Source organism: Ambystoma mexicanum, chromosome 1p (genome assembly GCF_040938575.1).
Source record: "Ambystoma mexicanum isolate Mex_15411 chromosome 1p, UKY_AmexF1_1, whole genome shotgun sequence".
In the NCBI taxonomy this organism is placed as follows: Eukaryota; Metazoa; Chordata; class Amphibia; order Caudata; family Ambystomatidae; genus Ambystoma; species Ambystoma mexicanum.
The window spans coordinates 839,636,287-840,789,719 of NC_090921.1; the positions used below are offsets into that span (position 1 = coordinate 839,636,287).

The 1,153,433-nt window shown below is 48.1% G+C and overlaps 2 protein-coding genes across 2 annotated transcripts; one reads left to right on the forward strand and one right to left on the reverse strand.

Moving 5' to 3' along the window:
• The first annotated feature begins 19,371 nt into the window (after window positions 1-19,371).
• CCT3 (chaperonin containing TCP1 subunit 3) lies at window positions 19,372-557,996 on the forward strand. The gene is made up of 14 exons (XM_069652818.1): window positions 19,372-19,692; window positions 68,698-68,759; window positions 109,851-109,901; window positions 143,814-143,876; window positions 144,742-144,838; window positions 198,312-198,429; window positions 208,023-208,209; window positions 275,187-275,336; window positions 294,536-294,668; window positions 329,537-329,618; window positions 349,499-349,679; window positions 429,787-430,032; window positions 458,795-458,926; window positions 557,651-557,996. The coding sequence occupies exons 1-14, from the start codon at window positions 19,665-19,667 to the stop codon at window positions 557,747-557,749; spliced, it is 1,629 nt and encodes a 542-aa protein (XP_069508919.1). The 5' UTR covers window positions 19,372-19,664; the 3' UTR covers window positions 557,750-557,996.
• Window positions 557,997-1,059,418: 501,422 nt separating this feature from the next.
• Window positions 1,059,419-1,064,919, reverse strand: LOC138581809 (protein phosphatase 1 regulatory subunit 3E-like). Its single transcript, XM_069652820.1, has one exon. The coding sequence runs from the start codon at window positions 1,063,306-1,063,308 to the stop codon at window positions 1,062,346-1,062,348; it is 963 nt and encodes a 320-aa protein (XP_069508921.1). The 5' UTR covers window positions 1,063,309-1,064,919; the 3' UTR covers window positions 1,059,419-1,062,345.
• Between the last annotated feature and the right edge of the window lie 88,514 nt (window positions 1,064,920-1,153,433).

Consider the following 1,153,433-nt stretch of genomic DNA (forward strand, 5'->3'; position numbering starts at 1 on the left):
AAGGTCTTCATGTTGTGTGGCCGGTTGGGTTGACCGCCCTACTCCATCATGGCAGTTGTCTTTTTCACTAGGTGCATGTACTTCAGCTGTGATGCTCTGAGGCCTTGAGACTCTGATTTCATCGCTTGGTCCAGCCTCCGTGAGCTCTTTGCTCGATGCACATGACACAGAAGTCTGCGGTGCCTCTGGGTGTCCATGCCCATGACTGCTTTCCTGGTCCGCCACCCTCCATGAGTTTACTGTAATCCTGTCGGGCTGCCGTGATGTGGTATGACGCTCGCTCGCAGCATGTCCGGGGCACACAGCCACCTCATGAGTGCCTCCCACTTCACGTGGCTCAAGGTCGCAGCCACTGCCCTGCCCGGTCTCCCCTCTGGGGGACGGCGGCATGACAGGAACGGCTGCGCCGAGCCGCGCTGCCCTGCAGGTCCCTGGCTCTCCACTCACAGTGCTTTCCGGTGACGGCAGTCCATCCGCCCATGAGCTCATCTCGTCTGATACCGGTAAACTTTTCAAGGCATTTGGGGATGTATCAATGTTGCAGTTTCTTTCCAGGAGGGTCTTGGTTACCGCTCGTTTCGCTAGTGTATTGAGCGTGATGGAGATGTGAGGGAGGGTTACAGGCTTTGTAGCATTCCCTGTGCTGCTATTAAATGCACCACCCCCCTTTTTCGAGCTGCGTAAGCAGCGCACACCTTCTTTCTTCATACAGTGGCGATATAAGGGGCGGAGTTAGCTACTTTATACCTGTGCGCTAATGCAGAATTTAGTTTGAGTATGTTAGGCGCAAATTGGTGGGCTAACCAAGTGTTTGTAGTTGGTGTGCCTGTTGAGCGTGTTTGTTCCCCACTTCCACACAGCTCCAAACAGACTCAAAACAGATTTTGCCACCGCCCTTTTCTCTGCACCGGGCTTAACGCCGCAAGGGCGATTGATCCTGCTCTTTATGGATGTGTAGAGTCACGTGATTGGTCACGTGACCGCAAGCAAGATCCACCTCCTCCAAGAGGCGAGCACAACTCAGCAAGAGCCCTTGGAAGCTCGCAATGCTGAGATAAATGCTGCTAAATGCAGCTGACAGGCAAACGTTCCTATTCAAAGCAGTTCTTCACAGTTCTGAAAGACTCGCTGCTCGTCCGGTTGATCCTGCTCTTTATGGATGTGTAGAGTCACGTGATTGGTCATGTGACCGCAAGCAAGCTCTGCCTCCTCCAAGAGGCGAGCACAATTCAGCAAGAACCCTTGGAAGCTCGCAATGCTGAGATAAATGCTGCTAAATGCAGCTGACTGGCAAACGTTCCTATTCAAAGCAGTTCTTCACAGTTCTGAAAGTCTCGCCCTAAGGTATCTATAAGCACACTAAAATGTATACTCAATACAAATCCCACCGCTGTACACCAGTGTTAGGCAGAAACCTGTACAGTTCCCTTAGGGACCACTGCAAAAGGCTTAAGACTACAGGTGTTGGCAGTAAACCCAATTGGTAGCAGTCTGTACCACCCAGATTTACCTGGTAGCTGTGGCTGAGCAGCCAGACTTGTCTCAAGAAGAGTTAGACAGTATATAGAGTATACAAGATAGGTACCAAAATACAGTAGCACAAGCAAACACTGACCAGAGCTTTGGTATCAAAGTATATAATTATTTATTTAAAGACACACTTAGAAACACTCCAGCACTATTATTGTAAGCAAGTTCAAAACACAGTCACTATTAATATATATACATCCCTTATTCCTTATTAGACAAGTCTTAGTTAACACCACTTATTTTCAGACAGAGGTGAGCGCTTAACTAAAGATGGCACTCCAATAAGTTATGAAAAAAGGGAGGGAAATGGCTGAAATTAGAAAAGCACACAACACAATGCTTTAGAAGCACTCAGCAAGGCAGGAAAGTCAAAGTCTACTTGTGAGCAAAAAGTTCATAGGCCTCTTAGAGAGAGTAGAACACCAATGCGCCCAAGATCACACAGTTTAGAAGGCTTGAAAATTCTTGCAGAGAATTTAAAAATGAATTAGTTCTGCTCAGAAAAGTTCAGTTAGCCATCCTAGGGCCAACCCAAGTGTAAGATGAGGATTTATGAGACACCCCACAATGACTGTTGCGAGGGAGGCCAGGTGGACACAGTACCTTGAAAGTGGAGAGAATCCTCCAGCAGGGGCAGTTGTTCCTGGCAGTGGGTGCAAGTCACGGCGTCGTCCAGAGGAAGAGCAGATGTCGACGTGGAGGAAAGCTGAAGATCGTTGCACTGCCAGGGATGAAACCAGCTGCGGAGTTCTCCGGTTAAAAGGTACTACCCTTTTATTTGCGATAGTGGTGAAACGTGGTATCCCGGTTGCCGGGGTGCTTGGCACAGGCAAGGCGGCCACGAGATGATCCGGGAAGGCGAAAAGGCGGGCAAACTGGTTATCCCCACCAGTCAAAGGAAGGAGACTCTTCGGGATGAAGATCTCCTCTGTCGTTGGAAGAAGTGGTGAGTCGGTTCAGCAGGGCTCCACCGGTGGTGTCGTCGTTGCAGGTCGGCTCAGCTTCTCCCTCTTCGGATACTTTGGTCCTGTGGCGACGTCTGAAGTCCCAGTCCCCAAAGCCCTCCTTTTATGCAGAAAACCCCCATTCATCAGTCCTAGCTGTCATTCAAACCTGCTAAGTGGTGAGCCGGGCGGCTCACCACTGGGCCAATCACACAAGAGTGCGACTTGAGTTGCCGAGGCAACTCAGTCCAGGTGCCTGAACCCACCTCCCACACATCCTGTATACCCAGAGAGAGTGGCACCACTTTTGGAGGCTTCTGTGTAGAAGCCCGCCAAAAAGTGGAACAAAGGGCTCGACTTGGGTTGGAGTTACAGAGTCGAACACAAATGCAATTTTAAAACCGAGTCCTGGTGAAAAGACCCAACCGGGGAATAAATATTAAATAAATAACCCAGCGGTATCTTTAACATTGCACCAAAAAGTGGTGCGTTTAAAATGAATGGGAAAATCCCATAGTAAATATTCTTAAGGAATATTTCTCATGGTAACCACTGCCACCAGCCAGCAACTCGACGAGGGGGGACTGCACAGTGCCCCCTCGAAAAACAGACCCAGGGGCAATCTAATTACCCCTACCAGTACTTCCACAATATGATGGTTTGTACTGGTTCTGTTCCCAATTTAACACTAGTAAAGTCAATGGTGACTTTACATGCCCTGGGAGACAGTAGTCAGTCCCAGGGTGTGGAGTCTATGTTTGGGGGTCACTATGACACCCCTGTGTTACTGCACTGAGGGTGCTGTGTAACACACTTACCAAAAACCATATGAAACCCTATGGAGTAAAAGACCCCATAGCCCATAAAACACATTACAAAGTCAAAGGATATCTCAAATCATGTCTAAGAGTGGGAGAAAAAGAGTCTCACTCTTAGCAGGAGAAACAATAAACCCCAAAAATCCAGCAAAGCTGCTGGGGGACTCACTAGGTTTGGGAAATTAGCCTTAACAGAGAATTCTCCCTAACACTATTTTTCAAAAAAAGGTCCACCAAACACACAAAAGCATGCTTTCTGACCGTAGCCCCCGCTCCTGCTGCAAATTTGGTGAAAATCCGTCCAGCCATTTGGGCTGTAGACATGCGCAAAGTTTTTCCCCATTCAGTCTATGGAAAAAAAAGAATCTGGGACCCCCCATATAACTTTTCCCTACCTGCACGAAACCTCACCCAACTTGGCGGGAATATTCAGAGCCGGCCATATACTTTTTTTTGCAAAGTTTGGTTAGGATTCGTCCAGGGGGAGCAAAGTATAAGCCGCTGAAAAAGTGCTCTTCCTATGAGTTTAGCAACTGAACCATAACTACACTGCCGCTACCGCAGGCCGTGTAATATATATATATATATGACTTGTTTATAAATATATATAATATATTAACTATCCGGTATTACCTGGCACTGTGCCCATCCATAGATGAGAGCTGTGATGGCTCTCTGTGGCCTACAGGGGTGCTGTTTTCCAGTGATCGCAGATTTCCCAATCGTGTTTCCGAGATCAGGGTGATCTTTATACAGTGAGCAATCAGCTTGATCTTTATACAATGAACGTTCCTTCGCTCTAACAATAATTAATCACAGCAAGACAGATTGCGCCTACCGACTTCTCTCTGTCTTCGCTACGGTCTTCAGAACGAAGGAAGTGCCAGAACTACGCGGTCCCGTAAGACTCCTTCTTCCGTGGCCATGCTGCCCTCTGTGGGGCTCACAGTATTGTTGCGGTCGTCCGAGCACTAGCTCCGTCGCGGTCGCAATGTCCTCTGCCCCACTAATGCGGCTATGATCTGCCAAGTATTGATGCTGCGCGCACATGCTAATCTCTATCAACACACTACCATTTAACTCATTAACACTTAAGTAGTAACGAAAATGTACTTAAAGGAATAGTCCGCTCAAAAATGTTATTGTCCCGAGCAATCGGGCATGTAGTTTAAAGCAATCTATGGTCGATCGTAAAAACATTTCCTATGCACCTTACCTTAGTTTGCCTCACTTTTACACATGCAAAATCAGGCAGCGGGGCGCTGCCATCTTGTGCTAATCTTATCCGTTGCCGCCTCGCCTTAATTTGAACTGCCCTTGTGGCACTAAATCATATCCCCCGCCCCTGAAGCTGACATCAGCAATATTCTCCAACTATTTTCATGACGTTAATGTGCAGCGTAGCCAAACGCGCCCAGTCATCACCTACGTCTTAACGTTAGTTGACACAGAACCCGGAATATCAACACACACATCCTCTCACAGCAGAGCGCGTCCCAAATCTAAAAAACAATATTTTTAAAGGAAACACCTATACTCTGCAATTTATAATGTGCTTTTATTTCACAATAAACGCTCCGAAAACATCAGCCAATTTTCATATTCAGCCACATTTTTCATTTCGTTGTTTTCGAACATCAAATCTTTATCATGAGGCACACAGTGTTCCTTTCGTTAGAAGAAGCACATTGGACGCACATTGAATCGCAAGGCTTCGGCATCAGCTTCTTGCTAGACCACCGTGTGCTCCTTGTAGCTGGTCCCGCGAAAGGGCATATCGGTCCAGGGCGGTCGTCCCACATCAGCGTAATTGTAAGCCAGCCATTTAAGTGTATTTGCCACTGCCTGCTGAAGAGCCTGTCACTTGGTATCTGGAAACGATCACATTCCCAGAAAGGAACGATGTAGCTGTGTAGAAAACATAACAGAAATATATCTCAGTAGCTGTTCTTTATTCTAATTTATCCATTTACCCATTAATTCTGCACCGGGTGAAACCTAATAATGAGCACAAACCAGAAACCATGGAAAAACAGAGAAAACATTGTGGAAAGTTGGAGTCTACTATGTTCTTAATAGGTAAGTGCTGTGGTGTATGTTTAGCTCACAATGGGATGTGGTGTCATGCGCCTCGTTCTGTGGCGCCTGTGGCATAGGTTCAGGCTGGGCAGCCATTGAACACTCTACCACGTGGCACTTTTACGGTAGCAGTGGCCTAGTCTTCTGCAGCTTCCGATGTTATGGCTCATAAGCCACGCCCCCGCCAGACTCTGACGCGTTGCAACCTCCACGGTAAATTTGCTTGTCGTTGCTTCTGGTTCCAAACGCTAGTTGCTCTATTTTTCTGTGCCGCGCTCAGCCTCTCTTTCTTCCCCTTTTCATCCGCTCCTGCATGGGTTTTCTTTTTCTTTCTTGGCCTCTCGCTTCTGCATTTCTGCCTCGTATGCGGTCTCTGCCCGCGGTACTGCTAGCCTGTCCTGTTGCTGTCCTTCTTCCTCTGCTTCTTCCTTCGCTTCAGGACGTTTTCTCCTCTGGGTCCGTTACACTGTTCTGCTGCTACTTGCTAGTGGGTATCCGGTCTGGGCCCCGGTCCAACCCTGTTCTTACCTGGTCCTGCTTATCAGTACTCTTGGACATACTCTCCTGCATTACCATCGGAGCCCACCTTCCAGCGGTCCTTGTGGAGGAGCAATTCTGCAGCACCTTACCTTTGTTGGGGTTTTTTTGCACCTACAAAAGGCTTTTTCCCCACTCGGTCTTTCCCAGGAAAAGGGCCCCAGTGAGGTCCTGCTTGTCAGGTCTCACTGTGGCTTCTTCTCGGGTTCGACAACGACTCCACAAAAATAAGAAGAAGGCAGACTACAGAGCTTGCAGACCTCAGATACCATCCAGCTCCGGATCCAGTCTCTCAGGTGAGGAGAAGGAGGAGGAGAGTCAATAAACGGGGGTTGGGCAGCCCTAGGTGGCTGACATGCGGATGCAGAAGCTGACGGAAGAATTCGAACAACACATAGACGGCATATTATAACGGAATATTAGCAACAAACTTGGCATTGGTGGAACCTGGGGGAACCCAGACGTGGACTCCATGCATTTTGGTGCTGGGCTGCCCATGTGTCCGGGACAAAGACATACATACAGGTTGTGTTTGCATGTCATCACAATATGCCACAACCAACAATTCATTACAATGTAAACCAGCAATACCGGTCAAAAAATGAAACCTTGACTCGTTCGTCTAAAAACTCGTCTACATTAAAACGTACATTATATTTGGTATTTCCATTCTCTTGGCGTAACTCAGTGTGTCCGCTCAGATCAACGGTTTTCATAAAATGAAATTACATGTTCCTTTGTCCAGTTTTGAAATGGTGAACCTTATCATTTTTGCAGGTACTACACACCTCCTGTCATTCAATCCATAGCGACTCCTCCCTTTCTTCCAAGGACGAACAACAATTGAAGCTTCTTAGGAGTGTGTATGCTAAGTTTCCTTTTGGTGAAGGAGAGCCACAAATCAAAAACATACTGTACAGGATGTGTCGATGTGAACAGCCCACAAGCAACATCAAACGCAGTGACTTTCACTCCCATGGGAGCAATTAGCCCGGCCGACCGACGTGGCATTTGAAATATGTTAAAAAAACAAACAAATTGTTTGCTGGCATCCACCAATGCTGCACTATTGTGAATACCTTTTTACTCTTCTATAGTGATTTAGTTATTTTATGACAACAGTTCCAGTTAGTGTCCTCCCCATTGTCACATCTGCGTGTGCCCTGTTTTCACGGAGGAATGTGCTCAGTGGATAACGTGAGACACTGACAAGTCATAAATCCAAGTGCCCTTCCATCTCCACTGAACTTCCCATGCACTAACAAATGTTGGAGGAGAGGCGGTAAATCCCGCCCACCTGCACCATTCTCGTACCGGGCAAGTGATGTATAAGCTAAGGTGGGAGACATCCCCACCCTTCCTGTACCTATTTGCATCACCCATGTTTCATGCTAATGTGTATACTTTGAGCTCCATTTTCCAAGCGCCTTCTTTTTCGAGGCCCTCTGCCCGCTGCTGAACTGTTCACTCTCCCACTCCCAACGCTGTGCACAGTCAGCCCCCCTACGTCTGTCCTTGTCAGCTCAGCGTGTCTCACAGAAATGCAGCTATTCATTTTTGCAAGTAGGGAGCATCGAGCCCTGACAAAATGTGCTCATCCAAGAATGTGAGACCAAGGCCTGCTCCAATCTTAGTGCCCCATCCATCTCTGCTGACTAACTTATGCCATCTCTACCCCCTCCCTGCCAGGCCACGGTCCCCTGAAGCCATGACCCCTATTCCCTTTGAACGCATCTGGTCACTAGACCGTACCCCCGCACCACCTCAAATTCACCTACCACATACCTAATCTGGAGTGGTCATATATTTTGGTAACACTAACACCTATCCCTTCTGTGTTTGAAATCATAAGACTCCAAAGGCCGTAAATCAAAGATCAGCCCTTCTGATAAGGCATCCGAAAGAAACGACCCCTAACCTATGCCCCAATAAAAATATAAGTCAGAATGCACCTATTTCACACCAACAGCCCCCTTTCATGCTGTGTTTTGCTTACAGTCATTAGTTCTTGCATGCCAAGTTTGTTATTTAGATTAGGTCTCATTCCTTAGTCCGACGCGTATTTATTCTGTCTATTTGGACACGTGCATGCTACGGCAACTGCAGACCCCGCAGTTGCTTTCCTGCTGATATCTATCTGAGCCTCCCGTGCCCTGATCAGTGAAGGACCCACAAGTGCTGGCCGAAAGCGGGAACGGGGAAATCACAGAGTTTCACTGTATGTCATCCTCCAACAAGCACTTCCTGCAAAGAAAATTGACAAAGAGGATACATTTGAAAAGACAATTTAGACGCTAATACATTTTAATAGCTTTGAAATTCAAGTTACATAGATTTACATTGGTCATGTAAAATGTACAAACATTGTAGAACATAAACTCTGCTGCTAATAATTTATACCGGGAAGTCAACTGTTCAACGAGGTCCGCTTTTGGTTGACAGGACATGTTTGCAATGTTTTGTGGCAATATATGTGTCCTAGGAACAAAATCATGGTCGATTCCATGAGTATGCATGTCCAATACAGTCAAAGTGAGTTGTTTCACAAAATCGCATTCCATTTCCTGGTATATTGGCTTGACCACCCATTTTTTGCTTCTTTTTGCAAAGGCCATTGTGTAACGAAGCATCCCAAAGTTTCCAGCAGTTCTCGATTGTTCTCTCCCTATGTGCTTGTTATGCGCTAATTTGCATACCGTCTATGCCGAAATGCAACCTCTTGGGCCTGTCCTTTAGGCACATATTGTGGAACACCTCCAAATCGCCGGTGTGACAGAATTCTGTGAGTCTCTTCAGGTCTCTTGAAAGAGTTTTATCAAACACAATCTTCTCAAGAGCTTTGGTGGAGGTGAAGATGGAACCAACCACTTCTTCGTGCGTTCCTGTTTTTACAATAAAGGTCCATGTGCACATTGGTGAAAATGTTGGTTTTCATGTCATGAGTGAACGTTGGAACATTGGTGCATCAATGAGCGCCATTTTTCAAGTAGAATTTCCACAGACCTATCACAAGTTTTGGAGCTCCACCAAAGATGGTTGCTGAAAGACTAGGACACACTAATCTCAAAATGGCTAAAACCACACTAGGGGATTCACGAACTTCTTACTGCATGGAGAAAGACTTGCATTCTACAAAAAGAAGTTATGTAACACAGATGCCCATATAAATGGATATCCAATCAAGCAATTCAATAATTCCATGTACAAAAAATACACATTTTATTAATCACACTGAAGAAAATCACACTTTTAAGAACAATCATAAAATGATCATGTCATATAAAACATTTATATACCTAAAAAAGCAACAACACAAGTAAACCAATATAAGTGGGTGTGGTAAACAGTATTGTTAGAAACGTGAATAACCACAATGAGACTGAAAGTAAGTGTCAACTTTGCTCCCGAAGCAACTTTTATTAACAAACTATCTTTTCTTTTAGATCAAATGATACGTTGTTACTCCTGAAGAAAGCTCTGGTAGTAAGGGTAATCTTCCAGTTAGACTGATATGTTCCCTTCAGGTAAGTTCTCATTCAACTTGTTTGCAACATTGCTTTATAACTTCTATTTGGGTTTTGTTTTTATAGTTTGTTATTCCTTGAAACTGTTCAAGAAAAAGTCTTTAAGTCTATAGTTCTATATATATAACGTGGCTTCTTTTATATGAGTCTCTTTCTTTATTTTGTGTTTCAGTATAATTTTTCCTTATATCCCATCAGAAGGAGTCTTCTCAGATTTATCTCTCCTTCTTATTCACACAAGCATTCAACAGATCAAACCTGCTTTCTTTTCGTGTCATTATTCCTCATACGGTGTTCGGCTTTGTTCCGTACCTCAGATCCGCTGTCGGGCCCAGTGCGGCTCCTCTGTTTTCTCCCTCCTCCGTCAGTCGATGTTGTCGCAGCTCGAATCAGCTGTTTGGCCGAGCGCGGCACCTCGGCTTCTCCCTTTCACTTCAATCCGCATACTCCCGGCTCCACGGCTTCTACCTCTTGCTTCTGACAACGCACTCGCAACTTGTATCAGCTGTTCAGCCGAGCGTGGCAGCTCAGCTTCTCCCTCTCACTTCAGTCCGCGTACTCACAGTTCGTATCAGCTGTTTAGTCGAGCGCGGCTCTTCGGTTTCTACCTCTTGCTTCCGACAACGCCCTGTCAGCTTAGATCAGCTGTTCAGCCGAGCATGGCAGCTCGGCTTCTCCCTCTCACTTCAATCGGCTCTGTTACAGCTCGGATCAGCTGTTAACATCTGATGAGTTACGCATCCTGCCTCGGAGCGTTGTAGTCTCAAACCTCTGTGCGTAACACGAGCCGTTTTCTTCAGCCTTCTCACGATCCGCTAGAAACTACGTAGCGATTTATAACGATCGCTTAAAACAACCACTTATCTATTAATGTTCATCTTAGTGCAACGGCACAACGCTAGTATCTCAAAGTCAGGAATGTCTTTCTTTTATCCCTCGTATCTCTTCAGTAGGCCCACTCATAACTGTCAGCCTTCAAATCCTCCTCCTCTGTCTCCTGGCAACACAGTAAAACAAAACAAGACCATTATTTCCCCAGAAGCTCTTTCCTGATTGGATCATTGTCTTATCCATTACTCTAGTCTTTCTGACAGAATAATTAACCCTTCATATGCTGGCCTTTCAGCCTGGTATTGACAGAGCCTGAGCCAGCTGTTATCCGATTTGTACAATTTATTCTAGTTTTATCACAGTGGGTCCTAATCATATAGTATAATTTAGGTCAGACGTGTGACTTATTCACACTGTGATCCTTTTGCCATGACAATTCTGGCTACTGCATATTATCTTTTATACTTTATTATTTTCCAACTTGTACAAGTTTCCATTGAACACAAAGATGAAGGACATTCTTCAGGGGTATATGTTGTCTTGTGTCAGTTCTATTCGTGAAAGAGCTGTATTCGGTTTTTTAAAAATCTTCTTTCAAAACCCAATATAAGGTACCCTGTAGATCAAAAAAGGGCACTACATTTAGCTCTCAGTATAACACTGGAGGTCTCTCACTTCAACCTTTATTTTATCAACCCCCATCCCATAGCGGTATGAAGCATGCTTTAAATAACATACCTCTTCGACTCATCAGATGAATATCCCTGAGTTTTTTTATCAATCTTGACTGGTTATGATAGGCAGGTTCCAATTGCTTTGGAGGTTCTTGCCTTTTTACTCTTCTTCCATTCTAGTAAACAACATACAGTCCCAAATTAGACTATTAAAAAAACATAGATTGTCCACTAGCACTGCCTTGTTGGAGCCACAATCGTACCCAAAATCAAATAATCTTGGGCAATTTCATCCACGTCAATGCAATCACTGGTAAAATGATGTTCCATCATCATGTTTGATAATGGTACAATTGTCTGCAAATAGGCAAAAAACAAAGCCCAAATGAGTGTCAACTGTGCCCTACTTCAAAATGTATACTACCACTCATCTTATAGAGTACACATCACCACTTTGACTTACTTGTGGGTCTGTGTCTCTAGGTCGTCTTGGGCACTGAATTTGTATAATCTGTACTCCAGATTTCAGGGAAGTACAGTCTCTGAGTCTCAGCCTCAAAAATTCTTTTAGTTTGCCAAGATATGGAGACAAGATAAGGTCCAGTGAGTAACATCATAGGGTTGTCCATGAATAGATCTCAGTATGTGGATCATTATCCTCTAAGTTTACTCACCTAATTCTTTCTTTTGTTATATCCCCCAGAAATCCACTGTTGGGCACCAAAAAAACAAGTGCCCTGTTTGCAAAATGGCTGTAATTGTATCTGCGTCCGCCGGCGTCATGATGTCATCACGGAAGCACGCGATGATGTCATCACACGGTCGCAGATGCGTTCAAAAACCCACAAATGCTGGGTATGCTGGGTAATGTAGTATCTATTCTGAATTATTATTATTTTTCTCAGTCTTATCCACTGTGTAAATTAGTATTTCCCAACCAGTATACATATATAAAATCTGTATACTGTACTCTGTATCTGGAAAGATATTTTTATATTTATATATGCAGTCGAAACATCGTTTTCCTTATTTAGATGTGACCCTAGGCCCCAATCAAAGTACTCTATAGGTGAGGAGACCTCTGCAAACCATGCATGGCCGCCACAGGGCTGTACACAAATAGAAGGAAAAAGCTAAACCATGTCAAGTGAAAGATTAAACATAGAATGAATCATCTAGATTGCACAATACTAGGGTCACATCTAAATAAGGCAAACAATGTTTCAACTGCATATAAAAATATCTTTACAGATAGAGAGTACAGTATACATATTTTCTGCAAAAATGGATGCAGAATCTTGCTCCTTCATTTTCAGTGCTTTGTGATGAAGTGATAAAAGGGAAAATTAGATTTGCATTAGATATGTGGGAAGATCCAACTCTTGATAATATGAACTTCTGCAAGTCTATAGGGCTCACCATCGGTATACTGGATGTGTCGGCGGTGGCGAGGGTCTGTGCTCCAGTCAGTATGCTCTCCTAGAAAAATGGACATGCCAAGCATGTGATTACGAAAAGATTATGCTTCTTTTGAAGGGCGTTAGGGCATTGTTTTCTATGGTCAAAATGACTTTCTATGATGCTCCATAAACTAGGGAAAGATGTGTGGTAAAATGTGGTATAGTTAAAAAGTAATACAATCTTGGACTCACCTGAGGCAGCGTGTGCACGAATAGAATTGTAATTGCATTAGGAAGCAATTTACGAGACGTTCTGAATCAATGCTTTTTTGTGTACTGCGATTGGTCGTACATATCCGGGGTAAAGTGCAGGCTGCAGATGCGGAATCGATTCGCCCTCGAGTCTCCCAAGACAGTCTCTACTCTACTTTCAAGCTCGTCCACTGGAAATCCACAACGTCGAACCCATTCTCTTTTTAAATCAATATTCGTCGGGAATTTATGCATGATAGTGCCCATAATTTTGACATGGCTCCTAGAACGGCAACCGGAAACCATACAAGCAGGCATTGAAAAATCTGTATGAAAAAATTACATATAATTACTAAAATATTCTACTGAATGCATGAGATTGATGGGATTATATCAAAGGGATAATTTTCATACAGAATTGATTGATGTGACGTGAATCGTAACGTGTTACTCGTCTGTTGAATGTACTTTCATGCATCAAAAGAAAACATGCTTAAAGACATGGTTCGAGAAAGTTGCAATTCTATCACAATTGACACTGATTAAATTTGCTATATATTGAGATCGGAACACTTTAAACAGTAGACAATGGTAAAGCCATTGAGACGAACAAACATTAAGCTACTAGGTACATTCGTTCGAAATAGACATTTTGAGATCAGAAAGAGATTATTAGGTGACTTGCCCTTACCTTGACTAACAAACAATTGGATTCAGCAAGCAGGGTAGTTAGAAACAGGAGAACAGGTAGCACGATCACAAGTTGACTTCCAGTGTTCACAGATATTTTCAGGATAACTATCAAGGGGTTTATAAAGAATTAGAAAAGTGGGTGTGTATGTGATGCAGAAAAGGGCCGGAACACTGTGTAAAGACCGGAGGGGGGTGTCTGTACTCCTGCTCTCTATATGGCAGAGGAGAGGCACAGAGGACCCCAGCTAAGATTCTCTATTATTGGTACGCGGTCGAGCAATCAAGGCCTAGCTTCTCAGGAGGTGATGCGGCTGGTTCTTAAGTACAGTGTAGTCCCCAAGCACCCACAAAGGAATGTCCGCAAACTGTATTAGTTAAAACACAGTTTTTATATAATTAATATTCAAGGTTATGTACAATATCATGATAACTCACTTTGTACTCGGTTATCTATAATGTCAAATATACAGTTCTACGTGGTACCACAATTACTATTAGATCTCTTTAAAGTGCATCAACGGTACGGTTAAATGTCACACAAATCAGTTCTTAAAGGAAACCAACAATAGATATAATAGGAAAGCAGTTGGTTAGAACAATTGGCAGAATACTGGCCCTACTACCTAGACACAATTCTGTGTGGCGATCCCCCCACCTGGGCAACCTGTAGAATAAAGATATATCACAAGCCCAGTCCATATATATTGTTCACAAGAGTCTTTCCAATAGTTCAGCAACCCAAAAGTACCTGGTGTTGTAGCGTTCCTCGTCGGGGAATTGACGGCCCTTCTTGAGTGCCCTCCCTTTAAGGCAGGAGTCACGGGTCGTCGAACGTCTGGCGAAAAACATGCTCATCGACAGGGAAGCGTAAACGTCCTGCAAGGAAGAGGCGTGCGGGGCACCTCAATGTCGATAGTTCTGGACCGCAAAGAGTTTGAAGAACTGTGGCCCAGCAAGGGCGTCGAGTCGTCAGCGTCTCTGTGGTCTTTGGGTGGCGGAAAAACCCACCGGCGGATACTCCTAGGCACGTCACCGGCCTGGCCTTCTCCGGCGGGATAAGGCAGGCGGCGGTGCGGACGAGCGTGGCCATGAATCGAAAGTTCTTAAGCAATGGGAGCACGGCGGCTGCAGTCGGCAACGGCGGTCGTCGACGGTGGCGGACAATAGCCTGGGCACTTCTCTTTGGGATTCCGCGGCAGTCCCCGTCTCGGTCGGCAGCCTTTCGTAGGTCTGTCTACCAGGGAGCTTTGGCAAAGATCAGCTGGTGCACAATGGTCCCTCGTAGCTCGGGAAGAGGGCGCCTTACCAGGTCCGCTCTGGGTCAGTCCTTGGAGACACAGCGACTTTCCGATTGATGAAGAAGAGCAACAGCAATTCTTCTCTTCCAGCAGGGCTTCAAGGTCAAGCTTCAGTTTCACTCCAGTTACTCTTGGTAGTTTGGACTTCAGCTTCTGAACACGATTCCTAGCAGTGAGAGGTCCCCAGATATACTGTTGATCTCCCATTCATTCTGCTGGGTCAGAATCAGGCATCCAATCACTGCGGAGGGCATTCAGCAGTCGGTCAGCCAAACAGGCACAAGGTGCATTCAGGCCATTCTTCTCCATCCAGACACTCACAACACAGAATGTGGATTCGGACAAGTACCATGCCATTCAACACTACACACTGCATTCATAACAGTTTCGGGCAGGGCTGTCTCAGTCATTGTGTCAAACACCAGATACCAGACTTCCACAACAAGAAGTGTAGATTTGTCACACACTCCATTCACCCAGGTCCCACCCACAGGTGTATCCACAACATACGGTCGTTGGGAAGGCTCCAGCCAGTCTGGTCGCCACTTCCCCACACTACCATATATGGAACTTCCACCCAACAGCCAGTCAGGGGGAAGGGACAGAGTCAGGGCTTCCCGGGACTTCAGGAAGATCCAAGGTAACAGGCGATGGAAGGCAAGAGGCCACAGGGGCCATCTTGTCTCCATCATGAATCTACTGATTCCAATGACAGGTCCTGGGCAAAACGGAGGATGCTCAGGGCACCAGTCAATTCAGCACGGAGCTGCCACAAGCCCGTACCCTGCTCTGTGGGCCACACACAGGTGCCCAAAAACACACACTAGGGGCACAGGGTTGTACCCCCACCCATGGGTGCCATAAGGGTATCCCATGGGTCTGTACACCCAACCAAAAGAGAGAGCTGCACCGCCAGGAGTCCCACGTGAACTCCTGTGCGGAAACCACGACAGAACACACGATAAAAAGGAGTAAAGGACAAGGATACGGAGGCCCTGTTCCTCCAATCCATTTCCAGCATCACACACTGCTGAATGGAGACACACTTATGTGGATTGCAGGGCGCGGCCTGCTTCAGGGGAGCGTGCCTGGAGACACTGGGTCTGGCTAGGCCATGTGAGCAATGGCCCCTGCGCGGAAGATACCTTTGAAGTGTACATGGTGTTTGGCACCTTGGCCGTTCCCACCATGCCAGCCCCTTTGGGAGGGCACGGCCACAGGTGCGAACTGCCATTGATACTGGAGGGGGGATGGAGGGGCATGAGGCATGCAGAAAAGGGCCAGAACACTGCTGAATGGAGACACACTTATCTGGATTGCAGGGGCGTGGCCTGCTTCAGGGGAGCCAGCATGGAGACAATGGGTCTGGCTAGGCCATGTGAGCAATGGCCCCTGCGCTGAAGATACCTTTGAAGTGTACATGGTGTTTGGCACCTTGGCCGTTCCCACCCTGCCAGGACAAGTGAGCGTGTGCTTGATTCAAAGAAAAATTTAAATAACTATTCATAAAAGATGATTTTTATTTTATTTTGTTGCTGATGTCACAAATGTACTACAAATTGTATACTTCGGGCTGCAGCACAGTGTGGGAAAATCCCCTGTATTGACCTTTGTCACTGGGGAATTTGGCTCGAATGGCACCAATGACAAAGGCAGCTATTACTTGTTGAACGCTGTATCCAAGCCTCCCATGAAGCCACCACGTAAACGAACGATAGGCCACCAGCCTGTACCACCTGTGGAAGAGAAACATACAAACTGTACTTAAATGAACATGATAAATGTACAAACCTTAGTTGAAAATGCAATATTGTATCCTATGGCATAGTTTGGAGTACAAATCAATCAACTTGGGCCTTATAGTGTAGACACATTACAAAAGTGAACACCCATGCAATCTATAACGTTTGCGGGACAGAGACATATTGTTTCTTGGTTGTACGTGAAAGACACATAAGATGACCACTATGATTTCCCCAAATCGCGAGAGATGTATTGAATTGCCAGACTACATTCATTTGGCAGTGATAGATCAAAGTTACGACAATATAGGAGACAAACATGAAATGCTAGTGGCTTAATTTACATCACAACTGGAGTACACTTACTCGTTACTTTGATTGCGAGGGCGAACTGTAGCGCGAAGTTCGTGCATACGCACTATCATAATCCTCAACACAACCTTGTGAGGCAGGCTGCCCTGAAGTCATGCAGCTCAGTAACACATTGCGGCCGTGTCTCGTCATCCGATATGTAGGCCAAGCATTCGAGTTTTCTCTGCCGCAGCAGTTCTCCACCTCCTCGGTTGGCATGACCTTGCACCGATTGCAGGTACACCAGGTGGTGACGTCTTCCATGCGACTAGGCTCTAGCTCAGGATCCGGTGATACGTCCTCAAAACTGTCGTCCGATGACCCATCGATTCTGCATCTTTCTCTTTCAACTAATTCCGCCTCAGAATACACTGGCTCGTACTGGTAGGGCTGTATTGTTGCCATTATACGACAAAATTAAAATCGATAGTAATGCCAGTATTAGTATCTGTTTGCACAGGCTACGAACAACGAAGATAGCTGAACAAAGCAGGAACAAGTCACAGTATATACAAAAAAGACAGCAAACTGATTTAAAAAGCAACTCTGGTGTTGTCTGATGAGAAGCAGTTGTTTATACTTATTGAGGAAAGGGGCGTCCTGCCATTTCCATGGAGACACGTCATTAGCTGGCTAACAGAGAACGTTGACACGAGACGTGCATTTGCATTATGAAATGGGCCTTACGCGTCTAGTGATGTCAGCTTCAGGGGCGGAGATATGATTTAGTGCCGCAAGGGCAGTTCAATTTAGGACGATGCGGCAACAGATAAGATTAGCACAAGATGGCCACGCCTGATGCTTGATTTCGCATGTGTAAAAGTGAGGAAAACTATGGCTAGGAAATGTTTTTACGATCTATCACAGATTGCTTTAAACCACATGCCCGAACGCTCAGGACAATAACATTTTTGAGCGCACTATTCCTTTAACTCGCTGCCGAGCAACAAAGAAAGAGAAAGGGGAGGAGGATGTTCAGTATGGTCATGTTTATGTACTGGACTGATTGGTATTTTGCTCATGTGTTCAGTTATGACACCAATAATATTGGGACTACCAAAGACTCTATCTCCAATGGAAGATGATATTATTGGTTTGTCATTTGCTGCTTGAGTAGTACATTTGAAAGAGAAGCATAATCCGAGCCTCCGGTCTTGACATAGAATCCCATATTTGCCACCTATGTCTAAGAATGGATAAGATTGAGACTGCACAACCACTTCTTGTGAGTCTTTGAAACATCTATATCCCAAATTGCTTGCTCGGTTTGTTCATAACAACGAGGGGGCATTTTGGATGTAATGCCTCAATTCCAGTAATGTGTCATTAACCTTTTAACTGCCATTGGTTCCCGCCCCCAGTGCCAAGGCCTTTTTTGGTGATTTTGGTATGTCACCATTCAATTCCTTCTAAGGTTTTCTGTTTCATTAATGATTGCATTGTACAATGTATGGAAGGTGGGGTTAGTTAAAACGGGCGAAACTATTAAATGAAATTATGAAATCAGCCACATTGTAATGAACGGTTTTAATGTATGAGCAGTCTATTGTGAGAAATAAGCATAACGAATGAATGAAGTGATTTGTTTTGTCGTTATTAATAGTTTTATCGATTGAAAAACCTGATTTGAATTGAATGTATATATGCGTTTGATTAACTGTTATTACATTTTATACAATTTATGTAATATGTGATATAGTTCTGTGGAACTAAAACATTAATTTAAATTAAAAATATGTATTTTATTCAGGGTACAGCATGAAATCAACGGATGCAAGTAGGTACGATACTCTCAGGAGTCCCCACACCTAGCCCCTCCACGCTCAGCAGCAGTGAGGTTGAAGGTCCCTGTTGGGAGACAGGAAGAATATATTTTAACTAATGTTTATGGGTGAGAGGAGGTGATGTACGGTGTACCTCCTGGAGGAAGAGGGGAGGGGACACTAAATATTGCAAAAAAACGGTTCCTGGCATGGAGGTGCCACACAATTAAGTACTGGGACGAGGAAGAGGGAGGTGTGGGTAATATAGGTACACGGTATAACAAACACAAATTCATAGAAATCTTGGTTATAACCATGATACAGAAACGAAGCTATAGTACCTTGAACGTGGTCAAAAGGCAAAACATGACGCCCGAAATCTTTCTACAATGTCAGCATGGGGAACGCCCATCTAATCCATGCGGCTTGTATGAGTATTGCTAGGGTTTCTAGGACCAAACATTGCCTTATATAGACAGGAAGTAGCAAAACGAGCTATTGAAACGCGACCCAGCAGCTAGGGGCACCACTGTTACCAGCGTCATGGAAGTTTACCACCTAATTAGTTAATCAAACACTTTCGCCACATTATCAAATCCTACACATGCCCTATGATGTGCAAGTGCAAACTATACGTTCAGAAAACTACACTTCCCGTCACTATTTGATAACAGACCTCAACTCCCAGAACTGCGCTGCAACGGTGAACCACTACAGGACCTTTTCCAAACCTCCGCAGCAAAACGAATTAGTTTTCAGCAGTAGCAGCAAAGTAGTTTCTATTAACAATGTTTTCTTTCGTTATCGCGTTGCTAGTCTGTCGTGTGGAATTGTAATGGTGCAAAATGTATAAAACCCTTTAAAAAAGAAATGTCTCCTTTAAGGGTGGGGCGTTGGCGTATAGAACTACAAGACCCGTCATCCCCTTGGCTTCCTCTTTCCTACTAGCACCATCTGGATGCACGAGGAGGCTGCAGGAACTAACGGCATTTTACGTCAAACTAGCTTGATGAGAGAGCCGGTTTAGGGAGGCGGGCTTGGGCGCCAATATAGTGTTTGATTGGTTTCTTTTGACGGCCAACGGGGACTCGCCTTTTCTGATTGGCTCATATTCTTCTGTCGCTCATTTCCCCCTCTGTCTGCAGTTGAAGTGTTGCACAGTGAAGCAGCTTTTCTTTCTCTCAAATTTCTCGTCTCCAGAAGGTTCTCTGTTCGTTCTGCTGCCAGGATGATGGGCCGCCCGGTTGTGGTGCTTAGTAAGTAAACGAGGATCTGGTGGGTAGGGATGCTTTTGAGCTACAAGCCAGTTGGTACCTTTTAATGTCAGTGATAAAACCCAAAGTACCTTTTGTCACCGCAGGCAGATTTGCCAAACCAGGCCCTCCTCCACACCAAGAATGGAAAGATGCGCATCTGTTATGTCCAGGCCCTTCTCGGAACTGATTTTTATCACTGCTATTCTCCTGTCTTGCCTAGCAAGGAGAAGGGGTAGTGGAAAACGTGGTGGGGTCGGTATTCCGTGTGCAGTGACTTGCAATGATCTATATACCTTGCTGGACCTGCATTTTACAGTTGGGCGTAGAACGGCATAGTTTTACACAATTTTCCTTTTGAGAACAGAAAGTACACTTTGCTATATTACTAATTTTATTTAACGCTTTTATGTTGAACGGGCCGCAAATGACGTTGTAGTGTTAGCCCAAGACTACGGACTGCATTGAATGTTTATATTGGAAACTTTACACCTACATGTGTCGATTGTTTTGCTTTTCGTTTATTGAGGGAAAGGAACGAAATCTACCGTTGACATGGTGCTTCTAATAAAGTTGGCGAGCAACTGACTGGTGGGTGTTGTGACTACCTTCTGCCAAAAAACGGTGGCCATGGCAACGTTGGAGAGCTGCGTGGTTTCAGGACATCACACCCATCTCCTTTCTGAGCTCATATCTTAATCCATGGGGGTCCCACACATACAAAATAGTAGCAGGGATGGACCTCGTCGTTAGATCCCCCTGCCATCTCTGGTAATATCATGTATCTGTGAAGCAATGTGGTGATATAACGGAATGTAATGTGTCCTAGTGGAACATTCATTTTGTATATGTATTGTGTGGTCCAAATGAGTGCGTTAGACCTGATGTTGGAAACTGCGTGAATGGCCAGCGGCTCATGTTTTGTCTTCTATCCCAAATGTATCGCAGCGGATTAGTTTGTTTGTATTATTCATTTATAATGCGCACCAAACCCGAAGGTAACTGGGCATAACCATACATAATATGTGAAGCTTATATGGTTACGGATAGTCATATACAGGCAATAGCAGTTACATAATTACATATGTATGTATGTGTGAGGTAAGTATGCAGAAAGAGCAGGTATGGCCAGGTGAGCAGTTAGTTGTTAGCAGACTTCAGAAAATTAATATAGCTGGATCTAAATTTGAGGTGAGATTGCTCAACATGTAAAGGGTATGGCAGAGTTCCATATTTGTGCTGCTTGGACGGGGAAGCTGGCGCCCTGTCCTTGGCTAGTTTGAATCTCGGAAGGATAAGGCTATTGACATTGGGGATTCTTGAGGGTCTAGAGGAACTTCTCTTTAGGAATCTATCCGTGAGATGGGAGGGTGCTGCATTATTCAAAGCTTTATAGGCAAGTGATGTGACTTTTAAAAGGACTTTATTTTGGGTAGACAGCCTGTTTTTGCACCTTATCTTAGATATGTGATCTTTTGGGTATGCCGAGAGCTGCTCGCGGGGCATTATTCTGCAGGATTTGAATTCTGTGTGGGATAGATTTGTTGGCACCTATGTATAAGGCATTGCAATAATCGAGCCTGGACTAAATAAGGGCTCTAGCTAAGATAATGCAATTGTCCTCTGAAATGAGTGTTTATCTGCTCTGATGAGCTTACAAGTGTAAGCTGTGGTTGATGCTAATGACTTATCCTGTTTATCAAAGGAGAGGGTGTCATCCAGATAAAAAACCAAATGTCTTCACCTCCTTGGCTAACTTGATAGTATTGCCATTGATTTCGAAAGAGGAGTAATCTTGGCCTAATTTCTTGAGGTTGGGATGTGTACCCAGGATGATTTGTTCTACTTTATCATCATTCAGGCATAGGCTGTGGGTTGCCATCCATGCTTGGATGATGAGATACACCCTAGTTACCAAGGCCAATTCCTTGTTGTAATCCCCTGAAAGTGGGAGGAGAATCTGGGTATCATCTGCATAATTAGTGTAGGTGATACCAAGAAGGTCCAGATCATCAAAAAGGGGCTTAGTAAATATGTTGTACACAGTAGGGGATACACAGGAGCCCTGGGGAACACCGCACATGATGGGGATCGGGTCTGCCGCTGCAGACGGGGAGACCACCCTCATGGTCTTATCACTGAGGAAAGATTCTATCCAAGTTATAGCTTCTTTGGAGAAGTGAGCAGCAGAATCCAGGTGGTTGCACAGGACCTTGTGGTCAACAAGGTTGAATGCCACAGAGAGATTCTGTAATAAGAGGAGGGCTGTTTTACCTTATCTCATAGATCATCTATTTGAGCCTTCAAATCGATGAGGGCAGTTTCGGTGCCATGTTGGGGACGGAAACCTAATTGACGTGCTCCTAAGAATTTATGTTCAGGAATATTTGAATTTGGTTATAGGCAATCTTGTCTAAAATATTTAGCAAGAATGGGACTGTCATGATAGGGCGATAGTTAGTAGGGCTGAGAGGGTCTAGTTTGCTTTTTGAGCAGAGACGATACCCAAGATTGTTTAAAGTTGGTTGGCACAGTGCCTGACACGAATGATGCATTAATGAGTTTGGATACAAAAGGGGAAAGCTCTATCGCAGCATGTTTTATTGGACTGGGCAAAGGTCGCCTTGAGGGAGAGGATGACTTTCTCTACCTCCAGAGTGGAGGTTTTGGTGAACCTAAATTGAGCAGCTGAGTTGTTTCTTAGGATGAAGGTTAGTATTGGTCTGAGATGCTTGATTGCGTGAGGCTTTCTTTATAGCTATTTTCTTTTGTAGCATGGCTACTTTATTTGATAGTGCTGAATCTCTGTGCACCACGTTTTATCTTTAGAACATGTATCTGGAATGGGAGTGGGTGACTAATTCCTTGAGGATGGTGAACAATTCCCTCATGCTAGAGTTGGCGTTGGAGATGCGCTTGTTATATAAATTCCGCTTGGCCAAGGTTGATTTCCTTTTTGTAATGGGAAGAGATTTCTAATAGTTTGTTTTTTTATGATCATCTGAAGGGATTAGCCTCCAAGTAGATTCACAGCTTTTTAGTTGTCGCAAGTCCTTTTAGTTCAGGAGTGAACCATTTATTAAGATGGGATTTAGGTTTACTTGGCCTGAGTTTTAACCCTTTAAGTGCCATGGGTATTTCTCCCCAGTGCCAGAGCCTTTTTTGGTGATTTTGGTATGTGGCCATTCAATGGCTTGTAACTTTTTCGTTACATGAGATATCTCGGCCAAATTTGGCTCCTTTTTTTCCCCACATGTAGGCGGTCGTAACGCCACCCAGGAATCCCAGGTTGCTGTAGGGGGGTGAGAGAAAATAAGGAAAATGTGCGAAAATTTTGGGTTTTTTCAAAAAATGCCAATAAAATGATGTACAAAGAAGCCTGTGGTTTTTTCCTTGTAAGAGTTAGGAACAAATGGTTTGCTGTGCTGAGTTCCCCAATGTGTTGGCTTTCAGGAACAGGTTGAGTGGAAATGGAAAAAAATTATTATGATGGGGTTATCAACCGTTTGGTGAGAAGTAGGCGATTTTTGCCATTTTTGCCAATTGGACATGCATGGACGGAATGGAAGAAAAGGGCAGGAAAGCCAAATTGGAGGACAGAAAGGCATATATTTCTGAAAAGTAGACAAAATTCCAAGTTTAGGAAGGGGTGATTTGCATAGGTCAGCCAACAACTAGGTAGGGGAAACTGCCATTGAATGGGGGAAAAGCGGGAAAATGACTGAAAAAAAAGGTATGTGTTGGACATGATTGGCTTGGTACGGCAATGGCTTCTATGAATTTTGAGAAAAGCAATGCTCCGCTACGTTCCCCCGACTCTTGCAGTTAGGAGAGCATACCATTTTTGTAGTGTTTGTACAAAACAAGCAATACCACAAGCCAAACACTGAGCCATGGTACACAGGAGTTTTACGCTCACGGCCTGACCAGACGCACTTAGCATGTGTAAATTGGGAAAACCAATGTGGTGAGGAACGGCAGCCATACATTTTTTGAAAGAGCACAGGCAGACCTTTTCAAGGGTAGGTGACTTGTGCAGGTTACAAAAGTGTATGGTGGCTAAAGCAGCGACTAAATGTAGGTCACATTTGGGAAAAGAAAGGGTTGTGAGACAAAGGGCTCCAGCAAATGGGTCAAAACGTTATGAAAACCACACAATCACAACACATGGCCTACCGTCCCGCGTTCCCACAGGTGTCCCGATGAAAACGGTACCTCACATGTGTGGGTGCACCTACCTGGCCGCCAAGGGGAAAGCCTAAAACACAAGTAACCCCAAGTCTGTTTTCACACCGGAAATGTCACACTCTCACATCATACAGATATGGGCCTCGGGTGTCCAAGCCACCGAGGAAAACAGGGAACCCCATGCATGTCCGAAAAGAGGACACCCGTGGGAATCCGCAAAGGTATGATATGCCCAAATTGCCCCAGATTTTATTACCTAGACACCCCCGCAAAGTCCGAAATGTGGGCAAAAATACGCAATTTTCGCACATTTCGCTCGGCTCACCCATCGAAACACGCCCCCAACAACACATGGCCTACCGTCCCGCGTTCCCACAGGTGTCCCGATGAAAACGGTACCTCACATGTGTGGGTGCACCTACCTGGCCGCCAAGGGGAAAGCCTAAAACACAAGTAACCCCAAGTCTGTTTTCAGCGGGAAATCTCAGACATTCTGCCGACCGGCACAATGTACAGATATGGGCCTCGGGTGTCCAAGCCACCGAAGAAAAAAGGGAACCCCATGCATGTCCGAAAAGAGGACACCCGTGGGAATCCGCAAAGGTATATGCCCAAATTGCCCCAGATTTTTTTACCCAGACACCCCTGCAAAGTCCGAAAACTTTGCAGGGGTGTCTGGGTAATAAATTCTGGGGCGATGTGTGCAAATCATACCTCTGCGGATTCCCACGGGTGTCCTCTTTTCGGAAATGCATGGGGCTCCCTGTTTTCCTTGGTGGTTTGGACACCCGAGGCCCATATCTGTATGTTGTGCCGGTCGGCAGAATGGCTGAGATTCCCCTCTGCAAACAGACTGGGGGTTGCTTGCGTTTTCGGCTTGCCCCTTGCCGGCCAGGTAGGTGCACCCACGCATGTGAGGTACCTTTTTCATCGGGACACCTGTGGGAACTAGGGACGGTAGGCCATGTGGTGTTGGGGGCGTGTTTCGATGGGTGCGTCGAGCGAAATGTGCGGGAAAAAGCGTTTTTTCCCCCACATTTCGGACTTTGCAGGGGTGTCTGGGTAAAATAAAATCTGGGGCGATGTGCGCAAATCACACCTCTGCGGATTCCCACGGGTGTCCTCTTTTCGGAAATGCATGGGGGTTCCTGTTTTTCTTGGTGGCTGAAGCACCCTAGGCCTAAATCTGTCGGTTGCCTCCCCAAACCCTTTGGGGGGGGGGATAGCAGTGTTTTAGGCTTTCCCCTTGGCGGCCAGGTAGGTGCACCCACACATGTGAGGTACCGTTTTCATCGGGACGCCTGTGGGAAAGCGGGACGGTAGGCCATGTGTTGTTGGGGGCGTGTTTCAATGGGTGCGTTGAGCGAAATGTGTGGAAAAAGCGTTTTTTTTCCCCACATTTCGGACTTTGCAGGGGTGTCTGGGTAATAAATTCTGGCCCGCTTCGCGCAAATCAGACCTCTGTGCTTTCCCACGGGTGTCCTCTTTTGGGAAATGCATGGGGTTCCCTGTTTCCCTTGCTGGCTTCGACACCCTAGGCCCAAATCTGTAGGTTGCCCACATGAACAAATTGTGCTGTGGCGAAAGGCTTGGGGTTACCAGCGGGTTACCCTTTTCCTTTTGCGACCCCGGTAGGTGCACCCACACATGCGAGGTACCTTTTTCGTCGGAACACCTGTGGGAACACAAGAAGGTATGACATCTGCTGTTGGCGACGTGTTTCAGTGAGTGGACACAGGGAAATGTCTCTGAAATTGGCCGGAAATGAAGACAAATCTCAGATATTTCCCTCTGGCCACTCACCGAAACACACCGCCAACAACACGTGGCCTACCTTCCCGCATCGCCACACGTGTCCCAATGAGAGGCTGACCTCTTGTGTGCAGGTGTGGTACCTGAGTGACAATGGGTACATCTTTAGTATAATAACTTCGCTGTAGTGCGCTTAGGAAACAGTAAAGTACTGGCAGTAAGCCATTTCTCATGCACCTTTCCTCACGCTTCCCATACATACCAGACGCAATGCAGTTAGACACGCAAGGTGGGATTTAGCACAAGGACAAACCTCCTTGTGTTGCACAAGCAGGTTTGTCCTTGTGAGCAGTGATGCCACTACAAGGCACCCACCGTATTACTGGCCATTCGTATCCCTTTCGTGTCTGCAGTCAGTTGGCATCCATTTCAGCAGTTGCACTTCTACCAAATCACTAGCACCAGAGCAAGTGTATCTACACATGAGCATATCTACACACTTATACCACATGGACATGTGTGTACAATGCAACTGTGTCTCTAGCAATATCTTAACTATCATTTGGCATCAATTTCGTAGCAACTGTGTCTGCATGCAAACTTTATGTGCCGGCAATCACATGTGGACAGTGATAGAAAGTGCATACTGGCTGACTTCGCTACCCTGCCCTACAGGCGCTATCTTCCACACCAGCTTTCAGTATGCCCATAGCAACTATGGGCAAACATTCTTATGTTCCACCGTACCCACACAAAACAGCCATCCTGCAACATGACAATCATTTCGGCAGTGCTGGAAAAGTCCATTCACAGAAATTGCATCTGCATGTTCTTTGTATCTTTACCTAATTCACACACCAAACATATCCAATTCATTCCTACAGAAGACGTGTCACTTACACCACACATAACATTACTCGCAGTAAAACAATAAACAAGGCAGGATCTTACGAGGTACGCAAGACACCGCTGCCATATAGTTGGTGTCCAAGTACCACTTTCATGACACTTAGACCTCACGGGTGGGAGCCAAAGTGGCGTGTATTATTTTGAAAAGACACCCCTTGAGTGGATGGAACCTGAATGGTGTTCTGGTCTTCCACAACGCACGGCTTGAGTAGAGGGAGCGGGACTGGCCTTTCTTTGCTTGCCAAACCTTAGGTGGAAGGAGCCAGATTTGGGTTCCTGTCCAAAGTACGCCGGCCGGAAGCGGATGGGGTTTTCCAGACTTTTTTTTTTTTTTTTTTGTGAGGCAATCCCGAACAGGAGCAAGCTGCACTCCCATAGGGGAGTGACCCAGAGTGCTCCACCCTTCTTCTCCATGGGCCACCTCAACTAGAGGCGGTGGAGTGGCATTCCTTTCCAAGATGCGCCTTCTTTGGAAGAAACAAGCATTGCGTTACTTTGCAAGGCACACCACGCGCAGAGGGAGCTAGACTGCCTTTTCCTTATGAGGCAGACCTGAAGGGAAAGGTACCGGGGGTGATGTCTCTTTCCCAGGCAGGCCTCAAGTGGAGGGGCCAGGACTAGCATTGCTTGCCAAAGCACGCCAAAGGGGAAAGACCCGCATGGCACAACTCAAGTACAGGGACTCATAATGATTACTATTTCGTAGGCACGCCTCCAATGGAAGGAGCCTGATTAGCGTTCCTTTGCAAGTCACGCTTTGAGCTGAGGGATCTAGACTGATGTACATTTTCTTGGCAGGCCTCAAGGGAAAGCTACGGCTGTGGTTGCCTTTCCAAGGCAGGCCTCAAGTGGAGGAAGCAGGATAGCGATGCTCGTGAATGCACGCTAAATCAAGTGAAGTGAGTTGACATCCTGTTGCATTTTCATTGAAGGTACTCCTCCAGGGCAGGGTGCAAGAGTGCCATTCCTTTACAAGACATGCACGATTTCAGGGGCTAAGGGTCCCTTTCAAGGAATGATGGGCATTTTCAGAAATCAGTCGATCTCCCAATAATTTTCCTTTGTATGATACAAAAGGAAACAAGGCTGAAAGCAGAGGGCAGGCTGGGAAGGGCATTGGGGCAGTACACCCGAGTATCCTTCCTCTTTCCTTGTTTTGTACACACCTTACATTTTCGGTACGGTTGTGCCTTCGTGGCAGTGGGAGGAACATAATCACCAAAGTGTCGCTCTTGCAATCTGGCCACATCTTCGACCTCTGGACAGGAGGGAATTTGTACATGAACATTAGCCAGAGATTGAACAATTTCTAATTCAAAATCCAAAAAGGAGAGCTTGTTTTGTGGAGTAGCTGCACGGTACACCACATAAGCATTGTACGTTGCCATATGCACAATGTGTGTGGCTAACTTTTTGTACCAGAAACGCGACTTGCTTTCAGCGTGGTATGACTCAAGCACTTGGTCATTTTTGTCTACTCCACCCATGTACTTGTTGTAATCCAGAATGCAATTGGGCTTCAACACTTGCTGAGTCTGCCTGCGCAGAGGGACAGCTGAAGTACTTTCATCATGAATAGTACTTAGCATGTACACATCCCTTTTGTCGCAGAATTTCACTGCTAACAATTCATCCTGCCGCAATGCCATACATTGTCCCTTGGCCAACTTCTTACACAAGTTGTCTGGGGAAGCCTTTGCGGTTACTGCGGATTGTACCGCATGCCAGTGTGCCCACATTGAACAATTCCTTGAACAGTGGAATTCCGGTGTAGAAATTGTCTACATACAAATGATGTCCCTTGTGGAGCCATGGTGTGAGAAGATCCCAAACAATCTTCTCACTTGTCCCTAAATGGGCTGGGCAGCCCGGAGGGTTTAGGGTAGAGTCTTTACCGGTGTAGACTCTCATGCTGCTGACATACCCAGTGGTACTTTCACACAACATGTACGTTTTAATCCCATATCGTGATCTCTTGCTAGGAATGTATTGCCTGAATACAAGGCGACCTTTGAACAACACCAACGATTCATCAATTGATATGTTATGGCTAGGAACATACACCTCTGCAAATCGGTGAGTGAAGTGGTCCAGAAATGGCTTAAGTTTGAACAGCCTATCAAAGTTTGGGTCCGTTTTGGGTAATGCTGCCGAGTTGTCATTGAAGTGCAACATACGGTGCAGTGCTTGAAAGCGATTTCTGCTCCTTGTAGCTGGAAAAAACGGGCAATAAAGTGGTGCTACAGTAGTCCAGTATATTGCGACAGACGGCTTGTGTCCAATTCCCATGAGCAAAATGAGACCCCAAAACTGTCATTTCAACATCGTTTGTGGGTACCCATGCTTGTGCTCTGGAGTGGGGTTTTAGAGTGGGACCCCTAGACCTCATGAACTGTGCAGCGTATAAATTGGTTTGCTCAACCACATCTGCAATGAACCCATCATCAACAAAAAGGTTGAAATAATCAATAGGCTGAAACCCTTCTGTATTCACTGTGCACCCTGATATACCAGTGAAAGGGGGCACAACAGGCTGAGCCATTGCAGGAGGCACCCAGAGCGACTCTTGAGTCATGTCAGGAACTGCCACATTGCGTGGCCGTCTTCCACGTCCCCTCCCCTTTACAGGTCCCCTGCGTGTGGGAAGTGTGCGAAAAGGTGGACGCACTCTTCCTTCCTCTTCATCATCATCAGATGACGATGATGAGTGGGAGGAGGGACTTTCGTCAATGGCCATCTCACTTCCCCAATCACTTCCCTCGTGCCCCTCAGAAGCACTATCTGTTTCAGAATGCATGTACACATCTGTGCCTTGCTCTGAGCCAGACTCCATCACTGCAGCTAATGCCTCCGCACCAGACATTGATCGCCGAGAAGCCATGAGTACCTTCGCTATGGAACCCTTCACTGCCCAAAGACCAGATGAAGACTGAAACAAGAAGTATGTGTGCTTCTGAAAGTATGGAACGTAGCACAGTAAGTGGTATTCAGTGCCACAAACCTACTTCACACAAGAACACCAAAAGGTCCAGACTTTGCTCACAAACTGTAGCAGCCCTCTGCAATATGAAGTACTCCCTGCACGCTACAATAAACGGAGTAGTACTTTGCAAACACTCACGTGAAATGCTAAGGACCAGCTGACTGCTTTCCTACAAGTGGGTAGACAGCTACAACACACCTGCACCTAAAAGAAAGAGAACAAAAAAAATCTATGGACAATGTACTATTCCGCTAAACTGTACAGAAATACAAGCGTGGGGACGAGGATTTCAGCCACAATACCTATTCACAATACCTATTCAGAAACGGCCAACATGCTTTGCACCATGCCCTCCTCCATGGGATGCTTGTGGATGGTAATTCGAGGTGAGAAGGAACCATGCAACGTATTAGTAATTGGGTGAGTTGAAAAGCCATAGGCAATGAAGAAGCAGAAAGGGAAGATAAATAAAGTACACGGCTGGCCCTTCCGGGCAACTGCTGGCACACTTTTGACAAGAACACCTGCTCATTCATATAGGGGTGTCTATTGTAAGGGGAAAGCTCACAAGGACAAAATTATTGCAAGGCCAAGCAAATTGATGTAGGCTGAAGCAAGTAGTGATGGGTACCTAAGAATTAAGTAGCAGACACATACTGAGTGCTTTGACATGCCATGAATGCAAACAATTGCTAGAAAGTGGAAGTCTCACTGCCAACATACTTACTACCATTTGTATTCACTTTTCACATCTTCCAGTGTGTCCATCAGTCACTGGGCAAACTCCCCCTAAAATAGCGTCTGGGCAAAATCCATTATGTTTCCAATGAACAGCTCCATGCCTGTTTTGGAAAGGTGCACCCCATCTCTGTGAAACATCACAGCACCTTTGATATTGCCATGGTGAATGGTCCGTATTCTGGTGTTGCCCTCTGTCAGTCTAGTGAACTCGCCATTCATTTTCCACACCGAGCGGTTGATGGCCCTTCTATTCCCTTGAGTTCTCCAATCCATCCTGGGAATCATCTGGGACCAGGCCACCACAGTGTTTGGAAACCTCTGTGCAATCCATTCAAGGTCTGCCATGAGCTGCTCCCGTACCCCCTTCCGTCCCACAGACGCAAAATCATTTCCTCCCAGGTGAACCACTATAAGGTCGGGGAGCTGGTGAAGGCGCATCCCCCCCACCCCAAACCAATGCACTGCAAGGCCATCCCTTCCAGACCCAGATGTAGGTGGCCCTCGGAAATGTCGTGCAGCCCTTTGGATATAAGAGTGGCCGAAAATCCACACAACCCTCATCCTCACTAGGAAATGGAAACAGGAAAACCCCCATGATTATGGCTACACATACATTTTACCACATTACACAACAATTGCACCAATACATGACTCTTGTAACAATCCCAGACACACACTTCACCCATTCGGAAACCACCTCTCATTTGAGATAACAGTAGGTCGACACATAATTGCCACATTATTTTCAGGGGAAGGAGGTGAAGAAGATAGTATGTCACCTTGTGCCAATAACACAGTTGTGCTGGCGCAATTGTAATCAGTAAAAGTTGTCTGCTCCTGTGGCCCACCGCCTGCCCAGCACGGTGCTAAGGTGACTTGCACATGCTACATCGTTACAATTTGGCAGGGTGACTAGTCTCACAGAGGATATGAAGTCCACAGGAAGTGTGCTTTGTACGCTCTCTGAATATAGGTACCCTGAAAGAATGTGCCACATTTACCACAAATGGGTGCACCTTCAGACACTTTCAATGTGAGTGTTTCGGCCATAGCTCCAGGACCACTAGTGACCTTGGGGGCACTTCACTACCAAGGAAGGGAGGTGGCCAAGGTCACACCCATCACCCACCACTACCCTACATAGCTTCCTGGTCAGCACTACAGCTTTTCCTCTCTTGGAAGGGATTGGACCCTGCCAGGGCACCCTGCACCCACTGCTGAATTTGGAGGACAAAATATCCACCTGGGGGACGGACGCCCAAGGCCAATGACACCCCCCTCTCTAGCTACCCTATGTTACAGTTTTTCCCCCTGCAAAAGGATGGGGACCCTGACAGGGCACACTGGGACCACTGCTGAAATTGGACCACAGAAATGGTGAACTTTGCAGTGAAAGGAATGAGCTCTGTAATAAGTGTGCATGGCATGCTCAGAAAAAATGACCATCTATATAACTACTGGAATTTTTTTTAAAAAATTTGCTGCTACTTGTCGGCCAAACCTTTCCTTCTGCAAAGCAGCTGCCTTACTCAATGCAAGGCACACCCATCACTGGCCCCCGACCCTCCCCACTACCCTTTCCCACCGTTATCACTGACAATGCAGCCACAATTCCTTCCACCACAGTAACCCTCCACCCCCACATTACCGAGTAATTAATGTTGTACTTACATAAGTCAGCGATAGCTTTTCAGTAGCCGCAACTGCAAAGGAAACATAAAAGAATTAAAATCAATGCTTTGCCTACCAATTACACATCCAAACTGTCTGGCTACTATCTGTACATTTTTCACTTCCTTCCACCAGTTCCATGACACTTCTCAGTCATCTACCACTACGGAAGGCTAGACTGCACACGGATTGGAAATGGAAATAAGACAAGTGGGCATATGGCATCCTGCAGAAAAAACATAAAAATAAATAAATCCCGGAAATCTGGCACCAAACCATCACTGTTTGGAAACCTCTGTGCTATCCATTCCAGTTCATCCATTAGCAGCTCATGTATCCCTTCCACTCCCACAGACGTTAAATCTTTTCCTCCCAGGTGCACCACTGTAGGGTGTTGGGGTTGCATCTCCTTTTGCATGGACATCGCTGATGGCTCCTCTGAGCTGGTGAAAGCACTTCCCCCTAACCCCAAACCAATGCACCAGGAGGGCATCCCTTTGAGAGCCAGATGTGGTTGGCCCTCGGAAAATCGTGCAGCCCTTTTGGGTGAAAGAGTAGGCAATTATCTACACAACCCTCATCGTCACTATGATATGGAAACAAGTGAACCCCCATGAATATGCCTATACATACAGTTTACCAACTAGCTGAATGATTGTGTGAACACATGGCTCTTGTAACAATCCCAGACACACACTTCACCCATTCGGACATGCACCTCTCATGTGAATTTACAGTAGGTCATTACGTAATTGGCACTTGTGTTTTAGGGGAAGGAGGTGGCAAAGAGGTGAGGAAGACAGTATGTCACCTTGTGCCAATAACACAGTTCTGCTGGGGCAATTGTAATCAGTAAAGGTTGTCTGCTCCTGTGGCCCACCGCCTGCACTGCACGGTGGTAAGGTGACTTCCACATGCTACACCATTACACTTTGGCAGGGTGACTAGTATGACAGAGGATATGACCTGTGCAGCAAGGGTGTTTTGTAACCTCTCCGAATATAGTTCCTCTGACAGAATGTGCGCCATTCATTACACATGCATGCAAATTTGGACACTTTGATTGTGAGAAATTGGGACGCAGCTCCTAAAGTACTGGTGAACTTGGGGCCATTCAACTACCAAGGCAGAGAGGCAGCCAAGGTCACACACATCAATCACCACCACACTACATCTCTGCCTGGCCAGCACTGCAGCTTTCCCCTCTAGGACGGGATGGGGACCGTGCCGGGGCACCCTGCACCCACTGCTGCTTTTGAGGGACTAAATATCCATCTGGGAGATGGACGCCCAAGGGCAATGACTTCATCCCCCACCCCTCCTGCCCCTCTAGCTACCCTGCGTTACAGCTTTTCCCCCTGCAAAAGGATGGGGAGCCTGGCGGGGCTCACTGGGACGACTGCTGGAAAAGGACCACAGAAATGGTGATCGTTGCAGTAAAAGTAGTGTTCTCTGTATCAAGTACGCGTACCATGCTCAGAACAAAATGACCATCTGCATTACTACCGGCAACATTTTTGAAAAGGAGCTGCTACTTATGTCGGCCAATTTTTGCTTCTGCAAAGCAGCCACCTTCCTCAATGCAAGGCACTCCCATCACTGGCCCCCGAACCGCCCTACTACCCTTTCTCACCCATACCACTGACACTGCAGCCACAGTTTCTCCCACCACAGTAACCCTCCACCCGCACATTACCAAGTAATATATGTGGTACGTACATAAGTCAGCATAAGCTTTTCAGTAGCCGCAACTGCAACAAACATAAAAGATTTACATTCAGTGCTTTGCCTACCAATAACACATCCAAACTGTCTGACATATATCTGTAAAGTTTTCAGCTCCTTCCACCACATACATGAAACTTCTCAGTCATCTACCTCCACAGAAGGCTGGACTGCACAGTGATAGCAAACTGGCCTAAGACCAATGGGTGTATGGCAACCCCCAGCACACAAAAAAAACATTGCACAGATGGCTAAGTGGCAAACTTCCCTCCCAGGCACTGTTCAGCTGCACTGGGGGGGGCGTTTTGTCCGCAACCCGGGCAAGTGTGTTCCTGGCCACCCCAATCCCTCCCCAGAGCACCCACCTCCTTCACAACAGAACACTACAGGCCCTGTTCACCCCCAACCCAATAGCAATGTGCCCTCAACCCCCCCCCCCCAAATGGAGGGCCCCACCTCATGCAACCCTCCCTGGGGGCAGATATCTGCTCCTAGGAAGGGGCATCTGACCCCAGGGAGGGATGCATGAGGTGAGGCCCCCCCTATCTGCGCCCAGGGAGGGTTGCATGAGGTGGGGCCCTCCATTTGGGGTGGGGGGGGTAGTTGGGGGCCACCCCCCGTTGCGGTACATCATGCGCTGCCAATTTAGGGTGGCCCTCAGCCCCCCCTAAAAAGCAGCCTGTGGTTTTGTATATTTTTTTTTTTGTTTACCCAACTTGTCTTGGTGCAGATGGGCCCATTAGGGTGGCTATCTGCCCCCAGGGTGCCCAAACCCTACTGCCCCATCTATTGGGGGTCCTGCCCCACCTTTTGGGGTGCCCCCCACCCCCAATGGCTGGGGGACACACCTCATGCAGGCCTCCCTGGGCCTCCTCCAAACGGCTGCGTGAGGTACACCCCACCTCCATTTGGGGTGAGGGGGGAGAGGGCCACCCCAAAAGGTGGGGCAGGAAAGGGGAGAAAGTCCCCTTTCCAGGGACACCACTTTCTGCTCAATCCCTGGTGGCCTAGTGGGCCCCAGGACCCCAAACCCCCTCCCACCTCCCCCCATCCCTCGGATTATTATTTTTTTTTCTTTTATATATTTCCCTGGGGGCAGATGGTCAGCCATCTGCCCCCAGGGTTCATTTTCATGTGTCCCCATGCTTTGGGGGCCGGGGGGGGGGGGAGAGGGCTGCTTACCTGAAGCAGCCCCCTCCCCCCCAACTCACAAACAGATCCATGGTGGTTCAGTGGGTTGCTGGTCACTGCGCTGATCCGTGACCAGCAATGCGGCATATGAGTGGTGTCCCTGGAAAGGGGAGAAAGTCCCCTTTCCAGGGACACCACTTTTAGGTCAATCCCTGGTGGCCCAGTGGGCCCCAGGGCCCAAAACCCCCTCCCACCTCCCTCCTTCACTCTACATTTTTTTATTTTTCTTTTTTTTCCCCCACCCCTGGGGGCAGTGATCATCTGCCCCCAGGGGTCCCTGGCACTGTGGCCCCATGCTTTGGGGCCACGGGGGAAGGGGGCCGCTTACCTAGTAAGCAGCCCCCCCTCCCCCACGCGTCACAAAAGGATCTTCGTTTGATCCGTGACGTTGCTGCCCGCGGATCGAGGCGCCCTGCGCCCGATCCGCGGGCAGCAAAGCCACACAATGGGTATCGTTGGAAAGGGGAAGATCTCCCCTTTCCAACGATACCCGCCTCGATCTCTGGCTTCAAATACAGCCGGAGATCGAGGCGGAACAAGAAGGGCACTCGCCTTCTCTCTCCAACGCAGCAGCCGAAAATGGTGCTGCGGTGGAATTACTTTCCGTTTCACGCCGACGTGCGTCACGCACGTCGGCGTGAAACTGAAGGAAATCCAACCCCCAGGCAGTGAGGGGGCACCTCCCCCTCACATAGCCCAGGGGTTGGATTACAGTTTTGAGCGATCCCTGCTTTGCAGGGATCGCTCAAAACAAGGTGCCGAAAAGGACGAGCTATCTCGTCCTTGGCACTGCGTGTGCACTTCCAAGGACGAGATACCTCGTCCTTGGCACTTAAAGGGTTAAAGGGGAAATAATGTCAAGTGTAATTAGCATGATTTTATTGTACTCTTCGACAAGCATTTCCGGGTCTAGGTGTTCTGCTAGTTGGTTAAGAGTGGGTTGGATGACCGGAATCACTTTATCCTTAGTAATACACTTTTTGTTCCTGGTTGGAGATGGTGGGGCCAGGATAGGAGCTAGAGGGAGTGGTCTGGCCGTAGAGAGTTCAAAGGACACGAGGAAATGGTCAGCCCACAGTTGTGGGGATATGGATGTGATGTTGGCGGTGCAATTATAAACTGCTAACCAATCAATAATTCTCCCTTTTGATGTGGGTAGGTTCTAGGATTTTTTTGAGTTAGACCTAGTTCAGTGAGGGTGTTGAATAATGAAGCTACTTACCAGAGCTGGATTTAGCCTTTTGTTACCCGTAGGAACCCACTACATGGCGACTAGGTGGTCATCATTTAAACGGTGGAAGGACCAACGCAGCGAACCAGGAAGTGCTGTGGAGGGGGATCACTCGAAGGGACAGCCTCTGCCCCTCTGGAATCATCTAAATCCTTAAATTCCTGGGGCCAGCAAGAGAGGAGATGGCAGCTGTGCCAAGGTCAGTGGTGCATGGTCCGGTGCAGTTGCTGAGGAAGGACCCCTATGAAGTGCAGAAGTTGTGAGCTGCTGCTGGCGAGCCAGAAGGTGGTGGGAGCCAGCATTGCAGTCTTCACCGCAAGTCCATTCTGGAAGACTAATTGGGGCCGAGTCCAATGGAGATTGGCGCCGGGAACCCTGGCAGGAGACAAGAGTTTCTGTTCTGGCGAAGATCGGGAGTAAGCCAGCAAGAGTAGCACAGACCTTATAACGTGCGGAGAGCTCCGCTTTGGTCCTTGGTTTCAGTGGAGTAATGATTGAACCAAGGGGTGGTGTATGCACGTCGCCATGCGAGGAATGCAGACGGTGCCACAGCATTATCTGTTGCATGGGAGAGCGTGTCCTCGAAGAATCTGGAGATTTCTGTATGATGGCCTGGGGCACAGGTAAAGAAGTAGTGTGGAGGATTGTGATTGGCGGCATCGCGGTGTAGAGCAGCACCAGAGATGGTTGGTCTATTAGGGCAAACTTTGAGGTGCCCCACTGAAGAAGGTAAATAAGGCACCAGATGGGGTAATAAAGTACTTAATTTGAGTACAAGTGGATGGGAGTGAGTGAGTGAGGCGGCCGCGAGGCAAACCGACCGTAGCACTGCCTGCATAAGTCGTCTACCGAACATTCTGTGCCTCGCGCAGGTCTTGAGGAAGTGGAAACCTGCGCGAGCTGAGGATGCAGCACATCTTCCTCTCTTACATGAACTGTAACAGAACTTCAGTACATTAACAAATTCTTAAATTTCACAGGCAGACCCCTTCAATATGGATCTTGATCTTCCTCTGGATTGCAATGCATGTTCATTACTCCCTTCATCTTTCCCACTTCCACTGCTGTTCCCTTGTGCTTGATTGTTCTTGACAATTCTCACTATGATCTTCCACCAACTCCTGCCATGAACCACCATTCCTTCTTCCCAAGCCCTTCTTCTGGGTCTAAGATTGTCTACTGTAGTAGCCAATTGGTGGGTATCAAGAAGGCAGAGTGTGCCAGACTCAAGGCAATACAATACAAAACAGTTCTGTGAGAGTGATTGCTGGACTTGAACAGAGAGATCATATAACCAAAACAAAAACATAATTACCCTGGTTGCCATTTGAGGTTGGCATTGAGTTCTGTCTCCTTATAATCTTGCATACATGCCTAATGGCACAAGTGCTGTCTGTTTGCGTGAGGTATTGTTAACTAAAGCTAATGCCAGAGCTCTTAGATCTAATGAAGCATGTCAGTTGAAGGAGCCTAGATGTGCGCTCTCGCAAGTCAATGTGTCCCTTATTTGCTGCAGCTTGAAATGCTACCCCACCAAATCTTGGAGAAGCAGGTCGCTGAAATCTTTCAGAAGAAATTGAAGAGTTTGCTCTTCAGATAGTTAAGAGCCTTTCAGGCTTTGTAGTCGTGACTTACTGCCCTCTTGTTTTTGTCTTGCGCCCATATGCCCCTGGGTCCATACTTGCGCAGGATACAATTTTTATACAGCAAAGTAAAGCTCCACCATGACTTCATGTTCATCATGGCTTCTTGTTCATCCTCTGACAAACTGGCCTGTCGCCTGCTTCAGAGGCAATACAGACTCTGTCCGCACCAAGAAGAGAGTCCACATTCAAGCCTGTGTCTCTGTGGCATCTTAGAACTTGGCTGAACTCTTTAAAATCTGCAAGGAACTGGCCAACCCTGCTGCAGTCTCTACCCCTCCTCTTTCCTCCCAAGCTCTCTGCAATGCCCTTGCCTCTCACTTTATCTCAAAAACCCAGGACATCCTGTCCACCCGCTCCTCCCCTGACCCTCCTATCCCCTTGCAGTCTGCACCTGCTGACCCTCCTTCAACCACCCCCACTCTTTCTTTCCCTTTCCTCTTCTTTTTTTTTTTTTTTTCCCCTGAAGAGGTTGCTAGACAAGTCCGATCTATGAAAGCCTCATCAAAGCAGGTTCATCCGTTCTGCTAAAACAATCACAAACCAGATTGATTGCCTCGCTTAGGCCCTTGCCGATTTTTGCAACCTTTCCTTTGCCTCAGGATCCTTCCCCCCCCCCCCCCCCCTCTGAAGCACTCCCTTGTGCATCCTCTTCTCAAGAAACTCACAGCTGACCCTTCTTGCCCGGCTAACTATTGTCCAATTTCCATTACTACCTTTCTTGGCAACCTCTTTGAAAAATTGGCCATCCTCAGATTAACGTTCACTCAAATTCTGTTGGCTCTCTCAATGACCACCAGTCTGGTTTCAGTCGTGCCAGAAGCACGAAACTGCTCTCCTAAACATCTGTGAAGATCTGCTCTCCAACCTTGACTCTAACATTCCCTCTGTCAGCATCCCACTCGATCTCTTTTCTGCCTTCGACGCGGTCAACCATATTAACCTGGTTATCACTGATCAGGCTCTGGTCTGGCTGACCTCTTTCCTCTCTGACCAACCCTCCCAGGTACAACTTGAGTCATTCCTTTCATCTCTTTCATCTATCTCCCTCTCCACCTGTGGTGTTCCCCAGGGGCCTAACTTCTCACCCTGGCTTTTCAACCAATACCTGGCAACTCTTGCCCACTGCACTGCCATTTTCTGCTCTCATTTCCAGTGCTATGCAAATGACACCTAACTCATTTTCAGGCTACCCTCTGCCAACTCCTCTCCTTCCCTCATCTCTGATTGCTTAACTGCCATTGAAGATTGGTGTGTCACCAATCATCTTTGTCTTAATGTCAACAAGACTGAGATCTTCCTCATTGGTACGCCTTCGCCTTCCTTTCCCCTCACTCTCTGGCCTGCCTCCATTGGCCCTCCTCCTACCCCTACCTGTGAGGCTAAGAACCTCGGGGTAATCTTTGACTCCACACTTTCTTCTCTGCCCACATCTCTGATGTCTCTAAAAAGTCAAACTTCCTACTTCACCTCCCCTGAGGTACTTTGCCTTTCCTCTCCTTCCCGTCTCCCAAGCTCTGGTTCTCCAGGTTGGACTAGTAACAGCCTCTTTCTAAATCTACCTGCCTCTACTCTCCATCCTCTACAACTAATCCAGAACAGGACTGCAAGACTTGTCCTTGGCCTCAAGCCCTGGGATCGTATCTCTCCAGCTCTGAAATCTCTTCATTGGCTCACAGTGTATGCAAGGATTACATTACATTTAAAACCCGCTGCATTGTCCACAAGGCTTTCTGGTGCCTGGGTCCAAAATATCTTCAACTATCCCTCTGCAAATACCTCCCCTCTAGAGCTCATCGCTCCTTTACTTCTACTGCTAATTCCCTCAGGGTCAGTTTTTCTAAAAACAAAAACGAGCTGGGGGTAGATCTCTCTTTGGCTGGGGCCTCCCTTTGGAACAGCCTCCCTGCCACTCTGAAACTTGAGGAAAATCATCTCCAGTTCCAGACCCTTCTCTCTGCTTATGCCTTTACCCCCCCTGCCCTCTCCCCGGCTGATCTGTTTCTCTTGGCACCATGCACCTGGCCACCCTCTATCCCCAGGTACCTGCTCACCCTCCTGCACTGCCTCCGGGCCACCCCTTGCACTGGGGGCTGTATCTGTACCCATATAGTCCCCCACTCTTCGTATTCTTTTGGCACTTAGATTCAGTCTGCCACCTAACCTGTCAGCTATCACTGTCCACTCCATCACTGGCCACTTGCTGGCTGCACTACCACTATTTAATTGCCTTTACTATCTATTTGTTCTCTGCTCTGCTCTTCACACTTGTCTCCCTTCCATGCACTTTTCCCTTTCTCTTTCACATGCACTTGCGCTTTGTGAATGTCACTGGGCCTAGTAAGATCGTTGTTTTTGTTCTCCCCTGTTCCCCTCCCTGGCCGTGCTCTGAAACACGTGTACGAGCACAGTATAAATAAAATATTGTATATCCTATTGGTAATCCTATTCATGTTCCATCTTTCCCCATTTTCCAGATGCACACATAATGCCCTAGACTCACTCGGTCTTTTGGAGCGCTACAATTTTGACCATCCCTTAACCGTTTTTCTTACTTTACTCTGACACAATCTCCCTTTTTTTTTTTTTTTTTTTTGTCCCCCTCCACCCCCCCAGCTTTTTGACACCTAGTTTGTCATCTGTATATCTCTTCTGCTCCATTTGTTCATCTTCTACTCTCTCGTAATTCTTTGCTTTCATTTATCCAATTTGAATTGTCTTTGTTGATCTCTCATCCATACTGGACATATTCCATAGCAATGCTATCTTCCTTGCATACATTGGAAAGGAGATACATCCGTTCCAGTGTGGGGAGTAGTTCTGTAAGAAACAGTGAACTTAACCAGCTCTTGAAATTCTGGACCAATTCCTTCACCTTCCTGTTGAATCTTTTGATTATGCATCTTACACCATCTCCCTCATGTACACTGTTCGTTATCTGACACAATTGTCTCTGGTGCACCTTCAATAGCAAATGGGTTTTCTAAAATAATCCCCATTCATTGTATTCCCCCTCCCTCATGGGTTCAACAGGCCACTATGAACAGGCCACTATGAATAGTAATCCACCACACACACACCAAATAATTGTAATCATCTGGCAATGCTTGGAAAGGACCTGCTATGTCTATTGCCATTTTCTTCCATGGCCCTGTAGGAAAATCCATGGGCATCATTGGACGCAACTCTTGTGGTAGGAACCATATCACTATTTTGACATAGCCTCACAACCTTTTCTATCTCTGAATCCCTACTCGTCCACCAAGTCCTTTCTAATTCTTCTTTGTATCTGATATACCCAAATGTTTTTCATGGGCAACTCTGATTTATTCTTGCCCTCAACAGCCTCTGAGGAGTGAACACCTCACCTCGAACAACACTTTCTCCTTGAACACACATTTCATCAGCAATTTTCCTCATTGAATTCCATCCTCTCTCAGATGGCCAACCCTTGACACAATACTACTTGGCTTGAATTGACACCTCATCTTCCTTCTTCACGCCATATATTTATTTTTCACTATCAATGCCACTTCATTCATCTTCCAACAATATCATCTTTTGGTAATCTTGAACAATATCATCACTATTATCCATTGGTAATCTTGACAATCGGTCTGTATGAAAATCGGTCTGTACATTATCCTTACCAGATATGTGTTCTGTTTTGAATTTATATCATTGAAGTTTGAACACTAATCTCTGCAGCCTGGCTGATAGGTTTATGCCTTCTCCTGGTGCCATGTGAGGAATTCTACCATCCGCACGGTGGGTGCGCGCTCGCATGAGCTTTTTTAAATGAAATTGAATGATGGTAGATCAACCTCAGGAAAATGTGTGGGGCTAATCTGCACACTTTTTCCTATGGTCACCGCACGACATGCGCATAAACCAGTGTACTCTGGGTGGAAACAGCCTACAGGCGAAGTCCCCCCTGTCTTGTTTAGTTGGGATATGATGGGAGTGCCGCCTGATGCATCTCCAGAAGGGAGAGGACCAAACCTTGCCCCTGCTATTGGCAGCTTGATGGATAATCCCCGTCCTCTTCTTGGGCCCTGCAGCTGATGGCAGCGGTTAACATACAAATTAAATGTATTTCAAACAGGCCCACATAGGGCCTGGCTGCAGAGGTTAACAAAGGAGACGGGGAAACCTTGACAACCTTTCATTTGCACCTGTGTCAACCTGAAGCTAGCCCCCGCACTCCATTTCAGTTGACGGTGAGCTGTCATGTCTGCGTGTTTACAGAATTGTCCCCCTGCTGGGTGAACTCCATTCATAAGGTATGAGGATGTGGTTTGCAGGAGCCAGAGAGTCTGGTCTTGCTGTAGCTTCAAGGAGGACTTGCTGCTTTAATCGGGAACCACCAAGAGATCCAATAACCACAGAGACACTCTGATCCACAACAGACAGGAAAATGGGTGGGGCATAGTATCACATGTTCTAACCCTTTACCTTTCCTGTTGCAAAGCACTGTGGTTATGACCTCATGTATACGGGAGATTGTTGGTAGGGTCCCCAGGATTGGTTCATTAAGGTAGATTTCGCCTACACCAATCACTGTGGTCTTTTTGGCTTTAAGAGGGGCTGAGCCCCTCTTTTGGGAGATCATCTTAAGAATTTGCAAGGAGTTGCAAGAAGAACTCCTCATTGGACCCTGGCTGAAGGTACAGTTTGCCTTACATCTTCAGTCAGTGAAGGAAGGCCAGGGCCTCCAAAGAGGGGAAGCAAGATCCCTCCACATAACATCTACCAGGGAACAGAGGGAGATAACGAATCCAGAGGACGCTCCAGAACCAGTACCAAGACAGCACAAAGTGTGTCCTGGTTGGCTCTGCAGAAAGCATCCTAGGTGGCAAGTGCCAGAGAGTGTCTTAACCTGAAACCAAGGACCAGGCAGCTGCCTGCAACTCACTCCCCAGCTTTATTCCACCTTTAAAGGATGACGCAAGCCCAGAAGCTAGGAGTGCATCGACTAGCACCTACTGACGTCCGCCTTAAAGGACGTATTCAAATCAATCGGATTCGTCAAGCTGAAACGCTGACCGTTGTCAAGCCACAGCGGCCTAAAGACATCCGTGACGTTTCGACCAGTGCTTCAGAACCGCAGACCAGCACTGAAAACGATTCCTGAACCGCCATGTTGTAGGCCAGCCTGCAGCCATTCTTCCAGCCTCGCTCGCCGAACTGTCTTTCCGCCTGATACCCGCAGCAGACTCTTGTATTGTACTCTTGTCACCCAGGCCTGCAGAGTACCCTGAAGCCAACGCTACGCTGTTGAGCAACAAAAACACCTACAGCACATTTTGGTTTGTCTCCCTCCCCCCCTAACCCCCCACCCCCCCCCCCCCCTGGTCTTTTTCCAAAGCCCCCTAGAGACATGTTAAGACCCATTGCTTCCTTTGTGCTGCCAAATATCCTTGAACTGTTGTGATTATTTACCATTCCAACTACCTTCCTGTCAGTATCGGAGTACATCCCTTTTCCTTCTTGGAAACTGTCCTGTCAGTGTTTGTATTTCGTAGTGTTGCTAGAACTGTCTGTTGTGATGATGATAATAAAGTAGATGTTTTGTGTACAACTTTGTCTTCTGGACAGTCCCTTTTTATCATTGGGTAATTGTATTTTCACTGTGTTGCAACTAATCAATGATCCACAACCTTTCATAGATTAGCCTGCCGTCCCGTCCACATTAAAAGAATTCGACAAGGTTTATAATTGCTTGTTCAGATCCCTTAGGTGTTGGGCTGATTGATGCTTTAGAAACAGACATTCACCCCAGGACCACTGGTGCCCCAGAAGTTGATTCATCACAGCCAATACATGCAACAATAGCTTATGATCTGTTTGTGAATTCAGTCCCCCACAACATTCAAAAATGCTCCACTGCCCATGTACAGACAAGAGCCTCTTTTTAAAATAACTGAAAACTTCTGTTCACCTTCATTTAATGTTCTCGTAACTGTCCATTATCCTTTTTTTTGCGATAGGGTTTCACCCACACGTAACTATTTGCAGCCACACCCAACACACATCTTTTCCACCCTTAGCGTTTTAGTGGTTAAGCCACTTTAATTTCCTCCTTAATGTCTTAAACTTTTCTTCTACTTCAGTTCACTCACTTTACCTCCTATTTTTTTCGAAGGTTCTGCTTTGTTTGGAAAAAGTTCCACACATCTAGAGAAATTTTCGCCCAAATATGACCTTAACTGTTCTACATTCACCGGAGCTGGTGCTCCTTGGATAAGGTCACTGTTTTGCTATCTAGTCCCAAAAAACGGGGTCCTAAATACTCTACCTTTTTACACCAAACTTTTCATCTTGAAGGGTCATGCAACTTCTTCCCAAGTTGCTAAGACGTTGTTTAGAGTACAGTCTTGTTCCTCCTCATTCTTACCCTAAATCAATACATCCTCTTGAAATGCCACCACTCCATGTAAGTCTTTGAAAAGATTATAAATAATTCTCTGAAAAACAGAAGATGCACCCACCAAACCAAATGACATCCTCTTAAATTGATAGACCCATAGGTGTTATAAAAGCTGTTAATGGTTTTGAGTTATTATGGAACTTCTTCTGATATGCTCTCGCCATATCCAAGGTGCTAAACATTCTTGCCTCCCCCAATAACGTTGGCATTTCCTGCAAATTAGGTAGACAATCAGCCACCACAAATTCGTTCACATTCCTAAGTCTACACATAACCTGACCCTTCCATCTGTATTTCTTGCCAAAACACGGGAAACCCCATTCTGCACACTCAATAGGTACAATTATTTCATCTTTTACCATTTCCTCTAATAGTAAATCCAAATCTTTTCTCACTGTAATTGGTACCCTACGCACCTTGTTTCTTAGAGGCACTGCAGGCTCCTTCAGTTTCATCTTGTGCTCAAATTTACTGAAAATGCCCTCCTCTTTCTTTAATAACGTTGGAGAAGCATCCAGTGTTGTATTAGTTTATCCTGCTCCTATGCACAACACTTGTTCATCTTCCCCAGGATGCAACTTCATCTGTAACTTTCCTTGCTGAATCCTTCCCAGAATGGCTGCTCCTAAGCACGCTGTATGCACTTTAGCTTGAGTTTTCCTGTCATTGTATTCCATGTCACTTGAGTAATTACCCTGATGTCAATCTTGCCAAAGTCGTCCTGGATTAATATCCGGTTTAAATACTTGCAGGACTTCATGGACGTTTTTGAAGAGTCTAACCCCAATATGGTGTACTTTGAATATGAATCTGCCATTAATTACCCTCTTCTTGGGTCCATCAAATGAAACCGAACACTAAAGTCTTTCACAATCATCCTGCACTTGACCTCCATTCACCATTAAAACGTAATGTGCAGCGCTGTCCTCGCTTCAACTTCCATTGCCTTTGATATACTGTACCTTGTTGGGGGGGTCGGGGGTGAAATGACTCCGTGACAAAACCAGGGAGACAAATCAAGTTATGTATTCCAAATCCATAGCATGCTATCTGAAAATATTAGGTTGGAACACGCGGGGTTCCGGATCCTTTAAAGTGACAGCTATGAAGGATTAAGTATTTTATTCCAGGAAACATGGCTGCTAGATCGTATGACATTTGTTGGCTTTTTAACCATAGAACAATTGACATGATGTCGTCAATTGGGGCCTCTATAGGCTTTTTCTGGCAGCGAGACTTTGATTAAACCTGTTGGGTCTCCTAATTGAATATATTATTTTCAATGCTTACTGTAACCCTACTAGCTACAACCTAATTGATTTTCTGGAATCTTTCTTGGATTTTTTTCATTGGTAAAAGGTGAGTACAGTGGCGCAGAGATTATCATTCTGGGTGATATTAACTTGGTGTATTTTTTTGCACAGAGAGGGTACATTGAGTGTACGGAAAAACACATTACCATGGCTTGACATGGAGAAAGCTGCAACTTGTTTACATAGATATATTATTGGGTTTTTAAACATGGTAAACAGACAACAGCATTTGCGAGTCATAATACGGCACAACTCCTTGGAGGGTGGGGGGGGGCCATGTATTTCTGAAAAGGTTTGTTATCCAGACGGAGTGCTGTAACCTTTTCCGCTGTAACAATGTTCCACCACTTAGACCTAGGCGGGCCATGTTGCCCGACAAAGGCAAATCCCTGTCCCCCAGCAGAACAATCCCGGGGTCCCAAGGGATGGAGAGTCCGGTGATGGTTCAGCACACCCCTCCAGTAGTTTGTTGTTTTCGGGCATTCCCAGAGTAGGTGGAAGAGTGATCCCTCTAGGGGGCATACTCTCCAGCAGTTCGGGGAGGGAACAGAGCCAGATTTATGCAGCTGCACCGGTGTGATGCAATACCTGTAGCACACCTTGCACACTCCCTGCCTGTTGGTGATGCATTGGGTGCTTTTGTGAAGCCTTGTCCATATTCTGTTCCACACAGATGGGTCCAGAGGGCGCCCCAGGTCTTTTTCCCCTGTTGGTCATGTATCTATCCTCCTCTTCCGGGTTCGACTTTTCCAGGAGTTTATACAAAGTGGTGATTTTATTTTTTTCTCCCTGGGGGGTGCTGTTGTTGTTGTGAGCTCTAGGGGCATTAGATTTCTGGAGCCCTGTTCTTTGATAACTTGTTGGGAGCTCCAGTGGCGGATCTGTGAATAATGGAACCTTTCCTCTTTGGGGATCTTGAGGGGACGGCCTCCCTCGAGGAAGTCGGAAATCCTCCGAAGGCCTCCGGTCTTCCAGATAGTGAAGCTACGATTGCAGAGACCTAGGAGAATCCTGGGTTGTCCTCATACTGGTGTTAGTGGGCCCAGCAAGCTCGTGACTCCCCATTTCCTGGCGGCTGCTTTCCACTGTTGCCAGTAGTGAGTTTAGGTGGGGGCTTTCCAGCTTTGTATGTGCGTTAGGTCGGATAGGGGTGGCTTACACCATGCCTCCTCTATCTGCAGCCAGCACGGGCGATCTGTTGTTCGGAACCACGATGGTTGGGCCGCTCGCCTGCATCGGGATATGTACGGAGCTCCCAGGCCACCCAAGCAATGGCTGCGGGTCATGATTTTCTTTGCAATGCGGGGCCTTTTCCCTCTCCATATAAATGTTCATGATCTCCTGCTGCAGGGATTTGCGGTCCCCCTCTGGAATATGATTTGGGAGCGCTAGGCACTGATAGATTAGCCTGGGGAGCAGATTTATCTTTACCGCCGCAACTCGGCCCAGCCAGGAGATCTCTTGGTTGTTCCAGGGATTCAAGTCCGCCCGGTGGTCCTTGAAGAGCTGTGGAAAGTTGTTTGTGGATCTGGTCACTGGATTTGGGAATGCGGACCCCGTATTAAATCATGGACCCAGCCCACGGGATGGGGAGTTCCGGGCTGAGGGTGTCCCTTTGACACTTCGTTAGGTTGATTGGTAAGTCTGAGGACTTATCGTAGTTCACCCTAAAGCCGGATACCGCCCCAAAGGCTTCGAGCTCCTCCAGCAGGGATTGCAGGGAGATGTCCGGGCTGGTGATGGTTAAGAGCACATTGTCCGCATTTAGTGCAGCTTTATATTCTGTCCCTCCCATGGTGAGCCCTGTGATATTTGGGTTTTGCTGGATCCTTTCGGCAAACTGCTCCATGGACAGGGCAAACACTAGGGGAGGAGACGTGGGCAGCCCTGACGTGTGCCTCTAGATATTGGAATGGCTGCCGATCTTGTGCCATTGACTTGGAGCTGTGTGGATGGGGTCTCAATAATTTGCCTGGTCCATTTTATAAAATTGTGGCCTAGCCCCATGCGTGCGAGGGTGTTTCAGATGTAGTCCCAGTTCATCAGATTGAATGCTTTATGTGAGTCTAGCGAGAGAGTAGTTCTGCCCCCATTCTATTGGTAGATTCGATGAGATTTAATGTTCTTCTAATGTTGTCGTGTGTGCCTCTGCCCGGTATGAAACCTGTGTGGTCTTTTGCTATTAGTTCGGGGAGTGTTATAGGTCTGTATGAGATTGCTTGCTCGGGGTCTTTCCTGGCTTTTGAACTAAGATGGTAATTGATTCAGCCATGGATTTTGTCACCCTCAGTGTTCAGGAAAGAGTTAAATAGGAGTGTTAGCTGGGGGGGCCAGGGTGTGTGAATGTTTTGTAGAATTTAGTCGTCGGGGCCTGGGGCGGTGCTCTTCAAGGACTTTATAGCCTCTGAGCCTCCAGGGATTCAAGGGGGCTGGTGATGGAATGGGAGCGGCAGGGCTGGAGGTAGTGGCGCTGCTGGGCTAACTCTTCTGGCGATGAGGGCACACCTGCTATAATAGACATGTTGTGGTCCACTAGGATCTGTTATGGTCCACTAGGATCTGTTATGTCTGGGGTAGTGTATTTAACTTTACCGTCCAGCCCCTTGAGGCGAGCGATATTATTCAGACTATGCGTCTTCTGCAATTTATATGCAAGTATATGGTTTGCCTTTATTACTTTTATGGTAATAAAACTGTTTTGTGTAGGCCAGCGCCTTAGCGGTGCGATCGGCCCAGTGCATCTCCAGGGCCCTGCTGGCCTTTTACAGCTCCCTCTCCGCCTTCCAGGATTAATGGGCCTTTTAGCTCCTTCTCTAGGGTAGTAACTCTGGATTCTTGGGCCGATATATGGAGCTTGTAGATCCGAAATTGTTCGGCGGCCGAGTTGATGAGCACACTTCCTTTATCACCGGCTTCGTAGTCTCCCATACTGTCCTTACTGGAGTGTCGGGGGTGGTGTTTTCCTAAAAGTAGTTGGCCAGAGATTCTCCCACCTCTCCCCTAATCAGCTCTAGTAGGAAGGAGTCGTTAAGCTTCCAATATCTAGGGGACGGGCTGTGGGCACCTAAGATCGAGAGGTCGGCAGAGACTGGGGTGTGTCAGATACCATGCATGTGTGAATTTCAACTTTGCTTAGGCAGGGGAATAATGCACTCGTGGTTAGGAGATCGATACAGGAGTGTCCCCATGTTCTTTGTAGTAAGTATAATCGCGGCTCTCTGTGTTAGCCACTCCCCTAGCATCAACTGTGCCTGATTCCCTCAGTAATCTTGCTAAGGCCAGAACCCGGGTGAAGTCCGGATTGGACAGGGCAGGGTCTTATCCCTCACGGGTTCAGGGACTGTGTTAAAGTCCCCCCACCCCCCTGCTCTTCCCCCCCCCCCCCCCACCTCCTCCCTGATGAGGTATCCCATAGTGAAAATTGGTAGCGTCGGGAGTAGCTCCAATAGGAACGTGTCCTGACCTGTATTTGGGATGTAAATCCCTGCTATGGTGATATGGTGACTGGTTGATCAGCGATTTGCCATCGTAGGAGGAGGTATCTGCCGGTCAGGTCCTTATTTTTTAATTTTTTTTTTATATTTAATGAAGGATTGGTCAGGGGGAATTTATCGCTTAAGAGGATCACTTCTTCTCGCCCGAGGAGGAGAAATAAGCCTTTCTGAAGCGTTTAAATCTGATTTGGTGCCAATCAGTTGCCAATAGGTAGATTTCCTGAAGGATTACTATGTCTCCAGCTAGCCTGTTCTCCACCGATTTGCGCTTCCTTGGAGAATTTAGACCTTGGACATTCCAGGTCATGATGCGGACATCCCTAGCGTCGTCCGAACCCATGAGCTATAAGGGTGAATTCAGCTTGGAGCGCCAACACGGTGCAGTTAGTAAAGGGTCTCCGTAGAGACCCCATATGTAGGTGTCAGTGTGCCGTGTCTGAAGATGTCTTTGTGAAGGACTGGGTTACTAACGGTGATCCGAGATTCAGAACTGTTCTCGGTCCCCCTAACTGTGCCCCCCCCCCCCCAAACATATTAAGGATGAAGGAAAACTCATCAATGGGGTTGCTGACCAACCCCGCTGTCTGCTAATTGCGGCTTGAAAGCAAAAGAAGCTACCACTGGAACCCCGATGGGGAGGAAGGCCAGTTGGACCCACGCCCCAGGTAGCGGGGAGCGTTACGGGTGAGGTTAGTGTATTTTATTGTATCCTGGTGTACGAACGGGGGGGTGGTGGTCCCGCCAGTGGTTAGATAGTTTCTGCCGAACTGGCTTAAGGTTCTGAAAGCTATTGGGAGAGCACTCGGGCGCTGGGGGTGGATGTGCAGAGGGATATGGCATCCACATACTAGACCTAAAGGGTGGTCTAGCACCCAAATCTTCCCATAGTTATAATTGTTCCACATTCCAATTTTGTTGCACAGATAGTGTATACGGGCTCATCTCTACATTGTATCTGTGCGACAAAATTGGACTAAAACATCCACACCAGACCACAGTTTGGGAACTTTGTTTGCGTTTGCAGTTCAAAGGACAAAAAAAAACCACACTTCACGCATGAGGATAGAAAAGAATCTTCACTAGAACTCTGGTCCACAAATTATTACCTACACTCGGAGGGATATGGCACCAACCTTCCATAAGGCTGAAGATGTGATCGGCAGGTCCAGCAGTGTCAACTCTGGTCAGGGCGCTTCTGGGGGCTGCGGAGCTTGCAGCATCTGCTGGCCCGCGACCAAGGGCCGGATGAGGAGGATCCGGTTGTGTTTGAGGTTGCGTGTCTGGCTCAGAGCCCTCGTCAGCTGATTTCGCCCCCCCCCCCCTTTCCCAGGAAACAGTCCGCCTCTTTTGGGGTGCGGATCTGTCTACGAGTTCCTTCCCATGTGAAGTTCAAGGCGGTAGAGAAGCTCTGGATTTTATATTCCTAATGCATTCAAACAGCAGGCCTTATGTGTGAGTTACTGCTTTGCCCTTCGGCTCCTGGTTCATTGTGTATGGTGTGAAATCGCAGGTTCTTTTATTAATACGGCATTTAAGTGGCCTTGTCTGTGTCCCTCGATCTCTTGAAAGCCTGTGCTGTAAATAATGGTTTCTGCATAACAATTTGTTAAAGAGCTCTTGCACATGCTTAAGTCAAAAGATGGCGGTGTGGTACTGTGCTCATTCTATCCCTATGAACGTGTCTGGCTGTTCGGTTTGTCAGCCAGACCACGGCCTTCAGGTTTCTAGCCTGAACACCATTTGTTATAGGTCCTCTAAAATGTGGCTGTGTGACTTGATAAGCTTACGTCATCTCGGCTAATCGGTGCACCGTGTCCTGTCCTTGCCTCCATTGTGACTATCTATCTATTTTTTTTTTTTTTTTTTTTAAACTTGCATTTATTGTTCGCTGGTGGGAGCTAAACTCCTGTGGGAAAGGGCTGTTTTAATTCTCAATTGTTGCGCTGCCAATTCCTGTGCGACATTAGGCCTAAGTGCAATGAAGTTCTGGAATTGTCTAGTTTCCTTGCTCTGATGATTGCGTGCTTGATGAAAAACTGGCAACTCCTCTGGCGTGTGTTGCATTTAGCTAAAAAGAAATAATTAATGCTCTTCCTACAGACTTTTCTAACTATATGCAACTAGCATAAGTGCCTGGCTTGGCCCGTGATGTCCATTCTCAGATTTTATTTTCATATTCCACCAAAAAAAGATGAACAAATATTGTTGTTTGCACAAAGGAAAACCGTGATGCATGTTGATTTCAATAATTAATTGAACACCACATTTTCATCTGTTTAAATTCTCACATGAATATTATATTTGTATGGTTTGCAGTGGTGGCCATTTTTGCTGCTAAACACACACTGACAATTATTAGAGTAAGCATACAAATATATTCATGTGAGAATTTAAATCATAAGTAAATAAAACATTTGGTCTTGAATTAATCAGTGAAATTAACATGTATTGAGTCTATTGCAAAACTAATCCATGATTAGAGACTCTGCTTGAAAACAGGAAATACGGAAGACCAGTTTAGCACAGACAGCGCAATGAGCACTTAACAAATGACCTGTAGATGGCACGCGGAACACTACAAAATGTAATGCCGAAAAATGGGTTGACCTATCGAGCTAGAAATAGTTGCATTAATTCGGCAGTTAAATAAATAATCCATGCTTAATTCATGATGCCAGAACTCTGTTCATGAGGAGTTACATCCACACGTTCAATGCCACATACAAATCCACAAACTAACACGACTTGTATATGTTTCCATAAAAGCCTGCCTGCTATTTTATGCTCTGAATGAGGGAGAGGAAAGCTGTCTAAATTTGGAACTCTCACGCATTGTTTAGCCAAAGTAAACTGGCAGCACTCCACCTTTTCTATATTTATTAAGCTGATGCAAACTGCTACTATGCTGGGTTAAAGCACATGTATGCTTACCTTTTAAAAGACTTTTTTAGCTAAATGAATATGTAGCTATCATTTTCTGTTGGGCCTACGTGTAATGGCATTAAATGGGCTTGTTCGTTATTCTCTTCTGTTTGTTTTAGAGGTGTTTTCGCAGCTTGTATTTTCATGAAGGTTTGATGTGCTAAATAGGTGTTCCTATATTTACATATTCCCCTACAATACCAATGGCTACTCTTGACACGCGTTTCGGCATTGTTGGTGTTCCTCATTGAGGTGAAGCGGTGCCTCCCTCAGCACAGTGGGCAAGAGGTCCATGTCTGGATCAACCTGGAAAATGTATGGTTAAACCCCAAGCATGACAACATTTAGCAAAGTTGTGTGAGCCCCTCTACTGAGAACTAACACGGCCAAAGAAGCTTTTCCATCTGTAGGTTCCCACTTGGAAGCATCTATATGTCAGGTTCTCACAAGGAGGATGAAATACAGTCTATCAAAAGATTCAACACTGGATGGTGGGAAATGGTTTGGCTCAAAAACTGAGCTTCTATTGGTCGAGTCGGAGGCCAAAATGAGAAACTGGGACCAACATATAACAACTTTAGACAATTGCAACATTCAGGTCATGAGTAAGGTGAAGACCCTGGGCATCTATTTAGATAAAAATCTGAATATGAAAGCCCAGGTTAACAATTTGATAAAATAAGATGATGAGGAAATCAAACTGTTTCGCCATCTACGACCCTTTATCTCTGAAAACAATTCAGAGACACGAGCCAAGGCCATAATAGGATCCAAATTAGAATATTGATGTAGCCATCTGGAGGGCATTCCCTTATCTAACTTCCACCATCTCCAGGTTGTCCAAAATGGAGCATTGAGGGTTGTTAAATGTCTTAACAAAAGAGATCATGTATCAGAAGCTAGAAGAAGTCTCCACAGGCTACCAATTCAGGCCAGTGTTTCCTTTCGGGTTGCTTCTTGTCACTCACCAATGCGTGCAGGGCCAAATGCCTGCCTATCTGAAGGAAGCCATTATAACAAAGCATAGCTTCAGATCCCTCAGATCAGATGATTCTAATGCATTGAACGCCTTAATGCTTTCACTAAGAACTATATCCTCAACAGAGGTTTTTAAGAAATAGCTGAAGAATGCCGCACGCCAACGGACACCGGGGCCAACACACCCCAGCCGAAATCGCCGCCCCTGGAGTTGAACGCAAACCTGCCTCTGACATCTCTTCCGCCCCACGAACCAGCACTATGTCCAAACAAACGAAAGCCGGCAAAAACTCAGACGTCGCCACCATGCTTACAGCCCCGGGCAGAGGAGGAAAACCCGACCCTTGCCAGGCCTACCCCACAGGACCCCCAGGAGGAGGGTGATCTACGAACCCTCTCCGCCCCCCAGCCACCAGGGGTGATTTATTAGCTTTCATGGCAGATATTAAGGCCGAATTTAGATGACAGAACTTGCCACCAAACTAACGATCGCTGGGGGTAGATTGAGGACCGCTCCCAGGACCAGGCAACTACGCTGGGAGACATTCAACAATCAGTTGGAGCTCTTCAAGACAAGTGCAATATCCTGGAGTTCAAGCAAGAAGACTTCGAAAATAGGGCCTGCCGCAACATCCTTCGGATCTGGGGAATCCCATCCTCGGTCCCGGACAAAAATCTGCAGGAATATGTGGGGGACTTCTTCCAAACCCTTCTCCCGCAACTGGACAAACCACAATTATTACTAGATCACACCCACAGATTGTGCCCGCGTCGGGGGGGGGGGGGGGGTAGATTCCGACCTCCCTCCAGATGTCATCACCAGGGTCCATTTCTTTTCCACAAGAGAGGCCATTTCTGCCATCAGCCGCTCACGAGATGAGCTCACCTTTCAGGGCTCGCCTCTCCAGATTTACCAAGATCTCTCGCTTCTAACTCTCTAGAGGAGAAAGGCACTCCGACCCCTAGCCCTCTTCCTTCAGGAACGTCCGGTCCGGTACAGATGGCTTTGCCCAACGCATTGCAATTTTCATACAATGGTACAGTGCAGAGAATTGGCCACTTGGAAGATGCCAGCAAGATCATGCACCCGTCTTCCCCCAAAGAGGCCACCTCAGCGAACTCTTGAGGCGACAGGGAACCTAGAGGCCGCCCAGACCCAGATGGTCCTCCTGGTCGAGGGCATCCCGAAACAGGAGTAGGTAAACAGAAATCGGGCCACACTACATGAACCATTGCTGCACTTTCGGACTAGGCGCCCAGCCCTCTTCTACAGCGATTCGCCATTTCTGACCCAGCTGAAGATTACTACCTACTGCGGCAGGCTTCACCCACGGCCCATGCCCAATCCAAGGTACTTTCCATCTCTGTGTCCTTGGAAATTCACGGTCTTCTATTGACTCCGTTGGCCAGGGGTTCGGCCTCACTCACAATGCCTATCACCCCGCCAGTTAAAGAATTGGCCTCCCATTGGGGGCCTGTGTTAAAACCCTAAGCGCAGGACAACGCGCATTTAACCCTCACCCATGATGGCAACTAATTGGCTCTCTTCTAACACCCCTCCCTTGGACCGTGGGATGGCTGGGGCTCCGGCCCGTGAGCACCTGACATTACAGTGCCTCTCGCTAAATGTTAATGGGCTGAATTCCACCTCTAAGTGCAAGTCGATCCTTCAGAAACTACAAGACGAAGAAGCTGGGGTGCCGATGCTCCAAGAAATTCATCTCCTTCCAGCAGACTTTCGGTGCCTACGATCACGCCTATATCCATGTCAGTTTTTTGCCCTAGGAGGATCTAAGAAGGGGGGCACGACGATCCTTTTCAGGAAAGACTTAAATCCACAGACCCTGGACTCAACATCTTGCCCAGAGGGCCGCTTCGTGGCAGTTAAATGCCTTTTACTGGGAGATCTCTATACTTTCGTCTCAGTGTATGCCCCCAATTCAGGGCAAGCAAGCTTCTATGACTCACTGGGCGCCTCCCTCTCTGGCTTCATAGAAGGCCAGACAATAATAGGGGGGACTTCAACGGAGTGCCAGACCCCACCCGGCCAGGGTGCTCTGAAAATCAAAGAACTTACCGGAATCCCACCCCGGGAGATTTCGCGCAAGCCATTAGCCTTTTGCGCCTATTCAGAACCCTGGAAGTAGTGGACTCATGGCCGGTGCTCCACCCCACCGAGAAAGATTACTCCTTCTCCTATGTTCATCGAACTTTCTTGAGAATTGATCTCATCCTAACTTCGCCCCAGACCCTCGGCTATGCCAATGAGGTATCCATCTGCCCAAGGATCCTATCTGACCATGCACCAATAATCATGGAACTCCGAATCCAGGACCCCAGAGCCAACTCCCCACGCAGATGGTCGCTCTATGACCTGCCTGATCCTCAATGACATGCTGATTAGAGACCAGATCGCAACCACAATTAAGAACTTCCTCGAGGAGAACCCGGTTATAGACACTTCCCCCCGCACAACAACTCGGACGAGATGAAAGCAGTGATCAGGGGAGCCTTGATAGCACAAGGGGTGATATTCCACCGGAATCGGTGACAAACCTGGCTAGCCCTGGAGGAGGAACTGCAAATAGCAGAGGAAGCTCAAAAGAAGAAAGGGTGGTCCCCCAGGACTAAACGAGCCATCCGCACAGCCAGAAAAAAACTAGAGGCCCACTACGCTGAGCATACCGCGCAACTAATGGCCAAGACCAGGCAATTCTATTATGCTAAGAACAACAAAGCTAACAAGGCCAATTGCATTGTTGAACATAGACGCTAACCTTTATTCCAAGATCCTGGCCAATCGGCTGTCGCACATGCTTCCGGCCATAATTCACCCCGATCAAACGGGCTTCATTCTGAATAGAGCAGCAGGAGACAATATCCGGAGAACCCTGAACCTGGTAGGCATCGGCCACCGACTCCCAGGGCCCTGCACTGATGGCCCTAGATGCCACCAAAGCATTCAACAGGGTAGACTGGTCATTCATGAAGCTCACCCTAGAGTCCTTCGGCTTTGGTCCAACATTTCAGTCTATGGTACTGACAAACTACAAATCCCCAAAAACCCTCCTGAGGATCAATGGCTCCCTGTCGACCCCAATCCCCATGACCTGTGGGACGAGACGGGGCTGCCCGTTGTCACCCTTTCTCTTTGCGCTAACAATGGAACCTTTTGCCCAGAGAATCACGCTGAACAAGCTCTTCAAAGGTCCCCATCTTGGTCCATCCCAACACAATTGCGTTGTACGTCGACGACGTCTAACTGACTCTCTCAGAGGCCAGCACTTCAGCAAAGCACGCTCTGGTGGAAATAACGAACTATGGGAAGGTCACCGGCTTCACCGTCAACTTCTCCAAATCAGTAGCCTTGGGCATCGGTCTCCACCGGGAGGCGCTAACCAGGCTGTGCCCGATCACATGGAAGAGACAGTCCATCCCCTACCTGGGAGTTCACATTACACCAAACCCAAAAGACACATACCGGGCAAACTTCCCCAGACTATTTCGAGAACCGGAAGGGGATCTGAAGCCCTGGTCCACACAGGAAATCTCATTAATGGGCCGGATCACGGCCACTAAAATGAACTTGCTTCCGAGATTCCTATATGCCTGCTCCTCTCTCGCAGTAGCCATCTCAACACCAGCTCTTAGGACCTGCAGAGGAAAATGCTAAAGTTCATATGGAGGGGCAAGAAGGCCAGAATCCCCCATAAAACAGTGGTTGGCAGCTCTAGATTGTGGGTCTGGGGGTCCCCGATCTTCGGGCTTATAGGTGGGCAGCACAGCTAGCACACATCCACACTTGGCATATAATCACAGACCGACCCAGATGAGTGGAACTGGAGCAAGCTCAACTACCACTCCCCTTGCGATTCCTCCCACATACCCAGCCCTCCCTTAGAGAGCGCTGGAAGAGACTCTTGCTGACAACCAAACGCACGCGAACATCCTGTGACTGGGCTATGAAACAAAAGGGAATCCCAAGAGAACAAAGCCCTCTCTCACCAATCTTTCATAACCCAAACATCTCGCCTGGGACAAACCCCCGTAACTTCCAGAACTGGATAGACGGAGGCCTCGAGACCCTGGAACAGCTTTATACCGGGAACAAACCCTGCACCTTCCAACAATGTAAGGAGGTGTTCCAACTTCAGGAAAGGGACAGATTTACATATTGCCAGCTCCCATCCCCAAACCCTCCAGGCGGCCACTCCCAACCCCCCACTCCCCTTGAACTAACGCTTAAGGACCTACCATCTCGGGGCAGGATCTCGACCCTATACAGACGCTTCCTGGGGGACTTCTTAATTGCAAGAACTCGATGCATGGCCCAGTGGAGGCCGACCTGGGTCAACCTATTGACGACCAGACCTGGGTGGACACATTCCTACTCCTCATCAACCTGTGTCACCAACAAAGAATGCACGTACAAGCTCATGCTGCGATGATACTACCCCTTCCCCTCCTCTCTTAGGCTACACCACATGAACCCACGATTGGACTATTCCTGCTGGAGAGGATGCCCCCAACCTGGCTCCTACTTTCATATGTGATGGGCCTGCCCAAAGATCTGGCAGTTCTGGGAAAGGTGCCCGTCAACCATCGAACAGATTACTGGGATTGCACTCCCGCTGGAACCCAAAACCGTCCTACTGGGGGTCCCGACCCCCGGGGTCTACCCCCGCTCCGGAAACGGAACAAAATTATTAACGCAATGCCTCCTGGCAGGCAAAAGTGTGCTAGCCCGCTTCTGGTAGTCCCCGGACGGCCCCTGTATGGCCCACTGGTGGGGAAAACTATGGGACATACTGATCGTGGAAAAGGTGACTGCGGCGAGAGCAGGAGTCCTGCACCGCTTCCAGAATATCTGGGCCCCAGTACTAGACTATGACCAGTGATTTCCCCGCCTTAACATTTTAACCGCATAACACCCGATGGGCCCTGAAGGATCAAGAGACCACCTGAATGGCGAGGGGAGCGGGCGGAGCCACAGAACAGAAGAACTGGGGGGGGGGGGCAGGTAGAGGGGGGGAGAGAGTATGAGCTAAAGGGAACTGTCAAAAAATGAGTAAAGTTGTTGTGCAATGCTATTTGTAAATTGTCCTGCCTTGGTTTAAAATAAACCTATTTTTAAAAAAAAGAAAAAGCTGAACTCCTTCCCAACTTCTTTCTGCCCCCTACTGAGATTATGATCTTGCCCCCATGATCCCCGAATCTCCTAGACGTTTGTGTTCTGTTCAGTTGTATGTATGTTTAGCGCCTGTAAACCTTTGGGTAGCAGGTGCGCTCTATAAGTTCATAAACCATTTGTGTGGTTTTAAAAAAATTATAATAAATTGTTAAGCTCAAAGTGCCTTTTTACAGATGAGAAAATGTGTTCCTATCCACATGGCCTTTCCATCACCAAAATGCTAGGCAATCATTTTGTGTTTGAGAAGCTATAACTAAATTTATTCTGGCATCTGAAGAGACCGATTGCTGATAAATGATAATTGTGTGAAGACCAATTTTTTGATGGTACCGTCCAAGGGCAAGTCTTATGTTACTTGCCATTTATATAGCGCTCTATATTTCATTGGTAAGACCTCAAAGCGCTGGTAGGTTGAAAGCACTCGGGAATCGTAGTTCAGGTCAGTAGAGTGTTGTAGGGTGTGTGGGTGCACCAGATGTGTGCAGCTGATGTAACTGCCGGGTGGTAGCTGCATCCAAGCATTAAGTGTGGTGCAGAAGATGATCAGTTGGATGTGTGCAGTCTGCTAGGTGGACACTCAGACTGGGCTCTGGCTGTGTTAGTCCTGAAGGACACATGTGTGAGCAACCTGGCCGGAATGTGCTTGGCTAGCTGCTTTTTATAGGGTGATGAGGTGTTCATGGGGTTGTGTTGGTATGTGAACAGCCAGGCCGAATTAATCCGCGGTATAGCTGTGTTCTAATTGGAATGATGGTGTGTATAGTGGAGAGTAAGCGTAGTGATATGATATGACCGATATGGAGAATTTGCATTAAGAACTATAGATGGTTTTAATTTGGGCTAATAATGGAATTATCTCAAACTCCAGGTCCTGTTCCAGTAACTTTTTGGTGGTGTCTGAGTGAAGTTTTATGCCTACATGCAGTACTTTTTGGCCGGTGGAGTGGACAGGGCAGGTGATAGCCTAACCTATTTAGTGCCCCCCCTCCACCCATCAAGAACTGCATATATTTACTGCAATGGTTGAGCTTGTGTACAGGAACATTAGACACATCATTTTACACCTATTTTACCACTCTTTTAGATTTGAAAATGGCCTGCATATTGTTAAAATATAATGAACATAACGTGTGTAAAGAAGCTTTTGAATAGCAGGTAGGTGACTGTCCATACTTGATGGGATGCAATGGATGAATTTAATTTGCAGATATGTAGAGCTAGTGCGGTAGTAGGGTTTGTGCATGGTGTGAAAAGGGCCTCTCATGAGTTGGGAGCCAATGAGTATCTAGGATTGCACCTTAGCGGGAAAAAAATATTTACAACTTTGCATAATCTGATGTTCTAGCATCTGTGCAGCTTGCACAGGGACTAATCGGGCAGTCCCAGTCTTCAACAGGCATGCTCCAGTGAGGACATCACCAAAGTGAGTACTGGTTGGCTCTTGACAGGAGAGGGACCAAAAAAGAAAAAAGGCCTACGAATGACGAGTGGATCAAAGTAGGCAGGTTGTATTACCTCCTGGATTTGAGGGTTTAAGGTAAACTTGGCATCTACGAGAACTCCTTGGTTTTAAACCCAAGTGACTGGGCTGGCGCCTGGACCCAAGGAGGGTGGCTAGACACCCATGGGACAGGCTGCTCACATCCCTTTGGCTGCATCATAGCAGAATAGAAAGGGTGGGAACTGAGACTGCAAATGAAAACAGATAATTTCCAAAAGCTTTAAAACGAATGGAGACTGAACAGGTAACTGTTGGTATTTGCACTTCTCACCCTTCTTTTTTCACCCTAACATATGACTTAAATGCGCTTATATACCCCTGGGTTGTAGTACCTACAAACTCCATCGGATGGAGGACCAATACAAAAGCCCAATAAAAGGGGGACAAAGTAAATTAAAAAAAAAATCACTATGACAGAGTACATCGTTTAGCAGCAACAATGGTGACAAGAGTTGGATATAGTAAGAAATAATGCACACGCTGGAAAGATATTTGTCTGTACCATCAGAGCTCCAGCAAGTGGGTTGACTCTACTTTCAAAGGTTGATGTATAGAGTCGTACTTAAGTCAAAAGTGAAAAAAGGTAGGTTCATCAAAAGAATCTGAATTAATTGGGAGTATATAGGATAAAATAGGGGTAAGGTTGATAAGGCCATACTACGGAAACTGTTCAAGCCGGTCGTTGGGAGTACTTCCAACCTGCCACAGAGCTGCATTTTGTAACTCTGGTTCACCAACTATGATCAGTTAGCCCTCGGGCAGAACGAGCTACTGGGCAGGACAGAAAATGCCATGTGTACTAATGTGATGAATCGGCATAAATGCGTGAGCCAAAAATGCCTGAAGGGGTCATACAGACCTATGGCGTTAATCTTGATGCAACAAAATATACCAAAATCTTGGCAAAGAGATTGGGCCTATTCATTCCATTAGCAGAGAGGCCAGAGTATTGTCGGTTCATCCCAGAGAGACAAACATTTGATACTATACGACTGGTCTGTTGCCCGATTGGCAAGTCCTCATTTACAAGGTACCCAGCATTATTGGTCTCGCTGGATGCTGAAAAAGCGTTTCACCGAGTTGAGCGGTCATTCCTCTTTAACACACTAGAACAAATGGGTTTTGGGTCAAAATTTCTCCAAATGATTAGGCCAACCTACTGCTTCCCCTCCATAAAGCTGTCCATCAATATCGATCTCTCCATGCAAATCTGCCTAACGCAGGGTACAAAACAGGGGTGGCCATTGTCACCATTACTATTCGTCCTTTACTTAGAAACTCTCCTAGCAAGGATCCGCAGCACAAACAGTCGGGGGGGGGGGGGGGGGGGTGGAGGGGGAGATGAGCCTAGGTGGGGGGGGGGGGGGGAGAACATAAAATACTGACTTTTGCAAATGACATGCTGCTGACGTTGGCGGTTCCACAAAGTTCATTCAACGCTCCAATAAGGGAAATGGGGGAATTTCGTGGATGTGGCTCGTCTTAAAATTAACATGTAGAAGTCTGAAATCCTAAATGTATCTGTTCACCAATATCAGCTGGAGCAGATTCTATCAAGCTACTAATTTAAATGGGCACAAGGAGGAATCCCCTTCCTAGGAGTAACCGTTACTAAGACTTGAGAGCAACTATATGGTGTAAACTAAGCAACTGCAAAAGGTTACAGCCGATTTGATTAGGGCGGATCACATCGATTAAAAATGGAGGCACTCCCGAGGGTACTCTACGATTTCCAATCTCTTCCCACCCACCACGCCCCATGGCATTCATTCAGTCCCAAAAAAAAAAATTTCATATGTTTGGCAGAATAAATAACCCCGGATTGCGATGAAACCCCCAACGTCGCCAAGGAACAAGGGAGGACTGGGACCCCAGCTCAACTGAGTGTTATCCAGGAATGGTTCTCAGGCGATCACTCTAAGATGAGGACAAAATGGAGAGGGCGGTAGTGGGAACTCTATACCGGGTCCTTTGGTTAGAAAAAACTCAAATCACTTAATGTACATACCAGCCTCATTGTGGGAATAGTGGTGGACACACAGGATTCCTTACTAGCACTTGAGCCCGATCTACCAACCCAGCACCATTTACATCTCTATTCCACAATTCGAGCAGGACTGGGGACCAGTTCAGTCCTATTTCCAGAGCGACTTCAAAGTGCAGTGGTGTCTGCACAAACTGGGAATATTAGACATTATGTAAACTGCAAAGGAAGTGATGGACGTAACAGATTAGACATATGGCGATCTAGGAACTGGGGAGGGGGGGACAATGGGTTAGTTTCAGTAAAGGGGCTGGTGAGGACGGGGAGTTTGTATATTTTGCAGAAGTGATGCAAATAATTTTTCAAAAAAGGAAGTGCCTGAAGAAATATAGGTATGCTGAGCCTCTTTGAAGCAATTCATCTGCGGGTCACATTCCCATTTTATCAAATCCTATATGGACTACTACGACCAACGCCCTTAAGCACTCCCTACCAAATTTTCGCCTGGCTGCTTCAACATGACATCCTGTCGGTATGTAATCTCATCGGAATTCCACAAGATGTGCATTGCATTTGGATAGGTCACACTGTCGTTGAAATTAGGTACCTTTTGGAATGAAGACCCCAATTTGCAAAGGTACACAAGTGGTCCACACTTCTGAACCGAATTTTCTGTCTGAATACTATGGATTGACTCAACACTGTTTGATATGATTAGCAACAACCAAACCTTATACTCTATTCACTGCCCTCTCTTTACCAGAAAGACTGCCCTGGTGAGCCTGTCGTGGCACAGGTACCTAGCCACAATCACTTACTAATAACACCGTTCTCTCAAATGTGAATGACACACAATGATGGACTTTAATTTGCCTTTCCTTCTATGGTTTTGTGTTATGAAAAAAATCAAAACATCCCTATTTTGTCAAACACTGTAAATAAATCTTTATTACTCCTACGTCCCTTCCCCTTTCCTCCATACTTATGGGGACATCCTGTGGGACGGGACCGGAGCACTTAGTAAAAAGCATCAAAAATGTGTCCCTCCTCTTTCCTGCACGGGTCCCGGCACGCGGCCATAACCCTGCCCACCTTGGCTCCGCATCGCCCATCAGTCCTTCTCTCCGCACGATCTGGGCCGGACGCACTTGCATCCTCGGAAGATTTTCTTCCCGTTTTTCCCCTCTCTGGATCTCGCTAGCGTTCGTTTACTAGTCTGTCTTTTAAACTAGATTTTCCAGACTGTTCATCGTGTCGCCATCGCTTCCCGAGGGCGGATCCCCATCCTCTTTGTTTAGAGTGTTTGGGTCCTGAACACCGTTGGGACTCCTGTTTTTACTGTGATTTCCTTTCGGTCCGGGCACTTCAACGTCGGTTGGAGAGGTGGGAGGTGGTGTTCGGACGGATGACTCCTTCTCATTTTCAGGCGTTCATCGACGAGAAGAAAAAACGCCCGGTAAGTTCTTTGATTTTCAGAGCACCCTGGCCGGGAGATGCCTTCCCGGGTTCCTCTCGAGCCGGGAGGGGCGTTGATCGCTCTGTTACCTGGGTTCGCCCTGAGGTGCCTGTCGGGCCTAATAATTCTACTGAGTTTTCTTCAAGGGTCTCCGTAAGGGGCCTGTGATCACCAGAGTGCACTCCGAGGCCCCTCCTGTGGGGGCTGTGTGTAGACCCAGTTCTACTGAGTCGTGGGGTACCGGAGCTTGTCCTGAGGCCGCTCTTTCGGCTTCCCTCAAAAACAAAACCGGGGTATGCCCCGAGGTCTTGGCTGGGCTTGAGGTTACCGAACAGATGTTCGAGGCCTGTGCCGATAAGGCTTCTACCGGGCCTAGGTCCGAGGTCCCTCGTACAGAGGCTAAGGCTACCAACAGTTCTGAGGGGCCGGGCAAGGCCCTGTCGGTGACAGTGCACCGTTCCCGCTCTTGTGGTGACACCAGATCTGTTGAGGGGGCAAATAAGAAAGTTTCTTCTTTTACCGGCAGTGCCGAGGCTCTTCCTTCGAAGGCTCAGTTGGCGGTTGGTATGTCGCAGAAACATTCCAGGGCTCCTAGTACCGGCTCTGGCGAGGTTCCTTACGTTAAGGCTAAAATTAAGACCCCTGATCCATCGACGGGGACCCCTGCCTCACTTCCTCACGTGCCGCAGTTCCCCCCTCAGATGAGGACAAAATGGCGCCCATTCCCGCCACGACCATGGCGGCCATTTTAGGTACTACCCCCTACAACTACGCCATCGGCCCCTGGTGTAGGGCTCGGTCCTTCGGGTGAACCTAGGGTCCCTTGTGCGCATCCTTACCGGCCAGTTTATGATTGGAACTGCCGGATTCCTCTTCCGCACAATGTTTCATTGCCCGCGGGGGGCGGCTCCCTTGATTTATGTGGATACTTCGGCGGAGGGGCCGGTGTGGCACCCTTCCCCGTTGCGTTCCTGGATTTGTCCACCTCATGAGAGGCCTCCTCAGGTTCCGAAACAATCTCCTGAGGACGCCTTTTTCGGTAAATTTCAAGCGCTTATGTGCACCGACCCCCATGAGGGAATATTTCAAGGGGCTTTTCAATGAGATGTCCACCCGCGCCTCTGGCTCCACCCATCCCTTCGGTGGTTCCGCCGGCGCCTCCCTTGCCCGTGGTGCCTCCCCCTGCGCTTCCGCCTGTGCCACCATTGTCCCCAGTGGACAAGGCAGTGTCTGACTCGGCTTAACAGGAGCCGGAACTGTCAGATGACCCTCAAGGTGATCAGGACGACGAGGACCTGCCCCGCTCTTCCAGAGCTTTCCATGACCGGGTACTGGACATGATGAGCTTCTTGGATGTTCCGGTGCCCGAGGCACCTGCTCCGCAGGAGGGTGTGCTTTCTGGGGCGTTCACCTTGTCCCCTTTGGAGCGTTCCGGCCTGTTCTTACAGAAGGACGTTCTGGCCGAGGTCCGAAGAGTTTGGGAAAAGCCACACTCGGGACTTTTTGTAAATAAAAAGATTGACGCGAGGTACAGGCTACATTCCTCTGAAGAAGTGGCCTTGTCTTGTCCGCCTCCCTCCTCCACATTGGTGGCTGCGACTACGTCGCAATCCAGACCTGCAGCTTCCTCCTCCGCGACGGCGACTCAGGACAAGCTCCTGGACTCCATAGGGAGGAAAATCTTTGCCAATTCGGCCTTGCAGCTCAGGCAGGCCAATGCAGAATTGATTTTGGCGGGAGCTAACATGCAGATGTGGAGAGGTCTGTCGAGTTTGAGGAGTACATTCCGGTCGAGAAGCTAGAGGATTTCAGAGGAGGCCTTTCCAATGCCAGAGTCTTGGCCCAGGATCTCCTGGAGGCTGCGGCTCATCGCGTAGACACCTCGGCTCGGGGTCTGATGCTAGGGGTTGATGCCTCGCGGCAATCATGGCTGCATGCCACTAAATTCTTGGAGGTGCAAGACAAGGTTCTGGACCTTCCATTTGATGGTAAGGAGCTTTTTCACTCTTCTACTGATGTAGAGCTCACCAAAACCAAAGACAGCACTCAGACGGCCAAATCATTGTCTGTTCTGGTTAAACCTCCCTTCAGGACTCAAAGGCCGTTGTCGCAAGGTCGACCTTCCTCTGGTTTTAGGGGCTTCCTCGACCACAAAAATTGCAGAGTGGATACTCCTGCAGGGAATAACCGCCATAGACAACAGCGTACGCGGTATTTCTCCCGCTCCTCAGCCGCCTCATCAGGTTCAGGTGGCACCGCCACGATAAACCTGCCAAATGAGGGTTTTCCATGCTCTCACGAGACCCCGGTAGGAGGACGCATTGCGTCTCATTTGGAGGCGTGACAGACCATCACAGAAGACAGATGGGTCTTGTCAGTCGCTCGAGCGGGCTTCCGCTTACCTTTACCCCCACCCCACCCCTCCACCCTCCTTATCAGCTGTCGGGCTCACCCTCCCTCAAGGACGAGGTTCAGAAACTTCTGCTCCTCAGAGCTGTGGAACCCGTTCCCCTTGGGGAGCGAGGGGAGGGCTTCTACTCCCGGCTGTTTACGGTACCCAAATCCAACCAGGCTGTCCTGCGCACCATCCTAGACCTTTCCCAGTTCAATCATTCCCTACCCCAAGAGAAATTCAAGATGATCACGCCTGGCCAGATTCGCTCCTCGTTGCAGCCGGGTGATTGGCTCAGCGTGGTGGATCTTCAGGACGCGTAAATGCATATCCTAAGTTGGAACCCACACATGAGATACCTCCGCTTCTCTTTGGGAGAGGAGCACTTCCAGTTTAGAGTGCTTCCTTTTGGCCTCATCTCAGCGCCGCGTGTCTTTACGAAGATGTCAGTGATTGCGGCCTAACTTCGTCTCCAGGGTATCCATGAGTATACGCATTTGGACGACTGTCTCTTATGCCGGGGTGCGCCCAGAGGCCTTGGTTGGGCTTGGTGCTACCGAACGGATGTTCGAGGCTCGTGCAAGTAAGGCTGTTACCGGACCTGGGTCCGAGGTTCCTCGTACAGAGGTTAAAGCTACCAACATTTCTGAGGGTCTGGCAAGGCCTTATCGGTGAAGGTTGTTACTCACCGTTCCTGCTCTTGCGGCGACACCAGATCTGTTGAGGGGGCAAAGCAGGGAAATTCTTCTTTTACCGGCAGCGCCGAGGTCCTTCCTGAGCAGGCTAATTTGGCGGTTGGTATGTTGCAGAAACATTCTAGGCCTCATAGTACCGGCTCTGCCGAGATTCCTTATGTTAAGGGTAAAGTGATCCGTCGACGGGGACCCCTGCCTCACTTCCTCACGTGCTGCAGTTCCCCTCAGGTGATGACAAAATGGCGCTCGTTCCCACCACGACCACGGCGGCCATTTTGAACGCTACCCCACAGCTTCGCCATTGGCCTCAGGTGTAGGGCTGGTTTCTCGGCCTTGTGCGCATCCTTATCGGTTAGTTTATGACCGGAATGCTCGGATACCCCTTCCGCACAATGTTTTTGTTGCCTGCAGGGTGGGCACCTTTGTTTGAGCTGTCCATCCAGATATAGGAGTGGGCCATGCTTCATGGCATCTGGCTGCTTGCGGTGCACATCCCGGGCTAGCTGAATGTCACAGCGGGTGCCCTCAGCCGGCAGACAGTGGTCCGCTATGAGTGGGTGTTGAAGGCGGAGGTCCTCTCATGGACTTTCTTGTGTTGGGGCACACCGGAGGTGGATCTCTTCGCTACGGTGGTAAACAAGAAGCTTCCTCGAGATTCCATGGCACAACATGAGAGCTTACGCCTTCCCGCCTCTTCTAGTTCATCGAGCAATTGGGAAGCGGAACAACTCTGTGAACTGTTCCCTTCTGCTCATGGCCCCGTGGTGGCCGCCCAGTTGTTTTCACTGATCAGGTTACCAGTAACCACAGATGATCTTCATCAAGGGGAACAGCAGATGTGGCACCCCTCCCCACAATCGCTCAGCTTGGCGGCATGGTGCCTGAGTTCAAGTCTTAGAGTATTTTAACCTGACTACGGGTAACGTGTATTATCCAGGCAGCCAGGGAACCCTCGACCACATCCCAATACAGGAGTAAATGGCTCAGGTTCTGTCGTTGGTGTTTGGAAAAGCAGTTGGATCCAAGGGTGGCTACAATTGACACGGGGCTGTCCTTCGTTTCCTCCCTAGCAGAGTCGGGTGTTTACGTTCTGTCATGCACAACTTACCTTTCAGCGGTTTCCGCTTATCTTGCTATAGACCAATGCTCTTATTCTCCGAGTAACCCAGTGAGGCATTTTGCAGGCTTGACGCGCCTCTACCCTCTCGTTTGTAGTCCGCACCCGCCTGGGGATTTAAATGTAGTCCTGACAGCGCTGTGCCATAAACCCTTTGAGCCAATGGCTACGGTTGACCTCAAGCACGGGTCCTGGAAAGTGTCCTTTCTGGTAGCCGTTACGTCAGCTAGGAGAGTGAGTGAGCCCCAGGCATTGTTGGTGGAGCATCCTTTCTTGGTCTTTCACAAGGACAAGTTAGTCCTTCGGACGAACCCAGCTTTCCTACCAAAGGTAGTGACCGAATTCCATCTGAATCAGTTGATTTCTCTTCTGGTCTTTTTTCCGAACCCTGCCTCGGAGGCGAAAAGGGTTCTACACTGCCTGGATGTCCGAAGAGCTCTTAGGTTTTACCTGGACAGGACTTCCAAGCTTCAGAGCTCTTCCCAACTGTTTGTGACCTTCGGTAAGCCTCAGGGCAGGCCGGCGTCTAAGGCATCTATTTCCAGATGGATTACCGCCTGTATCACGGAATCTTTCACCGTCCAAAAGCTGAAACCTACTAAAGGTATCCATGCACACCAGGTGAGAGGCAAGGCAGCCGCGGTTGCTTTTCAGAAGTATGTTCCCTGGGAGTCCATCGCTAAAGCGGCTACTTGGGCCTCCCCATCTGTTTTCTGTATGCATTACTGCCTCGATATGAGCTGACTCTCAGTTCGGCCAGGCTGTGCTGAAGAACCGGTTTCAGTAAGGAGTATTTCCATCCACCCATAGTTCCTGTAAGGAGTGCTTGGGAATCTCCCATAAGTATGGAATGAAAGGGGACGGGACGTAGGAGTATTACCAGGTTACTCACCGTAGTGACCACCTTACTCCTAGTCCCCTTTCCTCCATACGCCCGCCCACCATCACCTCTAATAAGGTTCCTCTGTTATTGCTAATGGGTCTTTGACCCTGCAATAGAAAAGGACTGATGGGCGATGCGCGGGGCGGAGCCAAGGTGTGTGGGGCTACGGCCACGTGCCGGGCCCCGCGCAGGAAAGAGAGGAGGGACACATTTTTGAAAAAAATGTGGATGCTTTTTACAAAGTGCTCCGGTCCCGTCCCGATAAGTATGGAGGAAAGGGGACTATGGACTAGGAGTAAGGTGGTCACTATGGTGAGTAACCTGGTAATTCTTTAATGACTATCAGTATTTGTACATTGCTAACCACTTCCTTTGCAGCATACATTTTTTAACAGTTCTGCAGATGTCCATCTCTAGTCTCTAATGAGCTACTCAACAGGCATTGCTATTTATGCTACTTATACGAAGTCTTAAGAATAGTTTCTTGTGGAATTATTTAAAATGTCCTATGTTTATTTCTAGAGGTGCCTGGGGTCTACACATGTATCTTTGGTGAAACAATCTGACATGAATTGTCTAACTTTTTTATTTTTATTTTTTCTTTTCTTTGTTTTTAAGGCCAGAATATGAAACGAGAGTCCGGAAGGAAGGTACAAACTGGCAACATCAATGCAGCTAAGGTAAAATGACTCAAATCCAGTATGCTAGATATTTACGCACAGTTGTATGCATTTTTTAATGTATGATTTTAGTAGAACTATGCAAGTTATGTTGCGTTAGTAAGACTTCACTGCGTCTTCCGTCTACTTCTAAAGATGGTGAAACTAGTCGGAAATTGCAAGGGCTGCCGGACCAGAAATGGCCCATTCGCTAAGAATATTGCCATGTACTGGAAGAACCAGATTTCTAAGTAAGCCATTTCGACAATCCCTGTTGGGAATATGCCATCTGAACTAATTATTCATAAGGGGGAGTGGGAAGCTGTACTGGAAAGAGAATAGTGAACTAGGCAATGATTGCAACTTCCTTTTGGCAGACAATGAAATCTGTTCAGGAATGGGGTAACCTGTTCTTTAAGTGGGGTATTCATCATAGCCCTTGAAACTGCATTTTGAAGCAACTGCAGGTGTTTGTTGGTCTGGAAGATCAGAGCAATAAACTATATTTAAAGGAGTCCAGCCTAGACTTCACCAAACCAGTTCTTTTGAAGATGGTAAGATATGGGGGAAAGATGCTTTACACATGATAAAAGCTTGTCCTCACTCTGTGGTTCCAGGACCAACCTGGATTCGAGGGTGAACATCCCGGTTTCTTAGCCTGGGCAGAAGAATGGGACAAAGGCCAAAACGGGGGCTAAAGCAGAGAAATGTCTAGAGTGCCAACTTTTCATATTTCAGTTTTGAATGTGCTCAATTTAAGAATATTGTATTGATACAGTTGTTCAGTATTGGAGGACACTCAAAACAGTTTTTCCAGTAGATGTAGATGCTGCTTTTAGCTCAGCAACATTTGTCGGCATAATTATAAAGCTCAAAGCTGAAGGAGCAGATAAGGTGGGTCATAGGGCAAAGATGTGTATTAAAAAATAACCGGGGTATGATTGAGAACTGTGAAACCCCACAGATAACATATTGTTTGGAGGGGGGGAAAAAGTGGTAGTGTCTGAATGAGGTTATTGACGTCATTACTTGGCCGTCAACTCCAATATCATTGATCCTTACTAATCTGGATGTTGTGGTAGATGAATCGAAGGCTGAACAGACATCCACTAAAAAGCTGTCTGACCCACGTGCAAACTAATGTCAAATAGTCTCCATACTTCTGCCTTGTCAAAAAACCACCTCGATGGTAGTCATCCAGAAGGTCATTCAAATCAACATAGGAAGATGACTGCTTCGCTAGAACCCCCCACCAGGACTTTGCAGGGCATGGCAAATTAGAAAGCTCCTGTAGTAAGACATATCAGTGAGCTAAATGTAGGTTTTTGAGGAGATGGATTAGAGCTCAGCGTCTATTTGACTCGGACCACAAGACAATTGTTTGAAAATCCTTGTTATTTCTACATGTATTGTTAATAAAGAAACCCTTAGATGTTTTGCGTGCAGAGGGTTTGTAAGAGAACCGGAACCTAGCTAGTAGGAGTCAAGTGAGGCATTTGTATCAAAGATAGAGGCCTAAAGTAAACCACATTCTGTAAGGGGTGTTCTCCCAGAGACTTGTCTTGCCATTAATTGGATCAGGGAAAAGGGTTTTCCTTAACCACAAGTTTGCCCAACATTTTTATTTTTTTTTTATTTTTACATTTGTAAAGCGCACTGCAGCCCTGAGGCATAGAGGCGCTGATAAGTGGTGCTTAAGAAGGCTTGATTAAGGGTTACAAAAAAGCCACCCCAGAGGAGATCTTAGAGTATACAAACAGAGTTACAGATACATAGGTCCAAGGTAGCGAAACAGAGAACAGGCACATTAATTGAAGAGACTAGTCTTGATGGCCTTGCGAAAGGCCGTGTGAGAGTCGAGTCGTCTGATGTGCGGTGGAAGGGAATTCCAGAGGGTGGATGCCATGGTGGGAAAGCTTGTGCCACCAGCACGTACTCGGCGGGTTTTTGGCACAGTTAGTAAATTGGAGTAGGCCACTCTGGAGGGCCTGGAAGCACAAGGTTTAGAAAATCTCTGGGCGAGATATATGGGGGCCAGATCGTGAAGACATTTGTGCGTGAGGGCAAGGGTTTTGAACAGGATTCTTTCCTTGACTGGGAGCCAATGGACCTGACGCCTGAGGTCAGAGATGTGGTCCCTGCGTGATAGTCCAGTGGCGGCCCTTAGGGCATTGTTTTGGACTAGTTGGAGTTTCGCTAGGTTTTTTCCAGACGTACCTATTAGAAGGGCGTTGCAGTAGTCCACTCTTGAGCCAATGATTGCCCTGGCGATAGTTAGGCAATTCTGTTGGGAGAGGTACGGTCTGATTGCGTTGAGCAGTTTGGAGTAGTAGGCTGAGGAGGATGCAATGGCATTGACCTGCCTGTTCATGTTCAGGTTCGAGTCCAGGTAGACACCCAAGGTCTTGACTGTTTGGGATACAGGGATATGAATGTTATCTATGGTGAAGGAGTTGTATTGCTTGTCCAGCTTGCCCAGGGTGGACGGGGAGCCAATCAGCAGAAGCTCGGTTTTCTCGCTGTTGAGGCATAACCAATTTTCTGCCATCCAGGATTGGATGGTGGTGTAAATGGAGTTGAGCGTGTTCAGGTCAGACAGGTAGTCCCCAGAGAGGGGATAAGCACCTGAGTGTCATCAGCATAGTTAGTGTATGAGATGCCCAGGGCGTCTAGGATCTTGAACAGCGGCCTCGTGAAGAGGTTGTAGAGGGTAGGGGCGATGCATGATCCCTGAGGGACGCCACATTGGATGATGCTCGGGTCAGCGCAGGAGGAGTCGGGGAAGACCTTCATTGCTCTGTCCTGCAGGAAGGAGGTTATCCAGTTGCAGGCAGTCGGGGAGAAGTTGGCTGCGGTGGCAAGATGGTGGCATAGGGTCTTGTGATCCACCAAGTCGAATGCAGCTGATAGGTCCAAAAGGAGGAGTAGAGCAGGTTTGCCTGCATCTCTGAGGTCGTCCATCTGGTTTTTGAGGTCAAGAAGTGCCGTTTCGGTGCCATGTCTTGGCCTGAAGCCTGACTGCCGAAGACCAAGAAGATGGTTATCTTCGAGGAATTTTTGAACTTGCAGGTAAGCTGCTTTGTCCAAGATTTTTAGTAAAAATGGGACAGTGGTAATGGGTCTATAATTCCCTGGGACCGAAGGGTCTAAGGAGGGTTTTTTGATAAGCGGACGAACCCATGCTTCCTTGAGCTCAGCTGGAACATGGCCAGACTTGAATGAAGCATTAATGAAGGCAGTGATGAGGGGGACAAGGGCAGGGGCACAATCCTTGATCACCTGGGCTGGGCAGACATCCCCTTTACAATTGGAGGGCTTGATGGATCTAAGGAGGGCAGCGACTTCGGATTCAGTCATGTCCTTGAACTCAAACAGAGGGGCTTGGCAGGTGTCAGCTGGTGGAGCAGGGGAGCCAGTGTGTTTGGCTAGAAGGTTGTTGAGGGCTTTTTGGTGTGCAAGGATCTTGGAGTGTAGCGTGTCCAATTTATCCAGCATGGCGGATTGAATTTTGTTGCACCAGGCTTCATCTTTTAGGAGAGTAGAAGGGGGGGACGCAGGGGTCTCGAGCTCTCTAAAGATGGAGAAGATTTCTTTGGTCCCTGATTTGGCTTCTGAAATCCTAGTGTTGAAGGAAGACGCCTTGGCCTTGATTATGGAGATTTTGTATTCAGTGGATAGGGCCTTAAAAGCGGCTTTGGTGGTGTCATTGGGGTTATTCTTCCAGGCCGAGAGTGCAGCTCTTTTTTTTTTGACGTAGCTGTGAGAGCTCCTGGGTGAACCAGGCATTGGTATGTTTGACCTTTTTTGCTTTTTTGAGGGTAAGAGGGGCTGCAGTGTCCACGGCCTTGGTGGTGATCCTTTTGAAGTCTTTAGCAAGTATTGATGGATCATTAGAGAAGGGCGGAGAAAGTGCAGGTACGAGGAGATGTTTAGTAAGGTTCTCCTTTGTGAGCTGCCGAGAGCTTCTGGTGAGTGCGGCAGGGAGGGAAGTCGCTGGTCTAAGCGGCCCTTTTGAAGTGGAGATGTCAAATTTGATGCAGTGGTGGTCAGACCAAGGGATAGGGGAGATGTCTTTGACCTCAAGGGTGCAGTTGTGGTGGGCAACCCAATCTAGCGTCCGCCCTTTAGAGTGGGTAGGCCTGGAGATAGATTGGGAGAACCCAAGGTTGGAGAGCGCTTTATTGAGGGCAGTGGCGTGGGAGTCCTTAGTCATAGAGACCGAGGTTAAAGTCACCTAGGAGGATAACTTTAGATGAGCTTTTTAGATTGTCTGAGAGCGAGTGAATTAGAGCTTCATGGAAGTCAGTGCTCGGCCCAGGCGGACGGTAGACCGCATGGAAAGCAATGGTACAGGTGGCTGAGAGCTGGAGTTTGAGCAGAAGGTAATCAGAGCTCTGACCCAAGTCTGCTTGAATCCTTCTGAGTTGTAGATTCTCCTTGGCAATAACAGCCACCCCCCCACCTCTATGAGTGGAGCGATCTTGTCTATGGATGGAATACCCTTCCGGGATGGCAAGTGAGAGGGCAGGGCCAGATGTATCGTTAAGCCAGGTTTCACTAATGAAGAGTAGGTCAAGTTTATTAGAAGTGATAAGGTCGTGAATATCGAGAGGGTGCGCCGGCAGGGACCGTGCGTTAACTAGGGCACAGTATAGTGTGGTGTCCTTAGGTTGCAGGGTGTGGTCGGTGGTGGCTGGAGTTGTCACAGTGCAAGTTGGTGGTACAGGGCCGGGGGCAGCATTAATACCAGGGGCAGCAGTCATGGAGACCGGCAACAGAGTACAAGGCGCAACAGTATTAGCAGGGGCAGCAGTCATATAAGCAGGCACCAAGGTACAGGGCGCAACACTTTTACCTGGGGCAGCAATCATAGAGACAGGCAACAGAGTACAAGGCGCAACAGTATTAGCAGGGGCAGCAGTCATATAAGCAGGCACCACGGTACATTGCGCAACACTTTTACCTGGGGCAGCAGCCCTAGAGACAGGCGCAGCAGTGTTGGCAGGGGCAGCAGGCCTCAATACTGGCAGAATATTGCATGACACTTTATTAGGAGCGGGGTCAAAGAATTGCTGGACGTGGTCAGGAGTGGTGCCACGGTTGTATGTGACACGAGAAGGGTCCAATAGGGTCCGCTTGGCTGACAGGGATGGGTGGTTCCAGGTGAGGAGCTGAGTCGGCACATATCTTGGTGTGAGCCGATGGCCAAGAGGCACCACACCGGAGTGCCGTTGGGAGCGTAGACGCAGGTTATGCTGCTGGATGGATGGAGGCAGGCGAGTAGCGTGGTTGGCCTTCCATAGAGATGAAGTGCGGGAGCAAGCCCCTGCATCAGTGGCTGTAAAGGAGGGAGGGGCCTTGCAGGGTGCAGGAGCATGGCAATGGGGGATGACGCCACCGCGGTCCCTGTAAAAGCGGGACATCCTGGCCCCAAGGCGGGCTAATCTGGAGGCAACCCCAGGGGTGGAAGTGAGCGGGGGGTAGGCAGAAGTGCGTGACCTGAGCCGCAGGTTCCTGGTAGCGAGCGTGCAGGGTAGCATGGCATGCGGGTGGTGAGCCGGGTCATGACCCTTACCTTGATGGAAGGATCTGGAGGCTGCGGTCTGCGCGGTCGAGCAGCGGAGAGCCGCTGAGAGCGAGCTAGGCCTTTGCTCCTGGCCTTCGCTCTGCTGCGGCTTCGCCTGTCGGTGTCCCTCCAGCCCATATAACGCAGGGGTGGAGGGGCGGGCCTGGTAGGTGGATCGGAGGCCATTGGCTGGCACATGTTGCCGGATGGTCGTCATGGCAACGGCCGTGGCGGCCATTTTCGAATTCTGTAGTCTTGGCTCCTCGTGGTTGGCGGTGGGGGCCAAAGGCAGCTTCAGGAGTCCTGGGGTACCAGATGGCTTCAGTGAGGCGCGGGTGGGAAGAGAGCGGTGGGTGGCTTTGTCGGCGGCTGTTCTCGCGCGCTCCAGCGCTACGAGATGCAGGGCGGGGGATGCACGGCGTGTCAGCTGGTGCAAGTCCCCTCGCAGCGGAGCCGCTGAGAGCGAGCTAGGCCTTTGCTCCTGGCCTTCGCTCTGCTGCGGCTTCGCCTGTCGGTGTCCCTCCAGCCCATATAACGCAGGGGTGGAGGGGCGGGCCTGGTAGGTGGATCGGAGGCCATTGGCTGGCACATGTTGCCGGATGGTCGTCATGGCAACGGCCGTGGCGGCCATTTTCGAATTCTGTAGTCTTGGCTCCTCGTGGTTGGCGGTGGGGGCCAAAGGCAGCTTCAGGAGTCCTGGGGTACCAGATGGCTTCAGTGAGGCGCGGGTGGGAAGAGAGCGGTGGGTGGCTTTGTCGGCGGCTGTTCTCGCGCGCTCCAGCGCTACGAGATGCAGGGCGGGGGATGCACGGCGTGTCAGCTGGTGCAAGTCCCCTCGCAGCGGAGCCGCTGAGAGCGAGCTAGGCCTTTGCTCCTGGCCTTCGCTCTGCTGCGGCTTCGCCGGTCGGTGTCCCTCCAGCCCATATAACGCAGGGGTGGAGGGGCGGGCCTGGTAGGTGGATCGGAGGCCATTGGCTGGCACATGTTGCCGGATGGTCGTCATGGCAACGGCCGTGGCGGCCATTTTCGAATTCTGTAGTCTTGGCTCCTCGTGGTTGGCGGTGGGGGCCAAAGGCAGCTTCAGGAGTCCTGGGGTACCAGATGGCTTCAGTGAGGCGCGGGTGGGAAGAGAGCGGTGGGTGGCTTTGTCGGCGGCTGTTCTCGCGCGCTCCAGCGCTACGAGATGCAGGGCGGGGGATGCACGGCGTGTCACATGAAGGACTAATTGGAGAAATATGTGGAACATTACATCTTATTAATCCAACAGAACTGTTAGCAACTCTTTGTACACTATTCGAGGGATGATTGTCAGTTAAAATCAGTATTAATAACACATTAGTAAAGTAATCATCAGAGTAAGGTTGTTTTTAAAATCAAATGAATCCATTGACTCATTTAACACCAATGTATTAACTTATTAATGTAGCATTGCACTTGGTACGATTCTTGGATTCAACTTATGTAGAAGTCCACAAATACGTTTCACTATTTCGGAATGAAAAGTACGTTTTGTCAGCTACTTAATGCTCCGTTAATTGCCCCAAATATATTTCGTAATAAGTTTCTGTAATATTTCTTTTCAATAAATAAAACCTGGGCTTGTTTTGAACAACGCTTAATGTTGTTCATGCTTCCCGCATTATCTTTTTCTTGCAAACCAAGTCTTTCCAAATAAATGTACTAACCTTAGTCTCCACGCATAAGAGACATGACTACTGACAACTTTGAAATATTGCAAATCTGTAATTGAATTATGTATTCGTCAATCCTTTTATCTAGAATTGATTCTTCTATCCTGGTATAATTCCCCCAAAAAATGTCCTTGCCTAAGGAGCTCCTAAAGGTGGTGGTTACAATATTGTTGCCCATTGTAAACCTGTGTGTGTGTGTGTGTGTGTGTGTGTGTGTGTGTGTGTGTGTGTATATTTTATGCACTGTAATATATCTGAAATGAAGTTCTCAACTTCATGTCTTTGATGCCTAAAAAATGTTACCTTGATATTATGCCAAGACACATAGACCTACATCTTGAACGAAAAGGGTCCCCTTCCTACATGTTGCTTCAAGAAATGGTCCTATTGTAAATTTTTAAGTTTAATACCCTATTTTCTGAATATTGTCATTTACTATATGAATTTGTATCGATAATGAGATGAATAATATATATTTCTGAGGCTTGTGGAATCTGCTTAGATCACATGCTGTGCATAGGCCGACATCTAGTGGAAGCTGCAAAGTCTTAGTTTGTTTTTCGAAAATGGACATCGACACAGGGCGTGCCAGTAATACTATCCCTTGTAAGACGTCCACGGTACCCATGCTCCCTCACGCGTGTAGGACCCTCAGATTGTTTTATTTCCGCCATACTTGTCGGAAGCATTCCGCGGAGTTCCCTGGCTTTTAGCCATTTTGCAAAAAATCAATATTAATTCCCCGTTCTTTCACTCCCTCGTCGAGACATTGAAGTTTGATGCCGGTCTGAAGAACAACCGTCGAGAGCTGCACGACTGATTTGGGCCTCGGAAGGCCTCTGGCCTTGGCCCGGGCCTCAGAAGGCCTCTCGCCTCAGCCCTACAAGTAGGGAGAGTGGGGGGTGGAAACATACTCTTCACTATATATTACTTATATATAATTTCCTACATACACTAGCCCGCTGCCTTAAGGTGACATATGGAGAGTACTCTATTTAAAATTTGCCCCAAGTGCAACCGCAAGTACCCTTGGATTGACAAACACGCCACCTGTAACCTTTGCTTGCCGAGGGACCACCCCTGAGGCGAACTGCAAAGCGTGTAAGCTTTTTAAAGCAAAAACACTCAAGGACCGCTCCACTAAGCGTTGGGGCCCACCACGCCAGGCAGCTCGAGGCAATGAAAGTGGTGGGTGCCTTTAGTGACAGCAGCGACGCCGCCTTTTCAGACGGCGAGGGCACAGGGGCATTGAAAGACACCCAAGCGCTAGTCCCCGACCCCGGAGGATTGTCCGGCAGGGCAGTTATTGGGGACCACACCCGGCGACGCGAGTGCTAACATCACTACCACACCTAAACACACTAATCCCAACCGGGACTCTACACGCTTGTCGCGTTCTAGAGAGCGGTCTACGGAATCGGTGTCCTCTGGGCGTTCCAGGTCGAGTTCGCCTCACGACAAAAGGCAACAGTCTACAGTTGCCAAGAGTGCCTCGCTTCCCCAAGTTAGAGGTTCGGTCGTCGGAAGACTAATCCATCCACCCCCAGGCCGCACACCAGAAGTCGGCTCCGGCAGCCAATTCGGCGTCTGCTTCCCAGTCCCGACGTGCACACTCGAACGAGAGAGAGCCCTCCCCCCGAATCTCGACACCAGGCGTCGAAGCTTAGAAAGGGTGAAAACTTCAGGAAAACACACTACCCCCTTCCTCTTGAGTAGAAAACAGCAGGAGTCAGTACTCACTACTTCTGCTCCACAGACACATACAGACACACAGTCTGTAGATAAGGGTAGTTCCAGAACCCATGTCTCTGTCCCCAAGTCCAAACCTATTCCTCCCACTCCTCATGGTCGGGGAAATAGAAAGTGAACCTTAAGAGGTTGTCATCCCCTGCTCCAAAAAAAGGAGCAGTGAAGATATAGATAGTAACGAGCAGGATGTCTTCCCTGACTGATTTCTACTCTAAAAACCCAGAATATTTCTTCTCTTACACTCCAGACAGTGCTACTCGTTCAGGATCCAAGGACCCTCAGCCCCATAGTAAGAAACCTCGATTTGAGACTCAACTCGGGGCCTAATTTCAGACCCTTATTGTATACAGCCTTATTATAGTGAGGATCCACAACAATATACTGAGGATCCAGACTTACAATTGTTGGACGACCAAACGGGGGTAGATTATTATGGAGATGACGAGGGCCAGGATGGGGGAGGAGGAAGATGTCACGGAAGTCTACCATATAGACTCTCCCGTTGAGAAAGAACCTCAGGTTACCAACTCTCCAGTAGATAAGCAACCTCTGCTAAATGAGGTCTTGGCTAGAGCGGCAGAGCACTTCCGCATTGACACTCGGGGGGGGGGGGGGGGGGGGGCACACGAGGAAAGGGACTTCGCTGAGGAGCTAGTGGGAGACAGGAAACCCATTGCTCAAGCCATTCCTATTCTTCAATCGATCCAACAAAGGATTGATCCTTGTCTTGTTAATCCTAACCTCACAAGGGCTTTGAACCCCAGAATCGAGAAGATGTTCAGGGCTGCCCAGTCTGACCCTCATTACATAAAGGGGCAACTGAAGCCCGACTCCTTAGTCATTACTAACACCAGAAAGAGAGCGGGGACTCCGGTTATCCGAAGCTCCCCCTGACAAGGAGAGCAAGAGGATTTGTGGGTTGGGAAGAAAGGTAGCCTCCACCTCCGCTTACCAAGCGAGAATCGCCAACACCACCATTCTGCTGGCAAGCTATAATTGCCACCAGTGGGAACGGGTAGCTGCTCTCATTGACTCCGCACCGGAAACACTGAAGGGTCAGTTGGCCAAGATCACGTCGGAGGGTAGAGCCGTGTCAGGTTGCATCCTCAAAACAACCTTTGACGCCGCAGATAATGCAGTCGGGCTCATAGCAGAGAGCACTGTCATTAAGAGGCACTCCTGGTTAAGACAGTCGGGGTTTAAACCCGAAACACAGGCATCCCTTATTGAGATGCTGGTTGAGGCGAATGTCCTGTTTGGCAAAGCGGTAGAAGACGCATTAAAAACTGCCAAAGACGAGAATGATACTCTGAAGTCCCTGGGACAATTGACAAATAAGCCCACCAATCAAAGAGGGAATGGTAATTTTCGTCGCTGTCGCGGCCAAAATTCACAACGGGGCTCCAATTATACACTGGGACAGGGTACGTCATGGGGTGGCAACCAGCAGACTACCCAGAGTTACGGCAGAGGTAACAAAAGGGCCCATGGTAGAGGTAGAGGCAGCCCCAGTAGAGGGTACACCCTCCCGCAAAGCAGTGACGGTCCGCTCAGGGTCCCTTCCCATGCATCCCCATTAGGGGGACGCATTTCCAACTTCACCCAAGCATGGGAAGGGATAACATCAGACAGATGGGTGCTGTCCGCAGGATACTGCATCGAACTGCTAGAGCGCCCCTGCAACCACCCTCCATGCCAAAAAATACACTCCCTGGACCACCAGAAGATCCTCCTCGAGGAAATCGTCAATCTTCTCACAAAGGACGCGATAGAACTCGTCCCGGGCAACCAGGTAAACAAGGGTATCTGTTCAACTTACTTCCTTGTGCCAAAAAAAGATTTGACAATGTGCCCAGTATTAGACTTGCGCCCTGCAAACAAGTATGTGAAGCCCCAAAACGTTTGCATGACTACTCTCCAAGAGGTAATCCCACTCCTAAAAAGAGGGGATTACTTGGCAACATTGGACATGAAAGATGCCTATTTTCGTATTTCCATGTTCCCAGCGCACAGAAGATTCTTGCGCTTCAAGGTGGACAGTCGGCACTACCAGTTCAAGGGGCTGCCCTTCGGTATAGCCTCGGCTCCAAGGGTATTCACCAAGGTACTGGCAGTGGTGGCGGCGCACATACGCAGGGAGGCAATCCCAGTGTACCCTTACCTGGACGACTGGCTCATCACGGGGGAATCCCCAGTAATTTGCAGATCCAACATCCAAAGGACGATCGACCTCCTCTTCCAATTGGGTTTCTCTATAAACGAGAAAAAAATCAAGCCTTGTGCCAAGCACCTCCAAACAGTTCCTAGAAGCTATTTTAAACACTCAAGAAGGGTTGGGCTTTCCATCAGAGGAACGAATTCGGAATATACTGCTGCAAATTCCTCTATCAGTCCGGTCGCCAGATAAGGGTGCGCAAAGCTATGCGTTTGCTAGGCATGATGGCGTCATGTATTTACCTGGTCCCCCACGCGTGCCTGCGACCCATGCAAGAATGGTTGGCGAAACAGTGGTTTCGGGCAAGTGGTCAGTGGGACGATCTAGTGGTCGTTTCGCCAACACTTGTACAAAGTCTTCACTGGTGGACAAGAGGCAACCTGTCCAAGGGGAAACCCTTTTACGATCCGGAGATACAAGCTGTAGTCACTACAGACGCGTCCCTATCTGGGTGGGGAGCACACCTACTCCACCACACAGCTCAGGGTCTCTGGTCTCACACAGTGGCCAAGAATCCTATCAACCTGATAGAGCTTCTGGCAGTCTTCAGAGCGCTTCGAAACCCACCTGTTGAACCTGTCAGTTCAGATCTTAACAGACAGTACAGCAGCAATGTTTTACATAAACAGGGAGGGACTCGTTCGCAAAATCTGTCCAAGCTTGCCCAGAAGATTTGGACATGGGCACTCAGACAGAACATTTACCTGTCATCTCAACATGTTCCAGGGGAATCTCAATTCACTGGCGGACGCTCTGAGCAGGGATCCCCCTCCCAGAAGAACACGAATAGTGTCTGAACAGAGAAGTCGTAGAAAACCTCTTCTCAGAGTGGAGTTTCCCCACTATAGACCTATTCGCCACAAGCGATAACAGACAATGCCCAGACTTTGCATCCAGGTTTCCCCAGCCAGGCTCCAAGGGGAACGCCCTGTGGATAAACTGGTCAGGGATGTTTGCTTACGCTTTTAAACCAACTCCTCTCATGAGGAAGGTGGTCAACGAGATGCACAGAGAATCGATGACGCTCATCCTAGTTGCTCCCATGTCTGGGAGACAACCGTGGTTCCCACACCTGTGCAGGCTAGCAGCGTGCAAACCCATCAGACTCTCGTGCTGGCACAACCTACTATCCTAGCACCAAGGTCATACCCAGCTGAATGAACTTGGCAGCATGGCTGCTGAAGTCGTAGAGTTTGGACACCTCAATTTACCACAGAGGTGCATGGACATCCTAAAGGAATCTAGGAAGCCAAACACTAGGCACTGTTATTTTGATAAATGGAAAAGCACCTCCCATAGCAAAGTTTCATGGTGGAAAGTACCAGTGGTTAAAGCCTTCATGGAAGGGATAAAGAGACTCCCCTCCAATTTCAAACCCACCATCAGGATGGGACTAAGATGTGGTGCTTGCTAAGCGCATGGGTCCACCTTTTGAACCCATGCACAAAGCCAGTCTCAAACACCTGACCTATAAAACTGCCTTCTTAGTAGCCATTACATCCATAAGAAGGGTCAGTGAAATTCAGGCTCTGTTGGTGCAGGATCCTTTCTTTACTATTCACAAGGATAAACTGGTTCTACGAACACACCCTAGGTTTTCACCTAAGTTTATTTCTAAATTCCACATTTACCAGTCCATTGAGCTTTCGGCCTTCCAAGAACCCAAAAGCTCTGCTGAGGTGAAACGACACACTTTAGATGTGCGAAGAGCGGTCCTTTACTATGTAGACAAGACCAGGCCGCTAAGAAAAACAGACCAACTGTTTGTCTCCATAGCTACAGGCAGATGGGGAGATTGCGTCTCTAAAGGTGCCATCTCAAAGTGGATCGTCAACTGTATCCAGCTATGTTACTCCCTTTCTGAAAACAGTCTGGCTTTTACGCCAAGAGCCCACTCTACTAGAGGCACTGGGGCCACTCTGGCTTTCATTGCAAATGTACCCCTTGACGCCATCTGCAAAGCAGCTACATGGAGCTCCATTCACACTTTTACTCAGCACTACTGTATTGACACTCATTGCAAGACAGATACTCAAGTGGTTCTAAGACACCTGTTTGCTCATGACCCTGCTCACAGCCCACCTCCTTCTTCGAACAATGCTCGCTAATCTATGCACAGCATGTGATCTAAGCAGATTCCACAAGCCTCAGAAGGGATACATTACTCACCGTAATTGTATTTCTGATGCTTGTATCTGCTTAGATTCACATGCGCCCGCCCTTCCTCCCCTCTGAGAGAAGGTGCATGGACACGGGTAGTCTTAGTATCTATCTGCTTGTATTTTTTTTTAAAACTTATTTTATTGGCATTTGTATTGGATGCATATAAATACAAGAAAGTTAACTAAAACAATAAACATAAACAACAGTCTTCATGGGAAACAGTTTCTCTTACTTAGGTGGGCATGTGTGCAAATGGGGGGTTCCGACATCTCGGGAAGTGGGAGGGATCTCGGCCAAGAAGATCACCATATCCAGGCTAGTGCGAGGGATCAGTTATGGCAAAGTAGTGGGGTTTATCAGGGGGGTTTATGGTCTGCACTGAAGTGTATATCTCTCAGGAGGGCCTTCCAAGAGTCCAGAGTGCCACTCGCAATGTCTCCGTTAGAGGTTATTCCATCTTGCCAGGCTCTGGTTTCGGCTGCAGTCCATCCCTCTAGTTCTTTCATCCAGCGTTCATGCCTAGGGCCCCCTGGTGTCTTCCATGCCATGGCTATAGTTCTTTTTGCAAGGAAACATGAAATGTCCATCAACTTAACAACATGTTTGTATTTGCTTGGTCTGGGGTAGACCCCTAATAAGCATTCCCCGGGTGTCCATTCATATCTGCTTATCCCGTCGTCAGTGCAGGTTTGTTTGACTTTGGACCACAGCGCCATTGTCCTGGTGCAAGTCCAGAACATGTAGATCAGATCAGCTTTGTCCTTCCACACCATGGGCAAGCCGGGGAGGCCTGTTTGTTGAAGGCCACCCACCCTGTGTGGGATCATATACGTCCGATACAGGACGTTTAGTTGTATCTGACCGAATCTGGAGTTTCCCGACACCTTCTTGGGGTATAGTAGCGTTCTTTCCCATTCCTTGTCTGTAAGCGTAGTTTCATGATCCGTTTCCCATTTCGCCTTCCGTGTCACACTTTTGGGGTTGGGTTTGTCGATGAGCCTCTTGGAGTCGAGAGACCGGTTTCCAGCCATCCGTGAGGTCGTGCATCTCTTGCAACAGTGGGTCTGGGGTGGGTTCCTCCGGCCAGCTGCACCAGATCTTCTTGGCAGTTTGTTTGAGCCGATGATACCAGAGGAACTGGCCACATGATAGCCCTTCATTAGCCTGCAGCGATTGAAAATCCCTTAATTCGCCCTCCTCAAACATATCCCCCCATGTGTAAATGCCGGAGTCCTCCCACCTCATAGCTGTGGAGAGATCCGATTCTGTTTTGCACACGTCAACCAGAATGGGGTTGTCTGGAGAGTAAGGGTGTTTCACCTGCATGATGTAGCAGGTTCTGGTCCAAATCTGCCTGCCAAGTTCGACGATCAGGGGGGCATCTGGGGATTGTCGTAGAGGGTTCGAAAGAGTTTCCTTGGGGAATATTCTGGAGGGAGATTGTCTCAATAGTCCCAGCTCGGCTGATGGTTCGTCCGAGAGCCACTTCGTCACATGGCTAAGCTGTGCCGCAAGATAATACAACTGGAGGTCTGGGAGTTGTATTCCCCCTTCCTTGTATGGGAGGGATAGGGTAGCCAAAGTCAATTTATGCCTGGTAGGTCCCCATGGGAAGTCCTTGATAAGTGCCTCTAATTTCTTAAAGAAGGGCGGTCTGACGTAGTGGCATATGTTGACGAAGAAATACAGAAATCGGGGGAGGACTATCATCTTAACGATTGCTGCTCTGCCCACCATTGCAAGTGGGAGTCTAGAACAAAATTTCATGGATCTGCGAAGGCTGGTTAGTGCTACTTCCGTGTTGTGCTTGTGTGTGTGTGTGTGAGCATCGGGGTGTGATTCACATTAATTCCTAGGTACCGGAACGTGTCCAGTTGCCACTTTATCCCAATGGCCGGGAGGTCAGTGTCTTCTAAGCCTCTCAGGCTAGCCAAGGGAAAGGCAGAGGATTTCAGTCTACTGAATTTGATCCCAGAGTATTTTGCATAGTTGTCTAGTACATCCAATGCGATTGGTGCGTTGACCTGGGGATCTTTCAAGTATAAAAGGACATTGTCCGCGTATAGGGATATTATATTATGTTCGTTGCCCACTTTGATGCCAGCGTCAAAGAACTGATTCCTAAAATATATGGCAATCGGCTCCAGGCCCAATATGTATAGCATGGGCGACAGTGGGCACCCTTGTCTGGTGCCCCTTTGTTTTTTCCAGGATTTAGACACTGTTCTGCCGGTTTTTTACTCTTGCCATAGGAGAATTATAGAGTACTGTGATCCATCTGACAAAGTCCTCGCCAATCCCGAACCCCCTCAGCACCTCGACGAGCCACTCCCAGAAGATAGAATCAAAGGCCTTGATGGCATCGAGTGATAGTACTGCTAGGTCTTCTTCATTCTCATAGGTTTCGGCCATAATGTGTTGAAGCCTTCTCAGGTTGGCTGTGGTGTTGCGTCCTGGGACAAAGCCATTCTGGTCTTCGTGGATTAGGGACCCTACCACCCTAGCGAGTCTGCTGGCCAGTATAGTGGTGAGAATCTTACTGTCATAATTTAACATGGCCAGAGGGCGATAAGTCAGTCAGTGGGTGGTTTGTTTGGTTTGAGCATGGGAATAATTGTCTCTTTCATAGTGTTAGGTAAGACCCCGTTTTCGTAGGCCTCTAGGTAGACCTTGTGGAGGATTGGGGTGAGGATGAATTTGTATGTTTTGTAAAATTCAGGCGGGAGGCCGTCACTTCTGGGAGCCTTACAGGTGGCCAGCGATCTGATTGTACCTGTCACGTCTTCTGCTGTGATTTCCATCTCCAGTGCCTCTCTGTTCGCTGGATATTTTGGGGAGGCCTATCATCTAGTGTTCCTTTGATTTCGTCTGTCTATTTGAGTTTCGTGGGAGTACAATCTGGAGTAGAATTTGGCAAACGCTTCATTAATTCCTAGTTCTGTCTTGTGACGTGTCCCGTTTTAGGCCAGTATCTCCGTTGGGAGGTGCCTGGGGCGTTCACGCTTACACAGCCAGGCCAGCAGTCTGCCGGGTTTGTCGGATTCCTTATGAGACCTGGTAGTGTGTCGCGAAGTCAAACTTCTCCAATCTGTCACAGGAAGATTGGCATTTCTCGCGAGCTTCCTTCAACTTAGTTTCAACCTCTGGAGTAATATTTGAGGTGGATTCTAGATGGGAGATCTCTTTTTCTTGTGCTTCGAGTTCAGACCTCAATTGCCTCCAGCTTTTGATATTATTTCTCCTCTAGCCACCACCTTCATGGCTTCCCACAATGTGCTCCAGGTAGATACTGAGCCTTTATTAATGTCAATGTATTCTTCTAGTTTTTCAGCGAGGTCCTCCCTGAACTCCGGGTCGGCGAGGGCCGCAGTGGGCATCCTCCACATGTGGATTGGTGGTCTAGGCCCCGTTAATTGCCATTGCATAATCAGTGGGGAGTGGTCTGAGATTGATCTTCCTAAATATGCCGTGGTTTCTGCCGATGGTATTTGTTCTGTCGAACAGGTAGTCGATTCTCGTGTGGATCTTATGCGGGGCTGAATAATAGGAATAGATCTTTTCAACAGGATGTTGTTCCCTCCAAATATCCACCCTCCAAATATCCACCAAGTCGAGTTGTTGCAGTGTTTGTCAGAGCACATGTTGCGGGGTTACTTGTTTGGGGGGGGTGGTGCTGACCTGTCCATAAAGCCATCAATGACGCAGTTCAAGTCGCCCCCCCATATAAAGGTCCTATTTCGGTGGTATGCTATCCTTTAGCATATTGCTCTGAGGTGTGATGGTATCCCGTGTTGCGGGAAGTACGAATTGACTAGGCAAATTGGAGTCTGTTCGATAGTGCCCCACATTATCACATACCTTCCTTCTTTATCAGACTCTAATCCTTGCAATTGGAAGGGCACATTCGGGTTCACCCATGTGAACACCCCCTTGAGTATTTGGAGTAGGGGGATCCTCTCCCGGTCCCAGCCCATCGATCTGTTAATTTGGACATGGTGTCTTCCGTGAGATGCGTCTCTTGCAACATTGCAATCGAGACCTTTTTCCTGCGGAGATAGGATTGTATTCGATTTCGTCTCCGGTATGAGCTCATCCCTCTCACATTCCACATCATGACCTTGAGTTGTGACGCCATCGGTTCAGTGTTTTGAGGTGGGCTGGCAGACCTCTTCTGGAGCCTGTAGTAATGCCAATCTGAGGTTATGAGACCGTTGACGGGAGTAATCAGGTTCTTCGCCCCCAAAGTTGTGGCATGCACCCATCCTGTGCTTCATCAGCGATAGTGGCATGAAGACTGTATAACTAACAAAACTCAAACTGGTACGCCCAGCGACTACCTCTTCGTTGTGGTGCTCGGGCGCTCTCGAGCCGTCCAGACCCATCCGGGTATCGGGCGCGAGCTGGGTCGGGCAGGTGGCTGTCCCGACCCGGATTGTCTGCGGGGGATAGGGCTGGTGTCTGGCGGAGAGGCCGAACGAGGGCCGTTTCTATGTAGCTAACTTAGTTGGATTGCCTTCTGAGGTCCGGTTGTTTGTGCTTGTTGTGGCCATTTATGGCGTCGTGTGCCGACGGTCTGAGAGACTCCATCTTCCATCTGGGGAGCATCTTTGCCATCTGCAAGGTTGTTATCTTCCAGCCACATGTTGGCGGCCGTTGGGTTTTCTAGGAATATGGCTCGCCCGTTGAAGATGACTTTCAAGCGTGATGGGTAGAGTAGCCTGTATTTCAGGTTTAGTTGTCGAAGTCTTGCTTTTACCGGGACAAAAGAGTTACTCTCCCTTTGCACTTTCTGAGTGTAATCGGGGTAAATGGTTATTTTAGAGTCGCCACGTTCGTTGGGGCCTTCTTCCCTGGAGTGCCGTAGGATAATTTCCCTATCCTGAAAGTAGCAATTATTGGTTGTGGAAATGATCCAGGTGGTGGCCGCTTCTGGAGTGACCTGTGGGCCCTTTCGACCGCAAATCCTTGCAACAGTTTCCTGGCCCCAATCTCCTGTTGTAGGAAGGATTCTACGTAGGCTGTGGGGCCTTCGTTTCCTTCTGGTACTCCTAGGATCCTAATCTTGCCCCGTCTAACCCGACCTTCGGCTTCCTCGGACCTCTCCTCCAGGATAGCCACTTTCTTCTCTAGGTCTGCAACCTTGGACTTCAAGGCTGCTGTTGCCCCAGCCGTTACTTCCATTGAAGTCTCGGTGTTTGCCACCCTCTCGGTTAATTTGCAGGCATCCTGACGCATGAGTTGAATGTCCATTTTAAATTCGTCGATCTTAGAGTCTGTGTGTCCCCAAAGAAGCAATAGCCTCCAATATTTGGGAGTGGTTATCTGTGGTCCCCTCCACACCCCCTTCTCGTGTGGGTAATCTCTGGGGCACAAGAGCGAGCCTGTATGGGGGTTTTTGGCTTGGCGGATACAAATGAGTCCATGGTGGCTGCTTTCGCTTTGTTCCTGGCGGCCATTTTGGAGTCTCGGTGATGCTGCCCCTGGGACACTTTAGATGAGTTACCGGTGGGGGTATCAACCGTCTCTCCGTGTATAGAGTGATGTTCCCAAGGTGTCAAAAGTCCATGAATCCGAATCTGCAGGGGGGGGGGTAGGGGTGCCCTTACCCTCTGAGCGTCTGACTCGCCGGGGCAGGGAGATCTGGGGCTGCCATTCGCGCTCTTGCAGCTGGTTCCCGCTGTCCTGTGCCTCGGGGCGACGCTGGGGAGGAACCTCCGGTGGTAGTGTGCGCCCTCAGCGACGGCTGAGCCCGCGTAGTGTGCCACGGGTGTACAGGTGCCGCTGTGGCGGGCCTTGCCCAGCGGTGAGAAGCAGGATGAGGGCTCTCCCTTCCGATGTTCTGCATGCGATTGTGCTCCGTCGTGTTGTCTCTGCTCGATCTGGCCACCTTAATCCCCGGATGTCGTTTGATGGCGGCTTCCTTCTCGGAGTTTCCGCTAAATGGCGCGGGGCGCCATCTTGGATGCGTATGGAAGCGGGGGAGGGAGTATGATTCGAGGACAATTTCGCCGACCAGAGGGTCCGATTTCCCAGTTGGTCAAGCAGGTTGTGTCGGGGTCAGCTTCTCCCACCTCTGCATCAGCTTTTCGTGGTCGTAGGCACTTCTTATACCGACAAAAAGGATCGAGAAACGGTGTCTCGGCTATTCAGCCTATGTACGCCATCGGCTCCAGGCCACGCCCCCTATCTGCTTGTATAATCTACTCCCGCTACCTCATATCAGAAAAATACAATCTGAGGGCCCTACACACGTGAGGGATCATGGGTACAGTGGACGTCGCACTAGGGATAGTATTACTGGCACGCCCTGTGTCGAGTTTCAAAAAACAAACTGTAATAGTCCACAGCTTCCACTAGATGTCTGCATATGCACAGCATGTGAATCTAAGCAGATAGAAGCATCAGAAATACAATTACGGTGAGTAATGTATCCTATATTGAATTTTACAATTCTTGGAGATACTTTGATGTATTTTACACTGATGGACCTTTGTGTGTTTCGAAATATGATCAGTCATGTGATATACTGATATATTGATCTGCCTGTAATGTGCTTTTAGACTGCAGATGTATGAATTTACAAAATATATTTCATTTTGTACTGCTGTTTGTGTGACTAGAACATACATGTATCCACCGTTTCGCTTTCCTAATTCAAAAACCATTGAGCATAGCTTTAATGACATTTTGTTTTTATAAGTGATATGAAGGTCCTCCATTTTTATTGAATGCTAAATATTTTCAAATGTAGTTCGGATAGATTTCTCGTGTTGCAACTTTCCCTCCCATAGTTCCTATGGACCCCCATTCTCTTTGCCCTGTTTCTAAATTTGTTTTGCTTCTTTGAACGGAAGTAAAGCCTTCAGCACCACTTCCCTTGCATTTTGCTCAATGTTATGGGGAAACTGATCAGGCCTTCAAACTATCAGCAGTGGGGGCACAGTTTCCAACTTTTGTATTTTTTAAGTTTACACACAGAACCTTGCATCTCTGGGTGGTAGGCGATTTTAACCTGCCTGCTAATTCCAGTACTGATAGTCGGGTCGATAATTTCATTGCTCTAATGATGGACCTTGACCTCCTGCAACTAATTCACGACTCTACTCATACACTTGATTTTATTTGTGCCCCATAATCATTGTTTGTCATTGTACCGATCTCTCCTATATTATAGTCTGGTCATTTCTTGATCGCCTTTAATATTTCGCTCCTAGGGCCTGCCAGGTGCCCCCCCTAAAGCTACCAGTGTGAGAAGTAACTGGCACAGGGTGGAATCTCATGTTCTGTCTGCTTCTCTTCTTGACCAATGTGCTCTTTATAGCCCTTGTACTCTTGAGACACTGGGTACGTCCTTCTTGACCATGGCTGATCAGCTCGCACCTGCCAAACTCTGTAAGGAGCTGGCTCGTGTATCAAAATCTTGGTTCTCGGAGGAACTTGGATCCCTAAAGCTCGGGCGCCGGCAGACCGAAAGAAAGTGGCGTTCTGGTTACACTACTGCAAATGGAACTGCCTTTTGGCTGGCTCTGGCAATTTATCAAAAGGCTATTCTGGTGGCAATTTTTTTTTTTTCTTCAGTGAAAAGAGCATGCGGTTAATTGGCCTAAAAGCATTTTTTGAGTTGGTGCAATCCCTCTCTACTCCGACTAAGACCAGCACCTCTATTGAGCCTTCACAAGTACTGTGTGACTCTCTTCAATTCTTCTGCTCTAAGAAGCTGTCCGCAAGGACATTAGAGACAACTCTATTTGGCCTGCAGCCATACCGACTACTCCCTAGTTGCCCACCTCTAATGCCTCATGGCTTTCTTCCCTGTCTTTTCTGAGCAAGACCTCTCCAAAGCCATTCAAGGCTTCAAATCAGCCTCTCCTACTGATGCCATCCCATTGGACATGCTTAAAGACATTTCCACGGATTTGATTACTCAAATTACAATGGTAGTGAATTTGTCCTTTCAAGAAGGGTTTATTCCTAGAACTTTGAAGCATGCATGTGTGCTTCCTCTATTGAAGAAGCCCTTGCTGGATCCAGCCGTGTTGGCAAACTTTCGTCCTATTTCTCTTAGCACTTTGTTGAAAGTGCTTGAGGCTTTGGTCTCTCCCCTCTTGCCATCCTTTATGGAAACCTCTGGGAACTTTGATACCTTTCAGTCTGGTTTCCGACCTAGGAGTGGAACAGAGTCTGAGTCTGTTTTTAATTCCGTGCTTGACAATCTTACCCACCTTGTTGATCAGGGCGCTGTGGGAGCTCTTCTTTTGCTTGAACTGTCGGCCGCTTTCGGCACAGTTGACCATTCCATCTTCATCTCCCATTTGTCGGACGTGGGCCTTGGCGGTCAGGTATTAAATTGGTTCACAGCTTTTTTTGGCCGATCGGTACCCAGTTGGTCTTTTTGCCACCTTTTTGCTCTGAAGCTATCTCACTGTTCTGCGGAGTTCCACAGGGATCTGCACTGTCACCTATTCTCTTTAATAACTATAGTTGCCCCCTTCTTATTCTATCTCATGGTTTCTGCTTTTACTCTGCGGACGACACGTAAATTCTGGTACGCCTGGATCTCTCCCGCCCGCAAACTGCGGTCTGCCCGAGAAACTGCCTTTAGGATTTGGGTTCCTGGATGGCCAAGAACTCAAACTTAATGGCTGTAAAAATCTGAGGCCCTTGTGATGGGAACGGTCCTCTTACTTACTGGACTCCTGACTTCTGGCCAACTTCCTTTGGGCTGTTCCCCTCTCCGTCCCCTGTAGTGAGAAATCTGGGGGTAAAGTTTTCATCCTCCCTTGCTATGACGGAGCAGGTTGGTGCTGTCTGCAAATCTGGGCATTTTAAATTGCGTACCTTTGCGGAAGGGTCTTCCTTTTTTATCCCTCACCACTTCTGTGCCCCTGTGGTATCAGAGCTGGTTCTTAATACAGCTGACTAATGTAAGTCACTTTACTACAGCCAACCTCGCTATCGGATAAACCGCATTCAAATGCTCCAGAATGCAGCAGCCAGAGTAGTCATGCGCCCTTCGGCACGCTCTAAAGTCACCACTCTTGAAACCACTGCACTGGCTTCCAATTGAAAAACTGATTTTGTTGAAATCCATGTGCCTGGTGCATTGAACATTTTATTAACTAGGAGCTGAATATCTCCAGGAAAAATGTGTGCATTATGTTCCTGCTCGCCTGCTTCTGTCCCAGGCTGCCCTACTTTTACCAATCCCCCTCCGGGTCAGACAGACTAGGACCTGGGGCAGGGCTTTTTCTGTGGCAGCTGCAGTAACATGGAACCAACTGCCATGGTCACTGCGTGCAACTTCTAACCATCTGCCCTTTCGGCAGGCCCTGAAGACCCTTCTTTTCTGAGGACCTTCCTTTTCGGTTATGCTGTGGACTTGCCTCTCTGCAGCGCGAAGATGCCTTCGGGTTTACGTTTGCTTTATAAGACTATTTAACATATAACCTACTTTTGTATCACCCTAGCTTTTTACACTTGACATTTTTGGTTATTTTTATGTGTGCCTAAAGACAAGCTGGTTGCAGCAATTGCATTTCTACAATGTTCGTGTTATTTCTAGTGTGCACATACGCAACTACTACGTAGGGCTACTTGGCTAGTGCCCTAAAATGGCTGTCACAAGATTTTCGCTTGTTTTTGGTCTTCTTCCTTCCTTGGCAGGTCAGGGAGTCTTTTGTAAGGTCATGCACTTGCCGGGGACAGCTGCTGCTTGTGTGTGTGTGTGTGTGTGTGTGTGTGAGATATCGATCTAGTCCCATTCCACATCTGTGGTGCCAGAAAGCCTAGGTGTGGGGCAATGTAAAACCGGTAGTTGCCCCTCTCGTGGCTACCTCCGTGTTAAAGTATAGAACTTCAATGGTTGTCGCTCGTTCCACAAGTCGCATCCTCCCTGAACGTCAGTGTCCCAGCATCAAGGGATCTTGTCCTAGAGCAATATTTGCGACTGGAAGGACATGTCGCCTGCATGTGGAGAAGGTCTCTGGAACTGTCACCTGAGGAGGTCTGCATTAGTGTTTGCTGTGTTTCTTCATCTCCAGAGGTTGCATCTTGCAGCTGCACCCCACCGGAAGAATCCTTGAACCCGCAACTCCTGGTTATCGCTTGCTGGAACCAACAGCGGCAGATTGAGCCCCAAGACCAACCCACAAGGACATCTGGGAAAAATCTGTGGCTGGGTTAGCAAACGCAGTGCATCTAGCCCACCTGCCCTTCGCAGGATAACATTGGGAACAAGTTCCTTTTTTTCCTTCCACTCGCCTTTTTGATTGTCGAATCTGGTTGGAGTAACCGGAAATATAAGAGAACATTTACTTAACTTTTAGTAAAATTGATGAACTATCACCAACACAAGTGAACTGTAACGTACCTGCAGAGATTCCCTCATTTGTCTTAGGGTTTGGCCAGTTTATGTTGGGGGAATTAACTTGTGACCTGGTTCCATCATTTATTGCATTTAATCTATTTACCAGCTTTCTGAAAAAGCTACTTTGAACCTATGGTGAATGTATAGACTTGTATCATAAGAGTATTGTGCAATAATACTCCTTTAGATACATTTTATCAATGTGTCCAGATGAACGACTATTTTTTACTTTATCTAAATTTAATTATTTTGTGCCATATTATTGAGGGCCCTTGCCCCACTCTTGAAAATAAGCCTTGGCTGCTCATCTATGATTCTTGATTCGGTTTCGGCAAACTTAGGAGTACCCTGTTCACTATAATTAGTGGGGGCCTTCTAAAATCTGTCTACCAGGCCAGATTCTAGAAATCCCTCTTAACGCCTTTCAGTGTGGAGTTCATTTACTCTGGTAGTACACCTGCCTTTTTCTCTCAAATGTTATTATTTGACTGCCTTTAAACCCGAAACTTGTACTGTATAATGTGCATCTGTTGGCTCTATTCTGCATTTAAAGCTCCAAGTAACATTTAAGGAACTTGTAAATAGTGTCATGTAATGGCGCAGACTATGTTCTATCTTAGTTTGTTATACCTGAGCTGGGAGGATAGTTATGGTATGTGGCGATCTCATCGGGATGCAAAGGCAGAATCTGGATTTTTTTTTTTCCTTAAAGAATCGGATCAAATCCGTTCCTTTGAGTTGGGTAATTGTTACTTCCTTTTACCACCGTGCTCCACTGAATAATTCAGGATATCAACAGAAAGAACATGGTTGACTGCAAGCTAACCCAGAATTTATATTAATATTTCTGAGGCTTGTGGAATCTGCTTAGATCACATGCTATGCATAAGCCGACATCTAGTGGAAGCTGTGGAGTATTACACTTGTTGTTTTTGGTGTTTTTGAAACTCGAAGGGACATCAATAGGGCATGCCAGTAATACTCTCCGTAGTGCAACGTCCACTGTACCCATGGCCCTTCACACGTCGGTCCCTCAGATTGGTTTTTTTCTGAAATCGTGAGCAGATGCTTATAGTGAACTTCATTTCAGCTAACACCATTTGCTTATGTCAAATTAAAATTAGTATACTCGTTCTGTATTTTTCCACCCGACTTGGATGACCAATTAATCGCCGCAATGGAAAAGATGACCGTTGTACGAATTCCAGCGTCAACAGACCCTTTCGGCCTCCGAAGACCGCACCGGCCCTAGGCCCTTACAGTAGGGAGAGTGGGGGGCAGTCATTGTAGAATGCATTTTCCCTTCACTTCACATTTTCACCTGGCTGCCATTCCCCTTAAACATGGAGAATACCCCATTTAAATTGTGCCCACGTGCAATAAAATACCTGTGGATAGACCAGCACCGGGTGTGCAACTTGTATCTAGTGCGCAATCACTAGGGGCATTGTCGAGCCTGCAAGCTCTTCAAACCAAAAACTCTTTGAGACCGGAGAATTATACGCTGGGCCCATCACGCCATGGAGGCCGAGGCTGCCATGGACGTGGAGGGAGGGTCCAGTGATAGCAGTTTCGCTGTCTTTACAGACAGCGAGGGTGACGGGGAACCGTTGGGTTCCCAAGTGCAGGCCCGACCCAGAGACAGGCCGGTGGCTCTGTTATGGGGACGACACCTGGCGGGGAAAGCGCTACCGACTACCCCCCCGTCACTAAACGCACATCCCTGGGCAAGGTTACGACATCGTCGACTCTGTGCCCACACACAGCGTCGGCAAGGGGGGCGATCCAGATAATCCCTGTCCTCTGGGCACTCGAGGTCCTGATCGCCCCATGACCGGCCCCACAAGTCTAAAGGCCAACAATACGCTGTCCCCAAAACATCGACCAAACGCCGACGTCTGGAGACAAAGGCTACGGTCCGCCCCACAGTCGAAATTCGACATCACATGCCAAATGGCTGTAAGTTACAGAAACGCTAATTTCACCTAGTGAAAAAACATGTCCCTGAGAGCCTGCTAAAAGCCAAAAAACTCCAGGAAACACTCTTCCGAACCACCCCCCCCCCCCCCCCCCCCACCCAAGAGCCCCAATCATAAGTATAAGCCTAAGGATGGGCCTAGTAAGGACAAGTGTATCCCTACTCATAGGGAGAAACACTCTGTCCCATAGGCGGCAGGTTCCTTGGCAGAAGACCTAAAGAACAAAGGCCAGGCTCGACTCCGTCCAGTCTACACCCCAGACCCATCCTACACCCTTCAGACAGGGATCTACCCCTCAGTACCCTGGTGTCATTCCCAGTTCAGCCACATGGACTGCGGAAGGCAGACAGGGTCATGACTCAGATGACCTTTATAGTCAATTTCTTCAAGAAAACCCCACAGGCTTTCCAGAACTTGCAAACCACACCGCCTACAGTTGAGGCTTCCAGCCCCCAACTAAGAAGGCTCGACCTGATGCTCTCCTTATTCCAAGTCCAGTCCAATCTATACAAGTTGATCAGTATGAGGTTCACACAGACATAAGGCCGATCAAGAAACTGATCATTATGATGAAGAGGAGGGCTATTATCTTGCCTCACCAATTCAGCAAGATTCGCTGGTGGCTGATTCGCCAGCCGACAATCAACCTCTCCATAATGACATGCTAATTGGGGCAGCTGAGCACTTTGGTGTACAAACGCAAGCAACTCGGCTAGACAAGGACTTCGTAGAGGATATCTTGGGAGGGGGGGGGATAAGAAGGCCGTCGCCCAATTAATTCTGATTCTACCTTCTGTCCAAAGGATTCAACCTTCCCTTGAGACACCAAACCAGACGCAGGCAGTCAACTCGCGGGTTGAAAAACCTTTCTGCCCAGCGACATCTGACCTGCTCTACATCAGGGGCTAGCTCAAGCGAGATTTGCTTGTGGTTACCACATCCCGTAAAAGGACAGGGACACAGTTGGCCTGTTGGCGAGTTATAATTGCCACAAATGGGATGAGATCACTACCCTGATGAGTCTCAACTAGCGCTGGTAGCAGCGGAAGGAAAGGCAATTTACAGCTGCATTCTTATAATATTGATGCCGCAGACAATACGGGTAGGATTATTGCTGAAGGGACAATAATTGAGCTCCACGCGTGGGTACGCCAATCCGGCTTTAAACTTGAGACCCAGGCTACACCACTTAATATGCTGGTGGAACCTAGTCTTATTTGGCAACGCCATACAGGACTCATTAAAGTCCGCCAAGGGAGAATACAATGCACTAAAATCTCTGGGCCAGCTGATGAACAAACCACCAGGCCAAAGAGGCAGAACAAATTTTCATCGGTTTCGTGGCCAAAAGCTCCGGTTACGGACAGGGTCAGGGCGCTTCCTGGTATAACCACCAGGGGCAAGCCTCGCAGGGATTTCGTTTTTTGTCTGAAAATAGCTAAATAGCGCAGGAACAGTGCTCTGTGTTTAAAACCATTTAAAAAGGCTGACTTTCCCTCTTTTCAATGGGCATGTGCTTTGCCCTAATCTGCTAACCTGATCCTCGTGGCAACAATAAGATTGCCGCCGCCTTATTGCATTGACTTTGCATGCCTGCTGTTTTCAAGCTAATTCCATTGTGTGCTGTGATAGGTTGGCTTGTTGATTTTTGGGCCAATTGGGGACCGGCAGGCTTCAGCCGGCCCCCTTCACCAAAGGTCCACTTCTAAGGCCCTTGTCAGCTTACTTGGTCGCTACATGAAGCGACAACAAATGCCAGACCCTCCCTGGGGCTGTCGGCTCATTCAGCCATGTAACTGGACTACCTTGACTTTCTTCTCAATCCATGTGATTAGCTCCCTCCTTCTTGCCCCTTCTCTTCCCTTCCTGAACCTTCAGCCTTACCTGTGCATAGCATTTGCCACCATAAGTCAATTTTTGGGTGTGTTATGTAAACAAATTTGGGTGTGTTAGTCAAATTGGGGTTGTTTTCCATTTTTACTTTGATCCTCTTTTGTAACCTGCTTGCGATTGTTCCACACTGCTGCACTTGGATATTTTCTCCCTCTGCCTCCTCTCTCTACCTGCACATGGCGTTTTTCTTTTTCTCCTATCTATGCAAACTGCTTCACTATCAACTATCCTTCCCTTTCTGGTCAGTCTGGTAAGAAAAAATGTAAAGGATATGCTGGCCTCCAACCCAGGCTCCCCATAGCTAATACCTATTCCAGCCCTTCTGCCAGACAAACCCTCCCTGACATTCTTTGTCATTCCTTCGCCAGATCTCTGGACCCTTCATAGGACCAGTGCTCTGTCCTGTCTCCTCCTCTCCCATTAATGGTGGCACCCGCTGATAAGTTCTCTTGGATTCCTTTGACTCCTCCAGAGTCATCATTAATGTCTACCTAAATGGCACTGTCATAGCCAATCTCCTTCTCTTTGATAGGCGGTTCCCTCACATCAACTTACTCATCTCCAGCTGTCCCCTACTCTCCTCCCTTTTGCTACCTTGCCCTGCTTTCCCTCCTTCTGCCCCATCTCAAGCTCCGTCCACTCCTCTGCAGGGCGTACCTCTGATTTGTACCCCTCCCGGAAGGTCTTTAAGGCTGGCAACCTTCTACACACACTCAACTCTCGTTCTGCTGTCACACTCCTGACATCTGCCACCTCCTAGAAGAACGTGACCTTGATGTCCTCGGTCTTACCGCAACATGGTTCTCGGCCAGCTCTGTCACAAGCTTTGACACACTCCTCCCTGATGGCTACAAGATGCTCTCCGTCTCCAGATCCACCCTGCCTGGGGGGGGTGTAGCACTGATCTTCCCTGAGTGGATTCCTACTTGGATCATCCCCACTCACTTACTCCGCATTCGGATCCCTTGTCTGCAGTCCCTCTCTGTGCCCCCCCCCTCTCTCTACCACGCAACTCCTCCTCCTTGGTGACCTCAACATACATCTTGATTCACCCTGTTCCTTATCTGCTCACTTTCACGACCTCTGCGATTCACTATCCCTCTCTATCCTCCGTTCCGGCCAGACTCACTCGTCTGGTCACACACTTGATGTCTTGATCTCCTCTGGCCTTCCCCTCTCTACTCCCCACTCCTCTCTCCTGGAGCGATCACTGCTTCCTCTCTTCTAATCTCTCATCATGCCTACTCCAAGATTGCCACCCACCTTCTCGGAAATCCGGCCCATGAAGCGTGTCTGCTAGAACCCCTCCACCCCCCCAGGCTGAATCATACCCTGTCCCTTCTCTACTCGTCTATTTCTGCTACTCTTGATGCTCTTGCCCCTGTCATGAGGATCCGCTTGAAGTCCAAAGCCAAGTGCAACTCTTGGTACGACTCTGACCTAACTACACTTAAACGTAAGTGTAGGGCGGCTGAGAGGCAATGGAGGCCTGCCATCTGCTCCAAAGACAATACTGAGTCGCTGTCCGCAACAAGAAGAGTCCACATTCAAGCCTCCGTCTCTGCAGCATCTAACAACTTGGCCGAACTCTTTAAAATCTGCAAGGAGCTTGCCAACCCTGCTGCTGTCTCCACACCACCTCTCGCCTCCCAGCAATGCCCTTGCCTCTCACTTTATTTCCAAAACTCAGGACATCCTGTCCACACCACCCTCCTCTTCCCCTCCTCCCTCTCCTTCTCGGCGGGCTGACCCTCCCTCAGCTATCCCCCCCACCCCCCTCTTTCTCCTCCTTTCCTCCCCTGATGAGGTCGCTAGACAAGTCCATTCTATCAAAGCATCAAAATGGGTCATCCCCATTTCTCTAAAACCATTAAGGACCACATTGATACCCTTGCTCCGGCCCTCGCTGTTTCTGCAACCACTCCTTTGCCTCTGGATCTTTCCCCTCCCCTCTGAACTCCCTTATGCATCCTCTCCTCAAGAAACCCACATCTGATCCGTCTTGTCCGGCTAACTATTGCCCAATTTCCATTACTCCCTTTTTGAGTTAAGCGCCTGGAAAAGCTGGCCATCTCTCAGCTTAACCTTCATTCCGACTGTCGATTCTCTCCATGAAAACTAATCTGGTTTCAGAGCTGCCAGAAGCACAAATTGCTCTCCTGAACATCAGTGAAGACTTGCTGTCCAACCTTGATTCTAATATTGCCTCTGTTCTCATCCTACTTTATCTTGCCTCTGCCTTCGACACGGTCAACCACACGACCCTGCTCAATCGGTGATATCCAGTTTGTCACGGAGACGATCAGGCTCTGGCCTGGCTGACCCCTTTCCTTTCTGACCGACCCTCCCAGGTACAATTTGGGTCCTTCTTCTCTTCTATCTTCCTCTAGCTGTGTTGTACCCCAGGGGTCTAACCTCTCGCCCTGCATTTTCAACCAATACCTGGCAACTCTTACTGCAGTTCCATTTTCTGCTCAAACTTCCAGTGCTATGCTGATGACACCCAACTCATTTTCAGGCTTCCTTCAGCCACCTCCTCTCCGTCCCTCATCTCGGATTGCCTTCAGAATTGGTGTGCTGCCAACGATCTTTGTCTAATTGCCAATAAGACTGAGATCCTCCTCATTGGTACACCTTCTCCTGTGTTTCCCCTCACTCTGGCCTGCCTCCAATGTCCCTCCTCCTACCCCTACCTGTGAGGCTAAGAACCTCTGGGTCATCTTTGACTCCACACTTTCCTTCTCTGCACACATCTCTGATGTCTCTAACTTCTTACTGCAGCTCCTTCGAGGTACTCTGCCTTTCCTGCGAAGCTCACTGTCTCCCAAGCTCTGGTTCGGTCTAGGCTGGACTACTGTAACAGCCTCTTTCTAAATCTACCTGCCTCCAATCTCCGCCCTTTACAGCTAATCCAGAACAGGACTACAAGACTTGTCCTCGGCCTCAAGCCTGGGGGGGGGGGGGGGGGTGTTTGTATCTCTCGAGCTCTGAAATCCCTGCATTGGCTGCCTGTGGATGCAAGGATTGCATTTAAAACCCTCTGCATTGTCCACAAGGCATTCTGGGACCTGGGTCCAAAATACCTTCAACTATCCCTCTGTAAATACCTCCCCTCTCGATCCCTGCACTCCTCTACTCCTAACTCCCTCAGGGTCAGTCGTTTTCAAAGAAACTAGCTGGGGGTAGATCTGTCTTCGGGTGGGGCCTCCCTTTGGAACAGCCTCCCGGCCCCCTTGAATCTTGAGAACCATCTCCCGTTCCATAAGCATCTCAAGACTGTCCTCTTCGCTTCCGCCTTTAATCCCCCCCCCTCCAAACACCCCTCCCCTGCTGATCTGTCGTCTCTCTCGGTACTGTGCACATGGCCACCTTCTGGCCCAGTTACCTGTTCACCCTGCCTCCTTCCTGCACTGCCTCCAGGCCACCCCTGCACTGGGGTCTGTATTTGTACCCATACAGTCCCCCTCCCACCCTTCTTCTGCACTTATCAGACACACCCTATCTGACTAATCCCTATAGACTAATCTAGCACTTGCCACTTGCTGGCTGCACTTCCACTGCTCATTGCCTATATTTTATTTATTCTGTTTCTCTCCTCTGTACCGCACTTTCTACTCTTCCCCCTCTCCCGTCCCTTTTCCATGCAATTGCGTGTTGTCAATATTACTGGGCCTAGTAAGATCAGTGTTTTTGTTTCTCCCTTGTTCACTTCCCTTTGCCTGGTCGCGCTCTGAAACACTTGTGTACAAGCGTGATAAAGGGGCCAGCGCCGATCTCGTGACCGGGGGAGGTCCTTCACATTTAGAGGTGGAGGTAAACCTCCTAAGCAATGACAGCCTGCTACAGGTCCCCTCCCTCTCCAAATGGGGGTGGGGGGGGGCGCAGCAGGGGGCGCATCTCACACTTCACCCACTCATGGGATGGAATCCCCGAAGATAAGTGGGTGTCATCGACGCTAGCGGGAGTGGAGCTCATCCAAAAACCATCAAACCATCCCACGCGTCAAGGAAGATCAACGAGAGAAAAACTCGTCCTTCTCGAAGAAGTTGGCGCTCTGCTACGCAAGGACGCCATAGAGAATTAGAGATCGTACCAGTGAACGAGGTAAACGAGGGTATATATTCAACCTACTTCCTTGTGCCAAAAAAAATGATCTATGCGCCCAGTGCTACACTTACGCCCTGCAAACAGTTATGTAAAGCCACCAAAATTCTGTATGACAACGCTACAAGAGGTAATCCCCCTGCTAAAGCGGGCAGACTACATGGCAACACTGGATATGAAAGATGCCTATTTTCAGATTTCAGTGTTCCCGGTGCACAGAAAACTCTTGCATTTCAAGATGGCAATCCAGCACTACCAATTCAAGGTGCTACCCTTTGCAATAGCATCTGCTCCCAGGGTATTCACCAAGGTACTGGCGGTGGTGGCAGCGCACCTGTGCAGGGAGGCAATCCCAGTGTACCCCTACCTGGACGACTGGCTGATCACAGGGGAATCACACCATCTTTGCAGGTATAACGCGCAAAGAACCATAAACCTTCTCTTCCAATTGGTCTTCTCAATAAACGAGAAAGCCAAGCCTTGTGCCAAACGCAACAAAACAGTTCCTAGGGGCTGTATTGAACACGGAAGCATGGTTAGTCTTTCCATCTATGGAAAGGGTTCAAAACATGCTACAGCAAATACCTCTATATTAAGCCGGTCGCCAGATAAGCATATGCAAAGCAATGCGATTTACTAGGCATGATGGCGGCGTGCTTTTACATGGTCCCACACACCCATCTGCACATGCGCCACGTGCAGGTTTGGTTGTCGAAACAATGGTCTCAGGCAAGCAGTCAGTGGGACGATCTAGTGGTTGTTTCGCCAACACTAGTACACAATCTACTGTGGTGGACAAAGGAGAACCTGTTAAAGGGGAAAACCCTTCCACAACCCGAAAGCGCAAGCAGTTGTTATAACAGACCATCCCTCTCCGGGGGGGGGGGGTGGGCACTACCTTCAGCACACGGTCTGTGGACTTGCGTCACTGCACAGAACCACATCAACCTGCTGGAACTACTAGCAGTATTCAAAGCGCTTCAAGCATTCGAAGCACAGCTGACGAACCAGTTGGTTCAAATCCTAACAGACAGCACCACTGCAATGTTCTATGTCCTCACGCAGCGGGGGGCACACTCGCTCCAAATCTGTCCAAGCTGGCAGGGATATGGGCACTCAGACGGGGGATGTTTTTATCCACCCAACATGTTCCAGGGGTTCTCAACACTTTGGCAGACTGATCAGAGATCTCCTACCAGAGGAGCACGAGTGGCAACTAAACCCAAGTGTCGCAGACCACATCTTCAGTCCGGTTACCCCACACTAGACTTTTTTGCTACAAGAGAAAACGAGCAATGCCCAGACTTCACTCCCATGTTCCCCCAACCAGACTTCAAGGGGATCGCCCTATGGATGAACTGGTAAGGGAAATTTGCTTATGCTATAACCCCCCCCCCCCCCCCCAAGCCCCGACTCCTTTTTAATGAGCAGAGTAGTGAACACGATTCACAGAGAACAGATGACGCTCATCCTAGTTGCTCCCATGTGGTTAAGGCAGCCATGGTATCCAAATCTGTGCAAACTGGCGATGTGCAATCCCCCCACCAATCAAACTCCTGTGTCAGACCAATCCATTGACCCAACATGGAGGTAATAACAGTGCACCCTCAACCACACTCCACGAACTTGGCACCATGGCTCCTGTGGTCCGAGTGGGGACATCTTAATCTACCACAGTGGTGTATGGAAATCCTCAAGGAGGCACGAAAACCAAACACACAGTTATTTCGACAAGTGGAGGAGATTTGTAATTTGGTGCCAGTCTAAACAAATAAACCCCATAGAATGTACTCCTTCCCACATTCTAAGTTATATGCTCCACTTGCTAGACTCAGGGTTAGTATTCAACTCTATAAAGGTACACCTGGCGGCTTTATCGGCTTACACTGCTTCCTCGAATAAAGTATTGTGGTGGAAAGTGACGGTCATCAAGGCATTCGTCGAGGGAGTAAAGACTCCACCCTCCAATTTCAAACCCACCGCCAGGCTGAGACCTCAATGAAGTACTTGCAAAGCTCATGGGTCCCCCATTCGAGCCTATGCATAAGTCAAGTCTTAAACACCCGACATACAAGGCTGCCTTCTTTGGTGGCTATTCCTTCCATAAGAAGAGTTGGTGAATTGCAAGCTTTGTCAGTGCAGGAGCCTTTCTTTGTCATACACAAAGACAGACTGGTTTTACGTACACATCTATGTTCTCTCTGAAGTTCATTTCCAAATTCCACGTGAACCAGTCCACTGAGCTACCGGCTTTCTTCCAGAATCCAACTAGCTCAGTTGAGGTAAAACTCCACACTATTAAGGAGGGTTGTCCTTTACTAAGTAAACAAGACAAGATCGCTTAGGAAAACAGACCAATTGTTTGTCTCCATAGCACCAGGCGGAGAAGGAGACTGTATTTCCAAAAATGTCATCTCCAGATGGATAGTCAGATGCATACAACTGTGCTATTCATTATCAAACAAAACACTGCCTTTCTCACACCAAGCGCTCGCTCCACAAGGAGCACAGGAGCTACTCTGGCATTTATCGCAAAAATGTCCCCTTATACAGCATTTGCAAAGCATCTACATGGAGCTCAGTACACACTTGCACTCAGCACTACTGCATTGACACTCATTCCAAAGCAGATGCATAGGTGGGAAAAGCGGTTCTATAACATCTATTTGCTGCTGAACCTTCTCACAACCCACCACTTTCTCCTAACACTGCTTGCTAATTATGCAAAGCATATGATCTAAGCAAATTCCACAATCCTCAGAAGGGATACATTACTCACTGTAATAATATTTCTGATGCTTGTATGTGCTTAGATTCACATGTGCCGTTAACCACGCCCCCCCCCCCCCCGAGAAGGTGCATAGATGTTATGAGCTTCTGATATTTATCTGCTTGGATACACCTGTACTCGCGCTACACTTCATGCACCTCATGTCAGAAACAAAACAATCTGAGGCACCTCGACGCGTGAAGGACCGTGGGTACAGTGGACGTCCCACTCTGGATAGTATTACTGGCATACCCTGTTGACGTCCCTTTTCGAGTTTCGAAAACTGTAGTACTCTGCAGCTTCCGCTAGATGTCGGCCTATGCATACAGTGATTAATGTATCCCATATCCATAGATAACATGCATGTGTCAATAATTTGTACCTCATGGTGTAGCCAGCCCCTAATGAGCTGTGTCTTATTGCAGAGCATAGGTCTCAGTTGTTCCAAAGAGGCTACTTGCCACGGCTGTGCAGGGCTATTCATAAACATACATGAGCTGGGAATCTGCACCTTCAAGCAAACCATACTTGAAAGGCAACACTTCACAGATCTATCTTGAGGCTGAACATTGAGTAACTAATCTTCACCCTCCCAAGGACGGGCGGGGCTGGGGGCCCATTGGCTGCAACAGCCAGGTATACCACAGGCACTGTTCTCTAGTGCAGCTGCCCTTCATGTCAGTGCTCTCCTATCGGGAATGTACAAAAAATGGCCCAAATGTCCGAAGTCGACATTGCTTTATCCTCAACACTTCTTCAGATTTCTTATGTTCTCTGTACTTCAAATGGAAGCAAAGCATGCCTCCAGTTTGGGTCCTCTCTCCTCAAAATGAACCTGTACTGGTAGTTCCTGTGCTTCTGCTGAAGTCATTGAGCTTGGAGCTGAGGTTGTCACCTTCTGCCTGATTCAGGGTCTGGTAGGTGCTGCCAGTGGCTGTCCAGCAAGTTTATGCCCTCCATGTACACATCTTGCTTCACTGCCCAGGCCCTATCGTGAGCTTAGCCCAGCTCCAAAGCCCACCATCAGAAAGCAATCAATTCTGTTGCAGACCCTAATTTTTCAAACCCTCACAATGCTCTGTTTAATTTACCGATCTTGGGCTTCCAAGTCTGGCACACTATTGGTTTCAAGCTTATAAATTCCAAATATACATAAGCGGATGGCGTATTTGACTATATTTTTTTTAATACTAAAACTAGACACACTTGTGCAGGTCCGACATACAATCAAAAATCTTCATCCGGCAAGTTCCAGTGTTGGGGGAGGGCTGGCAGTGGCAGTTGTATTCTGGGTCTACTTTTTGTGTCCCTTTTTGGGGCATTGTTTTGAATTAAGCCCCTTCACTTCCTCTAGGTACTACATTGTATTGTGATGAATCAAGGGAATTCGTCCCCAAGGGGGAGCCACCCCCTTTTAGTACCAGGCCGGTGAGCCCGCTACATGCAACACCCTCTAGGGGACGGAAAGTGGGATCCCATGTGGGGGTCCTTCCACCTTAGCGAATAGGCCGTCACTTAGCAGGGAAGCTGTCTCCCTCCCTACCTTGTTGAAGAAATGTGTTTCCTGAAATGGATATTTGGGAGTTGCGCCAAATCACTGTCGGAAAGTTTTGCCTGCTTTTGGTTTCTGACCCTATACTGTTGACAACACAACACAAAACCAATGGAGTGTGCCATCTCCTTTCAGAGATGTATATAAATACCCTTTGACATTGAATGAAGGAGAGTGAGCTGAAGTGCAGCACGCAAGCCTGTGGTGCCAAGATTCAGAGGACGGCCCATACCCATTTGAGACGGATTCAGACAGCCAGCCCACGCAGATGGATTTGAGCGCAAAGGAGCAAGGAAGCCCCTGGAATGCTGCTCCCTACAGTCTGGTCCGGAGCTGGAAAAGCTTGTCGCCGCCATACCGAGAAGATACTTGACGTCCTTAACCATGGTCGACTGGCACCTGTTGGAACTGACGGTGCAGAACCCATGGTAAGCAACTAAAACAGGTGCACCAACGCGGAAGACCAATGAGAAGTGGGAGCTGTGCTGCAGCATCCCCTGAAGAACTTCAGACCTGCGAGATCGGGACGCGGTACTCAGTGAACTGGAAGGAAGGCCTTGGAAAGACCCCAAGTCGGGCTACTGGAACAAAAGACCCAGGAGGGACTGACATCATCTTGGTCCCATCAGGTTCCATATATATCCCTGTAGTCCCATAGGTTTTTTTTTTTGCATTCAGCTTCTGCAAGCTTGTTCAGGATCTCTTGTGCCTTGCTGTTTCAACGTTAGTGGATTCTGCTAATGAAAAAATAAAAGCAATGACTGCACGTATATGTATCTGTCCTCTAGCTATAGAACTGTGCACTTATGTTCTTCATGTATACGGGTGTGTTTATGTGATGCAGTGTGGATTACGAATGTGCTTCGTGTTGCCACGTTGTGGTGTCACTAGTGACGTCAACTTCATTGCTTCTTGGTGCTTAGTCAAGGCTGTCCATATAGACTTCGGTCCACGATCACAGGCTCTTTTCCCACACATGGAAGATTTGCATTGTATTCCATCTGTATGGCTGGCTGAGAGGATACCTTTTCAGTGTACTTGTCAGTCATTGGTGCACTTGGGACTCATCCGAAATAAAATGGGTGGCTGCGAGCATTTCTGGCTTTTCTTCTTGACATGAACTTAGGAAGGCGGAGGGGAGGTCTCGGGACCCCGCCCCCCTCCTGAGTCCCCCCTCTGCTCGACCACATCCTGATATGTTGAGCCTTTAGCTCTCAGCTGCCATATCTTCGTTATTCCTCTGAGGTGTCCATAGTAATACATTATCGTCAAACGTCCATTCCGTATAACTGCACACTCCTTCCAGGTTGAACCACACATACTTTCCTTTGTAGTATTTGGCATCAAATGGGTTTTCCAATTTCATTGCTTTAGGTGGGAACATTTCATTGTTTGCTATTCTCTCAGCGTGTCTTTCCTCCACTATTTTGTCTTTTGTTCCTTCTATATTTGCACCCATTAAGATCTTCATTCCGATAGTTTCCTCTGCAGTTTCCTCTGCTGACTTTTTGCACTAAACGATAGATCTTCAGCACGCATAGTGTTAGTCCTGCCAGTACGAGTGCTCCCAATATCACCTTCAGCCCATCTGATGGCCATGACAGCATCCATGACCATATGTATGCCGTCCAGCTTTGGTCCTTTCCAGTACCCTTTGCTTCCTCTTCCATTTTAGCATGCATCTGTGATAGCTGAGTTAGTGTCCTGTTCTCAGTCATTGGCAGGTATAAATGTGCAACGGGAACTCCCATTGTTTGCGCAAACTCCTCCTTCCATTCTTGTGAGCAGGTCCAGAACATATCTATTCTGGAGCGCCAACAACCTCACTACTTGGAGCTATTCCTTTATTGCGTTGAACCCTTTCACTGTGGAGTTTAGTCATTCCCAGCTGCAGCCATTTCTAATTTGTGTACGTCTGTACAGATGGAATGAATGATGCAAATAACATTCTGCTAAACAGTCTGTCTTCTCCTGGCAATTCATCCAGTGTTTCTTCTGATTTCCGTGAGAAATAGTTCCTTCTTTTCACTCTACTAATTTTCGCCGGCCTTTGCCTGTTTGTTATCCTTCCACAGACCTTTTCTTCCTTTTTGTTAGTCTCCATCTTCAGGAAGTCCTCAATACATCCTTCCATGGCACAACCAACAATGGCATATTTGTGTACAACCGAGCAAACTGCACCCCAGTTGGGAGGCAGCTCCTCATATGCCTTGGATCCGCACGCCCAGTAGTGATCCATCGGTACTGCAGTGCCTGTCCTCCTCGCCGTATGTTTTTCTATGTTTCGGCATCTTACATTTACCAAAATGATGGAGGTGGAAGTTGGGGAAAGAGGGCTGGCGTCTTCATTCTGCACCCACGTGAGCAATCTTGCACTTGCGTTCCACTCGTTCAGGCATTTATTATTTTCTTCTTGCACCTTATTCACTGGAGATTGCGCTAGAGTGAGCGCCTTGCTCCCTACCACTCCATCCTTCCATCCTCCATGTATACTTGACCATACACCAGTATCTGCGGTCTCTCTCCGCACCCAGGCTCTCCTCCTATCTTTCACCCTTGTCAATGGTTTCAGAGTTATAGTCTGTGTCCCCCTGCTTGTCGTCCCTCAGTTATATATTGTATTGCTTCATCTAACTGCAAATTATTGTTCATATGGAGTGTCTTCATGTAATTGTCCTCATATGGGAGCGTTGCTTGAGACACCCACCTCAGTTTTGCTGTCTTCCCTTGATATCTCCCTCGAGTTACCATTGCCAGGTACATCAGGCACTGTGCTCTTGCCGCTGGTATTTCAGTTGCTATAAACGTTCTGGAGGCACTCATGGCATAGGGGAATCAATGAGCAGACATAATGGCTCTCCCCAGTGGTTCCCTTGCCTACTTTTGTTATCTGCTTGTACCAAACACTTGAGCAGTGTCAGTGTGATATTTACCCCTTTCATGGCTGTCTCCACACTGCACTTACCTCTCCTTACCGTGCTCTTCTGTCCGCCTGACGTGCTTGTTCCACCTGCTGTGGTTGGGGTAATGTAGCGGTAGCGCTGGCAAGTAGTGATATTCTCCTAAATATAAATGCAAATACTCCATTTGGAATAAAGAGACACAGAAATGTTTTTTTTATTTCACCCATCTTTACCTGTCCTGCATGTTTCTTGTGCAGTTTGAAGATGTAGTTGCCCGCCTGACATGCGCAAAAAGGTGTGTTATTGGGTTAGTATTTAGTTAATTCTTTAAGCTCCGTAGACCAGGTAGTCATTAATCGCAAACACCTGCTCCCACACTAACTCCTAGGCCCCTCAATATGGCGAGAATAAAGGGTTGTCTTGTCAAGTTGTGGGTAAGCTTGGGCCAAATATTCTACGAAGTGAGATGGTACACTCTGGGTGGCCATGCTTGGAATCTGCTGGCCTTCTCAAGTTGTGGATTAATTGGTCCGTGAAAGTATTGGGGTGCTAGTCAGCCGGTAACTTAGACAATCATCAATTATTACAGTCGGCTTGCTCTACAAATGTATGTAGAGAATAAGATAACAAGCTATATCCTCACCTAAATGTATGTGTAGTTTGAACGAGTAACCATTGGGAGTCCTCCACTCGGCAGTGTAAGTTAAAGATTATCGTTTTGCTGCTGATCGTTGGCCCTGTTGAATTTGTTGCCAGGCGAGGCCGCTACTTGGTAGGGCTTGAAGTCCGAGCGGTGGTACCACACAGTCTTCCCCTCAAATGTTTTTTTGTCCCAGAGTCCTAAAGTTCATTGTCACTGTTGCCTTCTCTGCTGCCTTCTGGGCCTCCCCGGTGTTGTATTGGCGAGTGATAAAGGGGCACTAGCAACCAATTAAGTAATGTAATCGTACATCTCCTGACCCAGCACATTTGCACTATTCTCTGCGTCCGTCAATGCCCTTGTGGGAGGAGCCAGTGGGATTTGCATGCGTTGGTCTGTCAATCTCATGGGCGTTAAATGGTGGTCGGAGCCAGGCTTATTGCGCAATGCAGAGAGTGCCAGTGACAAATGGTGGAGCCAGTGGAGCCAGTTCTTCTTTGTGCTCTGCTTCGTTTTAGCTATTGCCTCCTTTACCTCCTTAGTGGTCTGGTTTTAACTTTGCCTACCCAGAAATAAAGTTCAGACACTAAATTAGCCAGGAAAAATACTTTAGATCTTGCAAGTAGTCAAATGGGGAACTCTTCCCTGGGGAGGATCGAACCTTGCAATTGCAAAATTCCATGGGGGGTGGGGGGAGGTGTCTGTTCCTCCTAAGTCACTGTATGCAAATTCCGGGAGCACACTTTTCCCACCCATAACCTCTTAAGACTGGCACTGGTGTGTGCCCAATGATTAAAAGGGCAACACTAGTTGTTGGGTAGAATAGCCTTTTTTAAAAAAAAATATTTATTTATTTTTGGGTCCTCATTTAGATGGATATTGCCACCAAACTGTAAATATATGTGCACCTTTGCTTATTTCAGACTTGCCATTACTTATGCTATGGTCCTTTTATGTAAGGAAAACAAACTGACCTCTTGCCTTGCGAATATCTTTTGTATACCCTGCAGGCAAGAGTGCTATACTACCCTCCATCTTCTGGGCCACACTTTTACATTCACAATTGCATACTGTCGTCTTCATGCCATACCCTTCAGATTTGCATGCCTGACAACTAAGTTAGTCAATCGGATCACCTCAGTGTTCTGTAGTTTCCTGGACACCATTTCTTAAGTGCCGTCCAGCTGTGTTTTGTTTTTTTTTTTTTTGTTTTTATTTTCGTTCTACTTAATGGTTCGCATTGTGGGGCTCTTGTAATGGCTATGATAACATTGATGTGCACACTTTCTTCATCCAGCTATGTACAGGAGCACATTGGGGAGCATTTGCATATTTGCATGCTTGAAATTTCTTTTTCAATGTTTTCAAAATGTAATTATCTGTAATGAATACATAGTTTGGATAACGATTTCCCTGTTGCAGGTTTTCCATTTTCGTTGTGTGCTTGATCCCAAATAATGTACACTGAAGTGTAAATGTTGCTTTGTCATTAGTTTTGACTTTGTTATTTTTCATTTTCAGACTATTGCTGATGTCATTCGAACATGTTTAGGACCAAGGGCTATGATGAAGGTAATTTTGTTTGGAAAGAACTGTATGCTCTTAAGTCAAGGAAATGCGCCACTGCACTAATCTTATTTCTCCCATCACTACTTCTGGCTGGTTGTTGCTTGAAACGAGTGAGGGTGTACGAAACGCACAATGGTTTGATCAGTGATTCCTTTTAATTTCAAAACATAATATAAATATACTACATTAATCTATTCATAAAGACTCGCATATTAGCAAACCCTTCAATCAATTCAAGACCAGCAACGACGATATTCACAATTTAATGTTCAGCATGAATTTGAAAGTATAGCTCAAGATTCGGCAACTATAATGACCTAGGCCGTATTACATGTTACAAAATTCTATCAAAGAAAATGCATATGCGAGTTATGGCTGAAAGAAACAGTAAGGCCATAGGAGGCCACACGAAATACCTGTTATGATTGAAACATAAGCACAATCTGAAGAGAAGCTGAAATATACTGTAAAGATCGAGCAAAATCATACAAATAAATGCCTTAAATAGAGAATCAACTGCTAGAACTGTAAAAGATTAACAGATGGCCAAACTTTTTTTAATGATTCCTCATTCTCTGCATGACTGTTTTAATTCATCAAGTTTCCATATTAACAGTGGACAGCCATCGTCCCACATACAAATTAATAGTATAAGACGGTATGGCATTGGCCTCATTTTCAACAATATTCAATACCTGCACACGCCTATATGAATAATAAAGACCACTTCTCTTCACAGATTATGGGGTGCCAGAGGTATTTCCTGCCACTGGTCCTATCCATGCACATGACCCCCCCCCTAAATCTTGCTCTTGGCGTGTCCATGCCCTTACTATAATTATCTAATGCATTCTTTCAAAATTGTTTTAATTGGTGTTTGCCATTTTTATTTAGGTACTAGTTTGTAAGTTACATTATTGCACATAAAATGGCTTCAAAAAATAAAGATGGATACTGCAGATTGATAGAGTTGGGAGCACAAAACCTGTCATGCAGTGGAAGGCATGGGTGGTATGCAGGGGGGGGTCCAGCATGCAATTGTTGTACAAAGATAGTATATTCATGCTATGCAGAACATGGCATATGTTAATAGTGCAACATGATGAACAAAGGGTTTGTATAAGGCTGGTTCTGGGTGTTGTGGGGAGAAGGGTGGCCAGGCGAGAGTGCCAGGTGACCTAATGCTTTAGGCATTGCTGGAGCACTATTGTGCCGGCATCTGCTGGGGAGGTTTAAGTTTGGTTTAGAGGATAGTGAGGTGTACTGTGCTGATGGTTAAGATGTTTTTTTTAAAGATCCTGCTGTGGCCAGCTGCTCTAAGGAGCCAACTTGGTACAACCGGATTCCACCGAGGTATTTGAACAAACTCTGAAAGGTAGTGATTGAGCAGTCAGGCTTACCTTTTGGAGGAAGAGTATTGTGAAGGAAAGTCAACAAATTCAGAATATGTTGAGGAACAGAGGCCACACATTACACACAAAGCCTCTCCCTCAACACTCTTGCTAGGTATGTACAATCTTACATAAGCCTATTTACATATACAGTTGGGGGACCCCAGGATGGGGTTACCTTCCCAGCTCTTCAAAAAGTGGGCCGGCTAGCACCTTCCGGCGGGGCCCTTCCACGGAAGGCACTTGCCTGTCTGTACCTGTCCGTAGCCGATCATACCGTCTGCCAGTTACTCTGCCTCTCCTACAACCGTCCAGCTCAGTGAGTACTACTACAGTAGTAATCTACTGTAGTAACAACCTCAGTGTTTTACACACTTGCACGCCTCCACCCCCCACCCCCCTCCCCAACCCTGACGCTCACTCAGAGGCTACAATTCCTAATTTCAAGCCTATGCTCACAATGCCTGCTGTGTTCACGCCTTGCCACGGTCAGTCTACCGCCGCCTCAATTGGTAAAACTGTATTTCATGTCCACCCCCTTACCTAGGCCAGTCTGCCGGCTTCTCAATTGTCAAAATTGTATTGTGTTCACCCCCTGCCACTGCCAGTCTACCTGACAACTGTACCGTTTCCCCATTGTGGCAATTGCATATCGTACTCGCCCATTGCGCGTCCAGAAAGCCAGCCTAGCTGCTCTTTTGCCATCTCATTGCTCACCACCGGTAACTAACACTATACCCGCCTAACTGCATTCGCCCCACCTTTGCATACCAATGTATCCCACTACGCAACCTCTGCCCTCATATACTCGCACATCAAAACACTCCATGCACCACTCTAACGCGACAACTCTTCTTTGCAGTAAAACTCACACTAGCTACAAACACGCACACTGATCCATCCATGATGCCCACTTGAACATATCCCTCTCCCCCACACTCCCGTCCACTTCACACTCCCTCTATGAGCAACCTTACGGCCCCTCCAGACTTTCAAACCCACCTAGTATCTAGGATTGCCAGGCTCAGGTCATGCACTGAACCCTCACTATACCCCAGCCTCCGGAACCCCACGGCTAGGAGAAATCTTAAACTGGTCTCTCTCTCATCACATCCACATCCTCACAAAATCCCATGGCCAAGTTCTAACGCCCTGCCCGCCACATCACGCTTGGCACCACCCCAAATGGCCCTCTGCCTCCCTGCACAGTCTACCTGCACGCTCTTACCTCAAACCACCAAACGTATCCATTCCACCTCCTCCTCGGTAATCCCTCTCCTTCACTCATCTACTTCTCTGCACCCTTCTTCCCTCACTAAACAAACACCCCTTCACACGCTCTCGTGTGCTCTTATTAATGCTCACTCTCTCCGCCCATGCTCCCGAAATGAACAGCCTCCTCACCACTCGTGATCTAGATCTACTTGCCATCACGGAAACATGGCTCCATGCAGTCTCTCTCGCTCTACTTCAGGGATACTCCATCCTCCGACAAGATAGACCGCTCTTGAAAGGTGGAGGTGTATCGCTCATGTCCAAGGATGCACTATCCATCAGGCTGTGCAACTACCCCTGGGAAGCTAACGCCGACCTTTCATCCAAATTGTCCTTGTCCCCTAACTGTACTATACATTTACATATCATATATGGGCCCCCAGGCACAGCCCCCGACTTCCAAGGGCACCTTCTCCATATTCGTAACACCTTAAGATCCACAAAAACCATCTTACTGCGAGACTTCTATCTAGGTCTCAAGAACAAAGCAGCCTCAGCCCTTGCCAATGAACTTAAGGACCTTGGGTTCCAACAAAATGTTACATGCCCAACTCATTGTAAAGGCTGCACCCTCGACTGGGTGGCAGACCTCAATTGCTCATCCACTGTCACTTCCAACTCGGCCTACCAGTGGACGGATCACAACTGTATCCAATTCACTGTGCCCACTGAACCCTCCACTAAGGTACTCTCATATGCCCCCCCAGCTAAGGTTAGAAGCTTAAAAAAACTAAAGGATAACCTTCCTTTCCTAGATGTCCCGGATCTCAAAACCCCCAGCTCACTCGCCGACATCTACTCCAACACCCTCACCAGAGCCATTGACGCCATGGCCCCAATTAAGCCAAAAAAGAGAAATTCCATGCACTCTAATTCCTGGTTCACGGTATACCTACTAGCACTATGTACCAGTAAAAAAAGCTCTAGCCAATTGGCTGTCAAAGCCTAGTGATTCCACCAAGGAAGAATTCAAAAGTCGATCAACGAAATATAAAGAAGAGATATTCAAAGCCAAGTCTAACTCCTTCAACCTACGGATCTCCAAGGCCAACTTTAAATCAAAGGAAATGTTCTCAATTTTTAAAGACCTCGTCACCCCATCCACCAGCCGCGATGAGATCATTAAAGACGAAGCCTGGTGCTCTAGCATATCGGCAGCCCTGCCCAACAAAATACAACTTCTCAGGATAAAATAGAAGCGCAATTCAAAGCATTCCCAAGCTCGACCTTCATCCCATGCCCATCGTCCCTCCTAATAATCCATCCTCCCCTCTCTTCTCCTTCAGAGATGTCTCAGAATCGGAAGTCATTGATCTCTTAAAGCATCATAAACCATCCATGTGTAAAGGAGACACCTGTCCACCCAACATTATTAAAGATTGCGCTGACTTCCTGGCTCATCTCATTACGGCATTCATCAATGCCTCCTCCACAGGCACTGTCCTGTCCAGCCTCAAAGAAGCCTGGGTTCGCCCCCCCCCCTCTAAAAAAAAGAACCTCCCTAGATCCAACATCCCCCAATAACTACGTCATATCACCACCGTTGCATTTCTCTTCAAAATCCTGGATAAAGCAGCCCACAGCCAGATCTAACATTTCCTAGAATCCAACGATATCCTCGGTAAAAGGCAATCGGGGTTCTGGAAAGGCCATGGCACTGAAACTGCCCTCTGGGACCTTAACGACCAAATAACGGAAATCATGGACAAGGGCAAAGTAGCTCTCCTCCTGCTGCTGGACCTCTCGGCCGCGTTTGATCTTGTTCATCATAGGATTCTTACCTCCCATCACACCCACGCTGCCCACTTCATCACACAGGCTTCCGCCTGGATAACCTTCTTAGAAGGCAGAGCCACAAAGGTATTTTCTGATCAGAAAAGCGCAACTCCTTCCACCATCCACTGGAGTTCCAAGGGCTTGCACAGCGCCTACTCTTTACAGCCTGCTTTACAACCTGTTCACAAAACCACTCTTCGACAAACTGGACTCCTTCGGCATAGCCTACACCAACTATGCCGACAATAGGCAAGTACTCCTCCCGCTCTCTGGATTGTACAACCAAGACGCAGCAGCCCTCCTCCAAATATACACTACCATCCAAGCATGGATGGCGGCCAATGGACTGTGTCTCGATGGAGACAAAACGGAGATCATCCTCATAGGCCCCAAAGAGATACTGTTCAAACTGAAAACAAAAATACTAACTTCACTACCATTATCTCTTTCTCCTCTTCAGTGAAGACCCTCTGGGTTTCCTAGATTCCACTCTGTCTGACACGACAGTGCCATAACCTCTGCCCACACCACCAAACTAATAAACGCTATAAAACCATTCTTATGCAACCAGAAATGCCTCCATCTCTCAAGCTACTATTGGACCTAAACTAGATTATTGCAATGCCCTCTTAGCAGGCACTTTGGTCAAAAATCTAAATGGGCTTCAAATGGTCCGAAATAACGCACTTCGAGCAGCTCTCCATATCCACAAATGTGACCATATCACACAGGCCAGATGGGCTGCCCACTGGCTCCCGGTATGAGAATCCCCTTCAAGACCCTTACTTTAACACATAAAAGCTTAAGTCTCTATGCCCTGCCCTACCTATTGAAAATGATGGTCCGAGAAAACCTCTTCTCGTCCCAAGAGAACCTGCTATGCCAACCAACTACTTATTCCTCCGATCAAAAGGGCTAAAGCAGTCTGGATCGGCAAGGACTAAAGCAGTCGGGATTGGCTTCCCACATTTAGCTCCCAAACTATTGAACGCCTTACCCTACGCACTCAGAGCTGAGACCTCTTCACAGCATTCCGGAAAGGGCTCAAAACCACACTCTTCAACTAACCCCCACCCCCTTCCACGCAGTCACGTTTCCGAACGAACTCTGTATGTATTATGTACTACCATGTAACCAAGTATGTATTCTCCAACCTACACTGCCCTGTAACGAAGTATGCTCTTTTGCAACCAATAACGATTGTGTGCCACGATGCTTAAGGGCTGCTGCGCACTTTATAAATGTTATTAATAAAAGGCAGACTCTTTCTGATCCTGACCATGTTGGTGGTAGTCTGCGGGAAGATCACCTGGGTGGAGAAAGGATCCAGGGGAATCGGAGGAATCCATGGGGTGAGACACAGTATTTATCTTCCTCCTAAGGAAGAGCAGGCCCATATACCAAGGTCAGTAATGGCTTCTTATAACAATGTTTGTGTTCCACAAGTTAAACATCTAAATTTAGGTTAAAACAATCACAAAGCCTCAGACTTTGGGAGAAATAAAAACTCTGGCGATGTTTAAAGCTAAAAACCTCCCAACAGCACAGTTGAAAGGAAGTCTGTTAATAACGATTGAAACTCAAATATATTCCTCTTTGGTGACTGATCCTTGTGATAACGCTTTACAGAATATTATGAGGAACAGAAATGAGCTTAAAGAAAATCAAGATAGAAAATAACTTTTCCATTAAGGACTTTGAGTCCCATAATTCCCGGTATTGGGACAAAGAAGGGCGCTAAAGAGTAACAATGCTGCAGGAGTGGTCAGATTGGTAATGGATATGATCCACCCCTGAGAGAGGCTTAAAAGGCCCCCTCAGATGCAGGCCATTGCAGGGGCAGCGGGATGATCGTGTATGCAGCCAACACAGAAACTGGAGGAGGGAGAAGACTCTGGGACCACTGTTGAGCAGAGCCGGTCCTTTTTTTGGAGATTTATCAGTTTTATGCTTAATCCCCTCTTCTAGTGAGCACCCCAACACCTTTTGCTGGACTTCTGGAACTTTTCTTGTTCTCCTCAATGAGAGGACCCCCCACCCCCCCTCAGTCATTCTTACTGCTCTTCCATCTATGGGATCATTGTCCTTTTTGCTTTCCTTTTTTTTTTTAATGAAGTCTGCTTTCCTCCATCTCTTACATGCATCTGTTCAATTTTGCAGCACACAGCACCATCTGTGCAGTATTGTGGGGGACGCTTTGGGTTCTCCTTTTTATATTCTTCAATTTTCCCTAAGAACTACTGTCCTTAAGGCAAGATTAGTACACACCACCTTTTGAATGGATTGTCCTCCCACGTATTCCTTACCTTTGATATCTCAAATATCCAGCTTCAGCTGTTTTTTTTTTTTTTTTTGTAGAGGGCGCTGTCGATGCAGTCGACTCAAAGTCTCTTGAGGATGTCTTTGAAGCCATATATAGCATGTGCAGCGCCCCTTGGCTTCAGTTCTGTTTTTCTGAGTAAGCTTGCGCTTCGAGAACTACAGTGCACTTCAGATATTTCAAGGAAATATCTGAAAATATCTTAGTCTTTGACACAGACTACCCCGAAGACCAGGTTTAAAAAGTGTCAAGACTACGATGCCAAGATGTCACGGATGGACCCACATGGAGTATGCTTGTGGTGTCTCAGTGTGGAGTACAAGACCTCGGCCTTTTGAAAGTGTCAATAGATGACTGTAAAATCTCTGAAGGAGCGAAACGGGAAATTGGTAGTAGGTAGATTCCCTAAGAAATCCCTGTCGAAAAAGCCTTCTTATGATGACGCGACGTTCCTCAACGAAAGAAGTCCAGGTCCAGGTCAGAGTGTCTCCCACCAGTCCTCATCGTTGTCGAAGAGGCCTCATAAATTGCCTACGACTCCTCTCCTACCAAGGCCTCTGCTCCAGTCGAATGGTAAGCATTCAGGCAAGAAATGCTTAGGATATTCGAGAGCCAGAAACCCTTGAAGCAGGCAGGCCATGCTCCTACTGCACCTTCTGAAGCCGGTAAGGAAAGTGCTCGAGCCAAATACAGCGCGCCAATGAGCCCTGGACAAAGGCCAGATTCCCATTGAGAGTCCCCCGACACAATGAGAAATCGAGGGATCCTTTGAATCCTAGTCGAAAGACAAGGTTGACGCCAGCGGCTCCATAGATGCCAATGGTGCCATCGACGTCTAATGTCATCAAAGCCATTGACTGCTCCAGGGGCATCCGGCTTGAAAATTTTCAAAGCCTTGGGCGCCTTTACCTGAGCTACAGAAAAGGTTTACTCTTTAAATCTCCGACCTCTGAGGACAACAAGCTGTCTGATGATGATGCACACTTTGGTTTGCAGTCTGGCACACCAAATATCCCTGATGTTTTCAAATCCAAAGAATCCAGACTGAAAGACCTGCATGAACATTTGCAGACATCTAGTGGGATGGACTCTTCACCGGAATTGGAATTAGGAAAGCCGGAGTCAGATGAGCATGTAGATACCTCATACAGGCAGTTGATGACCAGGGTAGTGGAGGGTAAAGCAGACCTGACCTGCCTTTTGTAACCAGATGACTTTACAGATATCCTGATTAAAGGTCCTCCAAGGGATCCTAGCTTACCCTTTCATATTGCTCTTCGGAATTGAGTAAGTGCCAATTGGGAAGCACCAGAGTGAAGTCCGGCAGTGAATAAGAACCTGACCAGGAAATGCCGTCCAAGGAGAGACCCCAGCTACTTGTCGAAACACCCTACCCCAGAAAGTCTGGTGGTGCAGGCAGCAACTGCTACTTTGAAAGCAGCTTATCCGACCATCCCACCGGTGAGGGATGATCAAAGGGTAGCTGCCTGGTCAAGAAGTGTTTTCTGCTGGTAGCATTGCTCTTAAATCGGCCAACTCCACATGTGCCTTGGCAAAGTTTACATACTCTGTGATTGCATTTCTATGGCGGCTGGCCATATTTCCATAGACTGTTTCTTGGCCATTGTTGAGGATGGCAAGGAAGCCATGTGCGAGTCTCTTCAGTCAGGTTTGGATTCTGCTAGCCATGGCGGCAAGCACTGTTATTCGCAGATTTGCAGGGTTAAGGAAATCTGGATTTGCACCGGATGTGCAGACTACACTCCTTAACATGCCTTTTGACAGTGTTTAATCTTTTTGACAGAAAGGACGAAAGCCTTGAACCTGCAGACCCCAAAGGCGGCAGCCAAGTCTTTGTGTGCCGCTATTAGACAGCCTCAGCTTTTTCACTCAAGTTGAACATCTTGGAGGGGTATATACTGTCTCTACTACTCAGTTGGAAGAGTGAGAGGAATGGCTGGTCAAAGAGGCCAAAGAAGATTCCCTCGTGGTGGACGAGGGAGAGGTGCAAAGCCTGCTTAAGCAGTGGCATCTTTACCAACAGCCATTGCTTCAGCCGCATCAAAACCTCTTGAGGTCTTGCGTCACAACACCCCAGTGGGAGGCAGACTGTCTCAGCATATGAAGGAATGGCAAGACTTGATTTTGGATGCTCGGGCATTACAAACCATTGCCTCCCCTCCATTCAGAGACCTCAGAACCATCCACCGGGGAGCCATTCTTTAAGAGTTCCACATCCGTTCCTTGTGCAGGAAATGTTGACCCTGCTAGAGAAAGGTGCTACAGAGCCAGTACTTGTAACAGAGAAACAAAGGATGGTTTTCTCTACGTTTCCTAATCCCCAAGAAGAACGGAGGAGAGAGACCCATTTGGACTTTAGATACTTAAACAAGTTCCTCGGGAAGGACCAGTTCAAGATGGTCACACTTTCTCAGATCCTTCAGGCCCTCCAGCTCGAGGATTGGATTGTCATTAGACCTTCAGGATGCTTATTTTAATGTGCCGATCCATCTCAAGCACAGAAAGTACCTGAGTTTCGCCGTTGGTGGTTCTCATTACCAGTTCTGCCGTGCAGGCTGACCTCCACCCAAGGGTATGCACCAAACTGATGATGGTGGTGGCAGCGACTCTCGGGAGAGGGAGCATTCACCTAATCCTACCTGGACGATGGGCTATTCAGGGCACGTTCTCACAAAGAGATCCCGGATCATCTCAGCATGACTGCCACTCTCTCCACAGACTGATCTTCTCCCACAATTACAAGAAGTCCCAAATGACACCAGCTCAAGAGCTCCAGTTCATCAGGGCTGTACTGGATACTTCCTTGCAAAAGCGCTCGCCACCCGAGGTGAGTACTCCAGACGTTATACAGATGGTCTCCAAGTTTCAGAGTGCCCAGTGTCTCCCGCCCTTTGGCTTTTTGAGGTTCCTCGGCCTCATGGCATCCTACATTTTTCTAGTGCCAGAGGGGCTCTCGGGACACAATGGTCTCAGTTCTCGGGCAACATGTCCGACCTACTTCAGGTTCCAAGCAAAGTCACACAGGATCTCCTGTGGTGGGCCTGCGAGGACAACATTTTAAAGGGAGAACCTTTTTGGCAAACATGGGCAGAGATAACAGTAGTGACGGATGCCTCACTCATGGGGTGGGGAACCCACGCCAACGATTTGACCGTCAGCGGTTGTTGGTCTCTATCAGAGTCAAAGCTACACATCAATCTTTTGGAGCTGAGAGCAATCAGACTAGCACTGAAGGCTTTTCTACCCTCGCTACGGGGAAAGAATGTCCTGATAATGATGGACAACACAGTGGCCATGTGTACTACCTCAACAAGCAAGATCTAAAGGGTCTTCACTGTGCGGCGAGGCAATGCCGCTCTGGTTTTGGGCAATTCAAGAAGTTCACCTAGTTTGAGAGAAGAACACAGTGGCAGAAGCTCTGAGCAGGCAGCACAGTCTCCCACGAGTGAGGAGAACTAGCTCAGTAAGTCCTTCAAGAGGTCTTCACCCTTTGGGGAAACCCTGAAGTGGATCTGTTTGCGACCAGCGTCAACAGGAATTGCAAACTGTACTGCTCCAGGGACTCCCCCCCCCCCCCCCCCCCCCCCCCCAGAGGAGCTCTAGGAGATGTGTTCGTAGTGGTCCGGGAGCTCTATGCGTTTCCTCCGGTCCCAGTCATTCCTCATGTGATCAGGATGTTGAGAAAGATCGAGAAATCCATGATCCTATTTTCCCTGGAGGACGTGGTACCCGGACCTTCTGGACATGTCCATCTGCCCTCCGATACATCTTCCACAAAGAGAGGACCTTCTCTCACAAGAGGAGGGTCTGGTTCTCCATCCAGAGGTCAAGACACTCTGCCTTCACGCATGGTTTCTGAGAGGCTGAGGTACAAGGATTGGGACCTCCTGGATGACTTAATGGAGATTTTGCTTTCAGGCATAAGGCCAGCAACAAAGTCTTTGTACCTCTGCCGTTGGAACAAATTTTGCAGCTGGTGCAGGGAACAAGAATGTGGACCCTTTGCAAAACACCAGAGGGGTTATCCTTTCGAAGGGATTGTGTCCTCCGACGTATTCCTCATCTTAGATATATCCTTCCAGCTCTGCTGGCCTCGGAAAAATTTTTCTCTCTAGAGGGCGCTGCGCGTCGATGTCCTCCGAGTCGATGTCCCTCGACAGCCGCCGTATCGACGTCGTCATCCTGCCTATAAAGGCCGCGCGCAGCGTCCGTTGCTCAGTTCCGTTTTTCCGCGCTTACTCAGTGCCTCGGAATACCGTTGCTCAGTTCTTAGTACAGATTAATCCTATCTACCTCGAGTCATTCGATCCGTACTCGATGGCTTCCTCGTCGGAACCGACAACTCCTCGATCCGGCTTCAAAAAATGCCGAGATTGTGGGAAAAAGATGTCGTTGACTGACCCTCACAGCGTTTGTCTGTGGTGTTTGGGAGCTGAACACCATTGTTCGGAATGCGAGGACTGTATGTCCATGCCAGCTAAGGCCCTGAAGGAGCGTAGGGGGAAGCTGGAGAAAGGTAAGACTTTTAAAGCTTCTTCTCCGTCGACGAAGTCGAGACACTCGCCTCCTCGTCACCATTCGCGCTCCAGGTCTCGGAGTGGGTCTCATCACTCCTCGAGATCGAAGCACTCGAAGAGGAGACGTCGAAGATCCCCTTCTCCGTCTTCCTCTTCCTCTGTTTCGCCAAAAAGAATCCCTTGCCCCACGAAACATAGTTCCCGGGCTGAATGGGAGGAATTCGGCAAAAATATGATGAGCGTCTTCGAGAAAGCGGCCTCGACCCCCTCGAAGACTGCCGAGAGCGATGCTCTGGTCGAAAGACCCGAAGGTCAAAAACGCCGCGAGTCGCAGTACCCGGCGAAGGAAACCTCTCGAGCGCGTCTCGAACCCTCGAGTAGGACTATGACCTCAACCTTCATCCAAGGTTCCGTCGACGAGGGTTCCGCCGAGGTCGATGTCTTCGACGCCGTTGTCGAAGGGACCTTCGACACACGGGTCTGTCGACTCGACGCCAGCTTCGACACCGGCGTCGACGCCAAGAAAAGTCACGGTTACGACACACCCAGTAACTATCCCCAGGTCCTCGACGTCGAGATTGTCGAGCAGAATTCCAATTCTGTCGAGGTCATCGAGGCCTCCGCCTTTGTTTTCGACGCCACGCTCGAAGCCTTCGGCGTTGACGACATCGACGTTTTCGAGACCGATAATGACAAGTTCGGCACCCTCTGCCTTGGAAATGGGATTTACTCCTTTTATGAGTTCAGAACAATTGAGAACTATGTCCTCAATTTTGGAAGAGGGTGAATTGTCTGAACAGGAAGACACATTTGAGTTGCAGGGACCTGTAACCCCAATTAGAGAGGAATTTTCCTCTGAAGAACGCAGGTTAAAGGATCTTCATGATTCCTTACATGAGGCAAGTGGGTTAGACACTTCCCCCTGAGGTGGAGTTTGCTATGCCAGACCCGGGGAGCATGCTGAAACCCCCTATAGAGCCTTAATGGCCAGAATCACAGAGTTCATGGGGTGGTCTGCACCTTCACAATCTTTCCAACAAGATGACCTCACTGATATTCTTGACAAAGGCCCACAGGAGGATCCTGTGGTGCCTTTTCATAAAGCTCTTCAGAGGAAGATCATGACAAACTGGGAAACCCCAGATGTAGTACCAGCAGTAAATAAAAAACTGTCTACAAAGTACAGGGTATCTTCTACAGACCCGGAGTTTTTGTCTAAACACCCATCCCCAGAAAGTTTGGTGGTACAGGCAGCATCCTCTACCGATGTCAAGACTGCTTATCCTACCGTCCCACAGGACAGGGACGATAAAAAATATGATGCTATGGCAAAGAAAGTCTTTTCAGCATGTAGCATGGCGTTAAAATCTGTTAATGCTACTTGCACCCTTGCTAGGTTCAGCCATACACTTTGGGAGTGTGCTTCTACAGCGGCTGACTGCCTCCCGGAGGGAGAAGAAAGGGATGCGTTCCTGAATATTATACAGGACGGTAAAGACGCTATGTGCGAATCCCTCCAGACGGGCATTGATTCGGCTGACAGTATCAGCAGAGCAATGGCGGCAAGTACATCAACCAGGAGATTCGCTTGGTTGAGAGTCTGGTTTTGCCCCAGATGTGCAAGCCAGGCTCTTGAACATGCCATTCGATGGCTCTTCTTTGTTCGGGAAAAAGGCGGATGACAGTTTAGAGAAACTGCAAACATCAAAAGCAGCAGCAAAATCCCTAGGAGCTGCAATCCGTCAGACTCCTTTTCGTCCCACAGGAACCTCTGCGAGAGGCAAGTCCTTTCGCTTCTACTCCGCATTCGGAAGAGGTAGAGGACGACCGGCTCAAAGGGGACAAAGAAGAACTACCCGAGGTGGACGGGGTAGATATTCAAAAGCCGCAGCAACAGCAGGTGCCTCTTTACCATCGGCATCTGCATCAGCCGCCCCAAAACCACTCTGGGGACTTCCCTCACAGGACACCTGTAGGAGGCAGGTTGACTCAACATCTGGCGGTATGGCAGGCTATCACGTCAGATGCTTGGGCATTGGAAACAGTTGCCCAAGGTTACTGCCTGCCTTTCCTACGTATACCTCAGTCATCCACCGGGGATCAGCTCCCAGAAAGCTCCAGATCCGCTCCTCTTGCAGGAAATTTTGGACCTGCTAGAGAAAGGTGCCATAAAACCGGTACCTGTAGCGGAGAGGAACAAGGGCTGGTACTCCCCTTACTTTTTCATTCCAAAGAAAGACGGAGGACTGAGACCCATCTTGGACTTGCGAGAATTGAACAAATTCCTCAGAAAAGACAAATTCAAGATGGTCACTCTTTCTCAGATCCTCCAGGCCCTTCAGTTCCAGGACTGGTTGGTATCTCTGGACCTTCAGGACGCTTATTTCCATGTGCCTATCCATCTCAAACACAGGAAATACCTGAGGTTCGCAATTGGCAACTCTCACTATCAATTTCGAGTGCTGCCATTTGGGCTGACCTCCGCCCCGAGGGTCTTCACCAAGTTAATGTCGGTAGTGGCTGCAAGTCTAAGGAGGGAAGGGATTCACGTCTACCCCTACCTGGACGATTGGTGGATCAGGGCTGTTTCTCCGGAACAAGCTCAGATCCAGCTAAATCACGTGTGCCACTTCCTTCACAGTCTGGGCTTCTCCCTCAATTTAAAGAAGTCACAAATGATACCATCGCAGAGACTCCAGTTCATAGGAGCGATCCTGGACACTTCCCTGGGAAAAGCCTCGCCACCAGAGGTGAGGGCTCAAGATATTCTACAGATGGTTACCAAGTTCCAACATGCCCAACGTCTCCCAGCCTTTGACTTTTTGAGGTTGCTAGGCCTCATGGCATCCTGCATTTTCCTAGTGCCAGAGGCTCGCCTGAGAATGAGATCCCTCCAGTGGGCACTGAGGACTCAGTGGTCACAATTCTCAGGGAGAATGACAGATCTTCTTCAGGTTCCCGGCAGGGTGGCTCGAGACCTTCAGTGGTGGGCCTGTCAGGAGAACATTCTGAAAGGAGAACAGTTTTGGCAACCGTGGCCGGAGATAACAGTAGTCACGGATGCCTCACTCACGGGGTGGGGAGCCCACGCCAACGACTTGACCATCAGCGGTCGTTGGTCTCCATCGGAGTCCAGACTACACATCAACCTGTTAGAGCTGAGAGCCATCAGACTTGCGCTGAAGGCGTTCCTGCCAGCTGTACAAGGGAAGAACGTCCTGATAATGACGGACAATACGGTGGCCATGCACTACCTCAACAAAAGAGGAGGCGTAGGATCACTACCCCTGTGCAGAGAGGCGATGCAGCTCTGGTTTTGGGCAATCCAAGAAGGAATCTCTCTATCGGCAGTTCACCTAGCCGGAGAGAAGAACTTGACAGCGGACGCTCTGAGCAGGCAGAACAGTCTCCCACGAGTGGGAGCTAGCTCAAGAAGTCCTTCAAGAGATCTTCGCCCTTTGGGGAACCCCTCAGGTAGATCTGTTCGCCACCAGCCTAAACGGGAAATGCGACCTGTTCTGCTCAAGGGTATTTCCCCCGAGAGGAGCTCTGGGAGAAGCGTTCATAGTGGACTGAGAGTTTCCACTTCTGTACGAGTTCCCACCGGTCCCTGTCATTCCTCAAATGATCAGGAGGTTGAGAAGATTCCGGCGAACCATGATCCTAATTGCCCCGGATTGGGCCAGGAGAACGTGGTACCCGGACCTTCTAGACTTGTCCATCTGCCCTCCAAGTCGACTTCCACTCAGAGAGAACCTACTCTCGCAGAAGGGAGGTCAGGTTCTCCATCCAGACATCAAAACCCTCAACCTTCATGCTTGGCTTCTGAAAGGCTGAGGTACAAGGATTGGGACCTCCCTGATGATGTTATGGAGGTGTTGCTTTCGGCAAGGAAGCCAGCAACAAAGTCTTTATACCGCTGCCGTTGGAACAGATTTTGCAGCTGGTGTAGAGAACAGAATATCGACCCTTTTTCATGTGGTACACCAATGGTTTTGTCCTTCCTACTATATTTGGCAAATTCAGGCCTTCAAGTTGGCACCATTAAGGGCTATCTCGCAGCGCTATCCATCTTTAAGCGTACTGCGGAAGAACCATCCTATTTCAAATTACCCTTGGTAATACAGTTTCTAAAGGGGTTAACCAATGTTTATCCCCCAAGACCATTCCAAGTTCCCCTATGGGATTTAAACTTAGTACTAACTATCCTGATGGGTACACCTTTCGAACCTCTCCATTCTTGTTCGTTAAGATTCCTTACCCTTAAAACTGTTTTATTAATAGCACTTACATCTGCTAGAAGGGTGAGCGAATTACAAGCTCTTTCTTGTAAACCCCCTCACACAATATTTCACAAAGACAAAGTTGTCCTGCAAGTGAAGCCTAATTTCCTCCCAAAGGTGGTTTCTGAATTCCATATCACTCAGAAGATTACCCTACCATCTTTCTATCCTCCTCTTCACCCGGGGAAAGAGGAAGAGAGGTTACACAGGCTAGACCCTAGGAGGGCTTTAAGTTTTTACATCAGTAGACTAGCCAGGATAAGACAGGCAGACCAGCTGTTTGTAGGTTACGCAGGTCACAAGCTGGGGTTACCAATAACTAAGCAGACCATTTCCAGATGGATCATTCTAGCCATTCTGGAATGTTATAAACTGGCAGGGAAAGAGCCCCCTCAAAACCTTAGGGCTCATTCGACCAGAGGTATTGCAGCTTCATCGGCCCTCAAAAGAGGAGTGCCGGTAAAAGACATATGTGCGGCCGCTACATGGTCGTCTGTACAATTTGGATTCCTCCTCCAGTCAAGAGACTAGGTTTGGAAGGGCTGTACTGCATTCTATTCATCAATAGAAGACCGCGTGAAGTCAGTATTCCCTCCTCCAATAATAGAATACTGCTATGGGAGCCTATCTAAGATGAGGAATACGTCGGAGGACACAATCCCTTCGAAGAACAAGTTACTTCTTACCTTGTAACGTTCTTTCGACGGGATGTTCCTCCGACGTATTCCTCATCGACCCTCCCATCCATCCCCGCAGTTCTACTTCCCTTGTTGTTGCATCTTACGCTCCTTCAGGGTGATTAGTTTACTCCAGAAAGTATTATTGTGGGCTACAAAACGGAACTGAGTAACGGACGCTGCGCGCAGCCTTTATAGGCAGGATGACGTCGACACGGCGGCTGTCGAGGGACCTCGACTCGGAGGACGTCGACGCGCAGCGCCCTGTAGAGAGAGAAAATTTTCCGAGGCCAGCAGAGCTGGAAGGATATATCTAAGATGAGGAATACGTCGGAGGAACATCCCGTCGAAAGAACGTTACAAGGTAAGAAGTAACTTGTTCTTCTGCTGTATTTGGCCAATCGGCTCCAGTTTGGGACAAAGGTTATTTGGCAGTGCTTTCCATCTTCAAGTGCTCATCTGAGGAAACGTCATCTTTTAAGATAACTTTTGGTGATACAATTTCTGAAGGGACTCAATGTGTTCCCTCCATCTCCTGTTCATGACCTTTAATCTGGTGTCAGTATTTGTTATGCATGCACCCTTTGAACCACTCCATTCATGTTGCTTAAGGTGACTAACGTTCACGACCATCTTGTTGGTAGCACTAACATCAGCCTGTAGAGTGTGTGAGTGAGTGAGTGAGTTGCAAAAACCACCATTTACAGTATTTCGTATGGATACGGTCATCCTGAAGGTCAAGCCTTCATTTCAGACTCGTGTAGGACAAATAATTGTTATTCACTTTCTACCCTCCACCTCATCCTGGCAAGTAGGAGGTGAGGTTGCACAGGCTCGATCCTCAAAGGGCTCTGAGCTTTTCAAGGCTGTCAAAACTTCATCTGGATGACCAACTATTCATAGGTTATACAGGTCAGACTGGGGCAGACTGCAACAAAGCAGACCTTATCCAGTTGGATTATTCTAGCTATTTCAGATTTTCACAGGCTATAGTGGTCAAGTATCTTCCAGAAGGCTTGAGGGCTCATTCCACTAGGGGCATTGCTACGTCTTCTGCTCTGCAAAGAGGTGTTCCTATTAAAAACATTTGTGAGGCTGCTACTACAATGCACACTTTTACTAGGTATTACTGCCTTGATTCTACTTTTAGTCTGGATGGAAGCTTTGGAAAAGGTGTCCCCTCCCACCCCAATCATTCTGTTTATGGAAACCATTGATGGCAAAATTCTTACTCCCTCTAAACCAAACGCTGCCTTGGGAGGCGTATCGAAGATGAGGAATACGTGGGAAGAACATCCAGTCGAAAGAACATTACCAGAGGTAAGTTAATAGTTCTTCTGTGGAATGCAAAGGGGATACCTACTATCCCTCTTCTGGCTGCTCCTGTGACTTTTTATTCATTGACAACCCTATAGTTATGGCTGGTGGCAGTGGACGTGTTGTACCTACTTGGGTCCTATATTTTATTTATTTTATTTTTTTTTTTATTACTGCAAACTGTATTCACCGCTTTGGTTATGCACCAAGGGTCACTGAGGTTCTAACATGGTGGTTCCTTTTCTTTTTTTGCCGTTTCTTGTGTGGTTGTCCTTTGTTAGACAATCTACCATTCTGAGAGGTGGAAGTCTGAATTAGTTTCGCCTTTCGGGGGGAACCCTTTGGATGACCCAGGACAGAACTCCAGGACAGCCTTTCTGGCATTGAAAGCTTTCCAGCCGTCTATCGTCAACAGTGGTGCGATTTTGCACTTACAATTCTGTAGCCATGTTCTAAATCAACACACTGGGCACCAGGGCTCCTCCTCTGGTGGATCTAGCTATCCAGATTTGGAACTGGCCAGTCGAGCACAATGTCTGGCTACAGGCCATGCACGTTCCCGGTCTGATCATTGTTGAAGCAGATTCCCTGAGCCACCAGTCTGTGGCGAATTACGAGTGGGAAATGAACAGCAATGTTCTTTCCAAACGATTCCAGCAATGGGTTTCTCTAATGGTTGACCTCATTGCGACGGCAACGAACAGGAAACTACCACTATGATTTCAGGAACTGTCTCGAGCATCTTCCTTGGGACAACATGAAGGCTTAGGCCTTCCCGCCTTTGCCGTTGGTTCATCAGTCGCTTTGGGAACTCAGGAGTGCCTCCAACTGCACTCTCCTTCATAGCTCCTTGGTGGCCACCCAGGTTCTGGTTTTCGGAGCTGCAGCACCTATCGATATGCAACCCGAACCGGTTGCTGCAGATTCCCGACCTCCTATACCAGAGCAATCACCAGGTGTGGCACCCCTCCTCACAATCCTTCATTTTGGCATCTTGGTACATGAGTTTAGGTCCTTGGCACAGTTGAACCTTTCAGAGGATAATATGCGCATAATTGAGGCAGCACATAAGCCTTCTACGAGGGCTCAGTACAAAAGTAAATTTCTAGACCAGTGGGTCTACTCTTTTTCTAGTGATGTAACCGAACCCTCTAGTTTGGTTCCCAAGATTTTTTAGACTCTCCGCTGTTCAGCCCTTGCACTGATGAGTGTCCCCCCCTAACTACTGTTTTCATGGCATCCCAAATTACATGTATGGCAGTGTCGGCTACTGTGTTTTCTGAGAAATAGTTAGTGTTTCCTCAGTTTCCCTTTTAATAGCCTCATTTAATAGCAAAGCATCGTATAATTTCCAGTATCTCATTGGAGCACAAGGGGAGCCTTTTATGCTTATAACTGCAGATACAGGGGCGGGGGTCCGAGATTGCCCGGGTTTGTATCTTAATTTGGTCCAGGCAGGGGTATACTATGTTGGTGACTAACAGTAGATCTATTCTTGAGAATACCTTGTGCACGTGGGAGTAGTGTGTGTATTCTCTAGAGCCCGTGTTTGCCAGCGTCCACTGTATTTTTCCCTGAAAAATGTGGCTAATGACAGTGCTTGTGTGTAATCTAGTCTGGATGGGGGAAGGGTTTTATCTAATAGTGGGTGAGGAACCATATTAAAATCTCTGCCTATAAGCAGGTGTCCCTCTGTGAATGTCAGAATGGTTGGGGTCAGGTTTGTTAAGAATTTGTCTTGAGCGCTGTTTGGGCAATAAACCACTGCCAGAGTGATAGGCTGCTCCTCCACCAGTAGACCCTTCACTAAGCGATAACTAACACCTGCGTCCCGTCTAACTGTGATTCCCGTTAAGTGGACATTATCGCTGAGTAGGATAGCTGCCCCTCTTTTTCTTGCCGGATGTGGCAAAGAATGATTTCTTAAACCTTTTGAATCAAGCGTTGTTCGTCGCCCTGCAACAAGTGGGTCTCCTGGGGCAGTACTATATCTCCAGCTAGTAAGTTGAGTTTATGCTCCACCGACCTACGTTTCCCCGGGAAGTTAAGGCCCTGGACGTTCCATGTAATGACATTGAGTTCCCTCTCACTGTCCGACCCCATGAGGTTCCTTAGTGGGTTCAGTATTGCGTCTCTTCTTGCCTGTCCCAGCACGCATAATCTGTCTGGTGTTGCTCTGGTTGTATGGTGTTATGATGTCAGTTTATTGTTGTTTTCCTTTTCCTGCGGGGGAGTGACCCAGAGTGTTCTCTTCCGCTCCCCTTGTTGATGCCTTCCCCTCCCCCTGAAAAAATTAGATCATTCTACCCAACGGGGCAACTGATGGCGCTCCAACCTCGAGCGATATGGCCAACTGGGCCCAACTTGTCAAAGGCAGGACATAATGTCCACTTGTGTTTTATAACATGTTCTGGAATGGGATGACAGCTTCCCTTGGTCAGTTCCAAATCTGATATTGGGAGATTCCATGGATTCCCCTACAGCCTCTTGCCCGCCCCTCAACATCCCTTCCATCCCTCCCGTATTGTCACGCTTGCTTGTGCTATGCCCCCGGCAGATAAGTGTGTTCAATCGCCCATGTTGTTGGTCATTAGAGGGCTCCAGGAGGTGTGGGGGGTGGGACACTGACCTTAGACATTCATTTAGTTTTGTGGTAGTTCAATCTGATTTGGGCTTTTGTCATGGGGGTGCTCTGATTCCACGCCGTCCACTGACTCTGGTCCATGATGCTGGACCTTGTTTATTGGGGGGGGGGGCGGGGGTCCTCGACCAGCCGCTTCCGACTCAGATTCCTTATTTCCTCCTCCGATGCTCATTAATTTTTCTGCTTCCTTTAGGGAATTGATCTGTTGTCATGATCCTTCACAGGAGAGATTCACTGATGTTGGAAAACCCCAGTCGTATGGGAGCTTTCTTTCCCTAAGCCAGTCCGTCAGTGGCTTGAGGTTTTTCCTTTTTTGGAGGGTGGCGTTCGCCAGATCTTGGTATAGGAGGATGTTAGTCTGTAAAGGAGATTTGCTGCATTGCTCTGGCCTCTTTCATGATTTCCTTTTACCCTGAAGAAGTGAACCCTGGCGAGGATGTCCGGGGGCGATGTAGTAGACTGCCTCAGGATTGTTCTATGCACCCGGTCCAGCTCCAATAGTTATTCGCCTGGGGGTGTTGTTATGAATCTGAATAGGTCTCCTACGTATCCTCTAAGGTCTGCATCAGGAACCGTGATGGGTGTTGTGCGGATTCGGATATTGTTCTGCTTTGCCTCTAGTGCCTCACAACAGGCTTCCAGGGCTGCCATTCTGTCAGTTTTCTCCAGTTCAAATGTGCGCTCACATAGGGTGTTCTCGATGTCTGTCGTCCGGTTCTCGGCTGATTCCACCCTCGTGTCTAGGGATTACATTTTCTGAGTTACCTCTTCTGTTCCTTTTTGGATTTCTTTTGTTATGGCTGTGAGTAAGTCTCTCAGGTCCGATTTAGTGACTGATTGGGCTGGGTTGGGGGGGGGGGGACTCCGAGCCAGAACCAGGGATGGAGTTTTGCTCCACTGCTGGGTCGCCTTTCTTCAGTTTCTCAGCGACCGTGCTGCACATTAAGGTCGCTATGTCATTTGCTTAGTTGCTTTACCGCTCTTCAACATAGTTTCTTGTGTTTGTGTTCCCCTTTCTGGGTGAGTTTTTTTTTTTTTATTTTTTTTTTTAAATATTTCTCCTGGGTTGAGCGGGTCGTTGTGGGCGAGCTGTAGCTTGACTCTTCCTTGTTCAAGACCCTAAAGGCAGTCTCCAGGCCCTCCTGGGCTACCAGGTTCCGCTTCCCCAGATGAGTGTGGGGGCGGCATATAGCACTGCAGGGAATCCTTGTGATTCAGAGTTAACCCTCGGGTTGCTGTGTCGCTATTATTCCAGACTGCTGTGTGCCGTGACAGTGTTAGGGTCCAGTGGTTGAATCGATACATAGGTGCTGCCCTCTCATTGGCGTTTCAGAACTCCAACTCGGGGTGGCCGCCAATTTCTACAAGGCTCTTCATCCGTCTCGGATCTTCCAACGGAAAATCTATCTTCCCTACAGAGCTGGTGAATTCTCATGCAACGAAAGCTACTTCCCTTCCTCATTCCGATTCTCCAGCTCTTACTGTTTAACGGGCCAGCACTCCGACGTTAAGATGCTAGTTGTTTGGAGCGCACCAGGAGCTTCTAGGGAGCCATGCCACTCGCAGCAGCTCCACAGGACCGAACATTTTCACTTTATTAGCCTGGCAACTTCCCAGCTGCACAGTTACCAAGGATTATGCACCACTCCCGCCAGTCCTCAACAGTGTTTGCTTTCAGTGATGTTGCAGAGTTCTCCGGTTTCCCCTTCAGTGTTGTGCCTGTTTAGCAGAGGAGTGTCTACATATAATGGCTTGGTTACCTCCCTCGCGTCGCAGCATTACGCTTGCAGTTGTTGATCATCGATACAAGGCGGTTACTGATATAGGAGTGGGTTCGTAGGAGCTCCGATTTCGCTCCGCACGTAAATGCCAACCTGGTTGAGCAGCACCCAGCTGGTGGTGAGTTCCCGTTAGTATGGCAAGTTAGAGGCTAGGTATGTTAAGCAGGCTACAAGGGGAGTGCACATAGCTTGCAAAGAAACGTTTGAGGGCCTTTTCTTTTTTTTTTTTTTTGTTTCTCCCCCCAGACTCACCAGGCTTTCCGTTACACCGCCGGTACAGTTCCTGGGCTCGGCTGATCAAGGCTCGCGGCCACATGTCCCTGAAGGCCTTTTCTCCTGATGTGCCGGAGTTGTAACGGGACGGCAGCGCCGCGAGGCCTCGCTGCTTAGCTCTGTCAGCAGCTGTCTCTTTGCAGGGGGGGGCAGTCTGGTCGCCGCTGTGATAACAGCTTTGTTCTTCACCCCTTCGGGGGTAGAGGGGGCCCAAACATGAGGGCGCCAAGCTGGGGGAGAGATACGTTAACTCCTTTTGCAGTGTGTGTGTGTCTGTCTCTCTGGGGCTCAGGGGAGTGAACAGTGACACAGCACTGCCCCTCCTGGGTGGGGTCACGGCCCCGCTGGTTGCTGCTACAGATGTCCCTCCAGGGCACCTACTGGTGCGAAGGCTGTCCCAGGGCTGCACCCAGCTCACCAAGGTCCCGATCGGTGGTGCACTGTCAACGCTGCTATGGGCCTCTGCGGCCCCTGGGGAAGGAGCGCAACTGCTGGCTCTGCACGGTTGCTCCTCTGGTTTGCTCACAGGGTTTTCAGAAGTCGCTGGCCTCCTGGTCTCACTTGTGACGAGACTGGTGCAGCGCCCTGCGTCTGTTTTCAGCACTTCCCTGGGTTGATTGATACCCCAGTCGCCAGGGAATACAGTACTCGCTGCGTGGCTCTCCTACTTCCAAAGCAGTCACGCCATGTGGCCCTGCAGCTCCATACTCCAGATGAGGCAGCCAATGTTGTCTACTATCTCGCCAGCCAGGGAATCTCGTGAGCCCCCTCACCGCTCTGCGCACCTCGAGCTTGCGACACAGCCTTCCCCTGGAACTTTCGTTCCTCCTGCCTCGTGGGCCCAATGGTAGTCACTGGTCCTGCCGATGGGGTCTGGGTTTTTCTCGCCCTTAAACCACCGTGGGGCCTACGTTTCTCCCCAGCGGTGCAAGGCGCTGCTCCGAGACTCCAAGCTCCCTCCGGCGGCTCGCCGAACAGCTTCCTCCTATGACCGCAGTGTAGGACCAGTGCAGGCCAGGTCAGGTGCAGCACCGATGCCGCCCCGCAGTGGTCCTTGTGCACCTGCTATTCTCACGGTTTGGGGGTTCATGCTCATTTCAGTGTAATTCCCGTTGCGGTCCCCCCTTGCTCCACTTCAGTCCTCTCTTGTTACGATTGCGTACCGCCGCGGGTGCCAGTTGTTGCTCTATGTGCGCCGCAGTTCCTCCTCGTCTGCCCACAGGACCATCTTCTGTCATTTCGTCCCCCAGAGATGAGACTGCTCTCCAAATGCGGCTTGTCTTCATCCTACCGCTCTGCTCGCCCGCAATTGAGATCCAGCTATCAGCCGCAGCTTGCTTCTCTGTTTCGGGCAGTCCACACCATTGGGCTCAGCCATTGTGTGTAGTCCCCAAATGTTGGCGAGGTCAGGCGCAGCGCTGACTGTTGGCAGCCACTCTCCTGTATTCACGGCGTTGTTCGATTGCCCGCCCCCCCACCCCCTTCTCACTGCCCATCTACTGTGGCGTCTGACATCTTGTCCCCGGAGGGGCGTCTCTTTGAGGACTCCAATCGTGGGTATACAAGCACCAGTTTCTGACTATTGCGATCCCTTGCAGAATCGCTTCTTCATTCAGCAGATGTCGATGGTTTCTTTTGGTTTTTGCAGCAATGCACAATTAAAGGATCATAAGGATCTGGACGAGAGCTACACTAAGACACCACCTCACACCATGAGCTCAGGCCATGCCCCCCCCCCTGTTGTTGTGCTTCATTAAATGCACAGTTAAAACTAACTCTCTACCAACTTGTTCATTTGACTATGGCTAACGTTCAATAAATACTACTTACTTGGCACTCCATGTTCTTGAGCATTATGGAAAGGTCCATCCACCATTCTAAAACTCTGCAAATGTTGGCCTATTGTTGGATGCGTCCGAGTTAATATTCTGTATTTGGACTTGAGTAGAAGGTATAAAGGTGTCGGAGCAAATACACCACAACTTCCAGGATTTCCTGAGCACACTTGAGCCCCTCATGCAGCCAACGTTACATTGCATACTAACTTAAAATCTGCCTTGGAAACGCAGAGGTTCGTAACACGGTAGTTAACAGATGCACTGACCCACTTGTAGTTTATATACAAATAACATTTATTACACACTCAAGGTTAAGTACTATTCACAGTCAAATCACAGGCAAATAACTGTGGAATAAAAGGTTGTATACTTTAAATCCAAATGCAATGAAAGGACACACTTTAAATCAAAGTAGGATAAAAGCGATGATAACTCTTGCAACATGTAAGCAAACTTTTAGAACACTCTGGAAACTTACATTAACCCCTGCTTAACCAGGTTTCAGAAGTCTAGCCTTATACTAGATGCTACACATGGTGGCACTGGTGGTCCAATGAGTAGTTGATAGAGCAAGGTTCTATGAAGTGGTCTTGTTTGCGGGTAAGCTCAACAGTTAGAAACCTAGGCCCAATGGGTTGTTCACCCCCAGGGGACTTGAGATGCCCTAGTGAGGGGGTGCAAGTAACTGCCTAACTGCTGCCCTCCCGGTGCACTAAATAACACTGGGTCTTCCTAGTCGTTTTTCAAAGAAACTAGCTGGGGGTAGATGTGTCTTCGGCTGGGGCCTCCCTCTGGAACAGCCTCCCTGCCACTCTAAAACTTGAGGAGAACCATCTCCAGTTCCGGAAGCACCTCAAGGCCTTCCTCCTTTCTTCTGCCTTGGCTCCCCCTCTCCCCTGCTGATCTGTTCTCTCTTGGCACTGTGCACCTGGCCACCCTCTGTCCTTCGTGCCCAGGTACCTGCTCACCCTGCCACCCTCCTGCACTCCCGCACTGTCTCCAGGCCACCCCTTGCACTGGGGTCTGTATCTGAACCCATACAGCCCCCCCTTTTTCTTCCTGCACTTATCAGACCTACCCTGTCTGCTGCCTTAAACCGAGCACTTGCAAATTGCTGGCTGCATTACCACTGTTTGTTGCCTTTATTATTTATTGTTCTTTATCTGTTTCTCCTCTGCTTCGCACTTTCCACTTCTCCCTCCTTCCATGCACCCCCCCCCCCCCCCCCCCCCCCCATGCACTTGCGCGTTCTCAATGTCACTGGGCCTAGTAAGATTGCTGTTTTGTTCTCCCCTGTTCCCCTCCCTTGCCGCGCTCTGAAACACTTGTGTACGAGCGCGATGGAAATAAAATATCAATGAAGCAAGACCAAGGTAAGTACCGAGGCTTGAGACAGTAACTTATCAGTGGATAATTTGCTGCAGTAGGTAGGGCCACCAAGTGAGGGGACAGATGTGTCTGGTTCGCTTATCTTGGCCTGGAAGGCTGAAGAAGGCCCTGCAGCCAGATGCACTCTAGCAGTGGGACACCCTGCAGTGGATTTTTACGGCACAGGTGCGTTGGAGCCTTCACAGGCTTTGGATGCAGATTAGTTATTGTGGAGTGCATGCCCTTTCTGTGTCCTCGTCTTGGTTGAGGAGACTTTCAGCAGTGGGATCCAGTTACTGGCAGTGCAGAAGATTGCCTACCACGTTAGACAAAATGGACCTTCTGCAGACATTGCACCACAAAATGGCACAGGACCTTGGGTCTTCGTGAAAGCATTGGAGGTTGCAGCTCTTCCAGGGATGGCTCAAATTGAAGATCGTCCCAGGACTGGTTGATCCCACTAGTCCAGGGGCAGATGTCCTTTTTGGGTCTTCCCTGTCGTCCAGAAGTTCGTCAGGTTACAGTGGTTACTCTGTTGGCACTGGCAGTCTATGGAAGTGGCTGCAGGTGTCCTTCTGCTTTGGAAATGCAGTCCAATTGTCGACTCTGGGGTTTAGTTCCAAGACATCCTTTGCTATTGAATAACGTGCTAAGCATACCAATCGTACCACAAGCCTTTCATGCAAATCTGGGAGGTGGGCTGTCCAGTAAAACAGCCAGCCTCCCAGTTGGAACTAGTTCCAAGCAAACACACTGTAGAACGACCAGTGGAATTTCCGGCTCCTCCCCCGCTTACTGTCCTTCCAGGCACTCCAAGTCTTGGCAGGCTTTCCAAGGCAATCCACCGTAGACCAGACTCCAAACCACCACCACTGAGTAAGGTAGAATGCGGCCTCAGAAAAGACGGCCACCATTTTATGGGAATGTTTCCTGTGTTCCCTGTTAAAGCTGCGAAAAAGTTGGTAGAAAAATATCCACTCCCACCAGCCACTCTAACTTGCCACTGTAACTAGAAAGTGGAAAAACTGATATATTGTGTCCCCTCGGCCCTCAACATAAGGTGGGGTGTGCTGATTCCACAAAATGGAGATCAGGGATGTATGAAAAGCATCCCCCTACTCTGATAGGTTATCACAGAAAAGTAAAAGAACTAGCAACACTGCACAAAGTGCTTTGTTCTGCAATACAAAATTAAAGCTACTGTAAAGTTGAAGAAAAGCAGAACTCCAAAGGAGAGCATGCATCCAAAAGAGATACAAAAGGATCCCGAATGGAGTAAAAGCCGAAGTGATTGTGGAAAAAGGGCCCCACTCACTTGGCAGAGTGGAAAAAAAACGGTCCAGAATTCTACTCTCAACTCTGTTCTTCCCCCTCACTTTATCTCCTCCACCAGACTAAGGTCTGGAAACCACTGGTGGGGGCACTGTGTCACCCCATGGACAAGATTTCACTGAAACCGCTGTGATTTGGGGTGGTATGAAAGCAGATTAAAATAAAATTCTCCAGCATGGGGTCTGGCATGGATTCACATGCTCAAGAATATTCCTCATCAGGCCGGGAATACTGAGTAAATGAAAAATGTTTCACATTCACTTTGTATTTATCCTTTACACCAATCACTGTACTCTGTGTCATACTGCCCCAAGCCAATGACTGCCCTCTCCCTAAGCCCTCCTCTGTCAGCAATCTTCAGACTTTTACTACACTTTAAAGTGTAAAGAGTCCTCGTGTTTTTCTCTGTGAGCTATTCTAATTATTTCGCTCTTTTTCAAATGAAAATGTTCTGTTTTGTCAAGGGCCTGTGTGCTCTTCTCTCCATGTGAATTGCACTGCCCCTCAAGGCTGAGTTTTCATCGAAGTTTCCAGAAAAGCCATCTGGCCGCTCCGCACCTCCGACCATGGCGGCAGAGAAGGAATTTCCCTTTTCAAGATGCGGAACTTGTCTCTGGAGGACCAACATCTTCAATGCCTCCTACTGCCTTCGCCCGGACCACAAAGGAGATTGTGAGATCTGCCTCGGCTTTGCCAAGAGAATGATAAAGGATCGACACAGTAGACTGGTGACGTGGCTAAGCACCAAGGCCTCTGCCCCGTACCCCAAGCAAGGTCATGCCTCACCCACGACCGGCCGGTCCGAAGGGCAGGCTTCTAAGTCCTTTAGAGGGTGCTCCATCTGTAGGGGCCCAAAACGAGTCCACTTCAGTCGGGGTCGCCGCGCAAGTGCGTCCCTCGATGGGCAGGGTGCGATCAACGTCACCATCTGCCTCCATCATTGGCCATAGAGCTCCTCCTCAAAAAGGAAGTCGCCCAAACCCGGCTAAGCTGCGGTAGAAGCCCGAAAAGATGGCCGACATACCCAAGAAGGCCCATTTGGCGTTGGGTAAATGGACGATTGAGCTGGTGGCGGCCGCTCTCGTAAGCCAAAGGGCTGAACCTGTGAAGGTATCCCCTACTGTGCCCCGGGTGTCCCGGGAGGCTTTGGTCTGGGCAGTGAAGTCTGCTGGCACACCAGAGAAGAAGATGCCGTCGCTAAACCCGGCTGAGACCGCTCGGGATGCAAAAAGGGGAGCAGGATGTGATGAAGTCCAAGTCCAGCCACAGGTCGTACCCCAAAACATGGATGTTTTCTCTTGGGACGCTGAGGACCGGGAGTTCCTGCACACGGTCCACAAGGACGGGGAGGATGCCAACGCCAGCGCTGGGCCTAGTGTGCCAAGCACGCCTGCTCAGCCGAGCGATGTATGCCAGGACATCCTTTCGACCCTGCACCCGCTGGTGTCAGAAATCCTGAAGAGGCTGCTGCAGGCCCTTGCCCCAATGGCTCCAGATTAGCCTCTGGCTAAAAAGAAGCGCAATCCGATGCCCCTGCATCAACCTCCGAACTTGCGTGAGGTGCCCTGTACCCTGATGGACACAGGGACGGCCACGTCGGACAACAATGACATGGTCATGGGCGGATCGCCGCAACATAGGGCCTCCCCACTGAATGAGGTGGGGTTGTTTCATAGAGATAAATTGAGTGAGCACAATCTTTTATTTCTTCTGGGTAAACAATTATTTCTGACCAATTGTCAATTTTAAGGGTGCAAACCCACTTGAAAAATGTCTCTGTGAAGTAGCACTCAAATGAGAAAGTTTACCAAGACCGTGGCTGTGAAGCTAGCAGTGTGGGCTGCACTCCTGTGACCACTAAGGCATGGTGTATCTTCACTTGTGTTCACTGTTAAATATTCCAAACTGTACAGTTGCAGATTTCTTCAAAAAAAAAGTTTTTATTCTTTCATTTCAAGAATTTTTTTTTTTTGCATTATTGTATCACTGCTTGTGCGGGTGCCATTGAATGGGCCAATGCATTTCGGAATTCTCCTTCATCAGGGCCTATTATATTAGGTTGTTACAATCACAACATGAATTATTGTATCACCAAATCAAAATATAACAAGTCATATCAATAAACATTCCCACCGTGTTCCATATATCATTCAACATTGCATGTTGCGTGTATTGCACAGCGTTAAGCATCAAATTGCATATATCATATTTAACACGTAGTCAATATACAAATGATACATACGTGTCTGTTAGTAGTGTTGCCCGTGTTGGGGAGAAATGTATTTCCATTAGCGCCTATGTTGTATACATAATCCCAAGCTGCAACTAATGTAGGTAAAGAGCAGAACTAACCTTTTAATATTTGGCATCGGTTATACGTTCGTGCATGCAGCACGAGAATGGAGACTGATTGCAGTGTCTGTGGACACGTCAAATATGCTTTTGCCACTCTACAAAAATATGAAATGGGGTCGTTTCATGAAAAGAGCTGGGTTGGGAGGCACTCCAAAGAATCAAAAGTATTCAAGAAAAGTATTTAGGTAGCCCACAGGGGTTCTTTAACGGTATCTATTACTATGGTACATATATTTCAGGTGCAGGAGGGAGAAACTTGAGGCCACTCGAGGTTCAGCACAAATGAAACCAAGAACACACACCGACTTTTGCAAGTTGGTAACCCTCTGCTGCACTCCTAGTGGGAACTAGTCCCAAGTGGTGTATATTCCCAGTATAGTCAAAAGACCCCGGTAGGGAGATGTGGGGTATAGAGGGATTAAGGTTCAAACAATTATTGCAAAATAAATAGTAGGTTTTATAAATAGTTCAAGAAGAGCTAATACTATGTCAGGAGCTCTAAACATCTGTAAATCTACAGACAAGACTAAGTCAGGCTGTGATAAAGGCAGACATAGAGTAAGTCTGACAGGCAAAATAGCCAAACAAAGGCAGTTTATTGTATAAAAATATATTCTTTAGCATACTACTCCTTTGGAGTGCGTTAGTACCATTTGTATTCACAGTTCAGTTTATACAGATCAGTAATTCAAACACAAGGGACAAACTTAAATTTGAGCTGAGTAAATCACTCAAACAAAACCTGTTGGGTAAAGAAAAGCGCATATATATGTAGTATATATTCACATAAAATCATTGGTAGGGGGATTCATATGGGGGGGCAATCACCACCTTGGTGTAGCCCCACTACTGAGTAGTTTCTTTCACTCTACTCAGGGTTCCTAAAGACACTCCTAGTATGTACTCAGTGCCTACGCGTTTCGGATTAATACAAATCCATCTTCAGGGCAGGACGTGTTTTATAGTTTCATCAAAATCCAGTTGCAATTCCTACAAAGTATAAGGATACACTCATTAGGTCTGGGGGACGTTTGAAAGACTCTAACATTAAATACACATGCATGAGAGTACACTGACCTGCTCTTCGTAAGAGACAAACGGATCATAATCACCTGTGTGGTTGAAATGATATATAAAAAAACATTTTGTAAGAATTTGACCCTACCAGGATACTCGTGTTATAAGATTGTTGTTACTCACCCAGTCACAAGACAGCGAGGTCTCGCCGGGTCCACGGACAGTGTCGAACTGCGTAACCGGGAATGGATCACTGAAAGTACAGAAAAAGGGTATAGGTAACTAACAACTCGAGATAAATAGCTGGATATTAACTATGACAATGGTGTACATCAAGTCACCATAAGTTCCCAAAGTAATATCTATGTCCGTGAAATCTGAATAAACCTAAATTAAAAAGGCTCAAAGAGTCTGTGTTCCCAGTGGAGAGCGTCAGCTGAGATTCCAAAAGCAAGTACTCCAAAAGGGAGAAAGGGGTTCTCAGTGGTCATCCACCTCTTGTGGTTGTCATAAAGTAAGCAACATGTGCATTGGTACTTACAAAGAGCAGCTCGTTTGCTGGACGCTACACTGGAATGGCAGCAGCTCGCACGGGCGCGCTGTTCGTTTCTCTCAAGCTAGTACAGTTGCCATGGCAGCGGCGCGCAGACGCATAGCCGTGCGAGGGCGCCATTTTGGTGTGGGACAATAAGTCCCGTGTATAATCCTTGTGGGTAAAAGCCTAGAATATTGTGTAAAAAGTACCGCTCAACCTCGGAGCAGTGCTACGGTCAAAAACACAGCACAGTGGGACAAGATAATAAAGGAAATGTGGAATTAACTTAAAGTCATATCGAAAGAACACGTTGTGACGCGCATGCGCGTACTGTGTTCCGTTGCTAGGGACGCCTAAGCGCTACCATTTCTCTGTATATTTCGGCCCAAAATAGATGAAAAAATGACTCGACCGCTATGTCCGGATGGGTAAGCAGGTCGCTAAAAGGAATCTTACGATCAGGATCATTCGCTAGATGTTACAAATAAGAATCGTCTGTGCCGACAGGCGGATACGGGGTAAAAAAAGGGAAGGGAGAAAAACCCTCAGATGTTGGGGGTGCGGGAGGAGGGGCGCGACAGCAGTGTGAAGCTGGGGTCGTTTCATGCCATGGTCGCAAGTGCTTCTGATCTCTTACGACCGAAGAGACCAAGAAGGACTTCCTAAACGCGAGGCCAAGTGAAAGACCATTATGGCAGTGCCACTCCTGGACAAGGTGTTAGGTGGAAGGCCCATCCCTCCTGAAGTATCCTTATTCGGCCCGGCCAAGCGGGATAGGCTGCAGAAAAAGTACTGGGTGCTGGAGTCCGCACCCAAGTGCCTACGGTCGCAGGCGTCGCCGCACTCTGGTCTCGTCAGCTGCGAGAATGAGGTTGTCTTAACTCCATGTCGTTGTCTCCCCGGACAGCGATGGGAAGAAGGTGGATGCCATAAGGAGGAAGGTCATCTACACCGGGGTCGACCATCAAAGCAGCCAACAGGCAAAGTTTGTATGCAGTACTCTCTGGGAACACCACACACATCTATGACTACAGGTGTAAGCAAACCAATCTTTGGTATAAGTCTATATTACAGTTTTGGTAGCGTGTTGAGGAGCCAGGCGTATCACAAGAGGGCAATGTGAGCAGTAAGGATGTTACACAGACGTCTACAATCGAAGGTGTTCAAATAAACTTACTCGTTTTCTTTGATAAATACTTATTTTATTTATCTGTCAGTTATAACACATTCATTAGAAGGAGGCAATTATATAATGACACACAAATATACTTCAATACGATTTCAGAATACTTTTCAAGTGGAGTAAAAGGCAAAGTTTATTAGAACATGAAAGGTTACAATTATTCTTAGACCGTGCAGATACTTTGCATTCACCAGAAGAGTCGATTCAATAGGCTAGGCCAAAGTCAATGGGCTAAAGCCTTGGATAGGATAAAGCAGTTCTGGTAGTTAAACGGAAAAGTCTCTGCACAAGTTCTTGGAAATAGTTTGTAAAAAAGGAGAATTGTATGTTGGCTCACAAGCTGATTAGGCCTGCGAGTTGCAAAAGTTTCAAGCACTTTCACCGCAAGAGTTAAGTACTCTCACCAACGCATTGGCGGTTCTGGCCAGGTACGACGGGGAACTGTGGTACAAGATGGCCCAGATTCTGCAGTTACTACCCGACAAGTGGGTGGAGGCGATCGCACCCCTCCAGGAAGGTGAAGTGTTGTCGGTTGTGCCATCACGGTAGCCCTGGACATCGCTGACACAGGTTTCCGGCAGATGAGGAACTGTCTGCCTTGGTGGACGAGGCTGGAGGCCACCAATTTCCGCCACAAGGTCCAGACAAGGGTATTGGACATGCCCTTCGGGGGTAAGTCAGGCAGATCAACTAAAGGTTTTGGCGGAGGTTCATTGTCGTACCGTCATCCCTCTTGGTCCATTTCGTTTGAAAGGGCCTTGCACTCGCAGGACTTTGCTCGTGCTCTCAAGTTCTATGTGGCACGCAGGAAGAATTTTTGGAAGACGTCTCAACTGTTCGTGAACTTTGGTCCTGTGAACCATGGGAAGGCCTTGTCCAAGGCTTCCATCAGCAGGTGTTTCTCCAGCTGTATCACACTGTCATTGGTTGGTCAACCAACCGCTGCCCGGTCGTCCGAGAGCCCATTCCACCAGAGCGATCACTGCGACTACGACATTCCTGTCTGGTGTGCCCCTGCTGGACATCTGCACGGCTGCTACATGGAGGTCTAAGCACACCTTCACGAGGGTCTACTGCGTCAACAGGGATTCCAGGGTTGAGTCCATGGTCGGCCAAGCAGTGTTATGAAACCTATTCGCTTTAGTTCTGTCTGTTCCAGAGGTAAGAGTAATTGCTTCTGTTGAGCCTTGCCACCTCCCGTGGTTTTGCATATGTGTACTGTTATGTAGTCTTTAATTATGAGCATGTGAATGCATGCCAGACCTCCTGCTGGAGAAGGAACAAGTTACTTGGTTGTAACTATTCTCCAGCATGGGTCTGGCATGGATTCACATACAAACCCTCCCTCCTACCGCTCTGCGGCTCTTCTTGGTCATACTGCCACTGTACGTGCTTATCAAAAATGAAGATGGCTGCCAGACTGGCTTAGGGAGAGGGCAGTCATTGGTTAGGGGCATTAGGACCCAGAGTACAGGGATTGGTCTAGAGGAGAAATACAGTTTGTAAGTGAAACTGGTTTTACTTTTACCAAGGATTCCCGCCTGATGACCGGGAATATTCACGAGCATATGAACCCATGCCAGGCCCATGCTGTAGAACAATAGTTACAGGTAAGTAACTTGTTCCTTAGCTCACATTCCCTTTGTCAGATGTGTAAATTACATGTTAGTTGACCAGTTATGAAATGAGAAATGCTTACAGTTTAAACTGTTTCACATCGCCAGCACTCTGAATGGTTTCAGTAGATGAGCAACCAGTGTCCACTGTAAAAGTTGGCTGGGGTTGGTACCAGTTCATATTTAGATAGGACTAGTACGTCTATCTGGAATCTTGGTGTGCCACTTAAAATAACTGAGAACCTGTACGGTTTTCTCTAATAGGTTTCCTCCCAGCAAGGCATCTAAAGCACTAAGCATCACACTGTGTTCAATGCACTGTAAAAAAACAAACTGATTTAATCCAAATGGTATTACCAGTCATCAGTTGATCACATTATTTGTCTCAATTTTTAGATGCTGCTGGATCCAATGGGTGGCATTGTTATGACCAATGATGGCAATGCTATTCTTAGAGAGGTAAGCGTTTTCTGTGGATTTTGAGACCAACATCCCACCATCTTCTGTGTTGCATTCCCATTGGTATGAGCGGTATGATTGCTCTCAATGTTTCTTGAATGATTCCCATAAGGGGATTGCATTACTGACATATGTGGCAATGGACAGAGGCTTTGTATTACAGGCACAACAAATCCGAAATGGGCTATACTCTATGTAGATCTTTCATTGCAGCCAGCTTTGATGAGGGGACCTACTCGGATTAAGTTTGATGGAAGAAATTAAGACCCGTTTACTTACGGTAGAGACAGTGAGCTATGGGGTTTTGAAGGCATGGTCTGTGCAGCAAAATGTATCGGAGTTAAAACTTGTAGAAGCATTCTGCCCAAATCGCTTGTGTACTTGGATGAAACACAGAAGCAGCAGTTCTCCATTGTGAAATGTTAGCAAAACTGGAGCCAAACTATCTTTAAGGATTCACAGGCATTTACAAAGGTAGTATTGCTCTTTGTAGCATCCAAGATCAAGTTTCCACTGTCCTTTTGAAATGAGGTGGACATTCAGTCAGCAAAGCGAAGGGTAATGTTGGCTTTTACTTGGAAGTTTTTCTATTGACTGAAATAACTGGTAGCCTGTTAATAACCAATCTCCCCTTGCTAGCCATCGGAGTAATTTGCTACAATAGTATCTCATGAAATTACTTTAAACTATACACTACAAGACTTCAAACGGATCTGTGATATAGTTTTGTGTTCATGTTTGAGCTTTTTCTACACTATAGTTGGAATTTGGTGCAATCATACACTAGGTTCCTTTCATCTGAGCAGTCAGAATAATTGATATTGCAATTTGAAATGCAGTAAAGACATCTTAACATTTCTCACAGATTCAGGTCCAACACCCGGCTGCAAAGTCTATGATCGAAATTAGCCGTACACAAGATGAAGAGGTTGGTGATGGGACCACATCAGTCATCATTCTAGGTGAGAGGGGCCTTTTGTTGTCATTTGCCTGTCTTTTGAAGCTACCGCTGCTGCTTTGGCATTGCTTTTCACAAATGTCCTTATTAACCCCAAATAACAGTAGCATGTTCAGCAAGGGATCCACTCTAAAGCCGTTTAGAAGAAGTCACATTAAAAAAAGTGAGTGTGGGAATTCTGTGAAGAAAAGGGCTCTGTTTATTTTTGTAGTCACTTTAACAGAGGGCTTCCAGAATTCTTGGACCCAAGTAGGCATACTTAATCTTATTTTTCTTGCTCACGTGTTGCACAATCGTGTCCTTGCCTAATGTGTTTTATTTATTTATTTACACACCTTTTTCTTTCCTTGCTGCCTATGACCGGAGGATGACTTTTTTTCGGCATGGAGAAAGGTTTTTCTATTTATTTTCTTGTGGCCCCTGGCTTTGCATTGTGTATTTATAAATGTCTGTTTTGTTTGACTTAGTTTACATACGTGGGTGTCATGATCCACTGTGCCAAGAAGCTGTTTCTCTACAGAAGACTTTTTGCAAAAGATCACGAATGCAGGATGGCGTTCACTGCAGTTCTCAGATGGCATGTTGTTTTTTTCCCACCCAAATTGTGTCAGTGTGTGCCCTTTACATCCAGCATGGCTATTGGGCTGTGGTGCTCATGTTTTCTACAGTGAAAGCACTGTCTGTGCTAAGGTACCATTATATCCTTTGTGTCCTGTGCGGAGCTAAGAGAAGACCTTAATTTGTTGCATATTGGAGACCTGGCACCAGGAGACTTTCTGATCAAGCCTTTCTTTACATTAGCAAACTATTTTTGCATTAGAAAATAATCTGTTGCAGAAGCACATGCTTTGCACATCATGTCGCACTTGGTTTAAGATATGTCCTCCTTTTGTGTGTCTTGTCTATTTTAATGTATTACTCGTGTATACCATGCCAGCTTCCACTGTAGTGCTCTCCCAGGGCAAAGGTTTATCCTGGTGAACCTACTGTGCTCTGGCTTTCCAGATCAGTCTGCAAAAGGAGCAGAAAGTGTTGAGGTGCAGTGTATGTGTAGAGTTCGGACAGGCTGGGATTGTGGCGTGGGGGCTTGTTGGGGAGATTGATCAGCCCTCTGGTGAGGGCTGTGTTCTAATCTAACCTAATGATAGAACAGTATGTCACCCAAAAAGAAAGCACCAACTCGAGTTGTAAGCTTTAGCAGAGCAGTCCGGCTTAACTTTGACGAGGAAGGTTGACGGGGGAGGTACAATTGGTGCCAACAGAACAACCACACTGGTATACTGCAACAATATACACTTTATTACAAGTTAAAACATATTATATTATTTGAGAAATAAAAGTACTACAATTAAACAGAACAAATGGAACATAGTGAAGATAAATAAACAATAAAAAGGCCAATAAGGGACTAGCTCAATCCTTAAAATGTAGGTTCCATATCTAGTGGTTGGACACTATAAATATAAGATTTTAGATATGTTAAGAAAAAGGACCCCCACACAATATTCATCATTCAAAAGATGTATCTTTCAGCAACTTTCCCTCCTATAGATTTTTTTGTACCCCCAATTTTTTGCTTTGTTCATGAACCAGAGCTCACTTTTTGAGGGGAAGTAAAGCCTTCAGCTTCACTTCCCCTGCCTTTTGCTAATTTGGTATGGGGAAATTGATCAGTCTTTCGGACCTACCGCTACTGGGAAACGGTTTCCCTTTTGACTACAGTTTTGTAACTTTAACATTACACAGCATTTTACAATGCAGTGCAAATCCTCTTGTCTTTTACACTTGGGATTTTTGGTTACTTTAATATGTGTCTAAAAACAAGCTGGTGGCAGCAATTATATTTTTCAAATGTTTTAGTTTTATTTCTGGTGTGCACATTCAGTATGGCTATTAAACGTGGCTAGTGCCCTAAAATGGCCATACCACTAGGTTTTCTTTGCCTGTCCTGTGGCCATATTGTTTGGCTGCCTCCTTCCTGCCTTGCCAGGTCAGGAAATACCATATAAGGTCATGCACTTGCCCGGGAAAGCTGCTGTTTTCACCGGCTAGTGATACCTTTGTGTGGCTCAGGAAGGGTTGGGGGACAGGGGGAGGGGCTGTCTGGTCCATTCCATATTCTTGGAGCCTGACAGCCTGGGTGTGGGGCATGAGTGAAACCAACTGCTGTCCTTGTTTGGACCACTGCTGGCTGTTTGAATAGTGCTGATTCTTACCCCTGGTGAGTTTGGATTTGTTTCCAGGCTGGATTTTGGATAAGAGGACTCCTGCAGCCATTTCTTCAGATCCGTGTTGGAGCTAAGAAACCTGTGTAGAAGAACAGCTGACTGAAAATCCAAAAACTCCTGAAGAGGCCTAGCATCCCTTGTATCTGGCCTGGTGAATCCCTTTTTGGACTACCTGACGGCAAGGCCTTGTGCAGTGGATCCTGAAGTCTTGAGCCTTTGAAAGTGTCCCTGGACCACCCGATGGACTGACCAACACTCATTGGGTTATTTTGCTAGAATCTGGCTAGGTGTGTGTAAGTAAACTGCAAAATATTGGTCTTCCCCCTGTGAGCCCTTGGGGTTGGGTGTCCTAGATCACTGCAACGCGTTCTAGGGCTCTGTGGACATTCGCTTCCTGTTACCTCACTTTGTGCCCTCCCGCCCTCTGCAGAAGATTGGCCGCCGAGGTCCTCCAAAAGAAACACACCTACAACAGCCTCCCTGCCTGGTGCCACCCTTCCGGCTAAGGGCCCAGATGCAAAGGGCAGCTCCAGAAGAAGCGGCTCCAGACCGTGTTTGCCTGGGAAGCTTGCCGGCTGACATCAACCAGCAGCGACTGATAAGCTATGTGGGGTTCTGGGCAGGGAGTACAGTAGTTTCGAGGGGATTGGGTCGTCCGACGTATTCCATATCTATGACATGTAATCACCACAGCTGTGCTGCTTCGGAAACTTTTTTTTCGGTGTCCTGCGTCGATGCGCCGTCGTCGAGGACCTCCTCCGACCTCCTCTGACGTCATCCGATGTGATAAGTAGGACGCACGACACCCGTAGCCTCAGTTCCGTTTTTTCCGTGAACGTGTTGCTTCGTGAATCTCGGTTAACGCCTCGACTCTTTGGAATTCTGTTCTTCTCGGTTCTTTTTTGTGAGAAAATCCTTCGTGTGAAGATGTCTTCTACTTTGTCTTCGACCCTGCGTCCGGACTTCAAGAAGTGCAGGGAGTGTGGGGCCAAGATGTCGGTGACGGACTCGCACGACGCCTGCCTCTGGTGCCTCGGGGAGGCCCACGACACGGATGACTGTATCGACTGCCAGTCGCTCACGTCCAAAGCCTTATGTGAATGTAAGAAGTTGTCGGTAGGTCGGGTGTCCAAGCCCCGGAAGTCAAAGTCTGCGGGGCTTTCGACGGATGATTCGAGAGGACACTCTCCGCGTCATCGTCGGAAGTCTCGTGGGTCTCCTTCTAGGAGTCGGTCTCGCCACTCCTCGGCCTCTTAGAGGCATTCTCGGAAGCGCCGACACCGGTAGTCTTCCAGGTCCTCTTCGGAGGACCCTGCCCGGCACGTTGCTTACCCCACGAGCCGTGCGACACCGGAGGAATGGGCTTCCTTCGGGAAGAAAATGCTGGCGATTCTCGAGTCGCAGGGTACTAAGCCGTCCGCGCCCCCGAGTGGGGTCGGTCGTGAGAGGTCGAGAGACACCGCTCGCAAGAGTGGTCGGCACGAGTCACGGGAGAGTTCCCATTCGGACAAGGACTCGTTCTCGACGTACCCGTTCCAGGTCCCGGTCCTCGACGCGTTCGAGACCGTGTGCACCTGTGATGTCTTAGAGGAAGACTCGACGTCTGAGGCGTCGACAGGGTTGACAGGCTTTCTCGAGGCTCCGGCTCTGAGGAAGTCGTCGACGCTCAGGTCGTCGAAGGACATGCTCGGAGCTCCGGCTTCGAGGAGTGTGTCGATGCTGGCGGCGCAGCATCTGACGCCGATGCCTGTTCTCTCGACGCCGGCGCCGATTCACTCGACGCCTTTCGAGGCCGGGGTGTCGGAGGTACCCCGTGGCACGGGGGAACCCCCTAGGAAAGCTCTGGTTAAGAGCAAGCACTCTCAGGTGCCTTCTTTTCGCCACCTGGAATGTACTTCGGAGGTGGATGAGGATTCTGATGGCCTGGTTCCTAGTCAGGTTCCAGATGAAATTGTCTCAGGCCATAGTCAGTTTGACGATTTGAGGCAGTCACTGCATGATGCCAGTGGACTGGACACCTCTCCGGAGGTGGAGTTTTGTAGGCCTGACCCTGGCTCTCATGCCGATTCCTCGTACCGGCGCCTTATGGCTAGGGTTTCCGAGTACTTGGGATGGTCTGCTCCCCCAGGGGAGTTTGTGCAGGATGATCTCACGGACATCCTTGATGTTGTTCCCCCAACTGACCCGGTACTGCCGTTCCATATGGCTTTACAGAGAAGGGTGGCGGCGGCTTGGACTGCTCCGGAGACTCTCCCGACGGTGGGCAGGTCCTTGTCACGAAAATACCGTCCAGCTAGTAGCGACCCCTGCTACTTGACCAGGCACCCCACTCCGGAGTGTTTGGTGGTGCAGGCGGCCACGGCCCCGGCAAAGCAGGCGTCGTACCCTACCATCCCTCCTGATAGGGACGACAAACGTTTTGATGGATGGGCGAAGAAAGTGTTTTCTTCTGGTGGTATGGCGCTTCAGGCGGCCAACTCCATTTGTGCCTCGTCTTGTTTCACACACACTCTGGAACTGTGTTGCGTTAGCGGCTGAACATATTCCCGAAGGGGACGAACGGGATGATTTTCTTGCTATGGTCCAGGATGGTAAGGATGCCATGTGTGAGTCCGTTCAGTCGGGTTTGGACATGGCTGAATGCGTCAGCAGGTCCATGGCGGGGAGCACCGTGATACGCAGGTTTGCGTGGTTGCGGAAGTCGGGGTTTGCTCCTGATGTGCAGTCCCGGCTCCTCAACATGCCCTTTGACGGTGAACACCTTTTTGGCAGCAAGGCTGACGAGAGCCTTGAGAGGTTGCAGATCTCAAAAGCTGCAGCGAAGTCGTTGGGCGCTGCAGTTCGCCAACCTCTGCCTTTTCGTCCTAGGGGACAGCAATGGAGGGGTGGTTCCTTTCGATATTACTCGTCCTTCAGTAAAGCGAGAGGAGCTGGCAGTCAAAGAGGCCAACTCAGGGGTACCAGAGGTGGACGAGAGGGTACCCGTGGTGCCAAGGCCGCTCGGGCAGTTGCCTCATTGCCCTCAGGTAACGCAGCAGCCGCTACCACTCAGTCATGAGGCCATGTCCCATGGTTCGCCGGTTGGGGGAAGGCTGGCGCAGCATCTTGTAGAGTGGCGTGCCATTACTTCAGATGTGTGGGTTCTGGAGATCGTAACCCACGGCTACTGTCTTCCCTTTCGGCACAGGCCTCGCGACAATCCACCGGGGAACCTCTTTGCAGAGTCCGGATCCGCTCCTTGCGCAGGAAATTCTAGCCCTGCTGGAGAAAGGCGCCATAGTACTGGTGCCTGTAGCGGAGAGGAACAAGGGATGGTATTCCCCTTATTTTTTGATTTCGAAGAAAGACGCGGGATTGAGACCCATCATGGACTTGCGCGGTTTGAACAAACTCCTCAGGAAGGACAGGTTTAAGATGGTTACTCTCTCAAGTCCTCCAGGCCCTTAAGCTTCAGGACTGGTTGGTGTCTCTCGCCCTCAAGGATGCTTACTTTCATGTGCCGATCCATCCCAAGCACAAGAAGTACCTGAGGTTCGCGGTTCGCGACTCGCACTTTCAGTTTTGGGTCCTGCTGTTCGGATTGACCTCCGCCCGAGGGTTTTCACCAAGCTCATGGTGGTGGTGGCAGCGCATCTCAGGCAAGGGGGATTCACGTCTACCCCTACCTGGACGATTGGTTGATCAGGGGGAGCTCTCCCGAGCAAGTCCTGGATCATCTGTCCGTCACCGGCCACTCCCTTCACAGGCTGGGCTTCTTCCTCAATTTAAAGAAGTCCCATTTGACGCCAACACAGCGGCTCCAGTACATCGGAGCAGTGTTCGACACTTCCCTGGGCAGTGTTTTCCTCCCCAGGTGAGGGCTCTTCACATTCAGTAGATGTGCATAAGTTTCAGCATGCCCAGACGCTCCCAGCGTTCGAGTTCTTGAGGTTGCTCGGCCTCATGGCATCCTGCATTCTTCTGGTGCCAGAGGCTCGCCTGCGGATGAGATTTTTGCAGTGGGCACTCTAGATGCAATGGTCGCAGTCCTCCGGCAGGATGTCGGACCCGGTTCAGGTGCCGCCCTCAGTCGCCCGGGACCTTCTGTGGTGGGCCGTCGAAGGCAACTTGATGAAGGGGGCTCCATTTTGGCTTCCCTGGCCGGAGGTGGCGATCGTGACGGACGCATCCCTCGCGGGATGGGGAGCTCATGCCAACGGGCTGACAGTCAGTGGTCGTTGGTTTCCGTCGGAGTCCAGACTCCATATCAATCTGTTGGAGCTGAGGGCCGTCAGGCTAGCCCTGAAGGCTTTTCTGCCGACTGTGCGAGGAAAGAATGCCCTGATCCTGACGGACAACACAGTGGCCATGCACAACCTCAACAAAAAGGGGGGGGGGGCAGGGTCACTTCTTCTGTGCAGGGAGGCGATGCAGCTCGAGTTCTGGGCCATCCAGCAGGAAGTTTCGATCTCGGCTGTTCATCTGGCCGGAGACGAAAACGTGACGGCGGACGCTCTGAGCAGGCAGAGCACGATCTCTCACGAGTGGGAGTTGGCTCAGGAGATTCTCCTGGAGATCTTCGCCCTTTGGGGGACCCCTCAAGTGGATCTCGTCGCCTCCAGTGTCAACCGGAAGTGCGAGAGGTTCTGCTCGCGGGAATTTCCTCCAAAAGGAGCCTTAGGAGACGCGTTTGTGGTCATTCCCGCTGCTGTACGCGTTTCCTCCAGTCCCCGTTATCCCACAAGTGCTGCGGAGGTTACGGAAGTTCGGTTCCCGGATGATCATTGCTCCGGCGTGGGCTCGTAGGACGTGGTACATCTGCCCTCCACGTCGTCTTCCCTACCGAGACGATCTGCTCTCATGGGAGGGGGGGGGTCAGGTTCTCCATCCAGAGGTCAGATCCCTCAACCTTCACACTTGGCTTCTGAAAGGTTGAGGTATAAGGATTGGGACCTCCCTGAAGACGTGATGGAGGTGTTGCTCTCGGCCCGAAGGCCAGCAACTAAGTCTCTGTACCGTTGGCGTAAGCTCTGCGACTGGTGCAGAGTTCAGAATGTGGATCCTTTTGCATAGGACATACCCATGGTTCTGTCCTTTTTACTTTCTTTGGCCCACAGGGGCTTGCAAGTGGGTACCATTAAAGGTTACCTGGCGGCGCTGTCCATCTTTAAGCGCTCGTCTGAAGAGTGTTCCTACTTTAAAATCCCTTTAATTTCAGTTTCTGAAAGGGCTCACTAATTTGTTCCCTCCGTCACCTTTCCTGGTGCCCGGTTGGGATTTAAACCTTAAGTTTCTTATGGGTGCTCCGTTTGAGCCTTTACATTCTTGCCCTTTGAGGCTGTTAACTCTGAAAACTGTTTTTGGTTGCGGTTACTTTTGCTTGCAGAGTGAGTGAGTTACAGGCACTTTCAGTTAAGCCACCCTTCACTGTATTTCACAAGGACAGGATTGTCCTTGGAGTTCGTCCTTCTTTTCTTCCGAAGGTAGTGACGGAATTTCATTTGGCCCAGAAGGTTGTTCTTCCGGCATTCTAGCCTCCTCTGCATCCTGGTAAGGAAGAGGAGAGGCTCCATAGGCTTGATCCTAGGAGAGCTTTAAGCTTTTATGTTTCACGCATGTCCCGGGTCAGAGTGGACAATCAACTCTTCATTGGTTACGCTGGAAAGCCTTTGGGACAAGCTGTGACGAAACAGACTTTGTCTCGCTGGATTATTTTGGCCATCTTGGAGTGTTACCGCTTGGCGGGTAAGGACCCACCGGCTGGCTTGCGGGCCCATTCTACCAGGGGTATGGCTGCATCTACTGCCCTGCAGAGGGGTGTTCCTATTCGCAACATCTGTGATGGAGCCACCTGGGCTTCAGTACATACATTTGTACGTCACTATTCCCTCGATTCAATCCGAGGACAGGATCTGGCCTTTGGCAAGGCGGTCCTTTGCTCTGCTATTTGATTGGCAATTCTAAATTTTGATTCTAAATTCTTTCCCTCCTCCTTGCTCTGGTACTGCTTTGGGAGTCTGTCATAGATATGGAATACGTCGGAGGACCCAATCCCCTCGAAGAAAAAGTCCCTTTCTTACCTGGTAACGTTCTTTCGATGGGATGGTCCGACGACGTATTCCATATCGCTCCCTCCCTGCCTTCCCCGCTGCACAATTTCTTTTGCGATTGCAGCTTACGTTCTGCAAGGCTTGGTGTCTGGCTGGCAGTTGACTAATGTCACACGTTCTGGGGGAAAAAACTACAACTGAGGCTACGGGTGTCGTGCGTCCTACTTATCACATCGGATGACGTTGGACGAGGTCCTCGACGACGACGCATCGACGTCATCGACGCAGACGCCGAAAAAAGTTTCCGAAGCAGCACAGCTGTGGTGATTACATGTCATAGATATGGAATACGTCGTCGGACCATCCCATCGAAAGAACGTTACCAGGTAAGAAAGTAACTTGTTCATTTTTGCGAGAAGCCCTGCCACTCTTCCTAAATACATGACACAAGTATACCACGGTTAGCCAAGCAGTAAGTAGTTTTCCAATCACTGCTGCATACCAATTGTTAGTTTGGCTTTCATTTTACTGTGGTATCCCCAATTTAAGGGTTTACCTCCCTGCCTACGATCCCACATCTAGGCATTTCACATTTATTCTGTCCCCAATTTATGCTTTTCTCTAACTTCCCAGGCTATCACAAATCAAGGTGTCTGCATTTACTGTTCTCATTTTAGGCCTTTCTCCCACTTCCCAGTGTTAGGACAGTTTTTCTGAAGTCCAACTTGGGGCTTAGCAAAACCATACAACTGAGACAGTACAAAACTCCACTCTTAGTATAAGGCTGTACCACCTGAGTATATGGTAGCATACACCGAGCAGCCAGGCTTGCCTTAGGAGGCAGAGAGGGCTCAATAGAAACGGATACAACCAGAAGTATTATAAAAATAAATTCAAGGTTTATTTTAAATCCAGTTAGGCCAAGTTAAGTTTTGGTTCAAGTACTTTATCATAGTCATAAACACATTATAAAAATAGAACAACATGCTTTAAAATACAGACCAAAGCATAGACTCTGTTTAGAAAACTAACTGTATTTCCAGGGAAGTCAGACCTTACAAAACACATTTATTATAGAACACACCTATTCATGGGGAGTAAAACCATCAATTACTTTTACTTTATCGGAGTTACCGTCAGTTATGCAGTGATACTCCGTAATGAATCACTTAGTAAACCAGTTCACAAAAGGTAGCAGGCGCTCCTCTCCAGAGAGAACATGGCATGATAACCTGTTCTGAGGTGAGAGTTTGCAGCACACACTTTTTGCTCACTGTACCTTTCACAGATTGGGAAATAACCATTTGCATATCAGTCTTTGTCCCGCCCACATGGGCAGTCCGGCACCGAAATGCTATGGCAATTCCTCTCTGAACAGACAGCAGCCCCATACGCGTGTTTCAGCCTTGTTGGGCCTCATCAGTGAGGTGAAGCTGTGCCTCTCTGAGCACAGTGAGCAGGGAGACCACGTCTGGTTGCCCCCAGGTAACGTAGGGTGACCAACCCCCAGTTCCTTAAAAATATTTCACAAAAGGTAGCAGTTTTTTGAAATATTCACTTAGTAAACCAAACCGGTTACCAGGATACCTTTGAGTACAGGAACACACGTTCATGGAACAGTATAAAACTAGAACTAAATTCTGGATAATTATTATTATTCTTTTAGCAATAATTGCTCTGGTATCAGTTATACCAGGTGAGTAAGACCTTTTGGTGTAATATACAATTACAGTTGATTTTTCAGATCTGTGGAACATGACTAAGGTAAGCAAGAACTGTTTACACTAATTTAGGATTGCACCAGACCAACCAAGGTCGCCTACACCTACAGAACACTTTATAAGTAGTCAACACAGCTATTCTAGGCAGGTTAAACCTAAGTATGTAACATACTATTGCAGTTGATTTCAGCTCAGTGGAACAGACTAAGGTAAGCAAGAACTTTCTAACTTATTTTAGGAAGGCACTGGGCAGACCAAGGTTAGTAACCCCTACAATAAATTTATGAGCATTCGCACACAGCTATTCAATGTAAGTAAAACCTAAGGCAGATTTAGTATATAGATAGGCTATTCAGCAGGTCTGGGGAAGCAAGAACCCGTTGGGGAACTTGCACGCTAATTTTCTGAAAGAAATAAGTGAAATAGACAGCATTTCCTTTAGGAAGAGGCACAACCAATTCACAGGTGAGTAAAATAACCTTGCATATACTTTTCAGAATGGCAGAACACCTTCAAGGTAAATTGGAACTATTGTAAATGGTAACTCTGAGTTAGTTACCAACCAACTTTTACAAGTAAATACACTTTTAAACGCTTGTTTCTTTTGTAGGCAAAAGGCCCAATCTGTAGTCTTTACCTTTTTTTTTTTTTGGAGCGGGGGTGCTCTCAGAGGCAGAAGGGGGTAGATCACTAGGTCTCTAGTGTCCAACAGGCAGGTCCGGATAGGCACAGAAGTAGCAAAAGTCAGAGGGCATCAGGTAATATTTCTGCTGCGATTTTAAGACATGGAACCAGTCAGTTCTTCAGGAAGACTTTCAAACAAGTAGGTATTTCACTCTAGAGAGTTTGAAAGGGACCAGTGACTTCTGAAAAGGTTCCACAGGAGGATTCCTGCAGTGGGCCTGGGTTAACTGGATGAGAGGACTCCAATCACAAATGCCCAAAAAGCTTTACAGGAATCGCACAAGCTTGAGGTAAGTAAATACCCCAGCCAACACAGTACCTCAGCTCAGAAGAGTTTGCAGCGGGGGGGGGGAGACTTCAGGATTGTCAGCCAAAAACTCGGTCAATGAATTCCTTGTGAAGAGTGGAAGAGATTTTGCAGTCAGGATCAACGGGGAGGCTCCAGGCAAGAGTTACTTCACTGCTGGATGCAGCTCTTTTTTTGGCACCCTTTTGAGGAGTCGGGAGAAGACCGAGTATTGCTGTTCAGATTCCGGTCCCAGGGTATTTGGGTTTTGCAGCCCTGTAAAGTCTCACCACAACGTGTGATGGCTCAAAATACAAGTATTCTGCAATCTAGTGGATCTCACCAGGCTTTTGAGTCAGGGTGGTCGTTGTCGGAGTCCCCAGGTCGCTTTGAAGGAAGGGCTACAGCAGACTCTGGTTACGCAGGTTCTCTGGTCGCTGGAAATCATCTCAGCCACCTTTTCTCAATCTTCGGATTCAGGTCCAGTGGTCGACTACCTCTTCAGGTTAGAGACCTTTATGCAGGACCCAGCCAATCAAACGGCCGTGCAACACTCAAGTCAAACCTGGGTTGGCTGTCCTAAAGGACAGCCAACCTAGTTGCAACTGGATTCTCGCTGTCGGGCTGGAAGACCAAGGGCTGCAGAGTTTTGGACTCCTCCCTCGCTTCCTGCCTTCAAAGACACTCTGGAGCCTCGGCGGGCTTGACCTAGGTCTCCCGCCGAAGATAAAACGATCACAAAGGACTTTTCCACCCTGGAGGGCAGGGGAAGAACCGAGAAAAGATAAGAAGCACAAAAAGCCAAGAAAAGAATGGGCACCCTTGGGTACCTTTTTTACCGCAGCTGTGGAACCAGCCCGCAGTAAAGGTTCACCGTGTTAGTAAAAAAGGTTCACTGCCACCAGCCATTAAAGGTAAGCTTTTCCCTGTAACTTAATTGTTAGCGCTAGTTGTATCTCCCCAGCACTCGACACAAGTTAGGGGCTGCTGGTTTTCACATAACCAGTAGAAGGATCCAAATATTCTACTCATGGGAACTGTAGGTCTCCCAAGGTTAGCTAGAGACAGAAAAGGGGAGCCCAAAGAGCAACCCTGCAACAATAAAGTATATATCAAAGGTGTCAAAAGGAATACAATTAAAAGGACACTATGGAGTCTCTTAAAAATGACACCCATATTTCTTTATTCACATTTGTAGAGCGCGCAACAGCCCAAAGGCATTGTGGCGCTTGTTGCAGACATTATGCTTAGTTACAGAGTATAATGCATTTTACATTTCAGGAAGATGAGAGCTGTAGGTAGTGTGTTCCAAAGTTTACCAGCTATGTATGGGAATCCAAACCCTCCTACTTTGGCCCTGTTGATGTGGGTAATGTACATTTGGTTTAGAATAGCAGGTTCTTGTGGGGCAAGTAGAGGTGGTTCTTGCGATGGTCTCTTATAGGAATGTGGGAGCTGTGAGATTTAAGCATTTGTAAGTGAGGGTGAGAATTTTGAAGGTAATGCGGTCCCTTAGGGGAAGCCAATGTGCTGCCTTCCTGGCTTGGGTAATGTGGTCCCCTTTAGGAATACTCAGTGCTGCTCTTAGAGCATTATTTTGTGTGACTTGGAGTCTACTTAAGTTTTTCTCAGATGTTCCGGCTAGAAGGGTGTTGAAATAGTCAAGTTTGGCCCCAGTAGTGGCTCTGGCTATTGACAGTTTGGCTTGGAAAGGTAGGGTTTGACAGCGTTGATGAGCTTAGTGGTATGGGCGGAGGCTGAAGCAATGGCGGTAACCTTCCTAGTCATGGAATGTGTAGTCTATATACCCCTAAGGTCTTTACTGAGGAAGATACGGGAATGATGGAGTTGTCAATGTTGAAATTCGAGTATTGGTTATCCAGTCTGGCTAGCGTAGCTTTTTGACAGAGTACAAATCTCTTATCTCCATTAAGACAGGGGCTGTTTGCTGTCATCCAAGCTTGGATAGTGGTGTAGATTAGGTGTAGGGCTGTGGCATCTTGGTCATAAGAGCCGGTGAGTGGTAAGAGAACTTGTGTATTGTTAGCATAATTAGTATATGCTATACCAAGTGCATCAAGCTTGTTGAAGAGGGGCTTCGTGAACAAGTTGTATAGAGTGGGAGCTATGCAAGAGCCCTGTGGGACTCCGCATTGGAGGGTGGTAGGGGCTGCGCTGGCTTGATTAGAGAGAACCTTCAGAGCTCTGCCTTCAAGCAGCGAGTTAATCCAGGAGGCTGCTTCTTTGGAGAATTTAGCTAAATGGTCAAGCTACCAGTGATTGTGGCGCCATTCTTCACCACGATCCAGGGTCTCTGAACCTGAAGGCCTGGCTGCTGCAGCGCTAGAATTCGGTGGCTACGATCTTCCTGCGGACTGCAATGAAGTTCTCGCCAAGGCTAGAGTAACGTCCACTTTGGAAGGCTAAGGAATAAAGTGAAGAGATGTGTTATTTGGTGGTGTTCCCAGAAGATCGACCCGCTGAGGATCAAAGCTCCTCAAGTACTTCATATTTTCTGTGGTTGGCAAAGTCGGGGCTGGCCCACGCCTTGGTCAAGGTTCATCTGGCGGCTATCTCCCGCTACACGAGATCCCCAGGATGACCATCCTTGTGATTGCACCGATTGGTCAAGGGACTATTCCGCTTGGTCATGCCGGTGAAGGCTCCGGCCCCAGCATGGAAGCTAAATGTCGTACTTACTAGGCTCATGGGACCTCCTTTCGAGCCTCTGCATTCCGCACCACTCTGTGGAAAACCGCTTTTCTCATGGCCATCTTCTCTGCACGACGAGTGGGGGAGAACCAGGCCCTCTCTTGTAACCCACCTTACTTGACTTTCCACGAGACAAGGGTGGTGCAGCGGAAACACCCCTCCTTCATGCCTAAGGTGCCGTCTGACTTTCATCTAAAGGAGCCCTTGGTGTTACCTGTATTTTTTGCGACTCCTTCGTCGCTGGCTGAAAGGACTTTGCACTCGCTGGATGTGGCTAGCGCGCTGAGGTTTTGTGTGGCCCGCAGAAGAGTTTCCGGTAAACCCCTTCGCGAACTTCGGTCCTGTGAACCATGGGAAGGCCCTGCCCAAGGCTTCCATTTCCAGGTGGCTCTCCGGCTGCATCACCCACTGTCACCGTTTGGCAAACCGACTGCTGCCTGGCCATCTGAGAGCCCACTCTACCAGAGCGATCGCTGCTACAACAGGGTTCCTGTCTGGTGTGCCTCTGCTGGACATCTGCAGGACTGCGACATGGAGGTAGACGCACACCTTCACAAAAGTCTACTGCATCGACGGGGATTCCAGGGAGGAGTCCAGAGTCGGCCAAGCAGTGCTGCGCAACCTGTTCGCTTGAAGGTGAGCCTGGTGAGGAGGTAAGAGATGCTTATGTTGAGCCTTGCCACCGCCCGTGACTGTGTACTGCTATGCATTATTTATGCATGTGAATCCAATCTAGACCCCATGCTGGAGAAGGAACACGTTACTTACCATTAACTTTTCTCCAGCATGGTCTGGATTCACATGCAAACCCTCCCACCTACCCCTCTGCGGCTCTCCTCTTGGTCCTACTGCCACTTTTTGTGCTACCAAATCTGAAGATGGCTGCCAGAGGAGGTGCTTAGGTGGAGGGCAGTCATTGGCTGGGTGGGGCAGTATGACCCAGAGCTCAGTGATTGGTTGGTAGGAGTTCAGAAATGAAACTGATTTTTTTTCTTTACCGAGGATTTCCAGCCTGACTGGGAATATTCATGAGCATGTGAATCCATGACAGACCCGTGCTGGAGTACAGTTACAGGTAAGTAACTTGTTCCTTCTCTCCACCCGGACCCCACGTGGTGGTCCAGGGACTGCAACCTGCGGATGGGCAAGCCCTTCCGGCAGGCAGCCCCTAAGGTCACCATCACCAGACTCCTCTTTTGAGGTCTGGGGGGGCACACTGGACAACCAGTATCCATTGATTTTGGTCTGTTCAGGAGCAAGAGTCTTAAATCAACTGGCTGGAGCTGATAGCCATTGGCTAGCTCTCAAAGCTTTCCTCCCGCTCATTGGGGGAAAGGTAGTCCTCATCCAGACGGACAACTCCACCAGCATGTACTATGTCAACAAGCAGGGTGGCACCAGGTCCCACTCTGCTGTGCAGCCTAGCGGTCAACGTGTGGGAATGGGCCCTGGAGAACATCTACCGGACTGCAATCCACCTCCCGGGGGAGTCAAACCTGGAAGCGGACAGGCTCAGCAGACTGGGAGCAGACAGTTACGAATGGCAATTGAACAATCCGGTCCTGCTCGGGATCTTCAGCAGATGGGGGCATCCTCATGTGGATCGGTCTCCTGGGCCAACAGGAAGTGCCAGCAGTTCGCGTCCTGGCAGGGCCCCATCTCGATGGGCGACACATTCCAGATACAATGGAATGGCATGACGGCATATGCATTCCTTCCCACACCCCTGGTCCACAGGGTGAACTGCAAGATGTCGCCTCTGCATCATTCTAATAGCTCTATGGTGGCCTTCAAGACCCTGGTTCTCGGAGCTCCTCGGACAGGTCACCCATTCACCTGCCGCTGGGCCCAGTTCACTGTATCTCGCAGCAGGGGGGGCAGGGTCATTCACCCCACTCCACAAAAATTGGCCCTCGCAGTGTGCTTCCGGAGCAAGTCACACTGAAGCATCTGAGCCTATTACAGGCTAACCTAGACTTTCAGTGCGCTAGGAGCAAGGCTACTAGGAGCTAGTACAAGAGTAAATGGACTGGGATCTGTCATTGGGCGACTCTTAAGGCGATCAACCCCCTGCCCCCTTCTTATTTGCACATTGGGCAATGTGCACTCCTTCTCTGCACACCTCGCTTACATGCCGCACCCACTTGGCAGCCATAGGTGCCTACAGGAATTCGGAAGAGGTCTCCTCCAACCCTGTGGTTAAATGACATCTGGTGGGAATCGCCAGGTTTTACCCGCCCATCAAGAAACCACACCCCGTGTGGAATCTCAATGTATTGTTTGGTGCCCTGGCGCACAAACCTTTTTGAACCAATGGCATCCACAGACATCAGACTGGTCACCATTAAAACCGCTCTGTTGGTGGGTTCTGAAGCCACCAGTGCCTGGATCTCGCTACTTTTCACAAGGTTCAGGTGGTCCTGAGAACGCACCCTGCGTTCCTAACTAAAATAGTCTCTTTCCATCTAAATGAGCAGATGGTGGTACCCAAGTTCTTTTCGCTGATCCTAAGGACGATTCTCAAAGGGTCTTTCACTGTCTGGATGTCGGGTGTGCTCTGAAATTTGATCTGGACAGGATCAAGAGCTTCCGCAAGTTGGACGCTCTATTTGTCAGCTTCGGGCAGGTGGGTCAAGGCCTCTATATAGCAAGGTGGATGGTTTCGGCAATCAAGGAGGCCTATGAGGTGCAGCACAAACCTCTTCCAGCCAACATGCACGCCCACGCTGTCGGAGCCAAGGCCACGGCTGTTGCATTCCAGAGACGGGTCCAGTGGCAGGTCAGCAGTAGGGCAGCCACCTGGGCCACCCATCGGCTTTCTGCAAACACTACTGTTTTGACGCCAGCTTTAAGTCGGATGCGGCTTTCGGACATGCGGTTCTAAGGAACTGGTTTTCTTAAAGGGGGTCACCTCTCCACCCTGTGGCTACATTCAGTTGTAATCGCCCATGCAGTATGGAGGAAAGGGGACGGGATGTAGGAGTAATTAAGTTACTCACCGTAGTGACTAACGTACTCCTAGTCCATAGTCCCCCTTTCCTCCATATGTGAACCCCCTGCCCCACCCCTAAAAATACTGTTGTGATTAGGCAATGGTAATATTGTTAACACATCTGTGGGGACTGAGTGGCGCTGTTGGGCGGAGTCAGGGGTGGGCATGCTCCCAGGGCTGTGCCCCCGAGCGCATCTAAATTTAATGGTGAAGGTTTTTTCTGGTGAAAAAAGGTTGTCTCCCGTCCCTAGCTAGGGATGCCCATGCAGTATGGAGGAAAGTGGGCTATGGGCTAGGAGTAACTTAATCATTACATTGAGTTACTTAATTTTTTGGAGTCTGACAAACTCCTGAGGCATCTACTTTTTGTATGGTGACACACTGCACCTTCAGTGCTGTATCCGAGAAATCCTTCAGATTTCGCATAAGGTTTAAATACCTTTTCTTGTGTGAACTTCTGTTCTCAAGAACAGTAAAGTTAAATTAACTTAACTTACCTTTTTCTCTTTGTAGGTCCGTCAACACACAATCTTATGTGGAGTGCTGGGGGTTTACTTAGTAGCCCCTTATCCTACGTACTCATGTAACATTTTTGATGTTGCCCTCACTACTTTAAATGGCTGGCGGTTTAATTTTCTTACCATTATGCTTTTCTACCGCAGGTTGAATCCTCTGTGTTAGGCACGGTTGTGTGCAGTATCCTTTGGAAGACTACAGCACCTTTGACCTCCTGGCATTAGGAACCCAACCTGTGATAAGTCTACTACACAGGTTGGTAGTGTGGCTGAGCAGCCATGCTTCTGATGTTTGTTAATCTGCTTATAATCACATGCTGTGCGTATAGTCCGACATCCAGTGGTCACCGCAGAGTATTTCATCTTGTTTTTCGAAAGTCGAAAGGGGACGTCGACATAGGCGTGTCTGTAACACTATCTCTATAGTGACGTGTAGTGTACCCAAAATCCATCACGCGTCGAGGTCCCTCAGATTCTTTTTTTCACCCAGAATGCTGGCCGCCTGAAGCAGAGCTCGTAAAGAGACCTTGCCATTGCTCGACCCTTGGTCGATTTTGTTTAATTATTGTTAACCAACATCACCTCCAGCCCTCTTTCGACGGCCTGCCACATCTCCGCCGAGACCAGATCTTCGACGGACAGTGGTTTTTGACAGACAGTGATAGTATCCGCACTGCCGACCACGTGGCCCGGCCTCGCTGGCATACACAGTAGGGAGGGGCGGGTTGGGTGGACATTTCTGTCTTATACTAGAATGCCTTTCCCTTTCTCCCCCTTTCCTTTCGGGTCGTCATCACTGGTTATGTCCTCAGCTATGGAGAGGACTCCTTTTTAGATTTTGCCCAATCTGTAAAAGCAAATTCCTGTGGAAGGACAACCACAAGCGGTGTAACAGCTGCTTGCCCATCAAGCATGATGAGGCTGGTTGCGCGTCCTGGAAGCTCCTTCGGCCGCAAACTCTGAAGGAACGCAGGGTTAAGAGATAGGCAGCCCACGGGATGTCGAAGGCTGATTCCTCGCCCACTGCCGCTGAGTGCGACTAGGGTGAGGGTGATGACTCAAACTCTGTAACGTAGGTGGTTGACCACCACCACCCCCTCCTCATCAGAGCGCTCTCGCTCCGTGGCATTAGTCTTTGCTTTGGGGGAGGATGTACACCCCGGTGATGCTGACGGACAAAAACACATCACAACACAATAACACACAACCCATGGCCATTCTTCGAGTAAGTTGAAGGCCTCTGCGGCAATGGGGATGCCGACACAGCCGGCCGTCCCCGCCGACCATGTGGGCTGGCAGCCCTCCCCGCAGCCGCATTCGCGCCTAGCGACCGGGCAGTCTAAGACAAAGGGCACTACCCCTAAAGTATCATCCGTTGAGACGAATCACAAGAAGGCATCCGTCGACGGCCAGGTTCCGGTTCCTCCGAAAACTACTCAAGATCATCCCCTGGATGGGAGGATGGTCGCTGAAAGCATCGCAAGGATCGTCTCCAAAGAGACTCAAACGGCGGCCGAAGGAGTCACCCAAGCCTGCTGAGGTCAGGGAGACGCTGAGAACTAGCGAAGGTGTGACGGGAACGCCGGAACCCTCCACTTGGTCAAAGGAGAGACCCAGAGGTACTACTACACCGTCTGGCCAGTGGGAAGGTTACTCGGAGGGCGACAGGATGTTGGGAGTGGGGGGTGGGTGGGGGGGGGGATTTCCTCCACTTAATGGGAGAGATCTCGATGCCTAGAGGCAGAGGAGCAAGCCTTTCCACCATTAGATCGTTCTGGGTCCTCCCACTAGACCAGGGAGAGATTTGAGACCTGTATGGACAGGATGGATAGGTTTGTGTCCATTTCTGAGCACACAACACCTAAAAGACCAAAGGATGTAATCCCTCAAGACCCTATAGCCAAAGTTCCAAGACTTTTTGACCCCCAGGAGGAAGAACCATACAAATCACCTCACTGAAGAGGACCCACATGTTCACACTCTGGAAGATGACGAATTCATAGATACTGAATATTTTAAAGATCCTGTAGGGGGATTTGAAGAAGACCCCAACATGTGAGCTACAGCCATGGCAGTCCCCTGGGGCGTCAACTGACCCTGATGCTTTAGATCTGGCCTCTCCAGACTACTCCTGTCAGAGCCTTCACCTGTGGACGATCAGCCCACGTTTAATGCCCTGCTATGCAATGCGGCTGCACATTGTCAAATCGATACGGGGAGACTACCCCAGAGGTTGATTTTGTTGAAAAAAATCAAAGAAAAGCCACCTGCTAGCCAGACAATACCTCTCCTCGCCTCCATCAAGAGGCGACTCGGTCCCTCTTTGTCTACACCAGCCTTAGTCAGGGGTGTTAACCCACAGATTGAGAAGCTTTTTAGCCCCTCACCCTCAATCACGTATACATTAGGGGTCATTCCATCCCAGATTCTCTGGTGGTGACCACCACGAGGAAATGGGCAGGGGTTCCTCTGTCCACCAGTGAAGCACCCCCTGATAAAGAGGGGGAAAAAGCTCAATGCTCTCTGTAAGAGGATTACAGCCTCGGCGGCATGCGCTACGCGTATTGCCAACAATACCACCCTGTTGGCTAGTTGCGCGGATTCCCAGTGGAGCCTGTTGCGCTAAGGCCTACAGAAAGTCCCTGAAGCTCTTTGCACCCGTCTTTGTGCCATTGTTACAGAAGAAACTCAAGTGAACCAGAGCATCATTTTTTTAAACTTTATTTTTAGTATTTTCAAAAACCAAATTGTAACATGCATAGAATTAACTTGTGCTTCTCGTGCCCGTCTCCCTTTCATTGTCCTCTGCCCCCTCTGCATTCTAACCAAGCCTGGGTCAGTAGTGGTCTGTGGTTAATTGTATTGTTCGTGGCGGGATTTGCGTCTGTCGAATTCCGATGAGGTTCTGGTGATGTATCTCGGGAGGCTTCACTGTTTCTGGTGGTCATTGGATAAGCTATTTATGGGCCCCAGATGTCAGGCGGCGGGGCTTGTAAGGGTAACAGTTTGATGAAGTTTGTTTCCGTGTCTTGGCAGTACTATAGATCATTCAGCCATTGCTGTGTAGTTGGTGTGGGACCCTTCCCCAGGACATCGCAATTCTTCTGCATGCTAACAATAAGAGCAACCCTCCTAGTTTGCGTGTTGTTGTTTGTGTTTGGTGAGTCCCAAAAGGGTGATTTTAGGGTTGGGTTCTACGGGTATGTCCACTATTGCAGCTGTCTATTCCAGTATCGATTCCTAGTAGTGTTGTAACGTTGGACAGGCCCAAGCGAGGTATCGGGCTTGGAGCTGTGTCTGCTAGTAAGGATCTGTAGAGCATCGAGACCAGCTTGCCCGAACCTTGCGACTGGATAACCCTGTGGAGCAATTGCCATGTCTCGGGCTGTTGCGGGAACGAGGGCAGTGTGTAGGGTGCCACTAGATAAACGTGTCTAGGGCAGTAGAGGCTCCGCGGGATCTGGCCTGTTCGGGTGTGAGGAAGTGTCCATCGATAAAGAGGTCACCCATGGTTTTAAGTTTTAGCTTGTCGACCAAGTTTAGGAAGACTTTTTCTGTGGTTAGTGGGACTCCGGGAATGAATTTTACCGGGAGGAAGGGGGAGAACCTGGTCTGGATCTTACACTTCAGTGCTATTTTCTTCCATATTGCTATGGTGGAAAGAACCGTATTTAGGGTTTTATGCGGGGTGCGAGTCAGGCCAAGAATAGTTGCTCTGAGCAGGTTGGAGGATGTCAAGGCGCGTTCTAGTTGGACATGGGTATGAATGAATTGCATAGCATACCAGTGCCCAAGGAATTGGGCTTGTGATGCCCAATAGTAGCGTTCTACGTCGGGGAGAGCCATTCCACCTTTTTTTTTTTTTACAGGTTGGATTAGTGATTGGTAGGCTATTCTGGCTGGCTTGCCCTCCCAAAGAAGTTCCAGGATTATGCTCTTTAAATGTTGAAGCTGTTTTTGGGGCACTAGCAGGGGGAGATTTACGAACAGGTAGAGGAGTTTGGGGAGTATCACCATTTTTACTAATGACACACAGCCCCATAGGGTGAGCGGAAGTGATTTCCATTTGTCAACTTTCCCCTGTAGAGTTTGGATTTCTTTACTGTAGTTGTCTTGGAACAGTGTTTGGGAGTCTCTGACCACTTGAATACCTAGGTAGCGTACATTTGCGTTCTCCCATTTAAATCCATAATCGTCTTGGAAGCCATGGCTCTCAGGGGTGAGTGGAAATATGACTGACTTACTGTGGTTAATCTTTAAGACGGAGAAGCTGCCGAATCTTCTTATATCGCGGATTACTGGGTTTAGGTTTGTCGGGTCGCGTATATAGAGGCCAATATCATCCGCGTACAGGGAGATTATTAATTTATGGGGACCGAAGGATAGGCCTCTTTGTATGTGTTTAGGCATTAGGGGAATGAGTCTGGAGGCCAGGATATTGGCCAATATCTTGTTATCTAAGTTGATCAGTGATATTGGCCTGTATGATCCGCATTCCTCTGGGGGTTTGTCAGTTTTGTGGAGTAGTATCATGTTTGCCTCTCGGAGGGTTGGGGGGAGCGATCCGCTTTAGAGTGCCTCCTCATAGACCTGTAGTAATAATGGGGCAAGAATGGGTGCAAATGTTTTATAGAACTCGCCTATCACCCCGTCCGGGTCTCGGGCTTTGGTACCTGGTAGGTCTTTAATGGCCTGAAGGATTTCTTCTATAGTGATAGGTGTGTTTATGGGTTCCCTTAGCATGGTGTCTACCCAGTATAATTCTATGTCTAAGTATTGGGATAGTTCCCTTTGGGTGACGTTAACGTTAGTTGTGTATAGGGTTTGATAAAATATGCAAAAAGTTTCTGCTATTTCTTTGTCGGTGTACACCAGGGTTCCCTGGAGGTTTCGGATTTGTTTAATTTGTGTTGGTTTTCGGTCCGCTGCTATCAGTCTCGCAAGAAGGGTGCCCGGTTTCTGCCCCTCTCCGTATTGGCGAATGCGGTGGCCGTGAGAGAGGAATTTCAGTTCTCGGTCTGCAGCTGCTCTGAACTTATCGAGCTCTATCTTCAGTGACGCCAGCACCTGTGGGTCAGGCGTGATTGATTGTAATTGTTCGAGCTCTTTCAGGCGGATCTCGCTCAGTGACAACTCTCGTCTAATGAGCTTCAGAATTCCTTGCTCTTTAGATAGACGGACTCCTCTGATGTAGCATTTTAAGGATTCCCACAGGGTCCCGGTGGACGTCACAGATCCTTCATTGATTTCGAGAAACGTTGTGATTTCTGTGCGGAGTTCGGCAGCGAATACCTGATCCTACAGGGACCCAGGTTTGAATCTCTAGTGGCTCCTTCTGATGGGTCTGGCGGGGTGTATTCCACTGTTACCGCCGGGTGATCGGGCATGGTTCTGGGCAGTATTTGGCTATTCGTCCATTGAGCTTGGCTGTGTGCAGATACAAGGATGTAATCCAGGCGGGAGCTGGTTTGGTGGACCCAGGAGTGGAACGAGTATTCTCGGGACTTGCCGTGTTGGCGTCTCCAGATGTCCACTAGGTCATATGCTCTACAGATCTCTAGAACCTGGCGAGCGGCTTTGGAAGTATTTGTAGAGGTCGGTGGGATTTATCCTTCTGTGGGTCTAGAGTGGTGTTCAAGTCACCTGCCCATATGATAGTTGCTGATCTTGTTTCTCCCAGGTGCGTCATGACCCAGTCAAAGTTGTTACAACCGTCTGTGTTCGGACCGTAAGAGTTTATTATGAGTTCAGAGTTTTCCAGAATTCCATGTAGTAGAAGTGACCTTACGTCCTCATCACTTTTGGTTGCGAGTAGTTTGAATTTCAGTGTTCTGTTTATTAGGATTGCCACTCCTCTGGCATATGTGGAAAAAGACGCAAAGTACATGTGGCACCCCCAGTCTCTGGCCCACCGATTCTCTGTTCCTGGGAGGAGGTGAGTTTCCTGGACCAGGGCGATGTCCACCTTGTGCCTTCGGAGGTATTGTCATTGTCCTGGTTTTAATCGGGTTATTGCCTTCTTTAATATTCCATGTGGCTAGCTTAAATGTTGTGAGTAGTTGAAGTTTGGGTCGAGTTTTGGCCAGCGTGACGCACCACTTTGTCGTGAGGTGTCCCTAATGTGGTGTTTCTGAGTTTACGCATTTTTAGATGTAGGCAGGCTTTGGTACAGCCGTTGGACGTTTCCGGGTGGCGGCGGGGGGGGAGGGGGCGGGCAACGGACCCCTGACGAGCACAATACCATAACATTAAACCATTTCCCTCCCAATCATGGGCAACCCCCAACTTGCCCATAAGCTTTCCCCTCCGAAGGTCCAGAAACATAACTGAGCTGCGCTTGGGGCGCCAGGGAGCTTCCAAGGACCAGCACACCTTAGAGTTTAACATGGAAATGTGAATCCGGGGGGGTCATTTTTAAGCGGCGCAGATCAGCCTATTAATGGGTGCAGATGGATCTCAGGGTGGGTCTCCATTTGCTCGTTCTCTTCTTCGGGGTCTAGGGTTATCTGTTTTGTCTGCACCCCAACTTATCGAGAAACAAATTCGCCTCGGGCGTATTGAAAAATTGTGACTTGCCGTTGTGTTGGATACGCGGCTTGGCTGGGTAGAACATGGCATACATCAGCTTGTCTGGTAGCCGGTGTGTCACGCCAGTGAATGTTCTGCGCAATGCCTGGACCGAGGGGGAGAAGCCGGGGGGGGGGGGTAATAGGATGTTATCTCCGTCGTTTTGCAGGTGTCCTTTCTCTCTTGTAAGCCGGTGGATTGTATCTCGGTCTTTGAAGTTGAGCAGTTTTGCTATTATTGGGTGGGGGGACCACTCCGGGATGGGGTGGGTGATTGGGACCCTGTGAGCCCGCTCCACCACGAAAATGTTGGACAGTGCAGGGTTTCCAAATATCTCCTTGGTTTTAGATGAAGTCCTCCATTTTCCCCGTGGTTTGCTGCTCTTACCCCGAGGATCCTAATGTTCCGACGTGATCGCCCTTCTAGGTCCTCGTTCTTGGCCATAACAGCTTTCAGTTGTGTTTCTAGTGTTGTTACCCTGGCAGACATAGAGGTCACATTATCCTCCACGTCAGAAATGTGTTGTTCAGCTGTGTCCAGCCTGTCCCCGTGTTTGTCTAGACGGTGTTGAAGCTGGTCGACTTTGGTGGACAGGGAGTCTAGCTTGCTATCTATGTTGCTGATCCCTGCTTTTAAGTCGAGGTGGATTTCTCCGATGTCTGTGTCTGGAATGGGCTCAACTTCTAGGGGTGTGGCCCCTTCAGAGTTTTCTTGTCCCGCATTTGTTCTGGGGGTTTTCACTATGGCTCCAGCCTCGAATGTCAGCTTCCGCTGAGATTTGTCTGCTTTCCCCATCGTGATGGTTTTCTGTGTTTGTGTTAATAGAGTGGGGGTGTTCACCTGTGTACTCTAAGCCTTTGTTGTCCTCCTGGGGAGGAGGGGGTCAGTTTGGTGGTGCCTGCGGCCCACGGACGCCACGAGGGTTCCTCGGGGGTTATCTCGTGTGGCAGTGTTTCAGATGGTTCTTGGGTTACGGTCAGCAGACCTTTACTGTCCTGCCCTCATCCGGGTTACTGGGCGCCCCAGGGCGTTTCCTCTCAACCTGTTTCGCCTGAATCCCTCTAAGGTGAGTGCAGGGGTTGGTTTAGGTGCCCGGCTCCAGCCCAGTTGTTGTGCTCTGCGTGGGCTGGTAGGATTACCTGCCGTTTAAACTGCTGGGGCGTGAGAGAGAGGGGGGGGGCACTGGGGCGTTGGCTGTGGCTGCCGTCAGTTTGTATCTCGCCTGGTGAGGTGGGGGCCCTTTGAGCGCTGTGGGACCGTCAGAGGCGGGCCTGCAGTCCGGCCGGCCTCGGACCTGCTGTTGTGCCGGGGTGTCTACGCGGATCCAGACCTGCCGGCGCTTGGCGGTAGCTGCCGGGCCCACGCGGCCTTACGATGGATGGATGGATGGATGGATGGATGGATGGATGGAGGAGGAGGAGGAGGAGGAGGAGGAGGAGGAGGAGGAGGAGGGTCCACTGCTTGGTTTGGGGAATTGTCTTCCACCTGTGGGGAGGGCACGGTATGGCTATGGAGCGGGCTCTCCTTTCTCTGCTCCCCTGACGCACCAGGCCCCCCGCTAGCGCTTCTGGCTCCGCCCGCCTCCGTGTCCCACCTCGAGTCAGCCGCCTCACCTTTGGGGGGTTGGATGGCCCCTGGGCCATATGTAGCGAGGGGGGGTTGGTGGTACTCCTCCTTGTCCCGTTGCCTGCTGTCAGCGGGGCCGCTCGGGTGGATTTCTCCCGCAGGTTACTGTGCCTTCCAGGAGCCGCCGGATCCGCTCTCCCAATGCGGTTCGTCCAGGCAGCCGCTTGCTGACTGGTCTTCCTGCCGGGAAGGCTGTTGATCTTATGGCCGCGCTCTCGAATGCGTCTGCCCAGATCGTGTGTTGACGGTTCGTTCGCCAGCCGCGCCGCACTTTAAATGCTGCCGAGGGGCCGCAGCTGCTCAGGGCCTCCTCACACTTCGCATCCGCGCTGTGGAGAAGGGGTCAGGCCCTACACCTAGAGGCTCCCTGGCCACCACCTCTAAATGACCCGAAAATTCGGGTCCCCTCCCATGCATCCCCGGTTGGAGGCCGATTAACATCTTTTCTCCAGGCATGGGATGGGATTACCACAGACGGTTGGGTACTGTGAACAATAGCCCACGGTTACTGTATCGAGTTCCGCCTGTCCCCGACATTCAGACCTCCAAAGGGAAGACTTCTAACATCAGAACACCTTCTCATCCTTCTTCAGGAAGTGGAATCGCTGCTGCAAAAAGGAGCCATAGAGGTTCTGCTTCTGTCACAGGTAAAGGAGGGTATTTATTCAGTGTACTTCCTTGTACCCAAAAAGGATCTAACATGCGCCCTGTATTAGATCTGCGCCCAGTAAACAAATTTGTAAAACCTGAAAAATTTCGTATGGTGACTCTGCAGGAAGTAATCCCCCTGCTCACACAGGAGGGATTACATGGCAATACTGGACATGAAAGATGCATACTTTATATTTCAATGTTGCCAGCGCACAGGAAATACCTCAGGGTCATGATAGAAGGCAAACACTATCAGTTCAAAGTGCTACCCTTCGGCATAGCCTCAGCGCCAAGGGTATTCACAAAGGTAGTGGCAGCAGCCCATCTGCCCAGGTTGTCCATTCCGGTTTTCCTTACCTGGACGACTGGCTCATAACCGGGGATTCTTACGAAACGTGCTTCTCAAATACCTTTTAGACTATAGACCTCTTGTTCCACCTGTGCTTCATCAACGAGAAGAAGTCCGGTCTAGACCCCAGCCAGGTCAAGCAATTCCTAGGGGTTCTAATTCAAACAAGGGACGGCCTTGCCCCCCCTCCCGGCCCCCCCTCCAATGAGAGGGTCCAAAACATACCGTTTCAGATTCCTCAATATGTAGCCGGTAAAGAGGTGACGGTACGCAAAGCAAAGCAGTTGCTAGGAATGATCGCGTCATGTATTTACTTGGTGCCTCACGCGCACCTGCACATGCGCCCAATGCAAGAGTGGCTCAACAGCCAGTGGTGTCAGGCCAGCGGACAATGGGACGATCTAGTGGCTGTCTCGAGAGCCCTGGTCTCTTGCTGCGGTGGTGGTTGAGGAGTATGGGGAAATCCTTCACCACGCCAGCAGTGGAAGCCACTCTAACCACAGACTCATCCCCCACAGGATGGGGAGCTCACCTGTCTCATCAGACTGTGCACAGAGTTTGGACTTCGTGTGCTTCCAAACACATGCTGGAATTGTTGATGGTCTTCAAAGCATTGAAGTCCTTCCAAACGCACCTACAAGGAAAGACAGTGCTGATCCTCACGGACAGCACCATGGCCATGTACTACCTGAACAAGCAGGGGGGCACTCGCTCTCGGACTGTCCAAGCTGTCCCAGAACATCTGGAAGTGGGCTCTCAAACACATGTGCCTGTTATCACAATATGTACCAGGGGAATTCAATCTTCTGGCAGACGGACTCAGCAAAGACTTCGCTCTACCCGCAGAGTACAAATGGCGATTACACAAAGACATCGTCTCCAACGTTTTTGCAGAATGGGGCTTCGCAGAAATCGACCTGTTCAACTCAGGAGAACACCCAATGCCAACACTACGCCTCCAGGTACCCCCAGAACCGCTCCAAGGGAAACAGTCTCTGGATAACATGGTCAGGGAAATTTGTCTATGCTTGCCCCCTCTCCCCCCCCCCCCCCCCCCCACTCGCCTTCTCATCAAGATAGTGCACAAGATGCACCAGGAAGTAATAACCCTGATACTGGTAGCCCCCATGTGGGCTTGCCAACCCTGGTTATCTCATCTGATGGAGATGCCTGTCTCCTCCAGTGAAACTAACCTGCCCGTACAACAAGTCAAAGGACAGTGGCTGATCGCTTCATCCATGCCCGCAGACACTGAATTTGGCAGCCTGGCTCCTGTGGTCATAGAATTTGGACATTCACAGCTCCCTCGGAGATGCATGGACATTCTCAGGGAGGCTAGGAAACCGAATACTCGTTATTGCTACTCTAGTAAGTGGAAACGGTTTGTCATCATACTCAATGAGCATCAACCCTGTTGACTGTTCTCCCACACATTGTTTTATACCTGACTCACTTGCTGGACTCAGGTTTAGTCTTTAATTCTATCAAAGTTCACCTAGCTGCACTCTCCGCCTACACTACGTCACAACAGAACGTGTCATTGTGGAAGGTCCCAGTTATTAAAGCCTTCATGGAGGGAGTGAAAAGAATTCACCCTCCTATATCTAACCAAGCTCCCGTCTGGTACCTGAACGTCGTGTTAACCAGGCTAATGGGCTCCCCCTTCGAGCCCATGCATAAAATAAAGCGAGCCTTAAGGATCTCACTCTTAAGACTGCTTTCTTAATAGCTATCACCACCATTAGGAGAGTGAGTGAACTACAAACGCTCTCTTATCTTGGATCCCTTCGTAACAGTTCACAAAGATAAGGTGGTTCTACGCACACACCCTATGTTTGCACCGAAATTCATTTCAAAGTTTCATGTCAACCAGTCTATAGAACTGACAACATTCTTTCAAAACCCTTAAAACTTGGGGGAGAAGAGCCTGTACTCACTTGATGTGTGTATGGCGGTCATGTTTTATATGGAAAGAACTCGTACACTAAGAAAGACTAACCAGTTCTTTGTCTCAGTGGTGGCAGGAAGAGAATGAGATGCAGTTTCCAAATCCACTATCTCTAGATGGATTGTCCAGTGCATCACTTTCTGTTTCTCTTGCTAAGGGAGAACTACCCTTCAAGCCTAGAGCACACTACTCGAGGCACTGGGGCATTCATTGCAAATGTTCCCCTTGAGTCCATTTGCAAAGCATCAATCTGGAGTTCTGTACACACCTTTACAAAACACTATTGTCTAGATGCTCCTCCTAGATCTGATTCCCAGGTGGGACAAGCAGTACTAAGACATCTTTTTTCTACTGTTCCTTTTCACAGCCCACCTCCAACTCCGAGTACTGCTCGCTAGTCTATGCACAGCATGTGATTCTAAGCAGATTAACAAACATCAGAAGACCTGCATTACTTACAACCATCAAATGCTTTTACGGTATCTGCTTAGATTCACATGCGCCCACCCTTCCTCCCCGCTCGGATGGAAGGAACATAGACTTCTTATTACTTTCTCTTTTCTGTACTCTCGCGTTAGTCATAGGCTCCCTCATGGCAGAAAAAAATACAATCCGAGGGACTGCGACGAGTGCGGGATCTTGGGTACACTACACATCACTATAGGGATAGTGTTACACGCCTATCTCAATGTCCCCTTTCGACTTTCGCAAAACAAGATGCAATACTCTGCGGTGACCACTGGATGTCGGACTATATTCAGAGCATGTGAATCTAAGCAGATACAACCATCAGAAATGCTTTTACGGTAAGTAATGCATGTCTTCTCGCAAGAGGGGTCAATGTGAGCAGTAGGATTGTAACACAGTTTCACAGTGACAGTTATTCGAATAAACACTTAAGGTTTCTTCATTTAGATTTCAAATGTTTTTAATTGAACAGTCAGTTCAGTAAGCCTTCAGAAGGGAGCAAAACATGTAGTATTTTTTTTATTTGCATTTTTAGCAAAGACAAACCACATAAAAGGACTGTCATAAATGTTATGGGCTTCAAAGGTCCTGTAAAGTCCTAACAAACGGAGAATTTCGATTAATTTTGAATGTCAGCTATTAGACTAAAAACCAGGGTTCTAGGAATTTTGTCAATTGCAATCACGTAAACTGGCTTGATCCTGGGAATCAATATAGACCAGCAGCCTTCCATTTCTTGTTTTTGGAAGTCCGAAAATAGATGGTAGAACATTGTGGTGCATCTTTCTTTTAAGACTGGACAGGCAATAACCCCGTTCTCAATGTTTCTATCTCATTAGGGGTTTTGCAAAAACGACAGGTAGTGCTTGCACTCAAGCCTCGGATGGAATTAACTTCATTCGTTGGTTGGATATTGAGTCTGATGCGAAGAAATTGGTTTCTTGGGTTGTTGTGTGGAGTCTGGAAGCTGTTTCATGTATTCACAAATAGTGTCCAGTTTACGAGAAATATGAGCCACTGACTTGTATTTATTTGCGTCTGAGTGTTGATCCAGTCACTTTTAAATTTGGCCGTAATCCTAATTGGCTTGTGAATCCGGGTTTGAATGGAACATCCAATCTCCTTTAGGGCGAGGCACATTTTTTCTTTTCATTTTTGTATCCTGAGACTTTGTGATGCAATGATTTCCTTTCGTAACATTTCCATGATCTCAGATTGATCTGAGAAGACATTTTCTGAAAAGACGCAGGCTTTTTCACACAACCATTGATGCCAATGAAGATATACCAATCTCCCGTCGTACTAGTTTGATTGGTACAGATTTGGGCAGCCCTAGACCTTCTAAATGGGACCACGTCTTTTTGGGAATTTGTGGTACTACCTCGGATCCATAGGTGATTGTAGTTACGACTTTTGCGCGATAAAATTCAAGCACTGGTACAACGGAAAAACGACCGTCCGACTGCTGAAGAACACCAGATAACGTGTACTCTTGAACCACGCAATTATAGAACTCCAGTAAAACCAACACCCACAATTGAGAAACGAGTGTCAATCACAGATGTGTATTTAAATAGCAACTTAGGTTCAACTCTTAACTCGGCTGCGAGGAGTTAAGCATGCAACAGACTAGCCAGGTGGAGGGAGCTCTTCCAGAAGTCACCTCCATAGGATCTCAAGAACTTCGTGAAGCATCGTCCCAGGTAGGGCCGATATTAGCCAGCGCAACCCGCAAGGGAGACTCCTTCCCATGGACTCTTCTGCAGGAGGAACTGGCCAGGTCCTTCCACCGGTACATGCACCGAGGCTGCTACAGCTACCGACCTTTGGGTCGAGGGGTTCTTGGATCCTCCCGGACGCAGTATTGAGGGACCGGAAGGTTCTTGTATCGGGGCTACGCCCTTTTACCGGCAATACGTCTGAGGGGCTACGCCCTTTTACCGGCAATACGTCTGAGGGGCTATGGCCTGACACTGGCAATACGTCCGAGGGGGCGCTTTAACGCAGATCTATAGACCCCCCCCCCCCCCTGCCCCGCCATCCCCACGCCCGGGTCGAGGGTGTCGCACCTACGGGGCTGAGACCCGAGGAGCAAGGTAGGTCTCGTGAGCCACACGCGAGAGTCTTGGACGAGGCAGGGCTGAGCAACACGTCGCAGGCACAAATTCAGCGAAGAACGAGTGTCCAGGTGGGGACTGGTCGCAACCAGGTACGTGGCCTACAGTCTACCCTTCATATGCGTTGGGCAACTTTCCCATGCGTCCATACAGACTGGGTATGCAGCGGCTCCAGCAGTCCCCCGCTACCCTGTAGGTACCCCTGCCACCTCTTAGTGAGGAAGTGCTCTTCAATAAATTCCTCGGTCTCACGGGACACGGACGAGGAGGAGGATCTAGACATGCCATCCTCAGCCAGGGCCTTCCATGAATGTCTTGCTGGCCTGGCGGAGTACCTAGGCCTCACTCAGCCTGAGGTCGAACAGCCGGCAGAGGGGGTTCCACTGCCAACCGATGTAGTCTTCCTGGCCAAGAAGGGTTGGCTCAAGCCCCACTCAGTCTAGCCGGTCAACCGACGCCTGGACGCCAAGTACAGGCAGTTGGAGGGGGACACACTCTTGCCCTCGACCAATCCTCAGCCACACTCCTCGGTGATTGCTGCAGCATCACTTTACTCCAAGTCTCAATCGTCCTCCGCCTCCTCTGCGGCGCTGATAGGCAAGGAGAAGATCTTGGAGGCTTACGGCAAGATCTACTCCGCCTCTTTGCACCTGCGTCAGGCCAACGCAGATGCCATGCTGGCTGCCGCCAACCAACGGTTATGGTGGGAAATTGCAGACTTCCTCCCCGAACTCCCCCTCACAATGCCAATCACGCTTTAAGACGGGGCTAGAAGAGGTCAAGCTTGTGGCGCATGACCTCATGGAATCCACGGTGGCGCATATCGATATCTTGGGCCGGGCCATCTGCATTGCCACAGACATGTGGCACACAGCCTGGCTCCGGGCGACTAAATTCAACCCGGACGTCCAGTAGCGCATTCTAGATCTTCCGTTCAGGGGGGAGGAGGGGGGGGGACTCTTCCACTCCTATACGGATGTATAGCTGGACAAGAACAGCTGACAAACGGCAAAGTCTTTGTTCATTCTTACAAAGACCACGCCCAAATCTTACACCCAATCTCAGCAGCGCTCAGAGAAGGGTCGTAAATATGGACGGTTCTGCAGCTTCCAGGAACGCAGATCCAGGCAGCCGGACCACTCGCTGTCTCAGATCTGGTACAAACAACAAAAAGGGTGGGGGAGCAAGTCCCCCTCCGAGGGAAAGAAGGCATAACACTCCCCTTCATGTCCACGTGTCTCCGGTGGGGGGCAGGCTTGCTCTCCATGCACATTTCTGGCGCCAGAATTCTGCGGACCCCTGGTCATCTCCGTAGTATCCACGGGGTACCGCCTACCCATCCCAGACTCTCCTCCCTCCTCCACTCCCACAGGTTGGGACAGCAACTCTTTTGGTGGAGATCCGGTCTACCCGTAGAGAGTCAGGCAGTGGAGGAAGTTCCAGCCTCCCAGCGAGGCTTTGGCTTCTACTCCAAGATTTTTGCCATTCAGAAGAACCAGGCGGGCCCGAGAGTTGTGCTGGACCTCTCCACCCTCAACCTCTCCTTACCCCTGCAAAAGTTCAAGATGGTTTCTCCAGCTTTTATAGCGGAGACATTGGACAAGAGAGACTGGATGCGCTCCCTAGACCTAAAGGACGTGTACCTACACGTCCCGATTTGGCAGCCCCATCGTTCTCCAGCATGGGGTCTGGCATGGATTCACATGCTCATGAATATTCCCCGTCGTCAGGCTGGGAATCCTCGGTAAAGAAAAAACCAGTATCAGTTTCGTTTCTGATCTGTCTTTCGTAGTAATAACCAATCACTGGTCTCTGCGTCATACTGACCACAGCCAATGACTGCCCTCTACCTAAGCACCGCCTCTGGCAGCCATCTTCAGATTTTTACCGCACGTTCATGTGTTGGGATCCTCGTGCTATTGCTCTCGAGCGTTAGTGCTATTTTTCGCGCTTTTTTCACAAAAACTTCGATTCTTTCGGTCAAAAGAGCCTCACGCTCCACCGATCCTACATCCGATCAACGGGGACCCGTGTCGGATTCGTCTGCGCCCCTCAAGGGTGAAGATTTCGTCGAGCTACACTTCGGAGGACTCCAGAAGCTTCTCAGGCCCGGTCTCGGAGATGGCCCAGGAGAAGGGAAGCTCGACGCCCGGAAAGCTGTTCAGGGTCTGCCCTGGATGCCAGCTGCAGAACGTCTTTAAGGAGGACAAACACTCTTTCTGCCTTTACTGCCTTCATGAGGACAAGACGCACGTGGAGAAGGACTGTGCGTTTTGCGGCAACATGTCGGAACGGACCATGAAGGACCGCCATCAACGTCTCGCCAACTGGCTGGAGGGTAAGAGCCCGTCTGGCGAGAAGAAGAAATCCGAGCGGTCTTCTAAGACCTTTGAGGGCGCCCCGGCGACGGGGGCCCAACATAAGGCCAAGCACCGCGAGTCCGCTGGCACCGGGAGCGCCGAACGGTCGGGCTCTACGGGCGCCAGGCAGGGCGCACCCTCCCCGGCACCATCAACCACGAGCCAACGCTCTGGGTCGGGTAAGAGGAAGGCCGAGCACCCGGCGAAGCTCCTGGAGAGGCCCCGGTCGAGCTCTAAGGCAGAGGAGGAGCGTGGCAGTGCCCCCTCCCTCAAGGATAAGGCGGTGAGCGCACCTAAGGTGGTGAAGGCCTTGATCCATCCGACCAAGCCCTCTATCGAAACGGTCGCGGCGGCCCTGGCTCAGCCTGTGGAGGCTGCACCAGTGGTGGCGACCTCAGGGCCCAGAATCTCCCTGCCTCCTCGGAGGGAGTCTTCTTTTGTGCCCATCGATAGGACCCCCGTGAAACCCTCCGTGGGGAAGAAGGGGGGGCAGGGCGTCGTCGTAGATTCGGCCTCAACCTCGGAAGAGGAGCTGATCGAGGTCTTAAGCCACGGCCTAGGCGTGGAAGAAGGCCAGCCCGTCGGAATGGACCCCGACGCAGGTGACGACGACATCGTCGAGGATACCGACGGGGCCCCTGCTCGCCCGTCGGATTCCCCTCTGCCAGCGCCGCAAGACAACTCGGCGGCCATTTTGTTGGCCATACAGTCCTTATGCTCCGAGATAAGGATGAGGCTACCGTTACCGACGGAGGAACCTCTCCCGTCGGGGGATCCAGAACCGGGACCTTCTGGTGTTCCCCCTACCAAGAAAAGAAGGATCCATCCTCCACCTCCTTTTCAACCGTCGCGCCCCGTCCAGCCCTCCTCCCCGTCCACCCGAGGGGATGATACGGGGACTGACACGGCAGCGACGGGTACGGACGACGAGGCATACGACGAGGATATTCCGTCGTCGCCTCCCACCAGGGCTTCTCCGCCCGACGAGATCGGATCTTTCCACTCCATGATCTCCAGGGCTTCCGAGCTTTTCCAACTCTGCCCTGAGGAGAAGAAAAAGGAAGGCTTCCTTTATCAGCGGCGCGAGGCCAAGAGGAAGACGGTCCTCGCAGTGCCTCTGTTGGACGACATTTGGGATGAGGGCCTTTCCCTCCTCAAGAACCCTTCCACGACGCCAGCTAGAAGAGACCGGTACGAGAAAAAGTACCGGGTCCCGGACACGGCCCCCCTATGCCTCCGGGCGCAGCCTACCCCGGATTCCGTCGTCTCCGCGGCAGCCAGGAAGAAAGCGGGGGGGGGTGCGGCCTCCACATCGACTTCCCCGCCGGACGGCGAGGGAAAGAAATTGGATGCTATGGGACGTAGAGTCATCTCGTCGGCAGCGACGACGATTAAAGCGGCCAACGCCTTGGCTATCGTGGCTCGCTACGACAGGGAGCTGTGCAAGATAGCTCCCCTGCTGGATTTTCTGCCGGACGACAAGAGGGCGGAGGCCCTGGAGATCCTGCAGGAAGGTGAGGTGGCCTCGGACCACGCCATCACCGTGGCGACGGACATCGCCGACACTGGGTTCCGCCAGCTGGGCAACGGCGTTTGCCTTCGACGTCGTGGATGGCTCAAAGCTACGGACTTCCGGCAGGACGTCCAGACCAGAGTCCTGGACATGCCCTTCGACGGGAACAACCTGTTTGGGAAGACAGTGGACGATTCCCTTCAGGCCATCAAGGCGGATACTGAGACGGCCCGGGCCCTTGGAGTTCTGCAGCAACGACGGACGCCCTTTCGGAGCGGCGGAGGCAAGGGCGCCTCCAAAGGTTCCGGCGGCGGTTTCGCTTCCTACCGTCAAGCGGCCCGCTCGTCGTCGCAAGAGGCCTACAGAGGACGAGGCAAGTCTAGCGGACCCCGCCGTCGTCGCCAAGGAGGTCAAGGCGGCAAGGCCGCGTCCAAGCAGGATTGAACCGGCCGTGGGGTCGGGCCCCCACCGAAGCACCCCGGTGGGAGGCCGGCTGGCGGGCTTCGTCAGCGTGTGGGAGTCCATCTCCACCGACCGTTGGGTGCTGGACGCCCTGGCCCGGGGCCACGCGCTCGAGTTTCAAAGAAGGTGCCCGCGCGTCCCCCCCGTGGCCATGAAAGAACTTCACGTCCCTCAACTTCTCCTGGAGGTAAAGGCGATGCTCAGAAAGGGCGCCATCGAACTCGTCCCAAAGAGGCTTCGGGGCTCCGGAGTCTACTCGAGATACTTCCTCGTGAAGAAGACGGGAGGATGGCGCCCCATCCTAGACCTGCGACGTCTGAACAAGTTCATCAAGGCGCAGAAGTTCCGGATGGTCACCCTCCAGCACGTCCTGGGTCAGCTGGAGGAAGGAGACTTCCTATCGTCGTTGGATTTGGAGGATGCCTACTTCCACATTCCCATCCTAAAGGGGCACCGAAAATTCCTCAGGTTCGTGGTCCAGGGGCGTCATTACCAGTTCAAAGCCCTTCCCTTCGGACTACGGTCGGCACCCAGGGTATTCACCAAGTGCCTCGCACCGGTGGCGGCGCAGCTGCGCCGCGAGGGGATTCACGTCTACCCCTACCTGGACGACTGGCTCATCCGCGCCAAGACGAGGGAGCTCGCCGTGGTCCACACGGCAAGGACCGTCCAACTCCTCACGGACCTGGGATTCTCCGTGAACTACGCCAAATCCCACCTGGTGCCCGCGCAAGTCGCACTGTTTCTGGGAGCGAGGCTCGACCGTGTCCCTTCTGGCCTCCCCGTCGGAGGAGAGGACCAGGACCATCTTGGGCAAGGTGCAACGGATGTTGGTGGCCGACGCGGCCAAAGTGAGGTCCATCAAGTCCCTCCTCGGGATGATGTCTTCCTGCATCTACCTCATTCCCATGTGCAGGCTCCGGATGCGCCCGTTGCAAGAATTCCTGGATGCGCGCTGGATCCAGACGACGGGCAGCTTCGAGGAAAGGATCAAGCTCGACGAGAGTTTCCGACGAGCGATACGGTGGTGGGGCACCCGCGCGCATCTGACGGCGGGCATGGACTTCCAGACCCCAGCCCACCAGGAGACTGTGACCACGGATGCCTCCCTGGAAGGGTGGGGAGCGCACACCGAAAATCTGCACGCAAGGGGACTCTGGCTCCCGACGGAGAAGTCCCTGCATATCAACGTCCTGGAGCTCCGTGCAGTGTTTTGGGCCCTCAGGTCCTTCCTTCCGTCCCTCAAGGGCAAGGTGGTGAGGATCTTCACCGACAACACCACCACCATGTTTTACATCAGGAAACAGGGCGGAACCAGGTCCCCAGCGCTGTCCAAGGAGGCGCAGGACCTGTGGCATTGGGCCGTCGCCCAAGGGATTTTTCTGGTGCCGTTTCATCTGGCAGGGATAAAAAACACCATCGCCGACTCACTCAGCAGGGAGCTGCGCTCGTGCCACGAGTGGGAACTACGGCAGGATCTGGTGGATCGCCTCTTCCGACGGTGGGGCACACCCCAGATCGACCTGTTTGCGACGGCGACGAACACCAAGTGCCGGAGGTTCGCCAGCAGGTTTCCCCAGACGAGGAGCATGGGCGATGCTTTCTCGTTCCCCTGGGAGGGCCTGTTCCTCTACGCGTTCCCTCCCTTGCCTCTGCTAATCCGGCTCGTCAACCAGCTCAAGAGGTCACGGTGCAGGATGATCCTCGTCGCACCTGCGTGGCCGAGGCAGATATGGTTCCCGGACTTGCTGGACTTGTCAGCGTCCCCGCCGATCAAGCTGCCGGCGGACGCGGATCTACTCTCCAGGGAAGGAGGCGCCATCCTCCACCACGACCCGAAGTCGCTGAACTTGCAGGCCTGGCTCCTGCAGCGCTAGAGTTTGGAGGATACGACATACCGGCCGATTGCAGAGAGGTTCTTGCAAAGGCCAGGGCGTCCTCGACTCTTAAATGCTACGGACACAAATGGAAGAGGTTCTCTGTCTGGTGCCACGCACAGAAGATTAACCCTCTACGGATTACGGCTCCCCAAGTACTGCCGTACCTGCTGACGCTGGCCAAAGCTGGTCTGGCACACGCGTCCATCAAGATTCATCTTGCTGCGATCTCCCGATACACCAGAACCATGGGGCGGACGTCCTTGTGGTCTCATCGTCTGGTGAAAGAGTTCATGAAGGGACTGTTCAGATCGTTCCCGCCGGTGAAGGCTCCGGCCCCGGCGTGGGAGCTCAACGTGGTGTTGACCAAGCTCATGGGACCTCCGTTCGAGCCTCTGCACTCGGCCCCGTTGAAGTTTCTATCGTGGAAAACAGCTTTTCTTGTGGCCATCACCTCCGCACGACGAGTGGGAGAGATCCAGGCCCTTTCCTGCAAGGCCCCGTACTTGACTTTCCACGACACGAGGGTAGTGCTCAGGACGCACCCCTCCTTCATGCCCAAGGTACCGTCGGACTTCCATCTCAACGAACCCTTGGTGTTGCCTGTGTTCTTCCCGTCGCCTTCGTCGCCGGCTGAGAGGACTTTGCACTCGCTGGATGTGGCTAGAGCGCTGAAGTTCTACGTGGACCGCACGAAGTGTTTTCGGAAGACGTCACAACTCTTTGTGAACTTTGGACCTGTCAATCAGGGGAAGGCTCTCTCGAAGGCTTCCATTTCCAGATGGCTCTCCGGCTGTATCATGTACTGTCATCGGTTGGCAAACCGACCGCTGCCTGGCCGTCCGAGAGCCCATTCCACCAGAGCGATCGCAGCTACCACGGCGTTCCTTTCTGGTGTGCCCCTGCTGGACATATGCAGGGCTGCTACGTGGAGGTCGACGCACACCTTCACGAAATTCTACTGCGTCGACCGGGATTCCAGGGAGGAGTCCAGGGTCGGCCAAGCAGTGCTGCGCAACCTGTTCGCCTGAGGTGAGCCTGGTGAGGAGGTAAGATGCTTAATGTTGAGTTTGATGTAATGCTTAATGTTGAGCCTTTGCCACCTCCCGTGGTTGTGCATGTGTGTACTGCTATGTATTCTTTATTCATGAGCATGTGAATCCATGCCAGACCTCATGCTGGAGAAGGAACAAGTTACTTACCTGTAACTGTTGTTCTCCAGCATGGGTCTGGCATGGATTCACATGCGAACCCTCCCGCCTACCCCTCTGCGGCTCTTCACTTGGTCATACTGCCACTTTACGTGCTTCCAAATCTGAAGATGGCTGCCAGAGGCGGTGCTTAGGTAGAGGGCAGTCATTGGCTGTGGTCAGTATGACACAGAGACCAGTGATTGGTTATTACTACGAAAGACAGATCAGAAACGAAACTGATACTGGTTTTTTCTTTACCGAGGATTCCCAGCCTGACGACGGGGAATATTCATGAGCATGTGAATCCATGCCAGACCCATGCTGGAGAACAACAGTTACAGGTAATTAACTTGTTCCTTCTTTCCTACGGTTCAGGATCATGGGCTACCACGTTTGGCCTCAACTCTGCCCCCAGGGTCTTTACCAGACTCATGAACGCAGTAGCAGCCTTCCTCAGAGAGCATGGCCTCCACATCTATCTATACCTCGACAACTGGCTCGTCAGGGCGACATCTCCGGAGGCGGTTGACCACTCCTCTCATGCTCTTATGAACACTGCACGGCCTGGGCTTCTCGCTCTTCCTCAAGAAGTCACAGCTGGTCCCTACGCAGACTCTGACGTTCCTGAGACTCATTTGGGACACGTGCTCTGAGAAGGTCTTCCCGTCGGAAGACCAGATCTTGGCCATCAAGTGGGCCACCGTCCACTTCCTCAGGAGAGAGGTGACCTCGGCTTGGTGGTATCAACATCTCCTGGGTCTACTAGCGGCGGTCCTGTTAGCCGTGCCGCACACGAGACTAAGGATGAGAAGGATTCAGCTGCACTTCGCAGTCTCATGGAGTCAGGAGTGGGGCTCTCAATCCGGAATGATCAATGTTCCTCCATCTCTCCACTTGGACCTACCTTGGTGGTCCAAGGACTGCAACCTACGAACGGGCAAGTCCTTCTGGCCGCCTTCTCTGCAGGCCACCATTACCATAGACTCCTCGCTCGAGGGCTGGGGAGCTACCCTGGCCAATCTCTCGGTCCACGGCACCTGGACTCGACAGGAGCATGAATACCACATCAATTGGTTGGAGCTGCATGCCAGCTGGCTAGCGCTCAGAGCATTCCTACCACTTCTCAAGGGCAAGGTCGTCCTCATTCAGACAGACAACTCGACCAGCATGTACTACGTCAACAAGCAGGGAGGCTCCAGATCCCCCTCCTCTGTGCAGAGAGTGTTGATCTCTTTGCCACCTGGTGCAACAAGAAGTGCTCCCAGTTCGCATCCTGGCATGGTCAGGGCCCCAGCTCTGGGCGATGCCTTTCACTTCCAGTGGACTGGCATGAAGGCCTATGCCTTTCCGTCCACTCCCCTGATCCACAGGGTACTTTGCAAGATCAAGGAGTCGCACCGGCTCAGCATCATTCCGATTGCTTCATGGTGGCCGGCCAGACCATGGTTTTCGGAGCTCCTCAGCCTCTCAGAGGTTCCCCGATACACCTCCCGACAGGTCCAGCACATCTCCTGGCACAGCAGGGGGCGGGGGGGGGGGGGGTAGGATCATCCACCCCGCGCCAGGGAAACTCTTCCTCAGGCCAATCTGGAGATCATACAGGGCGCCAGGAGCAAAGCCACCAGGGCCCAGTACAAGAGAGAGCAAATGGACCATGTTCTGCCTCTGGGCATACTCCAAGAGAATTGACCCTTTGGCCTGCAATCTGGACGACATGCTCTCTTTTTCGGCGCACCTCGCTCATTCGGGCGTACAGGTCGACACCTGCCATACATACCTTGCAGCCATTGGGGCTTACAGGAACTCTGAGGAAGGCATTTTTTTTCTCCAGCATGGGGTCTGGCATGGATTCACATGCTCATGAATATTCCCCGTCAGGCTGGGAATCCTCGGTAAAGAAAAATCAGTATCAGTTTTGTTTCTGATCTGTCTTTCTTAGTAGTAACCAATCACTGATCTCTGCGTCATACTGACCACAGCCAATGACTGCCATCTCCCTAAGCCCCGCCTCTGGCAGCCATCTTCAGATTTTTACCGCACGTTCAAGTGTTGGGATCCTCGTGCTATTGCTGACGAGCTTTAGTGCTTTTTTTCGCGCTTTTTCTTACGAAAAATGTCTGTTTCGGTCAAAAGATCCTCAAGCTCCACCATTTCTTTATCCGATCAACGGAGACCCGTGTCGGATTCTTCTACGCCCCTCAAGGGTGAAGATTTCGTCGAGCCACGCTTTTGGAGGACTCCAGAAGTTTCTTAGGCCCATCTCGATCATGGCCCAGGAGAAGGGAGGCTCGACGGCTGGAAAGCTGTTCAGGTCTGCCCTGGATGCCAGCTTCAGAATGCCTTTAAGGAGGACGAACACTCCCTGTGCCTCTACTGTCTGCATGAGGACAAGACGCACGTGGAGAAGAACTGTGTGTTTTGCGGCAGTATGTCGGAGCGGACCATGAAGGACTGCCATCTGCATCTCGCCGACTGGCTGGAAGGGAAGAGCCTGTCAGGCGAGAAGAAGAAGTCTGAGCGGTCTTCTAAGACCTTTGAGGGCGCCCCGGCGACAGGGGTCCAACAGAAGGCCAAGCACCGTGAGTCTGCTGGCACCGGGAGCGCAGAACGGTCGGGCTCTACGGGCGCCAGGCAGGGCGCCATCCTCCCCGGCGCCATCAACCACGAGCCAATGCTCTGGCTCGGGTAAGAGGAAGGCCGAGCATCCGGCGAAGCTCCTGGAGAGACCCTGGTCGAGCTCGAAGGCCCCATCGGAGGGGGAGCGAGGTGGTGACCCTCCCATCCAAGGAGAAGGCGGTGAGCGCATCTAAGGTGGTGAAAGCCTTGATCCACCCTGCCAAGGCCTCTATCGAGACAGTCGCGGCGGCCCTGGCTCAGCCTGTGGAGGCTACACCACTGGTGGCGACCTCGGGGCCCAGAGTCTCCCTGCCACCGGAGAGGTCCTTCAATATTACCTCATTCAGTCGCCAGGGTTTGCGAGACTGCTGTTGTGAGCAAGCCAATTCTACATTCAGGAGCACCGGGGCATGGTCCGAGGCAACGCACCCCAATTTCTAAGCCTGTGACTTGTGGGACAACTGTTTCGGAGATGAGTATCATATCGATTCGGGAGTAACCCCTGTGCACCGCTGGGTAGTGGGTATATGCCCTCTTCTGTGGGTTAAAGAAATGCCAGGATTCTAAAAGGTGCAGTTCTCTCAAAAATTTCACCAGGGCTTGTCTAAATGTGTGATCATTAGGATTAGCCGGTAGAGTCTTATCCATTGTTGCATCCATCACCCCATTAAAGTCACCTCCGATCATAATCTTTCCTATTCCCCATTGTGCTATTTTGGGCACAAGTCAAGTATAAAGTGGTCTTGTTTTATATTGGGGGCATAGATCGAGATCAAAGTCACTAGCTGGCCCATCAGTTACCCCCAACATCAGGAAACGCCCATCTGGGTCTTTTTTAACAAATCTTTTCTCAAATTTTACATTTTTTGCTATTAAAATGCCCACTCCCCGCTTTAGTTCCACTAGAAGCTAGATATTGTAAAGGGAAGACTGTCTCTCAGCCTCGGCTCATCTTCAGGAAGCAGATGTGTCTCCTGCAGCCATACCACCGAGGCGTGCATATCAACCAACCTGATCTGCATGGACTTCCACTTAATTGGGGAGTTGAGCCCCTGAACATTCAGCGATACAAGTGTTAATTCAACCATTATCGTATATTAGCCCTTAGACCCTTTCTTTATGATCCAACTGAACATTGTTGTAGATATAGCATGTATGTCATTCACTTCTTCACCAAAGAATAGAAAGAATGAGTACCCATTTCCTTCCCCATCCCCCCTCCCCACCTTTTAAACTAAAATTTTCAAATAACTGTCTCAACATATGTTCACACTAAATCACCGGGTTCTACTCTACTCACCCGGGAAATTTGGGTGCCGGTTCTCCCCCTGCCCCCCCTTTTCTTCTCTACCTCATTGTATTCATTCCTTTTTGCGTAAAGTGAGCTTGCTTCAGGCAATAAAGTAAATTCATAGGCACTTTCAATTGCAGAGCCCATCCTTCTCTTTAGGGACTCCCGTATTTCAGATTTTAAGTGGATGGTCCCACATCGCGAATGTTCAGCCCTTGTTCAGGTGGGCTCAGAAGGTTTCTGTTCTTTGTTACGTCCCCGTGGGCGGGAGTGTCTCAGATTCCTTTGGCCTATCCGCTCCGGGATGGGGACTCCTCATTGTCGGTGAAGTTGCCTCCTTCGTCCTCTTGCATGAGGTCCGCCATCTCTGCCTCTTTAGAAATAGAATGCTGCTTGCCCTTCAATTCAAACCGGAGGCAAGTTGGGTGCACCCATTGGTATCGCACGCCCTTAGTTCTCAACCAGTCTGACTACCCTCAGTTTTTTTTCTCTTGGCAAGCGTCACTTGGGCCAGATCCTGAAACAGCTGAATCGGAATTGAACGGAACCTGATGGGTTCTTTTTTCCGGGCTGCCCGCATAATATCCTCCTTCAGTGTGTACAGATGTATCCGGGTTAGAACATCAGGAGTCAGGTTCCTATTAAGTTGAAATGTGGAGTATATTCTGTGCGTCTGATCGAGCACTATTTCTTTATTTTCTTCTTCTGTGTCCAAGATGTGACGTAAAGTCACATTGCTTTAGGTCAGAGTCTGGTATCGATTTCGGAATTCCACGAATTCGTATGTTTCGCCTAGATCTATTTTCGGCGTCTTCTTGCTTGCTCTGCATTTGTTCCATCTGCTGTTCTAATTCCGTGACTCTACTTGCCAAAACATCGTCCTCATGACCCTACTCAGTTATCACCGTTTCTATTTTGTCAACTCTTTTCCACGGCCAGGACTCCTTTATTGAGGTCTGCGATGGACTTAGCTAGGCTGGTTGTGCTTTCTTTTATATTTTTTTTTGAGTTCCAACAACACCTCTAGTAGATCCGCTTTCCGGATAGGTGGAACTTCAGAGTCTTTTTGCCCCCTCCGGAGGGGGATTGTGCACTTGGGCCGTCGCTTGTAGTTGATTGCGTTTCTGGGAGACCGCTGCCTGCAGCATGCCTTTTGATATCACCAGAGCCTTGACCTTTACCTTTTGTCATTTGTTTGGTCATCCTGGGCTACGTGCAGTATTTTGTTGCCCCTTAAGCTGTGGCCCGGAAAATCGCGTATGATAAGCCTTCAGGGGGCAATCAACTTCTTGCTTCCGAGAGTTATGAAGACCCCAGTGTACTTCTATGTTCTATAGAGCATTCACGATGTGGGTGTAGGTTTAACCAGATCCACTCAGGTATGGCAATTATTGATGTTCATATAAAACCGCATACAGTCCAGACCCCAGCTAGCTCAAGAATTCAAGTTGCAGACTAATGTCCACTTTTGCCCACTTTTATTGTGATGCAGCTGTTCATATATTCGGACTGTGTTGTACGCCTTGTGGTTCCCCACACCGTTCGCAGCAGATTCTGCTTATTACGGTCCTCGACTTCCCTACAGCCATGCCATTTTGCCCACTCCCATGCCATATTTGGTGCTGTCCGGGTCTCCTCATGTGTTCCCCCTCTCCGCGGTCAGACCAAGCTTTCATATTCGGGTATGGTGGCGTGACACAGGGACCCCAAAAGTATTATTCAAATTGGTTATTCAGAGCTCTCCAGTGGCCTCTTACGGGAATCGCCACACGCCTGCCTGCATAGCCCGGGATGTTGTCGGGGACCCCCAGGTAGGGTGAGTGCCCCGCACCGTAGCCAATTCCACCCTCAGTTGGTCTGCTCACCTCCAGTCTCAGCAGCTCAACATGGAGCTGCTGCTTCGATCTAGTCCTGCCAGGCTCCAAAGTGTGTGCGCTCTCGTCGCTGTGGCGGGCCGAGGGAGGGAGGGAGGGAGGGAGGAGAGGAGACCACCAGTGGTCCAACTTGCCTTCGGACGCCGAGTTGTTGGGTCGTCCGCAGTTCCAAGAGGCGATCACCGACACTCTAGATTCCGCTGTGCGGCGCTGTACTCCTGGACTCCCGCGGTGGTTTTCACCAGGCGAGGACCTCGGGAGCCGCCATCTTGGGCAGCCACTGCTGCAAGCGAATCGGGTCTCCGTATAGTGCTCAGCTGCTTTAGTCGTTACCTTTCTTGCCAGCGCCCGTTCGCGCCTCTCCGCTTCAGTCTCAAGAGAGCCGGCCTCTCAATGCGTCCAGAGCACTGCATCCTTTCCCCGACTGGGAGATCTTCTCTGGGTCCGGCGGCACGAAACTGCTTCACAGGGGCATAGAGGCGGGGTGGCGAGCGCACCGCAGCGGCAGCAGTCCTCGGTCCAGTTTCAAAGTCGCATGCCCCCGATCCGAGCGACCTAAAGGCTAGGGTTCCGGCGCTTCCAGGGACCTGCCCGGCTGAATTAATTCCGTACCAATGTCCCTCAGCTGAGTCACAGGCATCGCTGGGAAGACACCCAGTCCCGTCCGCCATCTTGTTTTCATGTTTCCAAATTAAAAACTTCATTTTTCTCCGTCGTACAGGCTTCAATGCTCTCCCAAATCGCAGCCTCTGCTCACCAAGGCTTCCGACACCCGTTGGGGTGTTTTTAAGGGGTTGGGTACATATTTTTAGGGGGGTTTAGAGGTCTCTGGAAGGAAGCACAGAGCTCACCGAGGAGGCGTCCGATGGCGCCCTCGGCTGGCCAAGCCACCTTAAGCTGTGCCTTTTTTATGCAGGTTTCTCCCATTTCATTCCAGCCTAGCTGTCAATCGTACAGCGGGGTGGCTGTCCTCCAGGACAGCCAGGCAATCACCTTTGGATGCATTCCTGTAACAAAGGGGATTAAGCACAGGGAGTTTGAGGCATCTCCCTCACTTCCTGCCCCTGCCAGACATACTGGAGCCAGAGGCGGGCGTCATCCGTGAACACCTCCAAAGACAAAACAAACAAAGGGACCAAACCTGGTTTGGCACGCAGAGTAAATCTCAAGAAGGATCTTTCCAACAAGAAATGGCGAAAAAAGGCCAGGGCCATTTTGACAAAGGACACCCATGGGTGCTTTACTGCAGCTGCGAACAGTCAGTGGTAAAAACACACAATGGTAGGAAAAATAAACCACTGCCACCAGCCATTAATTGTAGAAAAGGTAACATCAAATTGTTACATGAGAATGTAGAGAAAGGGGATACTAGGTAACCCCTCCAGTACCCTATTGTAAGATATTGTGTGCTGGGTCTACAAAAAGAAAAAGGTAAGTAAAGTAAATTTCACTTTACTACTCTTGGAAACAGTATATCCAAGAGAACGTATTTAAACCTAGCAGAAATCCAAAGGTTTGCTCTGTGACACTGCACTGAGGGTGCTGTTTGTTGCAATGTAAAAAGATGATGCCTATGGAGTTTCAGACTCCAAAACCAAAAGAAACACTGTTCAAATCAAAGAAAAATGCATAGTGGGGGGGTAAAAGGTCCCCCTCTCTCCACGATAATTCCTAAAGAGCTAGGGGGTGGGGAGGTCTCTAAGGGAGAAGGGAATTAACACAGAATTGAGAATTCTCCCTAAAATACCTCCGCTCCATTGACTTTGGCTGCCCTGGCTCCCCCCAGACTCTTCTAGTCCATTTGACTGAGATTTACTGTCCCTCAGAAGTGGTAACTTGGTTTTTTAGCTGTTATTGTTGGGAAAGTTCTTGGGAAAGTTTTTTTTTTATCTAGACTTCATTGGAACATTTAAGTGCTCAAGAACCTGTTTAACCTTTCCCCTTCCCTTATCCCCTTCCCTTATCCCCTTCCCTTATCCCCTTCCCTTCTGCAAACCTCAATCTAGAAAGTGGACTAGTGATATCTAAATGCCATTTCTGTCCTAGTTAGTGAAGTCACCTCAGGGTGTCGGAAAGAGCATCTACTACCTTTGTGTTCATGCTGGAAAAACGGATGTTAAATATTCCTAACTAAAACCTTGGCTACTTGTATTGGTGGATTTAATTGCTACAGCTCTCCAGCTTCATTTACCCCTCAAGCCTGGGTGCTCAGTCACACTGCCAACTTGAGTAGTACATGCCTATACCAAAAGGTCGGTTACCTGATACGAAGAGGACAAGTGTTGTGTAGTCTCCCCCACGGTTACATCAATTCTTGCCTCACCCAGGACAAGTCGGGGTCGCTTCGCAAGCGGGACCCTTGATGGGCAGTGTTGGGGAGAATTCTCAGAAATGTGCTAATTCCTCTCTACCCTAGAGACCCCCAGCACTTTTGCTGGACTCTAGGACTTTTTAATTTTTAACCTGGAGAGAGTGACCTTTTTCCCACTCATATTTTTCTGTGATTTAACACTGTTTCTTTTTGGTTTTTGAGTCTGACAAACTCCATAGGCATCATCTTTGCATTGTGACACGCAGCAACTTCTGTGCAGTGGCACAGGGGAGTCTTATGGATTTCCCAAAGGTTTAAATACCTGCTCTTGGATAAACTGTTTTCAAGAGCAGTAAGTGAAATTGACTTTAATTTGTAACTTTCTAGACCCAGCACACTCTAAATTTTACCGTAGGATGCTTGAGGGGTTAATTAGTATCCCCTTTGCCTAGTTTCTCATGTAACATGGTTACTGTTTGTGCAATTAATGGCTGGTGGCAGTGGTTTCCTTTTTACTACCATTGTGTTTTTGCTTCGTTTGCAGCTGCAGTAAGACACCCATGGGTGCCCATTTTGTCAAAAGGCCCTGGTCTTATTTTTTCGCCATTTCTTGTTGGGAAGGTCCTTCTTGAGATTTATTTTGCGTGCCAAACGAGGGTTTGTCCCTTTGTCTTTGGCGGTATTGACAAGTGAAGCTCGCCTCTGGCTCTAGTATGTCTGGCTGGGCAGGAAGTGAGGGAGGTGCCTGAAATTCCCTGTGCTTAATCCCCTTGGTTACATGAATGCACCCAAAGGTGATTGGCCGGCTGGCTGTCCAGCAAGGACAGCAACCCTGCTGTGTGATTGACAGCTAGGCTGGAATGGACGGGAGAAACCTGCATGAAAGGCGAGGCTGGCTTTGAAGGCAGTCGACCACTGGACAAAGGAATCCAAAGAAGAACTTGGAAGAGATGCCTGCTGCAACTCCTGGACCGTTGGTTTGCCTGGTGAAGCCCTGCTGCTGTGCTGAAGCTCCGAATTCACCTCGACTAGAGCAGCCCTGCAAGGACCACTTCTCCCCTTGATTTGGTGTGAGGAATCGACCCCAAAGTGTACTAGTTTGGACATCCTCTCGAAGCTGCCTGTACTTCCTATCCCTGGCACTTCGGTTCTAGCAGCAGTGGAACACCAAACGGAGTGCACCACTTTTAAAACTGACCCAAGCTTCTGGAAAATACTCCGGATTCGCAGTAAGCAGGACTGACCAAGCCTGAGCCACCTCAAGAGTGCTCGACCCCCAGATGCAAGGAAAGTCCAGAGTGGTGCTATTTGCTGAGACGCGAGGAGCTGAAACCGCATAGTGCCGCTGAATAGAAAGTTGGTCCTTTTCTGTCACCGACTGTGTTGCATGAGTCCCCAGAAGTCCTCCCTTTTGTCCCCAAGACTGATTCACAGGAACAGGATCTACAGAGCCTCACAGGAACAGAAGCCAGTTGGAACCATGTATTCTAACCAAAGGTACTTCAAAGCTTGAGAGGACTTACCTATTCTTACTTGATCTCAGTTGAGACTTGTCTTGGTTGCTTCTGTAGAGTTGCTTGCATCTTGCGCCTCTAACAAGCCTCCCAGCTTGTGACCCTACTTTGAATCTTCTTTTTCTTCAAAGACTTCTAAAACATTAGGCAAGACTTTTACTTACTTGCAAGAAGTGCTTCTGCTCACCTAGACCTTTGCCAATTTACTTTGGTGGGCCTATCTCCCTGAATGACTCTTCTCTCTTCTGCTTGTGTCTTACCTTGCCTCCAGGAAAGGGTTAATTTACTTTGCATTGGGGGTTCAAAAGTACTTACCTGCTTCAGAATATTTGTGTGCGCTCGTTTTATTCTGAAATCTCTTTACTTAACACCCATCTCATTATTGCTCTAAATGTACCGCTGATATCCAGTGTCCTAGCTGTTTAAGTCACCTGAGGGTGTAGGAAGTGTCTTGTGTGCCATCCCAAACGGTATTTGGTGATTGAGAGAAAGTAAGAGTGTGTATTTTGGAGTGCATTTGTGTGTTACTATTATATTGCCCCTTCTGAAGAAGGCTTATTCAAACTGACTGTTAAATTAATAACTGTTTAATCAAGAAACCTGAAGTATGTGTTTATTTGGATACTTGACACTGTGAATCTGTATAACTCCCCTACTGCTCACATTGACCCCTCTTGAGATGGGCCTTGCTGCTCAGCCATACTACCAACCTGTGCACTTCAGACTTCTACCAAAGGTTGGGTCCCTATTGACAGGAGGGTCAAGTTTGTTGTAGTGCACCCAAAGGTTACTGCTCCTAATCTTGCCTAACAGGCAGGGCGCGATCAACGTCGCCATCTGCCTCCATAAAGCGCCTCAAAAATTAAGTCTCCCAACCTGGCTAAGCTGCGGGAGAAGCCCGAAAAGCCTAGTGTGGAGGAAAAGCCGGCCGACCTGCCCAAGAAGGCCCAGTCGGCTCAGGAGATATAGTCAACATTTCTCTGGTGGCTGCCGAGCTCTTGAAAGCCAAACGTTCTAACTCCGTGAAGGTAGCACCTACAGGCTCCAGGGTATCCCTACCCCCGAGATGGGAGGCCTTGGTCGGGGCAGTGGAGGAGTCTGCTGGCACACCGAGAAGAGGATGCTGTTGCTAAGCCTGGCTGAGACCCCTCGGCATGCAAAAAAGGGGGCGATTAAGTCCCAGTCCAGCCACAGGGCGTACCCCAAGACATGGATGTTTCGTCTTTGGATGAGGACCGGGAGTCCCTGCACACGGTCCATGAGGATGGCAGTAATGCTGGTGCGATGATGGCGCAGGGCCTAGTGTGCCCACCACGCCTGCTCAGCTGAGATGTATTCCTGGACATCCTTTCTACCCTATTCAGGCTGGTGTCGGAAATCCAGAAGAGGATGCTGCATGCCCCGGATCTGCCGCCGGCTAAAGAGTAAGCGCTATAGGACGCCCCCACATCAACCTCCACACCCGCGCCAGGTGCCCTCCACCCCAGTGAACCCAGACATTTTGGACGGACACAGCAACGACTGACATCGTCTCGGTGGGTGGATCGCCGCAACCAAGGGTGCCCCTCCTGGATGATGTGATGGAGGAAGGCCTAACCTGCCTGAAAAAACCTTGCTCGGCCCGCGGGATAGGCTGGAAATAAGGTGCCGCGGTCGCAGCCGTTGGTGGTCTCGGCATCTGCGAGGAAGAGGTTGTCTACCCCCCCCATCATCACCAGGGTAATAATTCTCCTCCTCCATCTCTCTGGACAACGAGGGGAAGAAGGTGGATGCCATAGGGAGGGAGGTCATTTACTTCAGCATCGACCATCACAGCAGCACGCATTGGCGATCCTCACCTGGTACGACAGGGAACTGTGGTATAAGCTGCCTCCAATTCTGGAGTTCCTACTGAACAAGCGGATGGAGGCGATGGCACTCGTCTAGGAAGGTGAGGTGGCATCGGGCCATGCCATGACAGTGGCCCTGGACATCACCGACACAGGTTTCCGGCAGATTGGGAACAGTGTCTGCCTCTGTCATCGAGGCTGGCTGAATGCCACCAACTTCCACCAGGAGGTCCAGATGAGGGTACTGGACATGCCCTTCGACGATAACCTCTTCGGGAAGGCAATAAACTAGTTCTTGTAGGCCTTCAAGACAGATACAGACATGTCTTGCACCCTGGGTGTACTACGACAGCACTGCTATTTCTTTCTTGCCTCTGGTGGAAAGTGTGGCAGATCACTGGAATCTGATGCATGCCCTCCACTTTGTTCCAAGCGCTCCACTTTGTTCCAAGCGCTCCACCTGTTTCATGCACTGCTCCTTTCTTTCGTTCTGGTCACATTATCCTTTCTCCGTGCATTATTCATCCAGATACGTCACCTTCACACGTTCCATCCGCTTAACTGGCTCCACCCAATTCATACGTTCTATCCACTTCACCCGTTTCACCCTCTTCACTGGTTCCACCCACTTCACCGGTTCTCAAACACATCTACTTCATCCGGTTATGCAGGTTGCGGATGCAGCCTCTTGAGGAGTTCCTGGACGCTTGCTGGATACAAGTGCCCGGAAGCTTTGCAGACAAGATCCCTCTCGACGACGCGTTCCGTCGGGTGGTGAGGTGGTGGGGTGTACACTGTCGCCTGGGGCACAGGGTTTTAAACCCCCCCCCTCCCCCATACCAGGTGACGGTCACCACAGACACTTCCCTGAAGGGCTTGGGAGCCACACTGGACATCTACGCCAGAGGCCTGTGGCTGCTGGAGGAGAAGGATCTCCACATCAGTATCACGGAGCTGTGCGCAGTTCTGGGCCCTCCAGTCATTCCTTCCGTCTCTCAAGGGGAAGATGGTGAGGATCTTCACAGACAACACCGTCCTGATGTTTTACATCAGGAAGCAGAGGGGCACCCGATCCACAGCACACTCCAAAGATTCTCAGAACTTGTGGCACTGGGCTGTCAGAAAAGAGATGTTCTCATCCACTTTCACCTGGCGGGAGTCAAGAAAACCATTGTTGACTCCCTCAGCAGGGAGTTGCGCTCCTGCCACAGGTGGAAACTTCGGCAGGACTAGGTGGACTGCATCTTCATCAAGTGTCAGGCCCAGATCGATCTGTTGGAAATGACAGAAATTTGGCAGCACTTTGCACCAGCCGAGGAGCATGGGGGACGCGTTCTCCTTTCCTTGGGAAGGCCTGTTTCTGTATATGTTTGCCACCCTCTATCCCCCCACACTGCACCTGTTGCTTCTCCTGCTGCAAGTCATCAGTCAACTTCAACGGTGCTGATGCAGGGGAATACTCGTTGCCCCAGCGTGGACGAGACTGCTTTGGTACCCGGACCTTCTCAAGCCTGTCAGCGTTGCCTCCAGTCAAGCTGCCAGTAGTCGCAGATCTGCTCACCAGAGAAGGTGCAATCCTGCATCACGACCCAGGATCGCTGAATCTGAGGGTTTGGCTGCTGCAGCCCTAGAGGTTGGAGGATACAGGTTGTCGGCGGACTGCAGGGAGGTCCTTGTTAAGGCCTGAGCGTCATCCATGCTTACGGTAACAAGTAAAACCGTTTTTGCTAGGTGTTGCCGGTCGCAGAAGATCACCACTCTGAGGGTCACAGCCCTGCAGATTCTACCATACTTGTTGTCCTTGGCCAAGGCGGGACTGGCGCACGCCTCTATCAAAGTGCATCTGGTGGCTATCTCCTGCTACACCAGGTCCCCAACAAGATCGAAGGAGTTCCTCAAAGGACTGTTTCGATCTTTTCTGCTGGTGAAGGCTCTTGCCCCGGCGTGGTAACAAAGTGGTGCTGACAAGGCTCAAGGGAGCCCCTTTCGAGCCTATGCTTCAGGCCCCTCTCAAGTTCCTCTCGTGGTAAACCTCTTCCCTCATGGCCATCACCACTGCCATGAGAGTGGCTGAGCTCCAGGCCTTATCCTGCCAACAGCCAAATCTGACTTTACACGAATTGAGGGTGGTGCTACAGACGCACTCCACCTTTCTGCCAAAGGTTCTGTTGGAATTCCACCTCAACAAGCCTTTGTTACCGAATCCTTTGTCACCGGCTGAAAGGGCCTTGCACTCGCTGGACGTTGCTCGTTCTCTGAAGTTCTACGTGGCACGCGCAAAGTTTTCGGAAGAAGTCTCAAATGTTTGTGACTTTTGGTCCTGTGAACCATGGAAGCGCCATGTCCAAGGCTTCCATCTCCAGGTGGCTCTCTGGCCTTATCACACACTGCCATCGGTTGACGAACCGACCGCTGCCCGGCTGTCTGAGAGCCCGTTCCACCAGAGCGATAGCTGCGACCATGGCGTTCCCGTTTGGTGTGCCCCTGCTGTACATATGCCGGGCTTCTATGTGGATGTTCACGCACACCTTAACGAGATGCTACTGCGTCGACAGGGATTTCTGAGAGGAGCCCAGGGTCGGCAAAGCAGTGCTCCACAATCAGTTTGCTTGAAGGTGAGCCTATTCAGGAAGTAAGAGTAATTGCTTCTGTTGATCCTTGCCACCTACCTTGGTTGTGTAATGTTGTACTGATATGTTTTGTTTATTCATGAGCATATGATTCCATGCTGGAGAAGGAACAAGTTACTTTACTGTAACTGTTGTTCTCCAGCATGGGTCTGGCATGGATTCACATGCGAACCCTCCTTCCTACCCCTCTGCCGCTCTTCTTGGTCATACTGCCACTGTACATGCTTACCAAATCTGAAGATGGCTGCCAGAGGGGCTTAGGGAGCTGGCAGTCTTTTTCTTTTTACAGAGGATTCCCAGCCTGACAACTGGGAATATTCATGAGCATGTGAAACCATGCCAGCCCCTTGCTGGAGAACACTTGTTCCTTTTGGTAACATCACTGGATACCGTCCACTGTGTTTAATGACGCAATTCAGTCTAGCAGTATGTATAGTGCGGCTTCTGTTATGTCTAGAATGCACAGTGAATCATCTATGCTTGGTTACAGCCATGAAGCCACACACCCTAAAGTGAAGCAGGTTTACCCTTTGGAGGTTGTTTTGAATTCTTCAGCCAAAACATGTTCCGAGGTCAGTCCTGGGTTGTAATGTCCCAATGCCAGAGGGCCCTGGGACGTTACCATCCAGTACTGTCCTTGTGAGCGATTATGTACATTAGCACTCTGGTACTGTCTGGGAATACTTATAAAAATATACTTTGCCATGACCCATTGTTTGTAAGAAATACTCACCCAACATGGCAGGCTTTGCAAATGGAAGAGAGGGTTAGAGCAGAGCCCCTCTTCCATTTTCTATGGCAGCCCGGCAGACATGAGGAGCGGTACCGCAGCCCCTACAGGTAAGTGGGAGGCTGGGAGGGCAGAAATAAGTGGGGAGGCAGGGCAGAGGCAAGCAAGATGGCGGGCCGGCAGCGTGAGGTGTTGTGAGCGTGCTCAGATCGCAAGCTTATACAGTAATGTTCAGCCTACACTTCGATTGGCTGCTGTGCCAGCCGGGGTGCTAATATCTTAAAGCCGGATTTCCAAATTGACCTCACTATTCTGTTTGCATGCTGTAATGTTATGTAAGTTTTCACGGATGCTTTACTTGGATTTTTTAATTTCTTTTTGTAGCTGGAGAAATTTTGGCTGTTTCAGAACAGTTCCTGGAACAACAGATGCACCCAACTGTGATCATTAGTGCTTATCGTAAAGCATTGGATGACATGGTCACTGCTCTGAAAGAAATTAGGTAAGCCGAACTCTTGCATCATTTTACCAAAAATGTATGTTTATTACTAAATGCACTGCTCTGTATGCTTTTGGGGTTTATACACATCTGCACAGTTGGTGAACTTCACATCTTGAAATGTAGTTCTGACCTTTCCGTGATTTTACTTTACGTGATCTGCACACTGTCCCTTGACGCTCCTGTAGCCCATCTTGTTTCCTTCATACTATAGAGGTCATCCCATAATAGGGGGCACTGTGGGGAAATGGGCTCCTTTTTAAAATATGCTACCTGAATGCATGCAACATGGCCAAGTAACCTCAGTTTTTCACCCTGTTAGCTTGAAACTCCTAGACGAAGACCTGTGTCAGGATGGTTTTAGCTTGCAATACTTATTCACCACAACTCCCAAGGCAGAGTACCCATAAAGGTTGTATTTGTATTCATTGAATTTTTAAAGCACTTTTACCAAAGCACTGTACATTAACAAGCGAGAAAGGGTTTGGCTTTCCGTATATTGAAGAGCTGTTTACCGGAATGAGTAGTGTTGGTGATGTGGGTGGAAGACTCGATAGTGACACCAAGGTTGAAAGCAGTGCTCCAGATAAGATTTTGGCGTGAGAGTACTTTACTCCCAGTTTTTAGAATTGGAGAGTAAATCCAATTTCATGAATGAAAATTCGTTTCCGCCTTGCAAAAGAGTAAAAAAAGTGACAACTATCCAATTTGTGCGTAAAATTAAGTGTTAGAAAACAGTGACAAAGAACTTGATGCATATTATTCATCTTCATTATACTTGGACACTAAAACTAAGAACTACTAGAGATGCCAGCTAGTTACATTAGCCATAAATTGTAGAAAGGGGTAACATAAATGTTACATGAGAAACTAGACAAAGGGGATAAGTAACCCCTCCAGCACCCTATTGTAAGATGGTGTGTGCTGGGTCTAGAAAGTTACAAAATAAGTCAATTTCACTTCCCTGTTCTCGGAAACTGTAGTTTCACCAATAGAAGGTATTTCCTTTGGGAAATCTAAGACTTCAAAGTGCCACTGCACTGAAAGTGCTGTGTCACAATGCAAACATGATACCTATGGAGTTTGTCAGACTCCAAATTCAAAAGAAGCATAGTCCAAATCACAGAAAAATACATGAGCCAGTGGGGGAAAAGGGCCTCTCTCTCCAGGTTAGAAATTAAAAGTCCTGAAGTCCAGCAAAAGAGCTGGGGGTCCCTAAGGTAGAAGGGAATTGGCACATTTCTGAGAATTCTCCTCAACATCCACTTTATTAAATACCCAAGTCTCACCCCCGGCCCCAATCCATTTTTGGGGGGGAAGGGTGTCATTGTTTTCCATGCAAGGTTACGGCCAACACATGTTCGTGCTTTGTCATTACAGGAACTATTTTAAGTAATTCAGGTATACTCTCCCAAAACACAACACTCCTAAGAAATGTGACCATGTGTTTGGTAAGAATTGGTGCAGTCTCATTGTGTGAGACTACACAACACTTATCTGCTTGGTATTAGAACCCCCTTCCCCCTCATTTTTGGTACTACACAAGTTGGTAGTGTGACTTAGCATCTCAAGAGGAGTAAATGTGGGCTGTAGAGCTGTACAAATGAAATCCGTAAATACAAGTAGCCAAGTAACACTTACACTCAAGGTATGAGTTATAAATAATTTAATTGGCATCAATTTTTAAATACGCATTCTTTAAAAAGGCAATTTGTTGTAACAATGTAAATGTACTTAAAAATTACTTTTCAGAATCAAAACAAGTTGGTGGATAATCTTTGGATATGCTTCTTAACAATGCCTACACCCTGAGGTGACTTCAATCACAAGGACAGTAATGGCATTTATAAATCGCACTAGTTCTACTTACAAGGTTGCAGAAAGGAAAGCTTAGGGAAGCAAAGTGTTGGGGAGAATTCTCATTTCTGTGCTAAGTCCCTTCAACCTTGGAGACTCCCAGCTCTTTTGCTGGACTTTAGGACTTTCATTTTAACCCTGAAGAGAGCCCTTTTTCTCAATCTTGTGTGTTTTGATCGGATTTGGATTATCTGTTGGTTTTGCTTATGGAGTCTGACAAATTCCATAGGCATCCACATTTTGTATGGTGACCCACCTCCCCCTCAGTGCAGGGTCCAGCACACCCCATCTTGTGGAGTGCTGGGGGGGTGTTACTTAGTAGCCACATTTCCTACTTACTAATGTAGAAAATGTTTGTGTTAGCCTCACTACTTTAAATGGCTGGTGGCAGTGGTTTAATTTCCCTATCATTGTGCTTTTCTACCGCATGCTGAATCCTCAGCTGCAGTATAGCACCCATGTGTGACCATTTTGTCAAAATGGCCCCGGTCTTTTTTTGCCCTTTCTTGTCTGTGAGGTCTTTCTTGGGTTTTACTCTGTGCGCCAAACCAGGTTTGCGCCCTTTGTTTTACCTTTGGCGGGCTTCAGTCCTGAAATCTGCCTCTGGCTCTACTGTGTCTGGAAAGGCAGGATGTCAGGGAGGTTTCCAAAACTCCCTTGTCCTTTGTGTCTCGGAATGCCTGAATGCAACCAGTCCTAATTGTCTGGCTGCCCTTGCCACCCTGGTGTGATTTACCGCCTAGGCTCTGCATGAATGGGAGAACCCTGCTTAAAAGGCAAGGGTTTTGGGACTACAGGCAGTCGACCACTGGAAGAAACACCCGATGAAGAAACCATGAACAAAGCTTGCTGCATCCTCCTGAACCTTTGAATTGCCCTGTGAAGCCCTGCTGCTGTGCTGAACTTCTTGTTCTTATAAACAAGAGACGCTCCGAAAGGGACAACTTCTTCCCTTAGGTTACTGGGTCCAACTCACCCCGAGACTAACACCACTGGACCATCTTCCCTGATTTGCTGTACTTCTTGGCTGCTGCAAGAACTGAGTGCCAGGGGTCGAGAAATTCGTAGTCTAGTGCAACGTCTGCAATCTGGCCAGAAGCTCCTGGAGTCGCCCAAGGACCCTCCAGAAGCAGGATGACCAGAGTGCAGGACTCTGAGTGAAGGACGCCCAACCAGTATCCTAAATCCTTGGTGGTGCTGTTTACTGCACGCTGAAACCGCAAAGTGCTGCTGATCTGAAAAGAGCCTGTAGCTGCTGACTCTGTCCAAATGCTGCTGCAGGAGTGCTCCAGACGTCCTCCCTCTTGTCCCCACGACTGAAACTCAGGAACACAGGATCTGCATTGCTGCAACAGTACAGAATCCATCTGGATCACTGTTCTTCAAACCAGATGTATTGTTTAGACTTGGGGTACTTGCCCCTGGCACTCGGTCCTTGCAGCAGCCAAGAAGTACAGCCAATTGAGGAAGATGGTCCAGTGGTGTCTTTAGCTGTGCTTTTCACAGTTCAGACTTGCATTGGCTACTTTAGTTGGAGTTGATCCCAACTCTGCTTTTCACAAGTGTAACAGCTTGTGACCCTACAAGTGATTTCCACAAAACTCTCTAACTTTGCAAGACATTAACTATGAAGTGACTCTGCTCCATAGACTGTGCTCCAATTGACTTTGGCCGTCCTGGCTCCATGCATACCTTCTAGTCCATTGACTCTTATATTTCTGTCTCATAGGTCGTAACTTGTTTTTAGACGTATTGCTGGGAAAGGCTTGTTTAGACTTCATTGGAAGATTTAAGTATACTGTCATACCCTGAGAAACCGTTTAACCTTTTTCCTTCCTTTTTAACCTTTCATTTGTGCAACCCAGAATGTGCAAAGTATAACTAGTGATATATAAATGCCATTACTGTCCTTGTGAATGAAGTCCCCTCTGTGTGTAGGAAGTGTGTAAAAAGCAGCTCTAAAGAGTATCCACTAAACTTATGCTGATTCTGGAAAAGTGCTTTAAAGTATATTTAATGGTTGTATCTTGCCCTTTTTAAAGAACGCTTATTTAAAAATTGATGTTAAATAACTATAACTGAAACCTTGTTACTTGGCTACTTGTATTTGCGAATTTCATTGCTAGAGCTCACATTTACCCCTCTTTGAGATGGGCCTGGCTGCTCACACTACCAACTTGTGTAGTACAGACCTATACCAAAAGGTGGGTTACCTAATACCAAGCAGAAAAGTGTTTTGTATTCTCAGTGTTACTACAGATTCTTACCTAACAAGAACCCCAATACCCGGGGTACCTGGACCCTTTTGGAGTGCATCGTTTTGCAATGAACTAATCTTGCTGGAACTTTGCAGGCATCCTCGTGGACCTCCAGAAGCAGGAATTAAGTCCCCTCAGCAGAGGTTAGAACCGAGAAATCGAGGTGATTCTGACCAGCGATATCCGTTCCTTGTTGTTGCTAGGAGAAAAAGCGCCAAAACCACAAACCGCTGTGTGAGTGAGCTGAATCCTTTGCTGGCGAGCCCTTCTCTCTGCTGCAGCAGCTCATCCACGGTCCCCCTTTCATCCCCACGACTAAGGGGCAGACTGCATTGGGAACTTCACCCTCCACTGTGGGGTTTGGATTACACTTGCCTTGGGCCATTTTCGGTGCTGCTTCGCTCTTTAATGCTGTTTTTCCACATTTGGAGATGACCCCTACTACATTGCCCAGGCCTTGCAGCCTGTGATACTACAGGAAGGCTCCTCTTTATCACCTTTACATTTTAAAAGTTCTGGCTGGTTAAATGTGATGAAGATTATCAGAACTCGGGTCCTTTCCATTTGATTCTGGCATTGCTGGTTCCTCAAAAGACCATTTGCAACCTACTGGTTTGGGCATTGCTTGTTGCTCCAGTGTTACATTGTTACTTGCCAATTGCAAGCTTGGTTCTTTCTAACCTTTACTTCCCCCTAAACTGAATATTGCAGACTTGATACAAATAAGTGTTTAGTGACCTTAACTGATGTCACTGTGTCTGAATATGAAAAATACATGAAAAGTTTACTCACCTGCTATATTTTACCATTTCCAATTCTCCAATTTAATATTGAATGTTATTAGCAGTTACCATATTTTTGGAATTGCTTTTTGTTAGGCGGGAGAGTTCAAATTTCTGTGTTAATTCCCTTCTACCTTGGAGACCCCCCAGCTCTTTTGCTGGACTTAAGGGCTTTTAATTTTTATTCTGAAGAGAGCTTTCTCCCACACTCCTATTTTTATCTGGTTTGGACTGTTTCTTTTGGTTTTGGAGTCTGACAAACTTCCATAGGCATCACCTTTTGTATTGTGACGCAGAGCACCCTCAGTGCAGTGTCACAGAGCAGTCCTTTGGATTTATCTTAAGGTTTAAATAACTTCCCTTGGATAAACTATTTCCAAGAATAAGTGAAATTTACTTTCATTACCATTTTCTCTTAGTAAACTCAGTACACATCATCTTATGTGGAGTGCTGTGGGGTTACTTAGTATCCACTTTATCTACCCTCTCATGTGACATTTTTTTATATTACCCTTGCTGTGATTTAACACTGTTTCTTTTTGGTTTTGGAGTCTGACAAACTTCAGAGGCATCATCTTTAAATTGTGACATACAGCACCTTCAGTACAGTGGCACAGGGATGTCTTAGATTTCCCAAAGGTTTAAATACCTTCTCTTGGATAAACTGTTCCCAAGAGCAGTAAAGTGAAATTGACTTTACTTGCAATTGTAAATTTCTGGACCCAGCACACACAATCTTACAATAGGGTGCTGGAGGGGTTACTTAATATCCCCTTTGTCTAGTTTCTCATGTAACATTTTTTGTTACCCTTTTTACAATTAATGGCTGGTGGCAGTGGTTTACCCTTCACAACCATTGTGCATGTTTACTGTGGTCTGCGTTCACAGCTGCAGTAACACACCCATAGGTGACCATTTTGTCAAAATGGGCCCGGTGTTCTTTTGCCGTTTCTTGTTGGAAAGGTCCTTCTTGATATTTACTCTGCGCGTCAAACCAGGTTTGGTCCCTTTGTTCATTTTTGTCTTTGACGGGATTCACGCGTGAAGCCTGCCTCTAGCTCCAGTATGTCTGGCAGAGGGAGGAAGTGAGGGAGGTGCCCGACACTTCCTGTGCTTAATCCCCTTGGTTACAGGAATGCACCCAAAGGTAATTGGCTGGCTGTCCAGCAAGGACAGCCACTCTGCGGTGTGATCGACAGCTAGGCTTGAATGAATGGGAGAAACCTGCATAAAAGGCAAGACTGTTTGGCTTGAAAGGAACCAAGGAATCCGAAGAAGAACTTGGACGAGATGCCTGCTGCAACTCCTGGACCGTTGGTTTGCTCTGTGAAGCCCTGCTCCTGTGCTGAAGCTCCGAATTCGCCCTGCAAGGATGACTTCTCCCCTTGAGTTGGTGGGACCCATCAACTCCAAAGTGAATTTGATAGGACATCCTCTCAGAACTGGCTGTACTTCTGCTGCTGGAACCAAAGTGCGAGGGAGAGGAACACCAAACTCGGTGCATCACTTTTAAGATGGACCTGAGCTGCTTGAAGCCCCCCCCCCCAAGCTCCCTGTAAGCAGGACTGACCAAGCCTGAGGCACCTCAGAGTGCTGGACCCCAGATGCGAGGAAATCCAGTGTGTTATCCCGTGAGACCGTAGTGGTGCTATTTGCCGAGACACTAGAAGCTGAAACCGCGAAGTGCAGCTGAATAGAAGTTGGTCCTATTCTGCCGCTGACCGTCCCGTTGTAGGGGTCCCCAGAGGTCAGTAACAGGATGTACAGAGCCGCACAGGAACAGAAGCCAGCTGGAACAATTTCTTCTAACCAAAGGTACTGTACAGTCTTGGAGAACTTACCTCTTGTAGCCTTACTTGATCTCAGATGAGACTGGTCTTGGTTGCTTCTGTAGAGTTGCTTGCATCTTCTACCTCTCACAAGCCACCCAGCTTGTGACCCTTCTTTGATTCTACTTTTTCTATAAAGACCTCTAAAACATCGTGCAAGACTTAATTGCAATAAGTGCTTCAGCTCACCTATACTTTTGCCCAATTGACGTTGGCTGGCCTACCTCACTGAATGACTCTTCTCTCCTCTGCTTGTCTCCTACCTTCCTCCCAGGAAAGGGTTAACTAACTTTGCATTGGGGGGGGTTCAAAAGTACTTACCTGCTTCAGAATATTTGTGAGCTCTTGTTTTATTCTGAAACCTCTTTACTTTAGCACTCCTCAGTATTGCTCTAAATATATTAGTGATATATTAATGTCCAGTGTCCTAGCTACTAGCTATTTAAGTCACCTGAGGGTGTAGGAAGTGTCTGTGCCATCTCAAATGGGGATTTGCTGATTTAGAGAAACTAAGAGTGTGTATGTTTTGGAGTGTATTTGTGTTACTTTTATATTGCCCCTTCCAAAGAAGGCTTATTTAAACTGACTGTTTAAATAAATAATTGTTTAATCAAACCTTGAGTGTAAGTGTTTATTTGGATACTTGTCACTGTCAATCTCTGTGTAACTGCTCACATTGGCCCCTCTTGAGATAAGCCTGGCTGCTCAGCCACACTACCAACCTGTGTAGTTTAGACTTAAGGTTGGGTCCCTATTGCCATGAGGTCAAGGTTGTTTTAGTGCACCCCAAGGGTACTGCTCCAAATCTTGCCTAACACTCGTTGTGCTTGGTCTCCTTGGTTACAGGAATGCACCCAAAGGTGATTGGCTGTCTGGCTTTCCTTCTAGGACCGCCATCCTGCTGTGAGTGACAGCTAGGCTGCAAATGAATGGTAAAAACTTGCATAAACGGCAAGGTCTTTTGCAACAAAGGCAGAGTCAACGACTGGATGAAGGAACCGAAGAGGAATCTGGAAGAGAAGCTTGCTTCACCCTCTCGGACCGTTGGTTTGCCCGGTGAAGCCCTGCTGCAGTACTGAAGCTCCAAATTTCGAATCTACTAGAGCAGCCCGGAACAGATGACTTCTTGCCTTGGGTTGGTGGGACCAAATGACCCTAAAACAAACTAGACTGGAACACTGCTCCCTGCTCGCTGTACTTCTGAACCGAGGGACAGGCACACCATGAACAAGTGAATCGCCTTAAAGACAGACCTGAGCTCCTGCAAGATCCTAAGGCCTCTCTTGAAGCAGAACGACCCAAGCCTGAGCCACCTCAACAGAGTGCTGGGCCCAAGAAGCAAGGGGAGCCCACAAGGTGCACAAGAACTGCGGTGGTGCTATTTGCTGGTAGCTGAAATCGCGAAGTGCTGCTGACCAGGAGTAAATGCATTTGCTGCCGCCAACCTTCAAACAGTAGTGCAGGAGTCCCCAGACCTCCTCCCTCTTGTCCCCACAACTGAGGCCCAGAACAGGATCTGCAGGACTGCAACCGGAACAGAAGCCAGCTGGATCTCTCTATTCAGACTCGATGTATTGAGGCTCAAGGGGTACTTACCTCTGGTTGTGTGTAGCTAGTTTGCCCTCACTGGAGACTTCCATTTGCTGCCCTTTGCAGAGTTACTTGCATCTTTGCTTTTCACAAACCTCCCAGCTTGTGACCAACAGCGATTCTTTTACCACAAACTCTCTTTAATATTGTACAAGCCTTTTGTGCTATCTTCAAGAAGGGCCTCGGCTTACCTGGACTTTGCACAATTGACATTGGCTGTCCTGGCTCCCTGTAGACCCTTCTTACCCTCCGAGTTTGTGTTGATCTGTCCCTCAAAAAGTCATACATATGTTACTTGTATAGCTGGGAAAGGGTTAACCTGTATTTCAATAGGGGATAGTAAAGTACCTACCCGTTTCGAGAAACTTGTTAACCATGGTTTCCTTCCCTAACCTTTTCCTTTTTCCAAAACTCCAGTATTACATTTAAGTGTGAAGTGATCCATCAATGTCCAGTGTCCTAATTATTGAAGCTGCCTCTGGGTGTAGGAAGTGTGTGTGACATCCCAAAGGGGTCTCTACTTAACTGAAGGAGTGTATTTTTGAAGTGTGTTTTATTGTTGCCATTTGCCCTTTCTAAAGCATGCTTATTTTAAAACTGACTGTTAAATTAATAAATAATTATTTAAATAAACCTTGAGTGTAAGTGTTGTTTGAATACCTGTTACAACCCTACAGCTTACATTGACTCCTCTTGAGATGAGCCTGGCTGTTCAGCCATTCTACCAACTCGTGTAGTACAGGACTATACCAAAGGTTGGGTTACCTATTGCCAAGCGGGCAAGGCTGGTATAGTCTCCCACAGGGTTACTACATACAATCTTGCCTAACACTTGTGTGACATGTATATATCTATATATAAAATCATTATTTTTGATCTAACTTTGAGTTAATGTGTACTTGGGTCAATGTATGTACTGATCTTTCTGTACTGATCTACAGCTCACATTCCTACTCCTAAGATAAGCCTGGCTGTTCTGCCACTGTACCAACTTGGGCAGTGCAGGCCTATATTGGATGTTGGGAGCCCCAAATCCAAGGGAAGTCTAATAAAGTCTAACCCCCAGAAAAACGTACAGAACACGTAACCTGAACCTATTTTATCTCAACAAAAACCAATGAAATGTGGTGGTTGTGAATTGATGATTTTAACTGAGCCCCCCTCCAGATGTCACCCATGTCCAGTTGTAGTGCTCTCGTGTGCATACACTTTTCAGGGTTCGGCTAAGGAATGTTTCTCATTTGCCACATTCTAACAAGCGATACATTTTTTTGCCTCAGCATTCCTGTGGATGTGAACAACCGGGAAATGATGCTTAAGATTATAAACAGCGCAATCAACACCAAAGTGATTAACCTGTGGGCTGACCTGGCTTGCAACATTGCTCTTGATGCTGTGAAAACCGTGGAATTTGAGGAGAATGGCAGAAAAGAAATTGACATTAAGAAGTATGCAAAAGTTGAAAAGGTAAATCTTTTTCGAAGTTGTAGTTACTCCTAGAGTACTAGTCATCAGCATTTATATTGGCCAACACAGGATGCACCATTTTCAGCAATAATATACCCTGCATCTTACCATGCTACCGCCTTCATATTCATTTTTCCCCCCCATTGCCAAGAAATCTGCACACTCCACTGGCAGGCACTGTACATGACCGTATTGCCCATGCTCGAAATTGTAAATGTACTCTGTTACATTATCCAACTATCTCAAAACTGTGCTTGATGCATTGTAGTGTGACATGCTGTGCTGTGTTTAAGCCTAATGTTTTTTTTGTGCTGAATCCTTCCCACTTGTGAGTCCCCCAGCACTTTTTGCTGGACTCTTGGATTTCTATCAGTTCTCCTGAGTGAGTGGGAACCCTTTTCCTCACTCAGTCTCTAACGCTACCTCTGGGAACCCTATTCCACACTTTTTGTTGTATCTTTTTGGAGTTGATATAAAAAATGGTCAGTTTTCTTTTTTCACCAACTCTTTATAACTTGTCCTTTCTTGAGCTGCCTTCTACCGACTTGGTGGGGGAGGTCCTGCTTATGGTCTTTGGTGCACTTCTTTGCGAAAGCCCATCAATGCTCTCTCTATGCCTGAAAGGATAGGAAGTGGGGGAGCTGACTGAAACTGCTCTGGCCTTTGTCATGCAGTGTGTCTGCCAGAGTCCAGTTTGAACTGGGAGGATGGCTGTCCTTTTGGAAAAGCCAGCCCCCTTAGTTGCACAAAGGCTTAAAAGGCGATTGGTGAATACTGACTGTTTTCCTGCATAAAAGACGAGGTTCCTGGAGTAGAAGGTAGTCGTCCTATGGAACGAAGAATCCGAGGAAGGATGTCTGGCCACCTCAAGTGACTGCTGAGTAACCGCTGCTGCTCCAACGTCCTTCTGCACAACAAATTTTCAGATAGGACGACTTCCTCCGTTGGACTATTGAGCCTAACCAGTCTTGAGACAAACTGTAGTTTGAGCAGTCCTTCGAAGAACTATGACCATCCTGGGCTGCAATTTCCCAATACCCTGGGACCTGGATCAATCTGCTGTGCGTAGTCTCCTGAAGTGCGGTTTCGGCTGCAAACGTTTGGGCATCCTTCCGGGCCTAGAAAGCCACAAGACCCTGCCAAAAAGAGAACCTCAGACTCATAGGCAACTGTGAACTACAACGGCACATCCAACTAGGGAACAGAGAACCCAAAGAGCCCTATGGAGAACCTCACATCAAACTATTACTACTTCTCCAACGTGGGTTCTGGCATGAATTCACATGCCCATGAATATTCCCAGTCGGGCTGGGAATCCTCGGAAAAGAGAAAATCAGTTGGTTTCATTTCTGAACTGTCTTTCTCACAACAACCAATCACTGAGCTCTGGGTCATACTGCCGGCAGCCAATGACTACCCTCCACCCAAGTGCCTCCTCTGACAGCCATCTTCAGATTTTTACTGCACGTTCAAGTGTTGGCAGTCCTTGTGCTTAGCTCTCGAGCTTTTACTGCGTTTTTTGCTTTTTCGAGAGGAGCCCGGGAAAGTTAGGAAGAAAACAGTATTTCCAAGGGATTGTGTCCTCCGACGTATTCCTCATCTTAGATCTCTCCTTCCAGCTCTGCTGGCCTCGGAAAAATTTTTCTCTAGAGGGCGCTGCGCGTCGACGTCCTCCGAGTCGATGTCCCTCGACAGCCGCCGTATCAACGTCATCCTGCCTATAAAGGCCGCGCGCAGCGTCCGTTGCTCAGTTCCGTTTTTCCGCGCTTACTCAGTGCCTCGGAATACCGTTGCTCAGTTCTTGTCAGATTAATCCTATTTACCTCGAGTTATTCGATCCGTACTCGATGGCTTCCTCGTCGGAACTGACAACTCCTCGATCCGGCTTCAAAAAATGCCGAGATTGTGGAAAAAAGATGTCACTGACTGACCCTCAGAGTTTGTCTGTGGTGTTTGGGAGCTGAACATCATTGTTCGGAGTGCGAGGACTGTATGTCCATGACAGCTAAAACCCTGAAGGAGCGTAGGGGGAAGCTGGAGAAAGGTAAGACTTTTGAAGCTTCTTCTTCGTCGACGAAGTCGAGACACTCGTCTCCTCGTCACCATTCGCGCTCCAGGTCTCGGAGTGGGTCCCATCACTCCTCGAGATCGAAGCACTTGAAGAGGAGACGTCGAAGATCCCCTTCTCCGTCTTCCTCTTCCTCTGTTTCACCAAAAAGAATCCCTTGCCCCACGAAACATAGTTCCCAGGCTGATTGGGAGGAATTCCGCAAAAATATGATGAGCGTCTTCGAGAAAGCGGCCTCAACCCCCTCGAAGACTGCCGAGAGCGATGCTCTGGTCGAAAGACCCGAAGGTCAAAAACGCCGCGAGTCGCAGTACCCGGCGAAGGAAACCTCTCGAGCGTGTCTCGAACCCTCGAGTAGGACTATGACCTCCAAACCTTCCTCGAAGGTTTCGACGACGCCGTCGACGAGGGTTCCGTTGAGGTCGATGTCTTTGACGCCGTTGTGGAAGGGACCTTCGACACACGAGTCTGTCGACTCGACGCCAGCATCGACACCGGTGTCGACGCCAAGAAAAGTCACGGTTACGACACCCAGTGTCTATCCCCAGGTCCTCGACGTCGATGGCTTCGAGATTGTCGAGTAGAATCCCAATTCTGTCGAGGTCTTCGCCTTTGTTTTCGACGCCGCGCTCGAAGCCTTCGACGTTTTCGGGGCCGATTATGACAAGTTCGGCACCCTCAGCCTTGGAAATGGGGTTTACACCCTTTATGAGTTCAGAACAATTGAGGACTATGTCCTCAATATTGGAAGAGGGTGAATTGTCTGAACAGGAAGACACATTTGAGCTGCAGGGACCTGTAACCCCAATTAGAGAGGAATTTTCCTCTGAAGAACGCAGGTTAAAGGATCTTCATGATTCCTTACATGAGGCAAGTGGGTTAGACACCTCCCCTGAGGTGGAGTTTGCTAGACAAGACCCGGGGCAACATGCTGAAACCCCCTATAGAGCCTTAATGGCCCTGATCAGAGTTTATGGGGTGGTCTGCACCTTCACAATCTTTCCAACAAGATGACCTCACGGATATTCTTGACAAAGGCCCACAGGAGGATCCTGTGGTGCCTTTTCATAAAGCTCTTCAGAGGAAGATCATGACAAACTGGGAAACCCCAGATGTCGTACCAGCAGTAAAAAAAAACTGTCTACAAAGTACAGGGTATCCTGTACAGACCCATAGTTTTTGCGCGCACCCGAGGAAGTCCCGTAGAAGTCCCGCTTTGCCTTTGCCTGGAGACGCTGTTTTTATTGCTGCTGGACTCCTTCTCTCACTTCACGGCGTGTTTTTGGTTACTTTACTGCACGGACTCATACTACCAGGAGGCTTTGCTGATTTGTGTGGAGGCGGGCCTATATTAACTGGAACGCGCGCGCACCGCGCGCGCGCACCCGAGGAAGTCCCGTAGAAGTCCCGCTTTGCCTTTGCCTGGAGACGCTGTTTTTATTGCTGCTGGACTCCTTCTCTCACTTCACGGCGTGTTTTTGGTTACTTTACTGCACGGACTCATACTACCAGGAGGCTTTGCTGATTTGTGTGGAGGCGGGCCTATATTAACTGGAACGCGCGCGCACCGCGCGCGCGCACCCGAGGAAGTCCCGTAGAAGTCCCGCTTTGCCGCTTCGCCGAGTTCGCGAGCGGAGCGGAACGGGTACCTCTTTAAAGGTGTGTCTTTAAGCGTAAAGGCGCTTTTACAACTAAAAAGGCGCTTACTCACATTGCATACTAGGCGGCGCATAATAATACAAGACTCAGTTTTTATTTGGTTTGGGCGACATGAGTCGCAATTTGTATACCTTGCGCACGGGCATGCCGCAGATAGAATGCCAAACTGCTTGTCCCAAAAAACCAACTCAAAACTTGGCGCGTGCCTCCACCCCGATGCATCCTTTACCTAAAACAAGAATGCTTTCCTCACAACAGTCACCAATCTCCAATTTGCGAGCTAAGGTTATAAAACCAATTGAAGGTGGGGGTGACATTAGACGCTTTTTCCCAGACTCTCGTGGGAAACAATGGGGAAATTGCAAGATTGTTAAGGAACGAAACTCGACTATCGAGAACACTAATAGTGTTGATGCTGTTTGCATGAATGCGTCACCCACCGCGAAAGTGTCCCCAGAAACTGATGTTGTGTCACTTCCAGTGCCCCCATGCTTAGAGCGTGTGGTTGACACTGGTGAGATTGTGCTTGACACAATCTCAGATATAAATTTGGATGATGTAGCCATTATAGACCTATCGGTAGCGGAATCCAATTTTACTATACAGGAAAATTTTGAAAATTTATCTTACTCTCCTCAGATGTTATCGAGTATTGAACCATCACAACCGAATCAATCATCCTCATTTCTAGCCCCTACCCCTCGTAGAAGTTTAGGCATTCAAAAACTCCCAATGTCACAAAAATCACAACAATCACCCAAATTCATTGAACTGACTTTAGAAGCTATGAATTTAACTTTGCAGACGCTGATGCAATTATTTAACTCACTCAGCGCTAAAATGGACTCGCAAAATGTGCAACTATCTGCAGTGTTGAATTGGCAGGCTAACCAGACTCCCTCCACTTGCCGTCATAAACGGCCACCGCAAGAAAGTTTTCCTGTGATGGTGGACCAGAAGCTCTCTCCAATGTTTGACTCAGCAGATAGAGTTACACATAACGACATCCCTAACCTGGTTTCCGATCCGAAAGACAAAATACATTTGAGGAGCTTAACTCAGGTGGTCGAGAACTCTTTCACTCCGCAGCCATTACCTTTTTTTTCCGACTATAATAACAGAGAACACTCCAATTAACAAACATAGTGGTGAAGACACGGCACAGGTCATACATGAACCAGTAGATGGACACACTCGATCTGATTCCAAACTGTATACCATCTTCGATAAAAAAGGAAATATATCTCGTTCAAAAGTACAATCCCTAGGCGAGAAAAAAAAAACCAAAAATATGCCCTTATCTAAAGTAATGGCGACAGCGGCCTCGAAGCGATTCATCCAAAACATCAACTTACCCGCGAAAAACGCACTAATAACCTCTAATTCGGTTACTAAAAAATATGCGTTATTGGACCAACAACGCAATGTGAAAGCTGGCAAAAAACGAAAAGTCGCCACTTCGCAAACGGCCTACGAACCGCTAGATGAGTTGGTTGCGGCAGTGAAAGAACATGAAGGTGAGAGAAATTCGGCGGCTGTCTTTACACCAAAAATTGTCCAGACCCCTAAAAAATCCCAGAGTGCCTCAGCAGAGCAGAAGATGTTAGAGTCTAACAGCACAAAAGCGCGACCAGGGCTGATAAACAATATAAATTCTAGCCCAGATAAGCAACATTCCGAGCTTATATTGAGAAGACTCGAGATTAGAAAAGCTGTTGATGCATATATGGATAGTTTTATGCCTCTGCCAAACCTTCAGGCTCCGTCATTATGCCCCACCACGCCTGATTTAGCACCCACAATGGTAGATAGAAAAGCTCCCGAGAGTCTAGATGAGAGCATAAGAGCGAGTAGCCTGCCTGCACAGCTGCCCCTAAAATCGTGTCTTGCTCCAAAGACAAAAGTGAGGTTTGTGGATAACAAAAACATAATAACTGAAACGGAAACACATGAATTTGCTATACATCAAGCGGATTTAACAAAAGTGCTGCAAACTATCTATGCCCCCTCGCACACAGTCATACGATCAGTTGCGAAGGAGACTATCAAAAATAAGAAAAAGAACCAAATTAACAGCCCAATAAGAACAGATAAACAAACCTTTGCTCTTGTGTTGAGCTGCCGTCCTCCCCCCTACCAACAATTTTTGTTGAATCGGCAGAGCATCCTAGAATTATTCTCAGACATCACAGCCCTGGAAGAAGTTGAATCCTCTGACATTGAACAAGTAGAATTCTTCAATAAGGACTCATTGAGCATGGTCTGTCTATGGTTGCGATCAAGAATCGTAAGAAATCTAATTTGGGAGGCCAAAGAACAACTAGCGTCTATGGGATTCATATTAATAGCGGGGCCTGCAAGTACTAATACAAAAGTGGAGGTATCCCCTAAAACTCCTGCCAATGGGTTTAGCAATCCCAGACACTATGAACCAGACACAAAATCTAAATGCTGCTGCTCTTGTGATTCTAATAGTTAACTACCTAGTAAGATAAAGACAACAAGCGTATTCTCCATGGTATCGTGGAATACGCGCGGTTTTAGGCACTTAATAAATAACAAAGCTAATACTTTGAACAATTTTGACCTTGTTTTGCTGCAAGAAACATGGATGTCTAATGAACCTTCTTGGGACAACCATGAGATACACTTTACAGCAGCATTGAAAAAATCCAAGGGACGACCGATGGCTGGCCTTTTAACGGCCACAAAACTCAATGCGAAAGTCCACATTGTGCATGCTTTGGCGTTAAATCCATATGTGCAACTAACAGTCTTATCGATTCAGTCGATTCTTTATGCGGTAGTTAACATATACTGGAATCATAAGAGCTATGAAGAAGAAAAATTCTTTTCTGAAATCTCAACGGCTTTGGATTACATCGCCCAGGTCCCTGAAATTAGCTACACCATTGTAGCGGGGGATCTGAACTTACATTGTGGACCACAAGCCCTTAACGTAGAAAACACTTGTACAACTTTATGGGGGCAACTCATGGCCTCAAGAAGTTTAAATATGCTAAATGGGAGTCAGTTTGACCACAGTTGTATACAATACACGTGGCGACAAGGACAACATACGGCTACAATTGACTATATTTATGTAGATGACAATTTGTGGTCCAAAATACAAACATTTGTCATTTGCCCGCATCCTGACAGTGATCACTGTATGTTAATTCTTGAATGGTCTGAAGCAAGTAATGTAGAGGCGCCAGCCATATATCCTGTGAACGGGCCCTTAGTCGTGAACAATAGCTTGAATCGAATAAAATGGACAGAGGCAAAGGTGCACCAATTTGATCAAATGTTACAATTAGCCTATTTGCCTTCAAAAAATCATAACCAAATCAGTAGTATTCCTTACTGTGAGCTCATGCAATATTTTGCTCCTTGTAGCACAAATAATCATCGAGCTGTGCAAAATCGTCACATATTTAATGAAGCTGCCAGAACAAGGAAAACGTTGTTTCGCACTGAGAAACGTGCAGCTATGAAATTGTCAATAGATAAGCAACCTTTTGCTCTAAAAAAGGCTAAAACGACTTATAGGAATTGGTGTCGCTGGCATAGAATTCAATTGTTACAAACAGATGGGGAACATATGCTCAAAGCTGTGCATGGACATAACACGGCCCGTGTTTGGAAATTATTAAACACAACACTCGTGCCATCACAAATAGCTCTCCAAATTCACACTGTGCCTGAAGTTGAATGGGTAAAACATTATTCGAAGTTATATGCAAACCCTATTGAAACAAGGCCCATGGAGCTTGAGGAAAATAATGATCCCTTTTATATAAACATCGAGAAACCAGACATATTATATTTTATAAATAAAATCAGTAAGTCAAGAGCCCCGGGCCCTGATGGGTTGTCCAATTATTTATTCAAGCAACAGCCCGAGGTCTGGGCTGATATCCTATACCGAATCTTTGAACAAATTAATGTGACACAACTCATTCCTGATTCATGGAAAAGATCCATAATAGTGCCCATATTTAAGAGCGGAGATCGGCAAATACCAGACAACTATAGACCGATTGCTCTGTTGGACGCCCCTGGAAAGTTGTACAGTCGAATAATTCTACAAGGACTAAATACCTGGGCCATCCAACAGGGCAAAAGAGATCCATTTCAATCGGGCTTTGTTGCAGGAATGGGAACAGGCGTAAATCTAACCACATTAAACTTGCTAAAGTCAAAATATCACAAGCTTGGGCAGCCACTGTATATGGCTTTTGTTGACTTTCAAAACGCTTTTGATTCAATAGACCGTAGCCTACTGTTTCAGAAATTGCACAAATATGGATGTCCCTCTTCTTTGCTTGCTGTGATTAAAAAACTTCACACAAACACGAGCATACAAATTAAATTGTCACTTAACGGGTTACTATCATCTGCGATTAGAACGTTCAGAGGTCTAAAACAGGGTTGCATTTTGGCATCAACTCTATTTAATTTGTTCTTACTAGACCTGGGTATAAGCCTGCAGGACTGCAGGGCAGATGCACCGAAATTAGGCACACAAAAGATTATGTGGCTTTTGTATGCGGATGATTTAGTATTGGTATCTCTTACCCCAAATGGGTTACAAGAGCTGTTGAACCAATTAGCGAATTATACAACCAAGAACAATTTAATAATCAACACAAACAAAACGCAAATTGTGTCCTGTCTTAGAAAAGCCAATCCAAAAATGATGAATTATCAATGGAAGGTATCCACTTTATCTTTGAAGAAAGTACTGCATTATAAATATTTGGGCCTTCCATTTTCAGGGTCAAGAACAAACTCAATCCGTGAGGACACTATTAAAGCCAAAAGTATGGCCTTGACATCACAGGGCAAAATCATCCTATCTAAGTATGGACAATTTACCACAAGTCATGTCAAAACCTTCTACATGCAGAAAGTCGTCCCAATTCTGTCTTATGGGGCTGAAACGTTTCCGCCCAGGGAAAGAGGATACTGGGATTACTTTGAAGGAAAGTTTTGGAAAACAGTTCTTCGCTTGCCATCTTGCACCCCAATATGGTTAATAAGATACGAATTGGGCTTGATCTCAATGCATGCACAGGTGGTGTGGAAATTTTGCAATTTTTACCGTAAACTTTTATTGGGATTGCAATCAGATAACATCCTAGGAATTGTTGGCCATCATTTGTGTTCCTCATCGGATATATTTTCCAAGAGTTGGAGATTGTTTGTGCTAAATGCGCTTGTGGATGCAGATATATCTATACAGACGCTGCTATCAAACCCGAGTAAAGCCAAAGCAAGTTTATATCGTCATGATTGGATTATAACCCAACAGGTTTGCTCCGGCTATGTCGACTTTGATTCCAACGTTTTTCCCCACAAAAAAATCAGACAGATGAGTGACTATTTGGTTAAATGCCCGTCCATGGTGGTTCGTGCCACCATGTTAAGAATACGACTGAATCTGTGTTTAACCAACCAAATACTAGCTAGACGGGGACTTATTCCCAAAAGCGAAGCCTTTTGTCGGTTCTGTACTAATGTGAATCAAATTGAGACGTTAAACCATATAATTGTTGAATGTTTGGCCTTGTCTGGATTGAGAGAACAATATTTCAAAAATGTACTGCAATTTTCTTGTCTGCGCTCACATTATGAAATATGGATAGCCTTGATCACGAGCAACAGAACAGTCATACACATTGCCTTAACTCAATTCGTCCAAACAGTGTTACCATATACTGCTAAGGACGATGTCAATTGATGTCGAAGTGTCCCTATCTTGTTTAGTAACTTTAAAGTTGTGTGTTCCACAGTTAACTTTTAAAAAAAAAAGGGACCCCTTAGCTTTTGAAGGAACGCTGTGAAATCCCATTATGCAAATGTAACTGAATGTAATGAAATTATTGTCTTTTTATGTTTTTAGAGGCCACATATTTATTTTTAAATTGATAGATACAAAGTATAATAGGCAATTCTGTAATATAGGGTTGTTCTATATAAGCTACTGCTAAAAATATGGTAAAGGTGTGATATTTTAAATTTGAAAGATTGAAATTTTTAACCATATCAAATAAAAAAAAAAATAAAAAAAAAAAAAAAAAAAAAAAAAAATAGTTTTTGTCTAAACACCCATCCCCAGAAAGTCTGGTGGTACAGGCAGCATCCTCTACCGATGTCGAGACGGCTTATCCTACCGTCCCACAGGACAGGGATGATAAAAAATATGATGCTATGGCAAAGAAAGTCTTTTCAGCATGTAGCATGGCGTTAAAATCTGTGAATGCTACTTGCACCCTTGCTAGGTTCAGCCATACACTTTGGGAGTGTGCTTCTACAGCGGCTGACTGCATCCCGGAGGAAGAAGAAAGGGATGCGTTCCTGAATATTATACAGGACGGTAAAGACGCTATGTGCGAATCCCTCCAGACGGGCATTGATTCGGCTGACGGTATCAGCAGAGCAATGGCGGCAAGTACATCAACCAGGAGATTCGCTTGGCTGAGAAAGTCTGGTTTTGCCCCAGATGTGCAAGCCAGGCTCTTGAACATGCCATTCAATGGCTCTTCTTTGTTCGGGGAAAAAGGCGGATGACAGTTTAGAGAAACTGCAAACTTCAAAAGCAGCAGCAAAATCCCTAGGAGCTGCAATCCGTCAGACTCCTTTTCGTCCCACAGGAACCTCTGCGAGGGGCAAGTCCTTTCGCTTCTACTCCGCATTCGGAAGAGGTAGAGGACGACCGGCTCAAAGGGGACAAAGAAGAACTACCCGAGGTGGACGGGGTAGATATTCAAAAGCCGCAGCAACAGCAGGTGCCTCTTTACCATCTGCATCAGCCGCCCCAAAACCACTCTGGGGACTTCCCTCACAGGAACCTGTAGGAGGCAGGTTGACTCAACATCTGGCGGTATGGCAGGCTATCACGTCAGATGCTTGGGCATTGGAAACAGTTGCCCAAGGTTACTGCCTGCCTTTCCTACGTATACCTCAGTCATCCACCGGGGATCAGCTCTCAGAAAGCTCCAGATCCGCTCCTCTTGCAGGATATTTTGGACCTGCTAGAGAAAGGTGCCATAGAACCGGTACCTGTAGCGGAGAGGAACAAGGGCTGGTACTCCCCTTACTTTCTCATTCCGAAGAAAGACTGAGGACTGAGACCCATCTTGGACTTGCGAGAATTAAACAAATTCCTCAGGAAAGACAAATTCAAGGTGGGCACTCTTTCTCAGATCCTCCGGGTCCTTCAGTTCCAAGACTGGTTGGTATCTCTGGACCTTCAGGACGCTTATTTCCATGTGCCTATCCATCTCAAACACAGGAAATACCTGAGGTTCGCAATTGGAAACTCTCACTATCAATTTCGAGTGCTGCCGTTTGGGCTGACCTCTGCCCCGAGGGTCTTCACCAAGTTAATGTCGGTAGTGGCGGCAAGTCTAAGGAGGGAAGGGATTCACGTCTACCCCTACCTGGACGATTGGTTGATCAGGACTGTTTCTTCGGAACAAGCTCAGATCCAGCTAAATCACGTGTGCCACTTCCTTCACAGACTGGGCTTCTCCCTCAATTTAAAGAAGTCACAAATGATACCATCGCAGAGACTCCAGTTCATAGGAGCGATCCTGGACACTTCCCTGGGAAAAGCCTCGCCACCAGAGGTGAGGGCTCAAGATATTCTACAGATGGTTACCAAGTTCCAACATGCCCAACGTCTCGCAGCCTTCGACTTTTTGAGGTTGCTAGGCCTCATGGCATCCTGCATTTTCCTAGTGCCAGAGGCTTGCCTGAGAATGAGATCCCTCCAGTGGGCACTGAGGACTCAGTGGTCACAATTCTCAGGGAGAATGACAGATCTTTTTCAGGTTCCCGACAGAGTAGCTCGAGAACTTCAGTGGTGGGCCTGTCAGGAGAACATTCTGAAAGGAGAACCGTTTTGGCAACCCTGGCCGGAGATAACAGTAGTCACGGATGCCTCACTCATGGGGTGGGGAGCCCACGCCAACGACTTGACCATCAGCGGTCGTTGGTCTCCATCGGAGTCCAGACTACATATCAACCTGTTAGAGCTGAGAGCCATCAGACTTGCGCTGAAGGCGTTCCTGCCAGCTGTACAAGGGAATAACGTCCTGATAATGACGGACAACACGGTGGCCATGCATTACCTCAACAAAAGAGGAGGCGTAGGATCACTCCCCCTGTGCAGAGAGGCGATGCAGCTCTGGTTTTGGGCAATCCAAGAAGGAATCTCTCTATCGGCAGTTCACCTAGCCGGAGAGAAGAACTTGACAGCGGATGCTCTGAGCAGGCAGAGCAGTCTCCCACGAGTGGGAGCTAGCTCAGGAAGTCCTTCAAGAGATATTTGCCCTTTGGGGAACCCCTCAGGTAGATCTGTTCGCCACCAGCCTAAACAGGAAATGCGACCTGTTCTGCTCAAGGGAGTTTCCCCCGAGAGGAGCTCTGGGAGACGCGTTCATAGTGGACTGGGAGTTTCCGCTTCTGTACGCGTTCCCACCGGTCCCTGTCATTCCTCAAATGATCAGGAGGTTGAGAAGATTCCGGAGAACCATGATCCTAATTGCCCCGGATTGGGCCAGGAGAACGTGGTACCCGGACCTTCTAGACTTGTCCATCTGCCCTCCAATTCGACTTCCACTCAGAGAGAACCTACTCTCACAGAAGGGAGGTCAGGTTCTCCATCCAGACATCAAAACCCTCAACCTTCACGCTTGGCTTCTGAAAGGCTGAGGTACAAGGATTGGGACCTCCCTGATGATGTTATGGAGGTGTTGATTTCGGCAAGGAGGCCAGCAACAAAGTCTTTATACCGCTGCCGTTGGAACAGATTTTGCAGCTGGTGTAGAGAACAGAATATCGACCCTTTTTCATGTGGTACACCAATGGTTTTGTCCTTCCTACTATATTTGGCAAATTCAGGCCTTCAAGTTGGCACCATTAAGGGCTATCTCGCAGCGCTATCCATCTTTAAGCGCACTGCGGAAGAACCATCCTATTTCAAATTACCCTTGGTAATACAGTTTCTAAAGGGGTTAACCAATGTTTATCCCCCAAGACCATTCCAAGTTCCCCAATGGGATTTAAACTTAGTACTGACTTTCCTGATGGTCACACCTTTCGAACCACTCCATTCTTGTTCGTTAAGATTCCTTACCCTTAAAACTGTTTTATTAATAGCACTTACATCTGCTAGAAGGGTGAGCGAATTACAAGCTCTTTCTTGTAAACCCCCTCACACAATATTTCACAAAGACAAAGTTGTCCTGCAAGTGAAGCCTAATTTCCTCCCAAAGGTGGTTTCTGAATTCCATATCACTCAGAAGATTACCCTACCATCTTTCTATCCTCCTCCTCACCCGGGGAAAGAGGAAGAGAGGTTACACAGGCTAGACCCTAGAAGGGCTTTAAGTTTTTACATCATTAGACTAGCCAGGATAAGACAGCAGACCAGCTGTTTGTAGGTTACGTAGGTCATAAGCTGGGGTTACCAATAACTAAGCAGACCATTTCCAGATGGATCATTCTAGCCATTCTGGAATGTTATAAACTGGCAGGGAAAGAGCCCCCTCAAAACCTTAGGGCTCATTCGACCAGAGGTATTGCAGCTTCATCGGCCCTTAAGAGGCGTGCCGGTTAAAGACATCTGTGCGGCCGCTACATGGTCGTCTGTCCATACCTTTACACGTTTTTACAATTTGGATTCCTCCTCCAGTCAAGAGACTAGGTTTGGAAGGGCTGTACTGCATTCTATTCATCAATAGAAGACAGCGTGAAGTCAGTATTCCCTCCTCCAATAATAGAATACTGCTATGGGAGCCTATCTAAGATGAGGAATACGTCGGAGGACACAATCCCTTCGAAGAACAAGTTACTTCTTACCTTGTAACGTTCTTTCGACGGGATGTTCCTCTGACGTATTCCTCATCGACCCTCCCATCCATCCCCGCAGTTCTACTTCCCTTGTTGTTGCAGCTTACCCTCCTTCAGGGTGATTAGTTTAGTCCAGAAAGTATTATTGTGGGCTACAAAACGGAACTGAGCAACGGACGCTGCGCGCGGCCTTTATAGGCAGGATGACGTCGAAGCGATACGGCGGCTGTCGAGGGACATCGACTCGGAGGACGTCGACGCGCAGCGCCCTCTAGAGAAAAAAATTTCCGAGGCCAGCAGAGCTGGAAGGAGATATCCAAGATGAGGAATACGTCGGAGGAACATCCCGTCGAAAAAAAGTTACAAGGTAAGAAGTAACTTGTTTTTTTATGACTACAGCGTCTTGCTTGGAGTCTCCTGCGCTCCCCCAACCCGAGGGAGCCCAGGAGGCCACTGCAATCGTAATACAACAGGTCGGGGGAGCCCAGGAGACTCAAAGTGACAGCTGCCGCAGTCATAATTTCAGCGTTGTATTTATGATCTCCGTAGTTTTCTAACCACGGCAATCATAAGTACAACAACGTATTTGTAATTGGTGTGCCTTTGCTTGTAGTCAAGTCCAGGCAATTATGTTAACTTCGCAGGCATCCGGCAGAGTTTTCATAATTGCTGCAATTTTTCTTTTCTAGTTCCCGGGGAAACTAGAAAAAGTGCCAGCAATTATAAATACTCAGCCAGCAGGCGAAGTATTTATAATTTCTCTGCCTTTCATGTTGCATTTTCTGTGCTTCCCTGGGCTTGGGGAGCACCAAAAAAACATAAAATGAAAGTGAAGGCAACCTCATCCATGTTCAGCTCTGCTCTGACTGCAGTAAGCAAAAGCTGCCAGTAGGGGACTTTTGCTGCTTGATTAGTGCCGCCAGGGCAGAGCGTTACATGAACAGAGGAGGCTGCTTGAAATGACAAAATGGATGCTCCCATGTAAACACTTTGAGCTTCGTTTGCGCAAGGGTTTACATGGGAACTTTCTTTAAAAAGATATGTTTTTGATTATTGCCCTTCTTTTGGGACAATAACATTTTAGAGTGAACTATTCCTTTAAGAATATTTAACCATTGTTTTCTCCCTCTAAAACTTTTCCTTTGAGTTCCCACTCAGCATTGCTCTAAATGTGCCAGTGATAAATCGCTGTCCATAGTGTCCTAGTTATTTAAGTCACCTGAGGGTGTAGGACGTCTGTGTGCCATCCCCAATGGGTATCGACTGATTTAGTGAAACTGCGTGTGTATTTATTGAAGTATATTTTGTCTTAGGATTGCTCCCTTCTAAAGAAACTGACTGTTAAATTAATGATGGTCTAATCAAGAAACCCTCTGTGTAAGTGTTTCTTTGAATAACTGTCAAACAACCTTACAGCTCACATAGACCCCCTCTTGATATAAACCTGGCTTCTTAGTCACTCTAACAACTTGTGTAGTACATGCTTATACCAAAGGTTGGGTTAACTATTGTCAAGAGGACAAGGCTGGGGCAATCTCCCACAGGGTACTGCATAAAATCTTGCCTAGCGCCCTCCTCCAGGAAGGAGTGGTTGCTTTGGTCCATGCAATCACAGTGGCCCTGGACATTGCTGACACAGGTTTCCTTCAGATGGGGAACTGTCTGCCTTCGTCGTGGATGGCTGAAAGCCACCAATTTCCGCCAGGAGGTCCAAACAAGGGTGCTGGACATGCCCTTCAACTGGGACAACCTGTTTGGAAGGCCGTTAAGTCTTTGCAGGCCATTTAAGACTGACACAGAGATGGCTCATGCCCTGGGCACTCTTCAGCAACACTGCTCTTTCTTTCGCGCCTCCGCAGATCATCAAAGGGTTTTGGCGGATGGTCCTCGGCGTACCGTCAACCCTTCCGTTCCATGACTGAGGAAGCCGGGACAGGCCGTTCCAAGGCTTTCGGTGGATGTGGCCAGCACTGTTGCCCCCTTCGCGAGAAGTAGCCGCTGACCACAGAAAGGACTGTTCAGCTGCTGACGGATCTGGGGTTCTCTGTCAATTATCCAAAGTTCTGCTTGACACCATCGCAGAATGCTCTGTTCCTGGGTGCCAGGCTCAACAGTCTCCTGCTTAGCGTCGCCCTCGGAGGAGAGGATAGTGGCTGTGCTGGGGAAGGTGCAACAGCTTTTGTCACTGAAGACCACCACGGTGCGGACCATCAAGTCTAAGCTCTTGTCTACGTGATCCGACTCTTCAGGTTAAGGATGCAACCTCTTCAGGAGTTCCTGGACGCACGCTGGATCCAAGTATCTGGAAGCTTCGCAGACAAGATCCCTCTCGATAAGGATTTCCAAAGGGTAATAAGGTGATGGGGCGTACACTCCACATCGCTTGGGGCACAATGTTCCAAAACCCCCGTACCAGGAGACTGTCACAACGGACGCTTCCCTGGAGAGCTGGGGAGCCCACACCGGATGTCTTCACGCCAGAGGCCTGTGGCTGCTGGATAAGTATCTAGACATCAATATCTTGGAGCTCTGGGCAGTGTTCTGGACCCTGAAGTCATTCCTTCTGTCACTGAACGGCAAAGTGGCGAGGATCTTCAGACAATACCACCACAATGTTCTAATTCAGGAAGCTGGGGGCACCCAATCTCTGGCGCTCTCCAGAGAGGTACAGGTATTGTGGCACTGGGCCGTTGGCCAAGAGATGTTCCTTTTTAACATGGCAGAGTCGAACACCATCACCGACTCCCTCAGCAGCGAGTTGCACTTCTGCCACGAGTGGGAACTTCAGCAGGACCAGATGGACCGAATGATCGGTTTGCAACAAACTCCAAATGCCGGAAATTCGTTAGCAGGTTCCACCTGCCGAGGAGCATGTTGGGGGGAGGGGGTGCGTTCTCCTTCCCATGGGAAGGCCTGTTCTGTGCGCGTTCCCTCTGTTGTCTCTCCTGCTGAGTCATCCACTCAAGCAGTGCCGATGCAGGATGATGCGCTTTGCCCTGGCGTGGCCGTGGCTGATTTGGTACCCGGACCTTCTCAGCCTGTCCACGTCTCCTCCGGTTGAGCTGCCAGTGGTCATGAATCCGCTCACCAGAGAAGGTGCAAGCCTGCATCACAAACCAGGATTGCAGAACCTGAGGGCTTGGCTCCTGTAGCCTTAGAGTTCGGAGGGTAAGAGTTGCCGGCGGACTGCAGGGAGGTCCTTGTCATAGCTTTGTCGTCTCAAGTGCTTCAGGCACAAGTGAAAGCGTTTCGCTACATGGTGCCAGTCGCAGAAGATCAACCCTTCTAGGGTCACAGACCCCCAGATTCTTCCGTACCTGTCCTTGGCTGAGGCGGGGCTGATGCACGCCCTGTCAAGGTGCATCTGGCGGCTATCTCGCGCTAGATCAGATCTCCAGGATGATCTTCTCTTTGGTCCCACCGTCTCACCAAGGAGTTCCTCAAAGGACTCTTTCCCGCCGGTGAAGGCTCCTGCCCCGGTGTGGGTACTCAACGTGGTGCTGACAAGGCTCATAGGGGCCCTTTCTAGCCTATGCATCACGCCCCTCTCGTTCTTCTCATGGAAAACTGCTTTCCTCGTGGCCATCACCTCTGCCAGGAGGGTGGGTGAAATCCAGCCATATCTAACTTTTCACGAATCGAGGGTGCTGCTGCAGACACATCCCTCATTCATGCCAAAGGTTCTGTCGGAATTCCACCTCAACGAGCCTTTGTGTAGCCTGTCTTTCTGAAACCTTTGTCACTGGCCGAAAGGACTTTGCACTTGCTGTATGTACGCTGCTCGTGCTCTGAAGTTCTACATGGCACCCACAAGTTTTCGGAAGACTCCAACTGTTCGTGAACTTTGGTCCTGTGAACCATGGGAAGGCCTTGTCCAAGGCTTCCATATCCAGGTGGCTCTCCGGCTGGATCACACACTGCCATCGGTTTGGCGAACAACCACTGTCTGAGAGCCCATTCCATCAGAGCAATTGCTGCAACGACAGCGTTCTTGTCTGGTGTGCCCCTGCTGGCCATCCGCAGGGCTAAAATGTGGAGGTCCACGCACACCGTCCCAAGATTCTACTGCGTCGATAGGGATTCCAGGGAGGAGTCTAGGGTCGGTCACGCAGTGCTACGCAACCTGTTCGCTTGAAGGTGAGCCTGTCCCTGAGATGAGAATAATTGCTTTTGTTGAGCCTCGCCACCTCCTGTGGTTGTGTAATGTTGTACTGCTATGTATTTATTCATGAGCATGTGAATCCATGCTAGACCCCAAGCTGGAGAAGGAACAAGCTACTTATCTGAAACTATTGATTCTCCATCATGGGTCTGGGATGGATTCACATGCAAGCCCTCTCTCCTACCCCTCTGCAGATCTTTTTGCTCATACTGCCACTGTAGGTGCTTAACAAATCTGAAGATGGCTGCCAGTTGGTGCGTAGGAAGAGGGCAGTCATTGGCTGGGGGCATCATGACCCGGAGTACAGCGATTGGTTTAGAGGAGAAATAGTTTGTATGTGAAACTGACGACTTGGAATATTCATGAGCATGTGAACCCATGCTGGAGAACAATAGTTAAGAGTAAGTAACTATTTCCTTCTGGCACAAAGCCACAAGAATACAGTACAATAAAATGGCAAACCTCAGGTTCACAGGAAAGCATTCACAACTGTGATATACACCAACCCATCGACTTTTTTCATGCAAAACCACTAGAAGACACAGAACCACAGAATATGCCATGCCACAGGAGAGTGCGATGTGTGGGATATCGCAGAAAAAGAACCTGCTAAATGAAATTGCACCAGGCTACGATGCCAGTAAACACAAGCACAGCAATCCAACGCACGTCCGCGCACCCAACAAACGGCCACCATGAAAACCTGACAATCCCTCTGCTTGATGCCTTACTTGTCAAAAGACCACCTGCCAGAGCAGCCACCTGTTGGGGAAGTTTTCCTAAAGTCCACCTGGAGTTTAGACTCTTAACTATCCCTTGGTATACAGGTCCCAAACTCGCAGTACAAGTGTGTACTACCGAAAGGATTGGTATAAGGGCAAAGCAGCCAGGCTTATCTTATGAGGAGAATGTGAGCTGTGGTTAAGTACAATGAAATTAGTCAATACAATAGCCAAACGAAACTCTTACACAGAGTTATAATAACATTTCTGATGCTTGTGAATGTGCTTAGTCACATGCTTTGCATATAGTCCGACATCTAGTTGTAATAGCGGAGTATTGCATCTTGTCTTTTCAAGGACCGAAAGGGGATGTCGACATGGGTGAGCTTGTAACACTATCCCTAACTTCATGTGTAGTGTACCCAAGATCCCTCACGCATCGAGGTCCCTCAAGATCGTTTTTTTCCGTCCAGCTAGCTGGTCGCCTTATGCAGAGCTCTAAACAATTGCGAATACTTTGTCCATGACGTTCTGTTTTTATATTCTTTCCCCTCACCAACAACTACTTCACAACCAACACCAAATACTGCGGAAGACCACTCCAGACTTCGGTGGCTGATGCTCTGGTCGGCGTTGTCGACAGCGTTGCCTCGGCCCTCTGGCCAGGCCTACACAGTAGGGAGAGTGGGGTCCGCAGATCCATGCATTTCCTTCTCCCCTCTTTTCCCTTCTGGTTTTGTTGTTGCTATTAACCTGAGGTATGGACAGATGCCTTTTTGAAATTTTTGCTCTTCTTGCAACGGCAAGTACCCTTGGAAAGACACGCACCAGAGGTGTTATACGTGTTTACCTCTGCTATGGGGAGTGTACACTCCGGCGACAAGGACACACACCACATAAAGGAAAGCACACAACTCCCCCGAGCCAACTACAGATTTGTCTGGATGGCCAAAGACTCCAACGGGTACGTCTATTCTTTCGATGGAACCCACCGATCCTATGGGTTGGCCGCCCTCCCCGCAACAGTCTAGGCGGCATTCGTCCGGGCACTCTAGTCACAAGGGCGTCAACGCCAAACTTCATTACACCGCCGAGACGTCTCATAAGAGCGCATCAATGCCTAAGATTTCGGCGGTACCGAAAACCGCGACTAAGCAGCTAGGCCGTCAATCTCTCCCAGACACGCCAGAGATCTGCGAGAGTCTCGCGAACATCATCTCGGCAGCGAACAGAACTAAAGACCTAGAAAGCCAAGTCAAGACGTTGAGAGGGTCGGAAAGAATATTCTTAAGGTTCCCAACCACTGTCTAAGACTGTCCGACAGGTCTCGACAACTTAAGGGCGCAAGGCTTCAAGAAGAGCCCTTTCCACCTCCAGACCGCTCTGGGGCATCTTTTTGTGACAGGTTTTAGAGGTACATGAATAAACTTCTATTTGTGGACTTCTCAAATTATCAGCCATAAAAGGCCAAGAGAGGAAGACTACTATGGCTAAACTTCAGGGGACCTCCAGCCACTCTCCTCATGAGGTGTTTGATCGAACAGAACCAGAAGAGACCCCTCAGGACCCTTATGATCAGGGTGAGGATCCCTTTGATGAACCTATATAACTCGCCAGATTGGGGTGAGGAACAACCTGTGGTGAGGCACCATGGCTGTCACAGTCCACTACCCCAGATCCAGACACACTTTGCATAGATCCTCCCACTTCACCGCCTTTAAGACAAGCATCTCCCTTTAATGACCAGATGGCATTCAATGCTATCCTTTAAAAAAAAAAAGCAGCTGAACACTTTCAGATTGCCACTCAAGAGGCAGTGCAAAACACTGACTTCGTAGAGGATGTGTTGAAAGAGAAACCGCCTGCAAGTAGGCGATACTCTGTTAACCTTCATCAAACGGCATATTGCCCACTCTTGGCTGACTCCATCAAAAACGAGGGCAGTAAACCCACGGGTCGAAACTCTTCACCTCTCGCCTACAAACCCACTTTACATCCAAGGACATGCCACTCACGATTCCCTAGTGGTAACGATGACTAAGAAGAGAAGGTGTACCGTTGTCCACGGCCGAGGCACCGCCGGACAAGGACTGCTCGAAGTTGTATGCCAAGGGGAAGCACATTAAAAAAGCAGCAGCCTATTCCACCAGGATAGCTAACAATACCACATTGTTGGCTAGTTACAGCGACATCCAGTGGCATCTACTCCAGTAAGGCCTGCAGGAAGTCCCAGAGCCAACACAATCACGCCTGCTGGTGGTTGTGTCGGAGGAGAGGCAGGTTAATCAAAACCTTTTTTTTTTTTTTTATTTACACCCTGGATGCTGCAGAGAAAGCAGGTCAAACACTGGCCCAAGGTACCTTGTTAACAAGGCATGCATGGTTGAAGAATTCGGGATTCAAACCGAAAACACACATCCCCCATTAACAAGCCGATACTGTAATCTGTTTGGAAAGGCGATGGGTGAGGCTTTAGAGACATGAGACCTTGATCACTAAGCCAGATAACAGAGACCCTATCAGCAGCGAGCGGGGTTGGCGGGGGGGGGGCAGGGTAGTGCTTGCTGCTCCTTTCGTCTACAGTCTTTTCCACCTTCCACCACAGTCAGTACGGAACGGGAAATACATCATGGTCCTCAGGACAGGGGGCAGCTGCCTCAAACCATTATCGCCCAAGAGGACAGCGCCGTGGCAAAGGGGTAGAAGCACCACCCCAAGAGCATCCCCCGGCCTCATTTACATTTCTTACTGATGCCTCCCTGGACGGGGGACGGATAACCTTCTTCCATGCATGGTAGGGAATTACCACAGACCAGTGTGTGCTCAAGACTGTCACCTACGGATACTGTATCGAGTTCAGCCGACCACCTCGATACCAGCCACAAAAGTCCAGATGATTGTCACCAGAACATCTGAAGATCCTACTACAAGAGTCGAGATCCTGCAAGAAAAGGGTACGATGTACAGGTAAACAAGGGTTTTTATTCAGTGTACGTACTTGTACCCAAAAAGGATCTCACCATGCGCCCTGTGCTAGACTTACACCCAGTGAACAAATTTGGCAAGCCACAAAAGTTTCGTATGAAACTGCAAGAGGTAATCCCTCTACTAAAACTGGGATTACATGGCAACATTGGACAGGAAAGATGCATACATATTTCAATGCTGCCAGCGCACAGAGAATACCGAAGGTTCATGAAAGAGGACAAACACTATCAGTTCAAGGTCCTTCCCTTTGCCACTGCCTCAGCCCCAAGGGTATTTACAAAGGTATTGGTGGTAGTAGCTGCTCACCTGCGCAGGTAGTCCCTTCCAATCTATCCTTTATTATCCTATAATAAACGGGATTTGCACGGAACATGCCTATCAAACACCCAAAAGACAGTAGATCTAGTCTGGGATTCTCAATAAACAAGAAGAAGTCCAGTCTAGACCCCAGCCAAGTCAAACAATTTATGGGAGTGCTAATCCGGCCAGAAGATGGCATGGTATTACCCTCCAACTAGAGGGTTCAAAACATGCTGTTCCAGATCCCTCACTATGTAGCCAGTATCGAGATGACTGTACGCAAAGCCATGCAACTGTTAGGGATGATGGCTTCCTGCATTTACTTTGTCACACATGCACGTTTGCACCACATTCAAGAGTGGCTCAACAGCCAATGGTGTCGGGCCAGCTGACAATGGGACGATATAGTGGTTGTCTCGGCAGCCCTCGTTTTCTCTCTGCAGTGGTGGTCAGATGAAAACCTCTTGAAGGGGAAATCCTTCACCACTCCTGCAGTAGAAGCCACTCTCACTACGGAGCAGACGCATCTGACGGGGTGAGCTCCCCTCCTTCGTAATGGGCATGGCGTTTGGTCCCCAACAGTGGCGTCCAACCACATAAACCTGTTGAGTTGTTGGCATTGTTCAAGTCCCTAACAGCTTTTCAGGCACAACTTCATGGGAAGACTGTACTGGGCCTCACACAGCACCACAACCATGTATTATCTGAACAAACGGCGCGGGGGTGGGGGGCACACACTGCAGGTCTGTCCCAAATGTTCTGGGACAGTTTGAAGTGGGCTCTCAAACATGGGATGATGTTCCTACCTCAACACGTTCAGGGGGAACTCCATCTTCTGGCAGACGTGCTCAGCAGACTTCCTTCTACCCACAGAGTACGAATGGCAATTACACTAAGACATCGTCGCCAACATCTTCGCGGAATGGGGTTTCCCAGAGATGGATTTGATCGCAACTCTGGAGAACACACAATGCCAAGATTACGCCTCCAGGTACCCCCAGAACCGCTCCAAGGGGGAACAGTCTCTGGATAACATGGCCAGGGAAATATTGTCTAAGCTTCCCCCCACCCCCCCTCCACCCCCCCCTCCCCCCAAACTACCCAACTCAGCAAGATAGTGCACAAAATGCACCAGGAACCAGACACTGATTCTGCCAACCTTGGTTCTCCCATCTGAAGGCAGTGTAAATCTTTCCTCCTCCTTGCCCCTACAACATGCTCTCACAAGACAAGGGGGAGACGCGCCATCCTTGCCCGCAAACTCTACTTAGCGGATTGGCTCCTGAGGTCATAGTGTTCGGGCACCTCCAACTTCCTCAGATGTATGGATATTCTTAAAGGCAAGAAAGCCTAACACCAGACATTGCTATTCCAATAAATGAAACGCTTTATCTGATGCCTTTCTAAGAGCATCAATCCCATTGACGGCTCACATACCCACATTATTTTATACCCGACTCATCTACTGGACTCCGGTCTGGTTTTTAATTCTCTGAAAGTCCACCTGCCTGCACTTTCAGCCTACAATACGTCCCAAAAGAAGGTGTTGTGGTGGAAGATCCCAGTGATGGCATTTATGGAGGGGGTTAAAAGAATTCACCACCCCCTCCCATTTCAAACCCAGCTCCCGGATGGGACCTAAATGTGATATTAACTAGGCGAATGGGATCTACCTTTGAACCTATGCATAAGGCCTAGCCTTAAGGCTCTCACTTGGAAGACTGCCTGCTTAGTGGCATTCACTTCAATTAGAAGAGTCGGTGAATAACTGGCCCTTTCAGTTGAAAACACATTCGTCAAAATTCATAATGATAAGGTGGTTTTGTGCACTCACCCTAGGTTTGCGCCTACATTCCTTTCAAAGTTCTATGTGAAACAATCAATTGAACTACCCACCTTCTTCCAGAACCCCACTAATGTGGAGAAGCCTACACACACTTGATGTGCGTAGGTAGAGCAGTCCTATATTATCTGGAATAAACAAAACCACTAAAAGACAAGTTTTTCGTTTCAGTGGCGGCTGGTAGAGAATGGCACCCATTCTCTAAATCAGCCATTTCAAAGTGGCTTGTAAACTGCATTGCATTCTGCTACACTCTTGCTAAGAGAGAACTGCCCTTCAAGCCTAGAGCACATTGTTCCTCTCAAATCAATTTACAAAGATGTGACCTGGAGTATCGTTTGTTAAGGATTTCAATTGGGCTACACCCACCTTGGTCTCAGCCTAGGATGTAGCGCTTAATTGATATGCCTTTCTCTTTATTTTATGTGAATTCAATTTGAGATGGTACACAACTCGTATCACAACCCCTTTTTTCAAATACCCTGGGTCACAATTGGACCATGAACCAGGCCGGTTGGTGAAAATACAATATTTATTTTTAAAATTCAAAAGAAATCATACAATTTTTAATATAGGGCAGCGATCACCAATGGGGTGATATTTACAATGAAAATGGAAGCAATGCACTTGGTTAACCTTCTCCTAAAACATATACAAAGCACACTGAATGGGGCACTTTTTGGAGGAGGATAGATGGCACCCAAGTTAAGGTTTCCCCCTGCAATGTTCCCTTAACCCACAAATAATGGAATTCTGAGTGGATAGAAAGAAGCAGCAGGTAGTCGGGGGGGATACGAGGGAGAAGACCGAATCAAAATCCGACCTTCCCTCACAGAATAAGAGGCAAAAGACATTAAACCCATAGCAAAGGCCTAAAACACTTGAATTTTACAAATAATTAATTAATGTGTGGTTAAATAATATACTTCTCCAGCCTGGGGTCTGGCATGGATTCACATGCTCATGAATATTCCCCGTCAGGCTGGGAATCCTCGGTAAAGAAAAATCAGTATCAGTTTCGTTTCTGATCTGTCTTTCGTAGTAGTAACCAATCACTGATCTCTGCGTCATGCTGACCACAGCCAATGACTGCCATCTCCCTAAGCCCCGCCTCTGGCAGCCATCTTCAGATTTTTACCGCACGTTCAAGTGTTGGGATCCTTGTGCTATTGCTCTCGAGCTTTAGTTCGTTTTCGCGCTTTTTCATAGGAAAATTCTCTTTTTTCGGCCAAAAGAGCCTCAAGCTCCCCTGGTTTCTTTATCCGATCAATGGGGACCCGTGTCGGATTCTTCTACACCCCTCAAGGGTGAAGATTTCGTCGAGCCACGCTTTTGGAGGACTCCAGAAGTTTCTCAGGCCCATCTCGGACATGGCCCAGGAGAAGGGAAGCTCGACGCCCGGAAAGCTGTTCAGGGTCTGCCCTGGATGCCAGCTTCAGAATGTCTTTAAGGAGGACGAACACTCTCTTTGCCTCTACTGCCTGCATGAGGACAAGACGCACGTGGAGAAGGACTGTGCGTTTTGCGGCAATAGGTCGGAGCGGACCATGAAGGACCGCCATCTGCGTCTCGCTAACTGGCTGGAAGGGAAGAGCCCGTCAGGCGAGAAAAAGAAGTCCGAGCGGTCTTCTAAGACCTTTGAGGGCGCCCCGGCGACGGGGGCCTAACAGAAGGCCAAGCACTGCGAGTCCGCTGGCACCGGGAGCGCCGAACGGTCTGGCTCTACGGTTGCCAGGCAGGGCGCATCCTCCCCGGCGCCATCAACCACGAGCCAATGCTCGGGTAAGAGGAAGGCCGAGCACCCGGCGAAGCTCCTGGAGAGACCCTGGTCGAGCTCGAAGGCCCCATCGGAGGGGGAGCGAGGCAGTGACCCTCCCCCCAAGGAGAAGACGGTGAACGCACCTAAGGTGGTGAAAGCCTTGATCCACCCTGTCAAGGCCTCTATCGAGACAGTCGTGGCGACCCTGGCTCAGCCTGTGGAGGCTACACCAGTGGAGGCGACCTCGGGGCCCAGAGTCTCCCTGCCACCGCGGAGGGAGTCCTCTTTCAATCCCATCGACAGGACCCCCGTGAAACCTCTGATGGAGAAGAAAAGGGGGGCAGGAGTTCGTCGTGGATTCGGCCTCAACCTCTGAAAAGGAGCTGATCGAAGTCTTAAGCCACGGCATTGGCGTGGAAGAAGACCAGCCCGTCAGGAGGGACCCTGACGTAAGACGACGAGAACGTCGAGGGTGCAGACGAGGCTCCTGACCGCCCGTCGGAATCCCCTCAACCAGTGCGGCAAGACAACTCGGCGGCCATTTTGTTGGCTATACAGTCCTTATGCTTGGAGATAAGGACGAGATTGCCGTTACCACCAACGGAGGAACCGCTCCCGACGGGGGACCCGGAGCCAGGCCCTTCTGGGAGCCCTCCTCCTAAGAGAAGGATTCATACTCCACCTCCTTTTCAACCATCACGCCCTGCTCAGCCCTCCTCCCCGTCCACAACCCGTGGGGATGATACGGGGACGGACACAGCTGCGACGGGTACAGACTAGGTTTACGACGAGGATCTTCCGTCGTCACCTCCTCCCCGGGCTTCCCCGCCCGATGAGATTGGATCGTTTCATGCCATGATCGCCAGGGCATCCGAGCTTTTCCAGCTCTGCCCGGAAGAAAAGGAGGAAGGTTTCCTTTATCAACGGCGCGAGACCAAGAGGAAGACTGTCCTCGCTGTACCTCTACTGGACGATATCTGGGATGAGGGTCTCGCCCTCCTTAAGAACCAATCCACAACGCCTGCGAGAAGGGATCGGTACGAGAAGTACCGGGTCCTGGACGCGGCCCCCTTGTGCCTTCGGGCACAGCTGACCCCGGACTCGGTCGTCACCGCGGCGGCCAGGAAGAAAGCGGGGGGGGGGGGGGGGCTTCGGCCTCTACGTCAACCTTACCCCCCCCCCCCAGACGGCGAGGGAAAGAAATTGGACACGATGGGACGCAGTCATATCCTCTGCAGCGACGACGATTAAGGCTGCCAACACCTTGGCTATCATAGCCCGCTACGTCAGGGAGTTGTGGTACAAGATCGCCCCCCTACTGGACTTCCTGCCGGACGACAAGAGGGCTGAGGCCCTAGAGATCTTGCAGGAAGAAGTGGCGTCGGACCACGCCATTACGATGGCGACGGACATCGCTGACACTGGATTTCGCCAGTTGGGCAACAGCGTGCGCCTTAGATGGCGTGGATGGCTCAAGGCAACGGACTTCCGGCAGGACGTGCAGACTAGAGTTTTGGACATGCCGTTCGACGGGAGCAACCTGTTTGGGAAAACAGTGGACGATTCCCTACAAGCCATCAAGACGGACACAGAGACGGCCCGGGCTCTTGGTGTTCTCCAGCAACGACAGCCGCCCTTTCGGAGCACCGGAGGCAAGCAGGGTGCCTCCAAAGGTTCCGGCGGCGGATATTCCACCTACCGTCAAGCGGCCAGTTCGTCGTCACAGGAAGCCTACAGGGGATGAGGCAAGTCGGGCGGACCCCGCCTCCGTCATCAGGGAGGACAAGGCGGCAAAGCCTCGTCGAAGCAGGACTGAACCGGCCGTGGGGTCAGGCCCCCACTGAAGCATCCCGGTGGGAGGCAGGCTGGCGAACTTCGTCAGCGTGTGGGAGTCCATCTCCACTGACCGTTGGGTGTTGGACGCCCAGGGTCACGCGCTCGAGTTTTTAGAGTGCCCGCGCATCCCCCCGTGGCCAGGAAGGAACATCACGTCCCTCAACTTCTCCTGGAGGTAAAGGCGATGCTCAAAGGCGCCATCGAGCTCGTCCCAAAGAGGCTTCGGGGCTCCGGAGTTTACTCAAGATACTTCCTTGTGAAGAAGACAGGAGGATGGCGTCCCATCCTGGACCTACGACGATAGAACAAATTCATCAAGGCACAGAGGTCACGGATGGTCACCCTCCAGCACGTCCTGGGTCAGCTGGAGGAGGGCGATTTCCTGTCGTCGCTGGATTTGGAGGATGCTTACTTCCATATCCCCATCCTAAAGGGACACCGAAAGTTTCTCAGATTCGTGGTCCAAGGGCGTCACTACCAGTTCGGAGCCCTTCCCTTCGGATTGAGGTCGGCACCCAGGGTGTTCACCAAGTGCCTCGCACCGGTGGCGGCGCAGCTGCGCCTGGAGGGGATCCATGTCTACCCCTACCTGGACGACTGGCTCATCCGAGCAAAGACAAGGGAGCTCGCTGTGAACACACGGCGAGGCCCGTCCACCTACTCACGGACCTGAGGTTCTCCATAAACTACGCCAAGTCCCACCTGGTGCCCGCGCAAGACGCACTGTTTCTGGGAGCGAAACTCGACACAGTGGCGCTTCTGGCCTCTCCGTCGGAGGAAAGGACCAGGGCCATCTTGGGCAAGGTGCAGCGGATGCTGGTTGCGGACGCGGCCAGGGTGAGGTCCATCAAATTCCTCCTCGGAATGATGTCTTCTTGCATTTATCTCATCCGCCTGTGCAGGCTTCGGATGCGCCCGTTACAGGAGTTCCTGGGCGCTTGCTGGATCCAGACGGGCAGCTTCGAGGACAGGATCACTCGACGAGAGCTTCCGACGAGCGATCCGGTGGTGGGGCATCCACGCGCATCTGACGGCGGGCATGTACTTCCAGACCCCGGGCCACCAGAAGACAGTGACCACAGATGCCTCCCTGGAAGGGTGGGGAGCGCACACCGAAAATCTGCACGCGAGAGGCCTTTGGCTTCTGATGGAGAAGTCCCTCCATATCAACGTCCTGGAGCTCCGTGCAGTGTTTTGGGCCCTCAGGTCCTTTCTCCCGTCCCTCAAGGGCAAGGTGGTGAGGATCTTCACCGACAACACCACCACCATGTTCTACATCAGGAAGCAGGGCGGTACCAGATGCCCAGCCCTGTCCAAGGAGGCGCAGGATCTGTGGCATTGGGCCGTCGCCCAAGGGATGTTTCTGGTGCCGTTTCATCTGGCAGGAATAAAAAACACCATCGCCGACTCCCTCAGCAGAGAGCTGCGCTCGTGCCATGAGTGGGAACTACGACAGGATCTAGTGGACCGCCTCTTCCGACGGTGGGGCACACCCCAGATCGATCTGTTCGCGACGGCGACGAACTCCAAGTGCCGGAGGTTCGCCAGCAGGTTTCCCTAGCCGAGGAGCATGGGCGATGCTTTCTCGTTCCCCTGGGAGGGCCTGTTCCTATACGCGTTCCCTCCATTGCCATTGCTGATCCGGCTCATCAACCAGCTCAAGAGGTCACGGTGCAGGATGATCCTCATCGCACCTGCGTGGCCGAGGTCGATATGGTTCCCAGACCTTCTGGACTTGTCAGCGTCCCCGTCAATCAAGCTGCCAGTGGACGCGGATCTTCTCTCCAGGGAAGGAGGCGCCATCCTCCATCACGACCCGAAGTCGCTGACCTTGCAGGCCTGGCTCCTGCAGCGTTAGAGTTTGGAGGTTACGACATACCGGCCGACTGCAGAGAGGTTCTTGCAAAGGCCAGGGTGTCCTCAACTCTTAAATGCTACGGACACAAATGGAAGGGGTTCTCTGTCTGCTGCCACGCACAGATTAACCCTCTACGGATTACGGCTCCTCGTACTGCCGTACCTACTGTCGCTGGCCAAGGCTGGACTGGCGCACGCTTCCATCAAGATTCATCTTGCTGCGATCTCCCGATACACCAGAACCACGGGACGGACGTCTTTGTGGTCTCATCGTCTGGTGAAAGAATTCATGAAGGGACTGTTCCGATTGTTCCCGCCGGTGAAGGCTCCGGCCCCGGAGTGGGAGCTCAACGTGGTGCTGACCAAGCTCATGGGGCCTCCGTTCGAGCCTCTGCACTCGGCTCCGTTGAAGTTCTTGTCGTGGAAAACAGCTTTTCTTGTGGCCATCACCTCTGCACGACAGGTGGGAGAGATCCAGGCCCTTTCCTGCAAGCCCCCGTACTTAACTTTTCACGACACGAGGGTAGCGCTCAGGACGCACCCCTCCTTCATGCCCAAGGTGCTGTCGGACTTCCACCTCAACGAACCCTTGGTGTTGCCTGTTTTCTTCCCGCCGCCTTCTTCGCCGGCTGAAAGGACTCTGCACTCGCTGGATGTGGCTAGAGCGCTGAAGTTCTATGTGGACCGCACGAAGAGTTTCCGGAAGACGTCACATTTCTTTGTGAACTTTGGACCTGTCAATCAGGGGAAGGCTCTCTCAAAGGCTTCCATTTCCAGATGGCTCTCCGGCTGTATCATGTACCGTCATCGGTTGGCAAACCAGCCTCTGCCCGGCCGTCCGAGAGCCTATTCCACTAGAGCGATCACCGCTACCACGGCGTTCCTATCTGGTGTGCCCCTGCTGGACATCTGCAGGGCTGCTACGTGGAGGTCAACGCACACCTTCACGAAATTCTACTGCGTCGACCGGGATTCCAGGGAGGAGTCCAAGGTCGGCCAAGCAGTGCTGCGCAACCTGTTCGCCGAAAGGTGAGCCTGGTGAGAAGGTAAGAGATCCTTAATGTTGAGTTGTTGTATTGCTTAATGTTGAGCCTGTTGCCACCTTTCCGTGGTTGTGCATGTGTGTACTGCTATGTATTCTTTTATTCATGAGCATGTGAATCCATGCCAGACCCCATGCTGGAGAAGGAACAAGTTACTTACCTTTAACTATTGTTCTCCAGCATGGGTCTGGCATGGATTCACATGCGAACCCTCCCGCCTACCCCTCTGCGGCTTGGTCATACTGCCACTTCACGTGCTACCAAATCTGAAGATGGCTGCCAGAGGCGGTGCTTAGGGAGATGGCAGTCATTGGCTGTGGTCAATATGACGCAGAGATCAGGGAATGGTTACTACTATGAAAGACAGATCAGAAACGAAACTGATACTGATTTTTCTTTACCGAGGATTCCCAGTCTGACGATGGGGAATTTTCATGAGCATGTGAATCCATGCCAGACCCATGCTGGAGAACAACAGTTACAGGTAAGTAACTTGTTCCAAATGTTTTCACAATAGCAGGTATATTATATAACTGGCAATCACAGGGCAATAGATCAGCGAAAGGCATACAATTCGAAAAATGAATGGAAAGTTTAGAGCATGCTGCAGCCAAATGACAAGTTGGAAAACGTGCAATTTTCTGAATTCCTGATTTTAATTACCCAAACTGTTTTTAATAAAAACTGGTCAAATACTCTGATTTGGAGTGCGGTTTTTGGGCTGCAGCTGGGAAATAGATTAATATCGCAATAGGTCTCTAGCTGTTGAATTGAGAAAGATTTGGAAGGTAAAGTGAGGTTCATTTTTAGGAAAATAGAGCAGTTAAAATGAAACTTTGGTTTTGAAAGAGGAAAATGTTACTTGCACTAAATTATCTAGGCTATATTGTTAAAGAGAAACGCAGCAAGCTCCAAGGTTGATTCGCGAGGTCAACCTTGTCACCACAGTGCTCGACCCCCCCAACAATAAAATATATGGAAATTAGTTTGATTACTCCAAATATAACTAATGGCTTTATAATTTCCACCATACAAAATTGAAAAGAGATGGCACTAGCACTTAAACATTAAGGACAGGATACGAGGATTATTCTAACAATTTGAACAAGTTACCAGGGTATAAATATTACTACTCAGAGTGGGATAAGGACCAAGGCAAGGCAAGGCAAGGCAAGACAAGATAGGCTATGTGTTTCTATGGGGTGGGGATTATGCTCAGTCCACTTCTTGGTTTTGGGATTTTTGGACAGTCCACAGGGTCTGGTCACCACACAGCGGAGCGCCTGGCAAGTCAGCTGGGTGAGGTCTGGTCACCGGGTAGGTAACAGCTGGGCAATAAGGGTCACTGGATGACACTGGTACCGCTGGATGCAGTTAGTGGGCAGCAAGCGGGTCTCATTTCAGGATGCAAAAGGTACCACAGATTTCTCCTTTTTAATGGGAGATTAGTGGGTTGATTCTGGATCACTGGCCTTGCTGGTATAGGAATCGGCTATTCGTGGGTTTTGCAGTGGGCTCTAGAGCAGGGTCAGCAATGCTTTGGCGTTGTAGTTGGAATCTGCAAGATGATTGGAGCAGATCAGGAATGCAGCGCAGGAACTTCAGAGAGAGAGAGAGTGTGTGTGTGTGGTGTGTAGGTAGTTCTGTCAGCTACTATTTATATAGAGCATGGTGACATCACAGAATTTTTGGTTGGCAGAACTGAGCTAGGCCTGCCTCCAAGAAACAGATAGGACAATCAATGTTGGTTGCCTCCTTGGGGAGGAGTCCTAGTTTATGAGGTTGCATTTTGAGGTAAAAAGCCATCCCACAGTCCTTTTTGTCCAAAATCAGTCATAACCCAATTTACACATTTGTGGCATTTTAACAAATCACATGGGCAGATTACATATTGTCTGTAGAGCATAGCTGTCCAATCCTCACGATTGTGGGTCCTTGTTTTGCCCTTCCACCAGTTTTTCACGCTTTTCAGGGAAAATTATATTAAAATTCTATAACTTTACGCATGTGTATATATTAGGCATATCTGTGTTCAAATTTGCAATGGCATCATGGATAATTTCCTTTAATACCCAATTCTCTGCCATTTCTATTCCCAAGGGCAGTGAATGCTACAATGTCTTTAAATTCTAAAGCACAAAATCACATTTAAACTGTGACATTTTCACATTTTTGCTAGAGATGTCTAACATTTTTATTAATAGTCTTTGGAAACAAATGTCAGTATTGTTCTCACTGTATGGGCATGCCTTTCCAAGGCTACCCCTTCACCCCAGGTTGTCGGAGATTTCCTTTGAAGCTTCTGGTGGAAATCACGAGGTGTGAATTTTCACTTCACACTTTAGTGTCCTAGAAATCTATTGTACGAGGCTGGAGCACAGACAACATTCTGTCCAACCTAGCAATTATCACTTGTGTTCAAGGAGTTTACTGTGGGGCTACTTATGTTTCTAGCATCCTCCCAGCAGGCCTGTTTGGCTGGTCCTCCCCCCATGTAGTCACTGCAGAAACCTATTTTTGTGCTGACTTCCCCCGCAGGCAGCCATTGCAGTTTGATTCAATTGCATTTATTTTTGCTCTGAATTGGAAGAAAACCTGCTGAATAGAACCATCTTATCCATGTATTGTCAAAGCACAATCCCTTTTGACATTGTTAGATAAGGGCAGGGCCTTATCCAACATGCCCTTTCAAAACAGATATTTATTTTGCAAAAGTACATTTAACATGTGGTGACAAAGTTGCATTTTTCTTGCAAATCCGTTTTCTCTATCTAGGTTCCCACATTGTTTTGTAGCCATAGTTGGTTTCTTGTACCCAACAGTCTGTACAGGGTGTCCTGGAATTGACAAGTGCACAGAAAGCTCCGATTTTCTTTTCAAGTAGTGATTTTTGACATTTTGTAGCACAATTTAAGCTTTTCCCGTGTAGCTGAAGGAAAGCTTTTATTGAGTTTCTCAGGTTTGGCTGCCACAGTCTGTCATTCAGGATTAAGGCTCTTTTCTGATGGAGCACAATGTGAATATGTCTGGGCGTGACAGGGTCTTTTTGATGAAAGCAGTTTGGTGAAAACGGAAAAATAGCATCAGAGCAGCATCATTTTAGAGGTGACCTATTCCCTTTTTCAATGGGAATTTTTGGGCTTGCAGCAAAGCAGCGCTGCTTTTCACTCCATTTCTTTAAGACCAAGAACAACCCTAGTAGCCTTTCTCGGGGTGCTTCCTGTTCCATCTTGCCCACTGGCGCTTGGCAAAACAGTGCAGCCATCTTTTTGTTGCTGCAAAACGCAGTTTTGGTGCAATGGTGCTCGCTGGAGCCAGCGCAGCCGTTTTGCGGTTTCTGCTGAAGCGCAGCTTGGTTATGGAGAAATTCTGTTGAGTGGGACAATGTAGCCCACACATACACCTTTACAAAAGACTACTGCCTAGATATTCACTATAGGTCAGATTCTCAAGTGGGACAAGTGGTACTAAGATTTCTTTACTACTGTTCCTTCTCACACCCTACCTCTGGGTACTGCTCGCTAGTATATGCACAGCATGCAACTCTAAGCAGCTTCACAAGCATCATAAGACGTGCATTGCTTACCGTAATAGCATTTTTGATGATTGTATCTGCTTAGATTTACATGCGCCCACCTTTCCTCCGCGCTCTGAGTAGAAGGAACATAGACGTCTTAATACTTCCTCTGTATCTGTACTCATTCACAATAGTCACAAAGCTCCCTCACGGCAGAAAAAAACTCAACCAGAGGGGCCTCAACGCGTGGGGGATCTTGGGTACACTACACGTCAGGGATAGTTTTACACAAGCACACCCACGTCAACGTCCCCATTCGTTCCTCGAAAGACAAGATGCAATACTCTGCGATTACCACTAGATGTTGGACTATATGCACAGCATGTGACTCTAAGCAGATGCAATCATCAGAAATGCTATTACGGTAAGTAATGCATGTCATACATTTTATTTTAAATACACAAGGCAGCTAAGTAAATATTATTTTTGATTAACCAATACTCATAGGAAATATGGTGGCTGCTTCAGTGGTAGTTACTCGCACTTAAAATTGTTAAAGAAAATGACAGTTCTTTAGTAGTGCCACCCACCCGCATTTGTTAAGTTTCATTAATTTACAGAGTCACACAGACCGTCTTTAGGAAGTGTTGGGTCTGATTTTCTATACTCTGCCATGGTCGCCTGATGTATAGAATGCCCTCCTATATTGTGATGGGGACAACTCTGGGAGCTATAGCCAAACCAGTTCAAGGTAGCAAAGCGAGTGGTGTAGGTTAAGTATCAAATGGTGGTGAGCTTGTAAGGGGTCCACAATGAGCCCACATAACAAAGCAGTCGAGGAACACACTTAGACAAACGGGTATACAAATACTTTGAATTTATTGTGTCCTCCCACGTATTCCTCATCTCATGATGTATCTTCCAGCTTCAGCTGCTTTGGCATTTTCTTTCATCAGAGGGCACTGCATTGATGCGGTCGGCTCAATGTCCCTTGAAGGCTTCCATGCTAGAGTCCACATCATCGTCGGTATATATGGCCCGTCGGCACCTGTTGGCTTTAATTTTGTTTTTCTGCGGTAGCTAACGCTTTGAAGAATTGTGACACGCTTCCATTTTTTTCTGTGAGAAAACTTAGTTTGCGTACTATGGCCTCATCTTCAGCACCTTCAACCCAGAAGACTGGGTTCAAAAAGTGCTACAACTGTAGCACCAGGATGTCGAGCCAGGATGTAAGCTGGAGATCGCCTTCAAGCGTGCCCTCGAGCAAGGACGTAAGCTTGAGAACCCTCCATCTCGACACAATGAGACATCGTGGAAGACTCCTCGAGTCGAGGGTCAAGCACTTCAAGGGCTCAGTCGAAGAGAAGATTGAAAAGTCGAGTCCTCGACATGGTTGGCATCTAGGTCATCGATGCCTTTGTCAAAGTAGGCATCCTCAATTTGAGTATGAACCATCAGATGAAGAACTCCGCCATTTGGTTTGGAGCTAAGCACACCTAACGTCCCAGAAATCCTTGTTTCACATGCATCCAGGCTAAAGGATTGTTGGGGAGAATTCTCAAATGTGTTAATTCTCGTTTACCTTCGAGACCCCCAGCTCTTTTTTGCTGGACTTTAGCACTTTTAATTTCTTTCTTAGAGGGTGACCTTTTCCCCACTCTCTTGTGCATTTTATTTTGATTTGAGCTTTGTTTCTTTTGGTTTTGGAGTCTGACAAATTCCACCTGCTAAGGTTTAAATACCTTCTCTAACTACTGTTTCCAAGAGTAGTAAAGTGAAATTGACTTTACTTATCTTAGAATAGTGTGCTAGAGGGCACCAGGTTTGGTCCCTTCGTTCGTTTTGTCTTTGAATCCCTTCACCAGTGAATCCCGCCTCTGGCTCAAGCGTGTCGGTCAGGGCAGGAAGCAAAGGAGGTGCCCGAAACTCCCTGTGCTTAGTCTCCTTGGTTACAGGAATGCACCCAAAGGTGATTGTTGGCTGTCCTTGGAGGACAGCCACCCTGCTGTGTGGTTAACAGCTAGCCTATGAATGAATGAATGAATGAATGAATGAATGAATGAATGAAACTTGCATATAAGGCAAGGTCTTTTGCAAGGAAGGCAGTCGACCACTGGACGAAGAACTTGGATGAGACGCCTGCTGCAACTCACGGACCGTTGGTTTGCCCGGTGAAGTCCTGCTGCCGTGCTGAAGCGCCGAATTCGTATCGATAGAGAAGCCCTGCAAGGACAACTTCTCCCCTTGAGTTGGTGGGACCCATCAACTTCAAAGTAAGACACCTGGACATCCTCTCGAAGATGGTTGAATTTCCACTGCAGTTGCTGCTGGATCCGAATAACCAGGGAGAGGAACACCAGTTTGTGCGTTGCTTTTAAGCTGGCCAAGAGCTCAAGGAAGATCCTCCGGACTCCCAGGAAGCAGGACTGCCTGAGCCACCTGAACTGAGTGCTGGACCCCAGATGCAAGGAAAAAGCCCAGCTCGACAGCCAGGAACTGCGGTGTTGCTATTTGTGGTAGACTCGAGGAGCTGAAACACTGAAGTGCCCCTTTTTTGCTGGTTGCGGTTTGTGACCGTCCCATTGCAGTGCTGGTGTCCACAGTGGTCCTCCCTCTTGTCCCCACGACTGAGGGCCAGGAAATCCAGGATCTGCAGTGCTGCACGGAACAGTCATCTGCTGCACTTTTCTTCAACTTAAGTTACTGTACAGTCTAAGAACTTGCCCCTTGTTGTGTAACCTCACTTGTCCTCGTTGAAGACTTGTCTTGGTTACTTCTGTAGAGTTGCTAACAGCTTCTGTACCTCACAAGCCTAATCAGCTTGTGGCACTACTTTGATTTCTTCTTAGTCTACAAAGACTTATAAAACATTATGCAAAAACATTATGCAAAGACTTTTTCTTACCTGCAAGAAGTGCTTCAGTTCACCTTGACTTTTGCCAATTTAACATTGGCTGGCCTCTCTCCTCTGCTTAGGTGTTTTTGCCTTCCTTCTAGGAAAGAGTTAACTGATTTAGCATTTTTTCTTTTTTAATGAAGTACTTACCCGATTTAAGAATAATTGTGTGAACACTTGTCTTATTCTGAAACCTCTTCTTTGATACTCCTCTCAATAATAATCTAAATGCAACGGAAATATAATAATGTCCCCAGCACCCTAACTATTGAAGTCACCTGTGGGTGTAGGTAGTGTCTGTGGGTTAATTCCAAATGGGTATTTGCTGATTTAGAAAACTAAGTGTATTTTTGTGTTTGCTTTATTTTGCTCCCTTCTGAAGAAGGCTTATTCAAACTGACTGTTTAAATTACTAATTGTTTAATCAAGAAACCCTGTGTGGAAGAGTTTATTTTAATACTTATCACTGTGTAACTCCCCACAGCTCGCATTGACCCTCTTGAGACGAGGCTGGCTACTCGACCACGGTGTCCAGTCAGTATGTCGAACGCATTTTTCCAAATGCAAAAATGTCAAACATTGTCAATTTTATTTTTTTCGAATGTTTTTTATTTAATACGTTTTTTGGGGTTTTGGTAAGTAAAATAAAGTGTTTAAAATTAAAAAAAATAAATGAAACATTCCACATTTTTTTTCTACTTCATGTTTTTGACATTTTTGCATTCGAAATAATTGAACTTCAAAATATTAACTATAAACCCTCAGCCACACTACCATCCTGTGCAGTACAGTCTTCTACCAAAGGTTGGGTTCCTATTGCCAGGAGGTCAGGGTTGTTTTAGTGCACCCAAAGGGTACAGCATGCAATCTTGCCTAACGGTGTCCCTGTTGGCTACCCATAACTCGGCAGCTTCTGCTAGTTTCATAGGATCAATTTCCTTAGTCAGCCAAGTGTTGTCCGAGCTCAGAAGAGCAGTCATCAAAAATGGTCTCAAGTAAAAAAGATTTCTCACTCCTTCAAAGGACTTCACTCTGTAACCCTTATCCCAACCATCTAAGTTCTTCAAACATTCACATACCCAGGTAGTCCAAGGGGTACCATCAGCCTTTTTGAGGGTCCTAAACCACTTAAGGTAATGGGAAGAAGTCTTCCCAAATCAGTCTATTAATGCCAGATTAACTGAGTCTTTTCTGTCACTGGCACTCAAATCTAACAGCATCACAACCATTCTGGGGGAGCCTAGACATGAGCCAGGCAATCAAATCATTCCCCCTTATCTCGTCTAAACTATCGGTGTATTCCTTGTTCTAAGGTACTCTGCGAATCCATCACATCAAGTTTAGAATCACACATACTTGGAGCTTCTTTAGGCAGGCGAGGCCTCTTGGGACTAGTAGACCTTGAAGACCCTGAAAGGGAAGCAGAATCAAGGCACATCTTTTTCATTTCCATTTCATGCTGCATTTCTCTTTTTCAGTTTCACCTCCTGGTGTTTGATTTCTGAATGTAATTCAAGTTTTTTTAGTTCAAGCTCTAATCTTAGTCTTTCAAGTGCAAGATATTCTGGGCTTAGATTTGGACCGATGATTGCTTCCTTTTGGAGATTCTCCTCCCTCCTCTAACTCTTCTTGCAGATTGGAGTTTGACTGCATCCTCATCATTCTCTTCCATATCCTTTTGGTTAGGTGTTACAGGCCTACTTCCCATACTTTGGTGATATAACAACACTGTAATAAATTCACTTTCTTCCTTTCAGAGGCATATCCTTTGCTTTACATCTTTCAATTGATCTACACTGAAGTTAGTAAGGACTGACTCATAGTTATCCATACTAGACATGTGTTACAAGTTGCTTATCTTTTTGTGGAGCTTATCCTTGTGGCTGGTTTAGTTGGGCACAAGAACAACCAATAGTCACTGTAACCCCTCTACGCCAATCCCAGCGCTTGCCACCAGTGTTGGGTAAGAATTGCTGCAGTCACAATGTGAGACTACACTAAACTCATCTGCTTGTTATTGGATAACCCACCTTTCGGTATAGGTCTGTACTACACAAGGTTGGTAGTGTGACTGAGCAGCCAGGCCTATCTCAAGAATGTTAAATGTGAGCTGTTGATCCGTAGCAATGAAATTCATGAATACAAGTAGCCAAGTAACACTTACACTCGAGGTTTCAGTTGCAATTAGTTATTTAACATTTGTTTTTAATAAGCGTTCTTTAAAAAGGGCAAGATATGGAACGATCAAATATGCTGATTCTGGAAAAGTATTTTAAAGTATAAGTTTAGTGGATGCTCTGTAGAGCTGCTTTTTACAAACTTCCTACACCCAGAGTTGACTTCATTCACAAGGACAGTAATGGCAGTTCTCCAGCATTGGATCTTTCATGGATTCACATGCTTAGAATATTCCCCGTCGTCAGACTGGGAACCCTCGGTACACTTATAAAGCCGTTTTTCCATAGGAAAACTTCGACACTTTTGTGTCCTATCCACGTCGTTTATGGCCTGCTCACGCAGGCCCCAATAGGACGTGGCGGTATAAATGCCCCGTGGCTCCCTTCAGGTTTCAACCGTCTTCCAAAGTAGTGGGATCACCTCTCGTCATCTATTTTGTCAAGGTTGTTCATTGTGGTTTTTTCCTGATGTCTGGAAAAGCTCTGTTCCGCCCGTGCGCTTCATGCGGGCTGAAAAGTGTATGAGTGGGATGGACCTATGGACTGCATATATTGTCTACACCCTTACCACTCGGCAGACAAGTGCGACATATGTAAGGGCTTCTCCCAAAAGACTCTTAAAGGCTGGAGTCGGCGGTTGTTGGCCTGGTTGAGCGATGGAGTGGGTACGTACCAGACTTCAGAGGTAAGCTCAACGCGCAGCGTGGCCTCGGCATCAAAATCCTCGGGTGCCCCCCGCCGTTTGGCATCGGCTGAAATCCGGTGAAGAAACCACGCCCTGCAGAGAAGGGATCTTCAGGAAATCATTCCGCAAGGGAATCTTCACTGAAGAGAACCTCATCGTCGAAAAAGGAGCACTCGAGATCCTCCTCAGGTGATCACCATAGATCATCCGCGAGTCGAGAGTCTGAGAAGCACAGGTCAAGCTCAAAAAAGGCGGGAACACCTCAGGGAGCTGCGCAGATAACACCGTCGTCGACGGCAGAGCGATCGTTGACTCCCTCACTACCAATGACGCAGTTGGCTTCGTCTATTCTTATGCCGCAGGTGGTGGCTATGACGAGGGCTAGCCCAACTTTAGCCTTGTCGACAGAGATCCCGCAGGAGGCCTGGCGACCGGGGGTATTCGACCCGGTTTTACCGTAATCCTTGTTGCAACAGGAGGCGGCCTTGTCTGTGTCCTCTGTGGACGAAGAGTGTGAGAGGATAGCTGGGCCTGCAGAGCTGGTGTTACAAGGGGTTAGCAAGCGGACTCTTTTCAGCGGGCCTAATATTGCAGTTACAACCCCTCTTCTTAACCTGCAGTCGGTTCTATCACTGGAAGTTTTATCCACGTTGCAGACCTTGTTAAAGAAATTGGACGAGAAATTGCCTCAAGTGGCAGCTCCGATCATCTCGACCGTCGACGAACCTGGCCCTTCCCGTCGGCCAACTCGACGATGCCGACGGCTGTACTGGCATGTGAGGACCTCACAGGTGCACGCCCGGAGGAAGGAGAGCTGCTAGACTCAGACAGAAGGTCTTTATCGAATGTCGTTATCCCCCTCCAGGGATCCAACTTGGGAGTCGGAGCCAGAATTCGAAGCCCCAAGGAGCCCAGCTTAGCCGTCTCCCCCGGACGACATTGCGTCGTTCCATGCTATGATGAGCAAAGCGTGTACCGAAAGCGTATTGGCCCAAGAGGAAGAGAAAAGACTGTTTTCTATTCGATCACATGGGAAAGAAGAGGTCGGTGTTCGCAGTACCTATCCTGGAACATGTGTGGAAGGAGGGTTTACAGACGATGCAGCGTCCTTTCTTGGAGCCCGCAATAACAGATAGGCTAGAGAAGAAATGTAAGGCTCCAGAATCCACCCCCAAATGTCTGTCCTCCCAACCAGCCCCAGAGTCGGTGGTGTCAGCGGCTGCGGCGAGGAAAGAAAGGTCCCAGCACAAATGCACGACTCCTCCGGAGAACAAGGCCAGCAGACAAGATGCCTTTTGTAAAGGTGTTGTCGGTGGGTGCAACAACGGTGAAGGCGGCCAACTCTCTGGCTATAATGGCCAGGTATGATAGAGATGTGGCACCGGTTGGCACCCATACTAGAACATCTTCCAGAAGAACACAGGAAAGCGGCGATGTTACTCGTCCGAGAGGGTGAAGACGCCTCAAATCCTTCTATAAAGGGCATGAAGGAGGACTCTGACACGGCGCGTTCTTTGGGTGCCCTCCAGTGTGGAAGGAATTTTCCTTCTTTTCGCCCCTTTAGGGGAGCATCCGGGAACTCCCGATTCTCAACATCAAGGGACAGGTCTTTCAGTAGGCCGGTGTACTCCTCGCAGGGCTACAGACTGGATTCTCAAGCCGTGAAACGACGCAGACTCTACCAGACCTCCAGGAAGAGGACGGGCTACTCGTCGAGAGATGAGCAGGCCAAAGACCAGCAATGACGGGTGTCAGAACTTCCTGGGAGGCAGGGTATCGCATTGTGTCGACGAATGGGAGCAAATAACCACGGATCAGTGGGTGCTGGACACTGTAAGGTTTGGGCATTCCCTGCAATTCAAAAGCAACTCTCTGCATGTTCCACCAGCGTTTTTGGCTCAACCCCACCTGAGCGTGTTGCAACAGGAGGTGGTGCTTATGCTACAAAAAGGGGCTATAGAATTGGTTCCTGCATCGCACAGGGGGGGGCCAAGGGGTTTATTCACGATACTTCGTAGTGAAAATGCCAAACTGAAAATGGTGTCCCAGTCTTGACCTTCGCGACCTCAACAAAACGTTGAAAAGCCTAAAATTCAAGATGCTCACACTCCAGGAAGTGATCCGGTCTGTCCAAGAAGGGGATTTTCTAGCGTTGCTGGACCTTAAAGACGCATACTTCCACATACCAACGCGTCGACGACACAAAGTTCCTAAGGTTTTTGGTAGGACGGACTCATACCAGTTCAGTGCTTCCTTTTGGACTAACATCCTCTCCCAGGACGTTCACGAAATGTTTAGCTCCAGTTGCAGCATGGTTGAGAAAGCAAGGCCATCATGTGTACCCATATCTCGACGACTGATTGGGAAGGGGATCCTCCCCTATGGCAACTCAAACAAGTTTGCAAGCCACCATTCAACTTTTACGACGGCTGGGATTTGCAGTAAACTTCGAAGTCTTTGACTGTCGAAGCTTTGGGTTTCGAACTGCGCGCCCAAGAACACTGTCAAGGTTGGTGACGCCATCCTTTGACAGAATCCAGACTCAATCAGCTAGCAAGTCAGTGGAGGATCAATAACCGTATCAGTGAGGAAATATATGTTGATACTGGGCGCTATGGCATCGTGCATTCCTCTGGTGAACTGCCGCCTTTTCATGAGGCCAATTCAGGAGTTCCTGGTGTACCTACACCCAAGGACTCTGGTCGGACAAACTGGTCGTCGATGACGACGAGCTCCTAAGAGCTCTTCGATGGTGGCAGAGCTTTCAGAACCTATCCAAGGCGGTACCCCTGCAGGAACCAGAATTTCACGTGACCCTAGTGACGGACGTGTCACTGACGGGCTGGGGAGCACATATGGGCACTCTCCAGATGCAAGGTCGATGGTCTCTGAGGGAGTCGCTCCTGCACATCGTTCTGTAGTTGAGGGCAGTGCGCTGGGCCCTGAAATCTTTCCTACCACACATAAAGGACTCCGTAGTGAGAATATTGACAGACCACACGACAGCAATGTTACAAGGAGACACGCGGTCCAGAACCCTTTCCACCAAGGCTCAGAGTATGGCGATGGGCTCTGAAGCACAATATAGCCATCGTAGCTCACCATCTCCCTGGAGTAAGGAACGAGCAAGCGGACTTCCTCAGCAGGAAAATGGACCAAATACACGAATGGTAGATCGTCTTCAGTTCTCGAAGATCTTCAAGAAGTGGGGGCAACCTCCTCTGGATCTCTTTGCAACAATGGAAAACAAGAACTGCGAACTGTACGCCAGCAGGTTGCCAGAGGGCTCGCTGGGGGAGGCGTTCTCCTTCCTGTGGACGGACAAGTTTCTCTACGCCTTTCCCCCGTTAACTCTCATACGGTGAACCCAGCAATAGATTCGCAGATACAGGTTTAGAGTCGTCCTAGTGGCTCTGTATTGGCCGAGGCAGGCGTGGTTTTCCGACCTGCTTCAACTGTCAATAGAGCAGCCGATAACATTTCGGAAAGCACCAAACCTCCTGTCCCGGGACAAAGGTACAGTGTGGCATCATGACATGACGGTGTCGATCTCACAGCTTGGCTCCTGACTTTTCGGAGTTTGGTGCCCTGAGTATTTCATCAGATTGTCGGAGAATCCTGAAGGCCGCACGGGCCACCTCCACGAACACGTATGCATGCAAGTGGAGGAGATTCTGTGGGTGGTGTCAAAGTCAGCAGGGATTGCACCCCTTGAATATAACTCTAACCACTTCTCCCATATCTGCTGCATTTGGCGGAGAGCGGATTCTTTTTCGTCGATAAAGGTACATCTGGCGGCCATCTCAAGGTTCACGAGGAAAAGGCAGTCGTCTCCCTTGTTTAGTGATAGGCTGATAAAGCACTTCATGAGGGGTCTATTCCGTACATTCCCGCCGATTAAGAGCTTTCCACCGACATGGAGTCTTAACTTGGTGTTAGCGGGGCTAATGAAAGCTCCCTTTTGAACCGATGGCTTCCTCGTCTATGAAGTTCTTATCATGGAAGTTGGCTTTTCTAATAGCTATTACGTCAGCTTGACGGCTCCCGGAGATGCAAGCATTGGTCAAAGATCCGCCGTACTTGAGGGTCTTTAAGGACAAAGTGGTGCTGTCGACTAACCCTCATTTTATTTCAAAAGTTCCTACTGTTTATCATAAACATTCGTCAATTGTTCTACCTACCTTTTTCGCAACTCCTTCATTGGCTGCGGAAAAGGCCCTCCATACTTTGGACGTGAAGAGAGCTCTGAAATTCTACCTTCATCGGTCTCAGCAAATCAGGACTACGCAACAACCTTTTGTGGCTTATGGCCCGTCAACGAGAGGAAAGGCAATCTCAAAACAAGGACTGTCTAGATGGGTCTCGTTGACTAGTGCTTTTTGTCACTCCAAGGTGGGAAAACCGCTAGAAGGTCGTCCGAGAGCTCATTCCACGGGATCAACTTCGTCCTCGGCGGCGCTGTGGGCAGGGAATCCGTTGAGACATTTGCCAAGCGGCGTCCTGGTTGGTGCCACACAAGTTTACCCGCCATTACTGCCTTGAATGGCAACATGCGGACGACGTGCAGCTGGGAAGAGCAGTCTTGCGCCATCTGTTTCATTAAGGTAAGCCCTGTCCAGGGGAAATGTGTCCACACCGCCATATCAGTTACTGCTGTGAAATCTATTCTAAGCATGTGAATCCATGAAAGATCCAATGCTGGAGAAGGGAATAGTTTCTTACCTGTAACTCCATTTCTCCAGCATTGGTATCTTTCATGGATTCACATGCGCCCGCCGGCCTCCCCTGAATGCAATGTACATGCTGTATCCCCCGTTGCTACTTTGAAGGGGTTCAAATCGGAAGGGAGCCGCGGGGGCGGGGCATTTATACCGCCACGTCCTATTGGGGCATGCTTGAGCAGCCCAAAAAAATTACATGGATAGGACACAAGTGTCGCAGTTTTCCTATGGAAAAACTGCTTTATAAATGTAGCGAGGGTTCCCAGTCTGACGGAATATTCTAAGCATGTGAATCCATGAAAGATGCCAATGCTGGAGAAATGGAGTTACAGGTAAAAAACTATTCCCTTATATATCACTAGTTATACTTTGCAGATTCTGAGGTTGCACAAAGGAAATGTTAGAGGCTGGAAATATTAAACCGGTTCTCATGGCATGTGAGTATACTTATATCTTCCAAGGAAATCTAGACAAGCCTTTCCCAGCAACAGTCTAAAAACCACCTACGGGGGACAGAAATCAGTCAATGGACTAGAGTCTGCAGGGAGCCAGGACAGCCAAAGTCAATTGGAGCAGTGTCTGTGGAGCTGAGGCACTTCTTAGATAATCAAAATCTTGCCCAAAGTGAGCGAGTTCTGTAGAAATCACTTGTAGGGCCACAAGCTGTGAAAAGCAGAGGTTGGCTCAACTCCAGCAAAAGTAGCCAATGCAAGTCTCAACTGTGAAGAGCACAGCTAAAGACACTGTATTTACCCAAAGTACCACTGCATTAGCCTTGCCTCATGCTAGCCGCTGTGCCCTATTGCATTTGCCTATTGTATTAGTGTGCCTTCACTCCATGATGTGCCTTGTTTTATCAGCCTAGCCTTATGCTAGTTGATGCACCTTGCTGTACTAGCCTAGACTAAAGTAACCTGCCCAACTGCGCCCTATGGCGACTAACGGATCTGCCAATTGGGTACACCTGTATTAGCTTGCTTACTCTGCACTCCATCGCACCTTACCCTGGAATTGGCCCATTAGCCTTTCAGGAGTAATAAGGACTGCTTACAACCTACTGTCATTCTCCAGCATGGGGTCTGGCATGGATTCACATGCTCATGAATATTCCCCGTCGTCAGGCCGGGAATCCTCGGTATAGAAAAATCCGTATCGGTTTCGTTTCTGATCCGTCTTTCTCAGTAGTAACCAATCACTGCTCTCTGGGTCATACTGCCCCCAGCCAATGACTGTCCTCTCCCTAAACCCCTCCCCTGGCAGCCATCCTCAGATTTGGTAGCACGTGAAGTGGCAGTATGTCCAAGTGAAGAGCCGCAGAGGGGTAGGCGGGAGAGTTTGCATGTGAATCCATGCCAGACCCATGCTGGAGAACAACAGGTAGAGGTAAGTAACTTGTTCCTTCTCCAGCATGGGGTCTGGCATGGATTCACATGCTCATGAATATAAGAATACATAGCAGTATACACATGCACAACCACGGGAGGTGGCACAAGGCTCAATATCAAGCAATACAACAACTCAATATTAAGCAACTCTTACCTCCTCAGGCTCACCTTAGGCGAAAAGGTTGCGCAGCACTGCCTGGCCGACTCTGGACTCCTCCCTGGAATCCCGGTCGACGCAGTAGAATCTCGTGAAGGTGTGCGTCGACCTCCACGTAGCAGCCCTGCAGATGTCGAGCAGGGGCACACCAGACAGGAACGCCGTAGTAGCAGCGATCGCTCTGGTCGAATGGGCTCTCGGACGGCCGGGCAGCGGTCGGTTGGCCAACCGGTGACAGTGCATGATGCAGCCAGAGAGCCATCTGGAAATGGAAGTCTTCGAGAGAGCCTTCCCTTGATTCACAGGTCCAAAGTTTACAAACAGCTGTGATGTCTTCCGGAAACTCTTCGTGCGGTCCACGTAGAACTTCAGCGCTCTAGCTACATCTAGCTCTCAGCCCGCGACGGGAAGAAAACTGGCAACACCAAGGGCTTGTTGAGGTGGAAGTCCGACAGCACCTTGGGCATGAAGGAGGGGTGCGTCCTGAGCACCACCCTCGTGTCGTGAATAGTCAAGTATGGAGGCTTGCAAGACAAGGCCTGGATCTCTCCCACTCGTCGTGCAGAGGTGATGGCCACGAGGAATGCTGTCTTCCACAACAGAAACTTCAACGGCACTGAATGCATAGGCTTGAATGGGGCCCCCCCCCAATGAGCCTAGTTAGTACCACGTTGAGCTCCCATGCCGGGACAGGGGCCTTCACCGGCAGGAATGATCGGAACAGTCCTTTCATAAATTCCTTCACCAGACAATGAGACCACAAGGACGCCCGTCCTGTAGTTCTGGTGTAACGTGAGACGGCAGCCAGATGTACCTTGATGGAAGCGTGAGAGAGGCCAGCCTTGGCCAAAGAAAGTAGGTACGGAAATACTTCAGGGGCCGAAATACGCAGAGGGTTAATCTTCTGTGCCCGGCACCAGACAGAGAACCTCTTCCATTTGTGTCCGTAGCATGAGAGTTGAGGATGCCCTGGCCTTTGCAAGAACCTCTCTGCAGTCGGCCGGGATCTCGTATCCTCCAAATTCTAGTGCTGCAGGAGCCAGGCCTGCAAGTTCAGAGACTCTGGATCGTGATGAAGAATGGCGCCTCCTTCTCTGGAGAGAAGATCCGTGTCCGTCGGTAGCTTGACTGGTGTGGACGCTGACAAGTCCAGAAGGTCCGGGAACCAGATCTGCCTCGGCCACGCCGGTGCGACGAGGATCATCCTGCACCGGGACCTCTAGAGCTGGTTGACGAGCCGGAGTAGCAACGGCGGGAATGCATAAAGGAACAGGCCGTCCCAGGGGAACGAGAAAGCATTGCCCATGCTCCTCGGTTGGGGAAACCTGCTGGCGAACCTCCAGCCCTTGGAGTTCGCCGCCGTCGCGAAGAGATCGAACTGGGGTTCGCCCCATCGTCGGAAGTGTCGGTCCACTTGATCCTGGTGCAGTTCCCACTCGTGGCACGAGCGCAGCTCCCTGCTGAGTGAGTCGGCGATGGTTTGTATCCCTGCCAGATGAAATGGTACCTTGTGCGATGGCCCAATGCCACAGATCCTGGGCTTCCTTGGACAGGGCAGGGGATCTGGTTCCGCCCTGCTTCCGAATGTAAAGCATCGTGGTGGTGTTGTCTGTGAAGATCCTCACCACCTTGCCCTTGAGGGACGGAAGGAAGGACCCGAGGGCCCAGAACACTGCAGGGAGCTCCAAGATGTTGATGTGGAGAGTCTTCTCCTCCGAGCACCAAAGGCCTCTCGCGTGGAGGTCCCCTGTGTGCGCTCCCCAACCTTCCAAGGAGGCATCCGTCGTCAGTCACCTGGTGGGCCGGGGCTAGGAAGGCTGTTCCCGCTGTCAGATGAGCGCGGACACCCCACCACCGTATCGCCTGACGGAATGTTTCGTCGAGTGAGATCCTGTCCTCGAAGCTGCCCGTTGTCTGGATCCAGTGGGCGTCGAGGAATTCTTGCAAGGGCCGCATCCGAAGTCTGCAATGGGGCACCAGATAAATGCAGGAGGACATCATTCCGAGGAGGGACTTGATAGACCTCACCCTGGCCACGTCCGTGGCCAGTAGACGTTGCACCTTTCCTAGGATGGTCCTTATCCTTTCCTCCGACGGTGAGGCCCGGCGCGCCACTGTGTCGAGCTGTGCTCCCAGAAACAGGGCGACTTGCGACGGGACCAGGTGGGATTTTGGAAAGATGGAGAACCCCAGGTCTGTGAGCAGCTGGACGGACTTCGCAGTGTGTTCCACGGCGAGCTCCCTTGTCCTTGCCCGTATGAGTCAGTCGTCCAGGTAGGGGTAGACTTGGATCCCCTGCAGGCACAGCCGCGCCGCCACCGGTGCTAGGAACTTGGTGAACACCCTGGGCGCCGATTTTAATCCGAACGGGAGGGCCTTGAATTGGTAGTGCCGCCCTTTGACCATGAACCTGAGGAACATTCGGTGTCTCTTTAGACTAGGGATGTGGAAGTAAGCATCCTCCAAGTCCAACAACGACAGGAAATCGCCCTCCTCCAGCTGTCCCAGCACGTGCTGGAGGGTGACCATCCGGAACTTCTGTGCCTTGATGTATTTGTTTAGTCGTCGCAGGTCCAGGATGGGACGCCATCCTCCTGTCTTCTTCCTCACGAGGAAGTATCTTGAGTAAACTCCGGAGCCCCGAAGCCTCTTCATGACGAGCTCGATGGCACCTTTCCTGAGCATCGCCCGTACTTCTAACAGCAGTTGAGGGATGTGATTTTCCTTCCTGGCCTCGGGAGGAATGCAGGGGCACCTGTTCTGGAACTCGAGGGCGTGCCCCAGGGCCAGGGCATCCAGCACCCAACGGTCGGTGGAGATGGACTCTCACACGCCGACGAACTTCGTCAGCCGGCCTCCCACCAGGGTGCTTTGGCGGTGCCCGACCCAACGGACGGTTCAATCTTGCTTGGAGGCCGCTTTGCCTCCTTGACCACCTTGGTGACGACGGCGGGATCCACCTGACTTGCCGCGGCCCCTGTAGGCCTCCTGCGACGAAGACCTTGCCGCTTGACAGTAAGTAGAGGAGCTGCTGCCGGCTTCCTTGGAGGCACCTTGTCTGCCTCCGGAACTCCGAACGGGCGGCCGTCGTCATTGGAGCACACCCAGTGTACGGGCCGTCTCAGTGTACGTCTGAAGCGATTCATCAACCGCCTTGCCAAAAAGGTTGTTCCCATCAAAGGGCATGTCCAAAACCCTGGTCTGAACGTCCTAGCGGAAATCCGTCGCCCTGAGCCATCCTCGTCGTCTCAGGCAAACACTGTTGCCCAACTGACGGAAACTGGTGTCGGCGATGTCCGTAGCCACCGTAATGGCGTGGTCTGAGGTAATCTCACCTTCCTGCAAGATTTCCAGGGCCTCAGCCCTCTTGGCATCCGTAAGGAAGTCCAACAGAGGGGCGATCTTGAACCACAACTCCCTGTCGTAGCGGGCTACGATGGCCAGGGCGTTGGCCGCGATGGCCGTCGCTGCAGATGAGATGACCCATCCCATCGCATCCAGTTTCCTACCCTCACCGTCCGGAGGGCAGGTTGAAGTCGAGGCCGATTGCCCCCCCCCCCCGCTTTCTTCTTGGCCGCCGCCGAAACGACCGAGTCCAGCCCGCGGTAAAAACACACTATGGTAGTGATCCACTGCCACTAGCCATTCATTGTAGAAAGGGTAACATAATTAGAACAACTGGATACTAAGTAACACATCCAGCACCTCTTGTGTGATAGTGTGTGCTGGGCCTAGAAAGTAACAAGTGTAAGTAAAGTCAATTTCACTTTACTGCTCTTGGAAACAGTAGTTTATCCAAGAGAAGGTATTTGACTTCCCTGTGCCACTGCACTGAAGATTTTATTCGTCACAATGTAAAAAGATGAGTTTGTCAGACTTCAAAACCAAAAGAGAAACACTTTAAATCACAGTAAAATACATGAGTGGGGGGAAAAAAGGGCTCTCTCCAGATTAAAAAGTCCTAGAGTCAAGCAAAAGTGCTGGGGGTCTCTAAGGTAGGGAGAATTTTCAGAAATGTGCAAATTCCTCTCTAACGGGAAGGAACCAGGTCAAGCTCCCTATCTTGGGAAGCTCAAACAATCTGGCACTGGGCCATTCACATCATTTGGCAAGCATTCCACCTGACAGGGATACACAACCAGCGTGCAGACAGCTTCAGCCGGGATGCAACACAACCCTACAAATTGCAGCCTGACAGCAGCCAAATCAACAATCTTTACAGCATGGGGGCTAGCCTCCCCGTTCCCTCCCATTCCATTGATCAGGAAGATGATCCAAATTATCTGGAGATACCCTTGCAAAATAATCCTAGTGGCACCATACTGGTCCAGACAATCTTGGCTCTCGGACCTCCTCCAGCTATCAGCAGACAACACAATCCATCTGGGAGCCCAGGCTGATCTCCTGTTGAGGAACAACGGTGCAATCCTGCGTCACGACCCAAGCTCCCTCCAAATTGACAGTTTCGCTCATGATCACCCTTGAATTCGGCCACCTAGACTTCTTGCAGGAATGCCAACGCATACTGGCGGCAGCTAGGCCCCCTTCCACTAACGGCTCGTGCAACCAAAGGTGGAAAAAAGGTTTTGCACATGGTGTAAGTTTCTTCCGTACCTGCTGAAGCTAGCGAAAGGTGTTGCTATCTCTGCTATCTCCTCCATAAAAGTACACCAGGAAAAGAGGGAGACATCCCTCTACACCGACAGACTACTCAAACTTTTTCTATCTGGATGTTTTTGCCTCCCTTACCTCCCCCTAAAGAAAAGGATACCACCAGTATGGCGCCTAAACCTGGTCCTAGCTGGCCACATGAATCCTCCCTTTGAGCTTCTCTCTTCAGCGCACATCAAGTTTGTGACTTGGACGTTGGCTTTCCTGGTCGCTATTACATCCCACAGGCGGGTCTCCGAGCTACAAGCATTGGTGGTGGACCTTCCATGCCTCAGGTTTGCAAGGGACAAAATTATCCTCTCCACCAAACCCCACTTTATCACAAAAGTGCTGTCTTAGTTCCACAAAAACGCAACTTCTGAATGGATTGTCCTCCCACGTATTCCTCATCTTGTGATAATTTATCTCCTGCTTCGGAAAACATTTTTCTCGCAGAGGGCGCTGTGCTCCAGGTCATGACGTCGATTGTCCCTCGACGGACTGTGTACTCTGTCGACGTCACCAATGGTATAAATAGCTCGAGCCGCACCCGTTGCTTCAGTTCCGTTTTTCCGATCACTTCGCTATCGAGCAGCACACTTCTATTTTCTGTGTAGAAAATGTCGTCCTCTTCAACTCCTTCGACACCCAAGACAGGGTTCAAGAAGTGTGTAGATTGCAGATCTAAAATGTCGATCACCGATTTGTCTCTGGTGTCTTGGTTCCAGCCACCGAACCGACGACTGCGGGTCCTGTCAATCCATGACCGAGAAAGCTCTTCGTGAGAGGAGAGGTAAATTGTCGGTGGGGAGGGAAGCCTCTAAGAAGGCTATGTCAAAAAGACATAAAGCGACTGATTTGAAGGAATCGGATCGCCATAGGCACTCAGAGATCTCGATCTAGGAGTAGATCGAGACACTCTTCGTCATCTAAAAAAAATGAAGAGGAGACCTAGATCTCCATCATCATCATCATCATCATCTTCAGAGTCGACCGAAGAAATTCGATGTCCGACTAAATTGGATTCTCCCAGTAAGTGGGAAGAATTCCGCAAAAAGAGGATGAAGGTTTTCGAGAACGCGGCCCGACCCCCTCGAAAGACCCTTGAAAAAGCCATACCCCTAAAGTCGCTCCATTGGACGACAAAGGGAAGTCCAAGACTACCATGAAAGACCGTCAGCGTCGAGGAATCTAAAAACTCGAGTCGACGTAAATCCGTCGACTCTTCGAGAGTCGAGCACTTTTCCAGTGCATGCCAAAAACACAAACCGTCGAAGGCTTCGACTTCGTTGACGCCCTCGGCGTCGATAATTTCGATGTCGCGATGCCTACCCCCGGGGACCCAGACAACGTCCAGCAACCCCGGAAGCAGGCATCAAGTTATTCTAAGCAAACGCAACAACCCCTGCTAGGGGCTATTTGGGTCCAGTCATGGTGCCAGGCTCATATGTAGAGTCAGTCCTGGCACCACAGGCGCCAGGCTCATAGATTAAAACTTACCTGATGCAGACCATGCTTCAAACTTACCTGATGCAGACCATGCTGCAAGAGCTCCAAGCCAAAAGAGGCTTGGAAGGGACTACTTTACTCGGACTATTATTTTTACTCGGGCGGGGCTGGGGAGGAATACTTACCTGGGACTACTTTGGGGGCTATTTAAACCACACCCGAAGAGCAGCACACGCTTCGCGTTAGTCTGCATCCAGACCGTACCTGCAAGTCTGCTCACCGTACCTGCAAGTCTGCATCCAGCCTTCTGCCACGCCTGCCTCGAGTTTGGAGCTCCTAGAAAAAAGAGGGAGAAAGGAGAAAAGGTTAGAACAAGAGCAATACCTTTAATCCTTACCTGAATTCCCGATCCATCGCGCCTTCGAGCTGGAAGAAGTTATTTTAATGCGCGTCGCCTCGCCTGCTGCAGCGCTGAACTCACCGGCTTTCGCAGCATCTTCACATTTCACCGCATCCTCCTGCATGTTCCCGCCGCACTCCGGCACCTAAGGAGAAGACAAGAACAGCAAGGTGAGCTAAGGGAATACACAGAGGAATATTAGTTACCCCCCCATAGACTTACCTGATTTTACCACCGGGAGGTACTATTCCTCTTCACGGGTTGGCACAGCTTCGTCGAACCCCGGCCCCTAAGGGGAAACAAAAGGACAGCAAGGTGAAACAAAGGGACTAACCAGGGGAACCCTCCTCACCACAATAGACTTACCTGAGTTTACCGCCGGAGGTATTATTCCCCAAGACTTCATACTTTCTCTCAGCGCCTGAATAAGGGAAAAAGCAACAGGTTACATATTGACTTTATTTTATCGAACTGTGTTGGAAAATACGAATCCTTACCAGAATACTACCGGTTGCCACGAGGAACTCTTCATTAGGGTCAAGCTGCAACCTGCAAGGAATCGGACAAGAGTGAAAGTCAGGCATTTGAACTCTTACGAACTTTATGCTTACGGCGTCTTGCCGGGAATCTCGGAGTCAATATTGTTCTGGAACTCACCAATTCTTTCGAGCCAGTGAAGCAACTGGTTATCAACGCGCCCCTGCGCTCAATGCAGGATGGAGAGCTTATCTTTTCAAACCATCAGGTGAGACTATGGGGGAACATCAAAGACGATCTGTGGGGAGAACAGCAGGGGTGTGGGGATTTAAGCTCAACTCCACGGGCGGTTAATTCCCTTTCTCCATTTGCAGACGAATATTCCTACGGGCCAAGCAAACGAAGCTAGGTGGGCCAGTCCAGTCCGTCATCTCAGCTCTACGTGTCACATTGGTGGAGACTTCAGCTGTCCAGTTCCGATCGATGCCTCTGTGGGAGCCAGGTGAGCGTAACATTCGACTCCAAAACCAAAAACATCCTCAACGCCAAAAGTCCTCTTCGAAGTCTTCGAAGACCCCTTCGACAATTTCGAGGGATTTATCAATTCCTTTGACGCGGATAGTAGAGGAAGAAAGGAGATTCACTCCATTGCCCAGATCAGACTTTTTCAAGTCTGTCAGCAATTTATGAAGAATCTGCTTCTGAAGAGGGCGAAGTTACTCCTCTTGGAGTTTCTTAGGGTACAAGACAAGTTCCTGAGGAACTTATTGATCAAGAACCTAGAATGAGAGACCTGAGTGATACTCTACATTCTGCCAGTGGAATTGACACATCCCCAGAATTGGAGCTCGCCAGACCTGATCCTGCAGAGCATGCAGATGCTGGGTACAGGGGTCTTATGACCAGTGTAATTGAGTATATGGGTTGGGGTAATACTTCTCCCATTTTTGAACAAGATGACATGACGGATATAATCGTCAAGGGACCTCAGAAAGATCCTGTTCTCCCTTTCCACAAGGCCCTTCAAAGGACTGTGGAGAAAAACTGGGAGAAACCAGAGAGTATTGCTACTGCACATCCTGCAGAACGGATCCTGAATATTTGAATAAAAATCCAACTCGAGTTTAGTCATTCAGGCAGCATCCACTTCAAAACAAACTGCTTATCCAACTATCCCTCCAGATAGAGAGGATAAAAAAGTTGATGCCTGGGCACGTAAAGTTTTCACGTCAGGCAGTATGGCACTTAAGTCAGCAAATGTTACCTGTACCCTAGCCAGGTTTACCCATACCCTGTGGGACTGTATTTCGGCGACGGCTGATCATATTCCGGAAGGCGAGGAAAGGGAAGGCTTCCTGAATAGTTAAAGATGGAAAGGAGGCAATGGGGGAAATGTCTCCAGTCTGGACTGGATACTGCTGATAATATCAGCAGATCCTTGGCTGCAAGCGTTGTGCTACGCAGATTTGCGTGGTTGAGGAAGTCGGGGTTTGCACCAGACGTGCAAGCTAGACTCCTCAACATGCCCTTCGCTGGCTCGAGGCTCTTTGGCAGAAAGGCTGATTAAAGCCTAGAAAAACTTCAGACCTCGAAAGCGGCAGCTAAATCACTTAGCGCCTCTTTGCGCCAGCCTCTAAAACCCTATTCCGGCTCATCTTGCTGGAGGGGTCGTTCTTTTCGATACTACTCTTTTGGTAGAGGAAGAGGACAGGCTTCTCAAAGGGGCAAAAGAAACTTCACTCGTGGAGCACGAGGAAGAGGTGCAAAATCAGCCTCAGGAGCGGCATCTGTACCCTCAGCCACTCCTGCAGCCGTCTCCAAATCCCTCTGAGACCTTGTTGCACAAACACCAGTGGGAGGCAGAATCTCTCAGCATGTGTAGGAATGGCGGGGCATCACCTCAGATGCTTGGGCACTGGAAACAGTAGCCCAAGGTTACTGCCTCCCCTTCCAAAAAAGGCCTCAGAATCATCCACCGGGAGCCAACTCTGCCAAAATTCCAGATCCACTCCTGTTGCAGGAAATTTTAACCCTGCTAGAGAAAGGTGCCATAGAACTGGTACCTGTAGCGGAGAGGAACAGGGGTTGGTACTCCCCATATTTTCTCATCCAAAAAAGGACGGAGGACTGAGACCCATCTTGGACTTGAGAAACTTGAGCAAGTTTCTCAGGAAGGACAAGTTCAAGATGGTGACTTTCTCAGATCCTTCAGGCTCTCCAACTCCAAGATTGGTTGGTATCATTGGACCTTTAGGATGCTTACTTTCATGTGCCAATTCATCCAAAACACAGAGTACCTGAGGTTCGCGATTGGCAATTCTCATTATCAATTTCGAGTTCTGCCATTCGGGTTGACCTCCGCCCTGAGGGTTTTCACCAAACTGTTGGCGGTAGTGGCAGCAAGTCTCAGGAGAGGGCCTTCACTTCTACCCCTACCTGGACGATTGGTTGATCAGAGCAAGTTCTCCAGAACAAGCTCAGGAACATCTTTCGATCACCTGCCACTTCCTCCGCAAATTGGGCTTCTGCCTCAATTTCAAGAAGTCCCCCATGATACCATCCCAGAAGCTCCAGTTTACTGGAGCAGTCTTGGACACTTCCTCGGGAAAAGCCTCGCCTCCCGAGGTGAGAGCTCTCCACATCCAGCAGATGGTAACAAAATTCCAGAATGCCCAACGTCTGCCGGCATTCGATTTTCTCAGGTTGCTTGGCCTCATGGCATCCTGCATTTTCCTAGTACCAGAGGCCAAGTTGAGAATGAGATCCCTTCAATGGGCACCCAGAACTCAGTGGTCCCAGTTCTCGGGGAATATCTTCTGCAAGTCCCGAGCTCAGTTGCTCAGGATCTTCTATGGTGGGCTTGCAACGACAACATTCTCAAGGGAGAGTCTTTTTGGCAACCATGGCCGGAGATAACAGTAGTGACGGACGACTCACTCACGGGGTGGGGAGCACACACCAACGATCTGACAATCGGTGGTCGTTGGTCTCCATCAGAGTCCAAACTACACATCAACCTTTTGGAGCTGAGAGCAATCAGACTAGCTCTGAAGGCCTTTCTGCCTCTGTACAGGGAAAGAATGTGCTAATGACGGACAACACGGTGGCCATGTACTACCTCAACAAAAGAGGTATAGGATCACTACCACTGTGCAGAGAAGCAATGCAGCTATGGTTCTGGGCAATACGAGAAGGAATCTCTCTATCGGCAATTCACCTAGCCGGAGAGAAGAACACAGCGGCAGACGCTCTGAGCAGGCAGAGCACTGTCTCTCACGAGTGAGAGAGAGCTCAGGAAGTCCTTCTGGAGACCTTAGTCCCTCTGGGGAACCCCTCAAGTGGATCTGTTCGCCACCGCGTTCAACCGGAAGTGCGATCAGTACTGATCAAGGGAAGTTCCTGAGAGGAGCTCTGGGAGACGCATTCGTAGTGGAGTGGAATTTTCCACTGCTGTACGCGTTTCCCCCAGTCTCGTGATTCCTCAGGTAATCAGGAGGTTGAGAAAGTTCAGGAAAACCATCATCCTAATTGCCCCGGATTGGGCCAGGAGGACGTGGTACCCGGACCTTCTGGACATGTCCATCTGCCCTCCAATACATCTTCCGCAAAGAGAGGATCTTCTCTCGCAAGAGGGTCGGGTTATCCATCCAGAGGTCAAGACACTCAACCTTCACGCATGGTTTCTGAGAGGTTGAGATACAAGGATGGGGATCTTCCGGATGACGTAATGGAAATCTTGCTTTCGGCCAGAAGACCAGCAACAAAATCTTTGTACCGATGTCGCTGGAACAGGTTTAGTAACTGTTGCAAAGACAAGGATGTGGACCCTTTTCAGTGTGGCACCCCAATGGTTCTTTCTTTTCTATTACAGCTAGCTAATCTGGGGCTCAAGATAGGAACAGGATACCTTGCTGCGCTGTCCATTTTCAAGCGCTCCTCGGAAGAGGTTTCATATTTCAAAATACCATTTAATCATTCAATTCTTAAAAGGGCTTACTAATGTATACCCTCCAGTACCTTTTCATGTACCAACTTGGGATTTAAATTTAGTACTAAAATTCTTGACTTGCATACCTTTTGAGCCTCTGCATTCATGTCCATTGAGGCTTTTAACTCTAAAAACTGTCCTTTTCGTGGCCCTATCATCAGCCCGCAGGGTTAGTGAACTTCATGCTCTCTCATGCAAACCACCATATACTATTTTTATGTAAGGATAAGGTAGTCCTTAAGGTTAAACCTTCGTTCTTACCAAAAGTAGTCTCGGACTTCCATTTGTCACAAAAAATAGAACTACCAACTTTTTATCCTCCTCATCTGGGCAAGGAAGAGGAGAGGTTATATAGACTAGATCCCAAGAGGGCTCTTAGTTTTTACATCTCAAGGATTGCTAAATTGAGACAAGATGACCAACTATTCGTAGGTTATACTGGTCCTAAATTAGACTTATCTGTAACAAAACTGACCATTTCCCGCTGGATCATATTAGCCATAGTTAAATGCTACAGATTAGCGGGAAAAGAACCACCAGATGGGCTTCGTGACCATTCTACAAGGGGAATGGCTACTTCTGCTGCTCTAAAGAGGGGAGTCCCGGCAGCAGATATTTGTGCAGCTGCAACCTGGAAAACAATACATGCTTTTCTTAAACATTGTTTGGATACTGCCTCCTCTAATGAGGCTTTATTTGCCAAGGCAGTTCTGCATTCTGTCCACGAAAACTGAAATTGGTACTCCCGCCTCCAAAATTGCTACTGCTATGGGAGCCTGTCACAAGATGAGGAATATGTGGGAGGACACAATCCATTCGAAGAACAAGTTACTTACCAACTGTAACGTTATTTCGACTGGATGTTCCTCCCACGTATTCCTCATCGATCCTCCCATCCTACCCCACAGTATAGTTTACATTTTCTTACACTTTCCTCTCACGAAGAATGTATCGGTTATGGGGCACGCCTGGGTGTTTGTCTTATGTTTCATCGAAAAAACAGAACTGAAGCAACGGGCACGGCTCGAGCTATTTATACCATTGGTGACGTCGACTTTGTACGGAGTCCGTCGAGGGACAATCAACGTCACGACCTCGAGCACAGCGCCCCCTGCCGAGAATTTTTTTCTGAAGCAGCAAAGCTGGAGATAACGAATTATCACAAGATGAGGAATACGTGGGAGGAACATCCAGTCGAAAGAACGTTACAGTTGGTAAGTAACTTGTTCATCACTTTGCCTACCTCTTCCAAAACGCCAGCACACCTGCAGAGAGAGCACTGCACTCCCTGAATGTCAAAACGACATTTAAATATTATCTGCACCGGACAGAATCCCTTACAGCAGCAAGGCAGCTTATTATCGCTTTTGGACCCTGCAAGGGAAAGCTATCACTGTTGGGTAAGAATTGATGCAGTCACACTGTGTGAGACTACACAACACTTAACAGCTTGGTATTAGGTAACCCACCTTTTGCTATAGGTCTGTACTACACAAGTTGGTAGTGTGACTGAGTAGCCAGGCCGATCTCAAGAGGGGTAAATGAGCTGTACAAATGAAACACGTAAATGCAATTAGCCAAATAATACTTAAACTGAAGGTTTCAGTTCTAAATAGTTATTTAACACCCAAGTTTTAAATACACAAATTGCATTTTAAAAGAATGTTTAACGATGTAAATGTACTTTAAAATTACTTTTCAGAATCCAAACAAGTTGGTGGATAATCTTTGGATATGCTTCTTACACAATTCCTACACCCTGAGGTGACTTCAATCACAAGGACGGTAATGGCATTTATATATGATATGGCATTTATAACCGCCTTCAAGGCACAAGGAGAGGAAACGGGGGGAAGACCGAGACCGCGATCTTACTAGTCCAGTTGACATTGAGATCGCGTAAGTGCAGGGGAGGGGGAAAGGGAAGGGACGGGGAGCAGTGCAGTAAATAAGATAACTTTGAAACAATAAAGATAAATAAAATAAATAACGTCAATAAATAAGTGCGGCCAGCTGGTGGCAAGTGCAAGGGCAGACATCAGGTGTGAAGTGCTGGCAGGGGGCTTGCAGGTGTTCAACTGGCGGGGGAAGGAACCTTGGCCAGAGATCAGAGGGTAGCCAGGTAAACAAGTGTAGATTCAGTTTCAACCTGGAGATCAGCAGAGGAGAGAAAGCATAAGCAAAGAGGGAAGATGTTGAGGTGCTTCTGTAACCGAGGTGGTTCTCCTTGTTTCAGAGAGGCAGGGAGGCTGTTATAGAGGGAGGCCCCAGCAGAAGAAAGATCTACCACCAACGCGTTGCTTGGAGAAGTGACCGACCCTGAGGGAGTTGGAGGCGGATGAGCGAAGAGCTCGCAAAGGAAGATCTTTAGGAAGAAAGAGTTGAAGGTATTGAGGCCCCAGGCCCCAGAAGGCCTTATGGGCAATGCACAGGGTTTTGAACATAATCCTCCCCGACACTGGGAGCCAGTGCAGAGATTTCAGACCTGGAGAGATATTATCCTTGGGCTTGAGGCCAAGGACCAGTCTTGTAGTCCTGTTTTGGATGTGTTGCAGAGAGTAGAGGCAGGCAGATTTAGAAAGGCTGTTGCAGTAGTCCAGCCTAGAGAGAACCAGAGCTCTGGAGACAGTGAGCTTCTGGGGGAAGGAGAAGATGGGAAGAATACTTCTGAGGAGGTGCAGCTGGTAGTGTGACTTCTTAGAGACGTCGGAGATGTGTGGAGTTGAAGATGACCCAGAGGTTCTTACTGGCATTAAGATTGAGATCTTTGGCGGCACCACTCCTGGGTAGCAGACTAACAGTCAGAATGAGAGAAGAGGTGATGGAAGAGAGCCTGAAAATGAGTTGTCATCCGCATAGCACTGAAAGTTGGGGCAGAGAGTGGCAATGCAGTGGGCAAGAAGTACCAGGTATTGGTTGAACATCCAGAGAAAGAAGTTAGACCCCTGTGGAACACCACAGGTAGAGATGGAGGAAAGGAAGGACCCAAGTTGGCCCTAGGAGGGTAAATCGAGAGAGGAAATAAGTCGGCCAAGCCAGGGCCTGATCAGTGATGGAATGGTTGACCATGTCCAAGACCAGGTCTTCAGATGTTCAGGTGATGGTCTTGAAGACACCTAACCAATTCAGTGTGGAGATTAAGCTGGGAGATGGCCAGCTTTTCCAGGAGTTTGCCCAGGAAAGCAGTGATGGACATTGGGCGATAGTTAGCTGGGCAGGAAGGGTCGGCAGAGGGTTTAAGAGGGTGCACAAGGGAGTGCTTCGGGGGGGGGGTGGGTGGAGGTGAGACTCCAGTGGCGAGGGAGTGATTGCAGCAGTCAGCCAGAGCAGGAGCCAGGGTGTCATTGTGGTCCTTGATGGTTTTGGAGGAACAAGGATGAACCTGTTTTGATGAGACTTTCATAGATGGGACTTGTCTGGCAACCTCATCTGGGGAGAACAGGGGAAAGGAGGAGGGAGGAGGGGTGGCCAAGGAAGGGCTAGAGGAGGGGGAGGGGGAGGGGGAGTGGGAGGGGAAGTGGGAGAGGGAGGGGACAGGATGTCCACAAATTTAGAGATTAAATGATAAGCCAGGCTGTGCTGAGGGCCTGGGAGGGGATAGGAAAGGTAGATACTGCAGCAGGATTGGCCAGCTCGTTGCAGATTTTAGAGTTTGGCTGAGTTGTTAGACGCCGCAGACACAGGCTTGGATGTGGGCTCTCTTCTTGGTGCGGACAGAGAGCTGGTATTGTCTTTGGAGCAGGCGGCAGGCTAGTTTTTCAGATGATGTACCGGAAGTCTGCCATTTCCTCTCAGCCACCCTGCACTTGCGTTTAAGGGTGACTAGGTCATTCATACCAAGAGTTGCACTTGGCTTTGGGCTTAAAGCGGATCCTCATGACGGGGGCAAGAACGTTGAGAGTATCAGATCTAGCAGAGTGGAGCATGGAGAGGGGATGTCGGGGGGGTGTGTCAGCCAAGAGGGGAGGAGAGAGTGGCGGTGAAAGCCTCACTCACGCACACTTCATGGGTCGGATAACCGAGCAGGTAGGTGGCAGTGCTGGAGTTTGCTTGGCCTGAGGGGTGGAGAGGGTGATCTGGGAGGAAATGGGAAAGTGATCACTCCAGGAGAGAGTGGTGTGAGTGGTGAAAGGTCTGAAGAGATCAGAATATCCAGGGCGTGCCCTGCAGAGTGAGTTCGGCCAGAGGGCAGAATAGAGTGAGAGAATCGCAGAGGTCGCAGAAGAGTCCAGAGGAAGGACGGGAAGCATCCAGGTGGATGTTGAAGTCGCCGAGAAGGAGGAGTTGAGTGTTTGATGACGGGAGGGAACAGGCCACTTAGAGGAAGATCTAACCAGGTGGCCGATAGATGGTAGCCACAGTAAGGGAATGGCTCGGAGAGGGAGAGCCTGCAGACGAGGCATTGGAAAGATGAGTAGGCCTGCGTAGGAATGAGAGGCTGGAATGCACTCGTAAGATCAGGGCTACACCCCCTCCGGACCGGATGGATTTGGGTGCGCAAAGGATCTTATAGCCAACAGGGAGGAGAGTGTCAAAGCTCATGACAGCTGGCAGTGAACCATGTCTTGGTGAGACCGAGGACATCGGGGTCAAGTTCCTCAAGGAGGCGGCAGATGTCAGAGAAGTCTTTGACAGCTCAGCAAGAGTTAAGAGGGGTAATATGGAGAAAGTTGCCGCCCATGAGACTTCCGGGGAGGGGTACAAATCGGAGGTATGCCTTGCAGAGATGTAAAGGAAGCCCTGGGAGGTGGGGGGGAGGCGGGGGGGCAGATGAGGGAGGAGAGGGCAAGGTAGCCAAGGAGGAGACCGCAGGGGGAGGCAAGGATGTCGAGAAAGGGAGAGAAGGGACAGCAGGAGAAGGCAGGAAATTGATGAGGCGCAGGAAGCATCTGTCAAAGAGAAGGTTGACCTGAGGGCCCTGGACCAAGACAGTGCAGTTCAGATAAACATTAATGATGACCTTGGAAGAGTGGAAGGATGCCAGGAGGGCCTCCCACCGGGTGCCACCTTTAATTGGAGAAGAGGAGAAAGGAAGCGCAGAGACCATATGTAGAGTCCATAGGTCTGGCGAGGGATCGACAGAGGATGGTGTAGGTATCGGTGATATGGAGGCCTGGGTTGGAGGCCAGGATGTCCTTTTTATTAACCTTCTTCCTACCAGATTTAGTGATGAGCGCAGGATCATCAATAGTGAAGCAGTTAGTAAAGATGGGAGAGACAGAGGGCACCATAGGGTTTAGGTAGGGAGGATAGATGAAAGGTGAGGGGCTGGGGAGTGGTGAACACCGGGGAAGGACACGGAAAGGGGTGCATGTAGACGAGACTGAGGGAGAAGAAACAAGTAGACACTTGAAAAAGACAACGCAGCTTAGATAATGGTAGAAAAGTTGACTAGATGAATGCTGTGCTAGGAGGCAACCACCGAACAGTACACCTTTCACAATTCTATTTTTATATTGAGTTTATGGCTGGCCACTGACTTCCCCTGTAGACACCTGCAGACACGATAGGGAGCCGCCCTTTGCCTTGGGCCCTTTGCTGCAGGGGCTGCAGGGCAGAGGGTTGCCCTGGGTTGGTCAGATAACCAGGGGTCTGGTCAATCAGAGGAGGTAGGCTGGCTGAGAGGCGGGGGAGGGAGTGGGAAAGGAGAAAACAAAATGGAAAGGCAAGCAGGACGTGGGGGCCTCGGGTAATTACAAAATGCTCCAATCTAGGCCCAGGAGGGACTAAGCCCAAGAGGGCCAGACACGCGCCACTCTCCTGCAACACACCTGGTGTAAACGGCGTGTGCACGTGGTGCTGTATAGCACACTAGTTATTCTTTGCAGATTCTGAGGTTGCAGAAAAGAAAGGTTAGAGAAGGAAAGGGTTAACAGTTTCTCTCAATGTGTGAGAATAACTTAAATCTTCCAATGAAATGTAGATAAGGCTTTCCCAGCAGTAACTGTCTGCAACACGCCACCTATGAGGGACAAACAGTATCAAAGTCAATGGACTAGAAGAGTTTTCAGGGAGCCAGGATAGCCACAGTCAAGTTGGAACCAGTCTATGGATCTGTTGCACTTCTTAAATCAAAATATTGAACTAAGTTAGAGAGTCAATTGTAGGGTCGCAAGCTGTTAAGCCTGTGAAAAGGAGACTTGGAATCAACTCTGAAAGGTAAGCCACTGCAGTTCCCAACAGAGAAAAGCACAGCTAAAAGGCAATAAGTTAAGTACCCCACACCTAAACAGTACCTCTGGTTTGAAGAAGAGTGGTCCAGCTGAATTCTGTCTTGCTACAGCGGAGCAGACCTTTGTTCCGAAGCCTCGGTCATGGGGACAAGAGGGAGGACGTCTGGAGGGCTCCTGCGGCAGTACTTGGGAGGTCGTCGGCAGATACAGGCTTTTTCGGCTCAGCGGCACTTTGCTTTCAGCGCTTAGCAAACAGCACTGTCGCGGATCTCTGCTACCGGTTGGGCTTCCTTCACTCCTTGGGTCCTGCACTCTGGTGATGGGATTCGGGATCTGGTCATCCTGCTTCTGGAGGGTCCTTTTGAGACTCGTGGCTCTTTTAGCCGGATTTGTGACTGCTTCAGACGTTTCACTCTACTATGGATACTCAACCCCTGGCATTGGGCTTCCGAAGCAACGGAGAGACACAGCAAGTCGGGGGTGATGGTCCAGTGGAGTTCATCTCAGGGTTAGTTGGTCCCACTAACCCAAGGGGAGAAGTTGTTCCATCAGTAGCTTCTCTGTCGAGTTGAAAAAGGAGTTTAGCACAGCAGCAGGACTTCACAGGGCATGTCAAAGGCCCAGGAGGATGCAGCAAGCTTTGTTCACTGTTTCTTTGTCGGGTGTTTCTTCCAGTGGTCGACTGCTTCTAGTCCAAAAACCCTTGCCTTTTAAGCAGGTTTTTCCCATTCATGCAAAGTCTAGGCTGTCAGTCACACAGCAGGGTGGCTGTCGGCCAGCCAATCGGGACTAGTTGCATTCAGCATTCCTAGAGACGAAGGACGGGGGCGTTGGGACCTTCCCTCAGATCCTGTCCTACCAGACACTCGAGCCAAAGGTGGGCTTAAGGGCAGAAGCCCGCCTAAGGCAAGACAAAGGGCTCAAATCTCAACGCACAGAGAAACACAAAGACCACACAAACAGAAAATGGTGAAAAAAAGACTGGGCCATTTTGACTAAATTTTCACCCATGGGTGCTGTACTGCAGCTGAGGGTTCGGCCTTTGGTAGAAAAGCACAGTGGTAGGAAAAAGTAAACCACTGCCACCAGCCATTTTAAAGTAGTGAAGGGAACATAAAAATGTTACATGAGAATGTAAGATAAGCCGCTACTAGGTAACCCCCCAGCACTCCACATTGGATGGTGTGCTGGACCTAGAAAGAGGAAAGGTAAGTAAAGTCAATTTAATTTTTACTGTTCTTGGGAACTGTAGTTCACACGAGAAGGTAGTTAAACCTTATGAGAAATCTAAAGGCATTTCTTTGTGACACTGCACTGAAGGTGCTGTGTGTCGCCATACAAAAGCAAATGCTTATGGAGTTTGTCAGTCTCCAAAAACAGTGAAAACACAAAATCCAAATCTGGTCAAAACACATGAGGGTGAGAAAAAGGTCTCAATCGCTGCAGGGTTAAAATTAAAAAGTCCCAAGTCTAGAATCGGTGTTGGGCGTCTCTAAGGTTGAATGGAATTGGCACGGATGCGAATTCTCCCTTACAATCAAGAAGCAGGGTATTGTAGGATGGATATCCTCTACCGTCTTCTGCCACACAAGGCCCAACAGGCCACTGCAGACTACAGCCAGGGCTCATTCCACAAGAGCCGCAGCGGCTTCGACAGCTGTCTTGTCTGGAGTGCCCATGAAAGACATTTGACCGTCAGCAACGTGAGCAGTAACCCACACCTTCACAAGGCACTACTACCTGCAGCATCAGCATGCGAGGATGCCCAAATCGGACGAGCGGTCCTTCAACAGCTGTTAAGGTAAGCCCTGCAGCGTCCGGGGTTGTTGTTAGGGAGAATGTTCAGTTTAGTGCTAAAATCCTCCCACCTTAGAGACCCCCTGCTTTTTTGCTGGACTTCAGGACTTTTCATTTATAATCTGGCGAGAGTGAGCCCTTTTTCTCACTCGCTCATGTATTTCTTTTGTGATTTATTTTTTTGTTTTTTTGACTTTGGAGTCTGACAAACTCCATAGGCATCATCTTTTACATCGTTACACACAGCACCTTCAGCGCAGTGGCACAAGGAAGTCTTAGATTTCCCGAAGGTTTAAATACCTTCTCTTGGATAAACTGTTTCCAAGAGCAGTGAAGTGAAATTGACTTTACTTACATTTTGTAATTTTCTAGACCTGGTGAAGCCCTGCTTCTGTGCTGAAGCGCCAAATTCGCCTAGACTAGAGAAGCCCTGCCAGGACGACTTCTCCCCTTGAGTTGTTGGGACCAATCAACTCCAAAGTAAGCCTGTCTGGACATCTTCTCAGAGCTGGCTGTACTTCAGCTGCTGCTGGAACTGTAGTTGCAGGGAGAGGAACACCAGATTGTGTGCATTGTTTTAAAGCTTGGCAAGAGCTCCAGGAAGATCCTCCGGACTCCCAGGAAGCAGGACTGACCGAGCCAGAGCCCCCTCAACAGAGTGCGGGACCCCAGAAGCAAGGAAAGCCCATCTTGACAGCCAGGAGCCGCAGTGTTGCTATTTGCGGTAGACGTGAGGAGCTGAAACACTGAAGTGCCACTTGTTTGAAGATTGCCGGTTGCGAGCAGTGACTGTCGCAGTGCAGGAGTCCCCAGAAGTCCTACCTCTTGTCCCCACGAATGAGGCCCAAGAACAGTGAGATCTGCAGAGCTGCACAAGAACAGAAGTTATCTGCTGCACTTTTCAACCTAAAGGTACTGTAAAGTCTAAGAAATTGTTGTGTAACAATTTGTCCTCATGGGAGACTTGCTTGGTTGAATGTGTAGAGTTGCTTGCAGCTTCTTTTTTGCTCAAGTCTAATCAGCTCGTGCCCCTACTTTGATTTTCTTCTATTCTACCAATTCTTTTTAAACATTGGAAAAGACTTTCTACTTACCTGCAAGTAGTGCTTCAGTTCACCTTTGATTTTTGCCATTTTAATCTTGGCTGGCTTGACTTACTGAATGACTTCTCCCTTCTGCTTATGTGTTTGCCTTCCTTCCAGGATAGGGTTAACTGACACTCACCCACTTAAGAATAGATGCGTGAATGCTTGTTTTATTCTGAACTCTGTTCTCTTTAACACTACTCCCAAGAATATTCTAAATGCAACAGTGATACATTAATGCCTAGCTATTGAAGTCACCTGAAGGTGTAGGTAGTGCCTGTGTGACATCCCAAATTGGTTTTTGCTGATTCAGATAACTAAGAGTGTATATTTGGAGTGGATTTGTGTGCTATTGTATATTGCCCTTTCTGAAGAAGGCTTATTCTAACTGACTGGTAAATTGTTTACTCAAGAAACCTTGTGTGTAAGAGTTTATTTGAATACTTGTCACTATGAATCTCTGTGTAACCCCTACAACTCACGTTGACCCCTCTTGAGATAAGCCTGGCTGCTCCACACGCTACCAACCTATGTAGTGTAGACTTGTACCAAAGGTTAGGTTCTTATTGCCAGGAGATCAGGGTTGTTGTAGTTCACCCAAAGGGTACTGCGTACAATCTTGCCTAACACTCCCTGATATTGATTGTTGGGGTAGGAAATGCATGGCACTTAGACTGTTGGGAGCAGGAAATGTCGCACCTGGTTGTATTTTTAGGGGTGGGAGGTGTCACGACTGGATGCATTTCTGGGGGTGGGGGATTCGTCACACGTGGATTGCCTGCTGCGCATGGGAAGTGGATCACACTTGGATGGACAGTCGGTGGTGAGAAATGCGTTGCTCTTAGATGGATTGTTCGGATGGAATGTTGGACAGGGAATGTGTCTTGCTTGAAAGGATTGATGGGGTGGGAAATAAATCGCATCTAGACTGAATGTTGGGGGTAGGAAATGTATTGCCCTGCTCTGTACTTAAACTCACCACTTTGCATACACACTCTCCAACTCTGAGCTAAACACAACCATACCTCTATGGCACCACAAACTGCACGCATTTCACAACACCCAACATGGAAGCAAACCTACACAATCCTACCTCAACACCACATGATGGCCACCAACTGAAATTGCACCAATGCTCACGGACTGATTTCTCTCAGCTGAAACTGCCAACAGCACATCAAAGCTCTCTTCTCTTCTTCCTCCCAATCCCACTCACAAACCCCTTCCAACCCTCCTTCCATTCCAGAGCACCAAGAGGCTATGCAAATGGCAACAGTGCGTGGTACAAGACTCATTAACATGAAGTTGCTTATTTACAGATTCCTGGTGGTATCGTTGAAGAGTCATGTGTGCTCCGTGGTGTAATGGTAAACAAAGATGTCACTCATCCTAAAATGCGTAGGCACATCAAAAATCCTCGTATTCTTCTGCTGGACTGCTCGTTGGAGTACAAGAAAGGTGAAAGCCAGGTAAGGTTTGTGTACAGAATGCAAGCGGCGCAGTGGCTTCAGATTGGCAAATGCATTGCATCCTGCTCGATGTGTCCCAATATGAAATGTTAAGGTGAATAGTTGTAACCTTTAACTTCTTTCACAACCTTGCTTTTCTTTTTCATTTTATTGTGCATAAGGTGATGCAGAACGTATTTCACTTGGCTATAGAACAGTAGAAGTTTTCCAGCATGGGGTCTGGCATGGATTTACATGCTCATGAATATTCCCAGTCAGGCTGGGAATCCTCTGTAAAAGAAAAAAATCAGTTTCACTTACAAACCGTCTTTCTCCTATAAACCAATCGCTGAGCTCTGGATCACACTGCCCCCCAGCCAATGACTGCCCTCTCCCTAAGCCCCTCCTCTGGCAGCCATCTTCAGATTTGTACTGCACGTTCAAGTGTTGGGGAGTCCGTGTTTTGCTCAGAGCGTTTCTAGGTTTTCGCACTTCTTTTCGCTCAGCTACTGTTTTTGTCAAATGGAGCCTGTGCTTTTTCGCTCCTTTGACCGGCAAGCGGGGATCCGTTGGTCAGCGTCTTTCAAGGCCCCCCCCAAGGGCAAGAATCGTTGAGTTTCATCGAAGATTCCAGAAGGCCATCGGGCCTACACTGCACGCCGGGCCATGTCGGAGGAGGACTATTAGGCAGAGTTTGTATGCAGTACCCTTTGGGACCACTACACACAATGACTACAGGTGTAAGCAAAACCAGCCTTTGGTATAAGCCTGTACTACAGTTTTTGGTAGTGGAGCTGAGCAGCCAGGCTCATCTCAAGAGGGAATGTGAGCTGTAATGATGTTACACAGAGGTCTACAATCACAGGTGTTCAAATTAACGTTTACACTCAAGATTTCTTGGTTAAACACATTAATTTATTCAACAGTCAGTTATAAAACATTCACTAGAAGGAGGCAGTTAAATATCATACACCAATATACTTCAGTACTGTACTCTTTAAGCTTCTGAGGCATTCAGAACATAAAAGGATTAAAATTCTTCTTACAGTGCAGATACTTGGAGTTCACCAGAAGAGTCGAGTCAATTCAATAGGCTAGGCCAAAGTCAATGGGCTAAAGTCTTGGATAGAATAAAACTGTTCTGGTAAGTAAACAGTAAAGTCTCTGTAGAAGTTCTCAGAAGTAGTTTGTAAAACGAAGAATTGTATGATGGGTCACAAGCTGATTAGGGCTGCTAGTTGAAAAGTTTCAAGCACTTTCACAGCGAGAGGCAAGTACTCTGTCTCGTTTCACAGTACCTTACAATTGAAGAAAAAGATGCACCTGAAGACTTCTGTTCCTGGCAGATCCTGCACATCTTGCTGTTCCTGAGCCTGTCGTGGGGACAAGAGGGAGGACGTCGGGGGGGGGGGGGGGGGGGGAGGGGGGCGTATACTCCTGCACTGGGACTGGTCAAAGCTGGCACTTGGCAAATCCGATAGCTGTAGTCAAGCACACAAACTGGTGTCCCTCTCCCTGGTTATTCGGTTTTCTGCAGCACTCTGAGGAAAATACAACCAGCTCTGAAAATGGTATCCAGGTGGCTTAGTGTCGAATTGATTGATCCCACCAACTCAAAGGGAGAAGTCATCCTTGCAGGGCTTCTCTGTCGAGATGAATTTAGTGATTCAGACCTGCAGCAGTGCTTCACCGGGCAAACCAATGGTCCAGGAGTTGCAGCAGCCGTGCTCTTCAAGCTAGTCTTTGTTTCTTTCGTTACAGTGGTCGACTCTGCCTTCCAAGCCAAGAGACTTGCCTTTTATTCAGTTCTCTCCTATTCATTCTGTCACTCACCCAGCAAGGTCGCTTTCCTTGCCAGAGAGTTAGCCAGCCAATCATACCAGAGTGCATTTGGGTCTCCTAGGAGACTAAGCACAGAGCGTTTCGGGCACCTCACTTGCTTCCTGCCCACCCCAGATACTTGGGTGCCAGAGGCGGTCTTCAGTCCTTGAAGCCTGCCAAAGGCGTAGGAACGAAGTGACCAATCCTGGTTTGGCGCTCGGAGACACACTCTAGAAGTAAATTTCCAAAAAGAAGAGGTGAAAAAAGGCCATGACCTGTTTAAACAAAGGGGGCTCAGACGCCATCTTGAAAAACATGGCTCCCGTGAGTTTTAGCTACTGGTGTTTGCGGTCGGGAAAAATTATTGTAAAACCACTGCCACCAGCCATTTCGATAGGAAAGGGTAGCATTTTACTGCTACGTGAGTTTCTACACCTAAGGGATACTAGGTAACCCCTCCAGCACTCTATTGGAATATAGTGTGTGCTGGGTCTAGGAATTTAAGGACTAGTAAAGTCAATTTACTTTCTCTGGGAAACAGTAGTTTATCCCAGAGAAGGTGTTTAAACCTTGGGACAGCCTAAAAGGCTTCCCCTGTGCCACTGCACTGAGGGTGATGTGTGACGCAAATAAAAAGATGATGCCTATGGAGTTGTCTAAAACTCCATAACCAAAAGAAATAAACTAAGAAAACAATTAAAGAACAAAGTCCCAAAGTCAAGCAAAAGAGCTGGGGGTGTCTAAGGTAGAGAGGAATTAGCACATTTTGAGAATTCTCCCTAACAGGCACGCACACAGGGTTTCCAGAAGACGTCTGAACTATTAGGGACCGTGAACCGTGGGAAGGCCTTTTCCAAGGCTTCCATCTCCAGGTGGCTCTCCGGCTGTATCATACACACTCACCAGTTGGCAAACAGACCTCTGCCTGCCCGTCTGAGAGCCCATTCCACCAGAGCGATCGCTGCGACGATTGCGTTCCTGTCTAGTGTGCCCCTGCTGGACATCTGCAGGGCTGCTATGTAGAGGTCCACGCACAGTCATGAGATTCTGTGTAGACAGGGATTCCAGGGAGGAGTCCAGGGTCAGCGAAGCAGTGCTATGCAACCTGTTCGCTTGACGTTGAGCCTGTTCCTGAGGTAAGCGTACTTCTCCAGCATTGGATCTTTCAAAGATTCACATGCTGTGAATATTTCCCCGTCGTCGGGCTGGGAAACCTCAGTAACTTTAACTTGCCATTTTCCTATGGAAAACTTGGACACTGTCCTTACGTCCTTTTTGGTTGCTTTAGGCCCCACCAATTGGATGCCTGGTATAAATGGCCCCGCTCGCGGCTTTCCTTCAAATTTCAACCGTCTCCAAACCGTTGGGATCACCTAGTGTGTGTTTGTGATTTTGCACGTGTTTGGTTTGTGGGCTAGGATGTCATCGGTAGCCCAGAAGTCTTTTTCAGCCTTGTGCTACCTGCGCATGAAGGTGTACGAAGGAGATGGTCGTGTGGACTGTCTATACCCCCATCACTCGGCGGATGCCTGTGAGATGGTGGGGGGCGGGAGGTTCGCAGAACACCTTAAAAGACCGAAATCGAGGGCTCATATGTTGGCTTAACAAGGGCATGTACCTGGCCTGTGAGGTGGGTTTAGCCCAGGGGAGCCAGTCTTCAGGAAGGGCAGAGAAGTTCGTGGAGCATCACTGGGTGGCGGCGGCGGAACCCCCTGTTAAGACGCACCGCGCACCGTTGCCTGCGTCAGAGGTGGGGAAAGGCAGCAAGTCATCTAGGCTGCATTATTCGAAGGGGGAGAGTGGCTATTCGTTGTCCAAGCATGGTCTGCCGGAAAAGTCCAAGGGGTCTGGTGGTAGGCCTGAGAAGACTCCAGGGGTCAGAGAAAGACCTGGCGAAGCCGTCGTTCAGGCACCATCACAAGTCTTTGTCCAGCCGGGAGTCTTTGAAGCATGGTTCTGGATTTTTTGGAAGAACCGGGTCTCCAGTGAAATCAAAGCCATTGGACTAGTGACCAACGGGCAGTGTCCGAATAGGTTCTTTAGTAGCAAAAGTCAGAGTTCCTTCGGAAAACTGGGCAAACAGGGGAGTACTTCTGAGTTGGTGTCCAGGGGCTTCTCAGAAGTCACCCTGGCAGGATTCTAGCAGTGAGACTGGGTGCACTGGATGAGAGGCTTCCCCATCACAGAAAACAATCCACAGCTACACAGAAATCCTAACAGGCTTAAGGTAAGTACATACCCAGAATTTAAGATTTGGCAGCAGGAGAACTTCAGGGTCTGCAGCCAAATACCCAGTCAGTGGATCCCTTGTCGTGGAGACTGAAAACAAGACCTCAGAAGGGACTTTTCAGCAGGGATCGATGAAGAAGGCTCTAGGCATGGTTTCCATCGCGGCTGAATGCGGTTCTGCGGATTTGGTGCCTTTTCAAGGAGCACAGAAGACAGAAAATCACGGTTGAATTCTCTTAGTTTTAAATGTCCAGCACTCTGGTGAGGGGACTTTTCGAACTCTATATTCGTGTCTCTGGAGATCCACCAGGATGCCTATGAAGTATCAGCGAGATTCAGAATTCAGAAGACTGTGCACCGCACAATGGCTTTTGGTCCCAGGGTATTGGGGTATTGCAACAACGCAAGGCCACAGCAACACGTGGGATGGCTCAAAATGCAAGTCTTCCTGAGTCTAGTGGGTCTCGCCAGGCTTTGGGTCGGGGTCGTCGTTTTCGGAGTCCCCAGGTCGATTGGAAGGAAGGGCTGCAGCAGGCTCCAGTTACAAAGCAGGCTCTCCGGTCGCTGGAAGTCATCTCAGCCGATTTTCCTTCATCTTCCTCTTTGGTTTCGGTTCAAGTGATCGACTTTTTTTCCAGGTTCGCTGTAATTATCAGGAATTGCAACACCTCTGCATTCTCTCCCCGCGTTTTACAAGGGGCGGTCTGGTTGTCCAATCGGTTCAGCCAGCACCCCCCACTGGAATTTGTCCCCATTCAAGCACGGCGTAAGACAAAGCTGGGGAGTTTTGGATTCCTCCCTGACTTCCTGGTCTCAGACTGGAGCCTGGGCGGGTGGACTCCCACCCTGGATGTCGGGGGAAGGAACAAGAAACGACAAACACTAAAATGGTGAAAAAAGACAGGGGGGGGCAATTGTGGTAAAATGAGAACCCTTAGGTGCCTTTACTGTAGCTGTGAACACAGCCCGTGGTAAAGATGCACCAAATTAATACAAGGTGTCACTGCCACCAACCATTGAAGGTAAGCTTGTCACTGTAGCTTACAGTTTTAATGTGAAAGGGGATACATTGTATCTCCCCAGCACTCCACATAAGGTGGGTGTGTGCTGGTTTCACTTAACAAAATGTAAAAGGGATCCAAAGATCCTTTCTACCCTTGGGAACTGTAGATCACTCAAGGTTAGCACAAGAAAGTTAAAAGTGGAGGCCCTAGGGAAACCCAGCAACAACAGGCACTTATTGCCTATAAGTTGTTAAAGATAACTTTAAAAAAACACTATAGAGAGTCTTAAAAATGGCACCTATGAAAAGAGTTAAAGATGAGGTATTGAGGAAAAACATCCCACTAATAAAGCAAAAAGTTCTGGGGTTGACCCACGTCAGGAAGATTTACCAATTATGGGCAAATCTTAACTAACAGTGGCAGTCCGCCGCCTTTGAGTGCATCCTTCCTGAGAACATTTTGCAGCAAGATCCAGCTACGTTTTCTGTTTCTTCGGGAATGAAGGAGGAACAGGAGCTGGTGTTTGACTTGTCGGCTCTAGGTCTGCAGAGTGTGAGGCCTTAGACGTAGAGTGGGGTGGGGGCTGGGCTACGCCTTTACATGTTGGTTAACCAGAATCTGCTGCCGTTGCAAGTGCTTTCTATGCTTCAGTCTTTATTAGGGCAACTGGATGCAAGGTTGCCGCCTCCTCATTCTGGTGGTGCCGGTGATCGAGGGGTTGCCTGGTGACGTGCCTAGGAAGTCTCCTCCGGCACAGTTGCCATTGCTGGTGGGGTTGGGCCGTCCGTAGTCTCATCCCGAAGGCGGCGAGCTACCTGAATCGCACCCTGAGTGTTCCGCAGGATACCCTATCTACTGTGTCGTCGCCGATGAGGAATGACGCGTGGGACACAGACCCTGAGGTGGAGCAGCCCCCTAGTCCGGCACAACCATCGACTCCAGAGGATATTGGGTCGATCCACGCCATGATGTTGAAAGTGTCTGGTGTTTGGGCCGGTGCCTGAAGAGGAACTTAAGGACTGCTTCCTCTTCGACCATATGGGAAAGCGGAGGAAGGCGGTCTTCTTAGTACCGATTCTCGACCAAGTGTGGCAGGAGGGCCTGTGCACGATGCACCACCCGTTTTCGGAGCCGACGATGAAAGGCCGCCTTGAAAATAAATTCAGAGATCCTGAGTCTACCCCCTTGATGCCTGGTGTCGCAACCCACGCCTGAGTCCGCTTTGTCGGCGGCTGCCAGCCGTAAGGCCAGGACCCAACATAAATGTTACACCTCCGGACAGTGAGGCCAAGAAGCAGAACGCCTTTGGAAAGAAGGTCTTGACGGTAGGGGCTACGACTGCGACGGCTGCAAATTCCTTGGCAATTATGGCCAGATATGATAGTGAAATGTGGTTTCTGATGTTTGTCAATCTGCTTAGAATCGCATGCTGTGCATATGTTCTAACATCCAGTGGTATCAGCGGAGTATTGCATCTTGTCTTTCGAGAATCGAAAGGGGACGTCGACATGGGCGTGCCTGCAACACTATCCCTATGTGACGTAGTGTACCCAAGACCCCTCACGCGTCGAGGTCCCTCGGATGGGTTTTTTCCACCCAGCATACTGGTCGCCTTGATGCGGACCTCGTAAAAGACATTGCTTATTGTCTCCTCGACTTTTGGTCAAATAGTTATATAAAATAATCAGATCACCCTACCCGTCCCTAATTTCGACGGCTGTTCCAGACCTCCGCCGAAGACCTTCAGAATTCGACGGGACTGTGATACAGTCGGCACTGCCGACCACGTGGCCAGGCCTTCTTCCGTCCTAGACAGTAGGGAGAGTGGGGTTGGGTAGACATTTCTATACAAACTTGAGAATGCCTTTCCCTTTCCTTCCTTTCTCTTTTGGTCTTTGTCACTCTATCCATCCTTAGCTATGGAGAGGACTCCACTTAGGGCAAAACCCATCTGTAAGAGCAAATTCCCTTGGAAAGATAAGCACAGACAGTGTAACTGGTGCTTGCCACACGATCACAAAGGATGCGCAGCTAGTAAGCTCCTCTGTCCTAAGACATTAAAGGAGTGTAGTCAAACGGTGGGTGGCCTACGGTATGTCGAAGGCCGAATTTTCTCCCGCTGCCACAGCCACCGAATGTGACGGCGAGAGTAACGATCAGACCTCCGAACCGGAGGTTGTTGACCTTTGGACAGAACACTCGCGTTCCGCATAGTCTGTCCCTGGCCCCGCTAGGCACGACTTAGGCACTGCTATGGGGAATGCACACCCTGGAGACAGACGAGCATGTACACAGCACAAAACACACAACCCCAAGTCAATCTTCGGCCAGTTCGAAGAAGACTTAAGCGCCAACGGGTACAACGGAACATCCGGCGGCACCTGCCGACCGTCTGGATCGGCAGCCCTCCCCACAGCCGCATATGCGCCTAGCGACTAGGCCATCTCAAACAAAGGGCGCTACCCCTAATGTACCAGGTTCCGTCGAGATGCATCGCAAGAAGGCTTCCGGCTACGATAGGATTCCGTTCCGCCGAAAACGGCACAGCCAAAAAAGGCTGCTGTTGAAGACAAGGCCCCGGCTCTGCCAAAAAAGGCTCCCTCGCAATCGCAGGCTGAAGCTTCGCGACTCCCCACTACGGAGGACGCCGCAGACAGCTTTGAGAGGATTTTCTGCCCATTCTCAAATGGCAGTCGAGGGATACTCCGAGGCCTACGCAAAAGGCCAAGGATCCACCGAGGTCCAAAGATGGCCTAAGGGAGGCATTGGAACCCACCCATAGGTCGAAAGAGACGTTACACCTCTGTCGGTCTCTCAGGAGGAGTTCTCTGAGGGTGAAGGGTTGTCTTCGACGTTGAGACTAAAATCTCAACGTTTTTCGACGGATGAACGTATTCAGGACCCTTTTCCATCTCTAGACCATTCTAGGTCTTCGGTTTGGACTAGAGAAATTTGAGAACTGCATGGAAAGGCTGCACAGGTTTGTTTCACGTTAAGAACAAACCACACCATGAGAGGCCAAGGGATGAGAGCAATGTGGACCCAAAAGCAAAATTTCCAAGGCTTTCTGACCCCTCTTTAGTAGAGGATATATACAACTATGACTTAACTGAAAAGGACATTCCTGCAGACACTGAAGATGAGGATTTCATCAACTCTGAAGACATGCAGGATCCCATAGAGGGCTGGGAGGAGAACCCAAATGTGGGTGACCCTCAACCATGGCAGTCCCCGGATCCTCAAGATCCTGATGCCTTGTCTCTGGATTCTCCCCAGTCCACCCCCACTAGGCAACAACCCTCGCCAGTGGATGATCAATAGACTTTCAACCGGATGTTGCATAAAACAGCTGATCACTTAAAGTTTGTTACAGAAGAAGCTCTTCCCCAAAGCAGACTTTGTTTAGGACATTCTCAAGGAGAAGCCACCGGCTAGCCAGGCCAGTCCCCTCCTTAATTCAGTTAAGAAACATCTGGCACCCTCCTTATCAACACCTGCTCTCACCTCAGACCCTCTTTATATCGGGTCACTCCACCCCAGACTCTTTGGTGGGGACTACTACACGAAAGCAGGCAGGGGTTCCTTTGTCAACTGGCGAGGCACCCCCTGATAAGGAAGGTAAATGACTCTACGCCCTTGGGAAGAGGATCACTGTCGCAGCAGCGTTTTCAACAGTTATTGTCAACAACACAACCTTTTTGGCCAGCTACGCCGATGCCCAGTGGGCCTTACTACAGGAAGGCATACAGGAGGTTCCCGAACCTCTACCTACTAGTCTCCTCACCACTGTCACTGAGGGCAGACGAGTGAACCAAAGCATACTTAAGAAAACTTTGGATTGTGTCGTTACTGCTGGTTGATCCCTGGCTCAGGGCACACTCTTGAAGACATGCAAGGCTACGGAACTCTGGATTCAAGCCAGAGACCTAAGAGTCACTGATAAACCCGTGAAAGATTACAACCTGTTTGGGAAGGCGGTCGATGAGGCATTCGAGACAGCAAAAAAGGAACATGACACCCTGAAAACACAGGATCACATTAAACAAAGACCCTCTACAAGATGAGGATCTGGGTCCAAACGGCTTTTTTGTGGCCAACACTTGCCTCAACAACCATATTCCTCAAGGAAACAATTGGAACTCTCCACAGGGAAATAGCGGATACACCACCCCGTATCCCCAAAGGGTTCAGCGTTGTGGGAAAGGAAGGGGCCGGAACTCTACCCCCAGAGGCTCCCTGGCCTCAGGTTCAAAATGACCCAAAGATTCGGGTCCCCTCCCATGCCTACCTCATCGGGGGCCGGCTAACCTCGTTCTTTCAGGCATGGGAGGGGATAACTACAGACCAGTGGGTGCAAAAAAGACTGTGGCCCACAGGAACCGGTCCCCAACATTGACCTCCACAAGCAAGATGACTGACACCAGACCATCTTCGCATACTCCTTCAAGAAGTCCAGACACTACAAGAGAAAAGAGCCATAGAAATCGTACCTCTGTCGCAGGTAAAAGAAGGTATTTATTCAGTGTACTTCCTTGTACCCAAAAAGGATCTAACCATGTGCCCTCTTTTAGATCTGCGCCCAGCGAACACATTTGTAAAGCCACAAAAGTTCTGCAGGAAGTAATTCCACTGCTATCACAGGGGGATTACATGGCAACACTGGACATGAAAGATGCATACTTTCATATTTCAATGTTGCCAGCGCACAGAAAATACCTCAGATTTATGATACAAGACGAGCATTATCAGTTCAAGGTACTACACTTCGGCATAGCATCTGCACCAAGGGTATTTACAAAGGTACTAGCGGTGGCAGCAGCACATCTGTGCAGGAAATCCATCCCAGTCTCTCCTTACCTCGACGACTGGCTCATAACAGGGGACTCTTACGTAACGTGTGTCAAATTCCCAAAAGACGATAGAGAATCCCAGCCTGAATAAAAGATCTATCAACGAGAAGAAATACAGCCTAGACCCCAAGTCAGGTCAAACAGTTCCTAGGGGCTCTAATTCGAATAAAGGACAGCCTTGTCTTCCCCTCCAACGAGAGGGTTCAAAACAGGTTTCAAATCCCTCAGTATGTAGCCAGTCGAGAGGGATTTGAAACCTGATGGTATGCAAAGCTATGCGACTGCTAGAATGATGGCGTCCTGTATCTGCTTTGTTCCTCAAGCGCGCCTGCGCCCAATGCAAGAGTGGCTCAACAGCCAGTGATGTCAGGCCAGCGGACAGTGCGACTATCTAGTGGTTGTCTCGCCGGCACTCGTTCTCTCACTGCAGTGGTGGTCGAGGGAGAACCTCTTGAAGGGAAAATCCTTCACAACCCCTGCAGTGGAAGCCACTCTAGCTACAGACGTGTCTCTTACAGAGTGGGGAGCTCACCTGCTTCAACAAACAGCACTCGAGTTTGGTCGTCAGACATGGCATTCAACCACATAAACCTGTTGGAACTGTTGGCGGTTTTCAAAGAACTAAAAGCTTTCCAGACACAACTACAGGGGAAGACGATCCTGATCCTCAGACAGCACGGCCATGTAGTATCTGAACAAACAAGGGGGCACTCATTCTCCAGGGCTGGCCAAACTGTCCCAGAACATTTGGAAGTGGGCTCTCAAACGCAACATGTTCCTGTTATCACATGTTCCAGGGGAACTCGGTCTTCTGGCAGACGTACTCAGCAGAGACTTTCCGTTGCCCATGGATTACGAATGGCGTTTACACAGACATCGTCTGACGTTTTCGCAGAAAAGGGCTTCCCAGAGATCGATTTTGTTTGCAACTCTGGAGAACACTCCATGCCAAGATTACACCTCCTGTTACCCCCAGAACCGCTCCAAGGGGAACGGGCTATGGATAACATGGTCAGGAAATTTGTCTATGCTTTCCCCCGTGACTCCCCTTCTCAACAAGATTGTGCACAAGATGCACCCAGGAACCAGTCACAATGATACTGGTGGCCCCCATGTGGGCACGCCAACCCTGGTTCGCTTATCTGATGGAGATGTCCCTATCCCCTCCAGTCAAACTGCCTTGCCCGTACAACATGTCGCAAGACAGAGGGGCGACGCTTCACCCATGCCCGCAGACATTGAACTTAGCAGCCTGGCTCCTGAGGTCATGGAGTTTGGGCACTTGCAACTCCCTCAGATGTATGGGCATTCTCAGGGAGGCAAGAAAACCGAACACTAGTTACTGCTATTCCAGTAAGTGGAAACGGTTTGTCATCATGGTGCAACTCCAAGAGCATTAACCAGATTAACAGCTCTCCCACACACATTGTTTTATACCCAACTCATTTACTTGACTCAGGCCTGGTCTTTAACTCCATAAAGGTGCATTTAGCTGCGCTTTCAGGCTACACTACATCACAACAAAGTGTCATGGTGGAAGATGTCAGTTATTAAATCTTTCATAGAGGGAGTGAAGAGAATTCACCCTCCCATTTCTAACCCGGCTCCCGGATGGGACCTTATCATGGTGTTGACTAGGCTTATGGGGGTTCCTTTCGAGCCCATGCACAAGGCAAGTCTTAAAGACCTCACCTATAAGACTTTTTTTTTTTTTAATAGCTATTACCTCCATTAGGAAAGTAAGTGAACTACAAGCGCTCTCAATCTTAGATCCCCTTGTAACAGTTCACAAAGATAAGGTGGCTCTGCGCACCCACCCTAGGTTTGCGCCTAACTTAATTTCCAAGTGAACCAGTCGATAGAACTACCAACGTTCTTTCAAAATCCTTCAGGCCTGGGAGAAAGAACCCTGCACACACTGTACGCAGAGCTGTCATGTTCTACATGGAAAGAACTCGACCACTAAGAAAGACTAATCAGTTTTTCGTTTCGGTGGCGGCCGGAAGAGAAGGAGACAGTCTCCAAATCCACTATCTCTAGATGGATTGTCAAATGCATCTCACGCTGCTACAGTCTTGCTAAGAGAGAGCTGCCCTTCAAGCCTAGAGCACATTCTACTCGAGGCACTGGGGCGTCCATGGCATTCATTCAAATGTTCCCCTTAAGTCCATTTGTAAAGCTGCAACCTGGAGTTCTGTACACACCTTTACAAAACATTATTGCCTAGACACTCATTCTAGGTCTGATTCTCAGGTGGGACAGGCAGTACTAAGACATCTTTTCACTACTGTTCCTTCTCACAACCCACCTCCAACTCCGGGTACTGTAGTCTATGCACAACATGTGATTCTAAGCAGATTAACTAACATCAGAAGATATGCATTACTTACAACCATCAGAAATGCTTTTATGGTATCTGCTTGGATTCACATGCACCCACCCGTCCTCTCCGCTTGGATGGAAGGAACATAGACTTCTTACAACTTTCTCTCTTCTCTGGTCTCACTCAAGATAGTCATACGGTTGCCTCTAGGCCAGGGGTGCACAACTGATTTTGACAGAGGGCCGAAAGTACCCTACATGATGGCTATAGTGGGCCCAAAAGTAAATGTGGGTGGGGTGGTAGGCGTGGCGTGGCAGGAAGCTTTTTCAACCCCTAATTTTTATTAAACAGTATGCCCCATAGCCCCCACCCCTCAAGCAAACACTATGCCCCATGGCTCCCACCCCTCATGCAAACACTATGCCCAAGGCCCCCACCCCTCAAGCAAACACTATGCCCCATGGCTCCCACCCCTCATGCAAACACTATGCCCCAAGGCCCCCACCCCTCAAGCAAACACTATGCCCCATGGCCCCCACTCCCGAACCAAACACTATGCCCCATGGCCCCCACCCCTCATGCACTATGCCCCATGGCCCCCACCCCTCATGCACTATGCCCCATGACATCCCCCCTCATGCAAACACTATGCCCCATGACATCCCCCACCCCTCAAGCAAACACTATGCCCCATGGCCCCCACCCCTCAAGCAAATACTATGCCCCATGGCCCCCACCCCTCAAGCAAACACTATGCCCCATGGCCCCCACCCCCCAAGCAAACACTATGCCCCATGGCCCCCACCCCCCGACCAAACACTATGCCCCAAGACACCCACCCCTCATGCAAACACTATGCCCCAAGACGCCCACCCCTCATGCAAACACTATGCCCCAAGACACCCACCCCTCAAGCAAACACTATGCCCCATGCCACTAAGCATGCACCATGCATACATACTCATGCAGACCCCAACCCTCCCACCCCTGCATACAAACTAACGAGCATAAACCATGCACCCATACAGACCCGAACCCCCCCACCCCAACTCGCCATACAAACTCACAAGCATACACCATGCACCCATACAGACCCAAACCCCCCACCCCCAACTCAGCCCACAAGCATACACCATGCACCCATACAGACCCGAACCACCCCCCCACCCCCAACTTGGCTCACAAACTCACAAGCATACACCCATACAGACCCCACCATACAAACTCACAAGTATACACCATGCACCCATACAGACCCAAACCCCCCCACCCCCAACTCAGCCCACAAGCATACACCATGCACCCATACAGACCCGAACCCTCCACCCCAACTCAGCACACAAACCCACAAGCATACACCATACACCCATACAGACCCGAATCCCCCCCCATCCCCAACTCGGCACACAAACTCACAAGCATACACCCATACAGACCCCACCCCCAACTCACCATACAAACTCGCAAGTATACACCATGCACCCATAGACCCGAACCCCCAACTCGGCACACAAGCATACACCATGCACCCATACAGACCCAACCCCCCCCCCCCACCCCAACTCGGCACACAAACCCACAAGCATACACCATGCACCCATACAGACCTGAACCCCCCCCCCCCCCCCCACCCCCAACTCGGCACACAAACCCACAAGCATACACCATGCACCCATACAGACCCAAACCCCCCCCACCCCCAACTCGGCACACAAACCCACAAGCATACACCATGGACCCAAACCCCCCACCCCCAACTCGGCACACAAACTCACAAGCATGCACGCATACAGACCCGGACCCCCACTCCCCCACATCTCAACATACACTTCACCTGCACACAAACACATTCAGGCAGACCCGGCCCCACCCCCCCCTCCCCCTCCCCCCTCCGCATCTGAACATACAATCCACTTGCACACAAACACATTCAGGCAGACCCGAGGACCCCCCCCCCCCCTTCCGCATCTCAACATACACTGCAGACATACAAATACAAACACACCCGAGACACCCCCCTACCTCCGCATCGCAACATGCATACAAAAACAAAAAACAGTCAGGACGAACCAGAGACTGACACAAACATACAGCCCCCCCCTTGCCCCCCCCATGTACTTACCCAGATGTGCTGGAACGCTGGCGAGGCTGCTAGCACTACGGCTGGCGTGGCAAGCAAGGCTGAAATGCCTTTCGGCATCAAGCCTTTCTGGCCACGCCAGCCGTAGTGCTGGCACTCCATTGGTGCAGCACACACGCACTACGTGGCTCGTAGGAGCTGCTTGGTTCGTGTGCACTGAACCAATGAGGGCCAGTGTTTTGTCCGGCCCGAAAGACAACAAAGACTTTCCTAATAGAGGGCGGCTGATTCTGCTTGCGAGCCGCCCTCCATTAGGAAAGTCTTTGTTCCTCGCGGGCCGGACAAAACGGTATGGCGGGCCGCAACTGGCCAGTGGGCCGTATGTTGTGCACCCATGCTCTAGGCAGACAATCTAATCGGAGGGACCTCGACGCGTCAGGGATCTTGATTACACTACACGTCACGTAGGGATAGTTTTACAAGCACGCCCACGCCCTTGTCGACGCCCCCTTTCGATTCTCGAAAGACCAGATGCAATACTCCGCGGTTACCACTGGATGCCGGACACTATGCACAGCATGTGAATATAAGCATATACAACCATCGGAAATGCTTTTACGGGAGGTAATGCATATCGGCTTGCTCAGATTCTTGAACATCTGCCGCAGCAACACCAAAAGGAAGCAATGCTGTTAGTTCGAGAGGGGAAGGGGGCCTCCAACCACAACATCAATATTGCTGTGTACCTGGTGGAGTCGGGTTTGAAACAAATTAAATAAAGGCATGGTGCTCTGACAGCAGGCCTGGTTGAAGTGCACAAACGTTCGCCTAGAGGTCCAATATAAGGCCATCGACATGCCCTGTGTGTGCAAACACTTGTTTGGTGAGAATATTGATTAGGACATGAAAGAGGATACAGAAACCACTAAATCCTTGGGTTCCTTGCAAAGTGGTCGCTCTTTTTGAGCTTTTCATGGATCCTCTGGGAATGCCTGGTTTGCTTCCGCCGGAGATCGAGGATACGGGCGCTCCAGCTACTAGTCTCAAGGTTATCGGCAATTGGTCCAGTCGGCTCAGAAGCTCAGCACGAAATTTTGCAGTCCTCGCGGCTAAAGGATGGCAAACAAAAGCTCAATGACTGCCATATGGACAATCTGCTGGTGGGCAGGGTCGCCATCCATATCGACGAGTGGTGAAAGATATTAGATCGCTGGGTGCTAGACACGGTGTGTCTTGGCCACTCGTTGGGAGTTCCGGCGCCCTCCAGTGCACGGCCTGCAGCCGCATCTTCCGATCCTGTGGCAGGAGGTGGTTCTCATGCTAGAAAAAGGGGCGATTGAACCAATTCCGGTTGCAGAGCGAGGCCAGAGGGTCTACTCCCGGTACTTTGTGGTGAAAAATGCCAACAGCAAGTGGAGGCCTATTCTAGCTAGATCTTTGGGCGTTGAAAAAAAGTCTGCAACACCTGAAGTTAAAGATGCTCACCCTTCAAGATGTCCATTCGGTGTAGCCAGGCAAGTTCCTGGCGTCGTTGGATCTGCAGGATGCCTATTTTCACATCCCTATGAGGCGAGAGCACCGCAAGTTCCTGCATTTTGTGGTCAGGAAGGAACATTCTCAGTTTCGGATCCTCCTGTTTGCCCTGAAGTCGTCCCCCTGGACGTTCACGAAGTGTCTGGCCCCAGTGGTGGCCTTCCTCCGGAGGGAGGGTCATCATGTGTACCCCTACCTGGACGATTGGTTGGTGAAGGGTTTTTTGCAGGAAATGGCACGAGAGTCTTTCATGGCAACCATGCGGCTTTTGCAACGGCTGGGATTCGCCGTCGACAAATCGTATTTGACGCAGTCCAGAGAGTTGGTGTTTCTTGGGGCGCAGTTTCTTACCTTGAAAAATCTGGTAAATCCTTGGAGAGGGGGCGCAGTGGTCTCGAGCCGAGGTTACATTCTGCTGTTGGGGTCCATGGCGTAGTGTATCCCTCTTCTTCCCAATTGTTGCCTGTTCATGAGGCCGGTGCAAGAGTTCCTTGCAGACAGATGGTCGCAAAGTCTAGGATTATGGTCTGACAAGTTGCTGCTCGACAAGGGCTTGGTGGAGGCCCTTAGCTGGTGGACATGCACGACCAATCCTGTGAAGGGCATGCCCTTGCTGGAGCTCGAGTTCCAGTTTACGATCGTGGCAGACGCTTCCCAGGTAGGGTTGGGGGGGGCACACCTCGACAAGTCAGAGGCACGGGGCCTATGGTCTCGGGTTGAGGCTATATTAGACATCAATGTGCTAGTCCAGGGCCCAGTGCACCGCCCTCAAGTCGTTTCTTCTGGGCATCCGTGGTGAGGGTGTTAACAGACAATACCACCACAGTGTTCTATTTAAGAAAACAGGGGGGCACACATTCCAGAGTCCTGTCAAATAGGTGCAGGACGTTTGGCATTGGTCTCTAGCTCAAGGGATCAGCATTGTCGCTTTCCATCTTCCCGGAGTTCTGAATGTTCAAGTGGACGTGCTCAGCAGGGACACCAGTCAGCTGCACGAGTGGAGGCTGCAGAAGCAGCAGATGACAATCTTCCAGCAATGGGGGCATCCTCAGTTGGATCTGTTTGCGGCGACAGAAAACAACCAGTGTCTGGAGTTTGACAGCAGAGGCGAATCATCCCGAGTCATTGGATGTGTGTTCGTTAAGGTGGACGGGCCTCTTTCCGTATGGGTTTCCCCCGTTCCCGCTCATTCTGAGGACCATCAGTGGATTCAGATGTGCCCGTGCCAGTTGATTCTGGTGGCCCCGTTCTGGCCGAGGCAGACGTGGTTTTCAGATCACCTTCATCTGGCGGTGGAAGAGTCGGTTCGGTTGGGAACTGATCCGGATCTCCTGTATCAGGACAACGGCGGAGTGTGGTATCACGATCCGGCATCTCTCAGCCTGGCAGCGTGGCTCCTGACCACTCAGAGTTCGGTCATCTAGGAATATCCAGAGTGTCGCTGGATCTTGGCGGCAGCGAGGGCGCCTTCGACGAATGTCTCATATGGTCATAAATGGACGAGATTCTGTGAATGGTGCAAGGTTCATCCGGAGTTTGAGCCTTTGGACGTTTCCCTGGCTCGGGTTCTCCCGTACTTGTTACACATAGTGGAAGGGGTCCTGCGTTGTCATAAATTAAGGTGCACTTGTCAGCGATTTCTAGGTTCACGAGAAAGCGCCGTACTGCTCCTCTGTTTAGTGATCGCTTAGAGAAACATTTTCTGCAGGGGTTGTTTTTTTCAGATATTTCCTCCGGTGAAAAAGTTTGCACCGCTGTGGAGCCTTAATGTAGTTCTTTCAGCTTTGATGAAGCCTCCCTTTGAACCCATGTCGACTGCTCCCTTGAAGCTCCTCTCATGGAAAGTGGCTTTTCTAGTGGCGATTACCTCGGCCAGGCGGTGTCAATTTCAAGAACTGGTCATTGACCCGCCTTACCTAAGGTTTATGGAAGGACAAGGTTCTCCTGGCCACTAACCCGCACTTTATTCCGAAAGTGCTGTTGGCATTTCACAAACTTGCCTCTATTGCATTACCCTCATTCTTTGCTAATGCATCCACGTCAGTGGAAAATACTATGCATTCTCTGGACATTACGAGGACCCTAAAGTTTTATCTGAATCGCACACAGTACTTCAGGAAGTCAAAGCAGCTGTTTGTGGCGTTATGGTCCATCCAACAAGGGGTAGGCCATCTCCAAGCAAGGGCTTTACCGCTGGGTTTCCTCTACAATTTCGTTTTGTCACACAAAAGCTGGCAAGCCTTTGAGGGGTGCTCTGAAGGCTCATTCTACGCGGTCCACACAGTCAACTGCTTTGTGGTCTGGGATACCGCTGGTGGACATTTGCCAGGCAGCCTCCTGGGCTGTGCCGCATACCTTCACCAGGCATTACTGTCTGGGGCAGCAACATGTGCAGGTGGGGCGTGCAGTTCTCCAACACCTGTTTCAATAAGGTAGGCCCCGCAGCTTCGGAGTTATTTATTTACTATATCACTTGCTGGGTTTGTTGTCTCATGTATACTGTTGGTTTGCCTGTGACACCTCCACACATTAGTTGTATTGCTATGTAATCTATTTACTTGCGCCTGCCGTCCCTGCAGGCAAATCGGAGTTCGAGTTACCTCTACTTTGGAGGTTGAAATCTGAAGGGAAGTCACGGGGGCGGGACTATTTATACCAGGCGTCCTATTGGTGGGGCCAAAACCACTCAAAAAGGACATTAATGGGACACTAAAGTGTCAAAGTTTTCCATAGGAAAAAGCCAAGTTAAAGTTACTGAGGTTTCCCAGCCTGATGGGGCGGGGGGGGGAATATTCACAGCATGTGAATCCATGAAAGATACCAAAGCCGGAGAAATGTAGTTATAGGTAAGAAACTACTCCCTTGCTTCTGTTGAGCCTTGCCACCGCCCGTGGTTTTGTAATGTTGTACTGCTATGTATTGATTATTCATGAGCATGTGAATCCATGCCATACCCCATGCTGGAGAAGGACCAAGTTACTGACCTGTAACTATTGTTCTCCTGTATGGGTCTGCCATTGTTTCACATGCCACCGCTTTCGCCGTCCCCGCTGAGGCTCTTCTTGGTCATACTGCCACTTTACACGCTTACCAAATCTGAAGATGGCTGCCAGAGGAGGGGCTTACGGAGAGGGCAGTCATTGGCTGGGGGCAGTATGAGCCAGAGCTCAGTGATTGGTTGTGAGGAAAAATATAGTTTGTAAGTATAAGTGAAACTGTTTTTTCTTTTACCGAGGATTCCCTGGCCTGATGGGGGAATATTCATGAGAATGTGAATCCATGCCAGGCACTTGCCATAGAACAATAGTTAAAGATAATTAACTTGTTAAATCGACAATTTGAAACATTTTCGTTTTTCTGACATTCCTGTTTCTCTTCAGACTGAAATTGAAATTACCAGAGAGGAAGATTTTGCTCGCATTCTGCAAATGGAGGAAGAATACATTCAACAGATTTGCGAAGATATAATTAGACTAAAACCAGATGTCATTTTTACAGAGAAAGGCATCTCAGGTATTGCTGCTGTTTTATTTTGGAATTTGTTTTTATTTTTTTACAAATTAATGTTAAAACTCGTTATTACTGCCAAAAAGGGTATATTCTACTCGAGCTTAGTATGAGGTGTCATTCTGTATGAAAGATTTGTTCTCTTAATAGAGTTTGACAATGAAATGATGGATTTAAATAAACAAAACAGTTTCCCAAGGGCTAGCATTAGGATTTATAATGGATGCCATTGTCCCACTGTGATTCCAGTTAATTGAAATATCTTGTACATAGCAGACTGCATCAGAACAGTTTAATCAGCCGCCATGGTGCCATTTAGCTCTACTGTTGGAACAGCTTTTCTGAAGTGCAACTAAGGGCTTAATGAAACCATTCAACTGAGGCAGTACAAGACTCCACTCTTAATATAAGGCTGTACCATATGAGTTCAGGGTAGTGTAGACAGAGCAGCCAGGCTTATCTTAGAAGGGAGAGAGGGCTATAGAATCGGTACAAAGATTGGAATACAAATGGTCCAAAGAAATAAATGACTTATTTAAATACAAGTAGGCCCAGATAAATCTTTGGGGGAGCGTAGTACTATCGGAGATCTGTTGGTGAGAAGTCTCAGAAATGTGCTAATTCCCTTCTACCTTAGAGACCCGCAGCTTTTTTACTGGACTTTCAACTTCTAATCTGGAGCGGGAGACCTTTCTCCCCACACTCGTATTTTTTTTGTGATTTGGACTTTTTTTTTTTTTGTTTGTTTTGACTTTGGAGTCAGACACATTCCATGGGCATCATCTTTACATTGACACACACCACCTTCAGTGCGTTGGCAGAGGGAAGTCTTTAAGGTTTAAACACCTTCTCTTGGTGAAATTACTGTTTCCAAGAGCAGTGAAGTGAAATTGACTTTGCTTGCATTTGTAACTTTCTAGACACGGCACTATTTTACGATAGGGTGCTGGATGGGTTACTTGGTATCTCCTTTGTCTAGTTTCTCATGCAACATTTTTGTTACCCTTTTCTACAAGATATGATATGGCATTTGTAACACGCCTATTCACAAGAGTTTCAAGGCGCGAAAATGGCTGGTGGCAGTGGTTTACTTTTTCATACTATTGTGTGTTTTTACTGCGGGTTGCGTTCGCAGCTGCAGTAAAGTACACATGGGTGCCCATTTTGTCAAAATGGCCCCGCTCTTCTTTGTTTGCCATTTCCTGTTGGGAAGGTCCTTGAGATTTACTCTATGTGCCAAACCGGGTTTGGACACTTCGTTCATTTTGTCTTTGGCAGGATTCACTGGTGAAGCCCGCCTCTGGCTCCATCGTGTCTGGCAGGGGCAGGAAGTGAGGGAGGTGCCCAAAACTCCCTGTGCTCGATTCCCTTGGTTACAGGAATGCACCACTGTGTGATTGACAGCTAGGCTGGAATGAATGGGAGAAACCTGCATAAAAGGCACAGTTTTTTGGCTTGGAAGGCAGTCGACCACTGCGCGTAGGAATCCGAAGAACTGATGCCTGCTGCAACTCCGGGACCGTTGGTTTGCCCGGTTAAGCCCTGCTGCAGTGCTGAAGCTATGAATTTGCCTCGACTAGAGAAGCCCTGCAAGGACTACTTCTCCGCTTGGGTTGGTGGGTCCAATCGACCCCCAAGACTAACTCATCTGGAAATACTCTCGGCGCTGGCTTTACTTCCATTGCTGCTGCAAGAACTGATTGCCAGGGAGAGGAACACCAGATTGAGTGCATCGCTTTTAAGTCGGACCTGAGCTCCAGGAAGATCCTCCAGACTCCCATGAAGCGGGACTGACCCAGCCTGAGCCACCTCAACAGAGTGCTGGACCCCAGATGCGAGGAAAGTCCAGAAGTTATCCGAGAACCCCCGTGGTGCTGTTTGCGAGGGCTGTGAGCAGCTGGCACCGCGAAGTGCCGCTGATCTGAAGTTTGCCCATTGCTGCCGCTAACATTAAATTCGTAATACAGGATTCCCCAGAGGTCATCCCTCATGTCTACACGACTGAGGCCCAGGAACAGAAGCCAGCTGGAACCAATTTCTTTTAACCAAAGGTACTTTGAAACTAAGGGGGCTTACCTCTTGTGTAGCCTTGCTAGTTCTCACTTGAGACTTGTCTTGGTTGCTTTTGCAGAGTCGCTTGGAGCTTTGCCCCACAAAAGCCTCCCGGCTTGTGTGTCTACAGTGATTTTCATTTTCTACAAAGACTTCTAAAACTTTGTGCACAACTTTTACTTAGCTGCAAGAAGTGCTTCAGCTCACCTAGACGTTTGCTTAACATTGGCTGTCCTGGCTCCCTGAAAGACTCTTCTATCCTCTGACTTCTTGCTTTAAATATCCCTCAACAAAAGTCACACATTCTATAACTTGTGTAGCTGGGAAAGGGTTAATTTACTTATTGGAATGTTAAAGTACTTACCCGCTTAAATATTGGTTAACCATTGTTTTATTCCCAAAACCTTTTCTTTGACACCAAACTCAGTATTGCTCTAAATGTACCAGTGATATATCCGTGTCCAGTGTCCTAGTTATTTGTCACCTCAGGGTGCAGGAAGTGCCTGTGCCATCCCAAATGAGTATCTGCTGATTTACAGAAACTGTGTATTTTGAAGTATATTTTTGTTATATATATTTGCTCCCTTCTAAAGGCTTATTCGACTGACCATTTAATAAATATTTGTTTAATCGAGAAACCTTGAGTGTAAGTGTTTGGATACTTGTCACTGTGAATCTGTTACAACACTAGAACTCACCTTGGCCCCTCTGGAGATGAGCCTGGCTGCTCATTCACTCTACTAACCTGTGTAGTACATGCTTATACCAAAGGTTGGGATTAACTATTGCCAAGAAGTCCAGGCTGGTGCAGTCTCCCACAGGGTACTATATACAATCTTGCCTAATACAATCATATAAACACATCATTAAAAAAAAACACACTATGCTTTAAAGTACACGGACCAAAGAATAGACCTTATTTAGAAAACTAACATTACTACATTAGGTAAGTCGGCTCTTATACGCTTTCAGCATGGGCTACACCTATTCATGGGGAATAAATCCAGAAGTCACTTTCAGATTACTGTACGGTAATAGTTAGGCAAGATTTTGTGTAGTATCCTTTGGAATACTGCACAACCTTGACCTCCTGGCAATCGCAACCCAACCTTTGGTATAAGTCTACTTCACAGGTTGGTAGCGTGTTGAGAAGCCAGGCTTATCTCAAGAGGGGTCAATGTGAGCAGTAGGGGAGTTGGACAGATTCACTGTGACTAGTATTCAAATAAACTTACACACAAGGTTTCTTGATTAAACAATGATTAATTTAAGTCGGAGTAAGCCTTCTTCAGAAGGGGGCAATATAAAGCAACACACAACATATATTTCAAAATACACACTGTTTTCTAAATCAGCAAATACCCTTTTGGGATGGCCCACAGACGATACCTACATCCTCGGGTGACTTCAATAGTTAGGGTGCTGGGGACAATAATGTATCACTGTTGCATTTAGAATATCCTTGAGAGGAGTGTCGGAGAAGAGGTTTCAGAAATACGCAAGTATTCACACAATTATTCTTAAGCAGGTAAGTACTTTCAAAATAACCCCCCAAAGCAAAGGCAGTGCTCCAGCATGGGGTCTGGCATGGATTCACATGCTCATGAATATTCCCCGTCAGGCTGGGAATCCTCGGTACAGAAAAAATCGGTATCGGTTTCGTTTCTGATCTCTCTTTCCTAGTAGTAACCAATCACTGATCTCCGGGTCGTACTGCCCACAGCCAATGACTGCCCTCTCCCTAAGCCCTGCCTCTGGCAGCCATCCTCAGATTTTCAAGTGTTAGGAGTCCTCGTGCTATAGCTCTCGAGCTTTTGCTGTGTTTTCACGCTTTTTCAAAGAGAATTTCAAATTCTTTTGGTTAAATTGAGCCTCATGCTCCGTCTTTAAATCCGATCAACGGGGACCCGTTTCGGAAGTTTCAATGCCCCTCAAGGGTGACTATTTCATCGAACGGTGCTTTTGGAGGATTCCATAAGTTTCTGAGGCCTACCCCGGACATGGCCCAGGAGAAAGGGAGCTTGACGCCCGGGAAGCTGTTCAGGGCCTCTCTGGATGCCAGCTGCAGAACGTGTTCAAGGAAGACGAGCATTCCTTATGCCTCTACTGTCTTCACGAGGACCAAACGCACGTGGAGGACACTGCGTTTTGCGGGAACATGTCTGAGCTGGCTGGAGGGAAAGAGCCCGTCGGGTGAGAAGAAAAAGAAGAAATCCAGAAGGTCTTCTAAGTCCTGTGAGGGCGCCCTGGCGACGGGGGCCCAACAGAAGGCTAAGCACCGCGAGTCCGCGGGCACCAGGAGCGCTGAACGGTCTGGCTCCTCGGCTGCCTGGCAGGGCGCATCCTCCCCGGCACCATCGACCACAAGCCAACTCTCTGGCTCGGTTAAGAGGAAATCTGAGAACCCGGCCAATCTTCTGGAGAGGCCCTGGTCGATCTGGAAGATTTCGGCTTATGGGGAGCGAGGCGGGGAGCCCTCCCCCAAGGTGAAGGCCACAAGCACGCAGTCAGTTACTAAGGCCTTGATTCACCCAGCCAAGGCCTCTATCGAGAAAGTCGCGGCAACCCTGGCGCAGCCTGCAGAGGTTACACCTGTGGTAGCGGCCTCAGGGCCCAGAGTCTCCCTGCCACCTCAGAGGGAGGCATCTTTCAAGCCCATCGAAAGAACACCCAGGAAGCCCCCGGCGGAGAAAGGGGCGGGGCCAGTGGCTGTCGTGGATTCAGACACAGCCTCCGAGGAGGAACTTGTCGAAGTCCCTGAGAGCCACGACGCGGGAATGGAGGAGGTCCAGCCCGTTGAGAGGCATCCCGACGAGGGGGACAACTAAAGCGCCGACGGGACCGGCACGCCCGTCGCAGCCAGTGCCGCAGGACAACTCGGCTGCCATTGTGATGGCAATTCAATCCTTATGCTCTGAAATAAGGACTAGATTGCCTTTACCGCTGACGCAGGAGTCAGGGGCAGGCCCGTCGGGAAGTCCACCACCCAAGAGAACACATCCTACTACACTCTTCCAGCCCTCGAGGCCTGCTCATCCCTCCTCCCCATCCACGGTCCGATGGGACGGGCACGTCCAAGATGGGCATGGACGATGAGGGCGGCGACGACGGGGTGGACCTCCCGTCGTTCCCACCTCCCTGGGCTTCCCCGCCCGATGAGATGGGATACTTCCATACGATCTCCAGGGCCAGCTCTGCCCCGAAGAAAAGGAGGAGGGGTTCCTCTATCAACCTCGAGAGACCAAGAGGAAGACGGTCCTCGCGGTACCGCTACTGGATGACATCTGGGACGAGGGGCTCTCCCTCCTCAAGAACCCGTCCACGACGCTGGCAAAAAGGGACAGATACGAAAAGAAGTACCGGGTCCCCGACGTGGCCCCTCTATGCCTTGGAGCACAGCCGACCCAGGATTCAGTCCTCTCGGCGGCGGCCAGGAAGAAGGCAGGGGCCATCGGCATCGATTTCACTGCCGGACGGCGAGGGAAAGAAGCTCGACGCGATGGGACGAGTCATCACGTCGGCGACGACGATTAAGGCGGCCAATGCCCTGGCTATCGTTGCCTGTTACGACAGGGAACTAAAGTATAAAATCGCTCCCTTGTTGGACTCCTGCTGGACGACAAGAGGGCAGAATCCCTGGAAATCTTACAAGAAGGCGAGGTGGCGTTGGACCATGCCATAACGGTGGCGACGGACATCGCTGACACCGGTTTCCGCCAGTTGGGCAACAGTGTTTGCCTCAGACGGCGTAGATGGTTTAAGGCGACAGATTTCCGCCAGGATGTAAAAGCCAAGTGTTGGACATGCCCTTCGACGGGAACAACCTGTTTGGGAAGACAGTCGATGAGTCCCTGCAAGCCATCAAAACGGACACTGAGACAGCCCGGGCACTGGGAGTTCTCCAGCAACGACGGCCGTCCTTTCGGAACACCGGAGGCAAGCAAGGGGCCTCCAAAGGTTCCGGCAGCGGCTCCTCTACCTACCGTCAAGCAGCCCGTTCCTCGTCGCAGGAGGCCTATAGAGGACGGGGCAAGTCTGGAGGTTCCCGCCGTCGTCGCCAGGGAGGTCAAGGCCGCCTCGAAACAGGACTGAACCGACCATGGCGTTGGACCCCCTACTGAAGCACCCCGGTGGGAGGCCGGCTGGCAAAGTTCGTCAGCATGTGGGAGTCCATCTCCACCGACCGTTGGGTGCTGGAAACCCTGGCCCAGGTGCACGCCCTCGAGTTGCTAAAGAAGTGCCCTCGCGTGCCACCCGTGGCCAGGAAGGAAAACCACGTACCCCAGCTGCTGCTGGAGGTATGGGCGTTGCTCAAAAAAGGTGCCATCGAGCTCGTCCCAAAGAGGCTCCGGGGTCTACTCAAGATACTTTCTCGTGAAACTTGAGGAGAACCATCTCCGGTTCCGGAAGCACCTTAAAACCTTCCTCTTCGCTTCTGCCTTCTCTCTCCCTCTCCCTTGCTAAACCTGCTAAACTCCCCACTGAAGTCTGCACTAAACCTGCATCTGGGCCACTCTGTGACCTCGGTCCAGGGCCCAGCCACTCTCCACTTGCACTGCCTCCCTGGCTCCTCCTGCACTGTGGGACTGTCACTGCATCCCTACAGCCCCCTTCCCAGCACTTGCTCTGCACTTACCTCGCACTTGCCACCAGCTGGCCCTTTTATTTATTATTTATTTATTATTTTATTACGCTACTTACCTTGTACTGCACTTTCCCCCCCACCTCCTCCCCCTGCACTTTCTCCTTTTCCCCTTACCTCTGCACTTGCGCGATCTGAATGACACCTGGCCTAGTAGGATCGTTTGTCTGTCTTCCCCTTGTTTCCCTCCCTCCCTGCCTCGTCGCGCCTTGAAACACTTGTGTATAGGCGCGTTACAAATACCATATCATATCATATCATGTAAAGGAGAAGACAGGAGGTTGGCGTCCCATCCTGGAACTGCGGCGACTAAATAAGTACATCAAGGCTCAGAAGTTCCGGATGGTCACCCTCCAGCACGTGCTGAGACAGCTGGAGGAGGACGATTTCCTGTCGTTGTTGGACTTCGAGGATGCCTACTTCCACATCCCCATTTTAAAAGGACACCGGAAGTTCCTCAGGTTCGTGGTCTAAGGACGGCACTACCAGTTCAAGGCCCTCCTGTTCAGATTAAAGTCGGCACCCAGGGTATTCACCAAGTGCCTGGCACCGGTGGCGGCTATCCCTACCTGGACGACTGGCTCATCCGAGCAAGGACAAGGGAGCTCGCTGTAGAACACACAGTGAAGACCGTCCAGCTACTCATGGACCTGGGGTTCTCCCACCTGGTCCCTATGCAGGTCTCCCTGTTTCTGGGAGCCAAGCTCAACAGTGGCATGGTTGGCCTCGCCGTCCGACGAAAGCCATCCTGGGCAAGGTGCAGCGCCTGCTAGCCACGGACGTAGCCAGGGTAAGATCCATCAAATCCCTTCTCAGGATGATGTCCTCCTGCATCTATCTGGTATACCTGTGCAGACTTCGAATGCGTCCACTGCAAGAGTTCCTCGACGCACGCTGGATCCAGGTGACGGGCAGCTTAGAGGACAGGATACCGCTCTCATCTGACGGCGGGCACAGACTTTCAGATCCCAGCTCACCAGGTAACGGTGACGACGGATGCCTCCCTGGAGGGGTGGGGGATGTCATGATGCCTACCCACGGAGCACCAGGCCAGGCCCAGCACCCCCGGAAGCAGGCATCATGCCCTCAGGTAAAAGCCCAGCGGCCCCTTATAGGGGCTCTTTGGACTCAGTCCTGGCGCCTTTGGCGCCAATCTGTCCTGGCGCCATAGGCGCCAGGCTCATAAAGGGAGGTGTTTTGTGCACTTACCTAATGCAGACCATGCTGCATGCTTCAGGCCTCCCGGAGACCTGAAAGGGACTATTTTTTCATAGGGACTATTTTTTTCACTCTGGCGTGGCCAGGGAAGGATACATACCTAGTTGGGGAAGGATACATACCTGGGACTTCTTTGGAGGCTATTTAAGCCACGCCCAGACAGCAGCTCATGCTTCGCGTTGTTCTGCTTCCTGCAGCTTAACGCTCACCGTGTCTGCTCCTGCTCCTGGACTCCAGCCACGCCCGCCTCGAACCTGGAAGACCTGGAAGGAAGAGAAGAGAAGAGAAGAGAAAGGTGAAAACCAAGGACTATTTCAAACTTCTTACCTGCATCCGGAATCTTCTCGCCAGCATCCCCGAAGAAAGACTTCCATTTAAAAGCATTGCGTTGCTCGCTGCAGCGCCACGCTTCACTCACCTGTCCTCGAGACATCTCCCGGCTCCATCGCGGCTGTCAGCATCGGACGCCACATCTCTGCACCTAGGGGAGAGAGGAAGAAACAAAAGGTGAGCAGAAGGAACACAGAAGGAAAGCCTGATTAACAGCCATAATACTTACCGGCTTTTCTTCCACATTTCGGCTCGGCGCCGCCCCGTTGGCAGGTACCATACCCCGGCCCCTATGGGGAAAGGACAAGAGACATTTCTGGGGAATGGAAAGGACATTTAGAGGGATCGCCCTCATCACTACTCACCTCGGCAGTTTAACCCCTCGACGCATCGCCTTCATTCTGCACCTGAAATAAAGGACAGATCACAGGTTAGAAAGACAACATAAAGGGGGCCTCACTTGAACTTTGAACTTTCATACGGCGCATCGCTCAGGAAAGTCAAGTGGATTTTGCCAGCGCCATTCTGAAAACCAGTGAAGTAACTGGACGAACGCGCGCCCCTGCACCAGAAGCAGGATGGAGAGTTCATCCTCCCAAACCATAAGGTGAGCTTATACCGAGGTTTGGAGAAAGTTAGAGAGGAACAAAGGGGGGAAGAAGGGAGCTAGCACACTATTCTGCAGACTGTTAATCCTCTTTCTCATCTGCAGAAGGATATTCCTACGGGCCAGGCAAGCACGATTTGGAGGTCCTGTCCAATCGGTGTCCCGGGTCCTGCGCATCACGCTAGAAGAGGCCACAGCAATCCAGACTAGACCAGCGCCCCCGTGGGAACCAGGTGAGCGTTACAGGGGAGCGCATACCGCAGGTCTCCACACGAGAGGCCTTTGGCTCCCGGAGGAAAAAACTGTTTCATATCAACATTCTGGAGCTCCGCGCAGTGTTTTGGGCCCTCGGGTCCTTTCTTCCGTCCCTCAAGGGCAAGGTGGTGAGGATCTTCACCGACAACACCACCACAATGTTCTACATCAGGAAGCAGGGTGGAACCAGATCCCCAGCCCTGTCCAAGGAAGCCCAGGATCTGTGGCACTGGGCCGTCGACCAGGGGATGTTTCTGGTACCTTCATCTGGCAGGGATAAAGAACACCGTGCCGAATCACTTAGCAGGAAGCTACGCTCGTGCACAAGTGGGAGCTACGCCAGGATCAAGTGGATCGACTCTTAGGCTGTGGGGCAGACCCCAGGTCGATCTCTTCGTGACGAACTCCAAGTGACAGTTTCGCCAGCAGGTTCCCCCAACCGAGGAGCATGAGTGATGCTTTCTCGTTCCCCTGGGACAACCTGTTCCTCTATGCTTTCACGCCGTTGCCACTGCTACTCCGGCTCGTCAACCAGCTCAAGAGGTCCCGGTGCAGGATGATCCTTGTTGCACCGGCGTGGCCGAGACAGATCTGGTTCCCGGACCTTCTGGACTTAACGGTGTCCCCACCAGTCAAACTGCCAGTAGACGCGGATCTTCTCTCCAGAGAAGGAGGCGCCATTCTTCATTACGACCCGAAGTCGCTCAACTTGCAGGCCTGGCTCCTGCAGCACTAGAGTTTGGAGGATACGATATACCGGCCGACTGCAGAGAGGTTCTTGCAAAGGCCAGGGCGTCCTCAAGTGTTACGGACACAAATGGAAGAGGTTCTCTGTCTGGTGCCGGGCACAGAAGATTAACCCTCTACGGATTACGGCCCCTCAAGTACTGCTGTACGTACTGTCGTTGGCCAAGGCTGGACTAGCTCACCCCTCCATCAAGATGCATATGGCTGCCATCTCCAGATACACCAGGACAACAGGACGGGTGTCCTTGTGGTCTCATCGCCCTGTGAAGGAATTTATGAAGGGACTATTCTGCTCGTTCCCACCGGTGAAGGCCCCGGCGTGGGAGTGCAACGTTGTGCTGACTAGGCTCATGGGGCGGGGGGTCTTTTCGAGCCTATGCATACAGCACCGTTGAAGTTCCTATCGTGGAAAACAGCTTTTCTTGTGGCCATCACCTCGCGGCGCGTGGGTGAGATTCAGGCCCTGTCTTGCAAGCCTCCATACTTGACTTTTCACGACACGAGGGTGGTGCTCAGGACGCATCCCTCCTTCATGCCCAAGGTGCCGTCGGACTTCCACCTCAACAAGCCCTTGGTGTTACCAGTTTTCTTCCCGTCGACTTTTGTCGCCGGCCAAGAGCACTTTGCACTCGCTGGATGTAGCTAGAGCGCTTAAGTTCTATGTGGAACGCACAAAGTTTTCAGAAGACGTCAGCTTTTTGTGAACTTTGGACCTGTGAATCAAGCAAAGGCTCTCTCGAAGGCTTCCATTTCCAGATGGCTCTCCGGCTATATCATGCACTGTCACCGGTTGGCAAACAGACCGCTGCCCGGCCGTCCGAGAGCCCATTCGACCAGAGCGATCGCTGCTACCACAGCATTCTTGTCTGCTGTGCCCCTGCTGGACATCTGCAGGGCTGCTACGTGGAGGTCGACGCACACCTTCACGAAATTCTACTGCGTCGATCGGGATACCAGGGAGAAGTCCAGGGTCGGCCAAGCAGTGCTGCGCAGCCTGTTCGCCTGAAAGGCCTGATGAGGAGGTAAGGGTTGCTTAATGTTGAGCCTTTTGCCACCTCCCGTGGTTGTGCATGTGTGTACTGCTATGTAATCTTATTTCTGATGCTTGTTAATCTGCTTAGAATCACATGCTGTGCATAGGTTCGACATCCGGTGGTCACTGCGGAGTATCTGAAATACTATCCCTATAGTGACGTGTGTTGTACCCACAATCCCTCACGCGTCGAGGTCCCTCAGATTGTTTTTTTCCGCCCAGCTACTGGTCGCCTTTACGCGGAGCTCCTCGAGAGACATTGCAGATTCCATCTCCTCGACCTTTGGTCGTTTTTTCCTGTTTAAAGATTTAATATATCGATCCCTCCCTCAACGCAGTTGTGAAGCTGTCTCCGCCGAGCAAGATCTTCGACGGAGGGGACGAGCAGAGGAGATCCTTCTGCGTTGCCGAACACGTGGCCTGGCCTCGCAGGCCAAATACAGTAGGGAGAGTGGGGTCGTGGGACATCTGATTCTTTTTCTGAGAATGCCTTTCCTTTTCCCCTTCCTTTCCCTTGGGGTAGTTATCATGGTTTATTGCCTCGGCTATGGAGAGGACACCCTTTAGGTTTTGCCCACTTTGTAAGGGCAAGTTTACTTGGAAGGACAAGCATTCACGGTGTAACCGCTGCTTGCCCCTCAATCACGTAGAGGAGGGTTGCTCGGCTTGTCGGCTTCTAAAGCCAAAGACTCTAAAAGACCGTAGGGTCAAGAGGTGGGCGGCCTACGCTATGTCGAAGGCCGGGTCTTCACCCGCCGCTGCTACCACCGACAGTGACGAGGAACGTGATAACACGACCTCCGCTACGGAAGTCGTACACCCCTCTAAGGAGCGCTCGCGCTCTTCGTCGTCTGTCCCCGGCCCCGACGGGCTCGGCTCACGCCCTGCTTATGGGGATGAACACCCCGGCGACACTGACGCACACGATACAACACATAAACACACAACCCAAAACTCTTCTTCGTCAAAGACGAAGAAAGCATCAGCGCCCAAGGAGACGCAGGTTACACCGGCGGCCTCCTCGGACCGTTCGGGTTCGAAGCCCCTCTCGCAACCGCAGCCGCGACCAGCGACTAGGCTTTCGGCAAATAAGGGCGCCGCCCCAAACCATCGGCCGGCGCGCACCAGCAGAGAGCGCACGCCGCCGTAGAACGTTCGACACCCGTAACGTCGAAACCACAGCCCTCCGCTGACAAACGAGTCACAGAGAGCTTGGCGAGGATCGTTGTAGCCGACGCCCAGAAGCGTACGCCGAAAGACATGTCGAGCGCTACGCAAAGGTCGAAAGACACGCCGAAAAAGCCCGAAGAAAAACAGGGACTACCCCCTTCAGTCGGGGGGACCCCCAGCACACCGGAAGGCTTTTCGGAGGGCGACGGGACACTTTCCTCGACACTTTCCTCGACACTTTCCTCGACACTTTCCTCGACACTTTCCTCGACACTTTCCTCGACACTTTCCTCGACACTTTCCTCGACACTTTCCTCGACACTTTCCTCGACACTTTCCTCGACACTTTCCTCGACACTTTCCTCGACACTTTCCTCGACACTTTCCTCGACACTTTCCTCGACACTTTCCTCGACACTTTCCTCGACACTTTCCTCGACACTGTGGGAGAGGTCGAGCCGTTTTCAGCAAGATAACACTAATTTTCCCCCGCTAGACCGCTCAGGGGTACCCCATGAAACCATGGAAAGGCTCCATCTCTGCATGGAGAGGTTTATGAACACCCAAAACCCTCCCACTCCCAAGAGAACAAGAGAAGGGCCTCAGGAGGACCCCAGGGCCAAATACCCGAGGCAGGACACAGCCTTAGACTTCCATAAAGTGTATGACCTCACTGGTGAGGAACAATACTTAAAAGAGGAGGATGATTTTGTGGACAATAAAGGACAGAACCAAGAGGAAGGTCTGGAAGACAGCCCAGACATGGTAGGAGAAGGCTTCGGAGAAAATCCAGAAGAAGGACCTTCTCATCCTTGGCAATCCCCATCAGGATATTCGGACACTGATGTCCTGAACCTAAATCCTCCTGACAATTCACCTGTTAGAAACACGTCTCCCATTGACGATCAGCCCACATTCAATGCCCTGTTGCGCAGAGCAGCAGCACATTTCGAACTGGACACTGGGGAGATCTCTCCGGAAATAGACTTTGTGGAAAGAGTAATTAAGGAGAAACCCCCAGTCAGCCAGACCATTCCCCTCCTCGCTTCAGTGAAGAGAAGTATCATCCCTTCGCTATCCACACCCGCACTAATCAGAGGAGTTAATCCACGGATTGAAAAACTTTTCACTCCTTCACCCTCAGACCCGCTGTACATCAGGGGACATTCCATTCCGGATTCCCTTGTAGTGGCTAATACAAGGAAGAGGGCAGGGGTGCCGCTGTCCACCAGTGAGGCACCACCTGACAAGGAGGGCAAGAGGTTATATGCCCTTGCTAAAAGAGTCCCATCCTCGGCTGCCTTTTCGGCAAGAATTGCCAACAATTCTTTGCTAGCTAGCTAAGCGGACGCGCAGTGAGCCAAACTGCGCAAGGACGCCGAAGAAGCGCCGGAACCACTACGTACATGCCTGCTTTCAACTATTGGCGAAGGAACCCAGGTCAACCAGAGTATTGTAAAGAACTCTCTGGATGCTGCTGAGACAGCGGGACGTTCCCTGGTTCAGGGAATACTCCTAAAACGCCATGTATGGCTGCGCAACTCAGGGTTCAAACCGGAGACACAGGCGTCTTTAATAAATAAACCTGTTGAAGACTCAAACCTCTTCGGGAAGGCGGTGGATGAGGCTCTGGAAATGGCTAAAAAAGAGTTTGTTACTATCAAAACTCTTGACCAGATCTCTAAGCCCACTACCAGACGCGGCTATGGCAACAGACGCTTTTTTCGTGGCGAACGCCAAAAGCAGAATCAGCAGCAACAGTACCCTGCCACCAGTAACCAGACCAATAGTGGGCAGTACAGCCAAAGAGGACAGCGCAGGGGAAAAGGGAGAGGGCGGGGGTCCACCCCCAGAGGCTCCCCATCCCCAACAACACCAAGTGACGCGAAGATTCGCGTCCCCTCCCATGCAACACCGGTCGGGGGCCGGATAACATCCTTTCTTCCAGCATGATAGGGAATAACGTCAGACCGCTGGGTACTTTCCACCGTAGCCCACGGATACTGCATCGAATTCAACAGTTCCCCAACATACAGACCACCGAGGGGACGACGCATGACACCGGAACACCTTGCCATCCTTCTCCAAGAAGTACAACTACTGCTGGAAAAAGGAGCCATAGAGGTCGTGCCTCTATCTCAGGTAACGGAAGGTATTTATTCAGTGTACTTCCTTGTACCCAAAAAGGATCTAACCATGCGCCCTGTATTAGATCTGCGCCCAGCGAACAGGTTTATCAAACCCAAGAAGTTTCGTAGGGTGACCTTACAGGAAGTGATCCCACTGCTATCACAGGGAGATTACATGACAACATTGGACATGAAAGATGCATACTTTCATATTTTAATGTTGCCAGCGCACAGAAGATACCTCAGGTTTATGATAGAGGGCAAACACTATCAGTTCAGAGTGCTACCCTTCGGCATAGCATCAGCACCAAGGGTATTCACGAAGGTACTGGCAGTGGCAGCGCCCACCTGCGCAGGTTGTCCATCCCAGTTTACCCTTACCTCGACGACTGCCTCATAACAGGGGATTCTTACGAAACATGCTTCTCCAATACCCAAAAGACTGTAGACCTTTTGTTCCAGTTGGGCTTCTCCATCTACGAAAAGAAGTCCAGCCTAGACCCCAGCCAAATCAAACAATTCCTAGGGGCTCTAATTCAAACAAATGACGGCCTCGTCTTCCCCTCCAACGAGAGGGTCCAAAACCTGCTGTTTCAGATCCCTCAATATGTGGCCGGTCGAGAGGTGACTGTACGCAAAGCAATGCGCTTGCTAGGCATGATGGCGTCGTGTATTTATTTGGTACCGCGCGTGCGCCCTATGCAAGAGTGGCTCAACAGCCAGTGGTGTCAGGCCAGCGGATTATGGGACGATCCAGTGGTGGTCTCGCAGGCCTTGGTTCTCTCGCTACGATGGTGGACAAAGGAAAACCTGGAAAAAGGGAAACCCTTTGCCACACCCGCGGCGGAAGCCACTCTAACCACAGGCGCATCCCTAACAGGATGGGGGGCTCACCTATCCCATCAGACTGCTCACGGAGTGTGGACTCCGAACGTAGCATCCAAACACATAAATCTACTGGAGCTACTAGCTGTGTTCAAGGCGCTAAAAGCCTTCCAGGAACACCTAGAAGGCAAAACTGTGTTGGTCCTTACAGACAGCACCACAGCCATGTTACTACATCACCAAGCAGTGGGGCACCCACTCTCCAGGACTGTCCAAACTGGCCCAAAATATATGGTAGTGGGCTCTCAAACAAAACATGTTCCTACTGTCAGAACATGTACCAGGGGAACTCCATCTGCTGGCAGACAAACTCAGCAGAGATTTCCCCCTGCCCGAAGAGTACGAATGGCGACTGCATGAAGACATCGTCTTCGACGTCTTCACACAATGGGGATTCCCAGAAATAGACTTATTCGCAACCCTGGAGAACTCACAATGCCCAAGTTACGCCTCCAGGTACCCCCAGAACCAATCCAAGGGGAACGGTCTGTCGATGCAATGGTCAGGGAAATTTGTTTACGCTTTCCCCCGACTCCCCTTCTCAACAAGGTGGTGCACAAGATGCACCAGGAACAAGTAACCATAATACTGGTGGCCCCAATGTGGGCCCGACAACCATGGTTCGCTCACTTGATGGAGATGTCTCTATCTCCCCCAGTGAAACTCCCCTGCCCGTAAAACATGCTGTCACAAAACAAGGGCAGGACTCTGCATTCATGCCCCCAGAACATGAACTTAGCAGCTTGGCTCCTGAGATCATAGAATTCGGACATCTACTGCTCCCGCAGAGATGTATGGACATTCTCAGGGAAGCCAGAAAACCTAACACTCGCCACTGCTACTCTAGCAAGTGGAGGAGATTTGTCCTCTGGTGCAGAGGGGAAGGCATCAACCCAATTGACTGCTCTCCCACACATATTGTTCTATACCTGACCCACTTGTTGGATTCAGGTCTAGTGTTCAATTCCATTAAAGTCCACCTGGCGGCACTTTCTGCATACACCACTTCCCAACTCAAGGTGTCGTGGTGGAAGATCCCTGTTATAAAGGCCTTCATGGAGGGAGTAAAGGGAATACACCCTCCGATAGCTGACCCAGCTCCCGGATGGGACCTTAACGTGGTACTTGCCAGACTCATGGGCTCACCTTTCGAACCCATGCACAAAGCATCTCTTAAAGACCTCACTCTTAAGACTGCTTTTTTAATAGCTATCACCTCCATCAGCAGGGTAAGTGAACTAGAGGCTCTTTCTGTTCTAGACCCCTTTGTTACAGTTCACAGAGATAAGGTGGTTCTACGCACGCACCCAAGGTTTGCTCCGAAGTTCATATCGAAATTCCACGTAAACCAGTCTATAGAACTGCCAACATTCTTTCAAAATCCTTCCAACACACTAGATGTGCGCAGAGCGGTCATGTTCTACATGGAAAGAACCAGACCACTGAGGAAGACTAATCAGTTCTTCGTCTCGGTGGCAGCAGGAAGAGAAGGGGGATGCAGTTTCAAAGTCCACTATTTCTAGATGGATTGTTCAATGCATCACTCTCTGCTATACTCTTGCTAAGAGAACTGCCCTTTAAGCCTAGAGCACACTCTACGCGAGGCACGGGGGCGTCCATAGCATTCATTGCAAATGTTCCCCTTGAGTCCATCTGCAAAGCGGCTACCTGGAGTTCTGTGCACACCTTTACAAAACACTACTGTCTAGATGCACACTCGAGATCTAACTCCCAGGTGGGTCAGGCAGTACTAAGACATATTTTCTCTACTGTTCCTTCTCATAACCCACCGCCAACTCCGGGTACTGCTCGCTAGTCTATGCACAGCATGTGATTCTAAGCAGATTAACAAGCATCAGAAGACAATGCATTACTTACCGTAAAAGCATTTCTGATGATTGTATCTGCTTAGATTCACATGCGCCCACCCTTCCTCCCCGCTCGGATGGAAGGAACATAGACTTCCTTTTATATCTCTTTTCTGTACTCTCTCACGTCTAGAAGGCTCCCTCAGGGCAGAAAAATACAAACAGAGGGACCTCGACGCGTTAGGGATTGTGGGTACAACACAAGTCAGTATAGGGATTTCAGACACGCCCGGTCGACGTCCCTTTTCGACTACGAAAAACAAAATGCAATACTCCGCAGTGACCACTGGATGTCGGACCTATGCACAGCATATGAATCTAAGCAGATACAATCATCAGAAATGCTTTTACGGTAAGTAATGCATTGTCATTCATGAGCATGTGATTCCATGCCAGACCCCATGCTGGAGAAAGAACAAGTTACTTACCTGTAACTGTGGTTCTCCAGCATGGGTCTGGCATGGATTCACATGCGAACCCTCCCACCTACCCCTCTGCGGCTCTTCACTTGGTCATACTGCCACTTTACGTGCTACCAAATCTGATAATGGCTGCCGGAGGCGGGACTTGGGGAGAGGGCAGTCATTGGCTGTGGGCGGTATGACCCGGAGATCAGTGATTGGTTACTACTAGGAAAGACGGATCAGAAACTAAACTGATACTGATTTTTTTCTGTACCGAGGATTCCCAGCCTGACGGGGAATATTCATGAGCATGTGAATCCATGCCAGACCCATGCTGAAGAACAGTAGTTACAGGTAAGTAACTTGTTCCTTAACCCCTTCCTGGAAGGAAGACAGAACACTCAAGCAGAGGAGAGAGTCATTCAGGGAGCCAGGCAAGCCAATGTTAAGTTAGCAAAAGGCAAGGTGAACTGAAGCACTTCTTGCAGGTAAGTAGGAAGTCTTGCACAAGGTTTTAAGTCTTTGTAGAATAGAAGAAATCAAAGTAGGGCCACAAGCTGATTAGGCTTGTGAGGTAAAGAAGCTTTTTAGCAACTCTACAGATGCAACCAAGACCAGTGTCCAATGAGGACAAGTGAGGTTACACAAGAGGTAAGTTCTCTTAGACTTTATAGTTCTTTAAGGTATGCAGCTCGGCAGATCCTGGTGTGCCTTGGTCTTAGTAGTGGGGACAAGAGGGAAGACTTCTGGGGACTCCTGCACTGCAAAGTGGCACTTGGGTGTTTCAGCTCCTCGCCTCTTCCGCAATAACACTTCTTGCTGTCGAGATGGGCTTTCCTTGCATCTGGGGTCCAGCACTCTGGACTCCCAGGAAGCAGGACTGACGGAGCCTGAGTCTCTTCAAAGTATCTTCCTGGAGCTCTTGGCCAGCTTAAAAGCAACGCACACGATCTGATGTTCCTCTCCCTGGTGTTCCTCTCCCTGGCTATTCGGTTCCTGCAGCACCTGCAGTGGAATTTCAACCATCTCTGAGAGGATGTCCAGATGGCTTACTTTGGAGTTGATTGGTCCCACCAACTCGAAGGGAGAAGAAGTCCTTGCAGGGGCTTCTGTTGATACAAATTTGGAGTTTCAGCACAGCAGCAGGGCTTCACCGGGCAAACCAACGGTCCAGGAGTTGCAGCAGGTGTCCTTCAAGTTCTTCTTTGGATTCCTTCATCCAGTGGTCGACTCTGCCTCCCAAGCCGAAAAGCCTCGCCTTTTTATGCAGGATGCATGTTTCTCCCATTTATTCCAGCCTAGCTATCGGTCACCCAGCAGGGTGGCTGTCCTTACCGTACAGCCAGCCGGCCAATCACCTAAGAGTGCATTCCTGTCTCCTAGGGGACTAAGCACAGGGAGTTTCGGGCACCTCCCTCGCTTCCTGCCCCCACCACCCTGGAGCCAGAGACGGACTTCAATTGTGAATCCTGCCAAAGGATAAATGAACGAAGGGACCAAACCTGGTTTGGCGCGCAGAGTAAATCTCAAGAAGGACCTTTCCACAAAGAAATGGCAACAAAAAGAAAACCGGGGCCATTTGGACAAAATGGCACCCTCGGGTGCTTTACTGAAGCTGCAATGCAGCCCGCGGTAAATGCACACCATGGTAGTTAAAAGTAAAACACTGCCACCAGCCAATCATCGAGGAAAGGATAATAAGTTACATGATAAACTGGACAAAGGGGATACTAAGTAACCCCTCCAGCACCCATTTGTAAGATGGTGTGCGCTGGTTCTAGAAAGTTACAAGTGTAAGTGTTAGTGAGAATTCTCTGAAATGTGCTAATTCCCTCTACCTTGGAGACCCCAGCAACTTTGCTGGATTTTGAGGGCTTGATTTCTTTCTGGGGAGATTGAGACCTTTTTTCCCCACTCTCGTATTTTGATTTCTGAGCCGTTTCTTTTGGTTATGGAGCCTGACAAACTCCATAGGCATCATCTTTCACATTGTGTCACATGTTAGGCAAGGTTTGTATGCAGTACCCTTTGGGACCACTACACACAACTAGGACTACAGGTGTAAGCAAAACAAGTCTGTACTACAGTTTTGGTAGCGCTCAAGAGGGGAATGTCAGCAGTAATGAGGTTACACAGAGGTCTACAATCACAAGTGTTTAAATAAACACTTATACTCAAGGTCTCTTTGATTAATACTTATTAATTTGTCAGTTATAAAACATTCATAAGGAGGGACAATTCAATCACACACAAATCTACTTAAATACTAATGCAGACTACTTTTCAAGAGGAGTAAAAAGTCAAAGATTATTAGAACATGAAAGGTTACAACTATTCTTAGACAGTGAAAATACTTTCTCTTCCCCAGAAGAGTCCATTCAATAGGCTAGGCCAAAGTCAATTGACTAAAGTCTTGGATAGGATGAAGCGGTTCTTGTAAGTAAACAATAGTCACTGCAAAAGTTCTCAGTAGTTTGTAAAAAGAATCGTCATATGTTGTCACAAGCTGATTAGGCCTGCGAGTTGCAAAAGTTTCAAGCACTTTCATCGTGAGAGGTAAGTACTCCGTCTGATTTCACAGTACCTTACAAATGAAGAAAAAGATGCAGCTGAAGACTTCGGTTCCTGGCAGATCTCGTTGTTCCTGTGCCTCAGCCGTGGGGACAAGAGGGAGGACGCCGGGGGACTCCTGATTGGTCCAAGAGCTGGCACTTGGCAAATCTTCAATTCCGGTAGCTGTATACAAACTGGTGTCCCTAATCCTGGTTATTCGGATTCCTCCAGCACTCTGAGGAAAAGGCAACCAGCTCCGAGATTGGTATCCAGGTGACTTACTGTCGAGTTGATCGGTCCCACCAACTCAAAGGGAGAAGTCCTTGTAGGGGCTTCTGTTGAATTTAACTTGGCGATTCGGACCTGCAGCAGGGCTTCACCGGGCAAACCAACGGTCCAGGAGTTGCAGCAGCTGTCCTCTTCAAGCATGTCTTCGGTTCTTTCGTTCCAGTGGTCGACTCTGCCTTGCAAGCCAAAAGACTGCTTTTATTCAGTTCTCTCCCAGCCTGTCACTCACCCAACATGTGCCGGTCTTCTTTTTTCGCCATTTCTTTTTGGAAATGTCCTTTTAGAGTTTGCCTCTGCGCGCCAAACCAGGTTTGGTCCCTTTGTTCCTATGCCTCTGGTGGGCTTCAGGACTGAAGACTGCCTCTCACCTGTCTGGGATGGGCAGGAAGTGAGGGAGGTGCCCGAAACTCCCCGTGCTTAGTCTCCTAGGAGACCGATGTGCACTCTGGCATGATTGGCTGGCTGACTGTCTGGCAAGGACAGCCACCTTGCTTGGTGAGTGACAGCTAGGCCGGAATGAATGGGAGGAAACTGGATAAAAGGCGAGTCTCTTGGCTTGGAAGGCAGTCGACCACTGGAACGAAAGAACTGAATACGAGCCTGAAGAGGACGGCTGCTGCATCTCCTGGACGTTGGTTTGCTCGGTGAAGCCCTGCTGCAGGTCCGAATCGCCAAGTTCATCTCGACAGAAAAGCCCTTTAAGGACTCGACCCGTAAGCCACCTGGATACCATTCCCAGAGCTGGTTGTAGTTTCCTCCGAGTGCTGCAGGAAACCGAATAACCAGGGAGAGGGACACCAGTTTGTGTGCTTGTCTACAGCTACCGGAATTGAAGATTTGCCTTAGCCAGCTTTTTGACCAGTCCCAGTGCAGGAGTCCCCCGACGTCCTCCCTCTTGTTCCCACGACTGAGGCTCACGAACAGCGAGATCTGCAGGAACAGTAGTCTTCAGCTGCATGTTTTTCTTCGTAAGGTACTGTGAACACTTGCAGTGAGAGGCAAGTTCTCTTGGTCGGAAGTGCTTGAAACTTTGGCAACTTGCAGGCCTAGTCAGCTTGTTACCCAACATATTCTTTCTTTTACGAACTACTTCTGAGAACCATGGCAAAGACTTTTCCGTTAACTACCAGAACTGCCTTTCTATACAAAACTTTAGCCATTGACTTTGGCCTAACCTATTGCATTGACTCCTCTGGTGAACTCAAACTATTTGCGCTGTCTAAGAATAACTGTACTATTTTCTTTTTATTAACCTATGTCTTTTTGCTCCTACTTCAAATACTGTGAACGCCATTTTGCTTTTCCTTCAAAGTAGTTTAAATACCTCATAAACTGATAGTGTGAAGTACTGAAGTTTCTGATGCTTGTTAATCTGCTTGGAATCACATGCTGTGTGTATATAGTCCGACATCCAGTGGTAACCGCAGGGTATTTCATCTTGTCTTTCGGTGACCGAAAGGGGACGTCGGCATAGGCGTGTCTGTAACACTATCCCTATCATGACGTGTAGTGTACCCAAAATCCCTCACGTGCCGAGGTACCTCAGATTGTTTTTTTCCGCCCAGATAACTGGTCGCCTTATTGCGGAGCTCTTACAGAAGAGACATTGTTTATCTTATACCGACTTGTCGGTTATTCCCCGTTAAGTCACTTCAGTCACAAGAACATCTTCGACGAAGCCTGCAGGGGACTCTTCTACAGCAGTGGATTTCGGCGCCTAAGATCGGGCCGATGGACTTTCCACGTGGTCAGGCCCTCTAGTCGACCTTTACAGTCGGGAGAGTGGGGTCGGGTGGCCATATTTTCGGTATATCTTTCCTCCTTTCCCCCCGTTACCCTTTTGGCCTGGTCATCTTCCCCTCTGGCTATGGAAAGGTCTTCTTTTAGATTCCGCCCTAAGTATAGGGTCAGATATCCTTGGATTGACTAACACAGGACGTGCAACACCCGTCGCCCCTTAGATCACGACAAAAAGCGGTTTGGCCCTTAAGGAGCGCTGTGTAAAGCAGTGGGCCGCGTACTGTATGTCGCGGGTGGAACCCCCACCGCCACACCCGCTGAGTGACGGGGGCACCTCAGTTGACCAAACATCCGTTGTGGATGTGATGGACCTTGAGGTGGACGCTTGTAGGTCCTCCACGACCCTTTAAGGCCTTACTCTGGTCCCGCTTCAGGGACAACACCCGGCGACAGGGGCGTACAAACAGATTTCACTAAGCATACAACCTCTACACCGGTTTCGACGTCCTCGTCGAAAAAAAAGGCGAGGGCGCCAAAAGGGAAGTTGAAAATTTCAACGGTTTGCTCAGACCGCATAGATCCAAAGCCTTCCCTGCATCCGCAGCAGCGTCTTGCGACTGGGCAATCAGTAAGGGCGCTACTCCAAAAACTTCACACGTCGAAGCGTGGAAATCCGACGCTGCGACGGTCCCGAAAGCTACGACTAGGCCTCTAGTCGACAAACCGACCACTAAGCCCTCGAACGCCGCAGAAGGTAATACACCTACCGATAGACTATCGGAGCAATTATCTCATGCCGATTCAGTGATTATCGAAGACCGCATTGAGATGATTACAGCGGCGGTGGGACTTCGCTTAGTTCTGCCTAAAATTATGGGGCAAGTCGCAGAAAAATCTTCAGAGGCGGTTTAGGGCCCCGATTCTCACGACACTATAGCCAAGAGCCTCTTTCCGACGCCCAAAGACTCTTCGGCGCCGTAGGGCGGAAGATGTTATTCCACCTGTAGGCCCGCCTGGGTCCTCCAAATGGACTAGAGAGAAATTCGAAGGGTGTGTGGATCGGCTAGAGAGAATTCAGTTTTTCTGATCATCCCCGAAATGGTCTTGTGGAGAGCCTAAACCTCAATTTTCTTATTTTCAAGATCAGCCTTCTGTCCCCGTCCAGCAGGAAGACATTGTCCACATGGACACCTATACGGACATTTATAATGAAAAGGAAGAAGCTTCATTTCTACAGAATTATGAAGAGCAACAGCAGGGTGCCACAGATAATTGGGAAGAAACCCAGCAGGGGGGAAACTGACCCATGGAGACTGCCACATCAAGATCAGGACACTGATGTTTTGTCTGGATTCCCCTCCGTCCACCCCGGCTCGCCAGGCCTCACCGGTAGATGACCAGATGGCCTTCAACTCTGTTGGAAAAAGGCAGCTGAACACTTTCAGATCTCTGCTTAAGATGCTGTGCCTGAGCAGGATTTTGCAGAGGATATCCTTAAGGAGAAGCCTCCATCTAGCCAAGCCATTCCCCTCTTTAATTCTATCAAGAGAAGGCTCCCTCCTTGGTATCACCAGCTCAAACCCGGGCAGTGAACCCAAGAGGGGAAAATATTGTTTTGGCCGTCGCCTTCCGACTCTCTATACATTAGAGGGAACGCCATCCCAGACTTTCTGGTAGTGACTACCACCTGAAAAAGGGCAGGGGGCACCCCTTACCCCTGGCGAGGCACCTCCGGACAAGGAATCCAAGAGGCTGTATGCTCTAGGCAAACGAGTCACCTCGGCTGCCGCATACACTACGCGGATAGCCAATACCACGATATTGGCAAGTTATGCTGACGCTCAGTTGAACCTGCTCCAGGAAGGCCTCCAAGAGGTTCCAGAACCCGTCAAATCCAAGCTTCTCTCTATTGTAGTCGAGGGAAGGCAAGTGAACCAGAATGTGATTAAAAACACCCTGGACCCGGCTGAAACAGCAGACGGGTCTCTGGCCCAAGGGACCCTATTCAAAAGACAAGCTTGGTTGCATACTTCAGGGTTTAAACTCGAAATGCAGGCCTCTCTCATCAATAAGCATATTGAGGAAGCTAATCTCTTCGGGAAAGTGGTTGATGAGGCCTTAAAAACGGCCAAGAAAAGAGCATGAGACTCTGAAGTCCCTGCAACAGATCACACAAAAACCTTCCCCCAGAGAGGTAATAACTTTCGGTGGTCCTTTCGAGGGCAGTCCTGTGCAAGTCAAAACGACTATGGCACGGGGAATTTCAACACAGGACAAACTTCAGGAAGACCTGCACACCACCCTTCAAGGGGTCTGTGACGCATCAAAGGCAGAGGTAGAGGCCCCAATCATAGAGGAGCCGCAGCCTTCGGTTAGAAAGGACCACCAGATCCAGGTCCCCTCCCATACCCCCCCCCCCCGTTCGGGGGGGCGCTTAACAACTTTCCTCACGGCATGGGAGGGGATAACTTCGGACCAGTCGTCCACAGGTACTGCATGGAATTCGCCCGACCTCCCCAATTCAGACTGCCGCTCTCACGCCTTTCACTGGACAATCTGGAGATCCTGAATCAAGAGGTGTAAGCGCTGCTGGGAAAGGATGCCTTCTCCAGCATGGGGTCTGGCATGGATTCACATGCTCATGAATATTCCCCGTCAGGCTGGGAATCCTCGGTAAAGAAAAATCGGTATCTGTTTAGTTTCTGATCTGTCTTTCGTAGTAGTAACCAATCACTGATCTCTGCGTCATACTGACCACAGCCAATGACTGCCATCTCCCTAAGCCCCGCCTCGGGCAGCAATCTTCAGATTTTTACCGCACGTTCAAGTGTTGGGATCCTCGTGCTATTGCTCTCGAGCTTTAGTGCGTTTTTTCGCGCTTTTTCATAGGATCATTTTCTCTTTTTCGGTCAAGTCTCAAGCTCCACCGTTTCTTTATCCGATCAACGGGGACCCGTGTCAGATTCTTCTACGCCCCTCAAGGGTGAAGATTTCGTCGAGCCACGCTTTTGGAGGACTCCAGAAGTTTCTCAGGCCCATCTCGGACATGGCCCAGGAGAAGGGAAGCTCGACGCCTGGAAAGCTGTTCAGGGTCTGCCCTGGATGCCAGCTTCCGAATGTCTTTAAGGAGGACGAACACTCCCTTTGCCTCTACTGCCTGCATGAGGACAAGGACTGTGTGTTTTGCGGCAATATGTCGGAGTGGACCATGAAGGACCGCCATCTGCGTCTCGCCAACTGGCTGGAAGGGAATAGCCCGTCAGGCGAGAAAAAGAAGTCCGAGCGGTGTTCTAAGACCTTTGAGGCCGCCCCGGCGACGGGGTGGCCCAACAGAAGGCCAAGCACCGCTAGTCCGCTGGCACCGGCGAAGCTCCTGGAGAGACCCCCATCGAGCTCGAAGGCCCCATCGGAGGGGGAGCGAGGCGGTGACCCCCTCCCCCCCAAGGAGAAGGCGGTGAGCGCACCTAAGGTGGTGAAAGCCTTGATCCACCCTGCCAAGGCCTCTATCGAGACAGTCGCGGCGGCCCTGGCTAAGCCTGTGGAGGCTACACCAGTGGAGGCGACCTCGCGGTGGCAGGGAGACTCTGGGCCCCGGAGGGAGTCCTCTTTCATGCCAATCGACAGGACCCCTGTGAAACCTTCGACGAAGAAAAAGGGGGGACAGGAGGTCGTCGTGGATTCGGCCTCAACCTCTGAAGAGGAGCTGATCGAAATCTTAAGCCACGGCATTGGCGTGGAAGAAGACCAGCCCTTCGGGAGGGACCCCGAGGTTGGAGACGACAACGTCGAGGGTGCCGACGAGGCTCTAGACCACCCGTCGGAATCCCCTCAACCAGTGCCGCAAGGCAACTCGGCGGTCATTTTGTTGGCTATACAGTCCTTATGCTCGGAGATAAGGACGAGATTGCCGTTGCCACCAACGGAGGAACCGCTCCCGACGGGGGACCCGGAGCCATGCCCTTCTGGGAGCCCTCCTCCTAAGAGAAGGACTCATCCTCCACCTCCTTTTCAACCATCGCGCCCATCTCAGCCCTCCTCCCCATCCACGACCCGGGGGATGACACGGGGACAGATACGGCCGCGACGGGTACAGACGACTAGGTTTACGACGAGGATCTTCCGTCGTCCCCTCCTCCCCGGGCTTCCCCGCCCGACGAGATTGGATCGTTTCATACCATGATCGCCAGGGCATCCAAGCTTTTCCAGGTCTGCCCGGAAGAGAAGAAGGAAGGTTTCCTTTATCAACGGCGCAAGACCAAGAGGAAGACGGTCTTTGCTGTACCTCTACTGGATGATATCTGGGATGAGGGTCTCGCCCTCCTCAAGAACCCATCCACAACGCCTGCGAGAAGGGATTGGTACAAGAAGTACCGGGTACCGGACGCAGCCCCCTTGTGCCTTCGGGCACAGCCGACCCCGGACTCTGTCGTCTCCGCGGCGGCCAGGAAGAAAGCGGGGGGGGGGGGGCTTCGGCCTCTGTCAAACACCCCCCACCCCCCCCACCCGACTGCGAGGGAAAGAAATTGGACACGATGGGACACAGTCATCTCATCTGCAGCAACGACGATTAAGGCTGCCAACGCCTTAGCTATACTAGCCCGCTACGACAGGGAGTTGTGGCACAAAATCGCCCCCCTGCTGGACTTCCTACCGGACGACAAGAGGGCGGAGGCCCTAGAGATCTTGCAGGAAGGAGAAGTGGCGTCGGACCACGCCATTACGATAGCGATGGACATCGCTGACACTGGGTTTCGCCAGATGGGCAACTGCGTGTGCCTTAGACGGCGTGGATGGCTCAAGGCAACGGACTCCCGGCAGGATGTGCAGACCAGAGTTTTGGACATGCCGTTCGACGGGAGCAACCTGTTTGGGAAAACAGTGGTCGACTCCCTACAAGCCATCAAGACGGACACAGAGACGGCCCGGGCTCTTGGTGTTCTCCAGCAACGACGGCCACCCTTTCGGAGCACCGGAGGCAAGCAGGGTGCCTCCAAAGGTTCCGGCGGCGGATATTCCACATATCGTCAAGCGGCCCGTTCGTCGTCACAGGAAGCCTACAGGGGACGAGGCAAGTCGGGCGGACCCCGCCGTCGTCGCCAGGGAGGAAAAGGCAGCAAAGCCTCATCCAAGCAGGACTGAACCGGCCGCAGGGTCAGGCCCCCACCGAAGCATCCCGGTGGGAGGCCGGCTGGCGAACTTCGTCAGCGTCTGTGGAGTCCATCTCCACCGACCGTTGGGTGCTGGACGCCCTGGCCCAGGGTCACGCGCTCGAGTTTCTAAAGAAGTGCCCGCACCCCCCCGCCCCCGGTGGCCAGGAAGGAACATCACGTCCCTCAACTTCTCTTGGAGGTAAAGGCGATGCTCAAGAAAGGTGCCATCGAGCTCGTCCCAAATTGGCTTCGGGGCTCCGGAGTTTACTCAAGATACTTCCTCATGAAGAAGACCAGGACGATGGCGTCCCATCCTGGACCTACGACGACTGAACAAATTCATCAAGGCACAGAAGTTCCGGATGGTCACCCTCCAGCACGTCCTGGGTCAGCTGGAGGAGGACGATTTCCTGCCGTCGTTGGATTTGGAGGATGCTTACTTCCATATCCCCATCCTAAAGGGACACCGAAAGTTTCTCAGATTTGTGGTCCAAGGGCGTCACTGCCAGTTCAGAGCCCTTCCCTTCGGATTGAGGTCGGCACCCAGGGTGTTCACCAAGTGCCTCGCACCGGTGGCGGCGCGGCTGCGCCTGGAGGAGATCCATGTCTACCCCTACCTGTACGACTGGCTCATCCGAGCAAATACAAGGGAACTCGCCGCGGAGCACACAGCGAGGACCGTCCAACTACTCACAGACCTGGGATTCTACATAAACTACGCCAAGTCCCACCTGGTGCCCGCGCAAGACACACTGTTTCTGGGAGCGAAACTCAACACAGTGGCGCTTCTGGCCTCTCCGTCGGAAAGGACGAGGGCCATCTTGGGCAAGGTGCAGCAGATGCTGGTTGCGGACGCGGCCAGGGTGAGGTCCATCAAGTCCCTCCTCGGAATGATGTCTTCTTGCATTTATCTCATCCGCCTGTGCAGGCTTCGGATGCGCCCGTGACAGGAGTTCCTGGACGCTCGCTGGATCAAGACGGGCAGCTTCGAGGACAGGATCACACTCGACGAGAGCTTCCGACGAGCGATCCGGTGGTGGGGCACCCGCGCACATCTGATGGCGGGCATGGACTTCCAGACCCCGGGCCACCAGAAGACAGTGACCACGGATGCCTCCCTGGAAGGGTGGGGGTCGCACACCGAAAATCTGCACGCGAGAGGCCTTGGCTTCCGACAGAGAAGTCTCTCCATATCAACGTCCTGGAGCTACGGGCAGTGTTTTGGGCCCTCGGGTCCTTTCTTCCGTCCCTCAAGGGCAAGGTGGTGAGGATCTTCACCGACAACACCAAACCAATGTTCTACATCAGGAAGCAGGGCGGTACCAGATCCCCAGCCCTGTCCAAGGAGGCGCAGGATCTGTGGCATTGGGCCGTCGCCCAAGGGATGTTTCTGGTGCCGTTTCATCTGGCTGGAATAAAACACCATCGCCGACTCGCTCAGCAGAGAGCTGCGCTCGTGCCACGAGTGGGACTACGACAGGATCTAGTGGACCGCCTCTTCCGATGGTGGGACACACCCCAGATCGATCTGTTCGCGACGGCGACAAACTCCAAGTGCCGGAGGTTTGCCAGCAGGTTTCCCGAGCCGAGGAGCATGGGCGATGCTTTCTCATTCCCCTGGGAGGTCCTGTTTCTATACGCGTTCCCTCCATTGCCGTTGCTGATCCGGCTCATCAACCAGCTCAAGAGGTCACGGTACAGGATGATCCTCGTCGCACCTGCGTGGCCGAGGCAGATATGGTTCCCAGACCTTCTGGACTTGTCAGCGTCCCCGTCAATCAAGCTGCCAGTGGACGCGGATCTTCTCTCCAGGGAAGGAGGCGCCATCCTCCATCACGACCCGAAATCGCTGAACTTGCAGGCCTGGCTCCTGCAGCGTTAGTTTGGAGGTTACGACATACCGGCCGACTGCAGAGAGTTTCTTGCAAAGGCCAGGGCGTCCTCAACTCTTAAAAGCTACGGACACAAATGGAAGAGGTTCTGTCTGGTGCCACGCACAGAAGATGAACCCTCTACGGATTACGGCTCCTCAAGTACTGCCGTACCTACTGTCGCTGGCCAAGGCTGGACTGGCGCACGCTTCCATCAAGATTCATCTTGCTGCGATCTCCTGATGCACCAGAACCACGGGACGGACGTCTTTGTGGTCTCATCGTCTGGTGAAAGAATTCATGAAGGGACTGTTCAGATCGTTCCCGCCGGTGAAGGCTCCGGCCCCGGCGTGGGAGCTCAACGTGGTGCTGACCAAGCTCATGGGACCTCAGTTCGAGCCTCTGCACTCGGCTCCGTTGAAGTTCTTGTTGTGGAAAACAGCGTTTCTTGTGGCCATCACCTCTGCACAACGGGTGGGAGAGATCCAGGCCCTTTCCTGCAAGCCCCCGTACTTGACTTTTCACGACACGAGGGTAGTGCTCAGGACGCACCCCTCCTTCATGCCCAAGGTGCCGTCGGACTTCCACCTCAACAAACCCTTGGTGTTGCCTGTTTTCTTCCCGTCGCCTTCGTCGCCGGCTGAAAGGACTCGCTGGATGTGGCTAGAGCGCTGAAGTTCTACGTGACCGCACAGAGTTTTCGGAAGACTTCACATTTCTTTGTGAACTTTGGACCTGTCCATCAGGGGAAGGCTCTCTCAAAGGCTTCCATTTCCAGATGGCTCTCCGGCTGTATCATGTACTGTCATCGGTTGGCAAACCGACCGCTGCCCGGCCGTCCGAGAGCCCATTCCACCAGAGCGATCGCAGCTACCACGGCGTTCCTGTCTGGTGTGCCCCTACTGGACATCTGCAGGGCTGCTACGTGGAGGTCGACGCACACCTTCACGAAATTCTACTGCGTCGACCGGGATTCCAGGGAGGAGTCTAGGGTCGGCCAAGCAGTGCTGCGCAACCTGTTCGCCTAAGGTGAGCCTGGTGAGAAGGTAAGAGATGCTTAATGTTGAGTTGTTGTATTGCTTAATGTTGAGCCTGTTGCCACCTCCCGTGGTTTCATGTGTGTACTGCTATGTATTCTTATATTCATGAGCATGTGAATCCATGCCAGACCCCATGCTGGAGAAGGAACAAGTTACTTCTCCAGCATGGGTCTGGCATGGATTCACATGCAAACCCTCCCGCCTACCCCTCTGCGGCTCTTCACTTGGTCATACTGCCACTTCACGTGCTACCAAATCTGAAGATGGCTGCCAGAGGCGGCGCTTAGGGAGATGGCAGTCATTGGCTGTGGTCAGTATGACGCAGAGATCAGTGATTGGTTACTATTACGAAAGACCAATCAGAAACGAAACTGATACTGATTTTTCTTTACCGAGGATACCCAGCCTGACGACTGGGAATATTCATGAGCATGTGAATCCATGCCAGACCCATGCTGGAGAACAACAGTTACAGGTAAGTAACTTGTTCCATAGAAGCCGTCCCTATTCTTCAGGTAAACAAGGGTATTTATTCAGTGTACTTCCTTGTACCCATAAAGGACCTCACCGTGCGCCCTGTTCTAGACTTGTGCCCAGCGAACCAGTTCATAAAACCCCAGAAGTTTCGCATGTTAACACTACATGAGGTGATCCCACTGCTGAAACGGGGGGGGGACTACATGGCAACATTGGACATGAAAGATGCATACTTTCATATTTCAATGTTGCCAGCGCACAGGAAATATCTAAGGTTCATGATGGAGAGGCATTGCCAATTCAAGGTACTCCCCTTCGGCATCGCCTCGCCACCAAGGGTATTTACCAAGGTCCTGGCAGTGGCTCCAGTACACCTGTGCAGACTATCTGTCCCAGTTTACCCTTACCTCGACGACTGGCTCATCACAGGGGACTCGTACAACACATGTTTTTCGAACACCCAAAAAACAGTAGATCTTCTCTTCAGTCTGGTTTCGCAACGAGAAGAAATCCAGTCTAGTCCCCAGTCAAAACTATTTCTGGGAGCTCTAATTCGGATGGTAGACTGTCTCGTCTTCCCCTCAGAGAGGGTTCAGAACATGCTTTTTCAGATTCCTCAATATGTAGCCAGTCGGGAGGTGCGCAAGGCCATGCGCTTGCTAGGAATGACGTTGTGCATATACTTGGTTGCATACGCACGGCTGCGTAAGCGTCCCATGCAAGAGTGGCTCAACAGCCAGTGGTGTCAGGCCAGCGGACAATGGGAAGATCTGGTAGTTGTCTTGTCAGCTCTCGTTCTCTCTGCAGTGGTGGTCAAGAGAAAACCTCTTGAAGGGGAAAACCTTCACCGCCCCTGCAGTGGAAGCCACTCTCACGACAGACGCAGTTCTCACGGGGTGGGGGTGGGGGCTCACCTGCTTCAGCAGACAGCACATGGAATGTGGTCCTCAAGTACCATCCAACCATATAAATTTCCTGGAGCTATTAGCGGTGTTAAAAGCACTAAAGGCCTTGCAGCTGCAAGGGAAGACAGCGCTGATTCTAAGGGACAGCACTACAGCCATGTATTACCTGAAGAAACAGGGGGGAACTCAAATCTCCAGGGCTATCCAAGCTGTCCCAAAACATTTGGATATGGGCTCTCAGACACAAGATGTTTCCGTTGTCCCAACATGTTCCAGGGGAACTCAATCTTCTGGCAGGTGCTCAGCATAGATTTTCCTTTTCCCGAAGAATGCAAATGGCGTCTGCACGAAGACATTGTGTCCAACGTCTTCGCAGAATGGGGCTTCCCATAGATCGACTTGTTCGCAACTCAGGAGAACACCCAATGCCAAGACTATGCCTCCAGGTACTCCCAGAACCGCTCCAAGGGCAACAGTCTCTGGATTCCATGGTCAGGGAAATTTGTCTACGCTTCCGCCCCACCCACACCCCCGGCCCCCAGACTCCCCTTCTCAACAAGATAGTGCACCAGGAACCAGTTACCATGATACTGGTGGGCCCGCCGACCCTGGTTCGCTCACCTGATGGAAATGTCCCTCTCCCCACCAGTGAAACTACCCTGCCCGTACAACATGTGTCAGGACAGGGGGGAGACCCTACACCTATGCCCACAAACTCTGAACTTAGCAGCTTGACTCCTGAGGTCATTGAGTTTGGACACCTACAGCTCCCTCAGAGGTGCATGGACATACTCGGGGAATCTAGGAAACCGAACACACGCTATTGCTTTGCCAGCAAATGGAAATGTTTTGTCATTTGGTGTAATTCCAAGGGTGTCAATCACATTGATTGCTCACCCACACACATTGTGCTGTATCTCACCCATCTGTTGGACACTGGGTTAGTCTTCAATTCCAGTTCATCTGGCTGCACTGTCAGCCTACACCACATCACAACAAAGTGTTGTGGTGGAAGATAACAGTGATTAAGGCCTTTATGGATGGAGTTAAGAGGATTTATCCTCCCATTTCTCACCCAGCTCCTGGGTGGAACCTAAATGTGGTTTTGACCAGGCTCATGGGCGCTCCCTTTGAGCCTATGCATAAAGCAAGTCTAAAAGACCTGACTTATAAAACGGCCTTCCTAGTGGCTATCACTTCTATCAGAAGGGTTAGCGAACTACAGGCACTTTCTGTTCCAGACTCCCTTGTTACAGTCCACAGAGATAAGGTAGTTCTGCGCACACACCCCAGCTTTGTGCCTAAATTCATTTCGAAGTTCCATGTGAACCAGTCAATTGAACTACCTACCTTTTTCCAGAATCCCACTAGCACGGCCGAAAGAAGTATACACACACTAGATGTGCAAAGGGCAGTCATGTTCTATACCTGGAAAGAAATAAACCACTAAGGGAAAAACAAACCAATTTTTCATTTCAGTGGCAGCTGGTAGAGAAAGGGGATCCTGTCTCTAAATCTGCTATCTCAAGGTGGATTGTCAAATGCATCACACTGTTTCTCTCTTGCTAAGAGAACTGCCCTTCAAGCATAGAGCACACTCTACTCTGGGCACTGTGGCTTCCGGAGCATTCATTGCAAATGTTCCATTAGTCCATTTGCAAAGCGGCAACCTGGAGTTTGTTACCTAACTTTACAAAACACTATTGCCTAGACACTCCTTCATCTGATTCTCAGGTGGGACAAGCAGTACTAGGACAGCTTTTCTCTAATGTTCATTCTCACAACCCACCTCCAACTCCGGGTACTGCTTGCTAGTCTATGCACAGCATGTGATTCTAAGCAGATTAACAAGCATCAGAAGACCTGCATTACTTATCGTAATAGCATTTCTGATGGTTGTATCTGCTTAGATTCACATGCGCCCTCCCTACCTCCCCGCTTGAGGTGGAAGGAACATAGACGTCTTACTACTTTCTCTTTATGTATTCACTATAGCCTTGGGCTCCCTCATGGCGGAAAAAAAATACAATCCGAGGGACCTCTGCCCATGAGGGATTTTGGGTCCACTACATGTCACGATAGGGATAGTGTTAACGACACGCCTATGCCGACGTCCCCTTTCGGTCCCCGAAAGACAAGATGCAATACTCTGAGGTTACCACTGGATGTCGGACTACATGCACAGCATGTGAATCTAAGCAGATACAATCATCAGAAATGCTATTACGGTAAGTAATGCATGTCATATTTTTGTGTGATATAGATTGCATCCTTCTAGTGAATGTTTTATAACAGACTGTGAAATAAATTAATAAGTGTTTTACCAAGAAACCTTGCATATACAAGTTTATTTGAATAATTGTGATTGTAGACCTCTGTGCAACATCCTTAAAGCTCACATTCCCCTCTTGAGGTAAGCCTGGCTACTCAGCAACGCTACCAAAACTGTAGTACAGATGTATACCAAAGGTCGATTTTGCTTACACCTGTCCTAGTTGTGTGTAGTGGTCCCAAAGGGTACTGCATCCAAACTTTGCCTAACACACAAATGAGAAGATGCCTATGGTGTTGGTTAGACTCCATAACCAAAGAAATAAACACAGAAAATTATTAGAATTAAAAGTACAAAGTCCTAAAGTTCAGCAAAAGACCTGGGAGTCTCTAAGGTAGAAAGGAATTAGCCCATTTATGAGAATTCTTTGTAACATCACACAGCACCTTTAGTGCAGTGACACAAGGAAGTCTCTTAGATTGCCCCAAGCTTTAAATACCTTCTCTGGAATAAACTGTTTTCCAGAGCAGTAAAGTGAAATTGACTTGACTTAAATTTGTAACTTTCTAGACCCAGCACACACTCTTACCATAGGGTGCTGGAGGGGTTACTTGGTAACACCTTTGTCTAGCTTCTCATGTAACATTTTTTTATGGTACCCTTTCCTCACTGAATGGCTGGTGGCAGTGGTTTTGTTTTTGGTACCGTGGTTTGAATCTACCGCGGGCTGCGTTCGCAGCTGCAGTAAAGCACCCAAGAGTGCCATTTTTGTCAAAATGGCCACGGTCTTCTTTTTTCGCCACTTATTTATGGGAAAGGTCCTTCTTGTGATTGACTCTGCGTGCCAAAACAGGGTTTTCCCTTTGTTCGTTTTTGTCTTTGGGGGAATTCACGAGTGAAGGCCGCCTCTGTCTCCAGGGTGTCTGGGGTATGCAGGAAGTGAGGGAGGTGCCTGAAACTCCCTGTGCTTAGTCTCCTAGGAGACGCAAATGCTCTGTGATGATTGGCCGGCTGACTGTCCGACAAGGACAGCCATCCTCCTGGGTGAGTGACAGCTAGGCTGGAATGAATAGGAGAGAACTGAATAAAAGGCGAGTATTTCAGTAACAAGTATCAAGTAGACAGGGTCATCACCTTCACTGTGCTTTTTCTCTTATCAAAAACTAAGATATGCCATTTGTGGAGTGCCCTGGGGTAATTATCACCATGCATTTAATGATATCGTTTTTTGTTTCCAGACTTGGCCCAACATTACTTGGTGAAGGCTAACATCACTGCTATCCGCAGAGTCAGAAAAACTGACAACAACCGAATTGCTAGGTAAGTTTGCCTAGAGATATCTCTGCTTTGCCTCAATTTACGAAAAACTGTTTAGCCTGTTGTAAACATGTTTTTGTCAGTTACTCTTCCCTTTTGCTCAAGGCAAGCAGTAGGACAATTACTTTACTACGGGTTTACTTTAGACACTTGAGTTAGCTTGCGTCACATCTAGACGGGATTATATTAGCATGTACCACACTTAGATGGAATTCTTAACTTTAGCTTGCGTCGCATCTAGATAGAAATGTGAATGTTAGCATGTGCCACACTTGGATGAAACTGTGAAGGATGAAACTGTGAATGATGGTAAGTGCAAAACTTGATTGGAATCGCGATCACTAGCCTGCCTCACATCTAGACAGAATATTGAAAATTAGCAACGATGGAATAGTGAATGATGGCAAACATCAGACCTAGACATAACTGCAAGGACAGCAATGCCAACTAACCAATCCACTAACAGTTTCATCCCTCTGCATACACTTCTCAAACTCTAACCAAACACAACCACAAGCCTAAAACGCAGCAATCCACACTAACTTCACTACACTGCAACAACAAAACAAACCCCACAACCTTGCACAACAGCACACGACTACTGCCAACTGTAAAACGCCCCAAGCTCAGCTGACTGACCCACCGGGCTGAGGCTGCCATCAGCACATCACTGCTCTCTTGCTCTTTTCCAGTTTATTCCCACTCCCCCCGCCCCCTGTTCAGAGCTGCCTGGGGACCACTCCGGTGGTGATAGTGTGCGGTACAAATATCCTTTTAACATTTCCATCTTCATAAAATCAAGATATGTTTTAGGATAGGCTAAAATTCTATGGATGTCTTTACTTTCCCTCACTTTCAGGACTAAGTTGGTGCAGCCAGTATTTGCAGCTATGTACCAAGTTTAAAAATACAAAGCCGTCTATTTTTCCACTTTTGATTGCAAGTACTGAATGTTAATTTTGTGTCCTGTTCTTTCCTTTCCCGTACCTCCTTTGTGGATCTAGTTCTCGAATGTTTTCGGGTCATGAGGAGTGGACAAATTTGCACCACACCCACCCAAACCAAGAAAATGCAGTGATCCAAGAATCTCTTAAACGCCCTCACCTGTCCTGGTCACAACCTATAGCTTCAAATGCTGGCCTAGTGGTGATCAAAATAAAACTGGCAATGCCATCTACTGCTTTCATCCGTGCAGGAATTTGAATAATTAGTAACATTTCATGGGCAACATTCGAAACCATTTTTAACAGTAGCTAGAGGGGAAGGGATAAGAGCTGTAGTAGAGTAGTTGTAGTATATATGTAGGATACAGATCGATAGCTGTATAACGGTATAAGGTGTATTTATTGAGCACGACTACAGAACTCCAATTAACCATTGTAAAGAAGGTCACATTGCAAAGCAAATGTTTTGAGTTATGTTATGACAATAGGATTTGTACCGCACTGCTCCCATCTGAATGATGTCCAGTTGCTCTGGCTGTACTGAAAAATGGGGTTTGGTAAATAGGGTAGTGAGGAGAGGAGTAAAAATCACAAAAGCCTTGCTGTTGTGTTGATGCCTGCAGACCAATTGCAAGCAAAGCTATGTGTGGGGATCTATTTCTAGGTGTTCTGTGTTGTGAGCATGGAGGGGTTTGTGTTGAGAGGGCGAGCCTTGTGTACCCGTGGCGCTAGGATGCGTTGGTCAGGACTTTCAAAAAAATAAGTTTAGAGGTGTAGCATACAGTTTGCCTGTTGGGAATTTTATGCGGTTGCCCTTTGTGAGTGGCTTAGGTTCTAGGAGTATAGCGCTTATGAGCTTAGAGGTTGAAAAGAATTGGTGTTCATTTGGAGTATCCATCGAGAGTGGCAATGGTTACGCTCCATAGTGGAGGTGGTGGTGGAGGGAGCTGGTATGGCCCTCCATTGAGGTTGGGAAGTGTTAGGAATGATTTGCTATACTCTGGCCTGTTGGACAGATGTATAGAAGACTAACCTAGTATAGTGAAGGGGACAACTCTGGGAGCTGTTTTCAAACCAGTTCAAGGTATTTGCGATCGGTCTAGGCTACTTCTCAAGATGTGGTGCACTTGAAACAGGTCCCCCAATGAGCACACAGTGAAAGGTCAGGGAACACACTTGTTAGGCAGAATTGCATGCAGTACCCTCTGGGAGCACCTCATACAATTGGGCCCAGAGGTATAAGCAAAAACCAACCTTTGGTGTAAGTCTGTACTACACAGTTTGTGGTAGCGAGCGGAGCAGCCAGGCTTACCTCAAGAGGGAATGTGAGCAGTACAAGATGGAACAGAGGTTTTACAATCGCAGTGGTTCAAGTAGACACTTACACTCAAGGTTTCTTGGTAAAACACGTATTAATTTATTACACAATCATTTAGAAAACATTCACTAGAAGGAGCTAACTTAATATTATACTCGGACACACTTCAGTACTGAACCAATACACTTCTGAACAATTTAGGCTCCCTTGAAATAAGAGCAAAATGGCATTTCAGTTACTTTCAATGGGACCAGAAAGGCACAAGTTAGCCGAAATAGATGACAAATATTTTCTTAGGCAGTGCAAATTTTTATAGTTCACTAGAGGACTCGTTTCAGTTCAATAGGCATAGGCCAAAGTCAATGGACTAGCGTCTGAGATAGGAAAGGGCAGTTCTCGAAGTAAATGGTAAAGTCTTTGCCAAAGTTCTCAGAAGTGTACGAAAAAGAATCTTATGTTGGGTCACAAGCTGATTATGCCTGTAAATTGGGAAAGTTCTGGGAACTTTTCACCGCGAGAGTGGCGTGCACTCATTTGGGTTGGCACAGTACCTGAATATGAAGCAAAAGATGCAGCTGAAGACGTGGTTTCCTGCCAGTTCCTGCAGATCTCACTGTTCCTGATCCTCGGTTTTGGGGACAAGAGGGAGGACAATGGGGGACTCCTGCTCTGCACGGTATCGTAGGAGAACACTGACAAAATGGAGTCACTTCAGTTCGGGTAGCTGTTCATCAAGCACACAAGCTGGTGTCCTTCCCCTTGGTTAATCCTAGCCAGCTTCAAGAATGGTATCCAGGTGGCTTATGAGTTGATTGGTCCCACCAACTCAAAGGAAGAAGTCTTCCTTGAAGAGGCTTCTCTGTTGAGGTGAACTTGTCATTTCAGACCTGCAGCAGGGTTTCAGCGGGCAAACCAACGGTCCCAGGAGTTGCAGCAGCGTCCTCTTCCAGCTCGTCTTCGGTTCTTTCGTTCCAGTGGTCGACTCTACATTGCCGTCCAAGAGACTCCCCTTTTAAACAGTTTCCTCCCTTTTATTCCAGCCTAGCTGCCACTCACCCAGCAGGGTGGCTGTCCTTGCCGGACAGTCGGCCAATCACACCAGAGTGCATTTGGGGCTCTTAAGAGACTAGGCACAGGGAGTTTCGGTCATCTCCCTCTCTTCCTGTCCACCCCAGACACTGATGCCAGCGGCGGTCTTCTGTCCTGAAGCCTGCCAAAGGCATGGAAACAAAGGTACCCAACCTGGTTTGTCGCGCAGAGACAAACACTAGAAGGACCTTTCAAAAAGAAACGGCGAAAAAAGAAGACCGGACATGTTTAAACAAAGGGGCTTAAGGCACCATCTTGAAAAACATGGCTCCTGCGATTTATAGCTACCGGTGTTCGCAGCCGGGAAAAATCATGGTAGTTCGTTCTAAAACCACTGCCACCAGCCATTTTGATAAAAAAGGGTAGCACTTGACTGCTACAAGAGTTTCTAGACACGGGTTACTAGGTAACCTAGTGTGTGCTGGGTCTAGGAATTAAAAAAGACTAGTAAACTCAATGTAACCTTACATTCTCTGGGAAACAGTAGTTTATCCCAGAAAAGGTATTTAAACCTTTGGGAAGTCTAAAGACATCACTTTGTCTCTGCACTGAGGGTGCTGTGTAACACACATGAATAGATGCCTATGGAGTTATCCTAGCTCCATAATCAAAGAACATAAGAGTAAAAAACACCTCAAAACACGAGAGTGGGGGAAAAAAGGTTCACCCTCTTTCCAGATAAAAAAAAAAAAAATCAAGTCCTCAATCCAGCAAACTTGCTGGGGGTCTAAGGTGATGGGAATTGGTTATAAAAATACTTATTTATGGCCATGTAACATTAGGAAAAATGACTACTAACATGTAATATTCTCTCAAAACACTAAATAAAGATACCTATATACTATCACTGGACTACGGCTAAAATACATAACAAACCCATGAAAAGGAATGTATTGGTATCCAGCACGACGGGTCCCCAGAATTACCACACTAACTTTAGAATTACATCACTAAGATGTATGGGGCCGTTGGGCAAAGTTTGTTTGTAGTATCCTTTGGCACCACTACACACAACTAGGACTACAGGTGTAAGCAATACCAACCTTTGGTATAAGTCAGTAATCAACAGTTTTGGTAGCGTTGCTGAGCAGCCAGGCTTACCTCAAGAGGGGAATGTGAGCTGTAATGATGTTACACAGAGGTCTACAATCGCAAGTATTGAAATAGACTTTTCTGATGTTTGTTAATCCGCTTAGAATCACATGCTGTGCATAGGTCCGACATCCAGTGGTCACTGCAGAGTATTGCATTTTGTTTTTCGTAGTCGAAAAGGGGACGTCGACAAGGCATGTCTGTAACACTATCCCTATAGTGACGTGTGTTGTACCCACAATCCCTCACGCGTCGAGGTCCCTCAGATTGTTTTTTTCCGCCCAGATACTGGTCGCCTTTACGCGGAGCTCCTCGAGAGACATTGCAGATTTCATCTCCTCAACCTTTGGTCGTTTTCCTATATTAATATAGAACATATCGATCCTCCCCTCAACGCTGTTGTGAAGCTTCTCCGCCGAGCAAGATCTTCGACGGAGGGGACGAGCGGAGGAGATCCTTCGGCATTGCCGAACACGTGGCCTGGCCTCGCAGGCCAAATACAGTAGGGAGAGTGGGGGTCGTGGGACATCTCTAATTCTTTTCTGAGAATGCCTTTCCTTTTCCCCTTCCTTTCCCTTGGGGTGGTTATCACGTTTTATTGCCTCAGCTATGGAGAGGACACCCTTTAGGTTTTGCCCGCTTTGCAAGGGCAAGTTTACTTGGAAGGACAAGCATTCACGGTGTAACCGCTGCTTGCCCCTCGATCACAAGGAGGAGGGTTGCACGGCTTGTCGGCTTCTTAAGCCGAAGACTCTAAAAGACCGTAGGGTCAAAAGGTGGGCGGCCTGCGCTATGTCGAAGGCCGACGCTCCACCCACCGTCGCTACCTCCGACAGTGACGAGGAACGTGATACCACGACCTCCGCTACGGAAGTCGTAAACCCCCCTAGAGAGCGCACACGCGCTTCGTCGTCTGTCCCCGGACCCGACGGGCTCGGCTCACGCCCTGCTTATGGGGATGAACACCCGGCGACACTGACGCACACAAGACCACACATAAGCACACAACCCATGGCTCTTCTTTGCCGAAGGCAAAGAGAGCATCAGCGCCCAAGGAGACGCAGGTTTCACCGGCGGCCTCTTCGGACCGTTCGGGTTCGAAGCCCCTCTCGCAGCCGCGACCAGCGACTGGGCTTTCGGCAAATAAGGGCGCCGCCCCCAAATCATTGGCCGGAGCGCATCAGCAGAAAGCGCATGCCGCCGTAGAGCGTTCGACACCCATAACGTCGAAACCACAGCTCCCCGCTGACAAACGAGTCGCTGAGAGCTTGGCGAGGATCGTGGTAGCCGACGCCCAAAAGCGTACGCCGAAAGACACGTCAAGCGCTACGCAAAGGTCGAAAGACACACCTGAAGGCTTTTCGGAAGGCGACCGGACACTTTCCTCGACGTTATGGGAGAGGTCGAGCCGTGTTCAGCTACAAGACACCAATTTTCCCCCGCTAGACCGCTCAGGGGTACCCCATGAAACCATGGAAAGGCTCCATCTCTGCATGGAAAGGATGGAGAGGTTTATGAATGCCCAAAACCCTCCCACTCCAAAGAGAATAAGAGAAGGGCCTCAGGAGGACCCCAGGGCCAAAATTCCAAGATTAGTCAATCCCCACCAGGACACAGCCTCAGACTTCCACAGTGTGTATGACCTCACTGGGGAAGAACTTTATTTTGAGGAAGAGGATGATTTTATGGACGAGGAAGACGGACGGAACCAGGAGGAAGGTCTGGAGGACAGCCCAGACTCTGTAGGAGAAGGCTTCGGAGAAAATCCAGAAGAAGGACCTTCTCACCCCTGGCAATCACCATCAATATATTCCGACACTGATGTCCTGAATCTAAATCCTCCTGACATTTCACCGGTTAGAAACACGTCTCCCATTGACGATCAACCCACATTTAATGCCCTGTTGCGCAGAGCAGCAGCACACTTCGAACTAGACACTGGGGAGCTCTCTCCTGAATTAGACTTTGTAGAAAGGGTAATTAATGTTAATGTTAATGTTAAAGGTCATTTGTACCGCGCACTATCACCACCGGAGTGGTCCCCTGGCGCTCTGGCGGCTCTGAAAGAGGGGGGGGATGGTGGGTTAGTGGGTGGAGGCTGGAAAAGTGCAAGATTGCAGTGATGTGCTGTTGGCAGCCTCAGCCCGGTGGTTCCGTCGGCTGGGCCTGGGGTGTATGCGGCCGGTAGTCGTCGTGTGCTGATGTGCGAGTCTGTTTTTTTTTTGTTTTGTTGTTGCAGTGTAGTGAAGTTCGTGCGGTTTGCTGCGCTAGAGGTTTGTGGTTGTGTTTGGTTTGGAGTTTGAGAGGTGTATGCAGAGAAGGAAATTGTTAATGGTATTCGTTAGTCATCTCTATCCTGGACTGAACCGTGTAATCTTACCCGACGGGATGCTTGTACACCCTGAGCCTCAGGAGGTATGTGCCCGATTTTCCATTCGAGGCCGTTTGAGGATCTAGCTGCCCCCTCCGCCCGCTCCCTTAATAACCTTGCATGCTCCTCCCCCCCTCCACATGACTAGCGCCGCTGCTAGTGTCCATACACCCGGTTGTGTGGTGATTGGTGGTATATTGTCTGTTCCACAGCCTCGTGGGACCTAGTTGTGGCTGTAAGGGCGGTGGGGGATGGTAAGGGTTGGCTGGAGTAGTTGTATCCGTTTCTCTGTGTCTCGCGGGTGGACCCCTGTGTCCAGCGTCAGCCCTGTTGGTGCCCCGGGTACTTCTGTCGGTTCTAGCGGTTTGTCACTGTCCTTTTTTGATGATTCGTTTGTCTTATTGTTGTTTTGGTTTTATTCTCCGGTGTTGAAGAGGTAGGTTTTTAGTAATTTTCTGAATTTAAGGTGGTCTTTGGTGTTCCTTATTAATTTTGGGATGTTGTTCCAGGTTTTCGCGGCTAGGTGGTAGAAAGCGGTGCCTCCGAGTTTCTTCTTGATGTAAGGTTTTTGTTCCAGTCGGATTTCGTTGGTTGACCTGAGTGGTCTCGTTGGCTTGTAGATTGTTATTTTTTTTTGTAGGAATTCAGCTCCTTGTCCGCTGATTGCCCTGTGCGTTATGCACATTGTTTTGAAGATGATACGCTGTTTTACTGGGAGCCAGTGTAGTGTTTTTAGGGCCGGGGTGATGTGGTCTCTTCTGGATAGTTTGAGGAGTAGTCTGGCTGCAGTGTTTTGGATCCGTTGTAGCTTCTTCAGTAGGTATTCCGGTATACCGAGGTAGAGGCTGTTTGCATAGTCGATACTTGACATGATGAGGCCGACGATGGTGAGTGTTTTGTGTGTGAAGGAGAGGAAAGGTAGTATTTTTCTTGCCGTGTGGAGGAAGAAGCATTTCTTGACTGTTGCGTTTATTTGCGGTTCTAAGGTTAGGGTGTTGTCCATCAGGACTCCCAGATTTTTTACTACCTTAGATGGTGATGGTATAGATCCCATTTCCGTTGGCCACGGGATGGCGGTTTCCTTCTCTTGGTCTTTGGATATGATCATGATTTCTGTTTTTCCTGGGTTGATTTTCAGGTTGTTGGCATTCATCCAGTTGAAGACTTCTTTTAGACAGTCGGTTAGGTTCGAATGATCGGCTTGGGTGTCTTCGATCTTGTAGATGATTTGAGTGTCGTCTGCATAGTTGTAGCATTTGATGTTGCGTTTCTTGAAGATTCTGATTACAGGGGTTTGGTAGATGTTGAAGTACAATGGAGATAGTGAGGATCCTTGTGGTACTCCACAGTCGTTGACTCGTGGGGTGGATTTGAAGGGTTTGATCCAGACGGTTTCAGTTCTGTCTGCTAGGAATGATTTATTCCAGCGTAGCGCTGTGTCTGTTATGCCTATGTCTTCTAGTCTTTTGGTTAGGGTGTCATGGCTAACTGTGTCGAAGGCTGCTGAGAGATCGAGCAGGATAAGGGCAGATGTTGTGTTGGAGTCTGCGTTTGTTTTTAGGTCATCCCAGATGGATAGTAGTGCTGTTTCTGTACCTCTTGTGGGTCTGAAGCCGACTTGAGCTTGGTCTAGCAGGTGGTGTTCTTCAACGTATTCTTGGGTTAGTTTGTATACGTAGGTTTCGAGGAGTTTGGCTGGGTAGGGGATGTTGGAGATTGGTCTGTAGTTGGAGAGGTCATCTACGTCCCCGCTTGTGTTTTTCAGAAGTGGTTTGATGTAAGCCGATTTGAAGATCCTTGGTACTGTCCCTGTTGCCAGTGATAGATTTAGAAGGTTTCTGAAGTATTCTGCTGGTGTTCCTTGTCCGAGGATGGATTTGTAGATGTCCGGGGGGCAGGGATCCATCGGTGAGCCTGCTTTCTTGCTGTGTTTTATTAGCATTGCGAATGCCTCTGCTGATATTTGAGGGTAGTTATTGAGTTTGTGCTGCGGTTCTGATTTGGGTTCGTTTGGTTGTAAGTCGCTGCTGGTTGGTCTCTGTTGGATGGTTTGTCGGATGTCATTGATCTTCTTTTTGAAGTGGTCTGCAAGGTTGTTGCATAGTTTCTCCGAGGGGGTTGGGGTGTTGTCACAGCCTGGTGGGTTTCTCATTTCTTTAATGATACGGAACATTTCTTTTTGTGTGTTGGTGGCATTTGTGATTCTGTCATCATAATGCTTTCTCTTTGCCTTTTGAATTTCCTTCTTGTATGCGCGAATGTGCTTCTGGAACATTGTTTTTTTGTCTGGATTGTAATCTTTCCTCCATTTCGTTTCCATCTTTTTGTTTTCCTTTTTCATGGTGCTTAGTAGTGGGGTAAACCATTTTGCCATTGCTCTTTTTTTTGATGGTGTGAATGGTTTTTCTGGGGCCATCTTGTCGATTGTGTCTGCAATCCATTTGTGTAGTATCTCCGCTTTCCCGTCTAGGTCAGCTAGGTCTAGTTCTGTTGTTGAGGGCTTGGTTAACTCCAGTTGTTTGAATAGGTTGCCTTTTTTGACGTCTTTCCAGTTTCTTTTTGTGGTGGCTGTGAGTTTGGGAGGTTGGATGTAGACTTGAGTAGGCAAAGTGATTACGAATGGGATGATGAGATGGTCACTCCACAGTATTTGTATCGGCGGTGCCATGGTGATGAGTTTTTCCTCTGCGAATATTGCGTCCAAGGTGTGTCCTGCCGAGTGAGTTGCCCCTTTTACTAGTTGTCGTAGTTTCATGGTGGCGAGTTGTTCAGTCAGTGAGTTTTGGGAGTTGGCATGACTGTCTTCGAACCAGATGTTGAAATCCCCCAGTATGATTAGGTGTTCGTGGTTGATGGCTATGTTGGTTATGGCTTCTATGAAGTTGTCGACGAAGGATGCATCATAAGTTGGGGGTCTATACACCAGGATGAATGTTATGTTGGTTTTTGGGCTAGTTGTTAGGTGTATGATCATGGACTCGCAGTTGGGGATGTTGAGTGGTTCGTCTGTTCTTATTGTTAGCTGCTCTTTAAATGCTATTGCGATGCCTCCTCCTTTTCTGTTTTTCCTGTTTATTTGAAGGCATTTAAAGTTTGCTGGGAGGCAGCTTTGGAGTGTGATTTTGTAGTTGTCGTCCAGCCAAGTTTCTGTGATGAAGAGGATGTCGATGCCGTTGTCGTCGAGTAGGTCGAAGATCTCTGTAGAGTGTTTTGACATGGATCTTGCATTTATTAGATTGCAGTGGAGTTTAGAGGTGTAGCTTGGTTTGCCTTTTTTTGTTAGGGTCGTTTTCTGATCTTGTTCAGGAGCAGGTTTCGGGTTGTCAGCGTTCTCAAGTAGTACTTCTAGGTTTAGCCTGGGGTTTTTGTTTTCACCTGGTTCGTCTTCCAGGGGACATGGTTGTGGGTTGGGAGTTCTTCTTGCTTTGGTGATGTATGGTGTTATCGCTTCAGTTGTGCGCATGTTGTATCTGGTGGAGTTTGTCATTCTTCGTGATGTTGGTAGGTTGTTCAGTGTAGATGGTTTTGGCGTCGCGTTGTTTCGATCTGGTGAGTAGGTCTCAGTGAGGTATGGAGTTAGGTAAAGGGATTTGTCTCTTCTTTCAGTGTTGGTCCGATCTTTGAACCTGTCTGTGGGGGTGTGTTCTGTTGTTGCGGTTCTTAGTTGAAGTTTCGGGGTGTTTGTTCTTTCTTCTCTTCTTTCCCTCTGGGTGGGTCGTTTGCGCGGCATTGTACGATTCTGAGTTGTTTTAGTTTAGTTGTTGTCTTGGTCGGGGTTTAAGGGTGGAGTTAAGGGTTGTATAGTTATGTAGTTGGGTTCTAACAGTGGCTCTCTTTAGTCTCCGTCTCCCTTAGCGACAATGCAGATTTGGGCACGGCGGCCCTGCTAGGTTTGAGACATCTGTATAGTGTGGGAGTGGCCTATCAGTGCAGTTTGGAGAACAGACAATGCACTTTGGGCACGGCGGCCCAGCTAAATTTGAGGCAACTGTATAGAGGGGGAGGGGCCTATCAATGCAGTTTGGGGGACAGACAATGTAATTTGGGCGCGGTGGCACTGCTAAGTTTGAGACACCTGTATAGTGGGAGAAAAGCCTATCCGTGTAGTCTGGAGAACAGGCAATGCAATTTGGGCACGGCGGCCCTGCTAGGTTTGAGACACCTGTATAGTGTGGGGTGGCCTATCAATGCAGTTTGGAGAACAGAAAAATACACTTTGGGCACGGCTGCCCTGCTAAGTTTGAGACATCTGTACGGTGTGGGAGAGGCCTATCTGTGCAGTTTGGAGAACAGACAATACACTTTGGGCACGGCGGCCCAGCTAAATTTGAGACACCTGTATAGTGGGAGAAAAGCCTATCAATGCAGTTTGGAGAACAGACAATACACTTTGGGCACGGCGGCCATGCTAAGTTTGAGACACCTGTGTAGTGGGAGAAAAAGCCTATCAATGCAGTTTGGAGAACAGACAATACACTTTGGGCACGGCGGCCCTTCTATCAAATGCAGTTTGGGGCAACGGGGTTAGGTATCTGGTGTAAAGCTGTACCTCTCCCAACCCTGGCCCTCCTACCTTACTGGTCCTTGTAGTCGCTGGTTGACGGCTGGTCACTGGGGTGCTGACATTTCCTGGAGTTGCCTCTGTTGGAGTCGCCCTTGGCCTCGGGGCCTTTAGCCGCTGGGGGCTGCCGGGCAGAGGGCTGCCCGGGGGGACCGGTGATAAAGGCTGGAGGGACCACTGAGAACGGTGCTGGGAGAGGAGGAGAGGGGGGCTTTGGTTGGTGAAAGGCAGTGGGCGCCTGCCGACCCGGAAGCCCAGTAACCAATCACGGGCGGTGGGCGGGTTGGGAGGAGAAACCCCCGGTCAGTCAGACAATTCCCCTCCTCGCTTCGGTGAGGAGAAGAATCATCCCTTCGCTGTCCACACCCGCACTAATCAGAGGGGTCAATCCTAGAATTGAAAAACTTTTCACTCCTTCACCCTCAGACCCGCTGTACATCAGGGGACATTCCATTCCGGATTCCCTGGTAGTAACCAACGCAAGAAAGAGGGCAGGGGTACCACTTTCCACCAGTGAGGCACCACCTGACAAGGAGGGCAAGCGGTTATATGCCCTTGCTAAAAGAATTACATCCTCGGCCGCCTTTTCGGCAAGAATTGCCCACAACAATTCTTTGCTCGCGAGCTATGCGGACGCGCAGTAGGCTAAACTGCGCAAAGACGCAGAAGAAGCGCCGGAACCATTACGTACACGCCTGCTTTCAACTATTGGCGAAGGAACCCAGGTCAACCAGAGTATTGTGAAGAGCTCTCTGGATGCGGCAGAAACTGCGGGACGTTCCCTAGTTCAGGGAATAGTCCTTAAACGACACGTATGGCTGCGCAACTCAGGGTTCAAACCGGAGACACAGGCGTCTTTAATAAATAAACCTGTTGAAGACTCCAACCTCTTCGGGAAGGCGGTGGATGAGGCTCTGGAGATGGCTAAAAAAGAGTTCGATACAATCAAAACTCTTGACCAAATCTCTAAGCCCGCTACCAGGCGCGGATATGGCAATAAACGCTTTTTTCGTGGCCAACGCCAACAACAAAACCAGCAGCAACAGTACCCTGCCACCAACTTCCAGACCAGTAGTGGCCAGTACAGTCAAAGAGGACAGCGTCGGGGCAAAGGAAGAGGGCGAGGGTCCACCCCCAGAGGTTCCCAAGCCCCTAACAACACCAAGTGACGCGAAGATTCGCGTCCCCTCCCATGCAACGCCGGTCGGGGGCCGGATAACATCCTTTCTTCCAGCATGGGAGGGTATAACGTCAGACTGCTGGGTACTTTCCACCGTAGCCCACGGATACTGCATCGAATTCAACAGTTCCCCAACATACAGACCCCCGAGGGGACGACGCATGTCACCGGAACATCTAGCCATCCTTCTACAAGAAGTACAGCAACTGCTGGAAAAGGGAGCCATAGAGGTCGTGCCTCTATCTCAGGTAACGGAAGGTATTTATTCAGTGTACTTCCTTGTACCCAAAAAGGATCTAACCATGCGCCCTGTATTAGATCTGCGCCCAGCGAACAAGTTTATCAAACCCCAAAAGTTTCGTATGGTGACCCTACAGGAAGTGATCCCACTGCTATCACAGGGAGATTACATGACAACATTGGACATGAAAGATGCATACTTTCATATTTTAATGTTGCCAGCGCACAGAAAATACCTCTGGTTCATGATAGAGGGCAAACACTACCAGTTCAGAGTGCTACCCTTCGGCATAGCATCAGCACCGAGGGTATTCACGAAGGTACTGGCAGTGGCAGCGGCCCACCTGCGCAGGTTGTCCATCCCAGTTTACCCTTACCTCGACGACTGGCTCATAACAGGGGATTCTTACGAAACATGCTTCTCCAATACCCAAAAGACCGTAGACCTTTTGTTCCAGTTGGGCTTCTCCATCAACGAAAAGAAGTCCAGCCTAGACCCCAGCCAAATCAAACAATTCCTAGGGGCTCTAATTCAATCAAAGGACGGCCTCGTCTTCCCCTCCAAAGAGAGGGTTCAAAACATGTTGTTTCAGATCCCTCAATATGTGTCCGGTCGAGAGGTGACGGTACGCAAAGCAATGCGCTTGCTAGGCATGATGGCGTCGTGTATTTATTTGGTACCTCACGCGCGCCTGCGCATGCGCCCCATGCAAGAGTGGCTCAACAGCCAGTGGTGTCAGGCCAGCGGACTATGGGACGATCTAGTAGTGGTCTCGCAGGCCTTAGTTCTCTCGCTACGGTGGTGGACAAAAGAAAACCTAGAAAAAGGGAAACCCTTTGCCACACCCGCGGCGGAAGCCACTCTAACCACAGACGCATCCCTCACAGGATGGGGGGCTCACCTATCCCATCAGACTGCTCACGGAGAGTTGACTCCGAGCGTAGCATCCAAACACATCAATCTTCTGGAGCTACTAGCGGTGTTCAAGGCGCTAAAAGCCTTCTAGGAACACCTACAAGGCAAGACAGTGATGGTCCTTACAGACAGCACCACAGCCATGTATTACATCAACAAGCAGGGGGGAACCCACTCTCCAGGCCTGTCAAAACTGGCCCAGAACATATGGAAGTGGGCTCTCAAACAGAATATGTTCCTCCTGTCACAACATGTACCAGGGGAACTCAATCTGCTGGCAGACAAACTCAGCAGAGATTTCTCCCTGCCCGAAGAGTACGAATGGCGACTGCACAAAGACATCGTCTTCGACGTCTTCACGCAATGGGGATTCCCAGAAATAGACCTGTTCGCAACCCTGGAGAACTCACAATGCCAAAGCTACGCCTCCAGGTACCCCCAAAACCAATCCAAGGGGAACGGTCTGTCGATTCGATGGTCAGGGAAATTTGTTTACGCTTTTCCCCCGACTCCCCTTCTCAACAAGGTGGTGCACAAGATGCACCAGGAACAAGTAACCATGATACTGGTGGCCCCAATGTGGGCCCGACAGCCATGGTTCGCTCACTTGATGGAGATGTCTCTATCTCCCCCAGTGAAACTCCCCTGCCCGTACAACATGCTGTCACAAGACGGGCAGAACGCTGCATCCATGCCCCCAGAACATGAACTTAGCAGCCTGGCTCCTGAGGTCGTAGAATTTGGACACCTACAGCTCCTGCAGAGATGTATGGACATTCTCAGGGAAGCCAGAAAACCTAACACTCGCCACTGCTACTCTAGCAAGTGGAGGAGATTTGTCATCTGGTGCAGAGGGGAAGGCATCAACCCAATTGACTGCTCTCCCACACATATTGTTCTATACCTGACCCACTTGTTGGATTCAGGTCTAGTGTTCAATTCCATTAAAGTCCACCTAGCGGCACTTTCTGCATACACCACTTCCCAACTCAAGGTGTCGTGGTGGAAGATCCCTGTTATAAAGGCCTTCATGGAGGGAGTAAAAAGAATACACCCCCCGATAGCTGACCCAGCTCCCGGATGGGACCTTAACGTGGTACTTACAAAACTCATGGGATCACCTTTTGAACCCATGCACAAAGCAACTCTTAAAGACCTCACTCTCAAGACTGCTTTCCTAATAGCTATCACCTCCATCAGGAGAGTAAGTGAACTACAGGCTCTTTCTGTTCTAGACCCCTTTGTTACAGTTCACAAAGATAAAGTGGTTCTACGCACTCACCCAAGGTGTGCTCCAAAATTCATCTCAAAATTCCATGTAAACCAGTCTATTGAACTACCAGCGTTCTTTCAAAATCCTTCCAACTTGGGAGAAAGGACTCTGCACACACTAGATGTGCGCAGAGCGGTCATGTTCTACATGGAAAGAACCAGATCACTGAGGAAGACTAATCAGTTCTTCGTCTCGGTGGCAGCAGGAAGAGAAGGGGATGCAGTTTCAAAGTCCACTATTTCTAGATGGATTGTCCAATGCATCACTCTCTGCTATACTCTTGCTAAGAGAGAACTGCCCTTTAGGCCAAGAGCACATTCTACTCGAGGCACGGGGGCGTCCATAGCATTCATTGCAAATGTTCCCCTTGAGTCCATCTGCAAAGCGGCTACCTGGAGTTCTGTGCACACCTTTACAAAACACTACTGTCTAGATGCACACTCTAGATCTGACTCCCAGGTGGGACAGGCAGTATTAAGACATCTTTTCTCTACTGTTCCTTCTCATAACCCACCGCCAACTCCGGGTACTGCTCGCTAGTCTATGCACAGCATGTGATTCTAAGCGGATTAACAAACATCAGAAGACAATGCATTACTTACCGTAAAAGCATTTCTGATGGTTGTATCCGCTTAGATTCACATGCGCCCACCCTTCCTCCCCGCTCGGATGGAAGGAACATAGACATCTTTCTATATTGCTCTCTTTTCTGTACTCACTCACGTCTAGAAGGCTCCCTCAGGGCAGAAAAATACAAACAGAGGGACCTCGACGCGTGAGGGATTGTGGGTACAACACACGTCACTATAGGGATAGTGTTACAGACACGCCTTGTCGACGTCCCCTTTTCGACTACGAAAAACAAAATGCAATACTCCGCAGTGACCACTGGATGTCGGACCTAATCACAGCATGTGAATCTAAGCGGATACAACCATCAGAAATGCTTTTACGGTAAGTAATGCATTGTCATACTCAGGGTTTCTTGGTAAAACACTTATTAATTTATTTTGCATTCAGTTATAAAACATTCACTAGTAGAAGGCAATTTATATCACACAAAAATATACTTCAATACTTTACATGTTATGGGTCTGAGGCATTTAAACTACTTTGGAGGAGCCAAGTGGCATTCAGAGGACTTAGAAGAAGGAGCAAAAAGGCATGGGTTAATAACAAGAATATTGGTTACTCTTAGACAGTGCAAATAGTTGGAGTTCACCAGAGGAGCTAATTCAATGCAATAGGTTAGGCCAAAGTCGATGGGCTTAAGTCTTGTATAGGATAAAGCAGTTCTGGTAGTTAAACGGAACAGTCTTTGCCAAAGTTCTCAGAAGTAGTTCGTAAAAGAAAGCTTCATATGTTGGATCACAAGCTGACTAGACCTGCAAGTTGCAAAAGTTCCAAGCACTTTCGCAGTGAGAGGCAATCGCTCTTGGTCGGGTTTTCGCAGTACCTTACAATGAAGAATAAGATGCAGCTGAAGACAGTTGCTGCAGATCTCGCTGTTCTTGAGCCTCAGTTGTGGGGACAAGAGGCAGGATGTCAGGACTCCTGCACTGGGACTGGTCGCAAAGCTGGCAACTGGCAAATCTTCAATTCCGGTAGCTGTAGTCAACCACACAGACTGGTGTTCCTCTCCCTGGTTATTAGGTTTCCTGCAGCACTCTGAGGAAAAGACAACCAGCTCTGAGAATGGTATCGAGGTGGCTTACGGTTAGTTGATTGGTCGCTCCAACTGAAAGGGAGAAGTCGTCCTTACAGGGCTCATCTTTCGAGATGAACTTGGCGATTCGGATCTGCAGCCGGGCTTCACCGGGCAAACCAACGGTCCAGGAGTTGCAACAGCCGTCCTCTTCAAGCTCGTCTTCGATTCTTTCCTTCCAGTGGTCAACTATGCCTTCCAAGCCAAAATACTCGCCTTTTATTCAGTTCTCTCCCATTCATTCCAGCCTTGCTGCCATTCACCCAGCAGGATGGCTGTCCTTGCCGGACAGTCAGCCAGCCAATCACGCCAGAGTGCATTTGGGTCTCCTAGGAGACTAAGCGCAGAGTTTCGGGCACCTCCTTCACTTCCTGCCCATCCCAGACACTCTGGCGCCAGAGGCGGTTTTCAGTCCTGAAGCCTGCCAAAGGCGATGGAACAAAAGGAGCAAACCTGGTTTGGCACGCATAGACCAACTCTAGAAGGACCTTTCCAAAAAGAAATGGCGTAAAAAGACCGGCCTTGTTTAAACAAAGGGGCTTAAGGCGCCATCTTGAAAAACATGGCTCATGTGATTTTTAGCTACTAGTGTTCGCGGTCGGGGGAAAATCATGGTAGTTCGTTGTAAAACCTCTGCCACCAGTATTTTCAATAGGAAAGGGTAGCATTTGACTGTTAGATGAGAATTTAGACACAGTGGATACTATGTAACCCCTCCAGCACTCCATTGGAAGATGGTGTGTGCTGGGTCTAGGAATTTGGAAAGATTAGTAAAGCCAATTTCACTGTACATTATCTGGGAAACTGTTTATCCCAGAGAAGGTATCTAAACCTGAGCGTGCTGTGTAACACACATGAAAAGATGATGCGTATGGAGTTATCTAGAACTCCATAATCCAAGAACACAAGTGAAAAACACACATCAAAATACATGAAAGATTGGGGGGGAGGCTCACTCTTTCCAGGTAAAAAAATCAAGTCCTCAAAATCCAGCAAAGTTGCTGGGGGTCTCTAAGGTGAAGGGAATTAGTACATTTAATTCCCCCTTCCTAAGAAGGTGGCTCCGGCGCGATCCGTCCTGCTTCCTGGGAGTCGGGAGGATCTTCCTGGAGCTCTTGGCCAACTTAAAAGCAACGCACAATCTGGTGTTCCTCTGCCTGGCTCTACGTTTTCCAGCAGCAACGGCAGTGGAAATTCAACCAGATCCGAGAGGATGTCCAGGTGACTGACTTTGGAGTTGATTGGTCCTACCAGCTCAAGGGGAGAAGTCGTCCTTGGATGGCTTCTCTAGTCGAGGCCAATACAAAGCTTCAGCACATCCAGCAGGGCTTCACCAGGCAAACCAACAGTCCAGGAGTTGCAGCAGGCATCCCTTCCAAGTTCTTCTTCGGATTCCTTCGTCCAGTGGTCGACTGCCGTCCAAGCCAAAAAGCCTTCCCTTTTATGCAGGTTTCTCCCATTCATTCTAGCCTAGCTGTCAATCACCCAGAAGGATTGACTGTTCTTGCCGGACAGCCAGCCAATCACCTAGGAGTGCATTCCTGTTTCCTAAGAGACTAAGCACAGGAGTTTCGGCACCTCCCTTTCTTCCTCCCCCCGCCAGACACCCTGGAGGCAGAGGCGGGCTTCACGTGTGAATCCCGCCGAAGACTAAACAAGCAAAGGGACCAAATCTCAAGGACCTTTCCACAAAGAAATGGCGAAAAGACGACCGGGGGCATTTTCACGAATGGAGGCTGCAAACGCAGCCTGCGGTAAAAGCACACTGTGATAGTTAACAGTAAACCACTCCCACCAGCCATTAATTGTAGACCGGGGGTAACATAAAAATGTTACATGAGAAACTAGACAAAAAGCAATACTAAGTAACCCCTCAAACACCCTATTCTAAGATGTTGTGTGCTTGGTCTAGAAAGTTATAAAATGTAAGTAAAGTCAATTTCACTTTACTGCTCTTGGAAACGGTAGTTTCACCAAGAGAAGGTATTTAAACCTTTGGGAAATCTGAAAGACTTCCCTGTGCCACTGCACTGAAGGTGCTGTGTCACAATATAAAGATGTTAACGTTATTTATTGAGCGTCCGTTCACCAAAGGGTATCTTAGCGCTGAGGAGGAAGACTACAGGCAAGGAGGCACCCAGCCAAAAACAAATATACCTAGAAGAGATAGGTCTTCAGAGCCTTCTGAAAGGCTAGGTGATTGGATAGTGACTTCAGAGTCAATTTAAGACTGTGATAGTTGAGACGCAGTAATAGAAAAAGCCAGACCACCTAGACGCGAACGGCGATAGGGAGGCACCGATAGCAGACCTGCTGAAACTGAGCGCAATGGACGGTTGGGGATGTACTGCTCAAATTTAGCACAGATACTCTGCCCCCCTGGCCAAGGAGAGCCCGGTGAACGATGCACAGCGACTTAAATTTAACATGCTGTGCCACCGGAAGCCAATGAAGAGGACGGAGTACCAGGGTTATGAGACCCATATGGAGTGCCCATTGCCAGCCTGGCAGCCAGGTTCTGCAGGCGCTGCAATCTACCCATCAGCCCCTTGGACTGAGCGAGGTACAGAGTTGTAGTAATCCAACCTGCTAAGAACCATTGCTGCAACTACAGGCGGACGCAGCAGGGGGAGGAATCGGGTGATGCCTATGGAGTTTGTCGGACTCCAAAGTCACAAGAAAGATTCCCAATCACAGAAAAATACATGAGTGGGGGAAACGGGTCTCACTCGCTCCAGGTTAGAACTGAAGTCCTAAGGTCCAGCAAAAAGAGCTGGGGTCTCTAAGGTAGAAGGGAATGAACACATTTCTGAATATCTAAATGTTTTTGTTTTTAAGTAATAATAACTGTAGTCATTTTTCAGTTTGGCCATAAAGAAGTTTATTTATACTGAGTTGTCTAAGTGCGTTGCTTGACCATTTCATTGTGGACCCCCTTACAAGCTCACCAACTCTTGAGACTTTAGACGACTCACTTGGCTACCTTAAACTGGTTTGGCTACATCCCCCAGAGTTGTCCCCGTCATAATACAAGGTTGGCCTTCTATACATCTGTCCACATTATAGAAAATCAGTCCCAACAGTAAGTAACTGTTACTGCTGTACAAGTGCCAGATCTGTTAATATGAAGGTGTTTGTGAATACTGTGTGGGTTTGGCTGGGACCTAAATTGATTATCTTTTTGTTTCTTTTAGGGCATGTGGAGCTCGTATTGCCAGTCGTACTGATGAGTTGCGCGATGACGATATTGGCACTGGAGCGGGGCTGTTTGAAGTTAAAAAAATTGGCGATGAATATTTTACCTACATCACAGAATGCAAAGACCCAAAAGCTTGTACTATTCTTCTTCGGGGAGCTAGCAAGGAAATTCTAGCTGTAAGTTGGTATCTGTCTTGTTTCTGATGTACATATTTACTTTCTCCTTAACTGATAGTTGTTGGGGCGAATACTCATAAATGTTTTAATTCCCTTCACCTTGGAGACCCCCAGCAACTTTCCTGGATTTTTGAGGACTTGATTTTTTTACCTGGAAAAGATTGTGAGTCTTTTTTCACACATGTATTTTGATGTGTTTTACCCTTGTGTTCTTTGATTATGGAGTTTTCTCCAGCATGGGGTCTGGCATGGATTCACATGCTCATGAATATTCCCCGTCGTCAGGCTGGGAATCCTCGGTAAAGAAAAAACCAGTATCAGTTTCGTTTCTGATCTGTCTTTCGTAGTAATAACCAATCACTGGTCTCTGCGGCATACTGACCACAGCCAATGACTGCCCTCTACCTAAGCACTGCCTCTGGCAGCCATCTTCAGATTTTTACCGCACGTTCATGTGTTGGGATCCTCGTGCTATTGCTCTCGAGCGTTAGTGCTATTTTTTTCACGTTTTTTCTCAAAAACTTCGTTTTTTCGGTCAAAAGAGCCTCAAGCTCCACCGACTCTCCATCCGATCAACAGGGACCCGTGTCGGATTCGTCTGCCCCCCTCAAGGGTGAAGTTTTTGTCGAGCTACGCTTTTGGAGGACTCTAGAAGTTTCTCAGGCCCGGCATGGCCCAGGAGAAGGGAAGCTCGACGCCCGGAAAGCTGTTCAGGGTCTGCCCTGGATGCCAGCTGCAGAAAGTCTTCAAGGAGGACGAACACTCTTTTTGTCTTTACTGCCTACATGAGGACAAGACGCACGTGGAGAAGGACTGTACGTTTTGCGGCAACATGTCGGAGTGGACCATGAAGGACCGCCATCAACGTCTCGCCAACTGGCTAGAAGGGAAGAGCCCGTCCGGCGAGAAGAAGAGGAAGAAATCCGAGCGGTTTTCTAAGACCTTAGAGGACGCCCCGGCGACGGGGGTCCAACATAAGGCCAAGCACCGCGAGTCCGCTGGCACCGGGAGCGCCGAACGGTCGGGCTCTACGGGCGCCAGGCAGGGCGCACCTTCCTCGGCACCATCAACCACGAGCCAACGCTCTGGGTCGGGTAAGAGGAAGGCCGAGCACCCGGCGAAGCTCCTGGAGAGGCCCCGGTCGAGCTCGAAGGCGGAGGGGGAGCGAGGCAGTGTTCCCCCCCCCCCCCTCAAGGATAAGGCGGTGAGCGCACCTAAGGTGGTGAAGGCCTTAATCCATCCGGCCAAGCCCTCTATCGAAACTGTCGCGGCGGCCCTGGCTCAGCCTGTGGAGGCTACACCAGTGGTGGCGACCTCTGGGCTCAGTCTCCCTGCCACCTCGGAGAGAGTCCTCTTTTGTGCCCATTGATAGGACCCCCGTGAAATCCCCCGTGGGGAAGAAAAAGGGTGGGCAGGGCGTCGTCGTAGATTCGGCCTCAACCTCGGAGGAGGAGCTGGTCGAGGTCTTAAGCCACGGCCTTGGCGTGGAAGAAGACCGGCCCGTCGGGATGGATCCCGACGCAGGTGACGACGACATCGTCGAGGGTACCGACGGGGCCCCTGATCGCCCGTCGGATTCCCCTCTGCCAGCGCCGCGAGACAACTCGGCGGCCATTTTGTTGGCTATACAGTCCTTATGCTCAGAGATAAGGACGTGTCTACCGTTGCCGACGGAACCTCTCCCGTCGGAGGACCCAGAACCGGGACCTTCTGGTGTTCCCCCTACCAAGAAATGAAGGACCCACCCTCCACCTCCTTTTCAGCCGTCGCGCCCCTTCCAGCCCTCCTCCCCGTCCACCCGAGGGGATGATACGGGGACTGACACGGCAGCGACGGGTACGGACGACGAGGTATACGACGAGGATGTACCGTCGTCGCCTCCCACCAGGGCTTCTCCGCCCGACGAGATTGGATCGTTCCACTCAATGATCGCCAGGGCATCCGAGCTTTTCCAACTCTGCCCTGAGGAGAAGGAAGGTTTCCTTTAACAGCGGCGCGAGGCCAAGAGGAAGACGGTCCTCGCGGTGCCTCTATTGGACGACATTTGGGATGAGGGCCTCACCCTCCTCAAGAACCCTTCCACGACGCCAGCTAGAAGAGACCGGTACGAGAAAAAGTACCGGGTCCCGGACACGGCCCCCCTGTGCCTCCGGGCGCAGCCTACCCTGGACTCCGTCGTCTCCGCGGCGGCCAGGAAAAAAGCGGGGGGGGGGGGGGTGCGGCCTCCACATCGACTTCCCCACCGGACGGCGAGGGAAAGAAATTGGACGCTATGGGACGCAGAGTCATCTCGTCTGCAGCGACGACCATTAAAGCTGCCAACGCCTTGGCTATCGTGGCCCGATACGACAGGGAGTTCTGGTACAAACTGGCTCCCCTGCTGGACTTCTTGCCGGACGACAAGAGGGCAGAGGCCCTGGAGATCCTGCAGGAAGGTGAGGTGGCTTCAGACCACGCCATTACCGTTGCGACGGACATCGCCGACACTGGGTTCCGCCAGTTGGGCAACGGCGTTTGCCTTAGGCGGCGTGGATGGCTCAAGGCTACGGACTTCCGTCAAGACGTTCAGACCAGAGTCCTGGACATGCCCTTCGATGGGAACAACCTGTTTGGGAAAACAGTGGACGATTCCCTTCAGGCCATTAAAGCGGACACCGAGACGGCCCGGGCCCTTGGAGTTCTGCAACAACGACGGACGCCCTTTCGGAGCAGCGGAGGCAAGGGCACCTCCAAAGGTTCCGGTGGCGGTTTCTCCTCCTACCGTCAAGCGGCCCGCTCGTCGTCTCAGGAGGCCTACAGAGGACGAGGCAAGTCTGGCGGACCCCGCCGTCGTCGCCAAGGACAAGGCGGTAAAGCCTCGTCGAAGCAGGATTGAACCGGCCGGGGGGTCGGGCCCCCACCGAAGCACCACGGTGGGAGGCCGGCTGGCGAGCTTCGTCAGTGTGTGGGAGTCCATCTCCACTGACCGTTGGGTGCTGGACGCCTTGGCCCGGGGCCACGCGCTCATGTTTCAAAGAAAGTGTCCGCGCGTCCCCCCCGTGGCCAGGAAAGAACTTCATGTCCCTCAACTTCTCCTGGAGGTGAAGGCGATGCTCAAGAAGGGCGCCATCGAACTCGTCCCAAAGAGGCTTCGGGGCTCCGGAGTCTACTCGAGATAATTCCTCGTGAAGAAGAAGACGGGGGGGGGGGGGGGGGGATGGCGCCCCATCCTGGACCTGCGACGTCTGAACAAGTTCATCAAGGCGCAAAAGTTCCGGATGGTCACCCTCCAGCACGTCCTGGGTCAGCTGGAGGAAGGAGACTTCCTGTCGTCGTTGGATTTGGAGGATGCCTACTTCCATATTCCCATCCTGAAGGGGCACCGAAAATGCCTCAGGTTTGTGGTCCAAGGGCGTCATTACCAGTTCAAAGCCCTCCCCTTGGAACTACGGTCGGCACCCAGGGTGTTCACCAAGTGCCTCGCACCGGTGGCGGCTCAGCTGCGCCGCAAAGGGATCCACGTCTACCCCTACCTGGACGACTGGCTCATCCGAGCCAAGACAAGGGAGCTCGCCGTGGTTCACACGGCAAGGACCGTCCAACTTCTCACGGACCTGGGATTCTCCGTGAACTACGCCAAATCCCACCTGGTACCTGCGCAAGACGCTCTGTTTCTGGGAGCGAGGCTCAGCACAGTGTCCCTTCTGGCCTCCCCGTCGGAGGAGAGGACCAGGACGATCCTGGGCAAGGTGCAGCGGATGTTGGTGGCCGACGCGGCCAAGGTGAGGTCCATCAAGTCCCTCCTCGGAATGATGTCTTCCTGCATCTACCTCATTCCCATGTGCAGGCTCCGGATGCGCCCGTTGCAGGAGTTCCTGGACGCACGCTGGATCCAAACGACGGGCAGCTTCGAGGAAAGGATCACACTCGACGAGAGTTTCCGACGAGCGATCCGGTGGTGGGGCACCTGCGCGCATCTGACGGCGGGCATGGACTTCCAGACCCCAGCCCACCAGGAGACAGTGACCACGGATGCCTCCCTGGAAGGGTGGGGAGCGCACACCGAAAATCTGCACGCAAGCGGCCTTTGGCTCCCGACGGAGAAATCCTTACATATCAACGTCCTGGAGCTCCGTGCAGTGTTTTGGGCCCTCGGGTCCTTCTTCCCGTCCCTCAAGGGCAAGGTGGTGAGGATCTTCACCGACAACACCACCACCATGTTTTACATCAGAAAACGGGGCGCAATTAGGTCCCCAGCACTGTCCAAGGAGGCGCAGGACCTGTGGCATTGGGCAGTCGCCCAAGGGATGTTTCTGGTGCCGTTTCATCTGGCAGGGATAAAAAACACCATCGCCGACTCACTCAGCAGGGAGCTGCGCTCGTGCCACGAGTGGGAACTAAGGCAGGATCTAGTGGATCGCCTCTTCCGACGGTGGGGCACACCCCAGATCGACCTGTTCGCGACGGCGACGAACTCCAAGTGCCGGAGGTTCGCCAGCAGGTTTCCCCAGGCGAGGAGCATGGGCGATGCTTTCTCGTTCCCCTGGGAGGGCCTGTTCCTCTACGCGTTCCCTCCTTTGCCACTGCTAATCCGGCTCGTCAACCAGCTCAAGAGGTCACGGTGCAGGATGATCCTCGTCGCACCTGCGTGGCCGAGGCAGATATGGTTCCCGGACCTTCTGGACTTGTCAGCGTCCCCGCCAATCAAGCTGCCGGTGGATGCGGATCTGCTCTCCAGGGAAGGAGGCGCCATCCTCCACCACGACCCGAAATCGCTGAACTTGCAGGCCTGGCTCCTGCAGCGCTAGAGTTTGGAGGATACGACATACCGGCCGACTGCAGAGAAGTTCTTGCAAAGGCCAGGGCGTCCTCGACTCTTAAATGCTACGGACACAAATGGAAGAGGTTCTCTGTCTGGTGCCACGCACAGAAGATTAACCCTCTACGGATTACGGCTCCCCAAGTACTGCCGTACCTGCTGACGCTGGCCAAAGCTGGACTGGCACACGCGTCCATCAAGATTCATCTTGCTGCGATCTCCCGATACACCAGAACCACGGGGCGGACGTCCTTGTGGTCTCATCGTCTGGTGAAAGAGTTCATGAACGGACTGTTCAGATCGTTCCCGCCGGTGAAGGCTCCGGCCCCAGCGTGGGAGCTCAACGTGGTGCTGACCAAGCTCATGGGACCTCCGTTCGAGGCTCTGCACTCGGCCCCGTTGAAGTTTCTGTCGTGGAAAACAGCGTTTCTTGTGGCCATCACCTCCGCACGACGGGTGGGAGAGATCCAGGCCCTTTCCTGCAAGGCCCCGTACTTGACTTTCCACGACACGAGGGTAGTGCTCAGGACGCACCCCTCCTTCATGCCCAAGGTTTCGTCAGACTTCCACCTCAACGAACCCTTGGTGTTGCCTGTATTCTTCCCGTCGCCTTCGTCGCCGGCTGAGAGAACTTTGCACTCGCTGGATGTGGCTAGAGCGCTGAAGTTCTACGTGGACCGCACGAAGTGTTTTCGGAAGACGTCACAACTCTTTGTGAACTTTGGACCTGTCAATCGGGGGAAGGCTCTCTCGAAGGCTTCCATTTCTAGATGGCTCTCCGGCTGTATCATGTACTGTCATCGGTTGGCAAACCGACCGCTGCCTGGCCATCCGAGAGCCCATTCCACCAGAGCGATCGCAGCTACCACGGAGTTCCTTTCTGGTGTGCCCCTGCTGGACATGCAGGGCTGCTACGTGGAGGTCGACGCACACCTTCACGAAGTTCTACTGCATCGATCGGGATTCCAGGGAGGAGTCCAGGGTCGGCCAAGCAGTGCTGCGCAACCTGTTCGCCTGAGGTGAGCCTGGTGAGGAGGTAAGATGCTTAATGTTGAGTTTGATGCAATGCTTAATGTTGAGCCTTTGCCACCTCCCGTGGTTGTGCATGTGTGTACTGCTTTGTATTCTTTATTCATGAGCATGTGAATCCATGCCAGACCCCATGCTGGAGAAGGAACAAGTTACTTACCTGTAACTGTTGTTCTCCAGCATGGGTCTGGCATGGATTCACATGCGAACCCTCCCGCCTACCCCTCTGCGGCTCTTCACTTGGTCATACTGCCACTTCACGTGCTTCCAAATCTGAAGATGGCTGCCAGAGGCGGTGCTTAGGTAGAGGGCAGTCATTGGCTGTGGTCAGTATGACGCAGAGACCAGTGATTGGTTATTACTAAGAAAGACAGATCAGAAATGAAACTGATACTGGTTTTTTCTTTACCGAGGATTCCCAGCCTGACGACGGGGAATATTCATGAGCATGTGAATCCATGCCAGACCCATGCTGGAGAACAACAGTTACAGGTAAGTAACTTGTTCCTTAGATAACTCCATAGGCACCATCTTTTTGTGTGTTGCAGTGACAAAGGGATGTCTTTTAGACTTCCAAAATGTTTAAATACCTTTTCTGGGATAAACTACCATTTCCCAGAGAATGTAAGGTTAAATTGACTAGTAAAATCTTTTTAAATTCCTAGACCCAGCACACACTATCTTCCTATAGAGTGCTGGGGGGTTACCTAGTATCCCCTGTGTCTAGAAACTCGCATAGCAGTCAAATGCTACCCTTTCCTATTGGAAAATGGCTGGTGGCAGTGGTTTTACAACTTACTACCATGATTTTTCCAGACCACAAGCACCGGTAGCTAAAAATCGCGGGAGCCATGTCTTTCAAGATGGCGCCTTGAACCCCTTTCTTTAAACAGGTCCCGGTTGTCTTTTTCGCTGTGTTTTTGTTTTTGGAAAGGGCCTTCTAGAGTTGGTCTCTGCGTGCCAAACCAGGGTTGGTCCCTTTTGTTAGGCCTTTGGCGGGCTTCAGGACTGAAGACTGCCTCTGGTGCCGGAGTGTCTGGGGTGGGCAGGAAGTGAGGAATGTGCCCGAAACTCCCTGTGCTTAGTCTCGTAGGAGACCCAAATGCACTTTGGCGTGATTGGTTGGCTGACTGTCCGGCAAGGACTGCCACCATGTGAAAGGGAGAAAACTGTTTAAAAGGCGAGTCTCTAGGCTTGGAAGAACCAAAGACGAGCTTGAAGAGGGCGGCTGCTGCAATTCCTGGACCATTGGTTTGCCCGGTGAAGCCCTGCTGCAGTTCCGAATTGCCAAGTTCATCTAGACAGAGAAGCCCCTTCAATGTTTGAGTTGGTAGGACCAATCAACTCGTAAGCCACCTGGATACCATTCTCGGAGCTGGGTAGGTTTAACCAGGGGGAACGACACCAGCTTGTGTGCTTGACTACAGCTACACGAAGCGAAGATCTTCCATTTGCCAGCTTGTTTGACCAGTCCCAGTGCAGGAGTCCCCCAATGTCCTTCCTCTTGTCCCCACGACTGAGGCTCCGGAACAGTGAGATCTGCAGGAACTGCCAGTAACCAACGTCTTCAGCTGCGTCTTTTCTTCATGTTAAGGTAGTGTGCCAACCCTATTGAGAGAACTTGCCTCTCGCGGTGGTTCGTGAAACTTTCCCAACTTGCAGGCCTAATCAGTTTGTGACCCAACCTATGATTCTTTTTCTTACAAACTACTTCTGAGAACTTTGGCAAAGACTTTACCGTTTACTACAAGAATTCCTCTTCCCTATCCAAGACACTAGCCCATTGACTTTGGCCTTTGGCCTAGGCTGATTCAACTGATTCGAGTCCTCTAGCGAACTGAAACTATTTGCACTGCCTAAAAGTATTTGATCTATTTTATTAACTTGTGCCTTTGTACTCCTATCTAAAGTGACGGAAATGCCATTTTGTTCCTATTTCAGGGGTGCCTAATTTACTCAGAAATGTATTGGTTTGGTACTGAAGTGGGTTTGTGTATGATATTATTAAGTTGTCTCCTTCTAGTGAATGTTTTCTAAATGATTGTGTAATAAATTAATAGTGTTTTACCAAGAAACCTCAAGTGTCTACTTGAACCACTGTGATTGTAAGACCTCTGTGTAACATCTTTTACTGCTCATATTCCCTCTTGAGGTAAGCCTGGCTGCTCAGCTTGCTAACAAAAACTGTGTAGTACAGACTTATACCAAAGCTTGGTTTGGCTTACACCTGTAGTACTAATTGTATGTGGTGGTCCCAGAGGGTACTGCATGCAATTCTGCCGAACACTAGTCGCGAGTGGCTAAATGGTGATGTTCCCTAATCTTGGATTGGGGGAAAATGAGGGATGATTGTTGAAGAGATTAAAGGCTCTATCTCAAATGAGATTCATAACCCATACTTCCACAGAACACTGAGTCTCCTTAATCGGCTTACAAAGGTTTGGGAGAATGGGACATGGTCTCTTATGTAATGATGTATTTAAGTTTGCATGTCCTATTGGTATTTGGTCCACTTGACTTCCTAGCCCATTGCTGATTAGCAAGCAAGTTTGAGGCCTAAAGGCTTGCATTATTTAACATGTAGAAAATGCAAATATACTTTTGAGGGGATTGGGTCCTCCGACTTATTCCAAATCTATGACATTGATCACCACAGCTGTGCTGCTTCAGAAAATCTTCCTACGTCGATACGCCGCCTTCGAGGACCTCCTCCGACGGCTGACGTCACGATGTTATAAGTAGGACGCACGACGCCCGTAGCCTCAGTTCCGTTTTTTTCCGCGAACGTGTTCGCTTCGGAGATCTCGGCACGCCTCGACTCTCTGGAGTTTGTTCTTCATCGGTTCTTAGAACCTTTTAGTTTGTGAAGTTTTCCTTTGTAAGATGTCTACCTTGTCTTCCACCCCGCGTCCGGGCTTTAAGAAGTGCAGAGACTGCGGGTCCAAGATGTCGCTGACGGACCCGCACGACGCCTGCCTCTGCTGCCTCGGGGAGGCCCATGACACGGATGATTGTCGACTGCCAGTCACTTACGTCCAAAGCGTTGGGGGAGCGCAAGAAGAAACTGTCGGTAGGTAAGGTGTCCCAGCCACGGAAGTAGAGGTCTGCAGGGCTTTCGAAGGACGATTCGAGGGGTGACTCTCTGCATCGTCGTCGGAAGGTCCCGGAGTAGGTCCCGCCACTCCTCTGCCTCTTCGAGGCACTCCCGGAAGGGCGGTCATCGGTCGCCTTCCCCAACCCTGCCCGTCGGCAGGTCGCTTATCCCACCAAGCATGCTGCGCTGGAGGAATGGGCTTCCTTTGGGAAGAAAATGTTAGCGATTCTCGAATCGCAGGGCACTGGTCCGTCCGCGCCTCCGATTGGGATCGGTTGAGACACTGCTCGTATGCCTTCGGGCTCGGGTGGTCGGCACGATTCGCGGGAAAGGGGAATCGTTCTCGTCATGCCCGTTCCAGGTCCCGGTCCTCGACGTGCTCGAGGCCGTGTGGTGTCTTCGAGGAAGACATCGACTGTGGCGCCGAGGTCGTCGACTGACTCTTTCGAGGCTCTGCCTCCGAAGAAGTCGTTGACGCCATCGGCGCCAAGGCAGTCGAGGGACACGCTCGGGGCTCCGCCCTCGAGGCCTGTGTCGATGCTGTTGACGCCAATTCACTCGATGCCTTTAGAGGCTGTTTCGACGGGGGTGCCCTGGGGCACGGTGGAGCCCCCTAGAAAGGCTCTGGCCAAGGTCAAGCATGGCTTTGTTCCACATTCTGCGCCTTATTACCGCCATCTTGAGTTTATTTCGGAGGTGGATGAGGGCTCTGATGATGGCATGGTTCCTGATACGGTGCCAGATGAGATTCTCTTGGGCCATAGTTAAATTGAGGACCTGTGTCAGTCCCTGCACGACGTCAGTGGTCTGGACACCTCTCCGGAGGTGGAGTTTTGTAGGCCTCAGCCTGGCACTCATGCAGACTCCTCGTACCGGCGTCTTATGTCTAGGGTCACCGAGTACTTGGGGTGGTCTGCTCCCCCAGGGGATTTTCTTCAGAATGACCTTGCGGATATCCTCGACCACGGTCCACCAACTGACCCGGTACTGCCGTTCCATATGGCTCTACAGAGGAGGTTGGCGGCAGCTTGGACTGCTCCGGAGAGTCTCCCGGCAGTGGGCAAGTCTTTGCTGCGAAAATACCGCCCAGCCAGTAGCGACCCCTGCTACTTGACCAAGCACCCCACTCCGGAGAGTTTGGTGGTGCAGGTGGCTACAGCCCCAGCAAAGCAGGCGTCGTATCCTACCATCCCTCCTGATGGGGGACAACCAATGTTTTGATGGTTGGGTGAAGAAAGTGTTTTCTTCAGTGGGTATGGCGCTTCAGGCGGCCAACTCCGTATGTGCCTTGTCTCAGAACACGCACACTCTGTGGAACTGTTTCCTTAGCGGCTGAACATATTCCCGAAGGGGTCGAACGGGATGGTTTCCTTGCTATGGTCCAGGATGGCAAGGATGCCATGTGTGAGGCCGTTCAGTCGGGTTTGGACATGGCAGATTGCGTCAACGGTCCATGGCGGCGAGCACCGTGATACGCAGGTTTGCGTGGTTGCAGAAGTCGGGGGTTTGCTCCTGATGTGGAGGCCCGGGTCCTCGACATGTCCTTTGACGGGGAACATCTTTTTGGCAGTAAGGCTGACGAAAGCCTTGAGAGGTTGCAGACCTCCAAAGCTGCAGCAAAGTCGTTGGGCGCTGCAGTTCGACAACCTCTGCCTTTTCGTCCTAGGGGACAGCAATGGAGGCGAGGTTCCTTTCGTTATTACTTCTCCTTTGGTAAACAGAAAGGAGCTGCCAGTCAAAGGGGCCACTGTAGGAGTGCCAGAGGTGGAAAACAAGGTACTCAAGGTGCCAAGGCCACTCGGGCAGTTGCCTCTTTGCCAACGCCGCTTCAGCTCAGTCATGAGGCCATGTCCCATGGTTCGCCGGTTGGGGGGAAGGCTGGCGCAGTATCTTGTAGAGTGGCGTGCCATTACTTCAGATGTGTGGGTTCTGGAGATCATAGCCCACGGCTACTGTCGTCTTTTCCGGCAGAAGCCTCAACAATCCACCGGGGAATTTCTCTTTGAAGAGTCCGGGTCCGCTCCTTGCGCAGGAAATTCAATCCCTGCTGGAGAAAGGCGCCATAACTGGTGCCTGTAGCCGAAGAGGAACAAGGGATGGTATTCCCCCTTATTTTTTGATTTCCAAGAAAGACGGGGGATTGAGACTGCGCGGTTTGAACACACTCCTCAGGAAGGACAAGTTCAAGATGGTTACACTCTCTCGTCCTCCAGGACCTTCAACTTCATGACTGGTTGGTGTCTCTCGTCCTCAAGGACACTTATTTTCATGTGCCGATCCATCCAAAGCACAAGAAGTACCTGAGGTTCGCGGTTGGCGACTCACACTTTCAGTTTTGGGTCCTGCCGTTCGGATTGACCTCCGCCCCGAGGATCTTTACCAAGCTCATGGTAGTGGTGGCAGCGCATCTCAGGAAAGGGGGGGGATTCACGTCTACCCCTGCCTGGACGATTGATCAGGGCGCGCTCTCCCAAGCAAGTCCTTGATCATCTGTCAGTCACCTCCCACTCCCTCCACAAGCTAGGCTTCTCCCTCAACTTAAAGGAGTCCCATTTGACACCATCTTAGATGCTCCAGTACATCGGAGCAGTGCTCGACACATCCCTGGGGCAGTGTTTTCCTCCCCATGTGAGGGCTCATCACATTCAGAAGATGGTGCACAAGTTTCAACATGCCCAGAGTCTCCCTGCGTTCGAGTTCTTGAGATTGCTCGGCCTCATGGCATCCTGCATTCTTCTGGTGCCAGAGGCCAGGTTGCGGATGAGATCTTTGCAATGGGCACTCAAGCTCCAGTGGTCGCAGTCCTCCGGCAGGATGTTGGACCCTGTTCAGGTGCCGTCCTCGGTCACCGAGGACCTTCTGTGGTGGACCGTCGAATACAATCAGCTGAAGGGGTTCCATTTTGGCTCCCCTTGCCGGAGGTGACGATCCTGACGGACGCATTCCTCACCGGATGGGGAGCTCATGCCAACGAGTTGACAGTCAGCGGTCGTTAGTCTCCGTCGGAGTCTAGAGTCCATATCAATCTGTTGGAGCTGAGGGCAGTCAGGCTTGCCCTGAAGGCTTTTCTGCCGACTGTGCGAAAAAAAAAGGGGGGGGGGGGTTACTTCCTCTGTGCAGGAAGCGATGCAGCTCTGGTTCTAGGCAATCCAGCAGGAAGTTTCGATCTCGGCAGTTCATCTGGCCAGACACGAAAACGAGACTGGGGATGCTCTAAGCAGGCAGGGCACGATCTCTCAAGAGTGGGAGTTGGCTCAGGAGATTCTCTTGGAGTTCTTTGCCCTTTGGGGCATCCCTGAAGTGGATCTCTTAGCCTCCAGTGTCAACCGGAAGTGCAAGGTTCTGCTTGCGGGAATTTCCTCCAAAAGGAGCCTTAGACGCGTTCATGGTGGAGTAGTCTTTCCCACTGCTGTACGCGTTTCCTCCAGTCCCCGTCCCGCAAGTGCTGCGGAGGTTATGAAGGTTCGGTTCCTGGATGATCCTCATTGCTCCGGCGTGGGCCCGGAGGACGTGGTACCCGGACCTTCTCGACTTGTCCATCTGCCCTCCACGTCGTCTTCCCTACCGAGGTGATCTGCTCTCACGGGAGATGGGGGGGGGGGGGGGGTCAGGTTCTCCATCCAGAGGTCGGATCCCTCAACCTTCACGTTTGGTTTCTGAAAGGTTGAGGTATAAGGATTGGGACCTCCCTGAAGACATGATGGAGGTGTTGCTTTCGGCCAGAAGGCCCGCAACAAAGTCCCTGTACCGTTGCCGTTGGCGAAAGCTCTGCGACTGGTGCAAGGTTAAGAATGTGGATCCTTTTGCATGTGACATTCCTGTGGTTCTTTCTTTTTTGATTTCTTTAGCCCACAGGGGCTTGCAAGTGGGTACTGTTAAAGGTTACCTGGCGGCGCTGTCCATATTGAAGCGCTCGTCTGAAGAGTGTTCTTATTTTAAAATTCCTTTACTTTCTCAGTTTCTAAAAGGGCTCACTAAAGTGTTCCCTCCGTCACCTTTCCAGGTGCCCTGTTGGGATTTGAACCTTGTCATCAAGTTGCTGATGGATGCTCCGTTTGAGCCTTTGCATTCATGCCCTTTGAGACTGTTAACTCTTAAAACTGTATTTTTGGTTGCGGTCACTTCCGCTCGCAGAGTGAGTGAGTTACAGGCACTTTCAGTTAAGCCACCCTTCACTGTATTCCAGAAGGGCAGGGTTGTCCTTGGAGTTCGTCCTTCCTTTCTTCCGAAGGTATTGTCGGAATTTCATTTAGGTCAGAAGGTTGTTCTTCTGGCATTTCATCCTCCTCCACATCCTGGTAAGGAAGAGGCGAGGCTCCATAGGCTCGATCCTAGGGGAGCTTTAAGCTTTTATATTTCACGCATGTCCCGGGTCAGAGAGGACGATCAACTCTTCATTGGTTACGCTGGAAAGCGTTTGGGACAAGCTGTGACTAAGCAGACTTTGTCTCGCTGGATTATTCTGACTATTTGAGTGTTACCGCTTGGCGGGTAAGGACCCACCGGTAGACTTGCGGGGGTCCATTCTACCAGGGGTATGGCTGCCTCTACTGCCCTACAGAGGGGTGTTCCTATTCGTAACATCTGTGACACAGCCACCTGGACTTCGATCCATACTTTTGTACGTCACTACTCCCTCGATTCTATCCGTGGGCAGGCTCCGGCCTTTGGCAAGGCGGTCCTTTGCTCTGCAATTTGATTGGGCATTCTAAATTTCTTTTTTTAAATTATTTTCCCACCTCCTTGCATTGTTACTGCTTTGGGAGTCTGTCATAGATATGGAATACGTCGGAGGACCCAATACCCTCGAAGACCAAGTTACTCTCTTACCTGGTAATGTTCTTTCGATGGGATGGTCCGACGACTTATTCCATATCGCTCCCTGCCTTCCCCGCTACAGAATTTCTTATGCGATTGCATCTTACGTTTCCGCAAGTCTGTGTGGTCAGACTGGCAGAAGACTGGTGCCACACGTTCTGGGGAAAAAAAATACAACTGAGGCTACGGGCGTCGTGCGTCCTATTTATAACATCCAGTGACGTCGGCCGTCGGAGGAGATCCTCGAGGGTGGCGTATCGACGTCATCGACGGAGGACGCAGGCGCCGAAAGATTTTCCGAAGCAGCGCAGCTGTGGTCATTAGTCATAGATATGGAATACGTTGTCGGACAGTTAACGATCGAAAGTTACCAGGTAAGAGTAACTTGTTCTTCTAATTTTCATAGGTAGTGCTATCAATTGGCACCAATGAAAATGTTAATTACATTTTATAGCTTATTTGTTCAGTTTTTCTGAAGTCCAACTAAGGGCGTCATAAAACCATACTTTGAATGGATTGTGTCCTACAGCGTATTCCTCATCTTGTGATATTCGTTATCGCCAGCTTCGCTGCTTCGGAATTTCTTTTTTTCGGCAGAGGGCGCTGTGGTGGTGGCGTCGATTGTCCCTCGACAGGCTCAGTTCCGTGTCGACGTCACTGCTGGTATAAATGGCTCGAGCCGCGCCCGTTGGCTTCAGTTCAGTTTTTCCGATTGCTTCGCTCTCGTGAACGGCGCACTTCGAGATTTTCTGTCAAAATGTCTTCATCATCAACCGCTTCTACACCCAAGACTGGGTTTAAGAAGTGTATCGACTGGGGGTTGAAGATGTCTATCACCGATCCTCACCGTATCTTTCTTAGGTGTCTGGGTTCAGGTCATCGAACCAGCGACTGTGGCTCCTGTCAGTCAATGATGGAGAAGGCGCTCCGTGAGAGGAGAAATAAGTTAGCGGTGGGACGGGAGGCATCAAAGGCCACTTCGGAGGCCTTGTCGAAAAGGCATAAAAAATCGTCCGATTTAAAGGAATCGGAACATCATTAAAAAAAACTCAGACCTCGTAGTAGATCGAGACTATCTTCTTCGTCATCTTCAAGAAAACTAAAAAGGAGACATAGATCTCCATCGTCATCATCCGATACATCAACTGAATTTGTTCAATGTCCTACAAAATCGGATTCCCCAACAAAATGGGAAGATTTTAGGAAAAAATGATGCAGGTCTTTGAGAATGCGGCCTCGACCCCCTCAAAGAAACCTCAGAAGAGCCAGACCCCAGGTCGCTCCATTGGACGACGCAGGGAAGTAGGGAACTACTGCGGTAAAACCCAGTAGTATGGGTGAAGCCTGTAAAACTCGAGTCGACAAGTCTTCGAGAGATCGAGAATAGTGCTTCCCTGATCCCTCATAAAAAGCAGTTGTCGAAATCAAGCGCAACTTCAACGGCTTCGATATCGAAGCCTAAACTATATTTCAGGCCTTTATCGAAGACTTTGAGTGTATCGAAGGTTCCTTCGAAGAAAATACCTATTCCTTCGACAAAAAATCAGGGGGAAGAGCGGTTTACACCCTTACCGACGTCAGAATTTTTTTTTTGGTCCATGTCTTCAATTTTTGAATAATCTGACTCTGAGGATGAAGATGTCGCTCCTTCTGGAGTAAAATATGGCACTAGACAGGTTCCAGAGGAACTTATAAACCCTGAATCTAAAATGAGACCTGCGCGAGACTCTACATTCTGCTAGTGGCATTGACACGTCACCTGAATTAGTGTTTGCTGCACCTGATCCTGCAGAGCATGCAGATTCAGGCTACAGGAGTTTGATGAACAGGGTGATAGAATATATGGGTTGGGGAAGAGCCTCACCTACTTTTGAACAGGATGATATGACGGACATAATAGTTCGAGGCCCCCAGAAAGATCCAGTTCTCCCTTTCCATAGGGCGTTTCAGAGGACGGTGGAATAGAACTGGGAAAAACCTGATAACATTGCTGCAGTAGACAGATGTATAGAACTTCTACTTCAGATCCAGAATATCTGAATAGACACCCTACTCCAGAAAGTCTGGTTATTCAGGCTGCTACTACTTCGAGACAGACGGCATAGTCATCCATCCCTCGGATAGGGAGGAAAGAAAGTTGATGCTTGGGCGCGTAAAGTTTTTACTTCAGGTAGCATGGCCTTTAAATTAACCTATGTCACCTGTACCCTGGCCAGGTTCACACATACCCAATGGGAATGCATTTTGGCGGCGGCTGAACATATTCCGGAAGCCGAGGAAAGGGAAGGCTTCCTGAATATAGTCAGACGGGAAGAAGGCAATGGGGGAATGTCTCCAGTCTGGACTGGATACTGCTGATAGTATTAGCAGATCTATGGCATCAGCCACAGTGCTACGCAGATTTGTGTGGTTGAGGAAGTTGGGGTTTGCACCAGATGTGCAGGCCAGACTTCTCAACATGCCCTTTGCACAAGGCTGTTTGGTAGTAAGGCTGATAGCCTAGAAAAGCTACAGACCTCAAAAGCGGCAGCTAAATCCCTTTCCATGCGACAACCTCAAAAACCCTATTTGGGCTCATTTTCCTGGAGGGGTCGTCCTTCTCGATACTACTTCTGTTGGTAGAGGAAGAGGACAGGCTTTTCAAAGGGGCAAAAGAAATGTCACTCGTGGTGGACGAGGAAAGACTACAAAGCCATCTTCAGGAACGTCATCTATGCACTCATCCGCACCTGCAGCCGCCTCCAAATCACTCTGAGGTCTTATACAAAACACCAGTGTGAGGCAGAATCTCTCAGCATCTGAAAGAATGGCAGGGCATTACTTCAGTTGCTTGGGCACTGGAAACAGTAGCTCAAGGTTACTGCCTTCCTTTCCTAAAAAGGCCTCACGATCATCCACCGGGAGCCAGCTCTACCAAAATTCCAGACCTCCTTTTGCAGGAAATTTTAACCCTGCTAGAGAAAGGTGCAATAGAACATGTACCTGTAGTGGAGAGGAACAAGGGTTGGTACTACCCTTATTTTCTCATCCCAAAGGACGGAGGATTGAGACCCATCTTCGACTTAAGAAACTTGAACAATTTCCTCAGGAAGGACAAGTTTAAGATGGTAACCCTTTCTCAAATCCTTTAGGCTCTCCAACTCCAAGACTGGTTGGTATCATTGGACCTTCAGGATGCTTATTCACATGCGCAATCCATCCGAAACACAGAAAATACCTGAGGTTGGCAGTTCTCACTATCAGTTTCGAGTTCTGCCATTGGGGCTGACCTCCGCTCCGAGGGTTTTCACCATTTCACCAAGCTGATGTCGGTTGTGCCAGCGAGTCTCAGGAGAGGGGGGGGGGATTCACATCTACGTTCTCCTGAACATCTGTCGATCACCTGCCACTTCCACCACAACCTGGGCTTCTCCCTCAATGTCAAGAAGTCCCACATGATACCATCCCAAGCACTCCAGTTTATCGGAGCAGTCTTGGACACTTACTCCAGCAAAGCCGCGCCGCCTGAGTTAAGAGCTCTCCACTACCAGCAGATGGTAACAAAATTCCAGAAAGCCCAGCATCTGCCAGCCTTCGATTTTTCTGAGGTTGCTCGGCCTTATGGCACCCTGCATTTTTCTGGTGCCAGAGGCCAGACTGAGAATGAGATCCCTCCAATGGGCCCTCAGAACTCAGTGGTCCCAATTCTTGGCGAGTATGTCAGATCTTCTGCAAGTCCCGGGTGCAGTTGCTCAGGATCTACTATGGTGGCCTTGCAACAACAACATCCTCAAGGGAGAATCTTTTCGGCAACCATGGCCAGAGATAACCGTTGTAACGGACGCCTCACTCACAGGGTGGGGAGCTCACACCAGCTATCTGACACTCAGCGGACGTTGGTCTCCATCGGAGTCCAAACTACACATCAACCTATTGGAGCTGAGAGCGATCAGACTAGCGCTGAAGGCCTTCCTGCCCTCTGTACAGGGAAAGAATGTCCTGATAATGACGGACAACACAGTGGCCATGTACTACCTCAACAAAAGAGGCGTAGGATCACTACCACTGTTCAGAGTGGCAATGCAGCTCTGGTTCTGGGCAATAAGAGAAGGAATCTGTCGGCAGTTCACCTAGCCGGAGAGCAGAACACGGCGGCAGACACTCTGAGCAGGCAGAGCACAGTCTCCCAAGAGTGGGAGTTGGCTCAGGAAGTCCTTCTAGAGATCTTCGTCCTTTGGGGAACCTCTCAAGTGGATCTGTTCGCCACCAGGGTAAACCGGAAGTGCGTTCAGTATTGCTCAAGGGAATTTCCCATGAGAGGAGCTCTAGGAGATGTGTTCTTGGTGGGCTGGGATTTCCCCCTACTGTATGCGTTTTCTCCAGTCCCCGTGATTTGTCAAGTAATCGGGAGGTTGAGAAAGTTCAGGAAAGCCATGATCCTAATTGCCCCAGACTGGGCCAGGAGGACGTGGTGTCCGAACCTTCTAGACATGTCCATCTGCCCTTCAGTACGTCTTCCGCGTAGAGAGGATCTTCTCTCGCAAGAGGAAGGTTGGGTTCTCCATCGAGAGGTCAGGACACTCAATCTATAGTTTCTGAGAGGTTGAGATACAAGGATTTGGATCTTCCGGATGACGTAATGGAGATTTTGCTTTCGGCCAGATGGCCAGCAACAAAATCCTTGTATCGGTGTCGTTGGAACAAGTTCAGTAACTGGTGCAAAGATAGGGATGTGGACCCTTTTCAATGTGGCACCCCAATGGTGCTTTCTTTCCTGTTACATCTAGCTAATCTGGGGCTCCAGATCGGAACAATTAAAGGATCCCTTGCTGCGCTTTCCATTTTTAAGCGCTCCTCGGAAGAAGTTTCGTACTTTAAAATTCCATTAATCATACAGTTCCTGAAAGGACTTACCAATGTATATCCTCCAATACAGTTTCATGTTCCAACTTGGGATTTAAACTTAGTTCTTAAATTCCTAACTTCTATACCATTTGAGCCTCGGCACTCCTGTCCATTGAGGCTTTTAACACTAAAGACTGTCCTTCTTATGGCATTAACATCAGCCTGCAGGGTTAGTGAACTACAGGCTCTCTCGTAAACCTCCATATACCATCTTTTACAAGGACAAGGTAGTTCTTCAGATTAAACCATCTTTCTTACCGAAAGTAGTTTCCCACTTCCAGTTGTCACAAAAAAATATTTTACAAACATTCTATCTTCCTCCTCATCTGGGTAAAGAGGAGAGATTGCATAGACTAGACCCCAAGAGGGCCTTCTGTGTTTACATTTCAAGAATAGCAAAATTACGTCAAGATGACTAACTCTTTGTGGGTTACACAGGTCGTAAATTGGGGTTAGCGGTGACCAAGCAAACTATATCCTGCTGGATCATTCTGGCTATATTGGAATGCTACAGATTAGCAGGAAAAGACCCACCGGATGGGCTACGTGCTCACTCCACTAGGGGAATGGCTACTTCTGCGGCTTTGAAGAGGGGAGTCACTGCAAAAGACATTTGCTCGGCTGCAACATGGGCATCAATGCATACCTTTATCAAGCATTACTGCTTAGATGCCTCCTCCAGTGAGGGTTTATTTGCCAGGCCGGTACTTCATTCCGTACATGAAAACAAGAACTAGCACTCCCACCACCAACTTGATCACTGCTATGGGAATCTATCAGATGATGAGGAATACGTGGGAGGACGCAAACCATTCTAAGAACAAGTTACTTACCAACTGTAACGTTCTTTCGACTGGATGTTCATCCCACGTATTCCTCATTGACCTTCCCAGCCTACCCCGCAGTAGTGTTTACGTTTTCTTACACTTTCCTCTCAAGATGGGCCTATCAGTCACATCATACGCCTGGATGTTGCACGAGTATTTCCTCGAAAAAACAGAATTGAAGCCAATGGGTGCGGCTCGAGCTATTTATACCAGCAGTGACGTCGACACGGAACGGAGCCCGTCGAGGGATAGTCGACTCCTCGAGCACAGCACCCTCTGCCGAAAAAAATAAAGTTCTGAAGCAGCGAAGGTGGCGATAACTAATATCGCAAGATGAGGAATACGTGGGCGGGACATCCATTCAAAAGAACATTACAGTTGGTAAGTAACTCGTACAAGTAGACAAAGATAATTCTTGGGTATGTATCATGTAAACACAATCGTAAAAACCAACTCAATACCTATGGTATGCAAACCAAGGTATAAACTTATTTAGAGGAGCAAGAAGCAAGTCAAGGTAAATCAAACCCAAGGTTGTACATTTGGGATAGTAATATACTATTCTTGGGGGGAGTAAAACCAATTTAAATATACTTTTAGAATACAATCAATAAGTCAAGGGTAGTAGACCCACTCAGTCATGCAGTGACACTCCGTTATGACCTCACATAATAAACCAACCCAGTTAAATGTATACTCCTTGCAACTGTACTTTTTAGATTTGTTCAGAGCTAGTCAATCAACTGAAATACTTTCGGGAGGGACCTTAAGCTACTCTATGATAAGTATGAACACTCCATTACTATTTTAGAATGCACTAAGCAATTAGAGTAAAGCCAAAAGCAATTGCACTTGTAGAAAGATGAAATGTATTTCATAGTAATTGACCAATTGGTACATAACTATCTGCTACCTAATAGCTAGTTCTCCAGCATAGGGACTGGCATGGATTCACATGCCCATGAATATTCCCCGTTGTCAGGCTGGGAATCCTCTGTAAAGAAATGTTTCATATCTGAGCTGTCTTTCTCCTAACCACTCACTGAGCTCTGGGTCATATTGCCCCCAGCCTGCCAGCCTGCCATCTACCCAAGCCCCTCCTCTGGCAGCCATCTTCAGATTTTGACCACACGTTCAAGTGTCGGGAGTCCTCGTGTTTAGCTCTCGAGCTTTTACTGCGTTTTTGCTTTTTGTAAGAGTTTTACTCTATTTTGTGGTCATTCGAGCCTTGTGCTCCATCCATCAACCTTCCGATTTAACGGGGGCCTGTTTCTAATGCTTCAGTGCCCCTCAAGGGCGAATTTCGTCTAGTTTCTTCGTGGTGGCATCCAGAAGATTCTTGAGGCCTAAGCTGCGTGGACCATGTCGGAGGATTTTTCAGCACCCCTGTTCAGGATTTGCTCCGACTGCAGCTTGCGGAATGTCTTTTCAGACAAGCATTCCCAGTGTCTTTACTGCCTGTAGCCAACGCACGTGGAGGAAGACTGCGTTTTGCCAGGAGATGCTTTCTCGCACACTGAAGGATAGGCTGCAGGCCAAGGCCCATGCTCTGGGTGGGTCCCAGCAGTATGCCTCTCCCAGTTTCAAGAAAGCTGAGCTGGTTTCTAAGACCTTGGAGGGCACCCCTCCCGCGGGGGTCCAACAAAAGGCTAAGCACCCGGAGTCCACTGCCACCTGGAGCGCCGTTGCGATGGGCTCTTTGGCGGCCAGGGCGCGTACGTCTCCAGCTCCAGTCAACGCTCAGGATCTTCGGCCAAGAGGAAGTCTGATCATCCGGGCAAGCTCAAGGAGAGGCCCAACTCTGCTCTACCGGAGAAGACCAAGAGGATTGGGGTTCAGACCCTGCCCCTAAGGAGAAGGCCAAGCAGGACAAGACTGCAGCCCTTAATGTGAAGGCCCCGGTGCACCCGATGAAGGCCCAGCCTTCCATCGAGGGGGTGTCAGCGTCCCTGCTGAAGATCTCCGAGGCGGCTCCGCAGGGCGCGACCCGGAAGTTGAGGGTGCCCCTCCTAGGAGGGAGGTTGTGTTCCAGCCCATAGAGAAGACCCAGGAGAAGATGCCAGTCATCTCCTCGAGACCTTCCCCTCTGGAAGTGAAGAAAGGAGGGGGGGGCTGCGGTGGCCCTCCAGGATACAGATATCTCCTCTGAGGCAGAGCTCACCTGCCTGCAAACCATCCAGGAGGAGGAAAACGTAGGGAACAGAGCCTACGACAATTGTGCTGGCGAAGGTGATGACAAAGGTGACAGTCGACGAGTAGCAAGGTGACGAGGGCCTGGGCTCATAGCCAGTGCCCCAGCTGCCTATTTTGCCTCAGCTGCCACCCCATCTCGGCTACCTCTTAGAGACCTCTCGGTGGACATCCTCTCGGCACGGCATACTCTGGTCTGAGATTAGGGCTAGGATGCCCATCGTGCCGACAGCGCTACCCGCGGTGCTGGGTTCGTATGACCCTCCCCTCCCCACCAATATCTCCACCTCCTAGATCTTCCCTGCCGGACGAGCTTGGCTCGTTCGACTCCATATACGGAGCTCACCCCTGAGGAGTAGTAGTGGTGCTTAAATCGATGAGGCGAAGAGAAAGACCATCCTCTGTCCCGCTCCTGGATGACATTTGGGACGAAGGTTTGTCTCTCATGAAAAACCCTTCTACGGCCCCGGCGAAGAGGGATCGTCTGGAGAAGTACAGGGTGCCAGACTCTGCGCCCAAGTGCTTGTGGGTCCAACTATCAGCGGCTGCCAAGAAGTCATTGGGCGCTTCTTCGGCAGCAGCCACTCCGCCATGGGGCGACTGGTCCGCTATTCTGCAGCGACTACCATCATGGCCGCCAAAGCCCTCGCCATCGTAGCGCACTATGACTGGGAACTGTGGTTCAAGATTGGTCCTATCCTGGACTTCCTCCCCAACGACAAAAGGTTGGAAGCGCTGGAAATTCTGCAGGAAGGTGAAGGTGCGTCGGACCATGCCATCACGGTGGCCACGGACATCGCAGACGCCGGGTTCTGCCAAATGGGCAACAGTGTTTCTGATGCTTGTTAATCTGCTTAGAATCACATGCTGTGCATAGGTCCGACATCCAGTGGTCACTGCGGAGTATTGCATCTTGTTTTTCGTAGTCGAAAAGGGACGTCGACCGGGCGTGTCTGAAATACTATCCCTATAGTGACGTGTGTTGTACCCACAATCCCTCACGCGTTGAGGTCCCTCAGATTGTTTTTTTCCGCCCAGCTACTGGTCGCCTTTACGCGGAGCTCCTCGAGAGACATTGCAAATTCCATCTCCTCGACCCTTGGTCGTTTTTTCCTGTTTAAAGATTTAATATATCGATCCCTCCCTCGACGCAGTGGTGAAGCTGGCTCCGCCGAGCAAGATCTTCGACGGAGGGGACGAGCGGAGGAGATCCGTCGGCGTTGCCGAACACGTGGCCTGGCCTCGCAGGCCAAATACAGTAGGGAGAGTGGGGTCGTGGGACATCTGATTCTTTTTCTGAGAATGCCTTTCCTTTTCCCCTTCCTTTCCCTTGGGGTAGTTATCACGCTTAATTGCCTCGGCTATGGAGAGGACACCCTTTAGGTTTTGCCCACTTTGTAAGGGCAAGTTTACTTGGAAGGACGAGCATTCACGGTGTAACCGCTGCTTGCCCCTCGATCACGTAGAGGAAGGTTGCTCGGCTTGTCGGCTTCTAAAGCCAAAGACTCTAAAAGACCGTAGGGTCCAAGAGGTGGGCGGCCTACGCTATGTCGAAGGCCGGGTCTTCACCCGCCGCTGCTACCACCGACAGTGACGAGGAACGTGATAACACGACCTCCGCTACGGAAGTCGTACACCCCTCTAAAGAGCGCTCGCGCTCTTTGTCGTCTGTCCCCGGCCCCGACGGGCTCGGCTCACGCCCTGCTTATGGGAATGAACACCCCGGCGACACGGACGCACACGATACATCACATAAGCACACAACCCATAGCTCTTCTTCGTCAAAGACGAAGAAAGCATCAGCGCCCAAGGAGACGCAGGTTACACCGGCGGCCTCCTCGGACCGTTCGGGTTCGAAGCCCCTCTCGCAACCGCAGCCGCGACCATCGACTGGGCTTTCGGCAAATAAGGGCGCCGCCCCCAAACCATCGGCCGGCGCGCACCAGCAGAGAGCGCACGCCACCGTAGAACGTTTGACACCCGTAACGTCCAAACCACAGCCCTCCGCTGACAAACGAGTCAGAGAGAGCTTGGCGAGGATCGTTGTAGCCGACGCCCAGAAGCGTACGCCGAAAGACACGTCGAGCGCTACGCAAAGGTCGAAAGACACGCCGAAAAAGCCCAAAGAAAAACAGGGACTACCCCCTTCAGTCGGGGGGACCCCCAGCACACCGGAAGGCTTTTCGCAGGGCGACGGGACACTTTCCTCGACGTTGTGGGAGAGGTCGAGCCGTTTTCAGCAAGAAAACACTAATTTTCCCCCGCTAGACCGCTCAGGGGTACCCCATGAAACCATGGAAAGGCTCCATCTCTGCATGGAGAGAATGGAGAGGTTTATAAACACCCAGAACCCTCCCACTCCCAAGAGAACAAGAGAAGGGCCTCAGGCGGACCCCAGGGCCAAATACCCGAGGCAGGATACAGCCTTAGACATCCATAATGTGTATGACCTCACTGGTGAGGAACTATACTTAGAAGAGGAGGATGATTTTGTGGACAATGAAGGACAGAACCAAGAGGAAGGTCTGGAAGACAGCCCAGACATGGTAGTAGAAGGCTTCAGAGAAAATCCAGGAGAAGGACCTTCTCATCCCTGGCAATCCCCATCAGGATATTCGGACACTGATGTCCTGAACCTAAATCCTCCAGACAATTCACCTGTCAGAAACACGTCTCCCATTGACGATCAGCCCACATTCAATGCCCTGTTGCGCAGAGCAGCAGCACATTTCGAACTGGACACAGGGGAGATCTCTCCGGAAATGGACTTTGTGGAAAGAGTAATTAAGGAGAAACCCCCAGTCAGCCAGACCATTCCACTCCTCGCTTCAGTGAAGAGAAGAATCATCCCTTCGCTATCCACACCCGCACTAATCAGAGGAGTTAATCCAAGGATTGAAAAACTTTTCACTCCTTCACCCTCAGACCCGCTGTACATAAGGGGACATTCCATTCCGGATTCCCTTGTAGTATCTAATGCAAGGAAAAGAGGGCAGGGGTGCCGCTGTCCACCAGTGAGGCACCACCTGACAAGGAGGGCAAGAGGTTATATGCCCTTGCTAAAAGTCACATCCTCGGCTGCCTTTTCGGCAAGAATTGCGAACAACAATTCTTTGCTAGCTAGCTACGCGGACGTGCAGTGGGCCAAACTGCGCAAGGACGCCGAAGAAGCGCCGGAACCATTACGTACACGCCTGCTTTCAACTATTGGCGAAGGAACCCAGGTCAACCAGAGTATTGTAAAGAACTCTCTGCATGCTGCTGAGACAGCGGGACGTTCCCTGGTTCAGGGAATTCTCCTAAAACGCCATGTATGGATGCGCAACTCAGAGTTCAAACCGGAGACACAGACGTCTTTAATAAATAAACCTGTTGAAGACTCAAACCTCTTCGGGAAGGCGGTGGATGAGGCTCTGGAAATGGCTAAAAAAGAGTTTGATACTATCAAAACTCTGGACCAGATCTCTAAACCCACTACCAGACGCGGCTATGGCAACACACGCTTTTTTCGTGGCCAAAGCCAAAAGCAGAATCAGCAGCAACAGTACCCTGCCACCAGTTACCAGACCAATAGTGGGCAGTACAGCCAAAGAGGACAGCGCAGGGGCAAGGGGAGAGGGCGGGGGTCCACCCCCAGGGGCTCCCAAGCCCCCAACAACACCAAGTGACGCGAAGATTTTCGTCCCCTCCCATGCAACACCGGTCAGGGGCCGGATAACATCCTTTCTTCCAGCATGGGAGGGAATAACGTCAGACCGCTGGGTACTTTCCACCGTAGCCCACGGATACTGCATCGAATTCAACAGTTCCCCAACATACAGACCCCCGAGGGGACGACGCATGACACCGGAACACCTTGCCATACTTCTCCAAGAAGTACAACTGCTGGAAAAAGGAGCCATAGAGGTCGTGCCTCTATCTCAGGTAACGGAAGGTATTTATTCAGTGTACTTCCTTGTACCCAAAAAGGATCTAACCATGCGCCCTGTATTAGATCTGCGCCCAGCGAACAAGTTTATCAAACCCCAGAAGTTTCGTATGGTAACCTTACAGGAAGTGATCCCACTGCTATCACAGGGAGATTACGTGACAACATTGGACATGAAAGATGCATACTTTCATGTTTTAATGTTGCCAGCGCACAGAAGATACCTCAGGTTTATGATAGAGGGCAAACACTACCAGTTCAGAGTGCTACCCTTCGGCATAGCATCAGCACCAAGGGTATTCACGAAGGTACTGGCAGTAGCAGCGGCCCACCTGCGCAGGTTGTCCATCCCAGTTTACCCTTACCTCGACGACTGGCTCATAACAGGGGATTCTTACGAAACATGCTTCTCCAATACCCAAAAGACTGTAGACCTTTTGTTCCAGTTGGGCTTCTCCATCAACGAAAAGAAGTCCAGCCTAGACCCCAGCCAAATCAAACAATTCCTAGGGGCTCTAATTCAAACAAAGGACGGCCTCGTCTTCCCCTCCAACGAGAGGGTCCAAAACATGCTGCTTCAGATCCCTCAATATGTGCCCGGTCGAGAGGTGACGGTACGCAAAGCAATGCGCTTGCTAGGCATGATGGCGTTGTGTATTTATTTGGTACCTCACGCGCGCCTGCGCATGCGCCCTATGCAAGAGTGGCTCAACAGCCAGTGGTGTCAGGCCAGCGGATTATGGGACGATCCAGTGGTGGTTTTGCAGGCCTTAGTTCTCTCGCTACGATGGTGGACAAAGGAAAACCTGGGAAAAGGGAAACCTTTTGCCACACCCGCGGCGGAAGCCACTCTAACCACAGACGCATCCCTAACGGGATGGGGGGCTCACCTATCCCATCAGACTGCTCACGGAGTGTGGACTCCGAACGTAGCATCCAAACACATAAATCTGCTGGAGCTACTAGCTGTGTTCAAGGCGCTAAAAGCCTTCCAGGAACACCGACAGGGCAAAACGGTGTTGATCCTTACAGACAGCACCACAGCCATGTACTACATCAACAAGCAGTGGGGCACCCACTCTCCAGGACTGTCCAAACTGGCCCAGAATATATGGAAGTGGGCTCTCAAACAAAACATGTTCCTACTGTCAGAACATGTACCAGGGGAACTCAATCTGCTGGCAGACAAACTCAGCAGAGATTTTCCCCTGCCCGAAGAGTACGAATGGCGACTACACGAAGACATCGTCTTTGACGTCTTCACACAATGGGGATTCCCAGAAATAGACCTATTTGCAACCCTGGTAACTCACAATGCCCAAGTTACGCCTCCAGGTACCCCCAGAACCAATCCAAGGGGAACGGTCTGTCGATGCAATGGTCAGGGAAATTTGTTTACGCTTTTCCCCCGACTCCCCTTCTGAACAAGGTGGTGCACAAGATGCACCAGGAACAAGTTACCATGATACTGGTGGCCCCAATGTGGGCCCGACAGCCATGGTTCGCTCACTTGATGGAGATGTCTCTATCTCCCCCAGTGAAACTCCCCTGCCCGTACAACATGCTGTCACAAGACAAGGGCAGGACTCTGCATCCATGCCCCCAGAACATGAACTTAGCAGCTTGGCTCCTGAGATCATAGAATTCAGACATCTACTGCTCCCGCAGAGATGTATGGACATTCTCAGGGAAACCAGAAAACCTAACACTCGCCACTGCTACTCTAGCAAGTGGAGGAGATTTGTCATCTGGTGCAGAGGGGAAGGCATCAACCCAATTGACTGCTCTCCCACACATATTGTTCTATACCTGACCCACTTGTTGGATTCAGGTCTAGTGTTCAATTCCATTAAAGTCCACCTAGCGGCACTTTCTGCATACACCACTTCCCAACTCAAGGTGTCGTGGTGGAAGATCCCTGTTATAAAGGCCTTCATGGAGGGAATAAAGAGAATACACCCCCGATAGCTGACCCAGCTCCCGGATGGGACCTTAACGTGGTACTTACCAGACTCATGGGCTCACCTTTCGAACCCATGCACAAAGCATCTCTTAAAGACCTCACTCTTAAGACTGCTTTTTTAATAGCTATCACCTCCATCAGCAGGGTAAGTGAACAACTACAGGCTCTTTCTGTTCTAGACCCCTTCGTTACAGTTCACAGAGATAAGGTGGTTCTACGCACGCACCCAAGGTTTGCTCCGAAGTTCATATCGAAATTCCACGTAAACCAGTCTATAGAACTGCCAACGTTCTTTCAAAATCCTTCCAACTTGGGAGAAAAAACTCTGCATACACTAGATGTGCGCAGAGCGGTCATGTTCTACATGGAAAGAACCAGACCACTGAGGAAGACTAATCAGTTCTTCGTCTCGGTGGCAGCAGGTAGAGAAGGGGATGCAGTTTCAAAGTCCACTATTTCTAGATGGATTGTTCAATGCATCACTCTCTGCTATACTCTTGCTAAGAGAGAACTGCCCTTTAAGCCTAGAGCACAATCTACTCGGGGCACGGGGGCGTCCATAGCATTCATTGCAAATGTTCCCCTTGAGTCCATCTGCAAAGCGGCTACCTGGAGTTCTGTGCACACCTTTACAAAACACTACTGTCTAGATGCACACTCGAGATCTGACTCCCTGGTGGGTCAGGCAGTACTAAGACTTCTCCAGCATGGGGTCTGGCATGGATTCACATGCTCATGAATATTCCCCGTCGTCAGGCTGGGAATCCTCGGTAAAGAAAAAACCAGTATCAGTTTCGTTTCTGATCTGTCTTTTGTAGTAATAACCAATCACTGGTCTCTGCGTCATACTGACCACAGCCAATGACTGCCTTCTACCTAAGCACCACCTCTGGCAGCCATCTTCAGATTTTTACCGCACGTTCATGTGTTGGGATCCTCATGCTATTGCTCTCGAGCGTTAGTGCTAATTTTTTCACGTTTTTTCGGTCAAAAGAGCCTCAAGCTCCACCGACTCTCCATCCGATCAACGGGGACCCGTGTCGGATTCGTCTGCGCCCCTCAAGGGTGAAGATTTCGTCGAGCTACGCTTTTGGAGGACTCTAGAAGTTTCTCAGGCCCGGTCATGGCCCAGGAGAAGGGAAGCTCGACGCCCGGAAAGCTGTTCAGGGTCTACCCTGGATGCCAGCTGCAGAACGTATTCAAGGAGGACGAACACTCTTTTTGTCTTTACTGCCTACATGAGGACAAGACGCACGTGGAGAAGGACTGTGCGTTTTGCGGCAACATGTCGGAGCGGACCATGAAGGACCGCCATCAACGTCTCGCCAACTGGCTGGAAGGGAAGAGCCCGTCCGGCGAGAAGAAGAGGAAGAAATCCGAGCGGTCCAACATAAGGCCAAGCACCGCGAGTCCGCTGGCACCGGGAGCGCCGAACGGTCGGGCTCTACGGGCGCCAGGCTGGGCGCACCCTCCCCGGCACCATCAACCACGAGCCAACGCTCTGGGTCGGGTAAGAGGAAGGCCGAGCACCCGGCGAGGCTCCTGGAGAGGCCCCGGTCGAGCTTGAAGGCGGAGAGGGAGCGAGGCAGTGTTCCCCCCCCCCCCCCTCCCTCAAGGATAAGGCGGTGAGCGCACCTAAGGTGGTGAAGGCCTTAATCCATCCGGCCAAGCCCTCTATCGAAACTGTTGCGGCGGCCCTGGCTCAGCCTGTGGAGGCTACACCAGTGGTGGCGACCTCGGGGCTCAGTCTCCCTGCCACCTCGGAGGGAGTCCTCTTTTGTGCCCATCGATAGGACCCCCGTGAAATCCCCCGTGGGGAAGAAAAAGGGGGGGGCAGGGCGTCGTCGTAGATTCGGCCTCAACCTCGGAGGAGGAGCTGGTCGAGGTCTTAAGCCACGGCCTCGGCGTGGAAGAAGACCGGCCCGTCGGGATGGATCCCGACGCAGGTGACGACGACATCGTCGAGGGTACCGACGGGGCCCCTGATCGCCCGTCGGATTCCCCTCTGCCAGCGCCGCGAGACAACTCGGCGGCCATTTTGTTGGCTATACAGTCCTTATGCTCAGAGATAAGGACGAGACTACCGTTGCCGACGGAACCTCTCCCGTCGGGGGACCCAGAACCGGGACCTTCTGGGGTTCCCCCTACCAAGAAAAGAAGGATCCACCCTCCGCCTCCTTTTCAGCCGTCGCGCCCCTTCCAGCCCTCCTCCCCGTCCACCCGAGGGGATGATACGGGGACTGACACGGCAGCGACGGGTACGGACGACGAGGTTTACGACGAGGATGTACCGTCGTCGCCTCCCACCAGGGCTTCTCCGCCCGACGAGATTGGATCGTTCCACTCAATGATCACAAGGGCATCCGAGCTTTTCCAACTCTGCCCTGAGGAGAAGGAAGGTTTCCTTTATCAGCGGCACGAGGCCAAGAGGAAGACGGTCCTTGCAGTGCCTCTATTGGACGACATTTGGGATGAGGGCCTCACCCTCCTCAAGAACCCTTCCAGGACGCCAGCTAGAAGAGACCGGTACGAGAAAAAGTACCGGGTCCCGGACACGGCCCCCCTGTGCCTCCGGGCGCAGCCTACACCGGACTCCGTCGTCTCTGCAGCGGCCAGGAAAAAAGCGGGGGGGGGGTGCGGCCTCCACATCGACTTCCCCACCGGACGGCGAGGGAAAGAAATTGGACGCTATGGGACGCAGAGTCATCTCGTCTGCAGCGACGACGATTAAAGCGGCCAACGCCTTGGCTATCGTGGCCCGCTACGACAGGGAGCTCTGGTACAAACTGGCTCCCCTGCTGGACTTTTTGCCGGACGACAAGAGGGCAGAGGCCCTGGAGATCCTGCAGGAAGGTGAGGTGGCTTCGGACCACGCCATTACCGTTGCGACGGACATCGCCGACACTGGGTTCCGCCAGTTGGGCAACGGCGTTTGCCTTAGGCGGCGTGGATGGCTCAAGGCTACGGACTTCCGTCAAGACGTTCAGACCAGAGTCCTGGACATGCCCTTCGATGGGAACAACCTGTTTGGGAAAACAGTGGACGATTCCCTTCAGGCCATTAAAGCGGACACCGAGACGGCCCGGGCCCTTGGAGTTCTGCAACAACGACGGACGCCCTTTCGGAGCAGCAGAGGCAAGGGCACCTTCAAAGGTTCCGGCGGCGGTTTCTCCACCTACCGTCAAGCGGCCCGCTCGTCGTCTCAGGAGGCCTACAGAGGACGAGGCAAGTCTGGCGGACCCCGCCGTCGTCGCCAAGGAGGTCAAGGCGGCAAAGCCTCGTCGAAGCAGGATTGAACCGGCCGTGGGGTCGGGCCCCCACCGAAGCACCCCGGTGGGAGGCCGGCTGGCGAGCTTTGTCAGCGTGTGGGAGACCATCTCCACCGACCGTTGGGTGCTGGACGCCTTGGCCCGGGGCCACGCGCTCGAGTTTCAAAGAAGGTGTCCGCGCGTCCCCCCCGTGGCCAGGAAAGAACTTCACGTCCCTCAAATTCTCCTGGAGGTAAAGGCGATGCTCAGGAAGGGCGCCATCGAACTCGTCCCAAAGAGGCTTCGGGGCTCCGGAGTTTACTCGAGATACTTCCTCGTGAAGAAGAAGACTGGGGGATGGCGCCCCATCCTGGACCTGCGACGTCTGAACAAGTTCATCAAGGCGCAAAAGTTCCGGATGGTCACCCTCCAGCACGTCCTGGGTCAGCTGGAGGAAGGAGACTTCCTGCCGTCGTTGGATTTGGAGGATGCCTACTTCCATATTCCCATCCTAAAGGGGCACCGAAAATTCCTCAGGTTTGTGGTCCAAGGGCGTCATTACCAGTTCAAAGCCCTCCCCTTCGGACTACGGTCGGCACCCAGGGTGTTCACCAAGTGCCTCGCACCGGTGGCAGCGCAGCTGCGCCGCGAAGGGATCCACGTCTACCCCTACCTGGACGACTGGCTCATCCGAGCCAAGACGAGGGAGCTCGCCGTGGTTCACACGGCAAGGACCGTCCAACTTCTCACGGACTTGGGATTCTCCGTGAACTACCCCAAATCCCACCTGGTACCCACGCAAGACGCTCTGTTTCTGGGAGCGAGGCTCAACACAGTGTCCCTTCTGGCCTCCCCGTCGGAGGAGAGGACCAGGACGATCCTGGGCAAGGTGCAGCGGATGTTGGTGGCCGATGCGGCCAAGGTGAGGTCCATCAAGTCCCTCCTCGGAATGATGTCTTCCTGCATCTACCTCATTCCCATGTGCAGGCTCCGGATGCGCCCGTTGCAGGAGTTCCTGGACGCGCGCTGGATCCAAACGACGGGCAGCTTCGAGGAAAGGATCACACTCGACGAGAGTTTCCGACGAGCGATCCGGTGGTGGGGCACCCGCGCGCATCTGACGGCGGGCATGGACTTCCAGACCCCAGCCCACCAGGAGACAGTGACAACGGATGCCTCCCTGGAAGGGTGGGGAGCGCACACCGAAAATCTGCACGCAAGAGGCCTTTGGCTCCCGACGGAGAAATCCCTACATATCAACGTCCTGGAGCTCCGTGCAGTGTTTTGGGCCCTCAGGTCCTTCCTTCCGTCCCTCAAGGGCAAGGTGGTGAGGATCTTCACCGACAACACCACCACCATGTTTTACATCAGGAAACGGGGCGGAACCAGGTCCCCAGCACTGTCCAAGGAGGTGCAGGACCTGTGGCATTGGGCAGTTGCCCAAGGGAGGTTTCTGGTGCCGTTTCATCTGGCAGGGATAAAAAACACCATCGCCGACTCACTCAGCAGGGAGCTGCGCTCGTGCCACGAGTGGGAACTACGGCAGGATCTAGTGGATCGCCTCTTCCGACGGTGGGGCACACCCCAGATCGACCTGTTCGCGACGGCGACGAACTCCAAGTGCCGGAGGTTCGCCAGCAGGTTTCCCCAGGCGAGGAGCATGGGCGATGCTTTCTCGTTCCCCTGGGAGGGCCTGTTCCTCTACGCGTTCCCTCCTTTGCCACTGCTAATCCGGCTTGTCAACCAGCTCAAGAGGTCACGGTGCAGGATGATCCTCGTCGCACCTGCGTGGCCGAGGCAGATATGGTTCCCGGACCTTCTGGACTTGTCAGCGTCCCCGCCAATCAAGCTGCCGGTGGACGTGGATCTGCTCTCCAGGGAAGGAGGCGCCATCCTCCACCACGACCCGAAATCGCTGAACTTGCAGGCCTGGCTCCTGCAGCGCTAGAGTTTGGAGGATACGACATACCGGCCGACTGCAGAGAGGTTCTTGCAAAGGCCAGGGCGTCCTCGACTCTTAAATGCTAGGGACACAAATGGAAGAGGTTTTCTGTCTGGTGCCACGCACAGAAGATTAACCCTCTACGGATTACGGCTCCCCAGGTACTGCCGTACCTGCTGACGCTGGCCAAAGCTGGACTGGCACACGCGTCCATCAAGATTCATCTTGCTGCGATCTCCCGATACACCAGAACCACGGGCCGGTCGTCCCTGTGGTCTCATCGTCTGGTGAAAGAGTTCATGAAGGGACTGTTCAGATCGTTCCCGCCGGTGAAGGCGCCGGCCCCGGCGTGGGAGCTCAACGTGGTGCTGACCAAGCTCATGGGACCTCCGTTCGAGGCTCTGCACTCGGCCCCGTTGAAGTTTGTCGTGGAAAACAGCGTTTCTTGTGGCCATCACCTCCGCACGACGGGTGGGAGAGATCCAGGCCCTTTCCTGCAAGGCCCCGTACTTGACTTTTCACGACACGAGGGTAGTGCTCAGGACGCAGCCCTCCTTCATGCCCAAGGTACCGTCGGACTTCCATCTCAACGAACCCTTGGTGTTGCCTGTGTTCTTCCCGTTGCCGGCTGAGAGGACTTTTCACTCGCTGGATGTGGCTAGAGCGCTGAAGTTCTACGTGGACCGCACAAAGTGTTTTCGGAAGACGTCACAACTCTTTGTGAACTTTGGACCTGTCAATCAGGGGAAGGCTCTCTCGAAGGCTTCCATTTCCAGATGGCTCTCCGGCTGTATCATGTACTGTTATCGGTTGGCAAACCGACCGCTGCCTGGCCGTCCGAGAGCCCATTCCACCAGAGCGATCGCAGCTACCACGGCGTTCCTTTCTGGTGTGCCCCTGCTGGACATATGCAGGGCTGCTACGTGGAGGTCGACGCACACCTTCACGAAATTCTACTGCGTCCATCGGGATTCCAGGGAGGAGTCCAGGGTCGGCCAAGCAGTGCTGCGCAACCTGTTCGCCTGAGGTGAGCCTGGTGAGGAGATAAGATGCTTAATGTTGAGTTGATGTAATGTTGAGCCTTTGCCACCTCCCGTGGTTGTGCATGTGTGTACTGCTATGTATTCTTTATTCATGAGCATGTGAATCCATGCCAGACCCCATGCTGGAGAAGGAACAAGTTACTTACCTGTAACTGTTGTTCTCCAGCATGGGTCTGGCATGGATTCACATGCGAACCCTCCCGCCTACCCCTCTGCGGCTCTTCACTTGGTCATACTGCCACTTCACGTGCTTCCAAATCTGAAGATGGCTGCCAGAGGCGGTGCTTAGGTAGAGGGCAGTCATTGGCTGTGGTCAGTATGACGCAGAGACCAGTGATTGGTTATTACTACGAAAGACAGATCAGAAACGAAACTGATACTGGTTTTTTCTTTACCGAGGATTCCCAGCCTGACGACGGGGAATATTCATGAGCATGTGAATCCATGCCAGACCCATGCTGGAGAACAACAGTTACAGGTAAGTAACTTGTTCCTTCACTTTACTGCTCTGGGAAACAGTTTTCCCAAGGCTTAAATACCTTCTGTGGGATAATCTGAAAGACTTCCCTGGGCCCCGGCACTGAAGGTGCTGTGTGACACAATGTAAAATATTATACCTATGGAGTTTGTCAGGCTCCATAACCCAATGAAACCCAAATCTCAGAAACCACATTAAAGTACATGAGTGGGGAAATGGGTCTCACTATCCAGGCTTAAAAAAAAAAAAAGTCCTCAAAATCCAGCAATGTTGCTAGGGATCTCTAAGGTGGAGGGAATTGGCACATTTCTGAGAATTGGGGAAATTAAACCACTTCCACCAGCCATTTTAAGTAGTGAGGGTAACATATATTTTTTTTACATGAAAATGTATAAGGGGCTAGTAGGTAACCCCCAGCACTCCACATAAGGTGTGTGTTTGCTGGACCCGCAAAGAGAAAAGGTAAAAGTCCATTTCACTTTACTATTCTTGGGAACAGTAGTTCACACAAGAAAAGGTGTTTAAACCGTATTGTATGTGTCATCCAAAGGATTTATCTGGGACACTGCACTAAAGGTGCTGGGTCTTGCCATACAACAAGTAGATGCATATGGACTTTGTCAGACTCCAAAAACAGTGGAAACAAATAATCCAAATCAGGTCAAAACACATGGAGTGAGAAACCGATCTCACTCCAGGGTTAAAATTAATCAGCCCTACAGTCCAGCAGAAGAGCTGGGTGTCTCTAAGGTAGAAGGGAATTTGCACAGAAATGAGAATTCGCTCTACCTCTTCCATACTACTTTAGTCAGTCCAAAGTTATTGGAAACTATAGATAACGCTGATCATACACTATGGGCGTAAAAATGTCACACGTAAATAGTAAGACTAGATGAGGTGGGAAAATGATTCCCACTCACATGGGGACAAGGAAAAATGACAAGTCCAAGCAAAAAGTTCTGGGGTTGACGCAGGTCTGGAAGATTTGTCATAAAGATGATTTTATCCAACAATATTCGCTTCATTCTCCATCATTGGGTTCTGGCATGTTTTCACACGCTCATGAATATTCCCCGTCGTCAGGCCGGGATTCCTTGGTAAAGGAAAAGTTTCATTTTAGTTTATACACTTTCTCCCATAAACCAATCACTGATCTGCCCTCTCCCTCAACCCCTCCACTGGCAGCCATCTTCAGATTTTTACTGTGCGTTCAAGTGTTGGGTGTCCACTCGTTTTGCATTTTTTATTTATTTATTCACGTTTTTTTCAGTAGAAAAACTTTCAGTCAATCGAGCCTGTGTGCTCCATCTGATTAACTGGGACCCATTTTCCGGCAACGTTCATCACCCTTCAAGGGCAGAAATCATCGAGTGGTGTTCTTGCAAGGTTCCATAAGCCCTTTAGGCCTACATCACACTAGATCATATCAAAGGAGGGAGAGCTTCCCTCTTCAAGCTGTCCACCAGCTGTGGTTTGCAGAATGTTTTCACGGTCGACCTGCATTCCCAGTGCCTATATTGTCTACACCCGACGCCAGGGGAGTTGCTAGGTCTGGAAAAGACCCGGGGCTAAGCTGATGTCGGAACTGTTGGGTCTGGGGGCTAGCTAGTCTTTTGGCTGTAGCTCCTGAGCTTCTATCCGGGGCTACAACCAAAAGATCAGGGGCTAAAGCCCCCTTAGCCCCCCCCTAGCAACGCCCCTGCCCGACGCGCAAGTAAGATTGTGAGATCTGCTGTGGCTTTTCCAAGCGCACAATGAAGGATCGACACATTGGACTGGTGACCTGGCTCGAGGCCAGGACCTCTACTCAGTGTGGTTCACAGGGGCATGCCTCATCAGAATCCAGCCAAGCGGAGCGTGCTCCTAAATCCTTTGAGCGTGCTTCATCTGTGGGTGCCCAAGACCAGGCTAAGCACCGTGAGTGTGCATCGATGTTCCAGCGGGTCCTGTGGCGGTCCAGGCGCTTTAATCCGCTCCAGCTCTGGGTCCAAGAGGAAGTCAGCTACCCCAGGGAAGCTGCAGGAGAAGCTCAAGCAGGACAAGGTGTCTGACCTGCCCGTGAAGGCCTAGGTCCAGGCCAAAACGTCTGCTTCCATAGAGATTGTCGCTGCCACCCTCTCGAAGGCAAAAGGGTCTGACCTGGGCCAGGGTACCAAGGTGGCGGCCAGAGCGGCCCTTCCTCCCTGGAGGGAGTCTTCGGCCAAGCCAGAAGAGAAGACTCTGGAGAAGAGGATGCTGGACCTTAGCTCGAGACCAACCCCTCAGGGCCCAAAGAAGGTGGCTGGGTGGGGTCAGAACTCCAGGGCATGGACATTTTTATTCGTCCGAGGAGGATGAGATAGTTTGTCCACGCCGTTGAAAGTTCACTCCCCATAGTACAAAGAAAACTCAGAATAAAGGATACATCCCAGTAGGGAATGAGACCACGAGAAATGATTGCGAGTTGTCTAAGATTTATATAGAATTCAGCATCCAGAGAACTCAGCTGCCTCGAGAGCGCTCTGGCAAACATTACTTACAATGGATTATAAGGCAAAAAAGCATCATCAGTGATGTCATCTAGAAGATTTACAAAGTACAATGTTATTGATTGTTAGGCGACGATGCATAGGTGCCTGTAGGTGCTGCTTCGTCAGGAATGGCTGCTCCTTTGGCGGGAGGGTGAGCATCACGTGGTTCTGCTGGTCTTGTCCAGGCGGTGTGAGAGTTGGGTCAAGCTGGAGATGCAGTTGAAACTAGCTAAACTGGCATGAGCATTTTGTTCTGGACATATAATAAACAATGAACATCAATATACCTTTGAGTAAATCTTGGATGCTTATAAGGTGTTCATACATAACTACATCATTTCATATTGGGTCAGTCATAGGGTGAAGGGTGCAGGGGTTTTACTTTCTGCGATGACCTGGGCTGGTCTGGCACATATGAGTGAAACGGGGGATGGGGAGGGGGGTGTGGAGTGACGCATGTTAGTTTAAAACAGGATATTCTATGACGGGGGTCTGGGTTTATTGGGGGCACTCTGTGGTGGTCGGCACAGTGGGGGCACACTTCTGTTACATCAAAAGAATACCTTAGGACGGCACAGGGTTGCACAAGCAGTCATTTTCCAACAGAGAATGAGGGGTGCAAGAGCAGGTTTGTGGATATGGATGAGCTACAAGTCATGGCTCGGGCCAGTTCACACACAGGACCGTGATCTCAGAAGAAGAATAATATGCTACATAGTTTAATTGTATCAGTTAGCTTCAGCGTATCTTTGAGAAAGGGACTTGGGCCGTGCAGAAAAGGTGGTCCTCCACGCAGGACTGAACCAGGATTGAACCAGCCAGGATGTCAGGTACCGACCCCTTACCCCGGTGGGTGGCCGGCTGGCGAACTCTTCAGCTCGTGGGAAATCCTCTCCGCCGACCGTTGGGTGCTGGAGGCTCTTGCCCACAAACACTTTAGAGTTTCAGCGAAAGTGTCCGAATACCACCGGTGGCCTGGCTGGAACAACACATCCCCCAGCTGCTGCTGGAAGTTCGGGCCATGTTAAGCGAAAAGGGACGACTAGAGCTGGTTCCATATTGACTACGCGACTCCAGAGTTTACTCAATACTTTCTGGTAAGAAAGAAGACTGGGGCTGGAGGCCCATTCTCGATTTACGATGACTTAAGTTCATCAAGTCCCAAAAGTTCAGGATTGTCATGTTGCAGCACATGCTCGGCCAACTGGAGGAGGGAGACTTTGTCATTGGATCTGGAGAACGCGTACTTCCACCTCCCCATTCACGTGAAACACTGCAAGTTCCTGTGCTTCGTCGTACAAGGGAAGCACTACCAGTTCAAGACTCTTCCCTTCAGACTGAAGTTTGCAACCATAGTCTTTACGAAGTGCCCGGTGGCGGCCCATCTACGACTACCGGGAATTAATGTGTCCCTTACCTTGATGACTGGCTCATCCGGACCAGTTCAAAGGACATGGCTTTTGATCGCATGGAGAGGACAGTCCGGCTGCTGATGCACCCTGTGGTTCTCGGTGAACTATGCAAAATCCTACTAGACTCCGCAGAACACTGTTCCTGGGGTCCAGACTCAAGTGTCCTGTCTGGCGGCTCCGTTGGAGGAGAGGATAGTGGCCATCTTGGGCAAAGTGCAACGGCTGTTGACACTACAGAACACCAAGGCGAGAACCATCAAGTTGATGCTTGGCATGTCATGAATCTACCTGGGCCAGCTCTACAGGTTGCATCCACTCCAGGAGTTCTTGGATGTCCGTTGGATCCAAGTGCCCTGAAGCTTCCACGACCGGATCGTACTGGACGAAGAGTTCCATCAAGTGATAAGGTGGTGGGACATGCACTCCAAAGTCGGGGGAGGCCTGGGGGAGGTGGAACAGACTACCTGGGCCCTCCATACCAGGAGACGGTCACTAAAGACTCCTCCCTGGAAGAATGGGGAGCTTATTAGGGACATCTCCATGCCAGAGGACTGTGGCTGCTGGAGGAGAAGGCACTACACATCATTGTGCTGGTACTACAGGCTGTGTTTTGGGCCCTCAAGTCGTTACTTCCGCCCCGCAAGGGCAAAGTGGTGAGGGTCTTCATGGACAATACCACCACATTCTCCATCATGGTGTACGGCATGGATTCACATGCTCATGAATATTCCCCATCAGGCTTGGAATCCTCAGTAATTTTACTTCTGAACTGTCTTACTCTTACGACCCGTCCCCTTTCTGCCATACTTGTGGGACATTCCATCCTGTGGGACGGTACCGGAGCACTGTTGTAAAAAAACTCAAATTGACCTTAGGTCCGCCCCGCGCATCGCCCTTCAGTCCTTTTCTCCGTGCGGTCGGGCTGGATGCACTTGCATCACCGGGGAGACCTTTTTTTTCTTTCCCGTTGTACTCTCCCGCTCTGGTTCTGCGGTCGCGTAGTCCTCCATCTATGCCGGAATGTTTGGGATTTGCTACTTGTTCCTCTTGCAAACGTCGCTTCGCTAGGGTGGATCGCCATGCTGTCTGCTTGGAGTGTCTGGGACCGGATCACCGTTGGGACTTGTGTTTCTTCTGTGACTTGCTTTTAGATCTGGGCACTTCAGCGCTGTTTTAGTCAGTGGGAGATCTTCCAGAAGGTTCCTCCATCGCATTTCCAACTCTTCATCGACAAATAGACTCGCGGTGAGGTCCTTACTTTTCAGGGCACCCCTGCCCGGGGACTCCTTCCCGGGGCCCTCCAGGTCCAGGAGGGGCTTCAAAAGCTCTGCTACCAGGGTTATCCCTGAGATGATTCGCAGGCCTAAAAAGGCGTACCAGGGTTTTCTCTGAGGGCTTCCTCGAGGGACCTGCCGATACCGGATCACAATCCGAGGTTCCCCGATCAGGTGGTAATAGCCAGCATAGTCTTGCTGAGGCGTTGGGTACTGGAGTTCGCTCCGAGGTCTCCTTGTCTGGAGCTCCCACACAGACACCGGGGTGCGCCCTGAGGCTTTCTGTACTGAACGACGGTTTGCGGCCCTTCTCGAGGGAGCTATTAAGACCAGTCTCTGTCTCGAGGTTCCTCTTAATGAGGCTAAGGTGTGTACCAACAGAACTGAGAGGCCTGTAAGGGTCTTGTCTGTGAGGTGGATACCGCAACTTTCCCATGCTTGTGGAGGTACCGGTTCTGTTGAGGGGGCACAGGGAGAGGTCGACTGCAACTCCTGTTACCGGCATTGCCGAGGGTCCCTTTGGAGGGTAATTCAAGGGACAGGATGTCCAGTAAACATCCAAGGCCCCATAGTACCGGCTCTGCTGAGGATCCTTGGGTCAAGGCTAAAATTTCAGTCAAGTCCCCCGACCAGTCTGTGGAGTCAACTGCCTCATCTACTCATGTGAGGCAGTTCTCAGATGTTCACAAAATGGCGGGCCTTCCCGCGTGGAGTACGGCGGCCATTGAGGATTCTTCCCTCACACCCACGCTATCAATGGCGGGTGCTGGGAACCTTCTATACGGTGCACAACCTTTTCCACGCGACAGTGTGAATCGGTTCTGCCCTTCTTATGACTGGCATGCTCGGATGCCACTACCACATTCGGTTTCCCTTCCCTTAGGGAGATGGCAGCCATTGGCTGTGGTCAGTATGACGCAGAGATCAGTGATTGGTTACTACTACGAAAGACAGATCAGAAAATAAACTGATACTGATTTTTCTTTACCGAGGATTCCCAGCCTGACGACGGGGAATATTCATGAGCATGTGAATCCATGGCAGACCCATGCTGGAGAACAACAGTTACAGGTAAGCAACTTGTTCCGATTGACACCCGTTACAGGCTTTACACCTCTGAGGAAGTAGCCTTGGCGTCATGTCCGCTCCCATACTCGACAGTGGTAGCAGCCACCACTCTGCAATCCAAGCCAGCCTCTGCGTCTTCAGTAGCTGTGGCTCAATTTCTGTCCAAGGAGGACAAATTGCTCGATTACTTGGGCAAGAAGATTTTTGCCAATTCGCGCTGCAATTGCGCCAGGCCAACGCAGAGCTGATCCTAGCCGCGGCGAATATGAAACTGTGGAGAGATTTGGCTGACTATGCACCATGTTGACACCTCCGCTCATGGCCTCCTGATGGAGGTGGACACCTCGTTGTGCTTGGCTTCATGCAAGAAAGTTTTCGAAGGAGGTCCAAGGTAAAGTTCTGGACCAGTCTTTTGATTGCAAAGAGTCATTTCATTTTATAACGGATGATGAGTTCACCAAGACTTGAGGTGAGCACGCAAACTGCCAAGTCTGTCGCTGCTCGTGAAGGCCCCAGTAAAGTTCAGATCTGGGTCCCTATCTCGATCCTCTTCAGGCTTTAGAGGGTTCCCACGATTGCAGGTCGTGCACGACTGATTCTCCGTTGGGTAACTCCTGCCAGAGGCAGCAACGTGGCCAGTTTTTCTCTCGGCCATCAGCCTCCATTTCAGGGACAAGTCTCTGCCGAAAAGTCTGCAAAATCATATTTTTTGGCGCTCGCACAAGACTCCGGTGGTAGGACGAATGTCATCTCATCTGGAGGCATGGCAAACCATCACTGAGGACCTGTGGGTTTTGTCCATCGCTCGGGGGGGCTTCTGCTTGCCCCTCCCCCCACCCACCCTTCAATCCTCTCTTTCAGCAGTCGGGGATGTCCTCCTTCAGAGCCGAGGTCGAGAAACTTCTAGATCTCAGGGCTGTAGAACCTGTTCCCCTAGTGGAAGGAGGGGAGGGATTCTACTGTTTACAGTGCCAAACCCCAACCAGGCTGGCCTGTGCACCATTCTAGACCTTTCCAAGTTCAACCTTTCTCTGCCCCAAGAGAAATTCAAGATTACGCCCTGCCAAATAAAGTCCTCTTTTTGACCTGGGATGTGTTCAGATCAGATTGGTGAGGACCATGAGGTTGTGGTAAAGATGTCTGTCCTAATGTCAAATTAGGACAGGGACAGATTAGGATTAAGACTACCTTACTCTTGTCCCCTTTCCTCCATACTGTATATGCGTCCCTTTCAAGGGACGGGAGACGAAACCTTTTTCACCAGATAAACCTTTTTCCTTTTTAAATTTAGAGGCGCGTTTGGGTGCGGCCCAGCGAGCATGCGCCGCCCTGACTCTGCCCTCCGGCACCACACCCCAGTCCCCTTTTCCACTTAGACGGGAACGGGCTGAATTCCCCAGCGCTCATGGGTTTGTATTCGGCCATGTAATTCCACGCGCGGATACTTCTGTCTTTTTTGTCTTATCTTTCATTCAGGTACTCTGTCCTCAGGCATCACGCTCATCCCCGTTCCATGTGAACTTCTACAGGTGTCCATCCTGCAACAGGATCTTCCCAACTTCAGACCCCCACGCCCTCTGCCTACGTTGCCTTGGCCCAGACCACGATTGGCAGTAATGTTCGGCATGTGACACGCTGTCCTCGAAGGCTCTGAAGAACCGACTAGTCGCGTGGAGGGAGCTTTTCCAGAAGTCTCCTCCAGAGGATCTCAAGAACTTCGTGAAGCTTCGTCCCAGGTAGGGCCGATATTTCCAGCGCACCCCGCATTCATTCTTTTTCTTTCTCTCTCTCGTCTGACACCATTCCACAAATTCGGCGAAGAACGGGTGTCAAGGTGGGACTGGTCGCAACCAAGTACGTGGCCTACAGTCTACCCTTCATATGCACAGGGCAGCTTTCTGATGCGTCCATACGGGCTGTGTACGCTGCGGCTCCAGCAGTCCCCGCTACCCTGTTGGTACGCTCTACCACCTCTTCGGCCAGTGACGAGGTGCTCTTCGACAAATTCCTCAGCCTCCCATCTACGGAGACCTCATGAGGCAATCATTAAAGACGCAGTCAGGGAAGTCCTTCCCGCCATGCTAGAGGCACCACAGACTCCTTCATCGGGGCCCCGGTGCAGCCGCCTCCGCTGCCTCCACAGCCAAGTCTGCAACCTCTGCCGCCTCCTCAGCCTCCGGCTGCGGTCTCGCACCCCAGCCTCCGGCTCAATCTACCCATCCTCCGCAAGATCCTCCGGATCCGCAGGACATGGACGAGGAGGAAAATCTGGACACGCCATCCTCAGCTAGGGCCTTTCATGAATGTCTTGCTGGCCTGGCGCAGTACCTGGGTCTCCCTCAGCCCGAGGTCGAACTGGCAGAGGGGGTTCTGGCTGAAGTCCTTGCAAGACGCCCCTCTGCCAACACGGGGATTCCACTGCAAGCCTATGTAGTCTCACTGGCCAAGAAGGGTTCTCAAGCCCCACTCAGTCCAGCCGGTCAACCAACGCCTGGATGCCAAGCACAGGCAAATGGAGGGGGATATACTCTTGCTCTCGACCCATCCTCAGCCACACTCCTCGGTGATCGCTACGGCATCACTATACTCCAAGCCTCAGTCGTCCTCAGCCACCGCCTCCTGCCGCGCTGCTAGGCAAGGAGATTATTTTGGAGGCTTACGGCAAGAAGATCTACTCCGCCTCCTTGCACCTGCGTCGGGCCAACGCAGATGCCATGCTGGCTGCTGCCAAACGGTTATGGTGGGAAGTTGCGGTCTTCCTCCCGGAACTCCCATCCCAATCTCTCTTTAAGGCGGGGTTAGCAGAGGCCAAGCTTGTGGTGCATGACCTCATGGAATCCACAGTAGCGCATATCGATACCTCGGGCAGTCTGCATTGCCACGGACATGAGGCGCACGGCATGGCTCCGGGTGACGCAATTCAATCTGAACGTCCAGGAGCGCATCCTAGACCTGCCATTCGAAGGGCGGGGGTGACCTCTTCCACGCCTCTACGGACGAAGAGCTGGACAAGAACAGCAGCTCACAAACGGCAGTCTTTATCCATTCTTACAAAGATCATGCCCAAATCTTGCACCCAATCTCAGCAGCACTCAGAAGGGCCGTTCATATGGAGGGTTCCGCGGCTTCCAGGAACGCAGATCCAGGCAGCTGGACCGCTCGCTGTCCCAGAGGCGGCGCAAACAAAAAAAAGTGGGGAGGGGAGGAGTAAGGGCTTTTTCCAGTTCCCCCTCCTCGGCCTCAGCCTCGGAGGGAAAGAAGGCATGACACGCCCTTTCGGGTCCACATGTCTCTGGTGGGTGGCAGGCTTGCTCTCCACGCACTTTTCTGGTGCCAGAATTTCATGGACCCCTAGATCATCTCTGTAGTATCCATGGGGTACCGCTTACCCATCCCAGCTTCTCCTCCTTCCTCCCCTCCACTTCCACAGCTTGGGACAGCAACTCTTTTGGTGGAGATCTGGTTGCTCGTAGAGAGCCAGGCAGTAGAGGTAGCTCCAGCCTCCCAGCAAGGCTTTGGCTTCTACTCCAGGATTTTCTCCATTCAGAATAAGAACCACCAGTCAGGCCTGAGATTTGTGCTGGACCTTTCCACCCTCAACATCTCCTTACCCCTGCAAAAATTCAAGATGGTTACGCCAGCTTTTATAGCGGAGACATTAGACAAAGGAGACTGGATGTAGGACGCGTACTTGCACGTCCCAATTTGGCAGCCCCATCATTCTTTCCTCCGGTTCAGAATCATATTTCCAATACACGGTCCTTCCGTTTGACCTCAACTTGAACGCTGTAGTGGCCCTCCTCAGAGCGCAAGGCCTCCACATCTACCCATACCTTAACGACTGGCTTGTCAGGGCTACGTCTCTGGAGGCGGTTCACCACTCAACCCATGCCCTTATGAACCCACTACACGACCTGGGCTTCTCGCTCAACCTCAAGCACAGCTGCTCCCCACGCAGACTGACATTCCTAGGACTTATTTGGGACACGTGCTCCGAGGCTTTTCCCGGCTGAAGACAAGATCTCGGCCATCAAGAGGGCCACCGCCCTCTTCCTCAGCAGGGAGGTGACCTCAGCATGATGGTACCAACATCTCCTGGGTCTACTAGCGGCGGTCCTGTTAGCCATGCCCCACACGAGACGAAGTATGAGAAGGATTCAGCTGCATTTCGCGGCCTGATGGAATCAGGAGCGGGCTCACAATCTGAGATCAACGTTCCTCCATCTCTCCACCCGGACCTAACTTGGTGGTCCATGGACTGCAACCTACGGACAGGCAAGCCCTTTCGACTGCCCCCTCCGCAGGCCACCATCACCAGACTCCTCGCTCGAAGGCTAGGGAGCCACCCTGGGCGATCTCTCGGTCCAGGGCACCTGGACTCGACGGGAGCAGGAATACCACATCAATTGGTTGGAGCTGAACGCCATCTGGCTAGCACTCAGCATTCCTCCCACGCCTCGGGGACGGTTGTCCTCATCCAGACGGACAACTCGACCAGCATGTACTACGTCAACAAGCAGGGAGGCACCAGATCCCCCTCTATGCAGACTGGCAATCAGCATGTGGGAATGAGCCTTGGAAAACGAAATTTACCTCTCGGCAGTCCACCTCCCGGGGGAATCCAACCTGGAGGCGGACACTCTGCAGACTGGGAGCAGACAATTACGAGTGGCAGCTAAACAACCTCATTACTCAGATCTTCAGCAGGTGGGGTCACCCCCACGTGGATCTCTTTGCCACCCGGTACAACAAAAAGTGCCCCCAGTTCGCATTCTGGCAAGGGCAGGGCCCCGGCTCGCTGGGCGACTCATTTCACCTATAGTGGACTTGCATGAAATCCTACGCCTTTCCGGGCACTCCTCTCGTACACAGTAATTTGCAAGATCAAGGAGTCTCTGTCTCCGCATCATTTTGATAGCTCCATGGTGGCCGGCCAGGCCATGGTTTTCGGAGCTCCTCAGCCTCTCGGAGGTGCCACCGATACACCTTCTGATGGGCCCAGCACATCTTCTGGCTCTGCGGGGAGGCAGAATCATCCACCCCGCGCCAGGGAAAGTAGCCCTTAGAGTGGTACCTGAGCAGGTAATGCTTCGGCACCTTAGCCTCTCACAGGCCAATCTGGAGATCATACAGGGTGCCAGGAGCAAAGCCACCAGGGCCCAGTACAAGAGCAAATGGATTAGGTTCTGCCACTGTGCAGAATCTAAGGGAATTGACCCCTTGGCCTGCAATTTGGACGACGTGCTCTCCTTTTCTGCGCACATCACTCATTCGGGAGTACAGGTCGACACCTGCCGTACATACCTTGCAGACATTGGGGCGTACAGGAACGCAGAGGAATGCATTTTTCCTGCTCCAACCCTATCGTCAAACATCTGACGGGTCTCGATGGGCTCTACCCACCTGTCAAGAGACCGCACCCGGTGTGGGACCTTAATTTAGTCTTGGGCGCCCTGGCGCACAAACCATTCGAGCCAATGGTGTCCACGGAAATTAGGCTGGTCACCATCAAGACAGCCTTAATAGTCTCTTACCTCAGCTCGCAGGGTCAGCAAGATTCAGGCGCTGGTCGCCTCTGAACCATATACCACCTTTCACAAGGACAAAGTAGTCCTGCAGCGCAACCGACATTTCTGCCCAAGGTTCCATCTGCATTTCACCTGAACGAGGAAATAATCCTCCCTATGTTCTTTCCCGATCCCAAGGATGATGCACAGTGCGCCGCACTGCCTGTATGTCAGGCGTACCCTAAAATTCTACTTGGACAGGACCAAGGGCTTCTGCAAGTTGGACGCCCTTTTGTCACGTTCGGCGGCTCAAGGCCAGGCCTCCAAGGCTTCCATACCCTGCTGGGTGGTCGCTGCCATCAAGGAAGCATATGAGGGTCAGCACAGGCCCCTCCCGGCCAACATGCATGCCCACGCAGTCTGGGCCAAGGCAACGGCCATTGCATTCCAACGCCATGTCCCGTGGCAAGTCATAAGCAGGGTGGCCACCTGGGCCTCGCCCTCGGCTTTCTGCAAGCATTACTGTTTGGATGCCGGCTCTAGATCTGATGCTGCTTTCGTACAGGGGGTTCTCAGGAACCTATTTGCTTAAGGAGGGTCTCCTCTCCAACCTGGGGCTACAATCAGTTGTAATTGCCCATACATTATGGGGGAAAGGGGACAGAATGTAAGAGTAATTATAAGTTACTCACCGTAGTGACTAACATACTTAGTCCATAGCCCCCTTTCCTCCATACGTTCCACCAACCTGCCCCCTAATAATACTGGTGTCTTTAGGCAGTGTTAAATCTATTGTCGACGCGTCCATGGGGGACTGAGGTGTGGCGCGGGGGGAGGAGTCAGGGCAGCGCATGCTCCATGGGCCGCACCCCAGCGCGCCTCTAAAATTAAAAGGGGAAGAAGGTTTTTCTGTTGAAAAAGGTTCAGTCTCCCGTCCCTTGGAAGGATGCCCATATAGTATGGAGGAAAGGAGACTATGGACTAAGAGTACGTTAGTCACTACGGTGAGTAACTTATAATTTCCCTGTGACTGGTCCACAGACACAAGAATTTGTATTTATTTCCACTTATGCTTGGTATTTTCTCAAGTTTTAACTCGTCTCTTTTAGCAAATTATGTCGGGACTTTTCAACACTGAATTATGAGTGTTTTTAGCACCTAATTTGTTGTTTATCAGGTAATGCGTAACCTGTTCTTTGTCTCAATCTTTTGAAATGACATATTTGTAATGTTTGTTATTATATAAAGTTATGAGATCTTATTGTAATCAAATTATGGGATGTCCTACATTTCAATCACAGCTGAATTTATTCAAAATGCACAATGTATGTTTTTTATGTGAAGTGACTATTGAGCCTTCACTTCAAATCAGATTTAATAAAATTGAAATTATTTTATTCAAGTTCTAGATGTGTGTTGACTTAGATTCGATCAGAAATGGAAGTAGTGGCCGGGCCAGAATAGAGGCTGGCCATTGTTTAAAGTTTAAAATATGAATGGTTAATTCTGGGGACTACCGCTTTTTGTATACAGTTTTGCTCATTTGTCCCTAGGATGCCTAGTGAGTACTTTGCCCTTGTGTAAAAAATAAAGTTCTCTCTTCAGAAGGGCGACCGGCTCAGCGTTGTGGACCTTCAGGATGCTTATATGCATATCCTGATGTGGAGCCTGCATCAGAAATATCTGCGGTTCTCCCTGGGAGAGGAGCACTATCAATTTCGAGTGCTCCCTTTTGGTCTCAGCTCTGCGCCACGTGTCTTCGCAAAGATGTCGGTCATTGCGGCTTTAAGGCTACAGGGTATTCATTTGTATCCATATTTGAACGACTGGCTTCTGCGCAGCCCCTGCCGGTGAAAGCCTCAGCAACCTTCAGTCTCTCCTTCAGCTCCTGTTCAGTCTTGGACTGTCGGTGAACTGGCGGAAATCCTCCATGACTATCTGTTAGGACCCGATATTATTGGGCTTCCGTTGGAAAACAATCGACTGCACGGTGTACTTGACGGTGGACAGGATGGCCCATCTGTCAAGTGTCAAGTTTTTATTCTCCAGCATGGGGTCTGGCATGGATTCACATGCTCATGAATATTCCCCGTCGTCAGGCTGGGAATCCTCGGTACAGAAAAAAATCAGTATCTGTTTAGTTTCTGATCTGTCTTTCCTAGTAGTAACCAATCGCTGATCTCTTGGTCATACTGCCCACAGCAAATGACTGCCCTCTCCCTAAGCCCCGCCTCCTGCAGCCATCCTCATATTTTTACCGCATGTTCAAGTGTTGGGAGTCCTCGTGCTATAGCTCGAGCTTTTGCTGCGTTTTTGCGCTTTTTCAAAGAATTTCTCATTTTTCAGTTAAATTGAGCCTCCAACTCCACCGTCTTTACATCAACGGGGACCCGTTTGGGAAGTTTCTACGCCCCTCAAGGGTGAAGATTTCGAGCGACGCTTTTGGAGGATTCCAGAAGTTTGAGGCCTACCCCGGACATGGCCCAGGAGAAAGGGAGCTTGACGCCCGGGAGGCTGTTCAGGGCCTGCCCTGGATGCCAGTTGCAGAAAGTGTTCAAGGAAGACGAGCATTCCTTATGCCTCTGTCTTCACGAGGACAAAACTCACGTGGAGGAGGACTGTGCGTTTTGCGGGAACATGTCGGAGCGGATCATGAGGGACCGCCATCTTCGTCTCGCCAGCTGGCTGGAGGGAAAGAGCCAGTCAGGTGAGAAGAAAAAGAAGAAATCCGAGCGGTCTTCTAAGTCCCGTGAGGGCACCCCGGCGACGGGGGCACAACAGAAGGCTAAGCACTGCGAATCCGCGGGCACCGGGAGTGCTGAACTGTCGGGCTCCTCGGCTGCCGGGCAGGGCGCATCATCCCCGGCACCATCGACCACGAGCCAATGCTCTGGAGAAGCCCCGGTTGATCTCTAAGATTTCGGCTGATGGGGAGCAAGGGGGGGAGCCCTCCCCCAAGGTGAAGGCCACAAGCACACAGTCGGTGACTAAGGCGTTGATTCACCCAGCCAAGGCCTCTATCGAGAAGGTTGCGGCAACCCTGGCGCAGCCTGCGAAAGTTACATCTATGGTAGCGGCCTCGGGGCCCAGAGTCTCCCTGCCACCTCTAAGGGAGGCATCTTATGAGCCCATCGGAAAAAAAATACGAAGCCCCCAGCGGAGAAAGAAGGGTGGGGGGGCAGTGGCCGTCGTGGATTCAGACACAGCCTCCGAGGAGGAACTTGTCAAAGTCCCCGAGAGCCACGACGTGGGCATGGAGGACCAGCCTGTCGAGGCATCTCGACGAGGGGTATGACGAAAGCGCCGACGGGACCCCCAGACCAACCGTCACACTCGTCGCAGCCAGTGCCGCAGGACAACTCGGCAGCCATTTTGATGGCAATTCAATCCTTATGCTCTGAAATGAGGACTAGATTGCCTTTACCCCCCCCCCCCCCCCCGACGGAGGAGCCGGAGCCAGGCCCGACGGGAAGTCCACCACCCAAGAGGAAAAGAACACATCCTCCTACATCCTTCCAGCCCTTGAGGCCTTCTCAACCCTCCTCCCTGTCCGCGGGGATGGCACGGATGACGAGGGCGGCGACGACGGGGTGGACTTCCCGTCGTCCCGCCTCCCTGGGCTTCCCCGCCCAATGAGATTGGATCCTTCCATGCGATGATCTCCAGGGCATCCGACCTTTTCCAGCTCTGCCCCGAAGAAAAGGAGGGGTTCCTCTATCAACGTCGAGAGACCAAGAGGAAGACTGTCCTTGCGGTACCTCTACTGGATGACCTCTTGGACCAGGGGCTCTCCCTCCTCAAGAACCCGTCCACGACACCGGCAAAAAGGGACCGATACGAAAAGAAGTACCGGGGTCCCCGACGCGGCCCCTCTATGCCCTAGAGCACAGCTGACCCCAGATTCGTCTCGGCGGCGGCCAGGAAGAAGGCGGGGGGGGGAGGGGCAGCATCGGCATCGACTTCACCGCCGGACGGCGAGGGAAAGAAGCTCGGCGCGATGTGATGACGAGTCATCACGTCTGCGGCGACGACTACGATTAAGGCGGCCAACACCCTGGCTATCGTTGCCCGTTAAGACAGGTAACTTTGGTATAAAATCGCTCCCTTGTTGGACTTCCTGCCGGATGACAAGAGGGCAAAAGCACTGGAAATCTTGCTAGAAGGCGAGGTGGCGTCGGACCACGCCATAATGGTGGCAACAGACATTGCTGACACCGGTTTCCGCCAGTTGGGCAACGGTGTTTGCCTCAGACGGCGCGGATGGCTTAATGCGACAGATTTCCGCCAGGACGTACAAGCCAAAGTGTTGGACATGCCCTTCGACAGGAACAACCTGTTTGGGAAGACAATCGATGAGTCCCTGAAAGCTATCAAAACTGACACGGCGACAGCCCGTGCCCTGCGAGTTCTCCAGCAACGACGGCCGTCCTTTCGGAAACACCTGAGGCAAGCAAGGGGCCTCCAAAGGTTCCGGCAGCGGCTCCTCTACCTACCGTCAATCGGCCTGTTCCTCGTCGCAGGAGGCCTATAGAGGACGGGGCAAGTCTGGAGGTTCCTGTCGTCGTCTCCAGGGAGGGCAAGGCGCCCTCAAAACAGGACTGAACCGACCATGGCTTCGGGCCCCCACCGAAGCACCCCGGTGGGAGGACGGCTGGGGAAGTTTGTCAGCGTGAGGGAGTCAATCTCCACTGACCGTTGGGTGCTGGAGACCCTGGCCCAGGGGCACGCCCTCGAGTTTCTAAAGAAGTGCCCTCACTTGCCACCCGTGGCCAGGAAGGAAAACCACGTACCCTAGCTGCTGCTGGAGGTAAGGGCGATGCTCAAGAGTGCCATCAAGCTCGTCCCATAGAGACTTCGGGGCTCTGGGGTCTACTCAAGATACTTTCTCATAAAGAAAACAGGAGGTTGGCGTCCCATCCTGGACCTGCGGCGACTGAACAAGTACATCAAGGCTCAGACGTTGCGGTTGGTCACCCTCCAGCACGTGCTGGGACAGCTGGAGGAGGACGATTTCCTGTTTTTGGACTTCGAGGATGCCTACTTCCACATCCCCATTCTAAAAGGACACCGGAAGTTCCATCTGGAAATGGAAGCCTTCGAGAGCGCCTTCCCTTGATTCACAGGCCCAAAGTTCACAAAAAGCTGTGACGTCTTCCGAAAACTTTGTGCGGTCCACGTAGAACTTCTGCGCTCTAGCTACATCCAGCGAGTGCCAAGTCCTCTCAGCCGGCGACAAAGGCGACGGGAAGAAAACTGGTAACACCAAAGGCTCGTTGAGGTGGAAGTCCGACAACACCTTGGGCATGAAGGAGGGATGCGTCCTGAGCACCACTCTTGTGTCATGAAAAGTATGGAGGCTTGCAAGATATGGCCTGAATCACTCCCACGCGCCGTGCGGCGGTGATGGCCACAAGAAAAGCAGGGAGGGACTTGTTCGCCAAATCTGTCCAAGCTTGCCCAAAACATTTGGATATGGGCACTCAGACGGAACATTTACCTCTCATCTCAACATGTTCCAGGGGATCTCAATTCTCTAGCAGACGCTTTGAACAGAGACCCTCTCCCAAGAGAACACGAGTGGTCTCTACATAGAGAAGTCGCAGAAGACATCTTCTCACAGTGGGGTTTCCCCACTATAGACCTATTCGCCACAAGCTAAAACAGACAATGCCCAGACTTCGCATCCAGGTTTCCCCAGCCAGGCTCCAAGGGGAACGCCCTGTGGACGAATTGGTCAGGGATGTTTGCTTACGCTTTTCCACCAACTCCTCTGAGGAAGGTGGTCAACAAGATGCACAGGGAATCGATGATGCTCATCCTAGTTGCTCCCATGTGGGTGAGACAACCGTGGTTCCCACACCTGCGCAGGCTAGCAACGTGCAAACCAATCAGACTCCTGTGCTGGTACAACCTATCCCAGCACCAAGGTCAAACAGTGCATCCTCAACCCAGCTCAATGAACTTGGCAGCATGGCTCCTGAAGTCAGAGTATGGACACCTCAATTTACCACAGAGGTGCATGGACATCCTAAAGGAATCTAGGACGCGCAACACTAGGCACGGTTGTTTTGACAAATGGAAAAGATTTGTTATCTGGTGCCAGATTAAGCAAATTAACCCAGTTGATTGCACTCCTTCCACTATTGTGACCTACATGCTCCACCTGCTGGACGCAGGGTTGGTATTTAATTAAAGGTACACCTGGCAGCTCTGTCAGCATACACCACCTCCCATAACAAGGTATCGTGGTGGAAATTACCAGTGGTTAAAGCCTTCATGGAAGGGGTAAAGAAACTCCACCCTCCAATTTCTAACCCACCACCAGGATGGGACCTTAATTTGGTGCTGGCTAAACTCCATTCGAGCCCATGCATAAAAGCAGTCTCAAACACCTGATATATAAAATTGCCTTCTTAGTAGCCATTACATCGATAAGAAGGGTCACTGAAATTCAGGCTCTGTCAGTGCAGAGCCTACATCCTTTCTTTACTGTTCATACAGATAAACTGGTTTTACGAACACACCCTAGGTTTTCACCTAGGTTTATTTCTAAATTTCACGTTAACCAGTCCATTGAGCTTCCGGCTTTCTTCCAAGAACCCCAAAGCTCTGCTGAGGTGAAACTACACACCTTAGATGTGCATAGGGCTGTCCTATACTATGCAGACAAGACCAGGCCGCTGAGGAAAACAGACCAACTGTTTGTCTCCGTAGCTACAGGCAGAGAGGGAGAGGTGCCATCTCTAAGTGAATTATAACTTGTATCCAGCTGTGTTACTCCCTTTCTGAAAAAACTCTTCCTTTCACGCCAAGAGCCCACTCTACAAGAGGCATTGGGGCCTCTATGGCTTTTATTGCAAATGTACCCCTTGACACCATTTGCAAAGCAGCTACTTGGAGCTCTATTCACACTTTTACTCAGCACTACTGCATTGACACTCGTTCCAAGACAGATACTCCAGTGGGACAAGCGGTTCTTGGACATTTATTTGCTCATGACCCTTCTCGCATCCTACCTCCTAACACTGCTCGCTTATCTATGCACAGCATGTGATCTAAGCAGATTCCACAAGCCTCAGAAGGGATACATTATTTACCGTAATCGTATTTCTGATGCTTGTATCTGCTTAGATTCACATGCGACCCACCCTTCCCTCTGAGAGAAGGTGCATGGATGCTTGTAGTCTTATCTTTCTTTCTACCTGCTTGGATAATCTGTACTCGCGCCACTCCTCATGCTACCTCGTGTCAAAAAAAATTACAATCTGGGGGGGGCCCTACACGCGTGAGGGATCATGGGTCCAGTGGACGTCACACTAGGGATAGTATTACTGGCACGCCCTGTGTCGACGCCCATTTTCGAGTTTCGAAAAACAAACTGTAATGCTCTGCAGCTTCCACTAGATGTCTGCCTATGCACAGCATGTGAATCTAAGCAGATACACACATCAGAAATACGATTACTGTGAGTGATGTATCCCATATTCTTTTTACTACAAAACCTTGGTCAGTGTTTCCTTGTTCCATGGTACTGAAGGCCTATTGTGTAAACTCTGAATACTGCTCATCTCCCTCTTGAGATAAGTCTGACTGCTCTGCAATCCTGTGCAGTTCTCTTAGGGAGCACTACAGAAGATTAGGACTAAAGGTGAGAGCAATAAATCCCCTTTGGTATCAGTCTGTGCCACAAAGATTTAGTTGGTAGCTGTGGCTGAGCAGTCAGACTTATCTGAAGAGGCTGATGAGCAGTAGGAAACACTGACCAAAGTTTTGTATTAAAAAGTAGTTATATATTTTATACACTTCTAATAACACATGCATCACAGTCATCAAGCAAGTTAAATTAAGTCAAAGGAAAAATATACACACTCCCAAGTTAAATTGTAGACCAAATGAACTAGAGTGAAAACTGAGCAAAACGGTACAATGACAACTACACACAAGGGATCCTCTAACAATTCCTCACGGGAGGGAAAGCACAAGTAATTTAGAAATAGTTTCCAGAACACCCTAGCAACACTTTCCATCAGTTTGTGAACCAGTTTAAGCAAGGCAGTGCATCAGTATAAGCAACACTTGAGCAAAATGGCATTTCACAAGGTTTAAAAATGGGAAGGAAAGGGTAGTTAAAAGAAATAGGTGCACCAACACAGTTCTCAGTGAGAATCAATCTAAAGAAGGCAGATCTAACAACTGTAGCCAGAGTCAGTAGGCCTGTGCCAGAGTCAGTGGTACAGGGCAAGGGACTAGGAGCAAATTGTTCTTGTAGCTGCAGTCAAGTCTTTGGTTAACAAATTTGAAAAGGTGGATGCAGAAGTTGAAAAGGCAATGTTAAGAGAAGGGGGCGGCCAACCCAACAGGTAGATAAAGTATTTAAAACACCTTTAGTGCTATCGCGAAGAAAGGGCGGCCTGGCGGAACAATGTACCCTTAAATGAAGTGGTTCCTGCGGTGGCGGTTGTTCCTGCAGTTTGGTTGATCAGCAGAGGAAGAGAGGCTCTCGTCGTGGAGGATGGTTTGAGTTACTGCACTACCCAGGGATGAAACCAGCCGCGGTGCTGCCCGACTAATAAAAGGTATGCACCTTTAAATCGCGGTCTGGGTGGACTGGTGCCTGGCTATCCGTCCTCAGAGTACAGGGTACTGGTGATTCGAGCAAGGCAGGTCTGGGAAGGCGATTGGCAAACTGGTTGGCCCCACCAGCTCAAGGGAAGAAGACTCTTGCAGGTGAAGATCTTCTCTCGTTGTGTGGAGAAGTGGTGAGACGCTGCAGCAGGGCTTCACCGGTGGTTGTCGTTGTAGATCTCTTTTTGCTTCTCTCCTCTTCGGCTTCTTGGTTCCAGTGGCGACGTCTTGCTCTTCCAGTCCTCAGGACCCCGCTTTTATGCAAAAAGATCCCCATTCATACAGCGTAGCTGTCGCTCACACAGTAGAGTGGTCATCTTGGCGGGAGACCCTCCAGCCTATCGGGATAGAGTGCGATATGGGTTGCTGAGGCAACCCTGTCCAGGGGTCCTACTCCCCCCCCCCCCTCCCCACCCCACACAGTGGACCCACACCAGACTCAGTGGCGCCGACAGGAGAGCTTCTCAGTAGAAGCCCGCCAAAAGGACGAACAAACGATCCCCGAGCTGGGTTAAGAGTTTAAAGAAAGACACGAGAAAGAAGTTATATTAAAGTTCTGGCAAATAAAACCTACCTGAGTCAAGGTAATATTAAATAGCACTGGCGGTATGTTAGAGGCTGTCAGAAAATGTCATAGCCTCGAACAATGGGAAAATCCCATAGGGAAATATTTGCGGTCGAATATTTATAGTAGTAACTGTGAAGCTACTGGTGGGAGGGTGCCTGTACTTCCGCTCTCTATATGGTAGAGGAGAGGCACAGAGGACCCCAGCCAAGATTCTCAATTGGTAGCAATGGACGAGCAATCAAGGCCTAGCTTCCCAGGAGGTGATGCGGGCTGGTTCTTAAGTGCAGTGTAGTCCCCGAGCCCCCCCCCTCAAAGGAATGTCCACACACTGTTACTGAAAACAGTCTTTATATAATTAATATTCTAAGGTATGTACAGGATCACAATAACGCACTTTGTACTCGGAAATCAACAATGATAAATATATACAATTCTTAAGTGGTACCACCAATGTTATCAAATCTCATTAAAGTGCATCAACTGTACGGTTAAAATGTCACACAGATCAATAACGAGGAAACCAGCGATGGAGGTAGGAAGGAACGTAAGATGGTTGGAACAATAGGCAGAATTCTGACCCCTACCCATAGGCACAGTGCCCTGTGGAGATTCCCCCCCCCCCACAACCTGGGCAACCTGTAAATTAGCACATGCCCAGTCCATTTATTGTTCAATAGTCTTATTTCCTCCGATTTAAGGTTTTACAAGCCCCCCCCCCCAACCCCAATGTACCGGGGGGAGTAGAATTCTCCAAAGATGCGTCGACCGATCCTTCTGGAGTGACTCCCTTTAAAGCAGGAGCCACGGATCGTCGAGAGGCGTCGAGGAACTCGCCGTTCAGTGTCGGGGAATTGACGGCCCTTCTTGAGTGCCCTCCCTTTAAGGCAGGAGTCACGGGTCATCGAACGTCTGATGGAGAACAGGTTGAACTACGGCGGTGAAGTGGCAGCTTCGTTCCTAGCTGTGCTCTTCGACGGAGCCTTGGCGTCCTGCAAGGAAGAGGCGTGCGGAGCACCTCAGTGACAATAGTTCTGGACTGCAAAGAGAGGAAGAACTGTGGCCCAGCAAGAGCTTCGAGTTGTCAGCGTCTCTGTGGTCGTTAGGTGGCGGGAAACCCAACGGAAGATGCTCCTCGGCGTGTCGACGGTTGGGCCTTCTCCAGCGGGATAAAGCGGGCGACGATGCAGACGAGGGCGTCCGATGATCAAATGAAGTTCTTAGGCAAACTGGAGCACGGCGGCTCTGGTCGGCGACGGCGGTTGTCGACAGTGGCGGTCAACAGTCCGGGTGCTTCTCTTTGAGGTTCCGCGGCAGTCCCTGTCTCGGGTCAGCAGCCTGTCGTAGGTCTGTCTACCATGGAGCTTGGGCAAAGATCAGCTGGTGCACGATGGTCCCTTGTAGCTCGGGAAGAGGGCGCCTTACCAGGTCCTCTCTGGATCAGTCCTTGAAGACACAGCAGCTTTCAGATTGTGAAGGAGAGCAACAGCAATTCTTCTCGTCCAGCAGGGCTTCAAGGTCAAGCTTCAGTCATTCCAGTTATTCGTCGTAGTGGACTTCAGCTTTTGAACACGATTCCTAGCAGTGAGAGGTCCCCAGATATACTGTTCTCCCATTCTTTCCGCTGGGTCACACTCAAGCATTCAATCATGACTAAGGGCATTCAGGCAGGCAGCCAATCAGGCACACGAGGTATTCAGGTCATTCACTTCTCTCCAGACACTCACAACAAGTTATGTGTATTGGGACAAGTACCGAGCCATTCAACACTCCAAACTGCATTCATACCGGTTTCGGGCAGGGCTGTCTCAGTCATTGTGTCAACCACCAGATACTAGACATCCATAACACAGAATGTATATTAGTCACACTCTATTCACCAGTGTCCCACCCACAGGAGGTTCCCACAACATACATCACTGGGAAGGCTCCAGCTAGTCTGGCCGGGCCTTCACAACACCACCATACATGGCACTTCCATCCAACAGCCAGTCAGGGGGAAGGGACAGAGTCTGGGCTTCCCAGGACTTTGGGAAAACTAGGTAATAGAAAGCAAGAGGCCACAGGGGCCATTTTGTTTTCCATCAGGAATCCACCGATTCCAATGGCCGGGCCGGGGTATCCCAAAATGGAGGATACTCTGCGCACCTGTCAAATTCAGCATGGAGCTGCCACCAGCCCATACCCTACTCTGCGGGCCCACCCACAGGTGCCCAAAAACATACACTAGGGGCAGAGGGTTGTACCCCCACCCATGGGTGCCATAAGGGTATCCCACAGGTCCGTTCACCAAACCAAAAGAGCTGCACTGCCAGGAGTCCCACATGAACTCCTGCGCGGAAAACACGACAGAACACACGATAAAAAGCAGTAAAGGACAAGGATACGGAGGCCCTGTCCCTCCGATGCATTTCCAGCATCACAGTAACCACTGCCACCAGCCAGAAACTTTTGAGAGGGACTGTACGGTACCCTCTCGAAAATTAACATAAGGGTAAAACTATTAACCCTTTTCAGTACCTCCATAGTAAGATGTGCTGTACTGCTTTAGTTCATAGGATTTGATTAGTAAAGTCAATTGGGACTTTACATGCCCTGGGAGACAGTCAGTTCCAGGGTGTGGAGTCGGTTTGGGGGTCGCTACGACACCCCTTTGTCACTGCGCTGAGGGTGCTGTGTAACACCTGTGAATAATGATGGTTCGTATGGGGTTGAGAAAATCCCATAGCATTAAACACAAAAATAGCCTAGAACACGCGTAGCAAAAATGCCTAAGAGTGGGGAGAAAGAAACGACCCCTTCAAATCCAGCAAAGCTGCTGGGGGACTCTATAGGTAAGGGAAATTAGCCATAGGATGAGAATTCTCCCTAACACATGCGGTAGCCATGTTTTACGTCCAGCATGGGCGTACCAGGTCACCTCCCCTTGTAGACCTAGGCATTCATATTTGGGAATGGGCCATTCAGCAGTGTTTGGCGGTACACATTCCGGGCCAGCTGAATGTGACGGCACACACTCAGCCGGCGAGCGGTGGTCAGCTACGAGTGGGAACTGAACAGTGTGGCGCTCACCTGGTCTCTGCAGGACGTTGGGACATGGTTGCAGCCCTCCCTGGAAGTGGATCACCCGTGTCTGACGTCCCCTGCACATATGCTGCGATAATTGGTGACACTGCTCCTGCGAGGATATGAGATTGTGAGAATGCGGCTACGTGACTGCTGGCTCTCTCGAACCCTTCTTTCCAAAGTGTGGTGAGCATGCGCTGACCCATATAGTCTCACCTGCTATTTAATGAGCTCTCTGTCCTGCTTCTCACTGCAGGGGCGCTTCTTGATGGGCCGAGTTCCTTAACTGGCCAATTGTACGTGGCAGCCCAGACCAGCTGTGGATTAACCCCTTCTGATGCTAAGTGTCTTATGGCTTTTAATATTGTGATGTTGATTCCTGATTATTGTTCGTATCGTTTGATGTCTTTCCTCTGCTTTCTCCCAACAGATGAAATTCGGCCCTGCGGTAGCTGCGGTGGACAAAGCGAGACCAAATTGGAAGAGAATGGAGTCCGGGAGGCTCCGACAGAAGGGGTGTTTATTTGAGGTTGAGCGCGAAGATTTGTTAAAACCGCGACCTTAAACGTTATGTCTTTGCGAACTCTAACCTTGTCTGTCTTTTTCCCTTGCAGGCACTGTTTTCAGATGAATGGCCCGCCGTACCACTATGTCGAGTTGGAGCGCTGCTTTCCGGAGGTCTGGAGATAATGAAGAATGCCAGAGCCAAGGATGATCCGTGCTGAAGAAAGCAGATTCCAAGGTAAGATGCTGAGGCTGGTAGCTGGAAACGAGGTAAGATGTGCTTAGGCGGCGGTGAGCGTTACGCTGCCATCGGTGCAGAATAACGCAAAGCGCTTGCCTGAAGATTGGGCGGGCTTAAATATAACTCAGGCCACACCCATAGGCCTTGGCTCACCGGCCCCACCCAGCCACTCCTAAGGGATGCTGCACGTGTAATCCAGCTTTCCCCACTGGCCACACTCAAATAGACTCACGTGGAGGTTCTCGTAAGGAAAATAAAGTACTTTGCACAAAATAAAGTGTTTGAGTTTTATATTTGTTCATGAGCCTGGCGCCAAAGGCGTTAAGACGGAGTCCAGCTGGGCTTCCTATGCTGAATTGTCCCAAAGGGACAATTAAAAGTTCCTTGCCCCCGATGGTGCAGGGTGTGTGTTTCCGGGCCAGTGGCCTTGACGCACGGAGATCCTCTCAGACCTTTTTTGCCATTGGGGAACTCCAAAAGTGGACCTCTTTGCGACGTCATCAAACAGGAAACTTCCTCTTTATACTTCGAGGAACGGACTCCGATTCTTCCCTGGGGGATGCTCTCGAGATTCTGTGGCACAACATGAGAGCCTACGCCTTCCCGCCTCTTCCTGTTTCACCGGGCGTTCTGCAAGCTCAGGAACACGTCGTATTGCACTCTCCTGTTCATAGCCCCGTGGTGGCCAGCCAGATTCTGGTTTTCGGAGCTTCAGAATCTGTCGGTCTGCTCACCGATAAGGCTTCCGCTGATTCCCGACCTGCTTCAACATAGCGATCAGCAGATGTGGCACCCCACCCCACAATCGTTCAGCTTGGCGGCCTGAAGTCAAATCTTTAGAAAGCTTCCATTTGTCTGGATATAATGCATATCATCCAGGCGACAAAGCCTTCGACGTCTCAGTACAGGAGCAAATGGCTCAGTTTCTGTCCCTGGTGTTTAGCGAAAAAGCTGGATCCCAGAGAAGCTGTCATTGTTACGGTCCCGGCTTTCATTTCTCATCTGGCAGCTTCGGGCTTGCATGTCTTTTCTTGTAGGACTTGTTTGTCGGCTATTGCCGCTTACCTGTCCACGGACTCTTGCTCTTTTTCTTTGACAAACCCTGTCATTAAAAGGCACTTTGAAGGTCTATTGCATCTATATCCACCTGTAAGCAACTCACATCCCAAGTGGGATCTTAATGTGGTCCTTAATTCTTTATGCCATAAACCCTTTGAGCCCATGGCTACGACAGACTTAAAATTAATTTCATGGAAAATGCCCTTTCTGATCGTGTAAACGAGCTTCAGGACTTGTCGGCAGAGCATTCATTTCTCACCTTTCACAAGGATAAGGTTGTCTTCCAGACCAATCCTTCTTTCCTTCCTAAGGTGGTATCCGATTTCTTTTTTTTTTTTTGTTGAACTTTTATTTATTGGCAAGAAACAGTAGCAGGCACGTTATACAGCAGATAAACAAAGTGACACATGTTTAGGATTAGCAAACCATGAAACGTACAAGGGTATAAAAGGTAACTGGGTTTGCAGCCCATTAGTCTTTTCCTAGTTCGCAGTTATGCTTCAGACTGCATCTGTCGGGGAAGAAGAGAGCGGTTCAATGTCATGTTTACTATTCAAGTAGCTACAGAACTCTGTCCACACATTTCTCGGGCGGGACTTAATGGGGAGGGAATTGATGTATTCTGCCTCGCACGTTTGAGTCCAGGTAAGGTCCTTCCGCCACATCTCGAAGGGGGAGGGGGGACTGTCGCTTCCAGCATTGTATTATGCATTTTTTGGCTACCATGGCAGTGATGTTCAAAAACCTGGACACTTTCCTCGCCCCAGCTTCATCCCACAACCCAAACAGTATAGCAAGGGGATCTCTACTGATCTGGGTCCCCACCATCTCTGATGGGGCTTCATTGACTGCTATCCAGAATGGGACAAGCACACAGCAGGACCAGAACATGTGGGTATGGTCGGCCTCGCAAGACCTGCACCTCGGGCAAGCGAGGGACTGGTTCTGGGCAAATTTTCCAACCCTGTGGGGCATGTAGTATAGCCGGTTGAGCAGCTTGTATTGCATGCATCTGAATCTGGAATTGAGTGAGACCCTCCGTGTATGTATGCACATTTTGCCCCACATGGCGTCTGTGATTGACAAGCCCAGTTCAGTGTTCCATGTATCCTGTGGTGTCTGGGGTGCATCTGGCGCCTTTGCCATCAGCATTTTGTCGAGCAAGGATATTATGCCCCATCTTGTGTGATTCAGGGGGCTAGTCAGGGTAAGAGGGCCACATGGCACGAACTGCCGCCCTTAGTCTAAAGTGTTGTAGCAGTTCAAGAGCTGAGCCCGAGTGGCCAGATCACCATGTCTGCAGGGTGATGAATTTCCCTTCTGGATATAAATCCGATAGTGCTCGAAACCCTAGTTCACGCATGAGTTTGTCATGTGTGGGGGCGAGACCCGGAAAATGCCAGATGGGTAGCCATTTATACTATGGATGGTGTTCTGGGTGAAGTTGCATCAGTCGTCTCCATGCCCTGATTGTGGTGGCCACGGGGTCAGCCGGAGCATCGGTGTGGTATGAGCGATAGAGAATTAGGGACATGATATTTACCTCCTCGCTTGCAAGTTTCTCGAGGTTCACGTGGGGTGTGGATCCTGGTGAATATACCAATGTGTGGCATGTTGGGCTTGTGCGGCAATCCAATACCAGGCAAGGTCGGGGGCATTGGAGCCCCCTCTTTCGTAGGGCAAGATCATATGTTGCCACTTCTAAACTGTGCCAGAGTACCACAGGAATGGGGCGCATGCAGAGTGTAGGTTCGCGAAGTATTGTTTCCCGGGCCATAGCGGGACGTTCGCAGAAATATAGAGAAGCTTGGGGACGATTATCATTTTGATTAGTGACAACCTGCCCGATAAGGAGAGCGGGAGATTACGCCACCTAGACAGCTTGGACTCCACTAGTTGCGCAGTAGCGGCGTAGTTGTTGGCCAGTAAAGAGTTCTAAGTAGGGATACCTAGACCCCAAGGTATCTGATGCCTCCAGGGGACCAACAGAGGGGAAACTTGCAGGCTGGTTGGGGAGTTGCAATGGTTAGCAGGAATATTTCAGACTTGGAGTAATTTATGGTAAATCCCGAGAACGTGCCAATTCTCGTTATCTCGGATGATCAGGTCTAGGTGTACGGAGGGGTCTCTGACGTTCAAGAGTACGTCGTCAGCATATGATATAATTTCCAGTGTATCATGCAGCCGTATACCCTTACGGGTGTGCTTATCTCTGATATTGTCGGCAATAGGCTCGATGGCTAGTGCAAATAAAATAGGGGAGAACTGGCAGCCCTGGCGGGTACCCCTATGGAGAGTGAAGGGCGACGATGTCCGGGAGTTGACTAAGACACTGGTCACATGATTTGTATATAACCGTTTTTAATGTAGGATAGCATGCGTGGGCCGATTCCCGTTTTCTGCAGTACTGCCCACATATTTTGCCAGGATACCATATTAATTGCCTTTTGGGCATACAGGGTGACCGCATTAGCATTTTGATCGATTCTGGACATGACATTGAACAGTCGACAGATATTGAGAGCTCTAGAGCGGCCAGGGACGAAGCCGCTTTGGTCAGGGTGGACCAGATGTGACATTATATGGAGGAATCTGTTAGCTATTGCCTTAGTGAATATTTTAGTATCTGTGTTTGAGTGAGAGGGGTCTAGAGGAGCCACACTTATTAGGGGGCTTATCCGGCTTGGGGAGCACGGTTATAAGGGCTTCGCGCAGGGATTGGGGGAGGGTACCTAGGCGGAGTGATTCAATCCACACTTCGTGTAATCTCGGGGCCAGAATGGCAATATGTTCCTGATAGAATTCGGAGGCGAGTCAGTCCGCGCCAGGAGCCTTGCCCTTCGGGAGGGTAGAAATAACCTCTGTGATCTCTTCGAGGGTGATCGGGCGTCCAGCTGCTCTCGGGTGGCTTGGGAAATGTAGGTCATTCGGATTTGGTCAAGTAGTAGGTTTACATCCTGGAGGTTATGCTCTGGCTGGGGGGGGGGCGTACAAGGCTGCATAGAAGTCTGCAAAGGTCTCCAAGATATTCTGGTCAGACCAATGCTGGGCCCCACTCACATCCCTAATGTTGTCGATGCAGGTTTTACCCCCTTCGATGCGGGTCAGCCTGGGCAAGGTACGTCCCGGTCTGTCACCCTCACCGTACTTCCGCGCAGCCAGGGGGCGAGCATAGAAGTGTACCTCCCTGAGGGCGTGAGATTCAAAAGTTTCCAGCTCCAATCTTATCTGTGCTAGTTTGACTGGGGAAGGCGCAGAGGTGTATTCCCGCTCTACTTCTTTAAGCTTGGTTTCAGAGCGTTACAGGATGTTTTTTATGTCCTTATGTACCGAGAGATGCACATGCCTCTGATAAAGACTTTAAACACCTCCTACCGGGTCCCATCTGGTGTATTGTCGCTTGTTGCAGTCAGTGTTGATGTCTGCAAGGATCTCAGCCTTGAAGACTGTCTCGCAGTGCCTCTGATTTAAAGCGCCAGGCGGAATGAATGAGTGGGTGGGCCAGACTCTAGCTGGATCTGCAGCGTCACTGGGGAGTGGTCTGAGAGTGTGCGTGCCAGTATCTGTATATCTGTGGTCTTACCCATTAATTCAGCCGATATGAGGAACAAATCGATTCTAGATAGACTGTCGTGTACAGACGAGTAAAAGGTTTACTCTCTCGCTTGTGGGTTGAGTGCTCTACAGGCATCGCGTAGATTGAGTCTGTCCATGTGTATGTATAATCGCTTGGCAGCCCGGGACATGGCTCATTTGGCGGTACCCGAGCAGTCTTGAACATTAAGGATTCGCTTCATCCCACCCCCCATATGATTGGGATTCCGATATATTTCATGAGTAGGGTAGTTACTTCGTCAAAATCAGGGTCATCCCCCCGGGTTTGTGGACCAGGGTCAGCACCCCTCTGGACTGCATGGAGTATTTGGTGTCGACCCTGTTGGGACCCCAAGTTGGTGCGAGGGATGCTACAAGGTGCCCAAGTGTGTATTTCCTGATGGAGAAGTATTTTGATACCGTGTCTGAGTATATGCAGTTAACCTACAGGCTTTAGTGAAGTTGTTTAACCCTCGAACATTCCATGTCATTAATTTAATGGTCATAATATGGCACTATGGAACATCCCAACAATGAGATCCGCCACCTTCTGGTGGTACATTTACTGCTACCGCATCTTCGTGCCTCTCCGTAGCCACAGCCACTGCCTTCTTGCCATTTTTAATGTAACAACTCCCAACTTTGCCATCCCCATCCTCACTGCCCTCCCAAACTAGCAGTGTCATGAGACCTGTTGGGGAGAATTGTCATTCTATGGCTAATTTCCCTTACCTATAGAGTCCCCCAGCAGCTTTGCTGGATTTGAAGGTTTTTTTTTTCTTCTCCTGCTAAGAGTGAGACTCTTTTTCCCACTCTCAGGCATTTTTGCTATGTTTGTTCTGGGCTATTTTTGTGGTTAATGTCTATGGGTTTTTTTTCACATCCATAGGAACCATCTTTATTCACATGTTACACAGCACCCTCCGTGCAGTAACTCGGGGGTGTCATAGCGAACCCCATCATAGACTCCATTCCCTGGGACTGACTGTCTCCCAGGGCATGTGAAGTCCCCATTGACTTTACTAGTCCATTTTTATGAACTAAAGCAGTACAACCCATCTTACTATGGAACTACTGGGAAGGGTTAATAGTTTTTCCCTTATGTTCATTTTCGAGAGGGTACCATACAGTCCCTCTCAAGTTTCTGGCTGGTGGCAGTGGTTACTACTGCAAATATTTCCCTATGGGATTTTCCCATTGTTCGAGGCTACCACATTTCTGACAGCCTCTAACATACCGCTGGTTTATTTTTATATTAACTTTATATTAAGTTTACTCTGGTAGGTTTTATTTGCCGGAACTTTGATATAAATTATTTCTCGTGTTTTTCTCTAAACTCCTAACCCAGGTCGGGGATCCTTTGTTCGTCCTTTTGGCGGGCTTCTGCCAAGAAGCCCTCCTTTCGGCGCCACGGAGTCTGGGGTGGGTCCATTGTTTGGGAGGGAAGTAGGACCCCTGGACAGGAATGCCTCAGCAACCCATGTCGCACTCTATCCTGATAGGCTGGAGGGTCTCTCGCCAAGATGACCACTCCACTGTGTGAGTGACAACTAGGCTGTATGAATGGGGATCTTTTTGCATAAAAGCAGGGTCCTGAGGACTGGAGGAGCAAGACGTCGCCACTGGAACTAAGAAGCCGAAGAAGAGAGAAGCCAAAAACCCTGCAACGACTAAACCACCGGTGAAGCCCTGCTGCAGCGTCTCGCCACTTTTCTCCACACACCGAGAAAAGATCTTCATCTGCAAGACCCTTCTTCCCTTGAGCTGGTGGGGCCAACCAGTTTGCCAATCGCCTTCCTGGAGCTGTCCTGTTCGAATCTCGCCAGTTCCCTGTACTTGGACACCGGATAGCCAGGCACCAGTCCACCCGGACCGCGATTTTAAAGGAGCGTACCTTTTATTCGTCGGGCAGCACCGCGGCTGGTTTCATCCTTAGGTAGTGCAGTCACTCGAACCTTCCTCCACAACAAGAGCCTCTCTGCCTCTGCTGGATCCCCCGAACTGCAGGAACTACCAGGAACAACCGCCACCGCAGGAGCCACTTCTTCATTTTAAAGGTATATTGTTCCGCCAGGCCGCCCTTTCTGCGTGGTTGTGCTAAAGGTGTTTTAAATCCTTTACCTACCTGTTGGGTTGGCCGCCCCTCTCTTTTAACATTGTCTTTTTCACCTTCTGCATCCGCCTTTTCAAATCGTTAACCAAAGACTTGACTGCAGCCACAAGAACATTTTGCTCCTGGGCCCTTGCCCTGTACCACTGACTATGGCGCAGGCCTTTTGACGCTGGCTAAATTTGTTAGAACTGCCTTCTTAACTAGAACTGAGTTGGTGCACCTACTTCTTATAACCACCTTTTCCTCCCCACTTTTAAAACTTGTGCAGTGCCCTTTTGCTCGGTTTTCATTTAAGTATTCTTTATGCTAAAGTACTGCCTTGCCTAAACTGGGTCACAATCTTATGGGAAGTGTTGCTAGGGTGTGTAAGAAGATATTTCCGTATAACTTGTGCTTTCTCTCCCTTGTGAGAAATTGCTAGAGTGCCATTTGTGTTTGGTTTTCACGGTGCCATTTTGCTCAGTTTTCACTCTTGCTCAAACTGGTCTACAATTTAGCCAGGGAGTTGTGTATACTTTTCTTGACTGAATTTAAATTGCTTAATAACTGTGATAAATGTGTTTAACTAGACGTGTGTAAAATAAATATATTTCTGATGTTTGTTAATCTGCTTAGAATCACATGCTGTGCATAGGTCCGACATCCAGTGGTCACTGCGGAGTATTGCATTTTGTTTTTCGTAGTCGAAAAGGGGACGTCGACAAGGCGTGTCTGTAACACTATCCCTATAGTGACGTGCGTTGTACCCACAATCCCTCACGCGTCGAGGTCCCTCTGTTTGTATTTTTCTGCCCTGAGGGAGCCTTTTAGCCGTGAGTGAGTACAGAAAAGAGAGAGAAATATATATAAAAGGATGTCTATGTTCCTTCCATCCGAGCGGGGAGGAAGGGTGGGCGCATGTGAATCTAAGCAGATACAACCATCAGAAATGCTTTTACGGTAAGTAATGCATTGTCTTCTGATGTTTGTTAATCTGCTTAGAATCACATGCTGTGCATAGACTAGCGAGCAGTACCCGGAGTTGGCGGTGGGTTATGAGAAGGAACAGTAGAAAAAAGATGTCTTAATACTGCCTGCCCAACCTGGGAATCAGATCTAGAGTGTGCATCTAGACAGTAGTGTTTTGGAAATGTGTGCACAGAACTCCAGGTTGCCGCTTTGCAGATGGACTCAAGGGGAACATTTGCAATGAATGCTATGGAAGCCCCCGTGCCTCGAGTGGAATGTGCTCTTGGCTTGAAGGGTAGTTCTCTCTTAGCAAGAGTGTAACAGAGAGTGATGCATTGAACAATCCATCTAGATATAGTGGATTTTGAGACCGCATCTCCTTCTCTTCCTGCTGCCACCGAGACAAAGAACTGATTAGTCTTTCTCAGTGGTCTGGTTCTTTCCATGTAGAACATGACAGCTCTGCGTACATCTAGTGTATGCAGACTTTTTTCTCCCGAGCTGGAAGGGTTTTGAAAGAACGTTGGTAGTTCTATAGTTTGGTTTACATGAAATTTCGAGATGAATTTAGGTGCAAACCTTGGGTGTGTGCGTAGAACCACCTTATCTTTGTGAACTGTTACGAAGGGGTCTAGTACAGAAAGAGCCTGTAGTTCACTTACTCTCCTAATGGAGGTGATAGCTATTAGGAAAGCAGTCTTAAGGGTGATATCTTTAAGAGTTGCCTTGTGCATGGGTTCGAAGGGAGGGCCCATGAGTCTGGAAAGTACCACATTTAAGTCCCATCCGGGAGCTGGGTTAGCTATCGGAGGGTGTATCCTCTTTACCCCCTCCATGAAGGCTTTGATAACTGGTATCTTCCACCACGACACTTTAAGTTGGGAAGTGGTGTATGCAGAAAGTGCCGCTATGTGGACTTTAATGGAATTGAACACTAAACCTGAATCCAGTAAATGGGTCAAGTATAGAATAATTTCAGTAGGAGAGCAGTCAACTGGGTTGATGCTAGTACCTCTACACCAGATAACGAATATTTTCCATTTGCTAGAATAGCAGTGTCGAGTACTAGGTTTTCTGGCTTCCCTGAGGATGTCCATACATCTCTGTGGGAGTTGTAAATGTCCAAATTCTATGATCTCAGGAGCCAGGCTGCTAAGTTCATGGTCTGAGGGCATGGATGCAGTGTTCTGCCCTTGTCTTGTGACAGCATGTTGTACGGGCAGGGAAGTTTCACTGGGGGAGATAGGGACATCTCCATCAAGTGAGCGAACCATGGCTGCCGGGCCCACATTGGGGCCACTAGTATCATTGTAACCTGCTCCTGATGCATCTTGTGCACCACTTTGTTGAGAAGGGGAGTCGGTGGAAAGGCGTAAACAAATTTCCCTGACCATAGAATCGACAGACCGTTCCCCTTGGACTGGTTCTGGGGGTACCTGGAGGCGTAACTTTGGCATTGTGAGTTTTCCAGAGTTGCAAACAGGTCTATTTCCGGGAATCCCCATTGAGTGAAGACGTCTAAGACGATGTCTTTGTGTAATTGCCATTCGTACTCTCTGACAAAGCTTTGGTCAGTGTTTCCTTGTGCCATAGTACTGTAGCCCAATTGTGTAAATCCTGAATACTGCTCCTCTCCCTCTTGGGCTAAGTCTGACTGCTCAGCCACAGCTACCAACTAAATCTTTGTGGTACAGACTGATGCCAAAGGGGATTTATTGCTCTCACCTGTAGTCCTAATCTTCTGTAGTGCTCCCTAAGGGAACTGCACATGATTCTGCCTAACAAGACCCGCCCAAACATGGTGTGCGGGAGTGCCGAAACCAACTAGGCACCACCCGCCCATCTGCCCAACAGGGGCACAATTGAAAGCAAACTGCCAGAATAGGCATTGCAACTGCAGTGGGGGTCGCTGCTGCCGTGAACCCAACTTTAGCAAAACGTGTGGTGTCGGAGCACCTCGGTGGATTCAACGGTGATTTATATCAAGATTGCAAGATAATTGTGAAGTATTGTGACTGACAAGGGGTGAACTCATGGTAGCTGCAACATGGATAGCAGTGGGGGCCTAGAGGCGAGACAGGAGGCGGAGGCAGCCCCTATCCGAGTATAGTTGTGGCAGCAGGGAGTGGGGTTCCGGCGTCCTCCAGGCAGGGTACTCGCGGACCGCAGGATGTCGAGTAGAGTTGGTGTACCATGTCAGATGGGGAGGAAGGAGGGTCTAATAACCGTGATCATGGTTTCGACCTATAGGCCCCACCGCCGGAAGGTGTCGGCTGCCTTAGTCATTGATCATTGGTTCGCCAGCAGCTTCTCCGAGCGGGATCTGACATTCGATGAACTTTACCGCTTCATGGGGGACTGTGAAAAAGAGTTTGTTGCGGTGCGTACATTTCAAGCGAGCAGGGAAGAGCATTGCGTATTTGATTTTCTTTCCTTAAGCATCTTCTTCACTCAAACAGCCTATGTTACTTCTGGACTCCCACAGAGAACTCGGGGAAGATTCTGATGACTTGTGAGTCCAGCCTTAATTCTCCTTTCTCATGGGCTAGCCATAGTATGTGGTCCCTATCTACGTAGCTAGGGATCTTAGCAATTATCGCTCTGGGGAAGTCGCCTGGTTTAGGGTGGGGGGGCCAGGGCCCGGTGCACCCGCTCACCTGTGAAGAACAGGGGGAAAGTTGGGAGTCATCGAGGTTTTTGACCGCTAGTTCCATCTTGCCTGTGATAGCGGACTCGAACATTCACAATGCAGATGTTGTTCCTTCGTGATTGGCCTTAACTTTTTTGATATCACGCACCATTTCCGTGACTGTAGTCTGTAGGGCATGCACCCGATCTTCATTGGCCCATATCCTCGTCTCTGCCTCAGTTATTCGTGTCCTCCCCTCTGCTGGGAACCTGGGTGTGCAGCGGGTAGAAGGTGCGAGGCTCAGCACAGGTCCCTTCAGGGATCGGCCGCAGTGTTGTAAATCAGCTCCGGGTTAAGCTCATGAACTGTAGGTATAGTGCACAAACTTGATGGCTCAGAGGTCCAGGGCCCAGAAGGCCTCACATAGGCAAGACAGCAATGTAGGCGCGTGTGTCGGTCCTGCAAGGAGGAAAGTCAATGTTTGTAACTCACAATGAGGACTGTGATCGAGGCTCCAGGCGCAAGTTCGCAGTTGGAGGAAGCGTGGAGTTGGCCTGGGAGGGAGGGGGAATCAGTATAGCGCAGTTCCCTGGGGGGGGGGGCACAGAAGTTGGCGATCCGGCTTCTGTTGATGGGTGGGGAGGAGATGCTGCGGGGAGGGGGGGGGTGAAGGGGGCGTGCAGTGTGTCGCTAGGGCCTGCAGGGCCAGCAGTCAGGCACACAACCCCGGGGAGACTGCAGCGCTGTATGCGTGGATTCCAGAGGGCCCCTCAGGGGGACCAGGTAAGATAACTGGCTTCGGTCGAGGCGACTGAGACAGGCGGCCCAATGACAGATGGCCGTTTCACGCAGACCGCCACAGGCCCCAGGGGGCAAAGTGTTCACACTGTAGTGGCAGGGGGGGGGGAGCGCAGCAAGCGGCCCCCCAGCTCCTCACCTGCCTTGGTGATGTTGTTGCTCCTGCCGTGATATGGGGAAGTGCCACGGAGATGCCGGGGAGTCCCGCCCAGATGCACAGGGCCAGCGGGTGGCCCGAACCTCCAGGCACTCGGGAAGGATGGGGCATGGGCCACAATCCCTGTCAGCGCCTCACCTCCTCCGGCGCTGAGGTTCAGATGTTCTGGCAAAGGCAGGCACTCCGCTGGCAGCCACGCAGGGCCTGGAAGGAGGCCGCTCAGCAGCAGGTGGCTCTGGCCCATCGCGGCCGCCTCAGCAGGAGGGCGGGCAGAGCGGCCAACGCAGCACAGGCGGCCCCCACCACAGAGCACCCTGCCAGGTGGAGGACGACGGGGGCAGGGCGAGGAGATTGCTCGGGCGGCCAGACCCGGGAGAGCCAGCCACAGTCCCGGTGGATGTATGGGTGCAGCTGGTGTAACGCCCCAGCCGCGCGGGCTTCACGCGAGGCCCAGCACCGGCCGGGTACGCTCCAGGTCGCCCACGGAGGAACGTAAAAAAGTATTTGTGATGTGGCTCTGGGGTGCCGATCCTCTTCGGGAATGGATATACGAGCAGCGCTGGGAGTCCACTACCCAGGATGAGGAGTATAGGCTCAGGATAGTGATGAGAACCGCTGATGGTGGCGGATACAACAAAGGCTGGGCACCCCAACAAACCCCCCCCCCAATAATCTATTGCCTTACTAGTCTTCTTTCCAGAACCGGCTTTAGATGCTGAGGGTTCTGCATAATCTGTATGTAAGGCGAGCTCTTAAGTTTTATTTGGACAGAACATTTAATCTTCGGAGCTCTTCCCAACTCTTGGTATCTTTCGGAGACCCAAAAGGAAAGCCGGTTTTCGAAAGAAACTATCTCCCGATGGATTGCTTCCTGTATCTCTGAAGGTTATGCTGTTCAGGGCCTTCAGTCTCTGAAGGGAATTCATGCCCATCTTGTGCGGGCAGCAAGGCACCCGCCATTGCCTTACAAAAATATGTTCCTCGGGAAACCATTGCCAAAGCAGCTACATGGGCTACCCCATCAGCTTTTGTGTAACATTACTGCTTAGATCTGAGCTCCAAGGCTGCTCAGTTCGGGCAAGATGTTATTACAAACACCTTTCAATAAAGGAGTTCCATCCACCCGTTATTCTGTAAGGATTGCTTGGTGATCTCCCACAAGTATGGAGGAAAGGGTTCGGGACGTAGGAGTATAATTGTTACTCACCGTAGTGACTACCTTACTCCTAGTCCATAGTCTCCTTTCCTCCATACACCCGCCCACCTAATACATTTCCTCTATTCTTGCTTAAATGGTCTCAGACCTGGCGATAGAGAAGGACTGAAGGGCGTTGCGTTGGGTGGAGCTGAGGAGGGCAGGCGTTACGCTGCATGCAGTACCCCGCCTAAATAGAGGCCATATTTTCAATTTAATGCTTTTTTACAAAAGTGCTCCGGTCCCGTCCCAAAGGACGAAATGTCCCACAAGTATGGAGGAAAGGGGACTATGGACTAGGAGTAAGGTAGTCACTACGGTGAGTAACTTTATTATTCTCTTAACAACCAATCACTGGTCTCTGGGTCATACTGCCCCCAGCCATTGCCTGCCCTCTAAGACCCTCCTCTGGCAGCCATCTTCAGATTTTTACTGTACGTTCAAGGGTTGGGAGTCCTCGTGCTGTAGCTCTCGAGCTTTTGCTGTTTTGCGATTTTTCTAAGAGTTCTACTCCTATTATTTCCAGTCAATGAGCCCCAAGCTCCATCGATCCATCTTCCGATTTAACGGGGACCAGTTTTTAATTCATCGTCCCTCAAGGGTGACTTTTCGTTCATTTTTTTTCTTTGAGGATGCCAGAAGCTTCTTCAAGGCCTACCCCACGTGGAGATAGCAGAGAAGGAAGACTGGACGCCTCTGTTCAGGATTTGTCCAGGATGCGGCCTACGGAACATCTACTTGGACGACGGGCATTCAGTGTGCCTCTGCCTGCATTCAGACCAAATACATGTGGAGGATGACTGCTTTTTGCAAGGAGATGGTCCCCGCACCATGAAGGACCGGAACAGGCGCCTCAGTGGCTCCAGGCCAAGACCCTTGCTATGGGCGAGTCCCGGCAGCATGCCTCCCCCAGCCACAAGAAGAGATCTGAGCGGTCTTCTAAGACCTTTTGAAGGCGCCCCACCGACAGGGGCCCAACATAAGGCCAAGCATCGCAAGTAAGGGGGCACCGGGAGCGCCGGACGGGCCAGGGAGAGCACATCGTCTCCGACACCTTCAACCGCGAGCCAACGGTTTGGCCAAGAAGAGGAAGTCCGGACCACCCGTTTAAGCTTCTGGAGAAGCCCCGGACAGAGGACAAGGGGGAGTGGGGTGTTGACCTTCTGCCCCCCCTCCCCAAGGTGAAGGCCCCTAGCACGACCAAGATTGTGCAGGCCCAGATTTACCTGTTGAAGCCTTCCATTGAATGCGTGGTGGCATCCCTAGCGGATGCCGGTTCGCAGGGTACAGTCCCCAAGGCTAGCATTTCCCTGCCTGCCAGGAGGGGAATGTCGTTTCAACCCATAGAGAAGACACCGGAGAAGGCGATGCCCACCATCTCCCTGAAACTGTCTCCCCTGGTCGAAAGGAGGGGGGGGGGGGCACGTTAGTCCTGCATGGCACGGACATCTCCTCTGAGGAGGAGCTCTCTACTCTCCAGACCATTTTGGAGAAGAAATGTGTGGAGGCCAAGGCCTACGGGAGTGACCCCGACGGAGATGTCGAGAGTGGTTATGAGACCGACTAGGAGAAGCAGAGCGTTGAGGACTTGAAGAACCCTACACCACTGCCTCCTTCGCTTCCACCTCCGCCACCACCTCGATCCCCAGCAGACATCTCGGTGGACATTCTCCAGGCACTCCACACCTTGTGCTCGGAGATTCAGACGAGGATGCCTCTCCTGCTGACAGAAGCCCCCCCCCCCCCAGCACCAGAGGATCCCACGGCAACGGGGCCATCTGGTGTGCCCCCTACCAAGAAGAGAGCTCACCCCCCCACCGCCTTGTCACCCTTCACCCCCCTTCACTGAGGGAAGATACGGACCTGGACACGACGGGCTCGGACGACAAAGGTGGGTTAGACCTCCCGTCTCTGCCGCCCAGAGCCTCACCGCCCAATGAGATGGGCTTGTTCCATGCCATGATCTTCTGGGCCTCGTATCTTTCAACTGACTCAGAAGGAAAAGAAGAGAGGGTTTCCTGTACCAACGCCACAAGGCGTAGAGGAAGACCGTACTATCAATCCCTCTGTGTTGGTGGACATCTGGGGCGAGGGATTGTCCCTTATGAAGAACCCGTCCTCGGCCAAGAGGGACCGGTATGAAAAAAAGTACGGGGTGCCCGACTCTGCACTGAAGTGCTTGCGGTCCCAGCCTTCCCTGTATTCGTGGTCTCAGCGGCGGCAAAGAAGAAATCTTCTGGCTCTTACGTGTCAACAACCTCCTTCCACCGGACAGCGAGGGGGAAGAAGCTAGACGCCATGGGACGGGTCATCACGTCGCCAGCGACTACCATCAAGGCGGCCAACGCCCTCACCATCGTGGCCCGCTACGACAGGAAGCTCTGGTCTAAGATAGATTCCCCTCCTGGACTTCCTTCCTGATCACGAGAGCGGAAGCGTTGGAGATCCTGGAGGAGGGCTGGTGGCATTGGACCATGCCATACAGTGGCCAGACATTGCTGACACATGCTTCTGCCAAATGGGCAACAGCGTTTGCCTTAGTCGGCGAGTTCGGTTGAAGGCCACCAACTCTCGCCAGGAGGTGCAGTCGAGGGTATTGGACATGCCCTTTGTTCGGAAAGACCGTGGACGAGTCCCTTCAGGCCTTCTGGGGCCAGGGACCTAAATACCTTCAACTCTCTCTTCCTAAATATCTTCCTTCACGAGCCCTTCGCTCATCCGTCTCCAACTCCCTCATGGTCAGCCGCTTCTCGAAGCAACGAGCTGGGGGTAGATCTCTCTCCGCAGCAGGGGCCTCCCTCTGGAATAGCCTTCCTGCCTCCCTGAAACTTGAGGAGAACCATCTCCGGTTCCGGAAGCACCTCAAAACCTTCCTCTTCGCTTCTGCCTTCTCTCTCCCTCTCCCCTGCTAAACCTGCTTAACCCCCCACTGAATTCAGCACTAAACCTGCATCTGGGCCACTCTCAGCAACCTCGGTCCAGGGCCCAGCCACTCTCCACTTGCACTGCCTCCCTGGCTCCCCGTGCACTGTGGGACTGTCACTGTACCCTACAGCCCCCTTCCCAGCACTTGCTCTGCACTTACCTCGCACTTGCCACCAGCTGGCCCTTTTTATTTATAATTTATTAATTATTATTTCTTACGCTACTTACCTTGTACTGCACTTCCCCCCCACCTCCTCCCCCTGCACTTCCTCCTTTTCCCCTTACCTCTGCACTTGCGCGATCTGAATGACACCTGGCCTAGTAGGATCGTTTGTCTGTCTTCCCCTTGTTTCCCTCCCTCCCTGCCTCGTCGCGCCTTGAAACACTTGTGTATAGGCGCGTTACAAATACCATATCATATCATATCATCAAGGCGGATACTGAGACGGCTTGTGCCTTGGGCATGCTTAAACAGCGACGGCCGTCCTTTCAGACTTCCGGAGGCAAATCCCAAGGTTCCTTCAAGGGCTTTGGCGGAAGCACATCGTCCTACCGTCCCGCTATTTGGCCCAGGAGGCCTACAGGGGCCGCAGCAAGTCCGGAGGAGGTCGCTGTCGTCGCGAAGTTCCCCAAGGCGGCGCCTCCGTGGCGAAGCAAGATTGAACCGGCCATATCATGCCCCCACCAATGCACCCTGGTGGGAGGCTGGCTGGCAAACTTAGTCAGCGTGTGGAAATCCATCTCCACCGACAGTTGGGTGCTGGACGCTCTGGCCCACGGACACTCTGGAATTGTGTCCTCACCCACCACCCGTGGCCAGGCAGGAAAACCACATCCCTCAGCTGCTGCTGGAGGTATGGGCCATGCTGAAGAAGGGCGCAATCGAACTCGTTTCAAAGAGGGTCTGGAATTTACTCTTGGTACTTCCTCGTCAAGAAGACGGGCGGTTGGAGGCCCATCCTAGACCTCTGCCATCTGAACAAGTACATCAAATCCCAGAAGTTTCAAATGGTCACCCTTCAGCACGTGCTAGGACAGCTGGAAGAAGGATTTACTATCGTCGCTGGACTTGGAGGATGCCTATTTTCACATCCTCATTCACAAGGGACACCGCAAGTTTCTGTGCTTCGTGGCTCAAGGGCAGCATTACCAACTCAAGGCCCTCCTCTTCGGATTGAAGTCAGCACCAAAGGTTTTCACCAAGTGCTTGGTTCTGGTGGCGTCTACGAGGAATCCACGTATACCCCTACCTGGACTACGGGCTCACCTGAGCGAAATCGAGGGAGGTCGCGTTGAACAAACAGTGAAGACTGTCCACCTGCTCACGGAGCTGGGGTTCTCGGTGACCTATGCGAAGTCCTGCTTGGTGCCATCGCAAGACGCACTGTTTCTGGGGTTGCGGCGCAATAGTGTCCTGCCTGGCTTCTCCGTCGGAGGAGAGGATAGCAGCCATCCTGGGCAAGGTACAACGGCTGTTGACCCTGAAGATCGCAAGGATGAGGTCCATCAAGTCCCTTCTCGGTATGATGTCTTCATGCATATACCTCATTGGGCTGTGCAGGCTGCAGATGCGGCCGCTCTAAGTGTTCCTCGACGCCCGTTGGATTCAGGTATCGGGAAGCTTAGAGGACAAGATCTCTGAGGATTTCCATCGATCACTACAGTGGTGGGGAGTCTGCGTGCATCTGTCGGCAGGCGCAGACTTCCAGACCCTGCCTCATCAGGAGACGGTCACGACGGATGCCTCCCTGGAAGGATGGGGCGCACTCCGGAAGTCTCCACGCAAGAGGCCTGTGGCTACCGGAGAAGTCGTTGCACATCAACGTACTGAAGCTACAGGCAGTCTTTTGGGCCCTCAAGTCCTTCCTTCCGTCCCTCAAGGACAAGGTGATACGGGTCTTCACGGACAACACCACCACAATGTTCTACATCCAGAAGCATGGGGGCATCAGATCGCCAGCGCTCTCCAGTTAGGCGCAGGACCTATGGCACTGGGCCGTTGCCCAGGGGATGTTTCTTGTCCTGTTTTATCTAGCAGGAGTGAAGAACACCATCGCTGATTCCCTCAGCAGGGAGCTGCGTGCTTGGCACGAGTGGGAGCTTCGGCAGGACCAAGTAGATCTGTTCCGACAATGGGGCAATCCCCACATCGATCTGTTTGTGACGGCGACCAACACCAAATGCCGGAGGTTCGCCAGCAGGGTTCTCCATTGCCGTTGCTTTTTCGACTAGTCAATCGACTGACGGTCCCGGTGCAGGATGATCCTCGTGGCACTGGCGTAGCTAAGACAGATATGGTACCTGGACCTTCTGGACTTGTCAGCGTCCCCTCCGGTCAAGCTTCCGGCGGTCACTGATCTCGCCAGAGAAGGCAGTGCAATCCTGCATCACGACCCAGGGACGCTGAACTTGCAGGCCTGGCTCCTGGAGCGCTAGAGTTTGGAGGATACGATATCCCGGCGGACTGCAAGAAGGTGCTTGCCAAGGTCAGGGCTTCTTCGTGAAATGCTATGGACATAAGTGGAAGAATTTTGCAGTCTGGTGCTCTCTATGAATTACGGCTCCACAGGTGCTGTCGCTGGCCAAAGCATGGCTGGCGCATGCTTCCATCAAGGTTCATCTGGCGGCTATCTCCCGCTAAACCAGAACTCCGGGACAGTAGTCGTTGTCACACTGCCTGGTCAAGGAGTTGATCAAAGGACTTTTCCGTTTGTTTCCACCAGTGAAGGCTCTGGCCCCGGCTTGTGAGCTCAATGTGGTGCTGACTAGGCTCATGAGTCCACCGTTCGAGCTTATGCATTCTGGACCACTGAAATTCTTGTCGTGGAAAACTTCGTTTCTTGTGGCCATCACGTCCGCACGACGAGTGGGAGCGATCCAGGCCCTCTCTTGTAAACCACCGTACTTAACATTCCACGAGACGAGGGTAGTGCTACGGACGCACCCCTCCTTCATGCCCAAGTTGCCGTCGGACTGGCTTCTAAACAAGCCCTCGGTGTTACCTGTATTCTTCCCAATGCCTTTGTCGCCGGCTGAGAGGACTTTGCACTCGCTGTATGTGGCTAGAGCTCTGAAGTTCTACGTGGACTGCACAAAGTTTTCGGAAGGCGTAAACTGTTTGTGAACTTTGGCCCTGTGAACCAAGGGAAGGCCCTCTCCAAGGCTTCCATTTCCAGGTGGCTCTCCGACCGCATCACCCATTGCCACTGGTTGGCAAACCGACCGTGCCTTGCCGTCCTAGAGCCCATTCAACCAGAGCGATCGCTGCAACTACGGCGTTCCTGTCTGGTGTGCCCCTGCTGGATATCTGCAGGGCTGCTAAGTGTAGAGGTCGACGCACAGTCCACAGTTGGCCAAGCAGTGCTGCGCAACCGGTTCGCTTGAAAGTGAGCCTGGTGAGGAGTTAAGAGTAATTGCTTCTGTTGAGCCTGCCACCTCCCGTGGTTGTGTATGTATTAGGGGTGTACCGAACTTCGACTTCGAGCAGGTTTTCACCTGAATTCCGTCCGAAAAGTGTCTTGCTATTCGGCTCTTGCTGAATTCTTTGTCGTTCTCATTTGAATACAATGCAACAAGAACTCAAAGGCAAATATAGACTTCAGTTTGCAAAACTGAATAGAATTAGACCAAGACACTTAGCCACCAAACCACACTAATTGCTATCACACCGCTGTAAAATATCTTCGATTGTAATTTGCTCTTCAGGGCATGTTTTGTTACATATTCTTAGACCTGAAAGGGGCGCACCTTTTTATACTTAACCAGCAACAATACAAGAAAATCTTTTCTTTTGGTTGCTGTTTACGTGTAATGTGCACTTTCTTCGGTTGGAAAAGACAAACAAATTTGCATATTTCACTTTTTGATATATTCAGTTCCTGTCACCTCACTTCCCATTGCGTATGTCATAGCCTCCCCCACCCCCTTTTTACGGACTTCAGTCCTGAGTTTAACATTATCTGATAATTTATCAGGAATCATCAGGTGCATATGTATGTGTATTGAAGAGAAGGAGTGGTGAGGATAAGTGAAAAATGAGCAGCATTTGTTCGTATGGGCCACGCCCATGGAGAAGCATTAATTCACAATAGTTAGTGGAGACTAGCACGTCTGAGTTATGTCAGGCAGAGTAATATGCCCCCTTCTTACAGGCCTCTCAGAGGAATGCGTGTTTGGTAATCTTTCCAGTTCCAAAGTGGGCCAGTGTGACAGCAGATGAAGATCGGTGTGAGGATTCTGTATGAGACAATCAGAGAGCTATGCTTTGTTGCTGGAATTTGTAGGATGTAGAGTTGGGAGAGCCATAGAATTTCTGGGATGGCCAAGTCTGGGCCGAGCCTTGGAGTCCGGCTTGGCTCCAAGTTGCAAACGTGGTCTGAGCCGGCAAAATTGGCATCCAAGTCTTGGAACCAAAGACACCATTGCTGACACTCTGCCGGCATACAGTGCAAGCCTCCATTACTGGCTTCCTGCCGCCCCAACACCTCCACAAAGTTCCTACTTGGGGGCCTGCAAACCCCTTACACAAATACCATACATGGCATTCCACCTCCCACCCCAACACATCACCTACCTGAAATTCTGCTTGCCTATCCCTACTAAACATAAATGCCTGCATGGCCTCCCACCTCCCCAGACCACGCAAAGAGAACACCCTACACCTACTCAGTGCAATCGGACAATGAAGGTTAAATCTGCTTTTTTTCTGGCTTTTATATTTTAAATAAAGATGCTGCATTTATTAGAATGCATTTAAAATGGTGCTTTATTTTTTTTTAAATGAGTTTTTTTTTCTCCAAGTTTGGAACATGATTTATTAAAGAAACTATTCGGCTTCGGCCGAATAGTTCACAAACTATTCAGCCTAATACTAAATATGTTATTCGGCACATCCCTAATATGCATGTACTGCTATGTATTCTGTATTCATGCGCGTGTGAATCCATGCCAGACCCCATGCTGGAGAAGGATCAAGTTACTTACCTGTAACTATTCTCCAGCATGGGTCTGGCATGGATTCACATGCGAACCCTGCCCCTCTGCGGCAGCTCTTGGCCATGCTGCCACTTTACGTGTTACCAAATCTGAAGATGGCTGCTAAAGGAGGGGCTTAGTGAGAGGGCTGTCATTGGCTGGGGGCAGTATGACCCAGAGAAGACAGTTTATAAACGAAAGTGAAACTATTTTTTTCTTTTACCAAGGATTCCCAGCCTGATGACTGGGAATATTCATGAGCGTGTGAATCCATGTCAGACCCATGCTGGAGAAAAGTTAAGGTAAGTAAACTGTTTCTGTTCCACTGATCACTAGCAGAGAAATGTTGCCAGTTTCTCGTCAGGCGGATGCATTAGTCCAAGTACTTATTTTTGTCAATAGGTGGAGATCTGTCAAGTGAATCTGAAGGTCGTAGGTAAAATGCAATACATCCATCAGCAACATTACCATTTGCAGAAATTCATTTTTATGTTCTCCGATAACTCCTCAATTGAAAAAGTAGACTGGTGTGAGAGACAGCTAAACCAGTGTTAAGGTTCATCCTCCTAAACTCATAAAGAAACACACTTAATTGTTGGGTTTTAGTGTAACTGTCTAGTTCTCTGAGCCTAAACGTTTTGTGACTGTACAAAGGTGTTTTTTTACATTTGATTTGAGATCTGTACTTTCGATTTCTGCAGGAGGTGGAGCGCAATCTTCAGGATGCAATGCAGGTGTGCCGTAATGTCATCATCAACCCTCATCTTTTGCCTGGAGGAGGTGCTACAGAAATGGCTGTGGCCCATATCTTAACAGAGAAGTCCAAAGTCATGACTGGAGTGGAGCAGTGGCCATACCGTGCTGTGTCTCAGGCACTGGAAGTTATTCCAAGGACACTCATTCAAAACTGTGGTGCTAGTACCATCCGGGTGCTGACTTCTCTAAGAGTAAGGCTATTCTGCTCAGTCTAGCAAGGTTTTCTGCTTTTATGTACTGTGGCTTGAAACAATGTATGCTTGTTATGAGAAGTCATTTAATCTCTGCAAAGGGTCTGATATTTCTGATAATTACTAATTATGTTAATGAGTAATTAAACCCAAGGGTATTGGAGTGCTGTGATGGTTACCTGCCCACAACAAAGCTATGGTCTTTGGACAAAACTGATGGCAAATAACAAGGCTAAGGGACCTTTACAGCCCTCCACCCCAGGGCAATGATGCCATTGTAGCACCTTTTGCAGAACATTAAGCAAACAGCTAAACAAGATGAATGAATTCCGGGCACTAATCTCTGGCCCGACTCAACACATTTTGCCTCACCCCCACCACTCAGTTGCACTATTGCCTAGTTGAGTTTGGCATCCCACAGCCTCTGTGCCCCACTGTTGCCGTTTTAGGGATGTTCTGGTTACCCCTGCTTCTGTGCTGACAGATTCCTTATGCAGCTTTCACTTTGTGGTACTTAGTTCATCATGCTTTCATTTCCCTAGTAACAAGATGCTGGGGGAAGTTGTGACACTCTTATTACCCCCCCCCCCGCCAGCCAAGAGATGCACACACGTGCGCGCTCTCACGCCTCATGCACATCACTCTTGCACACGCCTCTCGCACGCGCCTCTTCTCCAGCATGGGGTCTGGCATGGATTCACATGCTCATGAATATTCCCCGTCGTCAGGCTGGGAATCCTCGGTAAAGAAAAAACCAGTATCAGTTTTGTTTCTGATCTGTCTTTCGTAGTAATAACCAATCACTGGTCTCTGCGTCATACTGACCACAGCCAATGACTGCCCTCTACCTAAGCACCGCCTCTGGCAGCCATCTTCAGATTTTTACCGCACGTTCATGTGTTGGGATCCTCGTGCTATTGCTCTCGAGCGTTAGTGCTAATTTTTCGCGCTTTTTACAAAAAACTTCGATTCTTTCGGTTAAAAGAGCCTCAAGCTCCACCGATCCTACATCCGATCAACGGGGACCCGTGTCGGATTCATCTGTGCCCCTCAAGGGTGAAGATTTCGTCGAGCTACACTTCGGAGGACTCCAGAAGCTTCTCAGGCCCTGTCTCGGAGATGGCCCAGGAGAAGGGAAGCTCGACGCCCGGAAAGCTGTTCAGGGTCTGCCCTGGATGCCAGCTGCAGAACGTCTTCAAGGAGGACGAACACTCTTTCTGCCTTTACTGCCTTCATGAGGACAAGACGCACGTGGAGAAGGACTGTGCGTTTTGCGGCAACATGTCGGAACGGACCATGAAGGACCGCCATCAACGTCTCGCCAACTGGCTGGAGGGTAAGAGCCCGTCTGGCGAGAAGAAGAAGAAATCCGAGCGGTCTTCTAAGACCTTTGAGGGCGCCCCGGCGACGGGGGCCCAACATAAGGCCAAGCACCGCGAGTCCGCTGGCACCGGGAGCGCCGAACGGTCGGGCTCTGCGGGCGCCAGGCAGGGCGCACCCTCCCCGGCACCATCAACCACGAGCCAACGCTCTGGGTCGGGTAAGAGGAAGGCCGAGCACCCGGCGAAGCTCCTGGAGAGGCCCCGGTCGAGCTCTAAGGCAGAGGAGGAGCGTGGCAGTGCCCCCTCCCTCAAGGATAAGGCGGTGAGCGCACCTAAGGTGGTGAAGGCCTTGATCCATCCGGCCAAGCCCTCTATCGAAACGGTCGCGGCGGCCCTGGCTCAGCCTGTGGTGGCTGCACCAGTGGTGGCGACCTCAGGGCCCAGAATCTCCCTGCCTCCTCGGAGGGAGTCTTCCTTTGTGCCCATCGATAGGACCCCCGTGAAACCCTCCGTAGGGAAGAAGAAGGGGGGGCAGGGCGTCGTCGTAGAGTCGGCCTCAACCTCAGAAGAGGAACTGATCGAGGTCTTAAGCCACGGCCTAGGCGTGGAAGAAGGCCAGCCCGTCGGAATGGACCCCGACGCAGGTGACGACGACATCGTCGAGGAGACCGACGGGGCCCCTGCTCGCCCGTCGGATTCCCCTCTGCCAGCGCCGCAAGACAACTCGGCGGCCATTTTGTTGGCCATACAGTCCTTATGCTCCGAGATAAGGACGAGGCTACCGTTACCGACGGAGGAACCTCTCCCGTCGGGGGATCCAGAACCGGGACCTTCTGGTGTTCCCCCTACCAAGAAAAGAAGGATCCATCCACCACCTCCTTTTCAACCGTCGCGCCCCTTCCAGCCCTCCTCCCCGTCCACCCGAGGGGATGATACGGGGACTGACACGGCAGCGACGGGTACGGACGACGAGGATTTTCTGTCGTCGCCTCCCACCAGGGCCTCTCCGCCCGACGAGATCGGATCTTTCCACTCCATGATCTCCAGGGCTTCCGAGCTTTTCCAACTCTGCCCTGAGGAGAAGAAAAAGGAAGGCTTCCTTTATCAGCGGCGCGAGGCCAAGAGGAAGACGGTCCTCGCAGTGCCTCTGTTGGACGACATTTGGGATGAGGGCCTTTCCCTCCTCAAGAACCCTTCCACGACGCCAGCTAGAAGAGACCGGTACGAGAAAAAGTACCGGGTCCCGGACACGGCCCCCCTATGCCTCCGGGCGCAGCCTACCCCGGACTCCGTCGTCTCCGCGGCAGCCAGGAAGAAAGCGGGGGGGGTGCGGCCTCCACATCGACTTCCCCGCCGGACGGCGAGGGAAAGAAATTGGATACTATGGGGCGTAGAGTCATCTCGTCGGCAGCGACGACGATTAAAGCGGCCAACGCCTTGGCTATCGTGGCCCGCTACGACAGGGAGCTCTGGTACAAGATGGCTCCTCTGCTGGATTTTCTGCCGGACGACAAGAGGGCGGAGGCCCTTGAGATCCTGCAGGAAGGTGAGGTGGCCTCGGACCACGCCATCACCGTGGCGACGGACATCGCCGACACTGGATTCCGCCAGCTGGGCAACGGCATTTGCCTTCGACGTCGTGGATGGCTCAAAGCTACGGACTTCCGGCAGGACGTCCAGACCAGAGTCCTGGACATGCCCTTCGACGGGAACAACCTGTTTGGGAAGACAGTGGACGATTCCCTTCAGGCCATCAAGGCGGATACTGAGACGGCCCGGGCCCTTGGAGTCCTGCAACGACGGACGCCCTTTCGGAGCGGCGGAGGCAAGGGCGCCTCCAAAGGTTCCGGCGGCGGTTTCGCTTCCTACCGTCAAGCGGCCCGCTCGTCGTCGCAAGAGGCCTACAGAGGACGAGGCAAGTCTAGCGGACCCCGCCGTCGTCGCCAAGGAGGTCAAGGCGGCAAGGCCGCGTCCAAGCAGGATTGAACCGGCCTTGGGGTCGGGTCCCCACCGAAGCACCCCGGTGGGAGGCCGGCTGGCGGGCTTCGTCAGCGTGTGGGAGTCCATCTCCGCCGACCGTTGGGTGCTGGACGCCCTGGCCCGGGGCCACGCGCTCGAGTTTCAAAGAAGGTGCCCGCGCGTCCCCCCCGTGGCCAGGAAAGAACTTCACGTCCCTCAACTTCTCCTGGAGGTAAAGGCGATGCCAAATTCCTCAGATTCGTGGTCCAAGGGCGTCATTACCAGTTCAAAGCCCTTCCCTTCGGACTACGGTCGGCACCCAGGGTATTCACCAAGTGCCTTGCACCGGTGGCGGCGCAGCTGCGCCGCGAGGGGATCCACGTCTACCCCTACCTGGACGACTGGCTCATCCGCGCCAAGACGAGGGAGCTCGCCGTGGTCCACACGGCAAGGACCGTCCAACTCCTCACGGACCTGGGATTCTCCGTGAACTACGCCAAATCCCACCTGGTGCCCGCGCAAGTCGCACTGTTTCTGGGAGCGAGGCTCGACACAGTGTCCCTTCTGGCCTCCCCGTCGGAGGAGAGGACCAGGACCATCTTGGGCAAGGTGCAACGGATGTTGGTGGCCGACGCGGCCAAAGTGAGGTCCATCAAGTCCCTCCTCGGGATGATGTCTTCCTGCATCTACCTCATTCCCATGTGCAGGCTCCGGATGCGCCCGTTGCAAGAATTCCTGGATGCGCGCTGGATCCAGACGACGGGCAGCTTCGAGGAAAGGATCAAGCTCGACGAGAGTTTCCGACGAGCGATACGGTGGTGGGGCACCCGCGCGCATCTGACGGCGGGCATGGACTTTCAGACCCCAGCCCACCAGGAGACTGTGACCACGGATGCCTCCCTGGAAGGGTGGGGAGCGCACACCGAAAATCTGCACGCAAGGGGACTCTGGCTCCCGACGGAGAAGTCCCTACATATCAACGTCCTGGAGCTCCGTGCAGTGTTTTGGGCCCTCAGGTCCTTCCTTCCGTCCCTCAAGGGCAAGGTGGTGAGGATCTTCACCGACAACACCACCACCATGTTTTACATCAGGAAACAGGGCGGAACCAGGTCCCCAGCGCTGTCCAAGGAGGCGCAGGACCTGTGGCATTGGGCCGTCGCCCAAGGGATTTTTCTGGTGCCGTTTCATCTGGTGCCTCTGCTAATCCGGCTCGTCAACCAGCTCAAGAGGTCACGGTGCAGGATGATCCTCGTCGCACCTGCGTGGCCGAGGCAGATATGGTTCCCGGACCTTCTGGACTTGTCAGCGTCCCCGCCGATCAAGCTGCCGGCGGACGCGGATCTACTCTCCAGGGAAGGAGGCGCCATCCTCCACCACGACCCGAAGTCGCTGAACTTGCAGGGCTGGCTCCTGCAGCACTAGAGTTTGGAGGATACGACATACCGGCCGATTGCAGAGAGGTTCTTGCAAAGGCCAGGGCGTCCTCGACTCTTAAATGCTATGGACACAAATGGAAGAGGTTCTCTGTCTGGTGCCACGCACAGAAGATTAACCCTCTACGGATTACGGCTCCCCAAGTACTGCCGTACCTGCTGACGCTGGCCAAAGCTGGTCTGGCACATGCGTCCATCAAGGTTCATCTTGCTGCGATCTCCCGATACACCAGAACCACGGGCCGGACGTCCTTGTGGTCTCATCGTCTGGTGAAAGAGTTCATGAAGGGACTGTTCAGATCGTTCCCGCCGGTGAAGGCTCCGGCCCCGGCGTGGGAGCTCAACGTGGTGCTGACCAAGCTCATGGGACCTCCGTTCGAGCCTCTGCACTCAGCCCCGTTGAAGTTTCTATCGTGGAAAACAGCTTTTCTTGTGGCCATCACCTCCGCACGACGAGTGGGAGAGATCCAGGCCCTTTCCTGCAAGGCCCCGTACTTGACTTTCCACGACACGAGGGTAGTGCTCAGGACGCACCCCTCCTTCATGCCCAAGGTACCGTCGGACTTCCATCTCAACGAACCCTTGGTGTTGCCTGTGTTCTTCCCGTCGCCTTCGTCGCCGGCTGAGAGGACTTTGCACTCGCTGGATGTAGCTAGAGCGCTGAAGTTCTACGTGGACCGCACGAAGGGTTTTCGGAAGACGTCACAACTCTTTGTGAACTTTGGACCTGTCAATCAGGGGAAGGCTCTCTCGAAGGCTTCCATCTCCAGATGGCTCTCCGGCTGTATCATGTGCTGTCACCGGTTGGCAAACCGACCGCTGCCTGGCCGTCCGAGAGCCCATTCCACCAGAGCGATCGCAGCTACCACGGCGTTCCTATCTGGTGTGCCCCTGCTGGACATATGCAGGGCTGCTACGTGGAGGTCGACGCACACCTTCACGAAATTCTACTGCGTCGACTGGGATTCCAGGGAGGAGTCCAGGGTCGGCCAAGCAGTGCTGCGCAACCTGTTCGCCTGAGGTGAGCCTGGTGAGGAGGTAAGATGCTTAATGTTGAGTTGATGTGATGCTTAATGTTGAGCCTTTGCCACCTCCCGTGGTTGTGCATGTGTGTACTGCTATGTATTCTTTATTCATGAGCATGTGAATCCATGCCAGACCCCATGCTGGAGAAGGAACAAGTTACTTACCTGTAACTGTTGTTCTCCAGCATGGGTCTGGCATGGATTCACATGCGAACCCTCCCGCCTACCCCTCTGCGGCTCTTCACTTGGTCATACTGCCACTTCACGTGCTTCCAAATCTGAAGATGGCTGCCAGAGGCGGTGCTTAGGTAGAGGGCAGTCATTGGCTGTGGTCAGTATGACGCAGAGACCAGTGATTGGTTATTACTACGAAAGACAGATCAGAAACGAAACTGATACTGGTTTTTTCTTTACCGAGGATTCCCAGCCTGACGACGGGGAATATTCATGAGCATGTGAATCCATGCCAGACCCATGCTGGAGAACAACAGTTACAGGTAAGTAACTTGTTCCTTGCACACCGCTCTCTTGCACGCGCCTCTCGCCCACTCTCGTCCGCGCCTCTCTCTCTCGCTCTCTCTCGCTCTCTCTCGCTCTCTCTCGCTCTCTCTCGCTCTCTCTCGCTCTCTCTCGCTCTCTCTCGCTCTCTCTCGCTCTCTCTCGCTCTCGCCCGCGCCGCATTCTAATTTCTGTGTAATTCCCTTCAACCTTAGAGTCCCCCCTGCTCTTTTGCTGGACTTGAGGATGTGTAACTGTCTAGTTCTCTGACCCTAAACGCTTTGTGACTGTATAAAGTTTGTTTTCTTAATTTGAGATCTGTATTTTCGATTTCTCCGGTTCCAATGTGTCTGGCAGGGCAGGAAGCGAGGGAGGTGCCTGACTCCCTGTCATTAGTTTACTCAATGCACCCAAAGGTGATTGGCTGGCTCTCCAGACACCCTGCTGTGTGAGTGACAGCTAGGCTGTGCCTGAATGGGAGAAACCTGCATCTCATACAGCTCTCTCTGGGGCTCCAAGGAAGGGCTGCATGAGGTGCCCCCATCCATTTGTGATAGGGGTGGGAGAGGGCCACCACAAAACGTGATAGGCCCCCCAATGGATGGGGCAGTAGGTTTTGGGCACCCTGGGGGCAGATTGGCACACTAATTTGCCCATCTGCCCCAAGGGAAGTTGGGTAAACAGAACATTTGAAAATGGTAGGATGCATTTTAGGGGGGCTGAGGGGCACCCTAGCAACCAGGGAATTATGTAATGTAAAAAGGGGTGGACCTACTCCCCCACCCCCTCCCAAATGGAGGGGGAGTATCTTATGCTCGAAGCGCAGGACCTATGGAACTGGGCCGTAGCCCAGGGATGTTCCTCATCCCGTTTCATCTGGCAGGAGTGAGGAACACCGTTGCGACCTCTCCCAACAGGGAGCTTCGCTCTTGCTACGAGTGGGAACTTTGGCAGGACCAAGTGGATTACCTGTTCCGCAGATTGGGGCGATCCCCGGATTGATCTGTTTGCAACAGCGACAAACTCCAAGTGCCGGAGGTTTACCAGCAGGTTTCCCTAGCTGGGGAGCATGGGGAACGCATTCTCATTCCCCTGGGACGGCCTGTCCCTATATGCGTTCTCTCCGCTGCTGTTGCTTCTTCGACTCATCAATCAACTCAAACGGTCCTGGTGCAGGATGATCCTCGTCGCACTGGCGTGGCCGAGGCAGATATGGTACCCAGACCTTCTCAGCATGTCAGCGTCCCCTCCAATCAAGCTTCCAGTGGTCGCAGATCTTCTTGCCAGAAGACCTGCATTACTTACCGTGATAGCATTTCTGATTGTATCTGCTTAGATTCACATGCGCCCACCCTTGCTCCCCACTCGGATGAAAGGAACATAGACATCTTACTGCTTCTTCTCTTTCTGTATTCACTCAAGATACTCATAAGGCTCCCTCACGGCAGAAAAAATACAATCGGATGGGGGGGGGGGAGAACCTTGTTGCGTGAGGGTTTTTGGGTACACTACATGTCACGTATAGTATAGTGTTACAGGCACACCCATGTCGACATCCCCTTTCGATCCTCGAAAGACCAGATGCAATACTCTGCAGTTACCACTAGATGTCAGACTATATGCATAGCATGTGAATCTAAGCAGATACACTAATAAGGCTATTACGGTAAGTAATGCATGTCATATTAATGTCCACAGTGTCCTTATTGAAGTCACCTCAGGGTGTAGGAAAATCTGTGTGCCATCCCAAAAGGGTATCCACTTACTGTCTTGATATGAAGGAGTCTATTTTGAAGTGTATTTTTATGGTTGCCAATTGCTCACTTCAAAAGAAGGCTTATTTTAAAACTGACGAATAAATAATTATTTAATAAAGAAACCTTGAGTATAAGTGTTATTTGGATACTTGTCACTGTGAAACTCTGTTGCAACCCTACAGCTCACAATGACCCCTCTTAGATAAGCCTAGCTGCTCAGGTACTCTACCAACATGTGTAGTACATGGTTGGGTTAAGTGTTGCCAAGAAGACGAGGCTGGTGTAGTCTCCCACAGGGCTATTGCATACAATCTTGCCTAAGATAAGGGTAAACCTTCAGGGGTCCTCACTGCCTCCTTAGCCTTCATCCCAGAGGGAGGTTCATATGGCAAGTGTTAACTTTCAATTATTGGCTGAAGACCCCATTGGAGTCTCAGCTAGTGTTTTAGTGTCCCTAGGGCTGTGAGAACATAATGTGGATGTGTACAACTCCATAGAAGATAACACAAGAATATTACAAGGACAGTGTACTTGTAAATGGTCAGGAGACCCCTGCCATTAGAAACACTCTGCAAGCATTACAGTAGTCGATTAAAGTTTTTTTCAAACCTGAGGATGTGGTTAAGGCACCCAAAGGTCCCACTAAATTTGCAGGAGGCCCAATCTAAATGATTCTAATACTGCCAGCTGCAATAATATGACTGTTAGAATACCAGTCAGTATACAAAATTAGGTGCCTGGTGTAGAGTCCTTTTGGGTAGTGACTTAAACTCTGAGTTGTAGCAAGCGCCCACAGGCCTCCAGGTAAAAGGAAGCAGGATCAAACAAAATTGGCTAGAGAGGCAACTTTGGATGACTCTCAGTGGGAGGTTAGAGATTCCTCTAACCCCTGGTCCACAGGAAAGACACCCTGCTAATTCCAGGCCAAAGAAAGACAAACGGGGAACCCAAGGTCTTGGGAAGAAAGAAATGTATAATGCCTTTCTCCAGCATGGGGTCTGGCATGGATTCACATGCTCATGAATATTCCCCGTCGTCAGGCTGGGAATCCTCGGTAAAGAAAAAACCAGTATCAGTTTCGTTTCTGATCTGTCTTTCGTAGTAATAACCAATTGCTGGTCTCTGCGTCATACTGACCACAGCCAATGACTGCCCTCTACCTAAGCACCGCCTCTGGCAGCCATCTTCAGATTTTTACCGCACGTTCATGTGTTGGGATCCTCGTGCTATTGCTCTCGAGCGTTAGTGCTATTTTTTTCACGTTTTTTCTCAAAAACTTCGTTTTTTCGGTCAAAAGAGCCTCAAGCTCCACCGACTCTCCATCCGATCAACGGGGACCCGTGTCGGATTCGTCTGCGCCCCTCAAGGGTGAAGATTTCGTCGAGCTACGCTTTTGGAAGACTCTAGAAGTTTCTCAGGCCCGGTCATGGCCCAGGAGAAGGGAAGCTCGACGCCCGGAAAGCTGTTCAGGGTCTGCCCTGGATGCCAGCTGCAGAACGTCTTCAAGGAGGACGAACACTCTTTTTGTCTTTACTGCCTACATGAGGACAAGACGCACGTGGAGAAGGACTGTGCGTTTTGCGGCAACATGTCGGAGCGGACCATGAAGGACCGCCATCAACGTCTCGCCAACTGGCTGGAAGGGAAGAGCCCGTCCAGCGAGAAGAAGAGGAAGAAATCCGAGCAGTCTTCTAAGACCTTTGAGGACGCCCCGGCGACGGGGGTCCAACATAAGGCCAAGCACCGCGAGTCCGCTGGCACCGGGAGCGCCGAACGGTCGGTCTCTACGGGCACACCCTCCCCGGCACCATCAACCACGAGCCAACGCTCTGGGTCGGGTAAGAGGAAGGCCGAGCACCCGGCGAGGCTCCTGGAGAGGCCCCGGTCGAGCTCGAAGGCAGAGGGGGAGCGAGGCAGTGTCCCCCCCTCAAGGATAAGGCGGTGAGCGCACCTAAGGTGGTGAAGGCCTTAATCCATCCGGCCAAGCTCTCTATCGAAACTGTCGCGGCGGCCCTGGCTCAGCCTGTGGAGGCTACACCAGTGGTGGCGACCTCGGGGCTCAGAGTCTCCCTGCCACCTCGGAGGGAGTCCTCTTTTGTGCCCATCGATAGGACCCCCGTGAAATCCCCCGTGGGGAAGAAAAAGGGGGGGGCAGGGCGTTGTCGTAGATTCGGCCTCAACCTCGGAGGAGGAGCTGGTCGAGGTCTTAAGCCACGGCCTCGGCGTGGAAGACCACCGGCCCGTCGGGATGGATCCCGACGCAGGTGACGACGACATAGTCGAGGGTACCGACGGGGCCCCTGATCGCCCGTCGGATTCCCCTCTGCCAGCGCCGCGAGACAACTCGGCGGCCATTTTGTTGGCTATACAGTCCTTATGCTCAGAGATAAGGACGAGACTACCGTTGCCGACGGAACCTCTCCCGTCGGGGGACCCAGAACCGGGACCTTCTGGGGTTCCCCCTACCAAGAAAAGAAGGATCCACCCTCCGGCCTCCTTTTCAGCCGTCGCGCCCCTTCCAGCCCTCCTCCCCGTCCACCCGAGGGGATGATACGGGGACTGACACGGCAGCGACGGGTACGGACGACGAGGTATACGACGAGGATGTACCGTCGTCGCCTCCCACCAGGGCTTCTCCGCCCGACGAGATTGGATCGTTCCACTCCATGATCACCAGGGCATCCGAGCTCTTCCAACTCTGCCCTGAGGAGAAGAAGGAAGGTTTCCTTTATCAGCGGCGCGAGGCCAAGAGGAAGACGGTCCTCGCAGTGCCTCTATTGGACGACATTTGGGATGAGGGCCTCACCCTCCTCAAGAACCCTTCCACGACGCCAGCTAGAAGAGACCGGTACGAGAAAAAGTACCGGGTCCCGGACACGGCCCCCCTGTGCCTCCGGGCGCAGCCTACCCCGGACTCCGTCGTCTCCGCGGCGGCCAGGAAAAAAGCGGGGGGGGGGGGGTGCGGCCTCCACATCGACTTCCCCACCGGACGGCGAGGGAAAGAAATTGGACGCTATGGGACGCAGAGTCATCTCGTCTGCAGCGACGACGATTAAAGCGGCCAACGCCTTGGCTATCGTGGCCCGCTACGACAGGGAGCTCCGTTACAAACTGGCTCCCCTGCTGGACTTCTTGCCGGACGACAAGAGGGCAGAGGCCCTGGAGATCCTGCAGGAAGGTGAGGTGGCTTCGGACCACGCCATTACCGTTGCGACGGACATCGCCGACACTGGGTTTCGCCAGTTGGGCAACGGCGTTTGCCTTAGGCGGCGTGGATGGCTCAAGGCTACGGACTTCCGTCAAGACGTTCAGACCAGAGTCCTGGACATGCCCTTCGATGGGAACAACCTGTTTGGGAAAACAGTGGACGATTCCCTTCAGGCCATTAAAGCGGACACCGAGACGGCCCAGGCCCTTGGAGTTCTGCAACAACGACGGACGCCCTTTCGGAGCAGCGGAGGCAAGGGCGCCTCCAAAGGTTCCGGCGGCGGTTTCTCCACCTACCGTCAAGCGGCCCGCTCGTCGTCTCAGGAGGCCTACAGAGGACGAGGCAAGTCTGGCGGACCCCGCCGTCGTCGCCAAGGAGGTCAAGGCGGCAAAGCCTCGTCGAAACAGGATTGAACCGGCCGTGGGGTCGGGCCCCCACCGAAGCACCCCGGTGGGAGGCCGGCTGGCGAGCTTTGTCAGCGTGTGGGAGACCATCTCCACCGACCGTTGGGTGCTGGACGCCTTGGCCCGGGGCCACGCGCTCGAGTTTCAAAGAAGGTGTCTGCGTGTCCCCCCCGTGGCCAGGAAAGAACTTCACGTCCCTCAACTTCTCCTGGAGGTAAAGGCGATGCTCAGGAAGGGCGCCATAGAACTCTTCCCAAAGAGGCTTCGGGGCTCCGGAGTTTACTCGAGATACTTCCTCGTGAAGAAGAAGACTGGGGGATGGCGCCCAATCCTGGACCTGCGACGTCTGAACAAGTTCATCAAGGCGCAAAAGTTCCGGATGGTCACCCTCCAGCACGTCCTGGGTCAGCTGGAGGAAGGAGACTTCCTGTCGTCGTTGGATTTGGAGGATGCCTACTTCCATATTCCAATCCTAAAGGGGCACCGAAAATTCCTCAGGTTTGTGGTCCAAGGGCGTCATTACCAGTTCAAAGCCCTCCCCTTCGGACTACGGTTGGCACCCAGGGTGTTCAAGTGCCTCGCACCGGTGGCGGCGCAGCTGAGCCGCGAAGGGATCCACGTCTACCCCTACCTGGACGACTGGCTCATCCGAGCCAATACGAGGGAGCTCGCCGTGGCTCACACGGCAAGGACCGTCCAACTTCTCACGGACTTGGGATTCTCCGTGAACTACGCCAAATCCCACCTGGTACCCGCGCAAGACGCTCTGTTTCTGGGAGCGAGGCTCAGCACAGTGTCCCTTCTGGCCTCCCCGTCGGAGGAGAGGACCAGGACCATCCTGGGCAAGGTGCAGCGGATGTTGGTGGCCGACGCGGCCAAGGTGAGGTCCATCAAGTCCCTCCTCGGAATGATGTCTTCCTGCATCTACCTTATTCCCATGTGCAGGCTCCGGATGCGCCCGTTGCAGGAGTTCCTGGACGCACGCTGGATCCAAACGACGGGCAGCTTCGAGGAAAGGATCACACTCGACGAGAGTTTCTGACGAGCGATCCGGTGGTGGGGCACCCGCGCGCATCTGACGGCGGGCATGGACTTCCAGACCCCAGCCCACCAGGAGACAGTGACCACGGATGCCTCCCTGGAAGGGTGGGGAGCGCACACCGAAAATCTGCACGCAAGAGGCCTTTGGCTCCCGACGGAGAAATCCCTACATATCAACGTCCTGGAGCTCCGTGCAGTGTTTTGGGCCCTCCGGTCCTTCCTTCCGTCCCTCAAGGGCAAGGTGGTGAGGATCTTCACCGACAACACCACCACCATGTTTTACATCCGGAAACGGGGCGGAACCAGGTCCCCAGCACTGTCCAAGGAGGCGCAGGACCTGTGGCATTGGGCAGTCGCCCAAGGGATGTTTCTGGTGCCGTTTCATCTGGCAGGGATAAAAAACACCATCGCCGACTCACTCAGCAGGGAGCTGCGCTCGTGCCACGAGTGTGAACTACGGCAGGATCTAGTGGATCGCCTCTTCCGACGGTGGGGCACACCCCAGATCGACCTGTTCGCGACGGCGACGAACTCCAAGTGCCGGAGGTTCGCCAGCAGGTTTCCCCAGGCGAGGAGCATGGGCGATGCTTTCTCGTTCCCCTGGGAGGGCCTGTTCCTTTACGCGTTCCCTCCTTTGCCACTGCTAATCCGCCTCGTCAACCAGCTCAAGAGGTCACGGTGCAGGATGATCCTCGTCGCACCCACGTGGCCGAGGCAGATACGGTTCCCGGACCTTCTGGACTTGTCAGCGTCCCCGCCAATCAAGCTGCCGGTGGACGCGGATCTGCTCTCCAGGGAAGGAGGCGCCATCCTCCACCACGACCCGAAATCGCTGAACTTGCAGGCCTGGCTCCTGCAGCGCTAGAGTTTGGAGGATACGACATACCGGCCGACTGCAGAGAGGTTCTTGCTAAGGCCAGGGCGTCCTCGACTCTTAAATGCTACGGACACAAGTGGAAGAGGTTTTCTGTCTGGTGCCACGCACAGAAGATTAACCCTCTACGGATTACGGCTCCCCAGGTACTGCCGTAACTGCTGACGCTGGCCAAAGCTGGACTGGCACACGCGTCCATCAAGATTCATCTTGCTGCGATCTCCCGATACACCAGAACCACGGGCCGGTCGTCCCTGTGGTCTCATCGTCTGGTGAAAGAGTTCATGAAGGGACTGTTCAGATCGTTCCCGCCGGTGAAGGCGCCGGCCCCGGCGTGGGAGCTCAACGTGGTGCTGACCAAGCTCATGGGACCTCCGTTCGAGCCTCTGCACTCGGCCCCGTTGAAGTTTCTGTCGTGGAAAACAGCGTTTCTTGTGGCCATCACCTCCGCACGACGGGTGGGAGAGATCCAGGCCCTTTCCTGCAAGGCCCCGTACTTGACTTTTCACGACACGAGGGTAGTGCTCAGGACGCACCCCTCCTTCATGCCCAAGGTACCGTCGGACTTCCATCTCAACGAACCCTTGGTGTTGCCTGTGTTCTTCCCGTCGCCTTCGTCGCCGGCTGAGAGGACTTTGCACTCGCTGGATGTGGCTAGAGCGCTGAAGTTCTACGTGGACCGCACGAAGTGTTTTCGGAAGACGTCACAACTCTTTGTGAACTTTGGACCTGTCAATCAGGGGAAGGCTCTCTCGAAGGCTTCCATTTCCAGATGGCTCTCCGGCTGTATCATGTACTGTCATCGGTTGGCAAACCGACCGCTGCCTGGCCGTCCGAGAGCCCATTCCACCAGAGCGATCGCAGCTACCACGGCGTTCCTTTATGGTGTGCCCCTGCTGAACATATGCAGGGCTGCTACGTGGAGGTCGACACACACCTTCACGAAATTCTACTGCGTCAATCGGGATTCCAGGGAGGAGTCCAGGGACGGCCAAGCAGTGCTGCGCAACCTGTTCGCCTGAGGTGTGCCTGGTGAGGAGGTAAGATGCTTAATGTTGAGTTTGATGTAATGCTTAATGTTGAGCCTTTGCCACCTCCCGTGGTTGTGCATGTGTGTACTGCTATGTATTCTTTATTCATGAGCATGTGAATCCATGCCAGACCCCATGCTGGAGAAGGAACAAGTTACTTACCTGTAACTGTTGTTCTCCAGCATGGGTCTGGCATGGATTCACATGCGAACCCTCCCGCCTACCCCTCTGCGGCTCTTCACTTGGTCATACTGCCACTTCACGTGCTTCCAAATCTGAAGATGGCTGCCAGAGGCGGTGCTTAGGTAGAGGGCAGTCATTGGCTGTGGTCAGTATGACGCAGAGACCAGTGATTGGTTATTACTACGAAAGACAGATCAGAAACGAAACTGATACTGGTTTTTTCTTTACCGAGGATTCCCAGCCTGACGGGGAATATTCATGAGCATGTGAATCCATGCCAGACCCATGCTGGAGAACAACAGTTACAGGTAAGTAACTTGTTCCTAACCTGTTTCAAGGACCTCCTGAGAGGACAGTCTAAGGTCACCCCAGTGACCCCCCCTCCCCCAGCTGAGGCTGAGTGGGAGGATGAACCAAACTCAGAAGAGTCAGCTACTGGTGAAACACAGCTGGAGAACCAATCCCTATGTTGGAGATCTGAATCCTAAAGACCATCCTGAACTTCAATCTTTACTAGCAGAAAGTGGACCTTCCCAGATGGAATGGCATGAGCCAGGGAAGCCTAGGCTTTACTGGGAGGATGGCATCCTCTACAGCGAACCTACTGATTCTACCCCAGGAGACTACAGAAGACTTGTAGTTCCCCCAGGAGGTGACACCAGTTCCTGCAGTTAGCCCATGAGATTCTTCTGGCTGGTCACTTAAGTTTTAAGAAGACCAAAGAGGCTTTCTGTATTTCTACTGGCCCAAGATGGGGTCTGAAGTAGGCAAATTCTGTAAGAGCTGTCACACTTGTCAGACTTCTGGCAAAAGTGAAGCCAAGAACATGGCACCTTTAGTGCCCCTCCCAGTGGTGGGAGCTCCTTTTGAGAGGGTGGGGATTGAAATTGTTGGTCCCCTAGACCCTCCTAATTCTTCAGGTAACCGATTTATATTGTTTTCGGTAGACCATGCTACCAGGTATCCTGAAGCCATACCTATGAGGACCATTACTGCTCAGGCAGTGGCTAAGGTCCTCCTTGGTATCTTTACCGGGGTTGGTTTTCCTAAGGAGGTCATCTCAGAGGGGGGGGGGGTCAAATTGTATGTCCCACTACATGCCGACCATGTGGAAAAACTGTGGTGACCTACAGGTTCTCAACAGCCTACCATGCCCAAACCAATGGCTCGGTGGAGAGTTTTAATAGTACTTTGAAGAGCATGCTAGGTGCTTTAGAGGAACCCCTTAGAAGAAAGTGGGACCTTCTACTGCCATGCCGTCTCTTTGCTTATAGCGAAGTCCCTCAAGAAGGTGTTAGATCAGCTAAAAGGGGCTGAAACCATGGTTAGAGGCCCTTTGGCCCTAATCAAGGAAGGGTTGGAGAGTGCTCCTTCCCTCAAGCCAGTGAGAGTCACTGACTATGGGTTAGGTTTCCAGAGGAGAATGGCACTCGTGATGACAGAAGCTTCTGATAACTTGAAAGCAGTTCAGGCTCTGGTCAAACATTGGCTTGACCAGAAGGCCTACATGGTGGAGTTTACGCCAGGCAGAGGGCCTTGCAGGACAAATGGATTGGACCCTTCAAGGTTGTGGGCCAACTTGGAGAGGTCAATTATTTAGTGGAGTTGGGCAATCCCCAGGAGGCCCCTAGGGTTTATCACACTAACAGTCTGAAAGCATGTTTCCAGACAAGAACTAGGAGCTTTGCTTCTAGTCTCTGATGAGGAGGAGAGTGAACCTCTCCCTGATCTCCTCGGGGGACAACCTTCAGACGAGAGAATTGAAGGGGTAAAATTCTCTTCAGATCGGCCTCTGCAACAGGAGTGCAAAGCTCTGTTAAATCAGTTTACCTCCCTGTTTTCATTGACACCAGGTTTGATCCCTTGGGGCCAGCATGATTTTCGCACTGGTGAGTCTCCCTGTCAAAAGCAGGGGTTACAGGATGTCAAACCATGCAAGATCCCACAATAAAGCAAGAGGTCAAGAAGATGCTAGATTGGGCTAACGGAGTCCATGGGCTAGTCCAGTTGTAAGCAGGAACCAAGGAATTGAGATTCTGTGTGGGCTATAGCGCTCTAAATGCAGTCGCCACAACTGATGCCCATCCTTTCCCTGCACAGATGAGCTGGTGGACAAACTTGGTTCATCCAAGTTTCTCAGTACATTTGACCTGACCTCCGGCTTAATGGCAAATGGCTCTGACAGTCCATGCCAAGGAGAAAACTGCATTTTCTACCCCAGGAGGACCCTAGCAGCAAGGTTGTACCTTTTGGACTAAGAAATGCACCTGCTACATTCCAGAGGATGTTGATAAAGTTCTGATGGGATGGAGGACTTCTGCGTGGCATATTTGCATGACATTGCAGTGTTCAGTCCCACATGGGAAGGAACATCTTGACCTCCTTGGATATGTTTTGCAGGCCCATCTGACCATAAAGTCTAGTAAATGTTAAATTGGTCATAGCAAAGTGGTCTACCTTGGGCATGAGGTAGGGGGTGGTGAAATAAGTCCATTGCCTAATAAGGTACAAGCTGTTCAAGACTGGGCCACCATGGGAATATAGTTTCTCTTGATGTGATCTCCTCACCCAAATTCCTCAAGAAGGTGTGGTGGAATGAGGAGTGCACTAAGGCCTTTGAACGACTTAAGAAAGCCCTTTGTCAAGATTTAGTCTTGAGAGCTCCTGACTACAACCAACCCTTTATTGCACAGGCAGATGCTTCTAATACAGGGATAGGTGCAGCTCTGAGTCAGCCCGACAAGAGGAAGGGAACACCCCATCTGCTTCATCAGTAGGAAACTGAAGACCATGAGACAAGGTGGGAAACTATTTAATGCAAGTGTTTTGCCATTGTGTGGTCTCTGAAGAAGTTTAGACCTTACTTGCATGGATCTACTTTTGTAATTCAGACAGACCAGCAACCCTTGAAATGGTCAATACAGATAAAGGGGGAGAATCCTAAATTGTTAAGGTGGTCAAACCGCCTCCAAGAACACAGGTCGGGGTGTAATTGCCAAAATGCTGATGGTCTCACCAGGAAGTATGACCGACTGGATTAGGAGATTCATATAGGACTGTATTAAATACTCCTGTCCCTTACTCTAGGAGGGTGACGAGTGTTAAGGAGAATTCTAATTTCTGTGCTAATTCCCTTCTACTTTAGAGACCCCCAGCTTTTTAGCTGGACTGTAAAACTTTTAATTTTTATCCTGGAGTGGGCAAAACCTTTTTCTCTCTCTCATATTTCTAATCTGATTTGTACTGTTGCTTTTGGTTTTGGAGTCCGACAAACACCATAGGAATCACCATTTGTATTGTGACACACAGCACCTTCAGTGCAGTGTCAGAGAAGTCCTTTGGATTTCTCTTAAGGTTTAAATACCTTCTCTTGGGTAAACTACTGTTCCCAAGAGTAGTAAAGTGAAATTGTTTTTCCTATGCATGCCTCTGTAACCAGCAAGCCTCTTGTAACAGTGCCACAATGCCTCAGGGCTGTGGTGCGCTTTATAAATACTAATTAATAAATAAATGCATGTCCAGTACAGCCCATTTTATGCAGAAGTACTGGGGGCTTACTTAGTAGCCCCTTTTCCTACTTGTGTAAACATTTTTGTTACCCTCACTACTTTTAATGGCTGGTGGCAGTGGTTTAATTTTCCCACAATAGTGTGTTTTACCTCAGGTTGAATCCTCAGCTGCAGTATTGCATCCATGGGTGCTCCTTTTGTCAAAATGGCCTTAGTCGTCTTTTCACCATTTCTTGCTTGTGAGGTCTTTCTTGGGTTTTACTCTGTGCTCCAAACCTGGCATAACCCCTTAGTCTGTTTTGCCTTTGGCGGGCTTCACTGCTGAAGCCTGCCTCTGACTCCAGTGTGTCTGGCAGGGCTGGAAGCGGGGGAGGTGCCTGAAACTCCCTGTCCTTGGTCTCCCTAGTTACCTGAATGCACCCAAAGGTGATTGGCTGGGTGTACTTGGAGGACAGCCACCCTGCTGTGAGTGACAGCTATGCTGTGACTGAATGGAAGAAACCTGCATAAAGGGTGAGGTCTCTTACAGAAGGCAGAGTCGACCACTGGATGAAGAATCGGAGCAAAGAAACGAAGAGAAGCTTGCTGCACCCTCCTGCACCGTTGGTTTGCCCGGTGAAGCCCTGCTGCAGTGCTGAAGCTCAGAATTTCGGATCGACTAGAGAAGCCCGGAATGGATGACTTCTTCCCTTGGGTTGGTGGGACCACCTAACCCAGATACGAACGCCACTGGAACACCATCCCCGACTGGCTGTGCTTCTTCGTTGCTGTAAGAGCCCAATGCCAGGGGTCGAGTGTCAGTAGTCAATTGCAACGTCTGCCGTGAAACTAATCCAGCTAGAAGCTCCTGGAGACTCCTAAGGACCACCCCCAAGCCAGGACCTCAAGATCCAGGGTCCCCTCACCAGAGTGCAGGACAGAGTGAGGAAAGAGTCCAACCGGTATCCCAAGATCCGCAATAGAGCTGTTTGCTAAGCGCTGAAACCTCAAAGTGCTGCTGAACTGAAAAGAACCTGTAGCTGTCGATGACCTCCTCAGGAGCCCTCCAGGCGTCGTCCTTCTCGTCCCCATGACGGAGTCTCAGAAACATGAGTCTGCACCGCTGTAGCAAGACAGAATCCAGGTGGACTACTTGATTAAACCACAAGTACTGTTTAGGCTTGGGGGTACTTACCACATTGTCTTTTAGCAGTGCTCTTCTCAGTTGGGATTTGCATTGGCCCAAAAGTTGATTCCAACTCTTTTCACAGGCTTAACAGTTTGTGACCCTACAAGTGATTTTTCGAACAAACTTTGTGCAAGACTTGGACTGTGTCCCAATGGACTTTGGCTGTCCTGGCTCCCTGAAGGCTCTTCTAGTCCATTGACTTTGATACCGGTTGTCCCTCATAGGTGGTAGCTTGCTGTAGACTGTGTTAGGCAAAGTTTGAATGCAGTACCCTCTGGGAACACTACACGCAACTAGGACTACAGGGACAGGCATCCCAACCTTTGGTATAAGCTCAGTTTTGGTAGCATGTTGAGCAGCCAGGCTCATCTCAAGAGGGGAAATGTGACCATTAGTGGAGTTGCACAAAGATTCACAGTTACAGGTATTCAAATAATCTTACACTCAAGGTTTCTTGCATAAACAATTTATCAGTCGGTTATAAAGCCGCCTTCAGAAGGGAGCAATAGAATAGTAACACATATACTTCAATACTGTACACTCTGAGTTTCTGAATCAGACGAGACCCTTTTGGGATGGCCCACAGGTGACTTCAGTAACAAGGGTGCTGGGGACATTAATATCTTAATGTTGACATTCAGAATAATCTTAAAGTTGATAAAAGCCAAAGGTGGTTAGAACACAAGAAATTACAATTACTCATAAGCGGGGCAAATACTTTCAGATAGCACTTAGAAGAGTCATTCAATTCAAATAGCCTAAGCCAAAGTCAATGGGCAAAAGTCTTTGTATAGGATGCAGCACTTTAGGTAAGTAAATGGAAAGGTCTTTGCACAGGTTCTTATGAGTCTTTGCTAAAAACAAGAATCAAATGTAGGACCACACGCTGATTAGACTTGCGAGTTGTAGAAGTTACAAGCACTTCCACAGTAAGACGCAAGTTCTCTTAGACTTGTTTTACCGTACCTTGGTAAAGAAGAAAAGATGCAGCTGACTTTACTTCCTGTGCAGCTCTGCAGATCTCACCGTTCCTGGGCCTCAGTGGGGACAAGAGGGAGGACGTCTGGATACTCCTGCACTACACCAGTACTGGCAAAACTGGCAACCAGCAAACTTTACTTTCAGTGGCTGTTTAGCATTTCAGCTCCTTGCTGTACAGCAAATGGCAATAAACGCGGTTCCTAGCTGTCAAGGTGGACTTTCCTCACATCTGGGATCCCTCGCTCGACTGAGGGGGTGGGGGGGCTCAGGCTTGGTCAGTCCTGCTTCGTGGGAGTCCGAAGGATCTTCCAAAAGCTTTAGGCCAGCTTACAAGCAACGCACACAATCTGGTGTCCCTCTCGCTGGCTCTAAGGTTTCCTGCAGCAACTCTGAGGAAATTCAACCAGCTCCGAGATGGGTGTCCCAGGTGGCTTACTTGGGAGTTGACTGGTCCCACCAACTCAAAGGGAGAAGTCGTCCTTGCAGGGTTTCTGTCGATGCGAACTTGGCTAGTAGTCACTGCAGCAGGGCTTCACCGGGCAAATCAACGGTCCAAGAGTTGCAGCAGGCGTCCTCTACAAGCTCTTATTCTGTTCCTTTGTCCAGTGGTCGACTCTGCTTTCCAAGCCAAAAGACTTGCCTTTTATTCAGTTCTCTCCCATTAATTCCAGCCTAGCTGTCACTCACCAAGCAGGGTGGCTGTCCTTGCCAGTCAGTCAGCCAATCACCAGTGTGCATTTGGGTCTCCTAGGACCTCCCTCTGGCTCCAGAGGCGGGTTTCACTCCTGAAGCCCGCCAAAGGCGAATGAACAAAGAGACCAAACCTAGTTTGGTGCGCAGAGAAACTCTCCAGAAGGACCTTTCCACAAAGAACTGGCGAAAAAAGACCAGGCACCCTTTTAGCAAAGATGGCTGAACGCCATTGATATTATCACATGGATGGCTGAATGCCAAGAGATGGCTCCCGCGGTTTGTTACCGGGTCGGTGTACAGTCACGGTAAATGTAAACCTAGGTAGTTCAAAACGAAACCACTGCCACCAGCCAGTCAATTGAGTAAAGGGTAACAAACATTTTTACATGAGCATTTAGACACAAGGGATTCTAGGTAACCCTCCAGCACTCTATTGTAAGATAGGGTGTGATGGGTCTTGCAAGTACAATGCTAAGTAAACACAATTTCACTTTTCTGCCATGGGAAACAGTAGTTGGTCCCAGAGAAGGTATTTTAAATCTTGTGAAATCTGGAAGATTTACCTGTGTCACTGCACTGAAGGTGCTTTTTGACACAATTTGAAAAGATGCCTGTCGAGTTGGTTAGACTCCATAACCAAAAGAAACAAACACGCAAAAAAACGCATTGGATTGAAAAGTCCCAAGTTTAGCAAAAGAGTTGGAGGGTTCTAAGGTGAGAGGAATTTGCACACTTTTGAGAATTCTCCCTAACGGACTGTTACTGCTGTGAAAGGCTTCTCCAGCATGGGTTCTGGTATGGATTCACATGCTCATGAATATTCTCCGTCGTCAGGCTGGGAATCCTCGGTAAAGAAAAAGAAATCGGTTTGTTTTGTTTCTGAATTGTCTTTCTACTAGTAACCAATCGCTGGTCTCTGGGTCATACTGCTCCCAGCCAATGACTTCCCTCTACCGAAGCCCCTCCTCTGGCAGCCATCTTCAGATTTTTACTGCACGTTCAAGTGTTGGGAGTCCTCGTGCTATAGCTCTCGAGCTTTTACTGCGTTTCGCAATTTTTTTCAAAGTTTAATCTCATTTTTTCTGTCATAGCCTCAAGCTCCACCGTTTCTACTTCCGATCAACGGGGACCCGTTTTGGAATTTTCTACGCCCCTCAAGGGTGAAGTTTTTGTCGAGTTCCGAGGCCTACCCCTCGTGGACATGGCCCAGGACAAAGGGAGCATGACGCCCAGATCCAGACTGTTCAGGAGCTTCCGTGGATGCGGATTGCAGAATATCTTCGAGGACAAGCTTTCTAGATGCCTCTACTGCCTTCACGAAGAAAAAACGCATGTGGAGAAGGGCTGCGTTTTGCAAGAACATGTCGGAGCGGATCCGCCTCACCAACTGGCTGGGTTCCATGTGATAATATCGCTGCAAAAATATCGGCATACAAAAATTTTGCCATTTTTACGGCGATATTACCCCATGGAACCTGCAGGGGACACCCCCGCAAACCCTCATATATTTTGAAAGGGAGCAGGGGACACCCCCGACCCCCATCCATTTACCCCATAAATTATCCCCACCAAAAATATCGCCTATGGCCGTTCCCGACGACCATATGTACGGCAATATTTTTGGTGGCGATATTACCTGATACTACTGGCTGGAGGGTAAGAGTCCAGCAACAGGTCTAAGTCCTTTGAGGGCGCTCCGGCACCGGGAGCGCCGAACGGTCGGGCTCCTCTGCTGCCAGGCAGGGCGCAATTTACCGATGCCATCCACCACGAGCCAACTCTCTGGCTCGGGGAAGAGAAAATCGTAGAACCCGGGTAAGCTTTGGGAGAAGTCCCGGGCGATCCCGACGGAGACAGCCGAGGGGGAGCCAGGCGGCGACTCTTCTGTACACCACCCCCCCTCAAGGTGAAGGCCTCAAGCGCGTCCAAATGTGAAGGCCTTGATTCACCCGGCTAAGGCCTCTATCGAGGGAGTCTTGGCGGCCCTGGTGAAGCCTGTGGAGGCGACCTTGGGGCCCAGAGTTTCCCTGTCACCACAGAGGGAATCCTCCTTTTAAACCCATCGATAAGACCCCTGTGAGAACCCCGGTGGAAAAAGAAGGGGGGGGGGGCATCATGGACACGGATACAGCCTCTGAAGAGGAGCTGGCTGAGTCCTGAAGATCCTTGACAAGAGGTTCGCAGAGGTCCGGTCTCACGGGAGGGATCCCGACGCAGCATACGAAGAATGCAACAGTGGTGCCGACGAGGTTCCCGTGGAGGCGGACGATTCCAATCCCCAACAGTAGCGCCCGTCGCAGCCAGTACCTGGGCCACAGGACAATTCGGGAGCAATCTTGATGGCGATCCAGGCCTTGTGTACGGAGATGAGGACAAGGTTGTCCTTGCCCCCAACGGACGATCCAGTGGAGCTTGGACCATCGGGAAGCCCTCCAAGCAAGCGGAGGAGAATTCATCCCCCCCCTGCCCCTCACAGCCTTCATCTCCTTCCCCGGATCCGAGGGATGACACGGGAACAGACAGCCACGACGGGGACGGATGACTGTGGTGACGACGGGATGGGCCTTCCATCACCACCTCCTCATGCCTCCCCGCCCGACGAAATTGGCTCCAGAAGAAGGGTTTCCTCTATCAAAGGCGTGAGGCCAAGAGGAAGACTGTCCTCTCGGTCCCGTTACTTGGCGACATCTGGGACGAGGGGCTGGCGCTCCTGAAGAACCTGTCCACGACCCCTGCCAAGAGACCGGTACGAGAAGAAGTACCGGGTCCCGGATTCCGCCCCGATGTGCCTTAGGGCGCAACCGACCCCGGATTCGGTCGTCTCGGCGGTGGCCAAGAAGAAAGCGGCGGAGGCGGCAGCTTCAACTTCGACTTCCCCGTCGTACGGCGAAGGGAAGAAACTGGACGCCATGGGATGACGGGTCATCTCGTCGGCGGCGACTACAATTAAAGCTGCCAATGCCCTTGCGATTGTGGCCCGCTACGTTCGGGAGCTGTGGTTTAAGATCGCTTCCCTGTTGGACTTTCTCCTGGACGACAAGAGGGCTGAGGCCGTAGAGATCCTACAGGAGGGCGAAGTGGCGTCGGACCACGCCATCACGGTGGCCACGGACATCCCAGACACCGATTTTCGCCAGATGGGCAACAGCTTTTGCCTTCGTCGACGAGGCTGGCTCAAGGCAACCGATTTCCGCCAGGACGTCCAAACCAGGGTTCTGGACATGCCCTTCGACGGGAACAACCTGTTTGGCTAGATGGTGGACGAGTCGCTGCAAGCAATCAAGGCGGACACGGAGACGGGTGCGGGCCTTGGGTGTTCAACAGCGACGGCCGACCTGTCGAACGCCGGAGGCAAGCAAGGTGCTTCCAAAGGATTCGGCGGCGGCTCCTCGTCATACCACCAAGCGGCCCGTTCTTCGTCGCAGGAGGCCTATAGAGGACGTGGCAAGACGGGGACCCCGTCGCCGCCAAGGCAGCAGGGCCACGAGCAAGCAGGACTGAACTGGCCGTAGCATCTGGCCCCCACTGAAGCACCCCGGTGGGAGGCCGGCTGGCTAACTTCGTCAGCGTGTGGGAGTCCATCACCACCAACCGTTGGGTGCTGGATGCCCTGGCCCGTGGGCACACACTGGAATTTCTAAGCAAGTGTCCCCATATTCCACCTGTGGCCAGGAAGGAAAACCACACCCTGCAACTGGAGGTACGAGCCATGCTTAAAAAAAGGGAGCCATCAAACTCGTCCCAAAGAGGCTCCAGAGTATACTTGCGCTACGTCCTCGTAAGGAAAAAGACCTATCCTAAACCTTCGTCGTCTAGGTACATCAGGTCCCATAAATTCTGGATGGTCACCCTCCAACATGTGTTGGGACAGCTGGAAGAAGGCGATTTCCTTTTGTCGGACTTGGAGGATGCCTACTTTCACATCCCCATCCTGAAAGGACATTGAAAGTTCCTTCGATTCGTGGTCCAAAGGCGGCACTTTCAGTTCAAGGCCCTTCCCTTCGGACTGAAGTAGACGCCCAGGCTGTTTACCAAATGCCTAGCACCAGTGGCGGCGCGGATGCGCCTGCAGGGGATCCACGTCTACCCATACTTGGACGACTAGCTCATCCGGGAAGAGCCAAGAGAACTTGCCGTCGACCACACAGAGACCACCGTCCGGCTGCTCACGGAGCTCGGATTCTCAATCAACTTCGCAAAATCCCACCTGTCACCGTCGCAAGTCACCCTGTTCCTGGGAGCCAAGCTCGACACAGTGGCGTGATTGGCCTTGCCGTCGTAGGAAAGGACAAAGGCCATCCTGGGCAAGGTGCAGCGGCTGTCGGCCAAGGTGAGGTCAGTCAAGTCCCTGCTTGGCGTGATGTCCTCCTGCATCTACCTCGTGCACCTGTGCAGACTGCGGATGCGACCACTGCAGGAGTTCCTCGACGCCTGTTGGATGCAAGCGACTGGCAACTTCAAGGACAGGATCCCGCTCAACGAGACCTTCCGCCAAGCGATCCGGTGGTGGGGCACCCGCGCGCATCTCGCGCCGGGTATGGACTTCCAGACCCGGGCCTATTAGGAAATGGTGACGACAGACGCCTCCCTGGAGGGATGGGGGCTCACTCCAGAGATATCCACGCAAGAGGCCTTTGGCTCCCCGAGGAGAGGTTGCTACACATCAATGTCCTGGATCTCCGAGCCGTGTTCTGGGCCATCAGGTTGTTCCTTCCGTCCCTCCAGGGCAAGGTGGTGAGGATTTTCACCGACAACACCACCACGATGTTCTACATCCGGAAGCAGGGAGTCGCCAGATCCCCAGCCCTGTCCAAGGAAGCCCTGGATCTATAGAATTGGGCTTTCGCCCAAGGAATGTTCCTGGTACCCTTCCACCTGGCAGGAATAAAAAACACCATTGCCGATGCACTCAGCAGGGAGCTGCGCTCGTGTCACGAGTGGGAACTGCGGCAAGATCAAGTGGATCTCCTCTTCCGACGATGGGGCAATCCCCAGATAGACCTATTTGCGGCAAACACCAAGTGCCAGAGGTTCCTCAGCAGGTTTCCCCAGCCGGGGAGCATGGGCGATGCCTTCTCATTCCCCTGGGATGGACTCTTCCTGTATGCGTTCCCACCGCTGCCGTTGCTGCTGCCACTCAACCAACTCAAATGGTCCCGTTGCAGAATGATCCTCGTCGCACCGGCGTGGCCGAGGCAGATCTGGTTCCCGGACCTTCTGGACATGTCCGCGTCCCCCCCCCCCAGCCAAACGGCAGACAGATGCAGATTTCCTCGTCTGAGAAGGAGGCGCCATCCTCCACCACGATCCGGCGTCGCTGAACTTGCAGGCTTGGCTCCTGCAGCGCTAGAGTTTGGGGGGGGGGGGGTACGATATCCCGGCGGACTGCAAGGAGGTGCTTGCAAAGGCCAGGTCTTCCTCCACCCTCAAGTGCTATGGACTGAAATGGAAGAGGTTCTTTGTCTGGTGCCGTGCGCAGAAGATTAACCCTCTGCGGATTACGGCCCCTCAAGTGCTGCCGTACCTACTGTCGCTGGCTAAGGCAGGGCTGGCTCACGCCTACATCAAGATCCACCTGGTGGCGATCGTTCGCTACACCAGGACTCCGGGACGATCATTGCTGTGGTCCCATCGCCTGGTGAAGGAATTTATGAAGGGACTGTTCCGATCATTCCCGCCGGTGAAGGCTCCCGCCCCGGCGTGGGAGCTCAACGTGGTGCTGTCCAGGCTCATGGGGCTGCCATTCGAGCCTCTGCCTTCTATACCATTTGAAGTTCCTGTTGTGGAAGACAGCATTTCTTGTGGCCATCACCTCCGCACTACGAGTGGGAGAGATCCAGGCCCTCTCCTGTAAACCTCCAGACCTGACGTTCCACGAGACGAGGGTGGTGCTGAGGACGCACCCCTCCTTCATGCCCAAGGTGCCGTCAGACTTCACCTCAACGAGCCCTTGGTGTTGCCTGTTTTCTTCCCGTCACCTTTGTCGCCGGCTGAGAGGACTTTGCACTCGCTAGATGTGGCTAGAGCGTTAAAGTTCTACGTGGACCGCACGAAGAGTTTTTGCATGACATCACAGCTGTTTGTGAACTTTAAACCTGTGAACCAAGGGAAGGCCCTCTCGAAGGCTTCCATTTCCAGATGGCTCTCCGGCTGCATCATGCACTGTCACCGGTTGGCAAACGGACCGTTGCCCAGCTGTCCGAGAACCCATTCTACCAGAGCGATCGCTGCTACCACGGCGCTCCTGTCTGGTGTGCCCCTACTCGACATCTGCAGGGCTACTACGTGAAGGTCGACGCACACCTTCACGAAATGTTATTGCGTCAACAGGGATTCCAGAGAGGAGTCCAGAGTCGGCCAGGCAGTGCTGCGCAACCTGTTAGCTTAAAGGTGAGCCTAGTGAGGAGGTAAGAGATGCTTAATGTTGAGCCTTGCCACCTCCCGTGGTTGTGCATGTGTGTACTGCTATGTATTCTTATATTCATGAGCATGTGAATCCATGCCAGACCCCATGCTGGAGAAGGAACTAGTTACTCACCTGTAACTGTTGTTCTCCAGCATGGGTCTGGCATGGATTCACATGCGAACCCTCCCGCCTACCCCTCTGTGGCTCTTCTCTTGGTCCTACTGCCACTTTACCTGCTACCAAATCTGAAGATGGATGCCAGAGGAGGGGCTTAGGTAGAGGGCCGTCATTGGCTGGGGGCAGTATGACCCAAAGACCAGTGATTGGTTACTAGTAGCAAGACAGTTCAGAAACGAAACTGAAACATATTTTTTTTCTTTACTGAGGATTGATTCCCAGCCTGACGGGGAATATTCGTGAGCATCAGATCCATGCTGGAGAACAACAGTTACAGGTAAGTAACTTGTTCCTTATCTACATTTCATTGAAGGATTTAGTTGGCCTTGCCATACTGAGAAATGGTCTAACCTTTTTCCTTCCCTAACCTTTCCTTTCTGCAACCTCAGTCTGCAAAGTATAACTGGTGTGATATATAAATGTGATTACTGTCCTTTTGATTGAAGTCACCTCAGGGTGTAAGTATTGTGTATGAAGCATATCCAAAGATTATCCACTATCTTGTCTTGATTCTGAAAAGTATTTTAAAGTAGGTTTACATTGCTACACAAATTGACTTTTTAAAGAATGCTTATTTAAAAATTGATGTTAAATAATTATTTATAACTGGAACCTTGAGTGTAAGTGTTACTTGGATGGTTGTATTTATGGATTTCATTTGTACAGCTCTACAGCTCACATGTACCCACCCCTCTTGAGATAGGCCTGGCTGCTCAGTCACATTACCAGCTTGTGTAGTACTGACATATACCAAAAGGTAGGTTACCTATTACTAAGCAGATAAGTGTTGTGTAGTCTCACACAGTGTGACTGCATCAATTTTTAGCTAACATATGCCTCAATAAATACTGACCATGCTTCTAGCGCACACAACTACCATTAAGTAAAACGCATCGCCGTTCTGGAGGGCCAACAAGTTTTAGGTTCAAAGATGTTTAGAACTATGTAAATCTACATTTTCTAAATGGATTTACTGCCGGTGTAGGTTTTATATTAATTACAATTATTGATATTAAATACTAATGTGGTGGTTTGTGTATGCTTTTTTGCTTGTAGTGAGCTTGTTTTCTTAAGACTACTTTTATGTACATAGGCAAAGCACACCCAAGAGGGCAGTCAGTCGTGGGGTGTCAACGGTGAAACTGGAACCCTGACGGACATGAAAGAATTGGGAATTTGGGAGCCACTAGCTGTGAAATTACAGATCTACAAAACTGCAGTGGAGGTAACTGTAGAATTAGTATCCTCTTGTTATGTAGTTGTAATGCTGGTCACTAAATGTCCTAATTACAAATGTGACATTCTGAAATGATTGTAATGCAGACCTTAAGAAGAAAAATCACTTAAGTAGAGACACAATATGGGGGATGTTAGGAAAGATTTCTATTTTGGCGACTTTCCCTCCATAGTTTCTATGCAATCCCCAGTTTTTTAAACAATTGTTTTTAATCTGTTATGACTTTTTGAAGGGAAGTACATGTTGCTCATTTGAAGTACATTTTGCTCATTTGTTATGGTTAAACTGATCAGTCCTTCATCAGTCCCATAAGCAATGGGAAATTGTTTCCCTTTTTTTTGTGGACATTTTTGTTACTTTTAACCTTGCATACAGCATCTTGCAATGCAGTGGAATGGGGATACCTTTGTATTGCCCTAGCATTTTACACTTGGGATTTTTGGATATTTTTGTATGTTCCTAAAGATAAGCTGGTGACAGATACATTTTTACAGTTCATGGGTTTTTTCTCGTGTGCACATTTGCGTTTTTCGTGTGGCTACTAAGTGCGGCCAGTGCTCCAAAATGGTGGTGCCACACGATTTGTCGCTTGGTCTTTGGCCATATTGTAGTTTTGGCCTTCTTTCCGCCTTGCCTGGTCAGGAAATCCCATATAAGGTCATTCACTTGCCGGGAAAGCTGCTGCTTCTGCGGGCTAGTGCTCCCTTTTTCGTGTGTGGCCCAGGAAGATGTGTGGGACTGTCTAGTACCATGAAACATCTGTGGTGCCAGAAAATCTAGTTGTGGGGCATAAGTGAAACCAGTATTTGTTCCTGATTGGACAACTACTGGCTGTTTGAATGGTGCAGATCATTGCCATTAGTGGGCTTGGACTTGTTTCCAGGCTGGATTTAAGATACAAAGAGGACTCTTGCATCCCTTTCTTCAGTTCAGTGTTTGAGCCAAGAATCCCTTGTAGACTAACAACCTACTGAAGATTCCTCCTGAAGAGGCCTGTCATCCCTTCCTGAGTCAGTTCTGATGAAGCCCTTTTGGACTCCCTGATCTCCAAAGACCCAGAGCAGTGCTTTAGCCCTTGTACTAGTGGGGATCAACTAGCCTCAGCGCCTTCTCGAGGATGCAGCTGTCCTGCATGCAAGCATTTGAACCCCCCCTCCTCCCAACTCAAACCTCCATAGGTTAGCATTGGGAACCAGTCCCTTTGTATCCCAATCTTCCCTTCCACTGCCTTTTGGTCATCGAACCTAGGTTTCTGAAAGATAAGAACACAATTACATACCTTAGTAACTTTGTTGAATATCTCCTTTAACCTGTCCCTGTATTGTGGCTCCTGTGCATTTTGTGCTCAATGCCCCATTCTTAGCGATGGGACTGCTGAAGTTCAGGAAAATCACTTGTGACTTGGCTCCATCCTTACTGCATTATTTTACTTACCTCTTGGGTTGATTGTCATTTGAATCCATTTCATGAGCATATGTGTATTTTGAGTATTGTGCTATAATGGCACCAGCTAGTTTCACTTTTAATGTGTGTAGAAGTCCTTCAATAAATACTTTCAATAGATTCTTTCCTCACACGGATTGCTCAGCTGAACTCCCTATCCCAGTGCAGCTGTTCCCCCAGAAACGTTTACACTGCCAGAAGAAGGCCTAGAATAAATCTTGTATTTTGTATACATACCTGTGTAAATTGAATTATTGTGTATTCTCATGCATGGGGTCTGGCATGGATTCACATGCTCATGAATATTCCCTTTAGTTAGGCTGGGAATCCTCGGTAAAAGAAAAATCGGTTTCCTTTCTGAACGGTCTTTCTCCTAACAACCAATCACTGAGCTCTGGGTCATACTGCCCCCAGCCAATGACTGCCCTCTACCTAAGCCCCTCCTGTGGCAGCCATCTTCAGATTTTTAACGCATCTTCTAGTGTTGGGAGTCCTCATGCTTAGCTCTCAAGCTTTTAATGCGATTTTTGCTTTTTGGAAGAGTTTGGTCTGTTTTTCAGTCAATCGAGCCAGTGTGCTCCATTGATCATCCTTCTGATTAACGGGTATCCGTTTTTCGGATTTTTCAGCGCCCCTCAAGTACGGATTTCGTTGAGTTTCTTAGTGGAGGCTTCCAGAAGATTCTTTAGGCCTACACCGTGTGGATCATGTCAGACGAGAAGGATTACCCTTCTCTTCAAGCTTTGCTCCGTGTATATGGGTTTAACATTCCCAGTGCCTGTAACCAATGCATAAGGAGGAGGATTGTGCGTTTTGCTGTGATCTCTCGAAACGCACGTTGAAGGATCGATGTAAACGGCTGGGCGAGTGGCTGCAGGTCAGGGCCTCTGCACCAGGTGTTTCCCAGGGGCATGCCTCTCCCGGATCCGTTACAGCTGAGCAGGCTTCTAGGTCTTTTGAGGGTGCCCCTCGTGTGGGGGTCCAACAAAAGGCCAAGCACTGCAAGTCCGCTACTGTCGGGAGGACCACCACCACTGCGGCGGGCTCTGCAACGGACAGGGCACGGTCGACATCCCCAGCTGCATCGGTGTCCCGTGAATGCTCTGGATCATCAAAGAGGAAGTCAGATCACCCGAGTAAGGTAAAGGTGGCCCAAGGAGAAGGCCAAACAGGGTATGGCGTACAGCCTTCCCTCGGCAGAGAAGGCCAAAGGGGATTGAGTCTGTTATGACTCCCAAGGAGAAACCCAAGCAAGACAAGGTGTCCGAGGCGACCATGAAGGCCAAGCAGGACAAGGGGCCCAGTCTGCCCTTGAAGGCCTAGGTGCACCAGACTAAGTCGGCGCCTTCCATCGAGGGGGTGGTAGCGTCCCTTTCGAAGGCCGCAGGGTGCCCCGCAGATGGGAGGCTTCGTTCAAGCCTGTTGAGAAGACCCCGGAGAAGAGGTTGCTGATAATCTCCCCAAGACATCCCCTCTGGACACGAAGAAAGGGGGGGGAGGCCTCCAGGGCCCCCAGTACACGGATATTTCCACTGCTAAAGATGAACTAGTTTACCTCCAGACCATCCAGGTGGGTGATGTCGAGTTGCGCCCTACAGCGAGGGTGACGACGCAGTCGAGGAAGGCGACGGAGGCCCTCAGGATGTTGAGGACCCTGGCCCTGCCCCTACGCCCCAGCTGCCTACTTGTAAGCCTCAGCTGCCGCCTAGAGACCTTTCAATCAACATTCTTTCGACCCTTCATATTCTGGTATCTGAGATAGAGGAGGGTGCTGGCGACCCCGCAGCCCGCTCCTCCTCCTGCTGCGCCTGAGCCGGCCGCCCCACGGACAGCAGAGGAACCGCCTGCCAAGAGAAAGAGGCACCCAATGTCTCCTTGCCACCCTTCACCTCTGTCTCCTCCACCCCGCTCAGGGGAGACAGTCGGACACGGCGACGACGGGTAAGGATGACTACACTGGGGTGGGGGACCTTGAGTCGCCTTCGCCCATAGCCTCTGCTCTAGACGAGGATAGGATTGTTCCACACAATATTCTCCAGGGTTTCAGAGCTTTTCCAGCTCACACAGGAGGGCCTCTTATACCAGCGACGCAAGGCAAAAAGAAGACAATCCTTTCATTCCCGCTCCTGGAAGACATTTGGGATAAAGGACTGACTCTCATTAAGAACCCTTTTACAACCCCAGCAACGAGCCCGGCTCGAGAAGTGCTTGTGTGCCCAACCGTCTCCGGACTACGTGGTCTCCGCAGCGGCCAAAAAGAAATTGTCGGGCTCGACGTCTTCTGCAGCGTCCACCCCTCCTGACAATGAGGGGAAGAAGTTGGATGCCATGGAGTGGAAGGTTAACTACTCTGCAGCGACTACTGTCGAGGCCGCCAAACGCCCTCGCTATCGTGGCAAGATATGATCGGAAGCTGTTGTTTAAGCTCCCCCCTCTACTAGACTTCCTCCCCGACAATAAGAGGGTAGAGAGTTTGGAGATTCTATAGGAGGGCGAAGTGGCGTTGGACTACGCCATCACAGTGGCCATGGACATCGCAGATGCAGGTTTCTGCCAGATGGGCAATAGCATTTGCTTTCGCCTTCGTGGCTGGCTCAAGGCCACCAACTTTCGACAGGAGGTCCAGACAAGGGTTTTGGACATGCCCTTTGATGGGGGACAATCATATCGGGGAAAGCTGTGGATGAGTGCCTACAGTCCATCAGCCGGACACAGGCAGCATGTGCCCTGGGCACGCTATGACGGCCATCCTTTCAGCCCTCGGGAGGTAAGTCTAGCCGATCTTTGAGGGGTTTCAGCAGGGGCTCCTCCTCTTACCGCCAACCCTCTCTCTCCTCGGCCCAACAAACGGGGGCTGCTCCAAGGCCTTCGGAGGAGGACGTCATCGGGCTCCGTAAGGCAGCCCGTCTACTTCCAAGCAGGAATGAACCGGCCAGGACGTCTGGCCCCCACCTGTGCACCCCGGTGGGAGGCCTGTTGGCAAACTTAATCAGCGTGTGGCAGACCATCTCCACCGACCGTTGGGTCCTGGATGCTCTCGCCCAGGGACACGCTAGAGTTCCAACAAGTGTTCCCAAAGGCCACCAGTGGCCCGGCAGGAAACCCACATCCCTCAGCTGCTGCTGGAGGTTCGGGCCATGTTGAAGAAAGGGGCGATTGAGATAGTTCCAAAGCGGCTCCGGAGTGTACTCGAGGTACTTCCTCGTATGAAAGACCAGGGTCTGGAGGCCCATTCTCGACCTGTGGCGACTGAACAAATACATAGTTCCAGAAGTTCTGCATGGTCACTCAAACACGTGCTCGGACAGACTTTCTGTAGTAGTTTGGACCTGGAGGATGCATACTGTCACATCCCCATTCACAAAGGCCACCACAAGTTTCTGCACTTGATCGTTCAGGGGAGGCATTACCAATTCAAAGCCCTCCCATTCGGACTGAAGTCGGCGCCCAGAGTCTTCACCAAGTGCCTGGTGCCGGCTCATCTACGACTGGCTTATCTGGGCCAGATCAAGAGAGGTCGCTGTTGACAACATGGCGAAGACCGTCCGCCTACTGATGGGATCCCGGCTCAACACTGTCCTGCCTGGCGTCCCCTTCGGAAGAGAGGATAGCGGCCATCCTGGGCACTGTGCAGCGGCTGTTGGCACTGAAGATCGCCGCGGTGAGGGCCTAAAGTCGCTGCTTGCATGCTGTCATACATTTACCTCCTCCGGCTCTGTAGGTTACGGATGTGCCCGCTGCAGGAATTCCTCAATGCCCGTTGGATCCAGCTATCGGGGAGTTTCCAAGACAGGATCGCGCTCAACAAGGGTTTCCGTCGAGCTGTAAGGTGGTGGAGCGTGCGCTCTCATCTGCCCGGAGGCGCAGATTTTCAGACCCCACTGCACTAGGAGACGGTCATGACAGACGCTTGCCTGGAAGGAAGGGGATCACACACTGGAGGTCTTCACGCCAGATGCTTGTGGCTTGTGGTGGAGACATTGCACATCAATGTTTTGGAGCTGCGGCCAGTGTTTTGGGCCCTCAAGTCGTTCCTGCCATCTCTCAAGGGCAATGGGGTGCGGGTGTTCAGACAACACCACCACAATGTTTTACATTCAGAAACAGGGGGGCACCAGATCCCCAGCGCTCTCCAAAGAGGCGCAGGATTTATGGCACTGGCTGTTGCCCAGGGAAAGTTCCTCTTACCGTTTCACCTGGCAGGAGTAAAGAACACTGTCTCCGACTCTCAGCAGGGAGCTGCGTTCTTGCCACCAGTGGGAGCTTCGGCAGTACCAGGTGCACATCTTTTTCCTCAAATGAGGCATTCCTGAGATCGATCTGTTTGCAGTGAAAGCAAACCCTAATTTAGCGGGGCACCCTTAAATACAGGGACCCATAATCACTATAAACCAGAGTAAATGCACCCCTCTAGGGAATTAAAAGCCATGAGTCTATCTTGTAAGCGATAGCAAAACTTTAATCTTTACAGATCATGTGGATTGGGGGAAATGGCAGAGGACTCTGCCATGTCCAACCAGCATTCTGTCGTCTGTGGCTGGTTCCCAGGTCCTGAAGACTGGTGCTGTGCCTGGGACTTAAATACTCTTGACTTGGTCACTGGATAACAGCAGAGCTCCTTCAAACTTGTCGTCCTTGCCATACAAGGGAGTCGCCAATGTTGCATGGCCAGGTTCCGTTTGGGACAAGCTACATAACATAATGCAGCATATGCAGGAATACTTTGTCGCTTTTGTTTAACACAATTTACTATGTTATAAGCATTCATACATAAACACATCTTCCCGCCATTACCTCAACACTTACTCAATAACATTATTTCTGATGTTTTGTTAATCTGCTTAGAATCGCATGCTGAGCATATGGTCCAACATCCAGTGGTAACTGCAGAGTATTGCATCTTGTCGTTCGTGAATCAAAAGGGGGCGTCGACATGGGCATGCCTGTAACACTATCCCTACGTGACGTGTAGTGTACCTAAAATCCTGCACGTGTTGAGGTCCCTCATTGTTTTTTTCCACCCAGCATACTGGTCTCCTTGATGTGGAGCTCGGCAAAGACTTTGCTTATTGTCCAATCGAACTTTGGTCGAATAATTTTATAAGATAATCAAATCACCGTATCCAACCCTTATTTCGGCAGCTGTTACAGACTTCCGCCGAAGACCTTCAGAACTCGACGGACGGTGATCTAATCAGCGCTTCCGACCACGTGGCCGGGCCTTCCGCCGGCCGATACATTAGGGAGAGTTGGGTCGGGGTGGACCTTTCTATACAAACTGAGAATGCCTTTCCTTCCGCTTTCCCTTTTGGTTTTAAACACTACCCATCCTCAGTTATGGAGAGGACACCATTTAGGTTTTGCCCTCTGTGTAAGAGCATATTCCCTTGGAAAGATGAGCAAAGACGGTGTAACCAGTGCTTGCCCCTCAATCAAAAGGAAGGGTGCACGGCTTGTAAGATCCTCCGTCCTAAGACATTAAAGAAGCGTAAAGTCAAGCGGTGGGCGGCCTACGGTATGTCAAAGACCGAATGTTCTCCTGCTGCCGCAGCCACCAGATAGAACGACGGTGAGAGTGACGATCACACCTCCGAACCGGAGGTTGACCTTTCGACGGAACGCTCGCGTTCCACATAGTTGGTCCCCGGCCCCGCTAGGCATGGCTTACGCACTGTTATGGGGAAGTCGCACCCCGGCGACAAAGATGAACATGTACACAGCACAAAGCACAAAACCCCAAGTCAATCTTTGGCCATGTTGAAGACTTCAGCGCCAACGGGTACACCAGAAGCTCCGGCGGCACCCGCCGACCCTCCGGATCGGCAGCCCTCCCCGCAGCCGCATATGCGCCTAGCGACCGTGCCATCGAAAACAAAGGGTGCTACCCCTAATATACCAGTTTCTGTCGAGACTCGCCGCAAGAAGGTGTCCGGCGACAATAGGGTTCCGGTTCCACCGAAGATGGCCGGCCGCTGAAGACCAGGCCCTGGCACCACCGAAGAATGCCGTCGCTGAGGACAAAACCCCAGCACCGCCGAAGAGGACCCCCTCGCAATCACAGGCTGAAGCTACGCGCCTCCTGACCGCGGAGGACGTCACTAACAGCTTAGCTAGGATTGTTGCTGCTGATTCTCAGAAGCAGCAGCCCAGGGATGCTCCAAGGCCTATGGAAAAGGCCAAGGATCCGCTGAGGTCCAAGGATGGCCTAAGGGGGGGGGTACCGGAACCCACCCATAAGTCGACAGAGAATCAGAGACATCTCACCTCTGTCGGTAACTCAAGAGGAGTTCCCTGAGGGCGGTGAAGGGCTGTTCTCGACGATGAGACAAAAATCAACTTTTCGGCAGATGAACGCGTTAAAGACCCTTTTCCACCTCTAGACCATTCTAGGTCTTCGGTTTGGACTAGAGAAAAGTTTGAGAACTGCATGGAAAGGCTGGACAGGTTTGTTTCCTGTTCATAACAACCCACACCAAGGAGGCCAAGGGATGAGAGCCCTGTGGACCCCAAGGCTAAATTTCCAAGGATTTTAGACCCCTCTTTAGAAGAGGCTATACACAACAACGACCTAACTGAGGATGACATTCCTGTTAACACTTCGGATGAGGAATTCATCAACCCTGAGGACATGCAGGATCCCATAGAGAGCTGGGAGGAGAAACCAGATGTGGGTGACCCTCAACCATGGCAGTCCCCGGATCCTCAAGATCCTGATGACTTGTCTCTGGATTCTCCCCAGTCCACCCCCACTAGGCAACAACTTTCACCAGTGGATGATCAATTGACTTTTAACATAGTGTTGCGTAAAGCAGCTGATCACTTCAAGTTTGTTACAGATGAAGCCGTCCCCAAAGCAGACTTCGTGGAGGACATCTTCAAGAAGAAACCGCCGGCCAGCCAGGCTAATAATCTCCTCAATTCAATTAAACAGCTGGCACCCTCCTTATCAACACCTGCTCTCACAAGAGGTGTCAACCCACGAATAGGAAAACTTTCATCCTTCATCAGACCCTCTGTGTATCGGGTCATTCCACCCCAGACTCCCTGGTGGTGACTACTACACGAAAGAGGGCTGGGGTTCCTTTGTCAACCGGCGAAGCACCCCCTAATAAGGAAGGTAAACCGCTCTACGGCCTTGGGGGGGGGAAAAGGATCCCAGTCGCAGCAGCGTTCTCAACGCTCATGTCCAACACAACCTTGTTGGCCAGCTACTCCGAAGCCCAGTTGGCCTTACTACAGGAAGGCATACAGGTGGTTCACGAACCCCCTACTTACTCGTCTCCTCACCACTGTCACTGAGGGCAGACAGGTGAACCAAAGCATTCTTGAGAATACTTTGGATTCTGCAGAAACGGTTGGTCGATCCCTGGCTCAGGGCACACTCCTGAAGAGACATGCATGGCTACGGAACTCTGGATTCAAGCCAGAGACGCAAGCGTCACTTATAAACAGGTGGAAGAATCCAACCTGGTTAGGAAGGCAGTCGATGAGGCCCTTGAGACTGCAAAAAAGGATCATGACACCCTAAAAACACATGACCAAATTACACAAAGACCCTCTGCAAGACGAGGATCTGGGTCCAAACAGTTTATTCATGGCCAACGCTTCCCTCAACAATATTCCTCTGGAAACAATTGGAATTCTACACAGGTAAGTAGTGGATACACCACCCCGTATCCCCTAAAGGGTCAGCGTCGTGGCAAAGGAAGAGGCTGGTACTCTACCCCAAGAGGCTCCCCGGCCTCAGGTTCGAAATGACCCGAAGATTTCGGTCACCTCCCATGCCTCCCCAGTCGGGGGCCGTCCAACATAGTTTCTTCAGGCATGGGAGGGAATAACTACAGACCACTGGGTGCTAAAGACCGTGGCCCACGGGTACTGTATAGAGGTCAACTGGTCCCCAACATTCAGACCCATGAGCAAGATTACTGACACCAGGAATTCGAGGCACTACAGGAGAAAGGAGCCATAGAAATCATACCTCTGTCACAGGTAAAAGAAGGTATTTATTCAGTGTACTTCCTTGTACCCAAAAAGGATCACCATGCTCCCTGTTTTAGATCTGCGCCCAGCGAACACATTTGTAAACCCACAAGTTCTGCATGGTTGCTCTGCAGGAAGTAATTCCACTGCCATCACAGGGAGATAACATGGCAACACTGGACATGAAAGATGCATACTTTCATATTTTAATGTTGCCAGCGCACAGAAAATACCTCAGATTTATGATGCAAGACTAGCATTATCAGTTCAAAGTACTACCCGTCGGCATAGCATCTGCACCAAGGGTATTTACAAAAGTACTAGCGGTGGCAGCAGCACATCTGCGCAGGCAATCCATCCCGGTCTATCCTAACCTCAACGACCTGGCTCATAACAAGGAACTCTTACGAAACATGTCTGTCAAATACCCAAAAAACAATGGGTCTTTTATTCAGTCTGGGATTCTCTTATCAATGAGAAAAAAACAGCCTAGACCCCAGTCAGGTCAAACAGTTCCTAGGGTCTCTAATTCGAACAAAGAACGGCCTCGTCTTCCTCTCCAATGAGGGTCCAAAACATGTTTCAGACCTTCAGTATGTAGCCATTCGAGAGGTGACTACGCAAGGCTATGCGATTGCTACGAATGATGGTGTCCTGTATCTACTTGGTTCCTCACGCACGTCTGCGCCCAATGCAAGAGTGGCTCAACAGCCAGTGGTGTCAGGCCAGCGGACAGTGGGATGATCTAGTGGTCGTCTCGCTGGTCCTCGTTCTTTTGGGGGAAATCCTCCACCACCCCCGCAGTGGAAGCCACTCTAATCTCACAGGGTGGGGAGCTCACCTGCTTCAACAAACAGCGCACAGCGTTTGGTCGTCAAAGGTAGCATCCAATCACATTAACCTGTTGAAACTGTTGGCAGTGTTCAAAGCACTGAAAGCTTTCCAGACACAACTGCAGGGGTTGACGATCCTGATCTTCAGACGGGCCCATGGCCATGTACTATCTGAACAAACAAGGGGGCACTCATTCTCCAGGGCTGTCCTAACTGTCCCTGAACATTTAGAAGTGGGCTCTCAAACGTAACTTGTTCCTGTTATCACAACATGTTCCAGGGGATCTTCATCTTCTGGCAGACGTACTCAGCAGAGACTTTCCGTTGCCCGGGGAGTACGAATGGCAATTACACGGAGACATCGTCTCCAATGTTTTCGCAGAATGGGGCTTCCCAGAGATGGATCTGTTCGCAACTCTGGAGAACGCTCCATACCAAGATTACGTCTCTAGGTACCCCCAGAACCGGACTCTGGAGAACATGGTCAGGGAAATTTGTCTACCCTAGGTTTGTGCCTAAATTAATTTCCAAGTTCCACTTGAACCAGTCGCTAGAACTACCAACTTTCTTTCAGAATCCTTCAAGCCTGGGAGAAAGAACCCTGCACACAATGGATGTACGCAGAGCTGTCATGTTCTACATGGAAAGAACATGACTACTTAGAAACACTAATCAGTTTTTCGTTTCGGTGGCGGCAGGAAGAAGAGACGACAGTCTCCAAATCCACTATCTCTAGGTGGATTGTCAAATGCATTACTCTGCTACACCCTTGCTAAGAGAGCTGCCCTTCAAGCCTAGAGCACATTTCTACTCGAGGCACTGGGGCGTCCATAGCATTCATTGCAAATGTTGCCCTTGAGTCCATTTGCAAAGCAGCAACCTGGAGTTCTGTACACACCTTTACAAAAACACTATTGCCTAGACTCATTCTAGGTCTGATGGTCTGATTCTCAGGTGGGACAGGCAGTACTAAGACATCTTTTCACTACTGTTCCTTCTCACAACCCACCTCCAACTCCGGGTACTGCTTGCTAGTCTATGCACAGCATATGATTCTAAGCAGGTTAACAAACATCAGAACACCGTAAAAGCATTTCTGATGGTTGTATCTGCTTAGATTCACATGCGCCCATCCTTCCTCCCCGCTCGGATGGAAGGAACATAGACGTCTTGCCACTTTCTCTCTCTTTTCTGTATTCACTCACGATAGTCATAAAGCTCCCTCTCGGCAGAAAAATACAATCGGAGGGACAACTACGCGTGCAGGATCTTGGGTACACTACACGTCACGTAGGGATAGTGTTACAGGCACGCCCATGTCGACGTCCCCTTTTGATTCTCGAAAGACCAGATGCAATACTCTGCGGTTACCATTGGATGTCAGACCATATGCGCACAGCATGTGAATCTAAGCAGATACAACCATCAAATGCTTTTACAGTAAGTAATGCATGTCATATTATCTGGTCCAGTAGTTCCTACAAAAAACCCTTACTTTCCAAGTACTGTTTGTTGTACTTCATCTTTTTTAGTCTCCATTGGCTTGTGATTCACTAACAGCTGCTGAGTTACATCGTGCTCTCTAACGGCCTGCCTGTAGTCTATATTAAGCACAGCCTTAATTTACTGTGTGCTTTGAGCAAAGCTAACTTACAAATATATATCCATCTAAATAATTGTTTGCACATTATATTTCAATCCTAACTATCTTTATTTAGTGACTGGCCAGATCTGAATATTATTGAATGAAAACCGCTTTCTCAGTGCTATAGTGTTTAGAAGTCTTGCCTCATTTGTAAAGCGCTTGAGGGGTGCAGGAAGGCACTAGCTAAAGGCGCTAGCTCCTCCCAACAGCGGCGACGAACACCCAAGTGCCGGAGGTTTGTCAACTGGTTCCCCCAGCCGGGGAGCATGGGGGACGCATTCTCATTCCCTTGGGAAGGTATGTTTTCCCTCCGTTGCTTCTTCGAGTCATCAATCAACTCAGACGGTACCAGTGCAGGATGAACCTAGTCGCACCAGCGTGGCTGACACAGATCTGGTACCCGGACCTTCTCAGCATGTCGGCGGCACCTCCAGTCAAGCTGTGAGTGGTCGCAGATCTTCTCACCAGGGAAGGGCGGTTCCATTCTTAACCACGAGCCAGGGTCTGACCCTGAAGGTCTGGCTCCTGCAGCGCTAGAATTTTGGTGACTATGATCTTCTGGCGGACTGCAAGGAAGTCCTCGCCAAGGCTAGAGCGTAGTCTACTCTTAAATGTTAAGAAGCGTTTTACAATTTGGTGCCGGTCACAGAAGATGGACCCATTGCGGGTCACTGCTGCTCAAGTGCTTCCATATTTTCTGTCACTGGCCAAATCTGGACTGGCCCATGCTTCCAAAGTACATCTAGCAGCTATTTCCTGCTACATCAGGTGTCCTGGACGGTCTTCTGTGGTCGCACCGTCAGGTGAAGGAGTTTATCAAGGGACTGTTCTGCGCGTTCCCGTCGGTGAAGGCTCTGAGCCCGGCGTGGGAACTCAATGTGGTGCTGACTAGACTCATGTGGGCCCCATTCGCACCTATGCATTCAGCTCCGCTTAAGCTTGTCGTGGAAGACGGCTTTTCTATGGCCATCACCTCTGCATGACGTGTGGGGAAATCCAGGCCCTGTCATGCAAGAGGCCTTACTTGACTTTTCACGAGACGAGGGTGGTGCTGAGGACGCACCCCTCCTTCATGCCCAAGGTTGCATCGGATTTTCACCTCAACGAGCCCTTGGTGTTACCTGTGTTTTTTTTCTGATGCCTTTGTCGCCAGCTGAAAGGACTTTGCACTCACTGGATGTGGCTAGAGCGCTGAAGTTTTACGTGGCCCGCACAAAGAGTTTCCAGAACACTTCTCAACTTTTTGTGAACTTTGGTCCTGTGAACCATGGGAAGGCCATGTGCAAGACTTCCATTTCCAGGTGGCTCTCCGGCTGTATCACCTATTGTTACCCATTGGCAAACTGACTGTTGCCTGGCTGTTGGAGAGCCAATTCCAGTAATCGCTGCTACAACGGCGTTCCTGTCTGGTGTGCCCCTGCTGGACATCTGCATGGCTGCTACGTGGAGGTTGATGCACACCTTCACGAAACTCTACTACGTCGACAGGGATTCCAGGGAGGAGTCCAGAGTCTGCCAAGCAGTGCTGCGCAACCTGTTCGATTGAAGGTGTGCCTGGTGAGGAGGTAAGAGATCGCTTCTGTTGAACTTTGCCACCTCCCGTGGTTGTACATGCGTGTACTGCTATGTATTCTTCATTCATGAGCATGTGAATCCATGTCAGACCGCATGCTGGAGAAGGAAGAAGTTACTTAGCTGTAACTTCCCCGCATAACCCTCTGCGGCTCTTCTGTTCGTCCTACTGCCACTTTACGTGCCACCAAATCTGAAGATGGCTGCCAGAGGAGGGGCTTAGGTAGAGTGCAGTCATTCTCTGTGGGTAGTATGACCCAGAGCTCAGTGATTGGTTGTTAGGAGAAAGACAGTTCAGAAATTAAACAGATTTTTCTTTTACTGAGGAGTCCCAGCGCGACCATGGGGAATATTCATGAGCATGTGAATCCGTGCCAGGCCCATGCTGGAGAACAACCGTTACAGGTAAGTAACTTGTTCCTTCTATTGTGAACCCCGACCCCACACTCTCCCGAGAGTAGTCCTGACTGCTCCAAGTTTACCTTGATTGGGTTGTGTTGGAGAGAATTCACATTTCGAGGGGATTGGGTCCTCCGACGTATTCCATATCTATGACAGGTAATCACCACAGCTGTGCTGCTTCGGAAACTTTTCCGGCGTCTGCGTCCTGCGTCGATGACGTCGATACGCCGACGTCGAGGACCTCCTCCGACGTCATCCGATGTGATAAGTAGGACGCACGACGCCTGTAGCCTCAGTTCCGTTTTTTCCGCGAACGTGTTGCTTCGTGTTTCTCGGTTCTGAGCCTCGACTCTTTGGAGTTCTGTTCTTTCTGGTTCTTCGAACCTGTTCGTTTGTGTATTTCGGCGATGTCTTCCACTTCGTCTTCAACCCCGCGTCCGGGCTTTAAGAAGTGCGGGGAGTGTGGGTCCAAGATGTCGGTGACTGACTCGCACGACGCCTGCCTCTGGTGCCTCGGGGAGGCCCACGACACGGATGACTGTGTTGACTGCCTGTCGCTCACGTCCAAAGCCTTACGCGAACGTAAGAAGAAGTTGTCGGTAGGTCGGGTGTCCAAGCCCCGGAAGTCGAAGTCGGCGGGGCTTTCGACGGATGATTCGAGGGGTGACTCTCCGCGTCATCGTCGGAAGTCTCGTCGGTCTTCTTCTAGGAGTGGGTCTCGCCACTCCTCAGCCTCTTCGAGGCATTCTCGGAAGCGCCGTCACCGGTCGCCTTCCAGGTCCTCTTCCGAGGATTCTGCCCGGCACGTCGGTTACCCCACCAGCCGTGCGACGCCGGAGGAATGGGCTTCCTTCGGGAAGAAAATGTTGGCGATTCTTGAGTCGCAGGGTACTCAGCCGTCCGCGCCCCCGAGTGGGGTCGGCCGTGTGAGGTCGAGAGACGCCGCTCGCAAGAGTGGTCGGCACGAGTCACGGGAGCGGTCCCGTTCGGACAAGGAGGCTCGTTCTTGCCGTACCCGTTCCAGGTCCCGGATGCGTTCGAGACCGTGTGCTCCTGTGAAGTCTTCGAGGAAGACGTCGACGTCTGAGGCGTCGAGGGCGTCGACAGGCTTTCTCGAGGCTCCGGCTTCGAGGACATCGTCGAGGCCGTCGACGTTCAGGTCGTCGAGGGACACGCTCGGGGCTCCGGCCTCAGGGGCTGTGTCGACGCCGCCGATACTGGAGGCGCTGCATCTGACGTCGACGCCGATTTCCTCGACGTCGACACCGATTTCCTCGACGTCGACGCCGATCCTCTCGGCGCCGTTGCCGGTTTTCTCGGCGCCGATTCGCTCGACGCCTTTCGTGTCGGAGGTGCCCCGTGTCACGGGTGTACCCCCTAGGAAGGCTCTGGTTAAGAGCAAGCACTCTCGGGTGCCTTTTCGCCACCTGGAATTTATTTCGGAGGCGGATGAGGATTCTGATGGCCTGGTTCCTAGTCTGGTGCCTGATGACTTTGGCTCGGGCCGTAGTCAGTTTGACGATTTGAGGCAGTCACTGCATGATGCCAGTGGACTGGACACCTCCCCGGAGGTGGACTTTTGTAGGCCTGAGCCTGGCTCCCATGCCGATTCCTCGTACCGGCGCCTTATGGCTAGGGTGTCTGAGTATTTGGGTTGGTCTGCTCCCCCAGGGGAGTTTGTGCAGGATGATCTGACGGACATCCTTGATGTTGGTCCCCCAACTGACCCGGTACTGCCGTTCCATATGGCTTTACAGAGAAGGGTGGCGGCGGCTTGGACTGCTCCGGAGAGTCTCCCGGCGGTGGGCAGATCCTTGTCGCGTAAATACCGTCCAGCCAGTAGCGACCCCTGCTACTTGACCAGGCACCCCACTCCGGAGAGTTTGGTGGTGCAGGCGGCCACGGCCCCGGCAAAGCAGGCGTCGTACCCTACCATCCCTCCTGATAGGAACGACAAACGTTTTGATGGCTGGGCGAAGAAAGTGTTTTCTTCTGGTGGTATGGCGCTTCAGGCGGCCAACTCCGTTTGTGCCTTGTCACGTTTCACGCACACTCTGTGGAACTGTGTTGCGTTAGCGGCTGAACATATTCCCGAAGGGGTTGAACGGGAGGGTTTCCTTGCTATGGTCCAGGATGGTAAGGATGCCATGTGTGAGTCCGTTCAGTCGGGTCTGGACTTGGCTGAATGCGTCAGTAGGTCCATGGCGGCGAGCACCGTGATACGCAGGTTTGCGTGGTTGCGGAAGTCGGGGTTTGCTCCTGATGTGCAGTCCCGGCTCCTCAACATGCCCTTTGATGGTGAACACCTTTTTGGCAGCAAGGCTGACGAGAGCCTTGAGAGGTTGCAGACCTCAAAAGCTGCAGCGAAGTCGTTGGGCGCTGCAGTTCGCCAACCTCCGCCTTTTCGTCCTAGGGGACAGCAGTGGAGGGGTGGTTCCTTTCGCTATTACTCATCCTTCAGTAGAGCGAGAGGAGCTGGCAGTCAAAGAGGCCAACGCAGGGGTACCAGAGGTGGACGACAGGGTACCCGTGGTGCCAAGGCCGCTCGGGCAGTTGCCTCTTTGCCCTCGGGTAACGCCGCAGCCGCTCCTACTCAGTCATGAGGCCATGTCCCATGGTTCGCCGGTTGGGGGAAGGCTGGCGCAGCATCTTGTGGAGTGGCAAGCCATTACTTCAGATGTGTGGGTTCTGGAGATCATAGCCCACGGCTACTGTCTTCCCTTTCGGCACAGGCCTCGCGACAATCCACCGGGGAACCTCTCTTTGAAGTGTCCGGATCCGCTCCTTGCGCAGGTAATTCTAGCCCTGCTGGAGAAAGGCGCTATAGAACTGGTGCCTGTAGCGGAGAGGAACAAGGGATGGTATTCCCCTTATTTTTTGATTTCCAAGAAAGACGGGGGATTGAGACCCATCATGGACTTGCGCGGTTTGAACAAACTCCTCAGGAAGGACAAGTTCAAGATGGTTACTCTCTCTCTCAAGTCCTCCAGGCCCTTCAGCTTCAGGACTGGTTGGTGTCACTCGACCTCAAGGATGCTTACTTCCATGTGCCGATCCATCCCAAGCACAAGAAGTACCTGAGGTTCGCGGTTGGCGACTCGCACTTTCAGTTTCGGGTCCTGCCGTTCGGTTTGACCTCCGCCCCGAGGGTTTTCACCAAGCTCATGGTGGTGGTTTCAGCGCATCTCAGGCAAGGGGGGATCACGTCTACCCCTACCTGGACGATTGGTTGATCAGGGGGAGCTCTCCCGAGCAAGTCCTGGATCATCTGTCCATCACCTGCCACTCCCTCCACAGGCTGGGCTTCTCCCTCAATTTAAAGAAGTCCCATTTGACGCCAACGCAGAGGCTCCAGTACATCGGAGCTGTGCTCGACTCTTCCCTGGGGCAGTGTTTTCCTCCCCAGGTGAGGGCTCTTCACATTCAGCAGATGGTGCACAAGTTTCAGCATGCCCAGACGCTCCCAGCGTTCGAGTTCTTGAGGTTGCTCGGCCTCATGGCATCCTGCATTCTTCTGGTGCCAGAGGCTCGCCTGCGCATGAGATCTTTGCAGTGGGCACTCAAGATGCAATGGTCGCAGTCCTCCGGCAGGATGTCGGACCCGATTCAGGTGCCGCCCTCGGTCGCCCAGGACCTTCTGTGGTGGGCCGTCGAAGGCAACTTGATGAAGGGGGCTCCATTTTGGCTTCCCTGGCCGGAGGTGACGATCGTGGCGGATGCATCCCTCACGGGATGGGGAGCTCATGCCAACGAGCTGACAGTCAGCGGTCGTTGGTCTCCGTCGGAGTCCAGACTCCATATCAATCTGTTGGAGCTGAGGGCCGTCAGGCTAGCCCTGAAGGCTTTTCTGCCGACTGTGCGAGGAAGGAATGTCCTGATCCTGACGGACAACACGGTGGCCATGCACTACCTCAACAAAAAAGGGGGGGGCTGGGTCACTTCCTCTGTGTAGGGAGGCGATGCAGCTCGAGTTCTGGGCCATCCAGCAGGAAGTTTCGGTCTCGGCAGTTCATCTGGCTGGAGCCGAAAACGTGACGGCCGCTCTGAGCAGGCAGAGCGCGATCTCTCACGAGTGGGAGTTGGCTCAGGAGATTCTCCTGGAGATCTTCGCCCTTTGGGGGACCCCTCAAGTGGATCTCTTCGCCTCCAGTGTCAACCGGAAGTGCGGGAGGTTCTGCTCGCGGGAATTTCCTCCAAGAGGGGCCTTAGGAGACGCGTTCGTGGTGGATTGGTCGTTCCCGCTGCTGTACGCGTTTCCTCCAGTCCCCGTCATCCCGCAAGTGCTGCGGAGGTTGCGGAAGTTCGGTTCCCGGATGATCCTCATTGCTCCGGCGTGGGCTCGGAGGACGTGGTACCCGGACCTTCTCGACTTGTCCATCTGCCCTCCACGTCGTCTTCCCTACCGAGACGATCTGCTCTCACGGGAGGGGGGTCTGGTTCTCCATCCAGAGGTCAGATCCCTCAACCTTCACGCTTGGCTTCTGAAAGGTTGAGGTATAGGGATTGGGACCTCCCTGAAGACGTGATGGAGGTGTTGCTTTCGGCCCGAAGGCCAGCAACAAAGTCTCTGTACCGTTGCCGTTGGCGTAAGTTCTGCGACTGGTGCAGAGTTCGGAATGTGGATCCTTTTGCTTGTGACATCCCCATGGTTCTGTCCTTTTTGCTTTCTTTGGCCCACAGGGGCTTGCAAGTGGGTACCATTAAAGGTTACCTGGCAGCGCTGTCCATCTTTAAGCGCTCGTCTGATGAGTGTTCTTACTTTAAGATCCCTTTGATTTCACAGTTTCTGAAAGGGCTCACTAATGTGTTCCCTCCGTCACCTTTCCTGGTGCCCGGTTGGGATTTAAACCTTGTTCTTAGGTTTCTTATGGGTGCTCCGTTTGAGCCTTTACATTCTTGCCCTTTGAGGCTGTTAACTCTGAAAACTGTGTTTTTAGTTGCGGTTACTTCCGCTCGCAGAGTGAGTGAGTTACAGGCACTTTCAGTTAAGCCACCCTTCACTGTTTTCTACAAGGACAGGGTTGTCCTTCGTGTTCGTCCTTCTTTTCTTCCGAAGGTAGTGACGGAATTTCATTTAGCCCAGAAGGTTGTTCTTCCGGCATTCTATCCTCCTCCGCATCCTGGTAAGGAAGAGGAGAGGCTCCATAGGCTTGATCCTAGGAGAGCTTTAAGCTTTTATGTTTCACGCATGTCCCGGGTCAGAGTGGACGATCAACTCTTTATTGGTTACGCTGGTAAGCGTTTGGGGCAGGCTGTGACGAAACAGACTTTGTCCCGCTGGATTATTTTGGCCATCTCTGAGTGTTACCGCTTGGCGGGTAAGGACCCACCAGCTGGCTTGCGGGCCCATTCTACCAGGGGCATGGCTGCATCTACTGCCCTGCAGAGGGGTGTTCCTATTCGCAACATCTGTGATGCAGCCACCTGGGCTTCAGTACATACATTTGTACGGCATTATTCCCTCGATTCCATCAGAGGGCAGGATCTGGCCTTTGGCAAGGCGGTCCTTTGCTCTGCTATTTGATTGGCTATTCTATGTTTGTTTATAAATTCTTTCCCTCCTCCTTGCTCTGGTACTGCTTTGGGAGTCTGTCATAGATATGGAATACGTCGGAGGACCCAATCCCCTCGAAGAACAAGTTACTTTCTTACCTGGTAACGTTCTTTCGATGGGATGGTCCGACGACGTATTCCATATCGCTCCCGCCCTGCCTTCCCCGCTGCAGAATTTCTTCTGCGATTGCAGCTTACGTTCCGCAAGGCTTTGTGTCTGACTGGCAGTTGACTTCTGTCACACGTTCTGGGGGAAAAAACTACAACTGAGGCTACAGGCGTCGTGCGTCCTACTTATCACATCGGATGACGTCGGAGGAGGTCCTCGACGTCGGCGTATCGACGTCATCGACGCAGGACGCAGACGCCGGAAAAGTTTCCGAAGCAGCACAGCTGTGGTGATTACCTGTCATAGATATGGAATACGTCGTCGGACCATCCCATCGAAAGAACGTTACCAGGTAAGAAAGTAACTTGTTCTTCTGTGCTAATGCTCTTCAACCTTAGAGACCTCAGCTCTTTTTATGGACTTTAGGACTCTTTCATTTTAACACTTTACTGAGTTACCTTTTTCTCACTCATGTTTTTTTACCTGATTTGGATTAGGTCTTTCCTCTATTTTTGGAGTCTGACAAACTCCATAGCCATCTTCTTTTTGTATTTGTGTGGTGACACAAAGCACCTTCAGTGCAGTGTCACAGAGGTCCTTTAGATTTCTCAGAAGGTTTACATACCTTTTCTTGTGTGAACTATTGTTCCCAAGAATAGTAAAGTGAAATTGACTTTACTTACTGTTATGCAAGATTTGGTACAGTACCCTTTGGGTGCACTACGCCAACCTTGACCTCCTGGCAATCGGAACCCAACCTTTGGTATAAGTCTGTACTACACTGGTTGGTAGCGTGGCTGAGCAGCCAGGCTTATATCAAGAGGGGTCAATGTGAGCCGTAGGGTGGTTACACAGATTCAGTGACAATTATTCAAATAAACACTTACACTCAAAGTTTCTTGATTATACAAGTATTAGTTTAAGTCAGTTTGAGTAAGCCTTCAGAAGGGGCAATATAATAGTACATAAATACACTCCAAAATACACTTAGTTTCTCTAAATCAGCAAGTACCCATTTGCGATGGCGCACAGACACTTACACCCTCAGGTGACTTAAATAGCTAGGACACTGTGGACATTAATATATCACTGGTACATTTAGAGCAATACTGAGATGGGTGTCAAAGTAAAGAGGTTTTAGAATAAGACGAGATCACACAAATATTCTTAAGCAGGGAAGTACTTTTGAACCCCCTAATGGAAAGTAAGTTAACCCTTTCCTGGAAGGAAGGTACAAACATACAATCAGAGGGGAGTCATTCAGGGAGCCAGGCCAGCCAATGTCAATTGGGCAAAAGTCTAGGTGAGCTCAAGCACTTCTTGCAGGTAAGTCTTGCACAATGTTTTAGAAGTCGTTGTAGAAAAAGTAGAATCAATGTTGGGCCACAAGCTGAGAGGCTTGTGAGGGGTAGAAGATGCAAGCAACTCTACAGGAGCAACCAAGGCAAGTGTAAACTGAGAACAAGTAAGGCTACACAAGAGGTAAGTTCTTAGACTTTACAATACTTTTGGTTAGAAGAAATGGTTCCAGATGGCTTCTGTTCCTGTGTGGCTCTGCAGATCCTTTTGTTCCTGTGCCTCACTTGTGGGGTGTTAGGCAGACTCACATGCAGTACCCTTTGGCAACACTACACCCAATTAAGACTACAAGTGTAAGTACAATTTCTCCAGCATGGGGTCTGGCATGGATTCACATGCTCATGAATATTCCCCGTCGTCAGGCTGGGAATCCTCGGTAAAGAAAAAACCAGTATCAGTTTCGTTTCTGATCTGTCTTTCGTAGTAATAACCAATCACTGGTCTCTGCGTCATACTGACCACAGCCAATGACTGCCCTCTACCTAAGCACCGCCTCTGGCAGCCATCTTCAGATTTTTACCGCACGTTCATGTGTTGGGATCCTCGTGCTATTGCTCTCGAGCGTTAGTGCTATTTTTCGCGCTTTTTCACAAAAAACTTCAATTCTTTCGGTCAAAAGAGCCTCAAGCTCCACCGATCCTACATCCGATCAACGGGGGCCCGTGTCGGATTCGTCTGTGCCCCTCAAGGGTGAAGATTTCGTCGAGCTACACTTCGGAGGACTCCAGAAGCTTCTCAGGCCCGGTCTCGGAGAAGGGAAGCTCGACGCCCGGAAAGCTGTTCAGGGTCTGCCCTGGATGCCAGCTGCAGAACGTCTTTAAGGAAGACGAACACTCTTTCTGCCTTTACTGCCTTCATGAGGACAAAACGCACGTGGAGAAGGACTGTGCGTTTTGCGGCAACATGTCGGAACGGACCATGAAGGACCGTCATCAACGTCTCGCCAACTGGCTGGAGGGTAAGAGCCCGTCTGGCGAGAAGAAGAAGAAATCCGAGCGGTCTTCTAAGACCTTTGAGGGCGCCCCGGCGACGGGGGCCCAACATAAGGCCAAGCACCGCGAGTCCGCTGGCACCGGGAGCGCCGAACGGTCGGGCTCTACGGGCGCCAGGCAGGGCGCACCCTCCCCGGCACCATCAACCACGAGCCAACGCTCTGGGTCGGGTAAGAGGAAGGCCGAGCACCCGGCGAAGCTCCTGGAGAGGCCCCGGTCGAGCTCTAAGGCAGAGGAGGAGCGTGGCAGTGCCCCCTCCCTCAAGGATAAGGCGGTGAGCGCACCTAAGGTGGTGAAGGCCTTGATCCATCCGACCAAGCCCTCTATCGAAACGGTCGCGGCGGCCCTGGCTCAGCCTGTGGAGGCTGCGCCAGTGGTGGCGACCTCAGGGCCCAGAATCTCCCTGCCTCCTCGGAGGGAGTCTTCTTTTGTGCCCATCGATAGGACCCCCGTGAAACCCTCCGTGGGGAAGAAGAAGGGGGGGGCAGGGCGTCGTCGTAGATTCGGCCTCTACCTCAGAAGAGGAGCTGATCGAGGTCTTAAGCCACGGCCTAGGCGTGGAACAAGGCCAGCCCGTCGGAATGGACCCCGACGCGGGTGACGACGACGACATCGTCGAGGATACCGACGGGGCCCCTGCTCGCCCGTCGGATTCCCCTCTGCCAGCGCCGCGAGACAACTCGGCGGCCATTTTGTTGGCCATACAGTCCTTATGCACTGAGATAAGGACGAGGCTACCGTTACCGACGGAGGAACCTCTCCCGTCGGGGGATCCAGAACCGGGACCTTCTGGTGTTCCCCCTACCAAGAAAAGAAGGATCCATCCTCCACCTCCTTTTCAACCGTCGCGCCCCGTCCAGCCCTCCTCCCCGTCCACCCGAGGGGATGATACGGGGACTGACACGGCAGCGACGGGTACGGACGACGAGGCATACGACGAGGATTTTCCGTCGTCGCCCCCCACCAGGGCTTCTCCGCCCGACGAGATCGGATCTTTCCACTCCATGATCTCCAGGGCTTCCGAGCTTTTCCAACTCTGCCCTGAGGAGAAGAAAAAGGAAGGCTTCCTTTATCAGCGGCGCGAGGCCAAGAGGAAGACGGTCCTCGCAGTGCCTCTGTTGGACGACATTTGGGATGAGGGCCTTTCCCTCCTCAAGAACCCTTCCACTACGCCAGCTAGAAGAGACCGGTACGAGAAAAAGTACCGGGTCCCGGACACGGCCCCCCTATGCCTCCGGGCGCAGCCTACCCCGGACTCCGTCGTCTCCGCGGCAGCCAGGAAGAAAGCGGGGGGGGGGGTGCGGCCTCCACATCGACTTCCCCGCCGGACGGCGAGGGAAAGAAATTGGACGCTATGGGACGTAGAGTCATCTCGTCGGCAGCGACGACGATTAAAGCGGCCAACGCCTTGGCTATCGTGGCCCGCTACGACAGGGAGCTCTGGTACAAGATAGCTCCCCTGCTGGATTTTCTGCCGGACGACAAGAGGGCGGAGGCCCTTGAGATCCTCCAGGAAGGTGAAGTGGCTTCGGACCACGCCATCACCGTGGCGACGGACATCGCCGACACTGGGTTCCGCCAGCTGGGCAACGGCGTTTGCCTTCGACGTCGTGGATGGCTCAAAGCTACGGACTTTCGGCAGGACGTCCAGACCAGAGTCCTGGACATGCCCTTCGACGGGAACAACCTGTTTGGGAAGACAGTGGACGATTCCCTTCAGGCCATCAAGGCGGATACTGAGACGGCCCGGGCCCTTGGAGTCCTGCAGCAACGACTGACGCCCTTTCGGAGCGGCGGAGGCAAAGGCGCCTCCAAAGGTTCCGGCGGCGGTTTCGCTTCCTACCGTCAAGCGGCCCGCTCGTCGTCGCAAGAGGCCTACAGAGGACGAGGCAAGTCTAGCGGACCCCGCCGTCGTCGCCAAGGAGGTCAAGGCGGCAAGGCCGCGTCCAAGCAGGATTTAACCGGCCGTGGGGTCGGGCCCCCACCGAAGCACCCCGGTGGGAGGCCGGCTGGCGGGCTTCGTCAGCGTGTGGGAGTCCATCTCCACCGACCGTTGGGTGCTGGACGCCCTGGCCCGGGGCCACGCGCTCGAGTTTCAAAGAAGGTGCCCGCGCGTCCCCCCCGTGGCCAGGAAGGAACTTCACGTCCCTCAACTTCTCCTGGAGGTAAAGGCGATGCTCAGAAAGGGCGCCATCGAACTCGTCCCAAAGAGGCTTCGGGGCTCCGGAGTCTACTCGCGATACTTCCTCGTGAAGAAGAAGACGGGAGGATGGCGCCCCATCCTGGACCTGCGACGGCTGAACAAGTTCATCAAGGCGCAGAAGTTCCGGATGGTCACCCTCCAGCACGTCCTGGGTCAACTGGAGGAAGGAGACTTCCTATCGTCGCTGGATTTGGAGGATGCCTACTTCCACATTCCCATCCTAAAGGGGCACTGGAAATTCCTCAGGTTCGTGGTCCAAGGACGTCATTACCAGTTCAAAGCCCTTCCCTTCGGACTATGGTCGGCACCCAGGGTATTCACCAAGTGCCTCGCACCGGTGGCGGCGCAGCTGCGCCGCGAGGGGATTCACGTCTACCCCTACCTGGACGACTGGCTCATCCGCGCCAAGACGAAGGAGCTCGCCGTGGTCCACACGGCAAGGACCGTCCAACTCCTCACGGACCTGGGATTCTCCGTGAACTACGCCAAATCCCACCTGGTGCCCGCGCAAGTCGCACTGTTTCTGGGAGCGAGGCTCGACAGTGTCCCTTCTGGCCTCCCCGTCGGAGGAGAGGACCAGGACCATCTTGGGCAAGGTGCAACGGATGTTGGTGGCCGACGCGGCCAAAGTGAGATCCATCAAGTCCCTCCTCGGGATGATGTCTTCCTGCATCTACCTCATTCCCATGTGCAGGCTCCGGATGCGCCCGTTGCAAGAATTCCTGGATGCGCGCTGGATCCAGACGACGGGCAGCTTCGAGGAAAGGATCAAGCTCGACGAGAGTTTCCGACGAGCGATACGGTGGTGGGGCACCCGCGCGCATCTGACGGCGGGCATGGACTTCCAGACCCCAGCCCACCAGGAGACTGTGACCACGGATGCCTCCCTGGAAGGGTGGGGAGCGCACACCGAAAATCTGCACGCGAGGGGACTCTGGCTCCCGACGGAGAAGTCCCTGCATATCAACGTCCTGGAGCTCCGTGCAGTGTTTTGGGCCCTCAGGTCCTTCCTTCCGTCCCTCAAGGGCAAGGTGGTGAGGATCTTCACCGACAACACCACCACCATGTTTTACATCAGGAAACAGGGCGGAACCAGGTCCCCAGCGCTGTCCAAGGAGGCGCAGGACCTGTGGCATTGGGCCGTCGCCCAAGGGATTTTTCTGGTGCCGTTTCATCTGGCAGGGATAAAAAACACCATCGCCGACTCACTCAGCAGGGAGCTGCGCTCGTGCCACGAGTGGGAACTACGGCAGGATCTGGTGGATCGCCTCTTCCGACGGTGGGGCACACCCCAGATCGACCTGTTCGCGACGGCGACGAACGCCAAGTGCCGGAGGTTCGCCAGCAGGTTTCCCCAGACGAGGAGCATGGGCGATGCTTTCTCGTTCCCCTGGGAGGGCCTGTTCCTCTACGCGTTCCCTCCCTTGCCTCTGCTAATCCGGCTCGTCAACCAGCTCAAGAGGTCACGGTGCAGGATGATCCTCGTCGCACCTGCGTGGCCGAGGCAGATATGGTTCCCGGACCTTCTGGACTTGTCAGCGTCCCCGCCGATCAAGCTGCCGGCGGACGCGGATCTACTCTCCAGGGAAGGAGGCGCCATCCTCCACCACGACCCGAAGTCGCTGAACTTGCAGGCCTGGCTCCTGCAGCGCTAGAGTTTGGAGGATACGACATACCGGCCGATTGCAGAGAGGTTCTTGCAAAGGCCAGGGCGTCCTCGACTCTTAAATGCTACGGACACAAATGGAAGAGGTTCTCTGTCTGGTGCCACGCACAGAAGATTAACCCTCTACGGATTACGGCTCCCCAAGTACTGCCGTACCTGCTGACGCTGGCCAAAGCTGGTTTGGCACACGCGTCCATCAAGATTCATCTTGCTGCGATCTCCCGATACACCAGAACCACGGGGCGGACGTCCTTGTGGTCTCATCGTCTGGTGAAAGAGTTCATGAAGGGACTGTTCAGATCGTTCCCGCCGGTGAAGGCTCCGTCCCCGGCGTGGGAGCTCAACGTGGTGCTGACCAAGCTCATGGGACCTCCGTTCGAGCCTCTGCACTCGGCCCCGTTGAAGTTTCTATCGTGGAAAACAGCTTTTCTTGTGGCCATCACCTTCACACGACGAGTGGGAGAGATCCAGGCCCTTTCCTGCAAGGCCCCGTACTTGACTTTCCACGACACGAGGGTAGTGCTCAGGACGCACCCCTCCTTCATGCCCAAGGTACCGTCGGACTTCCATCTCAACGAACCCTTGGTGTTACCTGTGTTCTTCCCGTCGCCTTCGTCGCCGGCTGAAAGGACTTTGCACTCGCTGGATGTAGCTAGAGCGCTGAAGTTCTACGTGGACCGCACGAAGGGGTTTCGGAAGACGTCACAACTCTTTGTGAACTTTGGACCTGTCAATCAGGGGAAGGCTCTCTCGAAGGCTTCCATCTCCAGATGGCTCTCCGGCTGTATCATGTACTGTCACCGGTTGGCAAACCGACCGCTGCCTGGCCGTCCGAGAGCCCATTCCACCAGAGCGATCGCAGCTACCACGGCGTTCCTATCTGGTGTGCCCCTGCTGGACATATGCAGGGCTGCTACGTGGAGGTCGACGCACACCTTCACGAAATTCTACTGCGTCGACCGGGATTCCAGGGAGGAGTCCAGGGTCGGCCAAGCAGTGCTGCGCAACCTGTTCGCCTGAGGTGAGCCTGGTGAGGAGGTAAGATGCTTAATGTTGAGTTTGATGTAATGCTTAATGTTGAGCCTTTGCCACCTCCCGTGGTTGTGCATGTGTGTACTGCTATGTATTCTTTATTCATGAGCATGTGAATCCATGCCAGACCCCATGCTGGAGAAGGAACAAGTTACTTACCTGTAACTGTTGTTCTCCAGCATGGGTCTGGCATGGATTCACATGCGAACCCTCCCGCCTACCCCTCTGCGGCTCTTCACTTGGTCATACTGCCACTTCACGTGCTTCCAAATCTGAAGATGGCTGCCAGAGGCGGTGCTTAGGTAGAGGGCAGTCATTGGCTGTGGTCAGTATGACGCAGAGACCAGTGATTGGTTATTACTACGAAAGACAGATCAGAAACGAAACTGATACTGGTTTTTTCTTTACCGAGGATTCCCAGCCTGACGACGGGGAATATTCATGAGCATGTGAATCCATGCCAGACCCATGCTGGAGAACAACAGTTACAGGTAAGTAACTTGTTCCTTCACCTTTGGTACAAGCCTGTACTACACAGTAATGTGGCAGCAGTGGCTGAGCAGCCAGACTTGCCTCTAGTAAATTGAGCAGTATAAGAGGTTACACAAAACTAGCAATCAGCTGTTCAAACAAACATTTAAGGTTTCTTGGTAAAAGAATATACATTTATATACACCTTCAGTTGGAAAACATTCCACAAGTAAGGGCAACTCAATATCACAATCTAATATACTACAATACACAACCAATCGGTTTCTGAACAAGTTCAGCTCCCCTGAAGTGGGAGCAAAATGGCACTTCAGTTAAAGGGGTAAAAAGACGAGGTTTAAAAGAATGAGCACAAATACTTGGCAGAGTTAGGGCCAATACTTTCAGTTCACTACAACCACCAATTCAATAGACCTGGGCCAAAGTCAATGGTTCAGAGTCTTGTATAGGATAGCATAGTTCCGGTAGTAAACGGTTAAGTCTTTGCCACGGTTCTTAGAAGAATTTGGTCAGACGAAAAGTTATGTTGGTTTAGGGAAGGACAAGCCTACAAAGTCGGGAAAATCTCACAACTTTCACTGCGGCCGAACGGAGTTCTACACTGCTGTTGGGCAGAATTATATGCAGTACCCTTTGGTAACACCACACAGAATTAGGACTACAAGTGACAGTACAAATTCACCTTTGGTACAAGCCTGTACTACACAGTAATGTGGTAGCGATGGCTGAGCAGCCAGACTTATCTATTAAACCTTGGATTGGCGAAAGGTTTCACACTTTCACCGCGGCTGAACGAAACGTACAACTGTATTTGAACAGTACCTTAAATGGAGGAGAAGGCTGTAGCTGAGGCGGACGTTCCTGGCAGGACCTGCAGGCTCACAGCTCCTGAAGCCACTGTCAGACTGACACGAAGTAGGAAGGGTCCTGCACTGCCCAGGGAAGAAACCAGCAGCAGAGCCAAGCAACAAAAAAAAGGTGCGCACATTAAAACGCAAGCAGGGTCCGTTCCTCCTGGCTATCCGGATCACTGTAGCTCTGTACAGCAAATTCGACCAGAGATGGGAGACCTGGCACGCAGTTTGCTAAACTGGTTGTTCCCACCAGCTCAAGGGGAGAAGATTCCTTGCAGATCTTCCCTGTCGTTGGAGTCTGAAGATTCGGACCTGCAGCAGGGCTTCATCGGGAGGTTCAGTCTTGGTAGGGGCCCTCTTCTGTCAGCTCCTCTTCGGTTCTCTCGTTCCAGTGGCAACTCTGCCTTTCCAGCCCCCGAGACCTGCTTTTTATGCAGTTTTCCCCCATTCACACAGCCTGGCTGTCAATCACACAGCAGGGTGGCTGTTCCGCCGGGACAGTCACCACAGCCAATCAGATCAGAGTGCGACATGGGTCTCCAAGGAGACCCTGTGCAGGGAGTCCTAAACCCCTCCCTCACAACCTGTGTCCCGTTACCCCCCCCCCCCCCCCCCCCCACCCCCCTCAGTCATACAGGCACCTAAGGAGGGCTTCTGTGCAGCCCGTGAAAGGACGGCGAGCAAAGGAACCAAACCTGGTTTGGCATGCAGAGGAAAACACGAGCGACTTTTACAAAAAGAAATGGCGAATAAACCCAGCTGGAACTGTATAAAAACGTTTATGGTCCAGCGGGTTTAAGTTCGAGGCTATCAACATAGCCTAAAACAATACCAGGGCTATTTAAGATAGCCGCGGTAGGAAAAATAGGGTAGTTACCACTGCCACCAGCCAAGTCTTAATGAAAAGAGAGCGAAACAATGCTCCAAGAGAAACAGGCTAAAAGGGTTAAGTATTAATTAAGATAGTTTGTATTGGGTCTGTGAGTTTAAAAAGAGACTAATAAAGTCAATGGCAACTTTACATGTTCTGGCAGACAGTAGTCAGTCCCAGAAAATGGAGTTGGAGTTGGGAAGTCTGAAAAAGACAACCCTGTGTCACTGCACTGAAGGTGCAGTGTAACACACAGTAAAAAGATGCCTATGGAGTAGGTGAGGCTCCAGTCTATGAACACAAGAAAATGTTAAACACACACGGCAAAACGCATGTAAGAGTGGGGAAAAAAGCTCACTCTTACCGGGTGAAAATAATCCAGCAAAGCTGCTGAGGGACTCCATAGGTAACGGAAATTAGCCATTCTGGAGAATTTTCCCTAACAACTGCACTTGCACTGTACCTTGTAAGTGAAGAAAATCTGTAGCTGAGGCAGTTGTTCTGCAGATCTCGCTGTCCCTGAGCTTCAGTCGTGGGGACAAGGACGACGTCTGGAGGTTCCTGCACTGCCCAGGGAAGAGGCCATGAGCTTGGCAAAACATTGTGTTTAAGGTGCCAGTGCCTTAAAGTCCGCAAACTGGTGTCCTTCCCACTGGCGATCCGGTTTTCAACAGCACTCTGAAGAAATTTCAACCAGAGCAGGGACGGTGTCCGGTGGCTTTCGAGTTGGTTGTTCCCACCAAACTCAAGGGAAGAAGTTGACCTTGAAGGGCTTCTGTCGATGGCGTTTCAGGCAATTCGGACCTGCAGCAGGACTTCACCGGTGGACCAGGAGTTGCAGCAGTCGTCTTCCTTCAGCTCGTCTTCGGTTCTTTCGTTCCAGTGGTCGACTCTGCTTTCCAGGTCCCAGAGACCTGCTTTTAAACAGTTTCCCCCATTCATTCCAGCCTGGCTGTCACTCACATAGCAGGGTGTCTGTCTTTGCCGGACAGCCAGCCGGCCAATCACGCCAGAGTGCATTTGGGACTCCTAGGAGACTAAGCACAGGGATTTTCGGGCACCTCCCTCAGATCCTGTCCACCCCAGATACTCGGGCACCAGAGGAGGGCTTCAGCACTGAAGCCTTCCAAAGGCCAACGAACAAAGGGACCAAACCTGGTTTGGCGCTCAGACAAACACAAGGACCTTTCCAAAAAGAAATGGTGAAAAAAGTTGACCAGAGTCTGTTTTTACAGATGGGTCTTGGAAGCCATATTGAAAAACATGGCTGCCCCGATTTTTAGCTACTGATGTTTGCGTTCAGGAAAAATCGTGGTAGCTTGTTCTAAACCACTGCCACCAGCCATTTCAAGTGGAAAAGCGTAACATTTGACTGTTAAATTACATTAGAGTGGAAAAAAGGCACTATTTCCAGATTAAAATCCTAGAAATCCAGCAAAGTTGCTGGGGGTCTCAAAAGGTAAGGGAAACTGGCACATTCTTGAGAATTCTCCCTATCCTGGGGACAAGAGGGAGGACTTCTGACCAAGCCTGAGGTGGCTCAGGCTTGGTCAGTCCTGCTTCAGGGAAGTCCGGAGGATCTTCCTGGTGCTCGTGTCCGACTTAAAAGCAATCCACTCGATTTGGTGTTGCTCTCACTGGCACTTTGGTTCCAGCAGCAGTGGAAGTACAGCCAGCTTCGAGAGGATGTCCAAATGAGTTCACTTTGGAGTTGATTGGTCCCACCAACTTGATGGGAGAAGTCGTCCTTGCAGGGCTTCTCTAGTAGAGGTGAATTTGGAGCTTCAGCACAGCAGCAGGGCTTCACCAGGCAAACCAACGGGCCAGGAGTTGCAGCAGGAGTGTCTTCCAAGTTCTTCTTTGGATTCCTTCGTCCTGTGGTCGACTCTGCCTTCCAAGCCAAAAAGCCTCACCTTTTATGCAGGTTTCTCCCATTCATGCCAGCCTAGCTGTCAATCGCACAGCGGGGTGGCTGTCCTTGCCGGACAGCCAGCCTGCCAATCGCTCACCTTTGGGAGTATTCCTGTAACCAAGAGGATTAAACAGAGTTTTGGGCACCTCTCACTTCCTGCCCCCGCCAGACATACTAGAGCCAGAGGCGGGCTTCACTAGAGTAAATCTCAAGAAGGACCTTTCCAGCAAGAAATGGCAAAGAGAAGACTGGGCCATTTTGACAAAATGGGCACAGTGCTTTAGTGCAGCTGCGAACGCAGCCTGTGGTAAAAACTCCCAAGGGTAGTTAAAAGTAAACCACTGCCACCAGCCATTAATTGTAGAAAAATAACCTTAAAATTGTTGCATGAGAAACTAGACCAAGGGGATACGAAGTAACCCCTCCAGCACCCAATTGTAAGATAGTGTGTGCTGGGTCTAGAAAGTTACAAATGTAAGTAAAGTCAATTTCACTTTACTGCTCTTGGAAACAGTTTATCCAAGAGAAGGTATTTAAACCTTTGGGAAATCTGAAAGACTTCCCTGTGCCACACTGAAGTTGCTATGTGTCAAAATGTAAAAAAGATGATGCCTATGCAGTTTGACTCCAAAAACCAAAAGAAAACAGGGTTTAAATCAGTAAAATACATGAGTGGGGAAAAGTCTCGCTCTCCAGGTTTAAAAATTAAAAAGTCCCAGAGTCCAGCAAAAGTGCTGGGGTTCTCAAAGGTAGAGGGGAATTAGCACATTTCTGAGAATTCTCCCCAACACTTACTTTACTCTTTGTAGTTCAAGCACACCCCAGCATATCGTGGCCAAATTTGGCTCCTTTTTTTTCCCACATGTAGGCGGTTGTAACGCCAACCAGGAATCCTAGGTTGCTTTAGGGGGGGGTTAGAGAAAATGACCAAAAAGGGGGAACATTTTGGGGTTTTTCAAAAAATTCCAGTAAACTAAGTAGCCTGTGTTTTTTTTCTTTGTAAAAGCTAGGAACGAATGGTTTGCTGTGCTGAATCCCCCAATTTCCTGGCTTTCAAGAACAGGTTGAGTGGAAACGGAAAAAAATTATTTTGATGTAGTTATCAACCGTTTTGTGAGGTAGGCGATTTTTGGCCATTTTTGCCAATTTGACATGCATGGACGGAATGGAAAAAAGGGTAGGAAAGCTGATTTGGTGGACGGAAAGGCATATATTTCTGAAAAGTAGACAAAATTCCAAGTTTAGGAAGGGGTGATTTGCGCAGGTCAGGCAACAACTAGGTAGGGGAAACTGCCATAGATTGGGGGAAAAGCGGGAACATGACCGAAAAAAAGGGATGTGTTGGACATGGTTGGCTTGGTATGGCAATGGTTTCTAGGAATTTTGAGAAAAGCTATGCTCCGCTACATTCCCTCGACTCATGCAGTTAGGAGAGCACACATTTTTTGTAGTGTTTAACAAAACAAGCAATACCACAAGCCAAATACTGAGCCATGGTACACAGGAGTTTTACGCTCACAGCCTGAACAGACGCACTTGGCATGTGTAAATCGGGAAAACCAATGTGGTGAGGAACGTCAGGCAGACCTTTTCAAGGGCAGATGACTTGTGCAGGTTACAAAAGTGTATGGTGCCTAAAGCAGTGACTAAATGTAGGTCACATTTGGGAAATGAAAGGGTTGTGTGACAAAGGACACCAGCAAATGGGTCAAAACATTATGAAAACCACACAAACGCAACACATGGCCTACCGTCCCGCAGGTGTCCCGATGAACGGTACCTCGCATGTGTGGGTGCACCTACCTGGGCGCCAAGAGGAAAGCCTAAAACACAAGTAACCTCAAGTCTGTTTTCAGACCGGAATTTCAGACTCTCTGCCGACCGTCACACCATACAGATATGGGCCTCGGGTGTCCAAGCCACCAAGGAAAACTGGGAACCCCATGCATTTCCAAAAAAGACACCCTTGGGAATCTGCAGAGGTATGATTTGGGCAAATCGCCCCAGAATTTATTACCCAGAAGCCCCGGCAAAGTCCGAAATGTGCTGAAAAACCCACATTTTTCACTGTCGGGGGTTCTGGGTAATAAGTTCTGGCCCGCCTCGCGCAAGTCAGACCTCTGCTCATTCCCACGGGTGTCCTCTTTTGGGAAATGCATGGGGTTCTCATTTTCCCTTGCTGGCTTCGACACCCCAGGCCCAAATCTGTAGGTTGCCCACATGAACAAATTGAGCTTTGGCGAAAGGTTTGGGGTTACCAGCGGGGTTACCCTTTTCCTTTTGCACCCCCGGTAGGTGCACCCACACATGTGAGGTACCTTTTTCGTCGGGACACCACTGGGAACGCGAGAAGGTACGACATCTGTTGTTGGCAACGTGTTTCGGTGAGTGGACACAGGAAATGTCTCTGAAATTTGCTGGAAATGAAGACAATTCTCAGACATTTCGCTCTGGCCACCCACCGAAACACACAGCCAACAACACGTGGCCTACCTTCCTGCGTCCCCACACGTGTCCAGACGAAAAAGTTACCTCACATGTGTGGGTGCACTTACCGGGGGCGCAAAAGGAAAAGAGTAACCCACAGTCTTTCGCCACTGCCCATTTTGTTCATGTGGGCAACCTACAGATTTGGACCTAGGGTGTCGAAGCCAGCAAGAGAAACAGGTAACCCCATGCATTTTCCAAAAGAGGACACCCGTGGGAACCCACACATGGACAAATTGGAGGGGCGGCCCATCTCATGTAGCCCTCCCCAGGGGCAGATAATGGGGGGGGGGGGAAGGGAGGGGCTGTCCTGCACTCCTCCCTGGGCTGAGGCGTCTGTTCCTAGGAGCAGATATCTGGTCCCAGGGAGGGCTGCATGGCACCCACTCCATTGCGGCCGCGGGGCGAGGGGGTCAATGCCCCATCCCATTAGAAAATTCCCAGACCCTTAGGAGTGCCCCACAGCCCCCCAAAAAAGCGTTTCACCATTTTCCATTTTTTTCTTTTTTTTTTTTTACGAAACTTGCCTTGGCGCAGAGGGGCACATTGGTGTGCCAATCTGGCCCCAGGGTGCCCAAACCTTACTGCCCCACCCACTGGGGGGGGGCCTGTCCCACAATTTTTGGGGGCCCTCTCCCCCGCACCCCAAATGGGTGGCGGGGGCACCTCATGCAGGCCTCCCTGGGCCTCCTACAAATGGCTGCGTGAGGTACACCCCCCTGCCTTCCATTTGGGGTGGTGGGAGAGGGCCCCCAAAAATGGTGGGACAGGGCCCCCCCAATGCATGGGGCAGTAGTGTTTGGGCACCCTGGGGGCAGATTGACACACTGTTTACCCAACTTCGCTTGGTGTAGATTGGCACATTAAAGAAAATAATACAAAATCGTATGCTGCTTTTTAGGGGGGGGGCTGAGGGCCACCCTAAATTGGCAGCGAATGTTATACTGCAACGGGGGTGGCACTCATCTCCCCCCTCTCCCCCCACCCTAAATGGAGGGCCCCACCTCATGCAACCCTCCCTGGGGGCAGATATCTGCTCCTAGGAAGGGGCATCTGACCCCCAGGGAGGGAAGCATGAGGTGGGGGTCCCCCTATCTGACATGAGGGAGGGATGCATGAGGTGGGTCCCTCCATTTGGAGTGGGGGGGGAGAGGGCCACCCCCGTTACAGTAGAACATTTGCTGGCAATGTAGGGTGCCCCTTAGCCCCCCTAAAAGGCAGCCTACAATTTTGTATTTTCAAATGCCATATCATATAAGGCGGCCAACGCCCTTGCAATCGTGGCGCGCTATGATGGGGAGCTCTGGTTTAAGATCACTCACCTCCCAGACTTCACGAAAACGAGAGGGGAAGCTTTGGAGATCCTAGAGGAGGGCGAGGTGGCATCAGACCATGCCATCAGTGGCCACGGACACTGCCGATACAGGATTCTGCCAAATGGGCAACAGCGTTTGCCTTCGGCGGGGATGGTTGAAGGCCACAAACTTTTTCCAGGAGGTGCAGTCGAGGGTATTGGACATGCCTTTCGACTGGGATAATTTGTCCGGAAAGACCATGAACAAGTCCCTCCAGGTGGATACCGAGACGGCGCGTGACTTGGGCACCCTGCAACAGCGACGGCCGTCCTTTCAGACCTCCAGAGGAAAGTCCCAAGATTCCTTCAAGGGCTTCGGCAGAAGCTCATCGACATACCGTCCCGCTCTTCGGCCCAGGAGGCCTACAAGGGCCTCAGCAAGTCTGGAGGAGGTTGCTGTCATTGTCAAGGTCCCCAAGGCGACGCCTCCACGCCAAAGCAAGATTGAACCAGCCATGACATTGGGCCCCCACCCGCGCACCCTGGTGGGAGACCGGCTGGCGAACTTCGTCAGCGTCAATCTCCACCGACCGTTGGATGTTGGATGCTCTGGCCCACGGACAAACTCTGGAATTCCAACTAGTGTCCTTGCATACCACCCGTGGCCAGGCAGGAAAACCATGTCCCTCAGCTTTTGCTGGGGGTGAGGGCCATGCTGAAGAAGGGCTTGATAGAGCTCGTCCCAAAGAGGATCCTGAGTGTAATCTCGGTACACCGCCCCCCCGAAACAAACCCTCCCCCCCCCGCCATCAAGAAGACTGCCGGTTGGAGGCCCATCCTGGACCGCCACCGTCTGAACAAGTACATCATATCCCAGAACTTTCGGATGCCCCCCCTTCAGCACGTGCTGGGACAGCTGTCCCCATTCACAAGGGACACCGCAAGTTTCTGCGCTTCGTGGTTCAAGGGCAACCTTATCAGTTAAAGGCCCTTCCCTTTGGATTGAAGTCTGCGCCAAGGGTTTTCGCCAAGTGCCTGATGCCAGTGGCGACGCAGCTGCGTCTACGAGGGATCCACGTTTACCCCTACCTGGACGACTGGCTCATTCAAGCGAAATCGACGGAGATTGCCGTTGCGCACACGGCGGAAACCGTCCAGCTGCTGTCGGAGCTGGGGTTCTCGGTGCACTATGCAAAGTCTTGCTTGGTGCCATCGCAAAACTCGCTGTTTCTGGGGTCTAGGCTCCACAGTGTCATGCCTTGCGACCCTGTCGGAGGAGAGGATAGCGGCCATCCTGGGCAAGGTGCAACGGCTGTTGACCCTGAAGATCGCAAGGGTGAGGTCCATTAAGTCCCTTATCACATGATGTCATGCATATTTTGAATGGATTGTGCCCTCCAACGTATTCCTCATCTTATATGTATTCTCCCAGCTTGAGCTGCTTCGGAAATGTTTTCTCGACAGGGGCCGTGCTTCGATGTCGAAGTCCCTCAAAGGCCTCCGTCGAGGGTGATGTCATTGGGTATACAAGTAGCACGCGAGGTGCCGGTTGGCCTCAGTTCAGTTTTTCCGCAGTACGTTTTGCTTCAGAGACTCGGCACGCCTTGATAGTTCTGTGACAGTTATTGTGAAAGAAGATACTCGAGGTGTCCTCATCGTCGACCCAGACTACCCCACGGGGTTCAAAATGTCGATCACGGATCTGTACTGAGAATGTCTGTCGTACCTTGGTGAAAACCACAACATGGAGGCCTGTACGAAGTGTCTGGCAATGACGGGCAAGGCCTTGCGAGAGAGGAAGGGAAAACTACAGGTAGGTCGAAAACCCGACCGAAAAGCCTCAAGCATCAAATTGAGATCCCATGAGGAGAAATCTCCTTGACGTGAAAGGCGAAAACACAGGTCTAGGTCCTGAAGTGGTTCACACCACTCTTTGTCTTCAAAAAGTCCAAAAAGAGATGCCACCGGTCCCCTTCCACCTCGTCTTCGGATGAATCCCCCAAGAAAATGTAATGCCCCACAAAGCATTCTTCCTCCGAAGAATGGGAAGCATTGGAGGTTTTTGAAAAGGCTAAGCCTTGGCCCGCGCCTTCCTCAGAAGCCGGCCGAGAGCGTTACCGTTCCGACACTCGCGTGCCCTCGAGCCCGGGTGATCGAAGGAGGAAGGATCAGGAACCTTCCAGGACCCCCGAGTGATAAAGATCGCTCGAGTCGAGTCAACCGCTCGAGGTTATCACCGTCCGTAACCTGACACCTCGAAGGACGAGCCTTCGAAGAGCGTCTCGAAGCCAGCTCCGCTGACGACTGCTAATTTGCTGGTGCCATGGACGTCTTTGTCGACCCCGAAGCCTTCGGTGCCAAATGTTTCAAAGCCCCCAGTTCAGTCAGAAACTGACAAAACAGCAAAAGAAAAAGCTGTAAAGACTATAAAACCTTCAACCTCCACTGTAGCCGCTCCTCCAGAAAAAATGTATAAACCTCTAACAAGGCAGGAATATTTTAAACGTCTACTTCAATTTTTGAAGAACAAGAATGGTCGGAGGAGGAGGATGTTCCTTTTGACCTAGAGTATGGCACCCCTAATGTCCCAGAATGTTTTATTTCTGAGGAAAGCAGAATGAGGGATTTGGTGGAAACCTTGCATAACACAAGTGGAATTGGCACATCACCTGAAACAGATTTTGGCAGGCCAGAACCAGGGGAACATGCCAGTCCCTCATACAGACAACTGATTACAAAGGTGGTGGATTATTTAGGATGGGCTAGACCACCAACTCAGTTCATCCAGGATGACCTGACTGATATATTGGATCATGGGCCCACCGAAGATCTGATTTTACCCTTCCATTTAGCCTTACAAAATAGGGTGGGCAAAAATTGGGAGACCCTGGACTCAATTCCTCCTGTGAATTAAGTCCCTCCCTTCAAAATACCACCCTTCCACTAGCGACCCCGGCTATCTCTCCAAGCACCCTACTCCTGAGAGTCTGGTGGTCCAGGCAGCAACAGCTTCTAATAAGGTGACACACCCTTCCATCCCTCTGGATAGGGACGACAAACTTGTGGATGGTTGGGCACGCAAGGTATTTTCAGCCGGGAGTATGGCATTAAAATCGTCCAACTCCACATGTACCTGGGCAAAATATTCGTAAGCTCTGGAAGTGCAGTGCAATGGCGGCGGAGCACATACCAGAAGGGGAAGAAAGGGAAGGAGTCCTAGCCATAGTTCGAGATGGAAAGGAAGCTATGCAGGAATTCCTTCAGCCTGGATTGGACACTGCAGATAGCGTGAGCAGGTCCATGGCTACTAGCACAGTGATACGCAGATTTGCGTGGTTGCAAAACCACCTTTTTAAACATGCCTTTTGACTGGTCTCACCTTTTCGGCAACCAGGCTGATGAGAGCCTTGAGAGGTTGCAGACCTCAAAAGCAGCAGCCAAATCTTTAGGAGCTGCTATTGGGCAACCTCAGCCTTTTCGTACATCGGGACAATCTTGGAGGGGACGATCCTATCGTTATTACTCCTCATGGAAAGGCGAGAGGAATGGCCAGTGAAAAACCACTATTGGTGGATGAGGTAAACTTGCTAAGCCATCCCCAGCTGCAGCCTCTTTGTCGTCAGCAGGCACCAAAAAACCACTTTTTTTTTTTTTTTAAGCACAACCTCAAAGCAATCCACCGGGGAGACTCTCTTTGAAGCTTCCAGGCCCACTCCTACAGCAGGAAGTTTTAACCCTGCTAGAGAAAGGTGCTATAGTATAGATCAGTACCTGTAGCGGAAAGGAACAAGGGATGGTACTCCACATATTTTTTGATCCCCCAAAAAGGACGGGGAACTGAGATCCATCTTGGACTTAAGAGGCTTGAACAAGCTCCTCAGGAAGGACAAGTTCAAGATGGTTACTCTTTCTCAGATCCTTCAGGCCCTTCAACTTCAGGATTGGTTGGTGTCATGGACCTTCAGGATGTGTATTTTCATGTGCCAATCCATCTCAAGCACAGAAAATACCTGAGGTTCGTGGTTGGCGACGCGCATTATCAGTTTCGAGTCCTACCATTCGGGTTGACCTCCGCCCGAGTGTCTTCACCAAGTTAATGGCAGTGGTGGCAGCGCACCTCAGGAGAGGGGGATTCACATCTACCCCTACCTGGACGATTGGTTGATCATGGCGCGTTCTGCTGAGCAAGCACTGAATCATCTAAGTCACCTGCCTCTTCCTCCACAGACTGGGCTTCTCCCTTAATTTCAACAAGTCACAAATGACACCTTCCCAACACCTCCAGTACATAGGGGCTGTACTAGACACATCCTTGGGAAAGAGCCTGCCTCCCAAGTCGAGGGTTCAAGACATTCTTCAGATGGTTTCCAAAATGCCAAAATCTCCAGGCCTACGACTTCTTGAGATTGCTTGGCCTCATGGCATCCTGCATTTTCCTAGTGCCAGAAGCACGCTTGAGGATGGCGATCCCTTGAATGGGCTCTAAAGACTCAATGGTCCCAGTTCTCAGGACAAATGACGTATCTCTTTCAGACTACGAACAAGGTTCAGCAGGATCTTCTGTGGTAGACTTACACAGAGAACATACTAAAAGGAGAACATTTTTGGCAACCATGGCTGGAGATTACAGTAGTGACGGACGCCTCACTCATGCGATGGGGAGCTCATGCCAATGATCTGACAATCAGCGGTCGTTGGTCTCCATCAGAGTCCAAACTGCACATCAACCTTTTAGAGCTGAGAGCAATCGGACTAGCGCTGAAGGCTTTTCTGCCATCTGTCAGAGGAAAACATTTCCTGGTAATGACGGACAACACAGTGGCCATGCATTACCTAAACAAAAGAGGTGTAGGGTCACTACCTTTGTGCAGAGAGGCAATGCGGCTCTGGTATTGGGCAATTCAAGAAGGAATCTCCTTATCAGCAGTTCATCTAGCCGGGGAGAAGAATATGACGGCGGTCGCTCTGAGCAGGCAGAGTACTGTGTCCCACGAGTGGGAACTGGCTCAGGAAGTCCTTCAGGAGATCTTCATACTTTGAGGAACCCCTCGAGTAGACCTGTTTGCGACCACTCAACCGGAAGTACGAAAGTTTTTGCTCAAGGGAATTTCCCCCGAGAGGAGCCGTGTGGGACGCGTTCGTGGTGGAGTGGAACGTCCCACTGCTTTATGCGTTCCCTCCGATACCCGTCATTCCTCAAGTCATCAGGAGGTTAAGACGGTTCAAAAACCACATGATCCTAATTGCCCTGGATTGGGCCAGGAGGATGTGGTACCCGGAAGTTCTAGATATATCCATCTGCCCTCCGTTACGTCTTCCTCAAAGAGAAGACCTTCTCTCACAAAAGGAGGCCCAGGTTCTCTAAACCTTCATGCTTGGTATCTGAAAGGCTGAGATACAAGGATTGGGACCTTCCGGATGACAACATGGAGGTGTTGCTTTCGGCGAGAAGGCCAGCAACAAAATCTTTGTACCGTTGCCGGTGGAAGAATTTTTGCAACTGGTGCAGGGAAAAGAATGTTGATCCTTTTCTGTGTCTTATTCCAGAAGTATTATCTTTCCTCTTCTCTTTGGCACATAGAGGTCTCAATGTTGGGACCATTAAAGGTTATCTTGCAGCGCTTTCCATCTTCAAGCGCTCTTCGGAAGAATGTTCCGATTTTAAAATTCCTTTAATAGTGTTATTCTTAAAGGGACTCGTGTGTTTCCTCCCTCTTCTTTTCAAGTCCCAGTTTGGGACCTTTAATCTGGTTCTAAGGTTTTTGATGTGTGCCCCTTTTCAACCTTTGCACACATGCCATTTAAGACTACTATCGTTGAAAACCGTTTTCTTGGTTGCTTTAACATCGGCACGAAGAGTGAGCGAGTTGCAGGCACTGTCTTCTGGGCCAACTTATACTGTGTTCCACAAGGACAGGGTTGTATTGAGGGTTAAACCCTTATTCTTACCTAAAGTTGTCTGATTTCCATTTAAATCAGAAGATCATTCTGCCCGTGTTCTATCCTCCACCTAATCCCAGTAAGGAGGAGGAAAGATTACACCGGCTAGACCTGAGAAGAGCTCTAAGCTTTTACATTTCTAGGCTCTCCAACCTTAGAGTGGATAATCAACTTTTCATTGGCTACACCGGAAGGATGCTGGGTGAATCACTGTCAAAACATACCCTATCACTTCTGATTGTGCTTTGCATTTCAGAATGCTACAGATTCGTGGGAAAAGGTCCACCAGAAGGCTTGAGGGTCCATTCAACCAGAGGCATTGCCTCTTCGTCGGCCCTTCAAAGAGGTGTTGCCTTAAAGTCTATTTTTGAAGCAGCAACTTGGTCTTCACTGCACACTTTTACTAAATTCTATAATCTGGATTCTTCCCACTCTAAAGACTTTGCTTTTGGTAAAGCAGTGCTGTATTCAGCTATATAATTTTAGAAATCTACTCCCTCCTAAGATCTTTTTACACTGCTTTGGGAGTCTATCTAAAATGAGGAATACGTTGGAGACAATCCATTCGAAGAACAAGTTACTTAACCCTGGTAACTTTCTTTAGACTGGATGGTCCTCCAATGTATTCCTCATCGCCCTCCCATCCTACCCCTCTGTAGAATTTCCCATGTTATTGCAGCTTCTGCTCCACCAAGGTTGAGTAATTTCATGCCTGGATTTATGGGCATCACTGCTGTATGAGGAAAAACGGAACTAGGGCCAACAGGCACTCCGCGTGCTATATATGTTCTCCGATGTCACCCTCGACGGAGGCCATCGAGGGACGACTCGACGCCATCGACGCAGGGCACCCTCTGCCAAAAAACGTTTTCCGAAGCAGCTGAAGCTGGACAGTAACATGTCAAAGATGAGGAATACCAGTCGAAAGAACTTTACATGGGGTAAGTAACTTGCTCTTCTGTCAAAATGGCCCCAGTTTTCTTTTTTTACCATTTCCTGTTTGGGAGGTCTTTCTTGTGTTTTACTGTGTGCGTTGAGCCAGGTTTGAGCCCTTTGTTCAGCCCTGAAGCCCCCCGCTGGCTACAGTATGTCTGGAAAGGCAGGATGTGAGGGAGGTTCCCGAAACTCCCCTGACCTTTGTCTCTAGGAGTGCCTGGATGCAACCAGTCCTGATTAGCTGGCTTGGGTGTCCTTGCAGGACAAGCCACCCTGCTGTGTGATTGACTGCCTAGGCTGTGCATGAATGGGGAAAACCTGCTTAAAAGGCGAGGGGTTTGGGACTAGAGGCAGTCTAAGAAACCCTGTACAATGCTTGCTGCATCCTCCTGTACCTTTGAATTGCCAGGTGAAGCCCTGCTGCTGTGCTGAAAATCCTATTTCTGATTGACAAGAGAAGCTCCGTTAGGGACGACTTCTTCCCTTGGGTTAGTGGGATCAACTAACCATGAGAGAAACTCCACTGGACCATGTTCCCTGGTTGGCTGTACATCTTTGCTGCTGCAAGAACTGAGTGCCAGGGGGCGAGAAATCCGTAGTCTGAAATCTGTCCAGAAGCTCCAGGAGTCTCCTAAGGATCCTCCAGAAGCAAGACGACCTGAGCTCAAGTCCCCTCACCAGTTTGTAGGAAGCCCAACTGGTATCGGAGATCCGCGACGGTGCTGTTTTTTTAGGCAAGAATTGATGTAGTAACCCTGTGGGAGACTACACAACACTTGTCCTCTTGGTATTGGTTAACCCACCTTTTTGCTATAGGCCTTTACTACTCAAGTTGGTAGTGTGACTGAGCAGCCAGGCTCATCTCAAGAGGGGTAAATCTGAGCTGTAGCTATGAAAACAACAAATACAAGTAGCCAAGTAACTCTTAAACTGAAGGTTTTTTTTATAAATAAACAGTAGTTTTTAAATAAGCTTTCTTTAAAAAGGGCAATATATGTAACAATCAAATATACTTTTCCAGAATCAACACAAAGCTAGTAGATACTCTTTGGAGATGCTTCTTAAACACTTCCTACACCCTGAGGTGACTTCACTAAGTAGAACAGTAATGGCATTTATATGTCACTAATACACTTTGTAGATTCTGAGGTTTGTGAAAGGAAAGGTTATGAGGAGAAAAAAAGGTTAAACGGGTTCGCGGAGCATGTGAGCACTTAAATCTTGAAATTAAATCTAGATAAAAACCTGTCCCAGCAATAATAGTTAAAAACCAAGTTATCAGATATGAGGGACAGTAAGTATCAAAGCCAAGTGGACTTGAGTCTGTAGGGAGTCAAGACAGCCAGAGTCAGTTGGAGCACAGTCTATGGAACGGAGGCACTTCTTAGATAACAGTCTTGCACAAAGTTAGAGGGTTTGTTGAAAAATCACTGTAGGGTCACAGGCTGTTACACTGGTGAAGGGTAGAGTTGAAATCAACTCTAGCAAAGTAGCTACTGCAAGTCTCTACTGAGAAGAGAAAAGCTAAAGACAGGTAAGCACCCCAAGTCAGAACAGTACCATTGGTTAGAAGAGTGGTCGAGCTGGCTTCCGTCTCGTTGCAGGGATGCATATCCTGGGTTCCTAGGCCTCAGTCATGGGGACAAGAGTATGTCTGGAGGACTCCTGTGGCAGCAATTCGGAGGTCGGCGGCAGCTACGGCCTCTTTTCAGGTCAGCAGCACTAGGCGGTTTCATCGCTCGGTAAACAGCACCACTGTGGATCTTGGATACCAGTTGGGCTTCCTTCACTCCTCGAGTCCTGCACTCTGCTGAGGGGATACAAGCTCTGCTTGTCCTGCTTCTGGAGGGTCCTGGGGAGACTCCTGGAACTTGCCGGATCAGACGTTGCACTCGACTACAGGTTTCTCGACCTGTTACTCCAGCAGCAAAGGAAAAAAGTACAGCCAGTTGGGGAAGATGGTCCAGTGGAGTTTGTCTCGGGGTTCGTTGGCCTCACTAACCCAAGGGAAGAAGACGTCCCTTCCGAAGCTTCTCTTGTCGATCGGAAAAAGGAGTTTCAGCACAGCAGCAGGGCTTTACCGAGCAATTCAAAGGTCCAGGAGGATGCAGCAATCTTTGTTCACGGTTTCTTCGTTGGGTTGTTCTTCCCAGTGGTAAACTGTCTTCAGTCCCAAAACCTTTGCCCTTTACGCAGGTTTCTCCCATTCTTGCATAGCCTAGCTGTCACTCAAACAGCAGTGTGGCTGTCCTGTCCTGAAAGGACAGCCAGCCAACCAATTCAGGCTGGGTGCACTTCCTGCCCTCCCAGACACACTGGAGCCAGAGGCAGGTTTCAGTACTGTAGCCCGCCAAAGGCAAAATGAACAAAGGGCTCAATCCTGAGTAAATCCCAAGAAAGACCTCACAAACAGAAAATGGCGAAAAAGGAAGACCGGGGCCATTTTGACTAAATGGTCACCCATGGGTTCTATACTGCAGCTGAGGATTCAGCCTGCAGTAGAAAAGCACAATGGTGGGAACATTAAACCACTGCCACCAGTCATTTAAAGTAGCAAGGCCAACATAAATGTTGGGAGAATGCAGGATCTGGGGTGTTAGGGAGAATGCTCAGAAATGTGCTAATTCCCCTCTACCTTAGAGACCCCGAGCACTTTTGCTGTACTATAGGACTTTTTAAGACATTTTTCCCACTCTTGTGTATTTTTCTGTGATTTAACTGTTTCCTTTGTTTTTGGAGTCTGACAAACTCCATAGGCATCATCTATACATTGTCACAGCACCTTCAGTGCAGTGGGACAGAGAAGTCTCTTAGATTTCCCAAAGGTTTAAATACCTTCTCTTTGTGAAACTGTTTCCAAGAGCAGTGAAGTGAAATTGACTTTACTTACATTTTGTAACTTTCTAGACCCAGCGCACATTATCTTACAATAGGTTGCTGGAGGCGTTACTTAGTATCCCCTTTGTCTAGTTTCTCATGTAACATTTTTGTTACCCTTTCTACAATTAATGGCTGGTGGCAGTGGTTACTTTTTACTATTGTGTGCTTTTACCGTGGGCTGCGTTCGCAGCTGCAGTAAAGCCCCCATGTGTGCCCATTTTGTCAAAATGGCCTGGTCGTCTTTTTTCGCCATTTCGTGTTGGAAAGGTCCTTATTGAGATTTACTCTGTGCGCCAAACCAGGTTTGGTCCCTTTGTTCGTTTTGTCTTTGGCGGGATTCACAAGTGAAGCCTGCTTCTGGCTCCAGTATGTCTGGCAGGGGCAGGAAGTTAGGAGGTGCCCGAAATTCCCTGTGCTTAAACACCTTGGTTACAGGAATGCACCCAAAGGTGATTGGCCGGCTCGCTGTCCGGCAAGGACAGCCACCCTGCGGTGTGATTGTCAGCTAGGCTGGAATGAATGGGAGAGACCTGCATAAAAGGCGAGGCGTTTTGGCTTGGAAGGCAGGCGACCACTGGATGAACGAATCCAAAGAAAAACTTGCAAGAGACGTCTGCTGCAAATCCTGGACCGTTGGTTTTGCCGGTGAAGTCCTGCTGCTGTGCTAAAGCTCTGAATTCGCCTCAACTAGAGAAGCCCTGCATGGACGATTTCTCCCCTTGAGTTGGTGGGACCAATCAACTCCAAAGTGAACTCGTTTGTACATCCTCACGGAGCTCGCTGTACTTCCGCTGCTGCTGCTGGAACCGAAGTGCCAGGGAAAGGAACACCAAACGGAGTGCATCACTTTTGTCGGACCCGAGCTTGTGGAAGATCCTCCGACTCCCAGTAAGCAGGACTGACAAAGCCTGAGCCACCTCAACATAGTGGTGTACTCCAGATGCGAGGAAAGTCCAGAGTGGAATCTGAGAGTCTGTGGTGGGGCTATTTGCAGAGATGCAAGGAGTTGAAACCACAAAGTGCTGCTAAATAGAAGTTTGTCCTTTTCTGCTGCTGGCAGTCCCATTGCAGTATAGGAGTCCCCAGATGTCCTCCCTCTTGTCCCCACGACTGAGGCCCAGGAACCGGATCTACAGAGCTGCACAGGAACAGAAGCCAGCTGGAACTATTTCTTCTAACCAAATGTACTGTAAAGTTTGAGAGGACTTGCCCTTCGTCGTTGTAGCCTTACTTGATCTCAGTTGAGACTTGTCTTGGTTGCTTCTGTACAGATGCTTGCAACCTCTACCCCTCACAAGCCTCCCAGCTTGTGAACCTACATTGAGTCTACTTTTTCTACACCGACTTCTAAAACATTGTGCAAGACTTTTACTTAACTACAAGAAGTGCTTCAACTCGCCTAGACTTTTGCTCAATTGACATTGGCTGGCCTGGCTCCCTGAATGACTCTCCTCTGTGTCTTACCTCCCTCCCTTGCCCTCCAAGAAAGGGCTAATTTACTTTGCATTGGGGGGTGCAAAAGTACTTACCTGCTTCAGAATATTTGTGATATCTCATTTTTTATTCTCTTTATATCTCTTTACTGTAACACTCATTTCAGTATTGCTCTAAATGTACCAGTGATATATTAATATCCAGTGTCCTAGCTGTTTAAGTCACCTGAGGGTGTAGAGTGTGTGTGTGCCATCCCAAATGGTATTTCCGAGTGTATTTGGGTTAATATTATATTGCCCCTTCTGAAGAAGGCTTATTCAAAACTGTTAAATTAATAATTGTTTAATCAAGAAAACTTGAGTGTGTTTGTTTGGATACTTGTCACTGTGAATCTTTGTAACTCCACTACTGCTCAAATTGACCCCTCTTGATACAAGCCTGGCTGCTCAGCCACACTACCAACCTGTGTACTACAGACTTATACCAAAGGTTGGGTTCCTATTGTCAGGAGGTGAAGGTTGTTGTAGTGCACCCAAAGGGTACTGCTCCATATCTTGCCTAACAAAGGTGCTACTAGGTAACCCCCCAGTACTCCTCATAAGATGAGGTGTGTTGGACCTACAAAGAGTAAATTCGATTACTTTTTGTTTTGTTGCAATTTCACTTTACTATTCGTGGGAACAGTTCACCCGAGAAAATGTATTTAAATTAATGAGAAATCTAAAGGATTGCTCTGACACTACACTGAAGGTGCTGTATGTCACCATACATGAAGTAGATGCTTATGGAGTTTGTCAGACTCCAAACAAAGGAAACACGTAATCCAAATCTGGTCAAAACATAAGTGGGGAAAAGTGGGAAAAATGGCCCACCCACTCGAGGGTTCAAATTAAAAAGTCCCAAAGTCAAGCAAAAAAGCTGGCGTTCTAAGGTTGAAGGGAATTTGCACAGAAATGAGACAATCAGCCTTTTGGCGATTACACCCTGATCTGTGTTCTATGGTGAAATCAAACCCTTGGAGGCTGATTGACCGACCACCTTAACAATTTTGGATGTTCCCCCTTTCATCTGCATTAACCATCTCAAGGTTTGTTGGTCTATCTCAATAATGAAAGTAGAACCATACAAGTATGGCCTAAACTTCTTCAGAGACCACACTATGGCAAAACATTCACGTTCAATAGTTGCCCACCTTGTCTCATGGTCCTGCAGTCTCCTACTGATGAAGCAGATGGGGTGTTCCCGGCCTTCCTCATCCAGTTGACTCACAACTGCACCTATGTACAATGAAGGATTGGTTGTAGTCTGGAGCTCTCAAGACTGGGGCTTAACAAGGGGCTTTCTTCAGTCCTTTAAAAGCCTTAGTGTACTCCTCATTCCACCTGACCTTCTTGGGGACTCTAGGTGAGATGTAGCTATTGTCCCATAGTTCTCAATGAAGTTCCTATAGTAACCTGTGAGACCTAGAAAGAATCTCACTTGGGTCCGAGTAGTAGGGGTGGGCCAGTCTTGTACAGCTTGTACTTTGCTAGGCAAGGGCCTTATTTCACCTCCTCGTACCTCATGTGCAAGGTAGAAAACTTTACTCTGACCAATTTGACATTTACTAGCCTTTATGGTCAGATGGGCCTGTTCCAGGGCTTGCAAAACATCCTAGGTGGTGAAGATGCTCTTCCCAAATGGGACTGAACACTGCAATGCCATCTAAGCATACAATGCAGAAGTCCTCTAATCCATTCAGAACTTGATTCACCATCCTCTGAAATGTTGCAGGTGCATTTTTGAGTCCAAAAAGCATAACCTAAAACTAGTAGAGGCCTCCTGGGATGGAAAATACATTTTTCTCCTTGGCGCGGTCTGTCGGCGCTATTTGCCAATAGCCACAGGTCAGGTCAAATGTATTGAGGAATCTGGCTGAACCAAGTTCGTCCACTAGCTAATCTGTCCTGGGTAAAGGATGGTCTTCAGTCGTGGTGACTGCATCAAGAACTCTATAGTCCACACAGCATCTCAACCTTTTGGTTCCTGCTTTTGGTACTAGTACAACTGGACTAGCCCATGGACTTGTAGATGGCTCAATAACCCCAAGATCAAGTATCTTCTTAACCACTTCCTTTATGTGGGATTTTACATGATCTGACATTGTCACACCTGCTTTTGAGAGGGAGACAGTCACCAGTGAGACTATCATGCTGGCCCGCAAGGTGTCGAGCCTGGTGGCAGTGAGACCAGAGGTTCAACAGTGCCTTGTACTCCTGTTGTTGCAGAGTGAAATCTGAAGAGTTTTCCCCCTTCAATTGTCTCATCTGAGGGTTGTCCCCGCTGGAGATCGGTGAGAGGCTCAATTTCCTCTTGATCAGAGGCTAGAAGCAAAGTTCCTAGTTCTGGTCTGGAAAAATAAGACTGGAAACATCAGCTTTCAAACGGTTGGTGTGATGGACCCTAGGTGCCTTGTTGGGATTGCCCAAGTCCACTAAATAATTGACATCTTCAACTTTACGCACAATCTTGAAGGGTCCAATCCATTCGTCCTGTAAGGGCCTCTGCCTTGTAGGTACCATAACCAAAACAAGCTGGTGTGGAGTAAACTCCACCTTGTTGGACTTCTGGCCATGCCAATTTTACATGTTTGACCAGAGCCTGACCTGCTTTCAGGTTATTTGAAGCTTCTGTGATCATGAGTGCCTTCCTCTTCCTGATGCCTAGCACATAGTCTGTGACTCTCACTGGCTGTAGGAAAGGAACACTCTCCTACCCTTGCTTGATCAGGGCCAAAGGGCCTCTGACTGGATGGCCATAGAGAAGTTCAAAGGAGCTGAAACAGCCCCTGCTTGAGGGACTTCTCTGTAAGCAAATAGAAGGCATGGCAGTAGAAGGTCCCACTTTCTTCTAAGGGATTCCTCTAAAGCACCTATTGTGCGCTGCATAGTTTGGTTAGACCTCTCCACCAACCCATTGGTTTGGGGATGGTAGGCTGTTGAGAACTTGGAAGTCACTCCACAGTTGTTCAACATGGTCTGCATGTAGTAGGACATCAAATATGGATTTGCTGTCAGAGATGACTCCCTTAGGAAAACCTACCTCGGTAAAGATACCAAGGAGGGCCTTGGCCACTGCCTGAGCAGTAAGAGTTCTTGTAGGTATGGCTTCAGGATGCCTGGAAGCATGCTCTACCACAACCAATGTAAATCGGTTGCCTGAAGAGGTTGGAGGTTTTAGGTCGCCCCCACCCTCTCAAAAAGGGACTCCCACTACCGAGAGTGGCACTAAAGGTGCCACATTTGTGGACCCTCTCTTGCCAGAAGCCTGACAAGTGTGGCAGTTCTTAAAGAATTTCTCTACGTCAGCCCCCATCTTGGGTCAGTAGAAGTACAGACATAACCTCTCTTAGCTACTCTTGAAACTCAAGTGGCCAGCCGGATGAATCTCATGTGCCGTCTCCAAGAACTTCTCTCTCCTCCTGGGGCACTAACAGTCTCTTGTAGGCCCCTGTTGTAGATTCAGTAGGTTCACTGTAGAGGAAGCCATCCTCCCAGTAAAACCTATGCTTCCTTGGCTCTCGCCCTTCCAGCTGGGAGGCGGTCTGCTGGTCCAGACCTTATAGAGAGGGACACTTTGTCCTCTGCTGAAGTCTGTTGTGGAGGGTCCACCTTCTGCAAGTAAAGTCTGCAGCTCAGGATGGTCTCTAGGATCCAGTAGCTGTCTCTACAGAGTTTGGTTGGTCTTCCCACTCAGCCTCAGCTGGGGAAGGGATCAATGGGGTGATCTGGGACACTCCTCTCGGGGATGTCCTTGTCCTATGTACAGGTTTAGGTTTGAGACTTTCCTGTCTCCCAGAGACCTTAGATGTCTCTTTTGTCTTTGTTTTTCTTGGAAATGGAAGGTTGGCCTTCCTGTGGACTGGAGGTATTGGAAATCTCCTCAAACGGAGTCTCTCAAGGTTGCCCCTCTGGCCAATCTTGTTTGCTCCTGCTTCTTTTTGCTGGGAGGCCTGAGGGTACGTGATACAACTCCCAAGAGTTCTCAAGATCATTTCCCAACAGGATTCTCCCTGGCACTTCATTCTGTTCATGAACAGGGATTCTAACTGTCATATTATTGCACTGGATGAGAGCTGGCAGAATAGGCATCATTTGCAGAAGACCTCCTGCAAGGTTAGTTGGACCTTTAGTGCCTTAGCTACATCCTCAAGTTTGAAAATACTCTCTACCACTGCAATGCTTGCCCCAGTGTCTCTAAGGGCAGGGGTTTCCTGACCATTTACAAGAACAGTCTTTATAATAATCTTTTATCTGGTATGAAGTTGTACACATCCACATTATTTTGTTCCCAAAGACCTAGCGACACTAAAACACTGGCTTAAATTCCAGTGTGGTCTTCAGTCAGTAATTGAAAGTTAACACTTGATATTTGAGATTCTCCCTCAGTGATAAAGGATAAGGAGGCAGTGTGGACCCTTGAAGGTTTACCTTTTAAATGTGTGATCCCCTTTCACATGATCTACAGACTCACTTCTCCAGCATGGGGTTTGGCTTGGATTGACATGCTCATGAATATTCCGTCAGGCTAGGATTTCTCGTTAAAAGAAAGTGTCATTTCTGAACTGTCTTTCTCCTAACAACCAATCACTGAGCTCTGGGTCCTACTGCCCCTAGCCAATGACTGCACTCTACCTAAGCCCCTCCTCTGGCAGCCATCTTCAGATATTTACCGCATGTTCAAGTGTTGGGAGTCCTCGGGCTTAGCTCATGAGCTTTTACTGTTTTTGGAAGCACGTTACTCTATTTTTCGGTCAATCGAGCCCCTGTGCTCCATCAATCAATCAACCTTCCGATTAACAGGGACCCTTTTTTTGGATTGTTCAGCACCCCTCAAGGGTGAAGTTTGTCGAGTTTCTTCGTGGAGGATTCCAGAAGATTCTTCAAGGCCTGCACCGGGTGGATGTGGACAAAGATTCCCCCTCTTTTCAAGCTTTGTACCGACTGCGTTCTGTAGAATGTTTTTATGGACAATGAGCATTCAGTGTGTCTACAGCCTGTAACCGACGCACAAGGAGGAAGATTGTTCCTTTCACTGTGAACGCTCGACGTGCACGTGAAATGATTGGCGTAAGCCGCTGAATGAGTGGCTGCAGACCAAGGCCGCCTCACTTGGTGGGTCTAAGGAGCACGCCTCTCCGGATCCGGGAAAGCTAAGCAGGCTTTTAAGTCCTTTGACGGCGCTCCTCCCGCGGGGGCCCAACAAAAGGCCAAGCACCGCAAGTCCACTGCCACCAGGAGCGCCGTTGCGGCAGGCTGCTCAGCAGCCACGGCAAGTCCGACGTCTCCAGCTACTTCACTCACCAGTCAACGCTCAGAATCTTTGTCCAAGAGGAAGTTGGACCATCCGGGCAAACTCAAGGTGGCCCCGGAGATGGCCAAGGAGAAGCCCAAGGTGACTGAGAAGGCCAAAGGGGATCGAAGCTTCAACCCACCCCCTAAGGAGAAGGCCAAGCAGGACAAGAAGTCCAGGACAACCACGAAGGACAAGGGACCGTTCCTGACTGTGAAGGCCCAGGTACACCCGACTAAGGCTAAGGCTCCCCCTTCCATCGAGTTGGTGGTGGCATCCCTTTTGAAGGCCGTAGAGGTGGACCCGCAGGGCGCCCTGCCGAAGTCAAGAGTGTCCCTCCCTGCCAGGAGGGAGTCTTCATTCCAGCCCATTGAGAAGACCCCAGAGAAGATGCCGGTCCTCTCCCCGAGACTGTCCCCTCTGGACGTGAAGGGGGGGGGGGCGCGGTGGTCCTCCAGGGCACAGATCTCTTGAGAGGAGGAGTTTGTTTACCTTCAGATCATCCAGGAGGGCTATGACGACTAGGGAAATGTCGGGGTTGCGCCCTACACAAGGGCTCCGACGAGGGCGACTGAAGGAGACGACGACCAAGATACCGTTGAGGAAGGCGATGGAGACCCTCGGGACGACGAGGCCTTGGCTCTCTTCCTGCGCCCAGCTTCCGATTTGCCCTCCGCCTCAGCTGCCCCCTAGAGAACTCTTAGTGGAAATTCTCTGTGCTCTGCATACACTGGTATCTGAGATACGGAAGAGGATGCTGGCTACGTCGACAGTCCTGCCCGCGGCTCCAGTAACGGCCGACGCTCTGACAGGAGAACCACTGGCCAAGAAGAGGAAGAGGCACCCATTGCCTCCTTGGCACCCTTCACAAACCCCCCCAAAACCCCATTAGTGGATGAGACAGATCCTGACGCGGCAACGACAGCGATGGGGGACCTCCCATCGCCTCCGCCGAGATCCTCTTCGCTGGAGATCGGCTCGTTCCATGCAATGTTCTCCAGAGCTTCGGAAGTTTTCCAGCTCGCGCCATAGTAGGTGGGCTGCTTATACTAGCATCGCTAGGCGCAGAAAGACCATCCTTTCATTCCCACTCTTGGAATGAAGAACCCTTCTACGGCCCCAGCGTAGAGGGACCGCCTAGAGAAGAAATGCCGAGTGCTGGACTCTGGGCCCCAAGTGCTTGTGACGTCGGGCCCTCACCTGTGCACCCCGGTGGGAGGCCGGCTGGCGAACTTCATCAGCGTATGGAAGACCATCTCTACCAACCATTGGGAGCTGGACACTCTCACCCACACACAACCTAGTGTCCCAACAGAAGTGTCCCCAGATACCACCGGTGGCCCGGCAGGAACACCATGTCCCTCAACTGCTGTTGGAGGTTCGGGCCATGCTAGCGAAAGGGGCGATAGAGCTAGTTCCAATGCGACTCCTGGACTCCAGAGTGTATTCAACGTACTTCCTAGTGCAAGCGAAGACTAGGGGCTGGAAGCCCATCATCGAGCTACCGCGACTAAACAAGTCTCAAAAGCTTTGGATGGTCACCTTTCAACATGTGCTCAGACAACTGGCAGAGGGAAGCTTTGTCGTCCTTGGACCTGGAGGATGCATACTTCCACATCCCCATTCACAAGGGACACCAAGTTTCTGCGCTTTGTCGTTCAGGGTAAGCATTACCAATTCAAGGCCCTACCCTTCCGATTGAAGTCGGCGCCCAGAGTCTTCAAGTGCCTTGCGCCGGTGGTGGCCCATCTGCTTCTGCAAGGGATCCACGTCTACCATTACTTGGATGACTGGCTCATCCGGGCCAGCTCAATGAGCATCGCCGTCGACCACAAAGGGAGGACCGTCTGCCTACTGACAGATCTGGGGTTCTCTGGGAATTATGCAAAGTCCTGGGATCCCGGCTAAGCATGGTGTCCTGCCTGGTGTCACTGTTTGAGGAGAGAGTGGCGACCATCCTGGGCAAGGTGCAATGGCTGCTCGCTCTGAAGATCGCCACAGTGAGGGCCATCAAGTCTCTGCTCGGCATGATGTTGTCATGCATTTATCTCATCCGACTCTGCAGGCTACGGATGCGGCCAATGCAGGAGTTTCTTGACGCCATTTGGATTCAGGTGTCCGGAAGCTTCCAGGACAAGATCGCTCTCGACGAGGGGTTCCGTCAGGCGATAAGGTGGTGGGGAATGCGAGACGCTAACGACTGACGCCTACCTGGAAGGATGGGGAGCCCACCCGTAAGTCTTCACGCCAGAGGCCTGTGGCTACCGGAGAAAGGGACATTGCATGTCAATCGTTCCTGCCGTCCCTTGAGGGCAAGGTGGTGCGGGTCTTCAGACAATACCACCACTAAGTTTTAAATCTGAAAGCAGGGGGGCACCAGGTCCCCAGCACTTTCCAAAGAAACGCAGGACTTATGGCATTGTGCCGTCGCTCAGATTTTCCTCATCCCGTTTCACCTGGAAGGAGTAAAGAACACCGTAGCCGACTCTCAGCAGTGTGAGCTTTGGCAGGAAATTGTGGACCTCTTTTTCCTCCAATGGGGCAGTCCCAAGATCGATCTGTTTGCGACTGCGACGAACACCCAAGTGCGAGAAGTTTGCCAGCAGGCTTCCCCAGCAGTGGAGCATGGGGGATTCATTCTCATTCCCTTAGGGAGGCCTTTTCCTTTATGCAAATGCTACGTACTCAAGTGGAAGATTTGCTATTTAGTGCCATTCCCAGAAGATCAACCCACTGTGGGTCAAGGCCCCTTAGGTACTTCCTGATTTGCTGTCGTTTGCCAAATCGGGCCTGGCCCACGCCTTCAAGGTTCATCTGGCGTCCATCTCCCGCTACACCAGATCCCCAGGACGACCATGCTTGTGGTTGCACCGATTGGTCAAGGAATTCGTCAAGGGACTGGACTATTCTGCTCGTACCCGCCAGTGAAGGCTCCGGCCCCGGCATGGGAACTCAATGTGGTGCTTACTAGGCTCATGGGACCTCCGTCCGAGCTTCTGCATTCTGCACCACTCAGGTATTTGTCGTGGAAAACAGCTTTTTCTCATGGCCATCACTTCTGCACGACGAGTGGGGGAGATTCAGGCCCTCTCCTGTAAACCGCCTTACTTGACTTTCCACGAGACGAGGGTGGTGCTTCGGGTGCCCAAGGTACCGTCGGAATTTCATTCAAACAAGCCCTTGGTGTTACCTGTGTGTTTTCCGACACCTTCATCGCTGTCTGAAAGGACTTGGCACTCGCTGGATGTGGCTAGAGCGCTGAAGTTTTATGTGGCCCGCACAAAGTTTCTGGAAAACCTCTTGGCTCTTTGTGAACTTTGGCCCTGTAAACCATGGGAAGGCCCTGTCCAAGGCTTCCATTTCCAGGTGGTTCTCCGGCTGTATTACCCACTGTCACTAGTTGGCAAACCAACCACTGCCTTGCCGTCCGAAAGCCCCTTCTACCAGAGCGGTTGCTGCTACAACGGCTTTCCTGTCTGGTGTGCCCCTGCTGAACATCTGCAGGTCTGCTACGTGGAGCTCGACGCACACCTTCCCGATATTTTACTGCGTCGACAGGGATTCCAGAGTTGTCCAAGCAGTGCTGCGCAACCTGTTCGCTTGAAGGTGAGCTTTGTGAGGAGGTAAGAGATGCTTATGTTGAGCCTTGCCACCTCACGTGGTTGTGCCTGTGTGTACTGCTATGTATTCCCTATTCATGAGCATGTGAATCCATGCCAGACCCCATGCTCGAGAGGGAACAAGTTACTTAGCTGTAACTTTTGTTCTCCAGCATGGGTCTGGCATGGATTCACATGCGAACCCTCCCGCCTACCTCTCTGCGGCTCTTCTCTTGGTCCTACTGCCTCTTAACTGCTACCAAATCTGAAGATGGCTGCCAGGTAGAGGGCAGTCATTGGCTAGGGGCAGTGTGACCCAGAGCTTGGTGCTTGGTTGTTAGGAGAAAGACGGTTCAGAAATTAAACAAATTGATTTTTCTTTTATTCAAGATTCCTAGCCTGACGGGGAATATTCATGAGCATGTGAATCCATGCCAGACCCATGCTCGAGAACAGTTCCAGGTAAGTAACTTGTTCCATTCAAAAAATGCCCCAAATGTTCTCTGCAATGGGGAGGTGGGTGGGGGGATTGTTGATCACCCTCTGGTGTGGCACCAGAGGTTTCACTAGACCTACCAGGTTTCCATGGAATTTACCCTTGCTATGTTTGTGGTCCTCATTTGGGTGGTTGGTATTAGAATTAATTGCCCTCTTTCTTGTGCTGCGTCGCCTCTTCCCTCTTGTGAATTGCCCCATGATCCTTGAGTGGCCCTGTTGGCTACCCACAAGTCGGCAGCCTGTGCTAGCTTTTTGGGGATCAATCTCTTTTGAGTCAGTCAAGTGCTCACTCGGCGCAGAAGAGCAGGCATCAAAAATAGATTATAACAAAAAAGATTCCTCATTCCTTCAAAGGAGTTCACTCTGTAGCCCTCAGCCCACCCATCTAAGTTCTTTAAACACTCGCATACCCAGGTATCCCAAGGTGTACCACCAGTCTTTTGAGGGTCCTAAACTTCTTAAGGTACTGGGAAGGAATCTTTCCAAATCGGGCTATTCATGCCAGCTTTATGGATTCATAATCTTTTCTCTCAGTGGCACCCAACTCCATCACAGCCATTAAGGGGGAGCCTAGACATGAGCCATGGAATTAAATCATTCCCATTGAGTTCTTGAAGGCATAGGTGTATTCAAACGTACCCAGCCAATCCAACACACCAAGTTTAGGTTCATACATAATCGCTGCTTCTTTGGGCAGGCGAGGCCTCTTGGGACTAGCAGACCTAGAGGACCCTGAAAGGGAAGCAGAATCAAGGGACATCCTTCTCATACCCATTTCATGTTGCATCTCTTTCTCTTAGTTTCATCTCATGATGTTTGGCTTCAGCTTGGGTAATTCGTTTCTTGAACTCCTCCCACTCTAATCTTAGTCTTTCAAGAGAAACATATTCTGGGCTTAAATGTGGACCTTTCTTTGGTCCCAATGGAAAATGGATGAGGCATAAGGGCAGGCTGTGGCAGAGAGGGTCTCTTCCTGAGGAGACTCTACCTCCCCTTGCAGATTAGTATTTTTAAACTTTATTTTTAGAATTTATTTTGCACAATAGCGCACAACGTTGCACAGGCTGCAACTAAAGATCCATCCTGCCTTACCCACTAGACTCCCTCAAAACCCGACGGTAACCAAGTCTATAAGTAGTGCATTCAGTTTATGTTCAGCAGATGGCGTTAACATAATGTCTGTATCCTCGGGGGACTGGACCAGGGGATATGTTCTGCGATGAAGTTGAGTCCGCAATGGACAGGAAAGTATGCTATGTAGGGGCACCAAATGTCAGGGGGCCAGGCGTGGAGCAGTAGCAGTTTTATGAAGCATATCTTGAGTGTAGGTCACGTCTTTTAGCCAGCTTTGCAGATTAGGGGTGGGGGGGGGGGGTCCACTTCCCATGTCAATGCTACCCTCCTTCGTGCTAGGACCAGCAGTAACCCTGCCAGTTTGCGTCCAAAGGACCCTCCTTCGTGCTAGGACCAACAGTAACCCTGCCAGTTTGCGTCCGAAGGATGGTAAGTGTCTGGTTAACCCCAAAAGTGCCAGGGTGAGGTCCTGGTCTAGATGATTTTCCGGTTATTGCTGCAATTTTTTCCAGTACAGCGTTCCAAAATTGAGCTATGCTTGAGCATGCCCACGCTAGGTGTAGGAAGTCTGCATCTGGGGCTCTGCAATGTTCACATGTTGCTGGGTTCATCCCTCGTTACGCGTGGAGTTTTACTGGTGTATAGTACACTTGATGTACGTAATTGAAGTGTATTTGTTTATAGCATGTGTTAATAACACATTTTATTGGTTTTTCAATATTACAATACAAAGACATACATTACACAAACATGTAACTTTGCATACAGATGGTGAGGTAGCACGATCGGACATAGTATATGTATATTGGACGCTTCCATGCTAGATTTGTTCAAAGAATGTCAGGTCAGGATGCTTCTCCCTAAGTTGATGGCAGATTTATGCACCATTGTCTGTTGGTTCAGTCTATACGCACATTACGCAGTTTGCTCCCACTTTCCCCATATCTTGTCTGCCTTGCCCGGGCAGCCTCTTGCTTGGTAGACACGGCGCTCCATTAGGATGCAAGCGTCTACATCCGATGTCCATTGATCATATTGGGGAGTGGATTCTGAACCCCATAGCTGCGCAATGTTTCTTTTGGCAATGCCTGCGGACGTTGAGAGCAGAAGCATTTCAAAGCGAGACATTTCCCCTTCCTCTGCGATTCCCAGGAGGAGTTTAGGATCATTTGGGATTGGACGGCACATGACTCTCGAGTCTCTCGCTACATGCTCGCCAAAAATGTTGTATCTTTGTGCATTGCCAAAGGATGTGGTAGAAGGTTCCTTCTTCGTGCTTGCAGCGTAGACATCTGGAGTCAGTTGTTTTACCCCAGTTGTATATTGCTACTCTGGGATAGTATATTCTATGAAGTATTTTCAGCTGTATAAGCCTTATTCTAGCAGAGATTGCAGTGTCTCTAGGATACATCAGGGTCGAGAGCCAGTCCTCGGGTAGTATCGGGTCCACATCCCTTTCCCATTTCAGCTTCAGGCTCGACAATTCCATCGTAGCAAAAGAGGAGATAACATTGTACATGGTGGATGTAACCTTGGTTTTCACGCTATCTATGACTATTACTTTCTATGGGCGTACATTCCGGCATGTCTAACAGTTGGACCCTTTGTTTGGTGAGTGCATGATATAGTTGGCTGTAGTGATAGTTCTCAGTGATGGGAAGATTGTATGTGGCCGAGATATCGGCAAACGGAATGATTTGGTTATCTGCATATATTTGCTGAATGGTGTGTATTCCAACTGCTTCCCAGTTTGGCCATTTGGGGAGTTAACTGAGCTCTACAAGGCATTATTCCAGATGGGTTGGACTGGGGTTATTTTATTGTCCCATCCAATAGGTTTGTGTGCTTCTCTCCAGATTTGGGCTGTGTGCTGTTATTGTGCCTTCGGGGGAGTGGCTCTTCATGTTGTAAAGGCTTTCTATCGGGGACATGTCGTGTCTTCTATTTCGGCCCGTATGTGTGGGAATTCTGGGTTACCATGCAGAATGTCGTTTTCCGTCACCATTTGGGTCGCCCAGTAATAATTTTGGATGTTCGGGAGTCCTATTCCCCCTTCCCATACTGAGCGCTGAAGGGTCTTGAGAACTATCCTTGGATGTTTCCCAGCCCATAGTAGTTTGCGTGTGATCCTGTCTATTTTACGGAATTCTGCTGCTGGGATGTGGAGGGGGGTGTTTTGTAGAGTATATACAATAATCGGAAAGAGCACTGATTTGGACCAGTTCACTCTGAGGCCGCTAAAGGCCCCATAGTCTCAGTATTTGCGTGACTATGGGACAGAAGATTGCCGAGTCGCCTAGGTACACTAGGAGATCTGCGTAGATACCTTATCTTCCCAATCTGAGTTCCTGCGGAAACCAATCCAAGTCATTGTGTTCCTCAGGATGACTAACGGTTCAATAATCAATGCGAACAGCATTGGTGAGAGTGGGCACCCCTCCCTTGTTTCCTTCCCTAATTGGATGTTACGAGAGGACCACCCGTTCACCTCACTTCTGCCAATGGGGTGTTTAGAAGCTGGACCCACTTTATGAATGTCTCACCAAATTTCATTTTCCTCATGATTGCCCACAGAGCCTCCCAATAGACCGAGTCGAAGGCTTTTTCGAAGTCTATGGCCAGTGGCGCCAGTGATTGTTGTATGGTGGGAACACTTTCGAGTGCTAGATGCAACCTGAGGATGTTAATCCTCGTGGATCTTTGAGGCATAAAGCCGCATTGATCCGGATGGATCAGTGTAGTGATAACCGTTTGGAGTCTATTAGCTAGTACCTTCGCTAGTATTAATTGGGTTTGATGTTAATTAAGGATTTGGGCCTGTTGGAGCTACATTCATTCGGGGGCTTGCCTTTTTTTTTGGAATCGCTATGATTGTGGCCTTTCGTAGGTCTGGTGGGAGCCTACCTATTTCTAGGGAATGTTCAAACATATTGAGCAGGTGGGTAGATAAATCTAGGTGTTTTATCTTTTTCCATATGTCTAGTGGGAAACCGTTAGGCCCTGGGGTCTTACCCACTTGGAGTTGGGTGATGGCTGCGGATATTTCCTCCTCGGTTATTTTAATATCTAACGTGTTGGCTTGTTCTGTGGTGAGTCGGGAAGATCAGCTCTATCTATTATGGTACTGGCCGCTGTGACATTGGGGGGTTTATAAAGCTCTTCATAGAAGTCGGCAAACCATTTTATCTCTGCATCAGAGGAGACTATTTCTGCATTTGTGTTAACGCTTTTCACCTGTTGGTGGCCTTCATCACGTCTTTCCAACCATGCAAGCAGTTTGCCAGCTTTTTCACCAGTTTCATATAGTCGTGCCCTCATAGCTCCATGTGCTTTTTTGGCACAGTCCATAGATTGTGCAGCTTCTTCTGCGCTAGTATTGGGGCTCTGTTTGTCACAGGAGTGTCTCCAGCAATATGTTCTGATTCTCTGGCCACAACTTCTTTCTCAGCCTCTATAATCAGTTCACGCTGAGCCTTTTTTTTCGCTGTTGTCCATGAGAGGATTTTGCCCCTTAAAACTGGCTTGTATGCCTCCCATAATGTTCCAGGGTCATTGACCGATCCTGTATTAAGTTCGAAGTAGTTGGAGGTGACTTGTCTCCAGCTTCTCCTGTAGGTCCGGGAACCCGAGGTAATAGGAGTTAAACCGTCATGTGGGAGGAGGACGCAGTCTTTCTGTTTCAAGCTCAAGTAACAGTTGGGAGTGGTCAGAGATTCCCTGTGGGAGGGAGGACGCGCCACATGCTTTGTGAATATTCTGGCTTGGTAGGAAAAAAGTCTGTTTTGGACATCGAGGCATGCACTCCTGAATGGAAGGAATATTCACGCTTGTCGTTGTGCAGATCCCTCCATGTATCTCGCAACCCCACACACAAAGGCTGCTAGTTTAGTGGTGGTTGGGTTTCTTGCTCTCATGTGTGTGGGATCTAGGGTGTTGTCCATTACTTCATTGAAGTCGCCGCCTAACACCCATGTATCAGCCGTCTTTGCGGCCAGGATTGGGGGTAATGTCAGTTAGCAGAGCGTTTAGGAGAGATGGTGGGGAGTATATTGCCATGATCGCGAGGGTTTGGTTCCAGAGCTTTGCCTTTATTTCTATGTAGCGTCCAGCTCTGTCCTGCATCATGTGCGAGATCTCCAGTGGAAGTCTTTTGTGAACCAATATTAGCACGCTTCTTGGCCCCATGGAGAAGCCCGCATGTATCCCTGTGCGATAGTTGGATCTTTTGAAGAGATTACAGATCGTTCCTGCAAGATGCGTTTCAGTTAGAAGTACTATGTCTGCTGAGTTCTGGTTTATATACTGTAATACCAGTCTTCTTTTAATGCTAGACCCTAGCCCATTCACATTCCAGGTCTTGAGCTTTAGGCGTCTATTAGTTGAACCGGCGGGAAGTATCATCGGTTGTCTGGATATTTCATTTACTGATGTGCTTCATAGAGCGTGAGTGTTTAAAGGTCATTAGGATGTGAGATGGCTTATTTCCCATCTTGTCCGTCGTGCTCAGAGCGCCATTGTATGCTGAATACTGAATAAGAACTTTTCCCTCAACTCCTCCCTTCCTATACTCCAACCATCTGTCGTCCATCGTGAACTTGACAGTTAACCTTCTGTTCGCATATGCCCACTCTGTGCTAACTGGGTTTGCAGTTTACGTATAGAGTCTGGAGCTAGGCAGTGTAACACCCTCGTTTGATGCTATGAATTAGTATCCTTGTCGGCGGGGGGGGGGGAGGAGGGGGCGGCTGCTAAGTTGGCCGCCAGCCGTAGTGTTCTTTGTAATTTGTTTTGGTTTGGAGCAAGGACTCTTTTATGCTTTGCGCACTGTGGTTCCATTAGTTTAGGTGTTATACATTGTTCATTTCCTTGTTGCGGCAATCTTTCTTGCTGCTGTTGTTGGAGCTCTGTCTGGTGGCCTCTCAGGATGTGGTCTATTACGTTCTCCTCTTCTTCTTCCCCTCAGTGCTCCAATCGCCTTTTGTCTTTCGGCCCATCTCCACGCTTCCTTGAGGTCTGTGAAGTGCACCTTCGTGCCTTTATGGAAAATTTTGGGTTGGGCTGGGAATATCAGTCCGTATTTAGCTCCCATTGATTGCAGGTGCTTTTTGAGAGGGTCAGAAGATTGGCGCGCTTTCTGAACTTCTCTGGTGAAGTCAGGGAAGAAGGCGATTTTAGATTCGTTGTACCTGACAGCTCCCTTCGATCTTGCCAGCTGTAGTACAGTATCTCTGTCCCTATAGTTTAGAAATCTAGCTATGACTGCGCGGTGGTGCACCCGGGGTGACTTTACCAGTCCGGATGCAGTGAGCCCGCTCAATGGAGAAGAACCTGGAAAAGGATTCCGTATTGTATATGGTCGCAAGCCATTCTTCAAGAAATAGTTCCATACATGCCCCTTCTGCCTTCTCAGGGCGACAGCGTATACGGATATTATTACGTCTGGATCTGCCTTCACTGTCGTCCACTCTTGCTTCCAGGATTTTAATACGTTCTAGCATGCCAGACATATGGCGATTGACCCCTCTAAGTTTATCTTCAGTCTCCGAGATGCATGCTTCGGTGCAGGAGGTTAGTGTCATGATCTCTGCTTCCAAAAGGTCAGGGTTTTCCCAACTCCCTTGGAAGCAGATCCATAACCCAGGTTCCGAGGGCCAACCAGTCCCAATTGGGACCTTTTGGACCCAGTCCTGGCGCCAGTGGCACCAGGCTCATAAATGTGCCCAGTCCAGCGCTGGAAGCGCCGGGCTCATAATGCTTGGGTGGACTTACCTGCAGCAGACCATGCTGCTTACTTGCCTGCCAGCTGAGCCTCTGATCCTCTTCTGTTTGGAACTACATTTCCTGTTGGGTGGGGCAGGAGCCACTCCCTAGATTCAGAACACTGGAACTCTTCTGGAAAGCAGGAACTCTTTTCTTACCTAGGCGTGGCTGTGGAAGGAGACACCTAAGCACTACAGGAGGCTATTTAAACCACACCCGGTGGATGAATCTTGCTTTGCGTTATTCTCCAGCATGGGGTCTGGCATGGATTCACATGCTCATGAATATTCCCCGTCGTCAGGCTGGGAATCCTCGGTAAAGAAAAAACCAGTATCAGTTTCGTTTCTGATCTGTCTTTCGTAGTAATAACCAATCACTGGTCTCTGCGTCATACGGACCACAGCCAATGACTGCCCTCTACCTAAGCACCGCCTCTGGCAGCCATCTTCAGATTTTTACCGCACGTTCATGTGTTGGGATCCTCGTGCTATTGCTCTCGAGCGTTAGTGCTATTTTACGCGCTTTTTTCACAAAAACTTCGATTCTTTCGGTCAAAAGAGCCTCAAGCTCCACCGATCCTACATCCGATCAACGGGGACCCGTGTCGGATTCGTCTGCGCCCCTCAAGGGTGAAGATTTCATCGAGCTACACTTCGGAGGACTCCAGAAGCTTCTCAGGCCCGGTCTCGGAAATGGCCCAGGAGAAGGGAAGCTCGACGCCCGGAAAGCTGTCCAGGGTCTGCCCTGGATGCCAGCTGCAGAACGTCTTTAAGGAGGACGAACACTCTTTCTGCCTTTACTGCCTTCATGAGGACAAGACGCACGTGGAGAAGGACTGTGCGTTTTGCGGCAACATGTCGGAACGGACCATGAAGGACCGCCATCAACGTCTCGCCAACTGGCTGGAGGGTAAGAGCCCGTCTGGCGAGAAGAAGAAGAAATCCGAGCGGTCTTCTAAGACCTTTGAGGGCGCCCCGGCGACGGGGGCCCAACATAAGGCCAAGCACCGCGAGTCCGCTGGCACCGGGAGCGCCGAACGGTCGGGCTCTACGGGCGCCAGGCAGGGCGCACCCTCCCCGGCACCATCAACCACGAGCCAACGCTCTGGGTCGGGTAAGAGGAAGGCCGAGCACCCGGCGAAGCTCCTGGAGAGGCCCCGGTCGAGCTCTAAGGCAGAGGAGGAGCGTGGCAGTGCCCCCTCCCTCAAGGATAAGGCGGTGAGCGCACCTAAGGTGGTGAAGGCCTTGATCCATCCGACCAAGCCCTCTATCGAAACGGTCGCGGCGGCCCTGGCTCAGCCTGTGGAGGCTGCACCAGTGGTGGCGACCTCAGGGCCCAGAATCTCCCTGCCTCCTCGGAGGGAGTCTTCTTTTGTGCCCATCGATAGGACCCCCGTGAAACCCTCCGTGGGGAAGAAGAAGGGGGGGCAGGGCGTCGTCGTAGATTCGGCCTCAACCTCAGAAGAGGAGCTGATCGAGGTCTTAAGCCACGGCCTAGGCGTGGAAGAAGGCCAGCCCGTCGGAATGGACCCCGACGCAGGTGACGACGACGACATCGTCGAGGATACCGACGGGGCCCCTGCTCGCCCGTCGGATTCCCCTCTGCCAGCGCCGCAAGACAACTCGGCGGCCATTTTGTTGGCCATACAGTCCTTATGCTCCGAGATAAGGACGAGGCTACCGTTACCGACGGAGGAACCTCTCCCGTCGGGGGATCCAGAACCGGGACCTTCTGGTGTTCCCCCTACCAAGAAAAGAAGGATCCATCCACCACCTCCTTTTCAACCGTCGCGCCCCGTCCAGCCCTCCTCCCCGTCCACCCGAGGGGATGATACGGGGACTGACACGGCAGCGACGGGTACGGACGACGAGGATTTTCCGTCGCCGCCTCCCACCAGGGCTTCTCCGCCCGACGAGATCGGATCTTTCCACTCCATGATCTCCAGGGCTTCCGAGCTTTTCCAACTCTGCCCTGAGGAGAAGAAAAAGGAAGGCTTCCTTTATCAGCGGCGCGAGGCCAAGAGGAAGACGGTCCTCGCAGTGCCTCTGTTGGACGACATTTGGGATGAGGGCCTTTCCCTCCTCAAGAACCCTTCCACGACGCCAGCTAGAAGAGACCGGTACGAGAAAAAGTACCGGGTCCCGGACACGGCCCCCCTATGCCTCCGGGCGCAGCCTACCCCGGATTCCGTCGTCTCCGCGGCAGCCAGGAAGAAAGCGGGGGGGGGTGCGGCCTCCACATCGACTTCCCCGCCGGACGGCGAGGGAAAGAAATTGGATGCTATGGGACGTAGAGTCATCTCGTCGGCAGCGACGACGATTAAAGCGGCCAACGCCTTGGCTATCGTGGCTCGCTACGACAGGGAGCTGTGGTACAAGATAGCTCCCCTGCTGGATTTTCTGCCGGACGACAAGAGGGCGGAGGCCCTGGAGATCCTGCAGGAAGGTGAGGTGGCCTCGGACCACGCCATCACCGTGGCGACGGACATCGCAGACACTGGGTTCCGCCAGCTGGGCAACGGCGTTTGCCTTCGACGTCGTGGATGGCTCAAAGCTACGGACTTCCGGCAGGACGTCCAGACCAGAGTCCTGGACATGCCCTTCGACGGGAACAACCTGTTTGGGAAGACAGTGGACGATTCCCTTCAGGCCATCAAGGCGGATACTGAGACGGCCCGGGCCCTTGGAGTTCTGCAGCAACGACGGACGCCCTTTCGGAGCGGCGGAGGCAAGGGCGCCTCCAAAGGTTCCGGCGGCGGTTTCGCTTCCTACCGTCAAGCGGCCCGCTCGTCGTCGCAAGAGGCCTACAGAGGACGAGGCAAGTCTAGCGGACCCCGCCGTCGTCTCCAAGGAGGTCAAGGCGGCAAGGCCGCGTCCAAGCAGGATTGAACCGGCCGTGGGGTCGGGCCCCCACCTAAGCACCCCGGTGGGAGGCCGGCTGGCGGGCTTCGTCAGCGTGTGGGAGTCCATCTCCACCGACCGTTGGGTGCTGGACGCCCTGGCCCGGGGCCACGCGCTCGAGTTTCAAAGAAGGTGCCCGCGCGTCCCCCCCGTGGCAAGGAAAGAACTTCACGTCCCTCAACTTCTCCTGGAGGTAAAGGCGATGCTCAGAAAGGGCGCCATCGAACTCGTCCCAAAGAGGCTTCGGGGCTCCGGAGTCTACTCGAGATACTTCCTCGTGAAGAAGAAGACGGGAGGATGGCGCCCCATCCTAGACCTGCGACGTCTGAACAAGTTCATCAAGGCGCAGAAGTTCCGGATGGTCACCCTCCAGCACGTCCTGGGTCAGCTGGAGGAAGGAGACTTCCTATCGTCGTTGGATTTGGAGGATGCCTACTTCCACATTCCCATCCTAAAGGGGCACCGAAAATTCCTCAGGTTCGTGGTCCAGGGGCGTCATTACCAGTTCAAAGCCCTTCCCTTCGGACTACGGTCGGCACCCAGGGTATTCACCAAGTGCCTCGCACCGGTGGCGGCGCAGCTGCGCCGCAAGGGGATTCACGTCTACCCCTACCTGGACGACTGGCTCATCCGCGCCAAGACGAGGGAGCTCGCCGTGGTCCACACGGCAAGGACCGTCCAACTCCTCACGGACCTGGGATTCTCCGTGAACTACGCCAAATCCCACCTGGTGCCCGCGCAAGTCGCACTGTTTCTGGGAGCGAGGCTCGACAGTGTCCCTTCTGGCCTCCCCGTCGGAGGAGAGGACCAGGACCATCTTGGGCAAGGTGCAACGGATGTTGGTGGCCGACGCGGCCAAAGTGAGGTCCATCAAGTCCCTCCTCGGGATGATGTCTTCCTGCATCTACCTCATTCCCATGTGCAGGCTCCGGATGCGCCCGTTGCAAGAATTCCTGGATGCGCGCTGGATCCAGACGACGGGCAGCTTCGAGGAAAGGATCAAGCTCGACGAGAGTTTCCGACGAGCGATACGGTGGTGGGGCACCCGCGCGCATCTGACGGCGGGCATGGACTTCCAGACCCCAGCCCACCAGGAGACTGTGACCACGGATGCCTCCCTGGAAGGGTGGGGAGCGCACACCGAAAATCTGCACGCAAGGGGACTCTGGCTCCCGACGGAGAAGTCCCTGCATATCAACGTCCTGGAGCTCCGTGCAGTGTTTTGGGCCCTCAGGTCCTTCCTTCCGTCCCTCAAGGGCAAGGTGGTGAGGATCTTCACCGACAACACCACCACCATGTTTTACATCAGGAAACAGGGCGGAACCAGGTCCCCAGCGCTGTCCAAGGAGGCGCAGGACCTGTGGCATTGGGCCGTCGCCCAAGGGATTTTTCTGGTGCCGTTTCATCTGGCAGGGATAAAAAACACCATCGCCGACTCACTCAGCAGGGAGCTGCGCTCGTGCCACGAGTGGGAACTACGGCAGGATCTGGTGGATCGCCTCTTCCGACGGTGGGGCACACCCCAGATCGACCTGTTTGCGACGGCGACGAACACCAAGTGCCGGAGGTTCGCCAGCAGGTTTCCCCAGACGAGGAGCATGGGCGATGCTTTCTCGTTCCCCTGGGAGGGCCTGTTCCTCTACGCGTTCCCTCCCTTGCCTCTGCTAATCCGGCTCGTCAACCAGCTCAAGAGGTCACGGTGCAGGATGATCCTCGTCGCACCTGCGTGGCCGAGGCAGATATGGTTCCCGGACTTGCTGGACTTGTCAGCGTCCCCGCCGATCAAGCTGCCGGCGGACGCGGATCTACTCTCCAGGGAAGGAGGCGCCATCCTCCACCACGACCCGAAGTCGCTGAACTTGCAGGCCTGGCTCCTGCAGCGCTAGAGTTTGGAGGATACGACATACCGGCCGATTGCAGAGAGGTTCTTGCAAAGGCCAGGGCGTCCTCGACTCTTAAATGCTACGGACACAAATGGAAGAGGTTCTCTGTCTGGTGCCACGCACAGAAGATTAACCCTCTACGGATTACGGCTCCCCAAGTACTGCCGTACCTGCTGACGCTGGTCTGGCACACGCGTCCATCAAGATTCATCTTGCTGCGATCTCACGATACACCAGAACCACGGGGCGGACGTCCTTGTGGTCTCATCGTCTGGTGAAAGTTCATGAAGGGACTGTTCAGATCGTTCCCGCCGGTGAAGGCTCCGGCCCCGGCGTGGGAGCTCAACGTGGTGCTGACCAAGCTCATGGGACCTCCGTTCGAGCCTCTGCACTCGGCCCCGTTGAAGTTTCTATCGTGGAAAACAGCTTTTCTTGTGGCCATCACCTCCGCACGACGAGTGGGAGAGATCCAGGCCCTTTCCTGCAAGGCCCCGTACTTGACTTTCCACGACACGAGGGTAGTGCTCAGGACGCACCCCTCCTTCATGCCCAAGGTACCGTCGGACTTCCATCTCAACGAACCCTTGGTGTTGCCTGTGTTCTTCCCGTCGCCTTCGTCGCCGGCTGAGAGGACTTGGCACTCGCTGGATGTGGCTAGAGCGCTGAAGTTCTACGTGGACCGCACGAAGTGTTTTCGGAAGACGTCACAACTCTTTGTGAACTTTGGACCTGTCAATCAGGGGAAGGCTCTCTCGAAGGCTTCCATTTCCAGATGGCTCTCCGGCTGTATCATGTACTGTCATCGGTTGGCAAACCGACCGCTGCCTGGCCGTCCGAGAGCCCATTCCACCAGAGCGATCGCAGCTACCACGGCGTTCCTTTCTGGTGTGCCCCTGCTGGACATATGCAGGGCTGCTACGTGGAGGTCGACGCACACCTTCACGAAATTCTACTGCGTCGACCGGGATTCCAGGGAGGAGTCCAGGGTCGGCCAAGCAGTGCTGCGCAACCTGTTCGCCTGAGGTGAGCCTGGTGAGGAGGTAAGATGCTTAATGTTGAGTTTGATGTAATGCTTAATGTTGAGCCTTTGCCACCTCCCGTGGTTGTGCATGTGTGTACTGCTATGTATTCTTTATTCATGAGCATGTGAATCCATGCCAGACCCCATGCTGGAGAAGGAACAAGTTACTTACCTGTAACTGTTGTTCTCCAGCATGGGTCTGGCATGGATTCACATGCGAACCCTCCCGCCTACCCCTCTGCGGCTCTTCACTTGGTCATACTGCCACTTTACGTGCTTCCAAATCTGAAGATGGCTGCCAGAGGCGGTGCTTAGGTAGAGGGCAGTCATTGGCTGTGGTCAGTATGACGCAGAGACCAGTGATTGGTTATTACTACGAAAGACAGATCAGAAACGAAACTGATACTGGTTTTTTCTTTACCGAGGATTCCCAGCCTGACGACGGGGAATATTCATGAGCATGTGAATCCATGCCAGACCCATGCTGGAGAACAACAGTTACAGGTAAGTAACTTGTTCCTTCTGCATCCTCTGCAGCAGAACGCTCATCGTGTCTTCTGCATCGGATCCTGGGCCTAAGGGAAAAGGCTTACCATCCTGAATCCAGTCTTCAGCAACACCTATAAAGACAAGAAGAGGTTAGCATTCCGGCATCTGAAAGACAAAGGCTTACCTACTCTTCGTGCGCTCCGGAGGTCTTCACACTGCATTCCGGCATCTGAAAGACAAAAGCTTACCGACTCTTTGCACGCTCCGGAGGCCTTCGGCGCTGCAACCTGCATCTGAAAGACAAAACAAGGTGCGTTTAAAGACATTGGGGAACTTTAATACTCACGTGCCATTACTCCTTTCCACATCAACCCCAGTGGGTATTCCGGCACCCTGCAGCCGCTCCGAACTCGTACCTGCAAAATAAAAGACAGTTAGAGCGCATCGTGAAGCAGGCAACAAGCGCTTACTTACGTGCTTCCAGGCGCTTCTATTCATCATACGGACTCCATCTTCAACTCACTTCAGCCCGTCATCCGCCATCGCCGGAACCTGCAAAACAAGAGACCTCATTGCTAAAGACTTTAAAGACAATAGAATTACTCGAAACTTACCGTTCGTGCAGTAAACGACGGACAGCAGTCCTCTGAAGTCAAGAGGCCTGCGCTACCGATCCAGTGAAGAAACTGGTTACAGCACCCTGCCCCGAGGCAGATGGAGAGCTCGGCATTCACTTACCTAAGGTGAGAGCGTTAACCTTTGGGGGTCTACAGGAGAGCAAAAAAGGGAAGAGATAGGGACACCCCAATAACCCCAGTTCATTAATCCCATATTTTCTGTCTGCAGACATCTTACTCTTGAAGTCAGGCATACAGTGCACAGAGGTCCAGCCCAAAGAGCCAACCGGGTGCTACACATCACCTTTGAAGATACGGTAGTCGCCCAGTCAAGACCGGCGCCTCTGCGAGAATCAGGTGAGCGTTACAGTTAGCTTTTGTAGGTTGTGTCGCAGTAAAGACACATCAGCGCCAATACTGTCCATCTTCTTCTCAATTAATGTCTTGGAGCTGGCCATGGCACTCATTACCTCCCTGAGGGAGATGTCGTCTTAAACATAGCCTGTTTCCGTTGATGTCGCCCGCTCTTGGCGTAGTTGCATATTGCTCTATTCTGCTTTGTGTAGAGGTTTTCCTGGGCTTGTCTTTCCCCATTGTATCCACACTTCGTGTTGAAGATTTGTACTCTGCGTGGAGGGGGGGAGGGTGGTGACAGAGCAGGTAGGCGAGTAGTTCCCGAAGTATTGGGGATAATATACACTGGGTCCTGAGGTGACTTGGGCAGCGGTCGCCTGGAGCTGTTTAGGATGATCCTCCATTATCCCGTTTCCGCCTTATGTGAGGGGTATCCACCTACCATGAGGCTCTCTGTGGGGTTACACCTGATGTGGATTTGCACATTCGTACGTTCTGTTTGTTGTGGTCTCCTTGCCTGGTTCACGAGTATGGTGTGGTTCCCTCCCTGCCCCGCACATCCACCCCGCCCCCCCCCGCATCCCCTTCAGCTGCAGTCAGGCGCATGTGTTGGTTGGTTGTTCGTAGCGGCAGGTTTATTGCGGCATGAGTCGTGGTAAAATGCTCAGTGGACGTAGGATTTCTTTGTGCACCCTACTACATAGGCTTGGCAGCTGCAGTTGCTGTGTTGTCTACACTCCAGGTAGCAACAGTTCGTTTAGGGTAAGGTCATGGGGCGCACTTCGGTTGAATTGGGCAGTTAATGAGGCTTGTCTGGCAGTATTGTGGGTAGCGTTAATTTGTCCTTTTAGTACTCATGCCCATCGTACTGCTTATTTGTTTTGTTGGGCTAACGGAGATGTTTCAGAAGGTCGCACTCTCCTCTTATTGTCCGGTGCCACCAGTACGGGGGCGCGGGGAGGGCCTATCCCCTGCCATTCACCGTCAGTGGCATACGTACTGTGTTTTGCGCCCAGAGTTTCACAGAGTTTGCTTTCAATCTTCGGTATGTGCGGAGGACCCGCTGGGGTTGCAATATTTCATAGGGGATTTGGCATAGTTTCGCCCTATCCACCTCTACCACCCCTCTCCCTGTTTCTCCCTCTCCTTACCGTTGTTCTTTGCCTATCGCGTGTAGGCAGGTAGGTGTGCGGTTAGAGTTGTGGGTCTAGCAGGCGCTCTACGCTGAGCGGAGCGCCCCTGACTCCGTTGTGGCTCCTGGTGGCTTTTTCAGTGTTGCAGCTCTGTCCCGGAGGCGGGCTACGGCAGTTCTTCCACCCCACGAACCGCCACGAGGCAGCGCTGGCTGGGTTGTTGGTGTTCCCCACAGCTCAGGATTATGATTTTGGAATTGTGGCACCTGCCGCCAGGGTGCCTCCGCTCCCTGTCACCACCACTCAGCGGAGGGGGAGACCACTCGCCTTCAACTGTCCGGGCGGGAGGTCTCCCGCAGGGCCGCGCGGACACACTGAGAAGGAGCAGGCGACGGCAGTGACACTGCAGCACCGCTGCCCGCACCAATCCAGAGTCTTCACGCGACTCGTTGCTCGTCATCCCGCTGATGCTGCGGTCCTCTCTCGGGCTGGGTCCCACGTAGGCGCGCGACGCTCTTCGCTCAGCTGTCGTTCACGGCGGCCATTTTGTTAGTCATACATGGTATGGAGCCCGCTCCTTTCAAGCGTGTGTAGCTGTGGATTTTCACAATAATTCTGGTCCAAAGTCAGACTGGTCGGTGCGGCAGTTTTTCCTGCATCACTGAGGCAGTTTGGGACCTTTCACGTGTGATTTCAGAAGGATATCAGCAGGATCTGGCTGGTGGCACGGGAGCAATGCAAGATCACATCCACATCGTACGCCTGCTGGCCACGCCCCCCGTTTATAGCATGTGTTGTGATATCTTTTGGGTTGGGTGCAGGATGTAGGATCAGTCCTCTTCTGCTGTTGTGGTTTTCAAGGCTGTCTCCCATCATCTTTTGGCTGCTGAGCATGTAGGTGCTGTGTCGTTCAGGAGTGATTTTGTAGATCTCCGAGACTGTCTACCACTGCCTTGTGATTGTATCACTCCGTGAAGAAGCTGCCACGTGGGTGGCTGTTGGGGAAATATGGTTAAATTGGATTGGAGTGCATGGCGTAGTCAGAAGTATATGAACAGGTCCAGGGCAATTGTCACTGCCTTGATCTCTGGCTTGCTGTGGAGTGTTTTTATTTGCAACTTGTCTGCCCATCGTAGATATGTTCTCTGTAGTTAAGGGAATTCCGGTTATGAATCTTGCTGGAATTTGATGAGAACCTGGTCTGGATGCCACTTTTTTGCGCAATTTTTTTCCAGACTGCGTAAGTGGTATGGACTACGTTTAGTGTGGTGTGGGAAATGCTGAGTTTTCCGAGAATTGTCGTCCTAAGGAGGTATGGGGTTGCCAATGCTTGCTCTAATTGGACATGGGGGTCTGATGAAGTCTGTGGCGTACCAGTTCCCAAGGAACTGGGCTTGGGCAGCCCAGAAGTAGCGTTCCAGATCTGTGAGTGCCAGGCTGTGTTTTGTCACGGGCTGGATGAGTGTGGAGTATGCCACTCTCGCTACCTTACCTGCCCATAGTAAGTCAAGTATCAGGCTTCGGATTCGGCGGAGGAACTGCTGTGATAGTAGTATGGGGATGTTTGCGAAACGATAGTAATTTTGGGAGAATTACCATCTTGACCAGGGAGATACGGCCCCAGAGGGTGAGTAGGAGGAGTTTCCATCTGTTTATTTTACCTAGTAGCGTTTCCACTGTTGTCCTGTAGGTATCTCGCATGTCTTGATGAGATCTGGATAGGAAGATACCGAGGCACCTGACTTCGACTGTTGCCAACTAAATCCAAAGTCTGTGAATTCTGTTGTCGTTGCGGTTATGGGAAATATGATGGATTTGGAGTGGTTGATCTTTAGTCCACAGAAGTTGCCGAATTTAATAACCTCCCACATGATTGGGTTTAGGTTCTCTGCAAGGTTGTGTATGAATAGAGCTATGTGTCTGCATAGAGGGAGATTATCATCTTGTGTGGTCCGATGGAGAGACCTCTGTTTAGGTGTTGTGCTCTAAGATCGGATGCAAGGGGTTCCATCACTAACGCAAACAGCACTGCTTACAGCGGGCAGCATTGACTCGTCCCCCTCTGTAGTTTTATCTCTAAGGATCTGGTGTTTCCCAGGACGAGTTTAGGTCTTGATATAGGAGGGCGATTAGTAGTAAAGTAGGAAGTAGTTGCCTAGTCTCTTGAGCCGCAGCACTTCGAAGAGAAAGGGCCACTCCACTGAATCGAATGCCTTTTTCGGCGTCTAGTAGGGCTGCTGTTGCCCGAGTCTCGGGACTGAATGCTTCTATGGCTCCAAACATCTGATGCCAAATGAATTGTTGCGACCAGGTATAAACCCCGCTGATTAGCCATTGCTAGCCCAGGCATCAATGGGAGTAGTCTGGTGGTGAGAATTTTGGCTAGTATTTTGTTGTCTAGGTTTATTAAGGATATTGGTCTATAGGAGGCACAGTCTTCCTGTCGTTTAGCTGACCTATGCAGGAGGATCATGTTCGCCTGACGAAGGGTTGCTGGTAGCGTTCTGGAACGCTTCTTCATATACCTGCAGCAGGAGCGGGACTAGAAGATGGGCGTGTGCTTTATAGAATTTGCCCGTCATACCGTCGGGGCCCAGGAGCTTTGGTGTTGGGGAGGTTTTTGATCGCTGTGAGGATTTCTTCAAGGGTAATGGGGACATTCAGTGGTTCTGAGCTTGGCTCTGGTCCAGTGTAGTTGGATGTTCTCCAGATATTGGTGTAGATCTGCTGGGTCTGCTGTGTATTTGGTGCTGTAGAGCTCTTTATGGAAGATACAAAATGTTTTGACAATTTATTCCTGTGTACTAGGTCTCCTTGTCTATTTCGAATTCTTTCCACTAGGGTGGGTTTCTTCTCTGCTGTTATTAATCGTGCCAAGAGGGCTCCAGGCTTCTGGCTTTCACCGTATTGACGGATTTTGTTCCCTCGGGATAGAAACCTAATTCGAATGTATTGTCCTCCCATATATTCCTCATCGTATGATAAAAAGAAATTCAAAAATCTCACCAGGGGGTTCTGTGATTGAGACCGCAGAGTCGAATTCCCTTGAGAGCTGGCGTTAACGTCATCCACTGTATAAAGGGCTTGAGCAGCGCCGGTTACCTCAGTTCCGTTTTTCCGACGCAACTGCTTTGTGTTACGAACGGCGCATCAGATTTTTCCTCGACTATGTCCTCGTCTTTTAGTCCGGCCACACCCAAGACAGGGTAAAAAAAAAAAGTCTGAAGTGTGGTAGGAAGATGTCTATAACCGACCCCCATCAGAATTGCCTCTGGTGCCTCAGCCCAGATCATTGGGTTGACGAGTGCAGGTCCTGTCAGGCCATGTCCAATAAGGCTCTTAGGGAACGCAGAGGTAAGCTGGCAGTGGGGGAGGAGAAGTATAAGTCTTCAAAAAGACAAAAGGATTTGGATGAATCCAGTCGAAAATCTCATGAGTCGAAGCGGTCGAGATCGAAGAGTCACTCGGGGAAATCTTCCTCGTCTTCGACTAAAAAGTCAAAGCGACGTCACAGGTCGTCTTCCTCTTCCTCATCCTCCTCTGAGAGGAGAGTAACTTATCCATCAAAGCACGATTCCCCAGAAAAATGGGAGGCCTTCAGGGCTTCGATGCTTAAAATATTTGAGAAAGCGGCCCAGACCCCCTCGAAGTTGCAGCGTAATGATCATGCCTCTAGCCACTCTAAAAGTGACATAGGAAAATCAAGATCTAAACACGCGAGAGTTGAGAAAGAGTCGTGTCTTCGCCGGAAAGTTCCCTGACGCCTCGTACTAAAAGCATCCGGTGCCTAAATCGGGGTTAGCAGAATCGAAGTCGACACTCAACACTGTCGATGACCATAGCGTCGAAACTGCTGACAAATGACGTCGACACCTTTGGCTGTATCGAAGCCTTCTTCGACAGCATCGAAGCCTCCTTCGACACTGTCAAAGCCTGTCGACACCTTTATCGAGGCCTTCTTTGATTCCAAGTCGATGCCATTTTCCATACCTAGGCCAATTCCACCTTCTTTACCTGAAAAGACTTTCCACCCTCAACCTAGACAGGAGAATTTTTTAGATCCATGTCATCTATATATGAAGAACATTCCTCCGAAGAGGATGTCACTTCACCTGGAGTTAGATTTGGAGCTAGAGAGGTCCCCGAAGAGCTAGTGGACCCACAGTCTAAATAACAGACCTTTGACTGTCTCCAAAATGCCAGTGGCTTAGACACTTCACCTGAAGTGGATTTTGAAAGACCAGACTCTACAGATCTTGCTGATCCCAGTTAGAGGAAACTTATGGGAAGGGACATTTATTTTATGGGTTGGAAAGCAGCTTCCCCGGATTTCGACCAGGATGACATGACTGGCATCCTGAGTGAGGGTCCTTTAAAAGATCCTGTTCTTCCATTCCATAAAGCATTGCAAAAAAGTGTGATGGTAAATTGGACTACTCCTGATTTGATTTCAGCAGTAAATAAGAAATTGGTAGCAAAATATAGGCCAGCTTTATCAGATCGAGAATATTTATCTAAACACCCCTCTCCTGAAAATCTAGAGTTTCAAGCTGCAACCTTCACTAGGCAATCTGCTTACTCATCAATGCCACCAGACGGGGATGATAAAAAATGTGATGCTTGGGCCTGGAAAGCTTTTACTTCGGGCAGCATGGCCCTTAAATCGACTAATGTCACTTGCACAGTAGCAAGATTTACATATACCCTGTGGGACTGCATGTCATCAGCAGCTGAACGCCTCCCGGAAGGTGAGGAACGGGATGGCTTCCTGGCTATAGTTAAGAATGGTAAATAGGCTATGGAGGAATGCCTTCAGTCAGGATTGGACACTGCGGATAGTATAAGCAGGCCGATGGCATCTAGTACGGTCCTATGGAGATTTGCATGGCTAAGGAAATCTGGATTTGCACCTGATGTGTGATGTAGATTACTTAAAATGCCCTTTGACAGCTTGAGGTTGTTTGGCAGCAAGACGGACGAAAGCTTGGAGAAACTGCAGACCTCAAAAGCGGCAGCAAAATCACTTAGTGCCGCTATAAGGCAACTCCAACAACACTTACACAGGCTCATCTTCCTGGAAGAGTCGCCCTTTTCACTTCTATTCCTCTTTTGGAAAAGGGAGGGGGCAGGCCAGTCAGAGAGGCCAACAGAGAAAACCCTTTTGTGGTGGAAAAGGGAGAGGTGCTAGATCAGCCACAGCAGCGACAAATACCTCCTCAGCCACTGCTGCAGCCGCTGCAAAGCCACTTTGAGGACTTCACCCACAAGACACCGGTGGGAGGCAGAATCACTCAGTATCTGGACAAATGGCACGGCATTACTTAAGATGCCTGGGCACTAGATAGTGACCCATGCTTACTGTCTTCCTTTTCATCAAAGACCTCAAGATCATCCACCGGGAGCCAGCTCTGTAAAAATTCCAGATCCGCTCCTTGTGCAGGAGATTTTATCCCTGCTAGAGAAAGGTGCAATATAACATGTATCTGTAGCGAAGAGGAACAGGGGCTGGTACTCCCCCTATTTTCTCATCCCCAAAAAGGACGGAGGATTGAGACCCATCTTGGACCTGAGAAGCTTGAACAAGTTCCACAGGAAGGACAAGTTCAAGATGGTGACCCTTTCTCAGATCCTTCCTGCTCTTCAGCTTCAGGAATGGCTGGTTTCATTGGACCTTCAGGATGCTTACTTTCATGTGCCAATCCATCTCAAGCACAGAAAGTACCTGAGGTTCGCAATTGGTGGTTCTCATTATCAGTTTCGGGTTCTACCGTTTGGGCTGACCTCCGCCTGAGGGTTTTCAACAAGCTGATGGCGGTGGTGGCAGCGAGTATCAGTAGGGGATTCACGTCTACCCTTATCTGGACAATTGGCTAATCAGTGCAAGTTCATCCAAAAGAGCCCAGGAACATCTGGCCTTGACCTGCCACTTCTTACACAGTCTGGGCTGCTCCCTCAATTACAAGAAGTCGCAAATGATTCCAAGCCAAAAACTCCAATTCATGGGAGCAATCCTGGACGGTTCCTCAGGGAAAGCCTCGCATCCCAAGGAGAGAGCTCACCACATTCTGCAGATGGTAATGAAATTTCAAAATGCCCAACATCTACCGGCATTCGACTTTCTATGGTTGCCAGGCCTCGGGGCATCCTGCATTTTTCTGGTGCCAGAGGCCAGATTGAGGATGAGATCCCTTCAGTGGGCGCTCAAGACTCAATAGTCCCAGTTTTCAGGGGAGATGTCAAATCTTCTGCAAGTCCCGGCCAAAGTGGCTCAAGAGCTCCTATGGTGGACTTCCAAGGAGAATGTCCTAAAGGGGGAACCTTTTTGGCAACCATGGCCGGAGATAACGGTAGTGACGGACGCCTCACTCACGGGGTGGGGAGCCCACACCAACGATCTGACAATCAGTGGTTGGTCTCCATCGGAGTCCAAACTACACATCAACCTTTTGGAGCTTAGGACAATCGGACTAGCCCTGAAGGCTTTTCTGCCCTCTGTACAAGGAAAGAATGTCCTGATAATGACGGACAACACAGTGGCCATGTACTACCACTGTGCAGAGAGGCAGCAAGAAGGAATCGCTCTATCGGCAGTTCACCTTGCCGGAGAGCTGAACATGGCGGCGGACACTCTGGGCAGGCAGAGCAGTCTCCCACGAATGGGTACCAGCTCAGGAAGCCCTTCAAGAGATCTTTGCCCTTTGTGGAACCTGTCATGATGCTTACCCCCGGGGAACCAGACCAGGTCCAGCAACCCCGGAAGCAGGCATCAAGTTATTTTGACCAAGCCCAAAAACCCCTGCTAGGAGCTCTTTGCGTGCGGTCCTGGCGCCTATGGCGCCAGGCTCATATGGAGAGGCAGTCCTGGCGCCATAGGTGCCAGGCTCATAGAGTAGAACTTACCTGATGCAGACCATGCTGCAAGCTTACCTGATGAGGCAAATGAGGCTTGGAAGGGACTTTTACCTAGGGACTATGTTTTACTCTGGTGGGGCTGGGGAGGAATACTTACCTGGGACTACTTTAGAGGTTATTTAAACCACGCCCGAAGAGCAGCACACGCTTCCCGTTATTCTGCATCCAGCAGCGTAACACTGGCCGTGTCTGCAAGCCTGCATCCAGTCTTCTGCCACGCCCACCTCGAGTCTGCAGCTCCTAGAAAAAGGGAGGAACAGAAGAAGTTAGAATAAGAGCAAATCCTTCGATCCTTACCTGAATTCCGGATCCACCGCGCCTTCGAGCTGGAAGAAAAAAGCATTTTACGTGCGCTGCCTCGCCTGCTGCAGTGCCGCGCTGAACTCACCGGCCTTCGCAGCATCCTCACGATCCACCGCATCCTTCTGCACGTTCCCGCCGCATTCTGGCACCTAAGGGGAACACAAGAACAGCAAAGGTGAGCCAAGGGAATAAACAGAGGCAGCAGTAACTACCCCCATAGACTTACCGGATTACCGCCGGGGGTACTATTCCTCTTCACAGGTTGGCGCAGTCTCCATTGCATCCTCGCCGTACCCCAGCCCCTAAGGGGAACAAAAGGACAACAAGGTGAGACGAAGGGACAAACCAGGGGAACTCTTCTCACCACAATAGACTTACCTAATTTTACCGCCGGAGGCATTATTCCCCCAACTTCATATTTTCTCTCCACACCTGAATAAGGGAGCAAGCCACAGGTTACATTCTGGTCTTATTTTATTGAACTGTGTAGGATAAGCCAAATCCTTACCTGAACTTCGTCAGTTACCACGAGGAACTCTCGCTGGGGTCAAACTGCAAGTAATCTGACAAGAGTGAAAGTCAGACATGTGAACTCTTACGAACTACATACTTTTCGGAGTCAATATTGTTCTGTAACTCACCAATTCCTTCGAGCCAGTGAAGCAACTGGTTATCAACGCGCCCCTGCGCTCAATGCAGGATGGAGAGCTCATCTTTTCAAACCATCAGGTGAGACTATAAGAGGGGTCATCAAAGGTGATCTGTGGGGAGAACAGCAGGGGTGGGAGGGGGGGGGGTTTACACTCAACCCCATGGGTGGTTAATTCCCTTTCTCCATTTACAGAACAATATTCCTACGGGCCAAGCAAACGAAGCTAGGTGGGCCAGTCCAGTCCGTCATCTCGGCCCTACGCGTCACACTGATGGAGACCGCAGCTGTCCAGTTCAGATTGACGCCTCTGTGGGAGCCAGGTGAGCGTAACAGAACCCCTCAAGTGGATCTGTTCGTGACCGGGGCCAACCGGAAGTGCGAACCGTATTGCTCAAGGGAATTTCCCCCAAGAGGAGCTCTAGGGGGCGCGTTCGTAGTGGACTGGGTATTTCCACTCCTTTACGCATTTCCTCCAATCCCCGTGATTCCTCATGTAATCGGGAGGTTGAGAAAGTTCAGAAAAACCATGATCCTAATTGCCCCGGATTGGGCCAGGAGGACGTGGTACATGGACCTTCTGGACATGTCCATCTGCCCTCCAATACGTCTTCCACAAAGAGAGGATCTTCTCTCGCAAGAGGAATGTCAGGTTCTCCATCCAGAGGTCAAGACACTCGGCCTACACGCATGGTTTCTGAGAGGCTAAAATATAAGGATTGGGACCTCCCGGATGATGTAATGGAGATTTTGCTTTCGGCCAGAAGGCCAGCAACAAAATCCCTGTATCGGTGTTGTTGGGACAGGTTCAGTAAATGGTGCAGGGATAAGAATGTGGATCCATTTCTTTGTAATACCCCAACAGTACTTTCTTTTCTCCTACACCTAGCCAATTTGGGTCTCCAAGTTGGTACTATAAAAGGTTACTTGGCAGCGCTATTTATCTTTAAGCATTCCTCAGAAGAGGTGTCTTATTTTAAAATGCCTTTAGTCATTAATTCTTGAAAGGGCTGACAAATGTATACCCTCCGACACCTTTTCAGGTGCCCATCTGGGATTTAAATATTGTCTTAAAATTGCTCGTGTGCTCCTTTCGAACCTTTACATTCTTGCCCATTAAGACTTCTCACTCTTAAAACAATTCTGTTAGTGGCTATAAAATCAGCCCACAGGCTATGTGAGTTGCAGGCACTGTCTTGTAAGCCTCCTCACACCTTTTTCCAAACCATCTTTCTTGCCTAAAATAGCATCCGATTTTCATCTGTCACACAAAATTCTTACCTTCCTTTTATCCTCCACCTCACGCTAGTAAGGAAGAGGAAAGGTTGCATAGACTGGACCCAAAAAGGGCTCTCTTTCTACATTTCCAGCTTGTCAAATCTCTGACAATGTGACCAACTATTTGTTGGGTATACTGGGCACAAATTGGGCCTTGTAGTGTCTAAACAAACTCTATCCAGATGGATAATTCTAGCAATCTGATATAAACTAGCTCTCAACTATAAAGAGCCTCCAGACGGATTAAGGGCTCATTCAACCAGAGGCATGGCAACTTCCACAGCTCTTCAGAGGGGGGTCCCGGTGTAGGATATTTGTGCTTGGGCTTCCTGGTCGTCAATGCACACCTTTGTAAAGCATTACTGCTTGGACTCTACTTCATATCAAGGAGGACTATTTGCAAAGGCTGTCATTCATGCAGTCCATAATAAAAATTTCTAGTACTCCCACCTCTTAAATTACCTCTGCTATGTATCATAAAATGAGGAATACGTGGGAGGATACAATCCATTCGAAGAACAAGTTACTTACCAAGTGTAACGTTCTTTCGATTGGATGTTCCTCTCACGTATTCATCGACCCACTCAACCTACCCCTCCGTACAGTTTACGCCAATTGCACTCTAACTGCCTTAAGAGCCTGAGGACTTAAAACCTGATCAGCTGATGCAACCATGAACGCCGTAAAAACAGAACTGAGGTAACAGGCATTGCTTGAGCCCTTTATACAGCGGATGATGTCGACATCAGACGGCGGCTCTCGAGGGACTTCCACTCTGCGGTCTCAAACACAGCGCCCCTGGTGAGAAAATTTCCGAAGCAGCAGAACTGGGATACGAATAATCATAAAATGAGGAATACATGGGAGGAACATCCAATCGAAAGAACATTACAGTTGGTAAGTAACTTGTTCTTCTCTTTCCGCTATTGATCTGAAGTTATCGAGTTCTACTTTGAGGGCAGCAAGGGATCTGGGGGTCTTTCGACTGGGTTTATTCTTGCTCCCACTCTGTTTGGTTTCGCTGGAGGCTAGTTCTATTCTGATTAGCTTTAGTATTCCATTTTCTTTCGCCAGGCATACTCCCCTGGCGTATCATTTCAGCGTCTGCCAAAGTGTGCCAGCTGATGTAACTGATGATTAGTTTAGCTCAAGGAAGGAAGTTATCTCTTTGTGCAGTTCATCTGCGAAAACTTGGTCCTGGAGGGATCTGGGTTTGAATCGCCATTGTCGTCTGTCCTTGCTGTCTGCTAGGATGCATTTGAGGGTGAGGAGTGGTGTGAGAGGGTCCTTGGTAGAATTTGACACTGTCCCCATTGGAGCTGGCTCCGTGCAGATATACCATCAGGTAGTCTAGACGCGAGTCCGTGTTGTGGACCCATGAATGGAAGGAGTATTCACGAGCTTACCAGTGACTGTCTCCAGGCATCGATAAGATTATAGGCATTGCAGATTTTTTGGATTTGAAGGCTTGCGTTGCTGGGCAGGATCGTTACACCCTAGGATTTATCTTTGAGGGATCAATGGGGTGTTTAGGTCGCCTCACCAGATGATCGTGGCTGACGGTGCGTTTTCTAGGTGTCATCACCCAATCAAAGTTGTTGCCACTATCTGTGTTCGGTCCGTAGGAGTTTACTAGGATGACCTCTTGGTCCGTAGGAGTTTACTAGGATGACCTCTTTTCCTTCTATGATTCCTCATACGAGCAACGCTCTGCCTTCCGAGTATTTTTCCGAGGATATTAGCCTGAATCTCGTTCTTTTGTTTATCAGGATGGCAACCCCTCTAGCAAATGAGGAATATGAAGAGAAGTGCCTGTGGCATCCCCAGTCTCGAGCCCAGCTGTTTTCAGAGCTGGGGAGGAAGTGTTTCCTGAATTAGGGCTACGCCAGTCTTGTGTCTTCGGAGGTATTAAGATATTTTGCGTATTTATATCCGAGTATATCCAAGATGAGGAATATGTGAGAGGAACATCAGTCGAAAGAACATTTCCTGGGGTAGGTAATTTGTTTTTTCACCTGAATTAATTTCTAAGTTCCATGTTAACCAGTCCATAGAACTTCCTACTTTCTTCAAAAACCCAACCAATTCGGCAGAATGAAGCCTCTATACGTTAGATGTTAGGAGGTGTTATGTATTACCTTAAGACAAGCCCATTTTTTCTTTCATTGATTCAGTTGTTGACACAACTTTTCAATATAATGAATTAACATTTAAAAAAACAAAACTAAAGTGAGAATGAATTAAAAAGAAGAGGAATTATCAAATAAAACTTTCACATTCAATTGCATTATTTCATAAAATCACAAGTCACTCGTTTTTCGCAGGAGAAAGATATCTCACTTATTTTTTTTATTTTTCAACTGTGTTGTCTTAACTAGGACTGACCCAAACATAGATATAAGTGACCAAATGAATCAAACTTCTCAGTTTGTTCTGCGTTGCGCTCTCGGTTTATGGGCTCTTACAACTCTATGTAACTTCGTCTGCATCCAATTTTAGAGCTAACAAAAAATTAACAATTGCTAGTCTCATTGTTGTAATCTTATTGTTATATAGTTTATCCAGAGTACTTCCGATGTTCTCAATCGAAATTCAATAAAGAAGTGCTCAATGTTTCTAAGCAGCCTTAATTCCGAACAATAGACTATCAGATGCACAAGAGTCTCTGACTCACCCATTTGTTTATGAAAGTGACAGCTGTTACTTTCAATCGGGCACTATTTTGATAAAACTTCTCTTGTATGCCAAATATTTAGTCTAAATCGAAAATACAGATCGCGATATCGTGCAGATGGAAACAGTTGGATATACGTTACTGGCGTCTATTTTTTTTTTTTAATCAAGAGAAGTATATATTTTTAGGTGGGTCTTTGTAAGACATTCCATTCTTGTATTAGCTCAGTCCCACTCCTACATTCTATTTTTAAATTTTTTTTTAGCCTTGTTGGGGTTCTGAATTATAACAGTTCCTGTGTTACATCAGCTGCAAGTAGAAACTTATGTACCCTGAATCGCCATATGCTCATCTGTTGTCAGTCAGATCTTTATACCTATGCAATGCCTCAATAATGAACCTTGCTTTGTATTCATGATGCATTTCCGATGCAGACAACAAAGCTTCCACATGTACATTGCATACAGTTACACCAATCCTAATTCGAATTTTACAATGCACATCGAGGCACACTTTGGTAATCTTAATAGTTTCTTCCAAAATTGGCCTTCAACCGCTGTCCAATAAAGTCGCCAATTCCTCATCTCGGCTCCATAAATAGTACTAGGTACAGCTTTCTGCATGTAAAATGTTAGAGCCGGGATTAATAAAAATGTACCATATCTTTTGTTGATTATCACAGCTTGAGCTGTTGCTGTTTACATTTTTTTGAGTAAGTCAGTAGTAATGTGCTTCCGAAAGTTGATGGTTCACAATCAGACCCAAGTATTTATACTGACTTACCACTTTTAAGAATTTTTCTTGTAGCATCCACCTAGATTTGATTTGCTTTCTATTATTCGTAGGGGCAAATATAATTATATTAGCTTTCAGATGGGTGATGATCAATTCATTCTTCTGAGCGTATTTGCCCAGCTCGTTCAAAAGCAGTTGTAAACCTCTAGGAGTCTTCGCTAGCAAAGCCAAATCAGCCTAAAATAACCAAGGAATTTTGTGCAGAGCCATTTGAGGAGGGTCTGAAGTTACCTGTAAAAAGCCTTCACTAACATCCTTTATGAAAAGATTAAACGGCGAAGACGCCAAAAGGCAGCCCTGTTTTAGGCCTCTAAGTTTTTATGGTTTCTGATAGTTTGCCATCTAATGTATATCTTATTTGGATCGGAGTGTAATTCTTTGATCCAATAATAAAGGTGTTCCGGGCAGCCAGCTGTGATCAACTTTGAATAACGGAGGCTTCGAGATAAAAAAAATCAAACGCCGTCTGATAATCAGTAAAGGCTGCATAGAGGGAGTTGGTGATTCTTACCTTCTTGGTGTTTTAGAATGTGTAGGGTGTGTAAATTGATTGTAGTGCCAAGACCTGCCACAAATCGCGACTGATGAGGATTGTGAATTTTACATGACTCCACCCACCCGTTGAATTCTCTAAGAATAAATCGTGCAAAAAGTTTACTCAGTGTATCTAGATTGACCGGCCTGTAATTTACAGGAAGGGTGCGATCGCCCTTCTTATATATGGAAACAATTATGGATTTGTGCCCGGTCGGAGGCCAGATATAATGGTCTACAGAAAAATCATGTGTAGAATCCGTGCCCACTCTTGTGGATGAGCCTTCAGCATATTATTGGACAACCCGTCCGGGCCAGGTGCCCGCGAAGTGGACAGTATAGATATAAAAGTCTTCAGATATTTCAAAATTAACCCTTGAATTAGCAGGCATAGGCAAGGGATGATGCGCCCAAGAAATGGCGCCATACAGAGGACTGCAGTACTGTCCAAACTGGCTCAGGAACCGCATTTATTTGGGTCATAGTTTGATTTGGTTAAATTGCCTTTCTCATGAGACCCCATATCAGAGCAGAGCTCTTCGATACGAGGGAGCGCAGCATGGTTTGTGCATCATTCAAAAGTAGTTTAGCTTGATGCGCCTTTATCCAATTTCTGTATTTTTGAGTCTACTGGATTCTCAAATTCTCATCACCAGTGGCAATTTAAGGACTATAATATACTTATACTCTTAGACTAGGTTTCATTTTCAGAACAGTGTCATATGTGTGAAAATTAGGTTTGTTCATATTGCTCAGTTTTGTCGTTCGTCTTGTAAACTTGCATAGCTGCAACATGTAAAAATACACTGGCACTAATATGTCAAGCAAGTTCAAACAGTCACTAGAAATATATACACCTCTGTGATTAAATTATTCGACAAGTCTAAGTTAAGACACCACTTATACAGAGGTTATACAGAGGTGAGCTCGTAACCTTAGATGGCACTCCAATAAATCAGTTTAAAAAAAGAGAAAAGGCAGAATTAGGAAAACGCACAATACCAACACTTTTTAAAGAACCACAGCCAGTCAAAGGCAGGGTCTACTGTAGAGCAAAAAGTTCATAGGCCAAGCTCACTCTTGGAGAGAGCAAGGCGGAATGTGCCCAAGATCACACATTTGAAGTACACTTTAAAAGTCTTTGCAGATAGTTCAAAAAGGAGTTGGAGCAGTTCAGAAAAGTTAGTTAACAGGTCCGAGGTCACCCCAGGATAGTCAAGGATTTACGGGACACCTTCAACAGTCTGTTGCAAGGGAGACCAGGCGGGACACAGTACCTGAAATGGCGAGAAAGCTCCAGCGGGGGCAGTTGTTCCTGGCAGCGGGTGCAATTCAGTGCTTCGTCCACGGGAAGAGAAGATCTCGATGTGGAGGAAAGCTAGAGGTCACTGCACTGCCAGGGAAGAAACGAGCCGCAGAGTTTCCCGGTTAAAAGGTACTACCCTTTTATTCGCAGTAGTGTTGAAGTGTGGCTATCCGGCCGCCGGGGTGCTTGGCACGGGCGATTCAACCACGAGACGATCCAGGAAGGCAAAAAAAGGGCAAACTGGTTAACCCTACCAGCTCAAAGGAAGAAGACTCTCCTGGAAGATCTTCTCTGTCAGTGGGAAGTGGCAAGTTCGGTTCAGCAGGGCTCCACCGGTGGTGTCGTTGCAGGTCGGCTCAGCTTCTCCCTCTTCTGATTCTTTAGGTCCTGTGGCAACTTCTGAAGTTCCAGTCCCCAAAGCCCTGCTTTTATGCAGAAAACCCCCATTCATCAGTCCTAGCTGTCACTCGAACATGTTAAGCGGTGAGCCGGGCGGCTCACCACTGGGCCAATCACACAAGAGTGCGACTTAAGTTGCTGAGGCAACTCAGTCCAGGGTGCCTATTCCCCCCTCCCACACATCCTGTAGACCCAGACAGAGTGGCACCACTTTTGGAGGCTTTTGTGCAGAAGCCCACCAAAAGTGGAACAAAGGGCTCGACTTGGGTTGGAGTTAGAGGCGAACACAAACGCCATTTTAAAACAGAGTCCTGGCAAAAAAGAAAAAAATAACCCGGCGGCATCTTTAAAATTGCACTAAAAAAGTGGTGCGTTTAAAATGAATGGGAAAATCCCATAGGAAATATTCCAGTGGAATATTTTGCGTGGTAACCACTGCCACCAGCCATAAACTCGGCAAGGGGGGGACTAGATAGTGCCCCCTTGAAAAAAACAGACCCAGGGGCAATCTAATTACCCCTACCAGTACTTCCACAATATGATGGTTTGTACTGATTCTGTTCACAATTTAAGACTAGTAAAGTCAATGGTGACTTTACATGCCCTGGGAGACGGTAGTCAGTCCCAGGGTATGGAGTCTGTTTGGGGGCTACTATGACACCCCTGTGTTACTGCACTGAGGGTGCTGTGTAACACACTTAGCAAAAACACATGAAGCCCTATGGGGTAAAAGACCCCATAGCCCATAAAACACATTATACAGTCAAAGGACATTCTCAAATCATGCCTAAGAGTGGGAGAAAGAGTCTCGCTCTTAGCAGAGAAAAATTAAACCCCAAAAAATCCAGCAGAGCTGCTGGGGGACTCATTAGGTTTGGGAAATTAGCCTTAACCGAGAATTCTCCCTAACATCGTCCATTTGAAGCGATTGCCATTACTGGAAGAGGTCTGATCAGAAGTGGTAAAGGCCATGTCCAGGTTAGAATATGGTGATCACTGACGGATTGCAAGACTACCTTAAATTCTCTTATATGTGCAAAGAGATTACTATCCACATAAATATAATATCAATGTAGATCGTTGTCCTCTTTGCCGTGTATGATTGGTCTGTTTCCAGAGTTAGCATTATTTGTTAAGAGAAGATTGCAATTACGCATGAGATTAACCCATCTAGCCTCTGAGGGCAACAATGCCTTGATCTGAATATTCAGTGCTTTCTGTCTCAGAGCACCAGCCACAATTGTATAGTAAATTGAGGAATAATTGGCAATGAGGTCCAGGATGATTAACCTATCATCCATAAACTGATCAGCGCTTACTGCCATATGGTTCCAATAGATGTTTGCACAGGCGATGGTGAAGACCGAGGATTTGATCTTTACAAGTTGGATATGAGGGCTTGGAGAGGCCCAAGAATGGATCATACAATTCGCTGAAGATTTAGTAGCAATTAACAACACATCTTTTGACTTCCCCCGATTTGCTTTAGATGCAGGAACCAGAGAAATTATGATTTTTCCATACTTAGGCTGAAGTTGGCCAAACGTCCTGTAACATGATATCATACTCAATTCACATTTTTGAAACTGAGACCACTCGAGGAGCAAATGGATATATAAAAGAACGAGAAACCATCAATGGATTTGTGATACATTGCTTATTCTGTGAAGGTCGAGAGGTCAGATCACTGTCTAGATTGTTTTCTACAGGATTGGATTGATGTAATCCTAAAAAACCCATATTATATTGGTCTTCTCGAGCACTCAAATGATGTTTCTTATGGCTCCCGATGTCATCCATAGCTGTGCTTATGATGTAGCATAATGGTGGATAAACTCTAATTTTTCCTAGATCATTAGAGGTTTTATCTTGCAATTTCTGTAGATCTTCAAAAATGTTTAATATCGAGGTCCTATTCAAATCATAGGTTGGGTATTCCCCCTCCCTCTACAGTGTAAAATCAATCTATGATGAGTTGTTGAATCAGAATTTGTGTGTTTCGGTTTATATGTTATGTTATTTTGCACTTATATAGCGCCTTATATACCATTGGTATGGTCTGAAGGCGCTGGTAGGTTGAACGCCCTTGGGAACCGAAGTTCAGATCAGTAGAGAGAGTAGAGAGAGTCAAAGAGGTGCGTGTGAGCACTGGATATGTGTGCAGCTCGTGCGGTATTCGTGTGATAGCTGCTTCTTAGTGATAGGTGTGGTGGTTGAGAGATCAGGAGAATGTGTTCGTTCTGGCAGGATTTATCCAGAACGGATGTGGCTGCGTTAGGCCTGAGGAGAACGCCTGGCTGGGGGGGTGTGAAACCAGCAGTGTTTACTTGGAGTGATGTGGAGTAAGCGGCCGATGTTGGTATGAGAACAGTTATACCGAATGGTGTCATAGTATCTCTGCGTTCTAGTTGAGTGGTGATGTAAAGGAGAGAGTAAGCGTGGTGGTGTGATAGGATGGGTTATATGCTCTTTCGAAACGTTCTCTGCATTCCAGATTGTACTATATACGCTCCAGATACTTTGTTTATTTTCTAAATCCACACATATGTTATTGGGTACACTTCTAAATGCAACTTTCTCAGAGAGGATATTGTGCACAACTTCTAAATATACACATAGGCTATTGGGCACAGCTTCTAAATGCAACTTCTAAATATACACATTGGCTAGTGGGTACACTTCTAAATGCAACTTTTCTCAGAGCGGCTATTGGGCACAACTTCTAAATGCAACTTTTCTCAGAGAGGCTATTGGGCACAACTTCTGAATGCAACTTCAAAATATACACATTGGCTAGTGGGTACACTTCTAAATGCAACCTTTCTCAGAGAGGCTATTGGGCACAACTTCTAAATGCAGCTTTTCTCTGAGGGGTTATTGGGCACAGCTTCTAAATGTACCCATAGGCTATTGGGTCCACTTCTGAATGCAACTTTTCCTGAGGGAGGCTATTGGGCACAACTTCTAAATGCAGATTTTCTCTGAGGTGTTATTGGGCATAGCTTCTAAATGTACACATAGGCTATCGGGTACACTTCTAAATGGAACTTTCCTCAGAGAGGTTATTGGGTACACTTCTAAATACAACTTTTTCTCAGAGAGGCGATTGGGCACAACTTCTAAATATACACACTGGCTATTGGGTATACTTCTAAATGCAACTTTTCTCAGAGAGGCTATTGGGCACAACTTCTAAATGCAACTTTTCTCAGAGAGGCTATTGGGCACAACTTCTAAATGCAACTTTTCTCAGAGAGGCTATTGGGCACAACTTCTAAATGCAGCTTTTCTCAGAGAGGCTATTGGGCACAACTTCTAAATGCAACTTTCTCAGAGAGGCTATTGGGCACAACTTCTAAATATACACACTGGCTATTGGGCACTACTTCTAAATGCAACTTTCTCAGAGAGGCTATTGGGCACAACTTCTAAATATACACACTGGCTATTGGGCACTACTTCTAAATGCAACTTTCTCAGAGAGGCTATTGGGCACAACTTCTAAATGCAGCTTTTCTCTGAGGGGTTATTGGGCACAGCTTCTAAATGTACACATAGGCTATTGGGTACACTTCTAAATGGAACTTTCCTCAGAGAGGTTACTGGGCACAATTCTAAATGCAACTTTTCTCAGAGCGGCTATTGGGCACAGCTTCTAAATGCAACTTCAAAATATACACATTGGCTAGTGGGTACACTTCTAAATGCAACCTTTCTCAGAGAGGCTATTGGGCACAACTTCTAAATATACACACTGGCTATTGGGTATACTTCTAGATGCAACGTTTCTCAGAGAGGCTATTGGGCACAACTTCTAAATGCAACTTTTCTCAGAGAGGCTATTGCGCACAACTTCTAAATATACACACTGGCTATTGGGCACTACTTCTAAATGCAACTTTCTCAGAGAGGCTATTGGGCACAACTTCTAAATATACACACTGGCTATTGGGCACAACTTCTAAATGCAGCTTTTCTCAGAGATGCTATTGGGCACAACTTCTAAATGCAGCTTTTCTCAGAGATGCTATTGGGCACAACTTCTAAATGCAGCTTTTCTCAGAGAGGCTATTGGGCACAACCTCTAAATATACACACTGGCTATTGGGCACAACTTCTAAATGCAACTTTTTCTCAGAGGGGCTATTGGGCACAACTTCTAAATGCAACTTTTCTCAAAGAGGCTATTGCGCACAACTTCTAAATATACACACTGGCTATTGGGCACTACTTCTAAATGCAACCTTTCTCAGAGAGGCTAATGGGCACAACTTCTAAATATACACACTGGCTATTGGGTACACTTCTAAATGCAACTTTTCTCAGAAAGGTTATTGGCTACACTTCTAAATGCAGCTTTTCTCTGAGGGGTTATTGGGCACAGCTTCTAAATGTACACATAGGCTATTGGGTACACTTCTGAATGCAACTTTCCTGAGGGAGGCTATTGGGCACAACTTCTAAATGCAGCTTTTATCTGAGGGGCTATTGGGCATAGCTTCTAAATGTACACATAGGCTATCGGGTACACTTCTAAATGGAACTTTCCTCAGAGGTTATTGGGCACAATTATAAATGCAACTTTTCTCAGGCGGCTATTGGGCACAACTTCTAAATATACACACTGGCTATTGGGTATTCTTCTAGATGCAACGTTTCTCAGAGAGGCTATTGGGCACAACTTCAAAATGCAGCGTTTCTCAGAGAGGCTATTGGGCACAACTTCTAAATGCAGCTTTTCTCAGAGAGGCTATTGGGCACAACTTCTAAATATACACACTGGCTATTGGGTATTCTTCTAGATGCAACGTTTCTCAGAGAGGCTATTGGGCACAACTTCAAAATGCAGCGTTTCTCAGAGAGGCTATTGGGCACAACTTCTAAATGCAGCTTTTCTCAGAGAGGCTATTGGGCACAACTTCTAAATATACACACTGGCTCTTTGGGTACACTTCTAAATGCAACTTTCACATGTTTAGGACAGTTTCCAAATGCAAATATACTGCAGGAGTAATGAATTTACCTGTTTTGTTAGATGAGTGGTAGGGTAGTATGGCCTGAAATAGTGGCTTCTGGCCCTGCCCTTGCCACACTTACTTGTTGTTGGCTTCTTGCTTCTCCTGCGGATACCTGCAGATACGATCTGGAGCTGTCTACCGTATGAGTCGTCCTTTGCCTCGGGTCCTTAGCCGCAGGGGCTGCACGGGGAGAGGGCTGCCCTGGGATGGTCGGTAATCGTCTGGATTAGATAGTGCGAGGGCCAATCAGGGATGGGGGCGGGAGGGCGACGGAGGATCAGGAAGGGGAGGCAGGGAAACACTGGGCAACGCGGGACCTGGGACTCCAAGAAAACCCTAAAACCCACGGAAATGGGGTCGCGGGGGCTGGCACACTCACCTGCTCCTCAGATGGGAAAGGGGAGCAGGTGCACCGTGCGGGTCACTAGACCCAGGCAGCCACTTGCCAACAGCCAATCAGGGGTGGGGGGGCAGGCTGGGAGGCGGGAGGGCGACAGAGGACCAGGAAGGGGAGGCAGGGAAACACTGGGCAACGCGGGGCCTGGGTCTCCAAGAAAACCCTAAAACCCACGGAAATGGGGTCGCGGGGGGCTGGCGCACTCGCCTGCTCCTCAGATGGGAAAGGGGAGCAGGTGCACCGAGTGGGTCGCTAGACCAAGGCAGCCAGTTGCCAGCAGCTAATCAGGGGTGGGGGGTGGGCTGGGTGGCGGGAGGGCGACGGAGGACCAGGAAGGGGAGGCAGGGAAACACTGGGCAACGTGGGGTCTGGGGCTCCAAGAAAACCCTAAAACCCACGGAAATGGGGTCGCGGGGGGCTGGCGCACTCACCTGCTCCTCAGATGGGAAAGGGGAGCAGGTGCACCAAGCGGGTCGCTAGACCCAGGCAGCCACTTGCCAGCAGCCAATCAGGGGTGGGGGGCGGGCTGGGAGGCGGGAGGGCGACGGAGGACCAGGAAGGGGAGGCAGGGAAACACTGGGCAACGTGGGGCCTGGGTCTCCAAGAAAACCCTAAAACCCACGGAAATGGGGTTGCGGGGGGCTGGAGCACTCACCTGCTCCTCAGATGGGAAAGGGGAGCAGGTGCACCGAGCGGGTCGCTAGACCCAGGCAGCCACTTGCCAGCAGCCAATCAGGGGTGGGGGGCGGGCTGGGAGGCGGGAGGGCGACGGAGGACCAGGAAGGGGAGGCAGGGAAACAATGGGCAACGCGGGGCCTGGGGCTCCAAGAAAACCCTAAAACCCACGGAAATGGGGTCGTGGGGGGCTGGCGACTTTGGCAAATGGCAACTTTTAATTGTGTTAGGAAGCTGTTTAGTAAGAACTGGTCCCATGGGAATTCTCAAAGGATCGTTGCCATCTGTTGGTAAAAGGACTGGAGCCTTTGAAGAGCCAGCCATAAAAGAAGAGATCGATTGCTCAATTGCTTTACGGCGGTCCTCCAATGTGAGAAATGAAATTGCCCATGGAAATGTTTTCAAGTGTCTTGCTGTTGGGCTAAAATTTTCATTGGGAAAGGGGGGGGGGCTGAATGAATAAGAGTTTCCTTTAGAGAGGAATTGGGTGTTGACGCTTTTTGGATCGCTTCAACCAAATTGTCCAACCGAGCATATGAGCAGAGCTTTAATGCTCCACTGGGAGGGCTTGGTGTTTGTGTTTTCTTGTTGAATTGTAAGCCTATTTTTTGTTTTGGTGTTCTGTTTTCTTTGCTGTCATTCTTAGTTTGGCTTTGGTTTTTGGAGGTAGTCGGTGAGTGTATAAAATACCAGGAATGTGACTTGGATTTTTCAGTAATTGGAACTATAATCTTTTTCTTATGATTGGTCTTCTCATTAGGATCATGTTTGCCACTTTGTCCTTTTTTGTTTATTATTCGAAGATATTAAATATCGGTTTATCATCAAGCACCCTGATACAATTGCTGTTAGAATCGCTCGGAGCTATAGAGTCTAATATCCTCTGAGTCTGCAAAGGCACAATTAGGTTTGACACGGGCTTGTTGAATGCTCACAGTATCCACAGGAGTATTTAAATTCTCTGATTCATGAGATGATCATATTATTGTCAGTAGCTTTTTCTGTGGCAGGAGCTTGTAAAATTGGACTTGTTGATACTACTTTTTTGTCTAGTTGTTAAAACAATTTTCATCGGAGACCTAATATGTGGCTTTGCAAGGGGTTCAGGTGAGAAAATTTTCCCCTGAGAAAGGTCCTCCAAAATCTGCTTGATCATTCCATTTTGTTCGCTGAGCCTATAATCTGAACTCTCGTAGTTTTGCCAGCGAGAACAAAGCAAAGAAATCTCGGCGACCAGGAACGCCGCTGACATAGCCGCAGCTACATTAGCTTTTCTCGCGGTCGGCTGAGCATAAGAGAGTGAAGTGATGGAAGCATCCTGTAGTGAGTCAGAAAACATCACTGGTGACTGAGAGCACTGATCTTGCTGGGAGTATAAAATTATTAAAATTCTGAACCGGAGACGACATTATTGAAATAGTAGCTCCGGTAGTCATTCCCATAGAATGTACAGAATCATTTATTGGTTCTGTACAATTATGCGTTGTGTGTAAAAAGCATGCAGCGCCATTGTCAGTTCTATGAATGCACGCAGCCACGTTTATTGCCTGGGGCTGATCTTGAGGCACTTGTGGCATGCCTTCCGCTGCATTCTCAAGATTTGGTAGATCAAGGTTCGCCATTAATGAGTCTGATGGAGTACATAAATTAATCGTCGTAGTTCTTCCCTTACAAGGAGTATCAGGTTGAGCGATGAGGAAATAGGTAGTCCTCCCCGCCTCCGGTAACGATGGAAAAGGGGAGCGCCACGGGTAGAAGTTTCTGATATGTTAGCGACATGGCCTTGGCACGGTTAGCAGTGCTCACACTACAGCTTAGAGTTACAGAGTGAGTTGAGCATTTAGGAGTTACATTCTAAAGCCATGGTGCGAGCTATTTTGTTTGGTGAGGGCTTTGCGGAACTCAAAGTGTAGCAGATTGACATTGATACAATAGTTAAACGCTATGCCTTGATCTGCTCGCTCACATTAAATTCAAACTTTTCACCAACTGTTTTTCAATACCTTTAAATAATGCGAATTAATAATAAAGCACCTCGAGCCACCGCCCCTCGCCCTCCAGCTGTATCAGCACACGTCAGGAAGCGCACTTCCGGGATATGTGTGCACGAGATGCGCGTGCATTCTGGTTAATAGTTTCTGGGTGAGGTAGGAGGGACTTCACAGGGGTCACATGTCTCCAGAAAGTTCAATGGCATCCGAGTCACGGAGCAGTCACGGGAAGCAGAGTAACAGCCAGGTCCTTTGTCAGCTGGATCAGCACACTTCAGGAAGCGCACTTCTGTGATGCCAAGTCAATCAGAAAAACTGATCAATTCTTTGTGTCTACAGAGGCGGGATCTCCTTATCTTCCAATTGCTAAGTCAGCTATTTCTAAGTGGATAGACAAATGCATTTAAATGTGCTACTTCTCCAGCATTGGATCTTTCATGGATTCACATGCTTAGAATATTCCCCGTCGTCAGGATGGGAATCCACAGTAAATTATATTGACCTTTTCCATAGGAAAAATTTCGACACTTTTGTGTCCTATCTGTCGTTTTGGGCCGCGTACGCCTGCGCCACTAGGACGTAGAGGTATAAGTAGCCCCGCCTGCGCGGCTCCCTCAGATTTCAACCGTCTTCCAAAGTAGTGGGATTACCTCGAGTATCTGCTATTTTTGCTAGGTTGTGCGTTCTTTTTTCTTCGACTTCCTTCAAAAATGTCTGGAAAGGTGTTTCGTCCGTGTGCTACCTGCGGTTTTAAGAAAGTGTATGAAGGTGATGGGCATATGGACTGTATTTACTGTCTTCACCCTCATCATTCATCCGACACGTGTGAGATCTGTCAAGGCTTCTCCCAGAATACCCTGAAGGACCGAAACAGACGCCTGGTGACTTGGCTCAATGACGGGGCGGGTGAACAAAACAAATGATGCACAAATATCAACGAACAAATATTTCCACGTGTTAGTCTCATATGAAGAACTTGGATTTATTCAAAATTTGAACAGCCTACACTTGTTTCGACCTACGGGTCGTCCTCAAGGCTGTATAAGTCCAGTATTCTACAAATGAAACACACAGTGATCACATTTAGAATACAAAGTTAAAATAGTTTTTCAATAAGGTATTGGAGTATAAAAAGTATCGAATGTTAACAAGCTATTAAATACATTGTCACCAATGAACTTAAGAGAAGCTCATACCACAGTCCTGTTGCAGATGGTGGTGTTTAAGTAATTGATGATCACATACATAAAGAATTAAGAAAATAAAGTGTGTGTGTATATGTAAGTGCCATGAAACCATAACCAGAAACAAGATCCACAAAGAAAACTAGTTACCATAACTGCTCCATGAGAAAACCCCATTATGTAGCTGCCAATAAACTAAAAATAGTGCATAATTTGGGTGCAGAAAAATCTTAATATCTCCCACGAAAGTGATATAAGTGAAGAGAAGATGTGTGCTGGGGATGGAGAACCCGATAGGATTTGCCACCACAAGTTTCAATGCGAATACAACCTCATATTAGTGTTGCAACTTGAAGTATTGCAATGTGCCACAGTGTTATTAAAAGTGCCTTATACTCCAAGTAGCCATGATTTTTTTATTTGTTTCTCTTACCAAGACAGCTGATTCAAGTACAGCTACTAGCTGCAAATGGAATAATAGTAATGATGCATTACACCATAATCTGTTCAAATGCTAATGAATAGGTAAAAAAAATTGAAAAAATACATTCATACCTGTAGACTTATAGTCGTGCCCTTATTCAGAGAAGCACGTTTGCAACAGATAATGTTGCCCACGGTTGCGATTAGTAGTTTCCATTAATTGGAGGAATCCAAAACCAATTGCTCAGAGTGTTAAGAGACCTAAAAGTTCAAATGGTAACAACATCAATGTTAATACCATACTTCAAAGGACTACATCAAGTTAGCAATCATGGCTAACTGACAAAATCATGATGGGCTAGAGATAACTCGGAGAACCAGTTTAAGCTTACCAGTTAATCAGCGTTTTTTTAAACTAACAGGGCTAGATCCCACAGAGCATTTCAGCAAGCACGGAGCAACGCTCCGTTCAGCAGTAAATAACACGTCACGCGTATAGCGCGTCTGTCACCATGTAAACAGAGTGGTGTAATGGGGATCGCAAGTAACCATGAATAATGAATCGGTAATACTAAAATATAACCGGGTCAGCTCCCAGCAATGCTATATCGGATACCATGATGAATCATACGTGCACCATTGTAAAGGTAAAACATCACGATGGTGGCGTAAATGATATGGTATCGTCCCCCTGGTGCCACGTCTGGTGTCATGATACAAGCAAACTCATATAGTTAAAATCAGAAAGTGTAACTCGCCCAGGATGTTAAAGACGCCAGAGGAGACAAAAGTAAAACCAATTTCCCCTCCTATGGCGATCCCTCCGACAGCTGGCGAAGTTAATCACTGTCCATTATACATAACATTGACAGCACAACTTGAAGCTATGAAAGCAAGGACTGGGTGGCAAACCCCATGGCTCAAAACATTAATAATAAATGTCTAAAGTGAATACTTGACATATAAATAATATATAGCTGGTAAGGGACACTCATGGGTCATGAGAGGAATCATGTTCAGAAAATGAAAGGATCACATGGGATAGATACATATACAAGTCTACCATAAATATGCGGTCATGTTAGTCTCATTCCATTGATCACAACTGCTGTGCTCTGTAGACAATAATGTGATGTGGAAATGCAATATGTGCTGCAATAACGGTATACAATTTTGGATGAATATCAAAATCAACATCCAAAGATGGATTATAAAAACACATGCATCTCATGGTCCGTATTGAGGCCCCTTTCAGTGCATCTTAAAAAACAAATAAGTCTCTTACATGTGTCGGAGTCTAATATCGCCCCTTCTTTGCTCCTTCTGGCTTTCATTAAGCCCACAAATCTAATATCTGCTTTGTCATTCAATTGATGTTCTAATTGCCAATGTATGGCTAATGGTGATTTAGCCTCAGGAACCCTGAGACTCGCAAGATGTTCCCTAATTCGGATTTGCAATTGACAAATGGTGCTAATAATATATAGTTTACCCCCCACACAATAGCATATACAATATAGCATGGCTTAAAATTGATAACTGTTGATTTTAACTAAAGTTCCGTACATATCAGTGAAGGCTTGACAATTATCATATGCATATGAACTTTGGTTACAGTTTCCACGTTTGAAAAATCTGTTACTGGCTCGGTGGGATTCTGGCTTCGAGCCACTATCAGGAGTGTCCAAAAACAATGGACATATTTTTTGTTTTATAGTTGTGGCTTTGGTAAACGTGAATTTAGGCGTCTCCGATAGGAAAGGTGCTAAATCCTTTGTCCAACCGAAGAATATGCCAATGTCGATTGACTAGTTTGGAAATGATCGAAGAATCTTTAGAATACTTAGTAACAATAGCAATATGAGGTGGTGTGGCCTTAGATGATCCACGTGCCACCAGTAATTTATCCTGTTTTAAATCTGCAAATTTAGACGCTGCTTTATTGATATATTTATGTAGATGTTCCCTTCCAGACTATCAAAATATCATCGATAAAGCGCCGCCAGAGAATCAGGTTGGGACTGAAATCACCATTCATATATACATATTCATACTGTGCCATAAAGATTGGCAAGCAATGGTGCAAATTTTAGCGATGGTGCAAATTTCGCACCCATTGCAACTCCTTTTTGTTGAACATAATATTCATTGTCAAATATAAAGACATTACAGAGCACAAATCAAACATTTTAGCAATTCAACATGTGTATAAGAGGCAGAGGAATTGCGAAATGTATAGTCCATTGTCTTCACCGCCAACTCATGATCAATACTGGTATATAAAGCAACTACATCAGTGGTGGCAACCAAATAATCAGACTCCCATTTTATAGTTTTTCAGAGACTGGAGTACGTGCGTACTGTCTCTGATGTAGGACAGAGTAGTCGCAACAAATGGTTTCAATGCTTCGAGGTACTTGGATAAACCCTCCGTAGCCCAGTTAATGCCACTCATTATAGGTCTGATTTGAGGAAATATATCAAAAGCCTTATGTACTTTTGGCAGAAAATATAATGTTGGCATGGTAGGTTCAGATATATAAAGGAATCTTTTTTCATCTTCCGTTAAGCCTTTATCATACCATTCCTGTATCAAATTTCCTAATTCCTTTACAACTTTCTTCATATGAGACTCTTATCTAACGCGTGGAAACCTTTGTTCTTTGATATTTGCATCATTTGTTTAGACAGCGCGTGTTCTCTATCCACAACCCTTCATTTTGTCTAATTTTGCCAGTTCTTGGTGGATGAGCTGGAGGGTATCGGAGTTCACGCTGCCCGTCAGATCCAACATATTGTTTGACCCAATACACTAGTAACGCTTCTCGTATATTTAAGGAGAGGTCAAGAGTGCACAGCACTATTTTCGAATCCACAGGATTTTTTCTTTCCTTTTTAACCACTCTGCCTTTCACAACAAAAGCACACTCTACATGTGGCACAGTGGCTACCTTAGCGTTTATTGCAAACGTTCCATTAGATGCCATTTGCAAAGCAGCTGGTTGCAGTTCCACACATTACTCTACTCGGCATTATTGTCTGGATACTCATTCTAAACGGGATTCACAGGTGAAACGAGCAGTATTAAGAAATCTTTTTGCTGCTGTACCATCAAACATCCCACCACCTTTTGCAGGTACTATTCACTAGTCTATGCAAAGCATGCGATTCCAAGTGAATCCACAAGCCTCAAAAGACATACATTACTCACTAATGTTATTTCTGATGCTTGTATCTGCTCAGATTCACATGCACACACCCTTACTCCTCTCTTGGAGTTGATGCATAGACTTCATATGCCTTATACTTCCTCCTGTGTACTCGCACAAATACTTTGTGCTCCCTAGTGTCGGAAACAAAACCATCTGAGGTCCCTTTTTTGACTTTCGAAAACAAGTCATGTAAAGCATGTGAATCTAATTAGATACACTAATCAGGATTACAGTGATTAATGTATGCCGTACATATGGCCCATAGAAAGAGCTTATCAATGAAGATCCATCCCATGATGAATTGGGATTGCAAGCAATTCTTATTTCTCAAATTCAGAGGTTTAGAGCCCAGACATGTAAAACTTTTAAAAGTTAGTTTATTGGTTTAATTTTGTCTTTTTTTGTCTTTTACAGACTGCTATTCTATTGCTCCGCATCGATGACATTGTCTCTGGCCACAAAAGAAAGGGAGACAACCAAGACCGAGGAGCTCCGAATCCAGGCCAAGAATGAACTAGATGAAATTTGTGAACTGAGAATGTCGAACTTGACCGAATTTATCTGCCCTTTTCCCCTTTCTAGTATGGCAGGGATGATGTCCTTTAAGTGATCATTGTTGTAAAAAGCAGTTTGTGACGGACAAGAACAAGCTAGTAACACATTGCACACATGCCCTGTTGTAAATAGGAGTACCGTGACTTCACTTGTTGAAACTCCTCCGTTACTGTTGATTTGCAGCAATAAATTAAAGCTATTTGGACTCTTTTGTTGTTATGAATTGAGTGGTTGTAATTCTGGAAATTCCAGACAGGAATGTATACTTAAGCCATCCTGATGTTTACTTTGTTCTTCAGCAGTGTTGAGACAGTGTTTCTAAAGTCCAACTAAGGTCTTCCTGAAACCATACATCTGAGGCAGTACATAAGCTCCACTCTTAGTATAAGGAGGGGGCCAAGAATAGTCTTGAGGAGCTTCCGGAATTTGAGTTGATCTGGCTCAAGTCGGTGGGGGGCGGTGGGGCTGATGCAGAGTAGGCAGCCAGCTGAGGAAAGAATGGCCACCAGCTCGCTGCTTAGAGAAGCGCTTGAAACAGAGTTGGAGCCAGAGGAACGTAAAGATTTGGAAGGAGAGTATTTGGTGAGTAAGTTTAAAATAGCGTGGTCCCCGGCCCCAGACGGCCTTATGGATGATGCAGAGGGATTTGAATTTGATCCTTGCAGCAACTGTGAACCAGTGAAGAGATTATAGGGCTGGAGAGATATGGTGCCTGTGCTTGAGGCCAAGGATTGAAGCTCATGCTGCTTTATTCTGGATTAGCTGGAGCGTGCAGAGAAGAAAAGGGTAGATTAAGGAAGAGTCTTTTGTAATAGACCAGCCTAGAGCGTTCCAGAGCTTTAGAGAAATTGAGCTTCTGGGGAAAAGTGAGGACAGGAAGAACACCTCTTGGAGGAGGTGAAGTTGAAAATGGGCTGCCTTGGCAAGGTCCAGGATGTGAGCGAGAAAAGATTCAAAGATGGCTCCAAGGTTTCTGGCTTGGGATAAAGTGGGAAGGGGCTAGCCCATCGAGGGTGGTCAGAATGAAGGATGGAAAGAGGGAGCTGAAGTCACCATAGGAAGGATCTGTCTTGCTGGCATCGAGGAAGAGATCATCCGAGGCGCACACGGACTGGGCAGCAGATAGGCAGTCAGAATAGTAGAGGAAGTAGGGAGAGAATCGGAAGGAAGTTTGAAGATTAGTTGGCTGCCCTCTGCCTAACACCGGAAGTTAGGTGAGAAAGTGGAAATAAGGTGAGCAAGCAGAGCGAGATAGATGTTAGAGCCAGGATGACAGATTGGAGCCCTTGAGCACGCCACAGGTGGAAGTATTCGTGGTAGAGGAGAAAGAGGGCAGGATAACCGGGCTGGGTGGGGGGTGTAAACAATGACATGTCATTGTGCATCTACCACATGCATCTGTTCAGATTGCGGATGTGGCCACTACAGGAGTTCCTCGACCCCTGTTGGATTCAAGCGGCGGGCAACTTTGAGGACAAGATCTCCCTCAACGAGACTTTCCACCAAGCGATCCGGTGGTGGGGCACCCGCGCGCATCTAGCGGTGGGCATGGACTTCCAGACCCCTGAAAATCAGGAAACAGCGACTACAGACGCCTCCCTCGAGGGATGGGGATCTCCACGCAAGACGCCTTTGGCTCCCGGAGGAGAGGTCACTACACATCAACGTCCTGGAGCTCTGCGCTGTGTTCTGGGCCCTCAGGTCTTTCCTCCCGTTTCTCAAGGGCAAGGTGGTGAGGATCTTCACTGACAACACCACCGTGATGTTCAACATCCGGAAGCAGGGGGGCACCAGATCCCAACCCTATCCAAGGAAGCACAGGATCTGTGGCACTGGGCCGTGGCCTAGGAGATGTTCCTGGTACCCTTCCATCTGGCAGGAATAAAGAACACAATCGCCGACTCGCTCAGCAGAGAGCTCTGCTCTTGCCACGAGTGGGAGCTTCGGCAGGATCAAGTGGATCTCCTATTACGACGATGGGGCAATCCCCAAATCGATCTATTTGTGACAGGGACGAACACCAAGTGCCGGAGGTTCGCTGGCAGGTTTCCCCAGCCAGCGAGTCTGGGCAACACATTTTCATTCCTCTGGGATGGCCTGTTCCTGTATGCGTTCCTGCTGTTGCGGCTGCAACTCATTGGTCAACTCAAGACGGTTCCGGTGCTGGATGATCCTCGTCGCACCGGCATGGCCGAGGCAGATCTGGTTCTCGGACCTTCTGGACATGTCAGCGTCCTCTCCAGTCAAACTGCCAACGGACGCGGATCTTCTCACCAGGGAAGGAGGCGCCTTCCTACATCACGACCCGGGATCGCTGAACCTGCCGGCCTGGCTCCTGCAGCATTAGAGTTTGGAGGGTACGATATCCCGGCAGACTGCAAGGAGGTGCTTGCAAAGGCCAGGGCGTCCTCGCTATGGACACAAATGGAAGAGGTTCTCTGTCTGGTGTCGTGCACAGAAGATAAACGCTCTGCGGATTACGGCCCCCCCAAGTGCTGCCGTACTCTCTGTCGCTAGCCAAGGCGGGGCTGGCTCACGCCTACATCAAAATCCATCTGGCGGCTATCTCCCGCTACACCAGAACTCTGGGGCGGTTGTCTCTGTGGTCTCATCACCTGGTGAAGGAGTTCATGAAAGGACTGTTCCGCTCGGCCCCCGCGTGGGAGCTCAACGTGGTGCTGACCAAGCTCATGGGTCCCCCATTCGAGCCCTCGCCTTTGGCACCGCTGAAGTTCCTATCATGGAAGACGGCGTTTCTTGTGGCCATCACCTCCGCATGACGAGTGGGAGAGATCCAGGCCCTCTCCTGTAAACCTCCATACCTGACATTCCACGAGACGAGGGTAGTGCTGAGGACACACTCCTCCTTCATGTCTCAACGAGCCCTTGGTGTCATCTGTTTTCTTCCCGTCGCCTTCGTCTCCAGCTGAGAGGACTTTGCACTCGCTGGATGTGGCTAGAGCACTGAAGTTCAATGTGGACCACACAAAGAGTTTTCAGAGGACATCACAGCTGTTTGTGAACTTTGGCCCTGTGAACCAAGGGAAGGCCCTCTCGAAGGCTTCCATTTCCAGATGGCTCTCCGGCTACTTCATGCACTGTCACCGGTTGGCAAACCGACCGTTGCCCGGCTGTCCGAGACCCCATTCAACCAGAGCGATCGCTGCTACCACGGCGTTCCTGTCTGGTGTGCTTCTACTGGACATCTGCAGGACTGCTACGTGGAGGTCGACGCACACCTTCACGAGATTCTTTGTCAACCGGGATTCCATGGAGGAGTTCAGAGTCGGCCAGGCAGTGCTGCACAACCTGTTCACTTGAAGGTGAGCCTGGTGAGTTAAGAGATGCTTAATGTTGAGCTGTTGAAATGCTTAATGCTGAGCCTTGCCACCTCCTCTGGTTGTGCATGTGTATACTGCTATGTATTCTTATATTCATGAGCATGTGAATTCATGCCAGACCCCATGCTGGAGAAGGAACAAGTTACTTAAAAGTAACTAACTGTTCTCCAGTGTGGGTCTGGCATGGATTCACATGTGCACCCTCCCTCCACCCCCTCTGCGGCTCTTCTCTTGGTCCTACTGCCACTTTACGCGCTACCAAATCTGAAGATGGCTGCCAGAGGAGAGGCTTAGGTAGAGGGCAGTATGACCCAGAGACCAGTGATTGGTTATTAGTAAAAAGACAGTTCAGAAACGAAACTGAAACAGATTTTTTCTTTATCAAGGATTCCCAGGCTGACGGGGAATATTCATGAGCATGTGAATCCATGCCAGACCCACGCTGGAGAACAGTTACAGGTAAGTAACTTGTTCCTTCAGTGTTTTCTGAGAAGGCTCCCTAAATGTGTTCCATCATTAGGCCTGGACAAGTGGTATGGGCAAACTCCCAACCACTCGGCCTCACAGGATGCTCACCACACTTAAGGTAAGTAATAGCCAAGCAGTGAGGGATTAGCATATGTGGCTGGAGTGTTGGCGAAGTGCGGACGTCCCTTTGCTGCTGCTCCTGGCAATTAGCACCTTTCCTACCAGTCCGCTTTCCATTGTGGTGAAGAAAGGAGGGGTCAAACCTACAAACACTCCACACCTTACACAGAGAGGTGGCTGAGGGTTTGAGGAGGGGCCCCCAGCTGCTTGCACTGCGTTGAGATGTAGCCCCATCTGACAATGGATGTCTGAGCCCTGTCTAGGACTCGCAGTCAAATGAAGTTGGTACAACATGGAAGTAACAGAAGGGGTGGGGGTGCACACTTTGGTTTGGGACAGGAGTTATTTTAAACCCACGGACATCAAACCCTAACAAGTGCTATTTACCCCTCCCGCCGCCTGAACCCCTATCGTGCCTGGACTCCGGTTTGAATCCTCTGTTGATGGCGCAGGTGAATTCTGACGCCCTTGTGGGGAGCTCGGGGAGTACAGCTGTGCCCAAGAGCCCGACAACTGCTGAATGCCTTGAATCTAATTTTGTAACTAATAACAAACATTTCCCAATGCCATACCCCCGTAAAAGCCATACCTGTTCCCAGTCCTGGAGAGCAGGATGACTGCCCAAGGAGCGCTGCGGCTGTGTTGGATTCATCTGACTCGCAGATGGGAAAGGGAGGGAGGAGTCTGATGGGCGTGCTGACTGTTGCGTTGGCAACAGGAGTTGCAAAGCTGTTGGCCAGGTGGGTCAGGGCAGTCCGTACAGCAACTTGCTGTTTTCCAATCAAAGCCCAGCCTGCCCGACATGTTGCACAAAGAATTGCATCATGCAACAGTAAAGAGGTATGCTTTTGCAAGAACAGTTCTGGTTTCAACCAGAGATTTGATTCTCAATTAGGTGGCACTTCAAGGTGAAGGTGTCTGCAACTCCTCAAACTGAAAAGGAACTTGAACAAAGAGAGGAGGATGACTTGGGTAACGTCTCGGACATGGATCTATTGATTGGGTTAGACCATTGACAACATCCGCAGATGGTCCAGCTACAAACTCCTTCCAGGTATCCAGCGCAGATGTCTGGGTGAATTGTACCCCCAACACATTATCAGCTCAGAAGTTGTGCCCCTGCAAAAGGGTCTGACTCCTGTTGCGTGAATATTGTGTCCGTTCCTATAATGCTACACAGAGCACAGACGTCAGGAGATGGAGGGAATGTCTTGAGCTCAAGGAGTGGGTAGGACTACACCCCGTCAGAACTCTACTTCTGTAACTCTATCCAGCTCCCTTACAATAATACAAGAACCCTGCTCTGAAGAGGTTAAAGAACCTCAACAGTCCCGAACAATTGCAGTGGAAACCAATTCAAAAAGGCCCCAAATTGTGGCGCAACAATCTAACTAGAGGAGAGAAAAAAGGTGTATGATGACTCTGCAGATGACAACCCAATTGGTCCCAGCATACCCACAAAGAAGAAACTAAAAACCATTCCACTGGATTGTTTAGCTGAACTTCCTCCTAAAAAGCCTTTTAGTAAATCCTGCAACATGAACACCTTATGCAGTAAACGGAACGTATCAAAGAAAAGTGAGGGCTGCCATGTGTTCTTAACTGAAGTCAGAGGACTCAGATTTTGAATGCACCCCCACATGGAGTCCTGCACCTTACAACATAGAAGCGCACAAGCACCCAGGCCACCTCAGTTTTGGTTCCTCATGGTAAGGAAATTCCAAATAACCATCAAAATTGGGAGGAGCAGTGTGCCCAATTACAAGCCACAATTGGATCCATCGTCACTGTTGCCCCCTCTCCCTTTCTAAAATGATATGAAAACCTGAGCAAGAACTAGAAGGATCAATCAACGTTGTTAGCCCTGATGCACTCCAAGTTGGTTTTCATAGAATCGTACATAGAACCTTCCAGGGGAAAAAGAGCAAGAGTCTCAGGGGACCATCTTTAAAACTTTAATTGATTTGATCGAAGACACGCGTGAAGATAAAAGGTCATTCTTGGCATGCTTTAGGGACATGATTTCTCTAATGAAGACTCAGGAAGTCCTGGGGAATTCCAAAACTTTGCCCAACAGAAAACGGCTCAAAGTACCCAGTCGGCCTTTGTTCAATAAAATAGGCTCTGATGTTCGAATGGAAGAGGATTCCCAGAGAGCAAGGCTCCCATCTTGTGCATGATGAAGACCAGATGACGTCTGGTAGCGGGCTGCAGAATGACGACTTGGATCGGCATGTACCGATTTCGGTGGAATCCTCCAATCCCCCTACTAGTGCACAGGTTCCCTAGAATACGGCTCTGGTAAAAAGGGGGTCCAACGAGCAGAGTACTCTTCGGCAAAATCTGTGAACTCAGAACATTTCTTAATTTTTGCAGAGGACGGTCCCAAGACAGTTAAAGCTTCCTCTAAGACCAAAGGACTATAACCTATCCTAAACCTGACCAAAAAAAAACAAAGAACGTAAAGTCGGTAAAGGAATCTTGTTGAGGAGGCGCAAGAAACTTTGTCAGAAATTTAAAATCTGTTGCCCTAACTTCACCAGCTCTGCAATCAAATGGGGCTCAAAACAAGGCACATGAGGAGGATTCCTTATTCACAATAAAAAACCAACAGGGCCAGGACTTAGAAATTGACAGTACGGAAGGAGGAGGGTAGCTGGACTCTGACCCAGAAGATCTGATGTTGCTCTCTACCTGCGAAGAGCTTGAAGAGTCGGAACAAGAACTACCAACGGTCTCCAAAAGGAGTGTACGGGTTGTAAGCCTGTAGTTCCCAGATCAGTTCCATGGACCTTTTTAAAAACCCTAGCCAGAGAGAAGGAAAAAATAACTGAGAATGGGCTAAAAGAAGCAGGACTAATCCGGGCGCTGGACCGAAGAACCAATGATGCTACAAAATGGGGCCCTCCTCCCCGAAAGAGAGCCAGAACACCTGATAGAAATCTGGGGTGTGAAATCGCCCCCAGAGGCACAAAGCCGGCCGCTCTCACATTGTCTCAAAGAGAAATTAAAAATCAGCATACGCTCCTCTTGGAACGAGTGTTGAAGGTCAATGACTGTCTCATATTAATTTGAGCAAATGTCATAAACCTTGTATACAACATTCCCCGGTTAAGAATGATGATTTCAGATGACATAAAGATTGTGGCTTTCCCAAGCAGAGGGAGCAGGACAGTCTTGCTGCATATATCCTCCGCTCTAGCAGTTCTCATACTTAAAGCATCTGATGAGCTAAGGGCTCTTGGATATGACATAAGGGAGGTGATAGACTTGGCCACTCCAAGATCCCTTGACTCCCTGGAAGCCCCTCCAAATAAAGCCCCACCTCAAACAAGGATCCCTGCACTTCATGGACCTGAAAATTACCATCAACGGACCATCAAGTAGTTGCCTGCGGGATCCAACTACAAACAAAGAAAAACAAGGCCATGATCACAAAGATCTTGACCGCGGACTCTTGGAACTGGTTGGCAAGAGCCTTAAAAGGGCGAAACAGTGCCTTGAACGAAGAATACTGGGTAGGGGATCTGCTCTGAATTGGCTCTTGGAACACTAGGGGCTCCTCCAATTTGCTAAGAGCAATTGACATCAGATTGAAGAATATAGACATTCTTAGCTTCCAAGAAACATGGATGCGAGAAACCCCCTTTTTGGATGGTTATATTGGCTATTTGAACACTGCCGTAAAGGGAACGAGGGGAAGACCCAACTCTGGACTACTATGTTCAAAATCAACACCATGGGCCGGGTCATGAAGTGTTTTCCTCCTAACCCCCTGATTCAAATCTTGCTAGTAAAATTGACTGACTCAGAGTCTGGGAATGAGGGAGTATTACCTCTCTAACTTGTACTGGAACCCGCAGGCCAAGGACTCAAACACATAATTAAATGGATAGATGGGTTCAGAGCAGAACTCATGGATCCCTGGATCATCTTGTGTGGAGATTTGAACATCAACTGTCTCACACTGACCCTGAAAAGAAACATGAGACTGGGAAAACCATCAGAAAAACAAAAAACATCAAGGGCGCAACGATGGTTGGGGGAAATGGAGATTGTCATATGTTAAACAAGCAGGTGAATGGCGACTTCGAGGCTGCAATAACCTGGCACTCTACTCTTGCCAGTGCAACATTAATTACTTTTTTGTTGACGGTGGGACTTTTTCTAGGGTAACATCCTTGAAGATCTTTAACTCGGACAAGAGTGATCACAGCCCCATGATTCTAACCTGCCAAAGACCTTAAGTACATGCGGACACAAAAGACAAAACATCAGTGTGGGCTCATAACAGATCACTGGAACAAAACTGAGGCAGGTTGCGAATCAATCAAAAATCATTTCCAGCCCTGGCGACCATTCTAAATGGATGGCAAGTGAACCAGGCAAAGGGGCTGGACTACGAATCCTGCCTGGCGATCTTTAGGGAGCATTGGTAAACCTACCTTCAAGAATAAACATGTCTGACAGTTTATTGGCAGCGAGAAAGACTCAACTACGCTGTGACTTAGAGGCTAAAACATCTGCCAATAGTAACGCGAAGCTTGGAAAAAAGAAATTGAAACAACAATTTTGAAATTGGACTGCCTCCCATAAAGCATGCCATTTTCAAAAAGACTCAATATATGCTGCAGGCAGTATTGTCCAATAATGGAAAAAACCTATGGGCACTGCTTAATAGAAGGGAATAATTGAACGGCTCTGCAGTTCAACCCCATTCATGAGTTTGGATGGTTCTCCAACATGTGGTCTGGCATGGATTCACATGCTCATGAATATTCCCCATCGTCAGGCCGGGAATCCTCGGTAAAGAAAAAACTCAGTATCAGTTTCGTTTCTGATCTGTCTTTCTTAGTAGTAACCAATCACTGGTCTCTGGGTCATACTGCCCCCAGCCAATGACTGCCTCTCCCTAAGCCCCGCCTCTGGTAGCCATCCTCAGATTTTTACCGCACGTTCAAGTGTTGGGAGTCCTCGTGCTGTAGATCTCGAGCTTTTGCTGCATTTTCGCGCTTTTTTCAGGAGATTTTTCTCATTTTACTGTTAAATAGAGCCTCAAGCTCCACCGTTTCTACATCCGATCAACAGGCATCCGTTTCAGAGTTTTCTATGCCCCTTAAGGGTGAAGATTTTGTCGAGTTACGCTTTTGGAGGATTCTAGAAGTTCCGAGACCTACCCCGGGCATGGCCCAGGAGAAAGGAAGCTCGACACCCGGGAAGCTGTTCAGGACTTGCCCTGGATGCCAGCTTCAGAATGTTTTCAAGGTGGACGAGCATTCGTTATGCCTCTACTGTCTCCATGAGGACAAGACGCACACGGAGAAGGACTGTGTGTTTTGTGGGAACATGTCGGAGCGGACCATGAAGGATCACCACCTCCGTCTCGCCAACTGGCTGGAAGGGAAGAGCCCGTCAGGCGAGAAGAAAAAGAAGTCCGACCGGTCTTCTACGTCCTGTGAGGGTGCCCCGATGACGGGGGCCCAACAAAAGGCTAAGCACCGCGAGTCCGAGGGCACCAGGCGCGCCAAACGGTCGGGCTCCTTGGCTGCCAGGCAGGGCGCATCCTCCCCGGCGCCATGAACCACGAGCCAACGCTCTGGCTCGGGTAAGAGGAAGTCCGAGAACCCGGCAAAGCTTTTGGAGAGGCCCCGGTCGATCTCAAAGATTCCGGCAGAGGGAGAGCGAGGCTCGGACCCTCCCCCCAAGGTGAAGGCCCCAGGCTTACAGAAGGTGACAATGGCCTTAATTCACCCTACTAAGACCTCGATTGAGGATGTCGCCGCGGCCATGGCTCAGCCTGTGGAGGCTACACCAGTGGAGGCGAGCTCAGGACCCAGAGTCTCCCTACCACCACGGAGAGGAGTCTTTCAGGCCCATTGAGAAGAGCCCCACAAAGTCCTCATTGGAAAAGGTGGGGGAGGGACTGGTGGCCATCGTGGATACGGACACGACCTCTGAAGAAGAGCTCATCGAAGTCGTGGAAGAGGCCTAGCTCATTGGGAGGGATCCCAACGAGGGTGACAACGAGAGCGACGGGGTCGCCGACGAGGCTTCTCGAGAGCACTCGCGCCTGTCGTTTCTGGCACCGGAGGACATGTCGGCGGCCATTTTGTCAGCGATTCAGTCCTTATGCTCGGAGATAAGGACAAGGTTGCCCCTCCCCCCGACGGAGGTACCTGAGCCAGACCCGATGGGGGAACCGGAGCCAGGACCTTCGGAAAGTCCACCGCATAAGGCGACAACGACGCATCCTACGCCACCTCCCACCTCTGCGGCCTGCTCTGCCTTCCCCCAGTCTACTACCCACGGGGATGATACAGGCACGGACACGGCTACGACAGGTACAGATGACGACGGAGGCGACGACGGGACGTGTCCCCCGTCGACCCACTGCTCGGGCGTCCCCGCCCGACGAGATTGGATCCTTTTTTGCCATGATTTCCAGGGCATCCGAGCTCTTCCAGTTCTGCCCAGAAGAGAAGGAAGGGTTCCTTTACCAATGGCACGAGGCTAAAAGGAAGACGGTCCTCGCCGTACCGCTTCTTGATGACATCTGGGATGAGGGGCTCGCCCTCCTCAAGAACCCTGCCACGGCGCCGGCAAAGAGGGACCGGTACGAGAAGTACCGCGTCCCCGACGCTGCCCCCCGTGTGCCTTCGGTCGCAACCTACCCCGGATTCGGTCGTCTCGGCGGCAGCAAAGAAGAAAGCGGGGGGGGGGCATCTGCCTCGACATGAACTTCCCTGCCGGACGGTGATGGCAGGAAGCTGGACACGATGGGACGACGGATCATCTCATCCGCAGCGAAGACTATCAAGGCGGCCAACACCCTGGCTATCTTAGCCCTCTACGACAGGGAGTTGTGGTTCCAAATCGCCCCTCTGTTGGACTTCCTTCCGGACGACAAAAGGGCTGAGGCCCTTGAAATCCTACAGGAAGGTGAGTTTGTTTCGGACCACGCTATCACGGGTGGCAACGGACATCGCCGACACCGGTTTCCGTCAGTTGGGCAACAGCGTTTGCTTGAGATGACGAGGATGGCTCAAGGCCATGGATTTCCGCCAGGACGTACAAACCAAGGTTTTGGTCATTCCCTTCGACGGGAACAACCTGTTTGGGAAGGCGGTTGATGAGTCCCTTCAGGCCATCAAGACAGACTGACTGTCCGGGCACTGGAGTGCTCCAGCAACGACGGCCGTCCTTTCGGAGCTCCGGAGGCAGACAAGGTGCCTCCAAGGGATCCGGCAGTGGCTCCTCCACGTACCGCCAAGCGGCAAGATCTTCGTCCATCAAAATACATCTGGCTGCAATCTCCCGATATACCAGGACTACGAGACGGGCTTCCTTGTGGTCTCATCACCTGGTGAAAGAATTCATGAAGGGACTATTCCGATCATTCCTGCCGGTGAAGGCTCCTGCCCCGGCGTGGGAGCTTAATGTGGTGCTGACCAGGCTCATGGTGGGGCCCCATTCGAGCCTATGCATTCGGCGCCTTTGAAGTTCCTGTCATGGAAGACCGCTTTCCTCGTGGCCATCACCTCCGCACGACGAAGAGATCCAGGCCCTATCTAGCAAGCCTCCATACTTGACTTTTCATGACACAAGGGTGCTGCTGAGGACACACCCCTCCTTTATGCCCAAGGTGCTGTCGGACTTCCACCTCAACGAGCCCTTGGTGTTGCCAGTTTTCTTCCCGTCGCCTTCGCCGGCCGAGAGGACTTTGCACTCGCTGGATGTAGCTAGAGCGCTGAAGTTCTATGTGGACTGCACAAAGAGTTTTCGGAAGACGTCACAGTTGTTTGTGAACTTTGGGACTGTAAATCAAGGGAAGGCTCTCTAAGACTTCCATTTCCAGATGGCTCTCGGGCTGCATCATGCACTGTTACCGGTTGGCAAACTGACCGCTGCCCGGCCGTCCGAGAGCCCATTCGACCAGAGCGATCGCTGCTACCTCGGCGTTCCTGTCTGTTGTGCCCCTGCTGGACATCTGCAGGGCTGCGACGTGGAGGTCGACGCACACCTTCACAAGATTCTACTGCGTCGATCGGGACTCCAGGGAGGAGTCCAGGGTCGGCCAAGCAGTGCTGCACAACCTGTTCGCCTAAGGTGAGCCTAGTGAGTAGGTAAGCGATGCATAATGTTGAGTTGTTGTATTGCTTAATGTTGAGCCTGTTGCCACCTCCCGTGGTTGTGCATGTGTGTACTGCTATGTATTCTCTTATTCATGAGCATGTGAATCCATGCCAGACCCCATGCTGGAGAAGGAACAAGTTACTTACCTGTAACTGTTGTTCTCCAGCATGGGTCTGGCATGGATTCATATGCGAACCCTCCCGCCTACCCCTCTGCGGCTCTTCACTTGGTCATACTGCCACTTTACGTGCTACCAAATCTGAGGATGGCTGCCAGAGGCGGGGCTTAGGGAGAGGGCAGTCATTGGCTGGGGGCAGTATGACCCAGAGACCAGTGATTGGTTACTACTAAGAAAGACAGATCAGAAACTAAACTGATAGTTTTTTTTTCTTTTTCTATACCGAGGATTCCCGGCCTGGCAACGGGGAATATTCATGAGCATGTGAATCCATGCCAGACCCATGCTGGAGAACAACAGTTACAGGTAAGTAACTTGTTCCATTTCTCACTTTGAGGCCTTGTTTACCCAGCAATTGAACACAGAGCTGTCTGCCCGGCAACTGCCTACTGGCTCGTGGAACATCAAATTCGACCGTCCGGGAATGAAAAACATCTCAATGCTAGCCCGTCCCCACGCCTGTCCTGGACGGAATGACCAACGCTATATTGAAACTAGGCCCCGATCTATGAACAGATTTTTGCATGTCAGTGTTTGAAAGAATTCAACGGCAAGGTAAAGTTCCACCATCATGGTAAAAGGTGATTATAGTACCAATTTTTTAAAAGGGGGCCCGGCTGAACCCCAGAAACTACAGTCCAATCGCTCTTTTATATGTACTTGGAAAAATCTTCACAGGAATTCAATTAAAACGTCTAAAGGAGTAAATACTAGAGTCTAAACCAGTTGGCCTAGAGTCTAAAGATTTTGTGAGCAGAACAGATTGTGGCCTAAACCTGCTAATTCTTAACTTGCTGAAGGCCAGAACATTGAAAGCAAAAGAGAGCCTTTATTTGGCCTGTGTAGACAGAGGCAAGGTTTCATTCCATTGATGGAGCGCATATGGTCAAAACTGACAGAGGCTGTCCGAAAGATCTTGTGGATTCCATCAAAGACCTCGATTCTGGAACATCATTACAAATCAGGCTGAACAAAGAGGGATGTCTCGCCAAAGAAAGCCTAACCACCAAGGGCCTGAAGCAGTGGTGCCCTTTGGCACCCATTCTTTAACTTCATCAGTGACATGATGAACATATTGGACCCCCCTAGATCTTGTCCGCCAAGGATTAATGCCAGGTCGGCCGGTTGGCTCTTGGATTCGGATGACCTGGTCTTGCTGGATAGGACCCTTATCTGACTTCAAAAAAGCTTGAGGCTTTGCAGGCCTATAAAGCCTTAAACAATCTACAAAAAAAAAGAAAAAACTGACATCCTCCTAATAAAAAATCCAGGAGGAAGGAAGAAAATCCCCTTCCGATGGAGCCTGGGCAACAAAACAATCTCCAACAAATTCCATTAAATATCTAGGAATTATAAGTGACCGCGGAACAGAGACTGCCTGGGTTGCAAACTTGGTCCTGAAATCTCAACAGTTGACAGCACAGGCTCTTGTGATTGCCAGAAAATATGGCAAATGTTCACTATCGGCGATAATCACCTTCTACAATCAGAAGGTGGTGCCTGTGCAGGCCTATGGGGTGAAGCGGGGGTCTGGGTTTAACATGGAAAATTTGGGAAATTATGGAGAGTGAATTCTGGAAACACATACTAAGGTTGCCTAAATCGATCCCTGTGGCAATTATGAGGCACAAATTGGGCCTTTTATCTATGCATGTAAGAATTGTCTGGAAATCTCTCAGTATTGGGCAAAGTGAACGCCTGGGACTGTGCCAGGCAATATGACATCAAGAAGAGGGCAGAAGGCTCTTGTGACTGGGTGCTGAAAGAATGGAGCACAACATGTCTGGACATTTTGACTCAATTGGGCCAGTCTCTAAAAACCTTGTGCGAAAATCCACTACTGGCCAACAGAGCTTTGTGGGCTGTTGATTGGATGGAAACAGAAGCAAAGAGGTCGGCCTAAAAAAACCACACCTTTTATAAAAATAATTTTCACCTCCCTAATGTCCTGCCAGCATATCTAAGGAAATCGCGGAATCCTAGCTAGCGAGATAAGCTTCTGAGATTTCCCCTCAATGTGCTACACACACTATCAGTATTGTGTTATGGAGGAAGGGTGAAGGATAAAAGCTAACTATCGTGAGGAAACATTACAACACCTAATACTCTACTGGCCAGAGCTGCGTTTGGAGAGAACCTTGATACTGTATGAAAGCTTGAAGGACATGGCAGGTACTGACTGAACTCTGGTTGGGGTCCATATACGGGGCCAACAACCCGGTTAAAACCAGATGTCTGGTAACATTCCTAGAGAGAATCTTCAAGAAGAAACTCAAAGATAGCACTGAGCCTTGAAGGACATAAAATTGACTTTGCAACATCTTAGTACTTTGGGTAAAGGCAGCAACTATAGATGGTGATGGACTAGTGGGGAGCTTAGCCTGAGGAGGGTGGAGGATGTTCCATCTTCGCCTGGGATAGCTTGCCCCTGTTTCCTATCACCCCATATGGGAATTTTCTATTTATTAACTTTGATGTCTGACGCTGGGACCATGTGTTAAGGAACTTTAAGGGATAGTCTTAACATTACTTTATCATTTCATTCTCTAGGTTTGTTCCTGGGATGTAGGTGAAGAAACAAAGATTTTGTTAAAACTGTATGTTTAAATAAAAAAAAGCATGCACAGTATCTTAAGAGAAAAGGGTTTCGGGGTGGTTGCCTTCAGGATACAACAGCACTGGTCTGGAGACTAACGAACTGGACACTGGATGGGAACTTCCAGCAGCAGTCATCAGAGGAGGCTTCCAGCAAATGAATACTTTATGGATTCGTGCAGCTCTGTGGATTTGGCACCTTTCTGCCAACAGCCAGATGAAGAACGAATCTCGCTTGTTGGATTAGGGATTCAAATCATGCCTCTGGAGAGCCAGGAGGGGAGGCTACCACAGTTTCCAACAGATTCAGACTTTGGAAGACCATGCACCACACAATGGCTTGATGTCCAAGACTATTTGGGTATTGCAGCCCAGCAAGGTCGCAGCATGTCGTGGGATGGCTCAAAATGCAGGTCTTATTGAGACTAGTGGAAGCACATCAGCTTCTGGGTAGGAGTCTTTGCATTTGGGACCCCCAGGTCGATTAGAAGGAAGGGTTACAGCAGACTCTGGTTACACAACAGGCTTTCCCGTCACTGGAAAGCGCTACAGATGTCTTTTCTTCTTTTACCTATTTGGTTTCATTCAGCTCCAGTGGTCGACTTGTCAGCGGCTTCCAGGTTTTGAGTTTTTATCGAACTACAGCACAAATTCTGCTATCTTCCCCTGCGTTTTACAGAAGGGGCGATCTGGTTGTAAAATTGGGACAGCCAGCCCCCCACTGCGAGTTGGTTCCTTTCAGGCAAGGTAGAAGACAAAAGGCTGCAGAGTTTTGGACTCCTCCCTTGCTTCCTTCCTTCCCAGACACTCTGGAGCCTGGCTGGGTAATATAAATGATTCCCGCCGAAGAAAACTCTTTGAGGTCGTTCCCACCTAGAATCGTAGGGCAAGACCTCCCACTACAAGCAAATAAAAAATGGCAAAGTAAGGAGCCCACCATTTTAGAAAAACGGTGGCCCTTCTGTTCATTACCGAGGCTGATTTACAGCCTGCGAGTAATCGGATTAAAAAGTCACTACAGTAAAACCACTGCCGGCAGCCATTCAAGTAAACTTGCAATTGTAACAAAAATGCTACAGGTAAGCAAGAGAGTACATTGATCCCCCCCCCTGCACGGCACATAAGGTGGGGGTCTGCTGGCTCACTATAGTCCCAACAGCAGACCACGACCCTACCACGCATCAGATTTACTTTCCAATATGTCTATAATGTACATCTGAATTTTAATCATCACTGGCGCCTTTGCCTATCTTACCATAGGCAATTCAACAACTTGTAATTAACCCACCTGTATTTCAACTCAAGTGTACTTATTCAACTGTATATATGTTCATAACTGCTAACTATCATGTATGTAACCTTCAAGATTCCAGCGGCCAGATGGGTTAGGTGCGCTCTACAAATGGCAAAATGAATAAATATAAAATGTAAAGACGGTTGACAATCCCTCTTTACTACTTGGGAACAGTAATTGACCCAGGTACGTGAAACAGAAATTAACAGGGGACCCAGAGGGACAACCCAGCCTAAGCCCAAACATTGTAGGAAACTATAACTCCATCCAAACAGTATGGAGAGACATAAAAAGGTCACCCATAAAAAGAGTAGACTAGGTGATAGGGTGAAAGAGATTCCCACTCACCTACGGACAAGGTAAAATAATTCTCCAGCATGGGGTCTGGCATGGATTCACATGCTCATGAATATTCCCTGTCAGGCTGGGAATCCTTGGTATAGAAAAGAAAATCAGTTTCGTTTCTGATCTGTCTTTCTTAGTAACCAATCACTGGTCTCTGGGTCATACCGCCCCCAGCCAATGACTGCCCTCTCCCTAAGCCCCGCCTCTGGGAGCCATCCTCAGATTTTTACCGCACGTTCAAGTGTTGGGAGTCCTTGTGCTGTAGCTCTCGAGCTTTTGCTGCATTTTCGCGCTTTTTCTGGAGATTTCTAATTTTTCGGTTAAATGGAGCCTCAAGCTCCACCGTATCTACATCCGATCAACAGGGACCCGTTTCGGAGTTTTCGACGCCCCTCAAGGGTGAAGATTTCGTCGAGTTACGCTTTTGGAGGATTCCAGAAGTTCCGAGGCCTACCCCGCACGTGGCCCAGGAGAAAGGAAGCTCGACGCCCGGGAAGCTGTTCAGGACCTGCCAGGGATGCCAGCTCCAGAATGTGTTCAAGGAGGATGAGCATTCGTTATGCCTCTACTGTCTCCATGAGGACAAGACACACGTGGAGAAGGACTGTGCGTTTTGTGGGAACATGTCAGAGCGCACCATGAAGGATCGCTACCTCCGTCTCGCCAACTGGCTGGAAGGGAAGAGCCCGTCAGGCGAGAAGAAGTCCGAGCGGTCTTCTAAGTCCTGTGAGGGCGCCCTGGCGACGGGGGCCGAACAAAAGGCCAAGCACCGCGAGTCTGCGGGCACTGGGAGCGCCGAACGGTCGGGCTTCTTGGTTTCCAGGCAGGGCGCGTCCTCCCCGGCGCCGTCAACCACGAGCCAACGCTCTGGCTCGAGTAAGAGGAAGTCCGAGAACCCGGCAAAGCTTCTGGAGAGGCCCCGGTGGTTCTTGAAGATTCAGGCAGAGGGGGAGCGAAGCTCGGACCCTCCCCCCAAGGTGAAGGCCCCAGGCGTGCAGAAGGTGGCGATGGCCTTAATTCACCCTGCTAAGACCTCAATTTGAGGATGTTGCAGCGGCCCTGGCTCAGCCTGTGGAGGCTACGCCAGTGGAGGCGACCTCAGAATCCAGTCTCTCCCTGCCACCGCGGAGGGAGTAGTCTTTCAGGCCCATCGAGAAGACCCCCACGTAGTCCCCGTTGGAAAAAGAGGGGGAGGGGCAGGTGGCCATTGTGGATACGGACACGACCTCTGAAGAAGAGCTCATCGAAGTCGTCGAGGAAGCCCAGCCCATCAGGAGGTATCCCGACGAGGGCGACGGTGACGCCGACGAGGTTCCTAAAGAGCCCTCGCGCCTGTCGTTTCCGGTGCCGCAGGACACTTCGGTGGCCATTTTGTCAGCAATTCAGTCCTTATGCTTGGAGGTAAGGACACGATTGCCCCTCCCCTCGACGGAGGTACCTGAGCCAGACCCGACGGGGGAACCGGTGCCGGGACCTTCGGAAAGTCCACCGCATAAGAGGACGACGCATCCTCTGCCACCTCTTCTGCCTGCTCTGCCTCCCCCCGCCCCCCGGGGATGATACAGGCACGGCTACGACAGGTACAGATGACTGAGGCGACAACGGGACGTGTCCCCCGTCGCCCCCTGCTCGGGTGTCCCCGCCCGACGAGATTGGATCCTCCCATGCCATGATTTCCAGGGCATCCGAGCTCTTCCAGCTCTGCCCCGAAGAGAAGGAAGGGTTCCTTTACCAACGGCGCAAGACTAAAAGGAAGACGGTCCTTGCTGTGGCACTTCTTGATGACATCTGGGATGAGGGGCTCTTCCCTCCTCAAGAACCCTGCCACGGCACCTGCAAAGAGGGACCGGTACGAGAAGAAGTACCGGGTACTCGACGCTGCCCCCTTGTGCCTTCGGGCGCAACCTACCCCGGATTCAGTCTCGGCGGCAGCCAAGAAGAAAGCTGGGGGGGGGGGGGTATCGGCCTCGATCAACTTCCCCGCTGGACGGCGAGGGCAGGAAGCTGGACGCGATGGGACGACGGGTCATCTCATCCGCAGCGATGACTATCCAGGCGACCAACGCCCTGGCTATCGTAGCCCGCTACGACAGGGAGTTGTGGTTCAAAATCGCCCCTCTATTGGACTTCCTTCCGGATGCCAAAAGGGTTGAGGCCCTTGAAATCTTACAGGAAGGTGAGATTGCTTCGGACCAGTTCATCACGGTGGCAACGGACATCGCCAACACCGGTTTCCGTCAGTTGGGCAACAGCGTTTGCCTGAGACGACGAGGATGGCTGAAGGCGACGGATTTCCGCCGGGACATAAAAACCAAAGTTTTGGACGTGCCCTTCGACGGGAATAACCTGTTTGGGAAGGCGGTTGATGAGTCCCTTCAGGCTATCAAGACGGACACGGAGACTGCCCGGGCACTGGGAGTGCTCCAGCAATGACGGCCGTCCTTTCAGAGCTCCGGAGGCAGACCAGGTGCCTCCAAGGGATCCGGCGGTGGCTCCTTGACGTACCGCCAAGCGGCAAGATCTTCGTCTCAGGAGGCCTACAGGGGACCCGGCACGTCAGGTGGTGCCCGTCGTCGTCGACAGGGAGGTCAAGGAGGCAAGTCAGCCTCCAAACAAGATTGAACCGACTGTGGGGTCGGGCCCCCGCCGAGGTTCGTCAGTGTGTGGGAGTCCATCTCCACCGACCGTTGGTTGCTGGATGCCCTGGCCCAAGGGCACGCCCTCAAGTGCCAGAAGAAGTGTCCTCGCGTTCCACCCGTGGCCAGGAAGGAAAATCACGTCCCTCAACTACTGTTGGAAGTAAGGGCGATGCTCAAGAAAGGTGCCATCGAGCCCGTCCCAAAGAGGCTTCGGGGCTCCGGAGTTTACTCAAGGTACTTCCTCGTAAAGAAGACAGGAGGATGGCGTCCCATCCTGGACGTGCGACGACTGAACAAGTACATCAAGGCACAGAAGTTCCGGATGGTCACCCTCCAGCACGTGCTGGGACGGCTGGAGGAGGGCGATTTCCTGTCATCGTTGGACTTGGACATCCCCATTGTAAAAAGACACCGAAAGTTCCTCAGGTTCATTGTCCAAGGGCGGCACTACCAGTTCAAGGCCCTCCCGTTCGGATTGAAGTCGGCACCCAGGGTGTTCACCAAGTGCCTTGCACCGGTGGCGGCGCGGCTGCACCTGCAGGGGATCCATGTCTACCCCTACCTGGACGACTGGCTCATCCGGGCAAGGACAAGGGAGCTTGCCGTGGAGCACACTGTGAAGACCGTCCAGCTGCTCACGGACCTGGGGTTCTCCAACTTTCCAAATTCCCACCGGGTCCCGTCGCAAGTCGCCCTGTTTCTGGTAGCCAAGCTCGACACAGTGGCGCGGCTGGACTCGCCGTCATAGGAAAGGACCAGGACCATCCTGGGCAAGGTGCAGCGTCTGCTGGCCACGGACATGGCCAGGGTAAGATCTATCAAGTCCCTCCTCGGGATAATGTCCTCATGCATTTATCTGGTGCGCCTTTGCAGACTTCGGATGCACCCCTTACAAGAGTTCCTCGATGCCTGCTGGATCCAGTTGACAGGCAGCTTCGAGGACAGGATCCCACTCAACTAGACGTTCCGTCAGGCGATCCGGTGGTGGGGTACCCTCATCTGTCGGCGGGCATGGACTTTCAGACCCCAGCTCACCAGGTGACTGTGACGACGGATGCCTCCCTGGAAGGTTGGCGAGCGCACTCCGGAGATCTTCACGCGAGAGGCCTTTGGCTCCCGGAGGAGAAGCCAGTCCACATCAACATCTTGGAGCTCCGTATAGTGTTCTGGGCCCTCGGGTCTTTTGTTCCGTCCCTCAAGGGCAAGGTGGTGAGGATCTTCACCGACAACACCACCACGATGTTCTACATCCGGAAGCAGGGTGGAACCAGATGCCCTGCCCTATCCAAGGAAGCCCAGGATCTGTGGCATTGGGCCGTCGCCCAAGGGATGTTTCTGGTGCATTTTCATCTGGCAGGAATAAAAAACACCATTGCCGACTCACTCAGCAAAGAGCTGTGCTCGTGCCACGAGTGGGGAACTACGCCAGGATCAAGTGGATCGACTCTTCCGACGATGGGGTGAACCCCAGATCGATCACTTTGCGTCGGCGACCAACTCCAAGTGCCAGAGGTTCGCCAGCAGGTTCCCCCAGCCGAGGAGCATGGGCGACGCTTTCTCGTTCCCCTGGGACGGCCTATTTCTTTATGCGTTACCCCCCCCCCCCCCCGTGCCGTTGCTGCTTCGGGTCATCAACCAGCTCAAGAGGTCCCGGTGCAGGATGATCCTCGTCGCACCGGCATGGCCGAGACAGATCTAGTTCCAGGACCTTCTGGACTTGTCAGCGTCCACACCAGTCAAGCTGCCGACGGACGCGAATCTTCTCTCCAGAGAATGAGGTGCCATTCTTCATCACAACCCAGAGTCGCTGAACTTGCAGGCCTGGCTCCTACAGCACTAGAGTTTGGCGGGTACAACATCCCAGCCGACTGCAGAGAGGTTCTTGCAAAGGCCAGGGCGTCCTCAACTCTCAAGTGCTACGGACATAAATGGAAGAGGTTCTCTGTTTGGTGCCGGGCACAGAAGATTAACCCTCTGCGGATTACGGCCCCTCAAGTATTGGCGTACCTACTGTCATTGGCCAAGGCTGGACTAGCTCACGCTTCCATCAAGATACATCTGGCTGCCATCTCACGATACACCAGAACTACAGGATGGGCGTCCTTGTGGTCTCATCGGCTGGTGAAGGAATTTATGAAAGGATTGTTCCGATCGTTCCCACCGGTGAAGGCCCCTGCCCCGGCGTGGGAGCTCAACGTGGTGCTGACCAGACTCATCGGTGCCCCATTTGAGCCTATGCATTCTGCACCGTTGAAGTTTTTGTCGTGGAAGATCGCATTTCTCGTGGCCACCACCTCCGCACGACGAGTGGGAGCGATCCAGGCCCTATCTTGCAAACCCCCATACTTGACTTTTCACGACACGAGGGTGGTGCTGAGGACGCACCCTTCCTTCATGCCCAAGGTGCCGTCAGACTTCCACCTCAACGAGCCCTTGGTGTTGCCCGTTTTCTTCCTTTCGCCTTCGTCCCCAGCTGAGAGGACTCTGCACTCGCTGGACGTAGCTAGAGTGCTGAAGTTCTACGTGGACCGCATGAAGAGTTTTCAGAAGACATCACAGCTGTTTGTAAACTTTGGACCTGTGAATCAAGGGAAGGCTCTCTCGGAGGCTTCCTTTTCCAGATAGCTCTCCGGCTGCATCATGCACTGTCACCGGCTGGCAAACCGACCGCTGCCTGGCCGTCCGAGAGCCCATTCGACCAGATTGATCGCTGCTACCACGGCGTTCCTGTCTGGTGTGCCCCTGCTCGACATCTGCAGGGCTGCTGCGTGGAGGTCGACACACACCTTCACGAGATTCTACTGCGTCGATCGGACTCCAGGGAGGAGTCCAGGGTCGGCCAAGCAGTGCTGCGCAACCTGTTCGCTTAAGGTGAGCCTGGTGAGGAGGTAAGAGATGCTTAATGTTGAGTTTTTGTATTGCTTAATGTTGAGCCTGTTGCCACCTCCCGTGGTTGTGCATGTGTATACTGCTATGTATTCTTGTATTCATGAGCATGTGAATCCATGCCAGACCCCATGCTGGAGAAGGAACAAGTTACGTACCTGTAACTGTTGTTCTCCAGCATGGGTCTGGCATGGATTCACATGCGAACCCTCCCGCCTACCCCTATGCGGCTCTTCACTTGGTCATACTGCCACTTTACCTGCTACCAAATCTGAGGATGGCTGCCAGAGGCGATGCTTAGGGAGAGGGCAGTCATTGGCTGCGGGCAGTATCACCCAGAGACCAGCGATTGGTTACTACTAAGAAAGACAGATCAGAAACGAAACTGATTTTTTTTTTTTTCATTCTATACCGAGGATTCCCGGCCTGACAACTGGGAATATTAATGAGCATGTGAATCCATGCCGGACCCATGCTGGAGAACAACAGTTACAGGTAAGTAACTTGTTCCTTACCAAGTCCAAGCAAGAAGTTATGGGGTTGACACAGGTCAGGGACAGTTATCATAAATATGAGAATCTCACTTAACCAGCACTACCAGATTATGGTGGACTACCTCCTGTTGAGATGCTATAGGATTAGAGCATCGTACTCTGTGACTCCATTGGCCACCTGTTCAGATTTACTAATTGCATCATGCACTTGATTTTCATGATAGTATAGAATTGAAAATTTGTTCTGTCAACATGCGCTGGCATAAACAAAATTTGATGACACTCAAGTAGTCCACTATACAATTTCAATATTTATGAATTGCTTGAGTGAATAATTGTGATGAGGTTACAATTGTCTTGTGATTAATTCTACATTCCCGTGAATTGAAAACAATGGTCTTATGATCAGTACTGTAATTGCCAACATATGTTTCAACCAGTTTGGTCTTTTTCAAGGCACAGTGACTAATCTTCATTTAGCATGATAATGAACATGAAATTCAATATTAAGACTTCTTGTGAGTCCTCTTGCCCAGCATAACGCGATAGGTTGCTGTAGTTCAAGCTGTATTACCTAATTGATTAATGGAATCGACTCAGTATATAATGGTGGCTGGATCTAGTCAGATTGACATCTGCTTGTAGTTGCAAAAGTATCTGCTAACACTTGTGTGTTACCAATGAGATACTTCGTTTTGCCTAATGTTCTTGTAACTCAACCGAACATATGGTTTTGCCCAAAACTGGCTGACAAATTCCTGTGTGCCGCTTGCACGGGGCTACATGAGATATGCTCCTTATGGCAGGCGAGCGCAACTCCCACTGGCCAGACAAGGACAGAAGCGTTTTTTGCACTCCAGAAGGGGCAGAGGGGCTTCTATAGGTCAACCAGCAGGGGCGGGGGCGTCCCAGCCTTGTAAGCCGCTTTGATTTCTCCTCACAGCGCACTGGTTGGAGGACTGTTGCCGGAGCACTTTCTCCAATGGTGGGGAATTACTTCTGATGCTTGGGCTCTACAGCTCATGCAATGGGCTTGTCTGCCAAACCACAGGACAGTCTGTCCCCACCTCCAATCCAACCGGGACAGGAGCTCCAGGAAGAACTGAACACCCTGCTGCTGAAGGGTGCCATGAAAGAGGTGCCTCCCAAACAGAGGATCGGGTTGTTATTCCTGGTGCCCAAGAAAGGAGGAAATCTCCACCCCATTCTGGACCTCAGGGCCTTGAACAAGTTCTTGAGGAAAGACAAATTCAGGATGGTGACATTGAGAGAGATTCTCCACGTTCTCGAACTTCAGGAATGGCTGGTGTCTATAGACCTACAGGACGCCTATTTCCATGTGCCAATCCATCGAAAGCACAGGAAGTTCCTAAGGTTCACCATAGGAGATATGCACGATCAGTTCAAGGTGCTTCACTTTGGTCTTATCTCTGCCCCAAAGGTCTTCAACAAGCTCATGGCAGAAGTTGTGGCTCACCTCAGGAGATCTGGAGTCCACGTATTCCCATATCTGGATGACTGGCTGATCCGAAGGAAGTCTGTAGTGCATGTCTTTTCCCATCTGTAGGACACCTGCTCGCTGCTGCAGTCTGGGTTCTCAGTAAAGTCTCAGAGGACACCAGTCCAACTGTTCCTGTTCATTGGAGCAGTCCTAGATACCACACAGGAGTGGGTAGTGTGCCAGGAAGTCCTAGAGGAGGCATTCACTCTCTGGGGTACCCCAGCAGTGGATCTGATCACAACAGAGCCCAACAGAAAATGGGAAGAGTTATGCTTGAGGGAATTCTCAGCTAACTGTGCACTGGGGGACGTGTTTCTGGTCCATTGGACCATCCCTTTGTGTTCCCGCCGATTCCCGTAATTCAATAGGTTTTCCAGAGGTTCTGAGCCATCATGATCTTGATTGCCCCAGACTGGGAGAGGAGAACGTGGTAACCTGACCGCTTGGATCTGTCTACCTTGACGTCTGGATCTCCTAGCCCAGTCATAACATCAGACACTCCGTCCGACCCGGAATACCTCCACCTACATTCGTGGCTCTTGAGAGGATGAGATATGATGACTGGGACCTCTCTAAGGAAGTACTTGAGGTAATGCTGGCTACAAGGTCTTTGTACGCGTGCAGGTGGAAAAGATTTGAGGCGTGGTGCAGGGAACGCGAGATTGACCCCCATCTCTTGCCCAACCACTACAGTGATGGAGTGCCTTCTGTCACTGGCCTCTGCAGGCCTTTAGGTCATCAGTGAAAGGATGTTTGGCGGCTTTGTCTGTGTTTAAGAGACCCCCGATGAAGGTTTGTTCTTCACAATCCCGGTAATGGCACAATTCCTGAAAGGCCTTTTAAATTTTCCGCCAACTCCCTTTGTTGTCCCAGGTTTGGACCGTAATCTGGTTCTTACATTTCTGATGGTGGCTCCCTTTGAGCCTCTGCAATGTTGTCCTTTACGACCTCTCTTGTTGAAAACCGCCTTCTTGGTGGCTAGTACATCCACTAGGCGGGTAAGTGAACTGCAGGCCTTATGCTGTAAGCCACCCTTCCTGTGTTTTTTCCGGGAGAAAGTTTTTCTTGGGTAAAGCCTGGCTTCCACCCCAAGGTTGTATCAGAATTTTTACTGTCAGTCCATCTACATTCCAGTCTTCTATCCTCCCCCCTCTAAGCAGGAGTAACGGTTACATCGTCTAGACCCTAAGAGGGCGTTGTTACTATATATTCAGGACAGCTTATTTCAAGAGTTCTGACTAGCTCTTCGTGGCTTTTACCTCAACCCGTACGGACCTGCCCAAAACCAAACAGACTTTATCCCATTGGATAATTCTCTGCATAGATGAATGCTACCAGGCCGCTGGGAAGGAATTACCAGCAGGCATCAAGGCCCATTCCACAAGAGGGGGGGTGGGGGGGTTCACCGCATCCACAGCATTGCAGAGGGGGGGGGGGGGTTTCCCTGTCTGGGAGATTTGTCAGGCCGTAAAGGATATGCCATTTAAGAGGAGCGGGGACACCCCCACAACTCCCAACTCCTGCCCCCCCTTAAATGTTATAATGGGGTACACCTTTACCGGGTCAAACCACAGCATTTTTTCCCAGATTCTATTACGTGATACCCCCTTAGCTCTACCACTGGAAGCGGTCTTCAGATTTTTTTATCACACGTTAAGTGTTCCAGTTTTTCTCTGCAACAACTTCAACTTTTGTCTATTTTCTTTGTTGTATGTTTTTTCTATCCAAGTATCCAGGGTTGGTTACGCTTTACTCCTCGCCTATGGCAGTAAGTTTTCATCCCATTGCCTCTGGAGATTCCATCTGAGGTCTTCAAGAGTCTATGGAGGTAACAGACACCAGAAGGAAGAGCCTTTTTGAGGCCTGCTCAACCTATAACCTCAAGAAAATTTATATTGAGGATACTCCTACTGTCATGCTCCAAAGCCCCAGTTAGGGGCTGTTTGGGTACAGTCATGGCGCCTATGGCGCCAGGCTCATAAAGATAGTCAGTCCTGGCGCCAGGCTCATTATTGATAACTTACCTGAAGCAGACCATGCTGCATACTCACCTGAGACAGAAGACTCAAGCCAAATGAGGCTTACGAGGGACTATTTTACTGAAGGGACTATTTTGTTACTTGGGTGGGGCTGTGGAAGAATACTTACCTGGATCTTCTTCCAAGGCTATTTAAACCACGCCCAGACAGCCACACGTGCTTCGCGTTATTCTGCTTGCTGCAGCGTAACGCTCACCGTGTTTTCAGCAGCTCCAGTCTTCAGCCACGCCCGCTTCAGTCCTGGGACTCCTGAAACAAGAAGACAAAAAGGATAAAGGTTAGAACAGGAGTTTTAACTTTAATCCTTACCTGAATCCTGATCCATTTCACCACGGAACTGAAAGACAGAAGTCTTTGAAGCATCGCTTCGCATTCCTACGGCGCTGCGCTGTACTCACCTGCTTGGTGGTACTTCAGTATTCCATCACGCTCTCTCCATCTCGCGGCCGCCCTCCGACACCTAAGGAGACAAAGACAGCAAGGTGAGCAAGGGGACTCTCTAAGGCCATACAAGCTACTCCCAAGGACTTACCTTATTTACCAATGGAGGTACTCACCTCATTTCGGGTCGGTGCAGTCAACTCTGCTTCATCGCCGTACCGCGGCCCCTAAGGGAAGAAAGCAAGGACAATACTAGTTACCCCCCCACAAAACTTACCTGATTTACCACGGGGATCTCACCTCATCTCGTGGCGGCACAGTCAACTCTGCTTCATCGCCGTACCCCGGCCCCTAAGGGGAAAAACACAATAGACTTACCTGAATCTTACCGAGTGCCATTTGGAAATCTTCGAGTGGATTAATCGGCAACTTGCAAGGAATCGGACAGAGTGAAGAGCAGACATTTGAACTCTTATGAACAATTGGACTTTAGAGTCAATACTGGAACTCACCAATTCCTCTACGCCAGTGAAGTAACTGGTCATCAACGCGCCCCTGCAGTCGACGCAGGATGGAGAGCTCATCCTTCCAAACCATCAGGTGAGACTAAGGAGGGGAAATCAAGAGTGATCAGTGGGAAGACAACGGGAGTGGGGAAGGTGGGTTGACACTCAATTCCACGGGTGGTTAATTCCTCTTCTCCTTTGCAGAAGAATATTCTTGCGAGCCAGACAAACTAGGCTGAGCGGGCCAGTCCAGTCAGTCATCTCGGCGCTACACGTCACGCTGGTGGAAATAACAGCGGCCCAGTTCCGATCGACGCCCCCGTGGGAACCAGGTGAGCGTAACACCTACGTCCTGTCCCTTTCCTCCATACTTTTGGGACGTTCCAGCCTCTGCAACGGGACGAGCAATTTTTGTAAAAATGCATCAAATTGAAAAATGTGTCGTCCTCCTTTTTACGCAGGGGACCGCACGCAGCCGTATCCCCACCCCACGCATCGCCCTTCAGTCCTTTTCTCTGCACGGTTGGGGCTGGACGCACTTGCATCACCAGGAAGACCTTTTTCTTTTCCTGTTGTCCTTCTCTCCTGCTCCGGATCTGCAGTCGCGTAGTCCGTCTATGCCGGATCGTTTGGGATTTGTCGCTTGTTCCTCTTGCGAATGTCGATTCGCTAGGGCAGATACCCATTCTCCCTGGAGTGTCTGGGATCTGATCACCGTTTGGGCTCGTGATTCTACTGCGATCCCCTTTCGGTCCGGGCACTTCAACGTCATCTTCGTTGGTGGGAGGAGATCTTCCGGGGTTCCTCCATCAAATTTTCAACTCATCGACGGAAAGAAAAGATGCCTGGTAAATTCCTTACTTTTCATGGCCCCCCGGCTGAGGGACTTCTTCCCGGGGTCCTCCAGGTCCGGGAGGGGCTTCAAAAGCTGTGCTACCAGGGTTTCTCCTGAGGCACCTCGCAGGCCTAATAGGCGTACTAGGGTTTTCTCCTAGGTTTCCCGCGAGGGGTCTGTCGATACCAGATCACAATCCGAGGTTCACCAATCAGGTGCTAATAGCCAGCCTAGTCGTGCTGAGGCGTTGGTTACTGGAGTTCGCTCAGCGGTCTCCTTGTTTGGAGCTTCCCACACAGACACCGGGGTGCACCCTGAGGCCTCCGTTGAGGCTTTCTGTACCGAACCACGGTTCGAGGCCCCTCTCGGGGGAGCTATAAAGACCGGACTCTGTTCTTAGGTTCCTCTTATCGAGGCTTTACCAACAGAACTGAGAGACCTGTTAAGGTCTTCTCTGTGAGGTGGATTCCTCAACTTTCCCGTGCTTGCAGTGTTACCGGTTCTGTTGAGGGGGGCACAGGGAGAGGTCGCTGACCATTTCTCCTGTTACCGGCTTGGCCGAGGATCCTCTCGGTTGCTAACTCAAAAGGGTCATGGCAGGATGTCCAGTAAACATCCCAGGCCCCATAGTACCTGCTCTGCTGAGGATCCTTGTGTCAAGGCTAAAGTTTCGATCAAGTCCCCTGACCAGTCTGTGGAGTCGCCTCCCTCACCCACACGTGACGCAGTTCTCCTCAGATGCTCACAAAATGGCAGGCCTTTCCGCGTGGTCTAAGGTGGCCATTTTGGATTCTTCTCTCACACCCACGCTATCGACGGTGGGTGCTCAGAGCCTTCTTTTTGGTGCACAACCTGGTCCACGAGACGATGTGAATCCGTTCCGCCCTTCCTATGACTGGTGCGCCCAGATGCTACTACCACATACGGTCTTGCTTCTGCCCCACTAGTCTCTGTAGACCCTGTTGGTGGAGGGCTCTCTTGGCAGCCTTCCTCACTACGTTTGTTGGGGGTATGCCCCTCATGAGCGGCCTCTTCCCATCCTGGATCGGGCTTACGGTTCCCAAACCCAACCAGGCTGGCCTGCGCTCCATTCTACACCTTTCCCAGTTCAACCTTTCTCTTCCCCAAGAGAATTTCAAGATGGTCATGCCCTGCCAAATAAAGTCCTCTCTCTCTTCTGAAGGGCGACTGGCTCAGGGTTGTGGACCTTCAGGGCGCTTATATGCATTTCATGATCAGAAGCTCGCATTGGAAAGATCTGCAGTTCTCCTTGGGAGAGGAGCACTTCCAATTCAGAGTGCTCCCTTTTGGTCTCTGCTCAGTGCCGCGTGTCTTCACGAAGGTGATGTCGTTCATCTCGGCTTTTCTACGGCTACAGGGTATTCATGTGTATCCATATTTGGACGACTGGCTTCTGCGCAGCCCCTGTCCAGTGAAAGCCTTGAGCAATCTTCAGTCTCTCCTTCAGCTCGGGCTTGGGCTGTCGTGAACTGGTGGAAATCCTCCAGGACGATCTCTCGGTCCTGATTTTCCTGGGTTTCCGTTGGAACATGATCGACTGCAGTGTACCTGACTCTGGAAAGGATGGCAGATCTGTTAACCACGTGTCAAGTTTTCATTCAGTCAGAGCATGTCGGCCTAGTGGTTCCAGTGGCTTCTAGGCCTCATGGCTTCATGCGTGGTTGCTCTTCCCCTTGCTCATCTCAAAATGCGACTCGCTCAGACGGCTATTTGGAGTGCCTGGCTTCAGGCAGTGGACCTGGACACCAACATGATTCCGGTCCCACCCTGCATGATGACAGATCTCCTATGGTGGTAATCTTCCAGCAACTGGTTGGTGGGTGCTCCTTTTCAGGAGCCCTCCCCTCAAACGACCATTACAACAGACTCATCCCTTTATAGGGTGGGGCACAGCGATGGATCATCTTCAGGTTTTCGACCTGTGGTCGCCACAGGACAGACAATTTCACAAATTATCTGGAGAGTCTGGTGATTTTCTTGGCGCTCAAAGCCTTCAAGCCAGTGATTGTGAACAAAGTGGTCCGCATCCGCTCAGACAATGCAGTATCCATGTTTTGCAACAACAAGCAGGGGGGGGGTACCAGATTTCCCCCCCTCCCCCTTGTAGGTCTAGCCATGCATATTTGGGAATGGGCCATTCAGCACAGTGTTTGGCTAATGGCTGCACATTCTGGGCCAACTGAATGTAACTTTCAGACTCTCTCAGCCGGCGAGCAGTGGTCAGCTACGAGTGGGAGCTGAACACGCATATCCTTTCTGACCTTTTTTGCCATTGGGGCACTCCAGAAGTGGACCTCTTTGCAATGTCATCAAACAGGAAACCTCCTCTTTATGCTTCCAGGAACGGGCTCAGAGCTTCTTCAGTGGGGGATGCCCTCGAGATTCCGTTGCATAACATAAGGGCCTACGCCTTCCCGCCTCTTCTGATTCACCGGGCGCTATGCAAGCTCGGGAACACGACGAATTGCACTCTTGTTCATAGCCCAGTGCTGCCAGCCAGATTCTGGTTTTCAGAGCTTCAGCATCTGTCAGTCTGCTCACCGATCAGGAGTCAGGGGAGGGGTGCCACATCTGCTGATCGCTCTGGTGAAGCAAATCGGGAATCGGCAATCATTCAGCTTGATGGCCTGGTGCCTGAGTTCAAATCTTTCGAAAGTTTCAACTTGTCCGTGGATAATTGCTTATTATCCAGGCAGCTAGAAAACCTTTGACGAGGTCTCAGTATAGGAACAAATGGCCCCGTTTCTGTCACTGGTGTTTAGCAAAGCAGCTGGACCCCAGAGAAGCTACCATCGACACAGTCCTGTCATTTGTTTCTCATCTGGCAACTTCAGGCATACATGTCTTGTAGGACTTGTCAGCTATCGCCGCTTACCTGTCCAGGGACTCTTGCTCTTTTTCAGTGACAAACCTTGTCCTTAAAAGACACTTTGCAGGTCTATTGCATCTTTATCCACCTGTGCGCAACCTGCCTCCAAAGTGGGAACTGAATGTGGTCCTCACTGCCTTATGCCATAAACCTTTTGAACCCATGACTACAGTAGACTCTGATTGCAGTGACTTCAGCAAGGCATGTAAGCGAGCTTCAGGCCGTGTCTGTAGAACATCTATTCCTCACCCTTCACAAGGATAGGGTTGTTTTCCGGACCAATCCTTCTTTCCTTCCAAAGGTAGTATCAGATTTTCATCTGAACCAGTATTTCCTTACCAGTTTTCTTTCCAAACCCGGGCTCTGATGCCGAGAGGGTATTGCATAATTTGGATGTCAGATGAGCCCTCAGGTTTTATTTGGACAGAACATCTAATCTGAGGAGCTCTTCCCAGCTCTTTATGACCTTCGGAGACCCGAAAGGAAAGCCGGCCTCGAAAGCCACCATCTCCCGATGGATCGCTACCTGTATTTTGGAGGCGTATACCGTTCACGGCCTTAAGCCTTCAATGGGAATTCATGCCCATCTTGTGAGGCAAGGCGGCTACCGTTGCCTTCCAGAAGTATGTATCCTGGGAAAGCATTGCCAGAGCAGCCACGTGGGCTTCCCCATCAGCTTTTTGTAAGCATTACTGCTTAGACCTGAGCTCCAGAGCCGATGCTCAGTTCGGGCAGGCGGTTCTAAAAAACAAAGTTACTCACTGTAGTGACTATATTACTCCTAGTCCCTTTTCCTCCATACGCCCGCCGTCCCCTCTAATGAGTATTCTCTATTATTGCTTAAATGGTCTCAGACCTGGTGATAGAAAAGGAGTGAAGGGCGATGCGCGGGACAGAGCTAAGGAGGGCAGCATTATAGCCACGTGCGGTACCCTGCGTAAAAAGAGGACACATTTTTCAATTTTATGCTTTTTTTTACAAGTGCTCTGGTCCAGTCCCACAGTTCGGAATGTCCCAAAAGTATGGATTAATGGGGACTATGGACTAGGAGTAAGGTAGTCACTACGGTGAGTAACTTTATTTTCACCAACAGTTTCTGTACTGTCTACCCATTCTATGACTAGGCCGAACTGCACCATCTGCCAGTCATTTTCATCCAAGACTAGAGCGAACTCTCTCTTCAATGAGGTCGAGGACCCACAAGGAATCTTCCCAAGGGAAGAAACAGAAAAGGGACATGGACCACATGCTCGGGCTGCACACTCTTCGGCAATGTTGTTGACTTCATCCACGGTCACCTCATTGACCACTTCAGTGCCCAAGACACTGTAATCTACTTCATCATCCAAGCAATCTTCAGACAAACTACGCTTGTCCACCCATCCACCGCTTCATCCTCGACTAGACCATTTGACGACTGATGGGCTATCTAGATCTTTGTTAACGATCCCATTGACCACTTTGTCGATGATCAAGACAATCTTGTCAACTCCTCCTGGCCCATCCACCACTTCGTCAGCAATCAAGCCTTTGTCTACCTCAAAGAAGTTACTACACTGTCACCTAGCACATGCCTATCCAATGGCCTCCACGTTCCCAAACGGAATAACTGAGAACAGGCAGGTCCCGTCCGCACTGACCTGCCTTCCCAGGCCAACACATGCCCAGCTGCTGTTTTCTCTGGCTCCTTATGGCCCACCTGCAGTCCCCTATCCATCCATTGCTCCTGCAGAGCAATTTCTGAAACTGTGCTCAGACATGGAATTGGTCATGCAAGAGGTTGAACCCTCAGGAGACAATAGAGCGGAGACTGGCTCCTGTGATGAACATGCCACCGCCAGCCACACCAACGCAAAGCCTTCCTATACCAAGAGGCCCTCAAGGGACCCCTGCTTCAAGGGACAACCTCACTGTTCCTACGCAGGTTTCTGCACTGTCTGGCTCCAGGGATATGTCAATGGACTTCTCTCCACACCGCAAACTAGTTTCTGAACTCCAGTAATGACTTATGATGACAATTATTTTCTCTAGTGCAACCAGACAGGTTCCCAGCGAGGGAAGGTTTAATGTCACCACCTTCCGGACCTTCTGCGGCAGTACTGCTGTTAATACCTGAAACTCTTGCGCTCACAGCTTACCCATACAGTGGTTCCCCAGGCACGCACTCAAGTTTGAAGATCTAGTGCCAGGTGATGGTGGGCCAGCATACCTACCGCCTAGATATTTGCCCACAGACAAAATGGCTATTTTTATGCACTCGTGTCATAAAGCTTTTTGACTTTCTGCCCGAAGAGCAGAAAAAGGGATTTATTTTTTCTTTTTTTGAAAAGTTCTTGGGTTTGTACATCAAAAGAAAACCGCAATGTTCACAGGTATCAAACCTCTCCAGCATGGGGTCTGGCATGGATTCACATGCTCAGGAATATTCCCCGTCGTCAGGCTGGGAATCCTCGGTAAAGAAAAAACTCAGTATCAGTTTCGTTTCTGATCTGACTTTAGTAGTAGTAGTAACCAATCACTGATTTCTGCGTCATACTGACCACAGCCAATGACTGCCCACTCCCTAAGCCCCACCTCTGGCAGCCATCCTCAGATTTTTACCGCACGTTCAAGTGTTGGGATCCTCGTGCTATTGCTCTCGAGCTTTAGTGCGTGTTCGCACTTTTTTCATAGGAAAATGTTCTCTTTTTCTGGTCAAAGAGCCTCAAGCTCCACCGTTTCTATATCCGATCAACGGGGATCCGTGTCGGATTCTTCTACGCCCCTCAAGGGTGAAGATTTCATCGAGCCACGCTTTGGAGGACTCCAGAACTTTTTCAGGCCCATCTCGGACATGGCCCAGGAGAAGGGAAGCTCGATGTCCGGGAAGCTGTTCAGGGTCTGCCCTGCATGCCAGCTTCAGAATGTCTTCAAGGAGGACGAACACTCCCTGTGCCTCTACTGCCTGCATGAGGACAAGACGCACGTGGAGAAGGACTGTGCGTTTTGCGGGAACATGTCGGAGCGGACCATAAAGGACCGCCATCTGTGTTTCGCCAACTGGCTGGAAGGGAAGAGCCCGTCAGGCGAGAAAAAGAAGCCTGAGAGGTCTTCTAAGACCTTTGAGGGCGCACGGGCGACGGGGGCCAAGCTCCGCGAGTCTGCGGGCACCGGGAGCGCCGAACGGTCGGGCTCTTCGGTTGCCAGGCAGGGCGCAGCCTCCCTGGTGCCATCAACCACGAGCCAACGCTCTGGCTCGGGTAAGAGGAAGTCCGAACACCCGGCGAAGCTTCTGGAGAGGCCCCGGTCGAGCTCGAAGGCCAATTCGGAGGGGGAGCGAGGCGGTGAACCCCCCCCCCCCCCTTTCCCTAAGGAGAAGGCGGTGAGCGCACCTAAGGTGACGAAAGTCTTAATCCACCCGGCCAAGGCCTCTATCGAGACAGTCACGGCGGCCCTGGCTCAGCCTGAGGAGGCTACACCAGTGGAGGCGACCTTGGGGCCCAGAGTCTCCCTGCCACCGCGGAGGGAGTCCTCTTTCAAGCCCATCGACAGGACCCCTGTGAAACCTCCGATGGAGAAGGGGGGGCAGGAGGCCATCTTGGATTCGGCCTCAACCTCTGAAGAGGAGCTGATCGAAGTCTTAAGCCACGGCATTGGCGTGGAGGAAGACCAGCCTGTTGGGAGGGACCCCGACGAGGGGGACGACGAGAACGTCGAGGGTACCGACGAGGTTCCTGTCTGCCCGTCGGAACCCCTTCAACCAGTGCCGCAAGACAACTCTGCGGCCATTTTGTTGGCTATACAGTCCTTATGCTCGGAGATGAGGACGAGATTGCCGTTCCCGACGGAGGAACCGCTCCCGATGGGGGACCCGGAGCCGGGCCCTTCTGGGAGCCCTCCTCCTATGAGAAGGATTCATCCTCCACCTCCTTTTCAACCATCGCGCCCGTCTCAGCCCTCCTCCCCATCCACGACCCGGGGGGATGACACAGGGACGGACACGGCCGCAACTGGTACAGACAACTAGGTTTACGGCGAGGATCCTCCGTCACCTCCTCCCCGGGCTTCCCCGCCCGACAAGATTGTATCATTTCATGCCATGATCGCCAGGGCATCCGAGCTTTTCCAGCTCTGCCCGGAAGAGAAGAAGGAAGGCTTCCTTTATCAACGGCGTGAGACCAAGAGGAAGACGGTCCTCGCTGTACCCCTACTGGATGATATCTGGGATGAGGGTCTCTCCCTCCTCAAGAACCCATCCACAACGCCTGCGAGAAGGGATTGGTACAAGAAGTACCGGGTCCCGGACGCGGCCCCCTTGTGCCTTCGGGCACAGCCGACCCCGGACTCGGTCGTCTCCGCAGCGGCCAGGAAAAAAGAGGGGGGGGGGCATCGGCCTCCACGTCAACTCCCCCCCCCCCCCCCCCCCGGACGTCGAGGGAAAGAAATTGGACACGATGGGACGCAGAGTCATCTCATCGGCAGCGACAACGATTAAGGCTACCAACGCCTTGGCTATCATAGCACGCTACGACAGGGAGTTGTGGTACAAGATTGCCCCCCTGCTGGACTTCCTACCGGACGACAAGAGGGCTGAGGCCCTGGAGATCTTGCAAAAAGGGGAAGTGGCGTCGGACCACGCCATTACGGTAGCGATGGACATCGCTGATACTAGTTTTCGCCAGTTGGGCAATGGCGTGTGCCTTAGACGGCGTGGATGGCTCAAGGCAACGGACTTCCGGCAGGATGTGCAGACCAAAGTTTTGGACATGCCGTTCGACGGGAACAACCTGTTTGGGAAAACAGTGGACGATTCCCTGCAAGCCATCAAGGCGGACACGGAGACGGCCTGGGCTCTTGGTGTTCTCCAGCAACGACGGCCGCCCTTTCGGAGCACCGGAGGCAAGGGTGCCTCCAAAGGTTCCGGCGGCGGATATTCCACCTACCGTCAAGCGGCCCGTTCGTCGTCACAAGCCTACAGGGGACGAGGCAAGTCGGGCGGACCCCGCCGTCGTCGCCAGGGAGGACAAGGCGGCAAAGCCTCGTCGAAGCAGGACTGAACCGGCCGTGGGGTCGGGCCCCCACTGAAGCACCCCGGTGGGAGGTCGGCTGGCGAACTTTGTCGGCGTGTGGGAGTCCATCTCCACTGACTGTTGGGTGCTGGACGCCCTGGCCCAGGGTCACGCGCTCGAGTTTCTAAAGAAGTGCCCGCGCGTCCCCCCGGTGGGTAGGAAGGAACATCACGTCCCTCAACTTCTCTTGGAGGTGAAGGCGATGCTCAAGAAAGGCGCCATCAAGCTCGTCCCAAAGAGGCTTCAGGGCTCCGGAGTTTACTCAAGATACTTCCTCGTGAAGAAGACGGGAGGATGGCGTCCCATCCTGGACCTACGACGACTGAACAAATTCATCAAGGCGCAGAAGTTCCGGATGGTCGCCCTCCAGCACGTCCTGGGTCAACTGGAGGAGGGCGATTTCCTGTCGTCGTTGGACTTGGAGGATGCCTACTTCCATATCCCCATCCTAAAGGGACACTGAAAGTTTCTCAGATTCGTAGTCCAAGGGCGGCACTACCAGTTCAGAGCACTTCCCTTCGGATTGAGGTCGGCACCCAGGGTGTTCACCAAGTGCCTCGCACCGGTGGCGGCGTAGCTGCGCCTGGAGGGGATCCACGTCTACCCCTACCTGGACGACTGGCTCATCCGAGCAAAGACAAGGGAGCTCGCCGCGGAACACACGGCGAGGACCGTCCAACTACTCACGGACCTGGGATTCTCCATAAACTACGCCAAGTCCCACCTGGTGCCCGCGCAAGACGCACTGTTTCTGGGAGCGAAACTCGACACAGTGGTGCTTCTGGCCTCGCCTTCGGAGGAAAGAACGAGGGCCATCTTGGGCAAGGTACAGCGGATGCTGGTTGCGGACACGGCCAAGGTGAGGTCCATCAAATCCCTCCTCGGAATGATGTCTTCTTGCATTTATCGCATCCGCCTGTGCAGGCTTCGGATGCGCCCGTTGCAGGAGTTCCTGGACGCTCGCTGGTCCAGGCGACGGGCAGCTTCGAGGACAGGATCACCCTCGACGAGCACCCGCGCACATCTGACGGCGGGCATGGACTTCCAGACCCCGGGCCACCAGAAGACAGTGACCATGGATGCCTCCCTGGAAGGGTGGGGAGCGCACACCGAAAATCTGCACGCGAGAGGCCTTTGGCTTCCAACGGAGAAATCCCTCCACATCAACGTCCTGGAACTCTGTGCAGTGTTTTGGGCCCTCAGGTCCTTCCTTCCGTCCCTCAAGGGCAAGGTGGTGAGGATCTTCACCGACAACACCACCACCATGTTCTACATCAGGAAGCAGGGCGGTACCAGATCCCCAGCCCTGTCCAAGGAGGCGCAGGATCTGTGGCATTGGGCCGTCACCCAAGGGATGTTCCTGGTGCCGTTTCATCTGGCAGGAATAAAAAACACCATTGCCGACTCGCTCAGCAGAGAGCTGCGCTCGTGCCACGAGTGGGAACTACGACAGGACCTAGTGGACTGCCTCTTCCGACGTTGGGGCACACCCCAGATCGATCTGTTCGTGACGGCGACGAACAGCAAGTGCCGGAGGTTCGCCAGCAGGTTTCCCCAGCCGAGGAGCATGGGCGATGCTTTCTCGTTCCCCTGGGCGGGCCTATTCTTGTACGCGTTCCCTCCGTTACCGTTGCTGATCCGGCTCATCAACCAGCTCAAGAGGTCACGGTGCAGGATGATACTCGTCACACCCGCGTGGCCGAGGCAGATATGGTTCCCGGACCTTCTGGACTTGTCAGCGTCCCCGTCAATCAAGCTGCCAGTGGACACGGATCTTCTCTCTAGGGAAGGAGGCGCCATCCTCCATCACGACCCGAAGTCGCTGAACTTGCAGGCCTGGCTCCTTCAGCGCTAGAGTTTGGAGGTTACGACATACCGGCCGACTGCAGAGAGGTTCTTGCAAAGGCCAGGGCGTCCTCAGCTCTTAAATGCTACGGACACAAATGGAAGAGGTTCTCTGTCTGGTGCCACGCACAGAAGATTAACCCTCTACGGATTACGTCTCCGCAGGTACTGCCGTACCTACTGACGCTGGCCAAGGCTGGACTAGCGCACGCTTCCATCAAGATTCATCTTGCTGCGATCTCCCGATACACCAGAACCATGGGACGGACGTCCTTGTGGTCTCATCGTCTGGTGAAGGAGTTCATGAAGGGACTGTTCAGATCGTTCCCGCCGGTGAAGGCGCCGGCCCCGGCGTGGGAGCTCAACGTGGTGCTGGCCAAGCTCATGGGACCTCCGTTCGAGCCTCTGCACTCGGCTTCTTTGAAGTTCTTGTCGTGGAAGACAGCGTTCCTTGTGGCCATCACCTCCGCACGACGAGTGGGAGAGATCCAGGCCCTTTCCTGCAAGCCCCGGTACTTGACTTTTCACGACACGAGGGTAGTGCTCAGGGCGCACCCCTCCTTCATGCCCACCGTGCCGTCAGACTGCCACCTCAACAAACCCTTGGTGTTGCCTGTTTTCTTCCCGTTGCCTTTGTCGCCGCCTGAAAGGACTTTGCACTCGCTGGATGTGGCTAGAGCGCTGAAGTTCTACGTGGACCGCACGAAGAGCTTTCGGAAGACGTCACAACTTTGTGAACTTTGGACCTGTCAATCAGGGGAAGGCTCTCTCAAAGGCTTCCATTTCCAGCTGGCTCTCCGGCTGTATCATGTACTGTCATCGGTTGGCAAGCCCATTCCACCAGAGCGATCGCAGCTACCACGGCGTTCCTATCTGGTGTGCCCCTGCTGGACATCTGCAGGGCTGCTACGTGGAGGTCGACGCACACCTTCACGAAATTGTACTGCATCGACCGGGATTCCAGGGAGGAGTCCAGGGTCGGCCAAGCAGTGCTGTGCAACCTGTTCGCCAGAGGTGAGCCTAGTGAGGAGGTAAGCGATGCTTAATGTTGAGTTCTTGTATTGCTTAATGTTGAGCCTGTTGCCACCTCCCGTGGTTGTGCATGTGTACTGCTATGTATTCTCTTATTCATGAGCATGTGAATCCATGCCAGACCCCATGCTGGAGAAAGAACAAATTACTTACCTGTAACTGTTGTTCTCCAGAATGGATCTGGCATGGATTCACATGCGAACCCTCCCTCCTACCCCTCTGCGGCTCTTCACTTGGTCATACTGCCACTTCACGTGCTACCAAATCTGAGGATGGCTGCCAGAGGCGGGGCTTAGGGAGAAGGCAGTCATTGGCTGTGGTCAGTATGACGCAGAAATCAGTGATTGGTTACTACTACGAAAGTCAGATCAGAAACGAAACTGATACTGAGTTTTTTCTTTACCGAGGATTCCCAGCCTGATGACAGGGAATATTCATGAGCATGTGAATCCATGCCAGACCCATGCTGGAGAACAACAGTTACAGGTAAGTAACTTGTTCCAACTTCTCAAAGCGACAATGTTGCAGTATCAATTACAAAGAACCATTAGAAGAGACCACTGTATTGTTGGAAACCTGTTGTGCTTTGGATATTAAGTAGAATGCATATAGACCCCATATATGTTTCGCTCTCAAAGAAGGGTGTAAAGAAGCATGGCATTCCGCCCCCACATCATGACAGTGCAGAATCTCAGCCTGGCATAAATCATGCATGGGCGGACGAACCCTCCCCCACATACTATGGAAACCCTTCTCCTAGCAAAAGACCAATAGGGGACCAAAGAGGCGTCTGACATGACCCACCGCCTCGTTTTTTTACCACTGCAAAACAATCAAAGGGAAGGAACAACACTCTCAAATTATCTCACTTATTGTACTAAAGATCTGATTCCAGAAATCGTATATTCGGGGACTGTACCATGAGACATGTATAAACTGGGCAGGTGAGAGCCCACTGAGTAGGCATGCGCCAGATGTATGACAGGAAGAATCTATGCAGGTCAATGGGGGTAAAATAAAACTGCTGCCAAAGTGTATTAATTTATATCTGCTATTGAGTGCTATCTTTTTAGTCTGAGCACAGCAGTAGTGCCACACATTTCCCAGGATTAGGAGACCTAGGGATTCCCCTCACCTGCCCAGCCCACTTTATTATCTAGAAGTTTTTGTGTATAAACTAGACACTAGTTCCCCCACCCTACTTTCTGCACATATCATCCAAGGGGAGCGATCGAAGGTGCTGCAGGAAAAGGAAACAACTTCCTTAACGCATTCAAAAGCTGTCTTTATAAAAAAACACATCCAATGCAGATGCGCCGCCTAGAAGTTTAAATTCCTATTGAGAAATTGTCCCAAGGGAAAGGGATCCTGCCAACGGGAAAAACCCAGCCTTGTTGTACATGGAGTGTAAACCTTGTCACTAGTTTTGGGGGGGAAATACTGGGCGTGTGAACTGGTGAAAGGGGTACGGGTACATGATGTCCTGACAAGACCTTAGTTCAATTTGACAGCAAGACTTACAAGTGCTCTCGGCCATGTTTCTACCTCTACATTCGAGAGGATAGTATTGCTGCCCTTAGGAGTTCAGGCAATATGAGGTTGTAGTTTTCTCAAGGTTTGCCATTTTTTTTTGTCACAATAAAAGGGGTGTGATAAACACCTAATTATCCCCATCCTAATGTGGAGGTTCCTACCTAGCAAACTAAAGAAAGATGACCTAGTGTCCAAATGTATCTGACCCTCGCACACATACAATAACCAAATTGTGCAAGGTAAATGTATTTCAATTCAACAAAACAGTGCAAAAATACAAACTTGGATCTCATAGAAGGTATTCCTTGTGACCAGGGTTTGGTTCCCTTCCCCTGGATGCATTCAGGAAAATCCTTGAAAAGGTTTTATTCAACAAAATTCTATTCGGTTCAACACAAGGTCTTTTCCATCCAATATGTCCTTCAACTTGGTGAAGAAAATGTCTTTTCCACAAAACACTTGTTCACAACCTAAAGCAATGGTTTCCTTCCCAGGATGTAAACCAAATAAAAGAAGATCATTATTGTTCTTCCATTGGGATACATTTGTCACGAAAGCACAACAAATGTCTTTTTTAAGGCAACACGTTTTTCAGGATGACAAAGTTGTTTCTTTCCACAGCACTTTTCACAACCACATTTCTTCAAAAACAAATCTTTCCTGCTATACTTGCCTGCCAGGCCTAACTACAGTTTCTCCAGCATGAGATCTGGCATGGATTCACATGCTCATGAATATTCCCTGTCAGGCCTGGAATATTCTATAAAAGAAAACAGTTTTACTAACTGTCTCCTCTAAACCAATCACTGTACTCTGGGTCATACTGCCCCCAGCCAATGACTGCCCTCTCCCTAAGCCCCTCTTCTGGCAGCCATGCCATCCTCAGATTTGTACTGCATGTGTTGGGAGTCCTCGAGTTTTGCTCCGTGAGCTGTTCTATGATTTTTCGAGAAAAAAACCTGTTTTTGTCAAACAGCCTGTGTGCTCTTCTATCCATCGGCCGACAAGCAGGCATCGGTTTGTCTGTGAATTCCAGTGCCTCTCAAGGGCAAGGATCGTCGAGTTCATCAGTTTCCAGAAGGCCATTGGGCCTACTCCACACCTCCTGCCATGACTGAGCAGAAGGAGGGAAGCTCCCTCTTCAAGCTCTGCTCCAGATGCAGACTGTGGAACGTGTTTGTAGAGGACAAACCCCTTCAATGCCTCTACTGTCGTCACTCGGACCACAAAGAAGGCGATTGTAAGATCTGCCTTGGGTTTTCCAAAGGAACGATGAAGGATTGTCACAATAGACTGGCGGTGTTAAGTGCCAAGGCCTCTGCCCTGTGCCTGAAGCAGGGTCATGACTCACCAAGGACCAGCCGGTCTGAGGAGGGGGCTTCTAAGTCCTTTTGAGGGTGCTCCATCTGTGGGGGAGCCTAAGAACAAGCACTGCGAGCCCGTTTCCGTCAGACTAGCTGTGCAAGTGGGTCCTGCGATGGGTAGGGCACGATTAACTTCACCATCTGCCCCCCTTTCCAGCCATCGATCCAGCTCCTCAAAAAGGAAGTCGCTAAACTGTGGGAGAAGCCTGTGATGCTTAGGGTGGAAGAAAACATGGCTGACCTGCACAAGAAGGCCCAGGCAGTGCAGGGCAAATTGTCAACGATTGGAATGGTGGCAGCTGCTCTCTCGAAGGCTAAAGAGGCTGAGCCTGTGAAGGTAGCCCTGACTGCGCCCAGGGTGTCCCTATCACCGAGGTGGGAGGCCGGGCGGTGTTGATGATGCTGGAAAAGAGGATGCCGCAGCTGAGTCCGACTCTGACCCCTGAGGGTGCACAAAGGGGGGCCCATGAGGCCCCTGGCCAGCCACAGGCTGTACCCCAAGATATGGGTGTTTCTTCCTTTGACCAGCAGTCTGTACACACCATCCAGGAGGATGTGCAGGACAGCGACGGCGGGAACGCTGACAGGGCGATGGGAACGCTGCTGCCGGTGACTGGCTTAGACTGCCGATACCTCTGAGAGATGCATCTCTGGACATCCTTTCGACCCTACACACGGTGGCGTCAGAAATCCAGAAAAGGATGCTGCAGGCCCCAGCCCCATTGGCCCCGAATCAGCCTCTGGTCGAAAAAGAGGAAGCGTCATCCAACACTGCTGCATCAAACTCCACACCCAGTATTGTGTCTCAGGAAATGGGAATTGCACCCTTCTTGCCATTTCACTTCTTTATGGTCTGTTCGCAATGTGGGATATAGTTGTCCCGTAGTTGACTAGACTACGCAGTTCTCAGTAGCACTTTTGATTTTCATTAACTCCCTGCCCAACTTCCTTGTCGCAGTACCCCAACCATTATGGTACTTTAAGTCCAAAGGGGTTGTGGTCTTTCATATCTATTTTAGTTCCGATTCATTTATGGATTGAATATAATCAGAACTTGGAAATGGTATGTGAATAGTGGTTTCATTGTTTGGCTCTGCTTAATGTGCAATTAATGTTTCAGGGAGAATGGAGGAATCCTAATTAGGTGTCGCATTTGACTCAGGAGCTCCTGAAGTACAAAACGCATTCTGTCTAGCAAGCTTTTCAAAGCATTTTCTTTGTGTTTTCTCATGGGAGGGACTTGTGCAATGATAGCATGCCATCAGATATTTGGGAATTAAAGGGGTCTGGTCCTCTTAAGAAGACAAATACTGCAAGTCTCCCAAGGGAATTTCCACTTCCCCCACCACCCCCACTGATGACCATTGCTTCCCATGTCAGGCAAACTATCGCCTGATCTCGATCACCCGTTTCCTGGGGCAAACTCCTGGAAATGCTGGCCATCTCCAGGCTCACTCTCTGCACTGAATTTGTTGGTTATCTCCATTACCGTCAGTCTGGCTTCACAACAGCCAGAGGCACGGCAACTGCTAACTCTCACCCTGACTCTTCAATATCTAATTGGCCCCTTTGGCCCACCTGATTTCCACTGTCTCCTCGAACTTTGTGTTATGCAGATGACACTCTGCTCTCTTTCAAGCTCCCCTCGGCCTCCTCTCTCATTCTGGACCGTCTGTGATTCACAATTGGTGTGCTTCCAATGATCTCGGCCTTAATGATGCTAAGAGTAGGATCCTTTTTATTTGGAACCCTGCACCTGCTTTTCCTCTGGCCACCCTTCTTGGGCCCTCTACCTTCGCCTTCCTGTGATGCAGAAAACTGTGGTGTCATATTAGACTCCAATCTTTCTCTCCACACCTCACGGACCTGTCTCAAGAGCCCTGGTTGTCTTTAGGCTGGACTGCTGCAACCGCCTCTTTCTCAACCTTCCTTGCTCTACTCTCCACAACTTATCCAGAACAGGAATGCAAGACTTGTCCTTGGCCTCAAGCCCGGGGACTGTTTAGCTGCAGCCCTGAAATCTCTCCCGGTGGCTGCAAGTATCAAGTTAAAGACCCTCTGCATCGTTCACAAGGCTTTCTGGGGCCAGGGCCTGCACTGCATTCAACTCTCCCAAAACACCTTGCCTCCCCCTGGAATGGCTGCCCTGTCCCCCCTCAAACTGAGCTGGACTACCTGAAGATCCGGAAGGCGCTCAAACCCTTCCTTTTTGCCTCGGCTTTCTCTCTTTCCCCTGCTGACCTACCTGTCTGTCATTGGTTGCAAGGCTACCTTCTGAGTCTCCCTGGGTACCAGGCTCCTCCATGACCAGTTGCCCCTGCTCTAACTCCGGGCATACTGCACACTTGGGGGCTGTAATCTGTAACCCTACAGTCCCCATCCTCCTTGCACTTGTACAGTGCTGAGCTAGTCCTGGCTGCCCTTTGCCCCTCCCTCTTCTTGGCTGCCACACTACACTTTGGTCATCGCACTTGCACAAGCTGAATGACACAAGGCCTAGTAAGATTGTTTTTGTCCTCACTCTGTCTTCCCTTCACTGTCTTGTTGTGCCTAGAAACACTTGTGTACAGGTGTGTTATAAATGACTCTGATCATGTGATCCTCCCTCATGATGCCACCCGCAAGGTTAGGATCAGATGGTGGCTGCCTTTCCCTGGCCACATGGGAGGAGAATTTAGGCTAGGGTTCAGTGATGACTGCAGGATTCATCACACTGTGCAGCATCATAATAGTATTCAAAATCTGGAGCGCAAGCCCACCCCTCACCAGTGGAGCCACCAGCTTATCCCAGCACATACTCGGCTGTCTACCCTGCCAAATGAAACCCAAAACAATCGCCTTCACCTCTTTTAAAAAAATGTCTCGGGTACCTCAATAGGTACATTCAAGAACGTATACAAAAACTTCGGGGAATAATTATTTTGACCAAAGATATAAACCCATACAAAAATAACGTGAGATGGTTCCACCTATCAGTGGGTTTCCTAGCTGGAGGCAGTTTAGCCATACCATTTTTCTGCTGGAGAATCTCTGGGGATCGAGCAAGCTGAATTCCCAAATAACGAGTGCTCTCCTCGTGCCATTGGAAGCCCAGTGCAGAACACTACTTCACCAAGCTGTCGGTAAAGGAAACTCCAAAGATTTTGCAGGGTTAATGTTGCCTGAAAATGGCCCGAAATCGAGGACATCCTCCACAATAGGTCCCAAATTAACCTTTGGATCAGAGACAAAATCATGTCATCACGCATCGTTTGGGAATCTCGCTATATGCTGAACAGACCTATGCCCCTAAGAATATGCCTAGATGTTAGTAATTCAGCCAGTGGCTCCACTGCCAGGGCAAACGGAAAGGAGACATACCTGCCTCATTCCACGACCCATCTGAATGGGGCGAGACATCCATCCATTCACTCATAGCCGCACCACAGGAGCAGCATACACTAAGGTCACTAGTGATATCCACACTTCCCCACGCCCCATGCGTCTAAGCACTGTGAACAGGCAGGGCCATTCCACAGTCAAACAACTTCTTGGTGTCAAGAAGGGCTGCAACCACTGAGACCTGCTGATCGAACACCGAGAGCAGGCCAAACACACTATGCAATCCCCACGATGTGGACCTCTCAGGGATAAGATCCGCCTTTACACTCTTAGCCATTAGCGGAGCAAGCCTAGCAGCAAGAATCTTTGCTAATATTTTATTATCCCGATTTATGAGCGTGAGGATGAGAATTCCTTTGCTCCTGAAACTGCTGATCCACATTCGAAATCTCATTCGAATGACAGCAAATGTCAGTGGAATATCCATCAGGACTTGGAGCTTTCCCCAAGGGAAGATCCTTGATGGTGTTATGGTCCTCTTGAGCATAGATGTGGCTGCCCAGTCAATCCCTCTCACCCTGAGTAAACCAATGCAGGTCCACCTGATCTAGATACTTCTATATCAACAACTGATGCGCCATGATCTTGGAAGAGTACTATAACATTCAACTAAGGTCCTAATCATGTTGTTGTCAGTATGTTGTAGGGCCCCTTCTTGATTTCTTATAGCAGAAATATGGGATCTAGGAGTCTGAACCCTAACTGCACTGTCGAAAAATCTTCTTGGGTGCTGGCTCTCCCCATATCAGCAAACTGATGTCTACCGGTGTAAAAACATCACCTTCCTTTCGGGAGCTTTTCTAAACTTCCCAAGTTATTTATTAAATTGGGCCTGTAACGCAGGCTCTACCAAATAAATCAGAATCTGCCTCGACACGTTGGCGCAAAGATTCTCTATTTAACTCAGCCATTATGGTCTTGGGAATGGCTGCCTTCTTGGCAATGCATTCACCCCGGATTACACATTTGAAGGCATCCCTGAGCGCAGAATGAGAGGCTACCCACATTTTCAAAGTTCACAATGCTTTCCCGAAGTGACCCTCGAAACACTACATTGGTGAGACTCTCATTCTTGAAAAACCAACCGCTACCCCTGTGTCTTACCAGTAATATCTACAACAGCAACCACAGGCGCATGATCCGACGATGTGTGCACCAATATAGTGCATTCCGTCACCCAACCAGCTCCCCTGTGTGAAGCCAGTATATAGTCTAGTCTGGAAGCTGAATGATGTACTGTAAACCTAAATGTATACCCTCTTTCAGGCATGTGACGATCCATCAACAAGTTTACTGGTGGTGCAACTCTATTGGAGTTTGTGTAGCCTTAGTTATTGATGTGAGGATCCACCCTCCCTCACCCCTGTCCTATCCTGGTTAGGGACCAAAGCTGCATTGAAGTTACCCACCCAAATGATGATGTTGGCTGAATACTTCTGAAGGTGTGTCTCAATCCACTCCAATGTGTCAAGTGTATCAGTATTGTGACAATAGTAATTGACCAATATAACGCCCTGGCTGTGTGTAATACCTCTGGAATGATCCACAACCTTCCCTTTGAATCCTTCACCTGGTCAGTGAAGCAAATCTGTAGCGTCCCACGAATCGCAATGCAGACGTTCCTCGGGTAGTGGGAGAAAGAGGAGAAATACCTATTGCATCCCCAGGGCTTGGTGAATTTTGCTTCAACCATGGGAGAGGTGCATCTCCTGCAAAAAGACCATGCCAAAATGGTGTCTGAACATGTATGCTGACATATATTTCTTTCAAACAAGTGGTCCAACTAATATTTTTTGGTCGATTAACATGGTAACATATTGATACTGTGTGTACTACTATGATTTTTGCTTACCTTGTGGCATCTTCTGATTGACTAATTGTGTTTTTTGATGACTATGGAGAGTCAGTCCTGGCGCCATAGGCGCCAGGCTCATAGAGTAGAACTTACCTGATGCAGACCATGCTGCAAGCTTACCTGATGCAGACCGTGCTGCAAGAGCTCCAACCCAAATGAGGCTTGGAAGGGACTATTTTACCTAGGGACTATTTTTTACTCGGGCGGGGCTGGGGAGGAATACTTACCTGGGACTACTTTGGAGGCTATTTAAACCACGCCCAAAGAGCAGCACATGCTTCGTGTTATTCTGCATACAGCAGCGTAACGCTCACCGTGCCTGCAAGTCTGCATCCAGCCTTCTGCCACGCCTGCCTCGAGTTTGGAGCTCCTAGAAAAAGGGAGAAAGAAGGAGAAAATGGTAGAACAAGAGCAATACCTTTGATCCTTACCTGGATTCCTGATCCATCGCGCCATTCTAGCTGGAAGAAAGAAGTTATTTTATGCGTGTCGCCTCGCCTGCTGCAGCGCCGCGCTGAACTCACCGGCCTTCGCAGCATATTCATTTTTCCACCACATCCTCCTGCATATTCCTGCCGCATTCCGGCACCTAAGGAGTAGACAAGAACAGCAAGGTGAGCCAAGGGAATACACAGAGGAATATTAGTAACCCCCCCCCCATAGACTTACCTGATTTTACCACCGGGGGTACTATTCCTCTTCACGGGTCGGCGCAGCTTCCACTGCATCTTCGCCGAACCCCGGCCCCTAAGGGGAAACAAAGGGACTATCAAGGGGAACCCTCCTCACCACATTAGACTTACCTGATTTTACCTCCGGAGGTATTATTCCCCGAGACTTCATACTTTCTCTCAGTGCCTGAATATTGGAGAAAGCAACAGGTTACATATTGACATTATTTATTGAACTGTATTGGAAATACAAATCCTTATCAGAATATTACCGGTTGCCACGAGGAACTCTTCACTAGGGTCAAACTGCAATCTGCAAGGAATCGGACAAGAGTGAAAGTCAGGCATTTGAACTCTTATGAACTACATACTTTTCGGAGTCAATATTGTTCTGGAACTCACCAATTCCTTCGACCCAGTGAAGCAACTGGTTATCAACGCGCCCCTGTGCTCAATGCTGGATGGAGAGCTCATCTTTTCAAACCATCAGGTGAGACTATAAGAGGGGACATCAAAGGTGATCCGTGGGGAGAACAGCGGGGTGCGTGGGGAATTTACACTCAACTCCACGGGTGGTTAATTCCCTTTCTCCATTTGCAGAAGAATATTCCTACAGGCCAAGCAAATGAAGCTAGGTGGGCCAGTCCAATCCGTCATCTCGGCCCTACGCGTCACATTGGTGGAGACCGCAGCTGTCCAGTTCAGATCGACGCCATTGTGGGAGCCAGGTGAGCGTAACATGAACAGGAACAGACAGTTTTGAAATTTTGAACCAAATCACTTGGTGGAACTTTGCAGCCCTCACTGAAGGCTCAATAGCCTTGCTTCTTTTTCCTCGGTCTCTACAAGTATAACACTTTCCAGGTGGCAAATAAGACCAGACATTCCACATCATACATCAAAACCTGCTACTCACCATACGGGTCCCACCCGATAATTGTAAAAGCTGATCTACAGATATAGCGCAACTGCTTCATAGCTCTTGCGGAATCGTAAAAGAAAACACTGTGGCCACCTGTCAGCATCTGCAGAGCTGAATGTATTTCCCAGTAAAACACTGTACTGCTCTGAGGAGGTACAACCTGCTTTCTGAATTAGAAAAAAAGCAATAGTCAACATAAACTTCCCTGCTACCCCCTACCCCCCACAAGCAACCTCAAAATGCCTGTTTAGACCCCACCCCAGAAACTGGTCCCAGAGTAGTATCATCGCGGGGGGGGTCGCTCTCATAAAATAGAACCAATCATTCCTTGTAGAATTCCCAAAGTAGATCTGTCAACAAGGAAGTGTTCAACCCTACAGGGTTCCCCGCTCTCCCACCGGCAACCCTAACCCGGCAGTTGAATCCCCCCGTCCCAAGGTCACAATGCCCCCAATGCATGAGGACCACAAGAAGGCCCAGCCAGCCCCACCCTACACTCAAGCCTTCTTCCAACACAGTGCAGTACAACAGCCCCCAAACAATGAGGCATATCTAGTGACAGCCCTGCAGATAGCTTGCGTATTGTGCCTTTTTATGCATGTAATTATGGCAAATACGGAGGATTTCCTTTTCTACTGCGTACCGTGTACGCTTTGATTTATTCATTAAAAAAACAATTTCCACCACCAGATGGCACTGAAGCATTTCTTTTGTCAGCAGCATAGCCTTTGTTCTCCAGCATGGGGTCTGGCATGGATACACATGCTCATGAATATTCCCCGTCGTCAGGCTGGGAATCCTTGGTAAAGAAAAAATCCGTATCAGTTTCGTTTCTGATCTGTCTTTCTTAATAGTAACCAATCACTGATCTCTGGGTCATACTTCCCCCAGCCAATGACTGCCCTCTCCCGAAGCCCCGCCTCTGGCAGGCATCCTCAGATGTTTACCGCACGCTCAAGTGTTGGGAGTCTGCGTGCTTTAGCTCTTGAGTTTTTGCTGCGTTTTCACATTTTTTCAGGATATTTTCTCATTTTTTCGGTTTAATCGAGCCTCAAGCTCCCGTTTCTACTTCCAATAACGGGGACCCGTTTGGGAATTCTTCTACGCCCCTCAAGGGTGAAGTTTCCGTCGAGTTTACACTTCTTGGAGGATTCCGGAAGATCTGCGGCCTACCTCAACGGACATGGCCCAGGACAAGGGACGCTCGACGCCCGGATCCAAGCTGTTCAGTTGCTGCACTGGATGCGGATTGCAGAATGTTTTCAAGGAGGACGAGCACTCGCGTTGTCTCTACTGTCTTCATGAGGACAAGATGCACGTGGAGAAGGACTGTGCGTTCTGCAAGAACCTTCCGGAACGGACCATACGAGATTGTCGTTCCCGCCTCGCCGCCTGGCTGGAGAAGGACATAGCAGGTGAGAAGGCGAAGAAAAAGTCTGAGCGGGCTTCTAAGTCCTGTGAGGGCGCCCCGGCGATGGGGACCCAACAGAAGGCAAAGCACCAAGAGTCGGTGGGCACCGGGAGCGCCGAAAGGTCGGGCTCTTCGGCTGCCAGGCAAGGCGCTACCTCCCCGGCACGATCGACCACGAGCCAGCGCTCTGGTTCGGGGAAGAGGAAGTCCGAGAACCCGGGTAAGCCGCTGGAGCGGACCCGGTCGATCTCGAAGGGGGAGCGAGGCGCTCACCCCCCCCCCCCAAGGCAAAGGCCCATGATGCACCTAAGGTGGTGAGGGCTTTGATCCATCCGGCAAAGGCCTCTGTCGAAGTAGTCGCTGCGACCCTGGTGAAGCCGGCTGAGACTACGCCAGTGGAAACGGCCTCTGGGCCCAGAGTATCCCTGCCACTGCGGAGGGAGTCCTCTTTCCAGCCCATCGTTAAGACCCCCGTGAAGCCCCTGGTGGAAAAAGAGGGGGGTGGGGCTGGTGGCCATTACAGACTCAGAATCAGCCTCTGAGGAGGAGCTGGTGGAAGCCAAGAAGGGCCTCAACGAGAAGTTCATAGGCCTCAACGAGAGGTTCGATCCCAGGGGACGTTCCCCGCTGACGTGATCGAAGATAGCGACGATGGCGACATAGAGGGCCTAGTGGAACGGCCATCCCGTCCGTCGCAGCCATTACCCGAGCCCCAGGATAGCTCGGCGGCAATTTTGTTGGCAATCCAATCCTTATGTACCGAGATAAGGACGAGATTACCACGGACCCCGACGGAGGATCCAGAACCGGCCTCGTCGGGAAGCCCTCCGAACAAGCAGCGGAGAGTCCACCCCGCTCCGCCCTTTGTGCCTGCGAGACCTGTGGACCCCTTGTCCTCGCCGGACCCTAGAGAGGATACGGCGACGGGGACAGACGATGGCGATGACACAGTGGACATCCCGTCATCACCCCCCCCCCTCCCCCCTTGGGCTTCCCTAGCCAACAAAATTGGCTCTTTCCACGCCACGATAACCAGGGCATCCGAGCTCTTCCAACTCTGCCCTGAAGAACAAAAAAAGGAAGGGTTTCTGTACCAATGACGAGAGGCCAAGAGGAAGACGGCCCTCGCGGTGCCTTTGCTCGACGACATTGGGAACGAGGGGCTTGTGGCACCCGCCAAGAGGGACAGGTACGAGAAGAAGTACAGAGTCCCCGATGCCGCCCCATTGTTCCTCAGGGCCCAGCCCACGCTGGATTCTGTCGTCTCGGCAGCGACTAAGAAGAAGGCAGCCGGGGCGGCGGCTTCAACTTCCTCTTCCCCGCCGGACAGCGAGGGCAAGAAGTTGGACTCCATGGGACGACGAGTCATCTCGTCGGCGGCGACGACGATTAAGGCGGCCAATGCCTTAGCGATCGTGGCCCGCTACGATAGGGAGCTCTGGTTCAAGATAGCTCCCCTGCTAGACTTCCTACCTGACGACAAGAGGGCGGAGGCCCTGGAAATTCTGCAGGAAGGCGAGGTGGCGTCGGATCACGCCAGAACGGTGGCAACGGACATTGCCGATACCGGATTTCGCCAACTGGGCAACAGAGTTTGCCTCCGACTATGAGGATGGCTCAAGGCGACAGACTTTCGCCAGGACGTCCAGACCAGAGTGTTGGACATGCCGTTTGACGGCAACAACCTCTTTGGTAAGGTGGTGGGCGAGTATCTACAGGCCATCGAGACCGACTGAGAGACGTCCCGAGCCTTGGGGGTGCTTCAACAGCGACGGCCCTTTCAGAGCTCCAGAGGCAGACGGGGTGCCTCCAAAGGTTCCAGCGGTGGCTCCTCCACTTACCGCCAGGCGGCCCGCTCCTCTTTCCAGGAGGCCTACAGAGGTCGCGGCAAGCAAGGGGGATCCTGCCGTCATCGCCAAGGAGGCCAAGGCGGCAAGGCCTCCTCCAAGCAAGACTGACCCGGCCCTGTTGTTGGGCTCCCACCGAAGCACCCTGGTGAGAGGCCTGCTGACGAAGTTCGTCAGCGTGTGGGAGTCCATCTCCACCGACCGTTGGGTGTTAGACACCCTGGCCAACGGGCACTCGCTGGAATTCCAAAAGAAGTGCCCTCTCATTCCTCCCGTGGCCAGGAAGGAAAATCACACCCCTCAACTGCTGTTGGAGGTAAGGGTGATGCTCAAGAAAGGTGCCATCAAGCTCGTCCCCAGAAGGCTCCGGGGCTCCGGAGTGTACTCAAGGTACTTCCTCGTCAGGAAGAAGACAGGCGGTTGGCGCCCCATCCTGGACCTGTGTCGCTTAAACAAGTACATCAAGGCGCAGAAATTCATGATGGTCACCCTCCAGCACGTGCTGGGACAGCTGGAGGAAGGCGGCTTCCTGTCGTCTTTGGACCTGGAGGATGCTTACTTCCACATCCCTATTCTAAAGACACAGGAAGTTCCTCAGATTCTTGGTTCAGGGACGCCACTACCAATTCAGAGCCCTACCACTTGGATTAAAGTCGGCACCCAGGGTTTTCACCAAGTGCCTGTCAACAGTGGCGACGCGGCTGCACCTGCAGGGATCCACGTTTACCCCTACCTGGATGACTGGCTAATCCGGGCAAGGACAAGGGAACTCGCCATCGAACACACAGCAAGGACCGTCCGGTTGCTCACGGAGCTGGGGTTCACCATCAACTACCCCAAATCCCACCTAGTTCCATCACAGATAGCACTGTTTCTGGGGGCGAAGCTCGATACAGTGGGGCAATTGGCCACCCCTTCAGAGGAGAGGACAAAGACCATCCTGGGCAAGGTGCGGTGCCGGCTAGCCACGGACGTGGCCAGGGTGAGGTCCATCAAGTCCCTCCTCGGGATGATGTCCTCATGCATCTATCTTGTACCCCTTTGCAGACTTCGGATGAGTCCGCTACAGGAGTTTCTCGACACCCGCTGGTTTCAGGCGACGGGCTGTTTCGAGGACAGAATCCCTCTCGACAAGGAGTTCCGTCGGGCAATCTCATGGTGGGGAATCCGTCCTCACCTCACGACGGGCACGGAATTTCAAATCCCGGCGTTTCAGGAGACGGTGACGACGTTCACCTCTCTGGAGGGTTGGGGGGCCCACACCGGAGACCTCCACGCAAGAGGCCTTTGGCTCCCGGAGGAGAGGCCTCTCCACATCAACATTCTGGAGCTCCAAGCAGTGTTCTGGGCTTTCAAGTCATTCCTTCCGTCCCTCAAGGGCAAAGTGGTGAGGATCTTTACTGACAACACCACCACAATGTTCTATATACGGAAGCAAGGAGGCACCAGATCCCCAGCCCTATCCAAGGAGGCCCAGGATCTGTGGCACTGGGCTGTCACCCAGGGGATGTTTCTGGTTCCCTTCCACCTGGCAGGAATCGGGAATAAAAAACACCATCGTCGACTCACTCAGCAGGGTGCTGCGCTCGTGCCACGAGTGGGAACTGCGCCAGGATCAAGTGGATCCACTCTTCCAACGATGGGGCAAACCCCAGATCGACCTGTTCGAGACGAACTCCAAGTGCCAGAGGTTCACCAGCAGGTTCCCACAGCCGAGGAGCATGGGCGATGGGTTCTCGTTCCCTTGGGACGGCCTGTTCCTATACGCGTTCCCTCCATTGCCGTTGCTGCTCCACCTTATCAACCGGCTCAAGAAGTCCAGGTGCAGGATGATCCTCGTCGCACCGGCGTGGCCGAGGCAGATCTGGTTCCCGGACCTTCTGGACTTGTCCACGTCCCCGCCAGTCAGGCTGCCAGCGGACACGGATCATCTCTCCAGAGAAGGAGGCGCCATTCTCCATCACGACCCACAGTCGCTGAACTTGCAGGCCTGGCTCCTGCAGCACGAGTTTGGAGGGTACGATATCCCGGCTGATTGCAGAGAGGTTCTTGCAAAGGCCAGGGCGTCCTGAACTCTCAAGTGTTACTGTCATAAATGGAAGAGGTTCTCTGTCTGGTGCCGTGCACAGAAGATTAACCCTCTGCGGATTACGGCCCCTCAAGTGCTGCCGTACCTACTGTCGCTGGCCAAAGCTGGACTGGCTCACGCCTCCATAAAAATACATCTGGCTGCCATCTCCCGATATACCAGGACTATGGGACGGGCATCCTTGTGGTCTCATCGCCTGGTGAAGGAGTTTATGAAGGGACTATTCCGAATATTCCCGCCGGTGAAGGCTCCTGCGCTGGCGTGGGAGCTTAATGTGGTGCTGACCAGGCTCATGGGAGCCCCTTTCGAGCCTCTGCATTCGGCGCCTTTGGAGTTCCTGTCATGGAAGACGGCGTTCCTCATGGCCATCAACTCTGCACGACGAGTGGGAGAGATTCAGGCCCTATCTTGCAAGCCTCCATACTTGACTTTTCATGGCACGAGGGTGGTGCTGAGGACGCACCCCTCCTTTATGCCCAAGGTGACGTCGGACTTCCACCTCAACGAGCCCTTGGTGTTACTAGTTTTCTTCCCGTCGCCTTCGATGCCAGCCGAGAGGACTCTGCACTCGCTAGATGTAGGTAGAGCGCTGAAGTTCTACGTGGACCGCACAGAGTTTTCGGAAGACGTCACAACTGTTTGTGAACTTTGGACCTGTGAATCAAGGGAAGGCTCTCTCGAAGGCTTCCATTTCCAGATGGCTCTCCGGCTGCATCATGCATTGTCACCGGTTGGCAAACCGACCGCTGCCCGGCTGTCCGAGAGCCCATTCGACCAGAGCGATCGCTGCTGGCACGGCGTTCCTGTCTGGTGTGCCCCTGCTGGACAGCTGCAGGGCTGCTACGTGGAGGTCGACGCACACCTTCACAAGATTATACTGCGTCGATCGGGACTCCAGGGAGGAGTCCAGGGTCGGCCAAGCAGTGCTGCGCAACTTGTTCGCTTAAGGTAAGCCTGGTGAGGAGGTAAGAGATGCTTAATGTTGAGTTGCTGTATTGCTTAATGTTGAGCCTGTTGCCACCTCCCGTGGCTGTGCATGTGTATACTGGTATGTATTCTTTTAGTCATGAACATGTGAATCCATGCCAGACCCCATGCTGGAGAAGGAACAAGTTACTTACCTGTAACTGTTGTTCTCCAGCATGGGTCTGGCATGGATTCACATGCGAACCCTTCCACCTACCCCTCTCCGGCTCTTCACTTGGTCATACTGCCACTTGGTGTGCTACCAAATCTGAGGATAGCTGCCAGAGGCGGTGCTTAGGGAGAGGGCTGTCATTGGCTGGGGGCAGTATGACCCAGAGATCAGTGATTGGTTACTACTAAGAAAGACAGATCAGAAACAAAACTGATACTGATTTTTTCTTTACCGAGGATTCCCAGCCTGACGACGGGGAATATTCATGAGCATGTGAATCTATGCCAGACCCATGCTGGAGAACAACAGTTACAGGTAAGTAACTTGTTCCTTACACATGATGGTGAATTTCCAACTGAAAGACTAAATCTGTGACAGCTAAGCGAGCAACACAATAAAGCATGCACCCTCTTAAAATGTGTTCATACCTATAACGTCTAATAGCTTGATATGCCAAAAAGTAAAGTTTGCTTTGATGTCCTTAGTTGAATATTCGTTAATAACCATACATAACACGCTGGAAGTTTGTGACGAATCTACAAAACTAAGTGAGTTTATGGTATAACTTATTTTTTGGGGTGTTTTTAAAGCGCTGAAAATGAAGTGGGTAAATCTAGGATGTTTTGCCTTTTGCATCTTCTAATTTTCCATGCAGGATGTGGAAAATAAAGGTACAGTGATATTTTGGCACAAAAATGCTGCTATAAGGATTTACATGTTATGATGCTTTACTATGCAAGTAAACTCTATAGCACAGTATTATTGTAGGTCTTGACACCCAAAACAAAACGTTTTGTTCCAAGTACAGTGGGGAAGAAGGTGGCCATGCCCAAATTGAAAGAGCGGGTTAAAATCTCAGCTTTGCTGTTTAGCGTAAGTGTGTGATGCTGGGCAAATAATGTAATCTCACCTTGACTTCAATTGCAAAAATTGGAGTGCTTATAAGTTTACACCCTTACAAAAGGACAGTTTTAATAAGTGTAGGGACACATTGGTGTATACTGGTTTTCCTCTGCTTGTGGCTCCAATAATGCTGCATATAATTGCATTATTGCTGCATTGGCCCTCCCCCATTCTTGTAACACTGGATTTGAAAGGCAGACATAGTGTCACCAGCCAGTCAGTGCACCAGAGATTCTAGTATAGCGGACTGTGGTAGAACCAACATTACATTTTCTCCCCTGTTGCTCCCAGCCACTGAAGGTGTTTGGCCCGTCCAGAGTACTGCCCCACACTCTGCAATGCCCTGTTATGCTAGGATATTGAGTCTTTATCATTGCACACAACCTGCCATTTTCACACTTTCTAGGACCTTCAGGTTCTGCAAGAAGTGTGTGTTTCAAACTCAAAGGAGAGAGCAGTTAACTGATTGTAATATTGAAGCTGCACTAGAATATTTTTATTACAATGAGTAATGAAGTTAGATGCCCCTACACAAGTAAGTTTGCCATTCCTCCACAGTCTCTAAAGTTGGTGCCTCTCCCAACATCTGAAGGGTTAGCCCCAGCCTACATTTTAGCCTAGGTACACCCCTGATGTACGAACTTGGGCCGTGAGGGAAGTATTTCCCCCAAACTGGCAGTGTTAAAGTTTTACTGTGTGTGCTCAGAAAAATGTACTTGAACAAACGCAGTAAAACCTTAAAGCTGTTACTTTCAGGAAAGTCTTCCATCACCTCTCTGCATATTGCGCTTTAAAATATACTATTCAATAGTTGGTTCCCCACACCAGACCATGGGAGGAGTTGGGTAGAACAGTTGGGGCAGAGCCTCCAAGTTTGCCCTGTCTATTTTCTGAAGTGGCCCCTCCCATCATGACTTAATTGCCCCCCGAAATGTAGGTTTTGTTGTGCCCCTGCATGGGAGAGAGGTCGGGTAGGTCGGCTTACACTCACAAGCCACCCCCACCTCTTCCCCTCTCCCCTCAAAGTGCTGAAATAAAGGGGCGGGAGCCAACACATCTGCAATTATTCCTTTACTTGCTGCCTGTTGTAAACCTCCTCTGTAATGTATAATTTATAAAGTTATGCTGGCTGTAGTAAGACGTGCGCTTGCTGTTGGGCTGTACCATGAGGGATGGGCCATTACCCCATGCAGGGATGAACGGTTACATTAGCCTGAACCAAATATATTTGCCAATAGCACATGCAGGGTGGCCATGTGCCACTGGCGCATGCAGAAAAGAGATGCTCAGTTAGCATGTGCAGAGTGGAGATGTGCTGCTGCATGTGTACGGAGGCTATGCCAATAACGGGTCGAAAGGGAGCATGTGTTCTTACATAGCGCTTTTAGCCAAATTCCTTCAGCTTTTAAGCACTGTGGTAACGGTTATTATTCCATTTCGAATGGTACTTGATTTATTACAGCAAAACAGAGCAGAATGCCAGGGGAGCACTGTTGGGCATTGTGGTGGTGGCTGGCGAGGACATGTTCGAGTCAGGCTTAATAAGGAAAGGGGAGGGGGAATATCTGGTACATCTGGCCCCAGTACGTTTTGTCAATTTCCAGCACTGATAGTAACTTGTGTGAACGGTCATTCTTCATTATTGCATGTCTTGTAAGAAAGAAGCGACTCCTCTGCGGTCTTCACTCTGCACAACACCCATCAAGGCCCTCCTGTCCAGTAGCTTTCCACCCTTTCTTTGGATGCAATGTTTTAGCCTGTGCAGAAGGGAGCCCTGCCGTTAAGACTGGCAGAGAGGAGATGTGCTGTTCTAGCATGGGCAGAGGAGATGCTACGTTAGCACTCGCAGAGAAGAAATGTCCCCATAGTACGTAATTAGTAAAGATGTGTCATTTGCACGTGCCATGGAACAGAAGGGCAATTAGCATGCAGAGCGGAGATGTGCCGTTAGCATGCAGAGCGGAGATGTGCCGTTAGCATGCAGAGCGGAGATGTGCCGTTAGCATGTGCATAGACAGGATGTGGAGTTTGCACATGCTAACTGCACATCCCATCGCTGCACAGGATGTGCAGTTAGTACGTGCAGGGATGGGATGTGCAGTTAGCATGTGCAGAGAGGATACGTCCCATTAGCATGTGCATAGAAGGCATGTTGTTAGCATGCACATCTCCTCTGTGCACATGCACACAGTTATCACACCTGTACAGAGAGTTGTCCCACTAGTATGTGCGCAGAGAAGATGCACCATTAGCAGATGAGAAGAGATGTGCCAATAGCATGCGCATAGAAGAGATTGGAGGTCACTATGGGTAGAGATGTCCTGTCAACGTGTACAAATATCAGGCTTGCTAAACAGAACATGTTCTATCATTGCGTGAAAACAATGTCTGCCATTAGCATATGCATAGAGATGTGCTGTTAGCGTGCGCACAGTGTAAAGGTGCAATTTACACATGCAAATGACACCAATTTGCTCTTCAAATGCTAACGGCACTTCTCTGAAAATGCTGAAAGTAGATGTGCCTTTACCATGTGCACAGAGTATGTGTCAAGAGGAGATGCATAGCTAGCATGTTCAGGTAGGACATATGCTATTATCAAGTGGAGTGATGTGCTGTTACTATGTGCCCAGACGGGATGTGCCGTTTGCATGTGGAGTGAAGGGCTCTGCACAAGCCAGACAACTTTGATCTACAATGCTTTTGGTCTGTGGGTCTGATTTTACGTATGCATTGGGTGTATGTGTTGGATAAGCTTTACTCTTTCAGATGACAAAACTAATTTTTATTCTTGAAATTGCATTTACTCTCTAATTTGAAAAATCATGCGTAAAATACTCCCATCTCAAAATCTTATCTGAAGCACTGCCTAGTGAAATCAGCCACTGTCTCCTAAACTGGATCCCCCAGGATTACCACCCTTTAAAGTTTTAGAACTACCAATCGTCGGACTGAGTTTGCGGCTCCCTCTGAAAATTGAAAAAAACTTTACCCTCCCTTTATATTCTACCCAGAGTTTTGTAGGGAACAGCATGGTATATCTGAGACCCTTTTCACACAGCCTTCTCTTGACATCCAGAAATGTTCTCAGAGATGCTTGGAAAGGTAAGATTGCGACAAAACCCTAGATAGACTCAGAGTGAAATCTCTGTCCCGGTATTTAAGAAACTGAGACGTGATGGGTCTGGCAGGAGCTCCAGGGACAGGTTTCCTCCTTCAAGGGACACAATGAGCCCTCTCTGCAATTAGTGACATTTAAACGCCGTTTTGTCCCAATGTCTCACGAAGGATAAATTCCACAAGTTGTTCCATGGGTCCTGAGGTGTCTGATTCAGGGATTCCAATTATCCTGAGATTGTTCCTACAGGATTTTGATTCAAGGTCTTCATTCTTCTCAGATTTCCTTGAGTGCTTTAGTTTGGCTCTTTCTCTCATGGATGCAGAGGCTTCATCCTCCAGAGTAGCCAACCGATTTTCAGCCTTGTCAAGCGTATCGCTGTGTTTAAGTGTGACCTGCATATGATCAACTTTGCAGGTCAGCATGTCTAACTTGGCATGTAACTTCTGGATTTCTGTCTGCAGCCGAGCAAACGCATCCAGCTTTGTGGGCGCTATCAGGCTCTGAGGGTGGGTGGATTCCCCACTCCCAGCAACCTCTGAGTTCAATGCCCCAACTTTCTTAATCTTGGCAGATGCTGCAAAATGAGTCTGGCAATAGGTCTGTTTGGACCATCGCAAAGGGGCTCTGAATATGGGAGGCATCAATGAACAGACACACCATCCACTGACCAGCTTGATGACAGAGCACTGGACTTCTTAACTAGGAGCACTGAAGAGCAATGTACAAGTATCTGTTGGGACAATGCAGATCACCTAACCCTGAGGATTGGCTTACACCACAAATCACAGAGGTACCATACAACCGGCTCACAACTCAGCCTCAATTGAACTCGCAGGAGCTTACCAAACTGGTGCACCCTCAGCCATTGCACTCCGGATAGATGCAGGAACACAGGTTGGTAGGTATGCTGGAGTGTTTCTTAGCCCAACTACCACATCTGCTGGAAAGTTAAATTCAATGATGGACCCAGGGGTCCCAAGAATAGCGGCAGTATGCTAGCTTCCAAAGCCTACCACAGTGCTTCCCACTGCCAACCAATGGGCCGGGTGTACCCTCCTTATATGCCATGGATCACAGTGGGACTCTTCTGAGGAGTGTTGTCGCGCGAGCCCCAGCGCAAGCTCTGGTGTTGCCTCAAGTTCTGCCAAGTGCTCCTCGCAAGGTATCCCATCGAAGGTCAGATGATGTGCATACGGACATATGTCCCCAGCGGGGCTGCGCCAAGCTCATTGCCATAACCCTTAATCCACAGGGCAGCGAAAGCTGCCACATAACCCTGTATTGCTGCCTCGGCAGCTCATAACCTGAGTGGTTAAAGAATTGGGAGGCGGCAGGCAGAGCTTCCCAATGCACATGCCGCTTGTTGCAATGGATGCTGCAGACGCTCCTCAGATTCACGAAAGGACTCAAAAGCTGCCTGCTATGTTCCTCAACCAGCAGGTCACTCCATTGCTTCAGCACTATCAGAACTGCCGGATTATGTCCGAAGGGTCGAGTGGGAGCTCACTCAGGGGTGGCCATCTTGGCTGAACTCTCGTGCACCCTCTGAAAAAGGATGGATTTCCATACCAATTAAGTCTTCCAGAAAATCGGTGGTGGCTGTTGCAGTATTGGAGGATGTTTGGGAAGACGGGCTTCTAGTAATGAGAAACCCATTCTCAGCGCCTCCTTAAAAGGGCCAGTTCACTAAGAAATATGAAGTCAGCACCCAAATGCCTGTGCATGCAACCTTGTCTCGACTCGGTTGTGTCTGCGGCAGCCCGCAAGCATTCTACCAATCCTTCCTCTCCCTGCATGGTGCCTCCATATAGAGGACAAGCAGCTGGACACCTATGGTAAAAGGGTAATTTCGAATGGATTGTCCTCCCACCTATTCCTCATCTTTGATATTCAAGTCTGCTTGCAGCTTTTTTCTGAATTTTTATTTCTCCATTGGGTTGAGTGTGGTGCAGCTGCGAGTCTTGGTCCTCGAAGGCCTCTGTAGAGTCCCTTTTGACGTTGTACATGAAGCACGTGCGCAGATGGTTACCTCAGTTCTGTTTTTTTCTGCATTGCTGCATGCTTAGTAGCTACTTGCCTATGCGAAATTTCAATTGCGTTCTTCTTCATTCAAGTGAATTTGATATTCTTCAAATATGTCCTCGACGCCGAAGACAGGTTTCAAACAGTGTACAGACTGTAAGGCAAAATGTCCATCACAGACCCTCACCGCATCTGTTTGTGGTGTTTGGGGATAGCCCACAAGCCTTGCGGGAAAGGAAGGGAAAACTAGGTGCAGGTAAGCCCTCTCCCAAATCCCCAGCCGTTACCCCATCCAAAAGAAAGTCGTCGTCCGAATCGAGGGAGAGAGAGAAAACATCCATAACCTCGAAGACCATCTAGGTCCGGTCCACGATACTAGCCCTCGTCTCGCAAGAAGAATAAGAAACTGCATCACAGATCCTCGCCATCTTAGTCTTCCTCTCTCGAAAAAGTTTTCCCAAATCAAACCTGGACTCCTGTGTAATGGGAAAACTTCCGCTTAAAAATGCTTGACGTTTTCCAGAGGCAAGCTCCTCTGAGTGCCCCTTTCCAGGAGTCGTGGAAGCGAAGCCAACCCTTGGTGTCTGACAACACCAGTAGGTAGTGTTGTTGTGTTTCCTTCTCACATGCTCCAGAGCCTGGGGAAGAGAGCCTCTTGGACACAAGTCAAAGGAGTCTTCATCGACACATGAGAAGAACTGTGCCTGCCGCCTTGAAGCCTTTATCTCTGGTATCAAAGCAGTCTAGTCCATCTCCTGAGCCTTTTGAGTCATGCATCAAAGCATGTTAAACTGTCTGCTCATTCACCAACCGCTTGGAGAAAGTTGCGGAAGCCCTCGATGCCTTCAACACAATTGGAGCATTCCGTGCTTCCAAAGACTACAAAACCAATTGCTAAACTGACCAAACCCATGCCTCAACCTGATTTCTTCAGGCAAATGGGATCCACCTTTTAGGACTATTAAGAGGAGGGTTAAGCCTCTTTTGGCTATCAGTATGGAACACCAAATGTTTCAGAAGAACTCATTTCTCAAGAGTCTAAGATACCAAATCTGGTAGAAATTCCTAAAGAAACCAGCAGCTGGAGGAAACCTCACCAGAGACTGATGTTGGTAACCTAGCAGTGATTGGTTATGTTGATCCTTCATACAGATCGGTGATTTGTAAATTGACTGAATACTGGGGTGGTCTAAATCCATAGCTACTAGAGAGACATAGAGACTGATGATCTCACTGATATCCTAGACAGTGGTCCAGTTAAGGTGGCTGTGCTACCATTTCATGCTGCCTTAACAGTAAGGGATATGAAAAATTGGCTAAAACCAGATTCCGTACCACCTGTCAACAAAATGTTAACGAAGTACAGAACAGCTTTTGTGGACCCTCCTTTTCTGAACAGGCACCCCAGATCAAATAGACTGCTTGTTCAAGTGGCAACAGTTTCTTAGGCCACAGCTTATCCTTGTACTCCTGCGCCTTGGCTAAATACAAACACACACCCTTTTGGGTGTAGCTGCCCTTGCAGCAGAGCACATTCCAGAGGGCGAGGAAAGGGAAGGCTTTTTAAGACTAGTACAAGATAGAAAAGATGCTATGAGGCAGTCCTAGATACTGAGGATTCAGTAAGCAGGTCCATGGCTGCCAGTACTGTGCTTTGGGTGCATGTCTTGGTTCAGGAAGTCAGGGTTTTCTGCAGACGTCCATGCACGTTTAATTGACATGCCTTTTGATTGAATTTTTCTGTTCGGACAAAAGGCTGACAATAGCCTGGAGAAGCTGCAGACTTCTAGAGCTGCAGCAAAATCATTAGTTTGCGTCAATCTGGCAACCTCAACCTTCAGGTCAAGGATGGAGAGGATGTCCTTTTTGTTTTTATTCCTCCGTCTCTAGAAGAGGACAATTCTTGCAAAGGGTTCAGAGGAGAGCGCCTAATGGAGGCAGAGGAAGAGTAGATAGAACCCCCAGTTCAACACGCGCAGAATTATCTTCAGCTGCAGGTGAAGCAGTAAAATGACTCCCTGACTCGCAAGTCTGTGGTAGGAGGCAGACTGTCATATCATCTCCAGAGTTGGTGAAGCATAATTTCGATGCATGGGTGCTACAAACCGTAGCTAATGGTTACTGTCTCCCATTTCTAAAGAGACCTCCCAAATACCCCCCAAAAGCCAGATTGGTCTTGGTTTCAGATCTGCTCCTCCAACAGAAGATTCTCATCCTGTTAGAGAAACGTACAATAGAATTGGTACCTGCAACGCAGAGAAACCTGGGTTGGTATTCTCACTACCTCCTAATCCCAATAATGACGTGAGGAGTGTGACCCATCTTGGATTTGAGATGCTTGAGCAAGTTCCTCAGGAAGAACAAGTTAAAGATGGTAACTCTTTCGCAGATTCTTCAGGCCCTCTGACTCCAGGATTGGTTGGTGTCATTGGACCTTCAGGACGCTTACTTTCTTGTGCCCATCAGAAAGTACCTGAGGTTTGCAGTTGGCGTTTCTCATCATCAGTTTTGCATTCTGCTATTTGGTCTCACCTCAGCCCTGAGGATTTTCACCAAGCTTATGGCAGTGGTGGTGGCAAGTCTAAAGGAGGGGATACACATCTTCCCCTACCTGGACGACTGGTTGATCAGTGCTGTTTCTCTGGAACAGTCTCATCTCAGTTGCACCTGCCACTTCCCCCACAAGCTAGACTTCTCCCTGAACTTCAAGAAGTCCCACTTGAAACCTTCACAGAAGCCTCCATTCATTGGGGCAATCATGGATTCAGCCTGGGGGGTTGAGGGGGCGGAGGAGGAAAGCTTCACCACACGAGTTAAGGGCCAAACATCTCTTTCAGATGGTCCGAAAATTCCAGAGTGCCCAACGTCTTCCACCCTACGGCTTCGTAAGGTTGCTCGGCCTCATGGCATTCTGCATTTTTCTGGTGCCAGAAAGCCCATCTGAGAATCAGATCCCTTCCGTGGGCTCTCGGATCCCAGTGGTCTCAATTCTCTGTCAGGATTACAGGCCTTCTCCAGGTCCCGAGAAAGGGTCATCCAGGTTCCCCTTTGGTGGGCCAGCTGAGAGAATGTGATGAGAGGAGAACCCCTTTTGGCAACCATGGCCGTAGACGACAGTTGTGACAGACACCTCCTTCACAGAATGGGGAGCGCACATGAGAGATCTTTCAATAAGCGGACACTGGTCTCAGTCCGATTCCAGACTCCATATCAACCTTTTAGAGCTGAGGGCAATCGGACTAGTGCTGATGGCCTTCCTGCCCTCAATACAGGGGAAGAGTGTCCTGATAATGATGAACAACAGTGGCCATGCACTACCTCAACAAGAAACCTGGTCTGGGGTCACTGCCCCTGTGCAGAGAGACAATGCAGCTCTGGTTAGGGGCACTGAGAGATAAAAATCACTCTTCTGGCAGTTCATGTAGTCGGAGAAAAGAACACAGTGGCGGACGCTCTGAGCAGGCAGAGCACGATCTTCCACAAGTGGGAGTTAGCTCAGGAAGTCCTTCTGGAGATCTTCGCTCTTTAGGGGACCTCTCAAGTGGATCTGTTCGCAAACAAGTGTCAACCGGAAGTGCGAGCTGTTCTGCTCCAGGAAATTTCCCCAAAGGGGAGCTCCAGGGGACACATTAATGGTGGACTGGGAGTTTCCACTTCTGTACGTGTTTCTGCAAGTCCCAGTCATTCCTCATGTCCTCAGGAGGTTGAGGAAGTTCAGGGAAAACCATGATCCTCATTGCTCCGGTTTGGAATGTGGTACCCGGGCCTTCTGGAGATGGCCATCTGCCCTCCAATTAGTCTCCTTCCTTCCCCCGCAAGAGGGAGGTCTCATTCTTCACCCAGAGATCAAGACTTTCAATCTTCACGCCTGGTGTCTGAAAGAGTGGGCTGTAAGGATTGGGACCTTCTAGAAGACGTTATGGAAGTGTTGCTTTCGGCTAGGAGACCAGCAACTAAATCCCTGTACTGCTGCCGCTGGATTAGGTTTTGCAGCTGGTGCAGGGAAAAGAAACTTGAACCTTTCACATGTAAACTTCCCCATGTTCTTTCTTGCTCCATCTAACTCCTGGGTTGCATGTGGCCATGATCAAGGGTGTAGGGGAGGACTGGTCCAAAACGACCCCCCTCGCCTGCACTTTCTCCCCAGGTGAGGACTGTGGCTCTCTTGGGCGTCTCCTCGTGCCACCCGGGCCCAGGTGGTGGAGGGCACGCCCACTGGAGACATTGCCCGCACGTATTAATTGCCCGCACATATCGAATGACCACATCTATTGATCACAACACAAATTTAGTTAGGCCCAAAAACCATTCTTTGCCCAGTAAAGATGGTGTGAGCTCAGCGCACTGTAGCGCGGCCCCCACCCTTGGAGAACATCCCTGTTGCCGCAGCACCCTGGTAGATCCGCTGCGAGCCCGTTCCCACGAGCCAGAAGGACATGAGCCAGTGTAATGCTCTAACATTGTAACAGTCACCTTCCGTAGTGTATCGTATCATCGCTCCCAGCATGACCCGGCCAGCAGGCTTAGGCAAGATACAATGAACAGTAAAATGGTCGTCACAGGCCTGACAATCCTCATATATTTATGTTTAAACTACTTGCAAAGGATGCTTTCCTCTCATAAAATCCCTTATATTATAAAAGCCTGTAAGATGTATAATTAAAAAGAGATCATGCCCCCATGATATAAGCAACAATGAACATACACCATTGCAGTTGGATGTTAATAATAAAAGAACGCACCAAGAATCTATTTGTTACACGTATTACTGAGATACTTACACCCCATGGGCTCGCGCCATAACTAAAGCTAATGCTGCTAGAGTACACGAGAAAGCGGATGCAACTATACTATGAACTCATTAAAGAATGCGCAAGAGTACACGTATCATGTGTGAATGTCTGAGCCCCTCATATGCAACCACCGTCACGGACGGTGGCGGGCCGTTTTCTATGTACTCCACTGATCCAACCACTACCTCATTTACCGCAAATGTATATGCATGTAACTAAAACACTGTAGCTGCTAGAGTGTAATGTACAAATATGATGCTCGATCTGGGTATAATCGAAACGCACCCAGCAAAGGTTAAAAGCATGTTTTTGACGTGATTCTAAATAAGTATTATAGAAAGTGTTCAAATGTTTGCGATGTCTTTACTTGTATTCAGCAACACACGAGGGAGATACCTTTGTGAAATACTTGCAAGGCCATTCCCCCTCCCACCCGGTGAAGGCTGCCAAAGGCATGAGAGCAGAAACCGCGCCGCGCTGCTTTACCTCCCCCAAACCAGACTGGAGCCGCTTCAAAGATTTGTAACCCCCTCTGTAGCACCCAAGGCCACCACCAGCCACCTGCATTATTTACAGCATAGCAGTAAACCTCACAACCCACCAGACCACCTCAGACCTACGGCCCTGTGCAATAAAGACACCCCACGCTTTGACAACACACAGCGGAACATCCATAACAACTTCTAACAAAGCAGAAAGACATGTACCGCCTGTGCCAGGCCCTGAAGCTTAGCCCCTCGACCTATGGCCCCGGTCAACAGGACACTGGTAACCATGCCCTGACGTATTGCCTCCAGTCCCCTCACAAGGTGCATTCCTCCTGTGTTGCATTAACCTGTTGCATAACCTATTGTAAGATTTACTGAAGAAGATAACACTAAAACTGCTTGAATGACTGCGGTGTGCATGGAATAGGGCTAATAAGTCAGGAAGAGACATTCATCTCTGCCACTGGCCACGATGGCCCCACAACACCGCCTGGATGAACTCCGCCACCCGGCCAGGCCCAGCCCAACCCACGAGGCTGCCCAATGACGTCTTCCAGCCAAAGCCAACCACATCACAGCAGCACCTATAGTTAGTCGTCGCCACCCAATCCCCATGAATTTGTGCCCCCTATAGTATGTAGGTTTTGATGATGTTTTTTGTAAATATATACGCCTGTCTTTGCTATTGTCAGACAGAGCGCTCTCGGAGTTTGCAGAGTTCTTTGCATGCCCAATTCTGATTGATAAACTCCCATTTACGCTCACCCGCACTCTGTCTTGGCCTTATTCCCATTTTGGGAGAGTCCTTCATTGTCTCATTGCGGGGAGGATCGTGCTGTTTGGGGACGCTTGCCTTCAGTGGCGACCCCGATAGCGTGATTTTTTCTTCCTAAACTCCTTATAACCGTCCCCGTTTGGCACGAGAATCTCCGGTCGAGAAGGGATACGCACGGTGAGCCGGCTCCGGGAGGCTGCCCGCCAACGGCGACCGGCACACTAAGAAGTGCGCACTCAATGAGAAAGGGTACGGGATCCCGATTGGAAAAAAATCCCCTTTGAGTGCCGCTCGCCGGAGCCAGGGGCTGACCGTTGAGTTACCGGTGACACTGCCTGGACGGACCCAGTTTCGGAGACTATCGGTTCAAGACGGGCACGTGAGTACTGAGTGTGAGCCATCGTAAAGGGAGTGGGGAGAGAAGGGTAGGACAGGGAACGTGAAGGGGGTACGAAGATATACTAAGGATTACTCTAAAATTTCCTTTCTTTTTCTTTTTCTCTGCATATGGCCATTAGGATTACGAGGTGAAAAAAGAGATAGAAGTGACGGGAACCTAGCTCCGAAAGGGGGTGGAAGGCGGCGCCGCATAGTGCTATATTGACTAGTGCTGGGAATATATGACAAAGTGAAATACAAGATAAAAGTGTTCAGCAAAAGGGGGCACTGAGAATATATTAGTGATCGCTACTACTTCTTTTTCTTTAGGGGTAGGGGGAGAATAACAATGGAATTAGCACAAACTTGGGAGAAAAATAAGAGAACAAGGGTCCTACTAGGGGGGGAGAGAAGGTTAAAACCTATAAATATATGCACATGTGCTGAGCAAGATAGACAGGGACAGCCGGCTAGGGAGGAAAGGGAGGGCAGCGTGACTGGTGTACGGAGTGTTACCAAGAGGTGTGTGCACCTCGTATGTGTTAAGGGATAACTTTGTCATTTGCGAATGTGTAAAACGGCTATGAACGTGTAATTGTCAAATGGTCATGGTAAGTGTGACCGGATAAAAATTCTTTTTGAAGCAACGTTGAGAAAGTGACGTGAGTGGGTACCCTTTGATTTCCGGGTTGATAGTGTCAAAATAAATGATGGATTGCTCTTGTATGTGTCCCCCGAAGAGAACAAAGTAGAAATTGTGTACAGACAGTTTTTGTATCGAACAATTAAGGGAGGGAGAGCCCAAGAGAGCATAACACTGGAAGTGGAGTAGAATACAAAAAGTAATATCTATACTATAGTACCATTGGAGGTGTAGAGATACAGAGACACATAAGCACCAGGGGAGCACACAAAGATGGGGCCTGAAACACCATTATCACATATTTGTAAAAGCCTTCCAGGGCACGCGGAGCGGATCAAGAAATATCACGACCAATGGGTAACCGAGCTGAAAGGAGAGGGGCTACCCCAGATATGGCCAGAGGGAGGGTCATTTGACAAAAGCGTTCTAGATATGGTGATGACATGCATTTTCTTGAAGTACCGAGGGAAACAGCTGCAGAATAGGAGGGAAATATTAGATCTTTGGCGGTTATTCGAAGAGGTGCCACCGCCTAAAGCGCCAGCACCAAATCCTGATCTCCCATCTACTACAGACAATCCACTGGTATTACAGAAAGATATCAAAGAATTGCCAGGTGTCACACCACCAGTGGAGGTAATAAGTTTATACCCGATATTAAAGAAACCTGTACCCGCAGAAGGATACAGTGACCCAACGTATGTACCTCCCCCGACAACTACCACACCCCACCGGCCCACTGCACCCCCACCTTATGAAAGTACAAGGGAGCGAGGCCAGGTGGGTACACATAGGGTGGACATAGAGAAGCTCACAGATGATTTAGAATCAAGACTGACGATAGCGAAGGATGAGCTCTCTAGGATAAAAGACATATGTGAACGGACAGCACTAGATGCACCTAGATCAGGGCGCACGTCCAGAGCGCTAGGTGAAAATAGAAAGCCCGAAGAGGGGTGGAAAAAAGGCGAGATTTTGTTCAGAATTGAGGAAGAACCAACGCGAATAATAGAAGTAGGACCCGGAGAGGGAGATAGTGCAAGCGAAGAAAGGCGGGGGGGAATTAGAGAGGAGTTGCTGTGTGACATAAGGGACGAGGTAGAAGAAAATGACAGGTTGAGTATGGCGACAGGAGGGGGAAGCGAAGGAGGGGAAGGTACGTGTTCGCTGAGAACCCTGGATGATGAGTGGACGGGGCGACTAAGGAACAGAGTGGGAAAAATGGCATCACTAGGGACATCAACAGGGTCCGGACGGAACGACAAAAGGAAGGCTACAGCTCCCATTGATACACAGGGGAGGAGGGAGGCCTAACTATATCCCATGGGCACAGATGGATAAGGCCAATTTATTGAAGTTATTGCCCCCGTTGTCAGGAGGGGCAAGCAAGTGGATATACGCCTTTGAGAAACATACTGCCGGGGTACCTCTAGCCATAGGAGATGTGAAAAGTCTACTGGTATCAGCGGTAGGTGACCAGGCCGAGAGGGTATGGGTTAAAGCCGGTTTCCCGGGAGTAACGTTAGACTGCGACCGCCATGATGGGGCATCCTTTAACACGGTGCGTGCCAGGGTGTGGGATGCCTTACGCGAAACATTCCCAGACACACCGGACTTGCAGTCAGTGATGCAGTTTACAATGAACGACGGGGAAGAGGCTATGGATTACATTTTTCGGGTCCAAGAGATGTGGAGAGCAGAAACGGGCACGCCCTGGTATCAATCGACATCTTTATTTTACTTCATTATAAAAAGAGGGCTCCCAAAGGAAGTACAGAAGGCGCTTGACAAAATAGCAGGTATTGAAGCAAAGGGATGGCCAGAAATTCAAAGCATAATAGTACACCATTGTAAAAGAATAAAGGAGAGGGAGAAGGAGGTGGCGCAGAAAAGATTGGCAGACGAGGCAAAGTTAGTACAGTCAAAGTTAGTGAAGGTTGCAGCAGCAGTAGCCGCGCTCCCACACAGTAGGGAGGGAGATGAGGAAGAGGAGGGGCTGATAGCAATACAAGGAAGGATGGCAACTAATTGGGCGGGAACAGGACAGCGGCAGTGGGACGAGCAGGAGCAGGGTGGAGGTCTGCAGTGGCAAGAGAGGACCCCTCGAGGGGGACGAGGTGGGTACAGGAGCAGAAGAGGAGGTGGACCACAGGGGTATGGAGGAATGGGAGGAAGTGGATGGCAGGGTCCCCGGGGCCCCCAGGGGAGTTGCTGGAACTGTGGGCGATGGGGACATTACTCCACGGAGTGCAGAAGTAGACAAAACAACGGGTTCCAGGAGGTGGAACAGTATGGCCATCCCCATCCGGGAAGCCCATATGGCCTTCCGATGGGACAGCAGCAACTGAGGGACCCAAGCCAGGGTAACACGAGCCAACAACAGGGACCCCAATACAGAACACAGAACCACCCACAAAACATGCCTAACAACGACAGCATGCATTATTCTCCAGGCAACCCTTTCGCGACAGCAGCTAACGGGGCCCCCGCACCAGCACCCTATAACGGCATGTCAGTGGTCTCAGGTAACGTATTTAATGAAGGGGGGGCCATGAGACACCCTGCATAGGACAGCCCACAGAGAACACTTGCGTGTCCAGTTCTATCTACCACCCACAGTGCAGCAGAGGAACCATTGGTGGGGGCGCAGATAGGAGACAGGCAATTTATATTCATGGTTGATTCGGGAGCGGAGAAATCATGTGTCAGAGAGGGCCGATTCCCGTTATCTAACAGGAAGTTAGAGACGCAGGGGTTCTCTGGGGCTGTAATTGAAGTTCCTTACACAGAAGCTTTGGATGTCACCTTAGGGGGCAAAACCGTAAAAGCACCCTTACTGTATTATGAACAGTCCCCGATAAATTTGCTGGGGAGGGATCTAATGAGTAAACTTAACATGACCATATCATTTACCGAAGGAGGAATAGTGTGTTCTACACCCGGGATATGTCCCTTGCGTGCAATGTTGGTAGTGCAAGCTTACACAACCACACAGGAGATACGAGGGCTGCCACAAAAGGAAGAGATGTTTATTGCAGGGCTAAAGACTTTGGCCCTCATAGTCCCAGAACTAAAAAACATGGATTGGAGGATTCCAGCAGAATTCCTCTTCCGCCCCATAGTGTGTCCGAATGCAACACCAGGGACAGTGGTGTCGTTGGACTTGCACGCTGTGCAGGTATCAACGAAACGGATCGCTGTGATTGGAATGGACAGAGAAGGATGTGAGTGGCGCACCGTACTGTGTACAAACGCCAACCTTGCCCTACGCGAGGTAACAGATGAGGATCTCTTTTCAGACACAGAAGTAGATGGTGAGATAGTAATGGAAATAGCGATGCCCTGTGACATTTTGATCCAAGCCAGAGAGATCCCCGTCCAACTGATGGCAGTGGTAGGAACACCACCGTCGTTTTTTGATGATGACATGAGGCTAGTACCAAACAATTTATGGACAACAGGCCCACATGATGTGGGACTGTTGCATGGAGTACAACCTGTGAGAATAAACCTAAAACAAGGAGCTATCTTACCAAGAGTTAAACAGTATCCATTGTCCCGTGAAGCTGAAGAAGGGATAAAAGAGACGATAAATGCACTACTAGCACAAGGAATAATAGTGCCTTCAAACTCCCCATGTAACACATGTATTTATCCAATCAAAAAAGCAAAGGGGGGATCTTGGCGGATGATACAGGATTTACGCCCCCTCAATGATGTAATACAAAAGGAGTTCCCTCTAGTTCCGAACCCTGCATCCATACTATGCAGTATCCCAAAAACAGCATCACATTTTACAGTGGTGGACTTAAAAAATGCATTTTTCTCAATACCTCTGGCTGAAGAGAGCAGATACCTTACAGCGTTCACACTGGGGGGAAAAAGATATGAACACTGTAGACTGCCACAGGGATACTGTGAGAGCCCGAGCATATTCAATCGCATATTGCATGAAGACTTGGGGAACCTATCAGTAGAGAGTACGATTATTCAGTATGTGGACGATTTATTGGTGTGTGCACAAGACAAAGAAACGTGTAGAAAAGATTCAACAACGCTCCTGACTTTACTGGCCAACAAAGGATACAAGGTAGACAAGGAGAAGCTACAGTATTGTCTGCCTGAGGTCCTATACCTGGGACAGCTCATATCGAAAGATGGAAAAAGAATAATTCCCGACAGGGTAGAGGCAATAAGATCGGTAGGAGAACCCACAACAGTAAAAGATATGCAGAAATTTTTGGGGATGTGCAATTATTGCCGAGCATGGATATTAGATTATGCAGCATACACCAGGCCCCTCCTACAAGCACTCAAGGAAGCACAACAGGAGAATGTAAAAATAAAGTGGTCAGAAGAAATGCGCACATCGTTCAAAACACTGAAAGAACTAATTTCAAGCGCTCCAGTACTAGCAAACCCTGATTATGGACACGAATTTTACCTATTTTCCCATTGCAAAGGAACACTTATGACAGCGGTGCTAACACAAAAGACATCCTTGGGACACAAGCCCCTGGCTTACTATAGTGGTACTTTAGATGCTGTAATGCAGGGTCATTTCGCGTGCGAACAATCGCTCGCAGCAGCCGCATTTGCGATTGAAAAAAGTGCCACAATAGTAATGGGATGCCCTGTGACATTGTTTGTGGAGCACTCATTATTTGCAATACTTGAAAGATCTAAAAGCACACTGACCACACAGCGGGCAACAGCATACGAGATTATATTGTCCAGCGCCAACATTCACATAGTGAGATGTAAAACGGTGAACCCTGCCACCTTCATTACAGAAGCATGCACAGTAGAAGATATGCAAAATCACGACTGCGCAACCTACACAGGAGAAGGAGGGGAGGGCACAGTGGTGTGTGAAAACGCTCTCAGCGAGGGGGAAGTGTACTTTGTGGATGGGTCCGCATCAATTGATATGGACACGGGAGAAAAACATGTTGGCATGGCGGTAGTGAGATTAGAGGAAGGTGAGTTTGAAACATTAGTACAGTACCGCCTCCCGTCGCATTACTCTGCACAGGCAGCAGAACTGGTTGCACTCATAGAAGCACTGCACGCAGCACAGGGCTGTGCGGTTACAATATACACAGATTCAGCTTACATGACAACGACCGTACATGGAGGTCTAGCAAGATGGGGCCGTAGGGGTTTCAGAAGGGCAGATGGAACACCAGTACAACATGCAGAATTGTTAAAAGAATTAATAGAGGCCCTACAAAACCCTACTGCCGTAGCAATAGTGAAGTGCCAGGCCCATACCTCCAACTCAGATGTTGTGTCTTTAGGGAACGCGGCAGCAGACGCTGCCGCCAAGGAGGCTTCCTATTTCCAGAAATACGACACCGGTGAGTTCATGATCAAGAACGCAACAACTAAAGAACTGTCAGAAGGATATAACATGATGTCCCTATCACAAATACTAGAATTACAGGAAGAAGCTAGTGCAGAAGAAAAACTAACATGGACAAAACGGGGATGCAGCCAATCAGGGACAGACCTACTATGGCGGCAAAATAACTCAGGGAAAGTGGTAATGCCACTGCAATTGCTAGAAGTTGCGTTTCAACAGTTACACTTCCCCGCACACAACACTAAGCAGCACATCGCAGCAGAGATACAGGAAGAATGGTTTGTGCCCTGTCTCCAGGAACATGTGTCTCGATTGACAATGGAATGTACAACATGCCAAATATACAACTCAGGAATGACATTACGCACACTCCGGGGAACAATTCCCAAACCCATTGGCCCCTTCAGAGAACTGCATATAGATTATGCAGACATGGGGGAAAGGTGTAATGGCTCGCGGTACATGATCGTGGTAGTGTGCCCATTTTCAAGGTGGGTGGAAGCGGGACCATGTGCGCGACCTGATGCCAAAAGCGCCGCCAAGTTCCTAGTAAGGGAAGTGTTCCCGCGCTGGGGAATTTGTGACGTAATACGCTCAGACAACGGCTCTCACTTTGTGAATGAACTTTTCAAGGAAGTTACCACGTTATTGGGTATCAAACATAAATTATGTTCGATTTATCATCCACAAAGTAATGGCGTAGTGGAAAAGATGAACGGCCTGTTAAAGGGCAGATTATCAAAACTATGCTTTTCATTAAACAAAAATTGGATTTACTGTCTACCCCTGGCTCTATTTGAGTTGAGAAATCAACCAAGTAAAGTCCACCACTTGTCCCCGCACGAGATCGTGACTGGGAGACGAATGAACACAGCACACTCTCCACTGCGTGAACACTCAGATGCTCACAGAAGCGCCGCAATATTGGGGGATGAATTCACAGACTACCTAAGAAAATTAACAAGGGCAGCGCGCGCAATATCAAAGCAACTGTCCCCACCCTTCACTAGAGAAGAGGGAAATGTAACAGGATCTGTCGCGGAGCCAGAGCAACAGCTGCAGTTAATGCCAGGTGACTCAATCTATGTCAGAAGCTTCGTGCGTCGGTGGAATGCACCACGATTTCATGGCCCATACGAAGTAATATTTTGCACGCCCACAGCAGTAAAGGTGAAGGGTTTGCGATACTGGGTGCACTTAACCGACGTACGAAAAGCATACAGCAATGTACACGAGGAGATAGACGAGGAGGCACAGACAACAGCAAACAATGAAAATGAGTAGAATGTCTAAATATCGGCTTGCGTGAGTGTGTGTGTGTGTGTGTGTCAACACTGGACCTAAATGGAATACTGTCAGCACTGGAATTGAATGAAATAATGCCTGATAAGGATATCAAAAAAAAAAAAAGTGTGGGATTTCTTTTTTTTTTTATCTAGGCGAATGATGTATAACTAGTGAAATAATAATATTATTATAACTTGTATATACCCTTGTCTGTGAATACCCCTCCCCCGCACCCTCACCCGCTTCCATTCCCCGTCAAATGTATTGGCACAGATGGTGCCAACAAAACGTTTACATGCATGCACTTAATGCACTTTTATATTTCAAACAGGAGCTTCCATGGCATCTAACGGGCAGCCTGCAACGGATAGAATTAGTAGAATGAGAGAATTAGTATATGAAAGATGTAGATATTCGTATGAGTGTGGATTATCAGTATGCATCACATTGTTTTTTATGATGATGTTTGGCTTGGTTACATATTGGTTTATAGCGTTCATCTCTATCGAGATGTACGAGGGGGGAGGGAGTAATAACACTACTGGACCAATTAACAGTACCAATGGGCCCAATACAACTGCAGATGTCAATACCAGGGAAGGTGATTTTTTGATATGGGACGGAACTAAACTTGTCTGGGGGTATCATACCACACCATCAAGTGTTGTGGCCACAAAAAGAGAAAAGCCACATGGTGAAATACAGAGCAACACAGTATCTCCACCAGGGGTATTCAGTTACAATGCCCATAGTCTCAACGATCGAAACCCGTCTGCCATATCATGGTTGTATGACACCCCCACCAGCAAACTTGCCCACATTCCAGAAAACAATCTGCCAGATAACGTCGGAAAAGAAAACGACAAACTACTAAAAATACACGAAATACTATATGATGAATGGGCCCAGGGGGGCGGGAATGAGAAAGGGGGGTCTAGTTTGCCCACTGCTCAGGGGGGTGGGAAATACATGAGCAACAAGAACATCAGACGAAAGAGAGAAACAGGGAGGAAGAAGTATGATGAGTATTATGGGCTAGGTCTAGATAAGATGGAAGACCCACGACACCCCCATCAAACAAATAAGTGGTATGCAGACATGAGTGCCACAGCTAAACAGACTACAAACGAAAGCTGTTATGTCTGTTCCCTCATCCCCCATGCATCAGGTACACCCAAAGTACTGTTACCCAAAGAGTTGCCTATTGTGGATGCCCAATGTCTCCTTCATCTCACGCTGTGCAGGATTAAGAACACCTTCCAGGCACATGAAGTGACTTTTCGAATGCTGCAGAACGAGAAAACCTGTTACCCAAAAACGACAGGAGTAGTATGTTTAAAAGAACCATTTTTTGTGATAGAAGGGACACTTTTTTCTGACAACAAACGGAAGGATGAAGAAGTGCTGTGCAAAGCGGAAGCACTAAGAGGTGTGGCGCCGGATAAATTACAGTGGATAGAGGAAACGTGTACACCGGTATGGAGAGAACACATCTCGAAGCTAACTTGGGTAACTGCCATTGAAAAGCCATTCAAACTACAGAGCGAGATGGACTATAACCTGTGCTTTAAAGGGGAAGGGAAAACCCCCATGGGAGCAAACAAGAACTGCAACAAGACCCTCACCATCCCAGACTTAAAGAAAGGGACTGCGGCCCTCATGGACACATACTGGGTGTGCGGCAAACAAGCATACCTACACCTCCCCCAGTCATGGAGTGGCAGCTGCTCAATGGCCACTCTACACTCGGCACTAATGGTGATACCAGAAAGCCACATCGATGGGAGCAAAAGGACACAGGAACGCGTGCAGAGTGTGGCTCAACCCACTGCAGCGACACAAATATATGTCCTGTCTTCTGGAAGCAAGGGAGAAGTGCTAACCCGTAAAAGACGAGCATCAAATTACATATCAAAAGCATCATCAGAACTATTGGCCCAGATCCCAGACAAATATCGATTATTCAGCTCAGCAGAAACATTCTTCGCCTCACTAGTCTCAAGTGTCCAAGCAAGGGCAAATGCAAAATGGCTCCAGATAACACGTTGGGAACTGATTCAGCTGGCGAACGACACTGAAGAAGGATTCAATATCATCAGAGTCGAACTAAGAGCTTTACGACTAATGACCATGCAAAACAGGTATGTCCTGGACCTGTTGACAGCAATGGACGGTGGTGTTTGCCGAAAAATAGGAAGTGCCTGCTGCACTTTCGTACCTTCCGAAGACGCAGAGAATGGCTCCCTGTCCCATGTAATCGAAGCAGTCCACAACCTGGGAGAAAAAATGAAAATGGAAGGTGGAGCAGAAGCGAGCACCTGGTTTGACGACATCTTCTCCTGGGTTCCCTCATGGCTTGGAACAACTGTGAAATTTTTAATACCAGCTGTTGTGTTCCTCCTTCTACTTTTTTGCCTGTGCCAGGTGGGTCTTCGAGTCTGTGCCAACGCAGTACCAAACGGTGCAATGATGATGGTGACAATGGGCAACTCACACGGTACAATGAAAACAATGCAAGAAGCACAAGTACAAACAGGAATAGATAATTCACCCAGGTACCAACTGGTGCCCATATACCACGATAAAGATATTGTAGATAAGTTGTGGCACACCACCATCAAAGAGCCTCGTATACTAGAATGGTATGAGGAAGTTTGGGTAGATTTAGAAGCAGATGGTGGGTGCATATATCTAACATGTACTCCAGATGAATATGCCCGGAGAGGTGAGAGCTTAAGAGCAGTGTGCAGGGCATGGATGCCCATCAAAGGAACTCCAGCATGGGATGAGGCAGTGATGGACGAGGCAGAATGTAGGAGGATAGAAGATTTAAAGAATTCGTTACTTAAGTAACGAAAGGGGGGAAATGTAGGGGAGGACTGGTCCAAAACGACCCCCCTCGCCTACACTTTCTCCCCAGGTGAGGACTGTGGCTCTCTTGGGCGTCTCCTCGTGCCACCCGGGCCCAGGTGGTGGAGGGCACGCCCACTGGAGACATTGCCCGCACGTATTAATTGCCCGCACATATCGAATGACCACATCTATTGATCACAACACAAATTTAGTTAGGCCAAAAAACCATTCTTTGCCCAGTAAAGATGGTGTGAGCTCAGCGCACTGTAGCGCGGCCCCCACCCTTGGAGAACATCCCTGTTGCCGCAGCACCCTGGTAGATCCGCTGCGAGCCCGTTCCCACGAGCCAGAAGGACATGAGCCAGTGTAATGCTCTAACATTGTAACAGTCACCTTCCGTAGTGTATCGTATCATCGCTCCCAGCATGACCCGGCCAGCAGGCTTAGGCAAGATACAATGAACAGTAAAATGGTCGTCACAGGCCTGACAATCCTCATATATTTATGTTTAAACTACTTGCAAAGGATGCTTTCCTCTCATAAAATCCCTTATATTATAAAAGCCTGTAAGATGTATAATTAAAAAGAGATCATGCCCCCATGATATAAGCAACAATGAACATACACCATTGCAGTTGGATGTTAATAATAAAAGAACGCACCAAGAATCTATTTGTTACACGTATTACTGAGATACTTACACCCCATGGGCTCGCGCCATAACTAAAGCTAATGCTGCTAGAGTACACGAGAAAGCGGATGCAACTATACTATGAACTCATTAAAGAATGCGCAAGAGTACACGTATCATGTGTGAATGTCTGAGCCCCTCATATGCAACCACCGTCACGGACTGTGGCGGGCCGTTTTCTATGTACTCCACTGATCCAACCACTACCTCATTTACCGCAAATGTATATGCATGTAACTAAAACACTGTAGCTGCTAGAGTGTAATGTACAAATATGATGCTCGATCTGGGTATAATCGAAACGCACCCAGCAAAGGTTAAAAGCATGTTTTTGACGTGATTCTAAATAAGTATTATAGAAAGTGTTCAAATGTTTGCGATGTCTTTACTTGTATTCAGCAACACACGAGGGAGATACCTTTGTGAAATACTTGCAAGGCCATTCCCCCTCCCACCCGGTGAAGGCTGCCAAAGGCATGAGAGCAGAAACCGCGCCGCGCTGCTTTACCTCCCCCAAACCAGACTGGAGCCGCTTCAAAGATTTGTAACCCCCTCTGTAGCACCCAAGGCCACCACCAGCCACCTGCATTATTTACAGCATAGCAGTAAACCTCACAACCCACCAGACCACCTCAGACCTACGGCCCTGTGCAATAAAGACACCCCACGCTTTGACAACACACAGCGGAACATCCATAACAACTTCTAACAAAGCAGAAAGACATGTACCGCCCGTGCCAGGCCCTGAAGCTTAGCCCCTCGACCTATGGCCCCGGTCAACAGGACACTGGTAACCATGCCCTGACGTATTGCCTCCAGTCCCCTCACAAGGTGCATTCCTCCTGTGTTGCATTAACCTGTTGCATAACCTATTGTAAGATTTACTGAAGAAGATAACACTAAAACTGCTTGAATGACTGCGGTGTGCATGGAATAGGGCTAATAAGTCAGGAAGAGACATTCATCTCTGCCACTGGCCACGATGGCCCCACAACACCGCCTGGATGAACTCCGCCACCCGGCCAGGCCCAGCCCAACCCACGAGGCTGCCCAATGACGTCTTCCAGCCAAAGCCAACCACATCACAGCAGCACCTATAGTTAGTCGTCGCCACCCAATCCCCATGAATTTGTGCCCCCTATAGTATGTAGGTTTTGATGACGTTTTTTGTAAATATATACGCCTGTCTTTGCTATTGTCAGACAGAGCGCTCTCGGAGTTTGCAGAGTTCTTTGCATGCCCAATTCTGATTGATAAACTCCCATTTACGCTCACCCGCACTCTGTCTTGGCCTTATTCCCATTTTGGGAGAGTCCTTCATTGTCTCTCATTGCGGGGAGGATCGTGCTGTTTGGGGACGCTTGTACTGCTGCCGCTGGATTAGGTTTTGCAGCTGGTGCAGGGAAAAGAAACTTGAACCTTTCACATGTAAACTTCCCCATGTTCTTTCTTGCTCCATCTAACTCCTGGGTTGCATGTGGCCATGATCAAGGGCTACTTGGCAGCACTGTCAATTTTTAAGAGATCTCCGGATGAGGAATCTTACTTCAAAGTGCCGATTTGTGGTACAATTTCTTAAAGGCTTAACAAATTTGTTTCCGCCTATTCCCTTCATCATGCCATCATGGGATTTAAATCTGGTACTGAGATGCCCATTTGAGGCCTTAAATTCGTGCCCTTTAAGAATGCCTACCATGAATATAGCCTTTTTTTTAGTAGCTATCACATCTGACCGTAGGGTGAGTGAGTTACAGGCCCTGTCTTCTCAACCAGCTTTCACATCGTTTTTTAAGGACAAGGTAATTCTAAGAGTTGGGGCATCTTTCCTTCCAAAAGTTGTGTTGGGGAGGCTATTAGGGGGCGCAGAGATGCAGCAGTCTCTCTGAGCAGCTCCTCCACCCAGGGCCTTATTGGGGGTTGAACCACCCCCCCCCCCCCTGCCCCATTGAAGGATGCCACCCCCACCCCTGCGGGCAGTGTGAAGCTTGGGTGCACCCCCTGGTCCAACTCTCAGGACGGAGGGTGCAGGGAGGCGCAGGCTAAGTCCTCTGACACCAGAGAGGGGAGAGAGGTGGCCTCGGACGGAGAAGGGATCCAGGTGATACAAATGCTACTGCGTGGGCTGACCAGCTAGTCCGCACATCTCAGCGGTCCCCCCTTCCCCCGAATTGCGGGAGGCCGCTGCTGACCCCCCATCCCTCCACCTGGGGGTGGAGAGGATTTGATGGACAGACAGGTCCTGCTTTGGTGGAGTGGGCAGCTTGTGGGCCAGCGCATAGGAGTAGTCACGGGGGCACTCTGGTGCATTGTTGGTGGCCAAACTGGTGAAGAGCTTCCAGGCCGCCTCGACAGCTGATCCCCTTGTTGTTGCGGGGCCCTTGCTCCGCTTTTTGCAATACAGTGCAGAGAGGGCTGAAGGCTCCACTGCGATTGCGGGCTGGATGTGGGAGCCAGGGTTGTGACCCCACCCAAAACCCCAGGTGAGCGGGGAAGAGGACTGTGGAAATGGGTGGAGGGACTGCTGCTGAAACAGAGCCCAGCCTCCAAGACCAGTGGATAAAGGGTACCTCGTCCCACACCCCAGAACATAGTAGTGCACTCCCTGGGAAGTACAGGGGCGTCTGCCCCCCAGCCAGACCACCAAGACACTGCCGGGGGCTCCCCTCCACCCCCCTCCTCACCGCACCTGAGGAAAGAGGAGCCAGATGCAAAGGTGGCATGGGAGACACAGTGGGTGCATAACCAAGTGGAAGTCATACCCACTACTGGCCCAGACAATAGGCCAGGAAGACTAGGATCGACAGAGGAGGAGGAGGAGGAGGAGGAGCAGTGTAAACCTTCCAGGGGGGGGGGGGTTGCATAGCAACTCTGCCAACACTGGTTACTCCCAAGTGAAGAGGGGCACAGGTTGAGGGGAACGTGGGCGGGGAGCTGGAGGCCATGCAGCAGGGTGAGTCTGAAGGGGCAGCGGACATGCAGGTTCTGGGGGGTGAGTGAGGTGTGGGGAGTCTGTGTTCGCATGGGTGCACATGCCTGCCTCCCCCTGAACCAAATGACGAAGGACACTTTTGATGCCCCAGATGAGGTGTCAACAGGGGTGCAGCAGGGACAAGGGGTCTCACCCAGGGTCCATGTGTCCAGGGGCCAACATCTGGAGAGAGTTGCATCTAAACTGGGGCATGTGCCCTCCCCCCAAAGCAGACTTGACCCTGGCATGAGAAGACCCAGAGGAGTTTAGTATGTAGGTAGAAATTACCTCTTGATCTGGGGTGGTGGTCCTGGGGGGCCCACAGGAGCGAGCCACTACCATTCAAAATGATTGCTACCAGCTTGTCCTGGGGGCATCTCATCTTTGAGTCTCCTAGGGTAGCAAAGAAGGTGCCAGAGCTGTGTATTGGGGCCACGGACAAGGGGGCCTGCGATCTTCTGCCAGATGGCCCCTGCAGCCCCTGGGGTGTACAGTAACATCTAGCAGAGGACAGGCTGCCCCATGTACTGGACAGCTTAGGCCAGGCGAGAGGCATAGGCACATGGAAGCAAGGAAGAGACTGCCCCCCTTCGAGTACACCCCACGAATTTCAGAGGGAAAGCCAGATTGAGGCAATAGGTCGACGATGGGTGAAGATGCCAGCGCTACCTAAAAGGATATAGCGGCCCTCCCGGAGGAGATAAGAAGCATGAGGGTGGACATTGGAGGGAAAGTTGCTAAAATAACCCATAGAATAGATAAGATGGAGGAGAGACTGGGGGAGGTGGAGCATAACCAGTCCTCCCTGGACACGATGGAGACCCAAATTGACGTGCATCTCAAGGACGTAGAGAGGAGGGAGGAGGAAATCCTTTTGAAGATGGATGACCTACAGAATCGGGAGAGGCGGAATAACCTCCGGCTATTTGGGATCCCTGAGAAAGACTGGGAGATTGAGAAAGACCTTCGAAGTGCCTTATAGGCCATCACCAAACTCCTCTTCGACAATGACCCTATTGCTGAAGTCAAGATTGAGAGGATACACAGGGCAGGTGGAGCAGTGGGCAGCCCCAGATCCGTTCTTGTCTGCTTTCACAATTATGGGGACAGACTCCAAATTTTGAAAAAGGCATGAAAAAAGGGTCCAGTGATGTATGGGTCGGCAAGGGTGGTAGTCTTTTAGGACCTGTCCTCCTTCACCCTCTCGAAGAGAAGGCTCTGCGCACCCCTAACCATGTGTTTAAATGACAAAGGAATCCGATATAGGTGGGGGTTCCCATTTTCCATCTCTTTCGAGGCGGAGGGGTGCAAATACAGACTCACTACGGAGCAGAAGATCAAGAGAGCCATGAGCAAACTAATTGGGGAGGAAGAGACCTTGCACGCCTCAAGGGATGGAGGACGGGCACACAGGGAATGATGAGAAGGCGTATTTTTGGCTCTCAGAAGTTCAGGAAGCTGAACACTCCGCCAGCTCACGGGACCTGGGACAAGTGCACAAAGGCAGTCATGTGATGGTTGAACAGGGATAAAAAGTAGTACAAGCAATCTGGGCCTACAGGCCTGGGGAGGTTTTCAGTTCCCCATCACAGGGAGGTTTGTTCCACCTCACAGTTTGTTGTGGGTGTAATTGGGTTTAAAAAGTTACAAGGGGGAGTGCTAGCAATCAGTAACGGGGGTAATTGGTGCAAAGTGGAGGAGGCAGGGGGTCTCAAGACTACGGGGTGTGCTGAGAATGGGCCTAAACGGGGGATCCCGTAGGTGGTTGGGGTCTTCACCAGTGATGTCAACAGGGATGGGCTGAACGGCAGAGGGGGGATGGAGGGGATCGGGGGTATGAGGAGGGGAGAGGGGAGGGAACTCACCTAGTATGGGCTTTTCCAGCATTAGAGATATTTCTGGGTAAGGTTCAGCTGGTTGCACTGAGGTCCCATAAATGAAATGAAACAAACTCCCGGATAGGGATAACATGACAACAGTGGGAAATAGGCCCGGGGGGCTGGGGCGGGGATACTTACGAATTGGCAACCTGAACGTGAAAGGTTTGAACTCGCCCACCAAACAGTCTATGGTGGCAAGAGAATTTTCGAAGGGCTGAACTAGATGTTATGTTCCTCCAGGAAACCAGGTGCTCAAGGGAGAAGAAAAAAGGGTTTCATGTGGGTGGGTGGGCCAAGAGTTCTGGGGCTCCGGCCCCTTGAGAAAGGTGGGGGTGGGTATCCTGGTAAAGAAGGGACTTTGAATGGAAGTCACCAAGGTCTGGTCGGATGTGGAGGGGAGAGCTCTATTGGTCTCGGGAGATATTAGAAAGACAAGGTTCACATTCGCCACTGTATATGCCCCCAATCAGGGACAGTTAAGTTGTCTGAAAGATACAATGGTGAAAATCTCAGGGCACTTGATCACAGGGGGGAACTTTAACACATGGGCGGACCCGGACATGGACAGGCATGGGAATAGGGCATGGGAGCCTCCAGGCCCCGGACATCGTGAGTTTCATGACTCTGTAGGAGACTGTGGGTTGAGGGACATATTGCGCCACCTTCACCCAGTGACGCGGGGGTTGCACGTTCTACTACCCATCACATGAGACCTACATGAGGATTGAATATCTCTTGGTACATGGAAAGAAGCATGGGGCTCAGAGATCACTCTGATCTCCAGGTCTGACCATGACATAGTGACGGTGGATAAACGGTGGGAGGGCCTCACCTCCAAAGGGTCTAAATGGAGATGTAATGAATACCTTTGGAAGGACCCTGTGTTTCACTCGGAAATGAACAAGGAAATAGGAGAATATTTCAAGACTAATGACAATGGGGAGGTGGATCGGAGAATCGTCTGGGATGCTGGGAAGACTACATGGTGAGGGATCCTAATTCGGGAAGGTGCCTGTATAAAGAGTAAAAGGGCATTAGTCGAGCAGAGATTGAGGAAAGAGATAAGACACCTGCACGCGAAGGCTCACAACCCCTCCAGAAGCTGGGAGGAGTGTATAGAGGAGGCAAGGGGGAGGAGGGAGGAGCAGAAAACTATCCTTAACTGCTTTTCTTGAAACAAATGTTTTATAAGCAAGGGGAACACAGCAGACTCCCTATTAGCAGCGAGGTTGATGGGCCAGCGCGCAGATAGGTGGGTCACACAAATTGAGGGAAATGCCGGGGCAACGGATCCAACAATGGAGGGAGTTTCAGAGGCCTTCACAGCCTTTTTTGAGAAGTTGTATGCCTCAGAGGTGAGTCCCAGGCACAGGACATAGACGCCTACCTGGGGTCCACTAATCTTCCCAAACTCTCCGATGAAGAAACATCAAAATTAGAGGCTTCCATAACGGAAGAGGAAGTTAGAAAGGTAGTGGCAAGGTTACCCTTGCAGAGGGCCTCTGGAGAAGACTGTTTCACTGTAGGATTCTAGAAAACATTTCTCCCCATCCTTCTCCCATTCCTGACCAAGTTGTTCAATCACATACTCAATACGGGACGAGCATCGGAATCATTCACCTGGACTCTTATTACAGTGATTCCCAAGGAGGGTAGAGACCCTCGGAAGTGTGGGGTTTATCGGCTGATTTCCCTCCTGAATACGGATTCTAAGTTGTACACCAGGATGATAGCCATGAGACTGGAAGGTTACATACCTAGATTGATACACTATGACCAAGTGGGGTTAATTAAGGGGCGACGGGGCGGATACAAGGAGGAAGACCTTACATCTCATACGCGCATCTCATGAAATGGGGGGGGGGGGCGTCCCTTCTCTCTATAGATCCAGAGAAAGCATTTGATCGGGTGGAGTGGGGTTTTCTCAGGGCGATCCTTGTTAAATTTGGTATTTGGGAAAGGCTCCTTCGAGGGATCATGGCAGTGTCCACATCCCCAATGGCCTCAGGCATGGTGAACGGGGGGGGGGGTGTTCTCACGGTGGTTTGTGCTTGGAAGGGGAGCCAGATAGGGGTGTCCCCTCTCTCCCACATTGTATGCTATGTCGATAGAAACCCTTGCTCAGAGGATCAGGGATGACCCGGTTGTGGTGGGTATAACAGTGGGGGGCGGGGGGGTGGACTGTAAGATAACACTATATGCAGACGATATGTTGCTACACGTGAGCGAACCCCTGGTCTCCGTCCCGGCAGCACTCCAGCTGATCAAACATTATGGTACCATGACTGGGTTGAAAATGAACAGATCCAAGTTGGCTCTTTTCCACTTGGACAGGGGGAGGGACAGGGATATTGAGAGGTTTACACCACTCGGGCTGGAGGTGAGTATGACCACAATGCGATATTTAGGTGTTCATTTTCTGAGGGATCTCAAAGTTATTCGATGCCAGTTACCCCCCACTGATGCTCGAAATACAAGCTTAGCTAAATGGCAAAGGCTAACAATTTCATGGTTGGGTCGTCTTAATGCATTGAAAATGGTGGTCCTTCCGAGGTTTCTGTACCTATTCCAAATTCTTCCCATACAGATTCCAGATGTTTTTTTTTGTGAGATACGGGGGGGGGCTCTTCATAGGTTCCTTGGCAGGAGAAGAGGGCCAGAATTTCCAGGGCAACCCTGACTTTATCAACAGAGCGGGAAGGGGTGGGCCTCCCCTATGTGTGGCGCTAATGCATGGCCGCCCAACTCAGATTTCGAATTCCCCACTTAAGGTCCCAGGTAGACCAACAATGGCTTGCCCTGGATAGCTTTCACCTACGCCCTGCCAAGGTCGGGAAATTGTTGTGGGTGCCCAGGAACAACTTGCCGAAGAGAATCCGAGATCACCCCATCTTGAGGACAATATGGGAAATCTGGAGACAAGGGGCTGATATGAAGGGGGTCACCCCATGGCCTTTCCCCCCCTGGGTCACCTCTGGGTACCGGGAGTTAGAGACACCATACCTAACCCTGGAAGATTTCAGGAATGGTTTGAGGCTGGCCTTGAAAGAAAAGGACATCTTTTTAGAGGAGGTAGCTTCATCGAAATAATGGACCTAGAGGTGGCCCTGGGCATAGGTAAACTCTCAGTATTTTTGTACTTGCAGCTAAAAAGAGCCCTCAAAGAACCGAACGTCAGGGACAAGACAGGAAGACAACTCGCTCCGTTTGAAACATTGCTGGTCAGGCGCACTGAAATTAGGGGGTTAATATCGACCATGTACGGGCCCCTGGTTGGGGCAGGGGGTGGGTCCACAGGGACCTTGAGAGGGTGATGGGAAAGAGACCTAGGTGATGAGGTGGGAGAGGTCCTCTGGAACAAACTGTGCATGGGGGTTACCAAGATGTAATTATCTTTCCAGTATGGACAGCACTCCATCAAGCTCCTCCATAGGTGGCAGTTTGATCCTGTCGGACTGTCAAAGATGTTTCCCAATACGAGTCCCAAGTGTTGGAGGGGTTGGGAAGAGAGAGCTGACTCTGGCATATGTGGTGAGGCTATCCCCAGATACAGGTCTTCCGGGATGATGTCCTTGGCTGGATCAGAGACCTAGAAGGTGTAATCAGAGATTTAAAAAACGCTGCTGGTTTTGTTTGGGATAGAAGAGGTGGACAGAGAGTATTCCAGGCTTCCAAAAAAGGTTACATTCCTACTGTTCGCCGCCAGAGCGTGCATAGCTACCAAATGGAAAAATGAACACCCTCCCAGCTGGAGAGAGTGGTGCAACATAGCCAAGAGCATTTATACCATGGAAAGAATAACGCCTGGACTCCACTGGAGACCTGGGCCAATGGAAATGGAGTGGCACCCCTTTATTGTGAGATATATGAAACCAGACCAGCAGGCTGGGTAGCCTGAGAGGGCATTATCCTAGAGGGAAGGAGGCAGAGGGGACCTTTGGAGTAGGGGGGAGGGTGGAACAAGGGTCCTAAAAGCGGATTGTTCATTGGACAGGGGCCTCAGAACTCGAGTATTAGAGGAGTAAGCAGTACCAGGAGGGAGGAGGGGGTTGGCGGGGAGGGGCAGGGGAGAAAAACAGGGAGTTGGTGGGGGTTTTCTTGTGTTTGATGTTTTCTTTCGCCTTTGGAACTCGTAATGTTGTATTGTTCTACTATTCTGTGAAATAAAATAAAATCAAATGTGTTATAAAAATTGTGTTGGAGCTTCACCTCGCACAATGCATTGTGTTACTATCTTTTTATCCACTGCCTCAACCATCAAAGGAGGAGGAGAGACTACATCACCAGGGTACTAAGCTACTACATTACAGGGACAGCAAGTATTTGTCAAGATGATCAGCTCTTCATTGGTTACGCTGCTCAAAGATTAGGGTTGGCTGTCACAAAACAAACCGTTTCTAGATGGATTGTCATGTGCATAACAGAATGTTACTCCTTGACAGGTAAAGATTTGGCCAAAGGTTTGAGACCGCATTCCACTAGAGGGATGGCTGCTTCCTCGGCTCTGGAAAGAGGTGCTCCAGTGTGGGACATTTGCAGAGGTGTAACCTGGTTGTGGCTTCATACTTTTAAGTACGTTTTACTGTGTAGATTCTTTATTGGGAGAGGAAGCCAAATTTGCCAAAGCTGTCCTTCATAATATAAACAAATAGGTACATTCTTGGCAACCCACCCACTGCCTAAGTCAAACTGCTTTGGGAGTTTATCAAAGATGAGGAATACAAGGAAACAATCCAATCGAAGAACATGTTACTTAACTGTGGTAACGTTCTTTCGACTGGCTGTTCCTCCCACATATTTCTCATCGCCCTCCCATCCATCACCTCTCGCTTGTATAGAATTTCTGCATCTTATACCTTCTTTTCTCGCAATGTCAAAGTTGTCACCTCCTATGGCACAGCATGCAAATTAAAGGAGAAAAAAAACAAAAAATGAGGTAGTGGTCAGAATGCGTGCTTTATGTACCAGCATCCACATCATGAGGGATACTACAGAGCCCATTGAGGACCAAGACTTGGCGCTGCATGATGCGCGGCCATATGAAGAAAAAGAAATTACGAAGCAAGCTGCAAGCAGAATTGAATATCAAAGATGAGGACTACGTGGGAGGAACATCCAGTCGAAAGAATGTTACCACAGGCTTAGTAACTTGTTCAACTACAGCCGCAACGACCATCAAGGTGGCAAATGTGCTTGTGATTCTCTCCCGCTACGATTGTGATTTATGATTCAAGCTTGGACCAATACTACACTACGTCCCTGATGACAAGCGGAATGAAGCACTAACGCTGTTGCATGAAGGTGAGGTGGCGTAAGACCATGCCATTTTTATCGCTGTGGATATAGCGAATGGTGGGCTCAGCCAAATGGGCAATGGCCAGTGCTGCAATGCCAAGGATGGTTAAAAGCTATCAATTTCAGACCGAAAGTCCACTCAAATGTGGTTGACATGCCCTTTAATGGCATTGACCTCTTTGGAAAGAAGGTTGATGCAACTCTACAGGCCATCAAGGCTGACACCGGTACGTTCTCTGGTCAATCTACAACAGGGCCACCAGTCCTTTTGTTCAGGTAAAACAAGACTTTCAAGGACAAACATCCCAGACAGGCGCTGACCAAGAGGTGTATAATGGTAGATCTAAGCCCTACAGAGAAAACCAGTGACAACTCTGGTACCAAAGCAACCCTGATTACGCCAGGTTCCTTACCCTCTGCTTCAGCACCCCTGTGGGGGGCGGCTAGCTGACTTTGTCAAATAGTGGAAGAAAATCACTGACAAATGGATGCTATCCATCATTCAACACACCCATACCCCAGAGTTCATTGGGAAACACCCCTCCATTCCTCCTGCCACAAAGGCAGAAAAACACCAATCCTGGCTGCTCCAACAAGTTCAATCCCCCCTAAAAATATTTTTTTTTTAAATGGGAGCTCAAAACTGCCACCTCACCTCCAAGGCACTGGAGTATACTCCAGATACTTTCTGGTACAGAAGAAGTCGCGAGTATGGAGGCCAATACTAGACTTCGGGGAAACTCAAGTTCCAAACGTTCTGCATGGTAGCACTACAACACATCCTGCACCAACTGGATGACTGGCATTTCCTCTCCTCTCTAGACCTAGAGGATGCTTACTTTCATATCCCCATACACCAGGGTCACAAGTGCTTCTTTCAGTTTCAAGTCCAAGGAAGACACTACCAGTTCAAAGCTTTGCACGTGTACTTCTATCTCTGCCACTAGCTTCTCAACACACTTCAGATACCGTCCGGTCTCTCACATCTTTAGGGTTCTCACTGAACTTTGCAAAATCATGTTTGCATCCTACACAGAACTCTGTTCCTCGGCTCGCGCCTCAACACTCTACGCCTTCAGAGGAGAGAGGGAAGATGATGCTGAACAAAGTCGGGCAACTTTCCAGGTTGCATTGGTCCACTCACTCATATACCTCCTGTAAATATCTTGCATCCCGTTAATCATGTACTGCGCACTCCAGATGAGGCCTCTGCAGGAGTTCCTAGAAGCCTGTTGGTCACAGGTCTCGGGAAGACCAACTTCACCTCAAATCATCTTTCCGCTGGGCTCTCCAATGGTGGAACTGCCATCTCAACCTCACTCAGGGACACCCATTTGTCTTCCTGCACATCAGGTCACTTTGACCATGGATGCATCCCTGGAGGGCTGGGGATCCCATACGTGAGTTCCACGCAAGGGGTCTATGGTTATCTGAGGAAATGTTCTGGAGTTGGGAGAAGTGTTCTGGCCTTGACGTCTTTCAAACCCCACCTGCAGAACAATGTGGTTCGTATATGTGAGTTCTGTGCAAGAGGTCTATGGTTATCCAAGGAAATGTTCTGGAGTTGGGAGGAGTGTTCTGGGCCTTGAAGTCTTTCAAACCAAAGCTGCAGAACAAGGTGGTTTGTATCTCCGGAGACCACATCGCCACCATGTTCAATATCCGCAAGCAGGGGGCACCCGCTCGCCAGTTCTCTCAGTGGTAGTACAAGCACTGAGGAAATGGATGCTGAAGCAGAGCATATTTCTAATTCCTTTCCACCTGTCGGGCATCCACAATAAAAAGAAAGTGTACTCACTGAGCCAAGCACTCTGGTCCTACCATGAATGGGCGCTTCACCTGAGCCAAGTTCTCTATATCTACTCTGAGTGTGGAGGTCCAGATATCGGTCTGTTTGCTACAGCAACCAACAAGAAATACACCAAGTTTGCAAGCCAGTTTCACCAACAGGGGGAGCCTTGGGGATGTGCTCTTTTTCCAGTGGGACGGCCTGTTCCTTTATGCCTTTTTGCCCAATCCTACTGCTTCCAAGAATTGTTAGTTCACTCAAACAGACCAGCTGGTGGATAATTGTAGTGGCCCAAGCCTGGCTACAGCAAATTTGGTACTCTGACCTACTGCACCTCACGGCGACACCCCATGTCTAGTTGCCTCCTCTTCCTGACCTGCTCTCTTTAGAGAGGGCGGGTCAGTGCTACATCACGAGCCTGCATCACTCAACTTGATGGCTTGGCTCCTGCAGACCTAGAATTCAGTGACATTCTGCTATCCACAAAATGGAAGAGGATTCTAGCAAGGGTGAGGGCAGCATTTACACTGTCCTGCTACAAGAGCAAGTGGAAACACTGCTCTTGCAGCTCAGCACTAGCATCTGTTGCACATTGAAGCAGCTCAGGCGTTGCCATAACTCCTATCTTCAGCAGCGCCTGGCCTTTCGCACTCATCCATTAGGGTGCATGTGGCAGCCATTTCACGATATGCGTGCACCACAGGCCAGCTGCCTCTATGGTCTGAGATTGGTTAAAGAGTTCCTTAGGGCTTGTTTCATACTTTTTTCCCTGGTTGTGGCCCCAGCCCCAACATGGTAACTGAAATGTGTCCTCTCAAAATTCATGGGCCCTCCTTTAGAGCCTCTACACAGAGCTTCTCTGAAATTTCTCTTGTGGCAAAGCCTCTAATTGCCATCAGCTTAGCTAGAAGCATCAGCAAACTCCAAGCTCTCTCCTGCGAGCCTCCCTACCTACGTTTTAACCTGTCTAAGGGGATATTACAGCCTCACTGGCAAAGCGATCCTTAAACTCGCTAGATGTCTCCCAAGCCCTCAATCTTTATGGCTCGCACTAAAGAGTTCTGGAAATCCTAGCAACTATTTGTTGCCATTGGACCTGCCGCCAAGGGCAATGCCCTTTTGAAATCTTCCATTGCAAGATGGCTGTCTATATATTTTCCACTGCCATCGTCAGGCCAACAGGCCCCTTCAGTGGAAGACCTATAGTACCCTTGACAGGATCTGTGGCATCTACTAAGGCTTTCCTCTCTGGTATTCCCCTGATTGAGATCTGCAGGTCAGCCAAGTGAAGGTCAGTCTACACCGTCAAGAGGCTTTATTGCATTGATAGTGATTCCAGGGAGTAGTCTGTTGTGTGCCAGACAGTGCTTTGTAACCTATTTGCATAAGGTTAGTTTTCCAGAGGTGAGTTGCTTACTTCTGTTGAGATTGCCTTGACCCCTTTTTTTTCCTCCTGTTTGTGCATTGGTTCTGTTGTGTAATCCTATTCAAGGGCACGTGAATCCATGAAAGATCCGATGCTGAAGAAGGAATAAGTTACTTACCTGTAACTCCTGTTCTCCAGCATTGGTGTCTTTTATGGAATCACATGCAACTCCGTCCTTCTCCCTCTCTGGCTCTTCTCGGGTCATACTGCCACATCATGTGTGCTGCCAAATTTGAAGATGGCCACTAGGGCGTAGGACCTAAGGGGACCTGTCTAATTGGCTGTGGTTAGTGTAACCCAAAGAGGACTCTAATAGACCACTAAAGTGACAAGCAGTTTCAAAGTTTAAAGATAACCTGCTTTAATATTACAGAGGATTCCCAGCCCAATGACAGGGAATATTGAAGAGCATGTGAATCGATGAAAGATAGGTAAGTAACTTATTCCTTCACTGGATTCATCCTTGTAATGGTAATCCTTAGGTACCCTTCCTCCATACTTGTGAAATGTCCTGGCTGTGGAAGAGTGCACTTGAACATCTTGTGCAGTAAAACAAAAGTTTGAAAATGGGAGTGTGAGCAGCCATAAGCTCTACCCCACCGCCTTTCTCAATTATGCTTGCCAACTCCAGGCACTTCTACCCATCACGCAGTGTGCCAATGGAGGACATCGAGGAGGAAACTGACATGGTCTTGGCAATGTTTTTGCAGCTTGTTAATTTGTTTTGAATTCACATGCTATTCTTGTTTCACCAGCTTTATGGTTGACCAGGAGTATTAAACGGTTCATTGAACTTTAAGGTAGGTATTTACAATGGCATATCAGTGATTTGCTCCTGTTCTACCCTCCTCATGCTAGATCACCTCCTTCGATTTTTGGCACAGGAGCCTTTGACTTTGAAGTTGTCTCTGTGGTCGACTCCTTCGATTCTACTTCAGCCAACATCCCTTAGGCCTTCTTACCCAGGCTTTTGGGCATGTGAGTCTAAGTCTTATTCGATTCCCTGCCGGTCTGGAAAGATGCAGTGGGATCGCAAGCCTTCTTTGGCTCTTAGGAGGGACCGTGTTTGAAAATATGTCAATTCTTTTTACATAACTTTTCCCACGTGGCCACCATAGTGGTTTTAACAGAAAAAACATACCTGCCACTTGTTAGGAGGAGTTGGAAGATGAGTTGCAATGGCATTGTTTCTTTGATTTCTTACGTTTGGACTAAGAAGATGAGTGACAGGAGTCGCTCCTGGATCTTGAACTCTTAGAATGTTTAGAGCATTTCATATATCTTTCTGGAAACATGTCTCTGGCAGAAGCCCTTCCTTCTGAAGATTTTCTCTTTGAAGGAGTAGAAGATAGAGACTTTGAAAGTGACTGGCCAAGGGTGAGTTTCGACCTTCTCTCTTTTAAGACCTTACTGGTCATCGACTGGCAGGAGCTGCACTTGATCTTGTGATCTATGCCAAGGCGCCAGAGACAAATTCTATGCAGATCAGTGATGGACATCTTCAACTCACAGTCCGAACATCTCTTAAAACCGAACTGTTCCAGAAAAACGGAACGAAACTGGCACAGTGCGTGCCATTCATACTCTCATCCACGTCATGTCTGGAGGCGGGAATGGTAAACCTCGAGGAACATTGACTTGATGCTGCATCAGATATAGATAGAACTAAAAATGTCCAGTTGCTCATCCGCTCTTGCCTCCTGGGTGCATTACAATCCATCTCCAGATGCATATGATCATGTGGTCAGCTATGCTATTATCAAGCAAATGGCCCCTTCCAGGTCAACCTAATACCCACTCAACTGTGAAGAAAGCTGCTAACCGCTTTTGTGTAGAAAACCCCTCTTTCAGAAATGTTCAAGGCAGTGATTTTGAAATGTGTCCATATGTTTCCAAGTTGCTACTGTCTGGACTCCTAGACGACATAAAAAATGCACATGTGGGGCAAGCTTTATTAGAAAAGTGTTCAATTGATTGGGTGAACCAAGGGATATTTCCACCAGGAGCTAATGTGAGGCCTAGTGAGCATGTTTTGTTCAAATTTCATGATTGTCCCTCCTCCTTGAGTTTTAGTTTGGTATTGTTTTCAGTGTTTTGCTAGAAGCAAAGATCGTGGAAAGGTGGATGAATATTTGCCTACTTGTAAATACAGTTGTTCATACTGGGTATCTTCATTCAATTTCATGTTTTTAGAGTTCTTTACCATTTGATCTTTCATAGATTCTGTTGGAAAGGAGCCAGTGCCTTTCTTCATTTACAAGTGCTTTAGCGTTAGACGAGACTTATGTTAATTGTTTTTGGGCAAGACTTCTGATACTATTTCTAGGCACCATAAATAGAGCAGGGGGGAGAGGTGCATTAATAGAAGACAGTTATTTAACCATAAGGTGTATTAGCTGAATGAATCTGTAAATGTTAAAACTTAAGCAGTTCTTAGCACATGACTCAAAAATACCCTCCCTTCCTTCCCGGAAAGAATGCAGCTTGAGATCAAAAATAGACTACAGGCACCACTGTGGCACTCTGCTGGCGCTGGCCAGCACGTAATTTAGCAGCTGTTTCCTGTACATCAGAAAACTCAGTCTGGGGCCTGTGTACACAATGCAGAATTATGTTAAAACAAGGTTTTAAAGGGAATTACTGATCAAGCAGAAATATTAGAATATGGGTGAAGTGTGGAGATTATGGCGGGAAGGTGTGTTTATGTACAAGTGTTCAAAATATAGCAACATGATGAAAAATGAAGCGATAATGTATTTTTGCACAGACTAGCATTATGTTAAGTAGGCTGTCCCAAATGGAACCAGAAGGAAAACTGCAGCATCCCTTTTAAGGAAAGACATTTTTGGAGGATCTATACCAGGATCCAGTAACCCCTGCTTGGCATCAGTCTCCAGGGACTTAATATACCGCTCTAGCGCAGAGTGCTTTGCACATCCTCACTTCTGTACAGATTAAACTTGTTATCTTCTGCAAGATAGACTCTTGACCTTAATTCCCTAGAGGGGTGCATCATTCTGGTGTGAGCATAATTAAGATTCAAACTTAGAATAAGGGGTACCCTTACTGGGACTCCCGTTCAATTTTCATGCTGATTGAATAGTCCCTGCTGTAAGGCTGTTTATCCTCTGTATAGTAAAGCAGTTTTATTTATATTTTAAAACTGCTGTCACCTTAGTGCTCTTAATAAATTTGGGTCATTTTGGCCCACAGCCAATTGACATAACCCCTGGGGGTGGAGCTAAGGGAGACATCTTCAGATTTTTTACAGCATGTTTGGTGTTGGGAGTCCTCAAAAAATCTCTCAATTTCTTTGATGATTTTTACATTATTTCTGCATTTTCTGGATATCCCTCAACTCTTCACGATGCCAGGAACTTCCATTGGCTGTTTCATTCCTGCTCTCCAACTCCTCCAGAGATACTGTTAACAATGGTGCTGTAGCCTTTGATACAGCCTCTGTCCATAGCCATGCTCCCTCGGGCAGAGCAGAGCCCTTAAACGCACCTCTTCATCCAAGAGGCTGAGGTCCAACAATGATGCTTCCTGTGGAAAAGGGCAAAAATGGTACTTCAACCCTACCTTGTACTACCACCTCGTCCACGACAACGTCTGATTTAGTCTGCGGTACCATCGGTTACGATTTCATCCATGAAGACTGCTTGGTCTATGACTACAAAATGCCCAATGGTGTCTTCTACTGATCCTCTGTCTCAGAGAAGCACTCGACCATGCCTGTTCGGTTGATGACGTCCTCGTCTACGACCCCTGTCGCCAACTCACAAACAGGCTACATCCACTGTCCTGTTGGCGGCAATTCTGATGTCTACATCTGCTATGACTGTGGTACACTGTTCTTCGTCAGTGTTTTGTTGACAGCTCCACTAGACTTCTCTCTGGGTGGAGATTCTGCTTCTACGCTTTCTGCACTGCCAAGGCTTAGACGTACCCATCGACTGTTTACGCTGCCCCGTACGACCCTCCTGCCATTCCTGGTCCTACTATACTTCCACTGGAGGACATTTTCCAACCTGCCAGTGAGGCAGAGCTTGGAACAGGGAGGTTTCTTCTCAGACAATGACTACGCCCATGTGGAGGACGCTCAAGTGGAGTGTCTACAATCTGCTTCAGCTGGAGTTTCCACAACTGTCACCCCACAGACGCTCTCTGCTCCTGCTGGCCCATCTCCAAGGTCAGCTCCCACTCAACTGGAGCCCTGTAACCTCTTCTTGGACATGCTATCCATACTGCAAACTTTGGTGTTGGAATCGCAGCATAGGCTACCACCCCTTCTGTGCCTTCACATCTGGAGCTCCCGGCAGGTCCGTTGACTGCTCCTCAACCAGCTGTGCACACCTCCACCGCCACCCTTACAGATGCTGGTACTTGGGATGACATCTCCCATGGTGATGTTTCTACACACGCTAACACCTGGGGATCCTCCTCATCACAACTCTCCTCCTGATTAAACTGGCTCCTTCCACCCCATGATGTCTATGGCAAGTTGTTTGCTCTTGTCACGGCCGGGCAAAAGAAGGAAGGCTTCTTGCATCAGCAAGGGGAACAAACAAGGAAGTCTGTTGTGGTCATACCTGTCCTTGATGACATCTGGGAAGATGGCCTGCTTACCATGCAGAATCCTTCTGCCCCTCCAAAGAAGGGCAGACTGGAGAAAAGGCACAAGGCACCTGACTCTATGCCTAACTGCGGATGCAACCCAATCCAGACTCTGTGGTGTCGTCAGCATGATACCATTCTGCAAATCCTTCCTCGCAGTGTTCAGTGACACCCGACAATGAGGGAAAACAGTATACTCCTTCAGTAAGCGCATCACCCCCATGGCCGGCACTACCATCAAGGTGGCCAATGCTACGGCTTGTCCTGTCCTGATATGACAGGGGACTCTGGATTTGCCCACTCTTGCATTTCCTTCTGGGCGACAAGAAGGATGAAGCCTTTGCCCTCCTTTGCGAGAGGGAAGTCGCCTCAACGCATTTTCAGTGGTAGTGGACATTGCGGACACCGACTTCCAGCAAATGGGTGATGGCGCTGGCCTTTGCTGTCAAGGTTGGCTCAAGATCACTAACTTCTGTCCTTGAGGTGCAAGTGAAGGTGGTGGACCTGAAGGTGGAAAACATTCTTCAAACCATCAAGGCAGAGAAGGACACTGCCTGCTCAATGGGCACGTTGCAGCAACGGCGCCTGTCCTTCCAACCCGGGCAGACATGTTTCTCAACGACATTACCTTGATTACAGCCAGTCTTACTGATCCCAGTCCTAGCCGTTTAGCACCTACACCACTTATGAATGCTGCAAGGGGAAATAGCAGGCCTGCAGAGGGAATTGGTTCCATCACGGCTTCTCGCATACCAGGGGTCAATCCTCAAAACGGTCCTGACCAGACACTACCTTCAGCCCCTTACTTTCAGACCCTAGTGAGAGGGTAGGGTGACTGTCAAAGATCGTGGAACAGTGGCATTCCATCATCACAGACAAATGGGTGTTGTCCCTAATCCAGCAGGGCCACATGCTAGAATTCATTAGGTGCCCAACCTCCATCCCTTCCTTGTCCAATGTCGAGATGCACTTGACAGTACTTCTGCAAGAAATTGTCTCTCTTCTCCTCACCAAAGGGGCAATTGAGTGCCTCTCCGTCCAGCAACAAGTGAGTGTGCTCCAGATACTTCTCATAACGAAGACTCAGGGCTGGGCGGGGGTTTGGAGGCCCATTCTCAACCTGCGCCTTCTCAACAAGTTCCTGCGGCCTCAAACCTTTAAGATGGCCACCACAAGCATATTCTCACACAGCTGTAGGAAGGGTATTTCTTATCATCCATAGACCTAGAAGATGTGTCCTTTCACCTACCAATCCACCTCTGCACCGGAAAGTACCTTTGAGTCAGTCACAGGTCATTATTTTCAATTCAAGTCCTTGCACTTCAGCCTCTGTGGGGTGCCGAGTGTTTACAAAAAGTCTGGCTCCTGTCGTCTGTTATCTACATCGGGTGGGGGTGCACATCTACCCGTACCGCGACGATTGTCTGGTTTCCTTCATGAAATGTTTTCGCAAGTCTTGACAACTGTTTGTGGCTTTTGGCCTGGCGGCATGTGCAAAAGTCTTTCCAAACCCTCCATTGCTTGTTGGCTGTACTGCATTTCTACTGTCATTGACTAGCTAACGGGCCTCTTCTACGCAGGCCAAGAGCCGATTCCATCAGAGCTGTGGTGCCTATTGCTGCTTTCTTCTTCGGTGTTCCGCTGCTGAGATTTGCAGGGCTGCAACGTGGAGATCTGTATTTCTCGAGCATGGCCTCTGGCATGGATTCACATGCTCATGAATATTCCCCGTCAGGCTGAGAATCCTTGGTAAAGAGAAAATCAGTTTTGCTTTATCCTGAAAACTGCATTTCAATGGTTTGCCTTTCTCTCACAGATTCCTCATCAGATAGCTATCCCCTTCCAGCTCAGCTGCTTGTAAAAAATGTCGACCGGGGGCGACATAGTCGATCTGCCTTGACTAGGTGCTGGATCATCGGCTCTGGACGTGATGTTGGGCCTCGGCTATGTAAATATATATATATATATATATATATATATATATCGCTATAACTAAATAGGAAAGTCCAAACAATGTTTCCTCTGTGAATTATATTCTAGTCCATTAAAATTCAACAAATTGGGCATGTAGCTGATCTGGCAACATCCAAATGCTCTTGGTAAAATTTGCAAAGTTTTACAAATGTTTTCATGGCCAAAACCATTGCAGACATTTTTTTTTCACATTGAGAATTCATTTCCATTGAGGCTGAAAAATCACACTTTAGCCCTCCATATCTCCAAATTGCTTGCTTACATTTTATTTTCAACAGATCTTTTTATTCGAGTTTTCAAAAGCATGTGAATACAACATAAAACAGGGTTAGAACGTAGAAAAACAATAGTAAAATTAGGTCTGGAGGTTCGGGGGGGGGGTCAAGGTGACAACATATATAGACATAAACATAGTTACTCAGTATTGGGGCACTTAGGAGTTAATAGTTGCAATTTTAATGTGTATAGGGTTAGGCCGAAATGGGGTGTTGCCGGTCAGGTTCCTTCTCTGTTCCGGGGTTTCTAGTTCATTGGGCGGCTTATGGACCCTACAGGTCTGTGGCTACAGTTTAGTCGTGCTTCACCAGCCAGCGGAGGGCTGGAGGTTGCCGGGTTGTGCCTGGGATTGCTCTGCATAATCTAAGAAGGGCGCCCAGACATTGTAGAATTTGCTTCTGTTTTTGTTGCGGAAGGCTGTAATTTTTTCTGTGACTGCTATGTCCCAGCATTTTGTCCACCACATGGGGATTGCCGGGCCTTCGGGGTGTTTTCACGTCTAGCTATCGAGATTTTTGCTGCTGTGAGTAGGTGAGAGCATAGTTCAGCTAGGCAGCCAGTCATTGGAAATAGCCTTTCGCCTGTAGCTTCCAGCAGGACTATTCCCGGGTCCCATGGGATTTCCAATCCTGTGTTTAGTCGGACTTGTTCTAGTATTTCTTTCCAAAATGGTTTTGTTTTCAGACATGTCCATAAAAGGTGAAACAAGGTGCCTGTGGCTGGGCAGCCTCTCCAGCATTGTGATGGGGTTGCTGGTTTGCTTTTATTTAGTATCTCTGGTGTCAAGTACCACCTGTAGCACACTTTGATCGCTCCCTCTTTATTTGTGACACATTTTGAGCTCTTGCACATTTGTGTCCAGACTCTGCTCTATTCCTCCAGGCTCAATTCTTTTCCTATGTCCTTTTCCCATTTCTGCATATAGGTTTCTTTTTTGTTGGGGTCTGCGTTGTCTAATAGTCTGTATAGGGTGGATATCTTGCCTTTAGGGTTGTTTGCTGTTAGGGTGTGTTCTAGTGCTGTTAGTTTCCTGCCCCCGTGTGCTTTTATATTGCTGTGGGATAACTAGTGCCTTAGCTGCGCGTAGCAGAATCTTTCAGTTTGTGGCACCCGGAATTTTGTTTTACATGCTTCAAATTTCAAATGTTAGTAGGGTGCCGTTGGAGAGAAAATCCGATATCTGCTTCAGGCCACCCTCCGTCCACTTATCGAAACCGTTCGGCAGTATTCCCGGGGTGAAGTTGGGATTATCCCAGATTGGGGACAGGGGTCGCACGGTGCTTTTGCAGCCCCATCGGTGAGCTGCCTTTTCCCAACTTTCCACTGTGTTTCTGTGGCTGTAGTGGGCCTGAGTTGGGAGGGATCTTAGGGGGGGGCATTACTATGTGTGGAAGCGATTCTAGTGGGACCCGGCTCCAGTCTTCCTTTAGCTTCTTCCAGCGAGGTTGGTTGGTGACTTATTGCCACGTGAAAGCTTGTGAGATGCGCTGCGAGGCAGTATCTGGCTATGTCTGGCATGCCTAGGCTGCCCGTACCCATTCCCCGGAGCATTAGCTGTTTAGCTATTCATGGTTTCTTTCCGCTCCAGATGTATTTCATGATGTTAGTTTGCAGCTGCTGCAGGTCCTTTGTGGGAAAGTTTATTGGGAGACCCAGGCAGTGATAGATCAATCTTGGTACCAAGTTAATTTTCAGAGCTGTGAGTCTGTCTTGAGGATTGGGGCAGCTTATATATCTGAGATCGTGGGCACGCCCATTAGAGCCGGCTTACCAGCCACACCCTGCCACTCCTAGAGAGTGAGCATGTGCGAAGGCAATCCATTAGCAGCCACACCCAAGAATACACTTGGGGCTGCTCAATGGATGGAATGTTCAAGGTTAATGCATCCTGCTTAATGGATGGAATGTTCAAGGTTAATGCATCTGAAGTGATATGTCCATAGTAAAAGCTTTTTTTTGCTAAATGGATGTTCTTGTTTACTTTTGTTCATGAGCCTGGCGCCAAAGGCGCCAGGACAGTGTTCACCCAGGTCTCCTGTGCATGCAACCCCTGCATGCCTGTGCCCCTGACTTCATGACCATGACAGTAAGCTTCACCTTTTACCTCTATCCCATGTATTAGTGGGTTATTCTGGATTCTGCTGGAAAATGGCTCCATAGAGAGCACGAATATTAGCAGTGACGGGGGGGGGCAACCCTGCCGTGTGCCTCTAGTAATGGTGATTTTGGGTGATCTAGTGCCGTTTATTCTAAGCAATGTGTTGTGGTGTTTCCTTTGCATATCCCCAGTCCAACATATCAAATGCTTTGTGTGCGTCAAGTGAAAGGACTGCCATTTCCACCCCAGTCCTTTTTGCAGTTTTGATTATGTTTAGGGTGCGTCTAATGTGTTGCGTCCTGGGACGAATCCTGTTGGGTCTGGGTGGATCAACTCTGGGAGGACTGTTGCTAATCTGCATGCTAGGATTTTTGAGAATATTTTAGCATCGTGATTCATTGGTGTGATGGGTCTATATGATGCGCATTGTTCTGAGGTTTTTCCTGGCTTTGGGATAAGCACTGTTCGGGATTCCTCCATTGAGGGAGTGATGCTGCCTGTGGAGAGGAATGTGTTGTATAGGGTTGCAAGGTGGGGGTATTGTATGTGAGCACATTTTTTATAAAACTGGGCAGTAAGCCCATCAGGGCCCGGAGCCTGTGTTTTTTAGGGTATGTATTATTTCAGCTACTTCCTCTGCGGTTATTGGGAGCTCCAGGGACTCTATTTGATGAGGGTTTTCCTTTTGGGTAGCTTGCAGGTACCATATTTGTGCTGCCTTATCTGGTGGTGTTCCAGATATAATTTCCCTGTGGTGTTCTATCATTACCTCCAGTTTCTCCCTCTCTGTGAAGCAGGGCCAACTGTTTTAGTCTTGGAGAATGTGGATGTTATTCCGCGTGTGCAGTTTTTTTAGTTTTTTTACCAGCAGAAGGTTTGCCTTGTTGCTGTTTAAGTAGTAGTATTGTCTGGTGTATGCTAGTGCTTGTGCTGATAAATCTGCCGGGTGCATTTCCAGAGATGCTTTTGCCTTCTTAAGCTCCCTGCCTACTTTGGTGGTTTATGTTTTGAAGCTCTCCTCCAGCTCTGCCATCCTCTCCTCTAGCCTAGATTGCTGCACTTGCTTCCTTCATCTTTGCGCGGCTGTGCAGTTAATTGCTACCCCTCTCACCACTATCTTCATTGCGTCCCAGACAGTTGCCACAGAGGTACCCATTGCTGTGTTTTCTCTGGAGTAGCACATGAGGGATTCGGACAGCTCGCTACTGATTGCTATATCTGTTAGGATATGGTCTTGTAATTTCCAGAGCCTTTGTGTGGGGTCTGGCAGGCCCTGCACTCGCAGGCAGGCTATTAGTAGGGCATGATCCGATAGTATTCTGCGGCCGAGTTGTATGTTTTCGATTCATGGGAAGAGAATACTGGATACTAACAATAGGTAGATTTTGGAGAAACCCTTGTGCACATGTGAATAGAATGTATACTCGTGAACCCCCTTGTTGGCAAGCCTCCACATGTCTACAGTTCCTGTTTCTCTTCGGAAATCAGCCAGCCTATTGCCCGGGCAAAATCTTCCCTGGTGGGTGACAGTGTCAGGATTAGGTTGAAGTCGCCCCCGATAAACAGGTGGCCCGCTGCAAATGTGGTTATAGTTGGGAGGATGTGGTGAAGGAAGCGATCTTGTGCATTGTTTGGGAAATAAACGGCTGCCACGGTTATTGGTTGCTCGACCAGAAGTCCCTTGACCAGGAGGTATCTCCCCGCTGGGTCTCGCTTTACTGAGATTTGTGTGAGGGGGACCTCTCGGCTGATTAGCAGGGCCTGCTGTAGCAAAGTATCACCTGGAGTATTGCTTGAAGTTGACTTGCTGCTCATCCTCCTCCAGGAGGTGAGTTTCTTGTAATCAAACAATGTCCGCTGAGAGCTGGGAAAATCTGCTTAGCTTTCGGTTCCCTCGAGAGTTCAGCCCCTGTACATTCCACTTTATCATAGTGAGATCTTTGCCAGAGTCAGTCATTTAGGAAGTACTTTATGATTCTGCTTACTTGGCCCCAATGATTTCTGCAAATGACTTGGCGTATGTGTGAGGTTAGCTTTGATGGTTGTTTTCAAGTCTCCCACGAGGAGCAGTTTTTGATTATTGCCGTTCTTCTCTGACAAACCCCTCACCACCCCCCCCGAGCACTCGCCCCACCTGATTTTTCCCTCCCCCTTTCCCAAATATCCAGGTTGTTAGGACCAGCTCTTGACCATTGGGGTAACCTGCCAGGCCATTGCAACTGACTTTCCTGGAGGCAACAGCACCTCCTGTAACTTTTGGGTAAACCTTGGTATTTGCGTTTGGCAATTGAGTCCCTGGTTCGCGTACTGTTCAGCACGCCCATTTTTATTTTTTGGGTCTGGGCTCCTCTGTTTCTGCGGGCCTGTTTTTGATATGCTGTATTGTTCTGAAGAGGAGTTATATTGAGAGTCTATGGAGTTTTGCTTGACCATTGATTATCAAGTTTGTAGCTGAAAGCTCCAGGTTTGTTGTAGCTCTAAACTTGCAGAGTCTTGTATCCGGGGTAGTGTGTGTGTTCAAGAGACCCTGTCCCCTTCAGTCTTTGTTTTGCTTTTTTTTGGTTGGAGGTCCCTTGATCCTGCGTCGTTGATCCACTCGGGTCCAGGATTTCGTGGGGTCTCTCAGTGTGCCATTGAGGGAGGGTATTTCCTTTTCGGGATTGTCCTCGTCTGCCTCTGGGTTCAAGAACCTCTCTGCCTCTTTTGGGGTGCGATTAGCCAGGGCTTGCCTTCCCAGGAGAGGTTCGGTACAGGAGGGAACCCCCAACGGTATAGGACTTTTTTCTCTCGTAGCCATTCAGGGATTTCCTTTTCATGACTGTGGTTGCTGCTAGGTCCTGGTACAGGGAGATGGAGGCATCCCTAAAGTGGATGTGTGGTGAGCTCCTTGCTTCCTGCATTATTTCCTCCTTGACTTTGTAGAAGTGTACTCTCACTAGTATGTCCGGCGGGGTGGTCCAGCCTTGTTTCGTCCTAGTTCTGTGCTCCCTGTCGAGTTCAAGAGGGACTTCATCTGGTAGGGTTAGAATAGAGCAGAATAAGTCCCTCGTGAAGAGCTCCAGTTCTGCATCTGTTACTGATGATGGAATTCCCTGTAGGTGGATGTTGTTGCTTCAGGATCGATTCTCTGTGTCTTCCTGTTTGAGTTCCAAAGCCTTGCATCTGGCCTCCAGCGCAGAGATTCTATCTGTTCCCTCCCTGATTTTAAAGTTTTGCTCATATAGTGTGGTTTCAATCTCTGTTGTCCTGTTTTCAATTTCGCCTACATGCTTATCTAGGGTTGTGATTTTACTCATCACTTCTTCAGTGTCCTTCTGGTACTCCTGTTTATGGCCGTCAGTAGTTCTTGAAGATCCGTCTTGGTCACAGCTTGTGCAGTGGAACTGCTTGCAGATTCTGGGCACACTACTGGGGCCATGATTTTACTCTGCTCCCCCCCTTTACTCTTTCTGTGATGGAAGCTGCCAGCAACGTGGATATGTCCGCTTGTTTAGCCTATTTTGGGTTTTTAGCCATTGAACCCTCTCTTTCTTTACTTTTGAAGGGTGAGATCTCCACTTACAGTGGACTCCCCTCCACTATGTTGTGGTGAGCGTACGCAGGGGGGGTTTGCTAGATAGCCTCTATATTGGCTACTAGGAGGAAAAGCTATGTCGTGGGTGCCTTTGCTTACATGCTTGATCTTCAACCCCCCACGCCCTCCCTCATGGGCTTTAGGAGCACACCGCAGAGGTCTTGTTGGTGTTGGCCCCCCATTGGGATCTCTGTTGTGAGGTGGATGGTTGTTGATGGAGCTCAGGCTTTCACTATTAGCTCTGTCCTGCTTGTCCTTGCTTAAGTTGCCTTGTAATTAGGTGCGTTTTATTCCTCACACAGGGGGCTGTGGGTATTTGCTTCTATTCTGTCCCCTCAGCTTTGGTTTGATTCAGGGGTCAGGGGTGGGGGGGAAGCTGTTGAGCAGGTGGCCGTGGAACCCAGCAAATCCCTCCCACTGATGGTGTGGGCAGCTGAAAGGCCGTTTAAGTTGCACTTGTCCCGGGGGCTGCATGCTGAATGGGAGCTGAGTGGTGGCATTGGTGCTGCCTATGCTGGGACCAGCCACTGGAGCTGCTGCTGAGTATGGGTCTGTGGCTTCCCAGCAGGAACGGGCCCCCGTGTGGTGAAGCCCTCTTATCCTATGTGAGGGAGCAGAGGGGTTGGCAGGGATGCGTAGAGGGGATAGCCGGGCTGCGCAGCATGTGCTGCCCTACCTTCAAGCCACTCGCCAAGAGTGGGGCTGACTGCTCCAGGTGCCGCCAGCTTTAGAGAAGGTATGCAGGTCTCTGCGGGCCTTAGCTGGGAGATTAGAAGCGTGGGCCTGCTCCGTGGTGGAATCCACTCTCCCTGGGTGTGGAGGCAGCGGGATGAGAGGGGATCTGTCCTGCTTTATATGTGCAGCATGTTACCGGCCACTGTGTTGTTAAAGAAGTGCCCTGCCCACTAAGGGGCGGGAGTGATGACTTACATGTAGGGGGGAGGTTTTAGAGGGATGGCGCGTTCCACGCCAGTTACGGTTGAATGTGAATAAAGAAGGTTCATGTTCCAAACCTCTGGCTGTGTGTGCATTTCTTTCCGCCCGATCCCGGGTAACACTGGCGATGAGGACCGTCCCACACACACACGTCAGAGTCCTCCTTGCCGGCAGTCCGCCGGGCTCCATGGCCTCTGCAATCTGTCACGCCTCCTCCTCCTGTTGTTGCTGGCGATCACGCTGTGCAGACACTCTGGCCTAGGGACTCAGCCAGGTCTCCTCCTCCTCCTCCTGCAAGCGCCAGCGATCCCGCTGTGCGCACACTCCAGCCCAGGCAGTCCGACAGGCCTCCTTCTCCTCCTCCTGACAGTGCTGGTGATCCTGCCATGCACACCCGCCAGCTGTTGGCGGCCTGCCAGACCTCCAACGCGAAGTCATGCCTCCAACCCTGCTCCGGAGCTTCAGCGGCCCATGCCACTCACGCGGCCTGCTAAAACTGCTGACGCACACCGTGGCTGAAAGAACAGCCGGCCCCTCAGGAGACTTGAAGCATCCGGCTCCAGACACGCGCGCAGCTAACGGTGAGTGGATCCAAACCCTCCTCACTCGCAAGCGCTGTTTCTCCACACCAACACATCAGAGAACATTGTCCTGCAAAGGAGAACAAGGCCCTCTACACCTGGACACAATTGGCACATGTGGTCCTACCGAACAGACACACGGCACCCTCTGAACTTTACCTCCAAGTCACGCCGCCATCTTGGGGCACATCCACATACGACTGATAAGTTGATACCAACCCCCTCCTATGCCCAGGGGTGACACCCACATCCAACCATCTCAAAGCGCAAATCATCTCCACAGGATGAGCAATCCAGCATCGCCCCAGCCAGCCCACACGGCAAAATCTATCCAGCTACGGATGCCACCACCGTTCACCACGATACCGCGAGCCACAAAAGGACCAAGGTGGACTGAGTCAATGGAGGATTTCCAGCACTTTGTGAGAGGGTCAGGGGACGGCGACTCTCCCCACATCCCAGCAGCTCAACAAAATGACTTTGCAGCATTAATCAAAGCCCTTGACAAACTACTCATAATCGAACCAAATCACGATTATGAAAGATACCTCTTTAACCATTGTTCTCAGAAACCACAAGAGACGGTGGAGGAATTTATAACCCGCTTAAGAGTAAAAGGAGCTCACTGCCAATTTGATGCGTTCTCTCTTGATGAAGCAATACGCCTTAGACTCATAGAAGGCTGCCTATCGCCTGCACTCAAGAAGCAGTTGTTGAAGAAACCCCTCACTATCCCTGAAGTCAACGAGCTTGCTCGTATCTTTGAGAGGGTTGATGCCCAAGCCGCGTCCATGACCGGCACCAGCAACCTAAAACAAGACACTACTGAACTCATAGCCGCTGTCCAGCCACCTCGCCAGAGCGATAAAGGTCCATACTCATACAGACCACAAGCCCCACAAGTACCACGTCAACAGAGGCAATGCTACCGCTGTCGCATGGCATTTCCACACTCAGGATCCTGCCCAGCACTATCACAAAGGTGCATGAACTGCGGAAGAGAAGGGCATTTTCAATCACTATGTAGAGAAGGGAAACCCTTCCCCATGATACGACCGCCAAGTACCGGTCAGAATGCCATTCCGCCCACCTTTTCCCCAATATGGACCGCAAAGGTACTACCAACAAAACCAACCGCAATATGTGAGAGCTGTTGACCAATTTCAAGATCAAGAATACCCACAAACGCCTGACTAACCGCAATATCTAACGGACGAATATGACAACCCACCGGAAGGATATGAAGAGGACGCATACTACCATGATCCCGCAGCAACCGCATATAACATGTATTATGACCCACCCAACCAAGATGAGTATGTCAACCTTGTGCTCAACAATGAAGAAGCCAGAGAAGCCCCGAAAATACCAATCAAAATGGAAAACTGTCTGTTTCACTTCATGGTAGACACAGGCGCCACCGTGAACATTATGGGCGAACAAGATTATTCAAGAATCCCAAATGCTCGAGCCTTCACATTCCAGAATCTTCCAGTGCGATGCAGCCAAACCCTTCCAGACTATTGGACACTTCACGCGCCATTTTCTCTTAAATGGACGACAAGTGGACACCACCATCCACGTTATTCGATCTCTCACCAAAGGACGATGCCTCCTCAGTTACCACACTGCCTCTCGCCTGGGCCTGATTGAGATCCACGTGGGACCCAAAGACAGCATTACCTCAACCACGATCCGACAGGAGTCGAAGGAACAGATCGGGACAATTCACTATGGGCAATCCCAAAACCTCATTACAAAAGCGGACATTGTGCTAAAATTCCCGAGCATATGCACTGGCCTGGGTAAACTCAAAGGTCCCCCAATCAGACTACACATAGACCCCACTGTGAGACCTGTGCAACAACACCCAAGGAGAGTCGGATTTCACCTCCAGGAAGCAGTGTTATGAGAACTTGAACAATTACTCTCTGATGGCATTATCGAGCCAGCGACAGGACCAACACCATGGGTTCCCCCCCCTCTTGTCATCGTACCCAAAGAAGGGGGCAGGCTATGCCTGTACGTCGACATGAGAGTGGCCAACACCGCCATCCCACGCGAGAGACATCCAGGCCCATGCATTAAGGATATGATAGTACAATTAAACAATGCTTGCATGTTCTCCAAACTCTATCTAATCCAGGGTTACCACCAACTGGAATTGCACCCTGAATCCAGAGCAATAACGATCTTTACAACTCACGATGATTTGTTCAGATACCGGAGACTAAACTTTATCATCTCTTCAGCCGCTGAAATCTTCCAGGAGGCGGGGCGACAAATCATCAGGCCAATACGAGGAGCCTTAAACTACAGCGACATCCTCATTTTGGGCTTGTCAGAGGAAGCTCATGACGCTGCCCTTTTTGCTACCTGTGAGGCCATACAAGCCGCTGGCATGATGCTCAACATCGAAAAGTGCCATTTCAGCAAGTCAAGACTCAAATTTTTCAGACACATTTTTTCAAGTGATGTGATGATGCCCGAACCTGAAAAAGTAGACACCATTACAAAACTCAAGGAACCACAACAGTCTGCCGATGTCCGCTCCTTCCGAGGAATGGCCGGATATTGCGCCAGGTCGTAACATTTACTGCACTATGCATCACTCGCACAACCACTCAGGAAACTTCTACAGAAAGAAGCAACATTCGACTGGACACCAGCGTGCCAAAGCTCATTCATTGCCATAAAGCAAGCTCTCACGGAAGCCCACCGCCTTGCCTATTTCAACCCGACCTGGCGCACAGAGGTGATAGTGGACGCAAGTCCAGTTGGCCTAGGAGCAATTCTAGCACAGACGAGCGGAGCAGATGTCAACCCCAGGCATGTGGTAGCATACGCAGGCAGAGCACTGTCCACCCCAGAAACGGCCTACTGCCATGCCGAAAAAGAAAGCCTAGCCGCAGTCTGGGCATGTGAACACTTTCACAACTTTATAATCGGAAAAGAATGTACCCTGATAACAGACCACCAGGCGTTGCTATCACTTTTTGGCAATCCACACACCAAGATGCCTCCGAGAATAGAGCAATGGGGGATTCACCTTCAAGAATATGATTACAATATCATTCATCGACCCGGAGGCGACCTAAACCCTGTCGACTACTTGTCGCGACATCCAGTGGGGGCCCCACTGACACGGAAAGGGGATGTTGTATACATGAACTATGTAGTGGCAAACTCATTACCACCTGCACTATCGATGGACATGGTCGCCGCAGCATCAGCAGCGGACCCCACTACCTCACTTGCCATTAGCTTGACATTGAGCAACAAATGGGGAGACCACCGATGAGCAATGTTGACCCACCCGGGGGTGTGCACAGAAGAAATTGAGAGACTAGCTAGAGTACACAACGAATTGGCCGTAAAAGATCATAACATTCTACTCAGAGGCTGCCGCATCGTCATCCCAGCCGCTCTGAGAAAAGATGTTGTCTGCACCGCACATGAAGGACACTCGGGGGCTGAAAACAGAAAAAACAACTGAGATGTCACGTCTGGTTCCCATTCCTGGACGCTGCAGTGGACGAATGGGTAAAGAACTGTCATGCCTGCCAGTGCACATCGCCAGACGAACCTCCTGCTCCCCTAAAACACACACAAATACCAGACCACCCCTGGGAAAGAGTGGCCATGGACTTTTATGGACCCACAAGAGTCGGGCGATTATCTCCTACTCCTGATTGATGAGTACTCGCGATTCCCTATAGTAAAAAAGCTAGCCACTACAGCTTTTCCCCAAGTGGCTGCAGTACTGGATGAAGTACTCAGCGAATGGAGAATCCCCAGAGTGATCAAGTCCGACAACAGACCACCCTTCAGCGGATATGAATTTGCAGCGCTGGAAAAACACCTAGGCTTCAAACACATGAACATCACACCTCGACACCCACAAGCAAATGGGATGGCGGAACGATTCATGGCATCAATAAAGAAGACAATCCAGAGAGCCCGCAATCAACCCACATCAAGCACTGTGCCGACTCCTCAGAGACTATCGAAATACACCACACGAAGCCACGAACAAAACACCCGCCGAACTCATGGTCCGGTATGAGGTACACACACCCATTCTACGAAACCTGTCAGCCACAGAGGCCCCAGATGCTGAAATACTCCAGCGAGATGCCGAAGGGAAAGAAAGGGCAAAGCAGGACACTGACACAAGGCGTAAGGTAATGCCAAAAGACTTTCAGATCGGAGAAGAAGTTTTGGTACAACAACCTATGATACGAAAGACAGATCCACAATTTGCTCCAAGCCCCATGAGTCACAGCGATAAAAGGGACAATGGTGATGCATGGCCCAAGACCACGACAAAGCCATCACGAGAAACTGTCAACAATTCAAACACTACCTCAAAAGAGAAGAGAGCTAGTCTCCCCCGAGACCCAGCACCCTAGAGCCACGGGTCCCACGAGACGACTTGTGGATCCCTCCTGAGGAAGACACTAGCAGAAAAGAACATGGCGAGGATGCCCGAAATGAAGAAGCAGAGGCCCGTCACGAGAGACCACAGCGAGTAATTAAGAGACCAGCACGACTGGTCGAAGAATGTTAACATGACGTTTGGACATTTGTCCGGGGGTGGTGTTACCGGCCACCGTGTTGTTAAAGAAGTGCACCGCCCACTAAGGGGCGGAGTGATGACGTACATATTGGGGGGGTGGTTTTAAAGGGAAGGAGCGTTCCACGTCAGTTACGGTTGGATGTGAATAAAGAAGGTTCATGTTCCAACCCTCCGGCTATGTGTGCATTTCTTTCCGCCCGATCCTGGGCAACACATGTCAGGGCTCATTTTCATTTCCTCATTGTGGCGCCAGCTGTAGAGGAGGCCTGCGGGTCTCTGCAGGCTTCAGATGGGAAATTGCAGGTCCCCGACCAGCATTTCTGCATTTGCGGGCCCGCTGCGTGGTGTGATCCGCTCTCCCCGGGTGCGGAGGCAGCGGGGCCAGAGGGGGTCTGTTCTACTTTAGTTGCACAGCAAGCATGTTAGAGTCCACTTTCATTTCCTTGTCGGCGGCCCCACAGACGTGGGCTGGCTTCTCTGGCAGTACAGGACAGCTTTTTTTTGTTGTGTGCGAGTCTCTGCGGGGCTTCAGGTGGGATGTCAGGGCTTCCTGTGAGACTTCGTTATCCTGCTGAGGGGTTCCCTCATTGCGGTTCGCTGGTCCGACCCAGCTCCACCTCCAATTTCGCAGTGATCAGGGGAGAGGTTGTGTTGAGATTGCAGAAGCCGCTGCTGGATCTCAGATGGGGGGCGGGGGGCCCATAGCCTGTCTGAGCGCTTAAACCCTGGGATGTCAGAGAGCCGGGATGGCGATCCCCATTTTGGTTCCTCAGCTGCGAGCTCCTCTTATCTTCGAAATCTCCTGATGCAATACTTCATGTCGGTCAGGAGTTTGTCAGTGCACGCTGTGCATTTTACTTGGCAGTCTTCTCTGGTTATATACGTGGGCGAGGTTTTTTACTGCTGCATTTCAGTCGGTCGCATGGCTCAAGCCGGGAGCTCCTACGAAGCCGCTCCAACTGCCATGGCTTCAAACCATGCCAGGCTTGCTTACATTTTTAAGACTTGTGGTGCACACGTAACCCTTACCCTGAAGTTGTGTATGCTAAAATAAGTTTGAAATTCAGATCAGCTAAGCTCAAGATATTCATCTTTTAAACCAAAAAATACTGGAAAAGCATCTGCACTGCCCCTCCGCCCCCACCACACATCTCATTGAACCAAAATGAGATGACAAATACCCCACAAAGGATAGGAGGTGCAAAGACGACATTTGGGGGTTGCCAGGGGTCTCCCTTGCCACTCCTGTGGTCTCCCTTGCTACCTGCCCAAAAATTGGCACATTTCTTAATTTGTTTTTAAATGGAAGCTTCTGGGCTGCAGTCAGCGCCATGTGGCTCTTTGTTTAAGGAGTGGCTGGCTTCCTTGATCATGCCTCTTTTTAAAAAAAAGGGGGGGGGTTCCACAAATGTAACACTTTGAGCAGTGACCGTAAATAAGAAAGAATAGGAATAACAAATAATTTGTCTTTTTGAAATTCTATACAATAATTGCTAGACTCATTAAAGGTTTATTTCAGGCACTCTTCAGGGGGTGAGTCGCTGATTTAGTCGGTTCTTAAACACCTCAAATTCACAATGCAGACAAACTATAGAGCATTTAGAGTAGAATAAGCATCCATTTCGGACTATGTATTTTGCTTTTCGCAAGTTGTAGTTATACCATGTTTTTTTCTGCCGTTGTAACTGTTACGATCATCACTAGATATTCCATCTCGGCTTCCTCAGTCACTTGACAAAATCCTTGTGCCTAAAAGCTTGTTTACAGTGTAGAAATGTTTGACCATAGCACATAAAGTGGACCTTGATTTTATTGTGCCACAATTAATGCTTTGTTGTAATGTGTCTATCTTTCCTATCTCTGTGGCATGCTGTTCAGGATGTTTGTTTGCATGTATGGGGTAACGATTGCCCAGAGTACGGGATGCCGTGTGAGTGGGCTGCTTTCCCTGTGCTACTCTAAATTCTTGAATACACAGTTATGAACCCTCCCAATGGTATGTATTTTGCCAATCTCTGAAGCCTGAAAAGTAGATCCACGCAAGCTTGACATGTGGCCAATTTTGCATCAGACCTGCAGATGAACTGGCCTGCTGTTGAATCTCAGTTACCAGTTTAATGTCATCCACTAGAGAGTGTAATTTGCTTTCTGACTTTGAGACCATTCAGACATGTAATTGCTCATTTTACTATAGCTGGTTAGATCGCTATAGCCGGTAAGATCGCTCTGTGGGTTGAGCGCTTGAAACTCAGCCTTTCATCCTTCTGAGGTTGATAAATGAGTACCAACACAGATTGGGGGATATTGTATGTATATTTGTTCCATATAAAGCACTAAAGCGTAAGTGCCATATAATAACACATCATTATCCTTTGGCCTTGGACATCTGCTTGCATTCACAGTAATTTGGTAATATGGGCCTATACACACTGATATTAATGATACATATGGTGATCCATTCTTGTATATCACATTACAGTGATATTGTAACCATATTACTGTTTTGTCATGGGGTGAAAGGTTGTGTTCCATTGCTTCTTGTGATGTCACTTCGGGGTGGGGTCAAATCGGGGTGGGGTCAAATCCCATCACTTCTTGTGATGTCATCAGAGGTCATCGGTTTGTGATGTCACTTCCGCTACCCCTGGCATTTTGGTGAAATGATGTCCCTGAGGAGGTGGAAAAAATGAACAGTTACACGAAATTAAAAACATTCTACAAAATGGAAATGATAATCTGGCACAAATCAACATGCAACAAGGCCGGTACATGTGCAGTAATGTTGGAAGGATAAAACAAACTATAAACATTCTGCGAAATGAAAAATATTCTGCAAAATGTTTGAGTATATGCTGCACCAAACGCAAATCTGTAAACATAACTCACATCGAAATCATACAGTAGTCTCTTAAAAAAACAAAAAATCAATGTTTTAAAAAAAAAAAAGAATTAAGGCTACTACCTAGAAAGAGTGAGTCTACAAAGGTTGGTAATACCAACTTTACGGTTCTCCTATTAATAAGTAATAAACAACAAATAAAACCAACATTGCTGGAACCTTAATTCACCCTCACAAAAGATCAAAAGTAAGATTGGCGCATATGTTAATATACACCAACAACAAAAGAAAATATATAGAGCGCATGCAATGCGTTTGCAAAAAATCACAATGTAAATAAATCCTACTATAAAGATTACATTAAATAACATAAAAATAGGCCCCCACTTGCGCAAAAATGATCTCACTAAAACAAACACTTTTACTACCATCTTGATGCCATATTTCGCTAACATTCACGTGCTAAGTAAAAACCCAGCACACCTTCAGCAGCAATATGCAAAAAATACACGAACCACTAGGAGATTCTTGCTCGAGACGCCCCTTAGGGACAAGCTCGACAAGGCCAGCAGCGCAGGCTGCAGCAGGCACTTGTAATACGACTGGTCGATAATGATCGCAAGCAAACTAAAGGGGGAAATTCAAACGCGATAATTACTCTGAAACACTGACCATCTTGTTACATTCCCGATCAAATGCGGAAAGACTGTTTAGCAATTGCATTTACTCTGATCATTAGATTAATTGTGGAAAACTAGAAATCCGGTGAGAGGTATTTTGGCCTACTTATTTGTCACTCAAATGGCAGTGTATACGTTATTAACGGGCGTTCGGTGGAACGACATTCCTGTCAGAGCTAATTAGGTAACCTATTTTTCCACTACTCTCCATGCCCAAATCATTTCCGCAAGGGAGTCTGGTGAGGTGAAAAGTGACATTGCATTGCGTGTTTACACTGGAGTAGGAAAGGCGATTAGGGTCTAGGGATATAATTCACCATTTCCAGCTGATATTCCTTATTATAAAATCATACAGCTCGAAATTGACAAATTACACCTAAAGCTGAAATAGAAGGTGATCTGACGCAGATAAGCTGCAAAAGAGATGCTGGAAGACACCTGCTCACTATGGTTGGAAAGGCGGTACAAAATATCCAAACGTTTTAATTTTCACGTATGTAAAATGTCAGTTTAGCTAACTGCTGCTATTACACCACCATGTACTCAGTCACATTCTATACGTTTTGGCATTAACTTCTGTTGTACGGGTGTGGGCAGGGCCGGCTTGAGGCCGGTTGACCTGGGCAGCACCTTGGGCACCATATAAGTCTCTCTCCCCGGCCATGCCAGCACGGGAGGGTCTTTCAAGGGCTCCTCTGAGCTGGTGTGGTGGGTGAAGGCACCCTATTGAAAGGCAATGCGCCCTGTTCTTGTGATGGCTCCGGGCGCACCAGCATGGGAGCGGGGCGATTTTCCTTTCATTACAATAGGGCACTGATGCTGAAACTAGCATAGGGCAGCCTTTCAAAGGCTGCCTCATGCTGGTTTAGCATCAGCACTCTAGTGATGCAATTAACTCCCCGATCCAGCAAGGGAGAGCGACGCTTTTCATTACAATAGGGCGCTGATGCTAAACCAGCATGGGGCAGCCTTTTTAGCACAGCCCCCTATTGAAGTGATTAACTCCCCACTCCAGCATGGCAGCAGGGAGATAATCACTTAAATAGAGCACCGCTGCTAGATGCGCCCCCCGCCGGCATTGACCGGAGGATTGGAGTGCCATCTTTTATTGCACGCCCCGGGTGCTGCCATATCTAAGGCCGGCCCACAGCGTGGGGTTGTGTAGGTGTTTCATTGGGTTGCACGAGATAGAGGAGAGCAGGATACTGTTCCTCTCTCCCACTGAGTCACTATCTAGTAGCTGGTGGGAGAGGTGGTTTTTGGTCCTACTCTTCCCCTGGCCCACCTGACTCCCATGCCCTGCAGAGAGGCTGGACATGGGCGAGAGAAACATGTCAGAGCACATATGATTCCCTCCTTTCATGTTCCTCTCTATGGACAGCACGAGAGAAGTATGGTGTCCCTGCTCTTTCACTGCCCGCCTGATCAACGACGATCGACAGTGAAAGCAAAAATGGCAAATCAGCAGGTTTCGCTGTGGACCCCTCAAACAAATTAGGACATGGGAGCAAGAAGGGGACAAAGTTCTGTGCCTCACTCTCTGGGAGTCTCCCACTGTCCAAGACCTTTTGTGGAAGGTGTGAGAAACCCAGGGAGTTTTCCCACCTTATTCCCCAGGGTTCTGCTGCATTAAGGACCAAAGAAATACTGTCTCTCTCAAGTCCGATTCTGGAGACAGAATAAAAAGGGACAACCAACTGAGTGAAGAATGCCCGCGATTTTCGGCCCTCTTGTCATTTGCATCATTCCCCCTTCCTTCACGACCATCAGGGAGTATTTGAGTTCACACCCAATCTCCCCTCCCCAATCCTGAGAAACACTGAGATGAAGAAGAGGCAGATGGGAGTCCTGAGCATTGCAATGGATTACTATGGGCAGTCTCCATGTTGTCTCGATAATGAGGTCAGGCAGGGAGGGGCAACTACTCACACCTTACTCCAATCAACTCTTTTACAAAATATAAAAGGTCAGTCATCCAGGCGCACTCTGAGTGAGGCTGGATACGTGAAGAAGCAGTTTCTCCATAGCAGATGCAAAGCAGGCGACACAAAGGAGAAGGCCGAGGGGTTGCTCGAGAAAGCTGGAACTCGAGGGAAGGCCAGGCGAAAATACCTTGTGATCAAAGGGCAGTAAGAGTTAAAGCGAGGGAGCCGGATGGAAGAGGAAGAGACTGCTGCTGAATGCAAGCTTACCTTGTTCCCCTCCCGGATGACGGCTGAGTTGGGGAGGAGAAGAAGAATCTTTACAGAGTCTTAGCAGCTGCATACGAAGCGATCAAGAACTGTAATAAGTCAGAGACACGCAACCGGTGAGTTGCTGAGAGAAACAAAAGCCTGGTTATGTCTGAATCAAACAAAGTTGCTACTTCGAATGAAACTGTTGAAAAGATTGAAAGGTGTTTGCTGAAGTCTGCTGACCGCAATACAAAATAACAGAGGGGTCCAGCGAGAGAATTTTGCATTATTGAGAGACTCTGTGAACGCTTTTGAAGTGTGGTGAACTGTAACCAAGTGGAAGGGGATAACGAGATCCTGAGTGAAAGTCATAAAAGAATATTGAGAGTGCCAAGAACTACAGAAGTTCAAAGTTAATGAACTACAAGTACCAATAGGTACTGAAGTAAATGAATTGTTGAGAAGGTGGTTTTGTGAAACTACCATTCTGAAAGGCTGGAACCTGGCGTAGGGAAGTCTATTTAAAATAACATGCAAAATTAACTGTTTATGAAAGTCGAAGTGGTCATGCAGAGTGATCCGGCAACGTGAGTATGCTCAATCAAAGGTCTCTGTAAGGTATCCAGCTGAGAAGTGAAAGTTAAAGAATTGTGAATCGAAGTGGTCCTGCGATGGGTCAAGCTAAATCCTGTGCACAATCGAAAGTCTTCGAATTTGAAGCAGAAAGGCAAGTTTGGTCATTAAGCTAAAATTGTCCGGACTAGGTCGAGGGAGACCAATTAAAGTTTTGTGTTAAAGTGGGCCTTAGCAGAGGGTGACCCGAGGTGAGCGGTGAATCACCCGAGAAATTGGGTATGTGAAAATCCTGAGTACATTGTGTTAAAGTGGGTCTGAGCCCGGCGGAGGGGGACCCGAGGTGAACAGTGAATTACTTGAGAAATTGTGCAAATGAGAATCTTGAGAGGAAAGGCCCTTTGAATGTTTGTTTGTTGCATCAGGCAGTTCATGTCTTTTAAACAAATAACAAATGAATTAATAATGAAATAAAAATAACGAAAAAAATAAAATAAATGTGGGGGGGTCCACAAAAACGCCCAATTCCCCTTGCTAAAAACCCACTCCACCCGCAACACAAGATTTAAGCCTTTAGGCCACCCCACATACATTTTGTTTAAAAAAACTCGATATTGTTTGTTAGTTTTGTTTAGTTGTAAATGTAATTCGTTATTTCTTTTTCATTATAAAGACTGTATAGCGCATCAGGCACTCTCAAAGAGACTTTGAATGGCTTTGGCACAGAAGGCCCTGATACAGAGGTTTTTAACTGCATCCCCGTTGCAGAGAAGCCAGATTGTGTGCAAAGTTCGAGCGTGCCACCTTGCCCCTTGCTGAAAACGTGGGGAAGGGAAGCGAACAGCTCAACTATCCTGACATGTAATTTCTTGAACACTTTTTTATTTTTTTTATTTAAGCATTCAGTAAAAATACAAACTTTTGCTTTTTAATTTGTATCCCACCAAACATGAGCCAATAGGAGCGATGACATTGATTTCTACTTTGCTCCTAGTCCTTCTTAAAATAGATTTCCAAGAAGCATTATGTAGAGTTTCCTAATTTTTCTTGTCCTGCTTTATTCTTGGCTCTGTTTACGTGTTCCATTTTGTCCGTTTTGACTTTTAGGGATCCTTCTGTGTAGATTCTAGTTGGTCAATCATCACTTCCAGAAAAATGCCCAAAGCTCTTATGATTTTCTGGTTTGTTCCACCATAGAGAGCTTCCCACCACAAGTCAGGGTTCAAGCTACAACTGGATGCTACAGAGTCATAAAGCAACCTTGTTCTTTCTGTCCTTGGTTCCTTACAGAACAAAGTTGGATGTCGTAGGGATTCATCTTCTTGCTCGCATTGGCGGCATTTGCTGTTATTTGCGATGCCATAGTTCAGTAGGTTTTCTTTGGTTCTCAATATATCCTGAATCTTAAAATTAAATTCCGTGTTTTGGGTTCACAGATTTTTTTTTAAAGTATTCTGGGGTGATCCCTGGGAATCCCATTATTTTCCTTGAAACTGTGTCTACCTTTGAGTAAGATCGTGTGGATTCTGTTTCTGTCCAATCTATGGACATGAGCTTTACCTTTTTAGGATGGTCACGTGAGAACTCTGTTTTCAGATAAGATTTCAAAACATTTTGCTCGCCACAGGAGTAACGGGCAAAAATCTGTCCTTTCATTTTCTGATTTGAGGATGCTGTTTTGTGGAGGACTGGAAGATGACTCTGCTTTCCTAAAAGTTGTTAGTGCTTTCCAGATAATGCAGCGAATACAGACCCAGTTCGTGTCGAACGCCCATTGGGACTGATTTTGGCAATCTTAATGCTCCCTTCCAAAAAATCCATCGTCTGTCCCATGGTTCCCATGGTATTCCTAAGCCTGTTTCGCCAGCTTGGGTTATTGTGGGAACCACTTTTAAGTTATAAAAGTCTATGATTGGTTGCAGGGAGAATTTTCCAAATGTTCTCATGAGAATCAAGGCTTGTGCCGCTTGTTCGTTCATTTTGAGTTGTAGATTTTCGATCCATGGCTTCTCTCCTCCATCTGCACTAATTATTGCGCCTAGCTATTTTGTCATTTTTGTTACCGGTATTGGCTTATTTTCCAAAGCACCATTTCAATGGTTTCTTTACTTGCGTGTGTGGCTTTTTAAATATCAGGATTTCTGATTTTTCAATATTTATTTTCTGGTGATTTTGTTCGACAATTCTGGAGTGCATCTAATTTTTTTGTTGGAGGCTGGGTGGTGTTTTGCCTAGCAGTATCAAGTGATCCGCGAATATTAAGTTCCCTGCTAGGTACCCATTAATACATGGGGAGCACAATCTAGTCGGTTCAAGCACGTCCTTCATGTCTAGGATGTAGAAATTATATAGGACTGAAGCCAGGGAACACCCCTGCTTCAGTCCAGACCTCTTCTTGTGACTATTTCTCTTGTAAGGGTGCCTTTTTGATCTGGTCGGACCTGTAGGGTGGTGCCAGTGAATAGGGCTGTGATAGCTCCCAATAGATCTTTGGGGCACCCTTTTTGACTCCATTTTGCCCATAAGAATTCCTGGTCCACTCTATCGAATGCTGCTGCCATATCAATGCAGGCTAGGAAGAGATTTTGATTTTATTTTAAGATTGATTAGAAATAAGTTCAAACCACAGTCTACTTTTCCCCACAAATCCTGCTTGTCTTTGATTGAAATTTCCACTTGTCTTTATCTTTTAGGCGTTTGAGCAATATTCCAGCATACACTTTTCCCAGGACATCGAGCAGGGAGATTGGACGATAGTTTTCCGGTTTTGATCTGTCTCCCCTCTTTAAGATCGATATTACTACAGCCTTCCTCCATGAATCATGTACCTGTCCCGACAGATTGATTCTGGTGAAAAGGTTGAAGGAGAATTTTGTCCATAGTCCTGGGGCTTCCTTTAGTATTATATTCGTCATACCATCGGGCCCCAGAGCTTGTGATGTACTTGCCTTTGTGATTAAAGACTTGATTTTGTTTTTAGTGAAGTCTATGTTCCATGGTTTGTTACACAGTCTCTTTGAATGCGTGGTTTGTTGGGATGTTTTTACCATAGGTCTTTTCAAAATGCTCGACCCATTGGCTTTCTTGTATCGGGTTTATCAGCGGCGCTCCATGCATGCTTGTTTTGTTATTGACAAGGGACCAAAAGAAGTTGGCATTTTTATTGATCAGTGCCAGTAGCATATACTTAGTCTTTTTGATACAAGTAAGCTCTTTGAGATTTTACCCAATTACGATGTTTCTTCTTTAGGGCTTTCTCTTTCTGTAATCTGGAAATTAATGGTTCGTCTTTCAAGGTCCGTAGGTCAGTGCCAAGTTGTTTCTTCTTCTTTTGAATCTCTGGTTCTGATTTATGCAGTCTTGTCAGTATCGTTCTGTTTTTCCCGTGTTGTGTTTCCATAAAGGAGACTAGACGTGATTCATATTCAACGCCCAGTTCCATTTTTTCATGGCTACAGCCAGTGCTGGGAGTGATTTTGTATTTAGCCAGATTCTATTGTGCCCATTATTTAGGACACTTTTGTGTGGCCACTGCTTTCTATTGTTGCTTGCATGATCTTTTTCGTTTATCTCGTCACGCGTTAGAATTAGAGGTCTGTGAACACTCTTTGTGGACGTCAAGATCTTTAATGAAGTGATTCTGTCGAAAGTTGTTAAATCGACGAAAAAATAATCAAGGGTGGCACTTGCATTAGTGGAGACCCAGGTTGTAGCTCCTTTTCAGTCGCCATTTACGTGACCATTGACCGTGTGTAAATCTCTAATTTCTGTCTCCTCTAGCCACTTTTTAGTTCTGACTTTCTTCTGTGTTTTAGTAAAAGATTGGTCTTCTTTCTTCGCAATTTCAAAGCAGTCAATATTGAGGTCTCCACAGATAATAATCCTTATGTCTTCAAATTCTGCTATCAAGTCATCAATGCATTTCATAACCGTTTGCAAAAAGGTTTCACCCTCTTTTGATTTAGCATTCCAGTGCAGGTTGATGATTGCTTGCATTTCCCTGACTAGAGGAGTGTGTTTTTGTTGTTGTATTATCACTATTTAATAAGATGTGAGGGGTTGATCACTCAACACTTTACCCGTTATGCTGTTTTTTATGAGCATAAGCAATCCTGCCGGCGTTCTTCCAGTTTGTCCTCTGGATGCCTTATTTAGGAAGCCAGTGAATCCGTCTAGGATTGGGATTCCCCGCAGCCAGGATTCTTGTATGCATATGACATCTCAGTCTATTAATTCTTGATCTAGGTCTTGAAAGAGATGTTTGAAGCCACATGTATTCCATGAGACAAGGCGCAAGCTTCTCAGTGGAGTTACACTTTTGGTCTAGTTGTTAGCTGAACATGCTAGCGTCGCTGCAGGCCAGTCCCATGACTTTTCCCTTTCTACTCTTGTTTCCAAATGATCTGTTTTTGCAATGTTTCCTGTTGCTTTATTTGCAGTTCTGCCTTTTATTACAATGCGCAGAGCCTCAGGACCCCGTAATATTGTTGGTGAAAATCGAATTGGTTTTTCGGATGTTTCCTCATCGATTTGATCAGAGATCTGCTTACTCCTACGTCCCGTCCCCTTTCCTCCATACTTTTGGGACATTCCGTCCTGTGGCATATGGGACGGGACCGGAGCACTTTTTGTAACAAAAGCATCAAATTGAAAGATTTGTCCTTCTTCTGCTTTTACGCGGGTTATCGCACACGGCCATAACCCCGCCATCCTTAGCTGCCTCCGCGCTTCACCCTTCATTCCTTTTCTCCGTGAGGTCGGGGCTGGACGCACTTGCATCACCGGGTAGACCTTTTTCTTTTCCCGTTGTCCTTCTCTCCTGCTCCGGTTCTGCAGTCGTGTAGTCCCCATCTATGCCGGATTTGTCGCTTGTTGGCCTTGCGAACGTCGTTTCGCTAGGGAAGATCCCCATTCTCTCTGTTTGGAGTGTCTGGGACCGGATCACCGTTGAGACTTGTGTTTCTGCTGCAACTTCCTTTCGGTCCGGGCACTTCAGCGTCGTCTTCGTCGGTGGGAGGAGATCTTCCAGAGAGTTCCCCCATCGCATTTTCAACTCTTCATCAACGGAAAGAAAAGATGCCCGTAAGTTCCTTACTTTTCAGGGCACCCTGGCAGGGGGACTCCTTCCCAGGGTCCTCCAGATCCGGGGGGGCTTCAAAAGCTCTGCTACCAGTGGTTGTCTCCGAGGGTTCCCGTGAGGGGCCTGCCCATACCGGATCACGATCTGAGGTTCACCAATCAGGTCCTAATAGCCAGCATAGTCGTGCTGAGACGTTGGGTTCGCAGTTCGCTCCGAGGTCTCCTTGTTTGGAGCTTCCCACACAGACACCGGGGTGCGCCCTGAGGCCTGCGTTGAGGCTTTATGTACCGAACCATGGTTTGAGGCTCCTCTCAGGGAGCTATAAAGACCGGACTCTGTTCTGAGGTTCCTCTTATAGAGGCTAAGGGGTGTACCAACAGAACTGAGAGACCTGTTAAGGTCTTGTCTGTGAGATGGATTCCTCAACTTTCCGGGGCTCGCTGTGTTACCGGTTCTGTTGAGGGGGCACAGGGAGAGGTCACTGACCATAACTCCTCTGTTACCGGCTTTGCGAGGTTCCTCTTTTTGAGGCTAATTCAAGGGACAGGATGTTCAGTAAACATCCAAGACCCTATAGTACCAGCTCTGCCAAGAATCCTTGTGTCAAGGCTATAAAGTTTCGGTCAAGTCCCCTAACCACTCTGTGGAGTCACCTGCCTCATCTCCACATGGGACACAGTTCTCCTCAGATGCTCACAAAATGGTGGGCCTGTGTGGTCTATGATGGGCATTTTGGATTCTTCCCTCACATCCACGCTATCGACAACGGGTGCTTGGAACCTTCTTTTTGGTGGACAACCCTTTCCATGTGACAGTGTGAATCCGTTCTTATGACTGGCGTTCTCGGATGCCACTACCACATTCGGTCTCTCTTCCTCCTACAGCTGCCCCATTGGTCTATGTAGACCCGGTTGGTGGCGGGCCCTCTTGGCAGCCCTCCTCACTATGTTTGTGGGGTTATGCTCCTCATGAACGGCCTCTGCCCACTCCAGTGCCTAAGGTCTCGGCAGAGGATGCCTTTTTTGGTAAATTTGATAGTCTTATGAACTCTGATCCCATGAGTGAGTACTTTAAAGGACTCTTTAGAGAAATCTGCCCTCAGGTGCCGCATCCTGCCCCGACAGTTTTGGTCATGACACCTGTTACCCCGGCAGTGGCACCGCCTCTGACTGCCAGCCCACCTCCAGCTCTTCCACCGCTGCCTCCTTTGTCTCCGGTTGACAAGACCCCAGCAGAGCGAAACGTCAATTTGATGCCGGTTGCATCGCAGCCGATGGATCCTGATGCACTAGACGACCCTCAGGTAGATCAGGATAGTGAGGACCAGCCCCGCTCTGTCAGAGCATTCCATGACTGGGTACTGGACATGATGTTGCTCCTTGACATACCAGTACCTGAGGCACCCGCTCCGCAGGAAGGGGTGCTTTCGGGGGTGCTAACCTTGTCTCCACAAGAACGCACCGGCCTGTTCCTTCAGAGGGACGTCCTGGCCGAGGCACGCAAGGTCTGGGATAAACCCCACACTGGGTTGCACATAAATAAAAGAATTGACGCCCGTTACAGGCTTCACACCTCCGAGGAAGTAGCCTTGGCGTCATGCCCGCTCCCGTCCACTCTGCAATCCAAGCCGGCCTCTGCGACCTCTGCAGCTGCGGCTTAGGTTCTGGCCAAGGAAGATAAGTTGCTTGAATTCTTTGGGCAAGAAGATTTTTGACAACTCGGCGCTGCAATTGCATCAGGCTAACGCAGAGCTTATTTTGGTGGCGGGAAATATGAAACTGTGGAGAGATTTGGCTGACTTCCAGGAGTTCATTCATGTTGACAGGCTGGAAGACTTTAAAGGCAGTTTATCAGCCGCCAGGGTGTTGGCGCAGGATATGCTGGAGGCTGCTGTGCACCATGTTGACACCTCAGCTCGAGGCCTCATGCTGGGTGTGGACACCTCTCGTCAAGCTTGGCTTCATGCAACAAAGTTTTCGAAGGAGGTCCAAGATAAAGTTCTGGACTTGCCATTTGACGGCAAAGAGCTTTTTCATTCTTCAATGGATGACGAGCTTACAAAGACTAAGGGGAGCACGCAAACTGCCAAGTCTCTGTCAGTGCTAGTGACGCCCCCAGTCAATGCTCAGAGATCTGGATCCCAGTCTCGGTCCTCCTCAGGCTTGAGAGGGTTCCAGGACTGCAGGTCTCATAGGACTGATCCGCCTAGAGGTAACTCCCATCAGAGACAGCAACAAGGTCGGTTTTTCTCTCGGTCTTCAGCCTCCACTTCAGGGATGGGTAGTCTCTCCACCGAAAAGTCTGCAAAATGATATTCTTTGGCACTCACACGAGACTCCGGTGGGAGGGCGAATCTCGTCTCATCTGGAGGCATGGCAAACCATCACAGAAGACCGGTGGGTTTTGTCGATCATTCGTGCGGGCTTCTGCTTGCCCCTCACACTTACCCCACTCTTCAATCCTCCCTTTCAACAGTCGGGGAACGCCCTCCCTCAGAGCTGAGGTCCAGAAGCTTCTAGATCTCCAGGCATTGAAACCCGTTCGCCTAGTGGAACGAGGGGAGGGTTTCTACTCTCGTCTTTTTACGGTGCCCAAACCCAACCAGGCTGGCCTGAGCACCGTTGTAGACCTTTCCCAGTTCAACCTTTCTTTTCCCCAAGAGAAATTCAAGATGATCACGCCCTGCCAAATAAGGTCCTCTCTTCAGAAGGGCGACTGGCTCAGCATTGTGGACCTTCAGGATGCGTATATGCATATCCTGATCTGGAGCCCGTATCGGAAATATCTGCATTTCTCCCTGGGAGAGGAGCACTTCCAATTCCGAGTGCTCCCTTTTGGTCTCAGCTCAGTGCCGAGTGTCTTCACGAAGATGTCGGTCATTGCAGCTTTTTGACGGCTACAGGGTATTCATGTGTATCCATATTTGGACGACTGGCTTCTGCCCAGTCCTTGTCCAGTGAAAGCCTCGAGCAAACTTCAGTCTGTCCTTCAGCACCTGTTCGGTCTTGGGCTGTCGGTGAACTGGCGGAAATCCTCCATGACTATCTCTCCGGACCTGATATTCCTGGGTTTCCGTTGGAACACGATCGACTGCAGAGTGTACTTAACTGTGTACAGGATGGCGGATCTGTTAACCATGTGTCAAGTTTTCATTCAGTCAGAGAGCATATCGGCCTGGTGGTTCCAGAGGCTTCTAGGCCTCATGGCATCGTGCATGCTTGCTCTTCCCATTGCTTGTCTTAAAATGCGACTCACACAGATGGCTCTTCGGAGTTCCTGGCTTCAGGCAGTGGATCCGGACACCAAAATACAGTGGTCATCTTCCAGCAATCTGCCGTTGGGTGCTCCTTTTCAGGAGCCCTCCCTTCAAGCGACCATTATGAAAGACTCCTCTCTTATCGGGTGGGGCGCGACGATGGATCATCTTCAGGTTTTCGACCTGTGGTCACCACAGGACAATTTCACAAAAAATATTTGGCGATTTTCTTGGTGCTCAAAGCTTTCAAGCCAGGGATTGTGAACAAAGTAGTCTGCATCTGCACAGACAATGCGGTATCCATGTTTTACATCAACAAGAAGGGGGCTATCAAGTCACCTCCCCTTGTAGATCTAGTCATTCAGATTTGGGAATGGGCCATTCAGCACAGTGTTTGGCTGCGTGCTGTGCACATTTCTTGCCAGCTGAATGTAACTGCAGACTTTCTCAGCCGGCGACCGGTGATCAGCTACGAGTGGGAGCTGAACACGGAGATACTCTCCAACCTTTTTTGCCATTGGGGCACTCCAAAAGTGGACCTCTTTGCGACGTCATCAAACAGGAAACTTCCTCTTTATGCTTCCTGGAATGGGCTCAGAGCTTCTTCCCTGGTGGATGCTCTCGTGATTCTGTGGCACAACATGAGGGTATACGCCTTCCCGCCTCTTCATCTGATTCACTTGGCGCTATGCAAGCTCACGAACACAACAAATTGCACTCTCCTGTTCATAGCCCTGTGGTGGTACGCCAGATTCTAGTTTTCGGAGCTTCAGCATCTGTCAGTCTGCTCACCGATCAGGCTTCTGCTGATTCCCGACCTGCTTCACCAGAGCGATCAGCAAATGTGGCACTTCTCCCCCACAATCATTCAGCTTGGCAGCCTGGTGCCTGAGTTAAAATCTTTAGAAAGTTTCAACTTGTCCGCAGACAATATGCATATTATCCAGGCGGGTAGAAAACCTTTGACAAGGTCTCAGTATAGGAGCAAATGGCTCAGTTTCTGTCACTGGTGTTTAGCAAAGCAGCTGGACCCCAGAGAGGCTACCATCCACACGGTCCTGTCATTCGTTTCTCATCTGGCAACTTCAGGCATACATGTCTTGTAGGATTTATTTGTCGGCTGTCGCGGCTTACCTGTCCACGGACTCTTGCTCTTTTTCATTGACAAACCATGTCAGTAAAAGACACTTTGCAGGTCTAATGCATCTTTATCCACCTGTGCGCAACCCGCATCCAAAGTGGGAACTGAATGTGGTCCTCACTGCATTATGCCATAAATCTTTTGAGCCCATGGCTACGGTGGACTTGAAGTTCCTTTCGTGGAAAATTGATTTTCTGATTGCAGTGACTTCGGCAAGGCGTGTCAGCGAGCTTCAGGCCTTGTCTGTAGAACATCCATTCCTCACCTTTCACAAGGATAAGGTTGTCCTCCGGACCAATCCTTCTTTCCTTCCAAAGGAGGTATCTGATTTTCATCTGAACCAGTCTATTTCCTTACCCGTTTTCTTTCCAGACCCGGCCTCAGATGCCGACAGGGTATTGCATAATTTGGATGTCAGATGAGCTCTAAAGTTTTATTTGGATAGAATATCTAAACTGAGGAGCTCTTCCCAGCTCTTTGTGACCTTCGGAGATCCGAAAGGAAAGCCGGCCTCGAAAGTCACTATCTCCCGATGGATTGCTTCCTGTATTTCGGAGGCGTATACCGCTCAGGGCCTTCAGCCTCCAAAGGGAATTCATGCCCATCTTGTGCGGGGCAAGGTGGCTGCCGTTGCCTTCCAGAAATATGTTCCCTGGGAAACCATTGCCAGAGCAGCTACGTGGGCTTCTCCATCAGCTTTTTGTAAGCATTACTGCTTAGACCTGAGCTCCAGAGCCGATGCTCACTTCTGGCCAGGCGGTTCTTAAAAACCTCTTTCAGTAAAGGAGTGCATCCACCCGTTTTCCTGTGAGGAGTGCTTGGTAATCTTCCAAAAGTATGGAGGAAAGGGGACGGGACGTAGGAGTATAACAAAGTTACTCACCGTAGTGACTACCTTACTCCTAGTCCATAGTCCCCTTTCCTCCATATGCCCGCCCTTCGTCCCCTCTAATAAGTATCCTCTATTATTGATTAAACTGTCTCAGACCTGGCGATAGAAAAGGACTGAAGGGCGATGCGTGGGGCGGAGCTAAGGAGGGCGGGGCCACGGCTGTGTACGGTACCCCGCGTAAAAAGAGAAGGACACTTTTTTCAATGTGATGCTTTTTTACAAAAAGTGCTCTGGTCCCGTCCCACGTCCCACAGGACAGAATGTCCCAAAGGTATGGAGGAAAGAGGACTATGGACTAGGAGTTAAGGTAGTCACTATGGTGAGTAACTTTATTTTCCTCCATGAGATTTATTTTTTTGTTTCAGAGGTTTCTCTTGGCTGGTCTGTTTGTTCCATTGGGCATTGGGCACAACTGCTTTCGTTGTGATGTGAATGCAGATTTTGTCGTTTTCTGTTTCCTTAGGAAAGGCGACTATCTTGATGTCCTAATGCTCAATTATTCTTAATGGTGGCACACTATGCAAGAGTATCATTAAATTTGAGCGGTTCATAATGAAGCCATCATTAGCCTTTAAAACTCGTTCTAATAGAACTTTGTGTCTGGTGTTGTCATCCTCATATGGCTTTCTTGGTGGGTGTGCTTGTTGTCACTCCCTCTGAATGACTGGGTGGGATGATTTTTGCTGCTTTTCTGCATGTCTCGGCTGTGTCAGTCTCTCTTGTTTCGAATGTCCAATCATGTCTTCCATCACTGTGCACTTTAGGTTTGCTTTTGCTGTTTTGGCCTCCAGCAACGTTCGTCTTTTATCCAAGCTTTCAAAGTGAGAGATATCTTTGATTGACCTTTCAAGGTCTGTTTCTAGTTCAGAGTCAGTTGAATTTGTGGTGTTTGCTCTATCGCTCTCCCTTTCGGGGGGGAGTCCTCTTCGTAGGTGGATAGTTAGTGTTGCAATTTTGTTCTCAGTTGAATCCCTAGTTGTGGCTGGGTGCTTCACAGTCGTTTCTGTTTGCCTTTCTTCCTCTTATTGCCTTTTCATCCTATCTAGGGAGGAGTCCTCTTCTTTGTCTTTCACTAGCACTTTTGTCTGTGCTTGTTCCGCTATTTGTTTGAGGTTTCAAATTAAGTTTTGAGTACTGCCGCTTGCCATCAATTTAGATCTGGGGAGATTTTTTGTCTTTTTTATTTAGTACCTCTGGTACTTTTCATCTAGCTCCCAGTTCTTTGGGTTTGGCATCATGTGTATCTGGTTCAAAGATGGCAAACATCTCTTTGGTTTGTGCTGAACTTCTTTTTGGATCCAACTGACTTATCTTTGTGGCAAATTGGCTGTCTTGGCTTATGTTCGTTTCTTCTACGGGCAATGAGCATCCAGAATCAGTCTGATCTGCAGGGACTGAAAGCCGCACAGGCGGTTCCATCGCATGTGCTTTGTTTCCCAGCTGGGTTATGTTGGCTTGTGCCATAGCCGCTCTCTCAGGTCAAGATGCTTTTTGGGTCTACTTTGCTTCTGTTGTTAGAAAGAAGATAAGTTCCCAGTTAGGGAACTCCCGTCTCATGCACACTATCTAAGGCTAAGAAAGCCAAACAATTTTAGTCAACATAATTGTATGTTACAAGGTTTGTTGAAAAAGAATTAGTGATCATGATTTTCATATAAACCGTCTTATAGGAGGAAAATATTCATTAAATCTGAGAAAAATAGTAACAAGTTATTCAGTTTTACACACAATGTATTGATCAATGGGAGAGTTGCCCAACGTGTTTCGGGATGTTTTCTCTTCTTCAGGGGCTGATAGCTATTCAGACTTTGAATCTGGTTCACAAAACAGTCAAGCATAATTCATAATTAGAGATCTACTTATTTCAAGGTATACTGTGCAAATTAAATAATCAGCCATAAGCAGTACTAATCAGAGCAAATTATAGAATTCCTTATATTCATCAACACTGATCATTATTTCTTTGAAGAGAATGAAGTCTGGTAAAGCCATTTAGAGTTCGGTCCTATTTTGGCAGATCATTTCTTCATTGGGAGAAGCTGAGCAGGCAGCCAGTGATATGTTTATTAGTTTACGGGTACTGAGATGGAATCCCTAATCTTAATAAGGGACACGTGGTTATATTAAAAGCAGACCTGAATTAAAGTAGAATTATGTAATTCTTACCCTTTAGGTATTCGTTAGTTTCACAGGATAGAAGTAGGATTCATTAACATGAAGAGGCATGTGTGTCCCTGCTCATAAGTAGGGGCACATATCTATGGAGTAGAATCAAGGAAGTCAAATCAGGGATAATTATTCAATAAGTTTAGTAAAAGGAAAAGAGAAAATAATGTAACATACCAGCCCAAATGATCTGGTGCGGTGTGGGACAATTGCATTAGTGTCTTCAATCAGGTAGGTGAACCTTACGGACACGTGGTAGAAGGAGCTCAGAACATATCTGGATTGTCTCTCATGGAAAAAGAAGGGACCATTAAGTGACCAATAGGAATTATTTTGAGGTTTATAGGAAGTACTATGAATGGTCCTATATTACTCACATGTATGTAATTAGGAAATGCTGGTCATCACGGAAGCAGACACTACAGAAGTGTCACTTTTGGTCAATGCCTGCGGTATAGTGATAATCCTAAAAAAAGAGGATATGGTTTAATAGATTTCTCCTTTTTGAAAATGAGTTAAGGAGGTTAAAAGTAACAGAGGTTAAACACAATGGCCTAATGGTACTTGCTTCAGGATGGCGAGGGGATTCGTGAGAGTAAGGAAGACATCACTAGCTCCAACGCGGTTGTTGTTCAAATTCCAAAATGGCCGGTTAAATGCGTAAAAACCCGCAAAGTGATGTCATCACGTTCTTGACATGGATGACGTCACTTTTGTTTACCAACAACATAATGTTGTTGTGACGTGTGCAATAGTACGGGATGTTAAGGATGAATACTCTACTATGACTGGTATGAAAATACCAATGTCAAGATTCAAATCGAGGTATACATTTCAAGAGGGCATAAAAATATGATATGTCGGCCGAATTGCCCGTAATCTTAGGGGAGTCACGATCAACTTGTGATGAGTAGCAGAAATTAACCACATTAATAGTAATGCCATACTTTGTACTGCTTATGGCTGATTATTTAATTTGCACAGTATACCTTGAAATAAGTAGATCTCTAATTATGAATTATGTTTGACTGTTTTCTGAACTAGATTCAAAGTCTGAATATCTATCAGCCCCTGAAGAAGAGAATAGATCTCTAAACGCGTTGGGTAACTCTCCCATTGTGCAATACATTTTATATGTAAAACTGAATAACTTGTTACTATTTTTCTCAGATTTAATATTTTCCTCCTATAAGACTTTTTATATGAAAATCATGATCACTAATTCTTTTTCAACAAACCTTGTAACATACAATTATGCTGACTAAAATTGTTTGGCTTTCTTAGCCTTATGTAGTGTGCAGGGGACGGGAGTTCCCTAACTGGGAACTTATCTTCTTTCTGTTCATTACACAGCCCGTATGCCACGGTTGTTCCTCTTCTCCCATGCACCTTTAATCATTTAAAACTTCTCAACTAAACTCTTAACTGTGATAGAACTACAATCTAGCTACACCAGGTGTGCAAGTGGTTGACCTTTTTTTTTTCTTCTGTTGTTACACATTCCTCTGCATTTGTGTTGTCAAGCCCCAGTTTTTGTGTTCTTAAATTGACGGTATCTCTGAAGCAACTCAGGAAAGATCTTTTGTCTTCTCTTGCTGCTTCGATTAGCATTTTGAGAATTATGTTTTCCGAGTCTTTCTCTCACCCTCTCTTTTCTCTTGTTGCCTCGATGTAAGCTTCAATGAATGTTAGTTTTGATTGCATTAATGCTAAGAGTGTCGTCTGATCTTTGTAATTGTCATGTAGGGCTTGAGAAACGGTGCAAGCGTTATGGTTACCATTGAGGGCAATGCGGCTTGTAAGTTGGCACATAGCTCTGTTTGCAATGGGCCATTGTCTGGTTTTGGTTGTTTTGGCTCGCGTTGACGTCTCTTAGAGAATTGATCATCTTTATCACAATGTTTCTTTTTTCGATATTCAGAGTACGTGGAGTTTTCTCCAGAAGAATACTCTGAGTCCTCTGTAGCTGCCAAGCTATATGGTTCTTTTCCATTTATTTGCATTGTTTGTTCTACTATTGCCAGTATTCCAGTTTGAACCTCGCCTGATTTGGGCAGATTCATGAGCTAAGGCATCCACTTCTCCATCTGTTGTTGGTTTGAGCTTCTTCCCAGGTGCAATCAGTAGTGTAGATGTATTAATCTCAACTTCTGTGATTGCTCGTTTTTCTCTTCTTATTTGTGGAGGTTTTAGTGAATGGTTGATTACCTGTAATCTCCACCGGTACTAGGTCATTGGAGGAAGTGTTTGGTCCTGTATCTGTTTCTTCTCATCGGGCGCGGCCTGAATTCACTTGTGTAAGCGGTACACTCTCCTTTTATTAGAGGCCACTTCTTTGGGTCCGTATGGGGCATGTGTTGGGTCTTTGTTCCGTACTTCCTGGTATTTATTGCTTTTCTTTTTGCCTCCAGAGTTATTACCTTAGTTGTGTTATCATTTATGTGAGCCTCTAGAATGTTTTTGTTTTGTGTAACAATTTGTGTTGAAGATTTGCAACTGATATCCGTTGTGAGTACCTTATTTTTAGGCTGTGTGGTCTGCCTACTTATGTTATTGGCATCCTCTATGCGTAAGGGGGCAGTTGTTTTCAGCTGCTCGACCACATCATTCTCATTCGGGTCTCTCGCCGGGTAACAACGACCTGAGGCTATGAGGAGGTCAGTATCTGAGATTCCTGGCCAAGTGTTCTCTTCCTTTTGAGGGGCGCTAAAGCCTCCTTGTTTTGGTACTGTTTTACTTTGCCTCTTTGTGCACGTAGTTAGTTCGTTTGGTTTAAAGTGACATCTGATTTGTTTTTGAGCCTGAGAGCGAGTTGGCTCGCTGTTTTGGTCTTGCCCCATATGTATGTTTTAATACTACAGGCACAAAACTCAGTGTGTTTAGGTTGGTGACTGATGGTGTCTTATGGATCAAGCACTTTGCTTTTGCTGGTGTACTGTCTCTTGCTTCCCGATCGTGTGTTGTTCTACCCAGATGCTCATCTGGGACCTGCCCGGTGGCTGTTTCCTTTATTGTGTCTTTTGTTATCAGGTCCTTGAGCAGCTTCCCTATCTGTGGTTTTGCCCATTTCATCGAAGTCATTTGATAGATTTACACTATCACGGTGCAAGTATACCTTTCGAGTCCTTTTGTTGGGTGCGATTGCACTATTTGACCCTTTTCGTAGGGTGTGCAAAACACGTCCTCCACCTCTCCTGTGCTCCCCCCACTCCCCTCCTGCTAAACCCATTGATTCGAGTCTCGCACGACTGGCAAGAGTGTCTAATTGGGCACGCGCTGGCGCAGGGACCCCAGAGCCGCGCGGGCCCGGGTTTTGGAGGGAGGCAGCACTGTGCTCATTCAGTTAAGCAGAGGGGGAGTTTGCATCGCAAAAAGTACTTTCTATCTCTTCCAGGGCTGTCATAGCTCGATCGTTGTCCTCTTGTTCTTTCACCCTTTCTGATGGCTCCTCTTGTTCTTTCACCTTTTCTGATGGCAAGTTCAGTCGATTTGTATCTTCAATATGCACGCCAAGCTCCTCCATGCAATGCAGTTCTCGCATCTCCCAAGAGCAGGTTAACTTCATCTGGCTCGTCGTTCGCGGGGGGAGGCCGGTGGTGTTGCTTTGAGGGTTTTGGTCCATAGCACCCTCGGCACCTCCTCGGCAAACACTCTGCCAACACTCTGCGTCGGGGGTGAGGTTTTTGTAGGTGGGGCCTGCCTCTAACAGTGAACAAGAAAAAAATACTCCAAGTCCACGAGACTGTGGAAAATGCTGTTCTCTGCTGATAGTACTCCCACACTCTGCCAACACTTCTTTTGTATAACATTGTTTCCCACATCATTTGTATTTAGAAGTAAGGATTGGCAATAGGTTCATTAGCATAGGCTCTTTTATTTTGACAAGACACCACTAGGACTGCGTTTTTATTATTTGATGGTTGTAGCTTGCTGCCATCCTTAGATATAGGATTAGATAGGCGTTTTTCAAACCTAATTGAAGTTCAATAAACACGCTTGAACTGTGATCACTTACTGTTTGATACCATGCCTCCCTTGCAGTGTCAACTGTTGATCCACTTGTAGAAACAGAAGACTGCATAATGCTAGTTTTGAGAAGAGCTTTTAATCTGCCCTTTCTTTCCTTGAAACCACTATATGAGAGACATAGAACACAACATTGCAGACTGATGATATGGTTTAGTGTCTCTACAGGAGGGTTGTGTCTCAGTTTGCAACTAGTACCGCTTACTTTATTCCAATGTCAAGTTATATAGTATTTGTGGAATCAGCTGGTTTATATGTTTCATATAAAACTGACCTTAATATCTGTTCCTAATGACAACCTCTCCCAAGGCTTACTCCAACACAGCACAAGAAATCACATCTCCCCAGTGCTCTCTTTTCCACTGCCTCGTGGTATCCTACTGCTTCAGCTTCAAGGCGCTTTACAAAGCCCACTAGGACATGTACAGTACAGAACTGGAGGTCTTACTGGCCACACTGGTTTGATACCTGCCAAATGTGGTATGTGTTATACATCTATGCACTGCATTGTCTTGCTTCATAAAGGCGGCTGGAGGGGAGGTTGCTCCTCCTTCTTGGTACATAAGGCAAGACTTTGGAAGGCCACGCCAAAACACATTTGATGCATCAAGGTGTGCAGAAATTGCCTTCCCGCCAACACCAGACTTGCCCCCTTGCCTTTACATTTTGGGAAGGAGCTCAAGACCCTCCTCTTTAAGGAATGGCTGATTTGGAACCACTAGGCACTCACCCCCTACAGCCCCCCCAACTAACCTGTGGCTGGACCATCTGCTCCCCCCTGTTTCCTCGCCTGGTCGCTTGTAGATTCTTTGCTGCCAAGTGCCTGCCTCCTCTACCCTCGGTTGTTAGCTTGCTGCTCCCCTGTATCGCTGCGTCTCTCAACGTGTGCTTCCTTATATAGCTTGTAAAGTGCTCAATTGGTTCCCGGAGCTAGGTCTGTGCTTAAAAAAAAATACCATAATAACAAAACTAATAATAATCCCAACATCATGAAAGACCTAAAAATTAATTATTTTGTCTCCCAGTTTATCGATTTTATTCATTGAACTTTTTTATGGTGCCTATACAGTAAAACGTGTTTCCAGGTGCATAAGGCAAAAGAGGGGAGGAGGGGGTGAAGAGAAAATAACAATAAGGGTCCTACTAGGCCTTGAGACATACAGATCGTGCAAGTGCAGTAACAAGAAGTGTAGGGGGAGGGGGAGATGAGGAGGAAGGGATGGGGGAAGAGGGAGAAGTGCAGGAGGGAGGAAAAGGGGGCCCCAGGGGCTGGGCAAGTGCTACAGGGAGTGCAGGAGGGCAAGTGCCTGGAGAACTCGGGGGCCCCAGGGCCTGGGCAAGTGCTAAGGGGAGCTCAGAGGGTAAGTTCCTGGGGGAACAGGGGTAGGGGGTCAACTAGTGCGGGACGGGGGTGGACCAGACTCCGTAGGCTAGTCAGAAAAGGGTGCCTGAGGGCATGTGCTGGTAAAAGAGGTGCGCACGGAGACTGGTCGAAGGAGGGCCTGACCCGGCTAAAGCTCATAAGGGATACAGGCAACTAGTGGCAGGTGGAGGCTAGCAAGGGAGGGGGAGAGGGAAGGAGGCGGTGAAAAGGAAGGTCTTGAGTAGCTTCCAGAACTTAAGGAGATCTGGCTCAAGTTGGAGAGGGGCAGGGAGGCTGTTCCAGAGGCAGGCTTGTACTGAAGGAAGAGACCTACCCCCCACTCTCTGCTTGGAGAAACGTCTGATCTCCAGAGAGTTGGAGCTAGAGGACCGAAGGGCTCTAGCAGGGAGGTATTTAGGGAGAGAAGGTTGGATGTAGAGGTCCCAGGCCCCCGAAAGCCTTGTGGATGATGCAGAGGGTTTTGAATTTTATCCTTGCCACCACTGGGAGCCAGTGGAGAGATTTTAGGGCTGGAGAGATGCAGTCCCTGGGCTTGAGGCCAAGGATAAATCTCGCAGTCCTAGTCTGGATTAGTTGAAGAGGGCGGTGGGAGGAAAGAGGCAGATTAAGGAAGAGGCTGTTGCAGTAATCAAGCCTAGCGAGAACCAGAGCTCTGGAGACGTTGAGTTTCTGGGGGAAGGTGAGGAAAGGGAGAATGCCTCTGAGGAGGTGAAGCTGAAAGTGGGCCTTTCTTGGCAAGGTCAGCGATATGAGGTGAGAAGGTGAGAGAGGAGTCAAAGATGACACCTGAGTTTTTAGCCTCACATGAGGGTAAGGGGAGGGGGCCCAGGGATGGCGGCCAGAGATTAGGAGGGAAGGAGGGGGCAGGAGTCCCGATGAGAAGGATCTCAGTTTAACTGGCGTTAAGGCAGAGATCATTAGCAGCGCACCATGCCTGAATAGCAATCAGATAGTCTGGAATGAGAGAGGAAGGAGAGAAGATGCATATCAAGTGGGCGAGAGGGGCAAGGTAAATGTCGAAAAGCCACGGCGAGAGGATAGAGCCCTGCGGGATGCTGCAAGTAGAGAGTGAGGTAGAGGAGAGAAAATGTCCCAGTTGCACTTGGGAGGGACTATTCGAAAGGAGGTCAACCAGTCCAGTGCCCAGTCTGTGATGCCAAGGGTATCACAGAGTCGATTTATGAGGGTGGAATGATTGACCGTGTCAAAGGCAGAGGACAGATTAAGGAGAATGGAAGGAGAGTTGGAGTCGAGTTTTGAGAGCAAGCCACCATGGGTGTTCAGGAGATCAGTTGCCATGCCTCTGGCTACTCTCAAACTAGACTGGTTATCGTGGAGGTTGCTTTTTTCTTACTTGCTGCGCTTCACACGCCTCTTTTTAAAAATATTGCTTTTATTTTCTTTTAACTTTGTCTAAATTTAAAACTGCATTGATCTTTGTATATTTACTTTATAGAAATGCAGAAACACTAGCTCACTTGTATGCGTCCTACTTTTATTACTTACTGTGTGATTTGAATCAGGATAAGCTATCCTGCACGCACTGACACTGGGAAACTACATTTCCCATCAGCACTGTAGTCTTTAAACAGCTACTTATTATTAAAATCGGCGCGAAAATGCCAGCGCGAAGGAGACCAGCCGGTCTGTGCTGGTCCGTGGTCGGACGTGTCGGCGGTTCGTGGTGCCCTGCCGCCCACAGTAACAACAATACGATGGGTCTTCCTGAAGTCTTGGCCGCTATAGAAGCAGCGAGAAAATTCTTCTCGACATCTAAACCCACTCAGCCCACAGCCAATCTAACGCTCCTGCTCCCTTGCACTATTTGGTTTGTCCCCCCCCCCTTCCTTCCTCGACTGTACACCTCCACTGAATTATACTTACACACCTCTTACATACTTGAAACCTGACATTGATTCTGAAATACCCCCCACAGCCCCCATTTAGATATCCCTCTGTTGAATACAAAATTAATCGCTCATACCTCTCACCCGGCTGACTCTGTAACCAGTCCACCATATAACCCAAGCTCTCTCGTTAATTTACTAGATTCCACTATTAGTTCTCCCACGTCAACAGCCGTCTCCCTTCCCGAGTTACAACCTGAAGACCTATCTTCTCACCTGCTTACTGTTATGTTAGACACCCCATTCCTCCTTACTTCTAACTCAACTGATTCCCCTCTGAGTTGTTCAGATGATAATCACTCACCTCCAGTCAGCATACTCTGTTGCTTACTACTTAACACCCGGTCTATTATCAAACATGCAATTGAAGTTAATCATTACAGTGTGGATAATGACATTGACCTTTGTGCTCTAACCGAAACCTGAGCATCTAGCTCCGCAGGCCGCCCTCCCTCAATTAACCCTATTGGTTACACCATCTCCCGTCACGATCGTGCCTCAGGGAGAGGTGGAGGGGCTGCATTTATCCTCAAAGAAACCCTATCTACCTGGATTGTCCGATATCCAAATTTAGAAGGAGTGGAATCCTTGCACATTAAAATCGGTATGAACGCAGAATCTACTGTGAACTTCATCTTAGTCTATTGTCCACCCTCATCCCCACATAACCTTACCGCCCCCCTCGCCAACTATCTTTTATCATTCCTCAAACCTAATACCCGGCTCATTCTCCTCTGAGACCTGAACCATTAGTTAGACCCTAGATCGCATGGCCGCAGAACTCGAGGAAACCCTCTCCGACTTTAAACACCTAAGTTATTTGCCTACTCATCTATCGGGCCATACTCTGAACTGGGTTGCCTCAGTTAATACATCCTGCTTTGACATCCAAATTAAACCTTGCCCCTGGTCGGACCGTTCATTTGTTCATTTCTCTGTAAGAATCCCTTTCCCAGTTAAACCCAAACATCATAAACCCAATTTCGTCATTATGCGTAACCTCAAACATATCACTGAGGAGAATATCGGTCCTCTACTCAACCCTGCTATTCACTTCCCAGACACACTACTTTATCTGACATGTCAACTACTCTTACTAATAATTTAGCTTCTATTAAACTTAATAAATACAAATATTACTCAATCCCTTGCCCCTGCCAAATCCAGAAAATCGCTCGGCCCTAATAGAAGCAATCTTTGGTTCACTAAGGACCTTCAAAAGTTTAAATCCACCACGGCCAAGCTCTTTCATAAATGGAAAGCTGATCCTAAACCCCTGACCTTAGACGCTTACAAAGCTTCGGCCAAGTCCTACAGATTAGATCTTATTGCCGCAAAAAAGACTTATCACAATAATCAGATCCTTAATGCTAAGTCTGACATTAGAGAATTGTTCAAAATCCTAAACGATACAGAATCTACTCCCGAGCCACAGGGACATCTTCCAGCATTAGACAATGCCTGGTGTCTTCAAATCCAGAATGGTATGCACAATAAGCTTCTCGGCATTAGAGCCGACATTATTCAAAAACAAGCCGCTAATCCAGAACTAACACATAGTAAACCATTTATCAGAAATCCCTCTATCCCTGAATTCCACTTCCACACAATCTCAGAAGCAAATCTAAAATCCACTATTGAACAATTTAAGGCCACTAAATGTAAAGGCGATCCTTGTTTTTCTATAGTCATAAAATCTTCCCCCTCCCCCCCCTCCTTGCTGTTTAAATTCATTTGCACCTTCGTCAACGCCTCCCTATATGAGGGCCGTATTCCAGATAACCTTAAAAACTGCTTCGATCACCTCCATCCTTAAGAAACCCGGACTTGCCCCCGAGAATTCTCTCAATTACCGTCCCATTACTAATACCCAATTTCTTTTGAAAATACTTGATCGGGTGGCCTATACACAGATAGCCTCCCACTTGAACCAGTACAATATCTTAAATACCTACCAGTCAGGTTTCAGGCAGGGATACAGTACTGAGACCTCCCTCTTTGATCTGAAATCACGACTTCTAGCTAACATGGATAAAGGCCTAGCAACCCTACTCGTGTCCTTGGATCTTTCTGCAGCATTTAAAATAATAATTAATAAAACTTTGGCATTCGTATAGCGCTACGAACCCTCAGGTATCTGAGCGCTGCTTATTATTACCCACGGTGTGTGGTGCTCATTTATCGACCTCGGAAGGATGAAAGGCTTAGTTTGGCCCCGCTGGGATTCGGACCTGCGTTAGCAGGCTCTGCACAGATGTCAAAGCAAGCGCTCTACTCGCTGTGCCACTTGACCGGCTTGATTTGATTTGGTCGATCACTCCATTCTGGTAGCAAGAATGGAAGAGGTGGCCAATTTCTCCCCTTCCGCTTCATCCTGGATCAATTCATTTCTGACCAACAGACAAACCAGAGTTTGCTTAGGACAGCATGAGGCGGACCCAATTCCAGTCCTCTTTGGGGTCCCTCAGGGCGCCAGTAACTCCCCATGCCTCTATAACATTTAAACAGCCCCTTTCTTTAACGTGCTTGAGGAAGAAGGAATTTCATTCTCTAACTATGCCGATGACACCCAGGTTTTGGTAAAACTATCGGGTGTTCATTCACAGGACGAACTGGAACTTAATTGAATATTTCCTATTATCGAAAACTGGATGATGACCAATAATCTTGCCTTAAATAAAAGCAAAACTGAGTTTATGATTGTGGCTAACACAAACTACCTTGCTAAATTGGACCCCACGTTTAAATCATTTAGGCTCGGAACGGTTGACATTCCCCCCCTACCAAAGCTAAAAATATTAGGAGTGGTTCTGGACCAGTCCCTCAACATGAGAGCTCATGTTAGCAGCGCCATCTCCGCCACGACATATTATGTAAAACTCCTGTCTCATTTGAGACCTTTCATTTCGCAAGCTAATGCCGAGACGATAGCAAGAGCTATAGTCAGTGTGAAGATTGACTACTGCGGCAGCCTTTTGTCTGGCCTAGGCAAAACTGATTTTAGTAGACTCCAAGTAGTTCAAAATGGAGCGGTTTGTGTTGTTATTGGCTTGGCACGTCGCAACAATATTTCTGATGCCCGGCACTCCTTACACTGGCTACCGATCGAAGCTCGGGTCAGATTTAGAATTCTTACGATTGTCTTTAAATGTAGTCTGGGCACAATGCCCAAATACCTACTTGAACAAATCTTAACTAAACCCAATCTCAGGGCTCTCAGATCCAGCAATCAGAATTTGCTATTCGTACCAAGATGCAAACTTAAGAAGGTGGAGAAAGGGGCATTCTATTTGGTAGCCCCGACTCTTTGGAATCTCCTTCCTCCTATGCTTGGTCAGCAATTCTCGGTCTCTTTGTTTAAGAAGCACCTCAAGACACACCTCTTCTATTAATCTTACTACCCCTGTACTTTCAGCTTGGTTGGTATTTACACCAGATGCTCGTCATGTTTCTTTCCACTGTGTTGTTTTTTTTTTTTGGTTTTGTTATTTCCATTCTTAACGTTTTTTTTGTTGCTGTTTGTCTTGTCCTCGCGCCCTCACGCCTCCGGGTCCAAGGCAGCGCGTTACAAATAGAATAAAGTCAAGTTAAGGAGGCAGCCAACAGATTCAGTGTGGTGGGTTAGTTGGAAGATTTTTGTTTGCCCAATAAGGGCATAGTGGAGATAGGGCGGTAGTTAGACGGGCACGAAGGGTCTGCAGACGGCTTTGTTAGGAGGGGGTACACAACAGAGTGCTTGTGGGGTAATGGGAAGGAGCTAGTGGCAAAATAGTGGTTACAGAACTCAGCCAAGTAGGGAGCCAGAGAGGCAGTGTTGTCCTTGACAGTTCTAGAGGAGCAGGGAAGCACCTGTTTGGAGGAGACTTTTATAGAGCAAACTGTCTTGGTGACCTCGTCTGGCACTATGGCTGAGAAGGAGGAAAAGAGGGGGCAAGGAGATAGGGAGGCCAAGGGAGGCCTGGGTGCAAGCAGAGGAGGGAGGGGTTTAGAGGAGAGCGAGGACGGGATGTCTTGGGTTTTGGTTGTGAAATGGGAGACCAAAGCCATGCATAGGGCCTGGGCGGGAAGAGGAGAAGTGGAGACTGCAGTAGGATTGGTAAATTTCTTGTAGTGAATTGAGATTCTGTATTGACTATGGAGGCAGCGAGATGGATGTTTGTCAGAGAATTTGCTAAAAGCCAACCACTTCCGTTTGGCAACTTTGCACTTGCGTTTCAGCGTGGCTAGGTCGGAATCATACCAACTATTGCACTTGCAAGGAGGCTTCATGCGGATCCTCATGGCAGGGGCAAGGATGTCTAGGATTTTGGAGATGGAGATGTGAAAGTTAGCAATGGCTGAGTCAGTGTGAGGGTCAATAGCAGGAGTGGGGTGGGATGAAGGAGGTGACAAAAGCGGCTACTCACACTTGCTTTATCGGTCGAATTATGGATAAGAGAATGGCAGTGCTGGAGGAGGCTTAGCTGGGGAGCCCAGGAGCTCCAGATTGGAGGAGAGGAGAGCATGGTCAGACCAGGAGAGGGGAGTAGTGAGAGGGTTAGTGAAAGAGATATCAGCTGAGATGAGCGCTTCCAAGGTGTGCCTGGCTGAGTGGGTTGGACCAGAGGGAAGAATGGTGAGGGAGAGTCACAGAGGTTGCGGAAGAGTAAAGTGGTTGCATCCAGAGAGTTGAGGTGAATATTGAAGTCTCTGAGGAGGAGAAGCTTATGGGTAGAGGTCAGAAGAGAAGAGGCAAGGTTGGCCACTCCGAAAGGAAGAGGAGTTCGGTGTTCTATTGCTTCCTTTGATGTCACTTTGGGGTGGGGTCAAATGACATCACTTCCTGTGATGTCATCAGAGGTCACTGGTCATGTGATATCACTTACGCTACCCTTGCATTTTGGTGTAATGACGTCCCTGCTTTTGCCACCCCATAAAGACATCTCGGCCATTGCATGAAAAGTGCCGTATTAAAAGTTATGGAAACATGAAGGAAATACAGGTGCCGTGTGGGAAGGGCAAATAACGCCAACACTTGTGCCAGTGTATTGCACTAATAAAGATGGTGCACATTGCATCAAAGGAGGTAAATTATGAAAACGAGTTATTACAAACCGCTCCAAAACCACAGATGAGCAGTATGTCTGCTTCTTCTGTGTGCTCACACACCGACCGCATTTGCTCTCTTTTGTGAAAATCCAGAAGTAGTTGTGCATTTCTGAATGCTGATATGCATACCTTATGTCTTCAGCGCGTGCCTAGGCATGGGCACTTTATAAAGCCCAGAAGGAAATCATGCCGGTGTTACCTCCATTTTCATGGGATTGGGTCTCTCTGTCGTTTACAGGTTTTCCCCCTTACACCACCTGTATCTTTCACCAGCGGCAGTTGATCGCCTCTAGGTGGCTGGAGGCGGGTTAGTCACGAAGGGGAACAGCAGAGAATCCAGGCGGTGATACATTCTGTCGCAGACCCCCTGCTGTCTTCGAGAGAAGGGAAACAAGTCTCCGCTGGCACGTTGGGACTTTTCCAGGTTCTTTCTATTTTTAAAGTCATGAATCACTGGAGAAATAAAAAGAAGAAACTCAGAGGAGCAGCAAGATTGCATTGAAAATATTAAAAACATAAATGTAGTTTCTTGTTCATCCTTCGCAAATCTTTCCGACAAGGACCCAGGTCCCTAATTCCCCTAGACCCAGTCAGACAAGGGAGCTCATTTAGAGTGTGACGGCACGTGCATTTCCGGCACATATCCGCCATAAAACTGTCGGAAAATTGGCATGTTTTGCCGATCATGAGTGAACTGAAACAGGCGCAATGTACGCTGTCCGCCCTTTGAAATTCACTCCGCTGGCATGCATGTATCCGCCAATAAGATGCGCTGATTATGCCACAAAATCAATGTAAATACAGCCGGAAATGTATGCCATCACAGATACGGCGGAAATGGCATAAAAGCAATGGGGCAAGCCCCGCCTATCTACCAGAGCGAGATGGCGATTGCAGAGGCACACCTAGCTTTTAGTGGCCATCCACCTATAGACATGGAGATAACAGCAAGCAAGAGTGGAAAGGGCAGCACATGACAGAGAAAGGGCATCTGAAGATGGCACAGAACCAGATGGCCATGCAGTACAACATGTACGGTTATGTTATATAAAAGTATAGAGCGCACAAACGCCATAGGCAACTCGGCGCTGAAAAAGAGTACCAACAATACAGTAGAGGAGCCATGGGGGGGGGAACTAGAAAAGATACATTTTTAGCAGACGGCCTAAACTGAAGGTGATTTCCTACAGCCCGGCCTCATTACGAGTTTTGAGGCAGCCATGCCCTTAACAAGGTCATGGCTGCCTCCAAACTCGGGTCTGGGTCTGGGTTCCGGGTTCCCTGAATGGGGAAATACCGGGCCATTCCGGCTTTGGAGGGCCCGGTATTTCCTCCTTCAGGGAACCCGGACCTTCCCCATTCCCATTCCCATTCGAGCCCCCATAGGGCTCAATGGGAATGGGGAGGGAGCTAACAACGGGCCCGTTAATAACGGGCCCGTTGTTAGCTCCCTGGTCCCCTCGCGGGACCCGCAATGGACGTCTGGTCTGACCAGATGTCCAGAGCGGGTCCCGGAAAGGAACCTCGTAATAGGGCGGAATGGGATTAACGGTGCCGGCACCATTACCGGTGCCGTTAAACCCATCCCGCCCACCTCGTAATGAGGCCCTAAGTGTAGGTAGTAGAGAATTCCACAGTCTAGCTGCAGAGACGGAAGACCGCCCCACGAACCTGGCCAGATGGAACCAGGGGACCAGAATCAGCCGGGCACTCTGGGAGCGCAGAGCACGAGTGGGGCAATAAGGTGGAAACTTGTCCCGAAGAAATTCTGCACCCTCTCCATAGAATGCCCAGTGCACGATGCAGAGTGATTTGAAAGAAATACGCGTGGATACTGGCAACCAATGAAGTGAACAGAGCACAGACAAGATGTCAGACCCATACGGAGTGCCAGTAGCTGCCCTAGTTGCCAGATTCTGCAGAAGCTGGAGACCCTTTGTGAGGTAAAGAGGTTAAGCTATGTAGAGACCGTTACAGTAGTCGATGTGGCTCAAGACAAGAGCCGCAACGACCGGTACCCAAAGAGGGGGTGGAAGAAACGGGAGAACTTTCTCAAAATTCTTAGTTGAAGGTGAACGGTCTGACAGACTGCACTGACCTGGGCCTCATAAGATAAAGAAGAAGAGAACGTGAATCCAAGATTTTTCGCAACTGAGACAGGTGAGGGTAATGGGCCCAGTTCTGGTGGCCAGAAACAGGAAGTGCAGACGTGAGACCGAGAAGAAGGGATAGAGGAAGAGCCAACCACTAAGATCTCCATCTTGTCCCCATTCAATTTCAGCCAGTTGCTGCCTATCCATCCTGCTACCACATCAAACCACCCCTGAGCCAAGACTCCATATCCGACTGAGAGCTATCAAGCTGGATGATGATTATCATCGGCGTAGGAGTAGCAGCGAGGCCGGTGGAACGGATGAGATTCGCAAGAGGCTGGGTGCAAACGTTGAACAAAGCAGGGAAAAAGGAGGAACCCTGAGGAGCACCACAGGATAGTGAGTGAAAGGTGGATTGAAAAGATGAGAGGGCCAGGGTTTGACCGCCATCATCCAGGAAAGAGGTGAACCAGGCCAGTACCGGGCCAGAGAGGCCAGCAGATGCAACGCGACCAAGCAGGAGGGGATGATCAACCATATCCAAGGCTGCTGACAGAGCAAGCAGAATCAGGGCACCGGTTCCCCCGGTCAACCAACCAAGCAAGATCGTCCTTAGTAGAGACCAGCACACTCTCAGTCCCATGGCCCAGGTGAAAACCTGACTGACAAGGGTCCAAGAAACTGGAATCTTCGAGGAACGAAGAGAAGAAATAAGTGCTTTCAACAGCTTCATTAAACAAGGGAGAAATGGGGTGGAAGTGAGAAAGAACAGTGAGTGCATCCAGGGAAATGCATACATTTGTGGGGGACAATGTACTAGGAAGATCATGGAAACCAGCCTACTGCATGCAACCTAGCAGAGCAGGTAGAGCATATACACAACAACGTACACATCCATGTGCTGCACAAACGACTGCAAGACCAGCATTATTCTCTCCTTGAGGAAATGGAAGCAATGGGGTGTGGATGAGAAGTATGTAATGCAAATAAACATGCACACCGGGAAATTGACATCCAACATTGTGCACCCTAAAGGGTGCATCACAGGTGGTGCTGAGGATCACTTATGTATCTGCCAAGGGCATGTCTCCAGGTTATGTCAGCAGAGCACACTCTCACACTCAGCATATACAGACTCAACTAATGGACAATCATGGACTTGACGGGTAGTACAGGTGCTGACCTAGAGGTACAGAACATGGTCACATCCATTCCTCCAATTCTGAAGGTATGAGCGTATTGCATTGCTGTGCTAGTTGATCTTTCCAGACCTCTGTGGGATGTGTAGCTGGCATCCTCACCCAGGTTCTGGATGCCATCATCGCCCGCATGGGGAGCTCATCAAATTCCCAACAGATGCCCCCACCATCAACACCATGAACACTGAATTTTACAGTGTGGCTGGCCTACCCAACGTGGTAGGTGTAATTGATGGGCCACATGTTGCCTTCATACCCCCAGGGGCACATGAACACATGTATCAGAATAGGTTTCCATAGCATCAACGTCCAGGCTGTGTGTGATGCAAACATGATATTACTCACATATATTCAAAATTCCCAGGATCCACACATGATACCAAGGCAGTGCAGAACAGTAGCGCGCCATGATTGATGCATAGCATGACCAACAGGAGGCCATGTCTGATAGGTAACTGTTGAGCATGCCACAAATCCAACATAACCATGCAAATGTGTCTCCCAATTAACCCACAGGGGATGCTGCCTATCCATACACAAAATGGCTGAGACCTGTAGGCAATCCACAAACAGCAGCATACCAATGCTACAATTGAGCCCACACAAGGACACGCACTTTCATAGAGCGTGCCTTGGCAGTGCTAAAGACCTGATGGTTCTGCCTGCACAGTACCAGAGGCACACTCACGTATGCCCTTAAAAATGTGTGCAGCATCATTCTGGTGTGCTGCAGCTTACATAACATTGCAATGCGTAGGGGTGTGCCATTGCCAGTGGATGCAGACATTGAGGATAAAGCTGATGGCAGAGGAGGCCCAGCAGAGCAGGGTTCACCAACCCACTCAAACGAATAGACAGCCATGTGACATGAACTTATACGTGATTACTTCTAGAGGTGTCTCTAGTGGGATAGAAAGCAACACACACCTGGGACTTTTCCATACCGCAAATGACCACAGTAATCAATAGCTGCATGGGGCAATATGGCGTAGCACACATGCATGCAGGGTCGACTACCACCAATCATGTGTACCACTCAACAGTGCCATTCCATCGAAGGCCGCGACCCAGTAGGCAGTGATTTGTGCAGAAATGCATTTCATGCCCACATCGATTGCCACATGAAAGGGCAATGTGAATTACAGTGCACATGTGCACAAGGTATCGGAACTTACCTCTTGTACTCACATGTTCCACTCCAACAGTGTCCTCTATGTACACCCCATATGGCATAGTGATCCAATGACACCCCACACATGTTGCTTCACGGGCCACATCCTGGCCTTGTCGGAATCTATGGGCCCAAGCAGCACACATGTTCCCGCACATATGTCGGCAATGCCAATGTCTATGTGAACTGTACAGGTCACTGTCATGGGTAATGCTGTGGTCCATTAACTTCCTGTGTCTTTTCTTTGCAGGTGGTTCCTGGCTCTCTGGAATACCCTTTGATGGTGGTGTGGGAGGGGAGCTTGCATCCTGGGATGTCATGCTGGACACATGAGACGTGGACGATTGTGCCGTCTGCAGCTGTAGAAGGGCCTGTTGCAGTGATGGGTCCTCTCTGTCAAGCACAGTTGTCAGACGTTCCTCCACCCTGTTGGTGACCTCCATGCAGCAAACCATATCAAGATGCATGCCACGCTGCAGGATACCAACAGCTGACACAGCACGTGTGAATTACCTATTTAATGTTGCTAATTCAGCATTGCTTCGCTCCAGCCCCCTCCTGCTTTTTGTGGACTGTACTTGCTCCACTCTTGCCTTTTCATGTAGGCCCATGAGAGCTGAAGTGTACATGTCAAGGTATTCCTTGAGTGAGGACTGCATCTCATTCTGGCACGTGGGGAGCTGGCTGTGCTGCTCCAGCTGTTGCAGGATCCTCTCCTGGATGTGCAGCTGTTTTCCTGCTGCATCAGACTGCTGCCTGGCCTCACAGACCAGGTCATGTTGGCCTGCAACCAACAAGGCTCTCTGAGCATGAATCTCTACATTGTCATGCGTAGTGGGTATGTGCCATGGGGTAGACGTCTGAGGTGGAGTGGTGGGCCAATTTTCAGCCTGGTCATCAGAGTATGCTTGCATACCTCCATGCAAATCTTCATCCTCTCCTCCTGCATGGGCGCTTGGACCACGAGGTCAGCATGTGGCCTCTCTTCCCCCCTGCTCATCTGCTCCCACCTGCGCCGTAGGTACTGCAATGCTGGTTGGAGCTGCTGGGGTTTGCCGAGGTGGACTAGTACTGCTACCGCGATCCTCCAAGCCTGTCGCTACTGGGTCTGCACTGCTGTCACTGGCATGTGTGGTGTCGCCAGAGGTGCTGGCTATGCACCTAGTTGTTGCAGCGTACTGCTTCTTGCCACTCCTTCTCTGCTGTTTGGCGTGTGCAGCTTCCTGGTCACTGGACTGCTGTGATTTGTTGCCTGCATGGGGCAAAGCATACATTCATGGCATCAGCTTGTGGTCAGGCATTATGTTTGTATCTCTGTGTCTGTTGCATTGTAGATGCATGTCTTATGGGTGTAGCAGGAAGGTGAGCAGTTGTGCACTTGGCATGGGGGAAATGTTGGTTGACATGTGTACATGTTGCACCGGTCTGACCGCCACTGGAAAGGGTTTGATGTCTCTTTAGCCAGCAGTCTGACTGCTGCATCTTCCGACGGTGTTTACGCTGTTACCACCACATCAGTGCAAAGATCATTATACTGCGGAGTACTGTCAATCCACGTCGGTTGATGGCAGAAGGATCCATTGGCTGACTTTTTGGGTGTTTTACACCACATTCTAAATGAGCTCCATGAGGTCATAGTAGGCAGATGTACACAAAAGTAGGGCGTGAAAGCAATGTGTACCAGCACATGTGCTTTGATTTCTTTATTGTGCATTAATTGAAGTCCTGACAAGAAGTGTTGAAATACAAAACGAAATGCTTAATTTATATTAGTTGGCACAGGGGACAGAACAAATGCCAAAACTGTGTTAAGAGTGTTTGAGAACCAATAGAGTACACCTATAAAATGCATAGAAAAACACACAACAACCTGTGAATGCAACACCTGAAATTTAATCAAATTTAATCAAATACCCTAGCCATGTCTATTAAATGTCCAAGGGATGACGATAAATCTGGCACCAGTAGATAGCAAGGAAAGACGCAACAAAGGGGTTAAGAGCATTGCCTGTTATGGTGATTTAAGTAATGGATGTCTGGAATGAGTGAGGTAGACATTGTTAGGCAAGATTGTATGTAGTAACCCTGTGGGAGACTACACCAGCCTTGCCCTCTTGGCAATAGATACCCAACTATTGGTATAGGTCTGTACTACACGAGTTGGTAGAGTGACTGAGCAGCTAGACTTATCTCAAGAGGGGTAATTGTGAGCTGTAGAGATGTGACATAGGGTATCCAGTTAAAATGTCAAACATTTTTTCAAATGTAATAATGTCGAAAAAAAGAATGCCGGGAAAAAAATGTCAATGCTTTTTTTTTTTAATTTGTATGTATTTTTTTGGTTAAGCTAGTAAAAATAAATAGCAAATTAAAAAAAAAGACATCAAAATCATTTTTTTCGCCATTTTTTTTGACATTATGGCATTCGAAAAAATGGCATTCGACATATTCACTATAAACCGTGACATAGAGATTCACAGTTACAAGTATCCAAATAACACTTATACTCAAGGTTGTCTAGTAAAATAAGTATTTATTGGACAGTCACTTTTAAAATAAGCCTTCTTTAGAAAGGGCAAGGTGCAACAATAAAATACACTTGAAATACACTTCCTCAGATTTAAGTTAAGTAAGTAGATACCCTTTTGGGATGGCAAACAGACACTTCCTACACTCTGAGGTGACTTCAATTGCTAGGACACTGTGGACATTGATATATCACTTTTGAAACTTAAATGCAATACTGAGTTTGTGGAAGAGGAAAAAGGTTAGAGAAGGAAACAAAGGTTAACAAGTTCTCTGAACAGGTAAGTACTTTACAATCCCCCATTGAAGTATCGTTAACTTTTGCCCAGCAATACAAATAGCTTATGTACCACCTATGAGGGACAGCTAACACAAAAGTCAGTGAGTCAGAAGAGTCTGTAGGGAGCCAGGACAGCCAATGTCAATCGAACAAAGTCTAGGGGAGCTGAGGCACTTCTTGTAGATAGCACAAAAGCCTTGCACAATGTTATATAGAGAGTTTGTAGAAAAGAATCGCTGTCGGGCTACAAGCTGTAAGACTTGTGAAAGCAAAGCTGCAAGCAACTCTGCAGAAAAAGCAGCTACTGTAACTCTACAGTGAGATAGAGGCCCTCATCAGGAGGTTGGAGGTAACCCTTACCGCAATCTGGGCCCGCGGTTCTTGGACACAGTATGGGCTCCCCTTGCTTCTGGGGTCCAGCACTCTTTTGAGGTGGCTCAGGCTTGGCTTGTCCTGCTTCGTGAGGGTCCTGAGGATCTTCCTGGAGCTCGGGTCCGGCTAAAAGACAATGCACTCGATTCTGGTGTTTCTGACCCCTGGCACTCGGTTCCAGCTGCAGCAAGAAAGTACAGCCAGCAGGGAGAGGGGTTCCTGTAAAGTTCGTCTTAGGGTTGGTTGGTCTCACCAACCCAATCGAAGAAGTTGTCCGTTCTGGGCTTCTTTAGTCGATGCCAAATGTGAGCTTCGCCACTGCAGCCGGGCAAACCAACGGTGCAGGAGGGTGCAGCACGATTCTCTTCCAGTTTCATCCTTCGGATTCTTCGTCCAGTGGTCGACTCTGCTTTCTGTCCAAGAGGCCATGCCTTTTATGTAGGTTTCTCCCATTAATTTGCAGCCTAGCTGTCACTCACACGGCAGGGTGGCTGTCCTTCAAGGACAGCCTGCCAGCCAATCTTCTCTGGGTGCTTTCCTGTAACCAAGGAGACTAAGTACAGGGAGTTTCGGGGACATTCCTCGCTTCCTGCCCTTCCAAGCCAGAGGCCTATTTCAGCACTGAAGCCTGCCCAAGGGACTACACCTGATTTGGCGTGCAGTGTAAAACTCAAGAAATATCTCAAAAGCAAGAAATGGCGAAAAAAGAAGACCGGGACCATTTTGACAAAATGGGCACCCATGGGTGCAATACTGCAGCTGAGGATTCAGCCTGAGGTAAAAATGCACAATGGTAGGAAAATTAAACCACTGCACCAGCCATTAAGTGTAGTGAGGGGAACATAAAAACTTTACATGAGTAAGTAGACAAAGGGGCTACTAAGTAATCCTACAGCACTCCACATAAAATGGTGTGTGCTGGGTCTACACAATGAAAAAGGTAAGTAAAGTTAATTTCACTTTACTACTCTTGGAAACAGTAGTTTATCCAAGAGAAGCTATTTAAACGGAGGGTGCTGTGTGTCACAATACAAAAATGGAGACTCTAAAAACAAAGACAACAGAATTAAAAAGTCCTAAAGTCCAGCAAAAGAGCTGGGGGTCTCTAAGGTGGGAGGAATTTAGCACTAAAATGAAAATTCTCCCTAACAGACCTGAATAGAGATCAAGGCAGGTTATGATCTTGCCAAACTTGCTCGCCCTTGGCACTCTTTTTCACAGGTGGTTCGGGTCTCTTATAACCTTCTCAAACACCTGGGTTCTTGTTGTCAGCATTGGCATGTGTGGAGTAATGGCAATTTATTTTATTAACGACTAGGAAAGAAAATAAATTCCTTTTAGGGTAGGTGGCACACAAAAGGGATGGTCTAAGGACATGAACAGCACCAGGATACCTCAATTAATACAATGTATACCCTGCTTTAGACAGACTAATGGACCAGACTCCCAAATGTCCATGCCCCATTATAGAAAGCAGGCTTCGCAGTGTCCCTCAGAGTCACTTGCACCCTAAGGAAGTTTAAGTGTCCCTGTGCACGTCTTTCTTTGGTTGGGTCCATTCCTCCGGAACTCTGTTGATTGTGTATTTACTGCATCGCCTCCTTTGATGAGATGGCCTCTGACAATGGTTTGACTCCTTGGGTCCTCTGGAGATGGTCTCAGCAGTGGATAGGTGTGTAGTTTTCTCTCCTGCCTAAGTATCTCCAGTCCCTCTAAGGACATCTCAGGTAGGTATTTCCCATATGCAGGTTATATAGCGTCCCCTAATTTGATTCAGCATTCCCTTTAATACCCTCTGCCTGGCCCCTGCCTCCTTCTGTCCCCAGGCCCTCATCAGGCCCCCTGCTGTAAAAAAATGTCTCCACCTGAGCCCAGAAACCCTGTGGTTATCTGGAATGGACTCCATGTCTCTACTTCCAAGTGACCATCCTGGTCTGAACCCTGCTGCTCCTTCCTTCCCCCTCATGCTCTGCCTCTTCCTGCTGCTCTTACTCTTTTACCTCCTTCTATTTCTGATCCTACTCCTGCTCCTCCACCTCTCCCTGCTCTCCATGCACACACTGCAGCACCCTCCTCTCCACACAAAGCTAGTGGAGTATGGTTGTCTTTTGGGTAGTATGGTGCTTGGGGTGAGTGGGGCAATAATGCCTTTGATTGGCTCCTTTGTTTATCACTCCATTTTTAAACATTTCATTTGCCCTGGTACCCACCGCTTCCCCTGGTGAGCAGATCATGCCACTTTTAAAAAAAAAATGTTTATTTTATTGTGAAATAGTTAATTACAAACTGTTATCACATAATGAAAATGATAAAAAAGCACCATAAAAAATAAAATACAATTATGATAAGACTGCAATATTAAAATAATTCATCAGTAATATACAATTATAAAAAGCGCAATGGAAAAAAAGGGACATTTGACCACGTCATTAATTCAGAAAACCATAAAAAGAGTGAAGGAAAAATACAAGTTAAACTATTGACATACCAGGGTAATAATAATACTGTTGTGCTTCCTTCCATATTGCACAAGCTGCCGATTATACAACAATAGACTCAGCCCCAACTAGGGTAGACCAAAATGGTTGCTTCAATCTGAGAGACATAATCAGCATACCCTTGACATTGTATTTTCTTGATATTATACACTCTATTTGTATATGGTGGCAGGTCTCAATGCTGCCATGGCAAAGACGACATGCACAGTCGGTTACCAGACATTTGGTCGAAAAAAATTGGTCGAACCAATTTGGTCGAAAACCAAATTGTCGAATTTTTCAATTTTCTTTATTTTTTTTATTTTCACCCCTTTTTTTGGGGGGGGGGGGTCCCCCGCCAACCCCCTTTATTTTTCTTCTAAAACCCCCTTTTTTGTAAAAACGAAAACCCGACAAATAAATATATAATTCAAAAAAATGTCATTCGACCAGTTTTGAGTCGACCAAATGTCTGGACACCGCACAGTCTCTTTCTTCTGTTTTTCCCCATTTGGTGATATCATTCCTTGTGGTGAAGATGTTAAACAATAGGTACAAAATTAAATGTTTAAGTTTAATAGAGCAGAGTTTTAATAAATAGCTACAGGGTTTACTCATTATGAAACTCTGGTGAGAAAACTCAATATACCTTTTCTTTGTATGCAAAGTATCAATAGCGCTTGCCATATCCCATGCTTTTGCTTTCTTTTTTTATCATCATTTCGTAATTAGGCTCAGAAGTACATATGCCATTGTCTAGCCCTAGCAACTCTATGTAGGTCAGAGAGGAATGTTTAAGCTCCGCTACAAACCTATTAATTACAGCATTTTCCATCTTTAAACCCAAAAGTTTCAGCAGGCGATTAGAATTCAGATTGGGCTGCATGAGTTTGGCAAAAAGAAACTCTGTGGACCTGCCACAATGACAGAAGCGACATCTGGCCAAATTCCAATGTAAGGGCCTCGACCGGCACAGCGCGAGGGATGTTTATAACTGTGCATAGGATCCTTGCTTCAAGGCGATTTAGCCATTTCACCTGCCCAAGAGGCAGCACCACTAGAGCATACAATATACCAGGGATTATGGCTGTGCGATATATTTCTAACAAACCTTGGATGTTACACTCGATTCATATCAGCTCAGCTGTGTACAAATTATAAAGAATAGGGGCTGATGCACACCCCTGTTTCAGGCCTCTATTTGTAGTGCATTGTTTTGTGTACATCCCAGCAGAGTTTAAGCGAACCAAAATAGAGGTATTTAGTACAATTGTTGAATAAAATATAATAATGACTTATCGATGCCCCAGTCGCTCTATTTTTTCCAAAGAGCAGGGCGTGAAACTAGATGAAACACCTTGCTGAAATCAATGTAGCAGCAGTATAAATTGGGTTGAGATTTAACATTGGTTTCAGCAATTAAATATTGAAGGGCCGTTATATTAGTGATAATATTGTATGCTTTTCGAAATCTGGCCTGAAAAAGTCTAGATAAGTTATTTTTTTCCAACCAACAAGAAAGTTCTTTTAGTAGGACCGTTGCAAAACATTTTTGGCTGCAGTCGTTCATTGCCAAGAGGCGATAATTGCTAGGATCCAACCTATCACCTCTTTTGAAAATAGGAACAAAAATAGAGCTGCGCCAGATAGGCGGTAGACGGCCTGATTGTAATACATGGTTAAATAATTTGTTAAGAGTGTTTGCCCAAAGTGGCGGTTTAGCTTTCATGATTATATACTATAGCCGGTCCGATAGGACAGGAGTAGAGCACTCGCCTTGACATCCGTACAGAGCCTGCTGACGCAGGTTCGAATCCCGGCAGGGCCAAACTCAGCCTTTCATCCTTCCGAGGTCGATGAATGAGCACCACACACTCTGGGTAATAATAAACAGTGCTCAGATACCGGAGGGCTTGTAGCGCTATATAAATGCTAAATTATATTGGAAATACCATCAGGACCTCGAGCACGTCAGCTTTTCAGATTGGAAATAATGCCTATTAAAGACTCCACATCAATATCTAACTTCAATAATTTACAATTGGGTAGCAGAGGATAAGATTTGACTAGGCCAGAATTAGGTTCATTATAAAAATCACCAATATACCCACGCCAAACCTCCTCAGAGACAGGGTTCATCTTCACTGGAGAAAGACTCCTCCTATAAGTGTTAAATTGGGACTAGAATTATTTGGCATTATCTGATGGGAGCCAGCCAAAGAGCAATGACCAGTTTGCAGTATTAACTGATATTTTGTGCATCTTAATCCAGTTTCAATAGGATGTAGATAGTTTTCTAATGGTAGCAATTTTCACCCAAAAACTCATGTAAGAGTCTCTTTTTATATTTGTGCACTGGTTTCGGTAGTTTTGTTTCTGATCAACAACTTGAGGGTCAAATAGGACCTTATTTCATTTGCCGTTGGGATTTATGCTCTTATTTTGATTTCGATACCTGTGCTTCATTCTTATTTGGAGCATATGTTCAATAGCCCAATTCGATGTCTTCATAGCCAAATTAGGATCGAAATTAGAATGGTTTAGCAGGTCATTAATGAACTTAATATCTGTTTCGGACCAGCAAAGTCGGTTTCCCTGAATATTAGCATTGATCAATCCTATTACAATAGGTAATATCACTGTAAAAATCCCAACTTAGAATAGCATGATCACTCAGGGTAGTAAAGTAGGTTTTGATCGGACTACATCTCAGAGACAGAGTGAAATCCATCAAAACATAATCAATATGAGACTTGTGGACCCCATTCGACCATGTAACATTTTTAAGTCCCTCAGGGAGTTTAACAAAGGGAAATATGGTTAAATCGCGGGCTTCTACGAATCGTGGTCAAGTGTAATTAATGTTACGCCCTGCGGCTGTGGGGCAACTGAGGCTACCAGTATTGAAATCATCTGCAATCATAATGGAACCATCACCCGATACGCCATGTACCATTTGACAATAATATAATCAATTTCTGCTAGGATACATTTAGTATGATGGCCCCCCGGTGGGTCATAGACGTTAATTATTAATACCGGTAAGGTCACATTTTCTTTTGGTCTAAGAATAGCTGCCAACACATATGGGGAGGACAATTTGCCCTAAAGCGGCACAAATCATGTGCCTGCTTTGTACCAATCGCCAGGCCACCAGCAGCCGATGTCTAAGGGAAGGTACAGCAGGATTAAAAATGATCTGAAAGCCATCAGTAAGAAAAGATTTAGGACACCATGTTTCTTGCAAAAGGAAAACATTCTCTTCAATAGTCTGGATACCAAGAGGGTGCTCTAAAAAAGAGTGATAGCCTCTAGTGTTCCATGATATGCATTTAAAGTGTTCTCCAAAGTCAACAGCCAGTTAGACCCATACATAAGGCGTTCAGGGCCCCAAGAGCCCGCATTCGAATCCTCTAAGCGATCCTTTTTAAAAACAGTGCTTGAAATGCAACTTTTAATTATTTTGTTTAAACAGTTTTTTATTGGTTTCCAAACAAACAATACATTTAACAGTCAACAATAAACCAACAACTCTCACAGTACTTTGTATTATCTTGCATAATGCGGACATATACATAAAGTCTACTGTTTCCTTTATCCCTCCCTCCAACAAGCCTACCCCGCTCCATCCCCTTGCTCTTTATTTATTGGAGGTATTTCCTCATCTGTGCCTTCGGAAGATTCCTCGCTCGAGCCACCTTGGATAGGACCACAGAATGTAGCCACTAGGTGTTTTCCAGGCTGTCAGGGTTTCCGCTTCTTCCTCTCCCCCTGCGTTAGCCGCCTCACTCCATACAACAGTTTCAGCCTCGGACCATTTACAGAGGTCAGCCCACCAGACCCCTGCGTTGGGTCTTTTAGGTGCTTTCCACCCCATGGCTATCCTGCGCTTGGCCAGTATGTAGGCCAGGTCTCTGAGTTTGCTTACATGTTTCAATTGGCATGGCCTGGGGAACCCTCCCACCATACATGCCCATACCGAGTCTACATTCAGATTAATCTCCCTCTCGTTCAATCTTTGGGCCACTTCTCCCAGTACCTTCTTATTTTGGGACATGCCCAAAACATGTGTATGAGCCCGGCATTCTCCTCCCCACATTTAGGACATGTTTGTTGTTCCGCTCCTTTATATCGTGAAATTCTCAGGGGGGTCATATATGCTCTATGGGTTATATACAGTTGTATTTGTTGTAGCCTCGCATTTCTAGACACTTTTTTGTGATACCCTTGTACCCTTTCCCATAGCCCATCCGTCATTGGTTCTCCAGCTTCCTCTTCCCATTCCTGTCTCAGCTGTGTCACTTCCCTTCCCACTCTTGACATCAGTAGTTCATATATTCGGGAAACATCGTGTCCCCCTTCCGCGATATTTCGATGGCTATATCTGGTTGCTCCTCTAGCGTTATTTCCGACCATGTCTCCTTCACTCTTCGTGCTAGTCTGTTGTAAGTTATATGTTGCCCTAGATGTAAACCTGTTTCATCCACCAGCGCATCGAATCCCTTTATCGCCCCCTCTTGCCATATATCTCCCGTCATTACAAACCCCACCGGTTCCCAGTGTTTACGGATCGATTTCCTTAGTTGGGCGTCTCCACCGGTTAGTGTCACTAGTGGCACCTGCGGGGAATATGGGGTCGGATTATTTATGGTCTGGCACATTTTACGCCATACATTCGTGTCCCAACAACCTGGACTCTGATATAAAGTCTTCAGCTAGCCATTCAGCTACGTATCGCAGTTGGCTGGCCAGGTAATAAATCTCAAAATTGGGTAGATTAATGCCCCCTTTATCATATGAGTTTTGCAATTTCAATAAGGCTATCCTATTCCATGTGTTAGCCCATAGAAATTCTCTACATATGCCTTGAAGTTTGGCAAAGAAGCACCTCAGTATGATATACGGTATATTCCCAAAGAGGTGCAGTAATCTGGGTAATACAACCATCTTCAGTAGTGCTCCCCTCCCCATCATGGCTAGTGGGAGTTTAGTCCAGAACTTCATGCTATTAAAAACATTTGTCAGTGCTTTTTCTGTGTTATATGTGTGTTCTGCCTCTGTTGTGTGGTAAATGTCAATTCCCAGGTATCTAAAGGTGTCTGTCACCCAGGGTATTGGCAGTACCGGTAGCTTATCTTGTGGGACCCCTATATACTGTCATAGGGGGAATATACAGGTATTTTTAGGGTTTACCGCGATACCCGAGAGAGATGCAAATCGTTGCAGTACTTCAAGGATATTTTGTAAGTTTTCTTCTGGGTACCTCAGGTATAGTAACATATCGTCTGCGTACAGCGATATTAAGTGCTGTCCCCCCCTTGTATAGATCCCCACTTCCTCGTATTGTTGTCTCAGGTATATCGCCAGAGGTTCTAATGCGAGAATGTACAACATCGGGGAACAGGGGCATCCCTGTCTGGTGCCTCTACCAAGCTGCCATCTTCCCAAAATGACCGCTCCCGTTCTAACTCTGGCTAATGGTGAGCTATATAGTAATTCCACCCATTTCAGGTACCCTGGTCCCATCCCATTTTCTTTCAGGGTTGCCAACAGCCATGGCCATTTGACCGAGCCAAAGGCTTTTACTGCATCCAATGACACTATAGCTAACTCACCTGAGGCCCCCTCAGACTGTTCTATGACGTGGTGTAGTCTTCTAAGATTGTTGGATATGCCTCTATGTGGAACATATCCAGTCTGATGGGGGTTTATCAATCTACCAATAACTCCCTTCATCCTGTTTGCCAACACTGCCGTGAGTATTTTGCTGTCCTGATTCATCATTGACAACGGTCTATACGACCGGCAGTCTGTGCCTGGCTTGTTGGGTTTGAGGAGTGGAATGATAATCGCTTCTCTGAGGGATTCCGGCAGTGTCCCCACCTCGTAAGCTTCATTTAGCATTGATAGTAACGGGGGGAGCAATTCATTCTTATACATTTTATAGAATTCACTAGGGAGACCATCTGTGCCTGGAGTCTTACTAGTTGGTAGTTGCGCCACCACCACCTCTAATTCTTCTAGTGTGATCGGGGCTTCTAGACTTTCTCGTTCTTCGGCACTTATTTTCGGTAGGCCAATGTCCTCTAAAGTTTCTGCAATTTCCCTCTCATTCCCCCGCACAGTGTCGCTATACAGTTGCTTATAGAATTCGAGAAACCCTTCATTCACACCTTCTTGGGTATCCAAAATTAGTCCTCCCTCTCCCCGTATCTCTCTGATCATTGGCCTGGGGGTCTCGCTTTTATATAACCATGCTAATAATCTTCCCGGTTTGTCCCCCTCAGCATGTTGCCTCTCTGTGTATTTTTAGTAATTTAAGTTACACAGTCTCTCCCAGTGCCCCATAGATTCCTGCTGTAGTTGGGTGATGTTACTAGCGTCTTGCTGGGATGGCTTCCATTATTTAATAATGTCTCTAGTTTCTCCTCCGCGTTCTGTAGTTGCCGTAGTATACCCCCCTGTAGTCCCTTGGATTTGGCTATTGCTGCCCCTCTAACCACCACCTTGAATGCTTCCCATAGGGTCCCAGTTGACTTTACACTTCCCATGTTAATTCGGAACATTTCGCTATTTCGCTTCTGAGGTGTTCTCTAAAGACTGTATCCTTTAAAGACTCTGCTCTGAGTCACCAAGTGGGGATCCTGGCTCTAGGGGTTATGTATTGCCATGATAAGGTCAGTGGCGAGTGGTCCGAGAGGACTCTCGCTCTATATTCTGGGGGCACAATTTCTCGGATGATCTCCTGTGTGACAAATACGTAATCTAACCGCGTGTACAGATTTTGTGGGGCAGCGTAATGAGAATAGTGCCTGTCGTGTGGGTGGTACAGCCTCCACGTGTCCTCTAGCTGGAGGCCTCGCAGTAGAGTTCTTAGGGCTCTGGCGGCCGGGGTGAGTGTGACCTGTCAACTATTGGGTCCAATGTACAATTAAAATCCCCACCCCAAATGACTGTGCAACCTAGGTACGGGCTCATTTTGCTGTATAGGGTCCTAAAGTAGTTCAATGTGTCCTGGTTCGGGGCGTATGTATTAACAATACATACTTCTCTATTTTCGATCAGTCCCTTCAATATTACCATTCTTCCGTCGGCCTCAGTCCTGGACTGTAGCAACTGGAATGGAACATGTGGTGCTACCCAAGTGACCACCCCCCGAGCATAAGCTGAGTACGTTGCACCTATAAGGGTGCCCTTCCATTTCCTTTTTAGGACTTCTAGTTTCTCTTTAGTGAGGTGCGTTTCTTGTATCAGGGCAATATCTATCTTCTGTCTTTTTAGATACATCATGACTTTATTTCTCTTTAAGTAACTATTTAGCCCCTGTAGGGGAGGAATGGCCACGAGGCCCTCCTCACCTGCAGCTCCCTCCCCAGGTGAGGACCATGACTCGGTGGGCGCCCCCTCATGCCACCCGGGCCCAGGTGGAGGAGGGTTCACCCGCCGACGACATTGCCCACACGCACCCCGTCTTTGCATTTACCAAAAATTAAGTTAGGCCTAGACGCCATCTTGCCTAGCAAACATGGTGTGAGTTCAGCACACTGTAACGAGGCCCCCACCTTTGGAGGGCCTTTCATGCATCTCTGTCGCCTCAGCAGCCCTGACAGATCCGCTGCGAGCGCGTTCCCATGAGAAAGTCGGAGATGAGCTAAACCCGAGACGCCAACACGGCAACATTATATTAGTAACAATGTGATATTGCACCCCGTATGACCCGGACCACAAGGCCGGGGTAGCGAGGAAAAAAGCTGAAGCATCATTATCTGAAGAAGGTAGAAAACAATTCAAGTATTGGTACTAATGAACTACCTCTGTTTAAAATGTGAATAAGCCATAAAAATGTAACGTTATATGATATCCCTCCAGGTCTGGACTAATGCTGCTAAAACCACGGAGAAAGATGTTGACCAAACGTGTAACCTCTATCTTTAAAAGTGTTTTTCAATAGTATGTAGAAACTTGAACTCATATATGTTTTTAATGCACCCAAAGCGGCGAGCATCAATCTCTGTAGGCCATAACCTAGATATCTCTCGTATAACGTCTAATGTACATACAATATGCACACAATGTAGTGAATTTAATGTTAGCTAATGAAAAGGTACTGGAACCGACTGTATTAAAGAAATGTGTAACGAAATTGAAATACATATATATGTGTGTAAATAACGTCAAAATAAGGCAGAACAGTACAGAATTTCTGCATTTACTGATCAGCAACGCACGAGGAAAATACCTTTGTGGATATATGCAAGGCCATTCCCTCTCCCACCCCACCAAGCCTGAAGACTTGTGCCGCGCTCCCTCACCTCCCCCAACCAAGCTGGCGCTACTTCAGAGAGTCAGAGGCCCCGGCGCCGCAACCAAGGCCACAGCCCGCCACCTGTGTTATTTACAGCACGGTAATAAACCCACGGATGAACCCACTGATCTACCAGCACCCTCTCATAAATCCCACGAACCCCCCAAGAATCCTGACCCCGTGTAAGGACGACCCCCATTATTTGGACAAGACACAGAGACCCATCTATATAATCACTTCTAACGCAGCAGACAGACATGTATCATTCGGCCCAGGCCCCAGAGCCCCGTCCCGCGACCTAAAATACCGGTCAATAGGACACAGGTAAATCTCACCCCAGCCGACGACCACCAGACCTCTCACAAGGTGCATTCCTCATGTGTTGTGTTTATTTTTATAAGATAAGCTGCTGAAGCAATTTATCAATGAACTTAAATGTCATTTTCTGAATAACTGCAGTGTGCATGGCCTAGGGCAAATGAGACAGGAAAGGTATTCGTCATTGTCACAGGCTGCCCCAGCACATCAACACCGCACGGATGACCTCAAGCCGGCCTGCCAGGCCCAACCCAACCCACGAGGCTGACCAGTGACGTCGTCCCGCCAGGACCAACCCCGCTGCAGCAACACCTATAGTTAGTTGATGCCACCCAATCCCAATTGACTTGTGCCCCCTATAGTGTTTAGGTGCTGATGACGTTTTTTGTATTAGAAATACGCCTGTCTTTGCTATTGTCAGGCAGAGCGCTCTCGTAGGTTGCAGAGTTCTTTGCATGCCTTAAACTTGGATAAACTCCCACTTACGCTCACCCGCACTCTGTCTTGGTCTTATTCCCACTACGGGAGAGTCCCTTATTGTCTCTCATTGCGGGGAGGATCGTGCTGAATTGGGGGCGCTTCCCTTCAGTGGTGACCCCGATAGCGTGATATCTCCGAGCTATTTTTCCTAACTCCTTCTTAACGACCCCCTTGTGGCACGAGAATCTCCGGTCGAGAAGGGATACGCACGGTGAGCCGTCTCCGGGAGGCCGCCCGCCAACGGCGACCGGCACAATAAGAAGTGCGCACTCAATGAGAAAGGGTACGGGATCCCGATTGGAAAAAAATCCCCTTTGAGTGCCGCTCGCCGGAGCCAGGGGCTGACCGTTGAGTTACCGGTGACGCCGCCTGGACGGACCCAGTTTCGGAGAGTATCGGTTCAAGACGGGCACGTGAGTACCGAGTGCGAGTGATCGTCAAGGGGAAAAGAAGGGGAATTGGGAACAAAAGAACGGGGACAGGTAGAGGAGAAGAATATCGGGGGTCTACTACAGACGGGTCTTGAAACTTTCTCTATTTTTTCTTTTGCATATGGCCATTAGGAGTAAGAAATAAGTGACGTGGTAGAAGTGACGGGAACCTAGCTCCGAGAGGGGGTGGAAGGCGGCGCCGCATAGTGCTATCTAGACTAGTACTGGGAATATATGAAGAAGTGAGAAATAAGTTATTGGTGTCTAGTAAAAGGAGACACCGGGAATATTCTTTAGTGATTGTGCTCTCTCTCTCTATTTTTTCTTTTTCCATTTCCACGGGGTAGGGGGCGAAAACGAGAAGGGTATAAAGAAGTTAAAACATCCTAAAAGTGTGGGGACTCAGTAGTGGCACGTACAGACGTGAACACAGTAACCTTAGCAGGAAAACAGGGACAGCTGGCTAGGGAGGAAAGGGAGGAGAAAGACAAAAGTGTGAGTGGAAAGTATTGTGAAGGGTGCGCGCACCGTACGAGTGTTAGAGACGGATGAGTGGCCGCGAGGTGGTGTCAGAGAGTGTGGCCATAACCAGTGCTTAATTAATTACAAGTGAGATCACATAAGAGTGCCTGGGAATGGGAAAGAGATGAGATATGGTGAGTGAGGAGAGATTTGTACAGTGAATAACAGTGGGTGATAATTTTGAGAGGTCCGCTCTTGTCTGTGCCATAAAGGTATACATACGCATATTTGCACCTAATAAAAAGTAACGAAAGCGAACGCGGTAGCGCTAGCGATTTAAAGTATGGGGGCTGAAACTCCCTTGTCACACATTTGCAAGAGCTTGCCGGGATATGCTGAACGCATAAATAAATATCATGATCAATGGTTAACAGAATTGAAAGGGGAGGGGTTGCCCCAGATTTGGCCAGAAGGAGGGTCTTTTGACAAAAGCGTTCTTGATATGGTATGTACATGTATTCGCCTCAAGTATAAGGGAAAACAATGGCAGAACAGGAAGGAGATATTAGATCTTTGGAGATTGTTTGAGGAAGTACCCCCACCCAAAGCTCCAGCTCCAAATATTGATTTACCCTCCACCACAGACAATCCACTACTGATCCCGCGAGAGGAAAAGGAACAGTTAAGTACAGAACAGCCTGCGGAAGTGGTTATGTTGTACCCAATATTACCTAAACCAGCCCCTGCAGCAGGATATAGCGACCCGATTTATGTGCCTCCCCCTTCGACCAGCACGCCACAAAGACCAACTGCACCCCCACCGTACGAAAACACCAGAGAGCGCGCCCAGGGAGGCACACAGAGGGTGGACATAGAGAAGTTAACGAGTGACTTAGAGTCGAGGCTTACGGTGGCAAGAGATGAACTCTCAAGAATAAAAGACATATGCGAACGCACAGCATGCGCCCCCACACAATCAGGACGCACATCTAGAGCGTCGAGCGAAAGCAGACAAATTGAGGAGGGATGGAAAAAGGGGGAAATATTGTTCAGAATTGAGGAAGAACCGACCAGGATAATAGAAGTAGGGACAGCAGAAGGAAGCATTTGTGATGTTTCGCGAGAGAGAGGGATCAGAGAGGATTTGTTATGTGATGTCAGAGTAAGGGGGGATGAGAGTGATAGATTGAGCATGGCAGTAGGAGGAGACGGCGAGGAGCTAGATGGTGCATGTTCACTGGGGACTATAGAAGATGAATGGATGGGACGACTAAGAAATAGGGTGGGGAAGATGGCGTCATTAGAGTCAGCAGTGACTAAGGAAAAGGAAGTTGCAACGGCAAAAGGGAAATTACAACTCCCATTACTCCACAGGGGAGGTGGGAGGCCAAACTACATACCGTGGGCTCAGATGGACAAGGCTAATTTAATGAAATTACTACCACAGCTGTCAGGAGGGGCAAGCAAGTGGATATATGCATTTGAGAAACATACCGCTGGTATACCGCTGGCAGTAGGCGATGTGAAAAGCCTACTAGTGTCCGCAGTAGGGGATCAGGCAGACAGAGTATGGGCTAAAGCGGGTTTTCCAGCTGTGACTTTAGAGTGTGACCGCCATGATGGGGCTTCTTTTAACACCGTGCGAGCAAGGGTGTGGGACGCACTGCGGGAAACCTTCCCAGATACCCCTGATTTGCAGTCAGTAATGCAATGTACCATGAATGACGGGGAGGACGCTATGGATTACATTCTCCGGGTGCAGGAGATGTGGAGAGCGGAAACGGGTACGCCCTGGCACCAATCCACGTCTCTATTTTACTTCATCATTAAGAGAGGGCTCCCAAAGGAAGTGCAAAAGGCACTAGATAAAATAGCAGGTGTTGAGGCAAAAGGCTGGCCGGAGATCCAAAGCATAATAGTACACCATTGTAAACGGATCAAAGAAAGAGAGAGGGAAGTAGCACAGAAAAGGTTGGCGGATGAGGCGAAGTTGGTGCAATCAAAATTAGTGAAGGTCGCAGCAGCGGTAGCGGGACTCCCACTCATACGGGAGGGAGAGGAAGGAGAGGAGGGGCAAATAGCAATACAAGGAAGAATAGCAGCGAATTGGGCAGGACAAGGGCAACGACAGTGGACAGAGCAGGAGCAGAACGGAGGTCCAACGTGGCAAGAGTGGGCCCCAAGAGGAGGAAGAGGTGGGTACAGGGGCCGAAGAGGAGGACAAGGGTATGGAGGAATGGGAGGAAATGGGTGGCAGGGTCCCAGAGGTCCACAGGGGAGCTGTTGGAATTGTGGGAGATGGGGGCATTACTCAAGAGAATGTAGGAGCAGACAAAACAACGGTTTCCAAGAGATAGAACAGTACGGACACCCCCATCCAGGAAGCCCCTACGGCCTCCCCATGGGACAATACCAGCAACCAGACAATGTAGTACAAAGGAGTAACGCACAACTACACGGACATCAGTACCGAACACAAACCAGCCCACAGAATAATGACAATGTGCACTACACGCCTGGTAATACTTTCGCCACAGTAGCCAATGGGGCACCCGCCCCTGCACCTTACAGTGGAGTGTCAGTAGTTTCGGGGAACATTTTCGATCAAGGGGGGGCGATGAGACACCCCGCATAGGACAGCCCACAGAGAGCACTTGCGTGTCCAGTACTGTCTACGACCCACAATGCATCAGAGGAACCATTGATAGGAGCGCAGATAGGAGACAAGCAATTCATATTCATGGTGGATTCGGGAGCGGAGAAATCATGCATTAGAGAGGGCCGGTTCCCGTTATCTAATAGAACGTTAGAGACGCAAGGGTTCTCTGGGGCTGTAATTGAAGTTCCTTACACAGAGGTGTTGGATGTGACAGTGGGGGGTAAAACAGTGAAGGCACCCTTACTGTACTATGAAAACTCTCCCATCAACTTACTGGGGAGAGATCTCTTGAGCAAACTAAACATGACAATATCATTCACAGGGAGCGGTATCGTATGTTCAACACCAGGCATATGCCCCCTCCGTATATTAGCAGTAATACACGGCCACACAATCATGAAAGAGATCAGAGGGGTACCAAGGAATGAGGAGATGTTTGTCGAAGGTATGAGAACATTGGCTCTCATAGTACCAGAACTAAAAAGGGTGGAGTGGAGGATCCCAGCAGAATTCCTTTTTCGTCCCATAGCAAGCCCTGACACTGCTCTTGGGACAGTACTATCGTTGGATTTGCATGCCATACATGTATCAGCAAACAGAATATGTGTGATTGGTATCGACATGGAAGGGTGTGAGTGGCGGACAGTATTGTGTACAAATGCAAATATCCCGCTGAGAGAGCTCTCGGACGAGGAGCTATTTTCTGACACTGAGGGAGATGGTGAAGTAGTGATGGAACTGGCAATGCCCTGCGACATTGTAGTTACAGCCAGACAAACTAAAGTTGAACTAATGGCGGTAGTAGGAGCACCGCACACATTTTTTGATGAAGACATGAGTTCAGTACCTCCTAACTTATGGACTAATGGCCCCCACTATGTAGGGTTGCTGCATGAAGTTCAGCCCGTGGTGATAAAAGTAAAACAGGGAGCAATACTACCCCGGGTGAAACAATATCCACTGTCGCGAGAAGCAGAAGAAGGGATCAGAGAGACAATAGAAGCACTGCTAGCACAGGGTATAATAGTGCCCTCAAACTCCCCATGCAACACATGCATTTACCCAATCAAAAAAGCGAAGGGGGGTTCATGGAGGATGATACAAGATTTACGCCCACTGAACGATGTGGTAATGAAGGAGTTCCCTTTAGTCCCGAACCCGGCGACAATACTGTGCAACATTCCAAAAGCAGCATCACACTTCACAGTAGTTGACTTAAAAAATGCATTTTTTTCGATTCCCTTAGCAGAAGAGAGCAGGTACTTGACAGCATTTACATTGGGAGGAAGGAGGTTCGAACACTGCAGACTACCACAAGGATATTGCGAGAGCCCAAGCATATTTAACAGGGTACTACATGAAGATCTGGGGAACTTGTCTGTAGAAAGCACAGTGATCCAGTACGTTGATGATTTATTGGTTTGTGCACAGGATGAGGAAGAGTGTAGACAGGACTCGATAACACTATTGACATTATTGGCCAATAAGGGGTACAAGGTGGACAAGGGGAAATTGCAATACTGTTTGACAGAGGTCCTATACTTGGGTCAGTTGATATCGAAGGATGGCAAGCGAATTATACCAGACAGGGCACAGGCGATTAGAACAATTGGAGAGCCCAAAACAGTAAAAGAGATGCAGAAATTTCTGGGTATGTGTAACTACTGCCGAGCATGGATATTGGACTATGCGGCGTACACAAGGCCCTTGCTACAGGCACTGAAAGAAGCACAACAAGAACACAAACACATAGAATGGACAGAGGCGATGAACACAGCATTTAACTCACTAAAAGAGCTGATATCAAGCGCTCCAGTACTAGCAAACCCAGATTATGGGCGCGAATTCTTCTTATTTTCACACTGCAAAGGAACACTGATGACAGCAGTACTGACACAGAAAACATCTTTAGGGCACAAACCACTCGCTTACTATAGCGGCACCCTAGACGCAGTAATGCAAGGTCATTTCGCGTGCGAGCAATCCCTAGCTGCAGCCGCATTCGCAATTGAGAAAAGTGCCACGATAGTGATGGGCTGCCCAGTGACACTGTTTGTGGAACACTCACTTTTTGCAATATTAGAGCGAACAAAGAGCACATTGACAACACAACGCGCCACAGCATATGAGATAATACTGTCCAGCGCTAACATCCATATAGTAAGATGTAAAACAGTGAACCCAGCCACATTCATCACAGAGGCATGCACCGTAGAGGACATGGAAAACCACAACTGCGCCACATACACAGGTGACGAAAGTAAGGATCCAGTGATTTTTGAAAATGCCCTGACCGAGGGTGAGGTGTATTTTGTGGACGGGTCAGCATCAATCGACATGGAGACAGGAGAAAAGCATGTGGGTATGGCAGTGGTACGATTAGAGGAAGATGAATATGAGATACTAGTACAACACCGCCTCCCATCACACTATTCAGCGCAAGCAGCAGAACTAATAGCGCTAATAGAAGCATTGCATGCCGCCAAGGGGTGCGCAGTGACCATATATACAGACTCAGCATACATGACAACAACAGTTCACGGTGGGTTGGCCCGGTGGGGGCGGAGAGGGTTTCGACGAGCAGACGGAACGCCAGTCCAGCATGCAGAATTATTGAAAGAACTGATTGAGGCCCTGCAAGACCCCACGGCGGTGGCCATCGTAAAATGTCAAGCTCATACCACCAATACAGATTTTGTATCTTTGGGGAACGCGGCAGCAGACGCCGCTGCCAAAGCAGCTTCATATCTACAAAAAGGTGAAATAGGAGAGTACATGTTGCACCACACAGCAAGCCAAGAGGTCCCCACAGGATACAACATGATGTCCACACAGGAGATAATAGAGCTGCAAGAGGGAGCTAGTGCAGAGGAAAAATTGCTGTGGACTAAGAGAGGATGCAGCAAATCACCGACTGATTTATTGTGGCGACAAGAGAGTTCAGGAAAAGTGGTAATGCCAATTACGTTGTTAGAAATAGCATTTCAACAACTACACTTTCCCGCACATAACACGAAGAAACACATAATGGCAGAGATAAAAGAAGATTGGTTTGCACCATGCCTCCAGGAACACGTCACAAAGTTAGCCCTAGAATGCACGACATGTCAAATTTACAACTCAGGTATGACCTTGCGTACACTAAGGGGTACAATACCAAAACCAAGTGGCCCATTCAGAGAGCTCCACATTGATTATGTAGACATGGGAGAAAGGTGTAACGGAGCTCGATACATGATTGTGGTTGTATGTCCATTTTCGAGGTGGGTGGAGGCAGGCCCTTGTGCACGCCCTGACGCGAAGGGCGCCGCGAAGTTCCTAGTGCGGGAAGTGTTTCCGCGCTGGGGAATTTGCGACATTATTCGCTCAGATAACGGGACGCATTTTGTTAATGAATTATTTAAAGAAGTGACTACATTATTGGGAATAAAGCACAAATTATGTTCGATTTATCATCCTCAAAGTAATGGCGTCGTAGAAAAGATAAATGGCCTGTTAAAAAGCAGATTATCAAAACTTTGTTTTTCCCTTAAAAAGACTTGGATGTACTGCCTGCCTTTGGCCTTGTTTGAACTACGAAACCAACCAAGTAAGGATCACCATTTGTCCCCGCACGAGATCGTCACGGGAAGAAGAATGCACACAGCGCATTCGCCTCTCCGTGAGCGTTCTGATGCACACAGAAGCGCAGCTATATTGGGGGAGGAGTTCACAGAATACCTGCGAAAACTGACACGGGCAGCGCGCGTAATTGCAAAGCAACTAGCCCCCCCCTCGACAAGAGAGGAGGGGAACACGACCGAACCAAACAGGTTGCCTGAAACACCACTACAGCTAATGCCTGGTGATTTTATATATGTTAGAAGTTTTGTGCGAAGGTGGAACGCACCGCGTTTCCATGGCCCCTATGAGGTAGTGTTTTGCACGCCTACAGCAGTAAAGGTTAAGGGCCTGCGATATTGGGTGCATTTGACAGACGTACGTAAAGCTTACAGCGCTGCGGAGAGTGAGGTGCAGGACGAGGCACAGGCAACAGCGGACGATGAAGTTGTGCGGAATGAATGATTGGAATTTTGTGTGCTTTATGAGATGAACAGTGAACACAATCAGCGCGCAACAAATGTCCTGGACTAAAACATTTACATATGTATATGTAAATTTTCTTTTTACTACAATTTTTGAAAGTTTTGCGTGGGGTTCTTTTTTCCCCTCCTGTGCTCTTTAAAATGTTTTTTTATTATTGTTGTTTTTAAAATGACATGTTTTTTTTTATTATTATTATTTATATATGTATAGTAAGGTACGAATAATAATGATTGAAAGGCTACCTTGTCTGTCAACACACCCCCTCCCTCACCCAACCCTAGATTTTATCACCGAAACGTTACAACGTGGAAATGTTTACATGTTTGTACTTAATGAACTCTTGTGTCTCAAACAGGATTTATCATGGCATCGAATGGGCAGCCTGCAACTAATAGATATGTTAGATTTAGAGAAATGTTAGTGGCTAGATTAACGTATTCATTTGAATGTGGTTTATCAATGTGTGCTATCGTGTTCTTCATCTCAATGTTTTGTCTGGTATTACACTGGATTATAGCGTTCATCTCTACCGAGATGAACGAGGGGGGAGGGGGGAACAACACCACCCTTGCCCCTGGAACGAAAACAATTCCGACTGTAAGTATCAAAGAAGGTGATTTCTTAATCTGGGATGGATCACACTTTGTGTGGGGATACTATACTACACCACCCACTGCTGCCCTCTCACAATCGAGAACCAAAAATGTAAATAATGACACAGTGTCCCAACCTGGAACATACAACAACCGCACGATCCCTCCCGCCCCAATTTCAAACAACGATCTCTTGTTTATTAAGGAGGATGGAAGAGTGATTATGATGACAGAACACAAGTCCCTATATGAAGAATTAGAAAAGGGGGGTGGGAGGGAGGAAGGGAGGCCTGGTTCTTCACCTACTATAACGAAAAGGTACAGAAGAAGGGAGAAAAGTAGGCGGAGAAGAGAGACTGGTGGAAAAGGGTATGATGAGTATTATGGGCTAGGGTTAGACAAAATGGAAGACCCACGACACCCTCACCAAGCAAATAAATGGTATGCAGATATGAGCACAACAGCCAAACAGACAACCAATGAGAGCTGTTATGTCTGCTCACTTATCCCCCATGCATCAGGCACACCTAAAGTATTGTTGCCACGAGAATTGCCCATTGTGGATGCCCAATGTCTCCTTCATCTCACGCTGTGTAGAATAAAGAACACCTTCCAAGCACACGATGTCTCTTTCAGAATGCTACAGAACAACAAAACGTGCTATTCGCAGGCGTCTGGAGTGATCTGTCTTAAAGAACCTTTCTTTGCAATACAAGGGACACTGTTTTCCGAAAACAAATGGAAAGACGAAGAAGTGCTGTGCAAGGCAGAAGCACTGAAAGGTGTCCAACCGGACAAGTTGCGGTGGATGGAAAGAACGTGCTTGCCAATATGGAAGGAACACATCCCTAAACTAACATGGGTAACAGCAATGGAGAAACCCTTCAAGCTACAAAGTGAAATACAAAACGAACTATGTTTCAAGGGAGAAGGAAAAATGGCAATGGGAACGAACAAGAACTGTAACAAAACTCTCACCATCCCAGATATGAAAAAAGGAACAGCAGCACTAATGGACACCTACTGGGTATGCGGAAACAAGGCGTACCTGCACCTTCCCCAATCATGGAGTGGCAGCTGCTCAATGGCCACTTTGCACTCAACACTAATGGTGATTCCAGAAAGCCATATTGACAGAAGCAACATGATGAAAGGAGGCTTGAACCAGAATGCAGCTTCTCCAACTACACAAGCGCACCTTTATGTCCTGTCCTCCGGAGGGAAGGAAGAAGAGCTCTCAAGGAACAAGCGAGCCTCGAACTACATATCACAAGCATCATCTGATTTATTGGCACAGATCCCAGACAAGTATCGCCTATTCAGCTCCGTGGAAACATTCTTTGCTTCGCTAGTATCAAGTGTCCAAGCAAGAGCAAATGCAAAATGGCTCCAGATCACACGGTGGGAACTGATCCAGTTGGCCAATGACACTGAAGAAGGGTTCAACATAATAAAGGTGGAACTACGAGCTCTGCGATTAATGACCATGCAGAACAGGTATGTTCTAGACCTGTTAACAGCAATCGATGGAGGTGTTTGCCGAAAAATAGGAAGTGCGTGCTGCACGTTCGTACCTTCCGAAGATGCAGAAAATGGGTCCCTGTCCCACGTTATTGAAGCAGTACATAACCTGGGCGAGAAGATGAAAATGGAAGGTGGAGCTGAGGATAGCTCGTGGTTCGACAATATCTTCTCTTGGGTTCCCTCATGGCTTGGAGTGACAATGAAGTTCCTGATACCAATAGTGGTGATCATCCTTGTGATGTTCTGCCTGTGCCAGGTGGGCCTCCGATGTTGTGCTAATGCAGTCCCTAACGGTGCAATGATGATGGTGACAATGGGCAACTCCGGTGGTACAATTAAAGCAACACAAGAAGTACATGTGCAGACAGGAACAGACAACACCCCCAGGTACCAGTTAGTGCCTATGTGCCGTGATAAGTACATAGTAGATAAACTATGGCACACCACTATCAAAGAACCCCGAGACGTAGAACTGGAATGGTATGAGGAGGTCTGGGTGGATCTGGAAGAAACTGGCGACTGTATATATTTAACATGTACACCAGACGAGTATGCTAGGAGAGGTGAGAGCTTAAGGGGGGTGTGCAGAGCATGGATGCCTATAAAAGGAACCCCTGCATGGGATGGTGCAGTGTTAGAGGAACAAGAATGTAGAAGATTGGAAGAGCTAAAGAAATTCGTTACTTTAAGTAACGAAAGGGGGGAAATGTAGGGGAGGAATGGCCACGAGGCCCTCCTCACCTGCAGCTCCCTCCCCAGGTGAGGACCATGACTCGGTGGGCGCCCCCTCATGCCACCCGGGCCCAGGTGGAGGAGGGTTCACCCGCCGACGACATTGCCCACACGCACCCCGTCTTTGCATTTACCAAAAATTAAGTTAGGCCTAGACGCCATCTTGCCTAGCAAACATGGTGTGAGTTCAGCACACTGTAACGAGGCCCCCACCTTTGGAGGGCCTTTCATGCATCTCTGTCGCCTCAGCAGCCCTGACAGATCCGCTGCGAGCGCGTTCCCATGAGAAAGTCGGAGATGAGCTAAACCCGAGACGCCAACACGGCAACATTATATTAGTAACAATGTGATATTGCACCCCGTATGACCCGGACCACAAGGCCGGGGTAGCGAGGAAAAAAGCTGAAGCATCATTATCTGAAGAAGGTAGAAAACAATTCAAGTATTGGTACTAATGAACTACCTCTGTTTAAAATGTGAATAAGCCATAAAAATGTAACGTTATATGATATCCCTCCAGGTCTGGACTAATGCTGCTAAAACCACGGAGAAAGATGTTGACCAAACGTGTAACCTCTATCTTTAAAAGTGTTTTTCAATAGTATGTAGAAACTTGAACTCATATATGTTTTTAATGCACCCAAAGCGGCGAGCATCAATCTCTGTAGGCCATAACCTAGATATCTCTCGTATAACGTCTAATGTACATACAATATGCACACAATGTAGTGAATTTAATGTTAGCTAATGAAAAGGTACTGGAACCGACTGTATTAAAGAAATGTGTAACGAAATTGAAATACATATATATGTGTGTAAATAACGTCAAAATAAGGCAGAACAGTACAGAATTTCTGCATTTACTGATCAGCAACGCACGAGGAAAATACCTTTGTGGATATATGCAAGGCCATTCCCTCTCCCACCCCACCAAGCCTGAAGACTTGTGCCGCGCTCCCTCACCTCCCCCAACCAAGCTGGCGCTACTTCAGAGAGTCAGAGGCCCCGGCGCCGCAACCAAGGCCACAGCCCGCCACCTGTGTTATTTACAGCACGGTAATAAACCCACGGATGAACCCACTGATCTACCAGCACCCTCTCATAAATCCCACGAACCCCCCAAGAATCCTGACCCCGTGTAAGGACGACCCCCATTATTTGGACAAGACACAGAGACCCATCTATATAATCACTTCTAACGCAGCAGACAGACATGTATCATTCGGCCCAGGCCCCAGAGCCCCGTCCCGCGACCTAAAATACCGGTCAATAGGACACAGGTAAATCTCACCCCAGCCGACGACCACCAGACCTCTCACAAGGTGCATTCCTCATGTGTTGTGTTTATTTTTATAAGATAAGCTGCTGAAGCAATTTATCAATGAACTTAAATGTCATTTTCTGAATAACTGCAGTGTGCATGGCCTAGGGCAAATGAGACAGGAAAGGTATTCGTCATTGTCACAGGCTGCCCCAGCACATCAACACCGCACGGATGACCTCAAGCCGGCCTGCCAGGCCCAACCCAACCCACGAGGCTGACCAGTGACGTCGTCCCGCCAGGACCAACCCCGCTGCAGCAACACCTATAGTTAGTTGATGCCACCCAATCCCAATTGACTTGTGCCCCCTATAGTGTTTAGGTGCTGATGACGTTTTTTGTATTAGAAATACGCCTGTCTTTGCTATTGTCAGGCAGAGCGCTCTCGTAGGTTGCAGAGTTCTTTGCATGCCTTAAACTTGGATAAACTCCCACTTACGCTCACCCGCACTCTGTCTTGGTCTTATTCCCACTACGGGAGAGTCCCTTATTGTCTCTCATTGCGGGGAGGATCGTGCTGAATTGGGGGCGCTTCCCTTCACCCCCTAACGTTCCAGGCCATTATTTTCAGGTCTCCCATGTCTCATCCATACCCCGTCCCTCCTCCCTCTCCTCTCTTTATCCATTTCCATCTTGGATGTGCGCTTATGTAGGCTCGTTCTCTAACTACTAACGCCCCAAATCCCAAAACTCCCTTCCCGCCCCCCAATTGGAACACATTCCTCAACTCCCCTCCTTCCCCCACCCTACCCATCCCCGACTGTTGCCCAGCTCCATCCCTGGATCTCAGGCGCTCCCGCATTTAGTCCTATCTCAGCTTGCCGATATTAGGAACTCCGCAGGGCGGTTACCTCACTACCGGTAACCTAACTAACTAAACTACTGGGGTGTGGGAGTGGGTCCGCTGTGTCCCTGCAGTATGCTCAATACGCTGCGCACACAAATCTCCTCGTGTTAAGCACCGAGTGCTTTAATACTGCTTGTGCTCTATCTTATATTCTAGTCCAATTGTCTTAAGTCATACGGCACCTGGGCTTCCGCAGGCACTGCTTTACTTCTTAATTCCGTCCACCTTCTGCAGGTCTGTCTCATCCGGACAGCTCTGGCCGTCTAGCCATTCTGTTGCTTCCTCTGGTGTCTCAAAAAAGAGGGCCCTTTTTTTGTGGAGGACCTTCGGGTACATCAGCATGTACTTGTAACCCGCGTCTCGCAGCCTCCTCTTGATAGACCCATAGTTCAATTGTTTCCTCTGCACCAAGATTGTATAGTCTGGGTACGCTGTGATGGATACAGCCGCCCTGTGTATTGTGCCTCCTTTTTGGAAGAATTCCAAGATCTTCTCCCTGTCTCAATAATTCAGGATGATCGGCCTCGGAGGGGCTCCCGGTGGTGGTCTCCTCGTGAGGGCCCTATGTGCTCTCTCCACTGCGAACCCCTGGGTGAGGGCTCCTCCTTGTATTTCCTGCAATAGCATGGTCTCTATGTAGTCTGTGGGGTTCGGGCCTTCCTCGCATTCTGGAAGCCCGATAATGCGTATATTATTCCTTTGGGCTGTCCTTCGGCTTCCTCAGCTCTGCTTTCCAAGTTGCCCATTTGCTGACGTAGTATGTGGATCTCTGAGGCATGCAACTTACAGGCCATTGAGTTTGAGCTTGCCTCCTTCTCCAGTTCACCCGTGCGTTCTGTCACTTTCCTGACATCTTGTCTCAGAATGTTCACATCCTCTTGCACCGCACCAATTTTAAGATCCAGTGATGTTTTGAGATCTGCCATAGCTGCTTCCAGTTTGGTTTCACAGGCCAACTTTAGGTCTGCGATTGCGTCCAGGATCGGCTGATTCTTGTCTTTCCTGCTGGTCCCCTCCATTGTATGGGGTGTTTTAGTGAAGTCCTCCCTCGTCGCTTGCTTCCCTTTGGTCTCAGAGGTTTGGAAGCCATCTTGGCTCACTCTTAGGTCCTAGTTTGCCACAATTAGGTTTTGGTTCTCTCGCCCCACAATAAGCTTGGGTCAGATGCATACGACAACTGGACCCCAGCACTTCACATCCTTTCTTCCTGTGTGTTCTATATCATCAAGTTCCCAGGTCACATTTCCTTTTGTTCCTTTCGTTCCTTTAATTAGGCACTGCACACTTCTTGCGGGCCCTTGCTTCAGAATTCCGGGCCCATTACTCTGGGTCCACCCTTCTCTGCCTTCAGGCGGGCTGCACTATTGTGAGCGTGTGCAGTTTTATGTCCTTTTGCTTGGCTTGAGGGCACTGCTCATGTGTCCATTGTGCCAGTATTATTCAGGAGGGTTGTGTGACATTGGGCGTGCTACTCGCACGACAGCCTTGCAGCAAAGGCTCCACTCGTTCTGTGTGCATTTCTCTTCTTATTGTTTTTAGTGTGCCACTGAAGTTGTTGCTACAGGACACTACGGTGGTGCGCCCTGTTCCATGAATCATGCCTGGTGTGCTGCATCCGCCTCTTCTTTAATGGTGCTGGAGTGGCGGCTGTGGTGCCAACTTCGGTATTGGCCTCTTTATATTTGCAGTGCCTTTGTGCTCGCTGCTCCCTCCCCGGGGGCTTATAGCCACTGTTCTTACCGCCGTTCGTCTGCTTTATTGGCCTCCAATCCCCTTCACGTGATCAGCGGGGGCCTCCGCACACTATGGGGCCGCAACAGTAACACGCTCCGTTTCCTCATGCTGCTTCAGCTGTTACTTTGTTGCGCCCGATCGAACTCAGCCGTTCGCCTGCTTCTGTGGCCGCTCATTTAACGATCTTTCTTCGTCCTTTGTATCCTGCTGCCAGCCTCCTCGTCTGTTTCAGCCTGGACTTGCTATAGTATTCCAATGGCCGGCCCTCGGTCTCACGCCATCTGCGGGGGTCCCGTGTCTCTCTAGTCGTGCACCCACGCCCTGCTCCGGCTCTCTTCACCTCTACCTTGGGCAGCACAATTCCTGCGGTACTGGCACACGTATCAGCTTCTCCATCAGTATTCCTTTGTTCATCGTTTCTCGCCGCCGGCCATTTTGTTTTCGTGTGTGTCTGGGCTTGCTGCAATCTTCCGACAGTCAGCCTACGGTCCCAAGCCGTCTCCAGCGGTCCAGATTCTCCTCATACGTGCCCCTTTATTTCCAGCACAAATGCTTGTTTTTTGGTGCTAAAACACACATCAGAAGCGCGCTTTCTTCTACCAGTATCTTCACAGATCAGCAGGAGCAACGCAGAGACGCGTCACACTCCATGGCCTTTTGGCCACGCCCCTCCTCGAAATGCTACTTTATCCATGTTTTCCACTCGTTTATTATTGGCAATGCCCATAGAAGGAATGGAGCAAGCCGGTATATCAATTTGTGTCTTACGACAAAGGTTAATCGCAAAGCCCAGCTCTGTCAGCTTTGTTATGTTAGCTTTAATGTAGTGACACTGTCAATGCCGAAGAAAACTCTATCAAAGCCCAGTTAGTAACACTTCCCACTCTGGGTAATTCGATACAAGGTCTATCTGTTGAGTTTATCAGACCTAAATTTGGGAGCTGTTTTAATATGGCTAGAAGATGTGAGCGATTTAAAAATGGGCTCATGCTTGCTAATGATCGGGTCAACGCTCTTAATTGTCAGACAGTTGCTTTTGTGTTCCTGTTCTTTTAGAACAGCGTACGATCTAAAGGCCACTTGGGTATTGAACCCTTTTATTTATTTTAAATTGTTTGACCAAAAGCAATAGACCCAGATTTAAGCAGCCAGTTATTTCTGTCCCTGGGTAGCGATGTATGTAATACCTATCAAGGGGGAGGGATAGCAAGAAAACTTTCCCCAACTCTCTCACTACTTTCACTATGTTAGAAATTGCACACTCATTGGGAGTCGATTATATAGAACTTTATTTATATCGCTAATAGTAAGTGTGTCTTTATTTGCTAAAACATCCATAATTATTCAATTGTTACAATTGAATCACAAACGAATATAGGTCGAATATACTTCTATTGGTTTGCAAATGAGTTTGCTATTTCTTGTTTTTCACCAAGATCACACTCAGTGTTTCTATAGTTCTCACGGCTGGGACCAGCCCGCCCAAGCCTATTTTTCTGTCTGTCAACAGGTTTCAGCCGTTCCCATGACCTTTTCTGCTTTCTTCAGGACAAAAAGTGTGCAAACTCTGTTAGTTATTAAACAGACAAAGTTCAAATCAGTTGTCTGATCCTCATTTCTTCAGGGAGAACATGTCAGCATATCTGTGCCGGGCGTGGTTTTTCTCCTTTCACTTATCTATAATAAATGGGAGATATAATACAAGAGGGGGCATTGTAAGTGACTGGACTCATGTGGCCTATGTTAGCACTCTCAATAAATCCTAAAGCTCAGGGACTTATTAAGGGGTTCTTACCTCTCTTTAATTTGTGGGTGCATCTGTTTTCATCAGTATGTTGCTATATCTTCTTGCTTTTCCCTTTCCAATCTGGTTCCCAACTAGGTCAAGTAGTACAATCCGCCTCATGCCTTTGGTAAGCGGATTTTAAACTTCAATATGACTCTGTGGAATATAGAGGAATGTTTTTAATCCTCCATTTTCCTGGTTTTAATAATGGCATCAATAATGGCATCAAAACAACCCATAGAATTCTTACCTCATGGTTACCATAGTGTTAGTAAACCAAAGGAACCATATGGAGAATATTCCACAGTGATTATGTTGCTCTTCGGTCGTTCGTCACGTTATCTGTAAAGAATGATAACGTGTTGCGAGCAATAATAGCTATGTCCGTCTTGCAACAAGGCAAGTATATCGTTATTCATGAACCGTTTTGTTTCTAACGAGATAGTACAACGTTCTTTTTACTTTTATTCCGCTACTTGTCTTTTAACCAAGGGTTACTTTTTGGTTCATTGTCACATGGTGGCATGTATACATAATACCAAATCTTCATCTCATCCTAAGTATACTTATGCTGCTAGATTGCATTTAGTCGGTATATCACATTAGTGCTAGGCATAATAATACATAATACCAAATCTTCACCTCATCCTAAGTATACTTATGCTGCTAGATTGCGTTTAGTCGGTATATCACATTAGTGCTAGGCATAATAATACTTTGTGATGTTGCGAGAGCGCATTCTACCGAAGTTCTACCATTTAGCACGTAGGATATAATCAACAGGAAGCTATTCTGCTTACCTAGTTCTGTGACGGTTCTCCCTTTCGTGGTTATTTCGTCTTGCGGATGCCATTTTGAATGCCGCATAAATACGCGTGCGAGATTGCGTTATATTCTCCGTATTCCTAAACGGTTATGGGTATTGTAGTTGATGCTTTCTACGGTTAATGCAATTCTAAGTCTATGTTGCAATCGTCCACAGTTCTCTCTGTGATGTACGCATCAATGGCGATCCTTGGATGAATCTTCACCCTTCTTTCTCTATTTTTGACCCGATCTGTTTACTATACTAATTGTGCGTTCATAACCGCACACATTGGGGGTCATTCCGAGTTTGGAGGCAGCCATGGTGCTATTAGCATCATGGCTGCCTCCAAACTCGGATCCGGGTCCGGGTAGGCGGAAAGGGGGTTTACCGGGACATTCTGACCTATGCGGACCCGGTAAGTCCCCATGCAGAATACCATTCCCCATTCCCATTTGAGCCCCCATAGGGCTCAATGGGAATGGGGAAGGAGCTAATAATGGGCCCGCAAATTGTGGGCCCGTAATTGCGCCCTGGTGCCCTAATGGGACCCGCTAAGGACGCATGGTCTAACCAGATGGTTTCAGTGGGACCCGCTAGGGAACCTCGGAATAGGGCGGTAAGGGGTTACTGGCACCGGCATTTTTACCAGTGCCGGTAACCCCTTACTGCCCACCTCGGAATGACCCCAATTGTGTATGTTACCAAATATTATTCTACTTCTGTATATTTGGAGCAAATTCCATCATCTTGGATAAGCAGTCAATATTCCTCAGCTTGATTTTCTGGGCGATAGATGTACTTCTTGCTATTGTGTGGGTCATGTAGCATGGTGTACTAGCCACTATAATCTGTAAAAATTTGAAATTTTCCGTTGTTGATGGGACGACAAGCCTCACATTGCATAATTCGTGAATATATAGGTGTTTTCTCTATTCACATTTTCATTTGTGAACATATAAGCCAGGTTCATTAGTACTCCACTTCTGATGCAGTTTTTTACGGTCATGTCGACTCATAATGTCGCTAGGGTTAGCCAGCATATCTCTTTGTTTAATCCTATCAAATGGCTGCTTAATCGATATATCCACATTTGTTCTCGTTTCAGGAGTAGACTCCCCATATCTCCTCCTCTCTTGGGAACCACTACTTTTTCTAAAATAGTCCAAGTCAGGTAATTTTCAGAGTGTTTCTCTTGAACAAAGTGCTCAACTAGTGGTGCTGTAATCCGTTTCGTACGGATATTAGATCTATGCTTGCAAATGTGTGTTTTTACAGCTCTTGTCATTCCAACATAGACCATATTGCATGGGCATCTTATCGTATACACTAGATTTGTTGGGTTGCAGTTTGTAAAAGTTATTTGTTCCCAGGGAGTCTTCTATCCAATATCGATCTTGGTACTGCATTTCGTCAGATGGCACACAGAACATCCTCCGCATGGGGTGTGTCCAATGGATTTTGTTTGGTCCCATAATGTCACTTGGTTGTTGGTATTGCTGTTATCTTCTCTGTAGGTATGCACTAACACATCTCAGATGTTTTTGTTTCTTTTTATTGCAAATATTGGAGGTTTTAACTTCGCCTCCCCTACAGTGAGCATATACCAGTGTTTCTTTATCTCCTTTTTGATCCGATTGATGATAGGAGAGTGACTAAATACAGCCGTTATTTCATCCTCTCCCCTCTCTTTTCTTGCATCTTGTCTCAATGTGATCTCCCGCGGTATGTTTTTAGCCAATTTCTTTGCACGCCTCACTGTTCTTGCAGGGTAGTTTCTTTCACGTAGATTTTGTGTGAGTCTCTTCGCTTGCTTTTTATATTCCATTAATGTGGAACAATTCCTCCTAAATCAGAGAAATTGTCCGAACTGCAGGTTTTCTTTCAATGTCCTTTGATGGGAGCTATTGAAGTCAAGTAGGGAGTTCCTATCTGTGCTTTTTTGGAAGACCCTGATTTCCACCTTCTCTCCTTTCCGAGTTATTTTTAAATCTAAGCACGTTGCCTCTTTCTTACTAGACTCATGTGTGAAGTGCAAAAAAGGATTAAGTCCATTTAGCCATATCATAAAGTTGAAAAGGGTTTGCTGATCTCTTTTGAAAAACATCAAAATATCGTCAATATACCTGCACCAACTCAATATGGGTTCCTCGGTTTTTTGGTGGGGTCATTGCCCAGTCTTTTGTAGGTGGATCTGTCTTCAATTAGGGTATTGACCATGGCTTCATATTTGTTTTTATCCATGATCACTACTGTGCCTCCCTTGTCCGCTGATTTTTATAATGATTTCTTTATTATTTTGTAAGTCTTTGAGGGCTGTTCTTCCATTTCTGCTCATAATTGCAACATAGACTTAGAATTGCATTAACCATCGAAAGCATCACCTACAATACCCATAACCATTTAGGAATACGTAGAAGAAAAACACAATCACGCATGCGTATTTATACAGCATTCAAAATGCCACCCGCAAGACGAAATAACCACGAAAGGGAGAACCATCACGGAACTAGGTAACCAGAATAGCTTCCTATTGATTATATCCTCCGTGCTAAATGGTAGAACTTCTGTAGGATGAGCTCTCGCAACATCACTAAGTATTATAACTAGCGCGGATGTGATATACCGACTAAACGCAATCTAGCAGCATAAGTATACTTAGGATGAGATAAAGATTTGGTATTATGTATACAGGCCAGTATGTGACAAGGAACTAAAAAGTAACCCTTGGTTAAAAGATGAGTAGCAGAATTAAAGTAAAAAGAACGCCGTAATATCGTGTTAGAAACAAAACGGTTCATGAATAACAATATAGTTGCGTTGTTGCAAGACGGACAGAGCCATTATTGCTCACAACATGTTATCATTCTTTACAGATAACGTGACGAATGACCGAAGAGCAACACAATCACTGTGGGATCTTCTCCATATGATTCCTTTGATTTACTAACACTATGGTAACCATGAGGTAAGAATTCTATGGCTTGTTTTGTTGCCGTTATTAAAACCAGGAAAATGGAGGATTAAAAACATTCCTCTATATTCCACAGAGTCACATTGAAATTTAAACTCTGCTTACCACAGGCATGAGGCGGATTGTACCACTTGACCTAGTTGGGAACCAGATTGGAAAGGGAAAAGCAATAAGATATAGCAACCACTGATGAAAACAGATGCACCCACAAATTAATGAGAGGTAAGAACCCCTTAATAAATCCTGAGCTTTAGGATTTATTGAGAGTGCTAACTTAGACCACACGAGTCCAGTCACTTAAACTGCCCCCTCTTGTATTATATCTCCCATTTATTATAGATGAGTGAAAGGAGAAAAACCACGCCCAGCACAGATATGCTGAGATGTTCCCCCTGAAGAAATGAGGAACAGACAACTGATTTGAACTTTGTCTTTTTAATAACTAACAGAGTTTGCACGCTATTTGTCCTGAAGAAAGCGGAAAAGGTCACGAGAACCGCTGAAACCGGTTGACAGACAGAAAAATAGACTTGGGCTGGCTGGTCCCAGCCTTGAGAACTATAGAAACACTGAGTGTGATCTTGGTGAAAACCAAGAAATAGCAAACTCATTTGCAAACCAATAGAAGTATATCTGACCTATATTCATTTGTGATTCAATGATAAAAATGAAATTATTATGGATGGTTTACCAAATAAAAACACACTTACTGGTAACGATATAAATAAAGTTCTATATAATCGACTCCCAATGAGTGTGCAATTTGTAGCATAGTGAAAGTAGTGAGAGAGTTAGGGCAAGTTTTCTTGCTATCCCTCATCCTTGATAGGCGTTACATACAGCGCTACCCAAGGACAGAAATAACTGTGTGAGGGAACAATAGACTCTTTACAGGGACGTGTATTTAGAGGTAATGAAACTAAGTTTGAGGAATAACCTTTTAATGATAAATGCTGTGTCTCTTTTTGTGTTACAAGTGATTGGGTAAGGGACAATGCCTGGCTATCCCATGACTCCTTTTTGTAATAGACTGGAATTAAACAGCAACATGAAGACTGAGTAGAGCGATTTGTGCATGCCGTATTAGTAAAGGTGAGCAGTATAGCTGGCGCAGATTTGGAATACATATCGGCATCATGCAAACCTTTAAGAAGAGCCTGTCGAATAGAACCTTCAGCAAGGGTATCATACATTTTTTCTGTTCCCTTAGCAGGCAGCTTTTATGAGCATTTAATTCAGCACACGGTATAGTTGATTCGGTAGTGATTTTTGCTCCTTTCAGTTGATTAGAGCAGTTTGAACCAAATTTCACATTTTTTGATGATTTTTTTTCCCCCAAAGACTTCTGGTTTACTTTGTTTATAGGAGCGATAGTAGCTGGTAAGAAGACCGCCACAAAGTCACAATTATCAATACGGTCCTCGTTTTCCGAAGAATGAATGGGCAAGGGGCCAGAAAAGCCCTATAACCTGCTGAAGCAGAAGGGACGAAATGAGGCTTCTAAACAGAGGTCAGAGCCAGTTTTTTATCAGGCAATATATCCAGCATTTTAGCTACCGGCTTTGACATAGCCGAGTTTGCCAATTTAAATAGTCTCCTTGATCACAGATTGGTCCCCAGCGATGGTAGCTGTGAGGAGTGCTAACGCATCAAGTTTGGAAATAAGTGAATAAAAGTCACCTTGTGAAATATTTCCATGGGAAAGAGGCTCAGTTTCACGGGCATAAATACTTTCATCCACAAAGTCGGAGTTAGTTGCTGATGTATAGGAGTCTTCGAGGATGAGGCTAGGGCAGTAAGATCAGGAGAATAAGAAAGATTTATATCCAATATGTCTAAGTCAACCCGACCTTGTGTTAGCTTCGCCTCTCATCCAAGCAATGCTCTTTGCATCCCCACCACCATTTGTAGGAGCAAATTGTTGTTGTCATTTGCTGCTGACAAAGGATTTACTGATGTATTGGAAGAAATGAAGGTGGATTTAGAGGTTGGAGTGAATGATTTAGTGGAATTGAAGAAACTTGTCATAGCAGATTGTGAGTTTTTGATCAGATGCTTTTTAGGCTTACGTATTTTTTTCCCAGAGTGATAGTTTCAGCAGAACTGGGCTTTCCTGTTGAACTGCAAGGGCCTCTCATTTTTTGCACTGCACAGCGCAGATTTCCGCACAGTGGGGAAATATTTCAGTTCAGTTGTAAAGCAGATTTATTTATAGAAACTATTACCCCAAAATACAGTGTTCCACCTCACCACTTCACCAGGCACAAGACACTCTGATACACTCCCGGAGCACTAACTCGCTTGTTTGCCAGTTAAGAGCAGTTTCAGGCAGGCAGGTTAATAGGAGATCACAGAGCCACAAAACGGCTCAGGCAGAGCAATCGAGCCCCATCACTGGTCCAGGCACACAGATGTGTCTTAGAAAGGCATTTTTCCAAGCCTTTAGGCTCCAGCCAGTAGAGCACAGCAGCAGAGTAGCCGACACACAAGACACTACGATTCACTCCCGGAGATCGAATATGCCACTTTTATCTCCAGGTGAGGGTGGTTGTAAACTATTATAGTTCGCCCCTCACACAGTTCCACCATGTTTGATCAAGGAAGGGGGATTTTGGCAGTTATCTGTGCCAGCATTCCGCCTTCTTGGTCCATTAGGAATGAGCTCTTCTCTCTGTGATTATGCAGTGCTGCAGGGAAGCTGCAATTTGTGACTGTCATTCAGCACAAGCTACTGGTTTCTGTCTCTGTTGCATGCTTTTCTCTGCAGTGCAGTCTGCGATCCCAGACCAGGCTTGAGACGTCGTCCCTCAGTCGCAAGCCCTGATGGGAATCACACTTCAGGCTTGGACCTGCAGACCTTGTTTACACCAGCTTGCATGTGTTTCTACCTCTTGCAAACAGCTCATGTGTGTGTCTCTGAGAGTTGTCCTCCGGCAATAGAGTGTTTGCTTGATATTTGAAGGAGGCACATGTGGTCGTGGTCTCTTTTGGAAGCATCAGCATATTGACTTCAGAGGGTGCTTCACAGAACTAGTTCCTCCACTGAGCCCCTAGAGTTCCTCAGTCTCCCTCTTCTGGTGATGCTGCAGAGAAATTGCCACATTACTTACTGAGTGCTATGTGTGAGGATTTGATGGAAGTGCTTTTCATGTTGAGTTTTGTGGGGTAGATTTCAGCCTAGGCAGAGTCTGATTGGTGTTAGTAGCATTCATATGTATGCGTGCGAAGGGTGGGGTTTTGGTTGTGAGGGTTTTGTGTTGTGTGTTTGATGATTAGTTGTCTATGGGTGCATTTCAGTGAAGTCATTTTGTAGTAGGTGAATTTCCTTTATAAGTCTTCTTGTTTGGGCACATTGTGCTGTATGTGGTTCGGCGATGAGCCTTTTGTAGTTTATTTAACATTCATTTTGCCTGGGTAGATGACACTTGCATTGCACACATGCACATGAATGTGCATGTGCACATATGTGCATTGCAGATACATTAAGACTACCAAGAAAGGTAGGTTGAACAATGGGAAGCCACTGCAACTGGAAAATATGCAAGCTGTATATATGAGATCTCTAAAACAGTAATATTTTCCGTAACAGAAGCACAAGCCCAAGTATAACAGGTGCCTAAGTGGCACGACCCAGCTAGGCTATGTAGGAACTAACCAAGGTCCTGCAGGACCTACAAGCTGAGCTCACTGCCACCAGACAGGACTATGCTACCCTGGCCATCCAAGTACGTTCTTTAGCAGCTCAAACTGCTCCCCTTCCGGGAGGTGCTACCGCGACTGCTCCCGTCCAAGTAAGTGTTACCCCTGAGTCCATAGTCCCATTAGCTCCCCCAGAAAGATATTCAGGTGACCCGCAGAAATACCAAACCTTTCTGACCCAATGCCAGCTCCATTTCCTTACCAAACCATCGGCATTCAGTTCAACCCAGGCTAGGACGGCCTTTGTCATCTCCTATCTTACAGGGGATGCAGCGGCTTGGGCAAATCCTTTAGTGCAAAGGGATGACGAAGTTCTCTATAGCTGGGATGAATTCCAAACCGAGTTTGGTAAGATCTTTAACCGTCGAACTGCCACTATGTGCAAGGATAGGGAGTTACTTACCTTGCGTCAAGGTAATAAGGAGTTAGTCACATACGTGACTCAATTCAATAGACTGGTGGCGGAGACAGAGTGGCTTCGAGATAAAAGGATGTCACTTTTTTATCAAGGCCTTCGTGATGACCTAAAGGACCTGATGGCACAGGTCGACCCTCAACCCCAGGATTGCCCAGCAATGATAGATCTAGCACTACACCTAGATCATCGTCAAGCGGAACGACGGGGGATAAGAAATGAGAGGACTCTCGTCCAATAGCCAGGTTAGACTATACCCATTCGACTCGTGCCCCGGAGAAGTCAGGCGGTGATGAGCCGATGCAGATTGGGTCAGTTCGGGGTCCGCTCACTAAGGACGAAAAAGAACGATGGCGTAAGGAGTGCCTGTGTTTGTACGGTGGAACCACAGGACATTTTGTCAAAGACTGCCCAACGAAACCTAAAGCGCAGGGAAACGCCTCGGCTCGGCGGTTGTAGGGGAACTACAGCCGAGCCCAGAGAAAGAAGTTACCCCAGTCACCGATTTGGTGAATTATGCCCCCCACATCACTCTGTCAGGAGTCTTGTATTTCCAGGGGTGTGAGGTTAAGGTGGCTCTACTCTTAGATACTGGTGCCACGGGTACCTTTATGGATGTTTCATATGCCGCTAAGTTGGGAGTGCCCTTGTGTAGGAAAGGGGCACCGGAGCCAGTAAGGGCGGTGGATGGGACTGCTTTAAGTTCGGGCCCCATAACACATTGCACTCAAACCTGGACACTCTGTTGTCAACAAAATCACAGAGAAACAATCAGATTTGATCTTATAGCAGTGCCACAGTTTGGCGCTATTCTGGGGCTACCTTGATTTACAAAACATAACCCCCTGGTGGATTGGTCCAAGGGTACGGTATCCATGTCCTCTCCATACTGTCGTTCACATTGCACTGCAGTGGTCCAGTCCTTGTCTTTAGTCCAGGAGCCTTCTGTTGCCCCTATAGAGACATTGGATCTCAGTAACTTGTCGCCAGAATACCAAGGGTTCAAGGATGTATTCAGCATAAAATCGGCTGAAACCCTGCCACCCCACCAGCCTTTTGACTGCCGTATAGACTTAGAACCTGGAGCGGTACTACGTTGTAGTCGCGTGTATGCCCTAATGGAAGCAGAGACAGAACATCTTAAGGAATATATCGATACCAATCTGACAAGCGGTTTCATCTGACAATCCAACTCACCTGTCTCGTCCCCACTGTTCTTCGTACCAAAGAAAACGGGTGACTTGAGGACATGTATCGATTATAGAGGGATCAATCGTACTACGGTTAAAAACCAGTACCCCCTACCGCTGATTCCAGTGTTGCTGGATCAAGCATGAAACGCAACAGTGTACACAAAATTGGACCTTTCGTGGGGCTTATCACCTGGTGCGAGTGCGGGCTGGAGATGAATGGAAGACCGCATTCAGAACCAAATTCGGCCTGTACGAATACCAGGTGATGCCCTTCGGGTTGTGTAATGCCCCAGCAGCGTTTCAACACTTCCTGGATGAAGTGTTACGTGAATTCCTGGATGTCTTCGCTGTGGTTTATATCGATGATATATTGATATATTCTACCAGCATGCAGGAACATGTTAAACACGTTAAGGCAGTATTACAGTGGCTTCGGGAACACAACCTATTTGCTATACTTGAAAAATGCGAATTTCACTGTACCACTGCAGAGTTCTTGGGATACTTTCTGACTCCATCTGGAGTGCAGATGGACCAGAAAAAGGTACAGGCGGTGGTAGACTGGCCGGCTCCTACATCCGTGAAGGAAGTACAATCCTTTTTAGGTTTTGCCAATTTTTACCAGCGTTATATTAAAAACTTCTCTGAACTGGTGACGCCCATTACAACATTGCTCAAGAAAGGAAAGGCGCTTGTATGGGATGAAGCCGCCGAACAAGGTTTTCAGCGGTTAAAATCAGCTTTTACATCTGCACCTGTGCTATGGCATCCTGACTTGAGCCAGCTGTTTTTGGTTGAAACTGACGCCTCAAGCTATGCCCTAGGAGCGGTCTTATCCCAACGAGACCCCAAGACAGGGTTACTGCATCCTGTGGCGTACTACTCCCGAAAATTACTACCAGCAGAGAATAATTACACCATAGCCGACCGAGAACTACTGGCGGTGAAGGCAGCGTTTGACGAATGGCGACATTACCTGTTGGGAGCCCGCCATACAGTCACTGTCATGACTGACTATCGAAATTTTCAATTTATTAAAACCGCAAAAACACTTAGCCCCCGCCAATTACGCTGGGCAATGTTTTTCTCGAGTTTCGACTTTCTAATTACATATCGCCCAGGAGCCAACAACATGAAGGCCGATATTTTGTCTCGATATCCGGAGCCAGAAGGTAAAAGCTTAGGCGCGGCTCGTCCTATAAGTACAACCACCAGGATAGTTGGGCTGGTGGGTAGACCTAACATCTTTGATGACGTATTGAAGGCCATGTCTGCCCAGGAGTTGCAGAAATGGTGCTCAAGAGGCCCGCAACATACATTGGTAGACGGTATCGCATATTACGCTAAGGCTTTATATCTACCTACAGTAGCACTCAGAAAGTAAGTGATACGTTGGTGTCATGACGCTATGTTAGCGGGACATCCCGGTATTGCCAAAACCCAGCAGAACGTGATCAGACATTTTTGGTGGCCTACGTTACTTCGTGATGTGCGGGTTTATGTATCAGAATGTGATACCTGCAGCAGACAAAAAGCTAGTCACCAGAAACCGGTAGGTTTACTCCAACCGTTACCAACCACACCAGCCCCATGGCATACAATCACAATGGACTTGACTGTGGACTTGCCACCTGTGCAAAAGTACACCTGTATCCTAGTGGTTGCGGACTCCCTCACAAAAATGAGTCACTTCATTCTGTGTTTCGGAGTTCCGACCGCATGTGAACTGACGGACTTGTTTCTGCATCGTGTAGTTCGCCTACACGGTTTGCCCACACGTGTCATTACGGACAGAGGCCCTCAATTCACCTCACGATTTTGGCGAGCATTTTGTCAATTAATCGGGATGGAGGTCAGTCTATCATCCGGTTAGCACCCGGAAACGGATGGCCAAACCGAACGGGTGAATCAAGTTCTTGAACAGTACCTACGCAGTTACGCAGCCAATACCGAGGTGTCATGGGTCCAGTACGTCTGGTTGGCAGAAGCGGCATACAACAACACCGTGCATAGCTCCACCAAGCATACGCCTTTCTTTGGTGCTTATGAATCCCATCCTCGAGTATTGCCTACAAGTCCCAGTGATCATAAAATGAACCTACCCACTTTATTGGGGCATCAGGTTTATGTACAGCAAGTCTGGAAGGATATTCAGGCCAATTTGGACACCGCGAAAATATCTTATAAGTATTATGCAGATAGAAGAAGAAGTGCAAGTCCCCAGTACAAAAAGGGCGACAGGGTCTGGTTGTCAACCCGAAATATGAAATTGTCCGGACCTCGTAAATTACAACCAAGGTTTTTGGGTCCCTTTACTATTTCAGATGTAATTAATCCGGTGGCAATGAGGCTGGCATTACCTCCACAAATGAAAATCCACCCCACTTTCCATGTATCCCTATTGAAACCAGCCCGATCATCTATTCGCACGGAGAAACCACCACCTATCATAGTTCAAGGACATCCTGAATATGAGGTCCAAGCCATTCTGAATGCACAGCGTCGCCCTGATGGGCTGTACTATTTGATAGATTGGGTTGGGTATGGTCCCGAGGAGCATTCCTGGGAGCCTGCACATAATGTGCATGCTCCTAGATTGGTGAGACAATTCCACAAAAATCATCATGAGAAGCCCAAGCCCGAGTCCTTCTTTGCGGGGTGGAGTACTGTCAAGGCGCAGGGCATTGTGAGGGGGAATCGGGGCTCAGTGAGGGGCCCCAGGCGCAGAAAAACCAAACCAAACCAAAAGGAACAGCCTCCAGCCTTATAAGAGGCTTCGCTGTCCCTTTTGCAGGCAAAGGGCCCTCCGGACCACAATTCCCAGCAACCTCCGGGATGGGAACTACTTTTGCACTCCCAGGTTGGGAGGGGCTCGCGCACACGTGCATGCGCGAAGAACGAAGGCACTGGGCTTGTGCTTAAGCTCCCAACCGGAAAGGACGCATCCTCCAGAGCTCCTGCCACCGGGGATCACGCGAGTGGCCACACCCCAAGGAACCAGCATTCCGGCCCCTCGCATACAGTAGATAAGTGCAGCAAACCACTGGTGATCAAGCGATCAACCCCCATATGGGAATTAGACGCGCAGCTACGGGGGGAGAGCGCGGAAGAAGCAGGGAAGCTTTGGAACTTCCAATCCATCGAGGGGCACACGCAGGGGGCACCGCCCAGCCACATAACGTCCTCTGCTCCATAGCATTTAACCAATGCCGATTTTGGCTCGCATGCGCCACTAAGACTAACGCGTGCAGCGTTTGTTTACTAAAGTGTCTTCAGCCACGTGCGGCAAACTTTAGCAGCACGGAGAGCATTTCAGACCACAGCCACATGCAGCAAACTTTGGCAGCACGTAGTGCTTTAGGTGTTAAGCCACGTGTGGCAAAACTTTGGTGGCACGATGGTTCTTATTCCCTTTTAGCCACGTGCGGCGAACTTGGACCACATGTTCTGAATCACTTACTATAGTTGGGCACTATTAGGCTCTGTGAGCAGATTAACCTTCAATGTGTAATGTGCATGTGCCAGCACTAACTAACCCAGAGGTGGCATGCCTCAAAGTTGTATGTTTGTGGTTTGTATTACGCCTATGTGAGTTAACACAGGTCACTAATACTAAACTCTCTTGCAGCATTTGAACTGCTCCGAGCTCCGGACCTGAGAGTGTGCGGGCAGGAGGCCAGCACTCAACCACATAGCTAAGTGCTTCTTTTGCATCAAAAGTTATTGTAAAGCACAGTGTGTATGTGTGGGACGATAATGCATGTATTATTGTTGTTTTTTCCCTTATGTTCCCTTGCCTGTCCACTTACCCCCTCCTAACCCTTAACCCGGTTACCCTCTGTTCGAGACCTATCCAACCAACGAGACCCTAACCCTCTTTCCCTGCTGGGGTCTCGGTGGCCTGTGTAAGCCTTGTCTTGCAGGTGCCCATACCGCAGTGGGGGTAGTTGGTTCGCGCCACTCCTGCACCTGGAATTTGGAGCCGTGACAGGTAGTAAGCCCAGTTTGTGGCGAATTATATAGTTAGGAATAGATTTTGCCAGACCTAGCACTTTTTTCCATAATTTCCCCTGGGCAATGTCCAGAAGGTCATCAATCTCTGTGGTGCAGATATCAAAAATATAGAGATTCACAAGATTCACATTTCTGATGGTCCATTTGGATTTCAACACCCTTTTTTTCCCATCTAAAAAGATGAGAATCTGTGATTTTGCCTGGTTTATCTTTAAATTAAGTGATTCTGCAAATTTAGAGAAAATATTCAATTTAGTCTGCAACCCGAACAGCGTTTTGTCCAGTATGAGCAAATCATCCGCAAAACTGATCCAATTTAGTTTAAGGTGGGCAATTTGCACGGAGTAAATTATAGCATCCTTCCAAATGGTTTCAAGATCTGAAAGGTAAAGATGAAATAAAACCGCTGGCATTGAACAGCCCTGCTTTAACCCAACTTCTGTCACTATTGCATCAGTAAGCGCGCCCAGTTCATTCAGGCGCACCCAATAATTGGTTTTGGAGTGAAGAAGTGCGATTAACCCTACTAAATGCTTCAGAAAACCAAACTGAATCATTTTTGCCCACAACAATTCTCTTATAACATTATCAAAAGATTCACTTAAATTGAGCGCCCCCATATACACCGATCCAACATGAGGGCGTTTAGTGTGACATTGCAGATGAGAGACAATAGTCACATTCAGAGGACAGCCCATTGATTTCCTAAACCCTATCTGGAATTTAGACAGTGTTTTGTGCTTGTGGATATGATCCTGTATTTCCTTCAGTATTAGTTGTGAGAAGACCTTAGAGGAGGTGTCCGTCAACGCAGTTGGTCTAAAGTTTCCAGGGTCATTAGTAAGCCCTTTCTTGTAAATGGGGACGATAGTCGCCACGCACCTAGTAACGGGAATTTGCCTTGTTACGAAAATATTGTCAAATTTATTCTTGAGGATCCGCACCCATAAATGAGAGTCAGTTTTGATCAGGCAGGGAGGGGTCCCATCCGGATCACCTGATTTTGGTTCCTTTAATTTAGCAATCGCATCTGCAATGTCTGCGATGGACCAAGGGCAGTGCTCTAAAATTAAGTTCGAGTAATCTTGAGTAGGTGTCATTTCAAACTTTTGGGGCAATTTAAATTTTTTTGTAATATAATCTAGCCATACTGAAGCTAGTATGGTTGGTTCCTTCTGCCCTATAACCTGAGTGTTAAGAGTTCTAAGGATCGCCCAGGTTTTCTGTGTGTCATGTTTAAGTAAATTATACATCATACATTGATTGTCTTTTAAAGCAATATTGTATCCATGTTCTTTGATCTTATTTTTATATGTCAGTATGATTATTTTTTTCTCAATGCCACATATGGGAGCACCTAGCCCCAATGTATCCCATTGGCGCAAGTTGGCATTTCAATTGATGGATCACTAGATTAAAAGCATGCCTATGTGCTTTGGGCGTGTATACCGTTTTTGAGTCCCAAGCAAAATGCATTAGGTGCTTTTGAATGGTTCCCGTAATTCGTTTTTCCAACTCCACATCCACACCAATGTCATTAATGCCCCATATGCACAAAAATTGGATCTACTCTGATACAATTCATTAATCTCTGACAGATTGCAGGGTTCCATCTAATGGATAACCCAGGTCTGTCATTCACAATTACCTCAAGCATGAAATGAAATATCGCCAATTTGGAAGCCGCAACTCTAAGGAGATGGCACAGTGGTCCCCAAAACCTAAGTCCTTAATTAACACCGGATCACAGCCTTTATGGATACAGGTTGACAAAAAAAAGTGATCTATAGAGGAGCTAAGAGAGGCTCGATTTCAAGTAAAGGGACTAGAATTTACTTGAGGGGCACCAGCTGGATATCCCACCCTAAAAGGCAGTTTACCCAATTCTGACCATTCCTAATGGATAGAGGGACTGATTTGTTATGTGAATTCCCGTTAATACTTGGTGGTTGATAACAGGTGGAGTTGTAGTCCGCCCCAAACACAATCCCCACCTGATCATTTTTCATGAATACACCTTTGAGTATTGAATCCATAGTATCCACAACCTGCTCCCAAGAAATACAGACCCTATTCCAGTAAATACATATGATCACAATAACTAATTCACTTTCTCCTCGAGGGTTTAACTGTATCGCCATCACGCAGCATCCTCATAAAGTAACTCTGTATCGAATTTACAGAAGTTATTAATGAGCACAGCTAAACCCCCTGAGGGTCGCCCCTTATTTCCTCTTGTAGCCAAATGGGTATAACATCCATATCCTGCAACGTCAAAATGTGCCATATGCATTATCTCTTGGAGCAAAATCACCGCTGGGTGGTTCTCAATGCCTTGCTTACCAACCCATCGTAAAAAGTTTGCAAGACCACAACTGTTCCATTAAATTATAACAAAAGTTTAATCGTTATGCTAATGTATCAGGGGGTGTGAGAGCTTTTTTGCTTGCCAATGTCGTAATGCCATTAAGTGCAGCTGCTAGTGCAAATATTTGCTTCAAGGTATCTTCATTAATATTTGAAAGCGGACCATTTAGCAGCGCTTCACTTTTAGAACTCTCATTCTCGAGAGGTGTTTCCAAAAAGGTCTCAGCCTCATGATCACTCTGAAAGATATAAGGGACAAGGCCAATAGCGGCAAAACTTTCCCTCTGCTCCCATACCATCCTCATAATGATCATAGACTGGAACCCCAATATCATATGATGATTAGTAGCTAAGCAAATCCATTCTAAATAATCTGATCATAATGTTCTTAACGGGGGATCACTTGAAATGTTTTGAGCATGAATGTTCTATTTAAGCTCATTCTACCGTTTATTGCAGCATTGCTTTCCCATCCCATAATTATTGCCATTCCATGGTCAAGCATCTCCCTGTAGTTACCAATCCCCTTTCTTCCTCTTTTGCCCTTTCTTTTGTCAAACTATGGGGTAAATGCTCTTGAATACCATTTGGGATGACATTGCGATCTACGACGCTGCAGGCCAACTTATTCTTAGTTGGTCCTGCAATCACTTGTTCCGGCTCCTGTACTCCTTCCACTACCCCATCACTTCTCCCCATATCTGCACCCCCTACTTGTTCATCCCTACCGACCATTGCCATCATCCAGTGCTCACCATTTCCATCATTTAAGATCTCGGCAGGGATGACTACTCCCATGCTGTTCAGAGGTTCCTTACAATTCTTGGCCCTTATTTTCTTGTTCTTTACAGATAGAATTGCGATAGTGCTGTTTGCACTCCTGCTGTCCCCACACCTGGCAATGCCATCTGCCCTTTTTTCTGAGTTTTTTGAGTTCGTATATCCTGAGGGACATTTCCAGCTGATTTTCCCGCCCCCTCTATATGTTTCAACTTCTGTGTTCACTTCCGCAATACCTTTAATCCATTAACTGGTCCCTCAGGATAAAGATCCAAATGCACCTTTGATTCATGATCTAGATTTTGTAAATCAAACCCGTTCTCATTTTCATGCTTTCCTAATGCTTCTTTCAAATAGGACACAAGTTCAGCCTTCTCATCACACATCTTTGACTTGGCTTTTTTGGCCTTGTTATTTCTTGCGTTCCTGTTCTGTGCTCTTGCAACTACCTTCCTTTCTCTCCGGGTCAAAACCATAATCTGCTTATCAGGCTCATCTTCAGGAGTCAATTCTATCGTATTTGAGAACATCTCATTCATGCCGCCATCAGAGATATCAATCAAATCCGTTAGCACGGTCAGGCTATCCACCCCCTCCCTGGTCAAGTCAGTCCCCTGCTTTAGGGGTATTGGAGTCGCTAATTGCCCTCCTCTTCCGAACATAATACAGTCCTTGATTAGGATAATATCATTTCTAATTTGCTGAATGGCAGTAGCAGTGGAACATCCTAATTCCAGGTCTACCTGGTTCCATTTGATAGCCGAACAGTCCTTGTTGACACCCTTTAAAGCTGCCATTTCCGCAAAAGTTTTCATTTCTGCATCTACCATTCTTGGGTCCCCAGGAGTTTCTGTCAGATTATAAGACATTTCCACGCCCTTTCTTTGGTGACCTACAATTGCTGACGCTGCTTCACAAGTAAATAATAACCCCTCCACTTTGTTCATCTTGCTTAAGAGCTCTTTCATAGTTGCCCTTAGAATCTCTATCTCACAATGTGTCCGCTTGTGGCCTTTATCCAGTAAATCTAGAATCCTAGAGAGTACTGGAAAGTCAACCCCGAAGCCAGGCACATCTCGAGCACGAAGATCAAGTTCTTCTTCTTGAGCTGGATGCTCAAATCTTCTTTCTTTAGGGATAATCCCTGCTTTTTGATCAAACAAACTAATTTGTTCTTCAAGGTCACTAAGAGGATTTTTTTGGGCTGGGGAACTGGCTTTTTGTGCATAATGTTTTTTTTCTTTTTCCCTTTGCCATTCCCCTTTACTCATCCCAACCTTTGCTGTGCCACATGAGAAAGAAAATGAACCCAGATTGTGATGTACTGGGAGGCTAAACATATGAACATCCTCTCTTCCCATACATCTTTTGGACACCGGGGTGGAAGGTCCAAGTGAGAACCTCATTCGCTTCCCTATCTCGGCCTCTATTGTAGGTATTGTATGTCCTAGCATTGACCAATCATTCAAGCCTCCACCTGTGTGATTTATTATTTTCATTGGATTCACCTTAGCTTGTAGCCACTCTTTCCCCTCATCGTTAGTCTTAATTGAAGCATCTACTAGTGCAATATCATTTACTTCCTTAACATTGTACTTAATCGGGGAGGGTGCTAATTCAAGGGACACCACATCTTTTTGCCCCTCATCACTGAGGTCGACCATAACCGCCTCCCCCTTATAACTTGAATTCATGCACTCAAGTACCGGGGCCGGGCTGGATTCCTTACACAGGGCCGGTCTTACAACAGATTGCACCCCAGGCGGGAATCATCGTTGGCACCCCCCCTCCACCGACCTGTGATCTCATGCATGTGTCATGAGCTGAGCAGCGGGAGTGGGGACTATGAGTTAACAAAATTGTCAATGCTGGCATCTGCTGAATTTCATGAACCTCCGAAAATAGCAATAAGAGGGTCAAACCCGAACAGGCCTGGTTATGTTAGTCTGCTTTTGCTCTTCATTTTTAGTAACAATGACCAGTTTGCTGCTGTGACTCTGGTCAGAGAATCGACAATTTCAGATCTACACTAATGTCATTCGTATGACCTCAAACATTTAGCCACTCTTAAGAGGTGATGAACTGGTCTTGAACAGTGTTACTCAAACCTCCAAGAACAAGCACCAGCAACATACCCACCGATAGCTGTACAAGCCCGTCTATCTCAGCATTAAAATACATGCATTTATGCAATATGTATTGCATCAAATATTTCAGGGGAAGTTAAATATATTTAGGAGAGACACACATAAACAATATCACTACTCCATGTGAGTGGTAAAGTCTACTTAACATATGCAGAGAGTTAACATGCATGTACAATTCAACATAGCTACCAATGTTAATGTTGGAGAGGTGGCATTCTAAAATTATGACATTACAATGTGGACTTTACAGTGAAACACACTGCAGTGTATTACCGTGACAGAGAAATGGCAGTTCGAGTATTGGGGTTTGTTTCGCTCATGTTCGTGAACTCTCAAAATTCTTAAATGTTTCCTTCGTGATCACTCATTTTAGCTCCCGACAGCAACATGAAACTGTAAGATCACAATGAAAAATGATGTCTACCATCCCAACATAAAAACAAAAACAATCAAATTCTTATAGGGTGCAAGGCAACCTTTTACTTGGGACTCGTTAAGTTTACTTTTTGCAAATTACTAGTCGCGTGCTGCTTGAATAACAGCGGCCCTTGCACATTGTGCAGTGTATAGACGAATTTCACTTCAAGGGACTTGGAGCACTGCGGGTATCAGGGGAAGCATCTCCAGTATACCCCAAGCATAGTGCGCTTTTTCCTCCACCCGCAACCCCCACCCTTGCAGCCCTGCGCTTTTTCACATTCTCCATTATGGTAAAGAACATTGTCCCGAGCTTGGGAGAGAAATGGACTATGCAGAAGGAGCTGCCTCCCCAGGGTGTTTTTAGCTGCTGGTGTATCAAATGCAGAAATGGGTGGCATCAATAGCCCCACGCTCTAAAACATCCTGTGCGCACTGGTTGGTCACACGACAGAAAGTGTGAGCAGGTGATTCCCCAAAACTTGAACCATTCTTTAGAGACCTGGCTTTGATTAATGTTGCGTTAGTGTCATGATTCCTGCCCCTCATGTCCCCAGCCCTCCAAGATGTCAGGCTGGAGCCAGGCCACGATCACCTACATGGCCCTCGAAAGACCCACTTAGAGTCAGACTTGGCGCTTGAGGCACCAGACTCACTCACTCCCATAGGATGACATTGGGGATTGGACTTGTAGTGCATTGATGGGGACAAGATGAATGCCCCCACATATTTCGGTTGCCAGAACTGCATGTGCAGTCTAGTCTTTTGGGTGTGATTCAGCCCAGAAACACCTGGGATACCCAGAGACTATTTAAGCCACGCCCAGGCTGAGAAACATGCTTTGTGTTTTCTGCACCTGCAGCGTGACACTCACCGTGTTCTGAACGGTCTCCAGTAGGCCTGCATCTTTTTTCTGCGCTCAGCTCCTGCAAGAACAAAAACACTGTTAGGAACAGCCTTACCTTGCGGCGCTTCTGCCCATCATTCATCGCTTCTTCTGTTCTGCGGGCATCTTCGGCGGTGTCATTCCCATTCCGGCACGCCACTTCCTAAGGAAAAGGGCAAAGAACAGAAAAAAGGCATTAGTAAGCATTTGCTTATTTTTAAAGACTGTACGAGCTTCAAACGCTTACCTGAATCCCAGCTGCTCTGAGGGAACTCTGTCTCTGGAACTTCTCATCCATCTGCAAGAGGGAAAAGACACTCCAGGTTAGCGTGGAAACATCTAAAGGTGCCGCATACCGCGCTTACTCACCGCATTTCTTCTTCATAACCGGCATCCACGCTGAAAACATTGCAGCACCTAAAAGACACAGAAAAATAACTCAGTTCAATACAAATACGAAAGGGTCGCATCGCGCATCACGCTCTCACTCCGCTTCAGCGCTACTCATCTCAGCAGCATGTCGCCATCCATCATCTAAGGAAGGAAAGGAACAAAGTTAGAGAACTGTTCAAAAGACTCATTATACTTACCTGTCTGACTCTTGCCATTGAAATAACTAGGCAGCAACGAGCCTGCATCAATCAACGCGCCCCTGCGCTGAAAGCAGGACGGAGAGCACACTTTCCAAGAAAACAAGGTGAGCTGTGGATCAAAGGGAAGGGTTGGACACCGGGGAAGAAGGGGTTCAAGCACACAGAGACAATAGGGAGTTAAACTCTACCAATCCTGTGTTTCAGGCCCAGTCTCCAGTCGAGTAGACTCCAGGGAAGGGTTTCGAGGTCGGAAGAGGTCAGAACAGGCTGAGTGACGTTCCTGTGGATACCAGGTGAGCGTTACAGTTAGCTAGTCATAGCCATTTCCCAGTGTTTGTGTTAAAGGAGATCGGAAGCTGTACCGTGCAGGGTATTTTAAAGGCCATGAATTGATGCTACAGCATGTCGCCCCCAATGGAACAAAGAAAGTGAAGCATGCATCCTGCAAGTCTGGGTATTTGCATTATACGGAAGACGGGCCATACGTCCATGGAGACGGTTTCTACTGTAGGTGCTGAGTCGCTTTCCCAAGCCAGCTGCTGTGCAGACTTCTCTCAGCTTTTGGTCCAGCACCTGCATCCATCCTTCACACCATCATTCACAAGGTGCGTTCGTGTAGGTGTTTGTTTATCTCGTTAGACTAGCGTGATTGCTATTCCAAACAAAAGAAGCACAATGACAAAGAAGAGTATAAGACAAGTTTGAGCGAACAGTGAAATGTATGAAACTCTTGCACTAAAATAAAGTCAGCAGTGCATGCCCAGGAAAGAGGGAACGACGAACAATATGCTCAGGAGCGGGAACTAGGGGGGCATAGTAAACCCAACCCGGCCCAAGCGTGGTACCGGCCCCCAGGGCCTTGCCCTCGAAGTGATTTTGGCCCGGCCAACGGACTGACCAATCCAACCCACTGGAACGTGCAATTGTCTAAGATCTGCTGACGGTGACACTCTGCCCAGGTCTTCCGAGAACCAGCCTTTTGATCTCCTGAGGAGAGTCCACCACCAGTGCTCACTTCCTTTTTCATGACTACTTGAACCTTGACAAGTGTCTAGCTTTGTGGCCTCCAGAGGCTGTTCTTGGATGGCCCAGTCATCTCTGCAATACAATTTTAAAATAAATAAAACGCCTATGCAGCAATAGGCCTTACCTGCGAGGACGGGAGCAGGAGGAAAGAAGTGTGCTTGCCTCGGCAGGATGGAGTTACTGCCGGGTTTCCTGAAACAAGGCCAATCAGCGAGGGCAGGATGCAGCAACTGTTTGTATTTGCTGATTCTGATGCTGCTTGGCAGTGTGTGCTTGTGATAGGTACAACTTCAGGATTTAGTGACCCACTCGCTCCTCTTTTCTGTACTGGCCGGGGCCTACAACACCACGCAGCTGCCCCGGTCCCTGGAGCCTCTGGAGGGGATGGAATTCCCCAGTTTGTGGGGCGGCGCATTGACATGGGGAAAGTTCCGCAGTTCAGGTGCTGGCGCTGCCCCTTCCGACTGTAATGTCACGTAGTACAAAAGTACTTTGTGACATTACAGAAGTCAGAGGTGCCCTCTGACCACTTCGTGCCACTTGTGGTGGGGGGCATAAGCACACCAATAAAAACACTTTGTCCCCCTGCAGCTAAAACCAGCCCCTTCCATCACAATGCCGGCAGGAAACTGCTAATGGTGGTCCATTAGTCACTAAATGGTTTCCTGCTGGCATTGAGATGGGAGGGGAGGTGCGGTGGGCTGTGGGGTGTGGGCGTGCCTTGCAGGGACGCACCGTAGGCCCGACACGGTATAAATGGAGACCCGTTTGGGCCCATGGTGCGTCCTGCAAGCCCAGAAAATGGCCAAAATAATAGTTTAAAGCAGCGCTATTTCTTTCATGCCGCTTCTTTTCCAAACTATATATCAAATACACTTTAAACCACTTCCATGGCACTAGTGATGAGTTACTTCACTATGCGGATACTAGTTTTGACCAGTGTTGCTGAGTAAATATTCTTTAAGCTACAAACTGGTTTATTTATTTATGCAATGTTTGTCGGATACCTGTATGCGACACACATTGCATAAATAAATAAATATGCAGGTACCTGGCAAACTTTGCATGAATAAATAAATAATATGGGTCCATGTATCCTTATAACAAGTCAACAGACAGACTTTACTGTATCAAAGCATACACTTGATTCCCATTCAAAGAATGTTAGTGATTGTTTATTGGGTTCAGGTGTCTCCTTGTCATTGCCCTTTTGGCTTAGGTTGCCTCCAAACCCCCTTCAGCATCTTGTGTTCTTTGTTGGTTGTATGTACTGCATCCTGTGCCATATTCATGGTTGGTGTGTCTAGTCCTCATTATCTGCAGCCTAAGTGGGACTGGGGCATAAAATTGTCTTGCGCACCAGTAAAAAAGTGGCCCACCGTTGCAAATGGCAATTCATTCCTTGTGTGACGGACTGTTTGACTTTGGGTAGGAGTTCCTTAACAGTGTCGTTTGGGAATGGCGCGCAGGGTGCAGTGGGAGCGGTGTGCGGGGTGCAGCAGGAGTGGAGCGTGGGGTGCAGTGGGAGTGGCGCAGGGGGTGGGGTGCGGGGGGGGGGCGCATTCCTAGTGTTTCGCCCAGGACACTACATGGACTAGAAACTGCCCTGGCCGAGGCCACAGTGTTGTAACTTGCTTATAATGAAGACAGGAGTCGCAGGGCTTGTCACGCTGTGTTTATTCTCTTATAGGTTTCATGCACAGTGCACGCCAAGTGCGTGCCTCAATAACAAATGCCAACGGGCCTAACGTGGCTTGGAGATGCAGCCGTAATGTCCGTGTCCATGAGTGTGGGCCGCGGGCCCTGTTCTCGGAGGAGCCGGCAGGACGCACCTTATCACGTCCTTGGCTCTTCCCGTAATGCGTGCGGAGCGCGCGGGGGCGGAGCTATAGTTCGCGGCGAGATCTCGCGAGAGTGAGGGCTCTCGTGATATCTCTACACATCTCCCTTTTTCAATGCACAGCACAATTACTGTAAAACATAGTCATTGTATCTCACCGGTCTTCTGTGTTCTTTTCTGGGCCGATCATCAGTTCCGGCGCAATCTTCCTGTTGCTCCTGTTCGGGATCTGCACTCTGTGCTTCCGGTTCGACCTCGGTTTCCACCCTCTCTCTGTCGTCTCCTTCTGGTTCTCGTTCTTCGCCTGTTCCGTAGTCTCTTTCGGTTTCCGTTCGTGATCTCTCCGGAGTCCTCGCTCTTCCTCGAGTCTTCTGGTATAGTGCCACTCTTTCGAGGTTCCACGCTCGCCCGTCTTCCGTGCGAACATGATTTGCTCCTTTGTGAATCACTTTGATGGGTCGGCTAAACCGAGACCCCGTGACCTGATCTTTCTTCGGTAGTCTGATTTTAACCAAGTCTCCTTTTCCTATGTCGGACGCTTGCTTGGTTCTTCTTCTCCGATCACTCCATGATTTCATGCGTGTCTTGCTGCTTTCGATTCTCCAGACTACTTCTGCCATGTCCACCGCTTCGTCTTCTCGTATTTTCGACAACCATGGTGGAATCGGCGTGGATGCCGCACTCCTCCCTCTCAACATTTTGAACGGGGATATTTGCGTGATCCCATTTGGAGTGAGTCTGTGGGCCGCTATGGCCTCCTTGGTGGTTTTGAGCGGGTCCATACCCAAAGCCGTTGCCAATTGGATGGCGCCCTTTATGAACCTGTTGGCCCTCTCTACAAGCCCCTTGGCCTGGGGGTGATATAGGGCCGCTTTCTTTTGTTTAATGTGATTTCTTTTTAAGAATTCTTCCATGTCCTTAGAGACCAGTTGCACCCCGTTGTCTGTAACCACTTCCTTGGGGAGGCCTTCCCTCTGAAAAATTTCTGTAAGTACTTAACTGTTGCTGTAGTTATGTTTGGGACAAGATCCGCCTCCACCCACTTTGATAGGTAGTCAACCAGTACTATGCCGTACCGATGTTCAGGTGCCATTGCTTCCAAAGGCCCTATGAAGTCGATGCCAACCTTTGACCACACGGCTTCTGGTATTTCCGTGGGTATTAGGGGTGCTTGGCGGACCTTAAGTTTCTTGTCGCTATTGAGGCATTCATGGCAACGTTCTATCATGGATCGAATTTCCTGGTCCATGGATGGCCACCAGTAGGCCTCTCTCACTCTGCGACGGGTCATCGTGTTTCCCAAGTGGCCCGCGTGGGCTCTACATAGAATGGTATTTCTCATTCCTGTGGGGGGAATAATCTGATCGGTTTTCATAATTATCCCCTCCATTTCAGATAGCTCGTCTGACACCTTCCAATAGGGTCTCATGCCCTCGGGCAGCGTTTTTTCACTTGGCCAACCTTCCTTGATCCATTTGCGAATCATGGCCATGGTGGGGTCTTTCCCATCTTCCTCTTCCCAGTGTCTCTCACTGAGTTCTAGGTAATCTGGTGCTCTCAAGTCTGTGATGGATGCAACTATGCATTCTCCATGAAGGAACGTGGTGGCTTTATCCTTACCCTCCGGCAGTCTCGACATGCAGTCAGCTTGCAAATTTTTCCAGCCTGAGATGTGCTGGACCTCAAACGTGTACTCTTGCAGTTTGGCTGCAATTCGTGCTAATCTGGGTGTGGATACTTTAGTGCGTCCCGGGCTGAGCATATGGATGAGGGGCTTATGATCAGTCACCAGTTTGAATTTTGTGCCCCATACGTATGTCCTGAAATGTTCCACTGCCCATGCGCAGGCCAACATTTCTTTTTCTATGGTGGAATAGTTCTGTTCCGCCTCCGATAATGCCTTCGAAGCAAAGGCCACAACATGTTCCGTGTCACCTTTCTTTTGTGTTAGCACTGCTCCTAGTCCATATGCACTGGCGTCTGTAGTGACGACTGTTTCCCACACCGGATTAAATGGGAGGAAGGCATGGTGCATCTATGATATGTCGCTTTATATTCTCCATCGCCGTCTTTTGGGGTTCTTGCCATATAAATTCCGAGCCCTTTTTGAGTACGTCGCGGAGGGGTGCCGTGGTCTCGGAAAACTTCGGTATGAACTTCGCATAGTACTCAGCCAGTACAAGAAATGACCTCACTTCCTCTTTGCTGGTGGGTTCCGGTGCTTTAATGATTGCTTGCATGAGATTCTGTTTGGAACTGATTCCTTTTTCTGAAATCTTATACCCTAAGTATTCAACTTCTTTCACCCTGAACAAACATTTTTCATGACGTAATCGCACACCTGCTTCTTGTAGCTTGTTTAGGACAATTCTCAACGTGGCATCGTGCGTTTGCTCATCCTCCGCGTACACGAGGATGTCATCCTGGAAGTACACCACATTTTTAACTTTCCGTAGCAAGACATCCATCATGCGTTGGAAGGCCGATGCTGCTGATGACAACCCGAATGGCATTTTGGTGAATTGGTATGTGCCAAATGGAGTGATGAACTCTTCATGTAGCTGTATTTGGTGGTATGCATTCCTCATGTCCAGTTTCGAAAATATTTTGGCTTCTTTCATTAACAGAATGAGTTTGTTTATGCTTCGAAGGGGGTAATTATCTGTGATGACTTCCAAGTTTAAACTGCGCAGGTCTATGCACACTCTGTGTTCCTGTGATTGGGGTTTCTTTATAAGCACGACGGGGCTCAGCCATTCGGATGCTTCGATTTCTTCGATGACCCCCTCCGTTTTCATCTTTTCCAACTGACTTCTAAGGATGTCCCTTGCCGTGGCTGGTACTGGCCTCACGCGGTGCTTTACGGGGACTGCATTTCTTTTGAGCACTATTTTGTGCAGAAAACCCTTAATGTGCCCCAGCTCCTCCGAGAAAAGTGTTGGGTAGTCACTTTTGACGACGGGTCCGCTCGTCACCCTAACCGACAGGACCTGATCTTCGGTGCTGGGATCCAGTCTGATTTTCAGCTTGTCTTGGTCATCCCAACCTAGCACTGCTGGACCTTCGTGACTGAAGTAGACTCTGGTTGTGGTTTCCCTTCCTTTGAATTCTACTTTGCCCTTGATGTATCCTAACAGTTCGACTGACGCCCCTCCAAACACCGTGGGTTTATGCCTCGTCATTAAAACTTGCACCTTTTCTTTTCCCACCATGTCTTTATAAGTCCGAAGGGGAATGATCGTTAGATCCGAACCTGAGTCTGCCATGACCCTTGTTTCCATGCCATCAATTTTGATCGTGCAGTGAGGCTTCTCTCTCCTTGCTCTTGTGACTGTGGGTCTTCCTTCATCTTCTGAGGAAGATTATTTCTCCGTATTGCGATATGCATTGAGACTGGAGACTTTCTTGTTTCTCCACCGACACACGATTGAGAAATGGCCAATACGTTTACATATGGAGCACTCCTTGTCTCTGGCTGGGCACTCCCTGTCGAACGCTAGGTGTTTCGTGCTGGTGCACCTGTGACACTTGAGGGGTTCTTTCCTGCTCCCTCTCCCTTCTCTCGTGTCGGTTGCCGGCCTTTCTTTTTTTGCATGGAAGCCCACTGTTTGTATTTCAGCAGAACTCTGGGCCCCTGTAAGCTCCTTTCGTCTTCCCGCCGTTTCTTCGACTGCTCTGGCGATCTCAATTGCTTTCTCCAACTGCAGTTCCTTTTCAATAATGAACTTATCTTGGACTTTCCGACTGTTAGTGTGAACAACCAACATATCACATATGAGGCTCTCTGCATTGTTGCCAAAACTACACAGCGCCGCTAGTTCCCTCAGTTTGGTGACGTAATCGTCAACTGGTTCAGACATTTCTTGCCTTCGAGTGTAAACCGTATCCTGTGGAGCACTGTGTTCTCTTTACTGGCAAATCTTTTTATGATTCTCCTGACCGCCTCCTTGAAAACATCGTCATTGTCGCCAGCCACCGGTATCGGGGTGAGACTCTCGAATACTCTTTGTCCTCTACTCCTAAGGCATTGAGTAGCATGGCCCTGCGCCTTGCCGCTGAGAACCCTGCTCCTCCTAGAGCCTCCACATATGTTGTGAATAGGGGTTGCCATTGTGGCCATGGGATGACAGGCCTACCTGGAGTTTGTAGAAAGGGTGGCGGTGGCGTTGCCCCTTGCATGATCCTCCGTGAGTTCTGGTGGTGGTCCTCGTCGCCAATTTATGTTGTAACTTGCTTATAATGAAGACAGGAGTCGCGGGGCTTGTCACGCTGTGTTTATTCTCTTATAGGTTTCATGCACAGTGCACGCCAAGTGCGTGCCTCAATAACAAATGCCAACGGGCATAACGTGGCTTGGAGATTGCGTTAGTACCTCAGAGCGAGCCTTCAGCTCAATTCACACTCTTGCTTACTAGTAATCTGATTTCCGAATAACATTTTCGTTTACAAAACACAATTTTTACTCAGAAGCAGGCACCACGCACCCGCCGCGCAGCCAAATAGCAAAACAGCACGTGCTGGCACTTCCAGGGGCGTGCGCACGGTTGCACGTGGCCGCTGTTAATATACACCTCACGTGAACAAATGGGCGGAGTCAGGTGTGACGCTGGTGCTCCTAGTAGAGAATGAGGGAGACCAGACCAGTTAGCCACTGGTTCAATCAGGAGGTCTGAACAAACAGTGCAGTGCAACATTAAACAACGTTAACGAGTTAACGAGATCCAATACCAGTGAAAGTTCCAAAACCGCACGTTACGGCACTGTTTTTCCTGTCAAGCCTTCTCCTTGCGGACTCCTTGCAGACATAGCGTCGCGAGGTGGAGATGAATGTATAAGAGTGTTGCACACTTAGCACACTCAGCACGAACAGGGGAAGCAGGGTCCACAGCAAAACAGCACTTGCTGGCACTTCCGGGGCGCGCCAAAGCATTTCTTTTTAATTACATGAGCTAACTTCCTCCGTTCTGTTGGAACAATCACTTGTTTAGGCACTGTAATGCACTACCCTCAATTGTCCCTGTTCCTGAGATTTGTTTGTGTTTAGTTAATGTCCAAAAGTGTACTTTAGCTTGTTTTTATATTCGTTTTGTGTTACACTTTAATGATGTTTCCATTTTCAACAACTATGGCATACATTTTTGTAATTAATTGAGGCACTGATTCTACACAACAAAAAGGCTGGCAATTTTAATTTGCATAATGTCCATTACCCTTTTAGCATAGGCGACCTAAAAAATGTTCATGGGCCCCACATACTGAATGTTCTCTACCGCGCTCACTCACAATAGATTTAATTCCAGGATGAATCCATAAAATCACACTATACAAAAGTATAGTAAGTATAGCTTGCACATAGGAGACCACCTACTTCTTTTGTGCACATGTGTACCTTTTGTGCAGTTTTGGAAAGTTACAGTAAGAACTTCAATACAAATGAGTTAGATCTAAGGGATCTCGGATAACATGATTGTTCGACACTTCCTATTGCGAAGAAGTGTAAATGCCTCCTGTAAAAGATGCTTGTAGGAGGAAGTTACAATGGATTCCTATGCAATCCGCCTGCATTTAGGAAGTGTTCAAAATAGGGTTTTCCGTATGAGTCCATTAGTTCAATGCCAGCACAAAAATGCCATGATGGACGTAAAACAATTCCTTTTTTGCAGGCAGAGCAGGAAATCGAGGCTGCAATGGTACCCCTGGTAATAATTCTTGCAATCAAGGAAACTTTCACAAAACCCATTCAATTCTTTCCCAATCATGGATGTTTCCATAAAACAGATGCAATGCACATTAGTAGCCTAGGGATCAATCGAAGCACCATATAATGGTGTACCACCCTTGGCCGAAGTTGTTTCACTGAGCAGGTTTAGTATGATAGCATTCAGTGCCATTGACCGCCCCATTCTAAATCCTGTCTGAAAGCGGAACAAAACCTTCTCCCCTTCCACCCAGGTTAATAGCTAGTTCAGCAACAGCCTCATGAATATTTTGCTCTCGATGTCAAGGAGGGTGATAGGACGATAATTCGCAGGGTTTGTCCTATTGCCCTCCTTGAAGAATAGTATTACCAGTGCCATTTTCCAAGACGGATGAAACTGTCTTTTCCGCAAGATCTCATTATAAAGTTTTAAAAATATTTTTGACCAGAGCAGTGTATCTTTTTTAAGAACCTGGTATGTGAGGCCATTAGGGCCTGCTGCTCTTGAGGATGAGGCCTTACTTATTATACCCTCGATTTCTGCCTCCTCCAGGCATAGCGCCCATGCATGGTCTGGCGGCCTACAATCTGGCTCCCCCTTTGGCTTCTTGAAAGTACCTGTTAGATGTTCTATCCATTCCCTTTCAGGGACCAGGTTGCATAGTGAGCTACCAGACTGGGAGTCCAGTTCACCAGAAGCTTCTCGAATTTGATTCCGAGACCAACTTCAGCATTTGCTCCCCGTCTCGTTGCTGATGGATAGCTTTCTGATTCTTTACCCAGGCTTTATATTTAGTTCTAATCCCTTTTACTTTGGCTTTATAATCTTTGATTTCGTTTTAAGGCTTTCAGGCCGCAGATATTTTGTCTCAAATTCCGCTTTCTTGCCTAGGTATTTCTCGTCAAAGCTGTGTACATGCTTATACTGCCTATTGGTCGAGGGAAATTTTGGAGGAACTAGTGACCAAATAACATTCAAAAACTCCTCCGGTTGACAAAGCTCTCGGACTGTCTGCTTTGAGATGTCCTGAAGTTCTCTATTTAGCTCCCTCAAACCCTGGCCATATTTTACCAATCTCACTTTCCCTTTTGACCCGGATAAAGCCTGGTTATGAAATAGTTTGGTGGACGTTGGCAGATCTGTAAATGAGAGCTCCAATCTTGAATGGTCACGCCCCCCCTCCTGTTTGACCTCTAGCTTTGGTGAGAAGGGAAATCATTTCTCACTGACACAAATATAATCTAACACAGAGGCTGAGTTACCTCTGTGTCACGTCAAGCAAGGGGCCCTGTCTCCCTGTGTATCATCTATTAACATTTTCAGATCCCATATATTTGCAAATTCGAGCCAGGCCCTACCCTTGTTGGATAACTTCTGTGGCCTACCGCCCTTAGTCCCCTTCCCATGAAGTATGCACTCTTTGTTAAGATCCCCTGCCAACAGAATATTCGACCCTTCCCATTCTACCTTGATTTTCCCCAATATATCTGTTAATTTACCCAGGAATACCTGGATGTCAGATAGGGCGGGGTACCAATAAACATTTATCACAATCAATACAGGGTTACCTGGGTTGGTTTCCAGATTTACTTTACATGCTAGTATGCCTAATTCATCTTTACAAATTAGAGTAACAAGTTTGACAGCTGCTTTTAAAGGCCATGAACAGGCCCCCCGCAGGGCGTCCCTTTGCTTTTTGGCTAGCTTGCAAGCAGTGAGTTACAAACCCTTTGACCTCTATTGGGTAAACTAACCATGTTTCTTGGAATAGAAATATGTCCATTTTCCCCAACAGATAATCTGTTGTGACCTTCGCCCTAAATGTGCTGGAACCCAGTGTGTTCCAGCTCACCATATTGAGCCCTTTTTGACTAAAGGCCCTGAGTGCCCAATCCCAAACTTCTCAGGATTTGTGACAAGATATCTGGTAGAGCCGCCAGGGATTTTTTCTGAGTTAGAGCCTCGTGAGTGCTCCCCACCCCCCCGGTCCCTGCGGCCACCTTCCATCTCGTTGCAGAGGGACCCCTTGTCTATCATTAGGGTGAGGGTGGCCGACAGGGGGGGTACTGGGTTGGGTATTGAGGACTATTAGCCCTTCAACTTCAAGGGCTCCAGTAGCCTTCAGAATTGCGATCTGCGCTTTTGTTGAGCTCAACCCTATTTCAACCATAGGCAGGACACTTTGGCCTGGGAACTTGACAATAAGGACAATAAGGATGGGCGCACCAATCAGGTCTCCGATAGGTGGCTGGCCATTCTCAGCCCATTCGAAAAGCAAAGTTAAAAAGGGCATAGTGCTAAATATGATTGTCTTTTGCTCAGCCCTGACATATCTCTCCCCGCCCTGGATGGGTTAGAGGGCCGCTTTCTGAAATTGCACATTTTCTTCACATTGGTAATTGCATGCAGGGGGCCACCAATGTGTGTGTGTCCACGCACTTTCATCCTGTACATGGAACTTTTGGTGTTTTGCACTACAAAGTGCAAAATATACACGTAAAACCTTGTTAAACCATAGTAACACACATTTTGTGCACCTTGTAGTACAAAGATGTGCACATTTCTCCCGCAATCTATGCTTGCAGAAGGCTTTCACTATGGATTTCTCCTGCTTAGCAAGTGTTAAACACAGGCCAACACCTCAGGAGTCCTAATCATTACCGGCATCAGGAAAATCTGATGCTGGCATTAATGTATGTTTTCTTGGCAGGCGGACATGGTAGTTTCATTCTGTGTTCCTGCTGCTCCTGCCAAAAAAAATCAAGAAAATGCCCCAAAGTGTAAAAACAGGTGCAAATTGAGAAGGGAACCTTTTACGCCAGGTTTTTACACCACAGGTGTTGTCGGTTGCCACATGGCCCGTGAGCCCCCTACCGCCGGACACAGACACAAGGACACAGTGTTGCAGGTGTGGGCTCCCCGGTGGCTCTGGTGCTGCAGGGAATGCCCCATTTATTTATAGCAGCATGCGACGGAGTGATACGTCATTCCGTCGCGTGCACGCGCCCTTAAAGGGGCAGCGCCATACTCCTCCTTTTCCATAACAACAAACAACTGAAAAGGAAGAACTAACTACCAAGCATCACAGCACACAGTATCAACAGGTCTCCAAAAGCCCCTTTAATGATACCCACCCTGAGTCTCCAGGTGGCATCAGTCTCTGTGGGCTCCGGGATGTACCCAATATAACAACTCTCACTCAGTCCATGACATAGTCCGTAAGACGGGCAGGTTTCTCTCACCCTGTCCCCAAGGGGTACCTCTTGCCAGTCTCTCTGGTCGGTGTTCCTTCTCCATGCTCATCGCAGGTCGGGGACCTCGCCTGGACAGAGGGTCCACAGCCCTTTTCGGGCACCTCCTCCAGGTCCATGTCAGCCATAGTCTCTGCCCTGGGCTCACCCAGTTTCTTAAAGAAGCTGGCATTTCTGGTGACAGATGCCGTTCCATCGGACGCGGTTACCATTGACCCCTTCACTGCCACCACGTCCAACGGTGCTGGCTCATAAGTGAGGGAGAGCTTGCCCTGAGGGTGTCGATTCCTCACCAGGACCTCATCCCCCAGGACCAGTCTTGGTGTTCTTAGAGCCCTCTGGGCATTCTCCAGCTCTGTCCGTGCCCTTCTCTCCTCTTCCACCTGCTCATTATCAATGACAGCAGGTTCTCGCTCACTCGCTCGCTCAGGTTCTCGCCCCACTTCCGGTATGATGTCCCTCGGACAGTGCTGAAACAACACCTCCACCGGTGCCACCCCCATGGATGAATGCAGGGTGGCCCTGTATCCTCGCAGGAACACATACAGTGCCCTTTGCAGACACTCGCCTTTGCCCTGGGCAATCCGGAAGACCTTGCTCAGTGTGCGCATCATCCGCTCCGCTTCTCTGTTCGTTCAGGGCCATAGTGGGGTGACCTTCCTGTGGTGTATGCCATACCCTTTCATGAGGTCCGCAAAGCTCTCGCCCTGAAATGGGGCCCCGTTATCGGAGCATAGCACATTGGGCAGTCCCTGGGTGACACAGATTTTCTCCAGCGCTACCACCACCCTCTCAAACGCCACAGACTCCACAAACCCCATCTCCGGATATTGGGACCACTAATCGACAACCACCAGGAAGTGGGGTCCCCCTGGTCGTGGACCCAAAGTCCGCATGCACCACCTCCCACAGCCGTGTCCCTCTCGGCATGGTTTTGATGGTTGGCTCACGCAGCGCAGGTGAAGTTGCCTGGCAACATACACAGGAGAACACAAATTCCTCCACCCTCCTTTCTAACTCCACAAACCACACTCTCTGCCGAAGGCGGGCCTTCGTCTTTGACGCCCCTTGGTGCCCTTGGTGTGCAAGAGCGATGATTTGATGCACCTTGGCCTGTGGGATCACTATCCTGTCCCCTCTTAGCAGCAGTCCAGAGTCTGAGAATGCCAGTTCTTTGCGTACACGCCAGAGCTGTTCCAAGGCCACCTTTGCCTCCTGTGTGCTACGGGCCAAAGACTCCATCACAGTCCCCCAGGCCTCGTGTTCCATGGCTGCCTTCAGGATTCCAAAACACTAATCAGCCTGCAAGGCCTGTTCCAGCTCTTCTACCGGCACCGAGTTGGGCGTTGTCGCTTCCACCACCAGCCGAATGTACTCGTCCGCCTCCTCCGCGCACGTGGACTGCTGGTTGCCCCCCCCCCCCTTGGGTGCCTGGAAAGATAATGTGCAGCGTTGTTGCTGCCTGGGCGATATACCAGCGATACTCTGTATTCCATGAGCGCCAGCATCCACTGTTCTATCCTCACGGGAGGTTTGGAGGATGAGCCTGCTAGAATGGGGAGTAGGTGCTTATGGTCCATGACCACCGTCACCGGCCTTCCTAGGACATACAGTATGAAGTGCCTACAGCCCCACAGTACAGCCAGCGCCTCCCGCTCAATTTGAGAGTAGCACTGTTCAGTGTCCGACAGTGCTTTGCTGGCATACGCTATCGGGCGGACTTCCTTATCAGTCCCCACTTGAGTGAGGACCGCTCTGAGACCTTAGGGGCTGGCATCCACGATGATCTCCGTCTGTAGAGCTGGGTCAAAGAATGCCATTGCATCCTCAGCAGTGAGGGCACCCTTGATGTCATCAAAGGCAGCCTGTTCCGATGGCCCCCACTGCCAGGTGACATCTTTCCTTGTTAGTGTCCGCAGCGGCTCTGACCGGGATGCCAAGTTCGGGATGAATCGGCCACAGTACGTGACCATGCCCAAGAAACTCCTCACCTCAGCCACGTTCTCAGGTGGCCTGGTTTCCTGAATGTCTCTCACTTTACGCGGGTCAGGGGATACTCCATCCGCCTTGAAGACAAAGCCGAAGAACTCTATGGTGGTCTTGAGAAATTCACACTTATCACGATGTAGCATAAGTCCCAGGGAGCTTAGGCACTCAAATGTCTTTGCTAGACGGGCAAGGTGTTCTGCCTCGGACCTCGCGAATACCAGGATATCGTCACTGATATTAAGCACCCCTTCCAGGTCTGCGAGGGCCCCTCTGATGATATTTTGAAAGACCTCCGCCGCTGAAGACACCCCAAAACTCAGCCTTTTGTGTCTGTACAGCCTCCGGTGTGTGGTGAAAGTAGTGATATATCGTGACTCTGGATGGAGCACCACCTGATGGTACCCGTCCCAGAGATCCAGCTTAGAGAAGAACCTGGCACCCTGTAGCTCGGTTATGATGTCATTGATGGTGGGTGTTAGGTGCCTCTCCTGCTTTATCGCCTTGTTGGGCAGGCGCATGTCCACACAAATCCTGACCAACTCGGGCTGCTTGGACTTCCGGGCAATCACAATCGGGTAAACCCACTGGGTGGGGCCCAATACCTTTTCGATAATGTCCAGCTTGACCAGGTTATCTAACTCTTCATCCACCAGGTCTCTGAGGTGGAACGGCACCCGCCGATGTTTCAGTGGCACAGCTGGATAGAGTCATCAATGTGTAGCCGGACAGGTTCACCAGCCATCTGCCCTATGCCCTCAAACAGAGATGAGTGTTGGCCCAGCAGAACCTGGATGTCATCTATGTACACCGAGTATGTGAATGTAACAATGCCTAGAGCCTCTGCCACTGCACAGCATAGTAAGGTGTTGTTGCTCACTTGTGTGACATAATACCTTGCCCGGATTTTGGCCCCACCATACCTCACATCTGCAATGAACGTACCATCCAACGGGATTGGCTGTGCCCCCTCGAAGGTAACAATGCGAGCCTTTGGTGTAGACATGCCAGGCAGGGATTGCATGGCATCATAATGTTCCCTGGCCATTACGTTCACAGACGCGCCAGTGTCCACCAGCTGTCACGCTCACCTTAACTCCGCGGGCGTATCAGGAGTCTCCGTTCCGATCCTTCTCTCGCCTGCCTGCTAGGAAGACTGCATCTGCAGGGGGAAATCAAGAGAATCCGGGGTGAGAACTTGGACCTAGAGTAGTGGCAAAACCCTTCCTACTCTCCCAGACCCCTCCTTTGTGAATCTTTCCCCACCATGCATGTGCTCACCTTTAGAATTTAGAAGGCTAGCTCTCCATCCTGCTTTCGATCAATAGCAGGGGCGCAATAGTTCGATTCCACCAGTTGCTTCACTGAATGGTTCCGCCCAGACCTGCTGTGACTTGAGGAGTACTATGCGCTTTTGAACTGTTCCTGCTTTATGTCTTGCCCAATGTCTTTACCAGACTTTGCTGGCTGTTTTCTTGTCCATTTTACTTGCAGCTTTTCTACTGAGTTCGTGGTGGCTCACTAAATACTTCCTTCATGTGTGTGTTTATTGGAGAACACTCCGTATTCCTTTCCTTCTTGCTAGTGTTAGCCCTTTCTTCCGTTGATGTCCATGGCTAACTTGTGTGCATGTCCTTCTTGTCCTTTCACTTTCGTTTGCCCTGTGTAATATACACTCTCTGTGCTTTTCTTATTCCCAGGGTAAATCCGGAGCCAAGAGAGACAGACTGCGGGGCCGTGTCAGAGGTGGGGCAGCGCCTGAAGCGGAGCCGCGGATCCAACGTGAGTGAAGCTGGTTTCAGAATGCTGGCAGCCGTGCCTGCAGTGGGGCCGCGGATCCGATGTGGATGAAGCTGGTTTTAGAATGCTGGCAGCCACGCCTGCAGCGGGGCCGCGGATCCGACATGGATGAAGCTGGTATTAGAATGCTGGCAGCCACATTTGCAGCGGGGCCGCGGATCCGACAAGGATGAAGCTGGTATTAGAATGCTGGCAGCCGCGTCTTCAGTGGGGCCGCGGATCCGACGTGGGACAGGTCCAGGTAAGTATGGAGCAGGAGCCGGATGCAGAAACGAGGAGCCGGCTACTGGAGATGGTGTCGGTGCCAGAGAAACACGCTGAGCGTGCTGCTGTCTTACTGACAGTTACAACGCAAAGCGTGGATCGAAGCCTGGGTGTGGCTTAAATAGTCAGCCACACCCAGGGATTGAGGAACTAGACTGCAGCTTCTCACACACAGCTTACACCTTTCTCCTCCATGTTAAGTTGTAATTGGATCCAAGAGCGCCAAGCTCTGGTCCAGCTGGATTCCCTGGTGCTAGAGAAATACCGGAATTGCCTAAATCCATGGGGGGCTCTAGGAAGGTGTGTGTGTGAATGTACCTTAATTTTGGTGAAAGTAAGGACAGGAAGAGTTGTGACACCAGCATCGTCACAGAGTCCTCATTGACCAATACGTTGCATCGGGGCTGTCGCTTGGAGTTGGTGTGCAAGACACCCACACTCGACACAAAGAATACATTTTCTTCTTCTTCTTCCTCTTCCTCACCTTCCGGACCATTTCCATCATCTCCCTGGTCCACCTGAGCCACATTTGACGATTGCTGTTGACGGAACAAACTAGCCCGGACCGGCCCTCTCAGAATGATTGTCGTGTCAGGGCCTTGCACATGTGGGCATAGTGATCAGCTAACCCACAGCGGCCACACGATTTTCCGATGGCTGGGCACTCCGCAGGATGTGGGAGGTCAAACCCGCGCTTCATGCACGAGTTGACCGATGATTGCCCCCTATCCCGTTGGTTGCCTGTTTGGGCGTCTCATCCCTCTGCCTCTGCCGATAGGATAGATGTCCCCCACCTTGTTAGGGTGCACTCCTGCCTCCATGCGGGACGCCCGCAGCTCAGAGACCTCGTGGCACCTCCCCAGTTCCAGGATGCGAGGGAGTGATGCCAGGTTCCCTCAGGATCTGACGGCGTAGCTTGCCAGACACACACCCCTGGATGAGTTGGTTCCTTATCATCATGTCAGGGTCATTCTAGGCACAGGGGACCGCCAGCCTGCGCAGTTTCCCATAAAATGTGTCCAAGGTCTCATCGTCCTTTTGGCGCGCAGCGCCCATGAGGAAGCGTTCGTAATCGGCATTTGCCATGAGCAGAAAATGATTGGGGAGAGCGTCCTTTGCTGCCGCATATGAACCATCCTGAGGTTGGAGGGACAGGAACACCTCATGTACCGCAGGGCCAGCACAGTACAAAACGTCAGCCACCTTACTGTCGTTGTTGGTCTCCATGGCAGCTCTAAAGTACATTTCTAACCTGCCCATCCACGTTTTCCACCTTGGCCCCAGACTTGATGGTGCACCTGAGATATCAAACTCAGGCATTAGTTGCAGGGCTCCTGGTGGTCTCAGCAGTGGTCTTGGTGGTAAAACTGGTGGTAGCTGTTGGACTGCTGTTGGAGGGGCTTGCTGTTGGTCTGCAGGTTGGCCGGCGTCCATGATGGCGAGCACACAGGCACCCTTGATGTGATGAAAAGGGTCCGCAACTCACCACTTCACCTCCTTCACAGATGGACCTAGGCAGGCCCTTGAGGATTCACTGGCACCAGTTGTAGCCAATAGCCTCCATGGACCAAAGGTTCCCCACAGTAAAAATGCCCCTAAACAAAGCAGGGCAGATGCCAGGCAGTTCAGAGGTCCCAAAAATTGATCAGGGTGGGCCCAGGGTATACACACAATAGCAGGCCTTCCCCGGCTCCACACCCAATACTCGACGAAAAGTAGTGAAAATATGTGAAAGTTACTACATTCAGTGCACAATGTGACTGTCTGCCACATGAATTTCCAAACATTGTGCCTGGATGGCTCACCGTCGCTTCAAACAAAGCTGTGACCTTCCAGGACCTGAAATCTAAGATGGCCGCCGACCGTGTGGATGATGTCCCTCTGCGGCATGTTTCAATCAGTGCGCTTCATATCGGACCTATCAAAGAAACACGGATGAAAGTTATCGACGTGTCCGGGATGTCCTCCCGACTCGTCACCACTGTTGCCGATTGCCACATGCCCCGTGATCCCCCACCTCCAGACACAGACACAAGGACACAGTGTTGCTGGTGTGGGCTCCCGGGTGCCACCGGGAACACCCCGTATATTTATAGCAGCACGTGACGGAGTGCCACAACAGGGTCTTGCAAAGTTAGCACCTCAGAGTACAGTAAGTATCTGCTGGATACAGTGGGGGGGGGGGGATTTAAAAAATATGTCAAGTGCAAGGATGGGGTCCATCAACATGTGTACTTTTGTGCATTGCTCTCCCCTCCGTGCAATTGTGGTTGTTTGCACTACGAGGCTCATAAAACGTACTAAAATCTGGGCGGACCCAGGCTTACATGCATTATATGCATTTTGTAGTGCAAATAAATGTAAACTCCTCCTCCCATGTGCCCATCGCGAGAGGCATTTACATTGGATTCTTATGGAATCTGACAGCTTAGCAGTAGCCGTGGTGTGTAGTAGACCCAGCCCAGGGAGTTTCTCACAATTAAAGACTCGGCCGTTAATACCTTCACAAGGACGCCATCTTAGCACTTCCAGCCTCTGTAGTGCTGTGAGAACAACACCCCTAAGAAAGAATCCACAGAATCCAGCTGCCCCAGCCTCACTGCCCCATCCAAGATATAAAAACAGAGAAGAGCCACAAGGCCCTGCCGCCATTAGCATTCAGTGCTCCCCAGTGGGCCACACCTCTAGAGCACGGCATTAACTAAGACCAAGCACGTCAGCCTGCCCATGGCCCAGAAGCAGCGAGGATCCACCAGGAGGGAGGCTTCCCCCACCCTGTCTGCACCACCTCCAGCCAGCAGCAGCACCTGAGAGGCCAGTACCACAAGAGTGTCCATTCCTGTCGCCTCCATTACCCAGGAAGCCGGAAATGTAGAGGACACAGCAACCACACAATTCCATGGAATTCATAGACAAAAATGATACAGACTACTTCAAAGAATGTCATTAGTTAGTACAGCATGTCACCAAATAATTGCATTAGTCCTATGACCGCCCGGTTTCGACGTACTGGCTAATTAATGCCACCAGGGTGATAAATATGTCACAAAAAGAGACAATCGTTTTCGTTCAAGCCAAATCAAGTCCCATACTCCTCTAAAGGACTTGTCACAACATGATGGCTGATTAATGCCACATCTGCATAATGGTGATGAGTGCGTCACAGGACACATTAGTGTCTCCTGCTCAGCTGAAATTAATCTAGAAAACAATTTGCTTTATGTTCAAATGATGCCCACCTGTAGTTTATTTCATCCAAACAGATAATGTTATGTACTGTTATGTAATGTATGTAGAGCACGAAAAGTATTTATCATAAACCTGTACAGGTTAGGAGTGTACACAATTGTCCTACCTCAACTGTGTCACCACCACCACACGTATCACAGCACTCCACACATTACTCACCTGATTGCAGCAACATATTCCATTATCAGCTAAAACAAGGTCCTTTCTCTGGGGTCTGTTCTAACATGGAATATTTCACGCAGTGAATGAACTTGCATTATACAGGCCTGATTGTGAGAGGGATCCAGTGAATGACCTTCTCAATGCGCTATTAAGACACTCCACAGTTGAACGTCCTTAACATCCAAGGCCATAAATATTCTCGTCTTATTTGCGTGCCGCCTAATATAGTGCGGCGTAATTTAGGATTCAGGTGGCGGCATCTGGGCCATGTTCCGCTGAATCAACCACAGCCTCACATGTTCCATTTCTGCAATCATAAGCCGAGTGCAGCCTCACTTGGCTGTAATGCCATTCAATGCCACATATTGACTCATACAAATATCTGGATTGTATATGGCGCTTCATGCTGGTTTCTCGTGCTTCTAGGTGCTTCAATTATATCTTTTAGTATTAGGCAATGTAATGGTACTGAAGTTGGAAAACACTCTGGTATGAAAGAGGGCTGAGCCAGCTCTTCCTCGTCACGAACTTATGAAGTACAGGGTACCCCCATGCAAGGGGTAAGTACTTAACTCAGCTATCCCCCTGAAATCTTCATCGTACCAGCAGTATTGTGCAATCAAACGTATCCAGTTGGGACATTTCTAAACCTTACGTATGCATGTGTTCCTCCCTCAGAGAGACACAATCTGAGGCCCGGAAGAAGGCGCACTCACCAAGAGCAGAAACGCCATTGGACCAATCGCCTATGATGCGGAAGAGTCCACGACACACCCAAGGCTCACCACCCTGACGCAGACCCAAGGATTGGCCACTTTAGTTTGTTACTCAACCTATGTTAGGTTTGAAACAAGGACACAGACGTAGTCCTAGAATCATTGTGGCACAGAATCACGATTTAGAGCATGTCTTAGATGGATGCCTAGCCATTCGGACAATGTGTTTGTTGTACTACATTTATAAATGCTAATGGTGCACAAAATTTGCCATCTTCGGATTGAACTGACGGTCTTCACCTTTTACACGGGTTTGTCTGTTTTGCAGTGATCAGTTTATGTTCATTTGTTTAGACTTTCTTTGCTTTTCTGTGTATGTATATATTTTACGAAGAAATAACAATTTCTCTACATTTATTGTACTGTGTATGTGAGAAACAAAAAGAAAAAAAGTAATAAAAAGACACATGAAAAATTCAAATGGAGGCTCGGAAAAGAAGATCTAAAACTGGTACAATGCAGCAAATACTTGGGAACAAACATCAGTGCAAGCATAAATGACAATCCATCAACAAAGAAGATCGTGAGCCAATGTAGAAGATTGATAGCGCAAGGTGTTCTAATTCATAAAAAATATGGAAAGTTTTCGTACACACTCGTGCTGAACTTCTACAAAGGCAAAGTAACACCGGTCCTAGTATATGGTGCAGAAAGTATGTTCGGTTGTACAAACGAGTTATGGAAAAGATGTGAAGGTATTTTCTGGAAGAAAATCTTGCAGTTGCCACAAGGTTTTTCAACGGCCTGTGTATTATACGAACAGAGTCTATCCACTGAATGTAAGAATTGCATGGAACACTTTGGCACTGTACAGAAAGTCCATTGCTGAAGTGAATATACCTCAATTTGAGATATTGTGGGAACAAGAAAATGCCAAAAAAGATGATCTTCTAAAATGGAGGGCAGGATATCGAGGCATCCTAAAACAATTGAACACTGATGAAACAACGTTAGTGAATAACCCAAACGCAGTAAAAAAGAAAATACTCCAACAAGACTGGATTGAGACGATCGAGAAACGAAATCAATATAAATGCATGAAAAACAGACCTATGGAAGCCAGAGGTTTAAACACTCATTCCAAATACCTCAAAGTATTTCCTTGTAAGCATCTCAGAAAAATATGTATGAGATTTAGGTTAAATCTATTAGAGACCAAGGAGATTCAGAAATTAAGACATGCACCCGGAAGTGAAGGCGATCGATGTCGTTTCTGCACCGACTCTGAGGAGACACTGAAACATCTTGTACTAGAATGTCCTGAGATGAAAGATTTAAGAACAAAATATCTAGGAGAGGAATTGGCAAAATTTACGACATATAGCACCGAAGAATGGTGGATTAAATTCCATAACGATGACTCACAGAGACACACCGTAACCCTTGCACGCTACCTAGAAAAACTACAGAAATTATTGACAGAAGATAATGATAGCCATTGACTGTAATGATTTTAAGAATCTGTAGAGAAGGAAAATTGTATGAAAGAGAAGATACGAAACAAGGAGAAGAATATAAAAAGATCACGTTCAGCACACCGAGCGCTCATTATAAAAATAGGAAAGATGTATGTAAAAAGTTGATACTTAGTTTAAATACAAAAAAAAATGAGTGCTTGTGAGGACTTAAGAATGGAAAAAATGTTTTTTTTCTTTTTTTTTCTTTTAAAAAGTTTGTAACAAACTGTATTAAATAAAAAAATAAAGAGTATGAAAAAGTAATATAACAGCTAATTAAAGAAAGCTGTCTATATGAAAACTAATTGTAGTTGCATTTGTTTGTAGACTAATCCTGCTAACTCAAAAACAGCCTTAATGCTGTGTGTATATAGCAGATTGTTTCAAGCTGCTATATTCTTTAAATAGCTTCAACATACATGAACGACGTGATGTTGTAAACGATAAGTGGCAGGACGCCATCTTGTTTCATACACACTAATATACTGGCAAAATGGCTCAACCTGCGTACTTGTGTTGCTAAAATATGAACAGCTTGTCAGTGCATGCTTCAGCTCACAGTTCATGCTATGCATAAAGCGTGTTGCAGGCTGTTGGGAAATGCTGTTAATGTAACAAAATGGAGCGGCTCCACAGCCATCTTTAGTTAGTCTCTAACACAATGACAATAAAACATGTCAACCTCTAAATGATCCTCACTGTGCATGTATTTTGCAGCTGCTGAGAACCGATCCGAGGTGTTGGCAATCCCCAGGGGCCCTGCTGGGGCTGCCGTCTTTGGGTCCACCTGGGCCTCCATGAAGGGCAGCTGAACTCCCAATCCACCGGATTAGTCCACACAGTCGTGCTCGTGCTAGCCTTTCAGAATGCATGACGTTGGTCCTCAGCTACCGCACTGTATTTACCTGGAGGCGCAGAGCCCTGGTACGCAGTGCGCCGGTTTAACGCGGAAGGTTTTTTACTGGATGCAGTTGCTCAGATATGGGCTTTTGTACATGGCTTGAATTGATATTCGGGTGTTTCAGAGATGATTTTATCTTGTACTCGGCATCAAAGGAATGATGCGCTCTGTACAGGAATTTCTGTGCACATAGATATCCGCAGAAGCTGCATTAACCCACTGAGCTATGATAATAGTGTTGCAAAACCTGACTCAATGTTTTGCATATGCGATCCATGAAGTGTGAAAGTTTACTCCGGTAGTCATCCTAACTAAAATAAACTCAACCACACAGTCTTACAGAAACAATTCCCATCCACGTTAATTTACATAGAGCGACATGTTTTTTTTATCCCTTTATTTATTTAGCTAGTAACACTACAATACATCAAAAGGACTTCCATGAAGGAACAGAAAGCTTACAAACTAGTGAAAAGGAATAGGGGGTGCAGGCATTTTTTTAACATACCGGCACAGACGCTATCAGGTTATTTTTTTTGTGGCATTTTTAAAGCGCTCAACAGCCCGGGGGCATCGAGGCGCTGTTACAGGAATATGTTTTAGTTGCATTTATAACGTGCTTAATACCCAAAGGTTTCTAAGCGCGGACCCGGGGATCGAACCTGTGTTGATTCCTGTTGTTTCCTGCCCAGCTAACTATTGCCCAATCTCTATCACTCCCTTCCTGGGCAAGCTCCTGGAGAAACTGGCCATCTCCCAGCTTAATCTCCATGCTGAAGCTGTTGGTAGCCTACATGCTATCTAGGAATGGTGTGCCGCCAACGACCTCTGCCTTAATGCCAGTAAGACTGAGATTCTTCTCATCGGCACACCCACTCCCTCCTTCCCTGCAGCTCTCTGGCCGGCCTCTCTTGGCCTTCTTCCTGCTCCTACCTGCAAGGCAAAAAACCTCGGGGTCATCTTCGACTCCACACTCTCCTTCTCTCCTCACATTTCTGACGTATCCTTCCTTTCCTCTCCTTCCCACAGAAGCTCACGGTCTCCAGAGCCCTGGTTCTCTCGAAGCTGGACTACTGTAACAGCCTCTATCTAAATCTGCCTGCCTCTACTCTCCGCCCGCTGCAACTCATCCAGAACAGGACTGCGAGACTTGTCCTTGGCCTCAAGCCCAGGGAACGTATCTCTCCAGGACTGAAATCGCTACACTGGCTCCCTGTGGCTGCGAGGATTAAGTTCAAAACCCTCTGCATTGTCCACAAGGCTTTCTGGGGCCTGGGGCCTCAATACCTTCAATTCTCTCTTCCTAAATATCTTCCTTCTCGAGCTCTTCGCTCATCCGCCTCCAACTCCCTCAGGGTCAGTTGCTTCTCCAAGCAACGAGTTGGGGGGAGATCTCTCTCCGCAGCAGGGGCCTCCATCTGGAACAGCCTTCCTGCCTCCCTGAAACTTGAGGAGAACCATCTCCGGTTCCGGAAGCACCTCAAAACCATCCTCTTTGCTTCTGCTTTCTCTCCCCCTCTCCCCTGCTAAATCACTGAAACTGTACTGAATCAGCAACTGGGCCACTCGCCAATCTCGGCCCTAAGCCCAGCCACTCTCCCCTGCACTGCCTCCCTGGCAACCCCTGCACTACGGGACAATCTCTGTATCCCTACAGCCCCCCTTCCCAGCACTTGTCTGCACTTATCCTGAACTTGCCACCAGCTGGCCCTTATTATTTATCTTGTATTTTACTAATCACTTTGTACTGCACTTTCCCCTCTCCCTTTCCCCCCTGCACTTTTCCCGTCCCCCCTACCCATGCACTTGCGCGATCTGAATGACACCTGGCCTAGTAGGATCGTTTGTCTGTCTCCCCATGTTCCCCCCTCCCTGCCTCGTCGCGCCTTGAAACACTTGTGTATAGGCGTGTTACAAATGCCATATCATATCATATATCCTGTTGTTTTGTTTCTCCCGGGACAATGACATCCCGAGACAGCTGATACTATAGTAAGTTCTATGCATTATTCCCCGCTGGGTGAGTTTTATCTTAAGCATTTTTACAGACATGTTCAAGTAGCCTTTGGTCGGGAGGAGGGTTGCGACAGTTCTCGGTAAGTGTCCTCGGGGGCAGAGCATTCACCCACTGCAGTGCGACACAAAATCCATGCTAGGTTATCATACATCGACTAACAGGCGACAAGCCCAATAGTGGCTTTACCTGAGTAGGTATTTGATTTCTATCTGCTCATGCAGTTATAAGTGATGCCCAACCCGGGACATAACCAAGCTAGACGGACAAGGGGATGTCACCTTCTTGTTTACATTTGGGACACGCACTCCACCCAGTTGGAGGAAAGATATGCACTCTCAATGGTGTGTAGTGTAATACGCTTGGTGGAGGAAATGATTCATCGATATTCAATAAGCTTTTGTCCATTGCTCCTCCTCAATAACAACACTTAAAGCAGATTCCCATCGCTCTTTAGCTACAGCGTTGTTCTCAATAGGCATCCCTCGAGGGAGCCAAAGGAGGGCACCCCCCCCTCCATTTGCTGCGTTGCCCCCCCGCCCTCCTCCAAATTGGTGGCCTGCCCTCCCTCTGGCAAAGATCACTTTCCTGGAGTCTTAAAGGTGCTCCTTTGCCCTCAGCCTCATTCGTGCGTTTGCAGGTTCTATTTACTTGGCGGAATCAATGGGCCATGAATATTACTGCGTTGGGAACAGTGCTTTAAGTGGGTTGCTCAGTCCGGGGGGGGGGTCCCATTAGTGGCGTGGCCTGATACTTAGACCACGCCCACTAACTAGAGCCCCCCTCGCCTAAAAAGGGGTGGGGGTGGTTAAAACATGAAAGGCTGGGGCACACTTGCATCAATACCTTTTGTGCGCCCTGTCCCTCCTTTTAAACAAAAGGATGGGCTGGGCTGGACATACCACAGGTGTGAACTGGGGCGCACCGGTGTCACACCTTTGGTATGCCCAGGGTATGAAAGGGCTACCTACTGCATGTCGGGTTATCGCACAAAAACCCTGTTATTGTGAAACTGTTTAATTACAAATAAATTCTTCTGTTGTGCTGACAGTATTTAATAGGAAATTAAACTGTTGGTTCATGGGTGACAACTTTTGATTTTCACTACGGGGGAAATAATTCCCCCACCCCATGTATAAGCAAGCGACTGTTAGGAAAGATTTCCTGTGGGTGCAATTTTCCCTCCCATTTGTGAACCCCCCCCAAACTTTTCACTTTTGTTTGGCTTACATAACCGACCCGGGTATTCCTTATTTGGGCATGGAACCTCCTGCAAAAACCGCATCTTTCGCGGGCTCCTGCATGTCATGTGTGCTAGTGCCCAGGAAGAGGTTTGAGACTGTCTAGTCCTAATCAACTATACTTGGGCCACTATGTCTGGTAGGCCTGGATGACTGGAAACACCATGGGCCACGATTGGCCCACGCCTGGCGTGCATGCAAGAGAGCAGATCTTCCATTGGCTAGTATCCAGTATCCTTGATGAAAGAGCAGATTCAAGGATCTGCTGGTGATGTGCTAGGAAGGTTTTGCACCCTGAACCCGCTCTTGTCCCGTCAGACCCCTGCTTTTGCATCGTACCAAGAAGGCCTGCAAGGGCGCTTCACCCCTTTGGAGTAGTAAGAACAACTACTTTCTGCACCTCCTTCTGACATGTTCCTCGGCCATCCAGTGAACTGTCCAGCTCGAACCCGAGGTATTGCACAGGAATGCTGCTGTCCCGAGTTGAGACTTTAGACTTTGGGAATCGCTTACTTGTGGTTCTGGTCCCTCTCCTGTCGTTGTCCTAGCTCCTCTGGGTCGCGATGTATGAGAGTCCGCCATACCACAAGCATTTGCGGTCCCTGTGTCATCTTGCTATGGTGACTGTCATTGTAAGTACCTGCAGACTTGCCCCATTGTGTCCTGAGACGTGCTGCACTGGAACTATCCTTCTCCTTTCTTCGAGAGCTGAGAAAATGCACGGACGATCGTCTGGCAGCTGCTGAGAGCCGGAGCGTCCTGTAACTGCAGGGGTGAAACCTACTAGCGAAGTGGACTAGACTGGCAATGATTGGTCTGGACTTTGTCGAGGGCCAGTGAGTACTTTCATCACTTATTAGTGGCCCCCTGGCACATCCATCTGTTTTTACGCACGAGAATCCCTCAAAAGATACTCACCTTGGCTGGGCTAGCCTGCGCTCCCCAGCTATTCCCGAACTCCGAAAGTTGCTCTATCTGCAAGGGTAGACCCTCCTCTAGGAACAGGACTTTTTTCTTCATCACTTCAACCCCCTTCCTAAGCAGCTACAGCCCCCTGAAGAGTACTCGCTTTACGCACGACCGCGCGTTGTTAACACACTGCTGTACTTTCAGCACAGGGCTCCTCACTTCTTAGGACCGGACTACATAAGTTAGGGCTTGACTATGAAGAACAGCCTAATATGAAATCTGTGTCGCACTTACCCCTTTCTGTTGCAGATTGTGTTTATTTTCTCCCCTCACATCAGCATTGGGCTAAACGCATCTTGTATATATGTTAGATAGTGAATAGGCATGTGTGGTCATTGTTTTCTTGATACTGTGGTTTAATTGTGTTTTTTTAAAAAGGCCTATAATAAATGTATTTTTGATATACATCTGCCTCTGGGTAATCTGTGGAGTTTTACTTTGTGTGCTCATTGTTGGCTTCCGATCACTCTCACCCTTCCTGAGACTTAGCCTTGACCGCCTGCCAAGCTACCGTAGACTGGTCTGGTTTGTCCAGAAGGTTCCCCAGTTCCACTAAACTAGGGTGGCCTCCTGAACTTCTACCCACCTGGTCAGAGTTTAGAAATTCACCTTAACAGCAACCAGCCCAACGAATCCCCTGGCCAAACACATTTTATAGCACTTGTTTTTTATAAGCAATTGTAAAGTCATACGATTTACAGCCAGTTTTAAATATGTAACATCTAAGCAAGAGGCCCTGAACCAGCTGATCTACCCTGGTAGCCTTCCACTGTAGGGTGTTCCTATGGATCCCTTAATATGCTTTAAATCTCTGCATTACCAACAGTGCAGTTCATGTACATTTCAAAGTCAACAGTATTTAATCTCCAGCCACACTGACCCTGTGCATAGATTCATTGAGGGTGTACCAGTGGTGGCTCTTCCATAATGGGCGAGGGGGCATAGGCCCACAAGCACCCTTGCCCATTATGGACGAGCCAGCCCAGTGTAAACACTGAGCACTCTCACAGCTGCTTTTTGCAGCTGAGTGAGTGCTCCTAGGCTGGCTTGAACTGTCAAAGGGAAAAGCAATTTCTGTTTGACAGTTCTGTTCCCCAGCCATGCGTGTCCAATGGGTCATGCAAAGCCCATTGGACAAAGCCGGAGAGTTTTGCTTCTGCAACCTTACATGACCCATATGGGATGCTAGCTGGGGAACTGCATGTTTGTATACTACCGCACATACAAACTGAGCAGAGACTTTTCCATCAGTGCTCCGGCATTAGTGCGCATGTGCAGGAACCATGATTCCCTTTTTGCTTCCTGGTTTCTATTCGTGCTACGTGGGAGCTGGAGCACTGGTAGAAAACTTCAGGACAAGGGCAGAAGGTAAGTACATTTATATACGCGTATGCATATGTGTATACTTGTGTTGTGTGTAATGAGTGAGTGTATGATGATTGGTGTGTGTGAGAATGAGCTAGTGCATGTTACGTGTGAATGTGTGTGGGCGTGTGTTTGTGTTGGGCCATGGGGCTGATTTGGGTGGCAACCCCCTCCTCCAGGCTGGCAAAATTAGCTCCCTGTTCAAGGTGCTGAGGGGCAGGCATGTTTTGTTTCTATTAGGGATCTTTGATAGATGCCTTGTTAAAATAATACCATTTTAATGCAGTCATTCTAGCAATTTCTTACTGTGGCATGGCATTTTCAGTATATTTGATAAACAAAGCATGATATGTGTTATTATGCAGGTGGACTTGCATTTTGGTGCAGCCAGTCTGGTCATTCCTCATTGTGGTATGCCAGTTTGTATTGGGCATATTTGATAAATCAAGCATGATAAGTGTTGTTATGCAGCTATATTGGTATTTTGGGTTAGTCAGTCCAGCAATTTCTTAGTGCATGATATTTTGTATTGGGCATCTTTGATAAAGCAAGCATGATAAGTGTTATTAAATAGCTAGCCTGGCATTTTGGTGTTTCCTTTCAAATACGTGGAGAGTGAACTCAGAATCAAACTTTAAGGAACCGTATAGTTGATAGACATCCAAACCAACCTATTGAGGATTGTAACGTACGGAAGAGCAAGTGCTTGCGTGAATAACGAAAACTCAGCAACATTGCCATACTAAACGCAAATCAGGGATAACTGAGATTCCCATAACATGCAAAATGATTCAGTTGTGAAATAGACAGCAATACACCATACGGCAGCAAATAAAATAAGGAGTTACCCAGCGCGGTTGAGTGTGCAACCAATGTCACTCACTGGGCGACTGCAATGATACTTCACCAAGAAATGATATCTCACATGCCAAAAGAAATTGAAGTATGGCATGTAAATAAGAACATATATCATACAGAACGTCAAATTTCATCACATTTTACCATTGAAGAGTGTCCTGAAAATGGGTCCAAAGGAACACGTTAATTAGATGTATCCAAACACGTGTCATTTTCGTGGATCCAGAAACACAATTAAGTGTTGACACACAAGATCATAAATAAATTGAGCGGGCCAATACATAGTTATAATTATACCACTCACTCTTTAATACTAACCTCACTTCTATCTCTATAACAACATAAGACTCTTTTTTAGGTAGTAATGTGTTTTGTGATTAATATCTTTAGTTAACATCAAATAATGTTTGTTTTTTATGTGTTTTAGTATGTTGATGAAGACATTTTGTATATAACGATTAAAATATGTATTATTATGTACCTCTGTCTACAGAAATGGAGACAGTTCCCTATATTTTTTGCTTTGTGTGGACATTCGCGCCTGTTGGGTGGGAAGGTGGGTAGGTGTTCTGTGGCACCTGTTTTTTTTTACCATCTTACTTGGTCCTCATACACACAGCCCCCGAAAAAAGGGGATTACCCATTGCTCCTCTGTAGCCGATCTATGGCATTTTGGTGCAGCCAGTCTAGCCATTTCTTATTGTGATATGTCATTGTGTATTGGGCATCTTTGATAAAAACAAGCATGATAAGTGTTATTATGTAGCTAGGTTGGCATTTTGGTTCAGCCAGTCTAGCCATTTCTTACAGTGGCATGATATTATATATTGACATATTTGATCAATCAAGGATCTTAAGTGTTATTACATGGTTAGACAGGCATTTTGTGCAGCCAGTCTAACAATGTCTTACTGTGGCAATAAATTTTGTATTGGGCATCTTTGATAAAGTAAGCATGATACGTGTTATTACGTGGATAGGCATGTTGGTGCAACCAGTCTAGTCATTTCTTAGTGTGGTAATCATTTTGTTTTGGGCATCTTTGATAAAGCAAGCATGATACGTGTTATTACGTGGCTACACTGGCATTTTAGTGCAGCTAGTCTTGCCTCTTCTTACTGTAGCATTACATTTTGTATTGGGCTTCTTTGTTTGATAATAATAATAATAATAATAATAATAATAATAATAATAATAATAATAATAATAATAGTTCTTGATAAAGAAGGTTAAGTGTTATTGAAAGGCTAGACTGGTATTTTGATGCAGCCAGATTAGTTGGATTTACCATTAAAAATGCCATGCCACGGTATGAAAATATTTCCAGAGCATGTACTTACGTGGGAATACTGCCATATATTGGAAAAGCAAGCATGGACATGTTTTCTTATGGTATCATTACTGAACATAAGTATGTTCTTATTTGGCAACACTGGCATATGTTGGTGCAGCCAGCATGGAAATGTATGGGCACAGTCAGAGTGAAAATGTTGTTATATTGGCATATATTGTGGACAAAGGCATCATGAAAATGTGTTGGGGGGGGGAATGCTCCTGCACACTGTGGTGACTTACATCTGTTGGATTTTTTGATGAGTTACGGTACAAAACCAATTGCAAACTGTTTGGTTTTTTACCCAATTCCTCAAAAAAAGTGTGCTATAAAATGTACCATTTTAAGCCATCATGTTAAACCTTTTTTCCAGGAAAACCCCCCCACAACCCCTCTTGATTGATTCAGGCTCCCTCGCTACGCTTTGTCACTCTGGTATATTTGGGGGAAATATTTACGCCCTCCCAATTAAAGAATTCACTAGCCGCCACTGGGACCTACAGCCAGAAACTGAAAACTTTAAACAATTCTATGGGGGCAAAGTGAGATTCCTGCAACCATTGCTAAAGAAAGGGAGCTGTTGCCTCCTTTCCCCCTGTACTCTGCACCTTTAGGTGATATCGTATGAGCTAAGCGGGCTGTCCTTGACTATCATTTCAAATTAAGGTATGAGTGATATCTCTTCTGTAAAAATGGCTGACTGGCTATTATTTAAAGCTGAGCTGGCAGGGATGTCTCTTATGCTAAATACCACCTTTACTACACATTATTTAAAGCTACGGTGGGAGTGATGTCTGCTTGAGTTAAAAGAATGCAGTCTTTTGCTGAGTGCATAGGGTATCTTTGGAACTGTTGAAAATGAGTTAACTTTTTAGAATCTGCATTAACTTGATGCAAAACTTGTCTTAAATCTACTCTGGGCATGCTTAATGTGACAATTTCTTTTAACAAGCTTAGTAAAGTATAGGTATGCTTAAACCAGTTTGGCCTGTTGGCCCTTGTTTGATGTGCCATCACCCCGCCCGGCCCCCCTGTTGTATTTGTACTCCCTGGTTTGCCTCCCCCTAATACTGATTTCTAGTGGCGCCACTGTTCTGCTCCACCCAAGGCACTATGAGACTGCAAAATGAAGAAATAGCCATTGAGACGTGGTTCGCTCTTCGAATAAAATGCGAGAGAGAACAGTTACTGGCTCATGGGGAAATGCGGGGAACTTGGCAGATTTCTCACCCTTAATACGTAAACAGAATACCCGCTCGCAAAATGGTTCCAGCATAATAAAGGTGCCATTTTCAAACAAATAATTTCATTTGACAATCCCCATCTTGCTGCACTCTTAGTGTACTATCTCCTGCTTCAAAAGGCAATCCCTCAATTCAATATAGGAATATTTTATTATTAAGGTATATACTGAGCGCGGACCTGGCTTCGAGAAGCAACAGAGTGCTTTTCAGAGGTATACTATAATACAGATACACAACGGAACGCTTTAAAGGGGTATAATATATTGATGCAATATAGGGGGAAGCAGTGCTTAAATGGAAAAAAGAAGTGCGGGTACTCACCAATCTAGGCATTAAGTGGGCCAGGGCTGAGACCCGGTAAGTTCCAAAATGTGCTCTCCAGCCAGGGTCCTGCCGGGTCTCCCCGGTCTAGTTCTATGAAATTCACTCTCTCTCCCTACCCCGTCAGGTAGTTCGCTGTCTCACTTTCTATGTGTATCTTGCTCTTTGTCTCTTACTATTTGTATCACTTTCTATTCGTCTCTCTTCCCAATTAACCCCGCTCCAATCATATGTTCACTCTATTTCATTCTGTGTAAGTCGATTCTTTTCTAAGCATGGGCCTTGGGACCCTGGCACACTAAAACATTACAATCAGTGATTCCAACTGTAAACTCAGTATAATGGTGTATTTTTTAACACATTCACTTGACATTTGATTCTGTCAGCCTAATGCAATCACCTCCCAAAGATGCCCATCAATCACAGACCGAGTTTGCCCTGCCTTGCCACCAATATTATGATGTATAAAGGTTGGCAGGCTTTGAAGGAAATGAGCGTCAGAAAGACAAATAACACCGTATGATTCACTATGATCTGTGGCTAAACTAGGGTGCTTAAAGAGAAAAGTCACCAAAACAGTCACCGTGCCCAATGAAACCTGCTGAGGGACACAGGATGGCTGCATTCATGAAACAATGGGCTCATTACAAGTTCGGTGGTAGCCTTGCCTGTAAAACCAGCAGGGTGCCGCCGTACTTGCGAATTTTACTGGCACCCGGGAATGGGAAATTACCAGGGCATTCCGGCCCCGCCGGACCCGGTAATTGCTCATTCCCAGGCCCCGGAAAAAAATGCTCCCCATTCCCATTGAGCCCTGTAGGGCTCAATGGGAATGGGGAGGTCGGATGCACGGGCACCATTCGTGAATAGTGCCGGTGCATCCGATATGGTCTGCTTGCGGGGGCCCGTACGCCCGCCGGGTCAGACCTGGTGGGCAGGAAGGCATCCGCGAGCAGAACTCGCAGTTTGCCAGTTCGGTAACAATGGCACTGGCAAGCTTACCGGTACTGTTGTTACCGGACCAGCAAACTTGTAATGAGGCCCAATGAGCAGATTAGGTGCACAACATAGCTTCAAACCTGATCATCCTTATGAGTGAAGAGCTTTAGATGTGTAATTTGGCATCAAACCAGATCATCCACACGTAGATCTGCATATTTTACTGAGGATAACATATCACACCTACTCCTTGGTTTGAAGGGGTCATTTTTATCCCTCTGCTATTTGCATACAGGCGGCTGCTCTCCTTAACGCTGGCGTGCTCGCAGTCCTCACAATCAACTCAGAGAGACTAGAGGTAGTAATTTTTACGACCGATAGTGAACAGCCCTCTAAAAGCATGAACTATTAAACAATACACAATGTTCACTCGGTCCCTTGCTTCCCCAAGTCCATAGAAAAGTTTAACCCTACTATATGAGATTAGACACCATTAAATTCTCATAGGCTGCACCACATTTTATCAAAAATAGTTATTTATTTTTCATATTTCAACACATAGAAAACTTTTTATCTTTTTTTCTTTTTATCACCACTTTATTTTTATGGAGAGTTGTTCAAGTGTTTATGCTAGATCACAAGATCTACAACATTGCGATAATCTATCGCTGTGTACATTTAATCTCATGTATCATTTGACTATTTAATATTTCCCAAAATTCATTTCTTAACCTGGATCTTAAAGGTGCTTACCTCTATCATAGAGGCAAGCAACTTAGTCCGTAAAAACCTTTCACTTCAACTTCATAAAACCCATGCTTACTTTCATACCACATTCAAACCATACCCGACATGTTTCATTCCTTCCACACTTACACACGAATCACAAGGAAATTCTTCAGGGGTAAAACTTTAAGCAACATTCAATCAAATGTACAATCATAATATTCTTCTCATAGTCTTATTCTTCTGTGGGAAACTGCTTTCTATAGGATTCCATCAAGCTTTTCTTTAGGGTCCAACCTTCACAATGGAAAAACTGTGGGAAGCAAGTATGGGATAGACGAAATTTAGTATTCGAAAAGACTTATCCCGGTTGACATTTTGATTATGCACAACCTGCTATGTATCTATCATCAGCAGAAGGGTATCATTTTTTAGATTATCACCTTCGTTACATCTAACAAGGCATCTACTCCCTGCCCCTTTTAGCATCTAGGATTTGTCTCAAACATAATTCAGCATATTATCGACTTTTCTGTCTCACAACAATGGTTAACAAGGTTGTATTTTGCTACAATGTTGTCTCTTATGGTGATGTCTTTAACACCTCACTGAGTAATTCGCTAGCTTATAGTGCGTCACCAGGTTAATACATAGGATAACACAGTGTATCTCAATATTTTTACCTTTAGTTAGCTGATTCCTTTAGTGTATCTTATTTTTGGGGTCCTTCTGATTTTTTAAACCAATTTCCACGGCCCTCTAGTAATGGGGTTGCTTGGCTTTCACACTGATAAAGATCCCTGGAATCACTAGGAGGCGTTCCTATTTACAAAAAAATCACTAGTGAGTTATTTTATAAACCACAGATTGCTCATTACTCTGTTTCCCAAATTATCGTGCTATCAACCCACATGTACTCCTTTATACTGACCTACTAAATGTAGTTGAACAAATTTCTGTTTTGTTTCATCATTTGCTTATGACGTGTAGCACTTCTTTTGGAATCAGTTTTCTTCCTTTGTCCCAGGGGGGAAAAAACCCCAACACCTCTGTATGGTGTATTCTAGAGCAATACAGAGAAAAGGGAGGGGGGGGCGAAAAAACACACATCAGGTGTTTTGCCTTTAATCTATGTCCCATTTTTACTTCTAAGACGGGTTAGACATGTCCCCTAAGGTTATCCACTTTTACCTTTAAATGAGATGCCCTTGCCGCCTTCACTGTACTTTAGACGACTGCTTTCATCACTCTGTCCAACACTCTGTCGGGTCACGCTCCTGTCTCTGATCCTCAACCGTTTCCCCTCTACCTCCCTTGCTTTATCCTGCTTTTTATTGGATTAGGGGCTCACGTGACCAACAAGTCACGTGATCAGGAGGCGGAGTTCTGATAGTCTCTCTCTCCTTTAAAAATGGCAAAAATGCCTTCCCTGCCTCCGGCCCCCATCCAGCCCCATTGTACACCCTCGCCGCAAGAAAACACCACAACGCAGGAGCGGCACGGTCCCCGGCGCAATCGACCGCAAACCCTCGAGCGGCCTCGGCCACACACGTGTATTGCTCCGTGAGTAGTGCTTGTTTTTAGTTGTGAATTCCTAGAATGACCGCGCGGCTGTCTTAGCGCTAGCATTCCCTTTACCTCATTCGAGCTCTGTGGTAGAAAAAATCACGATTTCGTGAACAGGTCCCAATGCAGCTCAGCCTTTGCTTTACAAACTACTCATATAGGGAGGGTCTGTGTGGCTTACGTCGACTTCGGGAAACCGGCTTTCCAAAATAAGGAAATCACCTTTCCATAGTACAGGCATCCCCCCTGGGGGGTGGGTTTAATTGTACTTGGCTCTACCTGTGTAAGAACAACATAGCTGTCATTGTTTGAATATATGGGGAAGACGGTTTGTTAAATTGGGGCAAATGTTTTGAAAAACTCTTTGCCGGGGTGTGTGCTTCACTAAGCACGTCGAGCCCAAAGGTCCAATACTTCCTGCCGACTTATCCTTACTCTAGGTCATATTTCATCCTGAATCTTCTAAGGCAACTTGTATTTCAAAAACAAGAACACAGAGTTAATTTTGTCATTCACTCTTTTCATTAAGTCCCAATTCCGCACTTTTTGTGAGAAAGATTAGTTCCTTTTCTTTCTGGGCTAACTTCCTCCTGTCAAGATTCACATCATTCGTGGTTCTAACCATGTAGACCACAGACCAGCGTAGTTCTTCTACTTTGTGTATCATTTCTATGAAGTGACCCACCAGAGGGGCCGAATGCACTCTATTTCTTATGCAACTCTTGTGCTCTGTGATCCGGGTTTTAATTTTTCTTTCCGTCTTCCCTATATATATCTTATTACAAGGGCACCAGATGACATATATCACAAAAGCAGTGTTGCAATTAGTCAGGACTTTCTGCTTCCATGGGTTCTTTAGACCTAGATTGATCTCCACGGGTTTCTTTGTCTGTTGGCAACAAGTGCAAGATCCACATGGAAAATGCCCTTCTGGGGCTTTCATACCCCAAGACTGTGTTAACGTCATTTGTGGTTTTGTCTGTTTGGTAATGTCATTCCGCATTACCTGGTCTCTTATTGATCTACTTCTTCGAAATGCCATTAATGGTCTCTGTAGTGGAACCTTGCCTTTCTCAAGAATCCCCCAGTTATGGTGAATAATTTTTTGGATTCTGTTGGATAAATTACTGAACGTATTCACGAATACTAGATTATTTTTGTTCTTATCTCTGGTGTTTTGCTCCAGGGCCGCCTCTCTGTTGTTGTTATCTGCTCTCTTCATTGCTCTTCTTGTCAGTTTACTAGGATAACCTCTTTCATGCAGATTAGTTCTCAATTTCTGTGCCCCTTCTCTATAGTCTGCACTATTGGTGCTGTTCTTTTTTAGCCGAATAAATTGACCAAAAGGTAGATTATCGCGTGTATGCCTTGGATGGAAACTAGTATAATGCAGCAAAGTATTGCGATCAGTGGATTTCTTATATGGTTTCACAAAAAGTACTCCCTTTACAGGGTCTACTTTGATGGTAATATCCAGATAGTTAATTTCTACCTTGCTTGTGTTTTCTGTAAACCTTAAATGTTGGTTTTGATGGTTAATCCAATCAAAAAATCTTATTGCCTCTTCTTCTTCTCTTCTCCAAATGATCAACACGTCATCTATGTACCTCTTCCACAATAGTATGTTTTTCTTATAAGGGTTAGTGTCACTATAGATGCAGTGTTTTTCAAAAGCCTCCATATAAAGGTTCGCAATACTAGGGGCTAGAGTGGCTCCCATGGCCGTTCCCTGTATTTGTTTGAAAAATGAACCATTAAAGTGGAAGTAGCTTTCCATAAGTGCCATCTCAGCGCACCACATAATGAAAGACACTGGGGTGTTGGTATTCATAGTTTCTGTCAGTAATCTTTCTTCCAAAACATCAAGCGATGCTCTCTGTGGTATATTTGTGTATAATGCCACTACATCTAAGCTGATCAGAATCTCAACATTGTTATCAAAGGGTCTGCCTTCAATCTCATTTATTATTTGGGTTGTATCCTTTACAAATGAATCCATCTTTCTCACCATTGGTTGCATGAAGTGATCTGCGAACTTCGAAAGTGGCTCCAAAATTGAGTCACACCCCGATACAATAGGTCTCCCCGGTGGTCTAGTTAGGGACTTGTGTATCTTGGGGAGTATGTAGAATTGTGGAGTTTTTGGTTTATCAACCACAGAAAAGCCGCTTCTTTTCTTGCTATCCATCTTCTTTCTTCCGCTTTTGTTATTTTCTGATGGATTAATTTTTCTAGTTTTAGCGTGGGATTTTTATCCAATTTTAGATAGTTGTTAGTATCACCCAATTGATTCATACACTCGCAATCTGGACTGCGTGAACTTGAGTGTCAGTGGATTCTTTGAACTTTATAGTGCCATTGTAAATGCCTCACGCCATCGCATGACACGAGGCAGCTTGTCCCATTTGCTAAAAGCTGACGGAATCCAATGCATATCTACCATCATCAGAATCAGATGCTGATGGATATGCATTCATTTTTAAGGTGGAGCGGATGGGGTGGTGGGCACGGACGTTTTGTTGTGGATGCCCACCCGAGCCCGTCAAAACCTTGAAAATCCCTGGGGGTGACAAATGAGGTAAATAACCACGCATACATGGTGTACACGTGGTTTTCCCTCGTCATTTACTACTATGGTGATTGGAATATGACACCCTAAATCCAGCCCGATGTTAGGGGAGATTTTGTTTTCGAGGACTCCCAATTTTTGGAGGTAAGGCAAAGTGAGAACAAGTAATTTGTCTAATATCACACACTTTGCTTAAGTGGCACAACCAGGATTTAAGCCCAGTTGGTGATTTAAGCAGTTGACCGCCACATATACTTCCCCTCTATATTTAATAGAAGTATTTGTTAAGGTTTGGGCTTGATAAGATTAAATAATAGTTTTAAAGCAATGTATTTGAAAGTTCCCAAATTACATAAAACACGAACCTGACATTAAATAAATCATTTTAGAAACATGTCGAGCAAAAAGAGTCATATAGCTTTATTTTACGCATCCTGACTAGAGGATTACAGCAAAAAGTCTACAAGAGTGGGTACCATTCACAGTGAAAGAAAATGAGACGCATTGTAATGTCACCAGCTAGAGTCTTTATTTCACACAGCATGGATTACTATGATTGCCTCCCATTTACTATCAAGCCCCATTCATGGACATCAGTCCTTGCCCAGGCACCCCTGTTCCTGGGCTCTGACAACCTGGAATCACCCTTATTGTAATACTTTGTTGACACAAAGCCGGGGAGCAGCTGTGTTTTAGATTAATACACGATGTCCGCGCCGGTGTCCAGCCGAAGGATCGAAAATAAAGGATCGAATGCCCTTTTGTTCTAATACAAAAGGACCCAAAAAAAGGGTTGAATGTTTTTTATTTATTTATATATATTTTTTAAGTGTGGTATGCATAAAAAGTTTTTTTATAAAAAGAGAATGAGGGTTGGGAGGGGAACCCCCCCATACAAAAAATGTAAAAAAATAAAAATTCGACCCTTTTTTTCTGTCCTTTTGGAGTCGAAAAAAAGGCATTCGAGCCTTTTGTTTTCGATCCTTTGACCTACAACCGTCCGCGCCCAACCCATTGTTTTTGCATGTGTAAAAGTGAGGAAAACTAAGGTAAGATGCATAGGAAAAATGTTTAAGATCGATTACAGGATGCTTAAAAATACATGCGTGAATGATCGGCACAATAACATTTTTGAGCCAACTTCCATTTTAAAAGGTTTCCCTGGGCAAAGTTTGAACGCCTTGCTCAGAAGGCTTTGGAGAGCTTATGTGTGTGGGATGATTGGCAATGGCAGTGAGTACTGGCACTCTCTGCAAGCTTGAAGAAGACCCAGTCCTCAATGCGCCCACAAAATAAGAAGTGCCGGAACTGAGGGCTGGTTAGAGCCGCCCGTTTGAAGCACTAGCGCAAGGACACGAATGTTTGAGTTGTAATCTGTGACAGGCCCAACGTGTTGCCTCAACACTGTTGATCACGCTGCGGGGGTGAGGCAGGGGACGCAAGAAGACTAGGTCGAGCCCGTATTTTTTCCAACCATATATACTGAGCCGTGGGGACCTTCAGTCCACCTGCAAGATGTGGTAAAGTTAGTTTATCCCAGCGGACCCGGGCTGTTTTCCTACCCCATACTAGGAAGTTTAGTAAGGAATTTAGAAATGAGAAAAGGCAGCTTTTAACTGGACTGGGATTTCATGAACTAACAGAGCCACTTAAGCAACATTATGATAATCAGGGAAATTCTGGGCATGAGAGATATCGGCAGTGATGAAATGGGCATAGTTTAAAGAGCAAAGGGAGACTACACACATAACAGGGAAAGAGCAAAGGGAGACTACACACATAACAGGGATCCTTTTCAACACATACCCTATACATAATATAGAGAAAAACAAACCTACACATTTAAAGGATATTTTAGTCACTGAGCACTTCTTGAAAAAGCAGTCACCTTCTGGGTCAACTGCTGGATGAGGAACATTTTCCCCTATAGTATCAGAATTCCTGCTATTTTTGTTTAAAACAGTTAATGGGTCCACTGGAGAAAGAAAACTGTTGCAGCGTTTAGAAGAAGCTGGCGTTTAGTTTTAGAAAGTTTAGCTGTTTGGAGTTACTGGTATATGCACTTTTACCTGGAGTGGAGGGCGGGCCACAGATGACTCAACAGCTTTGTGAAGACTTGAGGCACAGATTTGAGTCCGAAGCCCCATGGCAAACCGTAGGAACTGCTGATGACTTCGGAAGATCGGACATGATAATAAGCGTCCTGCCGGTCAAGGAAACCGCCATTTGTTGACAGACTGGAGGGTCTCCATCTTGAAGCAGGGAGACCGAACCAAGGCATTCAGATTCTGCTGGTTGATGATGAGATGAAAAGAAAGAACCCCCTGGCTTGGGGACCAGAAACACACAGGAATAGAGGCCAGTTCCTCTCTGGCCCGACGGCACCAGGACAATGGCTTGCTTCTGAACAAGGTCCTGGAGGGCAGAGCACAAGGGCACCTGGCAACGGAAGTCCTTGGGTAGAGCAGTCACCCAGAGACTGGACCGCAGATGAGGGGAAACAAAGTCCAGCTGCTACCCCAGGCGAACCATGGACTGAGCCCAGGAGTCAGAGGCTAACCGGTCCCATGTCAGAGAAAAGTGAGACAAACCCCCTGCCCCCACCCCCACCAGCAAAGAATGGCCATCAGGACTTCTGAGTCTTGGGGGAGGGCTGGTATGATGGAAAGGACCCCTGAAACCCTGCTTCCTACGATCTGCATGGGGACGAGGAACAAAAGACTTGCGAGGCGGACGAAAACCACTTGTCGACACAGTACTCACCTTCCTTCTCAATTTGTTAGCATGTTTATCTGCTTTAAAGACCAGGTGAACTTTGGACTCCAGAGTGTCACCAAACAACTTCCGGCCATCAAAGGGGAGCTTCAAACCAGCAGGTTTCTGGTACCGTTCAGACTTACAATCTCAAAGACAAAGGTGGCGCCTGTCAGAGACAGTGGCACCCATGTCCATAGTGGTCCCCCGAACACCATCACAAAACAGGTCCGACATGGACTCGGACTGACGCTGCATGTCAGAAAGGAGCTGGGAACGGTCAGTGCCATCAGACAGGAACTGCTTCAGCTCCGAAAGCCAGCCAACAATGTATCTGCGGCATAAGACCCACAGGTGCAGCCCCGCAAGGCCAGATCAAACCCCACATATGATTTTTTGAAGGAAAAATCCACCTTACGGTCCATTGGGTCCCTGAGAGCAGCCTCCTCAGCAGACATGCAGGAACGTCCCACCAGGCCAGCCAGAATGTCATCAACCTCCACTGCAGGAGACAGGCAGGATTCCTCGCCCCAGAGAGGGTACAACTTTGCCATAAAACGGGGCATGGAGATCTGTTCCAATCTGGCCCACCCACGAAGGACCTTGCCCCGAATGTCAGAAATAAACGGAAGACCCAGTTTGGGTGAATGCTTATATTGATGAATATTTGGCTCAGCAGCCCACTCCACAACAGTAGGCTCCTGAAACCCCGTAGAAATGTAGATCTGGTTCATTACCAGTTGTCCCACATCCCGGTCCAAGTGGCATCCTCATATCCGATAAAAGGGAGGACCCAGTAGCGTCTCAGGAAGAGGAAGACCCAGGGAGAGGCCCATATACAACAGGACTCGCAGCACGGGATACCAGGAATTCTTCAAACAGGGCTTTAAAGTCCTTACTAGAACCCCCAGGAGAAGACAGCCACCTTCCTCCTCTTAGCCACCCTAGAGGAAGAAGCAGGCTCAGCATGCCTTCTCTTCTCAGCGTGCTTCCCCATACTGGCACACATGCAGAGAAACAAAACACAGTACCCCTGGCGACCCGCACACCAAATATAAACTGAAAGCCTGGAAAACCACCAGACAGGGTCCAGGTTGCCTTAGCAACGCTGCAACGCAGGAAGGTGAGGCCAAGCAAGCCCTGCACCACCCAGGCGAAGAGGCGCTTGGGCCGAGCGGTCAAATGAGGCCCAGAACAGGCCGTGAGAGGCCACCACCAGGGCACATAGCCCAACAACGGTGGTAGGAGAAGCGGGTCCCATTATAGGCCTGGATCCAGCAGACCCCTCGTCACATGGAAAGCCAGCGTGCCGCACCTGATGAAAGGCAGCACGGCGGCTGAAGGCGCATAACAGGAAGCAGTAAGGATGAAGGCCCGGCAACTTTTCCCCCCCAACCCACAGCACACTCACCATATCAGGTGGGCAATGGAACTCCCTGGCCCCTCGTGAAAAGGTGACCGGCCCCAGAGGCCAACAGGCACAACCTGCTTGCCCAAGGACACCAACAAAACAGCAAATAGGATCCAACAGCTCTGACAGGAACAAAAGAACTGAGGGAGGTTATACCTCCTGGGAGGGAAGGGGCCAAATTAGGCTAGCTTGAAAAAGAGTTGCTGTGATGATGAGCGTACTGGGACGAGGAAAAAGGACGTGGAGGTAAAGTCCAGCACTCGCGGCAGACACCTGTGTTCAGTATGAAAGCCACTGGCTTGAATCCTAACAGGGCAGTCTCAGCCCTTCCACTAAGAGGTGGAAACATCGAAGACCATTGGAGTGGGTAATAATAGTACCACGTTATTTACAGTGATTAAAATCGTCACTACCAGCCACGACTTAACACGCAAGTTAATTTTAGATTTTTAAAACACTTTTGGAAATATATATCCCACCCGGGGACATTTCAGGAGAATATCTCGTTATTTTCACGCTCCTCTTTGTAGTGGCCACTTTAAATCCAGCGACATTAGACTGTTCAAGGTTAGCAGGGCATTGACGCGAGCAGCCGCGGTTATTTATTCTCGCCATCCCTCGAGGTAGCGCAGAATAAATTGACTGCATTCGTTAATGGCCTCAGTGACTCTTGGTCGATAACATTAACCTCAGGAGGAGGAACGCACACGAGGCACTTTTTGAATCATCCTGAGCTATTCAAGAAAGCAGCCGCATCTAAGTTTGGTCTCGGAGGAAACCCCACCTGCTACATCCCTAAGCAGCCTGCTGCCCACTCCCTCCATGACTGGTTATTGCATCTAGACCACTTGACGTTCGAAGGTGAAAAGAGCACGTTGCGTCTACGTGCTCGCTGGTGTTTATGGCCCCGGTGGCTATTATATTAAAACCATTCTTCACAGTCTGACGTGCTGTTCTGAGAAAACAGGCCCTGTAGTAGAGCGATTTTTATGCGACTACCTGGTCCCTACGCATGCGTCTTCTCTTCCAGCTGTGATGTCAGAACAGGGGGAGACATGCATGACCTTGACGGCTTTCGATGAGGAAGTCATGTCCTGCCCTGGCAGCAGCTAATGTGTAAGTACCTGGCCCACATACTTTTAGCACACCCCGCGGCGGCATCAGCAGCCCGCCAACCACTACTGCCCCATCCACTGCTGCTGCTCCTCGGAGTGTCAAAATAGCAGCAACTTTCAACGACTCATTGGCAGTGAAGAGGGCCGGGCTCATGGCAGAGGTGGAATTTACAAATATCCATCAAATAGCATAACAACATAGTAGTTGTGTCTTCACATAAGACATCAGGGGCCTGATTCACAGAAGCCTTTTATAACGGTGCCATCCAATAAGAAACACTCTGTGACTCAGGCCCTAAGTGTTTAACAGCTTCTTTAAACATAGCATCCTCATTATCAATTTCCCCTGATTCTATAGGTGGGAAGTGGAACATGTTGACTGTTGGTTCACAGGAAATGGACAAAAAGAGATTTTTCCTATGGCAAAGTGATGCACAAACGAAGACAACATCATTACAGAAATGATGAACCCGCCTGACAAACAACTCAGCAAGACCTTCTTCTGCAGGTCTGCACTCAGCACAGCACTCCTCCGGGGCAGTGGCTTTTTCACTAGCCTAGCCCCTCTGGTGGTGGTGCTGCCTGGTGACTGTCCTTGTGTTGTCCTCTCTGAGCATGATGCCTCTTTGTCCTACTCATGGCACTGGTGACCGTGTGACAATGATTGCAGTCATGGGCCAGTATGTGTTTAAGATTCAGTCAGTTGGCATTCTGGGACACACCATGCAAGGAAAAGTACCCGTTCAGTGCCCCCAGTCACAGAGCCTCACAAAACCAGCATTGTAGCGGCACTGGCACATTTACATGCGCATGACAGCCTGCCCACTGAACTAGTGATTTGCACCTGGTACAGTAGCTGCTTGGCTGCTTCCTGTGGTACACACATCTGTGCCACCCATCCTGATAAGCCAGTGATGTCAGTTTGTTTGTTTGGAATTATTACAGTAGCAGAGCAGTGCCAATGTTGCTGGCTCGAGCAGTCTGATGACATCACCGGCACAAGTCCCCAGTGCTGGCCCCTTCCAGCTCCATGTTATTCCTTAAACTAGATCACAAGCACAGCAGTGCTGGTGTGGTTACTTGTCTTGTGACAAAGCCTGACTGACCAGTAAGATACCAATGTTGCCAAAACACTGCATTGGAAACCAACCATCTACTGGACCATGCACAAGTTGGTTTCAGACCTATGAGAGGGACTGAATCAGCACTACTCCCCATCCCGGACGACCTAAAAATGAAGTCACTGATACCATTAGACCTTCCAACGGCTTTTGACACAGTCAACTATACAACCCTCAACAAAAGAATAGAAGTAACAGGGGTAAGCAACATTGCTCTACAATAGGTGAATTCCTTCCTGACAAAGAATGGAAACCACCTGGCTACCTCCTTTCAGCTCAACCTCGGACATACTCGCATGCAGTGTTCCACAATGCTCATTAATCTCACCACTATCCTTCAGCATTTACATGGCCACTCTCATGAAGCTCATCAAACGACATGGGCTTAAATCCTACAACTACCAGATGACACTAAAATCATCTACAAAATCACCACCAGAAAGGACATAAACCCCAACCATTGTCAATTATATTTCTCAAATCAATGCATGGATGAGTAACAACAACCTTCAACTCAACCCGGATAAAAGTGAAATTATGATCGTGCCCAAAAACCCTTGCATCCAAACACTCATACCATGACCTATGGAAATGGGGACTAGACCCCAAGCCTCCATAGTTAAAAATCTTGGAATCATGATGGGTAATGAGCTAACAGTGGAGACTCAAGTTAACGCAGTAGTAAAGAAATACCTCTTCCATCAGCCATCTATCAGGTGGATATTACCCATTCTCAATTTCCCACACAGAGCACTCATCATTATCTCACTTGTCATGTCAAGAATAGACTTTGCCAACAGCATCTACCTTGTCATTCCTGACTAGCATCTACCTTGTCATTCCTGACTACCTCAACAAATAAACTACCACAAATCCAGAATGCAGCAGAAAGACTCATTCTACGACTCAACAAGAGAGAACACATCATGCCAGCACTAAGATCACTATAGTGGCTATCAGTCATTAAAAGGTTCTATTTCAAAACACTCTGCATTCTGCACAGAGTAATTCACAACCAAGGAACAGAATCCCTGCAAGAACAACGAGAAGCATGAGATCTAGCAACGACATACGCCTTGAACCCAAACGAAAATGAAATCTGGCGGATCAGCATTTCAAGCATCTCAACCAAACTCGGCAACATCCTCCCCATGGGAATACGCACATAGAGAAAGACCTTACCTTCAACAAAGCAGTCAAATCATGACTATTTAATATACTGAGATAACTCGCAAGCTATAGAGAGACCAAACATAGCTGACCATGGCACGCTGGGCTTCAATGACCAAAGAAGCTACATTCGCGACTTAATTCGATGCCATGACAATTGCACTCTGTTTCTCCCATTAACCCGTAATAAAAAATCCTCCATACTCCTGCAAAAATACCACACACAAACCAACTATGCCACAAATACACAACACCTATACCGCCTACCACACAATGACACCAAACAGCAGTACTCCAATTCTCATTCAATAACTCAAAACAACCAACGAATCCTAATGCTACGGGAACACAAGGCCTCCTATATGGATTCAAACACTGTACAGGCCCATCACCCCAGAGCACCTAAAAGCAAACCCACAGAGTGACCAGTGTTTCCGAACTGACCCTACCAACACCATAGCAAAAGCACTCATCTGCTCTCCCTCTCCGGCCACTAACAAACCAATCTCTGTCTTATTTCCAGATCCAACTGAACACCTGGAGACCATGCATATGGTAGTGGTGCGCAGTATAAATCCCACTAACATAACATAACATTCTAATAGAACTGTGTCAGGCACAATAGGTTCCAGTGCTCAGAAATAAGTCCGGGCTCTGAGCCCTGGCAGGCACCACGACAAATTAAGCACTGCCCCTAGAGAATCTGGACAAGTAGAGATGCCCAAGACACGTAGTAACTCATGATTGATGGATTGGGGGCCTTGACATGGTGAATTGTGTAATATTTTGGAATCTGCACCCATCAGCCCTTGCCGTGGACTGGAGACAAGAGAAGAGGGTGCCAGTATTAGGGCCGGGTTACGGAAGGTTAGCTGCATGTGCATTGTGGTTGTTGCCAATGATGGCAGTAATGGGGTGCAGACTGCACATACTCTGTAGACACGGGCATTTAACTTGTAGGACGTGGGCAGTTTCAGTCCAGGTATGAGGACCCCCTCTGTGGGATTGGGCCCATTAGCCAGGAGGAGGGAGGCAAGCAGGTTTTAGCAGTAGGTGGAGGATGCGCCTGCTGCCACTGGGCCTCATTACGAGGTAGGCGGGTAAGGGATTACCGGCACCGGTAAGAGCACTGGTGCTGGTAATCCCTTACCGCCCTACTACGAGTTCCCTTTGCGGGTCCTCCCTTAATGCCTGTTTTTTCCAGGCGTTAAGGACGGGACCTGCAAAGGGACTCTGGAGCTAATAACGGTACCGCAATTTGGGTTACCGTTATTAGCGCCTTCCCCTATGGGCTCAATGGGAATGGGGAAGGCGCTAATAACGGTACCGCAAATTGCGGTACCGTTATTAGCTCCAGAGTCCCTTTGCGGGTCCCGTCCTTAACGCCTAGAAAAACCAGGCCCTATAGGGCTCGAATGGGGAAGGGCCCTGGTGAATGGGGAATTACCGGTCCCTCCAACCTTGGAATGGACCGGTAATAGCTCCATTCACCAGGGCGGAGTCGGTAGGGTTTTGGAGGCAGCCATGGAGCTAATAGCTAATAGCTCCATGGCTACCTCCAACCTCGTAATGAGGCCCACTGTGTTTAGGTGGGGAATGCTGCTGTGTGTGGCTATGGTGGTGTGTGGGCCCCCTGCTGGGATTGGGGGACTGTAGACCAGTATTGTTTTTATGCACTGTCTATGCCGGAGCACATAGTGTCACATAACCGGAAGCTCATGCACGGAGGCTATTTTGTTCCATATTGTGCAGGGATACTTTGTATAGTACTGATAGGACACAGATGTGTTTTTCCTGCTGGCCTTGAAATTGGATTTGTGCTTTCAGTACCGTCAGAAATATTTTAAAAAAATGTATGAGAGGGAAGGACTAGGGGCTTTTATCACAAGTCTGCATCTCTGCTTCGAGATGGCGATGTCTGCAGACCAGCTGGCCGTTGGCATTTGTCACCAGTTATGACTCTGAGTCACATTGCACGAACGGATGTTTCCAGAAATATGGTCTACCATTCTATTAGTGCTCTGTAAAATATCAGGAGAGCACGGAACCTAATCCAAAAACTCCCTTTAACTTGCATTTGTATGTACACTGAATTGACTCTAGCCAGGACTTACCTTCCTGCTAGCACTTCTTATAAACTGCCACCTACTGGAGCTCCTTATTTGCGCATTATGTCTAGGGCCTCTTGCAGCTGAAACCCATTTTGACTTGTTCGCTGGCTTGCTGATCGTTCTGCCTCGTGCCTTGTCGGGGGTTGTTCCCTATTCCTGTGCTGCCCTGCTTCCTTTTCGCCAGCCCTACCTTAGAGGCTGAGTCTTCCCCCTCTGCCTCCATCCATTCTCCTTGTTCCTTGCAGCCTTTACTTGTGCTGTGTTGCTGCAGCCGCCCGCTTCTTTTGCTTGTTCTGCTTTCTGCAGCCTCCTGCCCCTGCTCCTTGTGCCGTTTCTCTGCAGTATCCCACCTTTACCCCACGTGTTGTGTTTCCACAATCTCCAGTTCCTGTCCACTGTGTCTTTACATTCTCCACTTTGCTCCTTGTTTTGCCCTTTTGCTTTCTCATTAAGTTGTTATATAGTCTCCAGCATTACCCTGCATACAGCCTCTCTCGCTCTCTTGCTTCTGTTAGCTCCTTTCCCCTTAGTACTCGTTCAGAGACCTTTGCTTCTGCTTTCTATAGCACATTTGATTCCAGTCAAATTCCGCAGCTTGCTTCAGTTACCTAGGTTTAGTGTCTTGCTACAGATTGCTAGTTATCTAGTTTACAGTCCCTTCCTATGGTTGCCTTGTTCTAGTCCCCTGATAAAGTTGCCTATTTCTAGTGCCTAAGTACATTTGTTCTCCTTCCAAGCTCCTATGTCCCTGTTCTGAATTCTTGATACCCTGAGTCATACTCCCCTCTATCCCTTGTCTTTCATCCTAATTAGCCCCAGTGCCTGCTAAGTGAACTATACTGCCCCAACCGTGCCTCTATGTATTGCTTTGTAGAGATTGGCATCTATACTCTTGGAATCAATCTCTGCCCCTTCCCTTCCCTTGTTTTACAGTGTATTTCATGTAAAAGTCTGTGATTCAAGGCATCAACCTTATATTCCAGCTGGACCCAAATAGGCTTTTCCTGGGAAAGTAAATTCCTTGGTCTTGCCTTAGGGTCCATGCAAAAAAACCACTCTAAATGCCCCTCCCTATGGGCTTGTAGGGTGAATATGTAAATGCAGTGAGCTTCCTTTTGCTTTCAAGGGTAGTGTCAAGCCAAAACAAAAGAGGTGATGGCTGTAAGATTTAGAATGAATCTTAACCTCTGGCATCGCTCCAGGCAACCCCCCAGACCATTGCTCTTTCCCTGCTAAACCATTGCAGAAAGGGGAAAGACCATATGCACATCAGGCTTGGTCCCACCCCAAAAGGGGCAGTGCAGCCCAAACTGATAGGTCACATCGGTTCTGCACGAGACCACAAGCATCCCCAGACATGTTGCGGCCTCATTGGGTGCCATCAGTGAGGAGTAGCTTGGGTCTCTATGCCCAGCAGGCATGGGTTCCACATCTGGTCCTACCAATCCCACTCGGGGTGACTAAAGCAAAACAAAAGAGGTGATGGCTGCTGGAAGGTTTAAAATTAATCTTAACCTTTGGCATCACTCTGAGTAACCCTCCAGACAATTGTTCTTCACCTGTCAAGCCATTACAGAAAGGTGAAAGACCATATACAAATCAGGCAAGGCCCCACCCCAAAAGGGGCACAATGCAGCGGAGTTCCAACTCCAGCGGAGACGCTGCTGTAACGCGCAAACGCTACCGTATATTTTGTTGCAACTGCAAGTGACAGCGGAGCCCGTGAGAAATTGTAAATTAATCACTTACCATAATCTGGTTCTCAATTGAATCAAACTTCAGACTCAGTGGAAGGGCAAGTGCCCGAAACACGTGTCGGGCTACTTTAGCTTTCATTAAAAATCATTATACCATTTTGGTCTAAATTAGTGTTGTTGCGCAGTGTGCTTTTCTAAGATTCATTCTAAACCTCCCAGCAGCCATCACCTCTTTTGTTTTGCTTAGTCTCAAGTCCAACCAGTTTACATCACTATGGGATTCCACATTGTCTAGTGCATGATTCTCATCCCTCCTTGTTTAAATGCTTGCTCTGCCTTTTCTCCTGCTTCCCTGCCCTTGCTTGCCTTGCACATTCCTCTTTCTCGTTCTCTCTCTGGCTGTATGTTATGACATGTAAGGATCAGGTAACCATAGAGACACGAATAATGAGGTAACATGAAATATTGCGACACAAAGGGGATGTGGGTAGTGGTGGGGTCATGTGTATGTATGAGCAGTGTGAGGTTGGAGGAATGATCATGAAGAAAGAAAAGGAAAATATAGAAAAGAAAGTGCTCATGAATACTCTTATTTCCCAGTGAGCACCAGATTTCATTTTCATAGTCTTCAGGGAGAAGTGTTTGGGGAAATTAGGGCTGCGTGCGTGTGTAATGGACCCAAGAAGTTCATAGGCGGTACCGATTAGCGTGTTGGCCAGAAATGTGTCAGGAACCAAAGATAGGCAACCCTAATGTCCAAGATATGTAAACTGGGGCCGGCCTGGCCATTTGTCACAGGTGACAGAACCAAGAATTGGTTGTGTCCTAGGTGAATGCGGGTCAAACAGAAGGAAAGCTGGGAGATGTGCTCAAAATGAACTCTGGGGACAAGGGCGGCGGGTGTTGGCGTCCCGCAGTGCCTCCTGCTCACCGGAAACTTGCTACTGCATTTGGCCACGGCCCCTCCAGCATAAGGCCAGCTGTCCAGCCCGCCAGGGTCAAAGCCCCAAGGGGACAAGGGTGGTGGGTGTTGGCATTCCGCAGGGCCTCCTGCTCACCGGAAACTTGCTACTGCATTTGGCCACGGCCCCTCCAGCATAAGGCCCAGCTGTCCAGCCCGCCAGGGTCAAAGCCCCAAGGGGACAAGGGTGGTGGGTGTTGGCATCCCGCAGGGCCTCCTGCTCACCGGAAACTTGCTCCTGCATTTGGCCATGTCCCCTCCAGCATAAGGCCAGCTGTCCAGCCCGCCAGGGGACAAGGGCGGCTGGTGTTAGCGTCCTGCAGGGTGCTCGCGGGCCGTGGGGGGGTGTTCTGCCTCCCACGCACCCTGCTAGACCACCTCGCACACACGGGAAATAAGGACGCTGTAGTCTGAATCGTGTTGCTGCACGGAAGTTGCTTTTGACATCAAAGGAGGTAATCAAGGAGGCAATCCCTTTTCTGCGTTGTTCTGTTCCTCTGTGCGCCCCAAAAAGAGTGCCCAAATAGTGTGAATTTGCTGTCTTGTCGACCATATGGGCCATGGGATGCAAGCCCGAGTTTGAGCCCAGTACCAAAATTACCAGGGTGCTATTTACAAACTGAGGTTTGGGGGGCGTCTGCATTGTCTGCTCGATTTCCTGCAAAGTGTTGTGTTGTTTCCGCCCAGTCACTTCTGGGAGTACTCCTGGGGGCCCATCCTGCCTGAGCCTCCATCCTGCCTGAGCCTCTTGGCAAAGACACTGGGGAGAACCATGCCCCTATACCCCTTTTTTATGGTCCTGAGCTCCGCCCGGGCCATGAATTAGGCGCCAAGAAGAAAATCAGGCAACTGAAGAGGAATTTGAATTTGGGCTCCAAAGTTGTTCAGGCAGCACATGGCGTGCCAGGACTCCCTCATGAGGTTACAGGACTCACAGACTTCGGGGATGCTCACATGTTGATCAAAGAGATCCACCAATTTCTGGGCAGCCCAGGGGCAGGGATCCCCTCCATACTGACACTGATCATGGCTGCTGCAGTCCCGAGTCCCAGCTGGACACTCTTACTGCCGTGGTGAACGCTGCTTCCTTAACCCCCATGGGAGCAGGGGATCTTGCCCCCGTCTTCTCGTCTGTGCAAACTGCTCAGCCGCAACAGAGAGCTCTGGAAGGGCCACTCTCTGCCACAGACCATCACATGGTCATGGGGAATGAGGGTGAGCACGAAGCTGACCCAGTATCTTCCCATCAGCCCTGTGTTACTACCCTTCCGTCCAGCATGCTTGGGCTAGCCGTTACTCCATCACACAACCCAACGGACACTCCTGCACTTGAGATGAAAGAGGAAGACGGCATGGGTTCTTCTGTTTGTTGTTGCAATTGCAACTTAGTCTTGGGCAAACTTTCCAAGATGAAGACTTTGCTGCTGACCTTCACTGCAGTGGGAATCAACACGGGAATCATGCGGCATGAAATCGAGGCTCGGCTTCCCCCGGTCGCCTAGCAACGAGTTATTTTAAACTCGAACTTCCGCCGGCAGGCGGAATAGCCGGCGGCCAGTCAAAGGCCAGTACAAGGCCCTGTTTTGCCCCTGTAGGAGCCACTCGAGTTCCAGAAGTGGCGCGGGCAGGAGCCCCCACCAGCAGCCACCCACGCGCTCCAACTCCTGGAGGCATCGCAGCGACCGCAACAACGACCGCGACCGCAACGGGCCATCCCTCTCACCCAGGCTCGGAGGTGCAACTACCTGCCCTGCCAGGGCCCCTCCATCTGCCCACACTGCCCCCACATGAAGACAAGCACCGGTGACCCATCTGGGCACGCACCGCACCGCGCCGACATTTCCTTCCTGAAACAAAATGTCGGGCGCGATGCGGCATGAAATCGAGGCTCGGCTTCCCCCGGTCGCCTAGCAACGAGTTATTTTAAACTCGAACTTCCGCCGGCAGGCGGAATAGCCGGCGGCCAGTACAAGGCCCTGTTTTGCCCCTGTTTGGCGCATGTGAGCGCAATACCAAACCTACATCCCGACCAAACATTCTGCTGTGTTGGAGAATCCAGTACAGAGTCGAGACCTTTCCTTGAGGGAGCAAGAAGGTTTCCTGACGGACCCCACCGAAAAAGAGACTAATCTAACCGAGGAACAGCCTCCGCTATGCCGAGGAGGAAGCAGTACTCTCCACTTGCATTGTCTGGACTCAACCCACTGTGAGTAAAGCATAACACCCTAGTTGCTTAGTCTACCCTACGGTCCTCATGTGAATGTCTACGGCTTACTGCTAGTATAAACATACAAACTCGGTGAATTCACTCTTGCTAACCACTTGTTACTTATGTGCACTAGGCTATTGCTACTGCTCTCATGCAACATATCGCGCCGCGCCTCACTAATGCCACCGCAACTGTGTTGTGCCCTTTGGTCGCTCATAGACCACAGTAATTATGTTGTGCCCTCTGGTCGCCCATAGACCACAGTAATTGTGTTGTGCCCTCTGGTCGCTCACAGACCACAGTAATTGTGTTGTGCCCTCTGGTCGCTCATAGACCACAGTAATTGTGTTGTGCCCTTTGGTCGCTCATAGACCATAGTAATTGTGTTGTGCCCTTTGGTCGCTCATAGACCACAGTAATTATGTTGTGCCCTCTGGTCGCCCATAGACCACAGTAATTGTGTTGTGCCCTCTGGTCGCTCACAGACCACAGTAATTGTGTTGTGCCCTTTGGTCGCTCATAGACCATAGTAATTGTGTTGTGCCCTTTGGTCGCTCATAGACCACAGTAATTATGTTGTGCCCTCTGGTCGCCCATAGACCACAGTAATTGTGTTGTGCCCTCTGGTCGCTCACAGACCACAGTAATTGTGTTGTGCCCTCTGGTCGCCCATAGACCACAGTAATTGTGTTGTGCCCTCTGGCTGCTCATAGACCACAGTAATTGTGTTGTGCCCTCTGGTCGCTCATAGACCACAGTAATTGTGTTGCCCATGTCCATATATACACCATACTGCCATCTGTCTGCGCCCTAGGATCAGTGCAACTTAACACTTTATGCCTGACCTCACACACTAGATAACAACATAGCAGACCTAGCAGCTACTCTGCCTGCACTCTACCCAAAACTATAACTCCAGCCATCATTCTAGATACAGGATGCTCACACATTATACAATGCTCCTTATACTATCCTATCTAGTATACCTGGCCTCCTCACTCGCCCCTTGGGAACGTCTCACCATGTCGCCCCCTACAGCAACCACAACACAACGATCCACTACACAATGTAACATAGCTGACAGAAACCTAAGACTACGAGCAAGACTACCCAGAATCTTTGATCCACTCATCAAATACGAAACTAATACCATTCGAGCCAAAAAGGAACCCACTCGCAAACCATTCACCCATAACTACATTAAGTATAATAACTACCAAACAAACAAAGAAACAAATGCCCCTCCTAATGCCGCAATAAATACTGCTACACACCCTAACCACACACCAAAAATCAAAGGAGCCTTAATAAACGCTAGATCCTTAGTCGCCCACGCCATAGAAATATCTGAAATTATCTTGACAGAAGACTACGACTTCCTAGCCATTACAGAAACTTGGCTGCATGAGGCATCAGGCCCAGCACTATCCATAGCTGTGCCCAACAATTATACTATCCTCAGATCGGATAGGCGCGGAGCTCGAGGTGGCGGACTAGCCATCATCGTCAAAACTAAACTCGGGATGAGACTCACCCCCTCACCAACCATTGAATCTTGTGAGATAATGTCCACCAAGACACCCACAGCTAACTCACAAACTCTTAACCTTCACTTGATATACAGACCTCCAGGTCCTATCAAGAACTTCATAGAAGACTTAACTACCATCCTATCAGAAAACCTCAAAGATACTACTCAATCAATACTACTAGGTGACCTCAATATTGGCTTTAATGATATCAACGACTTACAAGCCACAGCAGCTTCCAACACCCTAACAGAACTGGGTTACACACAAAGAGTGCTTGAGCCCACCCATATCAAAGGGAGAACCCTTGATTGGATTGCTGACCACAACTGCAATATAGCCAATCTCTCCATCTCACCCCAAATCTGGTCAGATCACCATCTAATTTCATTCTCCTTGGACACTACCACCCCCAAACTACAACAACCGTGTGCACCTCCTGCACTTACCAGAAACAAAAAAAACATGACATTAGACAAACTACTCCCCGGCATCATGCCCACTCTGGACGCTCTACCTGACAACCTTAACCCTAACAGCCTAGTGGAAGAATTTAACAACATCATGAACAAAACCCTTGACGACATCGCACCACTCAAGCTCAGAAACAGCAAGCCTAAGAGCCACCTGAACAACTGGTTCACCCCCCTCTTAAAAAATCTAAGATTAGAAAAAAGGAAATGGGAAAATACGTGGAAAACTAACCCCAGTCCAGAAAATAAACTGAAACTAGTCAACATCTCTTCTCATTATAAAAAAGAAATCATCCTAGCTAAACAAGAGACCTACAATAACAGAATCACACAAGCCAAATCAAGTACAAAAGAACTGTTCGCCATACTCTAACTGGAAAACCCAATAACACCTCAAGATAACTGTCTCAAAGACAAAAAGTGGTGCTCTGAAATCCAGCAAGCCCTCTCTAACAAAGTCCGAAACCTCCAAAAGAAAATAGAACTAAAACGCGAGACCTTAGCACCCAATATATTACCGCCTATTAAGACACCTCCTAACTCCAAACCCACTACGCAATTCCACTTTTCCAAAGTCTCCATACTAGAAGTAGAGAAAGCAATACTCGGTCTAAAACCGTCCAACTGCAAAGGAGACTTATGTCCAGCACAACTCATCAAAGATGCCGCACGAGATCTAGCACCATTTATCACTAAGTTAATTAATGCCTCCTTTACCACAGGCATTATCCCCAGTAACGTAAAAGAGTCCTGGGTGCTCCCACTCTTAAAAAAGGCTACTCTAGACCCCACTATACCCACTAATTATAGACCTATTACTACGGTTCCGTTCCTCTTGAAGATACTGGACAAGGTGGCATACATCCAAATCCAGAACTTCCTGGAACAAAACCAATTATTAGGCTCCCGACAATCTGGCTTCCGCCCTCTTCACGGCACAGAAACTGCACTGATTGACCTGAAAGCCCAAATAGACAAAGTACGAGATTCTGGAAAACCAGCACTCCTCCTGCTACTAGACCTATCGGCCGCTTTTGATTTAGTGGACCATAAAGTCCTATGTAACCACCTAGATTCAGCAGCACACTTCTCCACTGAGGCTATAGCATGGATACAATCCTTCCTTAGTGACCGCACCATGAGGGTTTTCTCACCTACAGCAGGGGCAGACCCCATCCCTATTACCTGCGGTGTGCCACAGGGATCATGCGTTTCACCAACGCTATATAACATATTCACTAAGCCCCTGTTTGATGATTTGGACCATCTGGGTATCACGTATACTAACTATGCTGACGATACCCAGATCCTCCTCCCACTCACAGGGGTTTACGAAAAAGATCTAGCTATGGTGAACAAAATATACAGTATCGTTCAGGCATGGATGGCAACCCATGGCCTATGCCTGAAAGATGATAAAACTGAGCTTCTTATCCTAGGCACCGCACCCCTCATCAATAAACTAAGTACAAATTACTCTTCCTTTACCATAGATGGGAACTGCATACAAGTTGCCAAAGAAGTTAAAACATTAGGGATCTACCTTGATTCTACCTTATCTTTCTCCAAACAGGTAAACTCCCTAGCTTCCTCAACAGCCTACACATGTAAGCTCATTAGAGCAGGGAAACAATTCCTTTCTCAGCACAGTTGTCTAACACTAGCCAGAGCCCTTATCATCTCTAAACTAGATTATTGTAACGCACTATACATAGGAGCCACTAAATCCATCATCAACAAAATCCAGATACAGCAAAATAAGGCCCTCCGAGCGGCATTGAACATCCCCAGGAGAGAACACATTACAGCAATAAGAAGGAAACACAAATGGCTCTCCACCCATGAGAAAATCAGACTCAAAACTGCATCTCTCACACACAAATCTCTACATAACAAATCCCCTCAATACCTAAAGGACAGGTTCACTAGATCACACCCCACAAGACAAACCAGACTTGCCTACACCAATCGCCTACAAGTACCACGCTTTAAACTGACCACCATAGGCGGAGCTAGCTTCCCAGTCAAAGCTGCTCAATTGTGGAACGAATTACCCACTACCGCAAGGCTAGAATGCTCTTTTTCCAAATTCAGGCAAATTGTAATTAACTGGCTAACGACAGTAACTGCTAATTGAACCTATGATAATGCTTACGCCTGTTTGCTACACAGCATCTGCACCATACGATTGTAAACTTGTATTGTAAACTTGCACCTGTAACTGGTAATTTCTGTAACTTGTAACTGTAACCTGTAACTTATGCTCTAAGCTGTACATATTCTTACTTTCTGCGCCCTTATACCCCAGGGTCCGGTGCGCATAATAAATACTAAACAAACAAACAAACAAACATATAATCAGGGAGATTAAGGGGGTGACATACACAACAGAGCCGACCGCGACCCCCCTCCTTATCCTTTTCATTCTGACAAGTGTCACTACCCACTCATGTCTAACGCCACAAAGGCAAACATGGAGCCTATCCTTATGAACGTAAAAACGAATGAGGGGCCACATACCAAGCCTCTACAACCCAATCAAGTGCCAAAGGGGCTCTCGCATCTCCAGGCCCCAGTTAGGCTGGCACCCTCAAACTCACATCCCTCCCCAGCCAAGTATTGTAGGCTGCCGGACACCAGGACTATCTCACTGCAAAGAATTCCCAAACCACTTACAAGTCATCCAGAACCAAAGGAGGCACTCCTTAATAAAAGCCTACACTGGTTGAGAACTGTAGGGGGATGCCCATTTGTGACCAAAGAACATATTGCTAATTGTGCTAGAATATCCAAATTCAGGGAAGACTATTCTGTTGAACTAAAACTCTGTGACAATGAAATGGCCAGGGACATGTTGAAAGCCTATAGGTCTCCCATTCCCCACTCAAACAGTGTAATTGAACTGTGTCTGCACCCCGGGGGCCTCGGGCTTCCGGGTTCAGTGTTGACAGGTGGAAATGCCACCCCTCTGGGGGAAATAGGGTTAACAGGTTCTCCCGTAACCATCAACATCCACAACATGGTATTGCTTCAATCTGTATGACCAGCTGAGGGTCGTTGTAGGATACACAACCCTTGAGATTACTCTGTCGAAACTGTCACCTACTCTGGCTGTCTCCAATGTTGGATATGTTTTGTATTGCACATTTTTGATTGATATGTATACTTTCATGGCTATTTACACCGAATAAAGTTATGATAAGTTGACTGTTGACTGAACTCGGAAGCTTCATGTTAGTGATAGTGTAGTGTTCAGTCAGAGTATCTTCAAAGGCTAAATGAGACAGTACCACCACTATAGAAATTAAAAACATCCCTAGTGCTGTGTATGTGACCTAGTTGAGGACACACCCTGTTTTATCGTGGTTACATTTTGTTAATAGTTGTGCACTTTTTTCTCATAGTCTTTTAAACTTCTATATACTTTTTATATACTTTGTTTTGGTGATGTTCTGTGTGGGTGAGCTTTTTTAAAGAAGAAATATTAGTAGTTTTATTTTAATTGAAAGCATACCTGTATATGTTTTTGAAGACTGTGCCTGTTATACTTTTGTGTATTACTCTTTTAAGCAGTAGTACATATCAGCAGTACAGAAATAATGCAAGGTGATGTAATGTAAGTGGTCTTGAATAGTGCCCTTCTGCCACCCACTATTGGTGGCCTCGATAAAAGTGTCTCTGTCGGAAAAAGGGGGTGGAGGGTCATTAGTGGGATAGTCAGAGAGACACATGAGAAACCTGTGACGTTGATGGGCGCAGGTCAGATGTACCCACTTCCTATGTGAAAATCTGCTTTGGCAGAGGATTCTGGCAGCATGTTATCCATAGGGAAGAAAACACAATTTGATGTACTAAGCACTCTGGGTCTGGTTAGCCGCTGATATGGTAGAGTCTGATGGAACTACAGACGAGAGCTTATTCATAGTTCTCTGGGTGATTTCCTTACAAAGCTGTGTGCCACACGTAAATAATAGAAACAGGGCAAAACAGCCATGCTTTCCTCATCCAGATTTTAAGGGCTGGCCTTCCAAGGGTTTAGTGTGGTGGTCAGGGATTAGCATACGCATAAGGTGTGAGCTGTTCCCCACAGAAGACAGTAAACTGGTGATAAGCTGTCTTCCTGAAGGAAATGGGTGTTGACTAAATTGTACTCTTGCATTTACAACTTTTACACAAGTTGGTACGATGTCTGAGGAAAAATGCCAGAGAAGGCAGTACAGGTACACCACACTCACCCCTAAACTCTGCAGCTGCTGCGTGTGCCCTCTGTTACTATGAACCAGGGGACCTCCTGTAAAAGTAACTCCAGGGAATAAAAGTAATCCAAAAACAGAGCGTACACCAGCCAAGAAGTAACACACATTTATTAGACCCTAACAGCTGGGAAGCATGGTTCAGACAGCCCTGTGGAACTGAACTGAATGAACTGAGTTGTCAACGCTGCTCACTGCGGCTGGACATTTTATACATAATTTTCCAAAATACCATACCAAAATACCATACAGCATTATAGTTACATTTTTGAGGCAGGTCACAGGAGCTGATTGGTGGCACTACACCAGTCCTCTATATCCAAATATATGTTACTTGACCCTGATTGGCTAGAACCTTTCTTTGGCAAAAATTCACATAAACACCTTTGATGAATTTGATGGTGTCATCACTCTTTTCCCAGCGGTGGCCTCTCCACATGTTGCCAGGGGACTTCAGCCACTACTTGATCCTGATCCTGGGGGCGGTTATGTGAGGGAGGATCACATGGGGTGGAGGCACACCTCACGGAGTAGCATGACATCATTGGACAAGACATGGGGCCTGATCACGACTTTGGTGGTAACCCTTAAATCCGGCGGTAGCGCTATTACCGCCGGATTTAAGGGTCCGCCAAATCAGGACTTTGGCGGATTTCGCCCCAGCTCTGAGCTGGGGGGAAATCCGCTGAAAATTTGCGCTATTACCGCCGGTGGGAAATCCGCCGGCGGTAAGAGCGCAAAAATTCCCCATTGAGCCCAATGGGGAATGGGGCATTCCCAAATGGGCTCAATGGGGAATGGGGATTAACATTACCGCCAAACTCGTTATCCGGCGCTATTAGCGCCGGGGAGTTTGGCGGTAGGGCTAATACCGCCGGCATTACAGCCAAAGTCGTGATCAGGCCCATGGTATCCCCCTTTTCCTTTTGGGGATACACCATCCACTTCCCATTCTTTTATGGCCTATTGTCATACCCACAATTACCCACCTAGTGAGACTCCTGAAAACATCTTCCCATACTTTGCACCAATGACTGATGTACCTTTCAAGATCACTGAGAACACTGACCCAGACTTTGCATACATGTTATCAAGAACTGGTGTTTTGTTTTCCTAAATGCAAAAGTACTATGACGAGAAAGATGAACCAAGTGATGAAGATTATTGAAGGCCAAGAGTGCAAACTGTGCTCTAGTTGTTGCAAGAACTGGCCTGATGCTAGGAGATGTCAACCGGCAAACGAGCTGACCATCAGACACTGGCTGCAGAACTCACCACCCCTCGATTTGCGGCGGTGGTACGAGGTCTGTGGAGCCAACCTTCTCATCCAGGAGTCCCAGGGAAGCTGTCAGAAGGCTATGGTACGGTGCAGGAATGCTCAAAGCAGGAGAAGGGCTCCAGAGTGTCCGCATGCACCCTTGATCAGCTTTTCCACTACCCAACCATGGAGGGACGCCAAGCAAGTGAGTGGGAGCCACGGGAGAGACAGAAGCTGCAGTGCAGAGGCAGTGCAAGGGAACAGAATGATGAAAAGCCGCTGGAGAACCTACATGCGCCTTTCAAGAACCGGTGAGTCCGTACAAGGGAAGCAGGGACACTGGGGCGCATTGGCATGCATGCCAAAGCGTATAATGACAAATGCAATATACAAGAAGGAAAGTGCTATTGAATGTCATTTAAAGAGACAGAACAAAGCCAAGATAAGAGACTGTCAAGTTTGTCAATGTGCAACGTTCAAATATGAGAAAAGCCCTGGCAAGAACAGATACCAGGCAGGTTCATGTCATGAGAGAGAAGCCCTGGCAAGATAATATACCAGGAATATTTAAGTAATATAAGAAATTTCTGGCTGGAGAGTATAACAGGCAGTTGCAAGTGTGTTATTATAGGAAAGCCCTGGCAGGAGAGTATACCAGGCAATTGCAAGTGTATTTATATACAAAAGCCCTAGCAGTAGAGTATACTGGCAGTTGCCAGTGTGTTCATATAAGAAAGCTCTGGCATGGCAGGAGACTATACCAGGTCGATACAAGAGCAAGTGTGTTCATGGGAGAATGCCCTGATAGGGAAACACACCAGTCAAGGACAAGTTGAACACTTGTGTGAAATATTTCACCTAAAGAGATTCTGAGAAGAATACATCAGGATCAGAAAAGGCTGTGTTAAAGCATATTGAAAAGGAGCAGAAACCTGGCAGAAGAGTACACCAGGTATCCTATCAAGACACAGAACAGCCAAGTTGCTTTGTCTACCAGTTATATTGTTAAACAAGAGAAACATAAAGTACTAATATTCTTGAAAATAGAAAGCAGAATGTAGGGAAATCCAGGGGAAGAGAACCACCCCCTGAATCAAGGCACTCTACCCTTCTGGAACTTTTGTGTTGGAGTTACATATTTCCTTTTGTACAGTTGTGCACTACTCAAGGCCAAAGACATGTTCCCTGTCCACCTTAGAATTGTTTTCTTTCCTTCAAAATATACATTTTATTCAAAAATTAATCAATAACAGTGAAAAGAAGGAAACAAATTGAACAGTAGACAACGGAATTAGCACAAGATTGTGATGACACAGTTCCTTACAGTGGAAGTTTAGCATGCAACTCATTCATAGCAATTTTCTGGTAGGGAAGCGATGATGGAGGGGGATATTTCTATACTGGGCCGGGCTATAGCCGTGCAGAGTTCAGTTCAGCCAGCGGACACTAGGCGGTTTTAGTGTGAGGGTTGGATAACGGTCCTCATAGTCCATAAATGGGGCCCAGGTGTTCCGGAAGGGATTGAGGTTGCCCAGGCGAATTGCAGTGACTCTTTCTGCAACAACAATGTCCCAACACTTAGCCCACCATAGCGGGATGGAGGGGCCCTCGTGGTGCTTCCAAAGACGGGCGAGGGCGATCTTGGCCGCCAATAGTAGATGAGTGCATAGGTGGGCTGCGTTTCCTGAGTCTCCCAGTAAAATTATTCCAGGGTCCCACGGGATATTGAGGCCTGTTATTGCTCGGATATGCGTCAGAACCACCTTCCAATAGTGCGCTGCTTTAGGGCAATCCCATAGGAGATGGAAAAGCGACCCCTCTTGCTCACACCCCCTCCAGCAGTTCGGTGAGGGCCTCACGCCCGCTTTATGTAGTTGGGATGGTGTAATGTAGTACCTAAAGCATACTTTATATCCCCATTCCCTATTAGTAACACACTGGGTACTCCTGTGGAGTCTTGACCAAATTTTGTCCCAGGCCTCAGGGTCCAGGGGGCGCCCCAAGTCCCGCTCCCAGTTCAGCATGTACCTTTCCATCGATTCAGGGTTGGCTTTTTCTAAGAGTTTGTAGAGGGTGGAGATCTTACATCTTGGAGGGGATGCCGTTAATGATAGTTCGAGGGGTGTTAAGTCCATGGAGCCTCGCTCTCTGACGTAGCGTTGCGAGATCCAGTGCCGGATCTGAGTATACCGGAATCGTTCCTCCTCGGTGATGTTGAACTTCGTCTTACAGTCCTCAAAGGAGAGTGGCTGGCCTTCATTTAAAAAGTCTGAGATTCTATGGAGGCTGCCCTCCGACCATTTGGCAAAGCTTCGGAAGCAAAGGCCGGGGGAGAAGCCCGGGTTGCCCCAGATTAGGGTCAGCGGGCCCAATGAGCTTTTGATTCCCCACTTTCTATTTGCAGCTTTCCAACTGTCCACTGTATTGCAAGTTGCTGGAAGCGGAGACACTGCAGGTGGGGCTTTCTGGGACTGGATGTGAGGCAAGTCTGACAAGGGGGACGTGCACCATGCTTCTTCCAGTTGCAGCCAGGCTGGGCGATCCCCTGAGCGAGTCCATGTGAAGGTGTGCGCGAGTTGAGCTGCGCGCCGATATCTAGCGATGTCTGGGACCCCCAGGCCTCCAAGTTGTCGGCTGCGGGTCATGATTTTCCTGGCGATGCGGGGTCTCTTCCCTCCCCAAATGAATTTCATAATATCGCGCTGTAAAGCGGCAAGGTCCGCTTCCGGGATATGAGTTGGGAGCGCATGGCAATGATATAGCACTCTGGGGAGTAAGTTCATTATTACCGCGGCAGCTCGGCCCAGCCACGAGATCTCCTGTTTATCCCACCACTTCAGGTTTGATCGTAACGTTTTAAATAGCTGAGGGAAGTTGTGTTTGTAGATTAACAAGCTGGATCTGGGGATTTCGACGCCCAGATACTCCAATGAGATGTGAGCCCACGGGATTGGCAGATCGGGACATAGGGTATTTCCCTGGCGCCTTGGGAGGTTAATCGGGAGGACAGAGGACTTATCATAGTTCACCCTGAACCCGGAACATGCCCCGAATGCTTCTAGTTCTTCGAGTAGAGGTTGTAGCGAGCTGGATGGATCGGTGACGGTGAAAAGTACATCATTGGCGTAGAGCGCCACTTTATGTTCAGTCCCGCCACCATGAACCCCTTGATATTGGGATTGAGGTGGATTCTCGTGGCAAACAGCTCCATCGATAGGGCAAACACCAAGGGAGATAGGGAGCACCCCTGGCGGGTCCCTCTGGATATAGGGATGCTCGTCGATTTCCTCCCATTGACACAGAGTTGCGTTGATGGGTGTACGTAGCATGCCATTAACCAAGTTATAAAGTTGTGACCAAGGCCCATATGAGAAAGAGTGTTCCGAATGAAGTCCCAGTTCGCTAGATCAAACGCCTTATGTGCGTCGCGGGAAATTACTAGGAGCAGAATTTTCATTCTTTTCGCGGACTCGATTATGTTGAGTGTACGCCTGATATTATCATGAGTCCCTCTGCCCGGGATAAAGCCTGTTTGATCTTTGTGAATTAGCTTGCGGAGAATCCTAGCTAGTCTAGCCGCTAGAACCTTGGAATAGATTTTCCCGTCAGTGTTCATTAGGGCAATTGGCCTATATGAGGCCGCTTGCTCAGGATCCTTTCCCGGCTTCTGCAGTAAGATGGTAGTTGATTCGGCCATGGAATGTGTTACCTTTTTTGTAGATAGAAATGAGTTGAATAGTACTGCTAATTTTGGGGTCAGGATGTGAGCGAATGATTTATAAAACTTAGGCGTGAGCCCATCCGAGCCTGGGGCGGTGTTCTTAAGCGATTTGATGGCTTCTAGAATTTCCTCTGAGGAAATTGGGGCTTCCAGGGAGTCTAGCGGGGAAGAAATCGTGGGGGTGTGAAAAGATTCCAAATAGCTCTGCTGTTGGGCTCTAGCCTCCTGAGATGTGGGTGGTCCTTGCATGACCCCTTAAAGCTAACAATGTTGTTTCTGGTGTGGGTTTTTCGCAATTTGTAAGCTAGCAACCGGTTCGCCTTATTACTTTTGTGATAATAGAATTGTTTCGTATATGCCGGAGCCTTCGCCGTGCCGTCGGCCTAGTGCATCTCCAGAGCCCTTCTCGCCTTTATTAGCTCCCTGTCCGCCTTTCTAGAGTATTGGGTCTTAAGGTCATTTTCCTGGGAGGATAGTTTGGACTCTAGAGCTTGTGTGAGGATTTTGGAGACTCGAAATTGCTCGGAGGCTGCACTAATGAATATCCCCCTTATGACTGGTTTCATGGCCTCCCATAACAGCCCAATTGAGGTTTCGGGGTTCTGATTTCCCTTGAAATAGTTGACCAATGCTTCTTCTGCCTCGCTCCTGATCGCCTGATCTAATAGCAAGGTGTCGTTAAGTTTCCAGAACCTAGGAGGGGGGTCCGGGCCTCCCAAGATAGAGAGGTCTGCCGAGACGGGCGCATGGTCGGACACCATTCTTGTGTGGATTTCGATATTACTAAAGCATGGGAATAAAGTGCTGGTGGCTAGTATTACATCAATTCGGGAGTGACCTCCGTGTGCGTTTAAGAAGAACGTGTAATCGTGAGTGTCGGGATTGGCTACCCTCCATATGTCGACCGTGCCCGACTCTTTAAGAAATCTGGTAAATGCAAGGGCTCGGAAAAAGTCAGGGTGGGATGGGGGAAGGGACTTGTCCTTTGTGGGATCAGGGACTAAGTTAAAGTCCCCCCCCGACTAGGAGATACCCTGTGGTAAAAGTTAAAACTCATCTATGAATTTGTCCTGATTTGCATTCGGGGCGTAGATCCCAGCAATTGTGATTGGTTGTTCTGCAATGAGGCCTCGGATGAAAAGGTATCTGCCCGATGGGTCCTTTTTGACTGTGGGGTTGGATAGAGGGAATTTGTTGCTTAGTAGGACCGCCACCCCCCGCTTTTTCTCACCACTAGAGGCAAAGAAGCCCTGTTTAAACCGCTTGAATTTGATTTGGTGTTCGTCTGCTGGCAAGAGATGAGTCTCCTGGAGAATTACTATATCCCCGTTTAAAGCCTCCAGCCTGTGCTCCACCGATTTGCGCTTCCTGGGGGAGTTAAGACCTTAGACATTCCAGGTCAAGATGCGGACCTCCTTAGCGTTATTCGGGCCTATTAGTGCTGGGTACGAAGCAAGTGTTGTGCAGGGGATCTATGTAAGGGCTGCAAGGCTTTGGAGTCTTTCTGAGGGAGCGCAATGGTGTGCTACAATTACCGATGTCTACGAGTAAAACTATAACCGTTAACTGGGGCTTCTGGGGAGTTAAACAGTTCCTTTGGCTCAAAACTACCCCCCCCCCCCCCCCCGCAAACTGTGAGAATGAGACCATAAAGCTCATTCGTGGGGTTACTGGTGGACCCCGTCGTCGGTAGTTGCATCCCGCTAAATGAACAGAGAAACCGCCCAGGACGTGGGGTGGTAAACCTAGGGGCTGTGTAGAGAACAAGGGCCTGAGGCTGTGCGCCAGAGTGCGAGTCTATTGGTGGCCCCCAGGGTGCTAGGAGTTGGCACAGTACCTTCCGTGTAAGATGAGGGGAGGCTAGGGAGCTGAAGGAAATCGGAAGGAGCAGTGGATTGCCAAGTGGGGAAAGACATTGATCTGGCGGGCCGGCAACAAGGAGACATGTGAGGGCTTCTGATCAGTCCCGATTACGCTGCTTCTGGGGGCCCCGTGGCCTGCACCGCCCACTAGCACGGGACCAGCGATTGGATATAGGCGAGCCGGGTTGGGATAGAGAGCAGGTGGCATGGTCAGAGTCCTCGTCTGCTGGTCTTATTCCCAGAAATTGGCCCGCCTCCTTGGGGCTCCGGATTTGCTTGCGCCTACCCTCCCATTCGAAGCACAGAGATGTGGGGTGACCCCATCTGTATTGTATTTTCTTTTCTTGAAGCCATTCCATGAGGTTACGAAGGGCTCTCCTTTTCTGGAGGGTTATGCTCGGTCTTGGAAAAGTGCAATATTTGCGCCTCTGAAAGTGATTTGTTTCGAGGACCTGGCCTCTCTCATTATTTCCTCTTTAACCCTGATAAAGTGAATCCGGGCGAGAACATCTGGCGGAGAGGATGAGGCTTGCCTAGGCGCTGTGCGATGGACTCTGTCGATTTCCAGCGGGGTGCTGTCAGGAAGAGTTATAATGAACCTAAGTAGGTCTTTAACGAAGCTCTCGAGATCTGCATTGGTGATTGAAGTGGGGATTCCGCGGATGCAAATATTATTGCGCCGGGAGCGGTTCTCACTGTCCTCCTGCTTGGACTCGAGTGCGTCGCATCTAGCTTCCAGGGTTGCTATTCTATTTAAGCCGCACTCCAGTTCGAAGGTGTTGTCAAATAGGCCATTCTCCACCTTCTCAGTGCGCTTTTCCACTTCCTCCACTCTTCTGTCTAGAGATGCAATCTTTTTGGTGACCTCCTCTGTGCCTTTTTGGATCTCTTTGGTGAGGGCTACTAGAAGGTCTTTTAAGTCTGTTTTGGTAGCGAAATGCTCGACCTGCGGATGCTCCGGTGAAGGGAGGGTGTTGGGGATCACTGTGGTGGTATGGTCGGTTTTGCTCGCCTTATTATGGCCAGAGTTGGACATCATTGCTGCAATGTCTGCTTGTTTCGCCGCTTTTCCACTCCTCGACATGGTTCTGCCGAGTGGTGGAGGCGGATGAGGGCAGCTGCCGCAGTATCGTCTAATAGTTCGCACAGAGATGCCAGGCCTGGCCCAGCTGAGCAGATCTGGTGCCGGGGAGGAATGGCAGGCCCCACTTTGCTGAAGGTCAGTTCAACAGGTGCGGGCGATGGGGATGAGCGCAAAATGATTTTGTGGGCTGCCCAGCGACCTGTTGTTCTTTGCGGCACTGATGGGAGGACCCGGGAGGTCAGGCTTCACAGGTGATGAGGAGAAGTGATTGGCGGAGTAAATGGGGTTGAGACCCCTCGGCCCCCCGGCTGGAGGCGCAGGCGACGGGGATTAGCAGGTCCGGAGCAGAGTGGAGATGGTTTAGGTGAGCTTTGATTTGCCTGCCAGAGGTGGAGATAGCTATGCCAGGCGCTACCCCATGGATCTCCAGTGCAGGGCAGGGTGCGCAGGTGTTGCTGCCCCCAGCTTCAGGGGGCTGCTGATGTTAGGCTGTGCGCTCGTAGGCGAGGGTGCTGCTTTAGGCGATAATGCTCCCCTGGAGTAGATTTAGGCTTAGGGGCTCTCCACGTTGGCCCCGGCTCCTGCACTGTCCATGGGGTCCACTGGGGCGATGCGCAGAGGGCTCCAAACAAAAGCGCTGGAATCCAGATGGGAGGTTGGAGTGACAGGGCTGCCTCAAATGCCGGGAAGATCTCCTGCAGGTAAGCACCCGAGCCTCTGAATCGCAGTCCTCCAGAGCAGGGATTAGGCATATAGGGAGATGCTGCATTCAAGTCTGGCTAGCGTAGGAAAGATGATAGTTGTTCGTGGGCAGGAGCGGGCGCCCTCCGAATCAAACCCGGCTCGCACTGGACTGCGGGCAGAGGCGGGAGGAGCAGCACCGGGTACACTTACCTGGAGATCAAGCTCACGTGGGAGGCCCCACTCCACGGCCCGGCGGAAGCCCCCCGGCCGAGGGGGGGGCCTGCCCCCAGAGAGCTCGAGGCTACGGGCCAGGTCCCGCTACACAGCTGTGCCCAGGGTCCCGTTGGTTGCCGCTGGGAGTCCGCCGCAGGTCAGCGACACGTCCGGGCCGTGGTGGAGGCTCCGATGGGTCCTGCAGAGCTTCTCCTGGTGCCCCGCATGGGGAACAGATGTCGGCGTTGCCCAGCAGGGGCTGGGGGCGAGGGTTCCCCCAGGCCTGCGGGCCGCGCAGTGTGCTGGAGATGAGAGCAGAGGGGCGCCCCTCCCCCACCGAGGCCTCGAATGTTATGGGCGCCCGCTCGCCATCTTGGATTTCTAACGCAGGTCCGGCGGGAGCAAACACGGTTCACAAAGCTTGGAGGCTGCACATAATCACTACCGACCCCGCTCGATTGATGCAGCAGGGTTTCATAGTGCTGTAGGATCGTAAACCAGCGCGGCGGGAGCCTCAGTCTGCGGGGAATTTACTCCGATGACGCGGCCATCCAGGAGCACTTAAGGAGCCATGCCACACGGTTGGCTCCCGGCCACGCCCCCCCCCCCAAATTGATTTTTGAAATGTGAGGGCCAGAATAGTACTTTGGACACATGACCTTTTGCTTTAGACATCCGAAAGCCCCATAGTTCTGTTTAAGGTAGGGAAACACCTCTTAGTCTAGGGAAAGAGAGGCATTTCCCAACCCCCTTTTTGTTTGTCAATAAAGGTTTATGGCCAAAACCACGCACCCCTGTGTCCGCGTCTCATTTCTGGCTCCTCAGATACATACCCCTCATGACATCACAAACCTTCTCACATCACCCCTCCATTGTGTGATTGTACTGATCCATGAAAAATACTTATGTCATTGGTTGGTAATGTCTGACATACAAAATGGCCAGGGGTGAGACATTCATACCGGGTCGGACCAATTGCTCCGTGGACATCAGCGAGAATACTGTACAATGTTGCAGTCTAGGGACACTGCAACCTTGCTCTGCTGATTGGCTCCCTGTCCTGCACCCCATAGCCCTTACCCCAACATTCTGACCCCCCAGCTCCCTTCTCATGCCTTGCTGTCATTTGTAGTCTGAAGAAACGATATCACACCATGGCTGGAGTTTAATTAACCATATTTAATTTCTATTCCCCTGCCAATTCTCCTCATGCACCTAGGTGCCTAGCTCATTGTCTGGAAAGTATCTCTTAGACTGCGTTCACTGTGGCTGTGTTCTCCTGGGAAACTTCAGCCAGCTGTGCAATATTTCAGCACACTGTTTCTGCTGAATACTCAAAAATGATATACTGCTTGTCATACAAGGCCTGCAGCTCGTTTCTTATGAGCTGTCGGTGAGAAATGCTTTCTTTAACGTGGGCCTACAAATAAAATGGCTTCTCTACTGCTCACATATTGCTCCAAAGCCCCCTTAACATTGTATAGGGGGTCGCCTCGAAACTCGAAAAACTCACCAAAATATTACAAAAGTAATCAAAAAGGAGTGCACACCGGTGCAAAAGTAACACTGTTTTTTTCAGGGCCCCAGACACAGCTGGGACAGCAAATTCAAACGGGTCATGGAACAGAAATGCATGAAAAGGCGCTGTCAAAGAAAAGCCACCAAGGCTAGAACTTTTATACAATGCAAGTAATTTGTATTTGTGATCACGCAACATGAACAAATCTTCCCACACAGCTGATTGGACTTTGCACTTTGAACCCTTATAGAAAAGCGTACATTGCGTGCAATAATTGGGTCCACAAACCTCCCCACAATGCCCTCAATTACCACCTGTGATGTCACAATCCACCCCCAATTTCCTCAGCACAAAGCCATTGAAACATTTGAGACGACCACCGGAACTTTAATCAACTGTCCTGGTCGTCTCAGCCTGATTCTCATGAGAATTGTTTGCCCCATGACACCACTAGAGCCTTGTACCATGGACATACTGCTATACAAATGTTGCATATCGGGGACACTCTGACCCTTTTCCCAGTGAAAATGTGATACAGGACAATTTGAAGCCGCTGTGTTTCTTTTAAGCTCCATTGGAAAATCGTATTTCATCAATGATTTTGAATGATAAAATGGTCATGTATTAATTATTTCCTAGCGGAACCTATGAGCTCTAATCTAGGACATCGAAGAATAACAACCACTGTGTATTTCTCTCTGCACTGGCCTGATTTTGTGAACTCTGCACTAAATCACCAGCCACAGCGGCCTTTGCCGTACACGAAGAGCTAACACACATTTTCCATAAAAGCAAGCTTTTTAGGCGTAGTTACCGCGTTTCGTTCTACAACTTAGTTTGATTTTACTTACCTGTGTCCCTGTAATTATGGATTCGTTTTTATTAAGGGTTTTATTTCACAGATATCAGAAAGAGCCCCTTTCCTTTTTACAGTGCTACTCTCATAGCTGATAAAAGTATTCCTTAATACCGCGCCGAACTTGCATCTTTATTACATTATTCCCCCCTTTTATAAATGTATTAATAACAAAATCTTTTTGGGCCTCTTGTTCCTTTTTAACTACTTCATCTTTATGTATCCACATTTTTTCCAATTGTTTCTACTCTTCATTTCAAAACCTTTTTTGTCAACACTCAAGGGTAACATCTCAAAAAAAGGTAGCAGGTGCTTCTCTGTTCTGAGGTGAGAGTTTGCAGCACACGGTTTTTGCTCACTGTACCTTTCACAGATGGGAAATAACCATTTGCATATCAGTCTTTGTCCCGCCCACATGGGCAGTCCAGCACCAAAATGCTATGGCAATTCCTCTTTGAACAAGAGTAAAAACAGCAACCCCATACACGTGTTTCAGCCATGTTGGGCCTCATCAGTGAGGTGAAGCTGTGCCTCTCTGAGCATATATTGGGTTCCCCAGTCAAGATCTGGGCAACAGCCCCAGAGGATCTTGCAGGGAAGTTAGTAAATGAATCCATACAGCCACGTTTCTTTCCAGCCCCCTTGGTCATGATGATTCTGACTTAGAAGTCCGGTGAGGGTGATGTGGAGCAAGGGCTGATTTTCCCAGTCGTTCCACCTGATCCACATGCCACCGGCCTCTCGCTACTATAGGTCGCTTGTTTCACTGACGTGCAATAAATGGTAGATGTATAAAGAGCCACCCATGCTCACAGGTCACTTCGGTCCCCTCTTGCTGCACAGTCACTGTTCAGGGCTAAGGAACTAAACAGCAGGACTTCAAAGAGAAGACAGCCTCACACTGCTGAGACCCCACTTCTATCACCTATTGCACCTCGCTCACCTCGATACTACTCACTCTGGTCACAGGCCACCCGGGCCCACGTTACGTTGAAGGTGGTCCGGTGCTGGTCTTTGAACATTGCATCTCCTCTGTACCCAGGCATTCCACGCTGTGGGTGGCTGTAGTCACTCACTGGGCTGTATGCATCAATTAAGGGGCCTCCTGCTCTGTCCAATTCGGTGTGCGCGCTAGATATAAGGGATGCCTCCCCGGCAGGATGTGTGCCGCAGCTTACAAATAAATCAGTGCCTGCAAAAATTGCCACTTGCACTAACTTTGCACGGCAAAAATACACTTTGCATAGTTCCATGAATCAGGGTTTGTGTTGGCAGTGCAAAGTCACTTTTTGATGCTGCCACGGTCCACCTGGGATTAAGTAGCTAGCCCAAAAGTGGTTGCGGGGGGCAGGGTTAGTCATGGTGCCGGGCGAATAGCCATGACTTGAGGGGCCTCTGAAGGCCAAGTGGTCCTCTATGTGTCGGATGTTAGGCAATATAGAGTTCCAGGTAGTGGGGGCTTGGGCGGAGAAAGTGGTGCCTCCAATTCTGGTTGATTTGAAAGAGCTGATCACCAGTAGGGGAGCAGTGCCTGATCACAGGTTTCTATTGGGATGGTAGTGGGTGATTTCCTGTTTCAGGTGTTTGGGGCCTGTCTTTTGTAGGGCTCTGCGAGTGTGCACATGACTTTGAAAGTGAACAGTCGTCCGATTGGGAGCTAGTGGAGGGTACGGAGGGCAGGGGGCCTGGCTGCAGAGTTCTGGACTCTTTGGAGATTTTTAAGTTGGTTGACATGGGCGCCCAGGTAGAGAAAGTTGGCGTAGTCTAGACGAGAGAGGACAATGGAAATGGACATGATTGCCGTCATTTTGTGGGGGTAGGAGAGGTAAGGGAAGATGCATCTTAGTATGCAGGGGTATAGGTAGCAGGATTTAGATACAGTGTTAATGAGATGTGATAGAGTCAGGTCAGTGTCCATTGTGCAACCCAGATTTTTGACTGTTGTGGATGGAGCGGGGTGGGAAGGACTCTAGGGAGAAAGGCCACTGGGGTGGGTTGTGGGAAGAGGACTGTCTTTCCGCAGATCATGAGCTCTCTTTTCCCTGGATTGAGCAGGAGGTGGTTGACCGTCATCCAGCGGTCAATGTCTGTGTAGCAGGATGCGAGGTCCGGGTTGGGGGAGGGGACAGTCTTGGGGATTCTAAAGATGATTTGTGTGTTGTCAGCATAGTTGTAGCAGGTGAGGTTGTATGAGCCGATGAGTGTTGGGATGGGGCTCATATAGAGGTTGAAGAGGAGAGGCGATAGGCAGGCACCTTGTGGGACTACATTATTGACGGGTCGAGTGGAGGTAGTGAAAGGAGGGTGCAAAGTGATTTGGTGTCTATTTGCAAGGAATGAGGAGATCCACTTTAGTACTGTGTCCCTAATGCCAAGGGAGTGGAGCCTGTCAATGAGGATGCTGTGTATGAGGGTGTCAAACTGCAGAGAGGTCACGTAGTATGAGTGTGGCACAGCCCTCTGCATATGCAGTGTTCTTGAGGTCATCCCATATGGAGACTAGGGATGATCCAGTTCCATGAAGGGGTCTTAAACCGGACTGTGCTGTGTCGAGGAGGTGGTTGGTTTCCGTGAATGTTCTGGGGTGGGAGTAGGCTGTGCGGTCAGTGAGTTTGGCTAGGAAACGGGTGTCTGAAATCAGTCTGTTTGCGGGATCGAGGGGGTCAAGTGAAGGCTTTTCAGGAGAGGTTTGATGTGGGATGTTTTGAAAGAAGCTGGGAAGATGCTTGAGGTGAGGGAGGAATTAAGGATGCATCTAGCAATGCTGACTGAAATCCTCATATCTATCTATCTATCTATCTATCTATCTATCTATCTATCTATCTATCTATCTATCTATCTATCTATCTATCTATCTATCTATCTATCTATCTTTATTTGTGAAAGTGTGTTTGTATGTTCGGGGTTGGCTTCAGCCGCATAACGGTTGGTGGCCTGAAATATGGGCCCAAGGTCAGCATACAAGTATGGGGTGTACGGGCAAAAGTGAAATTTGACCAACCCCACCCATTCGCCGTGCACAGTTGGAGGGTCTGGCCCTGTGCTTTCAGTATAGGCGGTTATGGGGAGTTTGCCGATTTTGTGATTGTTGACTCCAGCCCCACAGCAGTTGGTGACCTTAAATTCTGGCCCACATTTGGCATACCAGCCTGGGGTGCACTGATGATAGTGAAATCTGACCAACCCCACCCATTCGCCGTGCGCAGTGGGAGGGTCCGGCCCTATGTTTTCAGTATAGGCGATTTCGGGAGATTGCTGATTTTTGACTAGTCCAAAAATAGCGAGTTAGGACATAAGGTCAGCATACCAGTCTGGGGTGTCCTAGCGATAGTGAAATTTGACCAACCGCACCCAATCGCCCTGCACAGGGGTGGAGCTGGGTCCGGCCCTGTGCTATCAGTATAGGCGATTTCGTGAGATTGCAAATTTTGCAATTTATTTTTGAAATAGGAAGTTATGACACAATAAAATATACACAAGGCTTATAGCAGACCCCCATGTGCATACCCGGGCTATGCCGGGTGGTACTGCTAGTCAAGATATAAGCTCATTTAATACTCAATATTGGCATGTGTACTTTGGCCCCATCCACAGAAGTCTAGAAAGATCACAGTTCCTTGTAGTAGTAGCTTATAAAAACATCTCAACACACAGGCGGCCTTGGAGTTCAAGGTGGCATGTAATCAGAGTGAAAGAACAATGATTTTATAAGTGAGTCCCAAGCCGGAATGTTATTATTAACACCCTTTGATCCCCTGTGCACATTCCAACACCATATCTTAGTTTCAACTGTAGACCATAGCTTAAGATCAGCCACCATGACCCAAATTGTGGACCACAGGCCTTCTTCCATGTCATGGCAATCCTACATTTCGCCAACATACAGGCTAAGTCAAGCAATTTAGTTGCATATTTTGTCATTTTTGGCCGGGAGTACATACTTAAAATTGGTAATTCCCACAGTTTCCTTTTTAGCCGGACGGGCACCACAAAACTGTCACACCACTGGTCAGGACCAAAACATATGCATCACATCAGCTCCATCACTATCACAACGGGGGCATCAGGGGGATGCTGACAGGGAAACCAGCTAATCTATTTGGCGTCATGAAAGTTCTATGAAGACTATGCAGTGGATAAGTTCATGTCAAGAGTTTATGGACACCTTAGGTACATACAATAATGCGTTACCCCATTCTGCTTCCTCAATGTCTGCACCAAAATCTTTCTCCCATAGCGCCCTCACCCTGAGATCCCCTTTACGTAATCCTGAGAGCAGTGATCCCACGCAGTCTGGATACACAGTGCCCAGCTTCAGCCAGATAACAGTGTAAACGTCTCCTGCACCTCTGGCTCATCAGGTAAGCACGGCCATGGGGACTTTACTGACCGCACTAATCTCATGTACGCCAGGAATTGTCCCAGGTGCACCCCATATTCCTCAACCACCTCTGGAAATTCCAGCAGCACCCCATCTCAAAACATGTCCCCGCAGGTGGCCACTCCCCTGTTCTCCTAGCACCTCTACATATATGGTAAAATGAGTATTCTGTTTGGTATGCTAAGCTTGTTTCTTAAGTAGCAGAACTCTATGCGGTGCATTCCTTTGCAGGTTTATTAAAAATCCATCCACTCATTATTTTTTAATTATGTGAAGACTTTTTCAAATCTCCCACAAAGGACTAGTTATTAGGACCTTAAAATGTTTAAAAATCTGCCTTTTTTTGTTTACATTTTATTCCAGTCGTGGAGGAACGACACCAACCGGAAAAGGTGTCCGATTGGATGGAGTGGCGACCCGGCCACAGCAAGCATGAGGGCCTGCAGACATTTGAGATTGACACTCACATCTCCTTGCCTCACAGCACAATGTACCGATTGTCTGCACATACTTTGCCTACTACAGCCGAAACTGTTTCCAGAGACAGGATGCTAGTGGTTATCTACCCAAACACCCACACATTTATGTATCTGGTGTCTCAAATGGTGCACCTCGCATTACATAGGTTGATTCCAAAGGTTACCCTGTCTTAAGGTTCCAGGTACATGTGAAAGCAGTCCAAACCTGGCTACAAGTACAAATATTTCTAAAGTTTTCAATGTGTTTTTGTAATGGTAAATACAGCCCTGTGAAGTGTTAATTATCTTGCATTACACAACTTTTAAAATTCTCACTTGCAGATGAGCAATATTGCTCCTGGATGTGTACCTCATGTGACAAATAGTTATACTTTCAATTTCTTTTTCCAGTGACCTTTTACACAGAAAAGTACATTCTCTTTTCTAACAACAATGTCATATCCAGCTATTCTCTTCAGATTTCTGCAGATCAAGATTTGTGACATGTCTTTCAAAATGTGATAACACAACCATGGAAATGCTTCTATAAAGTCACGGCATACACCCAAATGTTAAAGATCAGCAACACTTAACAACCCTGCCCCACCTTTTCTGTATTTTACATACAATATTAGGATGCACAATGAATCATTCAAGTTGTACTTGGTCGCCTGCTAGAACTTGAGCTTTTGTGGGTGATTTGTCTTCTGTTGTGGTCCTGGATTTTTGAAGCACACACATATCCTGTTGCCCCCACTGTAGAGTATACTAGGTTGGATGCAAAGTAAGTGTGGAACACAATGGGAACCACATTATAAAACCCCTAGGGTCAGGTCCTCAAAAATGAATGCAAAAGGAAAAAGCGCAGAGGGTTTGCATTTGCGCTCATTTCAGCAATGTGCAAACGACCTTATTCACAAAGGTGACCTCTGCATTTCCAGTGGGGTGAGCTGCAGCCCAAATGATGCACTGGCCTGCCCCCTTGAGTATTTTAGTTTCGGGAGTGCGCTCCTTACACTGATTTGGGGGATGGGAGAGCATTTCACAGTGATCACGTGCCATTAAAGGGGCACGCATTGTGATATATATATATATATATACATATATATATATATATATATATATATATATATATATAATTTTTTTTTTTAAAGCTTCTATGGCCTTTTGGGGGATAGACATATAGACATGCAAGCGTCATAGAAGTGTTTTATACCTCTATTGTCAAAGGTCAAACAAAATACATGACAGGGTTAGAGGTGACCCTATTATGCATTGCACCTTCTCTGTGGCCGTAACGAACAGGTGTGACTATTTTATGCACATTTGAAAGCACATCCAATTTGTAGATTCAGGGTGCGCATTAGAATGCACAGAAACACTCTGTTATTTGCGCAGATGTGCAAATGTTCAAAGGGGTGAAAAATGTCATCCGAATGCCCACATCTAAGATGTGCACATTGTGATGGCTTTTGTGGATTGGGTTGTGCCTTTTCTGGTGCTAATGCATCCCATCACTTGCACTAAAAGAGTTTTGCGCTTCTGGTCTCATATTTGTAAGCACTCTGCAGCACTCCAGTAAGGCAAGGAAAATGGCACCAATTGCACGGTGGAGCATTGGTGAAATCAGGATTCTATCTAGTGTCACAGAAGGCCTTAAGAGTGTGCCAATTGCCAAAGATGATTAATGGATGTTTAGTTTGAGTTTCAGTGGGGCCCATCTACGGGTTGTCCTGTCTCTTATACCTTCTGCGGGTCTCCCTCCACCATAGCCCTGGCTTCCCTGATTTCCCAAGATGGTCAGTAGCAATCTTTAACCCCTACTATCTAGAATCTGGATGACTAGGTGTGGAGGCCTAAAGGTAAACACCTTATCTAAGTTACTCCCTCTGAGGTACTCTAGGTGTAACCTGACCTGGTGTCCCACAATAAGAATTGTGGCTAATGCTGTGCAGGTGCAAGTGGATCTTGGTTACGTGACCTAAGCCCGACCCACCCAGTGCTTAAAGTGGGCCGGGGCCTGCTAGGACCAGGCCCCGGCAGTCTCCAAAACGTGGGACTGAGCCAGGGCCCTGCCGGGCCCCCGTCCTACCGCAACATTGGCGGGATGCATTGCCGCGATGGGAGATGCGCCTGCCATGAAGTCAGGCGAGATGACAGAACTGGCAGCCAGCCACAGCAACGCTTGTGACTGGCTGCCACTTCCGTCAGTCATAGTAACTGCCTTTGGTGACCCCTCTCGCGAGAGGTCACCAGAGGCAGTTACTGTCCCTTTGTTTCCCCAGGTCGCCGAGGCGTCTTTAACCCTCGGCGAACCTGGGGATTCCTCGACATATTTCGAGGTTTATAAAAGATGGCTTGGAAAGTACAAATTTCAAGCCATCTTTTATAAAGCTTTGCCGACGGACAATTTCGTCCGTAGTCAAAGCTTTATAAAAGATGACTTGAATTGTGTACTTTCAAAGCCATCTTTTATAAACCCGAAATGTTTAAAAAAGATGGCCTGAAAACTAGGCAAACCGTAGGGTATGCACACAAGTATATATAAATGTTATATATTTGTGTGCGTACCTTACTATGGTTTGTGTACTTTGCAAGCCATCTTTTATAAACATGTTACATATCTCTATGTTTAGAAAAGATGGCTTGCATAGTACACAAACCATAGTAAGGTACGCACACAAATATATAACATTTATATATATTTGTGTGTGTACCCTACGATTTGCGTACTTTTTAGGCCACGCCCCTCCCACAAGCCTCGCCCCCAAATGAGGGCCCCTCCTCGATTTCTTACCCCACTTAAAGCCCTGGACCCACCTGTCAATCAAAGCTAATCTTTTGGCACCTTCTTTGTTTGCTGTCCTTGTTCCCTACTTAAGCAGCTCTCCATCCTCTTTTTCTTTGCAGTTGGTGAGCAGGTGCTAGTAGATTTTGGTCACATGACCAAAGCCTCACCCATCTGTCAATCAATGCTAATCGTTTTGCGCCTTCTTGGGTTGCCATCCTTTTTCCCTACTTAATCAGTCCTGCAGCCTCTTTTCCTTTGCAGTTCGTGATCAGGTGCAAGTGGGTCTTTGTCACGTGACCTAATCCACACCCACCTGCTTAGCCCTGTCCCTTCCTTTCCTTTCTTAACTCTTAGATCAAGGACGTCTGTTGCCCAGGAATCCCAAGCAAAAGGCAGACAAATAAAAGGGTAATTCCTGTTTGGACCAGAGGACCCAGAACCAGAACCCCTGCTTCTCTCACATCAGCTAAGCTCCCTCGAATATGTGTGAACTGGATGGACCCCAGCCGGCCCATAAGACTGGGGGTCTCCAAACAGCCCTTTAACATGAGTAGCAGCACCCTCGAGATAGATGGGGATGCAGATTCATACTCTTGCATCAAATAATAATGACAACTCAATAGCTTGGCAAAGGGAGTCCGTTTAATGACAAGTACAGAAAACGGGTAGTTCAATGAACATCAGCAACCGCTCGATCTTTCTTCTCGCTTAAACTCCAATTAATTTCAGACAAACAACAACATTTATACCGAAAACTCATCATCATTGACGTGTACTCTTAAAAACCTAACATGCAACTTGATTGGTTATAGGAAGGCAACTTTCACATGGGTACTATATCTGTATATGGTAACGGGGAGAGGGGATTGGATAATAATATCGGATGGGGCAACTAAGCCCTTCCTTCAAACTGGCCACTTTAAATGTCACAAAAAGTACAACGTCCCATTGGCTCTACTCTCTATAGAACCCTAGATCACATGGTCCACTATGATTGGGTTGACATTGAGCCCACACATACTTTTCCACTTGCGCTTAGCAGCATGCAGAATAATGAGCCAGGTGCGGGGAGTAAGTCTGCACCCCAGCTTCCCTCCAATTTATGTTACAACCATTCCTCACCTCAGTGGCCGTGTGTCAATTACTGCTTTGTAGTTTGGCCTTGAGTCTGCTTCTTGGTCTGAGAAAGTTAAGGAGTATGGGTACGACAAGAATCCATGCGTAGGTGTGACAGTCTCATCCCTTTCTGTCTGCCTTGCAACGTGACTGGGATACTGTAAAACAGGCCTCTTCTTCATGCAATTTCGTGTATTTGATTTACTTCTGTCAGTCGTTTACCATCTGCGGCTTATCTCGACCTTGCTGAACAGGAGACTCTTGTTGTTTTTCTCTTTAACTGTAGGCATTGCTAGCTTATTCCAGCCTGACACGACCTTGGGTTCTTTGCATGGTTACCTTCAGCTGGGTTTCTCTCCGTCTTTAATTCTTGAATTGTCTGCTGAGGCCCTCTTCTCTTGAGACCTTTAGTAACCTCGATTCGATTCTGCTCATGTGCGTAGTGGATTTTCACTCATCTATAAATTGCTTTTGAGGTAGATATGTATAGTTGGTGCTTGCCGCAATCTATTTTACTATTAAGCATAAGCAAGCTTAACGATTGCTTTGCTTCTTGCAGTTTCCTGCGTATGTACACGTTTAAACTGGCTTCATGTCTTCATCGTGCATATGGCATAGGTTTCTTCGTCTTGAAATCACCTGTTTCACCTTAGGCCCACAATGTCACTTATCCATGGCATTTAGTCTCTTTATCAGCATTCTTGGGTCATTATATACTCTATATGTGTGCCAGTCCGATCTCTCATGACGTCACCAGTCATCTTCTTTTAGTATCTTTTTGGCTTCTTCGGTTATTCCATTCTGACAAACGTCCTTTTGTCGTGTCTGTAGATATGGATTTCTCAGTGGGTACCTTACTGTCCAAGTTTGCTTAGGTGTCGGTGCTTCAATAGGTGCTCTTATTCCGATAGGCACTGGGCAGAGCCCGACTGTGGCTCTCTGCTGGTTTATTTGTTCTCCATAAATCTCATATCTTGGCGTGAACGTTGCTGGCACTTAGAAGGGGGTGGCTGGAGTGCGGATGATGTCTGGCCCTTCCTCTTCATGTGTTTCACCCATCTCTCTGAACAGCCCACACCCTACCATCACCACTCATCGCCAACCACACTACCCATCAGCAACATTATGGACAATGTATTGCAGCAACCTCAACAGCTTCACCATAGACCCCCCCATCAGCACTCCATTATCCACCACTACATGACAACTGATGCGTGCTGATATCCGCTCAGCCTCAACCATGCAGCAGACATCACCAACCTCAACACCACACATGAGTTGGATGCATATTTATTGCTGAGACCTGGATGACATCCACTTCCACCTACACCCTAGATGTCCTCATCCCCAGTGACTACATAATTCTACAATGAGATGTCCAAACAAGATCAATGGAGACCTTGTGATCATTCACAAGGCTTCATGACCATGTACCCAATTGGATTTCGTCACCATTTGCTCTTTCAAACAAACTTCCTGCCATTTACTGCTCTTTAAATGGACACAGTCACTTTTCACCTTACCTACAGACCACGTAAGACCAACACATCCTTCTTTAAAGAATTCTAAGACGTGGTCACCACCATGTCTCTCACTCACACCATCTTCCGCTGACTTCTACATCCCTGGCAACCCAGAAGCTCAGTCAATGAAGGAAGATCTCCACTGCCTGCTCATCGCTCTGAACCTCACACAGCGCACGAAAGACCCAACTCAGGAAATATGAGATACTCAACCTCATCATCATCACCCTGCCCACCCTCCATCACAGCTCTCCAATACCACTCAACTGGTCAGACCATCTGGCAATCCCCTTTGACATTAGTCACGCCATACCAGTCTAGCTAACCCACTGGAAACCCAGCAAACAAGCCTTTAGATTATTCAAGAACTTCCCCGTGGAGGCTCTGGTGGAAGACCTCACCAAGCTTCACCTCCCATGGGCTGATTGACCTCTAATTAACCAAGACTGTGACTCAATTCTCCAAGAACTCAACGCCACCCTCACAGCCAACATCAACTGCCATGCACCAGTGAAAAAACGCATCCGCAAGCCTAAACCTTCCAAACCCTGGAACACTGAAGAACTCAACCTCAACAAACAAACTATCAGAAAAGAAGAAAAGACTTGGTGAAAGTCCTGCAGTGAATCCGACTTTGCCCTGCTCAAGGAACTCTGTGCTACACGCAGATGACTGATTACCACTGCAAAGGCCAATTACTACCAAAACACCATAGCCAAGGCCTACAATGAAAGTCAATCCCTTTTCAAAGCCAACAAGCACTGCATCAACGTTCTGCCTGACCCACTGTCCGGCACGCCATCGAAACGTACACAGCCATCAACTCTTTCTTCATCAACAAATCAATTGCTATGATAAAGCTCCAGGCTGGACCTGAGCTCCCTAAGAGATGCCCTAAGGACTGAACTGGGGATACTCAGCATTGCAGTTCTTGCTGAAAGCAAGTTTGTGGACTCGTTTGTAAGAAGTGTTAAATTTGAAGTTACAAACTCAAATAGGTCAATGGTTGTGAGTGAGTGAAATCTGCGTGTCCCCTGCAAAGGAAAAGTATGCAACGTACAAACACAGAATAGGTTGGCCAGGAAATGGGGCATTGTATTTGACCAGATTTGCAGCCCAGCAGAGTTGAAGAGTGTTCTCAGGGCTAAAGCGGCATAGCTTGAACATGCAGGCATGGTGAACTGGATTTGCACTCTACCATCAATGTCATTCTTTGTAACAGCTCACAAACATATTGTAGAGAAGAGTGCAATTAGTGCAACGAGTTCACCAGTGCACAGAAGAAGAATTTTAATGATTTGTCTAAATATTGTACCTTTGGCTGCACGAATGAATTGGCTTTGGGGTCACATAAAGTGCTCTTGCAGGCTATGGTCTGGGGAGAATCTTTCAAAGTTTTTGTTGATCTTTCCTCTGCTGGATGATCTCAGAAGACACCTGCTAAGAAAACATTTGATAAATAATGGTATCAGAGTTACTGGGTATTGGGCAATGTGTTTATTGATGAATTATAATTACATACATTTTATTAAAGATGCTTGTACATTCGTAAGAGAGGGTTTTAGCAGATACGGTAGACCTTTTAAACATGTCCTGCTGCTTTTTGATAGTGGAATTGGCTTTTTTAAATTGTGGAATTTGTTATCGTGGGTTGTATGTATTGTTCTTCTAGTGTTAATGGCTAACGCCGAAAAGAATGTGCCCCTTCCTTACCTCATCAACAAGATCAGCATGATCTGCCAATACATAGACACTAGGGCTACAACTGATAGCACACTGCACATCCCATCTCGCAAAACCACAACTACCTTGTCAATTTTCAAGACAATATGGAAGACATCAGTAACACACTAGCATCCCTCAATGCCACACCATATTATAATGACATCTTTCCTGCCTCTGTACCCAAGACCCTTCTGACTGAAGCATTCATGCCTTTGCTGACAGTCATCAACAGCTACCTAGCTCAAGGCACTTTCCCCTCGACCCTCAAGACTGGGCAAATCCTCCCGCTTCTCTAAAACCAATACTGGACCCTGATGACCTCAGCAACTCCTGCCCCATCGCCCACCTTCTCTTCCGAGGTAAGATTCTTGAAAAGGCAGTAGCCATACAACTTTTCCAATACATCAAAGCAAACAACCTAATTCCTAACAATCTTACTTCAGACCCAGATGCAGCACAGAAACAGCTACCACCAAGGTGATCGACGATGCCCTTAAAATCCTCGATGATGATCATTTCCTTGTGGCTTCTCCTTGATCTCTGAGCAGAATTCAACAAAGTAGACCACCAGACACTCACTGATAATTTACATCCCCGCTTGGGGTTCAGCGAGATCACCCTCAGATGGTTCAAATCATACCCTGCTAATCATCACCAGTTCATACAAATGGATTCCTTCCGATCACCAATTCTAACCATCACACTTGGAGTCCTGCAAGTATCAATCCTCTAACCCGTGATCTTCAATCTTTACATGGTACTGCTCAGAACCCTGCTTGCGCCATACAACATCCTCATCCACCAATATTCAGATGATACACAGAACTACCTCACGATATCCTCCTTTGAAGACATACACAGTGTCAAGGTGTGCCTCCCATGGATCCAGTAATGGATGCCCAGTGCTTACCTGAAGTTCAACCCTTCCAAGACCGATTTCCTACTGCTGACCAATAACACAGAACACCCTGACATTCAGACCTGGCTTTCTGCTATGGACCTAGAGGGCTTCCTTGATGTTTTGATCTCCACTGACCTCCCCCTCTCCATCCTTCTGACCACTACTCTCTCCTGGAGCGATCATGCCCTCTTTTCCTCCCATCTTTCCCTCTCTACCCCTCAGGCCAAGCCAACTCCAATACTGCCACCTACCTTCTCGGTCATCCGACCCATGAAGGGTGTGTCAGTTGAGGCTTTCGCCTCCACTTTCTCTCCCCCTCCTCCTCCTGTGGCTGACTCACCCTGACACAGCCCTTTCCATGCTCTACTCTTCTATCTCTGATACTCTGGATGTTTTTGCTCCTGTCATGAGGATCCGCTTGAAGCACAATGCCAAGTGTGTTTCCTGGTATGACTCCGACCAAGCAACACTTAAACGCGAGTGCAGGGTGGCTGAGAGGAAATGGCGGACTTCCTGTGCATCCGCTGACAAACTGGCCTGCCGCCTGCACCAAAGGCAATATCGGCTCCTTGTCGAAACTAAGAAGAGAGCCCATATCCAAGCCCTCATCTCTGCAGCATCTAACAACTCGGCTGAACTTCTTAAAATCTGCAAGGAGCTGGCCAACCCTGCTGCAGTCCCTACCTTTCCTGTCACCTCCCAGGCCCTTTGCAATGCCCTTGCCTCTCACTTCATCTCAAAAACCCAGGACATCCTGTCCACCCTCTCATCCTCTCCACCTCTTCCCCATCTGTTTCTGCTAACTCTGGCCTTCCTGCAGCTGCCCCCCTCCCTCTTTCTCTTCCTTTCCTCTGTTCTCCCCAGGCAAGTCCGATCTATGAAAGTCTTGTCAAAACAGGTTCTTCCCTGTTCATCTAAAACCATCAACGACCAAATTGACATCCTCGCTCCTGCTCTGGCCGACTTCTGTAACCACTCCTTCCCCTCCCCTCTGAAGCATTCTCTTGTGCACCCTCTTCTCAAGAAACCCACAGCCGACCCCTCATGCCCGGCTAACTATTGCTCGATCTCCATCACGCCTTTCCTTGGCAAACTCCTGGAAAAGCTGGGTATCTCCTAGCTAAATCTTCACATCGACTCTGTTGGTTGTCTCTATGACCATCAGTCTGGCTTTAGAGCTGCCAGAAGCACAACAACTGCTCTACTGAACATCCGTGAAGACCTGCTCTCCAACCTTGACTCTGACATCCCTTCCGTCCTCATCTTACTTGATCTGTCTTCTGCCTTTGACATGGCCAACCATGCCACCCTGCTCAACCGCCTCCGTGATAACCTGGGTATCACCGATCAGGCCCTGGCCTGTTTGACCTCTTTCCTTTCTGATTGATCCTCCCAGGTCCAATTTGGGTCCTTCCTTTCCTCTATCTCTCTACCTATGGTGTTCCCCAGGGGTCTAACCTCTCCCCCTGGCTTTTCAACCAATACTTGGCACCCTTTGCCCACCGCATTGCTGCTCTCTGCTCCAATTTTCAGTGCTATGCGGATGACACTCAACTCGTTTTCAGGCTTCACTCTGCCACCTCTTCTGCTTCTCTCATCTCTGACTCTCTGGGCCTCATTCCGAGGCTGGCGCTATCCATGGAGTAAATAGCACCATGGTAAGCAACCATGGAGCTATTTACTCCATGGAAATCCGGCATGGTGAATGGAGTAATTACCGGTCCATTCCAAGGTTGGAGGGACCGGTAATTCCCCATTCACCATACCGGTTCCCCATCCCCATTCCTGCCCCCATAGGGCTCAATGGGAATGGGGAAGGAGTAAATTACGGCACCGTAAATTACGGTGCCGTAATTTACTCCAAGATCCCTTTGCGGGTTGGATTTTTAACGCCTGCTAAAAGCAGGCGTTAAATGCCAACCCGCAAAAGGGAACTCGGAATATGGTGGTAAGTGTTAACGGTCACCGTTGCCATTAACGGTGACCGTTAACCCTTACCTCCAGCCTCGGAATGAGGCCCTCTGTCTGCTATCCAGGAGTGGTGTGCCTCCAATGATCTCTGCCTTAATGCCAGTAAGATGGAGATTCTCCTCATCGGCTCACCTGCACCCTCCTTTCCTGTCACTCTCTGGTCAGCCTCCCTTGGTCCTCTTCCTGCTCCCACCTCCCAGAAGCTTACTGTCTCTAGAGCTCTGGTTCTCTCCAGGCTGGACTACTGCAACATCCTCTTTCTAAATCTGCCTGCTTCTACTCTCCGACCCTCTGCAACTCATCCAGAACAGGACTGTGAGACTTGTTCTTGGCCTCAAACCCTGGGATAGTATCTCTCCAGCCCTGAAATCTCTTAAATGGCTTCCAGTGGCTGCAAGGATTAAATTCAAGACCCTTTGCATTGTCCACAAGGCTTTCTGGGGCTTGGGTCCAAAATACCTTCAACTCTCCTTCTGTAAATACCTTCCCACTCAAGCTCTTCGTTCCTCCACCTCCAACTCCCTCAGGGTCATTCGCTTCTACAAGCAACAAGTTGGTGGCAGATCTCTTTCCTCGGCTGGGGCCTCCCTCTGGAACAGCCTCCCTGCCACTTGGAAACTTGAGGAGAACCCTCTCCGGTTCCGGAAGCACCTCAAGACCTTCCTCTTTGCTTCTGCCTTTGCACTTCCTCTCCCTGCTGATCTGTCTGCTTCGGCACCGTGCACCTGGTTTACCCTCTGATTTCGGGCTCATGTCCATGCCCATCCAGCCACACACCCACACTGCCTCATGGCAACCCCTGCACTTGGGTCTGTATCTGTAACCCTGCAGTCCCCTTACCTGCACTTATCAGACACCCCTTGTCTGCGCTCTAAACATGCACTTGCCATCTTGTTGGCTGCACTACCTTTTGTTTTTGTTGTGTTATCCCTTGCTCAGCACTTTCCATTTCACCCCTGTCCCTTGCACTTTCCCCCTTACCTCTCACCTGCACTTGCTCTTTCTCAATGTCACTGGGCCTAGTAAGATCGTTGTTTTGTCCTTCCTTGTTCCCCTGCCTTGCCTCGTCGCGCTCTGAAACACTTGTGTATGAGCGCGATACATATAAAATATCATATCATATATCGTAACTGGACACTTGCGCCAAGCCCCTTGGGTTCGACATCGACAGGCACCTCTCCTTCAAAGAGCCCATAGCAAGAAAGACACCAAGAGCTTGGTATCAACACTCTCTCCTGTGGAAAAATCAAGCCTTTCATCCCAGAAAACAACTTCAGATCTGCTGTCCAGGCTTTGGCCCTCTCCCACCTGGATGGTGGCAATGCTCTTTTGGAAGGCCTTCCAGTGACTACCCTGGATTCTGTGAGGGGTCAGAAATGAAAGCCAGACACAAGGTTGTCGTGTTCTTGGTTACAGACATTTTTATTAAATCAGAATGGGCTGGGAAAACCTCTCTTTGGCCCTATTCTAAAGAGGAACTTCCCTATCTAGAAACCAAAAACTAAAGATCTGTCTGCGTCTGAATGTCAGTAACTGAAAAGCCGTCCTTGGGCCTCATTACGACCCTGGCGGTAAGGGGTTTACGCCAGCGTTAGCTGCGCCGACCCCTTACCGCCAATTACGAAGTCCCTTAGCGCCATGGCGCTTTTAACACCTGCTTTTAGCAGGTGTTAAAATCCATGGCGCTAAGGGACCATGGAGTTAATTACGCCACCGTAATTTACGGTGGCGTAATTAACGCCTTCCCCACTCCCATTATGCCCTATGGGGCAAAAATGGGAATGGGGAAGGGTAAATGGGGATTGGGGACTTACCGCCCCGCCGACCTCGGAATGGGGCGGTAAGTCCGCCAACCACCATGGCGTAAACGTAGTTTACGCCATGGTGGTAAAGTCACGGCCCAGGCGGTAACTTACCGCCTGGGTCGTAATGAGGCCCCTTGTGTCCAAAACATCCTATCCTGACCCTCAAACTATAAACAAAACAACAGAGGGTGCAAGGAAATGTGTTTAACTTGATGTTAGCAAAAGTGTTAAAAACCAAAAGTATAAGAACATGTTCTGCAAGGTAAAGGGCCTCATCACGAGTTGGGCTGTAGCCCTTAAATGTGTGTTGACAGTATTACCGCCACATTTAAGGGCTGGCCTACATGAGTTGGGCGCTAAATGGGCTGTTTCACCTCCAGCTTTTTTCTGTAGGTGAAAATTCCATTTGGCACCCTGTAAATGCCCCATTGGATCCAATGGATCCAATGGGGATTTACTGTTAGCGCCCAACCCATGATCTGGTGGTAATACCGCCGGACCGGTAGGCGCTAAGGCTATTACAGTTGTGTGGTATTACAGCCGGGATACCGCCCAACTCTTGATGAGGCCCAAATACCCTTGAATCCAGAGGATGGTCCCATTCCCCTGGATTCTCAAACAGATGGCAAAATGTCTCTTTAGTTAACACTTCTTTTGCAGATCATCTGGTGTACTCCCCTACCAGGAATCTTTACACAATTTCAGGTGCCTAGTGTACTCGCCTGCAGGGACTTTTTATGTGTTTTACAGCTCTTTGATACAACTTCAGCTGCCTGGGCTATTCACCTTCCTGGACTTCTTATGGGTTTCACAGTTCTTCACCTATACCACAACAGCATAAACTGTGAGGCACTTGGTATATCTATCTATGGTAATATTTGCTCAAAAGTAATTGTTCAAACTTCTCCCCCACACTGGCATCTCCTGCATCTGTACTTGATTGGGGTTTGCCTTTGTACTGTGCCTTGACTGTATTTAAACAAACTTTGCCTTTGTACTTTGCCTTGTCTGCATTCAAACATTCTTTTTATTAGGTCTTGAATTTGTACTTTCCCTTGTCTGCATTCACACATTATGCATGTATTTTATGCATCAGCAATCTTGTACCATTCAAACACTTGTTGGCACACTTGTCAGAATGCCCTGGGGTCCCCAGCTGCTTTGGGCAGACTAACCGGTTCTTTCCAACGTCTCCGATGTTGCTCGCGCCTCTTCTGTGTGGTTCCTTCAGCCGCTTTCCAGTTTGCAGTGTGCAGACGTTCCTCTAGCGTCCTATGCCGAGCCACGGTCACAGGCCTGCTTTCCTTTTCGCTCTGGCATGGAGAACGTTGTCTCCTCGAGTGGCCCAACCTCCAGGTGCACCTGCACAGATCCCAGCGTCTCCAGAGCCCTTCTTATTTTCTATTTTATTTTATTGTGCATAAGTTTAATACAATAAAACTTTTTACACATTTTCCCCAAACGTCGCTTCAATAAAAATCATCCTAAACATTTCCTCAGTAAGCGTCTCCACAGCCCTTCTTTCTCACATGTAGCATTTCTCCTCCTGTCCCGGCGGTCTTTTTCATTTTGCCAGCCTTGTCGGTGTGCCTCACGTTCGGAGCCTCAGTATGGGGGCCAAAGTCTCCTCCTGCACTGCTCACTTTCCTAGTGTGGTGGCCATCTTTAAATGTCCCATTCATTGAAGGTTTGGAAAAACGGTTTGGTGGTGTTTGATCGTCTGACAATTGATTGTGGCAAACAGACCGAAAGAAACTGCCCACATGCGATCAATTGTCAGAGGATCAAAGCGCAAACCAAATGCGCGCACACCAACCCACACCCCCACTGCCCTACTTACCTGTTTGCACGCCGCCTTGTCCCCTTCGCCCCTGCAGCGTCCGATCTGTCCCTCTAACGCGGGTTGGCTCCAATGCTGCAGGGCCCCTTTTTCTTTCTTTCTTTTTTTTTTTTTGGTCCCTCGCCTCCCATATTGAAGAAGCGGGGGACACCCTTGCAACCCACCAAGGCTAATACATACCAATCACAGGGAGCGGGGGACACCCCAGCAACCTCCGCTCCACATGTTCGGTATGTATTAGCCTAATTCTTTGTTTTTAATCGGACGAATGGTACAGGCCAAATTCGGTCGAATGTACCATTCGACCAAATAAAAACGAACAATTATGCTAATACCGGAAAAACTACAAGTCTGCATGTTGTACTTCGAGCTCCTGTAACTTTGTACAAACTCCCCTGTCCTCCTCCTCGTGTCAGTATGTGGGTTGTTGTGGGAGCTGGAGTCCATGGTTGTCTTTGGTCTTTTAACTCTTAGATGGTTTTTCTTATGGATTACACATAAAGGTACATCAGAAACAAAAGTTTTTTGTGGGTGTTTGGGTGAAAGGTGGGTCCTGATCAGAGTAGTGTAGAGAAAAGTTTTCTCGACTTCCTCTACAAGGAGGAACCGTTAGCTGACAATAGGCCATTAAGGTCTTGGGTGTCAGAGGGTTTTCCTCATGGGAAAAGAGTAAATACTGTGACTCATCCTCCTCCTTGACCTCACCTGAACATGCCATAATTCCTTGTTCCTCCCATTCCCAGAGACGTTTTTATGGGAGGGGAAAAGGGGCCCTTTCCCTGGGCACCCACCTTGGAGGGGGGCCCCCAGAAGGCTGACTGATTTAAAGTAGTAAGATTCCATTGTTCAGCAGACTTAAATAGCATTTGTCAGGATATTTTATGGCATGCTGCTGAGGCTCTAAACCTATTGCATGTCTGTTTTGACAAGTACATTCTACCTTGATCAATTAATCATGTAATGCTTTCTGTGTTCACTGTGAGAATTATGGTGATCATGTGCAATAGCCAAAGTTGAAATGCATATTGATAAATTGAGTGCCACAATGGTTCAGAAGTTAGCTCAGTGTGTCAAGTACTCATTGCACAGATATGTGTTCATATGCAAGATTAGAATAGCACATTCCAGCACGGCTGGCTGAGCCTTTCCTATGCCTGAAGTTTATAAACCTGTCTGCATATGTACTTGGTTTTGCAGCACAACAGGTGCTATTATCAGCAATGTACCTGGAACAGATAGGGGTTGTCATAAAAACCAACTTGTCATCCGTATTGTGAAGGTCTAGAAATTGGCTTGTTCTGATGGGGTGTTGTAAAATTAGGCAATCACCTCCAATGATAAGAATAAACTGTTAGTCCAAGAGGTGAATACGTATCTAAATTCAAGACTGTGGAACCAAAGCTTTCATGCTTGTATCCTGACTTCGTAGGCAGACGATACAATGATTCTGGTCAAATCATCTAATATCTCTTACATTACTCTGCTGTCTTCCATGAGGTTTGCCTTCTTGCATGCTGGTGGCAATCATTTAGCCCATTACTTGATCTTTCTTGTCATGTAGGCCATTTCAGTGGAAGGGGTGGCAGACAGAAGAGAGTGAACCAGAAGTTGCAGGCCCCGGGCAAGCATATTTGAAGGTCTGCTTGCATAACACAAAAACTGTTGTTTTTTTTGTAAAAATCAAAGGTTTTTCTACACATTTATAAATGACCATTTCACAAGCCAGTCTTTTGAATTATTAAAAGCTTTAAAATACAAAAAGACAAACCCAGATTAAATCTGTTAAATCACATTGATTGTTATGCTGGTAATTATATGATCCCCTTGATGATGGAGAGAATGAAGCTAGAATCAATCCCATTTTGCGTAAAACCTTTCTATAATATTTTGTTTTAAAAAAATGGTCATGTTTGGTAATGTGATTTGTGTACTTTCTAAGTGAGTTTTATCAAATTAGATTATTTTAGTTAATGGTAAGAATACAAATACAAATTGGAAAAGACAGTGTTCAACTACAGAAACTGTATAGTTGGCACGCATCCCAGCTTCACCCCTTAACCAATGTGTATTCCTGGGCATCTCATTTATTCTCCTATTGCCTAACCTCTCAAAATAGACAGTCCCTAAACCTTTCAAAATTGTCAGCCCTTCAGAATGATTTCCTTCCCAGGGTATGATCTTCAAAAACGCCTCCCTCATGGTTTCACTGGCTATAGTGTTGCTTCCACTTTAACAGTGAGCAGTGATATTTTGCACAGCACAAACACTTGTTCCTTTGATCCCTAATGGCAAGACTATTTGAAAACCATGTCCCACTTCTAATCTCAGTCTGTCTGGATACAGACACCTTCCTTGTAGCTTCTAATCTGCATCCACTATCTATGCTATGGTATGTGTAGCTTTCTCCTTCCAATCAGTTGGTCTCCTCTATCCATGCTTGAGCACTTTTGCATTCTGTGAGGCAGCTAATGTGATTTTGCTGTCTTTTCTGGGTTACATGTACCTTTTTCATAAGGTCCTGCATTAATACTGCAGGCTGCATACCTTCCAGGATGCTATTGATAAAAGGACTCCTGTATCTATACTAGAACAGAAGTAAACTCTTCGTAGACTGCTAATGTTGGCCTTTAAATGCGACTTGTTTATCATTCCTATTAGAGCAAGAAGGAAGATGGTAAGGGGACCTAAAGGGACTAAACATGCTTACTTTGAATGCTGCAAGGCAGCATTGGGTCTTTTGGTGTAACCTCCTTTGCATAAACCTCCACTCTCTGCTTTGCTCTCCATCAGAGGCCGGGTAACAGAGATGGGAAAGCACAAAGTGCCCTTTAAGACCTGATCCTCTTCAAAATGGGTCCGCTGTTGTCTCGCTGCAGCGGTCCTGGACAGTGATTGTCAATTTCAAAGTTTGTTTCCTGCATAACAAAAGTATTCTGGCTGCCAGTCTGCAGCAAGCAGCGCTTCCCTGGCACTGTTTAGAGCTGCATCTCTTGCTGGTGTGTCATAAACTCCTTTGCTACTGGCAAGGATTTCTGGGATGTGTAGAACCGCAACGGAAGATGGAAAACACTGGTCAGCAGAGTGTCAAGTTGGTATGGGGTGATTATAAGTGGTACTCCTCAATTGTTACCAGGCGAATGTAGAGGGGTCAGAGACTGTAGGCCTCCCAAATCCCTCACCCCACCTCTGGAGCAGGACTGGGTCTGGTAAACACCCTGGTAGGCCTCACAGGTTGAGAGGTTCTTGGGGCATGCTGAGCTTCAATGTAGGTACATTGCCAGCAGCTGGTGGCCTCCATCCCTCTACAGGAAGCATTGCCTTGTTCCAGAGGGACAGCCACTAGCAGAGGTAGCTAAATCCCAATTCTTCAGACTCATCCTGCGCAGTGGGAATTTGCATGTGTGAGGTCAACATTTCAGCACATTGCCATTTGTGCAATACCTAATCCGCTTGTTCTGGTGCCAAGGCCATGTAGACTTTAGGAAAAAATCCTAACAATAACTACAAAAAGCTCAAAATGACAAAGGGGAGAAAGTGTGGGGGTTGTCAAGATATGCACTAAGATGTGTACTCTATATAAACACTCTATACAGAAAAATAATAACAGACTATTTTTGTGTACATCTTAATGCACATCACAATGTACCAAACAAGGAAACACGTTCATCTATACAAGTTAAGCACATTGATGAACACTCTTCTTTGCATGTCATAGACATCAGTTACAGAACATGAAGGGAAACGTGTGTAATAACACAAGATTTGAAAGAACGGTCTCAGTTGTGCATAGGCGATATTGCTTTAGTTTCAATAAAGTTGTATTTGACTTAACATAACAGTTTAAGGTGTGATTTGCTTGTTCACTCTGCAGTGTTCACCAGTTTGCTATGTAATGGAAAACATAAAACATTCATGATAAATATCAAAAAAGCAATTAGAGAAGTACATGACACCAAAGACGATCCAATGGAAAGGTATCCCTGTTTGCACAACAATTATCACATACTATTTTTGTAAACATTTTGATGTTTGCCGCTATGTTCTGAACGAACTTGCATTCCAAGTCAAGTTGTTCCATTGCAATATTGAATGTTAGGTGTGTCATGTTCTACACATTGAAAGATCAATACCAGGCTCTTACCAAATGTTTTTAATAGAACTTCCCCTTACACAAACATTCTTTTTGGAATGTTTGCAAAATTGAGAAAAACAACATATATGTTAGAATAGTTTGCATTTATTTATTAGTTTTATACCAGAGTGTTTTCTTTATTTTTATTTTTTAAAGTGAATACAGTGATAAGGTATATCACATACATCTTGTCCAGTAGACAATGGGTTTCCACTTTTTTAAACATTTATTTTTCTTTGAGAATGTCTTTTTATTGGTTTTCAAGAAAAACACCAGAAGCATACAATGATAATAAAAGGTAGAACAGAAAATGAAAATAAGAAAGTTAGCAACAGTTTTATGTTTTGTTACTGAAAGTAACCCTCAAATCTCCTTGTGCTCAACTACCAATGTTTTACATACAACAAGTAATCTACAGCAGCATATCAACAGTTCACAAATGTAATGAAAACAATACAAAACTGCAATAGAAACCTTTTCAATGGGTGGAATGTTCTTTCTTCTGCAGCTATGCCCTTAAGCGACTAACTTTCTTAAGCTGCCACATGTAACATATGTCTTAGCTATTATGGGCATAAGTTAGACGATTTTCCCTTCCAGTGTCTTAAGATGATTCTTCGAGCATTTGCTATGGCAAGGAGCTTCCATGTTACCTGCTGATGTGTCAGCTCGAGTTGTGAGCCAGATATACGCAGTAGAGCCACAGCAGGGTATCAACACTGCCTTCTAAAACATTGGATATTACCTGAAAACCATGTGTCCAGAAACTCTTCATTGGAAGGCATAACCACAACATATGAAATACAGAGTCTGTCGCCCCATGCCCTCTCCAGCACAATCCTGATAAGGGCTGATCTGCCTGTCATGTGTGGGTGGGGTAACCATATGCCATAGGCAGGAGCTTGCATGTTATCAGACACGTGTTGGAAACCCTAGGACCACTATTCCACTGCCTCAGTGCTTCCAACCAAAAGTCCTCATCAATGCCCTGACCAATATCTTTTTCTGAGGGATCATTTAGCGAGCCAAGGGCATTCCAACAGTTGTTTGGAAGCATAGATGGGCGAAAGAAATGTCTCTTTTGGTGGAGACGACCCTTAATTCCATGGCATTATTTTTCAGGAATGTACCTGCAGTACCAGTAATACATATGAAATAGCATGATGGGTTATTTATAACGTGCTTACTACCCAGAGTTTTCTAAGCGCTGAACCTGTGTTGCTCTGGGTCGTCTTGCTTCCAAGGCAAGCACGTTGCCCCAGAGCTATCCTCCCGAGACTAATATAGAAGGAATAGGAATGTAAGCCTACATATGATTGTCCGTGCATGCTCCCAAGCCCCTCAGGCACCCGCACTACTTTATCTCTATCTTATCATACTACAAAGCTGACTTGGAATCCCAGTGCATATACTAACTCAATACATGCTTTCGGTGTCACCTCCTACTAGAAGATAGTCCATATGTGACAGCATCCATAGCAGTACAAGCATTTAGCCTTGGCTAGCTCCCACCCCGTGTTTGCAGACTCCGTGCCCCCTCTTACGTCTTCCTTACTCATGATATTTTTCCCAGCAGAATAAGGTCTGGTGACCTCACCTGGGGTTGACAATAGCCTTGGCGAAGGATCCAGTTGCTTGAAGCTACTGCAGTGCTGATTCGGTGCAGTACAAAAACATTACATAGCATTTCGGCCCCAATATATCACACACACCTCTAAGACACTGGTTCTCATTTGATTGCTAGGGTGCTCCTTATCCCTGCCTGCTTGCACCTTGGCCACACACACCCTGCAAAGAGTCGCAGACTGTGACAGAGGTGTCCCTTCAAGCACATACATTCCCAGGCGGTGATAGTTTGCGGCAACATCGGAAGATATAGGGCTGAGAGCCTTTCTCGACTACCCTAATAGATTGGGGACAAGGGTTCGAACCTGGTCAATACCTCATCATCTGTGGAAATGTCTCCTTAACTGGGTGGAACCCTCAATCAAAAGGCCTCCATGCTTCCATCCACTCCACCAATGTTGTTTTTAATGTGCACACTGAAAAGCGCATTTACTACCCACGTTATTTAGTATGTATTGTTTGAAAGGAGGACCTGATTTTTTTCTGTATTGATTATTAATGTAATTTTTTTGTGTTGAGGCAAAAAAGTGCGGGAAACTGGTGAATGCGTTCAGTAGTTAATGTTACTTATTTATTGTGTGTGTTTATTCCCTGCTGCTTGTATGATATATATTGACATTGCTTTGATTATGGTGTGTTTTTATGCATTTTCGTGCAAAGCCATTGCTGTACTGTTAAAGGGACAAACAATCTTAACGCCGACATTCGCCCAGAAGCCACTTGCCGGGGCAAAGGGTATCGTATTGTGGCAAAGGATGAATCAGCAGTCGGCAGATGTTATATAATGTTGACCATAAATAGAGTTTTAATACAGTATATTAAAAATGCAAGACAGATTCAACCATTCGAACCTACACTGGTGTTACTGTAAATGCGGATGGAAAAAATCATGCTGTCATTGGGAAATGCAAAACAGTCACTCTTGCATTTCTTTTTTTGCATTAGACATCTCGGATGATAGATGCCAAGTTAGATGGGCAGGTGGGATTCGAGCCCCACCAACAATTAACATTCCAGGGCTCCACAGGCTGTAGGCGCTGGCCTTGAGGCAATCTCTCCTCCAGCAGATGCATTAATATGCTGGCAGCATGGCAGTGCATGTTTCACTTGCTAGCACAGTGCCCTGCACTACATGGGGTCACCTGCCCCATGCTCCCGATAATTAGGATGCCCTCCTCATCTTGGGTTGCTACACTCGCCCACACTTTCAGCCATTACCCTTTAGAGTGAGCAGGTTCATGTTAGCACCTGCAGATACTCCCCAGGTGAAAGGGCACACATACCGTTCAAATGCCAAGTCTTGTTTGAGCAGTATCAGGAATGGCATAAAAAGTCAACTTTGATAGAACAAAATCAACATCTTAATGTGAGGACCAACATACTGTCCTTGTGCACTTTTTAGGGGTTCATACCCAGCACATAAGGGACAAGATACATTCTAGAGGATGTTTAGCTGCCATACATTGCCAGCTTTGCATTACAACTCACCTGCTTTCCTGATGACTATCAGGCAAGTGTCTCTCACATCCACCTCAGGTGAACAACACTTTCCTCCTCCCCACAACTCCCAAACACCCCATCCGCAAATAGTACCCCCATTATGAATGGGGACTTGTTTCGCTATCTATTCCTTTATTTCTACATTTATGTGTGAATCAATATATAAAATAAATCCATATCTGCAAATGAAGAAGAGAAAGAACAAACTGTTCATTTCACTGAATACTCATCTCCTGGATGGGAATGTGGGCATGCTTGTGGGAAATTCAAATGGATCACATCAACTGACATAATAAAACCTTGCTAAACATGTGACATTACTACCATATTCTGAAATATGAATTCTGCAGCCAGGGAACCAGGATTTGTAAACGCAACCCACAGCTAGCAAGACGTTTTAGACTGAGGGGGTCATTACGAGCTGGGTGCAAAGGGATACCGGGCACCGGTAATGACACCGGTGCCGGTAATCCCTTTGCACCCTATTCCGAGGTCCCTTTGCGGGTCCCTCCCTTAATGCCTGGTTTACCTGGCGTTAAGGACGGGACCCGCAAAGGGATTCCGGGGTCAATAACGGTACCGCAATTTATGGTACCGTTATTGACGCCTTCCCCCTTCCCATTGAGCACTATGGGGCTCAAATGGGAATGGGGAATGGCTTTTCAAATGGGGACTTACCGGTCCCGCCAAGGTCGGACTGGACCGGTAAGTCCCCATACCACCAAGTCGGTAGCGGTAGCGGTAATGGTGCTAGTCATGGTGCTAATAGCGCCATGACTAGGCTATTAGCACCAACCTCGGAATGACTCCCTTCAGCAATCCCCATTGAATTCACTGATGGGAATACTTGTCCAGAATATTTGGTGAGAAGCTGCAGAGAGTAAGGACATTGACTATCAGAAGAGGAATGGCACAGGGGAAATGAAAAAAAGCCAATGAAGCCGGGGATGTGCATACTGTAGCTGGGGATGTGTGCATTGTCACGGTTTTAGTACACGGCACACTCCAGCCAGGGACTCCTTCCCCGACAATGAATGTGGCGTACAATAAAGCGCTTTTTATTTTTAATAAACCACAGCTTCTTTTCTGTTTGAGTAGGCCTCCAACCCGTCTCGCACCCAACCTCAACACACACCCCGTGTCACAATGGACCAGGAATCAGGCTGGTGAGTCAAGAAGATATTTATTGATTTCTTATTTAATAAAAAAGGAAAATCAAACAATTTTACAGCCAATAATGTTGTAGTACACAATTTCACTCATCTCTACAAAACAATTAGTTTAAGATATCCTGTTACAATTCTCACAATCTTTAATGGCAACACAGAAAAAGAGCAATTTTAGAAAGAGATAACACCAACGGTTGAGCACTCCCCCCAGCAACACTCACCCCCAAACATTAGCTAACTTGATTCCTTTGAATGGAAGGCAGTGGCAAGGAGTAGGGATAGAGATTGAAAATCGAATTTGGAGCAAAGCCCACCACCCCAAGATGGGAAGCCAGCAAAGGAAGTGAAAACCCGTTTTTGGAGCAAAACGGCAGAATGGGATTTTGATGATTACTCACAACTGCTATGAGACAGAATTAAAGGAAATTTGTGTTGCTACACTTGAGGAGATAGAGAAACCCAGAGACTACTAATCAGCACACCAGGGCAACATAGAATTAAAGTAGGAAAATCGGTTTTGGGAGAAAACAAATACAAAAGGAAAAATACAATGGCAAATGGAACTAGTTTTTACACAGGATTTACAATGACAGGCAGTGCAAGGAAGGGGTTTAGTTCAGAATAGGAAAATTGGTTTTCACTGACAAGGCCCAAGACATATAACAGATAGACTTGTAGGCAAAAAGGGATTGCTCTCAATGGGACTACAGTTTGGGTTTTTACTAGGACAGATGAAAATAGGAATTTGTGGGGTTTTGCACACAATACACGGACCAACTCGGGTTTTCAGTTACTAGGAGACTAATTCTTTTGAGGCAACACTTTAATGCCTATAATTATTAAAGAAACCCACCAGGGACAAGGTGGATGATTTCGAATTTCAACCAACTTGTACCATGAATTTCAATGGGGGAATTAATTGATTTACTTAAAATATGCTAAAGATTTACACAGACACTGAGAGGTTTACAAAAGGGAATATGTGACCATAGACAGGTTAAACACAGATTCTTTTATGGGAAGGTGACTGAATTACACTGGCAGTTTGGGGGTTTCCATTGGGTTTTCAATGGGGTCTTCAATGGGGGAATTATTGGGTGCAATGCTACAAAAAGGAAGGGCTTATGCAATTTAGGTCAAGTTGTTGAGGAACATTTTAGGGGATATCAACTTTGTGACCTCGGCGCCCTAAATTGCTCTATAGTTCAAACAAAATGTGCATGAGTGTGGAAAAGGTAAATGGTGACAGAGTCCCTCTATTCTGTACAACAATTGCAAAGTGTTTTTTTTTCACACAAGGACATGCGCCACAAGAAAGATCATTGAAACTCGAAGTTTAATTCTGTGTTAGAATATATTCTAGCCCTTTATGATGACACATGTTTTGGCATATTCTTATGCCTTTTTCAAATCAGGGCAATAGCCTTGTTTTCCGTAAAAATCTTCTCAATCCGTGTTTGTAAAATTGTGTGTCATAGCTTAAATCCTGCCTGAATATTCTATACTCTGTTTCACTGTGAACCGACGTGAAACGCGACAGAGTATAGAACTTTCAGGTGGGATTTAATCTATGACACGCAATTTTACAAACACGGATTGAGAAGATTTTCACGGAAAACAAGGCTATTGCCCTATTTTGAAAAAGGCATAAGAATATGCCGAAACACGTGCCATCATAAAGGGCTAGAATATATACTAACACAGAATTACTTTGAGTTTCAATGATCTTTCTTGTGGCGCATGTCCTCTTATGCAATTTAGGGCTGGGGTTATTTCCTACTTACAAAGTAAGCCTTGGTTTGGGATTCTGGGAAGCCATCTGGATCTCAGGACACTCTGGACAGCGAGGCAAGGGGTCTGGTCACTGCACTCTCAAAGATGGTATGGTTCAGCTGCCTCCTCTCTGTCCTCCTTCTCCTGTTTCCCCAGATTTTGTGTGCCCTGATCAAGTACACTCCCCCTTATATAGCACAAATGACATCACTCACTTTACAATCTAGGGGGAGTACTCCGTAATTACCCCTACCGCTCGGATAGGACAGTTTACCATTCCTCTTTCCGCCCCCTGGCATGATTGGTTCAAGGGGAGAGAGCACCATCTGTCTGTTTGCATTTTATTACTATCCTTTGTTCTCTTGGCCACTTTTTGACAAAAACCAGTTATGTCTCCTATCTTCATAATTCTACTAGCCCCTGGTATATGGACTAAATATGTGGTTTTAGTTGGTCATAAGGAATTAGGTAAGCCAATCGACAACTCGGCACGATGTAGCATGGCCTGGTGGCACATTTTTGTCAGAAAAATGTATAGCAGTTACAACTCTGCAAATGATCAAGCATGTTCATAATTTCACCTTCCATCTTCCCATCAAATCTCATAATTGTCACATGTTCCGAGCAGCCAGAAACTAGTCTTAACTGGCCATTTCAGTCCCCAAAGTCCTACGAAAATGCACTTTAGCTCTTAAAAACCGCCTTACATGAAAACATAGCATAAAACAAAATTATTTCTCATTCTAATATCTGCAAAAATGCCTAAAAATGGAATCACTCCAATAATGTCAATTGGGCGGATCTGTCCTCTGTGGGAGGGGCGTTTTATCAACCACAGCAGGTGACCCGAGATTTTTATGACCCCCTTGGAAGTTGTCAGTTTGTTCCGGTGCAGGAAGGAGCTCACATCTCCCAGTCAAGTTTTAGGCACACTTGCTTTCTTTGAAATCCCTGAGCCCCTGCCTTCAAGTCTGGCAGAGCAGGGAATTATGACACCCTCAGTAACATCACATTTGACTGTGGTATGGTTCACTGGTAGGTGCGATTTCCAGTGGAAAGCAGGGCTTTTACTTGTGAGGTTTCCTCCCTTAGCCTCAATAGCCCAAACAGTTTTTTCCCGTATTATGAGCCTCTTCAAATGTGATTCAAGTCTTGTGAGTGGAAACATAATATACATTGCTTAGTCAACCCCAGCATATTTCCCTGATATTTCAATGCGAGCAGTGCTATCTTTTCACAGTGGCCTTTTAAAAGTAATTTTTCTTTTTCACGTGTCACAAGCTGTTTCTGCAACTAATGTTTGAAATCCTGTCTTGTATGTCATGGGATTCTTTAATTTCTTCTTTTGGGATTGGGTTTGCATTTGCTGTTGGCCCATTGACAATGAGAGGTAGGCCTCCTTCCACATGGTTCTCGGATTTGACATGAACAAAAGAAAAAGACAAGCTATTTTTCGTTTGCAGCATGTCGGGTTGTACTGTTAAAATCCTTGCCCCTCATGTGAATTAAAAGTAAAACAAGGCTGTTTTGGATGCAGTGCATACCTTTTTGTCATTCTGGGAAATAAAAACAACGCAGGGCCGATTTTGGATGCAGTGCATAACTTCTTGCCATTCAGGTGAAACAAAACAAAAACATGCAGGGCTGTTTTGGATGCAATGTATAACTTCTTGTCATTCATGTGAATTAAAAGTAAAGCAAGGCCGTTTTTGGATGCAATGCATAACTTCATGTCATACAGGTGAAATCAAAGCAACGCAGGGCTGTTTTTGGATGCAGTTCCGGTGCAGGAAGGAGCTCACATCTCCCAGTCAAGTTTTAGGCACACTTGCTTTCTTTGAAATCCCTGAGCCCCTGCCTTCAAGTCTGGCAGAGCAGGGAATTATGACACCCTCAGTAACATCACATTTGACTGTGGGATGGTTCACTGGTAGGTGCGATTTCCAGTGGAAAGCAGGGCTTTTACTTGTGAGGTTTCCTCCCTTAGCCTCAATAGCCCAAACAGTTTTTTCCCGTATTATGAGCCTCTTCAAATGTGATTCAAGTCTTGTGAGTGGAAACATGATATACATTGCTTAGTCAACCCCAGCATATTTCCCTGATATTTCAATGCGAGCAGTGCTATCTTTTCACAGTGGCCTTTTAAAAGTAATTTTTCTTTTTCACGTGTCACAAGCTGTTTCTGCAACTAATGTTTGAAATCCTGTCTTGTATGTCATGGGATTCTTTAATTTCTTCTTTTGGGATTGGGTTTGCATTTGCTGTTGGCCCATTGACAATGAGAGGTAGGCCTCCTTCCACATGGTTCTCGGATTTGACATGAACAAAAGAAAAAGACAAGCTATTTTTCGTTTGCAGCATGTCGGGTTGTACTGTTACAATCCTTGCCCCTCATGTGAATTAAAAGTAAAACAAGGCTGTTTTGGATGCAGTGCATACCTTTTTGTCATTCTGGGAAATAAAAACAACGCAGGGCCGATTTTGGATGCAGTGCATAACTTCTTGCCATTCAGGTGAAACAAAACAAAAACATGCAGGGCTGTTTTGGATGCAATGTATAACTTCTTGTCATTCATGTGAATTAAAAGTAAAGCAATGCCGTTTTTGGATGCAATGCATAACTTCATGTCATACAGGTGAAATCAAAGCAACGCAGGGCTGTTTGTGGATGCAGTGTTCAAATGCTTACCACTCATGTGACAAGGAAAGCAAAGCCCGGCCGTTTTTGGTGGCAGTGTTTAAATGCGGTGTTTCAGGTGAATGGGATTTCTGTTTAGGCTCTTTAAATGCACCCCACAGCATCTTGAGTGCACCATGCCCCTTTCACCACTAAAATCCCTATCCAGGAAAGAGAAAGGCCGCACTCTTAAAGTACTGTTATATTCACAGGAAACACAGTCCGGCCAGGGTTGCAGAATAAGGGCACTGGTTATTAGAATGAGTTTGACTTTCAGGCAAAGGTGTACTTGCACATCTAATGTCCACAGGACTAACGTGACTCCCAGAGGTGGCTGCAGCAGTTAAATGGTTTGCTACACACCACCAGTAGGTATTGCAATGCTGTAACATAGGCAGGCTGCCAACACATATCTGTCCTACAAAGGGAGAAGTGCCTGCATCAGTGGTGTCTACAATACGAATGTGCCTTTTGCTGTACCGTAATGCATGCTAGCAAATAACGTTGCATACTACATGAGTTTGCGGGACAGTTGGGAGGGCATGATGCTGGTTGGTTTTCAAAAGGATTGCAAAACAAAAAATTGAAAAAATGTCCCCTTAACCATAACACTCGAGTTATAATTAATAGGTTTTTAAAACCCTGTACATAATCCCATAAATGGGAATACCGAAATTGGATTGAAGTGATGCAGTATTCATGAGCCCTACATTTTTATGAGCCCCTTTATACTATATAGGCCGGCCCATCTCCTATTTTACATCTGCCTATGTACACATTACACTAATGGTGATGTGTAGAACCACAACATGGACTTAGCTACCAAACTATATGTTGGAGCTGCCCTACACAATGAACGTGTATCCTAAAAAAAAAATCACATCCAAAAGTGCCCATTAGAAAGGCGACACAACAATAAAGCTGAAACTTGCTAAACAAAATGCGCAGATCCACACCTTTGCTGCCGCATGAAGATCAGAGATACCCTTAGCTCATGTACTGTCACTTTTCAGGAGGCAAGCACGTGACTCCGTACAGTATGAGCCAGGTGCCCACTACTAAACAATACACACGCACTGATCCATCATGGCGCCTGGCAGAGGGCGGGTGGAGGGAGTTGTGATAAGAATATGCTAAAGAAGCTATTATATACTACAACACCGATTGTGGTCTAGAGGCTGACCAGCCCTGGTTGTCTATTCAGCTAATTATTGATATTTTGTTTGTAAAAACCTAAAAGCAGCATCAGTTGATTAAGGTCACTCTGAAACATGAAGGGAATTCATGAAGTATTGTTGGAGGTGATATTCAAATCCAGATCGCTTAGATAGCATTGTCTAGGGAGGATAGCTCAGCGGCAACGTGCTCGCATTGGAAACAAGACGACACGGAGCAACACAGGTTCGATCCCCGGATCTGCGCTTAGAAATCTGTGAGTATTAAGGGCATTATAAATAACCTATCATATCACCAAGCCGTGGAAGGAGTGGCGAGCTCCTATTGGTTTCCACGTAGGGCTCGCAGTGATGGAAACATAGAAATACATCAACAAGCGTTCGCTTGCTGTATGAACAGGTCTCTTATTGGGGAAAAGACTGCAAAATGTGTCTGCTGATGACAGATACGGCATGGTTTTACCGATGGAATGTGGGGGAATGTGTGCCACTGCTCCTCAACTACAGCAGGAGGAGTTCCAGCGTCCCTTTTTTCGATTAAAGGCATCCCCCTAGCCATCAGTTCGGTTTGGGGGTTCTTTTGTCAGTTGCAATAACTGTGTTTAGCTAAAGAGTGGCAAGATGGAGAATTTCAATCAACACCTTTTTGGCTGAGGGCTCCCTCACACTATGCTGGTGCACTATGCCTCATAGCGCCTTGAAACACTTGTGTATAGGCGCGTTATAAATTCCATCCCATATCATATCATATATCATATCATATCAGAGGAGAGGAGATGTTTGGGAATATGTGGCAATGCACGGGATCAGCAGCAGTCAGAAAGCCACTAGCATATGGGCACAACTTCCGTCCTTCTGCCCCAGCCAGGGACACAACATTCTTCCAGGCACACCACCGGCCCATGGCGCTTCTGTGCCGCAGTGCCACAAGTAATAGTCATAGGATGGTGGGTGACATACGGCAAATGAGGAGGCCAGCTGGCATACACATAAAGAGAATTCTGAAGTTAGTATATGAATGAAATGTAAAGTATTTTGAGATGAGCAGAATTTCAAGGCTCAAGGCATGTGCTGAAATTGAGGTCCCTCTCATGTCCTTGTCTCGGGAGGATAGCTCAGGGGCAACGCGCTCGCCTTGGAAGCAAGACAACGTGGAGCAACACGGGTTCGATCCCGGGTCTGTGTTTAGAAACCTCTGGGTATTAAGCGTGTTATAAATAACTAATTATAATAAAACATTATTATAATGAATCCAACTGCATTCACTTCTGTCAATTTTGTTGGGAGAAGCATGTAGTACTTCTGTTGACTTATTTCTCTCCTGGGGTAAATCACATTCGTATAGCACGCACCTGCCACTGGTGTGACCTTATTCTCCTGTACACTTTTGCAGTGTTTTGAAGGTCCAAGACTGGTGCATGGATTAAAGAGTGCATCATTGGAATATATCCTATGGGGATCGTGTTCTGATTGCATGCTGCATTCTTGCTGCTGTGTCTAAGTAGGGCCTGTGTAGGTATGTAAGATATTAGGTATGGTATAAATTCCAGTAACACAACATAACATAACATAACATGTTAGGGGCACGCTGAAGCATTCTATGTAGGTCAGTGGTGGCTGGTTGTTTAGCGTGGGTGGGAGTGGCCCCCAGAGTTCAGAGAAGGAAGTGTTCACTGAATGCATTGAGAATGTGCACTTTGTGACTACAGTAGTTGGCTGCAGCTGCAATTAAAAATAATAATAATAATTGGAAGGTCATATACACATGGGGCATGGGCATGGCACACAGGTGCTGAGGTGTGTCCAATGCCATGCAAGATAGCCTTCTCTTTGCTGCAGAGCACTTTTGGGCTCCCCAGTAGCACTATGCACTGCTTTCTATGGCTGGGCCCCACAGTATTGTTACATCCACAAATAGAGCAGTGTGTCTTAGTCAGTCCTAGTAGCAGACATTAGTTACATTTCATTGGCTGGTTCACAACCAATGATATTAAATATGATTAGAGATTCCTGTTTTCAGTATTTCAATTATGGTGGTGTTTTTCCAGGGGTTTCACCTAGAAAAACACTGGAATGTGTGGTTTTCCAGTCTAAAATAATGGTCATGTTTAAATCTGCATGCAGGAGAAAGAACTGAGGACACATATTTATTAAAGCCACTTGTGTAGATGTAATGTAAGCTTCTCATCACACAAATTAAAATGAAGCCCTTGGTCAAATATAAAATGAGTTCGCATTTTTAGTAAGTGGGCGGGTAAACGGGGTCTGAAACCATAAAGAAGATCTGGATATTTTTTCGGATGGGAATCAGAAATTCCAAATCACAGACGTGACTCTGCTATTTTTAACCGAATTGTTCACTCACATTTTACTGAAAACATTCCTTCCTTTGGAATGTCAATGGACTAGTACTTGATAGAGAATCATTGGGATATAAGGTGGCATTTGATCAAGAAGCCCATTTGGATCTTTTCTGACAAGGGGCTTCCAGAAGTTTTGTAGGCCTATAGCTTTGGAAATCCAATATTTAAATCCAAATGCTTACTTTTGAAAATACATATTAGCGGATGCAGAGTGGTTTGCGAGTGGTTACTTGTGCCGTGAACTTTGGAACTCTATTTTTCGTGGCCATTGGAGGAGGCGCCTGCTCAGTTCAGCCTTCCAGCAGGTGTATTTATTCACCCCGCTTATAGCGATCATGCGATATTGAAACTCAAGTTACATCTCCAGCCTATGATATTGATGGAGCAAGATAGGGTGGGGAGATAAAGGTGAATAACGCCCTGAATGGAATAGGCTGGTCGGAGAGAAATATCGCGGCAATCACGAGTTATATGAATGGTCTTGACATTGATTGCATAGATTTTCAATCTCTCAATCATCAAATAATTGAGTGGATTAGATCGATTACCAATCTTTTTTTGTAAAGAGGGAATGGCTCTTTATCTAGGCTGGGTTCTAATCATGTTTAATGTTATGATAGATGTATAACCCAAAAAAGAGAACCTTGAGGTAGGAGATTTGTAAGGTGATACATTTTGATGTAGATAATTGCATCAAATATACCCATATCAGTAAACTGAAAAACGGTTATCGCTCCTGGTTAGAGTGGTATCGCCTTACCTGCCACACTAAAGCTTGGAGGGATTTATACAAAGTAATTTGCAAACATGATACCAAAGGCTTCTGTCTCTCATTTAATGGTAATGGATCTCAGTCCTGGTCTCTTGGGGTTAACTCCATTCCCAGCAAAACCTGGGAACTATATCTGGGGCACACATTTGCTGCTAAAAGTACCTCTACCCCTAAACATCATCACCCTTTAGATCTGTCTTGTTTTAGGGACAATTTGGCAGATATCATAGGTAAACTAAAAAAGTCCAGAGCACCGAACCCGGACAGTGTCTATAATTTAGTTACAAGGGCAAATCCTGAACTTTGGCCAGACATAATGTTAACCCTTTTCAAACAAATTGTTGAATTGGGGGAAATTCCAGTTTTCTGGAATGAATCATACTTCATTCCCATCTTTAAAGATGGCAAAACTGTGTATCAGTCCAATTATAGGATACTAGTGTAGAAGCCTGTGTACACGGGCCAAAGTGCAGGTTTACATTAACACAGTAGGGCCACTATATATCCTAAGGCAACAGCTCCCTCGAGCAGTGACAACAGGCGAAGGCATGCAAATTGGCATCGTTTCTATATCCTAAGGCAACACCTCTCTCTAGCAGTGACAACACGAGAAGCTGCTGCATCGGACAAACATACAGGACATCTGGCCTTTTTTTTATATTGTTAGATTATCCTTACTGGATGGTCCAAGTACAATTTTTGCAAAATGTCTTCTATCAAAAATTGAAAAATGGATTGGTGAAAATCATATCCTCAGTTGTTATCAGACAGGATTCAGGAAGGGACTCTCAGCAAATGATAATGTATTTATTCGTAATTCCCTGATAAGACAAGCTCATGACAAATCCACTTTGCCTATGTATATATTATTTGTGGATTTTGTCTCAGCGTTTGACACAATTGATCGCCCATTATTATGGGAGAAGTTGCAGAAGCTGAAGATCCCCAATGACCTGCTGTTGGCCTGTCAATTACTGCATGAAAATAACACTGCACGTGTGAAGTTGAACTGTAAGGGGGAGTTATCTGCTCCTATTAATATAGCCTATGGGGTGAAACAGGGGTGCATATTGGCCCCTGTTTTGTTTAATTTGTTCATGTCAGATGTTGGTGATTTTTTAACAAATATCCATAACTTTCCTCTTAATTTGGGTGATATGAAAGTTCTATATCTGCCATGTGGCGAAGATCTGGCGATTTTTGACACTGCGTACGCTGGCTTGTGCAGAAGTGCAAATGCAGTGATTGACTTAATAATCTGGGGCTTAATTTGGATAAATCAAAGTTTATGTGCTTTGGTAAGGTTAGGAAAGATAAGGCAAGGATAGTGACACCCGGCAGAACCTTGCATCGTGTCTATAATTCTAGGTACTTCAGATACAGGGTTGAATCCCACCCTCCTGAGCCGGTGGCCCTAAAAAGAGTTACGCTAAGGTCATTGCGATAATGTTATTAATAAAGAAATGTGTTAACTGTAGCGCAGGCTTCAGTTTGATTGGGATAATAACACTCTACCATCAGAAATTAGTAACTAGAATTTTGTATGCACTAGACTGTTCTTATGTCAACCATGAATAATGGGCCATTCAGCTGGAGGCCGTATTTGCCACTGTATTCTGAGTCCTTCCAGAGCTACACTTATACAGGCCAGAAAGACGAGGTGGACCTAATCTCCCTGGGAATGATTATTAGTGTGAATAGAGGTCATCTATTTATAAAAATAATGTGCAATGATTCGTCTTCGGTGCTTAGTTTGCTCCGGGTGGAAATACTTAGGGGCACCTGTAGACCTTTGTCTGAATTCAGGGTTAAAGGATAGTTCCGGGACTTTTTTTTTATTGTCTCTACGGTTCGGCCATGTGTTTTTAAGCATAAATCGGTAGATCGTAGAAAACTTTCCTATGGACCTTACCCGACTTTTCGTCCATTAACGCACTCGAAATCAGCCGCCATTTTCTGATAATCCTATCATTTCCCCCCATCGACCTGGCTCACCTGCTTTTGCGGCACTAAATCAAATCCCCCGCCCCTGAAACATACTTTATCAAAACATTCATATTCCCCGCCTCTATCCGTGACGTGACTGTGCTGCGTAGGCAAACGCGCCCAGGCGTCTTCTACGCGACTCCACACAGAACCCGGAAACCAACACAGATCAGCTCACAACACAGCGCGCCACAAATCGGAATATGAAACTGTACTTTTAAATCAAACCGCAAGATTGTAAATTTGGTAAAGTACATTTATTTGACATCAAATGTTTAGAGAATATTCAGCGATTTTCATTTTTATTTGCTCACGTTCCAAAAAGTTCGTTTTGAGGCACGCGATGTTCCTTTGCTGTACACAGGGTCTTAGATCATCTCACAATACAGCGCCACAATTCGGAATATGAAACTGTGGTTTAAAAGCAAACGGCAAGATTGTACATTTGGCAAAGTACATTTATTGGACATCAAATGTTTAGAGAATATTCAGCGATTTGCATTTTTCTTTGCTCTCGATCCAAAATAGTTCGTCTTGAGGCAAGCGATGTTCGTGTGCAGTACACAGGGTGTTGGTTTACGATAAAATAAGCTCTTCGGTCGCACTGATAATCGCATGGCTGTTCCAACAACGAGGCACTAGGCCACCACAACGGTCTGTATGTTGCATCTAGCCGTTAGTACCGCGTAAGGGCATACTTGTACTTGGCGATCGTCCCATAAAATGGTCAGGGTGGTAACGTTGTTCACGCGGAGAAGCAACTGGCAGTTGTAAAAGCCATCCGCCGGTGTCTGGTACTCGTGACACATACAATAATGAAGGATGTACCTGTTTTAAAAACATAAAAAATGAAATTAGTCTCACCATCAGATCTTTATTAAAATTATTCATTTTATATATTAGGTCGGGAAATTATTTCATAGCTAGGACAGTGCAACTGGGTATTATACGTCAAGGGGGGGCTGTAGGATACTGAGACAGTCCCCCAGTGTAGGGGTTGACAGGGAGGCAGTGCAGGTGGAGAGTGGAAGGGCCCAGGACCGAGGTCGCAGACAGTGGACCAGTTGTAGCAGGGGAGAGGGAGAGAGAAAGCAGAAGCAAAGAGGAAGGTTTTGAGGTGCTTCCGTAAAAGGAGATGGTTCTCCTCAAGATAGTGCGCGGTACAAAACAATATGCCACATAGAACGAACAAGTACAACTTAACCCGTCTTTAAAGCTACTGTATAGTAATTAAATTGCGGTATAAACTCATCTAAAGAGTTACTTACATTATATTTGCATTTTCCATTGTGTCTGTGCGTAGGGCAGCCCCGAAATACCACTCCTTCTATGCCAACGTTATTTCTTCTAATGAACGAACATTAAATGGCTTTCGTTTCTGAAATTATATTCATTATCGTTTCTTACGTTATTGCCCCACACCCCCAAAAAGAAGTCTTTCGGGATGGTCCCGGCCTGTCAAGGTCAAATAACAATAGAACCTTATACTGAGTCGTGGGCCATTCCGGACCCCGAGCAAAAAATCAAAGCAGCTGACCTTCACTTTGAACGAGCACACATTCCTAGTTAGCTACATTCAGTGTAAGGCCATCTCACAGGACTTGAAATTTACACTCCATCTTTGCATTTTGTCTGCGTGCATTTGCAGCCCCAGCGAACCATAAATACGGAGACATTCTATATTTTTTGAAAAATGATTTATATTACTGTTTGGTTTAATTTAATGCGCAAATGAACAAGGGTGGAGAGACACATTGCATGTACACTGAGCAATCACTTTTATTTACCCAATACATAGCTACACATATTCAATGGGCCTGCGACATGAGGAGACTCGAGAGAACAGACAATCAAATTACAATCATTTAAACCGTGATGTGTATTTCTCAATGAGCTCTGCTTTAGGTGGACATGGAACAGAGGCAATGTTGGGTGGCAATGCAGTTGTCCCCTGCACAGGTTCGTTCACAACTCCATGTATGTGCCTATCTAGGACATCAACAATAAGTCTCTCAATAAACTCATATTGCATATCCTCAAACACTGGTTTGATCACCCATTGTTTACTTCTTTTAGTGAAGGCCTTATTGTAGCGAAGCGTCCCTAAAGTTCCGGTCGTCCTACTTTGTTGACGGCCAACATTATGGTTATGTGCCAAGACCGCTAGAAGAGTCCGATTTATCATGCCCTCCATGCCAAAATGCAATCGTTTTGGCCTGTACTTTAGGCACATATTGTGGAACACCTCCAAATCTCCTGTATGTTATAGTTTTATCAAATACAATCTTTTCAATGGCTTTGTGAGCCTGAACCGTTTGCCCGTGAATGTACTATCAATAGACATTTTTTCCATTCTCCAAGCTTCGCTAATGGCTGGAAATAGATAATCGGTTTGGTATTTGTAGAACTGAGTTTTCGCAATGAAATGGATTCCCACAAACTGAAGGAAAGACTCTAACTTTTTAAAACTTGAACCACTAAAAAGTGCAGCCGCTGCACAAAGTAGATTGCCTGCTGGCAGTTGCCCCAGCATGGGTTGTGCAGACCATGAGAAAGGATGATATTTTGTACAGGTGGCATGTATTTTAAGGTTAGTGCCTCGAATTGCACGAGTCACATTAATCAATGGCTCCCCACATACTTCCCCACCAACCGAATGCCCACATTTCATCCGAATAATAATATCAATCAAACAACTATCGAATACAATGAATTTGGCATCTTTCCTTATACTGTCACTCTGCAATCCCAGCTGGTTCGGCCTGTAACGTTGAGGACATGTCACTCACATGAAAGGTAGAATCTCTGATATCGTCTTCCGCTATGTTCAGTGATATTGATGGTGTTTCATTGTCGTCCACTTTTATTTACACAATACATAGCTACACATATTCAATGGGCCTGCGACATGAGGAGACTCGAGAGAACAGACAATCAAATTACAATCATTTAAACCGTGATGTGTATTTCTCAATGAGCTCTGCTTTAGGTGGACATGGAACAGAGGCAATGTTGGGTGGCAATGCAGTTGTCCCCTGCACAGGTTCGTTCACAACTCCATGTATGTGCCTATCTAGGACATCAACAATAAGTCTCTCAATAAACTCATATTGCATATCCTCAAACACTGGTTTGATCACCCATTGTTTACTTCTTTTAGTGAAGGCCTTATTGTAGCGAAGCGTCCCTAAAGTTCCGGTCGTCCTACTTTGTTGACGGCCAACATTATGGTTATGTGCCAAGACTGCTAGAAGAGTCCGATTTATCATGCCCTCCATGCCAAAATGCAATCGTTTTGGCCTGTACTTTAGGCACATATTGTGGAACACCTCCAAATCTCCTGTATGTTATAGTTTTATCAAATACAATCTTTTCAATGGCTTTGTGAGTGGGTGATGAAGGAATCAACCACTTCTTCTTCCGTGCCTCCTCTGTGGACAAATGGCCATGTTCACAATTGTGGAAATGTTGGTTTGTGGTCCAGCGGTGAACGTTGCTACAGTGTAGCATTACTGACTGCCATTTTTCCAGTAGAATTTCCAACAACCCTCCACATGTTTTTGAGCTCCACCAAAGATGGTTGCTGATTGACTTGGACCACTGTGAAATACCTTGCATATCTTTATTTTTACCTGCAGCCGACATTTTTTTATTGATTGTTTTAGCAAGATGCCAAACGTCAAATTGGTGATTTATATTTTTGTACTCTTCTCTCATTGTCTTGGCAATTGAAACGTGTCTGTCCGTGGCTATCAGGTCGATCACCATTCCCCGCGATTGTAGTTCTTGCAATGATGCTACAAAGCCAACTTTCTCCATGGCCACTGAGGATGTACTTTGTGACACCTGCACGACCACCGAACTCACAATTTTCTTACTTTCCATGTCCTGAAAGTGGTAGGTGCAGTACTTGGCTGAAAATCCTGGGCTGTCGCACTGTCCATCACCGGCTAGCCTGAACCGTTTGCCCGCGAATGTACTATCAATAGACATTTTTTCCATTCTCCAAGCTTCGCTAATGGCTGGAAATAGATAATCGGTTTGGTATTTGTAGAACTGAGTTTTCGCAATGAAATGGATTCCCACAAACTGAAGGAAAGACTCTAACTTTTTAAAACTTGAACCACTAAAAAGTGCAGCCGCTGCACAAAGTAGATTGCCTGCTGGCAGTTGCCCCAGCATGGGTTGTGCAGACCATGAGAAAGGATGATATTTTGTACAGGTGGCATGTATTTTAAGGTTAGTGCCTCGAATTGCACGAGTCACATTAATCAATGGCTCCCCACATACTTCCCCACCAACCGAATGCCCACATTTCATCCGAATAATAATATCAATCAAACAACTATCGAATACAATGAATTTGGCATCTTTCCTTATACTGTCACTCTGCAATCCCAGCTGGTTCGGCCTGTAACGTTGAGGACATGTCACTCACATGAAAGGTAGAATCTCTGATATCGTCTTCCGCTATGTTCAGTGATATTGATGGTGTTTCATTGTCGTCCACTTCATTCTCTTCCATTGCAACATCTGTTCCTTCTCCGGCGATGGGTGAATAAAACAATTTCTTCAACTTTCTCGCGGTCTTAGTTTTTGCGGGTGTGGATTCTGTGAATTGATCTCCGACTGCATCCGAACTACCAGGAGGACATTCACTATCAATGGCTGGTGGTGGTATAGCTCTGTTGTCAATCACTTCAGATTCTTCCCATTGGCACGATGCATCTCCAGTCTCAAGTCCCTGCCAAAAGGTTTGACAAGCAACATCTCTCGTTCGCTTCACTGTCTGTGTAGATCTAGTTCGTACACCCACTCGCAACTAGAGGACAGATTGGAAAAGGGATGTTCAGTTTAAACACAACTTACAGTATTGAACTATTAACAGTGAAAAACAACATAATATAGTGACCAGGACACTAACCTTCTTTTGCTTTCTTTTCTTTGAAACTTTCTTGCCTCGAACTTCAACATCAGGACGCTGTTGCTCAGACTCGTGTGTGCATGTCTCCACTTCCTCTTGCGCTGCAACGACTATATTTTCATGATAAGCACATCCATCACGCACTGACGCTCCATCGACTCCCTGAAACATAGAACTTTCATTAGTATGTATAATAATATTGAAAACACAAAATGTACTTGGGGACCAATACCCACGTACATCTCAATAGCAAAACACGAATGAACGCTTTGTGTAGAACATTCAAACAACAATTATTCACGCATTGTTGATCTAGTTAGATGGAACTGTCAAGATCCATACCTCGGGCTCCTCATAGACTTCCATTGATGATATTATTGAAGATGATGCTTCAGTAACTCCCTGAAACACAGTAATTGCATTAGTATGGTTTTCTATTTTGTTAAAAAGAACATAAACTTTGTGCAGGCGTCAACGGCTCATCTAAATAGACCTGCACAAATGATCAGTTGTCTAAAATAAATAATGGATATCTAAATATGATTCGATTTGCTCGATCGTTGGAAGTGTCACCACCCAGAGATCTGCATCAACTACTAGGGGTGATGTTCTTGTAGAAGAAGCTCCGTCATCTCCCTGAAACATAGTACTTGCGTTAATAAAGAAGGAAGTATAGCGGATGTAATCACGTCATATGATTTCGCTTGATCGAACTGTCAGTATCCATACCTCGAAATGCATAAGAACATCAAGGGACGATGTAACTGCGGTGCACACTTCTGCAAGCTGTTGCGCCGACCCGTAACTGCATGCTCCCCCTTCTTCTTGGACTAATGCTCCATCGACTCCCTGAAACATAGGACTTTCATTAGTAATGAACACAATATTGAAAAAAGAAGACACATAGGAGGGCGACGACAGAAGGACATATCAATGGCTAAAAACGAAAGAAACATTGTGTGTAACAATCACGCTACAAGAATGCAAGATCTGATGATCTCCATCGATGGAACTGTCCGGAAACGTACCTCGAGCATCTGAGTGACATCAACGGTTGTCGTCAATACGTTGGACTCCTCAGCATCTCCCTGAAAGACAGTACTTGCATTATTTTGGATAACAATAATTATAACTGAAAACAAAGACTAGAGGACGAGTACAAGGGTGTACCATTAGGTAAAATAATTACACGATAAATTAAAACTATTGATTTACATGCCTAAAACAAGTCAGTGGCAGAATAGCCAAGTAAGATTACCCGATAGGCGCTTGAAGTGGCTGATGACTGCAATAACGACACGGATGGAGAATCTTCCGCCTTCATATTGAGTGGATACATAAATGGGGAAATTATTGTTAGCTAATGCTACACACTACCGCAAGGCTGAGAGATAAATACGTAAACTTGACTCACCAGTGGAGGGATGTGGACGAATAGAGTGGGAATAGCGGTTGAGAGCAATTTTCGCTTCGCTCGCGGTGTGTTCTTCTTTATTAGCAATGATGTGGAGTACATGTCTGAGCTAAAGTGCCTGCTGCAGATGCGGTATCGATCACCCCTCTTGTCCGCAAAGACTTCTAGGACTCTACTTTCAAGCTCAGACGGTGGATATCCGCAATATCGGACCCATTCTCTTATCTGATCTATTGTCTTAGGGAAAACATGCATTATAGTACCTTCAGATTTTTTATGGGTCTTCGAAGGGCAACCGCCAATGGAACAGGCAGGCATTGTGGAAAGTTCTGAAAAGTAAAGATCAACAATTCTATATGAATACCAATGTGTTAAAAAATTAAATGACACATAAAGGGTTCAATGCAAGGTTCGTTTTGGTTCTTGGAACTATACACGTTATTCACATGCGGATAAGTATTTGAATAACTTTAAAAAAATAGAAAAATAATTTGACTAAACTCAGAACATGTGACTAGTTCCTTGCATGTACTGTCTTGAACGAAAAGAAATTGGATGCAAAATGATTATGGTACATGGCCTTACCTTGACGAACAAACAGTTAGATGCAGGGATCAGAGTAGTTTCTTGTCGTAGAACAGGGAGCAGTTCACAGGTTGCAAACTGACGAGTTTCCTCGAAGTGGTCACGGAAGTTCACAGAGACGAAGAGCAGATAACCAGCACCTTCACGGGTTGACTAGCAAAGCGCAAAGAAGTTCTCATTAGAAATATGAAGTGGGTTATAAAGAATTCGAAACAGGGGTGTGTTTGTGAATGAATGACGTGTATATGTCGTGGCATTATGCGGTTTGCAGGGGGCCGTCCAGCGTGAGGGGGGATGCTTGGCAGGAGACACGGGGTCTGGAGGTAGACATGGGAACAACAACCCATGCTCTATAGACCACTTTGAAGTGTACATGGTCTTTGGCACCTCTTGGCCTTTATCGCTCCCTGACAGCTCCACTTGCCAGCGCAAGTACCCCGGTGCGAACTGCCTTTGATAGGGCGGGGGGTGGATTGGGGCGGTGGTCGTGCAGACAAGACACAGGAAGACTCGTGAATGGAGACACACTTATGTGGATTGCAGGGGGGCGTCCAGCGTGAGGGGGGATGCTTGGCAGGAGACACGGGGTCTGGAGGTAGACATGGGAACAACAACCCATGCTGTATAGACCACTTTGAAGTGTACATGGTCTTTGGCACCTCTTGGCCTTTATCGCTCCCTGACAGCTCGACTTGCCAGCGCAAGTACCCCGGTGCGAACTGCCTTTGATAGGGCGGGGGGGGTGGATTGGGGCGGTGGTCGTGCAGACAAGACTCGTTTGCCGCAGGGCCTCACCAAGGAGAGGCCATCTAACTGCATGTAAGAGGCAGGCTGCAGGATCTAGTACATGGAAGGCAGGGGGGTGAGTTTATAAATACCTCACCCTCCCAGGAGAATATATGGGTGCAGTTCACCCTGGAGACCCTGGATGCCTAGGCAGTTAGTCAGCAGCAGGCTGGCCTGTGGTGGCAAGGCGGCACGGGCCAGAGGGGGTCATCTCTGTACCCGGTGCCCAAAAGGATGATTTATTATGATCAACCATATTGATTATTTACCTATAACCATGTTTTGTATCAATAAAATCCAACGGCCTTTTATTGCCAACGCTTGAACAAAGTGGTGTGGTAAGTATTTTTGGGGGAGGAGGCAAGGCCGGGAGGCTTGATGCCAACCCGCAAAATAACATATGTATGTCTGCTGCATATGGGTTCAACGGTTATGAGGATTGAAGGTGGGCGGCCAGCGTGAGGGAGGATGCTGGCCGGAGACATGTGGTGTGACAAGACAAGGCACAGGAAGACTATTCAATGGAGACACACTAGATTCATTTAAAAAATCAAAACAACCATTGTTAAAATATATGTTGGGTTTTATTTTAGATCTTAATTTCAATTGAACATAAATAATAAACATTACACATTGTAAAGTTCCGGTTGCAGCACATCCAGGGAAAATCCGCGGTATTGTCCACTGTCGCTGGGGAAATGTTGTCTAATGGCAAATACCGCACAGGCAGGTATTACTCTCCGAACGCGGTGTCCGAGCCTCCCGTGAAGCCACCAAGTGAAGCAACGATAGGCCACCAGCCTGTACCACCTGTGAAAATGAAAGATGCAAACTGTATTAAAATGACAAAACTTTCTTATCACTGTCGATTCAGGTAAAAATGTCATTCTGCTTTGAAAAAAATTCTATCTAGAAAATGCACAATATGGAACCAATTTACATGCATTCGAATGATATGTAGATGTAATTTGATATGTGGGAGACGACCATGAAATAGTAGTGGCATCACTGACATCACAACCAGAGTATACTTACTCGTTACTCGGATTACGCGGACGAACAGTGCTGCGAACTTCGTGCATAAGCACCATCATCATCCTCAACACGGTCCGTGAGAGGCAGGCTTCCCTGAACTCTGGCAGCTCGGTGATGCATTGCGGACTTGGCTCGCCTTCCGAAATGTAGGCCAAGCACCCGGAATTTTCACGGCAGCAGCAGTTCTCCTCCTCAGTTGGCATTAGCTCGCACCGATTGCACGTGCACCAGGTGGAGACGCCGTCCATGCGACATGGTCCAGGCTCTTCATCCGTTGACTGGTCCTCCCAACTGCCGTCCGAATCCCCATTGTTTTCGCGTGCTTGCCTTTCCAGTAGTTCTTCCTCGGTGTACTCGGGCTCGTGCATATACGGCATTATTGTAGCCATTGTGTGGTAAAGAAAGTAAAATAATTTACAGAGATGGTACAGGTGTTCACAAGGCCTAGAAGCGGCGAAGGTAGCTGACCAGAGCACAGAAACGAGTCACAGAATACTCAAAGTAACACAGGGAGAGTAATGGAATCGAAAATCTGCTGCTGTGTGTTATGAAACGGTGTGTTTATACTTATTGAGTAAAGAGGCGTCCTGCCATTTCCATGGCGACACTTCATTAGCTGAGGCGCAGCGATTGTTGACACGAAACGTGCTTTGGCGTTGGGAAATGGGCGGTACGCGTCTGCTGATGTCAGGCTCAAAGGCGGGGGATTTGATTTAGTGCCGCAAAAGCAGGTGAGCCAGGTCGATGGGGGGAAATGATAGGATTATCAGAAAATGGCGGCTGATTTCGAGTGTGTTAATGGACGAAAAGTCGCGTAAGGTCCATAGGAAAGTTTTCTACGATCTACCGATTTATGCTTAAAAACACATGGCCGAACCGTAGGGACAATAAAAAAAAAAGTCCCGGAACTATCCTTTAAGAATGAAGATTATTTCTCTGAAGGATGATGGTTTCCAGAATGGTCTGAAGGCTTAGGTCCCCTGCTAGTGGTATTCAAGAAGAAAGTGTTGGAAAGAGATTGGTCGTGTAGTCACTACCATATAGCTAAATTATCCACGTTGAGCACTTACTCTAAACTATTCTTTTGTCATTGTAAGGCACAAAATATATATATATATATATTAATTTTGTAGCTCGATTGCCAGACGGTTGTTTATGCTGATAAGACTAAATAAACTCCCGGTTCTGGAGGTTAAGGGGCCTGGCTGCATCTCCCTATTGAAGAACGGGTTGTTGCCTCTTTAGGGAAGAGGGAGTCAGTGAATCGCTCCGGTATGTACTCACATCTTGTAGATGCAGGATTAAGTATTATGTTAAATATTACATGCATTTTTCAGGTAGTTTATTCGACCTAAAGAGCGAGGTATTTTGACTAAATGGCCTATCTAGCTGTAGCATGACCAGATCTATTGCGCTGCTTAAGGTATGGCAGGCTTTCAAGTTTTCACTTTCTAGGGTGAGTGAAAAGTGTCCCTAATATGGGTAATTAAGGAACGTAAGATCATTTCATCGCCCTATATTGGGATCGATGCAGGGTTGATTATTGTTCTTTGTAACCTACAACAACTAATTGGGTGTAGAGAATTGGTCGAGAAAAAGGCTCCATTACACATCATCGCTTGTGTATTCTGCATTGTATAAGGAGATATCAATTTTACTGTTGTTCTTTTATTTGTCTCTATCTTTAGTATTTTGACTTGAATTGTACCTATTTCATATATGATTGTTTCTCTTTCTCTTTTCATACTGATATGTTGTTTCTATACTTTGGTTGTAAATTTGTGAAATGTTCGTAATGAGCTATTACAATTAAAAAATTAAATAATTCACACAATCATTATTAAGGGGAACATGTCATATGGCCTGTTTCAGTTTGGATCATATTGAGGTACGAAAATGCCTGAAAATGTCACCTATTTGGCAGCATAAACCTTGCTTTTCATTTTCAATTTAATATGGTAATTCATATGTAGCATGGTCAGTGCTGCCATCTAGTGGTCATTTTTGATTATACCCCATAAAAGGAAAATTATTTCCGGGGGGCAGAAATCGAGTTAAAATCGGATTTTATTGAAATCCAAAAAACCTAAATATGATTGAGAAGGTGTGGGCCGGCCAGAGCAGCACCATGTGCCCTGCAGGAGGCCCTGTCCGGGCAAGGGTATTGTCAGCAGGGACTGTCGGTTCATGCTGGACCACGAGGTTGAATGGGCCTGCTGCTCAGGAGGTGAAGGAAATAGAGCCAACTGAGCACCACTAATTGCGAAGCATGAGAAGCATGTTGGGGCAGGGCCTGAGAGGCAGATGATCCACCCTTTGTTGTGACAGACAGTAATCGACATGGATTCTGCAGTAAGTAGTAGAGAAGTTCTTTAGGAAGAGTCACCCCGCGTGCTTCAAAAGATAACGTCAGTATGTTATCCTTCTCGTGCGCGCCTTGAAGTCACAATGTAGAGCGCTGAGCACAGTGTCCTGAAATCTTTTGTGTGGTGTGGGTCTTGAAAATCGAAGTATACACAATACAAAGTTCAAGCAGCTTTACATTCGTATTGTGTATACTTTGTTTTAAAGTTGCAGTGTGTTTACATGTGCATTACATCCTGACCGCTCTACTTGCTGAAATGATGTTTTTTCACTGTGCTCACAAAGGTGTCGCTCCTCATCCCCATTTCACCCGTGTATTTACACCTTTTAGAGAAATCTGATAAATATATAAGTAGCATGGGGATGGGAACAGCAGCAATTCAGGCAGCCCGTTTGTGGTGTCTGTTCATTTAGGGAGAGGATGGGACATATGGAGGAAGACTGGAACATTAAAGTTCAACATGTTCACTAGTCAGTGATGCAGTGAGTGATTCGTGAAAAAGTAGAACTTTACTGTTGTTGCCGGTGACTATGTCAGTCACACGTGGATGGTTCCACCTCTGGTCCCGAACCCACGGCAAAAGACAGACTGCAAACTAGTGGTGAGCGAAAATGTCCATAGTATAAGGCATGCATCAAAATGCTGCAAACATCAGCAGGAACATTTGTGCTCTTGGATTTGTTCAATGTTTGCCAGCTTGCACAGAAAAACCTAGTTTTGTGGCACTTGTAGTGATTATTTACGCTTTTAAGTCATATAATGCTAATCTGCAAAGAGACAATATTAAAATGTATTGGGCCTCATTATAATTGTGCTGGTCCGTTAACAACGATGCCGGTAAGCATACCGGCACCGTTGTTACCAGACCGGCACAATACGACTCTGCGGACGGTGCGGTCCTGCCCGCCAGGGTCAGTCCTGCCCTGGAGGGACCGCATCCGCTCCCAGAGTTCTCCTATGGGACCCTATGGGAATGGGAACTAACAAGAAATTACTGGCGCCTGACTTCCCGGCCACCGGACTTGCAATAGCCCGGTGGCACCGGGAAGTCAGGCACCGGTAATTCATTATGGGTCCAGCGGCTCCCTGCCCGTTTTACCGGCACGGCTACCGCCAGACCCGTAATGAGGCCCATTGTCTCTTTGTGCATTGGCTTGCCCAGCCTGGGAACCTCAACCTCTTCTAATTAAATGCAGCATTGCTCTTTAACATTTCCATTTGCAATAGGTCACACCACTGGCCTCATACATCCTCTGCATGTGTGTTTGTGTTTCTGAGGTGTACCTCAGAAGTCCTATTGGGTATATTTAGTACATTTAAGGTGGGTGGGCGAGTCACTAACTCAGAGTTCCAGTTTCAGTCGGCACTTGAAAAAGTAATGTCCCACTGCCACCACTCCAGAGGGGACACATGGGATCTCATTTTCTTTTGAGCCGTAACGTCAATGGAAGATGTACAAGCCCTTTTGCGGCTTGCATTGACGCCACAGCTCATTTTCATTCATTTGTATGGCAGAGAGGAGGGGTGGAAAGCAACTTGCCTTTCCGCCGCCTCTTTTCCCCTCTGCCATACAAATGCTCCAGCATATGTGCCAGCATGGATTTTCCGTTGGTGCAAATGCTGGAGACCCCTATGCGGTCTGACAACTTTTTTTTTTTTTTTAATTCTTTATTTACAATTTAGTAACCAGTACATGAATGGGCAATAAATCACAAATCTTCAAAACATGAAAATGAAATGAAAAATACATGAAAAAAACAGGAAAAGAAAAGAAAAACAAAAAGAAACACATCTATATACAATTTCAGAGCTGAACTAGTACATAATCAAAAAAACACCCCAGACCTTTGTATGTAAATTCAACTTTCCCATTTTCCTGTAAATAACTTTCTCAATGTTCGCCAAGCAGTTAATTTCTGCAATCTAGTCCTCCGACATTGGAGAGACACAAGATTTCCAGCTCCTCAAAATAATTTTTTTGCAAATCGAAGCACTTCTGAACAAAAGCATAAAGCTGGCGGACCCCATAGGGATTCACTATAAATGCTGGCTTACAATTACAAATAAAAATTGTCCCACAAGCACATGCTAAGCAGTGTTCACGAATTAATGTTGAACGCTCTCCGCCATGCGAGTATGTCGGAGAGGGTTTAATTGTAATTGTGAGCACTGCTTGCAAGCATGGCAAGTAGCACTCACAATCAAAAGTAAATATTGCCTGGCATTCCCGCATGCCAGGCAGTGCCTACTCACATTGCACTGCGCAGTGCAAATGTGAAGGGCAGAAGGTGGCGTACTAGTTTGTGCAAATGACAACATTTGGCAACGGGGTCCTGCTTACATTACAGTGTAAACATAACGGTCCCTGCTGTCGAATTATGGGGAACTCGAAAATGAGCCCAATTTTCTTTTGAAGAACTGAGAAAAATGGACTCGAAGTGATTCTTTTAACCAATTCTTGCACCAGGACAGTGTTCCCCTTGGTGAAAATTCATGAGCACTATGGCAAACCTTGCCTCCAGTGGGTCCAAATTGTACTGAAATAATGTGCAAAATTTGAAAGGTATGCACCGGTGTATCTTCTGGCAGTCCCATTTAGGCGCTTTTACCTCGGTATCTCGTCTGGCTGTCACATTTAGGCGCCTCTACCTCGATATTTCTTCTGGCTGTCACATTTAGGCGCTTCTACCTCAATATATCTTCTGGCTGTCCCATTTAGGCGCTTCTACCTCGGTATATCTTCTGGCTGTCCCATTTAGGCGCTTCTACTTCGGTATCTCGTATGGCTGTCACATTTAGGGGCCTCTACCTCAGTATCTCTTCTAGCTTTCCCATTTAGGCGCTTCTACCTCGGTATGTCTTCTGGCTGTCCCATTTAGGCGCTTTTACCTCGGTATGTTTCTGGCTGTCCCATTTAGGCGCTTGTACCTCGGTATGTCTTCTGGCTGTTCCATTTAGGCGCTTCTACCTCGGTATATCTTCTGGCTGTCACATGTAGGTGCTTCTACCTTAATATATCTTGTGGCTGTCCCATTTATGCGCTTTTACCTCGGTATGTCTTCTGGCTGCTCCATTTAGGCACTTCTACCTCAGTATGTCTTCTGGCTGTCCCATTTAGGCACTTTTACATCAGTATGTCTTCTGGCTGTTCCATTTAACCACTTCTACCTTGGTTATCTTTTGGCTGTCCCATTTAGGCGCTTCTACCTCGTTATATCTTCTGGCTGTCCCATGTAGGCGCTTCTACCTCTGTATGTCTTCTGGCTGTCCCATTTAGGCGATTCTACCTAGGTATATCTTCTGGCTGTCACATTTAGGGGCTTTTACCTCGGTATGTCTTCTGGCTGTCCCATTTAGGCGCTTTTACCTCGGTATGTCTTCTGGCTGTCCCGTTTAGGCGCTTCTACCTCAGTATATCGTCTAGCTGTCCCATTTAGGCGCTTCTACCTCGGTATGTCTTCTGGCTGCCCCCTTTAAGTGCTTCTGTCTCATCTCCATAACTCTCAGAATGGGCAAGCTTTTTTCTTGTTCCGCTGAATGGAAGCAATTAAGGGTACCCACTCATCTTGTCAACCTTTAAACGCAGAGAGTTCCTCAAATGGCTTCCCAGATAAAGATATCTTTGACGTTTGCCTTCACTGTTCAAATCAGTGTAGCAGTGCGTTAAGTTCTGTGCTCCAGGTAAATTGTCCAGGGGTAAACGACTCACATTCCTCTCAAATGCAATTTTCACTGTGAAGTAGCAACAAACATTATTTTTGCGTAACATTTTGCATTAATATAAATGTAATGTCTCCCTACATGTGGCAACTTCCACAAAGGTTATTTTCAAAGGGCTTGCTCTGCACAATCTGCTGTAAGTGCACGAGTACAGATGCAAATGGCAGCATTGATCTGCAAAGCTATTAGGCATCCAGCTTGTCTCCCACACTGCACCTGAGAGATGCATGGCCAGCCTTTCAGATGGCCTGGGAGCGCAGATCAATGAAAACGCGCTAGCCTGATGAGCTCCACTATGAAGCGGGGGGGGGGGCAAATATGCCATGGACTTCACATCGAAGGTCCCGCAATGCATTTCACACTGTTGACATATGTTGGGTTTTCTTTTCACATTTCTCGGTTTAACTCATTGACCAAATGTTGCAATCTTCTGTCGTGAGACGGCAGGCGACAGAAAGCATGAACCCCACTGATACGGACTCATACCCTCGACAGGGGCACGCTGACCTATGAGCCTACCACGTGGACTAAGACACAGTGGGGCAGTTTCTGCAGTGGCAGGGCAGGGTTTACGTATACTGTGTAAAATGTATGCACACCACCCCCTCCACTCCCCCTCACAAATCCGACAGCGATGAGCTCATGCTCCTGAAAAGCATAATTTTCGACTTACGCTGCCTTTTGCCCTGCACTTTTGCACTCAGCCATATAAAGTGAGTAAAGCTGCCTGACATGCATGCATGCATGTCTGGCAGTGTTTACTTTAAATTGTGAGCGCCGCGTGCCATGCTCCCATGGCAGGCCCTTTAGGGACTCATACTCCAATGAGGAGTGGCAGAAAAGCTACCAGTGCCTTAGGCTTTGGATAATGAGTGGTTGGAAAGGTAATCAGTGACCCAGGCTAGGGCAACCAGTGGTTGGTTGCTGGGAGAGATGAGTAGGACAGATGAAGGTGGAGTGTCGGTGGGATGGGAGACCAAACTAAATGACTGTGGGTGTCACGACGAGGAACTCGCTAATAGGAAGCGGTGTGTATAAGGATAGGGTGGGAGTAGTATGAAGGAAGGTGGAGCTGTGCTTCCATGCAGGGTGTTAGCCACTGGTGTCCTCAAATGAGTGCTAGGGAGAACATGGTTAGAAGGAAGATGAGGAGAATGTGTAGACACAGGCTGGGCATGGACTCAAACCAAGGCTTAGTGGATAGAAAGGTTACGGGTGGAAAGACCAGTAGGGACAGACATTAATTAACAAGACACAATATAGTAATAGGTTTATAGCGCCCAATACCTTTACCTACAAGGCTAGTAGCTTTCAAAAACCATTATGGGGGGTAAGTTGCTGAATCCACAGAGTTATATGACCTGTAATGTCGGGGATGTATTAGCTAGTCTTTTTAAAATTTATTTTCTATTGTATATGGTTATAAAATAATCTTTACAAACAGAATAAAAAACAAATATATACAAAATATTATTCCATTGAGTTTACAAAATATATGATGAAATATTAAAATAACCTCCTAATGTCAGAACAAAGAAGAAGAGTTAGAAAGTAAAAGAGGAAAACTTCAACACTTCCCATGCAAACCTATAAATTCCATTTATGTAATTGAGGGCGGGAAAAAAAGAAAAAAGGGGGCACACTACAGCACAGGCTGGAAAGAAAAGAGAGGGCAACTGCATTTATGTAATGATGTTACTTCTTTCTAATACCTCTAATACCTGTACCGTCTTTATTGTGAGCACTGTTTCATGCCCCGAAATCAGTCTATCCCAGAACATATCTGAAAGTATACTATCAATTATATCCACAAATCTGGGGAACATGTCTGCTCTCAGCAGCCATGTTCCCTCTCAATCCATCAGAAGATGTTTTAGGGTTAGTGTGGTCCATGTTCAAACGGATTCTAAGGATGTTGTACCTGGCTTTCCAATCAGGGAATTTCACTAGGTATCTTGGGAGACACCCCAATTTCTTGTCAACCATTAGGAATTGGTTTGAGGGGGCTGAACTACGTATGTTGTTCACTTTTATAATCCAGTCCATCTTTTCTAAAGCCTTTTTGGCTTTAGTGGGGTTTGGCGAAAGTGTCTCGACATCTGTGTCTGCCTTCCCAAGGGACTCCCTGACAGTAACCTCCAGGTCAGATAGAACCATTGACTTGGAGCTCTCCAGATGGCCCTTTATATCTGCATACAGCGTTTGGGACTGTGCGATTATAATCAGCCGATAAAGGGAAACCAATTTCCAATCTGCCAAGGAGCTTAACGATTTCAACCCCAGCTCAAATCTAAGACAAGAGATTGGGCGGCTCCAAGGACTTTTTTCCAGATAAGATCCGCCAATCTTTGCCGGTTGGTCTTCCAGAGTAGGGGCTTGGCCTCCAGCCCATACAAAATCACGGGGACCACCTTTGCCCCGTGGTATTTGATCAGTGGCACTAATGAAAATGTACAGTACTTAAAGTATATGTTTTTAATTTTGGGTATCAGCAGCATCATTTTATCAATCACAGCCATTTCCACCCAGTCTATCGATAGTGATGCATACATCACATATCCCAGGTAGACTACTTCCTCGACTCTTGGTAACACTTTACCTTCCAAGAGCCATTGAGAGTACTGTATCCGCTTTCTGACGTGTCTGAAGGCAACCATTTTTGATTTGTCTGGGTTAATGGCAAGGCCATTTAATCTGGCATAGTCCCCCAATTTATTCAGAAGATGCTGCAGCCCCACTGCTGTTTTGTCCAACAGTACAATATTATCAGCGTAGGCCAGCCAAAAGATCTTGCTACCATTCAAAACTGGACTGGCCAACGCTGATGGTTATAGGGATGTTCCTATGTCTGCTAGGTAAAGGTTAAAGAAAAGAGGAGCCCCCAGACAACCCTTTCTTATGCCTCTCTCCACCTTAATAAGCTCTGACAAATGCCCTTCGTCGTCGAGTCTCACTCTTAGTGTTGTGTCCCTTTGTAGTTCTACTATCATTGCTAAGGTGTTTTCCGGGATCCCCCACCTACGTACCTAATCCCAAAGACGGTTCCTGTTTACTTGATCAAAAGCTTTTGAGAGCTCCACCCATGCTCCATACAATATTGGTTCTCCTTTCCTCCCAGCTTTCTCACTAATGATGTTCAGAATTAATCCATTCAGGGCAGTCGATAGACCTCTTCTGAAGCCAGTCTGGAATTTTGAAAGAAAATCTGTAGAAGCAACCAGCCTAGAAAAGATTCCAGTAGATATGTGTATGTCTAAATCAGAAGTTTAGGGTCCAATGATAATTAGCATTTTCTGTGCAATAGCAAATGCAGGTTTGGCTCCAGAATTATGGAAGGAGGCCAGAGAAGGTCCCTTTACTAAGGGAGACGCTGCCTGTAATCCAGCCTGCTACATAGACAAATCATTAATAGTCAGTGAATGTAAACTGTATGGCATATGGATCGTAATGATGCTACAAAATTGGGCGGATAAAAATTGTGTGACAGCACTGTGTACTGGAGTACATTCCCTTTAATTTGTATAGTAACAATATTAGCTACAATTCAATATCCCCTACAGAGGCAGAGAAATGTTGCCCATCTTTTGTTTGGAGAAAATACAGTGATTATGGCAAGAGCATTCAGGGGCAGGCTCCTAATCACCTTAACCCAAAGTGCGCCCCCACTTAAGGAACAAGTTCATGTTTGTTCATAAAGCAAGTTTATTGCACAATCATGCAGGGAGGAGCTAGATGACGCTGCAGAGTCAAACTAAACCAAGCCTCAATGAACTACGTAAGTTGACACATTATATACATTTATGTAACAGTCAAAACACTCCCATATACTTTTATTACAATAGCCAATTCTTCCCTTCCCATTGGCCACTTGTTATCTTAACTTCCATCTTCAGATCATATTCCTAACACACCCCTTCTTAGTATTCGTCTGTGGTAGGTCATAACATCATCACACAATTAAACATGTGTGTGCAAACATAATTCATTACTAGTAAAAACTGGCCTGAGCCCTATAACCTTAAACATAATTGCACATGTTTCACATGGATACTTTGAGCAACATGAGGAAGGCTGAATAAACAATTTCTCTTTGAACTGACGATTACTATCTCATCCGCCCCGGCTTAATGGTACCATTGAAACATTCTAAGTTAAATGACTACCATTTCTACATGTACGGCACATCTGAGAATACAATTGAAACTCCTGGGCATCAATTACTTTGGCCTCGAGTGCCACTTCACCCCATGTTTTATTGCTGGTCAAAACAAATCGCCAAGTCCGTCTGCAAAATGTCAATGTACTTACAGAGATTACATCTACCTCCTGCAGAACTATTAAGCCATACACATTGTGTCCTGTTCGACAGCTGACCATCTACTTGGTTAATACCTATTCCTCCTTTAACCTTCAGTAATAGATTTTCCCAGCCACCTGTAATTCAACACACAAACTGCTGGCTGTAAAGTCGAAATGAATTCACAAAAGCTTACTACATACAGATTTGTAAATTCCCTTTGCACGTTCCTCAGTGTGCATGCATGTTTAATAAATATGATCTCTTCTTTACAGTGGGTTCTTCAGGACAGCCCTCCGCTTCCCGCATGCATATTTAAGAAACTCCTGATGGCCTGCTTCTGGACCTTCCATAGCACATTATGTCTGACTCGCGTTTATATTTCATTGGGCGGCTTTAGCATTTTATCTTTCGTGCGCGTGTAAGTCTAATATATATTAATTTAAACAAAAAGTAACTGTACAGTCCATGCAGAATTAATTACACTGTATACATATGAAATTGCAACATCACGGCCATTTCGCCCCACTCCCAGTCACAAATATGGGGCGTGCAACATGAACCCCTCTTGATCGTGGGGACCTTTGCTGACCATCCCAACAAAGGGAAAACAGTCTGCCTGAGCTGAACCATTTCTTTGGGAATTTCTGTGCAGAATCTTCAAAACAAGGTTGGAAACTTTAAATAGATGATTTTGACACAGAAATGTGTTAAGCATACCCCTTGTTTTCAGTGAGAACCCATGGAAGAACCAAAACAAAGGAGATTATCGAGTGGAGAACATGATTTGGTGGGTGCTCACCAAGAGCCCACAGCCTTCAAGGCAAAATCTGAATATGCGGAAAGATATGCAGTGGAACAATTTGACCTTTTGAACACAAACCACCTGCTACTGATGGAAAAGTCATTTTCGAAAAGGTTCCTGGCGGAGTCAAACTCAGCAGCTGCAGCTGCAGAATTAATGAATGACAAATTGGCTATTATCCAAATGACATTTTAGAAACAGAAGCAATCACCCCATGATGTTTTGGCTTAAAATCTGGTTGAAGAAACCTTCAAGGTTGTTAAAAGAACCACATGCCGAACCTATGGGAATGAGTCAAGCCAACTTCCTCCCAGGGTTTAAGTTTGTCGGACTAATCTTGAAAGACATCATCCCTCTCGAAGTGTACCTGTTACTTTCTAGACAATGGGGGTCATTCCGAGGTTGGAGGTAAGGGATTACCGGTGCATGTAAGGGCACCAATGGCGGTAATCCCTTACCTCCGTATTCCGAGTTCCCTTTGCGGGTCCCTCTTTACCTCCTGCTTTTAGCAGGAGTAAATTACGGGACCCGCAAAGTGACCTTGGAGTAAATTACGGCACCGTAATTTACGGTGCCGTAATTACCTCCTTCCCCATTCCCATTGAGCCCTATGGGGGCAGAAATGGGGATGGGGAAGGGCTATGGTGAATGGGGAATTACCGGTCCATCCAACCTTGGAATGGACCGGTAATTACTCCATTCACCATGCCGGTATTCCATGGAGTAAATAGCTCCATGGTTGCCAACCATGGAGCTATTTACTCCATGGTGTAGTCCTAACTCGGAATGAGGGCCAATGTCACAACCACAGAACAACAAAGTGGTTTCTGACTTTTATGATGGTCTTGTTTTGAAGTCAAGCATAACCTAAAAACCTCTAAGGACACAAATATAAGGTACAGAGAAATCAATGCTGACACCCATTTTAAATTCTCTCTGAAAAAAATTAGAAATGAGGAGGTCAGGAACTTTACACAAAAAATGTGTTTTGGGTAATTGCCTTGCAAATGTATGTGCAACTTGTATTATTATGGCCTATGTAAATGACACTGATTTAAAAAGGGTGCAAAGGAATCTGATATTTATCTGCTCTTCTTTTGCACTTATTGTGCATTGTACCGGTACGTTCTAAGAATGTATGTTATCGTATATATATATATAACTGTGAACAAGCCACATGAGTGTGGCGAAATGCGTCAGCTAGCCTCTCTAATCTTGGGAAGCCTTTTTTAAAACTGCTACCATTTAATAAAAATAAAAAGTTCAACTTTTCTACAACTCTCTTTTGGAGTTCCTGAAGCCTTTAACTTGTGGCAATTGGAGCTGCTGTTTGGTGTAATTCCAGGTTGATGGGAGTGCAGCTCCATACTATGAGGGCTTAACTGCCGTACTTTGGGAAAATATATATATATATATATATATGTTATTTTTTTCTGTTTGTGCAAAGATGAAACATTTCCGAATAAGCATGTATTACTGCTACAAGGCTGGTGGTGATTAGGGGTGAGAAAATGCTTCGCCCGCGAAGTGAGAAGTGCAGAATCTGCACTGGAATCCACTTCCGCCTTTTGCACGAAATCAGCATTATGGTTCATCCACCACTGACGTTTTGAGCAGTTTTGAGCGGTTTCGTGCATTGGGTTGTGTTTTGTTCCCATGTTAGTCTCGTGTAGCTCAACGAGAAACTTTGCAGAGGTCTTTTTTTCGATCCATGCTAGTTTGTGCAGTGACACAAGAAACTTTGTGCAGGTTTTTCTAAATCGTGCTAGTTTTCCACAGCGCCACAAGAAACTTTGCACGTTTTTTTCATTTGTGATAGGCTCGCGCACCGACACAAGAAACTTTGTGCAGGTTTTTTTTCAGGCTGTGCTAGGTCCACAACACAAGAAACTTTGTGCCGGTCTTATTTTGGGATATACTAGTCTTGTGCAGTGGCATGATAAACTTCATGCAGGCCTTTTTCGATCCGTGGTAGTTTCATGCAGCTGCACCAGAAGCTGTGTGTGATTTTCCACGATTCGTGCTAGCATCACGCAACGACACAAGAAACTTTGCAATTTTTTTTAACCGTGCTAAGTTCACACATCGGCATGAGAAACTTTGCACAGCTTCTTGTTTAGTTCATGGTAGGTACTCGCCGCGTCATGAGAAACTTCATGCTGCTCTTTTCAATTCGTGCTAGGTTCGCGCAATGACATGAAAAATGTAGTGCAGATTTTTGTTAAATTCGTGCTAGGTGCGCTGCTCGTTTCCGTTTGCGAGATGGCACGAGAAACTTTGTACTGGTCTTTCCGATACGCAGGGGTGGCGGAACGGTGGATTGCAGCGAAACGGATCGAAATCTTACAGATTTCGCTTCTGCCGCTTTCGGAACGGAATTGAACAATTTGGTCCAGCCCTAGTGGTGACACAAAATCTAAATCAAACAATGATTGTGACCAAAAAATGCAAATAACGATGAAAAACAAAAGGTAGAAAAAATGCTCAAAATAAAAAATATGAAACAACTGACACAGAGGAGCCTTTTCCCCTGCTTCCACCAAGCAGGTTAATGAATAACCAGGGTCATTGATACCAGCACAGCAGTGTCACAGAAATAGACTCCAATATCATCACTGCATGATCTAAAGAGGAAATCTAAGGGAAAATTGCATCCAACCTCATAATCTTATCTGTAGAAATGTACAGGACTTGCAGAGAAGAAACTAGCTAACTACTATGCTTGCCACAACCACATTTAAAAACAGAGCCAGTAGCTACCAGTTATGTAACTATAAGGTCTGAAGGGACCACACATCTAAATACAAGGCTGTCCTTAGGCATGTGCTCCATTTAAAAGGCTGATGTGCAGTGCTATGAGATCACAGTTGTTGCATTGAGGAGCAGAGTACCTGAATGTTGGTGATGTCGGCCATCTTTTCGCATGACAAGTGATGCAAGTCAAGTGAACAGATTAATAGGTGATACCCTATGCCAATCGCCCTTTCCCTCACCACCCAATGGGTAGAACACCCAGAACAAGTTATTATAGATGGATCTGTGACATGTGGTCTGTAGGGACATGCTCTCTTTGTTTTGGTCCTCTGGTCCTTGGGATTCTGTGGCGTGATTTGTGCTGTGCTGGTCTGTCACTTTCACAATTGTTGTGAGAGATCGATGAGTGGGTGACTTCATACACTCATGCAAGCACCCTGCATGCTCTAGACCATCTGGTGGGATTGTTTGCCAACATCCAATCTCTTGGTTACATCTTTGTGAATTGGTTCCAGCAATTCTAGCGGAACAGAGCTCACATATATGAAGTCTTCAATCATGTGCCATCTGACCTGAGTAATGAATCACCCAAATGGGCCCTTACAATTACAAGCTCCCCCAAATGTCCGGGCAACCAAAGTACCAATCCATTCTTAGCCTAAGCTATTCTATCCCTAAAAATCTGAGGATACACCAATTCACTTCCATTAGTACAAAAAGACACAGTTGATCAAGAAAACTCTTCTTTTAACTACAACCTGAGACTGTGAACAACCAAAGAAGCAGGTGAAGAACCTTGAACCACCGCCAAAGAACCACAGATTTCCTACATCATAGACTGCCTTGTTCCAAACCACCAATCAGGAACAATGACTAACAATTAAAGGAAGACCAAACTAACACACCATCTTTGGGCTACTCAATCTAATAACGACTAATGAGAATGTTCGGAGTCGGAATATACACAACATTTTTTGGGCTGACAACCCCGTAGTGTAAGCGATTATCGAGACGTGGTTTGATGACAGCTATACCACAGTGTTGGACTCCATGCTCCTTGTGGGTCACAAAATAGCAATATACAATCTGCCTTATAAGCCAGGATACAGGTTACGGTGGTCTTCTAAATATCTGCAACAGCTTCTTGCTACATGCTGATCTCCAAAGATCCTTTGAACACCTTCTTTTGAATTCATACTCCCCTCCAACATGTTTTTACACATATTTTTGACGTAAAGCCCACCTTTCCACAATGCACTGTTGGCTTGTCATCCTGACATCATCCCTGGTTGTTGCAAACAAGCTGATTATGACTGTGGACTTTAGCCTCTGGATGGGTAACCCTTTTAATAAACTTGCACAAGATTAGTTGAGCCACACTACTAATCTATGACTCACAGAACTGGTCTATGGAGCTAACCGCAATGATGGGCACTGACTCAATACCCTCTTTACGAGGGACACGATGATCACCAATGGCAAAACAACTAAACAGTGTAGAACAGACCACAGCCCATCACCAGAGACCTGATCATCCGACACACAAATTAGGCATTTCCCACTGCAGCAAGAATGAACAAGGCACTTAAAATAAACGTACTATCAAGGTATCCCAGGCAACCGTTCCATTCAATCAGACATCTTGAAGGATGATCAGCCAGACCCAGACTCCTGGCTTACAGCCTTTCAATGTAAAATGGAAACCAAAGTCCAGAAAAGGGAGGAATATGGAATAAAGGCATCAGAGAACTAGTTTAATAAAAACATGGCCAACTGAAGAGAGGTGGCAGGAACATGGAGAGGAAATGAGAAAGAACCATGCAAAATCCACACAAAGGGCTACCAGAAGGTGATCTGACAGAAAAGGCCCATCTTTGTAACTTAAGTATGATATCTGTCAAGCCAGCAAGGTCTTCCAGATTGCGTCAAGGAACTTACTGAACGTTACCAAGCCCAGATATTTAAGTCAGTGGAAGACATTGTTGCTTTTTTCTCAAAATGGAGGTCTCAGAGCTAACGCAGGTATTGACCAGCTATTATAGTGCTCAGACCCAAAGGTATGCCCACCTCAGTGGCCTTTGCAGCCTTCACCCCTGCAACAGAGGGCCAGATGACATCGGTGACCAAAATTAAAGTTTCCTCTACACAAAATTACCCTATACTCATCTGCATCATTTCTGAGAGAACACTTGGGACACTGACCACCATGCTAACTCCCTTTAGCAATACCTCCCCATCATCAGGATCAGTCCCCATACCTCTAAAAAAGGCCAGAGTAACTTCCATCCAGACGTGTCCTCTTTCGGCCCGATCAATGACTTACCTTTGAAGCAAAAGGCCACAAAACGATGGCTACGACAGAACTCCAAAAGTACAGTACAAACTCCCTCCTCCTCAACCACCAATCCAGATTCAGACCTACGATAGGAATTTAAGATAAGGGACTATGGCCCTCATTAGGACCCTGGTGTTAAGAGGTTAACAGCGCTGTAAAAGGCTGCAGCGCCGTTAACCCCTTAACGCCTTACTACGAGGTCCCTTTGCGACTCCCGACCTGAACGGCTGGTCTGGACCAGCCGTTAAAGTAGGGACCCGCAAAGGGACCTTGATGGCAATTACGGTACCGCAATTTGCGGTACCATAATTGCCGCCTTCCTCATTACCATTGAGCCCTATGGGGCAATAATGGGAATGGGGAAGGGCCATGGAGAAAGGGGGAATTACCGCCCCGCCAACCTTGGAATGGGGTGGTAATTCTCCCTTTCTCCATGGCGGACTCCGGCATGGACCATGGTGCTAATAGCACCATGGTTTAGCGCCGGAGTCCTAATGAGGGCCCATATCTTCAAATTCATACTGTAAATGCCCATCCACACCGATTTCCCTGGAACATTCCCCTGCATAATTAGTATTCAGCAAAATAATTAATCGTTTTTAGAGTAAAATTAATTTTACAAAGTACAGTGTGCACATAGTACAACATGTCATTAATTCTAGTCTATGGATTTCATGTCTTTGGCATCTTTATATATCCTAAATTTACATGCATCATATTATCTAAACATCATAATTCAATGCTATCTAAAATGCTTAGTTACGTACATATTACAACCAAAATCCAACTTTGCTTCAGGCCACATGACAATATGTGTTTCACATGGTAGTGGATAATGTTAGTCAAATACCCATGCTGCTTTAGAGCCTTGATGAAAAGTATTAAGATTATTGACTGCAGTCGTATATTGAAGTTCAAAATGTTTAATTTGCCGAGTTGTTCGATGAGTCATACTGTATCATATAGGTCACATCTCATGGGTGCGATAGGGGACACCGGAAGGCCGACGATCAGGTGGGAGAGGACCTAGGCTTGGACAGCAAATCTGAAGTAGTTTTCTTGAATGAACGATTTGATTTCCTGCAGGAGGGAAAGTTTGTACCAAGCCGTTTGTGTCTTCTTTACTATGTGCTTGTTGAAGGAGAAACTGTCGGTCGATGCTAAACCCAAGGGACTTGTCACAGATGGCCACCTGCGGTGTGAAGCCCTCAATGTCCTTAGTGGAGAGCGAGGTCTGCATGTCAGGATATTTGGTGTTGTGGGTCAGCAGTAGGAATTCAGTCTTGGGGTCAGCAGTAGGAATTAAGTCTTGGAGGGGTTGAGCTACAGAAAAGAGCTGGACATCCAGGATAGGATCAATGTAAGGCATGCCTTGAGCTTATGGACACCTTTAATGGAGGAAATCTTGAGGTAGAAAGGTGTGCCATCTGCTGTACAAGTAGTACATTTCTTAGTTTCCCTGTTCAGGGATATAAAAGCATTTAAAACATTTAATGGCTTATGGTCTGTAATATCAGCTGGCATACCCTACTGAAAAGAGAGATGGCGGGGAGGCATTTTCTAGTTTGGAGTTATCCATGTTAAGGTACCTCTAAGGCTAGGTATTCAGTTGTATGTGATGTTATTCATGTTTTCCATCTATTTCAATCATAGCCCAACAATGAATGTTTTACCTTAAAAGATGTTTTTGCTAAGAAGGCAATGCTATTGTACCTCATTTCTAATAAACATGTTTCTGAAGTTGAGCTCTATGCGGAGGGTGTATTTAACAGCATGTGAAACATTCCTTTTTTTAAATTTAGTTTTTTATTGTGATTTAATCAAAAAACATGATTTCTTATCACATATACACATATTAGACGCAGAATAAAATGCATGTCCACTTCAGTTTCTTATAGTATCTTGCAGGACGATATGAAACTTTGTGGTGTCCAATAACTAAAATGTTATAAATAAATACTGATAACCTCAGGCCTGCTTTCACCACTCAGCTGGCCATTTCCTGTTGTAATCACCACTGTTCAGTTTGTAGAGGAGGTCCCAGATAAGGCCTGCACTCCAGCCACCCATTTTGAAGTACCAGGAACGTACACACCGATATATGTGACGTATGATGAGAAAATAAACCAGCAGAGAGCCACACTAGGGCTCTGCCCAGTGCCCACCAGAAGAGCAATACCTGTTGAAGCGCCAATAATCAAACAACCATGGGCAGTACGGTATCCATTGAGACAACCGTACCAGCAGCTGACACAAAATGAAGACTACTTGCAAACTGTCCCAGAAGAGACCCAAAGGGCCTTAATCGAAGGCGAATGGTGACAACACAAGGGCCCGGACAGACTTACAGATGAACGAAACAACAATCAAAAGAAGACACACAAAGACAAAATGTTATGAATAAAGATGTAATGGACTTTGAAGAAGAGGCGATGTTGAAATATAAAGAAACGTAAGCATAAAGCAGGATGAAAATATGCACATTATATAAGTGCAAAGCCACTTTATACAAAAGCAGAATTAACCCAGGTTGCTAGGGGGTCAAACAGGCCAGGATTCGTATACCAGCACAAAGCCAGGCGAAAGAGCGGAATTGAAACTTAGCAAGAAGCAGCTCATGCCTGGGAATTCGAGGTCAACCCAAGGAAGGGAGGAGAGCGGCAACTTCGAAGAATCGAAACTTAAGGGCATAGCAGCCTGCCCCGTGAAGGTCGAGATAAGGAGACCCAGGCAGGTGGCGACGCCGAAGGGAGAATCAAATACGCAAATAGAAGGAAAATGAAGCAGATTCACGGTGTACTAACAGGTGACCAGCCAGACGCGGAGAGGTACCAACGTCTGATGTCACCCAAAACCAGAGGATGCCATAACTTTTCCTGATAAGAAGCTACAGTTTCGAGGCCATCCTCTGCCAACTAATTGACACATAGCCCTAAAGTACTGATTGATGAGGGAGGCAGGGTGAATTTTGGGGCATATCGCATCTGGGTGACCATTCTGCATGCTGCTAATTATAGTGGAGATTTATGCCTAGGGGTGTAACCGACCCAATCACAATGGACCAAATAATCTAGGGTCCTATAGGTAGTAGAACCAATGAGACATTGTACTTTTAGTGACGTCTGCCAATAGTGATGTAGAGGGATGGGCATAGACGCCCACCCGATTAGAGTTATCCAATCCTCACACTCCATTACCATATACAGATATACCACCTATACTTAAGTTACCTTTTCCAACCAATAGAATTGCATGACAAACTTTTTGAATGTTACACGTCAATGATGACCAATTTTGACTATAATTATTGCTGTTTGAATGAAGATTGAGGAGTTGAAGCGAGACGGGCGATCGCATCACTGTTGATTTCCATGTTCCCCGTTTTTTGTACTTGCCATTAAACGGACTTCCCTTTGCCAAACCATTGAGTTGTCCTTATTGATTGGTGTTGGGGTAAGAGAATCCCGCACCCCATCCACCTCAAGGTGCAGCTATCTCATCTTAAAGTACTCGAGGGTGAGCTCTGATCCTATGGGCCCATCAAAGGTCACTCTGCCCTCTTGTACACTTGGTAGCGGAGAGGATGGTTTTGACCATCAATTATTGATTATTGATTAAAATAAGACACCCATTGACCGTCGACACGAAGTAACTCTAGGTCTTCGGTAATATCACAAGCCCTTCACCATTCGGCTGAGTAGACTGTGAAGCTTCCCGTGCACAATGATAGTTTAAATTGATCCAAAACTGCAGTGGGCCTGAAGGAACCCGTTTTAAAAACATAACCCTTCCATTCCTACGGGCAGCGGATTAGACGAAACACTGAAGGAGGCGGTAACGGAGGCGGTGATCCCGAGGGTCCACAGAGGAACGATGTGAGCGGTGAGTGAAACAAAAATTGAATGTTTTGGCAAATGTCACAGGCATTCAAACAAGTAAGGGAAAAGGTAACGGAGGGAAGTGGGAAAAAACTAAATAATCAGAAATAGAGAAGACTGTATATATATAAGGGGATAATGACTCGAGAATAATTGAATAGATAGCGGTTACTGGGGTAGACACCCGAGAAGAAACAGATTACCAGGGCGGACACCTGAGAAGAGAGAGGATGCCAGGACGGACACCAGAGAGAAAGAGAGAGGATACGCCTTATTCCTGCACTTTAATATATCGGTGAGAAGAAACGTGAACTCAGAGCCCCATATACTAGGGGACGACTAGGCTACCACCACGTTTAAAGACGTTGTGAATGGAGTTGGTTTCAAATTAGAGGCATAGATATTTGTGTCCAGCTGGTGTCTGTCTAGTCTGTCAAGCGTCTGTTGTACGTGTTCTGTTGTTTGTCACATGTAAGGAATTTTGATGTTTGTTGTTTAGAAATGATTAGGATTTTACATGATTCTATAGTCAAGAGGGAATCGCACACAAATTGATGTTTTGAGTAAATTGGTGATATAAAAGTTTTGGTGGAAAATATTGGATTGGAGCTTGCGGTGTTTGGTGCTCGCTCATACTGTTGGCAGTGTTAAAGTTGCATGAAAGCATTGAAAAGTGTTGTATAAGAGAACAATAGAACAGATCTAAGCATGGAAGACATTACTCCGTTAGCACACTTATGTAAGCAACTGCCGAAACATGCACCTAACCTTAAGAAATATAGCACCGACTGGGTTAAGGGTACCGCCCACAAGATGTTTATGCCGTGGCCACAAAATGGGTCCTTATTTAAAGCCGTCTTACAGCATATGACGACTTACTTGCATGCCACATATACAGGCAAGAAGCTAGAAAAACACCTTGCTGTTCTAGAACTTTGGAAAATGTTCAAAATGTCGAAGGAGGAAGAGCCACCTGCAGACTGGATATTAAATGTATGCACGGAGGGGGGTGAGACGCCTATCGCGCCACCTGCCCCACCTGAAACAGAAACTGAGGGAAGTAATCCTGAGGGACACTACCCATTAAGGGAGCTTAAAGCAGCTACAGGGTACAGCAACCCCGCATATGAGTCACCTACATACAGTAGTTACAAAAATCGAGGGAAGGATCAGGACAAGATTCTTACCTCCGCAGTCCCGAGGGACAAGGAGAGACGTGATGATGAAACGAAGGATCAGGCACAGACAAGTGCATATGTCAACTGATATTGAATTATCGATGTAAATATCACTAACCTGGGCAGACTGCGGTCTGCAACGGAAGCAACTAGCAAAAAATGGACAATCCCCTGTGGGAATCTTGCTCCCTCTCTCTCTGTGAAGAATACCAGTGAGGAGGAAGGCAAGACCCCCAGGGAAACCCTCCTGGGGGAAAAAACCCTGGGTGGTTGGAACTCTTCGGACTGGACGGTAGAAGTATGGACGGTTCCCTCTAGATGAAATGGAACGCGAAGAGGATCGAAGACCTTACCAAGGAAACAAGACAGGACAGGTAAGTGCCAGCAAGAAAGACTGCGAGGAAAGGAGAGCACTGAGTATAGGAGATTTAACATACAAGGAATTTGGAATGGGGTCCTTAATGGAGTCCGGACATTCTCGGAGATGTCCAGAAGTAAAAGGAGTCTGTTCCGGTTTGTTGGAGCTGTCGTGCTAAAGCGAACAGGAATGGAGAGTGAAGTGTGAGTCACGGCGGGAGAGAGAGAGCTGGATGGGAAGTATAGTTTTGTTGTACTCACTAACAAGGGTGGAACTCCCGACACGAAACTAATGGTGTATGTGGAATATGGCCAGAGTAAATGCCTGTAGGTATGAGATGCAGAGAGAAGGCAGAAGTTAGAAATAAGAAGGTAAGAGAGTCTGAAGTATCAGAATGTGGATATCCTAGATGCGAACTTACGGAGCGTCGGTAAAGGCAGTAGCGACGCGTAAGCTAGCAACACTTGCTTCCTTATCAGGAGTCACGTGAACAGGTACGGGTACGTCAGATGTACGTGAAACAACTAGACCGTTTTCTTCTACCTGAAGAACCGTCGCTTTGGGAGCCTGCATGAATACATTATGAGCCGTTCTTCCTATTCTCTTGCTCTGCCGCCATGACCAACGTTGGTAAAGTGTAACAGCATATCTGGATAATGAGAGAGAGGGAAAGCAATGGAAAGGAAGTGAAGACAGAACTGATGAGATAGCATTAGCAAAAGACGAATGGATGGGAGGACAAATATTATTGAAACTCGATGGGAAAGGAAGTGATGACTTTAGACCTAAAGAGAGGTTAGATGAGGCACAGAGAAAGGAGAAAGGAAAGGAGTTAAGGGACGAAAGGATAAGAAGGAAAGATAGGCTGTGGCTAGAACAGCTATATTGCGAAGAGCAAGAAAAGCAGCTCGATCGCAAACAGAGAACAGCCTATGAGCACGACAGACAGAAACAGCTAAGGCAGGAAGAAGTGCAAAGGGTACGTGAAAAAAGGATAAGGAGACCAAGGGATGAGGAAGTTCGAAGGGCAGGTGAACGTAGAAATGAAAGGAGAAGGGAAGAAGATAAGGTCAGAGAAGAGGCGAGGAAACGCAAAGAATTTGATGATGATATTGAACATAAGCATAGACAGAGGGCACGCGATCTCAAATATTTGGAGAGGGAAGTTAAAAAACCCGATCCAGTTGTAGACTGGGAAGACATTGAAGAATTCTTTCCTGCATACAGCTCAGTACCAGGCACGACTGGGGCAAATATTGAAGATGACATCGACACCAGAAGCATCGGGGAAACAATGGATAAGATATATGATGAAATGGGGCTAGAACAAATATCCCAAGGAGAGGGGGAAGACGAGCGCTTGGAAAGCTCTCAGCTGTATGACACTGAGGATGTCACCCGAAGTAGTGGGAGCAGGAAACTGTCCCTGGACAGATTAGAAATCAGTAAAAACGATGATGACACAAGGAGTTGCATGAATTGGGAACAATCAATGTTCGACTCCGGAGAGGAGACGGAGTGAAAGACAAATAAAGAGACGGCATGAAAAGCGGCTACCAAGGGACAAGGGGTACGATGGTCAGATGCAAGAGAGTCCGCACCAAGGACATCAGAGTCTGCCACACAGTCCGACCGGCATGAAGAAACACCCCATAGTCAGAGGGGGGTGCCAGCACCCGCCTACGTAGACAGATTGAGGACATTGCCAGGCAGACGGCGATGCGGGAATATTACACCTGCGATAGACAGGAGAGCTATGAGAGAAGAGAAAGAAGGCTGCACATTCAAATTTCCGCTACTAGAAAAGGGGGGAGCAAGACCACAATATATTCCATGGCCACACATGGATCGAGAAAACCTGAAAAATAAGCTTCCAATGCTGACATTGGGAGCCGGGAAGTGGATACATGAGTTAGAAAAAATGATGGTGGGAGTCACGCTCGCAATAGGGGACATTAAAGGTCTCCTGATCGCCATACTTGGTGAGAGAGCAGATGATGTGTGGACACGGGCAGGGTACCCTGGTGTAACCACAATTAACACTGCACATGATGGAGCGCCATTTAACAATTGCAGAGCAGCAGTATGGAAAGTGCTACGAGTACTTTACCCAGACACTTCCGATATGGGGGCTATAATGACTCAAAAAATGAAGGAGTCAGAAGATCCGTTAATTTATATCCAGAATTTCCAAGACGCGTGGATACTCGAAACGCATGAATCCTGGACAAAATCTGTACCTGTAATTTACCACATATTGTGCCAAGGGTTGCCAGAACCAGTGCAGAAACAGCTCAAGAAATTGGTAGGGGTTGAGGCTAAACCTTGGGCTGAAATACAGTTAACTATCGCGCATTACTGTAGATTGTTCCAAGAAAAGAATCGAAAAAAGGAGGCGACTCGAAAGGGTGAGGAAGGGAAGCTGGTGCAAAAGAAATTATCAAAGTATGCTCTTGAAGGAGCCATGATAACTAACCCAGCTGAACAGAACATGCAACAGGTGGCTAATCCACAGCAGAACAACCAGGGTAACGTAGGACTGTACCCGAGGGGAAGAGGATTTAGAGGAAGAGGATGGCAGAGTAATCAAGGAGGTTTCCAAAGTAATCAAGGAGGCTTTCAAAACGTGCAAATGGGCAACCCAGATATGTCAAATGGACAAATAATCCGACCACTGCCAGTATGTTGGCTGTGTGGAATGACAGGGCATTTGGCGCGCATGTGCAGAAGTCAAGGCACGTAACAGAATAGCCAAGGAATGGGAGCAGGCGCGGCGAATCACCCTGCAATCTCACAGGACGGTGCGCAGAATCACACGGTGCAGCAGCAAGTGCCAGGCGTGCAGCATGGTGTGCAACAAGGGGTTCAACCACCGAACATGGGAAATTTGCCACAAGGGAAATTCCAACAGGCACTACCGCAAACTTTTCAGGGCACAAACTCCGGAAGGGGAGGCAAACATGGAAATGGAGAAAACCCACAAGTGTACAGTGGACCGAACTTATACATGAACTAGGACAGCTCACTGGGAACCCTGATGTGCTCTATCCTATCAGTGACACCAGACCCTGATAGGGAACCTAGGGTGAATGTCGTCATAGGGGGGAAAGAATATTCCTTCCTAGTTGACACGGGTGCAACACACTCGTGCATACGTGAAGGCAAGTTTTCCTTGTCCGGCGAGGCCATAGATACTCAGAGTTTTACAGGAGCTCACAGTTGAGTTCTCTTTGCAGACGCACTTCCAGGTTCCGTAGGAGAGTGCGAAATTAATGTACCTTTGTTGTATTCATGACAGACCCCAGTAAACATTTTGGGTCAAGACTTAATGACAAAATTGAACATGACAATCTCATTCACGGAGGAGGGCATAGTATGCTCCACTCCGGGAATGCATTATTCAAACGTGTGCGAAATGATTAGAGCATATTCAGGACACATAGCCAGGAGAGCTACACCGCTGGAGCCAGAAATGCTCGCATATGCCATGCGTATACTTATGGCGGGATTGCCGGGCCTTACAGACAAGGTCATGAGAACCCCAGATGAGTTCTTATTCAGACCAAGAATACCTATGCATGAAGAGGAGGGACAAGTATTTCCCTTGATGATACATGCTGCAGCAGTGCGAGGGAAAGTAGCACTGGTCGAAGGCTACGATGATGAAGGTATACAATGGTGTGCGATTATCGCCATTGAAGAATGGTATTGTGTGACTGACGTCACCGATGACGATCTGTTTGAAGAGCAACCGGACTCAGAAGAGACAAGGGTGGATGTGAGCCTCATCTTTTGGGTAAAAATGATCAAAAGAGTAGTGCCTCAGAGAATGATGTTGGCTGTGATACGTCCAGAATACTTTCATGACGACATGGCCAAGGTGCCTGTCTCAGTATGGACTACAGGACCCTATGACGTAGGCCTCCTGAAGGGGGTGGGAGAAGTGAAAATTAAACTGAAACCAGGAGAAATTTTACCGAGAGCCTGACAATATGCCATGTCCATAGAGGAGGAGGAAGGAATCGCGAAGACAATTTCCGCCATGATGGGCCAGGGCATCTTAGTGACGTCAGAGTCACCACCTTGAAACACTTGTGTATAGGCGCGTTACAAATGCCATATCATATCATATCATATCATGTAATACAGTGATTTATCCTGTCAAGAAATGAAAGGGAGGGTCTTGGCCTTTAAGCCAAGATTTAAGAGCATTAAACGATATTGTTGAAGCTGAGTTCCCTCTAGTCCCTAATCGGTCTACAATTTTATGTAATATACCCATTGAGGCAAAATATTTCACGGTGATTGACTTGAAAAACGCCTTTTTCTCAATTCCGTTGCACCGTGACTCACAAGATCTGACGTCATTTACATTCAGACAAATGCGTCTGAAAAGCATGAGGTTGCCACAGGGGTACTGTGAGTCCCCGTCTATTTTCAACAGAGTCCTACAGATGGACCTAAGCAATATTGCATTAGAAAGTGTCGTCTTGCAGTATGTGGACGACATCTTAATCTGCAGCACTACAGAGGAGCAATGCAGGCGCGACTCTGTCCAACTATTGACTATACTGGCTGAGAAAGGTTATAAGGTTGAGAAGGAAAAACTACAATATTGTCACCAGGAGGTGCTATACATAGTCCAGCTGATCTCACATGAAGGCAAGAAAGTGACCCCAGAAAGGGCTGAAGCCATCTTGAACACGGCTAAACCACATACGATAAAGCAAATGCAGAGCTTTCTAGGCCTGTGCAACTATGTTAGAGCATGGGTCTTCGATTACAGCTCATATACCAAGCCCTTGCTCCAGGTCCTAAAGAAGGCCCAGGTGACAAAGGAACAGATCGAATGGTCTGAAGCCATGGAAAAAGGGTTTGCAGAACTCAAGAGAGCGATTTGTACGGCTCCAGTTCCCGGGATTCCTAATTATGCAGAGGAATTCTACCTGTTTTCACACACAGATGGCAGTGTTATGACGGCAGTACTCACTCAAAGAACCTTGTTGGGGTACAAGCCCCTGGAATATTACAGTGGGAACCTGGACCCAGTAATGAAAGGTCAATTCCCATGCAAACAAAGTTTAGCTGCCGCAGCATTCGCCATAGAAAAGGCGACAACCATTGTAATGGGATGTTCCATGACGTTATATGTCGAGCACTCATTATTCGCCATTTTAGAGAAACCAAAGGGCACATTGACATCTCAGAGAGCTTCTACATATGAAGTGATCATATCTAATCCATCGATCAAAATAGTTCGATGTAAAACAGTGAACCCAGCCACGTTCATAGTTGAGCCAGTCACTGAAGGAGAGTTGATACATGACTTTGCAAAATATGAAGAATTCTATGATGAAATCCCCAGGGTGAAAGAAAATGCCCTGGCAGGAGGGGAGATTGTTTTTATTGACGGTTCTTCAAGAATCAATCAAGAAGGCGGACAAAGATATACAGGCGTTGCTGTAATGAAACACATAGCAAACAGAGAATTTCGAGTACTCATCAGTGCACGAATACCATCTCACTATTCAGCACAGGCTGCAGAATTATTGGCGTTGATACTCGCCATTGAGAATCACGCAGACCAGGAAGTAACGGTGTACAGTGACTCCGCCTATGTGACATCCACCGTGCACGCAGGACTAGCACGCTGGAAAAGGAGGGGCTACCTCCGAGTGGACAGCACGCCAGTGCAGCACGCAGCCTTATTGGACAGACTGATTAAGGCACTACAGCTCCCAGTGGGCATAGCGGTCGTGAAATGCACCTCCCACACGAAGGGGACAGATTTTGTGTAATGGGGAAACCATGCAGCAGACACGGAAGCCAAGCTTATGGCATCCAAAAGTGAGATGGTCATGGAAGTGAAAGTGGCGTGCACTCAGGAGAGTATGATGGTGGCACGAACCACACCTGAAGCCGATAACAATCTGGGGCAGACACAAGTAATTGATCTTCAAGGGGAGGCACTGCAGGACGAGAAGAACCTGTGGAAACGTCGAGGGTGTTCTTTAAACCCCTCTGATGGATTGTTGCAGTACGACAGCACTGGTAAACCAGTAATACCTGTAGCTCTACTAAAAATAGCATTGGAGCAATTGCATTACCCAATGCACATGTCAAAAGAGAATCTAGCAGCAACGCTCGCAGAAGACTGGTACATACCGAATTTAGCTGAGCATGTTGCATTCTTTATGGTGAACTGCATAATCTGCCAGCAATTCACCGCTGGGCACACCTTAAAAGTAGTGAGAGGAGTCATCCCCCGGCCAAATGGGCCTTTTCAGCACTTACATATGATTTAAGTGTGTAACAGGTACAGATACTTAATTGTAGTGGTGTGTCCATTCTCTAGATGGATAGAAACAGGTCCATGTACACACCCAAACTCTACCTGTGTGGCCACATTCTTAGTGAGGGAAGTGTTCCCTAGATGGGGGGTGTGTGAAGTGATGAGATCAGATAATGGGGCTCATTTTGTAAATGCAGTCTTTGAACAGATTAATTTGTTGCTTGGTATAAAGCACAAGTTCTCATCGGCGTGTCATCCGGAAGGTAATGGTATTTGTGAGATGCTCAATAGCTTGTTAAAGGAAAGGATAGCCAAGTTGAAGCTTACTCTAAAGAAGGTATGGTTGCACTGCCTTCCAATGGCATTGTATGCTCTTCGGAACCAACCAGGATCCGACCATCATCTTACGCCTCACAAGATAGTCACAGGAAGGAGAATGAATACTCCTCTAAGCCCTTGAGACAGAGCTAGATGTGATGCACAGTCAACCCAAGAGGTCCTGGGATCCGAAATGCAAAAGTATCTGAACTGCATGACATCCAGCCTTACTGTAATTTCATACCAACTGCAACGATGATGAAAAGGGTGCAGCGCAGCACAAAACACAGCAGGAGACACGGCAACAGACTCAGTTAAAGGTCTACATGTTCCACTCATCTTCCCTGATGATGCTGTACTTGTGAAAAACCACACAAGGAAAAGGTGGGACGAGCTGAGATTCAATGGTCCTTTCATTGTGGAGGACTGCACTCCGTCAGCTGTGAAACTGCAGGGCAGGAGAGCATGGATTTTTCTCAATGACATTAAGCCCTATATTGGAGAAAGCCCTCTAGCTGCACCCCACTGCGAAGAAACTACAGACAACGGGGAAGATCCTCAGCACGTGCAGACGAGATCCATGACGAGGAAGAAGGATGCATGAGCAGCAAAGCCAAGACAAAAAGAACCCTTTTGAAAGTTGTGGCTTAAATTGGACATTTCCTCTTAGCAAAAAAGGGGATAAGGACATAAAACGGACACTCTGTGCATCATAGTTTCAGGGTGAAGAAGAAAATTGCGCATCTAAGCCACAACACGTTTGCTAACTCGAACTTTTGAACCTAGTCACACTTAAGCCTTGTTGAGGAAAAGACTATGGGCCTCATTACGAATCAGGCGTTAAGGGGTTAACGGCGACGTAAACGGCGCCGACCCTTAACACCTGATTCCGAGGTCCCTTTGCGCCATGGTGAGTTTAACGCCTGCTTTTTGCAGGCGTTAAAATCCATGGCGCTAAGGGACCATGGTGCTAATTACGCCACCGTAATTTACGGTGGCGTAATTAGCGCCTTCCCCACTCCCATTATGCCCTATGGGGCAAAAATGGGAATGGGCAAGGGTAAAATGGGAAATGGGGATTTACCGCCCCACTCACCTTGGAATGGGGCGGTAAATCCGCCATCCACCATGGTGTAAACATAGTTTACACCATGGTGGTAAGGGTACGACCCAGGCGGTAATTTACCGCCTGGGTCGTAATGAGGCCCTATAACAAACATCGATCAAGGACTTTTACATTAACAGCCAAACACAGTATCCTGAATCATCCAGCACCAAGACTTTGTTTGGCAGCACTTATGGTGTCCCCCAGTAGAGACATCACAAAGGACCTGCTTAATTACTTCCATTTAGTATTGGTATATCCGTCGCTGGTAGGGAGGGTCACCAGTGTCACAGACTTTATCCAAGATCCTGCCAACAAGAAAGTAATCTGGCAACTACTCACCGTCATCACGGAAGCCTTCATTGTCCTGCCTGAATACAGTGATAAGGACACAAATGCTTCCACCAGAGGTGATTCTATTTCTTTCGCATAATTGAAGAGTGCCCATCTATTGTCGGAAGAAGTACAGACACGTTGACTTTTATTAGAGATCCAGCAAACACTGAACATTTGAGCCAGCTGTGGAATAAACTTAGCTATCTAGTCACACTCCATGAGTCCGGAAAGTGCAAGTATTGTTCACATCAAGGGAAGAGCCTGTAATCCTGAACCCAGCAAGGCAGGACAAATGTCCCTGTCACCTGAAGACAGCCGACTGGCACATAATGTCCTTTTTCACCTAGTCACTGACTTTCCAGAGATGGTGGGGAGACCTATCGAGGTTGACGTCCTCACCTTCATCATAGATCCAGCTAATGTTGCACAGATGGGAACGCTCCTCCATGGTATAATGGTGCAGGTGGAGCTGTCTAACTTTCAGAGAGATTATCTGAGGAGATTCCAGTGAAACTTTCCTCCGAGGGACAGATCGAGGGAACAGAATCAAGATCCCTAAATTGTTGTATTTGTTGACATTTTTACCCTTTATTCACACTGACCAGCATCCAGCATGTCCTCAGGACTGAAGCAGATTTGGGGGGTGGACTAGGAACTCACCAACTTTGAGCATGCACAGTAAAATTGACTTACTGAAGTGTTAGTCTAATCTATTTTTTCCATAGTCTCGCAAGGGAACTGTATCCAGTATCAAGAGACAATCGTCACCCGCAAGAGGGAGGACACTTGTGAAGCACCAGACACTTTATGACACAAACTGTGCAAAGAGCGATATTAAGTGAGGGAAAACAATAACATTGACATTGAGTAAATGATCGAGATGGGAGCCCAGAACAGTAACGTGGTCCTCCCACAAGCAGAGGGGCGCCCTCGCTTCTCTGGAAGGAAATGCTGCCGTCTGACTTACCACACTATTATGTATTTATGCATTGTGTTTATCATTATTTTGCTGTCTTTGACAATCAGAACTGCAATTTTTATTGGTGCGCGAAGCGTTCCAATTTCAGTGCACCCATCTCATGATGTACGCATGAGTCCCACAAAAGCACCCAGACCCTATATAGTTATTGCAGTCCCGAGGAAATTGGGTGGTAAGGTAAATTAACTGAAAATTAATGTAATTAGCAGTGATACATACACACTTGAGGTAACGAATGAAGAGAAAAGCTGGAGACATGGTCAGCACGGAATGAATGAAAATGTAGCACTGACAACTACACACACACACACACTGAATGCACACCAACCAGGGCAAGTGTCATTGGCCACAGAACCTCAAGCGATGGCAACAGAGAGCATGAGGCTGCCTACCGAACAACCAGTCCAAGAAAATAATGAGAAAGACCAAAAAGAATCAAGAGAAAGGCCAACAAAAGCAGGCTTAACAAAAGCCCTTAAAAAGACAGAAGCGTCTGCAGGAGAATTCACTGCAAAGACACAAATGTTAATTGATCATTTATTCCCGTTTATAGCTAGAGTGAAGAAACAGCATGAGGAACTGAAAAATAACACCGCAGAGACTGTATTGACAAGCACACAAGTTCCAAAACAAGGGACAAGTGCCAGGCCCACGATGCAGCCATACACTGGGCCATTGACAGGCTGGTGGTTGATAAAGGAACTTATAGAGGGCAGAAAAAGAATGCACGAAGAGAAGGAGAGAATTGCAAAACCTCCACCTACCTCATCGATGCAGATAAAGAAACCTGCTCCATGGACCAGAATGCCCGAGAGTCCTCCAGTAAGAAAAAGCCATACAGATGCATTTAGAGATGCAGTTATAGCAAACTACAGAAAGACACTTAGGATCAAGAGAAGCCTGCATGAAGATAACAATGAACTGAACGACTACCTGGACAGCACAGCACAGTTGGGAAACAACATTTGGTACCAGCACATGAAAGAAGTCGGAAGAATAAAATCAGAAGGAGAATGCTTCGTCTGTGCGCTCCTACCATACAGCATGGGAAAATCCAAGATCTTCGTGGCAGTAGAAATTGATGTCCCGACAGCACACTGTCTGTCACACGTAGCAATGTGCAACACCAGAGGACAGTTTATGGGGAGGGATACCTCATTGATATGGGCAACTGAAACGGATTACCCCGATGAAGATGACTACGTTCAGGACATTAAGACGAGAAATAGAGCTCATACTAGGAATCACGTGATCAGGTATGTAAAGCCTGAAGTTAAAGGAGCAGGAATAAGATGGGAAATAAACTGAAAGTCTCAGGAAAGTTTTTCCTGAGACTAAACGTCCAAGGAAAAACTCCAGAAGACGCTCAAATTTGGAAGAACAGAGGCCAAATGCAGATTTGGGGAACAGTGCTTTCCCCCAACGGATGGGAAGAAGGAGTGGTGATCTGCCGAGCATGGATGGTCCTTGCAGCCTGCAAGGAGGCAATAGAAAACTCCCAGAGGTTGTGCAAACCTCAATGGCCAAAACTCACAAAATTACTGACATGGGTCGAAGACAGGGGAGGGCCCTTGCAGATAGTGCCACAGGAAAGCCCAAAATTGTGCTTCAGGAATAATGGCATGAGGAAGATGGGCGAGAATCAGAACTGCGGATGAATTTTTGAAGCTCCAGGAATGACTCACGGAACTGCAGTAATATCGATCATTATTGGGCGTGTGGATCCAAAGCATACATAAGAGTGCCGAAAAAACAGGGGAGGCATATGCACAATAGTGAACGTCCACGTTCCAGCACTAGTGATCCCGAAAGGTGACCTGAATATTGACAGTTTCCTCATGCCAATATTCCAAGTTGGAGCAACACTAAATGGTTGACTCTCCAGAACAGATATGTACTTGACATGATCACAGCGATGGTTGGAGGTATCTGTGCAAAAACCGGAGAATCATGTTGCACATTTATACCTTTGCATGACAAAGAAAATGGAACTTTAACAGAAGCCATAGGTATGCTAACAAACCTACAGAACCAGATAATCAACGAAACTGACGAAGTTGATGATGACAGCTGGTTTGGAACACTATTCTCATGGGTCCCACAATAGATGGCAGACATATTCAAGTTCCTGGGAGCCCTGATATTGATGATACTACTAGGATATTGTGTTATCAAAATAATAATATCACAATGCCAGAAAACTGCGAAGAAAGCCATAGGGATGAAGATCATGATCAATGTCAAACCAGGATGGAAGCCCAGAGACCTGACTCACGAAGAAGTAAGAGACTTTGTGAAGGCCAGCGAGTATGCGCCAGAAGGAACAAAGTTTATGTATCCCAGGAAACAAAGAAAATATGAAGGAAAGTGGATCTATTGTAGCCCAAATGGACAGTGCCAACTGATGACCTGGAACAAAGACGAACATGTAAAAACAGCAGGAAGTTTGAAAGGAGTGATAAAAATATGGACTCCAAAGACATACTCTTTTGCACCCTCATGTACAAACCCAGAAGACGAAGAATTGGATACAGAAGAACCAAGTAAGACAAATCCAAAGGAGAATGCAGAAATGGTTGATGAACCGACGAGAGGGGGGAGTGTAGAGGAGGTCTCAGATATGGCCTGCACTCCAGCCACCCATTTTGAAGTACCAGGAACTTACACACTGAGATATGTGATGTATGATGAGCAAATAAACCAGCAGAGAGCCGCACTAGGGCTCTGCCCAGTGTCCATCAGAAGAGCAATACCTGTTGAAGCGCCAATAATCAAACAACCATGGGCAGTACGGTATCCATTCAGACAACCATACCAGCATCTGACACAAAATGAAGACTACTTGAAAACTGTCCCAGAAGAGACCCAAAGGGCCTTAATCGAAGGCGAATGGTGACGACACAAGGGCCCGGACAGACTTACAGATGAACGAAACGACAATCAAAAGATGACACACAAAGACGAAATGTTATGAATAAAGATGTAATGGACTTAGAAGAAGAGGCGATGTTGAAATATAAAGAAACATAACCATAAAGCAGGATGAAAATATGAAACTAGCTAATGCCTGTAAATAGGCTTTGAACGCAAGAAGCTGAAGAAACAGTACTGCTTGCTATGCTTAGTAGAAGAATCGAGCGGCAAGCGGCAACTATATATCTGCCTCAATGAAGCACATTATATAAGTGCAAAGCCACTTTATACAAAAGCAGAATTAACCCATGTTGCTAGGTTTCAAACAAGCCAGGATTCGTATACCAGCACAAAGCCAGACGAAAGAGCGGAATCGAAATTTAGCAAGAAGCAGCTCATGCCTGGGAATTCGAGGTCAACCCAAGGAAGGAGGAGAGCGGCAACTTTGAAGAATCAAAACTTAAGAGCATAGCAGCCTGCCCCGTGAAGGTCGAGATAAGGAGGCCCAGGCAGGTGGCGAGGCCGAAGGGAGAATCAAATACGCAAATAGAAGGAAAATGAAGCAGATTCACGGTGTACTAACACGTGACCAGCCAGGCGCGGAGAGGTACCAATGTCTGATGACACCCAAAACCAGAGGATGCCATAACTTTTCCTGATAAGAAGCTACGGTTTCGAGGCCATCCTCTGCCAACTAATTGACACATAGCCCTAAAGTACTGATTGATGGAAGGGAGGCAGGGTGAATCTTGGGGCATACTGCATCTGGGTGACCATTCTGCATGCTGGTAATTAAAGTGGAGATTTATGCCTAGGGGTGTAACCTACCCAATCACAATGGACCAAATAATCTAGGGTTCTATAGCTAGTAGAACCAATGAGACGTCATACTTTTAGTGACGTCTGGCACGAGTGATGTAGAGGGATGGGCGTAGATGCCCACCTGATAAGAGTTATCCAATCCTCACTCTGCATTACCATATACAGATATAGCACCTATACTTAAGTTACCTTTCCAACCAATAGAATTGCATGACAAACTTTTTGAATGTTACACGTCAATGATGACCAATTTTGACTATAATTATTGCTGTTTGAATGAAGATTGAGGAGTTGAAGTGAGACGGGCGATCGTATCACTGTTGATTTCCATGTTTCCCCCTTTTTTGTACTTGTCATTAAACAGACTTCCCTTTGCCAAACCTCTGAGTTGTCCTTATTGATTTGTGTTGGAGTAAGAGAATCCTGCACCCCATCCACCTCAAGGTGCAGCTATCTCGTCTGAAAGTACTCGAGGGTGAGCTCTGATCCTGTGCGCCCGTCAGAGATCACTCTGCCCTCTTGTGCAAGTTTCTTTCAACACACTTGCACAATGGACTGGCTGGGTGACGGAAGAAGAAGTGATTGACACAATGTGCCCCATTACACGTGTGGTGGTAATTCAGTAGCAAATCTAATGAATTACCACCAAACTCAATTACCGTTACCGCCACTTGGTCCCATGGGTTTACCATCGGATTACAAGTGGTGGTAGAGCACTGCAATTCACCCTTTATGGAGTTGCTAGGACGGTTCCATGTAATAATGTCGCCACAAAAATCTCACCATGCAAAAATATTGCCGAAAAATGGCCGTTTTTTGTGGCGACATTATTGCATGGAACATGCGGGGAACACCGCCGCAACCCCCACATTTTTTTTTTGGGCCCCTGTCCCCATGTATATGGTCACCCAAATAATATCGCCACAATATTTTCGCAGCGATATTATTTACGGCGACCATATATATGGCGATATTATTACCTGATACCGCTAGCACTGCATGGGAATTTTGGGGAATTTTACTGTGTGGTAAAACCGCCGATTATTTGGAAGTAAAGTGGCAGACTTACCTCCACCATGTTGCTGGAGGAAAATCCTCCACTTTATCTCGAAATCTATAATTCGGCGGTGCAGCTGAAAGAGTGGTAATATCCGCCAAAAAAGTGGCAGTAAAGGAATCACTGCCACTTTTTTCCGGTTCCATGTCATTTCATCGCGGGATGCTTTTCGGGGTGTCCCCCCCGAACCACCCATTACCTTTCAGTTTATATCTATTATCAAAAACCCACATCCGATATATATATAAATGTGTAACCCCTCCAAAAAAAATGTGAGGGGCTTTTTTCGATAAAATATTCGCAGTAAAAAACTCTGCAAAAAAATGTTGCGCAATGAAAGGACGTTGTACCTTTTTTCCCACACTGCCGAACTTGTCATGTGGCCCAAAATCCTTTGGGGCTCAATCCACTAGAGGGGCTGCAGTGCCAACTTCAGCCTCCATAGTGGGAAGACTAGAACACACATCTACAGCAGCGGGTTGTTGTAGGTAATCCACTGTCAGGGTGTTTTATCATAAACACATTGAACATGTATTACATAATGTATTGCAAGAGCTTTGAACTTGCGCAAGAGGGAGGCTCCAGTCCTGACATAGAATGGCCAATTCCCCTCATTATCATGAGCAGGGGTCTGCAGCCGATAGAAGAAATGGAGGTGAGTATTATCCATCCCAACCACACATGAATATCTTTTCTTTTCTTGCAGTGGTCTTCTGGACTATGTGTGGGTGTATGCCTCTCTGGCAGAAAGCATTCCACTCTCTTCTGAGATGGATAACCTTTAGTGGTTTTCAAATGTCATGGTGCCGCTGCGGAAGAGCATGAGACAGAAACTCACACCTCTTTCATATGTTAGGGCAGTTCCTTATTGGTTGCTCAGGGGGCATGACCCCAAACTAACCTGGAGGTGACACTGATATATTGTTTCCTCAAAAGAAAATCTTGATTTGTGTTTTAAAGTGAGGCTGGCTATTTTCAGTAAATAAGTTAAATGCATAATACTTGCCTCTGTGTCTTTAATAGAATCTAAGCCCCGGCTCACGACAGTGAGGAGGATTATCCACTTAAACAGATGCCTTCCTCAAGGCCAGGCATAGTATTGCGTGCATGCTCCAGTAAAGGCTTGCCTGGAATTCACAGAGGAAATAAAATATTTTACGTTCCTCAAATTTGGAATTATTTGACTAATGTGCAGCAAACTTGCAGGTCTGAAACATAATGTGGGAGTTATGAAGTTTTTTGAGGACATGTAAATTAATTGGAAAGTTATGTGTCAAAAACAAGCTTTTATATGTACAGATTTCATAAAATGGACTGCCCTCAGTTTCGCGGAATTTCGTACAGAAACAGGTTTTGCCTTGAACTAGTGCACTTGGTAAACTGGCATGTATTGGGTAAGTTGGTATGGAGGGATTACACATGTATGTGGGCACATTAGTTAATATTTTGCATATGTTAAATAGATCCATACAAATCACCCACAATGTAATTTGTAAGTAGTTTTTCAGCAGTTTCATTTTAAATTCGAATTCGAATGGAATATGCAAAATTCGGTCATAGTTGAAGATAGAACAGCAGTCCTTCATAACCAAATGTATGTTTCACCTGGACAATCCTTTTCTAAATTCTGTTCTCTAAAAAATATTCTAGCATTAAAATTCATGTTTCACAAAGAAACACACACTGTGGTTGAACAGTGCGCATTACCTTTAATACTCAGCAATGCAGAAGCAAACTCACACATACTTTTTATCACCACGAAAACGTGACTCCATGTCATGTAGGACATCTTGAGCCAGTACAATTTTTTCACTATGGATTCTGGGACTTGTAGTTTCATTTTTCCCTATTATAAGCGTGAGCCTACTTGTAGCACCTGTTTTCTGGACCTGGTCCATGCAAGCATGTGCACTTCCCTTCCCAGGCACAGTCCCCATGGGAACTACCACCCCTAGCTAGACTAGCTGGATAGGGAGGATAATAACATTGCTGTTAACAGGAACGAGCTACATCCTGACTTTCTTACCTTACCAATGGACATAGACGCCCACGTGGATTTTATAGGGATCCCAAAGGGGGCCCCTCTTTATTCATAAAAGCACTTATTCTTTTTTTTAGAACATTTCCTATACCCTTCCTAACGTTCCCCTAGCATGATTACCAACTAAATGTGTCATTATTTCTTGGTTTTTCTTTAGGGGACAAGCATATAGCCCCTACTAGCCAGGGCCTTTGTACAAAGGCCAGTATGTAGGTTTTGTGGTCCACAGGCTACATACTAGTCCCAGCATGAAAAAAGGCCAGGAAAGGTTTGAGTACCACACATGACATGACAGTGCTTAGAAGCCAAGTTAAGGTCACAATAAATACTATGCACATACTATACCACTCTGTGTCATAACAGCACACATTCACACCACCATAAAACATTCACTAGAGCTCACTCTGAAAAACACAACTGCTCAAAAATACTGAGGAACCCACAATAACACTCTCACAACTTACTTTTCCTAAAAAAAAGTAAGGAATTAAGTAGAAAGATACTCGAAACTCCAGTGCTCGAAAAATCCAAGATCGCGAAACCTCTATCCAAATTAAACAAACCGAGGGGTTTTCTCGCCAAATATCTTAAGGAAATTTCCGAGTTTTATTGACAGAGCACATTTCTTGACGGTCCGCCTGAACCTCCTATCAACTGGTGAAGTGAGGATATTTAGAATGCAAGATTCCCCACGCATCATCTCTTGTGCCTTCTGTGAAATGCCAATGACACAGACCTTAACACATATCATGGTGGAATGTATGGGAACCCAAGAGCCAAGCAGCAAACGTTTGAAACGGTTTGTAAACAGAGAAGAAGGACTGCATATGGAGGATTTTTGGGAAAAACGAATTGCAGGACATGGGATTCTACTCACCAATAAATGTTTTTAAATCTTGCAAATACTGGGTTTATTAATGTTTTACTAACTTCATGAATGGATGTTATTTTTTGCCTATTAAGTTTTGTAATTAATAATTTCTTTGTTATGACAAGTCAACATATGTCGGCTATAACATTATAATAAAAAATTAAAAAAAGCAGTCAAATAGCACACAGAGTTTAGCGTTTGCTTATATAGGCCAGAAGTTTGATTATCAGCTGGGCTGACTCAGCCTTTTACACTTCCGAAGTGATAAACAGAATCTAATTAGAATGGCGGTTGCACATAAACTGCTGCTATTCACAGCACTAAGAAACAGCAACAAATGTGACAGCAAAAAGAGATCCCGGTAGGCCCAACTCATCATTTTCTCCATTCAAGAATGCCCGACTGGCTTCAGGTTTGCTACCTTTGTATTGTATTTAAATTAGTTAATGGCCTTGCACCTTATCTCTCACCAACTGTGTCCATTTAGTTCTCTTTCCCCTTAACTTTGGACTGCTTCTCCAATCCTTACTCTACAATACAGGTGCACGTCAAACGGCCTGCGGGCCAAGTGTGGCTCGGCATGTTGCTTGATCCAGCCCGGCAGGGTTAAACCCTTTCCTATTAGAGGGCGGCCCGCAAGTGGTAACGGTCACCCTCCATTAGGAAAGTCTTTGTTTCCTTTGTCAGTTCGGGACAAATACTGACCCTCATTGGCTCAGTGCAAATGAACTAATCTTGCCCCCCTCAAATCTATCTACCACTCAGCCGTCCTTCCTTGGCTGGCTTCCCTTTCACTCCCAACTTAAATTTAATTTCCTCTGTCTAGTCTTTAAATCTCTCCATGATCTGGCTCCCCCTTATCTCTCCTCTCTTTCTACACTCCTTCCCGCTCCCTTCGTTCAGTTGATCACTACCTTCTCACCGTCCCTCCTCCCCCATGTACCTGTTAGAATGTTCTATGTATTCTGTTGTTATAATGTTAAGTGCTTTGGATGAAAGTGCTATATAAACAAATAAATACAAATACAAATACAAACTACGTAGCTCTTATGCGTCATGTAATGTGTGTGTGCTTCACCATTAGGGGGCCAGCACTGCGACTGGTGTGACCAATAGGATTTGATGCCGGAAGGCATTTCAGCCTTGCCATGCCAGCTGCAATAGAAAGCGTCTACTTGCCAGTCACTTCGCCAGCACGCCACCTTGCAGCTCGTCCGCCCACCTACACTTGTAAGTACATGGGAGGGAGGGAGGCGGCAGGTCAGCTTGCCCCCACATTGGCTCTAGAAGCCAGACCAGGACATTTGGGAGTGGGACACCTCTCTTGTTCAGGAGAGATGTCCCTCTGCAGGACAATGAGGGTGCCAAGCAGGAACACAGTGTTCCTGCTCGGCACCCTTGTGCCAAGTTTGAAGCACTGCTGACCCATTATCGGCTGGTCTCCTCTAGACCCTGCACTACTTGTTGGATAAAAAAACCTCCTTGCACTGACTGAGCTCTGGGTGTGCTCTGGTGCTCCCTCGGTGGCAGGGCAGCTCTCTCTGTGACTGCTTGCTCATTAACGTAGCGGCCCTCTCTGTGCCTGCTTGCTCGTTGACGGCGTGCCCCGGTATGTCTGCTCACTTGCTGAGCTGTCCGCTTTTTCTGAACTCTTGCTGGCTGAGCTCCCCACTGTGTCCACTAAAATAATGGCCCAGCTCTATCATTCTGTTCACTGGCTGAACCCCTGAATTATCCATCTGTTCGATCACTGGTGGAGCTACCTTCTGAATCTTTCTGCTCACTAGCTGACTTGCTATTTGTTTCTCGAAGACTGACTGCTTGTGTTACAACTATAAGGCTGAGCTACCCTCCATATCTATTCACTGTCTGACAGAGTCCCATTTTTATCAGCCTGCTCAATCACCGGCAAAACTGTCTTCTGCATCTGTTTCATTGCTGGGGAATATTGTTTGCCTGGGGTGGCAGGTTATGGGGCATAGTGTTTGCTTGGGCTGGGGTCTTGGGGCATAGTGTTTGCTTGCGATGAGGGGTCATGGGGCATAGTGTTTGCTTGGGGTGGGGTTCATGGACATAGTGTTTGCTTGGGGTTCGGGGTCATGGGGCATAGTGTTTGCTTGGAGTGGGGGTTATGGGGCATGGTGTTTGCTTGGGTTGGGGGTTATGGGGCATAATGTTTGCTTGGGATGGGTGTAATAGGGCATAGTGCTTACTTGGGGTAGGGGTTCATGGGGCATAGTGTTTGCTTGGGGTGGGGGTCATGGTTTAGTGATTACTTGGGGTGGGGGTCATGGGGCATAGTGTTTGCTTGGGGCGGGGGTTAAGGGGCATCATGTTTCCTTGGGGCAGGGGTCATTTGGCATAGTGTCTGCTTGTGGTGGGGTTCATAGGGCATAGTGTTTGCTTTGGGTGGGGGGGTCATGGGGCATAGACTTGTTCACCACAAGCCAAAACACCCAATGCCCAGACTTAGCATCCAGGAGTCTGCAACACTGGTCCAAGGAGAACACCCTGTGGATGAAATGGTCAGGGAAACTTGCCTACGCTTTTCCCCCGACCCCGCTACTAAGCAGGCTGGTAACCAAAATGCACCAGGAACAAGTGACACTAATACTTGTTGCTCCAATGTGGGCGACACGCCCTTGGTTTCCACATCTGTGCGACCCAATCAAACTCCTGTGCTCCAACAACATGCTCACACAGCACTAGGGACCAACGTTCCACCCACTACCTCAGTCAAGGAACTTGGCAGCTTGGATCCTGAAGTCATAGAGTTTGGCGATTTAAAGCAACCACAAAGTTGTATGGACATTCCCAAGGAGGCACGCAAACCAAACACCAGACATTGCTATTTCAACAAATGGAAAAGATTCGTAATATGGTGCCAGTCATAGAGTATAAACCCGAAAGAATGTTCGCCATCACACTTTCTACACTGCATCCTCCACTTACTAGACTCGGGCCTAGTATTTAACTCCATTAAGGTTCACCTAGCGACTCTATCCACGTTCACCGCTTCTCAAAGCAAGGTGGTCTGATGGAAGGTCCAGGCCATTAAGGCATTTATGGAAGGAGTAAAGAGACTATACCCGCCCATCTCAAACCCACCTCAAGGGTGGCACCTAAACGTGGTACTTGCAAAACTCATGGGACCGCCGATTGAGCCTCTGCATAAATCCAGACTTAAACACCTTACATATAAAACAGATTTTCTGGTGGCTATCACCTCCATAAAAAGAGTCCGCGAACTACAAGCTTTGCCAGTGCAAGACCCTTTCTTTGTTATCCACAAAGACAAGTTGGTAGTACAAACACACCCTAGGTTTTCACCTAAGTTCATATAAATTCCATGTTAACCAGCCCATCGAACTACCAGCTTTCTTTCAAATCCCTTCAAGCTCAGCTGAGAAAAAAAGTCCATACATTAGATGTAAGCAGGGCGGTCCTTTACTATGTAAACAAGACAAGACCGCTACGGAAAACAGACCAACTGTTTGTCTCCATAGTGCCTGGCAGGGAAGGTGATCGCGTCTCGCAAAACACCATCTCCAAATGGATAGTGAAATGCATACAGCTCTGTTACTCTCTATAAAATACAGCTCTGCCTTTCACACCAACAGCTCACTCTACCAGGGGACACGTCCCTCTAGACGCCATTTGTAAAGCAGCTACATGGAGCTCCATTCATACCTTTACTCATCACTACTGCATTGACACACATTCTAAAGCAGATTCAGGGTGGGACAAGTGGTGCCAAAACATTTATTTGCCGCTGTACCTTCTCACATCCCACCACCTTCTCCAGACACTGATTACTAATCTATGCATAGCATGTGATCTAAGCAGATTCCACAAGTCGCAGAAGGGATACATTACTCACTGTAATGATATTTCTGATGCTTGTATCTGCTTAGATTCACATGCACCCAACCTTCCTTCCCCGTGGAGTAGAAGGTGCATAGATGCTTTCTCTGGCTTAATCTGCAATCATCTGCTTTACACACCTGTACTCACGCTACACTTCATGCTACCTCATGTCAGAAACAAAGCAATCCCGGGGACCTTGACGCATGGACGACCATGGGTTCAGTGGATGCCGTTCTAGCGGTGGTGTTGCTGGCACGCCATGTCGAAGTCCCGTTTCGAGGGTAGGGGGTGTGGTGCTCCGCGGCTGCCACTGGATGTCGGCCTATGCATGGCATGTGAATCTAGGCAGATACAAGTATCAGAAATACGTTTACGGTGAGTAATGGATCCCATATATACTAGTTAAACTACCTGGCTTTGCCCAGAATTTCAATTCTCAGATTTTTAAATCTCTGATCGGTAAGTCTCACTTCAATTTTTTCAGCAGCACAAATTTTCAGGTCAGTAAGTGTCGCTTGAGTTTCTTCAGCAGTTTCATTCCTTCGTTGTTCAGCAGCACTAATTCTCTTCACATCAAGTCGTGTTTCAGTTTCCGCAGCAGTTCTTGCTTTGTTTTTTAACAGCACAAATTCTCTGATTAGTAAGTCTTGCATCAGGTTCTTCAGCACCTTCATTGTTCTGTCTCCAAGCTGTTAGGTTAGAATTAGTGCAGTCCAACTGGACTGGTGTGGGACTACACAAGACGCATCTCTTGGTATTAGGTAACCCATCTTTAAATAAAGGCCTCTCCTACACAAGTAGTGTGACTGAGCAGCTAGGCTTATCTTAAAAGGGGTAATGTGAGCTGTAGACCTGTGCAACGAAACCAGTAAATAGAAGTATCCAATTAAAAACGTACACACTTAAAGTTATATAATAAATATTTATTTATTTATTTATACACAAAGATATTTAAAGCATTCTTTAAAAAGCAATAATTAGCCGGAACATTAATTCTTAGTTAGGATTCAATTAAAAAAGTGAACAATAAAGCAGGTGAGTAATTCAGTCATATGTTACACATGTTCCAGCACCCGGAAGTGATGTCATTTGAGGTCAGTATATCATGTAACCTGTAACGGAACAAGCACTGCCAAAGCCAATGGGCTCAGAAGGAGATCTTTAGGGAGCCAGGATAGCCAAAGTCAATGGACAACGTCAAAGTTCTGATGCTCTTCTTCTTAGAAAAATGTTCTTCAATAGCCAGTGTTCAAAAGAGAAATCCCAGCAAATCAAGAGGCGTCACCTTTAGAAAGCACAAGCTGTGAGGCCAATGCAGGTATGTTGAGGTCACTTAGTGTAGGGTTAAATCGCACTCCAAATGGCAAAAGGATATAAATACCCCAAGCCCACAGTACCTTGAAAATAAGAAAGTGTTCCAGCTGATTGCCATCGCAATGCAATGCAGGAGACTCTTGTTCCTGGTCCTTGGTTGTGGTGATGAAAGGGAGGACCACTGCCGGTCTTCTGCGGCAGCAATGGATTTTCTTTGATTCAGCAGCTCTTTGTGGTTTTGGTGCGTTTTTCTCAGCATCAAAGAACACAAACCTCCAGTTAGGATTTACTTGATCCCTCGGTCCTAGACTCTGGTGAGGGGGAGCTGGATGCATATTTCTTTCTTCTCTAGGGTCCTCTGTATGTCCATGAAGGTCTGGCCGGTTACGGACTTCGGAAGGCAATGCACTTACAAGTGGTAGAGGTACCCTGGGTATTGGGCTTCTGCAGCCTTGGAAAGTCGCAGCAAGTCGAGAGTTGCACCAAAATAGAGTTCGTCTTGAGGCTTGTTGGTTGCATCAGCCTAAGGGAGGAAATCCTCCTTTATGGATCTTTCCTGTCAATTCAAATATGGGGTCAGCACAGCTGCAGAGCTTCACCGGACACTTTGCAGTTCAGGAGGTTGCTGCTGGTGTCTTCTCTCATCTTCTGCTTCTGATGTTGTCCTCCAGTAGTCGATTGCTTCTAGTTCCAAAAGCCTTGCTTTTTATGCAAGTTCCTATTCATTCACAGCCATAGTCTGTCGATCACACAGCAGGGTGGCTCTCCAGACGGCCTATAGGAATTGGTTTCACTCAGGCACACCTGCAGACAAAGGACAGGTAAGTTTGAGGACCGTCCCTCACTTCTTGCCTTTCCAGACACACTGGAGCCTGGGCAGGCTTCAGGGCTGGAGGCTGCCAAAGGCAAACAACACAAAGGACTCAAACCCGATGCAAACGGAGTAATAGCCTAGAAGAAACGTACTAACAAGAAATGGCGACCTTTGGGTGCAGCACTGCAGCTGCGGTATCAGCCTGCAGGTACATATCACTAGGTAATAAAAAAGAAACCACTGCCGTCAGCCATTCAAAAGAGTTAGTGTAACAAAATGTTACATGAGGAATGGGTTAAAGTAATTACTATGCAACCCCCCAGCACTCCACATAGGGTGGTATGTGCTGGACCCATAAAGTAAAGGAAAGTAAGACAGGGGTCATCTTACTATTCTTGGGAACAGTAGTTCACCCAAGAAAATGAAGTTCAACATCAGTGGCACTGCCCAAAAGGTGTTGTGTGTCACAATGCAAAAGCAGATGCCTATGGAGTTTACCAGACTCCATAAAACAGTCAGGAACATAGAAAGTCATAGTCAGAAAAACACATGAGCGAATGAGAAAAAGGCCCCACTCAGGAGTAAAAATGTAAAAGCCCTGAGTCCAGCAAAAAACCTGGGGGTCTATAAGGCTAAAGGGAATTGGCACAGAAATTTAAATTCTCCCTAACAAAAGCATGTTGAATTCTATCAGCTTCATGGTCTTGAGATCTTTCTTCTTTTGAATGTTGATCATGTTTCAGCTTCGATGCAGGATGATCACTTAAAACGAAACCAAAAAACTAAAAAGATGTATTATCTCGGGAACGGAATCACGTATCGAGTCAGAAATAGTTGCTTTCATTCAGAAAAACTTGACACGCTCACCCCCTGCCCAACACCTCCTCCCAACTCCACTGCTCCGACCGCCATAATGCCATTCTTCGACTCTTTCAACCCCATCTCGAGTGACGAGTTCCTTGATCTACTATCCGGCACCAGACCTACAGATCACTGCTTGACCCTTGTCCAGCCTCTCTTCTGAAAGAAATATTCACCACCACATGTGCGGGAGATCAAGCAAAGTCCATATAAACAACTTCCTCACCTCTGGTATCTTTCCCAAGGCCTTTAAAATAGTGCATGTCAAGCAACTTCTGAAAAGGGCATCCCTTGACCTCCTTGAGCCTAAGAACTATAGTCCAATTGTGTACTCTCAGCTCAACCACTTCGTAGAAACCAACAACCTACTCGACCCCGCTCAATCAGGCATCAGGCCACGCCATGGAACCGAAACTACTCTGATCTCGATCTGGGATGATCTCAAAGTCTCTGTGGACTCGGATGGCTGCACAGCGCTGATTCTCCTTGATTTGTCAGTCGCCTTTGACACTGTTAACCATTCTATCCTTCTCGACTGACTGCACTCCCTTGGAATCCGAGGCTTGTCACTCAAATGGATTGCCTCATTCCTCAACAACAGGAAAAAAATCACTTTCCTCTTCCCTTTTTTCTCAACCACGCACACTGGGAACACTGCTCTCCTTTTCAACCTCTATCTGACCATGCTACCAGGGATCATCCGCGTGCAAAACCTCACCTGCTACAACTACGCTAACGATACCCAAGTTATCCTGAGATTTCCCAAAACAAGCCTCAACCCACGACCTGACCTTAGAGCTTGCCTCAGAGACATTGACCAATGGATGACAAGAAACCACCTCCTTCTGAACCCTGATAAAACTGAGATCATGGTGAGCGGCAACTCTGCCCTTCTCCCGCAACCAGTTCCTTGGCCCCCCTCCCTTGGCAGCCCGCCCCCTACTTCCGAAGTAGTCAAAAACCTTGGCTGCACTATGGACTCGGGCCTAACCCTCTCCCATCAGATCAATAATGTATCAAAATCCTGTCACTACCACCTCAAGCACCTATGGCACATGTTCCTGTACCTCACCTACCCCAACAGACTCACCACTATTATGTCTACTGTTATGTCGAGACTGGACTATGCCATCTCCTTATATCTGGGTACCCCGGGCGCATCAATTTAACAAACTCCAAAGAGCCCAAAACGCTGCCGACAGACTCCTTCTTGCACTGGGACACAGGGATCACATCTCCCCAGCTCTGTGCACCCTTCACTGGTTGCCTCTTGGACGAAGGGTCACTTTCAAAATTGTATGCATTACCCACTGAGCAGTGCACAAAACTGGCCCAGTATAGCTACAAGAGAAGATTATACCCTACTGCCCATCATGCACCATAAGGTCAAGCACTGCCCTCTTACTAGTGATTCCAGCTTCCAATTCAAACAGAATTTGAGGGACCGCCTACTCATCCCTGGCTCCAACTCTGGAACTCACCCCTCCTCACATTCAACACACCCAAGACTACACAGCCTTCCGTAAAGCTCTAAAAACCTGGCTTTTTCTGTAAACCATGATTTATGCCCGCCGGAACTCACCGCAATTATATAATCATGAGTTTAATGAAAACAGACACTCCAACACTTAATGCTGACACTAGGAATAATGCCCCTCTGATTGTGCAAATCATAACATACCCTGGTCCAACCAGGGAATCTACCCCTGGGTACCTCTACCATGAAACATGAAAATGATCACAGCCAGCTCATCCTGACCCACAAAGTAATTAGGGCCAGTGGGCTCCAGTGATTACACCATCCACTCCTGAGACCACCACTCCTACCACTATGCTTACTCTCCACTTTACACCAACAAACAATACAATGCAGCTATACCCCTCGATCAATTTCGGCCTAGCTGCACACATACAAACAATTCTCTACGAACACCTCAACAACCTGCTAGAATGCAGCTATACCCCACGGAAAAATCGGCCTAGCTGCACACATAAAGTTCCTCCACAGGCCTAATGCCGCCAGAATGTAGACTGAGACCAACCGTCTGACTGAAGACATTCGACTGATCTCTCACTACCTCCACACCTAGTGTTAGGATGCTGCCACCATCATACAAATCGCACCGGCTGCACACATAATGAGTACACCCAAGCACTGTATTCTACCCCACTCTCTCGACTGACCTGGACTGCGGTCCCAAAGGGTGTTCAACCTACAAGCGCTTTGAGATCATACAAATGATATATAGGGTGCAATATAAATGCCAAATAACAATAACTATATATGGATTGCTTGGTGTAGGGCATCATGGGGCATGGTGTTTGCTTGGGGTGAGGGGTGATGGGGCATAGTGTTTTCTTGGGGTGGGGGTCATGGGGGAATAGTGTTTGCTTGCAGTGGGGGGTCATGCTGTATACTGTTTGCTTGGGGGCTAAAACGCCTACTCAGTCCTCACACTCCAATAGTGAACCCAATCAAAAAGCTAAAACAGGCACAGTTAAGAGATGTACCTCCTTTGCCTTTTGTGGAAACCTGACCCAACGAAGGCCGCACTCCCAAGAGTATGGCCAACCCAAAATGCTAAGTATAGCAGTTCAAAATAACAGAATGCCCAATCAAAAGTCAATAAAATATATGTACTTTAATTAAACAGACCATATGCAATAACTACATAAAAAGACTACAAAAACCCACCCCTGCAGAAAGAACACAGAATATACAGGATAGCAAGATGTAGCACTCTTGATGATGAGACAGGGGAAAAAGGCAATAAAAACCCCATTGTTCAAAAAGGATATGTTTCTGAGTTGCAGAAAAATGGGTTTCTTGGATCTATTCAGTCTTCAGGGCCCAAAATGGACCCCCCAAAACAGGGGTCGGAAACCTGTTTTCTTCACTCATTTCACAGAGATGTGCCCTTTTGCAGCCTGTATCAGTGAGACACGCTCCCAGCAACCACACGGTTGCTGGGAGCCTGTCATGCAGTAGGGTCAGGAGCGTGCTGCACAGCCTGAGCACCCACCACACCCTTCTGTCTTGGGCCTGCTATCTACAGCTCCAGTTCAACCGGGGAACAGGTTGCTTGCTATCTAAAAGTAGGAAAGATATTCTTTCTTTATCTTGCCCCCCTTTTTGGCAAAATTGTTGTCAACAAGCTTAGTTTTGACAGTGGCAGTGTGAAGGGTCAGAAATGTGAGACGGCCCATGTTGTAAAGTTTTCGCAACAAATGCCAATTTATTATATTCAAAGTTTGGATGAACGCCTCACTATCCCGACCCTGACGAGGATTTCCCTGCCTAAAATAAATGAAAGGAAACACTCTAAGAAAGGATATCCTTCCCTCACACTTATAGATATAACAAATAAATAAGAAAATACACGGCAGTTCAAAACAACAATGATTGAATTCACAATTTAACCACAGTCTCTCTTCACAACTTGGGCGAATTCCCCTTGCCCCGGTTTAAATGTGTTTGTGCTTCCCAGTACAACAAAAGAACACAAGGAAATCCTAGTTGTCAACAAAAGTTCCAACACTGTCTTATGCCACTTCAACTTGTTAGCAGAAAGTTCGAACACATAAAGTATACGACTTCTCTTCCTCCTTAAACAAGTTCTCAGTTCATCAATAGCAACAATAATTGTCTTGGTCAGGATGATTTGCCACAACAAATAAGTTCCAAAGAACTATAATTGCTTGGCATCAGCTTTACACAGCTTTTTTTTTGAGCACCATAAACAACATACAGTGTCTCTGTCAGAACCAGTTTGTAGCACTTCTTCAACTTCTACCTGGTTTACTACAATGTCAGGCCTGTTTCTCCAAACATTTGACATCCGGGTATACTCCCCTGCTCAAACAACGTCTCACATCAACAGTGCGTTGGTGGTTTAGTTCAACTGATAAGAGATTCGCAACTTCACAATAGTCAATAAATTGTAGCTTCAACACTTAGAACAACTCTGCAGGGAAAACAAGATTCATGTTGGGGCTCTTTAATATTCATCTACAAATGATTATACTCTCCTTCTGGATATCCCTTCCCCAGAAGGGCAGCCTTTTTGACACTTTTTCCCCCCACTATTCCAGTAACCAATGACTGCCAAGGATAGGGTTTCTTTCTGCTTCTCCCTTGGCTTTGGCAATGCAAGTTTATATCAGCTTTCACCATATGTTGAACAAAGTGTGAGTAACAAGTCTCCCAGCCTGTGGACCTTTCACTAGCGCCCTTCTGCTGTTGGCAATGTTGACTAAATTGTTCTTGCCTAGGTTTTAGTCTCTTTTGGCTTGGGCAATTCTTGTAGGTGTTGACTTTTATCAATAGTATCTCTTGGCTTGGGCAATGCTTGTTGGGTTAAACTTTTACTAATAGTCTCTCTTGGCTTGGGCAATGCGTGTTGGGTTTAGCTTTTATCAATATCGCTCGCTTGATTTTTCTGGGCTTCCCACAGACTCATACTTTTAATATTACAGTCATTTGCCTTGGTTACAATGTGTTGCCTTTCATTAGTTAGAGATTAAAAATCACTTTGGGAGTCACTTTCTCTTCTACGTTAATATCGCGTTTGCTGCTGTTCAATAGTTAAGTATTCAAAACTGCCCTTTGAACTTCTTTTGCTCCTGCGCGAGCATTGCTCACTTGCCGAACGCCTTCCTGAGCTACATGAACAAGAATGGAGCGCTCTCAGTGGCACTACAAACTTGTGAACTCACCGGGTAAGACATGTACCTCCATTCCCCTCGCTGTTTGCAGGACTTCTGGTACTGTGGCTTCTCCCTTATCGGCAAACTGCTCCCTTTAGTACGAGTTCGCTCGCGTCACCTGCATTTGGAGGTCGTCGTGCTCTCCTGGTCTTCTGATGCACCCCAGCCACCATAACCTCCATTGAGGCCTTCGGGTGCACGCCAGTCACCTGAGTCGACCTCCCATGAAGGAATGCTTCCCTTGCCTTCACTTCCCGGTGCGCTGCCTCAGCAAAACGGGTCTCTGACAGGCAAGCTTCTCTCCTGCACGCTTCCTACTGCACGACCTCTGCCTTTCAGACACCGGCAGGTACAGACCCTCTCAGAACCGGCAGCTGCAACCTGCCACACAGAGGTCCCAACGTCTTCTCCCTCCTCTAGATTCAGTCTGGGCTGCCTGCACGAGTTACGCTGCTGCTGCTTTTTACTGCTACTGCTCCTCTCCTGCTCTCCTTTGGCCTGCACCTGTGGGGACTTTTTAAGGCTCTCAGTTTCCCTCAGGTGTGGGTCATTTGCATCAATGATTTGACCATTCCTGAAACAGTGCACCCCTTCAGCCCTCTTCCTCGTCCCTGAACCTAGCCTAGAGAATTATGGGACTTGAAGTCCCTAATGACAAAGTTAGGTTTCTGAGTTTGATTTTCACTTTTAAACACAAGTTTGTTCCTTAAAACATTCTTTGAATGAATATCATAAGAATCAGTCCCCAAACTTGATTGATAAGGCATAGGCAGTTATTTGAAGCTGTTATTCTTCATAGATTTTCATTCACTGTACCTTTGGGTGTCAGAGAGGTCTTTAGTCTCCCGCATTTAGAAGGGGTTTGATTTCTCCCAAGACCTAGGAGGTTGTGATTGTCCTCACTCCTATTTATATGTGTATCCTATGGAACAGCAAAATGATTATTACAACAAACTATTACATACTTTGGCATTGTGGAGTTATCCTCCCTAAAGGAAGACCAATACCGTGTCTCATCCGATGGATTCCTCTTATTCCCCTGGGCCTTTACTCCCCCCAGGTGATCCTGCTGCAGAACACCACCCCAAGGTCAGGATCAGGAAGCATCTGCCTTCCCCTGGCCACCTGGGAGGAGGCTTTAGGCAGGGAATTAGCGAGGAGTCCGTAGGATTCATCACAACAATCTTTGAATCATGCAGTGTAAAATCTGTGCTGTTTATGCGTAGGTTCCGGACTCATGGGTGCTAAGGGGTGTTAAGAGGGCTATCCTGGCCAACATTCCCCTAATTTATTTCTGTTTACTGGGCAACGATAGTTTCCCTCGGGTATGTGACAATTCACTCGCATTGCTTCAAGCTGAAGAATAAATTCCATCCTGCAAACTCCAAGCGGCATCCAGATCTCTGCAGCAGACGCTCACACTGTCTGGGTAGGTTTGCAGCATTAACACAGAATGAGGTAATTAGTGCGGCTCCACACTGGCGCCTGGTACTGCTCTTCATTGATCACTAACTTTCCAGGGCATGTGCATCTTATGGCAGTTGTAATTTTGCAAAAGTAGGAGCTTCCAACAATGTACTTGTACAGGTTTTGTGCTCTGGGTCAATGTACGTTCCAAAGGTGGGATTTGTACGGCACAGCTCTGCCACTTCAAAATGGCAAATGGCTACTCTAGTAGGGCCAGGTAATCCCTGCATTTATAATCTATTTCAAAGCAGTTTGGTATGCTATGCAGCCTGCTATTCTTGAAGCAAGTATCCATCAATAAGTGCATGAAAAGGTATGACAGAGAGGCTATGTTCTTGATCTGATCTTGTTCTTTCATTGCTTCTAGGTGTGTCTAAAAAGTTTGTGATTTTTATATACTCTAGAATTGGACCGTAGTAGTGCGAGCATAACAGTGGAGTTCCTATCTTGCTCAAAGTACCATTGAACCTGACCTTTACCGGTGGTGCTCCATCTCTGTGCACAGGACACAGTGTGCATTGGTTCACTGTTTGTGCTCTAAAGGTGCCCCTGCCAATATCCAGTGTTAAGTTTGTATTCATTGTCTCCAAACCTAATGTGTACTCATGCCTTATTTGCCTCTAGCGAACTGCAATTCCCATTGAATATCATATCCGCCGCCATTGTGAAATGAAACATTCACAATGTAAGGATTTACAGGGGGAAGCAGGAATAAAGAAAGTGGGGGAGCTAAAAACACAACTGACTAAGCAAAAAGGTATCTTTGAACAGAAAAAAAGAATCTGAATGTGCCTTAGCTAGTTATAAGGTTGCACATCTTATTGCGAGGTCAGCACAGCCTCTCACAGATGGGGATTTTGTAAATGACTGCCTGATGGAGATTTGCGAAGGCAGTGTGTAAAGAAAGAAAAATGCTTTTGGAAATGTTCCCCTTTCACGGATGAGTATCCAGCGGCGTATTGTAGACATGGCTGACAATTGTTACAGCCAACTGAAAATGCAATCTAAGGACATAACATCCTTTTTAGTTGCCCTTGAGGAGAGCACAGATGCAAGTGACACAGTCCAGCACTTAATTTTCCTTTGTGGGGTCAATAACAAATTCTAAGTATTTCCGGAACTGGCTTCCCTGATGTATTTGCATAGCAGAACTACTGGTGTTGACATTTTTAATGCTTTACAAAATGTCATTGATGATTTAAATTTGCTATGGGATTATCTGGTAGGTGTGAGTATTGATGGGGCCCCAGTTATGATTGGAGAGCGTAATGGTTTTATTGGCTGCTTGAAAAGACACGTGTGTGAGATGGCTGTTCATTTGAAAAATTATCATCGGGAGGCATTATGTGAAAAACATTTACAATTCACAGAAGTCATGGACTTCACTGTGGAAATAGTTAATTGTTTCTGTGCATGCTCTTTAAAGCACAGATTATTTCAGGCGTTTTTAGAAGAGGCAAAGGCAGATTATGGTGATGTCCTGTATCACACTGATGTTCGCTGGCTTGGTCATGGCAATGTTCTGAAGCGATTTTTTGCTTTACGACAGGAAGTAAAAGCATTCCTTGATGAAAAGGGAGTGGACACTTCTGTCATGGAAGATATTCACTGGGTAGCTGACTTTGGTTTTCTGACTGACCTGATAGGCCATTTGAACGACTTAAATTTAAAGTTGCTAGGAAGCCAAAATCTAATCTCTGATTCGTTTGAGGAAGTTTGTGGTGGAGAAAGGGCTGTTACTCTTCCCCGCATGTGCGGAGGCTTTCCCCCATGAAAAGTATGTAGTATGGCAGCACCATGTGAAGGTCCTGACTGAATTGCAACTTGTTTTTGGGAATCGTTTATCACAATTTAAATCCCAGCCAGCCTCTTTTAAGCTTTTTGCAGTCCCTTCTCTGCTGATGTTGAAAATGTGCCACCTGATCTTCAACTGGAAGTGATTGAACTTCAGTGCTGTAGTGCCATCGAAAATAAACACAGATGGATGCCTTTATTAGCATTGTACCAGTCTCTGAACACTGCTCAATTTCCCTATCTGTCCCAGGAAGCATCAAAGATGGTGTCCATGTTTGACAGTACCTACATTTCTGAGCACGTTTTCTCTCAGTTGAAATTGGATAAATCCAGTCAAAGCACAAGGCTCACTGACCACAATCTCCATGCTATTCAGAGAGTATGCACAACGTCACTGGAGCACGAGAGCCAGTAACTGACATCTGCGAAACGCTGCAATGTTTCTCACTGATCAAGTATGTCTGCTTCACTGTTCATCTCCCACTTAAAAAAAGAAACTGCATTTCCCAATCCTCATGGTTCATTGCTCACAGCTTTGCCAGAAGCTGTGTAAAAGGGCAGAGCTTGCTCCTTGCAAATCTAAAGCAACCTAATGCGTGAAATGTTTGAGCGCAGTGATTTTCTCCCGAATGATTTGCGTACTTGGTCTACCATTGCAATATGTCCTTAGGAAATAGGTAAATGATAAACATGGAAAATGTGTAGTTCAAAATGAAAGTTTGAAATACAAATAAAGGCTGGTACACCTCAAAAAGGTATTCTTTTTCCATGTGTTTATTGATATAATATAAGTCATTTATAACGCGCCTGTACACAAGTGTTTCTATGTGCAACAAGACAAGGGAGGGAGGACAGGGGGAGGACAAGACAAACGATCTTACTAGGCCTTGTGTCATTCAGATAGTGGGGGTTGAAAAAACCTCCTGCCACACCCTCTCCCTGCGTACCACCTCACCTCACACTCCTCCCACATTTACATTTCAGCCCACTATAGGCAGCATGCAAGGTGCATTCGGCCCTTTGGCATAATCAGCTGTGCACCCCTGCTCCACATGCTCAGTCACCACTCTCCTTGCTGCTTCTCAATCGTCCCTCTTATTTGGCTCACTTTTAGCTTCCTGCCATTCAGGGGAGTTGCTAGGTCTGGAAAAGACCCCGGGCTAACCTGATGTTGGAACTATTGGGACTGGGGGCTAGCTAGTCTTTTGGCTGTAGCTTCTGAGATTCTATCCGGGGCTACAACCAAAAGATCAGGGGCTATAGCCCCCTTAGCCCCCCCCTAGCAACGCCCCTGCTGCCATTGCTCCGAGTGCCACATCATGCTGTGTTCCTTTTTTGTCAGGCTTTTTTGTAAATCTGTACAGTGCGTGGAGTAAGCACTTTAAAAATGCAAATAAATGAGAACTACAATCATATTGGTATCATTAACCCATGTTTTTTTTCAGTGATTGGAGACAGCAGCAAGCGTGGTAGCAAGTGTCATGAATAAAGAAGTTGTTTTTAAGTTTTTAAACGTGTCACAATCACTTTAAATGATAAATACAGCCCTTCTTATCGTTAAACAGCACTCACACACTCGGAGCTCTGTGAGGCATGCATTCAGGGACGTCATTTAGGGGTCACCAGAGGTCGCAACTGCGACCTCTGAGGTCTCCCTTGCGACCTTGGTGGTCTCCCTTGCGACCTCTAAAAAAACTAAAAAAAATGATATATATATATTTTTGTAATGAAGCTCCTGGGCTGTGGCCAGCATCATGTGGCTCTTTAATTCTGGAGTGGCTGGCTTTCTTGTTCAGGCCCCTTAAAAAAGAAGAAAAATAAGCACAGGAGTGCCACAAGTCTAACCACTGACCCTAAATAAGAAAGAACAGGTATACCAAATAATGTGTCTTTCCGGAATTCTATACAATAATTGCTAGACTCATTAAAGGTTTACTTCAGGCACACTTCAGGGGGTGAATCACTGATTTAGTCTGTTCTTTAACACAGCCTTTCATCCTTCTGAGGTCGATAAATGAGTACCAGCACAGGTTGGGTGATATTGGGTGCATATTTTTTCTATATAAAGCGCTTAAGTGGAAGTGCTATATAATAACACATTATTAACATTTGGTCATGGACGTCTGCTTGCATTCACAGTAATTTGGTAGTATGGGCCTATACACACTGATCTTAGATAAATATGGTGATCTATTCTTGTATGAAATGTACCTCATATTATAGTGATATCATAACCATATTGTTCGTAGTATACAATGCTATGTGATGCCACTTCCTGTTTTGTCAACGGGTGAAAGGTCGTGTTCCATCGCATCCCGTGATAACACTTCAGGGTGGGGTCAAATGGCATCACTTCCGGTGATGCCATCAAGGGTCAAGGGTCGTGTGATATCACTTCCGCTACCCCTGGCATTTTGGTGAAATGACGTCCCTGCATGCAGTGCCAATATGGACTCAAATGCTGAGAAAAAAGGGAGCGCGCCGAAGTGTTCATAGACTGACACACAATGAAGCTTACACAAATACAGCACCTTTCATTATCAAAAAAGTAAAATTGAGTAGTTCACTTATTATTGATGAGAAACTTGCTCACCCAAAAAGATACAGTAAGTTGCCAAAGTGACCGCACTATGCATTTACCAACATGTACATGACTTCATCAATGAGCATATGTTTGAGGCAGTGCTGAAAGTCACACATTATGTAATGGCATTGCCAGTGAGAGAAATTCGGTGTTGCCTACACAGTCGAAGAACAGAGGCAATCAGGGAAGTCGTTTAGAATGGTGTATGTGATGTCATAATAAGGGTAGGGCGCAGGATATCAGCCGTACCTTGTTATGCGATTGTGGTAAGCGAGCAGGCCGCAAGGAAGAGGCGGAGACCAGATGGCAAATGCATATTCAAGCTTTAATCAGAAAACAGTTTGGCACAGCATCTTGGTGTTGTATGCCAACAACCAGGGCCTGGGATACTGCGTGCAGAAACGGCAAGCAGTTGCTTGGCAGTATTGTTATCTTCAGCTGAGCCCACAAGGTGAGACTCCGCCCACTCTCCCGCAGCAGAGTCACTGGGTGGTGCGCGAGGACGGAAGTCTGCAGCCACTCGTAGGTGTTCTCTCCTTGGCAGGATGCTCTGGCTGAAAGGTGGATTACAAATCCTGATTCCCAGCGCCACTTTTAGCGTGACCCATTCTTACATACTCTCGCCGATTTATTAACCCACCCTTCAGTGAGGTGCTTTTGGCCTCTTCCTTGTAGGATTCTTTGATAGCTGTTATCAGTGTGGGAGGTCCTAGGCAGAGGCGTAGCCAAGATTGTCTCACAAGAGGGCCTAAAGCTAATGTAGTTGGGCCAACCACAGTGACATTAAGATCTGTAAATGCCCACAAAGCGCTGCTAAGTGGGCATTTACAGATTATGGGTGCGCCTTGGCCCTACCCCCTCTAGGCTAGGATTAGGTATATATTTTTAGGAATGACTCATTTACACTGCTGTGTTGCCCTCTGGAACCTAACTTGAGGGAATGCCCGAGCCCAGGTTTTATAAACCCTGGAGACCATTTTGTCAATTAGATGCCAATTCACCAACAGAGCACAGATGCATTTTCCACAGCATTTTCATGTGCCTTTACCCACTATATGCCAATATGTCCATACTAGCTACACCAATATGTGTAAGTATTCGAAACGAATGCTTTGGCTATAATGCCACTAATGGTACTATAACTAACATGACCACTCTGGCTTTGCCAATATATAGCTGCATTGTGCCAGCCCTACCAAGCCTGGCAGCCCTAGGAACCTTCTCATGTAATTAATTTAGCCTTCTGATGCGACTGCCCCACTTTCCCTAGTCGAGGGGCCAGGGCACACAGGGGTTTAAAGGACATCAGTAATGTTGTCACTGATAATGGTGAATGTATGATACTAAGTGATCTGCCCCTTACCTCTTCTTGCTTTTGCCTTTCTCCTCTGTTAGGGGTTCTCTGCCATGATCCTCAAGGGCACGAGAGGAAGCAGAAAGTCACAGAGACACCCCCATACTCAGTTTATCAGTCACACAAAGGGAGGCACATTCCAGACACCATCCCTTCCTGTTGGTAACCAAGGCAGGAGGAGAGCCTTGAACAGCTCAGGCGGGCCCCCTCTGCGTCCTCTCACTGCATCTGTCTCATACTATGAGCATCAGGTTGAGAGGATGGAAGTGCCAAGGGTGCTGGTCCGCAGCACAGGTAAGGTTTAACTGTGCAGTACTTGGTGCTTCATTCTGTCCCGTTTCTGAACTTTGGTGGTCGTGAGTAAGGTGCGCCACACAAGGAGGGCACATTACGCTTAGACTCCAGGAAGGCCCTGGGGAGACTTTAATCCTAAACCAGGGCACCATGACATTATGGTCAGAGCAGTACGGCCAAATTGCAGTATCCCTCGCTTCCCCTGCCACCACTTTACTCCCGAGGGTTTCTTCCATGGCATCATGCATTGCACGCCCAGCCCCGTGAAAAATGGAAGCTGTGTCCAGCACACCATGCCGCCGCCATTGTCATCTGAAAACTGAGAAGACGACCTATAATGGCCGTGAGCCATAAGTAAAGAAACAGACAAGGAAATGCTATGTGTAGAACAATTGCTTCCACGCCATTAGAAACAGTATCACAGGGTAACCCACACAAAATGCACGGAGGAGAGAGAAGTGAGTTGGATTCGATCTTTTGGCCAATCGACGTGTGCAAACCCTATGCAGGCTCAAAAAGCTGATGCTGACCCTAAGCGGAAGCACACCCTCTCCCTATCAGAGGATGCTGTCCCTAGATCAACGGCGATGTGCCGCGCATCTAAAAGAAAAGGGAAGAAAAACTGTCCCTCCACTAAGCACAATATTATCTCCGCTGTTAAAAGCACAGACTAGCCTGCAGTTAGGAACCAAGGGGTCACTAGTCGCCAAAGCCATAACATTCCAAAGGGCACTGTATATCATTTAAATTCCTTTATTCACACGCAATGCAGTGTGTCTAAAACAGGGTGGGGGCTGGGGGAGGGGGGGTTCTACATAGTAGCGTCGATTCAGTGGCGGCTGGTGAATTAATGGAATGCACGGCGTAAATCGTTCTCACTAAAGAGCGGAAGCGACCTACCAGGTGAGGATTCAGGGGTTTGAGAGCACCTTCTCTTTCTTAAATAATGGATATAAAGGCTACGATTTATAGCACACATTTTTTGAAAAAGTGGGAAATAAGCCATACAATTTACAATTGGTTCTTTAGGATAAGTTGCAAAACGGCCAATTACTGAATGTCACAAACAGTACACAGTTGCATTTTACAACACATTTTCATGCCCTGTTCCACCTGATATGGCAGCATTGTCACTAAATCACACTTCATGTTTGCTGCTCAGTGTCCACAATATGTAAAGTAGATATTTTCTTGCTGCCTTTGCACATCTATGCCAGTATTGCCACTGTAAGAACATATTCCTGTTGTATGTACCCATTTGTTCTGTTGTTCCCACTTTAAGAACATACCATGTTGGTTGTCCCCCACATTGCGAGGTTTGCAGCACTTGTAGTGGCTTTGCGTAATCATTCCCAGATTGCCACTTTAAGAGCGCGCCTGCGCTGCCTGTGCCTAATAACGACGCTAAGAACATGCTCAGAATGCTGTAGGCACAGAACCACACTTGACATGCCTTCAATTGTTTGTCGTTTTTGTGAAATTGGTGTACTCAGAAGTCACAGAAGTGGCCAACAGGTGGTGCCATGCTGAAAACAGACTGCAAAATAAGTACTTACCGACTGTCAGCTTCTAAGAACACGTGGGCTTATTCATTCTGTTGACAAAGATGGCAACTGGCTGTGCTGGCATGTGGCACCTCCAGGAGGTGGGCTCACCGAAGAAGGGTGGGCATGGCACGGATGTAGATAGGGGCCACTCAGTCAAAGTGGTTAAGGGTACCGTACCAAACGTGAATGACCCACTGATGATGGGGAATAGTTGAATTGGGGAATTGACACTAATGGACAATAGGTGGCATGTGACAGTATATGTAAGGGCACTTGCAGTAGTAGCGAAGGGGCATCACTGATGGTAAGGACGTTGGCACATATAGCGAGCGCTTGGTTACTGCATACAAACTGCTATGTCAGCACAAACCACAGCTAAACTGGAGCAAAAAAAGATTCTAGTACCTCCAACATGCAATCCTTTTAATCTCATACTTTACATTTCGGCCTCTGAAAATCTGCATCACTCTAGAGCAGTCCCTGCTGGGGATAGCGTTGCTTGTTCGGTTATTGTCTCGGGAGGATAGCTCAGGGGCAACGTGTTCGCCTTGGAAACAAGACGACACGAGGCACCACAGGTTTGATCCTCGGGTCCGCAGTTAGAAACCTCTGGGTTTTAAGCGCGTTATAAATAACCTATCATATTACATTGTCACTGAGCAGCAGCAAAAGCCCGAGCAAGTCACTGGTCTCCGTCCCTCCAGCAAAAAGGAACTCTTTACAACCATGAAAACGCTTTCATAGTCCGAGTGGGTGAAATGCTGATGGTTAAACCGGACATTTGATTGCCATTTTACAACATGCATTATTCTTCCAAAAAAGACTCCTTAGGTTTGCACACAACGTTCCAATAGTAACCATTCACGCCACACGTCACCTGTATGTGCTACTTTGCATCTCACTTGCATCCAAAAGCAGAAACTTAAAGGCAATCAAACCATCGCGACATCAGATAAACGGTTCTGCTGCCAGTAACGGCGCCCCCACCCCTCAAGCAACACCCCCCCCCACGCAAGCACATGCACATTGATTCTATAGCCCAGAAATCTCTAGGGGAGCCTTATACGTATGCAGGTAGTGTTCTCGAAAAGAATACCCAGGGAGGGCTTATGAGGGAAGCAGTGCGTGGAGCTTCGGGTTGGCTTCTTTACAAACAGCCTCTATTTACCCGCAGCACATATTTATATGAGGCTGGTAGTGTGGGCAGCAGTCCCAGCCTGCATCCAGGTCACGGGGAGCTCCCTATCCAGTCCTAGCTTGCACAATATTCATATTGCATGTTGCTTTTAAACCGTGTGGTTAATGCACGTTTTTAATCCAAATTAATATGCAAGCGAAGTGGACACAGTTGACATTAGTGTGTGCATCAACGTAGGTGGGTGGGTCTAATAATGCCAGCATTGCCACTTTCCAGATACAATTGTGGGTGAGGCACCCAATAATGGCATGACTCACTTTATAAGCACAGTCGTGGTGGCAGTTGTGAGTAACTAGGCAATACTACGTCTGTAACTACGCAGACTCAGCCTCACTTTGCCCAATGTTGTTCCTGCAACAGGAAGCGATTTCTTGATGCCAGTGGACACACATCGCCAGGCACCACCGACCCTGATCCCATGCTGCCATCCCCCCTTCCAGCACCGGCCCACACACTCAGCATTCCCAGTCAAATGCACGTACATACACGATTGCTCTCTCTCTCTCTCTCGCGCTCACACAAACACACACCTAGTTAGGTGTGGCGTTGCCCTGGGATGTATGCAGTTAATCCCTTCGGGTACATGAAACATGCAAACGAAACCATGGCCAGGCCTGGGGCCCCTACACTGCCCAAGGAAAGTCAGCACATGCCTTTGCTGCTCTTCTTGAGAGCGAGGCTGAGCTTTTCATGATAAGCAGCAAATTAAAGATAAACGTGTAGGATAAGATATAAGGTTTCTTGCTTGCAGCTCCCCGACCATTCGCACCCACAAGCAAAAAGTGTGTGCACTCCTTTTCTCTCTCACACACATACACACATAACCCTTCCCATGCAGAAATGCCAACATGCAGGTTTTTCGTAAAACTTACCAGTCAGCAGATCGCTTCCAATACCACACGTAATGTAACTCGCCTGCTGTCCAATGACTACAAATATCGTTTCCAACAAGTATCTGCTTGTCGCTGTCTCTGCTGCCAACTCCAATGCCACATGATAACCTCGAAGGCCCACTCCTAAGGAATGGCCATGACATGATATAAGAGGTTATTTATAATGCTCGAACCTGTGTTGTTCTGTGTCGTCTTGCTTCCAAGGCGAGAACGTTGCTCCTGAGCTATCCTCCCGAGACACGGCGCTTGGAGCCTGAGCAGTCTGCAATCAGGGAACACTGTAGCCTGCGAGTTTTACGCAGCCAGAGAGAGGCATAAGGGGCGCCCCTCTGCTTCTTAATACACGAGCCTACGGAATTAGTGCAGAACCCAGAGTCCTTCTTATCTAAAGCAAAAGGAAATAGGCTTGAAGCAGACGCGCGCCCCTGCCAAGCATCAGACTCTTTGCTGACCACCCTCCACCACTAGTTGGCGCTTTGCCTCACTGTACCAGGCAGCAGCGCCCTGGTGGAAATGAAAGATGAAAATTTCGACTTTAAAGCAAAACTTAACGCTAAACTATTAATGTTCTGGCAAACAAGGCGGGGCTTCGCCCATACGGCCAATGATACCAGCCGCCACTGGATATCAGACATGACTCCGACAAGGAGGCTAGACTTCCTAGGCTTCGTAGTAGATACCAAAACTGTGACTCTGGAATTGCCAGCCAGGAAGATCTGAGACATCAAGCAAGAGATCAAAGTATGTCTCGACAAGCAAGTGATATCTTTGAGGGCCCTGGCATGAGTAGTAGGGCTAATAGCGTCGTCTATTCAAGCCATATTCCAGGAGCCAGTGCGCAATACCGGGCCCTGTAGAGACTAAAAATCAAACACCTCCAGCAAGCACTGAAATACCAACAGACAATTCCTCTGGACTGCAATTCCATCACAGAACTAGAGTGGTGGTTGCAGAATATGGACGCTTGGAATGAGCGAGCCATCTTCAGAGACCGACCTAGTGATAGAGTCAGACACCAGAAGAGACGGCTGGGGAAGGCAGTGCAGCTTGCTAGAGACAGTGAGCAAATGGAGCGCAGAGGAATTGCAACTGCACATAAATAGTTTAGAACTACTAGCTGGATCCTTTGCGATCAAAGCATTCACGAAAGGCAAAGTGAACTTGTGCATTCTGCTGAAAATTGACAACATTTCAGCAGTCAAGTGCATCAATCACCTAGGAGGGACAAAGTCCAGGCTCCTAGTGGAACTGGTGAAATACTTTTCACATCACTGCCTGCAGTCAGGGACCTCAGTGACAGCGGAATACCTGGTGGGCACATTCAACATAGTATCAGACTGGAGTTCCTGATACCTGATGGATTCCAGTGACTGGAAACTGAATGAAGAGGTATTTCAGCAGCTGGAGCAGCTACCGGGTCAGTGCACAGAGATCAGTTTGCGTCCAGGCTGAATGCGCAGAAGAGCAGCTACTTCAGCTGGAGACTAGATCTGACAGCTCGAGGCGCAGATGCATTTCTGCAAGATTGGAGTGGGGAACTGCACTATACATTTCCCCCATTCATGATGCTGACCAGAGTACTAGCGAAGACATGCTGAGAGAAGATGGCTCTGATTCTGGTGGCCCCAGTGTGGAAGTCACAAGTGTGGTTTCCAACTCTGATGGAACTTTCCACGGATTTCCAGCGGATTCTCCTGTCAGTAGAGCACCTGCTCACGGACCCAGCTGGGTCATTTAATACTCTGAGAGTGAAAGGGACTCTCCCTCTAATGGTGTGCAAGATATCAGAAAAATGTTGGGCCCTGCCAGGCATTTTGAAACAGGCTGCGGAGCTCATCGCAGAGTCCTGGGCACCTTCTGCACGGAGGAGCTATGACGCGGCTTGGAATAAATGGTCGAGTTGGTGCAGAAGGAGAAAAGTTCATCCCGTTTCTGCCCCTGTAGTAGCAGTCCTCAATTTCCTAGCCTACCTGTTACAAGATGGGAAAGCTTTCAGGACCATTGGAGGGTATAGGTCAGTGATCTCAGTGGGACACTGGCCCTTAGATGAAGCGCTAATAGGTGAAAACCCGGCAGTGGTAAGGCTCATAAAGGGAGCCCGATTCCGAGTGCCACCAGAGCCAAAATATTTACAGTTATGGGACAGGACAGAAGTGTTATGCTTCCTAGCAGGCTGGTTAGCGAACACGTACCTATCCTTGGAGCAATTGTTAGGTAAGTTAGCTATCCTCTTGTGCCTAGTGTCGCACTGGCAAGTATCGAACATCAAAGCCCTATATGGGAACAGGGAAACATTTGGGCCAGACAGAGTAACCTTCACACTCGTTAGGAGGACAAAGACTAACTCTGCGTCTATCTCTTATCCTTATTTACTAGGGCACCCGAAATGGTGCGTGGCAGCATGTGTAAGATAATATCAATGCAGAACACTGGAGATGCGTCCAACAGGTGTTACACAGTTCTTGATAGCACGTAGGAAGCCATTCTAAGTGGTGGCTAGATGGGTTTGAGAAGTCATGCAGTTAGCAGGGATTGACCTGAAGAAGTTTGGGGTGCATTCAGTAAGAGGCGCTATGGCCTCTAAAGCTTTTGCAGCTGGAGTGACGCTTCAGGATAGTTTGCAAACGGAAGAGTGGGCCAGCAATAGTGCGTTTAAGACATTTTACTTTAAGCCGATTCAATCGATGGCGACAGCAGTAGTGGGGAGCTTTGAACAAGCATAATGCTCGCCTCCGGTCTTGACATAGAATGAAGATTACCCGTGCATACTGCGCAGGGAGTCTTGATTCTTTTTCAAAGACACAGAGGCGAGCATTACTTTCCCAACTGGCGCATACACTGTATCAGACCACGAGAAATGTTTTTGATTATGTTTTAGTGGACAGTCCATTTCACCCACCCTAAAGACAATTCTCTTGTATGCTCCGCAGGAGATGACCAGAAAACAAGCTGAACAAGGGATGAGAATCGGCTACATCGCAGCCTTGGCTAGACGGAAGGAGCACGTGAGGCTAGCGGCGTACCCAAGGGATACGGAAGGCCAGAATTCTGTTGGGACATTTTCATTTGGTTTGAAGTTACCACTGTGGAACAGTTCAGAGCATCCAGGGAAGAGGAGCGAAGGACAGGACGTGACATGTAGACAGGGCAGGGAATGCCAAGGACTACAGAAGCAGTGAGAGCGGAAGGAAATGTAGTTCAAGATCAGTAAAGACAAGTGGAAAAGAGAAAATGGGTTGTTGATGTAATTTTCAGTTATTTCTGTTATTTTGATGAAACTGCTGCAGAGTAGTGATTAAGGAAGTTGAAGCATAATGCTTGCCTCCATGTCTTTAATAGAAGCCAAAGTATTCCTATTCATGCTAAACTAAATTAAGACATCTCAGTGCATAACTATAAGCCTAGGCACCCTCCAGGGGCTACACAATTACCAAGATTTAAACTGGCGATTTCAAAGGGGGATAGTATATAGATTTATTTAAACATATATATTTATAGTAGTGTTCAGTGACTACCTTTATTTCACCATTCATTTTTATCTTGAAAATAGCATGGTGAGACATTTAGTTCTGTACATGTTTAGCCTGGGTACATAGTTTAGCTTCCTTGAATGTCTATGTTTTCACTACAACCTCCATGCTTAGTCCTGAAAGAAAGATATTTTCGTTTTTTGTGCTCACCATTGAATTGCCTTTGATTCCCACTGTGATTTTCAAAATGTTATCTTGACTGCCAATCCCATTGGTGTAATCAGAAAAGATCTGGGTTTGTTTACCAGGCTTCTTTGGCCTTTGACTCTGTGTAGTCTTTCTATTTGGGTACACTGTGTAGGGTGGAGCTGACTCAAACTCAGTGGCTAAAAAACTGCATCTGCTATCCTACGGAAACGCGGCAAAACGCCAGATAAATGATCAAGGGTTCCAGCGTGTTATGCAAAAGGCCACATTGCAAGAAGCAACCCCCTTCCCTCCCATTAGCGAGGAACATCAACACCCAGCTCCTCAGTGCCCATTTTTGATAGGTTCTGCCTGGAATAATAGTAGCACATTGCCCTTGAACTTTCAAACGAGAATCCTCTTAGAATCCTGACTACTTCTCTAGACTATAATTCCTGAGATCCCCGGCCAATTTGTGGTCTCAGCTTTGTGATATTGAAGCACACCAGAATCTCTCGAAAACCTACAAAATCTACGAAAATGTACACCTAAGAGCCAGGAAGCAAAAGTACTCATACCCAAACGACTGCACCCTCCCCTCTCAGCCCTCAACTAACCTGTGTTTTTCTGAAAATCGTGTAAACTTACACTTCACTTTCCTTCAGATGTCCCAATGAGTCTAATGTTTTCAACAGGCTTCTACCCTACCTATCCTTTATCAACAACCACTTTCTCAATCAATGCTTTGAAAACCCAGGGGATGCCCTTACGGCTAACTTCACCCGTCAATAACCATGACAAATAACACATAGTTCATATCAGCACACAGGTAACCGGTACTTCCACCCTGCACCCATCATCCTGCATCATAACCTCCTCTCCGATTAACCTGCCCCGCCTTTCTTACAGAGCCATTTGCAGTAGGACCAACATTATTTGCAGTAGTGCGCTATGTAAGAGCTCTTGCTTTACCTTTAATTAGGGAGGAAAGAATTAATCAATTTAAGAGTTGTGCTAGTTATGCCCATCCAATCTTTGCATATTGTCAGTGGCGTGGCGTGATCCACAGTGTCGCAGGCCATGGTGAGGTCAAAGAGGATTAAGGCAGTTTGTTGATCTCCATTCAGATAGATTAGCATATCCTCTCTAAAGTTCGACAGCGCTGGTTCCGTTCACCATAAAGGACTAACCCTGACTGATGGCCATGCCGAGTGTTGTTCTGTTTGCAATATTCTTGTAGCTGGCTCGTCACATCTCTTGGCAGGATTTTACTGCTGGAAGGTAGGTTGGAGATGGGCAAGAGTTTGCCCATGGTTTCTTCAAGAGGCACACTTCTGTGGGTCGGCGGGCAGTCTCGTTATGAGGGATGATTTTAGAAGTTGTGTCATAGCTTCAATGAGTGTGGGAAGCAATTGGCCAAGGATGACAGTAGTGGGAAGAATGGTGGGAGGGAATGCAGAAGAGTAAGAATTGATGTAATGGATTTGCAGATTCGAGATAGTTTGGAAACATAGAACATCGGGAGATCATTACACTGCTGTCGAAATGTGTAAGGAGAGTTCTTAGTTGGTTCAAAGTTAGTTAGCTTTCAAAATAAGATGAAGATCCCCCTTAATTAGTTAGAGGCAAAGCAGGCATGTTTTACTCTCTTGATATGTTTCTGGTACAACCTTTCTGCGTCTATTGCATGGAGTTGTGTTGATTTCACCCCTTGTCTTCTGCCATTGTCATCACAGTTTGTACCCTAGAATTATCCTGGTCGCGGATAACTTAGTCCTGGAGGAAGGCGAGATTTGTCATGGGCTGGCCTGCAATACCTCTCCATGTGGGTGGTGCTGCAGGGACACGGCAATCGCACAGCGGCCTCATATTGAAGGATAGTTTAAATGCTCATTGATCAACTAAAGGAATTACTATTGAACCCTTAAGAGTCCTTTACTTCTTGTAAATGTGGCATCCTTGAGAGAAGGAGGTGATGAAGGTGCAACAAGAACAGTCAGTAAAGAACAACTTAAATTGCAGAACCTAGAAAGGGAAATACATAATTCCAGATAAAATGCACTATGAAAGGAAGGGAAGGGAAATGTGGACTGAAGTAGTAAAACGTCGCTTACTCTCACGCTCCATAACCAACACTATCTCAACTTGTTTTTCTTGGAGAATGGGGAGCAGGATGCCAGGAACCAGCTCCCTGGTGGCCCCAGTCTAAGGGCCAGAGATTAGGATTCTTCTGTTCAGGAAGTGAAGGCTGGAAGGCAGACAGTCAGGTGCCGCATGAGGACGAAGCGGCCAGAAGGGATGAAAAGAGGGTTGGTTCACCCCTCAGTGGTATTCCAGAATGTCTGGCATCAGGAGCCTTAAGGAAAAAAGCTAAATCAACAAAATATCGGGGTGCAACCTTTAGGACCATGTTACGAACACGCCTGCCTTTAAGGCATCTTCACCTTTTATCCAACTTGAGTGGAGTTACGATGCAGAGATGTGACCATAAATGGTGCCGGTCCATACTGTGTCATTTCTGTACTATGATGTCTCCCACAGCCCTTAGACCTGCAGGTTCCTGGCGCCCAGCCTGCCTTACGGGGCCGAAGACTATTCCATGTAGGACATCTGCACTACATCCTCCGGTACCCTAATCCTGCTGGTGAGTAGTGCTCGGATGTTAGGAAACCTCTGACCTACCAAGGTATTCATGACAATACCAATTGTTAGTGTATTTGATTGCCTGCTTCAGTTTTCTAACTTTGAGTAGGACCAGCCTGGTGTTTGCAATGTTTTCATGATTTTTTGCTAGAAACAATTTTGATCATTCTGATGTGAGGAAAGGGGTTTTTACAGCATATTTAACAAGGGGAGATTGTAGAGTGAATGGTCTGGTCAAATCTTAGGATGACTCTCAAGTCGATGGTTGGGACATCGTACAAGGACGCCAGGTCAGGAGTGTGGCCGGATATGTGTGGTCAGGAGTATGGCCGGATATGTGTGGTCAGGAGTGTGGCAGGATATGTGTGGTCAGGAGTGTGGTAGGATATGTGTGGTCAGGTGTGTGGCCGGATATGTGTGGTTAGGAGTGTGGCAGGATATGTGTGGCCAGGAGTGTGTCCAGATATGTGCAGCGGCTGACCAGCTGGCTGATGACTAAGGTAAACATATGTCCTAGTAGCTCAGAAGCCGATCTATCTGGGCTGTCAACGCATACATTGAAATCTCCAATAATTATGATTTTCTGGGACAAGTCCTGCAGCTGTCTGTAAATGTGGGGCCTCCCCGAGGAGTTCATCTGTACATTTAGGATTGCACCCTAGTGGTAAACCAAAGTCTGCACTGGCTCCTACCAGCTCAAATGACAACATTCAATCTCCCATCGACAGGACATCAAGCCATATGGCAGACACACCCCAATTACTCTAGTGAGGAATTGACCTGGAATACCCGAGTGAGGAACCTGAGAGCAGCCAACACCAGCCACTGCTCTGTACCAAATATGACCAGAACATAGGGATGACATTAGATTCGGAATGTCTGGCATTTCTCTATGCAACATCTTTCTGCCACTGTTGCTACTTCACGAAAGGCACCTCTTTCTCCAGAAACAAACGGAAACCCATCTCTTCTGGAAAGCTTTTTTGACTGACCCTCGTTCTCCGGGCCCCCAGATCACATCATTTTAAAGACCTATCAAGCTCCTGTTCCCTCCCAGGGCCCCTAGTCCCGCTCATTGGAGGCGAAATAGGGGGATGAAATTAGAACAGAGGCATCCCTTACGAGAGAGTCGACTGATGTGCTCCTGCCCCTATAACCATCTCCCTCCTGCTCATGAATTCGTGTGACCTTGAGCCTTACCCTCTGCTCCCTTTGGATGTGGAGCTTATTACTCCCTCTCCCTCTTATCCCCCTGCTCTTCCAGCAAATCCTCTTTTGTCTCTGGCAAGTGATCCTATAGGACTGCATCCCGCGGGCCTGTGTTGAGGCCTAGACAGTCACTCCTTTCCCTTTCCCGCCCTTGAGCCACTTCCTGTCTTTAACCCTCTCCAAAGGGACCCAGTGGACTTTGCCTCGAACTTGCACTGGAAGTGGCTCTGCCATCGTCTTTCCCGTCAGTATCCACCTTGTAGGACTTGTAGTATGAGTTTTAAATGGGGAAAGTCGGAACTACAAGTACCAGAATGCAGAGAAAAAAAAACAGGACTGGGTAAACACCTACAGACTGGAGTGGGTCATGTTGGCAAGTATGAGAAGCCACGGCATCCACTGTAGGACATGAGGACATGACCGCTGAATCTAATGCATCTTGCAGCTCGGTACCCAACCCACTAGAGAAAATACTGGAGAGGAGTGCTCCCGACTCTGTGGGTGTCAAACTAGAAATTATATCGTGCCTCCTATTGCTATGAATATATGTATATTGGCCTACGCCAAGCTGCTAACAAGCTGCTTATAAACTACATGCGAATAAACTCGCATTGCAAGGTCCTGACCTTAGAATCTATGTAAACGGCCATTTTGGGTCAAGCCGCCATTTTAGGTTTTCTTGCTCTATAAAGTCACCATGTGAGCTAAAATGGTGGCCTATGTTATTCAGAACAGAACTCGATTGTCATGACCTCTGTACAGCTAATGTATAACTTGCCCGCAGGCCACTTGTTAGGGTCATGAGTTGAGACCTTGTCCTTCTGCTGACCTGTGTGCAATGGATTACCTGTATCACCGAAACTGATCTATAATTGAATGAGAACACCTGCTTAACTATATTGTATAAATTAAGTCCCGCATTGTAATGTTAGGCCTAGAGCATACATTATTACCATTTCTTCTTGTTAATGTATAAACCTAAGATGAACTAGATTTGACCTGGCAAGGGACCCTAGAGCAGTAACTTATTTATGGAATGGTTAACCTAAAGAAAGGCTGGACAACAGGCTGGAGAAATGTATAAAAGCCTGACTGTTTCAATGAATATTTGCACTCGCTGTGTTGTACTGAGGGTCGATAGCTATCTGAATTTTGTTCTGTTCTTTTGTAACTGGATTCAGTATAAAATAAAGTACTGTGTATGTTCCTTTGTAACCTGTGTTTGGTGTGTTTCCTTTTTGGTTACCCTTCCTCATATTATTTCCTTGTTTCCACAGTTGGCGCCCGGAATAGGAACCCTCAAGATTGATGCCGGATTATTGAAGGTTGATGCACGCTATCGGACCGGGATCGGACGGTGTGACATAACGGGCCCGACTGAACGAGACGCGACACCTTAACAGCACTGCACGATCCGTTCCCTGGACGATAGCCGTGTGGTCTGAGACGGCATCTTGACGAGGGTCAATTTTTTGAGGCGGGCAGATTTGCCGAAATCACCATACACAAGGTAAAATTCGTTAGGTAAGTCCTTTGTAAACCCATCGGTCCTCCTTAGGTTTGGTCAGGTGAGTCGTTACCCGACTCTTAATTCAACCCTGACAATTTGAATTCGGCGCATTGTATCTGCAGACACAATTATTGACCAGGTAACACCGAGTATTTGAGAAATGCCTGGGAAATTGTCTAGCTGCTTTAGGGCATTATTCCGCAGCGAAAGACAATCTTTGGAATTTAGCCATCCGGCACCACAGGAGGGGTCACCGGCATGTACTATGTACTGTAAGCATGGCATTGGAAGTGTAGTATTTAATAAAATTTGGCACAGACAAACCAGACATTCCTCCGAACTTCAGTGGCCAGTCAATGGTAGTTTTGAGATCCCTCGTATTGAATATTTAGAGTCAGTCTTGTTAAAAAAGAAGGCCAGACCTGCAGCATTTGATGTTTTGCAAAATTGGAAAAGAGAAGCGTTGCAGCAGCTTAAAAGTAGGGAAAAACATGTGCGCCGTCATAAAACAAATGCTGAAAAGGCGTTGTTATATGATCAGGACAAACAGTCTGAGTCGGTTAGGAATATGGACAGGGCTTTCTCACTCGGTATTCAGAAAATCTATCCTTCTAAAGATCTTCATGTTTCTGATGAGTTTATCGACAAATTGTTAAATGAACGAAGGCCTGGTGCCTCTGCACCACCTCCGTATGTTCCTCTTCCTCCTGCTGTACCTCTTCCTGCTGTTATTCCTGCTCTTCCTGCTCAACCTGTTGTTCCTATTCCTCCGGTTGTTGTTCCTCTACCTGCTCCTCTGCCTCTTCCCAATGCACCACTAATAGTACCTCCATTGAATTTGCCTGCATCCTCACTCCCAAGTAGTTCTGTACCGCTTGTAGTTGATCAGGGTGCGGGGTCGAGGATTGTTACTCGTAATACTGTTCCTACAGAAAAGAAACAGGATTTGTTTGCATGGGCTAAGCATTGTATGGAGAGAGATGATCGAGCTAATGTTCTTGCCACACTTTCTAATATGGATAATTTTCCTGAGAAAAATGTTTTCATTGAAGGTTTAGGGATTCATTTATGTGTAATGTGGGGTAAATTAAATAATGCAGACCTCCCACAAGGGTTGAGGGACCTGAATACTTTAGCGTTTTCAAGAGACACTGTGGAGAAGGTACATGAGCATGTTGAGAGGATATTTGAGTATAGAAAGGAGTTGGAAAGGTTACGGAATGAGGATGACGAAGAAGAAAGTATGTATGTACAGAAACGATTTCTTCCGTGTCATAAAACGACATCTGATGAGGCGCGAATTTGTACAAAAGATGCGATTAGATGGATTTCAGACATATCGATAACTCCAGTTGAGGTATATGACACATACAGTCAATATACGCTAGAAATGCAGAGGAAAGTGATACAGGTAATGGTAGAGTACCTGCAGGATGAATGTTTAAAGAGAAAGGTTAGTTGTCCCACAGAGTTATTGAGCATTTATAAGAGAGCTTTTTCACTTGACACTTCTTCAACTGCTTTAGCGCTCGACTTAGCTCTGTTGCTTAGTAAGCGTTCGGAGTTGCCTACATCTCAGTTGCCTATGAGAGAGGTTCCTCCGACATTTGTCCCAAAGGTTGAGATTCCTGCTAATGCTGCAGCAGGTACACCTGCTGTGGACATTCCTGCACATTATGTATCGCAGTTTGTTCACGTCCTGTTTTCACGACAGGAAGTGAATACTATTAGACAAACTATTCCTGACATTAGGAAAAATCCGACAGGGTTCTATAAAGAGATAGAGTCCGTTTTGCAGTCCTCAGTGTTTACCCTAGGCAACATTAATTTGCTATTCCCTGTACTCCTGCCTGTAGATTTGTGGAAACAAGTTAGAACTATAGACGATGTACCAGGGTTGGGAGATACATGGGCTAACATAGTTAGGCTTGATGGGGAAAGGCCAGCTGGTGAGAGACCACCTCAGGTGATACTAACTTTGCCTGACAGAATCATTGCAAAACTGAAAACTATAATCCCCGAAAAGAGAATTATTTGGGACAAGCTTACGGCCTGTGTCCAAGGAAAATCTGAGGGTGCTACCGAGTTCTTTAATCGGTTCGAACAGGTATTCTCGGATTTCAGTGGACAAGACTTAGGCACAGAGTCTGGGAAAAGATTATTTGTGGACAAATTTGTACGTGGATTGCAGCCTGACATCCAGTCACAAATTATGTCTTCTGAGAGCACTTGGCAGGCGAAATCCCAATCAGAAGTACTGCACATGGCTCAGTACTACGAGAACCGTGTCAATAATGAAAAAGATAGAGTCGAGAAGAGAAAAGGTGATTTGAAGACTAAAGTATTGTTACAGCAAATTGTTAGAGGCCCCAGAGGGGGTAGTTCGCAGATTAGAGGTCAGTATGTTCCACAAGGGAATGTGCCCTTGGGTCCTGTGAATATTAACCAGTGTGCCTATTGTCGCCAGGAGGGTCATTGGCGTGCACAATTCCCCGTCCTTCGACAGAGGTCGAATAACACATTTGGAAATATGGGTAGACGATCCAGAGGTCGCCCGGGTGTAGGGGGCTCTGGCAGAGGCCAGTTTTCGCAGGATCCCCAACAACCTTTTTCACAGGATAATCAGACTTTGAGTGTGGATACTAGAAACATATTTGATCATCCTTCTGCTGCATATCTATCTGAAGAGCTTCCTTTTGATGATATTTTGTTTCGTTAGGATTGCCCGAAGTAGGGTTTGGAACCTACACCTATTCCCGTTAATCAGAAAGGTCCCTACGTTGAAATGGTAGTGGGAAATAGGAAACATCAATTTTTGATAGACACTGGAGCACAGAAGTGCTCCATTGATCATTCTCGGGTTTCAAACATTCCACTGTCAGGGCAAACCAATGTTTCTGTAGGGTTTTCTGGCACACCAGTTGTTTGTCCGGTTTCTTCACCGGTACCTATTTCTTTGGGTCCCTTTACGGACCACTGTCCATTTCTCTTGACTTCGAATTGTGGAGAGAATTTGCTGGGGTTGAATCTGTTGAAGGAATTAAATGCGGTAATTCATTGTTCTTCTGATGGAGTGCGTTTGACGATTTCACCACAGCAATGTTCTGTTTCGCAATTCTTGACTAGACCTTTGCCGCCAGAATTCAGTAATGTACCAGAGTGTTTGTGGGCAGTTGATGACAATGATGTCGGTGTTTTGCAGATTGAGCCTGTTAAAATAGTTTTGAAACATGGAATTAAGCTGCCCCGTATTCCACAGTATAAGATCTCAGTTGAAGGCGAGCGAGCTTTGAAGAGCATTGTTTCCAATTTTGTGCATCGTGGGGTGATTGAGGAGATTGCAGGAAGTTTGTGCAATAGTCCGATTTTACCCGTGTACAAAAAAGGTGATAATGTAATTCCATTTCGTTTTATAATTGATTTACGTGCCATTAATAAAGTCGTTGCTCCGCAATTTCCAATTGTGCCTGATGTGACGACAATATTAACCATGATTCCAGCTACGGCTACTCACTTCAGTGTTGTGGACCTAAAGAATGCTTTCTTCAGTATTCCTATAGGATATATATATATATAGGATAGTAGATACTTGTTTGCGTTCACCTTAGGGGGACGCTCATTCACATTTACTCGTGCACCTCAAGGTTATACTGAGAGTCCTAGTATTTATAGTAGGGCTTTGAAAGAGCAGCTTGATACCCTTGGATTGCCCCCTACTTGTACGTTGCTTCAATATGTTGATGATTTGCTTTTAGCCGCTGACTCTGAGAGCTCTTGTAAAGAGGGCACTGTGTTGTTGCTCATCCATCTAGCTAAGCATTGTCACAAAGCTTTGCTTAAAAAGTTTCAATATTGTTGCCAGGAGGTCGCCTATTTAGGATATCTCCTGTCAAAGGAGGGAAGAAGATTGACACCTGAAAGAATAAAACACATTTCTGGCATGTCTGTCCCAAATACACAAAAGGAAGTTAGAGCCTTGATAGGTATGGCTTCTTACTGTAGGTTATGGATCCCAAACTTCTCACTAGTGATAAAACCGATGTTGGCCTTGACGAAGAAGGGTATTTCTTCGCCGTTGCCATGGAATACGGAGCATCAACATTCATTCGAGTTGCTCAAGACTGCATTATGTTCGGCGCCAGTTTTGGGCACACCGAACTATGAGAAGGCCTTTGTGTTGTTTGTGCATGAATGTGATGGATGTGCTTTGGATGTATTAACGCAGGAACATGGAGGGAAGAATAGGCCATGTGGTTACTACTCTTCCGCCCTTGATCCTGTTGCATGCGCTTTGCCAAGATGTTTGCGCGCTGTCGCTGCTGCTGCTGCGTCTGTAAAACAGAGTGAGGGAATGGTCCTAGGCCCTGATTTAACCCTGATGGTGCCTCACTCTGTAGATATTCTATTGAACAAAACCCAAACGCAACACCTAACTTCCACACGACTGACAAGATATGAATTAATCTTGTTTGCTCCCCACATTCAAATTAGGAGGTGCTGCGTTCTTAATCCGGCTGAACTCCTACCTTTCCCGCAAAATACTGTTTGCGGTGACGAAGAGTCACATGACTGCCTGTATACTACTGAACAAGATACAAAAGGCAGAGTTGATTTGAGGGACACTCCTTTGGATAACCCACAAGGGGAGCTGTTTTGTGATGGCTCCTGCTTCAAACTACTGGATGGTACATCCACAGCTGCTTATGCAGTCACTACATTGAGTACGGTTGTGGAGACCAAGAGAATTACGCATAACTCTGCGCAGTCCGCAGAGATTATAGCATTGACTCGAGCTTGTGAGCTTTCCGAAGGGCTAACAGTAAACATATGTACTGATAGCCAGTATGCCTTTGGGGTGGCTCACAACTTTGGGAGACTTTGGTCAGAGAGAGGGTTTTTAACTTCGCATGGCACCAAGATCCAACATGGCTCCCTGATAGTACAATTGCTTTCAGCGCTTGCGCTCCCTAGTCAGTTAGCAATCATTAAGTACGCAGCACATCGCAAGATTATAGATGATGTAGGGAAAGGGAATGCTTTCGCTGATCAAATAGCTAGACAAACTGCCTCTGATCTCTTCACGGAGATGTATGTTTCAAGGGAGACTGTAGATGCCTATGCAATGGATGAGGGTGTTGGGTCTGTATGGGATATCCAAGCCGATGCCACATTAGAAGAATCCAAGAGGTGGGCTGAGGGCTTGGGGAAACTCGATGATGATGGGTGTTGGGTGGACATGGTTGAAGGGAAATGGTTGCTTCCTAATGCCTATATAGTAATGATGGTTACCATGGCACACGGTCCCACACATGTGTGCGCTCAACAGATCACGAGAATGTTAGAGAAAGTCTGGGTAAATGATAAGATTTCAAAAATTGCCCAGCATTATGTCCAAAATTGCATGATTTGCCTACAACACAATGTGGGAAAGGGGACAGCAACTCCAAGAGGTAGCTTTGGGCCTCCTTCTGTCCCATTTGAAGTGATTAACTTTGACTTTATTGAAATGGAGCGATATAACAATCTAAAATATGTCCTTGTGGTCATTTGCGCCTTTAGTAAGTGGGTCGAGGCTTTCCCTGTTAAAGACGCTACAGCCATGACCACTGCAAAGACCATGTTAAAGGAATTCTTCCCACGGTTCGGTTTGGTGTGTTTCCTTTTTGGTTACCCTGCCTCATATTATTTCCTTGTTTTCACATGGGGAAGAAAGATCAACAACACAAACGGGGTAGCCGCGGTGAGGGGAGGGGAAATGCCTCTTCAGAAGTGCTGCCGTGTAGAACTGCACTACCGTGTGTACTTTTGAAGGCAGCATTTCAAGCACTAACACGTTCTTCGGCACGCTGAACTGATTGTAATCTAAAGCGTCAGGAGCAGCGCTGCAGTCACGGTGACCTATTTATACCGCACTGGCATATTTCGGAGCAGAGTCACGTTGAGAGTTATCTCCTGTAGTACTTCCGGGGTATGTCTGGAATGCAATATGTATCCCAGTGCACACATGACTGTTGTCGTGCTGTCCCTCTGCTGCACTCTTGTCCTTCTTTTGCCCTGGAAATACTAGACCTATTTACCCTTTTGGACTGCTGTCTGTTAAAAACACCCATGCAGGCAGCAGACACATGGGGCCTGATTCATGGAAATGTTTTATAATTTTGCAATCCCATAGGAAAATGTTCCATGAATCAGGCCCATACACTCTTAATGTATGCACTACGACAATGCCCCCATAGCCTTGCTTAACTCCTACACTGGAAAGAATAACAATAGACAGCACTTATAAATAAATAATATATTTAAAACAAATTTTAAAAAAGAACAAGACAGCACAGATACAATATATTTTGCCCTCCCTCCTCGGCCCTTTGTTTGAACCCAGATGCCCGCGGTAACACACTATCCGGCTTAGGGCCTGATTTTGAGCTCATAAGAAAAAAAGTGTGGGAATACGACATTCTCACCTCCAATTTCCAGCACCACCCTTTTGGAGTGAGTGGAAGTAATGGAGGGGAGATGTGCTTCCCAGTAGCAAAAGCTGCTAAAATCTCTCATTGCGTGGGAACTATGTGCTCCAGTGACATTGCAAGTCTTAGAAGACTGCCACTTTTCTAATTTGAGAAAGGTTTCTTAAACTTTAAACTAGAAAGGTGGTGCTGCATTGTAAGGAATGCTATTTATATAAAGGGTAAAAGTGTTCAGTAGAGCTTAAACCCGTGCTGCTGGGAGGAGAATCCCCTCTGTGTGGCTGCACTTCCTTCCTGATGGTTGCTAAGGCTTTTGTCAAGACGTAAATTAGGCACATGCAAAAGCAGATGCTTCCCTGCAGGTTATCAGAATATGGTGTTTGTAACAAAAGTTTTCCTCCTTCATGGAAGAACACTTTCATACGTTTGCATGCATCTCAGAATTGGGCACTCAGACTGCAAACACACACACACACACACACACACACACACACACACACACACACACACGCACGCACGCACGCACGCACGCACGCACGCACGCACGCACGCACGCGCACGCACACACACACACACACACACACACACACGTTGTTTAAAGCCATTGGATTTGAAAAGTATTTGAACAAGTTTAATGCGCACTGTAAACGTTTAATTTTTCAGTATTTCATAAACGGGGCAGATGCAGTTATTTATGGGCTCACAATTAACAGTGAGATAATCTTTTGATTGCTTAGTTTTTTTGTATTGCCGCAAATGAACTTGCAACCTGAAAGGCCTGGAAATGTGCATTCATGTAAGTAGCCTCTTAGTGTCAACTAGTTGCTCTACCGGCATTTCTTATATTTGAATTACTTACAAGCATGCACAGTAGCAGAGTGAACTGTGTTCTTGTGTTAGTGGCAAGGTTGTTTGCCATCACTTCCCGTGATGTCACTTGGGGGTGGGGTTAAATTACATCACTTCCTGTGATGTCATCAGAGGTCAAGGGTCATGTGATGTCACTTCCACTACCCCTGGCATTTTGGTGAAATGACATCCCTGCAATGTACACACATCACTACCACAACATTTCCACACAGTACAAGCTCTAGCTCTGCCCTTCTTGGGACTCTCGCTTGGACTCTCAGCAAGACTGAAAACCATCTGCTCCTTGAAATATTCCTGATGCTGACATAAACAAGCATTGGCAAAGTCAATACACTTGGTTTTTCTGTCAGTATGGGATAGGCATTTGCCAGGCACTGCTATAATGGTACTAATTCACCAAAAGATGTCAACTGCTAGGGAATTATGTGAGTACCTGGGCATATGATAGCAGTTCGTGGAAAATGTCTAATACCTATAAACAAGCCAAAACTATCAAATTTGCAAATGTTGGAGTTTAACAGAATTTCAGGGCTAGGAACAGATGTGAGGGAACACATACTGCTTATAAATAAAGAGGTTGAAAGCCCGCTTGGTGAAGGCATTTGTATTAAACTAGTAGCACATATACCGCTGCAATTAAGCCATTAACCCGTGAAGATTTCTTACAAATACCTCTGGCAGGTCTTATACAAAGATCTAGCCCAACTAGGATGTGTTTTGGGTGGAGAGGGGCAGGTAGTGAATGGGAAGGTCCACATGGATTTGCATGGCTATGGGCAGTCAATGGTTAGGTAAAGGACAAACAACAAACAATCTCTGTGCGTCTCCTCACATCCCATCTCCTGCCTATCTGTTCTCCAACACAATAGTTATGGCTTATAGGTGGCGCTTAAGTGCCACCCGATAGCTAAAACTAAGAAAACGCGCCTCAAGCTACAGAGCAGAATAAACATGCATTGCATACTGTTGAATTGAAAACAGATGTCTGCGTCTGTAATGCAGGTTTCTTCTGCATCTTATTTTAGTTTGTAAAGCTATTGCAAAATATTTTTATAAAATGAGGTACTTACATGTTTCTAGCACAAGTGCACCCACATACGATGGAAACAGCAAGAATGTTTGTATTTCCAGAACAATATTTAATGCCATGCTGAAAATGGAATGCACACTTTTTCTGTTTCTCGCATGGGCATGTTCTTGCTGGAAGTAGAAGACAGTTTTATTCTATTCTGAGCACAAGCTTGCTCACATGTGATAGAAATAGAAAACGTATTTATTGTATTTTTGGTGCAAATGCTGCATATGCTTTAAATATAAACACACATTTCTAAATTTCCAACCCAGTGCAATGAGGAAGCAGTATAAAGCCTGCCTCACGGATGTTCCATGGCCTGGTAGGGTAATGGGAATATTTTGTGTTCCTCGGAGGGATCGCAGCATGCTATGGATTTAGTGTGAGAAACCTGGCAGTGTTCTTCCACCTACTCCCTCAGGATCTTCCATTCAGGTAGCCAGGGAAGGGCCATTGCTTGTGGATCTCGACCCTGGGGGTGGACACGCGAGGGAGGATCACCTGAGTGCAGTGGTCGAAGTGTACAAAAAGAAGTAGTGGAGCTATGTTCCCTGCCGGTCAGCCCCACTCTTCTCAAACCCCATTGCTAAGCACCCTACCACACACAAACCATACCCCCAAACAAATACACCTATTATTTAAGGGAATGTTCAGTGCAGTGTGCAAGCTTCAACTTCTTCCTACACTTTTATTTTAAAACTATCCCATTCCAGAACGGTTCCTTTCTAAAATAAAGTATAGGAACAGTGAAACTTAAAAATAAAAAGTATAGGAGCACCGCTCCCGACCGCTCCCACCCACTTCGACCTCTGCCTGAGTGGAGGGTCACGAGGGATTGGGGGAGTATACCCAAGAGCGAGACATGGTAATTCCCCATTCCCAATAATACCCCAACCCACTCTCCCTCAGCCTTCATGGGGTATTTTCAATCTCACCCCATCTCCATCTCGCCATTTCCAACAAATACTGAGACGAGGAGGCCACTAAGATCAATGAAGTTTACCAATAGAAACAACATAGGGGCACCTACTATAGGAATAACTCAAGTTGTCTCACTAAAAGGGTCAGGCAGGGTCAGGCATTTAATAATGACCACTCACACCTGACTACACTTGACTGTTTTATCAACTATAAAAGGGGGTGCAAGCTAGGGATGCTGTCCAGCCCAGAGAATCCAGGGAGCAGAGAGCAGCTGGCCTTGGAGCCTGTAAGAGAACGGTGTGCCGGGACTCTGGCCTGGTGTTTGAAAGGGACTGCAGCATGGCTAGAGAGCCATGCCTCCAAGGAGCTTGAGTAAGGCAGCCTGTAACATGCTGGTGGCGTTCAGTGCAATGCTCGCTCCCTTGGGACGTGTGCCGGTCCCAAGGGTGTCTGAGGGGCAGGTGGTGAGGGTCCTGGCCTCAACCCTGGATATCCAGAGGGGCCGCTTGTCAATGTGACGCTGCCTGGTAAGTGAGAGAGAGAAACTCAGGAGCGTGCGTTTGACTAAAGCAGAGCAGGAGAAAGACACAGTTTAAAGCGTCACGGAACAGAAAGTGGGAAGTTGCGCTAGCGGTGTGGAAGAAATGTTAAGTGAAAGAAAGGCATGTGAAGAATGCAAAGAAGGAAAAGTGGCATAGAGACATTTAGAGTGCAAAGTGTGCACAGTGAAGAGAGGACAGTGTGTCAAGGGTGCAGGAAGCACGAGAAAGAAACGGACCAGTGCAAGGGTACACGTTAAGGGAAAAGAAAGTATGTAAGGGGTGCAATAGGCACAATATGAAAACAAGGGAATGTACAAAAGTACACAGTGAAAAAGGGAATAGCAGAAGGAAGATGCAAGTGTGCACATGGAAGGCACAGCAAAAAGAAGGTGCAGGTGTGCTCAAGGAAGAAGCAAAGGAGAACAAGAAGGTGTGCAGGAAGTACCTGAAGGTGAAAGGTTTAAAAGGAAGAGCAAGGAATAAAGAGAGGGGGTTACATATTGGAGTGGTCACACCTAGGAGGAACAAAGAACCAGGCAGTTTCGAAAGTCTCTGATTGCACCCCACAAGTGAAGTGTTTGTGAATGAACTGTAGATGAAAAGGGAAAGTACATCCTGACAAACTGAACTTGTGTGTGAAGCCAAGAGTGGCCTAAGCTTGGGGAAGATAACCCTGAGAGGCCTAACCAAGTTAGAGACATATTGTTTTACAGTGTTGAAAGGATTGGAGCTTGGGGAAGGGAACCCTGAAAAGTTTCAAAAGGAGCAGTTGTATTTCTTTTATGGTGTTTGGAACTTAGACAAGTTGAAACTTGGGGAAGTGGCAGCCCAAGGAACCACAGACACTGAAAGTATTTGGGAATATTGCAAAGACTTTGTGGAGAAGGTCTTATGAACATCCCTTTTTGACTGAACTAATGTTTGTGACATTGACCAAACTACACCTGGTGAGAAAACCAACCCTGGTTTCTTATTTTTCTGTTGAACCACTGTTTTTCCTTTTTAAAGACTTCCTATCACATTTTTGTAGAGTGAGGGCAAGCATGGGGTTTAGACAAAGGCAGTCTTTTGTTTTGAAATATCAGACATTGACGGCCTTTAGAAACTACAGTTAAGGGAACCATCCCTCTAGAGTTAGGGCCAGTCAGGCATTACACCTACCCAGGAACCTTAGTAAATAAAGGTTTCGAAACTGGAATCTTTAAGTCTATGGGCCTCATTACGAGTTTGGAGGTAGCCATGGTGCTATTAGCGCCATGGCTGCCTCCAACCTCGGGTCCGGGTCTGGATTCCTTGAATGAGGAATCACTGGGCAATTCCAACCTTGGAGGACCCAGTAATTCCTCATTCAAAAGACCCATCCCCATTCCCATTTGAGCCCCGATAGGGCTCAATGGGAATGGGGAGGGAGCTAATAACGGGCTCGTTATTAACGTGCCCGTTATTAGCTCCATGGTCCCCTTACGGGACCCGCAAAGGACGTCTGGTCTGACCAGACGTTCAGAGCGGGTCCCGCAAGAGAACCTCGTAATAGGGCGGAAAGGGTTTACCAGCACCGGCCCCATTACCGGTGCCGTTAAACCCATTCCGCCCACCTCGTAATGAGGCCCCATGTCTCCCTAGATACCATGCCTGTCTCACAGTAGCAAATCCTCATTACATTTTGGGGGCTTCGTTTTTGACACAGCTATAGGTGACTATTTCTTTTGTTTATTGTAAAAATGTCTTTGTGGAATTTTATGCAGTCACTATACTTGAGAGAGACATTTGCCCATATCAATTTCAAATCAGCAAAATCACCCATCTCACTAACACATCTTTGCACTGTTTTGGTGCCACTTTATCCCAGATACATGCTGCGCAAAGCCTTTTGAAACAGTGCTCATCATTTCGCCACTAGGTTGCCCCTTGCCATTTGATTGTGGTGAAAGCACCTGCATGCCCTGACCGCAGCTCACATAAACATAGTGCATGGAGGAAGAGAGCTTGATGCACAGTGGCGGATGCTAGGTTACTGTAGGAACACAAAGAGAAGTTGGGACAGGCAGGGTCTGCAGCCTGTGGCCCTCGGGGTATGTTATACTACAACTCCAATTATCCCTGCCCATTGAATCTCTCTGGTTGGGCTGATGAGAGTGGTAATAAAAACATTTGGTAAACAATTTCAAATAAAGACCATGGATTATATGAATGAGCACACTTCGGGGGCAGACTGGAAATAAAAAATGGTCATGGCAGTTGACATTACTAAACATTAAAACAAACAACAGCAAAACAGTACATTGCTATACTGGCACAGTCAGACCAAGAAAAGATGGGAGAGGCAGGGCAGCATTGTGTAGCGTTCAAGATGTTTAAGGCTACAACTCCCATCAGTCCACCACACTGAATATCCTGGCTTAGACTGATGGGAGTTGTAGTTCGAAAACGTTTTATGATTAGTTGCAGAAAAACTGAATCACTTACATAATGAGGGCGTGGTACACCCCTCCCTGCTCTTGAAACCACAAAACATTAAAGATGAAAGGGCATACACCTACAGTACTGTTCTATCCACAATAAACATTATGCGGAGGAGTTTGGCTAGCAGGCAAACAGTTATTTGCACTTGTAAAGTCAAGAATGGCAAATTTCTGTGTTTGGCACCACAGGGAGATACCTATCAGCAAGACCCGCTTGGCCACACTCACACGAGAATATGAGGACTACGAGGGCCCACGCAGGGTGAAGTTCGCAGTGTCAAGGGTGCACTGTAGTGTTCAGAAACGCGGGTGTTCGGCTGCGCGGGTGATCAGCTCGGCGAGGGGTTCGGTGAAGGATCTCTTTCTCATATAATCATCACCCATGATCCATTATTTCACCAATTTTAGCTTGACCACTGGGGCATTTTCTAGAAATTACGTTGAACATGTTTCAACAGCCTCTTCTGTCTCCACTAAGGGCAGACACAAGAAACTGTACAGGATGTTTCAACCAATTAAGTAAGTTAATACCCTTATCTCGGAAATTAAGGGATTACTACATGACATAGATTGCCCTGATGGCAAAAAGAGCCTAGTGGAGAGCAATCTATAACAGTGCCTTCTGACAATCAAGTACCAGCCAACAACAATGGAAGTATACCATCTGCTTGTGGACCCCCCTCCTCCCAGAGGACCCTCTGCTGCCATTTGAAGTAGAAAAAAGGCTGGGGGCACAAGGGAGGGAAAACTATGCTTTGCAAATTAATAAGGCGGGGCTACCAAGCAGTACTCTGTCCGAAATGGTTGCGATATATTCACAAAAAGGGGCAGTGACCTCCCGAATACAGTGCTGAAGACTGATAAATGTATGCATGGGGAGGAGGGAACGAGTCTGTAAGAGGTGGTCATGATTAATCCCCCTCATCCCACTTTCCAACAGGTTTATCCACCTCGATAATCTGAATTCCTCTATCAATTGTACAAGCAAGGGATTGGTAGAAATTGAAAAAGAGGCAGATTGTATTTAGGAATAAGGGCAGTAAATCCTGCCGAAGTAAGTATAACCGCAGGTTTCAACCGGTAATCGGCAGGGGTATTGATGAGCTAGGCGAACCAATTGAATCAGAGATTACAACCACTGACACTGTGCACCAACTTGGATTTAATGTTCACGAGCTATTAAATGAAATTAGAAACTTAATTACGAATCTCCTTGGCGATACCTTGCGAGAACTGGCTACTGAAATTAGATACTAAAGGACAGGATAGATGTACTGACTTCTGAAGTAGAGTATCAATGTAAGCTCAGGTCTGCCAACTTCGATAATACTAAAGGCTCAGTGAAGGCATTCCAGGGAAGGAAAATGTGAGTACTGGCCCTTTAGGCACCCCAGAGAGTAATGTGACAGTAGGATGTGCGGGTACTAAAATTTCTTGCATCTGGATGGGCCCTAATAGCAACTATGGGTTTCCACAAGCTATCAGAGGCCAAGTGCCGCCGTCTGAACCAGACTGATTGCAGCCACCATTGACCGGTTCATGGCTAACAACGCCCCTTTTGCCTGAAGTAAAAGTATGTCAGATAGTGTCTGCATACGCAACACAGGAGCCCCAATTGTGACAATATTCAATGTCCTGAGTCTAGCCCAGGATGCATTTGAAGATCAAGAATCCCTAAAGAATAAATGCTCTCATTGGATCATATATTGTTAAGGCTGTGCCTCCATTATTAGAGAGGACACCCGGGTGTGATGTATGATAGCCCTGATGATCGTATTCCGATCTTTTTCCGGTTCTGGGACCTCGCGGATATGATAAGTTATTTATAACGCGCTTAATAACCAGAGGTATCTAAGCGTGGACCCAGGGATTGAACCTGTGTTGCTTTGTGTTGTCTTGCTTCCAAGGCGAGCACGTTGCTCCTGTGCTATCCTTCCGAGACTCCTTGCTATTGACCTCTGGACCTATCCGACCTTTAGGCTTGACAATCACAATCAGAACCTATGCCCCCAACCAGAACTGGCCCAAAGGCTTTGTTTGGCAAAGGCAGGGCATTGGGAATAGCTCTAGTAAGCAGGAGGTTGCCCCCTTGTCAGTTTACCAATTGATATTAGGTTGGCAAGGAGGGCAGATTCAGTACAGGATGGGGGTCTGGAGGGAGCGGACTGACTAAGGGAGGGAACTGGGAGTTCTGTCTCTGATTATTATCAGAAATTAGTCTCGTAGAATATTGCAGTGATCACTAATCAGCTGGAGGAGCCTACCTGGATTGATTTTTGTAAGGGTTTTTCAATTGGTTTTCCTTCAGGAAAACTTGGCTACCGAGATGGTAGACTTGCAAGGGGATCAAGTATTCTAGATCCTAGCTAGGAAAGGACCTAAAGAGAGACCATATGGTGGTCTGCTAATATGGCTGGACCTGTCCTTAAACTGGAAAATGGTCACCCGACTGACTGGTATGGTAGACCTCCAACATTTGGTCACTTAACTCCTGTGAGAGATCGTATCCTCTTGATCAATGTCTAGAAGAGACTGAGTGTGTAACCTTGGTTGGATGTAGTAGAAAAGATCCAGGACTTAATCAATTCCTGGGGTTTGTTTAATCGCCTGAAGACCCACATTTTGATAGCAGGAGATTTTAATCTCCAATTTAAGTCCATTATAAAATTGGAAGGGCTGTAGGAGGATCAAGATATTGGGTGGGATATCCCCCCCATGGTGGCTATACCACTGAGGAGGGTGCGCCGCCATGCTATTGACACAGCCTGTATCCTTCATAGTCTGGAATTGAGAGCGTGAAATGGCCGCTCCCCAATAGTTCAGCCAACCAGTTTGACCTATGTTGGTTTTAACGGCTCCTCCACTATTGACTATATTCTGGTCATGGCTAAAGATGGGGGAAGGGTTGGCAGTTTCAAAGTTTTACATAAATCAGATAGTGACCATAGACCAAAGTCTATTACCTTTTCTTTTGAAAGGGGTGTTCAAACTCCCACTTAGCCCTTAATCCGGCACAGGCTATAGCTTTAACGAGTTATGCCGGCAAGTTAGTCAGATGGTCCAACATTTTAGAATTGTATCTGAAACCTGCTATATAGGATGCTATTCTGAGCAACATAGCAGAAGTTTGCAGAGAAGGGACGCCTGCCACTGGGATTTTAAATGAGTTTGAAAAACGAATTGAAAATGTGCTACCATACCCTTCATCACTAACACTGCATCAGCAGTTAAACAGATAGCCCCCAAAAAAGCAAGTTGGTATGATGGGGAGTGCAGGAATGCAAAGAAATTGATAGTGGCTTGTTAGCTGCTGGTCCCGTTGTTGACAAGGCTTAACTCTGCATCTATAGACATAATTATAAAAGACTAATCTCAGAGAAAAAAGTTGCATTTGTCAGATTTTAGTGGGCTTGCCTTACACAGGCGTTTGAAGAGGGTGACTGTGTGTCTTATTGGAAATTGGTCTGGGGGAAGAAGTGAATGGGAATGTGTCCCTCCAGTGTTGTACTCCTGCTGATGCTTGGTGACTCACTTTTCAGGCCTGTACGAAGGCCCTTCCGGCAACCAGATTGCTGGTCCCTATGTAGTACCACAAAACCCAGAGTGGGCTAGTAGGGGAGGGAGGGGGTTTGCTTCAGGTTGGAGGAAATGGTGGACAGTCATAATTTCGACAGTAAAAATGTCGACAGTCAAAATTTCGAAAAATAAATGTCAAAAAAATAATGTCGACAAACAATAATGTCGACATTTTTTCAATATTTTTTCGAAATTTTCTATTTATTGTTTAAATAAATAAATAAATATATATGTAACTAAAATGCGTTGAGTATGAGGGGTGAGAGGGTGGTGGGGGGGTGTGGGGGGGTGGCAGTTGGGTGTTGGGTGAGGGGGGGTTGGGGGGGACCCCCTCATAGTAAATGATACTCTTTTTATTTATTTATTTATTGAAAAAATAAATAAATAAATATATAATTACTATGTGTTGACAATGAGGGGTGAGAGGGTGGTGGGGGAGGTGTGGGGGGAGTGGCAGGGGGGTGTTGGGTGAGGGGGGGTTGGGGGGGACCCCCCCATAGTAAATTATACTCATTTTGTTTATTTATTTATTGAAAAAATACATAAATAAATAAATATATAATTAGAATGTGTTGAGTATGAGGGGTGAGAGGGTGGGGGGGGTGGCAGGGGGGTGTTGATAGTTCTAATTGACATTTTTTTGTCCACATTTTTTTTTCTAAAAAATGACTTTTTACATTATATGTATAGGATGTCGACATTATTGTTTTCTACATTTTTTTTTACATTTTTGTTTGTAGACATTTTTCTTCGACATTATGACTATAAACCACCTCACCCAACACCCCCCTGCCACCCCCCCACACCCCCCCACCACCCTCTCACCCCTCATACTCAACACATTCTAATTATATATTTATTTATTTATTTATTTTTTCAATAAATAAATAAACAAAAAGAGCATCATTTACTATGGGGGGTTCCCCCCAACCCCCCCTCACCCAACACCCGCCTGCCACCCCCCCACACACCCCCCACCACCCTCTCACCCCTCATTCTCAACACATAGTAATTATATATTTATTTATTTATTTATTCAATAATTAAATAAATAAAAAGAGTATCATTTACTATGGGGGTGTCCCCCCAACCCCCCTCACCCAACACACCCTGCCACCCCCCACACCCCCCACCACCCTCTCACCCCTCATACTCAACGCATTTTAGTTATATATATATTTATTTGTTTATTTATTTATACAATAAATAGAACATTTCGAAAAAATATTGAAAAAATGTCAACATTATTGTTTGTCGACATTATATTTTTCGACATTTATTTTTTGAAATTTTGACTGTCGACATTTTTACTGTCGAAATTATGACTGACCACCGGGTGAGGTGTTGATAGTTCTAATTGACATTTTTTTGCCGACATTTTTTTTTTCTAAAAAATGACTTTTTACATTATATGTATAGGATGTCGACATTATAGTTTTCTACATTTTTTTTCGACATTTTTGTTTGTTGACATTTTATTTTCGACATTATGACTATAAACCAGAGGAAATAGGGAAGGCAAATGGGTCCCAAAAGAGTGGAAAGGCTTCTGGACCCTATAGGGTCCCCATTGAGCTTCATAAAGATGAGTTAACAATTTGAGCGCCTGCCTTATGTAAACTCTTTAAAACGGCCATTAAACTGAACATATTCCTACTAGCTGGCAACAAGCTATAATAGTCCTCATACACAATAAAAAGGGGACTCTCCTTCAAACTACCATGCAATTTCACTCTTGGACAGTGCAGGGACGATCTTTGCAAAGGTTATACTACCCCATCTACAAGCCTGAGCTGGCGAAAATAACATTAGTGAGCTCCAGACCAGGCTCCAGAAGCGAAGGAGTGCAGTGGATCAACGTTTTTTTTTACTGTTCTTGTTGGTCCAGAAATACACTGTGCTAAGGCAAATGAAATTGGACGTTGTATTTCTGGACCTCAAGATCGTTTTTGACAGGGTTTCTCAAGATATACTCTGGAACATTTTAAGGAAAAGAAATGCCCCCACCCCCATTTGATTTCTATTGTGCAGGCTTTGTATACCAATTCCAAGGCAGTGGTACGTTAAGGACTAGCCGCTGCCCCTTTTAATGCCATAAAGGGGGTGAGTCAAGGCTGTGTCCTCACTACACTTCTGTTCAGTGTATATATAGAAGAGATAATAGACACATTGATGCTGGAATTGTTAGACTGCCCCAGAATGGGCTGAGATAGATACCAGCATTATTTCAGGCGGATGACGCTGTTCTCCTGTCTACCACTCCACCAGGGCTAAAAGCCACCTTAGCAGTTTCCTTGAGAAAATGTGATCACCTTGTCCTTAACCTGAACATTGAAAAAGCAAAGGTCATGGTCTTCAAACCCAAATTTGTAAAACAATGCATGCTGAATCTCAACGTGGCTAGCCGACAGTGACAACGTATGATTATCTGGGAATTAGATTCCATGAGTGCAGCCAATGGTCTGTCCAATTGGAAAAGGCTTGTACCAGCTTGGAAAAATAAAGCAGAGTAACCAGATCCTTCTTCAACAGATATGGGAGGGTTGCTGTTTCGCCGGTCATTGAGCTATGCCAACAACAAGCTATACCAGCGTCCCTTTTAGGTGCAGAACTTTGGGGCTATATCAACACCCAGAGCCTGGGTGGGAAATACGTTTCTGAAACATCTCTTGTTGATTGCATAGGGCTTCCCTAATGCATTATTATATCTTGAACTTGACATGCGCCCAATTGGAGATCTAGCCTTCCTTAACCCAGTATTGTACTGGGGAAGGCTATGGAGTACAGAGGGTCTCTGCAAATATCGAGATGCACGGAAGCATCTTCTGAGCCTGCAAGGGAGAAAAGTGCCCCCTGGATTGCGCATGTGAAAAAAGCTTTGCTTGTTTTGAACAAGGTGGGGCTGTGGGAGGATCCAAACAGTGCTGATAAAGCGGCTCTATGTAGGATAAAGAAAGCAGCATCCATTTAGATGCTGTTGCAAAGAGGTTAAGACTGGGCCAATAGTATCTCTCGGCTAAGCCACAGTTTGGTTTTGAAAGATACCTTGATTATATAAGCCCACCATATGCTAGAGCCCTTGTTCTTAGCTTTAGGCTGGGCAGGCTTCAGATTGCTTCCACTGCAAAATTCCAGGGCCCGATGGGTCAGCCACTTGCTCTTGTTGGCTTGGGTGATGAAACAATCACTCGTTTTATGTCCATCTGTGATGTGCTAGGATCATTGAGGATATGTTATCTGAGACCCTTTCAAAGGGACGTGGATACCCGTTCAACATTAGAAGCAATGAAGAGCGTAGATCCAAACATGGCGTTCTGCGTGGCGCAATATTTTAATCGGGCGGGGTTGCGCAGCTAGAAAGTGATAAAATCTGCTGATAACATGCTCCTGACAGACAACATTAGGACGGCAGGTTTAGGACGAGGCTTGTGTTGAGAACAGTTGTAATTCCCAGCTTATATATGTCTCTGGGGCTGCAAGCTTGCTCTCACCTTTCCTTTAATATTATGTATCATGATTCAGCTTTACTCTTTTGGAACAACTACTTGTTGGACCAAGGTTGTTTTGTACTGGTCTTGTATGCTTTTTATTATTATGTATATCAATTGTGTAACTCTTTTATGAGTTTTATGTTTTTAACGACCGAATAAGGAACCGACTGACTGACTGAAAGATCAAAGGGCATACACCTGCAGTACTGTTCGATCCGCAATAAACATTGTCTGGCCACAGCTGCAGAATAAGGGCATTGCTTATCAGAAGGTGTTTGGCTAGCAGGCGAACAGGTGCCTGCAATTGTAAGCGAGGTTCCTGTAGCCAGCTGCAGAAGTAAAACATTTTAGTACATCCCATTGACAGGAAGTCTAATTGCAACATAGAGAAAAAGGAAACGATGGAAAACCTCCATTATTGTGGTGTACAGTTTGGCTGACCCTTTTACAGTACCATGCTACCCTTCCATTCAACTAGTCTAATGATAGATGGGTTTGCTGGATAGCAGGAGCGGCATTTCAACAGTCTTCAAAAAACCTTAAAAAAAAACATTCAACTACCACATGTACACCTCACTGTACACCCTATTAGTAATTAAAGACGATGAGTGGGCAACATTCAGAAAATTCTGCGCTTGTAAACAGCAAATAGTGTATTCATTTAATACAATACAATAACAGAGAAGTCTGCAGCGGATGATAGAGAGAAATTGAGTCCCAGTGCCTGGCTGAACTCAAGCAATAACAAAGTTCAATTGACTCTGCGCTGACTTGCAACAGATTTATTGATCAGTCATAATTGTTGCAGATACTGTGCCCATATACAGAATTCCGAAACACACAGCCAACAAGTATTTCAACCCACTGTGTCTTTCTCTAGGCAATAATGTTGCTTATATGGCTAAAAAATGAAGAATCTTGTGCACACCAATTGCGACTCAGAAACCTTAAGTGATTAGGTGTAGTGTGCTACAATGGTGGCAAGCAGCTTCACCTAGCTACCCTCAACTCTCGCTCTGCTGTTAAACACTCCTCTGATATATGTCTCCTTCTTGAAGACATTGACCTTGACGTTCTCGCTCTCACTGAGACGTGGTTAACTGCCAGCTCTGTCACTGCTTTTGACACACTCCTCTCTGAGGTCTACAAGTTCCTCTCTAAGCTCAGGCCTAACCGGTCCGGAGGCGGAGTGGCCTTGATCTTCCCTAAATGGATCCCTGCTACTATCATTCCCACTAAAACCCACTTTTCCTTCGAATGCGTCATCTGCATACTTGGCGTCTTTCCAAACTCCTCGTTGACCCCGCCACCATCTGCAGTACCTCTGGTCCGGTCTCCCTCTTCCTCTCGGAGTGGTCTAAGCTCACCACTTCTTTTCTTGCCTCCACCTCCAAGCTCCTCCTCAGAGACTTCAATATCCACCTTGTCTCTCCTGATTCATCCATTGGACCTTTCCGCAGCGTCTATGACTCCTTTCCCTCACCATTCATCCATTTGGTCTGACGCACTCAGTAGGACATACCTTGGATGCTCTCATCTCAGCAGACATCACCATCTCCAACCCTCTCACCACACCTCTCTCCTGGTCTGACCATGCTCTCTTATCCTCTCGCCTGGATCTCTTAGGTCCCCTGGCTAAGCATCTGCCTGCACTGCCAGTCCCCTTCTCGGTCATTTGACTGATGAAGTGAGTGTCAGATGCAGCGTTTGCCACCACTTTCATCCCCCTCCCATTCCTGCCACAGACTCTCATACTGATTTTGTCCTTGCTAATCTTCACCTCTCTATCACTAATGCCCTGGACATCCTTGCCCCTGTCATGAGGATGTGCAATAAGCCTGCCTCCTGGAGAAACACCTGTTATGACTCCGACTTAGCCTCTCTGAAACGCAACTACTGAGTTGCCGAGCGGAAATGGCGGGCATCAGGTACATCCTCTGACAGACTGGCCTGCCGCCTGCTCCAAAGGTAATACAGACTCAACATTGACTCGAAGAAGAGGGGCCATATCCAAGCTGCATCTCTGACGCCACGAATAACACTGGCATCCCTGGTTGTCTTGACTTCACTCGCCTCCCACTTCTTAACCAAAACTAAGGACATCCTGCCCTCACTCTCCTCTACTCTCCTCCCACCTCCCTCCCCAGCTCTTAGGCCTCCCTTAACCCCTCTCTCCCCTTCCCTCCTACTCTCCTGTTTCTCACCCATAGCACCGGACAAGACCTCTCTATGAAACTCTCCTCCAACCAGGTGCTCCCCTGCTCTTCCAGAACTATCAAGGATAACATTGTCTCCCTTGCGCCAGCCTTGGCCGATTTCTGTAATCACTCCTTTGCCATAGGCTCCTTCCTGCTCCCCATCAAGACCTCCCTATGCATCCTCTCCTCAAAAAGCCCTCTGCCAACCCCTCTTGCCCAGCCAACTACTGCCCTATATCCATTCCCCCCTTTCTGGGCAGACTCCTGGAGAAGCTGGTCATCTCCCAACTGATCCAACATACTGAATCTGTTGGCTGTCTCCACGACCACTAGTCCGGCTTCAGAGTAGCCAGAGGCACGGAAACTGCTCTGCTGAACACCCGTGAAGACTTTCTCTCAAATCTCGATTCCAACTCTCCATCCATTTTTATCCTTCTGGATATTTCCTCTGCCTTCGACACAGTTAATCATACCACCCTGGCAAATCGGCTCTGTGACACGCTTGGCATCATGGGCCTGGCAAATCGGCTCTGTGACACGCTTGGCATCATGGGCCTGGCACTCTACTTGTGAAACCTATTCCTCTCCAAACGACCTTCCCAGGTCCAACTAGGCCCTTTTCTCTCCCCTATCACATTCTCCAACTGTGGCATCCCTCAAGCCTCTATCCTCTCGCAGTGGCTTTTCAACATCTACCTTGCTCCTCTTGCCCACCTGATCTCCTCTTTCTCTCCTCACTTCCACGGTTATGCAGATGACACGTAGATCTCCTTCAAGCATCCCTCTATTGCCTCCTCTTCCTCCTCTCTCATCCCGACTGTCTGACTGCTATTTCGCCATGGTGTGCTGTCAATGATCTCAGCCTTAATGCTGGTGAAACTGAGATCCTTCTCATTGGGACCCCAGCTCCCTCCTTCCCTCCGACCATTTGGCCGCCCTCTATGGTCCCCTCCCCTCACCCTCTTGTGAGGCAAAAAACAAAAAACATTGTTATCATCTTTGAGTACTCTCTCTCCTTCTCTCCTTACATCGCAGACCTTGCCAAGAAGGCCCACTATCAGCTGCACCTCCTCGGAGGCATCCTCCCTTTCCTCCTCTTCTCCCAGAAACTCAATGTCTCCAGAGCTCTGATCCTCTGTAGGCTGGCCTACTGCAACCGCCTCTTACTCAACCTTCCTTTATCTTCCCTTTACCCCCTTCAACTAATCCAGACTAGGACTGCAATACTTATCCTTGGCCTCAAGCCCAGGGACCACATCTCTCCAACCCTAAAATCTCTCCACTGTCTTCCAGTTGCTGCTACGATCAAGTTCAAGACCTCTGCATCACCCACACGGTGTTCTGGGGCCTGGGGCCCCACTACATCCAACTGCCTCTCCCTAAATAAATCCCTGATAGAGCCCTTTAGTCCTCTATTTCCAACTCTCTGCAGATCAGACGCTTCTCTAAGCAGGGAGTGGGGGTTAGATCTCTCTCCTCCACAGGAGCCTCCCTCTGGAATGGTCTCCCTGCCCCTCTCAGGCTTGAGATGGATCTCCTTAAGTTCCAGAAGCCTCTCCTCTTCTTCCTTCCCTTTCCCCCTCCCCTGCAAACACCCCTGTCTGCCACAGTGATTCGCTGCCTGGTTCCATCTGAGTTCTACAGGGCACATGGACCTTCCACTCAGTCACCCCCTCCTCGCACTTAGCATGTGAACCCTCACCCCCTGCACCCTATGCAATCCCTTGCACCTACCTTCCAGACCTCCCCTTAGCACTCGCCTAGCCCCCGAGGCCCTCTTCCCCCCCTTCTGCAACCCCCTTTCACTTGCACCCTCCCCTCTTTACCTTGCACGTCCCTTCTCATCCCTACACTTTTCATTTTGCCCTACTGGCACCCCCCCCCCCTATTTTCCCCAGGGACATCATTTAGGGGTCGCCAGAGGTCGCAACTGCGACCTCTGAAGTCTCACTTGCGACCTCTGTGGTCTTTCTTGCAACCTCTAAAAAAAATGTACATTTTCTTTTTTCTTTCTTTTTTTGTAATGCAAGCTCCTGGGCTGTGGCCAGCACCATGTGGATCTTTACTTCTGGAGTGGCTGGCTTTCTTGTTCAGGCCCCTTAAAAAAAGAAGAAAAATAAGAACAGGAGTACCACAAGTCTGACACTTTCAGCACTGACCCTAAATAAGAAAGAACAGGTATACCAAATAATGTGTCTTTCTGGAATTCTATACAATAATTGCTAGATTCATTAAAGGTCTATTTCATGCACTCTTCAGGGGGTGAGTCACTGATTTAGTCTGTTCTTAAACGCCTCAACTCAGTCTTTCATCCTTCTGATGTCGATAAATGAGTACCAACACAGGTTGTGGATATTTTTTCCATATAAAGCGCTTAAGAGTAAGTGCTATATAATAACACATCATTATCATTTGGCCATGGACGTCTGCTTGCATTCACAGTATTTCTGTAATATGGGCCTACACACACTGATCTTAACGATACATATGGCGATCCATTCTTGTATGAAATGTACATCACATTATAGTGATATCGTAACCATATTTTTCATAGTGTACAATGCTATGTGATGACACTTCATGTTTTGTCAACGGGTGAAAGGTCGTCTTCCATCTCTTCGCGCGATATCAATTCGGGGTGGGGTCAAATGACATCACTTCCTGTGATGTCATCAGGGGTCCATGGGCTGTGTGATGTCACTTCTGCTACTCCTGGCATTTTGGTAAAATGACGTCCCTGTCTTTCCCTCGCACTTTTTGTTACTGCACTTGCACAATCCAAATGTCATAAGGCCCGGTAGTACAGTTAATGTTATCCTTCTCCCTTGTCCCCCACCTTTTTTGTATTGTGGCATCTTGAAACACCATTTGTTGTATATGCGCCTTCCAAATATCCAATTAATAAATAAATAGAACATTGCCCCCAACTAGTGTCGGATGGCACAGTAAGTCTGATAGCTTGCAAACCTTCCAATTTATGTAGCTATGAATACGATAATGCGGATGTACTCCAGCGTTGTGTAGAGCACTGGTTTCTTGTCCTTTGGGCGTCCTGCTCAGCCTCTATTAGTACGTAATACGATTTTACTAGCTGGTACCCCAGCGGGTACCCGAACCTGTACCTGAACACAGAAGGTTGGACAGCACCTTGCATAGTAGTGTGTTGTATTCGAGTGATATTAGTGAGTCTGGAAAGGTTGTGTAGTTATATATGCTAGCATCCAACAAGACAGTGGGGATCATTACAACCCCGGTGGCAGCCGTGCCGGTAAAAAGGGCAGGCTTCTGCCGGAGTTGTGCATTTTTTCCTGTGCCTGGCTTTGGGGAGTTACCGGGGAATTACCGGGGCATTACAGTCCCTGAAGCCAGGCACCAGAAAAAGTAACTACCCATTCTCATTGAGTCCGATATGGGAATGCGGAGGATGGATGCACCGGCACTGTTGAACACACCATTCCTCTTCAAGTCACACCACACTTCTCATTCTCTCTCTAAGACAATGGGCCTCATTACGAGGTAGCCATGGTGCTAATAGCACCATGGCTACCCCCTTACCGCATTCCCGGTCCCGGTTCTCGGAATGGGTACTTGCCGGGTCATTCCAACCTTGGAGGACCCGGTAAGTCCCCATTCTGAGAACCATTCCCCATTCCCATTTGAGCTCCCATAGGGCTCAATGGGAATGGGGAAGTAGCTAGTAACGGTACCGCTATTAGCTCTGAAGTCCCTTAGCGGGTCCCGTCCATAACACCTGGTCAGGCCAGGCGTTAAGGAAGGGACCCGCTAAGGGACCTCGGAATATGAAGTTAAGGGATTACCGGCACCGGCACCCTTATCGGTGCTGGTAATCCCTTACTTCCTACCTCCTAATGAGGCCCAATCCCTGGGCCTCATTACACGGTAGGTGGTAAGGGTTTACCGGTACCGATAAGGGCACTGGTACCGGTAAACCCTTACCGCCTTACTACGAGGTCCCTTTGCGGGACCCAACCTTAACGGCTGGTGTAGACCAGCCGTTAAAGTTGGGACACGCAAAGGGACCTTGGTGCTAATTACGGTACCCCAATTTGCAGTACCGTAATTAGCTCCTTCCCCATTCCCATTGAGCCCTATGGGGCAAAAATGGGAATGTGGAAGGGCCATGGAGAAAGGGGGAATTACCGCCCCGCCAACCTTGGAATGGGGTGGTAATTCCCCTTTTCTCCATGGTGGTACCGGTATGGTACCGGCGGCAACCATGGTGCTAATAGCACTTAGGAGCCAGCTACTCCACTGTTAGCGTTTACTCTTTCTCTTGCAAACCCAAGCACTATCTATAATGCCTCAATGCATATTCTAAGTGCACACTCATATGTGGTGTCTCTCTACAATGCATACATAATACATAACAACATATCTCTACATGTGTCTACATGTCTTTACAAATATAACATGTGTCTCTAAATGGCACTTCAAATATAACAGGCCTCATTCTATAGCAAATACAAATTGCTACATATATGTGGCAGAATAATGTGGATAGTCTAATGATGTCACTTCTTCATGTCACTACTAATCAGTACTGGTTAGAATGTATGATGGATAACTGGATCCCTAAATGGGTAATGATTCTCTAACAATGGGTAATGATTCCATAATGATAACAAACCAGGCTTCTCCATACTATCAGGTTTCACATTATAACTTTGTTGTGTTTGACAAATGTGGACAAATGTTTTCAGAAGGATTATAGACCCAACCTTGAATGTTTGTGTAAAGTCTGAATGGATTTTGTCAAGTGGGGGCTAAGTTATATGACTATTGTATGTACATACATTTTGACACTTTTGAAAAAATAAAACATGGGCGGATTTCCAACAAACTCGTGTAAGGAGCATTGCCAAGGACCTTAAAGCATGGATTTGCAAATGTGCTGTTTTTATTTTTTGACAAGTGTCATTATGTAGGTACAAAAAATAGTGATATACCTTTGGTGACTGAGGTATATCTTATGGCCATGGGCAGTGGCCAGATTGTAAAGGGTCATGGCATAAGGTCATGGCCTGGACAATCGGGCTACTGGTCATGGCCACAGGCTATACCTCAGTCACCAAAGGTATATCACTATCTTTGATGTCCTGGGTGTTAGTTATAGCAGTGCACAGTGGTGGCATGAGTTATGGTTGCTTAGCTTACCATAACTGGCGAATTTCAGAGGTTTGTCAGGTTTACTTGTAACCATAAAATCCCTTTAACAAAGCTTTTTCATTGAATTTCATATGTTTTTACTTGTGCAACTTAACCATAACATCCTTTTAACAAAGTTTTTTCATTGAATATATGCATATATTCAATGAAGAATTCACCAGTTATGGTAAGCTAAGCAACCATAACTTGTAACACCACCATGCACTGCTAAGGCTAACACCCATGACATCAAAGATGACATCAAAACTGTCATTGATGACATCACTGATGATATCACATATCTAGGCCACTTGTTTTTGGCCTGGTGATTTCTTTGATTTCTTTGATGACAGTAAGAATTTTAAAATTGAAAAGATGCTTTATATCTAGCTGTTAACCTTGCCCTATGTTATTAAAGTACTTTCCTACAGTTTGGCCTCAGCACATGGTGCACATACATAGGGAAATAAGCACGCCTCAAACACACAATTCATTTGTATACATGATAATAAACTCTAATCTTATTGTCATTTTCTAGTGATACTCGTTCTTTCCTTCTTACTGGAGTTTCACTGTATGTGCCTCAGATTCCAATGCATTGTGTCTCTGTATATCTATTGTTTGTACTAACAAACGTCTGTAGTAAGTCTTGTATTGTTAGCCATTCCTTTCATGTTTAACATTAGACAACATTGCATTCATTATTTTACTGACCGATACTACCAGTTTACAAATACTGTACTTATGTGGTGCACACTGCACCCATTTCCTATTTGTATGTATTATTAGGTTGTTTTATTAACAAGAACATTTTCTTTAAATGAGTAGATTTTTTAATACATCAAATAGTTCATGAGAGGTCCCCGATCATCCATGATACGTTGCTACCAACATTGTGCACACTACCCCTTCTACCGACTTTTCATCAGAATGAATTATATATGTGATGTCATCAGTGATGTCCTCAATGACATTTGTGATGTTATCTTTGATTGATGTCCTGGGTGTTAGTTTTAGCAGTGCATGGTGGTGGCACGGGTTATGGGTACCATCCCACAAGGCAGCCCTTCTACACTTTCCACTTTTATTTTTGCAACACTCCCTCATTGCCTGCTTTCGAACAATCACAGATCTGTCCACCAATGACTTCCAAAAACTCTACATGTAACCCTATGAACATATTGAAACTTCCACATACCAAATGCCACGTAACAATGTTCTACAAATATTTTCCATCTGCGTGTCCTTTATTTATAAAAAACAATGTCTACATAGTACTTCTATGAATGTGCATATGCATTGTGCAGTAAGAAAAGTGTATTAATGAAAGGGGGAGTAGGGATGAGCAAGTACTCATGGAAGGCCGGGAAGGAAGAGCCAATGGGTGCCAATGTGGGAGGCCACTACCTAACTGCTTGGCTAGAAGAGTTCCAAGGATGGGGTGCACAGCCACCAGACAGTTGACCCACAAGGGCAGTGCTGAAGGGGGGATAACAGGGGGGAGGTACTGGTCTCAACTAGGTATAGTGCCTTGAACCTAAAAAGTTAATGAGGCACCAGGCCACCAGTCTCAGTGGCAGTGGGATAAGTTAGCAGAGAAATGAGAAAAGGAAACAAGACAGAAGCAGAGTTTTGAAAAGTTTCCGGAACTTAAAGTCCGGCTCAAAGTCTAAAAGGGGCAGGGACACTGTTCCAAAGAAAGGCACCAGCTAAACAGAGAGATCTACCTCCCCTCTCTATCTGAAGAAGCGTTTTACAAACAGACAATTGGTCTTAAAGAACCAGAAGGCTCTAGCAGGAGAGTATTTAGACACAGAAAGTTGGAAAAAAAGCATGGTCCCAGACCCTAGAAAGCCTTGTGGATGATGCAGAGGGTCTTCAATTTCATCCTTACAGCCATCAGAAGCCAGTGTAGAAATTGTAGTGCTGCTAAGATACACTCCCCATCCTTCAGGCCAGCCATAACTCTTGCAGCCCCATTCTAGATTGGCTAAAGGGTCCATACAGAAGAAAGGGGGAGGTTGGCGAAGAGGCAGTTACAGTAGTGCAGTCTACAGAAGACCAAGGCTCTCAAATCATTCACCTTGTAAGGGAAGGTAAAGAAACATAGAATTCCTGCAAAGAGGCGAAGCTCAAAATTACCCTTCTTCAAAAGGTCCAGAATGTGAGGAGTCTAGGAAAGAGAGCAGTTAAAGATAACCCCAAAGTTTTTGGCCTCACAGAATGGTGAGGATATAGAGCCGAAGGACAGCGGCCAGAAAGCAGAAAGGAAACAGGGCACAACTGTCCCAAAAACAAAAATCTCTGTCTTACTAGCATTCACACAGAGATCACTAGCCGCCCACCATGCCTGTATGGGAGTAGACAATCAGGGCATCAGAGAGGCAGTTAAGAAAGTAGTAGAGGAAAGTTTCAAGCAAAGTTGTGTATTATCACCAGATAAATGAAAATTAGGAGAGAAAGGGCATATGAGGTGAGCCAGAGGGACGAGATACATATTAAAGAGCCACACCGACAGGATAGAACCCTGGGAGACACTGCAGGTAAAAAGTGAGGTGGTGCAGGACAAATGGCCCAGTTGCAGATGGAAAGGGCAGTTAGTCAGGAAAGAGGTCAGCCAGTCCAGTGCCTGGTCTGTGATCCCAAAGGTATAATGGAGCCGTTCAATAAAGATAGAATGGTTCACTGTGTCAAAGGCGGGGGACAGATCAATAAGCAATATCCTCAATTGTGCTACAAACAAAAATACTATATACACTTCAATCACATAATTACACCATATTACAAATACGGTATACTCCCCTTATAGTACCTATAATAACTATGCACATATTACTAGAGTACATTTGGCCAGTGTCCAGATTCTTGGGGGCACGGTCTACGACCAATCCCCGTAGAATCTGGCCACTTGCCACAACCACCACAATACAATTAAACCATATAACAAGCATGTAAAATACACCTTCAAAGAACAAAACTCACCCAGATCCCCCAGCCGCCCCAATCCCAATAACGTCCACGGGCACACAAATTAACAGCACACACGCCATCACCTACACAGCTTTATTTCGCCTTTAAAAAGAGCTCTATGTCAATTCCACTCCCCTACCCTCTCCAAGCCCTCTTTCATCCACAAAATAATCCCAAATATATTTTCCAGACTTCTTTTCCCGATGCCCCATTAAGTAAATCAGAGTAGGCATATGTCCTTGCTGAGAGCCAGGCCCACTGTCCATGCACTAAAGTGATAGCACTATTTCTTATACTTATATTTAGACACTTTGGAAAAATAAAACCGAAGACAAATGTGCAAAAACATGCTTTGAGGTCCTTGCTGATACTCCTCGTGCAGCTTTGTTGCACTCCATTCCAGCATTTCAAGCTGTAGCCGCAAGTAGAATATTCTTTCTGATTTAAATCTAGGGCTTTGGCCATGCTGCATGCCCCAGCAAGCAAATCAGAGTACACATTTGTCCTTGCCCAGGACCAGTCCCATTGCCTAGGCACCAAAGTTATATCATACATTTCTGTACTTACATTTGAACACTCTAGAAAAAATAAAACACAGGACAGATTTGCAAAACCATGCTTTAAGGTCCTTGCTGATGCTTGTCGCAAATGTTTGCTGCAATTGTAATCCTGCACTTCGGTCCCGAATATGTGATGTCATCAATGACATTTGTGATGTAATCTTTCATGCCCTGCATTTTAGATTTAGCAGTGCACGGTGGTGGTGCGAGTTATGCTTGCTTAGTTTACCATAACTGGCGAATTTCTGGAGTTTTCCAGTTTTACTTGTAACCATGACGTCCCTTTAACAAAGTTTTTTCATTGAATTTGGTAGCTTTTTATTAGTGCAACTTAACCATAATGTCCCTTTGACGTTTTTTTGCAGTGAATTTCATGTGTTTTTACCAGTGCATGCTAATTTCCTACAATTTACCAATATCATACCTACCCCAATATAGCAACATTTTTGTCCAATTTAGAAAGTTTCACCTTAAAACTCTGCCATTCCCTACTTAACACTTCTATATCTTTTTTTGCAACTTTTCCCCCTGTTTTTGTGTTCACCGACGTCCGCGAACGTCTGACGTCATTGCAGACTTTCGGACAGTGTCACGTGACTATGCACTTGCGCGTGGCAAGATGATGTGTTCCGAACACGTCTGCACTTCGCGAATGGGTGCTTGCTTCATGATCTGCATTTTCAGCTGATCTAGGAACATTGAAGCTCAAAATGTACCCTTACACAGCTCCTACACCTAATCTTATTCATTATCCATTAACAATCGAGCACACAGCACATCATTGGAAAAATATTAGCAAAACTGCTATTTATCTTTAAAATGTCATTAGCTATTGCCATCCCTCCTCCCCAAGAGCCAACACCACCACCACCAGCTGGAGGACATACACAACAAAAGAAGCACAGTACTTCAAAAGACAAAGAAATGGACCTGGACCAAGAAGATTAGGTAGAGGAAGTGCCTATCTCTAGCACCCAGAGAGAACCATGGGTGTGGCAGTTCTTTACCACTGTTGGTAATGTACGAAGGGCTAAAGCTACCAAAGTGAAATGCACTGCGTGCAACGTTGTACTCAGTCACGGACTACATGAACAGTACTCTTTCTGGACAGCCTCCATGCTCCGCCACACCAAATCCAACCACTGCAATGCTCTCAGAAAGGTTGGTCCTTTCTTAGGAAGTAGTAGGCTGTCTTCCTCCACCTCATCTTTCTCAACCAATACTGTTACCACACAGCCTACTTCTGTGGGACACAAAATTACACCAGCTACCTTGCAAGAAACAAAAGAGGCTGTTGACCATATCTTTCGAAGAGAACAGTACACTGTATATACTGCAACACACGACTCTGCAAGGGGTAGCAATTTTGAAATGCTTTTGAAGCTGTAATCAAAGAGCATGAAAAGCACTGCTCCCTACCTTAGATGTACCTCATGTGCAACATCTTTCCCTTTCCACCTACCCCCCATGTTACTGCTTGGTGCCTATTCCTTCAATTCCCGCCCCATCTTACATTGTGACCTTTCCTGAAAGAAAAAAAAGAAACGTTCTGGTAGGAACCACTTACCACAGTTAAAAAATAGAACTAAAAAAGTAAGATTATAGAATTCATTTACTTTGCACGTTTAATAAAGTATCTAAACTGAATAAAATTCTATCGGACAAATTTCAAAGAGCAGTGCAGCACTGATTACATTCGCCTGCCCCTAATGCTAACATCACTATACGCTCAAAATGAGCTCCACCTACTTCAATGACGTTACACGGTCTACATCAACATCATAAAGTTATGTTACGCAGAACAAAGAAGTTAAGCACAAATATCCATGACAAATAGCAAAACCTTGGTCTTTTTTTACAGAAAAGATAGAAACATTTTATTTTGAAGAACACAGCAGTAGTGGGGACCGTGAAAAATACTTTTCATTTTGACACAACAATGAAAACATTCACTTAAGTCCACAAAAAGTTTGTTAACTTTTTCGAACACAGTTCATAGTTACCCAATGCGCAAGGGTTTCCATTTTCACTGAAAACTATCAACTGTAATCTTCCACTTCCAAATCCAATCATCGATCCATCAATGCAAGTCTTTGCGTTCTTCACCAAAGATTATTTTCCATAAGCAACAAATAATCTGTGCACGTGCCACTCCATTATGCAGGACAAATTCCTGCTTTAAATTGAAATAAATGCAATACTTTCACATCCGCACTTTTCTAGAACCTATATGCGACCATGTTGCTTCTTGTTACTGCAGTGGCAAAAGGACAAATTGTTGTCTGGTGATCATCCCACACAATGTTGATCACGCATCTGTTTTTTGATAATTATTGTCCAAACACTGTTGAAAAAACTGTCGGCCGGTAGACTGAACCCATGAGACGCACACAGCGGGAGTATATAATTACAAGAGATAGAGTACAGAAAAAAATATTTCAGTAACTACTTTACAATTCAATATACAAATAATTCCTATTTTGGCTATAAATTAAAGTTTCTTGTAACATGTACTATGTCTACTCTTTGCGGCAAATTCAACATTCATGCATCACAGCGTTGATCATATGACAGACAGTTCACTTTCCACACTTCAATAGCTTTCACGTAAAATGTTACTTGCATTGCATTTTGGGAATCCATTATTCCAATGTTGTACACGACGCACCACTTTACAACACAGTTTACTAAAATACAAACTTTACTTTCCAATGTCGACTTTTAATATAGTGAATTTGATCATTTCTTTGCGGATTGTCGACACATTAACTCCCACAAATTCTTAGTCCACTGTTTTGAAGGCCACGTAACAATGGCACCCATCATGTACTGTTCACAGTGTGCCCGAGTCAGTTTAGTTTCTGGAAAGACATGCCAAACAGCCTTGTCAATAATACAATGATCTTCAATTTCATCCTTAAAGCAACCACCAAGCCTCTCTGCACAGTACCATTGCTCTGCACACGTTCAGCTTCTAGATAAAAGTTAGAGGAGGACTATAAGGTCCAGCACCGCAAAATAAGGGCAACATATGAAGTTAGAAAATGCAGAAACATAAGCAGCGGCTGCAGGGACCCATAGGGGGAGTGCAGCAGTGCTAAAGCTGTACAATATTAGTACAGCACAATAAGTACTGACCACCAACAGTGGTTGTTATCCCCCTTTTTCATGCCTAAGGTCCCGTTTTCTTGTCTTCCCCTCCCATTTTTCTTTAGCCACAATACAAAAAGGGGACCAAGGGGGAATCAAAGGGCAAGTTACGATCTCACACCATGGTGCCAAAAGGGCCAAGGTGTCACTCTGCAGAACAAGAAAAGAAGGGAAGCAAGTGCAGCATAGGAGGACGGGGGAAACACACATATGCAAATAAATTTGTACCAGCCGGATGGCAAGGGCAGCAAGGCCATGGGCCAACGAATGGCCTAAGGCCACAAAAAGTGAATAAAAGGAGCCCTGCCAGCAATTCACACACCACTCTGAAAGGAGCGCAAGGTAGCCATTCTGCGACCGCAGAACACTTCTACTTTTTCACTCGGCCCACCCAGGAAAGTAAAAATAAAAACAATTAAACATGGACACAAAAAACAATGACAGTACAACAAATGTTGTCACACAGTGGTGGGAAAAGAAAACGGCACGAGTCAGGGGGCAGGGGTACACTCACTGCCATTGATACTAGAAGGGGGTTATGTAAGGGTAACGCGAGTGTCATAGACCAATGCATGTGTTATTGGACATCACTATGTAACAATACGCTTACATGTTTGATCGTGTAGTGCTCTTATTTTTTTTATCCAGTATATTTCTTTCCTCCCAATGACTCATTTTCATAATACTTCATATTATAAACACTTCATACTCCCACTACATTACAGGCAATTACTTTACGCATATTGCTACTATTGTCAGTATGGTCTTACTCCTACTACATTACCAATAATTACAATACACATACTACAACTGTAGTCATTGTGCACAGTGCATATATTCTAGGGGGCGATGCCCCCCAGAATCTAGCCATTGACCACAACACAATTAACTGCATAGCAAGTACGTATAATATATGGTGAACTAATGAAACTCACCCACACCCCCCTGCAATCAAAATGATACACGCGAGATGTTCGCAGACATGGGAGAAAAAACATACTTTCTGAGGCCATATCCAACACCATCCTCATCACCCTCGCCTCCCCAGATATTGTTTCATTAGTTTGAAAATGTTGTGTTTCTTAATATGATTGTACTGAGATATGTGCGGACACCAGCGAATATCCGCAAATCCAACTTGGCGGGCGGCTCCAGAAATCTGATGCACCTCACGCTCTTCACCACCCAATCAGCGACTCCGTCCAATGTCTGCGGATATCACGGCCACTCCTCGGCCAATTGGGCACCCGTCCGCAGACCGAAGAGGGAAGTTGATTCGCGGGCGGAAGCCAGATATCACTCATTTTATTTCGCCTACTTTTTGGTCATTTTAAAAAAACTACTGCACGGATTTACACCATATTTACAAAAGCAAGTGTTTCTAAGCGCGACAGGACAAAGAGGGAGAAACAAAGGGAGGACAAAACAACAATCTAACTAGGCCTTGTGTCATTCAGATCGTGCAAACGCATGGCCGCGGGAGGGGAGAAGTGTAAAAGGGGGCGGGGAGATGGAGAGTGCAAAAAGGGAGGGGAGAGGTAGAAGTGCAGGTAACAGAGTGCATCCAACTGGTGGCAAGTGCCGGTAGTCAGAGGGGGCAGCCAACGGGTGGCTAATAAGTGCAGAGAGAGGGTGGACTGTAGGGTTACAGATACAGACCACAAGGTAGGGGGGTCAGGAGGCATTGCAGGGGCAACTGGACAGGCAGGTGACCAGGTGAAACCCAAGTTCAGAGAGTGGCCAGGTGACCAGGTGCATGGAACACACATGTCATCAGCAGGCGGGAAGAAGAGAGAAAGCGGAAGCGAAGAAGAAGGTCTTGAGTTGCTTCCGGGACCGAAGATGGTTCTGCTAAAGCTTCAGAGAAGCAGGGAGGCTGTTCCAGATGGAGGCCCCAGCCGAAGAAAGATATCTGCCCCCAACTCTCTGCTTGGAAAAGCGTCTGACCCTCAGAGAGTTGGAGGTGGATGAGCGGAGAGCTCAAGAAGGAAGATACTTAGGAAGAGACAGTTGGAGACCCAGGCCCCAGAAAGCCTTGTGAGCAATACAGAGGGCCTTGAACTTGATCATTGCTGCCACTGGGAGCCAATGAAGAGATTTCAGAGCTGAAGAGATACGATCCCTGGGCTTGTGGCCAAGGACAAGTCTTGCAGTCCTGTTCTGGATAAGTTGTAGAGGACCGAGAGTAAAGGCAGGAAGATTTAGGAAGGTGCTGTTGCAGTTGTCCAGTCTTGAGAGGACCAGAGCGCTGGAGACATTCTGGGGGAAAGTGAGGAAGAGAAGAATACCTCTGAGGAGGTGCAGCTGATAGTTTGACTTCTTGGAGATGTCAAAAATGTGAGGAGAGAAGGAGAGGGTGGAGTCGAAGATGACCCCAAGGTTCCTAGCCTCACAGGTACGAGAAGGAAGAGAACCCAGAGTGGGCGGCCAGAGAGAGAGAGAGAGGAAAGGAGGGAGCTGGGGTTCCGATGAGGAGGATCTTTTTTTTACTGGCATTGAATCAGAGATATTCAGCGGCACTCCACTCCTGAATTGCAGAAAAACAGTTAGGAATGAGAGAAGGAGTATAGGCGGCCGAGGGGAGCCTGAAAGAGTGCTGGGTGTCATCTGCATAACATTGAAAGTTGGAACAGAGAGCAGCTATGCCATGGGCAAGAGTGAACAGTTATTGGTTGAACAGCCAGGGAGAGAGGTTAGACCCCTGGGGAACACCACAGGTAGAGAGCGATATCTCATACTAGATGTATGATCTAATATGAATTTGTAATACAACCTCAGACCTATGTACAACTGTTCCACTTAGAACGTTTTATGATCACACAGTTCTTATAAAACCTTGATGATGATATTAAGAATGAGACTTCCACTATACCACTCTTGTTTCATTTAGAAGATGGCACTGACCCACACAGCATAGCTTATCTATCTGAATACTTAGACTTACTCCTTTCCAAGATGCCGTGCTTGGTATACTACAGCATCCTGACATTTTGTTGCTTGCATGAGACAGTGTGCAAATCTGGCTACCATGGAAATGGCACAAACACAGTAACGCTGTGCCCCTACATGCAGGTTACTTGCAAAAGTTTCCGATACGCATTGCTAGGCGAACCATATATCTGCTGACTATGGGTAAGTCTACACTTATTTATTTACAGGACCATTTGATATGTCTAACCACCCGATACATCTCGCACACACTTGCTACACTCGTAGCTGATAGCGGATGACAACAGGAACCATCTAAGACCCTGACCCCGCTCCATTGGGTTCTCCGCATAACCTCTTTAACTAATAATCACTCATTCATGCAGTTAGACACATCTGGGTACAGATATAATCTGGTTTTCACTGCAGGGGTCATAAAAGCTAGTTGCTGCTCCAAAATGGCAGGCGTTACTAGTGCAGGGAGCTGTGGCACTGTTCTTATCCAACACTGACAATTCCCTTGCTACCTATAAAACCCATTAGTTCTCGTGAACAGAGACAGTTCTTTATGGGAGCCACTTACAGGACTGTTGAGCATCCATACTATGAGCTGCTTTTTCATAATACGCCACCATATGGGCTATGGGAGATGTCCCCTGTGCATAACCTATATACAACTGAAACGGCCAATACATATGCAACTGTTTAAGAGTGCGCCTTAGTCTATACCTACGCACATATGTGCATGTTTTGGGCTAAATGTAGTGCATCTTGTTACTTCCCCCCTAGGTGGTCCACAGCGCAGCAAATTGTGTGAATCGCCACAATCAACAACATAGTTATTCACTTTTAACCTACTGAGCCATAGTCACAACCGTGACCTGTGGGTACCTCTTCTATGTATATGTGTATGTACCTAATGTTGTATGCATTTTTAATAAGATTGAAACCTATTGTGTGCTAGCTCATGAACACTAGTAGTGATTCTGCTCCCTTTTGACTTTTGATAGAGTCCGAATGAATGTCTCCCTAAGCAATTGGAGGTGAAATTGTTCCAATTATATATTTGAGTTTGAATACATATTAGTAGTGGCCGATAGAGTTGGAGCCACTCATTGCAAGCAGATAAGCCTTGCAATTCCTAAAGAAGTCAGTCCTGAAGAAGTTGGCATTAACCACAAAGACCACTGAAACCGGTTGACACACATGTGGAGATGGTAGGAGGCTCCCTGCTACACACCACGCTAAAGCCACAGGGAGACTTAGAAACCATAACGTCTACCCCCTGGCTTAGTCTTCATAGCATGTTGATTCAATTCTCAAATGTGAGTTAACCTTTTTTTTTCAAACCTTTATTTAATTCTGGCATGGCATTTGGCAAAAGACAAACATGTTGTTTCAAACATTAGGGAGAAATGCATTCTTATCCATTTGCAACTTGTAAACTACACAGTTTTTTCATGTTGCACACAGTTTATCACTAATTTTCTATGTCTAACTCTCTTCTTCATCCGAACTGACCGTCGGGGCGTGTAGGTATGCTCTCAGTGGGGCCCATATGTCCTTGGGTCTAGAATGGGTTTGTATGACCTGCACATACATCTCCTCGCTTTCCTGCGTGAGAGCCAGGTTTCAGAGCCATGTTTGTACCGTGGGGGGGCGATCTAGACTTCCATTTCAGGAGTATATGTCTCTTGGCTACTGCTCCCGCCACAGCGAACAGTCTACATACCTTTATTGAGGCCTTTCCAATGTCCCCTAGTAAGTATTTGAGCGGGGTCGCCGGGATATGGATGTCCAGTATGTCACTCATCTTCTCTGCCACATCTTCCCAAAACTGACGGATCGGTGGGCAGTACCAGTACATGTGTATCGCATCTGCCTCAATTGTTCTGCATTTGGGACACGCTGATTGTTTGGAGGAGTCGAATTTGGTGATCTTTTTTGGAGTAATATGCAACTGATTTAGGATTTTGAACTGAATGAGGCGGAAATTGGCATTAAGAGAGATGGTTTTAGAGTATCTACAGTAGTGCGCCCGTTGTTGCTCATCGATTTCAATGTTAAGATCTTTTTCCCATTTGGAGCGCATCGTGTTGGCCGTGGGGTTGTGTGCTTGTACTTTCTTGTATATTTCGGAGATGCCGCTCTAGCACCCCGCCGGTGTTAGGATATCAGCAAGAAACATATGTACAGGTTCCTCGAGGAACGATGGCCAAATCGCTCTACAGGACGCCTTTAGGCGGTAGTACTGTAATGTCAGGGTCACGCCTTTGCCTATTCTTTCCTGTAGTTCAGTAATCGTGATGAAACGGCCCTCAGGAAAAAGGTTGCCCAATCTGGTTTGCGTTACCGGTCTCAACGCTTCTGTAGAGTACGATCCAAGGTTGGTTCAAGGTCCGGGTTTGCCCATAACGGGGCATGCGGCCAGTAAAGTGTATCGCATTGAACTCTCTTCAGGATCTGCATCCATGCACGAACCGTGGATGTCACTGGGTCCACCCCCACCCTCTCTTCCTTTACTTTGGTAAACATCATACCTCGTAGGTCATTCGGGGCCGCTGCAAACTCTTCGGCGTGCATGTGTGCATACTGTTCTGTGTCTTGGGACCAATATCTGGCAAACTGGGATTGGGCCGCATAATAATATAGCAAGTAGTCTGGCGCTGCCAGGCCCTTGAGTTAACCTTTTAATTGGGGTACATTCACTCTCAGTATGGGTTAATACGGCTATTTTTCTGCCCCAATGCTGACTGGGAATTTTCTCTACCCAGAATTTGAACACTTCAATGAATTGAGGCTTTATGCGCTGGCCACCCTGTTTATACTATGATTTACTACAAGCAATACAATACCTGGGCTGTCAGTCAACAAATTAACATCAAATGAGAAAGGAACGACCTAAGAATGCAGTTATTTCTTCTTATTCTATCCACTGTTAGACAGGCGGCACAGCAGCACTGACTAGGTATAGCGTGTAGGACAGGCAGGGATTGATGGAACCTTCTCTGTCCTTTCGTCCTTCTTGTCAAGACATGCCCAGGTAATAGCCAAAACCTACAGATGATCTAGGAAGTAATTCCTGCTCTCCAGATACCTTGCAGGACGGCACCAGCTTTTTTTTTACCTCTTGAGACATCACATATCACATGATGACTCACAAGCATTATCCCTGCTCGGCTGAGCCTTATTTTGGGGTTTGACTACCCCTCTTTTTCGTGTTATACAATAGTGCCTGGGCACAACCCTATTAACTCCTGTTAAGCAAAATAAACCCCCTCGTGTCTACTGGATCCTCTAAGCCACCTGCAGTGTTAAGATGAGGCATCTCTCCCCTACACTTTAATTCCTTCTTTGCCTAGTACTCACTAATCATTCGGTGATACCCATTCACCCCCTGGTTTGACGTCAGCTGATATCCGCATGCCGCTAGCCCACTATTTCCGGTCTCAGACACTGCCACGTTAAGGGGTCCACTCACCTCATGTAATACGGGCTCTTCTCACGTTAGAACAGCATTTAAGCTCTCACATATGCACTAGCAACATATGCTTGGTAAAAAGTCCTTTCCCCGCCTGCAATTCAGTCCTTAACTGCACGTGTAAGGCACAAGAGTTTAATTTCAGGTGGATTCACATGGTGAGTATTCAATACTATTGTTTTGTATCAGAAATGCATTGCTAACAGCATCTAATGTCTGTCTTGTTCGTTTATTCTTCCCTCCCTCCTTGAACCCGATGCTCATTGTTGTTGGATACACTGTTTTAACAATCAAATATGTGTTGTGCATTTATCCTATTTACGGATTATGTTTGATTATATTTCTCTTTTGCTTGACCACAGGTACTTTAATTCCCTTTCAGGACTCACTCTTTGGGTGATTGTTCATTTTTAATACTGCTCAATTGATGGATCTTTGCCACAGCCTTGAAAAATACCTGTGTTTTGTTTGAAACACGTGCTGACTGTTCCTTCGAAATGATTTAATTGTATTACTCTTTGTAAATGCCTCAATTTACAAATGCAGGCTACACCAGCCTTGATGTTTTTCATCTTTTGGAATACTTCAGTTCGATGATATAATAAACCATATTGTTTGCTTATCACACCCACCACACGCACATTGTTGCCTTTGGAATTTGGTTACAGCTCATGGTTTTGTCTGGGCCTTCAGGATGTAGGTCCTTACCTAGGCAATGCTCCACGATTTATCATTTATCCTTGCAGACCCAACACAGGTGATTTCGCAGTTCACGACCTACCCCGCAGTGTCCAACTCCCATTACATCAGGCTGGAGTGGGGAAATGCCAGGATCCATATTACGATGTTACTGGGGGTTTGGACTATCTGTAGAGGGAAGTGCTGGGAAGGAAATTACAACCATGTAGAAGCGAGAAAGTGTGAGTGAGTCCTTCATGGAGTCCATAGCCTAGCAATCGTTGGACTCACATGTCCCACTGGAGGATCCATAGGCCCTGCTAACTCGCTCTTATGACGAGCACATCTGTAACGATCAGACCTAAGGATTTACGTGGCTGGTTACAACATGCTGCTGGACTATTTAATGGGTGAGTCAAATGTGATATGTATGAAAAAATAATAAATGTTTCTAATAGCAAAATGTAAAGTACCACCTACTCAGTAGAGCCATAACAAAAAATAAAGCTGTACAGGATTCTCTACATATTTCTTTAGGGAAAGGAGTAGGTGAACTAAATTATATTAGCAACTGGGATAGGACGTTAAAATCCAGGGAGCCAATCACGATCCAGGGATTCTGGGTGATATTTCCAAGTGTAGTCATACATCTTGTCCGCTCTCAGTATTCCATGTGACATGTCGGGTGTCAAATATCTCGCATCCCACTCCCTCCCACCGCTCTCCGTATTCCTTCCCCTACTCACCTCTTCTCACTGTTGCCATTTCCTCTCCCATTATGGCCACCACTCTCCCTCCATGGCCTCCAATCACTGCTTTGTGTACATGGCAGGTGCCTTCTACCTCCTCATATTTTAGTAATACGTGGACCTGGAAAGTAGACTGTTGTCACCAGGTCCCTGAGTGTCCATTGGTCAGCCATTTTGGAATGATTTTTCCTTTTGTGTCCCACCCCCGTCTGCACACCCAGGCTCAGAAACCAGTATGGTTGTGGTGTGCTAATAGTCTTGTTGCTCGGCTCTTATAATCCCTCAACCTCCAGCAAGCGCCCTGGCTTCTCTATGACTGTTAAATCAGCCTTTCGGGCTCATAAGAGCCTGCATTGCCTACAGCTGCGGGCAATAATGCTTAAAAATCCTACAAACCGAACACTTAATACAGGCTGGTTCACAGATCACTAACTCATCACCTCCTACAAATATTGAAGTAGATAAATAGTACATTTCCTCAAGGACTCCTGGGGAATTTTGGAGTAAATTGACTGGCAGCATCTCTTTTAAGGCTACCAACTCTTCTTCAGATTATGTATCTGTTTTGTTTCCCAAAAATAATGAAAGCACTGTTTCAGCGCCTGCCCCTTTCTGAGGCACTTTGCAAAAGAGCAATATTTCAATTGAATTTTTTGTTGTAGCCAATTCACTTTAATTCTGCCTTAGTTACCCTCACACCAAATCCATGAAACCTGGAACGCGTGGATGCAAGAAAGCTATGAAATCTGAAGAGAACAAAGCCATTTTAACCCCCGAACCTTTTTTTGCCTATAATGTTAGCACCACTCAAATCTTAGACTGCTTGTCAGCAGCATAGAAGAACTCAAGTGGGCCTGCACCTAGGGGGGAAAAGAAATAAAGGATGTAAAACATAAATTAATGTACCCACTTAACTGCAGCAAGAATTTCTAAAGAGTTTGCTTTGCTGGTTACACACAGCTCGCAGTTGGAGCTTTGTGAAGCCATTGTTAGGCAGAAACCTGTGCAGTTCCCTTAGGGAACACTGCAAAAGATTTAAGACTACAGGTGTTGGCAGTAAACCCACTTGGTAGCAGTCTGTACCACCCAGATTTACCTGGTAGCTGTGGCTGAGCAGTCAGACTTCTCTCAAGAAGAGTTAGGCAGTATGCAAAGTATACACAATAGGCACTCAGGCACACCAATACAAGCAAACACTGACCAGAGCTTTGGTATCAAAGTATATAATTATTTATTTAAAAACACACTGTTTGAAACACTCCAGCACTCTTATTGTAAAAGATTCTAAACACAGTTACTATTGTAATATATACACCCCTTTTCCTTATCAGATAGGTCACAGTAAAACACCACTTATTTTCATACAGAGGTGAGCGCTTAACTAGATGGCACTCCAGTAAGTTTGTGAGAAAGGGAGGGAAAAAGACAGAATACAGAAAGGTACACCACTCTAAGATTTAGGAACACTGTTAGCAAGGCAGAAGAGCAAAAGTCACTGGTGAGCCAAAGTCGAAAGGCTGGGCCCACTCTTAGAGAGAGCAGAGCACAAATGCGCCCAAGACCACACAATTACACTAGGCTCTGAAAGTCTTGCAGAGAGTTCCAAAAAGAGTTTAGAGAGGCTTAGGAAAGTTTAGCCAGGGTGTCCCAGGCTAACCCAGGTTCGAAAGCCGGGGGCTAAATCTACCCCGTACAGTCGGTGGCAAGGGAAGCCTGGCGGGACACGGTACCTTAAGTGGGAAGGATCCTCCAGCGGTGGCAGTTGTTCCTGGCAGTGGGTGCAAGTCGCGTCGTCGTCCAGGGCAAGAGAAGATGTCGACTTGAAGGAAAGATGAAGGTCGTTGCACTACCAGGGAAGAAACCAGCCGCAGAGTTTTCCGGTTAAAGGTGGTACCTTTGTTCGCGGTCGTGGTAAAACGTGGTATCCCGGTTGCCGGGGTGCTTGCCACAGGCAAGGCAGCCACGACGTACGTCGGGAAGGCGAAAAGACGGTGAAACTGGTTATCCCCACCAGTCAAAGGAAGAAGACTCTCCGGCGGGAGATCTCCTCTGTCGTTGGGAAAAGTGGTGAGACGGTCCGGCTCACCACTTGGGCCAATCAGGATGGAGTGCGACTTGAGTTGCCTAGGCAACTCAGTCCAGGGTGCCTAAATTCCCCTCCACCCCTCCTAAGTACCCCAGACAGAGTGGCACCACTTTGGAGGGCTTCTGTGGAGAAGCCCACCAAAAAGTGGAACAAGGGCTCGACTTGGGTTGGAGTCACAGAAGAGAACACAAACGCCATTTTAGAATCAAGTTTTGGCAAAAAATACCAACCAGAGAATTAATATTAATTAAATAAACCGGCGGTATGTTTGAGGCTACCGTAAATAATTAAATAAAGGTAGTAGCCTAAAACAATGGGAAATCCCATAGGAAAATATTTGCAGTTGATAATAAAAAGTAGGATCCACTGCCACCAGCCAAAACTCGATCAGGGGGGACGGAGACGTGCCCCCTCGACTAACAGACCCTGGGGCAATTGAATTGCCCCAGCCAGTACGTCCACAATATGATGGTTTGTACTGGTTCTGTTCAGAATTTAAGACTAGTAAAGTCAATGGTGACTTTACATGCCCTGGGAGACAGTAGTCAGTCCCAGGGTATGGAGTCTATACTGGGGGGTCACTAAGACACCCCTGTGTCACTGAACGGAGGGTGCTGTGCAACACAAATCACAAAAACACATGAAGCCCTATGGAGTAAAAGACCCCATAGCCCATTAAACACATTTAGATTCAAAGAAACAGACTCAAATCATGCCCAAGAGTGAGGGTAAAAGAGTCTCACTCTTAGCAGGAGAAAAAAATAAACCTCAAAAATCCAGCAAAGCTGCTGGGGGACTCACTAGGTTAGGAAATTCAGCCTAAACAGAGAATTCTCCCTAACAGCCATATGATTTATTAATAGCAAGGCCCACACCATAAATATTAGGTTGCTTTTACCTCTAGGAATCCATCCAGAGAAGATGTTAAATGTGCCTGCTGCTTATCAAATGGAGGATCATAGGTTGGGAATGCAGATATTATTCTACTTTTTAAAATGCCTATATAAAGTACAAAAAGCAGACATCGGCGGTGGGATAGCGCTGGCGCATTTGAAGAGGCTGGTTGGTGCTGGTTAGCGTCTGGGGAGCTCCGTCATACCCTCAGGTACCATTTACTTTTCACCTTCCCACATAACATTTTGTCAAACATTGTCCCTATGAGGACCTGTACCACTATTTCCATGATCACAGATGGGACGCAGAATAAGTTAATTCCTTCCCTCGCACCCAGTGCGTGAAAGATGACCAGTGGGCCGGTAGGGCAGCCCATTAGAACCCTTGCCACTCTTCAACTGTCATCAGGTCAGTGTCCTCAGGATGGGCCACTCCATTTCTCTCTTCTCTACACCAGATCCCTCTTGCTCCATGGGGCCAAAATTGAGAATCTTTTATCTCATGAGGCTCCTGATTTTTTGATAATTACCGAATCCTGGCTCAATGAGTCTACGCCCTCAGAGGCCACCCTAGCATCCTCATCACAGAACAATCTATTTCAGTGCGATAGGCAGGGCAAAAACAGCGGTGGAGGGGGGGCTTGCAATCTTTTGTAATAGACTCTTGGACTGCCATGTTCTCCCTTGGGAGGCTCCTGATGACTGCGAGTGCTTAGTGTTAAAAATCTAAATAAATCGTTAAGTCTCCATTACCATACTTGCCCTGTACTGACCTCCAAGAGTTACGCCCTCTTTTGAGGAACAATTCACTGGGTTTCTAAACAAACTTACTAAAGCTAACACCCCCGTCATTATCCTTGGCAATTTTAACCTCTGGGCCGACGACCCTTCCGACAAACCAGCTACCTCCTTGTTAGCAGCCCTAGGTTTTATAGGGTATTCCCAGGCAGTGAGTAAACCTACACACATCTCAGGTCACATGCTTGATTAGATTCTCTCACATTGCTTACTGGTGTCCAACATCTCCATCGAGCGTGCCCGTGGTCAGATTATTTTCTTGTATTGTCTCTCGTTCATCACCCTCCTATGAGGATCAATGTTAGTCCCAATTGAACCACGACTTTAAAAAACCTAAAAAAAAGTTGTTGCCAAGAATCATTTGCCCATTCTTAAAAGCAAGCTTATTGGGCTTGACAAATTTGGCAATGCCTCCAACCTGGCCTCCTTTCTTGTGGACGGTCTGAATAAGACAGTCAACTCTCTTGCCCCTCATCAAAGCAGAGTTGTCAAGTCAGTCTCCTCAAAGAACTGCTGGTTTAGCAAAGCAATCCACAACGAATTCAACCAAAAAATACATAAACATCAGGATGCCATTTGTGCTGACAGGAAGACCATTCCAACTTCCGGGATGGATACATCCATCCCTGAGCCTAACTCTAAGACCACTCCAGTTTCAAAAATCAACAAGTTCACTTTCTCTCCCTGATCTGAGGTTGACATCTCTCAAATCATAAACTCCCTGAAACCAACCACCTGCCATGGAGCCATCTGTACCTCAAGGGTGTTTAAAGATTGCTCGGTTATTCTAGTTTCATGGGTTACTAAGCTTGTGAATCTATCCTTTGCTGAGGGCCTGGTACCGCAATTTCTGAAGGAGGCCTGGATCACGCCACTTCTCAAAAAAAGTGCCCTTGATCCCTTCCAAGCTGGGAACTATCACCCCATCACAAACATCCCCTTTCTACTGAAAGTGTTGGACCGTGCAGCAGCCTTACAATTCCAGAGCTATATCAAGGAACACCACATCCTTGGACCTCACCAGTCTGGCTTTAGAGCCAGACATGGTACAGAGATTGCACTTCTTGATTTGAAATCCAAACTCTCACTTATTGTGGACAACGGGCATTCCACCCTCTTGATGCTGCTCGATCTCTCCACAGCCTTTGACCTCATGGATCACTCTCTCTTGGTCAACAGGCTGCGGGAGGTAGCAGGCTACTCTGAGGCTGCGGTTCAGTTCGGCGGGTCGCGTCCTTTCTGGGACCTCGCAATGCCAGAGTCGCCATGGACAATGCAGCTTCCACTCCTGAGGACTTTTCTTGTAGGGTACCGGAGGGGTCCAGCATCTTGCCAACTCTTTTTAATATTTACATTTTGTCCTTCCTGATACTTCTTGGCAACCTGGGTGTGCAATTTGCGAACTGATCTGATGACACCCAGGTTGTCCTGAAACCTTCGGGTATCCACACACAAGACACAGCAAACATCAACATGGTCTACAGCGCCATCCAGGCTTGGATGGCAACCAATGCGTTGGTTTAGAACAAAGACAAAACCGAGTTCCTCATTGTTGCCGTGGGGAATCGGGTGAAAAAACGATCTGCAGACTTCTCACCATGAAGCCCCACATAGCCCTGCTGCGAGCATCTTGTGGCTATATTAATAAACTTCTCACTCACATTCGTCCATTCTTGTCCCCTGAGAACATGTCCCCCCTTGCATCAGCATTGGTCAACTCACGCCTGGACTACTGTAACAGTCTGTTTCTGGGCACCTCTCAGGCAAACCTACCAGCACTCCAGGTGATTCAAAGCGGGGCAATCCAGGCTACTAACTATCTAGCCAGACGAGATCACATCACCCAAGCGAGGAGGGAGCTTCATTGGCTCCCGGTGAAACATCGGGTAACCCACAAGGCCCTGACGTTGAGCCATAAATGCCTGAACCTCCAAGCCCCTGCCTATCTCTGTAAACGCACCAGAGTTTACCAACCCGGCCGCTCGCTCGGTCGGCCGATAAGGCCAGCCTCCAACAACCCAAATTCAAGCTGAAAGGATTTGGTGTTACTTCATTTGATGTTCAGGCCCCCCTGGCTTGGAATGCACTCCCTCCCGATCTGAGAAAGATAACTTCTCTAACAGATTTTAAGAAAAAAATCAAGACTCACCTCTTTAACCTGCCATAATGGAACTTCCTCTATCTGATCTGTCTGACCCCTTTGTTGTCTGTTCTTTTTATGTGCGCCCTGAGATGTGTGGGTGAGCAGCGCATTTTAAAAGTTTAAATAAATAAATAATATGCTTTACACATTCTCTCCCCATCCTCCGACCTATCAAGCAACACGTAGGAGAGGAAGACGTGAATGATGTCCAAAATCCCCAAAAACCTAGTTAGTAGTTCAGGGGGAACTTTATCATATAACATTGGATGTTCTTACCCACCTGCCCCCCTCTAGATAATTGGCCCTAATTCCGGCGGGATACCGGGAAGCTGCCCCTACCATCCCCGCCGCCCGATATCCTGGTATTACCGGGATATTACGGGTGGATGGAGATGATGGTAAGTTCTCATTCCATGGGGTCCCAGGACTCCATCAGATGGGATTGCTGGAATCACTGGCATCGGTGCCGGTGATTCTGGCATTTATTTGCCGGTAGGGGCCTGAACTACCGGCAAGTCAGTCCTATCAGTAGATCACTGCCTCCATCGTGAAACTCATATTTCCCTGGTCTGAAAAAAATGCTGGTGCCGGAATTACCGGCCTTTTTTCAGGACCAGGTAGGTTGTGAAGACCCCCAATATCTCCTGGTGACTCGTCTAACGCTTGGGCATCCCAGATTGATACGAGGCTATAGTTTTGCAATGTGTTACCTCAGGGAGATCTATTGTTAAATCTGATCTCGTAGTAATTAGTGCTCATTCACTGGCTAAGCTACCAAGACAATTTACAACTGCTTTTAACACACAGACTATAAATAATCCTAGAATAATAGCACTCTGTGTTGGAGTTGGACTGTATCTGGGATAAAGAAGTAAAGGGAGGACATTTTGTGGAAGTCATTACAAAAATATTGTATCTGTTGCCTGGAAGGAAATTGGTCAATGATTTCATATACATTGATGAGTTGAGTTGATTTTTTACAGCTGAAACAAAGGGCTTGAGATGCCTTGTCGCAGGGGCCTAGTAGTGTTTATCTTTAGAGTTTGATGTACTTAGAACTAGTTATAATACTTGCATCTCTTAAAGTAGAGTGTATTTATTATGTTCGCAGAGATTGATGTTTTGTCTTAAAATTGTATTATTAAAAATTGTATATGTTCTTTGCGTTTATATTTTTTTGGTGTTTCACACACAGGGTTAATGAATTAGTGGTGATTTTATGTGACCATTGACTGCATTTATATTTCATTGTATTATAATATTAATAATAATAATGAAAATAGTGTGTTACTGAATAGTTTCCAATTACGTTTGTGGGTCTGTGTGTTGTTACAATATTTCATATCAGGGGTACCCACTTGTGTTTAAGCCTGGGGTCTCGTTTAAATGTTTTGTGACTGAAATAGTTATTTTAAACATTAGTCCAGTAACATTGATCAAAACTAGCAGATGCACTGACAGCTACATCCTGAAAGGGACCCATGGTGGCTCAGAAAAGCAGCCCACTCAGCCCTGTAAGGCTGGACGGTCAGACATTGCCATATGTCGTCCTCTATGCCAGTCCTAACCTGTGTGGAAAGTGGTCATGTCGTTTGATTTTAACATTAAAGACTGGCATTTTGATTTTTTGTCAGAAGCATTCACCGGATGATGGATTACATGAAACACTAAAACTACAGCTATTAAATTGCATGATTGTAATCTCACGGACTCTTACTTTTCTCTGAGGGCAAATATTGTAGTTTTTAGAATTAATTTTGTATCTGTCAGATGACCCACCTTGATAATATCTGTGTTTAATGATATGGTGAAGTAACGAGACACTTGCTTTAATACTTGTACTTCCCAAAACAACCCAAGGGATTTATACTCTTAGTTGAATAAGATGGTGGACGTCACATGTCAACTTTAAAAGCTGCAGGGAGATCGACGCCAGAACATTGAAAAATAAAGTCACTGCTATGGAACACCAAGAGGAAGAAATATAAAAAATGAACAGAAAAAGAAGCTTGACCATGGAATGACTGAGAAGAGGCTGCTAATAACAAGAGCACCACTTATTCTGCAAGTTCGTGAATGGTGGATGTGTAACTATTCTCCAAGAGTAGAGTCCCATGTACACGAGGAGACATGGGGGATGTGTAACTATTCTCTGAGAGTCCCATGTACATGAGAAGACATGGTGTACTTACTCTGTCTTGTATTGGACGCAGAGCTGAGTTCTCGGACCTATTAGTGGACCAGGATGCTCCCGAACAACAATCTGATGGTAATTTTGCCCTCCCATTGTTTCCCCCTCCTTGTCTTGTCGCGCCTAGAAACATATGTGTACAGGTGCAGTTAAAATGCCATACCATATCATATCATTGGGACCCCTGGCCCTGCTTTCCCTCTTTCACTCTGGTCACCTGCCTTGGGCCCTCTTCCTTCTCCTTCCTGCGCGGCAAAAAACCTTGGTGTCATCTTCGACTCCACTCTCTCTTTCTCCACTCTCTCTTTCTCTACTCACATCTCAGACATCGCCAAGAAGTCCCACTACCAGCTGCACCTCCTCAAAGGGATTCTGCCCTTTGTCACTCTCCCCCAGAAGCTCACTGTCTCCAGAGCCCTGGTTCTCTCTAGGCTGGACTCCTGCAACAGCCTCTTCCTCAATCTGCCTTCCTCTACTCTCCACCCTCTGCAACTAATCCAGAACAGGACTGCAAGACTTATTCTTGGCCTCAAGCCCAGGGACCAGATCTCTCTGGCACTGAAATCTCTCCACTGGCTCCGGGTGGCTGCAAGTTCAAGACCCTATACATTGTCCACAAGGCTTTCTGGGGGCGGTGCCTGCACTACATCCAATGCTCTCTTCCAAAATACCTTCCCTTCCTTCTCGAGCCCTTTGCTCAACTACCTTCAATTCTCTAAGGGTTAGACGCTTCTCCAGGCAGAGAGTGTGGGGTGGATCCCTCTCCTCTGCAGGTGCCTCCCTCTGGAATGGCCTCCCTGCCCCTCTCAAACTTGAGCCAGACTACTTGAAGTTCCGGAAGCAGCTCAAAACATTCCTCTTCTCCTCAGCTTTCTCTCTCTCCCTCCACTGCTATCCTACCTGACCTACCTGTCTCCTGTATCGACTGGTTGCTTGGCTACCCTCAGAGTCTCACTGGGTACCAGGTTCTTTCTTGATCAGTCACCCTTGCACTGCCTCCGGGCCTACCATGCACCTAGGGGCTGTAACTGTAACCCTACAGTCCCTTGTTCTCCTTGCACTACCCAGTGTTGCGCTGCCCTGGTTGCACTTACTCAGAGCATTGCTGCCCTGTTTTCCCCTCCACTCGCCCTTGCACTCCCCCCTATCCCCTTGCACTTCTCGTTCTCGCACTTGCACGCTCTGAATGACACAAGGCCTAAAATATCGTTTGGCATGTCATCCCTCTGTCTTCCCTCCCTTGTCTTGTCTTGTCTCGCCTAGAAACACTTGTGCACAGGCGTCTTATAAATGACTTATCATATCAATTGACAGATAACTGAGCCAATCATTTTGGGGAAATTCAAGTAGGCATCGGAACTACAGAAGAAAAATATAACATCAGGACCTCACTTTATTACTGTAGATTTCTATGATAATGAACAATAACATGGTGCCGGGTTCTGCTGGCGACCAGCTGTTATTTTTCGAATGAATAGAAAATGGCAAAAACTATCGGTCCATATCTTTAATTATTGCAACATTGAAAGAACTCAGAAAAGTCCTGACAAATACAAAAGTACAGTGCTGGATGGATCAACTTGTTATATGGTCTAATGTGCAGTCTGGCTTTAGAACAGGAATGGAGATACTTAACCCATGTTTAAAATTGAATCTGATTGCATCTCGGTGAAGACACGGACGATTGTGACCTAACCACTCTCTAGGGTCCAAGTGGACCGGGGGTGGGAGGGCAGTTCAGTGTCAAAGTACCTGAATGAATTTGATTCTTGAACGGCTGATGCATCAGACCCCGGTTGATCATTGATGCAAGCTGATCAGGCTCAGTCGGGCACGTAGATTTGCGGAGGCTGTCGCAGCAAAGGAGCGTCAAGCAGGAGTGAATGCAGGTGCTCGGTGCGGTTGAACGGCAGAGGCTCAAGTGCTGTAGGTTGGGGTGGTCCCAAGAATGTTTCAATGTTGGCCAGCCGAGTCAGGCTTTAGCCACTAGCAGAGGTCAGAGTGTGATGCTCCAGCGGTCGATTTGGCAGTCGGCGGTCATGAAGTGGTGATCAAGGGGGTGTCTAGATGCAAGTAATGAGGTAGTGGTTCTCAGGTTAGCTGGGCCAAGCCGTGTGGTTACCTCTGGGTAGGATTGGCGAGTGGCCCTCAAGAGATTCAGTTTGGTTTCCAGCATTGAGCAGACTCTTCAGGATTGGTAGTTGACAAACTCTGCTAGGATGCTATTCCGTGTCTGGCTGATGGCAATGTAGTGAAATCGTTCGGCTGGTTGGGGCAATGCAGATTCCAGCACCAGTGCCTTCCCTCTCGTTCAGGATGTGGGGAACATGGAGCGGCCAGTTTGTTGCGGGTGAACAGGGAGCTTTGGCTGGGCTGGCCCTCTGGGTTGCTGTGAGGCCTTCTCAAAAGGCTTGAGGACAGAGTACTCAACTTCAGGGTCTGCTCTTCTGGCACAGAAGATCCATTGCAGATTGCTTGGTCCTGGTCCAAAGCACTGGTCACTCCTGATAGTCCCTGGGAGTAGTTAGGGGACAGATCTTCCCTCTGTCTTAGATGGCTCCTTCTTCAACTCCACAGAGTGCTTTAGACAGTGCAACTGTCCCAGAGGAAGCCCAGGTGAGAGAGCCCAGAATGTCTCTTCATACTTAAAGCATCCTTGAGGGACTTAGATATTCTGTTGAAGGGGTGCACACAGCTTTCTTTTAAGGGCATAAGTCCTCAGGTGATTGGTCTAAAGCTAGCCTGCTTTAGGGGACCAATCCCTGCACCTGGTTTGGAGTGGATCTTTCCCTCTTGATATTGCACCCAACGTGATTTGCTCCAGGTGAAGCAGAAGGAGACAGGAAACAGAAAGAAAGACAGTGACATGCAGCAACCTGGTGTGAGGCTGCTCCTCCTGATTGGGTGTGCTTGTTTGATACCTGGGCCCAGGGCTGCTGCCTGCTGTGCAGTGGTCTCTGGGGGAGGGGGTTAATGGCCCTCACAAAGAAAAGCAACGAGAGGTTGGGTCCTCTGGTTTTCTGTTCTGCCGGGTGTCAGTATCTGCCCGTCTGACCCTAATGCCCATTCCTTTCCACAGCAAAGCTGACTGACAGGACCTGACACATGTGCAATATCGATTGGTTTCTGGAAGCCACAAGCATAAGTATCGCCATGCCCTATGTCTGAACTCAGGCATAGCTTATTCTTAGGGATTACCCTGCCACCCGCAAGCAATACTCAAGATCGTTGTAGTTTGGGAACAGAGGGCATATCTTAAATGTCAACCCTGTGCTGCAGTGACTTTGCTGTCACTGCGGCAGTCGAGTGGGCATCTTGTGACCTTTGAACCTGCTCTGCGCCACGAGCAGAGCGGATCCTGCGGATCAGGTTACTGAAGCAGCAGGGCACAAGTGCACTATGCTTTTGGCATGGAGTTGCGACAAAGGGGGATCTGGTTATTAGATTGCCCATTTGGAGAAGGAATCACCTGCATCATTTTAGGTACACAAAATCAAAATAGCCAGGGCTTTGCTTGCTTGCCAGATGGCAATTCCTCACATGTCCCTCCCACCTCCGCCAGCAAAAATGTTTCAGCCTGACCCTTCTATAGGTCTGGCTCATCCTCCTGGTGAAAGTGCCTACTTAAGCAATAAGCCCTGAGCAGCGGGGCATTACCACTTCAGGTAATGTCTCGGTGCCCATAGTTACAGGCCTGAGTGAAGGCCGTAAGACTGGGGTACTAAAAACATTCTTGTTTCTGTTCCAAAAAGCTCTGGCATTTCGGAACAGAAAAAAAAAATGGCCACCGTGGAAGGGAAAACGAATTCCGTTTTCCCTTTCCATGGCGGCCATTGAAAAAATAAACAAAAAAATGACTGCCATCGAAATGGGAGAAGGAACTACACGAAGTCCCTTCTCTCTTTCCATGGCACCAATTATAAAAAGTAAAAAAAAAAAATGGCTGCCATGGAAAGGAGCAAAGGGACTATGTGTAGTCCCTTCTTCCTTTCCCTGACGGCCTGTCGCAGATTGGGAGCGGACATGCTGGGGACAGAAGTGTTCCCAGCACGTTTTCTCCCGAAATGGACTTTAAAGAAAGTAAGTGGGGGCTGGGGTGGGGAGGGAATTCTGTGGATAGGGGAGGTGAAAGAGGGAGGGGAACCACACTTACCTCATTCCCCGGCAGGGGAAGATGGCGGCCTCCAGCCATGATGCGGCTTGGAGCAGGGAGATTACCTCTGGTAATTCTCCCGTTCCGAGCCTTCTCATTGGCTGAGAGGCTGTCACACCTCCCGGCCCCACTACCGGGTATTAATAAGGCATCAGCATTGGACTGCTGTGCCCCCGGTTTGTGTTGGATGAAGTCTTATGGCCCAACGCAGTAACTTGGGTTCTCTCCCTACATGACCATAAGCCACGTCAGAGGTCTGTGGTCGGTTTGGAAAGTGAAGAGAGGCCCAAAGATGTAGGGTTTCAGTTTGCATATCGCCCAAACTACTGTAAAGGCCTCCTTTTCAATGGTGGCCCATTTGCGCTCTTGCTTGGTCAAGCACCTACTCAGGTACGCATAAGGCTGTTCTGCCCCCTCATAGTTCAGTTGTGCTAACATGGCACTGATGCCAAATTCGCAAGTGAAATCCGGGAGCTTAAGAATGGGGGCCTGGCACAGGCCATCCTTCAAGCTCTGGAAGGATGAATGACAGGCAGGGGTCCAAGTGAACTTTTTTGGCAGCTTCTTGGAAGTTACGTCATTCATTGGAAGGGCAAGAGTCCCATACCCCTCAATGAAAGGCTGATAGTAGCCTGTAAGGCCCAGGAAGGCCCTCACTTTAGTCAGGGTGGTGTGGATTTCCCAGTCCATCACCACCTGAGCTTTGGCCTGAGAGGCTGTTTTTACCACCACTGACCTGGCATCCGAGTTAAGTTACAGTACCCTGTGCTAGCTGGCATTTGCACGCCTTGATAGTCAATCCACACTTCTGCATGGCTTGAAGCAACTGTTCCAGGTAGCATAGAAGGTCTTCCCAGGTGTTGCTGAATACAGCAACGTCATCAAGGTAGGCGATACTGAAGTTTTCCAGCCCCGTTAGGACCTGATTTACCATCTTCTGGAATGTGGCAGGGGCATTCTTTAGTCCAAACGGCATAACAGTGAACTGATAATTTCCGTCCAGGGTTGAGAATGCAAAACTCTTGTTTTCAGGATCGGTCAGACTGTCCTGCCATTACCCGGCCATTGGGTCAAAGGGACTCATGAACCGGGCAGCGCCTAACCGGTTGAATCACTCATCTGCCTGAGGGATGGGCTGTACATCTGTATTCATGACAGAGTTGTGCCCCAGATAATCCTCGTAAAAGTGGACCTTGGTCTTCCCGCTACTGGACGTTTTAGGAACCAGTACTACTGGGCTAGGGACTCCCCCACAAGGGAGAGGATGTTGGGTCCTGAAGGCAGTACTATTGCATTGTGATGGTGGAGTACTTGCAAAATGTTCTCACATGAGGGAAATTGATGTCAGCAGGATGTGAGGACCCCAGAATGGGAATTAAAAGGGTCCATATCATGTTGCGCCATGAATCGGGGTTGGTACCTACAGGCTATGGGTCCCAGTCAGATGTAGGTATATGCAAGCCAATACCCTGATCATAGTGGAGGACCTTGTGAGTTAAAGATAGTGGGATTTGGTTATAGAGTTTACTTCAGGCTGAGAGGTCCATAGAGTGAGGGGTGGTACATACACAACAGAGCACCACTCTGTTCTCCTCATTTGGCACCAGAGGTGTGTGGCTCCACTGCATCCTCAGCAGGCCACAGGCTTCGTTGATGCCACTGGGATGTAAGGAACCCAGAAAAGGAATGAAAATGCTGGTATTGCAGTTTCGGGACACGTTGGGTGGAAAAAGTGCGATCCTCCAGGCCGGAGAGTGTGCCGAGGCAATCGTCAAAGGTAAACAGAAGCTGGGGAGATTGGGTGTGGAGGTCAAGGGCCCCGAGAATGCATAAGGGCCCTTGACACCAATCAAAGCAGCTGTGAGATTAGCAGAGGAGAGAAGAAGGGAAGGAGGAGGTAAAGAGGAATGTCTTGAGGAGCTTCCAGAATTTAAGAAAGTGCTGCGGGAGGGGGAGGCATGAATGGGCATCCATTCTTTACAGCCTCAAAGTCTACCACGTGCGGGTTAGTCAACCAGAACTGACCATCCTGGGTCTGGCATGAGGAAAGCAACTGCAGTGTGCTGCAGGGACACCAGGGGGCTCCTGGGGAGGAGGCAGGTGCACCAAGAAATGTCTGTGGAGGACATTGGACCAGGTGACCAGGCAGCGCTGGGAGTGAAAGAGGCATAAATGTTTGAGCAGGCAGAACTGGGTGTGGAGGAGGAGGATGTCAGAGGTGTGCAGTAGAATGGCTAGCAAAGTCTTTTGTCCCTGTCCCTCTCCTGCTCTTTCTCGCCCCCCCCCCACACATGCCCAGCACCCGCCACCCACTCCTGCTCCCCCCTTACCTGCTGCGGGCTCTGACCTCCGGCTGTCTTCTGGTGGTCTGGACACTGCAACCCCAGAAGCCCAGCGCACGTAACATTGCGCTTTTGTGCATGAACCTTTGTGTCTCGGGCTTGCGGGGTTGTGGTAAGTAGCCCAACAAGGCTGAAACATGTGTATAGGGCTGCTGTTGCTACTCTTGTTTAGAAGGGAATTGCCATAGCATTTCGGTGCTGCACTGCCCATGTGGGCGGGACAAAGACTAGTATGCAAATGGATATTTCCCATCTGTGAAAGGTACAGTGAGCAAAGAGCGATGGCTAACGAACTCTCAAAGTGGAAACAAAAACACAGAACAGGTTATCATGCCATGTTCTTTCTGGAGAGGGGCGCCTGCTACCTTCTTTGAAAAATGTTAAAAGTGATATCTGCAACAAGGGGTGCTCTGCTAGACAGACATGCTTTCTACTTATGTTTTATCGGTAAAAAGGGCGGTCAAATTGATTTCTTGCAGAGTGGATGAGAAACAAAATTCCGGTATTTTCCTTTGTGCACTGTCCAAAGACATGGCAGCAACTGAAAGTTGAAATTACTGCACTTCTGAAACACATGTTACATTCAGCTTCATATGTGGACACGATAAAGCGGGTAGTCATTTCTCATGTAATCATTCTTTAACAACCCCTTTGGATCAGGGAGCTGGGCTAATGTTATAGGCAAGTCTATTGAAACCTCGGAACTTGTCTGTACTAGAGGACAAGGACCAGGGTGACACACCTTCTCTCGGTGTCCTAGTGATTGTCCTAGAAGCTTCTGTCACCAGTGCACCTTCTTCAATTTCTCACATTGCTAAATCCTATGGCCTTCTGATTAATTCCTGTCTATTTTGCTCCCATTGACAAATGGGTGGTGACAACCTCAAATTACCACCTGTTTGTGTTATACGCAATCAAAACATTGGTGTCTTCTTCAATTTTTCATCTCTTAGTTCAAGCTTTAGGTATCTCTTCCATCAACAGTGGGAAGTTGGTCTCGGCATGCCCTCCGCCATCTACTCTTGCTTCCCTGCAGTGGTTCTTCATGATGCGGCCTGGGAGTCTGTCTGGGTCAGCAGATTGGACCGCATTGCTCTCATCCTTACGCAGCTTCATTGGCTGCCATTGAATCCTAGGGTCCAGATTAAGGGCGTGCTTGGTTCACACTGTGACTCATGCACAACCCTCCCGCTACCATGCTGCCAAGCTTGCCTTGTCCTCGAGGCTCCGTGGCCCATGAGCGGAGCCCAGTTTTGTCCTGAAGTCCAGGGTTTTCGAGAGATCTCCACCCTGTGAAGATCTTTCCCAGGCAGTGTTCTAAGTTGAAATGCGCTCCCGGCTCATCAGCGACAATGCAGTGATCTTCTCCTGTTTCATAAATAATCAAAAGTCCTGGGTCTAGTTTTACTCTCAAGCTTTCTAAATGCCACGGTAAATGCAATGGTCTAATCATCTTAATACATGTTTTCTTTTAAAGGTATTGCGAATTGGGAAACTGACTGTGTAATCACAGGTTGAACCTTTTTTTCTTGCACTTTATTTGCACTTGTGTAATTTTGTACAGCGCTCTGGAGCACTTGGGTGCAGCGATCACCTAATGCGAAGTTCTCATAAAATGAAATGCGTGATGTATTATTTTCTTCGCTGCAACACCGAAATTCGCGTTTGTGGTGGATAATGCTCTTTATCCCTGAAACTCAAAAATAATCTTTGGTTTAAGCACTCTCCTCTCTCAGATGTCATCTTGCTCAGCACAATCCCTGCAAGACGCCAAGGGAACAATCGCGTTGATTAAAAGATTAGCTGAGGGCAGCATCTCCTTATATGTTAAGACCATGGCTGCGTTTCCCTTTGATGGCCAGCTGCCAGACCATCTGCTTCTCAAAGCTGACGCAGTTCCAGGAGAGTCTAGAAGCGGGCACGCGGGAAGAACAGCAACTTTCATCAAATCTAAAAGGTGCCTGCAGTGAAATGACTTGCGCCATCATTGGAGACCTCACTGGGAAGCTTTGCTTTCATTTCACGAAGGAACGGTACACCTGGCATTCGACTTGAACAATTAACGCACATAATTAAAGCCAACATTGTTGGCTGATGTCTAGGCATGGGTAGGGACTTGTCAGGCTTTGGCGCTGCTGCCCAGGCACTCACACCATTTTCCATGTATTGCCATCAGTACCTTAAGTGGTACTGGAAAATGAGCCAGGGCTCATCAAGGGGGCGTGGCCTAATGGCGAGGGAGGGGGATTGAGGCCGGGAAGTTGCCTGCCAGCTCATTAGGCCACGCCCCCTTGACGAGTCCAGCTTAACAGGCACCCCTGCCAGGCAGCCCATTGTAGAGATCAGCACGCTCTCCCACCTGCTGATCTTTGCATTTATTTACTAGCAGCTTGCTTGGCCGGGGACAGTGCCTCACCTCGCCTTTTCAGTCTTTAATGCTGGTGCTGCCCCTTGCCAAGCATCATGGCTGGGGAGGGACAGCAGCACCATTAAGGCTGAAAAGCGGAGGTTTTTTTTCCTAAAGCCTGAAGCTCCTGCTAATGAGTGGGAGCTTCAGGCTTTAGGAAAAAAAGTAATTGGCTTCCTGCAGCCACACCTTTTCTTCAATAATGATGGCACCGGCCCACGTCATCTCTTGATTGAAGGATGCCTCGCAGGTGCCTTGGGGCTGTCAGGGCACATTAGTGAGCCCCACCTCAAAACAATATTTCTGAGCCTGCAGGTGCTTGTCCCCGTCTAGTCCCGGCCCACTTAGAGCCCTGATTGCCATCATATGCAGAGGAAGTGCAATGTGTGTCAGGTATTGCCATGATGTGGCACACACATCATACCAGAAGTGTTCCTTGGATATGCAAGTAACTGACAGCGGCCCTGGGGTGACAAGCCTGCAAGGGGTGTGCAGTGATGCAGCAACGTGGCTACACAGAGCAACACATGTGCCAAGTGAGCCAAACCGAACACTCCACATTTTAAACATGCTAAAGCACTGCAGGTTATTTTACAGCTATTGAGCATCACATGACCAGGTCAAGCAACATTCCCATCTTGTCCAGAGAAATGTAAATCGCCTATTGTGTAGGTGCCATGACGAGGTATTGGAGTATATGCCATGTCGGTGAGCTGCATTCACATATGCCCGTCCTGATGCTAGCAGTGTGTAAAATAATAGCTCTGCTGATGAGGGGACGGTCTGCTGTTTCTACACACGGGCTATATATAGCACGTCCTGCAAGAAATAAACATCACTGGGTTACAAGTGCAGTCCCCACACCAGCAGAAGCGGGCTGGGCTAGCGGAAGTCTGGATATTAACAGTGCCTATGGAAGGCGGATAGGCCTGGATACAAGTTAGTTACTGGTAAGTCCTATTGGTAAGATTTCCTCGCAAACCTATGCCTCTAAAATGCAAGCAGTGATGGGGAGGTGTCAACCCCATATTAGTGCTGTGGGGAAGACGAGCATGCAAGTGACACTGCCCCATCAGAGGTAACAGCATAGAGACTAATGCACCTCCATGTGCAAATCACATCCGAGTGCATAAGACATGGAGTCTGTGCAATCGAAGACAAGGGGGTGAAGAAACGTAGCACAGGAAAAACAGAAAGGGAACTCCCTATACCCGAAAAATGGTTCCAGGTGTCCCAAGACGTATTACGTTACTGTGCATTCTACCGAGAACTGCATATAACCTGGGGGTCACTGGTCTAATTCCCCTAGAGGAAGAGTGCACTGCTCGTCTTCTGGAAGCTCTCTGGCAACATTCCTTTACCCCTCTCTGCCATGGCAACAAGAACAGAACAGCACCTGGGGCGGGGTCTCACCTGAGTGCTGCTACTCCACAAAGTTGAGCACTGGCTCGGCCCAGAGCAGTAATTCAAAGATGGTATCCATCACCCAATCCTTGTCCTCCACAATGGCTGTAGACTCTGCGGTCGGTGTGGTGCTCTGCACCTCAGAAAAGGAGTAATATCCTGACAACTTACTTACTCCGAGTATGAGTCTTCCTCGTCACAATACTTACTCTATGAGGTGAGTCCTCACCTGGGAGAAAAGCTTTTCACAAGCCCCCCCCATACAAGATTTGCTCTTCCCATTCTTTTAACACTTTCTGTAAGCTAGTTATAAATGCACCTCTGACTCGCAGAGACTTCCTATTGATTACCAAGCGCTTTAAAATCGCAATGGGTCTCGGGAGTGAGGGATTTCAAGCACTGTGAAAAGGAAGACTTGGACTCAGAGTAATGAAGATTACCGGTAAGCAATCAGCCATTACCACCTCGTCCGTCTTCCTCATCACAGTTCTTACGCTAGGAGAATTAACCAAGCCAGAATCCTTCCAGAGATAATCAAGACACGCATGTGCAGTTCCCGCTTTGCCATCATGCTGTGATAGCTTGTTAACTTGTCTCGGAAGGATAGCTCAGGGGCAACGTGCTCGCCTTGGAAGCAAGACGACACAGAGCGACACAGGTTCGATCCCCGGGACCGCACTAAGAAACCTCTGGGTATTAAGCACGTTATAAATAACCTATCATATCATATCAACTTATCACAAGATAAAAATAGTAGTCCTGAAACACTGAGCTAATACCTCTGAATATGTGAATTGTCTCTTGGGTAGGGTGAGAAACAGTTGAGAACTGCAGAGACCCTGACACCACTTCTTGGAATGCGCAAGAAGCCACCAGCCTCTGACAGCCTTCTCTGTCAATGAAAAGCATGTAAGAAAATGAGCCCCATCTCTTAATAATGGTCCAACCGGTGTAACATGCTACACCTATGGCCAACACGCTGCAGACAACAGAATGTATATAGTACATCTACGCATTTCCCCTGCTACAACTCTGTCCAATCAGGTCACCTGGAACGCCATGTAGAACGTGTCTGAACTTAAATGTTGCCACTGATAAGCAAGAAATACTAGACAAACCTCAAAAAGATCTTGAATGAAAAAGTCTACTGTTTTCCTAGATATTTGAACTTTGAAAACTCCTCTGAGATGTCCTACATCTAAAACAAAGATGTTGGATCTGGTTTGTCAATCACGGCACTACAAAAGACTAGTCACCATACCCTGGCCCCTTTTCAATGACACGCAACAATCTGGTTGCCATCCCGACCGTGGCCACAACCTGCCTCTACCAAAACAAGGCTTGGTGATGTACGCAGTGCAAAAGACAAACAACACAACATAATAACTGTAGGAATGCCAGAGCCACCGCTTGGTCAGCCGGAGTGGCTTAATCAAGGACCATTGAACAAATTCAGAAGAGGACAACTGCCCACACAAGGGTAGAACATAGCGGATCCTGCTTGCCACTAAGGTATGCACCCATGTTGCTAATATGTACACCACCTGAGGAGAATCCCCAAAGTTTCAAATGTTATACAAAAGAATAGAAAGCAGAATGAGTGCCACACAGACAGAGCCCATCCTAACTTACACCCTTGAAAGACTTTGCAGCAAAACCCATCACCAGCCAGGAAGGGGCCTTTGGAGAGATGCCTGACATGTACAAGAGAATTGCCTTTGCAGAAAGCAGACTGCACACTTTATAAGAGGACTTCCACAGTAGCCAATTACTAACATTCCTTTACCTGTACAAAATAGATCAACATTGACATGGTTTATAATGGCCCAGCCAGGGGTTAAACCCTGGCAACAGGAGAACTGAAAGTACCTGGAAAGGAATCTCAGGGTAGAACCCAGTTGTTGAAAGAGCGATAGCCCTACCCACATGAGTTGGAAATGAAAAGGGTGGTTATATATAAAACAAATAAACGTACCATTCACAGATGGAAGGACTACAGTTCCCCGCCACATATTAAAATCCAAAAAGGCCTAAAACCTAAAGGGATCCTGGAATTAATTAATCTGAAACCATAACAAAAGGAATGGTACTAAAAAGACAAAAATCAGCAGTATTGGGCCCACCTATGTAGAGGGTAGACATAACCAAATTCAGACAATCTTGTGTACATTCTTGAAGCAAATGGACCTAAAGGAGCCTTGACCCCAGGCCAGACCAAATGAAGACATGGGTCACATGAAAAAAGACATTGCAGGCATAGCGCCTTTGCTCCTGCTCGCCACAAAGCATTCAGCACATGATTGGCCCATTAACAGCACAATTATTAAGCCTTCTAGGCGAAGGACTCCAGCTTTGATTATGTAAAGTGAAAAAGGAGCAAGCTTAATCCGTTACCGGAACGTTCTGCAAGTGGCTTCTTTTACGGAGCAGTGCAAGGGAAAGGTGTGCTTAGAAACGCTATGCATGAAGCACATGCCTCCAACTTTCGGGAAAAATAAAGAAACATATAACTGGCCAAGGAGAAAGATCTCCATCCTTGATAAACTATCATCACTGGCGGTTAAAGCGATGAGCTGTGGTGTGAAAAGTATTTCTAGTAACCCGTCAAAACAGACTTCCATTTAGCGTTGTGTTCTGCAGCACTGCAACGAATGGTTTAACTAATCTCCCTGAAGGAAAACTACTTCAACGTATGGACAATCACCTCAAGAAAAGTAGTGGATGGCCCATACCATTGTAAAGGTTCTTCACGCACCATAACGTTATAATCACAGAGGTGTAAGGTTACGGCCTCATTCAGCTTGTATTTGGAATGGCAGAGTAAATATAGTCTTCATAATGGTGGTCATAAACCGGAAAATAAACCCACGACAGACAATCGGACTCATTCCGAGGATGGTGGTAGTCATGGCGCTATTTGCGCCTTGACTGCCTCCCATACCTGTACCGACTCCGGTTTGGTACAATGGGGACTTAGCGGTCCATTCCGACCTTGGAGGGACCGGTAAGTCCCCATTTACCAAACCATTCCCCATTCCCATTGAGTCCCCATAGGGCTCAATGGGAATGGGGAGGGAGCAAATAACAGGCCTGCATATGCCAAGCCCGTTATTTGCACCCAGGTCCCTTAACGGGTCCCGTCCTTAACACCTGGTCAGACCAGTTGTTAAGGAAGGTACCCGCTAAGAAACCTCATAGTAGGGCGGTAAGGGATTACCGGCACTGGTCTCCTTCCGGTGCCCGGTATCCCTTACCGCCCTATTCGTAATGAGGCCCAATGACTTACGTTGTGTTTTATAGTCAATGTGCATGAGATTGTTGCCCTGATTTCTCTTGAGCACTTGCAGTGTTTGGTAGCCGATGCAAACCAAGGCACAGGGAGAAACAAAAAGGTCCTTTAACAGAAAATTAGATGTATGAATAGTATGAAGTAATACCTGCTTACATGTTGTGCAACACTGATGTACCTTGTGTGGCGCCCTCAATAGCATCCACAGGCCTAGTTACGAAGTAAACCTGAAACAGCACTCTTACAAAAAACATTATTCTCACCTATGTTTATGTTTCAGGAAGGTTAAAAAGCAGAGCCAGCGTGGCCAGCATTCAAAGAGCAACAAGTGTCCAACATCCTGAGCTACAGTCTGTGTCCTGTATCAAAGAGGCCTTTACCAGTAATGAACCACATTCCATTGTTAATCAGTGAGATAACGTTTCTTAAAATACTCTGTTGCTAAGAATCACTTAGAGTTGTCATTTCTTTTTCATCGTGTGTTGACTGAAGCCAGAGTTGTAGGATACAGTGTCAAGATTCAGCCTCCTTAGGGGTTTTGAACCCCCAGCCATGTGGCAGAAAAGCCAATGCACTAACCGCTGTGCTAGAGAGTTGTCTCTGACATGCAGCAACTTAATAACTTACATGGAGAGCTCTGTTCAATTCAGATGCAAGTGGAAACACGTTTTTACAATGAAAACCGAACATGTGTTGAACATGAATCACATTACCTTTTTCCTTCATAAACATTCATAGCCTGAAACAAACATACTTTGTTGTCAAACAGATTTCTGTGAGAAGGAAAGGGTAACACAGGGTACAGAAAGGCCGGCTTACCACCCCACACTTGAATACTATTCTAATTTGTAAGGCTGCCTGGCGGCACACCCAATCAACACATTACCTTCAGCCGTTCACATATGCAAGGTTACCACAGCAACCAGAAGGCAAGTTCCTTCACAAGAGCATGCAACCCTGCTAGCACACACAGAAAATCACAGACGTTCCTTGTTGATAGGAACACCATTCCTCATGCATAGAAGAGAACACACAACCGGCTCTCTCATGTTATCCAAATATACCTGCCACCAGATGTACAGGGCCAAAGGTACAACAAATATTGGAGTGGCAGAGAGGGAAAAAATAACTTTCAGCAGGTCTACCAGCTAGACTTTCTTTTAACAACATGCATGGCCTATCCTTATTTCTATGAAATTTTCTGAGGATTGTTAGTTACAGCTGTACTTGCAAACAGGACAGACCCTTGAAGGTCTAAGAGCAGCATCATTTTAGGAAACATAGGAACTCTATATATGTTCACTGAAAATATTTTGTTGAAGGGACGCTATGGTTAAGTGGAACTAATAAAAACCTATGAAATTCAATGAAAACAACTTTGTTAAAGAGACGTTATGGTTAAAAGTGAAACCGAAAAACCTCAGAAATTCCGCAGTTATGGTAAGCAAAGCAACTATAACTCGCGCCACCACCGTGCACTGCTAAAACTAACACCCAGGTCATGAAAGTTTATGTCACAGACACCAAATGTATATCACTAGTTTTTCTACTTACATTCTTACACTTTGGGAAAATAAAACACAAGACATATTTCCAAAAACATGTTTTCAGGTTCTTGCTAATGCTCATTGCGCAAGTTTGTTGTAATCTAGTCCACCACTTTAGTCTGTAACCGCAAGCAGAATATTTTTTCCCACTCAAACATACCTCTTCGGCCATGCTGCATGCCCCAATAAGCAAATTACAGTACACATGTCTCCTTGCTGACGGCCGGGCCCATTGCCCAGACACCAATGTTATATCACTGGGACGTGTACTTATATTTTCACACTTTCAAAAAAATAGAACAGGACATATTTGCAAAACCATGCTTTGAAGTGCTTGCTGGCCCTTCTCGTGCCTATTTGCTGCAATCCCATCCAGCACTTCAACCTGTACCCACCAGCAGATTTTTTTTGCCATTCAAACCTATCCCAATTTCAAAAAACATTACCACATAGCAGTTCCCTGGTGGCCATGCCCACTTTATCCCCATTGCTGTTTCCTCGTTGTCGAGCCAGTAACTTGATTGTCCAGGCCACGGCCAAAGGATATACCTCAGTCACCAAAGGTATATCACTTTTGTGTACCTACATTATGACACTTTTCAAAAAATAAAACACAGACACATTTGCAAAACCATGCTTTCAGGTCTTTGCCAATGCTATTTTGGGACCTTCCTCTAATTGTGTTCCCTCTTGACAAAACAGCACCACACTTTGCAGAACCATTCATAGTCAGGTCTAGAGTACAATTCCAAACTTTCATGCAGTTTCATTGAGTTGCGCCAAAGTTATAAACCATCCAAAAACTGCTTTTCTCCAACCCTGTAATGCAGAAATAGACATAGATGTCCCTGAACAGTTCAGATGTTTGCGAACATCACAGGACTGCTCTGGATATTTGGGAATTTTAAGGCCATATCCCATCCCATCCTCATCACCCCTCACCTCCCAATAGATTGTTTTATTAGTGTAATATGTTTTCACTGCAGTGTTCACGGACAACGACGGCTGTCCGCAAATCCAACATGGCGGGCGTTCGCAAAAATCTGATGCACCTCACGCTTTTCACCATTCAATCTGCGGGCACGTCCAATGTCCGTGGACATCACGCCGCCCTGTGGGCTGATCGGAGGCCGGTCTGTGGACCGAACAGGGAAGTGAGTCTGCGTACCGAACCCAGATATCAATAATTTTCTGGACCCTTTTTTTGACAGGTTTAAAAGAAATACTGGATGGATTTACACCAAATTTACAAAAGCACGCTTTTGGGACCAAGCCGTCCCTTCTGCCGCAAATTGGGTGAAAATCCGTCCAGCGGTTTGGGCTGTAGGTGTGATAAAAAATGTGTTCCCATTGCGTCTATGGGAAAAACCACACATTTTAAGACCCCCCTATAACTTTGAACCGACCCCTGCGCGAATCAATCTGAAGAGGCCATATACTTTTCTACAAAGTTTTGTGAGGATTCGTCCATGGGGGCGGAGTTATAAGCTGCCCAAAAAGTGCTCTTCCTATGTGTTGAGCAACTTAACCATAACTGCATGTCTGCTGCCGCAGGCTTTGTAATAAAACATATGCTCTAAAATGTTCAAGAGAACAGTTTTTGCCAGGCACTATCCACCTCTAAACAAAACAAGGGACCCACATGATCCAACGAGGTTTACAGAAACAGGTTTGCTCAGCACAGGAAATTTATCTATGTGAAGCTCCAGTGAACAGGTGTGCACAGCAGTGCCTGTTTATGAGTAGGAAAGGAATCTATATGAATCTCAACAGAGCAGGTGTGCACAGCAGTGTCTGTTTTTGGGTTGGAAAGGAATCTATTTGAAGGAAAAGAGAGCAGGTGTGCACAGCTTTGCCTGCCTCTGGGTCAGTCTATTTTATGTAGATCCCACCTAGACCATTGAATTGCAATTGGGGGCAGAGGGGGCTAGTAATGTCTGCCAGATAGCTCACAGAAACAGGGGTAGCTATACCCCTCTTCTCAGTCACCTAGACACTTTTCCCAGGAAGGCACATTTAATCTAGACAGAATAACGAATTTACAAACAGCAATAGAGAAAAAAACGGTTCACGTGTACACCAACAGCTACTTCGATTGGTATACTGAAGCCACTAAAAGACAAACTAAATCTAAGACCCGGCACTCAGAGACCCACAAGAAAAGCTCAAGGATAAGTAAAATCCTTGAAAAGTGAGTACTCACACCTGAAAGTCCCGACCCACAACACTGGTTACAAACGATTATATTCCATTCTCCAGGGCGAACCACCATTAAAAGAAAGCCCCAAAGATATTTTGGACACTAATAACCCGGTATTCGTGAATAGCCCACCCAACCAGCGATACGATGACCTGGATTCCTCTCAACCACCAACCTACCACCAATCCACAACCAAATGGAAGATGGATGACCCATTCACTCCTGAAATGTGAGCTCAGATTTCTAAAATGTTTTCAACTATCTCAGGCTTCCCGAAATCGACAATAGATGCTATTATGTGACGTATTCCCACTCAGACAACTCCTAGGAGAGGGCAACACCCTAGTTACAGTACATGCTCAGTGGAGAACCACTGATTTATTCATCATGGCCCAAAGATTCCTAAAGATACGAGAGGACCCAGTCAAGTTCCAGGAAGAGCTCCAAGTTATAATTGGTCAGTCAGCGAACCAGCAATGGCTAGGAATTTAAAAACGTCCAGTGATATATTGATACAAAATGTTCTTAAAATGTGTCCTCGAAAGACTGATTGGGCTCAAATAAATTAGTGCAAACAGGCCAAGGGAGAACAAACTGTGGAGTACCTTGAACGTTTAAAATGATGTTTCTAACAACATTCTGGGATTACGGATGCCACGCTTACAGCACCGCAGGCTGTAGTGGCAAAGTTTGGCATGGGATTGCAACCCAAGGTGGCATAAGGGATTAAAGCTGTAATGATAGAATGGGAAGGAAAGGGGTTGGTCGAGGTTTTGCTGGCTGCATAGTATTTCCATGAAAAGGTTGAGAGACTAAAAGAAAAAACTGAAGCCAACTACAGAGTTTACAACCCTCCCGGGGAAAGGGAGGGTTCCAGGCACCAGAGGTGCAAGGGCGGGTTCGGTGACGGGGAAAGGAAGAGGAGCACTGCTTGGTGTTCCAGACGCGGCAACCCACCAAAAGGTATTATTCAAATGACCACAGTGATCAGTGCAACTACTGTAAGGAGTTTGGGCACTGAAGCCCGAATTGACCTCAGTACAGCGGTCGAGGTGGAGAGATGACCACCTCAGGTGGAACAGCATGAGGTCTGCCTCCACAGCCATTACTTATGACCGATGTATAGGATTGCCAAGGGTCCCCGATCTTGCTGCACCACTTGCATCAATTGATCCTGCTCCACCCTTATGTTGAATGCAAGGTTGCTGGTCAAAGGTTTTATGCTACATTGGCATGACACGCCACCCTCAGAGCATGCAGCTTTTCTCAAACACCACATTCAGGCGAGGTAGTAGATGCAGTAGGCATAGGAGGTACACCAATACCTCACCCGGTGTCCACCCCTCGGGTGGTCACAATAGGCCCCATTTCCAAACAGCATGCATTTTTGTTAAGCCCCTGTTCGCCTGTGAATTTTTTTGCATTAAATTTGTTGTGTAAACTGAGTTGCATCATTCATTGGTCCCCTGATGGGTTGTATTTGGATATCCCCGCTCATAGAGAGCATGAGGTGCTGGCAGTGTTACAACAAACCCTGAAGATCGGGCTGACACCTGCTGCCTACGACAGGGGCTGTTGGACCAGGTCTCAACCTGCTTATGGTCAACCCATGCAAATTATACTGGGTATATGCTAAGATCTGAACCTGGTCAAATCTCACTGAATCCTGCCAAACCCATGCGATGTGTACCCCAATACCCTATTTCACGACAAGCCGAAGAAGGCATCCAACCTGTGATAGAATCCCTTCTCCGACAGGGCATCATTGTGCTGACCTGCAGCCGCTGTAATAGTCTGATGCTGCCTACAAAGAAGCCAGGTAAAAAGGTATATAATTTTATTCAGTACCTGCGATGTGGTAAATGCTGCTGTGCTACCATCCTTTTCTTTGGTACCCAATCCAGCTACTATTTTGTCATGTATTGCCTATACTCCCAAATAATTTACTGCCAATATCTCTTGGCGTTCAACCATAATATTACACTGTATACTGTGGTAGGTCAGAAGGCGGATGAAGAGGTGGCATTTCTACCTGTTTTATTCAAATAATAAACAAAAGGGGTAATTGTAACAAAAAGGGGTTTTCCCTACCTAACATAAATCTAAGTAGGGTGCTTGTTGTCAGTGAGATAGTCCAAATCAAAATAGTCCATCCTCCATCAAAAAACTACTCTACGCTGACCCTACCACTAAGGATTGTATCAACCAACAAAACAAAAAGTGGTTCGAGGAGGATTACTTCCTTCACCTGGGCAGGCCTTCTCAGCTTTAATAGTCTATCTTGAGGTAGTTCCTTGGGATGTAGTTAAAGAGTTCCTTTAATTTCTCAAAGGGACTCTTCCACCTTCTCTGAGGTATCCCCTGTCTTGACTCCTTTACAGTTCCTTGTTTCCCCACTCACAGGTCTCTACTCCTCTGGATTTCTTTTGCATCAATATCTCTCTAACTTGTACTTGTTTCACAGTCTTTCATTCCACAGAGACCCGTGTCCCCGGTCCCTTTTACCACTTCCACTTATGGGAACCAACATGCAGGTTCATATGCTCCTCTTTGCTAATGTCTTGGTCTTCCCAACCACTGAGACAGGTATTACCAGTCTTTTGAATTTCTTCACTATCTTTACTGCTTGTGTAATCTCTGGGGCGAGTGTAAGGAGTCCCTCAGTATTTGTTATATACTCTGCTGCTTTCACACTTATTGGGACGAGTATGATGAGTCCCTTGGTATTCGATATATAATCTGCTGCTTTCACAGTGTCTGGGGTGAGTATGACGAGTCCCTTGGTATTTGTTATATACTCTGCTGCTTTCATAGTAAATGGGACAGGTATGATGTGTTCCTTGGTGTTCGCTATACTCTTTGCTGCCTTCACAGTTACTGAGACAAGTATGATGAGTCTCTCGGTATTACTCTTTGCTACTATTACAGTTGCTGGGATGAGTATGATGAATCTCTCGGTATTCGTCATACTCTCTGCTGCTTAGCGCCTGCCCATAGCCCCTCACGGGTCTCCTGCCATTCCCGTTATTTCTAGCTTGTCAGGTTGTGTCACTGGTTCTTTCTGTGTGGTATTGATAATCGCTTCCTGTGCCTTCATTTCCTTCTCTGCTTCATTCTCCTCGACTCTGCAGGATGGTCTTGGTATGATTGTCAGACCACAGGGCCCACCTGCTCAAGGTCATGCCACCACCTGATAATGCTTGCCACACACAAGGATCCCTGCCAGCTCCTGAACCACTTTCCTCCTTCGTTCCCGATGTCCTTTCACCCATAGCCTCGGAGTGAAGCCAAATTAGCTTATGAAAACACCTGAATATGCATGAAAACAAGGGCCATCCATCGGGGGAGGGTGTGGAACCATGAGGCACACATCAATCAGAGAAACTAAACCAATCAGGAAAAGAAGCTCGCCAACCAGAACACTAATTGAACCAAACAGTACCAAATTCCAACTAGGGCGATGCATCCTGATTGTGAGTTAAAATGGCATCATAGAGTGTCAGTGTCGTAGCAGTGAGAGGGAAAGGAGGAGAGACTGAGTGGTGGCCAAGCCAAATTGGCTACACGTCGAGATAACTACAGAAAGGGAGGTTCCAGGAACAGGAGGAACAAGGAAAACATGCTGTAGAAAGGATAATGCGTATAGGAAAGTCTAGAACAAAGATACTGCTGGGGGCCTTCCTCTAAAGGTTGGCAGGTGCCATAGGCCTTCATCTAAAGGTTGGCAGGTGTCAGTCCTTGTGAACAAGAAGCCTGAGAGAAGTGTGCTAGGGGGCTCGGGCCTCGATAATGGTTGTAGCTGCAATGCCACCAGAGACACCTAAATACGTTTTCAAGCTTGGACAACATCCTTGCCTAGAGAGTTATAATTACTGCAGCCTGACAATTACCTAGGTAGAGGGAAGAAAATCCTCTCCAGAGAACACATAGGGCAAGAGTGGACAACTGCAAGGGCATGATACAGTACTCCTGTTCTACATATGTTCCTTCACCCCGTGTCCATTCTTGTACCTCCCTATAAGTTATTTAGTTCTCTGGAACAGGATGAGGCGGTATGACATTTTGTCTAGTTCCAGAGTAAGCTAGTGGTCAACACTATTGGGCATAAAACTGTAGGAAAACGTTTTTTTCTTCAATTAGCTTCTGCCCCCAAATAGTTTCTTGTACCCTCCTCCAATAGCTCAGGTCCTGCTCCTTACTCTACTAAGGCTGTTAAGCCTTTGGGAGTGTTCTTTAGGAGAGAACAATCATTGTTTGGCAGCAGAATCCCTGCGTCCCCACATAAAAGGATAGGGTGAAGCAGGGAACACATTTTTTCTCTGTTCTTCAGTTCTCTTGTCTTCCAAGCAACTTCCAAACAAACCCCAAAAATTAAGCGATATTAAAGCAAATGGGCGTTCCTATGAGCACTACATATATAACATAAATACAAATATTAAAAGCCTCAGAAGTGCCACTTTAGTCCCCAGAATCGTTATTTAAACTCCAGAATATATATATATATATATATATATATATATATATATATATATATATATATATATATATATATCTATATATATATATATATATATATATTATGTAGTAACTTTAACAAAACAGCGGTATTGAGTGCAAGAACATGGCTGTTTTGGGGAGGGGTGCTGGGCCTCAGCAAAGGAACTAGCCCAACTTTCAGCTGGCTCGCAAAGACAGACCACACCCTCTGGAACGTTGTCTTCACACCATCCCCGCATTCTACTTGTTACAAACAACACCAATACCAGCTGCCAACACAATAATAAGCGCACAAATAAACAAAATGGACTTTCAGGGAAAACAGCAGAGAAAAAGCTCTGAAGTCAGGTGTAGAAACTGTGCTATGGAAGCCTGCAAGGATCAGGCGTCATTCGCCACTAACACAGCAGAACATTAACCAAACATGACCCGCCTCTTTGGAGGTGGGATGTTGCCATCGTCACTGATGAAGTGCAATAACTGAAGTTGAAATGCATGTGTATAGGTTTTTAGTGCCACAATGGTTAAGAAGATAGCTCAGTGTGTTAGAAACTTGGTACATATATCTGTGCTTAAATGCTAGATCACTGTAACAAATCCCTGCAAGGCTGATGCAGCCCTTACTCTCTCTGAGGCAGATGAAGTTGAGTACATACTTTTATAGTCACCCATATTATGCTACAAAACAATATACCTCTATCAGAAAGCGCCAGCATTACATACAAACATAACATCAGTACATTGTAGATCTACAGCTTGTCTTTCCAAATGAGGGTTTTAAAAACTTGCCAGCTGGGCCGCAAATTGCCTTAGTTGAGGGAGGGGGTTAGGTAGCCAAATTGGAGACAGTGGAATCAAAGCGTCAAAGCTGATAACCAGCTTTGCCACCGGGTGCTTCTCTGATCCCTGACAGATCAACGTATCTCCCTGCAGAGTTCTGTACTGAGTTTGGTGAAAAGAATTGCCTCCTCGAATTCTGGTGGTATCATATTTGCCTTGCCTGTTCTTTATTTCTTTATTTTCATGAATTTCATTTAAGTGAAAGAAATCTTAGCAAGCCTTTGGCAAGCCTATTTTCCGGGCTATGCTTATTTCCCATACACGCTGTGTTGCTTTTTTCTAAATTTCAAATCTTTTTTCATTATAAATAACTATAACAAGGATCTACTCTATGCCAAACTACAACTATAAGCCTGTGACCTTTTTTCACATTTCTTCTGCTGTGCATATTTACAGCAACAAAAATACAGTAGTAAAACCAGGGGGGTTTTTAGGCTCTCATGCATTAGGATTTTAGTACATTTAGACTTTCATTTATGATGAGGAAATTAAGGCTACAACCATACTACTATCACACAAAGGCCCTCATTACAACTGAGGTGCTAAGTGCACCAACTTTACCACCATGGTGTAAACTACGTTTACACCATGGTGGATGGCGGATTTACCGCCCCATTACAAGGTGAGTGGGGCGGTAAATCCCCATTTCCCATTTTCCCTTCCCCATTCCCATTTTTGCCCCATAGGGCATAATGGGAGTGGGGAAGGTGCTAATTACGGCACCGTAAATTACGGTGCCGTAATTAGCACCAAGGTGCCTTAGCACCATGGAACTTAACGCCTGCAAAAAGCAGGCGTTAAGGTGGGAATCAGGCGTTAAGGGTTAACGGTGGCGTTAACCCTTAACGCCTGAGTTGTAATGAGGGCCAAAATGTTTCTATATATATTTGTTAAAGACATATTTTCATTACATTGGCCCTCATTACGACCCAGGCGGTAAGGGGTTTACGCTGGCGTAAACATCGCCGACCCTTACCGCCTGAGTACGAGTTCCCTTAGCGCCATGGCGGATTTAACACCTGCTTTTAGCAGGTGTTAAAATCCATGGCGCTAAGGGACCATGGACATGCATGGACGTGAGCAGGCAGAGACATCATCCGTTGCAAGTTCCGTCCAGGGCAGCCCCCAACGTAGATCTGGGAACAACCTGCGCTCCACAGGCAGGGGTGCCCCTGATACCCGGAGAGGGGGCTTGCAATAGCGTCTGCAATGACAATGAGCATCTTTGGACACTGGTGTTCGGGGGGGAGGTAGGAGGGTGGAGGGGGGGTGTTGGGCTTTCTTGGGTGGCGGGTCGATGGTGTGTGTAATATAATTTCACATATGCTATAAACATTTCATAATCATCCAATGAGATGTGTGGACATTGATCTTTGTGTACGAGGCATTTATAGGCGTACAGTCCACATTGTGCATGTTCCAGACACACACAGTGCCACAAGTCCCGTGTCCATGTATCAGCCACCAGGCGTGAGTGCTAGAAGCATGAATCTATGATATTCTGACGAATTTCACGGGCCTCCTGTGCCTCGCGGACTCCTTGAGGTGCTGCCACATCCCCACCCTCATCATGACCATCTTCAGGTGCTTGCAGTTCTGCGTCAGGGGGCATGGGCACATTTCTACGTACGCACATGTTGTGTAGCATGACACATGCCATGACCATCATTGCAACCTTCTCATGGCGGTACAGGAGTGCCCCGCCAGACCTGCTGAGGCAGCGGAAACAAGCCTTCAGTAGGCCGAATGCCTGTTCTATGACTACACGGGTACGTGAGTGGGCATGGTTGTAGTCCTCCTCATGCTGGTTCTGTGGGTTCCGGAGTGGTGTAAGGAGCCATCTCTTCAGTGGATACCCGGCATCACCTGTATGTGGACAATAAAGGATGTTTGTGGAATGACATTGCTACGTACGCATCCCCCCCCTTCCTGCCAGGTCATTGCCGCATCACATACCCCACATTATCATGCATGAAATGAGACTCACCGAGTAGCCAGGATCTGTTCCCTGCGTGTCGCTCCATGTAGCGTGGTATTGTAGAGTTCCTCAAGACCATAGAATCATGGGTTGCTCCAGGAAATCGGGCACAACAATGTGTAAAGATCCTGTTGGAGTCACACAACATTTGTACATTAAGAGAATGATATTGTTTCCGGTTGCGGTACTGGGCCTCCATGGCATGTGGGACAACCAATTCCACATGGGTGCAGTCGATGGCACCAATGCAACCCGGTATGCCGGCAAGTGCATGGAATCCCACTTTTGTGTTTGTAATCTCCTGCTCCGAGCGTGGTAAAGAGATGTAGTCGTCTGCGTGCTTCAGGAGGGCATCGAGCACTTGCAATAGTGTCCGTGACAACAGTGGCTGTGAAATGCCATGCAACTGTCCGACTGTGTGCTGGTAGGTGCCTGTGGCCAGGAAGTGGAGTACAGACACCACCTTCAGTAGGGGTGGGATGGCGGTTGGGCTATCTATCATGCTGACAAGGTCAGCGTGTGTCATGTTCACAATGGTGGTTATGGTGTCCCGGTCCAAACGGTAGAGGGTGTGGATCTGCTCAGCAGTGAGGTTGAACGGATGAGCTCGGAGGCGTGGGATTGCGGGCTGCCTGCGTGGTGGTAGTGGCTGTGCTGGTGGGCCTTGCTGGCCCTGCCTTGCCCTCCTCCTCCTCCTGCGTCTCCTCTGTGTGGCCGGTTGTTGTAATAGTTGGTGTTCGTCTTCTTCTTGAAGTTGGAGTACTTGCAGTGCTATCAGGTCCCCCAGGGCCAACATCGCTAGTCCTGCCGGTAGCATTTTGGAGTGGGTGTGGTTGTGGGAGGGGGTTGGGTGTGCAATTTATGTGTTTTCAGGCTGTATAGCCTCCACCTATGGTGATTCATTCCACCTGTGCCAGCTGCAATCCCCTTTGGGCGTGCACGTCCCGCACACAACGCTGCAATTTGACGCATGGCATCTTGCTATTACAATCATGTATTTAATCCCGATGGCAGTGAAATATTGGTTTATATGTTCATTCTGCTATGGTCCCATTGTTTCACATACTATCTTTGCAGTCGCGAACAAACTTGTGAAGGGTCAGTGGAATGTAGTACTCGATTAACGGTGGACCCTCATGCAGCACTGTACCGAGGTTCACCGACGGGCGGGGCGTCCCATTTGTGAGTGAAGCCAGTTGCCATTTTCACACACTGCCGCACTACATGGATGAATTTGTGATTTCAAGCGGTCACAGATGCCTTTTCGACGTGATGTTGCAAATGAGGAATTCGAAGGACAGCGCTTTCGGTTTTCAGCTAGCGGCGAGGAGACGCCCACAGGTCTGACTGCAAATATAACGTTCTATTGTTTAATGTCCTTGGGACAGGGGCCATGGCGAGAATGCAATGATTGATATGAATAGTATGGGATGCGCAATAGCGTAGTGGACGATAAGGCAGGACGTTCCCAAATACATGTTACTTCACAACACTATAATTCCGGGCTGGAGCACAGTGGATTTTGCAGACTGCATTATCAAATGTTATGTGAGTAAATAATCAGGCGTTTTTATACCGGGATGAGGGAATGATGTATGGATGCATGGACAGATGATTTAATTGAGAGTTTGCCATGTACATGGCTTTTTGGAATCTATCCCCTTCCCCTGCGCTATGTGATGCAGAGCTGCCATAGTGGGACCATCGTCTATCTGCCCTTGTTGAACCCTCCCTGTCTCGACGCGCCTTCAAACACTTGTGTCTATGCACGTTACTAATCCCATCTAATGGATTCTGTTTTAACAGACGCATGCACACAAACACTCGTTTGTAATAGTGTTTTCACCTCGATTTATATAGTTATGATTCGCAAGTGATTTTTGGGTGGAAATAATCCTTTTGAGTGGGCTAGCATGCATATGGCTGTAGATTTAGTGTGATCATTGAAGTGAGTAATACAAATGAAGTTCTGATGCCCATACTATTTTTTTTCATTTCATTTGGGTGACAGGTATCTCCTCCCCTTTTGCCGCTGCCATCTGTATGCCACTCCTGCAGATGGCTTTTACTCCCGACACCTGCTGCTTCGAGTTAATCAGTGGAGCACCATTACGATCTTATGGGACGATCGCCAATGGGCCACATGCCCTTACACAGTACTAGTGGCTAGGAGCAACATATCAAGCTTTCAGCTGGACTAGTGTCTACCTAATGGGACGGCCCTGCGGTTCTAGGCGCTTCCATGTTGCCTTTTTGAACGTGAATGTAGCCCCTGTGTACCATGAAGGAACAGGGCGTCACACAAGAAGAAGCTGGTCATTTATTGCGGATGCAGCCCACAGTAATGAAAAATATTTTGGAGTTTATGACCTAATAGCTGTATGGGCTTGGTGAATTTGATGTGCATTAAAATTTTATTCTGATATTAACCGTGTAGCGTTATTCTTTGCAAGTAATGTAGCATATTCCTATTTGTGGAGCGATGTATTGTGAGAAGATCTGCATTGGGTTCCGGCTTCTGAGTATAGTTGCGTGGTACTGTACTGGCCGCGTTTGCCGCGTTTGCCTACGAAGCCCAGTAAGGTCAGGGATAGGGGCTGCCATTATGATGTTTTAATGATGTCATGCTCAGGGGCGGGGGATTAGCTTTTGTGTAACAGATGCCGGTCAGCCAGGTGGATTGGTGGAATGATGTGATTATCAGAAAATGGCTGGTCATAGGTGCCTGTGTTTGCGTGCGTTTCTTGGAGGGAGACTGAGGTCATGTCCATTGGAATAGCTTCTGTATTCGTGCCATCTGTGCCCTGCAGCTCCCATTGGCCCCTCTTGAGATGAGCCTGGCTGCTCAGTCACTCTGCCAACTTGTGTGGTACATGCTTGTGCTGATGGTTGGTTTGTTTACTGGCAAGAGTACAGGGCTGGTGCAGTCTCCCTCAGGATACTGCTTTGAATGTTGCCTTACACTGGTGTCAAGCGATGGGGGCCTGTTGTTGTTTTGTCTCATATTTCAGTTCATATTGCTGTACTTGAACCTTCACATGCCTGTGCTGCATCAGTACGGCAATGGTGACATGCCAAATATGGATGGACACTCACAAGGCACTTGGAGCCCCTACATTCATTTGTTCGTTGGCATGCATGGGTGACTTGTACATTTCACTGGTTGCATTGTGTAACTTCATTGCACCTACGAGGAGTTGTGCAATGTGGGCAGGGAGTGGTGTACAGGCACTCAGTAGGGCCATTTACGGTTGGTTCACGATGCCGTAATTCTCACCATGGCGGAATGGTACTTTCCGCCATGCTTGATGGCGTTAAGTAAATGTCCGCTAGGGTCAGAATTCGCGTACCGTTGCGCCATGGTGGTAATTACGGTTTTGCATGGCGCGCGTGCGCGTACTTGGTGCAGTTAGCGTTGGCGTTCACTACGGTGTCGCTAATGGCATCGTACTTTACGGTGACGGGTCATAATCGCACCGAGCGGAATTCGATGGCGGTATTACATTTCCGCCATCGTTTTTCGATTTCCGCCAGGGTCGCAATGAGGGCCATTGACTTGTGTACTTCCCAAGTCAGTTCTACAAGACAGCATATTATTTTATTTCTTGAAAGTAAAACATACACAAATAATTGCACCACGCTCTATGAGAAGAACTAAGAAAGATCGTGATCAAGTGCCAATATTAAAGAGTGGGTTCAAATACCAGCGTTATCGCTTAACCATAGTGTGATCCTGAACCTCTCATTTAATCTCTCAGTACTTAACCTGTTATGGGCAAGATGGGGAGTGATAGGCAAGAAAGCAGAAGGAGAGTAGTGGGTTAAAGGGGGAAGCAGTGCGCAATAGAGCAGAGAGGAAGCATTGGGGCGGTGGGCCAGAAATCACAACGGGAGCAGTGGTCCAGAAAGCAGAGGGAGCTCTGGCTACAGGGGAGCAGTGAGCCAGACAACAGAGAGGGAGTGGTTGGGAGAAAGGATGAGGGAAGAGTGCGAAAGAATGGGAGAAAGCATGCGAGATGCAGAAGTATCAAGAACGAATGAAGGACTATAGCCTCTGGGAGGAATTGGGGAGTGTAAGGTGCAAGTTTGATTTGGAGTGCGACAGGTGTTGCGGAGTGCAGATTGTGGCTTGGCAGTGTGACGGCATGTGAGTATGTGCATGATTGAGAGTGAGAGGTTTGTATTTGTATTTATTTGTATAGCGCGGCCAAAACCCTGGGGCATCTGGGCGCTGAGACTTACATGTTATATAGTCATAAATGTACAAGTAATAATGATAGATGAAGTTAGCAAAAATAGCAATACATAGTATAATACAAGCGAAAATAACATATTAATCAGACAAATATGTACAAGCAGAGGCAGAATAATAAGCATATATACAATAGCGATGTTGCAGCATTCTGGAGCAAGTTTTATGATGAGGTGGGTGGTGTAACTTCCTGATCCCGGAGCCAGACTTTAACCTTGCTGCGGAAGCAGGTTCTTCTCTTATGGAGATAAGGGAGCGCCTTGCAGTTTTTAGAAGAAAGGACTGCGAAACTGACTCCACCCGACTGTTGTTTGTTGAACTGTGGGACGACAACACAGTGTGTTTGCGCTGTTCTGCTAGGTCGTTATCGCTTAACCATAGTGTGATCCTGTACCTCTCATTTAATCTCTCAGTACTTAACCTGTCAACGTCATGAGTCTCTAAATATGTGTGTATACTGTAAATCCCTAAATGTGATATATCTCTCAGTGTAACCTCTTTAAAAAATAGCCTCACTCGTGGTTTAACCAGCTATAGTGTTTCTTCATGTGTATTGGAAGTGGCCATACCTATTTTGCACACCATGAGCCTCGGAGCTTATTCTTGGATAGTAGTGGCACCGTCCTGGTAAATCCTGAGCCGTGTCATCTCGCCATGCTATGGGATGTGCACCTTCATTGTTGCTTTTAATCTGCCTCCTCTGCTCACTCAGAAAGGATGCTATTCTGAGTCTGTATCCATGCTGTACCCTTTTCCTATGGCTATTGGTCTGAATCCTACATTTATACAAAAGCCTAGTGTCCTCCCTTGTGGCGTCTATTGTTAAAATGTGTTCTGCATCTATATTGGGAAAACGTACCCTCATCGTGGGATGCAAACATTGCCCTTGAAATGACACAAGAGGGAAGACGGTTATCAGGGGAATGGAACAGAGTTTCAATATTCCGACCATCCAGCTTATAGCGATTTCACGATCCCGCAAAATGCTTTGCCTTTTTTCAAAAACACCTGCAAAAACTGCATTTATTTGCTAAAACTGCCATTTCTTTTTTAAAAAGACACAAGGAGCCATTTTCTCAAAACTTTTTTGATGCAATTATTGGAATTCGCAAGCACATCTCATCACCTGCGCCAAAAAAAATCCACAAAGGAAATCAGAATGGGTGCATCACCTTTTTCACCTCTATGTTGATTTGCGCTGTGTGTGGGGGTGTTTCTGTGCATTTAAAAGTGCATCCCGAATTTACAAACAGGCTGCGCTTTTAAGTGTGCAGAAAACTAAGAAAACCCCATGCGCCTGCTTTGAATAGGCACGGTAGAGGAGGGTGAACACTGCATGACCCGGACATGCAACTTCTTTTTTTATTTTTAAAGTGCGACAGTAGAGTTGGACCGCTGCTGTCTCACGTGCATTTCCTTTCGTCAAACGGGATAGAAATGATTTTTTGGGATTGCATTTTACAGTGACAGGCCCCTTAAGGGCCCGTCACAGTGAAAAGCGCTTGGAGCCTGTTGAACATATTAGATGGAAAGCGCTTCCGACACAAATATATTCAAGGCGGCTGGACAGCTCATCATTTGCACTACTGCTCAGCCCTGTGGAAATGCACAGGTCACCTTTGAGAATAAGGTGGACTGCCCATTTTCAAAATTGTGTTATCTAAAAATAGCATATCCTCTGCTTTATTTTTAGCTGCTCCATTTTTTGAGGATTTTGGCCAATATGTACATTTAAAAAAAAAAAAAATAGTCACAATATGAGAGGGAAAGGAGAAAGAGGGCGAGTTATGGGCAAGATGGAGAGTGATAGGCAAGAAAGCAGAAGGAGAGCAGTGGGTTAGAGGGGGAAGCAGTGGGCAAGAGAGCAGAGAGGAAGCATTGGGGTGGTGGGCCAGAAATCACAGCGGGAGCAGTGGCCCAGAAAGCCCAAACAATAGAGGGAGCGGTTGGGAGAATGGATGAGGGAAGAGTCGAAAGAATGGGAGAAAGCATGCTAGATGCAGAAGTATCAAGAACGAATGAAGGACTATAGACTGTGGGAGGAATTGGGGAGTGTAAGGTGCAAGTTTGATTTGGAGTGCGACAGGTGTTGCGGAGTGCAGATTGTGACTTGGCAGTGTGACAGCATGTGAGTATGTGCATGATTGAGAGTGAGAGGTTTGTATTTGTATTTAATTATTTGTATAGCGCGGCCAAAACCCTGGGGCATCTGGGCGTTGAGACTTACATGTTATACAGTCATAAATGTACAAGTAATAATGATAGATGAAGTTAGCAAAAATAGCAATACATAGTATAATACAAGCGAAAATAACATATTAATTAGACAAATATGTACAAGCAGAGGCAGAATAATAAGCATATATACAGTAGTGATGTTGGAGCATTCAGGAGCAAGTTTTATGATGAGGTGGGTGGTGTAAGTTCCTGATCCTGGAGCCAGACTTTAACCTTGCTGCGGAAGCAAGAGAAAGAAGGTTCTTCTCTTATGGAGATAAGGGAGCGCATTGCATTTTTTAGCAGCAAGGACTGGGAAACTGACTCCACCCGTCTGTTGTTGGTTGAACCGTTGGATGACAACACAGTGTGTTTGCGCTGTTCTGCTAGGTCGCGATGATGTATATCGTGAGAAGGTGTCACAGAGGTATATAGGTGCCTGGTTATAGAAAAGTTTGTGGATGAGTGAAAACGATTTCAGGTCTATTCCTTGCTTAATATTAAGCCAGTTTATGTTTTGTCTAGTTGCAGTGATGTGATGTTTCCTTGGAATGTTGCAAGCCGATCTGACCGCATTATTTTGCATGACTTGCATTTTATTGATATTATGTTGGGAGGTTCTTAGATAGAGTGCATTACAGTAGCCAAGCTTAGATAAGACTAGGGCTCTTGCTACTGTAATGCAGTTTGTTGTGGTTAGATAGGGATGGCAAGCTGTGATGAGCTTACATGTGTATGCTGTGGATGAAGCTAGGGCATTAGTTTGTCTTGTGAGCGAGAGTGTAGAGTCATTATGGATACCTAAGTTTTTCACATCATTAGCTACTTTAATAATGTTACCGTCAATGTTGAATGTGGTTCCTAACTTGTTCAATTTAGTTGGAGAGCCGAGGAGGAGTAATTCGGTTTTGTCGTCGTTTAGAAAAAAAACATGCTTAGCCAGCCATATTTGGATAGTGCTATAGGTATCATTCAGTGTTTTACTGTCTACAACGTAGTCACCAGTGATAGGGATGAGTATCTGAGTGTCATCTGCATAGTTCGTATATGTGACACCCAGATGATCAAGTATATCGAATAGAGGCTTGATGAATACGTTGTAGACAGTTGGGGACACACAAGAACCCTGCAGGACTCCACATGTGACTGGCGTGGGTGGGGCTGATGCAAAAGGTGCAAGGACCCTCATCAATCTATTACTAAGGAAAGATTTGATCCAGGAGTTAGCTTGGTCCGAGAAGTGTGCTGCAGATGACAAGTGTTTACATAGTATTTCATGATCCATTAAATCAAATGCCGCTGACAAGTCGAGGAGTAAGAGCAGTGCGGATTTCCCTTTATCTTTTAGTATCTGAATTTGTGTCTTAAGATCGATAAGCGCAGTTTCATTCCCGTGTCTAGGTCTGAAGCCTGACTGTCTTAGTCCCAGTAGGTTGTTGGTTTCTAGATAATGCTGTATCTGGATGCATGCTGCACGATCCGGAATTTTTAGCATGAATGGGACGGTGGTAATAGGTCTGTAGTTAGAGGGGTTGTTGGGGTCGAGAGAAGGTTTTTTAGGAGTGGAAGGACCCAAGCGTCTTTCAAATTAGTAGGTATGATACTGAAATTGAATGATGCATTAATGAAAGTGGTAATGATCGGGGAAAGTACATTGGCAGCTTCCTTGATAAGCGTGGCCGGGCAGACATCACCCTTACAGTTGGAGGGTTTGAGTTTGAGTATGATCATCTCTACTTCTTTAGTTGATAGAGGTTTGAAGTTGAATTGTGGCATATTAGGAGTAGGGGCTGGGGGCAAGTCTTGTGGTAGGATGTTGTTGATGAGGTTTTTTTGGTAGATATTTTGTGTAGGGTAATTTTATCTTGGAGGGCATTTTGTATGTTAGTACACCATAATGTATCCTTTGTACAGGAGTCAAGTAGAGGAGCAGGAGATTCGAGCTCTTTCAAAATATTGAATAGCTCCTTGGTACTAGAGTTAGCTGTGGCAATACGGTCATTGAAATTATCTTTTTTTGCGAGTGTAAATTGTGATGGGATATTGGTGAGTCTGAGGGGTGTTGGTGAGAGAGGCATGTGGGTGTTTGGGGGATTGGGTAGCATAGATTGGGAATATTTCCACCATTATAACTGATAATGAACAATACAGTTAACATTAAATAGGCATGCATAGTAAACCAAAAATTATGCGCAAAACAAACACTTCTGTCAAGCCATTGACATCTGGGAATCTTCCCACTAAATTGATAGAAAGGTACAAATAATGACAACCTGGCTCTCTTGTAGTGCCACGCACTGACTCCTTCCAGCAATGTGTCCTCTTACACCCTCCAATTAATAGAAAATGTGCTGCAGAAATGCTGCAATAAATAAAGTTTGTCCTGCAAAATGTGTTTTTTTATGCTACAAAAGGTACCAGTTCATGCCGCAATATCCTGCAGGGTCTGAATACTGATTTTGGTTGCTGCCAGGGCTGCCTACCTAGCTGTGGGTTGTGACTGGGATGGGGGAAGCGGTTCCTATTCTTGGATAACTTAATTCCTATCGATAGGAGACGAGGACGGAGGCTTTGGCTGTGCTCCAGGCCTCACACACTCTTAGGATGGCCCTGTCTGGTCTTGGGAAATGCAGTGCTGTGCTGCACTGCAGAGAGGGATCAGGGTGGCCACTGGTGTCAGGGCATTTCAGCTTTATCTTTTGAAATATTCCCCAACTCCAACGCTGGCCACAAATGAATTCCTGCTATGCAGTGCAATTGCTGGTGCAGCCTTGAATGCCATTAATTTCCAGGAGATCAAACTCTGGCTCAGGTGTAGACCACAGTCATGCCATGGCAATTGCAAAAGTAAAAGATGCAAAGTTATAAAAACACCTGACAGTGCTCTTTGAAATTGCACTGTCAGCACCAGAACAGTGAAACGAGAAGTAATTAAGCTAAGCAGCCTGCTATGGTTGCTTGAAATTCTCAGAGCTCATGTTGGGTGTGTGTCAATCATACATTTTCAAATGTAACAATTTTCCTCAGGCCTCATCTGTCACCAATCAGTGTGGCACCACCCTAGAAACAGTAGTCAAATTATTGAACAAGTGAGTAATTTCGTTCATAGCCATACATGATACAAGCCTCTGGAAATATGCCCTTCCATGATTTAGATTGGAGACCATAAAACCAATTGTTTGTGTGGACATTCCCAGCTTGTGTGACACACAGCTTAAGTCTTTGCTCTTCCAGTCAGTCTGTTTTGCTGCAGTCATCACGGATCTCGCCACTGCGTTCTTCTTCTCCAAGTAAATAAATTATACAGGACCAAGTCCTTTCTCGTTATGTGCATGAGACTGTGCGCTATACTCACGACATTAGCATACTCATTCACTTGCCAAACTACTGCACTGCAGCACACTAAAGGTGAGTATTGTGTGCACTGGGAATGGGGTGGTCTGAAGTGCAAGCTTATTATTGTTATTGTATTTCTTGAGCGCAAGCCTAGCAACGAGAAGCAACAGAGCCCTTTACAAGTCATGGGGGAATACTGTAAGAGGATTCAATTCAACACTACAGCTAAGTCAATGCCTAGTCTGGGATACTGAATGGAAACCCTTATTGATATATCTTTATGTCCAGTTCATGAGTTCTGGACGACTACCCCTATATAACACCCCTCTCTTAGAATCCCCCTGACCTCACTGAGCCAAGAAGTAGTTCTGTTTTGCAAGTTTAAAAGGTTTATTTGAGAAATATAACGGTATATCTATCACACTCTTATAATAAATTAATATTTAATATCACACTTAAGAATATGAGCAGTAATCAACAATGAATAATGTTCTACTAGTAAACTGATTTGGTTACTCAGGAGCAGTATAGAGGATGAGGTAGCACGCTTGGGAATAGGAACAGAAGAATAAGGTGGTAGAGAAGGCTTTATATGGTTCAAGGAAATGCAAGGTGGAATAAATGCAGTACAGAAATAACTTGATAGGACTTCAGCAAAAGATAAGATAATCACTTTTTCTCTGGCAATTCACCCCCCTCCCCTATGCAATGTAAGAAATGGAAGGAGATGGAAGTAACACACACAGTTCTCAGGAATGCAATCAAATACAATACGAAATTCAATTCCCACCCCAGCAAGCTTAGAGGAAACAGGTAGGAGTTTGAAACACAGGCCCAAAATGCTTTTTAAATGTGATGGCAATGGATGGGAAAATGTGCCAACTGATTTTAATTCCCTCTAGAGATTCAGGGTGAATGGGAGATGCGTGTTGGTATTAGTTCAGGCTCACTTTAGCAATGCTCTATGAGTTATTACCAAGTTGCAAACGGATTTTAACAAAAGAAAGAATGGAGTTGCTATTTTGACAAGTGGAGAAATTGAGCCAAAATCGCAAATCACAGTAAATTCGCGAGTGCGTGAATCGTAATTGCGGCAATGGTATAAGGAGTAGGAAGTTCTAGGCTTGTTGGAAAGCTTAGATTCTAAGCTTTCAGAGGAAAGTTAAATTTCGTTCCTAGCCCAAACGGTTCCAGAGATACGGACGATTAAATAAAGGTAGTTTTTCGGATTTAAAGTAAACTCAAAATGACAGGTGACAGCTTGCAGCTTCAGAAATGACAGGTGACAGTTGTGCAGCTTTACAACTGACAGATGACACGATTTCTAGGAGGCTGTTCTACTTGGGTTAAAATAGTTTGGATTAGATTATTTTAACTAAGAGATTGGTTCTGCACAGTTCTGCTAGGTACTCACAATATAAATTTGAAATAGGCCTCGCCACGGATCTGGTCAGGTTTTGGACTGGACTCCGGTTCTGGTCTCGGCACTTCACAGTGATCTGGGTCAGCTCTCTGGTTCTGCTCACAGCGGTCTGGGTCACTCTGGATCTCTGGTCTGGTCTCTGGCAATTGTTCTTGGCAAAAGAATTCAAACAGCTCGCCCGGCTGTGGAATAGTTGCATATGATTTTAAGGATGCTGAGGCCTGCTGAGAAGAGTTCTCAGTTTGTGGGTTTATGCCCTTGCTTTACGTTCTGAAGTAAAGTTCTGGTCTTTGGAGATTGATGGATTTGAAGTCTGGATCTCTGGATGTGAAGTCGTCGGTCAGCATGCTCCGCAGCAAATGGAATTGAAGGTCCTCTCTAGCTTCCAGTGGCTCTTTTTATGTCTTTTGAAAGTGGGTGTGTGCGCAGCATCACTAAGCCAGCCCCTCTCTCAACTGATCATTGGTCAAGCGTTTCTCCCTTCCTTGATAGGGGAAAGGAAATGTGAGTCATGGTGATGCTGTAGGTTTTATGGGTCAGAAGATCCTCCCCTGGTCAGTTTGCCCACAAATCTATATTTGATTCAAATACATTTCGTTCCTAGCCCAAACGGTTCCAGAGATACGGACGATTAAATAAAGGTAGTTTTTCGGATTTAAAGTAAACTCAAAATGACAGGTGACAGCTTGCAGCTTCAGAATTGACATGTGACAGTTGTGCAGCTTTACAACTGACAGATGACACGATTTCTAGGAGGCTGTTCTACTTAGGTTAAAATAGTTTGGATTAGATTATTTTAACTAAGAGATTGGTTCTGCACAGTTCTGCTAGGTACTCACAATATAAATTTGAAATAGGCCTCGCCACGGATCTGGTCAGGTTTTGGACTGGACTCCGGTTCTGGTCTCGGCACTTCACAGTGATCTGGGTCAGCTCTCTGGTTCTGCTCACAGCGGTCTGGGTCACTCTGGATCTCTGGTCTGGTCTCTGGCAATTGTTCTTGGCAAAAGAATTCAAACAGCTCGCCTGGCTGTGGAATAGTTGCAAATAATTTTAAGGATGCTGAGGCCTGCTGAGAAGAGTTCTCAGTTTGTGGGTTTAGGCCCTTGCTTTAAGTTCTGAAGTAAAGTTCTGGTCTTTGGAGATTGATGGATTTGAAGTCTGGATCTCTGGATGTGAAGTCGTCGGTCAGCATGCTCCGCAGCAAATGGAATTGAAGGTCCTCTCTAGCTTCCAGTGGCTCTTTTTATGTCTTTTGAAAGTGGGTGTGTGCGCAGCATCACTAAGCCAGCCCCTCTCTCAACTGATCATTGGTCAAGCTTTTCTCCCTTCCTTGATAGGGGAAAGGAAATGTGAGTCATGGTGATGCTGTAGGTTTTATGGGTCAGAGGATCCTCCCCTGGTCAGTTTGCCCACAAATCTATATTTGATTCAAGTACATCCTTCCCAGATATACAATTTGTTGAAATTACATGTGCACATTATATATTCCTTATGGTCCATGCTTGTCCGCCTCTGATCTTCCTGGGGGCTTGCATTCAAAAATGACAACATTTTGCGCTTTTTAACTGGTTTTGCAATATCGGACATTTACCCAATTTTACACACATGTGCGCAAGGAGTATGGAAATTAATTGAAGTGTCAGATTTTTAACATGCAGACATTTGGAGTGAGACCCTATTTTCCGCTAGCAACCCCCCAGAATACACCACAGGGTCCTAACGCATCTCAAAATGTTCACAGAAAAATCACAAAAATAATGACATTACTTATATAATTCTGACAAGTCTGCACTTTGAGTTATCTATCTTTTTAAAATTATGCCCTGGTCAAAAAGGGCTGTGGCTTCCCACATCACATGGTGAAATAACAGGTTTATCCACTTCCCCCAAGCTCAGCTGCTAGCAGAGGCACTGCCCCTCCCAGTTTCCCCTAAGAGGAAACCACTTTACGGCCCCCCAATATAACATTTGCCTGAGTCCAGGACAGGCCTTTGTTCAACTCCCTGTAGTCCCCAGCTGCTCCACCCCTAATCTAATCAACAGGGCCATGTGACCTCAGGATGCAGCCAGGCCTGGCAGCCAGGCCTGGGAACACAGCTGTTGATCCAGTATCAACTCCTGTCGGGGGTAGTTGCCAGGCAGAATTGGAATCTCTTTAAGCCAGTTTTTTGCTACATGTCATTTTGGGTTCCCAGTTTAAATCAAACTTACATGCAGCTAGAATGCTGATTCTAAGTTCAAAACTATGACATTTCAACAGTGACAAACTATGTGACACTCAAAAGTAGGTCACTCATTTTTTCTAAACATTTCGATTTTAGTGTCTTTCAGTTCAGTTTAGCACTCAGCCAGTCTTGTTATCAACATTATTTTGGGCTCTTCATCTTCCCAGATTTTGTAGGCACACAAAACTTCATTCTGCCAGATGTCTGCTGGTGTTCAGTGAGATTTTTGGATGTGTTGCAATGTTTGAAAATAGGCATTTTTAGCTGGCATTCAGAGAAACCAGAGGTAATTTTAAAGCGTTTTTTTTTTTTGCTAACAGGCGCTGCTATTTTACCTTTGGCACCCATTCCACTCATGGCACCCTGGCCCATCATGCTCGCACTGGTGGGTGGCAAGTTAGGCAACCATTTTGGTGTGCGCACAAACTGTGTGGTTCGCCTGGATTCTGGCGCACATGTGGGCTTTTTGGCCATCTTGGATTTTCTAAGCCCACAGCACCAAATGTTGCAGCATGATAGCTCAAACGTGGGTCAGGACACCCAACAATACACAGTGAGGGAAGCAGACATCCAAGGGAGTGAGGAGCTAACAACGGACATAAGGGGTAGTGGGCAATTTTGTAGATAGGGATCTATGAACAACCAGGTGAGGAAACGGGGTGCAGAATGCCCAGTATCATTTTGGGTGGGGAGTGGAGGGTTTGTGGATTTAGGTGTAAGAGCAGAGCCTTTCCTTGAAGAGGAGGGTATTGAATTGCAATGTAGAAGCAAATGATTGAATCTCGTATTGATATGAAGGAGGTTCCAGAGTCTGGGGGTGTAGATAAAGAAGACCTGTCTTTTGGTTTTCCCTTCCTGCAGCACTGCAGTTCGAGTCTGCACATGTCCTTACTTCTGATGGATCGTAGGCCTCCAGAGATGCTGAGTTTCTCAGCAAGGTAGCTTGGGTACTTGAGGGCAATCACACTGTAGATTATTCAGCAGGATTGGAAGGGGATACATGCCTGTAGCGGTAGCCAGTGCAGTTCCGTGAGGGTCAGTGTGATGTGGTTGAGTTTGCAGACTCATTTGATAAGTCATGTTGCAGCATGCAGGACACATCTCAGGGGTGCCAGGGTGGGCACTTGATGACCTTTCAGAAGGTGGGTGAGGACTAAGGCCTGGACAGCAGATCTGAAGTTGTTTGCTGAGTTGAAGGGCTTGATTTACCGGAGCAGGGAAAGTTGGCACCAAACCGATTATGTATTCCTTGCTATGTGCTCCTTGAAGGAGAAGTGTCTATCACTAGAACCTAAGGGACTTGGTGCTGGTGGTCAGCTTGTGTGTGAGCCTTCAAGGTGCATAGTACATAGCTAGACCTGGATGTCAGGGCATTCAATGCTTTGGCAATTCGGTCTTGGAGGGGTTGAGCTTCTGCTAAGCATTGGACATCCATGACTGGATTAATGTGAAGCTGGCCTTGAGCCTGATGAAGGATATCTTGAGTAAAGGTGTGGATGTTGTGTGGAGTCAGGAGGGTTCCAAGCAGTGCCATGCAAAGTTAGAGTTGGTGATTTGGCGGAATCCATTTGGATGAATTGGTGGTAGTTGTCAAGTACTAGCAAGCAAGGATGGCCATCGTCAAGGATGTTAAAGGTATCATCAATCACCTTGATGGTAGCAGTTAGCAGTTAGTTTCTGGGCCACATCTAGGTCTGAAGGAGTGTGTTGGTATCTGTTTGTTGGAGGAGTTGCATGGCTACTGATTTCTCAAGGATCTTACTTAGGAAGGGAAGATGGGTGATGGGACAATAGTTGCTAAGATCATCGGGGTCCAGTGTTGGTTTCTTGAGAAGTGTGAGATTTGTCTTGCTTATGGATTCAGTGGAAGGTGCCTTGGTTAAGGTAGCTGCTGATGATTGCCTTGTAATGGCAAAGTGCTTCAGTCAGAAAGATCTTGAGTAGAGAAGCAGGGAGGATATCTTCTGTGTAAAGTGTGGTCTTGAGGGATGCTAGGATGGAAGACAGGTTTTCCATGGTGAGTATCTTGAAAGTTGTTCAGGCTGTGGTGCTTTTGCAAGATGGGATGTGTGGTGTGCTGTCAGTTGTGGTATTGGTGTATATGTGCTGATGGATCTTGCTGAACCTGTTGAACTTATTGATGGAGAAAGAGTTAATGGTGCTGGATTTTTCAATGGAATGTAGGATATGTGGGCCGGGCAGAGGGTTGATGCAATGCTTAATGGCTTTGGTGAGGGCTCTGATTTTATTGGTGGTGGTCTTGGCTATGGTGTTTTGGTATCAGTTGGCCTTGGCATTGGTGATCAGTCGTCTGCATCTAGCATTGAGTTCCTTAAGCAGGGCAAGGTTGGATGTGCTACAGGATTGTCGTTGCTTGTATTCTGATGGTTTCTTTGTTGTGGTTGAATACTTGATTGCACTAGGGTACAGAGGTTTCACTGGGGCATGGCAGTTGATGATGGTTGAGAGGGTATGTTGAGTTCTTGGAGTCAAGGTCCTTGTTCATCTGACGTAGATCGGCTAATATCAGATGGAGATTGGCAATGTCTTCAATGAGTGCTTCCACTGGTAAGGTCTTGAATTATCTCAAGGCTTCTTTGCTGGGTTTCCGATGGGTGTTCTTGACTGGGATTGTGACTAATGTGAAAGGGGAATGCCAGATGGTCCAAACAGTTGAGTGGGAATGGAGAGGTGTGATGGCGGGAGGGTAGGGTGATGATGATGAGCTTGAGGAGATTAACTTTCCTGTGAGTTGAGTCTTTTGTGTGACTGTGAGTATCAGGGTGTTGAGAAGGTAGTGGAGATCTTCCTTCATGGACAACTTGGTTGCTGGGTTGCCAAGGATGTGGAAGTCACTGAGGAAGATGTTTTCGGTGTAAGTGAGAGACATGGTGGTAACCAAGTCTGTGAAGCCTCTGATGAAGGAGGTGTGGGGCTTGGGAGGTCTTTAGATGAGGTGGAAAGTGACTGTGTTCATTGGGGAGAGAGCGAGGGGCAGAAGAGGTTTTCAAAAGAGCCGATTGTGGCAATATCCATTTTGGTGAATGGCCATGATGCCTTTTTAATGATAGTGAGGCCTCACCCCGTCTGTTTTGGGTAGTCTCTTTGTAGAATTCTATAGCCATTGGAGATAAGGATATCTAGTAGGTGGGGTGAGGTGCATGCCATCCAGGTCTCAGTAGTGACGATGGCATCAAAGTTGTATGTGGTGATGAGTTTGGTGTTGTCTGCTGCATGGTTGATTTCTGAGCAAATGTTAGTGAGCATTCTTTTTCGTGTAGTGATGGATAATGGAGTGCTGATGGGGTGATGCAGGCAACGTTCATGCAATGTAATGTCCATGGTGTTGCTGGTGTGCGTGGTTGGTGGTGAGGGGGGATGGTGATTATAGGCTGTTGGGAGAGAAGGGTGAAACACATATTCCAGGAAGATTAGCTGATATTTGAGCAGCATGGGTTCTGGTCCTGTGTCTTGGTCTGAACAGATCCACATAGGAATTGCCCTTTTCCTCATCTGCCCTTCGCTTCAGACGCCCAGGTGAGAGACACCCTCTGATCTAACAGTTAACAAAGGAAATAAAGGGGCAGGGCTAAGCAGGTGGGTGCGTGTAGTTCACATGACCTAGATCCGGTTGCACCGGCACACCAACAGCAAACAAAAGGAGGCAGGAAGTTGGGAAAAAAGAGTGGCAAAACAAGATGTCATTGAACGATTAGTAGTAATTGACAGGTGGGTGGGGCTAAAGCTGTTTTGCGTTTTGGTATGGAAAGCATATTGATGATGAATTTTTTACATCAATGGGTCTGGAGTATAGCTCAGGGGCAACACGTTTGGCTTGGAAGCAAGACAATGCAGAGCAACACAGGTTTGAATCCAGGTCCCACACTTAGAGACTGGTCTCTGGTGTTAAGCACTTTATAAAAGATTAACTAACTAATTAACCAATTACCAAGAGCGCTATAAGGGCCTGAGGAAGATCCAAAATAAGGAAGCATCTGAGATTGTGGGCAACAAATATGGCTACATATAATAAAATCACCAGGAAATAATTAAATATGTGAAGAACTATCCACACAGTGAGACACTGTATGTGCCTCAAACTTTCCACAGTGACTTTGAGAGGAGTTCAGAATTCATGTCCATTTAATCCTTTTTGGGCCACTCTGCTACAACTGTCAATGGAGGTGCACGTTGTGCCAATTCTGGTGGTCTTTTGTGCAAAATAATATGGTAAAACACAGAAGGGGACTGTGACGCATCTAGTGATGTCATCACTCCTTCCCCAGGGAAAGTCCCTTCTTACGTGGCAGAAGCTACATGATCATGACCCTGGGGTAGGCTATCTGAGGGAGGACCACATGAGGGGAGACAACCCTCATGGGAGTGGGATAGACTCCTTGCACCATTCATGTATGGCATACTGTATTATTGATTTAGTACATCAAGTAATGGCCAATAATATAATTCTTTCATATTTCCCTTTAACTGACAGAATTGAGTCGAGGAAGAGGACTGGAGTGATGAAGATTACGAGAAGTGGCAAGCCAAAGCTGTGTTGTAGTTGTTAGAACATGTTAACAAGTGCCAGAACATTCAAATATTGAACATCTGAACAAGACGAGAGAGTCAGCCCTTCCGACGCTGGTTGGGACACGGGAGGAAAGTGAGCTGCAGACCGGAGCAAAGAAGCTGACGAGGACGGCGTCCAACGAAGTCAGGCGTAAAACTGTTCACCGCCCTGCCATCCCAAGCAGCAGGAGCATCTGAGCGAAGGAGAAGGCCATGCAGGAACTGAGAAGCCAACAAGATGTGCTCTCAGGCAGCAGATGGAAAGAGGAGGAAACAGTGACTCGTTAGGACGCCAAAGCTGCCAGAGAAGACGGGTAAATCCAGAGAAGGAGAATGGGATATCGGGGCACCTCAAGGCAGATGCTTTGTGCCATTAGTAAAGAGCAAAAACTGATACATGGGAAGCTGGCACATTTAATACATTTGGAGAAGGGTCAGTGGCTTGACATATCAAAGATATCATTACTTGGATACAGAAGTGAGTGGATGTTAATGAAGTGTATGAACCTGGGATTTGTACTCGAATATTGAGAGGATTAAAAAATCCCTGGCAGGAGAGTAAACCAGGCACTCAGTGAGTCTGGGACTTGTGCCTGAGTCAAAAGACAAAAGAGCCCTGGCAGGAGAGTAAAGCAGGCATACAGCGAGTCTGGGACCGACCCCAAGTAGTGAAATAAAACCCTGGCAGGAGAGTAGACCAGAAATTGGAGAAACTGGGCAGAGACCCCCAAAAAGTAAGGAGAAAACAGGGGAAGAAACTCCTTTTTTTAAATTGTGAACAAAAAGGGAAGTACCATACCCCTTTCTGAAAAGGGCATTAGGAGTCCACAGAAAGAACTGCAAAGTGCTGTGGAATCAGAGAAACCTTAAGGGAAGAGACACTAGCCTTGGGATTATGGAATAAAGAGAAAGTGTTGTGTAAACGGAGAAAACTCAAGGGAAGACCCATCGTCTTTGGGATTGTAGAAATATCCAAAAGTGATGTTGTGAATCACCAAAGGAACACTAGGGGAAGGGAAGGTCCCTTCTATGGTGGAACTTCATTTATTTTTCTTTTCTTCACCCTAGAGACTTTATGTTTGAAACTTTGGAAGGAACATGCATGTGTTCAGTCAAGAGACATTCCCATTTCATGTTATATTAAGTTTAGAGTGTGGAGGTCAGTTTAGGATTTTGGACACAGGACAGAGAACTCTTTTTGCTTTAGACATCTTGACACAGACATCCCTTAGTTTTGTTGGGGCAGGGAAACCCCTCTTAGAGTTAAGGCTAGGTTGGATTTCCCCAACCCCTCTTTTAATTTTGATAATAAAAGTCTTTATTCAATACAACACGTGTTACTGTGTCCAAGTCTTTCTCTTGATCCCTCACAGGACACCCTCCTTTGCATTTACATGTGTTCCTAGACACATTCAAACTACCGAAACAAGGAGAAACCAGGCTATGCTGTGAGAGACTTGCAAGCCAAAAGGATCCTTCCACATTGCCCCCATCTTCGAAGGACAAAGTACATATAGATAAGCCTTCCAATCCAATCAGGGTTCCTAGATAGGACAATAACATTTAAAGTTTACCAAAACGGTAAAATTGTTTTCTTTTGTCATTAAATTCCCTATAAACACTTGTGTGCAAATCCCCAAGACTGTGCCTGGCCCTCTGCACAGAACATCAGTGCCTCCTACAACTCAGAAAATGGGAGGAACAACAGTCTGTGACCATCTCATGGAAGTGAGTGGGTGTGAGAAGTGTCATTGGATGCCATCTATGAGGAGGAACAGGGAATACCTGAAGGCAGCCTGTGCAAGACTAAAACCTGCACTATTTTTGTGTAAGGAAGTAAAAGAAATGTTGGTAGGCAGGGGATTTGATACACCAGATAGTGTTCATCTTTGGAGAAGACACTTGTCCTTGGGTGACACAACTGAGAGGAGAAGCATGAGGAACAGAGAATCCCTACAGATTTGTGTGTGAGGTAGAAGCAGAGATTCTGGAAGGTGAGTGATACCCCAGTCAGTATCCATCTCTTGAAGTAACAAGACACATACATCGGGTGATACCTGGCGGACAGAGCATCAGAATCCATGATGGCTGACTGCGAGACTTACAATTATGTGATTTTGTGTGGGAGGATTACAAATGATTTTGGGAGGTGGGTGATACATCAGTCAGTATCTGTCTCTTGAAATGATTGTACTAAACATATGCCATCGGGTGACATTTGTGAGGAGGAGTAGGGAAATCGTAAGGGCTGTCTCTGCAAGAATCAGACCTGCATGATTTTTATGGGGTAAGTAGAAGATATTTAAGGAGGCATGTGTGTCTTTTCAAGTAAGTGGACAAGTCAAGGGCTACCTGATGATACCTGGGGGGAGGAACAGAGGGAGCAGAGAATCCCTGAGGGCAGCCAGTGTGAGAGTCACACTCATGTTCATTTTTGTGGAAGTAGAAGATATTTAAAGAGGTAGGTGAAACACAAGTCAGTGTCCCTTTTTTGAAGTGTATGAATGAGATGTGTCCTCGGTGACACCTGTAATGAAGAGCAGGAGGAACAGGGAATCCCTAATGCAGCCTCAGTAAGACTCATGCTTGCATGTTTTTGTTGGCAGAAGTAACAAATATTTGCGGAGTCGAATGATACGCAAGTCAGTGTCTATCTCTTGAAGTAAGTGGATGAGACACATACCATCAGGCGACACCTTGGATGAAGAGCAGGAAAAGCAGACAATCCCTAAAACAGCCTATGTGAGCCTCATGCTCATGTGATTTTTGTGGACAGAAGTAGCAGAGATGGAAGAGACACATGCAATTAGGTGACATCTGTGAGAAGGAGCAGGTAATCCCGGAGGACAGCCTTTGCTATATTCAAACTTACATGAATTTTGGGGAGGAAGTAGCAGAGATTTGGGGAGGTGGATTATACAGCAGGGAGTGTCTGACTTGTGAAGTGCATGGATGAGACACATTCCATCAAGTGACACTTTGGAGGAAAGGAGAATCCTTGAGTGCAGCCTGTGAGAAACTCATGCTCACCTGATTGTGTGGAGGAATTAGCAGAGATTTAGGGAGGCAGGTGATACATCAGTCAGTATCTGGCCCTTGAAGTGAGTGAACAAGCCACGTGCCAACAGGTGATATCTGGAAAGAAGGGGATACAATCCCTTAGGGAATCAAGACTCACACTCATGTGAATTTTGGGAAAGGAAGTAGCACAGATTCAGGGATGTGAGAGATGCAACGGTCAGTATCAATCCCTTGAAGTGAGTGGATGAGACAAGTGCCATCGGTTGACATCTGGCATGAAAAACATAGAATTTTAGTGCAGCCTGTGTGAGACTCATGATCGTGATATTTGTGGGTGGAAGTGGCAGATATTTGGGGAGGTGGGTGATACACCAATCAGTGTCCATTTCTTGAAATAAATGGATGAAGCACATGCCATCAGGTGACATCTCAGAGAAGGAGGTGGAGGAGCAGAGAATCCCAGAGGGCAGCCAATGCAAGAGTCCTCACATTTATTTTTTGTAGTAGCAGAGATTTAGGGAGGCGGGTTATACACCAGATAGTTTCAATCTGCTGAGGTCAGTGGATGAGACGTACCATTTGGTAACACACAGAAGGAGAAGTTGCACGCTCAGAGAATCTGTAATGGCTGTCTGTGCAATACTGGGAGGAAGAAGCAGAGATTTGGGAGGCTGGTGATACAGCAGCCAGTTCACATGTCCTAAATTGTGTTGATACTTGTGGGGATCAGCAGGGAATCCCTGAAGGCAGTATGTGGTAGTCCCACACTTGCATGATTTTTGTTCAAGGAAACAGCAGAGATTCACAGAAGCTATTGATACTCCAGTCAGTGTCTATCTTTTGAAAAGTGTGGAAGAGACACATGCTGTTGGAGGATACATGAGAGGAAGAGGAAGAGGAACAAAGAATACCAATTAGTCATAGGATTCAATGGACAGTCGTGATTCTATTAATGGCACTGAAGCAAGTATTATGCACTCTTTTTTCTTATTTATTTCACAGCAGCAAGAAAGGATATTTACAGACATATCTGCTGCATTACACCTCAATATATATATATATATATATATATATATATATATATATATATATATATATATATATATATATATATATATATATATGCTGCATTACCCCTCAAACAGATGGTCAAGGGTCCCACCCACATAGCTGGACACATTCTCGAAGCACATTTTTGTAAAGAAAACATAAATCACTGTATGCAACCCAGTGCACCTCCCTTGGGGGGGGGAGGGTCACTTATCTATCCCTCTCACAATATTCACAGAGACACCATGCCTCGCAGGATTTGCAAAAGAACCATCGACCATGATCAGACCATACACATCTCTCTACTTGAAAGACTAGAAGCAACCAAACCTACCGTACCAGCAGATGGAGAAACAACCACCATGGATCCAAATCTCCACCACATTCACAACTGGATTATTTCCATTGGACTGCATTGCCCCTAAGAAAACTTTCAAAAACTCTCACCCCCATACAAAATGACTTATAAAAGGAAAAGTGGAAACTGGAGAAAACCTGGATATAGAACACTAGCAATTTGCCTACCATAACAGTTATACTTTTACAGGGCTGAAGTACTCAAAGCAAAGAAAGCACACTACTACAAATGAATTGATTTCGGCACATCACAGCAAAAGGGAAATGTATAAAATCATCAGAGAATTCAAAAATCCTACGGTCTGTAACGCAACTCCTAGCCCTACACAAGAGCTCTGTGACCAGATTGCTACATATTTCAACCAAACGATCCTAGACATCCAGGATCACCTTGACAATAAAGGATGCTCCCACCCGTATGCCATCAATGACTCGCAATACCTCCTCTTTATTGTCTTTCCGCCTTCTGTCTGCAGAGGACCTACAAGCTACCATTGTTTCATGTAACCCATCAGGATCTCCTGAGGATCCATGTCCACCCAATCTTTACACATCAATCATGACATCTCCAGATTTAGCACCCATCTTCCTAACCCAATTCAATGTCTCCATCAGCAATGGAAGAGTCCCAGCTCAGTTGAAATCTGAATACATCAGACCTTTTCTCATATAGCCCACAGCAGACCCATATAACTGAGCCAGATATCACTCCATCTCTAACATGCTTTTTATTGGGAAACCTCTGGAAAAATATGCATCACCAACTCTGGGATTTCATTGAAACAAGCCAACTCCTGAAGGAGGCACAGCACGGTTTTAGACCTTCTAGGAGTACAGAATTGGCTCTGTGCTCCATCTTGGATACACTTAAAAACAATGCAGAGGAAAACTCTGAATGTGCGTTCATCCTGCTAGACATCTCAGCAGCTTTTGACACCACCAGTCACAAGATCCTCCTAAAAAGACTGGAAGATATTGGTGTTAAAGAATCCGCTCGATACGCAATCACCTCCTTCCTCACAGGTAGAATGGAAACCACAATCTTGGGCCCCTATAACATCTGGCCTCGCCCTCTCACCTTCAGTGTACCCCAAGGAAAACACTCTCGACCCTACTTTCCAACATCTACATAGTACCCCTACTTGACATTGTCAACAAGTCTGGTATCTCCTGTTACAACTACGCGGATGACATACAAATAATCTACAAATGTGTGAACCACCCATCACCGTGGTTCTAACTCCACCACAATCCCTTGGCCTGATGAGATGGGACCCTGCCCAAACCGGTCAACCATGGTAAGACATCTTGGAGTTAAAATGGACAACACCCTCACTCTTGATCCACAGGTCAAAGCCATCTTTGGAAGCCATTTCTCCCAGCTGTGCACGCTACACTGAATATTACCTTTCTGAACATTCACACACAGAGCCATGACCATAATTTCTCTAATTGTGCAAACAGCCTCTCTCTCGGACTCCCAGATTACCTAATGAGGAAACTTAAAAGAGTCCAAAATGCTGCAGCAAGGATACTTCTCAGAATGAAGCGATTTGAACATATCACGCCAGCATTACATACTCTCCACTGGCTGCCCATCTAAAAAAGGGTGCATTTCAAAACATTGTGCATAGCCCATCCTTCATACCATGGAGTGGGCCCTTCCTCCTTCCGAAGTAAGTTTCAACACTACACTCCTTCCAGATCACTTAGGTCCAGAAATGCTGCACTAGTGCTAGTCCCTAACTTCAGCAAGAAACAGCAAGGAGGGTCCTCTTTTTCAGTTCTAGCCACAAAACTCTGGAAAACCCTACCCAAACATCTCCGCCTGGTGGAGACCCACCTGACTTTCAGGATCAGCTCAAGATTTAGCTTTTTAACCAATCACTTTGACCGAAATGAAAAATAATATCAACCGACCAAAAACTGTTCACTAGAAACGTTTGTGCTAATTTATAAGAAGCATTTTCCAAAACTCTTGGCACCACCATCTGCAGCAAACCAAGCTGACTCATGGAACCTCTCAACTTTAATCTCAGTGAAATCTACCACCAACATCAAGGAAGTGACAACACCCTCGCCCCAACTCTCCACCCCCTCATCCTTCAACTAAATACTCACTACTAAAACCTTGCATCCTTACACTTCCCACACTCCTACAGTTTACCTCCTAGGACTAGTGTATTAACAGATTCAGACCCTATTCATGTTCTATCAACAATCATGTGTTTCATTACACAATCCCGAGAATGCCCATTTGGCTAAACTGCCCAGTTGGTACCAACCACAAACAACATAGAGATTTCCATATCGACACACAGGTGGCGGGTTCTTCTCACCTGCATCCACCAACAACAAAGGGTTTTGCATCTACCTTCCCGCTATCCAACTAACACACTCTGCCTTCCTTTCTTACAGAGCCATGAGCAGCGAGGCCAACATTATTGGCAGAAGAGCGCTGTATATGATGGCTTTACATTAGATTACATTAAGTTAGATCAGAAAAATAAAAACCACTGCTCCCAGTACCCATCAGTCGATGCCCCTCCTTCCTTATTTTCCAATCCAAATCTAGCTTGCGCTATAAATCACTCTGCCATCCATCCTCCTATTTTCTGCAGACCACACCAACAGCACTGTCGTAAACAACCCGTGACCAAGTCCACAAGATGATGCCCTGACTGAAGGCACTCAGTAAAATACCTCACCATCCTGATCAGCCAAATTTGGAGAATGAGAAAGGGCCATAGCTTAGGTACAGGGTGTGAATTAGGAAGGGATAATACTCACCTCCGTGCCATTAATAGAATCACAACTGTCCACCGAATTCAAGGACTAATTGGTATTCTAAGGCATGGCACGGAGGCTCCTATTATGGACATTTGAAAGCTCTGAAACCACTGACACTGAAGCATGCACAATAGGTTTGCAACAAAAAGTGTAAAACGTGGATGCATTGGCCCAGGCGGCTAACCTGAGGCTATCCTCCAATCTGGCGCTTTCCCAAAAGGCTTTAGAGACCATGGTGCCCCTCACAGAGTTTGCCCCAAATCACTCTTTATTAACCCCAGCGTCCTCCATGACCCTCCTTTACCCATCTAGACAAAGTGGTGGAGGGAACAGGAGCAAAAGGCTTTCAGAAGGAGACAAACAATGCCCCCAGTGGATCTTCTCAAGTCAACTGTAGCATGTTTAACACTTCAGGTATTGCACTACACACAAATGAGGATTATTTGGAAAAGCAGGAAAATTGATGCCGTTTAGTACAACAGTAAAAATAAAATGATGCACCACAAGTCATGAATACTCCAGGGTGCGAACGTCTGCTACGGACCAAAATGCCCTCAGACACATCAAGGTAACCAGCCTCATAGACAGCTGCTTGTGTGGTAAATAAACATTGTCTGGCCTCCTCTTAAAAAGACTAAGTAACAAATTCGTGTCCCAAAGATGGGAATGATGCAGAGTCCGGGGATTCATATTCCGGACCCCTTTCAGCAATCTACAGACCAATGGATGTTCACTCACTGGGAAACCGTCCACCAAGGCATGATAGGCAGAGATGGCAGAACGATAAGAGGCAGACCCAGCCCATTCTGCCAACGGTCACTAAAGAGGCAATGCTGGGCTCATGATCTCCCCAATAACACCAATGAACCCAGGCTGCCCAAGCAGATTTACAGGATCTCAAGGTGCTAGGGGCCCAGGGCCGGGTGACCAATGCCAAAGCTGGGCCAGAAATGTGGAGTGGCACCAAATGATCCCCAAGATCGGTTTGGCGACCAGACGCAGGGAGCCGTCCTGAACAAACAGATGACGTTTCTTGTTGTCGCCCTGTAGGATGTCGGCAACCATTGGGAGCAATCATGGAACATCCACCAGAAGATGCAACACTGCTGGGGACCAAGCCTGTGTAGGCCACAATGGCATGACCAGCACCATGTCCACCTATGTCGTCCTGCCCTAGTTCTTCGTCCGTAGCATTATCTGCCAGGCCTTGTTTAACTGCCATTGCCATTGACTCGCCAAAGCTAACCGGCATGGCAGTCATGGCTTATTTAGTTGCGGTACCCACATAGGTCTCAATGGTCCACTGACAAGCCTGTGCCACTGTATTGCTAATAAAAGTATTTAGGTTAGGCTGCCACTCTGTGGAGCCAACAGATGGCTCAGGCTGAGGTAGAGGCCATTTGCTGGTCTTTTATCTTTCCCAAATGACATGTTGCCCAAAACCTGCTATCAGGTAAGCTATCTCATACAATAACAGTGCAAGAAAGAGAACTGAGTCCTTTCTTTATTTCTGTGCCTTTTTCAGCACTCAGCCAGGTCATTTCCTCTGAAGCCTTTTCCGGGCGGTGCTGACTAACACCATCAGAAAAAGGATATGAGCCTTCCCGATCCTGGAAAAGGAAACGGGCAGCTATGCAGCACGCTGTCCCTTGCGGCAACTCCATGCTGACAGAGGGACTCAGCGTCTAGATAGTCAACATGTTGCGTACGTCATACTCCTGCCTTAATAAATAAATATGCTGTGTGCAGCATGCTCACAGAGTCAAACAGCACATTTTGGTCTCCCTCACCAACATCTTAACAATAAGGGGCTGGCTCACACGCCACAGTATCAATGATAACCAAGTAACCCCACAAAGTAATCAATGGACACCATAACAAGGTAACAAAATACTTATCTGATAGTGCTTGGAGCAGCAAGAAAACAGAAGGATGTATGAAAGACAGAGTGATTTATAATCCAACCTGGATTTGGATTGTAGGAGACGGAGGGAAGAGGATGGACTAACGGGTGCTGGGAGCAGTGTTTTTTTTGTTTTCTGATCTTCTGTAAAATATATTTTCTTGCTGCTGTAAAATAAGTAAGAAAAGAGAGTGCTTAATAGGAGCCTCCATGCCATGCCTTAGAATCCCTGTGAGACTCACACTTACATGATTTTATTGTGGGGGGCATAGCAGAGATTTAAGGAGGCAGGTGATAGACCAGTCAGTGTCAGTCTCTTAAAGTGAGTTGATGAGACAAATGCCATCAGAAGACATCTGGGAGGTGTAGCAGGGAATCGATGAGCTTAGCCTCTGCAAGAACTACACTTTTGTGATCATTTGTGCGAGCTAGTAGCAGAGATTCAGGGAGGCTGTGATACAGCAGACAATATCCATCTCTTGAAGTCAGTGGAAGAGAGATGTGTCATTGTGTCGCGGCACCAAGGAGGAGGTGTTGCAGGATCAGAGAATCTCTGAGTGATGTCTATGCGAGACTCGCGCTTGCAGGATTTGTTGGGGGAGGAAGTAGCTGAGATTCGGGGGGGGGCATGTGCTACACTAGTCATTTTCCAACTCTGAAGGTGAGTAGGTAAGTGAGTGAGACATGTGCTATTAGGTGACATGGGAGCAGATCAGTGAATGACACATTGGGACAGCATGTCATCACCCAAATGATCCAGAGGCATGGGGGACATACTACTTGTGGTATTTTCAGTTCTGCAGCAGCGCTTGTTATGCGCACAGGGGATGTCAGAATTGAAAGTGATCAACTGTAAACTTCATCCAACTCACGTTCCACAACCCTGTCACTAGAAAATCTGGAGTACATGCCACATTACAAGTACATGCACAGGTATTGCATCACAACGATGAACCACCACCAAATCTGATAAAAGGGGCTGCACGTTCAGTGTTTTCCTTATCTCAGGGGCTAGAGTGGAAGGTGTGCCGATCTCATAGACCAATGATCAGGGATGAACACACATGGTGTAGTAGAACAATGGGGTCCAATACCTCTGCTGTCCCCATCCACTGATAAGTCAGACAGTCGGAATAATGACAAGGACATGAATGATGATCAGGACAAGTATAAGAACCATTAGAGTAAAGACAGGAAAGTGTGTTGCTGCTTAAAAGCAGTGATACTGACGAGCAGAATAGCATCACATATGCAAAGGCTGTAATAGACGCTTGCCCCCGCCCCACCTGTGGAAGGTCTCTTTAAGAAACACCTTTCCATTCACAGATCAGAAAGTACATCACATCCTTATGTGTCATGTAGAACATCTCTACTGCCCACACCACCACTCCCAGACAGAAAAGCCCAACATGTAATGCAACAATATAGCTACAGTGGGGAAGGTATTGGAGCAGTCCATGGGCGTGCAGATGAGTAGACAGAGCATTGACTATATGGCCATCACAATAAATTGGGTGGTCTTTCCTTCCTCTACCAGCCAAGAGGGGTCCCTGAGTAATGTAAAAGTCAGCAGGTGTATGCAGGTCCACACCAGCCAACGTTCTGAATGCAAGGCTTTCAGCAGAAGCCACAGGAGAATTGACATCTGGAGGAGGAGGGGGTTGAGAGAATGGATCAAATGTCCTCTCGTCCTTACGAATTGGAAATAAAACTATTGTTCCCTTCTTTGTGCATGGGGCATTTTGACACTTTCTCTGTGATAGAGTTGTCTAATGTCTGCTCAGTGCTACAACTTTTTGAGGCCACAAAGCAGGTTAGCCATCACAGTGTATCCCTCAATGAGGCTCCCCATCTGGTGCGCCTGCAAGAGCGGAACCTGTCCAACATTGCAAGGGCCCGCGCCGTGACAGGTGATGCGGATACGGTGCAGCTGGTGCGGAATTTGCTAGCTTCACTTATGGAGCCACGTTTAAAGGTAAAAGTGGCAGCTTTTTATCCTCGTGTGGCAGGGGGAGGAGGACTTGCATCAAACATTGCAAGGCAAAGACACTGTGTGCAAGGATGCTCACTGCATCATTTGCAGCTTTCTTTGGAGAAGAAGGTAGGGAATGGGAAGAACCTCAGCCAACTCAAATGTTGGCAACTATCCAGGTAATGTCAATCTTATGCTTGAGCAGTGCAGATGCAGCACACCGGGAGGGGATGCTGTGGGACATTCTCCTCAGCTTCTTGGGAATCTTGAATACAGAAGGGTCAGTAGCAGAAATAGACAGCGGACCATCAGCTGTGCAGATGCTTGTTACCTGACTACCTGTGGTAAAGGATGATGGCCCAGTACAGTACTGGTACAGCAAGCAGTTAATCTGCCCAGTGGAACTTGTGCAAGTTGATGATCAAGTGCCAAGCTGCTCCATCTCTGTGCAGTCTCAGAGAGTTGTTAGTGCAGCCTGTAACCAAAGGAAAAACCCCATAGGGACACACATTGAACAATTGTCATTTATAAAAATCAACATTCACTTCCTTACAAAAGACTATAGGGCCTCATCACAAGTTGGGCTTTATCCCGGAGGTAATTGCGCCGGGATACCACCCAATGCAATTAGCGTTACCGCTGCTCTGTCTGGTGCAATTTGCGCCAGATCATGAGTAGTGGAAAGGTGGTAAATCTCCATTTCCCATTGGGTTGATGGATTGGACCCAATGGGTATGGGTGGCGCAATTGCTGCCGCTGCAAATACCGCTAGCGATAACAGCGCCAAAAATGCCCATACTGCCAGCGCATTCACCTCCAGCTTTGAGCAGGAGGTGAATGCATCCAGGTAGAGCCATACCTGGAATTGGGCGGAGTGGTAAATGCGACTGTAGTAGCATTTCCGCCACATTTTCCCGCTCCGCCCAACTCTTGATGAGGTCCTATGGAATGACATCAACCATTAGCCAATACAGCAGTTTGGATGATGATTACTTGTTACCTGGTAAATGTCAAACAATTCAAATTGGAGCAGAATTCCTTTTGTGGTGCTGGTGATTGGGAAACAGATGGCTGCAGTATTGACTGACAGGCCATGATCATTTGCTGAAGCCCACAGACATGCCATTGTCTATTGGGCCAGCAATGTTTTTGCATCCTACTATTACTTGTCATGACCATAAACACCACTTGTCAAAGGTTCTCAGGCTCTCCCACAAAATTCTGCCAACCCCATACATGCACGGGCTCTCCCACTGAATGCTGCAACCCACTAAAGGCCACAGGCTTTCCCACAGACTGCTGCCACCCAGTAAATTTCACAAGCTCCCCCACAGGCTTGCTGCCATTCTTGCATGTAGAGAGTCTCCCTGTGAGGCCAGTTCCTCCCCCACGATGGCCTCATTCCTTCCCCCCTCTACAGTGGTCTACAGGATGGACAGGTGGTACTGCTGCATATTCCCCTCCATTGTAGCCACAATTACCATGGAGTGCAGCTCTCCCAGCTCAGGCAATGAGTGCGTGCATGCCTCATCACCGGGTTCCATGGATTCTGCCCAAATGCGGATGTTGCCAGTGGCAGTCCATTCACAACTTGTTGGGGTGGCGCTGTCAATAGCAGCTTGCTGCTGGCAGCATTTGCCAGTGCCTATGGCACTGATTGAGCAGGTGGAGGGGTTTTATGCAACTTCTTTGGTATGGCGTCACTGATGAAGCTGTACTGCACCCTGGCCTTGGAATGTGAAAGCATCCACACCCTCTCCATCACTGGAGGGGCCTGTGTGGCAGATAGGTCATTAGTGGGTCTGTGGCGGCAGGATTCAATCGCCCGGTAAATTCCCACCTGCGCTCCTCCCCTTTTATCTTCCTTTGGTTTTTTTCTGTCTTTTTATCGAGGTACACTAACGGCTGTGAAAATGATGGTGCCCTCTGCCCATCGGCTTGACAACTGAGAGTCGCTTCTTGCTAAACTTTAGGTAAACGTGTGTCTGATAACAACACACAGTGGCATAATTTAGGTTAGAGGATAAATAGTTATATATATATTTTATTCTGTATTCATTTACAGAGTGAATGTATTCCTGAGATGCTGGAGAGACACAAGACTCTGTTAAAAGGATTTGAAGCCTGTTATGCTTAGAATCGATTCTGTTAGGTATGACCATTGTTTTTAAAGCAATAAAAAAGGACAATTAATTATATTGCAAAGACACTCAAATGATGGGTCTCTATGCATTGTATTGCACATTTTGTGGATCTACTGAACAATGGTTTCATTCCTGATAAAGGTGTGGTCGTTAATCACGGGCCTGTTGGGATAACTTATGCTAACTTGTTTAAAGATGGTTACAATGGTGTAGCCAATCTACATTGTGTTATGGCACATTTTTGACTGTAAAATGTAAACGTAACCTTCTTGATATTTATCAGTAATTTGCGGCCATCTGGTCTGATTTCTTGCAGTGAGATGACCCGTTGTATTGTTTTGTACAATTATGTTTATTATTATTTTAGGTATGTTCACATGAAGTTATTTATATAAAATATTTCTACTTGAATTGTAAAAAAAAGAATTTGGTATTAGTACAGTTTGGATATTTTGGATTAAAAATTACTTTTTCTATTTGGGTGTCGTTGACAAAGTACTGTCTTAAATGTGTGATATGTTGTATCTGATGTATGTAGTATTTAACTGATGTACCTTTGAGGGCTTTGCTCCCTTGGATTTCTCTGCCAGCATTGCCCCTTTTACAATGGGAGGCACAGAGCGAGTTTCCTGCACCATGACCACGCACCCTTCCTTCTCTGCATCTGCCACCCTCCCCCCCCCCCCCCCAAGAAGATCTCCCAGCTGACATAGCCCCACCACAGGCTGGTCACCCCCCTGAGGCTCCTCTTGAAGAATGTACACTTCCGATGCATCCTCGCCTTGCTGGGTGGAGACCACGTCCTCCACATTAATGGCCCCCACCCATACAGGAGCCATCCGACTGTACTCCTTTTCCTGGGTGCTTGCTACTATCACCCCGTCCTCCCACGTGAGGAGCATGCCCATGTTAGCCTCCTCCACCTGTATGCCCCCTTCTCCTCCACAGGCTTTGTCCTCATGTGGGCATTCACAAGAGGCCAAGCCTCTGTGGGAGCCTCCACTAGAGTCCTTGCCTCACTACTCATGGCCTCCCTCGATTACTCTGACTCCACTCCCATTATTTCACCTGAGGCCACCCCAATCCTGCAGCCCCCTATCCCACCTATGCGGACAACAGGCGAGGCTACTTAGCCCAGAGCGGCAATCAAGCGTATTAGGGCGACCACAATCAATCATGGGGAAATCCTCCTCCTTCGAGGCACAAAGTAGCTCCTGCTCCAAAATCTCCCCGAGAGCCAAAACCTCTTCCAAAACCTCTTCCAAAGACAAGTCAGCACTACACAACACTAAAATGCACTTTGACAAATCAATATAACAGCAAGTGAGGAGGCAAGGCGATAACAACAACAAATACCAAGAGGGAAAATGGGAAAGGGTAATCACATGTTATGGTTTTTTTTGGTGCTAGGATTAGTGACACGATAGCTTATATGGGCTTTTTTACGTTTTATGACATGCAACAAAAGGGACAAGAGGAAAGGGTAACATTTTTTCTTCTTTTTTATATGGGGGAAACTGACTAAACACTGAACAAACACGAAGACAAGGTGGGTCAAACATTGACAACAAAAACACTCCTAAGAACAACAAACTACACACAAACACCTAACTACTAAAACTGCACCTACAATTGCTATAATCTCAGCCCCAAACTCTCCAAAAGCGCAAAATACCCTCCAAGTGAGAGCCTGCCCTATGCAACACCATCATAGCAACTTCCAAAAAGGAACAAGAAGTGAGGTGGCCCTTTCATAGAACCTTAACATTCTTTTAGGGGATTTAAGGTTGCTGATTGGCTAACAAAAGTCCCTTTAACTTCCTTTACAACATTCTAGGGTTCCGATTGGCCGAACGAACTTGCAAAATAAGCCAGAGATTTGACCTGAGCACCAATGGTCTGATTGGACCATGAATCACCCACCCCAAGTGACTTGGAAACCCGCCCCAAATTAGACCTGGGATTCGACTGCACCAAAAATTGCTGTACGGTAGCAATATAGGATAATTCTCACGAGAAAGATTCAACTGGCCCACGGGTCGCTTTTTATGACGTTTAACCAGGCTTAGAGTAAGGGATTGTCACTGATATAAAGCTGGTTAATCCGGCAGCCTAAATAGCCTCCAATGAACCAGTCTAACGTTGAGGAGATGTATGCCCATTTCTGAATATTTGGCCTCTCAAAGATGAATGCCTAACTATTCCCCTCTGCCGTTGCCCTCTCTAATGCAATCCACACATTGAAAAATAAAACGGAGACTGATGGCCAAACCCATGCTTTGTTTCTTTGCATTGCCATAGAGATATTTTGGTCCGTTTTAGTATTAAGGGAGTGTACATATTTTGTGACTTTCAAATTAAACCATGTGGCTGTTCATACTGAATCCTGTGCAGTACTCCTTTCATTGTAAATATTGTGAACCTATGTGTCTTTTTCATAACATATAAATACCACACCCAATATTGCTAAAGGCTGCTAATGCAAAGTGCCTGTGCATCCTGATATATATATATACACACACACACACACACTTTCACTCTGCAATTTGCACATGATTTTGCACTTGCACATTTCAACCGTTCACCACAAATGTATTCATCTATGATTACTGAATAATTGTGGGCAGACTTTGCAAAGCCATACTGACATCTTGAAGAGAACATTCTCATTTTGATTCCACTGTCACGTGTCTTGCAGATGTAATATGTAGGCATATTCCAAATCTATTTGCATGTCTAATGGTAACGCCCACTTATTGTCAGCTACTGACGCCAGTTCCGCCTGGGACCCGGAGAACCCTTTTTCAATTCCCTTGGAAAGAGGATTAAAGCATGGTTGAGTCTCACAGGTTTGAAATCAAAAATGACAGTTCACCATGAGAAAATAGAAAATAGCTTTTAGTCGAATCTACAGTATCACAGTGTACATGAAAATATGTTTAGTGACACCTATCGCAGTGCACCATGTATCCATAAACTAAGTAACATTAAATATATATGCACACACACAGGTCCTTCAAATAACTCTGCTGTACACACCAGTGGCATGAATAAATATAATTACATTGCAATCTCCACATATGACAATATCTATCTCAAAATAGGCAGTTTGAAGAAATGTTCAGCACAGTGAATCTGAACAGTTTGTGGTCAGGCACAGACTGTGGTAGCTAACACCTCGATTTCTAACAGTCACCCCCCCCCCCCCCAAACTGATTAACCCTGTAACACGAAGCATTTCTACATTTCCAGGTGTCGCTTACAACAACAAAAAACATAATTCATCACATCACGAGACAACGCTGAATAAGTGAATGCTAAAATGCTGGCATTGTTATGTTTAAAACAATAAGCCCTTAAACGAGGCAATACAAATGCTGCCCCCCGCCCCCGCACCCTCCCACGTGCTTCTTGACGTACTTCATTCAATCGATTTTGAATTTGCTCACTTCCTGGCTGAACAGCGTGAGCAAATAGCAGCCGGTACTGAAATATCCCATATCTATTGCTCTCTAAAAAAAAGGCTGTCTAAGCGCTCATGGTTGTGCTGCAGAGCAAATCATCACCAAAGTCCTATTGCCCCGGTTCTCAAATGTCCACGACGATTTAGTGCACATTAGTCAAAGAGCATCCTTATGAGTGACGTATTATCCCATACAACTAGAAAGCTGGAGGAGCGGGAAGACGAGAGTGAGACAGAAAGAAAGAGACGAGGAGAGGGAGAGAAAATGAGTCAGTGACCAAGAGGGGAATTGGGGAGAGAAGGAGAGTAGTAGAGAAATAGTAAGAGGGGCCTAACAGCGAAGAGAGTGCAATAGAGGCAGCGAGCGATTGTGACAGGGAATGACAGAGAGATATGGACAGAGAGGTGGAAAAATGTCCTGTAATATTGGGGACAGTGGGATTAGGAATTTAGCAAGTGCGTTTCAAGAGCGACTGAACAGTTGAATGTGGGCTCAGAATTGGAGAACAATTTCACAACTAACATGCTTTAATCACCAAACAAAGACATTTCACCAACCCTACTCTAGAGCAGAGCAGACACCAGTAAGAAGGCATTACAACTCTACTAAGAGAAGCCAATACTATGGGGGCAATGCCTCAAAAGGCGCCTTAACCCTTTGTGTGCCGCTTAGCGCATATATATGAGTATATATATATATATTCATCTGTGGTGCTGCTCCCGGAGTGCTGTCTATTTTTTGTACTTTGTACAAAGTTTAAAAATAATATATATATATATATATATATATATATATATATATATATATATATATATATATATATATATAAAAAATAAAAAAGTGGTCCTGCTTTGCTCTTAGGTCATATATGATCTATGTGTTGTGTGCTGAGGGTTGTACATTCTGTGAACCCTCCCCTTCCTCTAGCTCCCTAGGGCCCAGGGTACAACTTCTTTTTAGGCTCATCACTCGGCAAAAGGGTTAAGCGGAAGCGATAATGTAATTTCACACTATAGTAACTGTAGTAACATGCTTCTTTTACTTTTAAGAGGGCTTGGTGCAAGTGAAACAGCTGTGAAAATGACTGATAGGTTCATTTAAGGGGGTGGTTAATCCTTCGGACAAGATCGCGTACGGGTCAGTTGGCCTCTCTACGGATTTTCATATGTTCATGACAGAGGTGGTAATAAGTGACAGGAATCCAGGTGGCATTGGTTTGATGTTCCTTTTTTCTATCCCAACCAGAAAAGAAGCAGTAATGCCAGCCACTGTGCATTTATCTCCGAATTACAGGGAGATGCTCTACATTATGTGTCAATACTAAAAATGTCATCTGAAGAGGTATCTAACATTCCCAACATTGAAGTTATCTTAAAGAATAAATCTAAGAATTGGGACTGAGTTTGTAACATCGAAAAACATTGAAGCATGAGGAGATATTGAAAATTCCAGTCAAACTTTTACACAAAATACGCCAAGGACTTATGTCACCAAACTTTGCTCAACTGAACGTAAGTGTTTTATTTTACACTTTTGCTTAAATCTCCTTCAAACAAGGAAACACGTTGGAGCATGGGCGAAAGTTCCATGGGAAGATTGCCTGCATTGTCTTTGTGGAAACAATATTGAGACAAGCTGTCACATACTATCCACCTGTCCTATATTAAAAAACTGTTTTGAGAAGGGTTATGGTAATTTTGTTGGGAATCGCTCTCAGATGGAATCTGATCAGTTTTGGAGCATGTTGTTTGGTGCTGAATCCGTTGTCATCGCGACAGCAGCCAACAACATTTGTAAAGAATCTCTAAAGCTGATCGACAGTGGCCAGAGTCACGTTTAGTATCTCTGTATGTTTTATTGATCATTCTATAGACTGGCCCATTCATGAATTTTAGCCTTTTAATTTTGGGAATCTGCAATTTTAATGTTGTTTTTATAAGAGCAGTAATGTATATAAGCTAAATGTGTAATTGAGGTAGCATTTATTTTTTAGTTTCTTAATTTTGTATTTTATATTTGTGTATCTATGTGCTTAAGGCTTGTTTAATAGCCAAATGCACAATAAAGAAACACAATAAGCATTTCTGCATGTGCATGACTAAACAAGGTGGTCATAAAATGCCAATATGTACGAGGAATCCAGGCATGAAACAACCTGTGGTACTCAGTCCCAATACTCTCTAAGGGCCTGATTCACAGAAGACTTTTATAATGACGCAATCCCATTGGAAAATGCTCTGTGAATTAGGGCCTAAATGTGACTATTTAGTTGAAATGTTCAAAAAAGGAGAAAGGTGGGATTGTTTCCATGCAAGAATAATCAAAAAGCAGAAGACAATTGCTTTATAAACGTAAATAATTTAACGTTAATACGCTTGAATCTAAAGTCTTTTACTAGAGATTAGTGTCCATGGTAAAATCTCAATCAGTCCATTGCACAGCACACACTGCAGAGGACGGTGAAGTTAGAGCAAGCAAGTTGAATGGGTGCTGCTAATACCATTGGTGTAATACTGCCTCTCTGATTGTCTCTCTCTCCTTTGCTTAGGCAATGTGACCCAAGCAGAGGGGCATTACTGGTTGGGTAATGCCCTGGGGCCATAGTTAGAATGGAGCCTTGTGAGCATTACTCAACCAGTAATGCCCCTCTCCACGGGTCATATTGCCATTAGTACCGAGGTACGCCGTACCGCTGTACCAATCGCAATTTTTCTGGAGTCGAGAAACGGCACTGCAGTCGTTTCTCGACTTGAGAAAAAAAATGCCAAAAAATGGCTAGTCTTTCACCCTTTCCATGGCAGCCATTGAACATTATGTAAAAAATAATAAACAAACAAAATGGCCGCCATGGAAAAGGAGAAGGGACTACACGTAGTCCCTCTCCCTTTCCATGGCGGTCAGTGGCGAAGGAACCAGGAGCTGCAACAGTGTTTCAGAGCTTTGTCGTTCTGGTAAGGCCCGGGTGAGGGCCAATGAGATTGCTTTTTACAAGCTCATGGTCCCTCGCCAGGTACTAATATCACATACACAACCAGTAAGCGGCTATTACCAAAGGCCCTATGATTTATAAAATGCTTCTCTCTACAATAGCCAGGGGGTGGTAAGTGTTGTATTCTCCAGTCCTCAGAAGTGAAAAATTAGGCACAAATGATTTTAATGAATTCCAACAAAGGAAGAATGTTTGGGATGTAGATGGGTGAAAGAATCTGTTAGCGAAGAAGTAAAACATTATTTGTGGGGAGCCTTTTAGAGTTAAAAAATGTGTGCCTGTAGCTAGAGATCAGATAGTGGTGAAAATTAAGATAATATCAGTGGAAGTTGTTAATTTCACACTGACACTTGCATGGTCCCTTCGATGTCACTGGAGCACGATGAAGCTTTGTGTGTACCGAGGAGACACGCAATCAAAAGGAATTGTTATTGCAAAATCAATCCCACAGCAAATAGTACAGGCTGCAAGAGCGTGTGGCTTTGCGGGCTGGCCGCCTCACTGTTCCCCATCTGAAGGCAAGGATAGATCACATCAGCCCTCCTTTGCTTAGCGGCATTAGAGGCATCTGTTAAGACGGACAGAATAACAGTGGTGGACGGCAGGAGCTTTGCCGATGCATTGCTGACTGTATTGTCATGACCTGTAGCGTGATCGATTTTGAGTCCAATACTTTACGGTTTTCTATCGCCTTAGAAATGGAATAACTATAAAGACTTTCACTTACATGAAAAATATGACTTAAATCTTACCAACAGTACACAGTCAAGACAAAACATTATCCAGGTTTCTCGAAAGGAACTCAAATAAAATGCTAACCTGTTGGGTCAAATTTCAAAAAATAAGTTACCTATAGCTCCAGTTCACCTTCTGGTGGCTATGCTGGACATTCCTGGACCTTTCACTCCCAAGTCAATGCATAATGTGCATACCGATGCATGTGCAAGTTTTCAAAGTATCATATCTGCAATGAGCAGGTTACTGCCTGTAATGACGCCCAATGATCTGGAACCCGGAGTGCCATCTGATGCAACAAAAGCAGCCACAGTACATTTTCAAAATTAAGATGAACAAGGAGCATTTAAAACTTCATTGGCAGAAGGAATAGAATAGTTTGCATGTAATGTGGGTCTGGAATTGCTGTCTTATCCGAAAGACCATAAAAAGTCTGGAAAACATGGATTACATAATGGTTTGAAAACATCACACATTTCTATCAGGGAGTTACATTAAAAGAAAAAGTAATTTTCACATGAAACTATTAAGTTAAGATTAGGGAGTCTTAAATGGACCCTTGTAATTTCCTAAAATGGCTGATGCAACTTTAAAAGGTGCATTGGAATGAAAGGTTTAAAAACACATATTTGTAAAAACAGGGTCCGTGTTGCATTTTCCTCTCACACAGTCTAGATATGTGTTTTGCAGCTTCTGGGTTGTGACAGCAGGACATTGGAGTGATTTCAATGCAGCTGCAAAGGTTTCCTTACCAAACACATTTCTAGCTGAGAGTTGCATTTAAACACAAAAAAATATACTTTTCACATGTAACTGTTACGTTAGGGCCAAGCAAGTGGACCCTTGTAATTTCCTAAAATTACTGATGTTTTGTTAAAAGCGGTATTGTAGTGAAATATTTAAAAACACATAATTGGAAAATAGGGTCAGCACTGAGTTTTCCTCACACAAAGTATACAAATGTGTTTTACAGCCTCTATATACTGTCAGGACCTTGTAGTGATTTCAATGCAGCTGCTTCTGTTTCCTGGCTGGTATACAAAGTGACAATACAAAATGTGCTTCTGAGGTTTAACTGGTGCAGTTTCCAATGTTACCTAGGTATGCCACAAGCTTCACAATGGTTTCCTTGTTCTCATACAACATAGAAAATGCAAAAAAAAGTAACCATATTTTTAACAGTGCCTTGTCTGCTTTTATCTCAACACGTCTAAGCTCAAGTGGGTGCCACACATTTCAGCTTCGACATCCAAGATTTAATTTTCTGTGTTGTGCCCTAACCCATTAAGGCCCTGGATAGTAGTGTCCGACAGTTGCCGGTGAGAGAGGGACCTTGAGGCTTGTCTTTGATTTTGCTGACGTGATTGCATTGCTGGTCTCAAGGAAGCCCCCCCCCTAATTGCATACAACCAACCAAGAAACCTAGAACAGTCTCACCAAGAGTACATGTTCAATAGAACAAAAACAAAGAATACCTGGACCGTACCTATGCAACGACAGAAGATGCAAAACTTGCCAACACAGCTGCAACAGATTTGCCATAACAACCCTGCAGAAAAGCGCGAACACATCCCTGCAGCGCGAACAAGTACACACTGGCTGCCTATTTGAGAGTGCATCATCTTTAAAACCCTATCCATTACGCACAAATGTCTCTCAAACACAGTGGCAAAAATTCTCTAAACATCAGTATACCAGGCCAAATCGCTCCATTTACTCCCACCAACTGTCTATCCCGGGTTTCGGGAGAAGAAGATAGGGGGGTCAGGTTTCCCGGTAGTTGCCTCTAAGTGTTGGAACAATCTTATTGGACCTTCAGGAAACAGCTCAAGACCTTACTGTTCTCCACGGACCTACCACACATGGGAGCATTTTGAAAACCTTTAGCCCCATGGAAATGTACTTAATGCAGTATTCACTGTCAGCCTGTTCTTTTTGCACACGTAAACATTTATGTGAATGTCTGACAATGCAACATATAACCAGCGCCATGCTGCCTCTGGGTTTGGTGTGCTTAATAAATGAATAAATAAATAAATAAATGTTCTACACCTCGGACAGTACAAAAGATGCTCACACTAAAAATATGTAGGTGAGACCTGCAAGGAGCTGTAAGGAAAGATGAACGTACATAGATGCACCATATTGAACCACAAAACAGAAACACAGTCGACATTTCACACAGGATGAGCACACATTGAAGGATTTATCAGTGATGGTTTCAAAATGTGATCACTCGAATACCAAGAAGACGTGGAACTCAACTACCTGAAGGTGTTCAAACTAAAAAACAATGGTCTGAACATGAATTTAGGTTGTATGACACACTATGGCCAACACTATGGCCAACTTTAACTCCAGGCCCAGCAATGGAATCACATCAACATCGTCAGAAAACCCTACAGTACCATCTCTCACCAATAGCTGTTGGACACTACTGCTCAGGAGCAATAATGGGTGAAGGTACAGAACACTGACAATGGAAATCTTGGGTGTCTAAGCTCAAATTTGATGGCACCCACTTAATCTTAGACATGTTGAGATAACATAGGATGCTGCACTGTTCAAACATGGGTAACGTTTTTGCATTTGACACGACATTTACAAGCCAGAAACCCATTGTTAAAGCTTGAGGCATACTCAAGTGACATTGGAGACAGCCTCAGTTAAACCGCGGGGTCATATTTGGTAGCGCCACTTTGTATACCACCCAGGAAAAAGCTGCCGCTGCATTTGAATCACTACAAGGTCCTAGATCTAAGGAGGCAGCAAAACACATGTTTAGGCTGTGAGGAAAATGCAATATTGACCCTGTTTTCCAATTATGGGTTTTCAAACCTTTCACTTCAGTACGCCTTTTAAAGTAACATCAGTCCTTTAAGGAAATTACAAGGGTCCACTTTAAAATTGCCTGATCCTAATTTAACAGTTAAATGTGAAAAGGATTTTTATTTATTTTTCAATGCAATTCTGAGCTAGAAATGTGTACAGCAAGGAAACCGTAACAGCAGCATTGAAATCCCTACAATGTCCTGCTGGCACTACGAAAGGCCGCAAAATAAATGTTTATACTGTGTGGGCAAAATTCAATACTGACCCTGTTTTCCAATTATGTGTTTTTAAACCTTTCCCTTCAGCACACTTTTTAAAATAAAACACCTGTCATTTTTGGAAATTAAAGGGCCACACTTTAAGACTGCCTGCGTCTCACCTAACAGTTTAATGTGAAAGAGGCTGTTTTAAATGCACCTCCAAGCTAGATCTGTGTACTGTTTTCAAGCCGCTGTGTTGTGTGCTTTCCAGCAGTTTTTATGATCTTTTAGATAAGACAGAAATTACAGGATCACATCTCATACATATTATACCTTCCCTGAATAAAGTTTAAACTGTTCTTATTTTCTTTCTTTTCAGAATGTATTGTGCTGTGGCTTTTTCTTGCCTTTATTTATTTATTTATATTTATAGAGCGCGCAGACAGCCCAGGGGCATTGTGGCGCTGTTACTTGCAGGAACTTAGTTACAGGGGGTACAGGATTGGTAGCAGTCGTTGGCACATTATGATTGCTACAAACAGATTAGTCATTACAGCTCATGTAATGACTAATACATTCTACTCTGCACCTTCTGACAGATAAGTCGAAGTCTATAGGATTTTGACAGCTAATGCTTTGCTCCATCTTTTTTATATTATCTTCCGTCAGTCCAATGAAAGGTATCAAACTATGCATCTTGTGTGATTTTAAAACTGGACAAGCACAGCGTCAATCTTTTTTTCCACAAAAAGAACCATAGAAATCTGGATAAAATGGAAACCTGTTTAACCTTTGAATACACTCTACTGCTAAATTCTCACTGGGATAATCGTGTCAGGGACAGTGGGGAGTGCAATGCCAAAGAGGGGGAGTCAGAAGTTAGGGTGAGTGAATGCAACCAAATATACAGGGACTGCAATGGCATTCTCCTGCAAGAGACTGAAGTGGGCAACAACGCGAATGGAGTGGTCACTGGAATTGCACTTGAAGGAGCATCGAACTATTTAAAGGATGGCACTTTTTATTGATAGGAAGGTAGTAATCTGATGAGTGCTCCGATTTTTATCATAGGTAAGCCTGCAAAGTGCGTATCCTGGTGTGAGAAAGGCTTAGGGCTGCGATGATCTGACAAAAAGTTGCTGGTGACTGGCAGCCGGGACAGTGTACACGTAGCAGACATACAGCTGAACACAAACAGTAGGCCAGGGCGGCCTGAAGCAATCACAGCCCAAATAAGAACAACTAAGGATTCAGCTTCCGACTCGTAGCCTTTTCCGCGGATCGTATTTGGAGACCCTCTTCTTTAGCAATGGAGAGGGCTCCTAGGGTGAAGTCTAAAACTGAGTGGGAGCCATTGCTTTATGGATTTTGAAGGAATGCCAGGTGAGAGGGTGACTGACACAAGTCACACTGGCTGGTCCTTGAGCTACTGGAATTATGTTGGTGCCTTTAAATGCACAGAAAACATGACTGTACATAAACCGAAGGACACACGAGTGGTAACATGCAAAGTCATTATAAAGGGAGTTTGTTTTGTCTCATGGAGGTGAGCGGCTGGGCGGGCAGGCAGTAAAGGACCACTGCTCTGCCCGAGACAAAAGGATCCGTCGAAGGGATCCGCCGAGGAAAGCAATATTTGATTGTGAGTAGGTTTTACATGAAATATGAAAAGACCATTTACAATTTAATGACGCTCTTAGGCCAAGAAGAGTGAAAAGTGGAGGCAGTATTAAGGGAAGGCCTTCTCTCTTGAAAATGAAAGTAGTGATCTAGTTGAGGATGGCGCCCTCTCTCCCATGTAAACACTGTGAATGTTCCCAAATGAGAAGAGACTCCGTGTAGAGGGGGTGATGCTATGACACCAAAGCTACTCACAGTGACTGTAGCACCATCACTTCTTAAGAGTTCAATAGAGAACTTGCATAGGCTAGAATGACTCGGTTTTTGGGAATATAGTCAACATGTTTGGCACGGTAACGTTTGCAGCTTAAGGTGTTTAGTCGAAGCTGAATAGCAATGTTTAGTGTCGGAAAAGAGATGGGAAGCCTAAAGAACAGGACTGAACTGTCTGGAATTTTGACTCTGTGTTTCTATGTCCGGCATCGAGAAAAGAGTGCGACTTTGGTAAAGACATGGAGAATGACAACTTTTAAAAAATATGCTATGAGTGTTACCAATCAATGGTTTACCTTTTCTGTCCTATGTTCAGCTCAAACTATCACAACCTCTCTAAAAGATAAGTGGAGACACATTTTTTTTTAAAAAACACAACATTCCCACGAGCGTGCACTGTGACATTTACACAGAGCTGCATGTGTGACATTTACACAGAGCTGCATGTGTGACATTTACACAGAGCTGCATGTGTGACATTTACACAGAGCTGCATGTGTGACATTTACACAGAGCTGCATGTGTGACATTTACACAGAGCTGCATGTGTGACATTTACACAGAGCTGCATGTGTGACATTTACACAGAGCTGCACTGTGACATTTACACAGAGCTGCATGTGTGACATTTACACAGAGCTGCATGTGTGACATTTACACAGAGCTGCATGTGTGACATTTACACAGAGCTGCATGTGTGACATTTACACAGAGCTGCATGTGTGACATTTACACAGAGCTGCATGTGTGACATTTACACAGAGCTGCACTGTGACATTTACACAGAGCTGCATGTGTGACATTTACACAGAGCTGCATGTGTGACATTTACACAGAGCTGCATGTGTGACATTTACACAGAGCTGCATGTGTGACATTTACACAGAGCTGCATGTGTGACATTTACACAGAGCTGCATGTGTGACATTTACACAGAGCTGCATGTGTGACATTTACACAGAGCTGCATGTGTGACATTTACACAGAGCTGCACTGTGACATTTACACAGAGCTGCATGTGTGACATTTACACAGAGCTGCATGTGTGACATTTACACAGAGCTGCATGTGTGACATTTACACAGAGCTGCATGTGTGACATTTACACAGAGCTGCATGTGTGACATTTACACAGAGCTGCACTGTGACATTTACACAGAGCTGCATGTGTGACATTTACACAGAGCTGCATGTGTGACATTTACACAGAGCTGCATGTGTGAACTTCCTGCTTGCTGTTATCATTGTGCAACACGTGGGATAGCGTCATATAGGACTGGCTTATGCTCCCACGACAAGAACACTGATCTTACAACTCACTTTAAATTCCATTTTTTTAAAAAATCACAACAGTATACAGGAATGGCTTATTACAACTGTTATAATGCGACCTACACAGCGTCAGCAAACAGCCGGAACCCTGCTCTCTAAAGGTGACTAATTGTGAAAGGCGTTGCTTGGCACTGCTGAGTTTTGTTTGCACAGGAGAACGTTCTGTTGGAGTCGGAGGTCCAGGGCAGGAGGGGACACAGAGGCTCGATTAACAAAATGAAAGAATGCATAAAAGAGGAGGAGGAGGAAAGAGGTGAAAGAAACAGGGAAATTGAAGAAAAACGGCTAGAAAGTGGGGAAAGGGACACGAAGCAAAAAGAAATGTAACTGCAGAACAAGGGGAACTAAAAATTCCTAGAGAGAGAGAGAGAGAGAGAGAGAGAGAGAGAGAGAGAGAGAGAGAGAGAGATATTACTTAGCAGCAGCACTGGGCTAACGTTAGCATGCACCCTGCAGCGAATCAACCAGTTGGCTGAAATGCCACCAATGAACATCAAAGACCAGTTCAGAAACACTGGGGTGGAGTACAGAGAGCGGTCAAAAAAACATTACAAAGCACAGAGACTTGTAAACACAACATGAATTATGTCCTTTCGCATGTACCAGCAACATTCTGAAACTACACAGGATGATGCGAAATGTGTCTGTCACGCTGAACATGTGATCACGACATCGTGGGAATCGTATATTTGGTATCTATCTGCATGTAACGAAATTTCAAGATGTACATATCTGCTTTTCCAAAATAACTGGACTATTACACTGGGCTTTACAAATCACTCTGCCTGGAAAAAATAGGTATCCTATTTGAACGAACTGACTTTTGGTACAAAAATAGCAACTAGAGAAAGGAAGCTCAAAGGCTCATTTTGATTTGCTAAATAGGTGTGCGAACTAGCAGCAAGCAAAGCATCCTCCCAGGAACTACTCAGCAGAGGTTGCGATTGGCTCAGGGGCTTGGGGGCAGCAGTCTTGGGTTCCGTGTCACTTATTCAACAAAGGGCCCAAAACTCTGCAGTAGGTATTGTGAAAGGCGTGGAGCTTTCATGCAGTCTGTCTTTAGCATCATTATCTGCGGCTCCCGATGTCATGTGACTTCACAAACAGGCCGTCGAAAACGTTCTGCCTATTCTGTTGGTTTACAGAATAGCACACTCGCCTGGACTCTTGGGTGGTCGGTGGCAACCACTGCCCCTTTAGCAGGCTGTTTGTGCAGGAAACAGTCAGAGGTCGTGCCTGGTGCCACAGAGGCTCAGAGGGGAGTTACCAGTATGCACAGGCACTCGTGAATCCTGGACTGGAGCACAGTTATCATGCTCGGCAAATTTCTCCCAGGGGACTAGAAACCCCTGGGAGAATTAACAGAGAAGTCACCAAGGCTGTAGTTTGAAGAACTCGGAACGGAAGCAATGGTTTATATTGCTGGGGGAGGCAGTCTTGTGAAACACGGTGTTCACATCTAAAGGAGGCCTTCCGGGTGGTGGCGGGATGGAGAAAGTCGTTTCAATGTTGCAATGGAGTCTCCTCGAGAACAGCGCCGCAGGATTAATTCGAGGAGTTCAGCCTCGGGGATACACCGATGACGTAACTCGCATCCTTGGGGAGAATGCAACGGAAACAAACACTGCGAGGCATTGCTCCAGTTCCCTGCAGGCGTGCGTGTATGAATTATTCAGGGGAGCCGTGTTACTGATGAGGCAGCGTCCTGTTTCCACTATAGCTGTCTCGCCTGATTGAAGGCATTAGGTTTCCTCTCCAAGATACCATAGACTCTGGTCGCAGCTAGACATCTCACTATGAAACAGATTGTCTGGGAAGTTATTGGGACATTGTGGCAAACCATAGGATATTTTTAAATTCAAGTAAATTGCCGCAAAAACTGAATGGAGATGCAAAACGGAGACAGGTGGCAACCCTCTATAATCTGTGCTAGTGTGGCTTAGGGGTGGAGTGCGCTGTCCCTCTAGCCCGGTCCCATGTTGACATGCGAGTCTAGCCTGAGGGGAAGGAGCAGCATTGAACGGCTGATGCTATGTGATGTACGGTAGGCTTGTAGCTGACGCTCAGGGGACATGGTTAATAAGTGATAGACCTTATCTTTGCGGGGGCTTGTTGGCCTCGGCCCAGGGTGATATGAAAAGAATCTTTGGGTTTGGGGCACCAGCCTTGGACATTGTTCCACAAAGTGGAGTAGCCCATAATTTTTTATGATGGGGTGTATAAGCTAGAGCTAACCAATATCCTTGGGCAGAGACACGTCAACCTGTGGTCGCTGTATTAGAAGGTGCGGCGAGGCTGTCCTTGGGCACAGTCTACTGTCTGAGGCAGACTCAACGTGAAGCAAGTAATCCATCCATGGGTGTATACTGTGGCTGCCTTTTTAGATGCCCACTGGCAGGTGCTACATGAAGTGTATCCAAGCACTGCTCTCATCAGGTAACCTGCCGTCACTGCACAGTGTACTAAAGCGCTGCTATGGTGAGACCCCCATTGTGGGTGCTTGTGAACTGTAGCCAGGAGAACCCCTAGTGCACATCTCCACAAGTGCTACATGAAGTGCATCCGGGGGTTGCCCTATGTGGACCCCTTGCAGGCGCTCTATGAATTGTATCCAAACGCTGCCATTGCAGAATCGTATGTGGGTTCTATGTGAAGCATACCGACACTACCCTGATGGGTTACAGGAATGGTCCTATATGAAGTGTATCCAGGCACTATCGAAGTCCCGGGGAGGGGATACCTTGAGCCGATGACTCCGCACCCGGTAGTTGAGGCCCTCGTTGTTGTCCCAATATTCCGTCCCACATACACAGTAGCGGATGGCAAACTCGAGCAGGCCACCTTTCTCGAGCAGTGAGGGTGTCACTAGTTTGAACGAGAAGCGGTCGGTGTGGCGGTCGCTGGGGCCAGGCAGATAGGAGGCGGTGCAGTCAACCGATGAGGCCCAGCGATCCAGGCTGTAGCGGACAGTCACTGACTTCTCATAGGACTCGTTCAGAACCCGCACCAGACCACTGATACTGAACTGGTCAGTGCAGAGGCTCTCCAAACACAGATGTTTCTGCTGCACTCGCTCCAAGAACCCAGGCTGGGCACCAGGATTGGCCGGGAAGAGTGGTTCGAGCATCACTGACTGCACAGGCGTCTGCAGGAGCACACTCAGCTCCCCCAGTGCTGCTGGTCGAGGTGTCTTCCTCAGTCCATTAAGGATGTGGGATGGCACCCTTGGGGCGTCAGCGTCTGAGAAGTGGCGCACGGCAGTCAGCTCCAGCCCCAGGGAGTCAGCAAACCGCACTGTCTTGCGTCGAGATGGGCTGTGTGCTGCCGCAATCTCCAGCTGAGGAGCCCGCTCACCCGGTGTAGGCAATGACTTTGCTCTGCGGCGGGCACCAGGGCTCTGTGGAACCAGTGTGGGTTCCCGGCCACGGCTTGGCTTGTCCGAGGTGGGCTCCACTATGGCCTCTTCTGGTGGCGCATCCTCCAGCTCTGATTCCTTCAGCTTTGGTGGTGGCAGAACTTGGCATCCACGCTCCTCGTCCTGCTCTTCCAGGCCCTTGCATGGCTCACCAAGGCTACCGTACAGGCATGCGGTGCAGCTGAAGTTGCGGGGCAGATAGAGTCTTGGCGGGGGTGGCATTGCGGCTGTCTTTTCCATGCAGGAAGTTGGATATACTTCAGCACAGGCACGGGTGGCAGGGGACACACTTTCTGTCCCTCCCACCCTTCACAGCTCTGTCTTATTCCCTCTCTGCTGTGACTTCCCTGTGCTAGGCACCCTCTCTTGACTCTGCACGTCTTGGCTCTTCTGTATTAGCCAAGCTGTCCTCTCCCTGTGCTGCAAGAAACTGGTGTCCACTAATGCTGCGTGTCCCCCACTACTACCCTTAGTAAAGGCTTGTCAGACGAGCGCTGCTCGCTTACCTTCCCTGGGGCTAGATACCTAACTCCTGAGTGCTTCAGAATACCAGCCACTCCGTTCCTGGCGCAGCTCAATGGCTATTCTCCTGCCCAGCCTCTCTGGTGCTATTTCTTAGACGACGTGGCCTATGTCCGTCTCCATGGTGCTGTTGAAAGCTCCCTCGCTCACCCAGCATTGCTCCTTGATTCCCAGCAATGCCCCTTGAATCCCAGCAATACTCCTTGATTCCCAGCAATACTCCTTGAGTCCCAGCAATGCCCCTTGAATCCCAGCAATACTCTTTGATTCCCAGAAATGCTCCTTGATTCCCAGTAATGCCCCTTGAATCCCAGCAATACTCCTTGATTCCCAGCAATGCCCCTTGATTCCCAGCAATACTCCTTGATTCCCAGCAATGCCCCTTGATTCCCAGCAATGCTCCTTGATTCCTCGATCCTTGGGCCTTCCTCTCTACTTTTGCTGCATGTCTATCTCCTTCTGCCTGACTTCCCGTGCCCGCGGAATGGCTGACTCTGTCCTTTCCTACCTTTGCAGCTGGGTGACTCACTCATTGTCCCGACGTCTAGTACTGCCTGGGCTCTGCCTCCCTGCCCATCTCCCAAAAATGCAGCCGAATGACTGACTAAATTCCCTGTGCTGCTAAATGCCAGGCTATCTGCAGGCTGCCCTTAGTGTTGTAGAGCACATTGACCCCAGCCCTGCTCTCCAATACTAGAGGTGCCCCCTCGGTGCTCACAAAAAGTACTCGATGGACAGCTGCTGGAGCCTGGTGCCTTGCCACTTGGGGTCGCCCACTACAGGGGCATCGTCCATCTCGCCTCGGTTTTGATGAAGCTGGAAACACTGTAACTCGGCTCTGTGTTGCATCTGAGGCAGGACTCCCGTCGCCTGCTCTCCTGTGCTGCTGAAGCCGGGAGTCCTGTCCCTGGCTCTCCTTTGCTGCTGAAGCCGGGAGTCCTGTCCCTGGCTCTCCGCAGGCTCGTGAGGGCAGGAGCCGTGTCCCTCTCGCGGTCTTGGTGAAGCCGGGAATCCTGTGCCTCGCTCTCCGGTGTTCCTGAAGCCGGCCCCTCGCTCTACGGTGCTGCTGAGGACGGCAGTGCTGCCCCCTTGCTCGCCAGTGCTGCGGTGTAACCCCCTGGCACGGCTCCCGCTGGTTGCCCGCCGACTCTCCTGCTGACAGCGCGGCCGCCGGTGCAGTCGCAGACTGGGCAGGGAGGAGGACGCGCGACTCGCGCTGAGTGCGGTGGCGGCGACGCTCCCGCTCGTCCGTCGGCTGCTGACGCACTTTGCAGGAATCACGCTCAGTTCCCCTTCTGCGCCTCCAGCCGCCCTGTCATCTTCCCTCATGATCACCGAGGACTCTCCCTCCCCTCTCACACCCCCTCCTCCCCCCAGCCGCTGTTAACCCCTCTGGACTGGAGGTTTCCCAATCAATGCACCAAATTAAATCAGGTGAGGTCGCGTAGGGGGGCCGGTTGCCCCTGACAGGAAGGGCATACAACAGGACCGTCAACTGGACCGAGGTTTGGAGTGCATACGAACCCTGCCTCACTTGACACCAAAGACCTTGACATTTTGACTGCGTGTCGGAACCGCTCTTCTTCCTGCCTAGAAAGCAGAACAAACCGGCTTTGCCGGTATCGCTCTGACGTGTCATATTCTATTGCGTTACAGTCTGTACCACTACCCACTTTGTTTCTAGGTACACTGTCTTTATATATATATATTTTACACCGTGGCAGGCAGGAGTCACAGACCCCACCAACAGCACTCCCAGGCGGGCGTACAGGTGTTTACTGTCTGTTAATGCTCTGCCCAGGGCGTGCGCCCTTCACCTACGAATTCATTAACATTAAAGGCAACACGCAAGCAACAGGGAGCGGTGACTCCCGGGGCACGCACCGCAATGCAATATAAACTCCCTGGTCACATTCTACGGAATGTACACAATGTTTTACAAGACGTTAAGATCCCCTGAGGACTCCGCAAGATAATAATTGCTATCAAACGATGAACAGAATATCCTTCACTCATAGCCCACAGAATCGTAGCGCCTAATGTGGTGCGCTATGAAAGCTTCATTCATTGGTTCAACCCCACGAGTAGTCAGACCGCCCAGTACATCGCAGCCCGTATGCACTTTGTACACAAACATCAGTAAAATCAAGCACGACATTCTACTGTTCTGTAAATCTGTAGACTGACCTAAAAAGGCGGCTTCTACTTCCCCCATTCCCTGAGTCCCTGTCTCATTTCTCAATATCCACACACACATCAGTGACAGTTTCTCCCACGCCCCTTTGTCATTCACCCGTGTCAGTGCCGCACCCCCATTCCGTATGCGCCTAGTCCCACTCCGCCCACTCTTTCACACATTGCCTCCAGCTCCCCACCTCTGCACTGATTCATGTGTTCTGGAGAGGAGAGGAGAGAAAGAGTATGCAACAGGAAGGAAACCTATTTCAAATATGTTTTTTAATAAAAAGAGCTAACGCACACATTGAAAATATAAATCGACGATGGAAAAATGTGCCTATTGTATAGCTCCATTTCTATTTAAGAAAAAACAAAGCTTAATCTCTTTCTAGAAAGGGTGTTAGAGAGCAGTTCTGAGTGAAATTGCTGGATTCCGCTCCGTAAGCCGCAGAAACAAAATCTCTCGGATTTCAATCCGCTTCGCCCATCTCCACTGTCCCGCCACCCCCATGGATTCACCCAAAAAATGTTAGACTTGTCCAGCAGGTAAAAAAATGCGAAATATTCACTGTTGCATGCCGCAGCCTACGCATGCATCGAATTTCGTGTACCTCGCGTATTTAGTATGATTCTCTTTCGTGCAGACGCGCACATTGGTCCATTTTGGTTTCAGCCACGCGGGACTTGCATTTCGTGTCCGTGCGCATGCGCTTAGTACCTCATTTCGTCACTGCAAAACCAAAATGGTTCTCAGTGCCCCCAAACATTTCAGGGCTCCACAGATTGGTTTGCGTGGGTGAAATCTAACAACGGCATGCAAAACGTATGTTGGGACAAACTCCCAGGTTTTCCGGAGGGTAACTAGTAGTTTGTGGACTCTCGGAAGGCCCAACACCTTCCACAGGAAAAACAGATGACTCAGTCAAACGGCAAGTTTAAACTGCGGTTTATCACAGCAAAAACCAACAGGGATCAGTACAGGGAAAGAAGAAACCCGTGGACGTCTCAACATCTCCTGGCTCGCAAGGCAGTTTTGTACCCAAATGACGTCAGAGTGTCGCTACAACCCAAGCCCTTCTCCAGAAAACCTACTGTACCGCTGGATTGGGAACTGAGTAATAGTCCATCTTTAGTGGGCACTGTACATGTTAGTCTACTGGCTCTCGCATGTCAAGTGGCTGGCCTGGTCGATCCCCAAATCACTATCTATAACAATGTTGCAGTGTGAGGGTCTTACCATTGGTTCTTGACCGTTGCTACCCACCCCTAGGATATTAAACTGTGATTGGCTAGAGCTGACGTTCCCAGGCCTGGGATATGCAAAGGTTCTCAGCTCTTGGTGTACCTTCTCATGGTAACAAGAATGACTATGTGTCTGCATTGTAACTTGTGTGTACCACCTTAGTCTATGAGAATGCTCTTTTGCTCAGTGCAACATTTGTCTCACATTGTAGCATCTTTGTTGCAAGCTTCTGCCTGGAGGCGTGAGATCGGCTCCCTTTCCCAGCGCTAGTCACTGTCCATTGTCTGCGTTGGCCGGGTCACCTGTTCAGAGACCATGATTTGGGAACTGCAGCTCTGAATTATGAATAATTATTTGCATTTATTGCAGCTGGTGCTACTGTCATTCAGGTAATGGAATGTCATCCGTATCTTGTGGCAGCGGGTCCTGTCTCACACGTTCTGCTCTCTGTTCAGTCTGAATTCAGCTCAGCCCAGCTCTTGCTGAGGGGCCTGCGGCCTGCTGTATTTTTCCTAAACTATAATGAAGTTCATTCAGTGTCCATGCTATTCTCCATTCTCCATAGGTTAGTCACACCTTGCTCCGTCAGGTCCCATAGGAGCCCCTGCAGTTCCATAAGGTTATTTGCATGTAAGCATCTGCAAGCTTTACTCAGGATCTCTTGCTTCTTGCGGTTTTGGGCAATGCTGCAGGGAATCCCAAAGTGAGGCAGGGTAACTGCTGTTACCATCAGCTGCCTGGGAGAGGGGCTGCCCCAACGTTCCCTCAGCCTGCTCCTCTCCTCCCCCCAGCTGCAGAGACACGCAGTCTCGGCAACACAAAGCCAAGGAAGGGTGAGGTGTGAGCAGTCACCTCACCCTTCCTCCAAACGGCAAGGTGCTAAGCACCAAAAGGAAACCAACAGTCAGGCAGGGCCCAGGTTCAAAGATCTGCCCCTACCCGGGGGCAAGACAGTCGGCTATCCGGCCAGGGGCTGTGACAACAGCAGCCCCCACCACTTACATAACAAAGACTCAGGGCCTCCCTGGGTCTTATAAATAAGAGCAGCATGCTCTGAGTAAACACAATCTTGTTTGTGGACCCTGAACGGGGACCCAAACAAACAGGAGGTTCACTGTTTACTCAGTGTCTTCCAAACCTTTTGCTTCTTTAACAAATCTTCGAAGTTCGCTGTACTCCGCAGCGTCTTTGTTTCCTTTCTGAACATTGTTACTGTTCAAAACACTCCAGACGGGCAAGCGAGCGGCGAGCGTTGGAGAAACACGAAAATAAACATCCAGGGACGCGTGCCATGCGAAATCATTTCAATCCAGCCCGAACAAAGGAAGAAGAGGACATCCGATCAGCCCGGCGCAGACGGTGTCAGTTTCAACAAAAACTTTCAGGTGAGCCGCCGCGCTGGGACTACAGAGGGAAAAAGATAACGCTGCCGCGTTACGAGGTGAATAGATACATGTACTAAGAATCGGAAGGCACGGCGGGCATAATTCATGCAAAGTCTGTAGGAAAGAATGTTGCAAGCAGAGCCTCTGGGCTACAAGGAAGACTGCGCATGACAAACACAACCTTAATTTAAATACAGAGAAAGTTGCAGCCAGCCAAGTGGTACGGCGAACTGAGAGCTTGCTTTAACATCCATGCAGAGCTCGCTAACGCAAGTTCGAATCCCGGCGGGGCCAAATCCAGCCAATCATTCTTCCAAACCTGTCACATGTGCCCCTGCACCGAGGCTAATATTTAAACACAATGAGACAAACGATAACAATTTTTGTAACGCCTGAGTAGTTTAAAGGAACACCACACACTGTGGGTAATAGGAAGCAGCGCTTAGACCCGCCCGTGGCGTTTATTTAAAGGGAGATTCAATTTCTTTTTTGGCTATATGAACAGCAGGCCTACCACAGCAATATTTATCTCCTTAAATAACGCAGAGCCAAGCCAGCTGCAGGGGCAAATGGATTTGGCAAAAAACATAAGCTTGAACACGGTGGGGCAACAGCTACCAGTTACCCAACACGGGGAACAAATATAAAAAGCTCAAAGTAACGCCTAATTACAACAGCCAGCCAAAACCTTGATAAAAACGTTTTTTCCCTTTCCTGTAACAGGCCAAAGAGGAACATGGGGCCCAAACGGAAAACACAGGCACCCACAACACCGGCACAAAAACCCAAATCACTGCAGCTTTTAGCAGCCATCGAAGCAGCAGAGCACTACGGATGGGCATGGGTTAGAGAAAACATGTACGGCCTACCCAAGGAAGGAATTGCCAGGCCACCCAGTCAAGAGGAGGGGGCAGCACCATCAAAAAAGAGAAACCTATCAGAAGGCACCAAAAAAGGTAACAAAAAATTGTCAATACTATGCGAGAATATATCTGAATTACAGCAATTAATGCGTGAAATGAGGGGGAGGCAAACACCGCCCGCAGGAGAACCTGGGGCTCCAAATCCTACCATTGCACTAGAACCTGCAATAACGGTAGTCAACACCCCGGCAACGCCACCTCCAGCAATCCCACCTCAACAGGTGCCAGTAACACCCACAGCAACCACCGCAATGGCCCCAACAGCTTCAGCAACAGACTCAGCAGGTGCATTAAAAGCATGGGCAACCCCCATCACAGACACCACGGGCCTAACAGGGTCACCTGGCAACAGCACAACAGACATAGTAACGATCTGTAACTCACAGGTAGAGTTAAAAATTATATCTTTTCAGACTGAAATATTAAATAGATACAAAAGAGGCCTGGCATGGAACATTGACACCACAATCAAAGAGGCCATAGGGGCCAAAAAATTCATAGAAATCTTTTCACTAATAGAAGCCCAGCGCAAAGAGAAAGATGCTTTCAGAGATCTCAAAAAGATAGAGGAAAAAGCTATTGCCAGAAACGCCCAGGTGGAACAAAACTGGGACAACTGGTTGCAAGCCTTTTCCATCCTAGCAACAATATACGAAGAAAAATTCCCCAGGGATTGTAGAAAGCTCTGGGCATATATGGATAAAATAAGAGAAGTAAAAGTCACCCAGAGAGGGAAGACATGGCTAGCATATGATATTAGATTCAGGAGAAGAATGTCAGAGAGGCCAGCCATTGAGTGGGACGAGGTCCAGAATGACTTGTACACCCTCAACGCCGAGCCTCCACTGGAGGAAGAGGCCCCGCAAACTTCCTCCAAAAATAACAAAATACACAAGGTAACAGGCCCAATGATAACGATAAAACCAAGAAAGGGGAACAGCCCTTTCGGAAGAACCAGCCGTGGGCGGCTAAAAATAATGCCCACAGACAGAACAAAAACCAATCCTATAAATCCAACATTCTATGCAGAAATTTTGGGAGAAACCAGTGTACATGGGGCAAAGAATGCTGGTACAAACACACCTGCACAAACTGCAACGGTGACCATGCAGCAAGCAACTGCACCAGACTACCAGCCAAAAAAGAATGACACCCCATTTTTAGAACCGGGAAGAACACCCATCAACCCGGGCAATTTTAGAGAAGCCCTCAACAACTACCCAGACAAAGAAACTAGCGAGGCAATATGGCAGGGTTTCACCAACGGTTTCATCATTCAGTTTAAGGGCACAGGTTCACAAACCGTCCCGATGAACCTGAAGTCAGCCAGGGACAACCCCCTGATGGTTGAGAGCAAAATCAAGAAAGAACTGCAACTAGGCAGGATAGCAGGTCCCTGGGATCACATGCCTTTAAATAACTACTTAATATCTCCATTAGGTTTGGTCCCCAAAAAAGAACCTGGGAAAATGAGGCTAATTCATCATCTTTCCTACCCCAAAGGCCAATCACTATACAACGGCATCACACACACGGAATCCGCCGTATCTTACACACATTTCCAAGAGGCGGTAAGACTCATACAGGAATGTGGCAGGAATGCCCTGATGGCCAAACTGGACATCGAATGCGCTTTCAGACTCTTGCCAGTCCATCCAGATTCACAGCAGTGGCTAGGTTTCACCTTTAACAACAAATTCTATGTAGACAGATGCCTCCCCATGGGGTGCGCTGTATCCTGTGCACTATTCGAGCAATTCAGCTCTTTTTTCCAGTGGGCGTTCCAAAAACAGAGACCAGGGACCAAAATAGTACATTACCTCGATGACTTCATGGTAATGGGACCACCGAATTCTGGTGAATGCTGCAAGGCCCTAGCAAAACTAGAACAGATGGCCTCACAGTGGGAAATTCCCCTGGCTAGAGAAAAAACCACCAAACCAGACACCACCATAATTTTCCTGGGGATTGAAATAGACTCAGCAAAGGGTTTTTGCAGAATCCCCAAAACAAAAATAACAGAACCTCTGGAAAAAATACAAAGCCTGATAACTAAAGACAAGGGGACAGTGAAAGAAATACAATCTCTAGCTGGTAGTCTCAACCTCGCATCCAGAATAATACCCCAAGGGAGGATATTTTCCAGAAGCCTGGAGCTAAAAATCAAAACGTTCACCAAACCCCACCTACACATCCGGCTAGGAAAGGTGGTGAAACAGTACCTGGAAACATGGACACATTTCCTTAGAGATTTCAACGGGACCTCACTTTGGCTAACGCCTTTGAACACTTGGCCAAATAGGGTCCTATTCACTGATGCAGCCGGGAGCAAGGGGTTTGGAGCCCTACTAGACTCAGAATGGGTGGCAGGCCACTGACCCAACTCATGGCAACTGGCAGGTTGGACAAAAACATAACCTTCCTAGAAATATTTCCCATCTGGCTAACCTTACACACTGGGGCAGGCAGCTAGCGAACACGGAGCTATTGGTCTGGTGCGATAACATGGCTGTAGTTGGCTCCATAAACAGAAGGTCTACCAAATGCCCTTTAGTACTGAAAGTCCTACGAGCCATTACAGCAGTCACACTACAAGAAAACATTGTGGTCAAAGCAAAGCACATTTCGGGGGCGGATAATAACATTGCTGATGCTTTATCTCGCTTCCAGTGGTCAAGATTCCGAGAGCTAGCACCACACGCCCAAGAACAGATGACGCCAATACCAGCGGAGTGCTGGACAATAATGGGAAACCAAGAATAACGGCATCAACGCCAGTGCCAGAGAGCCCAGGCTGGGATGCCCTACATAAAACAGGCACCTCAAAAACGGGTGCCAACAACACATTGGCATCAAAGCCAGCGGCAGAGAGCCCAGGCCGGGATGTCCAACAAGAACCAGGCACATCAAAAACGGGTGCCAACAACCTCTCAGGGTTCCTAACGGAAATGGCAGAGAAAGCATTGGCAAGCACTACCGCAGCTCAGTACAGTAAATGCTTACAAACAGTATTTAAAGCCACAGGTTTAAACCATGTAGAGTTAATAACCATTAAAGACATAGAAGTATTTTTAAAATGGGCACGGAAGCAGGGTTTCAAAAGAGATTTGGCAAAAAGACACCTGGTGGCAATCTCATATTTTTCAAAAATACGGGGCGATTCAGACCCTACCCAGAACGCCCTTATCTCCTATGCAATGAAAGGATGGGGCAGAATAGAGGGCCCCCAAGTGGACAGCTGCCGACCCCTTGATTTCAACAAACTAGTACAGATAGCAAGCCAGCTGCAAGCCATATGCTGGCATCCATACGAGATAAGTTTATTCAAAACAGCATTTTTTCTAGCCTACTTCGAGGCTTTCCGGGTAGGAGAACTCATCGCTTCCAGCACCAAGGCCGCAAACGGCTTGGGTGTCATGGAGGTTAGGGTGAGGCAAGAGAGCGTTCGCAAAGAAATTCAACAGTCAAAAACGGGGGCCAAATGAACTATTAACATTTGTTGCATTGATGAATCAACAAACTGTCCGGTTTGTATCACCAATCTCTATTACACACAAAGACCCAAGGTGGGGGAGAGGTTCCTGATCCACAAGGATTCATCGGCGCTAAGCCGCTACCAATTCAAAGGGGTGCTGACGAAATCAATCAGCAAAGCAGGGTGGGACCCCAAGGGTTTCGGCACCCACTCTTTCAGGATAGGTGCCGCCACTCCAGCATGGTAAAGAGGCCTAGCACCTCAATAGCTAAAAAACATAGGGGGGTGGAAGTCAGATTGATACAAAAGATATATCAGACCACAGCTGATATAGCTTCCTCCTCTCATATATTCTTTCTCCTCCCCCTAACCCCCCTTTCAGAAACAGCCAGTGAAGGGAGGACCGCACTCCGATAAGCATGGATAGTCGGCCACTCATTTGTTTTCAGGACAGGCAGATGGGCAGAGGAGACGAAAGATGGGCCACCCTTCAGAAACACCATTGCTTCATGGTGGGGGTACAGAGGCCTACGGTGGGCCGACATCTATGAAACACTAGCTGAGCTGGTCGCATACAGAGACCTGCCAGAATTCCTGATCACCCATCTAGGAGGCAACAACCTGGTCTCCATTGGCAGGAGAATTTTATTCGAGGACATCTGCTCCTCCCTTGCGGGCATCTCACACGATTGGAGGGGTACAGAAATATACTTCTCGGCCATCCTACCCAGAAAGAAATGGTTAGGGGCCAACTGCTACAAATCTGTGGACATTTCTAGAAGAAATCTCAACAGGGGGGCTAGAAAAATTCTGTACATCAAGAGGGCTGGGCTTCATAAAGCACCCGGCTATTACACTTGGCAACCCAGACCTTTTTCTCCATGACGGCACTCATTTATCTAACCAGGGCATGGAGCATTTCTTTCGAGAAATCACAGCCACTCTCACCGCCAGGGGTTGTCTTTAGGGGATACTTCTGGGGGAACTCTGCCAGCCGCCAACCTGCCCGCGTGTGGCGGCACGGGCCAGAAGGGGTAACCTCAGGACCCGGTGCCCAAAAGTATGATTACTAATATGATATGTGATTATTGTTATTGCCATAACCATATCTGTACAATAAAACCCTACAGCCTTTTATTGCCAACACTTGTCACAAGTTGTGAGCCAATTATTACGGGTGAGGGTTTGGGGGTCGGACAATACTAATGCATGCATATGGGTTCAGCAGTTATGGGCAATGCTGCAGGGCATCCCAAAGCGAGGCAGGGTAACTGCTGTTACCATCAGCTGCCTGGGAGAGGGGCAGCCCCAACGTTCCCTCAGCCTGCTCCTCTCCTCCCCCCAGCTGCAGAGACACGCATTCTCGGCAACACAAAGCCAAGGAAGGGTGAGGTGTGAGCAGTCACCTCACCCTTCCTCCAAACAGCAAGGTGCTAAGCAACAAAAGGAAACCAACAGTCAGGCAGGGCCCAGGTTCAAAGACCTGCCCCTACCACGGGGCCAGACAGTCGGCTAACTGGCCGGGGGCTGTGACAACAGCAGCCCCCGCCACTTACATAACAAAGACTCAGGGCCTCCCTGGGTCTTATAAATAAGAGTAGCATGCTCTGAGTAAACACAATCTTGTTTGTGGACCCTGAACGGGGACCCAAACAAACAGGAGGTTCACTGTTTACTCAGTGTCTTCCAACCTTTTTGCTTCTTTACCACAGAACCCTCCCACCCTACAAAAGAAGGAAGAAGAACAAAAGGGAAAGCACTGTACGGTGCCCACAACAAGTCGTGGGACACAAGAAGGCGGGCACGGGCCAGAGGGGGTAACCTCAGGACCCGGTGCCCAAAAGTATGATTACTAATATGATATGTGATTATTGTTATTGCCATAACCATATCTGTACAATAAAACCCTACAGCCTTTTATTGCCAACACTTGACGCAAGTTGTGAGGCAATTATTACGGGTGAGGGTTTGGGGGTCGGCCAATACTAATGCATGCATATGGGTTCAGCAGTTACTAATTTGCTGTGTTTAGCAAATGGCAAAAATAATAAAAGCAATGACAGTGTGTATATGTATCTGTCCTCTATCTATAGAACTGTACGCTCATGTTCTTCGTGTATTCAAGTGTGTGCTTATGTCCCAAAGTGCGTATGGCATGTGTGCTTCATATCTAATGCTTCTTAGTCGTAGTATCTCTAACGACGTCAGCAACATGGCTTCTTGGCGCTTTAATCAATACTGTCAATTGAGGTGTGTTTGGTTGCAGCCTTGGGCTCCTCGTTCACTCTGGGGTAGACATGTACCACTCCTGGCCTGTAGGGCTGGCTGAGGGGGTATGTCTCAACATACTTATCAACCATTGAAGCACTGGGAATTGGTCCGAAACAGTATGGGCGCTCGCGGTGTCTCCCTTGCCTTCTTCCATGTCATGTATTGTAAGTGATTTCAAACAGGCACACACCCAAGTCTCGTCCAGCATGTAATGCGCAAATGAAACCCTTATTTATTTTTATCTATAAGTCCAATATTCTGAATGCTATACCACTCATATCCCACCCTCCTCAAAATACCCCCAGGTTACACTGAACCAGGAATCAGGCTAGTTGTAAAGGTAAATATTTGTTTATTTATTTAGAATTTAAAATCACAATATATTTTTAATGGGTAACAACAATCACCAATAAGGTGACAGGAACAATGAATAATATCTTTAATGCACTAGGAATGAAGTAACGAACACAAAAAGAATGCAGCAAAGAAAAGAATACTTCTGAGTTGGTTTGGAACAGATAGCACTATGGTTAGGGGTTCCCCTTGCAACACCCCTCAACCCACCAATAGGCAATTTAAATAGATGTGAGGAGAGAGCAGGTACTCAGGAATAACACAGACCAAAGCAAATATCATTCCCACCTTCCCCCTTTAAACACAAGAGAAATACGGATTTGACTTTTCAACTGTCAGAATGGCTTAGAAATTGACTGAGCAAAAACACAAAATATGTACAAAAATGCTTAAATTATTATAAATTCCTCCGGGAGCCGCTTTGAACGGATGCAAGCAAACACAAGCAATGATTTAATAAAAAGAAAACAGTTGGGATCTGAAAGGCCAAGTGGGAAATAATTTAAATGTAATTCACACGTGTAAAACTTTTCCAAATGTCAATTTGCGGCAAACTTTTGCTTATGCAATTTTTGATATAACAATCGCAATGTTTTGCAATGCAATTTTGAGTTGTGAATGTATCTGAGGATGTTAGGTACAAATGGGAGTTGGAATTTCATTTTATATCTTAAAAAATGAGGGAGTTATGGAGGTTTTAGTGAGAGGTGTTTTTCAAAAATAAAGACACGACTTTGGACAAGGACTTCAGTTTAGAATCCGAAAATATGGCTTATGCTTTCATTCAAGGCTAGAGCGTTCAGGCTAGGAAACCAAGTTGGGGCGTAGTAAGGTCTGAGACTGATTCATGACTTCAGTAACAGATCCCCATCACCTTCCCCAGTGGCACCAGTCCAAACACTCAAAGTGGGATTTATGGATCAGAGTTACACAAATAAAGATGACTATGAAAATGGCGCTTTAGCAACTAGACAGAATAAGATAGCACTAAAGATTTTGACACTGTTACTGGTTATGAAAGTAGGGATAGTTCAGAGATTAGAGTGGAACAAGATAAGCAAGGTATACAATAGTTCTCTAGCGTCCTGTTAATACTCACAATCCACTGGGATTTAAGACTTTTGGACAGTCACGGTTCTGGTCAATGGATTGGGTCTATCAAGGAAAGACAGCACATCAGGCGCGGGACTGGATCAGCTAGGCTGGTCACTGGAACTGCACAGGCTCTGCCCTTCTTGTTTCTGGGTATTTCAAATCAGTGGGATGGCGAGTTCATCAGGCACGCATTATGGTAGCAAGCCAGATAGTTTCAGGATGCTTTCTCACACCACAGCACTCCACTGGGTAGTAAGAATTAGTTTGAGAATTGAGGCCTTGCTGAAAATGGTTCAGCTACTGCTTGGCCTGGTCCTTGGCATATGGATCTGGAAGGATGTTGAATGCTTGATGTTGAATTCTGGATCAGAGTGCTTTGCTGGAATCAGAAGAGTGAGTCCCTAGGTGTTGTTAGCTGTCTCTATTTATCCTTTCAAATGACATCACAAAAATGGGTGTATGGACCGGCTTAACTAAACTTGCCCCTGTGGACTGGGATTGGATCAGAGCCTCATCTACGCCTTGCATCTGAGTGATTGGCGCAAACACAGGTGATGTCAAGTTTATGGTTTGGTTTCTACAATCCTTAGAAACCTCCCCTAGCCACTAGTATCAAAATCGAATTTTGTTCTAAATACTTATTTATACATTTGTAACCTCTATGAAAATTACATACACGGATTCCATATTTTATGGAGTATCTGTTCATCAAAATCCCGCAGCTGTGAGATCTTGTTTTACCTTTTTGCAGCATTTTGTCCATTTCCTCATGAAAACAATTTCCAAACTTTCTCCAAATTTCCACAAATATATGTGTTTACCATAGGGATGTGTGTTTAATGTTTAACAATTCTAGCATAAATACAGTTCCCATAAAACCACATATATCGCCATTCCTGTTCCGAATATGTTATAGTTCCACTACGTTTTGAAACATAGTGCCAAAAATTTGACTAACAAATATGCCCTTTTTATATTGTTCACCATTTCTAATAACAAGTTATGAGTGTCTAAACATTGTTCATTACATGTTCTTAGCAGCAAATGGTCCACCTTTTGTCTCTCCCTGGAGCTCAAGGAGTAGCCCCCACCTTTGGGAACCTTCTGCAAGCCAAGTTTATGACCTCTTCACACGTCCATTTCCTGGCCTGGAGAATCTGCCATTGTTCAGTCTCTGGCTGCAGACACAAGTCTGTCCTACCCCACAATTATCACATGTCAGTGAGTATCTGCTGAGAGGAATGCATTCCCCTTGGGGGAAAGCTGTTTTTCCACTTCTTGCAGCCAAGCCAGGCTAATTTATTCTTAATTTCTTGATTTAAAATCCATCAGAAAACAAACTTGTTGCATCAAATGACATAGATAAATTACTTTCTTAGATTTAAACCTGTGGATCAAAAAAACAACTGAAATCTGTGTTTCTTTCAGCAACAACCCCTTTATATTTGCTAATCCGGCAGGCTTTTAGTTTAGATAACTTTAATGTCTAATCAAGTCAGGAGAGCCCATTTGACAGGACACAGTGCCACCCCATGAGAACCCGTGCAAAACTTTAATGGAGGAAATACTCTGCTTTGCGTGCCAAATTCCAGCAGCGGTTGAACCGTGATGGCGCTTTCACAGAATACTTGGAAGTGGAAACCAGTGTGACAAAGGAGCCATTTGCTCAACCAAGACATGTGAGGTGCATTTATTTATTTATTCAGCATTTGTAGAGTGCTCCAAGCCCCGGAGGCATCTGTGCGCTAGTTACATTAAAAGACAAAATCACAAACAGGTCAACATAAATAGTATATATGTCTGGATGCTGGTTACAGATGTGCGCAGTCCAGGCATGTAGAGTTAACAGTTGTATGGAGGGTGAGCACTAACCCTACTTGATAGGGCAAGGTGGTCTATAGTAGGGGGAGTTGTGTGAATAGCCATGTTTTGAGGCTTTTGCAGAAGGTACATAGGGATGATTCCAATCTGAGCACTAGCTGCAGAGTGTTCCAGTGCTTCGCAGCTACCACTGGAAAGCTGCAGCCCCCTGCCTTTAAGTGCTTAAATCTGGGGACAGCGAGTAGGTGCGAGTGGGCAGTCTTGGTAGGTCTGTTGAATTGAGATTTGGTCATTTAGCTCGATAGGTATACAGGAGGAGTGTAAGACAGACATTTGTGAGTGTGTGTCAGGGTTTTAATTGCAATGCGATCTTGAACCTGCAGCCAGTGGGCATTCCGTCTGTCAGACGAAATGTACTCTCTTTTGGGAATGTTCAAGGCAGCTCTTAAAGCATTGTTTTTTATTACTTTGAGTTTTTTGATATTACGCTTTTTGATATTATGTTTTTAAATATTTTGAGATGGGCGCCAGGTTGGGTTTGCGATGCATGCTCTTTGTTCACTGACACTGCGATAGAAAAATGTGCAAAAACGCATATTTACACTTGTGTTATCATAAAAGAGTCCTTGGGTGTGTGAGGGGTGGTTAGGGAGGCACAGAATATATGTGTTATTGGGCAAAAAAAGAGCATTATGTTTTGAGCAATGTTGGCTGTCTCAGTTTTATGGTAGCAGATGGCAGAATACGTCCAAAGAATGTTTTGCTGGTCGTGGACACTGCCACATTTACTATACTTGGAGTCTGATGCCACACATGTGGTGATTTTTTTTAATGTATATTGATTGTATGTATGCTGAGGCGTGTTTTGTTTTGTTACAGATAGGGAAAAGCGCGTGTGGGTCCTAGTTATTTTTAAGGGGACACACATTTGAATTGTGTTCATGGCCAGTAGCTTTGAATTGTTTGGGCTATGGGAAGTGTGGGGTACATTTATCAGCCCAGCAGAACTCCCCCATATCACCAAACTGCACATTCAACAGTTATAAGATGAATGGCTGCGCTGGCTCTGCTGAGCGCTATTCCCTTGCATTAAAACTGCGCTTTGCAGTTACAAAAGTAATGGCTATGCTGTCTTAACTAAGCACATATGGGGCGAGATGGAACAAGAAACACCCCGAGAATGGCTGCCAGTGTTTTCTTTATGTGCACCAAAGAAAAGAATTCAAAGGCAGCACTGCTATGCTGCCAGCTCAAAACTTCCCACTGAAAAAGAAAATGTTCTGCATTTAAAATGACTGCGCACTGATGCTCTTTTCATCTTTTCAACATTACCCAGTTTGGTTCCAGTAAGACACATTCATGTACACCTATATTCAGGGTGTACACCAGCAAGTGAGGGCATTCCTCACTGAATGGCATGTTGTGTCGGGCAAAATCTGTGAAATAGCAGAGAACTTCACTCCAAGCCGTACGGCAAACACTTTACTTTTTGCAACAAAATTACCCTGGCAAACACTTCACAAGAAGCCCTCTCTCTCTTTGCTTATGTCAGTTTCATAAGACCCTTGTGTTGGACAGACGTCTGTGTATTAGAAATGTACTAGTGCCATGGAAATGCTCAGAATCTAGATGCAAGAGAAAGTCGCATTTGTGAGAGTGACATCCCAGAAGAATTAACACACGTGTAAAAGGGTGCTTTTGCCAAATAAGAAAATGCCTTTTTAAAAGTTAAATGTTAAACTAAGGTTTTGTGCTTTCATAGAAATGTGATGGGGTTTGCTTTAAAATATATATAGGATATTTATTCCCAAAAGACTTGCTTTTTGGTTAAGAGAAAGAAAAATAAAGAAATAAATAAAATTACTGTGAGGCCACCAGAACTGGCTTCAAAGGGCGATGCCTTTCCTGGGAACAGAATCATCTTCCCCCAAGTGGACCAGCCCCTGGGAACTATGATTGGGCCAAGGGGGAGAATCTAGCACCCTCATCAGATGAAGCGGCACTGCTCCAGCATGAGACAATGGACTGCCAGGGCACATAGGTGTGAATTCCTGGTGACACCTCCCCTCAACTCAAACTGTAGGACTTCAAAGGCGAATCCATGGCAAAACTGGGCTAAACTGACCAGAGCCTGACATTTGGCTGTGGCCTGGAAAGGAATGGCCATATTTGGAAAACAAAGCCAGCCCAGTTGATTTCAGAGACTATTCAGCTTATGTTATTATTTCAGTAATCAAAAGACATATTAATGTGAAATTATGACCATTTAAATGTCATGTTTGCGCCATTAAAATAAGACGTTGTAGGTATTTCTAGCATGCTGGGAATGCAAACACCAGGAAAATGGGAATTCTAGAGAAACATACATGGTACACTTTGAAAATAAATTAATGAGAACATGACCAGTGATAATATGTATGCATATCTTAAATTGTAGAATTTTAGGTGAACTATTTTCGATGGAAATGGCAAAAGATTGCCAGAATGACAAAACAGCATTGCACTGTCTTGGGATCTGGATCAGCATGTGTCTTGTAAGATATGTAGTCTGCCCGTATAAGTTTCCTGATGATGATATTTGTATATATAAGTGTTTTGTTCCATAACTGATTTTGGCACAAGTAACTTTGGTAGAACAAAGCACATTGCAAAAAACACCCACCATAAAACTGAGTCAACTCCTTCAGTCCAATTTGCTTCCAGGGAGGAGGTGACATCCACAGCTGACCTATCCGATGTTAAGAGGTGTGTCTAGCTTGGGTCAGCCCCATAGTAAAATGTCATGCTCCTTATATAAAGGGGGGCATAGGGAGCTCTGGACTCTCTTCTGACTTTTCCAGCTCCCGCACATCCAGAGATCCAAACATTCCAGATTCACCCTGCAAGATTCCAGATTCTACTGCCAGGGCAGAGCTAGCTGACCCTATTTAGGCAGAAGCACTGATCTAGAAAAACCCCACAAAAATCCCAATAATTCAAGGAGAGCCCAGCTGATGCACCTCGCTATCCAGTGACCAGACTAGGCCCAGCTGTCCCCTTCTAAGAGAGCCCGCCGCTGTTTGCAGAGACCAGATCTTGTCTCGCTGTCCAGAAACCTGGTTCGCTGTCCAAGCTACCACATTCAAGTGCTTGTTGTGAGTATTTCCCTTCCCCAGTAACCACAAACCCTGTCCCTTGCTTTGTTACCTTGTATTAGGTCCAATCCCATAGAGATCCTATAACTGCCCTAGCAAAAACCCTTAAAACTGTCAGAATCCTCTGTGTACCTTGTTTTTAGGAAACTCTGTAGTGATCTCCAAGCGTTAGCGCCATTCTTTCCAACTCATTTCAGTCCTTGTGTAAGTCCTTAGTACTATTTTGAATAAATTAATCAATTCCCCCATAAAGAGGCACACAGCGTGAGGGGGTTAAAACGGCAGCTTAACCCTTTTCACAGGCGGTGTTCCTCTTTTCTAGCCACTAAAATCTAGTCTCAGCAAAACTTGTCATTTCCTTTTCAAACCAAGTTGTCCAGTGAAATTATTCCCGTTTAAAAACCGAGTTTCCTTTCCTGCTAAGAATCTCATACTGTCATCCCTCCAGAGTTACCCTTTCATTTCCATGCTATACCTGTGATGTGCCTTTGCCCCTTGCCATTAAAACTGCATTCCGATTTTGTCTGTTTAACCCATTATTCAAGCTGTTTTGTCATTTTAAACCCGTGAAAATAAGCATATGCAATTTCTCCACGTGTGATTTGACTGCACTGTGTTTTTCCTTCCCAAGTCGATTTTCAGAACTGTATGCCTGTTGTTAGTAAATTGCCTTGTATTTTGCTAGGGTTCTTACATCTCTGATACTGCTATACTCATTTCTACCTCAGTCATTCAACCGCACATGTAAAACAAGTATTTAGTCATTCTGAGTGCTATTCTGCTCAATTTCAAAGGTTTCAATCCGATTTCAATCTGATTTTGCCTGAAGGTCGGATTTGAATTCTGTTTGTTGCCTAGTATACGTGACTCCTTGCTACTCCTTTCTACCCACACACAATTCGGTTAACAGGGGTTTGAGGGAGTGTTGCAGGGGGAAATAGTAACTGTGGTCAGAAAATACCTTCCAAAAACGTAATCTTGCCTGTATTCAATTGTGCATTATATATATTATGTGACAAGGTCAAACTAAGTGTATTCTATCAAATTACAGTTTAATTGTCACCACACTGGTGATTGCTGCCCTATATTAAATTTGTGTGATTTTCATTGGAATTTAAAAATAAATAAATATTTTATTATTACACACCGGCCTGGTTCATGGTCCATTGTGACCCGGCGTGTTTGTAAAGGTGGATGTGAGACGGGTTGGGTGCCTTCTCAAACTGAATTCACAATAAATAAAATAAAAGTGTTTTAATTGTGCCCTGCATCCTGGCCAGTAGAAAGAGTCCTAATCTGGAGTTTACTGTGCCTTTGAAATCTTTTATAGAATGGAGTGCAAAGTTGATCTGCAAGTATGGCTAATCATTAGATTAGGTTGGGCTGTGGCCATGGACATGATGGATGATATATGGGAGTGAAGTTTGCAGTGGGCCTGGCATGTTACAATAACCAATGTGTACTTTGAGATGGTTTGTGGGATGTGCAATATAGTTCATCTATAGGGTTAAAGCTGTCACTGTGACTGGCCGGCTACATGGGCAAACTGTAATTTGAGATGCTTAGTGGGGTTTACAAAATGGCTGATAGCTATGCCTAAGGGATTGTAGACAGTTGTCATGTCTGTAAGCTAGCAAGAGGGATTGCGGAGATTGTGGGTGCAAGATATGGGAAAAGAAAATTGACCCTTTGTTTAGAGATAGCAAAAAGTGAGTGGGAGCCGTGTTTTGTTACTAGGGTGCAAAGTTGCCTGTGGACATTGCCATAGCCATATTGTTTGGGGAGTGGGATGGAAATGGTAACTTGGTAACTTGGTAACTTGGTTAGTGGGTATGGCTAGTGGCCAGATTAAGTTGGGAACATGACCAGTAGGCAGATTGTTTGGGGTGTAAATTGGGCTGTGGGTATGGCTAGTGGCATGACATGAACAATTTTGACACTTGCCATGTCCATGAGAGATGATTTATGGGGTTGAGGTTGGCAGTGGGCCAGCCTTTTGCAAGGTCCAATGTGTATTTTGAGAATATTAGTGTCATGTGCAATAAACCCCATCTATGGGATTAAAGTTGAGTCTGGGAACAGCCTGGTGAATGGAAATGTCTAATTTCAGATGTTTAGTGGAGTTTGCAAAATGGCTGAAGACCATGCCCCAGGGATTGTGGAGAGTAGACATGCATGTAAGTTGTTTTAGGCTGATAATTGGGACAAGTCATATGATGTTTTGTTCATCTGCAAACAAAAGAAAAAAATATGATTAGTAGTAGAACATGATATGGAAAATGTAAATACATGAACTTCTTTTATCCACCTAGGTAGTACATTGCATGTCCTTTTTTACAACATGTGTGTGTAGTACACGGTTGTATTAACATATTTCTAATAATTGGGTCATGGAAAATAATCCGAGGTGGTTTGAAAAAAAACATTTCACTTTCAGTTTTAGTAAATAGTTCTTTAATGGTAGGTATAATTGTAGCTTACTCTGAACTTTCATATTCTGTGTCCTTGTACAAGTGCAACTACCATTCCAAGTTATTCTTTCCACTTTTTAACTTTTTCTGCTTTTTCCTGCCTTCAATATTCATGGAAAGGGAAGAGACCGTGGATAGTGTATCTTTAAGTCCTATCCATTTCTACTATTAATGTTTAAACAGATTCTGCATCTAAAGAGGACAAAGTAGTTGTAGGAGCAACTACAATCATCACAGCAGTAATGGTTGGTCCTCCCCCTTATGGGCCACCATCACCTCCAGAACCATTACTTGGAGGGCATGGAGGCAGGAATAATAAGGACAATGGGTCCAATCACAGTGCTTGCTTTAGAACCTATTAGAGGCCATGGAAGGTTTGCATATTATGTAGGAAATGGTAAAGTATTTGCACTAATATTTGTGCAACATGTGTATATAGTACACTGCTGCATTAACATATTTCTAATTATTGAGTCATAAAAAACAAGGAGTATTGAAATAAACTGAATTTTACTGTGAGTCTTGGTACATTTTTTGATAGTGATAGCTATAAATTTTATTCTATGTTTAAAGTATTTGATAGCTTGTGGGAAATTCTAACTTTTATTTGTTTAAGAAATATATTGTGTACAATATAAGTTAACATGTTTTGTTTAATGCATAATTCTGTTAGTTTCTTTGTTTTGTCTATTGTTTTAGGGTATAAAGTAGTTAGATACCCATTGGTGTATTCTAACTGTATCATTAAAGCAGATATATGGTATACGAGGTATAATGTAATGGTTGAATTTTGGCTTAAGAAATATGACATAGACATTCTATAGGGTTGCTGCTAATCTTTGTTTTTGTGCACAGAAGTGTTGTTACATTCAAGCCAATCACTTCTTTGTTTTACATATGCAGTATAGTGCCCTAAAGTGTGGTATATTATGCCTACTGTCGAAACTGTTTTTCCACCAAGAGCGACTTGTGGGTATGTGAAGTTGATACGTTTACATTTACAGGCCAATTCATGGAATTAATGTGCGCCGAAAATCTCTGCTCAAGCGTGCGAAAGCGTGCAAATCGCAGCGCAAGTGCGAAAATCGCAGCGCAAGTGCGCGAAAGCCGCGCACATCGATTCATGGAAGTCTGTGCGTATGTAAATCCTGGGATGTGCGCTAAAATCCTGCGTGGCGCACGCAGGCGCACACGTCATCAAACGGCGTGTGCTACGCTCACAGTGAAAGCGCACATAGCGCGGCGCACACAACAAAAGTGGGCGGAACAGGGGCCATAACACACGGAATGGGGAACAATGCGTGAAAATGTGGGCCTTACGGGGGAAGTACAGGAGTTAAATGCGCGGAACGCCCACACGCGCACCAACAACGCGTATTCATGGAATCGAACAGGGGAAACGCGTGCGCCAAAAAAGATGCGCTAATCCGGAAACACGTACGTCAGCAGGAAGCAGGCATACACGGCCCTGCGCAGCATAAAAGTGTGTGCAAACAACAAACAAGCTCAGACGCTACGATGAATATACCGTTCTTTGCAGTAGTGGTCGTGAGACACCGCAGGAGGAGGAGGATAGTCAGGCCCAGAATTTTTACACCCAGGACCAGCCTTTTTGGGATGCCTGATGACCAGGTGTATGGGAGGTACAGGTTTCCACCTCACATAATACTCGACCTGGTGAGTGAGTGGGAGGATGACCTCACATCACCCACCCTCTGCTCCCAAGCACTGAGCCCCTTGGAAAAGGTGCTCAATGTACTGCACTTCTTGGCCACTGTTTCATTTCAGCGGACAAGTGCCATAGTGGGGGGGGTGTCACAGAGCACGCAGTCATGCTGCCTACACCAGTTGTTGGCCATCATGACTGCACGCTTTTCAGTCCGCAGGCACATATACGTGCCCAGAACACCTGCAGAAAGGCAGGCGGCCATCCAGGATTCTTACGGGGTGGCACACTTCCCCAAAGTGCTAGGTGCCATTGATTGCACCCATGTGGCTCTACCTCCTCCCAGGGCAACTGAGCACATCTATAGAAACCGCAAGCACTGGCATTCCATCAACGTGCAGGTAGTATGTGATGCCAAGGGAATCATCACCTCAGTATATTCCAACTAGCCAGGGTCCACCCATGACAGTTTCATTTACAGAATGTCACCCCTAAACCGGGACCTAGAAGCTGGGCAGCATGGCAATACATGGCTGCTTGGTGAGTATAAATGCCACTGCACATGCATGCATGTCAGATACTGAGTAATGTCACAACCCCACTAATGATACCCATCATCACCTCCCCAGGGGACAGTGCCTACCCTCTGAGCACCCACATGATGACGTCAATTCGGAACCCCACACACCACCCGAGGTAAGATACAACACAGCCCATATTGCAACCCGGGGCATAGTGGAGCGCACATTCGGAGTGCTCAAGTCACGCTTTCGCTCCCTTGACCGCTCTTGTGGGCAGCTGCTATACGTGCCACCAGTAGTGTGCAGGATCATAGTGGCAGCATGTGTCCTGCACAACGTTGTAACCCGCCGGGGCCTGCCGGTGGACATGGTGGTGCCCCCACATCCCCAACCACATGCACGGCCGCTGCGCGTGGGAGGGGAAAGGGCACATGGTGAGGCAGCGCATACGCAGCTGGTGGCTAATTACTTCACCTAAAATCACACCCCTGTGGAGTACACACAGCCCTGGCACATACCAGCTGACAATCAATGATGATGACATAAGGGACAGTCAACTGTCACAACCATATCAGCCTGAGATTGGTCACCTGGAAGTGTTATATTGTGTGCATCCCTACCTACAGAAAGACAACCAATGCTGTGTCACTATGACTACCCCTTGCTAAATACAACAAGAAAATAGCACCATGTCATCCAACCCCTCCCCATCTCCGCTACCCAACACACCATGGCATGTCATGCAATGTGAAAGCAAACAAAGGAATGCACAACATATGACACAAGTGTCACAAAGTGCACTGTCACAAAGTGCACTGTCCCAAATGGAAACAGGCCACAGACAATATGCTCCCAGTAATCAATAACAAACAGCACACATGACCAAATACTTACCAACAACACAATACAGCAACACCGGATGAAACATTGCCAAAATATGACAGTACAAAATCAAAGTAGTGCAAGTCTTACAACCTGAATAAGCCAGCACATCGACCCCTTCCAACTGCAGAGTGTTGCTGTCAGGCAAATGTGTCAGTGTACTGCATACAACATGAACTGAATCTGCAAAGGAGACGGCCTTGTGAAGACATGAAGAAGGTACCTGTGAATAAGGTGGAAGACATGGATGCACAAGCACATATCAATACACCATACAGTGTTCAATACAACAACAATCCCCACTAGGGATGTACACAGTTTTGACTACAGACTGCCCACACAGCTCATGGGAGCCCAATGTCACTGTGTCAGTCACTGTCACTTGGTCACACCCTTTGCAAGCCCATGCAAAGGGGAAGCAGGAGGGGTGTGTGTGTCAGGAACTCAAGCATCTAACCCAAACACAGGACAAGCCCGCATGTGCCCAGCTGGAATACACAGTGGATGCCCACGGGAGCCACACAAGGCAACACACTGTAAAAATAAATAAATAAATACATATTTAAATAAATAAAACATGGCCATGTGGGGGCTGGGGGGGCACCCAGGAGGTTCGAGGACAGGGTGCACACCAACACCCACCTGCGTGGATGTTGCGGGGAAAAAAAACCTCCATGGGCTCATGGCCTGCACGACTACGCTAATGTGGGAGAACTGCTGCAGTCGCTCTCTTCACCCTCTGCTGCTGCATCAGGAGGTGGTGGTTCTATGGGAGGCAGCCCACGCAAGCCCTGGTCTGGTTCTCCATGGCAGCAAGCATGCAGGTGTTGAAGTTCTGATTCTGGAGGATGATAGTGCGGAGATCCCCATGCAGCACCTCACGGGTTGCCTGCATTTCTGCACGCATGGCCTCGCGTGATGCCCGGGTCTCCTCCCGAGTTGCCTGCAGCTCAGCTGAGAGTGAACGTGTGAGCTGCTCCAGCTGCTGTTCTGACCTTAAATTTCAGAAAGCCTCAAGTTCACTTAGAGTCTGCCTGAGGAACTGGAGTTCTAACCTCAGGGCTTCCCTGTGACCCTGTGACTCTACAGAAATGGCTTCCCGCAGAGTCTCCAGTGCCGCCCGTCGGTCCCTGTTGGACGCCAACATGTCTTCCCGGTGTGATTGGCAAATGGAGTCTGTTGCCTGCTGTTGTTGCTCCATCTGCCTTTCAGAGGGAGAATGGAAGTGGCCACCCTCTCCATTGCCTGAGCCATCATTTCAACCGATGCTCCCTGTTGTGGTGCTATACTGTACATGGAGTTTTCCCATACAGTATTGCCTGGTGGCGTACGGCCACCGCGTCGGTGGGCACCACACCTGTTTGGGGCAAGGCGATCTGCACCTTGCTGTGCTGGCACTGCCTGAGGCTGCAGGACTGCATTTCCCCTCTGATCTGCTGGCCCAGGAACAGGATCAGATGTTGTGGAGTGTGACCCTGCATCCGTAACCGCCAAAGGCGGACTTACCAACACTGACATCCCCATAGAGGGTTCTATCCCTGGTGCAGGTGGGTTGGACAGAACAGAATCCCTGCCAGAAGCACTCACCTGCGGCAGCACATAAGTCTCATCATCCGATTCAGCACCTGAATCATAGAGGTCTCGGGAGGTGCAACCAGAGACACCCCTGGACAGTATGGTCTGCAGTAAGATTGGGGTTTCACCCACCACCACACCACATCCTCCACTGGTGCCCGGTCGTGGCTGAGATTCCTCCTGGGTCTGCCCCATCTCCTCCACCTCAACAGCATCAAGTGCGTCATCACCTGCAAAAACATGAAAGACAGCAAATGGAAACAGGCATGAGCACCATAGCACACACATAGGCCTGACAAGCCAGAGATCCAGTACATGAATTACACATGTCCCACATGATTATAACCCTGGCATGCATGCACTGTCAATGAGTTGGAAGGGGAGGCAAAAAGCAGACACTGAGGACACCAACATGGAAAAGCAACACATTTGCTGCATGCTGGGTACCACTGGCATCACACATTAGCCTGTGAGTGGCATGTCCAATACACATACATGACACATGCCAGCACATAGATGCCATGTAGCATAGCCATGGTACATTTGACAAGTACAGCCATATGTGGGTGAATGAGTACTGTCACCCATCCATGTGAGATGGACATGATGAGATGAAAAATGCAAAATAGTGTGACAAAATACGCATGTGCCACACACTGCAACACATCCAGTGTACCATGATACAGTGATGGCATGTTGATGGATACATCAATGGTTGGTCACTTCAACATGACACGAAAAAACTATCATGTTCCACATTCAAACAGGCCCCAAAAAATGTGTGAGCAGGCCCTTACTCAATCAGCCTGAATGGTCTAATCATTCCCATAACAAGGTAATAAATCCCAATGTGGGGTGTAATCAATGACAGAAGCATGTCACATATGTGGCATTAGGGCTGTAAAATGCATTGGAAAAATGGGAGAATTGAAACAATCAGGCTGAATGAACACTGAAAAATTCAGAACAATGTTGTTGCAAGATGACGGTTCAAGGGCAACTGCAGTAATGTTGCACTAATTGGCTACTGTGGTCAGAAGGGATACTGTCATACCCAAATCCAAGGCCGCGGAATGTTTTGGAGGAAGCACATGGGTGACCCATACCACTCAGGACTACACACCCTCACCTGGCACTCAATCTGAACACGTCACCCATGCAACATACACATGGATTACAAAAACATACATGGGCACTCACCGGACAATGCTTCATAATCTGGTAGGTCTCCCACGCCTTGGATCTGTTCCTCTGTGACGAAGGTTCCAGCAACAGACTCATGTTCAGTGAGTTGGTTGTCCTCTGGTGGAGACCCACCGCCAGTCACCAGAGTAGAGGCATGATTGGAAGCCAGCCTATTCTTTGCTCTGCGTTTCAGGTCATTTCACTGCTTGTAGCAATCATCAGATGTGCGCCTCACAAATCCAAGGGCACTAATGTGGTCCGTCATGGTCTGCCAGTGTGCCCTACGTTGACCAGGTGTGGTCTTGCACCCTGCAGTCACCAACATTTCGCGGCTATGTGCCGACACATAGGCCACAAGTGCATCAAGTTCAGTGTCATTAAAGCTAGGCTTCCTTGACGTGCCAGAGTGTGTAGCCGTGTCTGGGGTCTCAGCCTGTAGTGCCAGAGCACCTTTCTTCTTCTTCTTCTTCAAAGGTGGTGCGGATCCTGAGTGGCTTACGCCGCTCTGGTCAGTAGGGGCAGAAGCGCAGGTGGACTGGGTAACAGAAGCCTGTAAAGGCACAATGACCATAGGTCTTGGTGCAGGCATTGGCTGCAGGGTGATGTTGGCAGGGCCAACGTCGGTTTGATGGACCTGGACCGACACTGTCCCAGCTGGGAGACTCAGAGCTGGGGTGGATTGAGCTGTAGCTGCCCCTGCAGCCTCCCCACCCTGGCTACTTGGGGCAGCAGATGACATTGCTGCCCCAGATCCACGTGGCCTGGTGACAGCAACTTTCGCCGCCACACGTGGCTTAGACTTGCTGACCTGGAAGTCAGCCTGGGAGTCATCCTGTGCCGGTTCAGGTGCCAAAATGGGCCGGTCCAACAAGGGCTGAGCTGGGATGGTGTCAGCTAAGTTTCCCACAACCATTGGGGGGGCATGGGTGTCCCCGATTGGTCCTCCACATATAGGGCTCTAGGGGCACCCTGCAAATTCTGGTCACGTCCCCTACCGCACCCACCACGCCCACCTCTTGGAGGTCGGCCACCTTTGCCTCCCTTACTGCTTGGTCACCTCCCAACCATGGCATCGATGTTGTTGTGCATATGGGAGTTGCAGTAAACAATTGTCCTGGGCAATTGGGGTGAAAGGGGTAGGGTACTAGATGGAATTCGTACCTTAGAGCTCTGGCAAGGCTGTATGTGACCCCTGGGGGAAGATGACGGGTCACGCAACGCACAGGCACCCCAAAAACAAAAGCACATGTGCACGCAACCCCTGGTAGACCACGTGCGTGGAAACCCGCACTACGCTGTGGCACCCAGAAACACAAAAATAAGCATACCGTGTTACACGCAGCCTACAATGACCTTTGAAGGGGTACGCAACACACGGGGGCAACCACAGTTGGAAAATACGTGCGCGACTCACCGTCTGCCTTGAAAAAGAACGTAAAAAAGACACGCGTGTGCGCGTTGGCAACACCCCCGCCAAAAGAAGAAAAGAACGCAGTCTGAGGAAACAGGGAGTACGAACTGGAAATGTTGTGAAGTAATCGCATGTGAACCGACAAGAAGTACAAGATACACCCGCTCGCTCTCCACAAAAAGCATGTATAAGGAAATAGCTTGATACTCGTACCTTTTAAGCCAGCCCACACGTGAAACGTCACTTATGCGCTTACGCGCTAAGGCCCTTTCCTCCAATAGCACAGCGACGTGCAGTTTTCTCACGTGCTGATTCACTATGCACCCGTGTTGTGGGCAACGCCTGTGCGCATAACGTCACTGGCGTGCTTACGCACCAAGGGCCTTTCCTCGGATTTCACACTGACGTGCAATTTTTTCACGTGCCAAATCACTCCGTATCAAGCTGGCCACGCGAATACACACGGAAGACCACGCTACTGCCCAAAAGGCCATTTTCCTGCCCCCAAGAGCCCCGAGCACGCTCCCACCAGCCATCTGCTGCTGCCTGCCTGCTGCCCACGTGCCCTGCTATTTGGTGCCTGCACATCAGCCATCTGCAGGGGTCCAGTTGCTGTGTCCACCCCTGCTGGAACAGAAGACACCCGACTGGGATACCATCGCTCCACAGCCCAGCCCCAGGACCCAGTTGCCCACCCACGCCTGCCTCGGGGGTCACCATGTCGGGTCACACCCCATCTGAGACCACTGGCGACGCCCAGTCAGAGAGGCAGAGGGCCACCAGCTTCAGTGAGAAGGAAGTTGGAGTCCTGGTGGAGCATGTCCTGGGGCATTATGATGCCCTCTTCGGAACAACACGCGTCAACAAGGAAGGACGGTCGAGGATCTGGGAGGACGCAGTGGTTGCCATCAACACGGAGGAGGTGGCCGCCCCGCGACATTGAGCACGTCAAGAAGCGCTGGGAGGACTTGAGGTCCAGGACCCTCTACAAGGCCCGGCGCCTCGTGGAGGGGGTCTGGGGCAGCATGAGCAATATCCAGATGCAGGTCCTGGAACACGTAGCCCCAGCGCTCCACGCCCAGATCCTTCAGAGGCAGACCCGTCTGGAGTTGAGCGGTAAGTGGCCAAGCATTGCTGTGTGAGACAGGACATGTTGCAGTGTGCTGGTAGTCTGATACTTGCCTGTATGTGTGACATAGGCCATGTATGGATGTGTGTGTGCAGGGACATCATGGTCATGCATGTGAGACCAGTAATGTGTGAACCACATGGATGGTGCATGTGTTCCAATGCAACATGGGCAGCTGTATGCGGAATGCACACATGAAAGCAGGCCAGTCTCTGTTCTTGGACATGGAAGGGGTGTGAGGGATGGGTGCTGCTGTCATGTACATGTATGGTGCACATGTGTGTGTGTCTGAGAAGTGTGTGTGTGACTTTGAAACGCCATGGATGCATGACACATGTCCGTGATGATGTGTAGATTCACTCATGCAGTGCTGTCACCATTGTATCCACTGTGTCTATCCACTGTGTCTGTGGTGTACAAGCCATGATGCATGACCCTCCGGTGATGTGTGTGCATGGGATCAGTGTGAGCCATGATGCATGTGAGTTTGAAGGCAACATTTTTGTTAACAGAGGCCCTTGTACATGGATGCTGATGTTGATTGTAGGTGCCGGGACTGTTTCTGCATGTGTGTTGCGTGCATTCACCCATGTGTTGTGGAAGGACAGAATGGAAGTGACATTTGACAGTGCCACTCATGTGTTATTGCTTCCTGTCTAGGGGAATATTGTACTGTATCCTGATGCTTGTGTTCTATGTCTCCCTCTACGCAGCGTCAAGTGAAGAAGAGGGCGGAGACGGCGCTGTGGAGCCAAGCAGCGGGGATGCCTCCACCGGGCGGCGACGCAAGGCCCAGCCACCCTCCCAGGAATTGCCATCATCTGGGAGCGAGGGGGCTGGTGCCGCGTCTGCCACTACGGCTGTAGCAGAAGGGCCGGGTGAGCCCCCACAGAGGCTTGCAATGGCGGAATACGGTGTGGAGACATCCAGGTTGGTGGTCTCCACAGAGGAGGAGGAGCCCGCTACTGAGCTGCACATGGGGTCTGGTGGGGGTAGTACCACCGGTGCAAGTGGTGCAGTCCAGAGCCAGGGTCAGGAGGCAGCACAGGTCACTGCGGAGGGGCCTGTGCATGTCGCTGTCCTTGACCCTGTGACTGCACCACCATGCACCAGCAGGAATGCCCCGTCCCAGGCCCGTCCGCAGCCTCTCCACTACCTGCAGACGAGGGGTCCCACGACCGTATGGGCTCCGTCCTGGTTGGTGTCGTGCTGCGCACGCGTGACATTCGTGATGACGTGCGTGCTTCCTGGGCGGAGCACGCACGCCATCACGAACAGCAGCATCGCGACGTGGCACTGTTGGGAGGGGCCCTGGTAGGTGGGTTCCTACATGTGTTGCGCACTCTGGCGGACCTCTCCTCCTCTGTGGAGACTATGTGCCAGTCGTTCTCCCTGCCGTCTTCCGGCCCAGATTCCACCAGGGACCCCTGTGGACCTGGCCTGACCAACAAAGCCAGTTTGGTGGAGATCCCATCCCTGCCACAGTCGGGAGTCGGCGGTCCAGCAGGGGTGGACACCCCAACAACTGGAGTCCAGCAGATGGAGGATGTGCAGGCATCGGACAGGGCACACAGACAGCAGCAACAGCAGCAGGCTCTAGGTGGGAGCAATGATGGCTCGGGGCCATCGACATCAGAGGGGCAGGCATCGGCCAGAGGGTAGGAGAAGTGTCTTCCGTGTGGCTGCGGTTGGGCCAGCGCTTAGATGCGGAGCGGCGGCAGGCAGAAGAGGCGCGGCTCACCATGGTCAGGGCAGAGTTCTCCATGCGTCGGGCTTTGAGGCGGGCAGAGTGCCTCGAGGCAACTCGCAGGGAGTTGGAACAGGCCATGAGTGCATCCCTGCGAGACCTCGGGGCCAGGGCAGAGGCCCGCCTCCAGGACATCGACATGGAGTTCGATGATGCCCTGGCCCGGGACATCACAGAGTGAGCCGCAGGACTTGCCTGCCACCATTGTATATAGTTAGATAGTGTTAGGTTTCCTTTGTTTTTCTTTTAATTTGGACATTGCTCCACTTCGTGTGTATATCGTTTTTTCTTCATAGGACTTTTTTGTAGGTTTCCTTTTGTTTGTGGATCATGGACCATTTGGACTTACATTGTATATAGTTGCAGACTTGTACATACTTTCTATTTCTATATTCCCATGGATCAATGGTTTTTTAAAATTTGGATTATGTTTTTATTATGGACATTGACAATGGACCACTTTTTTATTCTACGTGATTTTTCTTTTTTTTAACTTAATTGGATTTACAATATTTTTTTTCTACATCGGTCATTGTACATTGATTTTCATTTTACTATTCCTCCAAGTCAGTTCTTTATGTTTTTAATACATTTTTTATTACTTCAGAATTGGTGTTGTGTTCTATAATTGGTTTTGTGCACGTCTCATTGAACAGTTCCTCAGTCACGTGTTGCCACTGTGTGGCTACGTTGTGCATTCCTGCATGGGCATGGTGGTTCATTTCAACTATCATGGCATGGGTAATTTGGGAGTGGCTTCTGTGGATGGTTGCATGCTTGGATTGGGGGGCAAGGGGGATTAGGGTTGGCTTTAGGGACATGGGTCTGTTTTGTTAGGACATGTTGTTTGTTGGGACATGAGTCCGGGCCTGAGGCTCACTGCTGGGGAGTGGGGGTGCTGGGGGACATGAGTCGGGGCCTGCTGGCAGGTGCCCATCACTGCTGGGTGGGTGGGGGTGCTGGGGGACATGAGTCGGGGCCTGCTGGTAGGTGCCCATCACTGCTGTGTTGGTGGGGCTGCTGGGGGACATGAGTCGGGGCCTGCTGGCAGGTGCCCATCACTGCTGGGTGGGTGGGGGTGCTAGGGGACATGGGTTGGTGATCACTAGTGGAAGGTGACATGTGGGCTGGCTGGGGGGCATGCCCATGGTGGATGGGCTGCCTGCGGGACACGACCAGGTGTGCAGGGTAGTCCCCTGTGGTATGGGTTGCCTGCAGGGGCCGTGGAGGGGGTAGAGGGCACACCTGGGAGGACCCACACTGCCAATTCACGTGTGGGACTCCCCGGGCACCCCACTGGATACACGTACCCCGCTTGCACAGGCCCAATCGCGTGTGGGACTCCCCACGCACCCCGAAATCCACGTACCCCACTCGCACAGGCCCAATCGCATGTGAAACTTCCTGCATACCCCGGAAATACACGTATCCTGCTCGCACAGGGCCAATTGCGTGTGCAACTTCCCACGCATCCCCAAAATACACGTACCCCGCTCGCACAGGCCCAATCGCGTGTGAAACTTCCTGCGTACCCCGGAAATACACGTACCCTGCTTGCACAGGGCCAATCGCATGTGCAACTTCCTGCGCACACCGAAATACACGTACCCTGCTCGCACAGGGCCAATCGCGTGTGGAACTTCCCGTGCAACCCCGAAATACACGTACCCTGCTCGCACAGGGCCAATCGCATGTGAAACTTCCCGCGTACCCCGGAAATACACGTACCCTGCTCGCACAGGGCCAATCGCATGTGCAACTTCCCGCGCACCCCTGAAATACACGTACCCTGCTCGCACACGGCCAATCGCGTGTGGAACTGCCCGAGTACCCCCGAAATACACGTATCCTGCTCGTACAGGGCCAATTGCGTGTGAAACTTCCCGCGCACCCCAGTAACACACGTACCCCCCTCGCACAGGGCCAATCGCGTGTGCAACTTCCCGCGCACCCCTGAAATACACGTACCCTGCTAGCAGAGGGCCAATCACGTGTGGAATTTCCCATGCACCCCCGAAATACACGTACCCTGCTCGCACAGGGCCAATCGCGTGTGAAACTTCCCGTGCACCCCAGTAATACACGTACCCCGCTCGCACAGGCCCAATCGCGTGTGAAACTCCCCCCCCGAAATCCACGTACCCCGCTCGCACAGGCCCAATCGCGTGTGGGACTCCCCGCGCACCCCGAAATCCACGTACCCCACTCGCACAGGCCCAATCGCGTGTGCAACTTCCCGCGTACCCTCGAAATACACGTACCCTGCTCGCACAGGACCAATCGCATGTGGAACTTCCCGCGCACCCCCGAAATACAAGTACCCTGCTCGCACAGGGCCAATCGCGTATGAAACTTCCCGTGCACCCCAGTAATACACGTATCCCGCTCACACAGGCCCAATCGCATGTGAAACTTTGCCCCCCGAAATCCACGTACCCCGCTCGCACAGGCCCAATCGCGTGTGGGACTCCCCGTGCACCCCGAAATCCACATACCTCACTCGCACAGGCCCAATCGTGTGTGAAACTTCCTGCGTACCCCAGAAATACACGTATCCTGCTCACACAGGGCCAATCGCGTGTGCAACTTCCCGCGCACCCCCGAAATGCACGTACCCTGCTCGCACAGGGCCAATCGCGTGTGGAACTTCCCGTGCACCCCCGAAATACACGTACCCTTCTCGCACAGGGCCAATCGCATGTGAAACTTCCCGCGCACCCCAGTAATACACGTACCCCGCTCGCACAGGGCCAATCGCGTGTGCAACTTCCCGTGCACCCCCGAAATACACGTACCCTGCTCGCACAGGGCCAATCGCGTGTGGAACTTCCTGTACACCCCCGAAATACACGTACCCCCTCGCACAGGGCCAATCGCATGTGCAACTTCCCGTGCACCGCCGAAATACACGTACCCTGCTCGCACAGGGCCAAACGCGTGTGAAACTTCCCACGCACCCCAGTAATACACGTACCCTGCTTGCGCAGGGCCAAACGCGTGTGAAACTTCCCACGCACCCCAGTAATACACGTACCCCGCTCGCACAGGCCCAATCGCATGTGAAACTTCCCGCGCACCCCCGAAATCCACGTACCCCGCTCGCACAGGCCCAATCGCGTATGGGACTCCCTGCGCACCCCGAAATCCACGTACCCCGCTCGCACAGGCCCAAACGCGTGTGAAACTTCCCGCATACCCCGGAAATACACGTACCCTGCTCGCACAGGGCCAATCGCGTGTGCAACTTCCCGCGCACCCCCGAAATACACGTACCCCACTCGCACTGGGCCAATCGCGTGTGGAACTTCCAGTGCACCCCCGAAATACAAATACCGTGCTCGCACAGGGCCAATCGCGTGTGAAACTTCCCGCGCACCCCAGTAATACACGTACCCCGCTCGCACAGGGCCAATCGCGTGTGCAACTTCCCCCCCGAAATCCACGTACCCTGCTCGCACAGGCCCAATCGCGTGTGGAACTTCCCGTGCACCCCCGAAATACACGTACCCCGCTCGAACTGGGCCAATCGTGTGTGAAAATCCCTGCGCAGTGGGGTACGTGTATTCGGAGGGGTGCGTGGGGAGTTTTACAGGCGTTTTCGTGGTTGGGGGCCTGTGCGCCATGTACGGGATTTGTGCGCTGTACATGACGCACGGGGAGGGGTTGGGGGTGTAACTGGTGCTGCTGCAGGGCCGCTGCGCCACTCTGCACCACGGCTGGTAATGGATGTTAAAATCCATGAATACGCTGTGCGCGGAAATGGATTTTGGCACACGCGGCTGGCGCAGACTGTCGCACGCGCACACTGTGCACCAGCCGCGTGCGCCACTTGTGCACTGAATTCTATGAATGACCCCCTTTGTTTTTTTTGCTTCTGCTTTGAACCTTAAACGCACTAATATAACATATTGGACATTTATTTTGTAAATATGTTTTATTGTTAAAAGATTGTCTGAATTGCGAAATGAGCACAGCATGCCATGATTTGCATTTTGTGGAAGTTGTTGAAATGGTATAGTATCATAATTTGTTATAGCTACATACACAAATCCTTCATTGAGAACATGGTCTTGTGAATCATGGTTGAAGGGACTGGATGTATATTTCCATGTGTATGTAATCTGTCAATGCTCCAGATAATATTTTGAAGTGGGAGTATTTTACTCCCTATTTTTTTAAGTTGCAAAAAGGATTTTTTAAGGAGCGAAAATGTAAGTCCAATTCCCAATGGGAGCATTTTATAAGAGAGTAAAAATATGTTTTAACTGGGAAATGGAAATGTTTTTGTAATAATCATTTCTTTGCACCTAGTTATGCATACACATTAAAAGATACATGTTTACTTCTTCTAATCACACCATAATAATAGCAGTTTCTTCCTGTGGTACTTTGTGCACTGCTGGTCCATGCATATCCATCCATGTGTGAGTGATAGCAGGGGCACAAGGTCATATGTGTCTGTTTCCCATTTTCTGTTGGTAGTATTTTTACTTGCTATTTTTAGTTTTTGGGAGTATTTGCCTATTTGTAGGGAGTAAAAGTGTTTGATACACCGCTTATCTCTAGGGCTGTAATCTGTAGTATCACATTTACAGTAGTGCTTTCTCTAGTCCTTCTAGTAAATAAATGCGAAATTCTAGGGCATCTGCTTGTATAGTTATGGCGAATTTAGAAATTCCAGCACAGTGGACAACTACCCGTTTTATGCCTGATACAGTGTAGAGAGTGTCAGGATTTCTAGTGGCATTTCTGTGCAGGATATGCAAGTAAATATTGTATGTAAGTGATGACAATTGTAACAGTAGATTGATTGCTATATTTGTGTAGCAATTCACTCTGATTATGTTCTGAAATTTAAAAGGATCAGATAATGTGGAAAGTGGTGAATTTGCAGTTTGTGTAGTTGTTTTCTTTTTTATGGGAATTATGGGGAGGTCTGATGGAGTTTCATTTGGTACTAGTTCTCTTTTTGAAGGTTTCTGTTTTCAGGTACTGGGTAAATATCCAAGTGTGGAGTGTACAATACACATAGTGCTTCATTACGGGTCCGGATTTAACCCTGCCGGTGCTACCGGCAGGTTGCCGATGGACCCATAATAAATTACCAGAGCCTGACTTCCCGGTGCCACCGGGCTATTAGATGTCCAGCGGCCGGGGAGTCAGGCACCAGTAATTTTGTTAATCCCCATTGCCATAGAGTCCTATAGGACTGAGAGTGGGGACACGGAAGCACAGGCACCATTGTTAACGGTGCCGGTGCTTCCGTGACAGCTTTGCCTACCATGACCGTTGTGCCCAGCAGGGTTATACCTGTCAGGCACAGTGGCTCTGGCAGGCAAACCCGTAGTTTGCCAGTCCGGAGACAAGGGTGCCTGTGAGATTACTGGCACCCTTATTTCCTGACCGGCAAACTCGGCATGAGGCCCATAGTCTGTTATGTGCAAGGATGCAAGGGATGTCTGTTTAGACTTTTTTTGCATCGAAGTTAAGTCAAAATAGACTTGTGAGAGTACAAACATGTGAGAGTGCCACATAACTCATACTTTCTTTGAATACTGTGTTGCCAATGTCTAATAATGCATGGTCAAGCGTTAGGCCATTTGACTTGTAAATTGTTACAGTGCATGCAAGAGAGAAAAATGAATTATTCTTTGTGTACATACATTTCTTTCAAAATAAGGAAACGTGCCGTAGTGTGGGGATTTCTTTTACTTTCTTCAAGCTTGTCAAACCTGGTGAGGACACATTGGATATTATTTTAATTTGGATATGTTTATAACCCAACCACTGTTCCTATTCCCCCATTAGCTAAATCTTGATCTAAGTTTGTGTCTTAGTATTACTCTGCATTTGAGGCAAAGAGCTAATGCTTTTTTTATCCTGCCAGTGCTTGATACAGATTGTTCTAGGATATTTAAGTGTGCCGTGGCTCGTTGACGCACAGAGAGCGTCATGCCACCAACGTCCAATTTGTCTTTGCAACTGATGTGAAATATGGGCTGCCTTTAGTTTTTGAGAAATGTGTCATTAAACTGGGCACTGTTTGTAATGGTTGACATGAAACACACACATTGTCGATTATGCTGTGTTAATTGTTTCATTACCTGTGGGCTTGATGTGTTTTGTCCATACAGCTAATTTAAAAGTCGACTTTTAAGGATGCTTTTGTGTGTTCAGTAAGTATACCAATTCTTCTGCTCTTTAGAATTCGAGCAAAAGCTGTATCTGCTGACTGATGCATATTTTGTACAAATTCTGTATAGCGAAAGTGATGTCATAGATTAACGTTTCCTATGCTGCCTAGTATGGTATGGCACACTTTGTGATCTAATGTTTTTAATAAAAGCTTGCCTTTGGCTGGTGTTAACTTAACAAGTACAACAATATGTTTTCCTTCAAACTGTTCTTCATATCCATTCTTAAGGACTTCTTGCATTCTTGGGTGAATTAAGGTAAGCATTAAATTAGAAACCATGCTTACTTCGTCTATTAGAAGAACTTTTATTTGTCGCAGAATTCTGCATATTTCAAATGCAGCTTTTGCAGACAATTTATGATATTCTAATTAGTTTTGGTTCCCAACTGGGAGGAGTAGTAGTCAGTGTAAAGTTACACCTCCTATCTTGTAAGCAGCTACACCTCTGGGGAATGTTACAACAGAGGATATATTATTGTCTGTTTTTTCTTGTAAAAATGTATGAATTGTTTTAATTAGAAAAGGTTTACTAAAACCAGCTTCACCACTAGTATACAAGAGTAGAGATTTATAATTATTGCAATTGCATGTTTTGTTTTCGTGCAGCAGTCCATGTTCACTTCCTTCAATTTCTTCCAAGTAAATTCTTATTTGTTCATCATTTAACTGTAATATGAGCAGTGATAAATCATCAGAGTGCTTGCATTGAACTGTTTGCTGGTAGCCAAGAAACACTTGTAGAACCGCTTATTCAAAATTAAGCAGAAATAGCAATGACAGATCCTGCTTAGCTTAATGGGCGGCAGGGTCAGCAAATGATTAGTTGCATTCAGGGTGCTCAGATGAAACACTGATTGTATTAGGAGTTACATCCTGGATGGACTCGACCATGCAGCCTGTGAAGCTAAGCAGGATCGGCCTTGTTGGTTTGTGGATGGGAGACTGCTGAGGAAATACCAAGCTTAGTGATTGCTGCACAACGATGGGCAACATATTTTAATAATAACATTTTTGAGTGAACTTCCCCACCGATGAAACTGTGCTGAGTGAATGTGTGCACTGAAACCTGCACCCTATCCCTGGTAAACCCAGGCTCTTACCAGTCAACTAGAGGATCTCTCGAGCTAGCCGCTATCACGTTAAATTAAAATGTATAAACACAGTCCATGTGCAGTAATCACTAAGCTTGGTATTTCCCTGGCAGACTCCCATCTGCAAACCAACAAGGCTGATCCTGATTAGTTTCACAGTCGATTAGTGGCATTCAGGGTGCTTGGATGAAACACTGATTGTATTCAGTTTTACAGCCTGGTTGGGCTCGATGAGCTGCCCATGAAGCTAAGCAGGATCAGCCTCAGTTTGTTTAGGGTTTGTTCTTATGATTTACTGCCGCTGGGGCACTTGAAATTAGGGCGATGGATCAACATATAAGATTAGCACAAGATGGTGTTTCCAACGCGCGAGTTTCGTATGTGTAAATGTGACAAAATCTAAGGTAGGATGCATTGGATTTTATTTGGGCATCGATCAATATATGCTAAAACACACATGCCCTATTCATTGGGACAATAACATTCCTGGGAGAACTTCTCCGTTAACTTCAAAGCAATGTGCTCTCAGCCATATTGTAGAAATCAACAGATGCCGACTGTGCAGAAAGCATTAGAAAGTGTTAGGCTGATATCTGCAGGAAGAGCTAATGCTCGGCTTATATGAGGAACAGTTAAAGAAGGTTCCTGTGCAGTGGTTGCAGAGCCATGATGGGCAGTGTGTAAATAAAAAAAGACCGTGTCAAAGGGCACACTAAGTAAAGGAAATGAAAGTGTCATGGAAAAGGGAGAGCTGGCATGTGGGCATCATAGTGATTTACAGTGCAGCGCCTCCTCCTTTGACGAAACTAAAATGTGGCCGCCCAGTGTTTAATGTGATATTGAGGGATTGCTCTTGGCAAGCAAATCGCTAGGACATGCAAAGGAAGTAAAGTCAGGTTTTGACAGAGCGAACTTTGATCTGAACTATTTCATCTGCAAATATGCTTTTATTGAAAGTAAAGTGTTTGAGTTACCATTAAAGTGAAAGGGAAAGGGAGGTTTAAAAGCTTACAGGGGAAATAATTTTGATGCATTTTAAGTACTTTGGAGAACAATGAAAATGTATGATGCGCTAAGAACTGAATGTCATAATGCTTTGCATTTACAAAGATGAAATTAACAAGAAAAGTCATTTCAATTGCATTAATGTTTAAAGTAATTTGGGCAAGCTTTATGATGGTTAAAGTAACATTAAAAAAAAAGTTCTGACTACATGTTTGTTGTGCATTAGTCATACTTTAAGGTGTGAAAATGAAATTGCAAAACGTTGATTTGTAAACAAAGTTTGCATGTTTTGTAAAGTGACGAAAGTCAAGTGAAAAAAAGGGGTTGCAAAATCTTGATTTGGAAATCATTAATATGTCAACGGTTGCAAGACTTGGTAAGGAATGTTAGTTAAGTAGTTATCGTTGGAATTAATAGTATTGATATTGATATTGATTGTTTATTTATATAGCGCCTATACACAATGTGTTTCAAAGCGCTTCAAGGAGGGGGGGAACATAGGAAAAATACAGTAACATTCAATAAAAGTCCTTGAAACAATACAGAATGTGAAAAATAACTATCGTAATAGGCCTGACGACATTTCTGATAGTGCACGTGCATAGAAACAAGTAAGGCAAGAGGGAAAGGAAAAGGAAGGAGAGCAAAACAAGCAGTAACATTACTATGCCTGAGGCAATTGATGTAGTGCAGGAGGTGAACAAGAGGAGGGGTGGGAGGGGGTGTGCGGGGGGATAAGAGAGGGGAGAAAGGGAATAACAGACACGCTACGATGCAAATTTGTCAGCGACAAATTAATAGAGCAGGGGAGGGGGAGGAAGGAGAAGACAAGGAGGGGAGGAGGGGAGACAGACAAGCTGATATCAAAGTCAGGGGAACAATGATAAGAGTAAGTGCTAAGTGGGGGGAGTAAGAGAGGAGCGAGAAAGATAGTGGGCTGAGGTGTAAGAAGGTGGTGAAAAGAAAAAAGAGATGGGTGGGGGTAAGGGGTAGAAAGGAGGTTAGGGGGGGTAGGGGGGCACACAGACACTCACGGGGGGTTTAGGGGGCACACAGACACTCACGGGGGGCTTAAGGGGGCACACAGACACTCACGGGGGGTTTAGGGGGCACACAGACACTTACGGGGGGCTTAAGGGGGCACACAGACACTCACGGGGGGTTAAGGGGGCACACAGACACTCACAGGGGGGTTTGTGAGGCGCACAGACACTCACGGGGGGGTTAAGGGGGCACACAGACACTCACGGGGGGGTTTAGGGGGCACACAGACACTCACAGGGGGTTTTGGGGGCACACAGACACTCACGGGGGTTAAGGGGGCACACAGACACTCACGGAGGGGTTAAGGGGGCACACAGACACTCACGGGGGGTTTAGGGGGCACACAGACACTCACGGGGGGTTTAGGGGCACATAGACACTCACAGGGGGTTAAGGGGGCACACAGACACTCACAGGGGTGTTTAGGGGGCACACAGACACTCACGGGGGGTTAAGGGGGCACACAGACACTCACGGGGGGTTAAGGGGGCACACAGACACTCACGGGGGGTTTAGGGGGCACACAGACACTCACAGGGGGGTTAAGGGGGCACACAGACACTCACGGGGGGGTTTAGGGGGCACACAGACACTCACGGGGGGGTTAAGGGGGCACACAGACACTCACGGGGGGTTTAGGGGGCACACAGACACTCACGGTGGGTTAAGGGGCACACAGACACTCACGGGGGGTTTAGGGGGCACACAGACACTTACGGGGGGCTTAAGGGGGCACACAGACACTCACGAGGGGTTAAGGGGGCACACAGACACTCACAGGGGGGTTTATGAGGTGCACAGACACTCACGGGGGGGTTAAGGGGGCACACAGACACTCACGGGGGGGTTTAGGGGGCACACAGACACTCACAGGGGGGTTAAGGGGCACACAGACACTCACAGGGGGGTTTAGGGGGCACACAGACACTCACGGGGGGTTAAGGGGGCACACAGACACTCACGGAGGGGTTAAGGGGGCACACAGACACTCACAGGGGGGTTTAGGGGGCACACAGACACTCACGGGGGGTTTAGGGGCACACAGACACTCACGGGGGGGTTAAGGGGGCACACAGACACTCAAGGGGGTGTTTAGGGGGCACACAGACACTCACGGGGGGTAAAGGGGGCACACAGACACTCACGGGGGGGTTAGGGGGCACACAGACACTCACGGGGGGGTTAAGAGGGCACACAGACACTCACGGGGGGTTTAGGGGGCACACAGACACTTACAGGGGGGTTAAGGGGGCACACAGACACTCACGGGGGGGTTTAGGGGGCACACATACACTCATGGGGGGGTTAAGGGGGCACACAGACACTCACGGGGGGTTTAGGGGGCACACAGACACTCACGGAGGGTTATGGGGCACACAGACACTCACGGGGGGTTTAGGGGGCACACAGACACTCACGGTGGGTTAAGGGGGCACACAGACATTCACGGGGGGGTTTAGGGGGTACACAGACACTCACGGGGGGTTAAGGGGGAACACAGACACTCACGGCAGGGTTTAGGGGGCACACAGACACTCACGGGGGGGTTTAGGGGGCAAACAGACACTGACGGGGGTCGGTGATCCGGCGTACCGCGGTGGACAGCGGTCGACAGGGCCTTAGGAGTGGGCCTTGTGAGGAGGGCCGGCCAAGCCTGCCGGCCTCCCCATTGGCCCAGATGATCAGGGCAGCAACCAATCCCACATCCCCAGCAGCACCATGCCTAGCACTCCGGTGTACCCAGGTTCCCCCAGGGGGTTCCAAATGGGATGTGTGTTAAATATAATTTAAGTGTTTAAGTGTTAAATTAAGTATAATTTGAGGGAGGTAAGTGGATTCTAGTATCCCTCGGATCCACAATTCACATGTAAAACAAAATTGGGAGTAAAGAGTCGGTACCACAGTGCATTGACAAAGACGATATGATGTTTTGCAACTGATAAGTATTATGACAACAATGGGAGTTAGAAGGTTCGTACTGCAGTGCATTCAAAGGTAATATATGGTGTATGCACTGATATGTATTGGAAATATATGCTTGACTTCCTTCTTGCGTGGTTAGTCAGGTTATCTGGCTTTGGTGAGAATTGTTCCTGGATTGGCTGTGTTGTCATGCGTAGTTGGCTGTGACAGCGTGGTTGGAAATGGGAGGTGTGCAGTGTTTTGCCCTTCTTCGCTGTGTGAATTGACGATATTGCTTGTACTGCAATGTGTTTGGTAGGAAGGGAGGTGTGTAGTGTCTTGCCATCTTTCTCTGTTTGAGCTTTGAATATTTTGGCAGAAAGGGAGGTGCGTAGTGTCTTCTATTTCATTCCCTTCCCTTCGTGTGTGTATCACCCTGCTAGTAGCTGTGATGTCAGAGTGAGGGTGCACTGTATCCTTATGAGTGAAGGTTCCTAGCACTAAGTTTCAACAGAGTCAGTGGAAGAGATACCTGGGTGGTGGAGACCACAGGGTATTCTTCTTATTTACTTTATGTATCCAAGATCTGAATAAATGGACTGCATGTACCTACACCCAAAGAGTACATCTTTCATTACTACATAATTGTTTGCCTTTCTTTTTTGACAGCAGTGAAGAAATGACAGTTAGGATGGTGGCTGGTGTGGTTGTACTTTGCAAGAGGAGAGTTCTTCTGTTGCTTGTATGTTTTCTGTGAATTGCTTTAGTGGAAGATGAGTCTATTATTCACCTTTGTTTTTTTCCTGCTTGATGTTTTCTTTGTTAACTATACAGTTTAGTTTTAGTTGCCGTTGTTTTATCTGTCAGAGAAAAGAAAGAATATTTACAATACGTTCCAATAAAGTGTGTATGTATTTTAAGGTTGTTATTGTTTGTTAGTATTTGAGAAGAGATGATTTTTCCAAAGATAATAATAATGGAGTTTGGAAAGAGGACTCTAGTTTTGGTGTAGGTTAGTTTTTAGCATATTGTAGAGTAATAAATAGTGGTGTTTGCTTATCTGAGAGCGCGATGACTTACTGGAAGTTATGGAAGCTGAATTACTAATAGGGAACGGGGTAAAGAAGAGAGTTGTAATCTACGAGTAGTATATTGAGGAAGATGCAGGTAATGATAATGTAACAAATCAGTAATAGGGTACTGGGAAGAGGAAGAGGGAGGCAGGGTAAATGTAACATAGAAGTATTCAGACCCTTATTAATAGAAGGATCTCAAGCTTTTCTGCTGTAACCACAGCAGAAACGCTTGAGATCCTTCCATTAATAAGGGTCTGAATACTTATCCTGCAAGGTAATCAGGATGCTTTCTCTGAAACTTCCCCTTTAAGAGGTATTGGGTTTGCCTCTTCCAACCTGTGACCTTGCAACAACAGATTAACTCCAAGAGAACTATATACAGAGCTTAGCACAGGAGTGTTCATCACCTAGAACCCATTTTCATACTTTATACATAACTTTTAGGAAACATTTCATATGTATATGTAATGTTCCCTCCATGTGTCAACCCCCAAACTGTTTGCTGCTGTTTAGATACCACTGACTGACTTTGCCAGAGAAGCACAGCCTCCAGCTGTACCCCTCTGGGCTTTTGCTCACTTTTTATGGGGAACTGACATGCCCTTAAGACAGTCAGTACTGGGAGACTTTGTTTCCCTTACTCCTTTTCTCATGTTGCAACTTTTGTGCAACATGTAACAAGTGTGCAATGTATCTTACTATACAGCACACTTGGTTCTATAGTCATTTCCAAAGGCCCTAGATACTCTCGCTGGACTTTTTATGAACTGTGCAGATGTGTCATGGACAGGACTGGTGGCAGCTATCATTTAGCATTATTTTTGACCCTTTCTTGCCATGTTAACTGCGTTAACCGCGTTTGGCACGAATAGGTGGCCTGGCTCCAAAATGCCCATGCCACGAGCTTCTTTGTCCACAGTAGAGAAAGAATGTTTCTCTGTTGTGTGGGCCCTAAGGAAGGTGATGCCCTACATCTATGGGACCCACTTCACTGTGCAAACTGACCATAAGCCCTTAAAGTGGCTAATGAACATGAAGGGAGAGAATCCAAAGTTGCTTAGGTGGTCCATAAGTCTACAAGGCTTTGCCTTCACTATTGAGCATAGACCAGTTGTCCAACATAGCAATGCTGATGGGTTGTCCAGAATGTTTAACCGACCTGAACAAGAGACTCATCCAGGGGTGTATTAGTTCCCCCTGTCCTTAGTCTGGGAGGGGCGAGTGTTAGGAAAAATGTCATATGTGTATGTAATTTTCCCTCCATGTGTCAACCCCCAAACTGTTCTGCTGCTGTTTAGACACCACTGACTGACTTTGCCAGAGAAGCACAGCCTTCAGCTGTACTCCTCTAGGCTTTCGCTCACTTTTTTATGGGGCACTGACATGCCCTTAAGACAGTCAGTACTGGGAGACTTTGTTTCCCTTAGTCCTTTTCTCATGTTGCAACTTTTGTGCAACATGTAACAAGTGTGCAATGTATCTTACTATACAGCACACTTGGGTCTATAGTCATTTCCAAAGGCCCTAGATACTCTTGCTGGACCTTTTATGAACTGTGCAGATGTGTCATGTACAGGACTGGTGGCAGCTATCGTTTTGCATTATTTTTAACTCTTTCTTGCCATGTTAACCGCTTTAACCATGTTTGGCACGAATAGGTGGCCTGGCTCCAAAATGGCTATGCCACGAGGTTCCTTGTCCTGTCCTTTGGCCATCTTGCCCCTTCTCCTTCCCCAGGTCGAGTCAACCCGGGCCAGTCCTTATGTGGTCATGCATTTTCCCGCGAATCCCAATGCTTTCACGGGCTTCTGCATGCCTTGTGTGTGTGCCTCCAGGATGTGGGCTGGGACGTCTGGTCCCAATACACATCCTAGGTGCCAGAGAGTCTGGAGTGTCCTGAATGCCTGAGACCACCGTGGTCTGTGATTGGTCCACGTATGGAGTGAGTGTTTGTGAGCAGATCTCCCATTGTGTCCTCTCCGTTTTGGCGTGAAGGCAACTTTGGATAAGAGGAGGCTGGAAACACCAGTACCATGTCGATCTCCCGAGTTCTCACTGAACAAAGGATAGGATCCAAGTATCCTGCAACTACGAAGCTGAATTGAGGAACCCCTGGTGACCCGCTGGATGGTTTGGCACCCTGAACCCGCTGTCGTCCTGTGGGACCCCTCTGCATCTGGTCATCCTAGAAGGTCTGCGAAGACACTTCGACCCATTGGAATAGTGGGACCAACTATTCTCGGCACCTTCACCAAAACCTGCGAGTAAGCTTTCTCCGAAGTATCCCAGGGCCAACCAGTGGGCTGACCAGTTTACGCAGGACCTTTGCTCTGTCTCTGCCATCGTTTTGAGGAGGCTCTCAAAACTTGGTATACTGCTAGCTCTGTGCCCACGGCACCCTCACACCGAATTTCATATACTTGGCATTCCCAGGTCAGAAGTGAGACAAGTGCGTCCGGACCGGAGTAAACGCAGATACCGTGTTGCCCTGCTGCGGCGACGTCCTTTGCAAGTCTGCTGCATTTGTGACCCCCTTGCCCCTGAAGCCTGCTGCAGTGAAACTGGGGCGATTCATCCCCCCGGAGTGGAGAAATCGCCACTGTCCTGTTTGGGAATCCTTGCTGGATCTCAGGAACTAAAAGGTGCCGAGACGTTCTTTTTGCCGCCGTCAAACCTGCAACCGAATTGGACTAACCTGCCGAAGTTTGGGTCTCTTTGCCTCAGGGACCGGTGAATAATCTTTACCCCAACCGGTGGCCCCTAGCGCCAGAGCCCAACTTTACGCACAAGTGGTCCCTGGGGGACCCTCTCCTGTCCACTGCTATTGCGAAATAGCGACTCCATCCCAAATTCAACTGCCTCTGCCTTCAAGTGGAGGTCCTTTTTGAATAGTGAGAACTTATTCTTCATCACCTTATCCACCTTCCCGAGCTGTTAGAGACCCCTAAAGAGACCCTGCTTTGTCCATTGGAACAACCGCGTGCATTGGCACACATGTACTATTGAGCACAAGACTCCACTCTTCGTAGGGCTTGCACTGCCTCTTAGGTGAATAACTGATGTTGAATTGGGTCTAAAGATTAAATGCACTGCCTATTTTCGTCCCCTCTAGGTTGTCAACAAATTTCGTGCAGTCATCCCTTTTGACCCCCCTGGTCTTGTATATATATTGTATTGAGTGTGATGTATTGGTTTACTTAGTGTTACTTTGATTCTTTGCTATAGTCTGTGTTACAAAGGCCTTGTAATAAATGTGTTTATATTTTTACTATAACACCTGTCTGTAGTAATTTGTAAGTGTCCTTGCTCTGTGTGATCATTGAGGTCCTTCAGTCACCCTCCCCCCTCCTGAGACTTAGTCTTGACCGCCTGCCATTGCTACCCTGATTGGTCTGGCTTGTCCAGAGGATACTCTGTTCCAAGAAACTAGGTTGGCCTTCTGAACCTCTGCCCTCCTGGACAGAGTTCAGAAATCCTTCTTAACAAATTGGTGTACAGCGGTGGGATAGGACTGAAGGTATCCAGTGTTGCATACTAGTGAACGCATTTTGAGTTATTCCTAACAGGACACATAGTGAATTATTGTAGTATAACTGAAAAAGGTCATAGTCCTATCAAACAGTATGGAGACAAGTACCTTGTTAACTTTAAATGCTTCTAAATCTGAAACATTAAGAAAGATGTGTGCTGAGAGAGGTGTCTCTGTTCAAGGCACAAAAATGGAAATGATTCAAAGAATCATGGACTGGCAAGAAGCTCAGCTTAGTGCCATAGCTCCTGTGGACAGTACAGAAGGAGATGGGGCTGCTCGCACTGGCAGAACTGACAGTTCTGTCGCTGCACTTGTCCATGGGATGCATGAGGACTTGGGGTATGTTATGTCTAGTGTTTCCTCTGCCAGTACTGAAGGGGTGGCCATGCCTGAATTCAAGAAGCAAGAACTTCTGTGGTTTCCTAAGGATCTGCTCAGTATGTATGAGGAAAAGAATGACATTATGGACTGACTGAATGCACTTTATTATGCCTGTGAAGTTCAACAAGTTGACAATGCTGATAAAATTGCCTGGTTACTTAGCAGACTGCCCCATTCTGGCTGCAGTGCCATTATGGAAATTGCAAAAACTGAGAGAGCAGATTTTGCAATGTTGAAGCAAACTCTCATCTTAAAGTTTGGAAAGACTCCTACCCAATACTTAAAAAGATTCAGAGAGTACAAAAAGAAAGAAGGTGGTACTTGGGTATCTTATGTAACTGAATCCTTAAAGAACTTGACTGGCGTGGTTGAAGGTTATAAGGTCTCTACTTTTGAAGTTATGATATGTCTTGTCATGCTTGAAAACATTTTTGCATCTTCTTCCCCTGAGTTTAAGCAGCACTTGGCAGATTCAAAGGAGATAGATCCTAAGAAACTGGCCATAGCAGATGATTTGTGGGTGTCACATAGAGTGTGCCATAAGGACAAGACTCATCCTGGTAACCAGGAGGAGGGGAAACAGTCCAAAGAAAAGGAGGGTGGAGAAACTGATAAAACTTCCTCCCATAAGGGTAACAAAAGAAGAAATAAGGGTAAGACACAACAGAACTCACAGGGTAGTGGAGTCCAGCCTCCAAAACAGAACTCTGGTTATAGTAAGCCTTCCCATGTAAACAGACCCGGTGAATCATGTTTTGCTTGTGGAGCAACTGACCATGTTAAGGGGGATCCCAGGTGTAAGGTCAACACCTTGGGGGTCCACTCTGCTAACCTGGCCTTCTCCTCTTATGAGGAAGAAGAGATTACAGGGGCATCCTTCTCCTCAGACTCCTTCCCCAGTGGGATAGAAGCTGAGGTAGTTTTAGTTTCCCTGAGTTCCTGGGAGTCTAAAGTCTCAGAGGCTTATGCAAGTATTCCAGACAATACCAAGCACTACTTTAAAGACAGTGTGCTGATCAATGGAGTAGATACTCCAGCTCTTAGGGATAGTGGGTGCAGTCGAACTGTAGTGGATTCTACCTTGGTAGACCCAGAGGAAGTTGCCAGAGCTCCTCTGGCCCCCACTAAATTGGCTGATGGCCCACCTCTCATGTTCCCAGTAATACCTGTTTCTCTTACTATCAATGGTACAGCAGTCAGAATTCCAGTGAACATACAAAGGAATGTCCCAGGAAAGGTCTTGCTGGGAAATGATCTCAGCGCTTTAGGGCGTGTGGGAGATACAGCTGAAAGACCCTCCACTAGGTCTCAAACAAGGGCAGTCCTGGCCAAGACCAATGCTATGCCCCAGCCAAAGGGGAAACCCAAGGCTAAAGGAGTCAGAAAATCCAAAAGAGAGAAAGAAAACATTCCCCCTAACTCACCTACCACTGAGATGGAGGTAGTTGGTCAATCACCAGGACCTGACGAGGAGGTGGTGATACCTGAAGTAATTGACCCGCATGACCATCCTGAGCTAAATGATTTGTTAGTGGAAGGTGGTCCTGATAAGGAAGAATTTAGTAAGGGCCAACGTGAGTGCCCATCTCTGGAAGGCCTAAGGAGACAGGCCTGCTCCCAGCTTGAGGGTGAACCTCCTGGGAAGCACAGGATTTATTGGGAAGGTGGGCTCCTGTATAGTGAGCCTACAGAGTCTACAGAAGGAGATCATAGGAAGTTGGTGGTTCCACTTGCTGTAAGACCCTTCCTCCTGCAGTTGGCCCATGAAGTGCCCATTGCTGGTCACCTTGGAATCAAGAGGACCAAGCAAAGGTTATCCATGCACTTCTACTGGCCCAAGATGGGGGTGCAAGTAGAAAGTCACTGCAGGAGTTGTGCCTCCTGCCATTTATCTGGGAAGAGTGGCTCAACAATCCAAGCTCCATTGGTACCACTCCCAGTCGTGGGGATACCATTCGAGAGGGTAGGGATCGACATTGTTGGTCCCCTTGACCCCCAAACATCCTCAGGCAATAGTTTTATCCTGGTGCTGGTCGACCATGCCACCAGATATCCTGAGGCCATCCAAATAAAAACTGTGACTGCCAAGTCAGTTGCAAAAGCTTTGGTTGGCATCTTTACTAGGGTTGGCTTCCCTAAAGAAGTTGTGTCTGGCAGAGGCAGCAACCTTATGTCCAAGTATATGCAGGCCATGTGGAAGGAATGTGGGGTTACCTCTAAGTTTTCCTCTGCCTATCATCCACAGACCAATGGCCTGGTAGAAAGGTTTAGCAGAACCTTGAAGAGCATGATTGGGGCCCTGGAAGAACCATAAAGAAGAAAATGGGATCTTCTGTTGCCATGCTTACTGTTTGCCTACAGAGAGGTACCACAAGAGGGTGTTGGCCTCAGCCCCTTTGAACTTCTGTTTGGTCACCCTGTAAGAGGACCCTTAGCCATAGTCAAGGAGGGCTGGGAGATGCCCATTTCCCATAACTACCAACGTAGTGGACTATGTGCTAGGGCTCAGAAAAAGGATGGTACTCCTGATGGGTCTGGCTAGTGAAAAGTTGAAGGCAGGGCAAGCTCTGGTGAAACATTGGTATGACCAGAAGGCTTCCCTCATCAATTTCATACCTGTTCACCAAGTCCTGAACATGAATCCTATAAGGCCTAGATCTTTACAGGACAAGTGGTCAGGCCCTTACACAGTGGTGGAGTCATTGGGTGAGGTCAACTATTTAGTGGACCTTGGAAGGGCTGGTCAGGCTCCAAAAGTGTTCCATGTAAATAGACTGAAGGCTTTCATCCCAAGAGTTGAAATCGCAGCACTTCTGTTGGCTTCAGATGTTGAAGAAGAGGAGTCTGAACCTCTTCCTGACCTGTTCCAAAACAGTCCTTCAGACAGCTGTATTGAGGGTGTCCAAGTGGCCCCTCACCTGACTTCTGATCAACAGGCTGAGGTGAAAACTTTGCTTAGGCAGTTTTCCCCCTTGTGTTCACAGTCCCCTGGTTTGACACCTTGGTGCAAACATAACATTGACACAGGAGACAGTGTACCTACCAAAAGTAGGGGATACTGAATGTCAGACAAAGTAAGGTATTACATTAAGACAGGGGTCAACAAGATGTTGGATCTTGGGGTGATTGAACCCTCCAGTAGTCCTTGGTCCAGCCCAGTGGTGTTGGTTCCAAAAGCAGGTACTTCTGAACTGAGGTTCTGTGTGGATTACAGGGCTCTGAATGCTGTCACCAAGACAGATGCACACCCCTTGCCTAGAACAGATGAGCTGGTGGATACTTTGGGTGCCTCCAAGTACCTCAGCATTTTTGACCTCACTGCAGGCTATTGGCAAATAGCCCTTGCAGAGCATGCCAAGGAGAAGAAAGCTTTCTCAATACCAGAGGGTCTTTGACAGTTTAGGGTAATGCCTTTTGGGTTGAAGAATGCCCCTGCCACGTTCCAGAGGCTTGCGAATCATGTGTTGAATGGGTTGGATGAATTCTGTCTTGCATATCTGGATGATATAGCAGTTTTCAGTGCCACCTGGGAGGACCATGTGAAACATCTTAGGATTGTGTTACAGGCTCTTCAGAAGGCCCACTTGACCATAAAGGCCAGTAAGTGCCAGATTGGAGAAGGATCAGTGGTCTACCTTGGACATGAAGTAGGTGGAGGGAGGATACAGCCTTTACCCAGTAAAGTACAAGCAGTACAGGACTGGCTTACCCCCACTACACAGACCCAAGTGAGAGCCTTTTTGGGACTCACTGGGTACTACAGAAATTTCATGGCAGACTACGGTACCATAGCTGCCCCTCTGACCGCTCTCACTACTTCAAAGAAACCCAAGAAGGTAACTTGGTCTGAAGAGTGTGAGAAGGCCTTCATTGACTTAAAATACTACTTGTGCCAGGCCCCTGTTCTCAGGGCCCCTGATTACCAAAGACCTTTTATTGTGCAGACAGATGCCTCTGACACTGGGATAGGAGCTGTACTATCACAAGTAGATGAGAAGCGTAAGGAAGACCCTATTGGCTTCATTAGTCGCCAGCTTAAGGACAGATAACTCAGATAGTCCACAGTAGAGAAAGAATGTTTCTCTGTTGTGTGGGCCCTAAGGAAGCTGATGCCCTACATCTATGGGACCCTCTTCACTGTGCAAACTGACCATAAGACTTTAAAGTGGCTAATGAACATGAAGGGAGAGAATCCAAAGTTGCTTAGGTGGTCCATAAGTCTGCAAGGTTTTGACTTCACTATTGAGCATAGACCAGGTGTCCAACATAGCAATGCTGATGGGTTGTCCAGAATGTTTAACCGACCTGAACAAGAGACTCATCCAGGGGTGGATTAGTTCCCTCTGTCCTTAGTCTGGGAGCGGCAAGTGTTAGGAGAAATTTCATATGTGTATGTAATTTTCCCTCCATGTGTCAACCCCCAAACGTTTTGCTGCTGTTTAGACACCACTGACTGTGCAGAGAAGCACAGCCTTCAGATATACTCCTCTGGGCTTTTGCTCACTTTTTATGGTTAACTGACGTGCCCTTAAACCAGTCAGTACTGGGAGACTTTGTTTCCCTTAGTCCTTTTCTCATGTTACAACTTTTGTGCAATATGTAACAAGTGTGCAATGTATCTTACTATACAGCACACTTGGGTCTATAGTCATTTCCAAAGGCCCTAGATACTCTCGCTGGACTTTTTATGAACTGTGCAGATGTGTCATGGACAGGACTGGTGGCAGTTATTGTTTTGCATTATTTTTAACCCTTTCCTGCCATGTTAACCGGGCTAACCATGTTTGGCACGAATAGGTGGCCTGGCTCCAAAATGGCCATGCCACAAGGTTTTTTGTCCTGTTCTTTGGCCATCTTGCCCCTTCACCTTCCCCAGGTCGAGTCGACCCGGGCCAGTCCTTATGTGGTCATGCATTTTCTCGCAAATCCCAATGCTTTCACAAGTTTCTGCATGCCTTGTGTGTGTGCCTGCAGGATGTGGGCTGGGATGTCTTGTCCCAATACACATCCTGGGTGCCAGAGTGTCTTTAGTGTCCTGAATGCCTGAGACCACCGAGGTCTGTGATTGGTCCATGTATGAAGTAAGTGTTTGTGAGCAGATCTCCCATTGGGTCCTCTCCGTTTTGGCGCGAAGGCAACTTTGGATTAGAGGAGGCTGCAAACACCACTACCATGTCGATCTCCTGAGTTCTCACTGAACAAAGGATAGGATCCAAGTATCCTGCAACTACGAAGCTGAGTCGAGGAACTGCTGGTGACCCGCTGGAAGGTTTGGCACCCTGGGCCTGCTGTCGTCCTGTGGGACCCCTCTGCATCTGGTCATCCTAGAAGGTCTGCGAAGACACTTCGACCCATTGGAATAGTGGGGCCAACTATTCTCGGCACCTTCACCAAAACCTGCAAGTAAGCTTTCTCGGGAGTGTCCCTGACCAGCTGATGCAGGACCTTTGCTCTGTCTCCGCTGTCGTTTTGAGGAGGCCCTCGAAACTTTGTATACTGCTAGCTCTGTGCCCACGGCACCCTCACACCGAATTACGTACACTTGGCATTCCCAGGTCAGAAGTGAGACAAGTGCGTCTGGGCTGGAGTAAATGCAGTTACAGTGTTGCCCTGCTTCAGCGACGTCCTTTGCAAGTCTGCTGCATTTGTGACTGTCATGATTCCTGCCCCTCATATCCCCAGCCCTCCAAGATGTCAGGCTGGAGCCAGGCCATGATCACCTACATGGCCCTCAAGGGCCTCTCCCTCCCTCCAAAGACCCACTTGGAGTCAGACTTGGCGCTTGTGGCACCAGACTCACTAACTCCCATAGGATAACATTGGGAATTGGACTTGTAGTGCATTGATGGGGACAAGATGGATGCCCCCACATATTTCGTTTCCCAGAACTGCATGTACGGTCTAGTCCTTTGGATATGGTTCAGCCCAGAGACACCTGGGATACACAGAGACTATTTAAGCCACACCCAGGCTGAGAAACATGCTTTGCGTTATCTGCACCTGCAGCGTGACACTCACCGTGTTCGGATCGGTATCTAGTAGGCCTGCATCTTTCTTCTGCGCTCAGCTCCTGTAAGAACAAGAACACTGTTAGGAACAGCCTTTCTGTTCGTTTCCCCCTTAGGAAGAGGGAAACGAACAGAAAAAAGGCATTAGTAAGCATTCTGCAAATCTTCGCTTATTTTTAAATACTGTACGAGCTTGAAACGCTTACCTGAATCCCAGCCACTCTGGGGGAACTCTGTCTCCGGAACTTCTCATCCATCTGCAAGAGGGAAAAGACACTCCAGGTTAGTGTGGAAACATCTAGAGCCGCCGCATACCGCGCTTACCCACCACATTTGTTCTTCATAACCGGCATCCACGCTGAAAACGCTGCGGCACCTAAAAGACACAGAAAAAGAACTCAGTTCAATGCAAATACGAAACGGGTGCATCGCGCATCGCGCTCTCAGTCACCTTCAACGCAACTCATCTCAGCAGCACGCCGCCATCCCCAGACGCCGGCCATCATCTAAGGAAGGAAAGGAACGAAGTTAGAGAACTGTTCAAAAGACTCATTATACTTACCTGTCGGACTCTTGCCAGTGAAGTAACTAGGCAGCAACGAGCCTGCATCAATCAACGTGCCCCTGCGCTGAAAGCAGGACGGAGAGCACACTATCCAAGAAAACAAGGTGAGCTGTGGATCAAAGGGAAGGGTTGGACCCGGGGGAAGAAAGGGTTCAAGCACACAGAGACAATAGGAGTTAAACTCTACCAATCCTGTGTTTCAGGCCCAGTCTCCAGTCAAATAGCCTCCAGGGAAGGGTTCGAGGTCATAAGAGGTCAGAACAGGCTGAGTGACATCCCTGTGGATACCAGGTGAGAGTTACAGAACGCAAAGCCTCACATCAAAATACACCTGGGCGTCATGGAAACGTCAGAAACCGACCAGTTAGCCCACATGTTGGGGCAGCTACGTTCTGAAGTACATGCAGCCATGCAGGACACCAACACCCTGAGGAGAGAGCTGATAGTAGCCAAAGAACGCCCTGATGATTTAAGCCGGCAACTTCTCCAGTCACAAGCAGGGCATACGCCATTGCCAGGAAGCGTTCCCTCAATGCCAGCACCATCAGCCAATCCCGTTCAGATAACCCTTCCAGGGGCAGTTCCCTTGGCCCCGCCCAAACGATTTACGGGGGATCCCAAGAGGTTTGCAACGTTCATGAACCAGTGCCGCCTGCACTTCCTTTGTAGGCCAGGGGCCTTTCCGAATGACCAATCACGGGTCGCTTTTGTGCTTCCCTACCTGAGTGGTAGCGCCGCGGACTGCTCTGTACCCTTTGTGGCCCAAGACGATCCTTTGCTGCATGACTACAGGGGCTTTCAGCAGGAGATGGAAAAGCTGTTCGCCCGTCGTACTCGTGGGCAGGCATTAGACAATTAACTTCTGTCCCTACGCCAAGGGAATCAAGACCTATTAACATACATAGCCACGTTGTATAGACTCGTAGTTGAAGCAGAATGGTCAGTGAAGAAGAGCACCACGTTATTTCATCAGGAGTTGCGGGTGGAGCTCAAGGATGTTCTCGCACAAGTAGTTAACCCCCCAAAAGACTGCTCAGAATTAACTGATCTTGTTGTTCAACTAGATCATAGGTTGCAGGGCCAAAGAGCAGATCGAACCAGACCGGACCCTCGCCCTATGTATGTACATTCAAAGGACAATACTGCCCGAACAACGGAAGGTTCAGGAGAACCAATACAAATCAGGGGGGTCAGATCCCCCTTGACTAAAGCGGAAAGGGATAAAAGAAGACAGCAGTAGTTATGTCTGTACTGTGGAACGTCAGGTCATTTCCTTAAAGAGTGCCCTGTGAAGCCACCGAGGATGACGGTAGGGGCCACGGACAAGGAAGATACCATCAAGGAATCGGAAAACTCCCCAGCCCGGCAAGTGTAGGGGTCCTCTTGTTGAGCAAAGAAAGTGAACTACAGACCTCCCATTTTGCACTATCTGTGGTCTTTATCAATCACCAACAGCCATCTCGGATGCATGCACTAAGAGCGTACATAGACAGTGGACCCGTTGGGAATTACATCGACCAGGATCTTGCGGCAAAGATGGGGCTTCCGTTACACCCTAAATCAACCACTGACACTGTTACCACTGTCGATGGCACGGAAATAGCTTCTGGTCCAGTATCCCAATGCACTGCAGCTTTAACCCTTCTGTACCAGGATGGACACCAAGAATCTATCGTTTTTGACCTCATTAAGGCACCACAGTTCCGGTTGATTTTGGGAATGCCATGGTTGGTAGCTCACAATCCTCGAATCGATTGGCAAGCAAAAGAATTGGCCTTTCCCGAGACTTGCGCCCACACATGTTATCGCTAAGAGAAACAACCAATAGACACCAGAACCTCCACGCTTGCGACTTTGGCAACCGGCACCCTACCAAGTGAATACCAGGACTTTCAAGATGTCTTTCAGAAAGTACAGGCCAATACCCTGCCACCGCATAGACGATACAATTGCCAAATCGACCTGATACCCAGTGCACAAATCCCTTGTGGGCGAATTTACGCACTCACGGAACCAGAAAACCAGCACCTGAAGGCCTATCTTGACCAATACCTGGCCAACGGGTTCATCCGTCCCTCAAAGTCTCCAGCAGCCAGTCCTCTATTCTTTGTACCGAAAAAGGAGAGGGACTTGAGAACGTGCATCGACTATCGCGCACTGAACCAGATTACCGTAAAAAATCGCTACCCCCTGCCACTGATCCTTGAATTGCTTGATCAAGTCAAAGATGCCCAAATCTACACAAAACTAGACCTGAGGGGGGCATATCACCTTGTTCGCGTAAAACAGGGGGACGAATGGAAAACCGCTTTTCGTACCAAATACGACTTGTACGAATATCAAGTAATGCCCTTTGGCCTTTGCAACGCGCCTGCTGCATTTCAATACTTCATGAACGATGTCCTACGGGAATTGATTGATGTCTGTGCTCTAGTGTACATCGACGATATACTAGTATATTCCGCATCAAAGCAGAACCACGTTAAACACGTTCAATCCGTATTGGAGAAACTCCGTCAACACCAGCTCTACGCCAAGCTCGAAAAGTGCTCATTCCACGTCTCTGAGGTGGAATTCCTGGGCTTTATTCTCAGCCCGAATGGAATCCGAATGGATGTACACAAGGTAGATGCTATCCTGAACTGGCCATCCCAAATTCATTCAAGGGGGTTCAAAGTATGCTGGGTTTTTCAAACTTCTACCACCGGTTCGTCCCAGGATTTTCGCAAATCGTGCATCCCATCACATCAAAACTAAGGAAAAGCAACAAAAAATTCCAGTAGACAACAGAAGCCGAGGAGGCTTTCCAGGAACTCAAAGCAAGATTCACATCTGCCCCAATCTTACGCCACCCTCGCCCTGATCTCCCATACCTGGTGGAAATGGACGCCTGAAGCATGGCTATGGGAGCCGTCCTCTCACAAAAGGACCCCAAAACGGGCCAGTTACACCCTGTTGCCTTCTGGTCGCGTAAATTCCCACCCCTGAACTCAATTACGCTATCACAGACAAAGAACTCCTGGCCATTAAGCCAGCCTTTAAGGCATGGCGGTACTACCTCTTGGGCGCCAGACACACAATCACTGTAATAACTGACCACCGGAACCTCCAGTACCTAAAAACAGCAAAGGCCCAATCTTCACGACAACTACGTTGGGTTCTTTGTTTTGCTGAATATGACTACGTGATTACATTTCGACCAGGGGTGAAAAACGGGAAGGCCGATGCCCTTTCCCGTATGGGGGTGGAAGAGCAAGGGTATCAGACCCCTGACACAATAGCAATCATCCCGAGTGACAAGCTCCTAGGAATCACAGCAACCATAACTCAGAAAGAATTAAATGAAGAAAGCCAAAACCTGATGAGTCCGGAGCAATTACAAGCGTGGAGTGCACAAGGAGAACATTACATGATAAAAGATCAGTTGCCGTACTTCAGGAATCGTTTATTCTTACCAAACCAAGAACTACGAGAACAAGTCATGTCCGGTTATCATGATTCCTTGATCGAGGGCCAACCCGGAATCGCTAAAACCGTAGCCAAAGTAAAACGAAATTATTGGTGGCCCACGTGGCGTAAAGACATTATCCAATTCATCCTATCTTGTGGAGTGTGTGCTCAAAACAAGTCATCCAAGCAGAAACCGGCTGGGCTATTACAACCATTGGAAATCCCACCAGCACCCTGGCACACGTTGTCCCTCGATTTTATTACTGACTTACCACCCAGTCAAGGGTTCAACACTATTCTTGTGGTCATGGACCTACTTTCAAAAATGGCACATTTAATTCCTCTTAAGGGGCTCCCAAATGCTTCCACTCTGGCAAAGGTATTTCTTGAAGGCATTGTACGGCTCCATGGGTTTCCTTCAGTTTTGGTCTCAGACCGAGGTACTCAATTTGTATCTAACTTCTGGAGAAAATGCTGCTCTATGGCCCAGATCGACATCCGGCTATCCACCAGTTACCATCCCCAAATGGATGGTCAAACTGAGAGGACAAATCAGACGCTCGAGCAGTATCTGCGTTGCAAGTTACACCAAGCTGAAAGAAGCTGGTTCGACCTATAATGGATAGCTGAATATGCTTATAATAATTCCCTACACACCAGCACTGGGCAGACACCCTTTTATACCATGTATGGCAGGCACCCACGTCCTTCTGAGTTGGATGTTTCTACAACTCGGGAAATGCCAGCAGTCAAAACCTTGCGCACAACCATTTCTCAAACCTTTAAAAGGGCAGCTGAACACCTTCTTCAAGCTAAGAATCGCTAAAAGAAGTTCGCTGATCAACACCGAGCAAAGGCCCCCAACTACCAAGTGGTGGACAAAGTCTGGCTGGCGTCTAAACACATGTCCATTAAAGGAGCCCGAACTTTCTGTCCAAGATACCTGGGTCCATTCACCGTCACCTCTGTGATAAATCCTGTGATGGTCAGACTAGCTTTGCCGTCAAACATGCAGATTCATCCTGTGTCCCACGTGTCTCTCCTTTAAACCTGTTCAACCTGGGACCCGGGTAGCAACGCCACCGCAGCCAGTAGTAGTCGCCGGGGAGCCAGAATTCGAAGTCAAGGACAACCTAGATTCAAAGTACGTCAGATCCAAATTATACTACTTAGTAGATTGGAAGAGGTATGGTCCACAATACAGGACATGGGAGCCTTGTGAGTACATCCATGCACCTCACTTGCTTAGACGATTTCATCAAAACCATCCAACCAAACCAGGACCAGACAGAAGAGCCACCTTGAGAGGGGCCTTGGGGGGGAGCCCCTCATGTTTCCAGCCCTCCAAGATGTCAGGCTGGAGCCAGGCCACAATCACCTACATGGCCCTCAAGGGCCTCTCCGTCCCTCCAAAGACCCACTTGGAGTCAGACTTGGCACTTGTGGCACCAGACTCACTCACTCCCATAGGATAACATTGGGGATTGGACTTGTAGTGCATTGATGGGGACAAGATGGATGCCCCCACATATTTCGGTTCCCAGAACTGCATGTGCGGTCTAGTCTTTTGGGTGTGGTTCAGGCCAAAGACACCTGAGATACCCAGAGACTATTTAAGCCACACCCAGGCTGAGAAACATGCTTTGCGTTTTCTGCACCTGCAGCGTGACACTCACCGTGTTCGGATCGGTATCCAGTAGGTCTGCATCTTTCTTCTGCGCTCAGCTCCTGCAAGAACAAGAACACCGTTAGGAACAGCCTTACCTTGCGGCGCTTCTGCCCATCATTCATCGCTCCTTCTGTTCTGTGGGCATCTTTGGCAGTGTCATTCCCATCCCGGCACGCCGCTTCCTAAGGAAAAGGGAAAAGAACAGAAAAAAGGCATTAGTAAGCATTCTGCAAATCTTTGCTTATTTTTAAATACTGTACGAGCTTGAAACGCTTACCTGAATCCCAGCCGCTCTGGGGGAACTGTCTCCGGAACTTCTCATCCATCTGCAAAAGGGAAAAGACACTCCAGGTTAGCGTGGAAACATCTAGAGGTGCCGCATACCACGCTTACCCACCGCATTTGTTCTTCATAACAGGTATCCACGCTGAAAACGTCACCGCACCTAAAAGACACAGAAAAATAACTCAATTCAATGCAAATACGAAAGGGGTGCTTTGCGCATCACACTCTCAATCACCTTCAACGCTACTCATCTCAGCAGCACGCCGCCATCCCCGGATGCCGGCCATCATCTAAGGAAGGAAAGGAACGAAGTTAGAGAACTGTTCAAAAGACTCATTATACTTACCTGTCGGACTCTTGCCAGTGAAGTAACTAGGCAGCAACGAGCCTGCATCAATCAACGCGCCCCTGCGCTGAAAGCAGGACGGAGAGCACACTATCCAAGAAAACAAGGTGAGCTGTGGATCAAAGGGAAGGGTTGGACCCCGGGGAAGAAGCGGTTCAAGCACACAGAGACAATAGGGAGTTAAACCCTACCAATCCTGTGTTTCAGGCCTAGTCTCCAGTCGAATAGCCTCCAGGGAAGGGTTCGAGGTCGTAAGAGGTCAGAACAGGCTGAGTGATGTCCCCATGGATACCAGGTGAGCGTTACAGTGACCCTGTTGCCCCTGTAGCCTGCTGCAATGAAACTGGGGCGATTCATCACCCCGGAGCGGAGAAATCGTCACTGTCCCATTTGGGAATCCTCGCTGGATCTCAGGAACTAAAAGGTGCTGAGACGTCCTTTTTGCCACTGTCGAACCTACAACCGAATTGGAATAACCTGCTGAAGTTTGGTCTCCTTGCCTCATGGACCGGTGAGTAATCTTTACCCCAACCGGTGGCCCCTAGCGCCAGAGCCCAACTTTACGCACAAGTGGCTCCTGGGGGCCCCTCTCCTGCCACTGCTATTGCGAAATAGCGAATCCATCCCGAACTCTTGAACTGCCTCTGCCTTCAAGTGGAGGTCCTTCTTGAATAGTGGGAACTTATTCTTCATTGCCTTATCCACCTTCCCGAGCTGCTAGAGACCCCTAAAGAGACCCTGCTTTGTCCATTGGAACAACTGCATGTATTGGCACACATGTACTATTGAGCACAAGGCTCCACTCTTCTTAGGGCTTGGACTGCCTGTTAGGTGAATAACTGATGTTGAATTGGGTCTACAGATTAACTGCACTGCCTGTTTTTGTCCACTCTAGGTTGTCAACATATTTCGTGCAGTCATCCCTTTTGACCCCCCGGTCTTGTATATATATTGTATTGAGTGTGATGTATTGGTTTACTTAGTGTTACTGTGATTCTTTGCTATAGTCTGTGTTACAAAGGCCTTGTAATAAATGTGTTTATATTTTTAATATAACACCTGTCTGTAGTAATTTGTAAGTGTCCTTGCTCTGTGTGCTCATTGAGGTCCTTCAGTCACTCTCACCCCTCCTGAGACTTAGTCTTGACTGCCTGCCACAGCTACCCTGATTGGTTTGGCTTGTCCAGAGGTTACCCTGTTCCAAGAAACTAGGTTGGCCTTCTGAACTTCTGCCCCTGCTCGACAGAGTTCAGAAATCCTTCTTAACAATAACATATAAGTAGTTGTGTAGTGGCATGAGGAAGCGAGGGGTTGTGGTAATGGCAAAGACTACTAATTCGGTAATGGGGCGAGGAAGAGGGAGGCTGGGGTTATGTAATCAATAACGTTTGGGGTACTGAGCTGAGGAATAGAGAGGTTTCAGGTTCAGAGTACTCCGTTGACGAAGAGGGAGGTGGTAATAATGTAACAGAATAGTAATGGGAAACAGGGATGGGGAAGAGAAAGTTGGGGTTAATGTAACATTACTAATGGAAAGTGGCATAAGAAGAGGAAACACTTACTACTGGGGCACTGGTATGAGGAAGAGGAAGCTGGCAGTAGGGCCATGATTATGGAAATGGTCGCTATTATCGGATTGGAGTGATGAGGATGGAGTTGGGGATAATGTCATAAATTACTAAGGCAATACTGAAATGAGGAAGAGGGAGTTGGGGGTTATTTTATTAATGGGTTATGGGTTATTAATGGGGTACTGTGATGAGAAAGAAAGGGTTTGAGTCTTAGAGTATTTTGAGGTGGGAAGAGGGAGGTACTGGCAATGGAACAAATTACTAATACAGTACTGTCATAAGGAAAAGGGAGCTAGGGTTAATGTAACATATTAGTTGTAGGGTAGAGCACGAGGAAGAGGGAGGTTGTCGGAATGGCATAGACGACTAATGAGGTACTGGGATGAGGAAGAGGAAGGCAGGGGTTTTGTAATTAATTGCTCTTAAGGTACTGGAATAAGGAAGAGAGTGTTCGCTTTTGGAGTACTATGATGAAGAGGGAGGTGGTTGTACTGTAACAGATTAATAATGGGGTAATGGGATGTGGAAGAGGAGGTTGGTGTTAATGCAACATTCTGCCATTTCTGGGACCTCCTGGCTGGGGGGAGTGCTCTGGCTTGTTGTAGCCACCAGGTCTCAAACTGTATTGAATTAATTTAGCCGTGCTTCTCAGCGCCGCAGCACCTGGTTTCCTGTCCCTCCTCCCCCCTGTCCATGCTTCCCTGTTTCCTCCTCATCCCTCCCTAGAGCCCACCATGCTCCAATTGGAGAACAGACCCGTTCCTTTATGAGGGTCTGCACCCTCTGGATTCCGTTCATGGCATTTCTGGGACATCCTGGCTGGGGGGAGTGCTCTGGCTTGTTGTAACCACCAGGGCTCAAACTTAATTTAATTAATTTAGCCATGCTTCTCAGCGTCGCTGCACCTGGTTTCCTGCTACCCTACCCCCATGTCCACGCTTCCCTGTTTCCTCCTCCGTCCTCCATCCCAGCCACCATGCTCCCACTGGAGAACTGGGCACTTATCCATCAGCCTTCCAGGCAGCCCCTGCCTGGCAGCCCCCTTGGCGAAAGACCCAGAGGCAAAGGACAGCTCGAGTGGAAGCAGCTCCATATTGAGTCTGCCGGTGTCACCCGGAGAAGCAAGAAGCCTGCAGCAGTCAACCTACTGCTACCAACCAGGTAGGTGCAGTGAGGTCAGGGGGCAACAATTACTGCACTCCAGTAATCAGACCAACCCCTCAAATTATTCCTAATTTGCTTACTGCACCACCCTTTTCAGCACCTCAGTTAATTGTATCTGTTTAACCACCCTCCTTTCTCTAGGAAAATCACACCACATTACTGCTTTGTTTATGTCTAGGCCTTTTTCCCCTCTTTTAGGAAAGTCGAATCTGGGTGTTTTTTTTCATTGCTGCTGTATTATAACTAAGCCTTTTCCCCTCTTTTAGGAAAGTCGAATCTAGGTGGCTTTTGCATGGCTCCCGTGTTTCTAACTAGGCCCTTTTCCCTCTTTTGGGAAAGTTGAATCTGGGTGTTTTTTTGCATTGCTGCTGTTTTTATAACTAGGCCTTTTTTGATCCTCTAAGAAAGTCAAATCTGGTTTTGCATTGTGGTTACTGTGTCCCATTAGGCTCCCTCCCACTCTCTCGATCCCCACCCTGCTGGAGATACTGTTGTAATGTGTGTGTGTCTTCTGTCCACTCCTCCTGTGTGTTCCTTACTGTGTGGCCCCCTTCTGCACTTCCTGTGTGTGCGGCATTGGGCTGTGTCTCTCCTTCTCTCTTTTGCTCTCTCCTCCCACAACCTTTCTCCTCGCACCCTCTATGGTCCTTTCCGTCTTTCCCATCTTCTTTAACTGCTACTCTATCTCCTATCCTATCCCTCTCACTAAGTCTGGAAGGAAGAAGCTCAAGAAGGACATCCTGGTCTCCAATCGAGGCCTCCCCATTGTTGATACCTACATCAGTACTTCCTCCAGACAGACTCTCACTGACATCCTCTTTTTCATTCCCTCACTAGACCTATGACCCCTCATATGGTCTCGGCTCTCTCTCCTATATCTTCCTCTCCCATTAATGGTGAGACTCGGTGGGAGGTCCTCTTGGCCCCTGTCACTCCTTCAAGATCATCATAAAGGTCTATCTGAATAGCACTGTTTTGGTCCAGGACCCTCAGCCTAATTTCCTCCTTTTCGATTAGCTTCTCCTGTGTCTTATTAACTTCTGTCCCTCTTCTGCAACTACTACCAGCACTCCTCTGGCTCCTCCACCACTTCCTGCCTCTGCCGCCTCTCTGACATGTTCCTCCCCCTCTCTGGCAACTATACCACCTCCTGCTACCACCTCTTCCCACTCCCGAGTACCTCTACCACTTCTGCTGTGTGTACCTCTAGCCTTTGCCCACCCCAGAAGACTTTAAAATGTGGAAACCTGCTCCATGTCACTACTCTCAACTCTCGCTCTGCTGTCAAACACTCCTCTGACATGTCACCTCCTCAAAGAACTTGACTAGGATGTCCTCGCTTTCACAGAGACTTCGTTTACGACCAGCTCTGTCACAAGTTTTGACACTCTGCTCCCTGATGGCTACAATATACTCTCCGAACCCAGAACCAACGGACCCAGAGGTAGAGTAGCTCTGATATTTCTGGAGTGGGTCCCTGCTTCTGTCATTCCTACACATGCCTACTCCTCCGTTGAATGCTTGGTCTGCAGGCTCTCTATCTCTCCTGGCCTCTCTCTGACTGTGGCCACCATCTACAGGCCACCTGGCCAAGTTGCCCTCTTCCTCTCAGAGTGGGCTGACCTCTCATCTTCTCTCCTTGCCTCTACCTGTCAACTTCTCCTCCTAGGAGACCTCAACATCCACTTGGATATTTCTAATCCCTCCTGTGTGATCTTCCGCAACCTCTGCAACACTCTCTCTTTCCATTCTACTCTCCCGTCCGACACACTCTGCCAGTCACACCTTGGATGTTCTCATCTCCTCAGACATCCTCCTCTCTAACCCCATCACCACTCCCCTAACTTGGACAGACCACTTTCTGCTTTCCTCTCACTTAAACTCTCTGTCCCTCAGGCAAAGCCCACCCCAGCACTGCCACCTACCTTCTCGGCCATTCGGCACATGAAGTATGTATCAGTGGATGACTCTGCCGCTACCTTCTCTGCTCCTCCTATACCTTGCGGCTGACTCACACTCTGACACAGCCCTCTCTAACCTTCAACTCTCTATCTTCAACTCTCTGGACATACTTGCCCCTGTCATGAGAATCCACCGGAAGTCTACCTCCAAGTGCAACTCTTGGTATGACTCGGACCTTTGATGCCCTGAAATGCAAGTGCAGGGTGGCTGAGAGGTAGTGGAGTGCTTCGGGCGCATCCTTTGACAAACTGACCTGCCGCATGCTCCAAAGGCATTACAGACTCTCTGTCCTGTCCAAGAAGAGAGTCCACATCCAAATCTGCCTCTCTGCGGCCTCTAACAACACAGCCAAACTCCTTAAAATCATCTGAAAGGAGCTGGAAAATCCTTATGCAGTCTCCACCTCTCCTGTTCCCTCTGAGGTCCTCTGTACGGCTCTGGCATCTGACTTCACTACTAAAACCCAGGATATCCTGTCCTCTCTCTCCTCATCCTCTCCCTCTACTTCGCTCAGCCTCAAGTACTCCCTTGTGCACACCCTCCTTAAAAGCCTTCTGCTGGAGAGGGAGCGCTGTTGCGCAAACAAGATGGCCACCTAGGAGTGGAGCTCCCCTCCGGCGTATAATCCTTCACGAAATGTATCCTATTTCTGCCCTTCCTCGAGCTACATAAACAGCAGCATTGACCATAGCAGCTACTCATCCTGTAAAAACAACGGGTGAAATCGGACCTGTTGCTGACCAGGTTGCGGACGGGGGGCCCTGGCCCGCTCTGAGGCTCCGGAGTGATCAACGCAAGCATGTGGCTCTGGGCGGCACGTGGGCCCTGCGGAGGGCGGTGCAGACGGAGGAGGGAGATGCCGTCGATCCAAACTGCTCCAAGAATCAACAGACGAAGCACTCCATCCGTACATCGAGGACGGTGTCCTCTCTGGTAGGACTTGCCCCGACTGCCTCCCTGCATCTGCCGGGCTGTGTGCGCCCTGCGCTGCTCCACCCTTTCGGCACTGCAGGCATCTTGCACCCCCTGTACGGCCTTGGGCAGCACCGACCGTGCAGAACCATATTGCTGGCCGCAAACTCCGCTCGGCAGCCGGCAACAAACAAATCTTAGAACCCGGCGGCCCCGACTTTACCCCTGCGGGCTGGCCGAGGGCGGGACAGCGCAAGACTTCTCGGCGCGTGTGCATGGTGCGCTCGGCTCACCTTGACAGACGCTGGGGGTGAACGAACGGCACAGGCAACTACATAAGAGCGCTGTGTTCGCTCGTCCCGGATAAGTGAGCGGGGGACAGTGGAGAAAAACTCCTGCTGTGTCGCAGAAAGCCCACATTAAGCGCTAATTAAACACTCGCCTCGCGTGTGGAGCCCCATGGGACCGTGGCTGGCAGCACTGTTGGAGCACAATACTCCTTGGGCACAGACTGCTCCATCAGCCCCCCTTGGGTAAATCGAAGGGAGGACTACACAAACTCTGCCTTGGAGCACTTAAACTCAGCGTAATCCGTGGCAGGAATGCCAAAAGGCCCCCAGGTGCACTAGCCTCGGGACAAGCCACTCCACCTGTCCAACTCCTGCGCAGGAACTAATACTGTTGTCGATCCAGAAAAAGGATGTGTAGAGATGATAGAGAAAAAGAGCACTAGTAGATCAAGTATCCTTGGTAGAGAAGAGACAAAGACAGTCAAAGAATTCATGTCCATTGACATAGGTGACAATGAGGAGGAAACTAAAAATATGCAAGATTCAGAGCCTGATTCAGAATCAGAATCTGAAACAGATATGTGGCCGGAAGAGGATGCAATGTACGGATGAGACGTTTGGCATACGGCCAAAAGGAGGGTTTGTCGATCCAGAAAAACAGACACCCCTCGATCATGGGGAAATGTACTATGTTGGCCAAAGACCAACCGTCTCATGCTCTTAGTGTTAGTAATACATAATCATAAGCTTGACCGAAGTGCGGCCATTTTAAGGTGACAGAAATCGCCATCTTGTTTTCTCTAACGTTTGCTTATTGCTTTCTGTTCTAAATGCTTCGCTGACATGATATTCTGCTTTACCAGTGTGCAATGCAAGGCCAAGGGAAATATGCTGAAACATAACGTAGCAACCCTGATAGAAATACCCGGTCTCCGCCCACGCGCTATCCTTGAAAGAGGGCAGCGAGGCATCCTTATCAGCCCGCAGGTGCCAGTGTGTCTCGAAAACGCAGTGAAAATACTCAGAGCGAACATTAAATTGCTTGAATTATGTTCTTCTTTGCAGCCCCCCTTCTCGAGCCCTGTAGAGTCCTGGAGAGCGTTTTGACACCCAGGACCCAAATAGAAACTAGGAGATAGGAAGGCCTGGAATGTGGCTCTCCCCCCCACATGCAGCTTTCTAGCGAGAACAGAAGCATTCTGTTCTTTTCAACAAAGACTTATGTCTGCAGCCTTACAAAATTGCAAACTGTTGCTAAAACAAATGTTTGAGGTGTCATACTCATCACGATTGTCAATCATCATGCTCAGTACAAAGGAGATGTGCAAGGGGCGGTTTTTGATGTGCCACTACTGATTCTAGGATGTTAGTTTTGTATATATGTAACTGATGTTTGTGTCTCGCTCTTTTGTGTCTCCCGAGGTCTGTTAGACACACGTCACGGGGCGTGAGACCAGTTGGCCAACTGAGACTATTTACTTTGCAATAAACCCTAGCTTTTGGGAATACAACCTCGTGTCTGGCATATCAGTTTGTGTGTGGTGACTGTGCCTTGTTTCCACATTCGAGGGTCCCTCAGGGGCCCCTTCACTGTCTTTCATCTGCAAACACCCCTGGATCTGCCCAACCTCGAATACAACCGATCCTCACCTTCTACACACACCGCATGTGCTGAGGGCGTCACATCCTCAAGACAGAGCAAACGAAGTGGAGCTTCTTTTCTCTCACCACAGCAATCCTTACAATACACGACTACGTGGGAGGACACAGTCCATCTCTGAGAACGCTGGTAGTCCGCTGGAAATTGGTCATCCTGATCTCACCCAACCCATCCTTCCACGGCATACCTCACAGTTACAGAGCAACAAATCCCTGTGCCCGGCTGGTGAGAATATTTCTTCAACACCCCAGTCAACTCAACCCTGATAACACTCGGGCACGCGGGAGGACATAGTTCAACCCGGAGAACCTTGGCGAAATTAATGAAACGCATGCTGGGATGCTGACTAGCAAATCTCCCCCGGCACATCCAGTTCTATCACCCAAAGCCTCCTAATCATTTTCTTGCCGAGTGTTGGGGCAGATGGGACACTAGGACCTGAAACCTGCAGTGGCTGCCACAGAAGAACATCCCACCTGGTGGGCAGCGTGGGCAGAGCCTTGTTCACGGATCACAGGGAATTCCTATCCTTGCAGCCATTCACGTCCCTCACCACAATCGATACAACCAAGTGGACACCTACACTATGCCCGGAAAGAACATAGTTAAAAGCAGGATAACCGGGCCGATGGATTCCTTCACAAACTCACAAATACCCCCTGAGAGCTCGTATCCGGCGTCGCCTGCCGAACCCTCGACTGCAGAGGATTCCAAGTTTGACCGTCTCCTAACAACGGTCCAGAATGGTTTCTTGGCAATTAACGTCAAACTGGACGACATTGTCTCTACAATAGGCTCCCTCAAAGCCAGGGTAGACAAAGAAAGTGCCAAAATCTCAGATGCTGAGAACAGAATAAGTGCAAACGAAGACTCGACTCACCAAAACACTCATGACATTACCCTCTTGAAGGGTGAAATGAACAAACTCCGTGATAAGTGTGATGATTTGGAGTCTAGGTCAAGAAGAAATAATGTACCCATTGTCGGCCTATCAGAATCCTTTTGCAGAGGTCTGATGGAAACCCATATTGAAACCCTTTTTAAGACGCTCCTAGGTGCTGATTTGTTCTCCCCTCAATTTCTGGTGAAGCGGGCCCATCGCACACTCGTTCCTCTGCCCAAACCGCCCCCCCCCCCCCCCGCAAGGTCTTAGTGAAGTTGTTGAATTACAGGAACAAAGACACTGTCTTGAAATTGGCCGGAGAAAAGGGCCCCCTGAGACATGGCAACGACGGCAGCGTCAGCTACGAGTGAGAAAGGTACCGTACGCCCTTTTGTTTCCAGCAAAGCTACGCATACAACATGGCAGACGTGCGCACTTCTTTGACTCTCCTGCCGCTGCATTAGCTTATGTGGAATCCACTATCCCCCTTCCACCAGGAGGAAACAAACTTGATCAAAACCTCCTACAGCAGCCAGTATAAACCTCGCCTCTGCTCATTGATCGAACACAACATCTAAGCTCAGCCTTGCTCTCGCTGATCTCACACTTTTGTACAAGCAGACATGGATAACATTGTTTTTCAATTATCAAAGTAAGCCGGATGAGATGCACTCAACTACGGAAGCGGAGTTGCAGCACTCGTCCCCCTCCACGAGTGGAACCACAAAGTTGTAAATGGGGTTAATCATCAAGTTGGGCTAGATGGTGGGGGTGGGGGTGTGTACAGGGAACTTGGAACTGTTTTGTTGGCCAGTTACTCGGCCATTCACGTTGAGAGCCCCAGTTCAGCACCTTGAGAAGAAGTTACCAGTTGTTGTGGTTACTGTAAAAAATGCAATCACAATATCACACGCTGATCACACATGGTGACAATCCCCCCCCCCAAGATTAACCGTAACTTGCTTAAATGGCACAGAGGGCACACGCGCCCAGCGGGGTGACACTTAAAATGCTATCCTGGAATATATGGGGTCTGAACAACAGAGCTAAATCCAGCAAAGTGGGGACATACATCATCAGGCATTGCCCGCACATAGTTATGCTTCAAGAGACCCATGCACTGCGGGGAACTAATGAAGTGTTTTGAAACAATGGGACAGCACCAGGTTCTATACTGAATATTCATCACAGAGCAGAGGTGTCCTAACGTTAATACACCCTTCTTTGGGGTTTGTGCCCGAAAAAAGTAAAACAGACTCTTTGGGTAGATCTGTGGTAGCTTGGGGTAAGGCGGCAGGTGAAAAACTAATACTGGTCAACTCCTTTGGTCCGAACACTGACAATCCCGAATTGTACACCCACCTCCTAGACGAAATAGGCTCAACAACTGATGCTTGGGTGCTGTGGGGGGGAGACTTTAACACTATCCTAGACATGCTATTAGAAAGGTCTTCTAGTAGACAAAGGACCCTCACTAGATCTGCCACCACCATACATCAAACTCTGCGGGAGTTGGCCCTGACCGACGCCTGGAGAGGGACACATCCCATAGACCGACAATATACTTTCTACTCCTCTGTGCACGATACAGAATCCAGGATAGATTACTGGTTTATACCCACCACCCTACTGAGCTCTGTAGTGAGCTGTGAAATTCTCGCTCGCACGCTCTCGGATCACTCCCCAGTTACACTCGAGATATCCTTTCAGAACATAAAAAGACCAACTTGGCGTTGGAGAATGCCCCCAAACATCCTGAAGGACTCTAATGTTGTAGAAACACTACATTTGAAATGGAGGAATTCTTTCAATTGAATACAGGGTCAGTGGGTACATGGGCCACCGTGTGGGAAACGTTCAAGGTCTGAGTGAGGGGCAAACTAATGTCTAAAACTACTGGTCTCCTTAGGGAGGTCAGATCAAACCTAGACATAACCGAAAGACACCTGAAAACACTTGAGAACGATTATAGCATAACTTTTGGTGGGAAGTTATTTATGTTAACACATCTATCCCATAGGTCCGACACGTAGAGATTATATAACACTGGTGATGTCTCACAGCCCTGTTTAAGGCCCATATTAGTTTTAATTTCTGGGGAAATTCTATCCCCTTTGCATAGGGTAATGACAACAGTTGTATCTCTATACATTTCTTTGAACAAATTTAGAATTCTAGGACATCATTTTCTATCCATCAGTTTATTCCAAGGTTTGTCTCTATCAACACTGTCAAATGCCTTAGAGTAATCAATACAGCACACGTCGAGTCCTGTGCCCTTTTTATCCATGGTGTCGGAGATAATGTGATTAAGCATGACTAAGTTGTCCAATGTACTATGGTCTTTTCTGAACCCTGTTTGTTGGATAGGGAGTAAACCCTTCTCTTTCTTCCATTTATTTATACTACCCACTAACAATGAACAGAGCATTTTACAACTACTATCAGCCATTGCTAATAGGTGATAGTTGTCGGGGGTCTTTCTATCCCCTTTTTAAAAAATTGGTACAACTACAGCTTTGTGCTAGCTGTCCGGGATAATGCCCTTCTCCCATATGTCAGTAAATATTTGGAAAAGTAACACTGCCCATTTTCTTGGGTTGTGTTGAATTACAATATTTGCCAGCCCGTCTGGTCCCGGGGTTCTGGAGGCCTTCATTTTATTTATTATTGCAAGTATGTCTAAGAGTTCATGAGGGAAATTCGGACTCCTATTTTCCCAACTATTTTTATATATGTCGTCTATCCTATTTTCTATATAAAAAAGTTTGAAAATATACTTTTCCTAATTATCCTGTCCCACTTCGTTGTTTTCTCTATTACAATCTCCCAGCAAATATTGTGGGTACATATACCAACATTTCTTGGAATCATGTGTTTTACACAGCACATATATACTCCTCCAATTTGCATCATTAATATTATGTTTTTGTGACGTGAGCCAATTTTTATATCTAGTTTTGATGTTTCTTATTTTTTTTTTTTGCAATTTCTCCTCTTCTTTTACCCCGTAAATCCATTTAAGATTCTCAATTTTCTTCTTCATCTCTTTTTTCCTTTCATGGATCTGGTAATCATATTTATTTACATGGTTTTCCCCATGTTTTTGTTTAACACTCAACCTACAATTCTCTTTTTGGATCATACCCAACAGGGGAGCCGACTTATGAATTTCCCGGGCAGGGCCCAAATACAGGAAGTGACATCACTGGCAGTTATATGACCGCAAATTTGCATGTAGTCGCCAACGTGGTGCAACGGCGCGTGAGGGGGTGATGTTGCGTGCTGCGCAGAACAGTGGAAACATTGGCTAGCATGTACTGCATATACCAAACTCAAGTAAGAAGGAGATTTAAGCCTTCGAGTTGCATTCCAGTAAGCCATCACTGCCCCTACTCCACCCCTCTATAATCATCCAGGTTGTAGTAGCCCTCCCTCAAAAGGCAGAGCTACACAACTAGGATGGGAGAATGAAATGCGTGCTAAACAGAAGGTGCAGCTGCAAGGTGGAGTACCACTACCACCACAAAAAAAAGTTTCCAATTCAAGGGAAACGAGAAGTAAAGACGTTTCCCGATTAAAAACTACCAAGCAAGACGTGTGTGGTGCCATAGTTCAGTAAAACATCAAAAATTCAAACTTACAATAGTGCTGCTGTAGATTGGCCAGCCAGGAGAACAGGTGAACGGTTTTCATTGCAGCACCTTCCCCAGGCTAAATGTATTTTTATGGACAACAGTTTGTTGAATAAATTCATCTGCAATGGCCTCAACATCCAGATGGGCAGCTTCATCTTTGTGCCCATGTAGCAAAGCAACAGCATTTAATCGAGCTTGTCCCATTGTAGCTCACAGGTAGGGTTTGATGCGCCGAATGCATTGCATTGGCTACCTTCAAAATTCATTTAAATGCAATACATTGGCTACCCTTAAACAATCATCTAATTGCAATGCATTGGCTACCCTCAAAATTCATTTACATACAATACATTGGCTGCCCTAAAGAAATCATCTAAACGAAATACATTGGCTATCCTCAAACAATCATCTAAATGCAACGCATTAGGTACCTTCAAAATTCATCTAAATGCAATACATTGGCTACCCTCACAAATTCATTTAAATGCAATGAATTGGCTACCCTCACAAATTCATTTAAAAGCAATGCATTGGCTACTCTCAAAATCCATCTAAATGCAATGCATTCCCTTCCCTAAAGAAATCATCTAAACCAAATACATTGGCTACCCTAAACGTTCATCTAAATGCAATACATGTGCTGCCCTCAAAAATTAATCTGAATGCCCTGAAACCTGCTCTTACTGATTTATGTAACCACTCTCTTGCTACTGGGTCTACCCCTCTTCCCTCAAGCACTCTCTTGTGTGCACCTCCTGAAAAAGCCTTTCCGCCGACTCCTCATGTCCGTCTAACTACCATCCCATCTCTATCACTCCCTTCCTTGGGAAACCTCTGGAGAAGCCGGTTCTCTGCCAATTGGCCAGCACCCTGAGCTTGTTGGTTGCCTAAATGACCATTAATCTGGACTCCGAGCATCCAGAGGTACGGAAACTGCTTTTCTGAACACCTGTGAAGAACTGCTGACATTTCTTGTCACTAACTCTCCCTCTGTCCGCATTCTACTCGATCTTTCCTCTGCATTTGATACGGTCAACCACTCCATCCTCATAAAACGGCTCCATGATACCCTTGGTATCTCAGAGTGGGCACTGGACTGGCTGACCTCCTTCCTCACTGACCGTCCCTCCCAGGTCATCCTGGGCTCTTTCTCCTCTCCTACCTTCATTCTCCACCTGTGGTGTCCCCCAGGGCTCCAACCTCTCACCCTGGCTCTTTAACGTCTATCTTGCTCCGCTCGCACACCTTACCACCACCTTATCCCCTCACTTCCAGTGTTATGCAGATGACACCCAACTCTTCTTCAAACTTCCCTCTGATGCTCGCCCCACTTCCTCTACAATTCCTGACTGTCTATCTGCCATACAGTCCTGCTGTGCTTCCAACGATCTCTGCCTCAATGGCAGCAAGACTGAGATCCTTCCTTTTGGGACTCACACTCCCTCTTTCTTCACTTCACTCTGGCCACCCTGTTTGTCTGAAACCAGAAACCTTGGAGTCATCTTAGACTCCTCTCTCTCTTTCCTGTCTCTTATCTTGGACTTTGCCAGGGAGGCCCACTTTCAACTCCACCTCCTCATAGGTATCCTTCCTTTCCTCACTTTTCCTCAGAAGAGGAATGTTTCTAGAGCTCTGATACCCTCAAGGTTGGACTATTGCAACAGCCTCTTCCTTTATCTACCCTCTTCCTCTCTCCGCCCCATCCAGCTTGTCCAGAATAGGACTGCAAGACTTATTCTTGGCCTAAAACCCAGGGACCATATCTTTCCAGCCCTAAAATCTCTCCACTGGCTCCCGGTTGCTGCAAGGATCAAATTCAAATCCCTCTGCATCATCCATAAGGCTGTCTGGGGCTGTGGTCCAATCTATCTAGAACTTGCACTCACTAAATACTTTACTTCCAGACCCTTAGATTCCTCTCCTCCTGCTGTAACTCTCTGTGTAACAAGCACTTCTCTAAGCAGCGAGCGGGTGCAGATCTCTCTCCTCGGCTGGCTCCCTCCTCTGGAACAGCCTCCCCTTCCTCTCTGTCTTGAGCCGAATCGCCTCATATTCCGGAAGCTCCAAAAGACTTTCCTCTTTTCCTCCTCCTCCCCCTCTTACTCTTACTAATAGCCCACAGTCGCTGAGATTGGTGGCTTGGGACCTTATGTGCCCTTCTGGGTCCTGGCCTTTCCGCCCATTCTCCCTGAGCCGTCCGCCCTATCCCAGCACTTGCCTTCGGGCACACACTGGCTTGTGTTCTCACAGGTCAGCACTCATTATTGGCAGGTGATCACTCTGTCACAAGTGATCTCTGCCAAGCACTTACTGCTGCACTCAACTCACCCCCTGGCACTTCCCTCTGTGGAATTCCCAGCACTTCTACCCTTCCCTCTCCCTGCTCTCTATCTCTACACTTGCACTTTCTGAATGTGCCAAGGCCTGGTAGGACCACCACTGGCCTGCTCATCAGTCTGTTCTATACCTTTGCTCCCATGTTCCCTCCCCTTTGCCCTGTGGGTGCTTTGAAACTCACATTATTGACGTTGAAGTGCCTTACAAATGCACAATAAATACATAAACACAATAAATAAATAACTGTTGCTCAGGGGACTTGCCCATCAATAGTTCCAGGTCTGGCATGAACATGCCACAAATCCCTGCATATTGACTTCTCTAAACATTGGCCCCTTGGTGCAGAACTTGGCAGAAGGGAGCCATGACTTCCTGCTTAATTAGAGGCAAAGCCCCAGCTTCTGCTGGGCCAGGATTCGTCTAATCTAAATCCAGTGCAAGAAGCTGCCACTTCCAGCCCAGAGGTTACCCTACACCTCTCTCCCTCCACATGGCATGGGCTGGGATCACCACTGGTGAGTCTACCACCACTCTTGAGCTGGGGATGTCAAGCATAAATGTGAGAAATCCGGAGGACTAGCTTGGCTCAGGGAGGCAGGATGGCAGGGAGTTTGCCAAGCCTGCTCAGAGCTGCTGGCCTGCCACCCTTGACCCTGCCAGCTGGTTTCTCTGGTGGTGCTGCAGGGAACCTGACCAGACTAGCTCTGTGCATCCCTTGGTGGGTTGCACTTTCACTTGGTCGTGTCTTCTGTTTGGGGGGGTGGGGGGAGGGGCGGGTTGGGAGTGGTGATTGTAGGAAGTGTCACTTTACATTGGGACAGATAGGTCTTGGGTCAAGGTGACCCCATAACTACACGATGCTTTCATGCCCCCCCCAACCCCCCCAAACACACACTATCACTAATCCCCACGAGGTGAGATGCATTTTTAAAAGATGTAAGAGTCACAGTCCCAACAGATGGCATGCCAGAGGAAAAGACAAACGCTGGCGCTGACTCTGCACTGCCGAATAAAATCAAATGAATTATTTCGAAAATACAGATTCTAGCAGACTGGCGAGACAGGCGTGAGGCATTTTGAAAATGGCAAATGAAAAAAGAAAATAAAAAACTTACCTGCTGTTTTCCGACGAACGTGCTGCTCTCTGCTACGCTGGCTGGAATAGTGTCTGCTGCTCCTGCCGCTCCTGCCGCTCCTGCCTTAATCACGGGCGAACCGGAAGCAAAACACAGAAGATTCCGGTAGCCCCTAAACCCTCCCCTCCAGGACCATAAACCAATATGAGTCCTGGAAGGGAGGGCTTAATTGGACATTTTCGCACTTTTACCCGGCTGGAGAGGAGTGATGCAGTATTGATGGAAAGGGCCATCGATAATGCATCACTTCTCTCTGGCCTGGGGGGGGCTCAGCCCTGACTTGATTTTGCCGGGGGGTGCCTGGGCCCCAGAGCCCCCCCCCCGTACTCGGTGCCCCTGATACCCAATAGGTTTCCAAACAACTTAAGGCCGTTTAGTGCCATGTCATGTCCATCTATGGGCAGTATGTCAAACATTCTATCAAATGTTTCTAAGTTCTTTTCAGACCACATAATCCTATTTCTTCCCATAGCAATCTGTATGTCCATTTCCTTTCCTATATCCCATCTTCGGTGGGTTATTTTTGCAAATTTTCCCTTCAATGCTTTGTGATCACTAAGAGGTGTGGATATATGTTTAAATGAGATCATAGAATTTCTTAATCTTTTACTGACAAACATGTAGTACAGGCGATAACCTACTTTTCCATTTGTCCAGGTATTCTTCCTTATCTCCCCCTTATCAGGCTCCAAATACTCCAGCCCGCTGATTAGGAGAAGTTTCAACCATGTAATCCCATGCACTATCTGTTTTTGATGTTTCCTATTGGGACCACATTTCCCCATCTCAGAGGGCATGATGTCTAAGGAGTCATCCCAGAGCTCCTTCCATTTATCCATCTCCAATTCCATTTTAGCTACATCACAATAAGCGTTGAAATCCCCAACAATACATATTTCTGAATCAGGGGATTCCAGTAGCCATCCTTCTATAGTATTATTTATAATATTTCCTATGTCTAACATATTCCCCCGTCCCAGACGCGAATAAATGTTAATCAGAAGCATCTCCCCAAACCAGCTCACATTCCCTATTACGTGCCAAAGGGAGGATTCCCAAATTGATCATACACTCTGTAGGGGATATGATTTTTAACCCCTATACATGAGCCCCAATTAAGGTGCCCCTTTTGACAACGAATGTCAGTTTTATTCCCTATGTTATATCCCTCCAATAACATTTCTCTACTCACCCACATTTCTTGGAGGGCAAACACATCACTTTCCTTCAATCGTTTTATGCCATCTATATGTAGTAGGGAATTAAATCCCCTACTATTCCATGATAGTAAGGTGGGTGCATTTACATCTTACTCATCTCAGTAATCCAGGAAATAGGTTCTATCTGGGATCCATATATCCATTAGATCTCTCCCTAAAGTCATCCCTGCTCTTTGATTCTTCAGAGTCTCGGATTTATTTTCCTTTACTTCGATATTAGTAATATTGTTAAATATTATGATCTCAAATTCTTTACCCCATATACTTTTTGAATGTTCCCGAATTAGGTCTACAACAACCGCAGATATAAATTGTACTATTGCCCAGTTTTCCCAGCTACCGGATTCAGGCAATATGACTCTTTCCATATCCGTTGATTTAATATTGTGTAGTTGGGAGATATTAAGAAGTTGGTTTAATAACCAGGTCCGGTTCATATAGGGATTCTCCTCTGTAGTAGCCTTCTCAATAATTGTAATACTTCTACCCAGATTACAATTTTCAAGCTCATTATTTCTTTGGCTATTGAGCGTGCTAATTCTAGCTTTTATATTACTTCCGCTCATGGCCAATCTTTCCATTTCTGTTATATATATCTTTTTCCCTAATTTTAAGAAACTATACTGTTTTCTTAATGGAGATATTTAGACTTCTCACTTCAATTTCCATATCATTCTCATCTTCCAATTCCAACAGTTCAGGTCCATGAATTTTCACTTTCAGCCACTTTTCTAAACCCCTTCTTTTTTAGGGGGAGGGGGTATTTTCTTCATACATTTACTTTTGAATTTCAGTGATTTCGAACCTATTTCCTACTTCCACACATTCAACATCTGTAGGAGCAATTTCTGCCAATGCCACACTATTCCTTTTTACACACTTATTCTTTCAAACTTTGACTGTGGCCCCCCTACTTCTAGAGGCTTTTTTGTTATTTCGATTTTGTCTTGTTCGTTTCTTTGACCCATAAGAGGATTTTGGATCACCCATTCTGCTACAATGATTATCTTTATTTCCAGTAGGTTCCTATAAAATGCTCTCCTGTTCCTGGTTCCCATCCTTCTGTACTTTATGTTTCTCACTATGTTCTACCTCCAGAAATAATACACTCAGATCACCCATACCCTCATTCCCCGCTCCCAGCTCGTCCTTCTTGCATTCCTTATATTTTTCACTGTTTTCCTCTATCATTATTCCTAAAGCTCTTGTATTCTCCATTGTCTGAAGGAGGAATACTAACTTTATCAAATCTTTTATCACTAATGTCCTCTGTACTTGATTGAGTGTAGTCAAATGTTCTTATAAAATAGTTTTTTATATCTGTACATAATTGAATTTGTTGATTTTCCATTTCTCTTGATTCCTCACATAATTGATTAATAGATGTTTTTATTTTTTAAATCTTTCTTCGACATATCCAGATACTGTATTTTCATGGTTAGTCTGTGCATCTTCCTCTTGATTCTGTTGTTTCAAATTGTAAAGTATAACAGCGCAACAGAAATAATTTCTTTATGAAGGCAGAGTTACAGCGTAACAGAAATAATTTCTTTATGAATGCAGATTGACTACAAAAAGAAACAATTTCTTTTTGAGGTCCGAGGGTTCCCCCCAACCGTGACATGGAAGTCTCTAGGCTGGAGGCCTCCATGTAATGGGTTGGGGGAGCTCTATGACTTCAAAAAGAAATAGTTTCTTTCTGCAGTCACTTTGCCTTCATAAAGATATTTTTTCCATTATGGTTTGGTCCTTAACGGAAATTAATTCTTTATGAAGTCAGAGTGACTTCAAAAAGAAACTATTTCTTTTTTAAGTAATAGGGCTCCCCTCAACCCCATGACACATGCGTGTGTGTGTGTACGGCGAAAGGGTGCACACTTAAATGCATAGGTGGCTGCCTTTGTGAGTGTATGGTGAAAGGGTGCACACTTAAATGTATAGTTGCCTGCCTGTGTGAGTGTATGGTGTGGTGAAAGGGTGCACACTTAAATGTATAGTTGGCTGCCTGTGTGAGTGTATGGTGTGGTGAAAGGGTGCACACTTAAATGTATAGGTGGCTGCCTGTGTGAGTGTATGGTGAAAGGGTGCATAATTACATTTTTGGGTGTCTGGGTGTGTGTGTACCTGTATGGGTAAAGGGTGCACACTTAAATGTATGGGTGGCTGCCTCGGTGTGCCTGTATGGTGAATGGGTACCCACTTAAATGGGTGGGTGGCTGCCTGGGTGTGCCTGTATGGTGAATGGGTACCCACTTAAATGTATGGGTGGCTGGGTTTGCATGTGTGTGTATGGTGAATGGTGTGTGTGCTTGTGTTCAGGGTCACAACAAAACCTAAATTTCGTGGGTTGGGGTGCTAACCCGTCAAATGTTGGGAAAGGTGCTAACTTCACAGGCAGTGGGTGACGGGCAAACTTATTTGTGTGGGGCATCTAAGTTCTTTATGCAGTCTAATGAGACTATTCTAGTGCAGCTTTAATGTTACAAGCAGTTAACTCTCTCCTTTGCGTTTGAAAGCACCCACTTATGGACTGCTGTGAGAATTATCAGTCTCCTGTCCCCTCTCTACCCTTCCAATCACTTCACTGGCATGCAAGTACTAAACCCACATCAAGATTTCAATTTCTTAAAGAATTATGCATTTAAATGCAGGTAGTAACAGTGAAATGCTTTATGTTAGCAATTGCTGGACCTTTGTTAACAGTGAAACCCAGGTGCTGTTGAACATCTGTGTCCTGTTCTGTCTGTCAACGGCTCTGTAGGTCTGCCAGGTCGAGTCAACATAGCCCTACATTTCAAGGGGGTGGGTTGGGGATGTGGGGGATGAAGCTCAATCAACTCAATGGTGTTGTGCCACTACTTGTGTTCAATCCCTTGGTTACTTAATGGTAATCTTCATTACTCATAGCCCTATTCTTCCTCGTCCCAGAACCTATGTATGAGGCACTTTGACTCATACACAAGTACTGGGATGAGGTAGAGGTACATGGATTAGTTACCTCTAATCTTCATTAATCCTAGTCCCATTCTTCCTCATCTCAGTACTTACCTATGAGACACGGAGCCTCATATGTAAGCCTGGGGCTAGGAAAAGGGATGTGGAGGTAATTCTGGATAGAGAAGCTTATTTTGGGGGTTGGAGTAGGGGGTGATAGGGAGAGGTGAGGCGTGGACGGGTGGGGTGGGACAGGGGTTATTGTGCAACAAATTGTAATGATCATCCATGTCCAGGCTAAGCAGGCATGATATGTGGTATTAGTGGCTAGAGAGCATTTGGTGCATCCAGTCTAATCATTTCTTAGTTTGATTTGACTTTTTTTAACTTGGCATTTCTGATAAAGCAATCCTGCTAAGTAATTACCTGGCTAGAATGGCATTTGGGCGCTGCCAGTCTAGCCATTTCTTACTGAAACATTGTATATTTTTCTGAGCATCTGTGATAAAATAACCATTATAAGTGTTATTGCTTCGACTGCCATTTTGGTGCAACCAGTCTAGGTATGTCTAAATGTGGCCTGGTATGCATGCTTTACTGTAATATATTATGTGTCTAGACTGGTCTACATTGGGCAACCAGTTGGACACGTTTTCGTTGTGGCATGGCATTTTTGATAGCAAAGCATTATAATATTAAAGCATTAATGTTCCTGTACACTGTTGGTGACTTGCATGTATTGGATTTTTGGATTGGTGTTACCCTACAAAACAATTGCGAACGCTCTGGCCTTCTAGCCAATTTTCCTCAGAAAGTGTGCTGTATAATGCTTTAAAATACATATTTATATCTTTCTCCTAGTGCAGTGTGTGGCGTACCGCTGCAGCAGCACGTCCGTGCGTATTGCGCAAGCGTGGTAGTCTAGGCCATCCCAGAGTGTGGCGCGACCCGTGATTTGTTGCCGAGTTGGGGGTGGGGGGATCAGCAAGGCTCACAGGGGGCCCATAAATTTTGTGTTACACCACTGTTCCCATGCCTGCACAAAAGCCAAAAGTGTTGGCATTGCCAATGCTTGTTTATTTTATTCCCAGGAATCAAGCAGGACTCCAATGGGAAAAATTGCAAGGTGCACTCATTAAAAAAAGTGTAGGAATGAAGAGGGGAAAGAGAACAAATGAAGAGGGTCAGGAGGGATTTATACAATGTGGGAAAGTTGGGGGGAAAATAAAAAGTAGGAGGGGTGCACATTTTGAGTGACAGTGGATCATCTTTTATTTTTCAAGCGTTAGCGCATTACTGCATTACTGCAGTAATCATAAAAACTTCACTATGAATGGGAACAATTATTTCTGCAATACAAGGCAGCACCATGGTGATCGCGGTTATTGTTCAGCAAGAAATTTCAAAAGGGAAAAGATCACGGGAATAAAGGAAGGTAAAAAGGGGGCCCTTGGCCTATGGGCTTAGAGCCAAATTGTGGCAATGTGGACAGTGGCGGAGGCTATGGCCGGTGGGACCTGGTGATTTATTAGTGAGGGGGATTGGGCCAGTATAGTAGGCCATGGCCACTGGCCATAGCTCGTGGGCCATGGTATTTTAACCTACCTTTTGCAACATGGACGTGGGCCACAGTCAAAGGCTGTTGCCAGTGGGACATGTTTATTTACTACTGAGGGGCATGTGCGTCACAACCATAGGCCAAGGCCAGTAGGTAACAGTATTGTATTCTTATTGTTGCAATGTGGACAGTGGCCATGGCCCAGGGGCATTACCAGTGGGACCTGGTAATTTACTACTGAGGCGGATGTGAGACACGGCCATAGGCTGTGGCCAGTGGGCCACATGATTTTATTGTTATTGTTGCAGAGACCAAATGCAACCAAATGAACACACAGTGGCCAAATTCCTTGGCTAATGTGTTCTGGGCAAGAAATAGCATAACATAACCCTTGAAATGTTAGTTAAGGCAGAGTTAAGATGGCCCTATGTATCTAAAATAAACATAAAATTCAACGAATGTGGGAAGTGATGAGAATCCAAACTCTGAGTCCACCCCATTGCTAAGTCCATGAGCACATACATGAGAACAGCCAGCATCAACAAGCAGATCAAAAATAACATCAGGGTTGGCAACTACAGCGTGAACCTTGAGGTAAAATCCTCATCGCTTTCCACAGCAACCAGATTTCATGATTTTTGTTATAATAGGACAGTCTAGCTTAACTCTGTCTTGACTGAATTTTTTTCACAGAAATAAAAAGAATTATCTGACAAATACATAAATAATGCATTAAGGTATATTCCAGTAGTGTACGTGTTTTCTTTTAGAGATAACCAACATTTCTGACTGGCAGCAGCAGTATTTCCCTTACACAAGAGGAAGATTATGCAGTTGGTTAATAAATATGTATTTTATGTTCCAAAGAATTAAACAATTTGTAAGTCTGTCAAAATGCAATGTAGTATAACAAAACATTTCTATTCAAAACATCTTTCTTTGGTGAACGCACGGGCACGAAGCCATTTAAAGAAATGTTAGTTAATTTCATTTTTTAAGGAAATCTAGTTTATTTCTAATGATGTATAGCAATTATGTAAAAAAATGAATTGAACTTAATAATGACTGTGCATTCTGGATTCATAGCATTTGTTTTGCACATATATTTACTAGACACTGGAAGCTTATAAACACAGGTTTAACTCCGAAGTCAATCTTTCTTCTCACCATTGCAAATAATATATATCCACAATAGGCCCGCTCAAACTGCGCATCTTGCAACATTATAGGGCTATAAAAAATGGAGATCAAACCTATCCACTGGCAACACATTTTGCTGAACAACACAGCAATAATGTAAAAGAAATGAGTTTCCAGGGACTAGCCCATATACCACAACATAAAAGACTTGGCAATAGAGAACTCAAGTTACGTCAACTAGAAGCCAAGCTCATATGCAAATATGATACTCTGAAAACCAATGGTCTAAATATAGACTCAGAGATGTATGTGTTCCTATATGAATGAGGAATTAAACATTGATATCCAGGTGCTAATCTATATTAACCAACACACCTTGATATGTCCATCCATTCTGCATATATGATTATCACAAGTTTACAAACTATTGTCTATAGGTATGATACCGATCTAGGTAGACCCTCCCTCTTATTGGCTGTGTGTATTATATGAATCAACACACTTCGATACTCATTTAAATTTATGGATATCTGGATGTTTTACAGCCATACTTTTGCACTGAATAGGAACTCAGGTTTCAGCTTTTGTCTTATATTGTATTTTAATGCATTAGTCACTTTGTTCGATATGGTGACTTTTCACCAATCGTGATATTGTTTTAATTTGTCATTGAGAATCAGACTGTCTATACCACAGATGCTCGCCCCGTGTAGTGAACACCATTGTTGTTTTTATATGGCCATACACTGGTATTGCCATGTTGCATTTATAGTGTGCATATATAGAGGGCTTTCACTTGAAGGCTTATTTTACTATACGGAAGCGGGCACTGTGGTTTCAGGGCAGTAGCAGCACACGTTCGTTTCAGGGCATTTTATGCCACTAGCGGGAAGAGAGCAGCACCGTGAAGACATTTTTTCTATCACGGTGGCGCATCAAATTAAATAGGCGCACTAGCGCTTTTACTTGTGGTCACTTTTTTTAACAGTGTAAAGCAAGTGAAGGTGAAGGGCTGTTATGGCTTATCGTCAGCTGGCATACACCCAGTATAGTAATGGGGAATTAGGCAACTCACAAATGTGGGCAACTATGTATTTACACACTGAACAATGGCAGATTTTTTGCAATCAGAACCATAGAGTTCTAAACAATTAACTGTTAAGGTTTTTTTTCATGTTATGTAAATGTCAACTTTTTTTACGTTATGTAAGCTGCACAGCTGTGCAGACCCAATCACCTTCAGTGCAAGGGTATAAAAACACAAGGAAACAAACGTTTGGAATCATACTAGCCTGAGGAAGCTCGCGAGTCGAGTGGAACGCGTGGCGTTTTCCACCCGCTGTGGGTGAGTGCTGCATGACACCTGGTCTGCTTAGGTATTGTTATGTATGCTTTTTATACTATGTTCACTCTTTTTGGATAAATACAATGAAATTTTGAACACAATTTGAAGTCTTGTGTGCTTGGGCATTTTTTGGTAGGTGTTTGTGGGAGAGCTTTCTCCTCCCCAGCACCTTTACCCTTCTGTTTAACATATATTGAGTGTAGCCTGCTCTAGCCCGGTAGCACCAGCTCAGTAATGAGGCAGAGCGCAATTTGTTGGCTAATCATCTGCTTCACTAAATATATACATATATATACATATATATTATGGTTGTTTAGCTTCCATAACTGGAGAATTTCTGCGGTTTTTCGGTTTTACCTGTAACCCTAACGTCCCTGTAACAAAGTTGTTTTTCCATTGAATTTCATAGGTTTTTATTAGTGCAACTGAACCGTAACGTCCCCTTAACTACATTTTATCATTGAATTTCATAGGTTTTTACTAGTGCAACTTAACCATAACGTCCCTTTAACAAAGTTTTTTTTCATTAAAAAATAAGAAATGTATATACATATATAGATATATATATATGTAAGAAGCGTGTTTTGATCTCTTCACGGTCAGGTGCCAACACCTCCAATCCCATGGCTTACTTTTGCTGTAAATGGAATTGCAGTACCACGGTCAGACTGACATGGTCCTGCTGACATCATAACGGCTGCACTGACATTCGCGGTCCTAATAACTTGTTTGCAATACTGATGACTTCATCACATCCGCTCTTATGCCTGCGGACATTGCGACTTATTCGAAGATGGCTACGGATGGCTACGGATGTCATAACGCACACCATGGCTGTCTGGCAGGACCATGCTGTCTGTGATTGGCTCTCTGAGTCCGCAGACACGTATAAAGTGATTTACTGTCCTGCTACCAAATTCATTTTAGAATATCATCCTCTCCACAGGTTCCACAAAGGTTCCCTTCACTTTCTTCACATTTTCTTGCCTTTGTTCAGCCTTCAGTATCTGCAGACAGAGCATCGAGTCCATTGACAATGCACTGTCAGGCCACTCATCCATTCACTGCCTTCCTCTGCTACAGTGCTTCAGCACCCGCAGGTTTCCTTTCCTCTCTAGGACCAATCAATATAAGATGGCAGCTGTAATGCCACCACTACTCCCCGGTGACATCACCACAACTGCCACCACGTGGAGGATGCAGTGGAGGGCAGGAAAGGCGCAGTTTAGCAGATAATCAGGAAGAGGAACATGAAGAAGAGGAAGTAGTGGAAGATGTTGCTGGGATGCTCCACCATGGAGGAAGGGCCAGAAACCTGGGCTGTCCAAGTGCACTGTAATGAGTGTGCAATCACACTCCATCATGGAAAACTAGGGCAATCCTCTTTTGGCATAACCTCCATGTGCTGCCAACCCCATGCTGTGCCTATTTCCGCTTTAAGGAAGGAGGTTTCCCACACTACACCTTCTAGAACCTCTTACACATCCTTATGTTCCTGAACCTCTGCCTGACCCTGTTGGCCATAGGTTCTTGCCTCCACATCACAGGCCATACAGGAGTAGGCTGGTCCATTCCTTCATGATCAAGAGGGCTCTGTATTTATTGTGATGAGATCACCTGCAGGGGTGAGCAGTTCATGAGTGCCCTCAAAGCTGCATCAAAGGTGCAAGCCAAGACCTGCTGCCTCCCACAATTCTGTTTTGAACTGTCCCAGTTCAAACCTCTTCTCCTGTGTCCCCTTTTCTTTGTTGGGGTGCTACAAAGAATATAAAAATCACTCTCAGATCAATATCATGCTCCCATAAGTGTTCTTGGACAGGCAGGCATGTTACTGGGAATGGAATGACCAATAATAGATATCCATCCTCTATGATCTATACCAACAATAGTGCCTCTTAAAAGAGCCTTTTCAATGTTTCTTTTCAGAAAGAGAGACACACTAGATGCTGATTACTACATCAAAAGAGCTTATCCACTTGATAATTGAGATGTACTCCATCTTTTCACAACACAATTATTGCATCATAATGGATATTGGCATTTTCAACATAGCAGTGTAAAGAAATGCAGAGACTAGTTTATTCACACTACCCTGGGTTTTTCAGTTTGGGGACACACATGTCTTGATCATTTCCACATTTGCCTTTGAGCAATTCTAGAAAAATAAATGTGATTGTGGAAAAAAGATATCAAGGGCATTGACGATCATTGTACTCGCAGGTTTCCAGCACAAACCGGATTAAGACAGGGTTATGTGTCTGCCCCATTATTATTTTCTCTTTATATGTATGGCTGATATCAATACTTTTCAAGCTGTAATGCTGATGCTCCCTGTTTAGGTCATACGCATATTCTGGTCCTTGCATATGCAAATGGTACAGTATTAATCTGAAGAACACCAATATCACTTCTCTTATGCTGAATACATGACTGGGCTGGATCTGTCAATTTTGTGTCAAAATCTGCTATTATGTCATGCCAAACGGGAAATAAGCAAACAAAATTGCCTGTTTTATGAGTCGGTAAAGAGTCAATTAAGGTTTATACAATTTATGACTAACTGTATTTTGCCTTCTCGACTAGACTGAACGGAACTAAACATATTGAAAAACAATCCATTCTATTGTCACAACCATTAGAGAGTATATTTCGGTTTGGTGGGATTTATATGTTGCATCCCATGGATATGCTACTGAGAATCTATTCTGCTAAAGCTAAGGAAGTGGTAAAACATGATGGTGGCATATGGGCTCTCTCAAATACATCTATGCTCCAAGGAAAAGATAATCTTTTCTTTAAAACACTTTTTGATGCTTCCGGTGTTGGCTCCAACTTTTCTGACAGTCGAAATTGGCATGCCCTAGCTAGATAACGAGTTACACATGGAACCTGTTATACTTGGCTAATGGGAGGCCCATTCTTTCCCAACAAATGTTAAATGCAAAATATACAAGGGCACCTGGCTAGGCCCTGAAAAACCCAGGTGGGCGTACGTATAGGTAATCAAAAGAATCAGGGTAAAAGGTCACACATTCATTTCATATTTGTTTCATGGTAGCATATTTATCATGTTGAAAAAAGGAGAATCAATCACAGGAAGTGTTTTTGATTCTATGTATTTAATTCACGTTTTTTATATTAAAAAAAGTGGGGATAGAGCACCCAAAGATATTCAGAATTTGTTTCACAAAGTGTACGATACAAGTAAGCACAACCCAGTCAGGTGGACTAGATTTTGGTGAGTACATAACAAGTTTTGCTTTCATTCGACGGCATATTGTGTTTTGACAAATACATTGTGGACACAGAATACATTTCAGTGAACATGACAAATAAGTGACAATGTGTGGTGTCAACACTGAGATGGTAATGAAACCGTTGACGCTATGGTATTTCGGCCCAGAGTAGAGCTGTTCAATGGAGCTCGTGTGTGCAGGACTTCATTAGGACGTGTGGAAATTAGTAGATCCAAATCCTGGGTTCTCTATCGTAGACAATGATGTACTAAGGTACACTCTTGTGTGGAAAAAAAGCAGGCATGTAAATTGCCAAAAAAGAAGAGATGGTTGTGGCAGGGGAGTTACTACCTCCAAGTTTCTATTATTCACTGGGCCTCATTCCGAGTACGGCGCTAACCAATGGCGCTATTAATGCCTTGGTTGACGCCGTACCCGGACCAGCAGCGCCTTGGTGGATGGCGGAATTACCGCCCCATTCCAAGGTTGGCGGGGCGGTAATTCCCCATTCACCAAGGCTCTTCCCCATTCCCAAATGAGCCCCCATAGGGCTCAATGGGAATGCGGAAGATGCAAATAACGGTGACCGTTCATTACGGTCACCGTTATTGGCTTGGACGCCCCTTTGCGCCCTCAACTTTAACACCTGCTCAAAGCAGGCGTTAAGGGCGCAAAGGGAACTCGGAGTATGGCGGTAAGGGATCACCGCCACCTGTCTCGTTACCGCTGGCCGCTATCCCTTACTGCCATACTCGGAATGAGGCTCACTGAGTCCTGAGCGGGTATATGGTTCACCGAATGATGGATGTGACAGCTGTGCTGTGTAGCAGCCATTGACTCATGTGATTTGAATAAGGCACGGAGCGTGAGTGCAGTCGTCTTCCGCTGGTTGCCATCTCCGCGCTGGGAGAGGGTGGTTTAAGGTGAGAAGGTTAGATGGAACATTTGTAGATGTGATTGGTGTATGCTCCTGAGGCTGCTTGAACGCAACCAATCAGAGTTAGTTAGACATATCTTGGTAGAAAGAGAAGAGAAAGCTGTGGGTCCCTCGTCCAATGTCGGTGGACACATGCAGTTTTTCACTGACATCACACATGCCACCCAGTGACTCTGCCATGCATTTTCACACCCTGCAGTGAGGAGGACTCACGATTCCCATGGATACTTAGGGATGTCTGTGGCCACAGGGATCCTTAGCCAATCAAGAATTATTTTTGTGAGTGAGGAGTTGAACTTGGAAAAAAAGCAAGAGCCTCATTTCATTCTCTGAATTGGTGAAGGTATGGAACTGAACAATTAGACTTTGTGGGCCACTGGAGACTCATGGATTCATTGGTGGAGGTATATGCAAAGAGGGTGATATTTCACATAACAATGTAAAGCGACAATTCACTCTCACTAAGGAAAGTCAAACATTGCTTACCCTTCATGGCAGTTTTGGATTCTCTTCTGTGGCTTTCAGTCAGTAATGGGACAGTGTCTGGTTACTCTTTATAGTGTTGTCTGCAATGTGAATTCTTTCCCCTTTGTAAAAAATGTAAAAATACCTTTTTGAATAGTGGTGCCCTGTGTTTTGATTCATACCATTAAGTCAATTTGGTACCTCACTAATTTGTATATAGATTTAATAATAGACTTTTAAATGAGCTGTACGCAAATGAAACATCAGGTCCTCAACTGATGCACCAGTTAACAGACCAAAATCACAACGTGTGTGTTTGTCTCCCCTTGAAGACTGTTCACAAATTACTGTTAAAATGAGGAGCCTATAGTCCTATCAATTGTAAAGACAAATTAGAAGCTTTCTGTATGTGTCAACTAAAACAACTTGAAAAATCTGTATCTAACACAGCCGGATAAGAAAGAATATTGACTCTCTGCCTCAACTGCAGAGCAATTCTAAAATGCGATGTGGATGTGGACGAGGGTTTAGTGAATGGAGCAATGAGTACAGTTGTTGATTTCAATCATATCCAAATCATTATGATATGCAGTTTGGTATTGTCAAAATTGATAAACTAAAACAAACTCAAACAATTTTTGCACATCAGCACGTTTCCATCTTCTTAGATATATGTATGCAAGAAGAAAACATTCCCTGAGGGAGCAGGTGGGCGAGGAGGAGAAAGGGACTGTGAGGAACAGAAATGGCCTGAAGTCAGGCAAACAGCTCGCCATGGAACTGAAGGGCGCCCTCTGCAGCGACTGAATACCAATGACTAAACGTTGAAGAAGTGACAGGGCCGAGGAGCTGGGCCGTGGACGTGGCATCTAACATGGTGGGCACTGCATGAATGTAACCTGCTCTGACTAGGAGTGTGGCAACCTCGGCGAAAGGTGGGCATCCAACCAGCATCTAGAATTTTAGCCTGCAGGTTCGGACTGGAGTGGTTAGACGGTGGATGACAAGTACCACATGGATCCGGTCATATCTGGGTGGCTGGCCCTGAAGAGAAGCAAGTGGAGCTGGCCTGAGCGGTGCATGAGTCCTCAGGAGCGTTCAACCAGCATTGTATTTTTGAGAGAGAGGTGCCCGCAGGGGGCCTTTCAGTACAGCATGCTGAGGCAGAGGCTCTGCAGGCCATGGTGCAAAACCAGGTATTATTTGAGTGCTACAAACACTTCAATTGCACTTTATCCCCACTTCCCAGTCCACATCACAGACAATAGGTAGCTAAGGTTATAGGTTAAGGGATCGGAAAAAAGGGTTGAATGGTCAAAGGATCGACTCAATAGTACCGAAAACAAAAGGATCGAATTATTTTTTATTTTTATAACTTTTTTTTTGGGGGGGGTCCCCCCTTTGGGGGGGTCCCCTCCCAACCCCTGTTTTTTTGGTAAAAACCATTTGTTTTACCTATACGAAAACCAAAAAAAGATATATAATTAAAAAAAAAATGTGATCCTTTTGTTTTCGGCCCTATTGTGTGGATCCTTTTGCATTCAATCCTTTTTCATTCGATGCTTTAACTGGACAGCGGTAGCTAATTGCCATGGGATATCACAATCAACACTGTCTAGTATCCTGGCTTGGCAGTCCTGAGAAGGATCTTGGGGGGACATTTTTGCTGAGGAGTGCAACCTGGTCCTGAAATGCAGAATGTTTGGACATTTTGGCTTTCTGGATGCTGAGGACATGCGACATGAGTAGGCTGGTCACTATCTTAGGGAAGCCTGATACTGCATGGGGTTTCAAGATTGCTGACTACATGGGAGGGAAAGATAAAGAGTTCACAACATGAAAGAGACTGGCAGTATTTGATTGTGGACACAGAGAAGGGCGACCCCTATGCAAACAGATGTGACTTGTTGATTCAGACTTGTATCTGTGTGTCCTCACTGCGTGTTGGGAGGTTGGGAATCTGTTCTGGACTGCAAGAGACCATTTCTGAAGGCATCATCAACTTAAGATCCTAAGGCCTTTGCTTGGTTTCCAACCCAAGCCTGCCCATTACCAACACCTATGTCAATGTTTCTTCCAGGCAGACTGTCACTGACATCCTCTTTGTCGCTCCCTCCCCATACCTATTGGCTCCACATATGGTTTCTATCCTCTCTCCTCGTCTCCCATTAATGGAGGAACCAGATGGGAAGTACTCTTGGCAGCCATCTCACCCTCTAGGTGCGTCATTAGGTCTATCACAATGTGCTGTCATGGCCCAGGGCTCTCATCCCAACCTTCCCCTTCTTGATAGGCATCTTCCATCTCTCATCAACTTCCTCCCTTCATCCGCCACTCCTCTGGTGGTCACTCCCCTTTCCCCTTTTCCACCTCCGATGGGTGTACCATGTCCCTGAACCCCTCCTCGGAAGACCTTCAAAGGTGGTTACCATGTCCACC

Coding starts and splice junctions, on each gene's coding strand:
- LOC138581809 (XM_069652820.1), bottom strand. CDS start 1,063,308: ATGGAAAAGACAGCCGCAATGCCACCCCCGCCAAGACTCTATCTGCCC.
- CCT3 (XM_069652818.1), top strand. CDS start 19,665: ATGATGGGCCGCCCGGTTGTGGTGCTTA. Junction 198,430..208,022: donor ACTGCTCTGAAAGAAATTAG/GTAAGCCGAACT, acceptor TTTTTGCCTCAG/CATTCCTGTGGATGTGAACA. Junction 208,210..275,186: donor AGTATGCAAAAGTTGAAAAG/GTAAATCTTTTT, acceptor GCTTATTTACAG/ATTCCTGGTGGTATCGTTGA.